Source organism: Lycorma delicatula, chromosome 6, assembly GCF_047948215.1.
Source record: "Lycorma delicatula isolate Av1 chromosome 6, ASM4794821v1, whole genome shotgun sequence".
In the NCBI taxonomy this organism is placed as follows: Eukaryota; Metazoa; Arthropoda; class Insecta; order Hemiptera; family Fulgoridae; genus Lycorma; species Lycorma delicatula.
The window spans coordinates 113,457,858-114,611,290 of record NC_134460.1 but is presented as its reverse complement, the minus strand read 5'-3'; the positions used below and the strand labels follow the sequence as shown (position 1 = coordinate 114,611,290).

The following is a 1,153,433-nucleotide window of genomic DNA, read 5'->3' as shown; positions in this document are numbered from 1 at the left end:
TGTGTGTGTGTATGTGTGTGTGTGTGTGTGTGTGTATTTACGCGTACGAACACGAGAGCGTACACAGAAAGAGACTGAGCAATAATCTACATAAAACGAATAAAGGTAATAAAATCTTAAAACCATATAAAAAGTTATAAAATAATATTATTTCAATTCTTCCTTAAATTTTGGCTTTTTGTAATTAGAAAAAAAATTTGAGTTAAATTCAAATTTAAAATTATAAAATTATTTTTTTAATTTTTAATAGGGGTTTTTTAAGTCGGTCTTATATTTTTAAGTTTTACTTTAATCTTTTTTTTCATTTTTGTTATTATTACGGATACGTTTACAAAAACGATGCCCATTTTAATAAAAGCTTTCCAAAAGAAATTCAAAGGCTTAAAAGCTGTTTTTTTTTTTGTTTTTTTTTGTTTTTTTTTTTTTGTTTTTTTAATAAATAAGAAAAAGAATTCCGTAAAAACGAGATAAAAAGAGCGCTACAAAACATGTGATAAGACTCTCTAGAATACGAGAATGTGTATTACATTTTACCCAATGTTTCCCCCCTACTAGCTTTGTTGAATATTTTGGGTATCCAAATCTATCTTTGTGATCTATCTTTATATAATTATTCTACAACGATTTAATATTAAGCTATGATGAAAACAGAACCTTAAATGTATCTTTATCAATTTAAACCATCTTTCGTTTAAACTTACTCTTACGTAACCTGGGTCCAACAGAGGAAATTCGCTTATTAAATCAAAAACAGTTATCAAAATAGTATTTATTAAACGAAGAGTTCGCGTATATACGTACTCTTCTTTATATATTTATAGAATTGTCTTCATTCTTTACTTTGTGATGATTATTTTACCTTTGATAATAGCAATTTTAACTATTTTTGAATTATTAATTTTTTCTATTAGCTGTTTTTTATTTTTACATTATAAACTCTCCACTATTTCATACTGCTTGTATATCATTCAAGTTTTTTACGTGTGTACTTAACTAAAAAATAATATTTCTATTTAAAGTAAAAATTATGGTAAGTTAAAATAATAACCATAGATTTGTTGATAAAAATTTTCAATTTTTCCATTCTCAAATAAGAAATAATTTTTGGAAGTTAAAAAACCAGTTTAAAGAAATCTGTTCTCTTTCATATCTACAAGGGTTATTAAATTTATCGTATTTAAAAAGTAAAAGAAACTAGTCAGGGTAGCATTGGATTATAATGTTACTTTTACACACTGCCGTTGATTGCATCGAGTAACTTTCTGCTACACAAATAAAAATGATTACTTTATTCTCGTTATCTATATGATATTCCAGAAATAATAATAAAAATTTAATGTTTTACGTTTCAAGCTTCCGATTTCTTATTTAATACCCTTCAGTAAAATCATTATAAAAAAGTTCCATTTTTTTGAGAATTTTTTAACATAATATTGTATAATATTATAAATCAAATTAGTTTTAAATTTTAATTATGAATAGTAATAAAATTGTAAACATTAAATAATATTTATAATACCTTTAATATTATTATTACATTTTAAAATCCTTTATCCTTTATATCAATATCCTTTATCCTTTATCATCCTTTATTATTACATTCTAATAATGTAATGATTAATAATTAATTGAATTATAAAATGCACCTGAAAATAACCACCACTTAGTAATGTAATACAGTAACATGTTTTTTAGACAGGTGGTACAGAACGGACCCACATCATTTTTTATCGGTTATGTTCAATTAAGAATAAATAAGATTCTGAACATGACAGTGGTAAATAATATTTTATTACAATTCTTTATTATCAATACAAAACAATATCATATAGAAAAATAAATAGTTTTTTTTTTACGATTAGTTTCATTCATATTATTTATTGTGTTTTATTTTTACAAGAAACGCTGAAAATGTTTTTTTTATCAAGCAGATATAACATTTTATTTAAACTTTAACTAGATAATAATATAAATGTCATAATAATACTTCCATTTAAATATATATGAATTAAATATAATGTTAGTTAATTTTATAAATGAAAACTACTAGGAATCGTAAATTGTTTTATGCATAACTATACCGTTAAAACTTGTTAGAAGACAAAAACAGATTTAGATATTTATAATAAATGGTTGTATGAGAGGCATATCTTTGAGAGATTCTGTGCCAATTCACATAAATTCAAAATTCCTATATTTTATGTATTTGTGATAAATTTATTTCCTAATAATTCATTTATTTATTTATGTATAATACATGATATCTATTTGTTATAATGGTTAATAAATTCTACAAAACCTATTAAATTTAATTTAATTCTCTTCTTTTTATTTTTTTCTATTTATACATTTTTTTAGCTATTACTAAAAGAAGAAAACCGTTACTTGAAAATAAATTTTTAGGTTTTGACGTTGCTAATTCTAATTATTTGCTACAATTTAATTTGAACATGAACTTTAAAAAAAAATCAAGTATGATATAAACTTTATTTATTTTTTCTAATGTGTTCGATGCTGTCTGCTCAACTAATGAACAATAAGTAACTCCCCCCCCTCCCCTATACCCAATAAGGATATTTAATGCAGTCACGTACAGACTCAGGTCGACCATTCCTGAGATGCGAGCTGTTACCATTGATTCCTAAGATATGACCATTCCTAAAATGTAAAATGTTGCGTAAAAATTCACTATTAAGAAAACCAAATTAAACTTATCTAAATGGTCCGGGAGGTTAGGTTATTTATCATTCAAAATCTAAATTTTTGAAAAGATCCTTTTGTTGGTAAATGGAAAAAATTAATACGGTCTGATAACGTATGTTTAATTTTTATTTATAATTTTTATACACTGACCATTAACAAATATTTTCATTTTTTTTTAATTCTTAATAACATATATAAATAAATTCTTGTACATTATAACAAATGTAATTTGTTATACAAAAAATTATATACTTTATTTTTTTTTTGTCATTTGACCAGTCATTTGACTGGTTTGATGCAGCTCTCCTAGATTCCCTATCTAGCAGCTCTCCAAGATTCCCTACCTAGTGCTAGTCGTTTCATTTCAGTATACCCTCTACATCCTACATCCCCAACAATTTGTTTTACATACTCCAAACGTGGCCTGCCTACACAATTTTTTCCTTCTACCTGTACTTCCAATATTAAAGCGACTATTCCAGGATGCCTTAGTATGTGGCCTATAAGTCTGTCTCTTCTTTTAACTATATTTTTCCAAATGCTTCTTTCTTCATCTATTTGCCGCAATACCTCTTCATTTGTCACTTTATCCACCCATCTGATTTTTAACATTCTCCTATAGAACCACATTTCAAAAGCGTCTTATCTTTTCTTCTCAGATACTCCGATTGTCCTTTTCTAGAGAATGCCTTTTCTAGGTCTATAAACGCCAAGTATGTTGGTTTGTTTTTCTTTAATCTTGCTTCTACTATTAATCGGAGGCCTAAAATTGCTTCCCTTGTCCCTATACTTTTCCTGAAACCAAATTGGTCTTCTCCTAACACTTCTTCCATATACTTTATAACTTATATACTTATATACTTTATAACAAATATAAAGTAAATAGATACATTGTATAATGATTCATTTTCAATAATCTGATTTTAATAATTAATATAATATTTACTCGGATATATTTTTTTTTTTAAATAAAAAATAAACTTTAATTTTGTGAACAATTCAAAATAATGTGAAATTAATAATTATGAAATTTTTAATTTATTATCTGTTAAAATTAAAGGGATTGTTGTAAATTATAATGGTAATGCGAGAATATATATGTTTAGCCAATAAATTCTTTAAAAATTGATTATCTTTGCTAATAATAAAAAAACTCTTACCCCATGGCCGTTGTTTCATTAAGAGCATGACAACATCTCTTGCAATAATCTTATCATCATCCTTACCTCCTTACGGAAAGACACACGTCTTGTTACGATCCCGGTCGCCACACTACTCCCTCCACTCCAAGCCCTGATGGGCTTTACCGGAGATCGTCTTTTAGATCCTGTAAACTTGATAACAAATCACATTCATCAGTTTGCACCAAGATGCCACCTATGAAAATGCCTCGGTAGACATTTCCATCATTGTATTTACACAACCTACTATCGCCTTCGTTTGGCTTCTTCCAACCACAACCACCTACCATAATAACTATCAAATTAACCGATTCTGGGAAGCGCGATCTCCTCAACTTCCTCTATCACCGAAGGTTTCACACGAAAACTCTTCCATCCTCGTATCAACCAAACAAGTGTTGATTGGAACAATAACAATTTGTTCTACATTTCAGTTTATTCAGTCTTCTTTTTTTTTATTTAAAAATCATGAAACAAATTCATAAATTTAATAATTTTGTAATGAGAACGTGCCCTGTTTTTCTCTGCTCCTGTCCGCTAAATAAATATCTTCTAATAATATAATAAAATGTTGGATTAAGTCTTGTCAAACTTCACTTCAAATCAAAAATTAACGTAGTTGTTACCTTGTAGCAGGAATAAAGTACACTTATAAATTTTGTGTGTTTGTGATTTTTTATTAAAGTGAAAAGATTTTCACCTTTATACATTCATTCAGCTTTGTTGATTTTTTCATAAATATTCACGTGAAAACTGAAATTAAATAAAATCATAACTAAAATAAAGATGACGACAGATTATACCTTAATTTCATTTGCATTAACAAAAGTAAAAACCAGCTTAAATTTTTACGCGCCCAAGTTAGGACCACGAAGTAAACGTATCACTTCTTATTAGCTTATTTTTTCTTCTTCCATTTTTTTTGGGCATGATTTCGTTTTCGCTTATCTATTCTCTTCCTGACCATCTTTTTTCTGCAACAAGAACTTTTATATTTGAAATTATTCTTTGGAAGTTATCTCTGTCGAAACAGTTCTCTTCTTTAAACCCTATCCTTAGAAGTTCCTCTTCCATCTGTTTCAGGTATCTTGATTTGCTTTCCATGTTCCACAGCTTACCAAAAATTTGTTTATTTAATCTGTTTAGGTACATCCTGATCTTACACCCTAAGAAATTCAACCTTCTTTTTTCTTACGGCTGCATCTAGGTTTTCTTGATATTGCTAGATCTCCTTGTTGGATATCAATCTATTTTTCTTCTGTTAGCTTTGGACCATGAATTTATTTATTAAGCTTCTTCGTTCGATTTTGTGCAGTTTTCGAGGTTGATAAGATGTGGTATTTCAGAACCATTACGATCATGGAAAGATTTTTTTCATTTTAGATATTTTTGGTGAAAAATCTAAGCTTCTTCAGTTTTAGTATTCTGTTTTCAGTTGACGCTTTTCTATTCCTTTTCTGTTTATTCCTGTTCTCCTATATACTTAAAATGGTTGGTGAAATTTATCTTTCCGTATTTAGTCCCTTTTATTTTTTGTGTGAATTATTTGATGTTCATCAAGAATTCCGTATTGGTAAAGGAGGCCAACACGCATGTTGGGCTGCTTTTTGGGCTATTCCTGTTAACTTTTCTACTTGTGCTACTGAGCCTTCCTTCGTTTCAGCTAAAAGAACCAAGTCGTTACCAAAGGCTAGACATCTTATTTTGACTTTCATTTTTGGTTCCAATCGTCTCACCCGTATCACTCAGCTGCCAAAAGGTTTCCGTTATTTTGTCTAACACCAAGTTGAACCGGAATGGTGATAGTCCATCACTTAGTCTCAACTCTAACGTGACTAGGAAAGGTTTTCTTATTTTTTCTATAAATTTATCTGTAGAGATTATATTTGTTAGAGTGAGTTTAATGAAGTTAAAAGTTTTCTGGTCACCCCATATTCACTCAGAGACTACAAAAGAGTCTCTCTGTCCACAAAGCCCTTAGCTTTCTGAAAGTCGATTAAATATATGAAGATAGATTTCTTCTTGAATACGTAGTACTTTGGAATCAATTTCTAACTTTGTTTTTGTTCTTACATGATCGTCCCTTTCAAAAGCCTACATGATACTCCTTATTAAGTAAATACGAGACTTATTTAAAATCGAATAAGTAAAATAGAATTAATAAAAGAAAAAGCTACTTAATAAAATAAAACCGGCTTTCATATTATTGATTTACAGTTTTTAATTTATTATAACCAGGAAAACAATAGCTGAAGATAATCTAATCTAAGATAATAACATTCTAAGAGATTTTATAGTATATATGAAAGGATAAAAAAGATCTTACACATCCGGAAAACTTTCGAATTTAACGTTGATGGTTGGCCGAGTCCTTATGATTTTGTATACCCACCTTACGTAATTTATATATAAAATGTGTTATTATTTTTTAGAAATGCATAAACGGGAGACTTACAGCTGTGTTTGGTTTTGATATTTTTGACAGTTTTTATATGAAAAACAAGCCCCAATAATAAACACACACCAGTCCTCGTAAAACGACATAACTAATAATGACATAACAAAGGAATGTGTGTTATTTAAATAAATTCATGGAAAATTACGTTTTTCATATTTCACTTGAGTGTAATGCAACCGTCTGATAAACGGAGTAACGAAAAAATTAAATAATTCGTAAATTATACCCTCATGTTCAAAAAGAACGCAACCCAAAGATTGCGTTCTTTTTTATTCATCCTATACACATTATGATAGATCATAAAATAATGTATATAAATTTAAATTAGTCTTATTTAATATTTGCTTAATTTTTAGATGAAAGAAAAAACACGTCAAAGAAAACACATTAATCAAAATAAATTTGTGTTCAAATCTAAAAGTGACTTACTTATAACTTAATAAAGTATTTTGCAGCTTTAAGTTTTAAATAATTTTTTTTTTTTTTTGCGAAAAATCAATATTTTTGTTTTATTATATATTTTTTTCTATTTTACACGCGTGATAATTGAGTTTTTTACGAAATAATTTTCTTATAAAAGATAAGATTTATTATTGTTTACAAATCTAAAATGGAGGCTTATTGGGTAAAACGTTCTACAACAAAATAATTCTTCTCGCCTATGTTTACTTATATTGTTTTCACTGCTTTAAACCTGTTATTAGGCAGCTATAGGAGAACTATAATGAGAGAGCGGTGGTTCTTATATTATTTAATAATAATTAGTTATTAATTAAAAACGGGGAGCAGTTGCAGTCTGATGAAAGATCGTACAAATTTGATATACAATTTATTTTATTGGCTATCTTTTATTTATTTTTTCACATGTTAATTATATCAGTAGTGATCATAATAATAAAATGTACAGGTGATCGTCTCAAGATGACCACCACTGGAATCTCAAATACTAACAAGTTTTACGAAAGATTTTAAATGGAGAACCTTCCTTAGATTTTCCTACATTAAAAATTTAATATTTTTTTTAAATCTTCACCTTTTTCCAATATAGCGGCCAACTGTATTATTTCAAACGAAAAAATTTCATGTTTCTATTGCATATTTGGGTAGAAAATCATATCTTAAGACATTTTTATTCTAAGGTATTTTTATCTAAACCCATACGTTATGAATCTATACAAGTTTTTCAATGATTCAAAAAAACAGCTAATAATAATTATTTAGCATTAAAAATGTATTTATTGATTTTTTTGTAAATTTAAATTTGTCAGCTCATAGTTCCGTAACGGCTGCGTTTCGAGAAAAATACCCAAGAATAAAAATATCTGAAAATATTATTTTCTACTGAAAAATACAGTAAAAACACAAGGTTTACGTTTTAAATAATGAAGTTGGTCGCCTATTGGAAAAGGGTGAAGGTTTCAAAAATGGTAATACTGTATTTTTAATGCAAGGAAAATCTAGGGAAGGTTTTTCATAAAACTTACAGTTTCTGAGATCTCAGTGGTGGCAATGGTGGATCCCAATGGTAGCTAAAACGTAATTGTATAATTACAATTACGTTTATATAATTGCAATTTATTGGTTTAAAAACAAGTAAAAGAAGACAAATCAATAATAATGACAATAGTATTAATAATAGTAAAAGACAATCATAAAACAAATAACAAAAAAAAATTTAGTATATGTATTTAAATTAAATATAATTCATTGTTTTTTCAAAGATTTTATAAATTATATTCAGCTATATGTACTACAAGAGAATTATGGAATAAAATAATCATGTTTTGAAAACGCGATTAATAATATCTATAACAAAATTAGCATCATATTGGGTGGCTTTAGATAGATCCAGATGTATGTTTGTTACAGGGATATATATTATATGGATATCATAACCTCGTCTCATCTCGTAACCCTCGGCCGGCCATAAATATTAGTTTAGTCCCATATGTGTCTTTACAGTTTAAGTTTACTACTACTTGGTCGTTATAAGTTACGTTATTATACTTCTTCCTTATTACTCCTAATTGTAGATAAGTTTTAAGAAGTTTTAACATAATTTAAAAAAATAAATATTTTCAACCTATTGTTATATTTTTATATAAATATAATTTATTTTGCGTATATATATATTTATTTATTTATTGTCGCATGTTCGCGGTTCGATCAGGATATTGAGAGATTGACAATTCAAAATAATATAATTACATAATTACAATTACGTTTATATAATTACAGTTTATTAGTTTAAAAACAAGACAAATCAATAATAATAACAAGAGTAATAATAATAATAATAGTAAACGACAATCATAAAACAAATAATAAAAAATTATAATAATTACACCCACAATAATAATAGTAATAATAACAGAAAAAAAAACATCTCATAGTAATATTTAGAATAATGACAATAACGGCAATATTGAACAATAACAATGTCACAACCGGGACCGTAGTCCCAATGGGGGATCCTTCTGGGGGTTCCTCACTAGAAGCGAGGCGTAAGGACCGGAGTTTCGGTGCAGGGTTCCTTCGGGGTCCCCTCATTTGAGGCATGGCGACTAATCGAAAGAGCGGGTCCCGACTACCTGGGTGGGACCTTAAGTTCTGCCGAGGTAGTTTGAGGCAATGGCACCCCCCCGGAGCTGTATTTATGCTTAACTGCGGGTTCTGCTCCGTGGGGGGGGGGGGGGTTAAAAAGAAAAAAATTTCAATAACAAACAAATAATCATAAATTTCAGTAATAATAATAATAAACAGAGATTACAAAACAGAGAATACAAAACAGAATTTAAAATACTCGTCAGGATTTATTCGCAGGTAGTTAAGTAGAATGGAAAAGCAGAATTCAGTCCCATTGACAAAAAAAATTAGCATGGCCGCTAGACTTAACATGTTTAACCACTAGTCTTGTATTAACAGCAATAGAAAAGACAAGTATAAAATTCTTTTACTGCAAATACCTTTGCTGTTCACAAATAAAACTACTCTAAACAGTTTATGAATGAAAGTACATTATCACTTTCACTTAGTCTTCCAGTATTTCACTGAACCATTTCTTGTTTTCGTGTACCGGGTTTACTTGTGACGTCACCTTAGTTGTATCGAATCTGCACTCGAAATTCGCTCTTTCACTGACCTCCTAGCAGAATACACATTTGGCAGACTGACATCGCAGACTCTCCTCGCGGAACTGACTTTAAACTGGTCTTCCCTGAAGTTATACTTCTATCTTCTGTACCTGCCGGCCAGACCCCAGTTGAGCATGAGCACGATTGACCGAGTCCTTTCGTGCCCGTGCATTCCTAACTTGTCCGGTAACTCTTCTCACGGAACGAACATATGTTTAGGTGTGTCAGTGGGAAATATTAACAAAGAAGATTGTTAAACTGACTGTTACCTTTACTAAACGGGTTTCTTTTAGCCCCTTTCTGGATTCATCCCATTATATTATCTACTACTACTTTCCTCTTAATTGGCAGGAATCCGTTACTCAGGTCCGCTATACCGGTCTTGTTACAGTATATGTTTTCTAATAGTAAATGTGTATATAAATATTTTTTTCTTTTTTTGAAATCGTTTAAAAAGTATTTGGGCATCAGATTTTTTTTTCTTTTTATGTGCAAAGCAGAGAGAATATTAAAGAAATAAAGGGGTTTTATAACTTTTAAAACTAATTTAAACTATCATATTTTATTGGAGTCATTCGTATTTGATTCTCAACTGAAATAAAATAGTTTTTTGGATGAAATCAGATCAACTTTTATAGATTTGTATTTTATATCTGAATGAAGCAAACTGTTTTCATGAATAAATTTCAATCTAGATTGGAAATTAAAATTAGATTCGTACCTGTTTTTTTATTTTTATTTTTTTAATAAATGTTAAACAATTTTTGTCACGTATAATTAAAATGTGGTATAAGTACGAGTTTGGTTAAGTACGAGTATAATTAATTTAGTTGATCCAATTCAAAAAACTAATTGAGTTTATTTTTAATTTTTTTATCTTAAAGGTTTGAAATCATTGTATTGTATTTATTTATCAGACAATTTTTGTTACTTTTCTTTAAATTTTTTGTTTCATTTTTACTTTCCTGTCATCATAACTGTAGAACTATGCTGCAAGAGGAAAGTATGGTAATCAGGAAAACAATGTTTTTCCATTTCTTGACGTTTCGTGACCCAAGAAAAAAAAACAAAAACGTATGGGAGAGGTAATGTTTAAATACGTACGTTTAAGAACGTGTGTTGGCGGGTTTGAAGTTTAATAATTTTGACTGGGTAAACCGATTTATAAGAAACGTTTTACAGACTCGTATATATGGGGCAATTTTTTGGTAAAATTTTGGGATCAATATTTTCAGGGGTAGAGTAGATAGTATTTTGGGGTCAATTTTCTCAAAATATTGCAAACATAACCCCGATTTATATTAAGCTCAATGCATAAGTGCATGCTTATTTTACCATTTCCAAAAAATGTTTGCCCCAAAATTCCCTTTTTTCCCAAAATCGAAAAAATCTCATTTTTTTATTTATTCCATAATTTTTAGCCGAATTTTTTTTATGTTTTCGAAGACGTTATAGAAGTGAAATTACTAAAAGAATACTTCGGAGCAATATTGGGGATGAATGATTCGATCAGAATTTAAAAATATCAATTTTTTGAATTATATTTTTTTGGTTTATCTATTATCATTATTATTTTTCCACAACAAGAGTAAATAACCAATGCTAGAAAAGTATTACAACTTGTTTGTTACATGTTGTATTACAACATGTTTTGTCAAAATTGATTTCCCCGAGCTTCTCAGCAGCGCTGCTCTGACAGCTTCGAAATTCTGTGGAGAACGAACATTGGTAGGCCATTCGCGCTTACTCTCAAATACTGAACCTTCACGATTAAATTTTTTGTAAAGTCTACGTTTTTTTTTTAATAAAGGTGACCACCGAGTTTGAAAATGTACACGAAACCGTCTTTGTATAAGCACCATACTTTTCGCTTCATTAAAAAACAACACAGTCTTCACGCGCTGTTCAACAGTCAATCTTCCTTTGTCAGCCATCTTTGAAGGATACACAAAAAGCGCACTCGGAAAGAAGAAATATTCATGAACTGCTGTCACTTCTGCCAACAAAAAAAAAATTAATAATTATTAAATTAAACAATTATTGCCAAAACAATTGTTGGATCATTTCGTACGCCATTCTGTAGAAATATGATTGGGATTACGAAAATGGAAATTCAATTAGTTTTCAAGATGACAATTTTTTTCAATATGACCATCATTTTTCAATACAATTATGTATTCATTGAACAAATATATTAATTAAATTTTGAAAAATGTCTTTTATGTTACCACTAGTTTTGTCTCTGTTATGTTTTTACTTTCAGCTTTTCACTCGTTAAAAGACCTAAAAAATAATCTTTCTTTAAGTTATCCATTCTCATCTCATTTTACACCATTAATCCTCCAAAATTTTATGCAGAATTTCCATGCTCAGTTTTGAGAATAATCAACATCTGGTTAAACCATATACTGGAAAAATCATTTTATTTAAGTTAAAATTGAAAAAAGTAATTGCATCATCGTTACACATCGCTCCGCAAAGGCACTAGTTGAATATCCTATAGTGTACTCGAAAAAGTAAATGCCAACAATACTTGCTCTGATAGCTAACCAAATACGGCTTTTTTTTTTTTAAAAAGTGTAAATTTTAGTTATTAAACCGAGAATATAAATAAATAAATAAAAATTATCACAATTTCTATACGAATCCTTTCTTTTTTACTTTAAACTTTACGATTGATAAAATGGGTAATTTTCTTAAGGAAATCAACTCTGATTTACAAGGAAAAATACATTGTATCATCCAATATACCATTTTCTGTACTTTTGGCAAAGTTTAATTATTTTTGTTTTATTTATTTATTAATTAATCCAATTAATAACAGACATATCTATAATTTCGTTTTGGAAGTAACATTTTATTACAATAATTCATTTCGATAAACAAATAAATAACGATGGATACTTGTAAATAAAAACAAAGATAATAATGTATTTAAAAAATATTTATTTAATGAAATATAATATATCAAATAATAATACAATAGCCGCTCCCATTTTAATTCATTTAAATAAACAATAATGTAATGTAATATTATGTAAATACCTTTTTTTCAATAATGAGTACAAAATATTATTAATAATTTCTAGTGTAATTAATTCAGATAAATAATAATAATTATCATATATTTACATAAATTTTATTAATTAATTCTGAATAAATTATTTTTTAAATGTTTAAAAATTATTTTTCAAGTTATAAGTAATTATAATAGCTTTTAAACTTTAAAAAATAATTTAATATAAAACTGTTTGTACAGAGTAAATAATTTCAGGATTTAATTAAAAATATAACAGTTACTTAAAATTACATAAAAATTAACAAAAGATATATTCCTTTTGATTAGCTTTATATATAAGTGGAATGAGTTAGGAGCTGGAGGCAATCACAGGTTTGAAAAAGGGGGTTGGATTGTTGTTAAAGGTAGAAATAAGCAACCTTTGAGGAAGCGCGTGGTACATTGCTACATTTTGTATATAATAATCCGACCATTAATTAGAGGTATCGTGTATATATATATATATATATATTAAAGGAAGCGGATCAATCAAATCGTAAGTTGTAAGCATGAGTAACAGTTAATTTACCCATCACGCCTCCCAGAGGCGTCCAGTGAGCACGTTATCGTCGCCTTTGATGTTTCCTTTGGACCGAAATACGATAAGGGGTGAGTGGAATATGTTCACGATCTTATGCGGCTCAAAACAGAAATTCCAACCGAACTCTGATTCCGATTTTGGAAAGGAAAGGAGTATGAGTTCGGTAGAGGGTTGTATATCTGAGAATGGTAGAAAGGGAAAAGAGCGTTACCAAGGAAAGGGGTAGGAGAAAACTGGAGGGGGAGTTAAGGAGATAAGAGCTATTTCTCATATTAAACTCTACTGTAATAACGTTCTCTTAAACTCCTTCACCTCCACCCCCCTCCAAGACCTTCATCCCTTTTCTCTTGTACAAGCTTCAATGTACTTGCGAAGCACTTAACTAAGTTCCGTCGTTGACTGCCCTTTATCCTCGACCCAAACCGCTTTGTAACTCAACTAATAAGCTATAGTATCCATATATAAACTTCTGCCGTTAACTGTTTCAAGTATTCGCTACTGGTATACAACTAACACTATGTGATACTTAACTTCTGATAACAAAACTAGTTCAACATAGTATGTCAACTGTACAAAGATAAATTATAAATAAGCATACAATAGATAAATTTTCTCATTTGTATATATGAATAGATAAATATAAACGTTCCCAAATAAATTATCAGTATAAATAACATCCTATTAATTACTAAATTTGCTAACCATATATAATGGTAAGTATTGTAATTGTTCAATCTCAGCGATTAATCAACACAAAAGTTATTTTACAGATATCAAGTTATTAATTATATCCATGATATAAAATTTCATTCTACATTTTCTTTTCTACAGCAAAATATGTAATTTTAAATACGACTAATTTACATTCATTTAATAATTTGTAATTGAGATTTAGATAAAATTTATTATTAAACTAATTATTAAATTCACATATTTGTTCCTATGGTCATTGAAAAGCAGCATTGTATTTTTATTCAAGAATTATTTAGGAAATAAAAATTTATTTAATTAAAAAGAAATTAAAATTCTTTAATAATATGATTAACATTTATTACATCCAACTTGTTTTTTTTTTCTTTTCATGCGTTCCCCCTTCTCTTTCTCTTTTTTCTATTCCTTCGTTTTCATCACCACTATTATCGTTTTATTATATTTTTATACTACCGGGGTCGTTCAGAAAGCTCTCTCTCTCTCTCTCTCTCTCTCTCTCTCTCTCTCTGACACAGATATGATGGGAGTATAACCAAATGACTATAATATTTGTCCAGTATGAACCTTTAGATGGCGTACTGCGAAGTTCCAAACGTGCGTTTAGTTGCTTGTTCGTGGCGATCGAGTAAAACGATCAAGTTTCGAAATTTTCCAAAAAATAGAAGTTGGAGCTGTTCTTTAAAGTACTGAAGCAAAGTACAATAATGTACGGAGTGTTTCAAAATGAAAGCTAAGTAATATTTCTCAAGTTTTACGTACATTGATTATTTATACATGAAATGAAAGAGCAACTTAAAACAGTTTTAGCAGTGTGTAAGCTCATAAAGTATTTCCTGTACCTTCCGCTTGAAAGCGCTAATAGAAAAGATGGCGATACCACAACAGAAAGCGTTCTGTGTTTTGTAGTTTGCAAAGTGCAAAATGTGTAATCCAAAGTGCAGTTTGCAAATCTGTAATACCATTTAACATGCGTTACGTCTGAAGTTCCGTTGTGATCCCCGAATGACAATAACATTCGTGATGGTATAAACAATTTGAAACCACTGACTGTATTTGTAAAGGGAAGAGTACAGGACGACCGAGTGTGTCCGAAGACAATGGTGAACTTGTAAAACGTCTTTTGTGCGAAGTCCTAGGAAATCTTTCCTCAACTGCAATATGAACCACAGAACTTTATTTCGCAACAAGATGGTGCGCCTCCTCACTGGCATAATGCTGTACGTGACTGGTTGAATGAGATTCTCCCCGGCCGCTGGATTGGTCGCTGGGAATCAGATGGGATCGGCTTCTTTGCCGTGGCCTCCACGTTCATCCGATTTAACCTCGTGCGATTTTTTTTACTTTAGGGTTTTTAAAGGATCAGTTGTATGTGCTGCCGTTACCAAATGACCTACTCGGCTTGAGACACAGTAGTGAAGCAGCTGTTGCCTCAATTACTCCAGACTTGCTGATTAAAGTATGGAATGAACTCTCCTATCGGGTGGATTTGTGCTGTGTGATATATGGCGCTCGCACTAAACACTTATGAGAAAAACTGAGTTGGCCTTTCATTTCATGCGTAATTTATCAATGTAAGTAAAACTTAATAAATATTACTTAACTTTAAAACCTCCGATATTCATTTCGAAACACACGGTTTTTTTTTTGTTCAGTCATTTGACGGGTTTGATACAGCTCTCCAAGATTCCCTATCTAGTGCCAGACGTTTAATTTCGGTATACCCGCTACATCCTACATCCCCAATAATTTTTTTTTTTACATATTTTTTAACTTTGCCTGCTTGCACAATTTTTCTCTTCCACCTGTTCCTCCAGTATTAAAGCGACTATTCCAAGATATCTTAGTATGTGGCCTATAACTCTGTCTTTTCTTTTTACTATATTTTCGAATTGCTTCTTTTATCAGTTTGCCGCAACATCTCTTCATTTGTCACTTTATCCACCCATCCCATTTTTAACATTCTCCTTTGGCACCACATTTCAGAAATTTCTAATTTTTTCTTCTCAGGTACTCCGATCGTCCAACTTTCACTTCCACATAAAGCTACGCTCCAAACATATACTTTCAAAAATGTTTTCCTGATGTTTGAATTAATTTTGGATGTAAGCAAAATATATTTCTGACCGAAAGCTCGTTTCGTTTGTGCTAATCGGTATTTTATATCGCTCCTACTTCATCCATTTTTAGTAATTCTACTTCCCAAATAACAGAATTTTTCTACCTCCGTAATTTTTTCTCTTCCTACTTTTATAGAAATACACGGTATTTTGTTTTAAAAAATTTAACCTCAACTGACTTAAAAAGAGAGTTAGATTCCACTTTAAAGGATTCTTCTCTTTTGTTTTGACGGAAAAGACGAATTTATATGTGGTCTCCCATCCTTTCAAGATGATGAAAGTTCAGGATGCTCATAAACCGCTACGACTAAAGAAATCGTCCCAAAAATCGACAATGTCATATTAAACAATCTTCCAACTGAAGGTTTACGAGCTTGCTGAATTGAAAAAATCTCGGTAGACCGTGACCACTTCGTTTTTCGCTATGATTTTGGTATGAAAAAGCTTTCCGCTCAATGGTATTATATAATATCTGAAAGATAGATATTTCTAATAAATGCCTATATATTGTTTAGTAAAAAGATTTTTTTATAAATCCTCTGTGAAAAATTAACACAATTTATGTTATTTAACACTAACACAGTTATTTAACACTAATTCTACCACAATCAGATAAAATTGACGATTTTTTAATGTATAACCAATAATTTACAAATTAAACTAACAATTTTTAGGGATGTTTACCATATACTTTACGCTATTTCTAGCGTGAATTTCTAGTAACCTAAATTCTTCTTATCTCTACGAACTCATTTAAAAAAATTTAATTTTGATTAGCACCATAAAAAGAAGTCGGCTAGGGGCAAATCGCGATAGCGACGAAGCCACATTCCAATTGAAACTACTTGAATTTCAAAAACTACCACACCAAAGTGTTCATCGTATCCCTTACAATATGAGGCAGCGCCATACAATTACAACCAGCAGTATTATTTCTCCAGTTCCACCAGTGCAGTACGTTGCGTGATAGTATCGCTATAATGTACAGTAACGATGGTTACTTCAAGAATATTTGAACTCATAAATTTATTTGTTTTTGTGATACGGTGAGCCACATTATTAATTTTTTCAAGTTGCAGATGAGTCTCATGAAACGATTTGAATTTTTTTTTTTAATAATTTTCAAAATGTTATATTAATATAATTCTTAAGATTGAATCAACTCATCAGAAAATAAAGTATTATCTAAAATACCAACACTGTCTGATATAAAAAATACTAAACCAATCTAAGAAACGAAGACGCCTTGATATATCCCTCGAGGATTCCTGAAACAACGTTACGCGTTACTGACGCAGCTTTGATATTTTAAAGACGCTTTGCAAAAATTTGAGATCATACATATTTCGGTTAAGCCCCTTTTATTGGATTGATGTCGGTGAATAGTTTGCAAGTTTGTTGCTAATTAGATTCATTTATTGTGCTATTAACACAAACTTCGGAGACATAAGTTTAAAATTTTCAACTACGTAAAATTCTCTCGAAACGTTTAATTGTGCTCTTGTTAATTAATGGTTAACATATATACAAGGATGTGTGCACATGCACACTATTTATACAAGCATGTGCACATGCTTGTGTGCATTTGTATGGTATATTACTGACAATCTAAGTGCTCTTGTTAGTACCGTGGATAACTCACGGCAAAACCATGAAAAATTAAAAAAAGGAGAGAAAAAACTTTCTCTTGAAAAATCAGATATGTAAACGAAGAATAATACTGTTCAAAAATGAACAAGTGTTTACGGCATAAGGAATCACGTTTACGAATAATTATGATATGAATTAAATTCGATAAACATCTCTGTACTGCAATCATACCTAAACCTGTTCTTACCCTTCCAATATTACCACAGTAATCGTAGGAACCAAGATCATAACAGAAATCCTCATGCACCCGATTCACCCACACAGTTTTCGCTACACACTATTTTTTTACAGCAAGGATGATAAGGATAAGATATAAGAATGCAAGATCAGACTGAAAAAAGTAGTTATTGCTTAACCCAGGAAAAAATGTATAAAAAGCTTTCGGAAGGATCCACTGAAAGTGAAAGGAAATCAATATTGAGGGGGAAATTTATATATCAAAAAGAAAGCATTGAATGTAGATATTATCAGGGATCTACATCTTAACTTTTTTCTTCTCAAAATCTTAGTTTAGTTGAATTTAAGGGAAAACACCGTGTTAAACCCACAGGATAATTTTCCAAATATTTTTACATTGATTTTTTAACTCTGTCTTTATTTATCTTAACAACGATTACCTTCATGAAGTTTGAACCTAATTTTAGCGTGAACATTTTCTTTTAACCTTTATAGAACCATTTTTTTTTTCATTTCACCAACAATTTCCTTAAGGAAATTGAAGTATTATTAATTTTCTGACAAGATTCCAAATCATTCTTTTCATACACATTCTCTTCCTCCTCTATTCCTGTTATTCTTTCTAGCATCTCCTTTCCTTTCTCTTTTTGAAAAATAGAACTTTTTGGTCAATTAAATCACTTAAAAATTAATCTGATCACTATCTTCATTTTTATTAATTTATTTTCTTTTATTATTTTACTTTTAAACAGTTAAATCAACTTTAAGAATATACTACTTACACAAAGGTTTTCTTTGTAATATGATTTATAGTTAAAGATAAAATAGGATGAAAACAATTTGTCAACTGGAAGTAAAGTAAATTACTTACATTTTATACATATTTATTTCTCTTTCCACAATACATAGAAATGATGATATCCAGTACATGAGTTCTATTTCTTGTTTTTGATTCAATAGAATTACATGATATACAATTGCATAAAATCCAGAGAAAAATTTAGCAAGATTTAATAACATTCATCTTATTTAATTATAAGTTGGCAAGTTAAACTATAATATCCCCAAAATAAATTACATATTTGTACTCGTTACCAGTAAAGTTGTAACCCAGACAATTTTTTTTTTAATGTTTTTAGTTTTATGTGAATGAAAAAAAATTGAGCCACTGGAAATATAAAACTCCACAATGGCCGGTCATTTGTGTAACATGTTATTTCGGATTCATCCTGGAAAAAATCTAAAATTTTTCTCCTTAAATTTTATACATTAAATAAATCGTGTACTTAAAGGTCAACCAGTAATATAACAAAATACAAATTAAAAAGAAATCATAAAGATAAAGAATAAGCATATGAGTGTAGTTGAATTTTTTTTGTTCGTATTTATCTTGCTATATTAGTTCGATAATTTTGTATTTTTTAGATCTGTTTTATTATCGAAATATTTTTATTCATTTTGTCCTTTGTTCAAATTCTGTTAAGTTGTGATATATTATAATTTTATTCACTCTTATCATCATTTTTCATCCCAATAAGAAACAATATATCCCGTAATTAAATGTGTGATTTTTTTATGATAAACTATGACGGGTATATTCATACGTAATTTTCATTACTCTAATTTGAAGTAAATTTGTGCAGTGTCGTAGAAATTTTATTAGTATTAATAACGGGAATATGTCTAGAATTTTAATTTAAATAAATGATAAAACATTTCTTTGTTTGTTTATCCTCCAAATTGACATGTTATTTTGCCTTCTTGGCTTGTTTTAGTAAATTTTTATTATATGATTAATATTACGTTTACACCTTGTATAGCTTATTATTTCGGAGTTATATTAGCTTTTGAATAATAACTACCGGGCGATGATAACGCCCAAGCGTTTTTCGCCCACAAACAACCACAAAAAAAAATTTACATGTGAAATAATTCAGAATTTTATAAATATCTTTATCTCTTCAGATATGATACACAAAATAGGTAGTTATCGTACCGCATACACAAGCAAATTTCCTTCGATAGGAAAGTATTTTATGTGTGCATCAGATTTTCCATCTTTGATCACTTCCACCGATATTCTACATATAAAACCTTCAAGAAGTTTTTAGTGACTTATTTATTTGAAAATAATTTGTGTAATGTGAGTGAATGTTTTGTCAGGAAGGATAGAAAACATCTTAACCGCATATGCTGCGATATTATATGCTATTTTATTTTATTTTAGAGTTCCTTTTCTTAATTATTAATATATTTTTAAAAAACATTTTTTTGTTATATTTTTCATTAAAATTTGATAAACAATAATTATATGTAGCTTGTAAGGATTATATTTTTGTGAAGGTATAATAAAGAAAAAATAAAAGTAATTAAATAAATACGATTATAAAAATTACAATGCTTTAAGGGTTTTTGTAGAATATTGAAATTTTTTAAGAGTTTGAAAAAAGCATTCAATGTATTTTCAGATCTAATATCATAAATTTAATATAACTTTTTTTTTGTTGTAAGAAGAAATATGCTTTTATTGTATCATGGGTTTCAGTAAAATCTCTTATATAAAAAAAAAAAAAAGTTTCTATTCATTCCTTTTTTTTTCTTACAATGAACGAATCACCAATTATAACAAATACTAAAATTGCCGTAGGCATAATACAACATCATATTCTTCTAAAATAATAACATTATTATTTGTTCCTAATTGGCAAATATAGCGTAACGTTTTCTGCTAAAATAAACCAATTATATAAGATTTTTCGTAATATAATTTAATGCTTTGTGAAAATAATTAAAAATGTAATAATAATGATAATAAACGATTTTATAAAATTATTCTTTTACTTGTAAGTTAATAAGGCTTTTCTAAAGAAACAAAAAACATTTCTCTTTTAATTCTTTTTTTTTTTAGCTACAAGCTAAAAATGGCTTCATGATTCTAAAAAATAAATTTTTACAAATTTGTTTTTTATTTTCAATTCAAGTTTTAATTCTGAAATATTTTAAATGATATTTTAAACTTCATATTACAAGTAGATACACATACAGTTTTTACATTATTAAAACAATACGTTTTGAATGAATACAATAAATATTTGAATAAACTTTAATGGCTAAATTTATTTTATGTTAGAAAATTCATTTACGTTCGATATATACAGAGCGTTTGGGATGTCACTGTGCAGTATGTTTTAGAATTATGTGGTTCATTCTGTTCTTTCAACGTTAGGTTGGTTGCCCTGTGGGTTTGTTGGGCGCTGCTCAATAATAAACCAAGACAGTTATTGAGTTGTGATTGTTCGTTTCGTTTCGTGTTTCGAAATCAATAGTTGCGAGAAACCTAATGGTTCTTTCCGTAGAGATACGCATTTTTCTCTTTGAACATGTCTTTCGTGAAGGTGACAAGTATACTGATTTATTTAAGTACATGTTTTCTTAAAAGTTTCCAAGCACTACCCCCTCGCCACAATGCAGTTCGAACTCTTATCGAAAATTTTCGGGGAACAGGCTCTGTTGAAGGCACTGATCGAAATGGAAAACCACCTAAATTAAACGAACAGAAACTGCTTGATATTTTGGGTGCTATGGCCGATAGTCCATCAAAGTCTTAAGTTAGTACAGAAACAAGATATCGGACTTGCTACCGTACATAAAGCTGTGAGAAATTAACTGAAACTTTTCCCCTACAAAGTAATGTGTGTTCAAGAATTAAAACTTACAGATCATGCCAAAAGATTAAATTATTGTTAATGGTTTAAACGTTTTATTGACCAAAATTTCGTAGGACTCCTCGATATTACGTTTTTTACAGTTGAAGACTGGTTTCATCTGGGAGGGTAATTAATTCACAAATTACAAACTGTAGTCGAAAACTAACTCCTACGAATTACACAAACAATCTTTACACGTAGCGAAAATTGGAGTCTGGGTTGGTGTGAGTAGAAAGAGCAATGTGGGTTCAATTGTTTTGAAAATATAGTTAATAGTGATCGTTACTGTGCTGTTTTAACAAACTTCATTAGTCAGTTAACAGAAGTGAAACTCAGTTACTATTGGTTCCATCAAGATGAAACCACAGCGCACACAGCTAACAGGTCAATGAATTTTTTTATGAAATATCTTTGATGAATGAATCATTTCAAAAGGTTTGCTCCCTGCACGATCGTCCGATCTGACTTCCTAAAATTAATTTCTATGGAGGGTAGCGAAAAAATCAGTGTATCGCAACAGACCACGCATGATTGACGAACTAAAAACCGCAATAACGGTATATGTACGGGACATTCCAGTACATCAGCTGGTTAAAGTGTTTAAAAACAAATAGAAACGTGTGAAAAGTTGTACTGATGTTGGAGGAGGTCATTTTCAACATTTTTGTAAACTATTCCAGTTGTTGTAATATCTGTTTTCTATAAAATAATGAAATAAAAATACAAAGTAATAATTAAGAAAGTTTCGTCATTAAGAAAATAATGAAAATGCTTTTCTGAATTTTTAAGTGAACGAAGAAAGATGATATGTTGATTATTTAAAAAATTTAATCTAAAGTAACTTTTGTTTATTTCAAAATTTATAAGGTAAAAAAAATTAGAATTTTACAAAGTTAAGAAAAAAAATGTTGAGAAACTACGTTATATAATTATTACTGAGAGTAAACTGAAACAGTCTACAACGAAATAGTTATATTATTTTTTTATTTCAGCTTCACCAATTAATTTCATTTAAGTATTGTATAAAAATACTCGAAAAATAAAAGTAGCTTTAGGCTATGTATTATTACGCTACGTCAATCCAGCATTATTAAATAAAGGTAAAAAGTAAAAAAATACATTTGAATAGTCAAGTTGAAAATCTAATTTTTTATATAAAATATCTCCGATTGATTTTATCTAGAAGGAATTTATTTTAAGGATTACGAAATTAATTCCTCTAAAATACATAAGGATCATCAAATCGGTGTGTTTAGTCACGACAAAATTGTCTTAATCAAGAGCATGAACAGAAAAAAATACATACAAAAATGGTAATACGTAAATAAAATTTACTTAAGTATACTGTAACAAGATCGGTATAACATACCTGAGTAACGGATTCCTGCTAATTAAGAAGAAAGTAGTAGAAAATATAAATAATGGAAGGAATTCAGAAAGGGGCTAAAAGAGACTCTTTCAGTAAAAGTAACAGGTCTGTTTAACAATTGTCTTTTGTAATATCACTGACACACTAAACAGATGTTGTTCAGTGAGAATTACCCGACCAAGATTTAGAATTTCATGGGAAAATGTGAGGACGTTTGATCATTCTCACGCTTCGAGTTGGGTCCGGTCCGGCAGGTAAAGAGAATAGGAGTATAAATACTCCGGGGAATTCCAGTCGAGAGCAGCTCTGCGAAATCAATCTAGACGTTATGATGTGAGTCCCCGAGACGTCAGTCTGCGAGATTATTCTGCAGGGAGGACAGTGAAGAAATGAATTTCTAGTGAATTAAGTTCTCGCTTATGTATTATTACGCTACGTCAATCCAGCATTATTAAATAAAGGTAAAAAGTAAAAAAATACATTTGAATAGTCAAGTTGAAAATCTAATTTTTTATATAAAATATCTCCGATTGATTTTATCTAGAAGGAATTTATTTTAAGGATTACGAAATTAATTCCTCTAAAATACATAAGGATCATCAAATCGGTGTGTTTAGTCACGACAAAATTGTCTTAATCAAGAGCATGAACAGAAAAAAATACATACAAAAATGGTAATACTTAAATAAAATTTACTTAAGTATACTGTAACAAGATCGGTATAACATACCTGAGTAACGGATTCCTGCCAATTAAGAAGAAAGTAGTAGAAAATATAAATAATGGAAGGAATTCAGAAAGGGGCTAAAAGAGACTCTTTCAGTAAAAGTAACAGGTCTGTTTAACAATTGTCTTTTGTAATATCACTGACACACTAAACAGATGTTGTTCAGTGAGAATTACCCGACCAAGATTTAGAATTTCATGGGAAAATGTGAGGACGTTTGATCATTCTCACGCTTCGAGTTGGGTCCGGTCCGGCAGGTAAAGAGAATAGGAGTATAAATACTCCGGGGAATTCCAGTCGAGAGCAGCTCTGCGAAATCAATCTAGACGTTATGATGTTAGTCCCCGAGACGTCAGTCTGCGAGATTATTCTGCAGGGAGGACAGTGAAGAAATGAATTTCTAGTGAATTAAGTTCTCGCCGCGATTATAATGACATCACAAGTAATTACAGTACACGGAAACAAGAAATGGTTCGTTGAGTTATTGTAAGACTATAAGTGAAAGAGATAATGTACTAAATTTCATTCATAAACTGTTAGGGTAGTTTTATTTGTGAACAGCAAAGATATTTGCCGTAAAAGAACTTTATACTTGTCTTATCTACTGTATTATTGTTAATACAAGAGTATTGGTTAAAAGTGTTAAAACTAGCGGTCATGCAATCTCTTTTGTCAATGGAACTGAATTCTGGTTTTCATTATTTATCTACCTGTGAATAAATCCTGACGATTACTTTAAATTCTGTTTTGTTTGTAATCACTGTTTATTACTATTATTATAGTTATTTTTTACGTAGTTACCGGGCATCGACTATGTAGGTCATTAGCCCTTGTTAGTTCTTAAAATAGAACTATAAATTAAAAATAACACACTACTGATAAGGGTGTAAAGACCTATCAGCTTGAAAGGACAGCCCAAGAAGAAAGTATAAAATAGCAAATATCACACTCATCCAAACACTTTAGTATATATGAATAATATTTAAAACTTACCGATACATGTTTTTAAATACATTTAGTCATTGATAAAAGCTCCACAACTGCATGAGATGTAAAAGTCTCATTTAGTACAAAACAAATATAAAACAAAATAAATAACTTACTCAGTTTCCTCTCCAGACATTGAAACTTATATCCTGAAGAGATGCCCTCTAAAATTAAATTTAAATACAATAGAATAGACCCACTGCGTAAAGAAAAGACAGTAGGTCTCTAACACCATATTCTCCGTTTCTCAAAATTTTCTTTATTCCTCCTTCCATTTTAAATTACGACGCAGAGCTCCATGAATGATGCAATCCTCCAGTAAGTGTTTGACCGACAATGGTTCTTGACACTCCCTTACAAACCGGTTGATTGTTACCAATTAACATATAACTCTTCGACTTTAGGTTCGTATGTCCTATTCGCAGTCTTGTTATAACATGTTGTTCTCTCCTCTTGATCGTAGAGGGATTGGTCCACTTGCAAGGAGAGTCCTTCACGGCTTTGAGTTTCGTTTTTAACCGTTTCCAAATTCTGTGCCATTCGCATCTGACACAAGCAAGAACGTGACACTGAACATCGCCAGGTCTGACGAAAATTTCGTCCGGTTCAAGCGCGTCAGCAGTCGCACGAGCTGTCTCATCTGCAGCCTCGTTTCCAGCAATGCTGGAATGTCTCGAGATCCATATCTGTGTGCCCTGTTGCCCCTTCTTGCTTAGCAATCGGAGCAGCGCAAGTATCATTTACCAAGGGATCTGTTGAGCACGCATTCTGCAGAGCCTGAAGACCACTTATTGAGTTGCTGCAGGTCAAAAAGAATGTTACATGATAGTGCTCATAGTACCTCAAAGCTTACCAAATGGCATACAACTCCGCAGTATAAACAGATGCAACAGCTAGCAAGGACTATGAATGACTAACGCCCGCACAATGAAAGGCCACTGTCAACCTCGTGCGCCCTCTTAGAGCCATCCTTGTATAAAACCATCTCCTGGTCATGTTCTCTTACAAGCTATTCGAAAACGATGATTTCCCGAGAATTACGTTGCTTAAAAGATGCTAAATTCAGTCGACAAAGGGTCGACGGAAGTAGCCACGGTGGTGATTCACACTCCGTTAATTCAACAATTCTGGAAGCACAATGTCGTACTTAACCATCAGTTCTCGAGCTCTGATTCCGGCCGGACTGGTATAGGTCTGACGCCGGTTGTAAGCTTCTTGGAAAAGATGTCTTGTAAAAGCTGGTCCATTTACACGGTGCGGTGATGACGTGACATTGACCACATAGCGCAGTAACAGGATGTCTCTTCAAAAACGTAGTGGAGACAACTCTGATTCACAAATAAGGCTGTCGATGGGACTGGTACGAAACGATCCAATCGCATACCGTATTCTTACGTTTAGTACGACGTCCAAGGCTTTTAGACAACTCTTTCTAGCTGAGGAATAAACAACACAGTCATAGTCGACTGTTGATTGCATCAATGAGATATATATATAGACGTAGAAGAACTTCTCGATCCGATCCCCAATTGATGTTCGACGTACATTTGATTATGTTTAACGTTCGTTTGTATTTCGCTGCTAATTGACGTATATTAGGACGCCATATAAGGCCTTTATCGAAGATTAGTCCCAAAAATGTGACTTCTTCTTTATATAACACTTCAACATCCTTTATTTTTAATCGTGGGCTAGGGTGCTTCTCTAAAGCGACAGAAGTGTACGGCGCATGACATTTCTGTTGAAAACCTGAAGCCAGACCTTTCATCCGTATCAATGATACCATTGATTGCTCGTTGTAACTTGACCGGATCATTTCAGTTTTCGTGCTGGCATAGAAGATCGCCAGATCGTCGACATACATACATTTATCAATGTTCACTGGAATTGCTTGTAGAACCCTATTGATGACAATTGTAAACAGGGTACAGCTAAGGAGTGATCCCTGTGGAATCTCATTTTGTAATTGCCTACTTATTGAATAGATGTTGCCAACGCGTACTTTTATATTTCGCTGAGATAAATAGTTGGTGACAATCATGGGGAGATTTCCACGTAGCCCCCATTCTGCATCTGTTTTAAAATTCCATCCCTCCAGGTCATGTCAAATGCTTTTTTATAAAACGTTCCTTATCAATACATCAATTGCTAATAAGAAAGTCACATAAATACATTAAAACTATTTTATTATACCCAGTTACTTCTCTCTTAGTGAACATTTCTTTATACAATACTACTTTACTCGCCATTTATTTTCAATTCCCAATTATTTTTATTGTGACACCTAATCATTCAATTCCTTGGAAGTTAATAATAATAAATAACTTCTACACAGCTTATGCTTATAGATCATGTATCTATATCACCATTCTTTCACATTCTTGTATTATATTGATGCTTACTTTCAATAACATGAAAATCCTACACTAATGCTTGTATTAGAAAATGTATTGTAAATTTTCTAATACAAGCATTTTTAATACAGTCTTTAATTTATTATTTCTTACTCTAGTGATTGTTTGGTTTTTTTTTATTAGGTCTTCTGAATTATTTAGTTCATTAAGTGTTCTAAGGTTGAAAATTACACCTACGAAGTGCTTCTTGTTAATAAAAGAATTTTGTTTAGCGTTCTCAGGAATTATCATATTATCAGTCATAGAATGACGCTTTCTAGAGCCGGTTTGATACAATGAAAGAAGTTAATTCCTTTGTAACAACCATACTAAACGAGCATTTATCATTTTAAATTTTATTTAAAAAATTTTTCCCTATTCACGATGTTAAAGATATCAGTCTGTAAGTCTTGACGTCTAAGGAATCTTTCTTTGTTTCAAAAGCGGTACGACCACTGCTTCTTTCCAGATTTGTGGATATGAGGCTGAGGTCCATATTCTGTTAAATAAGTGTAACATCCACGCTTTATCATCGTCTATAAGTTTTTTGACAAATGCATATGGAATATCATCATATCCAGGTGAAGTATCACTGGAGATTTCTAGAACACGATTGAGTCGAAGAATGAAAATTGTACGTTGTAAAAAACATCGTTTTTCGTTACAAAGTATAGTGTTACTTGTTCTCTTGAGATGCGAATGAAATCGATGTGATGGTTTTCAATACTACTTACAATTCCAAACTGGTCAGCCAATAATTTAACTATACCTTTTTGATCGACTACGACGTTACCATCTTGTTCAAGCGCGTTTACTGAATGGCTATAGGACCGGCCAGCTATAGCCTTAACCTTCTTCCATACTTGAGTAGCAGGTGTTCTGTTATCGATGGAGGATACATGTGCCTCCCAGGATGCTTTTTTCACAGATAATACGGTACGTCGGCGTAAGCACGTTTTTTTTAAAAGATATTAAATTCTCCGTGGTAGGACGTTTCTTAAATAAATTGAAGGCCATATTTTTCTTGTTAAACGGTATACTTATTTCAACGCTCCACCACGGTACTGTGGGTTTTGTCGAATTTATGTTGCTTGTATCAGAGTATTTAATTGTATTCGTCGAAGAGGTAGATGTGAACGTACAAGAGTGGAAACACCACCACTTGCTCGCCGATCAGGTTCAACAATTGTACGTATTACATTATATCCACTTAGATTGAAATCATGTTCTGGTTTAAAGTGAGTTTCTTGAAGACACACGAATGTACGGTTGTAGTCATTTATATGTAATCGAAGCTCAGACAATTGTGAGAGACAACCGTTAATATTCTATTGCATTAAATTTTCCATTTCTTTTATGGGCGTGGTTTACCTTCTGGCTATTCTTTCTTCTTTTTTTTAACCGTAGTAAAACTTGGATCAATTTTTGGCCCCACAGAGCTGCAGTCACGCTCCTGATCTGATACTATAGCAGTATCACGGTATGGCAGAGTTGCGCCCTGTATTAGACCGGGGTTTGTTGGTCTCGGTAATCCGGTCGATAATGCGTGAATTACCGACAGCAACGGCGGGAAAGGTCCCATTGTCGTCTTGTGTCGTATCCATTTTCTCTAAAACCGCTTGAACAGAGGTATCGCTCTTCTGCGCCCTCTGTTCTTTTAGTGTTTGATTTCCTTGAGAGAATCTTCAGATCCCAGAGGACATTTGATTTTTGAAAACCTCGTTGTTCCTTATTATCAGCATTGAATTGCTGTTTATGTTGCGCTTAACCTCGATAATCCCCTGTATTTGCAACGTCGATGGTTAGGTTTAAACTGGCGTTGACGTTTGACTGTTGTCTACTAGTCGGCGTCACTGGTTTAACTATAGAGAATTTCTTTTTTATATATTTGTCTAAAACTGTAGTTAGAGTTGGTGTCAATTGCTTTATTAAGCTTTCAATTAGCTGTGGCGAAGATGTACGTATGTTGGCGCACCTGTCTGCGCAAAGGATTTCTTTCCCGGCGTTTGAGCGTTAATTATTTTCCCCGTTTCAAGATAACTACCGTAAGTTTTCTAAGAACTTTAGTTTCTTTTATCGCGATTATTATTGTTGTTGTGGTTGTGATTACTACGATCATTATTTGTTTATTATTGTCATTATTCTAATTATTATCGTGAGTTTTTTATTATTATGATGATTATTATTATTACTATTACTGTTGTCATTATTATTGATTTGTCTTGTTTTACTTATGTTCTTAAAAATTATAATTATAAATTATAATTATATTAACATTTTCAATTATCAATCTCTCAGTATCCTGATCGAGCCGCGATCACAGCGACAATATGATGTTAACTTTATCTTAAAACGTAACTATTTTTTACATATTTATTTTACCTATTCCTTTCCGAGTTTTACCATTAGAATTTTAAAATGAAAAAAAAAATTAGTGTTATAGCTAAATTAGTATTATTAATAAACCAAACGAAAGTTAATGTTTAACGAAAACAACTTATTTAAATATTTTTCAAAGACTTAGAATATACGAGTAAAATTCAGCCGTTTAACGTATTACAAATCCTATTAATGAATTTTAGGTAATTAGTCTACTACAAAATAATTCAAATCATAGTAATTACTAAATTACTTTCAGTAAGGTAAAATTCTAAGATAATTTTAGTATATTAAACTACTAATCATTTTCTTTTATATCTTTTAGTGTTAATATTAAAGTTAGTACAGAACACATCAAATACAATTAAACTTTCTAGTTGTTAAGTTTTCTTATTTTACTCCTTCTAGTTTATAACAAGATCTGTCGTTTTACATACTCTTTACATTTCTGTAACATTTTAATCTATTTTCTACTGTTGTGTTGATAATCATTTTCTAACTTCCCTTTCTTTATATTTTAATCTTAATTAAACTTAAATTTTATAGTTTTAATCTTTATTCTCTACGATATGTTATTACTGTACAAGTATAGCTCTAGAAAATCATTTCTTACTACTGTTAGAAGTTTTGTTCAAGTTTCTTACTCGTAGAAAACTGTGTTTTATTAGATAAATTATAATATAAAAAAATAAGAATTACAATAAAACTAGTTTACAGAATTCACTAAAATTATAAAATAATCATTTTTCTTTTTAAAATTTTAACTTTTTGAAATTCACGTCTAATTAAAAATAATTCAAAAAGCACTAAAGAATTGGTAAGTGCTAATTTAAAAATTATAAATTAAAGATTATTATTTTTAACATATTTTAAGCCATTTTTATTTTTTAAATTTATTTCAGTGTTTAATTATTATTATTTTTATTTTTTAATTAAAATATGGATTAGCCTTCAAAAATGCTGTTTATATGTAAACAAGTTGATAGTAAGAGATACAAGGGAGTAATTAAGAGTTTTCGTAAAAATAGGAATGTAATTTAAAGAAAGGGGTTAAAGAACCTTTTACCAAGCGTAAAATAAAATTCTTTAGTATGCAGCAAATTTTTACTTTATTGTACGATGTAAACAAAGTATTGTGATCGTGAAAAATTTTGATTTATAGATTTCTTCGGCATTTTGATCATCCCTGAATCCATTTTGACTAGTTTCGGCGTGACGTCTGTACGTACATATACATCTCACGTAACTCAAAAACGATTAGCCGTAAGATGTTGAAATTTTGTATTTAGGTTTTTGGTAATATCTAGTTTTGCATCTCCCCTTTTCATTGCAATCGACTGGATCAAAAGAGTCCAAAAATGCCCAAAATCCAAAAAAAAATTGATTTTGAACTTTTTCTTAACTTCAGTAATAAACCTTCATTGAGAGCCTTTCAACGATATATCAAAAGTGGTACTTATTTTCATTGGTTCCAAAGTTATAGCCAAATGTGATTTTAATTAATGAAATATTTGGATTTTAGAAGAGGAAGGCACACCGGTTCGTATCAGACTTCATCTCCCTTTATTTAAACTTTTTTTTTTTAATTTAAATATATTGATTTATTAATAATTATTAAACTGTGATTGTAAGGAAATTTTACGATAAATAATAATTCAATTATAACATAAAAAAAAAAATATGAAAAAATATCAGAAGTTATTAATGAAATAAAATTTTATGTACATAAAATGTTTATATGTAATTTAATAGGCGTACAAGGAAGTCATGTGATGCCCGCATCAATTTTTTTTTTTACTTTTAAGTTTTTCAATCAATTTTCTTGAGCTTTATCGCAAAAATTTCTTAAATATCGGGTACATATTCTATAACAATCTTATACTAAGAGATGGTGATTTAACAGAAGGAAAAATAAATTCAAATTCTTTTTTATAGAATTTTATTTTTTAAAAGGTGTCCTCTTGAATTTAATTCGAAAAAAGTTAAAACTACACCACCAGATGAACTTCCTGCACAAAAGAAAAACATTACTGAAATTTGTCGATTAGTTGAAGAGACAGATTGATGAAATAGTTGAGCCATTGAAGAATAGATTGTACTCGTATGTTCAATCAGTAAAAAAAAATCGATATCCCATTTTTGACATGATCACCATACTTTCCCCTTTAATATAGCTATTCTAGCTATATTCTCTGAGAAAGTAAAAAATATTATAATTCGTATGAATATTCAATCTTCTTCTTCTTCTTTTGTAGTTGAAAACATATATTTAGTGTTATTTATACTTTCTTCTTTCTTTTTTCTGTTTAGCCTCCGGTAATTATCTTTCAGATAATACTTCAGAGGATGATATGTATGAGTGTAAATGAAGTGTAGTATTGTACAGTTCAGTTTGACCACTCCTGAGATGTCTGGATAATTTGAAGCCCACAACCACTACCAAAGAACACCGATATCCACGATCTGTATTCAAATCCGTGTAAAAAATAACTGACTTTACTAAGACTTGAACGTTGGAACTCTCGACTTCCAAATCAGCTGATTTGGGAAGACGCGTTCACTACCAGACCAACCCAGTGGGTTAATGTAATTTATACTATAAAAAAAAAATTATACAAAAATTGTCGTTCTTTTAATATATATTAACGTAGAAATTTACGAACCAATCAAATTTTGTTTTAGGAAATCACAGATGGTTTTTTTTTATTAAGGAATATTGAGAGATATTTTTACTAGACAGTTATTCATTTATATATATAATATGTAATAATGAAAGTATATTTTAATAATCTAACCTGGAAAAACAATAATTGGTGTACACATTTTGTTTTTTCTAAATTTTAGGATTCTTTACGAGATCCACATGTTTTATTCTACATATATATTGTTTTATTTTTCGTAACAACTTCACATATGAATACGCATGTGGGAAAAGTAAAAAAAAAATATTTTAACTCGGTTAACGTATTACATTTATATTATTATTTTTATTATTGTTACAGATTATACAGAGGGAAACGATGGAGTTATTTAATTTAGAATTCAATACCAGTTGTTTACCCAGTTCGAAATCCCTCGTCAACAGTATTTTTCACATTTCTCATTAACAATCCCCGTTCGTCTGACTCCACTTCCTATATAAAACTCTAAAAATTCAGCTATATGAAAATGAGTTGAATACTACAGTAATAAAATAATATTTTATAGCAATGCTTTAAATACCTTTCGTTTTAATGAAACTTGACACTCAAACAGTTAATTTTTTTTTTTACGATCAAGAGAAGAATAGAGAGTGCTTTAACAGGAACATAATAGAACGTTGCTTAGATTTAACTGCTTCATACAAAATCTGTATTTTTATATAAAGAATAAAATAAAATAATTAAAATATTTTACAATCAATGTCGACATGTTCAGTAATCTGCGTCTGTTATTTTATATGTTCCTATATATACTATATACTGTTATAACACTCTATTCGTTTGATATATTTACACGTTTTTATCTTTCTTTATTTTCTTCACTCTTTATTTTGACATTTATAAAATAATATACTCTATTCTTCTATCTTATATTGATTTTATTTTTCGTATTTTGTTTTCATAACTAAAACATTTTTATGTTGTTTTCATAACCTTTTTATATTGTTGTATAAATTATTTATTGTAGTTAAAATGGTTGACCCTGACAGTTAAAATTAATTAATTAAAATCTTATTAATATCAAGCTCAGCTATTAGTTAAATAAAATTTTAATTACTATTATCAACGGGAGGGAAAAATCTAAACCGTAATTTCGTAAAAGGTAAACTTACCGGTCTCTGCAAGCTCGGTCAATCTGTCCGCCACTACCTATCTTTTTCCTGTTACTTGAGAGGATGAATGAGGATGATATATATGAATGTAAGTGAAATGTAGTCTTGTACAGTCTCAGGTCAACCATTCCTGAAATGTGTGGTTATTGAAACCCAACCATCAAAGAATACCGGTATCCACGATTTAGTATTCAAATCCGTATAAAAGTAATTAACTGCCTTTACTAGGACTTGAACGCTGAAACTCTTGATTTCCAAATCAGCTGATTTGGGAAGACGCGTTCACCATTAGACCAACCCGGTGGGTTTGTTCGCCATTACCTGACTTCCTTATTCAAACCGGTCAGTTGGGTCCCCCGTTACAGCTAATAATAAAAATGGTTCAACAACCCCATCCCACCTTCTTCTTGTATTTATACCTTTTTTGGGATTTATTCCTCATTTAATTGACGTTAATAAGAGTTATCAAATTGGGTTGACGTTTTGAAAAGATTTCAGGTTGATATACAAATATAAATTAAGAAGCTAAGAATGTGTATGGCAATATAAACGGGTAGAAGAAAAGGAAATGTATATTCGGGAACAAATGAATATTGATAGAACTATTTTAAGTGGCTAGACAAAGAGAACAAAAAGAAAATAAAAAAAAAATTTTACAGAGAATTGACAAAGTATTATAAATAACTAGACAAAACAAACACTTTTGCTTTCTTTCAAAGGATATCTAAAGCTGACGATCACTAATAACTGTGAAATATGTTTTTGTTTTTTACTGGGATATTGAAACCACAAATGATTAGAGGAAAATATACTGGTATCTATACTTATTAACATGATCAGTTTTTTTAGAATAGTAAGTTACAATTTTCTACGAGGGACGGAATTGACCGGGTTTTTTTCCAGGTGGACACAATTAACCGAAGTCTGGTTAGAGCTCGCTTCGTTTGCCTCTCCCATCAAGCCTCTCTGTCGCCATCTGGATCCCCCACTGTGTTCATTATACTTCAATTAAAGCCTTCTCAATTTATAAAAACTATCTGTTGTTTTGTAATTTCTTCAGAGCAACAGTTTGGTTAGCAAAGGACTCAAAAATTTGAGGGACTGATGTACGCGGATTTCAGAATAGTCGACTCCCATGTTAAAACTAGTAGATACTTCATTTGTTACCCTTTCTACAGGTAAAATGGGAATATTGCAGTGTTCTTAGCGTTACCCATAAATACTACAAGAAGTTGCCTGTACTTTTTAATTTTTAATTTTTTTATTTTATTTTATGTATTTTAGTGAAGTAACCGGAGGAAGGTTCAGCTTGTCACCCACCGAGTTGGTCTAGTGGTGAACGCGTCTTTGCAAATCAGCTAATCTCGAAGTCGAGAGTTCCAACGTTCAAGTACTAGTATAGGCGTTTATTTTTATACGGATTTGAATAATAAATCGTGGATACCGGTGTTCTTTGGTGGTTGGGTTTCAATTAATCACACATCTCAGAAATAGTCGACCTGAGACTGTGCAATACTGCACTTCGCTTACACTCATACATATCATCCTCTGAAGTAATACCTGACGGTGATTCCCGAAGGATAAACAGGAACAAAAGGTTCAGCTAGTCGCGCGACCTGTAGCCTCATATTGAGACCACAATAACAGTAACTGACTGTATTGTTGAGTCGTCGCGTTGTACACTGTCCCCATCTTTAAGCTACTTTTCTCAATTACCGAAGAAATATTGGAAAAGACGAAACAGAATTTTTTTGAGAAAATTTAATTTAAAATACTGCATATGATTTCTGAATTCAATTTCACATCGGTTTGACCTTATTAAAGTTAAATATCTGCAAACAATGTAATCCGGTTATTAAATCAAGCAATTAAATCGGCCATCTTTAAATGTTTCGTAATGGCAATATTTCTATATATTTTTTCAGGTATAAAAACTATATCCATGCAGAATTCAGCTAAATCGGATGAGCGCCGGCCTCTGTGGTGCTAGTAGTAGCGTCTCAGCTTTTCTTCCGGAAGCCCCGGGTTTGAATCCCGGTCAGGCATGGCATTTTCACACACGCTACAAATCATTCATCTCATCCTCTGAAGCAATACCTAACGGTGGTTTTGGAGGATAAACAAAAATCGGCAGAGTAACAGACTTACAGACATCACTATGTGTGTGTGTATATATATATCAGATGTATGATTATTTTTAATTGGCTGACGTTTAGAATCAGAATACGATGAACATAATGTAACAAAATTTAGGTAGGCATGATTTATAAAAGTTGTCTTACTTCACAAAAATCATAAATTAACATTGACGGACGGATATATGAATACATTCCGAAAAATGTCCAAAATAATATTTGACAATAATTGAAAATATTGAATTATATACAAGATTTTAGGTAAAATATACTGGATCTCTGTTGCTAACACTGTACGTAATACTACAATTTATATTCTGAATTCATTATATACTAGTATTTCCTTAAAAACTTATAATTTCGCAACATTCTAGGTATTACTCCTTTCACAGTTTAACATCTATTACAAAAGTTTCTATTTTATTAAATGACAAACAAATTAATGAACTACATTTTATACTGATTAATAACGTATTTAGAACATCATTCTGTTATGAATTTAATTTTGCGATAATATACCTTATTTATAGTTATTTTTGTTAACTAATAACTTTAATGTCGGGAAGGTTATTGACAACATTAAATGTGTTTCTAGTCGTGGTTAATTAATGTTGTCGATCTCTATTAATCTACAGCATGTGTTTTTTATAGTAAAACAAAAAAAAAATTTATAAATTTACCCTAAGATAATCAATTGAGCAATTTAAAAACGAAGTAATTTAATTAAAACGGTCAATCTTTTATGAATGACAAATACCTAAATAGAATGTTTTCAGTTAATGAGTATGTATAAAACGAACAGTTTGAATGAATTTGTAAAAAGTATATCACACAAAAAACATATTCTATTTATAACAAAATGCAAAAAATCACAACAGCTGTTTCGATACTCAGAGACTTCCTGCGGTGATCGAACAGAACGTAGCATATTTTGTTATAACTTTTATGTTGTAACACATTTTGTTTATTTATTGTTATTATTATTATTATTTTGTTATGATCATTTCCATCAAATAACGGCTTCATCCATCAATTATTTTACCTATATTCAAATTAAACAGGTCGAAGAAAGAAGAAGTGATTAAAAATTGTTTGTCATAGAATTCGGTAACCAATTTATCTCATTCACTTTTTTTAGTTAGCAAATAGCAAAGCCGGTTACTACTTAGAACAAAGCCGGTTACTACTTAGAAAAACTGGTGACTAACAAATTAAAATGATTTGGTTAAATCTGACTTGGAAAAATAGTAGCTTATTGTTATGAAAATAGCCAATGCCAGAAAGAATGAATTCAAAATAAATTTATTAATAAAACGTATTAAAATTAAATACTTATAGATTAATAGTTATGTTTTGTTTCTAAATAGTATAACTAAGTATATCTTATTAAGTCGATAAGATAACGATAAGATTAGTCGATAGTATAACGTACGTTTAGTATACATAAAATTTCCTTATATTCTTATAAGTTTAATATATATATATTTATGTTAATTTCTCTGATAAATTCAATAGTTTCAATGAGTTAGGTTGATATTAGCTGGTTTATAATTCTTAACCCACCGGGTTGGTCTAGTGGTGAACGCGTCTTCCCAAATCAACTGATTTGGAAGCCGAGAGTTCTAGCGTTCAAGTCCTAGTAAAGCCAGTTACTTTTACACGGATTTGAATAATAGATCGTGGATACCGGTGTTCTTTGGTGGTTGGGTTTCAATTAACCACACATCTCAGGAATGGTCGAACTGAGAATATACAAGACTACACTTCATTTACACTCATTACACATCATCCTCATTCATTCTCTGAAGAATTATCTAAACGGTAGTTATCGGAGGCTAAACAGGAAAAAAGAAAGGTTTATAATTTTCAATATTAAAATGAATACCAACTTAATTATTCTTTGCGTAACACTTAACTATTATCAATATTTGTTTTATCAGATTTATACTTATTTACTTTTAAAATATTATTCACGTATCTTTATTTTGTACATATTTGAATGTTGTTCAAATTAGAAAAAAATAAAAACTAAAGCCGTTATACGATAGTTTATTTCCTTACAAAAATCTATGGTTTTAAATCTGAAGAACGCTGGTGTAAAATAATTTTTTTAGGTTTTGTGTTGTTTAATCCATCAAATGTAACCATTTTATTGACAAAGAGATATTTAATATGTAATATAAACTAATTTATCTAGTCGAATCTAAATTTCACAGTGAATATGTTAAATAATACAATTACAATTTTGTAATAATTATTATAATTAAATAATATTCGTTATCAGCTCTTAAGCCCATAATAATTGTGGTATTATTATTTTTTTAATTTACAATTGTATTATTTTTGGATTAATATATATTAATTAATATTTATATTATATGTATTAATATATAACATATTATTATAATTAAATTATATTCGTTATCAGTTCTTAAGCCCATAATAATTATGTTATTGTTAATATTTTTTTTAATTTATGGTTATATTATTTCTGGATTAATTATACTCCCAATTATCTGGACTAAATGATTGTAAGGCATCTCTCAACATTAAATTTAATATAAATAAATCAAATAAATATATTTTTATTCACATCGAAACATAAAAATACACTATTGATACGTCAATATAAGATAAATTATAAATTATTTAATAAAAAATATATGTGTTTACAGTTCATATTAATTATTTAAATACAAAGTAGAATCATTAAATATAAAAAAATTACAACAAAATAATTCAGAAGCCGTTATTGAAAATTATTTTTAGGATATATTTATACGCACGTTAAACGGAAAGCAGATGAATCGTGATTTTTTCTATTTATTTTTTTTTTTTTTAATTCTTCAATAGAGTAATATTGTTTTCGTAAAAAAAATTTTTAGATTTTATTTTAAATAAATTGTTGGAAAGATTTTTTTCAAATGGTTCGGCAGTTTATTAAAAATTACAATGGTAGAATTACAAGACCGCCTTTCCCGTAATCCGAAGAATTCTGATGAATTGTACGAAAACAGTCCCGTTGTCTGGTTTGGTAAAGAGGGATTTTGTTATTGTTTGAAGATAACTGACCATACTTTTTAGCAGCGATTGCATATTTCTAAAAATATAAACCCAAGTTAAAATATTTAATTTTCTAAATATAGACCTCACAGTTATTCATACTTATGTACGCCAATTAATGAACTGACAGCTCATTTTCGTACCTTAAAAACTCGTTCTCACGTTTTATGGGAGTCCCAAGAAATGATATGATACTTTATACGAAATTATAGGTATTTTTATTAAGGTGCAGTTTGATTTTGTTACAAATGAAATCAATTCGATCATTCCACGAGAACTCTATTAACACACCCAGGAATTTTTCTTTGTGGGCAAGAGAAAAACAATTCTTCTCATTAATAGAAATTTACCCACGCCATCAACAATGTTGCGTCTACCTGAGAAGCATAATGCAACAGTTTTATCTATATCTAAAGTTAGATAGTTACAATCCATCCAATGAATAAATTTTTGAGTTGCTATAGTACAATTATTCCTTATAAATAATTATCTTTAGATACAAGAGTTGTGTCGTCTGCGAAAAGGCTTACAATAAATGGCTCAAGATTTTGAGGCAGGTCGTTAATAAACAATAAAAAAAAGCAAGGGACCGAGAACATTTAGCTATGGCACTCCGCGTTCTTTATCTTGAACTGAGGATTTAGATTTTACGTGTATTTTCAAAAGATGAAATTTCAGTTACTTGTTTACAGTTGATAAGATATGGCTTAAACAACTTCTAAGTAGCTCCTCTGATATCATATCTGTTAAGCTTTTTTTATCAGTAAAATATGAGAACCTAATCGAATGCTTTACTTAAATGACAAAAAAAATTGAAAATTAAGTCTTTCTGTTATCTACTACAGACACCTACAAAAACTAACATTATTATCAAAACCTATTCTTCAAAAATTCTTGCACCTCAGAAAAAAAATAGTGACAACTGTAATAACGTAATTATTTATCTTAAATTGAATTTATTAAATAGATTTAAGTAATTAATAATATTAATAATAAATTCGATAAATAATAACTAAAATATCCATACTAAACTCAAATAAAAAAAAGTAAAATCATTAAAAATTTATCCCATAGTTGTTTTTGCTTTTTAAAATGTTATACTAAATGTGAAATCGCCATTTGAAGAACTAATGTTTTTGTCCAACTGCTTTATAAAAATTGTCACTTTAAGCAGTAAATATTTTAGAATTAATTTCCCAACATTGGATCGTAAAATGCATTCGTTTAAATGAGGGGGTCCTTTATAAAAATTAGAATGACTTCTTTAGGTAGGCCTCACCACTTTCAGCGTTCTTTCATCAACGATTCAATGACTTTTATAAACCACTCCTTGAAAATATCTCTCTGCATTCTCTGTCACTTTTTGAATAAAATGTTGCACCGGTATCAACTTGTAACTGTTTCTATTAAGGGGTGTTTTTACTCGTACTTTGCCGATTACGGTTGACCCTAGTTTTTGAACCCCTGACTCCTTTAAACTACATAAGACCGTCGATCATTCTTTATCCAATGATTGGTGTTGTTACCTTGAATCAATATTCTAGTGTTCAAATTCGTTTGGTTAAACACGTGCGTGTAATAATTATCAATCTTTTACATTGTAAATGTAATAGAATAAATCTTTCTTTATAATAGATTTTTAAAATTGTATAAAATTCATTAATAATGCTTATAATATTACCCCTTAATTCGTCTCCCCCCCCCCAAATTCTTATTTCAAAACACCTTGTCTTTATTTAAAACGCTTTAAACAACCGAATTACATTAAAAAGCCCCCTTCTAACCCTGGAACACAAAGAAAAATAATAAATAAATAAATAAATTTAAAATGTAATAAATTAATCAAACTCAATAAAAATGTTTTTATGTTTAAGATAAAGATCTATATACATCGTCTTTTTCAGTATTACGATACTGAAAAACAGTATTTCATAAACCGATGAATCTTCTTCTTTCTTTTTCTGTTTAGCCTCCGGTAACTACCGTTTAGATAATACTTCAGAGATATATGTATATATGTTTAGATGATATGTATGAGTGTAAATGAAGTGTAGTCTTGTACATTCTCAGTTCGACCATTCCTGAGATGTGTGGTTAATTGAAATCCAACCACCAAAGAACGCCGGTATCTGACCGATGAATCTGACCCCGCTTAACGAAACGTATATTTTTAATTATAGTACTATATAAAAAATAGAAAGCGACTTTTTCCAGTATTTCTTTCCCTCTAATCTTTTTATCAAAAACTTTTAATACAAAAATAGAAGATAGTTAAATAACTTGTATATTTTGAAGAAAAATATATACACATTTCTAAGAAATATTTTTGAGCTAGCAAATATTCTTTGAGAAATTTAAATTATTTGTACTGTTAAAACATGGAATTTAATTGTTTATTTTTAATACTATATCGTTATCTGATTTTTTTTTTCATTTGATATGCTATGTAATGTCAACTTTTCATAAAAATATTAATTAGCAATAAATGTAAAAAAAAAAAAATGGGTTGATGAGAAAAAGCCAGATTAAAAAATAAAATGCTGGGTTAATGAATCGCTAATATCGTGTCATAAAGGGCTTACGTAATGCTAAAGCGCTTTACATAAAGGTTTGCATACGTAAGGGAAAAGGGAACCTAAAGTCACGAAAATTTGCTAAGTAATGATATTGAAAATCTGATATACGTAGCACGATTTTCCAATTACTTTAAATGTCTTTATAAAGAAAGTAATTTATTTTTAACAATAAAAATTATATTACAAAGAGCGTTTTCATTTTTTTTTTCAGTAATTCACTTTTTTTAGATCAGTATTGTTAAAAGAAACAACCTATTTCTAAATTTACTGTTATTTGAAGTCTAAACAACACATCTACTTTATGGTTACCACTTACTCAGCACCGAACGTTTATTAAAACTTTGATTGAAAAACTATGTAAATATATTCTTTGTTTTAATAGTAACTTAAAAAATACTAGGACAATATTTTTTTTTAAAATTAATATTATATTTATATAATGTTAATTTTATGTATGTGTATATATATATATATATATATATATATATATATATATATATATATATTATACACAAACATACATGAAGAGTAAGAGAGAGAGAGCGCGCCTATACGTACTCGTATTTTTTTAACATTATAGTAACAGATCTAGATGTCATGACATATACACAGTTATACGTACCGTGTTTACTGATCGTTCTCTCAGTGTAATATACTATAATATAATTATGCCAAGCCTGTTGAAATACTATGGATATTCAGCCCACGGGTAAGACCCTCTGTTTATCACAGAAGCTGGACTTAATAATAAAATCGTTAAAAAATAATAAGCTGATCATACGAAATTCACTTTAAGAGCTATCCTGTTGTAAACAAACCGCGTGGCGTTGTAACAGACAGTTTTAAAAGTTACGCATACAGATTACATGTTTTGATGTTCAATGTTTTTCTTTTGATCTGATTTATGTTTACTGTTTATAATTTTGTTTTCACTTGGCGCCGACTGAATTGAGTTATTTATGAATTAAGTGCATGTCATTTAAAGTTATATCACTGTTTATAAATACACGATAAACGATAAAGTATTATATAAATTACAGGTGAGGATTAACAAATTGAGTCACCTGGTAAGGCTGGCGGCGTATTGCTGTGCACATTGGCTGACGGCTGGCTTACTGCGAGCTATTAACTATCCTGAACAACTCTGACAACGTACTGCATACAATATAAGTATACGGAGCTATACCAGATGTTTTCGTAAAGGAATGACTATCTAACTGTTCGACCCGTCCTATCAATCTATCTCTCTCGCACGCAGTGTACACAGTTATATGCCGCCCGGTTTAAATTACTTTCTTTTCTTTTCTTTTTCCTGTTTAGCCTCCGGTAACTACCGTTTAGATAATATTTCAGAGGATGAATGAGGATGATATGTATGAGTGTAAATGTGTAAATGAAGTGTAGTATTGTACATTCTCAGTTCGACCAATCCTGAGATGTGTGGTTAATTGAAAGCCAACCACCAAAGAACACCGGTATCCACGATCTAGCATTCAAATCCATGTAAAAAAACTGGCTTTACTAGGACTTGAACGCTGGAACTCTAGGCTTCCAAAATCAGCTGATCTGGGAAGACGCGTTCACCACTAGACCAGCCCGGTGGGTCCGGTTTAAATTACTACATTAACGCAATCGCACACACTGCAGTAAAATCTCAGTACTACAAACATCGTCCCAACCCCGTAGGGGAAGACACCCACCTAGTGACATTCCGGTCGCCACACGTTCCCCCCCCTCCCCTTCGTTGCCCTGATCTGATGGGCTTTAACGGAAGTCGTCTATCGCCCTTTGACTTATTACATCTCATAGTAATAAGCCTGGCCTCGTTGGGATGCCACCGATGTAAATTCCTTGGTAGACATTTACATCACTGATTTATCAACTCAGCTTTTACCTTCGCTGAAGGCCTCGTCCGGACATCTTGAATGTCCTACATCGTTTCTCTCTGAACCAGCTAACCGAGTTCGCGCCTAGTTCTACTTTTATTGAGATAATTCCTGTGAATGTCTCGAATTTCGAGGCAAATTTAAACACTTCATACCACCAAAAATTAGTTAGTTATTAGTTTTATAATAGCACCCACAGGGTTGGTCTAGTGGTGAACGCGTCTTCCCAAATCAGCTGATTTGGAAGTCGAGAGTTCCAGCGTTCAAGTCCTAGTAAAGGCAATTACTTTTATACGGACTTGAATACTAAATCGTGGATACCGGTGTTCTTTGTTGGTTGGGTTTCAGTTAACCCAACTCAGGAATGGTCGAACTGAGACTGTACAAGACTACACTTATATATATCATCCTCATTCATTCTCTGAAGTAATACCTGAGCGGTAATTCCCGGAGGCTAAACAGAAAAAAAAGGATAGCATTTACCGCTAAACACAGTACAGTACCATTTGCATCTCAAACGATTTATAAACATCACAGTCGTAAGAAAGACTGTGTTAGATAGCGTAAAAGAGTAAATTATACTATTTTTTCTTTTGGGAAATATATTACTTAACTCAGCCCACCACAGAAAGTATATTTTTCTTTTTTTTTTATTAAAATTGACTTTTCTTTAATTTTATTTAATCGAAGTGGATAAAAAAGTACGTTTAAAAGTAAAATCGTCAATATAATGTTTAAAGCTACTTTAAAGTAAATATAACATTCAAACAGTAAGAGAATATGTTTATTTAGATTCATTATAACTCAGTCACACATGTTAATTTAAATTAAGCTAACATTAGGATGACAAAATCCTTTTCGTTAAGAAACGTTAATACAGTTAATTTGTTATCATCGTCTAATTACACAGAATTTCCCCACTGTTAAATGAAATTCTCTTTCGACACAACTGCTTACGTTGACAAGGAAATGACAAAGTTGAAGAAGCGGATCCGTTATAAATGATCAATTCATTCTGACGCGTCTGCCACTTTCCCCATTCCAAGTTTCAAGTTTCAACCGTGTCCTATAACGTCACCTGCCTTACATCATCCAATCTCATGGTTACTACCACGCCCAGAGGTTGCCACATACTGTGAAGATTGATAAGAGAGGGGATGAAATCAATGAAATAATGCCGAGGTAATTGAGTTGGAACTCGGAGTTTTGAAATTGGAAATTAATTACATTTCCTCCCGCGGCCAGATTAGAATTCCCCCTTGTGTTTCTCCCTTTTCTGTTTTCTCCACCCACACAATGGGTTTTCCACCGTCTCTCCAACTGTTCCCTTACCACTCATCACTTTTACCCTACCTTCTTTTTGCATCCCTTAATAATATATATATCACCACCTATGCCATTATCAATTCTACCATATCCTACCGTCCTCCCTATTCATACTTATTTTAAAGTCGCATTATTTTATTATTAGATTATGAAACCATAGCGTAGAAGAGAAAATAAAATATTCTTCCGTAGCGGTACTTTTCATTTTAACTTTGTATATGACTTTTCTTTAACATTTCAAGTTGAAAATAGAGTATTCATGATAATATTAAAATGAAAATTATTATCAATATTCATTATTTCAGTTTTTTTAGCTAGTGATTTCTTCATTTTTTTATTTATTTCCGCTATTATAAAACTTTTCTTTTTTCAGTTTAGCCTCTAGTAATTACCGTACAGATATTACTTCAGACGATGAATAAGGATGATATATATGAGTGTAAATGAAGTGTAGTCTTGTACAGTCTCAGTTCGACCATTCCTGAGATGTGTGGTTAATTGAAACCCAACCACCAAAGAACACTGGTATCCACGATCTAGTATTCAAATCAATATAAAAATAATTGACTTTACTAGGACTTGAAAGCTGGAACTCTCGACTTCCAAATCAGTTGATTTGAGAAGACGCGTTCACTACTAGACCAACCCTGTGGGTTCTATTATAAAACTAAAAAATAGTTACTTTACCTCACCCGACTATTTCTATCTCTTTTTATTTAAAGAACATTACAAAAAAAAATTATGTATATATATATATATATATATATATATATTTTAAGGTGATATAAATAAAATTATTATGTATGAGTTTTAATTCAGATGTTTATTTACAGTTTTGAGAGAAGACTTTCGAGCTGAACCAAAAGACACTAGAGTTGCAGCAGGAGAGACTGCTCTTCTTGAATGTGGCCCTCCAAAAGGTCATCCAGAACCTACATTGTTTTGGAAAAAAGATGGACAGGTTTTAGATTTGGAAACTTCAAATAGGTATGTTAATTTTTTATTTTTGTGGTTTGATTTTATTGTATTATTACCTACGTTTTTGCTCTATTATGTAATTTAATTTTTCCCATTTTAGTTTTCCTATTATTTACTTTATATTTAATATTAATTTTCCTTAATCTGTTCATATATCACCACTGACTTAAAATTATTGTTAAAATGAAATTCCTCTCTACATTCGGCTGTGAAATGGTGTAATTTAGAAACTGAAAATAAATTATAATAATTAATAGTTATGTGAACTATTTTGGAAGATTGTGCTAATGCATTATTGGTGCTGGAATAATTTTTTTCCATAAATCGTTTTTAAATTTACTTTGAGTTGTATTAAATATTTATTAATCAAATAAGGCGAATGTTTGAAATTGAATATTGTAATGAAATCTAACCACCAATTCTTGCCATTTTATACATTTTCTCTTATTTTTATTTATTTTCTGTACATAAAAAATGTTTTAAAGAATTAAAGAAAGTACATATGTATATCTTTTTTTTATTATTGTAATATAACTTAACTTGATCCACCCAAGTACAATAAATGTAAATAAAGTAAAATGACACTCACCTTATTTTTTTCATAATGTCTACAGTAGTACTTTTGTGGCAACCCACATCATCAGTTATAATTCTTCTTTATAAAATGTTTTTTTACCAAATTACATATTAAACTCAAAGTTACTTAAAATATATAATACATAAAAAATGTAATATATAAAATTTAAAAATTAAAGTAAGATTAAAAAATAACAAGTTTAAAAATTTATATTTTTTAAAAGAAATATAAAAAATATTAATTAAAATTGCTGAAATTAAAAGTTATATATATATATATTAAACTATGACGTCAATTATGATAAAATAAAATTAAATAAGATAAAAATAAAATATACTACTTGTTTCGCCAGCTAAATACTATAGTACTGTATAAATAATTAAAATTTATGTATTATCATTATCTTTATCTGAAAATCTACTGCCATGTATTGTTGTCCTTATAAGTGTGTCATCCTCATACTCTGTTTGCAAGTTGATCAAGTTGAATTTTTTCTTTATTTATATATATATATATATAATATTTACCCAAAATGTCTAGATTTTTATCATAACTTTTTTCTATATCCTTTTTTAATTTCTAACATTTCCAAATTAGTTTCAATATCAAAAACAGAATGTTTATAATTAAACGTTGACTAGACCCCACTATGAGATGACAGACCACTATGAGGTGGTTAGCAACGTTAGAGAAACCCAACTTTTTATTTTTATAGTGCCTAAAACGCTCAAGAAAAATGGCTTTAAAAGATCTATTAGTTTTATCTATATATTTATGTGATCAAAATCATTACCATTTTATTTTATAAATTATATGAATCGGTATGAATATTGGTTTTTAAATATTTTATTATATGGTTATTTGTTTTGTATGCAGGTTTGAATGTATTATTATCTTAATTTTTAGTTATATTTTCAATAATGCTATCAACCTATGAATATTTTAAATATACATTATCAATTTTCTGTGTATTATTTATTGGTTTTAGAGTTGTAGTATTAATTTAAAAATTTTTTTTTATCTAAATAAGTATTAATAAATTACTATGTCCATTATGAATAGCAATTTGTTTTATGTTATTTATTTCTACGAGGGAGATCGCTAAAGTAAACACCGCTGTGAAATGTCTCTCCTTAAGGTTGGCGAGCCTGTGTCGATCATGAAAAAACTAATAACGTACATATTGCATTGTTGATTGTAAGTTGTCGTGTTGTAGTATTTATACACACGTATCTTACGTGTGAGTTATTACGTTATAAAATGATTAGGAAAATCGATGTTGCCGCCAACTGTGAAATACGTGGAGTCATACGTTTTTTAAACCATCAAAATGTTAAGCCGGCCGAAACTCATAGGCAGTTGATTGATGTGTACAGTCATAATGTAATGAAAGAAAGAAAGTCCGAAAATGGTGTGAAAGGTTTAGAAATAACAGAATTAATATGCATGATGAAGAATGTTCGGGGAGGCTCTTGGGTAATCACCGAGGACTTGTTTAAACGCGTCGATGATGAAATCAGAAGTTTAATGGAAATCAAATATTAAAATAATTTGAATAGGGGAAAAAATTAGGGAATTTATAGTCCCAGAATTATTAAAATAATTAAATAATTTCTCAACAATAAAAATAAAATCAAATAAAAATAGATTAATTTTGTTTCTAGAGAAACGTTGTTAATAAATTCTCATTTCTCTAAAATGAGTTACAGATAATACACGTACAACTGCCTTTGTCATTGGAATGAATTTTAAGTTGATTTTACAGAGGGTACCTCCGCTCCGATCCTGTTATTATGCCAAAAACACAACACAAACAAGTTAGGCGAAGTTGAGGGGAAGCGCATGCATCCCCTCAACTTAAACGTACGTTAGGACCGGGAAGGGTATCTCCCGAGGGGAGGGTTGGTAAAGAAAATTTCAGCTTGTTCTCAAGATCCAGGAGTGTTCCCGATGGGGGCCGAGGCCCCCATCGTGAGGAACTGCCCTATTAGATTAGGTGAGAGTAGGTCAAAATAGGTCAATGACAATGACACATGCCATTTTCATTCACATTTCCACAGTGTATACCAACACAGGGTCGCGAGACGGGCGAGTATCGAACAAAAGTTACACTTATGTGGTAGAATACACTAACACACAAGTAGGAATTCACACGTAGGGGCTTGCCTGTCAAATGACGTAGATATCAAGTGTGTATTAGCAGGAAGGAGTGGACGTTCCCTCACAATAATATTAATTTATGTTTTGTTTCGAGAAACGAAAACCAAAAACACAACATTTTTAAAGAAAATAATAAATTTGCACTGATGTATTAATTGCATTTACAACGATAACTTTTAGAATAAGTGCTTTTCATTACTATTATTAAAAAAATATATATGTGAAAATATATAAATGAAATAAATCTATAGTAAAATTATTAAGTAAATTAGAGGTAAAATGATTTGATTTTTTATGAATTGTAATTTTTTTGGCTGCGGGTTTCCTATACACTGAAGTGATAATTTGATTATTTTTATTAATACTAAGATCTAGATAATTTATCGTTCTTTTTATGTCGATTTCAAAAGTTAATTTTACATCATTACAATATGAATTAACTTACATATATTTTTATCTATAAAATTTTCATTTTATTGTAATATAATGAAAATTTCGATATAAATAAAAGTCACTGTATGGATGTATGTGGGTATGTATGTTTGTTACACTTCACCTCCTATACCAAAGGACAGATTTCAATCAAACTATGGGCAATTCTTAATTACTGACTGAGAAAAAATATTGTGTGTTAAACATTCCTACCATAACCATTGCAGGAGAGATGAGAGATTTTTGCAGGAGAGATTTTTATTACTGTCATTTTCAAACATTACTACATTTTGTAAATTTGAAAAATTTCCTAAGAGTTTCTACAAAACTTTGAAGCATTCCAGAACATTCTGCAACATATAGAACAGTTTTTGACTGGAACTCGTAGACCAATCCAGAATTTTCAAAAATGATTGTAGAACATTCTGGAGTATTCCTGCAATAGAGAAGATCTTGATAGTTCTTTAATTTAAAGTTCTTTAACAATATAAAAGGAGGAGGTGACAGTTATTTCAGTTTTAACTTAAAAATTCATAAGTTAAGATCGATCAAAGTGATAGGTATAAAACTTTCTTAATAGTGAGTGAATTTAGATCATGTAATGTTTAATGAAATTTCAAACAATATTATCATTGAGAAGTGTATATCCTTTAGCGAGGTGATTTGATGAAGCCTAAAAGGAACTGTAAATCTGTCGGTTAAATTCAACTGAAATCAAGCTTTTCCAGCCAGATAAAACAGATGATCAATGCCACTAACAGTTTCAGGATGTATGTGAGTGTGCCAAAATATTGCGTTTGGCTGAATGTGGAGGACCAATGTCATACAATTTACAGCATGAAATTGTATCAGGGAAGCTTGGTTATCACAAGTTTTGTGCAAGATGGGTGCCAAAAATGTAAGGCGGCAGATTTCTACAGAGAAGAAATTGAAAAGCTTATGCGTCATTGTGATAAGTGCCTCAATTTAAATGGTGACTATGTAGAAAAATAGTTTAAGATTGTCCCTTTCAAATGTATATAATAAAATTTCTTTTTTTTTTATTTGGTTGGTTTTTTATTTCAAAATATAAGTTACTTTCTGGACAGCCCTCATACATGTTTGTTCTTCAAACTCCTTGCGTTTTCATTGAACCTATGCTACTGTAGAAAAATAAATATTATTCTAATAATATTTGAAAAGTTAAATTCAACAAGAAGGAATGCAAAGGAGTTTTATGTTTGTTGTGAAAAGTTTGTGGTAATGTTTGTAAAATAGAAATGGATGAACTTAAAATTTCCTTATCTTGTGCTGCTTTGCCTGATAGGTATCTTGTGAAGAAATTATTACTCCCAAGCAGTGTCGAGTATATACGTATATATAGAAATAGAAAGATATCGATATAGAAAGATTATATATAAACAATTTCATTCTCAGTCAAATATTAGAATGGTTTTTTTTATAGTTTCACAGATCTTATCCACATTGGCAGCTGTACAAGACAAATTATGTTCAGCTCTACAAGTAACAAATTAACTATTTTCACCACAAAGAATTGATTTACAGTGAACATTATTACTCTCAGAGAAAACAAATTTAAATCCTTATAATTGTGACTGTTGTAATTAATGATGAATTATTTAAATATCTAAGAAATTTATAACTTTGAACTGAAGAAGCAGGAAACTGTAAATATTCCTCAAATGTTCAAGAATCTATATTCTTTTTTTCTATTTTTTTATTATTATTATTGTTGTTTTTTTTCTTTCTGACAAGTATGCTACACATTTGGCTTCCCTAATTTGATAATACCCACCATTGTTGAATACTATATTATTTTTTTTTTAAATAATCAGAACTAAATTTAAGATATAAGAGCTAATAATGATCAATACTTATTTTTGTAATATGTAGCTTTGAGTTTTATATTAGAAGCGACATATAAACGGTCTGTTAGTAACAACTTACATTAGACTGCTTTTTTATACTCTTTATTACTGCTGAGGGTGACAAGCTCTATTAAAGTAACTTTAACCAGGTACGATGACCACTGATGGGTTGTTAGGAACTTTTATAACCCTAGAGTCTACTTTTTAACTTCATGGCCAAATAAAGTTTTTCTCTAAAATTTGTGTTTGTTTACTGTTATTTACTATGGTAAGTTTTAATATGTTTTCCTAAAAAAAAAAAGAAAAAAGATTAAAAGATTAAAAAAAAAAAACATTATAAATTTTCTGTTTGCTTATAACTTTTTAACGGTAGAGAAAGGTACTAAACTTGTGATGGCAGCTCTTGATATGAAATAACAATAAAAATCAACCAGTTAACAAAATTGAAAAAGTATCTAAAATGCTTTAAATTTTACATCATCAGGAGATACAAGTAAGAAATTATTTAGACACATTGGTAAATATTTTAATTCCACCTTCATCAAAATATTTAACATAAAATTTATTGTTTTCTTTTTTTAACTTATCCTATTTTTATAATTACAGATTAAACTGTTTGAAAATCACAGTGTAAATGTGCTTTAAACTATTTTTTTACTTAAGAATCTAAATATTAGTAACGATAAACTAAATAATATTTTACAATAAAATATTTTTATAACTTCTAAATTTAGGTGTTCTTGATAGCAGCCTAAAAACTAGAAATGTGTTTTCTGAAGATAGATTGAAACAGAGGTTGATATTAATCAGTTAAAGTGTACTTATAAGTAGCTATTATGCAGCATGTTAAAAACAAGGTCAAAATAAGTACGTTCCCCATTTTCACTTGAATAAACTTTCAAACAGGAAATGAAGCATTGGAAGTAATTGCTTCTTACATATTATCAAGTGGTACTAACACTACCCTTTAATTTTTCTCCTGTCTGTTTCTAGATATCATTTATTATTATACAGTAACTAGTACAATAAAATGATAATTATAACAATCAGTTAATTTTTTACTGTATTTTTATCCCTTTCATGGACACCATTTAAATTATTTAACAACTTTAATTATCAGCATACAACATTATCCATACATTTAGCAACATTATCCAGCATAAAAATTAATGAATCCTTGTGAGAACCATTCATGGTTTACACTAGTTGTTTGCAGTTACAATATAAATATACATATTTATAAAAAAAAAAACGAAAAAGAACTAAACAAATTATAGACTTCTTAAAATAATTAATTTAGAAATAAAAACTCAACCAAATTTACTGTTAAAAATGATTATACTTAACAATAATTTGTTAAAACAGAAAAGAAAGTTGTTTCATCTTGAAGCCACTTAATTAAAAATGTTAATTTTAATTAAACATTTACTTTTAAAAACCTTTTAACAAAACATCTGTTAATTATTTTTTATTTTTTTATTTTATAGTTAAAAATAATAAGTTTTGTTTTAAAATCTTCATATTTGGTGGCCAAATATATTATAAAAATAATATAAATAAATTAAAAATTGCTGGCCAACAATAAAATTGCAGTCTATGAAGAGTAGGTGTGGGTAATTTATAAATTACTAGCTTTTAAATTTCTCAGTACCGGTTATTTCTCATTTTTAATACTTTTCTAATAAATATTTTAGTTTATCAACAATTCTTTTTTTTATCAGTAATGTAATATAAAGATGATCATCAGAAAATTCTTCAATTCAGAATCAGCAATGCTTGAAGTTTGTGCAAAACACAAGTTAGGGAAAGCACAAAGAAAAATAGTTGGAGATTCTCTTTCATAAACAAATGAAAGAGAAACTATTCTCAGAATTTTATATTAAGTATAAAATAATGATTGCAAACATTCTACTTAAAAATCATAAAAGAAGATGATATATGTAGGATAAATCAAATATATTAAAAAATATCATGTTCATTATATAATGTTTAGACAGATTTCTGAACTGAATTATGGACTGCAAAATTTACCTCAGAGCAGACACTGACAGATCACAAAAACTAAGTAATGGTAATTTGTAGGTTGAGATTTAGTAATTATTAAATAAATAAAAAAAAAAACAAAAGTGATAGAAAATGTACAGTTTGCAAGAGAATATTGTGAATTAAAAATATGAATTATTTGAAGTTTCAAGATGGAAGAGATATGGTTAAAAAATGAAATATAGCAAATACTTCATCTTTTTTTAGCAGAAAATTTCTTTTACAGGAAATATGCTAAATATAGCAGCAAAAGCAGCATTAGGTAGAAAAGTAGCAACAAGTAGTGAAATGTGGATGAGAAATGTACAATAAATGTGGATCAATGTAGAAAACTAAAAATCACAAAAGATGATGAAGCCAAACATTTTTATCAACATATAAGAAATGAAATTAATATCACATATAAAGTAGCAAAGAAAAACTTCTTAAAAAACATACAATCGGTGAACTGAATAAAATTTTATTCAGTAGTATACAAGATTTATGATATTGAAGAATATCCATGGATTTTAAAAAAAAGAATGAATTTGTTTCCATACCAAAGAAAGTAGGACCTTTGTTTGTGAGAACTATTATATCATCGGATTAATGTCTATTGTGTAATAAATACTTACTTTGATAGTTTACAGGAAAATAGAATATCTGGCAGAAATTATATTAAATAAATAGATCACTTTAAAAAAAATCATGCTGAATACAAGAGAGCTTGGGCAAATTCTAGCACTCATATTAATTTTAGAAAACTGGCCTAAAATAATACTCATCTACATGCCATTTGCAGTTTTGAAGGGAGGTATTTGATAACGGAGAACAAAATGTTTAACATTTTAAAGAAAATTGGACTGAAATATAAGGAAAGAAGACTAACATGCAGACTGAAAAAGAATAAAATAGCAGTGATAAGAGTAGAAGAATCTCAATAGCAACATTACAAAATGCTGCTGTTTGTTAAATGAAGATTTAAAATCCTCTTTGAATTTTCACCAAAAATTATTATTTCCACCTTTTTTTCATATCATAGATTTGTTTAAATAATTGAGTTTAGAGGAATGAACATTAACTTATTTTTTTAGAGTATATAGCGCTAATTTAAGAGAAAAACTTACTTATATTTATTAGGTAGAATTATTCTCATAGAGTCCTTTCTAATGAACATCTACTTTTGCAGTTTATTCATACAGACTGATTGTGTATACTACTTCATGATCTTGAATTTATTGTTAGCATCTAGATGTTAAAATAAATAGAATTATGAATTTAGTACCGTGTGAATTTGACAATTTTCAAGGAAGTTAGAAAACAAAATTTAAGTGCCTAAAATTTTAGAATAATTTTTTTTTTGTACAGACAACTAATCTGAATTGAAAACCAATATATCATATTGATATATATAAGAATAAATTTAATGGTCAACTATATTATATATAAACAAACCTTTACTATCATTTTATCTTGTGTACTTTAAATTTAAATCTTAAAGTTTATCAGTCTAAATCTTGAAACTTCTTCAGCTTTTTAAATTTTCATATTACACTGCTTTGTTGCATTTTATTTATAGCTATTAATTTATCAAAGCAAATCTGAAGAATAATAAATAATTATTGAAAGTATTATATTTTAGCTATTGAAAATATAAATGGTTTGATTAGAGCCTTTTTATTGACTGCATTTTTTTTATTCTCCAAGGTTTTGCCAAAGTTCCTTTATTTTACAGTTCCTTAATGGAACATAAAAAAAAACTTTAATTGAAATTTTAACAATTTGAAATAAAATTTTTAAGTTCGGAAATGTTATTGAATGTTGCATTTACTTGATTTAATGGCTTCTTATTTTTGAATTTCAACTTCCTTAGAAGTAAAAAAAGTTTTTTTCAATTTTGTAGAGAAGGGAAGCAATAAACTAACAAAGTGAATTGGATTAATACTGTTTATTATTATATTTTTTAATGTTATCTTAGAGTTCGTGTAGTGGATGGTGGTAATTTAATGATGACAGAAGTGAGACAAGCTGATGAAGGAAGATATCAATGTCTTGTTCAAAATCTTGTGGGTATGAGAGAATCTGGTCATGCTACGCTAACAGTTCATGGTAAGCATCTAACTTTCTAATAATTTACTTTAATATAGTAGCAATAGCAATGATTCTGAATTAAGTGAAAATTATTTAAGTTTTACATTTGGTTTTTATTTCTGGTAATGAAATTCAGTTAATGTGACCAGATATATGGAAAATTTTCTGGGACATTCTTTTACAACCTGTTTTTCTAAATAGGCACATTCAGGTATGAGGAGTACTTTATAATCTTTCGATCACTAAAAGTCCAACTTTCTTGAAAATGATAAATTTAAAAAAGAATGTAGAAACAGGAATTATTTGGTTCCTTACAGATAATTCATATGTAATTCCATACATGTTATTTATATGTAATCCATTTTTGTAGTAACTCTTGAAGATAAATTTTGGTAATACTGTATACTTTTCTGAATGGCTGTTGTAGTATTTGACATTATTTTAAAATGAAGATTTTTTAAAGTTATTTTTTTAAAATGTACACCAATAAAACTGAATTCATATAGACTATAGAATTCTGAAAAATTCAATTATGAATTAGCATTTATAATGAGGACTTATTCTTAATTGTTATTTTTATTTAATTATTTTCTGGAGTTCTTTACATGTCTATAAATATGCACAAAATAAATAATATTCTAGATATCTCTTAACGTATTAGAATTATATAAAAATTGTGTTATTTTTAAAAATTAAGCTTTAAATATTTTGAAAATAGTCTTCATGCACACTAAGAAAAAATAGGTTTTCCATCCCCTGATTGAACTGTTTATCTAATATTATAGAAGTAGTAGTTGCTTAAATTGTTTAATAAATCTCAAAAAAGGAATAACTTCTTTAAGTTTATTAATATTTTCATGCATGTTTTAGCCTTATTCTTGTCCCTAAAAATCCAATTTTGATGGTTTTTTTATTTTTTAGTTAAATTTCCTGTAGTACAAAATAAGGACATGATTGTTCTCTGGAATTATTCCTTCATATTAAAGTTTTATATTGTAATGAAATATAACTTAATGTTATTCTCACATTTAAAAACAATTTTCTCATAAGAATTAATAAAAATTAGCTGAATATCAATGAGTAAAAATTGTACATTTTGCCACATACCAGAAACAGAGCTCAGGTTCTGTAGCAATCTGTGCTACTAAATATTGTTTATCATTATTCCTTTAATATTTTTATCAAGATGCTTTTTGTTCCTTGTGAACAAATTTTATCATATGAGCAGCAGTTATTGTAAAAATAAAAGTATAAAGTGTAAAATGAAATAAACTTTTAAAAAGATAAATCAACAAAACACACTAAAAATTAGAAATAATATTTTTCAATTATTATTAAATTGTGACTTTGTAGCCATTGTCAAGTTGTAGGTTATAAAGGCTGGTGGTAGTTGTTTGTTTATGAGTCACTGACTTCAAAAAATCAAAATCTAAAGAAGAATTTAAAAATTGTTAATTTGTATATTTACTGTGTTGTGTTAAAGTTAATTTTACTGTGTATGTTTATTTTATTCACACTTTCTTCAGATACGAATTTGTCCTGAATTGGAATTTTTTTTTCTGATGTGCCCTAGACTACATTCTGCTGGAGAAGGAAAATAAATGGAAAAAATAAGATTAAATAAACATACTTTTTTATAGAACAAATTTTGAACAATTTTATCTGAACAAATTTTGAAATTTTAACTTAATTGATTTGGTAATACAAATACTATTTTTAAGTAGTATATAATAATAATAATAATAACAAAAAAGTTAAATTAATCTTTTCCTTATTTGTCAGAATTGACTTTCACAAATTTTAGAGTAAATGTGATCTGTTAAGATTATTATATATATATATATATATATATATATATATAATAAAAAAGTACAATACAGAATTTTTTTTTTCTTTTAAATCAAAACTCTTATTATTATATTTTAAAAAGATCTCGATTTGTAATTGCAGTTTTTTGGAAGGAAACGTTTATGGGATATATTGCTTGAAAATTATAATGAGCATTTTATAGTAAAATTTCTAATTGAGTAGCTTGGCATCTTGCACCAAAAATTATTGTCTGGGAGTGAGGGAGAAACTGCAGTCGTAATGGCCCATTTCATTCAATGCAAGACAGATTAGCTCCTCTTTATCTGCTTTCTGGCACAAGGGGAATTTGCACACGATTCATTAAACTGATAAAATTGGCTTTTATACTTATTCTCATAGTACAATTTAGTTGATTCACTGTGTACTCTTTCTTTCTATTTTTCTCTCTTTTCTTCCTTTCCCTTTACGCTTTCAGTCATGTTTACAATTGCTAACATAGGGTAGGACTATACAGTGAATGAGGGATACGAGTGGAGGATGATAAAGATTGGAAGGGATTTGTTGAAGTGGTATGGGGAATGGGCCGAGAATATGTAATAGTATCAAAAATAGGGAGAGAGGGCAAAGGCTTCAGTTAGTAGGGAAACTAATGGAAGCCACAAGATTGAAATAGAGAAGTTTTTACAGTTGACTGAGTACGTCAGATCTACACAATGCATTGCTTGAAAAATAACATATATAAAAGTAATATAAATCAGAAAAAACTGTTTTCTTTTTTATTTCTACCATTTTATAATACTACCTCAATATGTAGGTTACAATAATAGTACATATATATTCACTGCTATTCATGTTACATTTCATTTTTATTTATATTCAGTCAGAAGGAAACTGTTGAATCTTAAATGGATTTTTCCTGTTTGCTGTTTTAAGTGTGTATGTGTTTATATTTATATTATAACAAAAATTTAAATGGCACAGTGCTTCATTTCTGGTTTATTTAAAATATACATTGCAAAAGTGTTCTTTTTATTAACTTTAATGGGTATACATATGAATATAGAAATTTAACAATACCAGTACTCATTTTCTAAAGTACTTCACCAACTTCTATTCATTATTAAATTTAATCCATAAGCCATATTGGTAAGTGAAGTACAATTCCAAATTTTCACTTTTGACAATACTGGGTTTTGCATCAGCTAACCACGGCTTTATGTTTTCTTTTTTTAACTTTAAATTCATACAAGTACTTTACTGTATTCTTGAATTTAGTTTTCTTTTTTTTAACTGCATAATTTATCATATCTCATATCTGATAATACAACTTTTTTATATTTTTATTTTATTTTGTTCTTTTGTTTTTTTTAACATAAACATAAATTTTGTTTGAACAAGATATTATTGATATATATATATATATATATATATAATATAATATATTTCTTTTAATTACTAATTATTTACTTATAATTTAATTTATAAAAAAAAATAAAATGTTTACTTTTTATTTCATAATATTATAGGAAAGTTATTGCTTTATTTATTCTTGCAAATGGATAAAAACTATTTTTTAAGTTTAACAGTGTCATTTCTGTTTAGCTCAATTATCGTGCGGATTGTAAGTTAATTATTTTCAAACTAAAAATATAGAAACATGACAAATGTGAAATGTGTTTAAAATTTATACCCAAAAATCCCTTGTAAATTATTTATATTAACACCAAAATAGTGTTAGTAATGTCAAATTTCAGACTGAAATTGTTTAAAATAATATAAAAGTTAAAGTTACAAGTTTCCTTTTATAAGTTCAATAATCATGCATTATTTTCAAATCCATTTCTCTAATTTCAGATAATTTTTAAGAATGTAAGAATTAATCTTGTTAAATTAAATTTAAACATGAGAAGTATCATCATATCTAACAAATAATAATGATCAAATTTTTTTTCATCAAATTGTTAAATTCCTAAGTAATGTGTGTCTTCTAGTTTAAGGCAGTTTAAGGGATGCTCATTAGATTTAATTTGAAAATAATCATGTAATGTATAATGTATTTTTTAAATGTAACATACATTTATCATTATAACTTAACATGTACATAAACTTTAATAATACAAAACTATATTTATAATTTTGTATTATTAAAGTTTATGTACATGTTATCACAGCCACTATATGGCTGTGATTTATGCAAAGCTCCTGAGCTGCAAGAAATTTAGTTTTGCTTTGAAAGTGAGTGCTGCAGTGTTGTACTGTACAGTCTGTCTCTGTAAAAAACAGAGTGAAGACACCATTTTAACAAACACTGGTGGGTATGCATCCTGTTTTACCGTACTGTATGCATCTGTGTGAAGAATGTCAAAAAATTATTTCCCACTTCTCCTTTCTTTGTAAGCCTGGCATGTGATGGTTGTTTTATTATAGTGTCTAGATAGAATATATATTTATACATACAAAAAAAGGTTTATATATTAATAAATGAATTCCCTTAAAGAATAATAAAAATCACCAAATGAAAGTCTTCATTTGACTCCTTTACTACCTCTTCAGTTGTAATTTTCATTAAAAATTGACATGTATTTACTTTTTAATGCAGTAATAATACTTAAAGTAGAATAATAATTTAATATAAGTTAAAATTGTGAAACCAAGTTAATAGAATAAAGACTGAAAGAGTGTCTTATTTGGTGAGTTCTGTTTTATTACTGTAACAGGTAATTATTTATTAATACTGATATTTATAATCAGTAAAATACAGTATATTATGTTTTATTTATTTAAAATAAGTATGTTAATACATATTATCTGTGCAGATTATGGTAATTATGAAATTATCATGTTGTGTTATAATTAATTTTGTGTTAAAGAAACTTGATATTTTGCTGCAAATACTTTTACTTACATTTATATTTTTTTTTTTAATTTCAGTAAAACCATATTTTGTAAAGGAGCCAAGTGATATCACAGTAATCGCTGATCAAAGTGTAGAATTTGAATGTAGAGTTGGAGGAGATCCTGCACCTAAAATATTATGGCGTAGAGATGATGGTAAAATGCCTATTGGTAGAGCACATATATTAGATGATAAATCTCTACGAATAGACCATGTTCAAACAGAGGATGAAGGGCTTTATATCTGTGATGCTGAGAATATTGTTGGTAGCGTTTCTGCTCGGGCTTCCTTAACTGTTCATTGTAAGAATATGTATTTATACACTATATTACTATTATGCCTTAGCTATTTTGATACATATTTTTTTCTAATTAATTATTTTAAAGATATTCACGGTCTGTTAGAGTGAATTTATTCTTAATTAGTTTTGCTATTTAATTTATACAATTAAGTGTCATGTATATAAAATTTTTCAATTTCATCCTTTCTTATGAAACCTTTTTCTAAATAAAATTTTCTCATTCACATACATGAGTAAAGCTAAGGTTATAGTTAAACAAACTATACTTGAGTATATAGACACTCAAGTATAAATACTTGAGTGTACTTCCATTATTAAGCGGTGATTTGTACACTAGTGTACAGTTACTACTACAGCAGAGCAAAGCCAATATCATGTGCAAATGTTTAATGAATTACATGTCATTCTTTGCAAACAAGGTATATTTTGAGAAAAAATTCATTCTTCATAACACATACTCCCTCATTGAAAATCATTTTACATTGGCAATAAAAATAGATAGAAAGTTAAACATAATTTCAGCATCTGTTTAAAAATTTAACTAAAAAAGTACAGAAAATATTTCTGTCTGAGGTATTGTAAATATCCACTACTACATTACAGCAATCTATGTATTAATAACAAGATACAGAAACTATTAAATAAGCAAATAAAATTTAAAAATGATTTATTATTAAAGAAATCCATTGCATCTTGTTAATAAGAAGAACTAAATTATTATTTTAAAACATAAAACATAATTTCATTTAAAAGGTTTTCTATAATGATCATGCTGTTATTATAATTCTGTTTTGCAATTATTATCTCTATTATTTTTATGTATTTACTATCAGTCAGTGTCAGTCAGGAAGTTTCCCAAATACCAAAAAATTATGTTACATTACAGTTTAAGTTAAACAACTATTCAGTTGTTTTTGATTGTAACCTAAGTGTTATTCATAGAAAAAACCCATAGGAACTATAAAAGGAGTTCACCATAACAGAAAAACCAAAAATGAATAAGTAATCTACCCCACAGAGAAGAATAATGAATGGAAGTCACAAAGAATGTACAAATAATAATTTTTTTTTTTTAATTTTGTTAATTTTCTAGGATGTATCACATAATAGCTGCAATGTATTGTAGTTTATTGTGGACAATGGCCTGCACTCTACCTGTCAAATTGATGTTTCATATAGTAGGTATGATCAGAATGGATTAAAAACTTTGTGAGTCATTTGAGTACAAGCTTATTTAGCTTATTTACATCTCATTCAGTGCCTCAGATTACTATGTGGTTAGAAACATAGCAGATACAGAAGTCCTCATAATCAATGGGAAAAGAAACAGATTAATAATGTATGTCGTTCAGTATTATTGGATTGGTTGTATTATGTTTGACAGTGCTTGATGACACTTAATCACATCATATATTTGAATAAGGTAATATCCATCCACAAGTGAATTAACAAGAGTAAATTTTCTTGTCGTTTGATGTAGATTGAACATGTTTACAACAGCAGTTATATGATTAGTCATTTTTAACCAACCTCAAAAATTGAGGTGGTTCCCAGTTAAACCAGTCAGTTTGTTGTTTAGATTTTTGTTTGAAGAGTTTTCCAAAATAATCTTTCCTGCTCATGATCACCATAAGAAATTGGAAAAAATTTAATTTTTGTATTCATCATTCTTAGTTCTGGATTGTTGGCACTTTATGATATTATTTAGTCATAAGTCATTCTCATACTCAAATTATTTTCATATGAAACATCAAGAAATTAGACTGAAAACTTGACTCCAAAAAATAATATATATTCCTAGATCTCAGGTAACTTTAACTCATCCAGAGTTCATTTCCTCCATTGACTTTCAAGACTTGTGGAATGATATTTATGAACTTAAGATATTGCAAGAGCTGCCACCAGAATGCTATTAATTAAAAATATAAGTTGAAAGTATTAATGTTTCACATGTTTCGTAAACAAATAAAAAAATATGTCCTGAAAACTTCAAGGGTAAAAAAGATTATTAAAATTTTAAATTTTACTAGGTATAAAGGAGCTAATAAAAGACAGATCTGAATGAACAAGTCATATCCTATAAAAGATAGGTAGTGCCAATGAAAGATTATATATTTACATCCACACAACTAACTTAATTTATTAAACAAATTATTTATTTTTTTTTATTGAGGTGTCATTTTATTATTATGTGTTTTTTGTTATTATGTTACTATATTTTTACATGTATATACTGCATTTTTACAGCTTTTGTTACTATATTTTTGTCATTTCATGTTAAATTTTTGTATTTTTTCCAGCTCCTCCTACTTTTGTCGCGAAACCTCAAGATCAGAAAGTTGGTTTAAATGGTATTGCGACTTTTGATTGTGTTGCAAAAGGCAATCCACCTCCAAGCGTATTTTGGAGTAAAGAAGGGAGTCAAGTATTAATGTTTCCAGGAAATTCTTATGGTCATCTGTATGTCACACCTGAAGGATCACTTCGTATCCAGGGTGCCCAACGAGAAGATGCTGGTTTCCTTGTTTGTTCAGCATTAAGTGTTGCTGGTTCAACCACTGTTAGAGCTTTTCTACAGGTTGATAAAATTATTAAACAGTTATATTTATTGAAAACAGTTTTTTTCTTAAAGGATATATTTTTTAAAATAACTTACTTTGAATGAAGGGAAATTTACTTGTATATTCTTAACACAATATTCCGTATACTTTTTTAGTGAAGTGTACAAAATGTTACACTTGTAATATATTAACTTTATATTTCAAATAATCAAATTTATTTAAATATATTAAATAGTACTTTTTATTTGGGCACACAACGAAAGTTTGCTATTAACTCCTGAGTAAAAATAGTACTTGGTGGTAACATAAATTACCACTGTATATAAAGGAACATTTTTAATTGCAATGTTAACAATTATGTAACTGTTAAACGTGTTCATATCACCCTTCCATCACCAAGCATAATACACTATATGTATGTAGAAGCATAATACACTATTCTTCTATGCAGTTAATCCTGTGAGAGTGCTGATATTTCAGAACATATTCCACCAGGGATTACTTTAAAAATAAAAAAAATAGCTAATTTTTTAATTATTGTACATAGTATGTCATACGTAACATTTTAATGATTGCATAGGTACTTTATTTATAAATATTTATTAACTTATTGCTTTTCAAAGTTTTTTAACGATACTGTACAGTGCCACTTAGTTAATAGCGTGTAATTTCTAAATGGATTTCAAAGAAGTAAAAAAAAATTATAATTGGAAAAGCCCGTTATATCAACTGAAAAGGTCACCTGTTACTTCATGATCTATTTGAAGCTTATATCAACTTCATTTGGTGATACTTGAACAACCCTCATAAAGAGACTCACCAGAAAAGAAAATATTTTTCTAATTTAATAAAAAATATTTTATTGATATTTGAAAATTTTTATAATGAAGCTGTTTTAATGACAGAGGACAAATTTATGTAGAGATCTGCCGGTAATTGATTAATTTTTATCCTACAATTGAAAATGCACCTAATTCAAGATATAGCTAAATAATTATCTTGTCTCTTGTAATTATAATGCATCAAACAGATTTTGTTTAATTAGTTGTTAACTAATAATAATTACAGCTAAATGATATAATAGTTAAAAAATTAAAATGGAGCAAGAATTTATTTTCTTTTTATTTATTTTTTCTTATTTATAAATAAATAATAAAAAAATACTGGTTTCCAATTTAGACATACAATTTAACAGTTTTCTATATATATATATATATATATATATATATATATATATTATAGGTATCCTTTTCTTTGCTTACTTAGGGTTTTAACTAAATAGTGAATCATAAAGAAATTGCGAATAGTTAAAAATAAATAAATAAATAAATCATATTAAAAATACATGAACTCTAATGAATATTGCTTTACCACAACAAAGTAAGTAACCTTCATAAACTAAGGATTAATTATTCTTCAGGGTCATTAATTATGAAAGTAATAATAATTTCTGTTAATTATTCTGTTTCACCTTGTTTTACACTTATAAAAAGTATCAAGTGGTATACCTCTCATAAACTTATAAGCAATAAGTTCATGGGCAAAGTTTTTTCTTCATTGACATAAACTTGGTAATATATGACAGTGCTGCATGAGATTAAAGTTATTAAACTGCACAATTCTGTAGTGGAATGTGCAATTCAAAAGTGGAATGCACAGTTCCATATTGGTTACCTTTCTTCCTTTTATTCTTAAAGTTCTAAGTTCAAATCTCACTCAGGTTTGGCATTCTTCATATACTAAAATCTTCATCTTCCATTATGTTTTTAAGCATATTATGCTTGCTACTTTTATACTATGCTATGCTACTGTTTCTTGTGAGTATGCATTTACCTCTCTCTCCCTCCCCCTCAATCACTCCCCCCACTCCCCCCACTCTCTCTCTCTCTCTCTCTCTCTCTCTCTCTCTCTCTCTCTCTCTCTCTCTCTCTCTCTCTCTCTCTCTCTCTCGCTCTCTCTCCCTCTCTCTCTCTCTCCCTCTCCCTCTCCCTCTCCCTCCCTCTCTCTCTCTGTGTGTGTGTGTGTGTGTGGTAGAGGTAAATATATAATTATATTGATCACATTATTTAATATATTTATTTATTTATCAAATTAAACATAATTTTTTTTTTAGGTTACTTCAGTAGATGATGTTCCACCTCCTATAATGGAAATAGGACCATCAAATCAAACTCTTCCATTGCAATCAGTTGCTAATTTGCCTTGTCAGGCAAGAGGTTCACCCCCACCTACAATTAAGTGGTACAAAAATTCTCAACCTCTTAATCCTAGTTCTTCATCAAGGATTTCTTTACTACCATCAGGAACTTTGCAGATTGATGGTAAGGGCTTAATTTCTTAATTTTATTTTATTTACTTTATAAGGGCAGTAATTTAAAATAGAATAAAAAAATTTAGAAAAAATAAAAAATTGACTAAATAAATAATTTTTTGAAATTGTTAATATAACAAATGCACCAATTTTGAGATAATTTAAAATACATTTCAGGTTGTTAAATTTTTGTCTAAATTTATCTAAAATTGAAATTTACAAATATTTTATTTAAGTATATGGATTTATTTAAATCATTAAAATATTCAATAGGGTTCTATTTTTAATACTCAAACATATCTTTGGATTCTTCTGAGTGCTAAAATACAAAAATATGTTTTTCATGTACCAATATGTTTACTTTCACCATAGGCTTAGAAATATATTTTTACAGTTGTCATGTAGCAGCAGCAAAGCATCAACATAATTTCTGCTGCATATATTTCATCAATAGAAAAGAATCTTTTATTGAGAAGTAAATCAGAATGGGAACACAATAATAAAATCAGGTACTTTTTTTAGTAATAAGTTATACGTAATGACTAGAATATCTGAAGATGATCTATATAACTTACAAAAAATACTAGAAATTTGATCTTGTTTGGCAATTGCAGTTAGTCTAATAGTTACATTAGTTGTTCATTAACCTAATTAAGAAGATTTTATATTTACACTAGGTTTTCAATAGTCTTCATCTAAATATTTTTTCTGGTACTTATTACCACGCACAAAAAAAAAAAATGTCTAATTCAGAGATTAAACTAGCCTTCAACAAAATTCACTTCAAAAATAGTGTAGTTTAAACAGATATTTTAACAGTGATCTTAATTCCTATTTCAGATCTTCAGTTCTCAGACTCCGGTTTATATACTTGTACAGCTTCATCTGAGAGTGGAGAAACATCATGGTCAGCTTCTCTTAGTGTTGAAAAGGCTCCAGGATCTTCTTTACATCGCAGTCCAGATCCATCCACATTCCCTGCTCCACCAGGGATACCACAAGTTACTAATGTCACACAGTCAAGTGTAACTGTATCATGGGATCCAGGAGAAAATACTACACCACTTATTGGATACACGGTCGAGTATTTTAGTTCTGATCTTCAGACTGGATGGGTGGTTGCTGCACACAGAGTCAATTCACATTCTATAACAGTAATTTAATTATTATTTTAATGTTTAATAATTTAATTATTTATTTTTTTTTATAAGTTAATTTCTTTTGTAGAAGTATATTCTGATGATCATTGTATGGTCCAATGACAATTAGTGGTAAAATTAATTATAATTGTCAGAAGTATGAGGTAAGGTATTTTGTCAAACAACTCATCAATTGTTATCAAGCTGCTGAATGGAATTAAAGCAGAAAGAAATGCACTGTCTGTCCCTAGAAATCCCTAGAAAGCCAGTTTACCTTCTCATTGTGGTTAATCTTCATTAACCACAAATTTTAGAAAATAAACAAACAAACTGAAAACTTAAAAAAATAAATATAAAAACTAAAATAATAAAATAAAATAACTAAAAAAAAAAAATGTTTATAGTCAAGTAGAAATCATCATTGATTAATCAGTCAATTTGTTTCATATGCAGTTTCTGATCAGTGATAAAATTTGTTGGAATGTTACAGCTGCTGGTAAGTATAGTTTACAAAAAAAAGAAAGAAATTTGTATAAAATGTAAAAAAAAATTGTAATAAAAACTTGCGAATTCCATTTTTTTAATAATAAGATATTAAATTTCAAGGTATTTGTTAAGGAATTTAGGAATTTTATTACATTTTAAGGAACTATAGCTCTCATACTTGCCTTAATTTATTCTGCCCTATATATATATATATATATATATATACTCCATTAGAAATTTTATTAAACTAGCAACTAGTTAGGGGTTTGTAAAAAAAAAACCGCTGAGTGGCAGAGTTCTTTTTATAATGGAAAAAACTAACACAAAACCATGTAAAAATAATTTCTCTCAACTTCTTTATTATTGTTATACACCAATTTCAATTGTCTGTAAACTACATCTGCCTAAGGAAAAGAGAAAATGCCTTTTCTCTTTTAAATCATTTTTAAATAAAAAAATAAATTAAAGAGCATAGTGTTAGCATTTATTATTTTACAATAACTGTAGTTAGTTTTTATTTATTTACTTAGTATTGACTGTTTCCTATGTTAAATATGGCCGTGATTTAATAAGTTTCTTACTTATTCTATCTTCTAACATTTGACCAAGTCAGCAGTATATTTAACTTATTTAGTTTGATGGTTCTTGACCAATAATTTTATGTAATATAGTTATTTAAATAAACTATTTTAAGTAGCATTTCATATCTTTTGTATTTAACCTTTTCCTGTATCTCTTTTTCATTAAATTATCACCTCAAGTATTTTGTCCTCTATACAGAGCAGATGATATCTTTTTTTCTTTACAATATTCAATGTTTGGTTATAGTTGTTAAATTTTTGTTTTCTTTAGTTCGCACCATAAGAGAAATACACTCACCAGAGCCTAGTGGAATCACCGATATCATTTGAATGATTTATCTAGTTTCTGAACTACCTGGATGTGAAATTGTTACCTCTTTGCAAAATAATTTATGCCTACAGTAAATAGGGAATTATTCCAAAATTAAAGTATAAATTAGACCTGAACTGTCCTGCTTACTCTTAATACATGGTAATTTATATACATAGTTAGAGAATAAAGAAAGATGGTTTTAGTCATCATGAAGGGTAGATAAACCAGTAAAATTTAATTGTATCTGTGCCTAAGTCATAGCATATTTATTCATTTACTTTATATTTAATTATTATTTCAATATTTAGTGACTATATTCAAAAATGTAATTTCTGTTACCTAGTCAATAAATTAGTTTATTCAGTAGTACATTATTCTGAAAAATACACCAACTGTTTATCATTAAATAAACAAATTTTAGACAGAGTTCATAAATATTTCAGTTTACTACTTGATGTAAATTATTGATAATAACCTGAAAACCTGATCACTACCTGAAAACTTAAAATAATTTGTTAGAAGTTTTTAGGTTGCAATAACCGGTGTTTGCCATCAGGCAGTCCTATGTATTGTACAAAGGAAGTCTTTGAGAGATTTTGACCTGTGTACTTGAGTTTAGATTATTACTACTCTGAGAAGAGGAGAAAGTTTTTCTGATATCACTGCCATTCCCAGTTCTATTTTGTAACCCCTCCTTGACCTAAAGAAGAGGATTCTTCTCATACCTCATACTGAAAGCATAACAGAAAACGATAAACACTTTACAAATGGGATTAATAATATTCTAATTTAAAGGCTTATTTAAATAAGAATAATAGTTTTATTCAGTCTCTCTGTTCAATAATAAAGATTTCATCCAATATTTAGTAGTTTGGCATAGCGACTGATGATTCTTGTGCTAATAAAAGAATGATCCTAGAAAACCATCACCCTACTCTTCTTGTATAGTACTAGAACCCATATTACCCTGGAGTTTAAAGATCAGAATGAAAATTAACTTTTCATTAACAATGAGATATTGTGGGACAGAGCCAAATAGTCAGATTGTATGTGAGTTTTTCTATGAGATTATGATACTCAACTATCACCACTAGATTGAACTCTAATTTTACTTTCTGTTAAGATATAACAAAACAAACGACAGATCTGGAGTGTATACCAAGCATGGCATGGTGATGAAGCAGCTAGAGTTGAGGTTCAAATGTGCAGCCTAAAGTAGCCAGTAACAGTTTTTTGTTTTCTCCTCAGCTTTATACCTCAGTTATTGCATTCATATAAAGTTTTTTTTTAGGTTTTTTTTTTATATTAGTTGAAATTATTTTAAGTGGTTTGTATGGTAAGCAAATAATTTGACTGCAGTCTGTTCCAATCTTTAATAGTTTTATCTTATTACTAAATTCTGTTTCATTATAATTAGTTATTTACAATTAATTTAATAATAGTAACAGTTCCTCAGAACAGAGCCTCTCTCTTTTTTCTGTTTAGCCTCCAGAACCACCATAAGGTACTTCAGAGGATGAATGAGGTTGATATGTATGTATGTAAATGAAAGTAGTCTTGTAGTCTCAGGTCAATCATTCCTGAGATGTGTGGTTTGTAGAAAGCAACCACCAAAGACCATTGGTATCTGCGATCTAGAATTCAAATCCTTATAAAAGTAAGTGCCTTTAATAAGATTTGAACCTTAGAACTTAGAAGCAACCCAGAGTGGAGGATGATAGGAGATAATAAACCAAATATCTAATAAAATGAAGTAATATTAATGAATATGTTGAGAGATTCAATTATATGATAACACGATGCCAGCCATTTTACCATTAAAAATTACCTAATGAAGGTTATTTTTTCAGATTTCAGATTTAAAACCAGATACATCCTATATGTTTGTAGTAAGGGCAGAAAATGCTCATGGCTTGTCAATACCCAGTGGTGTATCCAAAGTTGTTCAGACACTAGGAAGAGGTGATAAAAGTAGAGTTGTACCCCCTCAGATCTTAGATGAAGCAAGATCTAGATTGGGAACTAAAGTAATCATCCTTCAAGATCTTAGTCCAATTACTTCAACTGCTGTAAAACTTACTTGGGAGGTATGAAAAGCATTTTATACAGTATATAAAGTAAAATAACAAATTTTAAATATTATAGTAACAGTATAAAATTTACTGGTACAGTAAATTTACTGTTAAGATTTACTGTTATACATTTACTGGTAACAGTATAAAATTTTCTACTTGAAAAATTTTCTTGATTTTTATTGATAGTATATTAAATGAACATTTCAAATTATTTATGCAAATAAAATTATTAAATTTGTTAGCATCACTGATGATTGTAAAAGCAAAAAAATTTATTCTAAGGAAATTAAACTTTTAATAAAAACATGAGAACTGCAGGCTTTATAACTATATCAGTTATGTTATGTTTTCAATTAGTTAACTCAATTCCAAGAGTAGACATAATTTTTTTAACTATTGATACATTGTTAAACATACTGATAAATTTAAAAATTGAACCTATTTTAACCAATAAAGTTAAAAAAAAAGTAGCATTAACTATGTGGTATAAACTGATGTCTGTAGAATATTCATTCTTAAATTGTGAAAATGCTAATAGTAATATGGTTTTGAACTCATTTATTAATATTAACCATTTCATAATTTTAATGTAATAGTGATCTTAATTTTATGTGTAGAAGTACTGTAAAAAATTAAATTGATAAATTTTAAAATTATTACAAATTAAATGGTCCATTTTTAAATTAATGAGGCACCAATAGTGTTATTGGATACTCCATCAAGAAGATGATTTTGGTAATTAGTGCTGAAAGACCTTTAGAAAACAAAGTGCTTTTGAAAAAAGTTCCATTAATTTGTTCTTTGAAAGTGAGTTTTTTTAATACTTAATATTAAATATTATCAATTTCATCATTATCAATTTCAGGTGTAATTACTGTTCTTTTATAAGATGTAGCTGAACTCTCTGCTTTGTTCAGACAGTTATTGATAATATATTAAATGAATATTTCTGCTAGAAGAGTTGAGGCATTAAAAAAAAAAATTATACTTTATAATTATGTTACAAATGCATTGATATTTTTTTTACAGCTAAATAGAGAACAGATTTATAAGAAGCAAAACATTCTAAATTAACATGATTTTAAAATATTTAAAATGGAGATTACTTGTTATTAGTGACTGTAACTTTTTCAGATATTAAATGGTGAAGCATATGTTGAAGGATTATATGTAAGGTTTCGAGATTTGTCTGGTGGTTCACAAAAATACAATATGGTTACCGTCCTAAATGCTGGTGCAACAAGTTATGTTGTTGCTAATTTAAGAAAATATACAAAATATGAGTTCTTTTTAGTGCCATTTTTTAAATCTGTTGAAGGTCAACCATCTAACTCCAAAATTGTTCAAACATTAGAAGATAGTAAGTATAAGTACTAACATTACAAACAAATTAAATGTTAAGTGAATACTGTAGCATTAATTTATATTGTTATGAAGTTTTAAAACTTATTTGTTTATTAATTTTTTGTTACATGCTGAAATTTTCAAAAACTAATTATTTCATAAACTACTTTATTTTGGTGTATTGCTTTGATGATTATGTATTGACAGTCAGTAATAAATCTGACTAATGATGATTGTGAATTAAAAATCACGGGGAATGTTTTTAGTTATCTCTGTTAAGGATGAAGGTTCATTTTCTATAGTTATACATTATCATCTAATTTATGAATATTATATGCTCCAATGGAATATACAATTGGCCATATGTTATATGACTTTTTGTAACATACAAAGTGCTGCTGTGAAGACTAATGTATACCAAAATGATTTGGAATATAAAGTGATATAGCATTGGAGAAGTCAAAGTGTAGATACAAGGTGTAATTTTTTAGACATGTTATGTGAATAAAATTTGTTAAACTTCTTGATTTGCTAATTATTACAACAAATAAAAGCAACAAATAAATTTCCTTAATTGACACTTTTATATAAAAACACTGTTTAATTGTTTTAATTCCAGTGGAATCATCATAAACAAAATAAAAATTTTTACCATTAATAAACTACCGGTTTATCTACATGTTTTGGTGTTACATGTAGATCTTCACAGAAGCTACATGTTCTCCTTTCCATATTTCAAAAATACTGATACTTCACTAATGTTAAAAATGTTTATTTTGTTTTTCTTATACTACTGAAGATGATTCCATTGGAATCAAAACAGCGACTTAGGGGTTTTATATAAAATAAAGTGTCAATTTTGAAAATCTATACATGTGTTTGTTATGTGAAGTTTTCCCTACCCTTAAGCTAAATATATTTTCATAGAAAAAGAAAATACAATATGTATACTGTATACTTTATATACCGTATAATGTGTATATATATATATATATATATATATATAGATTATAAACAATTGTCTTTGTATGATGTATGATATTTCATCAATTAGAAATATTCATCAATGGCAATCCTATTACCTTTAAACAATAAATTACGGTTTTTAATATAATTAATAAATTGAGTAATGGCTTCTCAATTTAGTCTCTAGCTTGGTAATTGATATCCCACAATGAGAAAGACACAAACCTTACAGTTGAAATACTGTTATGAGTCACAATAAACTCTCCTGGGTTCCAATATAAAATTTCTTGCAGATAAATGAAGTAATTAAATAATTATTGTATTATTTAAATAACAACTTTGAACTTTTGGCCATATTATTATGGATTCTATACCAGATTCTGTTCATAGGTTTCTGAAATTGTTATATAGAATATAAACTAGGACTAATTACCAATCTATTCACCATTATAAATCTCCTTGACCTCATATTAGTGTTATTAAAAATCTCCTGTGCCAATAGTGGCTGATAAGCACATTTCTCACTCTTAAACATCATCCAGTTTTAAGCTATCTTACAGATGGTTTTTAAAAAAACTGCAGTTTAGAAATTACTTTAATAATTATTACAAAGGATTATTTTTTTCAAAACAGTAGTAATAGTTCATTATTAATTCTGCCAATGAAATATGAGTATTAGCATATTTAAATATAACTTAAATATAACCTATATTTAAATATAACTGTTTGATGGTTATTTATAAATAATATTAATGTTTTATTATTATGTTCTAGTACCTTCTGCACCACCTGATAATGTTCAAGTTGGCACTATTAATGCAACAGCTGTATTTTTTCACTGGGCACCTCCTCCTCCACAACATCACAATGGTGTAATATTGGGTTATAAGGTAATCCTTTATCTACAACCCCCAAAGCATTTAAGCTTGATACAAACCTATATTATACTATTATTTCTCAACTTAAGACCCTAGCTACTTTATTTCCATAGCATTTTCATTCCACTTCAGGAATGTTTCCTTAGATTTTCCTCTCTTCCTTTCTTCAGAATTTTTCCTTAAAGGTATTTAGTAATACTATATGTAATTAATAACTGATTTTATATTTTTTATAACATTTTTCTAATGATTCTGCAACTCCTTTTACTAATTATTTTTACTTGATATTTTGAGAGACTTGTTCTATAATATATATTAAATTATTTATAATTTTTCTTTATTTCTTTGGTAAGTCAATAAATACTGGTTATTCATTAACTTAGTACCATCATCAGGACCAAAACATTATGTGTTGATGCTGCATATGTTACAGCTCAGCAGAATTAATACCTCGATTGTCTAGGGCTATGCTTCACTCTGTAAGCAATTTTCACTTGATCGTAAGGCCCTCAAGATCTGCAGCTATAAGTCTAATATAGGAGACAACTTTAAGAAATTTATTCTTTTAAAAGAAAATTTTTGTTTGATGGCCTCTAGAATAATAGAACTTTAGGCCATTGACCCATCTTAATCTGACTGTGATATAACATGATTTTTACTGTTAATTTTAGTTTTTTCTTATCTCTTATAGTAATAAAATAATTACAATAAAATTTCATCACATATATTCAAATTTAAGAACTGTTAGTATAAAGAGGTAGAGAAAAATGTATCTCTCATTGTTATCATTATTCTTCAGTCTGCAGAGCTTTTTTTTTTTTTAATGAATTAAAACAGATTTTTCAGTTACCTAATAGAAAATAATGAATGGCAACTCATGTTGGAGTTGATCATATTCACTACTTTCTAAATAATTTAAGATAAAACTAATTAAGTATTAATTAGAGATAATGAACTACAATATTAATCAATATAAATTAATGAATATATATGATTAATTAATCAATATATGTTTTCTTTAGATCAGTTGTAACCTAAAAGAATAAAATTTAAAGTGTTTATTACACAAGCTTGATCAAGGACTCATGATTACTGCATCTCAGAAAAGGATGAAAGGATTATTTTGTTTTGTGTGTTTCTGTAACTAACCACAAATAATTTATCACTAATACAGAATCATTACATTTTTCTCTAATACTGCACTGTTTAGTTGTACTAGCTACATTTTAAAATGTACATTCTGTTTGGTGCACAGTGTAGTTTGTTTATCAAAAAATCACTCATTGTTTACATATGTAGATTATTGGAAACAAGTACTGCTCTTCTTGTCAGATCTAAAGATATATGAGAACTGATGTGGTTAGTTAAGACACAAATTGTTCAAAAAAAGTTGATAGAATAAAATGTGAATTGATGCTTTTGTGGAAATTGAATAGTCAAAAATGTTTTAAAAAAACTGTCATTCAATAATGCTCCAGTTGTAACCCAAAAAAGTATAAAGGCTGTATTAAGTATAAAGACTGTGTAATCAACCGAGTTAGAGTTCATAAGTACCTAGGTGTTGTGTTTGATGAGAAGTTGCTGTCTCTGATGACTGGACACTCTCTGTTATGCACAAGCTTAGGAGAATTGCTCGGAAGGATTACGAGCTGTTGGGCCATCGTTTGTACATGGTGTACCGAGGTTTCTTTGAAAGTATGACCTCTTATGCTGCGTCCGTTTGGGCGCATAGGTTGGAAAGAAATCGAGCACTTATTCAAAATTTAAGAAGTGCCCAGCGCAGATTCTTAATTGTATGCTCTGGTGTGTTTAAAACAACCTCCTACAAAGCTACCACTGTTTTGGGAAAGGCTCTCCCAATCAATTTAGTGATGAAAGTTCGGGCAGCCATGTGGATATTGCAAAGAGGTAGGAAAGCCGAAGTATTTGGGGTACGGTTTCGAGCCAGCCCTGTACTGAAGCGAAACGGTGATCACAGTGCACCAGTTCTAAATTTTGAACTGTTGCCCATCTCCTGCCTGTGGAGGAGGCTTTACAGCCTCGCGATGGAAGCATGGCAGCAAGAATGGCACACCACGACCAAGGGTAGGTCCTTGTACAGATTAATACAGGTCTTCCGGGGGGATGGTACGCCTCTAGTTCATTTTAAGGGTAACAGGAGCCCAAGTGCTCTTCAGCCATGTGAATTTGAACCAATATTTGTTTCGGTTCCTAGTGGCTGATGAGCTGTGCATCTGCGGGGAAGTCTAGCCGAACTTACACATGATGTTTGACTGCCCAGCTCTTCCGAGGGGGGGGGGGGCAGAATTCAGACCATCATGGAACTTTGAGATCAAGGGAAAAATTGGTCACTTATAAGTGGCAAGTCAATGTGCATTGAACCGCATTCAGATTCAGGCCACATTGGCCTGAATGGGCCAATATGCCCATGTGCACATGGGCGCATTGTCAGACCATGTGGGAGTTCCTTGATGCCATTGCTTTGTTCAACCGCATTAGTAGTTTAAGAGATATAAAACCCCTACCGTTTGCTGTAGGAAGCTACCCTCAAGAAGTGGCTAGCCATCAGTCAAATATAGCTCCAAGTGCTATAATATGGTGGATGGTACTTGCTGGCATTCAGCAACCTAGACTTGGCAGCAAATTGCTGTCCTTGACGGAAAAAATTTTAATTTATTGACAAGTCATATATTTTAATATTTAGACAGGGTGCACCTACCCATTTTAGTTATATATGACAAGTGAGCAGTGGGACATGCAAGCAAGTGGTGTAGGGCACCACGCTTATTCCACTCACGCAGTTAGGTAAACTCTAGGATCTAATTAGGATATTAGTCACTAAACCGTTTTGAGGCACAGTAGCCATTTGTGGCAAGAACATTCAGTCTTATGTTTTAGGGCGATCGAATGAGGTGGTGATGGGAAAAATGCCAACAAACCAAAGACAGCTACTGAAGTAGTCTTGAGGGTGGTGAATATCAAGTGTAATCTGACATACTGAGTTCAAGTCCTAGTAAAGTCAGTTATTTTTACACGGATTTGAATACCAGATTGTGGATACCGGTGTACTTTGGTGGTTGGTTTCAATTAACCACACATCTCAGGAATGGTTGAACTGAGACTGTACAAGACTACTTCATCCTCTGAAGCATTATCTGAATGGTAATTACTGGAGGCTAAACAGGAAGAAGAAAGAATCTGACGTAATGAAGAATGAATGTCTGTTGTCATTGGTGTAATTTTTATAGGCATTCCTATCTGATTAGATAGTTACTGAAGAAATCTTAAGTGTTAAGTGTTAAATTTTATCTGATTTACTGATATGTATTCCAGATACTGAAGAGTGAATGTCATGTTGTCTTTGGTTTAAATTTTATCATCTTTCCTATTCTGATTTGATAGTGACTGAAGTTATCTTTGATAAGAGTAATCTGCATAATGGCAGGTTGAATATGTGTTGTCATTGGATTATATTAAAACTAGACCCTTCTTGTTCCTATTTCTAATATTTATTTTTGTTCCTATTTATTAAGGCCTGCAAAGACCTTGAAAAGAAAAATCATTCTACAGTCATCAAAATTGTGAATGAGGGTATTAAAAATATATTTCCTGAATCTTCTGCAGATGAAAGAGTGTTTATATTTCCTGCAGATGCTGCTCTTTTTTTGATCAAGGCAGTCAAAGCTCTCCAAATATTTTATCCCAATTTGATTCATGTTACATGCTAAGTACGATCCACATTTGGGAATGTAAGTAAACTGATTTCATCAACAAAGAAAGTGTTTCTTAAGGCACCTGCTTGCAATAAGGCTTATAAACAAAAACTGCCAAATGTGCCTTTTCCTCCCCAACCAGTGGTAACTTGACGGGGAACATGATTAAAGCTGTACTGTTTTACAATGAACATTTCGAGGCTATTAACAGTGTAGTAAATGACTTCGATAATGCAGTGGCTATGGCAGTTTGTCATTCCAAGGGAACATTTAACGATTCTGGTATAAAAAAAAATAGCTGTGATTAACACTCATTTTTCCTATATATTTTTAAATTTTTGGTATGTAATATTTACGCAATGTTGATAAATCTGCTATATTTTGATTCAAGCAATATTTTCGTAGAAAATCTTTGAAGGTAGGATTTGTAAGTTTGTAAGGAGAAATATTTCTTGTAAGCAATGCTTCATGTAAATCCATGTTCAAGTGGTTTTTTGTTTACCTTTGGAAGTGAAATCACTGCTACTTGCAGCTATTGTAAGTACTTATCATGGCCCTTACTTTTGCAATCCTGGGATGTGAAGACTTTTCTTGACATGCTGGTCTATTTGAAACTTTTTTGTACACATAATTTTTTTTCTCATAATTTTGTTTCAACAATATAAAACATTTCCGTTGTATGTAAATATTCCAGGGTAGTCAGCTATCCACAAAGAGAGACTTTTTTTTTCAGTAGGCATGCTACACATTAAACTTTGCAGAAATAAATAAAAAAACTAAACTGATTCAATGAGCGCATCAACAGTAACGGTATAATTTAATTGTCTTTTGAGAGAAGTGCTGCGGTAGGCATGCACGACGCAGAACGGTATCGTCTGTCTTTGTCTCGCATGAGTCTGTGTTTTACTTGTTCTCATAACAATATTATTCTACCAAAACAAAAGATGTGTGGGTGGTAAGTGCGCTCTAAGAGCCGTGCAGCTAATAGGTTTGGCTGGCTACAACGTAAGACTTCATTTATTAACCAGGTACATACCGAAAAATATTGTAAATATAGTGAAAATATACATCATCACTAGATTTTAAGGAAAATATGCAATAACCAGTGGGAATGGGCTTAATATACAAATGCATATAAACTGGTCTCTACTAATTACCAAAAGCAGATGTAATGTAAATCCTAAAAATAAATGTAGATAAGTAGATTCACAATATTACAGCCAAGAAGTTGGGCACTAATATGTTTTACTTATTTATTAGTCATACAATATTGATTAAAGAACACCCTCCACCTAAGTTCCCCCACCTAATTTCTAATTTATAAAATATGTATTATTCATAATATATAAAATGCAATTCTTTGGCATAAATTGTCATCACCCAAAGAATTATGAAGTCAAGGTGTTACGAAATATGTTTTATGGGTGTTTGTAGGGAAGCTAAGACACTAAAAATTGTGTATTAAATGTTTGAACATTGAAAAGTAAAAATATTTCTAGTAAATATTGTGATTAAGCAATTATTTATTTAACTTTCAGGTGCAAATCAAGGGAAATGGTACAAAGGTTGTTGCTCAGATGTCATTAAATGTTTCTACAACATCAATACTGTTAAGTAATCTAACATCAAATGGGGTTTTCACCGCAAGAGTTGCTGCATATACCAGAGTTGGTATAGGTCCTTATAGTATAGTTATTCCTTTAGCTTTAACTAGATTACGTCCATATTCTCAGCCTACTGAAGGACCTACACATACTTGGCTTATACTACTTCTTGCATTTGCTGCTGTAGTCTTTCTCCTAGCTACTGTTTCAACATTATATGTGAGGAAGAAACATTCACTGACAAAACATATCAGCCATTTAAGTGGTAAGAAAATCTACATTTTATATTTACATTCTTCTGTATAAAATTACATACATTATATTTTTTTTTTAAATCAGTAAATCAATAATCATTTTTTGTCTTAAACATCATTTATAGAAGAAAACAATAAATAAATAAAAAAAATCATGTAATTTTACCTTTCCTACTATCCTAAAAAGATGTTCATCCCATAATCAGTTGTAAACACTATTGTGTAAGCGTAGTAATTCTTAGTGAACAGTAATAAGGTTTAAATAAATTTTCCTGATTTGTTACTTTGTTTACAGTTCCGGTGGTAAATACCAATGATCTGGTTCATGGTGGAGTCAAGGAAAGTTTATGGATTGATCGTGGGTGGGGACTTGGAGGTACAGGAGATGGTGAAAATAAAGTAATGAGAGTTGGACCAGGTGGAACATTAGCTGGTGTAGGTTTGGAATCAGCAGATTATGCTGAAGTTAATACTAGAAGTCTTTCAACATTTTATAGCTCCCATCCTACACCATATGCAACAACTACACTAATTAATAAGACTGAGGAATATAATAATATGGTATGTAAAAATCAAATTAATTTTTGTTTATTTATAAATAATTTTTTTTCGATTTTATGTTTGTTTTGTGCCTTAAATTTCTCATCTGAATATTCAATTTATACTGATCTATGTTTCTTTAGGATGTTTTGCTTGTTTTTAGATTACAGGTTATGCGTTCATTTTTACTTGAGTTTATAAAGAGTAAATCAACATTTTAACCCTTCACAAAAATATCAAACATCAGGTGAATAAGTTATATATCAAAAAATTAATTTCTGAATTTAAAAAAAAAGGTTTAAAAGATTCATCGTATTGATTAATCATAGAAATTTTTCCTTTACTGTTTTAATAATTTCATAGTAATGTGTCTCATCCAGAAGGTTATGGTTTTGAATCTCAGTCAGAATTAAGATTTTTCACTTAACAGAATTTATCTTTCACAATAGGTATAATTCACCTATACCATAACCAAAAAAAAATTAAAGCCTTGTTTTATGTTATGTTAACTCACAATGATTATTAAGCTTGTATGTGAAAATATTATATAATTACTAAAAGAAAATATTGCATTGAGTTTAGATAATAACGTTTACCTGTGGAATATTTCAATCAAAAGTAAAAGTAAAAGTTTAATCTCTTAGTATTGCTAAATTCATGTGATGTGTTAAATTTATAAGATGATAAAAATAAAATTCTTTTATTTTTTTGAAAATAAGATTATAAATGTATTCCTTTTGATGATAAATGTAAAAAGAAAGTTCTGTTTGAATGAAAAATCTTTTAACACTAATGGAAGAAAACAGAAGAGTATTTTATTTTCATATGAAAACTTTTGAGGGTTTGAAATAAATGTGCTTGAGTGAGTCATATCACTGAAATATTAAATATGTGTTGACTGTTACCTTAGTAAGATGTATTTGTTTCTTTGGTTATATTTATAGCTAACTTATAATTAGTCAATTTTATGGAAATAATTAATTTCTTCTAAACTGAAACACTTCAAAAGAAGTTATTACAAATATTTTATTAGGTGAATGTATTATAAATACCAACTATTTACTTCTGAATACATTTAATTGTATGTATTGAAATTATGTTTTTCCCCTAGGAAACTGGTCCATTACTAGTTCCTGTAGCTTTAAGTACGTCTTCCAAAATAAAAAATTCCAGTTCATGTGATTCAAATTCTAGGCAAGAATTGAACTGCCATGATGATTGTCAAGCTTCATCTGTATTTCCAGGTATGTTTCAGACTCTTTAATTGCTTACTATCATTAAGATGTGCACTCTTTATAAAAATAAAAATTAACTAAATTACACATAAAAAGGAAGCATCACAGAAATCATACAGCAATAATGAGTATCTCTTTTAAGAATATAAATATCATTTACTAATTACATTTTTCTTATAATTTGTTAATTAATATCTATATAAATAATTAATATCTTTATTAAATAATGTATTTTTAAGGAAATTTTGAGGAGAAATAATTTAACTAAAAAATTTAACCAAAGTCTATCCCTTAACTGGTCATGCTCTTTTTATAACATTACTAGTCGTGTCAGGTCACTATGACCCAAATGTTCGTAAATTAAATTAATAATATATTAATCAAATTGAAAAGAAGTGATCACTTATATTTGAAAAAGAAACTATTTTTTATTCAAATAAAAATAAATATCTCCTTGTTTAAAACAAAATAATCAAAGAAAAACAGAAATTACAAAACCTTGTAAAAAATTAAGATCTTCATTTTAGTTGAACTTTGCTGGCGTAAAAATATAATTATTCCCAATTGATTATTGAAGACAAACTTACAACACATCTGTTTTCAAATAAAAATATTTGAACTGAACCGAACATCTACAAGTAAACAATGCACAATTTGCCTTAGTGTCAAATTGATGTCCTGAATAGTACATATATATATATACATTTTTCTTAAATTTATTATTTCAGAATTAGAAATTCTTTATTTACAACACTAATATTAATCACAATCTTAACAAATAAAAGAAGTGTGATTTTTAAAAATATGGTGCCCACATTTCATGTAAACAATGTTATATTTATTGTCCTTAGTGCTCAGGCAGAGGTGACAGCATTTACATTTCCTTCTAACTTCTTTCCAGCTCCTCTGGTTGTTGAACATCAACTACAATAATGTTGTGTTCTTCAAAATATATTTTTATTTTGTTCAAGTTTATTTTTAGGTTTCCTGGAGTGAGATACCTTTTAACAAGTAAATTTTGTACTAAAATGTGGCCTAAATTTTTAAGAAAATCTTCTGCAATAGTGTAACACAACTGGTCGCGTCGAGTCAAGTAGCTTATTTTTATTACTTATGTTACACGAACTAAGGGAAGCTGGATACTGACTGATAGAACGGGTTATGATAGGAGATTAGCAGGCTTGCCAACCTAATACCACTGAGGAAAATGTTAAACATTAAATATAAAATAATTTCTCAGGTCATACAGATCTGATGTGACCAGTTAAGGGCTATATTCATATTATATAAATGTTATATATACAATAAAATAGTATTATGACCAAATATCATAAAATGAAGGCAAGAATATTATTTAAAAGCATAATGCTTTTGAGTGCAATGTTGAATATATGTATTTAAAAATCATTGTTGTAGGAGTGAATTAAAAGAAAAAAAAGCTAATTTACTTCTTGAAAATTAGCAAAATTTTACGTTTATAGAAACTGTGACAATTTTTAAGTTAAGTTCAGAAGTTGATCTCAATGACAGAGTAGTAGCATCTTTGCCTTTCATCTGGAGATACTGGGTTCAAATCTAGTTATAGCATTGCAATATTTTTTTACACGCCACAAAAATTCATTTCATTATCATTGATTAACATCTGCTTCAGGGTCCCAGCAAGAATAAAACAAAATATAGAGGAATTAATTGCTACTGGGGTTTCTCTCCTTCAAATCAATTATGAATGTAAAACATATATATTCATTGTTCTAAGGGAACAGATTGTTAATATTTAATTTTGTAAAAAAAATTAAAAATTAATTAATTAACAATATTTATCTTCTTTATTACTACAACTCCTGTCTCAGCAAAAAATGTATAAATATTAAATACTTTATTCTATGATTTAATCTTAGTTTTTAACTGTTTTTAATGAATAAACTATTTAAGTTTAATATTTTAATTTATATATATATACATTATGACCTTATAAACAATTTTTTTTTTTTTGCAGTTGATGAGAGAGGAGGCTGCGATGTTGTTAGTAAACCTGGCATTGTTTCACACTGGAGTGAATTCAATGTTCAACAGGCAATGTCTGAATCAAGACAATTTAATCAGGTTTGGTTTTACCATAATATTATATTGAATATTAAAAAATCTATGTGCAGAATTTGCTCTATAAAATTTTTCCACAGAACTGATCTGTCTGATTATTTATTAATAATAAAGGATGACACAGGTTGATTGTTTTAACATTGTAATCCTCTTTACTTGCAAGTACTTTCATAGCTTATTACTGCATGTGGATTGATCTTCTTGATATACTTTTGAGGCATTTATTTTTCAATTTAACTTTATTTATAGATTTTCTTTTTTCTGTTTTATAAATAACTAAGTGACACAATATATCTTATTCATAATATATCTTCATATATAATTTGTAATATACTTGTGTGTTCTACATTTGGTTCATTGTTAAAACTAATAGCAAAATATTATAATATTCTGCTGCATTTTATTTATAATAAACTGTTGCTCCATTGATCAATTCAAATTAATATTTATCACCAAAAAAATTTATTATAAACATTTTTATTACATTTTCTCTTTTACTTATTTGAAAAACAGAGAATGAACTAACAATAAAGTTAAAAATTTGCAACGTAGAATTTTCTTGAGAAAAATTTAAATGTTGGAATAGATAAATGATAAATTATAATAAATTTAATATGACTTTAAGAATAAATTAATGCATAGAAAAATTGAGGTATGTTAAAAGTGTAAGTTGAGTTAAAATACAAATAAGAAGAATGATTTTAGTTGAACCAATTGAAGAAATTGTTCATAATTACATAAATGTTTACAATTAATAATAATTACTTTATTGTATCTATATGCAGTACTCCCCTATGAAACGATTGTCTATATACAAAATAGACAACTTCTGGTGAATGAAGACCAATGGAGAAATTAGCCTCTGGTAAAATCTGCTTTGTTATAAAAAAAAATTATAAGAGAAAATCAGCACCGCTTGGCTTCAGCAGCAATTCAGATTTAGGTCTGACCTTCTTGAGTTTCATAAAGCAAAAATTTATTTTGAGAATCAGGTTCCATTAAGTATCTAACTGAGCATGAAATTGTAAAATAACTTTTTTAAAACATTAATTATTAAAAATAAATTTTTATGAATTTATTTTTGTTTAGCTTGATAGATAAAAATTAAATGAACAAAAAAGTATAAGCAAATTAATAAGTATGTAAATTTGATTAATTAAATGACAAATATCATGATATTAAAAACTTAATTGATAACAAAGTTTTTATCACACCTGTTTGAAAAGTACTACTTTTCAATTTTAAAATACTGTTATATATTTAAGATAATAAATATCTTTTATATACTTTACTGAATGATAATATTGCTCACTGAAAAACAATTTTTTAATAATTTTACAACACTGACTGCTGCTATAACAAAATACAATCCAATAATATGGACCAACAAAAAAGACAATGAAAAATTTATTCTACCAAAATTATTATGTACAATATCCAGAAGGTGGTTATTAGAGTAATTGACATTTATTCAGAAACTATAGTGAAAACTTTACTAATAGAAATACTACATTAAACCAAAATTAAAAGTATTTAATAGATATCAATTCTGTGAGTAGCATTTATATTAAAAAAAAAAAATAACTTTTAATTTTCAAATGGTAATAACCGTAGATTAAATAGTAATTTCCAAAGAAGAGAGTTATCATTAAAAATTCTACGCATGCTGTCACACTTTGGGGAGATTTGAATGTTACAAAAGCTTAAAGAACTGTCTTGACATCTTTCTGTTCTATTGATTCTTGTTTAACTGCTTAATATTTGATTTCTGACTTTTAACAGACCTCAAGTAATTCAAAATATTTTACTGAATTACAATCTGAAGAATACACTGATCTCAATTCATTAGCCTAATCTTGAATTCCACTTAGAAATATAGCAGTTTCTCACTCCAATTATAGTAGGAGGAAAACAATGTTATCTACCAAAATGGCTCTCATTATCCTAGGGAACAAGATATCATTTAATTACAGCTCATATTTTAAGTTACAGTCTGATCAATGAACATAACAAATTTATTACTCCATCTATTGGATTTTCTAGCCTACATTGGATAAAATGATTGTCCAAATCTTGTTCACAGTTTGTGCAAAGAACTTTTTCACCCTCAGATTTTTTTTAATTTTATATACTCAAAAACATTTTTTCTGAATGATAAAGAGTAAATTTTGATTCATTTAGCAAAAGGCTACAAACAAGATCAATTATTTTTTATCCACTCTTTGTAGTGTTGGAAATTTTAACCTCTTCCTTATTCTGAACCTAATAAATCCAAAAAAATGATTTGTAAAATTAATAACACAATAAGAAGCTTGTTGCAAAATATTGCAACATTAATTTTTTTTGTTAAAGCCAAACTATAAATAAATCGAGTGCTTGAGTTTCGTGTTTATTCATCTCCCACAGTTTTTAAAACCATTTGATCCATTCTCATTGTAACATTTAAATTATTCTGAAAAACTTACATCAAGTCATCTTGCCACCTCTCCTTCATCATACAAAATAATAGCAAGAAATGTTTCATTCAGTTCAACTCTGTGCCATTTTTATAAGAATTTATAAATGATTTAATAACAATAAAATTTGATTTTTATGAAGAATATACTTAATTTCTAAAAGAGTTACAATATCAAATTTTTACCAGAAGCATGTTAATCGAAAACAAAAAGTTGATTTTTTTTTTACAGCAATCACTGTTTTTTTTTAAAGCCTTAGTTATTTTTATTTTTAAAAATAACTTACATGTAAAGCAACCAGTTAATTCATAGAACTGCAGACTGATGATGTACAACTTTTGCTTGTCATGTAATTGCTTAAATTTTAAAATTAACTGAAAAAAAAAATTCTGTTCTATTGTTGAACCGTATGATTTTATTTCATTTTAAGTATTACTGATTTATTAGTAAGTATAAGTGAGATTTTTGTAACATTTTTCAAGGTTGGAAGCAACTGTGGGTGCAGTAGTACATTTTCATCACGAGATAGTAATGTTGGTCTACCAGGTCCAGGCCCTCCAAACAGGCCTGTCAACTGTTATACTCCGACATTCCTGCCAGGCCAGGAGCCTCCTTGTCATGGTCATCCATCGCATAGACATTTCCCTCCACCACAACAACAACCACCACCAGTAATTTACTGCATACAATATGTTTATGTAGCTTGAAGTAGTTCTATAATTATCCTGCTGAATATAAAGTTCTCTTCTATTTTAACTATTTTTCAATTTTTTTTATTTTTTTATTTTACAACATTTTAAACAAAAAAGAAAAAATGTATTTTATATACAGAGAATCTGGGCTAAAGATATCCAAAAGTAACAACTTATATTAAAAGAACCAGTTAATATAATTTAATATTTTTTTTTAATAAACACAGCAACTCACCAAGTTTTGATGTAGGTTAGTCAAGTTTAATATGTTTACCTTTTTGTAGCTCGGCAGACATCTAAACAATAATGTAACTTACCAGATGTTTAGGAGCATCTGTGGTGTTATTAGACCAACAGCTTCTCTAGTTTAAATTATTCAGATCTCAAACTTTTCTATAAAAATAAATCCCCAAGCAATGAATTTAAAGGAGTGATATCTGTAGATCTAAGCAGCCATGCCGTTTGACCTTCTCGTCTGATTCAACATCTAGGGAAAGTGTAGTTCAAGAACAAGGAAACATCTTGATAAAAGTGTGATGGAGACCATTTTTCTGGAAACTGAAGCTTGCAGGAATCTGAAGAACAGCAAAGTTCTAAAGCATGTCAAGGTGTGTCCTATCACAATGGGCTACATTAAAAAAAAAAAAAAAAAAAAATGAACCGAGGACACCATTTTTCTGCAGTCTTAACCAGACAACGACTTTTGCTGTGTTCCTTTTATTTTCGATTACTGTGTGGTAGTTTTCAGCACCTCAAATTCTACAGTTGAATATCAATACGTACATCCGTAGTTTTAACTTCATCTAAATGTTATAATCTTCTCTTTAAAACTTTACTATCTCTAATACTTGAAAAAATTAAAATTGTTAACATTATAACAAGTTGCAGCTAGTTTGTATAACGGATGAATAACTGCCAAATATTATATATATTTATGTGTATATTCAGAATATTCAGGCTAAAGGTATCCAAAAGTAATGGCTTATATTTAGAAAACCATTTGTAGTTATCTCTTAAAGATAGGCTCAATTCACAGGAAATACCTAAAGTATTTGTTCTGTATACTCTCAAGGTCAGTGGAATATGCATGTGTAGGCAAGACAACTCACAATGCAATTGTAGTCAGTTGAGATGTGGACCCCCACAACAAAAGGTTTAATATGTGCTTTGGTTAATGGAGTTTCAATCAGTTACATGTGTTAAAAGGTGTGTACAAACTGAATGGAATCCTCTTATATCCAAGTCTATTCGTCAATGGGATATGACTTTAAGAGAGACTGAAAACTTGGTTTTACAAACTGGAAATCATCTAAAAGTTTCAGTTAGTGAAGAGACTGTGGATCATGTATGCAATGCATTCACTACCAGTCCTGGAAAGTCAGTTAGGGGGCTAGTTACTGCAAATTCCTCGTTTCACTGTTCACGACATTGTTTGCATAAGTAGCTTAGTTTGTAAGCATACAAGCTACAATTCCTTCATCACATTAAACCAAATGATCACTGCCTATGATATTACTTTGCTGCAGAGGTAATGTACTATGTCTAAAACAATCCTAATTATTCTATATCCTGTTATTTAGTAATGTGGCAACATTTCATACATTTGGGAAAGTTAAGTAAATTTTAATTTTTTCAAGTATTAGAGATAGTACAGTTTTAAAGAGAAGATTATAAAATTTAGATAATGTTAAAACTACATATGTACATATTCATAGACTATGGATTTAATATGATCCTAAGGTGACTTAATTTTAATTTTGGCATGTCAAAATTAAACCAACCTATTTTCACAAAAATTTCAACATTATCCAGATATATGAAAACTCCCAACATCTGTTTTACTTAATATATGTGATTTAAGAAGGTTGATTAATTAAACGTGGATTTGACCATTGGCAACTAATATTCTTTGTTTCAATTTTTATTTTTTTCTAGGTACTATTTTCTGAAATTTTTGGAAGTTACTACACCATCAAGATTATCAACATAATCCCCAGAACTTAAAAATATATTTGTTGAAACATTTAATTTTTAAAATTTATTTATTAACTTATAAAATTTCATTTATGAAATAAATTATTTTTAACTACTAATATTTCATATATACTATAATAATTCGCTACCACCTGCATGATCACTGTCTATGCATGTCCTGGTAAAATTGTAAATATTACAAAAATAAATGGTTAAAGGGATACTTATCTGTTTTTATTACACTTAAAATAAGTAATATGTTTATTGAAATTCTGTGAATTGGGCAACTTCTAAAAATTATTAATGCATGTTTAATTTTATAAAATTATTTTAATAAAATTAAAAGTCTGTCTATTATGATCAGTGTAAATTATATTATGACAGTTTGTATCATACTGAAACATGGTTCTTGGTCTTATAAAAATTTATTCCAATTATGCTTGGAATTGTGGTAAACAAAACAAACATAAAAGTGATCTATTGCCAGACTGTCTTAAACTAACTAAAAACGCTTGGTGCCACACATTTCAGTATAATTAACAGAACATAATATTAAACTATTTATATTTCTTATCACTAATGATGTCTGTTGCATCAAAGGCAGATGATGCAAACAGAAAATTAAAAGTAGAAATGATTTTACTACCTGAAACTTGCATTGGAATGATTTTTTTACATCATTTCTAAAATGAAAGGAACAGGACTACAGACTAGACAACATTTTAAAAACTATTATGTTTAGCATGGTGAAGGTTTTCCCAACTCTTGGTCTAAAATAATCTTTTACCTTTTTCTCATTAATGAGTGCCATTTTAGTAACGACCTTCTGTTTTGGTAATGACCACGTGTAGGACACTGGCTAACATTTTAATTATATCAACACACCTGTAGAAAAACTGAAATGAAATATTTGTTACAGAAGAAGAGGAAGAATTAAATGCATAATTTTTGAATGTAGGATTCCACCACTGTTGCTAGTCTGATAAAAGTTATACAGGCTTCAGAAATATTAAATAATGTTTAAAAGATTTTCTTCATATTGGAATCATGACCAAGAAAAGAGTCTTATTCCTTCCTTATTTGTAAAAAATGAAAAGTTTTAAATTTTAAAACTATATATTCTTTCCAACCCTACACAGATTTATATTTTTTCTTTTGTTATTTTTATTATTACATCAACTAAATTGTTATATAATACCTACTGTATGTAGTTTTTAATATTATAACAAATTTTCATTCATATTATTTTTATATTACTTCTTTATACAGACTTTTTTTAATTTTATATTATGTCAAGTATTTTTTGATATCATTCACTGAGCTACATAGATTTTCTATTATTTATTTGAAAGCATGAAATTCTATATCAAAAATAGTACTACTATTTTTTTTTTTCAACTTTCCTTATGAGTTCATTATTTTTATAAATGAGATAAAATTTTTGATGCTGTCTTCATAAAAATTAAGGCTTCTCAAATTCTCTTTTTCCTTGGACAGCATATCCAATTTTTATGAAAAGTTCTAAAAGAAATTACAGTAAAGTTATTGTTCTTGATTAGCTACCAATGGTGACTTGGGTTAATAGTATACTCATGGGTTGAAAACCGATGTAAAAATTGTGTATGGTTGAGATATAGTGATTTAAAAAAGGGTTGGATAATTTCATACCATATTTTACTTATGGCTGGGTGCTTAGATTTGTTTAAACGTAATCTGCTTTCTGTTAAAGTTTGAACTGTTCTCAGATGGATCTTTATTACCAGGAAGAAAACAATTTATTGCAGTGTACATTTATTTGGTCAACATACAATTTTTTTTATCTATATTGTATTGTTCTTATTTGCACAATGATCCCTAATCTCCTGATTTATGATTAGGGTGGTGCCCAGTGCCTAGTAGAGATGCATGCTTATATTGTGAAGACATTACAGTCTAAATATTCAATTAAAATACAGTCAAAAAATTTTAAACCAGAAAGTTGATGATACACTTTAGCCAGAAACCCACACCTGAGTAGTAAAGTGGAGTACTTTATGGAAGTAAAGATTAGAAGTAGTAGAATATTAGCATTTATTTCTGAAAACATATGACATTTTTACAAACACATAATTATTTAAATGCATTTTTATAAATTTCTTTGAAGACATTTTTCATTCTCAAAAGTATTTAATAAAAAAGGGGAATTATGTTAAATAAGAATTAACTTTTTAATTTGTTTCCTGGCTATCATGTAATCATTATTGTTTTTTCTTTTTTTTTCATAATACTTATAATTCAACATCTCTGATAAATGAACTGGGATGCTCAAAACATTTTTCTTATTCTTCTTTATTTATGCTAACAAAATTATTGTTGTTACTTTTTTTTTAATCTCATCACTTTTTTTTAGGTACCATCCGATTATGGAGAAAATGAATCCACCAGCTGTGGAAGTGGTTCTGTAGCCAGTTATAATTACCAAAACTGTAATAGGCGACATGGTGACAATGTAGCCAACTGTGTTTTAAATGGCCATGATGCTTATTATGAAAGCTCATCATTACTTAGTTGTCATCCTATATACAGGTAATCACTTCATTACATTTTTTACTTATTTTTCTGAAATTAAAATTTATTGATTTATTTATATTATTTTTGTTTCATATTCCAGTAACATTTTTATTCATTCATTCTTTAAAATTTCAATAATTATTTAACACAATATTTGTTCACATTTCAGTAATGTTAAAAAGCATATAAAGATGTAATTTATAAAATAAAATTTAATTACGTATGTAATGGAAACTCATTAAAATTATAAAGTTGGGTAATTTAATAGTTTTAATTATTTAAAATTTTTTTAAAATAATTTCATTATAATTTCTATTTCGTCATGCTGAAATAAATGTATGAAATTACTAAATAGTAAGTAGAAGTATATCAAATATTATTAATAAAATAAAATGTTGATAAGTCTGTTTAATATAATATCTTACTGAAACAGATAACAAATATTATTTATTTAAAAAATAATAATATTCGTAGTAAGTAATAATTTGCAAAAAAGCAAAAGTTAATCTCTTCAAAATTATTAGGTAAACTTTGTTGATTTCAACTAAAAAAATTAAATTTTTGTAAATTTAAACCTAAACATGTAAATAAATTATATTAAATACTATTCTCAAGCAATTTAAAAATTTTTACCATTCATGTCTAATATGTTTTTATTTCACTTAATAGAATTTCTTACCCTCTCCAAAGAAAAAAAATTCTCTTATTTTATTGGAGGAACCAGTAATCTATTAAGAGCACTGTAAAAAACTAAATTTATATTGTCACAACCACCGCAAATTTAAAAAAATAAGAAGACCAGATAAAACGTACCAGAGTTTTTATATTTTATGAAATATTTTCAATTGTGAAATGCCAATTTTATCTTAAGGGATATACTTAGATTTTATAATCATTGTAATTATTGTGCAGTTTACACAAAACGCAATAAATTATTATTATAGAATAAAGTGTATATATATATATATATATATATATCCTCCCATTTTCCAGATAGCTAGAAGAAATTTAACGTATTTATTCACAAGGTCTGTCTAAGAAAATTAGCTAATCTATTTTAATATGAGACAATTTTAATTATTATTTAAAATAATATTAAAATATTTTTACCAAACAAATATTTATATTATCTTTCATCGTAATTTTGTTCTGCGCCCCAGTTTTACAATTTGATTGTTTCATATCGCCTGGAACATCGCAGGAAATACCATCCTGAAAATGAAGGATAGCAATTAAGACAAAATGATAGCATCCTTAAACATCTTTAATAAACCAATTCCCAAAAATAATATATATTATAACTGTGTTAAGTTTCACTTTATGCATTTATGATGACATTTCTTAATGACTAATTATCATATTAGTTACTGATATTTAACTTAAAATAAAAGAATATTCTATGAATAAGAAACACTTATTACTGTGATGAAAATTCAAAAATTAACATTTTTAGCCATTTATCAATGGCTGTTAAAAACTATTGTTAAGATCAGATTCCATTAATTGTCATAGATGCTAAATAAATTTAATAAATAATTTATTAAAAAAAAAAAATGATTTCAAGAAAGAATTTCAAGAATCAGGTTTTATTAAGTTATATATTATGTATAAATTGTCCAAAATTAAATTATACTTTTTATAGGTTCTTAATTCCATTCCCAAAAAAACTAGATTGGATAATTTCTTTTGATTTGGTTTTATCAAAATTTTTAGTTTAGAATTCAGAAGGAACGTACTTTCTTTAACTATCTTTGTTATTGCGCAGTAATCTGAAACCACATTTTGTGTGGTCTATTGTTGCAACGAATAAACAGGTAGATTTTAATTTAATAATTTAAAAATCTCAATAATTTAAAAATTTTTAAGAGAAGAGTCATTAGCATAAGGGGCTCCCTGTTAAACATTTTTGTACAAAAGTTTTAACCAAAACTTGATGACAACCAAAACTTTTATGTTTTATTATAAATAAAGCCTAAAGAAATCTGTGTAAGATAATTTGATGTATAATAAGTATTATTTTTATTGATCTTTAACATATTTATTTAAAATTAATTGATCTCAAATTTTAAATAAGGAAGAGAAAATTTGAAGTGTGAACAATTAAGTTTACCTTTTTAAACTAAAAAAAAAATTAACATTAAAAAAATAAACATTGTATATATATATATAATGTTTTATAATCAATATGCAATTATGCAGCGTAACTAATATTTATATATGTTATGTGTTATTTCTGAACTTATCATTTATTATTTATTTATTTTTATCATGAATCCTTTTTTCATATTAAAATATATATATTTTTTGTCATATATATTTACGTAGATATATTTGTCAATATTTACGTAGATATATTTAAAAATATTATATCTATAACTAGTTATAATATTTATAACTATTTTATAAAAATTGTTTTTATATCTTTATTATTAATATATTTTTATTATAATCATAAAAATATTGTTCTAAAATAAAGTATTACATTCATATTGTTTGTAACACAATAAATTATGAATGCAAAATTAGATTAACCGGTTTTTAATTTTTTTTATGCCTGCCAATCTTCTGACAGGTCCTCTTTCTTTCCAGACTTTGGTATGTCAATTTTTATAATGTTTGAGTATGATTAGTAGTAGTAAAGTAGATCAGTAGATATTAAGCCATATGTATTATTATGACTTTAGTATGTTTATTCTGTAGTATTTAGTTAAAAATTCAAGCCAAATATTATCTGTTTGAAATTTTTAAATTTACTGACACTTTTTACACTTTGTTTCTACTGAAGTTTGATTTTGCTAAAAAAATTTTTTTTTTTTTTATAATTTTGTCATTTTAAACAGAGCACACCACAAAAATGGCATCTTATTGTTTTCTACACACACACACACACATCATAATATATTTTTACATATAGTGAAGTATTTATTTAGTCCTGTAATAAGTGATTCATAATAGTAAAAATAATATTTTGACAATGTTCCATAATTAATTGATAAATATTTTGAACTCTATCATCACACATAATGTGTAATCAAGGGATTAGGTAACATTTGCTGCATTAAGTAACAACATAACTAATGCATGAAATCGATCTGTGGAAGTTAACACTCACACTAAACTGTAGTTTAATTACCATTGTATAACTTTACTCAAAAATATTTTTTGTTACAAAAAATGATTTCACTTCAGGATAAATTAAATCAGTATTTAGATGATAGTCTACGAAAAGAAAACAAATCCATTTCTTGTTGTATTATTATTTTGTTCTTAGGAAGGAGTAGAGAACTTCTTCCTAAACCTTTACAGTTTTCTTACAAAACCAGAAAATAGTTTTAGGTTACTTGATAATGAGGTTCTACTTACACCTAAAAATCATGTATCCATTCCCAAGAACAAGCATTCCGTGGAAAGCTTATTTGGAAGTTGTTTGTTGATTACCAATTCCACCCAGTCAAATATACTGTCGAATACCAACATTCTAAATGTACAGAAAAATTGATTATATTCAGACTAGTGTTTACATAATCACTCTGTTCACCATACGGATTATTTAATGATCATTAAGCAAAGAAAGCAACTTTTGCTTGTACTTTAGATGCTTCACTAGCATCACAGCTATAAAGAGATACACCAAGTTTGAAGCAAAACTTTAATGTTGCTCAAGTCAGTAGAGGTAAATATTTCTAGTTTTTAGTAATTTTTCTTTTCTTTTTTTTTTGGTTAATAAATTAATTCATCGCAATTTTGAAAAAACTTATGTGTGAGAATATAAAAGTAGAATTTTTTAGCATATGAAAGATGCCATGTCTAACCAGGATTTGAACACAGGACTTCTGGATGAAAGACCAAGATGCTACCACTCTAGCACAGAGATTAACAACAGATCTCTGAGGCGGAAATTTAAAAGTAATTAAATTACTTTTATAATAATCGCATGAGAATAAGGTGTTACACTTTTTCTGAAAACCATTGTTAAAAATTTCATTTGACCAGCCAAAATCAGTAAAAAGTTGCAGCTATTGGAATTTGAATAAACAGATTTGTTCTGTTAATACAACGTAAGATCAGTATTTTTATCTTCAAAGATGTTCTCTTTTATATTATTTTAACCCACTGCCACACTACATTACATCACATGAACATTTTCATACATGTTTTATAATTCATTTAGATTGTTAAAAGTAAAATGAATGTAAAATTTTATTTTAACAAACGTACTATTATAATAATCCTATCTGATAGTTATTTATCACTTCTTTATGGTTAAAAACATCTTTTTATTCCCTAAAAAAAATAAAAAAATGTTTTTCTTAATGAATATAAAATTTCCATAATTATAAAACTGTTTCACGTGAGTGGGAATTTTATCTTCCATTTTTAGAATGGTAATACTTAAACTTTGTTAACTTAATGTGATTTTCTTATCCTATAATTTACTAATAATTACTGTGTAATTTTTGAGTTTCATACTCAAAGTCCCAAACTCAAAGAGTTATCAAAGTCCCATTTTGATTGAATAACATTATCATCATATCAGTATGTAGATTGATTCCAATAATGTATAAACCATTATGTGCCATTGTTGGGTTATTGATAAATGACAATTGATTTAAATCAATGAAAATGTTACAAATAGTATTTATTAATATCTGCACACGTATACCAGGAATGAATTTTTACCAACATCTAATGAGATTTTTTTTTATATAAAGTAAATAAAAGGATAAAATTCTGTGTATAATTTAAATCTGACTATTTTACAAAGTTTACATAAAACAATCATTCTCTGAAAAATGTTATATTTGGAAATATGTTAAGTTAAGGAATTTCTTTGCTACTTTGATAAAGTTAACTACAGCTTGAAAGAGTATTTTATGAATTAAATATGGATCATCTTCTTATATTTCTTTTGGATGCCAGTCCATAAATATTTGGCTTTTATTTCCTGAAACACTTTAATAATCCTATTCTTTGTGTATTTATCCTTCATGTCTTAGTTATACTTTAATAAGACATACATTAAATAATTGCATGTAATGGTTGCAGAGATTTTTCATTTTACACATTTATTTATCTAACATTTTGTAAATTCTGTGCTCTCTGTATTTTAAGAAGTGAAAGATGTTCTACAAGATTGCTGTTAAATATTATTAAAAGTACAATTAAAATTTCTATATTATGTTTGTGACTGGTTTTTCATTAATTATGAAAAATTTGACAATTTATTGATTTATATGATTTTTAATTTTTATCTTTCTTCTTCTCCTCTTCCTACTTCCTCTCTCTGATGGGAGATTACCACTCTCATGTTTCATTTATTAGGTCTTTAACTTGCTACATTAATCCAACATTTGTGACTGTGTACTCTTCAGTGTCCCTCAGGTTTATCATAGTGTGCTGTCCTGGGGATCTGAGCTGCAGGCATTCTTTCAACATGCTCTTTCCACTACTTTCTATAGACAGTAGTTACATTCAGTACATTACATTTAAATTTACCTTATTATATCATTTTACCTTTGTCACCTTTTTTAGTGCATAGACATATCTTAAAAAACTCCTTTGCAGTTTGAATATATTGTTAGTCTTTGTTCTTCATGAAACAAGGCTTATTCCCATATGCCTAGGGTTGTATTTCTATTTTATTGTCAAAATTCATCAAGATATCATTTCTTACAGTATCTTGATTTTATTGAAATTAATTCTACAGATAAACTATTAGCTATAATTTATTTTAAACACATGTTTATTCATTTGGTAGTTGACATATTCTGGATATTCAAAGTGGAGCACCCATTCTATGACTTTTCTTTATGATATTTCCCTCAAAAAACTATAAATCCCATTTTAAGTCATCTCACACTGAAAGTCTTTGTAATAATTGTGAATGGTTTAAAAAATTATTTTTTATTGCTCATATTGCAGAAATTTCTATATAGGAGTTTTGGCAGACAAACCAGGTTTTATTAGATTCTATGTTCATTTTCACAAGGGTGGCTCAGTAATTATTGTATAATTTTGCAGTCCTAGCCAAATATTTTAGTTTGAAACATTTAAAAGTATACTTTTTAAATGTATTTACTAGGAAGATTTTTCTAAAACATTTTGATAAAATTTCATTCATTTGTTATAAAAATTAACAGTAATACAATATTTTATAGAAAATTTGACTAAGAAAATAACCTTTGCATCTCTTGTGTAAAGTTATTTTTATAGTTCTTTCATTTCGTTCATCATTTCTGTTAAATAAATTGGTATTTAACAAATGGCTTACATATTTGTTTGATTTTCCTTCCTCTTCTATCACCAGTCTGTTCACTTTCCTTTTTTTGCTGTCCTATTTCCTTCAATTTTTTTAGTGTGTCCAAGCCATCTCAGTTACTTCTCTTCTAATATTTATTTCATCTCAGCCTCCTCTTTAATAGTACTCCTTCTTATAGTGACTTACATTATTCTTTTATCTGATGCTTGGAGTACTTTTATTTCCACTGATTTTATTTTATTGTTTCTTTAATAGCATTCTAATTAACAATACACACATTTTAGTACAGATTTTTGAATATACAGTTCTACATACTGTATATACACTTTAACTGCATTTGAACTTTCTTTCATCACTGGAATGTAGTTTATCATTGGGGTTCCATTGATGGTACAGATTGAAGAATAGTAAACCTTAAAGTAGACATAGATAAGAGTATTGTTTCATGTTAAGATCATAAGATTAGCTGTAGTTAAATACATACATATAGATTGAGATGATTTATTTATATTACATTCATATACTTTATATATATATACCCAAAGAAAGCAGCAAATCTAAAAAATTGGTAACCTAAACTAACCTTAAAGCCTACTTTATAATCAGAAATAAGCAAACATAATAATTATTTCTGATCATAAAAGCAGATTTTTAAAATAAATTTTTGAAAAAATTTACTTCTGAAAATTACTTTATTGCAGTATACTTTATCTCATCACAATAAGCTTTTTTTAAAAGTAGTTTTTGTTGATCCATATCTGTACCATGTTTTCACACAAATTTATTATTAATGGCTTGATTTCTATTTACCCGTGAAGAAGTTTGTTAGAATATTTTTAAACTTATTTTATACTGTTATAAATAAGTCTGTAAAAATTGTATTGCATTCATGCACTGTATTGTTCCTACAATACAGAAAATTAGATTACATTTGTAAAATTAGATTACAGTGAATATTATTACAAAAGAATATCATAGGGTAAAATTAGAATTATGTGTTTTGTTAAATTAATTCATTAATGTTATATAATTTCAGGTTACAACAGCCTGATTACTCCGATGAAAGAAGGTGCAGTTCCCCAGAAAAAGGAGCCCCTTCATCACACAATAAGTTGTTACAGAAAAACAACTCAGGTCGGCATTAGTATTTAACTTTATCTACAGTTATTTAAACATCGCTTTCATATATTGAATTTCAGATATTGAAATCCATATCTTTTTATCCTTCATGTTTGTTATTCGTTTTATTTATTATTTTTATTAGTCATGGAGAGCTTTCATGTGTAGGGGAATTATTACATGACACAATTGCTTCTTTTATTATACTCTTTTTTCAGAAATGTTGATTAGATGTCTAATGGTTTATTCAGTGGCACTACTAACTGCTAATCTGAAATTCCCTTTTAAGGTTCAGTTTTCATGTTGAGTCCTATTCACAGAAAACTGTAGTTAAAAATCTATTGATAAAAAATACAAGTTGATAATGATTTATTGAAATTTACATTAATTATAATGGTACGCAAAGAAACAGTATGTCTAAAAGAAAGGCAAAATGTTTAATAGTAATTTTTTTTTGTAATAATATATCGATTTCATGTCAAATGAAGAGAAAAAAATGAACAGTATGTTTATAAACTATTATATGTTATAATAGTATGTGTATAACACAATTATGTATAGTAGTATTAGTATAGTAGTAAATTGTATAATTGTGTATAGTAGTGTATGTGTATAACACAATTATTTGTTGAGAGACTGTACTTCGTGTTCTGTGAGTAATGTTTTCTTCAAAGTTTGGTAATCCTATGTTGGGTGCAGTTTGGTTCAATGAGCCCGTCGGTTTGATGACTTGAGATATGAAGGTGTCACCTTCATCACACACCTTCATCACCTTTGAATGATTTATACTAGGTCTTCTGTTTCCACGAGATCAGTGAATATTTCTTCTTGAATTCATCTTCTGTCAGCAAGGTTAGTAAACACAGATAGTGAAAGACCAGTTTCTGTTGAATTTCCAGATATACCAGTTTCTAATCGATGTAGAGTAATAGTATTGATTGAGAATTTAGGTAGACAAGGTTTGTAAAGAACTATAAACAAAGTAATAGACCATTAATGAAGAAAAACTGCAAGACATATCAACTATTATGTAATGTATTACCAGCAACTCTATGGAAAAGTTGATCCGACAGAAAAACATCAGTGTTGCAACTGTTCTCAAAGCAATTCATATGAAGTTGTTTTTCCCCATATTATAAGTGAATGCAAACCAATATTGTCAGTGGTTTCAACAGTTTCTAATGGACAATTTGATATTTTGTTGCTATGTTTTTAATACCGATGAGGCATGATTCTGTTTATAAGGGTATGTGTATGCAAAAAATGAAGTTTATGGTCTGCCACCGATCTATATGCCGCACATGAAATTCTCTATGTGACTAGAAGATTGGGGTGTGGATTGCAATACCCAGAAGAATAGTCGGCCCAGTATTCTTCACAGAAACAATAAATTCAGCTCATTATTGTGAAATCATTCACCAGTTATTGGGAGAACTAATCAGGGATTAAATTAATAATGCTTGGATTCAACAAGATGATGCCACCATACATCCAGCCAAACAGTCTATAAGTTACTGCAAGAGGTTTTCAGAAATCAAATGATTTCTAATGGCTTTAGTGGCTACCTCATTTTCCAGACTTAAACCCTCCAGATTTTTACTTCAAGGGGTTATAAAGAACTATTTATCGAGGAAACCCTCACAGCCTCCAGTAATCTCAAACAGCTCTTTACGATTTCACCAAGAACATTCCAGATCTAGAACTTTGAGAACAAAAAGGAACACATGCAGATATCGCTGGATATTCATGGGGACCATTTCCTACAATATGAGGGTTGTCTGAAAAGTTTTGAGCCTCAACATGAAGATGGTAACACTCATCAACGAAAGTTAGGGAATGTATTCACGCATGTGTTAAAAAGTACTCACTAAAATTTCAGCCATTTTGGACTCTCAGTTAATATTTGATAATTGTTTGAGTAAGTCATTGCATAAGCACAAGTGTATAAGTTTCAAATTATGTGGAAATTTTGATTCCAGAAGATCTTTTTTGAGATTTACACTTCCTTTATCATTGGGGCAACTTTACAATATTCATATAAATTCACAAAAGTCATATAATTTTAAAGTTTCATTTATAATTTTATAATATGATAAAGAGGTTTAATGTTTTAACATGACAAAAATAAAAATAAATGTGTATTGACAATAAAATAATAGGCAGTATTCTCTTTCAATAGTATTTAGGAGTCATGACCCTTTTTATTTTTCACCAGATAGAATTTAATAATAAGTAAATAGTGTCAAAGTTTAGCACCTGAAAAGAATAATTTTTGGCTTCCATTCCTCAATTATGAAATCTGTAATCATCACTTGTTTATCGTCTTTGTGCTGAAGATGTACACAGTTTTATTATTTTTATTTTTTATTTTTTATTTAAAAATAATTCAATCAAATAAGATATTTTTGTTTTATCAGTTTCATGTAAACTATATTTTAACACTTTACCCATCTAAAAGATTAATTTTTTTAGACAAAAAATTGAAATTATTCAATTTTTTTTTCTTTCAGGAACATTCTATTTTGTTTATATTTTATGTTTATATTATATGTTTACATTTTATGTTTATATTATGGCGATTACTAATGTTACAGTGTAGTACATTCCTAGGTCACTAATCTTTTTTTTTTGTTTTGTTTTTTAAACCAAACTTCAAAGACTAGTTATTATTGCCTGAAAAATTTGTGTACAACAAAATACTGTATAGTCAAAAAATATTGCTAGTCAAGACACAGTAGTTATGATAACACTGAACAACACAAGTATATTTCACCAGCCTCTGTGACACGAGTGGTAGTGTCTCGGCCTTTTATCCAGAGGTCCCAGGTTCGAATCCCAGCCAGGCATGGCATTTTCACATGCTAAATTATCAATTATCAGTCATCTCATCTTCTGAAGCAGTACCTAACAGTGGTCTCAGAGGTAAAAAAAAAAAAAAACACACAAATGTATTGGCTAATCAGTCAATATGGTTGATGTTTCTGTGGGAGAAAGATCATCCTCCATCCTGCAACTACAAGTCTTAGGATTTCTTCAGACCTATTAGGCTTTGTACAGCAATGTCTATTTTCATTTATATTATTATTAAACAATGAAAATTATTGGTTCATAAGAATAATGTCGTTATTAAAAGAAAACAAAATAACAATATAATGACAAGAAAATTCTTATTGGAACTCTTAAATTTTTATATTTTATTTTATAATTTCAGAAAGGAATCAAACCGCAGATGTAGAAGATTGGAAGCATTGTGATGATGATTGCAGTAGTTCTAGGACTTGTTGTTCATGTAGTGAGTCTTCCTGCCTGTATGCTCAGCCAGTACTACAGATTCAACAAGCAAGCTAACCTGTTTTACTACCAAGTATTTTATCAACTTTTTTAAGATCTTATCTTATGAAAAGACTACAAAATTATTTGACAATTACTTACATTAATTTTAAACAATGTAGTTTAAAAGTTTTAATACGTTACTTTTTTGCTATTTTTACTCACAGCTACTGACAAATTCCTTGTTCTATGAACATTATTTCCTTTTTTAACATTTTTTGGATTCTGGAATTCCACATTTTATAACTTTCAGTACAGGGTATTCTTTTTAAAAAATATGTTTTAAGAAACCCAAGAAGTATGCTATTTTAAAATTATTAGTTTATATAAAGTACAAGGTACTTAAAGTATATAAATAATATATAATTTTATATTTTGTTAATAATGTTTACCCTGTAACAGTATTGATGGACTTTGAAGTTGTTTTCCTCTGGACAGTACAGGCATTGTGTGAAGGGTCTTAGAAGTACACATACTTTCAGATGAAACCTTAATTAGATTGGTTAATTTTTACAATATACAAGTACTGTTGACAATATATTGTATTGTTTGAAGCTGTCAATTTTTTAAAATTATTTTTGGGTTTGTCTCTACAACATTAAATGTTCACCTTAATAAATGAAACAGTTATTCAGCATTCTTTGCTGTTTTACTTCATCATCACCAGTGGTGGTTTTTAATTTACAGAAGAAGACACGATAAAAAGAAAACGTATGAATATTAGTGAATTAACATTTATTGAAATAAAAAATTTTCTAAACCTTATAACTCTAAAATATTTTACTGTAGCTTGGTTTCTCTTAAGTTATACAACCTATGTGATTTGTTATTGTTTTCTAATAAACATTCCTATATCATAATTAAAAATAAGCTGAGTTGCATAAAAACTGATTTGTGCTCTTGTAATGTCATGTAAGTATATCAAATAATTCTTCAAAAGCTACAGCCTATTGCCTCTCTTTTACAAGTTAAATTTATGTCATTAGTGTAACGGTTGTAGTCAAAGTCATTTTTACTCTTTATATTTCTTTAAACATACAGAAATAAAAAACTGATAACAGCATATGATTTGATTTTTAATTAAATTTTAATATTATACAATTTCATAAAAGCACAAGGTTAATGTATATTATTAATATATACATATATAATGTTACCGAAGTAAACAAATTTAATGAAAAAATTTGTCTTTAAAGATTTTTGAAAGTAAAAGATAATTCAGTAAAGTTAAAAGAATTGTTTAATTATATTAACCATTCTAATTAATTTTTCATTTATATTCACTTCTTTTTAATAAGAAAAAAAAATTTGCTTTTTATTATTTTAAATCACCAATTATTTTTTTTTTTAAATCACCAACTTATCATTAGACTAATAAAATGAGACTAAACATAAAGGATAGAATTTTTATAACTATAAGAGTGATCACAGACTGTATGAGGTAAGTCTATGCAGTGCTTAATTTGTAATGGAATACAACAGAATAATGTTCTGGAATCTCTGTTTTGATATGCAACTTGCTTTACAGTAATTTAAATATATTTATGAAATACCAAAATGTTTTATAATGACCAGTTATATAATCAAGCATATCACAGCTAGTATTGAATTAATTACTACATCGCAATATATTGTAATTGCTTCTGAAAAATAAATTACAGCTCATGTGAATTCTGGTTGTGCAAATTTATCAGTATGCTTGAAAAGTACTGTTCAGAATTTCTACCTAATTAACCATGAAATTACTTCTTTCTACAAAACATAATTATGTCAAACAGTATCAGACAGCTCATATACATTTCTTCAATAAATTAGTGGTGTATTCATAAATACTTCACTAAATTTTGCCTTTATTCATAAATAAAGACAAAAAACCTTTAGTTTTTTGTCTTTGGCAAAGCGGAGAGAATCATTTTTTTATCTCAAGTTATAAGTAACCTCTGAGTCTACATTAATGAAATTTAATGGAAGGAGAATGCGTATTACAGAATCTACAAATAGCATTAAGCTCTAAGTAACTGTATTAGGACCATATGGCTGGAAAAAAATGACAAGTATTATCAACTACATAATATTTATATTTGCAGTAGAATTATTTATAAAATGTATTAATATTTTGTCATAGCTTGATATAGTATCCACATCAGAAAAAGTAATATAAAGTTAAAAGTAATATAGTAAAGTTTAAGGAATCTTGTGTACTGTTGTAATGTTCATATTTAATACAGTTTAGTAATCTGCCTATCATGCAAGTGATAGAATAAGTGTGCAGTGAGATGTTTTAGTGAATTAATGTTTTAAAAAAGAGTTATACATTTTTAAAGAGACAGATTATTTATTATCCCACACCCCACACACATTTAATGTTTACAGACATCTGTAGAAACTATTTGTTTAAATTTTGTATACGTAAAGCTATTTTATAATATAGTTTTAAAATATTACTGTTTGGTAGTCTGAAAACATAGATTCCGTTTTATCTTATGCAAATTATATGCAATCCATTTCTTTGCAATTACATTGTTAACATAAAAGAGTAAATAAGGTATAAAAATGTATAATTTGAATCAAAAATTTAATGTAAAATTTTAGTACAGATTAATTTTTATTATAATTATATAGTAAGTTGTATATTAAGTTATCTTTACACTTCATTAGGCTTTATTTAAAATAAAATGCTCAAATAAAAAGATATAAATTAATTGTATGATATCACCTTAAAAACTACAACTGATTACTTTATCTTGTACCATTTTAACATCTTGATTTTTTTCTCTTTTATTTATTATTATGTTCAGTTTTTTGAAGTCTTATTCACTGAAATTTTACAAAAATCTTTTTAGTACTGGGAATGATAAATATTGCTAAGATCTTTTTCTATAAAATTCAAAACCTTTCCCTCATTTTAAGATAGAGAATAAAACTATCTTTTCAGTGATACTTGCAGAGGAGTAATAATATTATTTTCAATTTAATACTGCATTTGTAATATTACAAACTACTATTATTACAATGTAATTCTACATTTTCAGTTTGAAAACTGAAAATGTTCAGAGACAAAAAATTGAAGACTAAAATATGAAAAAGGAACTTTGTAATGATTAAGAAATCATTACCAGTCATCATTTTTCTTCCTTAATCTTCTAGAATATTACTATCAAAAATTAATAAAATTTTGTGGATATAGATTACTGTTGCAAATAATATTTTTTAATGTTAACAAAATTGAAAAAAGTAGAAAGTTATAACAAGTTAATCAGATCAGTTGTAATTTTTTGAGTGAATTGCATATCATTTTATCATTAATGGCATTACCATTTAGTATTAAAAAATGTTTAACCCTTTCAGGATTACTTGACATATTGACAGTTGAAAATGTCACTATAGTGCTTAGTAGGGTGGGTGGGATGTTAGTGTTATTGTAATACATAAATTATAACATGTAGTCCCCATCTGATAACAGAGTCAATAAGTCATTTTACTTTGTTAATTCGTGTTTAAACATCTATCAGTATATAAACAATGGCATCTTCTGTCATTTCAATCACATTTACATTTTTATAACATTGTATGAATTAAGTTCATTTTAATCATCGTTTAGTTTACTTTCCATCAACTATGTTTAATATTCAATAAAAAATCTCAAATAGTAAATTATCACCTGCTTACATTGTTTATCAAACATAATAATTGATAATTATGCAAATTACTCTTTTATAATTTTGTTTAACATATCTTTTTTTATCCGAGCAATAAATTTTTACTTTACTAGCTAATAACCAGTCACATCTCTACCCCCTCCCACCATAAATTGTTTATTTAGTGTTTAATCGGAAACATATTTTACAGTCTTATAGTAAATAGAATATTAATATATATTAATAGTATGTTAGCGTCAAAATTTTGACCCTAACATTTTTTAATTTGAAAATAAATAACCTCAGATTTAAAAAAAAAACAGTTTATGCATAGTTATTGATCTAAAAAAAACTACCTTTTTATCTACAGTACAATGCAATAAATTTTTTCTTGATTCCTTAAGTATTTTATGTCAAAGAGCTTGCCAGTTTCAATCATGTATGTATATAACTTGTAAAATTATAAACTATACCAAAAATTATCTCATCCTTAAAGGGTTAACATCTTGCAACTGATAAATACGTATCAAAAAGTTTATTGTAAATAAATTTATACTATTATTATTATTATTATTGTAAATTTACACTATTATAAGTAGCAATTTTATGATTTTGTAAGTTATTATTGTTATTAATACTGCTGTGTTAGTGGTAAGACATTTTTAAATGTATATAACCTAATCAGAAATATAACATTTTAATATTAGTTTTGTATCTGTAAGCTTATTATATGAACAAATGTGAAGTAGAAATATCTGTAGTATAGAGTGTAAAATCTGTACCATGTAATGTTATGTAATGTATTTACCAAGCATACAGCATTAGTAGTTTGTCAAAAACTAAGTTAAAAATTAAATTGTGTAAACATTCTTAATTCATTTTATATGTACATAATTATACATTTCTTTGTTAGAGATAATACTGTAAATTTTATTCATATTATCTAGATTTAGTTCAATACCTGGTTTTATTACAGTCTGTTTTTATGACTATTTTTGTAAATTTAAGGCTATAAAACTAAAATTATTTATTATAGTTTTGATTATTAACAATATTATAATTTGTTTTTCATTGATTTTTTTAGGTACTGATTTTTTTATCATCCATTTATTGCGTCAAATGGCATATAAAGGACAGCAGAAAGTCCTTAGAGAAGTCCTGTATGAAGTCCTCAGTGGAAGGACATTATTGTATATGAAATGACAAGTAACATTTTCTAAAGTAATTAATCAAGTGATATCTCGCACACTAATCCCTGATTGCATATTGATAATGATGTTTGCAATCACCTGTACTCCTCAACAGTAAAATATCTTGATAAATACATTGTCATTTGTCATTAAGGCCTAAAGTATCAGATCATCTTCTACAGTTGGGCTTCACTGAGAACAACATAATTTTTTGACAGAGGACTGACCAGGGGCTCCTTCCAGGTTTTGGGTATGGCCAACCTATCTTGTTGCCTAACTCCAGCCAACTCGCTCAAAAAAAAATAATTTCTTTATTGATGAGAAACCTAGCACAAGGACTGGGTCCAGTATAAAAACCATCCATTATGTACTGTAGGAATTCAAGACACCTGGCCTAGAAAGTCAGGAATCACCATCAGTAGAGCAGAGCCTACCCAGGATTGATCCCTCAGTGATGAGGTTAACTATAAGTTCAAATCTACACTGCGTAGTATGGTATAATCTCCAATAATTTTCATCATACTAGAAGTGGTGGTCAGTATTTACACATTGTTGATTTTGACTTGTAGAGCCTAATTGTTTGCTTTCCTAGTTCATGAATTTAAGGAATAATAAAAATCAGGAACTTATTTGTTAAGCAACAAGATTAGTTAATTGATTAATTTCTATGATATTTCTATAGCCTCGAGCTGGACTATTTACTAAGTTGAGTGTACAAAATCATCCATAAATCAGAAGCCAGAAGGTGTTTAAATTAGAAGCTCACAGCAGAATGATAGTCAGAGTTAGTATCCAGGAGTCATGGATAATGAAGTATAACTGATCAAAAAAAATATCAGCCACACACCTAGAAAGACTAGTATTGTGCATCTACATCACTGATTCACCAAAATAACTGTGAATATGCTTATGTAAGATCTTTTCAAGACTGTGATCTAGTTTCTTTTTCAGTGTTACATTTGGTAATGTTGTTGGTAATGCTTATCTTAAATTAGATAGGGTCCTCTTAAAATATGTGAATAAATCAATTTAATGTTTTATGTTCATTTGTTCAGAGTAAACTTTTAATTAAATATAGTATGTTTCTATATTTCATATTGTCTGAATGTGTTTCAATCATGACATTATATGAATAAATATTCTTATAACTTTTAATGTTTTTCCTCTGTTTTATAGAAATGTATTCTGTTACATGTGGTGTCCTATTATAGAATGCATATAGGCACTACATACTGTGGATAATTGTATTTTTTGTCCATCTGATACAGTTTAATGTAATCACTCCAATTTAGCTTGTATACTCCTGAGTTGCAGTGTTTTTCAGGTTGGATATTATATTGTGGTTTTGAAATCAACACAGTAACTTTCCTTTGTTTAAATATGTGCAATTTTCTGATATATATTTCTATGACATATTTAAAGGTGTTTTTCTTTTCTGTATTTCATTAGATATTAATAATATACTAGGTTTTTGTTGTGTTTATTTTTTAATATTCTTTAATATTTACATTTAAATTCTTTAATTTGATACAGCTAACAACATAATATATGCGTTAACCGAATTTATTTTCTGTGTTGAGTACTGATGATGATATATGTCTATAAATTATTTCTGTGCTGTAGATGAATATCTCATTTGCAGCGGGTAGTACCTTCAAAATGTATTGAAAACCAATCTGCAATTTTACAAGTAGCACATAAAATTCATAAACTCAGCATAATTTAACTAAAAAAAAAAAAATTAATGAAACAGTATAAACAAACATAGTAACAAAATAGATTTGCCAACTATTTGTAAAGATCAGTATTAATAACAGCATTAATCTATTACTATATAACAACAGAAACATGTAGAGAAATTCAAGTCTCTTGTAAGGATGAATGCATGAGTTGTAACAGATATTAAAAGTAGGAGTATAGTTTGGTCAAACCATGAGGCATTGGTCAAACCTATGAGGTGGATCATAGTAAAAAAAAAAATATGGGTATGAAACATTTTAGGAACATTATCATTTAGTACACTAAAACAAAGAAGGGAAGATGTAGACAAGTGAGATCAGAAAGTAATGGCATTAGTAATAACATTGGTGGGCAGAGATTTTTTTTTTGTCTTCAGTCATTTGACTGGTTTGATGCAGCTCTCCAAGATTCCCTACCTAGTGCTAGTCGTTCATTTCGGTATACCCCCTAAATCCTATATCCCTAACAATTTGGTTTACATATTCCAAACGTGGCCTACCTACACAATTTTTTCCTTCTACCAGTCCCTCCAATATTAAAGCGACTATTTCAAGATGCCTTAATATGTGGCCTATAAGTCTGTCTCTTCATTAGCTATATTTTTCCAAATGCTTCTTTCATCTATTTGCCGCAACACCTCTCATTTGTCACTTTATCCACCCATCTGATTTTTAACATTCTCCTACAGCACCATATTTCAAAAGCTTATAATCTTTTCTTCTCAGATACTCCGATTGTCCTACTTTCACTTCCATATAAAGCGATGCTCCAAACATACACTTTCAAAAATCTTTTCCTGACATTTAAATTAATTTTTGATGTAAACAAATTATATTTCTGACTGAAGGCTCATTTCACCTGAGCTAATCGGCATTTTTTATCGCTCCTGCTTCGTCCATCTTTAGTAATTCTACTTCCCAAATAACAAAATTCTTCTACCTCCATAACCTTTTCTCTTCCTATTTTCACATTCAGTTATTTCTACTACATTTCATTACTTTCGTTTTGTTCTTGTTTATTTTCATGCGGTAGTTCTTGCATAGGACTTCATCCATGCCATTCATTGTTTCTTCTAAATCCTTTTTACTCTCAGCTAGAATTACTATATCATCAGCAAATCGTATCATAAATCGATCATAAAGATCGTAGCATCTTTATATTTTCACCTTGTACTGCTACTCTGAATCAAAATTGTTCTGTAACACATTAACTGCTAGTTCCATGTAAAGATTAAAAAGTAACAGTGATAGGGAACATCCTTGTCGGACTCCCTTTCTTATTACGGCTTCTTTCTTATGTTCTTCAATTATTATTGTTGCTGTTTGGCAGAGATATGTGTGAAAAAATCAAGAAATGAGGCAATGAACTGATTACATTGGAATGATAGGTAGGTAGATAAGGTAATATGTAATTTTTTTTTAAGTATATTTTTTTAAAATAAATATAATGCAGTTTTAAACATACCCATGGACCTTAAATTTTGTATACTTAAAAGCAAAGTATTTTGTAGTGATTTCACCATTTTTTACCATATTTTAAAACAAAAGAAAAAATATATATATCAGTAAATCTACATTATTTCATGTCAATTTACATTTACACGATCAAGAGCCTTACTCAATCACTGTTTCCATTATTTCTCTTGAAAAGTCACATGATGAAATGTGTGAAATTAGACTACTCTGGAAAGACATTGTCATCTTCTGTAGTAGTTTCCGATGTATATTGGATACACCACTATAACCTAAAAATAAATTGTTGTTGTTTCAAAATATAGTAGTCTTAATTTTTAGATAAGTTTTATTTCTGATGTAATAATAAACAATCAAATCTCAAAAGAATTCAAGGTATTTGTGTTTTTTATTCTATTTTTATTTGGTATATGCATATTTATTTTCTGATCAATTTCAATTTTTCAATTTTATCCTTTATTTATATACATTTTTGATCTTTTCAGTGGTTTATATTTTTTTAAATAATAAATTTTGTTGTTAAATGAAGAAAAATGTAGTGATTCTAATGTATCATTTACTGAGAATAGAGTCAGTCATTGATTTAGGAGATGACAGCATTTTTTATACTCATATTAAAAATAAGTATTAGATATTTTAATTATTTCATTCTAATGAGATTATATTCACTGCCATTTGACAGCTAACAAATGTTAAATATATTAAAATTGAATAGTTAACACACATAACTTTGCTTTTAGTTTGAGTTATATTTTGTAAGCTCTTTTAACTATGTAGAAACAATAAAGCAAGATCCTGAGAAATAATTAGAAATAAGAATAATAAATGATAATTAATTAATCAATTAAATTTTATTAATAAATTACTTAATATGTTTGTAATTATTGAAAATAAGTAACATTCATTCTTGCCTATGCATATGTGTATAATGATTTAAAAAACAAAAGTACCTTTTACATCAAGAAGTTAACTTTTAATCAAATTCTCTGATTAACCTTCAGTTTATAAAAAACATTTTGGACTTTATCTGGGAACAATTTTAAGTATTGGTGACATTGTTAATGACTGATTTTAACAAATAACTGCTGCTAATGATTAAACTATTTTTAAACACATCCTTTTATTTGTTATTTGTCTCTTCTATATTATTTGCCCTTATTCTGTTTTCAGAAATCTTTAATGAGTTTTCAAACTATTATTAGATTGAAAATAAAAAATACCTCATATAATAAATTTCATAGTATCTGAAAAACTTCTGTTTTCCTGCCATATGTTTGATCCCTAAAATATTCATGGTAGTTGTTGATATATCTTTCTTTTTTTTTAAACTGAAACTAGATTTAATTTTAAGTTGAATTATGGTAATTGTTTAAATTAAGAAACCTTATAAATGTATAAATACATTTTGTGTCACAAGGTGTGTATTGGTGTAATAGCCCAAGTGTCCCTGGAATTTATTGTATGTTAAAAATTCATTATATATTTAATGTACCTTAGCACCTCTTTTTTATAGCTTACTTAAGATATCTAGTTTGTGATTGCAGCATAAAAAAATGAATCTGTTATTTCTAAAAGTATATTATACATAAGAAAGTTACAAATTTACAATGTAAAATTAATAACTAAATTCTTCCCTGAAGACACTCCTGTGATGTAAAGAAGTCTGTTACATTTTTTCTTCATTCTTCCACTGGTACCTATCAGATAATTATAAAATATGTATAAAATATAAATAAAGTAATCTATCTAAAAGCTTTAATCAATTTATTAAAGATCTAATCTTTAATTCACAGCACATATGTTGAATTGAACGCATAGTGCATTTCAAAGATGCTTTGTTTAAGTGTCCAACATTTTTCACTACATGAGAACCACACATGACAACACAGACTCAAGGTGCTTTTATATATAAGAGAGCTATGTATGTTTCCATATGCACCATGTTTTTAAAAGTGAAAATTAAGCATTACAAAAAATAAATTATAATTTTATCTGAATAATGAACAAAATTTTTATTCCCTACATTGCTAAGATATGCTGAACATAAGATATATTTGATGTCCTTGTCAAAAAAATTAGATGGTTAAATAGAGCTTTTACAGGATGCATACTTTTATATGTATGTGTTACTATTAATAAAGTTTATTGTTGCTTTTACTTAGTAAGGAATTATATGTTATTATAATACACTGTGCTGACATTTTCAGTGATAATTTCCTACAAAATCAAACAATTATTTTAATCTTTTTAAATTAAATTTACAGTAATGTTTTTTTTAATTTTAGTTGTATTAAGTTTGACCAAAAACAAAAATGAATAAAGTCTCAATATTTTTCCTTTTATTATTTCCTAACCAAAAAATTATAAAAATATTACAAAAGTTACACTAAATAATTCAGAAAATTCCTGTTTTAAAATGATATTATTTACAAATGTTAAAATAGTAGAAAGTTACCATCCAAACCATTGAAAGTACATGAAAAAAATTGTAATAAAAATTATGAGATTAATTTTTGGCTGGAAGAATCAACAAATTGCTTCAATATTTTTTATTCTAGATTTCCAAATCTTCTTAAAGCATAGAACGTTTTTTATCTTTTTGAAATGAAAGTTGAATGTGTGAGAAGAATACAAAAAGGCCATGTCATTTATTAAGTAGCAGTGAAACAGTTGTAAAAGGGTTAATACCAGAACAAGGGTATTAACCCTTTAATAAAATAAATACAGAACAAGGGATATCAAAATATCCTTTTACCAATTGTCACATGATAATGTTTTTATTGTATTTGTCTGTTTGTTTATAGATTAAAATGTAAATAACCACAGCGATTTCTTTAAATTATTTTAATTTAATATTTAATGACATTTAAGTACTAATAATGAACTTTGTAACTAACAGTGTTTGATTGAATACTTGTAATAAAAATTAAAAAAAAAAATAGTAAATCTACATGTTAGAGCCAATAATAATTATGATTAATTTTGAGTAAGTGATTAAAGTAAACTGTGTTTAAAAGAAAAAATACTCCTTTATGTTACTTGAAATTAAGAACTTATTACATATTTAGATCTTTAAGTGTAGAAATAATACTATAAGCTGATAAAAAAACCTTGTTTTCTGAATATTTATTTCTTTGTACAGATTAAATTTTATGTATTTGTATTTCTGTAAATATAAAATATTGTTATTTATTTATTACTATTACATGTAAATTTTGTATTTTTTAATTTGTTATAGATTTTAATAAAAAAAAAGATACTAGTAGCAAATCATTTAATTCATTCGTTATCACAAATTCCATTGATGAAATGATCATCTAATCCCCTCCATGAGAATATTATTTGCTTTGAAATTATAAACTGTATCTTGAAAAATATAGGTTTTAAAAACAAAATTTCTTTTATTATTATTTATACTTTATTCAATTCTACAACAGTATTTTTGAAATACAATTATTTTTGAAGCTGAGGAATCATTAGATCTTTTGTTACATCACTTTCAAAGTATGAAATGGTTTTAGAATTTTTCTTCAGCTTCACAGTTACTTCCACGTTAGCCCTCTTTGTAACTATATTATTATTCTGTAATTTGTACTCTTTAGTAACATTAGCTGCACTGTTCAGAACTTAGTAAAAAAAGCAATTTTTTTTTTGTTTTAATAGCTCTGAAAAAACCTTTCTCCAAATCTTTTAACTTAATACATTTATTTCTTGTTAAATTACCATCACTTTTCTTTTTAACAGTAGTTTTTATATTGTTGAGAATTTTTGCTATTTGAGAATGCTTACTGCCTTTTCTGAAAGCATGACAGTACTGCTGGATAATTTATTCCCAATTTGACATTTTTAGCATTTAAAATACAATGCATTTTAGACTTTTGTAAAATAACTGGATACTTGCAAATGATCTTTACAAAGGCAAAAACACATTAACTTTTGCTTTATGGTGACATTAACATGAACAGTTCAAGAGAGATTCTGAAACTAATATAATACAAAATTGGAGCATTCTGATAAAGGATAGCTGACATGAAAAACAGCTAGTATGAGTTATTTCTTATCCCAAATAACTTGCCTATGCATATGTGTATAATGATTTAAAAAACAAAAGTACCTTTTACATCAAGAAGTGAACTTTTAATCAAATTCTCTGATTAACCTTCAGTTTATAAAAAACATTTTGGACTTTATCTGGGAACAATTTTAAGTATTGGTGACATTGTTAATGACTGATTTTAACAAATAACTGCTGCTAATGATTAAACTATTTTTAAACACATCCTTTTATTAGTTATTTGTTAAACACATCCTTTTATTTGTTTTTTCAAGTAGTAACTACTTCAGAATTCCAGTGCCCTTGACATGAGTTTTATTACCCACAAGCAAGATCAACTTTCAACTCATTAATGAAGTACTTTAATACAGTCGTTACTCAAGAAATGAGTAAAATGGCTGACTCAAGAAATTAGAAAAATGTGACTGATTTATTGTAAGGGAAATAAATGAAAATAAATGTTTGTTTCTGGTTTATTTTCTATTATTTCACATTATTTAACACTTATTTCTCCATTTCTTGTATGTTAGTCTAGTAAATAATCCATTCTAAGTATGCAGCTATAAATAGACAATAACTAACACTTATTAAGGTTAGTCATTTTATATCAATTAAATACGCCCAACATTCTTTTTTTAAATTTTAGATACCTTTTTTAAGTAAACCCATCTTCATGATCAACATTTTCTGGCAAAAACTTTCCCACTAATAAATTAATATTTTCACTTTCAAAATCAAATAATTTTTTGCACTTTCTTTGTCTCTGTTCTTTATACACCTTCCTTTCACTAATTGTATGTTTATAGTCATGGTTTTAACTAAACATACTGGCTTACATATTTAAATAAAAATAAATAAATAAATAGGCATTTATCTTTAAAAACTCTCTCACCTTTAGTAACCTGGAACGTTACGTATAATTCTGGAAAACCCAACTAAACACTAGCTTGAAAAGAGTTGAGTAGAAGAAACTGTTTTGTATTATCTTCAAATTAGAAAACTGTTATAAATAATGATTACAGTTATCTCATTAATGTGCTGGCAATTATTTATGTGTACCTGCATTGGTCAGTTAAAATTTTTTTTCAGTGGCACTATTTAGTTTTGTTATAGTAAAAAAATAACAGAGCAATATTTTTAATAAAATGTTCTTTATTACAAAAAATGTAAAAACTGTTATTCCATTTATTTAATTACATGTGATGTCTGTGTTTTATTACCTTCAGTGACAGCAATTCTTACATAATCAAGTCTGTTAAGAAAAGTAATACTCATCCCATAAAATAATTGCCGTCATAAGAGCTAAACTGTATATACATGTTTGATCATAATTTGGAGACTGAGAATCATCTTCATCTCGCAAAGCATTATGTATATACCATACTCCACAACCATATAAATAAGAGTAGCCTACACATCTCAAATAAATGCTGCATAAATCGTTTAAAAATGGAGACTGATGAACTGACATTGTAATGTTTTCTTCATCTCCTTTATTTGTGCATTTCTTCTTCACTTTCTTTTAATTATGAGATGTGTTCTGTATGTCCCTTTTAATTTTGGATATGTTACTGTCATGTTTATATGTTTGATTTGTTTATGTACCAGAATTTTTGTTTCTGTGCATTTTTGTGAACTTATAATGATAATGATAATGTAAATGTAAAGTCTTTATAGAAAATTTTTGAACAATAAAAGTTTGTTTTCTTTATATTTCCATGGTATTATAAAATTAAATAGTAATTCTAGCAACATATTGAACAATTATTTATTATTGTTATATAAGATTATGCATATTAGCATAACCACTATCTATAGGTAACAAATAGCCATTTTTCTTGGAATTATCAAGAGTTGTATTTTCATGAAATGGGCAATTACAAAATTACTTTCTAAGTGATTAAGAATCTTCCTTATATTTCCTACTCTTCAGAGAGCCAATATGTTTAGATTGAGATCAGATTGAGTTTTACAGTAAAAGAAAATCAAATTATCTTTATCTTTGCCACTTCAACTAGGTGTTTCTGTCACCCGTGAAATATAAAAAGAATATCATACCCTAACTTTCCAGCCTCCCACATGTCCACAGAACTTGATACCTCACTCCCAAATCTAAACAAGACGGAAAGCATTAGAAATATTTGACAACCCTACAGTAGCCTCTCAGTTAGATCTTGAACTGCTTCCTGCCAAGTCAGCCACTTCAGATAATACTCGTAACAAGTAGTTAATGCAGGTTGGGTTATTGGAGGTCCCACTTATTCATCGAGTCTTATACTTTAGGTTTCCCTGACCTGGTTTAAATATGTTTGTTAAATATTTCCCCTGCTAATGGGGTAAAGCAGATGGGTTTCAGTAGATGTATCTTTTAACATGACTAGTAACAGAATATTCTCCTCATGCAGCAATTTTTAAGGTTCTTGTACAGGTGTAGGGAAAGATAAAGAGTGGCCCTTTGATTGGTATCAAGTTTATAAAAACTTGATGAGCTCCCTCCAACAAATTTATTTGGTTGGATTGAAGATCATATTTTACAATAATTTGGCATGGATCATTTCAAAGTATTTGTTAAATGTGGTTTCTTATGGCATTTTGTAATTTGCCATCCATCTCCAAAGACTGTTAAACATCCTTTTTAAATAGGATATACCCCTACTTACCTCTGGAGGCTAATCTTTTGGGAGGCGGAAATGCTATTGACGTGGTTAGGAAGTTGCTGGACTGGATAGATAAATTAATTTCTTAAGAAGTGCACAACAAACCCTATGGCTTATTTGCCTTGGGAGTAAAGCCCCAATCCTTTCATAATAAAAATATAATGCATTATTATGATTTGGGTTTTTATAGAAGGTGTAATTTGCACACCATTACTTCTTTTCACTAAATGATAAATTTATCTTTAAAAGAGTAAATAAACCCGATAACTAAGAAGAAAATTCATTTCTGATGTCAAAAACTGCATACAATTAAGATTTGATTCAAATATATTTTTGGATAGACCATAGCGTGATTGATTCTTCTTTGGTGAATCTGCCTTTTGACAAGTTTCAACTGAATTTATTTTGATCGTAAATTTCCTTATAGCTTTTTTTTTTTTAATGTCTGTAAGCAATTAATTGTTATTCTTACTCTTTCTTTCTTTCTATAAAGAACTGTCTTTTATATATATAAATGCCCCAACATAGTTTTCTTTCTCTAAGCACTTTCCATTAAATTATGCTCCTTTCATGTTCTCAATATTTCTTTACTTCTAATTCTTCTTATACAATTTTCTCTGTCATTCCACAACCACATTTCCAAACTCAAGTACTTATTCTTTTTCTGACAATCCGTGATTTAGTTCCATATTGTTCCACACCCCAAGTAAAACATTTAGCAAACCTCTTTCTCAATTAAATAAGGGTCCTTCTTGTTGCCAGTAATCCTTTTACCTTTTGAAAGCTTTTCTCCCTTTATTATGGTGCTTCTTACTTCCTCTGCATGCTTTTGTTCCAAGTCAATAAAAGTTCTGAATAAGGTTGACTTACTTATTGTTTCCTGCCAATAATACCGATGTATTAACTGAGCCTCTTTTCTTGCCACTTTTATCATCTTCATTTTTCACTTGTTTACCTTCATTCTGAGCATTTATCTTTTTCTTACAATAGTTTATATCATGAAATACTGAAAAAGAAAAAAAAAATTATACTATCTACTCTTACTCCTCGCCCTCTTTGCTGTTTTTTCTAGTGCTTTATCTGTTAATTTCACAGCATATCTGAAAATTTTCTTTTTAATAGCTTTTTTATGTGTTTATATTTTTAAAAGTTGTCAATACAACATTTTTGATTCAAGATTGATTATGTAGCATGAAATGAAATTTCTTAAAGAAGTAGTGTTTTCAACTTTACTATTTTTACTAAGTTTTAAACTATTATTAACTTATTTTGAATGCTAGATTAAACAGTTTTGCTGTATTTTAGTATTAAACCATCTGAATTATTAAAAATACATAACATTTTTTTTTGGTTGAAGTGTCATAATCCTACAGTGTCATAATAAAACCCACTAAGTTGGTCTACTGGTGAACTTGTCATCGCAAATCAGCTGATTTCAAAATTGAGATTTCTAAGGTTCAAATCCTAGTAAAGGCAACTGCCTTTAAAAAAACTTTAAGTTACTTTTATTTGTGTAAAAGTAACTACTTTTACATGGATTTGAATACTAGATTGTGGATACTGGTGTGCTTTGGTGGTTGGGTTTCAATTAACCACACATCTCAGGAATGGTCGACCCGAGGCTGACTACACTTCATTTACATTCATATATATCATCCTCTGAAGTAATACCTTATGGTGGTTCTGAAGGTTAAACAAAAAAAAAGAAAAAAATGTTTATCATAATAATAAATTCTGCCACCTGAGTAATATAAACATATTCAAAGTGTACAATATCTGCTTTCTTGTTGTTAAGGAAGTAAAACTACTGGTATTAATTTCTCAGTAAATTAAGGTTCGATTTATTCCCTTTGAGGAATGAATTTTTAAATAAATTATTGGCAAGTTTGTAATTGAAGCATATCAGAATTTAAATTCCAGGATTGTAGATCAGGAAGTATGTTTTGAATAAATTAAATAAATGGTAGAATTTTTTGTTTATGTATTTAATATATACAGTAATCAGTTTTTTTTATAAAACAGTATGATGAGGTTTCTAACTCCTATTGTAAATATACCTAGCTATCCTCTCCAAAGCATGGATCATGATTTTCAGTTATTAAATGATGGATAATTCTGAATAGTGAAAGTAAGAAATCATAATTTCTTAACATTCATTATTTGTCTTCAATATTTTTTAAGCTTGGCTTTATTCTCTAACTTGTTAAATTTTATCCTAATACCCAACTCTGTAGTGAATAAAATGGAAGTATATTATGTATGATGGTGATATTTGTATGATGAAATTTCACTTGTACTTTGGTGGCCTTAGCATAATGATGTACAACTGTATAATATTTAGTGAAAGTGATAGTAGACTACTTCACTTTCTACTTTTCTTAAGCTTGGCATTAGATGTCATTTTATAAATTGGCTACACCATTTTTGCAAGCGAAACATGTCAGGTTACCTCTAACTATTGTTGTTATGGCATGTAACATACAATAAAATATGTTAAAACATGTTTCATTGTAACTTGGCTGAATTAAAGTAGTGAGTAAATTGTAAAACTGACTAAGGAAATTTTACTCTTTAAAATAAATAATTGTTCTGGTGGTGTAGTACGTGTAGCTAATTGAGTTTACAAGGTTTTGGCCTAATAAATGAAAATGAAATTTTCATTGCAATATTTGATATTAATGAGATTTACACACTTGAACAATACATCTGTAGAACAGTTTTATTGTAACAATTGAAGGCGGATTATTATAATATATGTAATCATTCACATTTACTTTCCTTTAATTTGTTATGCCATATTGTTTGTTACAAATAAATGGTGTAATGCAGTGATTCCCAAACTTTTCTGAGTCACAGCGCTGTTTTTCAATTAAAATTTTTTCATGGTGCCCTACCCTAAGTAAAAGTGTCACTACTTGTAAGTAGGCGATAAAAATAAATAAAACCTGTGTATCTTTGTTATTTTTTTACTTTATTAGGATTAAATTAATAATTACAAATGTCTTGGTTCAATTAATTATGAAGCTTTTAAAATATTTCATGGCACCCCTGTGAAGAGGCCATCCCTGGGGCAACATGGTGCACAGTTTGGGAATCTCTGGTGTAATGTATTGTACTGTGGTACATTATTTTATGCATTGAGAATTTAATCTGCCTTGTTTATCATGAAAAATTTCAAGATGGAGATGATTTGTTATTAAATTTTTTATATCTCTAAAATGATAAGAAAGTTAATTTATTTTAAATTCTTAATTTCAAATTAAACCTTTAATTTTTTTTATATACTTATGCTATTACTCATTATTTCTGTATAGCTTTTGCTAGTAAATGAGGACTGTATGAAGAATAATATTTGTATGAAGGATTTCAAATACCTGAAGATACCTCTTTAGTTACCATATTAACTGTTATCCTGGTGTAGCAGAGCCATCCTAGCAAGGCACTTTTCCTCTCTTTACAGTCAAACATCTACTCTACTCTACAAACACCTTGCTATAATTGCTTGACTATATATGAGTACTTAATACACAATCATAGATTCTTATTTTACAGCTGTTTTATCTACCCAACATCTGCAGGACTAATCTGTTTAATGATTTCATAAATTTTTAATATCTGTTATAAGTTGCTTCATTTTTTTACTGGGTTTTGTTTTGTATTTTTTTACAATTAATTATATATTAACCTACTGGGTTGGTCTAGTGGTAATCTTGTCATCATAAATCAGTTGATTTCAAAGTCAAAGTTCTCAGGTACAAATCCTAATAAAGGTAGTTGCTTTTATTTCAATTTGGTTGCTAGATTGTGGATACCTATGTTCTTTGGTGGTTGAGTTTCAATTAATTACACATGGTTCAATTAATTACAGGAATGGTTGGCCTCAGTTTGTTAAAAAAATACTCATTTACCAGTACACATTACACTAATAAGTAGCTAACAACTTTAATTATTGAAAAAGGAATTATATTAATTAATTTTTATTTAGCTATATTTTTTAATACTTGGGTTGCATTTAAGTTTTAAAGAATTATATTTAATAACTTTCACTTATTTTCTCGGAAAGGTTGGAATGTATTTATAAAGGAAACTTGATTATGCAAACAGATTTTATAAAATATATGAATAGTATCTTCAAAATTTACAATAATTTTTCAACTGGGTGTGTGATGTAGAGGACTACAGCTAGAAAATTTTCCACTCTAGAAGTGAAATACGTTAGTTGACAGTATGTCAATTTTAGCAGGTATGTCCACTATTAGTTTTTTTGGATTCTATTCACTAAATATACAATAATCCAATTAACTATTTACAGTTATGGTGAATCTTGTTTTTATTATTTGCTTAAATTTATTACTTTTCAAGCAGTAGTACTCTTTGTAAAAATTTTGAAATGAGTTTCATTTCTTCTGCATTAATTAAAATTTATTTTTCCTTTTGAAATATATGTTCATTAAAATTTCCATGTATAATAACAATTGTTTCTCAGAAAATGTATATGTTTAAAATAATACCAACAGTTTCTTAAAATAATACCAACAGTTTCTGCAATTTTCAGTTTATATTGTTAGCTCTAATTGTATAAAAAAATCTTGATTCTTTTTTTCCTCTGTTATACTGGATAATGTGATACGTCATATACCCTTATGTTGTTCTACCCTATCCTTATCCGATACCCCTATCTCATTCTATCCTTTTACAACTCCTTCACTATTACCTTTTTTTATACTTATATTAACTCTAAATCCTGCTAAACAACTTCCTTCCACATCCTTTCCAGGAGCTTCCTTTAGAATAATTTACAAGCTCTTGTTTTCTTCTAATTCTCCTTCTTAACTTTAACTAACCATCTTACTCTTGCCCTCGTGCTCCTTAAGACACCATTCATCATTATTGTAAACATTATTGTTTATTAATACTATTTTTTTTGTACTTGTAAAATAAAATTAATTTTCAATAATTTGCATTTTTAATTTTAAAATGGCTTTGAAGGAAGTAGTTAACTTTAAAAACTGAAGTTTACTTATAAAACAAAATGTAATTTTTTTTATTGCAAAATAATTATATTTGCTACTAAACCATTTTAGTAGATTACATTTAAAACAAAAACATCCATGCAGGAAATTAATTAAAAATTCTAAATGTTTAAGCAAAACATGTTTGTCATAACTTGCATGACTGAGGTATGGTTAACCATGGACATTTAAGTAATTTTATATTTCTCCAGATGTTTTTTATTCAAGTAATTTTTTTTTGGATAATATAAATTAAAGTGATTTTTTGATTAAGATTTATTATCTTTAAGCATTAAATTATATAAAAATAGGATTAATGAAGTACTTATGAAAGTTAAGCAATTTATAATACTGTATATCAGTAATTTATGTTTAAAGTCCCAAATTATTAAAGTCCCACTGCAATTCATTTTACTACCTCATTGTCCTTACTTCTAATTACAATAACTGTTAAAATACCTTAAACAGTTAACAGAACTGTATATCAGTAATTTAAAAGTGTGGTTGGTTGACTTTACAAAAAGTAATGCACATAACAATTTACAAAGACTCATTATAATTCAATTTACTACTTCATTGTCATTCTAATTATAACATCTGTTAAAAACATTTTTACACTTTTACACTTTATAAGTCCAATCTTAATTTTGTACCTAATGAAAGGCTAAATAAGCAGTAATTAAAAATTGTATTATAAAATAAAATAGAATAAGATAAAAATGTATAACAGAACATGGATCAGTGTTTTGGTCAGTACTATTATATTTAAATTATATGAAAAGTATGAATATTGGCTTTATTCAAAAGATCTAAGCCACTAATTGGGTTCTCTCTGTCTCTATCAACCAACCAGCAAAGGAAGTTGTTCATTGCTTAACGTCTACCAAATGATATTCTTATGCTAATTATGAAGAAAGTTCTTACCCAAGAATAAAGTATTCCTGTAATTTATGTGGTAAAGAAGAAATAAAAATAAAGAGAGAAAACCCTCAGCCTTTCATCTACGAGTCCTGGGTTCAAATTCCATTTAGGCATTTTTCATACCCTACAAAATTCCACTTCCATATTCCCATGTATAACCTTCAAAAACTTCTGTTGTGGAATTATCTCATCATTACAAAAAACAAACAATCAAAGTGGGAAGTTGGTAGGAGAGTTGATTGTTCTATTGGAAGACTCTACCATTTACAATGCTCCTTAGGAGTCTGAAGTAATCTTTATGTATTACTGCTCCATAAGACACAAGTATCTGTTATAAATTATTACAATATAATGAGTGAATTCAACTACAGTGTTATGCACTTAAGTGGTGAGTGTGTAAGGTTGCAGCCAAGTGGAAGATTAAGGAAAGCTGTGAATAGGAATCTGAACAATCAAATGCAGTGAATAATTTACATTTTCATCATTAATAATTATCATTTATATTATTTACCATTAATAAATTAATAGTAATCTAAGAGGAGGAAAATAATTTCCAGCAATTCATGTATACTATTATGATGATGCAAGGTGATTAGTTGCATCCATGACTTTGTAACAGTTTTTGTTTCCTTTAACTGCTTTAAATGATTTACTTTCCCTAGTTTAGACATTTTCTTTCAATTATATCAGGCCTATGATGGTAATTTTTATTTGCCCAACTGTTTGGTAAAAGTATAATTAATCATCCATAAATTATATCATAAAAAATTTTCTAAGATATATATATCCTAAAACTTCATTTAAACATCTATACCTACAATAACAAATAATAATAATAATGTTTTTAATGAAGTTTTTAATGTATATATAATACATTTTTATATAATGTAACAAATTAATGAGCAAATGTTCGATGCTCATACACTTCACAAAAAGAACTATATTTCAGCAATGATGTATAGGGAGAAGATATATGGTTAATAGGTATTAACGTAAGTTAATGGACATTATTTAATATATATTAATAGACATATCAATTAAATATAACAAACAAAATAAGTAAAATCATAAATAAAAGTAAAAATAATGAATTTGTAATGGTAATCTGAGTCACTTTATTTTATTTGTCTTAATGAGTTAGCAGAGAAGTGGGATTAGTAGGGTTTGCTAGATTATACTAGTTGGCAAGACAAAGAATAGGTTTGCTTTGACATCAACGAACAGAACTCACAAATATAAAACCTTTATTAAATAACAACAGAATATATATCTATCACTCTTTTGATATCTGTGGTAGAATTGTCTCAGCTTTTCATCTAGAAGCTTTTCATCGGATTCAAACTTAGGAGTTTGAATCCGATCAGGTTTTATAATATTTCACATGATAAAAAGTTCATCTCTCATATGTGAATACAACTGGAAGTTTTTGTATAGTTACTAAAAGAAAGTAAATAAGATATACACCAGTATATATAAATTCATCACTAATAAACTAAAAGTCCTGGTTTCTACATATGTAAAATAGCATAGTGTGTCTGTATGTGTGGATGTATTTTCTAATTATCAAAATTTATTTTACTAGGATTATATTTGTTGTGCCCTACTGCAGTGAATTTTTTTTATATAAATAAAGAACAACCTATTCTCATACGCCTATATTTACATGAAAAACACTTTTTTAGTTAAAAAATAATAATAACATCGTACATGCATATCACAAAAAACTGTTTTGTTATATCAGTCTCTGTCACAAACTGGGATCAACTACTACATGTAACTCAAGAGTAATGGAATTTTTTTTTTGTTATATTTTATTGCAATGTGAGTGACACCTAAACATTAGCAATACAATGAGAGATATGCACTTATTTGTATGTGGGTTTTGTAAAGTATTTGTTGTATTTCGCTTTTTTTTTAAATGTTAATTTTTTGTACTATTTTCTCACTATTTTTTTTTTTTTTAATATTTGAGGTACGTAAATAATGTACTTAGTAATGTACAAAGATGTTAGAATATATATAAATTTTTTAAAACATAATTTTGTATTCTGGACTATTTTTATACAAACTTTAATTGGTTTATTGATACTTATAGTATCTACATGGTCAGTAGTGGTTGCAGTACATTATTGTTGTAATTTTGTGTTACAACTGTGCTCTCTAATGAAGGATTATAGGTTTTAATATGGGTTAATAAATTGTTACTTTATAATGTGTTAGGAATTATCACTATTACTTATTCAGAATTATGGGTAATGGAAAAGTTATTGGTGGTGATTACATATTAAAATAATAACATGACTTAGTTGTGTATCATTTAATAATTACCCAAATAGTAAATTATATAAACCACAGCTGATGTAGAGTGTGTGTATTTATATATATGTAAAAGATTAATCTGTATTTTTTTTAAATTGGGAATCAATATAAACAAATAAACATATTGCTTTGTAAACAAAGTTTTATTTTCATTAATCCTAGATTCTATTTACGCAAATTCTCACCTGTAAACAAAGAATCAACATTGAAAGTTTATTCTTTGTTGTGTCATTTCCTTTTTAACAATCTTTGTAAATTAATTTATTTTTACTTTGTGTCACACATGATTACATTCAATCCACACATGGATTTTTCCAACCTCAGCCCACTCTACCGTATAAGCTGGTCATTACCCTATTTACACACAGCGCAGCAAATTCAATATTAAAGAAAGTTAGTTTCTTTACATCCTACCCCTGGGGGAAGAAAATTTACACCAAAATTTTCTTAATGACATCAACTTTCTCTTCTTGTAGTTGTTTCCTTCTTGTAGTCTAGCGATTGGAATCATCTTTGTGATATGGATAACGTTCAATTCATCCTTCCTGTGACTATTGTTTATCCTGTATATTGACTTTAAAATTTTCTCAACAACTTCATAGAGTCCAATCTTTAATTCATTCAATTTCTTCCTGTTCAGTTTGTTGCCATTTTCCTCATATACCAAATCCCCTACATTAAACTCATAATATTTACGATTCTTGTCGAATAGATTCTTTGTTGTAGTTACGTGATCTTATAGTATTTTCCACAGCTGTTTGTCTATCTCTCATTAACATATTCAACAAATAATTTGGCATGAAACCAGTAACTGAATGCTCAGTGTCATTGTACATATCTACACATTCATGTGCTATTTTTGCCCAAGCTATTTTTCTGCCATTTTCATTTATTTCGCATCTTATTTTGTTAACTAATGTTTGATTTAACCTTTCATTATTTAGTCCATTTGAGAAAGATGCATTCACTGCAATAAATACTATTGTATTGGTATCTGCTGCCCCTCCAAAAAGCCTTTGAATTCTCTCGAATTTATTCCCAGATACTGGTTTTTGAGAAGCATAGCAATTTTAACCATTTCTGATATGTTGTTGACCAGCTTAATAAAGTCACTAGCATTTTGAGTCTTTAAGGTTAAAATAAATGCATACTGTATAAAGTGATCTCCCAAAAGAGGCATATACTTTTTCGTTAATCTTGAACCTCCAATCAAATCTATGGAAATTATTTCAAAAGGTTTTGTGTCTGGATTTAGATGAGACATCAAGCCAAGTTTTTCACACCTTCTTGATTTGTTTTTTATGTAAGCATCACAGCTCCTACAGATTTTCTTGAGATTTTTTATTAAATTTTTGGCTATGTATAGTGGACTGATCTTTTTCTGCATTTGTTTAATCCCAATATAGCATAGATTATTATGCACACTTTTCATTAATTTGATACTAAATGCCTCTGATAAAACCATTTTCTCTCTTTTCCTGACCCTCTTAAAATAGATATTGTGTTTCTTAAGTAACTAGTTTTTTCCGCCTGTACTTGTTCAATATTGAGTTTATCAGCTTGGATATCTTCGTCTAATCCAGTTTACAATCTTTAGTTGTTCCTCATCTGATTCTAGTATTGTGTTTCTACAAAGATAGTCTGCTTCTAAATTTGTTCTCCCAGGGGCATATTTATTTGTAGGACATATTGCGGTAAGGTAGTATATTAAGTTACCCAGCTCTTCATCATTCTAGATTTTATATTTATATTTTCTAGTGGTTTGTACTCTGAATAAATTGTAAATGAGGTACCTATTATCCAGTAGTGACAGTATCTTATTCCTTCTTTAATTGCTAAACATTCCAAGTATACTGATTTTTTTCTTCTTCTGGGCTTCATTTAATTTTATTGAGAAGTATGCCACTGGTTTTTCTGTGTTGTGTCTGTTTTAGAATTGTTCCAGTGCCTTCCAAAGATGCATCGGTATAAATATTGATTGGCAACTTTGGGTCAAAGATATCTAGAATTGGTTTTGAGCACAGTAGGCTTTTTATCATATCAAATGCTCTTTGACATTCTGCAGACCAAATAAATTTTTGATTTTTTCTTAATGGATTATGCAGCGGATCCAGGATCATATTACTCTTTGGTGTGTATTTATGGTAGAAGTTGATTTCTCCTAAAAATTTTCTGATATTTTTCTGAGTTTTTGGAATAGAGAATTCCTTAATTGAAACTAGATTATCCTTTAACGGTCTCACTGAGTTATCTTGCATTATGTGATTAAGATATTTCACTGAATCCATTGCAAATATGCATTTTGTAAATTTCACTCTAAAACCCTCCTTTTTTATTGCTTCAAACAATTGTGTTGGATGGTCAATGTGTTCAATGATGGTTTTAGAAAAAAACAAGATATCATCTATATATTTTTTTTTTGTCTTCAGTCATTTGACTGGTTTGATGCAGCTCTCCAAGATTCCCTATCTAGTGCTAGTCGTTTCATTTCAGTATACCCTCTACATCCTACATCCCTAACAATTTGTTTTACATATTCCAAACGTGGCCTGCCTACACAATTTTTCCCTTCTACCTGTCCTTCCAAAATTAAAGCGACTATTCCAGGATGCCTTAGTATGTGGCCTATAAGTCTGTCTCTTCTTTTAACTATATTTTTCCAAATGCTTCTTTCTTCATCTATTTGCCGCAATACCTCCTCATTTGTCACTTTATCCACCCATCTGATTTTTAACATTCTCCTATAGCACCAAATTTCAAAAGCTTCTAACCTTTTCTTCTCAGATACTCCGATTGTCCAAGTTTCACTTCCATATAAAGCGACACTCCAAACATACACTTTCAAAAATCTTTTCCTGACATTTAAATTAATTTTTGATGTAAACAACTTATATTTCTTACTGAAGGCTCGTTTAGCTTGTGCTATTCGGCATTTTATATCGCTCCTGCTTCGTCCATCTTTAGTAATTCTACTTCCCAAATAACAAAATTCTTCTACCTCCATAATCTTTTCTCCTCCTATTTCCACATTCAATGGTCCATCTTTGTTATTTCTACTACATTTCATTACTTTTGTTTTGTTCTTGTTTATTTTCATGCGATAGTTCTTGCGTAGGACTTCATCTATGCCGTTCATTGTTTCTTCTAAATCCTTTTTATTCTCGGCTAGAATTACTATATCATCAGCAAATCGTAGCATCTTTATCTTTTCACCTTGTACTGTTACTCCGAATCTAAATTGTTCTTTAACATCATTAACTGCTAGTTCCATGTAAAGATTAAAAAGTAACGGAGATAGAGAACATCCTTGTCGGACTCCCTTTCTTATTATGGCTTCTTTCTTATGTTCTTCAATTGCTACTGTTGCTGTTTGGTTCCTGTACATGTTAGCAATTGTTCTTCTATCTCTGTATTTGAACCCTAATTTTTTTAAAATGCTGAACATTTTATTCCAGTCTACGTTATCGAATGCCTTTTCTAGGTCTATAAACGCCAAGTATGTTGGTTTGTTTTTCTTTAATCTTCCTTCTACTATTAATCTGAGGCCTAAAATTGCTTCCCTTGTCCCTATACTTTTCCTGAAACCAAATTGGTCTTCTCCTAACACTTCCTCCACTCTCCTCTCAATTCTTCTGTATAGAATTCTAGTTAAGATTTTTGATGCATGACTAGTTAAACTAATTGTTCTGTATTCTTCACATTTATCTGCCCCTGATTTCTTTGGTATCATTACTATAACACTTTTTTTGAAGTCTGACGGAAATTCCCCTTTTTCATAAATATTACACACCAGTTTGTATAATCTATCAATCGCCTCCTCCCCTGCACTGCGCAGTAATTCTACAGGTATTCCGTCTATTCCAGGAGCCTTTCTGCCATTTAAATCTTTTAATGCTCTCTTAAATTCAGATCTCAGTATTGTTTCTCCCATTTCATCCTCCTCAACTTCCTCTTCTTCCTCTATAAAACCATTTTCTAATTCATTTCCTCCGTATAACTCTTCAATATATTCCACCCATCTATCGACTTTACCTTTCGTATTATATATAGGTGTACCATCTTTGTTTAACACATTATTAGATTTTAATTTATGTACCCCAAAATTTTCCTTAACTTTCCTGTATGCTCCGTCTATTTTACCAATATTCATTTCTCTTTCCACTTCTGAACACTTTTCTTTAATCCACTCTTCTTTCGCCAGTTTGCACTTCCTGTTTATAGCATTTCTTAATTGCCGATAGTTCCTTTTACTTTCTTCATCACTAGCATTCTTATATTTTCTACGTTCATCCATCAGCTGCAATATATCGTCTGAAACCCAAGGTTTTCTACCAGTTCTCTTTATTCCGCCTAAGTTTGCTTCTGCTGATTTAAGAATTTCCTTTTTAACATTCTCCCATTCTTCTTCTACATTTTCTATCTTATCTTTTTTACTCAGACCTCTTGCGATGTCCTCCTCAAAAATCTTCTTTACCTCCTCTTCCTCAAGCTTCTCTAAATTCCACCGATTCATCTGACACCTTTTCTTCAGGTTTTTAAACCCCAATCTACATTTCATTATCACCAAATTATGGTCGCTATCAATGTCTGCTCCAGGGTAAGTTTTGCAGTCCACGAGTTGATTTCTAAATCTTTGCTTAACCATGATATAATCTATCTGATACCTTGCAGTATCGCCTGGCTTTTTCCAAGTGTATATTCTTCTATTATGATTTTTAAATTGGGTGTTGGCAATTACTAAATTATACTTCGTGCAAAACTCTATAAGTCGGTCCCCTCTTTCATTCCTTTTGCCCAGCCCGTATTCACCCACTATATTTCCTTCCTTGCCTTTTCCAATGCTTGCATTCCAATCTCCAACTATTATTAAATTTTCATCTCCTTTTACGTGTTTAATTGCTTCATCAATCTCTTCGTATACACATTCTACCTCGTCATCATCATGGGCGCTTGTAGGCATATAGACGTTAACAATCGTTGTCGGTTTAGGTTTTGAATTTATCCTTATTACTATGACTCTATCGCTATGCGTCTTGAAATACTCCACTCTCCTCCCTATTTTCTTGTTCATCACGAAACCTACTCCTGCCTGCCCATTATTTGACGCTGAGTTAATTACTCTAAAGTCACCCGACCAAAAGTCGCCTTCCTCTTCCCACCGAACCTCACTAATTCCTACTATATCCACGTTTACCCTATCCATTTCCCTTTTTAAATTCTCTAGCCTACCAACCTTTTTTAAGCTTCTAACATTCCACGCTCCGACTCGTAGAATGTTATTTTTTACTTTTCTGGTGACCCCTTCCTTAGTAGTCCCCACCCGGAGATCCGAACGGGGGACTATTTTACCTCCGGAATATTTTACCAAGGAAGGCGCCTCCATATAGTTAATATAGCCTCTATATAGCCTCTATATAGTTAACAGAAAAATCATTTAATTTGTACTTTCTCAATATGTTGCTTAGTATTCTTTGAAAAATTGTTGGTGCAGTTTTAAGTCTGAAAGGTAAACAAGTCTATTGGTGGTATCCTTCTTGTGTTACAAACGCTGTCTTCTGTGTGTCCTCAATCTACAAAGGGCTTGACCAAAAAGCAAAGTTTATATCTAGTGATGAGAAAAATTTGCAATTTTTTGTCTCTATAACTAAGTCCTCAATTAATGGAAACAGTTGAGCTTGAGGCACTACAATTTTATTTAACTCCCTAAAATCCACACATAGTCTTTCGTCGTCCTCCTTTTTGAATGCCCAAGTCATTGATGCGGCAAAGGAAGTGAAGGACTCTTCCATCAGTCTGTTTTTTAATAATTTTGATATTTTTTCCTGTACTTCACTTTTATCCTCTATAGTACACCTATATGGCCTTTTAGTGCAATACTTTTCGACTATTAAGTCAATTCGTGCTGCGTATTTATTCACAAACCCAATATTATATTTATCTTTTGCAAAAATTGATCTGTATTTGTCACTTATTTTATCTATCACAGATTTTTGATACTGGTTTAAATGAATTACGTTTATTTCAAAGTTTTTCTTTCCTATGATTCATTAAAATTTACTGTGTATACGCTTGTATTATTATTTCCTCCATTTGTCAAATTAGGAATTGCCTGTTGTTGTGTAAAAACCTCCTCTACTTTATTTCCATTTAATTTTTAACAATTCTGAGTTATCCTTAGATTCTCATCTTAGCTAAGTCTAAACTTCTTATCATGTCAAGTCCAATCAAGAAGTCATACATGAAGTTACTTTCATCTATTACATATACATCAGCATTTGCTTCTATTTCAAAAATTTTTATCTTAGATTTGCTAAACCGTTTGTTCTTTTAACACCATTAATCTTCACTAGCTCTGCTTTATTGGAAGTGTTTCTATTTCCTTTTAGATTTTATAAACTAGAGTTTATTAAAGAAACATTTGATCCCGAATTGTATAATCCAACTATGTCCAATTCATCCTCCACAAGCAGCTTGACATAGCTTAATGGTGTAGTTACTAGTTTTATTGTTCATTCTCATTTTACTCAGCTTCTACCACGGAATTGTTGACATGTTTTATAAAATTTTTTTAACCTTATCATCTCTTTTGTTCTAAACCAGCAAGTAGCTTCAGGATGATAGTGAGTACCTTTCTTTAACAAATAATTTTATTCACAAATTTTACATGGATTTTTTTTCATTTCTCCCATCAGTCCTCAGATTTACATTCTTTTTCTTCAATAAATCTCCTATTATTTACCATGTGTTCATATCTGCCAACTTCATTAAATAAATCCACTGTATCTCTTATTGTTTATCTATTTATCTTATTAAGTATAAACTGTGGTAAGCCAGCCACAACTAGGTCCACCAAGGTACTCTTGTCAATTGATCCCCTCATATCTAATAAAAGTCTTTCTTTTGTTATTACATAATCTAACAATGAACCTCCTTATACCTATATGAAATGCATAGGTAAATGGGTTCCAATCCTTGTTTGTAAATGTCTCACGAAACTTACTTTTCCATGTCAACCACTCTGCATTCATCGTCAGTTTTATAATCATTTAGCTATACCAGTCTACACAAGATTTATCTATGAATAGTCTAAGTAATTCAATTTTCCTTTCGTCTAATGTTATATCAAAGCTTGTACATTCCTTTTCAAATATATCCATTCATTGGTTTGCATTAGAATTTTTCAATCACAAATTTTTCTGCCACATGCATTAAGCTGTGCTGACTATTTCTTGCGTATTTTCTAATAATTTTTGTAGAATTCTCTCCCCTGTACTTGTTTCCTTTAATATAGCAGCAGGAGTCTGTTGATTTTGATCTATCTCCTCCAAAAATTGATCTCGAAGTTGTAAGTTTCCATCATCATCAATGCATGTATTTACAACCTTCTGTGTCATCTGTACCCAAACTCTTCTAACCTGGTACCCTTTCTTTAAACTAATCTTTACCTTACTGTATGTTGGTGTTTTCATTAGTTCCTTGTGATGGCCAGCTGCCTGTAGCTCTTCTGGTATTGCATAAATTCTATTATCCCTTGTAGTAATTGAGGTTATGGAAACATTTCATTTTCCCATCACTTCCTGGCAATAATGTGAATTCAAAACAGAGTTTCTCCATTAAGTGGATTGGACTGTTATGACTAAAAATGTCATTTTATAAGATTAATCTCTAAATTTTTTTTATCGGGAATCAACCTAAACAAATAAGCACGTTGCTTTGAAAACAAAGTTTTATTTTCATTAATCCTAGATTCTGTATATTCTCCCTGATGGAGAATCTTATTCTTTAAGACTTTGGGGGTTGGCATCCCCACGCTCCTAGCCTCTGCAGCTTTTCTTCCCACTACACTTAGAGCACCAGAGTGAACACATTTGTATTTAGCTCCATCTCCAATACGCATTCACTCTGCTGGAGTGGCCCATTGTATCACCAGTACTCATGGGAACAAAATTACAAGTCCACATGAAATTCTTATGATGGTTGGTGGTCCATCTGAAAAAACCACCAAACTTAGTCTTGTGGAGAGGCCTCATTCAGCTTTGTCTGACAAGGATAAATTTCCTGCAGAAGAGAATTGCAAATCATCAGACATGAAATATAAAATATTCGATTCATTGTTCTCCAAAATAATCAGGAATGTGGCTCACTCCAAAAGGTTTTACCTTTCTTGATAAACAAAATTATAACAGGTACAAGTGGTTCCCCAAAAAACATCAGAAAATTACGTGACAGATCGATTCTGATAGAAACATTTAATGATTAGCGGAGTCGCTCTATCTTATGTCTCTGTAATATGGGCAGTATAAATATAAGTGCGGAATGCCACAAAACACTAAATACGAGTCGCAGAGTAATATTTTGGCAAGACCTTATGGATATAGATGTTACTGAAATAGTTGATGAGCTTCATGCTCAAGATGTTGTAGAAGTGAAGCGTATAATGAAAAGGCAGAATGGAATGGAAGAACCAATACCTTATACTGACTTTCAACCTCCCAGTCCCACTGGGAAAAATAAAAATTGGTTATCTTTCAGTTCGAGTACGACCTTTCCTTCCCAACCCTTGACAGTTTTAAATGCCAAGTGTGTGATCACACTACATCTTGCTCGAAAATAGAGATCTGTGTTAGATGTGCTAAGGAAGGTCACAATGATACTGACTGCCAAGGAGATGAAAAATGTGCTAATTGCAGTGGTTTGCTAACAGCCTGCTCCCGAGATTGCAGAACTTTTAAGGAAGAAAATGCAATTCTCAGAATTTCTACCGAGCAGAACCTGGAAACCTTAGCCCCCTCTACTGTGTAAGCTGATCACTACTCTACACAGAGTGTGGCAAATTCAATATTAAAGAAAGTTAGTTTCTTTACTCTGTATATATATATATATATATATATACTTTATATACTCTATATAATACTTTGTATATATATATATATACAGAGTATTATATATATGAAAGAATCAAATATATATATATATATATATATACAGAGTGTATCATGAAGCTTTCCTGAAACTTTCATAACCTGTTCTACTTGTGAAAATAATGGGAAAAAAATATATTATAAACACATCTTTTAAAATGCTTCGTTTGTGAGTTACAACTAGTGAAAGATTTCATTTGGTTTTCTGCTATCCCAGTGAAATGAGGTCATACTGAAATTTTTAGGATGTTAATTAAGGAGCAGAATTAGTAATTTTGACCTGAAAAATCGAATAATATAGGCCCCAGAGCCGTATCTGCATTAGTATTTGAGAAATCTGGGGTGAAAACCAATAAATCAGAGTAAAAACCCTGTTTTTTATGTTTGACATAAAATAACTTTGTTAAATGGGTAATAAACACATTAAAACGTTTAAATAAAACTTTTAGAGAATTTAATTCTGAACAAAATGGTTTAGGATAAATTGAATGAAACAAAGAATAGTTAGGAAAATTCAAATTTTATTTAGCAACAGAATATTACTACACGTGTCAGAAAAGTACAATTTAATGTAAACAAAAACAAAATTCTTTTTTGGTGATGTAACAGATTTTTAAAAACAAAATTTATTGTTAAAAATTAAAAAAAAAGAACTAGGTATTACTGACATTATGAACCAGTTGTAAAATAAAAAATAAATAAATAAAAATTATAGGTAATTTTTTTAGTAATGACAGAAATACAATAAATTATTTGGAAAATTGTTATTTTGAAGTTGGCAATAAAATAACAATGCGCAATACTGTATTAAGTTTAAATCATTGTGTAAGGTATATTAAATATATTGGGTACTGTGAAGTGTGCTGTCATTAGCGAAGGTTATCCGTTGTATGTTCTACATTATTTGTTTTCTTTGCAATTCTTAAGCTCTACACATCCTTATACTGCTAAATTAACTAAAATTATTTTGATAATAAATAATGATGATTCAATAAATGACTTTCCAAACTAGTTTACATCTTCATGAGATTCTGCTGCGGAATTTTTCTTCTCTCATACTCATCTTACTATTATGTAAAATGAAGAGTTCTTAGCCCACATGATTTTCAAAATCTTCCAGTAACATTACCTTTCTTTCCCTTTCTGCTTTACCTCCTTTCTATGATTCTCTACCATAAAGTGTTACACTTCAGACAGAAAAAAAATTTCTAGTAGTAATTCTTAAATCTATGTTAGATACTAGCATATTTCACTTTTATTTTTTGATGTAAAAAATCTATAGAGAACATAAGTTCTCCATAAAAAAAAAATTGATTTCTACCTTACTTTCTACATCAGTAAATCTTCTTTATAATTAATTAAAACATTATGGTGTATTATATTTACCAATATTTATATTAAATTTCTCATTGGCTTCATTTCTACTACATATCATTATTATTCTTGCTCTTTTTTTATTTACTTTAATACTGAATTTCTGTACTCTCTACCAAATGGATTAATTCCTATGATTTTTATTAATTTTTGATGGATAATTTTTGTATAAATCTTTACCGTCAGTTTTAACACTCTTTGGTTTCTTTCAAAAGAGCAATATTATGGTAACATTTCCATTATTTCTCCTTGGTTAGTTTACTCCACTCTCAAGTATTTTTCTTTTTAATTCATGTAATTCTTCTATGAAGAAACTTAAAAGTAGTTGGGACAGGCTACATAATTGTCTTATTTCTTCATCATTCATAAATTAGAACTAGTGTTAATTCATTTTTTTACTTTTTTCACTGTCAGTAATTCTTATTCAGATTTATTGTAGTTTTTCTTTCCTTATATTTCAGTTCAATTTTGTTTAAATTGTTGAAGATTTTTTCATTTTACGTTATTCTTCTCCAGATCTATAAATATATGAAGCTTCATAATGGCCTTATTTGTCATATACTTTCCTGAAACACAAAAATTTATGCACATTATAAAATAATCTTCTTTCTGTGGGTAATAAATATTTATGACACATTTTACATCTAAATTATAATTTTTGTACTTGAAAATTATAAAAACTGTAAAATTATGTATATATATATATGAAGAGACTTACTTCAAATATTTGTTTAATATTGTTGATTAACATTACTATTTTGTCATGCCAGAGTGAGTGTGCTACGAAGCTGATCTTTACTTGTCTTTTAAGTTTGGTTGTCCAATTTTTTTTTAAACTAATATGTTGTTTATCTATTTTTCATTGAAGTTGTATGTGACTACTTTTAAGTGAAAATTGACTTAATACAATAAAACGTTCTCAATTTCTACCAATATGTATTCTTATTTTTTAATGTGTTTTCAAGCTGTACTCTTTACCAAATAGATTGATTACTATAATTTTATTAATTTTTGTAGAGAAAGTCTATCTGTTGATCTATTTCAACTTGCAGGATGACTTTTGGAAGATATTTTTAAGTGGTAGATTTTTGAATAAAATATTGTTGCGTGTTTCGCGGCTCGATCAGGATATTAAGAGGTTGACAATTTAAAATGTTTATATAATTAAAGTTGGTTTAAAATGTTCATAATTACGACCAGACAAATTAATAATAATAAGAATGGTGATAAATAGAATAATGATAATAATAACAATAATAAGTGACAGTAATAGAACAATTAATGAATGCAAATATTAATATAGTAATTACAACCACAATAATAATTAGGATAATATTAGTAAATGATAATAATGTTATATGTCAATAACAACAAATCAAACAATTAATACATGACACAAAATATAATCAAAACAGTAAATATGTCATAAAAACAGAGCGTAATCAGCAAATAATAACAATCAAAATATTACGCATCAAATAGTCAAATAGTGATAAATGTCATTAGTAAATAATAAATACAGAGTGCCCACAAGACAAAATAAATAATTGTTCGGAATTTATTCCAGGTAGATAAATAGAAAACTAGACCCATTAACAAAAGAAACCGCTAGACTTAACTTTTTTTAACCACTGGTCTTGTATTAACAAACAATCGTATAGTGTTCACTTGGAAATACCTTTGCTATCTACCCTAACAGTTTATGAATGAAGTTTATTGCATTATTTCTTTCACTTATAACTTAATAGTTTTTCTTGAACTCACCAATAGTATTTCTTGGTTACTGGAATTACTCATATTGAACTGGATTTAGGACTCTCCTCGCTGGATTGAAGTCTCGCAAACTCGTACCTGTGACTCTCCTCGCTGGACCGTCATCCTAACATGTTGCTGGACTGGTCTGCAGAACTTTGCCGAACCTACGCAACTCTGCACAAGTCACAGCCTCTCCTCGCTGAACTTCTCATAGAACTGCCCTTGCGGTACTGACATCGTAACGCCTCGCAGACTGGTCCTAGTAGAACTCTCTTTTAGCTGGTCTTCCAAAAGTATTTATACTTCTAACCTCTTTACCTACCAGACCCAAGTCGAAGTGTAAGAACAGTCGACCGAGGCTTTTGTTCTCATGAATTTCAAACCTGGTTTCTTCTCACCATACAACAGGTGTTTATTGTGTGTTAGCAGGCAGTCTAACAAAAGACGATTGTAAAACGGACCTATTCTTTACAAAAAGGGTTCTCTTTTTTCTTCATTTCTGGATTCCTCCAATCATTATATTAATTATTACTTTCATAATAATTGGTAGGAATTCGTTAGTCAGGCCTGCTTTATTGGTCTTGTTACAATATTATATTTTTTACAACTACAATTTGAAGTTATGTTTCATTTTCTTGTTATTATAATTGCTTAGAATTGGATTATTACAGCATAAATTTATATGTAGCAACATTTTAGTCTGATTTTGTTATGATATTATAGTATATTCAACTAAATAGTAGAGGGGAAAACTTAAATAAACTTTTATTTAATTTAAAAAATTATAATAAAATTTTTTTTAGAGAATCCTAACTCATACTTTGGTAGAAATTTATTTATGTCGTTTCTCAGTACTTCTTCTTTTTGCCAAAATGCAGATTTCTTCCATTTTTTTTTTGGAATGAAAATAAAATTAGTTAAAAAACAAAACAAACAAGAAACCTGCCTAAAGTAAAGAAGTAATAAGTTTAAATTCATTTTTAAATGTTAACTTTTTGAAGTTAGTCTTAGCTCTGTTTTTGAAGTTAGGCTTTTTTACCAATAAAGCCTTAGTAAATTTTTTTTAGAGAATCCTAACTCATACTTTGGTAGAAATTTATTTATGTCGTTTCTCAGTACTTATTCTTCAGTACAAATTAATTTGGCAATAATTAAAAATATTGAAGACTTAAGAATTGAAAAGTACATTTTTTTTTACTTTTTAGGGTGCTTTTTGTAAGTCAGTTCTATTTATTTCAACTTATTTTTTACATTACTTTGAGTTTTTTTTGTAATCAGATCTATAAAACATTATTTACAAATGATGTATAATATTTTATTTATTATTGTGTGGTGAAAATTTTACTTAAAATCCTTCCTGAGCTTATACGTAATTAAAAGTTCTTTTGAGAGGGTATCTGAACTTCTTACCAAGATTTCTAAACTGAAATATTTCCTATTTCAAACAGAAGTAGTTTAAAATGTTAAGGGCTTTAATTTTTATCTTATTAAATTATCTATAAAATACATTTTGAGTGAATAAATGTAAATTCTGCCCAAAATGAATCAGGACAAAAAAGGAAGCAACTACCATATTTACTGAATCGTCATCATTTCCTCCAATAGGAACTTGGATCTACTGCTTAATGCTAGTATGATTTTACATGAAAAGCTTGAAAAACATAAATAAAGGTGTAGGATGTAGAACTTTATAAGTGTGGCAAATTTTTCTTCTCTTTATATCAGGTATTAGGATCAATACGCCTGAGTTTAATGGAAAGCCTTTACTTACTTTTATTCTGGAAACTTTTCTTTTAAGTTGGTATCCTATTGATATGATAACGAGGGAAATTGTCAGTTCATTGTACTGTGTAAAGTTTGATTTAATTATTTCCCGAAGTCTATCTTTTCACAAATAAGATAAAAAATAATCTTCATTTAAAATTAGAAAGTTTTATAAACTTTTCAAAAAACAGTAACTGTATTGTTTTATTTTATTAGTTGAAAGTATAAATGGAAAAAGAAGACAATTACATTTTATTCAATAGTGAAATATTATTGGTTATTGATTTTGTTATGAGTCATTATTATGCCTGGCCATAAACCCTTAAACAAAAGTTGTTTGGTTGAAAGATTAATGGTCCTAAAATAAAAATTAATTTTACTGAACAAATACTTCAAAAAGTTTAACTTTTTTATTCATTTATAATATAATAATAAAAGTTTTCTCAATTAATTTTTCACAGTTTATGTATCAAATGCTTTACTTATACTATACAGCAACAAATAAAAGGAAGCCTGAAACAAAAATGGGCCTTGGGTAATTATAAGGCTGTAAACTGAATTACAACTTAATTATTCAAATTATATTGCATATCAGGAAAATGTAGGCTGAATAATTTAAGAATGTGTATTAAAGATAAAATAAAATTTATAGTAAGCTCTAGGCAAGAATGGCAGTATAACAATTTATCTGCTGATAAATGACCACACTTTGTGATGCTGACACATTATGAATTTGCACAAGGAGAAGTCAACATTCCTTACCTGTAAATTAGTGTTTCTTATTACTATGTCTGTCATCAGATACATTTTCAATCATCTACTGAGTATACAAATATTAATAAGCTAAAAGTTTTGTGATATATTCTAATTTGCATTTTATGTTCATCAGTTATTTAACTGATGAATGGGAAAAGATACTTGCATCTCTATCTTACAATGTATTATACAGTGAGATCATTTTATCATGCACATCATGATATTATACACTATAATTTCACTGTGTATATATTTTTACAAAAAAGTATCTCTGTATCTCTTATTATTATATTACAGAGATACTCACATTTCATTTGATTCATGGAATGTAGTTATACCCAACTGGTAATGTGTTACCATAAGTGTTGGAAATATCCACCATTTTCATGAAGGCAGATCCAAACCCTTTGCACTATATTATATAAAATATACATGTTAACAGATCAAAGTGAAAAAAGAAAGAAAAGAAGAAATATATTTGCAGGTAGAAATAAATCCAAATTTAGAAGTTCAGAAAAACCTGATTTTGTATGACATTGAAAAGTATCACAGCATTTTTCACCTAATGAATTTACTTATTTATTTTAATTTTTTGCTACGTATAGAGCCTAAAATTATAAAAATGTCTAATTATTATTATCATCACTGAAAGGATTCTGTACTGTTAAGATGTTTTATCATAAATGTAAAAGTTTTTGAATTTGCACGGGTGTCTAACAATGTATGTTGTGTCCAATTCATTACCATATCATAGAATGCAATCATACTCCAATACGTATTTAATATTCTTTAAAAAAAGTGCTAAAGTCTCTTGGGAAATATTATAGAATTTTTGTAAAACCACAATAAATGTCTTGAAACACATACAATTTTACACTCGTATAAACAACCAGAAAACAATGTAAAGAAATTTATTATGAATTACTTGGTATTTCTAGTATCAAACTTGTGAGCTTGTAACTTTTTGTATTTTGTTAAACTTATTCACTTACTGATATTGCTTAAAATTTTCCAAGGATTTTATAATTATTTTCCAAAACTGTACATTTTATTTGTTTAAATATCATCTAGTAATCCAGTTGTTACATAATTTACTCATAGAAATGTAAAGACAGTTGTATTGAACCAATTTGCATTATTTCTAATATGAATTAGATAGATAAATAAATCGATAAGTTACTAGATATTGGGTATAAGATTGTATTAAGTGACCAAATTCATATTTTTTGGTGTAATCAGTACAAGTTTTTGTATTTCAAATTAAAATAATTATTTATTTAGGCCAGGGAGAAAATGGTATTCATAATACTATAAGTATTTTACATGAATGGTTTTGTACAGATTTACAAATTTAGATACAATATATTATGATAGATCTCACAAAAGTACAAATTGTGTAAATAGGTTCTATAGAAATGCACTCTAAAACGCGAGCAATAGCTTTGCAGTCTATAATGTTAAAAAAAATAGAGCTTGAAATTCAATACAGGCCTACAAAACAATATATATATACCAGTGCAAACAATTTTTAAGAAGTGTATCTTTTGTGCTTTTTCCCATTAAAAAAATTATTATTTAGTTTAAAGAAACACTCACGTGTGCCAAACATTATGTAGAGAAATATAGCTTTAAAAGAAATATTAAAGATATATTTTAATAGATCATTATTTATCTGTTTAATTTTTCGCTTATTACTTCAAGATCAGGTCATGCTTAATTATTTGCATAATTTTTTTTTTTTGGTAATAAAATTGTAAAATCAATCACTAACGGAGGCACTGACCAACACAAAAGAACTCAACTGGCATGTGTAACATACTTTACTGTCCCAAGATAACTTGTGAAAACCTGTAAGCCTGAGGGTAGAAGAATGAAATATCAAATTCTAAGTAAACAGGGAGCTAGATTAGATCTATTACAGATATATTTGTGGTTTTGCTTTTCACTCCTAATTTTATTTATTTATTTTTAAATCTAAAACCAGATGCAAAGATACATTCAAAAGAAATGCAATATCACAAACATGCACATTAAATAAAATATTTTTTCAGTTTATATCTCTAAGAAAAAAATTAATTATTCAACGATATTGGCTATTGCTATCTGTGTAGAAATAATTTTCGTTACCATTATTATTGCAACCATGGACAGCTACCTACATAAATGTCGTCTTGTTAATCGAATGAATCAGAATCAATGGTTAATCGTTTATGAAATAGCCAATTATCCAAAAAGATTTTCTTGTTGATTTAATAAATTCCTATCTCTGAACTAATAAAGTGATAATAGAGGTTAGTTACTGTTTGAGTAAACCAATATTGCATTTTATTACTTACAAAAAAAAAAGATTTATGTGTATTTTTAGTGTAATTACAACTATGAAAAGCTATGTTTTTCTTACAGTTCTTGGGATCTTTATTTTTACAACAAAACATTATGATTAGTTATTAAATCTTTTTTTCAATTAGCCACATTTTGATCTTAAAGAATGAAAATAACAAGTACAGATTATAAGCAAAATAATCCCACTAATTTCAGTTAAAAATACGTTGGCATAAATTAATCATAATTAATCATTATTTTTCGATAACACTTTGCTGGGTAGTCTGGATTTTTAAGTTTTAGTACATCGTATTGAATTAGTTCCATAAACTGTTGCACATTGACGCGTCTATATTAATAATATTTCATTATATTAATATTCATTAATATTTTTTTCATTAATATTCATTTCATTCTTTCCTGCTCTATTTCAGTTCCCCTTCTTCTTTTTCATATTATCTTCATGTTATCCTCATTAATTTGATTTACTCCTGTCATAGTTTCAACAATTTATCAATTTGTATTAGCCTATCACTTTACAACTATGTATTCACAACATCTTTAATTGATACCGTGGTGCCTTCACCATCTACCTATCTTAAAACATTTAGCAAATCCGTTATTCTATAGTGATCGCCCTGAAAGATGGCGTTTGTGTTTAAACTATCGTAACTCAGTTAAAAAAAAAATCCCACAGTAAAAATGAAGGTATTGTCAGAAACTGCAGTTATTTTTGCGCTAATTGGATTCGCCTATTTTAGTTACCGTCGTTACTTTGAAAATTATGGGTGTGAAAAGCGGAAAACTCACGATTTTTTGCACTTCATTTTGAGAACGTCAACTTTGAACTGCTATAAAATCAAAACCGATCGAAATTAAACGATTGTTTCTTAATAATTATAATTAATATAGAGTCCAAAACTACTATTATTTAAGCGGTTTAGAGCGTTTTTTTTACGAGGCAACCTTATCTTTAGTTTCAATGAATAGTTTACGGGAAAAAATACATCGCTATAATCCTTGAAACAATTTGAATAAAATGACGGTATTTTGAAAATAAAGTATTTAATATTAAGTTTTTAACCGAGACGGAATGGAATGAAACGATCATTCAAAATTTACAGTCTCAACTAGTAGTTGAGCGTGCACCCTGTTCGTTGCTATACGGACCAACGACACACGGGCCTGGTTTAATATTGCCTTTCACACAGTTTCATCAGATTACTTTACATTTCGTTAATATTATAAATTATAATTTTTGTAAATACTATTATTACTATTACTACTGTTGGTGTTGTTATTTTTATATATTTTTACTTTTACAGCTATTCTCAATATTTCTATCAAAGACTCAACTGTATAAAAAATAATAGGTTTCAAAAAGGCATTAAAATTATTCCATTAAACATTTTACTATTTATTATAATACAAATTAAAAAAAAAAAATTGTGTAACCGCTTACACATCATTTATTTTTAATATTTTATTCCAGAAGAGAAAACTCTTTCACAAAAGTCGGAATAAATTTAAGTTAACACCGTTAATTTAAAATCATACAAAAATTCGTAAAGATTTTTTAGATTTTTTGCAATGATTACTTACAATACTCAATTTGGAAGTCATTCCGCCAAGGCTTCATCCTCTTTTTCATTGTTGTTTGAAGTATGAAAATCATTTTCGTCAGAGATTCCTGAAAATTTATGGTGAATTTTTGTACTACATCATCTAGCATGATTTCATTGCAGAAATCCTCTTCGATATTTTTTTCTATATGAAAAACGGATTTTCCTAGTCCTCTGCCGTAACGTTTTCTAATTCCTCAATAATTAATTTCTCAACGTTTGTCAGCTTGAAGGTTCTATTTCGGTCAGTAACTTTCCTATTATAAACTCATATAAGCTGTACTGTATTATATTGACAGTGATATGGCGGTAGGGGAATAACAGAATGTTCTTTCTCGTTGGCTATAACATCAATTTTATGCAGTTTACGTTCTTATACGGAATATATTCTTATACGGAAGTGTATATTTTACACCAGCTCTTGTTTAGTTTCAGTTTCATTGCAAGCAACCGCTTTTTCTTGAAGCCACTTTTGGATTTCAGCTTTCCTCCACCTATTGGTGGGAATTTTATTCATCACAACAGAGTGATAACTTGGGCTATCATTATTATTATTATTATTACGCTTCCTTTCTGAAAGTAATTCAAAAAGTATTTGCAAATAAATTTTTGAACTTTTCGCTGTTCATTTCTTAATAATAATTTGAAACAGCTTTCGATTTACTGCGGAAACTCATTTACTCGCTTTAATGAACTATGTTTTAGCCGAACCTGCATGACACAATATTAAACGACCGTTTTTTCCGATTAGTATTTTAATCTCCCCATTTTTCTTCGAATCTTGCCAAATGTTTTTTTAAGAATGAAGTTGAAGTAGATGTTGTACATCATGATTTTCTTCATCTTGCTAGAGGTGCTTTTAGATCAAGCCTTGTCATTAGTATACTTGTTGAGTGCGATGAACCATCACTTTGGGATAGACGGGACCAACTTCCCGCAAATAAGATTACTTTTCCCGACTTAAAGGGCAACCGAATCAACCGGTTTTTAACGCAGTCCTTGCGAATCCTAATTTTGAAAGGTATAAATATGATCCACGTTATACTGCACCTGTGGATGTTCGTATCCGCTCTTACACCTTCCCGATTCGGCGCTACAACATCTATTGTGTATTTATAATAGTTTATTTTTCGCACAAGTCTTCCCCCCTGATCTGATCAGAAGCCGTTGTCAGCACACCTTCTATTTTTCCAAACGTAGCCCTGTTCATATCTTCCATGAAGAATCAACCCCATAAATTTTATTTTTGACCGTACCAAATACAATACAGAATCAACATCACCTATCGTTTTTCAGCAAATGTTTCATCACATTCTCTGCAAGACAAATCTTGACGTAATAGTATATACAGATGGATTGAAACAGAATGATACCGTTGGATGCACACTTATTGCTAATGGAAGAACCTAAATATTTGGTCTATCTAATATTACAAGTCTATTTATTGCTGAACTGTATACTATCAATAAGACTTTGAATATCGTTAACCCAAAATACCGTCATATTCTTATTTGTAGCGACTTGTGAAGTGCACTTTAAGGTTTAGAAAATTTGTACTCTAGACATCCTATCGTCACCGAAATCCATAATGCAATCGCTGAATTGTACCATCACAATACACAAGTGAGTTTCTGTTGGATCCCTTACCAAGTGTGAATTCCGGGCAATGAACGTGCAGATTCCGCTGCTAAAGACGCATGTGGTCAACCGTACTTCACCACTCATGTTATTATATGCGATTTTATTATTTATGTAAAACATGCTCTTCGATCAAAGTGGAAAGATGACTGGACTACTACAGTGGATAATGAACTCTGACACATTAAAAACACTGTGTTACCATGGAACTCCTCATACAGAAAACTTCGTCAAGAGGAAGTAGTCCTTTGTCGAGTGCGGTTAGGCCATACCATAGTTACTCACGGGTATTTGATGTTAGCAATATACGCACAAATTTGCGTACGATGCAACTGACACTTTACTGCGCACCACATCCTTTTGGATTGCATATATTATGCGGCCTTGCGTCGTAAATTTAAATTACCCAGGAACACTGAGGAATGATAAAGAAGTTCTAGAATGGGTGTTTTTATTTCTTCGACGTGGTATTTTACATACCTTTTAAAATTGTTATTATATCGTTATACCTTATTATATATACCTTGTTGTATAGGTATATATACCTCATTATATCGTTATGAATCTTATATTTAAATCGTTATTCTTTCTGTTATCCGAGAAGGAGCCCTTTCACTCGTCTTGGAGTGTTTTATTTGTTATTTTTAAGATTTTGTTTGTTGTAGTAATTATAAATAATATTTTAGTATGTCAGCTGTGGTGGTTGTTGTATGTTTTTTCTTTTTAATATTTTTGTTTAAGTTTTTATTTTGTTTTTCTTATATTTTATATTTTTGTTTCCAATGTGAAAACGTTTTTTGTCCCATAAAAAAAAAAAAACACTAACATTATTTGCTACTACACAACGATCTCTTATCCGTGAACAGTGACATAAATTTAATTCTAATAGGCTACGTCATTATTCAAATAATAACAATAATTAAAAAAATTTCTCATATAAACAAACATTTCAATGTATATAGTATACAAGCACAACCGAGAAGCAACATGGTACGGCTAACTATCACAGTCAATCTTTACCGTTTACTAAGCTATACGTATACGCGTGTATGGGCATGTATATTAAAAGAGAGAAAGAGAGTGATAGAGAGGAAGAATTATTGTAAATCACCGGTAGTTTTCTCTCCCACCTCCCATCCTCTGCTACTACATATACTATACACGTATAAGAGTTACGTATACTATTCGTGTATACTATACACGAATATATACGTAAATATATTCTCGCTCTATGCCTTTTTCTCTTTGGTATATATTATTAATATATTTAGTGGATAATATTTTAATATTTTAATTTATAATTATATTAATAAATATATAATTAATAACTATATATATATATATATATATTAATAATAATAAAACTTAGTGAATTAACTATAAGTAAATTATTAGGAATTGTAAATGTAAACCTCCTCTATGAATCATGAGACCTTGCCGTTGGTGAGGGGGCTTGAGTGCTCAGGGATACAGAGTAGCTGGACCGAAGGTGCAACCATATCGGAGAGGTATCTGTTGAGAGCCAGACTAAGGAATGATTCCTGAAAGAGGGCAGCAGCTCTTTCAGTAGTTGTTAGGGGCGTGAGTCAGGACGACTTAAACGGCCGTATCAACATCACTCAGTCCTCTGAGTACTGCGCAGCTGAAAGCAATGGAAAACTACAGCTGCTTTTTTTCCAAGAAAATGTGGCTCTCTGCATTTTCACATAGCAATAATGGAGGCGCCTTCCTTGGTAAAATATTCCGGAGGTAAAATAGTCCCCCGTTCGGATCTCCGGGTGGGGACTACTAAGGAAGGGGTCACCAGAAAATTAAAAAATAACATTCTACGAGTCGGAGCGTGGAATGTTAGAAGCTTGAAAAAGGTTGGTAGGCTAGAAAATTTAAAAAGGGAAATGGGTAGGACAAATGTGGATATAGTAGGAATTAGTGAGGTTCGGTGGGAAGAGGAAGGCGACTTTTGGTCAGGTGATTTTAGAGTAATTAACTCAGCGTCAAATAATGGGCAGGCAGGAGTAGGTTTCGTGATGAACAAGAAGATAGGGAGGAGAGTGGAGTATTTCAAAACGCATAGCGATAGAATCATTGTAATAAGGATAAAATCAAAACCTAAACCGACAACGATTGTTAACGTCTATATGCCTACAAGCGCCCATGATGATGATGAGGTAGAGTGTGTATACGAAGAGATTGATGAAGCAATTAAACACGTAAAAGGAGATGAAAATTTAATAATAGTTGGAGATTGGAATGCAAGCATTGGTAAAGGCAAGGAAGGAAATATAGTGGGTGAATACGGGCTGGGCAAAAGGAATGAAAGAGGGGACCGACTTATAGAATTTTGCACGAAGTATAATTTAGTAATTGCCAACACCCAATTTAAAAATCATAATAGAAGAATATACACTTGGAAAAAGCCAGGCGATACTGGAAGGTATCAGATAGATTATATCATGGTTAAGCAAAGATTTAGAAATCAACTCGTTGACTGCAAAACTTACCCTGGAGCAGACATTGATAGCGACCATAATTTGGTGATAATGAAATGTAGATTGGGGTTTAAAAACCTGAAGAAAAGGTGTCAGATGAATCGGTGGAATTTAGAGAAGCTTGAGGAAGAGGAGGTAAAGAAGATTTTTGAGGAGGACATCGCAAGAGGTCTGAGTAAAAAAGATAAGGTAGAAAATGTAGAAGAAGAATGGGAGAATGTTAAAAAGGAAATTCTTAAATCAGCAGAAGCAAACTTAGGCGGAATAAAGAGAACCGGTAGAAAACCTTGGGTTTCAGAAGATATATTGCAGCTGATGGATGAACGTAGAAAATATAAGAATGCTAGTGATGAAGAAAGTAAAAGGAACTATCGGAAATTAAGAAATGCTATAAACAGGAAGTGCAAACTGGCGAAAGAAGAGTGGATTAAAGAAAAGTGTTCAGAACTGGAAAGAGAAATGAACATTGGTAAAATAGACGGAGCATACAGGAAAGTTAAGGAAAATTTTGGGGTACATAAATTAAAATCTAATAATGTGTTAAACAAAGATGGTACACCAATATATAATACGAAAGGTAAAGTCGATAGATGGGTGGAATATATTGAAGAGTTATACGGAGGAAATGAATTAGAAAATGGTGTTATAGAGGAAGAAGAGGAAGTTGAGGAGGATGAAATGGAAGAAACAATACTGAGATCTGAATTTAAGAGAGCATTAAAAGATTTAAATGGCAGAAAGGCTCCTGGAATAGACGGAATACCTGTAGAATTACTGCGCAGTGCAGGTGAGGAAGCGATTGATAGATTATACAAACTGGTGTGTAATATTTATGAAAATGGGGAAATTTCCATCAGACTTCAAAAAAAGTGTTATAGTTATGATACCAAAGAAAGCAGGGGCAGATAAATGTGAAGAATATAGAACAATTAGTTTAACTAGTCATGCATCAAAAATCTTAACTAGAATTTTATACAGAAGAATTGAGAGGAGAGTGGAAGAAGTGTTAGGAGAAGACCAATTTGGTTTCAGGAAAAGTATAGGGACAAGGGAAGCAATTTTAGGCCTCAGATTAATAGTAGAAGGAAGATTAAAGAAAAACAAACCAACATACTTGGCGTTTATAGACCTAGAAAAGGCTTTCGATAACGTAGACTGGAATAAAATGTTCAGCATTTTAAAAAAATTAGGGTTCAAATACAGAGATAGAAGAACAATTGCCAACATGTACAGGAACCAAACAGCAACAATAACAATTGAAGAACATAAGAAAGAAGCCCTAATAAGAAAGGGAGTCAGACAAGGATGTTCCCTATCTCCGTTACTTTTTAATCTTTACATGGAACTAGCAGTTAATGATGTTAAAGAACAATTTAGATTCGGAGTAACAGTACAAGGTGAAAAGATAAAGATGCTACGATTTGCTGATGATATAGTAATTCTAGCCGAGAGTAAAAAGGATTTAGAAGAAACAATGAACGGCATAGATGAAGTCCTACGCAAGAACTATCGCATGAAAATAAACAAGAACAAAACAAAAGTAATGAAATGTAGTAGAAATAACAAAGATGGACCACTGAATGTGAAAATAGGAGGAGAAAAGATTATGGAGGTAGAAGAATTTTGTTATTTGGGAAGTAAAATTACTAAAGACGGACGAAGCAGGAGCGATATAAAATGCCGAATAGCACAAGCTAAACGAGCCTTCAGTAAGAAATATAATTTGTTTACATCAAAAATGAATTTAAATGTCAGGAAAAGATTTTTGAAAGTGTATGTTTGGAGTGTCGCTTTATATGGAAGTGAAACTTGGACAATCGGAGTATCTGAGAAGAAAAGATTAGAAGCTTTTGAAATGTGGTGCTATAGGAGAATGTTAAAAATCAGATGGGTGGATAAAGTGACAAATGAAGAGGTATTGCGGCAAATAGATGAAGAAAGAAGCATTTGGAAAAATATAGTTAAAAGAAGAGACAGACTTATAGGCCACATACTAAGGCATCCTGGAATAATCGCTTTAATATTGGAAGGACAGGTAGAAGGGAAAAATTGTGTAGGCAGGCCACGTTTGGAGTATGTAAAACAAATTGTTGGGGATCTAGGATGTAGAGGGTATACTGAAATGAAACGACTAGCACTAGATAGGGAATCTTGGAGAGCTGCATCAAACCAGTCAAATGACTGAAGACAAAAAAAAAAAAAAAAAAGTAAATGTAAAAAAATAATTTTGATTCTTTTGAATATCAGGAATGGCGTATAAAATATATGCTTTATCTACCGCGTTGCATGTAATATGCCTATATTGAAGTATAATTTATTGCCTTCTTTTTAGAATGTACTATTGTACTGTATTGCATGTATTTAGAATTTAAAACTGTACAATTTACATAGTGCTAGTCTTGGTTAGTTCTCTTAAAATGCAAGAGATGGCGTTGATTGATGTGAGATTATTTGAATAGAGTTAAAAATTATTAAGTAGGTTTTTATTAAGTAGGTATTTATTTCTGCTAAAAATAAATATTTTTACAATTTAAACTAATATTTAATTGTTAAAAATTATTTCATCTCTAAATTAGCTAAAACCAACAACTTAAAAAAAAAACCTATATTAAACTATTTTAAAGTTCGCGGTCACACATCAGCGCCATGTGTTGTATTTTGTGAGAACTAACCTAGAGCTAGGTATAATATACCTAGCTCTAGCGTCTCTCGTGACGATTTTTGATTACGAGTCAGCTCTTTTTCTTCCCGTGCAAAAGTCTATCCCAAAATCTCCGCACAACGCGCCTAAAGAAGTTTTCACTTCAGTAAGAAAACAAATAAAGAAATCAAACTTATTAAAACAAACTTGTTTCTTTGCATTTCATTATTTTTATTAGTTATTTATAATTTTATTAATTGTTTTATGAACTTAAAGTAAGACCACTCGTTTATTTCTTTTATCACAAATCTTTTAATATTTTATTTAATTAATATGTATATTAAAAATAAAATTTTTAATAAATTTCATTTATAATAAATAACTTTAAAAATTATTTATTTTATTTATTAATTTTATTTAGAAAATACATGCAACTCAACATAAATAGGAAGCTACTGTCCACAAGCCTCAGGTCAGGAGAACTGCACCTTCAGGTATTTGGTGACTTTTTGAGTTTATGAACTAATTAATCATAAGCAGCGGTAATTTGACATCAACCTGTAATTGATAGATTGAATAAATTAAAAGCTATTTCATATAATGACTTTTTAACTTCAATATATAGATGTTATACATGTCTTCTGTTAAAGCATTCTGTAGAATTGTTTATTAAGTGTGATCAAATTTGTTAGTTATAATTCTACATTATTGTATTATGTGTTCATATTTTATATTTATATTTTAACATTTGAACACAGTATTCATGCAATAAAATAATAATAATAATTTTTCATAATTTCACTGGCCTTTCTAGCAACAAAATATGTTTCTAACAGCCATACACATTTTTTGTCTTATTATCATTTTTAAGAAAAGTTAGTTGATATCAGACTGATATCTAATTTATTTTATTTTATTTTTCTATAAAACATAGAACACAGATTTTTTTACAGATGCTTGCTTGTAATTCCCATCTGGATTAAGTTTGATTCCAAACATATGTCTGATAATTTTCCAGTTATAATCAACCAAATTATTATAACTGAAAAATATGTACTTTGTAGGTTAACACTAGACATTGACATAGATCTTCTTACATTCTTAATACTCTATTTTTTTTAAAAATATTTAATGTAACAAATTATATTTGTGATTAGAATGAAATTTTTTAGATTTACTACAAAACAATGGAAAATTTATAGTTTAAATACTATATAGTTATCATACTCAGCTATGGGTATAAGGTATATTTAAGTGCAAACATTGTTTTCTGAATGCTTTATAATGTCAAAAACAAGGATTGTTAAAATCATAATATATTTTTTAAACACTTTCATTACAAATAGAGTAACATAGTTTTAAAACTTTAATCAAACCAGTGAAATCATCTCAAATAGTAAATGTAAGAAAGATTTACCTTCTTAAATCATTCTTTAGTTGTTTTTAGATTTAAAATAATTTACGAGGTACCCTTCATCACTTTTGTTTTTTAATACTAAATTAAAAAAAATAACAATTAATAATTTAACTCTCCAATGAGATTTATTAAAAATGTGTATTCTTTAAAAAATAAATTAAAAGTTATCTTTATATTTAAATTCCTTGATTAAGGTGGGTCATCATTAATTTGATAGAACAATTTGTGTGAAGTTCTGAAGATATATCTAGAGAAGCTGGATTGGTTTGGGACTCTTAGGAAGGTGCATTCGTTGTTTATGAGTGAAAGTAGAACTTGTTACATTACTATACCACCAGGCCAATTAAAATGAACAAGATAGTGGTGGCTGGAGATAGTGTTGAGACGGCACTAGCATTAAAATACAACTGGTCGTGTTGAGTCTCTAACAATTTCCAACATAAGAGAGCTAGAACCAACCATCTCTGTTATTCCAATAAATATCAGTTCAGTTTATACATACAATAAAACTTCACCTCCCTGGCAATTCCAGTGTATGAATGAAATCCCAACACAAACAGTTTTCTGGACGTGAGGAATTTTTCATACTTTTAAAAATTTGTTCTTCTATTTATGAAAATCCCTCTCTGGACACAGATATAAAAATTATGAGATTTTATGTCATTAACTTTCCTCTATCTGTTTAATAAAATATTAAATTACTGAATTATTGTTTTTGTTAAAGTTTTAACGCTTACAAAAGAATAATGTTTTTTGGGAGTAATAATTGAACAGTACTTGTCTATTCTTTTGAATTGGATTCTGTGAGGATTTAAATTATAAATACTGTAATGTACTTTGTTTAATCGAAATTCAAATATTGATTAACAGGATAAATTTTAGAAATTCCAAGAAAGTACATATTCTGTTGTACAATGCATGGCCATGGTTCACTGAAGGACCTCCATATTGCATGCCCCTATCACATGGTCTTAAAACCAGTGGTGCTCATGGTTGCAGTAGTCATACTTGTTGACCTCCTATCTCAGAAGTGGAATTCAGTCCACCAGGATATTATTGAGATCGAGAAGGGAGAAGCCAGAGAGCTTCCAGATAGAAAACCATGCATTCTGATAGGCAAGATGGGAAGGAGATCGTGGCCAGATGGACAGTGAAATTGATTCCTTACGTAGAAGTGTGGATGAACTGTCACATGATGAGGTGGACTACTTTTTCACCCAAATTTTGACGGGACATAGTTTCTTATCGTCATATCTCCATAAAATGGGTAAGATACAAGACCCAAGTTGTGTTTGTTGCTGCACGCCAAAAGATGATGCCCTCTAGACACTCTTTGAATGCACAGATTGGAGGACAACACATCAGAGCTCCATTGAGACAGTACATGGTAGCCTGACACTGGACAATATTATAACTGTCGTGCTGGGAAGCGAAGATGCTTGGATGAAAGTCTCAACATACAAGGATATAGTCCTCTGCCTGAAACAGAGGATCTTGGCAGAGATCTTGTCCAAGGGAGGCAAGGAGCAGTCCTATGAAGCTGAAGTGATAAATAGCATCACCCTGAAGTAATGCAAAATTGATTCCAGCGTGATAGCTAGAGAAATAGAGTTGGGTTCTAGAGGGTAGGTCAAATTATCAAAAAGTCGAAAACATCACGGGCAAGCCAATCATCTGACAGGCGTAAAGCATTTCCTCCTCCTTAAATAATAAATTATTATTATTATTATAGCAGATAAAACAGCGAGGAGTAATCAATAGATATTGAAATAAAATATTTAAATGATCACAATATTGATAATCTAAATGGAAATGGGAGTTATTATGAAATCAAAGTTCACCCAGAAATAGGAGAAAAATGAAAATATAAAAATAGATCTGCCTCAGAATAGATAGTCATATTTTATATTATTGAGAAATGATATCAGCATGTTAGTGTTATATTCATTCAAATTCAGATCAGATCATTATCATCATCAGAGAAAAAATTAATTCATCCATTTTTTTGTTTACTTTCTCAGATGCTTTTGTTTACTTTCTTGGGTATGATTTCTTACAGGTGCTTTGAAAGTTGATAAATTGAAGAACCAAAATTTAATGTGCTTTCTGAAAAATTCTATGCAAGAAAATCTCTTCTAAATCTAAGATAGTTAATTATTTTTATCCATATAAATTTGATATTACATTATTTCTCACAATAATTATTTAATTCAAATAATTTAAGAAATTTTCTTTAATATTTCCAAAATCAGTGCAATGATTTTAGCAAGTCTATTACTTGTAGTAATTCTTAATTAGTTTAAGAAAATAGAAAAGTTCTTTTGAAAAACTAATTAATTAGTTAAAATTTGGTAATTTAGATCTCAAAATTTATTTATAAATTGATATGACTACTCCTCTTCCTCTGTGTTTCTCTTCATTTTATCTGGAAACTGTCATATAAATATATGGAATATAACAGTAGGAATACTAAAATAAAGCAACATTGAATTCAAACATCGTTGTTTTATTATTAATTAGTGACATCGTTGTTTTATTATTAATTAGTGACAAATAATGATTGTAAATATTCACTGCTGAGCAAGATAATTTTCAATATATATTAAAGTACTAGTTATTTATGTAACATACTTGTTTTGTTCTGTTTAGACATCTGTTGTCTAGTTTGCTAAATTTACATGAACGTGAATGAGAGAGTTTTGGCAAAATGAGATTTCTATAATCACAATGTACTAATGACTTGCTCATTGCCAAACAGTAACTACTGAAGAGCACCTAGTTGTTAATAATAATCTAGCAATCTTAAAATAATAATAATAATTTTTTATTTTTCATCATTTTTATTTATTTGTGCAACAGAACAGCTACATAATGCCTTTGTATATTACACAATAACACCGAAAAAGATTTACACATAATTCAATTCTACAATAAATACACAGTTAATAATTTAAAAATAATTTTAAAAAACACATAATTTAAATATAACATCAAAATAATGAGATAAATGACAACGAAACATAAATAAATAAAAATAAAACAAACAAAGGTAAACAGAAATCAAATCCTCCCTACAATCAACTCTTTCAGTCTTTTACAGAAAACATTCCGCTTCACAAAATATCAAGCTGATCATTAATTTCAGTTGCAACCTTGACAGAATGGGAGACAGGTGCAGGAGCTCTATCTCTGTTCCAAGCCACAGAGCAATACTCCAGATGGCTTCTGACCAAGGCCTTGTAAAGAAGAAGGTCTCTATCCAACTAAACTAATGTGAGATCCACTTATAGAGGTCCAAATTCCGTTGCGCCTTAGAAACAATCTTCTGAACAAGGTCACTGAGAAGCAACTCCACATCCAGCAAAACTACAAGGTCAGAGATCGCTTTTTCACGTTTTATTATACTTGACTTCAACATGTAGCCGAACCATGAGGGTTTGTTTTACATGTGAAGGTAATGATCGATGTCTTCCCAACATTCAATGGCATATCTTTATCAGCCAACCAGCAATTCTATCGATGCACCTTTGTAGAAAAGGATGATCTTCAAGTGATGTGATCATGAAATAAATTTTAATGTCATTCATATATAATTGAAATTGTCAGAGTAAATCTCTGCAGATGTCATGGAAGAAGATCAAAAAGAATAACAGGCCAAGATTAGAGCCTTGAGAAGCAAATTCACGGTTTGACCAGATGGGACAGTATGACCAGTTTCATACGCACTTTCGCAACGGTTTCGTCGTGAACAGCTGTTGACGGCCTCCTGCTTTGTTCGACATCATCCAACGACTTACCGTCTTTAAATCGCTTCAACCATGTGTATATTATAGTACCAGATGCGGCTTCATCACCGAATGCTTTCTGTATCATAGAATAAGTTTCAGCGAAAGATTTTTGAAGTCGGAACATAAAATTTCATAACGCTTCTCTGTTCCATGTCGCGAGCTCGACAAGGTCACATGAACAAAATGTACGCGGCCGAATATTACTCGAGACTGGAGTGACAAAACGTGATGAAATTTTGTACACACACTCGTCGGAGATCGTACTACATAGTTCCTTGGTTGTCCTAAAGATGGTGCTACTTCTACCGACTACAGAAATTTAGTTCAGACATACTGTGACCGAACTAGTTCGGACTTTTCAGAAATATTGTGTATAAGCAAAAAAATAAAATTGCTATTTGCATATTTTTTAACAGTTTATACAAATGTGTTATTAAAAATCAATGACGTTGTTTCCAAAACTGCATGACACATTAAGAACTGCAACATCTGCAATAAATCAATTCTTTTAATTTTTAGTGTGTTTGTATATATGTGTGTGTGTGTGTGTGTGTGTGTGTGTATCACACATAATTAGAGGGTATGGGGTAAATGCATGTTATTAATTTTTAATTCTTTGACATAGATCGTCAAGGCAGTCTTCAAGAAGATTAATTTAACCATTTAAATCTCTTTCAAGTGATACGCATTTCACAACAAATATTTTCCTTGCTGTAATTCTTTTATTGAAGTATAATTCTTACTAATCACAAATACAACTTACAAAGACATGGTATTTTATATAGATACTTTTTAACAAATTAAATTTTATGAGACGTCACTGATGCATCACCAAACTTGGAAATATATTTATTCATATCATGCACACACACACACACACACACACACACACACACACACACACACACACACACACACACACACACACACACACACACACACACACACACACACACACACACACACACACACACACACACACACACACACACACGCTCAATATATGTTCAGAAAGCATCCTACCTTGGGAAATAGTATTTAAAATATTTAACCTATTTATTTCAATGACTTGTCTTCAAAGTAGGGCTCTTCTTATGTAATACACTATCCCAGTGATGTTTTCATTGTTGGATGCATTTTTCAAACTCATTTTTAGTGAGCACCACAAGTCCTTTTGTTGCATTTCTTTTGATCTATCCTCTGTCTTTAAATTTCTTTTTTTTAAGTGGAATTTTAAGCTTAAGAAAGAGTCAAAACTCACCTGGTGAATAAGAAAATATGAATAAAAAAATAAAAAATGGGATGAAGTCTGATTCGAACCATTGTGCCTTTCCCTTACAGATTCAAATATCTCATTAATTAAATTTTCATTTGGCTGTGACTCTGGAATCAATGAAAATAAGTACATCTTATAATACGTCGTTGAAAAGTTCTTAATGACGGCTTATTACTGCAGTTAAGAAAAAGTCCAAAATCCAAATTTTTTTGGATTATGAGTTTTTTTAGACACTTTTGGTTCAGATGCTTGCAATCAAAAGGGGAGGTCTACAACTAGACGTTACAGCAGTCCTAAATTCAAAATTTCAACATACTACAGCTAATTGTTTTTGAGTTCTGCAAGGTACGTATGTACATACATAAGTACGTATGTAAAGACGTCATGCTGAAACTAGTCAAAATGGATTTAGGGATGATCAAAATGGATATTTCCGATGAAATCTGAAAACTGAAATATTTCACTATCACAGTATTTCCTTTACTTCATACAAGGAAGTAAAAACAAACAAAATTAACATAAGTTCAGAAACTCTTAGTTTTATCTCCTCCTGTCTATGGCTTTACTTTTAATGATTAGAAATTAAAAACAACAATATAAATTTTTTAAATAGTTCATAAAAATTTTATTACCCAAGAGTATCCATGGGATGTTTGAAGGATTCTTAATTTATCCTTTTAATGATAATGATAAAATTTATTATATCAGCCATTTATTTAATTCAATTTATAATATTTCCAAGTAAATTTCAACCTGTATATATATATATATATATATATATATATATATATATATGTGTGTGTGTGTGTGTGTGTGTGTGTGTGTGTGTGTGTGTGTGTGTGTATAATAAAGGGAAAAAATCAGAAAAACTTTTCTTTAGTTTTAAAGAATCATCATTGATGCTCTTAAAATTTCCAATCTAATTCAATTGCTTGCTAAACAAACAAGATAACCCCTTTATTTATATAAATATTATTATAATAATTATAAAACATATTATAATATGTTTTATTTTTACTTTGTTGCATATTAAACTTACTTACTTTGTTTTTTTTTTTAATTTTTTTGAAGTCATGCCTTTGATCAGTATGAATTACAGCTCTATTGATTAAACTTAGTTCTTGCCATCCTACGCATGTTTTTTCATCAATCATTTTTCAATATTGGTATTGCAGAGTTTCAAAGGGTCAGTGACCACTCTAACTGGCTTCCAAAATTTAAGGAAATATGAAAATACTTAATTCTTCCTTCCCTTTTGTTCAATATGGATACTTTAAATACACGAGTACCTTTGTTTTATGACAAATATGATTTTGTAAGCAAATGGTATGATTATTTTATTTTATTTGGACCGCTCAAATGAATATTTATTTGAAACTTACAAAATCATTTTATTAATTCTCAAGCTTAATTTACATGTGGCTTATAAAAATTACCAACAAGATTTAGCAAATCACTTTTAATTTACAGTATCAAATCTTTATATCTGTTTAATGTATTTGGTATATCTCTGCCTCAAATTGACAGAGCTAAATACATCAGCCTCTACACATCTATTAATAAATGAATGACTTGGAATTATGTTATTGGAAAATTTTAGACAGTAGATGAAAACAACTCAATTTCTTGATTTTATAAAAACTGAAGCAACATTTTAATTGATATTATATGAATATTGTAAGATATGTATATAAATTATGATTTTTTTTAATCTAAATTAATTAAACTTTGACTTCGATCGGGTTTCTTTCACTGGACAGTGATCTCCTCAGTGTCCTTTAACCTCATTTTAATTATTGACTTTTAGTTAAATTTACTTGAATTTTATTAATAACCATTCTGAATAAATTCTTAGAGTAAATAGAAAAAAAAAAGTGTTATTAATTTAATGCAGTACTATTAATATTACTGCAAAACAAATAAATATTACTGAAACAAATCAAGACAATAATATTCTGGTGAGTTAGTATCAGCAGTGCTCACTAACTCTACAATATCTACACTGTTTAGAAAGATTGATAAATGAAATAATAATAACAGGGGGAATTTCTTTCATAAACTCTATTTCTTACATTTTTATTACAATTTCATTGGAAAAATTAGTTAGATAGAGGAGGGACAGCGAAAATCAGGCAAAATTTAGAGTGGTTTGATATTAATGGTATCATAGATAATATTTTTGTTCTGGAGAGTATAATAAAAAACAATTAATATCAGAAAAGAATAAATGTATTCCTTATTCATAGATTTCATGACTGCTTTTGAAACAGCCAGTTTTACAATTTTGGAGAGGAATGCTTTATTTTTAAGAATGTAAATTAAATATTTCTAGAAAATAAAGATACACATAAAAATGTTATTTTTGCAGTTTGTGTAAAGAGAATTTAATCAGTAGTTTTGAAATGAGTATTGAAGTAAAACAAGGATGCTTTTTATCTTGACTACTGTTTCTGTATTCATATGTAACATTTATGATGATAGTGGGGCGGTTTTGCGTGAAGGGAATGTCGAGATCAATTCACTTCTTTATTTGATTACAGTAATATTACTGAACAACAATATAGTTCTTCAGAATGTGGTGAATAGTCAAAAAATGTATTTTAAGCATTTTTCAAAGGTTTAATCTTGGTCTCAATATGTCAGAATCTATGATAGTAGTTTTTAGAAAGGCGAGAATGTTAGTAGAAAGTGAGATCAAATAGAGTGAAGTTACTGCAAGCATTTGGATATAAATTTTGTACTATCACTCTCTTTGAGAGAACATTTCATGAACTGAGTACAGGCAACAAAATATATATCATAGTAATATCTGGAAAATATTAATTAGGAGTGATAGGATCTTTTTTTTTTTAAATTAGGGATTTACAGTACAGTTGTCTTTTATAGAATTAAAATTCAGGGGTGAGGCAAAGTGAGCAATTGGAATGTTTTCTTACGTATATTAATAAAAAATTGGTTGATTTTTGAAGAAACCTTCCAAATAAGCTAGTATGTGTGGAAAACTGTACCAATATTTATGTGTGTGTATACATTGACAAAGTATCTTGAATGTACAAATAAAATTACTCTAAAGTTTGGATGAGATATTTGAGTAAGTGTGCTTGTCTTTTTGTGAATAGTTATATCGATTGGTATAAAGAATGATTTGATTTGGACAAAAAGGACAGAGTTGAAAGGGTGACTTTAGAAAGGAAATAGAGTTTGTAAGAAATATTTTAATGTCCTAATAAGTACAATAAAAGTCATTATCAAGAGCATGTGATCGGAGAGGAAAGAAAATGGGCATCCTTCATTAGATGTATGAAGGATTAAATATATAGGAAAGGGTCATATATGAATGACAGTAACAGAAAAAGTATTATTATCATAATTTTGAAAGTAAGGGGATTACTGCTTATTCTCAACCATGGTTATAATAGAAATGAGAGAAGGAGTGAGTGCTTCTTGTCCAATGGTCAAGAAAATGAGAACATTTTCCATTTTCTGGGATGAAGTACTACTTTCATGAAATTTGGTAACTTCCACTTAAATAAAGATTTATTAGAGGGTAAAGAAATAATTTATGAATTTGAAGAGGACCAACTCTTCAATTTGATCAACTATATTATGGAGCCATTAAAATCTTGAAGCTCTTGCCTGATGAGTATAATATTTCTTATGTTTTACTGCAGTTAAGAATATGTTCTGAGAAAACTGTAGAGGTATTGATTTTTGATTTTTTTGGTGTGTGTGTGTCTATTGATGCATTTAGGTAGGGGATACAACAATGGAATATTTTAATCTTAAGATCTTATTTGTTCATTTATTAGTTGTAACAGGAGGATAAGTGGTTTGTTGTGTGGGTGGAGCACGTGTAGCATGGTTAAAAGGATTACATTTAAATTCAAATTTACCATTTCTTAAAACAAAACAAGATGAAGTTTATTTGCTACCTTTTCCCAAGGCCAATCCTGGTGAATAGATTTAATCTTTATTATTTTTAACAAAATATTATCATATTCTTTTTGTGTCATTGTACGAGTATACTCACATACTTCTATGTGATGAGGTAAATAAATTCACATTATAATAATTATTAATGGTGCAATTGGTTAGAAATTTTAATTTTTGTACATGGATCTTGAGTTTTACTCAATATGAAGTACTATTTTATTATTAAATATTGCATTTAAAATTTTTTTAACATGATTTGTGATGTATGGAGTCTACAGGTTTACAGCTATCATGGCAAGCAGTACACTTAAAAATTATTAAAATGGTAATCTATATTATGATAGAAATTTAATTTATATTCTGTTTTATATAATTTTAATACTGTTAAATAAATATGTATTTGTCAAGAAATAGCTATAACATAAAGTTTATAATTTACTGTCTGTAACTAGTTTTTCATTAAAATATCAAGTATGTTGATGTATCAAGTACAAATTAAATTTTATATTTTTGTAATGTTATACATCTAGACTATGAATTGGATTTTTATAAAGTTACAGTCAAGGGAGGAATAATAAATAATTTTCTATAGATATTTTTAGGTAAATATTACTTTTATAGAATAATATTTAAAACTTTTCCTCTTTCTAAAAAAATCAAAATTATTAGCATATATAATAAATATTCTCAAAAATATGAGTTTTTATAAAACTTACAATCAATCACCGGTATTAATATCACTGATATTTAAATTTTATTGATGTAACTATAATAAAAAAAAACTGCATTAATACTTTATATACTGGAATTCTATTTAGATTAAGAGTTATAATAGAAATTTAATAAATACTGTACTTTAGGTTTTATCATGATTTCATCACAAATTTTGTGAAATATTGTTCTCATTAAGAGATGTAAATGAAAATTTAGATGGAGTGTAAGTTAAGTATAATGTAAGTTTATCTATGATTCTCTAAACTGATCAAAATTTTTATTTTACTGAAAGAGTGTGTGAGAGACTAATTTTCTGGTGTAAATGAGTAGACTTTTACGACTTATTTTATTACTATACTTATTACAGTGTACAATGTAAATATTAAAGTACCAGTAAAATAACTTTTTAAATGAGTATATCATGGACTTTAATGCTTTAATCTTAAAACATGATCAGTAAATTTTTAAAGATTATTTAAAATATAACTTAATGCTATATAGCAGTATTGGTTGCATAACCCGTTATATTTGATTACTTTTGGAATACTTATGCGTTACAACATTTTAGTTACCCCTGGGAAAAGGTATATAAATAAAATATGAAAATCGATTTCTTTAACAAACTGCCTAGATTATTACCATTACTATGTCATGCATTATTCATCAAAGTTCAGAAAGCTGAGTTAAAATGGAAGGTGGGGATATCTGCTGGACTTATAACTGGCTTCTTGCTGCATATGATGCCCTGTCACTTTACATTATCCATTCTACTGTACTATTAGCTGTGCCAGTACTATTTCAGACATTCCAAATAGAACTATGAGCATCTGCGTGTTGCTTTTTAAATTTTATCGAGTAATAAATAAAGCTTTCAGAATTACCAAGAAGATGGTTTAAGACAAGAGTAAAAAGGATGTTAATTGTAGCAGTAGTGTACCATGACAATTGTGCACACTAGTAATTCTGCACAGTAACAATTTAATTTTTGACTAATTGTTCTGTAGACCCACTTCCTTAGCATTCCTCAACTTACAGAGTATTTGAAGCATTTATTTTTTACCTTTTATTGAGAGGATTGTTTTATTTAGGTCTACATTCCTGAAAAGTTTATATTTAAATAATTTTCATTAGATCTGCATAAAAGTTTAGTGAAAGAGGAAGATCAAACTACCTCATACTTGTGAATTTCAAACCAGATATGTGCAGAATTTTGTCCATTCTGCACATATTAATTCAAATTAATGTTGTAGAATTTTCGCTGTAGCATTGTTTTAGTGTACTTTGCACATCCTTAACCTAAAAGTTAGTTCTTGTAATTTTTCTTGCATGATCAAAATAATTACTTTCATGGTCTCTCTCATTAGGTTTTGATTTTAGATTAAAGATGTTGCCTGTAAAAAGCTTGAAACAGTTGAGTATTACTTGAATTAAGATAGGATAAACCTTTTGTTGTTGAGATAAAATAAAGCAAATTAAAAAACGAGACTTAAATAAATGCACTTAACCATAAAAATAAAATTACTACTTTTTAATTTCTTGTATAGATTTTACTAATCTTTTAAAGTCAGTACCAAGTTATGGGTTAATAAGTAGTTTGTTGCTGGTTTGATTTTAATTTGGTAAGACTTCAAAACATTTTAATTTAAAGAATTGGGGAAAAAAAGATCTTTTACCCATTTTTTTGTTTGACAGTTTTATCTCCATTTTAAATATTGGTAAGACTACAAATAAAGGCTACATATCTGAAAAAAATCCATTTTCAAGATACTCAAAGGCATGAAATCTATACCTTGTTACGAAAACAAAAGAAAAGAAAAGGAATTCATATAAACAAGTATAGTTTTTCTGAATATCTCATTTTAGAAAAGCTAAGCGTTTCTAAAATCAATGAATTTTTTTCCAATCATTTTTGATAAATATTAGCACTATAACACTTGAAATATCAGAATTAAATCCAGCTGTTCATCATTATTACACAATTATATTCAAAGATTAGTAAGTGATGAGAAATAAAAATTACTTTGAAATCTTGTATGAAAATCATGTAAATTTTAATTTTATATATACACATATATATATATATATATATATATCAATGAAAAACCTAACATGAGATCAAAAGAACTTCCTACACAAAATAAAAAAAATAAAAAATTGGTTCATTTGTAAAAAATAAGGCAAGAAAATATTAATAGTTGTCATTGATTGATTTGAGAACCTCCTTCTTACCTTGAATATGTTGAAAGGATTTAACATAATACGTAACTGCAAATAATAATGAAATCTTAATTAAATTTAACGAAACAGTCATTAAAGGAAATGGAAAGTAGTACTTTATAAAATCTAAAGTAAAGTTGGACACAAATAATAAATTTTTTAATTATATGTTGAGATAAGTATAAAATTTCATGCAGATTTTCTTCATTTACTTATTAATGAGAAATACTTTGTTGTATACAACAGAAATATAAGATTTATTTTTTGGAAACCTTTTAAATCTCCATACTTCTCCACAATAAGTCTAAAACTTTGCTTATAAACTGTAAAAATATACCAGAATATCTATTCCAGAGGAAAAGAATTTTCATTGCAGGTTGCATTAGCTACAGGTTTCAAAACTGATTTATGAAAAAAAGGTTAGATTCTTTCTCTTATAAATAACTGGAAAGTAAACTGATTTGTTTTTAGTACAGATATTGCAAGTTAGAAAAGACCTCAGTTGAAAACAATTTATAATTTAACTTCAGCAACTTCTCTTCTGAAGTGATTTTTCATTGCTTTTTCAACTAAATATGTTTAATATGTGTGCTAAATATGTTTAACTGCATAACCTTGAAATAAAATTGAAAAACAAATTACATACTAAGCAGTTGGTAGGATTAAATCTGATACCTGATTAAATTATGATAAATACAATCTTGTAAATTTTTTATATATTTATACTACCACCCCCATTGCGACTTCGTCCATCCTGTATGGTTATTTGCATTTGCCATCGTAGTTGGGGGATATTTAGCTGATTGGGCTCGCTTCTCGTAAAGCCAAGGGGCCTGTCCCCTGAACCTTATGGGTTCATTAAATGTATGCTTGTGAGAATAATGATGATAAATAAAAATTAGTCTGTTCAATTTATAAAAAATATCAGTGTATTATAATTTATTTAGAGCAACAGTTTTTATTATTTATTTTATTATATGTTTTTCAGTGAAGTAACAGGAGGCAGGTGCAGCCACCTCATGCAGTAGTAAGTCGTGTTGCGTCGCACACAGTAAAAGTAGTAGTGGCTGTGTTGGTTGAGCAGCTGCGCCGTATACTTTCGCATCCCTTAAAAAATAAAAATTAAAAACAAACCGAAAAGTGTTTAGATATTTATCTGAACAGTATTCGAAAGCCTAAATCTAGATAATATCTCGTTTAGTATAATCGGAAATGGAGAATTTCTGCAAATATTCTTCAAAATTTTTTCACATTTCTTCATCCCTTTCAAGGTCGAATTACGAAAAATCTAGAAATTGGGTTTTAGATATTCATATGAAGATTATATACACCAAAAATCAATTCATACTTGATTTCTTACCGAGAAATTAAAAGAAATTGCTGGGTTTAAAAAAAAATTCAAAATTCATTTTAACCCTTTAAACTCAGAATTTCAAAAAATCTAGGAATTAATTTTTAGATATTCACATGAACGATTAGACTCACCGAACATCATGTTGATATTTTTCTTCGATACTGAGTAATAAAAAAGAAAAAATTAAATTTCATTGTTATTTCATTTTAACCTTTAAACTGGGAATTTCTAAAAATTCGTTTTTAGTCTGCACTTATACCGTAAGAACACATATACAAATTTTCATCAATTTATCTTCAGTAGATTTTGCTGAGCGTTTATGAATCAGTGATTCAGGACATGTCATGTTCTTTTATATACAGTATATAGATATACACGCGCGTGTGTATTTTATTGTAACGTAATGCTGTCAGGCTGTAGTTCTCATGAGGTTTGAAAAAGAAACTCTTGCACTCTTCTGCGCAAGAAGACCGACTTTTCGTTAATTTAATTTGGTTTTAATATTTTTTAAATTTGGTTATATTATTATTATTTTTTAATTTGGTTTAACATTGCTAAGAATAGATACCGCGGATAAAGAAAAGTCACAACGTTCCAACTTGCAGCATCATAACAAACCACGCTTCTAACTTTCTACCCCGCTCGAATTTTTTGACCTTAAATTGAGCTTAACTTAAGAACGACTCAACCAATCATCATAAAAGTTCTATATGCAACACTTCAGATACACAACTACATCATATCTAAATTTCAATAAAATTGATCTATTAGTTTTGGAGATTTTCGAGCCACAAAATTTTATACATAGGCATGTATATATATTAGTTATATATATCAATAATTTAAACCTCAGTTTAAATTAATGGTATTTTTATACTTCTCATACTTCAAAACGTTCTCCCCCACCATGTAACCGAAAGTAATACCGTATTTTTTTTCGAAAAGTACATCTTCCGACTTTTTTTTATTAATAATTAACATAATTTTCGAATAAAATATCGATATGTTATTTATTTTTTATTTAGGATGATAAAAACAACGTACAACGGTAATATTTGAAACTCTTCAGTCGGATATTTTATTTAAAAAATCTTACTATATATTTTTTCTATATAATTACGTGTATTTAAAATTACATTAAATAAGTTAGTGCATTAGTTCACCGTAATTAATTAATACGAAATATATCTGTACACTGATGGGAATTTAGTTATTTTATGTAATGAGGCATTCTGTTCAGGTTGAAGTCAAATAGTGAGCATTTGATTTAAAAAAAATTCTTTCAAAATGGAGAACTGTGCATAAAAGATGGTTAGGAACGTAACTTATAAAATTAGAATAGAAATGATTTATTAATTATGTACTAATTTAGTAATGGACTATCACTTAATTTATAGTTAGTTTATTATTTTATCAACTATTAAAAGAACGAGTAGTAATAATAAATTACTTTGCTTTTCATCGAACCAATTTCATATCAATATTGTGTTTGGAATCGTAAAGTTTAATTAAATCTTATTAAATATTCGGCGAAATAAACAAATATACGTAAAATTATAGTTAATTATTAATAGACATAGTTTATTAAAACAATTCAATTATTTAAATGTCGATACGTAATAATATTGTGTGTTAGTAGTCTTTATTTAGATTGCGGAATATGTGTACAGGCGTAAACATACGCAATAAAACAAAACAATTAATATTTTGTTGTAAGTAGTCGGCTGGAATCAGTGTAAGAAGCAGAATATAGTCTGCGGCGGTGTCATCAAGCGATCATGTTTGAGCATGCTCAGTAAACGTCGCAGTAGTTACTGGTCAGTCTATCAACGTAGCGTTGTGTCTTGATGCGAACCTATGTTTAGTTGTAATGTGCTTGTGTTTTTTATATGCGTTTTATTAAGTCTGACCTGTTCTTAAGTAATTTGATTCGGGAAGTTATTGTATGTTTATTTACTTCATTAATTTTATTTTTTAATGATTGACATTTAATGATGAACTATTACCCTATCTATATTATTCTTAGATTTATGTATTCAATTTGAAAATTATCTGTCAGCATACTTTGTTTGGAACAAGTTATTTCGATGAATATATGCATTGTAAGTACAGAAGCGTTCGTTTAATTTGTTATAGATCTGATAATTAAGAAATAATAATTCAATTGAATTTTAATTCTGTGATCAGTATAGGGGTAAGCACTTATGAGTTTAAGGCCTTATTAAAATAACCTACAATTAACCTATTTTTAAATTATGACTTGACACTATGAACTAATTTATATGCTGGAAAATAATCAGTTGTTCGGCGCAGTTGCTCCGAAAGTACTTTATATTTAACTTTTTATATGGAATTTTTATTCTGAAATTTGAAAATTTTATGCCGCTTGAAAATTTCTTGTATTTAATTGAACTTGAACGAAAGACCGTTATTAGTTTTTTGTGATTTTTAACAACCTAACCTAATATTTTTATAATTATATTTTATTGATATCGTTGCTGACGTTGTATTGGACTTACGAAAATGCTTTACAGTTTTCAAATATTTGTAAACACTTTCAAACTTACAGAACTTTAAGCATTTTATAATGCTTAAAGCATTCATATTTATTGTTAACTATAATTTTATATAATATATCTTTTAATGTAAAATAACTAATCAACATGGATCCGTTGACTATTCTATACAGAAAAAAGATATAAAAAATTTAATTTTTAAATTTAGCGTCCAGGATATTTTTAAGCAGAAACAAAATTACTCGAGGCAAATAAAAGAACATGCAATTTTAACAGCTTTTAAAGAAAACTTTTTGAAATATTTTTTCTTTCTAGGTTTCGGTAGGTTTTAGTTATAAAGATAACATTTTAGATTAATTTATTTACTTTTTGGTTACTCGAATGAAATTAAACGAAATTCATACTTTACTTTTTGAAATATCTAATAAAGTGTACAATACCTACCTTTATGTGACTCTGTTGTTATGATATAGTTGTAATTAGAACTTGTCTGTAAAGAGATAACATACAAGCGGACAATCAACCAACTTTCCCCCGATACACATACACACACACACACACACACACACACACTGAGAGAGAGAGAGAGAGTGTCAGTGTGTGTGTGTGTGTGTGTGTGTAAGAAAGAGTTTAAACATTGTACGAAGATGTTTCTCTGGTCTGGCAAGAAGTTATAATTTGATTTGGTGAGATACGGTCGCTTTTATCTCCATTTACAACCTTCCCCTCAGTTAACTAGGGAAAAATCTTAAATGTTACATTACTGAACCGTTCTCTATCTAAGTTTAAGTAAAACACGCAATAAATAAAAACTGAAAAATAAAAACCTACTGATGATGATAATTCAAGCTAATTTCCCTCAGAACTTTAATTTTATAGAAAATATTTAAATATTGCTATCTGAAAAATTTTTTCAGAACCTTTTTTCGATGCTTCATTAAAAAGTCTCAATGGTGGCTGTGTCTCCCAAACAACAAAAACTGAAATACTACTGTATTCGAACATTTTCTTTCTTTAAAAAAAAAAAAAAAAAAAAAAAAAAAAAATTGTTCTGCTTTTTAGGGCAACGCAGTACTTAACTTGACACAATTTATGTCATGAGGAAGAATGTGATGTCTTAGTCGTAAATCTCTCTTTAATTAACGAAAATATTAATCCCATGGTTTCAAGCCATTCTTTTTCAAAAAGTCATTTTTTATCGGAGGCCAGAAAAAAATTCTGTGGTGTTACTGAGGTAAAGGACGCTGGTTATTCAATCCGACCTCTTCTCTAATGAATACAAATTTAAGATTTTATAGTATTCAAACTATAATTTTAATAAGCGTTACGCTATCGTAAAGTAGTAAAAAAATTTAATGATTTTGAATTGATTTATAATACTCGTTAGACTCGTTATACTTAAAATTAAGATATTTTTGTATTTAAAAGTAATTTTTCAAAACGCGTTCTGCTTTCGGAGATCAGTAAAATCTTCCATCAAGAGTTTTGGAGTGCTCTTTGTTCCTTTTTAATTTAAGTAATTTATTTTTTTCTTCAAAAGATGTTCCGCTTTAGAATTAAATAATAATCTCGCTGGTGATGAAGTCAGTTTGGACCCCTTGCTACTTTTTTATGAATTAAATTTTGAAGCCCGTTAAAATTACACACGGTAAAAATTAATATTTAAGTAAATGTATGCATCCAATTGAACCTTGGTACATTTCTCACAGTTTGATCCTAACGTGTTAGCTAAAACTGAAGTTTCTGTATTTTTGATTATGAAGCAACAATAAGGAATAGATTTAAACAAAACTTGTTAACTATAATTTTATATAATATATCTTTTAATGTAAAATAACAAATCAACATGGATCCGTTGACTGTTCTAAACTGAAAAAAAAAAAAATCTAATTTTTAAATTTAGCGTCCAGGATATTTTTAAGCAGAAACAAAATTACTCGTGTAGAGACAAATAAAAGAATATGCAATTTTAAACAGCGTTTAAAGAAAGCTTTTTGAAATATTTTTTCTTTCTAGGTTTCTACCTATGTATTTAGTCAATGGACTATTGTTCAACTAACTTAGAATGTAATGTAATTTAGTGTTAAAGAACCATAAGTGTAATAAAATTTGTGAAGAATAATAGTATTTTGAAGCTAAATTTAAATTCGAAAAAAATTATAAAGATGATAAAATGTAATGTTTGTATTTTTATTTTTATTTATTTTTTAATAGTATTCCTGAATATATATATGGAGATGCTGAATACCAAATCATCCTAATACTACCCAATGCGCTGCTACTCTCTCTCTCTCTCTCTCTCTCTCTCTCTCTATATATATATATATATATATATATATATATATATATATATATATATACAACAATATATCTGTATACAACCTTCAATTTTCAGTGTTTACTTCAAGGACACGTGTCTTTTTATAAATACAGATTGTTGAAGTAAAAGTTTAGACTTTGAAATGTATCAATAAAACAAAGAGAAGAGCGTTTTTAATAGGAAGAAAAGTTTGGAAGTTTTTCGCAGGAATTTAAATAAGAAATCAGATTTTCCAAATACAAGATTCATTATAATTATCATGACTACCTGGTTTTTATCAAGTTTTTTTATCAAGATTTCAAATTACTAAAAACCTTTGTTTAATATTCACTTCCTCGCCAAAAAATGACTATATATTTTTCGTATTTTAGCTGTATCTTGCTTCAGAAAAGGAGTTAGAGTCTTTTGGGTCTATACTTTCTACATGGATTGGCCTTCAAACCACTAAAAAACATTTTTACCCATTCTAACCGAATGAATGATCTATGGTAACAAAGAATATTTTTTTAATTTTAAAATAAATTAAAAAAAAAAAATTATTCAAAATTTAAATCCATCTTACAAATAAATTACCCATTGCATTTAAAATGTAAAAAATCTTAATTTTTTGATAACCCTTACTCTTTAGTATTTATTGAAATAAAAATTTGCCAAAGATATTCACCCACTTTCTAGAAAATTACAACTTTCTTTATTTAGAATTGGGGCTGTATCTTTGTATTTTTTAAGCAATCTTAAAGAATCCCTTTTCTAAATTTATTATCACCACTTAGAGATTATTTAAAAAAAAAATAATTTTACCCGAATACTTTCTTTTGAGTATGAGAAAAAATACTTCATTCCAAAAAATTTCATTTTCCCAAAATGAAAAAAAAGATTTTTCGCTATTTAAAATTTTTAATGGTCAAATATTAATTTTTAAACAGAAAGTAAAAAAAAAAATAAGTTCATACCCCTCTCTTGATGGAGAGCTCCCAAATTATTAAAAAAATCTAAAAAAATTCAAAAATTTTAAATTTTCATTAAAATACTCTAATGCACGTTTTCTTTTTAAAAATATTATCTAGTAATTTTTTTTTGTTTTTTAATGTAGAGAATGGTAATTTTTTAATAATCATGTCTTTGTGTTTTTTTATTGTTTTTATTCTTAGAAATCCTGTAAAAAGATTAAAGAAATATTTATTTTTGTCAGTATAAATCAAATTGCACAAAGTTGTTTTAAATCTGAAATAAAATTAAGGGAATTAATATGGTGTTGTAATAACTAATTGTATATCCTATATTATTTGGAAAGAAGAAAGCATTTAAACAATGTAGGAATTTTTCTCATCTGCGAGAATATACAGGAAAAAAAATATAACACAATACTTCAATTGTTTTATTTGACATTGATTAGTTTCATTGTATCCAAGAACGTCTCCAATTGAATTTTTTCGTTTGTATTCTGTTCCAATTTCTTCAGTCGTTTATTGACTTGTGATAATGTACAGTTGTTTATCTTTTGTTTTGTTGTGGGTGTCTTTTGGACTGTGTACGTGTGAATGTAATAGTATACAGTAGATTCCGGATAATCGACCACTTCGGGACCGGGGCTAAGTGGCCTCATTAAACGGTTGGCCTTATTAAGCGAGATTAACGGAAAATGAGAATGTATGCATAAATACGGTATACGGGTGTATTCTAATTATTAAACTCGAATAAGCGATCTACTGTTCTGAATTTTATTTCTAATATTAAGATTACATGAACAATACTGTAAATTATAACATAATAACGATGTAAATATTCTACCGTACAATATGTATCCAATAAAATGCAATACCTTACATACAATCCTTTTACTTTACATAGCTACATATAAAAACAGGCTTATTACACTTACAAAGAATTACTCTTGTGGTACAATGCATTACCGAATAGTTTTTGTAATCTTACATATTAAAAAAAAAAAAACAAAATAAATAAAACAAAACGATTGATAAACAAAATTTTTTTTTTTTTTTTTTTGTCTTCAGTCATTTGACTGGTTTGATGCAGCTCTCCAAGATTCCCTATCTAGTGCTAGTCGTTTCATTTCAGTATACCCTCTACATCCTACATCCCTAACAATTTGTTTTACATACTCCAAGCGTGGCCTGCCTACACAATTTTTCCCTTCTACCTGTCCTTCCAATATTAAAGCGACTATTCCAGGATGCCTTAGTATGTGGCCTAGAAGTCTGTCTCTTCTTTTAACTATATTTTTCCAAATGCTTCTTTCTTCATCTATTTGCCGCAATACCTCTTCATTTGTCACTTTATCCACCCATCTGATTTTTAACATTCTCCTATAGCACCACATTTCAAAAGCTTCTAATCTTTTCTTCTCAGATACTCCGATTGTCCAAGTTTCACTTCCATATAAAGCGACACTCCAAACATACACTTTCAAAAATCTTTTCCTGACATTTAAATTCATTTTTGATGTAAACAAATTATATTTCTTACTGAAGGCTCGTTTAGCTTGTGCTATTCGGCATTTTATATCGCTCCTGCTTCGTCCATCTTTAGTAATTTTACTTCCCAAATAACAAAATTCTTCTACCTCCATAATCTTTTCTCCTCCTATTTTCACATTCAGTGGTCCATCTTTGTTATTTCTACTACATTTAATTACTTTTGTTTTGTTCTTGTTTATTTTCATGCAATAGTTCTTGCGTAGGACTTCATCTATGCCGTTCATTGTTTCTTCTAAATCCTTTTTACTCTCGGCTAGAATTACTATATCATCAGCAAATCGTAGCATCTTTATCTTTTCACCTTGTACTGTTACTCCGAATCTAAATTGTTCTTTAACATCATTAACTGCTAGTTCCATGTAAAGATTAAAAAGTAACGGAGATAGGGAACATCCTTGTCGGACTCCCTTTCTTATTAGGGCTTCTTTCTTATGTTCTTCAATTGTTATTGTTGCTGTTTGGTTCCTGTACATGTTAGCAATTGTTCTTCTATCTCTGTATTTGAACCCTAATTTTTTTAAAATGCTGAACATTTTATTCCAATCTATGTTATCGAAAGCCTTTTCTAGATCTATAAACGCCAAGTATGTTGGTTTGTTTTTCTTTAATCTTTCTTCTACTATTAATCTGAGGCCTAAAATTGCTTCCCTTGTCCCTATACTTTTCCTGAAACCAAATTGGTCTTCTCCTAACACTTCTTCCACTCTCCTCTCAATTCTTCTGTATAAAATTCTAGTTAAGATTTTTGATGCATGACTAGTTAAACTAATTGTTCTATATTCTTCACATTTTTCTGCCCCTGCTTTCTTTGGTATCATAACTATAACACTTTTTTTGAAGTCTGACGGAAATTCCCCTTTTTCATAAATATTACACACCAGTTTGTATAATCTATCAATCGCTTCCTCACCTGCACTGCGCAGTAATTCTACAGGTATTCCGTCTATTCCAGGAGCCTTTCTGCCATTTAAATCGTTTAATGCTCTCTTAAATTCAGATCTCAGTATTGTTTCTCCCATTTTATCCTCCTCAACTTCCTCTTCTTCCTCTATAACACCATTTTCTAATTCATTTCCACCGTATAACTCTTCAATATATTCCACCCATCTATCGACTTTACCTTTCGTATTATATATTGGTGTACCATCTTTGTTTAACACATTATTAGATTTTAATTTATGTACCCCAAAATTTTCCTTAACTTTCCTGTATGCTCCGTCTATTTTACCAATGTTCATTTCTCTTTCCACTTCTGAACACTTTTCTTTAATCCACTCTTCTTTCGCCAGTTTGCACTTCCTATTTATAGCATTTCTTAATTGCCGATAGTTCCTTTTACTTTCTTCATCATTAGCATTCTTATATTTTCTACGTTCATCCATCAGCTGCAATATATCGTCTGAAACCCAAGGTTTTCTACCAGTTCTCTTTATTCTGCCTAAGTTTGCTTCTGCTGATTTAAGAATTTCCTTTTTAACATTCTCCCATTCTTCTTCTACATTTTCTACCTTATCTTTTTTACTCAGACCTCTTGCGATGTCCTCCTCGAAAATCTTCTTTACCTCCTCTTCCTCAAGCTTCTCTAAATTCCACCGATTCATCTGACAACTTTTCTTCAGGTTTTTAAACCCCAATCTACATTTCATTATCACCAAATTATGGTCGCTATCAATGTCTGCTCCAGGGTAAGTTTTGCAGTCAACGAGTTGATTTTTAAATCTTTGCTTAACCATGATATAATCTATCTGATACCTTGCAGTATCGCCTGGCTTTTTCCAAGTGTATATTCTTCTATTATGATTTTTAAATTGGGTGTTGGCAATTACTAAATTATACTTCGTGCAAAACTCTATAAGTCGGTCCCCTCTTTCATTCCTTTTGCCCAGCCCGTATTCACCCACTATATTTCCTTCCTTGCCTTTTCCAATGCTTGCATTCCAATCTCCAACTATTATTAAATTTTCATCTCCTTTTACGTGTTTAATTGCTTCATCAATCTCTTCGTATACACACTCTACCTCATCATCATCATGGGCGCTTGTAGGCATATAAACGTTAACAATCGTTGTCGGTTTAGGTTTTGATTTTATCCTTATTACAATGATTCTATCGCTTTTTTTTTTTTGTCTTCAGTCATTTGACTGGTTTGATGCAGCTCTCCAAGATTCCCTATCTAGTGCTAGTCGTTTCATTTCAGTATACCCTCTACATCCTACATCCCCAACAATTTGTTTTACATACTCCAAACGTGGCCTGCCTACACAATTTTTCCCTTCTACCTGTCCTTCCAATATTAAAGCGACTATTCCAGGATGCCTTAGTATGTGGCCTATAAGTCTGTCTCTTCTTTTAACTATATTCTTCCAAATGCTTCTTTCTTCATCTATTTGCCGCAATACCTCTTCATTTGTCACTTTATCCACCCATCTGATTTTTAACATTCTCCTATAGCACCACATTTCAAAAGCTTCTAATCTTTTCTTCTCAGATACTCCGATTGTCCAAGTTTCACTTCCATATAAAGCGACACTCCAGACATACACTTTCAAAAATCTTTTCCTGAGATTTAAATTAATTTTTGATGTAAACAAATTATATTTCTTACTGAAGGCTCGTTTAGCTTGTGCTATTCGGCATTTTATATCGCTCCTGCTTCGTCCATCTTTAGTAATTTTACTTCCCAAATAACAAAATTCTTCTACCTCCATAATCTTTTCTCCTCCTATTTTCACATTCAGTGGTCCATCTTTGTTATTTCTACTACATTTCATTACTTTTGTTTTGTTCTTGTTTATTTTCATGCGATAGTTCTTGCGTAGGACTTCATCTATGCCGTTCATTGTTTCTTCTAAATCCTTTTTACTCTCGGCTAGAATTACTATATCATCAGCAAATCGTAGCATCTTTATCTTTTCACCTTGTACTGTTACTCCGAATCTAAATTGTTCTTTAACATCATTAACTGCTAGTTCCATGTAAAGATTAAAAAGTAACGGAGATAGGGAACATCCTTGTCGGACTCCCTTTCTTATTAGGGCTTCTTTCTTATGTTCTTCAATTGTTATTGTTGCTGTTTGGTTCCTGTACATGTTAGCAATTGTTCTTCTATCTCTGTATTTGAACCCTAATTTTTTTAAAATGCTGAACATTTTATTCCAATCTACGTTATCGAAAGCCTTTTCTAGGTCTATAAACGCCAAGTATGTTGGTTTGTTTTTCTTTAATCTTCCTTCTACTATTAATCTGAGGCCTAAAATTGCTTCCCTTGTCCCTATACTTTTCCTGAAACCAAATTGGTCTTCTCCTAACACTTCTTCCACTCTCCTCTCAATTCTTCTGTATAAAATTCTAGTTAAGATTTTTGATGCATGACTAGTTAAACTAATTGTTCTGTATTCTTCACATTTATCTGCCCCTGCTTTCTTTGGTATCATAACTATAACACTTTTTTTGAAGTCTGACGGAAATTCCCCTTTTTCATAAATATTACACACCAGTTTGTATAATCTATCAATCGCTTCCTCACCTGCACTGCGCAGTAATTCTACAGGTATTCCGTCTATTCCAGGAGCCTTTCTGCCATTTAAATCTTTTAATGCTCTCTTAAATTCAGATCTCAGTATTGTTTCTCCCATTTCATCCTCCTCAACTTCTTCTTCTTCCTCTATAACACCATTTTCTAATTCATTTCCTCCGTATAACTCTTCAATATATTCCACCCATCTATCGACTTTACCTTTCGTATTATATATTGGTATACCATCTTTGTTTAACACATTATTAGATTTTAATTTATGTACCCCAAAATTTTCCTTAACTTTCCTGTATGCTCCGTCAATTTTACCAATGCTCATTTCTCTTTCCACTTCTGAACACTTTTCTTTAATCCACTCTTCTTTCGCCAGTTTGCATTTCCTATTTATAGCATTTCTTAATTGCCGATAGTTCTTTTTACTTTCTTCATCATTAGCATTCTTATATTTTCTACGTTCATCCATCAGCTGCAATATATCGTCTGAAACCCAAGGTTTTCTACCGGTTCTCTTTATTCCGCCTAAGTTTGCTTCTGCTGATTTAAGAATTTCCTTTTTAACATTCTCCCATTCTTCTTCTACATTTTCTACCATATCTTTTTTACTCAGACCTCTTGCGATGTCCTCCTCAAAAATCTTCTTTACCTCCTCTTCCTCAAGCTTCTCTAAATTCCACCGATTCATCTGACAACTTTTCTTCAGGTTTTTAAACCCCAATCTACATTTCATTATCACCAAATTATGGTCGCTATCAATGTCTGCTCCAGGGTAAGTTTTGCAGTCAACGAGTTGATTTCTAAATCTTTGCTTAACCATGATATAATCTATCTGATACCTTCCAGTATCGCCTGGCTTTTTCCAAGTGTATATTCTTCTATTATGATTTTTAAATTGGGTGTTGGCAATTACTAAATTATACTTCGTGCAAAACTCTATAAGTCGGTCCCCTCTTTCATTCCTTTTGCCCAGCCCGTATTCACCCACTATATTTCCTTCCTTGCCTTTTCCAATGCTTGCATTCCAATCTCCAACTATTATTAAATTTTCATCTCCTTTTACGTGTTTAATTGCTTCATCAATCTCTTCGTATACACACTCTACCTCATCATCATCATGGGCGCTTGTAGGCATATAAACGTTAACAATCGTTGTCGGTTTAGGTTTTGAATTTATCCTTATTACAATGATTCTATCGCTATGCGTCTTGAAATACTCCACTCTCCTCCCTATCTTCTTGTTCATCACGAAACCTACTCCTGCCTGCCCATTATTTGACGCTGAGTTAATTACTCTAAAATCACCTGACCAAAAGTCGCCTTCCTCTTCCCACCGAACCTCACTAATTCCTACTATATCCACATTCACCCTATCCATTTCCCTTTTTAAATTTTCTAGCCTACCAACCTTTTTTAAGCTTCTAACATTCCACGCTCCGACTCGTAGAATGTTATTTTTTAATTTTCTGGTGACCCCTTCCTTAGTAGTCCCCACCCGGAGATCCGAACGGGGGACTATTTTACCTCCGGAATATTTTACCAAGGAAGGCGCCTCCATTGTTGCTATGTGAAAATGCAGAGAGCCACATTTTCTTGGAAAAAAAGCAGCTGTAGTTTTCCATTGCTTTCAGCTGCGCAGTACTCAGAGGACTGAGTGATGTTGATACGGCCGTTTAAGTCATTGTGACTCACGCCCCTAACAACTACTGAAAGAGCTGCTGCCCTCTTTCTATCGCTATGCGTTTTGAAATACTCCACTCTCCTCCCTATCTTCTTGTTCATCACGAAACCTACTCCTGCCTGCCCATTATTTGACGCTGAGTTAATTACTCTAAAATCACCTGACCAAAAGTCGCCTTCCTCTTCCCACCGAACCTCACTAATTCCTACTATATCCACATTCACCCTATCCATTTCCCTTTTTAAATTTTCTAGCCTACCAACCTTTTTTAAGCTTCTAACATTCCACGCTCCGACTCGTAGAATGTTATTTTTTAATTTTCTGGTGACCCCTTCCTTAGTAGTCCCCACCCGGAGATCCGAACGGGGGACTATTTTACCTCCGGAATATTTTACCAAGGAAGGCGCCTCCATTATTGATATGTGAAAATGCAGAGAGCCACATTTTCTTGGAAAAAAGCAGCTGTAGTTTTCCATTGCTTTCAGCTACGCAGTACTCAGAGGACTGAGTGATGTTGATACGGCCGTTTAAGTCATTGTGACTCACGCCCCTAACAACTACTGAAAGAGCTGCTGCCCTCTTTCAGGAATCATTCCTTAGTCTGGCTCTCAACAGATACCTCTCCGATATGGTTGCACCTTCGGTCCAGCTACTCTGTATCCCTGAGCACTCAAGCCCCCTCACCAACGGCAAGGTCTCATGATTCATAGAGGAGAGATAAACAAAATAGAGGAACAAAATACAGTAACAATTGCTATTTATGATCAGTAAAATAAAAAAAAAATACTTTAATGTCTCTTGTTTATACTTTTTGAAAAATGTTTTGGTACTTACGTATTAACGCCACCGCAGCTACAGCTTTATTTAAAATCAAAGTAATTAACCTGTTTAATTGGGGTATTTTTGTTAAAACAGAAACGTATTGGTACAATTCATTTAAAATTATGCCGGTTTAACGGTCCAAAATGCCGCTTATAAATATCATTAAATCATTCGTTTCTTTCTTTTACTTCTAAAACAACACAATTTTATTAGTAAGTTAAATCGCTTGACTGTTGCTGAATGTTGTATTGAGGGAGGTAACTTCCTTCCATCACTGGTCTGCACTGAACGTAGTGTGTAGTGACACAGATGACATCATGCAGTTATGACGAAGCAAATGTTTTTATTTTCTTTATTCGAGTCCGTTATTCATTGTGGTGGTACTGTTGATATCGTTTTCCCGTAATTATTTTAAATCAGTTTGCTTTAGTTAATCATTTAATTTTTTTTATCACTTTTATATTTTTACTTTGAAGTGTTAGTTTAGTTAAATGTCGAGATGTTCATAATTCAATTATTGGTCGTATAAACCGGAATTCGCTGTATTTGTATATATACACATTTTTACTCTTTGATTAGTTTAAAATACTATTATTTTTTATATTAACTTTAACATGTTTTGTATGTATTTTTGATACTATAACTGTAATTTTTGTAGGTTACACAAAACCAAGTCATTCCCAAAAATAATATAGACATTTATACAAATAAAAATTACTCTATACCAGGCTTAATGAAAAGAGTGAGAAACGAAGTGGTTTCCCGTTGCGTTCTTCATTGAGTCAAATACATTCTTGCATATCCTCATGCTAAACCTATTGAAACCTGGCCTGTATTCAGTTGTGTAATCCGATATTCAACAGTACTAACTGTATAATGAACATCATTATTTTCAAAGAAAGAAAGCTGAATTTACCAATGTAGTTTGTACCTCCGGTGTTTTATACGGTAATAGTGCTATAAATCTCAATGTTTGGTTACTAGTGTCTGTTTTTAGTTGTTGAAACATTCATTACATATTTTTTTTTGTAGCTGGGAATATTACATATATCTATTTTATGTGTTAAATCTAACATTAAATAAGTTTTATTGTTCGGCCATACATTTTTTATCACGTGTAGTACAGTTAATTTCAGATATGTTGTTTAGGTTATTTTAATTTTGGTTCTTTCTTTTGTTTTTCTTGACATTAGGATATTGTTTATATTTTATTAATTAATTTTTTAATTGAATTTTTCACTTTATGATCGATTGTGAATAAGCAACAGTTATTTGTTTGTTAACTGTTAGATAAAGTTGATAACGTTTGCTTCTGTCTCATTTTTTAAAGGAATCATTTCATTTTTTATAGGAATTTATTTTATTTTTCTTTATTTTTTTTCTTCAACGCCCAACTTTTTTATTCTTTCAAAACAAAAAAAAAAAACTTAATATTTCGCTTACTTAAACGGAAATTTTTTGAAATAATTTTTGTTAGGGTATAATTATACAAGTTAATGTAGTTATATTTTCAATAGTTTTTTCTCTCACTACTTTACTAAACTTATGCTAAATTGTTTTTAATAGTTTTTTTATGTATGAAATACATAGAAGCAGTACACTGATATCTTTTTCTTTTTTTTGAGGGAACACAACAGATCTTAAGGAATTTGAACCCTTTTTTTGTGACTGTTTCGTATTACTGGTTAGGAATATGTCCGTTTCTTCGACTTCAATGATCCTTTTTTAAGATGGGCTTGGTTTCTTGAGTTTTTCGAGTGTTCGACTAAAGCTTTCTAAACTGCAGAAATGTGTACTTTCCTTCATACTTTCCAAGAAAACATATACATTGAATATACACTTACGTTCAAGAAAGTATTCGCCAAGCATCTGGTTCATTTTGTCAACTCCTCCCCTATATATATATATATATATATATATATATTTTTTTTTTTATTATAGTAATTTGTAACATCGAACAATGATGAGATTTTGACTCTTCCTCTTTAGTTCAACTAGAAATATTTCATGTACAGTTGAGAAAAACAGCAATTTTGAAAGCATAATTTTTCTTGACTTTTCATTGACCGTTATCATTTTTTTTTATTTTTGCGCAGAAAAACTTAAGAATGCTTTTTAAATTTCGTCTAACTGTTCCTACTAGATCTGTGTCCTTATCTTCTAGAGCAACAATTAGTTCTGAACTGTAGTAAAGAAAGATTGTCTGAATGCACATAGCATCCTTTGTGATGGGGAGTCATTCATTAAACTAAGTACATTTGTCGTATACCCATAATTTGGATTCTGCATTATTTTAGTTTTACTCCCCGTACATATAATAGGTTTGTATATATAGCTTGATATGGATTCAGACATTAAATATGTTTTGATACCAAATCTAGCCTGTTTATTTGTATGGAAAACTCAATCGACTTATTCACAATAAAGGGGTTTCATCAGTAACTACTTCTCTGTCTAGATTATAAAGAGTATAAATTGAAGAGAACTTATTGCTTAAATAATTCAGGATTAATATTTGATTTTATGCAATATTTTCTTTTTGTGTGGTGATACATTATGAAAAAATCTGGATAAAAGTTTCAAACTTCTGTGCAGGCCGTAGTTTTTTGGAGGGTGCAATGTACTCTCTTCGTGGAGGGAGTTGTATGCCTTTTCGGCACAGAAATGTGTTGTCGGTAGAGAAATAATTGTAAGATGATGGAAGGGAAAAATTTCAACAAAGAACATTATCGTGCATTTTGGTTACATCATAATATACTGACATAGTTTGGTATAAAGAGGTTAACCATATTTATAATAGAAAGAAACTGTGCAACAATGAGGGAGAAAAACAAGTAGTTACATAATGAATATGTATATTTACATATTTATTAACGTTTTATTTATATGTTCATTGGAAAATATATAAATTATATTTTGTAGTTGTAGTAAATTCATCTGAGTTTAAATAAAATCAGATTGCTTTTTTACTTCCTTGTACGATGTAAAGAAAGTATTGTGATCGCGAAAAAATCTCGCATAATTAAAAATCAATTAGCCCTAGGATGTTGAAATTTTGGATTTAGGATTGTTATAACATCTAGTTGTGCATCTCCCCTTTTGATTGCAATCGACTGAACCAAAAGTGTCCAAAAAAGCCCAAAATCTAAAAAAATTAGATGTTGGACTTTTTCTTAATTGCAGTAATAAGCCTTTAGTGAGGGCCTTTCAACGATGTATCATAAATGGACTTATTTTCATTGGTTCCAGAGTTATAGCCAAATGAAATTATAATTAATGAAATATTTAGATCTTAGAAGGGGAAGGCACGTGGGTTCGAATCAGACTTCAACTCCTTTTTATTTTTAACGTTTTTTTTTAACTTATATATATTGATTTATTAATAATTATTAACCTGTTACTGCAAAACTCTTTTACAATAAATAATAAATCAATAATAACAATAAAAAAAAAAATATCGAAGTTATTAATAAAACAAAATTTTATGTAATTTTCATTTAAAAAAAAAAATGTATATATGTAATTTAATAAACGTGTAAGTAAGTAGTGTCAACATCAGATTTGGTGAAATATCTAATTATTTGTTTTTGTTTTATTTTGTTGATGGTTACATCATAATAATTTAAAAACCATAATATTGTGTAGATGTAAGATTTATTTAAAGAGTAATAAAGGGACTTTTACTCTATCTTAATATTTCAGGTAAAATTTTTGAATTAATAATTGTATAAATATTCGATGTTAATAAAAAGTTATATTTAGGCAATTGTGTAACTGTCCACTTTATTAAAGAATTGGAGGGTTGTATCTCACTTTTAAATGAAATAAGTTTAAATGAAGTGCAGCAAAATATGTGAATATGCAATTTAATAAGCGTAGAAGGAAATCATGTGGTGTCCACATCCGATTTTTAAATTATTAATTTAAACGGATTTTATAAAATTAATTTAGCAGATATGTATTTTACTTTTTTCTTCATTTAATCTAAATGTGAATAGTTTCACTTTAGTCAGTCAATCTATTCTCTTTTGTTCTTTTTAATGTAATAAAATCGTGTCTTTGTTTTTTAGTTCAGCTTTTGCATTTCAAGAGGAACTAAAGAAGAGTTGTGTAGGGAAAGGGTTATAACTGAGTATTTCGGAACGTACAACATCACATTACAATTAAACATTACGCATAGTTAAGCCTTAATGAAACTTCTGCAGTCGCTGTATTAACTCATAAAATGGATTATTCTAAGTTTAAAGTAAATTAGAGTTATAGTACAAAGATTTAAGTTTGAATTAAATTATTATTCTTTATTAACTTTATAATTGTTATATTTATTCGTAATAATACTAAATATAAAGAAGTCTTTAAAAAAAAAAAATGTTGAAAATTGAGATTAAACTGTAATTTCAACATAAATTTATACAAAAACGGGTATGCTCAATCTTAAATTTTTTAATGATAAAATGAAATAGTACTTGATGAAAACATCTCAATAAGTCTTAATCTTTGAACTTGACTTATCTTGAGCCTTTCTGTTCTAAGTTCGATATTTTTAATACAGTAGGTCTAATGATAATACAGTAGGTTTAATGTAATAATTTAAATAAAATGTTTAGGTTTGTCGTACTTTATTTGGATTATTTTTCATATATTAAAAGGTGCAGTTCTTCCGTATGATAATATATCAGAAACATGTGATATATATTAATATAATAATAAAAAATCATTTCAATGAATTTGTATAGAATAGAAAAATTATGGTATGGTTTATCAGCTTATTTATTTATGTGGAAAGAAATTGAAAGGTGATTTAATTTGGTGTATATTTCTTTTATAAAATTTATTTATTACTCAAGTTCTGAGTTCAGTCCACTGAACCTTATCTTCTGTGTGAAGTTTTTTTCAAATACTATCTACATTCGGTTATTACCGAATGGAGCTTTATTTTTATTTTCCTCTGGTTAGGGAAGTAATCCCATTTACGGACAAAGTGTCGAGCTTGCTAACAGGTTCCGCAGACGTTACGGCGTATGTACCCTGCGCCCTACCGACTAAACCTCCACCTCACTAGTCCTCCCTCCCCAGGCCGGAAACCGCATTTAAGCATTAGTCGAGCTGCATTCGAGCTCAGTGTGTTCAGAGTCCTCGCGCATCATTACTGTCGCCCATCCATGCAAGCATGAACGAAGGCCAGCTCTGCAGAGGGCTGTCTGTCCTCCCTTCGTTCTCCAGTCTGGTATCCTACCCCTCACTGCTTGAGGTTTTCGCTGGTCTTCTGTATTCTGCTGGACGGTCTGCATCTTATTTTTGGGGAGCCTCGCCTCCTTATTTTAGTTCTCGCTATGTGTTCAGCTGTCCACTTTGCTCTTTCTCTCGCAGAATCTTTGTAGGTAGTGCAAGCCACTCTATCTCCCCTGAGCATATACTCCAGCATATCCCGATGTCAGTTGGAGGACCCCAAGGTCTCTCCGTAGCGGCACCCACTTTCCACAGTCAAAGAAGGTGTGTTCTGGGGTACCTAATTCCCCGCAGTAGACACACCCAGGGTCTGCAAATGGAGCTTTATTACTTATTATTGTAACAAATGCTGCTAAAGTGTTTTGTCTTAATGTGAATTAGAGCTTTAAATTCTTAAGATGTTCATATTTTGCCAATTAGAACAGGAGAAAATAGGAAAAATCCTCTTTTAATTCACACAGTTGATCAGCTTCAAAAGAAGTAAAAAACTGAATTTCCAGAAGTTAGAGTATGAAAGGAAATGCCAGAATGTCCTTCAAAAAAAAAGTTCGATTAAGATAGAGATAGAACATAATAATTTCAAAGAAGATTATAAAACAAACTTGCGTAGATCAAATGAGTCCAGACTCGGGAGGCAAGTTGTGTTTCTGTTAAAAAATAATATTTTAAGATAATTAAAATTTTCTTGTAAAATAATCCAGATAAAATAACATTTTAATATCAAGTAAATTTTAATAAATTGTAATATATTTTTGATAAAAATTGAAAGTTTTTTAATATTAAAAATATATATCTCATATAAAGTTTACGAGAAATAATTTGAAATTTTCTGAACTATCAGGTCAATTTTCCGTTCTCGCGGGCGCGGGCGCGCGTACACACACATCACACATACAGAGAAAGATGGGCGAGATATTTAGTGCGTGAGTTTTAGTACCATTTATATTACAAAGATTAGTAAACTTTTAATGAAAGACACAGCAGTGTATTTTAATTCGTTAATCTGTTTTTTAGCAGCTATCAATACAAAGACATTAACGTTAAATGATTTAGTAATTTTAATTATATCTTTTTAATAATTTTATGCTCGAAAATAAAAACATAAACTAACTACTGCAATAACTCACAAAATTTCCTCCCACTCTTCTAACATCAGAGCGTTGAATTGACCAGGTCCTCTTTTACTTTGAATTAGAATTCTTCGTTATCAAGAAATCGTTATAATAACTAACAGTGATAACAAATTCTCCTTCAAGCATTAAGTGTAATGGTTTATTTGTTATTGGAATTGTTTTTAAAAAATATTCTCAAAAATTAATGGTAGGAAGAAGATGGAAAATAATCAACTGAAATCAGATTTTGTGAAGAGCACTCTTATTTTATGAAGATACTTATCAATTTATCAGACAGAATTAAGATAAAACTAAGTAAGATTTAATATAAAATTTCTTATTTAATATAAAAAACATTTTCAACAATATTATTTCATTTATCTCTCAGATCTCAATTTATAAAGAAGAGAATTTTATTTAGCAGACAAGATTTATTTGTTTCTTCTGAAGCAGTATTTTCCTTCTTTACTTACAGAGATTACGTTGGAGTACTCAAAGAGGTTTGTAGAAATTAAAATTTCTTCTTTTGTTTTTTTTTTAAATGCGTTTATTTCCAACTTAATTTTTAACTTATTTGGAATCTATTGCAGGAAATATGAAATAAAAGTTCAAATACTTAATATTTTTAAATTAATTTTTAATTTGCTAATATTAATAAAACTGTTAATAACATGGTCCACTTTCTGTTAGAATGTCTGTTATGTTATGTCCATGATATAATATCATAGTAATATATAAATCTGAAGGTTTATTTGTTTTGCATTTATTTGTTTATTTTGTTTCATTCAATCACGCAAAAATCACCCATTTCGATGATTTTTTAATTTTATTTCTTTTTTTATATAGAAACATATAGGCTACAAAAAACCTGCAATCTGAACTCAAGCGTCATACAGAGCTGGTTAAATGTTAACTCTCCATTATTTGTTGTTCGGTACTAATACTGATTGGTCATTATTCAGTCGTTAGGAATTTAATTGCAACTTACGATGCAAATTTATTGCAGCTTGATTCTGGGCGTAGCGCTCTCAGTCAGCAGTTAACCGAGAATCACTCACTTCATCTGTTCCAGAGGATCGAGATACTCTCATTCTTTTAGCAGACGTTATTTAACAGGCAATTTCTCTCCTTTCGAGGCATATTTGCCACTCTTTCGGAATTTTTTCCCCAAACTCTTTCTTTTTTAACGATATTTACTTTTAATATCGTTCAATATCATAATTAATTAAAAATGCATGTGTTATAATGATTAGAGAGAATTATTTTGGAGAAGCGAGTGCATAATTAAAAATCTGATGTGGACACCACATAACTTAATTGTATCCCCCTATTAGATTACATAATAAATTTTTATTTAAATGAAAAGTACATAAAATGTTATTTCATTAATAACTTCTGATATTTGTTTATTTTATTGATTTATTATTTACCATAAATTATTTTTTTATAATCAGAGGTTAATAATTATTAAAAAATCAATATATTTAAATTAGAAAAAAAAAATTAAAAAAAAGAGATGAAGTCTGATTCGAACACATGTGCATTCCCCTTCTAAGATCGAAATATTTCATTAATTAAAATTTTATTTGGCTATAACTCAAGAACCAATGAAAATAAGTACCACTTATGGTATATCGTTGTAAAGCTCTCAATGAAGGCTTATTACTGCAGTTAAATAAACGTTCAAAATCCAGTTTTATTTGGACAATTTTTGGTTTCGATTGCAATCAAAAGGGGAGGTATACAACTAGATGTTACAACAGTCCTAAATTGAAAATTTCAACAACCTACGGCTAATTGTTTTTGAGCTATGCGGGATACATACGTACGTACAGACATCACGCCGAAACTAGTCAAAATGGATTCAGGGATGGTCAAAATGGATATTTCCGTTGAAATCTGCAAACCTTAATTTTTCGCGATCACAATACTTCCTTTACTTCGTACAAGGAAGTAAAAATTTATGTAATATATTTTTAAATATAACATTATTATAAATTGCAATTACTTTTTATAAACACAACACAATATATATTTCACTAAACGATGATTATACTATAGATGAAGCTCATTAATATATTGAGGTATATCAAATTGAACAAATCTTTATCTCGGTGACGCCATAGAAATTCATATGAATATGAATCCAACAAAACTGTATTGCGCATAATTAAAGATTGTATCATTGTTGTGTGTAATTGTATATTTAACGTTAATTAGACGATGTTAGCGAGCGAAGGTTATGTACGATTCATCATATATCGTTAGAAAAAAAATAGAAATTTGGGGGGGGGGGGAATTCCGAAAGAGTACCGCATATTTTATTAACTTTTGATAATCCAGTATCGACAGCCAAAATAATCAAAATCCATAAAAGTTTGCTAAATGTGCTAATTTAGGTTAATTACAATAATAATAATAATAATTTAATAATATAATATTAAAATATTTTTAAACTACATAGATCTGAACTCGGAGATCTTTTTCTTTTACCATGGTACAAGAAAAAAAATGAAGTAAAAAGATAATTTTTTTTGTTTAATGATTATCTTTAATAACTTAATCCCCATTTGGAATATCGTGATAATTGTAAATGTATAATGACCAAGCCTGTAAATTGTAAATCTACAAAGTTTTATTAAAACCTGTCCAGTATTTTTTGCGTAATGCTCGCACAGGGATTAGTCTAGTTATTAATTTATACACGAATGAATTACACGGAGCTATTGTAATAATTCTATCACTTATCATTACCCAAAAAAAACTAAAAAAAAACTGACAACGCAGTTGTAGAATTTAATTCGCGAAGGTGTGGCGGTACTATCTTCGGCTACTAAACTAATGTAATTTCACAACTTACATAGAACAAATCTCGCCTGTACGGTCGGCAACTGGTGTAGTCGCGAGGCTTAACGCATTAGGTACCGAGTCAACCGGGCGATCGAGTTCTAAACCCACCCAGACCGAGTTAGTTTTTTACACCCTAAACATTACTAATTTATTTAATTCTACCGCTCATCTGTGACGTCACAATATGGCAGACGACTATAAAAATTTATATAATAATTTTTTGAGGTGGGGGTGCGATTTTGCAAAAATGTTCTTTTGTCAAATATTTTTATATTTTAATTGTTCAGAAATGCGCTGAAGAAAAATATAGCCTTAATTAGGCAAAATATCGAGATACTGAGGGTGACCTTGCTCTACAGCCTCACCCTCTTGACCTTTTAAATTGAAAATTTAATAACATCAATGTCCCATATATAGAAGTAATTTGACCAAGTTTGGTCAAAATCGGTCTAGTAGTTCTGGAGATATAAGGTGATTTGGAGGCCAACATCGAACACACACACGCACATGAACATCCGGAAAATTTCCATCCGGTTTGTTGGGTTCCTTAGGTGTCAAAAGGTCAAGATCCGGTGAAAACCGCATATGCTCAAATTGGACCGATTATAATATTTTCCCTTTTAAAGCTATAGTTCTGTTACGCTATCTAGACGGGAAAGAAAAAAAATATTTTAAATGTTGCTCTGTAATATTTAAAATTTAGTATCTTGAATCGGCTAATTATTTTGAATTGACGGTTGACTTACATCCAAAAATGTTCCAATGTTTTTTGAATAATTATACTATGCTCATTAAGCATTAAGAATGGTGTAGGATACGTGAAAGTAGAGTGTAGATGAGGAACTGTTTACTCAACAAAAAAAATAATAAATAAAAGGTATATATGGACGCTTCAGCCCAGTGTTTCTCAGCCTTTTTTTTTTGTGGCACACCGGTAAAATTATAGAAAAATATACAGGGACCGGCTGACCCCTGACCCTCGCTTAGACTTTTCTAAAAATCTAATTTAGAAATCTGTTGTTGCTCATTTTGTACAATTGTTTCATTGTCGGATTGTAAATTACTTAAATCTAATCGAAGAGATGAACTTATTGATAAACGAGTTCTTGTTTTGGTTTTAATAAGTATCGTAGTTAAAAATCCAGTTTCACACAAATATGAGGTTGTAAAAGGAAGCAGCATTTTCATCGCTTTGTTGTGTAAATGTGGATATCCATTTTTTATTGCCATCCAAAATGTAATTAAATTCATAGATGAAAATTTGTTTTTTAATGTTATGTCTGAGCTCAGTTTCAAAAGACGTTCTTGAATTTCGTTACTTAAATTTGTATTATTCCATTTATTTTCAATAAAAGGATAAGTTATCCATAGATTCATCTCCTGCAAGTTTATGTTTATAGGGAAATATTTTTCAGATCCATCATATAATGACTGTAAATGTTGACATTCAGATTATCAACTATTTTGTGTACTAATAAAATCGTAATAAGAATTAACTACATCAATATTATTTTCTTCAATTTTTTTAACCAAAATTTAATTTTTTTTAAATGCATAAATTTTTAAAAAATAGATTAAATGAATTTGTCAAACATCCCTGCAAACTTAATTGAAGTCATTTATGTTAGAAAATATGTCACTTAAATATGTCAGTTTCGCAATCCAATAGATATTGGAAAACATTTTCATAACGGATGTTGTTTTTCTACCAAACATATTTCTACTTCCGTCCATAATTCGCAAAGTTTGGTAACACTTTTTCTCGCGAGAGACATCTTACTTCTGCATGAAGTAAGAAATGTTGTTGTTCTTCTCCTGTCTCTTGACAAAGACTGGCAGATAATCGAGAGTTAAGATCGCTTTGTTTAAGAAATGAACAATTTTTGTCGATTCCTGTAGAACATCGTTTAATTCAGGTGGCTGCTAAGTGCTAGCGATGTATTATACAATGTTTTAGTAATATATCGGAATAAGCGATTCCTTTAATCCTTTTTGTTACTCCACAATGTTTTCCAGACATATTTGTTGTGTCGGTACACAAACCAATAAAATCCTTCCAGTTTAATGGAATGGAATGGAATGCAAAGTTGGCAGGAGTCTATTACTCCCTACTTTATCGCAGAACCTGGACAGAGTCCCTTGCTGCTGGATCTTTCTAATCGGGCTTGTTTTTAAAAGGGTTATTTTTTTAATCTCGGATCTAATTTTTCAAGTTTTGTCTATTATTATTTTAGTGAATTTAAGACGGATTTAATTGCATTCCAATCCGTTGTTAAACCAGCGTTATCGAACCCATTTCATGGGCCGACCGCGGAAGGCTAGGCTTATAAAGCCTGTCCTCCCGACGTAATTCCCCTTCAGACCGTCCACTGAAGTCCTTTCGGTGCTAACTCTTTAATAGGCTAGCAGGAATACGTTCCAGTTTAACGAATGGTTATTAATATACGAATTCAATGAGTCAAAAATTTCGGAACTTGTGCGGGAATCTAAATCATTGAAAAATAATAATTCTTCTTTAATTTCTTTAGAAGGATAGTCAATGTACCTTACGTAGCAGAGAAAAATAGCTTTTTAGAAATATCATATGTTTCGTCTATCTAGATGGCAAACATTGGTGATACTTTAATACTCGTACTTTTTATTAACTGATATTAAATATTTTCAGATTTTCAATTTGTTAACTAATCGTTTTATTTGAAGGAGAAATTGATCTGATCTGATCTGCAGCTGAGGGCCCAAAGATTTCATTGTAAACATCAATTAACACCGGTTTAATTAAATTTTCTCCGGTTGTGAAAGAATGTTTTGTTCTTGATTTTGGCATTCAAAATATTCCAATGATTTCTGTTCTTGTTCGGGATTTATTGATTTTAAATATTGCAAGATTTTGGACGGTTTCATGGTATCATTAGTCTTAGCTTCCTTGCACATTATTGCAGATGTACTGAACGTACATCTTCTTCCGTAGAATCTGACCAAAGTATAAAACCATATTTCAAGTACTCATAAGTGTAGTGTCTTGTGAAAGCAGATTTATTTTTCTATTTGGCGGACATTCATTTAATGTTTTACTCGATTTTTCTGTATTTCCATTTTCCGGAGTAGAACTTTCAGTGCGGAAAAAATTATGTAAAGTTACTCGTCTTTTTTTACTCATTTTAAGAGGAATAAAAATTTATGTTTTTGCAATACTATAATTAAAAGTAAACCACTTCGCTATACACTGGTTTGACTGCTTAAAGTAAAGAATGTGATCGTACTAATAAATAATAATAACATAAATATAATGTTTTCAATAAACTGAACATACGCATAAGTCTTAAAAAAGGTACCGCCAAAGCCGCACTCTTTAGTGCGGCGTTGTTTTGATATCTTCTGCTACTACACTTCATGCGTCGCAGGATAGTTTATTGTTGTCGATTGTGCAAAGAATACAATGTTTTCAATAAACATGCACCAGTATTCGCCAATGTGTATGTACAGAATATTATTAAATAATTATATAAATTTTATTGTACCGCTATATGAATATTTTTAATAATTTTTTTCCCATATTTTTAAAGTTTAATTATTTTTTTGCGGGACAATTTGCTCAGGGACCGGGAGCATTATTTCGCGGATCGGTAGTTGTTAAAACACTGCTGTAGCTTCGCATAATGTGGATGCTTTGTATTCTGTAGTCGCACGTCAGTAGCAATCTGTATCAAAGGTACAAGAAAGTTTAGAAGACGAATAACTAAAGTTAAAAATAAATTATCATAATTTTGAAATTCTAAAAAGGGCCCATTTTTTGTTAGAAATATTAAAAAATCATAATACGGTTCGGTTTCTAATGAATTGGTATCCGATAAACATGTTAGTAATATGTAAAATAAATTCGCTGAATTAAAACTGTTACAAGTGAAATTAATAAAATTATTTAAATAAATGTACTTCTGTTATGAAATATACAGATAATAAATAGTTAAATATTTGTATATTCCTAACAGTTATAAAAATATTTACCTCTTGTATAAACATAATATAGGTATTATGGCTTTCTTTGGTTTTTCATTCCTTAAATTTTATTTTATGTAATCCTCCATTCTTCACTTCTTAAGTCCTGCTTAGTTTTTGTTCGATTTTCATTAAATCATCATCATATAAGACAATACGTAAAATAACATTAGGGCTTAGCAATTTTTCACAAAAGTTAACATTACCATTTCCTATACGTTCTGAGTATATGTTAAAAAAGAAAGAATGTAGGCTTTATAACATCCCTTTTTCTCGTTTTCACTACTCTACTCTTGCTTGTCAAGCTATAATTTAATAGCCATATAAATCACAAACGTGGTATTGTAATGTAAATTTCTGATTGTTTTTAAAAAATATGCAGGTTATAATTTCGCGTTTAATAATTTTCATATTTTTCCCCTCAGAAAACATCTAAAAAAAAATTAAATAATTGTAATTTACGTATGTTAATACAAAGTTAATAATTCCATTTTATTTTTAGTCTACCGGGCTGATCTAGTAGTAAACTCGTAATTGGAAAATCATTTTTTTAATGATTTAAAAAATCATTAAAAAGCTGATCTTTGAAGTCGAAGGTTCTGAGGTTAGAATCCTAATAAAAGTTGCTTTTAAAGGATTTCACTAGAAAGTTAATACCGTTGTACTTCGGTGGGTTGGGGTTCAATTACCACACATCTCAGGAACGGTCGGCCTCAGTCTGTACATGACTACATGTCATACATATCTTCATCACATTAGGCGAGGAGGGGTTGCTTACTCTACACTAGTTGAACAAATTGCAGCCCACCAGGCTGGTCTATTGGTTAATTCGTCTTCGAAAATCAGCTGATTTGTTCTAAGGTTTAAAGAGAGAGAGTTCTAAGGTTTAAATCCTAGTAAAGGGAGTTACTATTATATGTATTTGAATACTAGATCGTGGATACCAGTGTTCTTTGGTGGTTGGGTTTCAATCAACTACACGTTTCAGGAATGGTTGATCTGAGATTGTACAAAATTACACTTCATTTACAATCATACATAATCATCCTCTAACGAAATATCTTACGGTGGTCCTGGAAGCTAAACAGAAAAAGAAAGGGTTATAAAAAGTTGAACAAATTGCAACGTGCACATTAGAAATGTAGATATAAATATTAAATTTTAGTTTTTCTCTATATATTTTGCTTGCTTAGTAAGGTAAAATCTGGTCATATTTAGTCTGAAACCAAATAAAAATTCTGTAAATTCAAAATAATTATAAAAATCTTGTCGGTTGTTGAATTTTACGTCGTACGTGGTTAAAAAATAAAGATTCTTAGCTAATTATAACTGATTTTATTAATAAAAAATTAAATGAATTACTATTCTATAATTTATTATTATGAAAAATTTATTGGATTGAAATAAAGTAGCTGTCTTCGTTGATGTAGATTCAGTAATAAAAATTATTAAGAATGGTGTAAATTTAAATAATTTTCATATATTTAAAAATATGATCAAAAAGAAGAATCTTTCTGCGAAAAAATTGATTTATTTGAAAATAATTTTTTTTTTATAAAAACTAATTTAAATATTCATTTTTTTATTTTTTTTATTACTTATGGTCATTACTTTAAGTTGGAAGTAATATTTTCTATAGTACGAAACACTTTTGCGGTGAATTTTATGAATTTTTTTACTTTTGAAGTATGAAAATTTCTAGTTTTTAACTAAAAATATGTACAACAAAATTTATCGATAAATGCAAAATTTAGACACTATAATACAGTACTGAAACCGGTAATTCTCTATGAAACAGGAATCTCCAGTACAAAAATCACTTTTAAAAACTGAAAGGAAGATTTTAAGAACGATCCCTAGCCGAAGGAAAAGAAAAGACTGGTACAGAATGAAGTGAGATAAAGAGATTTACAAGATTAAAGAGAAAAATAAGAAAAGCTTTTGAAAATTTAAAAAACACTCCAAAAGAGAAGATTTTTGTGGAACATATTATTTGGATGTATTCAGAGTGATTAAAGGAAATACGAGTATAAAACTCCATCTCTATACATAAAAGAAGTAAAATAAAAACAAAAAAAAGTAGTCATTCAGTCGTGTTCGACCCTAGGCGATTCCAATTCCTTGGATTTTTCCTGGCACGTTTTAGAGTGGTTTGGCAGATCGTGCATACCGGTGGACACCGGTGCACATTTCTAATGTGCACGTTGCAATTTGTTCAACTTTTTGTAACCCTTTCTTTTTCTGTTTAGCTTCCAGGACCACCGTAAGGTATTTCTTATGTATGATTGTAAGTGAAGTGTAATTTTGTACAATCTCAGATCGACCATTCCTGAAACGTGTAGTTAATTGAAACCCAACCACCAAAGAATACCGGTATCCACGATCTAGCAAAGATCCAATTACATTTCCAATGTGGTTAATTGAAACCCAACCACCAAAGAACACCGGTATCCACAGTTTAATATTCAAATCTATATAAAAGCAACTGCCTTTTTTTATAAAAGGACTGGAACTTTAGAACTCTCAACTTCAAAGAGCAGCTGATTTTGCGATGACAAGTTTAACCACCGACTAATCCGGCGGGTTAAAACAATTAAAAGAAGACCTAAATAAAGCAAATATAGAAATAAAAGATTGTCAGACGGAAAAAAAATAACAGAAAAATCCGCAGAATAGAGGTTCTTGTGAGTGTAAAACAGAAAAGAGAGCGTATGTGCTGGACAAAAGAACGAAAAACAACAGCATAGTGAAAATATTCTGGAGCAGAAAGAGGGAATATGAAAAGAGAAGGAATTAAAATTATATTTGCTTGGTTTTCTGTTGACCTGTTTGAAAAATAAACAATGAAAACAAGAATTAGTACCATATAAATGCGTATGAATGTGATCAGCTCTTAAAAGTACTATTTTCATTTCTTTTTAATTTGAAATTAGTAGAATAATTTAGCTGCAGTTGTTGAAAATCGAACCGATTGACTTCTAATTTTTTATTTGTCCTTACTTATTTACAAATATTAACCATTATTATAAATAACTGAATTTTTATTAGTTAGTTTTTAGTAGTTTTTGATTTCCTTCTCTTCCGGTTTCTTTTTAAACAACTTTTAAAATCTCTTCTGTTTTTAAAACTTTTTATCTGAGCTTTTCCAGATTCTTTTTTTCTGTACTCAGTTCTTACGTTTCATCAAAACTAGGATTATGGGTTTCTTTTACTTTTTAGCGAAATTTAATTAAAATAATAAAAAAATCAAGTAAAAAAAGAGTATTTGCGTGGATATCGTCTGTTTAAGACTTTTACCAGGAAATCAAGATAGTTACGTTTGGTACACACCAAAATAGCGCATGGTGATACGCCAGTATGTCTTTCGGCTAACTGCCGTTTAAAAGTTCGAAACATTCTCATATATTGTGTACGTTATGTTATGTTATTACGGAAATTCAAACTGATAATAATAATTAGTAGAATCTTTGGTGACAATAATAGATGAAATTGATAATTTTAAAAAGCCGTTAGACTTTGCGTAAAATTGAATGTGTTTTATTCAAACTTTTTCTTGCACGAAATATGTACTCGTGTATTCGAACCCTCTGTACTCGCTCATACCTACATTATTTGGTTATGTAAATAAAAACGTTGCTGTTCATACATTTTGTATATTTTCTACGTTATTTTTAAGTTACCTCTGTAATTATAATTTTGTTTACGTGTTTTACACTCATATACTGCGTTTATTTTTATTTTTTCGTTTTGGGAGGTCTTTGTACGACTATATTGTTTTATTTCCATTTTGAAATAATAGAACTAAAATTGTTATGTTTTATTTTGATTATAATCGTAGTTTGGCTAACAAAAGAACCCATTTGAGTTGGAGATGATATAACTTTGTCAAACAATTTAAAAAAAAAAAACGTTCTGTTTTACTTTTTTTTTGTTTATTAAGATATTGTTTAAACAGCATCATCTATATTGTTTTATTGTTTCAATGAGTCATTTATAATTGCTCAAAACCGCAAGAAATCCTTTTTTCGCTTTGTTTTTTATACTTCCTACTATAGAGCTTCCAAGCTCTATAACGTTGACAAAAAAAAATCTGTAAAGTATCTAACTAACATACACAACAAAATATAATATGGTTCTTTAGCTTTCCCTCCGTAAAATTGCAGGTCGTCACGATAACTATTATGGCGAAAGTGGATTTGTTAAACAAATTACAATAAGAAATAACAATGCTATTTCTCTTAAGTAGTGTATCAAATAATTTTTTGGCAAAAGTAAACATCTTTTCAATAGAAATTAAAAGATGCCACTGTTTATAAACTTGATCAGATCATTAAAACTAAGAAGAGAAATTAAAATTTATATAAAAATGTTCATTTTGTGTTGTGGTACAATAATGTGACAACTCAAATTAGGATATCTACTTTCATTAGCCAGACCATAGTAGTTCCATATTTGGTAAATTTTTAATAAAATTATTTTACAATTTAGTATTGGGAATTCTTCCCACTTTTCAATGGCAGTAATATTATTGGTTGTTCGCTCATATAAATTCAAAAGAAAAGACGTTTGATATGAGTTTTTTATTGTGATATATATTTATACCCACCTGAGTTTGATTCATCTTGTTACTTTTTTTAGAGGCCATTTATGTACTTAGACCCGTACTTATGTTTCCAAATTTTTTGTTCCCATTGCTTCAAAAATTTGTTTTATTTGCTTTTATAGTCATCTTTAATTCAACCTTGCTGTAAATTTGAATTTTTCATCATCCAAGTTGTCTGTACTTTAGTTACCATAATTACTATTATTCTGTTTTTTGTGATTTAGTTTCTTTTTCAGATTTCTATTTTTTTTTTGTCTTCAGTCATTTGACTGGTTTGATGCAGCTCTCCAAGATTCCCTATCTAGTGCTAGTCGTTTCATTTCAGTATACCCTCTACATCCTACATCCCTAAAAATTTGTTTTACATCCCCTGTCCAAAAGTCGCCTTCCTCTTCCCACCGAACCTCACTAATTCCTACTATATCCACTTTTACCCTATCACATTTCCCTTTTTAAATTTTCTACCCTACCAACCTTTTTTAAGCTTCTAACATTCCACGCTCCGACTCGTAGAATGTTACTTTTTTACTTTTCTGGTGACCCCTTCCTTAGTAGTCCCCACCCGGATATCCAAACGGGGGACTATTTTACCTCCGGAATATTTTACCAAGGAAGGCGCCTCCATTATTATTATGTGAAAATGCAGAGAGCCACATTTTCTTGGAAAAAAAACAGCTGTAGTTTTCCATTGCTTTCAGCTGCGAAGTACTCAGAGTACTGAGTGATGTTGATATGGCCGTTTAAGTCATTGTGACTCACGCCCCTAATAACTACTGAAAGAGCTGCTGCTCTCTTTCAGGAATCATTCCTTAGTCTGGCTCTCAACAGATACCTCTCCGATATGGTTGCACCTTCGGTCCAGCTACTCTGTATGCCTGAGCACTCAAGCCCCCTCACCAACGGCAAGGTCTCATGATTCATAGAGGAGGCAGATTTCTATAAAGTCTGAATACTATGATTATTATTTATCAGTATTATTCTCACAACCAATATTATTCTAACGTACAATATGGGGTTCAGGGTGTGGAGGGTGTGGATAGATGAGAATGCGATCGAAGAAAGCTCTGCGGGTGTCCAGGACGCCGGAACCCCTGGCAAATTGGCAATGGCGAGCGAAAGCGAGCTCTGCGGCCACGGGGTAGGCCTCTTCGCCCCGGGAGACTCCGAGGAGCCCAAAGTTGGCTACGGGATTCACCTGGGCTCAAGGATCCAGGTTATGGCTAGACGGACTCGCTAGTTTTTAGTAAAAATATAATAATCTTCCATTGCTGAATGGAACGAAGTTAAAAGTAATAAGAAGACGGTTAGGAAAAACAATTAAATACGAATAAGAATAATTTAATAAACATCCTTTATTTTTTTATTAAAATAGTTTACAATTAGTAAGTTAATTAAACAGGGAGCAAATAGTTTTTTCTTTTTACTAAGCAAGAAATTATTTAAATAAACAATAACATATATTTACCACATACTAAAATAACATTTTATTGACTTTTTCTTTTACAAATTTAATTTACATTTATACAAATATTAAATTGTATACTTATTACTCTATTCTAACATTGTACAATTATTAAAAGAATTTTATAATTCTTAAAAAATATAAATAATTACTTATTACATTTATAGTTATAAAAAAATACAGTTAATTTATAAAATAGGGAACATTTTTTTTTAAGTTTTTGAAGTAATTTTTCATCAAAATTAGTCTTACCTTATAAATTACATTAATTATACTTATAATACGCTTATATTATCTCATAAAACCTCTGAAATAATATTATTATTCATATTCACTAAAATGTAATCCTAAATCTTAATTTTGTGTCCATTTGTGATTGTAGATTTGATTTTTTATTTTACAAAGAATTGTAACTTTTTTTTTGAATTTACATACCATGCAGTTAGCCTACGAAGGGTATTTGGTATTGGCGATTGTGTCTTGGAATGAACACCGTAATTTAACAATATATAATTAATTATGTTGTATATATCTGTATACAGTATTGAAATACACAAAATCGCCAGTCCACATGCGTACGTATTTATATTTACTCTTTCTCTTCAAATAATGGTTGGAATATATTTAAAAGCTTCAATCCTGTATAGAATTGCAATAATTAGATTAATTGCAAGACTGAAAATAGTATTTTTTTAATTGATTTACCATGAATAAACGTTTTCTTTGTTATTATCAATTTTTTCTATAATAATTTTCTTAGAAAACATTATTTTTATATGTAGAAAATTTTTGTAACTGTTATGTAGGCTTAAAAGAGAAAGGAAGTTGTTTTTGGTGAAAAATTACATAAGTGTTTTTACGTTTTAACAAAATGTTTTTGTTAGTAAACCTTTTTTCACTTATTAATTTTTTCTTAGATCTACTGGCTCAAAAGATACAAAAAAGTGCATGTATGGATTTTTGTATATGTATGCTGGTTTTTAAATTTTTTTCACCTAATAAATCATTAACAAGCAGTTAGGGCAATTGATGTGGTAGTCTGTGCATTAATTTAGTTTTTTTTTTTTTTTTTTAAATATCTGTTGAGGGATTGTGTAGGCAGGCCACGTTTGGAATATGTAAAACAATTGTTAGGGATGTAGGATGTAGAGGGTATACTGAAATGAAACGACTAGCACTAGATAGGGAATCTTGGAGAGCTGCATCAAACCAGTCAAATGACTGAAGACAAAAAAAAAAAGAGGGATGACAAGATATTAATTTAATGGATACGAGAAAGGTTATATGTGCTTAATAATAAAATTTACTGATTGAAGTTTATAGCATATGCAGGTAAAATAAACTGTAATGGTAAATTTTATTGAAATAAATCATGGATAAAAGTTTGAGAAAGTTATATTTCAGGGATTAGATATAAACTAAATTATTTTTTTTTTAAGTTTTATTAATTAAACCTGTACTTTTCAAAATAGCCAGTATTTTATTATTATTATTTATTGATCAATTTAGAAGAGGTGGGCAAAATAAAAAAATAAAAAAGTAGGAGAAATACAAGAAAGAATATGTTGAAAATTAGATGAGGTGATAAAATATTAACTGTAAAGGCTTTAAGACTAATTCGAGTAACAAAGTTTTAGGCAAGATTTCTGGACAAAATTAGAAAACTAAGTTCTGATCATCGTTAGTGAATTTAGTTCTAGAAGGAAATATACATGTGAAAAAAGCAATACACAGGAAAATTAAAATTATAATGTATGAACCAAATTTTAATAATCGAGGATGAAGAATAAATGAGGTATATCGAGGTGAAGAGATTGGGACAAGATTGAAAGTATTGGAGCTGTACATCTGAGCAATCAAATGATTTCAGACCAATAAATTGTTATTTGAGGTTTTTTGATCGAGTTATGCGATATTCTTGACCAAATAACTGAGGATAGGGTTACACTTTTTGTTTTTGCTTTAACGTTAGCCATTTAACAAATCGATTTGATTCTATTTTTTTCTTTTTTTTTTTAAGAGGTCGTAGATAAAAATTATTTTTATTTTCATCACCGTGTGATGGGTAAATTTCAATCTGTATGCAAATGATTCCGAGATCAGCACCATCGTTACTAGAATTTTAAAATGTATTTATTTATTTATTCATGAAATAACTACAGGCTGACACCTTATTATAATTATTATATTTTTTTTTCCTAAGAGATATCTTTTGGTGTATATAAAAATTACCAAATCTGACCGGGATTTGAGCACAAATTTTTTCCGATAAAATACAGGGGTTATACTATTTCTCTTTGTACACAGCTGTTTTTTTGTTGTTTTTTTTTTTTATAACAAAACATTGCAAATATAAAAGATAAGATTTGTTTAGGCATTGTTTAGGCAATTCTAAAATTTTGACGAAGTTTTATTGTTTTGTTTTTTTATTTCTTTAGTCATTCTTAAATGTCTGCTATTTCTACAATAAGAAAAATATATTTAAACAAATTAAAACTGTCTGAAAGTTGATTGGTTACCCATTATTTAATTTAATGAAATACTGCGTAACGTTATTTATTCCTTTATTTCCATACCTTATTTTCTTGTTTTTAGTTCGACTTATTGTCATTATTTTAGTTCAATTTATTTATTTTTTTAACAGTCGTGTTTTTTTATATTTAATTTTTTTTATATTTATCAATATCTTTTGAGTGTATTAATATTTTTTTTGGCAGTTTTTAAACAAAAATAGGAAGACAGTGAAATGGACATAAAATTAAATTTTTATATAATTTTATAAATGAATAAAAAGCTCTTGAGAAGTATTACACGCTACGGAACTTATTTGTACTTACCTAGTTAACAATATAGATAACCCTGTGTTTGATTGAAAAATCGATATATTTTTATGTTGATAGTATCTATAATATACTGCAGTATTACCTATGGCTTATTATTATAACATTGATTAAATGAAAAATAAAAAAATGAAATTTAGAACACACTTTGTCAAACACAAATCTGTTAAATTATATTTCTTTTATATAATTTCTGTTATCAAGTAGATTTATTTTTAAGTATTTGAAAATCATTATATACTTTTTAAAGTACAAGTGATCATTTCGTACTGTTGCAGATTTAAGTGGTAAGCTTTATATAAAGTGTATGCTCAGATGTGCCGTTACAGTGCCGTTAGTGCCGTACAGTATACCCGGGTGACTCAAAGAAGACTTCAAAAATTTAAAAGCATGTAAAAATTTATGTAGATAACTTAAAGATTCCGTTGAGGTCTCATTTCATAGAAAAACACGTCAAGTTTTTACTCCGTAACTCTTTAGTACTAAATTTGGCCACCAGCGCTGTCACCAGTGTTATTAAAAATGGGTATATTTACTGGTGTGAAACGTTCTCACGATGTGTTTTGATTTTACAATTTGCAGTAAGCAACTGCAGTTCAACGTGATTTTTGTAGAGGGTACGGTAAGGAGCTTCCTAATATGCATACAATTTACTCTTGGCGTCAAACCTTCGTCGAGACAGGTTGTTTTTCTTCCAGACAGAACGGCCCGTTCTTCTTTCAGAAGGCACCGAAAATGGTATCGTTTATCTGGGGACGTGCTTCAGAATTTTTTAATTCCTCAGTTAGACGATGATGTCCAAGTCGGATGTCATTATTATGTGTACCACCTAGAAGTTCGAGATTTTCTTGATACTCGATTCCCAGGTCGGTGGGTTGGTCGTGAAGCTCCAATTATACGCCACCTGGCTCCCCAGATTTGATCCCGCTAGATTTTTTCTTTAGAGTTTCATTAAAGATCGGGTTTATATACCACTTTTACCTGCAGATCTTTCCAAGTTAAGACTTCGAATTAACGCCGCAGCTGCAGAGATAACGCCCGACATGTTGGCTACAGTCTGAAATGAAATCGACTTTTGGTGGGCATTTAAAATGAAAGCGATATTGAATCAAAGTGAATGCTGTGTAACAAACTTGATGTGTTTTTCTATGAAATGAGACCACAACCGAACCTGTAAATTATCTCAATAAATTTTTATATGCTTTTAAAGTTGTGTTTCCTTTTTGAATCACCTGGAGATTTAGGTCGTACGAAATAATGTTAAAAAAAGTGCGATATAACCATACCATCATTTTCATTAAACTCTCTTATTAAAGTTTTTACTTTCCCGGCGATTTAGCCAAAATAAATATCTTAAAGAGGAAATTATGGTGATCGTGTCAAAAACGAGGTATCGGGTTTTTTTTCCAATTTTTACGTTTTAGGGTCAACCTAGTTCATCTAGACTAAAAAAAAAAAAAACATGTATGTCGCACTGCTTTTGTCCATATATCTCAGGATTGACCAAACTGATTTTGTTAAATGGCGCTATGCCATATGCCATAGGAAATATCATATGCCCCAAATGATATATCCCATATTGATTAATTGATCATATTATTTTTTTTTTCAAAATTCACTTACGAGGTGGCGAATATCGCAAAAAATCAATTTCAATTTTCTTCCGAAGCATTTTAGAGAAGACTTTATTAAAGCGAATTTTTTACCTACAATGCGTATATAAAAAATCCTATTTTAAAAAAATCAACCCCCACCTTTTAAAATAGAAATAAATGTTTTTTGTTCTTTTGCACTTTCTTCGGTTTAAATATTTTTCAATATTTTTTTTTAAAGTTTACACTTCACATATAGAGCTATCAAGAGATGTCTAAATTCTTTTAAAATTACAAACCCTGGATCTAAAATGCAATTTTTTTTTGAAAATTCCTATTTTCTTACTTTAGTCTTTATTGAAGGGTGATTTAGAGAAAACTGTATTTAAGCAAATTTGCTAAGCTTAACCTAAATTGAATATTTTTAGCGAGAATTTTATTAAAATATATTCCCCAACTCTAAAAAATAAATATTTTTATTTTTTTTATTTTTAATATTTATTAAAAATATTTATTATATTTTAATAATTGTTAATATTTGTTATATATTTTTGATTTTATTTTCTTCAACACTTGAAGGGATATTAAAATTAAAAGGGGTGTTAAAAGTAGGTTTGGCACTATTACTTTCACAAAAGTTAACCAGTGCAGCAGGGAAAATTATTCAAACATTTGCCAGCTTTTTTGTTCATTAAAAAATTGAATACTTTATAACATCATAATTTGTTAATTTTTTATTAAATAGATAAAATTAAAAAAAAATTCATTAATATTCTTGAATTTCTTTTATTATAGTAATTAATCTTTAATCCATTTAAATTAAATGAAGAATTAACAATTTTAAACATTAATGCGTAGATTACTTGTAAAAAATCTTTTTTAATATATCAAAAAAAAGTTTGCGTATATATCTATTTCACTATTTTCCTTTAAGTTAGTAATTCAGTTTTATGAAATTGGCATACAATTTCATATGGAATCGATATTCAACAAGTTGTATTAGTTAGGATATGGACGAGCGGAGTGATCGGAAAATCAAATGAAACGTGATTCTAGCTAGATTACATCATGATTTGAAATTATAGTTTAGTTGCTTGAGGGAATATAACCTTAACTGCTAGGAAGTGTATAACGCTCGTTATCTACAAAAGATGAATTTTACTCGTAAATCCGAGTTTTGACGGAACTTATAAAATCTGCAGTCAGATATATCGAAGTGTTATATCAAAAGGGATGTGAAAGATTTGAAAAATTGTTATTAGTTTTGATTTAAAAAAATATCGCATAAAATCTGGAAAAAATTGAAATTGTCATGTGATATATGTTTTATATTCAGTCTACTTTTATGTTACTTTATTTTTCCGTTACTATATTGATGTTAACAATTCATAAATTAAAAATTTTACTTTTTTTATCTTTAGTTTCTATTAACACATATTTAAAACACAATTTTCATTAAAAAAAACAATCAATATTGTATAAATGTAAATAATCTCTGAAATTATTTAACAAAAAGGAATTCATTATCTAGAACATTGCCTGGAGTAAAATAATTACAACCATAGGTTTTGGGATTTTCATAAATTATGTCACTTCATTCCTGAGATTTCTGTCTTCTATTTTCAAATTGTTTCGCAAACTCCTTTAAGATTATGCAGAATCAAATTAATTATATCTAATTAAAAATATTAATGGTTTAATTTACGTGTAGTGGGAAAATTTTTGAGCAAACTGATTATATAATACCTGAAATTTTACGAGGAAAAGACACGTCCATATTTACGTTACGTTAATCTCAATAGTATAAAAATAAATATTTTGTTAGATTTTATTAAATATTTGCTCTTGTTTAAATTATTTTCTTAATAAAATTAAAAATAATCAGAAATGATTAAAATTTAGTGAAATTTTTATAATGATTTTTTAAAAAATTATGACATAAAACTCGGATGTTTCTTTGTTAATCAGAGTATAAAATATAATTTTCAAATATTTTTTTTTCTTCTTCAGGTTCGTAATTTTTTCAAGTCTATAAAAAAGTGCAATCTTGGAATCTAAGTTGGTTGTTCATCTATAAGTCTTCTGTTTTCCATCAATTTATGCCATAAATGTAGGTAATTTTATTTTATTTTTTACCTTAAATAGTTATTATTGCCAAAATAAATTTTTTTAAAACTTTCACTCGGTACATTTAAAAACTTTAATGAAAATAATTATTGTCAAAAATGTAATTTGATGTGATGAAATTGTTACCCATTCTTTACTTTAAACTGTTACAGTTTAGATTCCGGTTTGATTCTATTTTAAACGATTACTTAAAAATAAGCGAGTACTTAAGAATGATCACTGTCTTTCTAATCTGTTTTTATTTTAAAGGTGCGTTACTCCAGCCAGATTTTAATTGAGCCTTTTTTTCAGTGTTTTAAAATTATTGTAATAAATTAAAAAAAAATTAAATTTATAATATTAATATATAAACATAATATATGATAAATATAAGTATTGTAATGTTATAAAAAATAACTTATATCGGTAAACTATTGTTTTAAAAAATAAACTTATACATCAATATATACTTATATAACATTTATATTTGAAGTAAAACAAGTAAAACAGTTTATAAACAGATATATTTTTAATTTAAAAGTATTAGTAATTATGTTTATCATGTATCTATCTATATTTACAGCACCGCCAACTCGATCATTTTCTTTTCTTTTTCATTTTTTTGTTTCTTCATTATTTTAAAAACTCTGCCTGAAACATAGCAAAAATATTAGAATTATGAAAATACATTCGTAGTTATGTATATAATACTACACTTTGTCTTAGTTATATCCTCATGTAAACAAATTGAACTTATAAAGATGTAGCATGGTCATATTCAAAATGATACATTCTACGAATATTGACAGATAAAAGCGCTAAACGCCCACTTTTTACTTCCTTCTATGAAGTAAAGGAAATATTGTGATCGCGAAAAATATCGGTTTTCAGATTTCAACAGAAATATCCATTTTGACTAGTTTCGGCGTGACGTCAGTACGTACGTGCGTATTTATCTCGCATAACTCAAAAACGATTAGCCGTAGGATGTTAAAATTTTGGATTTAGGTCCGCTGTAACAGCTAGTTGTGCACCTCCCCTTTTTGATTGCAATGAACTGAACCAAAAATGTCCAGAAAGCCCAAAATTAAAAAAAAATTGATTTTGGTTTTCGGACTTTTTCTTAACTGCACTAATAAGTCCTCATTGAGCGCTTTTCAACGATGTGTGGTACTTATTTTAATCGCTTCCAGAGTTGTAGCCAAATGAAATCTTAATTAATGAAATATTTGGATTTTACAAGGGGAAGGCATTTCGGTTCGAATGAGACTTCATCTCCTTTTTTTTTACTTTTTTTTTAATTTAAATATATTTATTTATTAATAATTATTAACCTCTGACTGTAAAAAAAATGTTTACGATAAATAATAATTCAATAATAAAAAAAAAAAAAAAAAATATGATCAGAAGTTATTAATTAAATAAAATTTTATGTACTTTTCATTTTAAAACATGTGTGTATGTAATTTAATACGCGTACAAGGAAGTCATGGTGTTCACATCAGATTTTTTATAACCGCATTAGCCGTTTATTGGGGGTTGAATTAGTTGAGTATTATACTATTATTTTTATCCATAAATAACTATATCTATTTACTTAACCCATTTTATTTTAATTTATTACGTTGCTCGCTTTTCTTTGTTTTTTATGAGAATATTTAGATAAATGAGTTTGACAGCGCTAGCTCTAATCACGGATTGTAAGTGTACTTAACGCAGTGTACATGCTCGTATTAGCAAAACGTTTCATGACATTACTCTGTTTACATCAGGATAAGATTAAGAATAAATAAGGATTTTTAACTTCATATTTTAAAACTTGAAATATAATGTTAAATTAAACAATATACAAAAGTAATCCTACAGTTTAGAGGTATTGTGGCTTAAAAATTTATTAATATTTCCATCAAAAAACACGTAAGTATCCAGAAATATTGTCAATTTCCAGAGGCGTACAATGGAAGTCGGCCAGCACGCGTCGTAGTAGAGTGAACTCAAAAGATGTTAACATTTTATTGAATTTACTTAACTAAAATTTCTTTTTACGAATCTTTTAACTAATTTACGTCAGTATTTTGTAGACTGACTTACATACTCTTAATCTCTCACTCTCTCTCTTTCTCTCTCTCTCTCTCTCTCTCTCTCTCTCTCTCTCTATATATATATATATATATATATATATATATATATATATATATATATATATATATAGCTCTCTCTCTAGTTAGCTTAAAAGTATGTGTGGCAATTACAAAATACTGACATAAATTAGTTAAAACTTTCGTAAAAAGAACTTTTAGTTAATTAAATCCAATAAAATGTTAACTTCTTTTGAGTCCACTCTGCTACGACGCATGCTGGCCGACTTCCACTGTACGACTCTGGTGTTTTGACTATAAAGTTTTAGCGAAATTCCGGGAATTTCGCCAGAAATTGCCAATACTTTTGGATATGTTACGTGTTTTTTGATGAAAATATTACGTTTTGGAAATATTATTATGAAAATATTATCTCTATATATATGTAATACTAATGAACGTTTAAATGAATTTAAATATCAGATTGGTTTGTGAATAAAATGTAAAATTAAAAATACGAGTAGATTATTATGTTCACCGTCAATTAATATTTCTAAAGGCACGATTGATTTCAAATGAGCAGGATCACAAAAAATAGCTGAAGTAAGAATGCAATTATCATTGTATAACTTAGGAGAATTAAAAAAAACAAGTATCGGTGCAAATGATTAAAAATTTGCTCATTAGTAAAGCTGAATGCACTTGAATTTCTTACAAAAGAATTATTAATATTGACTTCCTGTGTTTTTTTCAGCCAATTATTTGGTTCTTAAAATTAATTTTTATACTGTCACATGTATAGATTACTTAATTGTAATTTGTGAACATAGTTATTTTTTCTTTTTTAAATTTTCATATAAAATAACTTAAAGTGTTAAGAATTAAGTTCCCATAAAATCGTTTACTTAGTAAGACTGTAAAACATCAATCTGGTTACTTAAGAAGTAACTTTATATTCAAGATGCGGATGCTTTAATGTTTGTGGTCTGAAAGACAATGTGGTTTAAGATTTCCAATAGATTGGATAAATATATTAATATTCATGAGATTTGTGCTTAATCAGACAATATAAACCATTAATTATTTGCGAATAGATGACTTATACGGATTTATGATCGTGGTATGCAATTTGTAATACAAATTTCAGTTTAACAAGATAAATTAATTACTTCATTTAGGGTGGCAATAAAACTGTCTGTAACCAACCTTACATGAACAATCAATCTGTTAGGCAACACTGCTGTTCAGATATATTAAGGATTGTAATTAATCTACGGTTCGATTAATTATCAATTTAAAGTTTTTATTGGTTGGTATTTTACTACTTTAAATTTGTTTATATATCATGTGCGTATACATTCTGCTAAAACTACCACTCTTCCTTATTTTTCATAACGTTAATTATGAAAATTTGTGAAATGCCATTAAATTATGAAAAACAATAAATCAATTTTTATAATCAGTGCTAGAATATTAGAAAATCATATCTTTTTTAACGGTAATTTTAGGAAACAAAAATTCTTAGTTAAAAATTTTACACAAGAAACATAATCAAAATAAAATAAACAGAAAGAATAATGTACCTATTGTTATCGGTTGTCCTTTTACAGTATAATTTATTTAATTAGTTTCTACCACTGTTTATTTAATGGTTTGCCCTCTGAATCACCTGTTTCATACTGTCATAGCCGCTTTTTCTAGTGAAATGCATTTTTTACTACTAACAAAAGAAATTCATAAAAATATATCACTCCATTCTTGAATCGGTAAAACTTCATGCACATATTTATATTACGACATACTTTCAACATTATCCGTTATCTATTGATAATATTTGATTAACCCAAGTGTGAATATTTTACATCATTTACTTATTAACATTATAGTCTAATTTCATCACTCTAGAAAATTTGAGAGTTTTCTTGATAAACGTTATTGAATACTAAGTGATTTGCTTGCCTATAAGTGTGTATTTTAAAAGAAATTAAAAGGAGTAAATATTTATTTAAAAGACGTTAAAGGACCAGTTGCATATATGAACAGTGTTGAAAGTTAAACAATCTCAAGAGAGAAATTAATAAAATGGTTATATAGGGGGCTAAGTAACGTAAGACGGGAAGGACAAGGTGAAGTAAAGAGTGAAGTTACCAAATTCTATTCTGAAAGAAAGGAAGGAAAAACTGGCGTAGCAGTAATTATAAGGAATGAAGTAGCAAAACGGGTGCAAAAACGTATTTTGTATAAATGATATATTAATGTTATTAAAGATTTGGATGATGTCAAACATTTAATAATAGCGCAAATATATGTGACAACATAAAATTATGAAGACAGATATTGAAGAGATGTATGAGGGCATTGAAGATATTACAAAATCAGAAAATGACTGCTCTAAGGTACTGATGGGAAGCTAAAATAATGTGATCGAAGAAGATGAAGTGTGGTAGAAAAATTTAGCTTAGGGGTGCAGAATGGAACGCGAAACAGATTAGTTGAATTTTGACAGGAAAATAAAATATTTAGAACTAACACTTTGTTCAAAATCATAAAAGGAGTAGATGTTCTTGGATGTCCTCTAGGAACAAGGGTTGCTGTCATGGAGACCATATCTTAATAGGTTAAAGAATGAAAATGCTGTTAATAAAGCAAGTGGATTACCTGATGCAGATATCAAAGAAAGGACAGTACAATATGACTTAGAGAAAGGTGAAGAGCATAACGTTGGTAAATGGAAAGCGAATGGTCTAATAAGAGAAATTAAGAAAAAGAATGGTAAAATATTACATGAGGAGAAAGAGAGAAAGATAGATAATACGTGGAAGACCTTTATATGCGAGGTAGCTGAAGAGGAATAAAGGACTATTGATATTAAAATATGAAGTTAAAAAGCAATTAAAGAAATGAAAAATCAAAAATCGATTGGAATAGATGAAGTGTTCCATTGAATTTTATAAATGCTTAAATGAGGAATAAATGAAAGAAATAATTGAACTTTGTCGTACGGTATACAGTTCGAAAGAATGGCGTAAGGACTTTGAGAAAATGATAATAACAATTCTAAGAAAACTGGTACCAGAAAATTTATGGAACATGGAGAAATAAGTTTAATAGCCCACACCGCTAAAATATTAAGAGTCCTAAACCGGAAGCTGGTAAAAAAAAATGTAGAGAAAGCAAGGCAGGAACAGTTTGGAGTCAGAAAAAGGAAAGGAACCAGAGATGTCCCCATTGGGGTTCTGAAGATGGTTGGAGAGGTATATTTAGAGAAAGGAAGAGGAATGAGTCTGTCTGTATTTGTAGAGTAGATATTTGATAGAGTCATTTTGAAAAAAAAATGATGGAAATTTTTAAAAAGGAGAAAAGTAGAATAGAAAGATACTTGGTTAAAGAATTACGCAAGACCAGCAGCAGTAGTGAAAGTAAATAAGTATATGATTGACTGGATGGGTGTAGGTCGAAGTGTTAGGCAAGAATAACTACAGTATTGGGCCTTTCACCGACACTATTCATACATTGAAATTATTATGAGGAGTAATTTCGAAAAAAGAGAAGGAGATATAAGGATTGGAGGACGAAAAATAAAATATATAAGGTTCCTTGATGATATGGTAATTTTAGCTGAAGTCACGAACGGGCTTCAAAGAATATTAACATACCTGAAGGAAGCAATGAAAAAGTATGGAATGGAAATAAATAGGAAAAATTAATTAATGGAACTAAACGACAGAGGATGTAGTAGTAAGGACAAGTAAAAGAAAACTAGAATTTTATTGGTTTATCCGATACAGTTCTAATTAAAATAAAAATGTCAAAGAACTTAAAGAATGTCAATTCAGTATTTTATTTGTTGCAGCAGAAGAAAATATTTTACGTTAAGTTTTGGGTTTATTTAAAAAAAAAAAAATATTTTTTTTTTTATTAGGTATTTACTAAAACGGATACTATAGTTTATATTTTGTATATATGCGTACGGATTTTTGTTTACATATTTTATCTCTATGCCATCGGAATGACATTAGTATTTAGAAAGAATAGTACGTTTTACGGACTCATCAACCAAAAATGAAATTTTGGTTTCGTTTTTATTCTAAAAAAATGCATATAGAAATTGAACTCTTAAATTCGTTTAGTTTATCAGATTCGGACGTGGTTTGTAGGTGGTCATCAAAGAAAAAAAAAATTTTTAGGCCAAGAATGTCGCCTTATTTTCATTCCCGTTATAATCTAACTCCGAGATACGTTATAACGTTACAGAATTTATTGGCTAAATATACACTTCGTTTTAAAATTATTTTCATGACATTTAAGTCTACAGAAACTTTGGTTACAATAAGTAAGGAAATTTTAAATATTTTGTCTATTTACTTTAGTCATCTGAATACAAGAATAAAGTAATTGTTTTATCATCGTATATTATTATTAAATAATATTATTTTATAAGTAAGACGTTTTTCTTATCTGAGCGATAGTAAATTGATATAATCTACTTGTTTTAAATAGGAATGGTTTTTTAAAACTGAATAATTTCAAGAAAAATGAAAAATATTGCTGGGATTTCAATGGCTTAAATTAGTGTATCGATAAAATAAGTTAATTCTTAACCACTTCGTAAAACGCGTTACCTCGTTCCCGTAATAATACTGAAACAGACAATTCCCAATAATCGAATAATATACAAATATACATTAGCACTGAATTTCTGTACATTAGTTAAGTACAAAACCTAAAAATAAAATGAAACGAAGTTAGCTATAGCAATTATTTACATTCGTAACATAACTAAAAACACATCGGTACAAATTACTTTACTTGCCTTCCGACAAAATTTGAAGAAAAAAAATTACAGTACCGCAATATTATACACATATTTTTAATGCACTGTATTACGTAATTAAGCTGGAAAACGGTAGTTTAGTTGGGGTAAAAGTATGGTATTTGAATTAAACGGTTATCGCATTATGAGATAGACTAATCGCGGATGATAATACATAAAAAAAAAATGTCCATTTAATCTGATAAAGGAAAAGATAATCGCGGATGGAATTACGATAAAAGCGATTGTCAGTTTTGAATTTTTCTCATCTGGATGTATTCGTGGTTATTTTCTCACGAAAACCTTTGTTCTCCATGTTATCGAGTCAAAAAGCGAGAAAGCTTTATAGGTTTAAGTTTCATTATAGTAAGAAACAATAATATTTAAAAAAAAATAAATTTGTTATTATTGAAAACCAATTAAGTTGACTTTTAGTTTGTTTATTAGTTATTTACGTATGCGTAATCGCTAACTAATATGTATATGCACGAGCGCTCACGTGCATGCGCGCGCCCCCCCCCCACACACACACAAAGACAGTGCACATAGAATTCCTATGTATTATATGAGTATATAATTTGAGTGAAGGAAAAGGAAATGCTAATGTAAGATAAAAGGTAGTGACTGAGGGAATCGACTGAATATAAGAAGATGAATTTTCAGCCCAGCAGAATCCCTTTCCTAATTTAACCTTTGCTTTACATACTGTGGAAAGCAAGTAATGCATAAAGTAGTCTACAAAGGTCTTTCATTACAGGATGTACGGAGATTTACATTTCATTAAGGATTAAAAATGGAAGAAGAATTGAAATAGGTTGTAAGAATTATTGAATAATTTATGAAATAAATTTTCTCTTTATTTTGTTTTTTTTTTTTTTTTAATTCAGATGTAATTTTAAATGCCTTTCTTCTTTTTTCTTAAGGTGAGCCGAAATGTACAGAATGATTTAGGAAGAAACGGGAATAATTTGGTAGTCGATTCTAGAATTTAAAATAAGGAAAACCGTTCATACAAACATATGTTCGTAAACGCTTTGTTATCATCCAGTTACGGCTAGCAAAATATTTCCCCCGGATTTCAGTTCCCTCGGTGAAATAAAGTCATACTGAGATTTTTAAGGCGTTATATAAGAGATAAACTTAATGGTTTTTATGTTGTTTTTTTTACCTGAAAAATCGAAAAAAGGTCCCAGAACTGTATTTCCGGTAGCTTTCATGATATCTAACGTAAAACAGAAAATTCGGCGACAAAAAACGCGTTTTTTTAATTTTGAAGTAAATAACTTTGTTAAATGACTAATAAACGCGTAAATCTTATTATAAAAACTTGTAGAAAATTTAATTCTGAGAAATTGATGTAATAAAGTCTTGAACAAAAAATAATCAATCTTTAATATTAAAAACAAAAAAGAAGAAAACTTAACAGAAGTATATTATGAATCTGTAAAAATTAAAATCAATCGTTTTAATATAATAAATTTAGACCATTAAAAAATTAGGTTCTCTACTTAAGTGTGTACTTCAAAATTAACTTTCGTTTGATATAATGAAAACTATGGGAGATACTGTTCTCGGACCTGTTTTATTCGATTTTTCAGGTTTAAAAACAAAAGAAACCATTAAGTTTACCTCTTATATAACACCTTAAAGATTTCAGTACGATCTCATTTCACCGGGAGAACTGAAATTCGGGCGAAAGTTTTCGTTAACCGTAACTCGATAACATAGCGTTTACGGACAAATGTTTGTAAGAAACTTTTTCCTTATTTAAAGCTCTAGAATCAGTTACCAAATTATTTCGTTTTCTTCCTGAATCACTTTACATCCAGAGCGGTACTATAATTCGGACACAGCTTCATATTTCAAAACTGACCGATAGTGGAATTAGAAATAAGTACCATACTACACAATTAAAAAATTACGACTTTATAGTGTGTTTGAAATTATTTCCCTCTAGCTTAAACCAGCTTAAACATTGAATCAAACAATTTCTTTTTTAAATAGGAAGGTGGACATGTGAGATACATGATTTTAATGTAAAATTTTACGAGAAAAACGATGGTGGAGACCGTTTCTTGATACATTTTTAGTTATAAGGAATCAAAATTGCAAAAACGGAAAAGTCGCAGTAGTAATAAAACGAAGTAAAACGCCTAACCTTATCAATTTTTTAACCTTTAACCTTATATATATTAACCTTTAACCTAAATATTTATATAAAGGTTTATATATTCTATATATTTCAAATTACCTTCTGTAATTTGAGTACTCCAGTGTGTAAGTAGTCAACTAAAATGGTTTTAAAATAAAATTATACTATTTTGTAAACAACTACGATGAGATAATTTGTAACAACTAATATCTTGATGGTTAATAATATCGTTATTCTGTAATATCAACAAAAAAAAATTAAATAGTTTTATTGAAAAAAATTTAAGAAATGGATTCTATAATATATACAACCGAGTTCAGTTTTTTATTCTATTTCTGTTCTTACTTTCCTGTCTAGCGCTATAGCTTTAGAAGGGAAAGTATTGTAATCGACCCAAATTGGGAAAATGTGATTTTCATAGGATCTTCATGTTTTCATACCTACGGAACTCAAAAAACCCTAAAACCGGAAATAAAGTTTCCGGTTCGTATGTACGCGTGTACATTCGGTGTCGCCCTCTAAAAATCACCTTATACCTCCAAAACTACTGGACCGATTTTGAGCAAACTTGGTCCGATTAATTCTATATATGGGGCATTGATACGATTAAATTTTCAACTTAAAAGGTCAAAGGGATGAGGCTGTAGAACAAGGTCACCCTCAGTATCTCGATATTTCACCTAATTAAGGTCTTAGGCACATACGATTAAAAAATAATAATACGTACAAAAAAGATTTGCAAAATCGGCACCCACACCACAAAAAATGCTCTAAATACACTAGTGGCTAAGTGGGTAAACTGCGGCAATATTACCTACTCACGCCGCAAGGAGCGCTAGTGCAGCAGGTGTAGTCTTCCACTATGTTGTGAAGTCACAGGTAGGCGATAGAATTAAATAAATGAATAATATTTAAAATGTAGAAAATATTTAAAGTAGCCGATAGTACCGCCACACCCACGCGAATGAAATACGGTATTCGCGCGCGCATAAGTTGAATCATTGTATAAAATAAACAAAACCTATCATATTTAAATAAAATGATAACTATTTTAAATTAAATTGTGTATGTATGTGTAAGCCGTGCATCAGAACAAAGCCGCGTGAAATCCTACAAATGTATTGTCAGCTTTTTTTATTATTATTACGAATATTTATCTGTTTTTTTCTAGTAGTATTAGTAGAGAACAAATTTCAGTAAACCGATAACAACCGAAATAATAATAAACAACCTTGCTTTGGGATAACATAGAGTAAAAACAAAATAACCATTATAAATCTGCTTATTCTTACAATACAGCAACAAGAACTCGTGTGTGTGTGTGTGTGTGTGTGTGTGTGTGTGCGTGTCCGCGCGTGTGTATGTTTATAATCATGTAACAGCTTAATTAATCAATTAATAAAAAAATTAAAGCACTGTAAAAAAGCAACGTAGTTAAAATTTTAGTAGAAATTTTTATCATTTTTCTCATTCTTTATTTTAACATCTATTTTACCAAATTTTAGATAATTGTAAATTAAAAATAATTTTAGAAAACTTTTTATAAAATTAATCTAAAACATTATAAATTCAATTTTTTAAATATACTTTAAACTATATTATAAGTAACTTATATTTTAATTTTATAAATGTTATAATTTATTTTACAAACTTAAATTTTTATTTTCAAACAGCCGTTCAATACTTCATAAGTTGCATAGAATCAAATGAGAACTGACAATTTAAATTTGTAGGTTAAGTTGATTGTTATTGAATGCACGTGTATACATCATTAAAATTCATGAAAAATCATGTAAAATACTCACTTCAATACTGCACCTTACAAATTTGCACAATGTACATTTTTTAATTAAACTTTAAAACGTTATTTCAATAAATAATAATATAATATAATATTCTCAATAAGCGCGCAATTCTAGCAGACTCGGCAATGCTTCGCTATTGCTAGATCTGAGTATACATACAGATTAAATGACAACAATTGAAAGTTTCATAAAACCTTAAAAACTGAACATTAGCAATTTAACAAAATTTAACCTTTAACTTTATAAAAGTCACAATGTAAATAAATCCAAATGGCAAAACAACAGCACTACCTATCGGATTTAATTAACACCACTCTCTAATCACAGTATTCGGTGGAAAATAATTTTTTAACGAAAAGTGTTGTGGCTGCAAAATCATTACAATTAATACTGAACATTAAGAAATTTACAAAACATTACGGAACCTTATAAAATTTCACCTTTAACTTTATAAAATTCAGAATGTAAATAAATCCAATTATCAGAACAGCACTACCTATCGGATTTAATTCAAACTATTCTCTAAACACAGTAGTCCGTTAAAAATACGAATTTTAATGTAAGAACAACACTAAGCTACGACGCAAGTAACTGATACGCGAAAAAGCAACAAAATAAAAAAATTCCTAGAATCCGATCGCAGCACCAACTACCGGGTTTAACTCATAAACCAAAAATTTAAAAAAAACTTCAAAAACGCTATCGCAGCTCTGCCTACCGGACCCACACGCTGCCTACGGGACCCAATTGTGAACCTTAACCATCCCAAGATCAATAGCAGATAAATAAATTTAAAAAAAATTTTCACTTCAATACTGTACCTTACAAATTTGCACAATGTATATTTTTTAATTACACTTTAAAACGTTGTTTCAATAAATAATAATATAATATAATATTTCTCAATACGCGCACAATTCTAAACGCGATCGCAGTGCTGCCTACTTGTTATTTAATCAGTTGAGATTTTGTTTACATTGGCAACGGCCATACTTTGTGATTGGTCGTTGTGTTTGACAGCGGCCATCTTGCATTGATCTGATTGGTTTTCCTTCGTTTACATTTCCATCTGATTTATTAGCCTCTTATTTATTAAAAAACTGTTTTCTCGCGATTTTTTGTAACACAATAACACAAAATTACGAAATATTTTTCTCAATTTGATCGCAGCACCAACTGTCGGGACAAAGTAAAATTAAAATAGAATATTATTGAATATTCGATACTGCGATGGTAGCGCAGTCTGCCGGATCCAATGTAAAACATTCCAAAATCAACAACTACTTATAAATAAAAAATTAATTAAAAAAAAACATTTTCCAGTGGACCAAATTGTGAATCTAAATCATTCTCGAATCCCCTTGAACACACACACAAAATTTCATGAAAATCGGTCCAGCCGTTTAGGAGGAGTTCACTTTCATACACACGCACACAAGAAATATATATATATATATAAAGATAAGGAAACCCCAATTTAAGTAAATGGTATTTTTGTACACCTCAAAACCTAAAAAAAATTCATTTTCGCCCTCCATTCTTACCATGAGGTCGAAAGTAATACCGTAATTTTCTTTAAAAAGTTTGTAAAAAGAAACTTAAGTATATAAAAAAAGAGAAGCTAACCTCTCTATAGTATTTTAGGTTTGCAATAATTCGAAATGTGATTTGGTATGAAGGAAAGGGGTTAGTGTTCAAAAAATCAGTTTTGAAGTTTCAATTGTTTTGTTTACATGATTCTAACGTAACATTAATTACAATATTTCATGAAGAGGAAGTTGCTCTTTTAATGTACGATAGAGTTTTTCCAGTTTTATTCACTTAAGCATATATTGAAATGCAATTTCGAAATATTTTTTTATAAAATTTCATATGTATTTTTATGCAAATACTTATTGTACTATCAACTGGTTAAAATTATTTAATTATGAGATTATAAATTAGGATGTAGGAAATTGATGCCGATTTCAACTTCATTTGCTCAGATTCTACAATTCTTTTTTAAATGACTTCCTTCTATTATATCTTCGAATTTCTCTGTGGCTGTTGAGTTTAGGATACCTCGAAGTTAACTTCGTTATTGTTCAGCAGGTAATTTTAATATAAACGTATATTGTGTTTATTCAGTTTTGATCAATATGGTCGACGTATTCTGTACGTCATCGTTACATATTACTTTAATCGTACATTTTCCAAGCCTTTATACATTTCAACCTCTTTTTTTTATTTTTTATGGGTAATTAAAAATAACAGCTGATAATTTTTCTAAGGCCCTCTTTTAAATTATTGATAAATTTTTTTCTAATTATTAGGAAGTGGTAGAATTAGTAATGAGGATTTCCCTATTTAAATATAAGTATTGGTTTATACAACTATTCATCCCGTTTGAGTGATTAAAGAAATCTTCAGGATTTATTTTAAGTTTTTGACATCTTTTTAATCCTTAATTTAATCTCTTGAATTAATTAGTCAAAATAATATTAATTTTCTTTGTTTATTTCCTTGGAAATATATATAAATGAATATATACTATATTTGAAGTCTGTAGTTATTAATGTAACGACAAATATATTAATTACTGGTGCTAATGAGTTATCATTCTACATATTTGAAACAAACTGAATATGAATAGAGAACAGACTACTGTAAGAAGCAACAACGTTTAATGTATATTTTAGAATCTAACTGTAAAATATAAAATTTAATTTTAGTTGAATAAAAATTATGATTGCTACATCCTACTTGTTATCACAAATATTAGTAACATTTATTTTTATAGTTTTTATTTTACATATATTCCAATCCAAACTAAAATTCCAGGCTAATAGTTTTCATATTTTTTTACCAATAGAGTCAACTTATAATTAAAATATATTCGATTTGAATAGAGAGAAATTCTGAAGGTTACATTTTACTAATTGCTTGAAATAAGTTTATCGTTTAAAACGTAAATAATGATTAGAGCTTATAATTAAGTTGACAAATAAAAAAAAAATGGTATTAATTTATTTTACACGTGTATTTTTAAAAAAATGTTTAACCGAGACATTTCATAGTCTGCATTTTATAGCAAAAAATGAATTTACCTGTCAAAAATATGTATAGTTTTATTTCTTTTTTATTTATAACCAATAAAAAGTTTTGTAAAACCGTTTTTGTCACATTTCGTAAGCAGATTCATTTTTATTACTTTTTTACAATATGACTTTACGCTATTCGTTAAACAGACTTTTCTTGCCTGTGATTTTCGCAATTTGTTTTTATAAATTATTATAGGATTTATTTTGATCCTCTATATTCATGGATACTTTCTACAAAGTTGTTTAAAGTTACTTTATCGTGTAGTCGTTATCGCAGGTAATATCAGTGCTTGACGAAAATCATGTCACTGATTTTATGTTTATGTGAGAGACTAAATTAGTCGAGTCTACTGCGGTATATTTCTCTCGTACATTTTCTCAAAGACGATCAATATAATGAGAGATGACTTAAGTAAGAAAAACGCTGTATAGTATAACGATAAAAATTTATTACTCGTAATACAATTCAGCAACGCTGCTTTTGATCCGTAATGACGCCTTGCTTCTTCTACTAGTACTAACAGAAATACTAATTCGGGCTAGTCTACGGCCGATAAAAATTTATTTACGTTTTTTTCTTGATGAATTAATTTCACCACATAAGCTCAAACCTTCTGCGTGGAGCCGGGGTACAAATCCAGGATCTCTGGATGAATATTTTAAAATTAGGTATCAAGCGATCAGTTATGTTTAAAACGCGTTCTATACAAATATTTATCGTAAAAGTTAGGTGTTTGTTTAACCATACGTCTAATTTGCTTTTAATACAATTATAATACTGCATTCCCTTTCCAAAACCTACAATACATTTTACGCGACAAATGTAGCTTAATAATAGATATGAATTTCCTAAAATACGATACTTCTGTTTCAACCAAATCTCATCTACTACTCTGTGTGCTGAGAGGCAGAATTTTCAAATATTAGAAGGTGTTTTGGGTAACAATGAAAAGTAGTTTTTATTCGTATTAAACACAATAAACAATTATTGTCGATGAAACGTTCGTCTTAAAAAAAAGAAACTGATAATCTTTCATTAAACTTACTTTCTGAAATAATTTTAATTCTTTTTTATTAATTACTTTACTGTATCTTTTATAGATTTTTGTGAAAAAAAATTAAATCATGTTTTTTCTCCCATCTAATATTATTATTACTAAAGAAAATTTGGAGATTTCTCTTGATGAGTATTAGTCCGATACTGGCTGCAGGGACTACAAATAAATGTACTGATACGTAGTTTTTCTTATGTTCAGTTTTTTTCTACTAAATATGTACTTACTTTTTTTTTGTCTTCAGTCATTTGACTGGTTTGATGCAGCTCTCCAAGATTCCCTATCTAGTGCTAGTCGTTTCATTTCAGTATACCCTCTACATCCTACATCCCCAACAATTTGTTTTACATACTCCAAACGTGGCCTGCCTACACAATTTTTCCCTTCTACCTGTCCTTCCAATATTAAAGCGACTATTCCAGGATGCCTTAGTATGTGGCCTATAAGTCTGTCTCTTCTTTTAACTATATTTTTCCAAATGCTTCTTTCTTCATCTATTTGCCGCAATACCTCTTCATTTGTCACTTTATCCACCCATCTGATTTTTAACATTCTCCTATAGCACCACATTTCAAAAGCTTCTAATCTTTTCTTCTCAGATGCTCCGATCGTCCAAGTTTCACTTCCATATAAAGCGACACTCCAAACATACACTTTCAAAAATCTTTTCCTGACATTTAAATTAATTTTTGATGTAAACAAATTATATTTCTTACTGAAGGCTCGTTTAGCTTGTGCTATTCGGCATTTTATATCGCTCCTGCTTCGTCCATCTTTAGTAATTTTACTTCCCAAATAACAAAATTCTTCTACCTCCATAATCTTTTCTCCTCCTATTTTCACATTCAGCGGTCCATCTTTGTTATTTCTACTACATTTCATTACTTTTGTTTTGTTCTTGTTTATTTTCATGCGATAGTTCTTGCGTAGGACTTCATCTATGCCGTTCATTGTTTCTTCTAAATCCTTTTTACTCTCGTCTAGAATTACTATATCATCAGCAAATCGTAGCATCTTTATCTTTTCACCTTGTACTGTTACTCCGAATCTAAATTGTTCTTTAACATCATTAACTGCTAATTCCATGTAAAGATTAAAAAGTAACGGAGATAGGGAACATCCTTGTCGGACTCCCTTTCTTATTACGGCTTCTTTCTTATGTTCTTCAATTGTTACTGTTGCTGTTTGGTTCCTGTACATGTTAGCAATTGTTCTTCTATCTCTGTATTTGAACCCTAATTTTTTTAAAATGCTGAACATTTTATTCCAGTCTACGTTATCGAAAGCCTTTTCTAGGTCTATAAACGCCAAGTATGTTGGTTTGTTTTTCTTTAATCTTCCTTCTACTATTAATCTGAGGCATAAAATTGCTTCCCTTGTCCCTATACTTTTCCTGAAACCAAATTGGTCTTCTCCTAACACTTCTTCCACTCTCCTCTCAATTCTTCTGTATAAAATTCTAGTTAAGATTTTTGATGCATGACTAGTTAAACTAATTGTTCTGTATTCTTCACATTTATCTGCCCCTGCTTTCTTTGGTATCATAACTGTAACACTTTTTTTGAAGTCTGATGGAAATTCCCCATTTTCATAAATATTACACACCAGTTTGTATAATCTATCAATCGCTTCCTCACCTGCACTGCGCAGTAATTCTACAGGTATTCCGTCTATTCCAGGAGCCTTTCTGCCAATTAAATCTTTTAATGCTCTCTTAAATTCAGATCTCAGTATTGTTTCTCCCATTTCATCCTCTTCAACTTCCTCTTCTTCCTCTATAACACCATTTTCTAATTCATTTCCTCCGTATAACTCTTCAATATATTCCACCCATCTATCGACTTTACCTTTCGTATTATATATTGGTGTACCATCTTTGTTTAACACATTATTAGATTTTAATTTATGTACCCCAAAATTTTCCTTAACTTTCCTGTATGCTCCATCTATTTTACCAATGTTCATTTCTCTTTCCAGTTCTGAACACTTTTCTTTAATCCACTCTTCTTTCGCCAGTTTGCACTTCCTGTTTATAGCATTTCTTAATTTCCGATAGTTCCTTTTACTTTCTTCATCACTAGCATTCTTATATTTTCTACGTTCATCCATCAGCTGCAATATATCTTCTGAAACCCAAGGTTTTCTACCGGTTCTCTTTATTCCGCCTAAGTTTGCTTCTGCTGATTTAAGAATTTCCTTTTTAACATTCTCCCATTCTTCTTCTACATTTTCTACCTTATCTTTTTTACTCAGACCTCTTGCGATGTCCTCCTCAAAAATCTTCTTTACCTCCTCTTCCTCAAGCTTCTCTAAATTCCACCGATTCATCTGACACCTTTTCTTCAGGTTTTTAAACCCCAATCTACATTTCATTATCACCAAATTATGGTCGCTATCAATGTCTGCTCCAGGGTAAGTTTTGCAGTCAACGAGTTGATTTCTAAATCTTTGCTTAACCATGATATAATCTATCTGATACCTTCCAGTATCGCCTGGCTTTTTCCAAGTGTATATTCTTCTATTATGATTTTTAAATCGGGTGTTGGCAATTACTAAATTATACTTCGTGCAAAATTCTATAAGTCGGTCCCCTCTTTCATTCCTTTTGCCCAGCCCGTATTCACCCACTATATTTCCTTCCTTGCCTTTACCAATGCTTGCATTCCAATCTCCAACTATTATTACATTTTCATCTCCTTTTACGTGTTTAATTGCTTCATCAATCTCTTCGTATACACACTCTACCTCAGGTAGGGGGACTATTTTACCTCCGGAATATTTTACCAAGGAAGGCGCCTCCATCATTGCTATGTGAAAATGCAGAGAGCCAGATTTTCTTGGACAAAAAGCAGCTGTAGTTTTCCATTGCTTTCAGCTGCGCAGTACTCAGAGGACTGAGTGATGTTGATACGGCCGTTTAAGTCGTCCTGACTCACGCCCCTAACAACTACTGAAAGAGCTGCTGCCCTCTTTCAGGAATCATTCCTTAGTCTGGCTCTCAACAGATACCTCTCCGATATGGTTGCACCTTCGGTCCAGCTACTCTGTATCCCTGAGCACTCAAACCCCCTCACCAACGGCAAGGTCTCATGATTCATAGAGGAGGATGTACTTACTTTAATTCGTAAATAATGAACAAAGAAGTCAAAAGAATTCATGAGAATTCTAATTTAATTATATTTTGTTTAATCATTAATAAGTGTTACGATTATTTTACTTCTAACGTAATATTTATCCTTTTGTTTTCTAACACCGTCCAGTTTCGAATTGTTTCTCAAAGTAATTTCATTGATTTAATTTAAATTACCGATTCATATTACATACAATTTTTGTTTATTTATTAGATTATAATTCTGTACTGAAATGTACATATACCTTGTATTATTTTTTCTCAAGAAAGGGCTGAATTTAGATTGCATTATAGTGGAGTTGGCTCATGTATAGCAATCTGCTAAGAAATGCAAAGATGGCAGTTCTATTTCTCTTCCTCGCTTTTTTCGTGTCAGATATATATGGTTACAATCGGTCACCTAAAAGTTCAGTTATTATGGTATATAATATATATATATTTATTTATTTGTAATTTTAATATACATTTCGAATAAAATATATATAAGAAACTTATATCAATATTTTTTAATTTGTAATATCAGGGTTTCTTAAAACGTATTGTGCCTTTGGAGGCCAAAATTGAGAATATATCCATTTTTATTGGAAAATAAAATTATGACACCACATATGCACCATTTTTCTCGATGATCTTTGCCATTTTTCCTACAGGTGCCAGGTCCAGGTGCCAGTTAAATTATCTCAATCTCTGACTAATCGTTAAAGATGTATGCAATCTGGCGTTGTCAGCGTGATATACGACGACACCCTTCTGTTGACCAGTTCAGGCCGATTCTTTTGAATTTCTAGCTGCAATCGCACTAATTGTCGACAGTACAGGTCTGAGTCTACCGTTCTGCCTGGCGGCAGCAGCTCGTGATGCACGAAGCCTTTCTAATTCCACAAAATGCACAGCATAACCTTCCTGGGTGTTACTGTGGGCTTTGCCACAGACTGTGGAGCTTCTCTTCGCTTCGACCATAATCTCTTTCGCACATTATTTAGATTATTCACCTTTCATCACTCGTGATCAATCGCTTCAAAAACGGCTCGATTTCGTTACGTTTCGGAAGAGATTTACACATAGAAATTCGAACTAGTAAATTTTTCTGAGTCAGATCACGTCGCAACCAAACGTCTAGATTCTTTTTGTACCCAGCTTTCTTCAAATAGTATACCACTGCTTGATGTTAATGTTTAGGTTGTTGGCGATGTCATGACTGCTTACGAGTCGATCTTCCTGGGGTCCTTAAGTAGTCAAAAGAAAAGACCGATATCCAGTCTGGGGGAACCCGGATTAGAGTGAGGCGCTAAAAAAGACCGAATCCTGGTCTCTGGGTGGTGCTGTCGGGAACCCAGGGAATTAGAGGCAACTGGAACCCTCAAGGCTGCGTTATACGGGAGCGTTGGTCCGGCCTTGAGGGGAAAGGAGTAAAAAAAAAAGTCGGTCTTCCTCGACTTTACCAGAATACGATAACGCTATCTGGTGCGTAGAAGCCTAAATACGTTTTACACTATTATACATGCATATATCATAATTAAAGTAGAAATAAAGACGTTTTATATTGTCTCGAACAAAATAATTACTTAAATCTACGAACAGAAGTACTTTTGATTCTTATTATTTCCCTTTAAATATATCCAATTTTACTTTTAAATTTTATATTATTTAAAGAATACATTTAACTGTTACTTGTTTTCATTTCACAATAAAAATACAAATCTTGTGTAATTTCTTCCAACAAAGAGCGAAGTTAAAATTAGATAAATGCTGCAAAGACACACACAGATATATATATATTCACCGATACAATTAATATTTGGTCTGACTGAAAGTGGATGAAGCCTCCTGACTTCCTCACTGCAGTGTCCTCACTGCAGCAATCTGATAATAGTATGGGTGTCTTAGTTGAAAATTTCCAGTATTGTTCTTGAAATCGACATCTATTTCACTAAATTTGAATTTTAATTAGATGACTATAAAGTCTTTAATTTTATTTTTGTTATTATTTTACATTTTATTGTAGTAGTAATAAAACAAGTAACTAACTATTAATGTATTCTCTGAAAAATATATAGATGCAATACAGTACAATCGGATGTAATTAAAATAGTAAATAAGTACGAGTTAAAAGTATCACTCTTATTAATAGCCTTAAGCAATTATTTGTTCAAGATTATATAAAATGTCTTCATTATAATAGATATTCTTGAAAAACTTATTACTGGAAAAGACATTTAATAAATTATTATTTAAATAAAGGTTTATAATGTAATTTTAAAAATACAAAACAGTTCCAATAAAAATACTTTTGAAATTGTGATGGCAAAAAAAAATTAAAAAAGCAATAAATTCTCTTATTTACGGAAATGCGTTTAACTGATTTTCTTTGTTATTTTAATGTTTATATATATTCCAGTAAGACATTAAATATTTATAATTAGTTTTATAAAAAATCAAAAGATGAATTTTATTAAATAAAATTAATTATGATTCGTTTAAATTTCACATTTTTATTTTGATTAAAACAATCGATTTCAATTTTAATACTATTATTCGTTTTTAAAATTTAGTGATTGGTTGTATTGTTCCTTTGGGGAGGGGGAATGAACGGAAAATATAGGTGACCATTTATAATATTTTAGTCCTTGGTTTACCGACACGTTATGAACCAGGCAATCTAGTTTGAATGTAGAAGATTAAGAAATCAAATGATACTTCTTAAAACTCAACAGCAAGTCCTTTTTTTTCTCTAACGGAGAAAAAACATTAGAATTTTTACAAAATTTCACTATTTAATTGATCAAAGCAGATAAATGTTTTACAAAACGTATATAATATTCGGTTACCAAACGTTCAGGAATTTGGTCTCAAACTGTGCTATTCTTGTTGTACTTTTAAGTTGTTAGTAGTTATCTAATTTCTATTTTAGTTTGAGGTCTTCAGTTCTTTTCTACATCACTTTCTTTTCTTTTATCTTATTTTAGATTGCCTATCCGTGATTTACTTTGCCTCTTTTTTCTTCTGATTCCCGGTTTGTGTCATCGGTCCTTTCGTATTTTCTTGATATTAAATTGTTTTTACTACTTTATCAATAATGTGAAGCTCATTGACTGTATAAATCTCACTTTCTTGTTGGTTTCATATCTCTATGTTCTGTTTGACGATGAACAGTAATAAAGAGACGATTAACAGATTAAAGTTTCCAAATTAAATTAGAAGAAACCATCTGTACTATTTAAAATGAAGGTACAGTAAAACAGTGAAGAAAATTTATTGAAATTTTGATATTAATTCGTTAACGAATATCCTTTGCTTAAAATTTTATTCATTACCGCTGTTTATTTGAATGTAACCCAATTAAATCTCTATGTTGTTTGTACCTGTTTTTAAAATTTATTTTTTGGCCAGTAGTCCAGGCGGTAACTATTTTAAAATGAATATATTTGGACTTTTTGTATGCGATGGCTAATTTTTGATTTAATGCCTTCTAAATATCATCGGAAATGATTATTTAATTATGCACAATTTGAAAAAGGTATGCTTAAATTTTTATTAAAAAAAAATTTAATAAAATCGCAAAAATATCCATTTTTTTTCTACTTACCTAGATAAGTCGAGTACTGTTTTGAAGAGAAACGTTTTGTTATTAAATGTACACACAATATCATCGGTTGCAAACCGAAAAATACATTATTATTGATGAAAAAATATCAATAACTGTCAAAAAAAAAAAAAGAAGTTTTTTTGTGAATTCTTTCGAGTACTTATAAACAGGACCTCAGATTTTGCCTGGAAGAACTTTTGATATTTTAAAGCATAATTCAATCGATCAGTTGCACAATAATTCTACAATCCAGATTTTAAAAAAATAAAGCGATTTTCCTAAATTATGTAGAGCCTGAAATAAAGTCTCTTGATACTTGAAAATTTATCACATATAAAAGAGCACTCAAACTTTCAAATGTATCCTAAAAAATTTAAATCGATTAATTAGGAGATCGTAGGCAATTTTTCAGAGATACTTGTTTTTTTTGCTTTTAAACAAATTAGATATCTTCACGAAATTTTACCTAAATTAATTTTAAAAAGCTTAGCTTAAAAGTGCTCGGAAAGATGCTTCTTTTAAAAAAAAGTTTTGATTCGTTAATTATCTCCGAAGATATAACCGATCAAAGTTGACCGCCATTGCATAACGTTTGGAATAAATTATTATCGATAAATTAACAGAACGATATTTGGCAATAATTTGCGTTAGTCTGTATGATATAACTTTTTAGCTTACAAAACATCGATTAAAAAAAACAAAAAAAAAAACATTAATTTTCTTTGTTAAAATTGCAAGTTGAAAAACAGATACCGCCTGGACTACAACGTATATGCTATGATACCATTCGGAAATCATTTTGTACACACCAGAACTGTTTCCCTTATATTTAAGATCAATATTTGTGATAATTTTCATTTCTAAATTATTACAAGTGTTCTATCCTATTTGTGTACCAATTCTTTTTCAAAATAAACTTATGATTTTCTAAGTTTCAGGTGAACTTAACTATGTATGTTTATTTATATGTAATTGATTATTCAATTTTATTTTCATGTTTGTGTATAGTTTACCGTATCTTCATGATAACCAATGAATATTGCTGCTTGCTTTATGTAATTAAGTACAACTTTAAAATTTGCGAATCTTACACAGTATTGTTAATTTCAATGCTCTATTAAGCATAGTTCTGTATATCGATAACTTTTGTCTTGTCGGATAGTTTGACTTACTGTGTAATGTTATATTACATTAGTAGACTTCCTGTAAATATTTTTATCCAAACTATAATGATTTCTAGTGATGATAGAAATTAAGTTTCTTCGTCAAAGGTACTATATTACTATGAAAACTATTGATTAGGCTGTTCATACTATTAGGCTCATTACGTCCATTTACATTATATATTACAGAAATATCATCAATATTTCGAAAATAAACAATATTTTTCTCAAGGCGTCAATTTAAAAATATATACATACACGTATATATTAGTTTCATTTAAAATTTTTAATAGAATCATTATTAAAACCTATTTACATTGTGTTTGATCTTAAGGTTTATTTATTGTTTTTATATTTAAGTTTCTTTTTTTATTTTATTGCTGCTAGATGGAGTTTACCACCCGGGTTTTTATATGTTTTTAAGGGATAATATGTTTCAACCAAAATATGTTTTGTTTTGTTTTTTTTTTAACAAATCGGTCAGCTGGAAAAATACGTATAAATTAAATATATCTAAATGTACTCGTAGATTAATTTACAATTATTACCCACATTTCCTTGCGTCTGTACAAAATACGGACACACGCTCTCTCACACACGTACATACACACACACACACAGAGAGAGAGAGAGAGAGAGAGAGAGAGAGAGAGAGAGAGAAAGAGAGAGAGAGAGTGAGAGAGATATGTCATTAATTTTAAACTTTATTAATATCTGTTGAAACGTTTTTATTTTAATAAATTGCCCCTCTAGTATTGTTTATTTAATAAAAAAAGTAGTTTATTATAAATTTGTTATTTTTATCACCTTTATAATAACCGTATTTATTTCTGTAATCTACGTACCTTAAGCATACACAAATAAAATAATACATAAATAAAATTAAATATTAATGAATAACGTTTCTTTTTTTATCGTCAAAAATATCACTAAATGTTTATATTTATTTTTGCAATAGATTTGTTTGAGTTGCACCCAATTAAAAATTCTACTGCTTTGTTTAATCTTTTGAACAACGCTGTTATTGCGTTTTAATTTTTTTATACTACAATTTTTTTTTTTCATGAAAAACAAACCTTTTTATCACTGAAGGCTATATAATACGTAATTAATAATAACAATTTTAATTATATTTTACCCCTAAAAATACCTTTGAACATTATAATTGAGCAATGTAATTCTGAATAAAAAATAAAATTAAGGTGATTTTCAATAATAGGTATAATGAAAATAGGTAAAATCGAGTTATAAAATTTATAAATCTTATTTTCTAATTAATCCATCTTGTAATACTTTTAAAAACCTTTTTAAAAACTTGTTTTCAATTATGTAGATTAAAAGTAAAACATTAATTTATTGGTACCATGAACATCCTACTTTACCGGGAATAATCTATATTAAAGCGGAAAATATGGTGATCTTGTCAGAAAGGGAATACGGGTTTTTGAAAATCTACGGTTTACGGTCCAAATAGTTCATCTAGACAAAAAAAAAACCATATTTGCATATGTGCGTACGTACATATGTATTGGACTGCTTTTGTCCTTATATCTCAGGATTGACTCAACCATTTTCTTAAAATTTGGCTTAAATATTTCTCTATATGGGGATTGATCTTATTTCTACCTTTTTATTATTTTTTCCCCCAAAATTCGTTAAGGGGTTTATAACGTTGAAACAATTTCGATTATCTTCAGAGGCATTTTGGAGAAAACGTTATTAAAGTAAATAGTTATCTATAATTCATAGATAAATAATCCAATTTTTTTTCAAAAAATCAACCCCACCACATCTTAAAAATTTAAACAGTTACTTTGTATTCTTGTGCTCTATTTTCCCTTTAAAAAAAAATAAAATTTTTTTTTTATTTCTAGTTTATACTTCATATATAGAGCTATCAAGAAGTGTCTACAATTGTATTAAATTGTACACCTCAGATCTAAAATTAAAACGCAAATGTTTTTTCTTGAAAATTTATTTTTCTTATTTTAGGCTTATTAAAAGGGGTTTTAATTTAGAGTAAACTTTACTTAAGCAAATTTTTTAAATTTAAGTTATTTAAGAACATTTTTAGAAAAAATCTGATGTGAACACCACTTGACTTCCATGTACGCCTATTAAATTACATATACACATTTTTTACTGCACTTCAATTAAACTTATTTTATTTGAAAGTGAGACGATCCTGCAATTCTTTAATAAAGCGGGCAGTTAACAATTGCATTGTGGTGGACACCACAATGCAATTGTTAACTGCCCGCCCAAAAGTGATTGCATCACTTTTTTCTGTGGTGTCCGTATCAGCACTTTATATTAGTTTATATATTAACTTTGTTTCACTCGTTCAAGCAGTTATGTGGTGTGAGTGAGAATGTGTCGGATCCGTAACAATGCACACATTGGTTTGAATCCAACTTCATATACATTTTTTTTTGCATTTAAATATATTGATATATTAATAATTTAACCTGTGTAAAAATTTTTGAATTAAGTACATAAAGTTTTTTGCACTAATAACTTCTGATTTTGTTTTAATCAGAGTTTAATAAATTGATATGTTAGATTAAAGAAAAAAAAAATGTATATGAAGTCGGATTCGAACCGATATGCCTTCCCCTTGTAAGACCCCAATATTTAATTAATTAAACTTTTATTTGGCTATAACTCTGGAATCAATGAAAATAAGTATCACTTATGATATATCGCTGAAACACTCTCAATGAGGGCTTACTGCTGGAGTTAAGAAAAACTCCAAAATCCAAATTTTTTGGATTTGGGGTTATTTTGGTCAAGTCGATTGCAATCAAAAGGGGAAATGCGCAAATTAATGTTACAAAGTCCTAAATCCAAAATTTTAACATTCTACGGCTAATCATTTTTGAGTTATGCGAGATACATACGTACGTACAGACGTCGCGCCGAAACTAGTCAAAATGTATTCAGGGATGGTCAAAACGAATATTTCCGTTGATATTTGAAAACCGAGATTTTTGACGATTACAATACTTCCTATACTTCGTTCAAGGAAGTAAAAACATTTTTTAAAATTTATTCATAATCTCTAAAAATATATATTCCCTTTTTTGTTTTTTCTTCTACTATTTTAATTTTTATTATTGATTTTTTTTTTGTTTTCTTCTTCATCACTAAAGGGCTATTATAATAAAAATAATTTTGGCACCTATATTGTATTCCGGACCCAAAGTAAGAAGAAATTTTTTTCTTTATAAAAGCTATACTTCATTTTTTCATTATTTTCTGAAAATTCTCTTTTAAATTAGTTTTATGTTGTTAGGGATCACTTCTTTATTAATAGCTTTTTCTTAAAAAGTTCCCACAGAGTAAGGAATTCCCTGAAAATAAAACAAAGTTTTTAAAAATTTGGGAATTTTAAATCTTTTTTTAGTAATCATGACGTGACTGGCGTAACCGAGAAAGTCGTGCAATATTTTTTACCTACTCTTTTAAACGGTGATTCGAAAAGGAAAAAGTGAACCTTTGCTTCTGAAACAATTCCCACACTCGAATATTTAACAAAATCTTGTTCACTTATTTGTTTATATCATAAGTTAATAAACAGGAGGTGATTTTATTTCTTTAAATTAAAAGGCATAAAAGCTATTTTACAAAGCGTAGCATAGCACTAACCACACTTCTGTTCTTTTAAATGTCCGTTTGGTTGCAACTAGACACCCCAAAATATTGTCATATTTTAGAAAAAAAATTTCATACGCTTAGTCTACCATTCTTATTATTTTTTTTTATAATACAAAAGCTAGATAAAGTTTAAATAATGATAATAGGTTGACGTCATGCCAGAATACTTATGTATGAATTAAAACTTAATTCCTCAAAATTAGGCCAACGTTTTAAATCTTTAACTGGATTTATATTAAAAAATTGTAATCTAATTAATTTGATCGATTTCTATGTCTAAAATATTTGTTAAATATGTTTTATAATAATTTATTTAACAATTTATTAATTATGACTGAACCATTTACCGTAACTTGTTCCATCTAGTTTTTTTTTCTCTTCATCCATTATTACCGACATGTCATCTACGTTCAGGATCACACGTTATTTGATCATCAGATTCAAAGGAATTCAACACGGTTACTTTACAGTTTATAATATTGACGTGTAATACCTTTTTTCGTCAATCTGTTTGTTTGTTGGCAGTAAACATGAAAAATAGCTTTTATGAACAGTATAAATAAAATAAAATTTACCTATCAGGTATCCTTCGTAATTTCTTCGACTTATAAATGTTCCATTTGTTAATTTAATTTGTGCAACCTAATATTTTAGATAATCAATTTCCCATTTTATTCATCTTCCAAAGTATACTTCATGTAAATTATGTAATATAATAATTTTATGAAATCATGTTTATAAATCATGATATGTAAAATATGTTTATAAATAAATAAATAAAATTATAAATATATTACTGATCGAGTTAAATTGAATAATTTTATACTTTTATAAAATCATGTAAATATATATATATATATATATATATATATATATATATAGTAATAAATTACTTCATAATTTCAACCTTAAAATGGAAATTTTATAATGTGGGTACATTATATATACATATATATGCTCACAAAATTAAATTATTAGGCTGAAAATAATACAAATGATATTTATAGACTATATGCAAGTGATGAAAGTTAAAGATAAAAAATTACATTCTTTATGAATTTTAAATAAATTGGTGTTCTTTTACCAACCACCCATCACCATACTACTTCAATAGACAGTCGCTACAATTTCCAATTTAGTCTTTAAAAGCATATACATATAGGCGTTTTGTCACATATTCCGTTTTGAATCCTATTTTTCAATTATATTATAAAATAGTAGTAATTGTCATGCGTGCATTACCTAATAAATATGGGTTTTATAATATTTTTTAGAACAGTAATTTATTAATGATTATTAAAATAATGATTAACTTTACCAACTACATTTACGATTTCATTTTATTAATTGCATGTAACTTTAATGAAAAATCCTTTAGTTAGGTAATTTGCTTTTAATTTATTTAAATCTGTTTAATTATTTAGATAATAAGCTAGATTTAACTTTTATTTTTGCGTTTTTCATTTTTTTATCCCCAAATACTAATTAATGGAAACTGTTTTGATTATATAAAAAGAAAACCTTTTTTTGTTGTTTAAAAACAAAAACAAAAATCAGAGTTACCGCACTCACGTTTGTAAACATTTACTTAAATTTAAAAAAAATTAAATTAATAATCCCATGGTGCTGCAAGTACTTAATTTCAGTAGCTTTTTGTCTTGGTACCGTTTCAAAACTTTCCATTTCAGTTATTAAAATTCATTTTTTTACGGCTTTATTATGACGTCTGAATTACGGGGAAGGCTTACAGGTTTCATAATGAGGGTCATTATGAAACCGATTTTAATTATGATACAGGTGTTCAACCAATCAAAAACCTACTCTTTTCAACCACTGACCGATCAGAAGCGGCTATTATTTATGTATCAGCTTTATTTTCTTTGTTTTAAATCCGATTTAGTAGTTAGGAAGCAGAGGTTAATTTGAAAGTTCACCGATAGGTAACTAAGTTTTTATGTTTCATTGTTAATTTTTTTTATTAGTGAAGTTGGAATCTAAGGAAGAAATGTTTTTAACTCCAGTCGATATTAAAAAAAAGGCAGAACATATGGCAAAATATTGTCAAATAAATAAAAATAATTTATGAAAAATTATATAAAAAATTATAAATCCGCTTACCAATAAATATTTGTGTAGATTTATATCCTAGAGCTTTCGGAAAATTATTTCCATCTTCAGGGACGTATTGTAACTAATTATACCTATGATAATAATACTTCACATATTAAATGAGTTAGATAAATAAAAAATATATTTACACAGACATTTTTTATTTATTTAATTCATTAAATATGTTTAGTATTAATATATGTATAATTAGTTACGATACATCCCTGAAGATGGAAGTAATTTTCCGAAAGCGCTAGGATGTAAATCTACCAATGGGCCATGTTAAATAAAATTATGAAAAATTATATTCTGTTCATGGATTGGAAATTAGCGTACAGTGTAAACATTCTCTGAAAATGTACTGCTTGTTTATTAAGAACTGTCTAAAAATATGAAATTAACATCTTTTTAGACACATTATTCGATAATAAAATCTACTGTAAATGTAAACTATGCAACAGACATAATAAAGTACGCTAAGCTGACTGCTTTTTTAAAAACAAAATCAGAAGGCTAAACGATGCAAACAATGCATTCTATCATTGATTTAAATCAATAATCCCAATATTTTCTTAGCCGCAGAAATGATACGGTATACAATTCTCTATAATGGCCATTAATCTATTCTTGCGAAGTTTACGACACTCGCCAAGACTCGCGTCGTTATTTACTTTGAATCATGCATCAATGGCTATCATTATACGCTCGTCCCATGATGTATTATTACACTCACCAATTTATGAATAGAAGAGTAAAAAAAAAAATAATAAAAATCAAGAAATTACTGCCGTCAAATGTCAATCTGTTTTGTTGTACTATTTTGTGTGTCGAGAAAAAATATTTTTAATATACGTTTACAAAAAAAAAAAAAAAGTATAATTAACAGATTACATAATTAATTATTTAAATTTAACATTCTTGTAGTATTTTGTTGTTCCTTTTAATCGTAACTAGAAGATTAGCTTTTTCTGATTCTGATTTGAATCGGATGAGAATTTTCCATTTCGGTATTGGCAGAACTCTTAATACCAATTAATATTGGCAAGTCTCCAAGAAATACTAGTTTCCGACTCATTTTATTTGCTGAACGTTTTTCAACATCAATAAGGTGTTTAGTTCGATATTTTCCAGATTATTTGATTTTAATAATATTATTAATTTATGTCAACTATTGTGTATTATTATTTGTAACGGATTACAAAATATTTATAATTTTGTTATAAACTGATATATTTTTAGAAATTTTTTAGATTTAATATTAAAAAAAAAATATATTAGAACATAATTTCTAATATTAGTTTATTAGTAACAATAAAAGACACAAAATAACAACAAATATGTCATCTTAAAATTTACATCTTAAAATTTTACATTGTTTGCAAAAAAATTATGTATGTTATTTAAAACTACTCATATCTTTTACTAAAACTTTCAAAAATAATTTCAAACCACGTAATGAATATTATGTGATCGTTTAGCATGATTTTTCATACTGTGAGGTAAATAATATTTTCATCTAACATTTTATTTTCATCCAGTTGCCTTATGTACAATGCAAACTGTACCGTTATTATTAATTGTTTGATGTCTGTTTGATGAAAATTAGTGCAATCGTTCTGGGTTTATAGTGATCATAAACAAATAAACGTACGCCCCAGACCTAATATACGACCCAGAACTGTATAATCTTTCACAAAAATTCCTCAAAATCTAACTTTATTATTATTATACAACACCGAGTTGTAATAAGCAGATTCTTTATAATCTTGAATTTATGAAATTGTACTCGTGATATATACACATATATATTAATATACATATACATTATTTAGATAAATGGATTGGTCTACCCATTAATTCAAGAAACGTAGAATTCAACATTTTGTAGAGAATAGTTTCTTATAAGGTTAACTTAATTTTTTCTTCTTTAACTTAATAATTATAAAAAGGAAGTGAATGAACATTAATTTAATTGATAAATTAAATTAAATTAATGAACCTATCTGTTGCTTAAGTTTACAATAAAAAGAGGGCCACCAAAGTTATTTTTTTCTTCGGGGTTATGGGCATCGATTACTTTCATCACTAGCCCTTTCCCCAAACAAAAAAAATAATTCAAATATTTTCAAACTTAAGATATTAACTTAGGACTGTTAAATCATTATTGATAAAAAATATTACACACCCTGAAAATCTTGATTCTTATACATAATAAATAATTTCCTCGGCTTTTCTTTTTGCCATCCTTTTTTACAGTTTTTCTACACTCTTCTTACGGCCTCCACCTTTGATAACAGGGTGTCTGAGGTCTCGGACATGATTAGATCTTCTTCCTATTCAGATACCAGTGATGTTCTGCGGCTGGCATCAGGTGATGCTGACCTAGATGGAGTGGTTAGCATGGTTGTTTATGAATCCAAACTTGAAGCACTCTCCAGTGATATATTTGGGGCAGCTGAAATACTCACCTTCTCTGTAGGTACCCTCTGGGGTTTTGTCTGCATGTTGTACAGCTCTTCATATCTGCGTTTTATCTGCGTTATACAGTCTTGGTGTTCAATAATTTCTGTATTCTAACTTGCACTTGCATCTGCACCGCACCAAGCTCAGACATTTTCTGAACTCTTGCCCCATCTTCTTTTGCCTTATAACTGGTAAAAAGACTGATGTTTTTTGCTTTTTCAGATGTCTTCTTCTCCTTATGTATAACGTCCATCTACGGCTGCATCTTCGCGGGTTTTAATGGTTGGTTTCGCTGAGTAGATTCCATCTTATTATTACTGATTTTCTCTATCATAATAGCAAGACTTGGCGAGAGAGCAGAAAGCAATTACTCCACGTTAACTGGGTGAAGAGGCCGCAGCTACTTCTGCATAAGTTGTTGTCGGTCAAGCTGTTTGACTGCTAACAATATCCTCGCTTCAGGGTAACTTATTTTTTGCAGCGCTTTAACTTCCGGAATCTCTGGTTCCAATTTTTATACCGGATAGTTTCTTGAACTGCAATTGTGGTGCCCTTTGCAGTTGTTATAAACTGAAGGATCTTTACACGGATCACCTTTACGAGTTTCCACTCCACATACGCAGATTTCTTGTCTTTCACATCTGATGCAGTGTTTCCGAAACATTGACACTTGAAACATCTCATAGGTTGCGTATCGTATGAATGCGCGCGCGTCTAGACGATGTATGCCAGTACGTACTTTCTCAGACAGATTAGGTCTAGCGAAAGTTTCACATGCGACGCAGAAGGAAGAATTTCATAATTTCCGCCGCGTGGTTAACCTGCGGCATTGAATCCCTTGATTTGACATTTCCTCCACTATTTCTTCTTCGGTATAATTAAGAAGATCACCGAAAACAACTACTTTTGATGAATACTGTGTGGTTGAACAAACACACGGAATTTATCGATCTTCTTTAAAGTTTAAAACTGTTTGGCTTTGACTTTTGTTTACGGTATCGATGTACAAACCGCAGAAAATTTTTCGAATTTCCTTGTCAGGACCAACAGCACAATTTGTTATCTTCCCAGCAGTTAAGAATGGGCTGACTTTCTGGAGGTTTTCATTGTTTCTCATAATCGCTAGATGCCTTGATCTGAGAGCATTGTTAATAAAGAAAGGTTGTCGACTCCTCAAATAATTTTTAAATCTGTCTGTATCTTTACTTCGTTTCTTCTTCAATTCTGGTAAATCGGCTGTTTCTAAACGAGAGTGTTTATTTGCATCCTCTGCCACGTTGAATCGTTCATGATTCTGCATGAAAGTTTATCCTTACTGTAGCAAGGCTAGCCGCTAGGGTAACCCTCCCATACTCCAGGGCTACTAACCTTGGAGGTCAGACCGGGTGCTGCGGTGGAACCGGCACATATCCTGACCGAAGCTTTTAGGGCTCACACGCACCGACATACTTGGGCACTTTATCTAGTTGCTTGTCATCGCGAGAGCTTTCAGAAGAGGGTCTGTTTTATCTGCAATAACAAGGACTCTGGCTGCTTTATCACCAGCTCTATTAGTGGTATAAGTCCATTTCTAAAAATTTTTAAATGTATATGATCTGGACGTGGCCGAGACAGTCCAATCCAAAATAGTAACCTGAAAATGGAGGACAAGTCAAAAATGATCACTTTTCTGTGTGTATTGTACTTACGTACAGCTGTTGCCTCCCTGGACGTGGAACGTATATGGTGTGTTCCAGACGTGGGAATTAACTCCCTCAGGGCATTTTTATTATTATTATTATTTTTTTAATGAATAACTGGTATAGCATTTATTCGAGCTAAATTTTTATTGTGACTATTTATTTTAAAAACATTCTTTTAATTTTGTTTTTATGAATGCAGCACATTATTTACTATTGGAGACGACAGAAAGAGTTCAATCTCTTTGTTGCTTAGACCAACATTTTTTTTTCCAGGTACCAATTCATACATAGTATTTTCCTATAGCCTAGTAAATGCAGTCTCTTTTTTCAGAATTAACCCTTACTTTCATAAATAAAAAATAATTTTTTTGTAAAATATTACGACGAAATTAATATAAAATACAAATCTCAGTTGTTAGAAATACAGCTGAAGGTATTTTAACAATTTTTCAAAATAACAGTCCGATTAATTGTGAAAATTCAAGAAAATTATTATAATGGAAAGCAGTATAATAATTTATACTGGAAAACAGTATCTAGGACTAGATAGGGAATCTTGGAGAGTTGCATCAAACCAGTCAGATGACTGAAGACAAAAAAAAAAAAAATTATACTCGAATAAGTAAAATATACCTGTGAAATTATAGTAAAAAATTTAGTAATATTTCCTAGTAAATTTTATTTTTAAAAACATTATAAATTGATGAAAAGCATAAAATATATATAAAATACACGTAGTAAGTGTAGAAAATTGTTAAACCTGGGAGGCTTTTCTAATTATTTACCATAATTACGAAATAGCAAACCATTTCCAAAACTCATTTTTGAGAATATGATAACTGGTTAAAATAAAAACAAACTAGGATTGAGAACGAAAAAGCTTTCATAAATTTCCAGTTTTTAAAGATTTTATTAAAATAATTATTTAAGAAACGTAACAAATTTTCAAAATACTATTTAAATTTTCATTAAATTATGATTTTTATTTTACATTATTGTACAGGTACGGGTACATAGAACCCTTAAATAAAACTACTTATTTATTTATAATCATTATTTCTGAATAAATATTCGACTTACTACTTTCTATTGCGAAATAAATTTCAACATAGGAATTCTAGTTTTAGGTAATTTACGCTTTAGCGTAAAACTGATTATTTGTTTAGTGAATATATTTTAAGGAGCCATGAAAATAATTATCATGGTAAAACCCATTATCATTATAAACTATTGCGATGAGAAATATTGAAGATTGTATATTTTTAACTATTGTGTACTTTTTTTTTACTATTTGTCACGTCAAAAACAATAAAATATTTCTTGTAATATACTTATTTTAGTTTTAATGGAATTCTTCTCAATAGAAAATCGAACTATGTTATTGACGTCAATTTCAATTTTAACACGTCAGCTAAGATATAAAAAAATCAAACGATTGTAACTGACGTTACTATAAAAAGAATGTTACGAAAAAACAGGATTTTCATACGTTGAGTGAAAATGGAGATGTGTTTTTGATGCATCAAAATAAAAAAAAATTGTCTTCTATATGGGCACCATTCTCCTTCCTTCATATTTTTTTATGTTTACAGATTCAATTTTGTAATTTTAATAAAATTATATATTATGATTAACGAAAATAAAATTCATAACATTCAATATAAAATTAGTTTTACTGTATTTAATTATGTTATCAATTTTAAAATTAAAAGTATCTTCAATTAATTGCAATCAAATTATTTCATATTTATAAATAATTATTTTACAATATATTTATTGAAATAACAAAAGTTTATAATTTAAAACGCTCAGTAATATAACTGAAAAAAACAAAAAAAAAAACAACTATATATAAACTTACATTAACGGTCTATAGTTAAGTTAACATCCCTCAGAATAGTATACATTTTTTTCGTATTATTTGGAAGAGCTCTGAAGTATATCTAAATAGAATCCAATAATTATAAGAAAAAAATAATAATTATAATTATAAATATAAGAAAATTATGCTAATAATTATAAGAAAAAAAAGCTTACAACAAAGATGTAATACTTTCCTGGCATTGGTTATTTATTCTTATAGAGAGGAAAAATATTATTAAAAACTAGTGAATATCTGTATCCCAATCAAAAATTATTAAATTTTTACGAAATGTATTTTTAACATTACCAGTTAAAATAAACTTGCATTTGAAAACGAAAATGATATAACTTATCGTGAAACATTACCTGTATGGAAATCTTAAAAGGATTGAATATTTACTGTGAATTTCATAAGCTGTAAAAATTTTATTAAAATATTATACCAATTTATTTCAGATTATGACTTTCAAAATGTAACATCCAATTCGCTATCACGTTTGTCTGAATATAAAAACCATTACATTTGCAAAGTAATTTGTTTTTTTAAGTAGAAATTTATCAGGTAGTATTTCTGTGTTTACAAAGATGTCCATGCGGTATAACCAATAGGATGAATCAATTAGGGTGCAGTAGATCGTAAATACAGATTAAATATAATATGACAGGATGATAATCTCGGATTTAAAAACAGGAGTAATTGAAAATAAAAATAAGGATATTATTAAATTCTAACATAGTACAAATAAATATTTAACGTAATTTTTTTATTAAAAAATAAAAATATTAAAAATTATTTATTACAATGTCGATAATTTACCTAAAGATACAATATACTACTAGTGACTGGAAAAACGTGAACTTAATATTCTTATATTATTGAGATACTCGTACATATATTTCTAGTCAAATTCATATATTAAAATTTTATATCGCTGGATAAAGAAAATGTAAAATTATTTTCAAAGTATTATAAAGCAAGTTTTCTAATAAGATAATTACTTCCGTTATTGTATTTGAATTGTTACTGATTGATTACCAAGTAAGACTATATATTTCAATCCTGTTGGTTCTGTTTTTTAAACGTACCGACACTAGTTATCATTCAATCGGGTAGTGTTTGCGAGGTGAATGCAAACTTTCCAGGGTTCATTTCCTACCTCTCACGATTGTTTAGTAAAAACTAAATTCTTCTCCGTATCATTGTATAAAATCAGCAACATTTACTTTTTTGTGACATGACCTCGTTTATCGATCAACTTTCCTTTCCGGTAAACAATATAGATAAACACCGCTATATGCTGTTGGAATTTTTCGACTCTCTCTCTCTCTCACTCGCTCTCTCTCTCTCTCTCACTCTCTCTCTCTCTCTCTCTCTCTCTCTCTCTCTCTCTCTCTCTCTCTCTATATATATATATATATATATATATATGTATATTGATTTTATATGTATATATAAAATGCAATGTTGATATATATCTCCTCTATAGACTAAAATACTACTGGACCGATTTACGCGCGGGGAAAAACGGAAAAATGGGAAAAAATAAAAAAGGGAAAAGGGGAAAATGGGGGGAAATGAGACATGGGAAAAAGGAAAAAGAGGAAAATGTACAATTGGAAAGAAGTATAAGAATAGCGGATAAGGGTAAAAGGGAAATATAGAAAAAGGGAAAATGGCGATAAGGGGAAAAGGGAAATGGAAAAGTGAAAAAGGGATAAAGTGAAAGGTTAAATTTTGTGAAATTCGTCGTGATAATTTTTGTTAATGTTTTATCAAACTTTCAATTGTGTTAATTTAATCTATATATATCTGAATATATAGCAAATATTGCAATAGCGAAGCATTGCCGGGTCTGCTAGTGAACTATAAATTTGTAAATTTAATTCTCATTTCCAAGAAAATACATTTCCTATTCTTTGGAATGTTAAAGATATCGCTGTTGCTTTTAAAAGTACATAAAAATTTAACTGACAATACTTAATCTAACGACTTTAAACAGTTTGTTGTTTGCTTATGTCAAAAAGTACTGGATGTATAGAAATATACAGTTTCACGTATTAAATTGAAATCTTAAAATATATGTATACAGTCGGTTGAATATATATATATTATATATATTTATAAATATTAAATCATAAATGAATTTGGATTAGGTAAAAAATATTTTTGTTATGCTTATCGGATAAAATATTGGCGATGACAATTCTCTTTCTTGTGTTTGGTCTAAATTAATTGTTGTCTTGATGGTTCTCAGTCTTTGTGTCTGATAAAATATAATTTTTGTAATGTGTGTAATATACTGTTATAAGCATTCATGAACGGTACGTATTTTATCGGTCAAAATTTGTCGTATTCCAATTGGTAAGTTTTATTCACACCTTATCATTGGTTATAAAACAGAGATTATGATTGGTTGGAATTTACTGCCTAGTAATTGGTTAGTTCCTTTTACAATACTGAATGGTGTAAAGTAGTTACTTTTTGATTGGTCAATCGTATTCGTAAATGAGATTGGTTAGGAAAATACGATATTTAGATTAGTTACTTACTGAAGGAATGTGTGGGGGTGGTGAAACATAAGATTAATCTGTGATATGAGAGGTTGAATGTATATTGTCATTGTTTTATTTTTAATCGGCTTTGCTTTGAGAGGATTAGAATCGTATTTGGGTCATATTTCATTATTTCTACGTACGTTAACTGGTTGTTATGAAGGGGCAAAACTAAAATAAATTTTCACTATTACAGATAAATTGAAGTACATTAATACAATTTTAAAATTGAGACATTTTCTTAAAGTCTAAATAATTGGAATGTCTTTAAAATATCAAAGTTTAAATCTTAGAAATTGTCATACCTTTAATTTTTTAAATGTATTGACAAATTTTTTCACTTGTATGATGTTTAATCAGTTTCTATAAACAAACACCAGCAATAGTCACCCGTCGTTCCAGGATCCCATCCTCCTTGGTACCGATGCTCCATGGTCAGAATATCCTGGTGGAAACGCTTTCCTTGCTCATTGCTGACAGAGCCCAAATTTTCGGAAAAAAGTCTATATGGGATTGTAGGAAATGAATATTTAACGACATCCTATTTTCTAGACGTTTGTAGATTTATAACAGCTTATTACCCAAAAAAAAAAATAGTTTTCGTCTTTTCTGTTGTTTGTAAAACAACCAACAACATCTGTGAAGGACTTAAATACAGGTAGTTCACATTCGGTAAGTTTATTTCAATAGTAAGTTTATTTGAGGATTAAACGATCAAATTCTGGTCCATTTTTTCTTGCCTTTAAAAAATTTTTCATGAGTCAGAGTTTTATGTGAAGTGGTGGTAGTATGATTTTACCACTTTCAACTAAAGATAAATGCTTTACATTTTGTTCACCAACCACAGAGTTCTACCGCAATGGCCAGTTCTTTACTTAGTAATGACTTTTTGTATCACAACTCTCCGAAATGTAAAGAAAACAATAATATTTCGTAAACTCACCTTGTAAACCAAGAAGTAACGCAACACTTTTCAGATCACTGGAAACCTGTCACGTACGCTCTTTGTATTTTATTACTTCTAATAGTGATGCCATAGTTTCATACTTTTCATTTATGCCGACTGCATGACCAAATGGAGTGGATGACTGTTACAATTGTGCAATAAAACTGCTTTCATGCAACCTTTAGAAGAGTCAGTAAAAGTACTCAATTCTTCAGGAATATGATTCCATTCAAGCTCTTTCCTCAGACCATCGATATCAGTACAAACGCATAATGAATTTTTAATAATGAAATAAGTTGACAGTGTTTTATTTAGTGTTTTAAACTTGGAAAATTTTATTTTTTCCGCTAAAAGATTCTATTGTTGCAGTGTAGAACCCAGAAGTTCAGCTTGCTGCTTTGATAACTTTAAATCACGAACTAAATCATTAAGTTCATGTTGTTGAATTAAATGAGGGGATTTCTCATCAGATACAGGAATAGATTATTCAACATCCACTACATTACCTGTTTCTTTTTCAGATTTTTCTTCTAGCAATGTCGGATTAGAAGGCGGTATAGGTACAGGTAACTCCTCTCCTTGTGGCACCGGTTTTAGAGCTGAGGATACATCTGCATATTTCATGAACTTTCTATTTTTTAATTAAAATTCAAATATATCTGTCATATAAATGTAACAGTCGGTGAATTGATCCTTAGGTTCACGCCAAAGCACCGGTACAGCAAATGGCATGGCTCGCCCTTTCAACCATTCAGGGAGTGTTACTGAGTACGATATTCAAATAACATGAAACGCCCAGATCTTATCTTGATTTCTCTGTGCACATTCAAAATAAAATTTGTAAGTTGTTTTTACAATTAAGAAAAAATTTGTTTTTTAACAAAGAAATAATCTTTGTTTGAGATTTAGGCGTAAATTTACCACAGACAACAAAAATTGTCTGGATGATTTGAATATCCACGAAGTTTTGCAGAAGCCATGTTGTAGCAAATAAAAACAAGAAAAATCACTTTTTTGTTATAAAGATTTTATGAAAATATATGAAAACACTAATAACTCTGTGAAACACAACATACATTACAAACAAGTGAAGCTAGACTAAGATTTTAAGCTCTGTAGTAGGCATCTTATAGACATGTTTGTACGTGTTCTTATGATACTCTGTATATATTTATTTATTAAGCATGTATGCATATTGTTTAAAAGTAAAAAAAAAGAAACTGAAACCTTTTTAATTATAACCAGTAGTCGATCAAAATGAGTTTATTATAAAAAAAAAAATTATAAATTTACAATTCACGTAAAATCTGTATGTGGTAACACAATTTCTACAGCATATTTGAAATCAACACTCAAATTACAGTAAGAAAAGTTATGTAACATGCTAGATACAGATGTTTTGCGACTAGTGATAATTATATATGAAAAAAGTTACGTAAAATTTATAATTACATTATTACATTTATTTTTAGGTTAAATCTGGTAATGCGTAAAAATATTTTTTGATCAATTAGTTTAGTTCTGTTATCAAGACTTAAGGTCTAAACTACAGTAAGTAAATTCTTGTTGACTTTGTTCCACTGTTTCGTGTGTTATAATAATAACGAAGGTGTCTGTAATCTTATTTGACAATCTAAAACTTTGCATTAAACAGTTAGCGTCTAAAGTAGTTTACAACTTAAGTTACGTTTACTCTAGTGATTAATATTCACTTGCTATTTTAAGACAAGGACTTAGGTCCTATGAAAACAATTCCTACTGGACCTTTACGGACACCTCTTCACAGTAAAGTGTAAAAAAAATTTGGAAAAATGGTAGTGATTCTATGTTTATTTCTAATTGTGGTTATGTATTATGTTATATAATCGTGTATGTGCGTATGTGTGTTTTTTTAAGGATTTAAAAAATAGCAATAATAATATTCTCATAATCCCGGGTTTTGATAATCTACAAAATGTATATTGAGATTAAATGTAGATTAATCTACGATATTTTATAGTTTTTACTTCCTTGTACGAAGTAAAGGAAGTATTGTGATCGCGAAAAATTTTGGTTTAAGATTTCAACGGAAATATCGATTTTGACCATTCCCTGAATCCATTTTGACTAGTTTTCGGCGTGACATCTGTACTTACGTATGTATATCGCATAACTCAAAAATGACTAGCCGTAGAATGTTAACATTTTGGATTAAGGACTTTGTAACATGTTAACCTCCCCTTTTGATTGCAATCGACTGAACCAAAAGTGTCCAAAAAAGCCAAAAATCCTCAAAAAATTTGGGTTTGGACTTTTTCTTAACTGCAGTAATAAGCCCTCATTGACAGCTTTTCAACGATAAGTGGTACTTATTTCATTGGTTCCAGAGTTATAGTCGAATTAAATTATTAATTAACGAAATATTTGGATCTTACACAAGGTGAAGGCACATCGGTTCGAATCCGACTTCATATACATATATTTTTTCAAATGTTTTTCTTTTTTTTAATTTAAATATATTGATTTATTAATATTTAAATATTAATATTTAATAATTAACCTCTAATTTAAAAAAAAAAACAAGTTACAGTAAATAATTTTATAATAACAATAAAAAAAAGTGAAAAAAATTAAAAGTTATTAGAAAAATTAAGTTATATGTACTTTTCATTTTAATTCGACAATTTTTACAGATTAATAATTACTAATAAATCAATATATTTAAATTAAAAAAATATATATACGTATATGAAATCAGATTCCAACCGATGTGTCCCCATGGTTACGGATCCGATACGTTGTCACTTACACCATATAACAACTTCAGCGACGTGAAACAAAATTAATATATGAACTAATCTAAAATGCTGATACGAACACCACAAAAAATATGATGTCTGTGGTGTCCACTACAATGCAATTGAGTAACTGTCTACTTTATTAAAGAATTGGAAAATAGTATCTCACTATCAAATGAAATGAGTTTAAATGTGCGGCAAATAAGCAAAGCAAAATGCAAATGTGCAGCAAAAAAATGTGTATATGTAATTTAATAGGCGCACAAAGAAGACTTAGAAGAAAAAAGACTTCTTTTTTTTAAATTTTAAACAACATTAAGTGGAAGTTTATTTGTTTTGGGCGCCGTTTCAATCGTGCTGTATTCTGGTTTAAAAATTCCAAAAATTCAAAATCTAAAATTTTAAAAGTAGGTATGAATTTTTTTTTAACTTCATACCAAAATCTATTTTTTATAACAATTTGTTACAAAGGAAAGAGTTTGAAAAGCTTATTAAAAGGTTTGTGCGTTAATTATTATTTCCTAAAAATTTTTAATTACTAAAAATTAATTTGCTACGTACGTAATACCTTTTTATGTTCTAGGCCCAGATGGTCGGCGGTGATAGTAATTGAAGATTTTTTTTTTTTAACGACACATCGAACCAAACTAATAATTTTTTTTTTTAAATTAGTTCAGAACTTTTAGTCATATTTTTTACCATTCTCTGGTACACTGATACCTGCTTTTTAACACTGTCATGGGCTAATATTTCTGATTGCGCGTATTTTAATCACAGAGATATTAATAATATGATCGAAAAGTGTTTATGATTTATATTGTATTTTAGTTAATAGTTGTTACGTGTTTTTGTATGTTTATGATTTTATAATATTCTAACATGTTACAGTGTGATTTTCTTTTATATGAGTGTACGTATTATTTAGGTTGTCCAGTGTTAGTGGGTTTTCGATTGGATCTGTGAAGTGGTTAGTAAATGTTGACTCTATGTTGCCGTCGAGGGATTTTAAGTGTTAATTTTTTATTAAAGTTGCTTCCGGTTTGACCTGTCTACACTCTACGGTGTTTCTCAAAAAAGTAATTAGTAATATCGATGGTTAATCATTATCATCAAAGCGTTTTCACTAGAAAAGAACAATATCATAATTCATTGAAAAGTAATGAAAAACACTATATATATATATATATATATATATATATATATATATATATATATATATATATGTATCCATTTTGAACAGTTATTATTGGTCTTAAACTTGAACCACTTTTTCTTATTCCCAATTATGTAGAGTAAAATGCTTTACATATTTTTCAAATCTTTCAATCTTTTATTGACATATTTTTTCCTTTTTCTCTAAATGAGGCAATATTAGGAAAGATATTTTTTCAAAATTTAATCACGGAGATTGGAGAGTATGATGGGTCCTTATTTTGATGATTCTATTACTTTATTTTTATCCTATCAATAGACGTTTTTACTAAGATATGTCAGGGTTGGATTAGCTGTTCCTAGGAATAATTGTGGGCGTAACTTTAAATCTCAAAGTAAGATATTAATGTAGGAATTTCAACTAAATCATTGGGGTTAAAATTAAAGGTAAGTTTAAAATTCCTTCTCGTTTTTAATGACAGATCTTCTCATTTTGTCATATTTAATGAGAAAATATTTAATTATGGATTGTAAACGAAAATATAATGGAAGTTTGAAAACATTAATTCTCTAGTACTTCCAGACTACTCAAGTCTACTCAAAAAAAGAAAATATACAAATCCGTTGTTTGTCGTCGGAAAAAAATTATTTTATTTTAATTTACGTATAAAAATGACCTTTATAGCCTTTTACACCATTTGTAGTTTTATACGACTTGGCTTGCGAGAGGTTTTGATTTCACAAAAGTTTTAGATATGACTTAGTTTATACTGAGTCTTGGAGTAATTTCCTATTCAGAGATGTTTTTTCAGCATTTATATTATGCACTAATATTTCAGTAGATCGCCTACGCAGATTCTTTGAACAAGTAGAACCCTTTTTATAATAACTAATATTTATTTGACCCTTCCTCCCAGATAAATATGTAAATAAAATCAACCGGGTTAATCCTAAATGAAAGGATGAATTAATTACTGAATGCAAGCAAATATAACATACTTTTTGGAAAAGAATATGAGGAATTAAGTTTTCTGTGCATTTATAACTGAGAAAGAATTACCACCGTTTTCATACAAATTTTACCAAATAATATGACTAAGTCTTTAAATTACTACATACAAGTGGGAAATATCTATGACGCATGCTGTAAGAAACAAAGTTGCTTTCGCTAAGAGCAATGATCATCATTATCTAACTATTTCCAGAGGTAAATAGAATGAAGGTGTCACTTGTAGGGCTGAATATAATTTAAAAATGGTTGAATATCAGCGCAAGTAGTATATTATTATGTAATTGAATATTCGGATGAGTAAAGAAGATTGAAATAATTTTGATTCTTACTCTCCTTAATTTGGCGTGGAAATCATCTTATTCCGGTGATTACCTATGCTATTTTCAAGGGTGATTGATTTCTCACGTTATTAGTCTCCAGGCTCAATAGTTTTCACCCCTAACATGATTACTTTTTTTTGGTGGACGGTAAATTTTTTTCTCGTAAGGTATTGGGGTGTGAAAATTAGGGTACTTTGTCGGAATTTCTCCCCAAAATATTTAATTTCATCCTGTTGTATAATTATCTTTTAGTAAAATAATTATCGTGTTGTGTTTATAAAAGTAATTGTAATTATAATTTGTAATAAATGTTATATTTAAAAATATTTTTTCGGAATTTCACAGCCAAAAAAAAAACTAAAAAAAATTTAGTTTAAATAACACTCTTGTTATTAAGTTGTATTATATAATTTGTAAATTTAACGTAATTAGAAGACATTACCAAACAAAGCGAGCATAGGTTATGTTTGGTTAGATTATATTGATTTGTACTAACGAATCGTGCGTATATCAACATAACCTAACCATATATAACCAACGCTTGCTACTTCATCTTATTAACGTTAAATATACAAATTATACACGACAATAAGTTCGTAGTTAATTCACAATTATTAAGAACATGTTATTCTACTTTGATTAATAATATGATTGATCAAAAAAATTGATTTTTTGTTGGATGTGAAATTCAAAGAAAAAGTAATTATACTCTCATTTCGCCAAAATAATTTTATCTAATCATTGAAGTGCTTGCACTTTTAACGAATTATGATATTTCTCAATATTAAAGGTATATATCGTTAAAAAAGAATAGAAAAGTGGGGCGAAATTTGAAAAGAGTTCCGAAATAAGCTAGGTGTGAATGGGAGATTAAATGAATATAGTGAATAAGAATGATTTTATGACTAGTTTTCATTCTAAAATTATTACTGAATCTTACAATAATATTTTAAAACTCCACCTAATGTGGCCTATAATTTGATAATCCATAGAATATGCTTCAAACCATTTCAGTTTAGAAAAAAATTACCGTCTACAATCTAAACTCTTTCATTCCTTTATACAGCCATTGTCACTTACATGATTAACAAATTATTTTTATTACTTGTTTCACAAATATTGGTTTAACCGGATTCTCCTGATTTTACAGAGGAATCATTCGTATCATGTTACCTTACATTCCATGAAGGAATCTAACAGGAAATACAATACGGAAAAACCTTCTCACTACAATTCGTTTCAATAGTTACCTTAAAAAATTTATAAAAAGAGGGTATATATTCATTTCGTAAGTAAGAAATTGAAAAAGAAACCCATACATTTGTCACAGCATGATAGTTTTGACCGCAAATGGCTTAAAGAGCTTCATGAATGTAAAATAAAATTCTTTTTTTCCTCAATAACAATTATAATTACAATCGGCTCTCCTTCAGTGCCATAAGTAAGTTTCCTGACAAAAGCACATGATAAGAAGGTCCTTAAGGAACCCCCAAAATAAATAATACACAATAAACAGGTGTAAGCAAACTTAAAAGTGAAATATGAAATTTCAAGCTCAGTCATAAATCACAAACCAATAATTTCAGCACCATATAGTCCACAAAACAAACATTAATAACATATAAAAAAGAAAAAGAAAGAGGAGTAACAAGAAATTAGATACGACACCACTAAACTTGACGGTGTTAGATTCCAAACTGTTACGCAGACCCTAAGTCGAGTATATGGGTTCGTTTCAACCGTCGGACGTTTCTGCTGTTATCGAGTAGATTAATTGCAAAGTGGTTCGAGTAGATTAATTGCAAAGTTGCAAATGGTTCTCAAGCCTCTGCAGGTATTTGACATTGCGCTGTTGTGCAATCTCACGAACCGATGGGAGCTCCAGATAATCCTGAACCTCATCATTCCGCGTGAACCACGGAGCTTCGGAAATTACCCTCGCTACTTTGTTCTGAAATCGTTGTATAATTTCCACATTACTAGTACTAGCCGTTCCCCACAATTCCACACCGTACGTCCAGATTGGGCGCAGGATAGTAAAATAAAATTGAGGATTTATTTGTCTAATTAGCATATACCTTGCGTTACTAAGGTTCTGATGTATATATCATTAAAATATACGATAAAAATATATTTGGTACATTTATCATTAAAAAAAAATGTTAAATTTTATTTATTCAGTATTCCAATATACGTTTTCTTTTTATTTATATTATTTTTTTATGTTTTATCACTATTAGTTATTAACTGTTTTTCAAATAATTTTTTTTAAATTTGTTTTAAATTGCTTTCTTTTACTTTTTAATTTTGGACTACACAATCAATGAATTGATTTTCAATTGAAGATACATTTTTTTTTATTATTTCCATGTTTTTTGCTAATAAATGATACTCAACATTTTTTTAAAATTATTTTTTTGCGTTATGCTGTTACTGTAATGTAATCCTTTTAATTAGTAACCGGTTTGATGATTATCAAATAATCTTTATTTTTCGAATTTTTTCCTTCATTATGTATTTGTCAGACGCAGTTACCATGCTCGTTTAATAGTGATGTTAAAAATATTGGTTACCACTTAAATTTTACATAAGTACAAAATTAAGCCAACTACTCTAAAAAAGATTACCAAAATTTAAGTCTTATTAAGCTTAATAATATTACAAAAATTTTTAAAACTTGCTTTATACTTTTAAGTCTTACATTAATAAAATTGTTATCATTCATTGCATGAGTTTAATTAGTAGGTTAATTTGGATTTAAAACTCCGCATAACCGTTTTGCAGATTTTGCTATTTTTTACCCCCGTACGGTGGGATGTTTGCAAAAGTATTGGTAGAATATTGTATTGTCACCCGATCTTAGTAACTGTTCAAAATTTCATCTCTCGGCAATGTCAGGAAGGATGTCAGTGTTAAATTAAGGATGCAAGATTTGAGGACAAACATGAAAAAAAATTGTGAGTTAAAATAAAGCAATTAAAAATATTATTGATGACTGCGGTTGCGTTTTTCTTGCTGAAAGTATTCGTGGTTATTATTGCGGTTTGCCAAAACGCGATAATTAAGCTGGAAATATGGAAGTTCTCCCGCAATATGGAAAGTATTGCCCGTATGGTGGAAATCTTTAAAGACGTACTTGATGATACAACTATGGGGCCTCACGTGAGGCGGCCTGCACAAATGGACATGGTGGATGAAGCCACACAGACTTCATCATCACGGATGTGGCCTCACAGACACCGGACGGGGGCTCATGGCAGAACATGGCTTGGACGGGTGATCGATGATGAGGTCACCGGCGCAGAACTCGAACGGCTGGTTTTGAGGGGCTGACCTGAAGAGGTCTTCCAATCTTCAGCCCTAGTAGAAGATGCTACAGAATTGGAACAAGTTGTTGGATTGACTGGATGATTGATATGGTGGATGGGGTCGACAACCATCAAAATGCTATGATGTTCCAGAGGGCTACGTGGGTGCGGGACCTGGCTCGTGCCGGTAGACTGAGGGTGGGTAAGGTCCTTGATCGGCTACCCGCGATCTATCTGGCTAGGATGATGCCTTTAAAATAGATCTTGAAGAACGGATTACGTTTTAGTAATCGACTCGATGGTTGGGGATCGTGGGATGGCCTCTTTCACCTGCAGATCAGTCCCCCAAGTGGTGGTTGATGGACAAAATTGACCGGTCTGTTTCAATGGGCCGGGCCGCCTGGGCGGATCGGACAGTTTTCAAAGTGCACGGATGAGTATATGTGTAGGTGAGTAGGGAAGTAGCATTTTGATCATTTGTTGCATCCGTCGTCAGCGTTGCTGCCGCAAAGCAAGAAGCGACCGGCGGGGCCATCCACCACCACGGTGGTGGTCAAGGCGAAGGGAGGTCCTAGGCTGATTACCGCCGCTCCGTAAAGGGTGCAATATCATCGGGTGAAACGGGGTCCTTTCCGTACGGAAGGGCCAAGGGAAGGTTCTTCACCTCCGTGTGCGAGCCGATGGTGATGCGGCCGAACAGTTAAGCAGAGATATCGCCGAAAAAGTGAAGTGTGCTACTACGGCTCTAGCTGGAAGGGGTGGTAGGAGGGTCCACGCCCTTGCTAAGAACGTGGATACTCTCACGACGCAAAATGAGTTCTCAGCGAAATTCTTAAAATAACTGGTGAGTCGGTCACTGTAGACGTTTTGTCTATGCGGCCGGCTTACGGCTCGACGCAAGTAGTAACATTTGCTGTGCCGCCCATCCTTGCGGACAAACTGCTGTCTGACGGGCGTGTTCGCATTGAGTGGGTGGCCTGTTGGATGACGCGGAGTACCTCCTACGATTTCTGCTTTAGATGCTGGAGTCCAGGCTACAGGGCCAAGTTCTGTAATGGCGCGGATCGAAGCGGCTATTGTTTTACGTGTGATAAGGCCGGCCACGTGCGTAAAGATTGTAAGCAAGAGCCTCGATATATATCCTGCGAGTTGTACGGCCATGCGCCCGGAGGTCGAGGATGCAAGACGTGTCCATCTGCATCAGGAGTTGTTTCATCACTGTAACGTCTTGGTGTCTTTGAAATGATACTTGTCGGTGAAGTTGGACCTAAGTTTATTACTTTTATTTATAATTTTTGCTATTACTATTATCAATTTATTTTATTATAAATATTTTAAGTGGTTTTACATGAATGAATTATATATATAATTTAAAAACTGATGAGCGGTCACAGAAATTGACAGTAAAGTGACTTGTCTTGTCAGCTTTAGAGGCTCCAGACCGTTAGAAAATTTTTGAAATTATGAAATTGTTGTTACTGAACGTATTTTGTGAAAAATTTAATCTCTGAATTGCCGCTTAATTTGCAATTCGTTTAAATAATAACAAAAGCTTTATTAAATTATTTTATTCCAGTAAAACTAATAAACTGTTTGATATAGAATTTTAAAATAAATTAAATTAAAAAAATTTAAAAAAATTCTGACTGATTTTTAGTAACAGATATATTTCAGTAGCATTAATATTGAGAGCGAGTAATGTATGTAACGTACTGTTTCTTCTTTGACGGGGGTATATTATTTGTTGCTTTAACCTATCTACAACCTTTATACGACGCATGTAAGTCATCAAAACAATCTAGCGTTTCTTTCACTAAACGTAATGATGTTAATTGTACAGCTAGTTGTATCTGTAGTGAACCTAGTGAAAGTTCTGCTTATTGAACTAAAAATCTGTGTAAGATGTTTAGTTTAATAAGATGTAACTAAACATTTATATTTTATATCGATAGCCTTGGCATGCCGTATGCAATAGTTTGGCATGGTGAAGACGATAACCGGGATTTTGCTTCACTTTTTATTTTCTTAATAAATCTGGCACGGAAAGTTATTTTTATCTTTTGAATGGTTCTGCCAGTTTCATAGGTGACTTGAATCTTATGTTATGTCACGTAAGTTACAACATTTTTTTCATTACGATAACATAATTACAGCAGAAACAGTTGAACAATTTATTTAACTTAAGTAGAATTTTTTTCTTCTTTTTTTTGGGGATCAGCTAATCCCAGCTTAATATTTATATTTTATAATCATTTTCTGACTCATTTATAATTAAAGCATTTCTTTACTTTAAAATTATTAAATTCAAGATTTAATTTTCATTTGCAGAATACATATTTTCATTGTACTATGATGGTTTTACTAATCAGAAGAAAATTTACTTTACCATTTATATTAATCAACTGATGCCCTCAAGACTAATCAACTCACAACTTGGCGCAAATGGTAAAGTAAATTTTCTTCGCAAAAACTTTCCTGTAGTTTTTGCCTACATGTGTATATATATACTAAATCATTATTAAAATTCCCTTCAAAACTTACTAAATATGCCTTTTATCAGAAGTTTATTAATTAAAATAATTCTATTTATTTTAAATTAAAACAGTTATTAAAAGTTATATTCCAGTTTTATGTAATTATTTTATACTTCGATTCAGTTTTTTAATAATTCGTGTAAAGTAAGTAATATATATAAACATACAAACACTAGAGACTTTTAATCGGTTTTTAAGTAATATTTTTACCAGTTATATTTTTCGATCATTAAATCCGGATGACAATCATCTTCATATCTAATTTTTTTTTGTAAAATTTATTTATTTATATTAATAAATATTTGAACATTTTTTGTCCGCTACTTTTAAACAAAAGGCGGAGGTTAAAAATTCAACCTTAGGGCAGTGATTTTTTTTATGAAAAAAACGGAGCGATTTTTATTATCCTTTTAATAAATTTGTAGACAAACTTCTTTTTGTGATTCTATTATAAGCTTTTACCAGAAAGTTAACTTGAAAAATTTTTTAAATTAAAAATTATATAATCTATATGAAAAATATTTTTCATTTTTTCTCATCATTATAGTAATGGGTTGATATAGCGTATGGCTCATAGACTAATAAGTAATATGTTTTTGTATCTATTTACGGAAAAATTGGTAGAAAATTCCGAGAAAAAGACTACATATATATTAAAATTTTAGATAGCCTTAGCTTACGTATCACAATCTCTTTACCTGGTTTCTTACTTTGCCTTTTTTTTTCATACGCAGGTTTGTCGCCTTAACGTTTCTTGCAAAAGTTTTTTTCGTATGAATACCCACATTAAAAAATATATATATATAAAAAAATAATAAAATTTAAACGAATATTTTTAATTTAAAAATGTTACTTAAATCCAGATTTTTAATTCTCATTTTTACACATGTAAAAATGTATAAGGAATATTATACATCTACAATAAATATGACAGTTAAAGATCACTTATGTAATAGAGATTTATTTGCTGGAAGGAATAGTAGTTTTACGAAGTAGTGTATTGATTAATTAATTTTAATACGGTGCGTTCGAAAAGTTGCTGTGCACAGGAATGATGGAAGTGTAATGATGAAAATTTCTTAATTTTTACTTTGTATTTTTATTTCATTATTTTATATAATCTAATACTACAATAACTTGAGTAGTTTATAACAGGTGTTGAAAATGACCTCCTCCAACATCAATACAATACTGCATTTGTTTTTAAATACTTTAACCAGTTGATGTATTGGAATGTCTCGTTCGTATGCCGTTTTCGCGGCTTTTAGTTCGTCAATCGTGTGTACTCGCTGCTTATTTCGCTGCCCTCCGTAGAAAATAATCTAGGGAAATCGGATCGGACGATCATGCAGGCCACAAAACCCTCGAAATGATTCGTTCACCAAAGATGTTTCTTAAAAAGGTCATTGACCTGTTAGCTGTGTGCGCTGTGGCGTCATCTTGTTGGAACCAACCGTGATTGATTTCTGTTAACTGACTAACAAACCACTTCTGTTAACTGATTAACAAAATTTGTTAAAACAACACAATAACGATTATTAACTGTATTTTCAAAAAAGATTGGCCCCACAATGCGCGTCCTACTCACACAATTTTCGCTCGTGTAAAGATTGCTCTTGTAATTCATGAGGGTTATTTGGCAACCACAGTCGTGTATTTTGTGAAGTAATATATTCTCCCAGATGAAACTACTTTTCATTTGTAAAACCGTAATGTCGGTGGGACTTACGGAATTTCGTTCAATAAAACGTTTAAACCATTTGCAATAGTCTTTTGGCATGATCTGTAGATTTCAGTTCTTGAACACACTTTACTTTGTAGGAGAAAAGTCTCAGTTCTTTTCTTACAGCTTTATATGCGGTAAAAAAGTTCTACTTCTTGCTGCTGTGCTAACATACGTATTGACTTACGGCTATAGCCTCCGAAATATCAAGCAGCTTTAGTTCGTTTAGTTTGGGTGGTCTTCCACTTCGATCAGCGTCTTCAACAGTGATTGTGGTCCGAAATTTTTCAATAAGAGTTCGAACTGCATTGTGGTGAGGAACAGGAGTATTTGGAAAGTTTTCAGAAAACCTTTGCTTCATTAAATTAGTATGCTTGTCACCTTCATGAAAGACGTGTTTAACGAAAAAAATGCCTTCCTTTACCGAAAGAATCGTTAGGTTTCTCCCAATTATCTACTCCGATAAAAAAGCGACACAAAACGAAACGAAGCACGTTTAATCATAATTCAATCATTGATGTCTTGGCTTATTACTGAGAAACGTGCAACGAACCCACAGGACAAACAACCTAACGCCGAAAGAACAGAATGCACCATAAAATTCTAAAGCGTACTTTCCGAACGCTCTGTATAACTGTTAGAAAACGTAAAGAAATAATTGGATTAACTTGGTATTGGCTTACCGATAACTGCTGGGGTAAAGAAAATGTAGATACATAATTCTAAAAACGTAGTTAAAATATTCTTATCAGTTCTGTCATCCAGTGTTATCTTTGTTAATATATTTTAATTATGAAAATGCTTTCTTTATTTCTGCCGCAGATTTAAGGGTTAGACTAAATTAGGTACAAAGAGATGATGTATTGATGTTTTTTCTATTATTTTATAGGGATTTAAATGACATGCATAAAATTCTCAATTTGTACTCATATTGAAATATATAATATTTTCTACATTGTAAGTTACGTGTTGGTATTCGTTCAATCCTTATTGGTATTTGTTCCTAGTGGAAAGAAAAAAATATGGGATTTTAGATGCTGGTGTTATTTATATGCACGGTAAAAATTTGTTGGGAGTATAGGTGATTTGTAAGATTTATTTTCACGAAGATGATCCTCTGAATAACATTCTTGACTTGTTTGAAATAAAATCACCCATATTCAAAATCCCTTTATGTACTGGTATCTTCTTATATATATATATATATATATATAATAGTAAATTCAGTGTTTCAACAACTACATATTTGTTCACTTTTTCTCGTTTTCTTGAATATTTAATAAAAATGTTGAAATATTGTTCTTTTTACATTCATTTTTTTTTTTTTTCATTGTTTCACTAACGTGGAATTAATTGGTCAGTGTTTTAATTGTTTTCTTCATTTTCTTCAAAAATTATTATTTGTTTAATTATTCAGAATATTTATTTCTTTTTGTTATAATTTCTTTTCGTTCTTTAATCAAATGAAATTTTCTGTAATATGTTTAAAATATTTTTCTCTGTTTTAATAGTATTAACGCATCATTAGTTTTCAAAGTGAGAGGAAATCGTAATGAAGGAAATTCTCCTGGGGAGGTAGATACCTCAGTATGCTCTACTAAAGTATGTTTGACTTATTTTTTTAACTGTATGATTAATTCATTGTATAAGCTTGAAACCTGTGCATGGGAATATAAAATGGAAATTTGGTAGCCCATGAAAAACGGCATGTCTGTCCGGTATTTGAACCCGGGACTTTCAAATGAAAGAGCGAGTCGCTACCGCTCCACTATGGAGATTGGCAAAAAAATAAAGATAAAAATAAAATAGTAGATCATATGATATAAATGAAAAAGTGTTATAATGAATCTAAAACTATTTTTTTATGAAGAAAATTAAATAAAATTTTTGTATTGTGGGTTATGTTACTGCTTATTTAATTAAGAGTAGCAAGGAAAGAAACAATGAAATTTTAGTTTCCAGTTATTTTTTAAGCATTACACATCTCACAAACAAAAAGGGGTAGGAAAAAAGTTTTAATTATGCGAGTACATTAAACTATCCTTGATCAATAGTTTTATGAGTGTTTTACTCAATATCATTTTTGAAGTGTAAAAAATGACTTAAATAAGACCATGATTTTTGCTTACTCAATACAGAACATTTTTTATTCTCTATCATCCCTTAATTATTTTATAATTTATTCACAATGTTATTTTTAAATATTTATCTTTTAACAGTGAAAGTCCTGTAAATTTTGTGAAACTGGTAAAAAAATGCGTTATTTGTCTCAGAAGGGCCTTACATAATGATGCAGTATTTCGTTTTTGTTTGGTGCTCACCAGTTTGTGTGTTTTTCGTTCAGATATACATAAAAATATGAATTTCCGTTTTAATTGAGGTGTTTATTTTAGAGTTAAGATTTTATATGAATTATTTTTTCACTCTATTAAACTTACTGGGAATAACGATTCCGTTGAGTCTGTTTGAAATAGTCGATCTCTTTTGGAGATATTGCTAGGGTGTTATTATTTTATTTTATTTAAATAATTACAAAACTCGTACGTAAATCCGAAAATATCTAATACATTTTTAATAGTTTCATGATTATTATAATGTATTTAAAATTTTTATGATAATTTTGTGAACATAATGCTGTTAACGAACCCTGTAATATGTAATTATTTTTTTAAATCCTGCTTTAAGTCTTCGGATTAATACGAATGAATAATTTCAAAAAAATTTGGTGATGGTTATCAAAAGTTAGTGACTAGCTTCTTGGATAAATCTTTCGAGTTGTAGAAGAAACAAAAAATAATAAGAAACCTATACACATAATTACATCTTTCTTATGGTACAGTCAAATAAAAAGTTAAAAGTAATACATGTATATCAATCGCGCCGGTCTCCGGTGCGCGAGTGGTAGCGTCTCGGCCTTTCATCCGGAGGTTCTGGGTTCGAATCCCGGTCAGGCACGGCATTTTTCATACACTACATTTCCATATTCTACGCACAAGCTTGAAGCTTATGTGGTGATATCGTCAAGCAAAAAAAAAAATGGAAGTAGGCCAAAAAACCGGGATTTTTTTTAAGGGAGATTTATAAACTTTTAATTCATTTAGTTATTTTAAAATTTACTAGAAAGAGTTATTATATTGGTGAATAATGAAGAAAAAGGAAAATCCTGTTCAATTAAATACTCAAATTTCAGATGTATTAAAATTATTCATTATATTTTAAATGACAGTCAAAGCATGCTGACAACAAAGTTGTAATACTTTCCTGACATTGGTTATTTATTCTAATATCGTGGAAAAGTAATTATATATGAAAAGATTTTTTTTTGTGGTGGGGATTATTTTAGATGAAGTTTTATTGTAACATTCTTATTATATGTTTAAATAAACCAATAAAAGTTTAAAAATTCAAAAATCGATATTTAAAATATTTTTGTGCTTCTCCCACCAAAACCTTTTCTGCTTCTCCCACCACCAAATCACCTTCCAAGAAATTATTTTGGTTTTTCTATATATACCAAGTTAAATGAAAGAAACAAAAAAAAAATCCACTAAAAATATAAAACTAACAAAAATTTACCAAGATTTAATTTTTTTTTTGTGGGTGAGAATTATGATGAAATTTTAATGTAATATTATTACTAAAATTTTATTAAAATAGACTTTTAATATTATTAGAAATTTAAATAAACCAAAAAAATTTTGAAAAATTAAAAAAAATCGATTTATTAAGTCTTGCTCGACTCCCGCACCCCAATATTTCCCCCAAAGTATGTTTTTGGATCACTTGACTATTACTAGTATGCCTAAGAATACATCTGGAAAGATTGATTAAAAAATATGTAAAATAAAAAGATAGTTTTTTTCGATTTTTGGGGCAAAATTAAAAAAAAATGGCGAGAACCGTACACTCAACTTATTATAAAGAGTGGTCATGTTTGAAATTTTTTTCTAAAATTGACCCCAAATTTATATCTATCCCATTTCCTGCAGATATTGATCCCAAATATTTTATTAACAAGTTTCCTCATATACACAACTCTGTACAAGATTCCATCAGAATGATTAATTCAGTCAAAAGTTATTAAGCTTCAAACACTCCAAAGCACGTATATATGTACGTACGAACATTATCCCTTTTTTGGGGTTCCTGGGTCATGAAATGCAGCATTCATAATATCATCCTCTGAAGTAATATCTTACGGTTGTTGTGGAGACAAAACAGAAAAAGGGAGGGTCATGAAACGTCAAAAAAAGTAAAAACATTCGTATCCCATTTTTTGACTGATTAATAGACTTTACTTCTTGTAATATAGCTCTAGAGCTATGATGCCAGGAAAGTAAGAAGTTATTTTTTACATCCGAAAATAATTCTTTCCATTTATCTTGAATACGTTCTACAAGTTTTTATACTAAATTTTTCTATACAATTTAATTAAAATTTAGCGATTATTAGACTAGAATACCAAGAAGTTTGTTAAAATTGATTTTTAATCCCGTAGATTTCATCAAAAAATTAATAACCCTACTATCAATGTTTTAAAATAAACATGATTCGTTAAATCATTTGATACGTATAGTCCCGGTTTGTAATGAGAAACGCTTTCAAAAAGAGAAAAAAATTGTTGTTTACTTTTTAATGATTACTCCCAGTTCTGGTCGTTTTTTTTTTTTTTTTTTTGGTTTTTGTATCAAAATGATGAAACGTTTTCTGTCATTAACAACCGAATAAAAAAAAAACTTTTCACTTTTTAGTCGTATATCAGTTTTTGTTGTATAACAAATAGTAACCGGGTGATAGAGATATTTATAAAATATTCATTAATGTATATTAAAAACAGGGTGTTTTTAATTTTTAATATACTAACTTTTTTGGAACATATAAAACGTTATAAAAACCAATATTTAATTAAAATAAATAAAATGTAATAAAAATAATAATAATTTTCAGATTGATTGTTAATGTAATGAGAACATTTATAAATGTTATATTGAAAATTAATGTACACCGTAATAAAAAGTTGTTACTCGTAGATATAAAAAATAATTTTTTACTTTTGTTTTGGTTACGTCTGTTACTGTTATTTAATTTGGGATGATGATTGTAAAAAAGTAAAAAAAGATTAAGATTTGTATGATTCCTGCACATTATTAAAAATTTCGGAAAAATATATCGAATTGCTACTGTTTGTAAAATAAGAAAATAATTTTGTTCAACGATTAAATTCTATTTTTAAATTATTGAAATTATTCTAATTCCCATAATCATACATTCTTACATAGCGATGTAATTTAAAGTAGTTGAAATTCCATAATTTACATTGATTGGGTAAGTCAATGTAAATTGAAATTGTAAACGAAATGGTTTTTCGTTTATTTTCGATAATTTTAATCGATAATTTTGAAATAACTGAAGTGTAACTTAATTGAATATATTTATAAGATATTGTATGTAGAATAAATCGAATTGAATTTAGAATAACTACATACTGTATGTATGAAGATTTTCAAAACAAAATGTGTGCATGTTGAGAAAGAAATAAGTATTTTTAGTCAAGTATGTAAATTTCTACTCCTTAATCACGATAATTAATAAATTATGTTAACAAAAAATACTAAATGAATAAATAAGATTTTTTTTTAATTTCTAACATGTACTTTTTTTAATTTTGTGTAAATATATATGTATATTTGCTACAAGTTAATTTTTTTTTCTCGGTTTTTCTTATTCATATTTCTTTTAAACCATTCTTTACGTCCTCTTGTGTACTAAACTTTAAAATGTAATTTTGCTGCTGTCCAGAGATTTTTATGAATTTCTTTTATGAATTTAATTTTTTTCTGAGATTACGGATGTCGACTGCTTTGATCATTTAGCTGAATGGAATTTTTTAGAATATGAAAAGTGCTATGCCTGACCGGAAGATCTGAACCCGGGATCTTTGGAAGAGCGGCCTTTTCGCTTCTTTCTATTATCAAATCAATTTTAAAATATTGTCATCTAACCGATAATTTAACAAATGTTGTTCCAAAAGCTTTTTGGTCATAAATCATATTTGATGTGTGTGTGTGTATCTCTCTCTCTCTCTTTCTCTCTTATATATATATATATATATATATATATATATATATATATATATATATATATATATATATATATTGTGAGAGAGGGAGATAAATATATACTTTATATAAATTCAATTTATATTTTAAACTATACATATATTACCTATATAATATGTAGAATATATAAGAATATATATATATTTTTTAACTCAACGAAAAGCCTTTAATTGTCTCAATGCCTCGGATAAAAAATTTGAATTATAAGATTTTATGATTATGTTCAAATTACACTGTTTCAAGTCGTTTTCACAGAATAATTGGAGATTATTCGTGCGGTATTGATAATTTATTGAGTAAATTTTGGTGTACCACAAACTCATTAATTGGTCCCATAGGTTTTGTTATTTATGCTAACGACTCAAGAGCGGTTAAAGCTAATTACAAACTAATCATTTGTAGAGGATGTATTGTTTCTTATATCAGTCGTATAACAGCTTTCAGAAATATTAATAAAATAAAAATTATGTTTACTTTAGAAATAATTTTTTTTCAGAAAAATGCAATTTTACTATATGCAGAAAAAATGTTTTTTATTTAAATAAATTATCAAGTGTTCAAAGTATAGATATTTTCTTTTACAGAATATTAACATTTCACATTTGATCTTTTTCTGGGTTTACAAAAATATTGTCCTACGATTTGGAAAGATCGTGTTTTCACCACAATAATATTAAGGTTCATTTTATAATCTTAACTTTTCCTGAATTATTGATGGACCTGTTCTTTTGATGATTTATTATGGATGTGTGTAATATAATTTCATTTCTCATTTCAAGAAATATATATATAATGTAATATATGTAGAAATACATCAACCATCATGTCACGTCATAAACAAGTATAATTTTTTTCTGACTGTAGTATAACAATTTTATAATAAAAAAGACAACAGTGATAAGTTTTATATATTAATACCGGTGAACAATCATACAACAATAAACATAATTTCATGCATAATATTCACAGAATGATGTATTTGAAAAAAAGAAATCAATAAAAAGTAATAATTGAGAAGTTTTTTAATAAATTATTTGATAGTACTCACGTGATAAAAAAATATTTCAAAAGTGTAATATCTCTTTTATTGAATATTTACGTCGTTATTTGATTCAGAAATACTGTTTTAAGTAAAACTTTGTATCTGAAAAAAAAACAGCTCTTGATTTTTTAACTTGTCATTTATTGTTTTTTTCTTGTCCTTTTGCTTTGTATATATTTGTTTTACATTGGATGTAATTTGTTATTTATTTGTATTGCAATTTTGAGAATTCGTCTATATTATATGCGTATGTTTTTATATTTATTCTGTATATCATGCAGACTAATAATCATTAACAATTAAAAATATTTTGTAAATGTTGTAGTATAAATAAATAACTAATTTTGTGCTCGCCCATATACACTCGGGACACATACAACATACATACATAGAGCATGGTAATACTCAGTAGGTGTAGTACTTAAGTTATATTTGACCTTGAAAGGACGATGTGTTGTTCCCCATACCTGAGGGAAGTGGTTCTTGTTTGAGACATAGATAACGTTCTTCTTGGTGGACCTCTACACCATCTGCATAATGCTTTATGAAAGCTTTCTCGAAAGTTCTTCGACATGAATCCATATACTATTGGATTAACACAGCTGTAAAAAAGAAAGAAAGATATTAAAAATCAAAATTTTATTATTATATGGGAAAAGTATGAAATTAATTAATTTTATTTTATAATTATAGAATTATTTTTATATACTTTTTTTTTTTTGGAAGAGGGTGAACAAGTTTTTTCTGTGAACTGTATAAACTTTTTTTAAAGATGATTAAGTTTTTTTCGATTTTTTTTTCAAAAAATAACAAGCCAAGAAAGTGTTTTCTAGAAAAGGTACTTGTTTAAATATAATTGAAGTTCTGCCAGAATTATTTTCAAATAATAAAAATAATTATATAATAAATAAATATATAATTTATGGCACAAATTCCTCTTTGTGCCATTTTTTTACCATTTCTTAGAACTAGTAGAAAACTTTAAATATTTGGGGAAAACATCACACACAACCTCCAAGAAAATCCAAACTGGAATGAAAGAATAAATAAACTCATCAAAGCCACAATAAAAACACAAAACATCTATAACAAAAAATGCATGTCCGTAAACACAAAAATAAGACATTATAATTCAGTTAGCCAACCAGAAATACTTTACGGATGGGAAACCATATTAGGACCGTACCAGACAAGGTTTAACGACAAACTGGAAAAGATTGAAAGACAGATTCTACGACGATGCATCGGGAAAGACATTAAAAATACGGGATTTGGAGAATTATTCCAAACGAAGCGATTTACAAAACGATCATCCCGATAACTAATAAATTTAGAAAGAAGCGAATTTCCTTTCTAGGACATATTTTCAGAATGAAAGAGACCAGACTTATCAGACGGATAATCGAACTTTTCTGGAACAAGAAAAGCCGACCGAACTGGTTATCCGAAGTACAGAAAGACATGGAGGAATTAGACATAACCCGTGAAAACCTAAAAACGAAAACCGGAAACTATGAGAAATTAAAAAAATAAAGAAACAAGATTCCTATCAAAACCCAAGAAAACAATAAGCCGGGTGTACTCTGATCAAGAAAGGGCAAGAAGATCTGAAACCCTTAGAAATTACTGGCAAAAAAGAAAAGCTGAAAAACAACAAATCAGCAAGAAAAGAAAGAACTTGCCAAAAAAATGAACTAAAGTGATCCCTTATGGTCTTAAAAGTAAAAAAAAAAATAAATATATTTATTTATTTTGTTTTTTTATGCAACAGAACAGCTTTACAAAGCCTTCATATGTTGATATATATATAATATGATATTCTTGTTGCATATGAAACAACAAGAAGGGATAGAACATCTAATGAGGATGTTAGAAGAAATTTCATCATTACTTCCATATTTGATGTAATAACAAATTATACTGATGAAAAAAATTTCCAAACAAACTATAATTACGTTTTTTTCGGAAGGAGGGATAGAGGACGATTTGAGAAAACGTTTTATAGGGAAAAAATATATCAAAAAATTGTAAGGTTAGAACTACGTGTTTTGAAGACCTTCGTCAATTTTTAATAACATAAATAAGAGAAACGTTTTCAAACAAATTACAAGGTTAAAAAGAAAGCATATTGACAAAAGATTTACCGTATAAAAAGAAACAAGGATAAAAAGCATACATACATACATAAAGTTAGATTTAGATTAAAAATTTTGAGATTAAAACTTTGTTAAATAATGCACTAAAAAAGTCTTAAAAAGAGTTTTAAAAATGCAGAAAGGAATGATTTTTCGTAAAGCACTGAATTCAATTTTTTAATAATGTTGTGTTAGATTTATTTTCAGAAAAAACTGTTGATCTGTTTCCATTTTTTTTTTAATTTAATTTAATCGAAGAAACTGACATAAATATATTGATTTAAAAAAATAATAATTTTTTACATCAGTCTTCTTTGTTGTCTTCATTTATCATATTTCTATCGCACACGGTAGAAATATAAGTAATATTGTTTCCCACTTAGTGATTTTTCTAGTTTGAAAGATTTAATTTTATTCTCGTTTGGTACGTTAAAAATCTCTAAAAATATTTGTTTAATTGTACAATCATAATGGTATTAAAAATTATTTTGTATTTTTTGCAGAATATTAGAAGAATAAAAGTAAATTAAAAAAAAAAATATTTTTAAATAATCATGTAATAGAGAAATTTGATTTCATGTATAAATTCATAAATGGGGATATAACAGGATTATCAGAAATATTTGTAAAATTATTCATAAATTACTCAAGCAATATACATATGTAAAACGTGAAATATACAAATGCACAAATTATAATACACAAATGATGTGTGAAAAAGCATGTATGATTAAGTGAAATGATAAAACCCTATAATAAAAATAATTGTACAAAGAAAGGTTGCTTGTTACGATTATTTAGAGAAAAAATGTGGGAGAGAAAGATATTGAGAGAATGGCAAAGAAAATTGATTTCGTAAAATTAATAATGTTTTTACTTTGAATGGAAAGTTTATCCATAATTTCTTTTATGAATAATTTTTATCTTTATTATTTCTATTTTCGCAATTTCTATCCAAATTAAATATATATATATAGATTTGTTATTTTTTAGCATACTATTTTTCTATAACCAGTCGTAAAATGTGTTTAACTGCTTGATTTTTGCTGCTTTGATTTTGTTATATAATAAACATGTTGAGTTTACATTTTGTTGATTTTTTTTTTAAACTGCACGTTTTATATAAAATAACTAAACTAATTTAAATTTAATAAATTTAAGACCTAATTGTAAGGTAAAAAACTCGGGAAGACGTTCAAGTGGAGTAGACTAAAATAAATCTTTGTTAATCCGTAATAGTCTGATGATTTTTAAGTGATTTTCAGAAAAATAGTATTACAAGAATGGAATTAAATGATTTAACTGGTATTTGTTTGCGACATTGAAATTAAATAAAAATATCCGAGTTATAAAATATTAACTGTTTTGAGGTATGGAAATTATGCGGGTTGCATTGTGCATTTTGGCAAGGCTTCATTCACTACTTACTATATAATCTTTTGATAAGAGTGTTCCAGTCAATAAACTTTCTTCAATAAAATCAACCTCTTTAATCCACCTTTAGATTTTCCATCTGGTTCTAATATTATCAAATTTCATTTTCTTAGGCTGAAACCATATAATATAATGTACGAGGCGGGCCATACCAAAATCGTAAGTAACCATCATATTGAGGAACTACGAATTAAAAAAAAAATCATGGCCAAGGATTATATCAATTGACTAACGCTGAGAATAAGTGTCTCAGTCTTTCATCTGGAGGTCCTGGGTTCAAGTTCCGGTCAAAATAAATTTCCATTCTCATTAATGATCAAAGCAGTCGATGCCCGTCATCTCAAAAAGAAAGAAAAAAGCCCTTTTAAAAAAGAATAATATCAGTTGATTAATAGTAACCCCTCAATTTATAAAAAAAAAAATTCCTCTTTAGAAAACTAAATTTCATGGCTCTGAGTATAATATAGTTGGATTATAATTTACTGTTCTAAGTTATAGTAGTTACGCGGGTTGTAGTTTGCATTTATGCAGGGATCTCCTGAATATTTACATAATTATAATTTTTTTATTATAGTATTTCAGCAAAATATTGTTAGATGAACTTTTCAACTGTAATATACGAGTATATTAACGAAAGAAAACAGTTATTATTGAAAAAAAATAACCAGATTTTTGTATTTCTCTACTTTTTGAGCACCTCTAAACAGGAAAATAGTATCCTGGTTAAAAGATTTATTATACATGTATGGGAGTTTGCATTTAAAATGTCTTTCATATCTCAGGAACGGTTCCAATAATATTCATTAAATTTTATGTAGCATCATTTTTATTCAGAGAATTGATTTAATTTTTTTTCTAAGTGGTGAATCGGATGCTGTGACACGAAAGAGCTAAACTTAATGAAAATTTTGTTTGTCGGTCTGGGTTTTAGCATATCCAAAATAAAACAACTGCAAAAATACTATTTAAAGTTTTTCACAGAAATATGTCTAGCCATAAAAGTTTCAGTGTATTATAATTTTTTGTTATTAATCATCCATTGTATAGCAACTATTCATTCGAAATCTGTTTATTACATTTTTGTGGAATGACATTTTTAGATTTGATAATAGTACCTTTGTCACAAAAGTTAGAATGAATTTTTGTTTAATTTAAAAATTATTTTTTATTAAATTAATAAAAAAATAAGTTTGCGCGTCAGTTTAATAAAATTTTATAGGTATCCTACAACAGAATATTTTAGAAAAGGATTTAATTTAATAAACGTTAAACTAGTGTGAAATTTATATTAATTATTTTACACTTCTGTACTTTTAATATGTGAATCGGTAAATTTATAACAATGAAAATCCTTTTCAATTTAATTTAGATTTTTCAATTTTTTTTTTTAATATTTTAAAATAGGAAATTTATTAGAGTATAACAGTTTTCAAATATTTTTATAGGGGTAAAAATAATTTTAAAACTCCCATTACCAATAACAGAGTTGTGAAACTCTTTTCAATTATTTCAATTTGTCAGACTGAAAATTTTTCATTAATTTTTTATAAATAGCTATTATCGGACTGGGACTAGTAAGAGCTTACAACCCTTAACACTGGGATACAGGTAAAATATCCCTGTCACTAAGTATTTGATATTTATGATTTTTTTTGGACCTGTATTATTTAAGCACAGAATTAAATTTTTCACAAAATTTTCAACTTTTACCGGTTTAATATTTTTCTGATATTTCATATCATATTTTATTATATTTGAAAAACAAGAAACGTTATTAAAAGATTTTTTTTAAATGTTGTTTAGGATAGTAAAATGTATGCTTCATAAATGCTAGAAATTATTGATTTACATTTGTTAGCTTTTTTTTTTTATTATTTATTTTTTGAAAGGTTAAATAGTAACCTGTTAACTATATTTTGTGTTAAGACAGAGGGAATAAGTATAACCTCTGTGATTCCTGGTTATTTTATAAACTGGAAAAGTAATTTTCGTATGAAGTTATAAATAATGTATATATATTGAAAACCTATAAATGTGATAAAAATATTTTATGTTGCAGTTTGTAATAATTCATATTTCTGATAAAAGTATAACTTTTCTGATACTAAACAATATTTCTCGTAAATGTCTATTCATTAAATATATACGTATATGGAAAATAACCTGTACATATACACAGGGTTGGTTTCCATATTTCAGTATGGAAATAGCTTCATATTTCAACCTGAAGAATACTAGGAAATAGAAACATTGCGGATCTACATAGTTACAAAATTATTAATTTATGATATGTTTGAATTTTTGTCCTTTTGTCCGCCATCTTAGATTCATCTAATCGAATCTAACGTATTTTTAAGTTAAAAGGTGAAAATGTGATATATGATTTTAATTTGAAATTTAAAATTAAATTTTTTTTTAAATTTAAAATTTATGGCCAAAACCGTTTCTCGATAAATACCTTCATGTTCGAGTTATAAGCAATCAAACTTGCAAAAACGGAAAAATTTAGGTACTAATGAAACGAAATAAAACGCCCCGTATCCGATAACAAACTTAATATTTTATTGTTGCCGGCCTCAATGGCGCGAGTGGTAGCGTCTCAGCCTTTCATCTGGAGGTTTCGTATTCGAATCTCGGTCAGGCGTGGTATAAATTGTCATTCATCTCATTCCTCCTAAGTAGTACCTAATGGTGGTCCCGGAGATTAAATAAAAAAAGAAAAGAAATTTTAATGTGGAATTAATGATTCAAACACTGTGATAACACTAATAATAACTATTTTACAACACAACGAAAAATTAAATGACTAGATGATTACTTTGATTTTTACTGATATACTTTGATTATAATAACATTTAATTTAATTAAGTGAAAAAGAATTTGCCCATTAATCGGAAAAAAGGCTTTCGCCATCGTTTTTATCGTAAAATTTTGGATTAAAATCATGAATCATCCATAATCATGTACCTTCCTATTTAAAATAAAAAAAAAGTTTGATTCAATGAGGATCCAAGATGGCGGACAGAAATTGCAAACGCAGCAGTAAAGTATTAATTACACGACGGCTCGAAAAGGAGTGTAATGTATTTAGAGTGTGTGTATGTATTATATTTTTTTACAGTAGCGCACCTCAACGACTCAACCGATTAAGTTGTAAGACCTGCGTTGGAATCTGTATGTTACCGGGAGTCTCATAGGTTACATAAATTTCTATATATATATATATATATATATAAATAAATGAAAAAAAAAAAAAATTGAAGAAAATATACTGTGTACAAAATGTCACCCGCACGCTCTTTTTTTTTATCCTATATTAATAATTATCCTGTATTAAAGAGTAGTGCTTGTTAATATTGTTTTTTCTTTTTGGCAGTCTTGTTTTTTTTTAATTTTTAATATTTATCTCTTGTTATGCATATGTATATCTGCGCTTGTTCTACCTTTTAGAATCCCTCTCTTTTGAAATATGATGCCGGTTTCCATACTTATATCACTCTCTACATATCTGTAAATACACATTCTTAATTCATTTTGTTGAGAACGTAACTAATTATTAATCTATTCCATTTTTAAATCTCAATTTTTGTAATCTACTTATACTATACTAATACTTATTTTTTATATTATAATAATCAACAAATATGAATCTTATTTCACAAAAAAATTTATGTATAAGAAAACTTATGTATAAGCAAAGACCAACTTGAACTGGAACTTGGGCAAAGACCAACTTGAACTGGAACTTGGGGAATACCAAGGGGGATTTAGGCCATGGAGAGGTTGCCCGGAGCAAATAATATCCCTAAAACTTATGATGGACTTATATAAAAGACGGAAAAAACAACTAATAATCACCTTCGTCGACTTTAAAAGGGCCTATGATTGTATACACCGACCATCCATGCTGAATATTCTAAGAAACCTGGGCCTTCACCCTAAACTCGTAAACATGATAAAATTAATTTAACCAATACCCAGTCCAGAGTGAAATTCAGAGGTGAACTCTCTCAACCCTTCTACATAAAAACTGGATTGAGGCAAGGAGACGGCCTCTCACCACTCCTTTTTAACTGCGCCCTTGAATTTGTCATGAGAAAATGGTATGAAATAAATCCCAAAAATATAAAAATGGGTACTAAGAAAAACTCCATCACACTAAATTGCCTAGGATTTGCAGATGACCTCGCTCTTTTAGCAAATAATATTCAAGAAGCCAAAACACAAATCATGAGCCTTCAAAACCTAGCACAAAAGATAGGGCTTCATATCTCTTTCGAAAAAACTGAACTAATGGCCATAGATCCTCTGGTAATAGAGCACATTACGGTAAACAATCAGAAAATTAAAATAGTAAAACAATTTAAATATCTAGGCGAAATAATAACTTATAATTTAAATGAAAAAGTGACATGGCAAAACAGGACAAATAAAATGATTAAATCCCAAAAATTAACTTGGTCAACATATAACAAAAAATGCCTTTCTGCTAAAACAAAACTTAAACATTATAAAACTGTAGTACAGCCAGAAGTCACCTACGGAAGCGAGACTCTTTTCAAAATCACTCAGAAAAACCGAATTGAAAAAATTCTGAAAATAGAGAGGAGAATTGTCAGAACGTGTATCAATAAAAAACACCAAAAAGAAGGCCAATGGTGGATTGTGCCAAATGAGGTGGTGTATCGAGAAATAGAGCCTGTTACTGATACTATGCGGAAAAAAAGAATCTCTTTCTTCGGTCATCTCATAAGGACACCGCAAACAAGACTGTCAAGAAATATCATTGAAAAGCTCTGGTTCCAAAAGCTAGAAGTAGGATGGATCAAAGAAATTAGAGAAGATATGAAAGAATTGGGAATTTCCCTGACTGACCTACAGAATAAAACTGGAAAAATTACAAAGCTAAAAGATAAAATCATTAGATTTAAACAAAAGACAGACAAACGACAAAATACAACGAAGAGGGTGTTTACGGATGAAGAAAAGAAAGCAAGATCTGAACGGATGAAGAAATACTGGGCAACTCGAAAGAGTAAAATAACACGCTTTTCTCAGAAAAGATCCAACTAAAATTGACTTAAGTGGTCCCATGTTGGCCGTAAAAGCATAATAATAATAAGAAAACTTTAAAATGTTTTTTAATTTTTGTGATAAATACGATTCTAATTTAAAGATAATCACATTTTTAATTACTGTTATGAATTTTATGTCTATTAAAATCTTATCTTTGTAGAATCACTAGAGATGCGTTGTTTGAGGTTTTGTAAAAGTTGAGGTTTTGTAAATCATCGAATTAATCCGTATTGCGCTTAAGACATTTTTCTTATATTGTCTTCTTCTGCCTACAGATTTAATATTTAACATTATTCTGCGTCCATTGTTTTATGAAGTAGAAGTTACTACAATGTAAGAATATTTTAATACGTAAACAATAAATCCTGGCAGTTTTCTTTAATCGTAATTTATCTTAAAATATTGGAGGATATTATCTTTTTTTAGAACATCTATTTTTGTAATCCAGAAGTAATAAAAATTCAAATTTAAACAATTGGATGTTACGTATGAAATGAAAAAAAAGTATTGTCTATGAAAAAATATGATAAGGTATTTTTCTCTCTCTAAAAGAAATTGGATTGCTGTTAGATACGCCAGTGTGTTGTGCATCTATTTCTGTGTTTACTCTAGCGCTCTTTCCATTTATCGATTCATTTTAACATTCCATTCAGATAATATTTTCACGTTTGGTTAATTTTAAGTTTCTGGGTCATAAAATATAATTTTGATTTATAAAATACGACTATTATTTACTATCATTATTTTTACATTACAACTTGTTTTATATATACGATATTTTATGCGCAAGAAATTTATTATTTTAATCTTATATTATTACTTTTTGAACATTACACGTCATTATATTTGCTATAAATGTAACGTCTTTTTTTTAATAATATTACATTTTTCATTATCCAAATTACAGCAACTTTAAAATAATTCTTATGTTCGAAATCTTATTTTTATAATTATGTTTGTATAATTCTTATTTCTATATAATTCTTCTTTTTATATTTGTATAATTCTTTTTTTTTTTTGGTTTTCATTGAATTAAAAAAAAAAAAAACGTTCTATGGAAGGGGAATTTTACATCAAGCATTAAATCCGGTCATGCAAATTTAATTAATCTGCTGAATACCAGAAACATTTTTTTAGAGCTGTTACGAGAAGGACGTGAAGGATATGTCACTGCAGCTCCATCATCAAACTTCATTACATGTATCTCCAGAAAAAAGAAGAAAAAAAAGGAGATTCACTTAATAAATGAACATTCTGTTAGATATTTAATTGTGGTGGATTTATTGAAAAAAACAATATATACAAGAAAAAAACAATTGAAATACAGAATGCTCTTCATACTACGCATAGCTTTAGAAGCTGTATGTGTCCAGCGTGCTAAGTCTGCTGAGCGTTTTTCAATTATTAATACTTATTATCAGAATAATTCTCTTACATAATCAGTAAAATAATCTTTTATTATTATTATTATTATTATTATTATTATTATTATTATTATTATGTGCTAATAAACTAAAAACCTGTTCAGTAAAGGAAAAAAAACCTGTTCACTATTTTAATTTTGTTTTTAACTATCTGTTTAATTGGTAAATTTTAGTATGCTTTTGTTTTTTTTAAGTTTTTCGCAGCTAGATAGAAACCTGATAAAAAGAACCCTTTATGAGTAAAAGGGGAATTACGTCATGAAAGTTGATGTACTAACCATAAAAACTTAATAAATTTTATTACTCTATCCCAACGATTCTCAATGTTTTCGGTTACATTCTCCTCCAAAAAGTAAAAAAAAAAAATTATAATGAATATTTTGTGGCAACTCGCCACAACCAAATGAAACCTAGTTAAAACTAGCTGCAGGTGTTTGCTAAACTATGCGATGAAATGAATGAAAAGAAGAAAATTTCTTTTTTTCCATACAGGTGATTTTCACGGGGGAAACAAAGTTTTGTTTAACCCGGTTATTGGAATTTCGAAATGAATTAATAATACTTTTTCAGGATAAACAAACGCCATTCTCAATGTTTTTACAGAATAATGAGAATGTATTGATGTTGGCTTATTTATAGCTGATGTATTTTCGCATTTAAACAACTTGAATGTGATTTTACAAGGACGTGATAAAAAAATGTTATCAATGATTAATAAATTTCGCGCTTTTATTAAGAAGTTTAATATCTGGATTATTCGCCTTCAAAGCAAAACGTTTCATATTTTTCTACTCAAATTATATTGAGAAAAACTTTTATGAAGACACTATTATTTACCACAGTTTGGATAGCTTGAAGATGTATTTACGTGAGCTAAATATTCAGTTGGCGGAATGTTTCCTGGAAGATAAAAATGATTTCTCGAAGAGACGGGTACTGAATCGATTTAGTGAAAACGTTATTGCAGCTGCTAAGTTACCGGTTGAGATTTACGACCAACTTATTGAAATGTCTTTCTTTACTTTTTTTTTCTTTTTCCTGTTTAGCCTCCGGTAACTACCGTTTAGATAATTCTTCAGAGGATGAATGAGGATGATATGTATGAGTGTAAATGAAGTGTAGTCTTGTACATTCTAAGTTCGACCATTCCTGAGATGTGTGGTTAATTGAAACTCAACCACCAAAGAACACCGGTATCCACGATCTAGTATTCAAATCCGTGTAAAAATAACTGGCTTTACTAGGACTTGAACGCTGTAAATCTCGACTTCCAAATCAGCTGATTTGGGAAGACGCGTTAACCACTAGACCAATCCGGTGGGTTTATTGAAATGTCTGCCGTTAAAATGTTACAACTATAATTTACGTCTGAAGATAAGTTTTGTCGTGCTCTTCGAAGTAAATATGGAAGTTTAGTCACAAATGCATTGAAAATATTAATCCCTTTTGCCTCGTCTTACCACTGTGAAAAGGATTTTTCATCTATGGTTGCGCTAAAAACTAAATATAAGAATCGTCTTTTCACTTGAAAACAATTTGCTTTTTTTTTGTTTCTGACATAGATTCACATATGGAGAAACTTTTAAATGAAAAACAAACGCAACCATTTCTTTAATTTATTTTCTTAACACGTATACTTACTTATAAATGGAAGGAAAATGTTTATAATAAAATTATTTCATTATTGCTTACACGTAAAATTGTAGGCTAACTTCGCAACCCCCCGCCCTATCATATCATCGCGATTCCCAGGTTGAGAAACTCTGCTCTATACATATATTAATTATTTTGTTTTATTTTAATTACCTGTTAAAATAAGCCATTAGATTAAAAAATGTGTACATATGTTTTAATACACCAGTACGCTGATATGGTAGGAACTCCCACGCTGTTAGTAGGTTATCTATTAGAAGCGGTGCCCAGCATATAACAAATACTACAACAATGAGGACCAACATCTTGATAACCTGAAACAATCAATGTTAAAAAATTACCTTATCTTGTTAAATAGGAATCATTTATTAATTTTACTACGAGGTAATCTTAGTGCAAATTTTGCAATTTTTTGCAATTTTCTGTATCGTAATCGCTATTTTATAGTGTAATTTTAAATATTACGTTTCATTTATCGTATTATTTTCTATTATCTATACCGTGTTATCAGGAGTTCTGTTTTTTAAAGCAGCTACTGAATTTTCAACTAAAACTTCGATAAATATAAAATTATGCGAGAAACATACTGAGTTACATTCTTTGGACACACTGTTTTAATATACCAATTTATATATTACAATATTGGACAACAACACATAAACCGAAGTACGAGGTATATTTTTAAAATAAGAACCTTTTGAAATTAAAAAGGAAAACACGTTTTTCTACAAAATTGCCACCAATATTAAGGCACTAGTATCTTGCAACCAGCTTTTGAACACCGTCGTCATAGAAGTCTGCCGCCTGATTTAATAACCATTGTAAAGCGGTCGCTTTGACATCATCATCGTCGATAATTTAAGCGTTCGGTCACAATTTCATAGACAGCACTTCTTAAAAATTGAGGAAACTCTTCAGATAACGAAGAAATCGTAAAGTGTCTGTTCTCTCTCACTTTTTCGTCAACTTTCTGCACCAAATCTTCAATAATGATAGAAGGTCGTCCATTCCGTTCCTCATCATGAACGTTCTGGCGACCATCCTTAAAAGCACTAACCCATTTTCGTACCATTCCATCACTCATAATACTTACTCAATACAATTCACTGATCTGACGATAAATTTCAGCCGCTTTCACAACTTTAGCACCAAGAAAAGGAATCACACCACGTATTTCACAGTCGACGTGTTTCTTGATCAGCGGAGGCACTTTAATTACTCACAAACAACCGTAAACACAGTCAAATATTTCCGTAAATATTTCCGTGTTGGCTTGCCAACAAATTTTAAAAATCAACTAATCTTAAAAATTAACCAATTTATTAGTTATCGGTTGAAAAATAAAAAATTTTATTCATAGCATTATGTAGTACACTGAAAAGCTAAAGGTTCTCTGTTTAGCAACTGTTAATAAAAAAAATTAATAATTTCATTCTTAAAAGTCATAATAACATTTTTAATAGAAAATTTCAGGCTTGTACGAGTGAAGTATCGCGTAAGTACAAACGTGAGTTACTGATTAATATACATTATTATATTTACGAATTACTTTAACATGTATTTAATGCCACTACTTTCCGAATGTACTTATGGCAACGAAAGTATTCTCTTTCATTAAATGGAAACATTAATGTCTTGCATATTGAAAGATGCATCAAATCTACAAAATTTACGACTAGTTCCTCCCTCAAAAAAAAGAGCTCTATAGAATATTTTTCGATAATTTATTTATAAACATTAAATTTTATATTTTACTAGCTCTACCCGCCACGCTTCGCTGTGGCACATTGTGGTTGCATGGATGAGAAATGAGAAACAAAACAAAGCATACGTTTCATAGAAGTTTAATTTTGCAATATTTTTTGTTTTTCCACTGTCTGCGTATATTTAAAGGCTATCTGGTTTGCCGGCTCGGGAACACGCAACATACAGTTGCCCATGTGAGAAGCATTCCGCATCTAAATCTAAACCACACAATTCTAAAGATTGACCTTGAGCTTTATTGATTGTGATTGCAAATTCCAATAAATTGGGAATTGCAATCTTTTAAATTAAAATGATGTATCGGTCGGGATTATGGGTATTCGAGGAATGAGGACATCTTCACCTTTGAAAGGCCCCGTTAAAATCGTTGCTTTCACTACGTTATTCATCAATTTCTTAACTGCAAGACGCGTGCCGTTGTAGAGTTTTGGCTGATTAATATTCCGCAACAGGATAATTGTCATTTTTTGATCGAACCGTTGCTAGAATCAATCTAATGAGGAATGTTTTCCTAGTTTCTCCTGGCGCATCCAAGAAGAAGGTCCCCCCAACACCGTCATATATCATTTGCATTATGCGATTATAAATGCCTTTCTGTTCACGCGTTAATTTGGGAATGTTTGATTGGAAATATGACTGAACATCACCAATGTTGTAACTCTGTTCACGGCGTAAATCCACATCAAATGAAGCAATCGCAGCTCGGGTGGGTGCTGGCATTCCCAATTGACTAAGAACTTTATTTGCAATAGTTAAGCACTTGTCTTCAATATTTATCAATGTTTCGTTGTAAATGGTGATATTGGTATTTTCTAGGCTTACTCTATGCAAAATATCCTCAGCCATATGTGATCGATATCTTTCCCATAACTCTGTGGGAGATGAAGGGAAGCAAGCAGTCAATATAATTGCGAATAATGCGCGAATTTGGTTTGGATGTGCAGTGTTGCACGCGTCATTAATACATATATCCCACTGTTGGTTGTTTTCTAATAAATTCAGAGCTTGGTGAAAGGCGCAGGTCAATCACGACACGCTCACACAAAAGTACCTCGATTAAAGTGAATATTTAATTCAGATTGTATAATAATCTGAATCAGATGCAAGTGGATACGTTTTTTTTGTTTTTTTTGTTAATAAACAATGTAATTGGGAACAGGCATTGTTTCACATGTGACTGCGGTTGTCGTTAGCTAGTATGGCGAGTGTCCCCTCGCTTCCGGCAGATGGCGCGGTCACTGGTACACAACTGACCGTTAAAAAAACTGTTTTCTCGCGGTCGCGGGTATCTGACTGATGCGAAAAAAAGATAAAAACAATCTTTAATGCGGATTATATATCGTGCTAAAATTTGAGCTCAATCGGTGCAGAACATTTTTAGTTTTTGAAGCGTACACAAACGAACTTAACATTTTTAAATATAAAGATTTGTGGGTTGCGAAAAAAAGTCCTTAAGACGTGCGAAAAAACACATTAATTTAAATGCTTACAAACGCAGAGTAATGCTTACAAATGATTTCAGATATTAATAAACTGCAAACGTAAGTAGAAGTTGTGCTGCTTCAGTGTACAACGTGATTCTCGAGTATGAATCTACTAATGAATTACGGTCTCCAAAGAAAACAAAACCTCGCAGGTCAATTGAGAAAAAGGTGAGATTTTGATAAAAACGCGATTCGTAAAAAAATTACACGAATTTGAATAATTTAGAAATAGTTTAGCGATGTATTTGGTCCTTTGGAAGAGAATTCGGTTATTGTCTTCGACAACGCTTGTTATCATTAAACGAAAAGAATTCCAGCCGTGTTATAGAAAAACAATGATATCAAAATGTGGCTTAGTTCAAAAGGAATAATTTTTGAAGATGTTTAAGTTAATGTTCAATCATTGCAAAGGGTTTCGCGTATTAAAAGTAATTATAGTCCGTATAAAATTGGTTTGACACACAACGCCATATTGGTAAGTCATGTTTTTATTCGGCTCCTAACGAATATGTTTGCCGGCCTCCGTGGCGCGAGTGGTAACGTCTCGGACTTTAATCCGGTGGTTCCGAGTTGGAATCCCGGTCAGGCATGGAATTTTTATACGCTATAAATCATTCATATCATCACCAACTGCGGTTGTCCTTCTTGGTGGCTTTTCTTTTTGTTTTGGTGTTTTTTTTTTTTTTTAATAAAATACAGATGTTTTAGCTGTTAAATATAATTCAAAGAAATTTGTTACTTAATCAGTTGTGATTTTGTTTACATTGGCAACGGCCATACGGGCTCTTTGTGATTGGTCGTTGTGTTTGACAGCGGCCATCTTGGATTGATCTGATTGGGTTTCCTTTGTTTACATTTCCAAATTAAAAATGTACAAATTAAAAATAGATAGATTTATTAAAAATAGATGAAAACAATCTTTGATGCGGGTTATATATTGTGCTAAAATTTGAGCTCAATCGGTGGAGAACATTTTGAGTTTTTGAAGCCGTACACAAACGAACTTAACATTTTTATATATATATAGATTTTATAGAAGAAATTTACATTGCATTTTTCACATCGTAGAGTCGCTGTTACGCCTCCATACCAAAATTAAAAAAAGTTATTTTTTTTCATTTTCTGGTTATTGTTTGTAATATCAAGTATAACCGCATCACTGTATTTAATATCACGTATATTTAATACCACATGCGGTATTTAGAAGTAATCTGTTTTTTGATTCACTGATTATCAAATGCATTGATTTATTTTTAACCTAAGGTTGTTTGTCTTGTTTTTTTACAACATTGCTTCAGCTGTGCAAGGCATTGGAAGTAGAGATCGTCATTAGATTTAAGTGACGTCGCTGGATTATTACTGATCCGGCTATAACGATGTATGCTACTACAGCAGCAGCTAATCCATAATGGGAAAGTATAAATAGATGAGTCAGAAAGGAAGTATAAAAAAGTTGGTCTTTTTTAAGTTTTGTTTCTTAAGAAAATGTTAAAAAAAGTTCAAAAAATGTTTTATAGATTGGAAGTAATTTGCGGAAAAAAGGTTTTTATCCTAATTTTTCCAAGGACAAATGACTATTTTTTTCAGGATGTTTGTGCCTACTCGTAGCCTCTATAGGTATGTATGTGTTGGCCTGTATTTGATTTTATAATTCTGGACCCCGATGACCGAATTTTTTCAAATTTCGTAGACAGATAATACCTTCGGGAGGAAAGAAGATATTCATTTTTGTAAAAATTGGAAAAAGGGATGGGGTGTTATGGCCGAAGTATAAGTTCAAACCTTTACTGGGGAACTGTCTCAGTAAAGAAGAGAAATCAAAAAAGTGTCCGTTCTTACAGAAATTGAAGTTTTTTTTTTATCAAGATCACAAATTACCAAAAATTTGTATTTAATATTCACTACGCCTCAAAAAATGATTATGTATAAAATCATATATAAAAAAAATTAAATAATTTTTTTAGCTATATCTTACTTCAGAATTGGAGGAGTTAACTTTATATTTAAAAATATATATGTATATGTTATTTATTTTATTTATTTTTTTTCTTATTTGTGTTTTATTAAATTTATATTTATATGTTTATATTTTCTACATCAGTAGTCTTTCAAATTATTATAAACTTTCTTTGTCCATCTCACTCCAATCGCTTATGTTAACAAGAAATAATCTTTCTATAAAAAAATTATTTTCATAATATTTTTAATTTAAATCCATCTCGCAAGTTACCCATTACATTTAAAATGTGAAAATCTTATATTTTTCATGGCTCTTGATGTTTACTTTCTTGAAAAAAATAAATTAACTAAAACTTTTCGTACCCTTTTACTTTCTATTTCCTGTTTAGCTTCCGGGAATTACCGTTCAGGTATTACTTCATAGGATGATATGTATGAGTGTAAATGAATTGTAGTCTTGTAGAATCTTAGTTCGACTATTCCTGAGATGTGTGGTTAATTGAAACCCAACCACCAAAGAACACCGGTATCCATGATCTAGTATTCAAATCCGTGTAAAAATAACTGCTTTTACTAGGACTTGAATGCTGGAACTCTCGACTTCCAAATCAGCTGATTTGGGAAGACGCGTTCATCAATAAACCAACCCTGTGGGTTCACCTCCTTTTATTAGAAAATTACAATTTACTTATTTACAATTACGGCTCCATCTTTGAATTTTTTAAACAGTTTTAAAAATTTCACTTTTTTAAATTTATTATATCTATTTAGGGATTATTTTTTTAGAAATTATTTTGCTTGAATGGTTCCTTTGAATCTGGGTGCTCTAAAAATGAAAAAAAACCTTCTTCGCAAAATTAAAATTTTTAACATCGTCATCTGCCATCAGGGGAATAAAAATTCCGAAAAAAGATTGGAATATTGGATGAAAAATAGTTTAAAGATTAAAAAAAAATTTTAATTTATTTAAAATCAATTTTACTGAATATTTTAATAATAAAAGAAATGTTGATGCATGCGGTCCTGAATTTTCAAAGACAAAAACATAGAGCTTAAAATTATTGAATTGAAAACCTTTCTGGTGAGCCAGGAAATTTTTTTTTCTTTCAAAAATTAATTGTCGGTTTTTTTTTAAATTTCCGCTTATTAGATAATCTGATAATTTCATATTGAATAAAAATTGTGAGCATTCTCGTGACTGAATTATTGTTAATTACAAATAAATATAACAACAGCATGAGGTAGCTTCTTTGATTTCATTAAAGCAGGAAGAATTTTAAAGTTATTAAAATTTTTATGTGTATAACACGTTTTTTTTTTTTTTTATTTATAATTCTTTTATTTTTCATTTTATGTATTGTCTTACAGTATTATCGACCAAATTCTGTGACTTTTTACCATCAATTTCACTTATATTAATTACATTTAAAATATGGATAAAAGTAAATATATGAAGTAGTGGTAATAGAAAATATATATTACTGACAGAAATATATTGTTACACTCAGTGTGACTTTTTTATATTGCGTTTCTGTTTCTGGAGATTATTTTCTTATACAGTAGAGTATTATCACTATTAAGATGCGGTAATGTTTGTAATGTAGGCATTAATACTAAATTAAATCAGATATAATTTGTATGATTCGCTTAAAAGTAATTTAGACGGATTAGTTTGCGTTTGTGTATACATTTGTATTCATGGGTACGTTTGTTAAATATGTGAGAAAATAGAAGAGAGAAATAAACAGTGAAATAAGAAAGAATTAGGAGCGAACAGTGGAGGAGATTAGTGTTGAACTTCATTTACGAAGAGAATGTTTAGAGTTCTGTAATTTGGCACGTTATTGAAGTGTGTTTGTGGAAGCAGAATTAAGTACGAAGTGAATGTTGTTACCCGTCTTCTCTTACATTTCGATTGTACTGCGCTAATTTGATTTCTATAGCGAGATTTAATGGTCAGATTGCCATTTGTGTGTTTTTGAACAAATTGAAACCCTGTTAAAATTGCTTTAACCGTTTCATTGTTTAAATTACGTGTTAAGTATCATTAATAATTAATTATATGAAACGAAAATTCAATTATGTTAAGCTTCATTAAAGAAAAAATATAAAATTTTTTGAATAAAATAAAGATCCCGAAAACCAAATATAAAAAAAGAAAACGATAATTTAAGTGCGAAAAATGTTTATTACAAATTATTTCGAAAAAAAGCTTTTCTTCAGATAAAATTTTATGATATTAGGGAATAATAACTTTTAAAAAGGTCTTGTACCATGATTAAAGACCATGTTATCTCATAAAATAAAATTTGCAAATAGAGATAAAACATTTTATACATTAGTATTTTTCTACTTAATACACTTATTAATGATTGTTTTATAGAAATTTTAATGTTTCCTGGTTAACCTTTTTTACAAGAACAAATTGTTGTTTTATATACACTGGCTGCTCTCCATTAAAACTGATCTACTCACACTTTATGAATATCAAAGAAGAAATTTATATATTATGAAATAGAATATAGAAAATACTAATTATGTTGAAATTCTGTAAAAAATAATATAAATAATTAAGTAGATATACGAAGGTATACTCATCTGTTCCAGCAACAAATTACTGGTTTGCGAACATTAACTGAAGGTAAGTTAGTGAACGCAAACCGTTTAGTTCGCAAACTAAACGATTGATTTAATTAGGTACACCAACGGTTGTGCGTTTGATAAGTAAACCATTTACTTAGTATGCGAACTAATCGGTTTGAAAATCAGCGTGAAACAATTAGTTTGCCAACTAATTACTTTGCGAATTAAATAAAGTCTAATATTAAAATATTACTTTTAAATAATCGAAGACTCGTGAAGAATAGTATGTGGTGTACAGTCTTTCTTTAAATGAAGCATTTTTTTATTAAAAAACGTTGACGCCCTGAGAATTATAAAATCTTAGGGGACATTAGCATAGGGAAGGGTGGACAGCATGCAAACTCTCACGTGAGGGTTTGCATGCCTAGGTGTGTGGCTTCCAATAATCGGGAGGGAACTCCATGGGCTTATAGGATGGGAATAATACGGCCGGGACTGAATCCCGGCCGTAGGGTGGTGGGGTTGGGGACGGCATAGCCGGACCTGGTCTCTCCTTTCTGCGGTTTGAGGCGGGCAATGTCTATGACCGAGTCCCGGTCTTTGGCGGACGGCCCGGGAACGGGATAGTCGAGCCCGGTTACTGTCCTTTAGGCATTAGAGGCAGGCACTTAAAAGATCCGACCGGGCGAGTTGACATGCCGTGCCGGAGACATACTGCCGGTGGGTGAGGAGGCCCCCTTAGAGTATAAGGACACTCTCTCGGGCTGAGTCCTACTTAGCTGTAAATCCGGCCCCGGGGAGCAGGGTTTAAAAAAAAACATCATGTATACTTCTTTCACGCCCTTATCATGTTACTATTAATGAATGTTCGTGTTGCAAGCGATTTTAACACATATCTTACCTATTATATTTTATTAACTGTAGATAAAACGGACTGTGCTACCTATACGTTTTTATTTTTTAAGGCCTTAACCAAGATACGAATAAAATAAAAATGAAATGGAATTGAATAAACGCATTTACTTTTCTTTCTCTTATTCCTTCTTATTTCTCCTCCTACACACACTCTCTTTTCCATTAAATCGGAAAACTGAATAAACATTACAGTGGGCATTACTTAGGTTAAAGTTTGATGTTGAGTTGTAGATCACATTACAACGCTCTTTGGTAAGGTTAAAAGTTTTTTATTTTATAGGTTTTGTTTACGCTTTCTGAATATGTTATTTTCCAGTTCAGCAGTTAAATACCATACAAAATTGATCACAATATAAAACAACCAAATAGAAACACAAATAATATTTTTTTAATTTTTAATTTTATGTATATTATTTTGTTGGTTTTTCTGATATTAGAAATAATTTTTCTCTCATTCTTTTTCTTTCTATTTTTAATAATTTTATTATTACAATTGTTTAATCTGTTATAATATCGAATTATTTTGGTAATACAAGTATGTGCGTTATTTTTTATGGCTACATTTTAACTTTATTTAAGTATTTATAAATTAGATACGTATAATTAATTTCATTCCGTTTGATTTCGACTTATAATATGAAGCAAGTAATTTAATTATCACGTACTGACGCGCACCCACAGACACTCACTCAAGATGTTCACCCAAATCGGGTGAAGGACTTGATAACTGCACGCCACAGGGTGACTAAAGAGCTCACATCAAATTTCTTCGTAAACCTGAAGCTACAGGAGAACAATAAGACCATCTTTGAATAGGAGTAAATCGCCAATTGCAGAGTGTCATTCTAGACGCCACGGAATCCTACAGGCCTCGTGCAGTGCGTCAGGTATCATCAATATGGGCACACTAAGAACAATTTTGTGAGGTCTTTCCGCTGCATGAAATGTGAAGAGGGCCTTTGGACAGCTGACTACTCCCGGAAGGACAGGAAGACTCCTGCAATCTGCGCGACCATCCGGCAACTACCGTGGTTGCAGACTATATCAAGTGATATTGGAGAGGAAGCGTCGGCGGAAGGCGAATTGAAACTCGCGAAGGACCGATTGTGGGGTTCCCGTTTGACAACCAGCAGAGATAGAATGCTGAGGAAGTGTGTCCAGAATCTGCGCCTGGACGTAGAATCGGGACTCCAGCCGACATACTGGCCTACGGACCTGACGAAAATCCTGGATTTGCTTAACGTTTTTGTCACATCGGGTATATCATCTTCATACACTCTGGTGGAAAACTACTATGATTCATCGTCGGACCACTCGTCCGTTCCACTTACATTGATCACGACGGTGCTGAGGAGGAAAGGGAGGTTTATGCTTCATACGAGACGAACGGATTGAGTTTCTTTCCAGGACTGGATCAACAAGAAACTGACTGACCCGTTCCCCTTCGATACCATTGGGGATATTGATTACGCGACGTACCATTTGACATGCAGGAGGGAGCGTGGTGGTCTAAACCTGAACATTTGCACTCAGCCAGGGACAATATCTCTCCGAGGGAAGTGACAGAACTAATTATCACGAAGCGGCATCATCGGCGGAATTGGCAGCGTTTCAGAAGGCCGGAAGACAGAACACTTCTTAATAGGACAGCGCGAAGGCTGATGAGGTTGCTGAGAACTATAAGGGACGAGCCATTAAAGGAATAAATAGGAAACCATTCTCACCTGAATGGGGACGGATGCTTCTTATGGAAGGGTACGAAGTGACCACAACGATTCCCATCCAGGAAAAAGCTCCGCCCTACAGAGGTGTACTGGATCGTGAGCGAGGACTGACAAGGAGAAGGTCGATCTGTTTGCTTCATACCTAGAGGTAACGCTCCGACCCCACGATGAAGAGGGCTCTGGTGATGGGGATGTTAACCACTTCCTTGAGAGCCCAATGCCAATCAGCTACCCGATTAAACCGGTCTCTGCAAGGGAGATACTAAAACTAATCAACCAAGGAAGGCGACTGAGGAAGGCCCCGGGCTTTAACTTAGTAACGCACAAAATGCTTGTCATGCTACCCCTTAAAGGGATCGAGTACATAAGGAATCTGTTTAACGCTGTTCTACGGACGTCTTACTTCTTAGCGGAATGGAAGGTGTCGCAGGTGGTAATGATCCTGAAAATAGGGAAGCCTGCACAGGAAGTTTCTTCTTACAGACCAATTAGCTTATTACCAGTCGTATCTAGATTGTTTGAGAAGCTATCTATTACTGCACAGGCTTCGGCCATTGTTGGGGAGTAAGGGGATAATTCCGGACTACCAGTTTGGCTTCAGGTGTGGCAATTCCACAATCGAACAATCCCGTAGAGCCATCAGCGGGTGTCTGAAGGAAAGGAAATTCTGCTCGGCGGGGTTCTTAGATATCCAACAGGCCTTTGATAAGGTAGGAACACTTGGCTTACTCTACAAGTAAAAGCTACAACTTTCTCAACTCTACTTGCGGAATTATCTTGAGGGGCGTTTTGCTCAGGTGAAATGTAATGACGAGTTTTCAAGATTCTTTGAGATTAGGTCGGGTGTCCCTCAGGGATCTGTGTTGGGCCCTGTGTTGTAATCCATATTCGCTGCAGACATTCCGGCCCTGGATGACTGCATCGTCACCATGTTCGCCGATGACACAGCTATCCTGGTCGTTAACGATGACCTTGGCCTAGCCCCACAGGACCTACAATTGGCGCTAGATCGTGTCTGCAGGTGTTTCGTTTGTCAGAAAACTTTTGGCTTCGCAGGAGAGCCGATTGTAGTTATAATTGTTATTGAGAAAAAAAACAGCTTAATTTTAATGAGATTATTTTGTTGAAAATATTTTTATCATTACCCACTTTATTCTTCACTTACCCAAATTATCCTTATGTGGGATGTTTTCTCGAGAATAAATGTTTTAGGAATCCTTTTTTGCACCTTACGTTTTGCTTATACGATCTCAAAAAGACCTCAACTTGGATTTCGTAAGACCAAAATAATTTATTTTAATGATCAACTCTCTATATAAATCTCTAGGATTATGTGTTGCCATTAAATGCGTAATATTTCTAGTTCGTGAAAAAATGCCAAATCTACTAAGGATTTGTACCAAGAATCTTCTGAGTAAAAATTAAAGACATTACCATTCCGCCACGAAACACAAATCTTAATATTAATTAATTCAAATTTATTTTCTCTTTCAGATTGATGGTTATTTTCCTTATTCTCCAGTGAATGGCAAAGAATCTTCATCGATGGAGGTATTTTAATATATTTGTATTTATATTAATAATTAGAATAACAAAAACCTTTTGTAAATTCAAAATATCAGCTTTCAGATTTTTCTGAAATTTTTGCGTTTTAAGGTACCTGAATGGAAAACATGGTTTTATGTAATAGTCTCTTTTTATCCAGATGCTTTGGTGGCTCTCTATTTTCTGTTTAGCCTCCGGAACCACCCACCGTAAGGTATTACTTCAGAGGATGAATGAGGATATGTATGAATGTAAATGAAGTGTAGTCTTGTACATGCTTTGGTGCTATAGCCATAGTACCAGTCTGATTTGATTCAAATATTGTATATATTTTCATGGAGTAATCTTTATTCCTAACACATTTATTTAATGTCCTAGCCATAAATTCTCTTCCAAAAAAGCAATAAAGCTTTCACAAACCAGATTTTTGTATAAAATATTTCTTTAATATGATAAAAATTAAATTTAAAACAGTTATGACTTAATTTCTCCAGAAGATAAATCTAAAAAAAACGTGAGGTTACATCCACTTGATTAAAATCCATTTTTTTTTCTATTTTAGGTACAAATAATTTCGCAGTCCACGAAATTTTGTAATTATCATAAGTAGAATGTCATATATATATCTCCTTAACCTGTTTTATTATGTTCTCTTTTATTAAACATTATCCTGTTCTTTGTGTTCAGCTTATATATTTACATGGAATGTAAGAGAATATAAATTATTCAAAGGTTTTATAAAGTTTTGTCGGTCAATTAATTAAGCTGTTGTTTTTTTTATTATATGTTTAAATAATAGAATAAAATTATATCTTTTTTTTTAGTTTAGTATGTTAATTTTAAGTTGTTTTGCATTTAACATTTTTTCGTTAGCAATGTTTTCTTCTTTCTTCAGTACTTCTTTGATGATTAAATATTTCCGTTACAGTATCCTTACACCAATAACTAGTTAACTAGCTAACTAGTTAAAGTAAAAAAATAATTGAAAAATTAAAAAACAATTACTATCTCTTATTATTGTCTCTATTATAAAATTATTTTTCTTATTTTCATTCATTTTTTTTTATTCCTCTTTTCGTAAAGTTGTATTTACCTTTATAATATTTTCTATCTCTTTTTTATTTGCTTTTATTTCTGTTTAAAAGTTGATTATTTTAAAAATATCTCATATAATTTAAGCTTAAATTTCCATACTACTTCCAAAATATATGTCACTTTTTTTTGTGGTTTCTAGCTTCATACACACTATTTATTTCAAAATATTGTTGATTTTATGATAGAGTTATGAACAACCTTTTCCGTTACTGTTTTCACATTTATTTAAGTATTATTTCTAATAAAAAAACTTTTATGAGATAAAAGCATTTTATTTATTTTTTTATGTAAATTTCTACTTGACGTGGAAATAATTGTTAGGAGTAGCATTAATGCTACAACAATTTTTTTTTCGTTAATAGATAAAAAAAAGTTTGTTTTCCCGTTGAAAAGTATAATATTCTGTTTTGATTATTCCTTCACTATTTTATTTTAATTAAGTAAAAATGTAATGCCATAGACGTAGTGTTTTATTTATTAATTTAGTCGTATATGAATCATGAACAATACTGTATAAAGATAGGTGTCAAATAAAATATTAGACTATTTCCTTGAAAATTTTCTTATAAATATAATCATTATTTTTTAAATAAGACGTAATCTGTTTGTATTGGATATGGAAATATAAGAAAAAAATCTTTAAATTAAAAAGTTTTTATAAATAAAATTGTTTTTAGTTTAAGCTTTTGTCTTATAATAACAAATAAAGTACTTTTCGTAAAAAAACATTCTTTCTCTAGCATAACTGACGTAAAATGTTTGTTTTTTTTTACAAACTAAAGTAGGGTAAAACTATATTTATTTTTCATAAAATCATTTAGCTTAGAAAACTATTACACTGTTAATCTACAACTACACTGTAATCTCATTTTAGCGTCTTTTTTATATCTTATTCCATTATTAAAAAGTCTTTTTGCTTTTTTCTTTCTGCTGAATGCAGGTCTCAAAAATTCTTTATATATTTTTTCTATTCTTTTGTTTATTGAGCCGGTAATCTTTTAAATTATACTGGTTCTTAATCAGTTAATTCACTTACACAGTAGTTTGTATACAATTAAATTCTTTGTAAACCAAGTCAAAGAAATGATTATATTTCAAAACATGATTCCAATTCCTAATTATTTTAAATCAAATGAGTTACAGTGTGTTTTTTTATTGCTCCCTTTACTGACAATTCTTTTAGCAGAGATTGTGAATATCAAAAATGAAAACATGGGTTCAGTTCCAAAAAAAGGAATGACTTATTAGAAAATATATTTTTAAAACAATATATACGAATTTATTGTTTAGAAAAACAGTTGGAATGTTGAATTTTGTTATAAAGAAAAAGGTATTAAGCAAAATGAAATTTACTATTTTATTTTTATTTATTTTTTAATAATATTTTTTCGTCTTAAAAAAATAATAAGAAAATGTTAATTAAAAGTATGTTTTTTCTGGTGATTTTATTGAAATTTATTAGGAAGAACAAATATTTAAAATCGTTTTAAATTGTAAAAAAAAGTACCACTTTCCATTAATATTTTTAAGATTATTACAGGTAATGAATAAATACTTTGAACTACCGTATTTATTCGAATACCCTCCGCACTTTTTTAATTGGTATTGGAGAGAAAAAATATGGGGCGGGGCTTACTTGAAACATAGCCTTTAGGTAGGATAATTTATGTAAAGTAAACGTTTTCTTAGAAGTACCTAAATTCAATCACGTAAACATAGTTAGTTACATTATGCTTTCGTTTATCAGAACTGGATGCCGCTTATACAGAATTCATCCTTAATTATTAACATCCTGTTATTATCGATAGGAATGAAGTTACAGCATTTTTATAAAACTGATTCATTTTGTATAGGCTGCATCCGGTTCTAATGACACCACAGTAACACTATCAGTTACCCATCGTCTTCTTGTGTATTCGCCATAGTCATTGTAATGTTTGTATATGTGGACGGTAATGTGCATTTTATCGTTTTAGTTTATCTTGTAAAGTTCTATACGGTGATTTATTTTAATTACGACATTAAAATATATACCAAAAAAAACAGCGTCTACGATCTTTCACAGTAAATGAAAAACTGCTCGTTATAGAAGACGCTGAAAAAAATTGGAAAACGGGTGGGAGGAAGAAAATTTGACGTAGATGAAATTTGCATTTGAGAGTGGCGTAAGAAGAAGTAACTTCTGATGAAAGGCACTGGTAATATAAGGGCTTGTCGTGGCTTAAAACAAAAATACACAGACATAGAAAAAAAATTGTATGTCTTTGTTATGGAAAAAAGGAGTAGGGTTATGCTGTGAAGACAGAAATGTGTCAATCATATGCTCGTGAAATTGCAAAATCAGTGAATAAAGTTGATTTTAAAGCCTATCCATCCACGGCTTTTTGAACGAAATGATTTGTGAATAAGAGGAAAAACGACCATTTCTCAACGACATCCAGACGAGTATGAACAAAGAATATTACATTATCACAAATCTTTGAAACGATAAAAGCTGTTTACCTTATCAAATAGGAAACGCTGATCAAACCCCCGTATATTTTGAAATGACAAAACCGTAAACAAAAGAGGTGAAAAATGTGTTACGATTCGCACTGGTGGTGATGAAAAAGAAAGGTGTAGTGTTATGCTTTGCATTACTTTTGATGGATCAAAATTACCTCCGTACATTTTTTTAAAGAAAAACTCTTCCTACCGTACAGGTAAATGGAGTTATTATCAGAGCACAGGAATCAGGTTGGATGGACGATACCTTAATTTTAGGTTGGATCGGGTGCGTATGTATTTAGATGTGTATTTAGATCAGATCAGGAGATTTACTTAATAAAAAAATTTCCGGTATGCTAGAAATGGATAGTTATCGGGGGCATACGACTGATTAAGTGAAAGACATTTTAAAAAAGGGTGTTATGACCAAGTAATAATTCCAGGCGGATTGACATGTCTGTTGCAACCACTAGATGTCTGCATTAATAAACCGTTCAAATCTGCATTAAAACAACTGTACAGTAAATGGATGACTGATGATAATTTTTCTGACGCCTACACGAAGAATCAAACTCCCAGATTTTAACCAGATTTGTGTTTGTCTAAAAGATGCTTGGGAATCTATTTCCTCGGAATTAGTAAGGACCTTTAGCAGAGCGACGTGGAGACTACCAGTAACTCTTCTACAGACATTGCCAGTGACAGTGATTAATTAAAAATAAAATCCCATATTAAAAAGTGTATTGAAATGATCCTTTTCCACGTGATACTTTCTTTTTGTTTTACTGGACTACCGATTCTGAACTAAACTAGTACCTATGGTAATTAATTATTAATGTAATATTAATATTGTAATTTAAATGAACGAATTAAATGCTTTTCTTTCTGAATATTTTTGTATTTATCTATTTTTTCATCATATGAGTTGCACTTTAAGATACCGGTATATTCTCGATGTTTTTTTAAGATTTTCGTTCCGTGAAATCGTGGTGTAGGGCTTATTCGTTTGTCGCGGTGGGGGGGGGGGTTGGCTGGGGGAGGGGGTACTGGAATAAATATGGTTATTATATGCATTTGTTAATGTTATAAACCTTTTTTTTTCATATAATAATAATACATTATTATTTTTTTTTTTATAACCTGTCCAACAACAAATTTGTTTTAGAAGTTTATATAACTCCGCCACACCAACTGGCGGACAGCTCTATATTACGCCATTTTGTATGTATTCCAAAACAATTGAGTAAATATTTACAAGAATTCTCAATTTTAGGATTGTTAATTTCACGATTAATTTTTAAATTATAACGCTACATATACGTATTTATATATATATTTACTAGAAGCAGTAGACATTGATTTCAGAAAACATCTTACCCCTCTGTAACTGGCATGATGATGCAACCGATGAAAACTAATATTTCTAACAAAAAGTAACAGAAATCGGGTTTCGGAAGGGAGTGAAAAGGGGGAAAAATTGAAAAATATGGCCGACTGACCTGGGAAAATATTTCGGCCAGAAATCACTTCAGAAAAAAATGTTAGAGGGAAAAGTTTTAAGTAATCGCTTAATTTATAAATTGAGACATTTTAGGTAATAATTCCATAAATATCGATATTTTTTAATTATTTCCATCATTATCGAAAAGGGAACTTTTCCTTCCCTTCCGAAACTTGATTCATGTTACTTTTTTGTTAAAAATGTTAGTTTTCATCGATTGCATTATAATGCTAGTTACAGAGTGGTATTCATTTTTCCGAAATCAATGTCTATAATAATAATGTGTGTGTTCACCAGGAACACACACACGCGCGCACGCTGTACTCTTTTATTTATATGCATACAATAGTATCTTAAATGCAGTAGTATCTGCATTTGGTAATTGAACAAAAAATAATATTTAAACTATGACAGCTTATGAAAGCGTATTTAAGCTATAAGCTTTGTGGTTTGATTGTAAAAACGAAACTACTAGCAATAGGCCTACATTTAATAATTATCGTAAACCTGAATTTTTGAATAGACTATATAGGCTTAATTTAACGTATACTTCAAACATATCATTAAGCATATATTATTGTGAAATATACATGTACAAAACGGAATTATCTATCGGCAAATGTTTGCGGTTTCTCTACAGAATTGAAGAAGTGTACGAGTATATAATGCGCTGTTTCACAACAGGACTGAGTACACTAATTAGTTGTTTTATACTATCTGGTCCCAGTCTTTCCTTTGGTTGAGGTACTTGTAAAACACTTAAATTACGAGAGGCTGTAGTCTGAGTATCTTACTTTGAGTGTAATACATGCACTAAAACGTAATATATAAATAAATATACATAAATTTAGCGTACTTTAGGTAGCTGATCGTATATAGAGAACAGTGTAATTATTATCTGTTGACATCCCAGTCGCTAATTCTGACTGAACATTTCATTTTAGTAGCCTAAATAATAAGTAATATTTAATAATAATTGTTTAGTAGATTTAATATTATTTTGACTTAAGGATACAAAAAAACGACTGAAAATTGTATATACTGAATTTTTCAAATTCCCCTAATTTTTCTTTTATTATCAAACTCAAAATCATAAATATGCTTTCATAAAATTCCGCTTTGTAATTTTGTTATTTCATGGTACGATACGAAATGAAATGGTCTGATTTCAAATAATACCTTTAAAACACTGAACAGATTTTATTCTATTAGTCGAATAAACGTTGAGATACCTTCCTCATTATTGCATTACAAAATTCGTAGTCATGATACAGAAAAAATAAGTTAGATTATTAAAATTATTATTAAAATTGTTTAGACGATTCTAAACATTGTACTGTTTAAAATTATATTGATGCTGTTACATCGATTTATTGTTTTAGAAATACCTAAACGAAAATTGATAAAAATACTGCTTTTAATTTACAGAATAAAACGTTTTTAAGCATTCTTTTCAGATGCATTTTTTATTCTTTTACATAATTTAAGTTGCTGTTTAAATATATTTATAATATATTAAATATATATAAAATTGCTACTTACAACAGCTCAAATTAAGGTAATTTTTTGTTAGCTACACTAGAAAACATGCAAATTTTTATCAATATTGTTACAGTGGAAAACATTTCTGAAATATCTTATTTATATTATCATCACAGTAGTGATAAATATGATGAAGATTATATTAATTTTCTTCTTTATGAATACAAAAAAAAAAAAAAAAAATAGGATTTAATGGATTGAATCAATTACAAGTTGCGTTCCACTTGCTGATTGAACAAAACTGTCTGATCTGATTATATTCTAAATGTAAAATTTCTTCTCAGTCATTTCCTAATTTGCATTTCGTTTCCAATTATTTATTTATGCTCTCTTATTACTGATCTGATTTCAAAAAGTGAAATTGTGTTTAAATGAAAAAAATAGTGGAAATAAATATCTAGTCTGTGTAAATTCGGATCGTGATGACGATTTTAAAAAAAACGTTTATTTAATTTATTATTATTTTACTTTTTAAATCATAATAATACATTATTATTGCCGGCCACCGTGGCGCGAGTGGTGGCGTCTTTCACCCGGAGGTCTTGGGTTCGAATCCCAGTCAGGCATGGAATTTTTCATTGAGTATAAATTACCATTCAAGCTGAATAATTACGGCAACCGCTGCCCGCCATCTCATTAAAAAATAAATAAATAATATATTAACGATTAAATAAGATAGAAATATTATTTTATCCATTAAGGAAATAAATACAAAAATTAAAAAAAAAATCTTATGTACTGTATAGTCTGTGTGTGTATAGTCTGTATTAAAGATGATTCATGAAAAAAAATGTAGCAAATTTTCACGGCATGTTCGCTGGTGAAAATAAAGAAAAAAGTTCGCATAAAAATAGGAACGGAAATTAGGGATTGTCGGCTGGCAAAATATTTCGCCCTGATTTCTCCGGCTTATGTAAAATTAAACCATAATTTTTAATTCTTGGTACCCAAATTAAACGGTAATAGTGGTTTTTATGAAATCTGACTTGAAGAATTGAAAAAAAAATAGGTCCTAGAAATATATTTTTATTAGTTTTCGAGAGATCTGGAATAAAATACAAAAAATTGGTATCGAAGAACATACTATTTTATGTTTGGCGTAAACCAAATTTATTAAATAGGTAATAAACACATAAATTTGTAAACAAAACTGGTAGAACATTTTTATTCGTAGTAAAATGATGAGAATAAAGTTGACAAACTAATTACAGTCGTAAGATTTAAAAGAAACTTATCAAAATGAGGCAGAATTTAACTAGATATTAAACGAAAAAATTTCATTATTACAAAACAAAACAATTAATTATTTTATAAAAATAACAAATACAAACAAAAAATAAAACCAATTTAGAAGCAATTAAATAAACTGCTGAAAATTTCCTCTGCCGCAATGGATGCGGTACACTGCAAGACGAACATTGTCTCCGGTGGCTTTCCGAATTTAACATGGTTGTTTTGTATTAATTTTTACTGCAGTGAGAATTCTAATAGCTAACCCTTCTTTTACCGTCTGGTATAATGATATATATATATATACATTCCACCCTAAATATTGTGGACATTTATTAAACTTGTTTATTGTTGTTTTGGGAACTTCTTAAAAAACTTTTTTAATTTTACAGAAGTATGCATTTAGAAATTATAATTATACTTTTTACATGATTTGCGGTCATGATTATTTATGGGTTTTTATAAAAATTTCCCAATTTGTTGCTTCTTTTAAGTCCCTTTAACAATGCCGAATTTAAGCGACCAACAACATGAAAAATTGAAAATTTTGAGTGGTTTTTGCGTCTCGTATTCATCAGTAAAGTTTCTTCCAGTATTATTATGAAAAAAATTGTAATACAGACCTCTTTTTGTGCCTATTTAGGAAATGAAAGAGAAAATTACCATTATTCAATGTATCTGTTAAATTCAAATTTTACTTTTGGAATGTTGAATTTTACTGTATTAACATTTATCTAGAACTTGAACAAAACCAGGGCATAAAAATTCCAGTTTTCTACATTACAAATTAAATAATAATATAAAATTATTCTTTCATAGAAATATATCGATTTTTCCCTTGTTCTCTTTCTGAGTCTATTAAATGAGGTTAGTCTTATTACACAATGTGTATAAATATAAGTTCTATTAATTTTTATTAAAATTATTATTTTAGAATTCGGCATTCAGAATTGGCAGATTAGTGTTCCATTTAACTAATATTGATAAAATCTTGCTTTTGAACTTATATAAAAAGATGATACCTTGATCTAGCTCAGGTTAATTATGATTGTCAAAATTTTTATTGGCAAGTAATTCCTCTCCATCTCTTTCATTTTTCTTATATCTTTAACCTCCTTTCTCAAATTCAGTACTCTTATTTCGCGTTATTTCATCTGGTCAGTGGGATGAAACTCAGTTTATTTATTTAATCTCTTCAAGAACAATGAATTGAACAATGAGATGTGAAGTGTAGCTTGGCTTTGTTTTCTGTATGTTCACCTATAAAAATTGTTAATGAAGACCAGATCTGCTACTTAGATTAGTTATTTTTCGTGATTGTATAGATATACCTTTAGAATGCGTAAGGACGAAATAAAGCTTTGATCAGTGTTCTAGCTATGCAAAAATATGATGAATTAAAATTACTGAGTGAACCACCTTTTCGTTAAAATACATAGAATGTAAAGGAAAAAAATAATTTATAATATATTTTTTTCTTTTTCGACTGTTATTTGCCGGTAATGAAATAATGTTGACACAATGTTCATAAAAAATACATTCGACTTAGCAAATATTGTTCTTTTATTTTTTAATTCTTATTTTTTATTTTATGATGAATCATGGTAGTATGATCAAAGTTCTGTTTTTGAAATCGAATTTTTCTGCCATAATAAATTATTTAAAATGAAAAATGCAAATATAATTTTTCCACTTCTTTCTTACTGCACTATTGGATCATTACAAAATTGTAGTTATTTTGTCTGTGAATCATTTTACGCAGTGTGTGAAAGTTAAACGGCTAGAATTAGTGAGAGTTCCTTTATGTACAGCTTTTTAATTTTTCTAATTTTGGGAAACAATAATTATGTATTTTTTATAAAATTTTAATATAAACATAATTTACGTGTATTTGAGTTATTTAGAGTGCGTAATGTTTATTGTAAATAGATTCTGTTAGGTTATATTAAGCCCATATTTATTATCAACAAGAAAGGTTACCAGTTCCGGAATTTGTGATTTCAAATCACAAAATCCTTTATTTTCAAATGAAAGTAAGAAATGAATGTACCTTATTCATACAATTAAATATGTAAAAATTATCGAACTATTTTTTTAAAATCAATTTTACCAAATATATTTTGTTTTTCAATAAATGAGTCTTGAATTATATAAAAATGTGCTAATGTAGAATGCTTTTCTTTTGTTACCATTACTACTTAAATGAGTTTTATTCAATGATGTCTAACTTCCGATATCATGATGTTTAGCGGAAAAGTATCATTCACGTTCTCAGTTCTCTATAATTTCATAAAATTTAACAAAAGTAAAGTTATTTGGTTCAGAAAGGTTTACGAGTTTTACTGTAATATTGTACTTAGATTAGCTGAATTTTTTTATGGATGTGTTCAAAGGTATAGTGATCAGTCTTTCGCACGAATGGTGGTGAATTACTGTTAACGACAAATTTTTCTTTACATTTTTATCTTAAACTGTGAATACAACATTATAAAATGAAGAAATATTTCAAATACTTCTATTTAGAATATAAAGTACTTTTATCGAATACCGGTATCAGCACTAGTCCGCTTCAAATCGTGATTTTTTCGAACAAATTTATTTATTAATAATTTACGTGCTAGTGCATTATTTCAAGTGATCGATCACAGAAAATTTACTTACTGACTGTTAATGGCAACTTCTGGCAACCAGGTGTTCCTTATTGCTTCAATATTTTTCTGGAACGGGTTCGTATAGTGGACGAACTTCATGAATAAGACGAAGTAGGATTCCACGTGGTGCCGGGCAGTTCCTCTGTGATTTTTATTCCGTCATTTTTATGCGGATTCAGCAATCCGCATAATCCTTCAATGGTTACAGTATAAGCACCGCTATGAGAATAAACGTAATGGAACCAATGATTCACAGCATAATGGTGGGACCTTCCATTTCCAGTCCATGGCTTTGGTACCCATGCCAGGAATCCCGAGTACATCTTGACCCTCATCGGGGAAGTCACCCAACTTGTGATTATTTCGGTTGCCACACAACCCCTTCCGTTTCTAGCCATGATGTACTTTCTCGGAGGTTGTCTTATAGACTTTCTAACTCTGATTAATACCATAGCCATCAGTTAGGCCTTCGCCAGGATGCCTCCGATGCAAATGCCTCGGTAGATATTTCCACCGTTGTTTAATTCAACTTTGTTATCGCCTTCGCTGTACGCTTCTTTCAATCATTTTCGCTCATCTACACTAATGTGTAGCCCTCTAAACTATTTAACCGGTGAGAAGGCTAACTATTTAACCATCGCATGAAGCACGACCTCCGCGCCTCAATCTTAACTCCGAAGGACACATATTAGTTATTCATTATATAAACTTCAAAGCTAGACTGGACCGACAAGTACAAATTAATCTGAGTTTACTACAATCATCTTAGATTTTACTCTCATATCTTTTAAATTTTTCATCGCAACAAGAACAATTTTATCTTATAAATACCTCAGATATATTCCTTATTTCATTAAAAACAATTAAGTACAATTTTACAAGGAGACAAACACTAATTTACTCCGATCTGGTCTACTTTCGGGAACTAGGTCAATGCCTTCACCCTCCCAGATTGCAGTTTCATTACAGAATTTCTAACATATTCTACCACCTACCTCATTTGTGATCTGCCCTCGGAAACGAGGTCAATACCTTCACCCTTCCACACACACTTTCATCACAAATGAATGCAAACAAGCAGCTAAGCTAATCGGGACTTGGTGCCAAAACGCCTATCTTGGCGAAGTAAGAACGCAAGCAAGTCCCTAGTCAACCGGGTTGCTACTCTAGCTATCAGAGCATCAAACACCTTCAGCCGTCCTCTGCAGGGAGTCAGAGTACAATATTCTCCCGTCGTTAACGTTGTCTTTGATAGCATTCAGCCGGGCTTGAATCGATCTGTTAGCAAATTTAACAACGAAACCCTAGCCATTTTTACGACAAATACTGCAAAAAAACAAAAACAAAACAAACATTGTCAGTTTTATAAAGATGCAAAACGTGTCCATTGCTATATGTCTTGGTTCAAGCTAGAATGCCAGCAGGTGCAGAAACTCAACGGCATAGTGTTCGTTAGTCGCCAAAATTCAAACATGCACGTTAAACATCAACAGTAAAATTATACTGCTTTTTCGATAAACACGCAGAAACACTTGTAGGTGGTAATACATACTCTAGACTGTCATAAATTAAATACAGATACGGATTTGAATTTACATCGGGATAATGAAACTTACTTTTATTTTATTTTCCTTTGAGGCAGTTAATGAAATAGCATTAGTATATTTAAAAAAAAAATAAATTGATTATTTAAACAAATGGTGTCAGTATTCGAAAAAAGTACCGAATTTACTTTTAAAAATTATTGAAAATATTGTAAATGGTTTACGGAAAATTGCAAGGTGAAATAATGCTTATAAACTTGGAAAGGTTTTTGCCGGTTTTGCATTTTAAGATTCTCTTAATATAATAATGATATTACATATTTTCCAAATAAAGTTAGGTTTTCTATGCTTATTTTATTAATATAAAGTCAAATAATTTATTTACCTGCCTTACTGTTCCGGTCTCTTCTTCACTAGCTTTTATTGTTGTTTTAAATGTTGCATGTCGTTTACTACTTAAAGGAAAACTTTCACAGGTTAGAGTCCTAAATTACACAAACACAACCAAAACAATAGTTAGTAATGCAATAATAACATTTATTATTCTTTCTCCTAAATCTTTTTCCGTAATTCATCAATTAATAATGTAATAATCTTCCTAATATCAAGTAACTATATATTTTACTTTAATTTTTTATGATACTAAATAGTTTGAAACCTTTCATAAGATTCGTACTCCTTCACTTTAATCCCCCAAACATTAATTTTACAAGAAAAATATACGAAATAAAATTAAGATAAATTTTAATAACTTAGAATAAAGTACTTAAATTAAGAATTATCAGAAAATTACTCTTCGATAAAACAAAATATTTTGTAACATTAGTTGTAGCAACTTTGTTGTTTTTCTCTTAAATATTCAAAATCTTTACTATAAAAAATAAAAATTTACAAATATAGAGCTGAATCCTAGGTATAGAAAATAAAAAGTAAATTTTTTTCCAAATTTATTAACTTATTCGCTTATTCAGCAATTATGCATCAAGCAAAAAAGAAAAAAAAGAAAAAAGAAATACCAATTTTATTATAGATTTTTTAAAATCAATACAGATGACTTTTAAATTAAGTAAAAAAAACGAACTCATATATATATATATATATATATATATATATATATATATATATATATATATATCAGAGATTTAGGTTTGATATTTTCCAGTAAGTCATAATTAAATAGAGTTTATTTTTAAATTAATAATTTTATTATATCAAAATATGTGTGTCTTTTTTGTAAGCTTATTTTGAAATTTGTATCTTCATTGGTAGTAAATGAAAATACAGATTTATATTTTTAATATTAGAGCATATGATGTTGAAAGTAGACTTTCAACTAATGTTTACTTATTTTTAACACTGGCTATATGAAAACGGAAAATAACGACACTATATATTATAAAATATAATGTCGTTATTTTCCGTTTATTTATAAATAAAAAAGGTACAGTACGGTAAATGGCTCGTTTATTCATTCCATTTTCTTCACTTGCCATGAGTTTTGTAGATAAGCTGTATGTAAATATTCGTATGCGAGTTTTCATGAAAAAAAATTGTTTTTACCATGAATAAAGAGACTTTGAACGTAGTAAACAAACGGAATTCATAAATTTAATTTTGAAAATGCTAAAAGGTTTTAGTTTTAGAAATCAATAAATGAACAGATGAGCGTTTGAAAGAATTGGTATAAAAAGTTAAGCAGTAAAATGAGACTGCTAATCTATCAGAAAGATTAATTAAAAGAAAAAAAAAATGTAAAATTTACATAGAATTAATGAAATATTTCGTACTTTAATAAAAGGATACTTTTAAAAATGTATTTTTAAAACAGAAACGGTTACCAGTGTAACTACTGTGAAATTAATAAAAGAAAGATAAGTAATTAAAAAAAAACTAAATATTGCAGTGTTACTTCTAAAAAATTTGTGGAATAAGCTTTTTCCTAACTATTTTTTTGTTATTTTCTATTGGAAATATGTAATTAATCCATTTAAGTAGTAAAAAATAAAATATCGCACGAGTAAATAAATTTCGTTTGTTTACGAATATAGCTAGAATAGCTGTATGAACGTTTTTAGAAAATTACGTTTTAGGGCCCAACTTGTTCGTCTAGACAAAAAAAAAACAACAAATCTATGCACGTATGTGTGATCACTCCTTTTGGGCTTATATATCAAGATTGACCAAACCGATTTTCTTCGAATTAGGATCAATTATTTCTGTACATGGGACACTGACCATATTAATTAGACTTTATTCTCTTTTAGACTTTATCAGTGATGCTCATCCTCTTTTGCTCCACAACCACCAAAAAGCAAAAAAAAAAAAAAATGTAATTAATTTTTCGCAACCCCCCCAATACCAACCCAATAAAACCTAGTTAAAACTATTTAGCAGCGTTTTTAGTGACGGGTATGAACATGCATGTATAAAGTGTACGAACGCGAGCAGGTTACAGGTTCCAAATTTATATGTCCTTGCAATTTGGTTTGCTTGCATAATATTTGCTGTGAGGTTGTCATGTTCGAACATGCATGTGATACATTTGAAGACTTCTTGCTCTCAAGAGTACAAAAGAGGCGTAAAGGATTACATTTTAAAGTTACATTTAAAGTTTCAAATGTAAAGCGGGCGTCTGGTGCCTTTATTTAAGTTTTTAAAAACGTAGTTTCATTGAAAATAATAATTGACGTTTTGGTCTTTTAGTTGGTGGTGAAACAGTGTAACAGTTTCATTTATTTTTGCATTAGATTATGCAAAATGGATAAATTTGTGGAAAAAAAATGAAGTGGCCATCTACAGACAGTGAATCGGTTGGTAAAAATACAAGATTGTACATTAAGTTATTTAAATTACGGTTTTACCTCCTTGGATGGAAAACCACAGTGCGTTCTGTGTTTTAAGTCCTCTCCGATGAAAGCATGAAGGTATCAAAATTAATTTGACTCTTAGAAACTAAATATCCGGATCATAAAAGCAAACTCTTGGGATTTTTCAAAAGAAAATTATATACTTAAGAGAAATTAACAAGCTATTATTTGTAAATCATGCCATACTGACAAAATTACACTTGAAGCATCTTATACCGTAGGATTAAGTGTAGCTAAGATGTTCGAAATCCATACGATCGCGCAGAAAACCTCACATTGCCTACTGCAATTGATATGGTTAGTATTTTAATAGGCGTGGAAGAAGCAAAAGTATTGGAAAAAATTCCGCTTTCTAACGAAATAACATCAAGGAGAATCGATGATAGGGTTGCCGATATTCGTGATCAGATAACTGAGCAAGTGAGTTCAAGTGAATTTTTTTTTATCCAATTTGATGAGTCAATAGTTGTGGTAAACATTTCTCAGTTCTTATGGTTTGTGAGATATGAATACGGTAGGAACAGAACAGTCAAAGAAAATATGTTGTTTTGCAAATCAGTACCCGGTAATGCAACAAAACAATGTGTTTTTGATGATTTTTATGAAGTTACTAAGAGTTTTTCATAGATTGGGCAAAATTTATTGCAGTGTGTAGTGGTAGTGGAAAGGCAGTAACAGAAAGAAAAGTGAATTTCTGAAAAATTAGACAATCGTCTTGTACCAATGACAGAATATATGCAATACTACCTTCAAAGACATGCTCTTCCCACAAAAATATGCCGGGAAATCTGAAACAAATTTTTTGTAAAGCTGTAAAAATGGTTAACTTAATAGTCGACTATTACAGAATAAGCTGTTTGCTAAACTATGCAGTGAAACGGGCGAAAAAAATCTCTTCTTTTCTGTACAATTGAATTGCGAGATGAGTTAATAATAATTTTTCAGGATAAACTAACACCATTCTCAATGTTTTTACAGAATAATGAGTTTATGTTGCTGCTTGATATATTTTCGCATTTAGACGATTTGAACGTGAATTTACAAGCATGTGAAAAACACATTTTATTAATGACGTAGTTTGAATAGCGTGAAGATACTGAGCTAAAAATTAGTTGGCGGAATATTTCCCGAAAGATAAAAATGATTTCCCGAAGAGTGGGTACAGAATCCATTTAGTGTAAACGTTGTTGCAGCTGCTAAGTTACCAGTTGAGATTCACAACCAGCTCATCGAAATGTGTGCCTATTAAACGTTATAATTTACATCTGAAGATTTAGATAATTTTTGGCTTGCTCTTCGAAGTGAATATGGAAGTTTAGTCACAGATGCATTGAAAATATTAATCCCTTTCGCCACGTCCTACCTCTAAGAAAAGGAATTTTCTTCTTTGGTTGCGCTAAAAACTAAATATAGGAATCATCTTTTATCACTTGAAAACAATTTGATTTTATGTGTTTCTAATATAGAACCACGTATGGAGAAATTTTCAAATGAAAAATAAACGCGACCATCTCATTAATTATCTTTACACGTGTACTTGTAAGTAAAATTTTTATAATAAATGATTATTTTTCTCATAAAATGATTTCATTATTGTTTACGTGTAAGTTTTACCCTAATTTCGCGAACCTCCTTTCATATCGCCCGTGGAAATCGTGACCCCAGGTTGAGAAACGCAGCTATACATAATGATATTTTGAAAGTTTTGAAATCGGCTATAGATTGATTTGATCAAATGTTATATATTTAATTTTTTATTGAAAAAAAAGTGAGAAAAAAGTTCTGGTTGAATGTTTATGGAATATTACGTGCCAACTTTACCCTTTTAATCTTCTGTTATTTACGAAAGGTATAATCAAATATTATTTTATTTTATTCTACCGTATTATCTGGGCTATTTATAATATTTATTAGGCACCAATATAAGATATTTTTGTCAGTTTTGTAAAATAAGCATTCTAGATATAAATAATGTGGTTTTTGTTTTAAATCCATATTTTAGATAGCAACTGTGAAAATGCGAAATGTAACATATGAAGTTTACAAACATCTCTCTCCTTTATTAAATATTTTATTACATCCTGCATTATCAAATACATAGACAAAATCAACACATTCAGAACTGGTAGCTTTGCTTTTTTCAGTCTTCTAAAATAAATTTGTGTGTTAAATTTGCCTCATACAACTCACGACTTTCATGTAACTAATTTTCCTTTAGTATACCTCCTTACATAGTAATTTCGATGTTGTGAAATATTACTATTAGATTTATAGCGTGGAAAATTCCACAAATATTTATTTTAGAATTCCTTTTGACTAGAGACAAACTGACTTTTTTTTTAAAGCGTTAAAACTACTAACGTTGTAATTCTTTCAGGCGTTAAATATTGTAAAGTAATTATTTTTTCATGTTTAAAATATTGCGGTGTTTCTGAAATTTTTTTTATCATATTATGTAAATGTGTAGATTTTACATACATCTGCTTTATCATAATTAAATCCAATGTTAAAAGACAAGGTCATGTTTATGAAGAAAATTACAATTTTACATTAGTTGAGTATTATTTATTTATGAATACTATCGGTGATTATTGGATATTAAAGTGTTTTAAGTATTTTATGATGCTATGTGGTGATAATCCTGTTGAGATTCACGTAACAGGAAAAATTCACGTAACAGGTTTTGAATCTGAGATTAATTACTCTATTAATCCACGGATTAACACTTTATCAACTAGCTAATTGGTGTAGCTAACAGGTTATTTTCCGGTATAGTTTTTATTACTCGATTAATTAAATATAATTTTAATGTTTTTTTATTTTATTTGATTATTATTTAAATTAATAACCTTTACATTTTCTTATACGGCTTATACGGCATTTTTATATACGGGCTGATTCAAAAAGGGCTTCTACCAATTCTTCACAAACTTAGATTTCTTTACAAATTTAAAAGCATATAAAAATTTATTTAGATAACTTACAGATTCGGTTGGGATCTCATTTCACAGCAAAACATATCTGGTTTTGACTCATAGTTCATAAACATTGGATTCGGCCACTAGCGCTGTCAACATTGTTAAAAATGGATACACTTATCTGTTGCGGAACATGCTTACTGTATGTTTTGGTTTCATGATTTTCAGTCATCAATTGCATTTCAACGTTTTCGTGGAGGTATGGTAGGAAGCCTCCTACCATACAATTATCTCTTGGCACCAAACCTTCCTTGAGACAGGTTGTTCTTTTAAACATATAAAATCTCACGCGTCCCTGAAGCTTCTGCTGAAGAACTTAGAGAAAGCTTTTCACTTAGTCCGAAGAAATCCACTCGACCTGCGTCACGTGAGACTGGCATTCCTGTTTGGTGCTTATAACGTAAAAGATTGCACTTGAAGCCGTAAAAACTAAACCGTTGTTCAACACATTACAGATGACGACAAAGTTGCTAGGCTGCAGTTTATTGTGGAAATGTTAGATTGCAGGTAACGATACATTTTTGGACAATGTAATTTTTAGTGATGAATCAAGGTTTCACATCAGTGGCAAGCTGAATATCTTTAACTGCCGAATTTGGCGTAGCGAAAACCCTCATGAAAATTTGCATCAAATTCGTGATAGCCCTAAGGTCAATGTTTTTAAACCCTAAGCAAACATAGACTGTACGGTCCGTTCTTCTTACCGACAATGGTGTCTTCTTACCGATGAAACCCGACAATGGTGTCGTTTATCTGGACGCGCTTCAACATTCTCTAATTCCTCAGTTAAGCAATGATGATCAAGATAGACACTATTACTAACAGAAAGATGGGGCACCACCTCACTACCGCCTAGAAGTCCGAGATTTTCTTGATACTCAATTCCCAGGTCGGTGGATCGGTCGTAAAGGTCCAATTGCATGGCCACATCGTTCCCCAGATTTGATCCCGCTAGATTTTTCCATGTGGGGGTTTCATTAAAGATCAAATTTATGTTCCACCTTTGCCTGTTGATTTTATTGAGCTAAAACTTCGAATTATCGCCACGGCTGCAGAGGTAATGACCGACTTGCTGGCTACAATCTGGAATGAAATCGACTTCAGGTGGCATGTATATCGCGTTAAAAATGGAAGCCATATCGAACCAAAGTGAATACTGGGTGACCAACTTGATGTGTTTTTCTACGAAATGAAGCCTCAACCGAATCTCTCAGTTTTCTCAATAAATCTTTGTGTGCTTTTAAAATTGTGAAATTTTTTATGAATCACCCGGTACATCTCGTTAATTATTATTGTTGGATGTTTTAAGTAAGGTAAAGTAATATTCGTTGTATTAGTATTATAATTATAAATTAAATACTCTTATTTTATACTAATGGAATAAAAACAGTTTACTAAAATTAAAAGATTCAGTTATCTATTAACCGTATTAAATTAATGCAGAATGCAGTCGATAAAAGAGATTTAATTTGAAAATAGTGTACACTGTTGTGAAAAAATGTTTAAATGGAAATTGGAATTATTTTCATCTGGCACAGTAACATCTTAGAAACGCTTCCATTTGAACACAGAATGATTTATAAAGCTTCACCTTTGACGGAGTCAATCGACGAGTGAAAATTGTTAGAAATTGAAATTAACCTAATTTTGCCAGTAGGGTTGTGTTCTTTCTTTGGAAAATCAGTTTCTCAAATTTAAACCGTTTTATAATTAGATCCTACAGTTACATTAAGATTTTTTAACAGCGATTACATATGAACTTCACGTAAGTTTTTATATCCAGTCTGCGATTTCCTCCAGGCTCACGTTGAGTTTATCAATGTAAAATTCGGTGACAAAGTTTAATTTTTAAATAAATATTTTCGTCAATCAATGTATCTCTTCCTACACACCTATTTATAACAATTTCGATTACAACCTCTATCCGTAATGTTCTACTCGACGAGATAACCACATATTTTATAGGTTTCCAAAACAAAATAGAATCTAATACAAATCTCCTGTTTTCACATAGGATTCTTCACGATTTTTTTTTAGAGTTGGTATCATGAATCAGTTGGGGAAAAAATATGATAGTTGGGTAGAATAGAATCGTTGATTACATAGTTGGGTAGAATATGACTAATATTCTATTAGTATATTCTAAATATTCTACTAGTCAAAATTGAATGAGGGATGGTCAAAATGGATATTTCCGTTGGAATCTGAGGGGGGTTTTTATTTCAACAGAGCCTTCAAAGAGCATTTATTTAATACAAAACCAAGAAGCAGGAAGCCAGATTTGATAGTTATCAAGAATGATAAAGCGGCTGTAATGTTCAGATTGGGAGTGGAACTATCCCATTCAAAGATCAGCACATTGTTAAGCAGCAGGTATGATAGTAGAAGGGATATAACCTTCAGTGCTTCAGCATGGCATTTTATAAGACTGTGAGGCATTAGTTTTATTATCTAATTGATCCGTTACATCTCTTCTGTTTTCATTTACTCCTTGTTTCTTCTTCTTTTCTGACGGAAAAGAAATTGTGTGTATATATATATACACATTTATATATATATAGACATTTATATATATATATATATATATATATATATATATATATATATATATATATATATATAAATGTCTTTTTTAATTTCGAACATGGATAAACATAAGTAATTTATTTTATCTCCTAGATAAGTTAACAAGAAATAATTCGAAAGATATGGATACGTAACGAATAATTCACTAAAAGCACACAATTCGGGATTTATTTGTTTGGTACTCCTTTATTTCGGATCATTTCCAGTAAAATTTTGCTGGAGATAGTTTCCGGTAATTTACAGTTTTTATAAAAATAAACTCATTTTTTCTCTAATTACTTGAAAATATAATTAAACTAATAAATAAATAATTTATATAATAAAATTATTAGAACAAATATTTTCTATTTACTTTCTTTCAACCTTGACATAGTTATTTGTAATTAGTAATTGATTTATTAAATAACTCTCTTAGTTTTTGAAAAGCTCGTATCTCTCTAATTCTCTTCTCTAAACAAAAATGTAAAATTTCCATTAGTTTAACGTTGCATTAATGTATGTACCATTTTGTTTATTATTTTAGAATAATGAATGATATAATTACATCAAATATCAAAGAGACTGAAGTTTTAATTTTTAATTTAGTAAGTAATAATTTTATACAATAATTTATTCTTTAAAGATCATCTTTTGGAAAATTACATAAGGGATTCTTCCCTTATATATTTTTTGAAATGATCAACCACCTATTCATCTGAATAATATACAATAATTTTAATAAAATATGTTCATTCATGTTGATTGACCTCTTATGAAAAATATCACTAAACAAAAAAAAAAAAAATGATGTGGATTACACACGAATCTCTTGTACGCCTATTAAATTACATTTACACATTTTTTTAAAATGAAATAAAATTTTATTTCATTAAAAACTTCTGATATTTTTTCATATTTTTTTTGTTATTGAATTTTCATCATAAACATTTTTTTTTTTACGATGAGAGGTTAATAATTAATTATTAATAAATCAATATATTTAAATTAAAAATAAAAAATAAAAGGAGATGAAATCTGATTCGAACCGATGTACCTTCCCCTAAGATCCAAACGATTCATTAATTAATATTTTATTTGATTATAAGTCTGGAACCAATGAAAATAAGTATCACATGATATATTATTGAAAAGCTCTCAATAAGGGCTTATTATTGCAGTTAAGAAAAAGTCCAAAATCAAAATGTTTTGGATTTTGGGCTGTTTTGGACACTTTGGTTCAGTCGATTGCAATCAAAAAGGAAGGCGCACGACTAGATTTTACAACAGTCCTAAATCCAAAATTTCAACATCCTACGGCTAATCGTTTTTAGTTACTGCAGATAGTATGTACAGACGTCATGCCAAAACTAGTCAAAATGGAATGAGGGACGGTCAAAATGGATATTTCCGTTAAAATCCGAAAACCTAAATTTTCTTTTACTTCTCTCAAGGACGTAATGACATGCACAGTCAACTGGTTGACTGTTCATGTTATGTCAACTAGTTGAAATTTTTTTTAACTGTACAAAGTTAAAAAAAAAATTGAATAATTAATTCTTTAAAATCGTAAATGAAATGGTTTTGTTTTATAATCATTATGTGAAATTTTTTTTTTTTTTAACTAGAGTTTGTAGTAAAATTTTATTAATAGCCCTAATACATTAAATTTTTGTTTGTTTGTTTAAGCGATGACTTATTACAAAGGATTTGTGTACTTAAAATCCTATGATGTAACAGTCTATGTTTTCTTTTAATAACAACTGAAAATCTGTGCTTCAAACAATTTTTATATAAAGTGAATTAAATAATTTTAATATGAATTAAATTAATAATGATCGAGAGTTGTTATTTTTTATTATAAATTTAAAAAAATTAATTTACATATGTATTTGAAACTTATTAATGGGAATTTGAATATACTGTATGAAAATTCGGTAGTCAAGCCAGACCTTGTACTTAAGGTCCACAAGATGAATGCGTTTTCATTTTACCACGAATATCAGCATTTAATTAAAGTTATTAAATTTTTATGCTTTTGATAATAACAAATTATTTCTAAAGAAAAAAATAATAAATAGTCAAGACAAAAATAATATTTCTGAAAGAACACATTTAAATTTTTTCAAAATAATTAAAATTGAATTCCTCTATCTCCATGGCGAGGTGGTAGGGTATCGGCCTTTCATCCGGAGGTCTCAGGTTCGAATCCTGGTCAGGTATGAAATTTTTCATTCGCTACTAAAATTCCATCGGGTTAAATGATCAAAGCATTAGATGCCCGTAATCTCATTAAAAAAAATAAATATATAAATAAAAAAATATATGTCTACATATATATTTATTATTATTGAAAAACGTTAAATACTAATGGCCAATCAGTCTGTGAAGCGGTTAGCGCGCTGACTTTTACCGGATTAGCTGGTCTCGGATTCGATTTCCGGCAAGTATTTGACATTTTTAGCTCCTATCATGGCATTTAACTCATCCTCGTTTAAATGCGTACGTATCGTATCCTTACTTGTAATAAATTAAATAAATCACTAACCCTCAATAACTGCCCAATTAAGGCAAAGAAGTAATAACACATCATGTTGCTGTTCCATCAAATATCAACGCCATTAATAAGGCTTTGAATATCGTTAACCCAAAATACCGTCGTATCCTTATTTTTAGCGACTCGTGCAGTGCACTCCAAGCTTTAAAGATTTTTACTGTAGACATCCTTTTTTTTCCCGTTAAAGCCCATCAGGATTAGGAACGGAGGGGTGATGTGGAGACCGGAGAAGCATCACAAGGCGGATGTCTTCCCGCACGGGATTGGGATGTAGACATCCTTTGGTCACTGATATCTATAATGTAATCGCCGAGTCGAGTCATTGCAACACACCAGTGACGTTTTGTTGGATTCCTAGCTACATGGGAATTCCAGGTATGAAAGGGCAGATTCCACTGCTAAAGAGGCATTTAATCCTCCCTTCACCACTCGTGTTGCTACCTCTTACTTTATTAATTATATAAAACAGTCTTGTCCAGCAAAGTGGCAAGGTGACTGGACGGCCACCGTTGGTAACCGACTTCGGCACATTAAAGATTCTGTGTTGCCGTGGGACTCCTCAAACAGAAAAATTCGTCGTGAGGAAGTGATCCACTGTCGATTGCGATTAGGATATATCTGAGTTACACACGATTATCTGATGCAGCAGAACACACACCACTATGCGCATGATGCAACTGCCGCATGACTGTGCACCACATACTTGTGGATTGCATATGTTATGCGGCGTTGCGTCGTAAATTTAAATTGCCCAGAAATATCCTTAAATTTTTGGGCAATGATAATGAAGTTTTAGACCGGATGTTTCTGGTTTTGCACCGTGTTTGTCATATTCAAAATTTGATATTGTGGCGTATAGTGTTTGTTTTGGAAAAGCTTTTAATGTTTCTGTTTTTTCTTTAATTTTTATGTTTTCGTTTTGTATTTTATTCTGTTATCCGAGAAGAGGCCCTTTACATCCCTCTCGGGTATTGTGAAATTCTGTTTAAGTAAATTTTATACTGTTTTTTGTTTTTATTTTTATGTTTCTTTTAAATAATTTTTATTGTATTTTGAGATTCTGAATGTGATATTAGTTATAAGTTTTTAGTGATATTAGTTTTAAGTTTTATTTCATTTTTAACATTTTAGTTTTATTTTATTTATAGTTTTTAGTTTAGTTATAGTTTTTACGTTAGTTCTTAGTGTTTCTATTATCCGAGAAGGGGCTCTTACACCCCTTTTCGGAGTTTATAAAGTTTAATTTTTAGTCGAATTTTTTATATTTTTATTTATTTTATAATTTTTTTTCTTATTATATTTACGCTTATTTTAATTCTTTATTAGACCTTTTTATTCCGGGCGATGATAACGCGAAAGCGTTTTTCGCCTTCAAAAAAAATCGTGTTGCTATTAAACACATTTATCATTGCTCACTCGAGTAAATTGATGTGGAATAATACAATGGATGATCAAAGAAGATTATTATTATCTTCTTAAATTATTTTATTAAATAAATTTGATATAAGAAAGCGAAAAACTTTTATCTAATATAAAATAAATGTAATTAAAAAAAATGTAATAATAATTATACTTATTTCTTTATATAAAATTAAAATGTACAATATTCTTTTTTGCTAACTTCATACTTCAAGTGTAGTTATTTATATTGTTAAAGTGTGTAAACAATGTACAATTTAGATCGGGGAAAAATAAAAAAATACTTGTATTCAAACATTTCTGTTTTGAATCATAAGAAAATACAACTCGATGTTTCGTTAATTAGTAGATTATTATTACTCGAAAATAATTGTTGTTATTCCTTAACCTCAGAAGCATCCACTAGAGAAATTAATTTTGTGAAATAAACATATTAATTAATATCAAGTATTTTCATAAATTTATTAATAGTACGCCTATGAAATTTTTAACTGAAATAAATATAGGCTCGTACACATTGTATATTAATGTATAAATCACTGTGTTTTTTTAAATCGTGAAAAAAATATTACATAAATTTCTTTATTAAAAAAAGGGAATTTGGTTGAAAAGTATTCCCGCTGGAAAAGAACTTTTAAATTAGTTTAAATCAGTTTGTTTCCTAAAAAAGTTTAAATCAATTTAAATAACATTTTCTATTAGTGATCATCCTACGTCTGGGAAATATTACAGTAGTAGATTGCTAGAGAAATTGTGATTGATTCTTTAAAACGGTAATATAAAGAAAGAAAATCAAGTAAATACTTTTATTATTTCGTAAATTTTTTTTTATAAATTTCGTTATTGGAAAATATTTTGATCATTTCAAAATATTTTACATGTATAAGTTTAGATGCAAAACATGTAGTGATCACAGTTTCTTATATAAAACCTATTGTGTAGGTGGTGAGACAAAACTAGAATTACTTTGTCTTACAGAAAAACGTAAACAAGCAAATGACTGGTTATCATCATCCGTAAAGACGAGTAATCAGTATAGAAAATTCAGCTGGGTACTAATATATTTCTTTATAAATTCTAATTAAATTTTTGAGATTTGAATAAAAAATCCTTGGGTTAAAATCCCAGAACTCTACCGCTGACCTATTTTGATATCCCTGTAAACGCTTTTTATAAATAAATTATAGGTGTTTTAATAGAAATGTTTTTCTCAAGTAGTGATTGGTATAGTATTTCTCTCAAAATAAAGTTTTAAATGTTAAGCTGCCATTTTAAATTTAGATTAATTAGTATAGTCTCAGGTTATTTAAACGTACATAACAAGATTCTTAGGTTATATTTATCAGCTGTTTAATATAATTTCTTCAGTAAACTGGAAATATTACTATCAATTTAAATTAAATTAAATTAAATCTTATCGGTTAGAACTGTTTTAGAAATCTGTGTTGTGAACTCGCAATTGTTTATTATAAATGGTTCCTTTTATATTTATTTTACTCTTGACTTGAAAGTATTGAAACTGTCAGTTTTAACTGTCGATCGTTAACTTACAGATAAAACTCTGTTGTAAAACAAATATTACTTACTTCCTATAAATTTTTAAATATATTTTTATAAAATTAATTTAATTTTAATAACTATGTTAGATAAATACAAATACCGTTGCGGTTTCACCCGAGCTACATCTTATAAAACTTCTTAAATTGCAAATAGTATTATAGTAATTACGTGTGAGCTGTTACTCTCAGAGTTATCACTCTTCACAATTTATTGGATAAATTAAAATGTTTAGATAAAGATAGTATTTCCAGAATCAGATTTTTACTGAAACCAGGAGGATAGTGAAGTCATTCAACTACTTTGCCTCCCAGTACACCAAAATTCAGGCGTTTTTTCATTCCATTTTTTGGCATTGCAGTGGTAACATATTTCAGTGATGCAACCTGTTTGAACATTTTCAAATGTTCAAACAGGTTGCATGTTTGAGTTGCATTTGTTTTCAAAAACAAATTCAGATAGTCAATTTCAGAGCGATAATAAAAAGCTGATTTGAGATCTAAAATATTCCTCGAACATTGAATTTTGATTTCGAGAGAGCGCCAAGTCTGTCAGAACGATCTGGCACAGGTTGATTCACGTTACCTACGATTATAAATTCTTCATCCTATCTCTGACTTCGCCGATCGAGACGTTATAAAAGTACTAATACCAAATCGAAAGTCAAATCTATACCGATTATGTGTATCGACTTGCCTTAACCTGATGGAACTTTTTACTTCAGGATATAAAAATCTACAGAGTGCTACTTTATTCGCGTGAAAATGAATTCTCAAGGGTAGCCTCCGGATTAAACAGTTTTTTCTTTTTTTTTGTTTAACCTCCGGGATCACTGTTAGGTATTGCTTCAGAGGATGAGATGAATAATGTGTAGCGTGTGTGAAAACGCCATGCCTGATCGGGATTTGAACCCGGGACCTGCGGATGAAAGGCCAAGACGCTACCACTCGTGCCACCCAGGCCGACTCCCGGATTAGACATTTTTTTTTGTGTTTAACCTCCGGGTCCACCGTTAGGTATTGCTTCAGAGGATGAGATGAATGATTTGTAGCGTGTAAAAATGACTGGGATTCCAACCCGGAACCTCCGGTTGAAAGGCCGAGACGCTACCACTCGCTCGGATTAGACATTTTCTTTTTCGGATTTGACATTAAATTTAGTAAAACATACTTTCTAAAGAAATCGAAATTCAATATTCATTAAACCATCAAAACTTTGTTAAATATTTTGATATCGCCATTTTCTTAAATTGTATTATCAAAGCAATTTCTTTTTACGTAAAATACAATACTAATACAGATTCATCTTTTATAGGTAATGACAATAAATTTAGTAAATCGCATAGTAAATGTCTGAAGAAGTCGATATTTGACATAGAAAATTATCGATATAGAAAATGACAATCGATATACTTATTATCTATAGATATAGACAACGACTAAATTTTGAAAAATAAGTTTTAGGTTATTTATTTATACACTTTTTTTTTTTAATTTGTGATTTATATAGTAGTAAGATTGATGAGGTTTGAACTGCGGTAAACATTCGAAGTTTTCACGGTTATCGGGAACAAAAAAAAAGATGACACTTTTTGCAGCAGTGAGATTTAATCTTAATCCTAATTCGTAAGATAAATTTGAAAATTAATATTTATTTCCAAATAAGTGATTGTAACTGACATTTACTAAAGAATTTATCTCCTTAGTGTAAATGTTGAAACTAGGAATGAGTTATATTTAGGACAGTATTATGCATATTTTATGCAAGGGACTTATGGTACCAAATCTAAAAATTATTTTAAAAGCATATTTGTTTTTTCCTTAATCTGAATTGATTAATATGGAGTTACATTAGGTAACCCATACTTGGTGCATAACATCAACATACATGGTGCATTTTTAAACAATTATAAATTACTTCTACTGAATTTGCCAGCACATGTTAGCTTTTTTAAAAATATATCTTAAAAATTATAAAATTTATAAATTCAGGTTTAAAAAAAAAACAGAAGATATCTAAAAGTAAACGAATTATGAATTTTAAAGAATTTTTTTTTCAAAAAGGTGCGTTTATTATAGAAATACCGGCCAATTAAGATAGTGAAAGAAAATTTTCATTTGAATTACTACTTTGAAACTAATTCCAATAGTTTAGATGTAAATTACTGAACGCATTCAAACGCAAGTTTGAAATGACGTATATTAATTTTAACATCCGTTATTACACATACTAGGTCTTCTTTGTTTATTAAATATTTTATTTATTCATGAAAACGATAATAACAAGCACAATCTTTTTTTTTAGAAATAATTTTGGAATAAAAAAAAAATGTTCACTGGAAATATTGGGATTGAAATTTAAAAATCGTACGTGATGAAAAATACTGATCTCGGAGATTGACAAAGTTGATTAAACTTTGCTTTATAAAAAAAAAATCACAACCTCGCTATACGCATTTAAAAGCGGCAATAAGCTTAGGTTTTATTGTAACAAAAAGCGTCTGTAAATAATATGTTACAGAAAATGAAATATTTTTTGTAAGTTTTCAATTCTTATGTACATAATCACTTTCAACTATCTAACGGAGGAGATATCTACTAAAATAAGTAGATCAGAAACACTTAACACTTAAGTAGATCAGAAATACGTAAATTTCTCAAGATTTAAACAATAAATTTATTTAATTATAATTTAAATATAACTGGAAACTAAGCAAATTTGAAGAATTTATAAGTTGAAGTAGCAATTCAAAACAATCTGAACTTTTGTTTTATCTGAATAAGTGTAAAATTAGAGTCTATTACAATTCATAAAATATAATTTTCATAAAATTGTAAATAGAAAACACTCGTAAACAATTTAAAAAAATAAAAATAAAATACGGATCTCAGATTTAAACAATCATAATCAGCATGCAAGGTAAAATTAATGAAAAACATTATAATTGTAAAACCGAGAATTTAATTTAAATAAATATTGACAATAAAAACAACAATAAATAAGTATCTTACGAAATACTATAAAAAGAGTACTTGTAACGGTTAATAAAGAAAAAGTAATACTACGAATTTATTAACTTGGTAAACATTCTTTCTAACAGTAGCAGTTATCTATTAACAACATATATTATTATTTATATTATTTATAACAACATTTCTGTTGTTTTCTTTCATATAATTTAAGTTTTGTATTTTTTTTAAATTTATCTTAAAAATTCCGCTGTATCTACTTAACAATATTTTTCAGAATTTTGTTTGTATACAACTTTATTTCTATAACCGTTTAGCATATAATTAATTTTCCTTTTTTATTTAAATCATTTTTATTACTTCATCAATAGTTTAGAAATATTGTGAATAAATAAGAAACATCTTAAAGTAGCATCCTTAATATGAGCCAGGCCAAGGTCAGCTTTAAAAATTGTTATCTAATATTATTATTATTCATATAGAAAAGGGTAAAACAATTTTTGTGCAAAATAGGGTTAGATCTTTGCTCAGTTATGTTGTGTTTTCTTCAGTTGTTGCTATATATTGGATGAAAACATTTCTGTTATGTTATTAAACAATGATAATAAACTATAAAGGCACGACAGGAACGGGTAGGTATGCTATTCTACTTATAAAGAAAATGAACTACCCCCAGCATTTGCTGGTATCCTTTGGATAAAGTAAGGACAGCGTAGTTAAATCTTGATCACAAAATTTATAAAAAAATACATCATTAAAATTTAAAAAAAAATAAGCGGGTAAATTGCATATGAATAATTTTAATTATAAATACTTGAAATAATATTTAAGTACATATTTGAACATACTAAATGTATTAAACAATTATAAAATAAATCACAATTTACAAGAGACAAATAAAAGTAATTTGGGCACATATTTATTTATTCGTTAAATGAATGTGGAGGAAACAACTTTTTTGCTTGTTTATTTTTAATAGTATTAAATAATACTAGACCACCGTGCTGGTTTAGTGGTTAACTCGTCACAAATCAGTCGTTTAACTACTGATTTTCTTAGTCGAAGTTTCTGAAGTTCAAATCCTACTAAGGTTAGTTGCTTTTATACGGATTTGAATATTAGACTGTGACTACCGGTGTACTTTCGTGGTTAGGATTCGATTAACCTCACGTTTTAGGAGTGGTCGGCCTGAATCTGTACAAAACAAACTCATTTACATATATACATTATCATCATCTCATTGGGCCGTCGGGAGCAGGTTGGTTATTGTTCACTAGTTTAACAGACTGCAACGTACACATTAGGGGGAAAAATAGTATTAAATAAAACTACACCTCCGTTGCGCAAGCAGTACCATCTCCACCTTTCATCCGGAGGTCCCGGGTTCGAATCCCGGTTAAGCGTAGCATTTTCACACGCTACATAAAACCACGTCGTGAGTAATGTTTGTTTCATTAGCAAACATATTTAAGTGCTATTTTAAATAAATTGGCGGAAGATTATTATACAAAAGCATAATATGGCCCTTTTCTGTAATCGGAAGTATTATATTAAGTCACATGAAAGTAGTGTTCTGTTTTCCGGTTTGATAAAGGTGGTGGATATTGTTATTTTTTTATGAAAAAGTGACTATTATTTTTGGTAAAGCTTATACATTCATAAATATAACACAACAGGCGAGGAATTTTAAAAACGAACACTCCTCTATCTCATAAACTAATTGTAGATTATTTTATAATATTAAGAATAATAATAGTAGTAGTAGTAATAATAATAATAATATTTAGAACGGAGAAGATATGGCTCACAGTGGATTTTATCGTGGGAAGGATGAATTTTGAATTAAATTAGTCCTAATAGTTAAAACATGATACCTTCTCGTGATTGAATTTTCATTTTGGCGTCTACTTGACGTTATTTTTCACTTATTATAGTAAAATTAAACGTACTGGCCTGTTTATTAAAATGACTGATTTATTATTAAATTTTTTACAGTTTTTTATTATTTTTTTGTAAAAATAAAATTAATTTTGTTTACATCTCAGAAATGATTGGACTTTGTAAACATATTATTCTATGTTTTTCGTAAAAAAACACAAAAAAAGAACTGTAAGATTATTCCAAACAGTACTATTGAATATATTTAAAGAAATGAATCTCACCAATAAAAATGTTAATCTAATAAATTTTTAGTACTTTTGGTTGCTTTTACCAATCGAATTGAAATTTCTTTAGTCTCGTGGGTACTGGATAAATTTCATGGCATGCTTTATATTTGTTGAAAATATATGTAATCCATGGAGTATCTGCTTTAAAATTCTGTTGCCCTCTGGGGTAGTTTCAAAACTATTTATCTACTATTATGTATATAATGTTCTTACTACTAAATTGCGAGTCTTCTTCGATAGCCTTAACCGGTGAATATTTCTTTCTTTAACCAACAAAACGTCCATATCGTAAAATAAAATATATTCAGAGTTATCTGTTTATTTTCTTTTTCTCATTTTTTTTTACTTCCTTTTTTTTTGGGGGGGGGGGGGGGGGGGTTAATATAAAATACTTGTAAATTGGTTAAATACGGCTATTTCTGTTATGAATGTTAAATATTCCAGATTCTACCTCATGGATAATTAAAAATAATTGCCTGGGTGTTGCATAATAATTAATTAATTTAGTCTAGTTGGAAGATAATCAAACCTAAACATTTATAATAGATTTTGGCTCAAAATAAAAAAAAAAATTATCAGATTGCCATAACTATCTAGCAGAATGAAAATCGGCTACATTTCTAGACTAAGTAATGATTTCTTTATAACTAGCAGTTCAGAGAGCAACTAACTAGATTAAAGTCTGTTGTCTGCTCCGAAACATTTGGAAATTTTCTACAAACATTGGTGTAGCTTGTGTAAATACTATGGAACCCAATACGATGCAATATCTGTTATGATACATTAAAACGGTTTTGAACCTTCAACGGTGTTTTATCAAATAAAATCGTAGAAGAAGCTGTCTAATAGCTTATCTTATTCAGCTTAGACTGAATAACGATACGATATTTGAATGTTGTTTTTTTAACTTCTTGTATTCTTCCCTGGTTGGTGGGTGTACTGTTTAAATTTTTACTCTGGTGAGTAAAATAAACAAAAATGTAAACAATATGATGTGTAAAGTGTATGTCTTGTCTTTAAGTTTCTAATCTCATCGAATACATTCCCAGTAGTCACAGTATAAGTAGTGTCTCTGCTGTAAATATTGGAAAAAGTATGACTAATAAACACCTTGTCAACACTATTAAAAGAAAAAAATCCCCGTGAAAAAACGCATTGCTGATGTAGAAGTCGAACTATTTGATTTTTTTTCGCATAATCCATCTGATCTATCTCACCAGTTATTCCCGACCCATCGAAAAATATTTAAGTTCTAACATTTGCTGGGTCACGTATATAATTATTCCAGTCAGTTGAAGTGTTGTACTTAATTTCTCGTTTCTGATAAACATTTTTTAATGAATTCATTTTGATGTTCTAGGAATAAATAAAAGTAAAATTATTGAAAAGGTAACTTTTAAATGTTTTTGTAACATGTTGGTTACACGCAGCTTCTTCTCTTGAAGCATCTTCTACACGCAGCATCTTCTACTCTTGACACTCTTTCCTTCATAGCCGCCTTTCACGGTGATCTGTTGCACTTAGTATTATAGTGCGGGTCAGGTATGGATTTTGACCAATAATAGATTTTTTCATTTTATAATAAATTTAAAATTATTGAGTTATAAAATGAAAAATAAATAAATTAATAACCGAAGTTGTCATTATAATTGATTGTAAGAGGTTTAATTAATGCTAAAATTAATCATATACTATCAGTAATATCGTAAGCAGGGTTTTAGAAACTGGATATCACTGTTAAGAAGGTACTTCCACTATATCTCAACGGTTTTCTTTTTATTTTTGGATGCTTAATTTTTTTTGAGTTAATTGTTTAGCCTGAGTTGGGCTTCATATTTTATTAACCACTCGTAGAGCCCTTATATTTCAAATACAAGGGCTAGAAATCTGTTGACCATTAATTCAAAATTGAAAATTTTTATGAAAACCGCTACACCTCAATAATTTTATTTAATAACAAGGTAACTAGAGCAAAATTTCATAAAAATTGAGTTAAGCATTTTCTAATAACTACATTATTAACATGCTAACAGATAAAATGTGAAAACGTCGAATTAAAATAAAAACTCGTTTATCTATCGGTCAATAATTCATCCTGGTTATTAATACTTATTTATTGCCAACGCAACCTTAAAATTAGTTGTATTTATTGATAAAATATATACTATCAAAGGAAATAAATAACTGGATTTATAGGAAAAAAAAGTCAAAAGTCAAATAATAAAATCAGTTAAAAAATGCAAAAAGAATCGACTGAAACTTTAATTGAATTGTAGTCATTTTTAAATATGAATTAACTCCGTGAAACCTCACATTAAATGCTCATCCTGTATATCTGTTAGATATTTAACACCGACTTAGATTATTATTTATTGCTTTCACCATTATTTGTTTAAATAAATGTAATTGTTGCAATTATATGTTTTATCAAAAGAAATTTCATTCATATACGAATCTATTTATTTTTAAAAATTTGTTTATGTTACTTGAATGGCCATAATGGATAAATTATCTATTATCTATAGTATCACGGTAATATAATTCTATAGGCTCGTAAAATAATTATATATAGGTTCGTTAATATTAATATTTTTGTAACATTTGTATTCTCTTTATCACAAATCTTTTATTTTTATCTTCGTTAATAATGTTTATTTAGAATGTAATAAATAATCAGATGTGTTTTGATATAATTACAACCCACAAATTTTACTTTAACAAAAGTATTAATTATGATTTATTTTAAAATCATGTTTTTCTTTTATTAATTGAGGTTTTATTATTTACAAATTTTGATATAACTTTTTAATTTCTACGAAATGTTTGGCATACTTAATGAACACTTAGCTTAGTCATTTTATATTCAATGGGGATTCATATCAGAGAGCAAGTGGGCAAGGTTTCCACTCTGTCATTTTGTAAACATATTGCAAATACTCGTAAATAACCAGATCTAATGGGTTAATTTACCTAAAAGCACTGTTGAAATTTACTGAGACTTTATAGGAGTAATCTTTCAAGTTTAAATGTGGTTTAAACTTGAAATATTAATGGTAGTAAAAAATGATTATCATCATTAAACTTTTTTTTTTCTTCTAAAAATGGCATTATGAACCGGCTGGTCAGCCGATGTAGTAGTTATCATGCTGGTTTTACTTCAGTTAATCCCGGTTGTTTTTCCAGCAGTTGGCTCATCTTTTTTTTTTAGATATAAATTTCATCCAGATAATCCTTCTCGTTAAAATACGTGATATTTAATTACAGTTATAATAAATTTATGATAATTGTTATTTTAAATATTAAATAAAAAAAAAATATATATATATACTACTAAAATATTTTATTTATTTTTTGCTTTAACCTCCGGGTCCACCGTTAGGCATGCTTCAGAGGATGAGATGAATGATCTGTAGCGTGTGTGAAAACGCCATGCCTGACCAGGATTCGAACCCGGGACCTCCTCCAGATGACGCTACCACTCGCGCCACGGAGGCCGGCACTACTAATATATTAATACTAAAAAAGCTGACAACATAGTTGTAGAACTTTCCCTTCACGCGGCTAAAGTAGCTTTCCCGGAAAATTGTATAATTGTGAGTTGTTTCGACACACGATATTGTAATCGATCCAAATTGGACATATGCAATTTACACAGGATCTTGACATTTTGACACCTAAGGAGCCCCAAAAAACCGGATGGAAATTTCCCGAATGTCTGGATGTTCGAAATATGAAATTTATATGTAGTAAAGAATATGTAGAAGAATTTTGAAAGTCAGATTTCTTGATGAAATACGATATGAAAAGGCTTTCAGAGAAATATTTTAGAAGAATTTAATAAAACGTGAAGGAAGATAAAAATAAATGAAACAAATAAGCAGGTTTTGTAAATTAAAATTACAAATATTTTTTTTAAAGATTCAAGGTCTTAGAATAATGTGTGCTCTGCGATTGACTTTTTTTTAAAGAAAATATTTGTTTATAATATTTAATTGGTACAATATTTGTATATTTTCGTGTATTAAATGTATCGCTTGATACAGTTTAATATTCGAATTAGTTAAAAAATTAATTTTAGAATTTTGTTTTATAAAAAATGAAATAGTTGCCATATTTTATTATTATTTACTTTAATATTCGTTTATTCAATTTATAAAATAAACAATATAATATAATTTAAATTTAAAAATATACGAGAGTTGAATTAGAGAATTAATATTATTTTATTTAATGACGTAAAAATGAATAATTTAATCTATTGGGGAAAAGATAATGGAATACTCACGCTTTTCCGCTGGTCATATGACATCTCTCTTTCATAACTCGCCATATTTCCCAACAAATGGAGCTGTATGTCACCGCCATAACGCAGGTCGGTAGTATTAAAATAAGAGTCAGCATGTATAATTCGTAAACTCGTAATAATTTACGATCATCAAAATTACGAACGCACCAGTAGGCTTTTATTCTGGATCCAACATCCATTTGTACCTGCAAAAAAAATTTATTTTAATTTTAAAGAAATATATAAAATTTTTGTCACGTTTCAGAATAATTTCTTAAATACAGATTTTTATCTTTATTCTATAAGCTTAAGAATTCTAAGGATAGAAACAGAGAAGGATAAGAACAGAGGTAAATATTTCGGCACGTCTTTCTATAGAGGCACGTCTTTCTTAAATTCGCCTAAAACAACTTCTTCATTTATTCTTGTACGAAACAATTCTTTTTAATTTATAAAATATATTATTAAGCACAAATGTAGTTAATTAACTGAAATAAATCTTGTATAAGCTTCATAAAAAATAAATAAAAATATTTTTGCGTAATAGTCCAACCAAATTACACAGAAAAAAAATTGTTAACTGGACTTTTAGAAGTGGAAATTGTAAAGTGACTTATAATAAACGTAAAACAAATAAATGCGTGAGCGGAGGTGTTGGAGGGATAATTTGGGGGGTTGGGGGTTGAAAAAATAATTTTCCAATACAAAAGTTGTAGATTATGCAAAAATCTATAAATTTTGTAGAGGTCACTTTTTAAAATAATCGCAAAATTTCCAAGAAAAAAGTGACAAATCTTTTTTCGTTTTTTATTTTTAATTTCTGCAAAAAATAACCAATTAATTTTGACGAAACTTGGTGAAAGTATACCTTTCTGTGTCTTAAATAACCACAAATTTTTTGGTCGCCAACTTTTGCTGAAAATCGCATTAATACAATTTGTCACCCCTTTTTAACCCCCTAAATCAACCCTCTACCACCCCACTCACGCATTTATGTTTTTTACGTTTATTATAAGCTCCTTTCCATTTCCACTTATAAAAGTTCAGGTAACAATTTTTTCCCCTCTAAATGAGTTATTTCGATTGGTCTATAACTCAGTCAGTATCTTTAGAAAAATAAATTAGACTTTTAGGATATTGTTGGATATATTCAATTTTTTTTTGCAATTTTACTACTGGTTTCTTTACGCCGCTTATCATATAAAATTATAATTTATACCATACACCCCATATTTATAATGTATAATTACATGAGTGTTTATTATAACATGTAAATTCTTTCTTCTAATACTGTAAATTTCTGAACTAAATTGATCATTATTTTGCCAGTTTATTTTTGATTAAATGATTATATTCCTACATTTTAGTTACTTTAGGTAAGTCTTTAGTGAATTATTTAATATTGTAATTGAAATACCCTGAAGGGTAGGTTAAATAATAAAAAAAAATAAAAAATTTACAAATTCTTGAGTTAATTTATAATACTTCGAAAAATTTATGTAAGAAAAAACAAAATAAAAAGTTTAATTCTTTTGGGTAAAACGCGTGCACGTGATGAATGAACCGGCTTACAATCTCAATTTAAATAATTCAGCCCAATTTAAAATTAATCTGGATGTTAATAAAGAAATGTGTGGCTAATCGCATTTACTTTAAGACAGGTTTTGTGATTAAATTATTCACCGCTCTTTGATAAAGCCAGAAAATATTCCAAATTGAAATAAGCCACTTTATTCTCACTGAATATAAGTGACTGTAATCAATTTCGTTGATTATTTTATAATTTCTTTTGACATACCGGCAACGGTAGTACGGATAACACTCCAGCTTTCTAGATAAATCTGGTGAAAAGAAATTTCCTCTAAAACATTTTAAATATAACCGTTCTAAATTCATATTGAAAGTTAAAAATGTGTTATAATGAAAATTACAGTAACAAGTTACTATTTAAATCAACTAAAAACAAAATATCCGAAACACCTTTCAGTTACAAATTAAACAAAAATTGATATAAATTTAAAAAGTGAAAATATTAGTTTATTTTTCCTACATATGCTGCTATATAGTATGTAAATAAAATGTGGACACCACATGGCTTCCTTGACGCCTATTAAATTACATAAACATATTTTTTTTAAATGAAAAGTATATAAAATTTTATTTCATTAACAACCTTTCCATTTTTTTAATATTTTTATTGTTATTAAATTATTATTGTAAACTTTTTTTATAATCAGAGGTTAATAATTATTGATAAATCAATATATTTAAATTAAAAAAAAGTTAAAAAAAGGAGATGAAGTGAGATTCGAACCGAAGTGCGTTCCCCTTGTAGGATCCAATTATGTCATTAATTAAAATTTTATTTAGCTATAACTCTGGAACCAATGAAAATAAGTACCACTTATTATACATCGTTGAAAAGCTCTCAATGAGGGCTTATTATTGCTATTAAGAAAATGTCCAAAATAAAATGTTTTTGGACCAGTCGATTGCAATTAAAAGGGGAGATGCACAACTAGATGTTACAGCAGTACTAAATCCAAAATTCCACATCCAACACTCATCATTTTTGAGTTATGCGGGATACATACGTACGTAGAGACGTCCCGCAGAAACTAGTCAAAATGGATTCAGGGATGGTTAAAATGGATATTTCCGTTGAAATCTGAAAACCGAAAGTTTTGCGATCACAATACTTTCTTTACTTCGTACTGTGAAGTAAAAATATGTATGACTATTTGAAAGAAAAGTAAAACAGTCCAGTTGCGAAAGCTAGTATTATTACAGATAATATAAATAGTAGGGCATATTTCAATGTGCTGCTTTTACTTATTACATTAAAAGTATCAAATATTTTGATATGTCTCCTCTAATATCAATAATTATTATTTTTAGAATGTTCTTTTATTTTTATTATTAATATAATTGTGAAAATTTAAATCCTTGATTTACAGATATAACAATAAATAAATCTATTATTTTCTTCTTAAAAGATAAAACTGTCCTATCAAATTATTAACTGTAATTAAATTTAATATATTTTTTCTTGGTAGAAAAATAACAATAAAATCTACTAATCAACCATAAGTTTTAGTACTACCAGAATTTGGGATGAATAAGAGAGCAGTGGTCTCTATATGTAAGCCAGTTATCTGATATTTTTATTTCTCCAATTGGAAAGGTGAGATAGCCGTTACGTTTGTACGTGTTTAAATGTATACATTTCCATAGTTTATCCGTATAACGCAAATTAATAGTACCTCTAACTGATTTCATTACGTATCGAAATTCAACAAGTAAAGTAGCGGCTGTTTCTTCTCTCCTTCAATTAATTTTACATCTATTCACAAAAATTTAATTTAATTTAATTTTATAAAATCATCTACAAATCTACAAAACACTTTATTAAATGACTCTTTTTAATAAATCAGAAACCTGGATTTTTCTTGATAAACTAGAAAGTCAAATATTCTTATTTGAGAAAGATTTAATAAATAAGATTCAAGGATAGTGGAATCAACCGGAACGTGGAAAAGATAATGGATCAAATTTGTTTGGCTGATGTGATAGGTGAAGAAAACACATTTTGTGGTAATTTATCGAAGTAGAAGCAATAAAGACGGATGATTGAAGCAAAAACAGAATGAGAAGATGGTGGAGATAATCAGAAAGATAACGTTTTAATAACTATTATTCTTATCAGAAAGTAAAATATTATCTTTTTTTCTTTTTTATGTTAGCTTATTCTGTTTAGCATCCATTTTCTACATAAAAATTTTATTTTATGGATCGACTAGGGTATTAACTGATTAAATATCATAAGGAAGAAATATATTATTAATAATAAGAAGAATACTAATGAAGTAGATGGTGAGATCTTATAATACAAAAATAAAAAACTGATAACTAAAAAACCAAACCATTTAGGTGTGTTCAAAACTCAAAGTGAATATTCAAGCTTTTTACAGGAAGAAAAGACTGGTCTTTGAATAAATCCTAAAGTATAAAAACACGAAACTAATGTATTGCCCGATTCAGTTGAGTTGAACGATTTCTATGAATAAAATAAATCATTTTACTGCTTAGAAGCAACAAATTTGAGTACAAGAGGAAAATACAGAGTAAAAGTAATTTGATCATTGTCATTAAAAATAACGGCGTAAATTAAATACGATAAAAAATCCTTTTATCATTAGTATAGTATTTGTTTCTTATTGGTTTAAAAATATATTAAAGTTCACATTAATTATGTAATTTGTTTTGTTAGGTGTTACTTTACTATTCTCGTAGTAAAAAAAAATTGTTTTAATATGTATAGCCAACCGCAATTTCAGGAGAAAGTTCTTTAATAGTAGAATGAGTTACGATGTAATACTGCAATATTAAATGATGTTACTTCTTTGTGAAAGAAAAGAGGTGGAGAGTATTAATTTATGAAACTCATTTATCAATGCTTACGTTTTATACAAGATATTAAATTGTTCAGCAGGTAGACTAATGAATTTAATAATAGGCGTACAACTTAGAAGGTAGTTTAAACCAACTTTTATATGCTTTATCAATCTTTTTTTATTTATAAAAATCAAAAGTTCGTATAATATAAAAGTTTGTTTTCATTACATTTCAATAATATTGCAATCTTAATAATATAATAAGACAGTAGTTTATTAGAAAACAAAATAATTTTTTTCTTCGTTTTGTTTTTTTAATTATTAATCCTATTTTTACTTTCCAGTCTAGCGCTGCAGTAGCTTTAGAAGGAAAAGTATTGTAATGGTCGAATTTGGGCATATGCGGTTTTCACCGAATCTTGACGTTTTGATACCTAAGAAAACCAACGAACCGAATGGAAATTTTCTAGATGTTCGTACGAACGTGCGTGTGTTCGGTGTCTCGCACCTTATATCTCTAGAACTACTTGACCGATTTTGACCAAACTTAATCAGATTACTTCTGTACATGAGGCATTGATGCCATTAAATTTTCAACTTAAAAGGTCAACGGGGTGAGGCTGTAGAACAAGGTAATCCTCAGAATCGTGATATTTCGCCTAATTAAGGTCTTATTTTTCTTGGCACATTTATTAATAATTAAAAATAATATTTGCAAAAAAACTTTTCAAAATCGCACTTCCAACTCACAAAATGCTTTAAACTAGTGACAGTTGGTGGATACTGCGTCCATAGTACTCCCTGTCACCACAAGGTGCACTAGTGTAGCGCGAATAAAATGCGGTATGTTTGAGGTTTAGTTATAATCATTGAATTATATTTTTTTTAAATATTACATTTAAATAAAATTATAAATTTAGTGGTGTGTGTAAGCCGTGCATTAGAAAAAAGTCGATAAAAATATAAATGATAAAAATTCCTACAACTGTCAATTTTTTTTTAACTACAACGCTTTTATGTATTCTTTAAGTTATGTCATTTTTTTGTCATTACCTAATTTCTATTAGTTATTTATTCATTTTCTCGTTATATTAGTTTCTTATTTATTTATGAATACTCCGGAAGTCTCCGATATCCCATGCAGATTTCTAGATCTGGGGCTCGCAGCAGCCGCGTCCCTTGTTCGTGACATGTGAGTGAGGTCGAGTCTTGTATAGACTCAGGCCGACCACACATGAGACGTGTGGTTAATTGAAACCCAACCACCAAAGAATACCGGTATTTCAAAACCGAATAAAAACCTTTATTACGATTCGAACCTGAGAACTCTCGACGACAAATTTTATCGCTAGACCATACCGGCAGGTTTTTTAATAAAAGTCACTAAAATAGCTTAATACAAACCAATGCAAACTCATTATCCGAATCTCTCAATACCCCAGATTTTAATAGCCGTTAGAATTTTGTTTACAACTTAAAAAAAGTTATGCAATTCATCGCTGGCGTTTTTAAATTTGATTATGTTACTTTAAATTAGTATATAAAAAGATATTTTATCAAAATATTTTGAAAACTAACGTACAGCAAGCAGTATTTATATGTATATATGCATATATAAAAAACCAATAAACTTGTAAATTCAATTTATTGGATTCCTTCTTGCTTATTCTAATGTTTTGTAACTAACTATTATCTATCATCAGAGAATCAAAATTAATTATAAAGTAGGCTACATATATAACTGAATGTTTATTTGAATTGAATGAAGAAAGAAACCCTGCTGTAGTATGAAACCGTACCTTTGCTTCTTCAACTGTTATTTAGAATACCAGATATTGATAATATCTTTAGTTAACACAAAAATAATTTCCTGATTAGTGAAAAATCTATTTATTTTCTCACTGTTTGTTAAGGGAAATTGAAATTTTCAGTTCTAATAATAAAAATTAAATCGATAAAATCAATTATTATTTATTATTCAGTATATAATAATATATTTTATTGAGATTTTAAAAGCATATACAAACACACACAATTAAATTATATAAATTACATCTATACAGCATAACTTAATTTTGCATATTTTTAAGTTCTATGGTGAAGTCTGTTTGTGTATCATATTTTTCTCTATAGATTAATTAAATTTTATCCTCAGGTAGTATAACAGTAATATTATAAAAAACTCTGAAATAAGGCATAAATTATTTTTGTATAGAAAGCTGTATTCAGAAAAACAAGAGATAAATATTTATTAATATTATATAATACATAAAAAGAAAATACTTTTATTATTATTTCCATTTATTGAAATGAGTTATTTAATTAAAATACCTCAACTATAGGTTTCATTGTTGGAGCAAAACAGTACAAAGCCTTTGAAACATGAAACAGTTCAATGTGTAAAGAAATGATTCTACACTACTCAATTTAAACGTAGTGTAATAATTAAAGTTCTAATTTATTACACATGACAACTGTAGCGCATATTAAATTCCCTTAAAGGATACATATTCCTTATTCAAAATTATTTAAAATGTAAATTTTCTCCATTTTACTTATTCATTATACGTTATCTGCGCTAAGATAGGAATCTTGTATTATATTAGTCTCCATTCTCTTTTATTATCAATTAAAATTACCAATTTGGGTTTAGAACACATTTTCGGATCCCTCTTCTTTACAACTTGTTAATTAATTTTGTTTATAATACAGACAATGTTCTAATCAATCCTACTCTTTTCATTCCTCTTGTACTTATTTTCCCAATTCTAATTTATCCCCATTATTTCTTCCTTTCTCTCTCTGCCTGTCAGTTTAATCTTCTCCAACATCTTCATGTCCATACTTCAAATGCTCTTTTCCACAATTTCCAGGTTTCAGTCCTTACATAAACGCACTCCAGACGTAAAATTTTAAAAATGCTTCCTCAAATTTAGTTCTTTTTCATTACTTAATCATTATTACTTTTTATTAATCATTCATTAGACAATAATTATAGAATTTCTATTTCGTTTTCACTTTAACATTGTTCATCATTACTGTACATTTTTACTTGTTCAATTCTTCTTTATTTTGTGTAGAGATTCTTTGACATATTGTTATTACATAGCAGCATAAGCTATAAATACAAACAATACACTGAAAAATATTTTCAACAGCAACGTAGAAGAAAAAGATATCATATACAACATAAATGGTAATATACAAAATAAAATGTAAATGCAGTGCAACATACATTAGACAAACGGGTAGAAAATTAAAATTAAGATATAAGAAAGACATGAGATCTTTCAAAAGTTAAAAAAAATATTCTAATTATGGGACGCATTTAATAAAAGAAGGACATACCCCAATAAAATAGAAGAATCAACGAAATTAATACACAAATGTGTTAAGAGAAGAAGAATGAAGATTATAGAAAATATAGAAATGTTTAAATTAAGAAGTAACAATAAAATGATATTAAATGAATAGATCAATAATCAACAGACTGCCATTTTCAAGAACCTCAATTTATTGAATGCAAAAAATAAATAAATAAAATTATAAGATAAGTATAACCAATAATAACGAATAAACAAGAAGAAAACCAGATAAGACATGACGTAAAATATAGGCAGGGGGGTTGTCTAAACCTTATATAAAGATCAAAAGAAATATAAAGTATCAGTACCATCAGTTTTGACAATGGAGTGGTTCCGAAACGCGTCAACAAGAAATAGAAGAATGTAGCTAAAAGAGGTAGCAGTACTAAACATAGAAACTATACTGATCTTAGCAGAAAAGATAATACTAACTATTATCTTTACAATTTTAACGAGGCTTAGGTTAATTCATGGAATAAGGATTAAATTTAAATGAATTACTGAGTTATATTGAGTTATTTCATATCGTTTCTTATGGTTGTATTTATGGTTGTAAGTAATTGAAGTAAAAAACAAACCAATTACTCCCACTGAGAGGTTGATTTTCACTGTACATCCAATCCGTTTCGAGTTTCCATGTTGGGAAAATCGGGCGGTAGGCGCGCTGAGGTACGGCGGGGAGGCTTGCTTCTGGCCTCCTTTCGCCGGTCACGTTGTTTCGAGCGATCTTTTCTGAGGATGGTGGTTCATGATGGGTAGAAAGTTGGGTGGAATGTTGTCGTCGGCAATGGAGTTCGCCCAGTTGGAAGCGCTGTGTCGCCGTCGCCGCATCGAGACCGTCTAGAGGATTGTTGTTTGCCGTTTGCGAGTGGGGAACGCTGGGCTGACACGTGGGGATGTCTGGTAACTCAAACAAGTGTGCCGGTTTGTTCTCGTTGCCAATTGGCGGTGCGCCGCATCCTTGTGGATTGTGTCTGTTGTGCGGCGTTGCGTCGAAGGTTTAATGCAATTGTATTATCTTATGTTTTGCGATTTCTTGGGGCCATCCGATCCGTTTATATAAAATAATTATTTGAATTTACTGCAGCGTGTTTCGGCTATTTATGCCGTTTACTGTATAACAGATGGGTAATTTTAATATTTTTATTGAAATTAATAATGGGATACATCTTTGTGTTTTTATTTCACTTTTAGCACACGTTATGAGTTTTTTATTTTAAGGTGTATTTCTATTTTCTGTATTTTAGTTTTTAAATTAATTTTTGTCATTTTTAACATTTATTTATTTACAACAAATATATATTGTTCGGGTGATGATAACGCGAAATCCTCTTTCGCCCAGAAAAAAAAAACAGTCCCTTCGTTAATTGAGTAAAGGAACTATACTATTAATGCTCAATATCTCTTAGCTTAGTTTTCAAAAGCCCTTCTAATTTATTTACTATTTTCGTGAAATATTTTCATTATTTTTTACAAATCTCAGTTCCATTCTCTTTCTAGTCTTCGTAAAGTTTAAAAATATATTGTCTATAATTATCGGACGTGAGTTTTTCTGTCTTCCTTATTTATTTAAAAAATTAAATTTTTTTTAGAAATTTGTAATTCACTTATAATATTTAGTCTAAATATGGGTAAACTAGACAGACTATAGATTCGTACTAGATTTGAGCATTGTAGAAAACTAATCTTTTAGAAAGAAATAAAATAAGATTAAAACAATACAATAAAAATGATTTCTTTATTTAAAATAATTTTAGTTACTATTTCATAGTATTTTGGGTTAATTTATCTAAAAACGTTTTCCAAATTAGGCTAATAAAATCTTACAGAATAATTTTTGTCTAAAATTCTTTGTAGAAGTTTTAACGTCTTTATAAACAGTTTATGAGATTTAAGTATTCTAATTAACATGCAACCATTTTATCTGCCTAAATTAAAACTTAACGTTTTTACTAACAATATAATTGAATTTGATTATTATGTTTCAGTATAATTATGTTATGAAAAAGTAACGTGTAACTTTGAACAGTTAGTACAAGCAACGGGTATTACAGCACGAGAAATAAAAGCAATTTTTTACATATTAAGTAAAATTTAATCGGGACTACAAGAGTCACTCATTAACTGAATCTAAGCGTTCATAATCCCTAAAATATATCATAACTAATGGAAAAATCGGTCGAGTACATATTTAATCAGAATTACTACGATTCTCCATTTAATTCTTTGGTTTTAAAAAGAAAAAAAATCATAAAAAATAAAATAAAAAGAAAATATCATTTGATGAATGTGCAAAAGTTTAAAACTGTCAAATTTTAAATTAACAATCAAGTTTTATTTTTATAAATTACATTTAATTTTAACCGAGTTCTGTATAATAATTATTTATTTGTAAATTTTATTTGTTAATTCAAAATATTACGTCTGTATATGTGTACACACTTATACGAATGTTATGTATACGTGAACGTAAATTGAAGTATACATAACAAAATATACACCGGACAAAGGAAATTACACGATAAAAGACAAAATAACAATAAAATAAATTCTAGAGTTAAAAAAAAAAAAAAAACAATTCAACCCGAGAATATTTACGAGTACATAAAAGAATTAAACTAGTTGTGAATATCACTCTAAATTGTAAATTTTTAATAAATTTTATATTTTAAAAGATTTTCGTTTGAAATTTGTAAACTTCTTTTCTATGTGATAATTGTTATTTAGTAAGTATCAATTAATACAAAAAAGTTTTATTTAACTCTTACGTTTAAATTTTTTTTTAAATTCTCGATTTCTAATGATTATAAAACATGTTTTATTCGGAATATTTGTCATTTATGTTATAAAAACAATTTTATGTAAATTATTTTACTCATTTTTCTTCCATCTGTATTATCGATGAAGATTTTCTTTCTTTTTTTATGAATAGTTTCAGGAAGCACCGTAAGGAATTGCTTCAGAGGATGAATGAGGATGATATGTATAAATGTAAATGTAATTTTGTAGTCTCAGGTCGACCGTCCCTGAGATGTGTGGAATATTTTCTTAGAGTTAAATAAGTGTACAATATGTAATTTTTTATTCTACCTTGTAGAATATAAAATTAGGGGAAAAACTGGTTTTTCATGCACGTTTTAATGATATTTCATCTTCTGTTAACGAGTATCCTAATTTATGGTTTTCTTTAAAAGTTTTCTTCCCTATATATTTCAGTGCGTTTTTTAGTTTCATCGCTCATCTGGTATCTTGAAGATCTTACTTTTCTTTTCCTCTTATTCATTGTTATGCAGTTCTCGCACAACACCAAACATCTGTATGCTGAACTTGCAGCATTTCGCAACAAAACCTTTGTTTTACTTCGCTGCACATTAACCCAATTTAATTGGGTTAAGTTTCTTATAAAACCTTTCCCTTCTATTAATTTTGTATGATTATAAATACGATACTCCGCCTTCTTTATCACATTGTTATATTATATTCTGATTTCTTTTGTTAATTTCCTTTTAACAGTTAAATTAATAACCGTGTTACGGATGAAGAATGTCTAGTGCATAGATTTCAATAACATTATATCATTTCAAAACAAATATTTTTATGCTGTTTTGATGACAAATCGAGTTTAAATTAAATTTCTCGGTAATAAGAAGTATTAGGTTAAATGAAAATCAATAATATTACATCCGAATAGGTAATATCTTTGTAAGGTAAATTATAACCGAAAATTAACGTTATCGATTGAACGGTTTACCAAAATTCAATTATAATCTATTCCAGTTTGTTTAACCGCCGGGACCACCGTTAGGTATTGCTTCAGAGGATGAGATTATAATTTTTGTAGCGTGTAAAAATGCCGTGCCTGACCGGGATTCGAACGCGGGACCTCCGGATGAAAGGCCGAGACACTATCACTCCCGCTAGGAGTCTTGTTAAATTTTTGAGTAAAAGGAATCTTTGTGTAGAAAATATTTAAAGTGGTCAACACAGAATGTGCAGTTCTCATTCTGGAGTAAAATAGCACTGTTTTTCTGAATGAATTGTGGGCGCAATTAATGCCCCCTGTAAAGGCAGAGTGTTTGTCCTTTCCGTAAGATTATTATCTTGAGCTGCGGTTCCTTTGTGAGTAAATCTCTTTATCCTGCAGCCTTTCTTCTCTGTTTTGGGTTCGGTAGATCTCTGACAGATCCGCAGTAGGTTCATACCATCTTTAATGTGAACCTGTAAAACTGAATTGTTTTTGGGTATGGTATAATGAGTTATGGTTTCTTTAAAATTTTATGGACTGTTTCAGAGAATTTTTTCTTTGATCGGTATATTTACAGTAACTCGAATTTAAAAAAACTGGACGTAGCACGGGCCTCGATATTCCAAAAGTATGGTGGCCCGGTAAAGTATTAGATCTACAATAAAGATTAAAATTGAAGTTACTAGGTGTTACATAGGTATATTCTTATGAATTCTTTTTTAATTAAGTTACTGTTCTGTACTTTGTGGAATGGAGGCATCAACACTGCCTGATAATTTTTTAATATCTAACAGGTATTTGAGATACAGGGAGTTTTAAAGTGCAATTGAACCGAACAATCAGCATTGTTGAAGTCTTAGGATCGATGTAATTTCCCAATGAATAAAAAAAAAAAGTTGAAAAATGTTAATTAATTTTCATAAAGCTTGAGTGTGCTTTCCATTTTCATTTTAAATTTTAGAAAAAAAGATTTTTTTTTGTTCCAGATATTTAAGGGGATCATCGCAGAATACGCGTTGACATACTGGTATAATTAGTTAAAAGGCATCATTTTTTGGTAAAGTGTAGGCAGAAGAATGTTGTTTTGTCAAAGAATTCGAGATATTGGTAAAGGAATACCTTAAACTACAATTAATCGCTTTGTCAATCGAAAATATTTAATAATGGGTTCTGAATTATAAGAAGGAATTTAATATTTCCGTTTTTCCTTATTAGCAGTAAGTTTGTTAGTTGGCTGTTATTAGATTAGTTAATTTATTTGACTATCTACTTAATTATCTTATATATAAAAAAGAAAAGGATTAAATTAAATATAAGTGAACTTAAATCAAGTAATAATCAACCAGAATAGATTTTTTGGTGGTACCCACCGGGTTCGTTTATTGATGAACGCGTCTTCCCAAATCAGTTGATTTGGAAGTCGAGAGTTCCAGCGTTGAAGTCCTAGTAAAGTCAGTTATTTTTACATGGATTTGAATACTAGATCGTGGACATCCGTGTTCTTTGGTGTTTGGGTTTCAATTAACCACACATCTAGGAGACTGTACAAGACTTACACTTCATCTGCACTCATACATAATCATCCTCTGAAGTATTATCAGAAAGGTAATTACCGGAGGCTAAACAGGAAAAAGAAAGGAAATATATTTTTATGGTAAAAAACTTTTAAGGTTCTTTTATAACCTATTTTTGTTATATATATATATATATATATTTTTTTTTTTTTTTTGTTTAAATATTATTTATATACATTGATTTTCAGTTTTTGTCAGGTTGGATTGTGCAAAGATTAAACGTTAAGCTTTTTTTGTGAAAGTTCGCTAGATCTATTTATACCTTAGTGTAGTTGATAACTAATTGATCCAGACTCGGTTAGACTCACGTTATAGAATAGCTTTAAATAAATCACCAAATCATTTACAGATAATCATAATTCTCACGTATTCATTGTTTTAGAATTTTTATTTTGAGAAAGTAGTTTATTATTTTAAAAAATATAAAAATCGCAAAAATTTGCAAATGAGCAAAAATTTAAGAAATTCCTGAAAATAGAAAGCGGAATTGAGTAAAGGAAAAAAAAAATATTGTGAAAAAGTTTCTTGAAATGGAAAAAATAACTTCATGATTTTAGTTTTGTTTAATTGAAGCTAAAAGTTTTCTCATAGGAAAGAGTAACAGAGAAATTCGATTATACTCAAAGTAGAAGTATACAGTTAAATTTTTAATTGAGCTTTGCATTTAATCAAAGATAAAAACTAAGGAATCTTCCAATTACGCAGCCTTCACTTCACTTCAGGAACAACTAAAATTATTTACTTTCCTAAATATTCCCGGAGAAAAGTTTTCTAACATATTAATCATTTATGCTAAGCTTACTTACTCTACTTCTTAACGGCAAATAAAATAATTATCTTATATTTTATTTTGTTTTTTTTTTTTAAGAAGACTTCCATTAAACAGCTCTTTAAATTATTCTTGTTCTTTATTTGCTGTTTATCTATTTAAAAACGTAATTTAAATGTAATATTATAAATCTGAAAATTATTTGTGATATTAATAACTATTCTAATTAACTAGTTATTTATTTGTGATAAAATAACTATTTTATGTAACTAAAATAAAAAATCGTGAAGATGTACATATGATAGTACTTGAAACACATTTCTTAGAATAGCATTAAAAAAATTATATTACATTTAAGTTTTTTTAACTGATTATAATAAACAGATTAACATATTATGAACAAGTCGCAAATGTTAATGAAGATTTTTTCTTCCAAAGAATGTTCCGGGTTATTTATTCGTTGCATAGACATCCACACTTAGATACAGAGAAAAAACATATATACTAAAGCACAACAGCTAATATTTTTTTGTAGATCATCTCATGAAAAAATAATCTTAACATAAGAAAACATTAAACTCAACCTGCAGATTTAACACAGAACATATAAAAACAAAAAAAATATTAGATCTTAATACAATTGATTATGAAATTTACAACAAAAATTTTAATTGACAGGCTTCTTATTCAAGAAGAATAAGAAGCGGCTATAAGAAGAAGAAGTCGATTTAATAACAACACCGAATAACAACATACATGTAGATTTTTATACAATCTGTAACAAAACGTAATAATATATTTTAAATTACTTTACGATGAGGTTGAATTTCGGGATTGTATTTTCCGATGGAACTTTTTCAAAACTTTGTTTTATTTTATAAAGGAAAACAAAAACTCATTGCAAATAGTGTTACTATTTTGTGATAAATTTCATTGATACCCTTATCAACTAAAATTTATTACAAATACCTAAATCTGTCAGTCTGTTGATAAGTATCAATTTATAAAATAATTGTTATTATTATTATTTGCAAAAACAGATTTTATTTTTTTAGTATTGCAGGCATCGTATTTCTTTAAAAATATACTATTATTGAGATAAAAAAACAACATATTAACATACAAGATATACACAAAAATAACGGAAAATTTTTTTTCTTAAAATCTGCATTAATTTTACATTTTGAAAATTTCATCCCCTTCAAAGAAATCTCCATAATATATTTGTCCAAACGTTTTCTCCATTGCTCAAAATCATTTTTGAACTCTTCACTTTATATGCCTTTCAAGGCATCGGCAGTTTTCTGTTTCACCTCTTCTACCTTGTCAAATTGCATTCTAGGAAATGCAATCAATGTCATCTTAGAAAATAGAAAGAAGTCGTAAGGAACGAGATCGGGCGAATATGAAGATGAGTCAAGGGGTTCATTCCATTTCTTGTTCAAAAATGTTTTACAGTAAGCGCGGTGCGGGTGGAGAAGTTATTTCGTTTGAAAAAACCTGTTAATCACCTGTTAGCCACAATTCCGGTTCTTTTCTATAAACACGCAATTTTTTTAAGAACTTACCGGTAAAATATTATAGTAAAAAACTTCCAGCCGATTTCGGTGGTAGTGTTTCGGCCTTTCATCTGGGGGATTCCGGGATCGAATCCCCCGGTCAGAGATGCATTTTTCATACTCTACAAAATTCCATTTCCACGTACAAGCTTCTCTGTAAGCTTCTGTGGTGGATCAGTTGATCAAACAAAAAAAATTGTTAGTTCATCGACAATTTTCGTTGTTGTCATCGCACATCTTTTGATATTTTTGTCGGTTATAACGTTTTTAGGATTTCCAGATCGCTGATCATGTTTAATCGATATTTTGCCTTAGTTTAATGCGTGAAAATCATTCATAAATACGTGTTCTTCTCATAGTAGATTATTTTTAGGCATTTTGAATCATTAGAATTGTTTCCGTTGCATTTTTTCCTAAAAGTAATAAAACTTGCCGGTTACGCGTTAGTCATGATTTTCAGCTATCACTTTTTTCCGAAATTGAAAATTAATTTGCGTTAAAAATTCATTGTTTTCATACTACCTTTCAGGACTGCGTCACCTTGTACATTGATTCGGAAGGGTTTCGCCCAGACTATTTCAGGGGCAGGAGCTACAACCTTATCCCCCACCACAAAAAATTCCCGTTATTTTTTAGCCATCTCGTGACTCATCGAGCACCTTATTAATTTATCAAAAAAAAAAAAAAATTGCAAATGAAGTGTATTATTATTATTTTTATTAATAATTTTTTTGATAAATTAAAAAGATTAATATATATATGATTAAACGAACTCTAAATTTACTTAAAAAAGATAATTTCGGATACAAACTAAGTTCTTTAAATCACTTTGTTTTACAACTTTTTTATCATATAATTTTAAAAAGAACTACTTTTGACTATTGATTGCCAACAAGTAATTAGTTGGTTTTAACACGCTTTTATCATGATAATAATACTTATTACTAAATATATTTTCTGCATTATCCTTTAGAGATTTCATGAGAATAAAATGAAATTGTTTATTTCAATGTAGGATATCCAGATCGCTGATCATGTTCAATCGACATTTCGCTTCGTTTAAAGCGTGAAAATCATTTATAAAGACGTGTTCTTCTCATCGTAGATTCATTCTTTTTAATTTTGGTAATTAAAACAAATAAATGAAATGAAATGAGACATTTCATTTGAAAATAAGGATTTTTTGTAAAATATTTTATTTGAAGCCGTACTTTCTTCTATTTACTTTATTAATTTTCTTTTAGAAGTAATTTTTATTCTATTATCTGAGATTTATATATTTTTTATTATTTGCTGTTACTCTATAGTATTAATAAATATGTGATAATTTTTTCAAATAACTTGAATTTAACAATCGTAACAAATACTTTTCCTGTGAAACAGAGGGTGTACATATTATTTTGTTGCATTATTTTAAAGATCGTTTCATCTGTTCCTTTTGATTAAATTTTCTGTATCTAAGTATGTATATATATATATATTTTTTGTTTACTTAGAAAATTAAAACAAGATATGTTTTTGTTAAAAAAAAAAAAAAAAAAATGGTAGGTTTGCCAACAAAAATATCATTAAAATCTCGTTAAACTTCCTTAACAGATTTGTCTCATATAGTCCCTATTGTTTTATATATATTACGTTATGAGGTAAAAATCTGACGATTTAACTGACTTACTCGGAACTTTACTCACTGGTTATGTCTTTCTCTGTGATTGAAAAATATTTTTTTTTCTCTACGATTAATATACCGCTCGCGGTTACAAAAATTTACTAGGTAATCTTTTTAAAATTAACGGAAATATATTTCGTACATCGTAACTTGACAACTTATAAATATGTTTAGGTCATACTATTTACTTAAAACAAAAATATTTAAAAAAAGATATAGATGTACTTATTAGATATAAAACAGAAATAAATTGTTTCATTCATAATTAAATCAAAATAATGTTACTGATTTTTAGAATTTCATTTATATAATTTATAATATATTTATACAATTTATATTTATTTTTACTTATATTTATACAATTTATATTTTATTTATACAATTTATTATTTTTTTTATAACTTTTCTACAGTTACCGTGGTGGAGTGACGATGGAAGAGGGAGTAGTGTTTCACTCACACACTAAGATTCTAAACATCTAGAATTTTATATGTATTAGTAGTATGTAGAATTCTCTCAGATGAGCCCTGATACCATGTTTAAAATGCAGACAGAAATGTATAAAAAATACAGAATTATAAATAAAGAAATAACAGATTATGGGAATAACTTATATACTGGGTGAACAATTGGAAAATTGCAATGGGTTTCCGTGACAGTTGAAAGTTTTGTAAAAATTAAGACAAATATTTTAAAAGACAAAGTATTTTTAAAGACAAACCAAGCCAAATTTATTAAATATCATATTTTAAAAATTAACGTAAAAACACTTTAAGTCACTGTTTTTGCAATCTTTATACTTCAGTTGTTCTCATCTTGGCGTTAGTTATGATACAATGCAGGGAGGTATGTATTTAGATTACAGTAAAAAAATCGCGTTGATTTAAAACCATCAGTTTATTTAATAAAAAAGTACCCGGTTCCTTCGGTCCGTTATATGTGAAAAAATTCGAGAACAAACGACTGGGCTGTAAATTCTCTTGTAAATCCGAGCGTGAAACAACGAACCAATGTTTCTTGTAGTACAGGCCGATAGCATATGTGTGTATATAAGAAGCCTGCATTTATGTATATATTTTTGATTCATGTTACTAACTCTGAAAAGTGATTTTACAAGTTTTTTTAAAACTTTAACTGCGTAAATGAGAAAGAGAACTTTTTAAAAAGTGATTTTTTATCTGATCTCTTACCTGTATAAACAGTATTGGAACAGCCAATAAAAATGACGCTATCCATATAGCTATGATAATTTTTCGAGCTTGCGAGATAGTGCATACATATTTCGCCCTCATAGGATGAACTATCGCATAGTATCTGTAAAACAACAAAATATTAAGTTCATTCTTTTATCAGTAATAATAAAATATAAAATTTATACTCTTAACACGCGCGCGCGCGCGCACACACACACACACACACATTTTACTTATTTAAGATTAGTTATAAAAAATTAAATAACAATCAACCTTACCATGTTTGAAAATTTTTTAAGATTGTCCCAATCTGTTGAAGGAGCTCATACGATTTATTCCATGAAAATTTTATTGATACAACAAATTAACTATTAACATTTCAAATGAGCGAAAAATATGCATTACAGTTTTTAAAACACTTTATGATGTGTGTTGGTTATAGTACACAGACGTTTTAAAGCAAATAACAAAACGCCTAGATCTAGTCGTTAAATTTAATCCCATCGGTTTCCTGGCTATTATTACTAAACTATCCGCTCAGGACTCTCTTCCGTATATCCAGGGCCCACAGGACCCTGGACGCGTTCGTATCCTCATATTTGTGAGATTATTACGTATTTTACAAAAATATTTTAAGAAAAGAAATAGTAATCTGCAGAGAATATTTTTTCTGAACATTTTGGTGTTTTTATAATTAAAATAAGCTTAAGGAATGAGTAGATATAGAATTTAATAGTTTTTAATAGATTTATAATGCTTAACGGTAGCCATATTGATAACAGGGGATTTGCTTGGAGTCGTTGCCTTCTTCTTTTAGTCTTGTGTGTGTTCGTGTGAGGTTGTATTCGTTGCCTATCCAGCTGCTTCAACTGGCACAGAACGGACCGGACCTCGTGATACGCCGGCGGATGCGCGCCAATGAATCTCTCCCTTTAAATAAAAAATCCTTTTCTTTTATTAATAAAAGTAAATAAATAAATTATAATAATAAGTAAATTAAAATACAAATATATATAAAAATACGCTTAGAAATGAAATAATCTATAAATTAATCGACAACGGTCTGCTTCTAGTGGGAGAAAGTTGCACTATCATTGGTCCGGTCTGCGCCAATAGCAGCTAAAATAAAATGCGAAAAATGCGAGCACATACAGCAAACAAAGAAACCCACACACCATCCTTTTTTTTATAGAGAGTGATTGTTTATTTATAATTTTACTGCCCATGCTGCCCTATGAACATTAGATATTACATAGTAGTACACACACACACTCATACACATACATACACACACACACACACACACACACACACACACACACACACACACACACACACACACACACATGTGTATGTATTTCAGGAAAGCTATTTCCTTTGATATCTATATATAGTAAGTAATGAATGTTTTATCTTTGACCTAATTAAATAAAACTGTACATGGTATCCTACAAGATACCATACAAATAACTTTGATTTTCTTCCATTATCTTCCCACTAGTTGTTATCAATGAATCAGTGATGACTTCCAGTTATTTTTCATTACTATACTTCTATAAATTGCAGGAAATTACAAATACGCATATTACAGAGAGAAAGACAAAATGTGATTTTATTATATTAAGAGAGTGACTTATATTTTATTATGCGAATACTGTCGTGATTCTACTTGTTCCCTTCACGAACCTGTTGATGCTTGACAACTGATTGTTTCTTTTTTCTTTTTTTTATTTATCCAGTCTTACAGTGATATCTTTGTAAGTTTCCAACTAAGATAACTCACGAAAAAATAGCTGTTTTCGTAGGTTCCAAAATGACGGTATTTTGCCAGTAAATAATTATGTCATCAAAAATATGGACAGGAAGGGGTTTTGAAGATTTCAGATAATTGAGAATTATAGCGCTGTAAAAGGTGAATGCCGAGTAACTTTCAGTTGCATTTGAATACTATTACAAGGTTCCAGACAAAGTCTGGACAAGATATTTATTTCTGTATTTGTGGTGTTTTGTAGTGTTCTCAGTTAAATTCTGTAAAAGTGAAATAGAAATTAACATTACATGTGTTGACAATAGTAATTCCCTGTAGGATATAAGTGCGAGTAAAGTGTTAGCCGTGTACACAGGGAATGATTGTCAAAATAATGAATATACGTTCGTTAAAAGAAAATTCAAAGCCGGTAGAGTAATGGATTTTCGGCGGGATCTGCCGTGAAAGATGCAATTGTTTTATATTTGCTGTTTCTGACCGAATTGCGGATTCGTTACTGCCAATAATAGTTAATTTCATCGCACCGGGCTGCTTAATTATTTCAGATCAGTGGCAGGCCTATAAAGGGATACAAAATTTGAACCGAAATTATATACACAACACTGTTAACCGTTCTCAAAGTTTTATTAATCCAATTAATAGAGCGCCCATACCTATAATCTTGAAAGGCTGTGAGTAATAGCAAAAAATAAGTTTCGTCGAAAAAATTACATTGTGAAAAATCGATTAGGTAGCTATTTCTCTAGCTCCGTAAAGTAGAAGTAGGGGGTCGGAATCCGTTCCAGTCCATTCTGAAAAACATTGCCCTCTTTTTGCGTGTACAATGTCACTAAAAAGTTTTTATAAGTACAGTAAATCTCATCTTCATACAGTAATACTTTTTTTTAAATATGTCACTTATAATGATATAAAAATAAAATATTATGTAATTAAAAAATGTTAAAATTTTTTAATAAATTCAGTTTATTATAATAACTATTTATTAATATTTATAAATGATTATTATTATTAAAAAATTATCAAAAAAATTCATCGATTAAAACTGGAGGGGAGGATAACGGAAGACTCTTTAGATATATTCTTATGTGTACATAAACTCAAAGGAAAAATATTAATTACAAGGGTAGTGTAAAACCATTCACCAGTTTTAAATAAACAGCTGTACCTATAGGTATAGCGTATTAATTTAAAGGTAGGCTATTTATTCAAAGGCACAATAACTTCACCGTAAACTTCAGTAAAACAAAAAAACTTTGCTTCGTCAGATTTTTATGTACTAATTATTTTTATTTTATTTCAGTTTCAAACGGAAATTTTTTTATGTGACGTAATCAATTGTATTTAATTTTTTTATTTTTCTTGAAATACAAATTAAAGTAATTTTATTAAGAACAGAATTAATAACACTTTGCATATAGAAAAGAGCAATATATATATAGTAGCTGAATTTAGAATAAAAATTCGCGATTCTTCAGTTCCTAATAAGTCGATAATATCGCGTTTGATTAATAAATTTCGTGAGACTGGGAGAGTACATGATCGGAAAAGCACAGGTCGACCACCACTGTTCTGATGCATGTAAAAGAACATTGGCTTACTCACCCAGAAAATCACTCATAAAGATATCTCAATAGTCTGGACTTTCACTATTTACAGTTTCAGGGCTATTAAAAATTACTATTGCATGCTTATCGCATTGGCGTTTTTCAAGAACTGAAAGAAGTACACCGAGCAAAACGTTTAAAGTATTGTCATCGATTTCGTTCTCCTGTTGATGACAACGATATTGAAATTATGGATCGTGTCTATTTCAGCGACGAGGCATTGTTTCACTTAGATGGCTACATTAACAGCCAAAACTGACGAATATAAAGCGCTGAAAATCCTCACGCGTTTCATGAACGACCATTACACGCACGTAAAATTGGTGTTACGATGGTGGTATGCGATCTCCCGGCGTAATTTTTTAACAAATCTGTAGATGGTATGGTTTATTGCAACTTAATCGAACAGTTTATTGCTGTGTTAGATTTACACGAACAAGAATATTGGTTCCAGCTGGATAACACAACGTGTCAAACTGCTGATGAAACGCTGGTTATGTTACGAGAAATATTTGGCCATCGTTTGATATCAAAAGTGTTATGGCCTCCAAGATCCCCTGATCTTATACCAACAGACATTTTCCTTTGGGGGTAATTAAACATTTTAGTTTTTAAAAGCAATCCTCATACATTAGAGGAATTGAAGGCTAACATTGAAAGTGAGATTTCAAACATAACTTAGCAAACATTATTAAAAGTGGCTGTAAATTTTATAAAACGTGTACGAACTTGCATTGAAATCACAGGAAATCATTTTGAACATCTGTTGTAAAGTTATTAAAGTTAATTTGAATACTATTATATTTTGTTAGCATTAATATTTTTGTAATAAGTTCCCGTCGTTAAACAAAGGGGTTGAGTTTTTTGAAATGCCCGTTAGTACGAATATTGATTAAACATATTTTATTCACAGTACACAAAATATTTTTCATTTAAAATTACATAAACATTTTTCTTAGTGACTGATGATGAATAAATTATGCAATGTTATTCACTATAAACATCATTGTTAAGCTGTTTTACATTGTTTTATTCATTAGTAATAATAATATTAAATATCACGAAATTTTATTAGAATTCTTTAACGACTATCGGGAGCATTTCCTAATTACGGTCATGAAACAAACGAATGGTAGCAATATTATTATTATTCAGCATTGTTCTTTTGTTTATATTTAGAGACTGGATTATATGCATTTGCATATTTGCATATAAGCCCATTCTCACCGGTTATTGCATGTTTTCCTTAAAATCTAGTGATAATGCATATTTTCGCCGTATTAACAATATTTTTCGGTAGGGTACCTGGTTAATAAATGAAATCTTACGTTGTAGCCGGCCAAACCTATTAGCCGCACGGTTCTTAGAGCGCTCTTAGCAGCTACGCGTCTATGGTTTTGGTAAGATAATGTTATGAGGCCAAATAAGACACACTCACGCTAGACAGAGACGGATGATACCGCTCTGCGTCACGCACGCCTACTGTAGGACTCCTCCCATTAGGCAATTAAATTACGCAAATTATTGTTAACGCCCTCATTGCATTAGTTTAGATTTTATTTATTTGAGCAAGGTTTAATGTGTACCATGCCTCCCGAAAAAAAGCGCCTCTTCGTAGATAGCTGACTATCCTGGAACACTTACATACGACGGAAATGTTTTATATTGTCGAGTTTTTACGAGAAAAATATTTTGTGCACAAAAAAGTTTCAAGTAGACTAGTATGTCAAGAAAAATCTTCATACCGCAAAATTGCAAAAGAAAGGCCCGCGAGAACAAATTATAAAAGCGGCAAGTGGCATTGATTTCACTTCCAAAGGTAAACAAAAAACTACTTAGCATGGATTTATGTGAAGCATTGCTTACAAGTAATATTACTTTTCCCAAATTTCAGATCCTACCTTCAAAGATTTTCTGCGAAAATATAGCTTGAATCAAAATATACTAGATGAATCAAGTATACGCAATGAATCATTGCGTAAAAATTACGTACCGATTTACCTACATGCTCTGGAAGAAACACGCAATGAACTCAAGGATAGCATTATTTGTATTTCAGCAGACGAAACTACTGACAGTTGTGATCGATACATTGTGAATTTAATAGTCGGTGCATTAAAACTAGAGCCTTCTTCCTATCTGGTGGCCTACAAAGACCTTGAAAAGACAAATCGTTCTACGATCGTCAGATTTGTGAATGAAGGTATTGAAAAATATTTCCTAAATCTTCTGCTCATGAAAGAGTGTTTATATTTCTTTCAGATGCTGATCCTTATAAGATCAAGGTAGCCAAAGCCCTCCAAGTATTTTATCCCAATTTGATTCATCTATCGTGCTTTGCTCACGGAGTACATCGATTCGCTAAAGAAGTACGATCCACGTTTGGGAATGAAAATAAAAAGATTTCATTAACAAAGAAAGTGTTTCTTAAGACACCTGCTCGCAATAAGCCTATTAAGAAAAACTGCCAAATGTGCCTGTACCTCCCGAACCATTTGTAACTCGATGGGAAACGTGGATTGATGCTGTACTGTTTTACAATGAATATTTCGAGGCCCATCAAAGTTGTAGTAAACGACTTTGATAGTGCAGAGGCTGTGGCAGTTTGTCAGTCCAAGGAAGTATTTAACGATTCTAGTACATAAAAAAAAACATTGCTGTGATTAGCACTCATTTTTCCCACATACATATACCTACCAGTATTAAAAAGCTTGAAACTCAAGGTTTTGGGTTGACTGAATCTATTCAGTTAATGAATAAAATCTGCCAAATGAACTCCGCATTGCCGTGTAATCTTAAAGAAAAATTTGAAAACATTTTGAATAATAACTCAGGCTTTGAACTTTTGTGTCAAATGGATGGATAGTTTATTAACGGGATGGGTGAACTTTTGCCGGAAACAATAAGTACTAACATAGCATCCAAATTCAAATACTGCCCAGTTACGTCAGTGGATGTAGACGATCCTTTTCCACTTATAAAAATATTTTGAGTGATCGAAGTCATAATCTTACTATTGAACATTTGGAAAAGTACCTGATTGTTTACGTTTACAAAAGTCACAAAATGTTAAACAATTGTTAATTATCGATCTGTTATTCAACTACTTAATAATAATATGCTGATTTTGAAATAAAAAAAACTAAAAAACACTTTTTTTATTTTTATTTATAGTTGCATATTTTGACACTTTTCATGCATATTTTAAGCATTCTTCATGCATATTTCAAGCGTTTTATGTTGTATATAATATAATCCAGTCCCGGAGGTTAAAAAAAAAGTGGAATAGATTATAATAGAATTTTGGTAAACCGTTAAATCGATAATGTTAATTTTCAGTTATAATTTACTTTACAAAGGTATTACCACATATAATCCGGCCACACACACGCACACACACACACACACACACACGAACACACATGTATATATATATATATATATATATATATATATATATATATATATATAATATGAACAAACGCAACTATAACATTGTTACGAAAGTAAATGATTTCTTTGAAGAGCTGAATCTTATGAAGTAGGTATGGTGGTTTGGTTTTCAGTTTTTCTGTTTTCCTTTATGGAAAGTTGATATTATTAAAAAAAAAAAAAAAAAAAAAAAATTGAATTTAATTCTACTTTCGAACACAGCTATATTTGTCATGTAAAAATTTAAACAATTTTTTTTGATTTTTGGTTCAAAAAAGAAAAGCTACTGTACTACAACCTAAAAAAGATTCGTTTTTCGACACCGAATTTGTGTTTTACGTCGGGTATCTTAAAACCTACTGAATTTACAGTCCTGCTTTATTCTATTTTCCAGCTCAGATTACATAAGAAATCGCCAATTAAACTATTTAATTTGGATCCCAAAAATTAAAATAGGGCTTCTTTTTATTAGAATAGCTGAAATCCGAGCGAAATCTTTCACTAGTCGTAACTCAAAAACAAGCGTTTACATACCTATTTTTATGTGACCTTTTTTCATTATTTTTACCAGTAAAACATGTCCTGAAAGTCTCTCCGTTTCTTCATGGGACACCCGTATATATATATATATATATAGTATTCATAAATAAAGTTTTCGCCGTAAATATATCCCTAAGGAAAGATCAAAAAGTATAAAGCTGGAAATGAAATTGATTTATTGTTATATTCACAATTTTGTTTCACAATCTTCAATCAGAATTAAAATTTAAGGATCAAATTTGATTAAAATATTAATTTAAGGTGCACTTAAAAAATAATCCGGAAGATAAGGAAATTTCTATACAACAGGAAGTTGTATAGACTTTCCTTATTTTAAACGTTAAGCGGTTACATCGATCTGTTTATTAAAAGAAAACCCTATGTATACGTATTATTCATATCTTTCATGTTTATTGCCGGGAAGGTTCTATTTAACCACCCACACCAATTTTTACGTTACTGAGCTGGTGGAAAGCGTTAAATTGAGCAATATTTTAATATGATCTACTGCTATTTATACAACTTTGTGTATAGATATTATGTTGAGCGAATATATTGCTATTAACTGTTGTTCTAAAGGTTGTTGTATTTCTATTTGCTCATAAAATATTTCACCGCATATTCATCTTTATAAATATTTGAATGCTACTGTTCCTCTGGTTGCTCGTAAAATTACCCCACTCTTGTTGATAAATACAAATGTTCACCCAAAGTTTGCTGCGATTTTTATCATAAGTTATTATTCCCAAACCGCGTTTCCTAAACAGAAATATATAATCTGATTTATTGTCTCGAAAAACAGTTGTGAATTTCATCTCTGTTTTTTTTTCTGTATTAGCCTCCGGAAACACCGTAAGGTATTACTTCAGAGGAAGTAATAGTCTTGTACAATCTCAGGTCAATCATTCCTGAGATGTGTGGTTAACAGAAACTCAACCACCAAAGAACACCGGTATCCACGATAAAGTATTCAAATCCGTATAAAAGTAACTGCCTTTAGTAGGATTTGAACCTTAGAAATCTCGACTTCGAAATCAGCGGATTTGCGATGACGAGCTGGTGGAAAGCGTTAACTTGAGCAATATTTTAACATGATATACTGCTATTTATACAGCTTTGTGTATAGATATTATGGTGAGCGAATATATTGCTTGTTAACTATTGTTCTAAAGGTTTTTGTTTTTTTGCTTTTAGGTGAATTAGTCACTAAATTGACTAGAATTTGTCACTTAAGTGACTAGTCTAGTAGGTGAATTACATCTAACCGAATAGTCTCATCACAATTTATCATTTAATTTATCGTGAATTACATCTAACAGAATAGTCTCATCACAATCTTATCTTTGGCATGACCAAACGTAAAAAGTCACTGAAAATAAAAACATTTAGATTTTTCCACATAAAATGGAATTTTCTTATTACAGTGATTTGTATTCACAGTCGCATATAGCAAATTGTGCTGCCGCATTTTACTGTTAAGAAAGGATCTTCATTGCTAAAACAAGATTCATGTATTGTGTTCTGTTATCCACCGTGTACTAGACAGCTTTAATCGTATTTGAAATATTTTTCCAAGCATAATTATTTACAATATAAAGTTTATTCGTTAAAAGATATATAAGTCTATTGTAAAAGATATTAAATGAAAAATGATTTTATTACAGAACTTATATTTCGGTGTATTAATAAATTTATTTTACAATAAACAGGTTTAAATCTTTCAGTTTTTTGTGATTAATTATGGTTAGTCTTATTACTTACTTTTACAGGAATGATTCACATGTTTTTTTTTTTTTTTTTTTTTTTTTTTTTTTTAAATAAAGTGATTCATTTAAAATTTTTTCTTGAAAACGTTACGAAAGAAAAAGGTAAGAATTTCACACTTAATAGTCTATTAAAATGATAAAAAACAGGACAAATTTTAAAACTGTGTATTAAATTGAAGACTGATTATCACTGAATCCTTTTAATTAATTTAAATATGATTTGTGATATCACTGAATAGTGACTCGGTTAATACATTATTAGATATAAAACTGGATTAATCAAATAGGATTGTAACCAGAATCATTTCTATTCGGAAACATAGTTTAGTGTAAACATTTACAATTTATATAATAAATTATAATTAATTAATTAAATTTCGTATTTATTACTTGTGAACCGCAGTTTCTTGTATATATTTTTTTTATTTTAACATCTGTAGGAAAGAATATTTGATGTCCAAAAAATGATTTGATTAAAAACTGAATATGTATTTTTTTAAATTAAAACTATTATGTTTCTATAGTGTCCAAGTATTAGTGAAAGAAACACCTTGATTAACATAAAGGTAAGTGTACCATAATCATACTTTCGAAAACGTTGTTTAATTTTCTCTCAGTTCGCCATTTTGTATTGTTCAAAAATAAATTCATATCTGCAAACCGAATCGTGTAATCTTGATCCGATTGTTTACCGGTAAAAATGTCAACAAAAAAAATATGTTCACTTGTGTACATGTTTAACAAACATTTTCAATATCAACAATTAATACAAACATTTTTCCTTACAAATTTCAAAATGGCTGTCATAAAGATATATAATATTTTTTAAATTTTTTTTTAGTAGTTAAATCATGTTTTATTATGAACCAAATGACTTCTCATTTTTTTAAATACTAAATCGTTTGGAACAAGTTATTTAATTTGCATTTCCTCCATAAAAAACAATATTAAAAAGAAGTGGTTAAAAAAAATTGAATATTTGAGAAGAAAAAGTATTATTATTTAAAAATTACTTTCTCGTTTTCCTTGTCATATTAGTGCTACAGGTTGGCTTGACGGTTAGTATTACATAGGGATTATTTATGTACAGACTTAATCATGAAATGAACAACTCTTCTTTCATATATTATTTGATTCCCCTACTGAATTTAACAATATCCATTATTTATGTGTAAAACATCATCATTGCAGTTGTTTATAGACCACTAATATTCAAAATTAAACTTTTGAGAACAGTAAGATTACAGAATTGGATTGGCATTATTAATAATAAATAAATCTTTTCATTCAAGAGAGGTCAAACTGAAAAAATAAATAAATAGAATTATACAATCTTTTGTATCTCACATAGGATCATCAAACGCGATGAAAAAAGGAAAATATAACAAACATGTGAATCTTATTATATTTGTTAATATTCAAGTTTTTTTATTATATTAGGTAAAATATTTTCAATATAAACAACAAACAGGCTACGAATTCACCCAGTTCCTGTCTGGACATGGATGTTTTCGAGACTACCTGTACAGGATGGGTAGATTCCATACAAGTCGCTGACACGATTGCGGCGGACTGGATACAGCAGAGCATGTAGTATTTTTTTTGCCCTAGATGGCGCAACTTCCGCGTAGTGCTCGAGGGTCAGGGTGTGGAGAGGGCCAACAATATAATCGAGGTAATGCTCAGCAATGGCAAAAAGTGGGAATGTGTCTCGACTACGATCGTATCAATGATACGAGAGAAGGCCAATGAAGAGAGGCGACGGCAGGCTGAGTAGATGCGAATCTACGGAGGCTTGGAGTTCGATGACAGGTGATCAAGGGAGGCCAGCTTCTGGGGGTGGTCGGCGGGGGCTCCTCGGAGTCGTCGCTCGTCGATCGTCCCCTGGAGACGTCTTCCGGTCACATGGATTCGGATAGTGGAGTGCCTGGGTGATCATGCAGGGGCTGTACATACCATATGGCTTAGATCCGGCCCCTGCATGATAGAAGGGGAGGTTTTTTAGCGGGTGAGAGCCCCACACTGCCGTCAGTGCGGGCCTGACGGCGGCTGGCAGAGCTTTTTCCTCCAATACGGAAAGAAAAAAAAAATACAAACAACAAAACAATCAGATTGCTAAAAGGATTTAAAACCTATGTTAAAGAATAATCATCTTGTTTGTAGCTACAAACATTAAACAATTCGTTACGTGTTGTAATTTTATAGTCGTACATTATAAAAAAAGGTATGATTTATTAAATTTTGATCGTACTAAAATTATGGAAGATTTTCTTTGTACTAATTGCGGAATAAATTATAATTGTTAAAATTATTTCCGCATTTTTGTTTAGTTTCTATCTGATATTTTCTACTAATTAAAAATATAAAATCTTAAATTTGATAAAATTAGATCCATCAGTTAGCCAAGTCTTAACGTTGAAGAAACATTTTTCATTGTAATTGGATGAGTTAAAGTGAATTCCGGTTTGCCAGAACCATTCGTCCTGCGACTAAAAAAAAATAATTCCGTACTATAAATGTTCTAACAATAGGGTTTCTTATTGGTCAGACGTATACATTCAAGTGATTAGTGAATATAATGGTTGTATTATATGGTAGTACTATCAAATTGTAATCGATCTACATTTTGTAACGCTTATTTGTTAGTGTATTTTTTATTGGTAAAGCAATGCATATTGGTATTCGTTGGAATATTCTGTTCGCGGATTGGTACCATTCAGTATTGCGACTCATCAGAAGAAATCGTAATTTTGAATATATACCCATTCAAATTCTTTCACTTCTTGATTTTATATTTCTTTACAATGCATCGTACTTATATTTATATTTCACAATGAAATTGAACGAATCATGAGCTTTAATATCGTTCTGGGTTATGTATTTTCATTATCTGTACAATATAAAAATTTATGAAAATACTACAATCTTATCAGTTTCCGTTATGCTTTGTCGATTTACTCGTAGCGAAAATTTAACTAACAGGATTGCAAACTATTAAAATTTCTTTTTACACGCTTTTCTTTAGCTTATTTTCGTTCCACGGTTAACGGATAGTACACATGCGCAGAAGGTGGAGAGGAGTATTACACATGTGCAGAAGATGGAGAGTAGTACACATGCGCAGACGTTTTTTGGGATGAACTCTGTGTAGTCGATCAATCAGCGTAACCCTTGTACGATATATCGAAAACTTCCATATTATATTTACTCCCGTAAATATTTAACCGTGGTCTAATAAAAAATATAAAATAAAAAAGTTTTTAAAAACATGCTCTGAAAAAAATGTAAAAAAAGGATTTGCCAGTAAACATAAATAGAAGATAATGAATCTATAAATTTATCTATTTTCGCAAGACCACAATGAAAAGCATGGGGCGCGCTTTCATAATCAATATCTACATACGCTCTTTAAATATGACAAAATGTTTGGTGCAAAATAGAAATGATAGCTTCTATACAAAATATCTAGTAAATCTCTTTGGATGAACTTCATTTAAGCTGCGAAATAGAACTGAGGTCGCGCCCCATGCTTTTTGGTTTGGTCTTGCAAAAATAAACAATTTAATACATATTATCTTGTTGAAAATAGAATTATCTTCTATTTAAGTTTACTGGGTAATCCATTTTTTAAATACATTCCAATTTTTAAATTGTTTACTGGGTAAGTTTTTTAAATCCATTTTTTAAACATGGTTTAAAACCATGTTTTCATTTTTTTTTTTTTATTGACATTTCTAAACAACTGACACTATAAACGAGTAGGCATATTAACCTGGAAACTCAAATCGCTTTGTAAAATTAAAATATTAAAAATAAAATTGAAAATGTGTCTTAAATTTTTATTTTTTCAACACTAATTTTTTAGTTTTATTCTGTTTATAATTATAAAACGAATTCACTCTATTAATTGTAAGAATGCTTACGAATATTTTTTTACATTTAAAAAATAGAGTTTTATATTTAATATTTTTGGTAATAACTATATCCATCCAGAATTGTAGAACTGATAAGTGAATTGTATAGGGCTTTATTGAACTCAATAAAATACTGGCTCAGTGAACTAGCTTTCTATTTATTCTACATAAAAATTAAACCAAATTTCAAATCGAACAAAGTGTAATAATTGTATTACAAAGTGTATTATTTTAAACAAATTATTACATATTGTTGAGTGAAATACGTTTTGATATACGCATGTAACAAATTAAATATAAATATAAAGAAACTTTCGAATAAAGCAGGGACGCAAATTATTGAATGGTTGCTGTAGATACGTTCGAGCGTAGTCAAATGTTTTTATTGCCCAGCGCCTAGCCACGTATGGTGGCTAAACTTCTCAAAATAATTGATTAGTGTGAGCACATAACTTCTGTCTACTTGTTTTGTAAAATCAAGAAAGTTTTAGTACAAGCGATAAATCGTCACTGTACCTATTGTACTGAGACGTAAGAAAATCTTATTTTTTATGTTGTAAATACCATTTATTACCAGATTTATTTTCGTTTTTGTAGGAAAGGAAATCTATTTTAAAAGGTAAGTTTGTCTTTTTCCTCTTTTGATACTAGAGCGTCGATACCTTGGAATTTTTATTGTTTAGCACTACAATTTCTATGTTTGCTTGCAGGCTGTTGACCTTACGCTGTAGTGCAGGAAAGCGGAATATTTTATCAATTCTAATTTGGATTCCTTCAGAATGTAGTTTGGTATAAAAAGGCGTTTTTTATTGGCTAAAATTCAGCCATTTGTTTTTTTTTCACAGAAATAATTAGTATTTCGTTGAATGTATATAGAATTTTCCATTCTGATTTTCAGACTGAGTTTTTAAAAATACATTTTTAAATGACTTTTAAATAAATCATTATTTATATAATAATTTATAGATTAATCTTTTGTAATTATTAGATATAGACAGAAAAAATACGTAATTGTGGTTTTCATGCTGTAGTGAAAGTATTAAGATTTGTAATCGTGTACTAGAGGTTCGGGCTGTCATCACTTTAAACTAAATTAAATTTTTTATTAAAAACAATTGGGTACTATAACTTAAGAAAATTCTTATGGGAATTTTTGGAACAGAATATAATAATGTTTGTCGGTTTTATTGAAATTTAAGCAAACTTAGATGTTTAATATTTATTAGCTTGGTAGATGTAAAAAGTTCATTCAATCGCATCTGATCTTTAATTTTTGACGAAATTATGTGGATTCTTACGGGAAAATAAAATCCGCATATATACTTTTCTACTTGTGATTTTACGCTGGAAAATAATCTACCACTCGTGTAATTGAAGCTAAACCTGAACATCCGTTTCGTATTTTTAAGTGCTGTTTTTTATTTTATGAACTATTTATTAAATTAACTGTAGGGAATATCTTATATTTATCGTAATATTTATGTGGTAAATGACGTACTATTTATAATTTAATATTTTATACTGGAACTCTGTTTGAGTGATCCTGTAAAATATATTAAATACGTTTTTTTAATTTGTTTTAATAAGGCACGTTTCCGGAAGGGTCGAGCCTGTGTTGCCAATGTATTCTTTTTGAAATTGTTGATAGAAAAGGTAGTTTGATTTACAAACTATACTACCTTACCTTCATTGATTATGAAAAGGAATGATAGGGCTAAAAGGTCGCTTCTGTAGATTACTATAAGGAAGAGAAGATATCTGAATCACCTTATAGAAGTTATAAAGAATTAGTTTTATAACACAAGAATATTGTTGAATATGGGAACAGAGCTGCTGCAAAAATTTACATTAATCAGGAAATGTATATACTTTTGTATATGTATTGTACTATTGTACTATTATATTGTAATATTATATTATATTATATTGTATTATTATATTATATTATATTGTAATATTGTACTATTGTATTGTACTTTTTAATGTATATATTGTTGACAGTGTTAGGAGATGAAAATTGATAGTGAATTCTGGGGTTGAGATTGATGGTATATTTTTAAATACAATGCTGTTTCCTGACGATCAAATTATGTCAACAAAATGAGTACCAACTTCAGTGATCTTTGTTTAAACTGCAATAGGTTTGATCGGAATGTAATATGAAGCTCTCAATGCAGAAGACAAAAATTGTGGCCTCCTGGGTAAAATATCCAGTTCGTACCGAGATAGATTTAGATAATAAGTCATTAGAACAGGTTTTCATTTCCATTATCTTAGATGACGGTGATCAAGATGTTGATCAAAAATTAAGTTGCAGTCAGTTTGTAAAGCATTCCAAACTACGCTGACTAAGAAAACGAGGAAAGAGACCCGATTGAAATTTTATAAAACGATGGCTGTTTAATTGTATGGTTGAGACACATGGGTTCCTAGTAGAAAGCATGTAAACAATATGCAAACGTCGAAGATGCGTTTTATGAAGTCGGTGAAAGGGTGTTCAAGACTAGATAAAATCTTTAATGAAGAAATCCGTAAAAAATGAGGTATTTTTAAATTACAAACCAGGATACTAAATAATAAGGAAAGATGGCTGACGCATCCAGACAGAATGCCGAATGGAAGATTATGGGAATATATAAACCACCGGGACAGAGATATTTTGGGTGAGTAAGAACACGATGGTGATTCGAGTTGTGTATAGGATAATTCTTTGAGACCTGAACAGCCGATTCGCGTATGCCGTGAAAGAAGAATTAGTTTGTTCTAACCGAACTTATGCAGTTAAATGTATGTTTTATAAATTAAAATTATTAGTTACCTACTTTTCAGTATTGCAAAAGATAATATTCAAGTTGCCATTTAAACCTGAGAAATTTCTGAATTTTAAAACAATACACTACAATACAGTTTATCAACACAATACAGTTTATGTCTCACATTCATATGCCCTGTTTCTCTCGCTCATACGTACATGAATTGCAAACGCGTTTCCTTCGAAAACGTATGAAAAAATAAGAGACACCCGTGTAATTAGATGTGTGTGATCGAAAATATTGAGTGTTTTAAAAAATGGCTTTAGAATTAACCTGCTAACTTATACAGTTATACACTGTCAACAACGTGACATCTATTTATTTTTCAACTCTATAAGGAAAGTTTTTTAAATTGTGTAAATTACTATTTGAATCTATTTTCCCAATCATTAAATTAAATTTTACATTAGAATGTGCGTGCATATGAAAAGATTCGTTCGAGAAAAAAGGAAATCTAGTTTTTGATTTTAAAACTAAGCAAAGAACAATTGACTATACATATGATATAGAAAATGCTGTGTTGAAGCTAGCTTTTTTTTTAAATTTAATTAATGCAGAATCAAAATTTCAAGGGAAAAGCAGTGGTTGGTCGTTAGTCAGTATTGATAGATTTTTTCTTCAGATTAATAAAGTTATGCCGTTTGTCCCCTTATATATATTATCAGATGAGGTAAGGTTTTTTTTTATTGGATGTTTTTCGACCATTTACAATAAGGAATTTTCAGTAAATAAAAATGTTTTCTTTTAAGAACTTTCAAAGAGTAACGGGCGAATATTTCTACATTTTAGTACACTCATAATTCACATCAAAAAGCGCTTTACAATTTTGCTTTTCTAGTAGTCTTTTTAACATGTAACAGGATATAACTATGCAAATTTACTACTTTTTGAAAATTACAAACAGGAAAATAATAACTTACAGGAAGCTTTAACGTTACATTCCAACGGTTTGATTTATTTTTGTGTAATATACTGTGTACAATGGAATCCCAAACTGACTGGTGACAGTCAGCTTTGTGACACATTCATTCTGTTCAAACGACAACTGGCTATATAGTGAATAACTTTATTGTAATAAAACAAACTTTTACTGTTGTTAGTTGTTTTGGAAATGCTATAGAGGTAAGATTGACTTTGTCAGAAATTATAAACCATTAAATTAATAGTACCCTGTTTAATACACACATAACTTATACTGCCTCTATTTAAAGTAAATTTAATTATAATAAGGCTTAAACAGAGTATCCCATTAGTTTCCAAAAATAGAAAAAAAATAATAAATTTTTTTTTCTTAAAATCATTTTTAAGTATTTATTATTATTGATCGTAATTTTTATCTATTTTTATGTATTCTATGAATGAAAACTTATGGGACACAGCGTATAACTATAATAATTTATAATAATTATAAACAGGACAGGAATTAAAAATATAATTATTATAAAGGAAAAATTTTATTTAAAAATGTAGAAATATATTAAATTCCTTTAAAACATAAAAAAATTATTGAATGTTTCAGTTTTTGTTTAGACGAATATAATTAATGAGAAAATACTAAAATTAAACTATTTTAATTAATTATAATATTTCTTCCATCTAAACTGTAAAACGCCAGTAATAATAACGTTTTATACAAATATTTCTAATTTTACTGTATAATAGTAGCTTAACTATTAGGGAATTTCACAAAATCTTTCGTTTTGCTTATGTACCAGCAGGTTTAATACCTTCAAATTATGTATCATGTCTTTAGTATTTCATTCCACAAAATCCTCCTTGTAAACACTATGTTCTTAATAAATCACTGGAATTAGATTCCTTCTCCGTATTTCTTCAAGCCATTTCTGAAATCTATTATCAACTAAGTAAATATTCTGCGTGCTAGCTTTTAATATCATATCCTTATAAATATGTAAACTACATTACGGGTTTTCTTCGGTAACTTCAGAAAAACTACATTTGTTTTCATTAAATCGGTTCTGTAACAGTGTTTGTTAGATATAATAACAAAAAAGGTTGTAGGCTACTTGATGTGAGGCACAAATTATTTCCTCATGTAACTGTTCTCAAGACAAGTACCAGGCTTTTTAAGGAATGTGAGGCGTGAAGTGTTATCCCGTTATATTCTTCTTTAAGCCAAACAATCTGTTGCACATTAACATATTAAGTCCAACAAAACAATGGCGAACATTCAACACTACAAGGGAACCTTCACTTAACACCCTAAGTGGACTGGCTGTATAGTGAATATTGTAACAAGATTAGTAAAACGGACCAGGGTAACGGATTTCTACCAATTAAAAAGAAAGAAAGAGGAAATAATTATGAGAAGAAGAATCCAGAAGAATCTAAAAGGGATTCTTTTCTCAGACTAACAGGTCCGTTTAACAATTTGTTCTTGGCAATGTAGACAATGATACATCCAAAAGTTGTTGTTCGACTAGAAGGGTTACCAGACTGCAATAAGAATCTATAGAAAAACGTAAGGGCATGGACGATGAAAACTATTACGCTTCAAATATTAAAGGGATAAGACGGATACTGCTTTTTTTTCAGGGTGAAAAACATTTTCGTGTTATCATCGCCCGGGAAATATAAAAATAAAATAGAATATCTAATTAGACAACAATACTGGTTCTGCAGACCAGAGGACACAAATACTGCCAGAGATCAGTGGTGACAGTCAGTAGTTCTGCGAAGTCGTGTTCCGCGTAGTCATGATAACAGTACGTAGTTTCGCAATCCCGAATTCGACGCGGTTGCTGTGGTAGCGAAATCAGTAAGCGTGTGGCAAAAATGAGTATATTACGCGTATTCCCGTGTGGATACTGGATAAAAGCAGGAAGTTGTTTGGTAATAAGCTCAGTAGGAAAGTTTGTTGATAACAGTAATGAAAGAAACAGTATATATTCACTCATAAAATGTAGGATAGTTCTATTGTAAATAGTAAAAGTAATAACATTTGCATAATTAAATTGCACTTTAGACTTTTCTAGTCTTATCTTGTTATTAATGAAATATCGGGTTCTTGCGGTCATTATAACCTTTTTAGTAAATAGCCTGTATTCGGATTTTTATAATTTAACTACTGTTCTGTTGCCATTATTATTATTATTATTTATTTTATATTTTATGTTTTTACAGTAATAAATTTGATGTATAAGAAATTTTACGCATGTTAGTCTCAATATCCTGGTCGAATCGCCAACACGCGACAGTATTATTACTCTAAGAAAACAACTTTGATTTAAGCCTTTATAACTTGGATATGTTTTACATATGTCACAGCTATAACATATCTAGATATGCTACATAAAGCAACAAATAATCTTCACCTTTTCATAAACAATTAATTCTTATTGTTGCCACTACTTAGCATCCAGTTCCATAACAGTATTATATGAAACACAGTTGGTAAACACTCAGAATTGATAAACAGGATAAAAGAATAAACACTCTAAAAAGAATCATTTATGAGAAATAAACGAAAATTTTCTTAAATAATAATAAATTATTAATTTAAATAATTTTTAAGATAATTTAATTATATATATATATATATATATCCTGCCCCCCGCAGGGAAGACCCTCCTTGTGACGATCCCGGTCGCCACACCATCCCCTCCGTTCATAGCCCTTTTATTTACCGGAGGAAGTCTTTTAGCCCCTCTAAGATAACGCAGTCATCAGTTTGGCTTCTGTCAGGATGCTACAGGTTCAAATGACTAGATAGACATTTCCATCAGTGTATTTACTCAACTTACTACTATCGCCTTTGTTTTGCTTCTTCCAACCACGACCACCTAACATACCTTAAAACCCTTAAATATCAATTGACCTGATTCACGGAAACGCGATCCCCGCACCTTCCCGTAACACATAAGGTTTTACATTAAAACTCTTCCAATATCTAAGTTTAATTAGACTATGCACTCAGATCATTATTTGAAATGAAATAGTACATGTCAAATTGTGTACGAGTCACACTAATTCTATAGTGTTTATATGTGTTTTGGAATTAGGATCGTGTAACATCAACATTAAAAAAAAACCCGACATCGAAATTTTGGACTACTTAATAAACTTTCAATTTTTAGTTGCTACTTATCGGTAATAACTATAGCCGGAAAGGTAAAATAAAAAAAGAACATGTTAAATCTTTATCTGGTATGTGGAATAATGCTAAATAGCACTTATTAATCAGTTAAAAAAATGAAAATATAATTAGTTTAATCGGAAGTTAAGTTTTATAGGATAGCCATTTCTATCCTACAAAATCCCGCCATCAAGGATCATAAGTTATTCTTGCTCTTCCTCTGATTATATAATAAAAGTATTCTATTTACGTTTTGCAAATGCTTTGACATAATTATTACTTATATTAATTAATTACCGACATAATTTAGAAATGATTTGGCTGTAATGTGGGACTTGTGTTAATTTTTATCATTCACCTTATTTCTTATCTTATTTATTATCCTCAGTATTTCTAACGTTTTTTAACTTCACTCCTAAACTCTGTATTTATGTTATTATACGCAAGAGACATTATATTTTCAGTACTCTTAAGAGGCTTATCGTTGAGCAGTTCTTTCACTTACTTTCTTATCTTTCATTTTTTTCAACATAAAATTAGGCCGCGCGCGCGCACACACACACACCACAAAGTTTTATTACTTGCAGTATTTTATTACAGTATTTGTTAAAATAAAGAACATATAATGCCTGTTTTTTAACCAATCATAAGGTGTTAATAAATCTTACCAAAATAAGATGTAAAATTAGGATACGAAGATTAGAGAGTAAATTCCAACCAATCATCATTGACATCAGAGATCTAGTTCCTTTAATTAATAAAATATTTAAGATAGAAATTTATAAACATAAAGCAATTATGTTTAATTGCCTTTACCTTTGTTTACCTTTTCAAGTAAACATGATTTTTATAAAAGGTTTCTTAATAATTTGTTTGTTTTTTTTGGATGATTAATTCACCATGTAAGATTGAATCATATACACGGGAATATGAAATGAAAGTCTTTTAGCGTATGAGAAATACCAGCCTGAGCAGGATTCGAACCCGAGACCAATTATAACTATATTGTTTTAGTTTCTTAATTTTATTAATAAATAATTAATTCAAAGAAAAATCTTCCGTATTTTTACGAGTTGAATGTATATCAAAATGTATTACGCGCATATTGTCTTACTAATATGCATTCAACTTCCCTGTAGAACAAATCATAGAACATTCTTCTAGAAGTTGTATGACATTTATTGAAAATGTATGTTGCATCTCTAACTGTATTACGAGAATATATTATTTATGATTATCTGCTTGTGAGTGACATTTATAAGCGTAGAAAAAGAAATATCTGTTTACATTACTCGGAAAATATTTTTAACAGAATACTGAATAAACGAACGTCTATTTAAACATCTTTCTTCTACCTTACCTTTATTTTTATGAGCTTAACCAGACATACAGTCCTGTCACACAATACAAACAAAAATATTGCCTGCTAATATTTTTTTCGCAGCTGTTACGTCTAATATTAGTAACAAAAATTCAGTACCTGAAATATTACCATACTTCCTTTTATATTTTAAAAAGGTTTATTGTAAATAAGAACTAGAATTTTTTTAATAATAATTTATGTTTTTGAAAGCATTATTTTAATCCAGTAACTTAAATTAATTAGCGTAAAATAATGTTATACTTTGAAAACATATTTTTATATCGTAGTAGCTATATCAATACGGTGAAATTATTTTTATTATATTACTTTGCTTGATAAAATAATTAATTACTATCCTGTTTTACTGAATTTTAATTCATTCGTTACGGTAAATTATTATTTTTACGATAAATAAAGTGTAGTTTTCTTTATTTGTTATACTTTCTTTTAGAAAATAATATGAAGAAGTAGACTTAGGCCTAATTAGCAACTATGATATCAGATTAGCAAGCAGTATGTTCGTCTTTTTATATCAATTACGCGGACTACGTTGTAATAGAGTTAAGTAAAAAAAAAAAAAAAAATATGGTAGATGGTAGATGCAATATTCCACATAAAGCATGGTTATTTATACGTTGAGGGAGTTATAAATTTTCCCTCTGTTTTTATTTTTTATAATTATGAATAGTATTATAAAATATATCCCCGATTTATGATTCCTGATCTGCGATCGCTCTCTATAACGAGCTCCGTGAAAATAAATAATAGCTCTGCTCTCTGTTTTCATTTCCTTGTAATAATACTGCTAACTTCTGTATTAAATTCTTCGATTGTTAACTCGCTGCTTCGTTTCAAATAATTGATCTTGTATGTTAACGCTGTTTCAGTCATTGCATTTTGAACAGTAATTTAAATTTGTATATTATTTTACAGTGTAATATAAAAGTTTTACATGGTTGTGAAATGTTTTTTTTTTTTTTTTTAAACTTATATTACAACATTTTAGTCAAATATTAATGTTTTCGTTTTTTTTGTTAATATGAAGTTTATTTTTTATTTTTTTACATTTTCTCATTATTTTACATTCATTATAATTGATAATTCTCACTGGATAATTTATTGGCATAATTTTAATCATGAACTTAACATTTCAAAAACAAAAGCTGACAACAAAGTCGTAGAACTTTTCCGTCACGCGGCTTTTTTCTGATGTACGGCTTACATACACAACTTAATTAAAAATATTTATAATTTTATTTAATTACAATATTTTTGTTTATTTAATTCACTGATTTTAAAACTAAAATGCGCACGCATACAGTATTTCATTCGCGCAGGTGTGGCGGTACTAGCAGCCACTTTAAATACTTTTTTACTCTTTAAATACTATTCATTTATTTAATTTTACAGCTCACCTGTGGCGTCACCACGTAGCACACGATTACAGCAGCTGTATGTCAGTACTACACCAGCGCTCCTTGTGGTGAGAGGGGGTACTAATGATGCAGTATATACATTTAGCCGTTAGTTTATTTAGAGCATTTTTTGGGAGGGGATGCGATTTTAGAAATATTATTTTTTAATTGTTAATAAATGTGCCTAAGAAAAATAAGACCTTAGCTGAAATCTTGAGGTACTGAAGGTGACCTTGCTCTACAGCCTCAATCCCTTGACCTTTTATGTTGATAATTTAATGGTATCAATGTCCCATATAAAGAAGTAATCTGACCAAGTTTGGTCCAAATCGGTCGAATAATTCCGAAAATATAAAGTGATTTAGAGGGCGATATCGAACATACGTATACACACGCTCGCGCGTACATAAGAATATCCGGAAAATTTCCATCTGGTTTTTTAGGTACCTTAGCTGTCAAAACGTAAAGATCTGTTGAAAACCGCATAAAACCAAATTGGAACGATTACCATACTTCTAAAGCAATAACCCGTCTAAAGCTACAGCGCTAGGCGAGAAAGTAAAAATTAAAATAATTGATCACGAATAAAATCATTGAAATAGTCACAATGCGTAGGTATCACATTTAATTGACAGCAGTTAAACTATTTTACAATACTACTAGTAACGTTGTAAAAGAGCAGGAAAGGTATTAAAATGAACCAATGTAATTAATGATAATCCAGTTACTTCGAAGAAAGAAATTAATGAAAGTCATATACTAATTTTTTTTTTTTTTTTGTCTTCAACGATTTGACTAGTTTGATGCAGCTCTCCAAGATTCCCTATCTAGTGCTAGTCGTTTCATTTCAGTATACCCTCCACATCCTACATCCCTAACAATTTGTTTTACATATCCAAACGTGGCCTGCCTACACAATTTTTCCCTTCTACCTGTCCTTCCAATATTAAAGCGACTATTCCAGGATGCCTTAGTATGTGGCCTATAAGTCTGTCTCTTCTTTTAACTATATTTTTGCAAATGCTTCTTTCTTCATCTATTTGCCGCAATACCTTTTCATTTGTCATTTTATCCACCCATCTGATTTTTAACATTCTCCTATAGCACCACATTTCAAAAGCTTCTAATCTTTTCTTCTCAGATACTCCGATCGTCCAAGTTTCACTTCCATATAAAGCGACACTCCAAACATACACTTTCAAAAATCTCATATATAATTATCTTATACATGTATATTTCTCATTCTCTATCATAAAAGTAGGAATAAATTTTCAAACACAATGGATTAATTATCAAACAAAATTGTCCATGTATTTACAGTTTATACAATGTAAATCATATGTCACCAATTTCTGAAAAGCATGGACAATATTTTTTTGAATAAAGAGGTAATGAATTAAAATTAAAGAAGCTTTGTTTACCAGTAAAGAGTAGTTTAATCGATTCAAAAAATAAATCTGGATTGATCAGTATTAAAATTTCATACGATGTTTAGTGCAACGATTCTCAACATTTTTAGTTCCACGATTCCCCCCAAAAGTAAAAGAAATTTATAATAAATATTTCGTGACCCCGCAACCTTAACTCAGTGAAACCTAGTTATAACTATTTAGCTGTGGCTAATTACTAAACTGTTCCATGAAATGGACGAAAAGAAAAATTATTCTTTTCCATACAAAAGGTAGGTGGTTATCATGGGGAAAAGTTTTATATACTTATTGTAATTATTGAAATTGCGAGATGAATTAATAATATTTTTCCAGGATAAACAATCGCCAATCTCAATATTTTAACAGAAAAACGAGTATGTATTGGTTTTGGCTTATTTACATGATAGAGGCCGGGAGGCCGAGGTATTTGGGATGCGGTTTCGGGCAGGCCCAGTACCGGAACGGAACGGTGATCACAATGCACCGGATCTAAATTTCGTTCAATTGCCCATCTCCCGCCTGCGGAAGAGGCTGCAGAACCTCGCGATGGAAGCATGCCAGCTGGAATGAGATTCCATGACTAAGGGAAGTTACGGGGGTGGGGGGATAGTATTCCTCGAGTTTGTTTTTAAGGGCAACGGGTGCCCAGTTGCTCACCAACCATGTTAATTTGAACCAATATTTGTTTCGGTTCCGCCTGGCAGCTGATGAGCTGTGCGTCTGCGCGGAGGTCCAGTCAAATGAACACCTGATATTTGATTGCCCTGCTCTTTGGCGGGTGGGGGGGGGGGCAGAAACCGGGCCACACTGGAACTTAGAAGTCCAGGGGAAAATTGGCCACTCACAAGCTGCGAGTCAGTGTGGTGAGAGCCGCATTGTCGGACCGTGTGGGAGTTCCTTGATGCGGTTGCTACGTTCAACCGATATCAGTAGTTTTCTTAAGGTAAAGACTCCTACCGCCCTGCTGTGGGAAGCTAACCTTGAGATATATGGCTGACCACCAGCCAGTTAGGGCTTCAAGCGCTTTAATATGGTGGACAGGTACTTTCTGCCATTCAGCGACCTGCTGACAGCAAACTGCTGTCTTATCAAAGTAAATTTTAATTTATGTATGCCATATATATTTTTAGTAGTTGACGGGGTGCGCCTACCCATTTTAGTAAATATATGACAAGTGAGTGGTTGGGACACGTAAGCCGGTGGTGTATGGCACCGCCCTTAGTCCGCTCACGCTGTTAAGTACGCTGTGGGAGCTATTTAGGACACTAGTCGCTAAACTGTTTCGAGGGTCAGTAGCCGTTTATGACACAGACATTCAGTCTTATGCTTTAGGGTGACCTAATGGGTTGGTGACGGGAGAAATGCCAAGCAAACCAATTACTTAGCTGATATATTTTCACATTCAAATGACTTGAACGTGAATTTACAAGGACGTGATAAAAACATTTTATTAATGACTGAAAAAGTTCGGATATTCGGATTATTTGTCTTCAAAGCAAAAGGTTTGATACGTTTCCTCTCATTTCCGATTATATTGAGAAAAATTTGGCGGAAGAAGACACTATTGTTCACCACAGTTTGGATAGCATGAAGATGTACTTGCGATAAAAATCAGCAGAAAAATTAAAATTAAAATTAGCAGAGATAAAAATCAACTGGCGGAGTATTTCCCGGAAGATAAAAATGATCTCTTGAAGAGATAGGTACGGAATCTACTTACAGAAAACGTTGTTGTAGTTGCTAAGTTGCCAATTGAGATTCACGAGCAGCTCATCGAAACGTCGCCAATTACAATGTACTTCTGAAGATTTAGTTGTGTTTCCTTGCTCGTCGAAGTGTGTATGGAAATTTAGTTACACATGTATTGAAAACATTAATCCCTTTTGCCACTTCTCTATGTGAAAAGGGTTTTTCGTCTATGGCTGCGCTAAAAACTAAATATTAAACTCGTCTTTTATCACCTGAAAATAGTTTGCTTTTTGTGTTTCTAACAAAGATCCACGTACGGAGAAACTTTTAAAAGAAAAACAAATGCATCCATCTCATTAATTTTCTTTACATGTGTACTTGTAAATGTAAGCAAAACATTTATAATAAATGATTTTTTCCTCATAAAATGATTCCATTATTGTTTAGGTGTAAAGTTGTAAGCTAATTTCGCGACCCCCCCCCCCTCTTTCATATTACCGTGACCCGTAGTTTAGAAACGCTTATCTAGAAGTTTCAACTGCTGAAGATTAATAAAATATTTAAAATAAAGTGTTACAGGAAAGCGAATTCTAAGATAGTTTGACAGTCGTTAAAACAGTTTTCTATTGAAATTATGATGTATAAAACTAAGAGAAAGAATGTCTGTTTGTACAGACCACTTAATCACGTGGTTTTGTGTAGTATGATATAAAATTATTTTACCTATAAATACCCACGGAAGGATGAATAGTCATGGAGTCGAGCCAGTAACATTATTGCAGTGCGATGGTTAGGGCTGAATTCATTACCATCTTATTTAAATTATAGTTGCAGTTTACTCTTTTTATGTTTTTATCATAAATATTTATAATTTAGTCAAAGTATGCATAAAAATTTCAACAAAATTATAATAAAATTTGTAAATTAATAATATTGATTGTGTAATTTTTATCTAAGTTTTAGCTATTTAAAAATAAACCAGCTGATTTATGTTACTCCGTTTTTTTATAATAATGAAAAAAATAAAACAAATTTAAAAAGTTATTTACGTTATAATTTTATAAATATTAAATTATCATATTTTTAGTGCTGCAATTAGATTAATATATTTTTATAATAATATTACATTTAACCAATTAAAGATATATAAGCTCTTAACTTTTTTGTTAAACATGAGTAAATGATACAAAACCTATAATTTCAATGAAAAAATTATACTTTGGTATTTGTTTTTTTTTTTTTTTAGTAAGGAAAACTGCCCTTATTCTCAACTAAAATTAATGATTCATACTTACGTTCTTGCAGTAGTATTATCACAGTCCAATATATTTTGTGATGGTGACAAGTAATTCATTTCGAAAGAATGATTTATCTATTACGAAAGGAAAACAAACGGTATAATGTGTGTATGTCTACAATGCTCAGTTCACAATCTTTCTACAAAAACTACTAAACAAACGTCCGAGATGATATATTTATTCAGTGGGAAATGCAAGCAGGATGATTTAAATGACGCGTCATGCAAGAAGACTATCAACTATGATTTTAAACTATGTTCATTTGTAAATGTTAGTGTTAATTTAGTTAAATTAACGTATTATCTAAAGTATACATCATGTATTTTTTAAAGTTATTTCTCGTTTATTACCTTAGGGAATAGTCTTGAAGTATTCAATTTATCATTTTATATGCTATTTTCTTCTTTTTTGTCTACTTTGATAAACGTATTATTACAATTTGTTAGCTGTCTAAAAATTATGTTATATCTGTAAGTTACAACGATTTTACAATGCAAAACTTAAATCTAATTATAAAATCTAGTTCCCAATATAGAGGACTAACTATGCACATTTATTTTCCAGCTCTTTTCATTAGAGAAAATATATATTGCAATAATGTAACAATTTTCACATTCTCCGAATTGAATCTTCTTATTCATAAAGCATTTTTATGAATAAGTAGACTCACTTGAATATTCAAATTTTATAGGTATAATCCAAGATTGAATTAGTGACAAATATTTTTCGGCTACACTTAATTTTAATAAATGACTTCATAGTAAATGGAAAAAAATTAAGTAATAATATTGACCTCTATTATGTTTCTAATCCCTTTCTAATTAAGGCAATAGCCTTAATTCGCAAAAATAGAAGAAAACATAAAGAAAATTACCCTTTTTGACTAATGTTTAATTATATATAAAACATTTACGCCCATTTTTAAAAAGGGTTCAACTAAAAATTTAATTTAAAAAAAAAGGCTGAAAAGGTATTGCATAATTTTAGGCTGTTCATAATAAAAATTGAAATCGTTTAGAACCAAAAAAAAACCGGAATACAGAGTGATCAATTCAAGATGGTCAACATTGGGATCTCAGAAACTATAAGTTTTATGAAGAACTTTAAATGGGGAACTTAACTAGATTTTTTCATTACATTAAAACTGAAGTATTACCATTTTAATAAAATCATCTTCCTTTTCCAATACGGCGGCCAACTTCATTATTTAAAATGGAAACCTCATGTATTTATTGTATTTTTTAATACAAAGTAGTCATTTTTATTGTTCGGTATTTTTTTCTAATCGTGCCGTTACAGAGTTACGGGCTAATAATAGTAAAATCAAATATGGCGGCCAAGTTCATTATTTCAAGTGGAAAAAAAATTAATTTAAAAAATAAATTTCCAACGTACTCGTTTTTTGTTGTTACCAAACTGTTTTATACAAACAGATGATAAGTAAATACTTCTAAAAAGAAACTAACGCAAATAAAGAGTATTAAAATCTAAAGTATATTTTTTAACTTCGTGACAATTCAATCAACCACTGAATAAGAACGATTTATTAACCGTAAAAAATCGAAATTTAACAGAAATTCGGGAAATCTTTTAATAATACAAAAAAAAAAGCTGATAATTATTGACTTAAATTTATTGTTTTTGTAAGTTTACAATTATCTCCCCGTAGCTCCGTAACACCTATGTTCAGAGAAAAATATCCAAGGATAAAAGTGTCTTAAAATACCATTTTATATCCAAAGCTCGAAATAAAAACATTCCTTTTGATATAGTGAACTTGGTCGCTGTATTTGAAAAGAGGAAGATTTCAAAAATGGTAATACTGCTTTTTAATGTAGTGAAAAATCTAGGAAAGTGAATGTTGAATTTATTTATTTGCTTTTGTGTATTTATTTGCTTTTAGAGGTGGGGAATAAATGAAAAAGAAAAAAAAAACATTTTTATAAAAATACTCATATACAGTTTATCAAATTTGCTTGAGTAAAGTTTTCCCTAAATCTAACACCCTTTTCAATAGATACTAAAATAAGAAAAAGGAAATTGCCAGAAAAAATAACGTTTCTGCACTTTTGGTCCGGGGGTCTATAATTTAAAAAAATTGTCGACGTTTCTTTATGTTATTTTAATTTAAACTTACGAAAATTTTCTGAAAAATATTTAAACTGAAATTTTAATTTAAACTGAAATATTTAAATATTTCAGCCAGGAAAGGAACCTTTTACTAATTAATTTCAACTTTTTATAACTGATCGCAGTTTTTCATTTTGATCAGCTAAATAAAAACATCTGAATAGTAACATTTATCTATATATATAATTCATTTAATATAGTGGATGAGGTTTTACTTTTAAATAAAATATTTTTGAATATTTTGATAGAGTACAGGTAACTTACTATATTAAATAAAGCATGAAACTGACCCTGGAGATTGCCTTTAGTCTTTCGAAAATAAAAGGCCCCAATATTAACTACAAAGGCTGAATTATTAACTGAATGTTACAATACTTTCATCATGAAAAAGTATATTTTTAAATTTTAAAAATTATACTTCATCTTAATTAAAAAATATTATACACATTTTTATATAGTTTGTATAAAAACGAATATACCATTTGATCTTTTTGTTTACTATTTCTGATTTAAGTATCTATTACATAAAAAAATAGCTGTCAGCTGGGAAACTGTTTATTACTTCTAAAATACTCATAATGGTTGACAAAAATGAAAGAAGAAAAAGAGACATTTTCATGTTGTTTGGGGTATTGTATAATTTTGTTTTTTTTTTTACACGAGATAATATTTGGATTGTTTTACATTTAGTCACATAAATGTACTTTTCTTTAAATTTTCTTCTGAGTCGTTTTTTTTTTAATAAAAATTTTGAGAAATTAAATAAAATTAGGTTCGATAAGAAAAGAACATTATTTTTTTTAATAAAATCTGTATTATACTGTGATTTGATAACTTTGTAAACCATCTACAAACATGAAATCAGGCTAAATACGGTATTGTTTAATCTACTCATCAATCTCAACTAGAATCCGATTAGAAGAACTTAACATTAAACAGACTTGCCCACAAATTAGGTATAATAGTCTGCTCTTTGAATAATTGTTATATAAAATAAATCAATACAGAAACGAATGGATAATTGAATGTAATAAAAAAAAATGTTTAAACCAATAAAAATAAATTACACTAATACACTGAAAAAGAAATTCAGAAAAATCGTGTTTTTTTAATACCGGTGTTCTGTAAATCTTCAAGACAAAAATCAGATGAAATTAACAATCACATAAAACACTGCGCACTCGATAAAAAAAAAAATACCTGACCTGAAATAAATTTCTCTGAACTAAGCCAATTTCATAAACGTTCTACATTAGAAGAACAGGATACAGTTTGCTGTACAGTCAACAACGTATACCATAAACACAATCATTTAATCTAACTTATCTAGTCCATAGAGGTAATCAATCATCTCAGAGAAACATTAACAAAATAGCTTGCAATTATACGTACGAATGTTCAAATAGGACTTCACAACTTTGTAAGCATATAAAAATTTATTTAGATTACTTACAGATGGCTGTTCTCTCATTTCATAACAAAACATATCAAGTTTTGACTCAGGTACCGAATTCGGCCACCAGCGTTGCCTCCAGTGTTGTTAAAAATAGGTGCATTTAATGGTGCATAACGTACTCGCTGTGTTTTAGTTTCACGATTTGCAGTCAGCAACTGTAGTTCAACCTAATTTTAGTAGGGTACGGTAGAAAGTCTCCTAGTAGACATACAATTTACTCTTGGCACCAGATCTCCTTTGAGAGAGGATATTCTGTTAAACATAAAAATTATCAAGACACCCACGCGCCCTAACGCTGCTGTGGACCAACTCAGAAAAGCTTTGCACTAGTCCGTAGAAATCCACTCGAGGTGCATCACGTGAGAGAGACTGGCACATGATGCACCTCTAGAGTGGATTTCTATTTCACAAACGACTGTATGGCGCGTTTTACGTAAACGATTGCACTTGAAGATATAGAGACTAATAATGGTTCAACATATTACAGATGACGACAAAGTTGCCTGGCTGCAGTTTTGTGTGGAAATGACGGATAGAATTGCAGGTAACGATACATTTTTAGACAGTGTAAGTTTTATTTAAACTTACTATTATTTTGGTTTCTCCTCAACGCTTTCTTCTTCTTGTTGAATATTCTCTTCACTTCAGGCGGTACGCGGTCTTCCGGTTATTGGCATATCTCTTATCCAAGTATGCTGCCGAAAGCTTTCCATAAGTACCTAATCATATAAGCGGAGGGTGGAAACCTTATATTGAAATTGAGGCAATAATTTCTTTGAGTCGGCATTACTAAATGTTGAATTTAAATTTAAAATTCTGCAATATACGTTTGCTGTATATCTGTATTATTAATACAGATATACTGTATATCTTTCCACCATTAATGTCCCAGATTTCCTTTATAAGGTCTGAAAATAAAGCGAACAAATTCAGTTAAAATTGAAAGTTATGAATTTATCAAATCGCGTATTTTCTTCTGTGCCATCCTAATTATAATTTTACAAATTTTGTTTCATTGATATTCTCCTCTTTTAATATTTAACTCAATATTTTGTAAAAATATGCGAGATATATTGTTTTAGCTATACTTAAATTGTTTTCGTCAAGCAATTAATCAACACCTATCCTTAATTCTTTCAACTGTCACTCTAAAATTGATCTAATATTTTTTTATATAATCCTTATTTTACGACTTTTTTATCACTAAATCTTCTATTTAGAGTATTTAAAGATTGATTTATTTCATATTAGTGTTATCACATGCATAATATTCTCATACAGTAGGTATTAAGTTAAGTAATTCGGTATTAGTAGAAAATTGAGAGAGTAAAATACTATGTGAGAAGACTGAGATTATAATACAGAAAGAAGATAATCGTGAATGTAGAGTGCAGAAAATATGTTGTATTTAAAAGATTAACGCAGAACAAAAGGACTAGAGAGAGGTCATCAAGCAAACAATTGAGCGATTAAAGCAGAGCTAAGCTTCTTTTTTTGAACCGAGTTTCTGAATATTACTCATCTCCATATCTTATCAAAATTCTTCAACTGCTGCAAATAAAATAATAAAGATTTTAATGTTAATAAATCTTGTTCCAGAAATAATTGAGGGAATAATCATTTTAAAGTTAAAACTTTGCAAAATTAATTGATAATAAATTCAAGTAAAAAACAACCGCTGTAATTTTTTGAAACTTGTTGGAAATAAATTTATTTCTGTTTACTATTTAGTAGAAAATTTAATTATAAAACTTATTTAATAGACTTTTTTCAACTTTCAAAACCCATTAAAATTGTTTTTTATTCAAACTGCAAAGAGAGAGATCAAGATGAGTTTTAATTAACTTTTCAGTTTTAATTAACTACTTTTTTCACTGTCCTTTAATTAATTTACACATTTCAATAGATCTGAATATCATTATATTTATGTGATTAGATACAATTCAATTTATTTGATGCAATAAGCAGGCTGGCTAATTGTTACAATTTACGAATTTATGTTTAATTTTAATATTCTCATTATTACCCCATTAGGTGGCAACTGTAAATGGAAACCTGAGTAGTAATTACGTTATACGGAAAACATAATTAAACTAATTTCATGTGATGTCTAATTTACGGTATAATTTGTGAAAATTAAATATTTTTAAATTGTTATACGTTATTTCTTTGAATATGCTTTTTTTCAGTTCACTATAACAAATCATGCATAATAAAGTAATTAATAATTAATTCAATATCGTAGCAGATCTTAAAACACAACTATGAGTTCGGTTTTAAATCACATCAAGTGATATATATGGTTTCTGTTGAAACCACATCACTTGATTGTCTGCAACAGCAGTCGCAGAAAATTTTAGAATGTATAAATTCATTTATTTTTAATCATGTATTTCACTATATATATATATATATATATATATATATATATATTTGTATTAATATATTTCATGTATATATTTGTATGAATTCCAAACACATATATTTGAAATAAATACATAATTTTTTTTCATCTGTAATCACGTAATGATGCATACATTTAAAGATGTTAAACAAATTTCATACCGTAAATTTTTATTTTTTATTAATTTGAGATTAAAATAAAATAATAAATAATTTGAGAATAAAATAATAAGAGGGATTAGTCGGTAAATAAAAAATTATGTGTTAAAAATGTTATTCTCTCTTACATGTTTTTCGTCTTTCTCTTTACTACAATTTTTCTCTCTCATTTCCCATCACTCACTCACTGAGCAATTCTCTTTGCTTTGTTTTAATATTATGAAATCAATTTAGTTTGATTGTTCAAAATAGCATCATCTTAATTCTCTAAAATGTTATTTTCTTCACTGATAAAAAATAGTTTGATATGTGTATTTTGATAAATTACACATAAGTGGGTGTATGGGTATTGTCAATGCGGATTACTTTTCTGTAATGCTACGAAACAGATTCAAATCGAGCACAGTGGAAGTTACTTTTATTAAAAGACTGATGATGTTAATGTAGTATTTACACCGTAGTTTTTATTTATATCACTTTTAATAGATATTAAAATTGAAGAAAGTTCTTGTCAAATACAAATCAGCTGATATTTAGATGCTTTATAAGATACAGTCGCTAATTTTGTATTCAGTTTTAATTTCCTTTCATTATGAAATGATTTAATTATAATTAATAATAATTTAAATAGGAACTGTGAACAATCCTTTGACTGCTCAAAGGACTGTTTCAAAAGCGACTTGCTTTTGAAAGACGATAATTCACAACGCAAATCATTTGAGTGTTCATTCTCTAGTTCCAAATTCATGACAGTATCAAATGATTCATTCAATCATTGAAAAAAATTAATTAATTAGCTGAAAAAATATTAACGGTTCGTAATTTTCTTTGTTTCAAAAGTTAATTATATTCTAGAAAAAATGTTGTATAATTTAAAAATAGCAAAACAAAATGGAAATTTCGTTCATAAATTGAAATATGTTTTAATAATTTCTTTATGCAATAAGTTAATTTTTTCCAAGCTAATTAATACACAATTAGAGGCAGTACTGGTTAATATGATACTTTAGAGTGAAATGACTTACATTAGAAATGATTTCGTCAATTTGAATTTTCAAAATATCAAGGAAACATTTTATTAAATGTAAAATTACATATGTTTAATACTGTGTGACTTTTAAAACATTAGGAATAAATGATAAACATATTGGTAGAAACCTACGAATGATAATTAGTTTACATAATAAGGTTTGCAACAATTCACTTTAAATTGCACAACTACCCGTGCTGCCCCTAATGTTGATCTTTGGTCAATACATGATCTGTCCATTAATGTGATATTTTATTGAAATCAGAAATTGATTATTGTTTTTTATAGAATTTTTTCGCTGTAACGGATAAAATTGAATTTATTGTTGAGATCGTAATGCATTTTCGTATTGTTTTAGGAGTTTTGATATCTGTGTTTTTTTTCTGTTCATTCGTTAAATTCCGTGAAATTTTAGACGATATATCAAGTCTAGTTAATAACTTAGTCATCTATCAATAATAAGATTCTTCTTATTTTTATGAAAAAATAACTTCAAAATTCTCATCATATGAAGCGGTATCTTCATGAATGTAACTACAGTAAAAATGAAATTAATACTGATCTAGTTCATATAAGTCAGATTTTCTAGTTTATATTTAGTCATCTATTAGTATTTGAGTTGTTATTTTCATTGATTTGAGCAACTGCATTAATAACGTGAAAACGGTTCAGCATTATTAAAAAAAATGTTTTAATGGTGTTGACACAAAATTATCAAAAATCAGTTTTCAAAATGGTAAAAAAGTTGAATATTAATTCTAAATAAATATAAAGCTATGAACATATATGTTTGTATAGACTTATACAATAATGTACAATTATGTATTAATTGTATTATTGTATACAATTATGTATACACATGTATACATATGTGTAATATATACATACTGATAAATATTCATTGATTTACAATTTTTCGAAATATCACGACCCCTGCGCCACCAAATAGTTCTAATTGTAGAATAAGAATTTTATCAATTTATTTCTGTTTTATTTCTTTTTTAATAAAACTAGTATCATCTCTTGTAAAATAATACTTTTTTGTTTAATGCAGTGATGGGACTTAAAAAAATTATTTCACCTTCAGTACTTTCATTTACATAACAGTATTTACTATTTTTTTTTTTTTTTTTGTCTTCAGTCATTTGACTGGTTTGATGCAGCTCTCCAAGATTCCCTATCTAGTGCTAGTCGTTTCATTTCAGTATACCCTCTACATCCTACATCCCTAACAATTTGTTTTCCATATTCCAAACGTGGCCTGCCTACACAATTTTTCCCTTCTACCTGTCCTTCCAAAATTAAAGCGACTATTCCAGGATGCCTTAGTATGTGGCCTATAAGTCTGTCTCTTCTTTTAACTATATTTTTCCAAATGCTTCTTTCTTCATCTATTTGCCGCAATACCTCCTCATTTGTCACTTTATCCACCCATCTGATTTTTAACATTCTCCTATAGCACCACATTTCAAAAGCTTCTAACCTTTTCTTCTCAGATACTCCGATTGTCCAAGTTTCACTTCCATATAAAGCGACACTCCAAACATACACTTTCAAAAATCTTTTCCTGACATTTAAATTAATTTTTGATGTAAACAACTTATATTTCTTACTGAAGGCTCGTTTAGCTTGTGCTATTCGGCATTTTATATCGCTCCTGCTTCGTCCATCTTTAGTAATTCTACGTCCCAAATAACAAAATTCTTCTACCTCCATAATCTTTTCTCCTCCTATTTTCACATTCAGCGGTCCATCTTTGTTATTTCTACTACATTTCATTACTTTTGTTTTGTTCTTGTTTATTTTCATGCGATAGTTCTTGCGTAGGACTTCATCTATGCCGTTCATTGTTTCTTCTAAATCCTTTTTATTCTCGGCTAGAATTACTATATCATCAGCAAATCGTAGCATCTTTATCTTTTCACCTTGTACTGTTACTCCGAATCTAAATTATTACTATTATATTACTCTATTAAACTATTACTATTATATTTTCTGTTAAATTTTATTATTTCAAGTATATGTTATCAAGTTGTTGTACGCTATCTAGTAATATCAAGTACTGTTTCTAGCGGCGCGATTCGTAAACGGGTTAGGAGAAAAAAATCAGTATTAGAAGAACAAAAATTTCATATTTTCAAATTAAACAAACGTGAAATTACGAAGATTATCACATATTTATAGAAAAAACGTATATTCATTAAGAACATCTATTTCTGTGAAGATATGTAGCTTTATTTCAACAAAATTATTATTTTTTTTTTATATTATAAACGATTTTAAAAATTTTGTAATGTCGATTTGCGAGTTGGTCAGAGTAAATAAGTCTTACGGTGTGGACAAAACTCTCGCCGGCGTCGTTCCTAGAACGACTTGATATACTCCCTTTATGGGAGCTCTGAAAATTTTAATAAAACTGAAAAAAATATGTTAAATTTATATTCAAATTTATTTAAAATAAAGTTTATTGAATATTTTATTCATTAAAAATGCGAATTGATGCATCAGTCTCCAAATTTACAGAAAGTCAGAAACATATTTTTCGAAATTAAAATGCTAATATATACTATATTAATAATTTTGGTTATTGCTTTATTTTGTGAGAATCGTATCTTCAAAAATTAAAATTAAAATTTTAAATATAATCTAACCAGTAATTTTATATATAATAAAAATAAATTAAAAGAATAATGTTAAAATTTATTTTGATACATGTTTTATCGGTATATTGATGAAGAAATAACTGAAGCTGGCTGGCTAACTTAATATTTTTTGGTTCTGTATTAACTTGAACTCCTTTTGGTTATAGTATATGTTAGGAAAAGAACTTGAACATAAGACAATGGTCTCCTCATTCAACTTTCATTAAATCCTCTACAAGTAAAGAAATAATAAGTATTTTTTTGTATTTATTTATTTATTTAACTACGTATAAAATATTAGAAATAAATATTTTTTCATAAAAATGTGAAAAATAATAATTAATGCATTTTTTTATCGTTTGTTTTATAGTTGCGTAACATTCTTAACTAAATCTTAAAGAAAACTAAGTGATCGTAGATTATTAGACACTAAACATCAAACATTGGATAACAATCTGGAACATGAATAACAATGGGTAAAAAATATTGGAAATTGACCGCTAAACTATTTTCAGCGCGTATAGTATTCCGTAAGGAAATATACAATACGTACATTCCGTAGGGGTACAGTATATAACTAAACAAAACCGCTAAATTAAGTTCATCCCACTATCACGGAGAAACCGCAAATTTTGGTTATTATAATCTGGATAATTCGTAATTTGGGTTATTATTTTTCAGTAAAAAGAAATTATTTTATCAAAAAGATAAAAAAAACCTAAAATCATTGAATTCAAAAACTAATTGCATAATTTTCATTGCTAGGTTTTTAAAATTTGTTTCACTAATTTCTAAACTTCATTGCCGACTTTTAAAAACCTGTTTCATTAATTTTAAAACTATTTATTAGTTTTTTCAATATTTTTTCTCCAGGTCATATGGTAGTTGATTTTAATTCATCCTGGATGCACTTCAATGAATGTATACATTGTTGAAGAAGTACTATCAGAATAAGTAATTTTTTCTTGCAAAGTAACTTATTCCAAGAATTTTAAAAATCCAAATGGCGTTTTATTTATTTAGAAACCGAAAATACCATTCTTCTTATCAGTTTGTTATCGTCTGTCTTGAATGAAGATTGCCTATAATGAAAATTCCGAGTATGAAATTTATCATTTGCTACAAAAATCATTTTTTTTATGAAAAAAGTACAGTAATGGGTTCGGTGTACTATTTGAGCGTGAGCCTTTAGATACCGAATTATGGAATAAATAAATATTTTTTTAAAAATTAATCTAGATAAATATGAAACTTAAAACTCTTTAGTGTGACGTTTTTTTGAAATTTATTGTTTCTACTTTCATCGATACGGTAACAGTTAAAAATATTTTTATTTGAAGGCACTTTAGGTTTCAAAAATGTTACATAGTGTTCTGTATTTTTAATTTTTATATAGTCTCTGAAGTCGTACGTTTCTTAAACAATATAATTTTTGTAATGGTGAATTACCCTAACCTTTGCCTCATTTTTGTTTAAAACGTTTTGAATTCTTATCAAATTATGATAAGAGCAGTTTGTCAGACCATCGTTAATTTATTTTTCTTCCATATATCTAATTAGATAATTTCTTCTTCTCTACAGTTCCATTAATTATTTGATGCCAGACGTTTGCTCTTTCTTCGCTCCTAAATAGTAGATTTCTGTCCGCACCTGTGGTACTTATAGTTTGCCTTTAAAGAGCCAAAAGTTTATTTTATACTCTAACATTTAATTTAATATATTCCTTTTCCGTCTTTTCTTCATCCATATTTTATTAGCTACATCGCAAATTTATTTTCTTAAAGTGTTTTACCGTGCTGTCTTCCGTTACCAACTCTTATAATTATTCCCTTTTCTAAAATCATTATTAATTTTTTCAGCAGCTGATTTTACTGTAATAGGGTTTTTGATGTGGTTCTGTTGAATTTAAAAAATTTATGTATTTATTTTTATGTTTGAGTAAATTCAAAATTTCTATAACTTCAACCTACACTTCGTCACAAGTTATTTGTGCGCACTATCAATGACCTTTTTTGTAGAGGGTTTTCCGTCTATATATTTTCTTCTCCTAGTCTATATTTCATTTTCTCATCACTATCAGATTTTTATTTACTTTCACGTATTTCATTGATTTTTTTTCCAACCATTTATTTTCTCCGAAGTGTTTGGGATAAAAATCAGCACGTGTTGTATTGTAAGCTTATTCTTTGAATCTAGTTTATTAAAAGAACACGCTTTCTCGCTTTATTGCATTTAATAATCTCTTTCGTCTCGTTTATTATTATTTCATTTATTCCCATTTCATAAATTTCTAATCATTAACCCTACCACTTTCACTTAAAATTCCAAAACTGTTAAACTTTCCAGTTAAAAATAAAATTGTAATTTTTTTTATGAACGCTTCTTTACTGAATCGAAAGAGAATATAAATGATGAAAGAAATTTTTTTCAGAAAATATCGCTTCAGTTTTCCATTTTTTTTTTTTTTTTTTAACATTGCATACTTAAATTATAATAGTCATTTCTATATTTCTTTTATTATAGAAAACATATCAACCATCACTCAGGTACTACTCGTAACTATTACTGAAAAGGGTATTGGTTCGTTTTAATAATTAATCTTTATTTTGATACTTCTATCGATACTTATCCGTTATGGTAGCACCTACTCCAGGAACATCTGCTTCTGAAAGACACAAAAGTGTCTTTTTGCGAATAAAGCCGCATTTTGTAAAGGAAGTTAATGTTATTAGTAATTTTTATTAGACATTTCTTATCAGACAACTCTTGTAATAGTTACTTTTGTTAAATTAGTATTTATTGTATTTCGGACATCTCTATATCGATTGAATGATTTTATTTTTTTTTGTAATATAATAATTTATATTTTATTTTTTGATTCAAATATATTGGTTTCACTAAATTTTCGTTAATAAAATCACCACTTACATTAAGAATTTTATTTAAATATATTTTTCATTTTATTAAAATTAAGTCACCTGCTCCTCGATGGCGAAGCGTATCACATTAACAGGTACCTGAGAAAATTGACCGTTACGAAACGTAAGTGTTGTAGATTAATCGTACTATACATGCATGTAATAGTTTCTCCACAGGATTAATGCGTATTCAAGATTTTTAAACTGAAGTAGAGGGAGAATGTTGCCTCCAACAAAATTGAAGAGAGGTAACGTTGAATTTTGTAGCTATATCTGATTTAGATCCTGTTCACTTTTCAAATTCAACTGATCGCCATTCTAAGGATTTTGCTATCTCATTTCTCGTCACACTAATGGAAATGTCCGTAACAAATTTGGTAGCCATCTCAGTTAACTACATTATTTTGTTTGTAAATAAATTGGAATTGGAGAGCATTCCTTATTCCTAAAAGGCTTTACAAAACACAGTATATTCCTTACTTCGTTAAATGAAATACTATCTATTGACTTTCTGTATTATAAATACTAATAGAATTTATTATTAAGAAGTTCGTTAATAATAAAATTATTCGAAATATATTTCTTAAAGTATTTTTGTGTTTTTTTTTTTAAATTCATTCTCTATTGCAAAAATTATATGTGAATGAATCTGCTAATGAACAGTCAAAATGAGTTTTAAAGGTTTTGATGAGACTATTATTCAGTAACAGTACTCTAAATAATCGTCAATAACTTCAAAATCAAATCAACATTAATCATTTTAGATAAATGGAGGATCTTTTAAATAGCCAAGCCATGTAAAGTATTTATGTTATAGGTGTGGTGAATTTAGATCGGTCAGTAATTACTAAAATGGATTTTTCTTATAACAAAGTTGTATAAAATAAATTTGGTGTTAACATATGATATGCGTAACTCTGTGTGTAATGTTTTATTTGTTACTTAAAAGGCTACATCGATTATTTGTTTTAATAATTTTAGCAGAAAAGTTTTATATTAAATGATTTTAAATGACATTAATTTTGGTTACGTTTACCCAAATTGGTTTTAATGATTATAAATATACATTTTTACATAACTATTACACTTAAGGTCCTAAAGATCACAGAATAGACATCTTACATCTGCATCTAACGGTTTACTTAAAGTTGTAACATGTTGACTTTAGTTATATCGATTAGAACTTGAGATAGTCGATTTGAGATATATTTACACCATACAGGTAAACAAGGACCTAACCCATCGGGTTGGTTTAGTGGTGAACGCGTCTTCGCAAATCAGCTGATTTCGAAGTCGAGAGTTCCAGCAATCAAATCCTAGTAAAGGCAGTTACTTATACTAGATCGTGGATATCGTTGTTCTTTGGTGGTTGGGTTTCAATTAACCACACATCTCAGAATTGGTCGACCTGAGACTGTACAACACTATTCTTCACTTACACTCATACATATCATCCTCTGAAGTATACCTGACCGTGATTTCAGGAAGCTAAACAGGAAAATAGTAAACAAGGACCAAAATTTCAAATTTTAAAGTTAATTCATATGTATAATGTTAATGTTATTCTTTATTCGTCAGATTATGAGTCAAGTTACGATTTTAATAGGGTGTTTAACAAATATAATATGATGTCTTATGGACGGTCCGAAGAAGATAAAATAATTATATTTATAATCTACATAAGAGACTATAGATAGGACGAGATATAGCTCACTGGTATATTCGAAATGTGTATGTTTACAGAGCAGGTGCTAGAACTTGAAACCTACGGAACACCAGAAAAAATGAAAGTTGCTGTAAGAACCAGTGAAACTGAAGTTCAACCAGCGGGTTAATGTCTGCAGAAAGTATACTGAGCATGAGAATCTAAATTTGGATAGTAGGACAGAAACTCAGACATTTAAAAAAATTTAACTAACGTCAGTAAATCTCAGTTTGCATGTTGTTACAATTATTGTTGGGTAGTAGGAAGAGTTTAATGATGAGTATTACGAACATCTAAACCTAATTAATTCCTAGAGAATATTTGAGACTACTCTAAAAAAAAATAAGATTATGGGATGAAACATTTTTTTAAACAGCTCAGTGAACTTCAAACATTTCACCCAGAAAAGTCATGTTATCATGTAGCAGTATGAGCTTTCTTGAATATGTTTAACCTAGATCTTTTCAAGGTCATATTTGGTCAGTTTGAAGATTGAAGAAAACTTAATAATTTTGATTTATCACTATTAATATTGATTGAATGCTTCTTAGCGTTTGAAAAAAATAGAGGCTGATAATGACAACTTTTCCGATAACCAAACAATAAACTTTTAATGAATGTAGTAGACATTTCTAGGTTTTGTATTTGATGAAAAACGAAGTTACTGTTATTAGAACCCTGGGATGTGAAAATTTATCTCGTATGATTTTCATATGTCGATTATTAAGTATCTGGTAAATATGTTTTCGATAGAACTAATAAAAATGTTTTGAGAAAAAATTGAAGGTTTAATTTATAAAAAACAGTCAGTTTTTCTGTGTTTTTACTTGGGAAGGGAAAGCAAGACATGACTGCTGGAATATCATATAAAACGACTTGGACTTAAAGAGTACGGCATTCTGTACACGTTCGGTGCTTTAAGTATTGCGAATAGTCTTCAGTAATGCAGTCTCATCACATGGTATACCAAACCAAACCGGCATCATTCCATTTCCTTACTAATAATAGAATTTTTTTTTGAATTAAGTGTTATCTGCTTTGAGCAACCAATTATTATCGAAACGATTATTGAACTTTTACTATACGTTCATTTTGTATATAACTATAAAGAAATTTAATGCCAAAATTTGATGTTGGATACTCCATAGTGCTGTTTTAATTAATAAATGCATAAAACACAAACGATATTAATGAGGTTAAATTCAAAAACATTTTTAAGAAAACATAAATAAATGTTATCTAAAATAAAAGATAAATATTAAAAAAAAAAAAAACACGACTCTCAAAAAAACCATTGCTCTTTAATATAGGATAATTAATGAGAGTGTAGATGACAATTTTGTTCTTTCAAATATTTTTAATTTATTAAAACACACACACACACACAAACACACACATAAATATATATATATATATATATATATATATATAGCGCCTATGACACTCTCGGTAACATAAGGATTCCAACGCGGGGTCATACATCTAAATCAGTTGCCGTTGAAATGCTACGGTGAAACAAACATATGTATGTTTGACCCTAAATACATACACTCCTTTTGAGCTGCGTAGCGGTTCCTCCGGTTAAGATGTGCTCCTTAAATTATTGACGGACATAATAAGATTTACAAAAACTATGATGTTTCATATTTGTCAATTTTATATTCAGTGCCAAACATTAATTATTAAAAAAAAAATTTTTATTTTATATTTTCTTCATTTTGGAGAGGGATGTTGAGCTACCAACGAAGAAAACCTGCATGTTTATAGGTATTAATGCTTAGATCGTAGTCTTATCCCCAATCTTCGAGATAAGATTCTGAATTTCTCTGGTTCCATTACGGATCGCGACTTCCAAAATGGAACAAGAGAAATTCTTATATAACTTCAGTTCAGGAAAAAATACTTAGAATATGATAAAACATATTAAAAAGAAATAATATCAACCAGGTTTGTCAGTAACAGTTATGACTTTATTTTTATAAAGAACTATGACACTCTTGGTAACGTAAGAATTCCAATGTGGGGTCGTACATCTAAATCAGTTCAGCCGTTGGGCTGCTACGAAGGAACAAAGTACATTACACTCCTTTTTGGGCAGTAGTGCAGTAATCAATCGTATCTCAAATTAAAATAAATTTTTACGTACCTGATCATGAATAACAGAAATAATTGAGATTAACGTTCAGTTTAGGGTTTTCAAGAACATTTTCACTTTCAGAGCATATTCGATGTGTTTGTGTAGGCTTCGTGGAGGAATCGTCACACTAAAAACATTGTTCTTGAAATTCAGAGTGAAAAAGGTAGATAACATAGATAGATAGGTATATATATATATATATATATATATATATATAGAGAGAGAGAGAGAGAGAGAGAGAGAAATTGTGCACGCATGCGTGTGTGTGTGAGTATTTCAAGTATTTTTTCAGATTTCACTTTATAAAACTTATTTTCGTGCATAAAATGTACTTATATTATGGAACTCTAAAACATTGAAATGTAAATATTTTTGTGATTTGTTTAGTATATATATTAACCAGATTGGATAGAAATCGGTTTAACGATTGGTATTAATCTCAACGATTCATCAATGAATGCTAGAGCAGTTGCAGGTTGGGGCTGATAGAATTTTAGTGGAATTTATTATTCTCTATGGTAAACGTATTTGTTTAAATTGATTAATGTTATCATTTTCGGTTTGTTAGTTTTATAATCATCTATCTTTTTTTGTACTGGTTAACAACGTACATGAGACTTTGTTACCATTGTGGCGGTATTCAGAAAGATATTATTTTAAATACACAAACAAATTTTCTTGACTAAAAATTCTATTTGTTGTTTCTTTTTTAATAATATTTACTACCTATAATTTTTTTCTTTTTTTGTTGTTTAACCTCCGGGACCACCGTAAGATATTGCTTATGAGGATGAGATGAATGATTTGTAGCATGTGAAAATGCCATTCCTGACCGGTATTCGAATCCGGGACTTCCGGATGAAAGGCCACCTATACTTGAAAAAACTATAGATTACTACCACTTTCTCTTTAAAAAAAATCTGTCATGACTTCCTTGTATCCTATTACATTATAAATAACAAGTCCATCGATTGCAAACAAAAGGGAAGGTGCACAACTAGATGTTATAAGAGTCCTAATCCAAAATTTCAACATTATACCGTTAATCGTTTTTGAGTTATGCTCGAGATAAATACCTGTGTGCAGACGTCACGCCGAAACTAGCCAAAATGGATTCAGAGATGGTTAAAATGCATATTTCCGTTAAAATCTGAAAACTGAAATTTTTCGCGATCAGAATACTTCGTACAAGTAAGTAAAAAATTCGATTTACCGAAAAAAATATATCGCTCTTTGAAAGCTAAGAAATTACTCTATCTAAATTGTGGAAAAACTTTTCATTATTTTAAAAGTTTTTTACCCGAAAACAAAATACATCACAATCATTTTATGATATATCATAATCATCTAAGTCTTGTGTACCGTCCCGGACTATAATCGTAAAATCGTAGTTGAAACATATGTTCTACATTGTATCTTGTTATTTTTGCTTTGCAAATTGAGTCAGCTTTCAAGTAAAGATTGTGATATTTCACTATAGTTTAAAAAATATATATTATTGATTATAATTACAGTATACTTTTGAATTCAAATTTTAAAATTTCTACTTTACTTTTTTAATAATAATTAAAAGAATTCGAAAAGGCTAGAGAAAAACGAAGAAAATGGTAGCGAGGATTGATTATGCCGACACATAAACGGTTTTAATCGTCAAAACAAATAATAATAACCAGTAATAAAATTTAATCTGTAACTAATGACAAATTATCATCTGGATTGTCACTAGAAATACGTAAATTCGTTTAAACTCTTCCCATTTGAATACATACAATTTCTTGCATTCAAATTCATGCAATGATAATAATAAAATTAAAATAAAAACCTGATTTTAATAAAATGTAAACAAATGGATTACCCGGGAAACATAAATAGAAGATAATTTTGTTTTCAACAGAAGATCTTCTGTTTACTACTTCTGTTTATGTTTCTACTTATGTTTACTGGGTAATTCAGTTTTTAGATTTTTTAAAAGCATGTTTTTAAATTAAATTTTTTTTTTTATTTATACTTTTTATTAGTAAGATTTTTAAATATTTATGGGAGTAAATAAAAAAACGGAAGTTTTAGATTTTTCGTACAAGGGTGTTCGAAGCGTTACGTTGCGGTGTTGGTTGATCGACTACGAGTATATCGATGTTGATCGCAAAAACCTTTTTTGTACTTTTTTTCTTAACCTCCGGGACCACCGTTAGGTATTGGTTCAGAGGATGAGATGAATGAAAATAGCCTGTGAAAATGCCATGCCTGACCGGGATTCGAACCCGGGACCTCCGGATGATAGGCCAAGACGCTACCACTATCGCCAAGGAGACCGGCTTATCACAAAAACCTACTTCGCTTGTGTACTACTGCTTTCCACCTTCTGCGCATGTGTACCATCCGTAACCGTGAATCCTGGAACGAAAGTGAACTAAAGAAAATCATGTAAAAATGTCCTCCCTGCTACCTAGGTATACTCTGGGTATGTTAAATATTTTGATCCTATTAACTAATATTTTTATTCCATTTTCAATATGAAATAAATTTATTTACTTAAATTTATATAAGATATTGAATATTATTAAACTGTAGCCTAGATGAGCTATCTCTATACTTTGTGATAATCTACTGACTACAATTGTCATATGTGCATAAATACGACGAATTAAAGTAAAGAAAATTTTGTAAGTTGTTTAATCTCTTCACCGTATCTAGTTACGAATATTACGTAATTTTTGGTAAACGATGTAATTTAAGTGTTCTTTTACCTATAGGTTTGTAATGTCCATAAAAGTAAACACGGTAAAATTTCTTTTTTTATCCGAAATCGCGTAAAATTTCTCTACTCCTTTTAAATACTAATTTAAATATACTCCCGGGAGCTGTAATAACTAATTTTAAATGATAATGAAAACTTAAGTTACGTTTCTCGTGTGTAGTTTGTAATCCATTAAACAGATGGTATTCTGATTGGTTGAATATCGATTCATTATGATTATTCGTAATGATTGTCATAACAATTTATTGCATAAGAATGTTTTAATGAACCGTTTAAAAGTTCACTTCTCCTTTGTTTTTACTGGTATTTGAGATTAAAAAAAAAAAAACTAACATTGTTTCCTTAATTTTGGGGATACATTTAGCAAAACACTATTTTTCCGTAGGGAACCATTTTTGAAAGGGTTTATCAGTCCATTGAATAAACCTCAAAACAAGATTATATATTTACAGATTTAGTACTATGATTATTGTTAACAATTCATCGATGGCATTTTCGGAAAGGTTGTGTGTTGGTGAAACTTAAGTCGCCATCTGTGGTAAGATGAATGTGAATTGGGATTCCTTGATCCCACATTGAGATTGGTTAGGAATGTTGATCGGCTTTAGTTTAACGTGATTGAATAGTTTGTCGTGATAAGTTCATATTGAATTTCTTCAGACCATTAATTCACTGTTATAAATGAACATGTTACAATACATATTAAACCAGTTGTGTGTTATTTTGGAAAAAAGTAATTTTTGATGTAATTTGTTTATTTATTATATATAGGTGATCACAGATGTGATTTCACGTTTGATTAATAATTTATGACACAGTGAAATTCATATACGTCCCCAATAAATAAAGGATGAAGAATAAAAGATGAGGTAGCAGTTTTCAACTGTAATTGCCTTTTTTTTTTCTTTTTTCCACCCTACATCTCTGGGCCGGATTCACAACAAAGCAAAGCACAACCCAGGGGCTGTCTACTCAAACGGGCGTCCCCAGCCGCCGGACAGAAATCTAGCCCGCCGGTTAGAACTTTTCATTGACTGCGTCTAACCCCTAGGGCGGGATATCCAAGCCTGACTATGTCTTTCCTGGACCCCACCCCAGAAGCCCGTAATTCGGTCTTGACGCCAATGTCTAGTGAGAGCACCTTGTGTAGCGCACTCAAACCGGGTCTTGGTATTTTTCGCGAAGGGATGAAGGAGTCCCAATGCCTCATCACTGCCGTCCATCCGTACAAGCACAGACGAACGGCAGCTTCGCAGGGGGCTGTCCTTCAACCCCTCGCCACTCCATCCTTCCTGGTTTTGTGCTGGAGTATCCGTGTCACAATGCCAGTTACCGTACGAAACTTCTCTGCCCCTGATAAAATTCAGTCTATGATTGTTTCAACTATAAGGGGCTCAGTCACCAACTCGCAGCAGCCCACGTCCGGCAGTCGAACACGACGAGTTCCGGTGTATCGAGCTCTCCGCAATAACGGCAAAAAGGGGTCATCAGCTCTCCTCCTGGCATGTAAGTTTACCCGAAACACACCGTGGCCAGATAAAAATTGGGTTAACCAGTAGGTGATCTCACCAAATCTGCGGTTGACTCAAGGCTCGACCTACCGTATCAGACGATGTGTCCATTACCCCGTGGAGAACAGGTCCCAGCGCACCTGCCATTCTCGGAACAACCGCCTGTGCATTTCATTCCTGTAAGCTCCTCCAATAATCCCAATCCTCACCCCGGCTAGTTGTTTAAATGGAGGGAAGCCTGCAGTGACTAACACTCCCACAGTCGAAAATGAAGAGTATACCTAAACGATGCGGAGGGCATTCCGCCTCTGCACAGCCTTCAGTACCCGCCGATTTCGATCGCACCCTAGAGCTTTCGAACAAACAATGATCCCGTATAGCAGTAAAGAAATGATCGCATGGCCGTACAACTCTTTTTTGGATGACCGGGAGCCGGCCACGTTGCCCAGGGCCTACTCAGTGCCCGCACCATCTTTCGTGCATGATCAGATGTCTCGCTCGTGTACGTAAAACGAACGCCGTCGTTGCAGCCATATCCCCAACCACTTCATCGCATTTGGAAAACTGTTTATTAACCCATTGGGAGCGGGACTTGTAATCAAATTTTCAACTAAGGGCGGGATTTTTTTTTCTTTTTCTTGTTAAATCAATGTTTTTGATTATGCAATGACTTGATTTCTTGGTCAAAGTGATTTTGAAGACGGAAAACTTAGGAAAATTTCACCACGCACCTGTTGCGTGGCCCGCCTCACGAAGTGATTTTACTCCTGTATTGCAATCAACCAAATTTCACATTACATGTACGTAAATTCTTCTTTAATAATATATTGTGAAAATAAGGTAATAACTAGTAATATATAACACATTTTATGAATATTTTTTGCTGTTCATAAAACATGAAAATTACGATAACACTCCTTAAAATAAATTAACTTTTTTTTTTATTTGCGATTACTAGTATAATTTACAATTGTTCAATTTATTTATAAAATATTTTTAAAGTATAAAAAATATTACGTTTTATGTAATAAAACATATTAAAAAGTTAAAATATAAACATTTTTTTATAAAATACTAAAAGGTAATTATTTTTCAGTATTATAATAAAATACAAAATTTTTCTGTCCGTCGTAGTAAATTTATTATAAATACCTCAAAATTAAATCTAAAAATGAAGAATATTATTAATAAATAAGGTTTAAACACATTTTTAAAACATTTTTTCTAATATTTATGAAGCAGTGCATGTGTAGTAACAAAATTTAAAAATAAAGTCAAATGACGTAAAATACTTAGCTGAAACTGTATAACAAAATATATGTATCATCAAACTTAAAATTGAAATATCAATTTCAGAAATAAAAAATACAAATAGGCCATATCAAATTTCGTAAAACATGGAAAATAGTAAACCATGAAAGTACATTAGTCTACATAACTAAATATTTAAAAAAAATCTGTAATATATAAAACATAATAACTATTACAACAGTAAAAACAAATAAATGTTTATACTGTATAAGAAAGCACTTTTAATATATCAATATTTATGAAACAGTCTAAAACATGGTCCCAAGCAGAGTCCTGGTTCACCAAGACATTCTCTGCAGCCAAACTGTAATTTTTCTCAGTTTTTCCTGTATCTTACAGTCTTTTCTTTTAATTTCGAGGACAAATGAATTTTTTGTTGCCGAGGAACTTGTAGCATCGATAGTTCTCTTGGTCCAGAAGAGCACTAATAACTTGGTCTCTGAAATCTATTAATTTCGTTGTCGGTTTAGTTTGGTTTATAAATATTTGATAACTATTATTCATCATTATATGAAATATATGTATTCCTAACTTCGCAAAAATAATAATAAACTTATCTAAGAGTTATACGTTTGTAAATCGACTGTCTGGTCTGGCAAAAAATGGTTGAACACCAGAACGATGTGAAATGTACACAAATCAAACACTAAATGAAGCGTAGAATCAACAAATATTCAACTATATAAGGCGAGCGGAATTTTACACAAGTTCTGTATTACAAAAAAGACCATATTGTACTCCGCACCATATTGCAACATCGAACCACGCAATTGCTTCTTTTTTTTTTTTTTTTTTTTTTTTTGGAGGGCGAAAAACGCCCGATGCCAATTGCTGCGTGTCCGCAGGCAGTGTGTTAACAAAATGTATTTTTTAATTCAAAATGTTCCTGTCATGTCAGATCATTAATATATGTAATAAGAAGCGTATTTTTCATATTTCAGAACAAATTTCTTGTAGAGAATGTGGTAATTATAATTAAATTTCAATAATGAAATAGCCACGCACTAATCATTGTGTGGCTTCCTGTTTTACTTCAAAGGTAACACAGCGCTGAAACAATTAGAAGTGCCTTAATTGTTGACGCTATTTTATTTATACGCTTATTTTAAACGGAATTTAGGAAGTTATAGATTTCGCTTAGTGAGTATAAGTCATCTTACATCCTTAACATCAGTCATTAAGTCATATGCTGAAAAATGCAGTTACATGCTCAAGATACTCAAGAATTCGGCACACGACTAGTTATTAAATCTTTAATCTCACGTTTCATTTGTTTTCAATTGGCAGGTTGTAGAATAAATGTATGTTAAATTATTCTCCATAAGTTTTACACTAAAGTCGCTATGTTGGCAGAGTAATTATTATCTCTTAAAAAAATTTCATAAAAATTCAGAATCAATTATTTCTTTCTTAACTTAATATTAAATATAAACTTTACATAAATTAATAAATAAATGTTTTATGGTTGATTAATTTATGTTTATTTTTGAAATAAGAATCTATGGCATCCAACTTCCGATAAAATTGTTACAGACTTGACATTATGAGAACATGGATTATTCATAAGTTGACAAATGAAATTTAAATAGTTACATGAATATCATGAACATTTTTCTTGAAGGAGAACAAATAGGCAACTTTTAAAAATCAAAAGATTTCTTGTATTAAAATTATTGTAAATCGACTGTTTGGTCTCGTAAAAAATGGCTGAACACCAGAACGATGTGAAATGTACACAAATCAAACACTAAATGATGCGTAGAATCAACAAAAATTCAACTAAGGCGAGCGGAATTTATATTCCGAACAATTATATTCTTCGCTCAAAGATTTTTTGATTTATTTTTGTGCTTATTCGAATTAATGAATCCTAAAACAAATTTGTTTATAAACATGATAAAGAAGTCTGGTGTATAGAAAACTGGGTAATATACAAATGAATATCTTATTCAATTTTCAGTTAAGTAAATAATTTTTAAAACAAAGTAAAATAATAAGATTCATTAGTGAAGTATCATAGATTAAAATTTGAATTTATAATTTCAACTAATAAATTTTAATTATCTTAAAGTTTAATTAATTAAATACTAATTACCCTTATTATATAGCTTATTAGACAGTAAATTATTTTTTGCCCCTATAATTTTATTTATTTTTAAGCTTGTTGTGTATTATCATATTTTACAAAGTGTAGTAGTTTCATATTTCATAGAACTACAACTTTCTGTATTTGTTTTTTAATAAATTAAAACTTTTTATATTTACGTAATATACTGAAACTTATAATGCCACCTATTAATTAAATTATTAACTTAGAAGAATCTTTTAAACTAAGAGCTTGATTAACGTAATTAGATTTCATTTCTAACAAATAAAATGATTGACTTTTTAAATATGCTCGTAAAATATGAGTTGTTTAACTTCACTTGTAAATTTTATTACAAGTTTTTCTTTCTTTTATTTTTTGATCTGTTTCAAAGTGTTACCTGTACTTTGTACTTTTTTTATTGTTAACTTAAAATATTAATTTTATGCCAGGAATAACAAGTGATATTTTGATGTTTTAAAGTTCTTTATGGATTGCATAGCCAAGTTACTTTTTAACAAAATTTTCCCCTTTATTTTTTATCAGTACTTTTAACAAATTAGAGCAACACTTCCTCACGTACGAACATATTCACTAACATTTGCCTTCGTATATACACATTATAAACTGACAGCTGTTACAGTAATTTATATGCAAAGTATATGTAACTGAAAATGTATTTCGTATTTCAACATTCAATATTCAACATGGCACTTAATTTGGAACAACTGTTGTCACTGACTGTTTGTAGTAGATCGATTTTTAATAGATTTGAACTTCATATGTGAAATTTGTCGCATTAGAATATTTCGTGATGCCATTAGGTGTTATTATTACCTTCCCAATAAAGGTTTCTGACTGAAATATACAAATATCGTATGTGTTTATACGCACAAAAAAATTGTACAAACTTTACTTTTTTATATGTTTTATGTATTATGTCTTGCATGTGTATGTGTATAAATACATACCTGTAAGGAATACAAAACTTGTGTATTTCATAGGAAATTTATTTATTTTGTTTATCTCGCACCATCATCGATAACTACATATAAACTACTAGGATATTGAGATACTGAAAAACTAAAAATTTCTTATACAATTTATTACTCTATAAATATGGAAAATAAAATTTTATTTTATTAAAAACAAGATAACAATAAAAAAGTCTTTAGTTCATACAATTCAATTTCAGTAAATATTATTGGTTTTACTGTTTACAATAAAACTACCCTACACTTTTATGAATGAGTAGAAGAATACTGTTTCCCAATAACTCGCCGAACAATTTCCTTCATTCACTCACTGTCCTCAATGAAATGCTCGTGACGTACTTTTTACGTGCTGTTACAGCACGCTTACTAATATCCACTTACCTTCAACCGCGTTGAACTCGAGCTTGCAAAACTATTCTGTCGTAGCTTGATATCACGACTATGCCGAACACGTAGTGCAAAATGACTGACTATTCCCGTTGGTTTCTGGCATTATTTATATCCCTGGCCTGTAAAACCAGTACCCGCCTCATCCCTTAACTGTTGAAGCGTAATAATTTTCATCGTCTTTGTCCCTACGTTTTTCCATAAATTCTTGTTCTGGTCGAACAGCTTTTGGACGTGCAATTGTATTTCAAAAAACTGATTGTTAAACGGATCTGTTAATTTGAGAAAAAAATTCCTTTTACTTCCCTTTGGATTCTTCTCTTCATTATTATTTCTTCATTCTTTCTTCTTAATTAGAAGAAATCATAATACATAGTTTATTGCCGATTGAACATGACACCTAACGCGCGCGCGCGCGCGCGTGTGTGTGTATGTATCGGGCGACTCATAATAACTGTTTCAGGAAGGGTGGGCAGCCAGGAGTTTATATATACCGAATTAATTATTTATATATATTATAAAAAGTTATTTTCCACCGACTACTGTTTTAGAGAGTGTTTGATGAAACCCGATAGCTGTTGCTACTCTTTTGCCAATTTAATTTATTTACATTTTGACTTTTGTTAAGTGAAAGGTTAAATTTTGTGATGTTCCAAAATGTTCAATTTTTTAATATTTTATCAAACTTTCATTTGTGTTCATTTAATTTATATATATACTCAAATCTAGCAATAGCGAAGCATTGCCGGGTCTGCTAGTATAACAATAAATACCTCATTTCTCAGGAAAATGTGAAACTTATGCACATATCAGTATATTCAGATCAGTATATTTCACAGTATTAAAGAAGACAACAGATAATTTAATGGCAAAAATTTGTGTATGCCTTCTGCAAGAAACAGTGAGTTATATAATATTGTCTATATTCAGTTGAAATTAATATTATTACTATTTAATTATTATTATTAATGTTTTTTTAATAAGGGAATTACTGAGAATAATATTCTTGTAAATATATTTATAATAACAATAAAAATAATCGGTACTTATTAATTAATGGGGAAGGGACACCTTGTTATATTATGTTTTTAATCCAATCTAGTATATATTTATATTTTCTCGTTATATTGTTTCTATTATCAAAGAAAGTCGTACCTTATATTGTCTGTTGGTTTTATGATGATTACTACAATTTTAAAAGCATTTTGAAATGTCATATTTAGTCTTATATTTGGTACCATTGCGATTATTTTATCCTTTAAAAATAGCCTGCTGTAAAAAAGTATAAAATTGTAGGATTTGTTGAGAACCGAGAAGACTGCAGTTACCTTTCTCCAGGGGTCCTGCTAGGCAATGAGGTTGTATCTCAGTATCCGTAAAATGAAACCGTAATTCGGTGAGAGGGTCTATTGTTGCAATTTGCGCAACCGCGGTATGAAAAAATGGCACAAAAGTAAAAATACGATTACCGATTAATCGAATATTCGGTTTGAGAATGAAATTTCTTGCATAACAGTGGTCTCTGCTGTTCGTTTCATTTACATTCGGAGTGAACAAGTGAGATAAGTGAAAATGTGTGAACGTCAATTTGAAATCTCCGCTCCTGTTATCAACTGGTATAAATATATGCGTAAGTTAGCATTGAATTACTCAACAAACATCCGTTTGTTGATAGCCGGGCGGCTAGAGGCAAAGGCACCTCCTGGAACCGTGTTAACGCTTAATTGGGGGTCTGGTTCCGGGAGGCAGGGTTAAAAAAAATTAAAACATCCGTTTGTTATGTTCAGTGGTGAAGGATGTATTGTGAAAGTTAATAAAAGCATGTTCACCAGACGTAAAAATTGTGCCGGACACGTTTTCCCCACAGAAATTGAGTTTTAGTGGAGTTTACCGTGAGACAAAGTAGTCATTTTGGAATCGTTTCAGATCCTTTTTTTAATAATCGACGCGGTAAAACACTGACAATACACTGACAATCGAGACATATTATTTTAAGCAAATGGTGAAGTAAAGAACACCCTGGTACGGCTAGACATAATATGAAGTCGTACCTTAGTAGCTACAGATTACGACCGCCAACCTGTTCGATGAAATAATTTTAGATATAAAAATCGTCTGTTCTCTAGAAATAAACATCGAATAAAATTATAACACGTATAATTTATCAGAATAAATTATAACACTTTAAGTAATAGAACTTCAAAACAACAACATCACATTGTAATAAAAAACAACTGCGTCCCCCATTAATTAATTAGTACCAAATCAACTTAAAATCATTAAAAGTAAGATTACATCATTCAAAACAAAAAAAAAAACCATTTATCCACAACCTAAAATTTATCTCACGCGCTTTCGATTTTACAAAATCAACTCATGTTAAAAATTAATCTGGACTAAATAATTGGACGACGACTAAATTGAGTAATCTTTTTATATCAATTCTTTGTACAACAATTATTATTACTGGAAAGCAATAGATTAATATTTCTTTTTTTTTTACGAAAAAATGTATTAAATAATATTTTTGTACTCAGTATACATAATAATTATGCTATGCAAATTTTATTTTCTTAGAGTTTAGTTATTAATTACCGAATCTTTCATTATTCAAGAAGTAAGATGAACCGTAGCTTTGCAACAAAACCTCTTATTTTATGTTAATGTAACTTGTTTGTCAATATAGGAAATTCTCATTAATCTGCAGCGATGAAGGTGTTACTATCTCACGGCTACGTAGAACGGCAGGGTACGTAATACACAAATATCACTCCACAGCAAATAAACAAACAAATTAAATTTATATCAATCAGCAGGCACCATATGGTTTTATAAATTATTCTCTGTTCTAGCATTATATTACTTTCAATTTGTGGTTATCCGCAAAATACACTTCGCATAGGCAGTTCCAACAGCTGCGTTCTGAGGTTTCATCTGTTTTGCATTTGTTATGTAGCACAACAAATAATCTTGTAAAATCAGACACAATCATTTTCAGCTTTAAAATTAATTTAAATGAAATTAGTTTTAAATAGAATTATATTTCCAGAGAAATTTTCAGAATAAGTATATTTTTTTGAATGTCTGAAGTACAATATATTTAGATATTAAAATACAAAAATTTAAAAAAAAAAAATGCTAAATTGTTATTCAATTGTGATTTAGTTAAATAATAAACCGATATTTATCATATTGCTTAGTATGATCAAATTAAATAAACATATACAACTATTTGGGTTTTAAATATTATACGCCCAGTAGATAATTCGGTATCAAATATTAACCGCAGAGTTTAATGTCTTTAGGGCCTGGTATCATTTTTTCTTAATTAATAATTTGTTACTTTTTTTCAGTCCAATCAAACTTATTGTTATGAATGTTGTTCTTATTTTATTAGGTAGTACCAACATAAATAGATAGGTCAATATAAATAAAAAATTGTTTTACTACTTTACATTCTAATGAAATGTAAAAAAAATGTCTTATGCATGAATAGAAAAAATATCATAATTTCGTTTAAAAAAAAATCTACATAATTTTATTAGCATTATTTTGGTGATTTTCAATTGTTTTTAATCATTGATTAAAGAATACATTTTTTTCAAAATATACACATCTAAGAGTAATTTAAAAAAAAATTGACATAGAAATATGGCCCGGGGAGGGAGGACCTCCATCCTGGTTTCGGACGGACAGTGGCGAGGCGGACCAACTCAGCATCTGAATAATAAAGTTTCTTTTTTTACAATTGCAAGTATTTTTGTTTAAAATTTAAGTGAAAAGAGAAATAGAAACATGCTGAATATGGTGACGCCTGATTCTTTTAAGCTAAAGTATAAAGCTAAAGTACAGTTAAGTACGGCTGGTTCTTAGGGGCTGGCTAAGGATATCTTTGGGTCCTCCACCCTTGTTGAAGCTACTGACAGTTTGGACGAAGGAGTTGGCTCCGCCTGGATTGTTGACATGGCGGTTGGGATTGAGCATTTTCAACATATGACATTGCTTCGGAAAGCTCCGTAGATTAGGGACTTGGCCACTGCTAGCAGATTGAAGCTTGGCCCGGTCCTCCTTTTGCAGTAAGACTTCTCGGAACTTCTTCGAACAGGATAGCAGCTGTGAGGTTGCACTTTGGCGGACTGATTACGCTCTGGTCATCGAATCTGCGGCGGGGGATCGTGGGGTTGCCTGTGCTATTTGTAGGACCATCCCACGGGTGTTATAGAATGGACAAGATTGTTGGAAGTGGTTCTGTGGTCCACAAGTCTTACGGCGGTCCGTGGATTACGCAGCGAGAAGGATGGGGAAACGCCTTCTCGTTCATCTGACATGGGCATCATCGGCATCGGTACTGGCAGGTAAGAAGCGACCCGTGAGTCAGCCGACTACTACAGTTGTGGTCAGGCGGAGGGGCGGACCTTTGCAGTTCTTCTCCGCTCGGTGAATGGGGCAGTTTCACCAAGGGAAACCGGAGTCCTTTCCATCCGACAGTACCTAGGGAGGACCTCCGCCTATGAGTTCGGACGGACAGTGGCGAGGTGGACCAACTCAGCAAGGATATTGCCGAAAAGGTGGAGGGTACTACTACCGCCCTGGCTGTTAGGGGCGGTAGAAGAGCCTACGGCCTGGTTAAGGACGTGAATGCTCTCAGGTCACAGGATGAGTTTCTTTGGGAGCTTCGCAAGACGTCGTATCAATGCAGCCGGCTTACGGCTCCACTCAGGCGGTTACACTGGCAGTGCCGCCAATTCTGGCGAACAAACTACTGTCCTATGAGCAAGTTCGGATTGGGTGGCTGGATTGTCGAGTGGTGCGGTGTACATCCGACCGATTTTTTGCTTCAGATTTTGGAATTCAGGCCACGGAGCCAAGTGCTGTTTTGGTGCAGACAGAAGCGGCCACTGTTTTACATGTGGTAAGGTTGTCCATTTTCGCAAAGACTGCAAGCAAGAACCTAGATGTTTATCCTACAAGTCACATGATCATGCGCTCGGGGGTCGGGGATGTAAGATGGCTCCATCAGCATATCTGGAAGTGCTTCTTCGTAGGAACATCATGGTATCTTTGAGGTACAGCTCCATCCGAGAGGAGTGGGAGGCCTTGGTCTCCCGTTTATGATGATCGGGTGGGAACTCCCTTGCAGTACCGTTGAGAAGAAAGTAAGACCTAGTTTCGGGGGTTCCCCATTAGAGGCAATGCATAAACAACGATTCCCGGTGGGGTTTTGGGTCTCCTCATTAGAGGCATGGTGCCTAAAAGATACAGTCCCGGCTACCTGGCGGGAACTTTGGTCCCGACAAGGTAGTTAGAGGCTATGATAACCGTCGGAGCCGAGTTTATGTTTAATTGCGGATCTGGCCCCGCGGGACGGGGAAAAAGTACATTAGTTCAAGTAATAAGGAGCATTTATTAATATAAATATGAATCAACATGCTCCGAATTTTCATAGCCGGGTTGATAAAAGAAGCAAAATACTATGCAAATTATTAGAAGCAAATTATTTTTTTTAATGTTTTTATTTACGTTTTTTAAATGAGATTGTGTAAATTACAGGTTTTCACTGCCTTCCCACTCTTTGCTTTAAAAACTCGAAGTGTCGTACATATGCATCCTGTCTCTACGTTATTGTTATATAATTAAGCTTGATGTGTTCTTTTGAGAACTAGCAAAAATAATTAAGGAGAAAAATTTTTAAGAAAATTACTTTCGTATTTACGTCATACACATATGAAAATGAACGTGTTTGAATTACAACTACAGAACATAGATGTTTTTTACGGTCTCTCTACTGTACGGAAATTTTAATCTATTTTGATGAAACATGGTGGGGTGATGTAAACTTATTAGGAATAGAGCCCTATTGATTTTTAGACGAATCGGTTCACAAAAATGTGAGCTAGAGCCAAAAAAAGGGGTTTGGGTAAGTTTTCTGTTTTTTTTTTCGTTCAAATCGGTGCAATTGTTTTACATTTCCTTTATTTTTTTACAAATAAGTTATTTTGAGGGATAAGATTAGTTTGATGCTTATCAATTGTTCTAAACAAAGCCTACGTAATGAAGCGTATAAAATACTTTTATTTATACTGTTGTAGATAATATTTAAATAAATTATAATATATGGTAAAATAAATTTATATGATATATTTTTATCATTTTGATATCCTAACCGAGAAACTTAAACAGAAGACAAAAATTTTTAGTAAAAGACAAAATTTTTAGTAAAAGTGAAAATTACTAAAAGTGAAATTTTTTTTAGCGAATTTCCAAAGAATTTTGTAGAAATCGTTATTGTGCTCGGTCTGACTTTATAAGCGGCTGTTGGGGAAAGGGTGACCAACTTTTCTTTACGTTTTGGAGCCTTCTGAATACGATTTTGCAATTTCGTATGTATAATTATTGTGCAATTCTGTGCAACACTGTAAACGCTTACTCTATTCATCCTTGTTTGAATCTGTTATTCGATACGGCTTGACAACATGGGGATCAGCCGCAGACTATCTCATAAATAAAATAAATTTAATACAAAATAGGGTCCTCAAAGATATTGCTCTTTATGATTCTAATAACAATTATGACACTAATTTAAATAATCTTACAAGGTTTCTGTCAGTTAGAGGTCTATTTAAATTCTTAATTATTTTTAAGAACTTTTACAACAGTGAATACAGGGTAAATATAGAAAGTGGATACAATTTGAGAGCAATGAGCTTTATCACAGATAGATATAATAATACTTACGGTAAACGATTAAAGAAGTACGTTGTTCCTGCATTACTTAATTCTTTACCGAATCACCTCAATAATGTAAAAATATAAAAAAATGATTTAAAAAAACTTCTCATTGAGTGGGCATTACTTATAACGTAATAGGTACTAACAGGATTCATGTTGGATTTATACTGGCAGTCCAGACAATTATAACATGATTATAGTTATTATTTTAATGTTGATAATTATTGTAAATCAATAAATAATGTATTGTTGAATGGTTAAAGCTTAGTTATTTATTTTCTTTAAGTAATTGTTGCAATAAGATATTAATTGTGTAATTCGTTGTTGTAATTAAGTATATATTTTGTATAAGTATATTTTGTTTCTTGAATATAATTTTAGATACAAAATCTAATACATTACAATTATTAAAGAAATAATTTGTTCATTAGTTTTTAAATATTTAGTCTAATTTTGTAAAATTAATTTTATAATTGTATTACTATTATAAGTATTATAAAACTAATAATATCTTTAGTTGTTACATAAAATTGGTTATTACATTAACCACTTAATAATGTAATAATACTCTTTAGTATATCTGTCGACAGACTTAGGTCTGACGGATGACCATGTAAGTTTTAAATTGTAAATAAATAAAATAAATAAATAAAATTGATTGTGCAGTAATTATGTAACGCTATTATATATATGATATTTTCGTCTGCTCTACCGGACGAAAATCTTAACCAATTTTTATGAAACTTAGAGTGGGTGATGTAAACTTATTAGGAATGCAATCCTATTTATTTTCAAATGAATCGGTTAACAGGAATGGGAGTTAGAGGCAAAAAACAGGGATTTTGGGTACGTTTTCACGGTTAAGTAAAATCGGAAGTCTACCCTTTTCACCTACTTACTGCTCAGAGTTTTTTCCAAGAAGTATACCTTAAAATTATCTTTTTAGATCGGTTAAATAAAAAAACCAATACAATATATAAAAATTAGCTTTAGATTGTAGTTAATGATTTTCTTGCCCTCCCAGCAACGATCGTTGATGTCAACCGTCGATATCAACAACAAAACGTTTGTCTTCAAAGCCATAACACCTGGCAAAAACACTCATTTAATTTATGTGTCTTATTTACTTATTAAGTATCATGTGTGTATTATTTCCATTTAAGTGGTAATTAATTACCTTGTCATAGACCAGCTGTTCGTAATTCAGCTGTAATTTTACTGTGTTTATCTTTCATGTTAATAATATACAAAAACTATAATTACCTTTATTATTACTTTTGGTAATATACTATATTTGGTAATATTTACTATATTCGTATTCTATTATATCTATACATGTAAAATTATTAAATAGTATTATCATAACCTTTTGATACATATATTTTTTGCTGAACCCCTGTAGCTTGCGCTATCTGATAAAATATAGAGGAAACGTACGTTTGCTTGCTATCGGTTAAGAATAAAAATAACGGTTTCAATTTCCTAACTTCCTTAATTAGAAAAGAGTAAAAACACAAAATCATATCAATAATGAATATTTTTGATATTGAAAATAACTTTTACATAAAAAAAAATGTATATCAAAGCGGTATTACCGGGTATCATGTTAGCGTATGTTTTTTTTAGTAAACGAAAAGTCGCGAACTTTCATAAAGAACTTAAGCATTACTGAAAAAAGTTCCGTTTGTCGGTTTCTTGTGTTTTTCTCACTCTTGTATTTGATTCTTTGGTGGAGATTCACTCTAATCCCAAACGGGGAGTCTTGGTGGGTAGAAAATATCAACGGATTGAAGAAGAAATATATAAGCAAATTTTCATTGTAGTTTTTTAATATATATGTATAATGAATGACAACTTACATGATACAGGAAAAGAAAACCACAATATGTAATCAATTAAAAACAACATAAGAAGAAGAATAAGGACATTGGAAAATATAATGAGTAGATGTGTAAATTTCAATAGAAAATAAAGGAAAATAAGTACGCAATTTTTATAGAGACTATCAAAATATCTTTTGTACATGTGATAAATGAAAAAAAATTGTTAAAGAATAAAAGAATAAAGAATAGTGTTGAAAAATTAAAATAATAATTTTGATAATTTATATTTAAACAATATTAAGCTAATATTTCTATCCCTTTTGATAAATCCAAAGATTATTTACAAATGAATCATTAATTCCTGTTAATCTAATGTGTAGTAGTCTTCTTAAATTGTTTTTTTTATTACTTATTGGCCCGTCAGTTCTTGTATAGAAATCTTAATTATTCATGTAGAAGTATTTAAAAATATATTTCACTTTCTGTGAATTTAAAACTATCAAATTATTCTCATCAATATAGCCTAACTATTTATTGATAATTTTGTCTGGTGCAATAACATTGTACAACAGTTTAGTTAGGAATGCTAATAAATGTTGTTATATATTTAAACATATTTCTTACATATTATCAGAATATAATCTCGATTTATTTTCAAAGTTTTTTCTGCGGAGAATTTATGTGTTCAATTTTATTTTATTTTTTTAATAATAATTTGTTTTTTATAAAATAAGTGAAAAAAAATATGGTACAGGATACCTCATTGAAAAATTCAAATTCTTATTCAGCAACTTTGTTGAAAATATGTTTGTAAATTTCTCTACGAAAATATGAATTTCAAAGGAAATATTTTCATGAACTCATATGTAGCACACCTCAGTGTGCGAACGAAAAAGAAATGTGTTCTTTACAAAACAAGATACCCTCTAGCACTTGAAATAGATTGTTTTCTTTTTTTTTTGTTCAATTCTTATAATAAATTCTAAAAAGAAATTCTCATCACGTTTATGTAGATTCTTGGCATATAAACTCAAATATATAAATAATTTTCAAAGATAATTTATACGAACATATAATTAAGCTTATATGTATATAAAAATGTAAAAGTATTGTTGATATTTTTTTTTTTTCGTGTTAGAATTATTTTAAACCCTTCTCTTAACGAGGAATATGAGAGATAAATGGAATGGTTAGTGAAAAATGATCATAACCTTGCCGCAAATAGAATCAAGTGGGTAATCTATAAACCAGCATGCTAACCAATGGTCTGTTAGTTCATTAATTTGATTATTAGTTTTGAAGTAGAATACCGCGTGCACTTGATTACAGTTTTAATTTTATTACCGTGGTCTACGGTAAACCAGTATCAAGCGTCATCGTGATGTTTCTTCTTTATTTCTGCGCAATAACGTTAATTTTATACTTTTAGATTCTTTGTGATAATTTGAGGTAGTAAATTGTTTGTAAGGTTAAAATCTAAAAAAATCATCCAATCTTAAGCGTACTTTAAATTTTGACTGTAGCCCTTAAGTAACAGATAAACTTAAATCTTTGAGATTAAAAATAACGTATGAATTTCTTTTAGCTGAGTAATTGAGCATATAATATTTGTGGGAATTCCAAGACATCGGAATTCAATCCCGGATTTTTAGGATCAAAAGCGTTGGTACCAATCCATAGTGGGGACGGTAGAATGAAATTTTAAATTAGCATTAAAATTTATAATGGAATGTGGGGTTTTTTGTGTATATTGTTTATTTTCAGTTATTGAAGAAAACTGAGATACCTGAAAATAAGTTTTCAAGAATTTTCCGTAAAATTTTCGTTATGAATCATAATTGCACAATATTTTTAAATAATTGATTGGAATTGTATTATTTTTAGAATATATTTATTAACTTTTTATATCATAGGTTATATCTGTAGCATAAAATGCTTTTACGTCTATTTACTTCCGCTGAACAAAATAATAAATAAAATATATCCTTGTATCGTAAACAATTCAAGAGTTATATTTTCAATGTACTTTCTTAACCATATCTGAAACAATACATATTCTATTACAGGTAATTTATTTCAGAACAATAATAAATTAAATCCCTAATGTTTGATGTATTACGACAATTATGAAAATATAATATGTAAGGCATCCTGGAATAGTCGCTTTAATATTGGAAGGACAGGTAGAAGGGAAAAATTGTGTAGGCAGGCCACGTTTGGAATATGTAAAACAAATTGTTAGGGATGTAGGATGTAGAGGGTATACTGAAATGAAACGACTAGCACTAGATAGGGAATCTTGGAGAGCTGCATCAAACCAGTCAAATGACTGGTTTGATACAGCTCTCATCAAACCATGCAAAAAAAAATATGTAATTCTAATATTTTAATATTTATTACTAATTTGGGAACTTTTTCGGAGTATCTTCCCCAAAATCTTTCTTTTTTTTAATGATATGTGACGTATTGTACGTTATCTAATCAACGAAACCTATGCTCACTTCACTCACTGACCTCGTATAATTAACGATAAATATTCAAATTATATAGAAGATGGAAACAACAAATTATATATAGGATGGAATCTTTAATGATGGCTAATAGAGTTCTTTGGCTTCTTATTTATGTGATTTTCATTGGCGTCACTGACATACGAATGAAGAAGATTTGTTCAGTTTGATACTTCAACATTATTAGTGAGTTTCATCATGTCACAAAATTGTCGTTTAGTAAAATAAGTGTTGTATTGTGTTTATAAAAGTAAATGTAATTATGATTTATAATAAATGTTATATTTAAAAATATATTACATGCATTTTTAATTACACTCTCGATTCTCCAAAATAATTTTATATAATCGATTTTAATAAATTATATTGCACAATATTGTATAGTAATTTGTTGCTAGATTAAATGCCCATTACATTCAAATTATAAATAAATTAAAAAGCAGTAAATTACCAGTTTTTACCGGTTTTATTCAAATTTGAATATAAGTTAGGACTTATCTGATCCGTAGTTTTCAAATTGAATGTGGCATCGTATTGCAACAATTCTTTAAAAAAGTCGATATTACTATTACATAATTAGGTTCGTATTGAAAAATACCAAGTAAATTTAAAACAGTCAATTTCCATGTAACTACAGTTTAGCTACCGATAATAATAATCTTTAATTACCAAAAATTATCAGTTTCTGAATTAGATTTTGATTGTAGTATTAGACCACAACGAAGCACTAAGTGATGATTTGAGCTTGGAAGTGGTAACTTGTTCCTATGACTACGACCGACCCAGATTGAGCTCTAAGGTTAGTGCAGCTAGCCTCCTATTTTAATTAATTCCATCTTAAATCTTCTTATTCATCTCACTACTATATTAAGAGACGTCTTTTTCGTTACTTCCCAATAACCGCAAAAACTACTGAACTAATAATTATGAAATTTTAACTATAAATTTCTTATGACCCCGAAATGTATACCACAGTTTAAACCTCACCAATCTCATCACAATAATAGATCATGAATAAAAGAATAAATAAGTAACCTAAAACTCTTTTATAAAATTTATATCATTTTCTATATCGATAGATATGGTCCATATCGATTACTTCAACAGTGATTTAATAAATTGAATGTCATTCTTTACAAAAGATCAGTTTGCATTACTATCGCAATATACGTAAAAAAATTATTTTTTTTAATAATATTAAAGGGATACGACCATTTTACATTTATAAGAACTTAAAAGTTGTTATTCCTCCAAATTAATCTCCTTTATCCGGTAAGTTATGAATAGCAAAAACTCTGAGAATAACAGTCCATATTATTACTAAAAATATATTTCCAATTTTTGAAGTTCTATGTACATATAGAATATGTACATTCTATGTATATATTCGAAATCTGACTCGACCGAAAAAATGTCGAATGAGCAAGTCAAAGATCAAATCCATGCTGATTTGCTTTTTTGACAGTAGGGGTATCGTGCATAAAGAATTTGTTCCTCCAGGACAAACCGTCAACCAAGTGTTTTACAAATGTGTCCTTGAAAGGCTCAGGAAAAGAGTGATTCGCGTGAGACCAGACGTTACAGACGAGTGGATGATTCATCATGACAATGCTCCGTGTCACACGGCCATTTCCATGAGGGAAGTTTTGACCTCAAAACTCATTCCTACGGTTCCTCAACCCCCCTATTCTCCTGATTTGAGTCCTTGTGACTTTTTCCTTTTCCCGAAATAGAAACATGTCTTAAAAGAATGTCATTTTGGAACTCTGGAGAACATTCAAAAGACTGTGACCGACCGTTTTAAAGCCCTACCAGTTGAAGCCTTCCAGCGCTGCTACCAGGATTGGGAACAACGACTTCGCCGGTGTATAGCTGCCCAAGGGAAATACTTTGAAGGGGGTAACATTGTTGTTTGAAAAAAATTAAAACTTTGGTAAGTAAAAGTCAGTCTCATTACTTTTCTCACACACCTCCTATTACACCCTAGAATTTTATTTCAAAATTCGTTTTATTTTTTATAGCTGAATTTAATTCAATATGTTGTCAAATTACAACCTGCTCACAATTGCATTGATTTTAGCATTGTTTTTATTTTTTTATTTTAAATGAATATCTTGAAAGTAGCAATTAAGTAAAGAATTTGTTCAAGATTATTCTTTCAGTGATTTTATATTTTTTTACCCATAGTTCACATAAAAGCAGCAAGTTAAAAAATTTACCCGTGTAATTTGATAAAGATCCTTTCATACTACTGATTCCTACCATATGTAAAAGTCTTTACAGTCTTTATAATTATTCTATTGGCTTTTCTTCAGTAATGTGTCTTGGCTTTTCTGTGTCAATATCCGATCAAAAATTACCCCAATATTTATTAGTATAGTATAATCGTATGAATTTGCAAGTAGTGAAAAATTCATTTAAGGAATACCGCAGTTAAGAAACAATTTTGTAAAAATTTATTGTAATTAAAAATTTAATAAATTAAATAATATTTTGCATAATTTATTGTATTTTATTTATTTATATGTTTAGAAATTTCAGAAAATCTGTTAAAATACACGTTTATTTTAATTTAAAAATGCAAAATTTACTCATTGTATAGAAAAATCCAATTTTCTGGATATTTCAAAACATTATTTTCTTTGAATAAGACTTTTACATTAGAAACGTGTCTACGTTTTGTTTAGTTTTAATATATTTTCATAGTCTTTTATTTGTTAATAATATGATTATATCAGTATTTCATTACTCATAGAAAAAAAAAGTTATCACATTTACTTTAGCATTTCTGTATAAGTTAGGTCGTTATATGTACCGTTCTAAACATCTGAAGTTCAAGCATCTGTGGCTAAACCCAGCGTTATATTATTGCCCTTTCCAAAATATCAGCACGTTCTAAAATTAATCTGTATTACATTACAGCGACACAATATTCAGGAGGCATTTTGCTAAACACTATCAAAACTACTTTACAAATTACAAAGTAATTATCTACTACAATTGAAAATAATATTTATTACTAAAAAATTGGTGTTAAATTTCTTTTTATTTAATTAAATTTCGAATAAGATCGAAAGTTATGTCAATAGTTACATAAAAATACAAATCGTAACACAAATTCGGTAATTGTCAGAACCGATTTAACGCGACTTTGAGCACATCCATTTATTTCATCTTTCCTCTACACTACTCAATTTTCAGAATTTTACACCAAGGTACGGTTCTAGATCTTGTGCAAACATCGTGTTTGAAGGAAGTAGCTTCGCTGTCCTACATGCTAATCAGTATTTTATTATTGGTGTTATTTCTAATTTACAGATTTTGTCTAATTAAAAAAGGATAAAAGTAGAAAAAATTTTGTTGATGGTTTTGAAAATTATACTGAATATTTTAAGATAATAACAGGGATTAATTAGATAAAACACATCGTACTGGTACCGTTCGACAACGAAAAAGAATGAATTGGATGAAATCTACTAACCAACTGGTTTGGTAACAACCTGACAGTAGTCAAAACTAATTTAATTTTTAGATATTTAAACTACTCGAAGTAGTCGAATTTTCAAAAAAAATTATATACATTTAGAAATTAAAAACACTAAACTCAGTACCGGAATTGAATTAAGACAACTTCCCTTCATATCAGTTTATATGTGATATATTTTAACCAAAAAAATTATATCGAGAGCCATATAAAAAATGTTAATACATCAGATATTGCATTGGTATACTTAAGCTGGTAGTGTGCGTAGTACATTAAAGAAAGGTTTTTTCTATATCTAGCTGCTTTATTGCATTACGATCTTATTTCATTTAATAATTAAAATTATATTTAACTGCGTATTATTTAAGATTATAAATCCAACAGAATGTAATCAAATTTTACAAATAAATTTAAAATCCTAGAGAATTTCTTAAATAAAAATTAATTACAAACAGTGATAATGATTGTAATAATTAACAGTGGTAATGATTAAGTCAGTAAACTTATCGTCATGCATGCAAATAACTACTTAGAAAAGATTTTAAACATTTAAATAACTGAATTGACAGAATGAAATTTACCCTATGTGCTATATCAGGGGTGGCCAACAAGTCGATCGCGAGGCCAATTTTGGTCGATCGTTGATCGCTCGCAATGTCTGGGGTGGAATTCCGTGTACCATGGACTTTGAAGCGACTGTAGAAGACAAAACTTTCTAGCAATAGTTTAATGCATTCTGGGAGTTTGCCAAGGTCATCAATTCCTAGAATTCTGACAGCCTGACACTGTGATGTCCGCCCACCCAGCACAATACATTTGACTTATGTATTACACTTGTTTCCGGACGCAACGTGTGAACGCAGCAGTTACGACTCGACTCATCAAAGGACACAGTCGGTTAACTTGAATATTTTGTAGTGTCATACGGTAGCTTCTTTTCTTTTGTATTAACAGTATTATTATTAATCAATATTATTTATCCTCGGTGACCATGTTGAGTTTCAATTTTTTTCTGTTTAGAATGTAAATACCTTTTCTTTGTTTTAAATTAAATTGCTTTTCTTACCTATCTATTTACTTGATAAGTGAACATTATCAGCAAAAGGTCTCTTAAATTGCGGTCATTACACTGAGAGAAAAATAAGGGACAGTATTACAAATATATTAGGAATAACAATAATTCTATTTAAATTAAGAAGTCAGTGTTGTTTGTATACTTAAAATTCAGTATTGCATTTTAAGTTCGTAAAAATCTACCTTGAAAAATTGTCGGAAAATCTAATTTTTTAGGTACCGCATGTACGGAATGCTGCTATCAAAAGTTGGGTCTGGAAATTTATTTTCTTCATGATCCTATATCTCGAAAACTTAATAAGTGATTTAAAAAGTAATATATTTTACTTATCTACCCATACCTCGCTGGAATGCACCTTATACTGAAACACAGTGTATAAATATAGTATGCATTTCACAACCCTTCTTCCCCCTTAGACTACGCCTATGACAAGTCGATCGCGACACACCTTTAAGATAAAAAGTCGATCTTATATACAGAAAAGTTGGCCACCCCTGTGATATATCATAGAACGTTTGTTTCCTAATTCAGATGAAGAAACATAGACGTAAAATAAATTCATTAGCTGTTAGAAATTGTCCTCAAATTCGACGCTGCGGAATCCAAATACGCCATTAAAACTCTTCAGGGAAGCCTCACCAATAAACATATTATTTTATTAATGACACTGTCTTTCGTAGCAAACTTTTCTTTTATCTGCAAATGTAAGAAATAGATAAATAAATTTTACTTCAGTATAATAGAAAAAAAAAATGAACAAAAAAGAACGAACAGAGATTGCGTATTGAAAAAGTTTTACTTACAGCTGATTTTAAGAATAATTTAAGAAATATGATAAAATCAAGTATTTTTAAAAATCGTTACTGCGTATAATAAACATTGCTATGGGTTTTTAGAACTAGTAAGAAAATAGTTTATATAAATTGACAGCGCTGAAATAATTTTACTTTTACTAAATTAGATCTATGTTCTTTGTTTAACGACAGAAAAAGAGATTTCTTTCTGCTTATTGTCGGTCAGTATTTTCTTTAGATGCAGTTTTTTTAAATATAAATGATTTTCCTTTTAAAATAGTCTTCCATTTACGTTTTAATTTATCTATTACTATTTCATTTCCTTTTATTCACGTTTTAATACTATCGTATTATAAACAATTCATTTAAGGAAAAAAAACGGATTAAACTTTTAGCGAACTCGTTTGCAATATATTAAACTGGTTGAGACTGCTTAGACAATAGAGAACAAAGGATAAAGGAAAATTTGTGTGTCTGTGGATTAGTTTTTGTGTAGTTGTTTAACTGTATTATATTCTCCAAAGCTTTTTTTTACAAAATAATCTAACTCTTTTCTCGTCTTTACCGATCAATATTCTTTTTTTTAATTAAAAAAAAAATAAATAAATACTTTAATAATGTTAAAATGAAGTGAATTTTCTCATTGTTTTATTTAAAATGTAGAAAAGTTTTTCATTCTCCTGTTAAACTACATTTTTTCAAAACAAAGTTAGAACTTTATTTGGTAATAAAAGTAAAAACTAAACGTTTTTTAATTTAAATGTTTTGTAAACTTATAAAAATTTTTTAATTAGGATAGATTCATTACTTGTTAACAAAAAAAAACATCATTTTCTTGTTATTTTGTATGCGTTTTTAAATCATATTTTAAATTAATAAGTAGTAAATTAATTTTTCATAAAATGAAATTGTTTTTCAGAAAAAAGTTAAGAAACCATATTTCTTGTATGACTATAAATAAAATTTATTACGTTATTTATGTTATGAATTTTTTTAGCACTTTTTAAGTGTGACTGAATAGATGAACATAATTTTATAAAAAATAAAATCGATGAATTCTTCTAAATTCTTATGAATATGCTTGTAAAGGAATAAAGTACATATGTATACGTGTTAACATTGACAAATTTGAATCATTTAGCCAACGGTTTTGTCACGTTATCTTACCCTTATGTATTTATCAAACCTCCACTTTTAAAGATTCATCCTTTTATTTTGATTTAAGATAATACAAAAGCATTCACAAATTCTCAAATTTTTTCGACATTAAATTGAATTGAACAACTCTACCAATCTTTATCAAATTTTCACATGCACAACTTAGATATACTACTATTTTTATTAAAATACTACTTACTATTAAAATTCAAAGATTAAAATTTAAGCAGTGGTATATACACGTCTTTAAATAAATAAATTTGAAATGTTACATTTAAGAAAATAAGAATCAAAGTATAATAAAATTACTTTTAATCTATACTGAAAAAAATAAAATAATAATACTAAGTTTATCATTTACTTTTTAACTGTGTACATAAGTTATTTATCTAATTACATTACCATATGTTTATCGTTCTTATGAAGAAGAATGATGCGTTGGTTTGTTTGCAGTGTGTGCTCTTTCTTTTGCTGTTAGCCTCCAAAACTACAGGAAGGCATTACTTCAGAGGATGAAGAAGGTTGAAATGTATGAATATAAATGTACTGTAGCAGTGTATAGTTGCAGGTTGACCATTCCTGAGATGTGTGGTTAAATGAAACTCGACCGCTAAAGAACACAGATATATGATCGGTGTAGTATTCAAACCTGTATAAAAGTAACTGTCTTTACTAGCAGCGGTGTGTGCTCCCATTTTTACTTCCTTGTACGAAGTAAAGGAAGAATTGTGATCGCAAAAAATTTCGGTTAGATTTCAACGGAAATATCCATTTTGACCATCCTTGAATCCATTTTACTAGTTTCGGCGTGACGTCTGTACTTACTATGTTTGTATTGTACGTACATATCTCCCATAACTCAAATGATTAGCCGTAGGATGTTGAAATTTTGGATTTAGAACTGTTGTAACATCTCGTTGTGCATCAGCCCTTTTGATTGCAATCACTGAACCAAAATTGTCTAAAAAAGCCCAAAACTAAAAAGAAATTGGATTTTGGACGTTTTCTAAACAGCAGTAATAACCCCTCATTGATAGCTTTTCAACGATAAGTGGTGCTTGTTTTTATTCGTTCCAGAGTTATAGCCAAATAAAATTTTAATTAATGAAATATTTGGATCTTAGAGGAAGACACATCGGTTAGAATCGGACTTCATCTCCTTTTTTAACTTTTTTTTGAATTTAAATATATTGATTTATTAATAATTAACCTCTGAATGTAAAAAAAAGTTTATAATAAGTAATAATTCAATAATAATAAAAAAAAAGAAAAATTATCAGAAGTTATTAATGAATTAAAATTTTATGTACTTTTCATTTTAAAAAAAAATGAATATGTTATTTAACAGGCGTACAAATAAGTCATGTGGTGTCCACATCAGAATTTGTGAAACATCTGATTATTCGTTATTGTTTTCATTTTGTTGATGGTTAGATCATAATAATTTAAAAAACATAATATGAGATAGTTACAGGATATACATTTATTTAAAGAGTAATAAAAGGACTTTTATTCTATCCTAATATTTCAGGTAAGATTGTTGAATTAATAATTGTAGAAATATTTGATGTTAATAATTATTATCTTAGCAATTTTGTAACTGTCCACTTTATTAAAGATTTAGTTGATAGTATCTCACTTTCCAATGACAAGTTTAAATGAAGTGCACCAAAAAATGTGTATATGTAATTTAATAGGCTACAAGGAAGTTATGTTGTGTTCACATCAAATTTTTATTTTTTGTGAAGCGCTTCTTGAGTAAATGGATCTAAATGATTGAAGGATTGAACGATGCTTTGAAAGATTCATCTAAAGTTATATTTGTGCTTTGGGGATATAAAAGGAAAAAAATTGGGGGTTAGAGCTGCGTTAAAAAATCACAACTCAAGAAACATCTAAAAATGTTCAGGAATTTTAAGCTTTTTGTTGTTAGTACGCTAAATTGATGAACGTTATTTAGTTACAATTGGCAAAACATTTAACAAAATCATGTGTAATGAAACATAAACCATGTAAAATTTTCGCGGAGGGCTCCTCTTTTTTCTCGTTACGTATTATATTTAGTAAAATAGAAGAACCATGTGAAAAATTTAACATTATTTAAGTGTATTCTGTTTCTCTTTCTCTACATTCTCTTTCTAAAAACATTTTCTAGATGTAATAAATGTACAACTGCTAGAGCACAGAAAGTAAGGAGCCGTCTAATTATTTTCATGACATATTTAATGTAACACGGCCATATTGACGTTAAATATTAAATCCCACCTTAATTTTCAAATAAAAAAAAAGAAAACAAAAATTCAAATTTGATAGTAAGGTTAAGAAAGTATTCCATTTTAGACAGAGAAGAGCACATTGCTAAGAGTATTTTTTGCATCGCTCGTTTTAAAAGAAATTACGAATCTCTTGTAATATTTGGTAGAATAAATTATGTATTTCACCTGTGTTTGCTGCTTTTAATTATCAAATTGAATGTGTGAATTTTCATTTTATACAGTTTGATTGTGTTGAATCTATGGCTTTAAGAAAATTCGTAAGATTATGAGAAAACAGTTGTAAGTTTTAGTTTTTTTTAAGGGTCTGTTATCTATTTCTTGAGTAATTTTTTTCTTTTTTTTTAGCCTCCGGAATATCAACGTTAGGTATTGCTTCAGAGGCGGTTGAGATATAATGACAATTTTGTAGCGTTTGAAAATGTTACGCCTGGTCGGGATTCGAATCCGGGACCTCCGGCATGAAAGGCCGAGACGCTACCATTCGCACCACGGAAGCCGGCTCTAGAGGTAATCTAATCTGCTGACTTTAAGTTCCTGTTAATTGTATATATTATATAAAAATATAATGTATTATAAATAGAATATTGATAATATTATCAAATATGCATCCAATTTGTCTAATGTAAAATAATATTAAGTTTAATTTTTTTTATTTTATATGACTATTTTTAATACGTATATTCAATACATATTATTTAGTTTGAATTGCACATGTTATTTGCAATTCACTAATTCTGATTGGAATAAAATAATTATGGAAAATGAAGTATTATGAGTTTATAGTAAACAGTTGTTTCAAATAACCATTTTTTTCTAACAAACTCTGTCTTACAGCTAACCAAATATTACTTATTTTATAAATTAGCAAAATGCAAAGGTCTTTTCATTTTAGTAGGTAAAAATGAATTTTTTTTCTGTAAAGATGTAGGAAAAAAGTATTTTTTAATAGCAGTAAACTACGGCGTGTTTTTACTTCTTTATTTCTACCTACTTATTTTGTACGTATACATTTATCATTAAATTCAGTTTTTTTCTTATTTATTTATTTTTTGAATATAATCACATATCTTTTATTATGTAAATTCATAACATGACATTTTATTATCATTGTCTTTGATTAACAATAAAAATAAAATTTATGCAGATTAAAGGACATTAATACAACACATTAGCATAATAATAATTAAAATAATGTATGACGCGGAAGCAGTACAAGTATAGCGTATGACACATGGCCTTGATGAATGCTTCACTTAGCTATATTTGTACACGTTTCTGCTTTGGAATACCTCTAGCAACAGGAAAGTTTATGAAGGATTCAGGTATTAATGCTGTACAAGGTGTATACCCTTATAAGTTTGAATCTTAATATTTCACTTTAGTGTAAAGTACAACAGTCACAGTCTACTACTACTGCTTAATAAAGAAGTAGTCTTTTCACATTGTCCATGCTCAATTTGAGGTATTTAAGGACAGTTTTCCAGCTATCGGCCATTTACCAAGCACTGTTTTAGTCAAGAGTAATTTTTAGAAATGCAACTTAAAAAACTGTCAATTTTTTAAATTTAATAACAAAATGAAAACAGCAGTAACAAAGGTAACCATAATTATGACGAAGAGAAGGGGTATTTGAAACGAAAATTTCTTTAAACAACTTCTGCAAAATCATCTGGTAAAAGCAAATTATTTTTTAATGTAAAGTAATAGGATTGTGGACCTCCGATATGAATACTGAGTACATTGATATTTATTTTATTACAAAGATTAATTTATACATCGCCTGCACGAGTGCGAAACGTTTAATTGTTTTTTTATTTTCAAATATTAATTTAACCGGGAAGTAATAACAGTGGTTTTTCATTACTAGTTACAATTTATTACTCATCCCAACTTGAATTTACATGGTTTTTTTTTTACTTAATAAAATAGTCCAGTATTCATAATTTGTATTTTATAAAAAAAATGACTGGCAATCTGGAAACCAACCATTGATCCAAAAAAGCCCAAATTTGACGAGAAAGTTAAGAATAGATTAGATATTAGAGGTAATTAATAAGGAATATTTAAAAATTGATTGAATGTTTTATATAATCGATGCTTTTTTTAGTTATTTGATGAATAAATTTGTTACTGAAATGAAATTATATAAGTTAATAGAAAATTGATTTGGTTGTAAAATTAAACAACTCTCAATTTATTATCATTATTATGAAAAGAGTTATTAACTTTCACATTCTTCGGCAAAGATGTAGTGCACCAATACTTTGTAAAATAATGAAATTTAAAAGCTATGAAGAGTTAGTAGATTTTTGTGGTTTATTTTAATAAAATTATAATTGTTACGTTTTCATCCCCCGCTTCCTGACGGGTGCTGAAACCTGTCGGTGGTTAGGAAGCCCACAGAAAACTATGGTCACCAGACCATCACGCCACTCTATGTCACAAGCTGCTCCCTCGAGCAGTGTACGTAGCGTCTTCTAACCAGTCTGCACTCATACCTGACCCAAGGAGGTCGTGTCCGGATAGACTCTCTCAATTCTTGTTCGGATGAAAATTATTTTTAAGTTTTATTTAGCTTATATTTGCTATCTTTAAAGTTAAGTTATAAGTTATTGCTGCAATATTCTTTTAAACCGCCAAGATGGCGTACAATTAAATAATCCTTCAGTAATCAATAAGCTGTTATCTTCATTCATCACCTATGAACACATACAGTTTACCTTCGCTCTAAAATCTACCGCAACGCTGTCGACAAAGGGCGTCCCGTCGACGTCGCAACAATAATATATAATATTTAATAGATTTTAATACTGTATTGATTGATACACCTACATACATAATTTAATGAGGCTATTTGTGGTAATAAAAATTGCGAAAAAATATTCGTGTACTTCTTGAGGACAAAAGATTAAAAGAAAAAATAAGCAGTGTGTATTGTTCTTTTGTCGCTGAGCGCATATATCAATCAAGTAACAATGGTAATATCTGCTATTATTACTTATAGTTATATTATTTATTAAATTGTTTCATATTACTTGTAGCATTGGAATTTTTCATTACATAATATTAATCTTCTGTACCTCCTCCACTGAAAACACGTCTGATAGATTATACTAGTATATGCAAAAAAATTATTACTTCGGTATTCTTTGAATTTTTACTACCTGATTAAATTATTGAAAATCTAAAACAGAATTTTTAAATTCCAATTTTAGCAATCACAATATAAAATGTTAATTAACTCTCTCTAATTTGGTGATTATAATTTTCTCCGTAAATAAAATTCATTGAAATTTTACAGCAAAGGATTTTTTGTTGCGATATAAGTTTAGTAACGAAATTCCATATTTTAACTAAATTCATGAAAATATTATCTCCTGTTTTAGTGACTTGCAATCTATTTTTATTCAGTAAGTTCAGTACTGAAATATCTGGCTGCAATCATATTTGTTTTAATTATCTTCGCGATTGTTGAATTTATAAATTTAATGAAATGAAATTTTTATCACGTGTCACTGAAAAAAATTTAATGTTTAATGTACAGTTTTATGAATTATTATAAAGCGTAATGACCAAGTAATTATTAAACATTGCTTCCTTTTTTTATGGTGTACTTAGAGTTCAAAAATTTAGAAAAAACATGGTCTTCCACTCATCCCTTAATAATCTGATCACAATGTAATTTAACACACTTCACGTACGAAATTAATGAAGAATTCAATGATTTCACTTAAAAATAAATAATGTTAATTTTTTATAATTTACTAAAAATATAAGCTAAATGGTTATCAAAATAGATGGGGAGATTTTAGCAGGTATTTGATAATTGGGTAAAAAATATAAAACAATCGTTAACAGATAATATCTTAAAAATTATATATTTAGTTTAAAACGTGTTAAATTTCCAATTAAAATTACCTAGAAGTTGTTTCTAAATATCTTTTTCGCTGTTTACGCTATAGTTATTTTTCCTGAATAGCATCCAGGAATTACCGTTCAGATATTACTTCAGAGGATGATGATATGTATGAGTGTAAATCAAGTGTTTTCTTGTGTAGTCTCAGTTCGACCATTCCTGAGATGTGTGGTTAACTGAAACCCAACCACCAAAGAACACCGGTATCCATGATCTAGTATTCAAATCCGTGTAAAAATAACTGCTTTTACTAGGACTTGAATGCTGGAACTCTCGACTTCCAAATCAGCTGATTTGGGAAGACGCGTTCATCAATAAACCAACCCTGTGGGTTCACCTCCTTTTATTAGAAAATTACAATTTACTTATTTACAATTACGGCTCCATCTTTGAATTTTTTAAACAGTTTTAAAAATTTCACTTTTTTAAATTTATTATATCTATTTAGGGATTATTTTTTTAGAAATTATTTTGCTTGAATGGTTCCTTTGAATCTGGGTGCTCTAAAAATGAAAAAAAACCTTCTTCGCAAAATTAAAATTTTTAACATCGTCATCTGCCATCAGGGGAATAAAAATTCCGAAAAAAGATTGGAATATTGGATGAAAAATAGTTTAAAGATTAAAAAAAATTTTTAATTTATTTAAAATCAATTTTACTGAATATTTTAATAATAAAAGAAATGTTGATGCATGCGGTCCTGAATTTTCAAAGACAAAAACATAGAGCTTAAAATTATTGAATTGAAAACCTTTCTGGTGAGCCAGGAACGTTTTTTTTCTTTCAAAAATTAATTGTCGGTTTTTTTTTAAATTTCCGCTTATTAGATAATCTGATAATTTCATATTGAATAAAAATTGTGAGCATTCTCGTGACTGAATTATTGTTATTTACAAATAAATATAACAGCAGCATGAGGTAGCTTCTTTGATTTCATTAAAGCAGGAAGAATTTTAAAGTTATTTAAATTTTTATGTGTATAACACGTTTTTTTTTTTTTATTTATAATTCTTTTATTTTTCATTTTATGTATTGTCTTACAGTATTATCGACCAAATTCTGTGACTTTTTACCATCAATTTCACTTATATTAATTACATTTAAAATATGGATAAAAGTAAATATATGAAGTAGTGGTAATAGAAAATATATATTACTGACAGAAATATATTGTTACACTCAGTGTGATTTTTTATATTGCGTTTCTGTTTCTGGAGATTATTTTCTTATACAGTAGAGTATTATCACTATTAAGATGCGGTAATGTTTGTAATGTATGCATTAATACTAAATTAAATCAGATATAATTTGTATGATTCGCTTAAAAGTAATTTAGACGGATTAGTTTGCGTTTGTGTATACATTTGTATTCATGGGTACGTTTGTTAAATATGTGAGAAAATAGAAGAGAGAAATAAACAGTGAAATAAGAAAGAATATGTATGAGTGTAAATCAAGTGTTTTCTTGTGTAGTCTCAGTTCGACCATTCCTGAGATGTGTGGTTAACTGAAACCCAACTACCAAAGAACACCGGTATCCACAATCTAGCATTCAAATCCGTATAAAAGTAACTCTTTACTATATAAAAGTAATGATATATTGGTCTTTACCGTATAAAAGTAACTATCTTTACTAGGATTTGAACCCTGGAGAACTCTCGACTTCCAAATTAGCTGATTTGGGAAGACGCGTTCACCACTAGACCAACCCGGTGGGTTTTGTTGTATATGCTAATGAAATTTTCCTGTACGTTGTTTGACTTTTCAAATATCATGAAATATTGTTTTAATAATATTTATTTCCATTTTTAGCGTGTGAAAATGCCATGCCTGACTGTGATTCGAACCCGGGACCTCCGGATGAAAGGTCAAGACGCTACTACTCGCGCCACAGAGGCCGGCCAAATTATCTGATAGAATTCTGACTGAATATCTGATTGAATTATCTAATTGCAGTATAACTCTGCACACACTTTGATTTCGTTCAATTTTCTATCGTTGTACGAACGGTAATCTGTAAACAAAAATTTTATCGATTTTCGAAAAAAATTTCGGTATTACTTTGGTTGTATGGTAGAAGTGGAGTATGAAAATGAATTTTCTTTACTTTTAGAGGCATGAAAAGTACGAAAATACTTATAGTATTTAATTTATTAAATTTTTTTTTATATGCATATATATATATATATATATAGGCCTGTGTATAAAAGTTTGTGGCTCAAAAATCTCCAAAAATATTTGATCAATTTCATTAAAATTTAGGTATCATGTAGTAATGTATCTGAAGTTTTGCTTGTAAAAGTTTGATGAAGATTGGTTGACTCGTTTTTGAGTTATGCTCAATTTAAGGTCAAACAAATTTGAGTGGGGCAGTTGGAAGCGTAATTCGTTGTGATGTTGCAAGTTTGGAACGTTGACTTTTGTTTATCTGCCATACATAATGTTAGAAATATTAAATCAAAATAAACAAAATACTAAAATATTAAAACCTAATTAATTGCATTAATGAATATTCAATTTTATTGCACGGAACTGTGCAAGAGTTGTTTTTTTTAAATTAAAATAGTACACAAATGTAGGTCCTTAATTACTTCTTTTGCAAACTGTAAAACTGATTTTTTCCATTTTTTAAAGTATATTTGGGTCATGTAATGATGCACACTACAAACAACTCATATTGATTGAGAAAATCACATCTTAAAACATGTGGATCTCAACACCCTTACTTTTTTTTAAATTCTAACAATAAGAATTTTGTTATTAAAAAAAATGAAAATTTTTCTTAAAATACAATAACACCTTGAAAGAAAACAGTAATTTATAGATGCAAGACGTGTTTAAAATATTACAGATTAAAAATTAATCAGATTATAGAAAAAGATTATTGTTTCTAATTGTTAATTAAATAAAGGGAGCTGTTGTATTTTCTGACGTACATCTGGCTTATTTACTCTTTTTCTAATTAATTTCATTACTGTAACGAGAATATATATTTTTTTATAGATCGTTGAAAATTTTACTAGTTATATGAATTATCTGGATATATTATTCATAGATGAAATTTATCCAAGTATCAAAGAAAAAGCTAATGCGAGTCTTAGATAAATCTCTTAAAATAAACCTTAAACTTAATCTTAGGAAACATACCGCGATTTTTTGAGCCGGAAATCCTTTTTCAAACTTTTCCGTGAGCCAACTTTTGTTTGAAAATTGGATGTTTAATAAACGCATAAATCAAACAAGTTTTAAGGACCTTAATTCAGAGACGTTTTTCATCCTTATCGATTCACGTTAGGTATGCGGACTCAAATGAAATGAAGGTAACGATTAGACTGACCAAGAAGAAGTAGGAAAATACTCGTCATAAATATGTTTGTTGGACAGCCATCCATTATTAACATTATTAAACAGAGACATCCCGATGAAATAACTGAACATCGAAAAACGCATCTTTCAACCTGGGTTTACAAGTTCCTCATAAACCTTTCTTAGCCAACTTAGATTTCCTAAGACTTTCTTGAAAATTCAGTGAAAAGAGTAAGTTCATCAGGTTTTATGAAAGTCATCCTTGGTTGGACAAAGTATGTGCTGATGTCATCTTAGAAATATGGGATTCCACAGAGAAATTCCTGTAAGCAGATTATATTAACAGCCCTCTGAAACGGCTGGTCCTTTTCTGTTGTTAGAATAATACTTCAATTAGCACAAAATAAATTGATTTTCCCTCCTTCTTAGTGTAGGGTCAGAGTTTTTAAGAAAATATTTACGTCTTTTTCAAATTATAAAAGTGAACTTGTAGGCGCAGACCAAACCTGGATATATAAAAATACTGTTACGGGTGAGGTGTTTTTATACTAAGGTGTTTCGTTTCCTGTTAATGTAAATCAATCTTATATGATTAGTAATTGATATAAATAATTTTATCCTTTTTAAAGTTCTTTCCTTTGTTTAATTTTAAAAGCATAATCCTATATTCTGAAGAACTCTTCTCAATTAATATTTACCATTTTTACTTATTCATAATAGAAAGCTTTTTCGATACTGTCTTCCTTCTACCTATCACTAGCTGATTTTTTTTTTTAATTATTGGGAAATTAGAAGATTTTTTATGTCTATCTATATATGTGCAAAATACTATCGAGATAACTTTTTCTTTATTTTAAGAGAAATTACTTTGTAATAGAATAAAAAGTTTTTTTTCTACTTTCTCATAATTTTGACCACCATAGGTGACTTGGAATAAATAAAAAAAGTGGAAGTATAATTGAAAACAAGAAAATTTAATTGAAAACACTGTTCAGGAAGAAAATCTATAAATAAAGTTATATCTCTTTGTTATTATAAAAAATATTATCTTTGCGAACGCAGCCTAAAGAAAAAGTGTTGAGCCATCTTATGAAACCAGGTGCAGTCAAGTTTCCATTAGTTTTACTATAATTTACTTCAAGAAAGAAAGATCCATTCCAGTGGTACTATAAATATATTACACGTACTAATCTTAACTTTCTCTGTTGGATAAATTTTTTTTTCTCATTGTACAAACAGTATCAGTGATCTTATTACCAGCTGTGGCGTATTCAGCTAAGTTTTAAACAACTTCCAAACTTATGAATAAGCTTATAAGTTACAAATTTAGGGCTTAGTAACAACCCTTAAACTTTAGTTAGATAAGTAATTGTTTTTATCGTAGTCTTTTTTTATTTATATTAACCAAATTATATGTTGTTACATAAACTTAGCAGAAAAGTAGTTTTTAAATAAAGTAATTAAGTTTAAATAATTTTTTGAGTGATTTTTTTCCATAAATTTCTAAACAAATCTAAGATAATCTTTTCTAACGGGGATTTTATTGCTATTTTGGCCTCAGTAATTATATCGCCTTCCGCTAATAAAAACAGTAGTGAATTATTTAAAAAGCTTACACGAGCTTTATTATGTATGTTTGTTATTACTAAAATATTTAATCTTTTTTACCTCTATGAAGTTATAGTCATAAGATTTTTACTATTTCTTTTATATTGCTGTATTCTCCAAAATATGGCTAATTTTCTTTTCTAGTTGTTTTTTTTTTGTTCTCTGCCAAATATTAATACGAGTAATAATTTAAAAAATTACCTAATTTCCTAATTTATTAGATTTCATATTATTTTAGATGCTAGTATTTTACATACTGTTAACAAAGTACGCTAGACTTCCACTGTAGTGACAGTTATTCGTAATGATTTATCTCAACACTAAATGCGCATTTCCTTGTCATATATTTGTAGAAACATGCAAGCTGCTATCTAGCGAAGGACAATTTTCTCCTGTACTTTATTGTTTTCACCCTTACTTCTTAGGTATTACAAAATATCCCGTTATGATCATATTGGATTAATTAAATAAATACAATTTTCTATTATTACTTCGTTTTTTAAGCATTTTACGTGTTTCTCGCGCTAATTTTAAAACGGTGTTTTGGTGTACTCCTTGATCAGAATTTTACATTCAAGGAGCAAGTTCAGAGTGTCGCTTAGAAGGCGTGTGATACCTTCTTCGGCATTCATTGGGTGGTTTACCCCGATTGGGGTCTAAATTTTATAACAATGTAAATTTTGTGTAAAGGTGTATGCAAGGCGATTATACTTTCCGCAGCACCGGTTTGTGCAAACACATTTAGCTATTAAAGCTACCGCAATTTTCTGTTGAGGGCTCAGCGTCTTCATTTACGGAGGGGGGGCTATAGGACTATTTGTCGTGAGGCAGTTTTAGTTAGTAGCGCCGGTATTAAATCGATTGACGACCTTGCGTCAAAACGTCAGTTACGTTACGCTGCGAAGTCAGGTGAACTGACTGCGCAGCATATTCGGGAAATAGAGGAGGAAGTTTTTCGTATTTGGCAGGACAGATGGGATGAAACAGCAAATGGGCGGTATTCGAATGGTCTCTTACCAGACATAAAGATGTTGAGAGTCGCCTTGTGCATCTCTCCGAACCAGCACGTGACTCAGTTCTTTTCGGGGCATGGCGCATTTTGGGACAGGCTGGCTCGATTTGGTTTAACTGTCTCGGGTCAGTGTTCTCAGTGCTTAGTATCGGATGATTCATATCATGTGCATGTGCTGTACGTCTACTCAAAATATGAGTTTAGGCGTGCAGAGGTGGTCAGGGAGCTTAAGGGTATCTGTTCGAATCTGTATCTGCAGGCTAACTGGAAAGTTAGAGATGAGTGACGGGTTAGTGAAAGATTTGTAAGGTTTTTAGCGCTCGAAAGGACTTCAGAGGGTATTTAGTGTAAAATAGTAGTCTGGGTGGCTACGGATCCGTCTAGTTGCTTTTCCGCCAGAGTAGGCGCATTCGGCAATTGTGCCTGATTGTTATTTAGTATGTTCGTGGGTTGACTGGCAATTTTAGTTGCTTTAGTATGAAAGATCAAAATTGCGATGTTGGGAACACTCTTTGAGGGTGTGAAATTAATGTTTTCTTTGAGCTCTTAGTTTTTAATACTTCCTTTTTCCTGTTTAGCCTCCGGTAACTACCGTTCAGATTAATACTTCAGAGGATGAATGAGGATGATATATGTATGAGTGTAAATGAAGTGTAGTAGGTCTTGTACATTCTCAGTCCGACCATTCCTGAGATGTATGGTTAATTGAAACCCAACCACCACAGAACACGGATATCCACGATCTTGTATTAAAATCCGTGTAAAAATAGCTAGCTTTACTAGGACTTGAACGCTGGAACTCTCGACTTCCAAATCAGCTGATTTGGGAAGACGCGTTCACCACTAGACCAACCCGGTGGGTTAAAAAAAGGTTTATAGCTTTATTTGTAAACTTTTATTAGTTATCAGTTTTTTGATTCGGTTTAGTTTGAAAAATTTCTTTCGTTAGTTGATGGTTTTACCACCGATGGAAATGTCTTTCGAGTTATTTGCATCGGTGCCATCCTGATAGATGCCGTACTGATGACTGAAATGTAATCAGGTATTGAGGGTCTAGAAGATGACATCCAGTAAATCCCATCAGGTCTATGATCGGAGGTGGTGGTGTGGCGACCAGGTTCGTCACAAAGCGGATGTCTTCCTTAAAGAGGCCAGAAGAAACTAATTTTAAAATTACAGAATTTCTAAAATTATAAAAAATAATTTCGCATACAACGGTATTCTAAGATACCAATTGGAACTTTGAATAAAAATTTTAACCACGAGAAAGGTTTAATTTTTTCTACAGATTAAATTTGCTCTTATATAATATAAATTAAGGGATTAAAATGATTTTTTAAAAGTAATGTTTTTAAATGTGCTTTTTATGAAAAAGACACATGTACAATAAAAGAGAGAGAAAGATTATAAAGAAGCTTTACATTACGGTATTATAGGTGATCTTTAAATTTATATAAAATACAAATTTGAAAGGATTTAAGACTTACTGGAAAATTCTAACTTTGCGATATATTTTTTTTTTTTTTAATCATGACATTGAGGGTATTTAAATTATTTATTTTTAATTTATTTAGGTTAAACTTTTTATAGTCCATTTTTTCCCCTATTATTTATGCAATATAATATTTTTTCAGCCTCCACAAAGCACTGAATTAGAGAAACACTCTTACTTTTACTTTTTTACTTTATCATAAAGTTTTCACTGAAGAAAAAAATCTTCAGTGATTTTTTTCTTTTTATAAAATTTTAAATTCTTTACATTTACAGATTACTCTATTATCTTTTACAATTTGTAAAAATTGTTGGTTAAAATAAAAATTTATTAAATTTTCTTAAAAACATTTAAAATAAATTAGAACAAATATTTGTTCTAATTTATTTTAACCAACAATTTTTACAAAATGTAAAAAGATAATAGAGTAATGTATTAATATAAACAGTCTAAAAATTTATAAAAAAAATATCACCTGAAGATGGGCTTAGGCCTGAAAAGTTATGATAAAGTAAAAAAATAAAGGTAAGAGTGTTTCTCTAATTCTGTGCTTTGCGGAGGCTGAAAAAAAAAATTATATTGTATATAAAGATCATTTATACTCGTATATAAATAAAATAAATTATAATTCAACCTTACCAACAAATCGTCTTTGTTTTTCGAGTACTTTCGGTCATTCGACCATCATCAGGAAAAGTTTTCTTTCAATTTAAAAATATTAAAATTAACATAAGTAGATTAAAAAGTTTTAAAAAAATTCAAAAATATTAAAAATCATAACAACCGGTCGTCATTGTGTAAAACTAATTGGGCCCGTTATGTTAGGAAAGTCGCAGTTGTTGTGAATGTTAATGGTTAGAGCGATAAATAGATTAGGTACCTCGACAATTAATTATTTTTTTGATTGTTATATCATCCTCGAATTTGTGGTATAATGTTGTAAAAAGGAATAAATCTTTTAAAATTCATTAAGAAATCCAATTTGAATAGATCTTATGGTAACATAAGATCGTAAACATTAAGACGTAAAAGTAGGTAACATATTGAAATCCAAAATTATTAATAAAATGGAAAAGGTGAAAAAGTGTATTAAAACAAATAAATAACTAAATAAAATTAATCTATGTTTTTTTTTTTAAGAAAGATAGATTTTTACTTTATCATTTAGATAAATCTACAAAAAAGTAATATATTGGCAATAGTTAAGTTCAGGGGGATGTTATTGTTTTCTATCCTTTTCCAGTTTCGTATTACTATTAGTCATCTGGTAGCAGCATGCCACAATTTATCACTTTCCTACAGTCACGTTAGTTAATCTCACACTACTTGACAATCTAGAGATAAATGAAGATTTTAAAACTTTTCTCTTCATTTAAAGAACATTGCACCCAAAATTTTTTAATTTTCTTATAATTTGATATTACAATTTTCATTATTTTATTTTTTAGATGATTTTTATTTTTTAATGTAATAATTAATACAACTCAAATAGAAAATTGAAGATTTATTATTCTACAATTAGTGTCCAATAAAAGTTTTATTTTAAATCAGATAAAAAGATTAACAAATTAAAATTAAAAGATTTTGTATAAAAAAAAAAATTGAAATTTTATTTTTTTTAAAATTATAATTAAAAAATATTTTTAAACAAAATATTAAAATATTCTATAAATTGTTTTATTTTTTGTAGTGTTATTTAGAATTACATGAGAAAACTAGAAAAGGAATTTATTGTGACTACAAGTGTTACAAATATTGCATACACCACTAATTAGTAATAGGAAATGTCATATCTTTATTTATAATACGAGTTCATACTCGAGTTATAAATAAAGTGTGTTTACTCTGTAAGTAGTGCAGTCATCTCCATTATTTACGGAAAAGTAGTAAAAAAAAAAAGTTAATGAAATAAGAGAAAGAAGGTAATTGGATATAATCATTCAGTTAAAGTTTATTTTACGGAAAAGATAGGAAAATGTTTTATAACGAAGGAGGACTCAGATGACATAAATTCTGATTGACGAATAAAATTAAAATTTTTCTAAATAAAACAACTAATTTTATTAGATTTAATTTTACTACTTTGCCAACATATCACTGTGAATAATAACGTCTCTGACACTCATTAAAAAGTTTCTCGGTCCGAATCCTTTTCAAGTATTTTTTTTATGAAAATTCATTTCATATAAAAAAGGAAAGGAATAAATTAATTAGGTGTAGATCTGTAGTTACTGGAGAATGAATTATTAAACAAAATGAAATTTTTGTGTTAGAAATTTCAGATTAATGTTATGTTTTAAAAGATTCAAAATAAAGATTAAGAAAGCAAATAAAAAGATTTGTAGAGGCATAGTATTGTTGCAGATAAAATGTCCTAAATCGGCGACAGAAGTTTTCCGAAATAAAGATAAGAACGTGAGGCGAAGGATTTGTATACGCACTTTGCCCAAGAATCAAGCCTAATGTAACCCCAAATCTTCATTCATCTACTACAGGTTTGTTTTATACGTCACAGAAAAATATAGGTGCAACCTCTTACTACACACTTGTCTCTTGTGTTGTAGAAAACAATTACGTACTGTCCATTTATAAGGTCTATAGCTTCAAATACGTCTAACACTCAGATTGTTGACCCGAGATGGGTGAATTAACGTTCCCTGTAATACCCATGGTACTGTGTAAGTACAGATTTTTCTCAAGGGTGTAACTGAGCCAGAATTAACCGGGTTTAACTGATCCAGGGTTAACATTAGATTTGGGTAAAGTCCCCCTACTTTAGCTAAAACTAGTTTCCCTACAGCTGAAGTCCCTACAACTAGTTTCCTGACCTCTCTACGGTCACAAAACTATAGATGCAGACCATCTGGGGACCTGCAGAGCTCTGGCCCACTCGTAGACGAATGATGTAGTCCCCGTTTACATAGAAGCCTAATACATTTTTAGAGCGGTTTGAGGTTATTTTACAAATAACTCCATTATCGGTTAAATAATAAAACTTATTTCCAAAACAATCTGTATTTAGCAATGTTATCTACATATATAATAAAATATATATTCCTCAGCGCGTCACAAGATGGCTCAACAGCCAAGAGTTGGCGTTGGCTAGTAAGGAAATAAGTAATATTTTCTTTAATTTAATTTTGTTTGCCCTTCATCTATTACTTAAACTGCTGTCCAAAGTTATCCTCAAAGCTGTTTTTTACGTACCATGTACTTATATGACTTTGAAGTATAACGAATTTGAGCCGAATGTTGCTTAAATTGAAAATATGTATAATTTAGGTGTGTGCCATGGATGTTCCTTAGCGTAGTAACTAAATGAAATAATTGATATGCCTATTTCTATTAATAATCCTAGTTTTATTAAAATTTAATCACAATTCAAAAATAAAAAAAATAAAATAAAGTCATAAATCTACCAATGAGACAAAATTTAGATTCTACGTACCTGTTAGAATTTTTCTAATTGTTTTGTAAGTTTATTTTTTTTTATTTATGTAGGTTAAATATTTAAAAAAAATATCGTATATTAAGAAATATTTTCATATTTTGCAATTAAAACTGGTCTTTTACGTTACAATTTCATTTACATGAAGAAAAATGCAGTTGACATTTTATAAATTAAATCCGTACAACCACATTAAAATTATGTTTTATGTACATTTACAAGTGAAAAACAAATTCCAAACAAAGTATCAAATTTTTTTAAAAACATTTACCTCAATATTATTACTATTGAATGAAAACCTGTAGAAATAAAAAATTAATTAATTTTTTTTGAATAATAAATTTTTAATAATATATTTTTAAAAGGTTTTTCTTTGAAATACAAAAATATTTTTAGTATTTTGTTAATAATTACACTATTTTTTTTTTTTTTTGTATAAACGATGAAATTATAAAAAAATTACGAAGTACGTATAATAAACTTCTTGCAATAATTGAAATTATAACTTCTAATCAGCATTAATAAATTATTCAATTGTGATTCTATGTTCCTTTTTTATCACTAATTCCTATCAGTCGTCTCTGAAGTTTAATATTAAACTAATGCCAACAGGGCTATGTGCAATACGATTCTGACAAGTCAGTTTAAACTTTATTAAATTCTTGCACATTGGGGTAAAAACACGGAAATAACTTATTACTTACTTTTTTACTTTTTACTTTTTTTTAAATTACATAGTAGTATTATAAATACTTTTTTGTCAGATTTTATTAATGAATTTCAAAGTAATGTCAATCGTCTTAAAATTAATTCACAAAATTTAGTTTTTAAAATAAAATAAAAAATACAGTTCATTTCGTTAGAATGTATTTTAATTTTGTTTTTTTTTTTTTATTATTTTACAAGAAAGATGAAAATTATAACGTGCTAAACTTGCATTATGGTTTTATTAGCATGCCTTTTATAACATGTTATGTTACAAGTTGATAGGCATTTGGCTCTCTACTTATTAAACACAAGCGATATGAATGTACAAGTCTTGACTAGTTTGTAGGTATTTTGTATAGAATGGAGTTATTAATTTATCCAACTAATTTATTGTAGAATGTATAGAAAATATTAGGTCATTTAAAACCGATCTAATTTGAAATACAATCGAAATTTTATTTTGATAATTCTTTTACAATATAATAAACTATCTCCGATAGACTTATAGGGTCGCTTACCCAAAAATGAATTTCATCGGTTTAAATAGTCAAGCATAAATGAACTTGTAACCTGTGGATTTTTCTCCCTGGGATGCAACATGGTCATGAGCTGACTGGAGTCCATTGAGCATAAAAAAATAGCATGTAAGCTGTTGTTATAAAAGAATAATATAAATTCAGCAGACATATTTCAATATATTCCTCTTTTTACAAAAAAAAAAAAAAAAATTTATAACAGTTGATTCAATTTATGTGTTTTAGCCCTCACCCTCTCGTTAACAAATATTTATGTTTCCACGTATGTAGAACTTATGTTTTCCGATGGAAATTTATATGCAACCGAAAAATACAGGAAACATTACAAAACTGAAGCAGTGAGTGTATTTAATAAAAATGATTCTTTTATGCCATGTTATTTCAATTAATCGTTTCTTTATTAAATATTTATATTTACTTTAAAAAAGTGAAATTTGAAAGCGTGTAATATAAAACATATGTATATAAATAAATATATAACACATTTCACCAGGATATTCCGAGCTAAATACTAAAGTTTGTTATTTTACATTTAAATTTTTATATATTACTGATTACAGTTATCAAAATGTGCTTGTTTTTGTAAACTTACACACAGCTGCATGTGTTCAGTTGTGCTCTATTCATTGTATAGAAAAGAGAAAGAGAAGTAATCACAAGAATGGTAATGAAAAAACCTATAACATCAAGTTATAAAACTGTAGTTATAATATTTGTGTTTGATGTATAGTTCTTAAAGGTAATTTGCCTGTTTAATTATAAATCAATTACTTATTATAAATGTAATAATTGAGTAATTATGCAATAGACTTGAATATCTGAGATCAAAATTAATAAATTTAAATTAAGAGGTTTGCTTGTCAGTATATTTTTAGTTATAATTTTACATAAAAAAAGAAGAAAATTGGTTATATCTTTTAATAAAAGCAATTGATCGTCATTAGTTATACCGCGCAAAAAAAGGAAACTTTCAAATTTTTCTTTTCAACCTTTAATGTGCAGCACCGTATTTCAGTGCATCCTAATAGATGAACCAGCATCCTTTTACGAATCAGTGCATCCATTTTTTTAATTTTTAATATTCATACAACTTATCTTTCCAGGGGTAGATTAAGTTCAATTTTTTTTTGTTCCACAATTAGCTGAATGTAAAATTTTAAATGTTTTTGAAAAAAAAAGGAAAAATTTTAAAGAAAATGATATACGCGATATTTCTTTTTCAAAATAAACTGTAAAAATATATTTAAAAATCCCAATCTAATTTTAACATATCGTATTTCAATGTTTGTCCAATAATAAAGAGTTAATTATAATACAACTTTTTTTTTTTAGGCTATATATGACAATGTATGCTTGTAATGCATATATTGTGTCCATGCAGTCCCTGAAGTTTTGTGTAGTAAAAAAAATATTTTGGAAAAACTTTATTTTTATTATAAACCTGTGCCTGACACTGCAAAAGTTGCTGTGATAATTTTATATTTGTGTTGTTTTCATAACTTTTTCTTTATTTTTCCTGTTTAGCCTCCGGTAACTACCGATTGGATAATTCTTCAGAGGATGAATGAGGATGATATGTATGAGTGTAAATGAAGTGTAGTCTTGGTCAATTCGACCATTCCTGAGATGTGTGGTTAATTGAAACGCAACCACCAAAGAACACCGGTACCCACGATCTAGTATTCAAATCCATGTAAAAACAAACTGGCTTTACTAGCACTTAAACACTGTAACTCTTGACTTCCAAATCAACTGATTTGGGAAGACGCGTTAACCACTAGACCAACCCGGTGGGTTGTTGTTTTCATAACTAATGTAAGCTTTGCTTACTTACTTAAAACAGCAAAAAATTTGTTCAAGTTGCATAGAAAGGAACACCCTATAATTACGTTTTATTTTGGAAGCCCAAGTCCTCACCGAATAGCATTAATAAACAATTAAGAACGATGTAATTACTTATAAAATGTAATTTCATAGCTTGTCTATTAAAAGTAGGTTTTTATAATCGCCGATCTCCGTAGCGCAATGTCTCCAAAGACGTCACGGCCTTTCATTCGGAGGCCCCGTGTTCGATTATCGGTCAGGCATGGAATTTTCATACACTACAAAATTTCAATTCATATTTCCATGCACAAGCTTAAGCTTATATAGTGAATTAATCATCCAGAAGAAAATAAAATAACATATAATATTTACCTCTCAATGCTCATTGCTGTGAGTGTTAAAACAGAGCATATTGCTGAAACGTTCTGCATGTAATGCACCGTCTTGCAGAGCAATTTACCCATTGTCCAAGTGTACGAAAATAATTTTGCCACCTGAAAAACGAACAGATATTATAAAATAATATTTAATAGAATCATTATCTAATTTTAGACGTATTGTTACGTTTAATGTGTATAATAAAAGAAAACTTATACATTAGTTTTTTAACTTTTCTTCCGCTCTGTAAGATTTCATTCAAACAGATCACTTTGTAAAGAGTGATCAAACTTGATGACACAATCAGTAGGACCATTCAACTATACAGACATTTATGTTCCTAACTTATAATGTTATACTGTGAGTTGTATTACGTTCTTTATCAACTAAATATTTTCAGCCCAACGTTTGATCACCAAAGAAATAAAAAATAATTTTTCACCTATTTAATACATGTGATTAAGCCTTGAATAAATTATCAAAAAAAAACACTTTATAATATAAGCAGATTATACATTTTTAACTACTTTGAGACATTCCGTTGTCTTCCCACATTTTTGTCTTATTTTCGTTTATATAATTAAAAAAAAATTACATTATGAACATTAATTACTGACGAAAACCAATTAACGATAACTACATTGGTTGTAAATGTGCGTTATGCTTTCATTTTTTGTGGCAATCAGGATGATCTCGTATGTTAGCTGGAACTTTTTTAAATGGAGGTTATATTTTGTAGATGGATCCGTTTATCTTAAGAAAGTGCTTTCAACGAAAGTAAATATACTTATGGTATTAACATCGTATTATCAAAAACGACGAAAGAAAATCAATATATACCGTTGCATCATTTTATCTTTTAAAATGAAACGGATTTTTTCAAACAATGTTATTGAATTTGAAATAGCTATAACAGAGTGCGCTAGAAGTATTTAAGTATTTACTTTTAATAATTGCGTAAAACCACTTTATTAAATACTAAAAATATTTTAGTACTGAACTGAAAAGTTTATGCGATGTACACAGTGAAAATTATTCTAGTCGTGAAAATAATGGAAAAATCTTTTTATACATATGTCCTAAAATACTTCGTTTGCAAGTTATGGTTATCAAATGATATTTTGCTTGGATTTCACGTTGTAAAAAAATTTGATGTGGACAGCATATGACTGACTTTCTTGTACGTCTATTAAATGACATATACAAATATTTTTTTTAAATTGAAAAGTACATAAAATTTTATTTCACTATTATAATAACTTATGATATTTTTCTATTTTTTATTGATATTATTGAATTATTATTTAACATATTTTTTTTTATATAATCAGGAGGTTAATAATTATTAATAAATCAATATATTTAGATTAAAAAAAAGGAGATGAACTCTGATTCGAACCGATATACTTTCCCCTTGTAAGATCCAAATGGTTCATCAATTAAAATAAGTACCACTTATGATATATCGTTAAAAAGCTCTCAATCAGGGCTTATTACGGCAGTTAAAAAAATGTCCAAATTCCGAATTTTTTGGACACTTTTGTTTCAGTCGACTGCAATCAAAAGGGGAGATGCACAACTAAATGTTACAACAGTCCTAAATCCAAAATTTCTACATCCTACAGCTAATCGCTTTTGAGTTATGCGAGATACCTCTCGATTTTGAGTTATGCGAGATTTTGAGATCGCTTTTGAGTTATGCGAGGTACGTTATGACGAATCTAGTCAAAATAGATTCAGGGATGGTTAAAATTGATATTTCCGTTGAAACCTGAAATTTTTTGCGGTCACAATACTTCCATTACTTCGTACAAAAAGTAAAAAACAAGATTTTTACCTCAATTTATTGGTTATCACCTCAGATTTTGCAAATATTACTGCAGATACGATTCTGGAATATATTTTCTTAGATTTTTAGGTCAAAAATCGTAAGAAATGACTAATTAACGTCCTAAACATTTCTGTACGACCTCATTTCACCGGGTATTTCAACCACAATTCCAAGGGAAATCTTTCACTAGTCGTAACTCGCATACGAAGCTTTTTAGTACATATATATGTTTATATGAATTTTTGTACATTTTTTTCACCAGTAGAATAGATTACGAAGGTCTCGAGAGAACTTTGTGTTACATTCTGTGTGTGTATACAGGCTATTCACGAAGAATATAACAAACTATAAGGACATGTTTTACTGATGAAAATAAAGTAGAAAGTAGAATAAATATAGGTGTAGAATAGCTTCGTTAGTGGGTTTCTACTGACAAAATAGTTGCCTTGATTTCTGCACGTTCGGTAAAATAAAGCCGGATTGTAATTCTTAACCCAACGGGTTCGTCTAGCTGTGAATAGGTCTTCGCAAATCAGCTGATTCGAAGTCGAGAGTTTTAGCGTTCAAGTCCTAGTAAAGAAATCCGTACCTTTATACGGATTTGAATACTATATCGTGGATACCACGATTTGGTGGTTGGGTTTCAATTAATCACACACATCAGAAATGGTCGACCTGAGGCTGTACAAGACTACACTTCACTTACACTCATACATATCATCCTCATTCATCATCTGAAGTAATAGCTGACGGTGATCCCCGGAGGCTAAACAGAAAAAAAGGAAGGACTGTAATTCTTGGAACCCCAATCGAGGGTTTTTTTGTGGTTTTATATAAAATCTGACTTGAAAGATTGGAAAAAAATTGATTGATCAAAAAGAATTCTTAAATATTTTAAATGGTTAAAATATATATTATCTCAAAGCAAGTTTATATCAATGTTTAGCCAAAACGTTTTATGAGTTAATAAAATTGTTCTTACAATCATCAAAGCCAATACTTTATAACATTACACTTTAAAACAAATGTACTGATATGAATAAAAAAAAAACGATGTATTTTTTATGATCCAAGAATTTTGTTATTTTTTTCTGAAGCTGATTTTTTTAAAAGAAATTATTCAAAGTCTTCTCAGTTATCCTTTATGATGCATTTATTATTAGTTATTTTAAAAGACTAGTATAAAATTAAATATATCGATTTCATCCTACAAGTATGGCACACGAAGAGAAATGAATAAGTTTAATAAATCATTGAAATAAATGTTATTTTCTAAATTTATTTTTTTTTTTGGTGATCCCCGGAGGCTAAACAGAAAAAAAGGAAGGACTGTAATTCTTGGAACCCCAATCAAGGGGTTTTTTGTGGTTTTATATAAAATCTGACTTGAAAGATTGGAAAAAAATTGATTGATCGAAAAGAATTCTTAAATATTTTAAATGGTTAAAATATATATTATCTCAAAGCAAGTTTATATCAATGTTTAGCCAAAACGTTTTATGAGTTAATAAAATTGTTCTTACAATCATCAAAGCCAATACTTTATAACATTACACTTTAAAACAAATGTACTGATATGAATAAAAAAAACGATGTATTTTTTATGATCCAAGAATTTTGTTATTTTTTTCTGAAGCTGATTTTTTTAAAAGAAATTATTCAAAGTCTTCTCAGTTATCCTTAATGATGCATTTATTATTAGTTATTTTAAAAGACTAGTATAAAATTAAATATATCGATTTCATCCTACAAGTATGGCACACGAAGAGAAATGAATAAGTTTAATAAATCATTGAAATAAATGTTATTTTCTAAATTTATTTTTTTTTTTTAGTTTACAGACATTTTTATATTAATAACGGACTGGTCTAGTTGTTAACTCTCATCGCAGATCACTTGTTTTAACAGTAGATTGTCGAAGTCAAAGGTTCTGGGGTTCAAATCTTACTAAAGGTTAGCTGCTTTTATGTGGATTTGAATACTCGAGAGTGGATCCCGCTGTAATCTGACTGTAAGGATGTAATTAACCACAAGTGACAGGAATGGTCAACATTAGTCTACCAGATTATCCCTAATTTCATGTCATATATTATCATCCTCATCACATAGAGTGGGGGAGGGGTTACTTATTGTTCCCTAGTTGAACAGATTGCAACGTATACATTAGGAAAATAGAAATAAATATATAAAAAATAGAATAAACATTTTTTTATGATCTCAATACTGTAAAACATTTTTTTTTTTTGCTAATAATTTAATAAATAACCTTAAATAGATTAAAATAATGGTTAAATGATGTACATTTGTTATTTACCCGTAAATATATATAAATACAAGTAAACAAGGTAACCGTATGTTTGCACTAACGCCGTTGACAACTCGCTAAAACTGAATTAAACGAGTTATATGCATTTGTGCTGTAATCTGTGGTTGTTTGACGTATCCACTTGATATATTGTTGAACGTACAATTATTAATAGCACAACTAAATATGCTATTTCGAAGAAGGAAAATTTTTACATGTACTTAACCCTTGGGAGCTACTTTTAAATTAAAAAAATTCCGGTAAATTTACGTAGTGTTCATAAAATATAAAAATTATAAAAATATGTTTCTTTATAATACAAATTCTTTTTATTTCATTATGCTTTTTCGTTTTAATATTTTTTTAGTGTTGCCAAAACTTTACATTTACTTGCTTTTATTTATTTTTAATACGTTATTTTAAATCACTAAAAAATTAAAATAATCTTTGTTTTGGCTTTTTTTATTTATCTATGATTTTAACATCGTACATTACACGTAAATGTACATTAAAGTTTATTTTGTAAAAATTTGTTTTATTGTACAAAAATGTGTTTGAAAACCCACAAAAACCGTTTAGAATATATTTATTTAAAATGTAAAATTAGATTATCGCTTTAATTTTTGCCATTAGAAAAGATAGAGAAAGAATAGATAGCGTAAACGGTACTCAATAAATATCAGATAAAAAGAATTTAAAGGCTGGAATGATGGTAATACAATAGAAAACTTTCACATATTTTTAATAAAATTAACACTTTTAAAGTTTGTAGAATCCTATCCTCATATTGATTGTTTAATTCTATCTTTGTTCAAAATTATAGTACCAAACATTTTACTGGTAATTTCAATTACCTAGTTTTGTTTATCACAAGCATTTTTTAAATTCTTATTTCTATTAAACTATACTCATAGATTATGATTGTTGTTTAAGTTGTAAATTTATAAGATAATATATTTTTGTAGTTTATTATATGATTTTATGTGTAAGATATGTTGAAGTAATCTACAAATCAAATTTAATTAGAAGTTCAATAAAAGGCGGCAACTTTACACTGTATTTATTTAAATATGTTTTGTTTATTTATTTAATTAATAATTTATAAATTAGAATAAAAGTTTACGTATTTCAAAGATATTAAAAATTATTTCACATTTCAATAAAATTTGACAGAAAAGATTAGAAGTATTTTCACTAATTGTTTTAAAGCAAAAAACCTACCAGTTTTAGTATTCTTTTATTTTTTTCCCAACCTTCCCCCCTCCCCCTCCACCCAACGGATAGGATTCACAACAAAGCAAAGCACAGCCCAGGGGATTGTCTACTCAAACGAGCCTCCCCATCCACCGGTCATAAGTCTAGTCCGACAGTTCAGCCCGCCGGTTAGATCTTTTCATTGCCTGCCTCTAACCCCTATGGCGGGGTATCCAAGCCGGACTATGTCGTTCCTGGACACCACCCCAGAAGCCGGGACTCGGTCTTGATGCCGATGCCTTTAGCGTGAACCCTATGCAGGGCACTCACACCGGGTCTCGGTCTTACCAGTTTTAATTAACTCATGTCAACAATACTATCCTACTTAGTAAAATGAAATTCTTAGTCATATTATTTTTTACAACTTTATCAATAAACCAATAATTTTGTATTTTAAAAAAAGTAATTTTTCGTCTCCTTTTGTTTAGAAACGTTAACTAAGTTAATTTTTCAGTGAAAAGTAACCTTTTAGTTCGTAGGCTAATTTTGTTTTTGTGGAACCTATACTGTATTCCTTTCGACCTAAAACAGATGCCTTAGTAATCTGTTTCTGGAAAACTATCGGTTCGTAGCAAAACATAAAAATAAATTCTCTATGGTATTACAAGTGAATATGAAATAGCATATGTCCTAGAATCATAATTCCAACTACTTACCGTTACAAAACTATACTCTAAAGAATGATGAGAATTGGATTAAAGTTGTTGCTCTTCGCTAAGTTTTTGGAATCATAAGGATCGCGCTTTCCAAAATTGAATACTTGTTATCTTAGCCTCTATGTAAGCTTCTGCGGTGAATTTATCGTCAGCCAAATATTAAAAAAAAATGAAAAAAAAACAGAAAGTGACCGGATCCATGGTGATCGGGATTCTGTAGGATTTGGAAAAATCGAAAAACGTTTCTTTATACATTTTAAATAGTATAATATTTATATACTCGTGCGTATTCCTTACATAACAAGAAAAAAAATCGTTCGTAATCGATGAAATAATTAATCACAATAATGGTGATATTCGACGGAATACATTTATGGTAATTCAATATTACCGTAATATAATATAATTGAATTCCGTTGGAATTCAATTATGTTGTAATTGTATCGTACATTAATGGTAACATCCTGGTTTAATAGTATGATAAAAACAATTCACATAAAGAAGATTATACAAGTTTTACAATTATTAATGTTATCATTACTCTGAATCTTATGGATCCGAAATGAAGTTGCTGATTACTGTTGTAGAAGATTGACTTCTCGACTCCATTAGAGTTTCAGAAATATGGTTAAAAGATATAGTTTTGTACTACAATAAAATAGTATAATAATGAAAAAGTATTTCTTTCAAACTCTTAGAAATAAATATTAAAGCAACTTAATCTAGTTCTACAATAAATATACTTTTGAGTACATAAAACATAGTAAATAAATACTCTCATCAGATCTAACTTATACAATTGGTGTCAGGCGTTGAGGGTTTTCAGCGTTTGGCGTTTCGTGTTCTTAACAACAAATGCCGAAAACTGCATTTAAATATTACCTGCATTTTATTCAGACTGCATCCTTTCTGCATTAATTGTAACATTTACAAAAAAAAAAAATACTTATTACATTTCTGTTGTCATAAAATATTAGTTTACATTTAGATATTAAAAAAACGATTGTTTTACTGCCTAAACTTAGATCTGTTTTAATAAAACTTTTATAGATTTTTGAAGAACGGTATTACTTTTGGTCGTATGGTGCGAGTTGCGAAAGAAAATGAATTTTTCATTTGTTTGGGGATGTGAGGAATACGAAAATACCATTCACTTAAAATAGAGTTTTCTTATATATTTATATTGTATGGATTTATCCTATATGTACCCTATACTTAAAAATTGTATTGCTCGAAAATGTCCAAAACTATTAGATCAATTGATATTTAGATTAACTATAGTAGTGTACCAGAACCTGTGCATGTGAAAATTAGATGAAAATTGGTCGAGTCGTTCCTGATTTAAGCTTTAATTTAAGGTCGAAAAAAATTGTTACTTTGACTGTGAAGTAGTGTGTTTTTCATACGCGCTATCTAGTGAGTCATTGGCATGAATGACATGAAACGTAATAATTGTGTGTAGGTTCTACCCGTTAATCGAATGTGTGTGTAGTGCATTGTACTTTGAAAATCATTGCGTTTTTGACTGCGAAACAATTAGGGCGACGGAAACGAAAAGTTTGACTTATTCGCAAGAAGTTTTTGAGCCCATCATTTTTAAAGAACTAAAAATGAACGGGTAATATTTAATTTTTTACTGAACTTTAATTTAGTAATTTTTTTAATCTATAATGCTTTGCGATTACTTTAGGATAATGTCTGTCGATTGCAGGTCAGCTGCTGTTCACACATAATTCCATTTATTAACCAATTGTAATAAATAGTTCTGTTTAAATACAGATATATAAAAATCGTAAAGACTAATGTACTAATATTTAATTTTTAGATAGGAGTAGTTTAATGAATAATTCTCGTATTTGAATTTTGTTTTAAGAACAATCGATGTTGATAGCAGTCGAATTAATAATCCACACAATATTCATTCGTTTTCAATCTCCAATAACTAAGGAGACCTACGGGAACATATGTAGGTTTTCTAAAGGATATCCATGATCTTAAGCATAAATGCACACAATCGCGCTTAATGAAAATTGCAACTGATATTTTCATTATTTTATTTATAATTAAAGTTTGAGGTTAAACGTTTATTTTTACATATTTGTATTTTATGTCGTTATTTAAATTGTTTTGTAAATGTTCTAACAGATTAATAGTAGTAATAATAACTAACACTAACTTAATAGTAATTGACCTGGTGGCCATTCCGTATTGTTTCAATACCGTATAACGGTTTTTCTATAAATAAAACATAACTACCCTGTAACTGCGTTTGTTTTAATTGTAAAAGAGATTTTACAAAACAATCCTTTCCAATGTATTGCGTTTAAATCATCAACCAGAGTATTAATATTTTCTCTCTCTTTCTCTTTAAACTCTCTCGCTCTCCATTCGCCACTCTCTCTCTCTCTCTCTCCCTCTATTTATCTCTCTCTATCTATCTATAAATTCTCTCGCTCACAACCTTTTTCTCTCTCTCTACGTATATATATATATATATATATATATATATAAGTGTTTAATAATTTATGTTTATATAAGTGTAAGATAAGTGTTTATGGAATTAGTGTTGGTTCCGCCAAGAAATATTAATATTCTGGTTTATAGTATAAAATAGATTGACTTGGCCCGTTTAATGAGAAATTTGGAGCGGTATTGTAGCTTAGGACTGATATTAACCCTCATTTAAGATAGTACTATATAGCATGAAAGGAGCAAATCTATGATAAAAAAATTACAATCTTTCTATCATTGGAATAGCAAAATTAACAATAGTTTTGTTGGTTTGTTCGTAATGTTTTTTTTTCTTTTTTTTTAGACTAACAGCCGTATAGTAATTCAGTTTAATCAATGTCAAAGAATGTAGAATGTTCCAAGTTTGAAAACTGGACTAGAATTTTTTATACTTTTTCACTCGTTATTCTTATTTCTTTTGTTCATCGACCAAGTGTAAAATTACTTACTAAGTGACACGTTTAGTGAACCTATTTTTTAAATGAAGATAAAGCATTCTTTTTAAAAAAATTGCTATTCAAGGTCAGCCCTGGGAAAAGAAATATTAACATTTGATGTTGCATATTGTTTAACATTTCCATGTGTATTTATTTTTATCATTAACTTGTTTTACAGCATTCTTTTTAATACGTATATATTTATAAATCAGTTGACATATTTCGATAATTAATTGTGATTAATGACAGTTTTTATTGTCATGATTTGTAAAAAATCTTTTCCTTTACATTTAAACCTCCTTTATCGATATTTTTTATGCTTTGTTAATATATTGTAGATGTCATATAGCTGTCAAACTGTTTTTATAGTGTTTAGTAGTTATAAACTCCCGTAAGAAAGTCACAGTGTGATACTCGTAGTCTCATCTAAACGTGTCATACTGAATTATTCCGAGTATACTGAATTATTCGCTAAATAGAACAGATAATACTAAAATCAGAAAGAAATAGGTTTTCTTGTGATATTTTATCAACTCATATTTTTTATTAAATATTTTATTTAGAAATAATTTTGAAGTAATGTAATTTATTCTCATTGAATAATGCGTTAATAAATATATATATTAATCATTTATAACGACTACTGTATAGTTTTATATAAGTGGGTAGGTGCATATTCTCTTTGTAAGTGAGGTACAGGATTTATATTTCCGTATAGGAAACACATTTTGATGCCCGTTTCTATCAGTCATGTACTAAAGCTAACTGGCCGTCAGTTGTTTCTACCACCCATCAATTCATTATTGGATTCTGATTAACAATATATCGTGACAGCAGCCTACAAATTTCGTTTACACAACATTGAAGAATCTGATGACATACGGTATGACGTACGATGATTAATCAGTAATCTGCCACCCGTATATTTTCAACCTGATTTCGAAATCTATCAAGCGTTTTTCTTATTATAGACACATCTTTAAAATTAAAGCCTCATTCTTTCTCTTCATTTTTAATAAATTTTTTTTCATTATTGATTTTGCGTTACGAAAATTATGTTCCTTTATTAAATAGAAGTAGACAGAATAAACCGTGCTTTTTCTTATAACTATAATGGGTCACTTTAATTTAGCACTACTGTCCGTCACTGGCGGTTTTACGGCTGGGTATATGTTATCTATCTCGGCAGTTATTAGATTTCTATACGTGTGAATTAAAATGTTAAATACGCAGCCAGTCCCTCTAATAAGGAGTGAAGGGCTGAATTTCATTTTTATGGCTGAATATTAAATACATTTCGATGAGCGAGGAGGTTGATATAAACAACATATTTAATATGTTATGGTAGTGGGAAACAATTCCATTTTTATTTATTTTTTTTATATTATTCTTGAGAATGGCTACAGCATTTTTGAAAGAAATTTATGTTACTGATAACTTTGAAAGTGTATTATGTTTGTCGTTCACAATCAGTTTGGTTAAGGCACCTAATGAAGAAACAAAAAATGTTTTAATTGAAATTATAATAAGATATTTTTATTAAATAACGTATGGATTATAATATGAAATAATTATAAACAAATTAAAAAATAAATGAACTTTTTACAAGCTCACTTTTTCTTTTTTTTTTTGAAGGTTTAGGCTGAGAGGTGGTTCAACAATAATTTAAAACTATATACGAATATTAATACCACTTATAAGTGGTATTTCAGTAGCTGGAATACTAGTTTCTTCATTATAAATTTATCTGCATTGTATATGATAATACATAATTTTTTTTATATTTTTTAATTAAATTATTAACATGACCAATAGTAAGAAACTTAAAACAATTTTATCGCACAAAAGAGATTTAATTCAAAACTTCAGAATTTTAGTTAAATATCTGAATCTGTTTTGAGAACAGTTTGGTTTTAAATAAAACTCTCGCTCTCTCCCTCCCTCTCTCTCTCTCTCTCTCTCTCTCTCTCTCTCTCTCTCTCTCTCTCTCTCTCACTCTCTCTCTCTCTCTCTCTCTCTCTCTCTCTCTCTCTCTCTCTCTCTCTCTGTGTGTGTGTGTGTGTGTGTGTGTGTGTGTGTGTGTGTGTGTGTGTGTGTGTGTGTGTGTGTGTCTGTGTCTGTGTCTGTGCGCGCGTGTGTGTGTACTTTTACACATATAAATTCAGGCAGATGGTAAAAGCGGAGTTTGCAAAGATAAGATTATAAACTTTTCTTAAATGAAGCGAAGGGAATCATTTCTCCAAGTTACATTGTTTCTGTACATCAAATTCTATATACTGTAGAATGTCCAACGAAGTAACGCTAAACTTTTAAGATCTAGATAAGAAAGTAGACAATACAGTTTATAAGAACAAATGTTGTACCTCGCTTTCTTCGGTTACAGTCTTTTTTACTTCCTTGTACGAAGTAAAGGAAATATTCAAATCCCGAAAAATTTCGTTTTACAGATTTCAACGGAAATATCCATTTTGATCATCCCTTAATCCATTTTGACTGTTTTTGGCGTGACGTCTGTGCGTATGTATGTATCTCGCATTACTCAAAAACGATTTGCCGTAGAATGTTGAAATTTTGGATTTAGGACCGTTGTAACATCTAGTTATGCACCTCCCCTTTTGATTACAATCGACTTGACCAAAAATGTCCAAAAAAGCCCAAATTCCAAAAAAAAATTGAATTTTGGGCTTTTTCTTACCTGTAGTAATATGCCCTCTTTGAGAGATTTTCAACGATATATCATAACTGGTACTTATTTGTATTGGTTCCAGGGATATAGCCAAATAAAATTGTAATTAATGAAATATTTGGATCTTATAAGGGGAAGGCAAATTGGTTCGAATCCTACCTAATTTCCTTCTTTTTTTTAACTTTTTTTAAATTTAAATATATTGATTTATTAATAATTCTTAACCTGTGATTGCAAAAATATTTTACAATAAATAATTCAATAATAACAATTAAAAAAATATGAAAAAAATGAAAGGTTTTTAGTGAAATAAAATTTTATGTAATTTTAATTAAAAAGAAATGTGTATTGTAACTTAATAGGCGTACAAGAAAGTCATATAGTGTCCACAACAAATATATATATATATACAACCAGATATATACAAAGGTCACAAGAAAAATTTAGATTGAAACATTGTGGGATAATTTGTTACGTAAGAAGAGCTACCATATAGTTCAGCTTAAAAGTAAATTACAGTCCTTACAATATATATATATATAATAAAAGGTAACGTTTAAGCAATTTGATCGATATTATATTACTTTTTAGGATAAAATTTATTTTTTTGAACATGTAAACCTGTTGCAATTTTCACTCTTTTCTCGTATTTAGTAATAAAAAATAAAATATTTCTCGTACGGAGTAGAGACACTGTCTACAATGCGTTGTTTCTGGCAAAACGATGGTACAAATATTGATACAATGGACAAAAGGTACCTTACAACTTTTCACTATTTGATAGTGTTTCTTATGAATGTGATGCATATAAAGAAGCATCTGAGATACAAGTGGCATTATTGAAGTTGTTTTCATCAAGAGAGTAATGATATTTATTACATATTCAATCTCTGTGATGAACAACTTGTAGGTGTTATTTGTAGGGCTGCAGAACCCTTCTTTTTCAGGAGACCTGGTATATTGTTATACAACTGTGTATTTATCGCTGTGAAGGCAAGGAGAGACACTTCAGTCCTGAATCTCTTTAGTGCGTTCTTTTTCTACAAATGCTTTATCTAGTTATTGGAAATGATTTCTTATCGTGCATATCTGCACGTTTACTATAACCATGAATATATCACGTAGCATATTACACATATGTAAAATATATTTACTGTTATAACAGTTTGTTTTTTAAATTTACCTCAAAATCTTATTTATTTGAAACAGATCTACTTGTAACTATAATCATAAGAAATCTAGGAAATTTGCTGTTAGATTTTTGGAATTTTCTTGTTACTTGGTTGTATATAATATATTTTACCAACTAAATAATCATTTTGTTCAAAGAAAACTACTTTACATGCTACATCATTAAACACAATCAAACACTTAAAATTCAAAATCGATTCTTCGTTATTACATAAATTTATTAAAAAAAAGAAACATTTACACAGTCACGTACCTTCTAAATTATGTTTATTTAAATACGTACTTCCAATTTTAGACATTTAATAACATTTGTTTATGAGGCTTGTCTTGATCTTACAGGAAAATATTATTACTATAATTGATCTTGTAGCATCTTAGTTTGTCGTATATGTTGTTTATGTATTCAGGTATTCTGTTATGACTAAGTGTTAGGAGTGGATTTACTCTGCTTATACTCTTAGTGTCTCTTCATATTCACTTTTCTGAAATCATTCATTAGTAAATATTTGAAGAACGACATCGTAGTAACAATTTATATAGCAAATAGGAGAGTAATAATTCACTCTTACAGTGATAAGTAATAATTTATTTATTGGAAAGTAAACTTAATTATATTCATAACATAACAACAAAATAATTATTACACAAGCCTTCAAAATTTGGGTTGTGGAATATTTTTTAATTTTGGATAATTGATTCCTATGCATTTTTTAGCGTTGAATCGGAAAATAACCTTAATTTTTCCCATCACGTCAGGAGTTTTCGCAAATCACAAATTTAAACATTTGTAAAAAGTTGAAAAATTTCGAACTGTGGTATTATAAAGTAGATATAAAAGGGGTTTTTTTTTATTAAATTAATTTTACTTTTTTTAACTTATACTATGCATTCTTATAGCTAAACGGTTGAGTAAATTTAAGAGGATGGCGGGAAGAGGGTTTGGGTTGAAGATGACGTGACGGAGGGAGGACGACAGGTTGTGAAAAGACTTAGGTGTAACATGCTTATTGGCAGCTATCCGCGCCACTCATGCATCGTGCAACTACTATCAGTGCTATTTCAATCATCAGTGCGCGTAAATCGAGGTTATTCCGTCCTTCGTGATCAAACGCGTTATTGTAGTGGAAAATATATTTTCAGGCCATAAAGGTATCTTTTCATTTTTAAATGACTTCAAGAAGCTGCAAAAATTCTACAAATTCTTTTTGTTACGTTTGTGGTGAGTTAATGGTGGAGAGGCAAAAAAAAAAAATAAAAACTTTCAATCGGCAAGTGTATCTCACGTATTTCGGAGTGAAAATAAGAGATCAAGAAAAAATTTGGCACTCCACTACGTTTGCTATTCAAGTATTGGAGGACTTAAACGGTGGTCAAAGGTTGAACAAGAAGCGTTCAGATTTGAGTTCCAATAGTGTAGCGGGCCACGAAATTACAAAAATGATTTTACTTTTATTCGACTGGTGTTCACCGTTTTGAATTTGAAGAATAAAATATAAATTGTCTATCCAAACATGCCATCCGCTTTACTTCCGGTTCCTTATGGTCCCAACGAACCAGTGCCAATTCCACCTGGAAATTTATGTGAAATAGATGGTTCCACAAGTAATTTAAATGAAGATAACACGAGGAGTACGAACCCGGAGATAACTGTGCACTAGAGCGCTATTCACAGTGTTTAGTTCACACTTCGACGGTTCGTATTTCATAACATTTGGTGGCCCTGAAAAGGGCTGTTTTTTGCGTTAGCACTGAGAAGAGCTGTTGGGTCCGGAAGATGTTCTCCGGCGAGATCGGGGAGTTGCGGCTCGTCCATTGAAGTCCGACCGAGCTTTCCCTCAGCGGCAGTTGGGTTCCCACTACAGCGTGGTAGTGGTGGCCCCAGAACCCCGCAGTCTCGAGTCGGCGTTGGTCGTCCTTCGCCTGCGTGACCGAGGCGGTTCTCCCCAAGCGATCCCACGCTGGGCCGGCTCCTGCGGCTGAGTCCGCCGGCCAAGGCGATTGAAGCCCGGTGAGCTGGAGCTGAAGCGGGAAGGTAGTGTCCGCATCCAGCAACTCCCTCGGCGGGCCGGCCAGACATGCTGCTCCGGCGGGGATATTGGCATCCGCCGGGAGGTCCCACGTTGAACCGGCCAGGGAACTTCTTCTGCCTTCTTCCATCTTCTTCTTCTTCTTCTTGGTCTTCTCCAGGTGGTGGTCGACGATAAATTGGAAATTCACTCTCCTTCACGCTCTTTTATTGGATCCTGAGAGTGGTGGGCTGCAGCGCCGATATGGTGGGAGAACTGCGGGGTGGGAGTGATGCCTGTTTCAGCGCGTCCGTATACTGTGCGCCCCTCTCACATCGCTGCTACTGTTATCGCCCGCCGATATTAAATTAGACATATTGTGGTAACAATATATATATTAATATTTTTAATGTATTTTGAATGAGAGTATTTGTATTGGTTAACAGGAGTAAAAACGTTACGTTACGTTAAGTACAGCCAGAGATACGAAAATGAAAAATTTCGTATACATTAATACGAGTTAAAAATAATTTTTTGACAAGAATGGGTTTGCACCAGTTTTAACGATCGTTATACTCTTAGATGTGTGCATATATAAGGGTGATTCGGGAGGAAAGGGATATCATTTGTGAACTGATTCTTGAGTTCGAAATAAGGAAAAATGTTCATATAAATATATGTTCGAAAACGCTTTGTTATCAAGTTACGGCTAGCGAAAAGTTTCGCCCAGATTTCAGTTTGTCCTGTGAAATGAGGACATACCGATTCACAAGAATCTCCTGTAAATCCTGATGCGTATAAAAGAAACTATGCAACGTTAACATTCAGCAACCAAATACTATTATACTTTAAAGTATTATATATTTTTTAAATTTAAATAAATTAAGACATTTCATTTGTTTTTTGTTTTTTTAAAGAATTATTAAATTATCGATTTTCCACAAACAATAAAATTTCACTAATATCATAGATTAAATTTCTATGATAATAAACAGATAATAAATTCAACTGAGTTTTCCTCATCTGATTATAAGAAATCCGTAGTGCTATCAATATAAAGACATAAACGGGAGGATTTTATTTTCTATTATATTATCCAAATCCCAATAATTTGGTTGATTAGTATCCGTTTCATATTTTACACAATTTGTCCATTCCTGCTGGCATCTTTTAACCATGGCTTTTAAGCATAAATTTTTTAACATCAGATATTTTAAAAACAGTATTTTCTGACGCTATGTAACTTTTGTTTTGTCCTCAAATTAACAAAAGTTGAGTACAAAATTATAGGGCTGTAATCGAAGCACGGTTTTGCCGCTGGATCTTGTTAACTTATCAGTTTTATACACATTACAGTTACTTTTGATACGCTAAACTTTTCCAATAAGTGGACCTTAAATTTATCCTCTTCAAAAATCATTCCTTTTGAACTAAGCCACATTTTGATATAATTCTTTTTGCAAGACACGGCTAGAATTCTTTCCTTTTTACATAAATGATAAGGGGCGTTTTCTAAGACTGTAACCGAATTATCTTCAAGAGGAGGTAACACATCGCTAAACCATCTCTAATTGATAAAATTCGTGTACTTTTTTACGAATCGCGTTTTTACCGAAATCAACTTTTGCTTTAATTGATCTGCGGGATTTTATTTTTTTTTAGGAAACCGTATTTCATTAGTAGATTCATACACGCGAGTCACATTGCACAGTGAAGCAGCACAACTTCTACTTTGTTAACAGTTTATTAACGACATCCTAAATCAATGCCGTTGAATTACTCTGTAATTCACATTTGTAAGCATTTAAAATTATGTGTTTTTCCACACGACTTAGGAGCTTTTATCTCGGCCTTTTTTCGAAGGGCATATCAGTAATCGTGCACTGCTGTTAGTTAAATCTGTATCAGACATGGTGTCAAAGTAATGGTTTAATTCAAATACACACACATTATTCCAATAAAATAATAAAATTGATATTATATTAACTTTAAATAACATTAGAGTAAATAAATAAGTAACAGAAACACAAAAATTGAACACGAGAACAAAAGAGTAAACACAAGAAAGGGTTATAATAGAACTGAGAAGATATACCGTTGTATAAACTACATTGACTACTTCATGACAAATTAATTATATATAGTAATATAGTATACGTATATTATATTATATTATTATATTATATATAGTTCCCAAACTTATCCTAGTCGCGGCGCCCTTTTACAATTAAATTTTTTTCATGGCGCCCTATCCTAAGTAAAAGTATGACTACTTACTTATTTTTACTACTACTTGTTACTTATTTTTGTACTACTTACTTATTTTTAAGTAAGAGATAACAATAAATAAAACTCGTGTATCTTCATTACTTTTTTACTTTATTAACATTAAATTAATTATTATAAATGTCTTAGTTCAGTTAATTATGAAGTTTTTTCAATATTTTGCGGCACCAGTGTGAAGATACTGCGGTTTCCCGGGGCGCCGCCACGCATAGTTTGGGAATCGCTGTAATGCAAGGTAACAGTTTGGGAATCATACGGTAATGATTATAGCTTGTATATAGATATGGTCGCGTTGTGAAGCAGCACTGACAAAACGGACTTGACTCGCATAAACATGACGAAATTACTAACGCAATCGCAACGTTTATTTACTCTGCACAGTTAACTGAATACTGTATAGTTGAACAGATTGCAACGTACACAATAGGGAGGAAAAAATTGTTTCTTCATTCGTTAATACTGCTTATTTCATCATTTAAATCACTTGAAGTAGACCTCATTAATTATAATATAACAATGACTTGTACCGTCACAATTTATCATAGATGTATATATAATGAGGTTTAATGAGCAATAATGATAATTGGTTATATATTAATTATACTAAATTATTAACTGCATAATTTAAATATATTACACTAAATAAATAATTCTGTAAATAATTAAAATCTAAACCCACTTACAATCAATCTTTTAATACATTTTCGCGCTTTCGGAAACGAATTCCATTTTCAGGTACTTAATTTTGTTTTTTTTATTTTTAACTAAAACTTTGTCGTCCGTTAAACGGTGGAGACATTCATAATGACATGACGTTAAGTTGACGCAATTTGAACACATGATGACCACCTTTATATTTTTTACACACTTTACATAACAATTCTGCTAATGGCGACAAAGTTTTAGTTAATAAAATTAAAACTAACTAACTAGTTAATAAAAAATTAAGTTCCTGAAGATGAAATTCGTTTCCGAAAGCGCTAGGACGCATTAAATGATTGTTGGTAAGTGGGTTTATATTTTAGTTATTTATTTTGTAATCACACCAACGGGCCATATTTGATCAAATTAAAACAATTCTGTGTACGGTAAATAATCACTATCAACTTATATAAATATTTTTTTTTTTATTACTCTATTTAATGAGACAAGTATTATTTAAGCCAGTTCATCGATATGTTTTTAAAATATTAATAAATTTATTAATTGAATAATTTTATTTTGTGTATACAAAATAGTTCTGTATTTTATTTATAAACTCTGCCTCAGTTTATTTACAGAATATTTTTAATTAGTCATCATTCAACGTTATTGGACTGACATTGTTTGATGCACTCTGCCATATCTCTCTAATATAGCTTCGGAGCTACAGCTCAACCACTGTACTAGTAGACATAATTTCTGCATGAAAAGCTCTGCTTGTTTATGATTAACTTTTCTGAAGCCGTTTTCAGTGATCTCTATCGTTTATAATTTTAGTCCCCAAAAGGCAAAAATTTATTTAATTCCCAATATTATATATATATATATATATATATATACACGAGTATCTGTAGGATAGTGCTATACTTATCTAAATAATTTTATATATTTTAATTAATATTTGGTTTACTGTCATCTATCGTTAATTATACTATAATTAAAATATGGATATTTAATTTTGGATTTCTATTACTGGTATTAATTAGGTGACATGAATTTTGTCACACGGTATCAGTGCCGAGAATGTTCAAACTAGCCAACTTCATTGATGCAATAAAAATGTTATCTACAGATATAAATGTACTGGTATTAATTAGAGTTTACATTTATTGATATCATTTAACAGTTTGCAACTGGAATTTTTTCATTTATATATTTGCACGTAAATAAATGTTTAAACATCGCTGCGGTACTTTTCTTTAATGTTTAACTGTTTTGAGTTCCTTGGAATGTAAAATTGGTATAGTCGTTTGATAGTTATCGTATATTAAAAAATATATATATATATATTTTAACCTCTTTATTAATCTGATTTTTTTTTGTAATTGCTTTGATTAGTTTTTATCTTTAAATAAAAACGATTTCTATAAATGAAAACGAAAACCAATTTAAAAAACCAAACTTCCGATACATCGATTACTCAGTGAATCCTTTAAAAATCAGTATTTTCTAGCTGTTTATAGCATTGGCGTAGAATTCCTTTACTGCAAATCTTTCTCTAAAGTTTAATAAAAACCACAGTAAAGGCAGCAGTCTTTTTGAATTTGAATGTATAATTTTCAAATAGTCTGACCATTAATTCGTATTTATAGTTACAGTTTGGATTGGTTGATCTTAAAAAGAACGTTATTTTATTTTGTTTAATTTAAATAAATAAAAATTCAACCATATTAAAATTTATTTTATTCACATAAGAGCGCTCGAGTGCTAAAACGTATAACAGTTAAACATATTACACTAAATGATTTTCGTCCGACGGCTAAACTGCAATTGGTAATTAATTATCTTATTAAAAATTGTTTTAATACTGTTCTTTTTCTAGCATCATCTTTTGCATGTTAATTAGATCTAAAAGCTTTTTATGGATAATACTAAAATCACTTATCTTTTTTTATTCATTCAAATGTTTCTATGATCACGATACACTGTTCATTAGATTAGCATTTATATCTGTAGATAACATTTTTATTGCATCAATGAAGTTGGCTAGTTTGAACATTCTCGGCACTCCCATACCGTGTGACAAAATTCATGTTTCAATTAATTGAAATTCATTATGCTAATTCTGTACGTTTAGATCCCTTAAGTAATGCTAATATCTCGTTAGGTCAGAATATTTGTCATATCTTGTATTATATGATTTTAATCCCATTCTGTAAAGAGGTTTGTAAAATATTGCCGAAGCATAGTAATAGGTTTTGCATATTAAATTTTATTACTAATTCAATATCAATAATTAAAATAAAAAACATTATGAGTAATCCTTATTTGAATTGTAAAAATTATTTACCTACTTAAACGGGTACAATATTTATTTTAATTAATTTTATTCATACTATATTCGAATTTAGAACTACTATATTTGCGCCTATTCAAATTCTATTAATTAATGCGATTGCCCAATATGAGATTATATAATACGTATTTTTGAATGTTATATTTTAACTATTATATTTCACATATATCTAAATACTGTGTTATACAATTTTTTTGGTTATATTTCTATATTCTGTAATGCGTTAAACATATGCGCTTAGGTAAAATTATTTTTTTTATTTTTTTTTTTTTTTGCTTTTTTTGTGCAACAGAACAGTTACACAAAACCTTTGTATGTTGCACAATATCACATAAAGTCACAAAAGAACAGCCACAAGTCAACAACCCACATATAAATTAAAAATACAATATTCTCAACAAAAAAAAAATAATAATAATAATAACAATTATTCAGTCAAATACAAAAAATAATTAGAACTTTAAAAACGGTAGCTATGGAGTGATAATAAAAACACATAGATGAAAACATACAAAAACACAATATTACTAATACATTCCAAATAAAACAAGTTATAAGCAATAATCCTTAAAAAAACAACAATAATTTTAAAATCATGAAAGTGAGCATTACATCAAGGACAATAATCCATCGCCACGTAACCCTCTCAAATTTTTAATGAAGGATTGTCTCATCTTCCCAAAAGCTTAGCTTATCCTGGAACTCCACTGCAACACTGGTAGACCGCTCAATCGGAAACACGGTGGAACCAACCGGCGTCACAAACTGCCTAAAAGACCTCACTGACCTGGCCTGGTTCCGCAAGACAACATGGTAACGCGTCGGAAGTTTATTGTGCAGAGCTTTATAAAAGAAAACCAAGTCAAAGTACGTTCTTCTATCAGATAGCCTGGAAAGGTCTAATCGCCTCAACATATCCTCTCTACTAGCGCCAACAAAACAATCTCCAAACTTAAAACGCATCCAGTTCAAGAACCTATTCTGAACACCCTCAACCAGATCAGAGACAAAACTCGTGTACTATTCCACACCACGGTCGAGTACTCCAAGCGACTCCTCACCAAATATTTGTACAGCAGGTTACAAGTGGAAATATTGTTAAACCGTCCACAAATCCAAAGGACAAGACCAAGGTCCCGGCGTGCTTTATTATAATTTATTATTATTATAATAATAATTATAATGAAAATAATAATAATGACAATGAATAATATCAAAACCATTATTATTTCTCACGTAGCACATGTTACGTATACATATTCCGAATTTTAATAAATTTACGTGAACAATTTTTAAAACTATTTTTCTAATAAGATTACATCCCCATCGCGACTTTGCTTACGCTATATGACTTCTTGCGTTTACCGTCGTGGTTATATTTCATTTTATGTGTTTTAGTCAAGTAACTGGAGGCTGGTGCAGCCAGTCGCGTCGCACATACAGTAACTATGCCAGTGGGTGTGGAGTTGCTTGATCAGCCGCGCCGATCACCATCATACTCCTTAAAAAGTCGAAAAGAAAATCTAAAATGAATTATAAGGAAGTCTAAATCTAGTGAATATGCCGTTTAGTATAGTTTAAAATGGGGAAAATTTGATATCATTATACAAATTGTTTTTACCTTTTTCACCCCTTTCAAGGTAGAATTTCGAAAATTTTAGGATTGAGTTTTTAGATATTAACATGAAGTTTATATACACTCGTAGTATAAATCAAGTTGATATCTTCAAATTGTTACCGAGAGTTTAAAAAAATCAAAGATTCATATTAACCCGTTAAACGAGTTTAACGGGTTAAAATAACGAATTAAAAAATAGAAATTGGTTTTAAATTTTCACATGAAGATTACACAAACCAAAGAGTGAAGCTGATATTGTCATTTCTTACCGCGAAATTAAAAAAAAAAAAAAAAAAAAAAAAAAAATAGTAAATATCATTGTTACTCACATTAACATTCTTTAAACTGGGAATTTCAAAAATTCTTTCAGGTGTGAACTTACACCGTAAGACGTATATAAAATTTTTATACAAATTTGATTTTTAAAAAAAAAATAAGTCAATAAAACAGTTTTTTTTTTGATAATGTATGCACTTGGGAGAATAAGGGGTGTAATGGATACGTATCTTGCTGATTAATGTGTTCATTCAAAGAAAGATTTACACTAACCTGGTATACTCGGGCTAAAAATCTGATATCGTTTTGTAAAGAAACCGTTGAAATGTTTCGAATGGTTTTTTTTTACAATCTAATATTGTATATTAATTAGTAGATGTAGATAACACGTTTTTAATAAAAATAAAATTTTTCTTCTCATAAAATATTAAACCATAGAATTAGTAAAAAGAGAAAAGAGAAGATATTTAATAATTGATACTACAAAAACTTATAAATTCAAACGTGCCTAAACACACAAAAAAGATGTTCAATAAGACCTTCCATTATAATTTTATTGAAGCGCTTAGTTATAAAATATGTAAAATTATGCATGAAGTAGTAAAAAAAAAAATAATAAAAATGCTGAATTAATACATAAAATATTGAAAAAACCAATTCAGCTTGAAAAATAGATAAAATTTTCCTATGGATTATAAAATTAAATATTTGTCTTATGGTATTGATTTTTTATTTTAACAATATTAGCCTAAAACAAGTACTTTTTTCCTGGTTTTTCATGATCAACACCGGTACACAGAATTACCAGAGTAAATGATAAAAAATTAAAATTTGAAATTTACTTTAAAATTTAAAACGATAAAATACACTTATGCAAAATGCTAGGTTCGAAATAAAACCAAAATATTATTTGAATCCAGATGCGTGGCCTTAAGAAATCGTAACACGTTAGACAACATCGATAAATTGTTGCTTAATATATTTTATACGTTAGCCCCTATTTTAAACTTACGAGACAGTGCCACATAACAGACACAGTCCACAAGGACGTGGTGCACCGTTAGTTGGCAACAAGTATCAAAGATAATTAAAAATAAAAAAATCTTTTTCGGCACGCCGGAAGGCGGAGGTAGATTTCATCGGCGCTAAGTGCGGGATAAAAACGATTCCTACCTTAAAGTTAAGAAAAACTACAAATTTACTCAATACGACAATGGTTGCATGTGAAAAAATTTCATATCTTTAATATACAACAAGCCCCTTAAAATTACAGCAACATTTTGGTCCTGCCTTGCCGTAAGGGTTGGTTATATTAAAAATTGTTTCAGACAAAGGTTTTAGGAAATGCTCAAAGAAGTAACGACCACTTTAAACCAATTCGATACTTTGCCTATTAAGGGCGGTATGATTTTTTCTGTCTTCGAAACCCTATTTTTCCACCCCCTGAGCCAGTGTTTGGTAATATCAAAAAACTTTACTGAAATAAGCCCTTAACCAAAGAATAGTAGGAGCTTTAAACGAATTCTTTATTTTACTTAAGAAATTTATAGCGATATTATATATTTTTAAAAAAAGCTCCCCCATTTCCACTCTCATGGTTTGATTTTGCCCATTAACAAACTCGACTGAGATTTTCGGTCGTTATATTTTTTGTATCTATTTGAAAGTGATTGGCGGAAAATTACAGCAGTTATCGTCTACAAGAAAATTAAATATATATAAATAAACTTTTGAACTGACGGTGGTTTTGGATTTTGGGGAATGTGTAACGCGAAGATATGTCGTAATTTTCCGGAATTCGAATCGGGGTACCCGTTACAGTAGGTAGCTTTCTTATGAAATCTACCTAAAATATTAGAAAAAGTAAAAAAAAAATATATAAGTAATTATAGTTTAAAATATATTTATTTAATTTTTTATCTCCATGGTGGAGTGGTAGTATCTCGGCCTTTCATCTGGGGATCCTGGGTTCGAATCCCAATTGGAGGTGGCATTTTTCATAAGGTACGTAATTATATTTTCATATTCCCATGTACAAGTTTCTTTCTAAGCTTCTGTGGTATATTAATTCATCAAGCAAAAAGAAAAAAAATAGAAGGAAGCATAAAATATATCATCAGCGAATATAATTTGTATATAACAAAGATAAACTGAATTGATTCAAATAATACGTATACAAAGAAATCATTAATATTGAACAGTATTACGCATTGTATATATTATACATGTGTAATAAAAAATTAAAATTTACGTATAAAAATGAAAATGAAGAAGAAATTAATTATTTAAAACTAAAAATTGTTTTTAATTAATTACGAAATAATCTTTAACGTATAGAAAATTTGTGGCAAGTATAAAAATGCTTAATAAAAATTATATAACCATTCAACTAAAACTAACTTTCCCGTTATTACATTCATGTTTCAGATAATAAAATATCGTGAACTGGAAATAAAACGTTTTACATAAATAAATCATACAATAAATACTGTGTAGTGGTTTTTGCAACGAATTAAATATCTAGCTTAATGAATAAAATTTAAAAAAATAAAAAATAAACGAAACCTATTAAAAATATGAATAGTAGAAAAACAAAATTAACCTTACTTTAATTTAACTTTAGAGAAAAAGCAATTAATAAATAAATACTTTCAACAACTATGTATTATGGCACTTATAACACTATAATTAATTAATTATAACACTTTATTTAATATTTATAGATAAAATTTAAAAACGCTGTGATAGGTTTAAAACATGTAAATAAAGGAAGAAGTGTTTATTTTGCGATAAAAATAATTAATAAATAAAATAGCATATTATAAAAATTAAATATTCAATTTTATCTTTAAATATTTAATACACACTCATTTGGCAAAGTACGGATAAATATTAATTAATAAAATATACTTACGTAGTAACTCGAATTTACTGGTTTGCCTTTGGAAAATGCAGACGTAAAAAGGATTCAGTTAGTGTTGTTACATACAAAAGCAAAACGTTTCCTTTATTTTTAACGACATAAAATTTATTTTATGTGTATTTTATTATAGTTTGCCGTAATTATAGTTGTGTATTTATTGTATTTTTTTGGGTACAAATAAAATAAAGATTTGATTTGAAAATTCATTTATTTAAGTATGTGTGTACGAGACCTAAGATGAGTGACAAGTAATTCCTGAAAGTTGAATTATAATTTACAAGAATAATAAGCATCCCTCGTGTTCCTAAAAAAGTGAGAAATAGAACGGATTCTAAGGCTGCTTCAATTAGCCGAATATAGTGTACTGTTACAAATCAGTATGATAAATCTACTCTAATGCATATTTGATACTCATCCGGAAACAAACACCTTATTATTTTTGTTAAACAAATAAAACAAGTTATACAGTAAACATCACTAATCTTAAAGAAATCAATAATGTACACATCAGTTATATAAATATATATATGTTACAACCATAGAACTGTAATTAAAAAGGTAGTTCAAAAGCATGCCTACTATCTAATTTTCTAATATTATATGCGATTGAGTTTAATTCTACAACTGTAACGACTGTTAAATTTTCAAGACGTATATATAGAAATTTAGCTTATTCATTTATTTAGGTTATATTTTTTTTCAGCCACGTAATTTGAGATATTTCTTAAGGTAAGCCCGAACAAATACTTGTCTATCTGTTTTTAAAGATATTATTCAGAAGCCTTAATTTGGCTGATTTAATTTGCAAAAAAATTAGTTTTACAAATGTTGCTGCACTATTTTTCGTAGTATTTGAAGTGAATCTGACGTCCTAAATTATTTAAATTTCATAATTCTCCATTTTTATAAGACATTTTTAATTACAAAGACTCTCGATTAGGGTCAATGAATCTCCGCTAAAAAACACGAGTAAAAAATAAAACGACAAACGGGTGTTACTCACGTAACATTATAGCTTCTTATGAAAGGTCATGACAATTCGCTCATTAAAAAAACATTCATTAACATGATTAATGGAATATCGCTTTGTTAACGCATTTCTTTTTATATAAAAACTATTTTAACTATTAACAAACTATATTATTCATTGAAATAATAAAAATAAATTTCAAATACATGCAACAGTAGAAAAATGAGATATAAACAAAAAAAAAATTATGTAAAAACAATTTTTTTTTGCTCAATAACAATTATAATTACAATCGGCTCTCCTGCGGAGCCATAAGTAAGTTTCCTGACAAAAGCACGTGATAAGAAGGTCCTTAAGGAACCCCCAAAATAAATAATACACAATAAACAGTTGCAAGTAAACTTAAAGTCAAATATGAAATATCAAGCTGTCATAAATCACAAACCATTAATTTCACCACCATATAGTCCACAAAACAAACATTAATAACAAATAAAGAAGAAAAAGATAGAGAAGTAACAAGAAATTAGTTACGACACCACTAAACTTGACGGTGTTTGATTCCAAACTGTTACGCAGATCCTAAGTCGAGTACATGGGTTTATTTCAACCGTCGGACGTCTCTGTTGTTATCGAGTAGATTAATTGCAAAGTGGTTTACATGATTCTCAAGCCTCTGCAGGTATTTGACATTGCGCTGTCGTGCAATCTCATGAACCGATGGGAGCTCCAGATAATCGTGAATCTCATCATTCCGCGTGAACCACGGAGCTTCGGCAATTACCCTCGCTACTTTGTTCTGTATAATTTCCACATTACCAGTACTAGCCGTTCCCCACAATTCCACACCCTACGTCCAGATTGGGCGCAGGATTGTCTTGTAAATTAAGATCTTGTTTGATAACGTGAGGTTATTCTTGTTTGATATCTTGTAAAAACAAATGATATAAAAAATTTGATACAGACAAAATTTTAAATTAACTATTTTTTAAGTGAAGTGGGAGATTTATTAAACATAAATCTTGTTAATAATCCTGCTACTTTAAATTTTACGTAGTCAGTTTTTAGATAATTTTGGCGGTTGATTTTTATAACAATTTTGGTCGGTTATCTTAAAAGATTATTATTTCGTTTAAGTTTTGTAATTAAAGAAAATATATGTAGTGAAAAATTAATTGTAAAGATTACATTTATCAGTAGTATTATAAATATTTATAGTCATCAGAATATGAATTTACATATTTATTTTATTGAATAACATAAAATTTCTTTAAATTTAAATAATATTTCAATTTTTTAAGTAAAATTTAAACAGAGCTTTCTTTGATAAAATTTAGTTTTACTAATATAATGTAAGCCATCATAATTCTTTAAGAAATAAGGCTTGCTCTACGTAGATTTTACATAGAGCGTTATGACATGTAGATCCATAATTTTCTGGCTGCAGTGTTTAATTTAAAATCGAGTCCAATTTACCACCGGAACCATAAATAAATTTTAGTACAAAAAAATTACTTGCAGAGAGAGATTTCCGTTAAAATCCTTCAATATATATATGTATTTCTTATTGTAGGCTAGATAAATTTGTAATAAATAAAAATAAATAGATTCATATTTACATTAAAAAATTTAGTTTAAAAATATATTTCACTAATAAACACAATTTAAAATTTTTGTCGTTTATATCCGATTTTATTTAAAATATTTAATTTTACTATTGAAAATTTTGTAAGGAAACAGAAACTTTTTAGGGGAATATAATAAGATCAAAAGTAGTAATATTTTACCGTCTTTATAAAGCGAGTAATCAAGTTTAAAACTCATTGGAAAAGAATAACGTAGCTATTAACAGGAAATAAGATTAACGCGACTGTTCACTATATAAACATAATTAGTTAAATAAATACAAAAAAAAAATTGATAATTATATTTTGAAAGAGGTTTACTTTTTAAATAAAAGTATATGATGTGCAAAATAATGAGACACTCATTAATAAAATATATTTTTTTATTAAAGATTTATTAAAGAACCAAAATCTTTTAAAAGTATTTGAGGTATTAAAAATATACGTGAAAATGTATAAATTTATTTTATCGTTTTTATACAACTTGAAATTATACTGAAAATTAAAAATTATTAAAATTCCTAGTTTAATATGAGGTTTCTGATGTAACATTTTTAATAATAACATATAAGAAAATATGAAATATTAATATGATAAATTTTATGCACTAAATTACGTTGTGTTACTATTAATGTTCTCCTAAATTCCTTTCGGAATGATAAATTGCTTCTGTATTTACACACGAGATTCATAACATTTTCATCCTTTTGTTTTAAACTATGTTGTTATGAAACTGTTATATAATATCCTACAGCATATTATCTTAAATACACTGTACGAACGTACTATTTAGATAAATGATGAAGAATATTAACTTGGTTTATTCTTCCCTATTTACTTGATGTTTTCTTTTACGCATAGGTTAAGTGGAGGTTTTCAGTGGGGAGTTTTGTGGGAATTAATTAATTTTTACTTAATTATTCTTTAATGAGATAATTAACATGATCTTTTAAAAAAAATAATTATTTTGTCTCAAAATAGAATTTACAATTGGTTACAATATTAAAGAAACCATAAATAATTATGATAACATGCAGATAGGTTTCCATCGAAGCTTCTAAAAATTACATATTAATATTTCTATTCAGAACGTTTAGTGTAAGTACATACATAACGTTATGTTATGTATGGTACGTCATTGGTAGCTCAACACAAAACAAAACCAATCAAAGGATTAGTAAACAAGAAAATCTATGAAACAATGCAAGAAAAAAAAAATTCGATTCAAATAAAACTAAAAATAAAAAGAACAATAATTAAAATTGAGTCCTAGTAAAGCCAGATAGTTTTACATGGATTTGAATACTAGATCGTAGATACCGGTGTTCTTTGGTGGTTGGGTTTCAATTAACCACACATCTCAGAAATGGTCGAACTGAGAATGTACAAGACTACACTTCATTTACACTCATACATATTATCCTCATTCATCCTCTGAAGAATTATCTAAACGGTAGTTACCGGAGGCTAAACAGGAAAAAGAAAGATTGTAGTTTCTACAACGTAGTTTCTCTACGCTGAAGTGAAAGATTCTCGTTTTGATATTTAAATGTTTCATTTTTAATAAACGTCAGTAGTTGTTTCCACCTTCGAGCAGTCCTGTTGAAAGATCTCCTATCTGCTGGTCTCTTGAAACATTGGCATCTCCTCCTAAGCTTCCTTTTAGCTGTAGCAAGGTCTATCAACTCCCTCGGGTAGTCTGTTCCTTTCAGCCCCATATGTCCAATCTCGGATGTCGCTCGCCAGGCAGCTTCTTGCAAGACCGAGGTCATATATTGCGCCGCATTGATAGTATCAGCGAAACATTTCAACACATATGCACAACCAGGTCGTCCTGTACCCAGCTTCGATACTTTTCCCAATCGGTCCTGTTGTTATGGAAGACAGGCTATTTCCTTTTCCTTATCACTCTCGTACTAATTGTAAGCAGGACAGGGGGAAATGGTCAGACGTCTAATCGTAGATGTTTCTAACCACAGTATATAGTGTAGAAATTCCTGAAGTGACACTGAAATCCAACAAGCCTGCGATCTTTGACGGATCCAACGGCCAATAAGTCCATATTGAGATGAATGTTGACAATGCATCCCTTTCAATTCCTGCCTCTAGTAGTTAATAGTCGAAATTCCCGGAGATATTAGCGTTCCAGTCACCTCCTATTATAAAACGGGATTCTAGCGTTGTAAAGAACTCAGAGAATGAGCCATCCGTGATCATGTGGTGAGCAGGACTGTAGATCGCCGACAGTCTGAGAGATCCAAGCCGGTCTAGGATTCTGTTAAAGCTTCTAGTTTCTGTCCTCGACCAGCGAGACCATTAATATTCCAGGTAACGACCCTTAGAAATCTGGACATTAACAGATTTTGCTGATTACCATAGTAGGCAAGACCATCAGATTACTTGTTTGCTGCTCTAAAGATAGTATGTTATTAGTTAATTTTTATAGCTTTTCTTCGATATCGACATGGATGTCGCGGATAAGATTGAGGATAAATGGTGGGATGTGCGGTTGGATTCATAGTCTTTCCTTTACTTAAAGAAGGAAAATTTGCTTTACTCAAATCAAAAGAAGCTTTCCATTTCCTTTGAATCACAATTTATACAATTGTTTACAATTATACAATTATTTTTGTTTTACAAATAAAATTAAATAATTAAACTATAAAATAGTAATGGGTTTATTTTAATAAGGTAGTATCGATTTCTAATAATTTTTAAACCATATCAAAAGCTTTAAAATAGACACTTTACTTTACGACCGTCAAAGAGTTTTACTGCTCTTTTGTTAGAACATTCTTAGTAAGAACTATTAATCCTTTTTATTAGATTTTCTCGACTAAATCTTTACAGTAAAACGGATAAAAATAATGAGTGATATAAAACCGGGATAAATATTTGTCCACAATATCACACTATATCATAATATTTGATAAATATTATAATAAATTATAGATATTTATAAAAAACTGAAGTTTGTTAAAACGACAGACATCAATTTAATATTATTATTCTCATTTTCGATTATTGTACCAGAAATTTTTATATTTGGCATAACTAATATTTAATTAAGTACAATTATCCAATAAATTGTACATTACTGTAAATGTTAAATATTGGACTGTAACCATTAAAAATGTGTTATTTAAAATAAATTCGCTTTTTTTCCCTTTATAAACTGAAATTAATGTATAATATTTTTTTATTAATACATATATAAAAATAAAAAACAATGATCATTTTGAGCAAAGTTTTCCATAAACTAAGAAATATAAGACTTTATAATATAGATTTATTATTCAGATTTTGAGTGGTATTAATATTACTTTTTAATTTTGAAAAAGGTTTTACAAAAAAAAATAAAAAAATAAACGTGTAATATTCATAGATTGAAAAATTGAAAAGCATTACCCCCTAAATCAACTTGTCAAAATTTTTCATCTTTATATTTGATATAGTTATTTAATCTGGATTAAAATTATAAATTATATATATATATATATATATATATATATATATATATATATAAAGAGAGAGAGAGAGAGAGAGAGAGAGAGAGATAGGTAAATATTACATACACCTTTGTAGTGTTTTTAAAATGTCTTACATTAATTCGATTAAAGAAGTACTGAGGGCTTTAAAAATATATTAGATTACTCTTAAAGGGTTTTGCATTATCATTATTGTTTTTATTTTTGTTTTAAATGCTTCACCCGTAACGGTTTTGCGCAACGTGATATGAGATATTTTATGATATTTATTATTTTTTTTGTTACTTTCTTAGTTTCTACTGATGATGATTCTTTTAACAACCGAATTGACCATTTAGTTTTATATTTTCTGTAATTGTTATTTTAATCGTTAGTTAGCGTTTTTCGTTACATTATCAGTATTTATGTGGTTGTGAAATGCCTGTTTTTGACCAGATCCATAAAAAACGCATTGATTCTAAGGGTATTCATTGACATTCTATAAGTACATACTAGAAAAAAAAGGGGAGATCATTGATAAGGAAATGGGGTGACGGTGAAAAATTGACATCATTTTATGCAATTATTATAACAGAAACTGCAGTAAAGTCTTAACACTCCCCACCTTCTGAGGGAACCTCAATACTCCATCCAGGAAATGATTTCACATCCCACCTGTAATCTATGAGGAGATCGTGACATTTTTACCTGAATGAAAGTAAGATATTTCTTAAATACTATTTTCCGTTAATCAGCATAAAAATCCACTGAGAAAAATTATATTTTTTACAGAAATAAAAAGTTTTTTTATTACAGCATCCAATTATTTATGAAGAAAATATCTGGAATTTTTTTTTGTAGATTTATTAAAAAAATGTACGAGAACAAGTACACATCTCTCAAACACCACTGGAGGTTTAGGTTACTTGCTATATTATTATTGTTAATAAATATTTTTGATGATTTCTATAAAATCTAATATATAATTCCGAATGTTTGTCTGTTTGTTTATTTGTTTGAAGTAGATCACGCAAGAACTAACCCACCAATTGCTTTCAAATTAGCAGGATACTTTCGTGTTATCCCAGGGAAAGTTTTAAGCCATAGGTCAAGACCATAGACCCCTGTGAAGTTGTGTATTACAGATAATTATGAAAAAAAAAAGATTAATCCTATTACTTCATTATTATATTTCTCTCATCATGGAAATACTCTCATCATAACAGAAATACGAGTAAGTTTTGGAGTTTTCCTAGTTAAAGGTCTGTGTGCTTTAGTTAGTTACTATTATTTTGTCTTTAGTAATTTAGTTTCTTTTTCAGGTTTCTATAAAGCCTGAATATATTAATTGTTAGTTATCTTAATATTTTGCCTATCATGAGGATAACGAACACTGCGGTGTTCAGGAGGCAGAGCCCTCTGACTAGCCAGGAATCACGAACAATCGAGCTCTGCACTGGTTCAGGGGACGAGGCCCAACCGGCTAGTATTCAATAAAAATTTTTGCTCAATAACAATTATAATTACAATCGGCTCTCCTGCGGAGCCATAAGTAAGTTTCATGACAAAAGTACGCGATAAGAAGGTCCTTAAGGAACCCCAAAAATTAATAATATACAATAAACAGTTGTAAGCAAACTTAAAGTCAAGTATGAAATTTCAAGCTCTGTCATAAATCACAAACCAATAATTTCAGCACCATATAGTCCACAAAACAAACATTAATAACAAATAAAAAAAAAAAGAAAGAGAAGTAACAAGAAATTAGATACGACACAACTAAACTTGACGGTGTTAGATTCCAAACTGTTACGCAGACTCTACGTCGAGTACATGGGTTCGTTTCAACCGTCGGAGGTCTCTGCTGTTATCGAGTAGATTAATTGCAAAGTGGTTTACACGATTCTCAAGTCTCTGCAGGTATTTGACATTGCACTGTCGTGCAATCTCACGAACCGATGGGAGCTCTGGAGCTCCCTTCAGTTCGTAAGATTATCTGGATAATCCTGAATCTCATCATTCCGCGTGAACCACGGAACTTCGGCAATTACTCTCGCTACTTTTTTCTTAAATCGTTGTATGATTTCCACATTACTAGTACTACTAGCTTTTCCCCACAATTCTACACCGTGCGTCCAGATTGGACGCGGGATAGCCTTCTAAATTGTGATCTAATTAAGAGTGTGGAGGTACCTTTAAAATATATTTGTCGTCAGTTAATTAGTTGTTAAGTCGTTGTCGTTGTTAAGGGATGTGACTTGTGATGTGTAGCGACGTGTGTAGTTTGTGGTTGCTGTTAAGTTGTGTTGCGTGTGTGGTGCGCTTTTGCTTTATGTGATCTTGTTCGTGTGTGTAACTTTCTAAGTGGTGTTTGATTATGTGTATGGGCATTTTACCCCTTTCCTGATGAAATACACACCAGTTGTACCAGGAAGGGGGTAGCCAGGAGTGGAGGTTTAGTCAGTAGTGCGCAGGAATACAGTACGCACTAATATCATGTTGCGGAACTTGTTAGCAAGTCTGTTACTGTTTCGGCGCCCGTAAATGGGATTTCTCCACCTCTTAAAAAAAAATCAGATTTCCTTTTGTACATTTATAAATTATATAACTTTAGTAACAGCTGAATTATAAGATATTATACATTAGGTTAAAAATGAATTGAGTCATTCCTATTCTATAAAAAAATAATAATTAATGCATAAATAAATAATAATTATTATTATTATTATAGCAAATAACTTAGTAATAATTTACTCTAATGTGTAGATACAGTGTTTCTTATATAACGTTTTATCTCCGACAGAGTAAATTAATTTGTTGCATTGTACAATCTGTCCAAGCCTTTATTTAATGTATGTTGCTAACATAATGGAAAACGCATCTGGAAAATAATCAGTAATAGTCAAATAAATTTCTAACATTATATTACGACCATTTCAATAGACTTTCCACGTTAATATGAGACTTATTTGTCTGAGGAAAGAAACGGTTAACACCTAATTTTTTCATTTTCCTCGTACATTAAACCAACCATGGAATAGTTGTTATGAAGAATGTTAATGCCATTTTTGAATCACGTATATATATCATGCTTCGTAGAATCTGTTAAGGGTACAACATATAAAATACAAATATAAATAATAATAATGCCGGCCTCCGTGGCACAAGTGGTAGCGTCTCAGCCTCCCACTCGGAGGTCATGAGTTGGAATCCCGGTCAAGTATGGCATTTTCCATACGCTACAAATTTCAATTTGGGATAAATGATTACAGCAGTCGATACCCGCACATCCTGTAAAAAAAACTCTTAGAAATTAATCTAGATAATAAATTTTCAAAGTCCTCAGTATTTCATTAATCATATCTCTCTTAGAAATTTTAAAGAAATAAGTATATCTGTATGAAAATATTTGTTTCTTGTTTTTACTGTAATCCAGATTAAATTAACTTATGTGAAATATTAAATAGAAAAATAAAAACTTTTTCAAAGTTGTTGCACTTTGTTTTCAAAGTTGTTTGCACCAATTTTTCTATCCAACTTATATATTGATTTTTTTAAAGAATTTTTTGGAAAACCTTTGTCAAAATTAAAATATAATTGTTATACCACAAAATAATTGAATGATATTATGTCACCGGTTATAGGAAACTTTATACTTCTTAATTTATAAAAAAAACCTTGATCATATTTATCATTGTTATGATAAATATAGTTTTTTATGTAAATAACATTTTTTTATACATTAAACACAAAAGCAAATACATTAATTTCAGTTTATATATATATATATATATATATAGGCTAAGAAAAGCGAATTTATTTGAAATATTACCGTTTTAGTTAAGTAGTTGTCATTCAGTATACAATTTATGTGATAATTGTCAAAATATGTTTTCACCTCCGGATATATGAAGCTATCAAATATTAGCAAAGTTTGATTAAATGTCAATATTGTACTTTATCATTAGTCATATTTAATTTACTTCTTTAACAAATAATTTAAGTTATAATTTAGTTCGGGACTAAATATAATGAAGATCCATAAGTAGACTGGATTTAAATATATATATATAACCTCATTAAATTTAACCCAGTCGGAATTTTTAAAATCATTTGTAATATCGTCTCTTCTTAAATTCAATAAATACTTCGTGTGACAAAATTAACGGACCAAAATTCGTAGTCAAAATACTATTTATTTATACAAAGAAATCCTTTGAAGTATATGAGATACCCCATATACGGTTTCACTGACAAGGTATTGACAAACTAAACAAGTGTGAATATACGTTTTAAAAATTAATTAGAAAATAAAGCAATATAATTATTATCTTTGTCCATGTTTCTTATTTATTGTTATCATGATTCTTATTTTTTTTTTGTCATTTCTAATTAATTTTTAGTTATTGTCATTAAATAACCATTCATTCTTTTAATTTTATTAGCTAACTAGTTACCTGAAAGCAATAGGCTAGGTTTATTCTTCTTTAAATTAATTTCTTTTATATTGTGTATTTACTAGTTTTATGCTGCACTAATTACGAATAAAATTAAAATTTTAAAAAATAAACATGTATGTCAAAAAAGTAATTTTAAGTAGAATATATATGTGTAATAAAATTAAAATAAAAGCTTATTTATAAAATAAATTCTCATTCACTTAGTCTACTGCTTATCTTTTCCTCATTTTTCTGTGTTGTACGCTTTCGCTGAGATCTCTGGTTTGTCAGAACGTACGAATATGCAAAAATTTAATTAAAAAAGATATGTTTTTATCTTTCAAAAAGTGTATTTACAATTTGTTCCGATTAAGGAACAACAAGTAAACTGAATTGCACAAAGCTCGTGAAGTGGGATTTCGAGCGAACACCCTCAATAAAATGTACGTACATAAATAAACTACATATACATAAAAACTTTACACTTGCATTAACTGGGATCCCAAAAATTCATTAATATTCAGAAAAATTCTCAAAGATTGATAGATTAGTGAAAAAGCAAACCCACACAAGAATGTACCTAATTATTAAAAATACATAGAGATAAACAAAATAGTACTTGAACAAGTTCATGAAAAGAAATGAAAGGAGTTAGACTACACATTAAGACACGTCTCGATTCCCCCCGAGGGGAGAAGATCCCCCGCCAACGTAGCGTGTCCGGTCGCTACACCAACCCCTCCGTTCCTTACCAGTAGTGGCTTTAACGGAGAAACCTTATTAAGTCACAGTAAAGATATTTATCATATGATAGATACTAAACCAGTTCAAGTCTCACTCAGACATCCTAAGTCCAGCAGGTGTTGGCGATTCAGTCACTGGACATCTTCACTGTTGTCTAGGAGATTAACAGCTAGAAAGTTCACCTGACTGTCTAATCGCTGTATGTAACTTAAACCGCACTGTCTGATTTCGTCACTAACATAAGGCAATCGATAGTCATGAACTCCCTCGTTCCGTGTTGCCTCTACAATGAATCTTGCCAATTTTTTCTGAAAAGTTATATAATCTCAACGTTATTTTTGCACATCGTGCCCCATAGCTCTACGCCATATGTCCAAACGGGTTTTACAATCGGTATAAACACCTTGTATATCAAACGTTTATTGGACAACGATGAGTCTATTGGATGTGAGTCCCTACTTAAGAACTAATAAAGCCTCTTATACTTTGTGTTAAGTTGCTTTCTTTTCCAAATTTCATGTGATACGTCCACGTAAAACGACGATAAATGTGGACTTCAAGTTGCCGAACCCGGCTAAAGTACTGGATGACGACACCGTCCGAGTGAACTTAAAAGCACAGTATGAAATGAAAATGATTTGTATTTTTACAAATTCGGAGAAAAAGAGGAAAAAATAAACAGTACGTGGATAAAAATACTTTTTTTATTTATATACTTCACTGCTAGAATGCAATTTTCTAGCAGAAAATTGCATTCTAGCAATAATTATTTATTTATTAAAAAATGAGAGTTGTAAGTACACAGTTACGTATTTACACAATTAAGAATATATATAATGCGCATAATAATTAACTTGCTTAAATGATAAATAAATTTAAAATATAAGAATAATATACATAAATAAATATATGTATAAATATAAATCAATAAGGCTAGATCATTAGTCCATACAAAATCAAATAGTAATGAGCAAACTTAACAAAATTTTAATAAATAAATATTGTTAAATACAAACAAATATATTTAGTATTATGTATATTTACATATAAATTTACATATAATAATAATTTACATATTTATAACATTTAAATAAATAAAAATCAATATTATGTTTATTGATAAGTAATAGTGCCAAAACAATAAAAAATTTAACAATGTACATCGGGCTACTACAGAAGTTGAAGTTAAAATTAAAATTTAAAAAAAAATGAATTTTGTAAAATCATAACAGAATTAAACCATTGCAAATAATGAAACAAAACTCAACAACCTAACTTTTCGCTAGATCTCCAGTGACTCTACCTCAAATGACTGCCTCAGCTGTTCAATACTTTATTATTGTTTTAAGTTTGAACTGTTATTGTTTGAGGTTTTGATATTAAGCGTAGATTTAAAAAAAGCTCTTTTTACTAATGCGAGACATATTTTTAATAATTTTCATTTAAAAAATTTTATTAAAATAACCAATAAAATTCTTTAATTTCGTTGTATTTTGAGAAAGTTACTGGAAGGTTATTTACGAACATTTTTATTACTAAATAGTTTAACCAGCTGAGTGAGTCAATATTACCGGTATACAAACAGTTAACGGCGGATAATAGGTTTACGGAAATATTCTTTAATTGTTATCATTGGTTTTTAATATAAATATAAAATAATGATAATTCTCATAATCGCCGGTGACATACAGTGATCTGTGTGTAGTGCTTATCGATCTAATCAAATCAGGAGTAAAAGCTTTTCATTTTAGAAGCTGAAGGATGAAATACGTCTATTAGGTAATATGATATTTACTCTTAAGAGAGAGTAGAAATTATTTGCTTATGCTGGTAAATTACGTAGCGCTAGATTTATTTAGAAACCAGTAAAAGATATATTAAATAGCGCGTAATTTCATACAATAATTTACGAGCTGCTAGATTAAGACAAATGCATACAGTTTAAGTGGATTTATGATACACTAATACTGTGTGCCTGCGGTTCTGCTTCGTGTATCGATCAACTACCTATCGATTCTATTTACTTATACACTATTATGAGCGAACTGCACTTTATTATGTTGGATGGATATTATGTTACAATGGATTCAGTTAATAAGCAGCGCACAGTGTCTTACTGTGCTTTTTTCCCCGTAGCTTTTTTTACGGTTATGATTAAAGGAAAGGAAGATGTATTCATTGCTTGCGAATTATAATATTCGTAAAAAAGGAAATAAAAATGTTATTATGTACCCATTTCAGTTTATTTAAGGCTAGAGGAAGAGAATTCCACACTATATTAAAGGATTTTCTATTGCGATACTGAGTTCAGCAGACGAAAAATATAAATTTATTACTGTCATTTGTATTTTTGATTGTCTTTTGTATTTTTTGATATCAGAATTAGGTCAACTGCTAAAGAGAGATACATTTAGCCAATGTTTTTTTGTAACCAATGAATGTTTTTGTAGTAGAACACAAGACTTTACAATTTGATCAGCTCTTATTAGGTCATATCCGAGATCTTTAAAAACCAAGGAAACTTTGAAAATATGAAAAAATCGGCTATGGAGAGGTCATCCGACTAAATAAAATTCCTTTTGTCAGTTTATAAAAAAATGTAGAATATTTTATGTGTATTTTAAATGACTCCCAATTACTCGAGAAAATCGTTCTCGCTGATCATATTTTTCCTAGTTTACTTCTCGAAAAAAATATAAATTCTTCAACGAAAACTCCTAATCTGATTACTCTTACATTCATCTTTTATCATCTGTTATCATCTCTTACATTCATTCAAAATGTCTGAATTCAAGCTAATTCGAGAACCTCAAGTGCGAGTAAAAACGACTTACACCATTTTACGTTTAATACCATCTTACAGCACTTTACCTCGCACGTTACCTTGCGCATATCGTGCCGGATTATCTTTTACCATGGCTTAGTCGAACATTTAGAAGCTGAGTGAAGTCTGGTCGAATATTTTACAGTCGAAACTTATAAACGTATATGGTGAAAGTCGGTCCGGCCCAGGGGAGTAGAGGGAAAAAAAAGTTGTATTTGTGTAATTATTTCTTGTTATAGAATATAACTTACACCCCTTTCATACAAAAGAATCCTTCTAGTAGGACAGTACTTAGTTTATAAGTTTTTATTTGACCTAGCATTATAATCAGTCTAGTAGAATTAGGTTCGTTTCATAATGTAATTTTCTTCTAATCTTAGAAAAAAATCAACTGATTTCTAAATCATTCATATAATTATATAGTTTTCATAGCTATTGCCGGAGAAAACTCATCACTGATCCTGAATTAGAAATAAAAAATCACTGAATCTCACCCACCTACATAATTTTGTAACAGCAGTGGGATCTGCCCACTGAATTTATGAGGATTTATGTACTGTAGTATCCAGGTTTTTTATAGACAGATTTAATTTGAAGAGGATATTATATTTTGGAGAAATTGTAATTAATTTTGAAGTAACTAAGCAGTTAAGAAGTGATTAAATTTAGAAGCAACAAATTCTTTACATGGTTTGAAAATTTTAACTTATGATTAATTACTTTGGAGGAATTTAACCCTTACGGCCTCAAGCCTATTTTGTAAGTACTAGTTAAAAGCCTCAAGCACGTTTTTCAGAAAAAGTAGATGTTTGGTAGAAATGCCACAGAAATAAAAATATACACGATAAAATTATGAAAAAAATTGTAATTACTCAGTACACTATTTAGATTGTGGTGCTGCGATCCAAAATGCTGTTACACACTTGATTAATTATTTAAAAAATTAAATTAAACTTTTTTTCATTTAAAAAAAAAAAATACTGAATTTGTTCTTTATTTGAAAAAAGTCCTTGCTATTTATATCTAATCTATCACTTTTTCTAAAAAACTAAAATTATTTGTGAACAAAATAAAAAAAATTTCACTTAAAAATTCATATTATTTACAGGGTTATTGAAATTTTTGTGTTACCATTTTTTTGTAACATTTTTGCTTTGAAATTTCAAAATAATTCTAAAATGGTGCGCTTAAAACATTTTACCAAACCAAGGGGTTGCCTGTGATGATACTGTACTCCATTAACTCTTAAGAGTAGGTTTTCCAATTATCCCCATATTCAGTATGCAAGCTATAAAACCTTTCATTTCAGAAATGGTAATATTTTTCCATTTTCGGTATGGTTCAGAAAGCCTATCTCTATTTGCATTTAAATATTGATTGGCTGATCTATTGGTTTCTTTCACCATCAGTTCAAATAAATTAAGTGTAAATAATAAATAAAAATAAATTATAGGTGTGGAACCTGGATTAGGCATATGTTTTGGGCCGGGGAGTTCCAAAAATTGATGTGGAAGAGGGACATTATCTTCCGGTTCAATGATGTTTCTGTATGTCTCTCTTCTTCTGAATCCCTATCACTATCGCTTGTGATTAATTCATCATCTTCTTCAGCCCCACTGTCACTAGATAATTCGAAATCGCTATCAGTATCATCAACAAAAAAGTTATTAATTTCTGCATCGGTAAGACGTCTACTAGGCCCGAACATTGTAGAAAAAAAAAAAAACCGAACTAACGGATAAATCTGAATATTTTACGGATCACGGTAACTAAAACTAGACTAACACTATAACTGAAACTCTAATTTCATAAAATAATAATATGATACCTATAAAAAATCCCTTATAAACACACGGAGTAACCAAAACATAACCGTGAATGCACGGAACAAACTTCTGTTTACATTAGAGATTATCGGAATTTTGAAATCGACTATTCTCTAAAATACGTATCGTAAAATGAAAACAACCTACACTATCGACATCTACGAATTGTAAGCTTTAAGAAAAGATACTAAGTGAGCGATCTAGCAGTAACGTAAAGAAATATATGAACATAAAAACTGCATACCGATATATCGTACGGGTGAGACTTTTAGCACAAGCACTCATGTATGATATATCGTTACTTTGAGGTTTTAAGGGTTAAAAATTATACGGGTAATATGTATACGTATTGTTATTACGTATCATTGTAATAACAAATTACTCTTAATTACAAAAGTATTGAACGATCCTTTTTTCGTAATCAATACCGATTAGTATGAGGAATACAATATGTATTTTACTTCTCTGTAAGGAAAATGAAAAGCAAGTCGAAATATCGAGTTCATATTATTTGTTATGATAAAATTATGGTTGAAAGTCTTATGTACATGAGAATTACATTAAATGAGAATAATTTTCAAACAAGTGTACTGCAACAAATTCGAAAGATAGAAGGTTCAAGTTATAACATGAAAATACTATGGTACCTTTTTTAGGGAGATCTAAACAAGCAGCTTATTCTTCTTGATATTCTAAAGGGATTTATAAAAACTCTAGATTTATATAAAGGAAACAAATATAATGTCTACAAGATGCTTTCTGTTTATTTTTTCTTTGAAATAAACTATAATAAAAAAAAGATATAATTTTCAGTTGGTGAGGTTGTAACAATACCTTGTTCTTTGTAATAATATTTTTAAATAATTCCAACAGGCTATAGGTAAATTATGCTGGTGAAAAAAAGCAAGCTTACACAATTTATCTAAACTTTATTTTCCCATTGCGATTGATATTAATTATAAAACTGAGTTTAGGAATAACATACAATCTAATATATAATATTAATTAAGACTATTAAATTTTTCAGTGACTTAAAAAAGTGTAGTCTATACTAAACAAGAAAAATTACTATTTTAAAAATATTTTTTATTAATATGTTGTTAAAACTACAAAAATCGATGGTAATATTTGATAATAGTCATGAACGAGGTCGTAATTCCTGGTTCATGATAAAGGTAAGAAAAGACTTGAAGAGAATTGACGGAAAATGATTGCTACTTAAGATGAATTAACGCTTTTTGTAATGTGGAGATAAGGATTTTTTACCTACATTTTCCGACTAATTCTCATGAATTTTCATTCGAAACATTTTACGGCAAAATAATAACCGACTGTATTGTAACGTTTTAATCTGTATAAATAAAAATGAAAAATGATCGTTTGTTTAAAATATTAAATCTCCGAAAGTTCTTCGCAGATTGCTTTGAAATTTTGACACAACGTTGCATTCAAATACGCGCATGTTTTTATATACCTAAGATGTCACACCTGTGACAGGTAAAAATATGTTGTTTTTTTTTAAAAACTCCGCTATCTGTTGCACGTAAAAGCAACACACTACCAAATATATTACGATTCCATTTCAGTGTTTCCGATATGTATGTCCGCTATAGACTAAAAATTACTAGACAGATTTACGCGCGGGGAAAAGGGAGAAAGAGGAAAAATCGAAAAAGGTAAAAGGGAAGAAGGGGGAAAATGAAAAAAACCAGGAAAAGGAAAAACGGGGAAAAATATATATATAAATATATATATATATACATAAATATATATAAATATTATTTATATATAAAGGGGAAAGGGGAAAAGGAGGGGAAAAGAGAAATGGGAGTGGAAAGTTAATGTGAGGGAGAAAAAGGAGAAAATTTCGTAATGTTCATTTGTTGATGTTTTATCAAACTTTAAATTGTGTTCTTCATTTAATCTATATATATATATATATATATATATACTCAAATCTAGCAATAGCGAAGCATTGCCGGGTCTGCTAGTAATGAATATATGAAAGTACGATGAAAACAAAGAAATAGTTATTTTCAAAACCTCTATGTAGGTAATTTACCCCATCCAGGTGTTCCATTACAAATGTACTTTTTCAACAAAATACTACTCTAAATAAGGTATATCGATCCCTTATTTACTTGTAGCTTGTGTATATGTGTGTGAACGCGCGCGCTTGCGCTTCCGTATATACTTTTTTTTTTAGTAGAATTGAGTAGAAACCTACTTTAGGCGTTATATTAATTAAATTATACGCTGCATATAAAAATAGATTCCGTTGCTTAAAATATTTACCCAATTACCCAATGTTCATTGTTGTAAAATAATCCACTCCTTTAATATATTCCTGAAATTTTTAAAAAAGCTCAAAATATTTCGGTACTTAGAAAGTACCGAGAAAAAATAATTTGTACTGCCAATTTTACTTTCCTTTGAAGTGAATATAATTTATTGAGGAGCCTTTTTTTATAATTATGGAATATATATATTTTTTTTACGTATTTGATTTTGATTTGATTCGATAATTATTTTTTATTTATATTTTGATCTAATTTTACATGATTTTTAAGCGGCTTATATTTTTAAATATATTTTTCTTAATTTTTTATGTTTGAATAATAAATGACTTTTTTTTTCATTTTATTTACTGTAAAAATAAGTTTATTTTTTATCTTTGTGAAGATATTTCCATTACGGGACAAATTTCAGAAAATTTAATTTTCCTTTTAAATCTTGACGTCAGTAGATTTATTTCTATTGTTAAATTATTTTGATTAAATTTTATTTTAAATTGTTTTGACTGGTTCATTTTTTATTACAATGAAAAATTACTGATTAAAACCAAAAGTTTGTTAAAGAGTCGAATACTGCTTTTAAAGCCTATCTAGAATATTCAAGAAGTATGATGAAAATTTATTTCTGACGAAATTTACTTTGACATTTAAGAAAATTCAGAAACAGTTAATTGTGTACATGATAAAAATAACAACTGGTAACTGCAGATTAGTTTTACCTTTTCATAAGTAAATAGCTATAGCCAGTCTGAATTAAAATTAATAAAATAATTACAAAATCATAATTTAATGAGTAATTAGGATGAAATTTGTTTGTTTTCGGTATTTTTATACGTCTTTTTTTACTATACTGTTTTCTTAACAATTAGATCTTTTCTTTAATTAATATTCTTTTCTTCTTTGAACCTCTGTTATTGTCATTTTTTTAAGTTTACATTTAATGTCTTCCTATGTTCATCTGTCTTCTGTAATATATATCTCAATGTCCATGATATTGTTATGTTTCTAATAAAGTTTCCTCTTTTGCCTTAATTAAATACCATTTAATTTCATCCCAATTCCTCAATGCTGAAATATAGTAGTAAGAGAAGTACTAAAGGAAGACCGCTGATGAGAAGAAGACAAAGTTATTAACAATTTATTTCTAAGTAGGAATACGTTTAAAAACTTGAAAAAGGAGGAAAACTGGCGAAATTTTCCAGAAGGAAAAATCAGTAATGATGATTTGTGAGAAGACTGTACACTATGATTATAATTATTATTTTTACTAAAGTTTTGAATAATAAAAAAAGCAATAGACGTAATTGATATATTATAATAAGTAGCATAGAAACCCACTAAGTTGTAATTATAAAGATTCTTTTTCATTTATTCTCCCAATTACTGAATTTTCAATCTTGCAAACACCAGCAGATACCTTTTCTTTGTTTTAATGGGATGAAACAAAATTAAATTAAGCAGTCTGAATACATAATGGTGATAAAATGACATTTAATTTAAAACTATAATTAGAACTGAATAAGACTAGACATAAAATCAATCAAACACGTTACAAGCATACTGAATTTTCCTTTGTGAATATTACTTTGTATTATTATTCTTACAGTAAAATAATTTAGGTAACTGGCGTTTCTAAAGATGCCATTTGTCATATATTTCCCTTAGAAATGAAAGATATTTTTTAAAGAAGAATTAAAAAAACATATTTCTTTATTGTGTTAACAAAAATATTTTATTAAAATACATTTCTAAGAGAGTAAATAATAAATTCATTTGTTCTTAACCCGGTTAAAATACAAAAAAAAACCATTATTTTCGTAAATGTTAGACAACATTACCATGATCATTTTGAAAAATATTCTATATGAATAAATCTCAGTAAATAGTATTTTTACTTCCTTGCATCGTACGAGGAAGTAAAGAAACTTTCTACGGAAAAACATAATATTCAGTTGATGAATTTTTAGATAATACTAATTAAAATCAAATAAAAAAAATTCACTTTATCTGTATCCCGTTCAATGTATGTGCTTAAAATAGCAGCAGTTAATTTAAAAATCTTTTGTTGTAATTTTTTATATTTAATGTGTTTACCTTAAAATCATTTCATGTATTTGTATTTAAACCCACGAAATATAAGCACATCCATTACTGTTATTTACCTTATCATTTGTTTTTATTTTAATATTTTATCTAATATTGATGTGATTTAGACAATATATTTTTATGTACCGGTAAGAATATATATATGTATATATATATATATATATAAATATATATTAAAGTGTTTGTGCGTGTGTCCAGTATGAAATTATTTTGCGTATTAATTGAAATCAGATGAAAATATTTTGGAGAGATTTTACTACTCAGACCGATTAGTTTTTAATAATCTGAATACTAGATGAATGGTTTTTCCTGCTTATTAAATATGTACAAAATTTGAGTACTCTAATTGTAGGGATATATTTAATAGAACGGGACTAATTTTAATTAAATATCCATAAAATGTATATGAAAATCTTTGAGTTTAAATTAAAATTTACGATAATTTTTTTTCACATGCTTACAGCCTTTGTTAATGTATTCTCTAAGTTAAATACTTTCCAAATGATGGGAAAATGTTGTCAGCAAATGCTATATTATACTGATATACTGCCACTCCAAGATAAATTTTTTTTTAGGAAAATAAGTAAACCCATACTTCCACTAACCAATACTTCACTACTTCCTTGTAATAACTTGGAATAACTACTTCCTTGTACGAAGTACGAGAAAGTATAGTAATCGCGAAAAATTTCGGTTTTCAGGTTTCAACGGAAATATTCATATTCACCATTTCTGAATCCATTTTGACCACTCCTGAATCCATATTGACTAGTTTCAGCGTGACGTCTGTACGTATGTACGTACGTATCTCCCATAACTCAAAAACGATTAGCCGTAGAATGTTGAAATTTTGGATTTAGGACTGTTGTAACCTGTAGTTGTACACCTCCCCTTTTGTTGCAATCGACGACTAGACCAACGAGTGTTCAAAAAATCAAAAAAATCTGGATTTTGGACTTTTTCTTAACAGCTTTTTCTTAACGATATATTGTAAGTGGCACTTATTCCCATTGGTTCCAGAGTTATGTTAAAACTTTAATTAATGAAATATCTGGCTCTTGAAAGGGGAAGGAAAATCGGTTCAAATCCGACTTCATTTCCTTTTTTTTAATTTAATAATTTACGATAAATAATAATTCAATAATAATAAAATAAACGAAAAAAATATCACAAGATATTATTGAAATAAAATTTTGTTCTTTTCTTTTTAAAAAATTGTTTACATGTAATTCATAGGTGTAGAAGGAAGTCATGTGGTGTTCGCATCAGATTTTTTTGTATATTTAAATTAAACTTGCATCTATGGGAATTTAAAAAATACTTATTTATTGCCAACATAATAATAAATAATTTTATATTGGTATTAGATTTTATTCATTTAAATAAAATTAATTAATAAAATTTATAGTTCAAATATTTAAAGTGGTTAAGTAATATGTTTTTATTATTTATTAAAATTAACAATTTTTATAAATTAAGAATAATAACAAAAAATGAGAAAACAGGTATGAAAATTCTCTGAAAAATGTTAAACTCAACAAATCTGTAAGTTTTAATTTCCCTTTCTTAATTAAACATATTTAGTAACCTAATTACACTATTTTTCTTGTCTTTTTTGTCTCTAAATGATGGTAATTATTTTTACTACGACTTCTTTTACATCCGTATCTTCTTCATTACTAGTGGTTATTACCGCTTCCAAAAAGTTCCTTTCCTTCTTCATCTCAAATCAAAACTTCTTTTGAATCATTATTGAAAATATATTTCTAAAATACTAGATCATCAGTAAATTATATATTAAAAACAATACTTAATACTAATTTGAAAATTGTGTTACTATTTTAAAAGAAATCTACTAATTAGGATTCAAAATCCATTCGAACAACTTATTACAGAGCATAGTGAATACGAGCTGTAAAATACGAGGATTCACTATTATGAATTTGACATATAACTTTTATTAAGAAATCTATATAGGTGTTTGGTCAGAATTACCGGTAGTGGTAGTGTGTAAAGGATCAGATTACACTTTCTATGTTGTAAAATATTATACTTAAAAGAAAAATAACTTGTGATCATATTCAGTCAGTAGTTTGTGGTAAACTTTTGTATCGTCTCAGAGCGAATCCATTCCACTTCATCAAGCACCTAAATAATACCATGCTTTGTCTTAAACTCAGTGTCATCTATATTTTAATGGAATCAATTTATTTTTTTTCCAGTGGATTGAGTTTTTTGTGCCGAAAATCTCGTATCTCATTCTTTGACGTATGTAACTACTTCCTATATATATCTCATCATATTCCCTTCCAGATTTTGATCCTCTAAATAATTTTCTTGTCGAGTGGAATAATAAAAGTTCAATTTTCCGTTTCCATTACTGTAGTACGCTATTTTCTGTTTTACACTAAATTTCTTGGCTATGGCTATATCTTTATCTCCTCGAAAAATAATTAATTTTATTAAATTAATTTAATATAATTTTTATATTAAATTAATTAATATTTATAAAATATTTATATTTACGTATAATCTTGCGTCATTCGTAATCCTTAATTAATTTAATGTCTATTATTTGTTTTCATTTCATTAATTTAAAACTTTTAAAATAATAAAATTTTGTTGGGAAAATTAATCCCATTAATGTTTACTGATAAGTAAACACTAAAATAGAATAATTTTCATAATAGCAATAATAATCTCCTTCGTGTTATTAAATAATCATATATTACAGAATATAAATTGAAGTAATATTGCAGAAACTGAATGGTCGGCTCCAAAATTACAATACATTTCGACCACGGTAGTAATATTATTTAATCGTAAAATTAGTACCTAATAACTATAACTTATAGCGTGTAATTATTTTGTAATTATTTCAATATGTAAAAGAGAAAATGGATTTAAATTTAATTTTTTAGTTGTATTTCAGGTGTAGTAATTGTGTACACTATTTTCAGCGTTATTATGTAGGCCAACTTTTTTAATTAAACTTAATGTTTAATCCGTTAATTAATATAAATGCATTAGCCATCAGTACCGTAATCTTTTTATTATATGCATGATCAGCTCTTATGAATTATGATTCAGTTAGTTGTTCTAACTGTTGTCTACGATCATGTAAAATGTTATGGGTTTGTTATCACTTTTTTATATATATACTAGCGGACCCGACAGACGTTGTCCTGACGTGGCATTGTTCTGTAATAAATGCACAACACATAAATATAAATAACTTATTTAAGTTAAAATTAGCAGGAATGTGGACGAAATTTCATTAATATGACTATTATCAGTTTGTGATTGTTACAAAGTACACGAGTATATACATGTTCAAACACTGATAAAAATGATTCTGTTTAAAATCGTAACACATTTCCGATCCAGTTCGTGTGTTTTGTTTTGTAATTAAAGTTGAACTTCTTAAATTTTTGTTTTTTATTCCAAATCTAAAAAAAGAGTATTTTTCGACAAAATTTCTGGGAACACTTTTATTCAATTTCTTAGACCAAAAACCATAAAGAAGCACCAAATTTAGCTCTTGATTTGTACCCCAACAATTTTAGTACGCTTTAATTTCACAGAGGGCGGAGAAAGCTGGGCTAAATGTATCGCGAGCGGAAACTCGCAAATCAACCTATTTCTGACCTATGTTTATATAAATTTTTTTTCTTCATTTGGCTATAGAATCATCTCCCAAAAGATTACCGTTGAATCTGGAAATAGGACTATATATATATATATATATAAAAACGGGGTGATTAATGAAAAATACAATTAACTCTCAGGACACGTTCTAATGGTTAAAATAAACAAGAAATATAATAATCATATAAACATAGGTTCGGACACGCTTCGTTAGCGAGTATCGACTGGGGAAAAACGTCGCCCTGATTTCTGCACTTCTGTATAATTAAGCCTGTCTGTAACTCTTGGGACCCAAATTCAGAGTAAATATGGTGTTATATAAAATTTGATCTGAAAAATTATTGAATTGTTATTTATTGTCACTAATTTCAAATGTCGATTTATATTTACATACCAAAATACTTTAAAAAGATGTATATGTAAGCACAGTGTGATTCATTCAGTATGTATTGAACTTCAGGTCGTATTTTACTGGTGAAAATAAAGAAGTTCATATAGACATAATCACTGAAACAATGGTTTGCGGATTTCTATTTAAAAATATTATTTCTAAAACATTTATTTTTCCTTTTTTTATCTCTGAAGGCACACAAATATTTCTGTGCCTTCATTAAAATCAATCAAATCTGTAATTATTGGGATTCAAATTAAAGGGTAAATTTAGTACTTCTATATTAAATTTGACTGGAAAAATTGAAAAAAAAAACATGTCATGAAAAAATAAATATGACAGTATTAGAAAATCAATTTATGTATTTTATTTTTATCAGTTCTACATGTAAGCCTATCATTATTAAATTGCTTTTAAAAGAGAAAAAAATCATCAACCTAAAGTGAATCCTAAAGTGCTAAGTGAACCTAGTCTGTTCATCATAAAGTTAGATTTTGAAGATAAAAATAGTTGGTAATACAAAGTAATTATACTTCATACATTGTAAAAACGGAATTTTTATAGGAAAAAAAGAATTTCAGAGTTGTTATCTTACATACATGGAATAACATAACATCGATTGACAGAATAATAGAAAACATTTGTGAGAGGGAATAAGTCAGTAAACCTACAGTCCTGCCTTTTTATACCTAAATAGTTGTTGCATACATAAAAACAAAGAGTACTCTTTATATCTGTTCTCGCTTAGTTTTGTAGACCATGGCAACTTTGGCTTATCACCACGGTAACAGCCATCATATCAACCAGTGTTTTCTGACGTCTTTTTATGTCCACTAACTTCAGTCATAAATGTCAATAGTGTTCATAGAATGTAGTATACAAAATATTTTTCCAGCAGTTATTAAATAGTTGATATTGTGCATCTTTATTGGGTATTAATGTAGTAGGTGATATACTGCTCCAAGTAGTTAGTTCTTAGATTGCGCCACTGAAATGCTATATTGAAATAAGAAAATAAATGAAATTATAAATATAATTTAACTAATCTTAACCTTCGCTCGATAGTCAAGGTTAAGTTTGGTTAGATTCCATTTATAATTTATTTATTTTCTTATTTCAATATAGTGTTTCTGTGGTGCCGTCTAAGAACTAACTACAGTGGTAGATCGCCTGCTACATTAATACTCTTTATTCTTTTATCATATCCAAAGAACGGATTGGCCTTTTTTCATGATACGTTTTTGTGTGTGATTCTTATTTCCACGGTCCTTCAATTCCTACGTGGGTAAATCCCCCCCTGCGTGTTTTGTTTATATAATGTATTCGCTTCAACAACGCATTATAAAAATCCTAAAAAAACCGAAGGTTTCTGGCAGTTTTTAAATTCTTTTAATTTTGAGTTGGGTAGTATACAAGGTAACGATTATTTATACGTAATTTGACGGTAAAAGCAATGACTTTAAATAGCAATACATACACTTTTATATAATGTTTACTTGTCATCGTTACAATTATTATTTTAAGGTTTTAAGTAAAATAAAAACGAAAAGGTGCCTGACTAATCGATTTACTTATTGTTAGTAATATGTGTTTAATATAATACTAAAATAATTTAGCATATGTTTCACTGTTAATGAATTTAAATATAGTGATAAATTGTTTTATTTTGTTTTTCTATGGGGGGAATATTACTCAAAAAATTTGATTATTTACTTAAAAGTTGAATATCTATTAAAATGAGTAACTAAATTGTAATTTATAATATTATAGTATAATAAATCTTAAATTATTATCACGATTTTAACAATATTATTCACGTAAACTCGTGATAATATTAAACTGTAGTATTTTAATATTTAAAATTAATTGTAATATTAATAATAATAATAATTAATAATATTAAATTGCTTTTCAGGCGTCTAAAAAAAACAGAATTTTTGTTTTTTGTTTTTATTTGAAGCTATAAACCTCGTTATTTAAACATTTATTTATAGGTATTTTATTAATTATAATACTTAGATTTATATTGTCAAAAGCAAGCATCGAAACTTAAATATATATTCATAGCGCTATGTACTATACTTTGAATTCTTACATCATACGTACGTTTCTATACAAGACTGTTTTTTGTTACAGTAATTTTTCTAGAAAAATATACTTTGTGATAAGTAGTATTTTACGTGGGATGTCAATTCTAATATAAGTAATACGTGATAATAAAAAATATTGGTTCGTAGAGAAGACAGTGGTCTGTCTCTTAAACCATCGTCGAGGTAGTGATTTACCTTGAATATAATTTCAGCTTAATTCTGAGTGAGATGCCATCAAATTTTATAAAATTATACCCGGTATTGTTATTCTTTTAAAGAAAACTACACTTGAGTGTATATTTATGAAATACTTCGTAGTCCAGTGAATATAAATTAGATTTGATGCAGTATATTACATTGGTTTTAAAGGTTATATTTGTGCTGTAGGTAAACCTAACGTTTGTTACAATATAAGGCAACGTAAGGCTAACTCTCATTGATTCTGCCTTACATTTATCTTTACAAAATATCGTTAATCATCAAGTTATGTTCATTTTGTATGACTACATGTAAAATTCAAAAGAAAATTTAAGACATACGCTTATATCATCTGTGTATAATACGTACTGTTCTCAACCAGTCCAAAAATACGTACATATTCTAGAAAACAAAAAAAATCTTGTTTGTTTATAAGTATTTAAAGAGAAAAAAATTATAATTATTAAAAATGAATCTTTACTGGTTACCATAATTGGCACTACAACCAGTACTATTCGATTCCGTTCATTGAATATTACTGACTTTTTTGATCGTTCTCCCATTCACTATGATTTGCAGTGATTTTCCGCATTTTTCTCTAATGATATTTTAATGATGCAATAATAAAATAAGAATAAGACTAAATATTTATCGGCGTCCGATACAATCTATATTCACATTTTCTTTGGCGTATCCTAATCTAACTTTTCTAATTTCCTTTTCTTTGCATACTTTCTTCTATTCCCTAACGACTTTTTACAATACGGTAAAACAAAATATAAATTTAAAAATATTATACACATTATGTTTCCTTTTTTTAATTCGATTTAATCATTCTTTAATACTTTTAAAAATAGTTACAAGTAATATATTTCATTAGTTTTTAATGTAACTATTACGTGAGATTACTCCATTATAAATGATCGGAAATTTAAACAATTAAAAATAAAATTGAAATTGTTCTGATTTTATTGTTATAAAAACAGGATATAGCGTGAAATAGAAACATCAAAGTCTCATACAGGAAACGTTTTAAATAAATTGTTGTATAAATATACCTCTGTTCACACCGAAAACGATCAAACAAAATATAAATGATTTTTTAAACAATACCTTTTAATGATTTTATTCTTCTGTTACATGGCGAGGAATGGTATACATGGTGTTATGGCGAGTAATAATTTTTTATATACAGGCATATGCTTGATTTGTTTAATAATTTTATCGGTAATAAAAGAATCTACTGAAGCGGATTCTTTTATACGTAATGTGGTAAGAATTTCTGATTTCTTTCAAAACAGTTTATCATTTTTCAGAAATAGTCTTCCTGGTTTTTTGTTTTTAAATCAGGATGTTCTGTGTAAATGTTTATTACGTTATGGTTTATTATCAAAATAATTCATTGATTTTAACGAATAAATAGAATCATTTCATCTGTCTCGCACAATTAGGAAAGTATGTTATTAATCTTGTCTTTTGTTTTTTTTAATTTTTGTCTTATGATAAAAAAAACTTTAGCTGCATCTCTTCTTAAAGCTTAAAAAATGTAATTAACTCCTCATTAATACCTTAGTTTTAAACCTTTTTTTGGGCGTTATTAATGAGCATATGAATTGGTATATTATTTTGACATTTATATTCTGTTATTTTAAGAAAATTTTATTGATGAATTTTTTATAACTAAACCATTCCTTTATAAAAATAAAAAATTACTAAATAATAAATTTGTCCTTACACCGGCCTCCGTGGCGCGAGTGGTAGCGTCTCGGCATTACCTTCGGAGGTCTCGGGTTCGAATCCCGATCAAGCATGGCATTTTCACAAATGTTACAAATCATTCGTCTCATCCTCTGAAGCAATACCTAACGGTAATCCCGGAGGTTAACCAAAAAAAAAAAAATATATATATATATAAATAAATAGGTCTTTATAAAAATTAATCTTTACATTTTACCGTTCGTCTGATATTTAATGAATGAATTTTTTAATATACTTAAAAAATAAAAAATGTAATAATCCTTTAAGAAAAAAAACTGATTTGTGATATAAAAACTGAACGTTATATTTTTAAAAAGTAATAAAATAAAATTGTTAATGCTACCATCGTGCAACTAAGATTAATATTCAATTAACTAAGAAATGAAGTCTTTAAAAAAAACTGGGCATAATGTATTGTTATTTTTTTCAGTCAATAGAGACTATATTATAAATCTAATACAAGAAGTAGGAAATACAAAAAGTGTTCAATTTTAAAAGAATTCGTAGATAATCTTATGTATTGTAATAAGTATTTAATTATATGTTGTAATAAATTCATTATCAGTTTTTTTTTTTAATTTTGTTAGTTATGTTTATTATTTCTTTTAGTTTTTCTTATTCTGTTTTATTCATTATAAGCTAGAAGTTTGAATATAAGATTATATTAAATAATGTGAATGTTTGTAACAGAAATTTATTTATTTCCCCCCTCTTTTAGCAAGATTTTGCTATTTGTTTCTTAAAATCGTTTTTATTCTACTGATGACTGCAGATATAAAAACAAAATGAAGCCTATATTTTGGCTGGAGAGAAAAATGAATAATGAATGAATGAAAAATGAGTGTCCTGAAAGATTGGTTGACCTACTTATAATTCGTAAACGATTAAATATTTTTCACTCGTATTATAAAATGATTTTATTTATTTATTAGAAAAAAAAGTTGTTTAATAAAACTGTAGTACAGGCAAACTACGCGAAGGTCTTTTCGACAAACATATGTATTTCTGTTCCTTTTGTAAGATTTTACTTACGGCACTCATTTTTAATTCGTCACTACAGAACAATTTCGAATCAGGCAAGTCCAAGTTTTATTTTCGAGGCTTTAATGTTCATTGTCCGCACCCTTACGATTTTCTATAAATCCTTATTCCGGTTCGGTAACCCTCCTGGTCAAAGACATCTGATTTTGGAGATGCCAATGTTTGTATTACAAAGAACAAATTATTAAACGGACCCGTTACTCTAAGGGAAAAATCCTTAATTTCCTCCTAGATTCTTTATTTCATTATTATTTTCTCTTTGTTTCTTGTTAATTGGAAGAAATCAGTTACCGTAGTCCGTTATATTGCTCCATGACATATTTAACAATACTTGCTGAATAGCAAAGCATCAAGAATCATGGCAACCCCAACAAACTTTTTTATTTTATATCTCTTGCATCACCTATGAAGATTATTTAAAAATTCTCGATTTATGTGGCGGAGTGGTAGCGTCTCGGCATTTCATCCGGACTCCAGATTCGAATCCCGTTCAGGCAGGGCATTTTTTATCCGCTACAAAATTCTGTTTCCATATTCCCTATTAAAGTTAAAAAAGTAGTTCATCGAAAATCAACATAAAATTAATTATTTAATAGTGTACCGGAAAAGATACGATATTGTACAGTATTAAGACATCAAAGAAAGATTTTAAGCTCGAAGAATGGATAGATAAGATGTGAATGGTTTAAATATCTTGCGCATAGCTACTAACACGTAAAACTAGATAAGATGGATGAGGTCGGAAGTAAATCGCATGTTGAGTGGAGTGCGACTACGCGTTTAGTTTGTTAGCATCGGTGGCTTGGCAATTGAAACTTCCTCCTCACAGATTTTCCTATCATGCTATCTATGAAATGTAATAGCCGCCATTTTGAGGCAGAAAATATTTATGAAAACTCGTTACGTATAACAACGAAACAATAATAATTCTATAGTAAAACTGGTACTTGACTTAAAAATCGGAGAGAGCGTTTGACCTTAACTGCGTTACATACACAAACAAAAATACAGTCAAAGTGCCAAAAATTCAGGTTTAAATAGAACCTTGCTTCGTTAAATTACTTTTTCTTTCTTCAATAAAGTTACAGTTAGTGAGGATATAATTTCTAATGACATGCATGCACTTCTTATGTTTACATTTGATTGAATGAAGCAGTTCTTTTAATGAGTTTATTTTTACTATTTATTAATTTATTTTAGTTTAATTTATTTTAAGTTCTTTCGTATTGTAATTTCTTTTTTAAAAAAAAAAAACATTTTTCTCTTTGACTAGAGTACACATTTTAACTATTACTACTCAAAGTAAGTTATTAATGACATTAGTAAAATATTAGTAATTAAGAACATTTAGTATAAGAAAAGTTAAAATAAATTTAATTTCCAAGCTCCCAATTAAATAAATATCGCAAAATTTAAGTTATTGATAAATATCCTGACCGTTGCAATTTGAAAGTTAGCGTAATGTTACTAAATTAAGGGAGAACACGATTTGTAGTCCCAGTGGCTCAGAACGTTAAGCTGTAAGCTCGTCGGGACTCTAATCCACCAGTCTTATATTACATCAGTGCCTTCTTTTATTTTAACCCATGTTTTCAACGCAGTTCGAATTTGTATCGATCTGATTTCATTTAATTTGGTTTTGAAACACGAGTTATTTGATTTGATTTTTATTTTTGTATGTAACTTTTAATTCAATATTATACTATTTCTTTTAATATTGTTTGGACTATTTAATTAATTAAATTTTTTCAATATTCAAAATTACTTGTTAATTTTATTTTTATACGTATTATCTTTAGGGAATTTCAAGCATGCGCGTAAATACACAACTTCTTACATACGAAAAATGTGCTAATGAAGGAAATGGTATCTTTTATTTTGAAGGAAGACATTCACGTATAAATAGAACTCTTATCGTTGAAAATTCCAATTTTACATTAAATGTACCTTTGGATGATAAAATAAAGGTAAGTTAATTAAATTGTTTTTTTTTAAGTTCAACAATATTTTAATCTTTTGTGATCAGAGTAAAATATTTTTGTTGATATTTTACTCCGTCTTCGCTGCGGACATTCCTGTTACGGACAATACCACTATTCCATAGCTTGCCAATGACACATCAGACACGGCCATCGATGATAATGCAACCTCAGCTAGATTGCAGTCGGAAATAGAACTTTTAGCCGACGAGTTGAGAAATCGAAGTGAATCAAGCGAAGTGGACTTATATGACTTTCTCGATGAGAATGGAATCCATTTAGATGGAAGTTACATCCCGCAAGCTGGGAATTTACGATATTTAGATATTCACCTAGATCATCTAGCATGTAAAATTCATATTAAAGAAGAAAGGAAGCCAGTAGTTATACATTTTTAGGAACTGTACTGGTTATTAGAAATAACCAGAAAATCGAAATCGTTCGTATCTAATAAGCAACTGTATAAAGCGGTCATAAACCAATTTGGACGTACGAAGTCCAATTTGATACGGCAAATACCAGTAATATTGAGACTCAGTACTTCCAGAATAGATTTGCTAGTTGCATATCGCTCCTTTTTTTAAAGGTCTTGAAGTCCATATGTTTGTATACCAAGATCAGTCTGGGATTAATATTTTAAAACATCTGCCATGTACCCAATTTCTAGAATCCATGCCCTTACATGGTTTTCATCTAGAACACCTTCTATCTCATATTCTTCATCTAAAAAATTATTCTAGTGTTTTAGACTCATGAGAGTTTAAGTTGATGCTAATATAATAATTGTTTTTAAATGGTTCATTGTTTTTTTTTATAATCGTTCGGAAGGCAAAATTGTACGAGTAATTAGGGTTTACCCTATGTTCAGGAAGAAGTCAATGGATTGGAAACCAGGTACAAAATAAAAAATGACCACGTGAATAATCCACCTGTTAATCTAGGGCAAAGGCGAATATGTTAGACGGTTAAAGAGGCTTCTTGAGTTATCTATCCATCATCTAAGTATTTATGTTAATTTTTATGTTTCAGGTGTCACTTGTTCTTCTTACCTTGCTTTTTCTTTCACTTTATGTTTTTTATTCGTATTACTGGTCGTTTTATGGATTCTAGTACCTAGTTGCATTGACTTTATCATTGTGTATATTATTTTTGATTCAGTATTGTTAGAATGTATTTAATTAAGGAAAACTCCTTTACACTTGCTTATTATGATGAAATTTACCTTCGATTCCTACCTACGAAATTGATTGTAAATATGATATTTATTAAAAATTTGTCAATTTTTAATATGTTAAAATTACTGTAAAAAAAAATTATTTCAAAATTCACTGTCATTATTTTTTGAAGTTTTTGATTGTAGTAAATTAGGTTTAAAAGTTTACCTCGTAAACAAACACAAATTTAAAAAAAATATCTAATTTATCGTATTGATTTAATAATTTTACTTTCTTTCTTTATAAGCAATAACTGTAGTATTTGTCATACTTACTCAGACAACAGAACGTAAATTAAAAATAATTCAAAGTTTAAAAGAAATAAAGATTAATAAAAACTTAAAATTATAGCTAAAAAAAGAAAGAAAATCGAAAATTTTAAATATAATAATAATAAGAACAAACTTTTAATGATAAAATCTTGACATAAAATATATAATTCTTGCACCTCAATTTTTTGGGAAATTAAAATACTAAAGTGATAATAGATTTTTCATATCTTCTTTTTAAATAGTCATATTCTATTTGCAGTTATAAATGGAGCGTAACAATTTTCTCTGTTTATATAATTTTATAAATACTCAAGTAATTTCTTAGAATAGCGTTTATGGAACTTAGATTTAAACATTTCTCTCACATGATTAGTCAAATTTATACAATTGTTTTTTTTTTTACTAAAACTTTCTTTCTTTAAATCTTCCTCACGTTCTTGAATTAACAAAGAATAAAATTATATATTTTATTAGGTCTTTTAGTTTTCTCTATTTCTATACTTTAAAGCTTTATGTTTAAACAATTTTAATATAAAATCTCTTTTAATAACTAACTATAATGGGATAATTTCTTATTATAGGAATTATTTTTTTTTTCTGTAATAGTGTATTCAGAAATAATTGTAATTTTTTGTTTCAATTTCACTTACTGACGTGAAAATTTGTAAGAGAAAATTATCAGCTTGACTTAGCAATAGAAAATTAGTTTAAAAATTAATTTTAAATTCATTAAAATTTAAACGATATAAACTAACTACGCAATAAAATGCGTTGTGTTATTTAACTTTTTCAAGTTTGAATAATTTTGGAAATCTTCATCGAATAGTTTTATACTTTTTAGATTTTTAGTTAAATTAATTAAATTGTGATTAAATTTTACAAAAATTTCATTTATTTTTAATAATTTTTTGTAATCTTTAACAACACAAACAATAAAATAAAAATTTGAATTTTAGTAAAATTCGTTACTTGTAGTTAATTTTGAAAATTGGTTTTTGTTAAATTATTTAAATGTCGGCTAATTACACGACAGCCCAAAAAGGAGAGTAATGTATTTAGGGTGTATTTATATATGTTTGTTCCACCGTAACAGCTAATCGGCTGAACCGATTTAGTTATCACCCTGCGTTGGAATCCTTACGTTACTGGGGGAGTGTCATAGGTTACATAAATAAGCATATTTAAATTATTTGTATTATATATATATATATATATATATGTGTGTGTGTGTTTAAATTAATTTAATAAATTAGAAAAAAAATTATACTATTTACAAAATTGTCACCCGCATGCTCTTTAATTATCCTATATTAGTAATTATCCTACGAACAGTGTTTTTTGGCACTCGTGTTTTTTTAATTTTTATATCTCTTGTTATTTAAAAACGTGTTTTTATTCTGTTTCATAAATAACCATACGTATATCTACATGACATTTGATTTAATTTATTACTGTTACTTTAATTTGATTATTTATTTTCAGTTCATCACTTAATTATGTTACGATTTTTTATATATATATTTTTTTTCATGTGCATTCAGTGATATATGATTACAACTCATATTTACATCTGTATTAATTTTGGTTTGAAGGAGTCTATTATGACTTACCAACAGAATATAAATCAATCAATGTCTTTCACACTCACTACCTGTCTACGCACAGTTCTCTTTAAGGAGATGGATCTTCTAAATCAGCAGATTTATCAGCCGTATTAATTATAAAAACAGAATCGTTTACTAATGGTATGTGTCATTTACTAATAGTGAGAAGTCATTACTGGAATTGCTTTCTTGAATCGATAGGTTATGATGATGCCTTCAAAACATTTTACTTCCATTTTGAATATTGGAACTTCAAATCAACTTATTAATATATACGCTTGTTTTTTAAGTGTTGCACAAAGAAATTTTGTGAGTGATGTGTTAAATAATCAACTAAGCAATTTTTATTCATCATTATTTTTTTATGAAGTTGCCATCTTTAAAATTTTTTTTTTGTCTTCAGTCATTTGACTGGTTTGATGCAGCTCTCCAAGATTCCCTATCTAGTGCTAGTCGTTTCATTTCAGTATACCCTCTACATCCTACATCCCTAACCATTTGTTTTACACATTCCAAACGTGGCCTGCCTACACAATTTTTTCCTTCTACCTGTCCTTCCAATATTAAACCGACGTGTATTAAATATATTTAAAATATATTTTAAATATATATATATTTTAAAACATTATTAAAATACGTGTATTTATAAAAAAATATGAAAACATTCAAACTGTATTTTCACCAAAATCTTAAGTTTAAATATGATGCTAATTCTAATATGTATATATATACATAACATACATATATAACATAACGTATATATATATATACATTTTTAATCCAGATGTAAAAACAGACGTTAAAATCCTTATTATAACTATCAGGTTGTAGATATTCACATTCCATTTATAAATCTTGTGTAAAGTACTTTTCATATGTTTTATAATAATAAAATATGAACGTAGTAGTTAAAGATAGTTCGTTAGATGAAATTTTCTCTCATTCTTTACACCAGTTGTAACATTTATATTAGATGAGAAAAACCCGGAGAAAACCCAAGACAAATATGTTTAATATCTTCATATGTTTTTTTACTTCTGGTTTTTTTCATATAGATATCTCTCATAAATTTATTTACGGAGCACTATATTGCTGGTTCGCCTTGAACCCTTTGTTATTATTAAAATGCATGTTGTATTTTGATAAGTCTCATAAAAAAAAGCGAATCAATTATTTACATTTTATATTTAAAAATGTATATTCGGTAATCTTTCATTCTCATAAAAAAGGATGAAAGTTTGTTTATTTGTTTGATGTATGTGCTCACATTTTTATTTTATCTGTTATTAGCGCAGAGGAGATCAATGGAAGTGCGCCGGGCAGCTGCACGCAGCGCACGAATGATTTATACTTCTCGAACGATTCATACGTTTGAATGATTTATAGTTATTGATAGGAACGACTTATCTAAAATTATATTTGTGTTTTTGAGATAAAAAAGGAAAACATTGGGATTAGAAGTGTGTTAAAAAATCACAACCCAAGAAACAACTAAAAATGTTCAGGATTTCGAAGCTTTTCAATGTAAACGTTTTTGTTGTTGTTAGTACGATAATTTCATGAACGTTATTTAGTTACGTTTGGCAAAAACATTTAACAGAGTGATGTGTAATGAAACGTAAACCCCGTGTAACATTTTCCCGCCTTTTTCCTATTTTGTTTTTATTAATATAATAACGATGTGTATTACATTCTTAAATATTAGGTACAGTTGTGTCAGCAGACAAACAAAATTACAGCATCTGTGTTATTTGTATGTATTATATTTGAAATAATTAAATTGAAATCGAAGTTATTACAAAACGTAATGTAATGGTTCTCTGATCATACTATATACTTATTCATTCCGTGTATTGAATATGTGTGAGTAATATATTTTATAAATTGATATTGCTTTAGTATGAGTACAGTTATTTATTAACTATTGTTATTATTATTATTTATTTATTATTATTATTAATAGAATTAAAAGAGAAAAAAAATTAATTTTTTTTTTACTCACAGGTAAGAGTATCCATATATTTATGGGGAAATGGAGGTTGGAGGCCAAATGGATATGTTTTGGAGATGGATAGAGGATGCGAAGATCTTTTAAATATATTAGGGAAAAAAGTAGCTACGAAACTGTTTAATCATTTCATCCCAAAAATTCCATATAAATGCCCTATACAACCGGTAAGCTATAAGTTTGTAAATGAAATTTATTTTTGAAATAAAACAATTTATTTAGTTATTAGAATAATAATTATTCATGAATAGGTAAATATGTAGTAATTTCTTGTTTGTAATTTTAATTTACAAAAGTTTTTAGTGTATTCTAAGAAGTGTTTTGTTTAACAAGCTATTAGAATCGTCTGTTGAGTAAATATTTCTGTTATAAGTGTCCAAAGTATTCATGTATTTCTTACATTTATAGTTTTTTTGTTTGTTTTTTTAATATCTGCATAAACTACAGAAAACATTTCAAAAATAAATCTAATGTAAATTATTTTATAAAAAAAAAGGTTTAAATTTTAAATATAGGTTATTTTTATTACACATTTAACATTGTTTTCTTAACTTTAGTTATTTTGCTTTAAGAATTGTAAAAAAACATATGATTCTTCTTAATAGATTCAACGGTTATGATTATTGCGTTAAAACGAATAGAAAATTGTATTGCAATAATCGTGATTATTTCTTTCGGAAAAAGCTACAATAAAAACTTTTCATTCATAATTTAGGATTTATTGATACCTAACTGTGGAACTTGGACATTAGTAGGAAAAGGAAATGAAATCACAGAGCAGTGTAGTAACCGGGTGTGAGATTTAACTCAGTTATACGAGTAGATGCACATAATGACCCGAAGGTAAAACCGCAACCTACTGTGATAAATGATATTAACCTCCAATATTACGTTGTCATTTTCTTGAAATTGAATTACTGAACTATTTCAAATATAGTCGTAACAGAATTTGGAAGTCTAGCATTAAAACATTTTGTTATAATTTATCATTGTATATTATTTTAATTTTTTTCATGTAATTGTATTATTTTTTCTTGTTAGCCTCCGGGAATCACCGTCAGGTATTACTTAAGAGGATGAATGAGGATGATATGTATGAGTGTAATTGAAGTGTAATCTTGTTCAGTTTCAGGTCGACAATTTCTGAGAAGTGGGGTTAATCGAAACCCAACCACCAAAGAATACCGATATCCACGATCTAGTATTCACATCCTTATAAAAGTAACTGCCATTACTACGATTTGAACGTTGGAACTCCCGACTTCAAAATCAGCTGATTTGCGAAGGTTCATATCTACGTCTGAAATTGTATTACGGACATTGATAGAAATTCTTAACTATAAGGTTTTTCCACGTGAATTTTTTTCTATTTCTCACGTAAATTTTACACTGAATTGATAAATTTGATAAAATGTAGGTTTTATTCAACAAAAATTTTTTATGAGTTTGTTTTTTTCAGGGTTCCAGGTATTATTTTATTGACATAACTAATCTACAGTAGTTAAAACAACATTTTAAACGATTTCGAACAGAGATTGGGGTACAAGCTTTCCATTATAAAAACATAAGCTATTTATACAGGTGGCTCATTCACTGACATATCTACTTGTTATATTCTAGTTTACTAAACAATTTTCTGTAGTTATACTAGCGTCATTTTTAACTTTATTCACATCCGATGATAATAATTAGGAAACATATAATAGGCAAAGTTAACCCTAAATAAAAAAAATATATATCATTAATTTTTTTAACAAAAAGCTACCCTAAAATTTTATTTTTAACAAATAAAATTATGTTATCGTAAGGTACAAACAATCGTTCAGAAGAAATTATATTTTACATCAAATTAAATGTTCTCCTACATGATTTTATCAATGTTTAATTTGTAAATTAAGAAAAATTTATTTTATAAAACCGAAATAAAGACGATTATTAGAATTTGCAATCTTAATGAACTAAAAATCAAACCTAACAAGCTGCTCTGCGCTCATTTATCCCTACCGGTTCACCATCTCGAGGAGAGAATATTTCAGTTTCGTTACCTAGCCCCACACACCGCTCAAACTATTTGTTCATCATTCCCTCTAATCAGTAATTCCAGCACTTTGTTCTTTGTATCTACTTGGTTCCTTGCAAGTTCGATGATTTCACACCTGACGAACATGAATGGCAATAATGAAGTAAGGAATGAGAAGCAAGAAAAACCAACTACGCTTTTGTGGGCCAATAGTATTAAATAAAAAAATTTGCCTTTTTTATTTTTTCCGTGTAAGCGATTTCCAAAGTCTGATAAACCTCAATAGAACAATTATATTTGATACATCTTTTTTATTTATTTGTTTTATACATCAATATTTTTTTCAAGAATTATTCTATAAAAGAACAGCACAAATACAGATTTTTTCATTAGTCAAACTGTGGTAATGTTATTTCTTTACGAAGCTCTGGCGACAGCTTCGTCATTTCCACATTCCGCTCATAAGTTTACCATTTGTAATTTTAAAACATTTGGTATGGCCGTAAAATAATTGAGTTTTGAAAGGAGTATTCAATTACAGAGAGGAATGGTCGATAGATAATTAATTTTTCAACGTCATAAATATACGTAGTTATCATATCATTATTTCAATTCCATCTGTAGTTTGCGTTGATGTTCCATAGAGCCAAAATCTGACACGGTTTTTTTTTAAATTTCTATTAATGACTTAGGATATGTAGTTCATTTTTAGTTATTACAGAGTTCAAATTCGATCATTAATTAACAATGTAGACTTTGTTAATTGATTTTTTAACGGTATTAGTAAATAATTTTGATTAGCAACAAAGATTTTCTTATCCAATCTTAAATATATATATTTTTTTACAATTGAATTGTATTACATCTTTTTAATATTTATTTTATAAAAAATAAAGCTGAAATCATTATTTTAGTTGTTTTTAATAGCAATTCTACGTTCGCATCATTTGATTGTAACTTTTAAATGTGCCCATTTCGAAAAGTGGAATATTTCTAAACGAAAACTCCTTTAATTAATTCGGTTGTGAAAGGAATTGATCTAGAAATAATAGTAAAGGCGGTCTTTGGTTTCGCTTATATAATTTAACTTCACTTTGAGTGTAATTTCATTTCCATTAAAATTCAAATGTTATATTATTAAAATTACAAATAATTCAATCAAATAAAAGTATAAGTTTTCACAAATTCAGCTTCATATCGTTCTTATTTATTTTTTATTTTACAAGATTGTGTTAAAGTAATAACTTAACAGATTAGATAAAATTCAATGACATATTTTGTTATTTACTGGTATTTTTTTCCGATAATTAAAGGATTTATCGTAAAAATTGCATCTATAAATCAATTACATAAATAAATAATGTTCCAGTTTAAATATATGATATGTTAAAAAAAGATATGTTCATTATAATCATGAATTTCCTAAATAATAATCATGAATTTCCTAAATAAGATCTTTTTGTTTTTTGAAGTTTTTTTTTTTAAAGAAGAAATAATTGCATAATAAATTTAGTCTAAATCAAATGTTAGTACAAGGATTAGAATGAAATTAAAAGTATTTGTTTGGAATAGCGTTGGTAATGGTGAAAGAGAAAGATAGTAAAATTGGATAGGAAAAGAACAGAAACCCCTGAAGTGTGAGAGGGTTTTGAAAATTTAGGTGGATCGATGAAACTCGAAAAGCTACTTAGATGAAAAGAGAGAGTACGTGGCAGAATCTTGAACTAAGTTGATGTCAGATTTAGTAAGTTTGTTAAGTTGAAAATAAAAAATTTCAAAGAAAAAATTGGAATATATAAAATGATTTTTGAATAATCTTACAAACAACACATTTTTTTTTTTAATACATTAAAAGTTCAGTTCTGGAATTTTTTTCTATTTTTTATGTTAGGTTTCATATAAAACTACTAAATTTATCCCTTAATTTGGGTCCCAAAAATTACAGTCTGGATTTATTTTACCAAACGTATAGAAATCAGGGAAATATCTTTCGTCTGCCGATATTCTTTATGAATCACTCGGGTAACTTAGGATATAGGTATTGAAGTAAAAAACGAGCGGAGAACAGAAAGAAATGAAGAAGAACATCGTATCAGTTAAATATCAAAATAATTTATATGAAGTTTTTTACTTAAGTTTAAAAATTGTTATTGTTAACTATTATTGAAGCTACATGCAGTGCAGAGGTTTAATGTAATTAGATTGGAGTAAAAAAAACCCACCGGGTTGGTCTAGTGGTGAACGCGTCTTCCCAAATCAGATGATTTGGAAGTTGAGAGTTCCAGCGTTCAAGTCATGGCAGTTAATTTTTACTGATTCAAGTAAAGGCGGTTATTTTTATACAGATTTGAATACTAGATCGTGGATACCGGTGTTCTTCTGTGGTTGGGTTTCAATTAACGACACATCTCGGGAATGGTCGAACTGAGACTGTACAAACTACACACCATTTACATTCATACATATCCTCTGAAGTAATACGTGAACGGTAATTACCGGAGGCTAAACAGGAAAAAAGAGAGAAAGAGAGATTAGAGTAACCAATTCCTTCGCAATTAGTAACACATATTCCGAATACTGTGTGTAAATTAATCCGTTTATATAGATTAATTAATATATGCTTCATAAAATAATCAATAATATTAATGGAATTCGATTTATGTGTGTCCGCTTATTTAAGTAAGAAAAATGAAAAGGTTCTCTTGGGATAATTTGTATTATCACAAGATTCATTTTAATCGGCTGTATAATAGAGGTTCAGCATTGATACCCAAAATTATACGAAACATAATGATAATAAAATAGGTTAACCGTAGATTTTCCAGTTTACTGTATACTCAGGTGTTAAGAATTTAAATGATTGGAGTTACTTCTTCTGAATTCTCCGCAGAATTCAGTGCAACAATTTGTTTTGCTTCAACTCCTTTCTCGTCAAAGCAATTAACTACAAAACTATCGTTTCGTTAATACTGTCAGATTTTAATGAAATAGATTTAGTAAAATAGGTTTTTTATAAATTTAAATTATTTAAGAAATAATAAAAAAATTAGAATGATGACATGTAGAGTTCAATTTTTTCATTCTTGAGTACAATGTTATTATGAGGAAAAACGTTAAAATTTTCTGTTTACAGAACTTGGAAATAGTTACAATAATATTATAAGCTTTAATTACAGAAAATAACAGTACTAAAAAGAGTGTGCGTAAAACCATTATTAGTTAATTATGTTGAATAATTAGTACTATTTAAATGCAAAAAAAAGAACGTCTCAAACTTAAAAATAATAAGCTTAAAAATTGATAATGATTGTTAATGATGTTGATTTATTAGTACTTTATAATCAGTGAATGGTAAAGGTAAATTAGTTAATATGTCTTGTTTACTTTTGTAAGTTAACTGAATCTGTCATTTTCTAAAAATATGTTTCTGAAAAAAAACAAGCTACAGTATAATATTTAAACTTGTCTCGTATACTTCCTTATCGAGATTCACCCCAAACTTGAGACCGGTTACTTATTTGCTCACCGGGTTGGTCTAGTGGTGAACTTGTCATTGCAAATCAGCTGATTTCAAAGTCGAGAGTTCTAAGATTCAAACTTTACTTTTATGCAGATTTGAATACTAGAATGTGGATACCTTTGGTCTTTGGTGGTTGGGTTTCAATTAACTACAAATCTCAGGAATGATCGACCTGAGACTGTACAAGACTACACTTCATTTACATTAATACATATCTCTTAGTAATATCTTACGGTTGTTCCGGAGGCCAAATAGAAAAAAAGAGATTACTCTTATTTGAACCATAATTTTGATGAATAAATAAAATGAAGTAAAAGATTGAGATTATATTTAAAATAAAAGAAGAAAAAGAAAAACTGTTAAGATTTGTTGTAAATATTCTTTAAAGTTAAAATTGAAAATATCGCCTTAGGAATTGAAGCTGAAAATAAACTATAAAGAAATAAGAATCATAAATAAAAGAAGGTAGCTTATATATGAAGTAAAGATTGTAAAAATACTGTATACAACTTTACTGAGGAATGTTTTTTAATAACTTGGAAAATCACAAAGGATGAGCGAAGTAAGGAAGACAGATAAACCCCAGATTGGCATACACTAAGAAAATCGCCTTCGATAAAACCTTTTCATAATACAGTTTCAGTCATTTGCAACAGAATGTTTAGAAAATACTGCTATGTAACTCAGTGAGTAATTATATTTAATTAAATTGTCGTTTTTAAAGAACTATATTATAATTTGTTTTATGTTTAAATCCTACTTTATTAGTATTTATTTATTTTTGTTGTAATATAACAGTGTTAATTAATTTTCGGACTTTTTAGGGGAGTTACTATGAAAGAGACATGGACGTAGCTACATACAATGACATAAATGTTCCGACATTCATTCCTGGAAAATGGATGGCGGATATTAATTTTATTAGAAAATCAGATAATGCACTTTTAGGATGTTTCAGAAGAAAAGCTCGTGTGTCATACGTAAGACAATAAAATGTTACTATTAAAGCATTGTGTTTTTAAATACGTTGCTCGTTATTGTTCTATTAATATGGTAATAATTTTACCAATTAAAAAAAATTGATATTCAAATTAATTAGATTGTAATTAATGAATAAATTGATGAATATAAAGTAATGAAAATAGTAAAAATTATTTGTTGAAAGACGGATTAATTTCAAATAGTAATAAGTTACTCCCATAGATTATATCCCGAAACAGTGTAACATTTTTGATACGATCACAATTTACAACATTAGGTAACAGGATATTCTATAATATGAACTGTTACAAATGATTTTATAATCATCTTTGGGTGTATTAGCACCGTATACGTGAGTATATTTATTCATTAATGTAGAATTTTTTCAAATCGATTTTGATTATAAATTTCTTTGAATGAATGTAATAAATACTTGTATTTGTATACGAATATTTTTTTACCAGTATCTCAAAAATGACAGTGGAATGTGCGGATTGATTTCAACCGTAAAATAGTTACTATTATAGTTTTTCGCAAAGTATTATTTCAAATAAAAGTAAACAAATGAAAATATTTACTACAATTAACCGTTTAAGAAATTAAACATAATTTTTCTAAAGCATTGGTTATGCAAATAATGGAAAAATTTTTTTTCTTTGGATCCTTTTAAATTGCTGTTGAATACTTAAAAAATATTATTATTAATGATTAATTGAAGCCAATAGATTTCGATAATATCATCGATGATCAGCCGTTATAAAACGGCTGATATTGATGATAACATAATATTTTTTCAGTAACGTGAAATTTGATCAAGTTATTGTAGTTTTTTCCTGTGACTGAAAATCAAAGTGATTTTTCTGTGACTAACAACCTGGGAAAGTTGCTCAATTAAATAATAAATTAAAGATTTTTTTAATTTTTCACTGAAGAGACTCTAGTTTGGGGTCCGATGACGATTAATTACATATCTGTTGGTCATTCCGAGCAGAATTAAAAAAACCCGATCTATCCAGTAGAACGCCATACAAACTGGAATAGGTCATATTGCGTGCTCAATACCTATTTTCATTCTGTCAAGCCGTTCTACTGGACGGAGCGGAAAACCTGTTTTACTCTACTCCGAATGGCCCGCAGATATGTCTTAGAGCATCTGCAGGCCTTCAAAGTTATTTTCCTGTAAATAATAACCTCGGAAAGTTCATCAGTTAAGTAATAAATGAGGATTTTTTTTTGAGGAGTTCTCAAAAAGTGACTGAAGTTTGGGGTCCGAGACGATTGATGTCGGTCAGTAATATATAAATATCTGTCGGTCAGTACGAGCAAAATAAAAGAAAAAAAAATCAGTCATCTGTACAGTAAAACGCCCACACGGAATGGATTTAGGATTCCAGTTCAATTTTTTTAATATATAACACAAAACGAATAAAAAAGTAATAATATATTCAACTAATTAAAACCATGTTGACACTGAAATTATTGTTATATATCTTTTTTAAATTAATGAATCTAATATTAACTTAAGGGACAATTACCACTTTCATAAACGTATTTCTTTAATAGTTTAATTATTATTATTATTATAAAATATATTACTATAAAAAACATTGTTTATAGATGAAAATACATACATAGTTTTTTAATTATTTTAATATAAATTTAAAAAATTTGAAAAACTAAACAGAATAAACGTTTCAGTTACATAAAAATTAAAATTTTTTAATGTTAATTTTTCTTAACAAAAAAAAAGATAATAACAAATCTAAATAAATTAATTAAAAAACTAATCAACTAATATCTGTTAGTAGGCCAGTATACCAATTTTTATCATTTTTTTGTTTATTTGCATTTGCTAAGTAGCCTAAAGCACAGTTCATTAATGCATTTTACGCTTAAACAATTAATTTTTAGTTTTTATATTTCATACATTACGATATAAAATGACATCAAAAAACGTTTCCCAAAATATGTAATGTATATGTATATATACTAAAATATGTGCATCTAACACCCAATTTGAGTTAAATTGAAAGCATACAACCGTACCTACAATAAGAATAAAATCGAACTTAAACTTTAATTAATTTAAAAATAAGGTTAATGAGTAAAGTTTTATAATAAGCATAGGAAACATTTACTTCATTAAATATGATGATTGAGCTGTTCATATGTTACATTGTTTCACCATATACCGTTTTCATTCCTGACTTAAGATTTTTTTTATTAAGGTATTACGCATCATATGGTACACTTCATGTCCATTCGCTTTTATTTCCGGCTATAATAAACGATCATAATAGATCTATTTCCTTTTAGATTGTCTATGATTTACTGTTCAACGTAATTACTTCTTTGCGCTATTTCCAGATCCTGTTAGTACAGTTATAATAGATTTTTCTACTCTCATGATACGTCCCAATCAGTTAGTTATCTTTCAAACGTTGAATTGTTCTGATTAAACTAATACTTCCGCTCATTCATTTTTTCATATTATTTCATTTTTCACTCTGTCAATCTTTCCAATATGCTGTTTTCTACGTTTCCAATGTTGCTTTATTTTCTTAGTGTCCATATCTTACATCCAACAGAAGAATATGCCACATAAAGTATAAAGGCTTTTAATTTTTTATTATTCTGCAGTGACTATTAACCATTACGTAATTTTTTATGTTACATATAAAATAATTAGTTATTTTATATATAACATAATAACAGGTTATATAACCGGAAACTATGAGAAATTAAAAAATAAAGATACAAGATTCCTATCAGAACCCAAGAAAAATAAACCGGGTGTACTCTGAACAAGAAAGGGCAAGAAGATCTGAAACCCTTAGAAATTACTGGTAAAAAAGAAAAGTTGAAAAACAACAAATGAGCAAGAAAAGAAAGAACTTGCCAAAAAAAATGAACTAAAGTGATCCATTATGGTCTAAAAGTAAAAAAATTAAAAATAAAAAAAATAAAAAAATATAATTAATGTTATTTTTTGGAAAAAAAGTATACTAGGGATGCTATATATTTGTCAGTGAGTTTGAACCACAATAACTCGCTTTATAATGAGAATAAAACATTTTAGTTTCGTATAATTTTTCTATTTGAAAATAAAATATTATTTTATTAGAAAAATAATGTTTCGAAAGTAAAATTAAAAAGGTTATTTTCTTATAATTAGTTATTAATCTACTTGGGTTTTTCCTGTTTTGTGAAAAACACAAAAACTAAAATCATTTGTTAGTGTTCTCAATAAGTTTAGGTATTTCTGGTCAAACAGTTTCCCTATTATTGATTATTTTTCATGAAATTTTAATCAAGATTAGTTATTTTCGAAAACTAGGCAGCATGATTGTTTTGATATGGTAAGTAAAAATTAAATTTTGTGAAGAAATCGATTAATTATTTTTAGTTAACAGAACGTATTTTAATTTTTGCCATTTGTTAGCTCACCGGGATTCATAAAACAGTATAGTGTGGTTAACTTATCGTAGCAAATCAATTTTTTAAGAACTGATTTTTAAAGTCGTAGGTTCTGGTTCAAATCCTAGTAAAATTTAGTTGCTTTTATATGGATTTCAAAACTAGACAGCCAAAGAGAAAGGTTAACAATTGTTTAGACTCAGTGCATGTAATTAAAAATTTATTTAAGGCTTTAAAATTTAAAGGTCTTTCTATCAGTTCACAATCTGCTGCATTCGGCTCCGTACAGTTCACACAGCTCCTTTTAGATACACTCGGCTTCTGATGATTCAGCGGCTCCATACACTCTCTATAAGCCGGCTCCGCAGTACATTCAGTCAGTCTTCTTCTAAGCCATCTTCTATCAATCTTCATGGGTTCAACGTACAAACTTGCAAAATATAGTATAATATATATTCTTTAACAATGTATCATTTATGGAATAATTAAAAGCATTTATATATATACAATTATACATAATCTTGTATTATTCATTCAAATATTAAAGGATCATATCTTATTATGAAGTGTTACATGTCTATATTTATTTATTATTTGAACCAGCGATAAATACATAAATTACCCTAACCAAGCGACTACAGCAAAGCGGATATTATCTCGACAACACTTTAAAATTGTAAATTATTACTTAATCCATAAAACATTTACATAATGATATTAGTAATTCAGAAAATGAAAATTAAGGAACGTGTCCCCTTTCAAAATAAGACGTAAGAATTGTTATTAAAATTCGAGGTCAAATATTATAAATTAAAGTGGGTGGAAATGCAATAAGTTAATTATAATAACAGTTCATCTGGATCAAGAAATGTGGTTAAAATTTCATAAAGTAATAAAATTATCCACTTAAATTCTTGTCAAAATTCTTCCAGACCAAATCCAAAGTATATCGAGCATTTTTAACCAGAGATAAACCATATCAAACGTAATATTTGAACATGTACTTGCTTGTTTTCTATTTTAATACCAGTCCTTTGTTTATATAAAATATTTACGACACTACTAGGAGAGTGAGATTGAATTATAGTTTTCAAAGTATAATAGACAATTTCAAAATATTTATTGAGTTGTTTTAATAATTTTATGAAGGAAAAATGTTTTAGTAAATGTGTTCTGGATTTTTTTTACTTGAATGTTCTTTAACCTGGTTTCGTTATAACAATTGTAACCATATTTTATTCTCCCTACACAAAATTTGAATATAAACCAGCATATACAATTTACTTTAAAGGAATTTTTTTTTATTATCCACACAAATGTATGAAAGAACAATTCAGCCACCTCATTTTTACTGATATCCGCTTTAAGAATGAAATGAAACCTGCTGTTTACGATTCATTTTCAAATTTATTTATCTGACAACGAAATGAACAGAATATTAATGAAGCTTATATTTGGAATCATTGTTTATTAACATCGTTATTTGTTTTTATTTTATGTAAAAAGTGACTTTTTTTTTATTATTCAATGGAAATTAAAAGATATGCTAATAGATAATTTTGTTTTTACGTTAGATGCATGAAAATAATAAAAATGTTGAACTTTGTTTGATTTTTTAGGATGATTCAGAATATAACATTCTATTTCTATTATTACTGAGCGTATCTTATAAATTCAGGATATTACATTTCAATTAAAAGAGAATTTACAGGAAATTAATTAAAGTAATTAATTACAGTAAAGCATTGAAGCTTTTACTTACGTCCGTTCACAATTAAATATGACATTAAGTAAATACATATAAACCATAGTTATATATTGTGTTTATACTGTATTTTAATTTTAAAAATACTTATATTAAGTTTCCAGAACAGTTTTGAAAATAAATAAAAAAATATTAAAAGATAAGCTGTTTAGAAAAACTGCAAAAGGCAATAAATTAAAATAAGAATAATTTTAAAGGCCGCTTATCTTAATATTAAGGCAAGAGAACCAGTGAAAATTATTATAGTTGTAGATATTTATGAGTAATATAATTGAAAAATGCCTTCCAATGAATTGGGCGAGAAAGTAAAATTATCTTATTATAATAGACAAAAGGTAACAATAAAAAACAACAAATTCGAGGCATATATTAATTAATATAATAACTATTTGTTTTAGCGTCAGTTAGATCTCATTAATTTAAATTTGCATTCTTAGTCGAATTTTTCCGTAGTTCTGCGTGTTAAGAGATGTTAATATGCTTTTCCTACTTTTTTCAAATAAGTTCAATTGATAAAACAGATTGTTCGGTTCATTTACGTTTAGAAGATAGAAACAACGCGTGCATGGTAGTTTTCGATAATTTAATTCCAATTCGAACATTGTAAACGATAGAGATCTTTTGATAACATGTAAGAGAATTTTCAATATGTGTTTAAAAATAAAGTTACGAGAAGAAATTTAATTGCGTGATTCAATCAAAATTAAAATTCAATTAAATGCAGTCCAGTTATGTTTTGATACTAGACTACTCTAATATTAAGCTTTCAATTTATCTCATAATTGGGGGGGGAGCATAAATTTTGGTGGTTTTTACCACCCATTCTTCATTTGCCGCATTGTCCTTCAGTTGAGACTTTGTAAGTTAATAGGTAGTATTCTGTATTGATCCTTCTTCATTGTCTGTCCCTGTTCACAGTTATCAAATTTCTGCTCCTGCCAAACAGTGAATATTTAGCATGCCAACCCTGAAGAAGAAATGAATTGTATAACGGTAATCACCTCAAATAAAACATTTCACCAGAATCGAGTCCAGGTATACGACTCAGCAAAGTGCTTAGAAGCCCCCCTTTCCCATAGTGGTCTACCCCTGTAGACACTTTTTTTTTGTTTGTGGCGGTGTAATATAATTTCAACCTGCTGGTGTGAATTTTCTTTTCATTTTATTCAGCTACGAGCAGATTTATGGACAGTTTTTTATGGTATTTTACGTCATATATTTTAATTATCTAGTACAAATTTCATTTTGACACATATTTATGTAAATCTGTGTAAATTTCATTTACACAGATTTTAACACAAATCCATGTGATTTGTGTTAAAGTTAGATGTAGGAATTTTTAAGCATTTTTAAATTAGAATTAATCATTTTAGTAAAGGAAGGATAGATTTGTCTACTTTATGAAAAATGTTTATATGACAAATATCAAGAATGTCTCGAGTGTTAAAAACCAGATACAAAAAGTAAGTTTAAATATTTCGAAGAAACTATAGCATGGAACGTCCAAGAAAAAATTTCCCTAATAAATATTGAACAAAATAGAAGTACCTATAGTACAAAACATATTCAACAAAAACGTTATTTTTATATGCAAAGTAATGAGTATGGTGCAAATGTATGTAGTAGTCTAATACGTACAAAAGATTTTTGTGCGCATGAAGCGTTTCTTCATAATCAACACAGTCCATAGAGAAATCGAAAAGAAAAAAGACTTTTAAGGAAAATATTTAGTCCTATAAAGCACGACACAAAGTGTGTGTGTGTATATATATATATATATATAAACATTTTTTTTTAAATACGCAGAAATTTAAATAATTAACAGAATTATTTCAGATCAAGAAATTAACAAATCTCATGCATTACCATGAGAGAAAATTGAATTTCGTAAACTTTGTTTTAAAAATGAGTGCCACTAAAATGCCCAAGAAAATCCTAAGCTTTATCTACAAAGGATAAATTAAAAGCGCAAATTGTTACAGTTAAGGAAGAATTCAGGTGTTTTGTGGTTCATAGTAAGTAAAAAGGTATTTTTTAAAAATTTGGTGACTATTTATTTTAACCTAAATCTTCTTGCACAATAATCTACATCTTAAATAATGAATAAACATCTTAATCATTTTTCAACATAAACTCTGTTGACATCCTAGTAGTTTTGAGATTAAAAGATGAGCTTGATAATCTCTTCAGCAGTTCTCAGCGATCGCTAGAAAAATTCTCCAACCTGTACTTTAAATTATTGGTGTCAGTTTGACAGATTTATCAACGGTCTGAAAGAAAAATTCAGATGAATTCAGATTTGGACTGTATGGAGGATAATCCTAAACCTCTCACAAAAAGTTTTGTCACTTTTGAGCAACGTGAGCTCGTAGACTAATGTGATGACATACTCCTTTATTGAGAGGGCTATGCTGACAGTCCTATAAATCACAACCTAATGTTTTTATGATTTTGCAATACTATTTTTTTTTCATTAATTATTCCTTGTCAAGGTGGATAATTAACCATAAAAATGACTTTTCTTTCCCAAAAAATTAAAAAAATTTATACAGATATTCTTGAGGGTTAGATCTCGTCTCATCACGCATGTCTTTTCTTCTCCTTTCATTGAACAATCGACACAATTTGTAAACATTATTTTCATTTATCACACCGTTTCTATACACTTCCATTACTTGGCGATAAATTTCAGATAGGCGAATAATTTATTCAATTAAAAAAATCGAATCGCCGATATTGCTTTGCAGTTGGATTGACGGTCTCACATAATTATTAAATGATTCTGAAAAATAATTATTAAGCAATCATAAACTTGGCGTAAACTAACAGCCTCACGGGAGGAAAAGAAAAAATTAATTATGTAGAATGTAATGGGAATGTAATTGGGTTGATGATGTCATATTTATTTCGACAGACAAGGAATAATTTCAAGGACTGGACAAATATCCTAAATGAGGGGTAAACTAATTGGAAAGGACATTTACTGGTTGTCCCTTCTTTGGAGGTGATTAAGCGATGCATAAGAATGAATTGGAAGATGAACGTTGATACACGAAGAAACAGCAACCCTTGATCACGTGTTAGAATTATGACATTCAAGAAAAGAGAAATGTGCTTTTGAAAAGAGTAAATAACATAAAATTCTTTAAACAAAGGGAATATTAAGTCTGCAGGGAGATAGAGGTTTGGGATCAATAAGGCGATAAATATTCTAGATTAATTAAACGTGTAATGTCTGTTGGGAAACAACGATAATAAATTAAATGTTAACACTTTTTGCGAGTCACCTAACGCATAATTATAACTTATGTAATGAATTTCAACGTATTAAAATGATTTATTTTTATATCTAGTTTTCTTCAACATAAAAATAATATTAAGTTTTTATATAATTTATTTTAGCACAAAAGCTATGAGTTATTACACTGGTACTTCAGAAGGTTGAACGGTATTTTACTACACTTCAACAGTACTTTATTTAGGAAAAAACTAAAAAATTGAACTAAATAAAAGCGGGTATAAATATGGTTTACAAGTACTTAAATTATAAAAATGCATAAAATTATAAAAGCGGGAAATGATATTAAACGTTACTAAAATGGTAAAAATCAGCGCTGAAGTAATTTAACTTTAAATTTGAAAACAGTATTAATAAAAAGTTATTTCACGATCAGCTACGTTTAGCTGAAAAAAAGCATTTCAATTCAGTTATATTTTATAATATTCTATTTATGTCCAATCTACTAATAACCTATAAATGTTTTAATGCTAAATAAAATACTGCAGTAAATTAATATGTGCAATACTTCACTCAGTATTTCATTAAACTGTAACGTTTTAATATTGAAAATTGATTTTAATTAAAAGTACAGTTTAATAATATAGTTTTGAATGCTAAATTATATTAATATAATAAATTCTAATATAGGTCTCCATATTTATAAATATAATGGTCAATTATAATTAAATATTAATACAAATATTAATTATAATTATTCATAAAATACGTATAATATATATTACTGAATATATATTATGAAATTAAAATTGAAATATACTCTTTTATGAATGTGAATCATTGATACTATGAAAAAATCTCTTTCAGCACGCCGGAAGGCGGAGATATAGTAAAAATAAGTATAAATAGTAGATATAAGTATTAATATTATAAATATTAATTATAATTATTTATAAAATATATATTATACTGAAATATAATAAAATTTTTATTTTTTTTTTTTAACCTTGCCTACCGGAACCAGACCCCCAATTAAGCATGAACACAGTTTCGGGAGGTGCCTTCGCCTCTAACCGCCAGATGAGGGAAATGCCAGGCCCGGCTATGCCGTTTCCGGCCTCCATTACTCAGCAACCGGGACTCGGTCCTTTGTGCTTCACCTCTTACGGGGACACCCGCAAAGGGACGGACCCGCCGGGAAATATAATTAAATTAATAATAATTAGGTATACTCTTAAATAAATATTAGAATAAATAATAGTATTACAAAATAATTATTAATTTATACTAAAACAAATATTAGAATAATTCTGTTTTTTTTCTCAAAATATTTTTTTTTCCTTACAGAGAGCGGGTGAGGAAAAATATTTTAATAATAACTTTGCTGATTCCATTTTTTTTTCATCCTATTCATCATTGATGTGTTTCTATGGTAAATATTACTCTAAAGAAATTTAAAAGCAAAGTTATTCTAAAAAAAGAGCCTAGGATCATATTAGCCTATACAAAATATTTGTTATTCCATAAAAAAAAAAAAATGAAATATAATTTCGATACTGTTTCTTTTTTGATACAGAAAAGTATTTTCAGCAAAATTTTATCCGTACATCATTTCAGTAGAACAAATTTAGCTTCGATTAAAAGTTTTAATGATTGTAATTAATTATTCAACCTCAGAAGACATCCCTTAACATAGCTTTTAGAAAAAAATATTGTGAATAGCCGTAGAAATTTTTTTTAAGTTAATCTTATATTTGCGTATCTATCTAATTAAAGTTATTCTTTAGAAAAATGGATATTTACAGAATTATCATGTTAACTTTACGCTATGTCGAACGAATTTTATTCTTCGCGGATGATATAAAATTTGTAATCAAAATAAAATTTTAAGTTCAATCCAGGTAAATGATTTAATTAAGTTTGAAATTAATATCAGGACAAAAAGTAAAGAGGAAAGATTGTTTGAGATAAAAAGTACAAATAAATAAATTTAGTTTTGGTGAATATTACAATATTACTTATAATCACACTCACACAAAATTATTAAAAAAAAAAAAAAAAAACGATTATAAGTGAATAATAATAATTCAAACCTTGTGCGCACATAAAACATTTCAACAAAAATTCTTAAAAATGAGTTAGAATTAAATGTGAAATTTTGAAAAAATCCAACGGTATTCTCTGAACAAAATTTATTAGAACGAAAACTATCTCAAACTATGATTTTTATAACTTTCACTTAAATCAGTTTAAGGTATTACATATTACATATTCATTAATTACATTCATCATCTACATTTATGAGTGATTGATTTTTAGCTTTTATTTATATTAGGATTTTTATTAAACGATTGCCCAAAAAGGAATATCTAAATACATTTATTTAGATGTATGTTTGTTACACCGTGTAGCAGCTCATCGGTTGAACCGATTTAGATATATGACTCCGCGTTGGAATCCTTTCGTTACCGGGAGTGTCATGGGCTATATATATAAAAATGTTTAAATAAATTTATAAATAAAAAATTCTGCTTCAATACAAATACAAAATTGTCACCCGCACCCTCTTTAATTATCCTATATTAGTTATTAACCACTATTATAGAGCAATGTTTTTTTTTTTTAATTCATTTAATTTTACTGCAGTTGTATTTTTTTTTTTTGTACAATTTAAGGAAGGAAGCAATTCAGTTGCAGACAATTTTTTCCCTTATGCTGATGTGCTAGTAATTATAATATTTATATGTAAGATTTAATTATTTCCTGCTTAACAACATTTATTTTATTTTTCTTAGACTATTTATGAAGCCGCTGAATGATTCCTAGGCTAGAGAATCTTACCATTAAATATAATGTTATTTTTTATTAAACTAGTTTCTTAATAAAACTTATTCATTTTCTTTTTATCTGTATCATTATTATATTATATTTATCTGTTTCAAATGCATTCATATAATTTAGGAAAGAACAATTCTTATTAGGATTTTATATATTGTTAATTTTAAAATCATGTATATCATAAAAATTAATAATTACAGAATGTGTGTTGCAACTTTACTATCATCAATCAAATAATTTACATGACTTTTTTAATATTTTTGATTCGAGTATTTAAAATCTTGATATATTTTTTGAATCACAAATCGTGTATTTACAATCTTGTTTTTGATAAGAAACCACAAGTAAATTGTACTAAATAAAAGCACGTGAAGTGTTGTTTCCAACGAACACCCTCCAATAAAGCGTACATAAATAAAGCGACAAAAATTATTGAATTGTTATTTATTGTCACTAATTGCAAATGTCGATTTATACCTACATACCAAAATACTTTAAAAAGATATATATGTTTAATGTTTAATCCGTTAATTAATATAAATGCATTAGCCATCAGTACCGTAATCTTTTTATTATATGCATGATCAGCTCTTATGAACTATGATTCAGTTAGTTGTTCTAACTGTTGTCTACGATCATGTAAAATGTTATGAGTTTATTATCACTTTTTTATATATATACTAGCGGACCCGACAGACGTTGTCCTGACGTGGCATTGTTCTGTAATAAATGCACAACACATAAATATAAATAACTTATTTAAGTTAAAATTAGCAGGAATGTGGACGAAATTTCATTAATATGACTATTATCAGTTTGTGATTGTTACAAAGTACACGAGTACTTGTAACATGTTCAAACATTGATAAAAATGATTCTGTTTAAAATCGTAACACATTTCCGATCCAGTTCGTGTGTTTTGTTTCTAATTAAAGTTGAACTTCTTAAATTTTTGTTTAATTGTAATAGACGTTATTTACATCAGCTTTTTTTTAACAATTAACTTCTGTACAAAGTTAACATGAAATTTTTCTTTTTTTATCGGTAAATTAACAAAGTTTTTTTATTCCAAATCTAAAAATAGAGTATTTTCCGACAAAATTTCTGGGAACACTTTTATTGAATTTCTTAGACCAAAAACCATAAAGAAGCGCCAAATTTAGCTCTTGATTTGTACCCCAACAATTTTAGTACGCTTTAATTTCACAGAGGGAGGAGAAAGCTGGGCTAAATGTATCGCGAGCGGAAACTCGCAAATCAACCTATTTCTGACCTATGTTTATATAAATTTTTTTTCTTCTTTTGGCTATAGAATCATCTCCCGAAAGATTACCGTTGAATCTGGAAATAGGACTTTATATATATATATATATAAACGGGGTGATTAATGAAAAATACAATTAACTCTCAGGACATGTTCTAATGGTTAAAATAAACAAGAAATATAATAATCATATAAACATAGGTTCGGACACGCTTCGTTAGCGAGTATCGACTGGGGAAAAACTCGCCCTGATTTCTGCACTTCTGTATAATTAAGCCTGTCTGTAACTCTTGGGACCCAAATTCAGAGTAAATATGGTGTTATATAAAATTTGATCTGAAAAATTATTGAATTGTTATTTATTGTCACTAATTTCAAATGTCGATTTATATTTACATACCAAAATACTTTAAAAAGATGTATATGTAAGCACAGTGCGATTCATTCAGTATGTATTGAACTTCAGGACATATTTTACTGGTGAAAATAAAAAAGTTCATATAGACATAATCACTGAAACGCCTCGTTTGCGAATCTCCGTTTAAAAATATTATATATAAAACATTTATTTTTCCTTTTTTTATTTCTGAAGGCACACAAATATTTCTGTGCCTTCATTAAAATCAATCCAATCTGTAATTATTGGGATTCAAATTAAGGGGTAAATTTAGTACTTCTATATTAAATTTGACTGGAAAAATTGAAAAAAAAACAAGTCATGAAAAAATAAATATGTCAGTATTAGAAAATCAATTTATGTATTTTAATTTTTATCAGTTCTACATGTAAGCCTATCGATTATTAAATTGCTTTTAAAAGAGAAAAAAATCATCAACCTAAAGTGAATCCTAAAGTGCTAAGTGAACCTAGTCTGTTCATCATAAAGTTAGATTTTGAAGATAAAAATAGTTGGTAATACAAAGTAATTATACTTCATACATTGTAAAAACGGAATTTTTATAGGAAAAAAAGAATTTCAGAGTAGTTATCTTACATACATGGAATAACATAACATCGATTGACAGAATAATAGAAAACATTTGTGAGAGGAAATAAGTCAGTAAACCTACAGTCCTGCCTTTTTATACCTAAATAGTTGTTGCACATATAAAACGAAGAGTACTCTTTATATCTGTTCTCGCGTAGTTCTGTAGACCATGGAAACTTTGGCTTATCACCATGGTAACAGCCTTCATATTAACCCGTGTTTTCTGACGTCTTTTTATGTCCACTAATTTCAGTAATAAATGTTAATAGTGTTCATAGAATATAATATACAAAATATTTTTCCAGCAGTTATTAAATAGTTGATACTGTTCTTAGATTGCGCCACTGATATGCTATATTGAAATAAGAAAATAAATATAATTTAACTAAACCTAACCTTCGCTAGCTAGTCAAGGTTAAGTTTGGTTAGATTGCATTTATAATTTATTTATTTCTTATTTCAATTTAGCGTTTCTGTGGTGCCATCTAAGAACTAACTACAGTGGTAGATCGCCTGCTACATTAATACTCTTTATTCTTTTATCCTATCCAAAGAACGGATTGGCCTTTTTTCATGATACTTTTTGTGTGTGATTTTTATTTCCACGGTCCTTTTATTCCTATGTGGGTAAATCTCCCCCTGCGTGTTTTGTTTATGTAATCTGTTCGCTACAGCAAGTATATTATAAAAAATCTAGTACGAAAAGACCGAAGGTTTCTGGCAGTTTTTAAATTGTTTTAATTTTGAGTTGGGTTGTATAGAACCCAACTTAACAAAAAAAATAAATATATGTAATTTGACGGTAAAAGCAATGACTTCTTTAAATAGCAATACATACACTTTTATATAATGTTTACTTGTCATCGTTACAATTATTATATTAAAGTATTAAATAAAATAAAAACGAAAAGGTGCCTGACTAATCGATTTACTTATTGTTAGTAATATGTGTTTAATATAATACTAAAATAATTTAACATATGTTTCACTGTTAATGAATTTATTGAGTATAGTGATAAATTATTTTATTTTGTTTTTCTATGGGGGGAATATTACTCAAAAAATTTGATTATTTACTTAAAAGTTGAATATCTATTAAAATGAGTAACTAAATTGTAATTTATAATATTATAGTATAATAAATCTTAAATTATTATCACGATTTTAACAATATTATTCACGTAAACTCGTGATAATATTAAACTGTAGTATTTTAATATTTAAAATTAATTGTAATATTAATAATAATTAATAATATTAAATTGCTTTTCAGGCGTCTGAAAAAAACAGAATTTTTGTTTTTTGTTTTTATTTGAAGCTATAAACCTCGTTATTTAAACATTTATTTATAGGTATTTTATTGATAAAATTATAATACTTAGATTTATATTGTGAAAAGCAAGCATCGAAACTTAAATATATATTCATAGCGCTATGTACTATACTTTGAATTCTTACATCATAGGTACGTTTCTATACAAGACTGTTTTTTGTTATAGTTATTTTTCTAGAAAAATATACTTCGTGATAAGTAATATTTTATTTGGGATGTTAATTCTAAAATAAGTAATACGTGATAATAAGTAACATTGGTTCGTAGAAAAGACAGTGGTCTTTTAAACCATCGTCGAAGAAGTCATCATTTCAGCTTAATTCTGAGTGAGATGCCATCAAATTTTATAAAATTATACCCGGTATTGCTGTTCTTTTAAAGAAAACTACAGTTGAGTGTATATTTACGAAATACTTCGTAGTCCAGTGAATATAAATTTGATTTGATGCAGTATATTACATTGGTTTTAAAGGTGTTATTCGTGCTGCAGGTAAACCTAACGTTTTGTTACAATATAAGGCAACGTAAGGCTAACTCTCATTGATTCTGTCTTACAGTTCAGTTCTAATCGTCCAGTTATGTTCATTTTGTATGACTACATGTAAAATTCAAAAGAAAAGTTATGAGATACTCTTACATCATCCGTAGGAATTTATACTCTTATATTATGTTTATAATATGTTCTATTCTCAACCAGTCCAATTAAATTCAAAAAATAAAAATACTTATAGATTCTAGAAAGTAAAGATCATCTTGTTTATTTATAAGTTTTTGAATAGAAAAAAATTACAATTATTAAAAATGTATCTTTACTGGGGTTACCATAATTGGCATGACAACCAGTATTATTCGATTCCGTTCATTTAATATTACTGATTTTTTTATCTTTCTCCCATTCACTATTCATATTGTCAGTGAAACTCATAATTTGCAGTGGTTTTTCTGCATTTTTCTCTAATGATATTTTAATGATACAATAATAAAATAATAAGACTAAATATTTATCGGCGTTCGATGCAATCTATATTCACATTTTCTTTGGCGTATTCTAATCTAACTTTTCTAATTTCCTTTTCTTCGCAGATTTTCTTCCATTCCCTAACGACTTTTTACAAGACGGTAAAACAAAATATAAATGTTAAAATAATATACGCTTTATGTTTCCTTTTTTTTAATTCTATTTAAGGATTCTTTAATATTTTAAATTCTGTAAAAATAGTTACAAGTAATATATTTTATTAGTTTTTAATATAACTATCGCGTGAGTTTACTCTATTATAAATGATCGGAAATTTAAACAATTGTATTAAAATTGTTCTGATTTTATTATTATAAAAACAGGATCTAGCGTGAAATTGAAACATCAAATTCTCATACAGGAAACGTTTTAAATAAATTGTTGTATAAATATACCTCTGTTCACACCGAAAACGATCAAACAAAATATAAATGATTTTTTAAACAATACCTTTTAATGATTTTATTCTTCTGTTACATGGCGAGGAATGGTATACATGGTGTTATGGCGAGTAATAATTTTTTATATACAGGCATATGCTTGATTTGTTTAATAATTTTATCCGTAATAAAAGAATCTACTGAAGCGGATTCTTTTATACGTAATGTGGTAAGAATTTCTGATTTCTTTTAAAACAGTTTATCATTTTTCAGAAATTGTCTTCCTGGATTTTTGTTTTTAAATCAGGATGTTCTGTGTAAATGTTTATTACGTTATGGTTTATTATCAAAATAATTCATTGATTTTAACGAATAAATTTAATCATTTCATTTGTCTCGCACAAATAGGAAAGTATGTTATTATTCTTCTCTTTTGTTTTTTTTTAATTTTTGTCTTATGATAAAAACTTTAGCTGCATCTCTTCTTAAAGCTTAAAAAATGTAATAAACTCCTCATTAATACCTTAGTTTTAAACCTTTTTGTGGGCGTTATTAATGAGCATATGAATTGGTATATTATTTTGACATTTATATTCTGTTATTTTAAGAAAATTTTATTGATGAATTTTTTATAACTAACCATTCCTTTATAAAAATAAAAAGTTACTAAATAATAAATATGTCCTTACACCGGCCTCCGTGGCGCGAGTGGTAGCGTCTCGGCATTACCTTCGGACGTCTCGGGTTCGAATCCCGGTCAAGCATGGCATTTTCACAAATGTTACAAATCATTCGTTTCATCCTCTGAAGCAATACCTAACGGTAATCCCGGAGGTTAACCAAAAAAAAATATATATATATATATATATATATATATATATATATATATATATATATATAAATAAATAGGTTTTTATAAAAATTAATCTTTACGTTTTACCGTTCGTCTGATATTTAATGAATGAATTTTTTAATATACTTAAAAAATAAAAAATGTAATAATCCTTTAAGAAAAAAAACTGATTTGTGATATAAAAACTGAACGTTATATTTTTAAAAAGTAATAAAATAAAATTGTTAATGCTACCATTGTGCAACTAAGATTAATATTCAATTAGCTAAGAAATGAAGTCTTTAATAAAACTGGGCATAATGTATTGTTATTTTTTTCAGTCAATAGAGACTATATTATAAATCTAAAACAAGAAGTAGGAAATACAAAAAGTGTTCAATTTTAAAAGAATTCGTAGATACTCTTATGTATTGTAATAAGTATTTAATTATATGTTGTAATAAATTCATTATCAGTTTTTTTTTTTAATTTTGTTAGTTATGTTTATTATTTCTTTTAGTTTTTCTTATTCTGTTTTATTCATTATAAGCTAGAAGTTTGAATATAAGATTATATTAAATAATGTAAATGTTTGTAACAGAAATTTATTTATTTTCCCCCTCTTTTAGTAAGATTTTGCTATTTGTTTCTTAAAATCGTTTTTATTCAACTGATAACTGCAGATATAAAAACAAAATGAAGCCTATATTTTGGCTGGAGAAAAAAATGAATAATAAATGAATGAAAAATGAGTGTCCTGAATGATTGGCTGGCTACTTATAATTCGTAAACGATTAAATATTTTTTGCTCGTATAAGTAAATGATTTTTTTTATTTTTGAGAGAAAAAAGTTGTTTAATAATTAAAAGTGTGTAGTACAGGCAAACTACGCGAAGGTCTTTTCGACAAACATATGTATTTCTATTCCGTTTTTAAGACCTTTTAATTCGTCACTACAGAACAATTTCGAATCGGCTAAGTCCAATGTGTTTTTTTCGAATTGGTCATTTATGGAACAGGAAAAAAAAATTATGTTTCCTTTTAGGGTTTAATTTTATTCTAATCTTTCAATCATTATTTTTCTTAATCTTTTATATTTTTCTGTGATTGTCTTATTGTTATTTCCTCTTCCATCTTGAGCTACATTAATCCTTTTAAACGCATGTACTTATTTTTTTAAAATTTCCCTGTCTAAAATTTCTTCTCTAATTCCAAATTCTTAGAAATTCTTTCCTATTTCTAGAAGCCACTTTTTTTTATTTTTGGGGTTATTAAACAACTTGAAAATCACCTTAATAATCTTTCTTCACGCATTCTCATTAAACGAACGATAAACTTTATTCTTCGTTTTTTAATATTCTGTCGATTGCGTTCTCAAGTTTTCTATAAATTTCCTTGTTTCATCGTAAAAACATTTTTATTATTTTCACACTTCGCACTTAATACTACAATTTTCTTAGCTTTTTACAATACTTTTTAGTCTTGATTATTTAATGTTAAAGTCTCTGCTCCGTAAAAACTTTCAAGTTTTATAATCTTTTTGTAATGTCTGAATTTCGCAATGTGAGAAATCGACTTTTTATTGCACAATTTAGTTGAAAATGCTTTACCAATTTTTTCCACTATGTTACTGTTTACAAAAAAATATTTTTTTTTACCACCACCAATTAGAAGACAAATAAATTTTTTTTTTTATCATGTAGTGATTACACACGTTATTAACAATCAATTTCCAAATGCTCGGTACTTTCAGTGTTTATTTTTTTTTTGTTAAAGATGTTCTTTCAGAATTTCAAATTTTCAGCTATTAGTCAATCAAAAATGCTGGAAACATTTCAACAAATAAAGAAATTCCACATTTTACTTTGTAATGATTAATAATAAATATATTTTTAATACTTATAAATTTTTTAATAAAGTATTACATGCTTACCTCTTGTTCTGATGTTGACAAAATTGAAAACTAAGCACGTATGTTGGATGAGCAATGAGGAGGAAGAATCTTACCTTCTGAACAACTGAAAACATCTTCAGTTTTTATTCACTACACACCGCGAAGTTCTGCTTATAATCATTTTATTATCCTTTTGGGGTAAAATTACATTTCGTAAGAAAAAAATACGAATATTACTAGATTAAATTTTTTTTTGTCTTCCGTATGTTAGTTTGTAAATAAATTTATATTTTATTAAATATAAAAAAATAAATATTATACTTTACCTACTGAAATTTACAATTAAAGTAAAATAATAAAGTAAAAATTATTAAATATAGTGAAAATAAAAAAAAAAATCAATTAAAACTTTTAGATTAATGCTTTTTCTTTTGTTAAATTTGTATTTATATCACTACATTAAAACAAAGCAGTAACATACGTATATGTTGACTTTAACAAATATTAATGATTCGTTGAATCATACTGACAAAACTATCTATTACAGTTCTTTTTTTATTGATATTTCCTTTTTTCCTCCATTACTTGGCTTTAATTATCGCTAAAAAATGATCATTAAATTTTTAGTGAAACATACGGGACCGGCGAAAAATTCCATTATATATAGGATTCCTTAACATATACACTATATTATATTTTTAATTGAATAAGGTTGTGATAGTATTGGTATATTATTTATCCAAAAAAAATTAAATGTAATTGTAAACCGTACCGTAAGTCTCTCAGACGGTAGGTCTCTCAGATATCACTTCTTCCGCTCAAATAAAAAAAAATTCTGTAATATAAATAAAACTGTTTATAACAAAATGAAACTGATTTCAAAAAAGGTAAGACACTGCATTTCTATCATCAAATTCTGTTATTAATTTAGAATTTTGTTTAAAAAAAAGTACTTAAAAATATATGTAATAGACAATAGGTATAAAAAATATAAAACAAGTGATGGGAATTAAAAAAATTGTTTCATCTTCAGTACTTTCATTTACGTAAAAGCATTTACTCTTAAAACAAGCTCTAGTATGTATTCTTTTAAATTTTATTATTTTAAGTACATTATCAAATTTTTTACGCTACCTAGTACTATCAAGTACTGACACCAAGTGGCGCGATTCCTAAATCCACATTTTTTAAGAAAAGCTGACGTATTTCAGTCACGCGATCATCAAATGAAATAAAAAAGTTTAACAAAATTCGATGTATTTTTTGAAAGTATTCTTTATTACAAATCTAATTTTACTGAAATATGATGTTTTCAGGCTTATTTTTTTAATGCTTGTTCTCATTTTCATTTCATTTTTAAATTAGGTCATGTTTAGAACTGTAAACATAGTTCGCTGAATTCGCCGTGCCGTCCAGTTCTGCGGATTCTTAACAGGTAGTTCTAATGAACTTCGTAATACGGTAATATTATTCTGTCATATATTTTACAGAGACTTACTCATTTTCTAAAATTGAGCTATCTATTTTAGAAATCATTTTACTTGAAATTCATTAATTATATATTATATATATATGTTAATGTTTTTGCCAGTCTACGTTATTCTCTTCTAAAATAATAGCACATAATTTTTTTTTAGCACGATTTAATTTCGATTTTTAACGATACATTTCACTTATTTAGCACTTAAAAAGGAAAATTATAAAAATCGTAACTTTCTACGATAAAAATATATTTCAAGAAATCTAAAACGTAAAAGAAATAACCATATTCTTAAAATAATTATAATAATGAAATATTATTATAAAACTGTATACAGTTAACACAGTAATAACAAATTTATGATCCTTCATTTTATTTAAATAGATAGAAGTATTATGGAACTTAAATAATATTATTGCGTGTTCGCGGTTCGACCAGGATATAGAGACTATCAAACGTAAAAATTTCATACAAATACAATATTTAGCCCTAAAGACATATAAACAAAATAAGTAATAAAAATAATAATAGTAACAACAATAATAATAATAATGACGATACATTTATATAACATACAAAATTATAATTCAAATAAAAAGGACAAGATTTGTTTAATGACAGTCATAAAAAAAGAATACAGTCCAATTCACTTAAAACGTTATAATGACTTCTTGAAACTAATATTGTATTAACAGCAAAATAACACTAGAAACATACACTAGAGTAAACTCGTTGTTGCCACACACTTACTGATATCGCCGTTACCGTAACCGCGTCGTACTCGGACTTGCGAAACTACTCTGTTAATGCGACTACGCCGAACACGGCCTCGCAGACACAGACTTTCCAGTGGTCCCTGGCAGTATTTATAATCCCTGACCTGCAGAACCAGTATCCGCTTCATCCCTTTAATTGTCGAAACTTTAATTTTCATTGTCCGCGCCCTTACGTTTTGCTATAAATCCTTATTCCGGTCCGGTAACCTTCCTGGTCAAAGACATCAGCTTTTGGAGGCGCCAATGTTTGTATTAAAAAGAACAAATTGTTAAACGGACCCGTTACTCTAAGGGAAAAACCTCTTAATTTCCTTCTAGATTCTTTATTTCATTATTATTTTTTCTTTGTTTCTTGTTAATTGGAAGAAATCAGTTACCGTAGTCCGTTATATTGCTCCTTGACATATTTAACAATACTTTCTGGGTAGCAAAGCATCAAGAATCATGGCAACCCCAAGAAACTTTTGTATTTTATATCTCTTGCATCACCTATGAAAATTCTCGATTTATGTGGCGGAGTGGTAGCGTCTCGGCATTTCATCCGGACTCCAGATTAGAATCCCGTTCAGGCAGGGCATTTTTCATTCGCTACAAAATTCTGTTTCCATATTCCCACATACAAGCATCAAATCTTCTGTGGTGAATTAATGAATTATTTCTATATAAAAAAAAAATGTTACAATGGAACTGAGTACTTTCTTGCATTGACTATTGACATATTCTATACTAATTGTAGTTCTATGACCTACAGCCAGTTATCATTTAATGCTGAATTTAATAAATTAAACTCTACTAGGAAATTTAATTTTTAAAATTAAAGTAATGTACAAAATACGAATTACTGATATTAATTGATTGTACAGCTATAGTCAGTGACAGGAGAAATCTTACTTTTTAGAAATATTGTAAGATAAGAACTATTTGCCTGAACTGATGACTAATTAAGGTCGACAAACTTGGCTACTTTCACTATATCCTCAAGTTTATTTTTTCTGTTTATTATTATTTATTCCATTTTGTAATTTTCATAATTTATTTCTGTTGTAAATAACGAGTCTAAGAGAAAAAGATAAAAAACTAGTTCATCGAAAATCAACATAAAATTAATTATTTAATAGTGTACCGGAAGAGATACGATATTGTACATTATTAAGATCGACATCAAAGAAAGATTTTAAGCTTGAAGAATGGGTAGATAAGATGCGAATGGTTTAAGTATTTTACGCATAGCTACTGACACGTAAAACTTGATGTGATCGGTGAGGTCAGAGTAGATCGCATGTTGAGTGGAGGGCAACTACGCGTTTAGTTTGTTAGCATCGGTGGCTTGGCGACTGAAACTTCTTCTTCACAGATTTACGTATCATGCTATCTATGAAAGGTAACAGCCGCCATTTTGAGATAAGAATTTTTATGAAAAATCGTTAGATATAACAACCAAACAATTAGAATTTTAGTTTATAGTTTTTTTTAGAAGTTTATAGTAAAACTGGTACTTGACTTAAAAATCGGAGAGAGCGTTTGACTTTAACTGCGTTACAAACACAAAAAAATACAGTCAAAGTGCCAAAAGTTCAGGTTTAAATAGAACCTTGTTTCGTTAAGTTACTTTTTCTTTCTTCAATAAAGTTACAGTTAGTGAGGATATAATTTCTAATGACATGCATGCACATCTTATGTTTACATTTGATTGAATGAAGCAGTACGTTAATGAGTTTAGTTTTACTATATATTAATTTATTTTAGTTTAATTTATTCTAAATTCTTTTTTTTTCTCTTTGACTAGAGTACACATTTTAACTATTACTACTCAAAGTAAGTTATTAATGACATTAGTAAAATATTAGTAATTAAGAACATAAATAAGAAAAATAAAAATAAATAAAGAAAAGTTAAATAAGTAAGAATAAGTTAAATAAGAAAAGTTAAAATAAATTTAATTTCCAAGCTCCCAATTAAATAAATATCTCAAAATTTTAGTTATTGATAAATATCCTGACCGTTGTAATTTGAGAGTTAGCGTAATGTTACTAAATTAAGGGAGAACACGATTTGTAGTCCCAGTGGCTCAGAACGTTAAGCTGTAAGCTCGTCGGGACTCTAATCCACCAGTCTTATATTACATCAGTGCCTTCTTTTATTTTAACCCATGTTTTCAACGCAGTTCGAATTTGTATCGATCTGATTTCATTTAATTTGGTTTTGTAACACGAGTTATTTGATTTGATGATATTTTTGTATTTAGCTTTTAATGTAATATTAATACTATTTCTTTTAATAATGTTTGTTGTTTAATTAATTAATTTTTTCAATATTCAAAGTTGCTTGTTAATTTTATTTTTGTACGTATTATCTTTAGGGAGTTTCAAACATGCGCGTAAATATACAACTTCTTACATTTGAAAAATGTGCTAATGAAGGAAATGGTATCTTTTATTTTGAAGGAAGACATTCACGTAAAAATAGAACTGTTGTCGTTGAAAGATATAATTTTACATTAAATATACCTTTGGATGATAAAATAAAGGTAAGTTAATTAAATTGTTTTTTTTTTTTAAAGTTCAACAATATTGTAATGTTTTGTGATCAGAGTAAAATATTTTTGAAGATCTTTTACTCCGTCTTCACTGCAGACATTCCTGTTACGGACAATACCACTATTCCATAGCTTGCCAATGACACATCAGACACGGCCATCGATGATAATGCAACCTCAGCTAGATTGCAGTCGGAAATAGAACTTTTAGTCGACGAGTTGAGAAATTGAGAAATCGAGGTGAATCAAGCGAAGTGGACTTATATGACTTTCTCGATGAGAATGGAATCCATTTAGATGGAAGTTACATCCCGCGCGCTGAGAATGTACGATATTTAGGTATTCACCTAGATCATCTAGCATGTACAATTCATATTAAAGAAGAAAGGAGGCAAGTAGATATAAAATTTTAGGAACTGTACTGGTTAATAGGCAGGAAATAGAAATCGTTCGTATCTTATAAACTACTGTATAAAGCGATCATAAAACTGATTTGGACATACGAAATCCAACTTGATACGGCAAGTACCAGTAATATAGAGACTCAACGCTTCCAGAATAGATTTGCGAGTTGCATATCGCTTCTTTTTTTTAAAGGTCTTGGAAGTCCATATGTTTGTCTACCAAGATCAGTCTGGGATTAACATTTTAAAACATCTGCCATGTACCTAATTTCTAGAATCCAGGCCTTTACATGGTTTTCATCTAGAACACCTTCTATCTCATATCCTTCATCTAAAAAAATTTCTAGTGTTTTAGGCTCATGAGATTTTAAATTGATGCTAATATAATAATTGTTTTTAAATGGTTCGTTGTTTTTTTTTAATAGTTCGTTCGGAACGCAAAAAATTACAAGTAACTAGGTTTTACCGTATATTCAGGAATGTCAACAGATTTGAAACCAGGTGAAAAAGAAAAAAGACCTTGTGAATAATCCAGCTGTTAACATCTTGGGAAAAAGGGAAGATGTTATACGGTTAAATAGGCTTCTATTCTTGAATTGTGCATCATCTAAGTATTTATGTTAATTTTTCCGAATTTTATGTTTCAGGTGTCACTTGTTCTTCTTACGTTTGTTTTTCTTTTACTTTATGTTTTTTATTCATATAACTGGGCTTTTTATGGATTTTAGTACCTAGTTGTGTTGACTTTATCACTGTGTATATTATTTTTGATTCAGTATTGTCAACAGATTTGAAACCAGGTGAAAAAGAAAAAAGACCTTGTGAATAATCCAGCTGTTAACATCTTGGGAAAAAGGGAAGATGTTAGACGGTTAAATAGGCTTCTATTCTTGAATTGTGCATCATCTAAGTATTTATGTTAATTTTTCCGAATTTTATGTTTCAGGTGTCACTTGTTCTTCTTACGTTTGTTTTTCTTTTACTTTATGTTTTTTATTCATATAACTGGACTTTTTATGGATTCTAGTACCTAGTTGTGTTGACTTTATCATTGTGCATATTATTTTTGATTCAGTATTGTTAGAATGTATTTAATTAAGGAAAACTCCTATACACTTGCTTATTATGATGAAATTTACCTTCGATTCCTACCTACGAAATTGATTGTAAATATGATATAAAAAAATTTGTCAATTTTTACTACGTAAAAATTACTGTAAAAAATATTTCAAAATTCACTAAGTCATCTTTTAAAGAAGTCATTACTGGGATTGCTTTCTTGACTCGATAGGTTATGATGATGCCTTCAAAATATTTTACTTCCATTTTGAATATTGGAACTTCAAATCAACTTATTAATATATTCTTTAGGTTTTTAAGTATTACACAAAGAAATTTTGTGAGTGATGTGTTAAATAAATAATCAACTGAGCGATTTTTATTCATCATTATTATGTTATTAAGTTGCCATCTTTAAAATACGTGTATTTTTTAAAAATTGAAAAAAATTCATATTTTTTTAGCCAAAATCTTAAGTTTAAATACGTTGCTAATTCTAATATATATATATATATATATACGTCATGTATATATATATATATATATATATATATATATAGATTTTTATTCCAGATGTAAAAGTAAACGCTAAAATCCTTATTATAACTATCAGGTTGTAGATATTCACAAAATACATTTAGAAATCTTGTGCGAAGAACTTTTCATATGTTTTATAATAATACAATATATACGTAGTAGTTGAAAGAGAGTTCGTTAGATGAAAGTTTCTCTCATCCTTTACACAAGTTGTAATATTTATATTAAGTTAAGATCAGAATGAAGAAGAAAGATCAGATGTTTTTTTTCGGAGAAAACCCAAGACAAATATGTTTAATATCTTCATATGTTTTTGTACCTCCGGTTTTTTTCATATAGATATCTCTCATAAATTTATTTACGGAGCACTATATTGCTGGTTCGTCTTGAACCCTTTGTTATTATTAAAATGCATGTTGTATTTTGATAACTCATAAAAAAAGCGAATTAATTATTTAAAAATGTATATTCGGTAATCTTTTTTTCTCATAAAAAAGTATGGTGCCTGAGTTTCTTTATTTGTTTGATGTATGTGCACACATTTTATTTTATCTTTTATTGGCGCAGAGATCAATGGTAGTGCGCCGGGCAGCTGCGCGCAGCGCACAAGTGATTTATACTTTTCGAACGATTTATACTTATTGATAGGAACGATTTATCTAAAATTATATATATTTGTGTTTTGGAAATAAAAAAAAGAAAACATTGGGATTAGAAGTTTGTTAAAAATCACAACCCAAGAAACAACTGAAAATGTTCAGGATTTCGAAGCTTTTCAATGTATACAGTTGTGTCAGCAGACTTCGCTCGGCAAAACAATTACAGCATCTGTGTTAGTTATATGTATTATATTTGAAATAATTAAATTGAAATCCAAGTTATTACAAAACATAATGTAATGGTTCTCTGATCGTACTATATACTTATTCATTTCGTGTATTGAATAAGTGTGAGTAATATATTTTATAAATTGATATAGCTTTAGTATGAGTACAGTTATTTATTAACTATTGTTATTATTATTATTTATTTATTATTATTATTAATGGAATTAAAAGAGAAAAAAAATTAATTTTTTTTTTTTTTTTTTACTCAAAGGTAAGAGTATACATATATGTATGGGGAAATGGAGGTTGGAGGCCAAATGGATTTGTTATGGAGATGGATAGAGGATGCGAAGATCTTTTAAATATATTAGGGAAAAAAGTAGCTACGAAAATGTTTAATCATTTCATCCCAAAAATTCCATATAAATGCCCTATACAACCGGTAAGCTATAAGTTTGTAAATGAAATTTATTTTTGAAATAAAACAATTTATTTAGTTATTAGAATAATAATTATTTATGAATAGGTAAATATGTTGTATTCTTATTTGTAATTTTAATTTACAAAAGTTTTTAGTGTATTCTAAGAAGTGTTTTGTTTATCAAGCTATTAGAATCGTCTGTTGAGTAAATATTTCTGTTATAAGTGTCCAAAGTATTCATGTATTTCTTACATTTATAGTTTTCTGTATTTTTTTTTTAATATCTGCATAAACTACAGAAAACATTTCAAAAATAAATCTAATGTAAATTATTTTATAAAAAAAAGGTTTAAATTTTAAATATAGGTTATTTTTATTACACATTTAACGTTGTTTAGTTATTTTGCTTTAAGAATAGTAAAAAAATATTATGATTCTTCTTAATAGATTCAACGATCTGAATAGAAAATTGTTGCAATAATCGTGATTGATGATTTCTTTCGGAAAAAGCTACAATAAAAACTTTTCATTCATAATTTAGGATTTATTGATACCTAACGATGGAACTTGGACATTAGTAGGAAAAGGAAATGAAATCACAGAGCAGTGTAGTAACCGGGTGTGAGATTTAACTCAGTTACACGAGTAGATGCACATAATGATCCGAAGGTCAAACCGCTGAGGAACTACCACTAAAACTTTACTGAGGAATATTTTTTAATAACTTGGAAAATCACAAAGGATTGGCGAAGTAAAAAAGAGAGGCATACACTAACAAAATCGCCTTCGATAAAACGTTTTCATCATACAGTTTCAGTGATTTGCAACAGAATTTTTAGAAAATACTGCTATGTAACTCAATGAGTAATTATATTTATTTAAATAATCGTTTTTAAAAAACTATATTATAATTTTTTATGTTTAAATCCTATTTTAATAGTATTTATTTTTTTGTTGTAATTTAACAGTGTTAATTAAATTTCGGACTTTTTAGGGGAGTTACTATGAAAGAGAATTGGACGTAGCTACATACAATGACATGAATGTTCCGACATTCGTTCCAGGAAAATGGATGGCGGATATTAATTTTATTAGAAAATCTGATAATGCACTTTTAGGATGTTACAGAAGAAAAGCGCATGTGTCATACGTAAGACAATGAAATGTTACTATTAATGCATTGTGTTTTTAAATACGTTGCTCGTTATTGTTCTATTAATATGGTAATAATTTTACCAATTAAAAAAAATTGATACTCAAATTAATTAGATTGTAATTAATGAATAAATTGATGAATATAAAGTAATGAAAATAGTAAAAATTATTTGTTGAAAGACGGATTAATTTCAAATAGTAATAAGTTACTCCCATAGATTATATCCCGAAACAGTGTAACATTTTTGATACGATCACAATTTACAACATTAGGTAACAGGATATTCTATAATATGAACTGTTACAAATGATTTTATAATCATCTTTGGGTGTATTAGCACCGTATACGTGAGTATATTTATTCATTCATGTAGAATTTTTTCAAATCGATTTTCACGATAAATTTCTTTAAATGAATGTAATAAATACTTGTATTTATCGTATACTTGTATACGAATATTTTTTTTACCTGTATCTCAAAAATGACAGCGGAATGTGCGGATTGATTTCAACCGTAAAATAGTTATTATTATCCTTTTTTGCAAAGTATTATTTCAAATAAAAGTAAACAAATGAAAATATTTACTATAATTAACGTGTTTAAGAAATTAAACATTAATTTTTCTAAAGCATTGGTTATGCAAATAATGGAAAAGTTTTTTTTTCTTTGGACCCTTTTAAATTGCTGTTGAATACTTAAAAAATATTATTATTAATGATTAACCGAAGCCAATAGATTTCGATAATATCATCGATGATCAGCCGTTATAAAACGGCTGATATTGATGATAACATAATATTTTTTCAGTAACTTGAAATTTGATCAAGTTATTGTAGTTTTTTCCTGTGACTGAAAATCAAAGTGATTTTCCTGGGAAAGTTGCTCAATTAAATAATAAATTAAAGATTTTTTTAATTTTTCACTGAAGAGACTCTAGTTTGGGGTCCGATGACGATTAATTACATATCTGTTGGTCATTCCGAGCAGAATTAAAAAAACCCGATCTATCCAGTAGAACGCCATACAAACTGGAATAGGTCATATTGCGTGCTAGTTAAGTATAGCTAAGTTCATCAGTTAAGTAATAAATGAGGTTTTTTTTTGAGGAGTTCTCAAAAAGTGACTGAAGTTTGGGGTCCGAGACGATTGATGTCGGTCAGTAATATATAAATATCTGTCGGTCAGTACGAGCAAAATAAAAGAAAAAAAATCAGTCAATCTTAACAGTAAACCGCCCACACGGAATGGAATTAGGATTCCAGTTCAATATTTTTAATATGTAACACAAAACGAATAAAAAAGTAATAATATATTCAACTAATTAAAACTATGTTGACACTGAAATTATTGTTATTTATCTTTTTTAAATTAATGAATCTAATATTAACTTAAGGGACATTTACCACTTTCATAAACGTATTTCTTTTATAATTTAATTATTATTATTATAAAATATATTACTATAAAAAACATTGTTTATAGATGAAAATACATACTTTTTTTTAAAATTATTTTAATATAAATTTCAAAATTTTGAAATAACTAAACAGTTTAAACAGAATAAACTAAATAACTAAACAGAATAAACGTTTCAGTGACATAAAAATTAAAATTTTTTGCTGTTAATTTTTCTTAACAAAAAAAAAGAAGATAATAAATCTAAATAAATTAATTAAAAAACGAATCAACTAATATCTGCTAGTAGACCAGTATACCAATTTTTATCATTTTTTGTTTATTTAAATTTGCTAAGAAGCCTAAAGCACAGTTCATTAATGCATTTTACGCTTAAACAATTAATTTTTAGTTTTTATATTTCATACATTACGATATAAAATGACGACAAAAAACGTTTCCCAAAATATGTAATGTATATGTATATATACTAAAATATGTGCATCTAACACCCAATTTGAGTTAAATTGAAAGAATTAAACCGTATCTACAATAAGAATAAAATCGAAATTAACTTTAATTAATTTAAAAATAAGGTTAATGAGTAAAGTTTTATAATAAGCACAGGAAACATTTACTTCATTAAATATTATGATTGAGCTGTTCATATGTTACATTGTTTCACCATATACCGTTTTCATTCGTGACTTAAGATTTTTTTTTTACATTGAGATATTGCGCATCATATGGTACACTTCATGTACATTCTCTTTTATTTCCAGCTATTATAAAAGATCATAATAGATCTATTTCCTTTTTGATTGTCTATAATTTACTGTTCGACGTAGTTACTTCTTTGCGCAATTTCCAGATCCTTTTTCTTTTGGTACTGTTATCGATTTTTCTACTTTCATGATACGTCCCAATCAGTTAGTTATCTTTCAAACGTTGAAATATTCTGATTAAGCTAATACTCCCGCTCATTGATTTTTTCATATTATTTCATTTTTCACTCTGTCAATCTTTCCAATATGCTTGCTGCTTTCTACGTTTCCGATGCGTTATTGCTTTTTTTTTCTTAGTGTCCATATCTTACATCCAATAGAATAATATCCCACGTAAAGCATAAAGGTTTTTAATTTTTTATTATTCTGCAGTGGTTATTAACCATTACGTAATTTTTTATGTTATATATTAAAATAATTAATTATTTTATATATAACATAATAACAGGTTATATAACCTTAAAGCGAAAACCGGAAACTATAAGAAATTAAAAAATAAAGAAACAAGATTCCTATCAGAACCCAAGAAAACAATAGGCCGGGTGTACACTGAACAAGAAAGGGCAAGAAGATTTGAAACCCTTAGAAATTACTGGCAAAAAAGAAAAGCTGAAAAACAACAAATCAGCAAGAAAAGAAAGAACTTGCAAAAAAAAAGAACTAAAGTTATCCACTATGGTCTTAAAAAAAAAATGTTATTTTTTGGAGAAAAAAATATATAGGGATGCTAGATAACTGTCAGTGAGTTTGAACCACAATAACTCGCTTTATAATGAGAATGAAAAATTCACACGTTAGTTTTGTTTTAGTTTCGCATCATTTTTCTATTTGAAAATAAAATATTATTTTAGTAGAAAAATAATATTTCGGAAGTAAAAGTAAAAAGATTATTTTCTTATAATTACTTATTAATCTACCTCGGTTTTTCCTGTTTTGTGAAAACACAAAAACTAAAATCATTTCTTAGTGTTCTCAATAAGTTTAGGTATTTTTGGTCAAACAGTTTCCCTATTATTGATTATTGTTCATGAAAATTTAATCAGGATAGGTTATTTTTGAAAACTACGCAGCATGATTGTTTTGATATGGTAAGTAAAAATTAAATTTTGTGAAGAAATCGATTAATTATTTTTAGTTAACAGAACGTATTTTAATTTTTGCCATTTGTTAGCTCACCGGGATTCATAAAACAGTCTAGTGTGGTTAACTTATCGTAGCAAATCAATTTTTTAAGAACTGATTTTTAAAGTCGTTGGTTCTGGTTCAAATCCTAGTAAAATTTAGTTGCTTTTATATGGATTTCAAAACTAGACAGCCTCCCTATCCTCCCTATCTCTTAACGAAAGAAACATTTCACGATGTCTGAATGCAAAAACTAGAATTATATAAACTTGTTTTTGTAAAAAGCAAACATCATGTTGTTTATCTGGCACCTCTCAAATTAAGTCAATCAAACCTGCGTCGGACGAAAATAACGAGTAGTGACAAGTACCTCAAATACACGCAGAACACGATTGATATAATTTACTGCATCGACTAGTATACAGCCAATGATATAACTATGATAAGATAAGACTGGTTGAAATATAATTACCACTTCGACAGATAAAAGAAAGGTTAACAATTGTTTAGACTCGGTGCATATTATTAAAAATTTATTTAAGGCTTTAAAATTTAAAGGTCTTTCTATCAGTTCACAATCGGCTGCACTCGGCTCCGTACAGTTCACACAGCTCCTTTCAGATACACTCGGCTTCTGATGATTCAGCGGCTCCATACACTCTCTATAAGCCGGCTCCGCAGTACATTCAGTCAGTCTTCTTCTAGCCATCTTCTATCAATCTTCATGAATTCAACGTACAAACTTGCAAAATATAGTATAATATATATTCTTTAACAATGTATCATTTATGGAATAATTAAAAGCATTTTATATATACACTTATACATAATCTTGTATTATTCATTCAAATATTAAAGGATCATATCTTATTATGAAGTGTTACATGTCTATATTTATTTATTATTTGAACCAGCGATAAATACATAAATTACCCTAACCAAACGACTACAGCAAGGCGGATATTATCTCGACAACAATTTAAAATTGTTTATTATTACTTAATCCACAAAACCTTTACATAATGATATTAGTAATTCAGAAAATGAAAATTACGGAACGTGTCCCCTTTCAAAATAAGACCTAAGAATTGTTACTGAAATTCGAGTTCAAATATTAGAAATAAAAGTGGGTGGAAATGCAATAAGTTAATTACAATAATAGTTCATCTGGATCAAGAAATGTGGTTAAAATTTCATAAAGTAATAAAAATATCCTCTTCAATTCCTGTCAAAATTATTCCAGACCAAATCCAAAGTATATCAAGCATTTTGAACTTAGAAATAAACCATATCAAACGTAGTAATATTTGACCATGTACTTGCTTGTTTTCTATTTTAATAACAGTCCTTTGTTTATATAAAATATTTACGACACCAGTAGGAGAGTGAGATTGAATTATAGTTTTCAAAGTATAATTAGAAATCATAGGCAATTTCAAAATATTTATTGAATTGTGATTTTAATAATTTTATAAAGGAAAAATGTTTTAGTAAAAATTACCTGGATTTTTTTTTACTTGAATGTTCTTTAACCTGGTTTCGTTATAACAATTGTAACCATATTTTATTCTCCCTACAGAAAATTTGAATATAAACCAGCATATACAATTTACTTTAAAGGAAATTTTTTTTATTATCCACACAAATGTATGAAAGAACAATTCAGCCACCTCATTTTTACTGATATCCGCTTTAAGTATGAAAGGAAAACTGCTGTTTACGATTCATTTTCAAATTTATTTATCTGACAACGAAATGAACAAAATATTAATGAAGCTTATATTTAGAATCAGTGTTTAATAAAATCATTATTTGTTTTTATTTTATATAAAAAGTGACTTTATTTTTTTATTATTCAAGCGGAAATTAAAAGATTAAAAGCCAATAGATTTCGATAATATCATCGATGATCAGCCGTTATAAAACGGCTGATATTGATGATAACATAATATTTTTTCAGTAACTTGAAATTTGATCAAGTTATTGTAGTTTTTTCCTGTGACTGAAAATCAAAGTGATTTTCCTGGGAAAGTTGCTCAATTAAATAATAAATTAAAGATTTTTTTAATTTTTCACTGAAGAGACTCTAGTTTGGGGTCCGATGACGATTAATTACATATCTGTTGGTCATTCCGAGCAGAATTAAAAAAACCCGATCTATCCAGTAGAACGCCATACAAACTGGAATAGGTCATATTGCGTGCTAGTTAAGTATAGCTAAGTTCATCAGTTAAGTAATAAATGAGGTTTTTTTTTTGAGGAGTTCTCAAAAAGTGACTGAAGTTTGGGGTCCGAGACGATTGATGTCGGTCAGTAATATATAAATATCTGTCGGTCAGTACGAGCAAAATAAAAGAAAAAAAATCAGTCAATCTTAACAGTAAACCGCCCACACGGAATGGAATTAGGATTCCAGTTCAATATTTTTAATATGTAACACAAAACGAATAAAAAAGTAATAATATATTCAACTAATTAAAACTATGTTGACACTGAAATTATTGTTATTTATCTTTTTTAAATTAATGAATCTAATATTAACTTAAGGGACATTTACCACTTTCATAAACGTATTTCTTTTATAATTTAATTATTATTATTATAAAATATATTACTATAAAAAACATTGTTTATAGATGAAAATACATACTTTTTTTTAAAATTATTTTAATATAAATTTCAAAATTTTGAAATAACTAAACAGTTTAAACAGAATAAACTAAATAACTAAACAGAATAAACGTTTCAGTGACATAAAAATTAAAATTTTTTGCTGTTAATTTTTCTTAACAAAAAAAAAGAAGATAATAAATCTAAATAAATTAATTAAAAAACGAATCAACTAATATCTGCTAGTAGACCAGTATACCAATTTTTATCATTTTTTGTTTATTTAAATTTGCTAAGAAGCCTAAAGCACAGTTCATTAATGCATTTTACGCTTAAACAATTAATTTTTAGTTTTTATATTTCATACATTACGATATAAAATGACGACAAAAAACGTTTCCCAAAATATGTAATGTATATGTATATATACTAAAATATGTGCATCTAACACCCAATTTGAGTTAAATTGAAAGAATTAAACCGTATCTACAATAAGAATAAAATCGAAATTAACTTTAATTAATTTAAAAATAAGGTTAATGAGTAAAGTTTTATAATAAGCACAGGAAACATTTACTTCATTAAATATTATGATTGAGCTGTTCATATGTTACATTGTTTCACCATATACCGTTTTCATTCGTGACTTAAGATTTTTTTTTTACATTGAGATATTGCGCATCATATGGTACACTTCATGTACATTCTCTTTTATTTCCAGCTATTATAAAAGATCATAATAGATCTATTTCCTTTTTGATTGTCTATAATTTACTGTTCGACGTAGTTACTTCTTTGCGCAATTTCCAGATCCTTTTTCTTTTGGTACTGTTATCGATTTTTCTACTTTCATGATACGTCCCAATCAGTTAGTTATCTTTCAAACGTTGAAATATTCTGATTAAGCTAATACTCCCGCTCATTGATTTTTTCATATTATTTCATTTTTCACTCTGTCAATCTTTCCAATATGCTTGCTGCTTTCTACGTTTCCGATGCGTTATTGCTTTTTTTTTCTTAGTGTCCATATCTTACATCCAATAGAATAATATCCCACGTAAAGCATAAAGGTTTTTAATTTTTTATTATTCTGAAGTGGTTATTAACCATTACGTAATTTTTTATGTTATATATTAAAATAATTAATTATTTTATATATAACATAATAACAGGTTATATAACCTTAAAGCGAAAACCGGAAACTATAAGAAATTAAAAAATAAAGAAACAAGATTCCTATCAGAACCCAAGAAAACAATAGGCCGGGTGTACACTGAACAAGAAAGGGCAAGAAGATTTGAAACCCTTAGAAATTACTGGCAAAAAAGAAAAGCTGAAAAACAACAAATCAGCAAGAAAAGAAAGAACTTGCAAAAAAAAAGAACTAAAGTTATCCACTATGGTCTTAAAAAAAAAATGTTATTTTTTGGAGAAAAAAATATATAGGGATGCTAGATAACTGTCAGTGAGTTTGAACCACAATAACTCGCTTTATAATGAGAATGAAAAATTCACACGTTAGTTTTGTTTTAGTTTCGCATCATTTTTCTATTTGAAAATAAAATATTATTTTAGTAGAAAAATAATATTTCGGAAGTAAAAGTAAAAAGATTATTTTCTTATAATTACTTATTAATCTACCTCGGTTTTTCCTGTTTTGTGAAAACACAAAAACTAAAATCATTTCTTAGTGTTCTCAATAAGTTTAGGTATTTTTGGTCAAACAGTTTCCCTATTATTGATTATTGTTCATGAAAATTTAATCAGGATAGGTTATTTTTGAAAACTACGCAGCATGATTGTTTTGATATGGTAAGTAAAAATTAAATTTTGTGAAGAAATCGATTAATTATTTTTAGTTAACAGAACGTATTTTAATTTTTGCCATTTGTTAGCTCACCGGGATTCATAAAACAGTCTAGTGTGGTTAACTTATCGTAGCAAATCAATTTTTTAAGAACTGATTTTTAAAGTCGTTGGTTCTGGTTCAAATCCTAGTAAAATTTAGTTGCTTTTATATGGATTTCAAAACTAGACAGCCTCCCTATCCTCCCTATCTCTTAACGAAAGAAACATTTCACGATGTCTGAATGCAAAAACTAGAATTATATAAACTTGTTTTTGTAAAAAGCAAACATCATGTTGTTTATCTGGCACCTCTCAAATTAAGTCAATCAAACCTGCGTCGGACGAAAATAACGAGTAGTGACAAGTACCTCAAATACACGCAGAACACGATTGATATAATTTACTGCATCGACTAGTATACAGCCAATGATATAACTATGATAAGATAAGACTGGTTGAAATATAATTACCACTTCGACAGATAAAAGAAAGGTTAACAATTGTTTAGACTCGGTGCATATTATTAAAAATTTATTTAAGGCTTTAAAATTTAAAGGTCTTTCTATCAGTTCACAATCGGCTGCACTCGGCTCCGTACAGTTCACACAGCTCCTTTCAGATACACTCGGCTTCTGATGATTCAGCGGCTCCATACACTCTCTATAAGCCGGCTCCGCAGTACATTCAGTCAGTCTTCTTCTAGCCATCTTCTATCAATCTTCATGAATTCAACGTACAAACTTGCAAAATATAGTATAATATATATTCTTTAACAATGTATCATTTATGGAATAATTAAAAGCATTTTATATATACACTTATACATAATCTTGTATTATTCATTCAAATATTAAAGGATCATATCTTATTATGAAGTGTTACATGTCTATATTTATTTATTATTTGAACCAGCGATAAATACATAAATTACCCTAACCAAACGACTACAGCAAGGCGGATATTATCTCGACAACAATTTAAAATTGTTTATTATTACTTAATCCACAAAACCTTTACATAATGATATTAGTAATTCAGAAAATGAAAATTACGGAACGTGTCCCCTTTCAAAATAAGACCTAAGAATTGTTACTGAAATTCGAGTTCAAATATTAGAAATAAAAGTGGGTGGAAATGCAATAAGTTAATTACAATAATAGTTCATCTGGATCAAGAAATGTGGTTAAAATTTCATAAAGTAATAAAAATATCCTCTTCAATTCCTGTCAAAATTATTCCAGACCAAATCCAAAGTATATCAAGCATTTTGAACTTAGAAATAAACCATATCAAACGTAGTAATATTTGACCATGTACTTGCTTGTTTTCTATTTTAATAACAGTCCTTTGTTTATATAAAATATTTACGACACCAGTAGGAGAGTGAGATTGAATTATAGTTTTCAAAGTATAATTAGAAATCATAGGCAATTTCAAAATATTTATTGAGTTGTGATTTTAATAATTTTATAAAGGAAAAATGTTTTAGTAAAAATTACCTGGATTTTTTTTTACTTGAATGTTCTTTAACCTGGTTTCGTTATAACAATTGTAACCATATTTTATTCTCCCTACAGAAAATTTGAATATAAACCAGCATATACAATTTACTTTAAAGGAAATTTTTTTTATTATCCACACAAATGTATGAAAGAACAATTCAGCCACCTCATTTTTACTGATATCCGCTTTAAGTATGAAAGGAAAACTGCTGTTTACGATTCATTTTCAAATTTATTTATCTGACAACGAAATGAACAAAATATTAATGAAGCTTATATTTAGAATCAGTGTTTAATAAAATCATTATTTGTTTTTATTTTATATAAAAAGTGACTTTATTTTTTATTATTCAAGCGGAAATTAAAAGATATGCTAATAGATAATTTTGTTCTTACGTTAGATGCATGAAAATAATAAAAATGTTGAACTTCGTTTCATTGTTTAGGATGATTCAGATTATAACATTCTATTTCTATTATTACTGAGCATATATTATAAATTCAGGATATTACATTTAAATTAAAAGTATCATTAAATTAAAAGAGAATTTACAGGAAATTATAAATGTAAAACATTAAAGCGTTTACATACGTCCGATCACAATTTATTATAACATTAAGTAAATACATATAAACCATAGTTATATGTTGTGTTTATACAGTATTTTAATTTTAAAAATACTAAATATTAAGTTTGCAGAACGGCATTGAAAATAAAAAAAAAGTTATTGAAAAATAAGCTGTTTAGAAAACCTGAAATGGCGATAAATTAAAAAATGACCCAAAGAATAATTTTCTAAATAATTTAAAAGGCCGCTTATCTTAATATAAGGCTAGTGAAAATTATTATAGTTATAGAAATTTACGAGTAATATAATAGGAAAATGTTTTCCAGTGAAATGGGCGAGAAAGTAAAATATCTTATTATTACAGACAAAAGGTAACAAAAATAAATAAAAAATATGACGCATTTATTATTGATTAAACATATTATTTATTTTAGCGTCAGTTAGAACTCATAAATTAAATTTGCATTCTAAGTCGAATTTTTTTCGTAGTTCTGCGTATTAAGAGATGTTAATATGCTTTTCCTACTTTTTTTTCAAATAAGTTCAATTGATAAAAGAGATTGTTCTGTTCATTTACGTTTAGAAGATAGAAACCACGCGTGCAAGGTAGTTTTAGATAATTTAACTCGACACATTGTAAGTAATAAAGTTCTTTTGATAACATGTAAGAGAATTTTCAATATGTGTTTAAAAATAAAGTTACGAGAAAAAATTTAATTACATGATTCAATCAAAGTTAAGATGCAATTAAATGTAGTGCAGTTATGTTCGATACTAGACTATTCAAATATTAAGCTTTCGATTTATCTCATAAGTGGGGGGAAAGCATAAATTGTGGTAGCATTCTTCATTTGCCACATTGTCCTTTTGACCAGTTGAGATATTGTAAGTTAATAGGTAGTATTCCGTATTGATCCTTCTTCCTTGTCTGTCTGTGTTCACAGTTATCAAATTTCTTACCCCTGCCAGATAGTGAATATTAAACATGCCAACCCTGAAGAAGAAATGAATTTAAAAAAGATTGTAATTTCAACCTGCTGGTGTGAAATTTCCTTTCATTTTATTCATCTATGACAGATTTATGGACAGTTTTTTATGGTATTTTTCGTCATATATTTTAATTATTTAGTACAATTTGTACAAAGTTGTATAATACCATATGCTTTGGCATCAATGTGATTTGTGTTAAAGTTAGATGTAGGAATTTTTCAGCTTTTTTTAAATTAGAATTAATGAGTTTAGTAAGGGAAGGATAGATTTGTCTACTTTATGAAAAAAGTATATATGACAAACATCAAGAATGTCTCGACTGTTAAAAACCAGGTACAAAAAGTAAGTTTAAATATTTCGAAGAAACTATAGCATGGAACGGCCAAGAAAAAATTTCCCTAAAAAATATTGAGCAAAATAGAAGTACCTATAGTGCAAAACATGTTCAACAAAAAGGTTGTTTTTATATGAAAGTTTTGAGTATGTTGCAAATGTATGTAATAATGTAATTCGTACAGAAGCGTTTTGTGCTGCAAAAAGTTTCTTCATAATCAACACAGCCGTTCATAGAGAAATCGAAAAGAAGAAAACTTTTACGGAAAATATTTAGTCCTATAAAGCAAGACACAAAGTTTGTATATATATATATAAATGTAGCCAAGGAGCAGAACCCTTTGGCTAGACGGGATGGCTGAGTGAGGCAAGCCATGAACGGCTAAATATTCCCTGACCGCGATAGTATATATATATATATACATATAAGCATTTTTTAAATACCCAGAAATTTAAATAATTGAATAATTTCAGATCAAGAAATGAACAAATCTCATGGATTAACATGAGAGAAAATTGAATTTCGTAAGCTTTATTTTAAATATGAGTGCCAATAGAATGCCCAAGAAAATCCTACGCTTTATCTACAAAGGATAAATTAAAAGCGCAAATTGTTATAGAATTAACAGAGGCTTACATAAAGCAGAAATATAAATTTACAATAGAGACTTACAAAATTTGGAATTAATTGCGAAAATTTTTTTTTTTTATTTTTAACCTTTTCTACGAAGAAAAAACGTCGTAATAAGAAACAGTAGTAATAGAATTCATGAAAAAGATTTGGACTGTATGGAGGATAATCCCAAACCTCTCACCAAAACTTTACCACTCTTTTGAGCACCGTGAGCGCGTAGACTTTCGTGTTGACATACTCCTTTATTGAGAGAGCTATGCTGACTGTTCTATTAATCACGTCTTAATGTTTTTATGGTTTTGCATTACTATTTTTTTTCATTAATTATTCCTTGTCAAGGTGGATAATTAATCATAAAAATGACTTTTCTTTCCCAAAAAATTTCAAAAATTACAGATATTCTTGAGGGTTCAGATCTCGTCTCATCACGCATGTTCCTTTCTTCTCCTTTCATTGAATAATCGACACAATTTGTATACATTCTTTTCATTTATCACACCGTTTCTATACACTTCCTTTATTTGGCGATAAAGGAAGTGTAAAAATGGGCAAAATAAATTTCAGATGGGCGAATAATTTTTTAGATTAAAAAAATCAAATCGGCGATATTGCTATGCAGTTGGATTGACGATCTCACATAATTATGAAATGATTCTGAAACATAACTATTACGCTATAAACTTGGCTTAAACAGTCTCACGGGAATGAGGAAAATTAATTTCAGTATTTACTTGAGTACCCCCGCACTTTTTTTCTTGGAATTAGACAGAAAAAAATATGGATGCGGGGCTTACTTGAAACAGCCTTTAGCCAGGATAATTTATGTTAAGTAAAAGTTTACTTAGAAGTACCTAAATTCAATCACATAAATATAGTTACATTAGGCTTTCGTTTATCAATACCGGATGCCGCTTATACAGAATACATCCTTAATTATTAACATCCTATTCATATTATCGATAGGATCAAAGTTATGGTATTTTTATAAAACTGATTCATTCTATATAGGCTGCATCCGGTTCTAATAACACTACAGTTACAGTATCAGTTACCGATCGTCGTCTTGTCTATTCGCCATATTCATTGTACTGTTTGTACATGTGGACGGTTATGCGTATTTTATCTGTTTTGTTTATCTTGTAAAGTTTAATACAGTGATTTTTATTTTAATTACGGCGTTAAAATGAGTACAAAAGGACAGCGTCTACGATCTTTTACAGTAAATGAAAAACTGCGCGTTATAGAAGAGGCTGAAAAAATTGGAAATCCGTCGGCAGGAAGAAAAAATTGAAGTAGATGAAAGCTGCATTCGAGAGTGACACAAGAAGAAACAACTTCTGGTAAAAGGCAGTGGTAATAAAAGGGCTTTTCGTGGCTTAAAACTAAAATACACAGACAGAAAAAAAATTGTATTACTTTGTTATGGAAAAACGGAAATGCGGTTATGCTGTCACGACAGAAATGTGTCAATCACATGCTCATGAAATCGCTAAATCATTGAATAAAGTTAATTTTAAAGCAAGCCGTTGATAGACAACACGATTTTTTGCACAAAATGATTTGTCAATAAGACGAAAAACGACCATTTCTCAACGACTTCCAGACGCTTATGAACCAAAATATTACATTTTCACAAATACATAATAAATCTTAGAAAATATAAAGGCTGTTTGCCTTCTCAAATAGCAAACGCTAATCAAACTCCCGTATACGAGTATTTTGAAATGCCATTTGATAAAACCGTAAACACAAAAGGTGAAAAAAGTGTTAACGATTCGCACTGGTGATAATGAAAAACAAAGGTGTAGTGTTATGCTTTGGATTACTTCTGATGGATCAAAATTACTTCCGTACATTGTTTTTAAAAGAAAACCTCTTCCTACCGTATAGGTAAATGGAGTTATCAGAGCACAGGAATCAGGTTGGATGGACGAAACCTCAATTTTAGATTGGATAAGGTGTGTATGGCAAAAGCGATCAGTTTATTTACTTAATAAAAAAAATACCAGTATGCTAGTAATGGATAGTTATCGGGGGCATACGACTGATAAAGTGAAAGACATTTTAAAAAGTGTATGACAGACCTAGTAATAATTTCAGGCGGATTGACATCTCTATTGCAACCACTTCATGTCTGCATTAATATACCGTTCAAATTTGCATTAAAACAACTGTACAGTAAATGGATGGCTGATGAAAATTTATTTCTCACGCCTACAAGAATCAAACGCCCAGATTTTAACCAGATTTGTATTTGGATAAAAGATGCTTGGGAAGGTATTTCCACAGAATTAATAAGGAAAAGTTTTAAAAATGCGGAATATCTAATGAACTTGATGCTAGTGAAGACGATCACCTATGGTAGAGCGACGTGGAGTCTACCGGTAACCCTTTTACAGACATTGGACAGTGACTGTGATTAATTAAAAATAAAATCCCATATTAAAAAGTGTATTGAAATCATCCTTTTCAACATTATACTTTTTTTTTCGTTTACTGGCCTACTGATTCTGAACTAAACTAGTACTTACGGTAATGTAATATTAATATTGTAATTTAAATGAACGAATTAAATGCTTTACTTTCGGAATATTTTTGTATTTACGTATTTTTTTATCATGTCTGTTGCACTTTAAAATAACAGTATATACACGATTTATTTTTTTAGATTTTCAGTCCGGAGAATCGTGGTGCGGGGCTTATTCATGGGCGGGGGGTACTCGAATAAATACGGTATGTAGAATTTAATGCGAATGTAATTGGGGTGATGATGGCATATTTATTTAAACAGAAGAGGAATAATTTCAAGGGCATGGAAAAATATGGGATGAAATTGAGGGGTAAACAAATTGGAATGCACATTTACTGGCTGTCCCTTTTTTGGAGATGGTTAAGCGATGCATAAGGATGAACCTTAATACATGAAGAAACAGCAACCCTTGATCACGTGTTAGAATTACGACATTCAAGAAGAAAGGAATGTGCTTTTGAAAATATCATAAAATAATCAAGTAAATATATCATAAATATCAAGTAAATATCATAAAATTCTTTAAACAAAGGGAATATTAAGTCTGCAGGGAGATAGAGGTTTGGGATCAATAAGGCGATAAATATTCTAGATTAATTAAACGTGTAATGTCTGTTGGGAAACAACGATAATAAATTAAATGTTAACACTTTTTGCGAGTCACCTAACGCATAATTATAACTTATGTAATGAATTTCAACGTATTAAAATGATTTATTTTTATATCTAGTTTTCTTCAACATAAAAATAATTTTCAGTTTTAATATAATTTATTTTAGAACCAAAGCGTTATTACCTGGCACTTCAGAAGGTTTAACGGTATTTTAATACACCTCAACAGTACTTCATTTAGGATAAAACTAAAAAATTGAACTAAATAAAAACGGTTATAAATATGGTGTAAAAGTACTTAAATTATAAAAATGCATAAAATTATAAAAGCGGGAAATGATATGAAACGTTACTAAAATGGTAAAAATCAGCGCTGAAGTAATTTAACTGTAAATTTGAAAACAGTATTAATAAAAAGTTATTTCACGATCAGCTACGTTTAGCTGAAAAAAAGCATTTCAATTCAGTTATATCTTATAATATTCTATTTATGTCCAGTCAACTAATAACCTATAAAGGTTTTAATGATAAATAAAATACTGCAATAAATTAATAAGTGCAATACTTCATATTAAATCTATCTTTCATTAAACTGTAACGTTTTAATATTGAAAATTGATTTTAATTAAAAGTACAGTTTAATAATATAGTTTTGAATAAATTCTAATATAGGTCTCCATATTTATAAACATAAATGTCAATTATAATTAAATATTAATACAAATATTAATTATAATTATTCATAAAATACGTATAATATATATTACGAAATATATATTATGAAATTACAATTGAAATATACTTTTTTTATGAATGTGAATCATGAATACTATGAAAAAATCTCTTTCGGCACGCCGGAAGACGGAGATATAATATAAATATGTATAAATAGTAGATAATAAGTATTAATATTATAAATATTAATACAAATATTAATTATAATTATTTATAAAATATATATTATACTGAAATATAATAAAATTTTTATTTTTTTTTTAACCTTGCCTACCGGAACCAGACCCCCAATTAAGCATGAATAATTTATACTAAAACAAATATTAGAATAATTCTGTTTTTTTTCTCAAAATATTTTTTTTTCCTTACAGAGAGCTGGTGAGGCAAAATATTTTAATAATAACTTTGCTGATTCAATTTTTTTTTTTAATCCTATTCATCATTGATGTGTTTCTATGATAAATATTACTCTAAAAAAATATAAAAAGCAAAATCATTCTAATAAAAGAGCCTAGGATCATGTTAGCCTATACAAAATATTTGTTATTCCATAAAAAAAAAAAAGAAATATAATTTCGATACTGTTTCTTTTTTGATACAGAAAAGTATTTTCAGCAAAAGTTTATCCATACATCATTTCAGTAGAACAAATTTAGCTTCGATTAAAAGTTTTAATGGTTATAATTAATTATGCAACCTCAGAAGATATCCCTTAACATTAACTTTCGGAAAAAATATAGTGAATAGGCGTAGAAACTTTTTTTAAGTTAATCTTTTATTTGCGTATATATCTAATTAAAGTTATTCTTAAGAAAAAATGGATATTTACAGAATTATCATGTTAAATTTACGCTATCTCGAACGAAATTTATTCTTCATGGATGATATAAAATTTGTAATCAAAATTAAATTAAGTTCAATCCTGGTAAATGATTTAAATAAGTTTGAAATTACTATCAGGACAAAAAGAAAAGGGGAAAGATTGTTTGAGATAAAAAGAACAAATAAATAAATTTAGTTTTGGTGAATATTACAATAATCACAATCACACAAAATTATTAAAAAAAAAAAACGATTATAAGTGAATAATAATAATTCAAACCGTGTGCGCCCTTAAAACATTTCAACAAGAATTCTTAAAAATGAATTAGAACTAAACGTGAAATTTTGAAAAAAATCCAACGGTATTCTCTGAACAAACTTTATTAGAGTGAAAACTATCTCAAACTATGATTTTTATAACTTTCACTTAAATCAGTCTAATAAGGTATTACATATTACATATTTATGAATTACATTCATCGTCTACATTTATGACTGAATGATTTACTAATTTTTTTGGAAGAAAGATCATAAAACAGCTTCTATTTATATTAGGATTTTTATTAAACGATTGCCCAAAAAGGAATGCAATGTATTTAGATGTATGTTTGTTACACCGTAGCAGCTCATCGGCTGAACCGATTTATATATATGATTCCGCGTTGGAATCCTTACATTACCTGGAGTGTCATGGGCTATATATATAAATACGTTTAAATAAATTAAAAAAATTGAAAGAAAGAATCTACTGCAATACAAATACAAAATTGTCACCCGCACCCTCTTTAATTATCCTATATTAGTTATTAACCCCTATTATAGAACAACGTTTTTTTTTTCAATTCATTTACTTTTACTGCAGTTATTTTTTTTTTTGTTTTTTTTTGTACAATTTAAGGAGGAAGGAATTCAATTGTAGACAATTTTTCCCTTATGCTGATGGCTAGTAATTATAAATAATTATATTTATATGTAAGATTTAATTATTTCCTGTTTAATAACATGTATTTTATTTTTCTTAGACTATTTATGAAGCCACTGAATGATTCCTAGGCTAGAGGATCTTACCATTAAATATAATGTTATTTTTTTATTAAACTAGTTTCTTAATAAAACTTATCATTTTCTTTTTATCTGTATTATTATTATATTATATTTATCTGTTTTTAATGCATTCATATAATTTAGGAAAGAACAATTCTTATTAGGATTTTATATATTGTTAATTTTAAAATCATGTATATCATAAAAAATTAATAATTACAGAATGTGGGTTGCAACTTTTCTATCATCAATCAAATAGTTTACATGATTTTTTTAATATTTTTGTAAAGAGTATTTAAAATCTTGATATATTTTTTTGACTCGCAAATCTTGTATTTACAATCTTGTTTTTGATAAGAAACCACAAGTAAATTGCACTAAAAAAAAAAAAACACGTGAAGTGTGGTTTTCAACGAACCCCCTCAATAAAGCGTACATATTTTAAAAAACCTGTATGAAGAAACGCACTTGGATCACAAAGTTTCAATTTTTGTATTTTAGTCAGAACAAACCAAATGTAGTTATTAATCACTTTTTTATATCTGTAGAATAAAATTTGTGGCATTAGTCAATTATTTAATAAAAAAAAATCCCTTTCGCATGCCGGAAAGCGGAGGTAGATTTCACCGGTGCTAAAAAAAGATTATCACCGGTGGATAAAAAAGATTTCCGCCTTAAAGTTAAGAAAAACTTCAAATTTACTCAATACGACAATTTTTGTGTGTGAAAAAAGGTTTTACATGTTTAGCTTACAACAAGCCCCATCTTCTTACAATTGCTACAACATTTTGATCATCTATTGCCGTACGGGTTCATCATATCAAAAGTTGTTTCAGATAAAAGTTTTAGGTAATGTTTAGAGGACTAACGACCACTTTAAACCGATTCGAAACTGTGCCTATTAAGGGAGGTATGCTTTTTTTGCCTTCAAAACCCCAATATGACCACCCACTGAGCCAGTGGTTGGTGATATCAAAAAACTTTATTTAGATAAGTTTTAGACCTTTATCCAAAGAAAGTATGAGTTTTAAACGAATTCGATATTTTACTTGATAGGGATGTTATAGCGATATTTTGTTTTTTCGAAAAAGCCCTCCTATTTCCACCTCCATAGTCCGAATTTGGCCATTAACGAACACGACAGAGATTTTGGATCGTTATATTTTATGTATCAATTTGAAAAGTGATTGTCAGAAAAATAGGCAGTTATCTTGCCCACATTAAAGTGAAAAAAATAAATATATATATAAAATGTATATATGTAAATTTTTGAACTGAAGGGGTGGTTTTGGGTTCTGGGGGATTTGAAACCCGAAGATTTTTGACATTTTTTTGGAAATCGAATCATGGTACCCATTGCAATAGGTAGCTTTCTTATGAAATCTACCTAAAAGTGAAATACTTATTTATTTTTAATGTTTGTTCTATGTATGAAAGATTTATTTAGTCATAGCTGTAAAATAATTATTTGATATAATTCTATTTGAAAATTAATGATACGTTTATTCATATGATTAATTCCTATATATTTTTAATTAACCAAATTTGTTAAATTTCAAAGTAAATTGTCCTAACTATTTGCGCCTAATCTTGGTAAATTATAATGGTTATATTAGATTAGTCTCATTTTTAGATGAATTTTTTTTTTTTATTACGTAAATTTATTTGTATTTGGTAGGTATGAGTTCATTATCATTTATTTTCTTATTCATAAAATTGCAAAGATTTTTTATTTGAATTAATTTAATTTTTGATCTTGAAGTTAGATATTTTGAATGTGGTGAATGCAACTTCTGGCTTTGGGTTTTCATCTTTGCGATACATTAACTTTAACCGCTGAGGAACAGTTATGTATTTATATAATTATATACACATTATATATATATATATATATATATATATATACATATATGATAGGAAAATTTGTTTATTCCGGTGATTATGCATAATTACCGGTAAATTTGATTAATTTCCTCCAATGTTGGAGAATTTAATAAATGTATAGTAATTTAGCAATATATCCCGGACATATAACATATTCTCTAAGTCATATTAAAATAACAATTCGACATTTACAATAATTACTAAAATTATTGTTTGGATAATCAAAACATTACTGTCAGTTAATCGAGGTTAGTGAATGAAGCGATCGAAGGTTATATTTGGTTAGATTATGTTACGCCTAAACAGCGGACTAATCAATTTATATATATATATATATATATATTTAAATACTAAAATAAAAATTTGATAATATTTTATATACATAATTTTTTTTCCCCCAATAACAATTATAATTACAATGGGCTCTCCTGCGGAGCCATAAGTAAGTTTCCTGAAAAAACACGTGATAAGAAGGTCCTTAAGGAACCCCCAAAATAAATAATAAACAATAAACAGTTACAAGCAAGCTTAAAGTCAAATATGAAATTTCAAGCTCAGTCATAAATCACAAACCATTACTTTCAGCACCATATAGTCCACTAAACAAGCATTGTAACAAATAAAAAAGAAAGAGAAAGAAAAAGTAACAAGAAATTAGATACGACACCACTAAACTTGACGGTGTTAGATTCCAAACTCTTGCGCAGACCCAAGTCGAGTACATGGGCTCGTTTCAACCTTCGGACGTCTCTGCTGTTATCGAGTAGATTAATTGCAAAGTGGTTTACATGATTCTCAGTCTCTGCAGGTATTTGACATTGCTCTGTTATGCAATCTTACGAACAGATGGGAACTCCAGATAATCCTGAATTTCATCATTCCACGTGAACCACGGAGCTTCGGCAATTACCCTCGCTACTTTGTTCTGAAATCGTTGTATAATTTCCACATTACTAGTACTAGCCGTTCCCCACAATTCTACACCGTATGTCCAGATTGGGCGCAGGATAGTCTTGTAAATTAAGATCTTGTTGGATAACGTGAGGCCTGAGTTCCTCCGTAGCAGCCAATGAAGTTCCCTGTACCTTGCGTTTAGCTGTTTCCTCTTCATCCTCACTTCCAGGTCAAACCCGATCCAGGTGAAGTCCCAGATACTGTTATTTTATATACATAAAATAACAGGTAATTATGTTAAAATAAACAGGTGTGTAATTTTTATGTTAATATCTTAAAACCAATTTATAGATTTTTTAAAATTAAACCATGAAAAGGTTGAAGAAAGGTAAACAAAATTCATAAAATGATTGAAAATTTTCCCCATTTCCGAAAATACTAAAGTAGACGTTCATTAGGTTTGGGCTTGCAAATACTTTTCAGATAGATATCTACCATTTTTGAGTTTCAATTTTTTAAGGGGCGATTCAATCAAAACGGCCAATTACTTGACTAAAAAACATAAAATAAAAAAAAATTGACGGCAACGGAAAATACAAGTAATCACATAGAGCGGGCGAAGCTGCCACGCGTATGCTAGTCTATATATATATATATATATAAAGTTTGTGTGCGCGCGCTTTTACGTGAGTAAATTCTTAGTCCATATATTATTATTTTATGTATATTTACACTGAGAGTGACAATAACAAATCTGTACATAAGCCTTTTGTTGTTAGAATATTTTAATATGCAATTTGTTAAGTTAAAGAAATAAATTAAAATCTTTTAATTTAATGAAATATTATTATCAGATATAGTTAATATTACTCTTTAAAAGTTATATATTTGATTTCTTTTGCCTTTAACTAGGTAACAACAGGTCAATAATCTGTTTTATAACATTTGAAGTGGTCTTTAAAATAAATAATAAACCTGGTGTTTTTTTTTTTGTATGTTTTGCCGCTTGAGTAATATTCTCACTTGCTACCTTACTTTAGTGTACTTAAGTCGAGTTGGAGCATCGACAAACAGTGTTTTAAGTAACATAGTATTATTTACATCGTCTAAACACTTGAAACGTTTATTTTTAGAACAACGTATGTTTTTCTCTGTCTTACTTTGTAGACAGTTTGAATTTAGTGTTATTGTTTAAACAGAGTCTTGAAAGCGATGTAAAAAAAAAATAAAAAAAGATTGGCAAAAGGAATTCTAATGCGGTTTAAGTTACTATCCGTGAAATAGCAACTTACGAATCACTGGAACTTGTACTAATATTTTCGCCTTTAGATTAACATGAATAATAATCGGATTTTGCTGCTGATTCAATTTTTTTTTTCAAGCAATAATTAAAGGAAATTAATTCATAAAATTATGATTTTAATTCTCCAAATGAATATGAAATTTCAATTTTATAAAATTGTTAGCTTTATAGTGACAGAAAGTAATTATTATTATTCCTTTCTCTTACAAAAAATTAATTTTTATTGACTTTTCATTCTCTAGGGAAGAGTACGGTAGCCATTTCTTTAACGTAAAAAATTACTGAAGCCCTAGTAAATTTAAGTAATGTCAGGTTAGTTGTTTGATGGATGACAGCCTATCGGGTTAGGTCTAACTTGAGATACGATCAAGTATATTCGATGACCCGTCAGCCCACGTTAAAACCTCTACCCTATTCTTTCTACTTAAACATGTTCAAACATCGTATTTTTCCTACCTAAAAATTCTTTTTTTTGAACAATTTTTTTTCTTATAAATTTTTATACTAGATAAATACCTCTTTTATATATAAACTCTCTCAAGATAAAAATCATCTCCGTAAATTGTATTCTTTTAAGAAACTATTTGTTCTAGCTACAATTATAATGTTTATATTTAAGTTTTACTTTAAAATATTCTATTTTCTGTTATTTTAATGAAATTAATGAAGGAAAATCTTTTTTTGTTGGCAAAACCGTTTTGATACTTTTTTTATTATTTTTACAATAAATAACATAAAACGCAACGAAATATGACTCTTGATAATTATAAATTAACAGAGACAGAAAAACTATTGACTGATTGTAATCAAAACTCACTGAATATTGTACGTTATTGTCTTATGGTTTTTGTTTGTTATTATCAACGACTACGTTGTGGTTCTCTGATGGTGATCAAGAGTTTTTGATAACGTATAAGTTGATAGTAGATGATAAGGAAATCGAAATTTATTTTTCTAGATAATAAAAGCAAAAACTGTGCATGTAATTTTTAATGTAAATTTATTTTTGTATAGTATAATAACGTTCATTTACTGAAAATAGTAACCATTTACTGAAACCTATCGCGTACTGTACCTTGACCTACACTTGGATCGTCGCCTGAGGTGGAAGGGACACGTGAAAGGAAACAGCTTAACATCAAGTGTAGGAACTAAACTGGGCGCTGGGTAGAAATTCACGGTTATCCTTATCTAATAAACTGTTGTCCTTAAGATCCTTAAAACTATCGGGAATATGAAATCCAGCTATGAAGTACGACGAGAAACAGCAATATTGAAATGATTCAGAGATTCCAAAATAAATTGGTGGTGACCATAATAGAGACGTCGTGGTTGGGGGTAGAGAAATTCATAACTATGTAGGATTAACTTCTGTTTACGAAGTGATCCAAAAAACTGGCTCCCGGGACAAATAGAGGTTAGAAAAATATGTAAATTATCTAGCAGTAAATCTAGTGGACAACAGCGATGACATCAGACTATAAAATTATTTTTCCTACATACTAGGTGTTGAATCTGTGTTGAATGAGTGGTTTCATCAGCGACCTCTGATTTTCATGAATTCACCTGATTTTCATGAATAGGAGACTTATGGTTTCCTATGAGGTACCGCCTCCTCTATGAATCATGAGACCTTGCCGTTGGTGAGGGGGCTTGAGTGCTCAGGGATACAGAGTAGCTGGACCGAAGGTGCAACCATATCGGAGAGGTATCTGTTGAGAGCCAGACTAAGGAATGATTCCTGAAAGAGGGCAGCAGCTCTTTCAGTAGTTGTTAGGGGCGTGAGTCAGGACGACTTAAACGGCCGTATCAACATCACTCAGTCCTCTGAGTACTGCGCAGCTGAAAGCAATGGAAAACTACAGCTGCTTTTTTTCCAAGAAAATGTGGCTCTCTGCATTTTCACATAGAAATAATGGAGGCGCCTTCCTTGGTAAAATATTCCGGAGGTAAAATAGTCCCCCGTTCGGATCTCCGGGTGGGGACTACTAAGGAAGGGGTCACCAGAAAATTAAAAAATAACATTCTACGAGTCGGAGCGTGGAATGTTAGAAGCTTGAAAAAGGTTGGTAGGCTAGAAAATTTAAAAAGGGAAATGGGTAGGACAAATGTGGATATAGTAGGAATTAGTGAGGTTCGGTGGGAAGAGGAAGGCGACTTTTGGTCAGGTGATTTTAGAGTAATTAACTCAGCGTCAAATAATGGGCAGGCAGGAGTAGGTTTCGTGATGAACAAGAAGATAGGGAGGAGAGTGGAGTATTTCAAAATGCATAGCGATAGAATCATTGTAATAAGGATAAAATCAAAACCTAAACCGACAACGATTGTTAACGTCTATATGCCTACAAGCGCCCATGATGATGATGAGGTAGAGTGTGTATACGAAGAGATTGATGAAGCAATTAAACACGTAAAAGGAGATGAAAATTTAATAATAGTTGGAGATTGGAATGCAAGCATTGGAAAAGGCAAGGAAGGAAATATAGTGGGTGAATACGGGCTGGGCAAAAGGAATGAAAGAGGGGACCGACTTATAGAATTTTGCACGAAGTATAATTTAGTAATTGCCAACACCCAATTTAAAAATCATAATAGAAGAATATACACTTGGAAAAAGCCAGGCGATACTGGAAGGTATCAGATAGATTATATCATGGTTAAGCAAAGATTTAGAAATCAACTCGTTGACTGCAAAACTTACCCTGGAGCAGACATTGATAGCGACCATAATTTGGTGATAATGAAATGTAGATTGGGGTTTAAAAACCTGAAGAAAAGGTGTCAGATGAATCGGTGGAATTTAGAGAAGCTTGAGGAAGAGGAGGTAAAGAAGATTTTTGAGGAGGACATCGCAAGAGGTCTGAGTAAAAAAGATAAGGTAGAAAATGTAGAAGAAGAATGGGAGAATGTTAAAAAGGAAATTCTTAAATCAGCAGAAGCAAACTTAGGCGGAATAAAGAGAACCGGTAGAAAACCTTGGGTTTCAGACGATATATTGCAGCTGATGGATGAACGTAGAAAATATAAGAATGCTAGTGATGAAGAAAGTAAAAGGAACTATCGGAAATTAAGAAATGCTATAAACAGGAAGTGCAAACTGGTGAAAGAAGAGTGGATTAAAGAAAAGTGTTCAGAAGTGGAAAGAGAAATGAACATTGGTAAAATAGACGGAGCATACAGGAAAGTTAAGGAAAATTTTGGGGTACATAAATTAAAATCTAATAATGTGTTAAACAAAGATGGTACACCAATATATAATACAAAAGGTAAAGTCGATAGATGGGTGGAATATATTGAAGAGTTATACGGAGGAAATGAATTAGAAAATGGTGTTATAGAGGAAGAAGAGGAAGTTGAGGAGGATGAAATGGGAGAAACAATACTAAGATCTGAATTTAAGAGAGCATTAAAAGATTTAAATTGCAGAAAGGCTCCTGGAATAGACGGAATACCTGTAGAATTACTGCGCAGTGCAGGTGAGGAAGCGATTGATAGATTATACAAACTGGTGTGTAATATTTATGAAAATGGGGAATTTCCATCAGACTTCAAAAAAAGTGTTATAGTTATGATACCAAAGAAAGCAGGGGCAGATAAATGTGAAGAATACAGAACAATTAGTTTAACTAGTCATGCATCAAAAATCTTAACTAGAATTTTATACAGAAGAATTGAGAGGAGAGTGGAAGAAGTGTTAGGAGAAGACCAATTTGGTTTCAGGAAAAGTATAGGGACAAGGGAAGCAATTTTAGGCCTCAGATTAGTAGTAGAAGGAAGATTAAAGAAAAACAAACCAACATACTTGGCGTTTATAGACCTAGAAAAGGCTTTCGATAACGTAGACTGGAATAAAATGTTCAGCATTTTAAAAAAATTAGGGTTCAAATACAGAGATAGAAGAACAATTGCTAACATGTACAGGAACCAAACAGCAACAATAACAATTGAAGAACATAAAAAAGAAGCCCTAATAAGAAAGGGAGTCCGACAAGGATGTTCCCTATCTCCGTTACTTTTTAATCTTTACATGGAACTAGCAGTTAATGATGTTAAAGAACAATTTCGATTCGGAGTAACAGTACAAGGTGAAAAGATAAAGATGCTACGATTTGCTGATGATATAGTAATTCTAGCCGAGAGTAAAAAGGATTTAGAAGAAACAATGAACGGCAGAGATGAAGTCCTACGCAAGAACTATCACATGAAAATAAACAAGAACAAAACAAAAGTAATGAAATGTAGTAGAAATAACAAAGATGGACCGCTGAATGTGAAAATAGGAGGAGAAAAGATTATGGAGGTAGAAGAATTTTGTTATTTGGGAAGTAAAATTACTAAAGATAGACGAAGCAGGAGCGATATAAAATGCCGAATAGCACAAGCTAAACGAGCCTTCAGTAAGAAATATAATTTGTTTACATCAAAAATGAATTTAAATGTCAGGAAAAGATTTTTGAAAGTGTATGTTTGGAGTGTCGCTTTATATGGAAGTGAAACTTGGACAATCGGAGTATCTGAGAAGAAAAGATTAGAAGCTTTTGAAATGTGGTGCTATAGGAGAATGTTAAAAATCAGATGGGTGGATAAAGTGACAAATGAAGAGGTATTGCGGCAAATAGATGAAGAAAGAAGCATTTGGAAAAATATAGTTAAAAGAAGAGACAGACTTATAGGCCACATACTAAGGCATCCTGGAATAGTCGCTTTAATATTGGAAGGACAGGTAGAAGGGAAAAATTGTGTAGGCAGGCCACGTTTGGAGTATATAAAACAAATTGTTGGGGATGTAGGATGTAGAGGGTATACTGAAATGAAACGACTAGCACTAGATAGGGAATCTTGGAGAGCTGCATCAAACCAGTCAAATGACTGAAGACAAAAAAAAAAATGAGGTACCGATTGTAAATGATAAGAGATATACAAAAAAAAGAAGAAAATTGAATGAAACCAACAGCATGAAAAGTCATTTTAAAACAATATTCATGAGGCTTGTTACAGCCTCTATTATATTCATTTAACTTAATTTATTAATTAATGAATTATAGAAAAACTATTAGTAACTGGAAACTACTATTTTCAAGTATGTAAACTGTAAGTTTCAACACTAATTACCATTTAAAATTATCCCAAATTAATAATTAATACTTAATTTATTTCTAAATGTTCAATCAGTATTTAAAAAAGAATAACAATAACCATCTGTATAAACAATTATTTTTTTGTCTTAGGCTTAAGAGAAAGGACTTTATTACGCCATTTTTAATAAATCACCAACTGATTTAAAGAATCTTCCTACCAGTTCAATTAAAGTATGATTAAAAGAACCAATTTTATTTTTTTTAATATTGCTAATTAAAATTGCCGATCTCTGTGGCGGAGTGGTAGCGTCTCCGTCTTTCATCTGGAGGTCCCCGGTTTGATTTCCAGTCATGTGTGAGATTTTTCATACTGGTGCATGGCGGACCAATGGTGGTGCGCCAGGAGGCTGCGCACGGTGACTCTCTCCGACGACTCTCTCGGGCTATATAATCACTCAATTTACAGATTTACAGATTATTTAATTTAATTTCTAACCGTAAATTATTTGTATTTATATTTTATATTTGTATTTTTATTTACTTTTAATATATATTAATTTTATTTATTTATTTTTATTAATAAAAAAGGGATTATAGTTAGTATTTAGCAGTAAAAAAAAGGATCCTTTATTAAGCGGGAGAGAGTCTTTGGCGCGCATCCGGCCGGCACATCATGTGGTCCGCTCTGCGCCAATAGCAGCAGCAGGACTGGCAACGAGCACAACCTCACACGAATACATACAAGACTAATCGAAGAAGACGGCGTCCCCAGCCAATTCCCTGTTATCAATATCGCTAGCGTTAAACATTATATTTCTATTAAAAACTATTAAATTTTTTATCTACTCTCTCCTTAAGCCTATTATATATATAAAATCACCAAAATGTTCAGAACAATGTTCTCTTCACACTAATATTTCTTTTCTTAAAATATTTCGGTAAAGTGCTTAATATTTACCCAAATATGAGGATACGAACGCGTCGTGGGTCCAGAGGACAGTGCCCCTGGCCAGAAGGTCCGGTGAACAAAGCGAGTCCTGAACGGCTAGTAATACATAAAGATAGCAGAGATGTTATCTTGTAAAATACTCTTATAGTTTCTGCGTTGTTATTATAAATTTAATTTTGTTAAACTTATTATAATTTTGGTGAAGATGAAAAAACTGATTGGACATTGGATATTGGTACTTCAGTCATAAACTTCATTAAGGCTGTATTTTCTAAATTATATAAATATTTAATATTTAGTATTAATACGTTTTTAGTGTTGATACTTTCATCAGATCAAATTACCAGTACATTGTTCTAATTTTTTGAACTGATCGGTTAAGTTAAACAGCTTAGCTTTATTTATAATCAAATTAAAATTAAAAATAAACAAATTAGTAGGTATTACTTCCCAATATTTATCTATCGACTATTACTTATCCGTAGTAATTAGGGTAATAACCGAAAATATTTCAAAATATCACAAATATTTTTAATAAAATATTGAAAAATTTCGTAATTGAATATAAATTTAAAATGTTTATCATGAGAACAGTAAGTCTCCTTTACAGTGTATGTATGTATATGTGTGTGTGTATATATATATATATATATATATATATATATATTTTCTTTAATTCTATTGGAATTAATTATGAATCAGGATTGATTCTCATTTAAACTTTAATTTTAATTAAGAAAGGATTAGCAAGTTTGGATAGAAGATTTAATAAAAGACCGTCAAACTTCTTATTATGTATGATTTAATATTAGTTTGTTTTTAAGATATTTAATTTAATCACCAGGTATAATTATGCTTTTGTACGAAATTAATTTTAAATTTATAATATATAAATTTTTAACTTAATTTAAATAACTTAATTCACGGAGAAAGTAAATTTTGATTCAATTAATTTTACTAGATTAGCTGTAGGTGTGCGTGTCTCTCAAACGATATTGAAGCTATGGTTAGATGGTAGATCGGGGGGGGGGGGATGATAGTGGCAGAGTATAATGTCTTTTCTCATCCAAAAAGACTCCACAATTGGGTGATGGATAATACTCTTTACGAGTTGCTGCAGCTATTCTATATAGCGTTACCCCGTTTTCCTTCATCTCTCATCAACGGGATAGTCTCCTGTCAGCAGCATATTCTACGTGAAGAATAATAATTCTCAAAGAAGTATATATTATAATAAATTTCTATTCATAACAGTTAGTTAAAAAATAAAAATTGATCGTATACATAATGACATTATTTACTTTAAAATATATCTTACTAAGATAATCAAAAGTTAATTTTGTTTTTAAATAAGTTGTGACTGCTTAATATGCAAGAAGAGAATTCAAAGGCAGTAATATTATTAATAACAGAGTTATTTTGTATAGTCACGTCACGTATTAACCACTCAAAATAGGTTTAACAATACGTATTTAATTACGAACCAGGGTATCAAAAAGTATTCTTTTTTTACTTTTTCGAATTTTTACATCAATCCTTCATTTAAACTTTCATTTTAAACTTTCTTACAAAATTTATTAAAACTTTAGTTAAATAATGAATAAACATATTTATTATTTCGCCTAGTACACAAAAGAGTAGATATGACTTTTTAAGTCATTGAAATTGCTTAATTCTTTACTCTAGAATGCTAAAACTTTAACTGCGCTAAATTAAAAGAGAAGGGATTATAAATCGAATGTTTTTTCCTTCTATTAACAGTTGTAGGGTGACTAATTTCTCAACAGTAAGGAAACTTGTGGTTAACTTTTAAATTTAGAAAAGAACAAACTTTAATAAGACCTAAGTATTAAGCGTTTAAGAAATTGTGTTTAAAATCGTCAGTTTTACACCCAGGCTTCATTTATTTTTTAATCTTGTGTTTTTTTTAGAAAAGTACGATATATTTCTCAGGATTTTTAAGATAAAATTTAATTTACAGCGTTCTTTAAGATCAAATATATGTAGGCTTTGTTGAGGAAAAAATTAAAGTTACCACTTTTTCACTTCATCATTTTTAAAATTATTATTTGGTGAAGTATAATTTGATTTGGTTAAAGAAACTAAGTTTTTTCTCTCTTACATATATCATACCAATTATATTACAAAAGATTAAAACTCCCAAAACTAAAATTTAATGCTTTGCATTTCCTCTTCCTAAGATAATTGTACGTTATTAAAATATACAACATGCAACATACATTTTACATCAAGAAAACCAACCAAATTTTGATATTTTAGGTCGGTATTTTAATAGTAAGAATAATTTTAAGGAAATCACTTTTATTAATTTATGCAATAAACAAACATTACGAACACAATATTAGCAAGTTTTTAAACTTCCATGCAATGATTCAGGATGAGGAATAGCTTAAAAAATAACTTAATAATTATTTTTCACTCTTCTTAAAACATAACGGTATAAGTGGTATTATTGCATAGAATGCAACAAAGTACACCTCGAGTATTTTGGAGTGGATGCCAGTACTCCTCAGATAATTAACACCATGTACTTAAATAATCATAGTTATACACATGCAAGCGCTTGTATCATCATAGAATCCGTCCAATTAAATGTAGGTATTATTTTATTTCATATAAGTAAATTTTAAGAAATTTACTGTATCAGAATACAAATAACAAACAACTGAGAGTGATCTCGAAGGACATAAAGCCTTATAAAAAGGTTATTCGATTAGTCAGGGAGCGCAACTTTATAGAGCATACCTTTACCAGGAAAGACAAAAGAGCGTTCAGTGTTGTGCTACGGAACACACTACTTAATTCCGATAGAGATGATTGAAAATAACATTGAAAGTAAGGGTCAGAGAATACGAAGCATCAACGACCACCATTGAAGCACTAAAAAACTGTTGTCTGCTTTTATATCAATCTAGAACGACAAGATAATCACGAAAAGATATTCTTTCTAAGATACATTGCCAAATCCAGTGTTCAGTTTGAGGAACCTAGGAGATCACGAGGAAATGTATTAGGTAACAGGAGTATGGAGATAACAGAACTAATTGCATGCTACCGTACTCTATGTATGCTACCGCAGCCCTGTGCAGATTGGCCTAGAACTGCGGATTGCTAGAAAAAGGACACGAACACTCCGGAGACTTGTGCGCTTATTGTTAGCGCGCTAACAATAAGGGCTGTAAATTATATAAGGAAATTTTTGAAAGGAAGGAAAGAAGGAGAAGAAGGAATTATGTATTAACATTATGTATTAACTCCTCCTAGGACCCTCACATGTACTCGGGACAGATACTTTGAGCTAGGTAATAGTAACTTCCCCTGGATGATTCAGGGAGCGTCTGAAGATCGGATGTTCTTTTCGATAATCATCAAGGCAATCTTCTCCGATCGTTTAACCGACCCCGAGGCAATGGTGGGTTGCAACGATGATAATTCTAGTTTTAAAGATAAGTTTTAGAAGCTGACGTTAAATATTGGGTTTTTAATGCAACAAATTGTAACCTTATAGGTCTTCTAATAAAAGTGGTTACTAAGTTCTGCTATTGGCAAGAAATTTGAGAATTGCGAATTTATGTATATAGCACTGATGAGAGAAATTCAAGGTCTAGCTCCAAGCCGAACAATTGGATGATATCCTTGTAACTGAGACGCATTTTACTGAGCGGAACTACGTACGTGTTCGGGGTTATTCAGTATATGCGACCAATCATCCGGTTGGCAGAGTGCATGATACTGCCACTAATCAGGGATGGGGTAAGCCATACTCAGCTCCCAACATTCAGCATCAACCATATCCTAGCAACTACGAACGAAATTTTTTACTGGCTTGGGCTCCTAAGACTTTCAGCGGTTTGCTGTAACTCTTCACATTTGTAGATTTATCGGAGAAGTTTAAAAGAAGTCAGGAACTCAAAAAAAACCTCCAAGACTTTGATTTAATTATCTGCAGAATGGTATTTATGTTACCACCCTCGAGAACACTGTACATATTGCACCTATTTAATGCAATTCTACGCACAACGTACTTCCCGTCAGAATGAAAGTATCCTAAATAACTAGGTTATATAAACTGTGTTAACTATCTTAAATTTGAACAAATAACTATGTTCAACAGGATAATATTTACATTCCACAAACTAATACCCTACCGTTTCTGGGGTTACAACTGGATTGTCATTTATGTGAAGAAATCACATAAAACAGAAGAGAAAACAATTATACACTACGTTTAAACAAATGTACTAGTTGCTAGGGAGGAGATCTCTTTTTTCTACATCAAAAAAGTTACTACTACACAGGATATTCATTCATAAAATCAATGTGGAGCTACGGTATACAGCTATGGTGAATATTGTGTAACAGCAACGTAGAGATCATTCAGGGGTTCCAATACAAAGTGCTCAGATTCTTAATAGAAGCGCCATGGTTTGTAAGAAACGATGAGATCCACGAAAATCAAGGATGTAGTACATTCGTGAGGAAATCCAGCGTAAAAGTGCAAAGTATATAGAACACATGAAGCACCTAGACGTGAAAATCTGTTGGAAAATATCAGGGATATTAGACGTCTAAAGAGGGGACATGCGTTGAACCTGGATTAGGTTGGGTAGCGATTGATTTTACCTTACAGGATTAAAGGCTTATACTTTTCATACCTAAAATATCATTTATTACAGACAACTTTATTAAATTGAATTTACTTTGTCATATTTTTATATTACTTTTATGTAACTGCTACGAGAGAGAACTCAGCCAACGATTGGAATTATTTTTGGATTAATTGTTTATTGTCGTGCGGCCAATTGTTCTTTCGACTGATATTATTCAATTATGAGTCGTTCAACTGTCTGTTGTTTATGTTAGGTTTGCTTCTTTAAATCACTTCTTTGTTGAACTCCTTTAATAATTTGTTTCCTATTGTAATCTGGTTTCTTTTTTCTCATCATGATTATTTTTATGTATTTTGTTATTACTCTTATGTTGGTAAATACTCGTTATGAAGAGAAGTAATATGAACTATTGGTGTCGGTATTTCATGAGGAGAATCTTTGAGTACTTTACATTACTCGTATTTTCCAATCCATTTATTTATGGTTTCGATTGTAAATAAACATAAAACCGATCTAAATAAAGTACAGCAGCAAAATAAATAACACCTTTTAAATAAAACCTTTCCAAAATTTTTATTTTTTTCTTCATAATTCCTCTTTTCCCAAAATATTTTAACCAATACTTTTCAGTACTCTGTTTTTATAATCTCTGTTCTCCATCTTTCAAACGGGCTGAATGTTATCAATTTCATCTATAAGTCGGTCGCTGTTTGGTAAAGATTTGGTATTGATATCAGTAATAAAATAACTATTTAAAAAAATTAAAATATAAAACTATTAGATAAAATTAATATTGTTCAAACGACAAATATCTACTTATGGAAATATTCTCAATGAAAGTGCACATATCAAGTGTAGACAAGCTCAATAAAAATGATCTCAGAGGGCTCGTCAAGCGCGCATTATTTAAGGGAAACAGCTTCGACACTGGAATGTTAAAACCGCACGATTTCTTGTGTAAACATTCTATATAGTCCTATATTGTCACTCACGTGCGTTACCTAACGCTCCATGCGTACAAAATGTAAAGGCTTAGTAACGTGAGATGGGTAACCGCTTTAAATTTAAGTAGTAAACATTCCAGAGAATAAATTTTTATTCTTTTATGTTTATATACATATCAAATATTTGTCTCTCAGTTTCATTGTTAAGTCATTACAACTAGAGGTAATATTACAAAATCCTGGTCATGGAATTGTTTTATAGGAAAAGAGGAAACTAGTAAACGTAAATAGAAAAAAAAGAAGAAATGTACGTTTAAGTTTAATAGAACTTTAAAATTTTGCAGATAACATCATTAATAGAAATACTAGTTTATATAGAAATAGTAATCTTATTTTTAAATAAACAACGTTTATTTTAAAAATCTTAGGAGGAATTTTGAAAGTAATTGCTCTGTACTCCCTATTTTCAGGATTTTAACTTCGCAATAAAATAATTTTCGGACATTTTTCATAGAATTGTTTCAAAAAAAGGATGGGAACGTTATGTCTAGTTTTAGTTTTAAATCACTTGACAGAAACCATGATAAAACTATTCCCAAATGTTCATTCCCATTATTTTCTGTCATGATATTATGATTTAAGTATTTTTATCTTCTATAATTAATTATAATGTTGTAGTATTTCCTCGTAAGTATAAAGTTATTTTTCCTTGCTGGTAAAAATTAATTTTTTTGTTTTATTTATTCAGTCTGTGACGATTTTTGAAAGTTTACAGTTTGAGAAAATTTTGTTGATATGTTTAGTTTTAGAATGATTCTATATGTTAAAAATCTTAGGAGGAATTTTGAAAGTAATTGCTCTGTACTCCCTATTTTCAGGATTTTAACTTCGCAATAAAATAATTTTCGGACATTTTTCATAGAATTGTTTCAAAAAAAGGATGGGAACGTTATGTCTAGTTTTAGTTTTAAATCACTTGACAGAAACCATGATAAAACTATTCCCAAATGTTCATTCCCATTATTTTCTGTCATGATATTATGATTTAAGTATTTTTATCTTCTATAATTAATTATAATGTTGTAGTATTTCCTCGTAAGTATAAAGTTATTTTTCCTTGCTGGTAAAAATTAATTTTTTTGTTTTATTTATTCAATCTGTGACGATTTTTGAAAGTTTACAGTTTGAGAAAATTTTGTTGATATGTTTAGTTTTAGAATGATTCTATATGTTACGCTGTCTTTTTTTAAGGTCAGGGTTTATAGTATATAAACCAAGGTCCAAGGTATATATTTCATACAGGAATGCCGAGAATACAAAATATTTCAAATAAATCCTGATTCTAATATTAAAGTTTTCAATAGAATTTTATTGATATTCCGGCTGTAGTCTACAGTGCTTTTTGTCAAATCAGTTCTTTGGTTACACTGTAGACAACGTTGAATTTTTTTATATCACAAAAACCATATGATTTTTTTTCAAATCCAAACTAAATATTTTATGTATATAGTTTATTGATGAAATAAATACATACTTTTTCATTAAAAAGTTGAAAAATACAATATTATTAAACAATCTTCTACAGTGCATCAATATATTAAATAAACGTGCAATATTACAGTGAATTTCTTAAAATACACCTTTATCTCTACTTTTAAAGGCGATCAAGTCATAATAAAGTATATTTCATTCACGTCTGCTGGCAACTGTTTTAAATATAATTTGTTATAAAATTACGAGAATCAATTTTGTAAAATCATAATTCATTAACATTATTTTATATTGTTTTTTCAATATTTTTGTCCTAATTCGGTTGGATTATTCTAAATAAAAAATTACATACAAAATTATAAACAATTCTAGTTACGTCATCATAATAAATCGCTTGCGTCCATTTTCTTTTAATTATTCTATATAAATGTCTAATAATTAATTTAAAAATCCTACATTTATTATCTGTTATTTTTAAAATGGATAAAAGAAGTAAATTACAAAATTATATAAAAAGAACAAATATATTTTTTTCGTTATGAAAGATTAATTAAGTTCTTTTATTTATGCTTTTACGTTTTTTTTTTATCCTCTGTGTTTACATATTAGAATTGAATAATCAGAGTGATAAGCAAAAGAACACTTTGAATTATCCCTTTAATTTACTTTCTGGATCATTTACTTTAAGCTGAATTTCTGTGGATAACTGCTCGTTAGACAAATTACTGAGCTTATAAATTAATCTTCAGCTAAGTCGTATTGAGAATGGTTTAATTTATCTTGTCAAGCGATTTCTTCTAATGAATGTTTTAATTTTACAAAAATAAATTTTCTATTCATAAAAAGATTGATATTTAAATAGAAATTTAAAAAAATTAGATTCTTCTAACTGTCTGTAAATATATTTTTTTTACTTATTTTAGTTGTTCTACACGAATAAGTTTTTTTTCCAAGTAAACTATTTTAGATCGGTTTATTTTACAAGTACCACGTGCAGTGCGTATTGTTTATTTAATAAGTTTACTGTTTTTTAAGAATAATTTATAAATAATTATTTTTACTTCTAATTTAGAATAAATTATGGGAATGTATTTCCGTAGTTTATAATTAAGTAAATTATTAAAACATTATGTCATCATGTTACATTATAATTTTACTGTAACTATCATTAATTATTTATCACTTGCGTAATTGTTAACCTTGTTTAAAACAATGTTTCATAACTTTTATTACTTAGCAATTTGAATATGAATTATAGTTTGATTACTCTCCAGTATATATACATATATTTTTTAATATTTCTCTTCCTTAAGTCATTAGCAAACAACAGTTTTTAACTACTCAACTCCGTTAATTTTGTTCAATAACAATGAATACTTAATATACTTTAGAAAAAACTAAATTTGATTTATAAATAGTTCATAATGTTCCTTAGTTATAGTTTGATCATGGAATTAGGAGACTGTTAACATAAGAAATTTAAAGAAAATTGAAAAACTCATTCTTTGCATAAATAATTGATAGTAATTTTATTAAAAAAAACTTTTTAAATTAATAATAATCGCACAAATTTTCAGTACTTATCTCGTATTTTGTGTACAGCTAACTTTATATAACATTGCATCACTCCTACCCATTTAGTAAATTATAATAGAATGCTTTTTTATGCAAATTTAAAATTTTAACTACTTTCAGCCAGATAAATTTAAATGACGTAAAACCATATCAACTAAATTCTCATGGACCAGTGAGAATTAATAGTTTTGAAAGAGTTGATTATTGAAACTATTACTTTTTTCATCGAGATTATTACTAGATCAAATTTAGTTTGCCTTTTTAATGACTACGTCCGCAGTTAACCGGTAAATAAAATGACGCAGAAATGTTTTTAGCACTTATCTCGTCTTTTGTATACTTATTGAATAAATATTGATAAAAACCATAACTCGTTTGCGCCACCTGCACATTAAGAAAGATTTAATTTAAAATAAGGAAAAATTCGTAACTTTTTAATTAATAGATACTGAAAAGGAACCAACGTCATGTAACCTATACATTATGATTAACATAATACTGCATACTGATTTAATCGGCCACCAAATAATGGTCAAGTGGACTAAGGAAACTTTAAAATAAAAATAATTCCCTAATGTCTTATATTATTGAGATTAATATTATTGACGTTATTAAAGTAATTATATTAAATTGACATTAAACATTATATATATATATATATATATATATATATATATATATATATATATTCAGATATATTATACATATATTTTTTTCCAGCTGGCATATTTACAACCGGCTCCTTAAAAGGAACCATAAGCAAATCGTTTGATAATAAGCAGATAATGTGGGATTCCTAAGGAACTCCCATAATAAAATCAAGAAGCTATCAGTAAGCAATAATCTTAAAGTTCATTAGTAAAATAATATATCGGTCAACATTTCATATTCATTAAAAAACAAACAATTTACAAATAAAAACTAATAAAAAAATAAATAGTCAATAAAAAAACAAACAAATAATCAAGTGAGAGCTAGTCGAACAAAGAACAAAACAACTTGTAGCTATAAACAAAAAGAAAATATATAAAAAAGAAAACAAAAAAACATCACTAGATTTCGCGATAGTAACTGCAAACTGTCACTCAGCAGCCCTTAAATCAAGCACATGAAGAAGTTTCAACTTTCGGACGTTCTCACTGTTATCAAGCACATTGATTTAGTTGGTTGACGCGATTTTCTAAATTTTGTTAGTATTTAACTCTGTGCTGTCTCCTCACGAACCGCCGGAAGCACCAGATATCGTGAATTTCATCATTCCTTGTGAACCATGGCCCAGTGCAATTGTTCTTGTTACCTTATTTTGGTTGCGTTGTATTAATCTACATTACTATTACTTGCTGTCCCCTAAAGCTCCACACCATAAATTCAAATTGGTCGTAGGAAAACTTTGTAAATCAAAAATTTACTGGACAACGTTAGGTGTAAAGTTTCTCCGCAGCAACGACTGCAGTTCCCAATACTTCGCGTTTAGTTGTTTTCTTTCATCCTCACGTGAAACTTCCAGGTCAAACGCTGATTTGGGTGTAGCCTTACGTACCGCACACTCTGTATGTGGTTAAGACACCATGCATGTTCACACTGGTACAGTTACTCCCTTTTCATGGCGAATGTGACGTGTTTCGATTTATCCTGTTTAACTTTAATCTTCCATTTTTTCTGCCATGCACTTACAAGATCCAATGCTATTTGCAGCTCCCACTTAGCTAGTTCAGGATAAGTTACCGGCAAGGATTACAGTATCACTGGCAAATGTTGCGACAATGCAACCTTCCAGGGTTGGAAAGTCCGCAGTGAATATTGAGTACAACACAGGATATAGTACAGAGCCCTGAGGAATACTCGACCTAATGTCGAAGAATCTCGATAACTCATCAATCAATTTTTTTGAGAGAAACGTCGCTAAAGATAATTCCTAAAGATATTAAGGGTGAAGTTTTAATTTAAATTTAAAAAGCAAGCCAGGTAACCACACCTTGTCAAAGGCCTGCAAGGTACCTAAGAATGCCGCCAAGCAGAATTTTCTTTCCTCCAGACATCCACTAATGACGACTCTACATAACCTTGACGACTCTACGGAATTTTTCGATGTTGGATTAGCCGTACCTGTACCCAAATTGGTGGTCCGGGATTACCTCCTCACCCACAAAAATTGACCTAAGCCTGCGAAGTACCAGATTTTCAGATAATTTAGATATGAACGGAAAGAGGCTGATTGGCCTGTAAGAAGAAACTTTAAGGGGCAGCGTAACAAGCATATTGTACATCACTAAATCATTACCCGGGGTTTTCTTCAGTCGCCTTCTCTGGTTGATTAACTTCTACTACTCCCTTGTCGAAATCGGCTTAATCGGAAAGATGAATGGTATTGACTTCTCTAAGAAGTCTTTAATATCCTCGTCACGGATGCACTTCATAGTGTGGTTGAAAAGTTTCGCCTGAGTGTGAAGAATATAGATCGGCTTTCCCTTTATCATTCCTAACCCATGATCTAGTACGCTCTGCAATGCAGATATCATCGTTGTGGTTTTTCGTACTCCCTTCGTGGGCCTTCCATAAGGTGTATCCTTCTCTATTAAGGTTAGAAGGATTTCCGATAAATCCTTAAATGTTTTATCTCTGTTAGTCTTCAACTACCTCCTCAGCCTCCACGCAGTCCTATTAAAAAGTACTGGCCTCCTGAAACGCTGCTATTTTTGTCTCAGACGTCGTTTTCAGCCAAATAAACCTATCACTTTTCTGGGATAGGTGTTGTCTCTGGTCGAATTTTTATCCTCTGGTGTACTTTGTCATGCACCTTCTACATGACGGAAGTTAGAAAGTATGTTACGTAGTCAATATCCTCAGGGATATCGAGCGGAAATGGATGCATACATACATATAAAATAATAATCAGCAATTGCATTAAATCAAACAATAATATTCAAATATATTATACAGTCATGTAACATGTAATTATCTGATTTAATTAGAAGTTAGAATCTTTGTTAGAAATTAATTAATAATTGAGAAAACAGTAATATTAATAACAATGTTTATTCGGAAAAGCCTTACTAGACTTTTCATTGGTAGATTTGTTTGAATAAATTACTCCCAAAATCGTTTGAGGTGTTTAGAAACCATTAAGGTATAATGCTGCACGCCTATGACACAGTAAATTATTGTTGAATGGCAAATCGTTATTTAATTGTGACGTCTATTTTATCCAAAATCATAATTTGTGATGCACGTTAATGTAGAAGTTTTTTTATTTTTATTTATTTGAAAATAAAAATAAAAATTAAATTTAAATTATTACTCTATACAAAATATTACGTGTAATCAACAATAATGCATTTAATTTTTTTTTTTTTTAATTTTTAAAAATAATTTTTATATCCTGTCTAGATAGTATGTTATTAAATATTATTTGTCACGTGTTCTATTAAAATAGACGAAAATTCTACAACATATTTAATGATTAAATCTCATGTTCCTTATTTTTTATAATTTTTATGACTAATATATTAATATCTTGATAAATACAAATATAATATTACTGATAAGAATCTATAATAATATAAATATAAATTATTATTGCATTAGATGAGAACGGAAGTAATATTGAAAAGAGTATATTTACTTAAAATTTAAATAAATATATTTATTTGTTTCTCTATTTTTGGAGATGTATTTAAATGTTATTCTAAAAATTCAGGAGGAAAAGCTTTATTAATTTATTGTATTCAGACGTATACCTAAGCATAAAAATATGATAAAATATATTTATATTGTTTACTTTTTATTAATTGTAGAAAAAACACATCAGTCAGATCCTCTAATAAGTATGGTAAGAAAATAGCTTAATAATACTAATCTAGATTTAAATGTTATAGTTGTATTTTTCAAGATATTATTCGCAGTTTTTCATTTATGTAATTGTTTTTGGTTGCTTGAATTATTAATTTTTCTTCTTTACAGGCTTTTTTTTATATTTTATAAAAGCTCAGTAATATATATTAATCTTTTTTTCACTACGTTATCATTAAAAAGAAACCTTTTATTTACTAGAGTTAATGTTTGTATGAAATTACTATGGTGCTGTACGGGTTTTTTCTTTTTTCTGTTACATATATTCTGCACATATATTTCTTAAATTTGTGTACGCTTGATTTAAATCGTAGATTATTTTCCATGAAATATTATTGATAATTATTTTAAATTATTACTGGTTGGTATCAGTGTTTTATTAATATTTCCTATATGATAATGGAAAAATCTTAAAAATATTTATCCTAATTATATAGAACAATTTCAGTCTTTTAGTCAATGTAATTTGATATATTTCGAATAGAAAACTTGTGTGTGTGTGTCACACACAGTCAAGATCCACTTGTGTGATTCTAAACTGAGTGTGTTCTCTGAAAAGTTGCACTTTAGATATAAATTATCAGATTTGTAGTTTTTCTATTAATGCAAATATGAAACAGGAGAATCGTGGTATCATCATTATCTTTTCCATCCATTTCAAAAACTACTACTACCTGTTATTTTGTCCACGAATTTAGATGAAATCAAAAATTAATAAAGATTTCCCTTCTCTGTTCTATGAATTATTAAATCTGACTATATATGATGTACCTTATCAAACATTATTATGTTCAATAAACATGTCAATAAATTTTCGTAACAAATTTTCCTTAGCGTACAGTTTTAAGGAGCCAGCCTGTTGTGAAATCCTCAATCAAGACAACCATGGTTTATTTTTTTGGGGTTGTAAAGATATGTAGGATTTATATTAAAATAATTTTCAATGCGTTCGTTTCTTTTGCAGGATGCTCAATTAAAATCTGAAATTCTTACTTATGAAAAATGTTCAAATGAAGGTAATGGAGTCTATCATTTTGAAGGTAACGTAAAAAAAATTGATAATAAATCGGTAGAAAATTTTAATTTTACACTTAATATACCGTTGGATGATAATGTTAAGGTAAGTAAATTTAACGTAGAATATTTTTATGGTAGATTACTTGATGGTTCTATAGATATGTTATATAAAAGTACACCATGATTCCCAATTTACGCAACCCTTAATTTTAAAATTTAATAAAACAAAATTATATGGTACACTTGACGTAAATATGGATGTCAGCCGTTAAACACTTTGTTATAATAGATATATTTCTCTAACCAGCTTCTCATATAGCACTGGATCTGGGTTTGTGTGTGTGTAGGAAAATACAATTACTGTGTTTTTCGCCCAAAAAAAAAGCAATTACCGCCACCGGCTTGCCAGGTCCGACGTAGCTGCAGTGTAAGTGTAAATGTAAATGCTCCGGTTACCGGTTAACAGTAGTCTGTAACAGACTTAGGTCGGCCAGTCCTTAGACTGGTCGACCAATCTCAGGACTGGTCAATTAACATTTGGCGGTTAATTGAAACCGAACCACCAAAGGATGCCGGCCTCCATGGCGCGAGTGGTAGCATCTTGGCCGGAGGTCCCTGGTTCGAATCCCGTCATGCATGACATTTTCACACACGCTCACGCTACAAATCATTCATCTCATCCTCTGAAGCAATGCCTAACGGTGGTATCGGAGGTTAAACAAAATAAAACAAAATGTGTACACCAAAGGTTACCCCGGTATCCACAGTATAGCATTCAAATCCACATAAAAGTAACTGTCCTTACAAGGACTCGAATCTTAGAACTCTCGATATGGAAATTGATTATTTATATTTAATTTGCATATTGGTTTCTAGATTAGCTGTCCCAGGTTTGAATCTTGGAAGGATCTAGTATTTTTTACCTACACATCATTATTACAATTAAAAAAAAACAAAAAAAAAACAACACATACTTCTTTCAGTATCAGTTATGTTGTGAATCCAATAACATGTGTTTTACTGGGCTAAACGTGCATTCATTCTTCAAGATAAATGAAATTGCAAAAATATTTGGAAGGTTTTACGGCATCAACTTAATCGTAAGTGCCCAATAAATTATGTATCATGAATATATGCTTATTTTAGAAAACTGGTCGTGTGGATGAACAAAACCCGATCTACATTTTTAAATGATGAATTTAGAATGCTCTACGAATAGATTATAAATTCGCTGTATCGTTATAATAATAAAAACAAACAAAAAATATCAGCAGAAGATTATCAGTAAATCGTAACATAGCTCATAATACTGTCACAAGAAAATGAACACTCGCTGCACTATGATGGCGCAAAACACACATGGCAAACATTTCAGTATTATCGTTTCGTAAATTAGTTGGAAACCAAATACTTTCTCGCTGATTATGGCCGCTTTGATCGCCAGATTAATATCATCCGGAATTTTTTATTTGCGTTACATAAAAAAAAAGAATAGTTTATGAAGTAATCTTCCAACCACAATCCGATCACAAAGTACAAAGTATCCCTCTAAAAGTGTCCAACTTATTAGAAGACATCTTTAAGCTTGTATAGAAACTTATTTTATGGCATGCTTTATAGAAAAAAATATATGAAATAACTTATTATTATTATTTTGTTAATGAAACGAATTAAAAAAAAAAAAATTAGTTTAAAAATTTACTAAAGAGTTATACGGAGGAAATGAATTAGAAAATGGTTTTATAGAGGAAGAAGAGGAAGTTGAGGAGGATGAAATGGGAGAAACAATACTGAGATCTGAATTTAAGAGAGCATTAAAAGATTTAAATGGCAGAAAGGCTCCTGGAATAGACGGAATACCTGTAGAATTACTGCGCAGTGCAGGGGAGGAGGCGATTGATAGATTATACAAACTGGTGTGTAATATTTATGAAAAAGGGGAATTTCCGTCAGACTTCAAAAAAAGTGTTATAGTAATGATACCAAAGAAATCAGGGGCAGATAAATGTGAAGAATACAGAACAATTAGTTTAACTAGTCATGCATCAAAAATCTTAACTAGAATTCTATACAGAAGAATTGAGAGGAGACAGGAGGAAGTGTTAGGAGAAGACCAATTTGGTTTCAGGAAAAGTATAGGGACAAGGGAAGCAATTTTAGGCCTCAGATTAATAGTAGAAGGAAGATTAAAGAAAAACAAACCAACATACTTGGCGTTTATAGACCTAGAAAAGGCATTCGATAACGTAGACTGGAATAAAATGTTCAGCATTTTAAAAAAATTAGGGTTCAAATACAGAGATAGAAGAACAATTGCTAACATGTACAGGAACCAATCAGCAACAGTAGCAATTGAAGAACATAAGAAAGAAGCCATAATAAGAAAGGGAGTCCGACAAGGATGTTCCCTATCTCCGTTACTTTTTAATCTTTACATGGAACTAGCAGTTAATGATGTTAAAGAACAATTTAGATTCGGAGTAACAGTACAAGGTGAAAAGATAAAGATGCTACGATTTGCTGATGATATAGTAATTCTAGCCGAGAATAAAAAGGATTTAGAAGAAACAATGAACGGCATAGATGAAGTCCTACGCAAGAACTATCGCATGAAAATAAACAAGAACAAAACAAAAGTAATGAAATGTAGTAGAAATAACAAAGATGGACCGCTGAATGTGAAAATAGGAGGAGAAAAGATTATGGAGGTAGAAGAATTTTGTTATTTGGGAAGTAGAATTACTAAAGATGGACGAAGCAGGAGCGATATAAAATGCCGAATAGCACAAGCTAAACGAGCCTTCAGTAAGAAATATAAGTTGTTTACATCAAAAATGAATTTAAATGTCAGGAAAAGATTTTTGAAAGTGTATGTTTGGAGTGTCGCTTTATATGGAAGTGAAACTTGGACAATCGGAGTATCTGAGAAGAAAAGGTTAGAAGCTTTTGAAATGTGGTGCTATAGGAGAATGTTAAAAATCAGATGGGTGGATAAAGTGACAAATGAAGAGGTATTGCGGCAAATAGATGAAGAAAGAAGCATTTGGAAAAATATACTTAAAAGAAGAGACAGACTTATAGGCCACATACTAAGGCATCCTGGAATAGTCGCTTTAATTTTGGAAGGACAGGTAGAAGGGAAAAATTGTGTAGGCAGGCCACGTTTGGAATATGTAAAACAAATTGTTAGGGATGTAGGATGTAGAGGGTATACTGAAATGAAACGACTAGCACTAGATAGGGAATCTTGGAGAGCTGCATCAAACCAGTCAAATGACTGAAGACAAAAAAAAAAAAAAAAAAAACTAAAGAGTTTTCTGAAACAGGTTGAAAAATTTTTTGCTAACTTTATTTTTCATAGATTTATTTAAAGATTTATAAAAAAGTTGCTTTTAACTTTCTGCTGTAATCTTCGTACTGTTTTATCTTAATTATACTGAAATCCATTACGGCACTTGCTATTACATTTTTTTCTAGCTAAATAATTGAATTAATTATTGTAATGCAGAAAAAGAATATTTAAAAAAAAACTGCAATATTAATACAAAGAAAACTAAAAATTAACCAAATTAATTTACTGTTTAAAATAACGATTTACAAGTTATGCGTTATTTTTTAACGCAAGGAAGAGATTAATCCAGATGATTTAAAATCAAATCGCAATTTGCGATGATATATTTAATTCTATTTTTAAGTACAAATAATTAGTAAGCTATATTTAATCAGTCATAGGTAATTTTTATTTAAGTGAATATAAATTTAATCTCAAAACCGTAGCAGCTCAACGGCTGAACCGATTTAGATGTCGGACCACCCGTTGGAATCCTTACGTTTCCGGTAGTGTCATAGGTTATACAATATATGTATACACACACACACACACACACAGTAGAGATTTGCCGGTTGAAGCACAAACTTAAGAATTGAATTAACGAAGTATGAACTGTGAGTCTCTATCACTGTGTCAGCTGGGTTTGAATTTATTGCATAGCTCAATAGAATGAATAATATTTTAAAAATAATTCAATTAAATTTACTTTAAATAAAATAATATTAAATAAATTAAAAAAAATTCTGTTTAATAATAATGAGTTTCCCTTGGACACTGCGTGTGAGGATAGAGTGGTGAGGTGAAGCGTGCACCTCGTGCGAGGCTAGAACTATCAAAATCATCAACTGGTAACAAATGGAAACCCTTCGGCGCTGCTTTGGGTGCAATGAGATGCTCTTATAGAATCTCTGCAAACAATCGTCCGATTTTCAAAAAATATTATTTTTTAGTAGGTATTTGTTTGTAGGTTGAAGGCTAACTTTTGCATGGATCAGATACACTCTCGATTTAACAGATCACGGTTATTCGGAAATACTATTACATCTTCGTAACCAATCTTCCGATTTTCAAAATTCAAAGAGGTATTTGCTAGTACAGTATATAATACACAATCATGGTGGAACCAAACCAGAACAAAAATAATTGATTTACTCAGAAACGGAACTTATTTAACGCTGCATAGCAATTCAAATGTAGTGTTTACAAAGCTAGATCTGTTAATAGAAATTAAATTATAATCAAAAAACGATTATAATATTATTTATGGTGTATGTATGTATGTATGTACAAGTATATACGTATGTTTGTTCCACCGTAGCAGCTTAACGGCTGAACCGATTTAGATGTATGATCCCGCGTTAGAATCATTATGTTATCGGGAGTGTCGTAGCCTATATAAATATGTTTGTTTAAATAAGTTTTAAAATTCTGAAAAAAAATATTATACTAAATACAAATATAAATAAAATTGTGTGATCCGCATGCTCTTTAATTATCATATATTTGTAATTATCCTGTATTACAGAGTAAGGCTTTTTTTGGCAGTTGTGTGTGTTTTTATTATTTATCTCTTTGATAAATAATAATAACGATAATAAATAATAATTATAAATAGTATTTCAAATATTTTTTAGAAGCATTTTTTTATTTTTTCTTAATTCTTTAATAACACTAAAAATAATCATTAACTAAGTAACTGACTAATAGTTAGTCAGATTTCAAATGTATTACTTGTATATCTAAGAATATTTCTTATGTTAAGAGTAAAAATGTTAATTTTAAACTTTTTTTTTACATTACTGTTTGATCGTAAGCATTTTACTTTTAAATAAAATTTAGCTTCAAGCAAGATTCTTGTTTTGATTGTTTTGTTTCATAATTAGTCTACTAGTAATTAAGAATTATGTTTCACCGAGTAAACCTTTGGCGTTTTTGTAAAAGAAAATTTTCAAAGTTTTAAAATCTGTTTATTTAAATGTTAATAATATTCCTTTTATAAAAAAGGTTATTTTATAATGTAACTGCTATTTTTTTTCCACAATTTTTCTATCTACCGTAACATGGCTTTTTTATTCTTTTACATTTTTGACGTCCTCAAGGCTTCAAAAAATTAATTTATACCTTTGTAGATTAGATTGCACACTTGAAGTGTTTATTATGAATTGAATTAAAAAAATTAATTAGTATTTTTTTACTTTTTTTTATATTTAAAAGTAATCCTAAAAATCATTTTTTTTTTTTTTTTAATTTATTTAAGTATGTTAAAAACATTTACAGAAGAAAAAAACTATTTTTTACAGCTGAAAAATATCTAAAATCTACTTATTGAATGCTAAATTTGTTCATTATACACCTATACATAAGTATGTGTGTTGTAGATGTTATCAAAGTAGACAGAAATACAGTAATATACACAGAAACTAATTAAAGTTACACTGATATACAGTAACTTTTATTACGAACTTTGTACTGCCTTTCAGCACAGCTTACTAATGTGGTGTGCTAGGTGCTTCACCTACAACAACTCGATAGTGAAGAACGGTTCCATTTTCCTTTCAATGCAGTTCATTAAGGTTTGTTTGTGTAGCCATTAATTCCTACAGTACATCTGTCTTCGTTCTTATCAAAAATCAGCTGTAAAATTACATGTTTTATCTATGACTGCCGGATAAAGTAATTAATATATTACATACTAAATTCGTTCAAGGAATTATTAGTTTTTAACATTTCATTTAATAGAATATTTGTAAACCAACGCTATGTATTTGTGTAGGACAAATCCGGTTACAGAAATATTTGTTAAATGAATAATTTAATAAGAAATTTTCTCTTCTTTTTTTCTTTCATGTTTCTACTATATCTTGTAGGATTAATGTTACACATAAGTAGTTTTTCCAAATGTAGATTTAGAATGTCAGAAAGAGAAGGCGATTTTACTTTATAGTTGATATAACATTTTAACTTCGATAATTACATCTATATCGGCAGCAGTTTATTAGTTTTTAATAATAATAATTTCAAGAAGGAAACGAAGTGATCAAGAAGCCATCAGTTCAATTAATGTGTTCTTAGAAAACTTCTTGAAGCTTAGGTAAACGGAACTTTGAAAATGATCATATTCTTTGTTTGGTTATTGCTGCTGTCAGTAGGCGCGCTTTGGCGCGAGCGGGTGTTGTGGTAACTAGTGTGTTAATTTACTAGATCAGTAGTGTGTCTGGTATGGTCGGTTTAGCGCCTTTCCCTTTACGGATCATGCGAAAATTGTCGTAATGCATATTTATAATTAGTTTTCCGTTTTCATTAGCTTTCTGTTTAATGAATAATAATAGCGTATTGTTGATTGTAATTAAATATAACTGAGTTCACGGATCCAGTGATTTTTTATACCAGTACCTACACAGTCCACCTAGTTAGACCGTTACCTTATGACCGTAATTAAAAATAAAAATAGATAAATAAACACTCTTTTTAGATTGTCAAGTGCTTGTTTCAGTCATCCTTCATTAATTAATTCTCGTGAGATTTAGGTTATGAATCTTCTGACGTTAATCAATTGATACTTTTTTCATTACTGTTGCAAATAGTAATTTATGAATAAGTATATCCAAATATAAGTACATAATTATTGTGATAGAGAATTTTTTTTTTCTTTTTTATTACAGTTTCCTAAATAATGAAACTATAAGTAAATGGTATAAAGCAATAATGACGTGAAGAGAGGTATCCAGTGATACCTCCCAAGGCAATACAATAAAAGTTTAAATAAAGAATAATACAACTAAAAGTACAATGAAAAAACATAACTAACAATCTACACAAAGTTCCTAACAAAGTACACCTAAATCAACAATAAATCAAGTAATAAAACAGAACAAAAAGGATAAATGGTAAACACAACAATTAGATTAATAATAAAACAAAGTACAATATTCACCGCACGACAATCTCCAGATCTAATACATGTAAACTTTTCAGTCATCCCACATCCTTACTGAAGGTTAACAGCCAAATCGTTTTCATCCGTGTTAAATTTAAGCAAATACTTTGAGCTTAACAGTCGAATTTCTTCACGAAAAGAGATGACATTCCTGGATCATCGTGGATCTCTTTGTTCTTCGTAAACGATGGAGCCTACATGTTTCTCAGCACTTTGTGCAACTTTTGGATGATGACGGTGTTGCTATTGCTTTCCGTGCCCCAAAGTTGTATCCCATAGGCTCCCCTATTGACATTAAAAACGCCTTATACAACAACAGTTTATTTAACGACAATCCGAACCTCCTTCCTAGTAACCAGTTCAACCGCTGAAACTTGATATTTAATTGTTCTCTCTCTTCTCTCACGTGATTTTACCATACTAGGCCCCGGTCCAAACGAAGTCCTAGCTGAATAAGGGGGATGTAAACACCTTCTAGGCAGATGGTGTCTCCTCATTGCAAACGGTCACGATTTGACTTTGCAGTTTTAACATATATTTTTCATTTAGTTACCCGTTCACTGGAAAGGTCTAACTCCGATTGTAGTTTCTCCGACGCTACTGTTAGGTTAACTTCAACCGCCGTAAACGCTGTGTCATCAGCAAAGGAGGCAAGAGTGATATTTTCTGTATATCGAGAATTAGCGAAAATAACTTTCGGGTTTTAGGATATTCCTTTTTATGAAATAATTTTTGTTGCTACATAGATTATTATGCAGACTTTACGATACTGTAATTTTATGTTAGTACTGTTTTTTTTTTAAATTATTATTATTATTTGTTTTTGTAGCAACTTTTATCAATTTACCATAGTTGTTCATTTATATATTAAAAACATTTTATCTTAATAATACATTAACTTAATGGTAAAGGTGATTAATACTTTTTTAAACACAATTTTACACCGGTTGAATTACTAACCTTTTCTTTTCACTCTCTCCGTTAGAAACAAAAATGATTCTTTTTTGTTCTGTCCTGTTGTTACAGGAGGGTATGAGAGTCTTTTTAATGGTCTCAAGATTGATTGATTACGTTCCTTGACTAAAAATTTCAATTATGAAAAAAGATTGTCTAATTTATAGTAAAGCTATTATAATTAATTAATTGATTATTTTGTAGTTTTAAAATTAATTAAAAAATTAAAGGAATCTTAAATATATATACTGCGTAATTAAATAAAATTAAATTAGCTGATAAATTTTTGAAATCAAATTTAGAATTTCAAATTTAATTAATAAATTAATAATAGGATTTAATAGAAACAAAAAACCTTTATACAAATATTTTTACATATTGCTAGAATTTTAATACCGTTTCGTTAACGCAATAAGTATATTATTTATTTGTCTGAATTTGTAAAATATTTTCTAAATTTATAACATGATACAAAGCAAAGCATAGTTCAAGTAAACATTACCGTTAAATTAATATTAATTTTACCTAACCCTTACTTAGTTATATTAGTAATTAATTAGTAACTTATTAGTTTCCTAACTTATTAGTAATAAGTTAGGATAATTATTATAATATAGAATATGATAGTAACTATTAACGATTGAGGGTCGCCCAATTAACGTGCTTTTAATCTATTCTTGGTTTATATAAACGAGATATATATCACAATTGCCTAAAATGATTTTTTTTTTAATTTTTTTATTTCAAATGTTGCTGTTTTTGTTCTTTTAAATGTTCAAATAAGCTGAAATTTTACTACCTATAGTATATAATAAAATTATGTATTGCTTTCCTTTGCCTCCATAAAGGACGCCGTCTCTGTGATGCACAAGCTTAGGAGGAGTGCTCGAAAGGATTAGAGGCTGTCAGACCGTCATTTGAACATGGTGTACCGATGTGTCTTCGAAAGTATGACCTCTTACGCGGCGTCTGTTAAGGCGCACAGGTTGGAAAGAAATCGAGCACTTATTCAAACTTTAAGGAGTGCCCAGTGCAGAGCCTTAATTGTGTGCACTGGTGTTTTTAAAAAAACCTCCTACGAGGCTACCACCGTACTGGGAAAGGCTCTCCCAATCGATTTTAGTGGTTTCGAGCCGAGCCGGTAACTAGAGCGGAACGGTGATCTCAATGCACCGGTTCTAAATTTCGAACAGTTCCCATCTCCTGCCTAAGGAGGAGGCTTTACAGCTCGCGATGGAAGCATGGCAGTAAGAATGGACGCCACGACTAAGGGAAGATCCTTGTATAAGTTTATACAGGATTTGGGGGATGGTATGCCTCTCCTTCGTTTTGAAGACCAACGGAATCCTGAGTGCTCTCCAACCATGTAAATTTAAACCAATATTTGTTTCGGTTATGCCTGGCAGCTGATGAGCTGTGCGTCTGCGGGCAGGTTCAGTCGAACGAACACATGATGTTTGACTGCCCAGCTCTTGGGGGGGAGGCTAGAAATCAGGCCACCCTGGAACTTAGAGGTTAAGGGAAAAATTGGCTACTCACAAGTGGCGAGAGCCGCCTTGTCGGACCGTGTGGGAGTTCTTTGATTCGAAAGATATGGCTGGCTAAGATATGGCTCTCTAACCGAAAGATATGGCTGGCTACCATCCAGATTAAGGCTCCAAGAACTTTAATGGTGGACAGGTACTTGATGGCATTCAGCGGCCTAGGCGTGGCAGCGAATTGCTGTCTTTGACGAGATAGATTTAATTATTGATAGTCATATATGTTTTAGTAGTTGTCGGCGTGTGCCTACCTATTTTAGTTATATATGACAAGTGGGCGGAAGCGAGTGGTGTATGATACCGAGCTTATTCCACTCACTCTTTTAGGTTAGCTGTAGGAGCTGTTTAGGATACTGGTCGCTAAACTGCTTCGAAGCTCAGTAGCCGTTTGTGGCAGAGACATTCGGTCTTATCCTTTAGGGCGACCGAGTGGGGTGGTGGCAGGAGAAATGCCAAGCAAACCAATCTGTTGCCTTATTAAAGATAATCCTTGACGTTTGTTCTTGCCAATTTTCAATGTTGTATTGATTACGTTTTTTCGTATTTTAGAAATTGTTATTTGTAGTTAAGTGGATATGTTACTTATCCTTCCTATTTTCTTTAAAATAAATCGGATGGATGTCTGTGCCATAGTCTACTGGCTAACTAAAACGTTTAGTGCTTAATAATGTAGATAGTTTATATATTAATCGTACAAAACCGATAAACGTTTTCTTTAGATGTCGGTTTGTTTAGGTCTAATGGAAATTGAGTTGTAAATGTAACATAGTGATTTAGCAGTCGAAAAAATTAGTTTATATTAATTCGTTGTAAAATTTCGATATTCAAATAACCTGTAGTTGAATGAACTCCTTATAATCAAATCGGTTTATCAGAATTTTGTTGTTAACTGAAAAGTTTGATATATTTCTAAAATCCATTATTGAAGAGTAGTTATTAAAAATCTTAGTGCTTCTTGTAACTTGTGATTCTTTAGTATGTTTTCTTAGTCATCTGTAAAAGTACATTCTGAATTATATACGGTAAGTGCTTTTCAAAGTAATATCATTAGAAAATTCAAGTAATAAAAGTATTGTGAACGCTTCTATTTTTGCTTATTATTCATTCACCATTATTTGCCCGCTTTTGAATGAAGCTAAGCGTTTTTGAAAAGAGTTATGCATGGGTTAGTCGTGTATAACTTGTATTGCAGTATCGTCTGCAAATGTTCCTCTCATAAATTTGCCTGTGAAGGAAATTAACTAATTTTGCAAACAGTATGAAACTGGTACCGCACCCCTTTCAGGCAAAAGAGATAATTTCATTATTGTTATTATTATGTCGATGTAACATTTCTATTTAGCAGTTATTCCCTTTTATTAACAAATATTTTTTTATCCTGTACTTATTTCATAAACTTTTATAAAATTATATTGAGACATTCAATAGGGTAAGATAAATATAAAAGAAAACTAGTATAAGTTTTCATTTCTTAATAATCATTAATTTTATTAGAAATACTAGAATAGTTTTTTTGACAAAATTTTCTACTTCGGAGTTTTAAAAATTCTTTATCAAGATATAACCTTGATTCTCCAATGAACTTTAATAGCAAACAATAGTACAATTTTAAAACATAAAGAAAGAAATTATGAAAAATGTAATAAAACTGTATGAGCAAAAATTCATATTCTATTGCCGTAAAATTAATTTATAAATAACAATTTATACGCATAATAATTAATAATTAATCAAAAAACTTAATAAATAAATAATTCGCTCTATAGGTAGATAATTAAGTGCTTAATTTCTAAATATCATTACAAATGTCTACTAAAATGTTTGTTTGTACAAGACATAACCATAAGCATTAATCCTACCGTAATATTACTGAACATTAGCTAACAGAATGATTCAGGGAAACGGAAAATTTTGAAATTTGTGTTGGTAGCCTTGGTAGAGCGTCAGCACTTATAAAAGCTAACTCACGCCATCTTGCCATTAATTATAACTGATACTTGAACTGTTTTTGCTATCAAAACGTTTTATAAAAATAATGACAATGTAGAGCTTACGGGTATAAAATTTTTTGCATATAGAATTTCGCCGCCAGTTTATTCGTGTAGCGCCAACAGCTCCAATTAACAAATGGATGAATAATTTTGAAACGTCCAGGTGGTGTACGATTAGTCGGACTTTTCGATCTACTGTCATAGAAAGACCACACCGTTCAATTCATCGTCATACAGCGTCTTTAAAGTTACACAGTTCAAGAATAAGAAGAATACTGTTGCAGGGCTTACTTTACCATCCATACAAGTTTCACAACGTTCAGGAACTGAAACCAAACGATTACATAATGCGCCATCAATCCTGTAAAAGAATGGTTGTAACAATAAAAATAAATGTGGGCAACGAGTTTGTTAAAAAAAAATTTAGATCCATGCAAAGCCCATTTTCGTGTTAAAGGATTAGTTAATAAACAAATATTTTCGTTTTTGTGCATAAGAAAATCCTACTCAGCGACACCAGCGTCCGCTACACAACAACAACAACATGGGAACCGTGTGGTATCCTGTATCATCTATGCCATAATAGGTCCTTATTTTTTTTTGAAAATGAGGATGGCCTCACTGCTGAAATCATATAAATCGATACGACGGCACGCTAATAAACTATATTGTACAAAAACTACATACATTTCCGCAAATTGCTGTGAACTCTTGGTTGCAACAAGACGGATCAACATCACTTACAGCACGAAAATCGATGCTTGCTGTGCGCGAATTGTTTGATAACTTTATAATCTTGAAGAAAAGTAAAATTCCATAGCCTCTAAGGTCTTCTGATTTTTAGGTGAGCGATTTCCACTTGTGGGGTCACCTTAAAAACAAAGTGTGATTAATCGATCTGCTACGATAGAAGAACTAAAACACAAGATCCGAATAACAATAGTTGAAATCCTGATGAAATGTTGCATCGAACTGTGGAGAGTTTCTCTAAAAGACTACAGGAATGTCTACGCAGAAACGGAACTCGCCTGCAAGATGTGATCTTTAAAATTTAAATTGTTTATAGTATTCATAAAAGGAGGCGTGTTTTATCTATTTTTCATTTAATATAATTTTTTTTATAAGCATATTTAACTTTACAAAGTTCCGGTTTTCCCGAATCACTCTGTGTATTAACTACGATTTTACTTGACGAAAGAAAGATTTCATAAGAAGTTTCAATTAAAACGGTGTATAACATATAGAATTTTGAAAACTTTAGTTGGCAGTCGAAAACAGTTGATTTTTTTCCTGCTATCGAGGAGATTTTTTGTCAACAAATTTCGGGTTTTCTCTGATTTCTCTCGATATTCCAAACTATAACATTGTGTTTCTTCACTCACTGTACGTATTTTTCTTAGATTTTGATGAAGAGTTTCGTGTAACTTACCGAAGACATTCTGTCTCAGTGTGAAGAGTTACTGAATGAAAACGTTGTGGTTCATATTTCAGACACGGTTAGCTGAATCCTTGCAAACAAATTTTACTGCGCAATTTTATAGAAGGACTTTCTTTTCTAAACATAGGCGTGAATATTTAATAAGAAATGAAATCCTCAATTGTCAGTTTGAGAGCAAGTATAAATCTAAGAATTCCATTTACTAACGATTGTTTCGTTTACTTTTACGTAAATGTGATGTTCATAGTAACTATAACAAGTTGTGATTAGTTTAATTTACACACATTTTCTATTTCTTAAAGTAATTTAATATGTTTAGTTTGTGTTTGAAACGTTTAATGATTTTATATATATATATATATACATTTTATTTTAGGTGAACATAATTTTTGCTACATGGAGAAATGATGAATGGATACCGAATCCCATTACGTTTCGTTTTAACAGTAGCTGTGTAGATCTGTTAAATATTATGGGAGATGAAGTTAGTAAAGAATTTTTCGGCCATATTACACCAGAATTAAAAGTCGGTTGTCCTATAAAAGCCGTGAGTATACTATAGATTATTTTCAATCTAACACTATTATATTCTTTAATAATTTGCTCATTTGTAATATGACATTTTATTTCATTTATTTATTATTTTTGGTTAATATTAAAAAATATTGCGTTTTTACAAGATGTAAGTAAATTGAAGAAGCATTTCGAAATAATATTATATTTGCGAAAAAACTTTATATATCATAAAATAATAGGAAACGGAAAATTTCGAATCTATCGAAAAACTGATTAAACGGTAGAAAAGTATTAAAGGGTATATAGAAACCGTTTTTTTTTTGTTTTAATTTTTATTTTTTTAGTATTACAAGGTTTAAAAAATTATCATATGTATTTATTTAGGTACTTACAATAATAATTTAATTTAAAATTTTGTAGACGATTTTATAAAATTTTGCTTTCAACATGAAGCCTTTAGATGTAAAATTATAATTTTGTATTGAATGTTGTAATAAATCACTTTAATCTTGCTATTACATGCATTTTGTGATATTAAAAAAATAAAAGAAATTCTTATTTCCGAGAGAAATGTAATTTCCCTTAATTTTCTTAGCATATTACAAATATGTTAATTTTTTTAATAAAGCATTTTTAAGTTACAGATTTTTCTACAAATATTCTTGTGTTATTCATTAACAGTTGTACATAAGTATTGAAAATAAGTTATTTTAAATTTTTTATCATATTCTAATATCTATAATTAACTAATATTTGTTTTATTTCTAACAATTTGTTTTTTTTTTTATATGACGTTTTAAGACGTAAGATAAGGTCTACAGAATGTTTCATTGATTTGTGGAATGGTTTAATCTTACAGATAATGTAGCTTTTTCTAAAGAAAGTGACACAGCCCATTCTCCTAATTTGACAATTCCCAGAGCTTCTTTTCTTTAACAAAGGAAAAGCCCTTCGTTACCACTCATCATTAACTGAAACTGTGCTAAAATACATTCTTTGTATTAACAAAGCAACAATCAATCTATTCAGTTTTTATTGTCGTAATAAGCCAAAAGAATAATGACCTTCTCATATTATTAATATTCAGTTAGATATTCTGTAACACTACTTTTATTTTCATGTCAGCCTTCGACTACAGCATCTAAAGATCGATCACCTTCATCGACAATTAAAGCTTTCGTTGTCTTTTTCGTTAATAGCAGTAGATACAGTCTACTGGAGCTAAATAAGTATAGGATAAATATTGCAACATCAAACCATAAAATTATTTGATGTAATAAAATGTTATTATCAACCATCACCACATGTTTATTAGTGTGTATATATTTTACCTATAAATCGCACTTAAGAACTACGTCAAGGCAGCTGACAGCAGTCTACGTATAATAATTTGTTTGCAATTTAAGTCAAGATTAAATATGTTAAACTCGATGAAGGTATTCTATTAATATTGCTAGAAAGAATTATTGATTTGTTTTATTATTCTGCTGCACTACAATAATTTAAATGAGGAAAAACTGCAGTTTTAATTGTCAGAAAATACCTTGTGACTACTAACGTTATTATTGCTCAAGAAAGTTTGCGCCTGATTGATATTTCATTCAAATTTTCATCGTACGCCTTATCCTAGTATACTAATTTCTGAAATTGGATTTTATATTTTTAAATTCTTCTAATTACCGTGTTTTCTGATGAACAGGATTAGCAGTGAACTTTAAAAAATGCTAGTGAATTAAGAATGTATATGTGAGTTTACGAAATTTAATTGAGACATGCGTATTAAGGGCTGCTGTAACGAACTGATTAAACGTGTACTGTAACATTCTTCATCCGTTATCTTTATCTAGTGTATTGTGAGATTAAAACTAATCAGGGCTTTCTATAATCATTATTTATGGATTAGCAAAATAAGTATCGGTATGTCCCCAAGCTATGTTGCACGATAATACTTGTGATTGTCCAAACTCTTTTCCGTCAAACTTCTGATTACTACCTAAGTGGCAATATTTGATTTCATATGATAAAAGGAAAAAAAAGTTGAAGAGATTAATCACAATGACGAAATATTTTTAGAATGGGTAAGTTTCCTTGAGAAAGGAAGGTACTACCGTTGTGTACAGTGGAAGAAATGAGCTATTAGTTGGGGTAAGTCATTAACAAAAGTGTTCGGGATAACAAATCAGGTCACATTGTTTCTATTACAGGTCTCAGTTATGATAGCGTAGTTCTGCGGAGGTTGGAAGGGATATTTTAGACGCGGTTGACGGACGGCGAAAGAACTATACTGTTGCAGCGCTAGAGTGGAGCGAAAATACACATTTGCTCGCCCGAGAGTGTGCGTGCGTGTCTTTCTACAGGCGCGCCGACTCTTTGGGAAGGCCGCCGTGTTCAAAAATAGTTATTTCAGAGACATCTGCCGATAGGATTCTACTGTTTTCCACAGAGTGTAAGGAAAAGGCCTCACAACGTGTCGGACGAACCACCGTGACTGGCGGGACGCAAAGTCGAGTATTGATAAACAAGGTCGGGAGCTTTTATATCCGGTAATCCGACTGTGGAGCTCAGAGCTAATAGTGACCCTGAAAAAATTCTATAAAAGGTAGCACCTTTTTATAATTTTTATATCAAAAATTTGTTTTTTTAAATTCTACCTTTATACAAGTACTTATAACGCGAAATAAAGAAAATAAAAAAGCCGAAGGATAAAAAGTACTAAGGTAAGTTCGTAGTCGGTGTTTCAATTTCCCGTCACGATTTGAGTTTTTTAACGGTTAATCTAAACCTTCACCGTGGCCCGGGAAAACAAAATATAACGTTTGAAAAATTTCAAAATCACTTTTACTTTATTTTGTCTTTTGAATTTCATACTGGCGAGTTAATACCACCAGGAACCGGTAATAAATGTAACGTTTTTACACCCGGGGTGTGTTTAAATAGCTTTTACGTTTTGACCTTGAGAACTACAATCATGTAACTGTCAACACATGCAATTTCCTCCGGCGAAGGAAGTGTATTGCTCCACCAACAACTATGGCCCCCAAGAAGTGTATTACTGGACCGGAAGGCTTTAGCACCGAAAGAACTTCATAGGACAGACTGAATTTGAGGGGAAACTCGCTAGGAGAACAATGCATACACACAACTTGTCTCCCAAAGTCAGCCCCGGAGAATACTCAACCGGTCTAAAGGATAATTAATTCCGTCAATAAATAACAGAAAATAAATATAATCACCATTAAATAATAATGATATCTGATAAAAAAAAAAGACACAACAGCAAGGGACTTGTACATGTTCTACGATTAGTAGAGAGATACATAAATCTCCCGCTATCCATGCGTTCCGTTTCGTTTATGTCTTTCTGCTGTCAACAGAATTCTGGAGAAAAACGGTTCATTCTTCTCTTCGAACTACTCCCACTATATTTAGTCATACACATCATTACTATTATACATACTCAAGAGGTAAGCAGAATGAACTTATGCGCATCAACCAACTACGCATAGAAAACTTACAAAACTTACTGTAAAGAGTTTCCTTCCCCGACTCAAGCCTATACGAATAAAGCATTTTCAGTTGTTAATTCTAGTTACGAATTATCTAGTCTATTATTATTTATTCACTTTGAAGATTTCTGAAATTGATCCCATCGTTAATATTGATGTCTTACTTAACACCATATATGTTTTAACTTAAACACTCAAGTTCAAGTGAACATGAGTGTTATAAAGTTAAACACTCATGTTCACTTGAGTTGTATGATATTTGGGAATGTGTATGTACACATTTCCAAACATCATACCGTATATGCTACAAGTACAATTCACATACGTAAATTTTGCATTCCCGTGTTTATTTTCGATGGCTTGAGCAAATTTTGTTTTTTTTTTTGTTGTCAGTCATATTTTATCAGGAATTTCTTACTTATATTGTCAATTTATAATATGTATAAAATGGAATTTCATCGAAATACAATTAATTAATTCTTAATTTATTGTAAAAAGATGCCTATTTCTAATTTTTCTTATTTAATTCACTTATATTGAAAAAAAGATCTACACGTACAATAAATATATATAGGATTGCGTTTAAACTGTTTATTTGAATAATCTACATTCGATATATCATACAAAAATATAACATTTATTTTATTCAGGTATACTCGAAAACTAAACTTCTAATAGTTTTTTGTATTTTTGAGCACTGTTACACTGAATCAGTTAATTTTTTCTTTAGCTCTATTATTTAATATTTTATGAATTATTAAAAAATTATCGATATGTCTATTCTAGAAAGTACCTATTCCTAATTTATTTTTATTTATCACTTTCGATTTATTGAATTTAAATAGCTTCTTAAGCTGGGCAGTGGAAGTTATAACTGTCTAGTTCGTGAAATAATCAGATCATTTTTGTTATGTGGTTTAATATAAGATAAATAGATAATATATGATGTGATGAGATTTCAGTAAATCCCTTTAATAAAAAGCGCAAATATTGGTGTCAATGTTATTAATAAGAATTATCAATACTATTGATTATTCTAGAAAATTTCTGTGGATAATGACGTTTAATCAAATTTCTACAGTTACATATGACATTATTTTTTTTATTTTGCTTTTGGAGTTGCAACACTCCAAAACATACTGTATACACCAGTTTTCCGTGATTTATCCAAGTAATTGAAGATTTAGTTTGGTTTAATTATTGTGTGTAATTGTAAAGCTTGTTGATTAATTACATATTATAAAAACTTCAAAATTAATTAACAACTTCGGGGTTATATTTTTAATTTATTGATTCTTTTTTACCAATTTATTAACGTCCTGCCTGGTAGGAGATTAAATTGTAATAATGAGAAAAAATTGATTTCAGCAATTAGGTGTTTCCTTTGTTTTTCTAACATTAAACATGTTTTATTTATTTTGATCTTTGGGTTTTTTTTACGATAAAGGATGGTGAAAAACATCTTAAAATATGTGTTGTTGTATATTTATATGGTCTTATTTAAGTAAGTTAAATACTTATAACAATGTTTTTATATTTTAACTTTCAAACTAAAAAAGTGAAATAATAAATTTTAGTTAAGAATAAAAAATAAATCTTCTGAAATAGGTTGGTAATGAAATTCTCTTTTGTTTTTACAAGGAATTCGTTTTACTTCCATTACTCTTGGGTAAAAAATTGTTGAAAAACTTTAATGTAGGGTAGACCCTCTAATAGTAAAATAATATTCAGTTTTCTTCAGAAAAGTTTTAAACTTATTATCAAATGTTATTTGTAATTATCCTGTTAGTTGTATATTACAAAATAAAATAATAATAATAATAATAGTAATAATGTTAATAAGGTATTGTAAAAAATAAATTATTAAACTTTTACTTTAGAATAATTTTTAAATAAAATTTTAAATTGCGGAATGAAGCTCCTTCTCGTTTAGTTAATATCCTCATTAAAATGGATCCAATATTTCTTTCTTCTAAACTGCTTATTACAAATTTAAAATAAATATTACAGATTTAAAATAAATACCATAGTTCTAAAACTGTCGGCCGTTAAAACATAAAAAGTATAATCTTATTAAACATGTTTTCTGTCTATGTGAGTGAATGAGTATGTGTTTGCAAAACTTCATTTAGCTTTTTAACATTTCTTATTTATTTTAAAGTTTAATTGTGGAAGAAAGCGATATCCCGTTTTAATTGATTCTTTTTGAATTCAATTTATTTGCGTATTTATGATCCATTTACAGCCCAACGCGTTTTCAATTCTTTTTTTATTCTCACTAACGTTTCTTGCTATTGGGGAGAATTATTGAGATGTAACAATTTTTTATGAACATCTCCAATCAAAAGCAACCAATAACACTCAAACAGTGTACCATCATCTGAGATAAATATTCTAATTTTTAGATATTGAATTTTTTGTTTAAGATTTATTGTATAGTTGTTTAAAATCTTTTAAATAAAAAAAAAAGGTTGACATAGGTGAGCATCTCTTTGTCAGTCACTGGCTGTTATCTATGAAAACAGTTTTTTTTGTTTTTAAGAAAATAGTCTTTTTTGCTACTTGGTAAAAGTTTTTATTTTATTTTTATTTTTACTTTAATTTTCACTTTAATAATCCAGTTTCATTGTAAAGCTGATTTTGATGTATAATTAATAAAATGAACGCAGTTTATTGTTTACTGAACTTTGTTATTATATAACTTTTCAGATTCAGAACAGTAAATTAATTAAAGAATTTTTTTAGCATGTAGAAATCCAAGATCAATATTCTAAAATGTTAATTTTCTGTACACTTTAACATTTTTTAAAATAATTTAACAAATTTTATTTTTTCAGCACAGTGTTTTTGTAACATTTATTTAATTACGTACACAGTTGATTTAAAACTGATTACACTTAACTACTTACGAATTATTATTAAAATATTTTTACAGATTGTTTGAGACTATTACAAATAATTAAGCGCTGTTCTCATAAATAGTTTAAAATGTTGTATAGTGACATCTATTGGAATATAATCTGCATATAACCTTATTTTGATAGCAACTTTTTCGGTTTATCATTGCATAAGAGCAATAATGTAAATAATTTTCACGTAAAAAGTCAATGATGTAAAATTGGAAGTAATAAGAAAGTTTTTCTTTGTACATAGCTGACCTCAGAAGAAGTTAACTTCAGTCATTAATTAACTGACGTTGAAAAATTGGTTGTAGTTGAAGTAAATTTTAGTAAACTCAATTATCTATAATTAAAAACGTTATTAATGGTTTTAGTATGCACAATACTAAAGACAATGTAGAGTTATCACTACAAGGAATAAACCCTCGCATAAAATTTACTTACCTTCTTGAACGGCTGTCTACAAAATAATATTTTCACCATGTGAAAAAGCTGATTTTAATTTTTTTTTAGTTAACTTTTCAGCAGCTTAATTTTATTTTAATTATAATTTATTCATTTTAATTCATTTTTTATGCATATATTTTTGTTTATATTATAGGGTACCTATTATGAGAAAAATCTGGATGTGTCAATCTATAATAAAATAAAAACACCTAGTTTTATTCCTGGATACTATCAGATGGATGTATTGTTTATAAGGAAATCTGATGAAGCGTTAATAGGATGCTTCAGAAGAGAAATACGTGTTTTTTACGAAAATATAGAATAAAAAACTAAATAATTTTTATATCTTTACACTAATGTATGATATAACAGTATTAACGAGCATATTTGAACTTTAATAAATGTAAATGCACGTCAAAATTGTGTAAACGTACCTTTAATTAAAACAAGACTATCAGTCAAATTATATTCAAAAGATAAACAAGATAAAATTTTGTTTACGTTCGTCAAAACATTTTCACCATAAGAATATAACACTAACAAGTTTTTAATTATTTAACTAATTATTTGTAAAGACAAATAATTAATTATTTTTCAAAACGTTGTTGGATCAATTAACCTTTTTAACTAAAGGACACCTTATTCCTGACACTAATGTCAAATGTGGAATTAGGAATAGTTACGACCATTTTCCGATTCCTAATCCCTTCAACTCTATCGATTTTTTTTTTTTTTAGGGGAGTGTCTGCTATACTCTAACGAGCCTTCCCGCCTACCGGCTGTAGGTCCGTATATCCGGTATGGCAGGTCGGCTCGCCGGTCAGATCTTTTGAGTACTTATTTTATTTTTGCCCTCTTTTCTGACACCACGCCATACCATGATTTGTCTTGACGTGGTGTCGAATCATTTCTCTTTTATTTAATTTAATTTTTCAATTATTCCCCTAACCTAAATTCCCATGGAGTCCCCAGTGGATCCTTGAAGCCGGCACACCTCAGCATGCCGACCCTCACCACTGGGGCTGTCCGCCCTTCCCTATCACTTTCCCTAAAAACCTAGTGTCCTCTCATTCGCATCCTCTATCGATATTAGCTTAACTCTATCGATATTAGCATCACTAAACAAAACGTATCTTCAAGAAGTTTTAGATCTTTAACGATCTCTGTGATGGAATGGTAGCTTCTCAGCCTTTCATCTGGGGTTCCCAGGTTTGAATCCCGGTTAACACGGCATTTTTCGTTAGCTACAAAAATTCCATTTCCATATTCCATTTTACAAGTTGCAAACCTTCTTTTGTGAATTAATTCTTCAAGAAAGTAAACTAAAACGGGAAAATTGGATTATTTTTATTCTATTCCACATTTTCTATGTTAACAAAGTGAGAAACCTCAGTTTATACTTTCCAAACAGAGAAATCCATTGACTCCCTTCTTTAAATAAACTTCAGCGTAATACAGTGTTCTCCTGCATGCATCTAGAGACGCCACTAAATACTATTTTAATTATTTTCTAAGGACCTAATATGTCAGATAGGAATTTCTAGAACTCTAGTTGCCAAATAATAAACATTATGTATATATATCCAGAGTACATTTTGAACAGTGCCTTACATTTTTTATCGGTAGGTCTCCCAGTTCACCTACAATAAAACAAATTTTGTAGGAGAAAAACAAATTTCTTAAGAACCAGAAAATTAGAATTTCTTCAACTGGAATCCATTGAAAAATAAGATAGGTGGGATATTGTATTAATGATAAGAATACTATATGGCAATACTATTATAGAAAAATATTGTTTGTACTCTGATGATACGGAAGAGAAACCCATTCAGGAAGTGGAATTACAGTTCATGCGAGCCGTTTTAGGAGTACTCCTAGAGAAAATGAAAGATTAAATATCTGACATTATTTAACCATTAAACATTGCAATTTGATTGCTGTATATGTAACAGCTTAGGAAGTGATTAGATTATGTCAATAAAATGGGTAACGTTCTAAAGAAGATCTTTCACTAACACACAGAAGATGAGTAGGCAGAAAATCAGGAGAAATTAGTAGACAATTGGCCACCAAATATGCTATGCCTCTATACGTATAGTTTAGATGTGTAGAAAGAACAGAGAAATTAAAAGTTAGAATAATGATAAATTTCTTGAACGTGGTTCCGGTGGTATATTTTAATAAAATAATTAAAAGTAATTAATAAGTGATGTGTCTACCTTACCAGAAAATAATTGTTAAGTCCTCGAGATCTTTCGGTTTTTCAAATCGTCAGGAGTTAAAATATTGTAATTAAGTCAAATTTAAAATACGTATACAGTCATGATTGTTTGCATGCTAACAGTATACTCACTGTTAACGAGTGTACTGTCAACATGTAGTCATTACGTATTTCAACTTTTGACCAAATTATAATATTTAACTCTTGATATGGTTTGAAAAAACCGAAAGATCTCAAGGACTTAACACTTATTTCCTGGTAAGGTGGATATATCACTTATTAATTACTTTTAATTATTTTATTAGAATTATGAATTTTAATAATCAGCTTTCGTACCGATTTAATATCACGAATGATTGATATTTTCGTTGTTTTTTACCTATATCTAATGTTTTACTCATGATTTACATGGGAAATTTCATCCAAGTCTTGAATATAACTTGGAATCAGTCATATTCACAAGCCTAGAAACATGGAAATCACAACAAAATATTCCAAATAAAATTTTTTTCGAAACAGATAATATAGGTTTACTTATGGCTGGATTCACCACATTAATGGTATAAATAGATGATACACAAACACTAATTACCAGTACGTAAGTGTCAATTGAATTTTATCATATATGACCGCTTGTTTTATTTTTATTTTTATTAATTAATTGATTAATTCACTACGGAATATTTTAAGCTTATACACGGGAATATAAAAATGGAAATTTTTAGAGTATGAAAAATGCTATGCTTGACCGGGATTCGAACCAGGGATCCACGGAAGAAACGCCGACATGCTATACCGTCACTAGATTGGCGAAAATTTATTTCGCACCAAACATATTTCGAAATTCTCATACATATTTTACAATGAATTAATAAAATGTTTTCGAGGTGTTTGTAAATTGCAGCCGTTTGGTGATGTTTTAATTACTCTAGATAAATGTGATCTACTCCAGATAAATCTGATTAAGTAAAATGTTTAATAACTAAATTGTTTTCATAAATTAAGACCAACTAGTACATAATTATTATGTAATTATTAATCGTGAACCATTAATTATATTCGAATAATTTCAACGTGTCCTTGATGATGGTATAGACAATAAAATCTTTAGACTCCTATTGAAAGCGCAATATTAATCATATTTCACATCAGATTTTCAAGAAAATCTTCCTATTAGAAGTTAGATATAACTAAAGGATTAGTTTCGATTTTCATCAGTAATTAGTGATTTTGAATAATGTAATTTGCTGCGTAGATCATCCAATGAAAACGCTTTGATTTGCGGTTTTCCGTGTCTTGTTGCTGCTTTAATTAGTATTCCTGTTGTGTTAATGTTTTTGTTAACCGATTCTAAGTTAAAATTAACTTGTAAATAATGGTAATATGTATTTAGAACTAAATTAATTTTGATAACTATATTTTCTACATTTCTCAGAGCAATTTTTTTATTTAAAAATATTACACGTATGTGTATCATACATAAATGTATGCTTTGTAATAATTTCACACTGATGTTTATTTAAAATACGTTATTTTAAATAAATATTTAACTACTAACACAAAATAATTAAATACTTAATTACACAAATAAATACTTAACAAATAAATAAACAACAGAAATATTAATTTACAAATAAATACTTAATCCGACAAGGTGTAATTTATTATCACTTAAATAAAATACTTCAATGAATTTTAATGTATTAATATGGTATTAAAACAATGTTCACTTCTCAAAGATCACCTTTACCATAGTAATTAATATGGCCCCGTGATTTCTATAACTAAATTTCACTATTAAATATGAAAAATATAAGAGGGTTTAATATTTTTCAAAGTTTAGCTCCATAGTTTTTGATTATTTGGGTATTTTTTTTTGATTTGGTCCAACATCCGTGCTGAGAATCGTCTTCCAATTTGAAATTATGAATATGAGTGTATGAAATAAAATATTTATAAATAATTGTTCAAATATATAATTAATTATTCACAATAATATATTGCTATCAGAATATTAATATATATTATCTGCATAGATAGTATCCCATATTATCTGTAGAGGTTACATAAATCGGTTATCAAATCTGTATTTGGCGCTTAGAATTGAATAATTTGAGCTCATATTTAGCAAATAAAAAGTTTTGATTTTATTATGTGTTCTTTGTTAACGTGCTATCTTAAAAAATACAATAATTTATTTCTAAAACAATATCAACAACCATCTTTATACCTAATAAAATATATTCGCGTAACACACCAGAGCGGTCGGAAAATCGCTGTGCAGGATGCTTTAGAAATATGTGGTGCATTCTGTTCTTTCGGCGTTAGGTTGGTTGCCCTATGGGTTCGTTATAAGAAAAAGATATCGGAATTGTTATCGCAAATAAAGATGTTAGAAAAGAACTGAAACTTTGTCTCTACAAGGTAATGCGTGTTCAAGAATTGAAACATACCGATCATTTCAAAAAAACTAGATTATCGTCAATAGTTTAAACGTTTTGTAGACCAAAATTTCTCGACATTATGTTTTTTACAGATAAAGCGTGGTTTTATTTGGGAGGGTATATTCACAATGTACACGACTATGGTCTACAACTAACTTCCATGAATTACACGAACAATCGTCAAACGAAGCGAAAATTGGTGTCTTGGTCGGTGGGAGTAGAACGCACATAGTTGGTCCAATCTTTTTTGAAAATACAGTTTATAATGAAAGTTATGGTGCTGTTTTAAAAAAAACTTTATTAGACAGTTAACAAGTGGAAAATAATCACGGTTGGTTCCAACAATGTATGTAGCTATCAGGTCTAATGACTTTTTTACGAAATGTCTTTGGTGAATGAATAATTTCGAGGAGTTCGTGGCCTGCATGATCGTCCCATCTGACTCCCCCAAGTTACTTTCAGTGGGGAGCAGAGAAACAAGTAGTGTATCCCAACAGACCACACACACACACTATTTCCGAACTAAAAACCGCAATAACGGCATACGTACGACACATTCAAGTACATTAGCTGGTTAAAGTGTTTGAAAACAAATTGAAACGTGAGGAGTGTTGTAATGATGTTGGAGAAGGTCATTTTCAACACCTTTTATAAAATATTCAAGTTGTAATATCCGTTTCTATAAAATGATGAAATAAAATTACAAAATAAAAATTATCAAAGTTTCATCATTACATTTCCATAATCATTACACTTCAACCAATGACTAAATGCCTTTAAGTTTCCGTTGCTCTTTGTATAAATTGCCAAACCCTCTTAAAAGTTCATAATTTATTTTAAAAAATATTTTCTTTTGCAAAAAAAGAAGAGAAATAATAATATATAAACTTATGCATCCTCTTTTAGAGTGTATAATATGTTTTCAAACAGTTTCTATTTACATCTTTCAACTTTCTTTATATCCTGACTTTATTTAATATCTTTACGTAAGGTGCTTTTTTCTATTACATGATTTTGTTTTATTAACTTCTCGTATTTCTATTTTTCTTTCTATAGTAAATCTATATTTTTAAAACTTCTTTGATCAAGTGATTAAGGTTTTCTCACTTCTTCGCTACATCTGTTCAGAAAAAATATTAGGGCAATATTTTCCCTTACGTAACTCACAACCCTTTCAAGAATTGATCAAATACCTATGTAATAATCTAAAAATAAGTATATTTTATAAGCGTTGTCCTTTATAAGAAGTAGAACAAAGAAATCTTGCTTAAAATTATCTCCTTACTGCTTGAATAATATTGTATGCATTTTTTTTCAACAAAGATAGTTGTTAATAATATAACATTTTATCTTCACAGAGCGCCAGGGTTGAGTTGCTAGATAAACAGATAAGGGAAACAGATAAATGAATGAAAAATCATATTTTTGTTAATTGATTGCCATTTATAGACATGAAAAAAAACTACTATCAAATGAAATCGATTTTATGTAAAATAAACTATAAGTTTTCCCTATGGTTGAATTAAGTATGTTAAAAGCTTAATTAATAATATTTTCTTTGCATAATATTGCTTTCGTTTGAGCTGGTTTAGAACGCTCCAGTCACCAGCGTTGCTGCAGCATTGTGTGTTGGTTCTAATATTTGCAAAAACATAAGTTTCACTGGATTATAAACGAATCAGCCATAATCTAGTTTAGATTATATAAGGACACTGCATATTTTAATTATAACATGTTGCTATACTCCCCAGTTTTTCTAAATTAAGATTTTCAAGATGTTGAACCTTTTGAGACAGTCGATTTTTAAGTGTTGCAGATGATCTTTCATAATAATTTGCTGTCTAACATTAGACCTACGATTTTGACTTATCCCTAACTTAGTTTCTTGTATCAAGGTATAGTTTTATTCCTTCGTTCTTATTTTTCTTTTTCGCCTTAAAAACTGTAACTGAGCTTTTAGTTGAAGGTATTTTGTCTCATTGCAGAACATCTGGAGTGCATTGATGGCATTTTGAAGTATTGTTTGTGTTGTTTTAATATTTCTTCCTGCTAGCATTAACGTACCTTTGTACAACATTTTATTTATAAAAAAATATATTTAATTTTACGTAATGTAACGTTTAAAGTAGTCATTCATATTTTAAGTTATATTTTCATATTCCTTAGAATAGTTATATCGAAATTATTGAGGTTGGAAATCCCAAATAAAAGTATGCTTAAAAAATTCTGTTTGCTAAAACATTTAAAAAACAATGGATATCTTGTTATCTAATTTTGTTATTTTTAAGTAAAATAATTTCAGAATAAAACCTCTATTTTTTTATTTTAATTTTTAAATTTTATAAAATAGTTCATACCTGTGTTTTTCTTTCGTTAGCCAAGTACATGGTATGTATGACTTACCACATTGATGATGATTATAACTCCATACCAAAATTACGTTCAGCAAATAGCATGCAGTTTGGTTAGAACCAACTACCAGCACAAATATGAATGCTATATAACGTTACTAATGCATATTCTACTATTACTCTGTAATAACATACCGCATTCCATTCAGCTGATAAATGTATGAATTTAATCTAAATATGAATAATTGCATATATACAATTCACGAGATTAATTCGTACTGATTTTTTATAACTTTTTCTGAAGAAAATTTTGGTGTAAACATATTCAAAATACAGAACAATCTTTAAATAAAATTATTATTTAAAAAAATATACGTATAATTCAAGAAAAACCTTAGTTAAATTAATTAATTAACTAATTAGTTTAATTTTAAGATACTGAAGATAGATACAATGAATAAATCTCTGTACGTCTAAAAAAAAAATTCAGTTTATGTACTAGACATTCTGTACTTCTTGTATCCTAAATTCTAAAGTGCCTGGGAAGTAATTCTTTTGTATTCTATTTACATAAAATTCTTACTCAGATATAACCATAAATGAACAAATATTTTACATTTCAACCGTTCTAAAATATTCTCTTTCTCATTACCTTTTAAAATCAGCATTCATATTCCATTTGCATTGCACTTCTGGCGCAAGTGAATTTTATTTATAACAGTCGAGCTGAATAAGAGAAGCGCACAAAATCTTTAAAGTAATGTATACATGGCTATTAATTTATAAAGTTTCACAGTATTCTCTTAGTACATTTTAACATTTATTAAAGAGCTTAATCAAGTAATGTAAATTTCTTTTTCAATAAATGATCTTGGTTAATGTCCGAGTTGCCTCCGTTGGATAAATGAAAACAATATTCTGTGTAGTTTTGCAGTTACTTCGTTCGTAAATACTTTCATAAAATATTTTGAATATTTGAGTTTTGTTGCATACAATTTCATCATACAATATCCATCCAATATATAAATATCATCATACAATATCCATCCATTCATACTTGAAAGTGATTCATTAATTAAATCACGTAGTAAATCTTAATATAAATAAAAATCATTGCTGTATGTAACCATGTTAACCATGGCTGCTCCATGGGAAGGAGCCATGGTTAACGGCATGGCAGCGATAATGGAACTAACGTAGCAGCATCACACCTTCACAGACATAACAACAATTAAATCACGCATGCGTCATCTACACAACACGACAGTACTACCAACATAAACAAAAATATATCTAAATTGCGGATAATAACTGATTTACCCCCGTATTTATAATAAAAAAGTATTTAATTCTAACTTAAAATTATTATTGAATATTAATCATGAGTTCAATTTATTTTACTAGTTAATTATTTGTTCGTAATGGGTTTCTCCTCACTATAATAAAAAGGAAAGTATTTGTAGGTTATAAATATTTATTTTTTTAAATATTTTTTTTTACTGCATAATTTTAGAGATGCAAACTGCCAAAGTAGTGATAAACGTAAATTAGAAAAACATTTAAAATAAATTACAGAACATTCTACAGTTAAATATTTAGTATTGAGATGAATGAGTTTAAATATTATACCCTATTAATTCACTACAAAAGATCGGACGTCATAATAGAATGTACATGACAATGGAACATAATAAATTCATAGTAAAAAATTAATATATCGTTTTAAGATGTCGGTTTAAATATAACAATGTATTGTTGCGTTACATTGAACTGACATTTATCCGATTTTTATGTAGGCAGTTTGAGAAAAGCTTTGTGTCCAATTAAGGATTTCTCTTTCCTGCATTTACAAAAAGGGTATATTTTGTTAACTAATTTTTTTTTGAACGGTAAAACATCTTTAAATTTAATCGTATATTATACATTTATGGAACATAATTGAATCTATAGAAAGAATAATAAATAAATTACAAAATTTTACACAAAGTATTTGAAAGAAAGAATGGCTTTTATATAAAACGGATATGTGTATGTGAATGCCATGGACGAAAAATCATATTAAAATAACTCGTGCAGAAATTGAAATAATCTAACATCGTTAATTTACATAACACGGAATTAATCTGTATAACAACGAAACATGACAACGAAATAACAACGAAATATGACACACCTATGTTAATGGATTCTATTAGTCATAAAACAAAATTTTTATTTTAACTAATCAAAATACCCATTCAATTTAGAATATCAGAAAATTCACAAAAATTTCATTGACAAAAATAACAACAGTGAATCTTTCAGACAAATCAGAATTATTTTGATTGGTTTTCAACCAATCATGTGGTCGACCGGAAAACGTCATAAATTAACAAATCACAAAACTCAACAGATTTGTCCAATTGAACAAATCAACATATTCTAATCAATATCAATAGCTCATTTTTCAATCAGTCACAACGATGAAAACATCGAACCAGTTGGAATACCCAAAATTAAAATTACGGAACGCAATTATTTTGAATTACGTCAAGCAATACGTTTCAAGTTTTATTATCTTTCAGATAATATTACTGAACAATAGTGACACCATATTTTAACTTATTGTGTGGTTCTGATTAGAAGAAAACTACATCATTTTCACCCGTAATATGGTATACGTATAAATCATTCTGAAAATGTAAGATTTCGTTTATCAATATATGCAATTTTTTTAATTATAAATGAGATAAATTTTTATATATATATTTATAAGATAGTTCACTCGTTCGCATGGCTAAAACAGACATAAATGATAATATTTTTTCAAGTCAGCATAACAGTCATACCGTAGAGACTATTATAACGATTACTGATCTACTACTCTGTATTCGACCAAAATAGATGTATTTTTTAACGATATAGACTTACTTTTAAAGTTTACTATAGAGTAATGCTGTAAGATTGTGTGATTTTGTACTAGTAAATTTATTAAATTTTCAATATAATTGTGCCAATCTTTTATTTATAGCCTAATTATTATTTTTTGTTTAATTAGATGCTGAAAAAAAATAATAAATTTTTTAATTTTATATTTTTGTAACAAAATAAATAAAACTTTTGGTTATTAGTCTATCCTTTATGTTGATTAACTTCGGTAAAGATGTGTTAGTGATTCTTGTATTTGTTGGGGAGCATCCTTAACTCAATTTACGCTTTTTCTTAGTTCTGAAAGGATTATTCACTTTTCACATTTTTTGCTTTGTCCAGTGAAAGTTAAAATACGAGATTCTTAATCAAAAAACTTTTATTGAGATAGTGAAAAGTTTTACTTAAACTTTGATTTCACTTTAATATAGCGAGGTTAAAATTCATACGTTATTTTTTTTTAGAATAAGAAACTGTTTAAATTTTATTTACTTCATTATTCATCTATTATGCTAAATTACCTCTTTTTCAGTTCTTTTATAAACCTAAAACTTAAAAGTTTAAACATAAAGATTAGTCAGCTATTAATTATGTTTTTTATTTAATCGCGTAGGAAATTATTCAACAAAGAAAAAAGGGTTTTTATTTAAAATTTATTAATTTTTTAAACAATCTAATTATAAACGTAATTTTTAATTAAAAATTAAATGATTGATTTGCTTATAACGAGTGAGTAAAAGTTTTATAAGAAATTGAAAAAAACGCAGCGTAATAACTCATTTGTTATTTTAGAGTTACCTATGTTTTTAAAATTATATATATGTTTGTATAATACACGTTTATAAAATATATGTTTTTAAATTATATATATGTTTGTTTAAGATTTACATAACCGTTTTAGCTTATTTTTATAATAAAGTATATTTAAATAATTTTTTTTTGTATAAACTTCTGCCAATATTTCCTGTAAATTGAATCAAGCGTACTGCAGGCTGATTATACAAATCAGGCAATTAGTTTCTTACTAACATTTCAAACCCGTTTTTGAACAACTTAACTAAAAAAAAAAAAAAAAATACTTGTATTTTAATCAAGTCTGAGTTTAATAATTCGGGAAACAATATTTTCGTGTAAAAGAGCCTTATTTAACGTTTATAAAATTTAAATTAGATGAAAATTCATGCAGATCCTTGACTAGTAAGACAGGAATTAATTTAAATTCTTTCTGTGAAGTTTTTATGGACTGTACAATAATAAGCGAATTTACTATTAATTAAGCATTATATTTTCTACCATATTACAACGCAATATTCTCTTCGGAAAAGAGAGTTTAAACTTTTTTTTTTTTTAATATTTTCATAAATAGGCTTAGTATATCCTAATACTCTTTTTTTAATAAATGGGTTCTTTTGAATTATAAAATCTAACAATTTTATGAGAGAATTTTATTTAATCTTTATGCGAAATAATTTTAGCAAAGTAATTTTCATTTATTTTATTGTTTTAATAAATATTAAAATGAAAGAAACATTTATTTGTATATTTTCACAGTGACTGAATTTTTATATATTTCTGTACCTTTCAATGGATTTTTATTCTTCATTTACATGAAGAGGAGAATTTATATTAGTATATAAACATAGAACGCATTAACTTTAATGAATATATTTATTTTCATAACACACAATGTTTATCCTATAATTTGTGTATTAAACTGTTTTACAAAGTCATAAAACTGTATTTCTCTCTTAGTGATAAACACTCAGCGTAAGAACACGTTTCAATAAATAAATATTTATAGGAACATTTATATTTTAATGCGAATACATTAACCATTCAAATATACGTAAGAAATTCTGTTACAAATATGTCAGCCTACCGTGAGTTACTATCCAGTGGACAATCTTTGATGGATTTAGAGAGTACAGGCCTATTGCATTTTGCAATCACCGCTGATTATTCCTAAAATGAAGACATTATTCATTTCTGTGCCGTAATAATAAAACTATTTACAGCGCGTGAAATTTATTTTTACTCTTATTTGGATTGTGTTTAACGTTTTCATTGGGTTTTATTTTACTAGACTCCACCCTATCAATCCTTTCCAGTCTACTAACGAACCTGATGAGGAGGTCATATTATGACAGTTAATCTGATCTTGACTTCGAGAAAACTATAATACGATTAAATGTTCAGCGTTTTCATTAAAAATGAGCGTCAATGGTTAAAAATATTCCTTCATACGGTTTTTTTATAAAGCAGTTTTATGTTTTGTTAGAATAAGTTAACAATAAGTGTACAATATCACGAAATTATGTTTGTATGATTAGTTTTTATAATTTTTAAAAGGAAACTTTACTTTAGAAAAAATGTTCTCTTTAAAACCATTTAAAATTTCTATCTATACTTTTCTGACCTTAATGAAAACCACATTCATTGTTTTAATACTTTGTGACTCTTTAAGTCAAATATTAATTTATATGTTGAATCATATGTTACTTTCTTTAAGTAATAAAATCCACATTAATTTTTCATCGTAATATTAATACAAAAAACTATTAATTGTTTACGTTAAACTGAAATTAATTTACTTTAACAGTGTTTTTTTCTATTTATTCATAATCCTTTTTTTCTTGTCACATTTAATGATATTGTTGATGTTATTTTTCCACCGTGAGCTTTGCCTGAGTTTGCCACCAAATTGAGCTAAACTTGTTCGATTTTTTTTAAATTATCAAATATTTTGCAGTATTCTCGTTGGCCGGAGGCCCACGACAGTACTCCATTGACAAATAATTCTGTTAATATGATTCCTCTACTGAAATCCACCGGTTTTTAATTTTTTTTTTACTCATAATTATATCATATTCCCTTTTTTGCCTTATGAATAAAAATAATTATTCCTTTTATTGAATTTTTAGTGTTTGATTTAGTGTAAAGTCTAATGCTTTTATCTTAAAACCATTCAAACATACGTATGAAATTTTGTTACAAATATGTCAGTCTACAGTGAATTATACGGTGGACAAACTTTGATGGATTAAAAGAGTACGGTCCTATTGTATTCTGCAACCACCGCTGATTATTCCATCAAAATATGTTATATATTTTTTTCCCCATCTTACGTCACTAATTACTATAGCATCAAAATTTAATTCATCCGTTTCTTATTTCCCATTATCTAGATTTTCCATATTACTGTTAATTTATTTTTAATAATTTTTCTTCAATAGGCACAACTCGGAGATCTAATTGAAGTATTATTTTATCCTTTTAATATTTATTAAAGACATTTTTGTATATTACTTTAGAGGAAGAAATATATTTTCTTATATATATTTTCTTGAAATATATGGCTGAATTTTTTCTCTGTTTATATGCTTAGTATTCAAAATCCTATAAAAATTAAGCTTTAACTTTATGGTGATGATTCATTCATTAACTAATGCTTAAAAAGGTAATTTGTAAATATGAAGGAGTGAGTAGTCCTTCCCTTCCTGCAAAATTATTCCAGATTCTTCTCAGCTACTTACTTAGCTTTACGTCAGTAACGAACATTACATTTATGTTTTTTGACAACCTTGTGGATAAGATGATTATTCTACACGAAATATATTTACATAAAACAACTTATGATATCAAGTAAAATAAAAAAAACCATTCTCAAACATTATGAAATAAATAAAGATAATTTAAAATTTCATACATTTTTCGATCACATTCTAAATGTGATTCATCTATATTTTTTTTTTATCTCAAATTATATTTACCACCTATTTCGAAGATTGGAGACCATATGTAAATTTTGTAAACATCAACAGTAAATGAAAGAAAGCAAAAGATTGATAAAGTTCAGCAAGTAATGAACTAGGAATAATAATGTCCAGTACTATGAATAAAACTACACCAAAGAAAGAACAATAGAAAATAGAAACAAACAACATTATAAAAACATAAATGATTATAAACATAAATACTTCGATGACACACAAATTAAGAAGAGAGGCCCCGTCCTGAGTATCACTATTAGGTTCCAAGATCCAAAATATGAACCCGCTTTAATCGTCTTAAATCTTCTCCATTGTCTGAGAGATTACAGTTAGATAGGTTGTTAAATATTTTTTTGTATTTATTGCAAATCGATCGATTTCCTCTCGAACATACGATAATCCTAGGTACTCATGTATTTCGTTATTCCGTACAAACCATTGCGTCTGTGTAATGTATTTCACAAATTTATTCTGGAATCGTGAATAATATCTATCTTGCTGGTACTAGCCGTACCCCAGAATTAGATTCGATATATCCAAACCGGTTTTAAAATTGTTTTGTACAGAAGTAATTCGTTAGATAGGGATAATTGCGATTACCTGTCTAATAATCAGAGAGGCTCCTTAAATTTGATATCTAGTTATTTAATTTTTTCCTTAATGTGAACCTTCCATGTTAGATAATATCTTGATGAATACTAAACAACGTACACGTTTAGCTAGCGCGATGTAATTACCATCAAAATGGACTCCTAGGCAGTCACCTCTTCTCATCGCGAATGTTATGCGAGTCGATTTTGCCTGATTGACCTTTATTTTCCATTTCTTCAATTACTCGAGGTCTAACTTAGATTGCAATGTATTCGATAATTAAGTTGGATCATCATCCACAGCCATGATTGCCATGTCGTCAGCAAACGATGCAGTAGTAATAATGTCTATAACTGGTAGATCCGCAGTGATAATAAAGTAGGCCCCAGCACTGAGCTTTGAGGAACTCCCGAGGAAGTATCAAAGAATACAGATACAATTCCTTGTATTTCCTTACTTCTTTGTATTTAGTGTGAGAGAAGCGTTCGACCAAATAACTACGCAGTATTAAATATAAAGGTTGAGGTAGATTTCTTTTTAGTTTGCATAGCAGGCCAGGAATATATACCTTATCGAATGCTTGCTGTATATCTAGAAAGGCAGGAGTATGTTCAGTCGTGGAGTGACCACCCGAAACCCGAATTGGCTGTCACGAATAATTTGTCCTCACTCTTGATGAAGAAGATCGGGGATGAATAATATAGGTTCTTCAGGACTACAGGACTAACCGACTCTCGTCCTTCCTCGTGAAAGTTTGCTCAATGAGTTTGTGTTCAAGGACCATGTGACTTACTATTTATTATTTATTGTCTTTACTTATTACTTTTTATTACTAATTAATTATTGTGTTTACTTTTAATTTTAAATAAACCACACTGATTTCGTAAATAGGAGAAACTAATTGTCATTGAATATTCTGTTTAGATGGAATTAATGAAGGATTAGTATAATATTTAATTTGTATTTTAATTATTTTTTTTTTAGTCATAGTACATAAACTAATGAGAAATGTAAAGCGTAGGCTTACATGTATTGATATAACCTAAATATTGGAACATATTTTAATTTATTGTCAAAGAATATTTTTCCAAGAAATTTAATGGTGGGGAATTAATTTATTCGTTTCAGATACGATAGAAAAACTTAAACAATGCTATTCCTCATAATAATTCTATAGAAATTATTTCTTTTTAAATTCAGCTAGCTTCAATCAGTAATTAATACACTAAAATTACTTGTTTAAAATTAACAATGGTAAATTTATTATTACGTAACATTAAACAATACCATTGTTTGTATAACAAAATCAATTGGTTTAATTGTTCACTTTTATGCTATTTGGAACAATTAATTTAACTGTTTACCCAAATAATATGAAATCAAACGCTCCCCATTTTATTGTATACGTAGTGAAGTACGTTTTAATTGTTTGTGTAAGATAACACATATTTATCAAAAGTAAAAATTGCATGGTAATGTTTTATTACATTGATTATCACTAAAATCAGATTGCAGCTCACTCAGTGAAAAATAGAAAAATAATATTATACAGTTTGGGTAATGGAAATGAAATTATGAATGTTTGACAGGAACCTTTAAAATAAGTTGTATATTTTTCTGTTTGAAATTTGAAAAAAAATGCTTTTAGGGCATGTTTTGTTTGTAGAAAGGAATTTTAATTAAGCAAACAATCAGGTCGATAAAACTTTTTTTTTTATTATAACGACTCAGCAATATTACAATCTGTTCAACAAGATAACTGAACAATAAGTAAATGAAGTACATGAGATGTATTTGAACATTAAGTTGCCACAGACCCAGCGGCTTATGATTTAATAATGAAATAGAAGAGCACTCCGTACGGCCAGACCATAAAATCACCTAACTGAAACGATAAGGCAAACCAAGAATATTTTTCCTCAGCAATCTTGAAAAATCACTGATCATGTTTTCTTATAAATTGACCGCCAAATAATTCGGTCCAAACAATTTCGAAAACGTAGGCTGACCAGAGAGATTTCCTGCCAAACGGTTTGCAACTTAAGATCATTATATATAAGGCTATTACTTATGTACCAGGGTACGTTGAGCATTTTCCATACTGTTTTTGTTTGGTAGCGTTCAATTATGTCAGTACTCGAATTGCACGATGTACCCCACAAATCAAGCCCGTAAGTCCAAACAGGCTTCAAAACGGATTTAAAAATCGATAATTTATTTTCTGCTGAAAGCCGAGATCTACGTCCTGTCAGTTGGTTCATGTGTTTAAGCTTGAGATCCAACTGTTTCCGCTTAGAAGTGACATGTTTCGCCCAAGTAAGTCGTCGATCAAGATGAAAACCCAAATATTTGCAGTCTCAAGATCTCGGAATTGGAGCATTGAAGATAGAAACAAGAGGGCAATGTTCCTTACGAAGGATGAACGTGACGTGCTTCGATTTTGTTTCGTTTATTGATGATAATGAAAAATAAATTAAAAAATAATGAACAAAGAAATATTTCATTAATTTTTTTATTTAAGAAGGTTTAATTAGAATTCATCTAATCCTATTTATCGCTTACTTGCTGAAGAAAAGATAAATGGAAAAACATAATTAAATTGAATATAAACAATTTCAAGCTAATTATATTTAAATAAATTTATAAAAATATATGAATTAAAAACAAAATCCGTAATAAAATAAGTTGGTTGGCCTATTTTTATTATTTTTTAAAGGGTTTTCTATTTGACCGAATTTAAAAAAAAAAAATTATTTCAAAAGAATAGAAAAAGTTATTGTTTTTTAAAGCAATTTTCCATTTTTCCTAGTTTCTTATTTAACTTAAAATAAAGATAGAGGTAGAATAATTTTGTCCTCATGAAAAGATCGTTTTCAAAACGCGAAACACCTGCGTCTTGATAAAATTACGTAAAAGAATTTAGAAAAATTTACATAAACAGATTGCTTAGCTACCAAGCACGAAGTAATGCTTAGTGGAATACAAGAATTTATATTAATAATATTACAATCAATTTTTTTTTACTTTGTACTTAACGTAAATTTATATAAATTTTCTTGAATTTTTGCATGATTGTAATTTGAATATCACAGCAGGCTGTGTATCATGGTTCAACAATACTTATTTTGTAGACGACGAAAAAATTGAAAAATATCTTCCAATTGTCTGTCTAGATAATTTAATTTTTCAGGTAAAGAATTGTCCATTTATGTTAACTGGAAAAATAAATACAATGGGTACCAGAGGAAGTAACAAGGCAAAAAACAAAAATAGTTATCGAAATTGACGAATCTAATGAAGCGCAATGTAAAACATACCTAAAACAAGTACACAGTTCTAAGAACTGCTTTTTATACTGAAATCAGGTGAATATAACTAAAATTAATAATAATTATAGAATAATAATAATAACAATAATTAAAAAAGAACAAGTTAAATACCATAAAATTTTAAGGAATTTACTTTCAGTCCTTTGAAAAGTTAATACTTTTTGATTTAATTCACACAAAAAATTGAAAGACAAAACAGTAAAAATCAAAGCCAAGTAAATTTAAATACTAGAGAGTTTTAAAGACTATAAAGCACTTAAACAATTTCGAAAATCTATAATATAGTTGCTATTGTATTCGTCATTTAATATGACGGATCGGTAGATGTTAGATCTAAACCCGTCCAGTTAAGTAGTCTACATCAAAAAACTTGCAAGATTAAAGAACTGATAATCAATTAGCCAATCTACAATTCAGTGTACTGATACTTTTTTTTTTTGGCTTCAGTCATTTAGCTGGTTTGATGCAGCTCTCCGAGATTCCCTATCTAGTGGTAGTCATTTCATATCGGTATACCCATTACATCCTACATCCCTAACAATTTGTTTTACATACTCCAAACGTTGCCTGCCTGCACAAGTTTTTCCTTCTACCTGTCCTTCCAATATTACAGCAACTATTCCAGGATGCCTTAATATGTGGCCTATAAGTCTGTCTCTTCTTTTAACTATATTTTTGCAAATGCTTCTATCTTCAACTTTTTGCCGCAACACCTCTTCATTTGTCACTTTATCCACTCGTCTGATTTTTAACATTCTCCTATTGCACCGCATTTCAAAAACTTCTAACCTTTTCTTTTCAGGTACTCCGATCGTCCAAGTTTCACGTCCATATAAAGCTACGCTCCAAACATATACTTTCAAAAATCTTTTCCTGACATTTAATTAATTTTTGATGTAAATAAATATTTGCCATGAGGAGAGGTGACTGTCCCGGTGTGTACCTCGATGGTGTTTTGATCCCGCAAGCGGAGACTGTGCGGAATCTGGGACTTCACCTGGATCGGCGTTTGACCTGGAAGTGTTACGTGAGGATGAAGAAGAAACAGCTAAACACAAGGTACAGAGAACTTCATTGGCTGCTACGGAGGAACTCAGGCCTCACGTTATCCAACAAGATCTTAATTTACAAGGCTATCCTGCCCCCAATCTGGACATACGGTGTAGAATTGTGGGGAACGACTAGTACTAGTAATGTGGAGATTATACAACGATTTCAGAACAAAGTAGCGAGGGTAATTGCCGAAGTTCCGTGGTTCACGCGGAATGATGAGATTCACGATTAAATCTGGAGCTCCCATCGGTTTGTGAAATTGCACAACAGCGCAATGTCAAATACCTGCAGAGGCTTGAGAATCATGTAAACCACTTTGGAATTAAGCTACTCGATAACAGCAGAGATATCCGACGGTTGAAACGAGCCCATGTACTCGACTTAGGGTCTGCGTAACAGTTTAGAATCTAACACTGTCAAGTTTAGTAGTGTCGTATCTAATTTCTTGTTATTTCTCTTTCTTTTTCTTTTTTATTTGTTATTAATGTTTGTTTTGTGGACTATATGGTGCTGAAATTAATGGTTTGTGATGTATGACTGAGCTTGAAATTTCCTATTTCACTTTAAGTTTGCTTGCAACTGTTTATTGCGTATTATTTATTTTTGGAGTTCCTTAAGGACCTTCTTATCACGTGATTTAGTCAGCAAACTTACTTATGGCTCCGCAGGAGAACCGATTGTAATTATTATTGTGATTGAGCAAAAAAAAAAAAAGGTGTAAACAAATTATATTTCTGACTGAAGGTTCGTTTCGCCTGTGCTATTTTATATTGCTCCTGCTTCGTCCATCTTTAGTAATTCTACTTCCCAAATAACAAAAATCTTCTACCTCCATAATGTTTTCTCTTCCTATTTTTACAATCAGTGGTTATCTTCGTTATTTCTACTACATTTCATTACTTTTGTTTTGTTCCTGTTTATTTTCCTGCGGTAGTTCTTGCGTAGGACTTCATCCATCCCGTTCGTTCTTCCTTCTAAATCCTTTTTATTCTCAGCTACAGTTACTATATCATCACCAAATCGTAGCAACTTTATCTTTTCACCTTGTACTGTTACTCCGGATCTAAATTGTTCTTTAACATCATTAACTGCTAGTTCTATGTAAAGATTAAAAAGTGATGGGGTTAGGGAACATCGTAGTCGGACTCCCTTTCTTATTACGGCTTCTTTCTTATGTTCTTCAATCATTACTGTTGCTGTTTGGTTGCTGTAAATGTTAGCAATTGTTCTTCTATCTCTGTATTTGAACCCTAATTTTTTTTAAATGCTGTACATTTTATTTCAGTCTATGTTATCGAATGCCTTTACTAGGTCTATAAATGCCAAGTGTTGGTTTGTTTTTCTTTAATTCTAATATTAATCTGAGCGGTAAAATTGCTTCCTTTGTCCCTATACGTTCCCTGAAACCAAATTGGTCTTCTCTTAACTCTTCTTCCACTCTCCTCTCAATTCTTCTGTACAGAATTCTAGTTAAAACTTTTGATGCATGGCTAGTTAAGCTAATTGTTCTGTATTCTTCACATTTATCTGCTCCTGCTTTCTTTGGTATCATGACTATAACAATCTTCTTTTTGAATTCTGACGGAACTTCCCCTTTTTCATAAATATTACACACCACCAGTTTGTATAATCTATCAATCGCTTCCTCACCTGCAATGCGCAGTAATTCTACAGGTATTTCGTCTATTCCAGGAGCCTTTCTACCATTCAAGTCACTTAATGCTCTCTTAAATTCAGATCTCAGTATTGTTTCTCCCCTTTTATCCTTTACAACTTCCTCTTCTTCCTCTATACACCATTTTCCAATTCATTTCCTCCGTATAACTCTTCAATATATTCCACCCACCTGTTGACTTTGCCTTTCGTACTATATATCGGTGTACCATCTTTGTTTTACACGTTATTAGATTTTAATTTATGTGCCCCAAAATTTTCGTTAATTTTCTCTAATATTAATTAATTTAATTAATATAATAATTTAAATTTAATAATTAATTTTACTTAATTTTTTTTATATTTTCTACGTTCATCCATCAGCTGCAATGTATCTGAAATCCGAGGTTTCTACCAATTATCTTTGTTCCGCCTAAGTTTGATTTAAGAATTTCCTTTTTAACATTCTATCATTCTTCTTCTACATTTTCTTCATTATCCTTTTTACTCAGACCTCTTGCGATGTCCTCCTCAAAAATTTTCTTTACCTCCTCTTCCAAAGGTTCTCTAAATTCTATTAACGCTAAATTATGGTCCTTATCAATCCCTGCTCCAGGGTAAGTTTTGCAGTCGACGAGTTGATTTCTAAATCTTTGCTTAACCATTAATCTGTCTGATACCTTGCAGTATCACCTGGCCTTTTCTATGTCTATATTCTTCTATTATGTTTTTTAAACTGGGTGTTGGCAATTACTAAATTATACGTCGTTGAAAACTATAAGTCGGTCCACTCTTTTATTCCTTTTCTCCAACTATTATTAAATTTTTTTTCTTTACGTGTTTAATTGGTTCGTCAATTTCTTCGTATACACACTCTATCTCATCATCATCATGGACGCTTGTAGGCATATAGACGTTAACAATCGTTGTCTGTTTAGGTTTCGATTTTATCCTTATTACAATGATTTTATAGTTACGCATTTTGATATGTACTAAAGATACGTAATTAATTTCTGAAAATTAATTTTCAGATGGAAACAAAATATCGAGGAAATGTTTTATTGTAGGGTTATGAACCCTGCAGGGAGGAAATTTGTATTTATTTTTTATTATATTAATGATAAAAACAAGTGAATTGTTATAAAAAGCTAAGATAATTCAAATTATTAACACAAACTTCACAATACGATCTTTTTCTATTGTTTGAGTAATTCAATTGTATAGGTATAAAACTTCTCAGTGTGACGGTAATAATTAAATCAATTATTAACTTTTAATAAAATTTTACAGGATTATTCTGAGAATACGTGAGGAATGATAAGAAGCAAGTGTATATTTAGGAGGAAAACGTTGATGAGGGAGTTAGGGTGCCATAATTTTCCTTAATTACAACTACGATATTTTCTTCTTTATCGTTTTATATTTAAAATATTTTTCCTATCATAAAAAAAGTTTTTATTCTAAGTACAAAAAAAAAATAATAAATTAAATTAGTTTTAAGTATTGGAGCTACAATAACAATAAGTTAAACAGGGAATAATAAAAACAAAAGCGTTATTGCTGAGTAATGGGAAGTTTAAAAGTTATAATAAGTTTAGAAGTTATTTTAGAAATTAATTTAAATAGAATCTTTTAGCAACATAACTTAAAATACACTTTGTCAGATGAATTTTATTATTATACATATTTAGATATAACTTTTTAGTAGTTACACGAATAGTTCTCTAATTACTGTTTAACGCGATTCCATAATCCCTTCTCTATCTTTAGCCTTTTAACTTCAAAAAACAGTGTCAACAATCATTTTTATCATACACAAACTAAATATATCTTAATAAATTTATATCATGTTTAAACTTATCGTGTAATAATATAAAGACTATTTTTTTTTATTCTCAGAAAATTTTAAATTCAGTAAAAAAATGAAAAGAAAATATAAAAAATAATCATACAGTAATTCTTGTTTTCTTCTCTTTAAATCATGAGATAATTTTAAAATGTACTTTTTTCGTTCGATTGTCATACTATATATACCTTGTGATAAAGAGACAATACATAGTGTGGGGTTGTAAAATACTTGTAATTTGAGGAAATACTTCTTTCTGTTAAGTTTGGAAGTTGTGTAACTTACAAACTTAACTTCTAACGTAACGTAACTTTATAAATTACACAACTTTAATTTAAAAAAGTTTTTTTTCGAAACATTAAATGAACTAAATAGACTAATTTAGTTGTTAGTTACATTAATAATCAATCTTGGGATGTTATTATTGCTTGATATTCCAAGAAATTTTTTTTTAATGAGAATTGGAATAAAAAAGATTTTCATCAAAGAATACTTTCTTCAAAACTGAAATTTATATCGTTGCTATCTGTAACAAAATTTTCATGCATCTGTAATTAACATTTCCCTGTTTGTCTATTACTACCTTACGGGTATTATTCGGTTGAATCCAAAGATAATAATGTAATTACAGAGAAATATAATTATCATACTATGACTAACGAACATAGCTACTATAAGTTAGCCACTTTGTTATGAAATGACTTTTAGAAAGAGGATATACTCATATATTTGTTATTAGCAAGAGTGAACAATTCCTTTGTTTAGCAGAGGCAAGTTGTATTTTAATATTAAGTTATTCTATAGTAATCAGTGTCTGTTTTAGTGCGTTTGATTTTCTCATTGTTTCCTTGCTTTTATAACAAAATTTGAATCTCTAATAAAGGTTTGCTTTTACTTTAAACTATATTACCTTTCATGATCTCTTGATAGAAATAAAACTAAAAAAAAAATAATTTATTCAATTAATTTTAGTGTAGAATATTTGTACTGTAACAATAACTTATTTATTTTAAAACAAAGAAGGAAAACCATGTTATTTATAATTAAGAAATTCTCTAGCCGGAAATTAGGTTATTTACGCTTCTACAGTTTTATTTGTATTCTAATTTAATTATTTACTATTGATACAATGAATACACAGGACAAAAAGCTCAAATTTATGCTGTGATAAAGTGTTTTTTCGTTCAAGCCATCGGGGAACAGGCTCAAAGTTCATCGGGGTAATAATTTTCCAAGAATTTCCAGAATTATGGAATATGTAAAATTACAAAACCAAGCGATTCTACACGAATAAGACCGATATTTAGGTTTGAGTATAGATAAACCAAATTTTATAAACAAATTAGATGTTATGAAAGCCAATATAATCAGTATTCTCATGTTTTACATGATTCGTTTAATTTTATATAAAACTTTATGCCACCAATATAAGTCTGGCATAAAAATACTCATCAAATTTCTATTATTAAAACAGTATGTTATTGTATTCAGAAATTCATTTATTGAATTAATAAAGTTAATAAAATAGAATTGAAAATATCTACTCTTTAAATTGTATTATTATTCTAAATTGCTTCATGAAAATGTCAAATGCCACCTGCAAAACATGTTGCTCAGTTCTAAAGGTATTACTATACTCTAATATCCAACTCACGTACACAGTTAATCAAAATTACACTTCAAGCTAAAACAAAATTTTCTTACTTTTCACGAGATACTAGCAAAAAGCATGTATCTTTCCTTACTTGAATTTTAATAATTTGATAACATGAAGTTACTTAACTTTTATTCAACAAGAAAAAAGTTATTAACTATTTTATTGCTGAAAAAGTTATGGTGGGTAAAACAAACTACGAGTATTAATCAAGAATTAGATCTCTGGACTAAGTACGATATAAATGCTACACTATAACTCACTATTAATACAAAACATTTGACATGTAGAAAATACAATAAAATGAAATAGTATAAAGTAAAACTGATGTAAGTTCTTGTACGTTTCAACTTTTAAATTACTGTTAAACACCATGGGAATTGAAAATCTTCAACGGCATAATTGCAAGTGTAGATTTAATATCTCTGACTCGTCACCGACAACTTATTTGAAAAAAGTATGCGGGATAATATTAAAGTTACCTTTCTTAGTTTTTTTTTTTTTGTAACCGTAACAGATTATGGAAGGTGTAACTGAGGATATACTTGAAAGAATAGGAATTTTATAATTGTAAATTTTGAAAATACGAATAATGTAATAATTTACGAATCACTAGCAATTTTTTAATTTATTCACTACGAAAACAAAAAGAACCTATCAAATTACAACACCCTTCCTCATGAGCCAAATTAGTTCTTAGCGTATGAAAAGTGCCACGCTTGATCGGAATCCAAATCTAGAACCTATTGGATAATTAGCTGAGAGCTTCTCTTCGCTAAGGAAATGGGCAGTCATATGAATGCACACTCCTCTGATTCAGTATGAATTATGAAAATAACTGTTTAATCAATATACATAGTCTTATTCTACATAGCCTTTCGTGATGATATGATAGGTTATATACAACTTCATCTTTTTATTTAATAATCCAGTAGACTATTTTCACTTCGCACACAGTATTCCGTAAGGGATCTCACGTAAGAAAAGTTGCTAAATTAAGTTTTTCATCTCATTATCACAGAGAAACCGTAACAGTCTTTTGAGATATTTCTTACGGTTAAGTAAAGCCTTCACATCTGAACCCAGTTTAATTGTCGACGAATAAACCCGAACATTGGAAAATCTATGAGTAAATGGTTTACGGACCATTTTACATTGCACGCCCAGTTCTGCTGAGGAAAGCGAAATAGATGGGTGTGGGCTAGCTTTGTGTGTCCGATCCTTAACTGAGTTAGGATCATTCGGTCTCTTCTGCTGTTTGGGATAAATTGTTTCTCGAAGACGTTCTTCCCTGTGCAATGCAAGGCTGTGGGAGGACTCAGCAGCCAGAACTTATTCCTCTGAGTACGTAGTTTGACACGGGCTATATTATTAAATATTAATTTAATATATAATATGCATTCATACTATTAAAACAGGCTTTCTGTCCACGTCACACATTTAAGTAAATTTAAATTATACGCACTATATATTTTCAAAATACTTAAATATCATTGTTAATTATTTAAGCTAACGTTGTTATATTATTTAAATTTAAAAAAATCAACCGATTTACTAGCGACTATTAAAGTTCAAAAAAGTAAAAAAAGAAGTATTCAAGTAAAAAAAAAGCTGCTTTAGCATTCAGCAGCATATGGCAATGAACAACGCTTCATACAAATTGCACACAGCCCTTCCAATCTTAACGACTCTCTGCAGTCACCGCTGTTGTAGAATAATTATTTTTCACCTTTTACTTTTTTTTTTCTGTAATTTTCGGACAAATTCTAATGCTCTAAAATTTAATCCAGTTTATTAATTTATTTCATTAGTTATTAGTACAATAATAAGAGTGTTTTCATTTCAATAAATCATTTTGCTATGTTCCTTGGGAATGGAAAAACAAAATTCTTAATAACATCTTTAATTCACAATAAGGTATTCTAAAGATATATGTAAGAATAACTGTTTAAAAGTATAATTTTTTAATGTATATTTCATGAGCTACGCGATTGTCTTAGAAGAAAACGTTATAAAAGTAGAATTCTTTTTTCTTAATTGATGACTGGAAAGTGGCCCGATTGGCTTTGTTAAGAGTAATGCATATATTATATCAACAAAATATTGATATTAATCAAATAACATTACGCTTAAAACACGTTTACAAAGATTTTGCGTAATATTAAAAACTAGATATGGCCATTAGGATTGTTAAACAATCATTATCTTAGGAATAAATAGAATTAAGTAAATAATGACTAAAAAATATTTTTTTTAATATTGTTTAGTAAGCACCTCTTTTCTGTTCATTAATATTTTTCTGACTTTTCTAACTGACTTTACTTTTTTCTTACTTCTGTTTATTATTTATTTAATCCATTTACTAATTTTTTTCTCTCAGTACCTAATAATGATAATTATTTAACAAAAAGAATGGTCACTTTTTTCAAGGGAAAGTATTGTAATCAGTAAAAATTTGGGCATATGCTATTTTCTCCTGATTTTTATGTTTTGACACCTAAAGAATCCAAAAACCGGATAGAAATTTTCCGGATATTCGGTGTCGCCCTCTAAATCACCTTATTTCTTCAGAACTACTCGACCGATTGACTAAACGTGGTCAGATTACTTATATACATTAGGCATTGATGCCATTAAATTTTCAACTTAAAAGGTCAACGGGGTGAGGCTGTTGAGCAAGATTTCACCTTTTTCTTTCTTTTCTTTTCTTTTTCCTGTTTAGCCTCCGGTAACTACCGTTTAGATAATTCTTCAGAGGATGAATGAGGATGATATGTATGGTGTAAATGAAGTGTAGTCTTGTACATTCTCAGTTCGACCATTCCTGAGATGTGTGGTTAATTGAAACCCAACCACGAAAGAAAACCGGTATCTACGATCTAGTATTCAAATCCATGTAAAAATAACTGGCTTTACTAGGACTTGAACGCTGTAACTCTCGAGATTTCGCCTAATTAAGGTTTTATTATTCTTAGGCACATTTGTTAAAAATTAAAAAATAATAATAGTTCTAAAATAAAAATGATAGCAAAATCGCACCCCTACCAAAAAAAAATGCTTTAAATAAACTGGCGAAAAAGTTGGTATAGTGCGTCATTAATAGGTGCGTTCAGAATCAATTTTCTCAAAATTTAAAAAACCTTACATATTAAGCTACATGCGTACACATGCTTATCTTACCCCTTTTTCAAATAAATATTTCCACAAAATTCTCCCTTCCCTAAAAATTGAAAAAAAAATTTTTTTTATTTATTTGAGAGGGTAATATTGTGAATGGGGGAGGTAACAAAAATTTATAAATATCAATTTTTGATTTTTTCGAAATTGTTTGGGCTTATTTAAATGTTTAATACTACTAAAAGTTTAAATAATGAACTTTGTAGAAATAATATTAAAATAAAATTTCATTCTAATTCACCCACCCCCAAAAATGAAATCTTAGATTACATTTTACTGATTGTACACTTTTTAGTTTCTTCCACTTAACATAGTAAACATAGAAAAAAATTTCTTGGAAGGTGATTTTGGAAGTGCCGGAGAAAAAAATAATACCTTATATTTGGAAATTTTAAAACCTTTTTGCATTTTAATCATATAATGATAATTTTACAAAAAACTCATCATAAGTTACCCCAACCGAAAAAAAAAATCTTAGGTTATTTATTTTCATTTATACTTATTTCACTCTAAGAATAAACAAACAATAATAAGGCAGTATTACAGATTATTTTTTAATAATTTAATACTTAAAATGTATTATCAAGCTATTAATGTTACGATAAAATTAACGTAAATTTTAGAAAACGAAAAAAAAAGATAATAAAAATTAGAATAAAAAAATGTGGAATAGATTTGAAAATAATTATTATAAATTCTGAATTCCAATCTTAAATGAATGGTAAGGGGTAAGAGGAAAACTAATAGTAGAGGATTTTACCGGTGATGTGACCCAGTAAAGTTGAACACGACTAAAAGCCTTTAATAAAACGGTTCATTTTTTCCTTTACCCTTTCCATAACGTATTTCATTCAAATTGATTCTCTATTTTAATTTTTTACTTTCCCTTACATTCATTAAATTCTTTTTTACCTTTTACTACTGAGGCATTTTATTACTTTTTTTTGTCAGTGGGAAATTTAATAAAGATTTTACTAAATTTAGTGTTTTTACATTTTTGAATAATGTACATACTCGTATGAATATATCCAAGCTAATGAAATGTAATTATTATAGATTATTATTATACACACACACACACACACACACATATATATATATATATATATATATATATATTTAATGTTAACCGGTTTTTCACTTCTTACCACGTAGCACCTCTTGAGTGGATCAAGCAAGCGGAAATCCGTTGGGTTCGAGTAAGGACTTTTTCAGGAATGAGTTAGTACTTTCTATTTCAATTTATCTGTGGTTTCTCAAGTTACCTGAGCTACGTAATGCCGGGAGTTATCGTTAAGTAGAATGATGGCCTTTGCGCTGAGGCCTAGAGATTTTATTCTTAACATTCTTATCTTCAGTTTGTTGATAAAGCATGTCATAGTAATATGCGTTGTTTATTGTTTGTTATGTTCTAGAAACTAGAGAAAAACAGGGCATTTGCATACCAAAACATTGTCATCATGATTTTTTCTGCTGATGGTCGTTTCGGAATTTTATCTTGACAGGAGAAGTCGTGTGCTTCCATTCTATGCTGTGCATTTTTTATTTCGGTTCATTATAGTAAACGTATATCTCACCACAGGTTAGAATACTATACATAAAAATATAACCTTGCTGCTGGAACCGTTGCTTTTGCTCTGTGCGCATACGAACTCCTGTCTCCTTATCGTGATTTGCCTATTCTCTTGAAACCGATCTTGCGATTATTTTATGGTACTTGAGCTTTCAGTGATAATGTTATGAACTTCACCGATACTTACTTTAATTTTACAGCTATAATTTCAACAGTAGTTAATCGTCTTCTTGGATGAGATAGTAGTCTGTGTCAGTTCAAGCGCTGGAGTCGAAACTTTAATTGGCGTTAAGAAAGATTGTTGTCATTCAATGAAGTTCGACCGTATTTTAATTTTTCTACCCGCTTATAAAAATTTCTGTCGTTGATACAAATTTGTCCGTAATGTTGGGCATATGAGATTTAATGTTAACCGGTTTTTCATTATCGGAAGACAAAAGAACGGATCACTGTACATTATTCAAATAATTAGTAGACTTCAAGAAGACTTGTCATTGTCAGATGAGATTTTGAGGTTATAAACAAAACGGTTTTACATACAACGCTGATTAAAAGTCATTGCAGGGTTACTTAATTACTGTTCTGAAAGAATCATAACCTTCTTAGCAACTGTTTTGCCTTCACAGCTATTTATGTTATTAATAATTGAACTACCCTAATACATATACATAAATATATATATATATATATATATATATATAGTATTTATTTTATAATCAAAAACCAACTTGAACAATCCTAGTACAGAATTACAAAGTAAATTTCATTTACTTTGTCTTTTATTTTTTATTTGTTCCAATAGCACTTTCACGGGATCCCGCATCATCAATTGTATATAAATTATATAAAATTACATATCGAACATAACATTTTTTTTTTTTAGAAAAAAAAAAATATTACTATCATATACAGAAAACATGAAGTCAATTAAATAAAATAATTACATATGTTTAAATATGACATCAATTAAGAATTAAAAATTAAAATTTATATATATATATATATATATATACTCGCGCGCGCGCGCGCGCGCGCGCGTGTGTGTGTGTGTGTGTGTGTGTGTGAGTGTGTGTGTGTGTGTGTGTGTGTGTGTGTGTGTGTGTGTGTGTGTGTGTGCATGTATGTGTGTGTATACTGAAGCTAATTTAGTCTAATTAATAATTTTAATTATTTTTGTGAATTACCTGCACTAGGTAAAAACATGTTCCTAACCTCATTAAAATCCAATTACAATTTCGCAGTTAACTACTGTGCAGAATTTTGAGTTTCTGCTCAAGATAAAGAAATATCCGTAGAAATCATGAAAACACTGCTTTTTTCTGTTTCACCTTATCCTTATGGTTAAAAGAAAAGCCATATTTTTCTGATATTTATCTCTATCAGAATTGAATCAATAAATATATGAAAATTATGAAATTCAAGATCCAGGTACCCGCTATTAGCAAAGAAAAATCCAAAGTGTGTTTTCATAGTGTTATTTGTATATTATTCTACTTTTTTTTTTCTTTATACTCGTATCAAAAATTAATGTCATTAGCCAGTTATTAGTATAATGTAATTGTACCTTTAAATGTGGTTATTTAAACAAACTCAAGTCGACTATTCCTAAGACGTGTGGTTAATTGAAACCCAACTATCAAAGAAAACCGGTATCCATGATCTGGTATTTAAATTCGAATTAAGCAACTACCTTTATTGGGATTTGAACTTGAGAACTCTCCACTTCCACAAATTTACCATTGGACAAATTTACCATTTGGGGTTTTTTTTTATTTCTAAACTTGGAATAAATATTACTCGGATAAATATCATCAATATTACATTACAAATTTTAAAAGTAAATTTTTACCTCTTTTGACTGTAACAGGAATAATCGTAGCAAATCTCTATCCAAAACATAATTCATCATGGTTAAAGAAGAATTTCTTATATAAGCTAGGCTTTCATAATAATTAATGATAACAGTAGACAAATAAATTTCTTAATCCACTTTAACCAACTTACAAATCGGTCTGAACCGAAATATAAAGGAAACGCGGGCGCGCACACACACACCCATAGATTTCTTATAGAAAAGAAATATAATATATAGTTTACATATAAGAATCAAATAAAAATATCTTTATGATTTTTAAACCAAATTGTATGATTTGGTTTAAATTTTTGTATCCCAAATATACAGTTCTTTATTTAGTATTCTTTTAAAAAGTACTGTTTAAAATGTATCTTATTGCAATAAAGGTTAGCTTATTACTTTAAAATAATACTGTACGTGAGTTAACAACTAAATATACCAAAACAAAAACATTCTGTTTATTTCATCAGTTTCTATAGCATTCGATAAAAAGATATTACATATATATACTTCTACACTTTTTATTACCTTTATTGTGTTTTCTCAGGAAGGGTTTGTAAAACAATTCCTTTATTGAACTTGTATTATTATGTATTTAATTTAATCAATCTATCTTAACATCGAATATCCCAATATCTTTTTTTTTACGATACGAATGTATTACATTCAAGTACACAAATTACTTCTGTTATACGAAATAAAACTATTGTTTTTTTTTTATCGTTATTCTAATCAAGTTGTATTGTAATATTATTAATATTGATTTATCTTTTCAATCAGAGTTTGAGCTAATTAAAAAGTACGTTAAATTTTATTTTATTGTATTTTTTTTGAAGTTTTTATTTTTTTAAAGCAGTCACATTTAATATTTCTTTTAAAAATAGAAAAATCTATTTATCCTTTTGTTATTCACTCTTGACTGAATTATTATGTGAAAAATGAAATTATTAAATACCATCACTCACACAGTATATCATAAAAGTGAATTTTTAAATACGAATTCTAAAAATAGTATATATTTTTAATAATATCGAAATATAAATAAATTTACATGGAAATTTATTTTTGACCTTTTATCATTTATTTTTAATATCTCTGTATCTTTCTCTACAGAAGATCATGGTTTTTTTTTAACTGATATTTCTCAGCATTTTCTGGGTCATAAAAATAAATTTTTGTGTTGATTTATTTAATTTATAGAACAAATATACACTTAGACTTACATAGAGTAATTCACATTCTGAACATTACATGAAATTTACACAACTACGACTGATTATTTATACCGCTATGTGGGGTTCAGGTTTAATTACATTTTATATCATTCATACTTTTTTTATTCTTTTTGAATTCATATTTTTCTTTTTTCTAACTAATTATTTTGCATGTTATAAATAAATCTGCGTAATTAAATAAACACTAGATATTTTTCCTATTCTGATATTTTAATTGTAAATGTTGTTCGTATACTCGTAAATGCTGTGTTTACGAGAGCATTTATTATATAATGTTTTAATATATTTTATATATTATTGTTCTTCAACACTATTTAAGTTATGATTTTGTTTCGTTTATTATCAAATCATTAAAAAGGTTATTTTTATTGCTTATTATTCTATCGTTAGAATATCTAAAGAAGTAATGACTGCTGAAATCTGTTTTTATTTTTATTTGGAGTGAACTTAAATTACGAATATACTTAAAAAAAGTATTTAATAAAGCATTTAGGGGTAATTAAATTTTTATCTAGTTATTAAAATGTATAATGTATTACTTATTAATAATTAACAATGATATTATATAATATGTTATGTATTATGATAAAAGTTACTATCTCATGTAAAATTGATTTTTATTTTCAAATTCTTCCTTCATCTATTGTTCTGCTCTGAAAATACAGAAGCTAAAATATCATCCTTCGGATTTAATTTTACCTGAAAGTACGTAGTATTCTATAGAAAAAGAACTATATTAAATTTATTGTATTTGTAAAATAATCTAAAAACGTAACTGTAATAATAGATTTGGCAAAGATTTCACTTTTGTTTTACTTACGTTTTGCAAGTTTATAAAATTTGCATAGTACACAAAATTTAACCCCACTCTTAGCATAAAGTTAAAATTTATAATTAACCTATAGACCTTATTTATTTTCATATATATGAATAAATATTTGTTTTCTTTACTAAATACAAAAAATATGTTTGACGTTGATTTGTTAAGTCTAAAATATAAAAATGACTTTCTTTGTTATTCTCCTCCGGCACGTATACTTCTCTTTATTTCTACATTAAATAAAAAAAAACCTAAACATTTACATAAATTTTTATAGATTTGAAAAGACGTGGGAAAGTAAAAAGGACACTTTTTTCAACAGGTTTTTGGATTACCGATCATGTGCAAATGAGTCGCAGGATACTGAACAGATTACTAATAATCAGAAACTCTTAGACATATATCAGATAACTATTCAATTAATTTCATCTGAGTCAAAATAGTAGAAATGGATTCTAAAGAGGTTCAACTCAACCTTTTCCCTAATTTTATGAGTTGTTTTTTTGTGTTTTGTGTTTCTTTGTTGTGAAAATAGATTAATTTTTTTTTACAATTACAAAAATTGTACGTAGTATATCCCTAATAGTGTTGTAATACTTTCAAGTAGCTTTACAATATTACTCATAAAATTGACTTATTTTGATAATACTTAAAACTACCCCATTGTCTTCCCAAGTTTTCGAAAAAAATATTTTTAATAACACTAAAACTTGATAAAACTACAAATAATTCATGATAACAAATATAATGTTTATACCTTTGTCATTTCAAATAACAAAGGTATAACCGGTTATCTAGCCAATATAGATAACCGGTCCTCGTGCGCACAGCTCTCTCTTTATATATATATATATATATATATATATATATATATATATATATATATATATGTCATTATATAATTCATTGTCATTGAGTCATTCAATAATTAATGACACAAATTACTCTACAGTTTAAACAATCTTTTTAATCAATCGACATTTAGTTTTACTTTTCAACATTGTTTCCAGCAACAAACAATTTATTTATGCAAGCTGCAAAATCTTTGTTTTGATATCAGAACCAATTTATCATATTCCTTTGATGTCGTCATTGCCATTAAAAATCTGACCACCTGGCGCCTAATTAAGTGGATCAAATAAGTGGAAATCTGTGAGGCCGAGTCAAGGATTTATGGGAGGTGAGGTAGTATTTTCCATTGAAATTCCTCGATGTTTTTTATCGAGTTATCTGAGCTGTGTTATCAGGCGTTATGGTTAAGTAGAATGATCCCTTTGCGCTGAGATCAAGGACTTTTTTTCAATATTACTAGCTTCATTTTGTTGATGAGCATCTTACAATAGTAGGCGCTGTTTATTGTTTGTTGACGTTCTAGGAATTCGAAAAAACCGGGCATTCTGATCCCAAAAGATTTTCATCATGATTTTTCCTGTTGAAGGTCGGTTTCGTAATTTTTTTTTTACAGGTAAAGTAGTGTGCTTCCAATCCATGGAGTGGCACACGACTTCACCTGTCAAGACATACTTCACTTGGTTTCACTTGAAAAATACAGAACATGTGGTGTTCCACTTCATGTTCTGTATTTTCTATTCCGACTCGTAATAATGAATCCACGTATCCTCATAGGTTAGAATAATGTGGAAAAAAAGCATCACTCTCCTGCTGATACCGATGCTTCAGCTCTATGCACATGCAAAGTCTTGGTGATCTCTCAACTCTTTTGGAACCCATCTTACGCTTGTTTTATGGTGCTTGAATTGTCAGTGATAAGGTTATGAACTTTATTAACTCTTAGTTACAATTTTTCAGCTATAATCTCAACTGTTACCAATCGGTCTTCTTCAACGAGACCACCTATGCATTTTCAATCCATGACTCTATGGGCTGGAGTTGAAATTTCAATTGAGTTCAGAACGGTACTCGTCAATAATTGAAATCGACCGTCTTTAAATTTTTCTACCCTCTGGTAAAACTTTCTGCTTTTCATACACCTTTGTCCGTATTGTTTGGTTACACAAGAGTAAATATTATCCGGTTTTTACCTTCGGAAATCAAAAAAACGGATCTTCACGCTGTTCAACTTATTCGCAAATTTTCAATAAGACTCGTAAAGTGAGATTTTGAGGTTTAAACAAAAACCTTTTTCTCAAAAAGTTGATCAAATGCCATCACAGGATTACTAACTTACAATTCAGATAGCATCATGGCTTGTCAACTATTTTGCTTTTGTAGGTATTTTTATTTAACTATTGAATGACCCTTGAATTTTCGTTCAAACCTACGGAACTGCCAACTGCCATCTGATCTTATTTCCATTTATAGTGACAGTGAATTTGAGAACATTCGAGCTGTAAGAAAAAAAAATGACTCCAAACTTTTACATGTAAACCTTCTTGTTCATTACTATTCAAGGAAATAAAAAAAATCGGTTACTTATCTTTTTTACAATGAAAAGTGATAAGGAAGTAAATTTTAATCCATAATTAATTTTAATGTTGATATCTAATAATTATTCCTTAGCTTAAAACAAAAATATGCCATAAAATATCATAAATACTCAGTAATTACGTAAGAAAAACTGACTAAAACCATTTTATGTATACATGATTTTTGTAGTATGTCATATTACTTTTTCATCTTATTGATGATACTATGATAATATTATGAAGCGTTTCGTTACCTAAAAAGTGTATTATAATATTTTCCTTCCACACCAGATCCATGTGTACCGCTCTTTTATAAGTCATATATGTCAGTGGATTCCCTTAAATAAATATAAAATTACTCTTCCCTTATTTTTTTATGAAAGTGAAAATCGTACGAAATTAAATTATGTTTATCTGCATCGTATAAGTTTTTCTCGTTGTATATAATTATTTTTTCGTTCTACAACACCAAATATTTTTGCACTAGGTTGGGTTCTTTATACGAAGTAAAAACTGTAAGTAAACGTTTTTGACCTTCAACTATGGTGTAATATATTTTATCACACAAATATAGTTTGTAATTGCAACTTTTTATCATAATAATTAATTACATTATTAATAAACTAAGCTATCTAGAAAGAGAGCTTAATTTATTGATTGATAACGTTTAAGTATATTAAAAATAAATACATTTTTTTTATTCTGTTATTAATGAAATGAAATTCAATATGTATATATTTCTTTGGTTTTGCTGACGTAAAGTTAAAATTATGTATATTATGTTAAGTTACTTTGCTTTGAAAACGAATATTTTATGCTATGAACCTAGTATATACTCCTGCTGCTAGCTATTCCTGCTGCTTGCTTATTTATTGTATTTCAGCAATATAATTCATAATAAAACCTAACTAATTAATAATATAAAATAAGAGTAACAGTAATTAATTAATATTCTAGTTAAAATAAGCACCATAGATTTACGAGGTCTGCAAATAAAGTAATGAGACTAGTTCGGAAAAAAACTTTTTATTTACAATCCAATTATACACGGACTCTATCACCTTCGTAATAGTTTCCTTGGGAAGCCACACAACACTTCAAACGGTTTTCCCACTCTTCATAGAAGTGTTGGAACTCAGAAACCGGAATATCCTTCAGATGGTTGGTTACATTTTTTTAATGTTTTCTACTGTTCCAAAATGGTGTCCTTTAAGGTGTTTTTTTAATGTCGGGAACAGGAAAACTTCGCAGGGACTCAAGTCGGGTAAATAACGTGGTTGAGGAACTACAGGAATGTTTTTCTTTAAAAAAAATTCATTAATTGAGAGTGCAGTGTGACAAGGTGCATTGTCATGCATCTTTGATGACTGGTCTAACGCTCAACTCTTTTACGCAGCCTTTCAAGAATTTCTTGGCAAACATATTGATTTACAGTCTGTCCTGTAGGAAAAAACTCCTTATGAACAATGCCATTACTATCGAAGAAACGAATTAGCATGGTTTTGATTTTTGATTTGTTCATTTTTGCGTTTTTGGGACGTGGTGAGCGTGGTGGGCGTGGTGTTCTACTCCTTGCTCTGGCATTTGGTTTCTGGGTCGTACTCAAATATCCAAGATTCATTTTTAAACAAATCATTAAGGAGCATTTTTAAGAAAATTCGAATCAGTTTCAATTCGCCCTAGAAGATCGCGGCACACTTCCACCTTGTTATTTTTCTGTTCAACAGTGAGGTTTTTTGGCACCAATTTTGCACAAACTTTATTCATGTCCATTTCGTTTGTCAAAATTTGATGGACTGTGGTATGGTTCAAATACAATTTTTCTGCAGTAATTCTGACTGTTAATCGCCGGTCGTACTGTATCAAGTCTCTGATTCCCTTAACCTTGTCGTCATTTTTTGACGTTAACGGTCTCCAGAGCGTGGATCGTCCGCAACTGATTCTCGGCCATCTGAAAATGCTTTAAATCAAGTAAAAACTTGGGCTCGTGACAGAGCGTCATCTCCATACGCCATTTTTAATTTTGAAAAAGTTTCAGTTGCATTTTCACTGAGTTTAACACAAAACCTGATTGTACAACGTTGCTCATAATCAAAATCACTCATTTTTGTAACGCTCAAAAAAATCTCGTTTCACGAAATTTTGTTTACGTCTCACATGGCAACAATAGACTAAACATATTAATACCTAATACGTATAAATCAGCTGTTCATATAACCATATGTTTACTAGTAACTTTACAGTGTTGCCACTTTGGCTGCCAAAAAAAAACTAGTCTCATTACTTTATTTACAGACCTGTATATGAAATAGTTATTATGAACTACGTTTATGCAATTATTGTTAATAATGATTAAATTCATTAAACATTTATTGTGGGTTAATTATATTAATAACTTATTTTTCAAACTGAATATCGGGGTTTTAGTGCTAGGTAATAATTTACAAGTTTCACGTGCATTGATTAATTATACATAAAATGAAAGAGAACTTAAACAGTTTTAGATAAGCGCAAGCTCATAAACTGGTTCCTGTATCTTCCGCTTGGAAGCGCTAGTAGCAAAGATAACCCAGTAACAGAAAGTTCTGTGACCCAGTAACAGAAAGCATTTTGGGTTTTGCAGTTTGCATAGTGTGAATCATTAATAATTACCATTCACCGAACGTTTTGTTACGAACTCCCAAGTAACAATAACACTCGTAAAAGGTACAAACAATTTGAAATCACTCGCTGTATTTGTAAAAGGAAGAGTACAGGACGACCGAATGAGTATCCGAAGACTATGTCTAAGAGAGTCTTTTGTGCGTACTGCTAGAAAATCCACTAGGAAGGCTAGCCGCAAATTAGCAATTCAGTGACTTTTGTTTGAGGGTTTTACGGAAACGCTTACAACTGTGTCCTTATCGTTTACAGGTTTTACAAGCTCAAAGCCTACATATTATGGTTTGCGAGCTAGCTTCCCCAATGAAATGGTGAAACATAACGATGAAGAATTTCCTATCGTGTAATATTAAATGATGAATCAACATTTCATGCAAAAGGAAAAACACTCATAATTTGCGTATCTGAGGATCAGAAAATCCTCACGAAATATATCAGTGTGAACGAGACTCTCCAAAACTGAATGGTTTTTACTGTCGGACAGCACGTCTACGAGCTGCTCTTTTTCATGGATGCAAGTGTGTCTGGAACGAACTACCTTGATATGCTACAACTATGGCTCTTTCCTCAACTGAAATAAGAACCGAAGAACTTTATTTGGCAGCAAGATTGGGGCGCCTTCTCACTGATATAATTTTGCCTTCTCGCGATTGGATGAATGAAATTTTGCCCAACCGCTGAGTCGGTCGCCGGGTACCAGATGGCAGGGCTTGTTTGACATGGCCTCCACGTTCTCCCGATCTGACCCTGTGCGATTTTTTTTCTTTCACGTGCATGTGCCAGCGTTACCGGCTGACCTACCCGACTTCAGCCACAGGATTGAAGCAGCTGTGGCATCAATTACTCTGGATTTGCTGATCTGAATGTATACTCTGAAAGTATCTCTCCTATCTATCTCTCCTATCACATGGCAAACATCCAGCCGATAGGAGAGATTAAGATCTCTCCTATCGGCTGGATGTTTGCCATGTGATAGTGGTGCTACACAGAACGCTTGTATAAAAAACTGTTTCTGTTGTTCTTTCATGCAATGTGTAATTTATCAATGTAATTAAATCTTAATAAATATTACATAACTTTAAAACCCCGATATTCAGATCAACACACCTATTGAATAAATTATGTATTTTCATAAAATTTCTTTAATCCGGCAACTTACAGTTTTATAAATCACTTATTTTCTTTTCCAAATGTGATGGCTGTTATTCAGTAAAGGTATCAGCAATTAATCGTTGAGAAGAAGACCCTTCGCGAAAAAGACCGAGATCCGGTGTGAGTGCTCTGCACAGGGAGCTCTCACTAGAAGCATTGGCTTCAAGACCGAGTCCCGACTTCTGTGGGGGGGGGGTCCAGGAACGACATAGTCGGGCTTGGATACCCCGCCCAAGGGATTAGAGGCAGGCAATGAAAAGATCTAACCGGCAGGCTGACCTGTCGGACTAGACATATGACCGACCCACTGGGTTGGTCTAGTGGTGAAGGCGTCTTCCCAAATCAGATGATTTGGAAGTCGAGAGTTCCAGCGTTCAAGTCCTAGCGAATTCAGTTATTTTTACACGGATTTGAATAATAGATCGTGGATACCGGTGTTCTTTGGTGGTTTGGTTTCAATTAAGCACACATCTCAGGAATGGTTGAACTGAGACAGTACAAGACTACACTTCATTTACATTCATACCTATCATCTCATTCATTCTCTGAACGGTAATTACCGGAGGCTAAACAGGAAAAAAGAAAGAAATACGTATGGCAGGCGGACGGGGAGACCCGTTTGAGTAGATAACCCCCTTGGCTGTGCTTTCTTTTGTTGTAGATTCGGCCTGGTGGATAGGGTGAAAAATAAAAAAAAATTATCGTAGAGAAGAGATTTCAAAAAAAGAAATTCTCACCCATTTTGAGCAATTGTGACAGTTAATTACTCGTAAAACTCCAAATTTCATGTAGGCTAATATAATGTACGTTAACCACTGTAAATATCGGGGACGTGTTCTGGGAAAAGCGCGAACATATAAATCATAATTAGCTTTTCTCGGGCTTTTTGATCCGGTGTGGGATGGTAGTTTGAGAAAATCCTTTTCTTCTTTACTAAATATGGTCCATTCTGGAGGTATGCATGTAATGTGGATTTTCTCAACGGTACATTCTATATAGAATTTGCCACTAGTACCCGGAAACGGCAGATAAAGTATTATTGAATGGAAATCCCTTCAGAGAAAGCATTTTACGTGTTTGAGATCAATTTTTTAGGAGAAACAGATGTTCTTGCTTAATTTGGAAACTTCTGAATCTCATTACAGATGTAAACCTGTATCGATGAAATTAGTTTTCTGGATTACATAGTAAATCTTATAACAGAAGTACCTAGAAACTAAAGCTTGCTTTATTTTGTAATAAATAAATAACAGTACTAAAACGACAGGGGTAGATAGAAGGAAAATCATAGTATCAATTTTATAAGAATTTATCAAGTAAAATTCTCCCCCTTGTCTCTTCGCTACTTGTCGGTGGTTTTGGTGAAAATAAACAGCCAAAACCAGAATTTTTCAACATTCAAATACGTTCAGGTGTCTTAGTCAAAATTTCTCCTTTCTTATAACTTTAAACAATGGCTTTCCCTGCAGAAACACATTTTACCACGAGAAATTTGCTTCGCCATACCAGAGTGCAGAAATACGTTGAAGTAATGCTTTTGCTTCATTGTTAGTGTTTTAACAAGTTAGCCTTTGACGCTGAAGAATACGATAATTTAGTTAATATATTTAAAATGCATATCTGGAAATTAAGGAAAATATATAGAACTCAACGACTTTGATTGTTTGCAATAGAATTTGAGCATCAGAAAATTATTTTTAAATCTATCTCTAATAAACTTTCTTAAATAAATTTTTCTAAAGTAAATGCGAATAGAGGCCTTTGAATTGAAACCATTATTGTATTTATATTTAAAAAAATTAAAGGTATCTTATTTAAAGGTATTTAAATAAATATTATTTATTGTAACGTATTTAAAAAATAATTTCTTATAAAATAACTTTGTTAAATGACTAATAAACACGTAAAAGCTTTAAGCTTTAAACAAAACTTCCAGATAATTTGATTTCTAAAACTTTTTAGATTCTTTTGTTTAACGCCTAACATAAAATAGTGTGTTTTTCGATTCCAATCTTTTATCTTTTACCCCAGATTTCTCAAATACTATTAAAAACTCATTCTGAAACCTATTTTTTTCCAAGTAAAATTTCATATAAAACCATTAGATATATCCATTAATTTGAGTCCCAAGAATTACAGTCTGGCATAATTTTACCGAAGGCGCAAAACTCTTGGCAATAATCTAACATGACACATTTCAGAACTTGTTTTTGTATGAACTTTCTTTTTTATTTTCATCTGTAGAAAATATCCTGAAAGTTTGTTACATTCTATGTAAGTATCATTCTTTATAATGATTATCTTCTTGTATTTAAAAAATAAGTGCAATTATATATTATTAACTACGTATTACATTATTAAATAATTTCAACGGTTATTCCTCCAACTCAGATGTGGAAGGAGTTAAATAGAAATGAATTGAAAGTTTACTATCAAGAATAACAAATATAATAAAGTGATGATTTAAAAAAAAGAAAATATTAAAGCCATTTTGTATAAAAAAAACCAGGTAGATATGTAGGAAGTATGTGTTTAAGATATGTCAGTTGACGGAAATCAAGTTGTAACTCTCTATAACGGAAATCCTATACTGCGTCAGTATTTCAATCTTAATGCTTGTGTCAGTTATCGGAATAGATGAAATACATAGGGACTCAGTAAAATTTATATTCAAGTTATCGAAAGAGTTAGTTTTTATGGATAAAACGTTTACTACATTGTAAATTTAAGTAATCATCAGTTTAAACTAAAACTACGCGTAAATATGTTTATTTTATGTTAATTAATTCTTCATTCAACAACTGTAAAACTATTCTGCAGTACCATTTAAAGCCCAGGTTAGATATTAATGCTTTTATTTTATGTATTCGCCCAGTAACGGCCATCTTAAACTTTGCCGAACCAGATCATTGTTGAAATGATAGAGTAACCTTTAACTGAATGAAATCATATTATTCCAGATATATCAACACGAAATTGAAAAATATTGCCGTCCATGCAAGATCATATCAATAACCGCTCTCTTATCAAACAGGATAATAAATCGAGAAACGGGCACTCTTAAGAAAAGACACCATCTTCATCTCGAAATGAGATCATTTATTTGTTTATAATTATTTTATTGTAATAATAAAATATTTGTAATTATTTTAATAATTTATCATAAAATATTGAGTTTAATTTGAAAATTAAAATTGTAATTTGTATATTATTAATTATTTTAAATTACTCACCACATATCCTAATATAGTTCAAGAATAGATTGAATTGATCACATTATGTAAAACTATTAAATAAACTTAAATAAAATTAACAATTTTCATAATTAAACCCTCCTTATCATACTTATGCTAAGTAGGGTATAACCCCAAGGAGGGTTATTTACAAATAACTTTCCTTAGCATCATAATGGGTTATGTCTTCTACAGTTCTAAATTTTAGTTCATTCTAGACTTGCCTTTGAAAGAAGTAATTAAAAATTGTGATTGGTAAAAGTAAGAAAAAAATGAGTGATTTATAGAGAAAAAATGCACTAATTTAAAAACCTACATCTGTGTAAATGCGGAGATTGTTATGGGATTAACAAGAAGGAAATACGGTAAAACCAAACAATAAAAAGCGTGGAATAAACTACATGCGAGTATTTTAGTAAATGTGCTGGTTACATTATTACAAACAACAACGTAAATAGGTCAAGTTGTTTTATCCAGAACAATAACCGTTAAAGATAAACAGAATCATGAATTTATAGACTTTCTTAAACAAAATCTTTTGTTTTACCATACAAACTGTGACTGTGATACAATACACATTCACTGAAATTTTATGTTACATATATATATTTTTTTTACACCTCCTCCGCCGGGCCGAATCAAAGTGAAGCATATACGCAGCCCGGGGGAGTGTCCATTACTCTAACGAGCCTACTGCCTACCGGCTGTAGGTCCGGCATTACAGGCAGGCCCGCCGATAGGATCTTGATTTCCTTGCACTGTCTCTAAGTGCAAAGCTACCAGGTCCGAGAAAGTCGTGTCGAGCGACCCAACCCTGTAGAGAGCCGGGATTCGGTCTTGCATTGCCTGCCTCAAACGGAGGCAACCCTAAGGTCACCTTCGTCGGGACTCGATCTTTCAAGCACCTGCCTTTAAAAAGTATGACCCACAGGTCGCACCTGCCGGGACTCGGTCATCAGCTTCGGGGCACCAGAGTCCCCGTGTTTCATCATCGACGGCCACCCACCCAAGCATGGAGAGACGCCGACTCCACAAGGGGCAGTCCACCACTCCATTGTTACTCCATCATTCACGGTACTGAAATAATCTGGAACGCACCCATGTAGGAGAAATTGAAAATCCAGACACTGTGTAATGGCCACCCTTCCACAAAGCCTGTAAACACCAGGACAGCAATTCATTCACGAGCAACGCCGAACGATCAGCCCCGTGACAGGTCGAGAATATGTGGTCCTGCACCCAACAGCGATAACATTTAAGTTATATATTATTTTACTTAGAGTCATTAGACTTAATTTTGTCTTCATATGCTCTATAATTTGAGCTGAGACAAGGTTACTTTAAAAATGTAATACCTGTTCGGTATTTTTGAGACCGACTTGTATTTTTTCATGCTCTTTATGGGAAATAATCATTAATTATTTTTATGTTTAAGTTCTAACCACTACTAATTTAGATCTATGGCTGTAATAAAGTTTTTTTTTACAATATGTATGAAAATAATGATTTTGATCGTAGAAAGATAAGTTATTTTGAGCATAGAAATTTTTATTACGGTTCATTAAATTAATTTTTCAGTATCATATAATTGTTTATACTTACTAATTGTTTATATTTGTTCTTCATAATTTAAAGAAAATTTTGTAATTCATAATTTGATCTGTGTATTCAGAATATGAAGAGTAATGTGAATTGATTATTAGTAACTTCAAAAAATTCTTATCGTAGGAAGAATAAGTATTCTTATGAAATTAATTCCGTTTCACTAAAGTTTAAAACTGAAGTAAACAAGGGCTACGTTCGACTGTTGTTCCTCGATTAATTATTTGAGCGTACTAGAAATATTTAGCGTGAGACATGCAAATATTATTAGATTAGATTATTATACGCATAATATTAATTTTATATCATCCCAATATATAAATATTGGGATACATATAATAAATATTTATTATTATATTAAAGTTTTGTATTTATGAATGGTTAATTTTATTTTTCTTACCATTGAAGACGAGTGGTTGTTTATCAGGAGACAGATTATACTGTGCGGTTCAATAGGAATGATTTTGCTGCATCTTAGTTTACCATAAAATAATTTGGTATCACGTACCTTTGTAATCAGCAAATTTCGACTGCTTACCAATTAGCAGTGATTATTTTGTAAGCATTCCCTTAGTAACGTGACAGTGTTTCCTTATAATACGAGTATGTGTCTACTTCCTAAATGTAATAGATCAGAATACTCAGTTCGTGTTAGCGATCATAATTTCTCGGCGCCTTGTTGTTGTTACGTCTAATAATTATACGTCGAATAATTATGACAGTTTTAATAATTAGTAATAGGAATTTTGAAAATATTATATAATCTTTATAATATTCTTTATGATGACCTTAAATTTATCAATAAAATTTATTCAAGGATCCAATTAATATGATATTCACGCTTATAAAACTAAATTACTCTCAAACGATAATGATAAATCTGAGTGTGTTTTAATAATGTATACATAATTGTATTACAAGAAAGAGTATCAAAGACTTACCATTACTTATTTTGTTCCGCTGCTCATTTTTTTTTATGCTTAATTACCGACCATCTGTTTTAAGGTACGCAGACTGAAAACTACGATTTCAAATGTTAGAATCGTTTATAAAATCCTTAGAAATTACCTAACTTAGTAGTGCTGAAACACAGTGCGTGTTAAGCACTTATCATACTCGCTGATCAGTTCTTAAACGATGATTTGGTATACAAGGATTATTTCTTCTTCCTACACCTAAAGAAATGGCTTTCTGGAAGACGATCAAATGTTAAGTCAAAGCTGATAATCATTTATTTTGCAAAGTTGGATAAAGATTCATTGTGCAATGAAGGTATTAAAAAGTTGGAAAGTAGTTAAAAGTAGTTCCTCTAAACGTATCGAATTGCAAGGTGGTTACGTTGAAAAACAAAAGAATTCTGAAATATCTTGCTATTTCTTTGTCAGGCTGAAAACTTACCGAACGACCTTCCTACAAAAATAATTACGACTTTTATAATTTTTGTATTAGGGTTTTTTATGAGTGTCTACGTATACACACAAAAAAATTATACATATATATATTATTTTTGTTGATGTGCAATCTATTTAATTTTATATTCAGGTATTTATCTGTCAGTGATAATCGATTTTTATTATTATTACGATTTTTTACTTCCTTGTACAAAATAAAGAATCGAATTGTGATCGCGAAAAATTTAGGTTTTCAGCTTTCAACTGAAATATTCATTTAACAATCCCTGAATCTATTTTGACTAGTTTCGGTGTGACGTCTGTAGGTACGTACGTATATATCTCGCATAACTGAAAAACGGTTTACCGTAAAATGTTGAAATTTTCGATTTAGGACTGTTGTAACGTCTAGTTTTGCGCCTCCCCTTTTGATTGCAATCGACTGCCCCAAAAGTATTCAAAGAAGCCCAAAATCCAAAACATTTCGATTTTTAATTTTATTCTTATTAATAAAACCTCATTGAGAGCATTTCAACGATATATCATAAGTGGTACTTATTTTCATTGGTTCCAGAGTTATAGCCAAATAATATTTTAATTAATAAAATATTTGGATCTTACAAGGAGAAGACTTATCGGTTCGAATCCAACTTCATATGCGTATTTTTTTTTTAACTTATTTTAATTTAAATATATTGATTTATTAATAATCAATATAGAAGAGAGGACAGACAGCCCTTTGCAGAGCTGGCGTTCGTTCGTGCTTGCATGGATGGGCGACAGTGATAATGCACGAGGACTCTCAACACATTGAGCTGACTAATGTTCAACACCTGGGGCTGACTAATGCTTAAATGCGGTTTTTAGTTTTCGGTGGGGAGGGGGGCTGGTGAGGTGGATGTTTAGTCGGTAGGGCGCAGGCTACATACGCCGTAATATCTACGGAACCTGTTAGTGAGCCCGACACTTTGTTCGTAAATGGGATTACTTCCCTAACCAGAGGGGAAAAAAAGATTTAGAACCAAATCATTTGGATATTCGATGAGTATGCTAAGTAATTTTTCTTATTTCCCACTAAGTTAAACAAGTAGGCACAAAGGAGATATCAGTGGATCTCACTGCCGTTCTTTACAAATTATTGAATAATAATTTACAAATATAACCAATGTTGTGTTTATGAGTATTTTTTGGAATTGTTATTTTTTCTCAGTTATCATTAATACTGGAGTTATCCAGACTAGTTTTAAAATTATTTTTTAACATTATTCTATATTTATTGTAAAAACCGTCATCCTTTCCAGTAAATAAAATATTTTTCTGTACATAAAGAATTTATCTCTTTTTTCTGACATGATATTCCCGAGTAATCCTTATCCACATGTATTTTCCTATGTACATCAATTTTTTATTTTAAAGTAAGAAGAAATTCAACAAAATCTGCATGTGCGAATATTTTAGGATTTACTATGGCATAGGATTTATTATTTTTACCGGTTTTGCGAAGAAAAGAACGGTATTACTTTCGGTCGCACGGCGGGATTGGGGTGAAATTGAATTTTCTTTACGTTTTGAGGTATGAGGAGTACGAAAATATCACTCACTTAAGACATAATCTCCTTATATATATATATATATACAGGTCTATGTATAAAATTTGTGGCTGAAAAATCTTTAAAACTACGAGATTTATTTCTTTAAAATTTAAATATGCTACAGTCGTGTATCTGAAGTTATGCATGTGAAAATATGATGAAGATTGGTTGAGATGTTCCTCAGTTACGTTCGATTTAAGATCGACAACAGATAATATAATCACAATTTGAGGTTAATTAACTTGTGTATTTTTCATACGCGTTTATGCAGTGAGTCACAATGTTGAGTGAGTTTCAACTTTATGCTTGTGGGTAGGGTCTACTCTTATTTTTTATTATTTCATCAAATTACGGTTAAGATTATAATAATTAGTTTTCTTAAAAACAGATAATATATTTTAATATTAAATAAATAAAAAAATTGTAAATTTTGGTTTTCTCATTTAATTTATGTTTTATATATTTCATACAAAACAAAATTGACAAAATAATTGCACAAATATATATATTATGGAAGATTAAATAACTAAGAGTCAGTCTTATGACTCTTCGTCTCGTCGAAAAAGTTTTTATTTCTATTTCCACTTTTGAAGACAAAATTGTAATCTGTTTTTGATGTTTGTGAGAAATTGATTAATGTTACTTGATAAAGTCATATTATTAAGTCAGACAAACGTATCTATTACTACGTGATCAGTTAAATACGAGATACGTTGTGGAACTGTAAAATATTTAGTTATTTACTTTGTTACTTTATTTTTGAAACCTTTTCTTTTTTTAAGTAAAACCTATAACTTGTTAGAGTGGTTGAGGTAATTTGTTTTTGAAAGGATTTTTTTGCAGTATTACAGTTTGCCAAATCCTACTAAAGTGCAGAGAAATCCCGCACGGTAACTCTTACATTGTTAAAAATTGGTATTAAAAATTACTTATAATTTTAATATTTTAACTATTTTTATAGTTATTATGGATAAATGACTAATTTTTTTGAGTCTAATGTTTAATATTTGGAGGAATAATTTTTCAAAAGTATTGTATATATTAATTAAAAATAATGTTTTTTCTTCTTTAATTTAGGAATTAAGTTATTGCTTCAAAATATTTTATTTCCAACTTTGTAATGGTCTCTTCTTGATTTCTTTTCCCCGTAATCCATAATGACTTAATCTTTATCCGTTCCTTTAATGCCCGTTCTTTTTATTGCGATAGTAATATACTTTTTATTTAATAACATCAAAATTTATTTATCTTATGCCTTATATCCACATGTCTTATCCTTTCCTTTTTTTGCAGCGTTTGACTCTTTTAAAAAGCCGCGTTTTAGCTGCATCAAATCTTTGCTTCATATTTCCCGTAAGAGCCAAAATTTCACTTTTGCATAAGATGGTCAGAATGTATCTTCTCAGGATAGGATTTCTGTTCAACTTTTTTATGTAATGCCCTTGCCATAGTTCCGTATATGTATATATATTGAAAACAACCACATTTTTTGTATCTATTAGTCTTTATGTTAACGCTTTTTTTGGCGTCATGAATAACTAAAATGTCTCGCTTGTTCAGCGGTTGAGCCGTTCATTGTTAATGAAATTTTTTCAGGTGCAAAAATTGTGAGATTTTTGCACCTGAGAATGCAATTTCATTGTACAGATGTAGTTAAATTGTAAACTTTGCAATGTTTTTGAAAAAGAAGGAAAATTTGTTTGCATTTCTCTGAATCATTAATTAAATTCTGCGCATCTGCAAACAAAATAGTCTTTATGAAAAGTCTTAACTAACTTATTTTGCAGATTAATTTATTGTGTTACATTCTCTAAGATGGTCATTTGTTAAAAAAGGTAGGAAATGAACACCTCCTTGTCTTAATTCATCGTAATTAATTATAATTTCGTTTAAAACGAAATTCTTATTAAATAAGGGCTTCCCTTATGAAAAAATTTCAAGAGATTTACTAAAGACTATCTTTAAAAAAAAAGCAGATTAAAAGTAATCGTTTCAATATTAAAAAATTATTTCATAACAATTCTAAAATGAGATTATTAAAAAGTCTGTAAAATAAAATTTATAAAGCTAACGTTTGTTTACAGCTTGTTCCAACTAACCAATAATTTTATTTTAAATTAATTTTATGATTCAGCCAGTTTAATTCTATCTGGCTGTAATTGTTTACCTCTAAACTAAATTTCAATTTAAATATTTTACATTTCAAATACATGAATTCGTTAGGATTTACTCTCATGTAACTTTTTGTAGAAAATGGAAATGAAACGTGTTATTCATTTCATACATATTAGATTATCTTAAAACGAACAAAAGCATTATTACACTCAGACCAAAATAGCTTTGTGAATTAATAATACTCTCCATTCCTTTGTGAATTATTTCTTAGCTATTATAATATTTAAATTGAAATAAACGTTTATATTCTAATGACTGGTTTACTTTGTAGTCCTAAACACTAAAATTTTAAGGTTTGTTTTCTGAACATAAAGTGGAAGTGTTATGGATCAACGATTCAAAAATGCTACAGGCATGCAAATTAATATGAAATTTTGTTTTCAGTAATGATTATAATTACGGTATCTCATATTACTCGGAGATAACCATATTCTTTGAATCAGAGAACCATGAAAAGTCTTAATTATGTATATGCTGAGTACTACCCGTATATATTACGAATACGGCCCTAGGGCCGTACTCGAAATGCTTATATCTCCAAAATCGATTACCCAGTTTGTCTGGAAAATTGGCGTCGTGGGTATCATTTATGGGGAAATGATGCTACTAAATTTCTCTAATAATTAATAACATGTACTGAAAAATTATACGGAATACCGATTCGATGGAAAATGAAAAGGTGAACTAATATAGATTTTGTTTGTGCAAATTTATTAGCTTATAAAAAATATTAGAAATAAAAAATCTGATGTGAACACCACGTGACTTCGTTATATGACTATTAAATTACATGACACATTATTATAAAATGAAAATTGCATAAAATTTTATTTCATTATTAACTTATTGAATTCTAATTTACCGTAATATTTTTTACAATCAAGTGTTTAATAATTATTATTAAATCAAACATGAACTTTATTTATACAATTAACATTATTACAATTGGCATTAACTGTACATTATTAACTATTATTGTCCAACAATATTTACAATAGTCCAACAATATCAGAGGAATAATGAACTAAAAAATAAGAATTTTTTGCAATTTATTATAGACGGAACATGTATGCCTCAGTGTATATGTTGTTCACGTGAGAGTCTATTTTTCAGTCATCCTGTAGGTAAATTTAAACAGAAAATCCAGAATAATTAAATAAAATTAAACTAGAAATTAAAAAAATAATACGATTCTGAATTATAATTTTCAATTAATATTAAATAATCAAGATGTTTCACCAACTCTATTACATATACACATAGGTAATAATTTCTATTAAATTACGTATACACATTTTCAAAAGTACATAAAATTTTATTTCAATAATACCTTCCGATTTTCTTTCATATTTTTTTTTTTATTGTTATTACTAGCAGACCCGTAAATGCTTCACTATTGCTAAATTTGAGTATATATAGATTAAATGAACTCAATTGAAAGTTTGATAAAACATTACAAAAACTGAGCATTACTGAACTTCGCAAGATTTAACCATTCAATTTTTCCTTATTTCTCCATTTTACCTTTTTCCCACCCTTTTCCTTTTCCATTACCCCATTTCCTCCTTTTCCCGGGCGCAAATCAGTCCAGTAGTTTTTTTAGTCTAAAGCTATATATATATATATATATATATATATATATATATATATATTTAAGTTAAATATATTGAATATAATAATTATTAACCCGTGATTATAAACAAAATTTTTACAATAAATAATTATTCAATTTTATCTTATATATATATATATATATATATATATATATATTAGATAAGATGGATGTTTGTTTGTTTGTCCAGCATGCGTTACCATACCATTTATCTGATTACAATGAAACTTTGGTAAGTTGTTGTGCGCCCGCCCGCGATGTTTTCTGAATTAGTTTGGACCCGCTGGGTGGCGCTGGGACGAGGTATTTTTTTCGAAAAATGGTATTTACAATCGGATTGTCTCATATTCAGAATATATATTAGTTAGGTGAAAAGAAATATTTTTACAAAAAATGGATTCGCTAGGTGGCGCCGGTATCGAGATATTACGAAACAATTAAATAAAGAAACTTTCTTATATATATATTGTACTTTCTTGTGAGCACGATAACTGCCGTAATTTTGCGCCAATCACTTTCAAATTGATACATAAAATATAACGAAACAAAATCTCGGACAAGTTCGTTATGGGAAAAGTCGGATCACGAGGGAGGAAACGGGAGGCTTTTTTGAAAAAACAATAAGTATTGCTATAACTTTCTTATTAAGTAAAATATCGAATTCGTTTAAAGTTTCTACTATTCTTTGTATAAGGGCCTAAAACTTATTTAATTAAAAATTTTTTATATCACCAACCTTTGGCCCAGGGGATGGAAAAAATAGGGTTTCGAAGACGTAATAAAATCGCCCCTCCCTTAATAGACACGGTATCGAATCAGTTTAAAGTGGTCGTTAGTTGTCTAAACATTACCAAAACTTTCGTCTGTAACGATTTTAGATATGACCAATCTTTACGGTAAGAGATGACCAAAATGTTGCTGGAAATGTAAGAAGATGGGGCTTGTCTTATGCTAAACACGTGAAACTTTTTTTCACATGCAACCATTGTTGTATTGAGTAAATTTGAAGTTTTTTCTTAACTTTATAGTGGAAATCTTTTTTATCCCCTACTTAGCACCAGAGAAATCTACCTCCGCCTTCCGGCGTGCTGAAAGAGATTTTTTTTTAGTATCCATGATTCACATTCATAAAAAAGTATATTTCAATTGTAATTTCATTTCGCAAGAAATATCTTCAATTCTAACTCTTTCTTACTGTATAACCATTGTTCCTTTCTACTAAATGTTTCATTATGTATTGCTATCTCCTCTTAACATCATTGTCCCTCAGTATCTATTTTCTGCAAGTTCAATTGTTCCTTCTTTGTGCTGACATTGATTGGCTTATTGTTACCCATTCTTAACTTCTTTTGTCCTAACACTTTTTCATTCTCTATTGTTATAAGATCTTATAGTTTTGATACAATGTGTTAAATTTCCTTTGCTTCATTTCCTAAAGCATTATTTTCGTCTTCAAATTTTTCTTCACATGCATATTTAGTCTCTTTATACTTCTAGAACATTTTGAACATATCATCAATATACATATTAAATATTACCGGTGTTAGGCAGCACTCTGCCTTACTCCCCTTCCTAGATTGAACTACTCATTTTGAGCAATATTTACTTACATGCCAATTTCTGCTTTACATAAAATTCTTTAATTAATTTTCTGTTTTTCCAGTCTACCCTTTTTTCTTCTCAATACTTTATCCAATTTGGTATGATGGAATGTTTGTTTCCGTATAGAATGTATATAAAATGCACACTTGTTCCTTTACCTCTTTTCAGTTCTCTTACTTTTAGTTTTTATTACTTCAATATCAACCCTGTTCTCCCTTCCATTCCTGTACTCATATTGCTCTTCTGTGTCTATTTCCTCTATTTTATTTTCCTGGCATAATAGCTCTAGAGCTATGCTACATGAAGAAAAGTAATCCTGCAAGAAGGTAATCAGTCAAAAAATGGGGTATTCTGCACTTGTGATGTTTCACGACACAGAGACCCCAAAAAACAAAGTGAAAGGTAATGATCATAAGTATCTACGTACATATGTATATGTGTTGACTTATTTGGAGCTTAATAACGTTTTACTGGATTAACCGATTTTGATGAAATTTTAAACAGACTCAAATTGTATATTAAACAATTTGTTGATAAAATTATGGAGTCAATATCTCCTGGAATCGGGTTTTCGGGATCAATTTTCTCAAAATCTATCAAAAATAACCCTTCTTTTTTAGTTCAGCATGTGTACATGCTAATCTCACCATTTAAAAAAAAAATTCCCCAAAATTTTCCTTCCCCAAAAGTCAAAAAAGCTATCTTTTAATTTATTGCATATTTCTTAACCAAATTTTTTTATACCTTCCTAGATATAGTAGTAGTGTCTGTGACCCAAAATAAATACTTTCAGGGCAATATTGGGGGTGGGAGAGCCAATCAAAGTTTAAAAAAGTCGATTTTTGAAATTTTTAAAACGTTTTTTCATTTATTTAAACTTTTAATGATAATATTAACATAAAATTTCATCATAATGTATCTCCACCCACCAAAAAATAGATCTTAGGTAACTTTTAATTGTTTGTAAATTTTTCAGTGGAAGCTTTTTAAATTTCTTCTATTTTAAAATAGGAAACACAGAAAAATCAAAACAATTTTTGTGTAAAGTTATTTTGGTGGTGCAGCAGCAGAAAAATTAATTTATCGACTTTTTAAAAAATTATTTTCCTTTTTTTGGTTGATTTAAACATATAATGAAAAATATACAATAAGACTTCATCATTAATGGATATAATTATCCACCCCAAAAAAGAAATGTTAGGTAACTTTTTTCACATAACATTATTTTTTCACTATGTAAGAATAAAGATAACCAATTCCAAGAAAGTATTAAAACTTTGTTTTCAGGTTTTTGTTTAACTCAGTCTTCTGTTCAGAATTTAAACTTAAAGTAGAATCTTTGAGATAAGTGAAATTAAGCCAGTTCATTTAATTAAACTAGGGTAAAGAAAAATCCTGGAAGTTTACTACACCATTCTTTTCTGATTAGAATTATGGTTGTTTTAAGACAGTTTTTGTCCACTTTTCAGTAATTAAAGATGATATAACCTAGTTTCACCATTTTGTAATACGTTTTTCTTTAAGATATTTAATCATGTCTTCTGATTACTCCTTACTTATTTATTCCTACAGCTTTTCAGCTCTTAATAGCTTTTATTAGTTGCATCACATTCATTCAGAATTACTACTTCCCCTTTATACCCATTTAACATTACCAGCAAATTAATTTGCTGGTAAGATGGATTTTAATTTTTTAATAATTTTTAATAATTTATTAAATACATCAGTGGTAACCATATTTGAGAAATTGATTTGATTGATGTTAGTCCACCTTTTATTTTCTTCTGCCTTTTCAATGAATCTTCTAAACTGGGACTTCACTAATTCTATTAGGAATATCTTTAGTGATATAATCTTCATTAAAGTTAACCCACAATTTTTTTTTTTTTTTTTGCTTTTTTATATATTACTTCTTAGCATACAACTGGAAACTTTTTTTCTTTACTTTTTGAGTTACTCTTTTGAAGAGTAATTCAAAAAGTAAAGTAAGTTCTTCATTCATTATCGAATTTATAGTACATCATCTCATCTTGTCTATCCTTAGTATTCTTGTATTTTCTCCTTTTTCAATTCTTTAATCAGCCATCTGGTAACCCATGGCTTCTTTATTCTTCTTCCCTAGACAAATCCTTTTATTTGCTATTGTTTTTATGATGTGTTTAATTTTTTTGTACTATTCTCTTCTCCATTTCTTCCATTCAATACTTTTTCTGACTTCTCTTCTACTACCCCCTTTCCAGTTATTTTTTCCAGGTTCACATTCTTCAATTTTTTTACCTCTCTTTGAATACCAAAGAAAGATAATTTTTTTTCTCCTATGAATGATATTTGACTGCAGTTATGTCAGCTCCTGACAGCCTATATTAATTATATTCCTGATATACCCATATTCCTGATATATTTTTCCACCCCTTTTAGTTTCCATGTGCACTCTCCTTTTATGGTTTTTTGAACAAAGTTTTTGTGACAAACCTTTTTTTACTTTCCTTGCAAAATTCAAAAAGCCTTTCTCCCACTCATTTCACAAGCCCATCTTCCTTTCTCTTTTGCATTTGTTCATTCTCCTTCTACTTGTTTTTTCTGTCCTTATGGTACCACAGCATTTCAGTGTAACAATTATCTACTATAATATATACGTTTTTCTTCCATAATCTTTTTTTTCTGTTCATATATTAACTGCATTATCTTCATTGTTTGAATGTACCCTTTTATTAAACATAAACTGTTAGTTCATTCCTATCCAGACAAAAATTATCCTGTCATTAGCAAATGATGGTTTTTCTTTCTGTAAGTTGTATTAAATACTGTTCCAAGAGGCTTTTTCATTTATTTTTATCGTTACTTAAACATATTTCCTTTTAGTAGGTTTTATTTTACAGCTATTTTTATAATATATATTTTTCCTGACTTAAACCATCAAAATTGTTTTTGCTATTAGATTTTTTTTTGTCTTAGGAAAAATTGCAAATAAATTTATAAGAAAAAATATTATAAAGAGATAATGTTTACGAAAGTTATCCCTGGGAAGTTTTATATTTAAAGGTCATTGTAAATGCTGGAAAAGTTTAATAAAACTGTTGCCAGTTTTTTACAATCTTCAGAAACTTTGTTTATATTATGGCCTTATTTATTTTTTCTCTTACACCTTTTAATAGTCTTTTTTATAACAATGTTCATTGTAAATGTGCGGGAGTTTTCTGAAATTTAAAAATTTAAATTGAATTTTATAGTTTTTTTTATGTGTTTTGATAGAAAAGGATACTTATTTAGTATCATTTTTATTATTTTTCATTAAACAGCTTAATATTTGCCCTTTTGCCAATCTCTTGATTTACTAAATACTGATCTGTGTAATAATTGCTCTTTCTGAAACTGTACACATTTATCAATATTTTTCATGCTATTAATATTCTGTTTGAATAATATTAATAAATTCTTTAGAAAATGTTAAACGTAATAACATTTTCTCTAAAAGGAACTTTTAATGTTAATAATAAAAGGAAGTTTTCCTTTGTTTTGTCATAATCATCTTTATTAAATCTCCTTCTCCTGTCTTCTTTATTAATCCCAATTTGAAGTCAAATCCTTTCATGGCCACATTGTAAAACAATAGTGTCTGAGCGAGTGTATAGCTTCTGTTAGGAGTTTTAAATGCAAATAACTATTTTAACAATATACATGAGAGTGAGAGTGCTTATTGTTTAGTTACAATTGCAACTGACCTCTTTCATTTCCAGCTATTTTCATTAAAGCTCATAAATTGTATTTATTTCATTTTGAACTCAAGTGAACTAAAACTAGTACTAGATACTTATGATGACAAGTGTGCTTGCTGTAAATAGAGATGGCTCTACAAATTAATAAGTATTTAAATATGACAGATGCTACAAATATTACTGTAAATTTCGATCAAGAAATTAAAAGAAAATTTGTATTAGGGTAAACCTTAGAAAAAATATTAATCAATAATTCTATTAAGTTACCATCCATCCTATTACTTCGTTATTTCCCCAGAAGTAATTGTAAATAATTCTAACGTGGATTGAATATTTTTAATAATAGCCTTCTGGATAGTGTAGGAAACTTGAATTGAAAACCTGTTAGAATACATCTATCATTTGTAATTTATTACTGATGAGTTTTTCATATCTTAAAGCTAATAACTTTTTTTCTACAAGATATTGATGGTTTTATTTTTATTTCCTTGTACGAAGTAAAGGAAGTATTTTGATGATGAAAAATTTTGGTTTTAAGATTTCAACAGATATACCCATTTTGACCAGCCCTGAATCTACTACAACTACTACTACTACTTTTGACTACTTTCAGCATGATGTATGCACGAATCTCGCATAACTCAAAAACGATTAGCTTTATAATTTGAAATTTTGGATTTAGGTCTGTTGTAAGATCTAGTTGTGTACCTCCCTTTTTGAATCCAATTGACTGAACCAAAAACCCCAAAATCCAAAAATATTTGGATTTTGAACTTTTTCTTAACTGCAGTAATAAGTCCTCATTGAGAAATTTTCAACGATATATCATAAGTGGTACTTATTTCATTGGTTCCAGAGTTATAGCCAAATGAAATTCTAATTAATGAAATATTTGATCTATAAGGGGAAGACACATCAGTTCGAATCAGACTTATCTCCTTTTTTATTTTTTTAACTTTTATTTTAATTAATTTAATTAAACACTTTTTTAAATCAAATATATTGATTTATTAATAATTATTAACCCGTGATTGTAAGAAGATTTTACAATAAATAATTATTCAATAACAATGAAAAACAAAATATGAAAAAAAAGAATATATGATGATGAATAGAATTTTATGTTCTTTTAAAAATGTGTATATGTAATTTAATAGGTATTATCACATATGTGCATAAGTAATAGAGTTGGTGAAACATCTGATTATTTAATATTAATTGAAAATTATAATCTGTTTAATTTTATTTAATTATTCTGGAATTTTTTTTAATCTTATCTACATTAAAGTTAACTACAGAGTGACTGAAAAGTAGACCCTCTCAATAACAATGTATACACTGAGACTTAAATCTTTAATAAATTGTAATATTGACAATATTCTCCCTAAGTTGATTATCATTTCGTTAACTTGTTTTTTGTTGCTAATCATTTAATCGCTCTTTGGTTTTATATAATTCTTCTGATCTTAATATATGTACACGTTCTTTAGTTTTAAAATTTTCTCTTTCTTTATATTCATCATCCTATATTTCCTTCCTTTTTATTCTTTCCTTGGACTTCTCTCTTTGAGTAAAGTTCTATTGCAGTACTTATTCCATGCACTTCATCATCCTAAATTCATCATTAACATATACGCAAAATGATGTTATAAGTTAATTATTTACAGTTATGTATACCAATTGTAATAATGGTAATTGTATAAATAAAGTTCATGTTTGATTTACTAATAATTATTAACATCTGATTATAAAAAAAGTTTTACAATAAATTAGAATTCAATACGTTATTAATGAAAAATAATTTTATTTACTTTTAATTTTTTAAAAATGTATATATGTCATTTAATAGTCGTACAAGGAAGTCCACGGGGTGTTTCACATCATATTTTTTTAAAATTAATATAAATAATTTCATAGAATAATTTTCATATTGAACAATAAGAATTTATTAATATAATTAACATTTAATATGTTTAGGTAAAATTTAATAATACTTCATTTTATTTAAAAATATATATAAATTAATGAATAAAATTTATAAAACAAAATAATCCAAATTGAAGAGTAGTCAAAATAGAATTGCAGGACAAAAATGTACAAATTTCATTCATCATTTAAATTTGAGGACTACTGAATAATTTTTAAGTGATTTAAAACTCATTAAAAAAAATTAATGAATCAGTATTGTGGAGAACTTTAATGCTGTTATATTTTGAACTGACTCTATGATGTGGCTATATTTAAAAATAAAATTACAGAATTAAAGTTACTTTATTGTGAAATGAAAAATACTGCATAACTTCTCAGCAACTGTTTTTTTGTAATTTTTATTTGTTTTACTTTCATTTATTACTACAAATTTATTGTTAGTTTTATATTTATTTTAGTTTAGATAATAGTTGTAGATAATTAATAAGATATATTTAAATTAATATTTAAATTAATAGATATATTTTATGTCAATGATTCTTCATCTGATTATTTAAACCATTTATGCACTATTTGAGTTTAACAACACATTCAAATCCGTATAAAAGAATCTGGATTTGAACCTCCGAACTCTCGACTTCAAAATTATTTTGGATGACGAGTTCACCACTAGATCATCCCGGTCGGTAAATTCATGTAACCAACCAACTTGTTGTTCTCATCTTATTATTGATAGTTCACTTTCAACTATTGAACTGGGTGATTTTATGTATGTAAAATGAGCTTTGCTTCTGATAATAGAGCATATTCATGCTCTAATATCATGTTTTTAATGATTTTTAAGCTTAGTTGATGGTATGGAATTTTCTACAGTTTTCGGTTAATCTATTATATTTTCGTTAAATTTTTTTTTTGTTTAACGTTAATGTAATGATTGGAAGAAATCGAAGTGGTGTACGATAAGGAGCAAGAAGGAAAACCATAATTGTTCGTAACTTATTAAATCGAGTATCAAATTGGTAATAAAAAGTGGTGAAGATGCTTCCAAAAATATAATACAGCGTTTCATAACAAGAAGTGGCAGACAACAAGCTACAACTACCAAATTTATTTTTTTTCCGACTTTTCGAAGAATAGTACGGTCTTATTTTTGGTCGAATGATGGGAGTGTGGGATAAAAATGAATTTTCTTTACGTTTTGAAATATGAGGAGTACGAAAATACCACTCTCTTAAATTGGAGTTTTCTTATATATTAATATATATATGCCCACGTATAAGTTTTGTGGTTCGAAACTCTTCAAAACTACTTATCAATTTCCTTGAAATTTATATACGCTGTAGTAGTGTATGTAGTAGTAGTGTAGTAGTGTAGTTGCGCATGGAAAAATTTGAAGAAAATTGGTTGAGTTCTTCTTGAGTTTAAGGTAGATAAACTTTAGCAGGGCAAGTTATATGCGTTGTTCATTACGGTGTTGCATGTTTGAACGTTGGTTTTTATAAATGTTTTACGTTCCGGGTGATTCAAAAAGGATTGCACAACTACAAGCATATAAAGATTTATTTAGATAACTTACAGATTCGGTTGAGGTCTCACTTCATAGAAAAATAGATTGTTTGTTACCCAACATTCACTTTGGTTTGATATGGCTTTCATTTGTAATACGACATACATCCCATCTGAAGTCGATTTCGTTCCAGATTGTAGCCAGCAAGTCGGACATTACTTCTGCATCTCCAGCGTTAATTCGAACTCTTAGCTCAACAAGAGCTCGGTAAACCCGATCTATAATGAAACCCTGTAAGAAAAAATCTAACAAGGTCAAATCTGGGCAGCGAGGTTACATGCATTTGGACCTTCCGTATCTGGGAATCGAGTATCAAAAAATCTTGGATTTCTAGACGATTGTGAGGTGGTGCCCTGACTTTCTGATAGTAATGGTGTCCAAAATGTGTAGTAAAGTGTCCAGATTACAAAATTTTACAGCATGTCCGGATAAACGGTACTATATACGGTTACCTGCTAGAAGAAGAACGGGCCGTACAGTCTTTGTTTGCTTAGGGCACAAAAAAAATTGATCTTAGAGCTATCATGAATGTGTTGCAAAGTTTTATTGGAGTTTTCACTACCTTATATATGGCAGTTATGAGTTTTCACCTTGCCACTGACGTGAAATGTTAACTCGTCACTAAACATTACATTGTCTAAAAATGTACTTTGTCTGCAATTCTATCCATCATTTCCACACAAAACTTGAACCGAGCAATTAATGTGTTAGTTTGTACGGCTTCATGTGCAGTCGTTTATGTAATACGCACCGAAAAGTCTTTTGTCCAGTCTGACTTGACGCACGTCGATTTGATTTCTTCGAACTACGTGCTTTCTTTCAGTTTCTCCAAAGCAGTTTCAGAGACGGGTGGGCATCCTGGTGATTTTTATGTTTAACAGAAGAATCTGTTTCAACGAAAGTTTGGTGACAAGAGTAAATTCTATGCCGTCTAGGAGGCGCTCTACAGTACTCTTAACGAAAAATACGTTGAATTGCAGTTGCTGACTGCAAATCGTAAAACCAAAACGCACAGCGAGCACGTTTCGCACTAGTAAATGTATCCATTTTTAACAGCACTTGTGGCTCAATTCGGTACGAATGAACTACGTGAGTTAAACTTGATGTGTTTTGGTATGAAATGAGACCTGCCTCAAACGAATCGTGAATTATCTGAATTAATTTTTATGTGCTTCTAAATCTGTGAAGTTCTTTGAATCACCCGGTATTTACAAATAGATCTTAATTTTCTAAAAATTTTGAACATTAATATTTCAATAAATCATTTTAAATATCGTTATAATTTTATATAATAAAATAAAATAACTATTTTTCTAATTATTTCTTTAAATTATGATTATAATAATTTAATTTTGTAAAGAACTACGCAAGATTTTTTTTTAACTGCGTAAGAACTTTAAAAAAATTCTTTTAACTCTATATTCATATAACAAAATCAACTAGAATAAATTTATTTGGATTATTATTTTCATTTAGTTTCTTTAAAAAACTTTCAATACAGTAGCCTTAAATTTTAAATTATCAATAATAATACTAGCTTTAGACAGCACCTGATTAATTAACATGTAGACTTTCCTTTCTTTTACCTGTTTAGCCTCCGGGAATTACCGTTCAGGTATTACTTCAGAGGATGAATGAAAATGAAATATATGAGTGTAAATGAAATGCAGTCTTGTACAGTTTCAGTTCGACCATTTCTAAGATGTGTGGTTAATTGAAACCCAACCACCAAAGAATACCGGTATCCCCGATATAGTATTTAAATCCGTATAAAAATAACTGTCTTTACTAGGACTTGAACGCTGGAACTCCCGACTTCCAAATCAGCTGATTTGGAAAGACGCATTCACCACTAGACCAATCCGGACTGATCAACACGTTTATTACTATAACTTTGTGGTATTCACAGAGTATTCATAAAGAATTTTAATTTAATCCTTAATCTTATTTTATACTTATATTTAATAAATTCATTAGTCTAATTAAAACGTGTCCTGTGAAACATTGATATTTGAATATAAATTTATGATTTGTTGGTAGTATAAATGATAATTTAACAATTCAACAGTATTCTAGTTACGTTGATGTAATTCTATTAACAAATCATCAGTAAATAATATAAATTAAATTGTTTCACTGTACGGGTATGATGAAAGAAAAAATCCAAGAAGGTAAAAATCATTCATCTTTTCTTTTAAATTTATTCCTTAATTACAAAAAAAGCTCATAACAATCGTGTGATCGTAATAAGAGGAATACTTTATTATTTTTTTTTTTTTTGTAAACGTAAATAAACCTCAGAAAATATTATTCGAATATAATCTTACTGAAAAATCTAATTTAATTTAATGTTATAGAATGAAATGAAAATATAAGGATAAATTTTATTGGATTCTTACAGAATTTATTAATTTCTCATCTCCATAAAAAAACGTTATTTTTATTTTTAATATCTTTGAAATGATAAACATAACTCAAAATTATAATAACGTAAATTAAGGTATATATATATTTTTTTCAGAAATTCTTAAAATATAGAATCAGAGATATTTCTTCATAAGTTAACATTTTTCTACACCAGATCTGTTAGATGGTATTAGCTTATTTTAATTATAAAGGAGAACAATTGTAAAAAAAATAAAATATATATATATAATACCTATGTTATTTTATTTTACTTTGATTACTGATCTTTTTGACTTACGTTAAAATTGAGATTTATTAACGTAGTTTTATTTATAATTGTATGATCATTAATTACAGTAAACTATATAAATTGTAGACGTAAGCTAAAACTTGTAATTATGGCCATTGATTCGTAATGAAACTTCATTCGGTGGTAGTTTAATTCCAGGATGAGTAAGCATTACTTGTTGAATAAGGGTCTTGATGGTGATAAGATTTATATTATGTTTGTACCTGATATACAAGAAGTTCATTTCAGTAAATTGTAAAGCGTTTCAGATCTATACTGTGAACTTTCAGTGAGCCTGACATCCGTGAATTTTAATAAAACTCCGATTAAGTTATTAGTGTATGAGTATGGTATATATATATATATATATATATATATACATATATATATATGTGTGTGTGTGTAATATTATTTTTAAGAAAAATAGTTACTTAAAATCATATATATATATATATATATATATATATGTTTTTATTTATTTTTTACTCTGCAGAAATCTCGTTTGAAACAACAGATTGAGCTTTCTTTTCGGTTTAAAACTTTATTAATAAAACAAAAGGATCTATTTAGGTTTAGGACGTATATAACTTTTGTAAATAAAACAGAAAACTCTAATATGAACGGGAATTAGTATAAGCTATTTCGCGAAACATGTTTAATCCATACAACTAAGGTCTTTGGTTTCAGATAAAACATTTTTTCTTTTTTATCTCAGAGCGTTAAATAAAATACTATAGTTCACCGCCCATTTGTAAATGATTTCTTTGACTGACATTATTTGCTTTTAATTTATTTATTTGTGTTATTTAAAAAATACATATAACGTTATTACAAATTTATTTGTTTTTTTATCTACAACATCCAGCTGAAATAATAAAAAGAAGGTTTAATAACTTACAATTAATAATACTTACAATTGATATTAAACAATCATTACAAAATTGTATAATACCCAGAAATCAATAGTAGATATCCTAGGACAATATGAACATTGGCATGCATATCAGAATGAGATTTTAAGTGACATTCAGAGCTAAGAATTAAGCATTTTCATTACAGACTATTTATCAAAAATGTAATAACATTAAACTAATCTCAACCAATCTACACGTTTAAAAACAATTGTTTTTAATGATCAAATTATTGAGAGGTTAAAATCTACTATAAAATGAGGCATCCTCTTTTAGAGGTAGGTTTCATAAGAAAGCTACCGATTTTAATGGGTACCATGATTCGACTTCCGGAAAAATTTCGACATATCTTCGCGTCTCACATCCCCCAGACCCCAGAACTACTGTCAGTTCAAAAGGTTATATATATATATATATTTCACTTTCTTGTAGACACTATAATTGCGTAATTTTGCGCCTATCGCTTTTAAATTGATACATAATATATAACAACGACACCCAATCTCGGTCGAGTTCGTTAATGAGAAAAATCGGACCATGGGGGTGAAAAAAGGAGGCTTTTTCGAAAAAAACATATCGCTATAACTTTCTTATTAAGTAAAAAATCGAATTCGTTTAAAGTTCCTACTAATTACTGAAGCTTTGGATAATAGCCTGAAACATATCTAATCAAAGTTTTTTGATATCACTAACCGTTGGCTCAGGGGGTGGAAAAAAAAAGAGGTTTCGAAGACAAAAATAATCATTCCTTCCTTAATAGGCACAGTATTTAATCGGTTTAAAGTGATCATTAGTCCTCTAAACATTACCTAAAACTTTTGTCCGAAACAATTTTTTATATGACCAACTCTTACGGTTAGGGATTATCAAAATTTTGGAATTGTAAGATGGGGCTTGTTGTATGCTAAACTAGTGAAACTTTTTTCACATGTAACAATTTTATTGAGTAAATTAAAAATTTTTCTTTTTTATATCCTACTAAGTACTGGTAAAATCTACCACCGCCTTCCGGCGTGCCGAAAAGGATTTTTTGTAATCAAATCAACTACTTACAATTCACATTGGTGAATTAAAACTATGCTATAATTATGAAAATATTGTTTCTGCTTATAGAGGAAAATCATCAAAATAATTCTATATTGTAACGGGTCATACTAACACTTTAATATTAGTTATACTTTCATTAGACTAGATGTAATGTATCATACATAACATGGTTGTGATATCGTGTATTTGGATTGGTCTGAACCATTCCGTAATGCAAGTAGTAGAAATAACTCCATCTCTGACTTGGTTTAAATTTTCTGATGTATATAAAATATATAAACATTTATTATTTGTATAAATAATGCGATTTTGTGATTTTTTTAAATATGGTTAGAATGTTACAAGAAAAATTTACAATATTGCATTTGATCGACTAAATTTCTATTGGGATCTGTGAAACTTCATTGAATTCTAACTAGAATTTTAAGGTATTCTGGAAGGTATTTAAGGTTTCAGTTTCATTCTCATGTATCTCACGTGTTATCGGCACGACAAAGGATACCAGGTAAAATAAAATGTTAAATTTTATAAAAAATTAAAAAATTTTTTAAACAAAAAATATACGTTAATTTTTTGACAAACATTCAATTTATTTCTCTTTAGATATTTTATTTTACTTTTACTCTTGAGTATTCTATTTACAAAATAAATAAATTATACGTCACAAACAATAGTTTTAATTCTATCATGAAATTTACAACTAATTATAATAAAGAAGTGATTATGGGATTGAGATTACGATTAAAAAGTCAATAAATAATAAACTTTATAAAAAATTATTTATTTCTACTCTTTATTAAAAGACGCTATATTAGCTTATAGTTTTTAAAATTAGCTTCTTTTTTTACATTTTATCCCGTGTTCACAACGAACTTATCGAACAGCTTCTCGCACGTAACCACAGAACAGAATATTATAGCAACATTCATGGTGCAATATTCGCTCGTAAGCTGTGACTGTTCTCAGACACATACATTTTATTCGCTGACCTACTACTACATGACGAATACCCACCACACAATGATAGAAATATTACTACTGTCACATCAGAGCGATGTGAACGAGTATTTGAAAAATGTTTAACTCATCAAATAGTGGAGAGACCAGAAATCAATTCTAACACGGATTTCATAAAATAAAGCGAACAGTCGCACAGCTAAGCATTTAAAGCATGCAGTTATACAATTGATTCGAAACACGTTATCTACAGACACAGTAATATCCGCGACCAACATGATAATCGGTTCATGATAGTTTTTTTTTGTGAAGTTATTTGAAGATTAAATATTCTATGGTCGACCAACGAAACATTCAACAATTCATAAAAAAAAACCTTACCACCAAATTTCTGTAGACAAATTATATTTTGTGATGGCACGTATAAACTGTGCCATTTGTAATAGGCATTCATCCAGAAAATTTTGTGAATCGAAATAGTGCCCAGTTCAGGATATAATATTCAGAACTTGGAATGTTTTAAGATCCACTTAAATTCTATTAAATAAATAAATCATTAAGTTTAACAACAGTTTTTAAAAAAATGCATTAATAAATAAATAAATAAATAAATACATATATATATATATATATATATATATATATATATATATATACACACATCTACTATTATTTTCTAGTTTATTGATCTTATCCCGTTGAATATATTGATATGTAGTATAATAATTTTTTTTTATGTTGCCAATAATAAAATCAAAAAATTTTAATCAAATTCAACTAACATCATTTTAATTCTATAAATATGATTTTTATCATTTTCAATTTCTTTATACAAAGGTTTAGTGAATTGGTAAGTTCTGAAGATTTTTTTTGTAATAAAAATAGGGCTAAATTTTTAGTGTGTTTTTCTGTTTTATTATTTTTATTTACAATAAAAATAATAAAATTAATTTTATCTTTAATAAATTTCTTCTACATTAATAAATACATATTATGGAACTAATATTTAATAATACAATAGATTCAAATCTAAAGGAAGTAATTATCAATTTGATCAGAAACACATTCTCATGTAACAGTCGCTAGTCTATGTGTTTAACCCTATTGTTTTTTCTTTTTATCTAATCGCAAAATAATGTACACTATTTTTATTAGTTAACGTTTGAAATACTAATTCAAGGTTTTTATAATAATATTTTTTTGTAATAACTAAAGGTTGTAGAGAAGACGTTATGAGGTCTTGAGGTGGATAGACGTGTTTTTACTTAGCTCGATTTGGTAGTATTATTTTTTGAATTATTTGTTCGTTTACCGTTTCGTTTTCTGTTGTTTCTCTTCCTGGTTTATGTTTTTGATACATTTTTATGTTTATTTTACTGTTTTTATACGCCACCATACGTTCAAGTTTGGTTGGACGATCTTTAGTTTCTTCGTGCGCGGGAGACTTCAAAATGTCCTTTTTTGGTGTTTTGTTTCATGTTTTATTATTCTTAGACGTTTAATTACTGTTTTTCATTAATTACAGTTCATAAGATTATTAAACTTTAATTCTAGCCTACGGTTGCCACGCGTTTTTTTTTTCGGGCTGTTAAATTTAATCGAAGGGAAATTTTGAATAAAAAATTCCCTCCTGGAGGGTGGAACTTTTCTATTGACTATCTCAGTGTTTTCCGATTTTTTTTTGTCAGGTGTGGTTTGTATAAAAATTTTACACTATATTTAGGTGAGTATGTGTGGAAAAACGGAGTCATTACCGATGAATCGTGAGAGGTCTATGTTGTGCACGGAGAAGGTTGTGAGACAAGCTTCTCGTGATACCTAGTGCAGTACGAGACGAGGAGTAGTGATTTCCGACTGTCCCCCATCAGTTTCTTCGGTGGGGAGGAGAATATGGATAGAATTATCTGCCTTTTTCCAAGAAGGGATCTGTGCTGCAGGGAGCTGTCTTCCCTCATTCGCAGTCAAATTTGTGTCTATTTCTTCAGCCAAGAAGACTAAAGCTGGTGGAGGACAACAGCCGAGGCGAGGAGAGGTGGAAGAGGGCCAATCTCACGTTAAGGAAGCTGTCTTGTCTTGTGATCCCATGGAATCTGTTTATTCGTCGGATGGCGAATTGTCTGACTCGGTTTTGGGCCGTTGTGTGAAAAATATGGAGGAGGATGGCTCGGTAGAGGAGCCGAAGGCGAGTAACAAGCGTCCGAAGTCACAGTCCCCGCCGTTGTCTGGCCCGAAGCGGAAGCTTTGGGTGGAAGGTTGTGCCACTGTCAGGACAGACAGAGGATCTAGTGTCTCGTTGGCCGGAACGGACGGTACAATTTATCAGCCTTTGTTTGAGGAGCGGTCCCAGGTTCTGGCAGGTTCTACGACTGTGTCGGCTTTATGGGAGCCCTTTGAGGCGGTCGAATGGCTGTATGGTCTTATGCAAGAACGCCCTAATACCAAGCGGGAAATCAAAGGCGCTGTGGACCGGATGTTGGTGGTGGAGAGGAGGTTATTTGATGTGGCCTAACCGTCCCTATTGGGGGCATCTGCTGTGGGTGGGGGGTTTCTGCTTCGCCAGAGATTGATACCGCGACTCAACCCCGCGATGGACCACGACTTGAAAGACGTTTTGTCTTGGTCGTTTTCTGACGCAGAGTTGATTGAGGCGGTGGGCAGCTCCTGGGCGCGCAGCATAATAATGTCTCGTATGACCCGGGTGGCAGAAGGGTCGCTACCCGCTACGGATATTTGCCGGTTACTGGATCTCTCCACGTTTCACCAATTTTTATAATGCTGAAGATGGAGAGGAACTGACTCTTCAGGCGATCATAGGTGCATTGAAGAGCACTGGATGTGAGTCGATTGAGCCGATTTTTTTTCTTCAGCCTGATCAGCTTGGGAAACACCACGAATCGATGGTCTTGTACTTGTTTCACCGGGAGGGATCTGGCGTAAACGTGGTGGGGAAGCAAGCTCCTGCTGGACGGCAAGTTGTGGTTCCCCCGCCCCGGCGTTCCACACCGGCCGAGAAGGAGAGTGGTATGGTTGTTTTTTGGTCTACTAACCGGTCGTACGCTGACCTCATAAAGCAGACAAAACAGTTCATGGAGAATCAGGAAGTGAGTGATAGATTCTGTACGCCGAATTTCGCATGTCTTCATTCCGTCCGGCGTTTGGTACCTTGCAGAATGCTACTGTCATTACGATGGGGTGGTATCCATTACTGATGATTATGGGGTGGCCGAGTAGTTGACTGCCATACGGCTGGAAGTAGGCTGGGTCCATTGTCGGGTCTGCATGCGTGATGCTGAGGATCGATGCTTCAGGTGTAGGGGCCTGGGGCATATGTCGTTTGGATGCACGGGTCCTAACCGCTCCAAACTGTGGTAAGGAAGATTAACAGCGGGCTCAGTTTCCTACTTCGCGGAGTTATCTGTGGTTCGGAGGGCCAAACTCTGGAGGGTTGTACGGCCCGGTAATGGGTTTGGGTGATGGGTTGCTTGCTTGTCGGATCCTTCGGCTGAAGGATAGAGCTTCTGGAGCGACGAGGGGATGAGGGACAGCTCTCTACTTAGTTGCCATTCGTTTGTGCTTGCATAGATGGATGGCAGTGATGATGCATGGAGACTCTCTTATTCTTTTGTGGAGGGAATGGAAAAGACCGTAGTCCTGGCGAGAATACCTTTTTGGGTGTTTTTGTTAGTGGCAAGAAGGCATCAAGACTGAGTCCCGGCTCCTGTCTTGGAGAACAGGAACGACATAGTCGGGCCTGGTAACCTTATTTTTTGTATAACACAACCCACGTCGCTGCTTCACCCACACTATATGCGTATAAAACTCAAAAAATTGGAAATATAGTAATTATGTGCGGGTTGTTGCTCTGAAAGTTATCATTTACAACTTCTTTTATTTATTTTGCTCCAAATACTACAATATCAAACTCTACAATATCCTACTTCAAATGACAATTTGAAGTAGGATATTGGGGTGTATATAATTATTTAAGAAATTTTTAGATAAAAGATGTATTTGTAATGAAATCAGAAGTATATTGAAATTGTTCAAGAACTACTTTTCCCCAGTCGCAGCAACGTTAAGGAATTTCATCATTCCATTTTCTGGCATTACTATTTTTACTTATTTTCATCGTGTTATCTATCTTGAATGTCGTTCAAATTTAGATCAGTCAATTTCAGGAAAATAATTGAAAGCTGATCTGATGCCTTATATGAAGCTTGAACTTGATTTTTGTGCTGAGTATATACGTTGCTTTTCAAGTCTTTGAGAATGCTTTGGCTTAGATGTTTGTCATCTACGATCATAAATTTTATTAGCTCTAGAAGTTCTTCTTTCTATATGTCACCTCGCCGACCGAACGTTCTAAATTATATTTTATTTTAAAATATAAATAATTTTTTGTATAATAATTATTATTTATATAAATATAAATTATATATATTTAAGTGTATTTTCGCGATGTGAAAATATTAAAACTAAATTCAAAATATTAATAACAAAGTCGAATATTTGTTAACTATGTGTTTGGCTTACCTTCACGGAATTTCTTGTTTCAAGATAAAAATATCTGCGGAGTGTTACTTAACTCCCGTAAAAATGTGTTCTCAATAGTCATCGCCAGATTAGATAATGTCACTAAATTTAGAAAAACACATAATAACTTTCTGAAGAAGGCGATATTGTTATCTAAATTCACTATTACTATAAAAACTTTATTAAATATGTAAACCGTCATCATTACCTATAATTTTGTTTTAAAGTTTATCTATTTTTATGTTTATTACAATATTAATACAAATTGATTTATTGTAAGTAATGACATTAAGTTTAATAAATCACACAATTAATCTCTGAAGAAGTCAGTATTGACATAAGCAATGATGAATATAGACAATGATATTAAATTTAGTGAAAAAGTTATAGGCTATTTATTTCTTTTTACTTTTGATTTACGTAATAGTGAGATTTGAATTGTGGTAAATATTCTGGGAGTCATAAGAAAGTTACAATTAAAATTTGTTAATGATTATTTCAGTAGGACGCGGTTATCGGAAACAAACGAAAAAGATTGTCTCTTTGTATAACAATGGAGATAATAGATTATGGATTAAAAAAATCCATAATTATGAACTATGTATAAAAGATTGAAAAATTTATGAATGCATTATCTTTGTAATGAAATAACTACAATGTTCATCGTTTAAATAAACATGATTTTTCAAAAATATTTACATTACATCTATCCAGCTACGATAATTACAATTAAATCATTAACAGGTAGCTTATTGAAAAGTAAACAATAATGATATAACAATCAATTATTTTCAATTTAATCATAAGTCATTTTGTATATCAATATATTGTTCTACTAACATATTATATATCCTGATTAGATTATAATGTGAATATGAATGAGAAAAAATGAATAAGAAGTGGCAGCTTCAATGTTTCCACTATATAAAAATAATGCAACAAAAAGATAATACTTTCTTTTTTCAAACAAAATTAATGTAATTATTATTATTATTATTTTCTTTTTTTCTGAATTTTTATGGGCATCGACTGCTAAGGTCATTAGCCCTCGTCATAATCTTTAAAAGAAACTACTATCACCATCTGGATCGTCATATGTAAGGGTGTAAAGGGCCCTTACATTTTATTTAAAAGCACAAAACTACACAAAAAATTTAAGACATAAAGACAAGGACAATCACAAACACATATGGGGTGTAAAGGGCCCCAATATTAAAATTTGAGATAGGTTCCCAAAAGACCATTAAATTAAAATTAAATTAAAACTTATCCTACCATATCTTTCTTTCTTTCTTCTACGAGTCTCATTTATAGTTTGTTTAAGCACCCTCGGGGCGACCAGAAACGCCGTTGAGCAGTATATCAGTCGCGCCAGGGTGCCGTGGCAGTTGAATCCTTCTTATAAACAGGCTATAGGCATGCACAGCGTACACCCACAGCCTCGCGCCCTCAATCCACCCTTGAGGGTCCCCCATTCCATCATCGGACACACCCCGACTCACTGCTCTTAAATACAGGTGAGCCAAAATGGCCTAGGCAAGAGGGCTACCTCCCGTCACTATACGTGCCACGTTTCAAGACTCCATTATGTATATATGCATATATTTAAAATTAAAATTAAACTTATCAATACCATTTTTTCTTTATATATATATAAACTACCGCTTAGAGTTTCTCACAGCTTAAACTTTCATTTTTATAGACTTTTAAGAAGTCCACTGGCGTGTAAAAATGCAACTATATTTTCTTCATTTCCATTATCCAGATCAGCAGTAATATTATTTCTAAAACGGAACCTCTTTCTGAGGTCCTCATATATGGTACACTCTTCTATAAGATGCTTGATTGTCAGTGTTTTATTACAAACACCGCACATTGGTCTCACTTCGCCGGTTAACAAATATAAATTTGTTAATCGCGTATGACCGATTCTAACTCTGGTCACCGCTACTTGTTCACGGCGAGTCAACTTATAGTCGCTTTTCCATTTATAAGGAGAAGATTTTACTGTGTTTAATTTTGTATTTAATCTCCTCCATTCAGCATTCCACTTGTTTTTTACTATGTTTGTTAGACGGTTTTTAACATCTGCCACTCTTACAGGAAATGCATCCAAATCATCGCAGACTGTTGCCTTTCTGGCAGCTTCGTCTGCGATTTCATTACCTGTAATACCAGCATGCCCCGGAGTCCATACAAATACGCATCGCTGTCCTCGTTGTTTTAGTACGTATAAAATGGACAGGATGTTTGCAATTAGGACATCCTTAATGTTCTTGTTCCGAATTGCGACGAGTGCACTTAATGAATCGGAACATATTAGCACTCTCTCTTCGCAATAGTGTTCAGTGTAGCGAAGAGCTTGCTGAATTGCAGTGAGTTCTGCCGTGTAGACACTGGCCACATCTGGCAGTCTCCAAAAGTGGGCTTCTTCATTTACATATATTGAGCATCCAACACCATGTTCGGTTTTAGAACCGTCAGTATAAATTCTAATATGTTCTTCGTAATTACTGACGGTTGCCAAAAATTCCTGCTGGATGATCACTGCTGGTTTCTTTTTTATTTCTCCTTCAGAGAAATCCAAACTTATAGTTACCGCTGGCAAGAGCCATGGCGGTATTTCTCTAGTAGAAATTGCTAGAGTCTCTGGTATAGCAATTTCATATTTTCTTCTTAATTCGTGGTACCTAATTCCGGCTGGTCTGGAATAGGTAGCACGACGTTCGTATAATGCAGCTATGGAATGATTCGTAAACAATTTATTATTTATATGAGCAGGGAAAGCCCATATATTTGCTGCATATCTTAACAAGAGGATCTCTCTTCTATAATGTAGTGGCATTATTCCGGCTTCAGACATCAGACTAGCCGCCGGACTTGTGCGGAAAGCACCTGTTGCGTATCTTATTCCGCTATTATGAACTACGTCTAACTTTCTTATGTGCGACTTTCTAGCGGATGAATATACGATACATCCGTAGTCTAGTTTAGATTGAACCAATGCTTTATACAATCTCAATAATGTCTCTTTTTCTGAGCCCTAATTTAAGTTCGATAAACATTTTATAATGTTTAGGGCTCTTTTGCATCTATCACTCAAGTCCTGTATATGTAATCCCCATGTAAGGGATTTATCCAATACTAGTCCTAAATACCTTACGCTGTCTTTATATTGTATTGGATTATCATCAATTGTCAACGCAGGACTTTGATGAGGAATTCTCTTCCTACAAAAGTGTACACAGCACGTTTTTTCTGGTGAGAATTGGAATCCATTATTCCTTGCAACTTCATTTAGAGCATTGATCGCTCGTTGCAATTTGTACCTCACCATAGCAGTCTTGTTGCTGGCATATACGATTGCCAGATCATCAACATAGACGCTTTTGCTGATTTCTACTGGAATGGCTTATATCAATTTATTAATGGCAATGGTAAACAAGGTACCGCTCAACGGCGAACCTTGCGGTATGCCATTTTCCAAGATTCTTTCACATGAATATTCATTGTTGACGCGTACTTGGAAGGTACGGTCATTCATGTAGTTGCTGAGCAGTATAGGCAGATTGCCACGAATGCCCCATTCATGTATCTGGAGCATTATACCATGACGCCAGGTCATATCAAAAGCCTTCTGAAGATCAAAGAAGACTCCGACACAATGTTTTCTTGTAATAAAGCTGTTATATATAATGTCCTCTAAGCTGATAATTTGATCAGTGGTAGAATGGTATTGTCGAAAACCTGCTTGATACGGTGATATCAGGTTTTCTTTTTCCAAAACCCAGACGAGTCGATTATTAATCATTTTTTCCAATATTTTCCCCATAGCACACGTCCAAGAAATAGGACGGTACCTATTGGGGTCTGTTAAATTTTTATTTTTCTTTGGTACTGGAACAACATGAGCTTTTTTCCACTGCTGCGGGTACGTTCCATCCCACCATATTTTATTATAAAGTTCTAATAATCTACACTTTGCAGTGGTATTCAGCTGCCTGATCATATTATAGTGGATTTCATCCGGACCAGCAGCTGTGTTACCTGCTTTTTCCAACGCTTTCGCGAATTCTTCCATTTTAAATGGTACATTATATGAGTAATTATACTCAGTTCTAAAATTTAGTAGACCTTCGAGTTCTTCTTTTTTGGTTCGAAAACCATCCTCGTAGTTGGCTGTTTTTCTGGCCTTTTCGAACTGATTGGATAACAGCTCTGCAATTTCATATGGAGTATCTTTTATTTCACCTTCATCTTGAAGGCTAGTTATGGGAGCAAAATCATTACGCCCACAAATCGCCTTTACTTTCCTCCAAACATCTGATGCAGTAGTAATTTTGTCGATGGATGACACGTATTGCTGCCAGGATCGTTTTTTCGAATCTATCATAAGACGTTTTGCATACGCCCTGTATTTCTTAAAGGCAACAAGATTTTCTATACTAGGACGCTTCTTAAAGGCGTTATACGCCCTTTTCTTTCTTTTTATAACTTCACTTATTTCATCGTTCCACCATGGAACGGGTTCTTTGTAAGTTTCCCAGATGTTTTGGGAATATATCTCGATGCCGACTCAATTATTGCATTTGTTATGGCGTCGACATCGTCTCCGATAACTCCAGTTGTTTCCGGGAGTATCGTTCTAGCTGTGAAGCTCGTCCAGTCTGCCTTTTCAAATAACCATCTTTTAGGGATGGGGTATATTGTTCTTGTAACATCAGTTACAATTTGCACCGGGAAATGATCGCTTCCATGCAGATCGTCTATAATATGGAAGCTTTACCTCGGTGCTATCGATCCGCTTATAAGTGCAAGATCTATACAGGACGTCGATCCATCTCTGGCATTGAAAAAGGTTCCTGATCCGTCGTTTAAAATAATAAGTTCTGAATTCATCAGGAACCCTTCCAGTTTTCTTCCACGGGGATCTACTCGATCCGATCTCCAGAGAGAATTATGAGCGTTAAAGTCACCCACCAGTAAAACAGGTGGGGGAAGCTCGGAAATTAGTCTTTCTATGTCATCCTTATACCAATCGTAATTCGGTAAGTATATGCTGCACACAGTGATCTTAAGCGGTCGCTTCATTCTAACGGCGACCGCTTGTAGGTTGTTGTTTAGAACAACCGCTTCGGTGGTAGCTCTAGTCGATGTTAATATAGCTACTCCACCTCTAGCTCTTATATTTGGCGGTTGATCTCACCGAAATATATTGAATCCTTTTAATTTAAAATTTTCATTTCGGCGGAAATGTGTTTCTTGCAGACATATACAGATCGGGTCTACATCATGTACCAAGCGTTGGAGCTCATGGATGTTTGAAAAACATCCATTGATGTTCCACTGTACTATCGACTCACTAATTTTTAATTAAATTATTGTCTGGGTTTTCCTTTCGGCCATCCTTTTATTCGCTTCTTCTCCATGTTGTGAACAGCAGCATGTTCGCGGAGAACGTCGTCGCCTGTAAGGCTTCCGGTCTCCGTGTCGGAGACCACCGAAGCCGCCGACGACGACGGACATGGATCAGCGCCGGTTTCAGGCGCCGATTGAGAGGCGGCAACCTGGCCACTCCCCGACACGGGGATAGCACCGGTCACCGCCTGTGGGAGGGAAGACACTCGTCCCCCCTGTATGATTTTTTGTGGCCTCTGGGGTTTAGAGGCCAACTCTGTTGCTGGAGGCTTTGGAGCCTCCATAACAGTCTCTGTAGGAGTCACCTTTTTCTTTTCATCAAGAATCTCACTGAGGCGGACTTGACATTCTGCTTTGGCGTCCGTTTTCTTGAGAGTAAGAGCAACTTTCTGTGTTTTATCTTCAGGAGGCTGTACTAATATCTTTGGCTTTATTGGCTCTTTACTATTGAAAGGTTTCATTTTATTGTCTATAATTCTTTCAATCATATTAGCCAAGGTCGGAGCAAGTTTACTTATGAGTTGACCCTCATCGACAGCAACTGGAGCAGTGACAGGAGCGGGAGCCGCAGCCTGAGCGTAAGTTGTTGTTGCTCTAGGCTTACGGGCGTTAACTATCTTCTTTGCATCGAAGTAGCTGACCTTTTGCAGGGTTTTTACTTCCTGCACAGCTACTTCATCTTTGTAGACAGGACAATTCCTTGATCTACAAGAATGCGCTCCTTTGCAATTAATACATGTAGGAGGCTCTTTACACGGCTCTCCCTCATGCACCTCTTCACCGCACACGCATATTTGCGTCTTTCGCATCTGAGAGCGGTGTGGCCAAAGCGTTGGCACTTGAAGCACCTCATTGGCTGTGGGACAAATGCCCGCACATCCAAACGGTGAATCCCCGCTCTTATCTTTTCTGGCAAAGTAGGCCGGTTGAAAGTGAGGACATGAGAAGCTGAGGGTAAGACCTCACCGTTCCTTCTCATGTTCAATCGACGGCACTCTATTACTCCTTGTGCTGCCAGTTCCTCTACAATCTCTTGCTCCGAACAATTTAAAAGATCCCGACAGACCACAACACCCCTTGAGGTGTTGAGCGTGCCGTGGGGATCAACACGTACAGCTAGCTCTCCAATTTTCTTCAGTCCTAGAATCTTCTGAGACTGTATATCATTAACAGTCTCTACATGAAGTCCCGTAAAAGTTTTTCTTATTTCTTTAACAGGGCCTCCAGCACATTTGTTTATTTCTCGAGCGATGAGGAAAGGACTCACCCTCGAGAAATTACCTTCTTCCTTCGTAATAACCAAATACTTGGGTTTTGGGATGCTGCTCTTGAAAAAAAGCTTTCTGCAAGCTTTTCCTAGCCTCAATCTCAATCCTCTTAATCTCCGTACTCTTTCGGCGTTTCGCTTCAGGCGAAACAGCCGGTTCTAAACGAGGGTGTTTGCGTGAACCCTCTGCCACGTTTCATTGTTCAGTTTCCATGAACAAATAATCCCTTCTGTGGTAAGGCTAGCCGCCGGGGTACACCCCCACTCCAGGGCTACCAACCCTGGAGGTCCGTTCCGGTACTCCGGTGGAACCGGCATATGTCCTGGCAGAGAGCGGATGCGCAGTCTCTGCACTGACTCCAGGCCCCTACACACCGAAGCTTTCAGGGCTCCCATGCTCCGAACATGGGCACCTTAACTACATGCTTGCCATCGCGGGGGGCATGTGGACGACGAAAGGTCTCCGTTACACCTGCTAACTTTGACCGTGGCCACCACATCGCCAGCTCTAACGGCGGTATTAATCCATTTCCGTAATCGTTAATAATGTCGTATCTGCAGGTGGCCGTAAAGTCCAGTCCTGTAACTCGGCCTATAGATGTAAATCGACCGAAAAATGCATATCCGAGAAACAACACTTGGAACCCCGTTAGCCAGCTATATGTAATGTACTTGAGTACAGCTGTTGCCGCCCTGGACGTGGAACGTAGATGTTGTGTTCCGGACGTGGGGAATATCTACCTCAGGGCATTATTATTATTATTATTATTATTATTATTATTATTATTAATACTATATCAGTTATTATAAACCATTGTTAGTCTATTATCATTCCATTCGGAGTTACTCCATCATCTAATAATTATATTATTTTTTTATATTATTATATTTGAAATTTTCTATTTCGAGCGTTAATTTTTTATTTCCTATCCTTGGAAATAATATAATTCTTTCCTTACATTTTAACTTCAACGATAACTAAATTTATTTCATTGGGATCATTGAGCTTTTTTAATCATTTGTTCATGATATTTAAATAAAAGGTATGCATAAAATAATGGGGATAACATTTTAATAATATTTAAAGATCCTTCAATTTCAGGTTGTTGAAAAGAGTATAGAATACAAAATAGATTCCCTTTCAAAATTCTGTTGTGAATATGTTATTGAAAAAATATTATATCATAATTCAAAAAACGTAAAAAATAAAAAGTTAACTAGTCGTTTGAATAAATTAAAACAAAGTAAAAGTTACACTGTAAGTTTTATACCTTAAACTTTGATAAAATAGGAGATTAGAATGAATAAGAACACTTGAAGGATCTTGCCTCCTTGCTGATCTTACAAAGAAGAGCTTTTATTATTTAATAAACTTCTAAGAAAAATATTGAAATAGCTACGGAAATTAAAATTCACTAATTTACAAATAATTTTTAATTAAGCTTGTTCAAATGGTTGTTTGATTCTAAACCATCAAAGAAGTTACACAGAAAACAACACGGTTATTTTATAGTTACAGAGCCACTATAAGAAATCGAACCTCCAATTCTTCATCATACTCAAGAAATAACTGAAAATAGATTAAAAAAAGAAAGCCATATTCCTATAAAATTTAAATAAAACATTTTTGTTAACTTATATGATGAAATCCCATTATCCAATTCATGTAAGTGGTCATTTTTTTAAGTTTGTAAAAAAAATATATATTTCTTAAAACAAAGTGTGATATCAGAATAAGCTTCTGCTTAAAGAATTCTTGTGATAAACTAAATTTTTTAATGAAACAATAATATACATTAAAAAATCATCTAAAAATTTTATTTTAAATTTAAATCTATATGGCTTCTTTAATTATCAATCATCTCAATTTTATTATTTTTTTTCGTCTGTATTCTCCCTCACCCCCGGGGCCAGATCGCAAGTAAGCATAAACTCAGCTACGAGGGGTGCCTTCGCCTCAAACTACCTCGGTAGGGCGCTAGGCCCCACCCAGGTAACCGGGACTAAGTCTTGTGTCAATAGCATGCCTCTAGCGGGGGAACACCAGGCAATCCCCCTCCGGGATTCCGGTCTTGACACCTAATCTCTAACGGAGAACCCCCAGATAGATCCCCCACCGGAACTACGGTCTTTCATTCCCCCCCAATGGTGTCTGCGAGGAAGTCCCCACCCAATCATTGGTGGTGGGATACCAATCATCTCCATTTACAATGCAGAAAAGTATATATAACAAAAAATATATAAATAAATGAGAAAAAAAATAATAATGCTAATATTTATAGATTTTAAGAAATTTATTGGACAGTTATAAATTGATTTGTAAAAAAAATTAAAACGCTGGATCTGTGCGATATGTAATTAAAAGAAATACTTGGAATAAAGGAATGTTTGGTTTATTATAGGTGTAGAAATTAGTGAGATCTGTTACAACTCAGCACTGTCTGGAAAACGATCGTGAAATTATTTTATTAGAAACGATGCATTTAAAAAATATAAGTAATAAACAGAAATTAGGTATTTTGGGGAGCCGGCATCCGTGGCGTGAGTGGTCTCGGCCGCTAAATATAATTTCTTTCAGATTTGCAACTGGAATAGCGAATGTAATTTATTATTATAATGTCTTAAATACAATTTAATGAAATAGTTAACGCAAAGTTTGCTTTTAATGGCATTAAAATAATAATAGTGAAATGCTTTTTGTTTGAAGTTTAGAAAATGCATTTTTTTTTTTGTTATTCATGCATTTATTACTATACAAACGATTCGAAAAACGGTTTTATCTTTACTCCTACTTGCATTGGCCACAAAGGATTAATTAATTATAATAGGATTAAGATCCTTGAACCTTTATAAATTTTTATTCAAGAAAACATTTTTTATAAAACAAATATCCATTAACCAAAAAATAATTTTTATTTTCATTTTCAAAGAAGTAGTTTTTGTTGTATAAAAAATTACTTTAAAAAATTCATGCAATATGTAATAACTGTTAAAGATTAATGATAGAATTTATTGGGCAATCGGGCTGAACGTATATATATGTATTGATCTAAAAAAGGTTGCGTTGGCTGGTGAAACGTAAGTGTGAGTTATATAGGTTCTAGCCATGAGTACCGTGCTACCTGCATATGTCTCTGTAAATACACTTGTATTTTTGTTGAAGTGTTGTATAGTGACAAATCGTTTTGAATTCGTTCATCGGTTAAGATACTTTAGTTTCCTATCTTCTGTCAAGTAATCTACCCTGGGTAAAAATTAGATTCAAACAATCATTTACTTTTTCATGACACTGGAATAATTTACGTACATTTACTATCAGCTAAGGTTATACTTTTAATATTAAATGTTAATTTATGGAATAATCTTATTCTTATATTTTGAATTATAATATAAATAGAAATGTTTTAATCAACTTTTTTGGTCTTTATTATTACCTTATTCAAAAGCAAACAGATTCTTAAGAATTTTTTTAAATTATTAATGAACTTCTTTTGTGCCCGAATCATTTCAATCAGAAATCAATTTCTATAAGCTTTGTGCGAGCGTTTATGTATGTATGTTGTAGGTTATTGAATTTGTGATTACAATAACTCGGTAACCGAAAAAACGGATTGAAATGAAATGAAATTTACATTGTGTTTTATTCTTCAAAAGAAAGTTTTATAAATAAATAAGTCGTAATATACAACTTTATCTAACAAAAAAAAACTTAATTTTAAAACTCGCAAAAATTATTTTATTTTGTGAGTTATTTTACTGGAAAAATATGTACTTGTATATGAATTATATGATAGTTAAAATTTTGTAAAATATATTTAAATAGCCTAGAATGCTGGGGATAGCAATAGTTAATGAAGTATATACCATGGAGGGAAACCACGGACTAGGTTGAAGTCTCTAGGTGCGCGCATGGTTCTCGTTACGCTCCGCCGTTACGTGGGGGCGTCAGACAAGGAGTAAGGTGGATTGACCGGAATGGAGGTTGGGGAGGAGACAGACGATACGCAGTAGAATGTAGGGCCTCTTGGTTGCCGGAAGGAATTCCAGGTTCTTATACTCGACTTGCTTGATTGTATTAGGTGCTTGGAGTCTCTAGTCCGGCGGATTCCTAATACTAAAGTGGAAATTAAGATCAAGGGGCTGAGTAGGATCGCGAAGAATACCAACGTTAACCGTTATATTTGGTACGACACGGTGCTTGAGACAGTGTGTGTTATTATGTCCACACCTGTGGTTCTTCGTATCTCGGCTACTTAGACGACGGAGGATGGCTTCAGTCCAGGGATAGGTTGATTGCCTGGAAGTTTTGATCACCGACGAGCACTTGAGAGCGGCGTGGGTGCCGATGAGTTGACGCAGCGTGGCCGAAGGACGTTTTCGAGTCCTCAAAATTGGTGGAGGATGTAAGTGGTCTATAGTGGATCCCCCCCTTAATAGTCATTTTCTGGTTCATTTATCTGGCGGCAGACGTGGGCCGCCACTTCAAAATGGGGTAAAAAAGGAGAGAGAATATAAAGGAAGGGAACTAAAAGAATTTAGTTATTCTGGGAGACAGTATCCTGCAAGAATAAGAATAACACACCTTGCAAAATAACCATGCGTTGCTTGTGACAAGTCAGTCCGGTTTGATTATATAGTCATATATATAATTTTATTTTAAATCGTTTTATTTTTAAAATCACAATAAATTCTACAATGACTTCCACAGGAGTACATAATTTAAATTTTGGTTCAGAATTATTTTTTCTGTTTAGCCTCTGGAACCATCGCAGATGTTACTTCAGAGGATGATAAATATGAATATAAATGAAGTATAGTCTTGTTGGTCGACCTTTCCTGAGATGTGTGGTTAATTGAAACCCAACCACCAAAGAAGATCGGTATTTACGATCTAATGTAACCTTTACTAGGATTTGATCCTTAGAACTCTCTACTTCGAAATCAGCTGATTTGCGATGACGAGTTCACCGCTGGACCAACCCGGTGGTTGATTCTGATCTAGATTTATCAAGGTTCAATCTAACAAAGTTTGCGTATAAAAATCTACTTTACCAGTGTGGTAGACAACTAAGAATAATATTGTGAAAAACTTTGTATAGTATGTAGAAAAACAGACCTATAAAGGAAATGCACAAGAAGAACGTTTTGAATAAATCAATAAAAGGAAAAGTTAACTCTAAATAATATCAAAAAGAGAACAAACAAAAAAAAACAAAAGAAAGAAAAATCGTAACAAAAATAAAACACCAGGAAAAATATAGTATCGAAAGGTATTTATAAACTAATCGAAGTTAATATAGATTAAATAAAAATAAAAAATAAAAAGAAAACAGAAATGGTAGAACTATAACGATATCAGTGGATTATGATCAAATAGGGTGGGGTGATGGGCCCCATTCCGTAAATTGTATTTTACTTTTTTATATACTAATATTACTTAAAGATTTGAAATTTTATGTAAAAATTAATTAATGAAACTGGATTCTTATTTGTAATTGCAATGTAAACTATTTTGGCTAAAAATAAAAGTCATTAGGCAAAAAACATTTTAAAATCATTGGCTTTATATTATTTATACTGTATTGAAAATATTGGTGTGCCAGTTAAGTGGGTAATTTAAAAAATATACTGAACAATATTTTCAATTTTGTATATAAAGCACTTAAGTTTTGTTGGAACTTTATAAAAATAACATCTTTTTGATGACTATTTTGCTGTATGCATTGTTAACTCTGCTGTAAAATTCACTCATTACTCTTTGCAGCGTCTACTAATTAATTGAATGTTACAGGAATTCTATTAATTTCTAGTTGTGCTGAGTCAAATGGCGTGACCAGATACCATGATATTCTCACTTCAAAAAGTAACATGGATAGTAAAAAAATTGCAGTCTTGAACAATTTTATAGCGGACTGTTTGTCCAAATTCTTAAAAAAGAAATGAGTTCTAGTCGAACCGCGAATACACGACAATAGAGTTGTGTTTTTTATTAATAATTGAAAAGATTCTTTAAAAAAGTACAAAAATTAGGTTTATGACTTAAAGTAGTTATATTCTTAAAAATTAAAAGAAAATGTATTTGGAATTTGAAATCTTTAATCAATTTTATTATTCTCTTTTGATGCTCCTACGATTTAGTTATATTTTATTTCTACTAAATCAGCTCGAATGTAAGAAAATGTAATGGTACTTAAGTTATTTATAATGAAAATACTTTTATTCTTAACTACTGAATCAGAGAAAATTAAGAGTAGAGGAAGTCTTTTTCGGTGTTGATTAAATCTTCGTAGAATTTTACTTACGATGTTCGTAAACGATTCTAACAATGTTGAAGTCAATTGTTTTTCATAATTAGGATATTAAAATTGTGTGTATCAACCTAATTACCTATTTAAATTTCATGTTAAAAGAAAAGTTTAGAATAACCTCGATATAACTTTCATTTTAAGTGTTCTCAAATACTATAAAGAGGGAAGGTAGTCCTCAGCATAAAAGTGCTTTGAACATTTTTACAAGCGATATATATTTCCTGTGACAGCAAAGTTTATTTTTGTTTTATAACCTTTTTATACAAGTCCTTGTTTTATTTGATAAAATATTTCATACTTTACATACTTAAATATTTTTTTCTTTTATTAATACACATAATAATAAAAAAGATGTAAAAATAACAAATTTATAAACGTTAACAAATAATCTTTTTTAAAGTTATAATTGGTTAAACAAAACGAGTTGACGAAAGTTTTTAAATCATGTTAAAACTGTAAAAAAAGATAAACGCAGTCCTTCAATATATTTTACTTTTACATTCAATCCGTTTACATTATTTTAATAGCATAATTAAAATAATTGAATTTTAACTTTCACCTAAAATGAATAAATAACTTTGTAGAAAATTTCATCCAGGTATTCTGTATATTTTAGGGAAATTTGCTTAACAACTTGAGAAATTACGTCACTTATATAAACATTTTCAGGAAACCTTATAACGTAACCAATGTTTTACGCAAGCTGCAATAATGTATTGTTTAACTACTGTGAATCGGTAAAATATTAGTTTTCAGTTTATTTGGTTATTAATTTAAATAATTTCAGTTTAAGCTATTAAAGATAAACACCTACAATTTATCTAACAAAGGACGGAGAAAAACGTAAAATAAGACCGTATTACTTTCAGTGACAACATTAAATGTTTAAGTTATTTTAATAATGTTAAATTATTCTGATCTCGTACAGAATATTCACATTTTTTGGGGAATACTAAAATTTTAATATAAATGTTACAATTAAAATGTTTTGAAAAATAATTAATCTAAAAATCCGATTAAAAAAACAGAACCAACGATTTTTTCAAGTACCACATAGTGTAGTGAATTATGTATACCCGTCTCGATATTGGATGAAAGATAATAAAATTATTCAAGTTATTTTTATTTATACTTTTGAACCGATAGAGTTCAGTTTTTTAAACTAAATTACATTATCATATAATAATATAAACGATGTTAAAGAGTCGATTTTATTTTATATGAAAGAATTGCTGAAATCCATCCAATAACTCATGGCAATTTTGATGACTTCGAAATTTAAAAATTAATTTTATTTGTATAAAACAATATCAATCGATATTAGACATTATTTTAAATATTCACATTTTGTTATCAAAATGGAAAAGTGATGTGTTTTCACAGTTATAAAAATTGCTACGGAACATTATTTTCAGTTTCCAAAAAAAAAATGAAACAATTCCTACATTTTTTAAAATCTTTTATTATGAAATGCTACAATCAATATTTTTACGGAAAAGTAAGTTGTATACCGCAACGTGTTTTTTGTCTATGACTTGTCATTTTATGAGTGAGTTTATGAATGGTGGGGAACAGTATTTGTAGCTAATATGGTTTTGGGGCTGGTGAGTATTTAATTGCATTTAAAATTTCCCACTAGGGCGTAAATAATAAACATTTGGGGCTGACCCCTCTTTCTTTTTTTCTGTTTAGACTCCGGGAATTACCGTTCAGGTATTACTTCAGAGAATGAATGAGAATGATATGTATGAGTCTAAATGAAGTGTAGTCTTGCACAGTCTCAGTTCGACCATTCCTGAGATGTGCGGTTAATTGAAACCTGACCACCAGAGAACACCGGTATCCTTGAGCTAGTATTCAAATTCGTATAAGAGTAACTGACTTTACCAGCACGTGAACGCTGGAACTCTCGACTTCCAAATCAGCTGATTTGGGAAGACGCGTTCACCACTAGACCAACCCGGTGGGTTAACCTCTCTATATAACCGCAACCTAACCTACTAAAAACTTTACTGCTACTTCGACGCAGCATAGGACCTTGCTGCATAGGACCTTGCTTGCATAGCTATCGACCTGGCGCATAGGATCTTGTCAAATCTATCATCGACAAAAACAATAAAGTAAATGTTAACAACCACTGTCTGGAGAAAGGAAGTTCGCTCCCTGTTGACCAAATTCAAACAGTAGTCCTCTAATGTGTTCCCAGTTATCCCAAATGAGATACTAAAGGAGGAATTAAACGCTTTGAAATCCGCCTTGTGTCGGCCATAACTTTCCTGCGTGTCGTTGTTACAGAGCCGGGCTACGAATGTGTCCTAAGTTTTCGTTGTCAGGTATACGTATATCCTGACGATATTGAAAAGTTACTAAGTACCATAAACCTAACCTACGATGATTCGCCGTATTGGATATATCTCCCGGCCAATGCCGCGTCCTGTTTTATCTGTAATCATTCGGAGAAATATCTCACCATAATACCTAAGTAAAAATGTTTTTTCATTTACATTAAATACGCTTATATACAATTTTTCGTATAAAATGTAGATCTAACGATCATTAAAAAAATCCAAGCCCTTGTTCTTTGGTAAATTTTTCAAACGATATTGTTACTGCATTAATATCATAGTTATGCTATTTATGCTAAATTATTCCCATAAAAAATCCAATTAAAATATCTTTAATTTAATTTAATTTTAATTACTAATAAAGAGTGTAATTTTTACAGACGAGTACTACTGTTTACATATAAAACCACAGTGTGTTTTAATTTTAATTTACTATTAGATAGTTTTTATTTGTTGATTGGTCAGTTTTACTGGTTGATATTTTCTCCCGTAACATTATGATCTTTGCTATTCTTAATGAGCAAATTAATTCCTTCTAATAGGGATAAAATTTTACGGAGATATATTTCATGTAAAAATGAATTAAAAGAGTTATAAATTTAAAAAAAAATCTTAGCTAAAAAGAAATGAATAACCAAAGGAAAATAGAAAAAAATACACTCACTGAAAGCAGCTTATTCCGAAAAGTAGGATTTACAGTACAAAAGAGATCTGCCTTCGTCTTACCTGCAAAAATAAAATTAATTATTATTAAATCATTATACATATAAATATTTCTTGTTTATGGGATCCAGCAGAACTCTTTGCGTAAGTCTTTTGCATAGAACTCGTTTTTTAATGAAGAAAAAAAAATCATTAAAAAAATCAGAATAACACTGCTTTTATATTATATATCATGAAAATAAATAAATGACCTCAATTTGTTCTCTGTGTCATTTTCACCAGAACATATTTTCTTTTTGTGTCATCTAGAAAATTCTTAAGTTAGACCTGAAGATATAGTTTGTATTATTTAATGTTTGTATTTCATTCTTTCTAATCTAGAAATAATGTGTTTGAAACATAAATAGTCGTATTTAAAACAAGAATGTATTTTACCTAGTTAATTGAAAATGAACTATTAATATTCTCGTATGATAACGATATGATGTAGGTGACATAAGATGCTCATGTTCTTTTAAAGAATTATTTTTTAATTTGTTAAAATATCATTCATTGTATGTGTAATTTGTTAACGAATTTATTATATAATATAACAAAAATGTCCTAAAATTTTTCATTTAAATTTAATGAAAAAAATTACAGAGTTAAATGATACTAATTTGTACGCAGGGTGTTAAGTAAAAACGCCCTGTATCAAGTAAAATGAACAAATATAATGATTATTAACTGTATTTCAAAGTTAGAGTTGTAAATTAAAGAATTTTTTATTTATACAATCCTTTTAATTTAGATTTTGAAGTTATAAGTCGTACATACGCGTATGAACATTACTGTCTTATTTATTATTAACACGACTGCTAAAAAAAAAAATTTCTGAAAACAGTGCTCTTTAATATAGGATAATTACTAATATAGGACAATTAAACAGTGTACGGATAACAATTTTATGTATGGTATTTGTAAAAATATTATAATGTTTTTTTAAACTTTGTAATTTATTTAAACATAATTATATAAAACGTAAGCCTATAAAACGTAGCCTATAAAACGTAAGATTTCTGACGCGGGGTCATACATTTAAATAGGCTCAGCTATTGAATTGCTACGATGAAATGGAACATACATACATACGTACATCCTAAATACACAAAACTCCTTTATAGGCAGTCGTGAAGTAAGATCCACTTCTAAGTATACAAGTTAATTACTGATCTGGTTTGGTTCTATCGTGATTTTGTATCGTACTAGCAAATACCCCATTTAAATTTTGAAAATTGGAAGATTGGTTGCGAAGATATAAAACCTCATGCCCGAATAACCGTGATCATTTTGATCGAGAGTGTACCTAATGCATGCAAAGGTTACTAATAAAACTAATGAACCTACTAATAAATACCCCGTTTGAATTTAAAAAATCGGACAATTGTTTGCCGAGGTATTATTATAGCACCCTATTGCCCCTCCCGAGGGGCATCCCGTTTGTTACTAGTTGATGGTGATGATTGGTCTAGGCTCGTCCGAGGTGATCGAATCTCCTCACCACTCTAGCCTCACACGCAGTCCATTATTATTAAACAGAATTTTTTGTTTTTATTTTATTTAACGATAATTTAATTCTATTATTTTTGTAACATTATTCATTCGATTGATTCGAATCATTCAGTTCATTCTGACTCACTCAGTGATAAAGGCTCACAGTTCACAGTTCATTAATTCAATTCATTAATGTTTGTGCTTAAACCGGCAAATCTCCACTTCCGCGTGAACCGCTCCGTGGTTAACGCGGAATGATGATGATTCAGGATTATCTGGAGCTCCCATCGGTTCGTGAGATTGCACGACAGCACAATGTCAAATACCTTCAGAGGCTTAAGAATCATATAAACAATTAAACATATAAAACACAATTAAACATATAAACACTTTGCAATTAATCTACTCGATAACAGCAGAGACGTCCGACGGTTGAAACGATCCCATGTACTCGACTTGGGTTCTGCGTAACAGTTTGGAATATAACACCGTCAAGTTTAGTGGTGTCGTTTCTAATTTCTTGTTACTCTTCTTTCTTTTTCTTTTTTATTTGTTATTAATGTTTGTTTTGTGGACTATATGGTGCTGAAATTATTAGTTTATGATTTATGACTGAGCTTGAAATTTCATATTTCATTTTTAAGTTTGCTTACAACTGTTTATTGTGTATTATTTATTTTGGGGGTTCCTTAAGGACCTTCTTATCACGTGCTTTTGTCAGGAAACTTACTTATGGCTCCGCAAGAGAGCCGATTGTAATTATACTTTTTATTGAGCAAATATGTATATATATATATATATATATATATATATATTTATATAGCCTATGACACTCCCAGTAACGTAAAGATTCCAACGCGGGGTCATACGTCTAAATCAGTTCAGCCGTGGGGCTGCTACTCTGGAACAAACATACGTAACAGCAAAAAAACATTACAACAATAATAACATAATTGATAATTCACCAGTAAAATTTGACCTTATTTTATTTTTTCAGAAAAAATATTTTATTCATAAAATCTTAAGCATTAATCAAGTGTATATGTACGTATCTATCTAGTGTGTAGTATATTTATCTAAATTTTGTTTTACATTATATGAGAGGTTTTACAAAATAGAAAACCGAGTCTTTGTTTTCTTTTTCATATATACTATATCTTGTCAACAGTATCGTTATCATTTTTTACATTTTTTTTTGCTCTTGAGTCATTAATCATTTACTTTTATCGTCATTTATTAATATAGATTAGCTATTCTCTTCAAAATAACAAATCCACTTTCATTTGTTTTGAATTACAAAAATTTCTTTAATAGTATTTAAGTAATTATCATTATTATTTAATACCGATCGGCTACCATTTAAGCAAATTGTAAGCAATTATTTTTGTCAGGATTACCAAACTGATCAAATTCAAGCAGTAAGTAAGTGTAGGCGTTTCTTTTAAAAAAGCATAAATTTGTCAATTTATTTGCAATGAATATATCCAAAGCATAACTCAACTGTGTTATATTTTATTTAACTATTACGCATTGAATTAACTGTGTCCGAAATAAAATTTTAGTAAATATATGTTATACGTAATTCAGAATTCATTGATTACAAATACTGCTGGACTATATTACAGGACATTTTTTTTTTTTTTTTTTTTGGCGAGTCGTAAGAACCCATATTATGGGCGAAGTGTCGACTCATTTTTGCTAACTTGATAACTAAATTTTACTGCAGATGAAGTAAAGTAATTATTATAATTCTTCGATCTTGAATACTCTATTTCGTCTTAAACTCATTACCTTTATACTTTTTCACCCTCCAGTTTCTTTAACCGTAAGTAATATTTAACTTCCATTCATAATTCTAAATTTCTTTTCTTATTAATGAGGAATTTAAGTTATATGAAGTTATATATGAAGTTGAATTTAATGCTGCATTATTAATTTATTTTAATTATAGAAATTTTATGTAATTGCGTTGTGTATATATATATATATATATATATATATATATATATATGTAAATATACATATCGTATTAATCATTCCATGTATTCTGTTATGACTGGCAAAGTTTTTATACTTTAATATCGAATTTTATATTAATATATAATCAGCCGACATCCGTGGCTTAGTAGATAGCATCTCGATATTTCGTGTGAGTTCCCGGTTTCGAGTCGCGGTCAGGTATGGCATCTTTTCAAAAGCTACTAATTTCCACCGGGCGTGTGACCATGGCTGTTGATGCGCAATCTTTAGTAACAAAAAATAAATAAATAAAATCTTATTATTATTATTATTGCTATTTATTTTCTCCCGATAAAATATTTTTTTTTATTTTCTAATATTTTATTTTTTTAATATATATAAATCATGAAGTTAAAAAAAATTAGAAGGCGCTAACAGGAGTGGGAATTATTTGAGTGCGTATTATTTGAACACGTCAAACAACCATTCATTATTATTTAAAAACTTATGAATAGAATAATTTTTTCCTGTAAATGAAAATCTTTTAAATCTTAAATAAACTGGTTAGAAGATTATTCACAGCGTTAAATAATTTATTAAAAATAGAAAATTGAGCGTTTAATAAGATCCTTTCTTCTTTTTCTTTGCTGTAAAAATAAGGTGATGGATGTGGTGTTTTTATTTAGAATAGAATTGATTTTTTTTTTCCTAAAAAACGTAGCACATTCATAAATATAAAAGTTGAGAAAAATTACAAATGTTAATCTACTCAGCATCATATTACATTTATTACTATTGACATATAGGTCTGAATTTCAGTATTTTGATTAGTTTCCTAAATTTTTAAAAAGTTTCTTAAATCTTGAGAACAAGACAGAATCATCTTGAAATCAAATATATATTTTTTATCTGTTATATTGTTTTATTAAATAAGAACTTTGAACAGATAATATTTGCAATATCATTCTTACAATATTATACTATATCATACTTCTTTTTCATATAAACGGTAAACTAATATAACTCTCGGCAAGTTATGTTATTAAAGCACAATTTGCTTAAAATTTAACTGCGTTATAGTGATTAACATTAAATATTTTATTAAATATTTATTAGCTATTTGGAAATATATACGAACAACTATAGTCTATATTAATTTTCATAATGATCTATTTCTCATTGTTCAAGTGTTATTAATTATATTATAATTAAAATTAGTTACGTACTTTAAAGTAGTTTATATTTCTATTTTCACTTAATATCCTCGTTCGTAAATTTTTAACAATATTTTAGAATTATTATTTAAAATTTTCAAGATGGAAAAAATAGATACGTTAAATAATAAGCAGTATTCTTCATCGAATTCATTTCTTTACTTTTATTTTTTTTAAAATAAAGGAGGGTTTGATGATAGGCACAAATATATATATATATATATATATATACATATGTTATTATGTACCTGATTATGATATAAATTCTTATTATTGATTATTACGGCGTTAGCGGTTTATTTCCAACAAATTTTTATATAAAAACTGAAAAGTACGTTAAAAATAATTTGTAATAATTAGTATAATTAAAATAAACAAGAATTTTAAACAATCATTGCTGACTACTCATGATAAACATAAAGATTAAACTGAAAAATAAACTACGCCACATGAAGCTTGTTGTTTTTTTTTTTTGTTTACTTAAGCATATCTAAGAAAATGCGGTTCTAAAAGGATAACTTTTTAACTTTCAATACGTTTTATTTAATAGTTGATCAGAGTATGATTTCTGAAGCTACAAATAAAATTCGTTGAACTCTTTAGGTAGACGTTTGTTGATGTTCTCTATTTAATGCTAAGATCTTAAATTAATGAGTTTCATTACGTTTCTAGAATCACTGACGCTTTTAACTGACTGTGAGAGTTACATTTGATGTACTAATTTCGATTCTAGTTTAATTTCTAAAAACAAAACGTAGGTGTACGACTTATTGCAGTTTTTTCGATTGAAAAGTATCAAGGAAAACTTATTTTAATAACAGTGTGTCTGTAAAATAATAGTGAGGTTTTAAATGGTTATAGCTTCAGAAAAGAGCATTGTAGGGAGATTAACTGTGCGTCAAATGAAAGAGAAACATTCTACATTTTGTGTGCGAAAGCTAGATGATGCGTATTGTGTTTTCAGTACACGCAAGCACCACGTGCATGCTAGTCATCATGTTTGCGGTGCAGAGGAAAGTTCAATGTCTGTTGTGGCTTGCTATGTTCGAATCAGTTACACTTACTTTTTAGGCGTAGAAGAGTACTGTCGTGTGTGCAATAATTATTTCTTAACGGAAGACTCCGCATGAATATAACATTCGTCAATGAGATAAACAACTCAAAGTAACAGGTAGCTTCTGAAGGTAGCTCGTCCAGGACGGAAACAATTGAAGCAGTGCGAACAAGTTTCTCTGAAACTTCGAGAAATCCGTGCGGAAGTGTTCTAGATAGTTGGGCATTCTTAAAAATAACGATTGTTCAAGATGTGTTAAAAAGACGATTACGTTTCACTCCGGACAAAATTCAGGTGTCACATCTTTATCTGTAGGACAAAGTGAAACGATTTGATTTTGCTGTACACATTCTGGATAGGTTACACCAGGATGATGATTTTTTAAACAAGTACATTTTTAGTGATGAAGCAACGTTTCATGCTTCTGGACGAGTATATCGGCATAATATTCGTATATGAGGTACTGAACCTCAACGAGACAGAGAAAAGCTGAATGTGTGGTTCGTTACTGAACGAGACAAAGTTACTGAACCCTTCTTTTTTGCTGAAAAAACAATAACGGGGAACATCTTCCTGGATGGATTAGAAGACTATGCAGCACCCCAAATAACGAAGAATTGCATTTTCAAGTTAGACGGAGTTCTTCCACATTTTTCCGCAATCATGGAGAACTTTCTTAACAAAACATTTTCTTAGCGATGGGTCGAACGGGAAGGACGGTTTGCATGGCCCCTACGGTCTCTAGACCTTATCCCCCATAGATTTATATTTTTGGGGTTATATAAAAACACAAGTGTATTCCTTTGGATCAATTTAAAAAAAAGATCACTGAAGCTGTTTTTTCTATCACAGCGGATGTTCTAATAGGATATTCAAACAATATTGCTAGCAATAGCTACCACAGATAACGAAACGCAAACGTTCCCACTTGCAGCTTCATAACGAAACAAACTTCTAATTCGCCTCGATTAAACTTTTTCAACCTTAAATTGAGCGTAACTCATTAACTACTCAACCAATCTTCATCAAATTTTCACAAGCATAACTTCAAGATCTGCAGGAAATTTAATTGAATTTGATTCAGTAGTTTTAGAGATATTCTTGCCTCAATATTTCATACATAGACATATGTATATATAAAAGACTTAAATTATATATATATATATATATATATATATATATATATATATATATATATATATATAAGGAAACCCCAATTTAAGTGAATGGTCTTTTCATACTCCTCATACCTAAAAACCTAAAAAAAGGATTCCCCTCCAATTTGCACCGTGCTACCGACTGCACGTTTCTTCGAAAAATCGGTAAAAACCATATAAGTAAATAACCAAAAACTTCTTTTACTAAATATAATGTCATTGTTTATATCGATAGATATTATTTATAATGATCATTGTCTTTCACAAAATAAAATTTTTCAGACAATTATTACGTGTTTTACTAAATTTAATACCGTTGTGTAACCTGGCGGCGACCTCGGGAACTCAACCTCAAGCGAGTAAGACTCTGTAGATTTTTATATTCTGAACCTTCTACGGCTAGTAGAAATTTTGATCGTAGACAAGATGAATCTTCGCCTGAACGATCTCAAAGACTTGAAAAGCAAGGTATACGTTTGGTTCAAAATCGAGTTCAAGCTTTGGGAAATATGTTATAATTTAGAAAACAGTTGTAACTCTAATAGCAAGAGCCCAAACGTAATTACTAAAAAAACTATATCCAATATCGTATACATAAAATAAATGATAACCCTAGATAATAATATTTAATGATTATTATATAAAAAAAATAATTAAAAACACTGAAAGAATATTTTCATTATCGTTTAAAAAATAAACATATGAATACATCTATTGACTATAAAATGATGTAATATAGTGTTATGCATTCGAAGAGGAAATTAAACAAAATGTTCAATGCGATATCCCATAAACTTGGTTGTGAGGTCATGTCTTATTCCACGATTCATACATTGAATAGGGTAAGATAACGTTTAATTCATAAAAGATACACAACAAGAACTTTCAACGGTTTTGGAAATACACAGACTGATTCAAAACTGTACGAAAATCTCTCAGGAGCTGATACTGTAGGTAAAATTAGAAAAAAATTCATACAAACATAGACCCGAAAACGTTTCATTAGCAAGTTACGGCTAGCGAAAGATTTCACTCGGATTTCGGTTCCCACACGGAAATGAAGACTTCCTAAAATTCTGGGAAGGTAAATTAACGGGCGAATTTAGGTGTTTGTTATGGTTTTTGACCTGAAAATATAAAAAAAATTGGTCCCAGAACTGTAACTTTATTAGCTTTAAAGATATCTGACGTAAAAAACAAAAATGATTAATATTTTCTCATTTTTATTTTTATTACTGTATTACTATATTCCTGTTCACAAATATTTGTTGAGAAATAAAATTTTTTTCTCGTTTAAAAGGTACAAGCGGTGGTGTTATACAACGAACATATTTTACTGCCGTGTATTGTACATGCTTTATTTTATTTTTTATACATTTTAATTTTTTTTTTTTAAATAACTTTTCGTTGCATTCCTTTAATTTAAAATTTAATTATTTTTTCTTTGGATAAAAACTCTGAAACCTAGCTTTTCGTTTAAATAATGTAAACAATATAGTAAAACAATATATTTTATAAATATGTAATCAATGTATTAATATTACAGTAGACAATTAATATTATAATATTAATAGATTTAACAGCATTCACGTTTTATAATATTTTTCCCATGTACCAAGAAATTTACCAGAAAAATTTAAATGAAAATGATAATAAATAATCTAAATGAGTGAAAATAAACCATACAAGATTCCTTGATGAGCCGGCCTCCATGGCGCGAGTGGTAGTGTCTCGGCCTTTCATCCGGAGGTCCCAGGTTTGAATCCCGATCAGGCATGGCATTTTTACACACGCTACAAATCATTCATCATCTGAATAATGCCTAACGGTGGGTCCGGAGGTTAGAAGAAATGATAAAAATAATATTTTCTTTTAATACCATAAATCCGTTAAATAAACTTTTTTTTAATTAAAAAAATAATAAACAGCTGATTCATTGTTTGGAAAGAAAATAAATAAATTGAAAGAATTGAAAAAATTTAAACATATAATAATAGTGATAAATAAATTGTTGTTAAGAGAGAAAATCAAAATGTAATACAAGTAGTAAAAATGTAATTTAAGATTTAATTTGTTAGTTTTTCAATCTATTTAAGGGGTAAATGAATAAAGGATGAGCGAAGCACGGAAGCTATTAATACACTAGCCGAACGTAGGAGAGTTTTCATAAAAAAATGTAATCTTGTTGAAGCAAATATAATTATACGAACTAAAAGGAATTCTTTAAAATATTTTTAACAAGTGCAACACCTTTTTGCGTCAAAATCTTCATATTTAAAAAGTCAGATTGGTAACATATGTTTTTTATAATGAGGTGTAAGAAAATTTGATCATTGAACAATATGAGCAAGAAAGAGTGGAATAAAAGGAAGTAATGTTATATTGAAAAAACGAGCAAGTATAAAAATTAAGTAGATAAATTTATGACGTTATGTTGCAAAAAGGAGGATAAACATTGATTACGATTGTGTTTGTTGTAATGCAATATGGTTAAATATTTATCATATTAAAATATTTTAAAATGTTGGGAAAAATTCATCTTGGAAATTCTATGTAAAAATTAGAGGAAAATATTTTCAACATCCGTTAAGACTTAAATATTTTTTGATATTACAATATTCGTTTATTACTTGAAATTTCTTTGTCGTACAAGTGTTGTACACCGTATCTATTGAGCACAGATTTTCGTGGATAACTGAACTGCGTTTTATCGGTATCATCACTTTTTCCAGACTGGTGTTTTATATTTCATGCGTGTAAAAAATGTTACAAAAATTTATTTAAAAAGAAAATACTACAACAAATGTATTACATCGTCCATTATTGATATTGTTTTATTATTAATATTAACAATGTTTTTTGTTTTTTTTAATTTTTATATTCATATTTTTTTTATGATCATAATTAAAATTATTAAATATATTAAATATTATATAAATATAATATAAATTATATTATATTATATAATATAATAAATAAGTGGTAGTGTCTCGGCCTTTCATCCGGAGGTCCCGGGTTCGAATCACGGTCAGGCATGACATTTTCACACACGCTACAAATCATCATCTCATCCTCAGAAGCAATATCTACCGGTGGACCCGGGGTCCACGAAAGGTTAAACGAAAAAAAAAAATAAAGTTTGTAAAAATAACTATAGCTTATCATATGGTAGCAACCATTCATTACTACTTATTATTACTCTGTGCGACCTCAAGATCTAATTAGAAATGGTTGGGCTTTATCCACTGTTCATAACTTACAAGTTGTAAATTTTAATTAAAAAAATCTTTTTGTGTTTTCAAATTTGTCATTAAAGGTTTTCATGTTAAAATAAGAATGTAGATAAAAAGTAAAATAATTAATAACAGCTGAAATAAATTTATTTGTACTAAAAGACGTTAAGATCATCTTAACATAAAACAACTGTGCAAGACAATAAGTGATTTATGTCGAAGCTTTCATAGACGAGAATTTTTTTAAATAGTTTTAATGTAAAGTTTAAAATAAATTAAATAAACTGAGTTATTTATACAGTTTAGCAATAAAAATATAAAAAAAAAGCAAATCACAAATAAATTACGCAACAGAGTTTTGTTATCGTGCAAAACTAATAACGCCTGCGGTAAAAAGAATAGACCATGACAAAGTACATCTTCTGGTTCTTGTACTTTGAACTTACAATTCATATTTCCAAAATTGGATTATTGTAAAAGATTCTAATCTTGAAAAAAATTTGTTTGATTCATATATATCCAATCCTGAATGTTGCCCGTTCGTTATACATTATCAATAAAATAATTTTATTTTATCACACAGTCTGTAATAAATGTTAATAGTGTGCCTTCTTACCATACGAGATCACATAGCAAGACATTTTTCAAATTCAAATTCTTTTATTTCTTTCACTTTTACAAAATTAATAATTAATGGAGTAATCCTAATACTAATTATAATTGTACTCTAAAGGTTTTCTATTCATAGTCTAGAACCAGTATTAACATTTTTTTATAATACAATTTAATATTCATTACTTAAATTAACTTAATCATACTTAATTAAACAATGGTTTATAATATAATTTAATATTTATTACTTAACTTACATGATTTATAATCGGAAGTGAGTTTTGTAAAAGATGAACGATTAGGTGTTCCACAAGGGTATTACCTGTTTTGTGGCACCATCCCTTTATATTAATCTGTTTAGTTAGAGTAAGGGGACAAAAAGGAAAAATTTTTATCTTAAATTTATTAACATTCGTATTCTAAAACCCAATAATATTTTTTTCAAAAATGTTTTGTTTTTAGGGATCAAGAATTTTTAACTCCGTTTAGTTTTCAAAAAAATATATCTTTCAATTTATTCAGAAAACATTATAAAATTAATTTCTTTAGTAACAATGGAAGTATTGAAAGATGTACCATGTTCTATTTTGATATTTAACAATTTAATTTTTGATTACATACATTTCTTTTTAATAATTAATTCTATTATTTTATGTTCATAAAAAATTACACAAATAAATAAATAATTTTTTAAATAAATAAAATAGACTGCATAGATTAGCCTAACAACTTCAACTTGATTACTTTTACTTAAACTTTATTAGTTAAATAAAAGAGCCGAGAGATTTGTACCTTCTTATAGTTTTGTTTTTACTTTTTTTCATTAGTGTTATGTAATGTGTACCTTTGCGGAAATTAGATTTATTCTTATCAGATAATATATTAAACTTATTATTTTTAATTTAGAATCAATTTTTTTTGTATTAATATTATAATCACCTTGAAATTATTTTATACTTTTTGGAGAAAAAAGAATTGAATTGGAAAAGAGATGTAGTAAATGACTCAGGATTAAAAGTTTTCAAAGAAAAGAAAGGAATGTAGACTAGCACCAATTCAATGGAACTATTATTGGCAAAAACATTCTTTCTTTATTGTTTAATCTTTTTTCTTTTTTTTTTTTTTAAAAAAAAGAAGATTTTACATTGTTAAAAATCTAATGTTTATACAGAAAAAATATAATATTTTTGTACATTCATTTTATCTTTTAATCTCCAAGTTATAATGTAAATGCGTTTACTTCCTGATTAACGAAAAATTAAACTGAATAAAACTAAATTTAAATGAAAAAATTAAATCTAATAATTATTAAATAATAAAAATTTATTTCCGTGAAATGATTCAAGGGATAAAATTATGATCTAAACGTATAAATTAGTTACTTGCAATCCAGTTCTTTCTTATTCTAATTTTACTATTTTAATTACCAATAATTACTAATTATTGGTAATAATTACCAATAATTATTACTAATTAAACGATTAAAATCGTTTAATTTTATAACAAACTTATGTAAATATGAAAAATACTTTAACATACAATTTGAGTGACTGTGTTAATAAATTAATAGTGGGAAAATAAAATAAAGAATTAAAAGACGTAATAAAGTTGATTTAAAAAAATAAATAAATTATTTGATACATGGGTAAAATAATCAGCACGTTTAATGATAAAGAGAAAAAAAGAATAAAATATTGGGTTTTTAATGAAGAGAGTGAATGTTAGGTTGTACCGGGGTTTTATTTACGTCAAGTAGACGTTTACTGTAACTGACTGACTACAAAAAGAGGATACAGTTACCACCAGTGTTGACGCAGCGTAACAGAAAAATTTATAATAAAAGGGCTACATCGATTACAGATCATCTTATCTAGAAATTAATCAAAAAGAAAGGAAATTAAAAAAAAATAAGCAATTATAATCCTCTCAATGATTTGTATTAATTATTAATTAAAAAAGTATTTAAATATTTTTTATATTTTTAAATGTAATAAATTAAGCATATAATTTAAATTAGAACAAAAAATGAAATAATAAAATTCCTGGAAATATAACTTTCTGTTAAAATAAAACTTTTACGACTAAATTAATTTTTTTTGACCCAAGACTACGATAAAATATATTTAAATCAGCACTAGAAAAAGTGTCACTTTTTCTATGAGTACATAAGTGATTTTGTTAGTAATTTATTTATTTATTAGGACTTAGAATATTTATACTTATGTATTTATACTTATGAAGAGTATTTGTATAACTAAACTCTGTTGTTAGAATTAAGTAACATCTAAACACTATCCAACAATGAAATTTGAAATTTTGATAGCAAATATTATTAGATTAAATGTATAAATATTTAATTTTTTTTTTAATATATGGGCTAAACTAACATAAGTTATATTTATGGATATACAAATATATATATATATATATATATTATATTCTATTGAAAGTTAGTAATGCTAAATGAAATATCTTACTCTATACAGTACGATTATACCAAATATTATGGAGTAGTTTTCAATTTCAAATGTGCCAGTACCAGAAATTCGCCGTATGATTTCATCACCTTATCATCACCTCAAAAAAAAATAAATAAATAAAAAAAAATCATATCTACTTCTTTTAAAATAACAAACAAAAAATCAGTACGAATTTATAATTTAAAAAAATAATAAAGGTGGAGAAATTTAATTTTAAAATGCAAAGGATTCTTTTCCCTTGCGATCTCTAAATCTTTACAATTTATTTTAAAATTAAAATTGATTTAATTTAAAAATAAAATTTTAAAGATTAAAGTAATTTTGTTTTATAAATAATTATTTCATCGCTTGTAATTTTTTTGTAAACTTTTACAAAAAAAAGTTGTATTCTCATTAATTAAAAAATTATGTATAAAGTGCATTTATTTACATTAGCATATATTCCTTTAACTGAATGATTTCTAAATGCTGAAAATCTAAACTTAATTTAAATATAGGATAATCTAATAATTAAACGTAAAAAGTTAGTAATTTAATTAAACTTATGGTAATAGAATAATCGACTAACAGGAAAAGTTTTCTTTAAATGCATAAAAAACATCTTAAGAAAACGATTTCATAAAAGTTATCCACAATAAAAGTTGATGTGGTGAAAGAAATTCGGATAAAACTGAGAAAACTGGAAACTTTAATTATGTCTTAATTAAAAAAAAAAAAAAAAAATATGTTAAGTAAAGTAAGATGATGCTTCTTCTATCCATGATTAATCTTCTGTATTGAGAGTAGAATTCCATTTCAGCTATAAATACAGATTCTTGAGATACCAAGTGGTTGCTTAAATTAAGAGCATATTGTCAGGGATAATTGAATTTTTGTTGTATTTATTAATTATTTCGTAAATTATGTTTAGTTATTAATTAAAAATGTAAAAAGAACTAATAATTATTCTTTATTATTTTTTATCCTGAATTGGTGAAATTGTACAAAAACTTATAAATCAAAGTATTTATTGAAAATAAGATTTTCAAATAAAGTAGTTATAATTACGATAGTCTGTGCATAAAACTGTGTTCAAAATATTATTTATAAAGAGAAAAAAGTTTTTTATATACTTTTACCCTATTACGACTAGAATCAACTACTACATATCATCCTGTTATATTAAATCTTTCTCAAATTCTGATCAGGAAACTTTCAGTATCAATGTGTTAGTAAAATTACTATTTTTCAATTTTAGTTTAGTCAGGGAACGTACTTTTTAATGGAAAAACAATTTAAACAACATTGTTTTAATTAACAAACTTAATGATGAAAAAGTTTAAGGGTTATTTTCTGGTGAGTTGTAAAATCGTGCTGATTTTAATTACAATCAGTATGACCGACTGGAAAAACATTTCCCGTTACTTCACAAGAATCGAGACCTTAGATATTAGAATCTATGATAACTTCGCCTAAAATTTTTCACAGAGGTTTTAGGCTGATCAGAATAAAATATTAATTGAAAATAAATATTCAGGTAATTGAGAAAACACTAAGATATATAAATAATTTAGTTGTATAATTAGTACAAGCCTCGAGTTATAGTTCACGTTTGTACTCGTTTCCAACCCTTTCCTGGTTAGAAAGAGAAAATCTATTTTATGTCTTCAGAAAGAAAATAAACTTCGTCGTTTGCCACGGATTTTCATCTGGGTTATTGACTCCTAAATAATATCTGGTTAAAACTAACTTAATTGTCATCATGGAACCAAGATTAAAAAATACTGTCGTTAAGAGCTTAACTTTTTACACAGCAGTTATGCTCTTTACGGTTTTTCATCGTCTTGGAATGGTATATGGAGTAAACACGGCCATAAACGTGAAAAATCTTGGTCTCACCCTCAAGGTTATCGCTTTTATAAAAATCTTGTGCTGAATAAAAGTCACACCGATTGATCTTGTTTTGTTAAACAGTATTATAGAAACCTTACATTTAAACATCATGTTGACCTTTAACTTCTGACAAAAATTTGTCGCTTGAATGTGTGGTCATGTTTTCCAGAATGAACATGTGTTTTCAGTTAAATTTTCACGATGAATGAGTAGATTTTCTGCAAAATAAGTAGTAAAACACGGGTTTGAGATGTCTCTAAAATTATAACAAAGAACCAATAATCAAAATTACATTTGAATGTAAGGGTCTATTTCACGGGTTTATTCGATACATTAAGAAATGTTACTTTCAATGATGAATGTGTGTTCACATTAAATTTACATGTTGAAACAGTTGATTAACTGAAAAATTCGTAGTAAAACATATGTTTTAACTGCAAACAGCATGATTAATTTTAAATTTATGATGATGGTGATGTAGGTCATCATTACTTTCAGCGATATGGGTTTTATATAGATAATCATTATTTAATGTACTCAATGATCATTATTTATGGTTCAAATTTCAAAATCATTGCTGGTTTTTTTATAATCTAACTGCTACTTAGTTAACGCTGTAAATGTATAATGATGTTCTGCATCAATCAGTCATCATTACTTTCAGCGAAAGCGGATGTTGTGGATTTTTTATTTTTTATAGTTATGATTGACAGCTGATGTCATTTTACTTATATTATACAAAAGAAACGGGATTTCTTAGACATATCTTTCATTAAATAAAAAAAGGGTGTATCTCGAAAACGGTGCGTCCTAGGCCAATTTTGATGCAATTTTGAAAGACTTGATTGAGAGGGTGTTTGCAAACACCCGAAATGATAGTTCCTAGTCTCATGCGTCTAGCGGCCACCGTTCTCGAGATACTAGCGTGAGCGAAATTCGCATATGTCAATTCACCTCAAACCCTCTTTTCATTATGAATTTTACTCCTTTTTATGAATAAATCTACTTCTTTGTCTTGTAAATTTAAGAAAAACTATGATGAAGTTCTGCATCAATCATTCATCATTACTTTCAGCGAAAACGGGATGCAAACAACAGATTCTTTAGTGTATACGTTTCTTCAGATTTGCGAGACTAAAATAATTTAACATAAAGCCGCAAAATACAGTAAATTTATCGATCAAACTGCTTCTACATCACAATTCATAGTTTGTTATAAATGTATTTTATTATAACATACTATAGACTGTCTATGACGTCAGGGGATTTCCCATAGCAGCTGTCAATCATTCATAATTAGTTATTTTTTTTTTTTTTATATATTGGTTTAGACAGATATTACAATAGCATTGATCTTTAATCTCTACTTAAGGTAAATTACAGTTTTTCTACGTATGCGCAGTAGCATATTAATCGATGTATGTTACGAACAAATAAAAGATAATTATTCATATGGTATTTTCACCGATTTTAAGCTAATTATCTATACAAATACGGGTTTTTTAAAAACTACAAAATTATGTCAAAATGGTGGGAATTTTTCAGTAAATTAAATGTTTCAACATATAAATTTAACTTGACACACATTCATCATTGACAGAAGCCGTTCTTTATTGTATCGTATAAACCCGTGAAAAGAGACCCTTATATTCAAAGGTAATTTTGATTGTTGGTTCTTTGTTGGAATTTTAGAGGAATCTCAAACCTGTGTTTTACTATATATTTTGCAGTAAATCCACTCTTTCAGCGTGAGAATTTATCTGGAAACTCATGTTCATACTGGAAAACATGACCGCACATTCAAGCGTCAAAGTTTTGTCGGGGGTCAAAGGTCAAATTTACGTTTAAATATAATGTTTCTATACTACTCTTCAACAAATTTATTTATTATAATTTAAGAAAATGGGTTGATGGTAATGAAAGAGGATTAGATTGCCCGTGACAGTTTCTTCACTGTCATCGTACATTTGATGCGCTTTTTCTCTTTCAACATTTTTCATCTTCTTTCCCCTTTTGTGTTACCTTGTTTGTCTTTCGGTTTAGGTATTCGTCTTGCTGACAATTTATTTTTTTTGTTTGTAGGAAGCAGTAAGTAAAAATAAGCTAACATACAGAAAGAATAGTATTCTAAATTATTGGTTTCATTTTTTCAAAGTAATAGTAAGAATTACGCAGAATTCAAATTTAAACCTAGTATTAATTTTAATTTCCTTAATAAGCTACTATCATCCAATAAAAAGAGTTTAAGGTTATACAACAGTGACAATATCCAGTGTCAAAATAAGTATATTTGTGAGATAATTTCATGATAAAGGCTATTCAGTATTTCTTTCAGTAGAATTTACTAATAAATGAAAACAAATCCTATGTAATGTGCTTTAAATGTATATTTAACAAATAATCTATCAAATAATTAACTATCACTAACTGATTTGTATGAGAAAACTTAAAAAAGTACATTGTTTAATGTTAAAATCTTAGTGTAATTTAAAATAATTGATGCTGAGGTAAAGTGCACAATTAATAAGGTTATTACTACAGACCTAATATCTATGAGTTTTTTGTTTTTTTTTTGTCTTCAGTCATTTGACTGGTTTGATGCAGCTCTCCAAGATTCCCTATCTAGTGCTAGTGTTTTCATTTCAGTATACCCTCTACATCCTACATCCCTAACAATTTGTTTTACATATTCCAAACGTGGCCTGCCTACATAACTTTTTCCTTCTACCTGTCCTTCCAATATTAAAGCGACTATTCCAGGATGCCTTAGTACGTGGTCTGTAAGTCTGTCTCTTCTTTTAACTATATTTTATTTGCCGCAATACCTCTTCATTTGGAGTTCATAATATATCTATGAGATATATTATGAACTCCTGTTTTACCTTTAAAAAATTTTAACAAATTTTAGTTGAAATTATAAATAAGAAAGTATTGTAATTTTTTGCTTCCTATCAACATGATAAACCCTGAAGAAGATTTCTTATACTATTCATGATTAATTCAGATATACGTGGTTAATTTTATATAAACAATGATTAATTCAGTCTTTTTTTCTTATGTTTAAGATCAATCTTTTATAAAAAAAAGAAATACTACAGATTGGAAAGAAGGGTTCTGTCCTTTCATAGTACGTACCTGCTCGATTGTAACATAAATGAAATTACAAACAGATAGAAGGCTTTTGACTGAGCGATAAGTGAATTTAATATCAGTTTGCATGATCTTGCAGTTGTATTACAAATGAAACGTCGGAGTAAATTGTTATACTCTGGAGAAGTTTTTTATTGCATAAATTAAATTTTAGTCCACGATTTACAAAAAAATGTACTAATAAGCAAAAATATACACTTACTCCAGTATATTAACTTGTGTAAAGTTTGCGGTATAAAATCAATGGTTTTTAATTTGTTTTTTTCATAATTTTAGTTTAAAAAACTGCAATTTTTTACTAGAAAAAAGTATTGTAAATTACTTCAAAACTTTACTATAAAATTTCCAAACTGTAAATCTAAAATATAATGAATTAAGAATTTTATGCTAACATTAAATAAAAATTTAATAATAAATAAATAAATAAAAACCACGCAAAACAGATGGATACTAAACAATAATATATTAGTATACAAAAAAAATGTACGTACATTCATTGAAAAAAATATCCACAAATATATATAGCTGTTTTGTTAGGAATAACATAAAGAATCTGCGTTATCTTTTAATCGTTTGAGAACAGATACCACCAAATCATACTTTACTGACATCTGTTTTACTCCAAGAACCAAAGTAGAAGTTAGCTGAATCGTTAAAAGTGCTGTTCCGAGCAATTATTACTAAATACCCGTATTTACCTCTTAAGATAAAACTTAGAGTATAAACCATGTCACATTAATATAGACAATAAAATCACAACTAATTTTGCATAACTAGATATGTAGGATACTAACCATCGAAACTTATTGTTTATTCTCTAATAATAATAATAATAATAATAATAATAATAATAATAATAATTAAATTGAGAGTTATTCGTATCCAAAAATAAACGTAGGTTTAAAAAATTATGCTTTCTTTGGAATTTGTAAATTATTTCTTGATGATGTGTTCATTTATTCTATATTTATTAATATTGGTTTTTATTATATTATATTATTAACTTAATAATAAATTCATAATCCACGACTTAAAATCTATTTATTTATAACACTATTCAAAAGTTTTGAAAAAATATCAATATCTACATTTTATATAATGATTAATTATAAAAATATGATTTATGCATTATAATAATATAACTCTCAAATAGAAAAAAAATCCATTTTTATAAACAACGTAGTAACATTACTTTAATTTTATGTCGATTTACATTTGATTTGATTCTGTGCATTCGGCTGTCATTACAAAAACTTTATCAGTATAAAAAGATTTACAAAATATTCAAACGTTAAATATTTTCTGTTTAACAGTCGTACTACTGTTGTATCGCCACAGGACTGTTTATACTTATTCTAATAAACCCAGTGTAGTTCTCGATTCGTTTACTGAAATGGAATTATACTGTACTGGATTTCAATTCTTTTTTTTATCATCGAATTAAAATAAGTCAGGAACTGTTATACTCAAATAGATGAAGGCCAGTGCGCTTGGAAAACTATATTCTATTTGTTCAGGCGTTCGTATCCGGTACAAACGCTTCCCGTATCGTATCCTTTTTAATTAGTTTGTCTCATCTTATACTGTTGGTTCTGGTGAAAAGAGTAGTAACGACTTATGGCCTCTGAACATTTCATATTATAAGACACAATACATTTTTTTTTTCATTATATTTAACCATAATGCGCTTTGTATTTGAAACAATAATGTAATGTATTACATTAATATAATTAAACTTCTTCAGTAAATTTTCTATCAAATATAATTATGAATTCCCAATATCATAAATATTTGTATTTTAAAATCACAATTATATTAATTCAACCACTTATTTATAGTAAATACATCTTACTACAAATCTATGTATATCATAATTTCTTTTAATATATATTAGTCGCAACTGATAAAAAAACAGCTCAGTTTTTATAAGCTGGAATTAGATGAGCTTTCTTTTATACTAATATTTTGTTATAATATTACAGGATTTTATTAATTCTTTTTTTCCAATTTCCCGTCACATTTTTCTATTTTCTATTTTGATTTTTTCTCGATATAGTTTTTAATTAAAAAAGTTAAGTAATTTTCTTTTATTTATTTATTATATCTATATCCGATCTTTCATATTTAATTGTTTATAGAATTAGATTAATAGCTTTATTTTTCTGAACGTTATTTAACTTTTAGAACCTTTTTCAATAAGAGAATAAATAAACTAAAAAAAATAAATATAAAATTCAATTATGGTAATATTACTGAAATTGATATCTTAAAATAACTTTACCGAGAAATTTTCATTATCTAATACAATATATTGAAGATCATAAATAAACACGCTTGGAATAATATATATTTTAATTAAAATTCATAAGAAATATGGAAAAACAGGTTATTAAAAAGAATAATGATAAAAATAATCAAATAATTTACCAGAATAAATTTTGGTGTTTATTTCTAGCTGGGATTTTGTTTTGGCATATTGGTGTTAAAACTCAGGTTTCATTTCCTCCTTTTTTATTTACAAAAATAAAAATTTTCATTTTTTTTTTTACTCTTTATAAATTCTCACTTTTTTCGTTACTCATTAAATTAATTTGTCAAATGTCCTTTTTTTAGTCAGTCTTGTTTCATCTTTATAAACGCATGTTGAGCAAGACTCAACATGCGTTTATAACGAATGAATAATTAATTAATAGAATAATGTTATTTATATTACAAGTTCAAAAATCATAATAAAAATAATTTATATTATAAACCAAATAAAGACTTATTTATTTGAATAAACCAGCAAATAATAAAATATTTATACTAATTAAATATTAGTATAATATTATTATTAATTATAAATATAACCGAGGTATTGAACCAAGTAGACAATTTTTTTTTTGTTTAACATCCAGGACCACGGTTAGGTATTGCTTCAGATTCAGAGGTACTGGGATTCGAACCCGGGACCTCCGGATGAATGGCCGAGACGCTACCACTTCCGCCACGGAGGCCGGCAAAACGACATATTATTCAACATTTTTTTCACAATATATTTACATTGTTTTGTCGTTTATTATTTTCCAAGCTTTAGTTACTGAATTACTTTTTTTTTGTAAAGTATAGGACTGTATATATATATATATATATATATATATATATATGTGTGTGTGTGTGTGTGTGTGTGTGTGTGTTGGTTTGTATAGAGTGATTCAGGAGGAAAAATAACAATTTGGAAACTGATGTAGAGCTTGAAATAGGAAAAAGGTTCATAAAAACATATGTCCGAAAACGCTTTGTTATCGAGTTAAGGCTACCGAAAAATCCCTAAAATTTTAAGCCTTTTATATAAGGAGTAAACTTAATGGTTTCTTTGTTTTTAACTTGTAAAATCGAATAAAAATCTTCAGAATTGTATATTCTGTAGTTTTCATGATTTTCAACTTAAAACAGAAAACTTCGGTGTCGGAAAACATATTTTTTTTTAGGTTTGAAGTAGGATAACTTTAATAAATTGATAATAAAAGCGTAAATTTTAAATGGCTATAAAATACTTTACGGTTTAAAACTACTCGTCCAGGATAATTACGGTTGTATTCTCCCACCGCAGCTGGAGCACTTCTATCGCAAATGCCGTACACAAAAATCATATCATGGTATTGCGCATAACTGAAAATACACGGCATTTTGCAAAACAAAGAATTCAAAGCGAAATTTCATTTTTTTACTTTCACGTTCAATTGGAAAAATCTGGGTACAGTTTAGAGTACAATGAAATCACAAAAACACCACGTAATATCATTCACAAAAATAATTAAACACAATCAGAATTATGTAAAAACAAGTAGACCGCCTAACAATTATTATTAACACGTAACCACAATTTTATGAAAATTATGAACAGTGTATAAATTAGTTTAGAAGCAAACAGTTAGTGATGCCAACTTAAATTTTCAAAGGTCTAAATATATAGTAATAAAACAGCTATTATTAATATTTACAAATTTATAACATTTTTCTGTTAAGTTTCTTTCTGTCTTGTTTTTAATAATATAAGTTGATTTTTATTTTTTTCTTACACTTATTAAATCAATTTTCTCAGAATTAAATTCTCTTCAAGTTTTGATAATATAATTTCCGCATTTGTTAGTGATTTAACAAAGTTTTTGCTCTTGCAAACCTAAAAAACATATCTATCGTCACGGAATTTTTCTGCTTTATGTTGGATATCATCTAAACTACGGGAGAAATAGTTTTAGAACCTGTTTTATTCCATTCTTCAGGTTAAGAAACATAAGAAATCATTAAGTTACCACTAATATTACGCCTTAAAAATTCCAGTATGATCTCATTCACCGGGGAAACTGAAATCCAGGCGAAATTTTTCGGTAGCCGAAACTCGATAACAATGTTCGTATGAATTTTTTCCTTATTTCAAGTTCTAGAATTAGTTCCCGAATTATTTCCATTCCTTCTCAATTACCTGTGTATATATATTTACGTTTAGATAGATTTTGTAAGAAAGCTTCCTATTGTAGTGGATACCATGATTCGACTTCCGGAAAATTTCGAGATATCTTCGCGTTTCACATCTCCCAGACCCTAAAACCACCGTCAGTTCAAAAGTTTATATATTCGTTTATATATGTATATATATGAGTATATTTCACTTTCTTGTGGACACGATAACTGCCGTAATATTGCGCCATCGATTTCAAATTGATACATAAATATAACGACCCAAAATTTTAGTCGAGTTTGTTAATGGGAAAAATCGGATCATGGTGGAGGAAATGGGGGGGCGGGCTTTTGTGAAAAACAAAAATAACGCTATAAATTTCTTATTAAGAAAAATATCGAATTCGTTTTAAGTTCCTACTATTCTTTGGATAAGGGCCCAAAATCTATGTAAGTAAAGTTTTTTGATATCACCAACCATTGGCCCAAAGGGTGGAAAAAATGGGATTTCGAACACAAAAAAATTCATACCTCCCTTAAATAGGCACAGTATCGAATCGGTTTAAAGTGGTCGTTACTCCTCTAAACATTACCTAAAACAGTGACTGAAACAATTTTTGATATGACCAACCTTTACGGCAAAGGATGACCAAAATGTTGCTGGAATTGTAAGAAGATGGCTTGTCGTATGCTAAAAATTAGAAAACTTTTTTCACGTGCAAACAATGTCGTATTGAGTAAAATTGAAGTTTTTCGTAACTTTAAGGTGGAAAACTTTTTTATCCCCTACTTAGTACCGCTGAAATCTACCTCTACCTTCTGGCGTGCCGAAATAGATTTTTGTTAATATCTAATGTTTCGAGATCAGTTTTTTATTCAAAATTATCTTTTCTACTGGAAAATATTTGAAAAATAATTCGGTATAATTTACTAAATTTAACGATAGATTACTTTCAAAATTTCTACAGAACTATCGATAAACTTAAATTACATATTGTTTTAATAAATTAATAATTTTTTTTTGTCTTCAGTCATTTGACTGGTTTGATGCAGCTCTCCAAGATTCCCTATCTAGTGCTAGTCGTTTCATTTCAGTATACCCTCTACATCCTACATCCCTAACAATTTGCTTTACATATGAGGCCTGCCTACACAATTTTTCCCTCCTACCTGTCCTTCCAATATTAAAGCGACTATTCCAGGATGCCTTAGTATGTGGCCTATAAGTCTGTCTCTTCTTTTAACTATATTTTTCCAAATGCTTCTTTCTTCATGTATTTGCCGCAATACCTCTTCATTTGTCACTTTATCCACCCATCTGATTTTTAACATTCTCCTATAGCACCACATTTCAAAAGCTTCTAATCTTTTCTTCTCAGATACTCCGATTGTCCAAGTTTCACTTCCATATAAAGCGACACTCCAAACATACACTTTCAAAAATCTTTTCCTGACATTTAAATTAATTTTTGATGTAAACAAATTATATTTCTTACTGAAGGATCGTTTAGCTTGTGCTATTCAGCATTTTATATCGCTCCTGCTTCGTCCATCTTTAGTAATTCTACTTCCCAAATAACAAAATTCTTCTACCTCCATAATCTTTTCTCCTCCTATTTTCACATTCAGTGGTCCATCTTTGTTATTTCTACTACATTTCATTACTTTTGTTTTGTTCTTGTTTATTTTCATGCGATAGTTCTTGCGTAGGACTTCATCTATGCCGTTCATTGTTTCTTCTAAATCCTTTTTACTCTCGGCTGGAATTACTATATCAACAGCAAATCGTAGCATCTTTATCTTTTCACCTTGTACTGTTACTCCGGATCTAAATTGTTTTTTAACATCATTAACTGCTAGTTCTATGTAAAGATTAAAAAGTGATGGGGCTAGGGAACATCGTAGTCGGACTCCCTTTCTTATTACGGCTTCTTTCTTATGTTCTTCAATTATTACTGTTGCTGTTTGGTTGCTGTAAATGTTAGCAATTGTTCTTCTATCTCTGTATTTGAACCCTAATTTTTTTTAAATGCTGTACATTTTATTTCAGTCTATGTTATCGAATGCCTTTACTAGGTCTAAAAAATGCCAAGTGTTGGTTTGTTTTTCTTTAATTCTAATATTAATCTGAGCGGTAAAATTGCTGCCTTTGTCCCTATACGTTCCCTGAAACCGAATTGGTTTAATTCTTCTTCCACTTTCCTCTCTAGGTCTATAAACGCCAAGTATGTTGGTTTGTTTTTCTTTAATCTTCCTTCTACTATTAATCTGAGGCCTAAAATTGCTTCCCTTGTCCCTATACTTTTCCTGAAACCAAATTGGTCTTCTCCTAACACTTCTTCCACTCTCCTCTCAATTCTCCTGTATAGAATTCTAGTTAAGATTTTTGATGCACGACTAGTTAAACTAATTGTTCTGTATTCTTCACATTTATCTGCCCCTGCTTTCTTTGGTATCATGACTATAACAACTTTTGAAGTCTGACGGAAATTCCCCTTTTTCATAAATATTACACACCAGTTTGTATAATCTATCATTCGCTTCCTCACCTGCACTGCGCAGTAATTCTACAGGTATTCCGTCTATTCCAGGAGCCTTTCTGCCATTTAAATCTTTTAATGCTCTCTTAAATTCAGATCTCAGTATTGTTTCTCCCATTTCATCCTTCTCAACTTCCTCTACTTCCTCTGTAACACCATTTTCTAATTCATTTGCTCCGTATAACTCTTCAATATATTCCACCCATCTATCGACTTTACCTTTCGTATTATATATTGGTGCACCATCTTTGTTTAACACATTATTAGATTTTAATTTATGTACCCCAAAATTTTCCTTAACTTTCCTGTATGCTCCGTCTATTTTACCACTGTTCATTTCTCTTTTCACTCTGAACACTTTTCTTTAATCCACTCTTCTTTCGCCAGTATGCACTTCCTGTTTATAGCATTTCTTAATTGCCGATAGTTCCTTTTACTTTCTTCATCACTAGCATTCTTATATTTTCTACGTTCATCCATCAGCTGCAATATATCGTCTGAAACCCAAGGTTTTCTACCAGATCTCTTTATTCCGCCTAAGTTTTCTTCTGCTGATTTAAGAATTTCCTTTTTAACATTCTCCCATTCTTCTTCTACATTTTCTACCTTATCTTTTTTACTCAGACCTCTTGCGATGTCCTCCTCAAAAATCTTCTTTACCTCCTCTTCCTCAAGCTTCTCTAAATTCCACCGATTCATCTGACACCTTTTCTTCAGGTTTTTAAACCCCAATCTACATTTCATTATCACCAAATTAGGGTCGCTATCAATGTCTGCTCCAAGGTAAGTTTTGCAGTCAACGAGTTGATTTCTAAATCTTTGCTTAACCACGATATAATCTATCTGATACCTTGCAGTATCGCCTGGCTTTTTCCAAGCGTATATTCTTCTATTATGATTTTTAAATTGGGTGTTGGCAATTACTAAATTATACTTCGTGCAAAACTCTATAAGTCGGTCCCCTCTTTCATTCCTTTTGCCCAGACCGTATTCACCCACTATATTTCCTTCCTTGCCTTTTCCAATGCTTGCATTCCAATCTCCAATTATTATTAAATTTTCATCTCCTTTTACGTGTTTAATTGCTTCATCAATCTCTTTGTAGACACACTCTACCTCATTATCACCATGGGCGCTTGTAGGCATATGGACGTTAACAATCGTTGTCGGTTTAGGTTTTGATTTTATCCTTAAATTAATAAAAAAATATCCTTAAATTAATAAATAATATTAATTAATTAATATTTGTTTAAATTAATTTTTATGGCACGCTATGTTGCAAGAATATGGAGCCAACGTCTTTAGTTCCGTAATACAACTCGCTTATAAATAACAAAATTAACCAATTTTCAGTATAATAAAAAATTTATTTAATAATTGTACATTTAAAATTATGTATACATTATTTTTAATTTAACTTATTTTAAAATAGGTTTAAATATTTAAATGTATCTATTCGTATTTTTAATTTTTTTAGAATTTATAAATAAAACAAACTGTAATTGAATTCATCTGCTCAGGTGAGAGATTTCGTTTATCTCTAATTCTTGTGGTATGATCAAAGCATCAGACCTTTGGGTCTAGGTATGCACGTGTTCAAAAATTATAAAACTGAAATTCCACATGGAATAACATTAATTTTAATTCAGATAGATGATAAATGATGGAATATTTTATATAGATTTTAATTTTTACTGATTTTACATAATGTTAAGTGTGATTTATGAAAAATATTGTAATAATATTTATCAACTTATATAAAAATGATATACTGACGTCAAAAAATAAACTAAACTAATTTAGTAATATTAATTATAATAATATTCTAGCTGTCATAATGACCAACACTATAGTCCATTTTTCTCTATAAACAGTACATGTCAAATATATTTATCCAGTTTTTTATCAATTTTTATTTTTCACATTTTATTTACCTTAATCAAATCTGTTTTACTAACTATTTTTATTTTAATCAAAACAACATATGCTCTGTAGAGTTTCCTTGGTTTATTTTTTACAGTGTCGTATGAATGTAAAATTAACATTTTTTTTTTAATATGACATTTACCAAATATTGGTAAACAAATAGGCAGTTACAATTTTTGTCCGCGGTTGTAACAAAGTAAACGACCAGTTTATTTTGAAAATACAGCCACAAATCAATTTTTCAACCACAACATTCACCGTCGACTTGATCGTTGATTTCCAATAATTTTACCTTGAATTACTAAATACGTTGCCGATTCTTCTCTGGATGCCTCACTAATTGTACAAAATATTTCAGGTTTTTCCTCTTATTTATTCTTACTACCGTTATGTTAGTATCTAGCTTTTTGAATAGAAAATTACCATGAACTTTATCTCTTACCTCTTCAATTAATCTTAAGAGTTTCTTCGACAGATTTAAATAATTAAATTTTTAATTTAATTATAATTTTGTAATTCAGTTTAGACTATTTTTCATATCTATTTAGATTTTTATTGTGTATGCTGGTGTGCAAAGTAAAACAATGCGTTTCGAACCTTGCTGGGGACTGGAATTATGGAAGTGTAATGACAAAACTTTCTTAATTATTATTTAATATTTTTATTTCATTATTTTACAGAAACGGATATTAAAAAAATTAGAATAGTTTATAAAAGGTGTTGAAAATGACCTCCTCCAAAATCAGCAAAACACTGCACACGTTTCAATTTATTTTCAAGCACTTTAACCAACTAGAATGTCTCGTACGTATGCCGTTATTGAAGGTTTTAGTTTGTCAGTAGTACATGGTTTGTTTCGATACGCTGCTTTTTTCTGTTGCCCCCCATAGAAACTAATTTGAGGGAGTCAGATTGCGCAATCGTGCAGGCCAGAAACCCCTCGAAATGATACGTTCACAAAACACATATCATAAAAAAGTGATTGACCTGACTAATGAATTTATTAAAACATCATAATAACGATCACTATTAACTGTATTTTCAATAAAGATTGGACCTACAATGCGCGTTCTATACACGCCGACCCAGACTCCAATTTTCGCACAGTTTTATCTGCGGTAGAAAGTCCGATATCTTGATGCTATGCTAACTTTCGCAAATATCATTGATTATATTTGGTAATGCAACGAAGATAATCAGGTAAATTGAACAACCAAGATTAATAACTCGTTAAGTTATACATCTATAATATTTGATTTGCAATCCCATGTTATTAACTTCTCTATACTTAATTATAATAATTAATCTAATCCGTTTTAATATCAATTGGTGTATTAAATAGCTAAGTTTACAAACCTGCAAACCAGGTACACACACACATATATATATATATATATATATATATATATATATATTCTATTAAATATCCAATAATACAGTAATAATTTATTTATAATTTAATTATCATATTATGACTAAAAATTAAAATGAAAGTAAAACGAAATAATCTGTAAAGAGAATTTTAATACAGACTTAATAAAGACAGACTTTTTACTTACAATCAACGATATAATATAGGTATTAAAATATGAACTGTATTATTGTCTGCTTCTGTCCGAACAAAATTAAAAAAAATGTTAGACCATATATGAAAAGATAGTACTTAGGATAATTCAATGTTAGAAAGATTTAATCTGTTTAAAGGTTTAATCTGTTTAATTTAACAAAGCAATAAAGAAAGAAGATACGAAGAAAACAAAAGGATTCAATTTGTGTATTAAGAAAAATACACGTATTCTATAATTTATTGATTATGAAAGAATTGGAACTTTTAAATCTGCAAGGATTATTTTTATTTGGACGTAATAGAATTTTTCACTTAACTAATCCAGTTGATTAAAATTCCAAATTGTCTAAATTTTCCAAACTCAATCTACTTTTTAACTAAAAAAAACCCCTTTGCTTGAAAAATTATGTTGCATATGACCAGAATTATAGTGATTATTTTATTAACATAAAAGTAGTAAAGGTCATAAAGCTCTCTATTAGAAGCAAAGACTTCTAATTACAAAATAATTATTAACACCCTTATAATAACAACTAACGATCAGGCTGGAAAAAAATGTTAAAAATGATACTGTTTGAATTTGTTACCGATGTATCCCGGACTATACCATTGGTAGAGCAGTAATTGAAGACAAAAATCATGGTGGTAATGTGCATCCTTACACCGCGATTCTAGCATTATGTGTTGTTTCTTAGGCCTATTCAGGGGTGCACAAGTAAATTTTTCAATACCGGAACTTTTGATTATGTATTATTGCAGACCGAAAGGATATGGTCCCTAGCCATAGGCGGTTGGCGACGTTGCATTGTTATGAAAAATGCACATTCATTTCGGTTTTTACATTTATTATAAGCATAACTTATCTTTTTCATGTCAATTTTTTTTACTTTTTTTTCGTGATATAAGTTTTATGCTCTTTCCCTACGGATTTCCAAAAACAAGAAACATTTTAGTGCGGTCTGTTTTTTATAATTAAGGTTATGGATTTTATTGGTTCATTTTATTAATAACATACCAATAAAAATAAAATAGAAGTAATGGTTAAAAAAAAAAAAAAAAAAAATAATAAGAAATAATTTTAATAACCACAAAAACATGTATTACATGAATATTTGAATAAATTAAAATTTAATAATTTTAACAACAGAGTACAAACTGTTTTATTCAACGAATTAATCCAAATTTGACACACCCGCATGTCCATAGAATTACAAAAACTTGAATTGGCAAATGAAATAGTATTCTCTAAAGTAGTTGGTTTTCTTGTTTTCGAATCCTATGGCTTTATGTCACTAGACGTAAACAACAGAAACGCTGACATAGCGCTTGCTCATTGTTGTGGGATATGTTTGGGAAACAGAAGTTCCTTCGTACACCATTTAATGAGGTGATAATATTATTCATTAAGAAATATGGTAAAAATTAATACCTAATGTTAAATTAAACGTAGTAGTACGTCAGTAGGAATTTTTTTGCTAAAAAATTAGTAGAGTTTAGGGAAATACACGGGTTGTAGATTAGGGTAAGTAAAACTTGTTTTTATGCGACTGAACAAAATTTTCGCTTACTTGACAAAATGGAGACCGTTCAAAGATGGCGAAAATCACTTTTTTCAATTTTTTTGGCCAAAGAAAACTTCCTAGGCGAAAAAGTTCTAAATTTTTATAATTGAAACAAATCAGCGTATATTAATTGGACCGGATATTAAATAAACAAAACAAACAGTGTTTATAAATAGTTTCTGTCTGTGTTTCAAAGACGGATTTTAAACAGACAAAATTATAATTATATACTTACGAGTTACAATATATACGAGTATAATTGGATATTACTTAAATTTATCAATTTTTTCATCTACAAAAACGAAGAATGTGATAAGTACATAAAAGCCGATTATATCTGAAATATTATGTAAAAACTGATAGCGCTATAGTTATTATTTTTTCAAGCTACCCCAGTTTAAAAAGAATGGTCTCGGTGAAATAGAACGATTTTTTTGCACTCCGCCGATTTGAATTTACGAATTCAGCTTTATTCGCGCCCGATTGCCGCAGATCGTTTCCCCCTCCTTGACTGCCGCGCGAGCATTTTCCATTTTTCGCTCATTTTTTCTAAGAAGTTTAAACAAGTTTAATATTAATTTTAAAGTCTAAAACTTTTCACCATTTGAAAGTGCAAGTCTTGAAGAATAGATTGCACTTGAAATGGACACGAAGAAGTTCTTAAAAGCCAAGATAATTACAATTGCCTGAAGTGTCTTTTTATAAACAAATTACAATATTTCAGCATCTCTAAACCAATTTTTTGTGTATCCACTCATTCAATTTGGAATTCCAAGAGCAACTTTTAAAACAATAAAAATAGTAAAAACATTATTTTTGCAATAAATAATTGGCTTTGCAAAAAACTGCCATCATTAACGGTTTTTCGGCATTTTTGTAGTAACTGATTAACGAAAGTCAACGGTTTAAGGGCTTAATTTATTGGACCTGTAAACGTTTATAACTTTTATTGAGAAAATATTTGCCTAGGAAGTTTACCTTGGCCTACAAAATTGAAAAACCGATTTTTACCACTTTGAACGGCCGCCATTTTATCCAGTTACCGAAATTTTATCTAGCCGCATATAAAAAGATTATACTTACCCTAATCTGCAACCCCATATACTTGCATAAACTCTACTAATTTTCTTCAAAAATCGACCTTTCCCCCATTGCCTGCACTACAGGCCAAATCTAAGTTAAATTTATACGATTTTTTTCTTCGAAAAGCAGTACCGGGCATTCTGGTGCGTTCCACCATTCCTGCACCTATTATTCTTCATATTTTAATAATTTCGAGTTTAATATACAGTAAAGATCTTACTTAATGCTAGAGACTCGTGAAAAATTGGTACTATTCTTGTGAACGTAGATATTTCATCTATTTTATTATTAGTCGCCTTTATTTTCGATTTAAATGGATTTCCTTTCTGGATTTGTAAATATAACTTAGATATACTAGATATTTCCAAAAGAAATATTTAATTTATATTCAATCCACTGAAATGCATTGCTAGGAGAAAGCTATTCTGTCGTACCGTAAAATGTATGTGATTTAAATTTATTTACATATTTATGCTACTCTAAGAAATTCTTTCTAATAGTGAAAGTTCAGTTTCTAAAGGGTAGTTGTAAAATGGATAAAAATTTTAAATTCATGAATATGAGTAAACTAACCCGCTACAATTTCAGCGTAGCAGTTTGATTCTATAGAAAGCTTAAATCTCTGGTGTGCTTCGTGCAGTGACGAATTTAATCAGTCACTTTAGACAGCATCTTGGAAGAGCAGATGGAAGTAATCCATCTTGTGCAATTTCTCTCTCTGGATTCCTCTTCTTTTTATCTCGCTCTTTCTAACTGTATCTTTCTCTCTTCAACTTATTCCCTTTGACTGCTCTTTCAGGATGTTACGTCTCATTTAGTTTCAGTGTTAATATACCACAATTGGCTTGTTTTTAGTAATGCATTAAGTGCTTTTCAAAACAATTTGTATGAACATAAGTTACGTAACTGTTAAGCATGGATTATTAATTTAAACACTTTTAGAATACCTAATGAAAACGTTTACGTATAGTAAAAGAAGATAAATTTTACGTGTTTTTTTGTGTTTTATATACCAAATAAAAACTAATTCTTATTTTTCATAAAAACTGTTAAAATTGCAAAAATTAAAAAAGTAACAAAAATTAAAAATTTATGTTTTATTAATTTTGATGTGTTATTTCTACAAAAGTACTCCAAAACTAAAACTGGTATTATTTACCAGTAAATGGAATGTGTATAACGGTAAGTATTGAGTATTTGAGTATATTTCTAAAATACAACGAGAAGGAAATTATAGATATATAAGACAAGTAGCAACCATCTAGCAATACACAGCTATTATCACAATAACCTAGCAGTTGTTGAGATAACAGACAATTAATTATTAGTCTGCTGTTTAATTATTAGTCAGTTAATTATTACAATTAATTATTTAATCTGTTGTTTTATTTTTTATTTATTTATTTTTTTTATATTTTTTTTATGTGAATTCCTCGCAGCCCAATGAGAAGAGAATGTTTTCGATGACATCTAAGTGAGATGTTGTCTTGTACAGACTCAGACGGACCATTCCTGACACGTGTAGTTAATTGAACCCCAACCATCAAAGCTTATCAGTTAATGAGAAGGCGGTATAAAGGTGAGATAATGAATAGCAAGCGAGAAAAGTGAAGTGCTCTATGCGATCAGTTAGATAAAGATATGTGGGGAGATGCCTTTCGCATTGTTAGTGGAAGTTTGGACGGAAGCTACCGGTGCTATCAAGTGATGTGATGCAGAGGTTTTGATGAAATTGTTTTCGAGGAGGCAACAGGAAGAGGTAGAGGAAATTGCGGCTGTGGAAATTCCTCTTTTTACACAAGCGGAATTGTTTTGTGCTGTAATGAAAACGAGTAAGAGGAAAAGTCCCGGCTTTTGATGATATTCCGGATGAGGTTGTGGCGGTGATGGCAATGAAGTTCCCGATATAAATATTTCGTTGGATAGTGTTTTTCCGCGAGATTGGAAGACTGCAATAGTTGCATTGTTGAAGAAGGCAGGAAGGAAAGTGGATGTTCCTCGTGGTTATAGACCACTGTGCCTCCTCAGCTGTATGGGAAACTTGCTGAGCGGATGATTGTCATGAGGCTTTTAGAAGAGATTGAGCGAGGGGAGGGTTTTAGCCCGAACCAATTTGGATTTAGGAAGGGGTATACAACTACTGCGGCGATAAATAAAATCAGAAGATCGTTGATGAAGCTGCGTCTGGGACGTGGAGAACCAGGTCCATCCGGGCGGTGGTGTTGTTGGGCGTAAGTAATGCGTTTAACTCACTACCATTCGGGTGGATCCTGAGTGAACTTAAGAGAAGAGGAGTCAGCCCATACTTGCGACGTCTTATTCAAGATTATTTAAGAGGACGAATGGTGGTGGGCTGTGCTGAGGAGTCCCAGATTCTGTTTGAGATGCAGGCCGGAGTACCCCAGGGGCCAACATTGCAGGCCGGAGTTTTGGGGCCAACATTGTGGAATGTAGCCTATGATGGGGTGCTCCGCTTGGATTATCCACAGGGCATGTACCCGACCGATTTTGCCGATGATTTGTCTCTGGTTATATCGGCTAAAACGGAGGATGAATTGGTGAGGAAGGGCAATGAAGCCATGCGGATAGTACATGTCTGGTTGGAGGAGGAGAAGACATGGTACATGTCTTCATTTGGCCTTAGAGAAGACTCAACTTGTGGTTATGGCAGGAAGGAGACGGTTGGCTTTAATAACTTTAGTAGTAGGAGATGTGGAGATTATGCCGGTAGCCAAAGCAAAGTACCTTAGAACCTGGCTCGATAATAAGAGATCTTTTCAGCCTCATGTGGTCGAGGCTGTAAAGAAAAGAAAACAAACAGTGGCTGTGGTATGCAGGCTAATGAGCAGGATTAGCAGACCGAATTTGGCGAAAAGGAGGCTATTGGCATCGGTGGCTTGGTCCGTGGTCATGTATGCGGTTCCGGCATGGAAACGTGCATTGAAGAAGAAGAAGGCCCGGAACCAATTGTTAAGCATTCAGAGGCCCTTGGCTATTGGAGCAGTTAGGGCGTATCGTACAGTCTCGACCAAGGTGGCGTTGGTGATAGCTGGGATGCCGCCGTGGGATCTTGTAGCGGACGAAATGGTAGAAAGAGCATAAGGGCAACCGAAGAGTCAGGCGAAAGGGGAAATTTTAGATAAGTGGCAGCAAAGGTGGTCAAGGAGTCTGGTGGGTAACTGGACGAGGAGGCTAATGCCGCGGATAAAGCCATGGCTGGTCAGGAAACATCGTGGGGTCAACTATGAATTGACACAATTTTTGATTGGCCATGGCTGTTTTAATAAGTTCCTCTATGATAGGAAGAGGAAGAGATCGCCAGATTGTAGGTATTGTGGGCTATGCGATACGGTTGAACACACGGTGTTTAACTGTTTTAGATGGGAAGAGGCTAGGAGGGAAGTGCTGGCTATTGTTGGTGCCATAACACCAGATAATGTGATAGAGACAATGTTTCATAGCCCCAGAAACTTTAACCTAATTGGTAAGATGGTGGGCAACATTCTGAAAAGGAAGGCGATGGAGGGAGTTTAAGAGCAAGAGGATGTTACCTAGTGGGGTAGTGTAGGGTGTGGCTGGATAGCCCCGTTCATGAGGAGTGCGATGCTGAGGCGTCGCACTTCCGATGAGTGAGCGGGAACTCCTGGGATGAGTAGTGTAAAGACCGAGTCCCGATCGGAGGTCCCGTGGGTGTTCCTCGGATTTGAGGCAGGCAATTGAGAAGACCTAGTCCCGGCTGACCGGATGGTACCCCGTGCCGGGGATGGCATAGCCGGCTTCGGCTGGTCGCCCGGAAGGTTAGAGGCAGTGGCACCCCTAGGACCGAGTGCGCTTCTGCGGCGGGTCCGGTCCTAGGGGATGGGATAAAAAACCCATCAAAGCCGGGCCCGGTGTCCTTGGCCTTAGCGGTTAGAGGCAGAGATAGGATTAAAATAAGGAAAAGATCCGGAACCGGTGATCCGACCTGCTATGCCGGACGTACTGCCGGTAGGCGGGGAGGCTCATTAGAGTCGCAAGGACACTCCCCTGGGCTGAATATTACTTTATGGTTGTACCGGCCCAGGGAAGCAGGAGAAAAAACCATCAAAGTATAGGTATTTATTTTTAGGCTGTTTTTTTTTTTTATCACAGAAACTTCATTACAGAATTATATCACAGTTCTAACCTCATTAATCACATTATTATATAAATCAGAAAAAATTATGAATAAATAATTTACATCGACAGTTATTATGTGATTACTTTAATGTAATTGTATATAAGAGATCAATATGAATTATTTGCGTAATTTACTTAAATGCGAAATAGTTTGATAATAAAATTATAGGGAATGACTCCTTCAGAAAGTTATTATTATGTTGTTTACTAAATATAAGGATGATTTCTACCTTGTACAATGAAATTATAAATTAGTTCTCCAATTATGTTGTTACGTAACCTTCAACCTCCCACTATATGTAATGTTACCAGATAACAGAACTGAGCTACGAAATTTAATATCATTGAAGGTATAATGACTCTTACTAGGTCAGAGACAGAGGAAATTGCATTTATTACTTGAATTCATGTGATCCCTTATATCTAATACTTCAGTTTCAACATTACCAATTTCCTGTAAGATTTGTTTTTGGTATACTATTAACAAGTCCCAAGGCCAACTTTCAATCACATTGGAGTGAATCTCCGTTCAGATTGTTTATTCCACGACCAATTAATTAGATGTAGGATTTTCCACAACTGGAAATCGTAACAACCAAATAATCTCGACACCAGCGAGTGACAAACCAAGAAATGTAATTTACCCAGATGTTTTATAATTTTCTTATTTTATCATGTTTTATAAAAATTATTTTACTGAAAACATTTTATTAATCTAATTTTTTATTCAGTTATTATGTTATAATTAGTGATAATTGTGAGAACAATAGCCCATATAACTATTTCTAATTTTTGAAGTTCTATACGCATATAGTGAGGTTGAAAACTTAACTGGGAATGCTAGTACTAAATATAGAAAAAAATGTTCTTGTAATAATTTCAGTTGTATACTCTATTAGTTATACAAAAATTAAATTAAAACTGTTTTTATGAAGTAACAACGATAAATAATCAATCATGTTAAACTTTAATAAAATATGATTTAGCAAGTCCTTTCTACAGAATGTAATAAATGTTTTAAAAAATGATTTTTTTTTTTTAATAAAGAAAATTTACAAAAATAAGTTGATCGGTGAAGTGTATAATTGTGTTAATTGTATTTTTTGAGGTTAATAAAATAAGATAAATATTTATAAATAAAAAATAATTTAATTAATTTTGAAGCAAAGGAAAACTGGAATGAGGTTATGGTAGAGTAATTTATTTTTTGTAAAAGATAAACTCTTCATTTTAAAATACTAAAACCTTCCAAACACTTCAAATTTATTAATTGCAGATATAAGATATGCATTTTATTACGAAATGAATTTCTAAAAAGGGGAAATTGAAAGAGCTAGAAGATCGAAAATTTAATTTAAAACTTTACACCTAAGAATCAGTAATTTATTTGAGCTGTTATTGATCAGTGTTATAGAATGTTATATAAACAATAGAATTATACTAATATTTCAATTGTCATTGCTCTTTATTGTTTTTCTACTGACATGTTTAAGTGGTTATTGAAAAAAAGACCTCAGCTATATTTCTATTCAGAATGGATCACGTTTAATAAATTTATACATTACATAATAGAGGGAATGAGTATATAACTGTACTGTCAGTTGTTCACATAAATATCGAATATATCCGAGAAGCTTTTCTGTTGAAAGCTATCGAGAGTACTAGCTAGATTAAATATCAACTTTCCAACCCGACGTGCGATTTTAAAAGCAACATCAAGGAGAGACGGGGAATACGAACTTTACGATATTTTCCTATCTCATGATGCACAGGATTGAATGGGCATTGATTTTCAATTTTGTGCTCAGAATATTTGTGCTGTTCTATAACAAAAAGCAACCATAGTTTATTTCATGACCTTCTCTTGGTGTAAAAAAGAATACATCGCCGGTTAATCAGAAAGAAAGAAAAATATATAAGTACTGATTACTAAAAAGCTATAAAGTTTTGTTTGAACTAAATATTTCATAGAACTATACGCAAGTGAGTGAACATTTACTCAATCATTCTGAAAAATGTAAAAAAAAAATACAATGAAATTGTAAACCGTATGGTAAGAGTCACGCAAATATCATTCCTTCCGCTCAAAAAACAAAACTTTCTGTAATATAAATAAAACTGTTTTTAACAAAACGATAGTGATATCAAAAAAAGGTTAGACACATTTCTATTATCAATTTTTTTTTTTTTGTTTTAAATATATGTAAAGTAAAAATTGATGTCGAAAAGTACTGATTTGAAAAATGGAAAAAAAACATATAATGATTCCTAAATTGAGACTTAAATGAAAATGTAATTTTTTCGTTTAAATTGAATGTATTTAATGTATAAAATAAATATTTAAATATTTATAATAATTAAATAACAATACAATAAGTTAACTATAAAATTTTGTAAAACTAAATTTTTTATTTATTTTTTGATGTAGGGGGACTGGAAAGTTGCGAACTTTCGTTCTCGCTGAAAAAGTGAAGACAAATTATTCGTGTAAACACGACAATTACGATTGGTGATTGTTAAATATGAATGATTTATTTATATATTTTTTTGTTTTCTTTTACTAGTATACAAAGAAAAAAAATTCCACTTTTGAAATCTTATCATAATGTTAAGCTCACATAACAATGAGATTAGCTGATATACGTAAATAAAAATAATAATTATAATTTTACAAAATTGAATGTTACCCTTGTTTACAGTCTTGTACTAATTGTTGTTACTAATTCGATTGTAAATTTTTATCAATGCCAGAAAATATTTTTCTCAAAGGACGCATTTCTGAATGAACGTTTACTTTAAGTTCAGTATCATTTTATTCATTATAAGAACTTAGACTGCATCAATTTGAAACAAATTAAAAATTTGAGTTTTAATTTATGTAAAGTATTGAAACAGTCGAAGACTGACCATTTTATTGTGGTAGACCTTTATGTAATCGCAATTAATTTTATAATTAAATTAAAAATATTAACTTAATCTGTATTAAAATAGAAAAAAAAAACTTTGATTTAAATTTAATATTATGAAATAGTATTATAAATAATTAATAAATTATCCGCCTTTTATCACTGTCCACATCGAAAAGAGAGTCTAATCATGCCATAGAAAACTGAAAATTGTCAGAAAAATGATCTCCACTTATTTAAGTTCAACAAAATTATACATATTTCACGTTATTTCAATACTCAAGTGTTACATATGATTACAATGTTTTGATTTTGTATATAAATTGATATTAACTAAAAAATTATTTTAAAATGCAACTTAATTATTTTTTATTTGGAAAATACGTACTTTTTTTAATTCATAAATTTAAATTTTGTTCAATATTTTTAACTTTTTGTAATACATTCAATACTTTAAAAAATTTCGAAATTAAAAAAAAATATATATGTCATTTTTATTAATAATCACCCGTTTTATATAAAAAATATATATATAAGTTATATACCGAGAATATCCTGAGCAATAGATGATGCGTTACATTCGATAAGCCACGTGTGTTGCCTATAGCTGGGTTCCAGGAAAACCCACCGTGTGAAAAAAGTAATATAGTTGCATCCTGTATCAAGTGTACAGAATAATTATTAAGTTCTGCACAGTCTTTCATGATGGAAAGTTCTACATTAGAATTTGTTCGATGCACATCATCATCCTATTAAGAGTTCTATAATGACTTTCATACAGGAAAGTCTCAGTCAAGCTGCCTCATTCGATATTACATTGTCCTATTATATTAAAGTCATTAGCATGTACGCGTACTGACATTAATAATTAATTGTAACATTTACATGTATAATAGTTGTAACGCATTTTTAATTGTATAAAGAAAGTTCTTTTTTTTTAAAAAACAGAACTCATTGAGGTTTTAACTTATATATATATATATATATATATATATATTATATGAGTTCATTTTACTGCACCCTAGAGCGATTTTTCAAATCTTTATGAAAAATAGATATAATACGATTCATCGCCATCGCTCACTGGTATCATTTTTATGAAATTATGAAAACAAAGTAATATAATTTTTTTTTAATACAGTTTTTTCTTACCTGTTTCCCTTCTAACAACAATTAAATACTTATGAATAGTTTATTATAAACAGTATGCAATTATTAAGAAAATTAATAAATATAAAGATTGTAAATTATAAATAAAATAATTAAGAAGCGGGAATAATTTACAGTTATTTTAATTAAATCGCTGGAAAATGTTTAGAAAAATAGTTCGAAATTGATAAGCAGAAAAAAACACGAAAAAAAAATAAGACACTGAATATTTTATGTTAATTTGACATCATAAAAAAATACGTAAAAAAATAAGTAATTTATGCCTAATTAAGGGTCATAACCGTAAGATTATGACGCTTAAGGTAAGGTTATAAAATTTTCTACATACACACCTCATTCTCATAAATTATTGTTTTTTTACCCAATATCAAATCAGTATTATAATTTATAAATTAATATATAAAAGTATTGTAAAGTATGATAAGTCAGATAATATATGGTGAAGTGATAGAAGTCAACGCTGAAATGATATATTCATTCTGAATAATGTATATTATGCATTCCAGGTTTACTAAAAAGAGTGAGGAGTGGAATGTTTTCCATTTTCTTTCTTAACTGAGCTAAATATACGGTACGGTTTCATATCGGAATTATTGAAATGCATGTGATATTAAGCTTTATAAATAACTCCTTCACTCTGTTTATCACAGGAAACACGCTCAGGTGCTCACATGCGATACAGGCAAAAGAAAAATAGAGACAAATAATATAAAGCTAATAGTATAAACCAATGTGCCCCTTTTTTCTGCTGTTGAACATAACTTCAAAATAATGTATCGATCCTATAATATATCGATATTCTTTTACTGAATTAATGACTCTAATCTCCTTTTTTGAAAAAAAATTTGGAAAATGTATTTATCGTAAATTTTATAAGATACTTAAAATTGTTGTTATTAAAATAATAATTACTATTATCTTTTCTGCTGAAAACAGTACATAATTTCTATGTTGATACTGTTAAACTTTCTTACCTTCATTCTTTTGTTATATGTTGACGCGTTTCGGAACCACTTCATCGTCAAAACTTATTGTACTGGTACTTTCAAATTTCTGTTAGTCTTTATATAGTGTTTAGTCAACGCTCCTCCCTTTATTTGACGTCATAATAACAAATTAACAAGAATAAGGCCAGATAAGGCATGACGTCAAATAAAGGGAGGTGCGTTGATTATATATAAAGACTAACAGAAATTTAAAAGTACTAGTACAATAAGTTTTGACGATGGATTAGTTCCGAAACACGTCAACATATAATAAAAGAATGTAGGTAAGAAAGGTAAACAGTTCTCAACATAGAAATTATAAGATAATGTCTGTAAAGCCTTTTCTGCCCCAGCTGAGCATCTTTTTTCTGAGTGAGAACGTCCGGCTATCAAATGAGATTTTTATTTTTTTCATTTATATTACTCGTAATACTACCATATTTATTGAATTGCGGAATAGATTTTATCTTTAACCTGGGTTGTTTAAATTTTTAATTTTCTTTTGGTAAATTTCTAATTACGTATAAAGCAAATAAAACAGTCTCAGTATTCGGATCAAATTGATTGAAATCGAGGGTTTTTCACCTTCTAAAAAACAAAACAAAAAATTACTTAGGTATGTTACATTTAAAATAAAACGTGGTATTTTTATGTACATCAAGCTATCTTAAATTTTTGTTTTTTTTTATAATTGCAATAAAAGAAAAAGAAATTTGGAAAGAAAATTTTATATATTAAGAAAATACAATAGATATTTCTAAATTTTTCGTTATTAATTTATTCACAAGAAAACAACTAATACGCTATATATATATATATATATATATATATATATATATATATATATATTATGAGTGGCAGTGTGAAAAATTCTAATTCTTATCAGCATTTGAATTAGAAATCTTATGGAAGAAAAAAGTTAACACTGCCATTCCGCCACGAAAACATGTTGGAATATTATTATTTCCATTTTTATTTTTCCAGCTGAAGATAACTAATATTAGAATAAAATTTAAAAGCTAAATTTTAATCCAGTTTATATTTTCCTAATTTTTCTAGGTCCATGTCTCAATTCTTCTATTTAAATTCAAATGTTGGTTCTCAATTTAATTTATTAATCAATTTCCAAGACCAGTTATTATTATTGGTTTGGATACTCTGTAAATACTTCATTGATTCATTTAGTTACTGTAAGGGATACCATATAAAACCACAATAAACCATAAAATTAGTATTAAAAATTATCATTATTGATTTATGATTTTTTTTACTGTTACAAGGCTTTCTTTCTTTTTCCTGTTTAGCCTCCGGTAACTACCCTTTAAATAATTCTTCAGAGGATGAATGAGGATGACATTCTCAGTTCGACCATTCCTGGAATGTGTGGTTAATTGAAACCCAACCACCAAAGAACACCGGTATCCACGATCTACTATTCAAATCCGTGTACAAATAACTGGCTTTACTACGACTTGAACGCTGGAACTCTCGACTTCCAAATCAGCTGATTTGGGAAGACGCGATCACCACTAGACCAACCCGGTAGGCTACTGTTACAAGGCTTAAAAACCTTACGATCATAATTTTTTATACTGAAATAGAATTTACCCGCAGAATAAACTGCAACTACGCGCTATTTTTGTTAACAGAATTTAAAATGATTTTCAGAAACTCTAATTTCTAATTTTCTATAATATTTCAGATGGATATTTTTTTTAATAATAAGAAAATATTTGGATAACAAAATATATTAAATAAACTCTTGTCGCCTGTTAATTGAATCATTAAGAATATAAAGTAATTGTGATAACTATTCAGCGTAATAATAAAGAAGCAATGAATATTCAGATACTCTTAAAACCAACTATGTTAAATTGGAGAGTTTAATGCTGTACTTCATTTTGTTTGAAGGAAGTAGTTTGTTTTATTAAAGTAAATTACATAAAATGCTGTCTGTTTCTTTTTTAATAGAATAGTTAACTACCTTAACCAATAGAATAAATGTCATTAAAAATTAGCATTAAAGGTTAGGGGTTTAAATAATTATACAGTAGTGGATATTTTTTTTAAAGGAAAAACTAAGTAGTAAATAATTTAGGCAACAGTGGTGGAATTACCCAGTTAATTTAATCTTGATTAAATATTTTATAATTATAAAATTCTCATTTCGTTATAAACTGTCTACATTTAGATAACTTCTAACTTACTATTCCTATTTTGGCTCAAAAATTAGTAAACTAAAAATTCATTTAATTTATTTTTAAATATTAATTGATTCAATTTAGCTGATTACAAAAACTTTAAGTGTTCATTCAACCCTTCATTGTAAAATTAACTAATATTGGAGTTTATAAAAACTATGTTTGAATTAAAATCAACTTCTTCGACAAATGTAATTGACATTTCTGCCTATTCCGTCACTATTTTTCCTTCAGTCTCTTGTGATCACTCTTCTCTCTTAGCTTATATTTTCTCACCAACAATAGCTATCGATTTTCAGGAAATTTTGAAAATGATTATTTCACTTCACCCTGTATGATCTTATTCTTTCATTTAGGGAAAATATCTGCAACCCCTTTTAAATATCATAATTTTTCAACCTATTCGACCTCGTACAACCTTTCACAACAGAAACAATTTCATTTCTGCTGCCTGAATGACACTGCCATATCTTTCTTCCTGCTTACTCGAACTTCACTTTTATATATCAAGGTACGTTCAGTCACTGTTTGATAAAAGTTCTGCCTATTTACTTGTGTTTCTTCATTTCCTCTAAATCGTCTAGCAGATTAAATTAAATTGCGTTAACTTAATATCTAAATCATCTTCATAGAAACAAAACATCCTATTGAGTTAATTTTTTTTCTCTCTCTCTCTCTCTACTTCCCTTCTTTCTTTCCTGTTAGCCTCCGGTAACTTCCGTTCAGATACTCTCTACTCCCCTGGGCCGGTCCAACTGTTTGTTATTACGCCACCCACAGAAGTGTCTGTTTAGTCTAACGAGCCTCCCCACCTACCGGCTGGAAATCCGGCATGGCAGATCGGCTCGCCGGTCAGCTCTTTTGAGTTATTTTTTTGTTGCCCTTTTGACACCACGCCCGAACATTTCTGTCGAGATGCAATTTCGGGTCTTTTATCATTTTTCTTTTAATGTCCTAGCATCCCCTGGAGTCCCCAGTGGATATTTGAAGCCGACACACCAAGGCATGTCGGCCCTCACCACAGAGTATCCGCCCTACCCTACTCTAAAACCCCCTTCGCCGCTGCTCTATGTCCTTTTTGTTGATCACTTGTCTTTCATAGTCATCCACCCGTTTCCACTGCAATTCATTGCCGAGCATGTAAGTTATCAATTCTAGCTGCCTTTTCCCTGAGATTCCAGTTTCATATCTCAAGGTGTTCTATTTACCGCAATCAAAAAAAGGTATGTTATGCGGTGTCATCCTCGTTGCAGTACATGCATTTGGGTTCTGGTCTTCTTCCGATCCTATGTAGGTAATCATTGAATTTACCATGGCCAGAAAACAGCTGCGACGTATAGTAATTGATCTCACCGAACCTTCTGCTATGCCAAGCTAGTAAGCCCGGTATTAGCTCCTAAGTTCGTCTAGCAACCCCCTCTTCTTTCCATCTATTCTTCCATCTTTCCATTAGCCTGTTTTTGGCCTCATGTCTATCTAAGCCCTGTGCTATCGCTCTTCTTTCTTCAACTTGCAATTCAAGTGGTGGCGTGGAAGACAGTACATACAACGCCTCATATGAAACCGTCCTATAAGCTGAAATCACCCCTAGTAACAGCTTCCTATGGACTCTAACCATTTTATCAGATTTCTCTTATACCTTAGAGAAGGCCCCAGACTGGCGCAGCATATAACATGAAAGAAGTCACTGCCGATACTATCAGCTTCCTTTTGGACGCTCTTGGAGCTCTCTGCAAAGTCAAAATAATGTTCAGCGCTTTAGCTATATTTTCTGCCTTTTTGCTGCTGCTAATAATGTGTTCGGTAAACCGACAATTCTTCTCAAAATAGTTAAATTGGCTTGCCTGTTTTAATACTCAATCATTTATTGAAATTTTTGGTTTAAGTGGGTATTTTCTCCTAAATGCAATAACTTAGGCAGAAAACAGCTTTAGATTAAACACCTACATTTTTTAGCCGGAAAATAGCCCTCCGAAAATTATTCTCTTAACTCCCATCATTACACGTTGTCAGCATACATAATTCCACAAAGATCTTTGCCGAGGTCTAGTATCTCAACATCATTCTTCTTTCCACTTTTGGAAAACGTAATCAATATATATATATATATATATATATATATATATATATAAATTAAGTAGTGTAGTTAGAAGACACGGGGCATCCCTGCCTTAATCTTCTTTGTTTTGACATGTTTAAGCAGTTTTCCTTTCAAATCTATTCGTACACTGGTATCTTTGTATAATCTTCTAATGATTTTAATTAAATTCAACGGAAAGTTCCTTCCTCATTTATAATTTATCCAACAACTTTAATTGATTTACCCTGTCAAATGCCTTTTCATTACCTAAAAAGCTACAAGTGAAAGCTGCAAGTGATTTAAGATTAAATTTCCTTCTTTTTCAATTACTTTCTTCAAAGTGGAACTGGAATAATGCATATTCTTCCCTTTCTGATCCCTTTTTTTCTTTTATTAATAAACTGATTATAGTTTTCTTTCGTTGATTTAACATGCTTATATATATTTGCAATCCATATCTAAAAATCTTGTTCTGTAATTCTGATATTGCATCCTATCCCTTTTTTGAAACGTTTTCCATTCAACTTTAGATCTTTTGTTCCTATTGTGTACTTTGTAATCTGTTCAACTAATGAAATATAAGCAATCCCTGCCCCATAGACCAGTGTGATGAGGGTGATTTTTACTTAATATAAATGAGGTAGAGCTTGCACAAACTCAGACCGACATTCCTGAGACGTGTGGGTAATTGAATCCCAACCACCAAAGTACGCCGGCCTCCTTGGCGCGAGTGGTAGCGTCTCGGCCTTTCATCCGAAGGTCCCGGGTTCGAATTCCGGTCAGGCATGGCATTTTCACACACGCTGCAAATCATTCTTCTCATCTTCTGAAGCAATACCTGGTCCCAGAGGTTTAACAAAAAAAAAAGAAAAAGAAAAAACCACCAATGTACACCGGTATCCACTATCTAGTATTCAAATCCCTATAAAAGCAACTAACGTTTACTTGGTTTGAACCTCGGAACCTTCGACTTTGAAAATCAGCTCAGCTGTTAAACAACTGATTCGGTACGACTACTTCTATTTAGGTGGGCTAATTTTAAATTAAAATTTTTAACTTTAAATCAAAATAAAATTTTAACTACACATTTTTAACGAATGAATTAAAATCAGTTGTAATAATAATTCAAACTGTGACAACGTTTATGTACTGCTAATATATTCAAAACAATATACAGATTAGATTATGTTACAGATGTTTATTGCTTGTTTTTTCTTAAACGAGACCATCTACTCTTTCCAGCTTTGCATACAAATGCCAGTAAGCTATAATATGGAGTGAAAAGTAAACAAACTAAAAACAAAAAAACGCAATAAAATAAAATAGGTACTAGCCTTTTCCCATGTGCAATTTACCTTATAACTTCCCATCATGTTATACAACAAAACAGGTATATAATAATATCTCTGTTTTTTATATTTGTCAGCTACTTTAGTTTTGAAGTTCTGTATAAAATTGATGTTAAATCAACCATAAAACATTTTTAAAAGGCTTCTGTTTCCTGTTTTCGTAAAATAACCTTTTAGTTTGAAATAAGAAAAGAAAGAATTGTTTTTATACAAACATATACATTTTACAAAGTGCATATTTTTAATTATGCACGTATTTACATATTAAAAAATATCTGTTCTCATTATTTAATAAATACCACAATAAATTACCGTGCTATAATATTTATTCCTTAAACAAGTATTTTATATTAAATAACATAACGTGATAATACAGTTAAATATTGAAAATTGAGGTACGTAAATATCTTATAAAATTTTAATCTCTCTCAATATACAGATTGGTTTACAAAGAATGTAACAAACTTTATGGATATGTTCTATTGGTGAAAATAAAGAAGAAAATTCATACAAACATAGGTTCGGAAATGCTTTGTTAGCGAGCGTCGGCTGAAGAAAAATTTCGGCCAAATTTTTTATCTTCATAAAAAATTAAGCTAAACTGTATTCTTGGGAGCCAAATAAGGGTTAAATTTAGTGGTCTTATTCAAAATCTGATCTCAAAAACTGAAATTCTTACATCTTATTTAGTTTCTGTGGAATTTATTCATACCATTTTACTCAAGATTAAATCCTCTAAATGCTTTGTTTATAAAATTTATGTGTTATTACCCATTTACTATAGTTATTTTATGCCAAACATAAAATTGAGTTTTTTGCCCCCAATTTTTTACCACAAATTTCTCAAAAAATACTAAAATCATAGTTCTAGGGCCTATTTTTATTTCAGTTTTTCAAATTAAATTTCTTTTAAATCACTAAATTTTCCCCTAATTTGGGACACACGAATTACAATCGGACTGAATTTTACAGAAGGGGCAGGCATTCGCTAAAAAAGCGTTTGCAAACCTATAATAAATTTTCTTTTTTATTTTTGCTTGTAGAATTGTGTCCTGAAAGTCTTTTACATTCTTCGTGAATCATTGTGTGTATAAGACTTTTTAGCTGTCTCCCTTTTTTAAACACATTAATTTTTATACAAAACGTTTGGTTTTCCCAATCCGATTCGAAGTTACGTTTTTGAATGCTAACAATTTTAGAGACTACTTTTTCCTAATACAATATAAAATAGTCACATTTTCTCCCAAAATTTTTATATTAACAGAATCAATCTGTTGACATCAAAAATTGTTCAAGGCAGATTATGAAATTTTAAAAAATAACTTGTGAGCTATGCCACAATCCATGGAGTTTTTTTTTACTTTCTAAACACAGAAAATCAAACAAAAGTTTTTTTTTTCTTTTAGGAGAACCGAAATTGTGTAGAATTTCTTTTCGTGTGAGATACATTACGAAACATTTTCTCAAGTAGCATAGTGTTTTATTTTTTATTTGTACATTTACATTAATCTTCTCAGTGAAACGTTTTACTAAAAAACAATAAGCTATAAAAAATAAGATAAAAAATAATTAGAAAATCATCGATAAGAAATTATTTTTTAAAGAGTGGAACAAAGGGAAAACACTCAAAATAATAATAATAATAATATAAATAATAATAATAACAATAGTTTTCATGGCTTGTTTTTTAGTTACTAAATTTTCCTACATTACAAGTTTTCCAACCTTTTTGTAATCCTCTGGAGATATTTTGTTTAAATATCCCTTCTTCCAGGATGATGAACTACTCCATATTTTCATATGATTCATTTTAAATATCTGCCAAAAAAATCTATAAAAGAATTTGTTTAAATTTCCAATTCTCCTGATGTTCGTCATAATGAATTTTAAATATTAGTCTGTGTTATTATTATAAATATTAAAAAAAAATAATTATAATATAATAATTTCCTTTTGTAAACCCTAATATTTTACTTTAATAATAATAATGATTACAAATTCATGGTTAGAAATAAGTATCATTTCATATTTCATTTCAAATCTAATTCGCATTCAAAATAACTAGATAACATTTTAATAATAATATTAAATTAAAGGTAGTATGATCGTATTGTCCTCTCTCTTATTTTATGTTGAAATAGATATAATGATCACCACCCATGTGTTTGAGCAGGCTGGTGTTTTCTTTCTTTTTGACTTTCCATTGGTTTTTGCGATTGCTGAAATATTTAAATTTTTGGAGGGTTATGTAGCTGACTTGGATATTTGAATAGTAGCGCTATTTTTAGAACTATAACTTTAATTGTTATTCGATAGTTATTATTATTATAATTATTAAAAACAATATATTTTGTTTTTAATAATGTACATTATTTCACATTTTATATGTAATATAAATATCAAATTTAATAATATATTCTAAATGTTTTACTTAAAACAGAATCATTCTACCGTGAAAAAGTTACAATTTATCTAGATTGAATACTAGGAGGTATATTATTTGCAGAACGATTGGTGTAAATATGGTAGAATACAAAGAATGAGATTAGGCTTGTTTTAATCTGAGTGTATTAATGTTGGCAAAATATAATGTAAAGTTATTCTACAAAAATTAATACTATTATAAATCCATAGTAATATTTGTCTGGATATGTTTTCAGGGCTTGAAGTATTGGAGTATCTGTAATCAGTAAATTAATAATTTTAATTAGTGTAATGGATATCATTTGTGAACCATAACTTCAGTTGGAATCAATATGTATTGAAAGATAAACATTCTGTAGAAACTTTACATTTTTAAATGTAAAAAAAGAATAAAGACATCCTCCTTTCAATAACGTAATTAAAGAGGGGATTTTACGCATTTATTATTATTATTAATTAAACTAAGTGTGTAAGGAAAGTTTAAAGCATGAAAACCCTACGAAATCTGTTTTTTTTTCTTTTATGTAGCTGAAATTAGTATATTATAAGCTAATGAGGTTTTCTTTTTATTGTTTCGTATGTTAAATTAACCGCAACAAATCTTTCAGTCTTTTTTTTTTTTTTTTTTTGAAATACTTGAAGTTATCATTCTTAGTGCCATAGTTAATCAGATTTGCAAATTTATCGAAAAAACCAAACTCAAATCTATATATGTAGCAGCTTACCTCAATAGAAATCAGTTAGTAAATTAAAAAAAAGTATATATGTAAACTGTAATAACCGTAATACCTGTAGGAAACGTAAGTCAAAATTATTTCACTTTCGAAAATAATTTTTAAAAAAAATCTGATGCGTAGTTCTAAGCAAAAAGATCGATTTTTCCTTTCTGACGCCCTCAATTTTCTGCAGTCAGAAACGTACTGTTGTTCAGAGTAAAACGTTAAGTTCTAATATCCGTTAGATTAAAGAGTAGACCCTACACATAAATAACAAGTTTTAACTCATTCATCACTGTGACTCGCTGTATAAGCACGTATGAAAAATACACCACTACACAGTCAACATAATCTCAAATTGAGGTTAATGTTGACCGTGTCGACCTTAAATTGAGCGCAACTAATGAAATACTAAACCAATCTTCCTCAACTTTTTACACGCATAACTTCAGATACAGTACTGTGGCCTATCTAAATTTCAATAAATTTATGTGATATTTTTAGAGGTTTCCGAGTCACAAAACTTTATATAATATAAGGAAACTTCATTTTAAGTGAATGATATTTTTGTACTCCTCACATCCAAAAAACGTAAAGAAAATTGATTTCCATCACCCTATCCCACCAAACGGCTGAAGTAATACCGTACTTTTATTCGAAAATTCGATAAAAACACAATAAAAGGAACGGTTTCTAATCGGCTTCTTAATCTAGCTAATTTATGGTGGACCCATATCAACATGCTAAGGTCACCGATATATCATTCAACTTTAAAAGTGAGACATTCACTCTATTTACATGTTATATCTGAGTGAAAGTAATTGTGACTGATTTCTTTCGTATCTCAGGAGTTTTGTGATACATGCAAAACACCTGGGGTTTTGCATGTAAGACATTTTGCATGATAAGAAAAACTGAAAACGTTGCAATAAAGAAAAGATCTAATATACTTAATATTTATTATAAAACAGTGCGTTATAAATACTGTTTCCAACTCAGCAGATTCCTTATAAAAAAAAGAATTGATAATTGACTTTATTTTGAAAAGTACAAAAAACGTGTCATGTATATATTTATACATTTCTTTCTAAATTCAGTTTTACTTTAATAATTTCATATTACTTATTTCTAAGCCATACAGAACAAATTTTTAATTTTTCTACTTCTTTTAAATATTACGTGATATATGTTCGTAATATTATTTGTAATAAACGATATATGTTCGTGCGTACACGCACATCTGTATAGACTATCATTGCCGTCTAAGACAAATAAATATATTTTCTTAAATTTATTAAACGTTAATATATTTTCCCGTACTTAAAATGGAATATGTTAATGATCAAAAATACAATGAATGTATTTTCTCTATATTACTTTCTGTTACAAATGATTATGTATGAACATAATTATTATTATAATTAAATACATTTACATATTTTATAAATACGGAATCTCTATTTCTATAGTAATTTCCTTGACTGCATATTGTGTTATATAATATATGCCTGTACTATTATTTATTCCAATAACATAATGCAACATAATCATTTATTTCCTTTGCTAATTAAGGAACGTCAATCGCTTACGTACTTATTCCGTCAGTATAAATTATTAACTTAGCAGAACTTCAATTAATGTTAATTTCCAGGTGATAACAATACAAGTGTCTTAGAATACCACTCTTGAAACAATTATTGTATTCCGAAAATAGTCATGACCGAGTTCTAGAGGTATAGAAACGAAGTCAATTGTATGAATTCCGCAAATGAATAATAATTTTCTAATCCCACGTTCACATTGAAATTTATAATTAAAGATAATCATGAGATAATTTAATCTAAATTTGACTTTAAAATTATAGAATCCAATCGTAGTAACAAAATGCTGTTTATTAAAATTTACTTAATTAAATACAGTTAATCATAACATTAAAAAACGAGTAAAATTTCATTAAACCATTACTTTATTGTACCTAAACACATTCGGTAATCGCAAGTAAACTATTTGATATGAGAAAAAAGGAAGGAACAAGTCTAAAATTGATATCTTTTGAAGTAATACTGTAAACCATATAGACGGATAGACAGTTGTAGAGGGTTTAAAAAGTACTAAATAGGATTGCTAAATTTTTTAGGTTTTCTATTTTTTTTTGGACTTCCTTTATATCATCGTAAGTATAAATTTGATAGATAACAATCTCGAAAAATCTAATAATAATTATCTATTATTATCTAATAATAATTTTTATTTCCTTGTAAACAGTAAAGGAAGTATTGTGATCGCGAAAAATTTCGTTTTCAAATTTCGTCGGAAATATCTATTTTGACCATCCCTGAATCCATTTTGACTAGTTTCGGCGTGACGTTTGTACGTACGTACGTATGTACGAATGTATCCCGAATAATTCAAAAACGATTAGCCGTAGGATGTTGAAATTTTGGATAATTTGTAACATCTAGTTGTGCACCTCCCCTTTTGATTGTAATCGACGGAACCAAAAACGTCAAAAAAGCCTAAAATTCAAAACATTTGGATTTTGGACTTTTTCTTAACTGCAGTAATAAGCTCTCATTCAGGGCTTTTCAAGGATATATCGTGGTACTTATTATTATTGGTTCCAGTGTTAGAGCCAAATAAAATTTTAATTAATGAAATATTTGGATCTTAAAAGGGGAAGGCACATCGGTTCGAATTAGACTTCATCTCCTGTTTCTTTTAATTTAAATATCCGAGTTTATTGATAATTATTAATCTGTGATTGTAAAAGTTTTTACGATAAATAATAATTCAATAGTAACAATAAAAAAGAAAAATATGAAAAATTATCAGAAGTTATTAATGAAATAAAATTTTATGTACTTTTTATTTAAAAAAATAAAAGTCTATATGAAATTTAATAGGCGTAAAAGGAAGTCACGTGGTGCCCACATCAATTGTTTTTAGGTAAATTTCATAAGAAAGCTACCTATTGTAATGGGTACCATGATTGGACTTCCGAAAAATTTCGACATATCTTCGCGTTTCACATCCTCCAAACCCCAAAACCATAGTCAGTTCAAAAGTTTATATTATCATTTATATATATATTTTACAAGAAAGTGAAATATATAGTCGAAAAAACCCCTATACCATTCTTATTAGGTAAAATATCGATTTTTTCCTGGTATTAAGTAAGTTCCTGGTATTCTTTGGATAAGGGCCTAAGACTTATCTAAGTAAAGTTTTTTGATATCACCAACCATTGGCTCAGGGGGTGGAAAAAATGGGGTTTTGAAGACAAAAAAAATCATACCTCCCTTATTAAACACAATATCGAATCCGTTTAAGTGGTTGTCAGTCTTCTAAACATTACCTAAAACCTTTGTCTGAAATAATTTTTGATATGACCAATCCTTACGGCAAGGGGTGACCAAATTATTGCTGGAATTGTAAGACGGGGTTTGTCCTATGCTAAACATGTGACACTTTTTTTCATGTGCAACCATTGTCGTATTGAGTAAATTTGATGTATTTCTTAACTTAAAGGTGGAAAGCTTTTTTATTCCCTATTTACCATCGGTGAAATCTAACTCCGCCTTCCGGCGTACTGAAAGAGATTTTTTATTCAGCTAATTTAATTTAGGAACCGTAAAACGTTTTTATACATTTAACCAGACTGATCGCTTTCTAAAAATTCTGGACCAATAATTTGATCTCGCATCATGCAGTAAGGGTGTATTATCTTTAGAAGTTCATGAGCCTAATATTGACAGTGATTGATAGTACATACTATGCAAGTTCACCCAGCCGTTACTTCTGAATGTAACTTTATCGCATTAACTTTAAACTTAAAAAAACTTTATTTAAGCAAATTTAATAAGCTTAAAACTTTATTTAAATAAATTTAATAAGCTTAACCTTTATATGGATATTTTTGAAAAGTTTTTTCATAAAATTATTCCTTATTTCTAAATAATTTATTCTTTGTTTTTTTTTTTTTTTATTCTGTGGCTCTAACTTTTTTAATTGTTATTATTAATTTTTTTTTTTGTATTTTTCTTAATTCCTGAACTGGCTATTTAAATTAAAGTTGCTTGGTTACCTATATTATATTCTCAACCCAAAATGAGAAAAAACTCTTTTTTCATTACTTTCTTAAAAGTTGTACTTTATTTATTTAGTATTTTTAAATCGTTTTTTTTTTTCACTTTATTATAAATAATTTCTTCATAAATTTTCCCCGCAGAGTAAGGAAGTCCCTAAAATTAAAAAAAAAAAATTATTCGATATTTGGGAATCTTTATGCTTAATTTATATTTATTTTAATCATCATAATCAATAAAATGCCTCCCGTGATATTTGTGCTCCCTAATTTTAATAAATCCGGAAAAATATTTTTCTTTTAGTTTTTCGATCTCGATGTTTACAAAACTAATTTTGGTGAATATAAGCTATTAGCGCTGAGTTTTTATTACGGAAAAATTGAGCTTAATATCTTAATAGACTTTTTAAGGCTATTTTATTTTACAGTTTCGTAGAATATTTTTACAACTGTTTTACTTTTTTTATTTTAATATTTTTTTACAAATTTGTAGAATTTTTTACGATTTTAAAACACTACCTTTTTATAAACTTATAGATTTTATTTTTATTTTATTTATTATTATTATTATTAATTATATATTTTTATTTTACATTTTTTTAGAATTTTTGTGATTTTACAATACTACTGTTTGACCGTCGTAACCGGTAAGGTCCTACAATAATTTGACAGCTTTTCCTTTCTCTTTCAAAGTTGTTCTAAATTGTATTGTATTGAAATCCATAAAAAAAGGTTACACAGGTGATTCTGTTATACGGAGATAGTGTTATACAAGTCACACGTTTTTGAAGGTCATGCGGTATTCCTGGAATATTTATATTTCAGGCCATTTAACTCACAAACTATGGGAAAGAGAATAAAAATGACTTTACACCACCTCTGATGGTTAGCCGTATGACCTTCAGAAAAGGTCAAAAGTCATATGTATGACTACATATTCTAATGTAATAGTTTTCTGCTGCTCTTTTCACTGGTGGGATCAAAGATAGGTCATTCCATTTGAAAAAGATTGTGTTAACCTTGAAACAACGGTCAAGGTCAAATTCAAGATCACCATTAGGAGTCCCCCTCCAATCTGAGTAACTTTTGTTTAGATCATTTTTTGTATTGTACATAGTTTGCGAAATAATCGCCTTGGGTGATTCAAATGAAACGCCCTATATAATGCTACTTCCATGAAAAATATAAAATAAATACTTATTAAAGTAATAATAAATCTAATAGTAGATCAACAAATAGTGTAAAAACAAGTATTACAAATAATACTACACAAATTTGAGGAAAAAAGATACCGTATTCATTGAAAGGTATGGTTATTATTTAAATTAGCGGATAAAACAAATTTATTTATTAAAAAATTATTTCTCGGTATATATAAATTTATATCCTTTATAGAATCATCAGTTAGAAGGTTTTAACAGGTTAGTAAAAATTTACAAAAATAAAAACACTACTGTATTTTCAAAAGGAGATAATAATAAATATGTAATGGATTAAGAAAATATAAAGGGGTGAGACAGAAACAGCCAAACCGCTTAGAATGATCAAAATAAAAATATAATGATCTGTGTTTAATTTAGATTGGATTGTCGGCAGAAAATGATGGAAAAACAAAATCAAATGGTTTAAAATCGTATAGTTTTATATTTATGGTCTGGTAATATATGGTTTTAAAAATATATCTTGATTCTATTCAATAACTCCTATTTTTACTGTTAGGAATAGACAAATATGTTGAATTCAAACATTGCTCAGTTTCAAGTGCTTTGTAAAATTAAGTACTTCTTCATTCCATTAAACTACTTGCTTAGATATTTTAATTCATTTACAGTAAAAAACCTATCTTTTTTTTCGGTTTCCTATTCTTGAAAAAAAATGTAATGTATAAATATAAGTTTTATTTCTATAAAAACCTTGAAAAAATGGAAAAATGTAATCTGAAATCTGTTTAAATTAGTGAACCGATTTAATGTTTTTTTATGCAGTTTTAACCTACTCTGATAACTTTTCTACTTTAGAAAATTTTTATACATTATATTTATACTTTTGAAATCAAAAACACTGTAAAATTATAATTAATCGTCCTTTTCCAGTTAAATGTGTACGTATAATACTGAAATAATTCTTTTCTTAAAGAAATATTAATTATAACATTGTAAGCAATATATTAAAATTAACCAAGTAAAATAGGCCAAAAAATAAAATGACAAATTGCAATACAGAGTGTAATAAAGATATTTACGTAAAATAATCGAATGATTTGCAAATATTGATTGAATTTACACTGATAATTTTGATTATGTAATTATCAAAACAGATAAGCATAAATCTGTGTGACTGTTGTGGCAAGTGTTAAAAATGATAGCAAGATGAATTCATACTTTTATCAAAAGGATATTACAAAGAAATACTAGTTTTTTAAAATATTAGATGACTGTAAATTATGAAAGAATTGGAATAAATAATATAAGCTTCTCGAGTAGTTTTCATTTTATTCGGATTACTAAGGTAGTTGGTTAAAATTACATGTTATGAGCAAATAAATATTTCAAAAACTTTTAAAAATAGGAATGTGGACAAATAAACAAAATTTTAATGAAATACATCAAACAGCATTTCATCTCGTCACATATATTTTTATAATTTTGATGTTTTGTTTTAAACGTCGGTTTTAACAAAAACTAATTTTTTACATAATCTAATATGCGATATGTGATTTTTGCATAAGTTAATAACTTATTTAATTCCTTCATTATGTTTTTATAATAAAGTATCGTAATTATAATCATTTTATTAGTAAAAAATAATGTATCCTCACTAATTTAAAAATTTTGATTTTTAGCATTTTTTTTTCTTTGTATGAAGTAAAGAAAGTATTGTGATCGAGAAAAATTTCGGTTTTCAGATTTCAACGGAAATATCCATTTTGACTATCCCTGAATCCACTTTGGCTTGTTTCGGCGTGACGTCTGTACGTACGTATGTAGTTCGCATAACTCAGAAACGATTAGCCGTAGGATGTTAAAATTTTGGATTTAGGAATATTGTAACATCAAGTTGTGCACCTTGCCTTTTTATTGCGATCGACTTGACCAAAAACTGCACAAAAAGCCCAAAATCCAAAAAAAAATTGGATTTTGAACTTTTTCTTAACTGCAGTAAGAAGTCGCTATTGAGAACTTTTCAACAATATATCATAAGTTGTACTTATTTTCATTGGTTCCAGAGTTATAGCTAAATAAAATTTTAATCAATGAAATATTTGGGTCTTAAGGGAGAGGCACAATGGTTCGAATCAGACTTAATGATTAAAATGCATCCAAGTCATCGCAGACTGTTGCCTTACTGGCAGCTTCGTCTGCGATTTCATTACCTGTAATACCAGCATGCCCTGGAGTCCATACAAATACGTATCGCTGTCCTCCTTGTTTTAGTACATATAAAATGGACAGGATGTTTGCAATTAGGACATCCTTAATGTTCTTGTTCCGAATTGCGACGAGTGTACTTAATGAATCGGAACATATTAGCACTCTCTCTTCGCAATAGTGTTCAGTGTAGTGAAGAGCTTGCTGGCCACATCTGGCAGTCCCCAAAAGTGGGCTTCTTCATTTACATATATCGAGCATCCAACACCATGTTCGGTTTTAGAACCGTCAGTATAAATTCTAATATGTTCTTCGTAACTACTGACGGTTGCTAAAAATTCCTGCTGGATGATCACTGCTGGTTTCTTTTTTATTTCTTCTTGAGAGAGATCCAAACTTGTATTTACCGCTGGCAAGAGCCATGGCGGTATTTCTCTAGTAGAAATTGCTAGTGTCTCTGGTATAGCAATTTCATATTTTCTTCTTAATTCGTGGTACCTAATTCCGGTTGGTCTGGAATAGGTAGCACGATGTTCATATACTGCAGCCATAGGATGGTTCGTAAACAATTTATTATTTATATGAGCAGGGAAAGCCCATACATTTGCTGCATATCTTAACAAAAGGATCTCTCTTCTATAATGTAGTGGCATTATTCCGGCTTCAGACATCAGACTAGCCGCCGCACTTGTGCGGAAATCGCCTGTTGCATATCTTATTCCGCTATTATGAACTACGTCTAACTTTCTTAAGTGCGACATTATTAAATGTCTCTTTTTCTGAGCCCCAATTTAAGTTCGATAAACATTTTATAATGTTTAGGGCTCTTTTGCATCTATCACTCAAGTCCTGTATATGTAATCCCCATGTAAGGGATTTATCCAATACTAGTCCTAAATATCTTACGCTATCTTCATATTGTATTGGATTATCGTCAATTGTCAACGGAGGACTTTGATGAGGAATTCTCTTCCTACAAAAGTGTACACAGCACGTTTTCTCTGGTGAGAATTGGAATCCGTTATTCCTTGCAACTTCATTTAGAGCATTGATCGCTCGTTGCAATTTGTACCTCACCATAGCAGTCTTGTTGCTGGCATACACAATTGTCAGATCATCAACATAGACGCTTTTGCTGATTTCTACTGGAATGGCTAGTATCAATTTATTAATGGCAATGGTAAACAAGGTACCGCTCAACGGCGAACCCTGCGGTATGCCATTTTCCAAGATTCTTTCACATGAATATTCATTGTTGATGCGTACTTGGAAGGTACGGTCATTCATGTAGTTGCTGAGCGGTATAGGCAGATTGCCACGAATGCCCCATTCATGTATCTGGAGCATTATACCATGACGCCAGGTCATATCGAAAGCCTTCTAAAGATCAAAGAAGACTCCGACACAATGTTTCCTTTTAATAAAGCTGTTATATATAATGTCCTCTAAGCTGATCATTTGATCAGTGGTAGAATGGTATTGCCGAAACCCTGCTTGGTACAGTGATATCAGGTTTTCTTTTTCCAAAATCCAGACGAGTCGATTATTAATCATTTTTTCCAGTATTTTTCCCATAGCACACGTCAAAGAAATAGGACCCCTATTGGGGTCTGTTAAATTTTTATTTTTCTTTGGTACTGGAACAACATGAGCTTTTTTCCACTGCTGCGGGTACGTTCCATCCCGCCATATTTTATTATAAAGTTCTAATAATCTGCGTTTTTCAGTGGTATTCAGCTGCCTGATCATATTATAATGGATTTCATCCGGACCAGTAGTTGTGTTACCTGCTTTTTCCAACGCTTTCGCGAATTCTTCCATTTTAAATGGTACGTTATATGAGTAATTATACTCAGTTCTAAAATTTAGTAGACCTTCGGGTTTTTTTTTTTTTTTTTTTTTTTTTTTGGTTCGAAAACCATCCTCGTAGTTGGCCGTTCTGCTGGCCTGTTCGAAGTGATTGGATAACAGCTCTGCAATTTCATATGGAGTATCTTTTATTTCATCTTCATCTTGAAGGCTAGTTATGGGAGCAAAATCATTACGCCCACAAATCGCCTTCACTTTCCTCCAAACATCTGATGCAGTAGTAGTTTTGGGAATATATCTCGAAGCCGACTCAATTATTGCATTTGTTATGGCATCGACATTGTCTCCGATAACTCCAGTTGTTTCCGGGAGTATCGTTCTAGCTGTGAAGCTCGTCCAGTCTGCCTTTTCAAATAACCATCTTTTAGGGATGGGATATATTGTTCTTGTAACATCAGTTACAATTTGCACCGGGAAATGATCGCTTCCATGCAGATCGTCTGTGACATGGAAGATGTACCTCGTTGCTATCGATCCGCTTATAAGTGCAAGATCTATACAGGACGTCGATCCATCTCTGGCATTGAAAAAGGTTCCTGATTCGTCGTTTTAAATAGTAAGTTCTGAATTCATCAGGAACCCTTCCAGTTCTCTTCCACGGGGATCTACTTGATCTGATCCCCAAAGAGAATTATGAGCATTAAAGTCACCCACCAGTAAAACAGGTGGGGGAAGCTCGGAAATTAGTCTTGCTATGTCATCCTTATTCCAATCAAAATACGGCAAGTATATGCTGCAGACAGTGACCTGGAGCGGACGCTTCATTCTAACGGCGACCGTTTGTAGGTTTGTGTTTAGAACAACCGCTTCGGTGGTAGCTCTAGTCGATGTTAATATAGCTACTCCACCTCTAACTCTTATATTTGGCGGTTGATCTCGCCGAAATATATCAAATCCTTTTAATTTAAAATTTTCATTTCGGCGGAAATGCGTTTCTTGCAGACTTATACAGATCGGGTCTACATCATGTACCAAGCGTTGGAGCTCATGGATGTTTGAAAAACATCCATTGATGTTCCACTGTACTATCGACTCGCTAATTTTAAATTAAATTATGACCTAGGTTTTCCTTTCGGCCATCCTTTTTTTCTCTTCTTCTCCATCCTACGAACAGCATCGTGTTCGCGGAGAAGGTCGTCGCCTGTAAGGCTTCCGGTCACCGTATCGGAGACCACCGAAGCCGCCGACGACGACGGGCATGGATCAGCACCGGTTACAGGCGCCGATTGTGGGGCGGCAACTTGGCCGATCCCAGACACGGGGGTCGGACCGGTCACCGCCTGTAGAGGGGGGGACACTCGTCCCCCCTGTGAAATTTTTTGTGGCCTCTGAGGCTTAGAGGCCACTTCAGTTACAGGAGGCTTGGGAGCCACCATAACAGACTCTGTAGCTGTCACTTTCTTTCCATCGACTAAAATCTCACTAAGACGGACTTGAATTTCAGGTTTAGTGTCCGTTTTCTTCTGTGTTGGAGCGACTTTCTGCTTTGAAGATGTGTCTTCAGGAGGCTGTACAATTATTCTTGGCTTAACAGGTTCTTTAATGCTGAGAGGCTTCATTTTGTTTTCAATTATCCTCTCAATTAAGCCAGCCAAGGTTGGTGCGAGTTTGTTGATGATTGCACTCTCATCAACAGCAACTGGAGCAGGAGCAGGAACAGCAGCCGCAGCCTGAGCATAGGTTGTTGTTGCTCTAGGTCTGCGTGCGTTTACGATCTTTTTTGCTTCAAAGTAGCTGACTTTTTGCAGGGTTTTTACTTCCTGCACAGCTACTTCGTCTTTTTAAACAGGACAGTTCCTGAATCTACAGGAATGCTGTCCTCTGCAGTTTATACAGGTAGGAGGCTCCTTACACGGCTCTCCTTCATGAACTTCATCACCGCACACGCATATTTGCGGCCTCTCACACCTAACAGCGGTGTGTCCAAAGCGTTGGCATTTAAAGCATCGCATTGGTTGCGGGACAAATGCCCGCACATCCAACCGATGTATGCCCGCTCTTATCTTCTCCGGCAAAGTAGACCGGTTAAATGTAAGAACATGGGATGCTGAAGGTACGACTTCACCATTCCTACTCATGCTCAACCTCCGACATTCTAATACTGCTTGCGGCGCTAATTCTTCTACAATTTCCTGCTCCGTACAGTTAAGAAGATCCCGACAGACCACAACACCCCTTGAGGTGTTGAGCGTGCCGTGGGGATCAACACGTACAGTTAGTTCTCCAATTTTTTTAAGACCTAGGATCTTCTGTGACTGTATATCATTTACAGTCCCTACATGAAGTCCTGTGAAAGTTTTCCTAATTTCCTTAACAGGGCCTCCAGCACATTTTGTTATTTCTCTAGCGATGAGGAATGGACTCACCTTCGAGAAATTACCGTCTTCTTTTGTAACAACTAAGTATTTTGGCTTTGGAACGTTGCTTTTGAAGAAAGCTTTTTGCAAGCTTTTCCTAGCCTCAACTTCAATTTTACGAGATTCCACGCTCTTTCTCCGTTTTGCCTCAGGCGAAACGGCCGGTTCTAAACGAGGGTGTTTGCGTGAACCCTCTGCCACGTTTGGTTGTTCAGTTTGCATGAACAGTTCATCCCTGCTGTAGTAAGGCTAGCCGCCAGGGTACACCCCCACTCCAGGGCTACCAACCCTGGAGGTCCGTTCCGGTACTCCGGTGGAACCGGCATATGTCCTGGCAGAGAGCGGATGCGCAGTCTCTGCACTGACTCCAGGCCCTTACACACCAAAGCTTTCAGGGCTCCCATGCTCCGAACATGGGCACCTTAACTACATGCTTGCCATCGCGGGGGGGCATGTGGATGACGAAAGGTCTCCGTTACACCTGCAAATAACTTTGACCGTGGCCGCCACATCGCCAGCTCTAAAGGCGGTATTAATCCATTTCCATAATCGTTAAGAATTTCGTATCTGCAGGTGGCCGCAAAGTCCAGTCCTGTAATTCGGCCTATAGATGAAAATCGGCCGAAAAAAGCATATCCGAGAAACAACACTCGGAACCCCGTTAGCCAGCTATATGTAATGTACTTTACATGTACAGCTTTAATGTAACAGTACAGCTGTTGCCGCCCTGGACGTGGAACGTAGATGTTATGTTTCGGACGTGGGGATTACCTACCTCAGGGCATTTATATTTATTGATTTATTAATAATTATTAATCTCTGATTGTAAAAAAATTTTTTACTATAAATAATAATTTAATAATAACAATAAAAAATATATATATAAATATCAGAAGTTATTAATGAAATAAAATTTTAATTACTTTTCATTTTAAAAAAAAATGGATATGTAATTTAATAGACGTACAAGGAAGTCATGTGATGTATACATTTTTTTTTTTTCTAAAGTAATTAATTTTTAATATTGTTTCCGTGCTGGTTTTTTTTTATAACAAAATGTAAATCAATTAATCATTATACGCTAATTCTACAAATTATATGTAATTTATACTAATCTAATCACGATTTCTTCAAAAACAGAATGTAATTTTCATAATTATAATTATTTTGTTTTTCTCTATTTTTTATTTTCCATACGATGTATAAGAGATAACTATTTTAACACGTACACGTTGCATTCCGCTGTCAGCATAATTAAAAATTTTAAAATAATGACAGAACAATCATAAAGATCTTTATAGTGTAGTTTTGTCTGGTTCTCGTGATCTGTATAATTTTCCGAGTTTTGAATAACTTTTATATGTAAGTTTTACAAACTTGTGTATATATTTATTTATTTATATTTATGTGTCCGCTTGTGTGTGAATGTAGTTCACACCAGAATGGATGCATCGATTTTCATATAATAGATATCAGATCTCGTGTGACAGACACGCTTTATATGACAATTTGAGAAGATAAACATGTTTTAAAATCAAAAACGAAAAATGTTTGAAAATCATATAATAAGGTATTAAATAAAAGTTTTAGAATAGAAGATATCAAAATCTATATTTTTAATTTCTTTATTAATTAATATTATTTATACAGAATACTTCATAATTTTTACAGCGGTCAGGCATGGCATTTTCACATGCTGCAATAAAATGACCATTTCATCTCATCCTCTGAAGCAATACCTAAAAAAAATAAACTATATTCGGTTATAAAAGCAACAAAGAAAATTGGTTTGCTTGGAATTTTTCCCGCCACTACCACATTCGATTCCCCTAAACCATAAGAGCGAATGTCTGAGCCACAAACGGCCCTGAGCCTCGAAACAGTTTAGCAACCAGTGTCCTAACTAGCTCCTACAGTTAACCTAAAAGCGCAACAAAGAAAAATTAACAATAATATAAACTATGTTTAGATAATATCAATTTATTATTTTTTTTATTAAAATATCTATAAATGGGGTTTCGCAGCTGTCTATTCTTTAAGTTAAATTGAGTATATGCCGATTTTAAAAAAAAGGTCTGTTTGATAAATAACTCATTAAAATCAGTGCAGACGTTTAACGTTTAAAATACAATAAAATATACCATCGAAATGATAAATATATACCATCGAAATTGTGTATATTCTCTGGTGAAGTTGATAGTACTGTGCATATTATTAGTAAAGTCATTAAAGGCATTTTTCTAGACAATGACCTATTCAGAATTCATATATTAATCTTCTTATTTTTATATTAAATATGGTATTTATGAATTATCTTTAGTTTTACTCTCATGAGAATATTTTCTTGCTTACTTTGTCATTTATAAATTTGCATAAATACCTAAAATACTTCGATTAGTGTAAAATGTAAATTGGGATTGATATGAATACACAGTGTGACGATGCTGAGATAACATTCAGCATACCAGGAGTGATAATTTGTCACTTAATGTTTGAAAATTTCATTCTATAATTCACCAGAGAATTTACCAAGGAAAGTAGAGACATCGCCAAAAACTTAAAACGCGTATATCATTATATAACTTAAATTAAAAAATAACCGTATATTTCATTTTATACGAAAGTTTTTGTTGTATTAATTAAACAAGAAGGGTGGGAATTAGAACTTGTATAATATGCGTTCAGGTAGTAAATTCACCCGACGTGGGTAGTCATCTGTCTAGTTAATCTCTTATTTTGATACCTAAGAGGATAATACATACAGTCTGTTTTATTATTCACATAGATTACTGAAAAATATTTAGAAAACTTTTTTTATATTCATTAATCCAGAAAATACAATTCTAATTTAAAATATAAACGAATTTTTATTATATAGCTTGATTGAATAAATCCTTAAAAACTTGATTTTTTAAAATTTTATTTATTATCTCCCTCCCTTGGACCGGACCCACAGCTAAGTATAACTCAGCTCAGGGGAGTGTCCTTTGACTCTAAAGAGCAATTCCACCCACCAGCCTTACGTCTGGCAAGGCAGGTCGGCCTGCCAGTTGGATCTGTTATACTGTGCCAGCCTCTAACCCTCAGAAAGGAGACTTCGGATCTAGTTATGCTGCAACCTTTATGCCCCCGTCGAAGGCCGGGTCTCGGCCTTGTCTGCGCCTTATGCCTCAAATGAGGGGTACTCAAGGGGATTCCCCACCAGAACTCTAGTCTTAACTCCACCTTATTGGATGTAGGATTCTGAAGATCGTCATCATGACAGAGAACTGTCGTAGCAGTACACACATGAACGGAGTCCCCAAATGATCATCGGAGCTGGCACAGCCTCACATTTCAGGCTGTCCAACACCTCCCGTTAGAAGCTCCTTCTCCATTCCTCATCATCTTTAGCTCGAAGCACCGTCCGGGAAAAGAAGCTGAACGCATCCCAACAGGCTGCAGAGGCAATTATGTGAATCAGTAAGGATGCAGGTGTCAAGTGTCAAACCGGAAATCCTTGCGTGAATCCTATGTTCCTTCCATTCAGGGCACTGAAACAACGTGTGGTCGACAGTATGCAGATAGTCTATGCAGAACATACAGTTGGGGGTGGGCGTGTGACGCCTCCCAATGCGGTGTAGATAGCTTCCAAAGTTGCCATTGTCTGTGAACATTTGCGTAGTGTAACATTAATTCTCGCCCATTTATTCTGCTCGCCCATTAAAAATTTCATTGTATTATTGAAACGTCACGACTGTAGTACTTTTTGTTCGTTACATACAGAAAATAGTCTTTATTGTTTCAAGTGAATTTTTAAGTAATCTTTCAAAATTAAATTAATGGACGGCAAATAGTGTCTCCATTAAATAAATAGACCTACTGACTTTCAATTGCATATTTTACCAGTGTCCTATTAAAATAATCTTAATTAGTGCATATTTATGCAAGAAACAGTGAATATTTATACCTTCTTGCCTGAAAAATTTATTTTTTCTTATCTTAAAGTAACGCAATTACCTCTTGGATTTGAAAATTCGGTTTATTTCTCGAATCTAAAGATTTCATGGTGAAAAATGGGTTTTTAGATTTTTCGAACAAGAATATCTATCATCTTATATCAGTTCCTATTGACTAAAATAATTAGAGATTTTTAAATTTTTGAACGTATTTACAAACGTTTGAAATATTTTAAAAATATTTTAATATAATGAAAATCCTCTATTTCGTAACAAACAATTTTTAAAAAATTATGTTAATTTTTTATTTCTCCCATATATACGACAGCAAAATTAATATTTTATATTAAATCTGAAATAATTACGAAATTGACTGTTCATAAATATAATTCAATTACTTATCAATAAGAGATTTTTTTATCTTAGGGAAAATAAAATTTAAAAAAAATCCTTTCAATGACGAGCAGGAGTCTGGAAATAATTTCAAATGTTAGAAGTTCGATTTAAATAGTTTGAATGTGTAGTCAAACAAGTTTTAAAATAAAGTTAAAAACTTAGAAAGCTTTTAAAATTAATTCTTTCTTAATGTTTCGAAATGGATATGGCACACAAGTGTAAAGCTGTACAAGCAATAAAATGGAAAATTCGCGATGAAGGGCTAAAATTAAAATAAACAAGTCATTGAACTGATAACCGTTTCGTTTAGTTTAATATGGAATCTAAAGGTAAAACGTTAAAAGCAATCGCAGGAATTATTTATATTCGTGATACTTTTTATTTATACAACTGACAGATAACGATAACTAAGAATAATTACATCACTCGCCTTCCTACGAAATCTAATTATAACAAAAGTTGCCAATCATAAAACCGGATAGTTTCAACCAATCAATATTTTATAACTGTGATTTTTTTTCCTAATATAACTCCTCCCACTTCTTGTAATCCACTTCCTTTGCTCGCGAAACCTCAGCCACGAATCTCTCTATTGTCAGCCATTCCTCTTTACCTCTCAACATATACTTTGTTGTAATTTCTAGGGTAATCTCTTTATGTTATATCTGGCCTTTAAATCCTTCCAACGTGCACATTCAAAAAAGGTGTGGCAGGGAGTGTCCTCTTGACCGCAGTACACACAATTTGGGAGCTCCCTTATTTTAAATCTGTGTAAGTGTACACCAAATCCTCTGTGACCGGAGAGGAATTGTGACAGGTAGTATCCTACATCGCCGTGTTTCCTCCCCAGCCACAGTCCTAGCTTAGAATGTTTCTTTGTCCACACCTCAGTTGTAGCAGCGTTCCACTTCTCTTGCCTTACTTGTAGCAAATATTGACAGTGATCTGACTATCAGAAACCGTCATACTTTGGTAAGTTGTAGTATTGAATATATCTGGCCAGTTTGAAAAAATAAAATTTCAACCAATCGCTAAATGTATTTTTTTAAACTAATTAAATGAATGAATACATTCACACTAATCGAAATATACTAATGCAAATCATATGAAAAACCGCGGAAGAAAATGTAGAAAAAATTATATGGTTTTGTGTTTAGAAATCAGCTGGTATTACCAATCGCGGAATAATTTTAACCAATTTTTAAAATACCTTGTCGAAAAGGGTTAATAGATATAATTTTAAAGATTTTTACATAATTAAAAAGAAATAAAAAGAAAACCTATGCAATTTTCTTTTGGTCAATAGCTTATGGCATTAAATAATGAAAAGAGATAACTGTATAGATTTTGTATTTTTGTTAATTGCAAACCAGCAGATGGTATTTTATTGTAATTAATATTGATATTTTAGCATTTTAATTTTTTTTATGATTATTTACAATAAACTATGTTTATGATACGTAAATCTGATATTAGAAGTAAAAGAAGTTGTTTTTTTCTATTGATTTCATTTCCCTTTTTTTCTCTGGGGAGAGTGCATATCTTTTAATTTCTAGTAACAAAGTTCAAGGTATGTTTTACTAGATTATTTGTAACAAGAAATTTCCCCTTTGGTTATTTCGACATAAAATCCTGTCGGTAAGTAGACTTTTAAATTTTTATCGTTTATACTGAATCGTCTTAAACATCACTAGTAAAAAGAATTGTCTTAAATATTATTCTCAACAGGTTGAATTCGTATTTATATTCTCATAATCAAGTGACATCTATAAAATAGTAAGAAAATGAATATTGATTAACATGTATTAAAATTTTTTACAGATAAATTAAAACCGCCCTCTTAATTAAATATAAGTGAAAAATTAACCAGTCCAACATTCACGCGAATGTAAACTGTTCTTAACTTTTAAACGGCGTGTATGAAGAAAAAACTAGTATTACTTCTCTAACCCACCGGGTTGGTCTAATGGTGAACGCGTCTTCGCAAATCAGACGATTTCGAGGTTGAGAGTTCCAACGGTCAAATCCTAGTAAACCACTTATCCTAGTACTTTTATACGAATTTGAATACTAGACCGTGGATGCCGATGTTCTTTGGTGGTTGGGTTTCAATTAACCACACATCTCAGAAATGGTTGAACTGAGGTTGTACAACACTACACTTCACTTACACACATACACATCATCCTCTGAAGTAATACCTGACGGTGATTACCGGAGGTTGAACAGGAAAAAATAAGTATTACTTCCCTGTAGAACAAAATATATTTACAGGATCTTTTCAGATTTAAAACAATTAAATACCATTAACAATATCGAAAATGATATACACACTGTTTTACAGTGGTAAATACAATATTTTTACTCAAATGTTTATAATCTACAATTGAGAGTAACGTTCGTCTCTAAAAAAATTAATATGTTAATATTAATTTCATCTTGAAAATAATCCTTCATATAACGTTTCAGTAGATTTTTTTTTATTGCACTATTTGAGAAGGAATAGAGATTAGGAAATTTATAACTAGCATTCCCATAGCAAACTCGGAGTGAGTACTTAGCGTATGTAGTAAGTACTCATCTGTACACATATTCATCATCCTTCTCGTTAGGTACTGAAGGGAATAACAGCGAACGTTTTATACCCTCATCTCCCGGAGAATGAAATTTCTACTTTTATTTGAAGTTGTAACGCTTCTTTGAAGATACTGTTTTATGTTATTTATTGAAGTATCTCATAATTATCAGAGATTATAATTAAGTTTAAAAACAGAAATTAATTATCAGTTTCCGGTTAACACATTTTTTTCTGAATGTTAATGTTTCCAAGTTACAGAATGTTCAGAGAATTAATATTAATAATCTTTTTTTTCGGTTGGCTTGAATTTAATTTCTGAAGTCAACGGAAAATATAATTAGTTTTTCTTAAATATCTTACTTGTTTTTAATTTGTTATACATTAATTTAACTCTTTGTTATATATTAATTTTTTTCTAGACACCTTTTTATTTTAATAACAGCTTAGAAAATAAATATTTATAATAAGTCTAGGTTTTAGAAATTGGTGTTCGTAGATTTTACAGTCAATATCATTCATTTATATATCTCATTTTATTTCCTTGTATGAAGTAAAGAAATTATTTGATGGTGAAAAATTTCGGTTTTCAGATTTTAACGGAAATATTCATTTTGACCATCTCTAAATCCATTTTGACTAGTTTCGGCGTGACATCTGTAGGTACGTACGTACGTATAACTCAAAAACGATTAGCCATAGCAAGTTGAAATTTTGGATTTAGGACTGCTGTAACATCTAATTGTGCACTTTCCCTTTTGATTGTAATCGACTGAACCAAAAGTGTCCAAAAAAGCCCAAAAACCAAAAAAATTTGGATTTTTTCTTAACTGCAATAATAAGTCCTCATTGAGAGCTTTACATCGATATACCACAAGTGATACTTATTTTCATTGGTTTCAGAGTTATAGCCAAATAAAATTTTAATTAATGAAATATTTGGGTCTTATAAAGGGAAGGCACATTGGTTCGAATCATAACTTTTTTTTAATTTAAATATATTGATTTATTAATAATTATTAGCTTGTGATTGTAATTTTTTTAATAATAAATAGTAATTCAATAATAACAATAAAAAAAATATCAGAAGTTATTAATGAAATAAAATGTTATAAACTTTACATTTAAAAAAAAAAATGTGTATATGCAATTTAATTGGCGTACAAGGAAGTCATGTGATGTCCACATCAGATTTTTTTGTGAATAATCTCTCTAAATACAGAAATAGCATGATGTATATATTTTCTAGATGATACTAATCTAATCCACAAGAAGTTATTTATTTTTTTGGAGGAATTATATAGTTTACAGTGTATGACATACTTTTCTAATTTATTGTTCTTAGCCTGTATAATTGATTCATAAAAGACCGATTAACTCTTAAACCATAAAGCAGCGTCATAGCATCAAACGTGATGCTCTTCGAATCCGATATTTTCTGCTAACACTATAGTTGACATTTAATGAATCGCGTACAAGATTCATAGTGCTTTCATGATATTAGGATTTTTTATTAATTAATAGGCAATTAACAATTTATTGATTAAATTCTGTTATATGCCAGCAAATTTTTAAATATTTTCTATGCTTTTATATCGATGTAAATATTTGTATTTAGGATAGGATATAACTACTAAATTCAAGCTGCTTCACTTCATAATAATTAGTTTTAATGAAATTAAGACTATATTGTTATAAAACGAATAAACATCAACATAAATGTTATTGTGGCGGCATAATTTATTCATGAAGTTAATACTCATTTAAGAGTATACTGGAACACATTAGTGTTCCAGTATACTCTTAAATGGATTGGCGTCTACCGATACTGACTAAAAGAAGATTTTGCAACCCTTCACATTCCTTCAGCAGTATTAATGGGTGCTTCTAAACCGAGCTCTATGGATTATTTGGTGTGGTTGGAAGACGAATACACATCACTCTGTAATGTGTATTCATGTTCCTTGTAGTTTCTTTTAACGTAGTATGATGACCGTTGATCTTAAATTATGTGTGTTGCAGATGCAATGTGATTAACAATAACAGGCAGCAAACAAACCGTTGTTTTTTTTTATTTTCTACAGCAATCAAAATACACTCACCCGTTTCACGACAAATGCCTCCTAAAACCCATTGCTGTTAAGGAACCTACCCAGCATTATATTTCCATTTTGTAGCGGGGATCATCGACTTCGACAGTTAACCTTCCTATTCTCTCTATTACATTGAAAGTAATAGGCCTTCCTATTAGTTTCAATGTTCTAAAGATTTAGTAGTACATATTTTTCACAAAAGGTTATAATAATCCACAACTATGTAGTTTTTACTCATATTTCCAGCTATCAAAACTTAATATTCACCGAAGCTGCAATTGAGAATAGAAAAAAACAAATTTCCATATGATATCTTGACTAATCTAACTAAAAAGTAGACCATGATTTATTTGCAACGCCACCTCTCTCGATTTTCAATTACACTTAATATCCATTATTATATGTTTTTTACTTTAACAAAACTGTGTTTGAAAGAAATAAATACACTACACCATTCTTTAGATTTACACAAATCGTTCAAATTGAAAATTTTACGGGAACCTCTGTAGCTTTTCACAAAATCAGAAATGAATACTATAACTCAATACATGTAAGATATAAGAACTCGCAAGGACTGACAAGTAAGTTATCTCAACAATGTGATTAAATAACGTTGGCACTCAGAACACCAGGAAACTTTACATTAACAACTACTAGTTCCTTTACAATTATAACACATTTATATCGATATAAATTTATCGAAAATGATTAAAAATTAGCGAGCGTACAACGGAATTAAACTTCAAATAGTTTTTTAAACGATTCCAATATTACATACTTGAATGGTGCTAGATAAAAACACTGTGAATAATACTAAACATATCCTGGTATATAAGCAATAAACTCATGTATAATGATTTGAAATTACGAACCGTTCGACAAGAAATCTCTCTAGCCAGCTTGCGATATGTAAATCGTTTGTATCGACACCCTAATTATATTGCAGTCAATTTATTGGATAACACAATCATTGATTTTTCATGATTGATGATGAACAATATTTTTGATTTGATTTACCATTCTATTAGGTGACTTTATAGTCTGGCCCTACGGAGTACTCCTTTATTTCATTTCGTTATTGTTATTGAGTCACAAACCACTGGATTTGTGGCTACTTAATGGTGATCCAAATAGATCGATCTTATTTACTTATTGTTCAAATCTCATACTGAACAGATTGTAAAGTTACTATAACGTTACAAAAAAAAACAAGTTTTTTAATAACATATGTTAAAAAATTTTATTCCCAGTTAATTTAATTAGGTACTTGGTAACATATTTTAAATTTATTATTTATCGATAACATCGGAGTCGATATAAGTTAAAAAGAGTATAAAGATTTATTTTTCAACTGAACCGATGAATTGCGATCAATAGACTAGGGCTTCATTGTGTTTATTTATAACCTGGCTTCCCTTTTTTCCGAATCATTAAATAAGCGATTCCTTTTCAGTAATCTTTATATCATTTAGTATATGTATATACTCGTACTTTATTTTTAAAAATTCAAATATCTCAGTATCTAAGTTGTACATTACATAAATATGTAAATTTATAGCAAAATTTATTTTTTCATCAATTATATTTAAAAGTTTTTTAGTTGTAAGGATGTAAATTTAACATATACTTTCAATAAATTATGAGTACAATTTTGCTTTGTGAATAATATTTACTGGAATATAGTACTGTTAAAAATATATATTTAGATAATCTACGGCTTAAAGTTAATGGAAATTACGGATTAACGAAGCACACGTGTATATCATTGCCTTGTCTGTGTGTATATGTGTGTTTTGTTTTTTTTTTTTTTTTACTTTAAAAATATTTCTCCTGATTGATTATTTAAAATAGTGTAATATAACAAAATACTTCTTGGCCACAGCTGTAAAATGTCTTTACTGTCGTTGTCGCTTCTTTTTTTTACAAGAAGCTTAATTTCAGTAACCTTGAACTAAGAATTCAGTGGAGTTATTTTAGCTTGTTTTTTTTTTTATGGATACCATTTAAATATTCATATTTTATTTATAAGCTGTACAGTATTCTTTAAAAATTTGCACAGAAGAATATTCAAATTGTTAAGTAAACAGCGAGTGCATAGTATTAAATTAAATAGGCCTAGTAAAAAATTTAACAACAGCAAAAAACTGGGCTTTTAGTGCAATAGATAAATTAATTATTAAAGTGTTTTTAGATATACTAAATTCCTTAAGGTCATTCTATTATGTTAGGTATTAAATACTTAGTTAATTATTTTTTTTTTTTTAATTGAAAGTTCTATTACATAAGGTTTTAAATGAGCAATGACAAACTCGTCGTCGTAAATCAACCGATTTCAAAATCGAGAGTCCTCAGGTTCAAATCCTAAAAAAGGTAGTGGCTTTTATTCAGATTTGAATATAAGATCGTGGCTACTGGTGTTTGTTCAACACTACACATTTACTGGTACAATTATATTACACTGATAAATCGCTAATGACTTCAAATTTTGATGCGACTATAATAAGTATATACTTTCCTCACGGAGCTTTACGCTATTAATAAACTTTAAATATAATTAGCCCAACATACCGGCACGTACTTATCCGTTCAGATTCCATAAATACCTTTTAGGCGATTTGTGACATCTACTCTAAACATCCTGTTGTCCGTGAAATGCAGGCAATTACTTCTGAAATGACTCGGCGTAACAAGTGTGAACTTCTGCTGTATTCCCAGCCATATTGAAATTTCATGCTGTGAGCGCGCTGATGAGGCAAAAGAGGCTTGTTTGCTGCCTCCTTTCACTAATCGCGTTGTTTCTGAAGCTCTTCTTTCTTTTCTAAAGAGGGTGGTTCGTGACTGGCAAAGGAAATGGAACGCTAACATCGACAATAAAATTCGTCTAGTTTAGAACACTGTGTCACCATGGAGCTCCTCATGCAGAAATAATCTTTTTTATTTTTATTTTTATTTTTGCAAGTTTGTCTACCGAAGGAGCCACTTTATATTAACAAATAATATAAAATAAATAAATAATTATTAAATACTCGCCTAGTTTATTTTTTTTCTTTTACAAACATATTTCTTCTAAATTATTTTTCTAATTTTTACTAAAGTTTTTTTTTTCTTAATGTTTAGGATTATTTACCGCTCTTCAATAAAATTACGAACATTTAGTATTTTACCGAGAATTTTGTGTTTATACTGAATAATAAGTATTTTAATGATCAATTTAATTTTTACTGAGTAGTTAAATAAAGTAGTGTGAATTTGTATTTTACGGTTAGTTAAAATTCTGGGCATTTTAATTTATACTGATATTTTATTACTCATGAATAAGTTTCCTATTATTGGATGTCACTCTTTTCGTATGGCATCGTTATTCTTGCTTTGACTTATTCTCTATTTTGTTTTCTATAAGCTTAATAATTTAATCTCAACATATTTATTGCTTCATATACACATCTTCAATCCTCAATTATCTATTTCACGTATTTTGTTTGTCCTCGACAGACTTTACAGCTAAACATTAAACCAAATTAGCATAAAATATTGTTCACCAACCAATTTTACATCTTTAAAAGATTTTGCAACAAACTTTCCCCACTTTTATTCGTACCTCTTCATTTCAAATTTTATAAAAAATTTCAACATCCTCCAGTAACACATCATTTCAAAGTCTTCTATTCTTTTCCTTTTTCTTTTACCTACTCTCCATGTTTCAGTACAATAAAAGTGCTGTACGCCTCATAAAAATTTCCAAGAATTTCTTTCTCAATCATATATGACGTTAACAGGCTTTTTTTGTGAAAGATCTATTTACCTTTTTGCTTGTGTCAGTCTCCTTTTGGTATTCATTTTACCTCGCCCATCATCATCAATAAAATTTTGAAAATAATAAAAGTATATCTGTTTGGAATAAATATAATTTGGAAAATAGAATAGATGAAAATCAGTCGTCGAAAAACGTCAACATAAGTTCGGAATAAATTATAGGTAATTAATAGGATATATTTTCTTAGTTTTATGCTCATTTTCAATGAATGTGTAGATTTTAATTGATAATAATCGCAAAAAAATATTTAATTTTTAATTATAAAATTTTCAGTAATAATCTTGCAACAGAACAGAGACGAAGGAATAAAATAAGATTAAACATTAATTTTATACCATTATTTTAATGTAAATTTATAAGTTTACACTGTTTTATAACATAGCTTTACAAAATAAAACAAATTGTTTCACAGCCATAATCTTGACTATCCTTCTGTAATTCATTTTTTAACTTTAACCATTAAAAGATTTAAATAAAACTCTTGTTTCCATTATTTAAGTCGGTTTATAGATTACGTCTATAAACTGACCTAAACATGAGAAAATGGAGTACCAGTTACCCAGTTCCATACCGGTCATGTTTCTTTAATGTATACGTACACGTATGAGCGTTGAGATCTGCGTAATATAACTACTGTAGAGAGAACACCGTAGAACACAAAGTGTTCGAGTGCGATCGGTTCTTATAGCGTAGGGAAGCAAGCCCACAGCGCTAGTCCAATGGTTAACTCGTCATCGCAAATCAGCTGATTTCGAAGTCGAGAGTTCTAAGGTTCAAATCCTAGTAAAGGTGGTTACTGTAATACGGATTTGAATACTAGATCGTAGATACCGGTGTCCTTTGGTGGTTGGGTTTCAATTAAGCACACATCTCAGAAATGGTAGACTTTTTTCTTTTTCTTTTTTTTTTACCTCCGGGACACCGTTAGGTATTCCTTCAGAGGATGGTCGACTTGAGAGGACTTCACTTGATTTACATTTATATGTATCATCATCATTCATCCTCTGAAGTAATACATTACGGTGATTCCAGAGGCTAAACAGAAAAGAGCATAAGGAAGCATGTGCTTAACAGAATTCGGTGCGCCTATGCCAGATAAAATCATGAAAACGATGCTCCTGATCGAACGGGTGTGGCACGCGGTGTCCACAATACTGATTATGATAATCCTATAAAGATGGCGGAAGACGTGCAGTGGTTAATAATTCTCCTGATTCATCTTTGAGCCTGTATTCAAATTAAAGCAGATCTGGATCCAAGGAGAAGTAATCAGAAGAAAGCATTATTTATTTATTCTTCTTTTGATAGACCTTACGCTAAAACTTTAATGGTTTTTTGTTATGTCAAACATCCAATAGGGCAAAAATTGTAACTGACAATTGTTACACGTATTTGTTATTGTCGATTCCTGACAAAATATCATTCTATGTACAAAACTATATTTTCATTCTTAGTAATAAAAATGAGGTAGTGCTAACATTTTCTAAATTAGTAGTAAACATGAGTTAAAAAGAAGTTAAAATAATCCAGATTAATCTCTAGGAAGGGATTAAATTATTGGATTATAATTATTGTTCTGTGTTTGTTTTCTGGTTTATTTTATTTGGATTGAATAATGCATGTATATAATTATGATTTTTTTTTAAATATAGGATTTTTGCAATATTATTGTCCTTTTTGACATATAAATAGAAGTATGATTTATTCACTAAAGCAACGTGGAAGTTCCTTTATTATGAATTTTTTATCCCATTCCATTACGGTACGAATTTTTCTATGAGATTTCATTATGACCAAAGACTTGGTCGGAAACGAATATACAGCTAAAACCCTATTATAGTTTTTCTTTTTAAACATTTTGTATCCACATCATCGTTATCATTCTTAACATCAAGTTTTCAATCCGAGAATGTTTCATACAGCTTTCCGCTTTCCACTTAGCAATTCAATCTGCCCACCCTTTTTACTCTCCTGCTGTTTCCATTTCAGCCGACGTCATCTAAATGTGTGTTCTGTAGGTCTACATCGTTCTTTTCTTCCTTTTACCCTTTATATTGCCTTTTCTGTTCATGTTACTGAATAATCTCAAACTATTTTCAATTCAGCATTACATACTGTCATGATTTACGTAGGTTAGCTTTCCCTGTGATTAGTCTTTTCTTAGCTTTTATTAAATATTTATTTATAATACGTTTGACTTTGAATGTATTCTTCTATAAATATGAATACACACTTTTTTCTCGTTTATAAAATAAATAATTTCAGTATATAATTAGAATTTTCTATTTTTTGCTATAAAATCATTGAAAGAAAATGAAAAAGGAGACTTTTATAACGATGTATAAAAATAAAACAAAAACTTTTAAAGTTATTTCCATTGATATAAATTAGTCAAACGATTACCCAACCTTGGTTTTGATCTTTCTGGGATATCACCATTACGTCGTTATCAGTAATTTTAGCTAAAAATAATTTTTTTAAATAAATATGAAACGAGTATAGAACCTTTATTTCTGGCAGTCTAGAATATCCTTTTCTAAAACAATGGTAGTTACTTTTTCTAATTGTAATTTGATCTTAATATATCTAGAATTAATTTTATAATAGTATGTACAGAATTAGAATAGAACGAAATATTCTCCCTTACGTTTTTATTAGAATTCTTATGATAATTTTCCATCTCCTTGTTAATTATTGAAGTGAAACACAATTAAAGAGATTTTACGTGGAAGCAATAATCTCGAAAAATCAATTTTTTCCGAGGGTAATTTTCAACGGTTTTTATATAGTTAACCGAAATATTCTATCAATAGTAATACTTACAATTAGGCAAAAGTATCCAAAACAACTGGTTTTTTGAAATATTTAACAAAGTAAGAACAATTTTTTTTATGCTACACCCGAACGAAGGGTTCATACTTCGGTTTATTGAATCCTTTACTGTATACGTCCTGGAAACACTATGTTTTTAAATTTATGGACATCATACAATATCATTTCTACTGGATGAAGAGAAAATTGTAAAAACAGACCGTAAAAACTCAGAAATACGTTATTATGTTTAGTATTCAACATTATTGCGGGTAGTTTTTCCTTGTTTTATATATAAAAATATGTAGCATACCTATTACATTGTATAAAGAAAATTAATTACGCTTTTTAAAAATTATAGTATTCTACAATTTTCATCGTAGTCGGTAAGTAACAAAACAAACCCAACATATTGTTTGTAAATAAATAAAAGTTTTGTTCATCGACATCGATTTAGAAATATAAAAAAATAATTGAAAATCGTATTTTTTTAACTTTGAATATTCATTTTATTGTTCTTCTTTTACTTTTAAAAAATGATAAGAGTGGTTGTCTTTGTTTAAAGATAATGTAGATTAGTTAAGTTAGAATTAAAGAGTTTAGAGGAAGAAAAATTCTGAAGAACATAAAAATTAGAATGCATAAAGTAAAGAATTGAATTTAGAATTGATTTTAATATTTTGAACTTGAAATCTGACATGTCTTTATAAGAGAATTGTATCGTCAATAGTTTGACTGACAAATGATATTTAAAATTAAATTCAATCCTCACCTTATTTTGTAATATGTTCAGAAAGCAATCTCTTTCGTTCGTTTGTTATTAATCTTTTTTCTTTTGATTTTTAATTAAATATTAATTGAAAAAATTAGTCGTTATGTATTTTTTTTTACACATAAAAAAAGAAACTACGTCTTTAAACTTTCATAAAGTCAAGTTTATTGCTTCATGTTACTTTTATATTCTAAATAAAATTAAAAAAATAAAACAAAAAAAGAAATCAAGTTTGTTCTTCAAAACATTTATAAACAACAAAATAGACTTTAAATAAATATGTTATCACTTTGGTATGTTTATATATTCTGTACAGTATATGATAATTCTTTCTTTTTTTTTGAGGTTTTTAGGGGCATCGAATACTTTGGTCATTAGCCCCATCCCACTTCAAAAAAAAAAAAAATAAAAAAAAAAGGTTCAGTAATTCATTTTGAACATCGAAAATGTTCAAAATTTTGCATTCTTCTATAACTTATATCCAAAAAATTACTTCCTAGGCTTTCCTTTCGGGCATCCTTTCTTGCACCGTTTTTCCATCTTGCGAACGGCCTCAATCTCTGATGACAGAGTGTCTGAGGCCTCAGACATGGCATCATCCTCTCTATCTGATGCCAATGACATTCGCCGACTTACATCAGGTGATGAAAGTTTCGTCGGTGCTGTTAACATCATTGCTAAGGAATCTAAACTAGCAAGCGACGCACTCTCCGCGGCTGATGAGCTGTATTCTATCTCTACTGCACTACTGGGTCCAGCTGAAATAGATGCTGTCACCGAAGCTGATCTTTGCGCTTTTGGAGGCTCTATTGGTACAGGTTTTATATTCTCTATGTCTGGTGATTTCTCAATAATAACTTGCACCTCCATTTCCGTGGATTCAGATTTTCTTGTCACAATTTCTTTAGGCTTGTGACTAGACGGCGGAGTGATCTGTTTCTCTTTGCTAGATAAGTCAAGATTTTTTATTCTTACTTCAGTTGGTGGCTTAATAATCGCAGGTTTGGCTGGTGTTTTAAACTGCGCTGGTGCGTCTCTCATGTCAACGGCGTCAGACGGAGAGCGAGCCTTCTCATGTTTAGTTTGTTCCATCCGATGAGCCGACTCAATCTTTGAATCAATGATTCTTTCAATCATCGTCGCAAGACTTGGAGCCATCGTGTTAAGCAACGTTAATTTTAGATGTGGAAGGGGCAGCCGCTGCTTCTGCATATGAAGTCGATGGTCGAGGTGTACGCTGACCAACAATTTTCTTCGCTTCAGGATAACTGACCTTTTGAAGCGTTTTAACTTCCTGAATTGCCGTTTCTAATTTATATATAGAGCAGTTCCTTGAACGACAGTTGTGGTGCCCTTTACAGTTAACGCAGATTGGAGGGTCTTTACATGGGTCACCCACATGTAAACTCATTTTCACTCCACATGTACATATTTCCTGCGCTTCACATTTAGCTGTGTGTCCGAATCGTTGACACTTAAAACATCTCATCGCCTGCGGAATGAATGCTCGTACATCAAGCCGATGGATGCCAGCTCGCACCTTTTCAGGAAGGTTCGGCCTATTAAATGTTAAAACATGCGAGGCCGAAGGTAGAACTTCACCATTTCTTCGCATGGTTAGTCTGCGACACTGAGTCACTACCTGACTCGACATTTCTTGTACAATTTCTTCTTCTGTACAATTTAGAAGATTTAAGTGAAGAAAAGAGAAATTTAGAAGAAGAGTTAAGTGTGCTATGCGGTTGGACAGAAACCGAAAATTCACCGATCTTCTTCAATGCCTGGACTTTCTGGCTTTGCATGTCGTTGATAGTTTCGACGTGCAATCCATTAAAAGTCTTTCGGATTTATTTAACGGGACCACCAGCACAATTAGTAATCTCTCTAGCGATTAAGAATGGACTAACTTTTTGGAAGTTTCCATTCTCCTTTTAATAATTAAAAATCTTGGCTTAGATTCGTTATAGCCAAATAAACTTTTCCTTAAATCTTTACTGATTCTATCAGCGTCTTTCTTGATTTTATTTGACTCCTTACTCTTTTTCCTCTTCACTTGTGGCGTAACGAGGGTGTTTACGTGCACCCTCTGCCGCGTTTGTTTGTTCAAGGATATTCATGTAAGTTTATTTCTTCTGTAGCAAGGCTAGCCGCCGGGGTACACCCTCATTCCAGGGCTACCAACCTTGGAGGTCCGATCCGGTATTCCGGTGGAACCGGCATTTGTCCTGGCAGAGAGCGGATGCACAATCTCTGCACTGACTCCAGCTCACGGCTGGAGTCAGTGCACGGCAGCTCTCTCCTTCGGCTCCTACTCACCGAAGCTTTCAGAGCTCCCATGCACCGACATACATGGGCACCACTGCTACATGCTTGCCATCGCAGGGGGCATGTGGACAACGGAAGGGTCTCCGTTACACCTGCAATAACATTGACCCTGGCCGCCACATCGCCAGCTCTAAGTTTGGTATACTTCCTAATCAATAAATTGTTCATATCCTGCAGGTAGCCGAAAAATCCAATCCGTCTGTTGACCTGAAGATGTAGACAGGTCAATAAAGTAATACATCCGAGGAATTTACTCGGAGCCCCGTTAGCCAGCTATATGTATTGTACATAAGTACAGCTGTTGCCGCCCTGGACGTGGAACGAAGATGTTGTGTTCCGGACGTGGGGATTACCTACCTCAGGGCTGTATAATTATTTATATAATACTTACCTTTCATATATAACATTGAATTCCTTATGTTTTTATTCACAATGAAGATCTTAATTTATTTATTGTTTAAATTCACTTGATTTTTATTCACATTACTTTTATCGTGCTATTTTTTCTCTTTTATTTTCATTTTCTTTAAAAACAGTTTTTTTTAAATTTATTCTTGCTAAAAATGAAAAATTTTGTGTGTGTGTTATTTCTTTTTGTAATAACGCAATCAAAAAACCCTTATATGTGTAGGTCAGATAGATATTTTTCATGAAATTTATTTAAATTTTTAAATCAAGGTTATATAAAGTACGAAGATCTAACAGTTTTAATAGTTTTATTGAATACATTAAAAATAAATACGACTTTCAGTTCTAAAAAAGAAGATTTGACCAATTGTTGTTTCAAGTACATGTATTTCATAAATAATCCCATTCCTCAAGAAAAAATACATAGATAAGCTATGTCTTGAATTTATGCCTTTCATTCATTTTTTTAGTTATTCATTTTTGTTGAATCATGTTAAGTACATTGTTTTGCATTCAGCTCAACGTTTCTCAATTTCTTAGTAGCATAAAACTAGAAAGTTGATTTTGCGAGAGTAGTATTTATTGTAAATTGCACATAAATTCCTTTGAGTGAGTGAAACGTAACAAATAGTGAATATTTTCAGTTTAGTTCACGTCCAAATTAAAAAATTTAGTGCCAAAAAATTTATTGCAAGTTATTAAATTCCATTAATAAATTTTATTTGTATTTTGAATTTCCCAGTTTTTTTTTTCTTAGGTGAGATTGGTTGGTTTTACGGGATTTTTTTACACCCGATTGTCGTTTTGATCAAAACTGAATAAAAATATTAAGATTAAATCTTTTAATAAAAGCGAGAAAACTTATAAAATAATAACAAAAAAAAGTTACAATCAGTCAATTCTGTTGTCTTAAAAAATTTACTTAATTTCAGTTATAAAGAAAATTATTTTAAATGGTTTTTCGTCTCACCAGTGAAATTCCAGAAATGTACAAATTATTTATTTATTATTTTTTTTTTTATTAATTAAACAAATATAAAAAAAAGTGTGGTTTTTATTTATAGAACCGTATCTGTTGAAAAAGAAAAGGAAAGTTTTCAATTTAAATGCGTGATATTGAAATTTTTAACTTGTACAATACAAAACCGATGGATCTTCATTATAATTTTTTTTACGTTTAAAGTTAGTGAATATATTTTCTTTTAAATCTGAAAATCCACTGCAAACTCCTGTGTGTTCCTTTTTTTTATAAATATTCATATTTTAGGTATCGATTGAAGAACTTTAATTAAATCTGATACGGCTGTTTAAATTAGTATCTTCTACGAGTACCTACTACGTTTTTAATTTTATATTTTTAGGACTACGGCAATGCAAATTTTTCAATTATAATAGCTGGTAACTTTATTTTTTTACACGAAGAACTTTTTTGACACCTTATTTGTCCAAGTTCAATATCAAATACCTGATTCAAACGTGATCAAAAATTCCAGTAGGGCAAAATAACTCACACTAAAGAATTTGTTTTAATTTAAGAGCTTAAGATTTTTATGGAACTTTTTGAAATTTTGGTGATAATCAGATTTTATAACTTAATGGCAATTTAATGTAATTATTATCACTAAGTAAAAATTATACTATCAATGTAGTTCAGAGTTGATGGTAAACAATATTTCAATCGGATGTTTTAGAACATTTTTTTTTTTGAAGGTAATGGAGTTTGATAAAATTTTTTTTTTCTATAATAATTTATTATTTTTTTTTTTTTTACATCGACTCACGGGATGAACTTCCTCTTTAAATAGATTATTTTTAACATTTTAGGTAGAAAAAATAATTTTGCTGTAATAATTGCTACTCAGATGTTTTTTTTTTAACTTCCTTTGCACGAAGTAAAGGAAGTATTGTGATCGCGAAAAATTTCGGTTTTCAGATTTCAACGGAAATACCCATGTTGACCATCCTTGAATCCATTTTAGCTAATTTCGGCGTGACGTCAGTATGTATATATCTCGCATAACTCAAAAACGATTAGCCGTAGGATGTTAAAATTTTGGATTTAGGACTGTTGTAACATCTAGGTATGCACTTCTCCTTTTGATTGCAATCGACTGGACCAAAAGTGTCCAAAAAAGCCCAAAATCCAAGAAGAGTTGGATTTTAGACTTTGTCTTAACTGCAGCAATAAGCCCTCATTGAGAGTTTTTCAACAATATGTCATAAGTGGTACTTATTTTCATTGGTTCCAGAATTATAACCAAATAAAATTTTAACTGATGAAATATTTGGATCTTAGAAGGGGAATGCACATCGGTTTAAATCCGATTTCATCTCCTATTTTTAACTTTTTTTTTAATTTAAATATATTGATTTCTAAATAATTATTAACTTCTGATTGTAAAAAGATTTTTACGATAAATAATAATTCAATAATAACAATATATATATATATATATGAAAAAGTATCAGAAGTTATTAATGAAATAAAATTTTATTATTTTTCATATAAAAAAAATGTGTTATGTAATTTAATAGGCATACAAGGAAGTGATGTATTGTCCGCATCAGATTTATTTTATTAAAACATTGACATTTCTTCTATTGTGATATTTGAAAATATCATGTACATTTATTTCGTAAAGGACGTTGGCATAAACATATTTTTATTGAAATATTTGACTTGATGTATAAATTTCAGTTCAAAAAGTAGAAACAGACGGACTAGAGAAAGTAAGAGCATTTGAGTCTATAATATTTGAACTTTTTTTTTATACTGATGTAAGGAACATTCTATCGAAATATCAGAAAATTTTAGTTCTCATACCCAGTATTATCATATATTTGAATACAATTTAAACTTATTTCTGTTATATCCGTGATCTTAAAATCTAAATCCTAATTTTGACTAATATTTATCACATATATTAATCTCCTTGATTTTAAAATAAATTATTGTAAAAGCTGTAAAATTAAAATAAATTAGCCCGTTTAATCCGTAATATATTTTGATCTATTTCTCTTTAAAATATTATGGTTTTTATCCTTTTGTATAGTGACATAATTCGTAATTATTATTATATTTATACTTTACTCATCAAAATCAAAATTACGGGAGGCTCTACAATTTGTATTTTACAGCTGTAATTCTGAAAATATTTATTTTGATTACATAGAGAAAACCTTTTAAGAAAAACCGTTAATTATTTAATTTATTGAAAAAAAATTAAAAATTACTGTTTCTCCGATTTGTGTGGTTTATTTTATCAATAATGTAATGTTTTATTGATTTAAATAAAACTTTATACATCTGGTTAAAATTACTTTTTAAACAGTGAAATGGACATAAACAGTAAAGTGGATAATCTATAAAAAAGAAATAATAAAAATAAAAATACACATCTTTTTCGAAATACGAAATATTTACGTAATACGAAATATTTATAAGACTGAACCAATTCTTTCTCTTTCTATGTTTTATTTATTATTTTGTTTACAACAGCAAGTAAGTCAGAATTACTTTATTTGCATTGCATCTACTGACATTGATTGTATAGTTAAATAAATAAAATCCTTTTCTTCGTTCTTTTTGCGTTTATGGCGAGTATCGATATAATGTTTCTACCTAATTTAATTATTTCTTGTCATTGATTTGGCTGTGGTCTGTCAGAATTTTATAAAATATAGATAAAACTTTATCCTATTAAGTTTCCCGTTAATTTTTTACCTTTAAAAAATTGTCGGAATCGTATGTTTGAGACTTTTTAGGTGAATCAAAATAAAGAGCCTGTTTTAAAACTCTTGATCCGAAGACATTAATTTGACTAATTATAAATTGCACAGTTCCTAAAAAAACTTTCACATTTTTAAATAATTTATAGTTATAAAGTTTTAATTGGATTCATATTTCAAATCAATTTTATAAACTACTTTTACATTTTATGTGCTTTTTAAGAAGAAGTGATACTTCCGCTCCTATAAGTCGTAGAAATAACCGTAGTAATCGTCAGACTTTTTTGGGGCGCTTTTGTTATTAATTCAGTATTAAAAATTAAACTGTGAACTGAGAAACTGCGTGTTTTCGTATGCAGTTTTTTTTATTACATATTTTCTATATTAATTATTACAATATATGAGGTAAAAATGGGGCTTAAAGCTTTCAGATCGAGCTCTTAAAAATGTTTATGTATTTTTTAACGGCTACATACAGGTTGATTCATAAAGAATGTTATAAACGTTATGAACATGTTCTACTGGTGAAAATAAATAAGAAACCTCATATAATCATAGTTTTGGAAACGCTTCCTTAGCGAGTGCTGTCAAAAGATTTCGCCATGATTTCTACGCAATCGTTCAAATTAAGTCAAATTGTAGTTCTTGGAACCCAAATTAAGGGGTAAATTTTGTGATTTTATACCTTGTTTTCAACCCTGAAAAATTAAAAAAAAAAACAATACACTCCAGGACCGTATTCTTAGAAGAGTTCGAAAAAGCTAGAGTAAAAGACAAAATATTGGGGTTCGTAATATTTTTAATATTAGAAAACAAAAAGTTAGTAATATTGAAAATTCTTTTTCGGTTAATAGCTACTTAAAATTTGCCATATTTCATTATGTTTTGTTTTTAATAAACTTCAAAATTCTTATGTTTGTATTCAGTTTCTGTGGACTTTATTAATACCAGTTTACTCAAACTCAAATTTTGTATAAGTTTTTTTTAAAATTCTTATTTGTTAATTATCTATTTAACTTAAAGTTATTTTATGCCAAACTTAAGGTAGTATTATTCGACCCCAGTCTTTTGTCTTTTACCCTAGATTTATTAAAAATTAAACAATAATAAAATGGATTGTTTAATGTAATAAAAACAAAAGAAAATAAAGTATGTTATTTGATTTTCATAAAATTGATATAAAACATTACTACAGTTAGTTGTTATATGTACACAGCGTTTTCCTCAGGCGTTATGAACACAATAGTAAAGCTAAAATTTCATTATAATGAAAAGGTAAATAAAAAACCCAAAAGAGATAAAATGCACAAAGATAAAGAGCCACAATAGGGAGTGTACACATATCAGTAACATATAAATTAAACAGTAAATACTATAGGTCAATTCAGGAAAAGGAGGCGGTACTTGCAATAACATAAAAAGCCTCTCATCTCAAATCTCAAGATCAACCACGACGAACTATTCAAGCCATTAAAAGTAAAGTGTAAAATTTCATTTTATTAATTTCCAATGACTCAAGTCATTTTCAATGACTTAAGTTTATTAATTTTTAATAAATTTAATAAAATTAACAAGTTTTTACCTTATTTTTGAACTTAACCTGAGTATTGGGAAAAAGAAACGCAATAGAAATGATTACGAAAATTTTAATTTGAAAAGAGTTGGTGGAAATAGTTGTTAAAAGGTTGACAAATATAATTATTTGGTAGGATTTATTTCAAATTAAAGCAATGGACAAACAGTTAATCTAATTGAAAGTAATTTTAATATTTAAATATTAATAACAGAATTAAACGAAGATACAGTAAAATGAATTATTAAAAAAATTTCAGTTGTCATTCACTTAAATTCTTTTCTTCTTTTTTGTTCAACAACCAGTATATTTACAGTCGGCTCTTTAAGTGGTGCCATAAGTAAGTCGCTTGACAAGAAGCATATGATAAGGGGTTCTTAAAGAACTCCCATAATAAGTAAATCATAATAATAGTTATAAATAATCTTAAAATCCATTAGAAAAAATATTTCTGCCAACACTTCATAGTTCACAAAAACAAAACATTAATCAATGAAAAATAAAGATAAATAAAAATATCTCTAGATTTGGCTATGTCATTTATCAAATCGACATGCAGTAGCCTCTAAGTCAAGCACATGGAGACGTTTCAACCTTCGAACGTCCCTGCTGTTATCAAGCAGATTGATTGCTAAGTGGTTCCTAAAGAAATAAAGGGTTTTTAATCTATTATCTTGTTTAAATTTTAAATGAATAAAAGAATCCTTAAACCATTATAAACATGAAACAGTAAAAGTATTTAGTGGATATTAAATTAAAAATTAATTTGACACGTAAGCCCATCAGTTTCTATTTATTTATTATTATTTTTTATTCTATTTATTATTATTTTTTTTTTTAGATATAACTAACGAGAATCTGTATGGGAATTATACGCGATGGGTACGCAATATTTGTAATGCGTTAGGGCATTTAAACAGCTGGTAAAAAAAAAATATGGAGCCTAAACGTTGAATAACTAATAACCTACAGTACAATTTACTCCATTTTCACACTGCCGAAAAATGAGTTTAATGTATTTAGGGTGTATGTATGAATGTGTGTTCCACCGCAACAGCTCAGCGGCCAAACCGATTTAGATGTATGACCCCGCATTGGAATCCTTACGTTACCGGGGGTGTCATAGGCTATATAAATATGCATATATATATATATATATATACATATATGTAGTAGCGGAGATTTACCGGTTTAAGCACAAACTTTAAATTAATGACTGAACTGTGAGCCTCTATCACTGTGTTTGCGGGGTTTGAACTGATTGATTCAAATCAATCGAATGAATAATATTACAAAAATAATAGCATTAAATTTACGTTAAATAGAATAAAATATTATTAAATAAATTTCAAAAATGTCTGTTTAATAATGAGTAAGTTGAACTCCGTGGGAACTGCGTGTAGGTCTACAGTGGTGAGATGATGCGAGCACGTCGTATGAGGCTAAGTGGTGTGATACCAATCATTGCCATCAACTGGTAAGAAATAGGGGGCCCCTGGGACGCTGTTTTAGGAGGTGCAATGGGATGCTCTTATAATGTCTCTGCAAACAATCGTCCGATTTTCAAAATTCAAACGGGGTATTTGTTAGTAGCTTGAAGGCTAACTTTTGCATGCATCAGGTACACTCTCGATTTGACAGATCATGGTTATTCGGAAATGTTATATCTTCGCAACCAATCTTCTGATTTTTCAAAATTGAAACAGGGTGTTTGCTAGTACACCAAAAAATCACGATGGAACCAAACCAAAAAAAAAATTAACTGATAAAAAAATCGAAAAAATCGAGTAGCCTTCACTACGCCATCTTGAGCCCGAAGAGATCCTTCCAACGCTCTCTGTAGAGTTTGATTAGAGGTAATGTTGTCAGCATTGGATTGAGGATCGAGCTCACTATTGCCGAATTTGATGTTTTAGGAGGACAGGCCAGAGTGGAACGGCATGTGCTACCACTAATAGTCTGTTGGGATGTAACGTTACATAAACTACAAGGAAAAACTGTGCATAGATCTGTCGTAGATCTGAGCACTCATATGTTTGCCAAGGGCCAGGCCTACGTATCACCGAGTTGCATGAGAAAATAGGAGAGTTTATCCATTAGTTGTTTGCATCCCAGAAAATTACTGTATGATCCGTACGATAAAAAGTCTCGAGGAACTCAATCGTTTGAGAAATCTGTAAGTTTAAATAAATAAATTGAAATTTTTACAATTTCCTCGTTTGGCTAAGTAAATAAAATACGTTATAACCATAAGTTTTCGAATCGTAAAATTTGTTCGATGGTTACTAAAAATATTAAATAATAAAAAAATCATATAAATGAAAAACACGGCTGCCAAAAAAATAAAAAAGTAAAATAAAACCAATATAAATCGAACTTAAAAGAAAACAAGGTATGGAAATAAAGGACTAAACATCGTTTTACAGTATTTAAACAAATATAATAATGGGAGGCCAATCAGCTTTCAGATTGTTTTAATTTGTTAAAACAAATGAAAGTTTGTTAAAACAAACTTTCATGTTCATGTTAAACATATTTTTCATGTTAATTAGGCATTTAAAGTTGTCTCATTAGACAACATAATCATTACTAACCTTAATCTTTATTAAGTTCACACCAGGGTTTACAAAGAAAGAAAATTTTGTCCTTAACAAAAATATTTAAATGCAGTCGGGTGGCTCTTTAATATTGTATAATTACTATTCAGAGGTACTTGATATAGTACAATTACTATTCAGAGCCCTCCGACTGCATTTAAATATTTTCTTTGAAGGAAAAACTTTTCTTATCTAATTTTCTTTTAAATACTGTAAGTGGTCTCCGAATTTAATTTGACCAAAGCTTTGGCCGTAGTAAAATTGAATAACGGCAAGAAACATAGTTCGGTTGCTATCCCAAGCCATTAAAACGCTGAAACATTTCGTAATGGTCCTACGTTCTTTCCAGTTGTAAAAATTATGCTCTCTTTTTCTCTCTTAATCATTTTCTCTCTTTCCCTATCTATCATTCTCTCTCTCTCTATCGGTGTGTATATATATATATATATATATATATATGTGTGTGTGTGTGTGTGTGTGTGTGTGTGTGTGTGTGTGTGTGTGTGTGTGTGTGTGTGTGCATTTTGATTGCTTGCTTATGACATGCCTTCTTGCAAATACACAAATACAAGTATACACATTAGTAATTATTTGTAATATTCTGGTATTTTTTTTTTTTTTTTTTACTTTGGTGTAACGTTATGTACCAAAATAGACAATTTCTTTCTTGATGGAATTTTCCGTGCTTGAAATATTGTTATATTTTGTTATAAACGTTACCCGTATTATAATTTATTGAATTATGTATATTTTATAACTTAGTCTCTTAAGTATTATGTTCTATCATTGAAATTAATAAATATTACACAACTCTATAATCAGGCTTACGTATTAGACAACGATTAAGCAAATTTATATCTCAAACTAAAAACTTTGTATATGATTTACGTTTAGTACGATATGAAAACATACTGTACAAAATATACTCAATAGAAATATGTATATTTTGTAAAATTAACTATTTATTAGATATTTTGTTAAATTTTCATAACTAAATATTTATGTGATAACATATATTCATTATTCCTGATAGAGATAAAATTGATCGGAGTGAATAGTATTTGACAGGATCCAAATGTTTAAAATTAATAATTTATTTTCTTGGGGTTCTTATTGAACTAAAACTAAATACGGTATTTCTCTATACGATTTACTGAAAATATAAAACGTATAATTTATGACTTTCTACAGCTTGCGTGCATGTTCTTGAATTATATACATTCATAAATTTTTCAGTAAACTGAGAAGGTAAGGCCGTAGTTAGCTATACTTTTTATTACTATTGTACTGAAATAAACAAATCCGTCTCGTTTATTTATAAGCTGAATTAATTATCTAATTAATAATGTATTATCTAGATATTTAGTAGATTTGGGCATTTTTAACAATACTAGTCTGGTATTGTTAAAAATGGGGAAAATTGACAATCATTGTTCAAAATCATCACTTTCAAGGTCGAATTTCAACAAATCTAGAAATCAATTTTTTTATATTCACATGAAATCACATACACCAGAAATCAAGTCGATATCTTCATTTATTTATGAAAAATTAAAAAAATAAAAGAGTTTCAAACAAAAAATTCAAAAATTCATTTTAACTTAAAACTCGGAATTTCAAAAAATTTAGAAATTGATTTTTAGATATTTGTATGAAGATTACAGACACCAAAAGTCAAGTTGATATCTTCATTAGTTTCCGAAAAATTAAAAAAATAGCCGAGTTTCAAAAAAAAAATAATACAGAAAACACGTTTAATCCTTTAATCTCGAATTTCAAAAATCTAGAAATCGGTTTTTAAATATTAACATGATGATTACTCACACCACATATCAGTGTGATATATACTTTTGTTTCCGGGAAATTCATGAAGTAGTAAATTTCATTGTTACTTCATTTTAACCCTTTAAACTCTGAATTAAAAAATTCTATTAGTCTACACTTACATGATAAAGAGAACTGTAGATACAAATTTTAATCATTTTATCTTCAGTAGTTTTTGTTAGGCGTTGATTATGAATAACTCACGACATGTTATTTTATATGTTCGTATAGATAACACAATAGCAAAAATGTTACCATCAGATAGGCATTTACCAACTTCGTTAATTTTTTTAATTTAATTGATTATATATACAGCTTATCGATTCGCATACAATAATTTATTTTAGAGATCAAAATATATTTAAATGTGACATTCTTGAATCGCCTCACGAAAGGGAAAACATAAAGGGCTTCAAAAATTCAATATCTATCCGTACGATGAATGAGAGACTTCAGACAATTACTTTATAAACTACTTCTTGCTTGCCTAAGAAGACGGAAGATATTTTTCTTTGTAAGTGCACATTCTTGCACTTCATTCTGATGTTTTACTCTAATCATTGATTATTTCGTAGGAATTAATATATAACGGAAATAATTTGGAGGCAAAAAAATTAAATATAATAGGATAAATATTATGTTGTATTGATCAGTGAGATATACGCTGCTGTATAATTTTTAACTGTCCTTTCTTTCCCATTTATAAGAAATAAAATGGGAAATATTTTTAGTAAGAAAAAAAATAAATCGGTTATTAAAAGGAAGTCTAACTATACCTACATTAAAACTTTTCGCGAAATCATCGAAATCGGTATATTTTATCTGTACTGTATCATACACTCGAGGCAAGAAGTTTCGATTTATGTGCCAACGTTTTCTATAAAATTTTAAATAAGATTTCCATCAAAGAAATTTTGCATTTCATAACAAAAGAGATGCATAAGCTTATCTTAGTTACACTTTATTGAAATATGTGAAATCATATCTTTGTCTTTTATGGTTCATTGTAACTTCCTGCTGCGTCATAAACTGTTGAATTATCTGTCAACTATTTTCCTGTAAGCTTTTCTAAAAATGAAAAAAAATGCGTATGTATGTGTGTGCGCGCGCTTGTGCAATACGCATGAAGGAAGAATTTTATTTATTTAATTTAAGTAAATAACAGTTTGCAATTTAATTACTTTTTCACATGTAGTTAATTATACTTTTTATTCTAAAAAAGTATTATAATCATCAATTAAAAATACCAGCTAATAAAATTATTTCAGTTAAAAAATGTTATCATTTTCACCTCATATTAAATTTTCAAATTGCACACGCTGTTTCTCCATGCAGGAATACCCACACCAAATATTGCGTTATTAATTAACGCAAATCTTGATTCAATGTCTTGAACCAAGACATTGCTCGAAAAATTTTCTCACTTTATAAAAAGTTTGTGGTTAAATCTTCTTACAATCGACTCAATTTATTCCCTTAATTATTTGAAAGAGGTTGGCAGTGAGCCACAAACGATTGATTTTAAATAACCTCACAGGAAGAAATCAAGGGAATTCAAATTAATTATTTTTAAATTCATGACTCTAAGTTTAATTAAAAGAAGTATTTGAAAAATTTTTATTAATTAATCTTTTCAATTTGTAATTAACGTTTAATTTAACAAATACTTAAATTAACTGTCTTGTTTTGCACAATATTTTTTTTTAAAGACAGATTGCTTTATGAAATACTTTTTCTCACGTTCAGAATTATTATTCTTCGTGGCGAAGTGGTATTGTCTCCATATTTCATCCGGAAAGAATCTTCTGGGTTTGAATCTCAGTCATTTTGAACTAATTATAAAATTTGCTTATTATACAAAAATGGGTAATTGGGCCTAAGACTGCAACTGCCGAAAAAAAAATCATATTACTTTTTTTAATTTAAAATAATGCTTTTTTCTAGTGATCTACCGAGCAATTATATTAATTAAACATTGTTTAAACCAAATCCTAAAAGTGCCGTTATCCCGTAAAACCTAATAAAAAATAAAAAGGAATACAACTCTATTTTTTAAAAAAAATCCACTTATTTTACTCAGCAAATTATCTTAAAAAGTTCATTTCAATAATATTATTATTATAATTAACATTTCTTAGTTTAATATATACTAAAAATGTGGGAAGTAATTACATGTTAACATTTATTTCTGCAATAGCGTCATTGTCTGAATAAAAATTAATATATAATATATATATATATATATATATAAACATATATATATATATATATATATATATATATATATGTTTATATTCTTTGTACAATAATAATTATACTATATCAAATCTACACACACACACACACACACACACACACACACACACATATATATTCTTTTTAGTGTGTTTGCTGGGATAGATTTAACAAATATTAAATGAAATTCCCTTATGTTCGATATATTTAAGATGGATAACATAGTTTTACACGGGTTAGAATGTTGCTATATTGCTTCCTCCAGCAAATAAAATACAACGAATTTCGATCTGGTATCAGTTCGGAAAAAATAGACAAACAATATAGCTCTAAGGTTCCTTTGACGACATATTATGTTATATTAAAATACAAAGACCTTATCATAAAGTTCATGTCAATTTTTTTTTAAACTGGGTATGAATTGAGAAATTCTACGGGATTTAGAATACAATGATCTTTTTTCGTACCATACTGGATTATCGGATTATACAAGTTATAAGATGATTGTTTATGTTCTGGTATTTTTATTTAAAGGATTTGTAATGTTAAAGAACCACTTTTTTGTACGCCTGTTATCATTATACTAAATTGTTAAATATATGCATCTTCATTTAAGGCTTGTTAATACTGAAAATATAAAATTAAATTTGAAGAATATTATTTTAAAATACGCACTGCATTTGTGTTACCCAGAGGACTGTTTACAACCAACTACATAAAAGGAGGAGGTTCTCGCTTTGAGCGGTATCTATTACTACATCATAAATCTGTAATCTTTTTTAAATACACTAATTTTGATGACCTTTTTTCAATTTTATAAATTTAAGTTTCTCGCTGGTTCTACGTATTATAAGGTTTTCCAGTTAAGTTAAATAAAATATTTTTAAACAAATATTAAAATGCCTACGTAGAAAATTTCAAGATATTTTTTCACGTTTTTTCTTATAACATAGCTTAGTATTGGACTGTAATAGATTAATAAGTGAACCTGAGGTCGTTCTGAAGTTAAAGTGTATTTACCCAAAAATTCAAGAAAATTATTTATAAAACACAGAAAATGATACATGTCGTATTTTTTACCCACACACAATCACATGTACAATATATATATATATATATATATATATATATATATATATATATATATATACTATCGGACCCGACAGACGTTGTCCTGTACACACATCTTTATTCGAAAATTTCAAAATTTTTTGAATAAGCTGTAACAATAAATAATAATAAAGCTGGACCGTTTTGATGAAAATTATTATTAAAAAGTTATTACAATATCTAACGTCATTACATGTACATTTATCACAATTCAACCAATCGATAGCGTGAGAGTATGTGTATACTGTATGAGTGAAGTGAAATGTAGAAGCTGTGTTAAATAAAAACTTAAACTTGTTTTAATTAAAGGTGAAAACGTTTATACTCAAACTATTTTATAACATATATTTTTTAATTTACAAAAACTTAATTCATCGTAATGCCGTTGGATGTACAATATTTTTGGTTAATCCTTGAGGAGTATAAACGAACAAATTCGATGGTTTTCCAACTCTGGAACACGCAACATATAATTGGCCGTGAAAAAAACACGGATTTTCTAAATCTAAGCCACAAATTGTCATTGTTTGGCCTTGTGACTTATTTATAGTCATAGCAAATGCCAAGCGGATTGGAAATTGCAAACGTTTGAATGGTATAGATGAATCTGAAGGAATCATTGGGATCCATAGTAGAAGTACAACTTCACCTTGGAATTTTCCATTCAAAATAGTGGCTTCAAGAATGTTGCCCATGATTTTTTTTTATAACTAATCGCGTGCTATTACACAATTTCGGGGCATTTAAATTTCGATATATATATATATATCGAACTTTTATATATCGAACTTTTTAATATATATATATATATATATTTAATATTTATATAATATTTAATATATTTAATATATTTATATATTTAATATATTAGTATATATACATAAAAATACCAGAAATTCTTAACTCTTCTTTAATAGTAGTCTATTTAAGCTATTTCTCTGAATCATTTCTATCAAAAAAGTATTTTTCGCTTTGTATCTTTTGCCAATGAATTTTTCCAACGGTAAACGTTTTTTGGTCTATTATTCTTTAAGTAAAATATTTACTTTAAAATTACAAAATAAACAAAAAACCTGGGAGCATCTTTCTAACACCAGAATAAAAAAATTGAAATTATTCCTTTTTAAATTCGACAGTTTCTTAGTATTGGATGATTTAAGAAAAAATTATGTTAAATAAAATGTCTAAGTTTTTATTCTTAGTAACGTCAGTGTGTAAGCGTAAGTATCGTAAAGTTTAGTATAGTAACGTAAAAGGCAGGTTGAATAAATTTTTGATGTTTTTAAATTTTATTTTAGGAATAACAATATTTAGTTAATTTAAATTAAAGAAATACTTTAGTAGTTAAATTAGTAACTTGCTTTAATGAATATTAAATTAGTTAATATTAATTTTAATTTTAAAAATCCCTTTGACATAAATAGTTTATCATTTTCATTAAACCAGAAAAACTTAAAAATGAGTAAAATTATAAACTTTTTCAATAAATGTTTAGGATAAACTTTATTTTTACATCATTGTAAGAAGTAACGGAAGTATTGTGATCGCGAAAAATTTCAGATTTCAACGAAAACATCCTTTTTGATCATCCGTGAATCCATTTCGACTAGTTTCGGCATTACGTCGGTACGTCCAACGTATATATCTCTCATAACTCAAATACGACTAGCCGCAGAATGTTGAAATTTTGGATTTAGAACGGTTGTAACATCTAGTTTGCACCTCCTACCCCTTTGATTGCAATCGATTGGACCAAAAGTGCCCAAAGAAAATTGAATTTTGGATCGTTTCTTAACTACAGTAATAAGCCCTCATCGAAAGCTTTTCAATGATATATCATACGTAGTACTTAGTTTCATTGATTCCAGAGTTATAGCTGAATGAAATTCTAATTAATGAAATTTTGGATCCTACAAGGGGAAGGCACATCGATTCAAATCCGACTTCATCTCCTGTTTTCTTCTTTTTTTTTTTAATTTTCTTTTTTAATATAAATATGTTGATTAATATTATTAACCTCTGATTGTAAAACGTTTTACGATAAATAATAATTCAATAACAAAAAAAAAATCAGAAGTTATCAATGAAATACAGTTTATGTACTTTTCATTTTAATTAAAATGTGTGTGCGTAATTTAATAGGCGTACGTGTCCGCAACAGTATTTTTTACTAAATTACAAATTTTTTCTATCTCAGTATTTTTCCCTAATTTTTATAGTTATAACATTTGAGAGAACATATCAATAATAAATTAAATCATAACTTTTATTGCATAAGAACATAAGCAACCTTTATATTAGTGCTCATTAAAAAGTATTAATCAAGTACGCAACGCTATTTTAAAACTGAAAAATGGATTTCAGCTAAGCATAAAAACTTTTATCATATTATAAAAATTAGTTTTAAAATGTACTAAGCCATAAACCTTTTAAATCAAATTTAGATTAAAATTGAAATTTTTTATGTGATCATCATTCACACATATTTTAGCAAGTTTTAGACATAAATTATGGTGATGTTTAAACTACCATGAAGATTAAACTGGAATATCCTGGTATGAGGAATTATATACTTAATATTTTATCACGTACAAAAATTAAACCAGGGAACGTGAATAATTAAATGTTTTAATTATATTAGTTTAAAAGATCATCGTAATTTATTTTTAATACTATAATATATTATATTTATAATATATAATCCTATTTATAACACTAAAAACAAACATTAAATTTTTATATTAGGTACCGACATCTACGAGTATTTGTATTTTGAAAAATTGTTCTTGGCTCAGTTTTATTTTCCACTGGACTTATTGAACTTCTATATGATTTTTTTTACATCCGACTACATTTATTTTGTTTTCTATACTCATAAACGTTTTTAACATTCAACATAGGAACTTTTATATTTAAAGTATTAAAAGTTTAACTTCTCAACATCGTATTTTCTTAAATATTCCTTAAATATACCTCCTTTAATACATGTAGTTATGAAAAGCAATATTATTATGAAGATTTATGCTATTATTAAACAAAATTACATATCAGTTCTGTAATTTTCTTAGTGGAAAAATTATGAAATACAAAACTTAATGCTCTTTTTTTTCTTAGTTTAATATAATTGGTCAATTTCCCCTTCACACATTCTTTCATTACTTTTATAATCTTTCTTAACTTTCCTGCTGACTTGACAATAACTTTTAAATTGAAAACGAAATATACTATGAGCTCTAAAGCTAGATTTTGCCTTTTGAAAAAAAATAAAAAATAATTTTTTTTTACCAAGTTTTTACTTTCCTGGCATCATAACTCTAGAGGTATGCTGCAAGAAGAAAAATATAGTAATCAGTCAAACAATGGGTATGAGTTTCTTGCATTCTCGACGTTTCATGATTCAGGGACCCACAAAAACAAAACAAAAAGTGGAGGAGTAATGTTCGTATCTACGTATGTACGTGTGTGGCGTATTTGAAGTTCAATAACTTTTACTAGATGAACAGATTTTGAATAAACTTGGCACATAGATTCGTGTATAAGGGGCAATTTATTGGTAAAAGTTTGGAATCAATATTTCCAGGGAGTGGTGTACATAATTTATTTGTCGTCAACTTTCTGAAAACTTGGAAAATAACCCCACTTTATATTAAGCTCACTACATGCGTGCGTACTTATTTTACCATCTTAAAAATTGCGTCCGAATTCTCCTCTTTGTCAAAATAAAAAATGTTAACTTTTTATTTATTGCAAATTTTTAACCAGTTTTATATCTTTCTAACTATAGTAGTTGTGTATCTTTTCCAAAAAAAATACTGTGGGGGCAAATTAAAAAGTGGAGGAGTAATGTTCGTATCTACGTATGTACGTGTGTGGCGTATTTGAAGTTCAATAACTTTTACTAGATGAACAGATTTTGAATAAACTTGGCACATAGATTCGTGTATAAGGGGCAATTTATTGGTAAAAGTTTGGAATCAATATTTCCAGGGAGTGGTGTACATAATTTATTTGTCGTCAACTTTCTGAAAACTTGGAAAATAACCCCACTTTATATTAAGCTCACTACATGCGTGCGTACTTATTTTACCATCTTAAAAATTGCGTCCGAATTCTCCTCTTTGTCAAAATAAAAAATGTTAACTTTTTATTTATTGCAAATTTTTAACCAGTTTTATATCTTTCTAACTATAGTAGTTGTGTATCTTTTCCAAAAAAAATACTGTGGGGGCAAATTAGTGGTGGATAAGCCGAACAAAGTTTGAAAATATCGATCTTTTTGAATCTTAAAAATTTTATTTTTAATTTTTTTAATATTTAACATAGTAAATGTGAAAAAATCATAAAATATTTTCCTGGGGGGTGATTTTGGAGCTGGAACAGCAGAAAAGAGTAAAAAAATACCGATGTTGTAAATTTAAAAAATTTGTTTAATATATCATTTTACTTTTCCATTTTATAAAAATAAAGAATCAATGCCAGGAAAGTTTGACAACTGTGTTTTTAGTATTCAAATAAATTACAGTTGAAACATCGGTGTTCGTTTTTTTTTCCAGATAGGACATTACATGACTTTTCTTGAAAAGTTTTCATTGATAAGTATATATCATTAATAAGTATACCGATATGTATATATATATATATATATATATATATATTTATATATTTACAGTTTTGAATTCGATTATTTTAAAGGCTCTTATGTTACAGTGTATAAATTTCTACTGTCGTAATTATCTTGCAATAATTTTCAAAATTCATTGAAAAAAAATAATTTGGGTAAAAAATAATCTAACACTTCACTCAACAGAGCTAAAATTGTAAAAGCTGTATCTGAAACGAAATTTTCTAGGAATTATCAGAGATAAATAATTTTTATTAACGCAACGACCTGTGAAGTTGAGCTCTGTGAATCCTTTCAAAACTTATGCGAGGCCAACTTATGCATAATCAACAGTTTTATTAGTTCTAAATCATCAAATTAACGAATTTATGTACCAACTTTACTCATTTTTCAGTATGTTTTTATCAATTTTCTTTAAATTATTTCTGTTTTTACGTTTTAGAAGAAAAATTAATTTTTTTCATAGTAGTTTATTAAATGAATATTTTTTTGTGTTTTATTTTTATTTCACGCTTCTCATACAGTAACATGAAGATCTATTAAAAAAAGATTGCTTTAACAATATTCTATGCTACAAGATTGGTAAAATATAGAGGTTTAACAATTATTTTTTGGCCAGAAATGTTGTTTTTACTGTCCTATCAGGGAATCATTGCTTCCTGTTCTGTGCAACTAAATTTGTTAGATGAATCTTATTTGTATAAAGGTCACTAGCATTAAATGTTTCTCTTGAGCGCTCCAAACATGTTACAGATATTTTGAGATATTTTTAGAATGTTTTAAAACAAATAAGAGTGCTACAGCTTTTAAAACAAATGTTTGTCTTTACACTCTGCATGGCTTAAGAAAGATCTTACTTTCAACAAATTCACAAATAAAAGTCTACAACATAGAAATAGTTAAATTATGCAAATTTTGAACAAAGAACAAAATTTTTTTAAATATTATATAAAATTGTTATAATGAATTATTTTCAAAGCAAAATTAATTTTTATTATTATTGTAATGGAAGATTTCCGTTATAAAGTTAAACATCCATATTTAGTTAATGTATATCTTGAGTGACCGGGTTCATTATTTAACAGGTATAAATTTAGGTTAAATTACCTTGTGCATTTGTTTAAATGATGATACGCATTAATTTAAAGTAATGAAGGTATAAAAGATGACAATGATTAATTTTAATAAGTAAATAAAAAATATTAATATAAATAAATAACATTTATATTTCAGATAAGCTATGTGTTATGGTTAAAAAAAAATAGCCCTAAGAAATTGGGTAAACAAAATGAAGTCGATCTATGTTTTAACACAAATCACGTACAACAGCCTGTCTTTACATAAAAAATTAAGGCATTTGAAAAAAAAAACGATGCATAGTAAAGAATAGTACCCTACAGTATGTTTGTCATTGATCAACTTGGACTTTTTAAAAGATATCAAAAAGAAAGAAAAAAGATTTTTAAGGAATTTAGTCCTACAAAGGATGACGACACACTTCATGTAAACTCTGTTATATATAAACTCTAAAATAAAATGATATATAAGAATTTTTTTTCTTAGGTCATATTTTAAGGATGAGTAATAATAGAATTTCACAAAAAAAATCCTTCTTTTTTATCTAGAAAAAAAACTAAAAATGTACATTGGGATGAAGGTTAAAAAAAAAACAATACAGAACAGAAAAATAAATTTCCAGAGCTGAAAAATCGATAATAAAGCATGAAAAAATTACAAGAAATCTTGGAAAAGAGTGTTTTTCTACAAAGAATAAATTTTAAAACAAGAAAAAAGTTGTAACAGTAGAATTCCGGGAAGGTCAATGAGAATCTGAAATTTAAAATATACTGATAGAAAGGGGAAAAAGGACGCTAAAAAATTTTAAAAGTGATCTGCAGCTTGCCGTAAAAAAAATAAATAATTATTTAATTAAATTGTTAATTAAAAAATTAACAATACGAATAATTCATATAAAAAATCTGATGTGGTTACTTCATGACTTCCTTATACGCCTATTAAATTACATATACACTTTTTTGCTGCACTTCATTTAAACCTATATCATTTCAAAGTAAGATACGAATCTCCAATTCTTTATAAAAAGTGTACAGTTACGTAATTGCTAAAATATTAGTTTTTATTAACATTAAATATTTATACAATTATTAATCCAACTATCTTACCTGAAATATTAGGTTAGAGTAAAAGTCTCTTTATTACTCTTTAAATAAACGTAAATATGTATGAAATCTATGGTTTTTAAACTATTATGATATAACCATAAAAAAAAATATAAAAAAAACGAAATAGAAGAAGATTACTAAATGTTATATATTATCAAGTCAACTGAAACAAATGCATAAATAAAATAATCAGATGTTTCCCCAAATCTGATGTGGACACCATATGGACTTTTTGTACGCCTATTAAATTACATATACGCATTTTTAAAAGTACGTAAAATTTTGTTTCACTAACTTCTGCTTTTTTTATTGTTATTATTGAATTATTATTTATTGTAATTATTTTTTTACAATCAGAGGTTAATAATGATTAATAAATTAATATATTTAAATTAAAAAAAGAAAAAAAAGGAAATGAAGTCGCATTCGAACCGATGTGTCTTCCTCTTATAAGATCCAAATATTTCATTAATTAAAATTTGATTTGTCTATAACTTTGGAACCAATGAGATTAATTACCGCTTATGATATATCGTTGAAAAGTTTTCAATGAGGACTGATTACGGCAGTTAAGACAAATTCCAAAATTCAAATATTTGGCGATTTTGGGCTTTTTTAAACACTTTTGGATCAGTCGATTCAAGTTGCAATCAAAAGAGGAGATGCACAACTAGATGTTACAACAGTCATAAATCCAAAATTTCAACATTTTACGGCTAAATGTTTTTGAGTTATGCGAGATATACATGTGTACTAGTCAAAGTGGATTCAGGGATATTCAAAATGGATATTTCCGTTGAAATCTGAAAACCGAAATTTTTCGCGATCAAAATACTTCCTACAAGGAAGTAAAAATCGGTATTACATGTTTAATTACATACGAATACGCGTTTGGCTTTTAAAAATAACATCATTAAATGCCAATTATTATTTTTAAGTTTTAAAAATTAAAAAAAAAAAAAAAATGTATGCTTTGTATGTATTTTTTTCTTGTCCACCAATTATGTCGAATTTCGTAAACAATTATCTTGTGTTTTTAGTATTTTAATTGCTGTTATCATAAGTGGTTTATTATTAATAATAATTATTCAAAATACAACTAAAATCTATTCGTTAATTAGCTTTATTACACAGAATTTATTGCTCAAATGTTGAACTATCTTTAATAAAATTGATATATATATATATATAGTATGGAAAATAATTTAATTATATAGAAAGAAAACTTTTATTCATATTTTTTCAAACAAAACTTATATGTATATGTTTCAATTGTGGCTTCCTTTTGGTGGAATAGAAAAACAATAAAACGGATAGAATAGGAAATACCACCAATAATTATGAAGGTTATTTAAAATGTTTTCTAATTTTGCTTTTTTCCTAATTTGTTCCTTTGCTAATTTGCTTTTTAGTTCCATTTGTTTTTAATTTCGTAAAATAAAGTTGTAATATTTAATTATCTCTATCATGTTTTGTTAGTCAGCTATTTAAACATTAATAAAATTATAATTTAAACTTAATCAAAAGGATGTTTTTTGAACAAGGACAAAGCTTACTTTAATTTTCTAAATTAATTGAAGTTTTATAAATAGCGTTGATCAAATCCCTTCTGTTGTATTAACTAACATCGTAAAGCCCTATAAAAAATCGTTTTGTATTTCCTAAATTTTCGAAATTATTACCTCTAAAAGTCTCTTTTTGATTTAAAAAAAAAAATCAAAACGCCAGTCTGTACTGAAAAATAATTTTTAATTTCCTAATTTTAGCAATTAATCAGATATGTTCTTATTGTAATTGCCAATTTTTAACATTATTCCGATTACTTATCATCTTTTTAGAGCTACTTTTATTTAGAATGTTTATTTTCAAAAGAGAAATATCTGGGAATATATTTGTGCTGAAAAACGTAATTAGAAATATATACACTAATTAAAATGAATTTTATTATGAGACGGTTGAAATAAAATACGGATAAAAGTTGTAGAGAAAAAGCTGATACATTCGGGTGCAAATAGTTTTATCCATATTTTTTACCACGCATTAATTTGGGATAATCAAACATATTAAAGGGATTGTTCTAATAATTACTGTTATATTATTTTACAATTGATTAAAGCATTTTTATTATTGGCTAGTTTAATTTGTACAATATTTTTATCAGTATATTTCTTTTCTCGGATTATATAACATTCTTATCAATTTTTCATTCACCACCCTGCTCTTATTCGTGTGTATGCGATTATATAATGCGCACGCATGCCAGGGCATCGCAGATTGTATGAAAATTATTCATACTATAGCTACAGTAATATGTAGTAATAATAATAACTATATAAATAAATCTTAAAATATATATATGTATGTATGTATTTTGGCACTATAGTAAAAGGTTACTAAATAAATCAAAGGAGTCTATATTAGTATACTGCCAACGTTTAACAAAGCTCAAGTAACCTGTTGTTACATCACAAAAAAAAAAACGCGATGATGTGAAACTAAATAGTCCGAATTTATTTGGCAATATATTTTACTCTGATGTACATTTCTATATTTCAGTCTAAGGAATTTATTTTTTAAACTGATAATTTTTTCCAATACTGACAAAAAAAAAAAAATTATTGTTTGGTATTTGATTAATAGATTTTATCTGTAAAGGATGATGCTTTTGACATAATTTATGTTAACACAATTTAAATTTAAATCGATATAAAATCTTATAATGTTTAAGATATTTTATAACAGAAAGCCAAAAATTAGAAGTGTCATTGTGAAAATTAAGATTTTAGATTTAAAGCTTGCTAACCCACCGGGTTGTTCTAGTGGTGAACGAGTCTTCCCAAATCAGCTGATTTGGAAGTCGAAAGTTCCAGCGTATACGAATTTGAATACGAGATCGTGGATACCGGTATTCTTTGGTGGTTGGGTTTCAATTAACCACACATTTCAGGAATGGTCGAACTGAGACTGTATAAAACTACACTTCATTTACACTCATACATATCATCCTCAGTTATTCTCTGAAGTAATACCTGAAAGGTAATTCCCGGAGGCTAAGCAGGATAAAGAAAAAAAATATTAAAGCTTGCTGTTTAACGTTAATAATAGGATAAGTCAACAATGAAAACTACCTAAATTTTATATCTATAAACGTTTTAGAAAGGTCAAGCTCAAACTCCTACATCCTCAGCAAATCTTTTAATATAATATGGAGGTAATTTCCGAAGAAAAAACTTAATCATTAATGTCCGCTTTATTAAATAATCGAAACTGTAGTATATTACAGATTCAATTTACTCTAATAATTTTGTGATAAAAATTATTCATATAAAATTGTTACAATTTTTAATTAATTAAAGATTTAGGAAACCGGACAAAAACAAGTACTTGTACTTTCATATTCAACATTTTTGAAATCTTTTAAGAAGAACAATCTCAAAATACTCTTTCTGAGAGTGTGTGTACGCGAGCATGTGTGATATTAGTTGGAATAATATCCACGACTTACTTTTCTACCTCTAATATTAGTTAAAATAAAGATTTAAGATGTTGATAGATTTAGCAGTAAAAGGTCATTTATTTTTTTTAACCAATACAGTAAACTTGTACGTTAATCAATCATATTGTGTTGTGTGTATATACAAAAAATCCATTACTAACAAAATAGTAATCACTGTAGAAATATTGTAAGTTATAAAATAAAGTAAGTCATGAAAAACTTTTACTGGTATCAATTGGATTATATAGAATAATTAACAAATTGATTTAAATCATTGACCATATGAATGCCATTGTTTTACAAATTTACACTTTTCTATTTACATTGTATATGTATACACATTAAAAATATTTATTTTTAATAATAAATAAATTTATTTTTTTAAAAAATTATAAAGTTCTGAGTAAAGTTAGAGATTTTTGTATCATAATTAAAGATGAAAAAAAATTATTTAAATAATTGTTTTATTAAATTTTATTTAAAGCGACTTTATATTCCTATACCGATACAATTTTTTTTATTTTTGCATTAACATTTACATCTACATAAAGTCTTTATGATTTGTATGTATAATAATATTTATATTGAATTAATATGCTACATGTTGTGCATAAATTTAATGATTTTCTTTATTCGCTATATTTTGTTTGGAATATTTTTCACGATAATTTAAAATCTTTAAAAAATATTATAATGCGAATTAATTTTAATAAAATAATAGAGATTTCTTTCTTGTTTTCATTCATAACTGAATAGTAAAATACCTTTTTTCTTTTTTTTCCTACGACTTGTGGAGAATACGTTATCACAGCAAGTTTTTCTTATTATTTCATTGTAGTGGTATTTTTATTAAAAAATAAGAATAAATGAAAACAGCCTATAGAAGGTTGAATTTTCTTGTATTCAGAGAACCATCTCTTCTTTTACAACAGACAGGATTTGCTGAACAGACAATTCCAACTCAGTTTCTTTACTCTCTTTGTTATTTAAAGGTTTAGTATTTATTTGTTTTCGTATGGTTTTTTCATGCATTTACCTTTTTAAATCATTTATAAGTGACATCTATAAACAATTTTTTGTCTTAAACCAGCTCTTGGCGCAAATAAACCACTTAAGTAAAATGACTTCCAGAATCATAGTTGCTTTGTATAAGGGTAATGCTCTTTTTATACAGTAATTTTTTTGATGAGAATAAAGTGAAACTGTCTTTTCTATGGCTAAAATTCCAATAAATTATGGTGAGGTTAATGTGTTTTGTTCAATAAAAAATGCAACGGGAAACTACTTTTCGTCTCGGTTTTTAAGAGTAAATTTTTTTTAATTTTTAAAATGAACTACGTTGTTTTTGGCACTGATGATTTTTCAGATTCCTTAAAACTGTTTAGTTGTGGTGCCTAACAACTCTGGTACAGATCATCCCATGCGAAGGGGCATTTACAATTGGGGGTTCGATAAAATTATTAGTATTTATATTTAAGAGTTCGTGCTTCATACTAAGCTATCGTTCGTATTTTGGCAGCTTATAATTTGTTTAATTAGGTCTCCTTTTTTTTTCTTTTTCCTGTTTTAGCCTCCGGTAACTACCGTTTTTAGATAATACTTCAGAGGATGAATGAGGATAATATGTATGAGTGTAAATGAAGTGTAAGTCTTGTACATTCTCGGTTCGACCATTCCTGAGATGTGTGGTTAATTAAAACCCAACCACCAAAGAACACCGGTATCCACGATCTAGTATTTAAATCCGTGTAAAAATAGCTGGCTTTACTAGGACTTGAACGCTGGAACTCTCGACTTCCAAATCAGCTGATTTGGGAAGATGCGTTCACCACTAGACCAACCCGGTGGGTTAATTAGGTCTCCTAGATTCATTTGTTCATTACTCTTTCTCATTATTATTATTATTATTACTCTGCTATTTCCACTTACAATGTTAAACGTTTTTTAAGCCAATAAAAGTCCATAGAGTTTTTATTCCTCGAAAGTAATAATAGATCTATATAAAAATTGTTAAGTATTTAATCAGTATCCATTATATTACTCTTACTCAGTTTTTTTTCAACAAAGATACTCTCCCCCTTCTCATTAACTTCCTCTCTCTCTCTCTCTCGGATATATATATATATATATATATATATATATATATATATGATATTAATAGAATATATATGATATATATATAGATATATATATATATATATGATATGATATAGAATTATTTACTTAATGAATATGTACAAAACAGATTTTTGTGGCGGAATAGTAGCGTCTCAGCCTTTCATCTGAAGAACCCGGTTTTGAATCCCCCGGTTAGCTAACGGCATTTTGTATGCTTCTTTGTATCCTTCTGTAGCGAATTAATTCATCAATGCAGGGGAAAAATGATAAGAATATAAAATAAATTCTGAGATTAATTTTTTATATTACCGCGATACCATGCTCTGAAATTAAAATTGTATTATAAAATTCGTCATACTCTATTAATAATACAGAATATAAAACGGTTATTTCCAGATTTCTCTAGGGGTAAGTAAATCTTTTTAATAAAAGTAAATAATATTTTTAAGCGAAATGTAGTATATAGTGTTACACAAGGAATTGCATTGGGATCAATTAAATTTTTATTTATACTATTCGTAACTTAATTATATATCAAATTACGTATCCGGAATGATTTCTTTCCTACCTGTTTGAGATGATATTTCTTTAATAATTGAAATAACATAGAGAAACGTATTTGTATCTGCTAAAAACAGATTAAATTTGAAAATATTGGTCTATTTCAGTTTTACACCTCTTAACTCTGCTTATCAGTTTATTCAAAACACATTACCCAGCAGAAGTTGTCCTTAAGATAAATGATAATGGTTGCCTTTAAAATTAATTGTTCTTGAATGAATATATAAAGAATTTTTTTTTAAACTAGTTTATCTGTTTGATTTAAAAGCAGAAAAAAGTAATCCGTTAATACTATTGAAACTGTCGTTTTGTTTTAATTAAAAAGTACTATTAAATCCAAATTCAAATTATATTCAAAATTTAAAAAAATCCAAAAACAATAATTAATGTAACACATAATAATTCCAAAATTTGATTTGGTTTGATTTGATGTGAACTTTACAGGCTTTTTCCTGATTTTTTTTTTAAAAAAGGCATGAACATATCATAACCCACCCCCCTCCACCATCTCACAATTCACTAAAATAAGTTTGGGAAGTCTTATTAAAAGTATCCTTAGAAAATATTTAATGTACCAAGATAATAAATTATTTTATAGTTTCATAATATTTAGTCTAAGCCAATCAGACACACACCAACTGATTTTTTATTTATTAACATGAACTCATTTTACCTCTTTAGTAGCATTCTTCAGTAAAAAAAAAATGCTAGGAATTTAGGATAATAATGTGAAAATGTATAAAATAATTTACCGAACTTTTCCAAATAAGACCAAAGTGTCATCTAAAAAGGTTTTCATCAACGTGAAATAACATGTTCTAATAAAAATAAAAAGTTCCATGAATTCCAATAAAAACATGTAGTAAATTTTTATGCTTTTAAATGGATAGAATTACAACGAAAGTTTACCATTTTACAGAAACTTAATTGGTAATATTTAATCAAAAGCTAATCCTCTTGCTTAATTACAGTCACTTTCGATACTTGTTACACTAGAGTTTTCACTTTTAATTATTCAGGTATTCTTTAAGTTTATTATATTATTTTAATCCTCCCTATATTATAAAATCGTAAGAAAAATGCTGAAAATACGAAAATTTCAATAACTAGAGACCTAATTTATCTAGCGAGACAGGCAAAACACTCAGAAAATCAAGTCATACCTAATGAGACATCATCAAAAAATTTTCTTTAACTTGAGTTGAGATGTAAGTGAACATTGTTTCTACCTAAATAATTACATGATAAGAAAAATTCTGAAATCTGCCTGCAAGGCGGCCAGGAAGCGTAGCCTCCTAATATGTATATATTGATTATAAATTTTGCACTAAAATTCGTCATTATTTTATAATCCTTTTAATTCTTTCTTACCCATAAATTTGTTTATAGGTAGAAATTACGTAAATATTATATCATATATATAAATAAAAACAAAGAAAAAATAATTTCTTAATAAATTGTGATACGAAAAAATAATTAAAGGCTATTTTGTATCTTAACGAGTTGACTTTTCTGTCTTTTCAATAAGAAACGTTAGTAATATAAAACGAACGGAAAATAAATATAGAAAAATAACGCAAGGCGGTTATAAGAGAAGTCTTCGTTTATCGGTATTGATGTCGATATTCTCTACTAATTTCCTCTTCAGTGAGTTTTTCTGTTTGCACGATATTACTTACATAAATTCATTATTTTTTTCTTTTTTTTTGAAATCTATAAAATAGACATTATGAATTTTGAAGATAAAATACATTAAACTGTATTGTCAACTAAATCAGTAGATTAATTCTCTCTAATGAATAAAAAAAATCAAAACTTATTTATTTACTATAACATGAATGTATTTTATTTATTTATTAGCAATAAAAATTCATTAAAATATAAGATAAAAAGTAATAAGAAAATTGTTACATCACTAGTCAGTTTATAATTATAAGAAAGCTGATTTATTTAGTTTTGTTAATATTGAGCTGAATTGCTCGTTTTGCTCTTGTATTAAAGAATGAATCAACTAGGTTTTTTTTTATTTTATTCTTCAATAAATTTTTTGTTATTACTTTTTTTTCAATTCAATAAACTATAAAGCAATAACTTAATGTAATTCTACATTTATAAAGTAGTTTTTAACAATACTTAAAACCAAAATTGTGTGAAACGACAGAAAATTCGTAAAAATATATACTGTTAACTATTTTCTATTCTTTTCTCATAATAGATGTTTAATTTTAATATTTTTGAAATGCTTTACTTAAACTTATATAAATTTTTATTTTAACGAAAAGCAATAACGGTCTTTACAAAAATACAATTATATCTAGTTGCTTAATATTTAAAGCTACCAACATTCAGTTTTTCTTACGTAATTAACATCCAACGTGCCTTTCTAAATTAGCGAATTGTTTATAGTACATTTTAACTTTTTTTTGTATGTCAAATTATATTTACAATCGGTTTCATAGGATAGAAACCAAAAGTAAATTTCATTACAGTAATCTAGTTATAAATGAGTTCTTCTTGAAACATCTTAATTAAATACGTTCTAGACATTCAACAGTAAATCGAAGGTACCATAAGCATCAATAAAGTCCAATGAACTAGAAATTATTACTGTGTAGTACTGCTAATAAAACCACGACGTAAAAAGAAAAAAAAATAGTAATATAGAAAAGTAATATTAGAAACATAAATGATCATAAAAATAAACATCAATACTTTGATGTTTATACAATTTAAGGCCTTGTACAATTTCAGGCCTCGTCCTGAGTATCACTAATAGGTTCCGAAATCCAATACATGTACTCGCTTTAATCGCCTTACACCTTCCCCATTGTCTAACAGGTTTAAAAATTAATTTAACAGATTTTAGGTTCATTTTGTTAAAACTCATTATAGAGTACATAATAAAATTGAAAAATTTTAATGAGATCTGAGATAATAATTGCCACCGTACTGAAAAATAATTTTATAATTTAAAAAAAAAAACATTAAAAACTTAAATAATACAAGAACTTTGTTCTTTAAATAAATATTTTATCAAACATTTATATTTGTTCTTTTAATTAAGCCAAGAGATGCTACGTATGTAATTTATGTATGTAACTGTTTGCCATAATTGTTAAATATTCTCTTAAATTAAATTACTACTCTCAAGATTAAAATAGAAAAAACAACGTTCCCGTTTCTATAAAGCTCAATTTTTGTCAAGTGGTTCTTAAAATGTAACTTTCTTGAATAATGATTGTTTTTATTTTTTGTGATTTTAGTATAATTTTTATGTTTAACAGACGGCTAAATTTAAAAGGCAACTTAGATTAAAAAAGGTACTATTATTCTCATTTGTCTTATGTAAAATATGTATGAAAGGAAATTTCTAATGAAATTCATGTGAACAGGATTTTTTAGTTAAAAAAGAGTTTTATATTAAAATCAAACGCTCTAATTTATGTATACATATTAAATATTTTGTTTAAATATATAAAAGGCAATACCTTTGCGTTAGGGGAAAAAATTTATTACATAATACGCCAAAGAGCCATGCTTATAATGTAAAATAATTATTCTACTAAAACTTATAATCCTTTCTTATTCAAATAAACACCTGCTTCGTATAGGTTTTTATTTATTATACTTTATCAAAAAAAAAGCAAAAAAACAAAATTACATCCAGCAAGAATTATATCTTCTTGTAAAGAGACTGAAAAATAAGTAAAATTTATGTACGATATTTATGTCGGACAGAAAAAAGCTTCATGAATTATAATAGCGGTATTAGAGAATTAAGCAAATCTTTAATTTAGAATAAATAAAATTATTTTTACTTCCTTGTACGAAGTAAAGGAAGTATTGTGATCGCAAAAAATATCGGTTATCAGATTTCAACGGAAATATCCATTTTGACTAGTTTCGGCGTGACGTCTGTACGTACGTATGTATTTCGCATAACTCAAAAACGATTAGCCGTAGGATGTTGAAATTTTGGATTCAGAACTGTTGTAACAATTAGCTGGACACCACCCCTTTTGATTGCAATAAACTGAACCATAAGGCTACAAAAAACTCAAAATCAAAAAAATTTGGTTTTTTGATTTTTTCTTAACTGCAGTAATAAGGTATCATTGAGAACTTTTCAGCGATATATCATAAACGGTAATTATTTTCATTGGTTCCAGAGTTATAATAAAATTAGATGTTAATTAATGAAATATTTGGATTACAAGAGGAAGGCACATCGGTTCGAATCAGCCTTCATGTTTATGTTAAATGTATTTATTTATCAATATTTATTATCCCCGTGATTAAGAAAAAATTACAATAAAGTTTAGTAAGCTTAACTTTTATAATTAAATATTTGAAATGTGGATTTTATATTGCAATGACATGGTTCTGACATTTCTGGAAACGTATTTTCTTACTTTTATGAAAATAATCGTATTCCAGCATACGTTATTAAATAAATAATTTGAATTTAATAATATCAATAATAATGCAGTTATAATAATAATATTTATAAAATATACACATAATATTTATATAATATATTAAATACAATTAAACACTTTTAACTACATTATATATATATTTAGTCAGTCTTGCCAAAAGAGAATAAAAAAAACATCGAATAACCATGTTTAAAGCAAATTTAATTACTTTTTTATTAAAAAGTAATAATAGCGACTTATAGATTACAACTGAACATAGATGCATCAACTATTTTCAATATTCGAATTTTTGCAAAATTAAATTTAAAAGTAACTATAAGTAATCTATAAGTTAAAAATGTCTGTCTCTATTACAGACAGTTTTAACTTTTTGTGTCTTTTATATTTATTTATTAAACAGATTAATCAGTCAGGAAGTATATATTTTGTTCATTTGTGAACGGTAACAGCTGCTATTTTGACTTTGATTTTCTCTCTCTGTTTCACCATGAAACAGTAAAAAACGAACGATATTTTTTTCGTTTTAAAAATAAAAGTAAAACATAATCATTTCGACTGTTTCTCTAAATTCTTGGCAAACAATCAAATATAAAAAAAAATCTTCAATACAAAAGCATTCAGATTGAAAAGAAAAACTAAAATATAATAACAGGTGAGTTAGAATTTAAGCTATCACTTGGCAATTTTTGAATTGGTTTCATACAGACTAGAAGAAAAGTTTTACGGTTTTAATCCACAGACTTGTCAAAAAAGTATCTTTGTTTCCCTTAGTTTCATAGATTCAAACTATATTATTGAAATGAAATATCAAATAAAAGATTGTTAATCTGTGAGTAAAATTTATATTACTTGAAATTTATGTGTAACTGTAGAGTAATTTAATAAGCTGAAATTTAATACGCCAAAATATAAACCGCTTAGTAAAACCAATGATTTTATTATTTTTCTGTATTTGTTTTCATTAATGTAAGATTAGACTTACATGATTTAAAAAAATATATCTTTCCTAATCCGTAATTGAAAGAAGGTAAAAAACCTGAGCTCAAGAATTATTTACAAAATATAAAAATGTACAACAGTTTAATTAATACGTATTTGTTTAACTTGAATGACCGTTAGTTAAGATATAATTATTATTACCACGCTAACCTCCGTAGTAGAGTAGTAGCGATTCTGCCTTTCATAGGGTACGTCCTTGATTGAATCCTCCAATCAGGATTGACATTTTTCGTAAGATACAAAACTCATTTCTCCTCAACGGCTGTAATTAAGCGGCTAGCTTGAAGTTTTTTGAAAAAGGAAGAAAATATTGTTGATTTTGATTCATTGTTTTTTGTTTTTTTTAATATAGGAAGTTAATAAAATACCTTCTGTAGAAAAATCTGTGTCGAGGTTTACCATCAAAATAGCACTTTATAAAGTAAAACAGAAATTCTACACCGCCAGCAACTTAAAATAACAATTACAATCTATAATTATTGTAATCTTAAGAATAATCTCTTTTTACTATTTCTTCAGTAATTATATTATAATATTCCATTTCAATTTCATCGATTTCTTGTAACCTTACAAATAACCGTGCATTATATTTTCTAAAGTTTCTTGATTCCTTTATATTATTAGGTAACAAATTTTACACCTTCGGAACCACAAATAAATAAAAATGTCTACAGTTCTAATTTTGGCAAAGATAAAAATCATGGGGAAGAACTTGTAACATTGATGTCATCCAGCAATTCCAAAAAAAAACGTACTTAGGATTATAACGGAGGCTTCGTAGTTCGTAAGGAACAACGAGGTCCACGAAAATTTATGGATCCCTATATTCGTGAGGAAATCCAGAGGGGTAAGCACGAACTATATATCTAAATTAAATGCACGTGTGAGCCATCTAAAGGTGAATCTGTTGGAAAATAGTGGGACGTTAGACGACTAAAACGGGTTTCATATATAACGACGGAATAATAGGCTGAGATGACAAAAATGGGATCAAGTACTATTGATAGATTACCTTCTAGATTATACCAATCGTCTTAAATTGTCAGGTTACAACTTGTTATATTACATTTATGTGGTGACGAGTAAGATCATCGCCATCCCCGTCGATATGTGACATCTCACCTTACCCGCAGTGTTTCCTGCTCTCGCTCTTTACTACCCGTATCGTTGTTCTGTTATCTAACATTGTGTTAGTATACTCCTTTTATGTGTTGATTAGAATTAACTTATATAATTAATAATTGTATTCGGCGAGGAGTATCAATGGAAAGCCTTTATTCACGTTACGATTTTTCAGTTGAATTACTCGTACTTAGGAGTGCGTAAGAAATTGTAAATAATGCGGAATAGAAAAAAAAAATAGTTAAAAATATTTTTATTATCTTTTATGTTTTGCTTTATCTTTACTTCTATTAAGTTACTTTAAACATTAAAGGTTTTATCGTCAAAATGCTCATATGTGTAGGGTTCTTAACCATTTATACTACTATTTCAGTTTATAGATATTTTACTTCCTGTGTTTTATAATTCATAAATAGTAATGATATAGAAACTACGTATGCATCTACGTAATTTACCCTGTTGAAATTATGGTTTGTTTTACTAAATTTAGAGCTTCTCACAATCTATTAACTGTTATTTTATTAAATCGTTCCAACAGCATACCACCAGCATGATCCAACGTCATGATTAATGAAATGTTTTGTAATACTGAGAAGTATATAATTCTAAGTAAATAAATTTCAAATAATATGAGTTTAAATCATTGATTTCGGTAATTTATTCAATCATTTTTTTTTTAATTTTTGCTTAATAACAATTATAATTCAATCGGCTCTCCTGCGGAGCCATAAGTAAGTTTCCTGACAAAATCACTTGATAAGGAAGACCTTAAGGAATCCCCAAAATAAGTAATACAAAATAAGTAGTTGTAAGTAAACTTGCAAAGTTCAATATGAAATTTCAAGCTGTCATAAATCACAAAACATTAATTTTAGCACCACGTAGTCCACAATAAAAAGAAAGAGAAGTAACAAATAAATTAGATACAACACCACTAAACTTGACGGTGTTAGATTCCAAACTGTTACGCAGACACTAAGCTGAGTACATGGGAGTAATACGGAAATAGGGCTACTGCGTCTAAATCCAAGATGGCGGACAGTCCGCCATCTTGGATTCGACGCTAGTAGCCCGTCAGTGTTGCCAACTTGATTTATTTTGTGTCAGTATTGTCAACCTGGTTATATATTTAAATTATTGAAGTAATATTTCAAAGGTTGGTAGCACGTTGAACAGCTGTTGTGTAGCGGTCGGTTTGAATTTAATAAATAAACAATATTTAAAGTGAAAAAAAAACCTGGTCGGCTAGGACTCCAACGTGAATCTCGTTCCAGCGCTAATCGTGAATCTCATTATTCCGCGTGAACCATGGCGCTTCGGCAATTACCCTCGTTACTTTGTTCTGGAATCATTGTATAATTACCATTTTACTAGTACTAGCCGTTCCTCACAGTTCTACACCGTACGTCCAGATTGGGCACAGGATAGCCTTATAAACTAAGATCTTGTTGAATAACGTAAGGCCTGAGTTCCTCCGTAACAACCAATAAAGTTCCCTGTACCTTGCGTTCAGCTGTTTCCTCTTCATCCTCATGTGATTCTTCCAGGTCAAACGCAGTTCCAGGTGAAGTCCCAGGAACCGCACAGTCATCGTTTGCGGGATCAAGACACCATCGAAGTACACACCGGAACAGTCCCCCCCTCCACATGGAAAATGTGACGTGCCTCGACTTACCTTTGTTAACCTTAATCCTCCACTTTTTCTGTCACGTACAGACACGGTCTAGCGCCATTCGTAGGTTCTGCGAGGCTAGGCCAGGGTCTTCGTTAATGGCCAGGATAGCGGTGTATCGGCAAATTCAATTATGAATACTAAAAATTTTGATAATGATAACGATAAAATACAAACATAAATAAAATATTGGAACAAGAATATCTGAAAAATATAATTAAGTGTTCAAATATAAAATAATATTAAATTATTAACATTAAATCCACAAAAGCCAAATTAATGCGTGAATTTTTTTATCTAGCCAATAGGAAGAACAAAACTCCAATGTAAAATATGATTTTAAAATATAAAAAAGTGTTCAATAATAAATTTAATTCTCCGAGTTAAAGTATACCTTTGTAACTTTTTTATTATATATTATTTCCCGTAGTTTAAACCAACATATTCTACAACTTCTGATAAAATAATGTTTTTTATCATTTTATTTGTTTTTATTTACTTATTGTGAAAACATAGATTTTTAAAATATTGATATTGAATATCTGTAGCCTAATAAAATGTGAATCCTTTATTAAATTTCATTTTTATCTAAAAAAACACGCACATCAAAATTCCTTAAAAGATAAGAATGAAGGTATATTCTTGAAATAACTCCCATAAATTGGGTTTTCTTTTAGTAACAGATTGAATGGAATTTTACAGAAATAGAGTATACATTTTCTCTATTTCTATACGACTCGAATATTTAACTTTGTTAGAAGTTTTCTTTAGGCTCAATATTACAGACAATTTAATTTAAATGTCAAGTACAGAATACCGCTACAGTCTATACTTAATATTTAAAGTTATTGATTGGAATAAAAAATTATATTTAGTTTTATAATAAAGTAAATTCTATCAACATACAGTGTTATATATAAGTTTTACTGGATGTTCAGAGATATATATTTAATTTATATCCAGTAAAAAAACCTCGTGCGCAATTCTGACTGACTTTTCGTTTTCTACCTCTTTATTTCTCTGATTATTTTTTAAAGTACAATGCACTAAATATGTTCGATTAAATTCGTTAAATATATAAATATAGTGTATAAATGTTTTAAAAACTTTCGATTTTGTATAATTCTTTGCACAAGAAATAGACAAAACATAGATTAAATGAGAAATTTATTAATATTTTTTATTAATTTATTTATGATTAATTTTTTTATTTAATATTAAAATATATTTACTGTTTATAAGAAAATTAAATAATTATAACCGTAATTTTACGGTTACTGGTCAAAAAATATTTTTTTTTGGAGGGTTTTTTTTATTAAGGGTAGTGAAGAAGAAGATTTTTAAAATTAATTTTGATATTGGATATGTAGTAGCCTAAAAACTTAAAAAATTGTGAATCCTTTATTAAAATCATTTTTATTACTGAAGTTGAATCAAGATAACCTAAGTTAACCTTAAGATGGTACAATTTACTCTCGCTCCAAGATAGGCTACACCCTCTGGAAAAACAGCTTTTCAAACAACTTGGATAGTTTTGGTAGAAGACCAATACGTCTGTAGGAAGTGACATCAAGAGAAGGTTTACCCAGCTTTGGGACCATTAATATATTGGAGTCCTTTCACTCAGATGGGAAACTCATTGATCTAAGGATCCCATTGTAAAGGTCTGTTATGTGCCGGTTGGTCTTAAACGAAAGCATTACTAACATCTTATGAGTAATCAAATCAAGGCTTGGAGTATTTTTTTATGTCTTCCCTTCAGTTATTACTCCTACCACATTCGATGTTGAAAAAGACTTAATTGGTAGACGTAGTGGGATCGGGCTAGAAATTGAATGTTTTATCTTCACATAAAATCGTTTTACGTCCTATAAAAATGTAACAAAATAAATAAAAACTTAAGCTGTTGATAACATATTAAAAATTAAAAGTTTACTTAATAAAATTAAGTTATAAACAAAAGATGTAAATTTTAAGAAGAAAAAGATTGGAAGAAAAAAGAAAAAAAAAAAGAAAAGAGATGACCTCTGACTAATTGAACGGATAGTCCTGCTCCCAGGGTTGTTGTAATATTAGCGATGATATTATGTGTGTAAGATTAGATTTTTGATAATAATTTTTTTTTTGTCTTCAGTCATTTGACTGGTTTGATGCAGCTCTCCAAGATTCCCTATCTAGTGCTAGTCGTTTCATTTCAGTATACCCTCTACATCCTACATCCCTAACAATTTGTTTTACATATTCCAAACGTGGCCTCCCTACACAATTTTTCCCTTCTACTTGTCCTTCCAATATTAAAGCAACAAATCCAGGATGCCTTAGTATGTGGCCTATAAGTCTGTCTCTTCTTTTAACTATATTTTTCCAAATGCTTCTTTCTTCATCTATTTGCCGCAATACCTCTTCATTTGTCACTTTATCCACCCATCTGATTTTTAACATTCTCCTATAGCACCTCATTTCAAAAGCTTCTAATCTTTTCTTCTCAGATACTCCGATTGTCCAAGTTTCACTTCCATATAAAGCGACACTCCAAACATACACTTTCAAAAATCTTTTCCTGACATTTAAATTAATTTTTGATGTAAACAAATTATATTGTTTCAATATAATTATCTATCAGCCGAAGTGTCAGTCTGGAGTATTCATCCTGCAAGCCGCCGGTTGAAATCCGTTACAAACGAAAATGAGATTGTGCAGGTGACCATCCGTGGATGGCTTCGGATACTCTTTGTACTTCCAAGCGCTGATGACCGGCTGTCTTGAGTCGAGAGTGAGGATCTGAGAGAAAGATAGAGACTGAGTAGGAGAGTCTTTCTTCGACTAATTAAAATTCATTAATTTAATTAAGACCAATTAGTGCGGAATACTGCCTTAATACAAATTAGCAAAGATTTTTTTTTAACTTTTTACTTCCTTGTACGAAGTAAAGGAAGTATTGTGATCACGAAAAGATTTTTGTTTTCAGATTTCAACGGAAGTATCCAATTTGACTATCTCTGAATCCATTTTGACTAGTTTCCGCGTGACGTCTGTACGTATGCAGTTCGCATAACTCAGAAACGATTAGCCATAGTATGTTGAAATTTTGGATTTAGGACTGTTGTAACATCTGTTTGTGCACCTCCACTTTTGATTGCAATCGACTGAATCAATCGGGTCTAAAAAAGCCTAATATCTAAAACATTTAAATTTTTAACTTTACTGCAGTAGTAAGCCCTCATGGAGAACTTTTCAACGATGTATCATAAAAGGTACTTATTTTCATTGGTTCCAGAGTTATAGCCAAATTAAGTTTTAATTAATGAAATATTTGGATCTTAGGGGAAGGCACATCGGTTCGAATCAGACTTCATCTCCTTTTTTTTAATTAAAATATATTGATTTATTAATAATTAATTATTAACCTCTCATTGTAAAAAAATTTACGATGAATAATAATTCAATAATAACAATAGGAAAAAAACAGAAAAAAGTGATTAAGGAAATAAAATTTTATGTACTTTTCATTTTAAAAAAATCTGTATATGTAATTTAATAGGCGTACAAGGAAGTCATGTAGTGTGCACATCAGATTTTTTATTATAACGATGAATAAAAAAATAGAAAAAAAAAGTAATTTTTATCTTATAATGCATATACTTCACATATGTTTGTGAAATATTAACAGTAAAGAATGATATCATTCTTTAGTGAAAATATCATTTAATAACTAGTTAAAATAATAAAATTATTAAATAAAACTAAAAAATTATAAAAATAAGGAAATATAAGAAATTTATTTAAATGCGTAAATAAGTTTAACTGCGATGTTCCATGAAGAACTATTTAAGGAATTTTCCCCTGGGCTTATAGTAGTATAAAATAAATAGAAGTATAAAACATAGCTTATAATAAAAGTATAAAATAAATTTTTTTTAAAATAATCATGGGACTTAAATTTATGCTTAGTTTAAGCATTAAATATGAATAATTAACTTATTGTAACATAAAACCAAACAATGTACTAAAGATGCAATACACTATTGTATTACTATTAATTTTGTAATGAATTAAAAATTTAATAAGCTGTTGCTAATTTTCTCTGAAACGGCAAAAGAATAATCCTACACATTTTAAGATAATAATGACACCCACCACATTTACGCTGTTGCAAGTTAAGTATATTCCATAGAGGAAATACTGAATTTTCTGTGTAACGGAGTGTAAATAATTAGAATATCCGTTCATTTACCAACAGGTTACTTATATGATCCCTTCTAAATCTCTGAAACCTTGTTCCGAAAACTTTAGAACTAAACTTCAGTAGTATTAAAGACCTCAGTGCCTAATGGAAGTGGTAAAGTAAAATAGAAATAAAGTAAAGCAGAAAATAAAGTAAATTTATTTTCTGCTTAATATAAAAATGTAAACGAAAGAAAAACTAATTATTTATCTGATGATATTTTAACAAAATTTGATAAAAAAGATAAAGTAAGAATGATAAAGTAGAGAATAATTGGAATTCTACTGTTTTCCATTTTCCGCAAAAAATATATAATTTTATTTAAGCCATTTAGAAAATAATAATGATTTATTATGAAACGTTTTCATCCAAGTAAATATCTGTAAATTACGTTTTTAAAGATGAATTTTTATAACGATATTTTTAAGTATAAAATACATAGGAAAATTTTGTGTTTACTTAATCCTGTAGGATTTAAACTAACTGATTGATTATCCATCAAAGAAAGATTTTCGTTTTTAATGGTTTTTATTATTTATGTACGTAATACAATTCTACTCCGATTCCTTCATTCCTATTAATTCTATATGTCAGTTTTTTAATAATAATATTCATTTACGAATATTATTCAGGAATTCTGAAAAATATATATAATAATATATATAGTAATTTCTGAATATTATTAGTTTCATTGAAACTTAAATAATCAAGTTAAATCTTGAGTTAAATAATTAACAGATAATATTCTGGTAAATTATTTATTAGAAATATGCAGTTGGTCATTTTTTCTAGATTCGAATTACGTGTATTTTCATGTTTCTATTTACCTCTTAATTTGTTTACTCAACCATCTATTTTCTTGTGAATGATTTTCAAAAACGTACGGTGGAAATTGGTCTGCTGACGTAACTTTAAACCTCAGGTGTTAAAAACTACTTTGTATTACACTGACCCTTCTTCGTAAATTATGTTTTATCATGCTCCTTTCCCAAATAAGAACATTTTTTTGAGATCTCCCAGGAAAATATTTTCAATTCATCTTTGAAAATAATTGTTTCGTGGGAGTTTAAGGTTTACTAAAAAATAAATAATAGAAAGGGATGCATTTGCATCATTAAGCCTTAATTATTTTGGGTTGGGACTTTTGTCCAAAAAATTCTACTAATATAATCACACACAGACCAATAAAATTGGAACCATCAACTTAATCGCCAACTCTGGATTATTTGTTCGAAGATCCCTTAGTTAACTTAGGTTGATCCGTAATTATAAATATTTTAATAAGTTGATGACACCGAGATTATTTGGAATTAAAATTCTCTATATCAAAACCATTTTTAATTTTGCCAGTAACGCAGAACAGATATTGTACGGAGGATTTTGCTACAGCTCTACCTCAAAACTCGTAGTGCCGAATTACTATTCGGGATTTACTTCTTCTGATTCTTTTGTTACTTACAGTTACAGTTATACGGTAGTAGATTGAGAGTCAGTGCCACTGGGTCCGGAGCATCGTAAACCTAGGCTACCGAGTAACGAAGGACGTGTTGCCGAGTTTTTCGTAAATCTAGAAACTCAGGATAATAATAAGGAAGTGTTCAAAATAAGTACTTAGCAAACGTTTGAAACACCAAAGAGAACTCCATGGTTGGTAGAATGTATGAGGTATCAAGAGTACGGTTGCACTAAAAATAATTGCATAAGGCCGTATCGTTGTGTGAAGTATGCAGGGAGTCACAGCACCGCCGTTTGCCAGAAGGTAGAAAGGAGTAAACCGGCGATTTGTGCTTTATGCCACGAGGATCATCTTCAAAATTATGAAGGTTGCAGGGTCTGTAAGGATATCCTTGAAAGAAAAGATAAGTGGAAGATGAGTTATGCTCCGAAGCACGATAATGCGAGGTCCAAGGGTCTGAGAGACAAATTGTACGATCTCCCGTCTTTAGGTTAAGGGGCCAGTAGTAATTCGGATTATAGTAACTGTGACACTGAAATCCGCATCCTAAATTCTTCGCTGAGGCAGTGGTTGGTACCGGCAATAAGGCTTCGGTTACACTGGATAGATTTGAGAAGACGAGTAACGTTACAACAGATTGGGAACCTCCTGGTTCTGCTGACGAAGATGATTTCTAAACATTGTTGATGAGGAATTACCTAATCAAATGTGTAATTAACCGCAGGGAGGAACTTGTGGCAAAAGTTCCTCCCTGCCAGCTGCTAGATGGCGTTATTATTTCGGAAACGCATTTTTACTGATAGGAACTATTTGAGAATTAGGGGCTGTTCAGTACACACAACCAACTATCCTGATGGACGGGCGCATGGGAGTACTGCGATTGTAGTTAGAAATGGGCTACGACAATAAGCTATATCCGTTCAGCACCACCCATATTCCGACAACCTCGATTGAGGCCTTGGACTGGTTAGGGTCTCTGAAACTATTAGCAATCTACACTCTCCCTCGTCACGGGATAACCAGTTACAGGTTTTGTGAGTATTTAGGCATACTTGGGTGCCGGTTCATTGCCGTTCATTGGAACGCGGAGGAGGTACTCTGGGAATGTTAGTTAACGAATACACGTAGAAAGCCCTAAACGTGTCTGTTGAAAGGATGCGGCTACACTGGACTTCAGAGATAACGACCTATTGGCCTTCAACCGGACCTATTGATCTTCAGATCCAACAAAGATTCCCGACTTGCGGAATTTTTACATCAGTTCGGGATTGTCGTTGTTCTATACTGACGTAAAGAACAACTACGACTCCACATCGCCTGTTGTTCTTCTGACAGTTAGTACGATTGTCGTGTGTAAAAAATGATCATTATTTCTTCACAACATTTGGATGGAGAGGGAGTCGCATAATAGTTGGATGAAGGGGACTTTCGATTTAGCGCTGACGTGCACTGATGACATGGACGTAGCTACCAGGTGCTTAACCGCTATCATGCAGGAGGCGGCGTGGCGCCCTATTCCGATGGACGGAATACAATGAGGTCCGAACCATCTCACAGTGGTTATGCAGTTGGTTAGAACAAAGAGAACGTTTAGAAGAAGGAGGCAGCGGTTCGGGAGGCCTGAGGTCAGGATGGCGATGAACAGGGTGGCCCGCAGATTGATAGTACTACTGCGGGTACACAAGAATGAGTCGTTCAAGGATTATGTTGAGAGCCTGTCTTCACTGAATGGGGACGGTCATTATTTGTGGAGGAAGTGAGTAAACTCAAGCGGTCGCCGATCTCTTGTCCTGAAGACTGCTGATGGATGGTCCTATGACAACAGCCAAAAGACTGAGTTTTCGCTGAGCATTTGGGGAAGATATTTCAGCGGTCTGAGATGCACGGTGGTATCGAGGAGGAAATTGATGAGTTCTTAACTAGCCCGATTCCTTTGTGTCTCTCTTTGGAGCCCTTCTCGAAGGTGGAGGTAGCACAACACCTGAAGAGGACTGGGTGCATATGAAATAATCCAGGGTTTGACTGCATTACGCATAAGATGAGATGATATCTTCCTTACCGTCTCTGGCAGTTTCTTACGTACGGGACCTATTTAATGCGATCCTTATGGCACCCATTACCCTTCGGAATGGATGATATTGCATATAACGATGGTCTTGAAACCTGGAAACCTTAGCAGAAACTGTCTTCGTATAGGCCAATAAAACTACTACCAGTATTATCTAAGATCTTTAAGAAGCTGTTACTGCGTAGATTGTGGCCAGTGTTGGAATGTGAAGGGGTGACCGACCATCAATTCAGATTTAAGGGTGGTCACTCTAGTGTAGTATTACTAGTGTTATCGTCAAGTGTCTGGAAGAGAAACAGAATTGTTCGGTGACCTTTTTGGACATAGAGCAAGCAACTGACAAGGTTTGAATACTTGATCTTCTTTTCAAATTGAATTCTTGCCTACCACAACCGTACTTTTTAATCCTACAGCTATCTAGATGGTCGATTGTTGCGCGTTAATTGTAAACAAGAGATGACTGCGTTTTTCGATAACAACTCGGGGGCTCCTCAGAGTTCAGTTCTGGAGCCAGTTCTGTTCCTTATCTGCACTTCTGACCTGCCTACTCCAGCCAATGTCACGGTTGCGTCGTATGCAGATGACACGGCGATCTGCGGTCTGGTTGACGATAGCCCGGCTACTGGCTTGGAGAGATTGTACTCTGCAATGGATGCCATCAGCGTCTGGTTGCGTACATGGAGGATAAAGGCTAATCCGGCAAAGTCCAGCCACATGACATTCACACTGAGAACGGAAGGTTGCCCTGCAGTTCAGTTAAACGGCGTCAGGATTACCGTTAACTTATGGATACCTAAGTCAGTACGGTATGCCGGCTTCCGTGGCGCGAGTGGTAGCGTCTCGGCCTATCATCTGGAGGTCCCGGGTTCGAATCCCGGTCAGGCATGGCATTTTCACACACGCTACAAATCATTCATCTCATCCTCTGAAGTAATGCTTAACTGTGGACTCGGAGGTTAAACAAAAAAAAAAAAAAAAAAAAAAAAAAAGTCAGTACGGTATGGTACCTGGGCTTTTACCTTGATCGACGTTAATTAAGCTTAAGAAGATGTATTGGGTGTTGGGTAAGAGATCACAACTTTCTTTTTCCAACTAGGTTCTGCTCTACAAGGCTTTATTGAAACCGATTTGGACATACGGGATTGAACTCTGGGGACCGTCCAGTAACAGCAACGTGGAGGTCATTCAACGGTTTCAGAACAAATTTCGACAACAGCGAGGACGTTAGGAAGCTTAAAAGAATCCATGTATTTGATCTTGATGGCCCGTTTTGATGATCCGATTTGGCAGCTTGGTGCCCACGTTTATTATCTCTTGGCTGTTTCAAAGTTGCTGTTTTGTTTACTATTCCATTTAAAGTTGTTATTTATTTTGTTGTTTTAATGTTGGTTCGAATGGACATTCAAAGGCACTATCAAATGTTATATTATTGTGTTATACTCTTGTTTTTATATTACTTGAAGATTTGCGTGGGGTGGTCCTCTTTCAAGTGATGGTCAGTCATACGACTTACTTATAGCTACATTGTAGTAGCTGATTGTATGTAACTAAAGAAATTTAAAAAAAAAATTTATCGTAATATTATTTTATATGTACTAATTTTTAAATTTTACTAATTTTTCTTATTTTTAAATTTACATGAATTTTTAATGAATAAAATATATTTACATAAAATCATTAATTTTTAGTGCTTTATGTAACAAAGATTTTTTAAATAGCTTTCTATGAATCATGAATTAATTTTTAATAAAAAATCCATTTTACATACATCCATATATATGAAAGGGAGAGTATGATAGTTGGTCAAAAATTTGAAATATTTATTCTATTTGAAATTATAAAAATAGCTATATGAATAAATTTAGAAAAATAAATAAAGTTACACTTTGTAATTTTTCGTAACACTGTATTTTAATGCATTTTCGGCACCCTCTGAGAATAGATTTAATGAAAATACATTCTTGCTTCAACTAAAAACCAATATGTGTGTGTGTGTATGTGTTTTTGGGTGTGGGTGTGAGTGTGTGAATCCACTAAAAGAAACTTAAAACGAACAAAAAAAACACGATTAGATGTTACAGTTTTGTATAATCTTTCACTTTTTTGTCATGTGCACCCCAACTAATCCTCCAGTTACTAAAGAAAATATTTTTTTAAAAGCTTTTACTTAACTCGCTTTAGGAATAATCAAATCTTGCAAATGCTTTTGATATAGCAGTATAAAAATCAATGAAATTTGGTACACGTATGTAACTTCGATGACAATACAGCACTACGGTGTCGACACACCCACCCCATGATATGACCCACCCCACCACCCACGCGCTACCACTACGCTAAATTCATGCATTTAGTTGAAAATTTTCATTTCTCATGAACTATCGTATGAAAATGATTGAAATTTGGTACACGTATATCAATGTGTAAAAATTAATATTTTTACTTTTTTTAGTCTTAAAAAAATACAAAAATCATAAAAAATTACAAAAATATATTTGATTACATATAAAAAATTATTTTTAAAAAAAACTTTTATTTAACTAATATTTATATTAACATTAATAAAAAAAGGAAACAAATTAGAAAACCCCTCTAAAAAGTAAAAAATAAGAATTAAATGTAATTGAGAATTTTAAACAAAAAAATATAATACATTAAAAAATATAAAAATTCACTGAAAAGTAAAAAAAAAATTATATAAATATCTAATAAATTTTTTATTTATTGGTAAATAAAAAATAAATAAATGTAATAATTATTCAATTTTAAAATTAAAAGTAATGAAAATATTTAGTTAAATAAAAGCGTGGCGCAGCTTTTATAACAATGTTTTCGAAAAAGTATTTATAGACATTTGCTGTATTTTAAAATATATTTTTTGTTTAATGAGGTCGTTTAGTATATGTATATACTTTATTTATCTGTAATAAAATAACTAAAGTTTTAATTCTTTGATGGTTCAAATTTGCACCGAGATGACCTTTAAGGGTTAATAAAATAAAAAATAAAAATTAAATTTAAAAATCTTGCACAAAGTTATTACATTTTGACGGTAATCTGAAAAATTATTAATTATTATCATTATTATAATTGTAATCGTAATTATGAATTCATTAAATAAAAATTCATAATTAATTAAAATGAAACTTTCAGCGGAAAGAGTGCGTTCAATTTGGCTTAGATTACAAGCAGAATTCGAAGATGAACTTCAACTACGTGAGATCACGTACAAAGAAAGCGAGTGGGTGCATTTTACCAGATTGTTACTTGTAGCTAGTCAGTCTCAACTGGAGAGGTTCCAGAAGACCTTTCCGCCTCCTCGCGTCGTTATTGAAAATGAAAATGAAGATTAATTGTTGTAAAAATAAATGTTGTGTTGTTTTAAATAAATTATAAAATCTGCGATACGCTTTTATTTAACTAAATATATTTATTATTACTTTTAATTTTAAAATTTAATAATTATTACATTTATTTATTAGATATTTATATAATTTATATTTTACTTTTGAGTGCATTTTTATATTTGTTAATATATTATATTTTTTTGTTTAAAATTCTCAATTTGATTTAATTCTTATTTTTTTACTTTTTAGGGTTTTTTTATAATTTGTTTCCTATTTTTATTAATGTTAATATTAATATTAGTTAAATAAAAGCTTTTTTAAAAAATATTTTTTTATATCTAAACAAATATATTTTTGTAATCTTTTTAGTTTTTTGTATTTTTTTTTAATTTAGTACAGATATTTTTCCTTTGCTATAAAAATATGTACGTATTTTTGATAATGAATTGGAAATAAATGTATTCTCTAAAAACATAAATTATTATTATTATATTATCCAGTGCCTTACAGTAAAATTATTTATTTATTTATGCGAAATCATTTCTCTACATTAATTAATGTAATAATAGCATAAGTAAAACAATGCACTAATTAGCTCAATTTTCACATAATTAATGAACTGTTTTTACATACATAATTATAACATAATAAGGTATACTAAAAATAGTTTGAACAATTTAATATTATTAATTGAAGTGACCATTAGTACGGATTTTATATCAAATCTCACTTCACTGAGCTGATTGTTGTTAAACCACAATAATCATGATTGTGATTTTACTATAATTAGATAATTATGAATATATTAATGTAACGTTATTTTGGGATTTGTGAAATTTAATTGTATATTGATTTAAATAAATCTGAGTATGCACAATAGTTTGATTTATGTAAACACGCGTTCCTGCTTTGAACACCTGTACTCTTTTACTGTAAATCTTTTATAGTTTTATACGATCATGTAATCATAAAATGTCTATAGGTGGCGCTATAACTAAAATATTGTTGCTTTATAAGATACAAGAATGTAGTGCATTTTTTTTTTTTTAATAAAACTACAATTAAATTATCTTACTATAGTTTTTAAAATTAATTTCTGTATTTTTTAAATCAGAAGTGGCGTTTGATGAGACTACTGCATTTTTAGGTAGTATTTGTATAATATATTGAAGACCCACTGGAATACGGTTTTATTATATCAATTTTGTTTTGCAATAACGAAAAAAATGTCAAATGAATAATAAAATAATCAGCACTGTCTACAAAAGGGAAAGCCCCTCTGCAAACTGTAGCCTGTAATCTGTTGTATAATATTTTAATAATAAAAAATAAGTAACAAAAAAAAATATAGGTAAATAATAATATATATGAATAATAAATAAATGATACAATAATAATTCTATACAAATTTAAATATTATTGTTTTAAGGCGAAAGATTTATGCGTAATGAAAAGAGACCAGAGTATATTACAGGTAATGAAATCGCAGACGAAGCTGCCAGAAAGGCAACAGTCTGCGATGATTTGGATGCATTTCCTGTAAGAGTGGCAGATGTTAAAAACCGTCTAACAAACATAGTAAGAAACAAGTGGAACGCTGAATGGAGGAGTTTAAATACAAAATTAAACTCGGTTAAAACTTCTCCTTATAAATGGAAAAGCGACTTTAAGTTGACTCGCCGTGAACAAGTAGCGGTGACCAGACTTAGAATCGGTCACACGCGATTAACAAATTTATATTTGTTAACCGGCGAAGTGAGGCCAATGTGCGGTGTTTGTAATAAAACACTGACAATCAAACATCTAATAGAAGAGTGTACCATATATGAGGACCTCAGAAAGAGGTTCCGTCTTACAAATAATATTAGTGCTGATCTGGATAATAAAAATGAAGAAAATATAATTGCATTTTTACACGCCAGTGGACTTCTTAAAAGTCTATAAAATGGAAGTTTAAAGCTGTGGTAAGAGATACTCTAAGCGGTAGTTTTATATATACATATAAGGGAGTCTCGAAGCGTGGCACGTATAGTGACGGGAGGTAGCCCTCTTGCTTAGGCCATTTTGGCTCACCTGCATTCAAGAGCAGTGAGTCGGGGTGTGTCCGATGATGGCATGGGGGACCCTCAAGGGTGGATTGAGGGCGCGAGGCTATGGGTGTACGCCGTGCATGCCTATGGCCTGATATAAGAAGGATTCAACTGCCACGGCACCCTGGCACGACTGATATACTGCTCAACGGCGGTTCTGGTCGCCCCGAGGGTGCTTAAGCAAACTATAAATGAGACTTCGTAGAAGAAAGAAAGAAATTTATGGTATTGATAAGTTTAATTTTAATTTTAATTTCATGGTCTTTTGAGAACCTATTCAAATTTTAATATTGGGGCCCTTTACACCCCGTAAGTGTTTGTGATTGTCCTTGTCTTTCATGTTTTAATGTTTATTGTGAAGTTTGTGTTTTTAAATAAAATGTAAGGGCCCTTTACACCCTTACATATGACGATCCTGATGGAGATAATAATTTCTTTTAAAGAATGTGACGAGGGCTAATGACCCTAGCAGTCGATGCCCGTAAAAAATTAAGTTAAAAAAAAAAAAAAATTATTGTTTTAAGTTAATAAAAAAAATATTTATTATCAGGATTTTTTTTGACCACGTTTATTCTGTCACGCTTTATTTTCTGTAGTGTAAAATCTTTATTACTCATTTTCTTGGTTACTAATTCTTCTGTTCTACTAATAATTCTTTATTAGCTTTTAACTGTTCATAAATGATTATCATTGATATTAATTATTTTATCTCTTTCTTGTTGCTTTACTTACACCAGTTCATCTGTTATAATAGATTAGCATAACATGCTAGTTCATTATTCTGATTATTCATTTAATTTGATTTTATTTAACTTTTGGTTTAATATTTTGTTACTATGTAAATAAATGCGTATTTAAATCCTGCTCATCCCACCATCGAGCTTGTTTTTTTTAACTTGAGCTGTTGGTAGCAATTTATAAAAAATTATATATTATTCATAAAAGTAAAGATATAAATAAATATCAATCAACAAAAACAAAAAAATCAGTTACTTGTACACCAAAATATTTTTTTTTTTCTTATTTTAACGTTTTATAATTTAATGGTCAATTATTATAATTATTTATTAGTAAATAAAATAAATATGTTTTTATACATCATTTTACTGATTTATCAGTTTGTTTTGTTCACTAACAATTAAGATTTTATACTATTTAATTCTGTGAAATGAAATAATATATTTTTAAATGGAGTAATAATATTTCCTTCTTATAAATGACAAAGGATTATGTTTTTATTTTAAATCTATTTTTAACTAATTACAAGTTTTGAAAAAAAATTCTGTTATTGGTGTTTAGGTTGAAATTATTTTAATAAAAATAAAGAAGCTTCTAATATTTACTGTACATGTAAAGTAGTTAATGATTTTCAATATGAAATATAAAAATTATTATATATTATTTAATACTATCAAGTTTGCTTAAAGTATGTTTAAAAATTGTTTGTTCCCGAATAAGGTGAATTATTATCATAGTTTATAACTTTTATTTTACATAGACTGAAACTCATTTTCAAATCTCAGTTACAACCTCAATATTTTACAAGAATGTTTCTCTTGCATTTTCTACATAATTCCTTTTCTTCAGTTAAAATTCCCTTGTGTTTTATATGTGATGTGACATGCTGAAATCTTTACTTCTATTTCATGTTCTTCTTACTCTTTACACATACTCCTTCAGACTTCTTACTTTTCTACATTCGTCACTTTTCCTTTACTTCGTAACAAAATATTTCATTGCAATATACACAACTATTTTCGTTTTTAAATTCTCCAATTTTATTCCTGGTAGTCTATATTAAAAACCTGAATGTTTTGTTTAAGCAACCAACAAGTGGTTAGTTTACCGTGCTAGAGTTTTTTTAATCTTACAGTGTCGTACTTTTATTGTAATTTATTTGAATAATTATATCTTTTTTTTTTAAATTAATCGATCGATGCATTATTTTAATTCCAAATAAAAATATCTGTGAATACAAAATAAAATTATTAATAATTTATTTTTTCAATACGTTCACAGATTCATTTTTTATTATTTAAAGAAAGCTTAGTGACTTTTTGGTTAGCCTTACGTAATTTTTGCACCTGGCCCCAAATAGTCGGATGCAATGGTTTGGGGTCGCAAAATATTCATATTGAATCTTCAAGATGTGGTTATGAAAACTGAAGGAGTAGATAAAATGGTTGTAGAATGTAAGAAATGAAAAGATGATTTGAGAGATGATGTAAGAAAATGATGAAGAGAATCTATCATTATTGAAAGAATTAAGAAAAAAATATCTGACTTGATAGGATAAATTTTAAAACAGATAAAGAAATGATATGATAAATAATTTTCCAATAAAATGCAATCTAACGATAAATGAGAGAGAGAGAGAGAAAATAAAAATTACTGACAGAAAAAATAGAGTAAAAGGTTGCATAAAATATTAACGGAATAAGGAGTGGTAAAAGTTAAAAAGAAAAAAAAAGATAAAATTGGGAACCCACCGGTTGGTCTAATGGTGAATTCCTCATCCCAAATCAGCTGATTTCGAAGTCGAGAATTGTAAGGTTCAAATCCTAGTAAAGGCAGTTAGTTACTTTTATTCTGATTTGAATACTAAATCGTGGATACAGGTGTTCTTTGGTGGTTAGGTTTCAATTAATCATACTTCTCAGGAATGGTCGACCTGATACTGTACAAGACTACACTTCATTTACATTCATACATATCAAACTCATTCATCTTCTGAAGTAATAGTTTACGGTGGTTGCGGAGGTTAAACAGAAAAGAAAAAAAAAATTGGGAATCGATATGTATTCTTTCTCTTTGCATAGATTAGATTTACGTAATATTGTTGACGATTATGATTATGATAGAAATTGAAGTCTGTGCAAAAAATACCTTATACGTAAAATTTTCATTAGTGAAAATTACAAAAAAATCCTAAAAAGAAAACTTGAAGTTAAAATCCTACTGTCGGTGAATCAGTTCAAGTACACACAGATACGGGTTATTTAATTTTGAGGAGGAAGGCAAACTGCATCAGAAGAAATTTTACTCAGCCATAATGGTCTGAAATCAATTCTGTTTTTTGGAGCGGCTGATTGAAATAACAATGTAATGAGAAAACATTTTAATGTATTTTCGCATTTTTAATAAATTTTAGTCGGTGAATTATGATTTATGTTTCAATAGTATGAATATTAACGATTACTTTTTTAAAGTGAATTTTTCCTAACGTTTTGCTATGAGCAATGTTTTTTCTATTATATTTTATTAATTATATTTTGTCACAATAATAAAATTGACTGTCCCGACCATTAATGAAATTATGGTCCTTTTTTTGCGTAAATTACTTCTTTATCACCACCCACCCGTTTTCTTTATCCTTATCATCGCTTTACTTTTCTGTAACTCTTTACTGGAAACCTACTTTTTATTGAATCTGTGTTAAGGATCAGAAAATTTGAATTATTCCGTTCTCAGTATTTGTGTACTTTGAAGAGACCTCTCTTCCTATAGAACCGGTCTTTGGTCTCTGGTTCTAACAGCACCTGTGTAAAAAGTTGGTCTCCTGTTTATTTATCAAGGATTTAAGCCTCCTTATACTTTCTAACGTAATATATTTCGTATAAATAATTATAAGCTAGATTTAATAAAATTACGCATTGATTTCAGTCAGGATTACGTAAAAGTCATCCTGAATTCTTTTCAATCAGGTATTTAATTCTTTTTCTGATAAAAGAATAAACGCATAATTATTGTGATAATAGGATTATTTATTTCGATTTTGTATAAAACACAAATATATATATATTTTTAAATTACCCCGAGAAATTTACAGAGAATTTTTTTTATTTAAGTCTTTAAATATTGGTATAATTGCAAAGTAAAAATGAATAAATAAAAATAAACAGAATATTTTACAAATTTCGTATTACAGGGTTAATAAATTACGTTTTACACTACAGAAGTACAGCTTTTTAAACAAAGTATTCTTAATAACTATCTGACAGGAATATTAAAAATAAAGAAGTTTCTGAGATAAGTAAAACTACCATAACATTTTACAAAAGGATGTCCTACACATATATATGCATAGAGAAAAATATTGCTCATGATGCTTACATAAAAATTTAACTGAAATACACAAAGAAGTCGTCTGTAAGATTTAATACAACATTCAATTTCATTTGATGTACTTCAAGAGATAACTTGAAAAACAATTTCGAGCTTCATTCTGTCTCTCATTTTTCCTCTTTAACTAACCGTCTCATTCCACCGCAGTTTTTGCAGGTCTGTTTTCATTATTTTAGAAAAAAACATCAATTAAAGAAGTTGTCTTGTGTGTGATGTTTTTTACCTTCTCTGTAACATTTAAGCTTTAAATAAAATAATTTGTTATAAATTATGTATATAATTGTGACTTGTTAAAAAAAAAAGTGGTTCTACTTATTAAAGAATACAGGTAGATGATTATCAGGAAAAATATGCCTGCTTTATAGTTAAATACTACACGGAGGAAGTAGCAAAAATATATTTTTTATCTCTTTAATGAAATTTTGCAAATTTTTAATGATATTGTTAAAATATTTTTATTCATTTTTTTTGTAGTGTTTTTTTGGGTTTCAAATATTTTTTGAAATTCATCAACTCGGATGTTTTCGTAGATGACTCGGATGTTGTATAAAATGTATCAAATTAAAGATGTATATTTAAAAATTGTAAATTATGTGGTTCATTAAAATAATAATTATAATGTTAAACATTAAAACAACTATATTATTCTAAACTCGCGAAAATATAAAAAAAAGAGATTTAACATTTATTTTGAAAATGAGAAGGAATAAAATTATTTGAATTTTTTTTCTTGGGGGATTTTCCAAACTGAAAACAACTTAAGAGATTTCAGAATATTACATAACAATTTTTCAGTATTTTATATATTTTTAAAATGCAAATATAGCAAAATTTTAAAAATGTTTTCAAATTGTGTTTCCAGTATATCAAATTTTAACATATAAAAATAACAGACAACGTATGAAATTAAAATGTTTAAAAATCAATTTTCAAACAATGTTAATTAATTAAATTTATAAAAATTTATTTGGCTTGTTTTGATCAAATTACACAGTTAAAAAAAAATAAATTTAAAAACTAAGTAAATTTTATTTTTAATTCTACTCATATTTATTTATTTTAAATTATTAAAATTTACTGGCAATGTAGTTCTACAAATAATAGTTTTTAAATGCTGTAAATTAATTTTTATATATAATCTATATACTCAAATATAAAATAGCATATCGTGAGTCATTCATAATCAACGCCCAGCATAAACTACAGTAGATAAATTGATGATGATTTGTATACACGTCTTCTTACGGTGAAAATGCACAATAAGAAAGGTATTTAAATTTCGAGTTCAAAGAGCGAAAATGGTGTAACAATGAAATTTACTACTTCACTTTACTTTACTTCGAATTTCTCGGTAACAAATGAAGATATAAACTTTATTTTTGGTGTGTCTAATCTTCATGTTAATATGTAAAAATTAATTTCTAGAATTTTTTTTAAATGTCGAGTTAAAAAAATTCAAATGAATTTTTGTCTTTTTTTTTAAACTCTGTTATTTTTATTTTTATTTTTTGCTAACAGATGATGATATCAACTTGATTTTTATTGTGTGAAGTCTTCATTTTAATATGTAAAAATCAATTTCTTGGTTTTTTTTTCAATTCCGAGTTTTTAGGGCTTAATAATTTTTTTTAAAACCCGGATAATTTTTAATTTATCGGGAACAGATGAAAATATCAACTTTATTTTTCGTATATATAATCTTCATGTTGATATCTAAAGCCCAGTTTTTATATTTTATGAAATTCTACCTTAAAAGGGGCGATGAAAGGTAAAAATACTTTGAAGAAGATTGAAAATTTTTCCCATTTCCGATTATATTAAACAAGATATTCAGTATCTGAAATACTCTTTAAATAAATAACTAAAAGTTGTTTTCGAGTTTTTTTTTAATTTCGATTTTTTAAGGGGTGCGACGGTAGAGTGTGGCTGTTCAATCAACACAGATATTGCCACTGTTATTGTATGTGTAAAGTGACTGGCTGCACTAGCCTCCGGTTACATGACTAAAAAACATGAAATTAAAAAAAAATTGACTGCGACGAGAAACGCAAGTAATCGTTTAGAGCGAGCGAAGCCGCGATGGGGATGCTAGTTTTGTTATAAAACTTTAAATTTGCAGCGTTTTCTTATTTTTTTTTCAAATATAAGTATTTTTAACATCAAAGTTAACTTTATTTTTTCAAATAAAGTAATCACTTTTTTTTAGAATAATAGTCACTTTTTTACGCATCGTTACCCATCGTATTTTCAGTAATTGAGCTGAATCTTGTTATTCGTATTTTATAAATTTTTGTTCAATCATTCACTAGTTAGATAGGCTCAAACAAACATTCAAATAAAAGAACTGGTTTTTTATAAGATGTATTAACATAGATTAATAAGGATCTACAACATCAATTGTTCATCAGTAGCTGAGGTTTTTGTGATTTCATTATTGTTAATGAAACAAATTACGCACTGAAATTATATTTAAAATTTTTCCAATGTTATCTTAAAAGTTCCATTCAGATTTCTTGAAATCGATTAAAGAACTAATTGGTGTAGTAAACTTAATATTCCAGTTTACAGATTTATTATTACAATTTTTATAATAGTTCCGGTCATTATAATAATTAGTTTTTCATAAGTAATTTTGACAGAAATCTTTTGTATAATTTTACGATGGAGTACTTGACGTTTCATGTATTCTGCCTCCAGAAGCCAAAAATGATATTTTTGGAACCGTAAAAAAAAATCATGATTGTGAATAGGACAAACGAAGTAAATAATTTTTTTTTAATTATCATATCTAATAATAATATTAACTTTTCTTCTTGACAGCAATACAATATATACAATACATAGTAATACAGCATGTGAGCTTTCTGGCAGTTAATTTCCTAGACAACAATGAAGATATCCATCCGTTAACTGAAACGCCAAAAAATGCTGGACTTGGGATATTAGAGTGACATGTTGCTCAGACATGTCACTTGGGATATCTGGTTCGGTATACAGATGTGACAAACTTCTTTTCTAAGTCTTAGTTGTGCAGCCTAGCGCCCTTCTATTACTTTCCGTAAACTTGTTATGCTATTATTTTGTTTATATCAACATATTTTTTTAATAATATTGTTGATTCTTTATTTTGTTTCTTTTTTCACTAGCCTATTGTGATTTCTTGAACTTTTGTGATCCCAATTAATGCAATGTGTTTACACATTGCGTACATAGTCAATAAGGCTAATGTACGCCTTATTGAGGATGTTCGCTTAACACCCCTTTTCACGTTTTTTTTGTTTTTTTTTTTAATGCAATTATTTGTGGTTCCTTAATTGGAACCGATTGTAAATAAATTATTTGCAAAGTAAAAAAACCCAACAATTATGAATAGCCCAAAATATTGTAATTTGAGTTATTTCTGCTACATTTTACAATACTGTACCATATAAAAAGGGTTCAATTATCACAAAATAATATTTATACAAATACTTTTTTAATGCTTTAACAAGTCAACTGAAATTATTTTCTCATTATTTTTATTCAGATAAGAAAATAATTTAAATAATAAGAAATTTAATAAAGTCATACTGATAAAGATAATTTTCTTCTTTATCACTAAATTTTCCATAAAGATTAAGCATTTACGGAAATTCTGAGAAACGTAGGCAATATCCTAATAACGGTTTACTTATTTTCTATTTAAATATAATATTAACTACGGAATGTGGAACAAATTATTTTTATAATTTTAATTTCGCAAATGAAAAGGGAAAATGTTTATGTCAGATTGAGGTTTGCTACCGGTTTATATCTGGTTTGTACACAGGTAGCTAGGTTTGGTTCTTTAGATTTTATTCATCATAAAGTCAAAGAGGCTTAGATATTGAATTATGGTTATCAAACATCAGTGACATAGACAAAATGCTAGTAGTTTGCCGCCACAAAACAAACTTTCATATAAAATTACCTTCTTTGACTCATACAGTCATCATCTTGTTATTATGAAACCAATTTGAACTAATATAAACAGAATAAGAACATCATTCACTGCTAAATACTTAGAGATATAGTAAAATATATTAATTTTAATATTAGAATTTGAATGAACATATTTGTTGTTTTGTTTTTTGTTTTTTCAGCAATCCATTTCTCTAGTATATATATATATATATATATATATATATATATATATATAGATATTTATTCCAGATGACATCATTAATAGAATAAAGGATAAAAAAATAAAATAATTAAATATCAAAATAAGAAATATAATAAATTGACAAAAAAAATCGATAAATTAACAAATTTAAATTAATTTTTTTCATAATTTATTATTACTTAATCTTTCTATAAACAGAATGACATTTTGTAGTATGGAAATGACTTCGTATTTCAAAATGAGGGATATTATGAGGTAGAAACAAGAGCGGGTCTACATAGTTACAAAATTACTACTTCATGGTGTATTTTAAATTTTGGTACCACAACTTGAAACTGCCACATCGAATCAAATTTTTTTTTTCTAAATAGGATGGTGGACAAGTGATACATGACTTTAGTGTAAAATATTAAGGAAAACTGGCTAGTGAAAACCGTTTCTCGATAAATGTCTGTTTAAGAGTTACAAACGATCGTTTATAAGCATCATATTGAGTTATAAGTTCGTTTTTTGAGTTATAAGGAATCAAAATTGTAACCAGTAAAATGAACAAGGAACATCTCGTCTATATATTTTAAATAACTGACGAAAACTGTAACAGAGTCCCTTAGCCCCAACCACTGGTACGATTTCGCCAATTTGTTTTTTTTAATGAAAGTTTACGACCCCTAGATATGTCATCAACAGTCACCTACCTTATCCCTACTCCGCAGGGATATTGCAGCGCTAGCAGTTATTTATTAGAATTAACTTCTAAAAATTATACAAGATAACGTTTTCGGGCCTAAATTGTATCTGCTTCATCAAAGCGTTCAGTATAGGACTCTTTTTACAAAGCTTGCGAAGGAAAATGAGTGGATTAAGCTGTTACTTTATCTTCTGGTATAGTTAACTTTAATCTCATTATAGCATTTTTGATAATTTAATTTGTATGTTTGGGTAAATCACGCGTAATTGCCCATCACTCTCAATCTTTGTTACAAATATCTTATAATAGGAGAATTCTTCTTCATGTACGAGTATTATAATCCGAATAATTATGTAAGCATAATTTATTTAATTATTGGATCAGAACTTTTTATACATTTATAATTAATTTCTTAAAACTTTTCTACTGAATGACTAATATTTATTAAAACTCCTCTAGAAACGATTCATTTTCTACGCAGGTAGCCAATCATGCTTTTTCTGAGCATTATACATAAAAAAGGAACTACCATGAATGTCCCTGAATTTTATCATATACTGATATTATATGATTAACTTTAGTTTGAAAAACATAACTCTGTAAATAAAAAATAAATATTAAACTTGAAAAAATGTTGAAAGAGCTAAGGAACTTGAGGTTCTAGATAATGATTCTGTGCAGAATTGTCAATAAGTACAATTCTCCTGATGCGGCATATAACAACATGAAACAGTAGGTTAAATTTAAAATTCAGTGCTTTGATTTCATTGGAAATATAAATAATGCAAAAAATTCAGCTCAAGCAAAATTCTAGAAAAAAATTTATATAAATTAATCTGATCTCACCTTTTAAATGTCTAGTGTTGTATAGTGATTTATTTTTTTCCTCTCAAATATGAAGCGAAAAAGCTTAACCGTGTTTAGAATAAAGTAAGTAGAGATAATAAAAATTCTTCTCACGTAAATACAGGAATTTTATAAAAAAGTACATTGTTATTTTCTTATATTTTAGGAAAATACAGCTATTTTCAAGTAAGATTGTTTCAATTACAAAACAAATAGTTGAAGTAGCCAAGGATAAAAAGCTAATAAATGTTAGTTAACATGATGAAAAGAAATGATGTTCTTACACAATTTTTATTTTTCTTAGAAAATTAAAGAAATGTAAGTGTATAATAAAAACAAGTAAAGTAGCTCTTAGGATCTGTCCTCGTTTTTAAGAATAAATAAAACCAACTGAAAATGAATAGTCGTTATTAAAAAAATATATCTTACTAATTTTTACGGTCACACATGCAGGAATGTTATTTATGTCAGTCTTATTTTTATAGAAAATTAAGAAAAATTCAATAGTAACCCTTTAGGAATTATATTTTTTATTTATAATATATTATTAATTTTCAGAAAATTAGCGAAGAATGTATTTTATTTTTTTTATTTAGATGTAATACATGATCTTTCATAATTTATAAAGATTTAAAAAATTTAATTTAATTTTACTTCATAATTATTCAAATATCTTGAGACCATTCCTTCACCGTTGGTTTACTGTATTGAGGAAAAGAAAGTGAGAATCTAAAATCAAGAATGGGTTGTACATATTAATTATAGGTGGAAAACATGATAGTACCGATTTAAGGCGATTGCAGAAGCGGCTTGTAGCTAAAATTAGTGCTCTAGGAAATTTTTCCTTGGCCTTTTCAAGGTTACGGTTAAAGTTTTCTGTAAAATAAAAGAACCGAAAAAAAATTAATCAAATATAACAGCTGGAAGCAGGATAATAATCTAATTCTTCAGTTTATCACATTCAAGAATATGGTACACGGTTTTACCGAATAAATAATAAAATGTCAATACAGATAATATTTTTTAGTATTATTAGATAATAACTTAATAAAATATCGGCTTAAAAACACTATAGTCCAATGATGCTTAATTTAAATTTCCATGTACATAGGAAAAAATCATAATTAGTTTTTACTAATTACCTTCTCTTTCACTCTTCCAGCGTGTTTTTGGACAGATTTGGTAATCAAAGCGCCCTTTCTTTCCGCCATCTTCTGATCACCACATAAAAAACGACTAAACCAGTTTTATATTCCTTCCACCGACTAAACTAGAAAAGGGAAAGAACACAGAACGTTCCATACACACGCGGAGTAAAAATAAAACCTACCTTCCACCAAGCCACCAGGGTCGGCATTCTGGGAGAGACAGTGATCTCTCTCCCTCACAGCCTCGCGTGCAGCTTCCTATGTGCGCATGCGCACAACAACTAAATACCTTGTCGCTGGTACTGTGAAGCGCACAGTTCCACAGAATCTTTTTCATAAACTGGGAGATCGCTAATGACATTAAGCTTAACGATTACTTATATAATGTACAAGTATAAAAAATAATTAAAGAAAAAAGGACTCATTATATTAAATTTTATCGATAATATCAAGTGGAAATAGGGACGCTACAGTTCCACAGTGCCTATGCTCGAGCCGCCACTGGGCGATTATAAATTGCATAGATAACACGTAATGTGGTACAAATACTGCACTGGTATTGGATTACGTAAGCTTCATTGGAGCAATCAACATGGTTAAATAACTTTTGGTTTAGATTGTACTAAGATTGCGTATCATGATCGATAAGATTTTATTATCATGAAATCATAATAAAAAGCAGCTGAAATTTATTATCACTATATATTATTTTTATTTTTATTATGGCACTCTAAAATTTGTTTGTCCGAATGATAGTTTGATTTTAAATAAGTTTTATGTAACCAAGGTGTGGAAGTAAAAATATAAGAATTAGGACAAATCTCTAATTATAAAGATACGGAATTTATGTAGGATTCTAGTTTACAATTGCATTCAAATTTATTTATTTCCATTCCTTCTCATATATCTGACAACTAAAACTCAAAAATGGGAAAAACTCTCATTATATCTATTTGAAAAATATATTGGCTAAAGTATTTCTTTTCATAATATTTTGCATTTACCTTGACGGGAGACACTGGCGTTATGATAAACAGTTGAGAAACTTTTTATGTACGTTTCAGTAATTCCTTTAAGGGCCACTTACCATTTTCTCTGTGTTTTCGTACAAGTCTTTTCATAAAGAAATTTATACAATTAGTTAATACCATTCATTTAAAATTTAAATTTTAACTGTTTGAAGATAAATATTTGCTTATAAGCACAATAAAACTGACCATCTCATCATATTCATAAAAATGCATGGTGCAGTTATTCAAAATATCAAAACAAAATTCTGGTTTTCCATAAAAACGGATTTAGTGTGATTTTTATATTCAGTAACTGATACAAACTGCTTTGTTTCTATGTACAATTTATATATATATATATATATATATATATTCTTAACACACGCGCGCGCGTGTGTTAAGAAGGGGTGCGAATGTGTGATTAAGATAACCAAATTAGTTCTACTACAGTACTCGTATTTTTTTAGTATATAATAGTTGATTGTGCTAGGAAAAAATCTATTTACCAAGCCGCAGAACAATTCAAACGGATGAAACAAGTCAAATCGTCACGCAAGCGCAATCGTTACTTTCTACAATCTTGCCAAAATATAAGAGGTTATGTAAAACCCATATGCTCTTTTGTTTTGGTGAGTGAAAGTTGGGCAACCTCAATCTTCTATCCATTACGGGGGTTCAAAGCTGAATAAAAGAAGTAAGTTTGTACATAGTGATTTGATGTTACTGAAATTTTTTCTTTTTTGTACAAAACAATCCCAAGCTGGTCTCTTTGGATAAAAACCTATAACGCTAATATTCCGCGTGGTAGTCGGTGGAATAGTGACTTTGAACTCAAATTAACAAATCTGATTTCATTAATACATTTATAATGTTATTAAATTAATTTTTCTAATTACACAATACAATCAATAATTTTTTTCCTTAGATAATATATTTTTAATAGATAATATCTTATAAACAATAATAAATTTTATTATTTTCTTTTTATCAGGAATATTTTTCGGTGTTAAAATACAGGTAAAATGTCTAGCATTAATTTATAGTAATAAAAAAATAAATAATAAAAAAGATTGAATGATTTAATTTTAAGTTGATAAATTTTAATTGCATAAGTTTTTGTAATTTTATCACGTAAAAATAAATTTAAAAAGTTATCGATTAAATTCTTCTTTTTTTAATCAAAACTAAAATAAATATTATTTGCAATTAAAGAATTTATTTTAATTGAAAACATCTATTTATTATCATATAGACAGACATTTTTACACTTAAGTTGATGTTGAAAAATGCATTTAAAAAAAAAAAATTAATGCATATTCAATATTTCTAGATCATATTCTGTTATTTCTTTTCTGCATATTTAGTAACAGCCGCATAAATACATCACGTGCAATGGTATACTTAGCAAGCCAAAATTATATTTCTAAATTATACATTGAAGCGTACGGGATCACAAAATAACAATATTTTCATTCAACTCAGTTTAGAATAATTTATAAAAAAGCTGGTGAAGTAATGCATAATTTACCCGGCCACCTCAGGCCACCGAATCAAGGAGACTATTTTAAAGTCTCTAATTTGCTTTAAAATTATTATTAAATTAAAATCAAAATCCCAATTTTTTTTTTAATTGGGGCCCCGCATTAAAGGAGGCTTTTTAGTGAATTTTATGCTTTCAAAATTAAGTTTTCGGCATTGATAATTTGGAGTTGCAATAAATTCTTCTGAAGCAATAAATAGCTAAAAACTTTTAAATCATTTTTGAAGGTGTGGGTGAACATCGTGACCCCGTAGGGGCAGCTACCCTCCACCACACCTTCGTTAGGAGCCTTTATGGACTTTACCGGAGGTGATTTTCAAAACCTCGGCTTTCGACATATTCCAGTCCTCCTCAGCCAGGAAGCTACCGATACAAATGCCACGAGTAACATTCCCATCGCTGTAGTACTAGTTAATGAACTCAAAATGAAACACATCTCCCCGAGTGTTTCGGAAGACTGAAAATACCTAACTAACAAAGGAATTGAACTACCTACTCGTTGAAGGTAAAAGTGAGTTCAACACACAATAACATTGAAACCGACGGTCTCCACATGGCTTGGCGTGACAGATGGCGGAAATTTGACAAAGGAAGATGGACCTATGGGCTCATCAGCGACGTCAGAAGCTGGGTGAAGCGAATGGTAACACAGGTTACGAATTCACCCAGTTCCTGTCTGGACATGGATGTTTCCGGGACTATCTGTACAAGATGAGCAGATGCCATACAAGTCGCTGTCATGATTGCGGCGGACTGGATACAGCAGAGCATGTGGTGTTTTTTTTTTTGCCATAGATGGCGCGAATTAAGAGTAGTGTTCGAGGATTACGGTGTGGAAGGGGCCAGCAAAATAATGAAGGTGATGCTCAGCAATAGCGGCAAACGTGAATGTATCTCGACTACGATCACATCAGTGATAGGAGAGAAGGCCAATGAAGAGAGGCGACGACAGGCTGAGCAGATGCGGATCGACAGAGACGTGGAGTTCGATAACAGGTGATCAAGGGGGTCAGCTTCGGGGGTTGGGCGGCGGCGGTCGCTCGTCGATTGCCCCCTGAGAACATCTTCTGATCATCCGGATAGTAGAGTGCCTGGATGATCATGTAGGGGCTATACATTCCATATGGCTTAGATCCGGCCCCTGCTTGATAAGAGAGGAAGTTTTTTAGCGGGTGAGAGCCCCGCACTGCCGTCAGTTCGGGCCTGACGGCGGCATTTTCCTCCCCCTAAGGAAACGTAAAAAAAAAAATCACTGAAACAAAACAAAGGACAATAACAACAACAAAACATCAACAAAAATAGAATAAAAGAGAAATCCAAGCAGAGCTCTAGATCCTCTCAGCAATCCTTTCCTTTGCTAAGTAACAAAACTCTCCACTATTTTTTTTTAAATTTCTAATAAAAGTTTTAAATTTTGTTTGACTATAACACTCCCATTATTTTTCCTTTTTTTTCAAAAAAATTAATATAATTAATTCCTGCAAGGACGGGATCTTTCTACGATGTTTGAGGAAATTTGGTTTACCGATTCCGGAGTTATTGAATATTTAGTCCGTACTTTGGAATATTGTTAAATAGATTTGTTTTCGCAACCTATTATTAAAAGGTCGGATGATTTTTTTTTGACGAAAAGTTTTTTTTTTCTGTAATGTTCCCTTGAGGCACAATTATAAAAAAAGAGTGATTTTTTTATTTTTTTATGAAATCAATTATTATATTTTCCCCTTAGTATAGCTATACTAGCTATATTAGCCGGGATTGTAAAAAATATATATTACGAAGAAATAAAGGCTTGGTGTTCTTTATTCAGCAGTCAGGGTAAAGGAAGGATAATAAGATTGTGAAAAATGATTTAATTATTGCGATGGATATATTAAAATCCTTAAATATTCTTTTATTTGATTATTCCTAATAATTTCCTAATTCAGCAGGCTGCTAGTTCTCTTTTCCTTATTAGTAAAATTGCTGATCATTTCTACTAGTAAGAAGTTTCATTTTTCCAATATTAACATGATGTCTACTATATTATTTTAATTAAATAAACCGTGGTTGAATTTATATTGCTGTTTTAGCTGCTGGGTATCACCACTTTTTACAGATTTTTTTTTAGTCATTCTGAATTGTTTTTCTTTCTATTATCTTTGTTATCGATTTATTCCTTAATTGTTCATTATAATCATCAATTTTCTCTATGCACATGAGTTTCTGAACAGAAAATCTTAATTGTTTTTTAAGTCGTCAGAATATATAAGTTAAGTAATTTGAATTTAAAATTTTCATTATTATTTTAATTTTAATTTAATTAATTTTAGCTTAATCCTTCTAACTTGTTTCTTTCGAAGTCTTTAACTTAGCGTATTAAATAAGGATCTTAGTGTTTTATATTAGAAGGTAACATGCACATACACTTTGGGTTACGCTTAAATTCATCCGCTTGACTTATCCATGAGTGTATTGTCTTCAACATTATGATTACTGAGTAACTTTATAATAGTGATACTGTATTACTATGCATGCTGTTTTATGTCATACAAAGCTCACACTTATAATCTTAACTGAATATTTACTTTCCCACACCACACTTTGTACACTTACTTCTATATTCATCATACGGTATATGGTTTATCTTTACTCTCAGATTGCACAGATCAAACAATTTGATTGTAATCAAAATTCCATAGTTTATAAAAACGTTTTCTAAGTATTGCATGACTTTCTTGGCTATTAATAAAAATTAAAAGATTGGAAAAAAGAAACATATATTTATTAAATAAGAAAAATAAGTTTTAAGAAAATATTTTCTAAAAATATTTAATTATAGATTAGCTTAACAAATTTGCTTAAGTAAAATTTTCTGTAAATCTAACAACCCCTTCAATAAAGGCTAATATAAGAAAAAGAAAAATTTCAAAATTTTTTCTATGTTTTAGGTCCGGAGGCATAATTTAAAAAAAAAAAAAAACAAATACAAACATTTGTTGATAGTCCTATATATGAAGTATAAACTTTCAAAATTCTTTGAAGAATATTTTAACCAAAGGGAGATACATTAAAAGAACAGAAATCATATATTTCAATTTTATGAGGTAAGGTTTGATTTTTAAAAACTTGTTATTATTATTTATGAATGCGTAACAAATTTTTTCTAATAAAGTTTTTTTCTTAAATGGCCCTGAAGAAAAGTGAGATTCGTTTTTCGCGATATCTCTTTTCCTTAACGAATTTTTAAAAAAAATAACATGAGCATTTCCCCATATATAGAAAAATATTTGAGCCAAATTTGAAAAAGAATTGTTTCGGTAAATTCTGAGATAAAAGGTCAAAAGCAGGGTGACAATCGTAGGTACACATTTGTACTCTTCATTCTTCTTTGTAAGACTGAAGAGTACAAATGTGTACCTACCTACGTGGGTCGCCCTGCTTTTGGCCCTGCCGGACGGAGAGGACTCCGGTTTCCCCTGGTGAAACTGATTCTTTCACCGAGCGGAGAAGATGTGTAAAGGTCCATCCCTCCGCCTTGACCACAACTGTTGTAGTCAGCGGACCTGTGGGTCACAATAATTTAAGTTTGCTAAGTATAACGTTACATCTCTATATTTTAGAACCAATTTAATGTCAAAATTATGTTTTTTTAATTTAATTTTATGCGAAATCTTAAAAAATACCTGTTGATATATTAACTTATAGACAATAAAAACAAAAATAAAACCTGTTTTCAGAAATTTGACATTGCACTAAGTTTTATGTCCAGGGAAACGGTTTAAAAATATTTTTCCCTTTGAAATTTAAATTCAGTCTATTTTATCGCAAAATTTCTTTTATTTCTTTTACAGTGTTAAAAGTAGAAATAATTTTTTTTGTAATTGGGTTAACCAATACGTTAGACTAATTGAAGTCGAAATGAATTAAATATTAAGTTTTCTTTTTTTTTATCTTAGTATAAATATGTTTTTAATTTATATTCACAGTTTCCATTTAATAATTTTACAGATATTTTTGGTAGGTTTGGTATGACGGCGAACAGTAGTATTTACAGTTCTATGAAGAACTGATACGGAGACCCCGCCTTACTTTTCTTAATAAGCCTGACACGAATGCTTCTTATTGTTGAGTATCGGTATGCCATTTTTGAATAAATTTATCTCTCACGTTTATGTCATTTAAACCCGTTTAATTATGATTTTACCTGACGGACAAACAGGTAAGATAATATAGACTTTGACGTATGCATAAGTGTTGAAAAAGAGTGCAAATCAAATTACGAGTTTAACTCTCCATGGGAAACAAAAATAGTTATTCAGAGTTCTATTACAACTACTAATTGGTGATCCTTAATTGGAAAATTAATTACAGTCATTCATTAACATTAGATCTGTTCTATAACGAGTAAACCAGTAACTGTTTAATCTTTATCTAGCTATCTCCGGTTACAAAGGCCCCAAATTGGATGATTTAATATTTATTATCACGTGGAACATTGACAGTGTCATTCCAGTAATATTTCATAAAATTAAAACACAAATTACGATTTTCCATTATTCGTTATTTGTGTTACAACAAGAATTAAATAAAAAAATAAAAATTAATATGGACCCAATCATCATTATTCCTGAGGGTGTTAATTGAATTCAAATCACTCGCACATTTAAATCTGTAATCGGATTAATAAAACCTTTAAAATAAAACTAATATGTACTGTTCAAATTTTTGTAAGTATTCAGATTTCAATATTTCCGTAAGTCATTATAAAAAGATAACCTTTAATATCCGATTAAAGTCAAATCCTTTCATATAGTTTTACAAAATCCGATTTTGTTAGAAGTAACATCAGTATTTTTAGTTAAATCATATTTTCCATTACAGTATTATATTAAAAAAATTAATTATAATAAATTCCATAATTGTTTTATTACTATTAAAAAATACAAGTTACTCTTCATATTAATAAGTTTAACCAAAAAGTTTTGTTTAAACTTCATTAAATTTTAATCATTAATTATTTTACTCTAAAAAACAATCTATTTTAATTATTTGTTTTTAATGCTTTTTTGTACAGTCGCATCAATAATTACAGTCATTAGCAACTAAATTAACGCTACATGATCATATTATTCGCGGGATTGGAATCTAAATTTGTTTTTGAACCAACTCATTTAAATAACAATTATCATTAATTATATTTTTGCTCAATAACAATTATAATTACAATTGGCTCTCCTGCGGAGCAATAAGTAAGTCACCTGACAAAAGCACGTGATAAGAAGGTCCTTAAGGAACCCCCAAAATAAATAACACACAATAAACAATTGCAAGCAAACATAAAGCCAAATATGAAATTTCAAGCTCAGTCATAAATCACAAACCATTAATTTTAGCACCATATAATCCACAAAACAAACATTAATAACAAATAAAAAAGAAAAAGAAACAGAAGTAACAAAAAATTAGATACTTCACCACTAAAATTGCAAAGTGGTTTACATGATTCTCAAGCCTCTGCAGGTATTTGATATTGCGCTGTTGTGCAAGCTCACGAACCGATGGGAGCTCCAGATAATCCTGAATCTCATCATTCCGCGTGAACCACAGAGCTTCGGCAATTACCCTCGCTACTTTGTTCTGAAATTGTTGTTTAATTTCCACATTACTAGTACTAGCCGTTCACCACAATTCCACACCGTACGTCCAGATTGGGCGCAGGATAGTTAAGATCTTGCTTGATAACGTGAGGCCTGAGTTCCTCAGTAGTAGCCAATGAAGTTCCCTGTACCTTGCGTTTAGTTTTTTCTCTTCATCCTCACGTGACAGTTCCAGGTCAAACGCCGAACCAGGTGAAGTCCCATACCCCACAGTCTCCGTTTGCGGGATCAAAACACCATCGAAGTACACACCGGGACTGTCACCTCTCCGCATGGAAAATGTGATGAGCCACGACTTACGCTGATTAACCCTTAATCCTCCACTTTTTCTGCCACACGCACACACGATCAAGCGCCATTTGTAGGGTCTACGAGGCTAGGCCAGGGTTTTCGTTAACGGCCAGGATAGCAGTGTCATCAGCGAACGTGGCGACGATGCAGTCATCCAGGACCGGAATGTCCGTAGCGAATATGAAATACAACATAGGGCCCAGCACAGAGCCCTGAGGGACAACCGATCCAATCTCAAAGAACCTTGAAAACTCGTCATTACATTTCACCTGAGCAAAACGTCCCTCAAGATAATTCCGCATGACTAGGAAGTAGGGTTGAGGAAGTTGTAGCTTTAACTTATAGAGTAAGCCAGGTGTAATATCAAATTATATGATATTAAAAAACCGAATCTACAAATGTTTGAAACTAATTAGTATTATTATAATTAAATCCTTTTCTATATCCTTAATTTCAGTTTGTTTCCTGACGACTTTCTTTTAAGGATGATTTTCTTTTAAGTGTTTCATAATTTAACATTTTTATTAAATATTATTTTTAGGAAATTGTAATAAAAATTTTCAGAATCTTTTACTATAATAATATTTTCTTATGTGTAATAATGACTTATGATTGATTTAAAATGATAAATAAATCATTGATAAAACAATGATCTCGAACAATATTATTCTTTTTATATGGTAATTACACTTATAAAGATTGAAATTTTTCTTGCATCAGTAAATTTCAAAATGATCTTTACATTAGTGGAATACCTTGGTTTTCACCTAGGTCGACGTCTGATTGTTGAGGTCATGTACTGGAGAAGGTCATAAACTGGATAAAAATATTTTTTGTACTGAAGAAGAAGAAGAAGAAACAATATGCTTCGACATAATGAGTGCATACTGGACCTCAGTTGTTACAAGTATGTTTATTAACATGTATTCTGTTATTATCAATCTTTTTAGTGTTTGTTTTCGTGGGGGAGGGGGAGTCATCAATGGATGGCCCAATCCATATATATATATATATATATATATATATATGTTTTAATATATTATTTACTTACCGTTTCATCAGAAAAGCCGTTTGTAAACTTTTGTTCCACAGAAAAAACATTAGTGGAATTTCAGAAATTGTGTTTTGAAACTTAGTTGATAAATTCTAGTAAGGCCTATGGCTTGCTGATTGGCTATATAGATTTGTTGTCCGTAGATTAATTGAAATGTTTACCAATAATATATTATTATCATAAAACCATGTACCAAACTGTATTAAATATTTCTATTATGCTATTGCTCCAGTTCCTTACGCAGATAGGAAAACTTATCCTTCTCATTAAATACACAGGTATTGAGCTCTGATATCGCTACATACTTAGTCTACATGAAATGGTAGTTCTATTTCAAGGTTATTTAAATTAAATATAATTATTGATTAGATTAAAATTATGTTATTCGTTTCAAAGAAAGATGTTTCCTTTGTATGAACTACTTCATAAAAATATTATTCAACGTAAAATAAATTTCTGAATGATGATATTGATTTATGAATTGTATTGAGTTTTACGCATTAATATAGATATTACTAGCATCCCTCGTCACGGCTTTGCACACGATATATACGTATAAAACTTTAAAAACTGAAAATAGATTTTTAGTATTTATATGTGGAATGTTGCTCTCAATGTTTTTACTATTCACAGCTTATCGGATAAAATAGATTAACCTGAATGAATAATAACTTTTATGTTTTTTTTTTTTCAGTGACATGTTAAAAAAACATGACATGTTTTTTCAGTGTTAATTTACCGTCAGTTCCCATTTACCGGAACCATAAGTAGATTTGAATAAAAAAACAAATTACATGTAGAGAGGAGTTTCTATTGAAATCTCTAAAAGAACTGTTTATGTATGTCTTACGCAGTATTCATAAATATAAAATAAACATAAGTAGATACAAAGATGGTCCAAAGAACATTGATAAAGTCAGAACATAAAAAGCAAACACCAAAAAATAGTTTTATAAATCATCCAACGAATGACTAATCAAACAAAGAACAGTGAAATAAATAAATTCAACGAATAAAGAATTTTAACGATTTACAACACCCTAGGTTAGCTGATTCATCTCAAATGTCAGAGAACTTATAATATATGCAATCGCTTTGCACGTAGGTGCCTTCATATATTTTATAGTCAATGACACTAAATTTAAGGGATCACTAATAACTGTCTTAATAAGTTGCTATTGACAGATCGATATACACAATATGTATCGATATAGAAAATGATAATTAAATTTACTAAAAGAAATTTTATTTTATGATTTTCAGGTAGTGAAAGGGTTTGAACATACAGTCCCGAGGTCATAATAGTTAAAATTTCATAATGATTAGTTTAGTAATTTTCGCATTTATTGGGAACACATGAAAAAGATATCTCTTTATATATTAGTGCGATTGTAGTAAACTAATTGTTAACTACGAGCAGGTTTTTTTTATTTATTTTTAAAAAATAAATATATTATAAAAAAAGTTAATTATAAAAATATCTCCAATTCTTAGAGCCATATTTTAAGCTTGAATGATATCTAAAACGTTTTTTATACTTATTTCAATGCTGTTTCTGATTTACTTAAAAGTAATACTAGTTCAGCTCTCTCAATTCCGTTTGACGAGGAAGATTTACCGTAAAATGTTTGTCGATTTTCAATATTCTTACCAATAATTCTGAAGAGCTAATAAATATACAAATGAAATTGCACCGAGTGATCTATACGATTAAGTGAAGTATGCAATATATTAAAACTAAGGATGTAAGGGTCAATTCTTAAAATTTAACTGTCTTTCACAAAAGAGCTGTTTCGCATCACAATAAATTTTCTTCAAATTTTTTTCATTTGAACAAGCGCTCAAATCATCAAATCTTTCTACTATTGAGCAAATGTATAGACTTGTTGAGGTTATCAGCAAGTGCCTTGAAAAATACTGTTCAGCTGCATTATTAGATGTTCAACAGGCCTTCGACTGGTTGCTGGCCTGCTTGGCTTATTATATAAGCTGAAAAAGAGCATATCTCAACCGTATTACTTGGTTCTGCGTAGCTACCTAGTCGGACATTTTTCACAGATGAAATAAAATAATAAGTTTTCTGTATTCTTTCATACTAAGCCAGGAGTTCCCCAAGGATTGATTTTAGGACCTGTTTCATATTCTTACTTCACAGCTAACAGCTCCTGGAAGGAGTTCCTTCTAGCTAAAAACTGTCACAGTAACTTCATTTGCCGATGACAAACGGCTATTCTGGCTGTTCATGTTACTCAACTCTAGCTTCAGGTAAACTACATTCTGAATTGGATCAAATCAACGGATGGCTGTCAGAATGGAAGATTAGAGTTAATCAAGTGAAGTCCAGTCATTTGACATTCGCAATGAGGAAAGGAGACTGTTTTAGTCATTATTTTTTCATTATTAAGTCTAGTTTTATTTTAATTTTTTCTCTTGTTTGAATTCATAATTTCTGTTGTGAACTGTTCTCTAACCTAACTTTACGTATGTACTTACATTTAATTTCTCTATAGAAATAAATAATTTTTGAGGAGATGGAAAGCTCCTCATTATGTTCTTTTTATAAACTAAAATTATTAATATTAAATTATGGACTTATTTCAGTTATGGTTAATTATTCAATGGAATTTTGTTTCAATCTATATACATATATAAATCAATGTTTGTTTGTCTGTCTGTTCCAACTTAACTCGAGATCCACCAGACAGATTTGTCTAAAATTTTGCACACCTGCACTTTGAAGCCCTGTGGTGAACATAAGCTAATTTTTTTGGACCTCCGACATAACGAAATTTAAAACACTTTATTTCTTCCTTAACGCTTGTTTAATTTCAAAATGACTGATTTTCAAGAAAAATTTAATTTTTAGCTAATATTTTTTTGAATTGATTAATTTTGAAAAGGGCTGAGGTTTTAACGTACAGTTATTCTAAGTTTCAATTGATTTAGCGCACATGCATATGTAATTTTTACGATTCATTCATTTACAATTTTTTATATCTGTTTAAAAACATAAATAAATAGCTGCTATTGTTTATCATGTGTGTGTGTGTTACTAATGCAATCTTTTAAATTCTGTGATCTTTTTTCAAAGCATGCCTAAAAGACATTCTTTAATCGGGAGAAATACAAAAAAAGCACGTATGATGAAAAACTGTTCGTGCGGCAGAGACTGAAGATGAAAGTCAGTTAAGATTGGAAAGCGACCGAACACACACAGCCCAATCCCGTTCGACTGAAACAACTGAGCAACGGAAAATGCGATATGCCACCGTTACTGTATGTGTTACTGCACCTGCCACCGGTTACTTGACTAATAAATATAAAATAAAAAGAATAACCACCACGGAAAACGCAAGTAACCATATATCGCGAGCGAAGCTGCGACTGGGAGCTAGTTATTTACACATATTTTAAATAATTTTTTTCTTTCCAAGGATTTTTATTTGAATACACATCTAATGAGTTAAAAATAATTTGTTTTTCCGGTTTGTTTAAACATAACTTTGTAAAATCAGAAAAAGAAAAAGAAGACTTTCTTATTTATAAAGTAAAAGTTGCCTTTTCCGGGCATCTCGGTTGAAACAACTAGTACGAAATAATAGTGATGAATGATAGAATTATGTGATAAACAGAAAATTTATGAAATCACAAAAAAATAATAAAAAATGAGAAAACGTTATTTGAAATGTATTTTACTACATAGACCTCTTATGTAACATCCCATTAAAAATAAAGCATACAATTCCGTTTTAATTAAATAATAATTTATAAAAATATATTAATGTTGTACAACGATATTGTTTTATAAAAAGAAAAATAACTTGACTGTAAATAAACAGATTAAAAGATATTTTAGATGAATGGACAATTAATTTATTAAAAATAGAAAAGGAACGTAAGCAGGACTTTATTTTAGATTTAAAAATTAATTATTCTTTGTAACATAGAAATAATTCTGTTGTCTCGTATTATAAAAGAGAATATTAATTATTTTTTAATTAATTACATAACAGTTTTAACAAAAGAAAAAATTATAAATAAAGACAGAAAGAAATTTTCTAATATTTTAATTCACTAAATATTGGTCTACATTTTTAAAAATATTTATTGGTAATGAACAGTTCACTTGCATAGTTAGCAATAAATATTTTTTAAACGTTTGAAGGACTCCCTCAATATCCACCTTTATCGTATACAGAAACATAATCTTAATCGTACATAGAGGTATAATTAATGTTAATGTAAATTTAATTACAATTTAGTTATCTTTAAAGCAATGACCATCAAGTAACTGAGTAAGGAATGACGTACTAAATTCATCAATTTTAACATTATACAAATATTAGTAGATTCTGACTACAATAGATGCCACTGATGCCTTTATTGAAGTAAAATGATACTGAATGAGGATGAGTATTACGTCTTGTTCAAATCTATTTTAGCTTACCACTGATGCTTCTTTCTTTATGCCTCTGTAAATTATATTCATTGTAGTATATGTAAAATGTTTTTATCAATAGGCAGAAAGAAATTTTTTCAGCTGTAGCATATTTTTTCTTTTTATTTTAAAATTTAACGCCAGATCCCATGGCGAGGTGGTAGCGTTTCCGCCTTTTATCGGCAGGTCTCTCGTTTGAATCCTATTTAAGCATGTACATTTTCAAATGCTAAAAATTAATCTAAAATATCTCTATTAGATTGCTCTTAGAAAAGTTATCACCAGAAAAATCCTCTAAAGACTAACCTTGCAACAAAAAAAAAAGTAAATGTTGTAGAATTTTTTTAACTTAACAGAGTTTAACGTATATTAGAATGAGTTCAAATTAAAATTAAATAAAAAAAACAAAATTAAAAGCTCTTTAAGAAACAGAGATAACAATAAGAGAAGTAAATTTAGCAAGTAGTTATTTATGCTCATTTTTCAGAAGATTGGCTTTGTTTTTTAATGTTTTCATAACCCGTAAAAAAAATATATGTATTGTTTCGTTTATTAATTTCTGTACTCTATCCGTAATTTTCATAAAATTACTGTAATTTTAGTTAATTTCTCATCATGATGATCTGTTTGATTTCTACTGTATTTTATGTGGTAAAGAGTATTTTTATGCAGGTAGATAAAAGTAGTAATACGGGTGATAGTAGTAAAGATTATACATTTTTGATGACATATCTTACCTCTTCAATTAGAAGGCAGATTATTGTGTCTGAAAAATAATTTCATTTATTTGTTTGAATTATTAATTCATTTCTGTTTTATTCTCCCAAACACACACATTAAGAAAGTTTTATTATTATTTTATTTCTTTATTATTTTTTTTTATGGATCTATTTTTCTAACGATGTGTTGTCAGATTTTCTAAAACAATTTCATAAAAAAAAAAAACCTAACAGCCCAGAGAGTTTTTTTTTAATACATCAGTAATTTGATTTATGAGTTCTCATTAAAAGAGAATTATATGATTGTATTACACAATTTTAGGAAGGGCAAGGATAGTATTAAGAACATTTATCGCCTTTAGAAACTTTAAGATAATATAAATGTAACACGTAACCCAAAACTTTAATAATAATCATCACGTAGATCTTCCTGTATAATTGTTTTAATCAACAATACGGTCTTCAAAAATGGAAAACTCAGATGTTATTTCCCGCAAGTATGAATAATTACAAAACAGACTTAAGATTGTAATTATATTACAAAATATTTAACCTAATTTTATTATAATTAGTTGCTAATTAATAAACTTAAGTTAACTCTTTATAGCATCTCAGTTATTCAAAAAATTAAAACTTAATTAAAAATTAGGGTGATTTTTTAGTCCTGTAAAAGTTGGTAGCGCTACTCAACCGGTATAGATACGGCAGTGTGAGTTGATTTTCCTTGTAAAATTTTGTGACGTTTCCGGTCGTGTTACGAACAGAATGTCTTTTACCATAGAACGACGAGTTTTCATTCTTGAACAACATTTTGCTAAGAAATCGTACGCTAGTGTAAAAGAATCATTTCAAATTAAATTTGATGGAGTACCTACGCCAGAAAAAATGTCAATTTCTAGGCTAGCAAACCGATTTCGAGAGACAGGTAGTGTTTACGACAGAAAACGTAGCGGTCGACCAACTCGCTTGACAGATGACGTTTTAGAGAATGTGAAAACAAGATTGCTGAATTCTCCACGAAAAAGTTTTCGAAAACTTTCCGCGCAAGTTAGTTTGTCATATTCAAGTGTTCAGAAAGCTGCTAAAAAATTGAAATTGTATCCGTATCGCGTACGATTAGTCCAAGAGCTTCAGCCTCCAGATTTAAACAAGCGATTGCAATATTGCCGTTGGTTTAGGTCTCTCGTAAATGATAACGGAATCGAATTTTTAAACACAGTGTTCTTTAGTGATGAAGCTTGGATCCATCTCGATGGTTATGTGAACAGTCAAAACTATCGAATTTGGGCGGTTAAAAATCCCAACGGTTTACAAGATAAATCTTTGCATCCTGAAAAAAATTGGTGTGTGGTGTGCGATATCTCGTCATCGTATAGTCGGACCCATATTCTTCGAACAGACAGTAAATGGTAAAGTATGCAGGAATATTGTGCGCCAATTTGTGTCCCTCCTGGAACCTCAAGAACGGTATTGCTGGTTTCAGCAAGACGGCGCTACATGCCACACGTCTCGAGAAACCACGGATTTTCTGCAAGAGTTCTTTGATGATCTAATAATAAGCAAGAGCTTATGGCCTCCAAGGTTCCCAGAGATCACATCTCCTAACTACTTTCTGTGGGGCTATATTAAGTCCGAGGCCTTCAAAAACAATCCTCACACTATTAATGAACTTAAAGTCAATATTACAGACTTAACCACGAATATTTCCAATGCAACTCTTAAAAAGGTTTCCGCTATTATGCTGAAAAGTGTCTGTGCGTCTATAACCGCAAGGGATGGGTATTTTGAAGATATTCTTTAACAATTATGTAAGTAATAGCTTTTTATTAAACCTCTTTTGTAAGTAACAAATACATTTTTTTATTCCACCTAAATTTCCCTTTCTTAAATTACATTTAAAATTGAGTAACAGGACTAAAAAGTCACTCCGTTAATCTTAGCGTAAATGGTACGTTTGAATAAATACATTATTTATTTTATTTATTAATTTTAAATAAAAAATGTATATGTCAATTGATTAAGGAAAAAAGTGTATTATACGAGTATTACTGCTACATCAAAATTCGTCTGTACGTTAATTAGTATTTATATGAAAAGTATTCTTCACTCATTTTGTACTGAATTGATTAAATTAAGCACGACAGTTATATGAAATTAATAACGAGAAACTTAAAATGAAGTATAAAATGGAATTGATGTAATCATTTCTGAAAGGTCCAGTACATCAAATAGGTCAAGGTCAAGCTAGATCAAATAATCTAACTGCAATAGCACTACTGTAAGCATTATTTCCTGGAACTTCGATTACCGCAGACAGAGGAGTGTCGACGAGATTCTTCCATTATACTTTTATGATTTTTTTTACATATTTTCCTTTTTTTACAAAAAGTTTATTTCTTCTTCTAGAATTGTAGTCGGTTTCAAAAATTTGATCAAATCATTTGTGATCAAATCAGGTCGTTCCGTTTCAAATTATTAAGAATTAGAGCTAGCGTACCGGGTTGGTCTAGTAGTAAACTTGTAATCGCAAATCAATTGATTTCGAAGTCGAAAATAGTACAGTAGTACTGTAAATGTTTATTATAGTAAAAATTTCGATAAAAATCGTATAATATAAATTTTACGATAAAAATCGAAAATTGTGTTTGGCCTTACTAAGTTAGATAGGCGTAGACAAAATTTCAAAAGTCTGAATTGAAACAGGAACTTGTTTGGCTAGGTCAGACAGACTAGATTTATCTACTTATTCGCATTACTGAATTAATACATAAGAAAAGTAATCGGGACATTTTTTTATTTATTAATTATTAATAAGTGAATACGATCTGGTACATATTAATAATAAAGAAAAAATAACTGGAACATTCGAAATTAACGTAATTCATGTAATTAAAGACTAAACTATTAAGTATAAAAATATTTTTAATTATTATTATTGACCGCCATTTTGGTAACAGATGTGTGGCCGGTATTCGCTAAAATGAAACATAAAATTCAAATGTAATATTAAACTATTAACGTTTAATAATAATCCAAGTGGACTGTAATCACATTCATATGTATATAGCGAACGCTTGTTTGAACACATACAAAATACTGTAACAAGACAAGATTAGAACAAACTAATGCTCATTTTATCATGCACATCATGATACTATACACAATAATTCCACAATATACAACAATATAATACACAATATAATGCAGAGATAATCATATTTCACTTGATTCATGGAATGTAGTTTATGCCCAAGGTCCTGAAGGACCTGCCTTGAGGAAAATGGTGGACATTTCCAACTCTTGCTGTGACATTAACAATTGTGCATACTACATTTCACGAATCAAATCAAATGTGAGTGAATATCTCTGTATTATATACTCTTTCTTCCTCATGTTCACACAATAGAAAAAGAATAAAAAATACAAAATAAAAATATAAAAATATATTTGATTACATATAAAAAATTACTTTTTAAAAAAGCTTTTATTTAACTAATATTAATATTAACATTAATAAAAAAAAGAAACAAATTAGAAAAACCCACTAAAAAGTAAAAAATAAGAATTAAATCAAATTGAGAATTTTAAATAAAAAAATATAATATATTAACAAATATCAAAATGCACTGAAGAGTAAAAAAAGCTTTGATACATATGTTTATTTATCGGATATACAAGGTGAGAAACGGATTTATTGACTGTATATCTCATAAACTATTTCATTCATACATGAAGAACAAAAAAGATTTTATTATAAGCTTTTATTTAACTTGCTTTAGTTATAATAAAATCTTGCAACTGCTATATCTTTTGATCTATCGTATGAAAATCAATTAAATTTGGTACAAGTATGTAACTTCGATGACAATATAATACTACGATGTTAGAATCTGGATATGACCTCCCCCCCTCAGGCGCTACCCCTACGCTAAATGAGCTAAATAAAAGCTTTGTTTGTTTATTAAGACTAAAGAAAAAGTAAAAATATTTATTTTTACACATTAACCTTACATACGTGTACCAAATTTCAATCATTTTCATACGATAGTTCATGAAAAATGAAAATTTTCAACTAAATGCATAAATTTAGCGCAGGGGTAGCGCGTGGGGGCGTGGGGGTGGTTCATATCAAATTCCGACACCGTAGTGCTGTATTGTCATCGAAGTTACGTACGTGTACCAAATTTCATTGATTTTCATACAATAGATCAAAGATATAGCAGTTGCAAGTTTTGATTATTCCTAAAGCGAGTTAAATAAAAGCTTTGTTTGTTTACTAAGACTAAAAAAAAAATTAAATATATTTATTTTTACACATCGAAGTTACATACGTGTATCAAATTTCATTGATTTTCAAGCGATAGTTCATGAGAAATAAAATTTTTCTGCAACATGCATGAATTTAGCATAGGGATAGCGCGTGTGGGGATGGTAATGGCTCATATCCAATTCTAACACCGTAGTATTGTATTGTCATCGTAGTTACAAATTCGATGACAAGTTAACGTGTACCAAATTTCATTGATTTTCATACGATAGATCAAAAGATATAGCAGTTGCAAGATTTGATTATAACTAAAGCAAGTTAAATAAAAGCTTATAATAAAATCTTTTTTGTTCTTCATGTATGAATGAAATAGTTTATGAGATATACAGTCAATAAATCCGTTTCTCACCTTGTGTATCCGATAAATAAACACATGTATCAAGATAGTAAACATAATGTTCATTAATTAACAATTATTATGAAAGTAAAATCTATTTAGTGACAACAGAGATAGTTTACGAATTGTTCTCTCTTACAAAATAGAAGTTGTTCAGCTCTAGTCAACTGCGTCTTAACTGCATTCCCAAAAGAGTGGAAATTTCTTGGAATAATCAGAATCTGATAAACGTTTGAGAAACACAATTTGCGAAGGATTTACTAGTATTCATATACTAATTAACACAAGCAGTCAATTATTTCACTTCATAGATTTCACTCTATAGATTATAGTATAGAAATTAAAATTTATATTACCAAGTTGGTTTTAGAGGGAGAATATCTGAAATATTAAGAAAGGACTATGAAATTATAAATGTTATTTTAATACCCAAGATTGGAAATTTTGATTACTATTTTTATATAATTAAAAATTACCCCACAAGAATTCTTACTTTATCACCGATTGAAATCTGAATTAACAGTTAAGTAAAGACCAAAACCTTTGTTGAGAAAACCTTCAATGACTTTTTAAAAAAAAAGATTATTTTAAATAAACGTTGATTTTGATCATTACGCCTCAAAACATCTAATGATTCAGTTACTATATTTTGAAATCGATGGATTCTTTCATTCATATAATTGAGTAGGTTTAGAAGTCTTCAAACATCTCATTCAGGTTTTGTTAATCGGGAACCGTAATCAGCTGCGCCGTTGATCTTGAAATGAATAAACCTGTAGCTTTTTATAAACACTTGATAAAACAAGATATTATTAATTATAATAATCTAATTACAGAATTGACGCAGAAGAATCAGATGTTAACGTTAATTTGCATCTGGTTTGGTTTAACTATGATTGGTTTAAATAATCAACTTCCGTTTTGCAAAAATTACTATTGTCCATTTACGTCAATCGAAGTCACATTAATGTGAAATATTTGTATAAATTTCATAAAAAAAGTTACTGACCTGTTAGTTACATATTGTTGGAATCAACTGTGATTGATTTCCACTTCTATTAACTGACTAATGAAGTTTGTTAAAACAGCACAATAATGATCACTATTAACTGTATTTTCAAAAAAGGTACAACCCATAATGCCGCGTTCTACTAACACCAGCCTAAACTCCAATTTTTGCATTATGTAATTCATTGGGGTTAGTTGTCGGCCACAGTAGTGTATTTTATGAATATATCAAAATATACGAAACCCGTAACCCATATTTTTATAATAACCTATATTTTTAAAATATACGAAACCCATATTTTTGTTTGATAATTAATCCGTAATTAGAACAAAAAAAAGAATAAATCTTTCTAATTTTTTTCTTATTGTTTAACGATGAATTAAAAATGATTATTTTAAATAAACGTGTGATTTTGATAATATCTAAGATTTGATTAAAAAACATAATCGAAGTAAAATATTTATTAATTGAAATAATAAAATAATTTTGTTTAGTTAAATTACTCAAGCAGAACATGGATTGCGATTTGTTGTTGGTTTTTATCAAATTATTGATGGTTGCCAGAACAGTTTATACGAGAATAGTCACAGATAGATCAATCGCACGTTGTAAAGTATGTTTGTTGATCTGATAAACGTGTTTACTATAGTAAATAAAAATGCTATTTACCGGTATTTTTTACTATCCTGTTCAACATAAATAAAAAAAATGAAACGGATTTTATCTTCTTCGAATATAATATATATTAATTCTGTTACGATAGCTACTTTTTATGTTTGATAGTGTATAAACTGTTAAATCCTACTGTCTCAGATCGTGTTATAATATTACAGTGGAAAAGGTTGACGTATATAAATTAATGTTTCTGACATTGAGGATCCAGATTTAGGTTTGAGGTATAGCTTTAACTAAATCACTGACGGAAGGATTTATGTTGAAGACAGATGTTTTGTTGACCAGTAGATAAATTGTCTCACGCTACTGCCACAACAGGAAGTGTTACGATTTAAATAACTTTTTACTTTTCGAAACTAGATTTTCTTTTTTCTCTGTACTAACAATAAACAATTTTTGATAAAAACAGAGTCGATTAAAATAATTTTTTTAGGGTTATTCATGAATGATATTTTTCAAACTGATGCAGAAAATGACGGATTTTAATGAAAATTTTGAAAAATTCAACTTAACAGCCTATTTTAAAGGTTTTTTTTTTAATCTCCTGGACCACTGTTAGATATCGTTTCAGAGGATGAGATGGATGGATGACAATGTAGCGTGTGAAAATTCCATGCCTGCCGGGATTCGAACCCGGGATCTCCGGATGAAAGGCCGAGAGGCTACCACTCGCGCCACGGAGGCCTGCATTTTAGGTTTTTCTGCATTATTGAGTACTGTTTACCTTTCTTAGCTTCATTACTTTATTATATGTTGATATGTTTCGGAATAACTCAACTGTCAAAACTTATAGTACTGTTACTTTTGAATTTCTATCTTTATACCTATAACGTTTAGTCAACGCCCCTACGTTTATTTGACGCCATGCTTTATCTGGCCTTCTTCTTATTTATTTATTATTATACTAAAAACAGGAAATGGATAAATAAAATTAAAAGATAAGAAGTATAACTGTTTAGTAACAAATAAACAAGAAGAAGGCCAGATAAGGCATGACGGCAAATAAAGGGAAGGTCGTGTGGCCTAAACGTTATATAAAGACTAACAGGAATTTAAAAATACCACTGCAATAATTTTTGACAACGGAGTTATACTGAAACGCGTCAACGTATAATATAATAATGTAGCTAAGAAAAGTAAAAAAACAGTACTCAACATCATAGTAACAGAAATCATAGTGTTATTAGCAGAAAAAATAATAATTATTATTATTTTAGTATAAAAAATTAAATTTAAAACGATTAAATACAAATTAATGAAAGCTGAAGTTGAGATGATAATAATAATTGAAACATTGAATACTTACATTTTTTTTTTTTTATCTTCAGTCATTTGACTGGTTTGATGCAGCTCTCCAAGATTCCCTATCTAGTACTGGTCGTTTCATTTCGGTATACCTCCTACATCCTACATCCCTAGCAATTTGTTTTACATATTCCAAACGTGGCCTGCCTACGCAATTTTTTCCTTCTACCTGTCCTTCCAATATTAAAGCGACTATTCCAGGATGTCTTAGTATGCGGTCTATAAGTCTGTCTCTTCTTTTAACTACATTTTTCCAAACGCTTCTTTCTTTATCTATTTGCCGCAATATCTCTTCATTTGTCACTTTATCCACCCATCTGATTTTTAACATTCTCCTATAGCACCACATTTCAAACGCTTCTAATCTTTTTTTCTCAGATACTCAGATTGTCCAAGTTTTACTTCCATATAAAGAATACTTACATACAAATTCAAAATTAATCGCGTAGGCTAAAAAACGGCAATATCTTTCAGAATTGCTTGAAACACATTGCAATTATCCGTTTTCACTTTTCCTCCTACAAAATTCGCATAAGTAAATGTCTTAAAATTATCTTGGTATGCCTGATTTACGGTCGGTTTTATTTTTCCTTTTCTCTCATAATCGTTACTATTAATAGTATAACCTCCCGCCTAAGAAGATCAATGAGATTCTGCAATTAGTTAACAGTATTGTTACATAATCTCTGTTCAAATTACGTATACAATTGTATGCCATCTACTGTTCAGACATTATTAATGAACCCATTGCAGTGTGCTCTACTATAGTCGGCAATAACATATCTGCAGAACGATTATCTAGTGCGAACAAAAAATATTACCTTGTTTCACGGCATAGCCCTCCGACCATCCATTGCTCTTCAGGAACTCTGCCAACGTTGTTTTTCCTCCTTATGAACAGAGAGACTCGACGATCTCTGCTGTTCCGGGCGACTAATTACACTATTTGCTTTTAAATGTTTCTCGGTGCACAGTTTCCGCAGATAATGTCTCCAGTCGACAGCTGTCTTACGGCAATAGGAATGAATTCCTATTCATTCAAAACCTCAGTCGTCATATTACAGGTCTATAAATAAATAGTAACATTTTATTAAGGCATAGTCCTACAACCGTGTACTGGGCCGCACTTGTATATCGACTTGGCACTTTTTTCTTGCACTGTCACCGTTCTCGGCCATTCGAAAGATGTAACGCCATGTCGTATCCCAGATTACACAGTTTAGGTTCTAATAAAATATCAAAAGTATAAATAAACGAACATAATTCGTTTTGTCTCTTTGATAAAACAAATAATTCAAACACATTTGTAAAGAATCCATAACGATGCCAAATTGTAATTATTGTAACGGTGATAATAACAGTACAATACTGCTCGAATAACTACGATGTACAAATGTAATTTTAAAAATAATATTGAACAATCCAAATAACAGTACCCGCACTACAGTGATGTAATCAGAATGATTAATAATAATTGAAAAATTATTATCACATAATAATCATATTCGCACTAACCTCCCGGGGACTATCTTAAATAGGCAGGAATGAAGAGAAACTTGAGTTATAAAAGCGGAGTGAAGTTTAATTATACCAAAAATTTATATATATATATATATATATATATATATATATATATATATATGAATATTAACTTAAATGTAATTTATTTAACATTATTTTCCTCTTGGCTAGAATTAAATATAATAAAATATATTTTAGTTAAAAATATTATCTAATAATCACTTCGGTTAACCAAACAACTTTACAAACTTATAAATTAAATTCACTACGTTTCACTTAAAATTCTCTAAGCTAGAGGAATTACTCTCTTAGCTTAGAATTCATACTCAGAATTCTCTTGAGTATGCAAGAAAATTCTGTATGAAGTGTGTGTGAATGTGTATTGACACCTCACCTAAGGAAGCTTCGAGAATTCTTAGTGAAACGTAGTGTATTTAATTTATAAGTTTATAAAGTTGATTGGTTAACCCAAGAAATTAATAAATCAGTAGTAATTGATTTGAATTCAAAGTATTTTAATATTCAGTAATACTTTATTAAAACAAATTACTACATTAACATATCTTGTTTTTTTTTAAGCTCCCGGACCATGGTCAGGTATTGCTTCACAGAATGAGATGAATATTTTGTAGCATGTGAAAATCCCATGCCTTACCGGGATTCGAATCCAAGATCTGAATATACAATCAGATAACATATCTGAATGTATATAACTTAACAGATTTAAGTATTAAGATTTAACATATAAGCTGGCCTCCGTGGCTCGAGTGGTAGCGTCATTCGCTAAAAATTTCATTCGGGCTAATTGACCGTAATAGTAATCGATGCCCGCACATTTAATAAAAAAAACTTAGATTTAAGACAGTTATTTGAAAAAATAAGAAATTATTCTCTTTGCTTGGGTATCTTATTGTATAAATTTTACAGCTATGTGTAATTTCACAACGTATATATTATTATGTGTATTAAGATATATATTCATTCTGTTCAATCTATTACTAAATACTTATATGTAATTAAAATGCACTTCTTTATACCTGTTAAAAAGTAGAGACTTTTTTTAACTAATAAAAGTAATTTTTTTTGGCGGGGACATTCTTCTATTCGCGTTATAACCGATCCGCGCTATTTTGAACTGCATTATACTGTGGTCATATTGTATTTCTTTTTTTCATCAAAACAAAATAAATTTCATCAAAACCAAACTCTGAGTTTATCATATGATGTAGATCTGAGTTCATATTAATAATTTATTAAAAATCAAGGGAAATTCTACAATCTTAAAACAAAATTGTAATCTCTCTTTTAATCGTATTTACTACAAGAAATACATCAGAAAACGATAAAAGTTTATCGTTTTAAGTTATGTAAATCGTAATATATCAAGAAAAGAGAATAATTAATGAAAAACACAAAAAATGTTATTTAACATTTTTTGAGAACTATTACTTAAATAGTACTATTACTATATACTAGAACTATGGTACTATTACTTAAATAGTACTATTACTATATACTAGAACTATGGTACTATTACTTAAATAGAACTTTTCTTTTGCAGTATTCTGTATAATATACGCGCTAACATAAAAAAATGGTATTACAAGAAACATTTCGGTCGTAATTTATTACTACATTCATTCTGTGGATGAAACGTGGAAAAATTATTGAATATATACTTTTTTCTGTAATAGTTTTAATACCTGGGAATCTGTTTACAGAAGACAAAGTTGCAAAAATTAGAGCTTTGAGAAATTCGACGGGGACAAAAGTATCAGGACTTACAGAAGATTTTCTTTCGTTTTTAGTGATATTACACGATAAAAAAATGAATTTATTGTTAATTAAAGTTTTATTTAATTTGAAATTCTGTATGAATTCTAGCCATTACACGTTTTAATTTTAGTTCTGTTGATGCATCCATATAATTTGTTCATAAGTAATCTCTAAAACTGATTTTTTCGCTTAAACCTTTTTTATATATATAGTTTTTTATACCAACAACGAATGTAAAAAACACGGTTAAAGAAAAACAACAATTAATAAGTAATTTTATTAATCATGGCTCGTTGGCATTGATATATAATTTATTTATGTAATAGTTTCTACTTACCAACAATCTTTAGTAGTATGTTCGAGTGCTTTCGAGAACATTGATGTGTTATAATTATAATAATTTACTATTTATAACTATTATAATTGATACTAAGTTGAATTTAAAAAAAATTGTAAAAACAAAAATTATAAATATAACAATTGATAATCAAAAAAATGGGTTTTTCATAACAATTGAGACCTTCATATTGACGTGACGGATAACGTCGATATTATTTTACCTTTTGACGATAAATTGTTAAAACACCGTACTGCAACGATCACAAAATAACTTACATTAGATATCCGTTATTATAAACAACTGCTTGTAAAACAGTGAATCGATATTTATTTCTCGCAGAAATCATAACGACGTGAAATTTATAGTCATATTTTTATTTACAAACTTTTGTTTTCTCCTCTTACGTTAACATTGTTACCTCTTACGTTATGATTACATAACATTGTTTTTACCTCTTACGTTATCTGTTTTTTGATTATTTGTCCTAAATTGCTTCTTACTCATCTTAAGCCTACCGCTGCTCTCTTGTGTGATTAGAAAAGGAATTAATCAGCATTGCAATATAGATAAAGCAAAATTAGAACATGAATTCATTCGATGGTTGTTTTACAGCATTGTAAAAATTTCCTACATATTTTCAAAAAGTCAAATAAATTGTTAAAAAAATATTCCGGATTGAAACAGCTACTTCTTGAAGAGTTGCCGATATCAGAAAGATCATTGTCGAGAAACTTCCAGACTGTGAAAGAATAATGATAAAAGTATTTTATAAATATAAATTAAAATCTTTTTATTCACACGTTTAGATTTGATGTACATCAAATCTAAACGTGTTGTAAACATACCAACACGTACGTGTTGGTATGTTTGGTTTAAGTGTGTTTGATGTGTGTGCTGGTTTTTTAATTATGTGTGGATCTGTTTTTTTTGTGTGTGTGTGTGTGTGTGCGTGTCTTGCTATTTGCTTTGTTGTCTGAATATGTGTGTGCGTGCTTATCTCCCCTTCTGAAGTAATGGTTTACCAGGTATTCCCAGGAGAGGCGGGTCACCAGTGGTGGAGGTTTAGTCGGTAGTGCGCAGGAATACATACGCCTTTTATAGTATTTTGCGGAACCGGTTAGCGAGTCCGACACTGCTTCGGCACCCGTAAATAGGGTTCTTCCACATCTTAAAAAAAAAAAAAGATTTGATGTACGTTTAGAAGCAGTCAGAACGAATACTTTTCTTTAGTGTTTTAAGAAAAACTTCTATAATAACGTAAAACTTCTGTAAACTTATAAAGAAATATTGCGATATATTATAAGATCACCCCCAATTTTTAAATTATTAAATAAGTTACATTCATATTCATTTGCAAAGATAAAGTGCGATTATTATGGATTCGTAAAATAAAACAAAAATTTCATTCTATATTGATTTTTTACACTTTTGAAATCCATCATTTAGTGTCATTTAACCTAAAGTTTTTTCATCACAAAAAACGCTAATAGCATTTTGCTAAGTCAAACAGTTAGTGTATATGTTTGGCAAACATTCAAAACGTGTAATTTGTTACCACAATAACGATGTTAGGCTTTTGAACTATTTAACAGTTAAAATATTTTGTTCGATTTACGCAATAAAAAGAAATAGCTAAAGACATAATTAGCCCAGAAATAGAAGAAAAAAGGTAAATAACCTTTACTGATAAATTGGGTATTCTTTTTTGTTACAGGTTCCTGTAGAATCAATGTTAAAAATTAAACTAAGAGTATATTAATTTTTTTTTTTGTTAAAATATATTTTTTAAAATGATTATGTGGGTAATACGTTGCATTCTTGAATTACTTTATAATTTTTTTAATAAGGAGTTAGTATAAATAAATTTAGAAACAAGTAGTTTCGATATATGTAAAGAAACTAACTTTAAAAGAAACATAATAATACTTTAAATTATCCGTGAGTAAATATATTTTAATATAAAATGAATGTAAATATTTACTACAGAGCAAAATTTTTAATATTAATACATGGTATCTGTGTATTTTTTAATAGTCGAAATACATTATAAAACTCAGGACTAATACAGTATGCGATTATTATGTTTGTGTGTGATTATTATGGATTCGTAAAATAAAACAAAAATTTACCTTTTCCTTTATTATGTTCTTTTCTTTTAATTTATATAATTTACCTATTATTACATCATTTTAAACAAATAATGTTGGGTAGGTGGTAGCTGGTTTCTCTTTGATATGTAGTAAACGACAAGTGTAAATTTTCATCCGCATATTTTTATTTGGGCTGACATAACAACCTAAATTCATACCACCTTTTCTAAGATTTTTTATATTCTCAATGTTTGTAGCTTATATAGTTACGTAGATATAGACTGCACATAGGACTTTAATTAAGTATTTTATTCGGCATTGTTTATTAGTGAATATCGGTTTTTAACCGTTATAAATTGGTTAACAAGTAAAACAGCCTTTTATATACAAGTGTAATATATCTAATAAAAACACATGTAAGCTACATGAAAAAATAATCAAATGTCTTGGCTGTTCTCTAGCAACATCTGTTTTATTGAAAAGTAAATCTAAGCAAATTTCATTTTAACACGTCGGTTGATTTGTTGCGTGATTTTTTAAGCTATAAAATAAATTAAAAATATGTTAATAGATTCCATAGAGATTGAACATATATTTTAGGTGTATAAAAATTTTATTGTGAATATAACTGTCAAAGAATTTCAAAATATTAAATATTTTACAATCGTATTCAAATATTTAATAATTTATAAGTTTTATCACATTTCTTGTGCTGTTCAATATAGTTCAAGAGTTATTCTGAAATATATTTCTAAAACAAGAATTTTGTTTAAGAAAAAAATCATTATTTTCCATTTTTAAGTAATAAGTTATTAGTTCAGCCTTGAGAAAACAATATAGTTTGCGTATGTAAATTGGACACAACACTCAAAAATGTTGTTGTTTACTTGACATCAGATACAACACACGACTTGTGAAACACTTTTTTAAATTACACGAAATAAGATTTATAAATCTGGATTATTATCAAACGTTTGAAGAGATTTGTTTCCTTCACATTCTCATTATTACAAATATTCAGGCCAAGATTAGAAAATCTTATGGTAAAATATTTTGCCCATAAGTAATCTCTATACCAATTCAATGATTTAAATGTAGTTAATAAATCGAATTCTTTACACAAATTGTAATACTTATATTAAACAATAATAATCATTAAACTTTGTTAAATTCATTAACGAACAACACCACTCATTTTCGAGAAAAATAATGTATTCTATGCCACGTTTAGTTGTAAAAAGTGAGAGGTGAATTGATTTCCCGTTACCGTCTTCACTGACCTGAATATATTACGATAGAAATACTGGTGATATTTTTGTTTACGCAGGACATAGTGAATCATCACTACTCTTAGAGAAAATAACTGTTATTGATGCCCCTTCCTTAGATATTTTATATGTATTTCAGTTACAAAAATAACAAATTAATTAACTGGTCCCTGTCGCGTAAGAATGCATTTTATTCACTACGTGTATTCAGTAGTACAATGAAAATTTATCTGTGTTATTTGTACACAATAATTTATATCTTACTAGCTATCCCGGCAATGCTTCGCTATTGCTAGATCTGAGTGTATATATATATAGATTAAATTAACACAATTGAAATTTGATAAAACATTAAAAAACTGAATATTGTGAGACAAAATTTAACTTTTCACTTTTACCCTATTTCTTTTTCCTTTTTTCCATATTTCTCTGTTTCCCTGTTCCCTATTTCTTTTCTATTCCGTTTTCCCATTTTCCCATTTCCCTTTCCCCCATTACCCTCTCACCTTTCCAACATTTCCCCTTTTCCTTTACCCATTTCATCCTTTCCCATTTTCCCTTCTCTTTTCTCTTTTCCCTTTTCCACTTTTTCCTTTTTCCCATTTCATCCTTCCCCTTTTTCCATTTTTCCGTGCGTAAATTGGTCCAGTATCCATTCGTTTTTTTAGTCTACACGGACACACATACGAACATTGGCTTTAATATACATAGAAGAAGAAATTCTGTATATAAATTTGTTTGTTTGTTTCGTAAATATCTTGACACCGGCGCCACCTGGCGGATTCATTTTTTTTTTCAAAAATATATCTTTCACGTAACAAATACATATTCTGAATATGAGCCAAATCAGACCGTAAATAAAATTTTTCGAAATATCTCGATCCCAGCGCCACCTAGCGGGTCCATTTTTTGCAAAAATATTTCTTTCACGTGATTAATATATATTCTTAGTATGAGCCAAATAGGACTATAAATCAAATTTTTCGAAATACCTCGACCCTAGCGGGTTCAAAATAATTCAGATACATTCGCGGACATACCCGCAACGACTTACCAAAGTTTCATCGCAATCAGATGAATGGCATAGGAACGCATAAGGGGCAAACAAACATTCATTTTTATATATATAAGATTTAATTAGTAAACCAAACTGCGCATACGGATGTACCAGCGGCCGATTTACAAGCATCTCCTGTAAATCCTGATGCATATAAAAGAAACTACGCGACGTTAATTTTCACTTACCACGCGCTGTTATATTTAAAAGTATTATATGCATATTAAATCTGAATGAATTAATATATTTTATTTGAGGTTTAAATTATGAAATTGTCAATTATTCACAAACAGTAAAATTTCACTAATATCTTAGATTTAATTTCTATGATGATAAATAATAAATTCAATTCAGTTTTCCCCATCTGATTGCGAAAAATCCGTATTGCTGTCAGTATTAAGAGACAAAACGGGAGGCTCAATTTTGTTTTCTATTAAAATATCCAATTCCAATAATTTGGTTTAACAGTATCCGTTACATGCTTTATAAACTTTTTCCGTTCCTGCTGGTCCGTTTTATCGATGTCTTTTAAGTATAAATTTTTTACATCAGATATTTTAAAAGTAGTATTTTCTGACGCTACGTAATTTTTTTATCCCCAAATTAACTCAATTGTTTGCGTACAAAATGATAGGGAGGTAAAATCACTCTTATTGAATTAAGCCACATTTTGATATGATACTTTTTCCAAGACACTGCTGAAATTCTTTCCTTTTAAAATAAATGACATCGGGCGTTGCCTAAAACAATCGAATTATCTTCCAGAGGAGGTAACACATCGCTAAACTATTTCTAATAAATAAAATCCGTATACTTTTTTACGAATCATGATTTTATCGAAATCGTCAACTTTTTCTTCAGTTGATCAGCGAGGTTTTGTTTTTTGAGAAACCGTAATTCATTAGTAGATTCATACTCGCAAATGACATTGTACACTGAAGCAGCACAACTTCCACTTATCATAGCAGTTTTTTAACGACATTCGAAATCAACGCCATTGGATTACTCTGTTATTCGCTTTTGTAAGCATTTAAAATGATGTGTTTTTCTGCACAACTTAAGGGCTTTTATCGCGGTCTTTTTTTCGAAAGGGGTATCAGTCATTCTGCACTATTATCAGTTAAATCGTTATCAGACATGGTGTCAAAATAATTGTATAACTCAAGTCGTATGGAGACAAATCTAGGAATACACTACACTCACATAATGTTAAAGGAACTACATTATACGAGTATCAACTTTAAATAACATTAGAATAAATAAATAAGTAACAGAAACATAAAAATTGAACACGAGAACAAACGAGTGTCATATGAAAGAGTTTTAATAGAACTGAGAAGACATATGTTATATAGACTTTTGATTACATTAACTGCTATATGATAAATTAATTATACAGTGATTATATATGTGTAATGCTTATAGTATGGTATATAAATATGGTCGCGTTGTGAATCGGCACTGATCCAAGAGAAGTGACTAGACGAACCCACTCATACAAAGGTAATGTTTGTTTATTCTTTACTCTATAAGCTAACTGAGTAAAATATAGTGACAGTAATATTTATCAGGAGAGTAATGTATATATTCTTGAAATAAAAAACGTAAAATATTTAAATAAACAAATTGATGAATAAAAATATCTTCAATTATTTATCAATATGGCTATGCGTGTGCATCATCGCGTTAAAAATAAACACAAGAAAAATTAATGATTTATGAACGTTTTACTGAAGAAACATTTTTAATATTTCAGTTTACTTTATTCATTATAATCCATTCCATGATTTTATAATAAATATTCTATACTTCAACTTTTATTCCCTTTTATGAATAGATGTAGCAGATGCCCTCATGATAATAAATAATTAATGTGGTTACCAACAAAAATAATACAGATCTAAATAGAAGGGTTGTCAGAAAAGAAAACAAATTGTTTTCTTTATTCAAGTATTAGGTCAAACGGTTTTTTCTTTCTTTCCTTTTTTTCCTAAAAGTATTAATTATGATTACTATTTGGTAAGTAGATGTGTAAGAATTATTCTTGTCAAATATTTTTATTCTCAGTAAATTAGTTAGTTTTAAATATCTTGCCAATCTTTATTAAATAAACTAATTAATGTATAATCTATAATGTAAATACTTCCTTCAATGTCATTTGTTTTTTTTATTATTATTATTATCATTATTATTACTTTAAAACTTATGCGCTTTGTTGAGATTTCTTACTGAAATATTAAGTTATTTAAACAAAAGTAATATAATTTTGATTATTATTGTAATTCACTTGTTCTATTGTACATATAATTTATATTTTACTCATAAGCGGTATACTATCTTTAAATAACAATGTGTATATAACCCTTTTACTTTTTTTATTTATTTATTTTTTAACCTCCGGGTCCAGTCTTAGGTATTGCTTCAGAGGATGAGATGAATAATTTATAGCGTGTGTGAAAATGCCATGCCTAATCGGGATTCGAACCCGGGACCTCCGGATCAGTTGGATTAGTTAATTATTTCATAACTGATATTTATGATATATCATACATATCAACTGTATTAAGTTGTGTACGTTTAAAACAAGAGATAAATATTAAAAATTAAAAAAAACATAACTGCCAAAAAAATCCATTGTTCTTTAATATAGGATAATTAAAGATCGTGCGACAATTTTGTATGTAATGTCTGTACATAGTATAATTTTTTTTCTAATTTTTTAAATTTATTTAAACATTTAATACATATACATATACATGTACATACATACATATACATATTTATATAGCCTATGATAATCCCGGTAACGTATGGATTCCCACGTGAAATCATACATCAAAATCGGTTCAACCGTTAAACTGCTACGTTGGAACAAATATATATATATATATAAAAGTAAATACATTACAATAATTTTTGGACAGTCGTGAAATAAATTATTAGAGTATAAACCAGAGTGAGTATTTTTTTAAAAGTAAATTAAAAATATTTTAATTTTTCAAAGGTCTAAATTTATTGTGCTAAAAACAGCTTTTTTTCATTTTTCAAATTCATATCATTTTTGTTAAGTTTTTTATTAATAAAAGTTGATTTTTTTTCTATAGACTTTATTAAATCAATTTTCTTAGAATACAATTTTCTACATGATTTGATGATAAAATTTACGCTTTTTTTTATTCATTAGCAAAGTTATTGTACTTCAAATCTAAAAAAATATTTTTCGTCACCCAATTTTCTGTTTAACGTTGGGTATCATGAAAACTGCGCAGGCATTCAGAGAGAATAATTGGGGAGGTTCAGGCGGTCTTGGAAGGCGATGGCTGATTAAAAAAATAGGCAAAAATTATGTTTTCCTGATAATTCAATCTAAAATTAAATACCTAGTACACGGGTACAAACAATTAAAGGGAAACCTATATTTTATGATAAAAAATGATTACCCTGGATTATAGTCGATTATTCAACGATTTCTGATAGAATTCCCGTCGTTGTATTTGTCTAAACATGGGTTTAAAAAAGTTGCTAATCAAAAAGAGAAATCGGCTGCATGTTTCCGAACGCGGCGACTTAACGACTGTTTTTAAGTAAATTCGAGCCTGATATTAACAAAATCGTTAAAGCACATCTGATTCAATATTCACCCTTCATATTAATGTAAGTGTAATTTTTCAATTGAAAGCGTTTTTTAATTACTGTATTGTTATATTGAATATGCTATCACTACTGATGTTATATAACTATATAGATACAATTGTAATTTTTTTTTTAGAGCACTTTTAATAAAAATACTTCCACATGTGATTAAATATGCGTTTTAATTGCTCTCATTTAAAATGTAAGTTTTAACTCAGAAATAGGATACGCCACGTTTAAAAACAATAATTGCAATTACTGTTTTTAAGAACGCATCTTAAAAACAGCAATTGCAATTATTATTTTTAACTGATGGTAAGTTTAAAAATTTTGGGGAGAAAGAAGATTTTTCATTCTCAATGGCGGTGGGCGAAAACGTGATCTAAATCGATTCAGCCGTTGAGCTGCTACGGTGGAACAAATATACATACATTCATACATCCTAAATACATTACATTCCTTATTGGGCAGTTGTCTAATTAAATCACAACGTTTAAAACTAAATGCTCAACAAAACACATATAATGTTTCTTACAAGCTAGCAAATATAAATCTTGACGTAAATACGTATGCCGAATAAAAACTGGCTCCATTAATCTTGTTCAATTATATATATTTTTTTTTTTTAATTACCGAATCAAGTGTTTGAAGTTTAATGTAATTTACTAAACATTTTTTTTGAGAAAACTGCTTCTTTATAATTTTTCATCTTCATATAAGAACGGAAATTATTTCAATTTAATGAAAAGGTTTCCTAACAACTGATAGAAAATGTTAGTAAAATCATTTATAAAAATAAATAGAACCTGCAGTTAGAAAAGAAGCAGAGATGAAATTATTTTAAAAATAACTTTGTAGATTGCAATCTGTAAACTTTAGATCTGTAGAAATCAGGAAATGGAATTTTTTCACCAACATGTCTTTGGATTTTGATATAACTTATAGAACCGAAAATTCTTATATTAGAGATACAATCAATTGCAATGCGGTTTAATAAATTTGAAAAGACAATTTCTCAACAAAATTATAAGATCCATAGATATAAAACTGTGTTATATAACTACTACCCAAACTAATTGTTACAAGTACATATCCTGTGAACCGGAGATTTTCTCTTAGTAAATTCAGAATGGGTAAATAAAATGAAATTTATTTAATAAAAAAAATCAGTTTTGTTATTTAGTTCTGACACCTCTTTCCTTTTCATTTACAACCAGACTGGTGAAGTTAATTTAAACTTCTCAAACAGTCTACATTCTTGTAATCTTTCGGTAGGAACGTTTCTCCTATAAAAAAAAACACATACACACACACATTTTCTTTTTGCGCGCGCGTGTGTGTGGGAGCATGTACTGCTGCAGAGTAGCATATATGTAAAATATATGGAATGAAATGAATTAAAAACAAATCTTCTCCAAGCCTATTTATAAACAAATCAACAATAATGAATTGTAGTAGTATATAGGCTTACAGTTAAAGAATAGGTAAAAATGTCGTTTTAACGTGCACAGCTAAATTTTGAAGAAAACTAAAAAAAGAGAAGAATAAAATTGTTTCACGGATTCCCGCATCCAAGAACATTACAAAGTGATGAGGGGCGGCTTCAACAGCGTATTTATTGTAAACACCTTACTCGTGCTTCACTAGGCGTGATGTAGATATAATTCACCGGATAATTCCCAAAGATGTAAAATTATAACTAAATTAATATATAGGTTTTTTATTTCTCTTACTTGCTGTCGCTGAGATTAAATAAACTGGAACGATTTCATCGGAATTTTTCCCTTAATTGACCCACGATTAATTTTTTTTTCCTTTTCCATCCGTCTGCTCAGCAAGGAACTATTATTTCATTATAGGTAGGTTTTCTTACATGTAATGAAATAATAGTTCTGTAATGTAATAATTAATAGTTCCTTTGCCGACCTCCATGGTACGAGTGGTAGCATCTCAGCCTTTCATCCGTAGGTCCCGGTTCGAATCCCGTTCAGGCATGGCATTTTTCACACGCTACAGAAATTGTTGTACATCTCATTCTATGAAACAATATCTAAACGGTGGTCCCGGAGATTAAAAAAAAAGTTTTCTTTACGAAAAAATTTTCTGCAAATCAATTTTTCTCGATTAGCTTCATGGTGGAATATCTTTACATTATTATTTGCTTTTGGTATCTTGAACGGGTGTGAAAAATGAAAGCACATAGGTAACAGGAGCACTATAGTCTAAAGTAGATTTCAGTTTTAATAATAGTTAATAATAATTACTAAACTAATTGTTATTCGAAAATAAAAAACTAAAAAGATTGATTGGCACATCTTCGATTTTATTGACGCCAGTTACCTGATGAAAAGTTAAATTTGAACGTATTACTCCATGTCACTATTTTTTCGATAGCTTCTGAAAAGTCTTTTGAAACGTACTATCCTTTTTTTTATTTTTCTTATAACTGTATCTGTTATAAAATTTTTTAATGTTTTTTTTCATAAATTTACTTTTTTTAAATATTAAATAATACTTACAAATGATTTCATCAAATATTTTCTGAAATGTATATTGCATTTAACAAAATTTGATAGATTCATAAAATTTAGTGGCAATATCTTTATAATAAATTAAAATTTCCTTCATATACTCAAATTAGTTTATTTTATGTCGACTAGATATAATTTAAGTTTTTCAGATGTCAGGAATAAAACTAGTCAACAATAAATGAAATAATTTGCTTAGAAATGTAACAGTTTGACAAAAAAGGATTCATATATACATATTCTGTAAAAAAGTAATACCTCGTTAAAGAATTATATAATTACAAGAAATCGCTTTCAGTTCAAAAATGTCTAGTAACTACCATCATTGTTATGTAATTCTAAAGTAATGGACAACACAACACTTTGATTAATTCTATTTAATGGACGACAATGTAATTTAACAGTAATGTATAGATTTCAATAAACAAAAATGTAAAAGGTTTTTATAAATATTCTAATGAGATTAAGATGTAAGCGTATTGCACAGCAGTTTTCTTTCTTCTTTCATCTGACTTTTAAGATGAATGTATTAAAAGGGCAAGCTTGTAAAAAAAAATAAAAAACCGCTCAAAAACAGTTAAAAGAATTAAAAATCTTGACCTAAAAATGAATTTCTATTATTAATCAGTCATTACCAGTAAATACAGGGAAATTAAATAATTTTAATAAAAGAACCTTATTATGACATTTTTATGTTATCAATGAACGCTGTTTGAAATGCAGTGTTGATATTATATTCTACACACTACAAAGAAAAACTTAAAAGCTACTGTTCCTTTGGTAACACTGGCAATGAGTGACTACAACTGTCCCTTCCAGTTGCGTGTTAATCGTCCGTTACTATGACAATTTCTGAGGCCTATCCTCTTGAGGATCTTTGTCTAATTAAAAATACTTGCGTAAAATAAAATATAAATATATATATATATATTTTGTTTTTTAGACAAATTAAAAAATCGAAATATGAATGTAAATTTGGATAATAAATAAAACATTAGGCCCTAATATTATTTACAAAATAAACAAACAGTTCTTATGAAATGTAAAAAAGAAGAATTTATTATATACCTGTGTACAGAAAAAGAATTACCCTGTTTACAGCATTTCGTTTTCAACTAGGATAAATCGTTTCTAGGATTGTATGGATTTTAAAACGATAAAATACAGGTTTTATTCAACGGTTAACTTTTTGTTTTTTGCATGTAAAGATTTTGATATTTAAAAGAAACTTTAGAATTTCAAATATCTGATAATTATTTCATTTTTATCATGATTTTAATAAAATGAACGCCTTATTAAATTAAAAAAAAAAAATAAAAATGTTTTAAAACTTTTTAATTTGATTATTTATGTAACAGATGAATCATTTAATTGTATTTCAGTAGATTAATATGTAGAAATGGTAATATTATTCAGTTGCTACTAAATTTATTTTTCATCAGTACTGATAACGATTATAATTGATATAATACCAAGAAATAACTAATGTAATATAAAAAATTACAAATGTCAATAAAATATTAAATATTAAAAAAATCAATACCTGACTGAATAAAACGCTTTCACATTGTTGAACAATATTATCGTTAAATGTGTTAAAAAACACGTTTAACGACAAAGTAAATAAAAATTACTTTTTCTATGAAAGAAGAGGAAGAAGGAAATAATATCAGCTCTGAAATCTGGGACTTTATTTTCTTTTACGAACTACAGGAATAACAGATTAGATTTTTATCTTTTTTCTTTTAGTTTCATTTTAAATTATCAGTTTCTTTACAATATCAGTATTAAAAAAGGTAAAGAGTTTGACATCTCATTTATAAAACTCAAAATAAAATATTCTAAATAAATTTATCAATTTAATTTTTATCCTCGCTTCCCTTTCCTTGTTTATATATTCTAATTTCGAACTATTAAATTCAGATATTTGATATTTCCCTTCACACTAATTTTTATATATATATATATAAAATACTAAAAATACTAACACTATATATATATATATATATATATATATATATAAATACTTGTGTAAAATAAAATATAAATAAATATATTTTGTTTTTTAAACAAATTAAAAAATCGAAATATGAATGAAAATTTTAATAATAAATAAAATAATAGGCCCTAATATTAATTATAAAATAAACAAACAATTCTTATGAAATATAAAAAAAAAGAATTTATTATGTACCTGTGGTACAGTATTGATACATTTGCTTTGGTTTAGTGAATTAGGTTAATCAGATTTTATTTGGTTTAGTAAATAAAATTAATAGCAATTATTTCTATGACTGGAAGAAAGTAGATTTTTAAAGGAACAGTTTTTTTTTAAATAATTGCTCCAATGAAGAATTATTACATCACGTATTAACATAGGTATTATAGACTTCTGTTTCTGATATAACTGCCAGCTAATCGTTGCCACTTGTTTCAGCATATTTTTAAAAATTATTTTCGTTATTTTAAAAAAAAAAAAATTTCTAATTTCAAACGTTTATTACAGCAAATTAATTTTAGTTCTAAAATTGATACGTTGATTATCCACTCCAAAGTAATTAAAAAGGATTAGTTTATTGTCACCAGAGAGAATTTTTTTAATATAAATATTTTCTTGTCTTGGATTGATTACCTCCTTGTGATTATCATTTATGTTATTATTTTATTTTTCTAATGTGTACGTTTCAATCTGTTAACTAGTTAATAATTAGCAACCTCCATGGCCAATGAGACAAGATTACAATGTACAACATTAGATCTCATTTACATGTCATACATATCGTCGTCATCTCGTTAGGCCTTAGGGGTTACTAATTGTTCACTAGTTGAACAAATTGCAACGTACACATTAGGAAAATAAAAATAATTATTTATATGTAATTTTTTTTTTAAATATGTAATTTTTTTTTTAATATTAACAAACGTATGATTTATATTGAACTCCCAATTAACCATTTGTTGTTTTTCTTTACTTGTTTGCTACTTATTTATTTAACTACTGATTAAAAATGTGCTTGCACTCTATTAAAACAATCTTACAATATTTAAAGTTCGAATAAGAACTTATTTAAAAAAGCTATTAGAAAGAATTTTCATTAAATCTATTTGTCATTTCTTATAAGAATAGTAAATTTAGATTTCATCTCAGGTATATTGTGAACACAGTTTTACTTCACTTCAACTTTTGTTGAAGTTGTTAAAACTTATGACAATAAAAGTTTATAAATTAAATTCAAGCGAAGAGTTAAGTTAAAGTTAACCTATTTTCAATTTGTTTTAAGCTTATATTGATAAATTTCTTTATTCTTCATTTATTATAATAACGTTTTAAGTCATAACGTTTCTCTATTTTAAATCAGATTTTCGAAAGAAGTACTTCAAGATTTCCACTTTTTTTGCTAAATAATTACATGTACTAAAAATATAAAATAACCTTAAATTAACTTTTTATCCCTAATTGTATAACTAGCCGGTCTCCGTGGTGCTAGTAGTAGCGTCTCGGCCTTTCATCCGGAGGTCCCGGTTCGAATCCCGGTCAGGCATGGCATTTTCACACACGCTACAAATCATTTATCTCATCTTGTAACGCAGTACCTATCAGTGGACCAGGAGGGTAAAACAAAAAAAATATATATATATAACTAGGATTGAATCAGGTGATTCGGTACGGTGCAGAAGCTCCTGAAGCTTCTATATCAGGGACACGATTTGTTGTTTGTAGTGTTTTTGCGTTTCATTTTGTTTGTTTTTGTTGAATATTTGTTTAGTTTACTTTTTTCGTTTTTCAAATCCTAACCTAGCATTGCTAGGGATTGTTTGCTTCGGTAACCGCGTATTCATATATCTGTTTACGTTTTGATGGTGTGTTTCTTCGATTTTTCTTGTCAAGTGTGATTTTACATTATATTTAGTTACATTTCCTTTATATTTAATTGAAAATGTCGGGTTCCGGTAGTAAATCAGAGACGTTACCGGTGAATCGTGATGGATCTGTGTTATAAGTGGAGAAAGTTGTGCGGTAGGCTTCTTATTATTCCTTACGAAGTACAAGGCGAGAAGTGGTGGGTACGGAGAGCTCCCCATCCGGTTCGTTCGGGGAGAGCGGAGAGGAGGACGTATATGAACAGAATTTCCTCGCTTCACAGACCCCCCTCCCCAACAGGGTGGTTGGTCTGTTTCGCCCTCGTCGGCGGCCAGGATTGTATTTATTTTTTCGGCTGGGAGACTACGCCTAGTGAGGGGAGGCGGCCGGAGCGAGGTGATGAGACAGGGGACCGACTTCGTGTTGGAGAAGCTGCCTGGTCATGTGTTCTTGGAATCTGATTGCTTCTGGGATGGCAAATTATCTGACAAGATTTCAGGTTTTTTGGCCGTGGGGAGGTTGAGTCGTCTCCACGGCGTTTCGCCGTTTTCTGTGACGTTGCAGCTCGGGAAGAATTGACTCTTACGACGGTCTTGAGCGTGGAAGAGAATTGGATGTGAGTCGGGAGAGCCGATCTTCTTTCTTTTGCCTGATCGATTTGAGAAATGCCTTGAACGGATGATCTTGTACTTGTTTCGCCGGGAGGGAGTTAGTTTTAGTGATAAAGTAAATGTTACGCGGGACTCTGCGATGGAGCTGAGTGGGAGTAGGAATTCTGTCCTTCTTTCCCTGATAGACCAGATTGCAGTCTGTAGTTGTAATCCAGCTAGGAGTTTGAACTATAAAATTGAGTTCACTAAGGGAACTAGGAATAAATTTCGTTGTTGCGAACAACATTTATTGTCGTAAGTTATTTACTGATTTTGCCTCGAACATTATGAGACATTTACTCACAAATAGCTTACTTTAAATATAGAACTAAGCGCGAGATTCGTGCTTCCGCAAACTCAGTTGGCTAGTTCAGAGGGCAACGAAGTAGAACAGTCTAGATGTCCGAAGGAAGCCTACAGCGAAGGCGAAGGCTGAGTCATAATTCACTGATGTAAATATCTACCGAGGTATTTACATCGGTGGCATCCCAACGAGGCCTGGCTTGATACTGTGAGATGTAAAATGTTACAGAGTCAAAAGACGACCTCCGATAACGACCATCAGGCCTATGAACGGGAGGGGGAGTGATGAGACCGGAATGTTTTCCCCTACGGTGGTTGGGATGGAGGGCGTGTTGTGGTCCCCCCACCACGGCGTTCCATGCCGGCCGAGTGGTACGATTGTTGTTCGGTCTGGTGACCCTTCGTACGATGACCTCGGAAAATAGGTAAAGCAGCCCATTGAGAATCAGGAAATGGGTAATATTTTGTCTTTGCGGCGTGGCAGTGGAGGAGAACTGCGCCTACGTGTGCGAGGTACCGGCAGGGCTGCGGAACTGAAGACAGCCATTCGTGATAGTACGGGATTGCGGATGAACCTTCAGTCGAAGGAGTGCCGACAAGCTGTAGTTCATATTCACGATCTTTAGAACACAGTGGCTGAGGCTAAGGTGGGGGTGGCTTTAAGGCGGGTGGATGGACCTGATGCCAATTTTCGCGTATCTACACTCAGTCCGGCGTTTGGCAACTCGCAGAACGCTACTGTCACTACGACACATGGGGTTTCCAAGTAGTTGATTGCCCGACGGGTGCATATGTCGTTTGGGTGCACGGGTCCTGACCGCACCAAACTGTGCTTCAATTGTGGTCAGGAGGGGCATCGGCGCTCCCAATGTCCTGCTTCGCGGAGGTGTGATGTCTGTGCTTCGGAGGGCCACAAGCTGGACCCGGTAGTGGAACTTTTCCACTTGCTTACATTCGAGTCCTTTGACTAAATTCTGCTTGCACAGATGGATGGTAGCGGTAAGGCATGGAGACTCTCTTGTCATCGTGTGGGGGGAATGGAAAGGATCATAGTCTCGGCAGGGATGCCGACACTATGGAGATCGAGTCCCGGCTCCTGGGGTGGGGAACAGCAACGGCATAGTCTGGCCTGGTAACCCTACCCCTGGGGTTAGAGGCAGACGATAACATAAGATCCGATTGGCGAGCCGACCTGTCCTGCCGGTATGCCAGTGTCGTGCTTCGTTGTGGAATCCGGCCCGGTGGGGGGGGGGGGGAAATTATATAAGTAAGGGAATGTTTTATATATATATATATATATACTTCAGTAATAAAAAGCAAGATTTCTATTTAATATAAAAAATAAACATTATTTATTTTAAATAAAAGTAGTTAAGAAATATTATTAAATTAAATATATAAAAATGTTGTATATATGCAAATTGCAAATCCTTCTTTTTGTTACAGATTCGTACCTTAAGAAAAATACTTGCAGGGTGAACAACCTAGATGGAGTAATCAAGATTAGTACATTAATGCAAAAAGGGTAAATTTTTTAAATTAATATTATTAATTAAATTACTGTGTATTTATTATTTCAAAAGGTTATGTTAAATCCGTTTATTCTTGTGTTTAATTCAATTACAATTAAAAACGTTCATTTTTTTATTAATTTTATACAGATCGCTTTAAATCTGAAACCCTATAAATTACCTGTGAAAGGAATTAAAAAGATTTAATCGTAATTATTAAAAGAATTACTGGTGTAGCAACGCTTAGTTGATTTTGACAATCTAAATTTTAAATGAGGCTTACACCTCATTTAAAATTTCTCTTTATAGAATTTAATTTTGTTCAATAGTATTTCATTTTAAGAGCTTAAACAGAACAATATAACCGTATTCACACGCGGAAAAATTGTTTTTGTCGATGATTCCTGTCAACGCATTAACTCCAACAGTTTCCTTTAAATTTTCAGCTACAAAACTTTCTATAAAAACGAATCAAAAATGTTTTTGATGAATAAATAAATATCGTCAGGAATAGGTAGATATGCAACTTCTCGGTTAAAATAAGGAACTGACCCATTATTTATGTAGTTAAATCCAGGGAATCTATTGTATAACTTAATCAAAGCAACAAAAAAAAAATCATCAGTTAATGTAAAATAAATGTGATAAGTCTACATTGATTATTTCAGATTTTAACAGATGTAATAATATTAAGGTAAATACGTTTAGTTACTAAATATAAAGAATAACGATTAGATAAATCACAGGTCTGATGGCGTTAATGAAAATTATTCCAGCACTTTGAATCGAAATATAAAAGATTTAGGGTTTTAAAATCGTTTAATCAGTATTATTTAAAAATTAATCGACAAACTTATAAAATTTAATCGATTCTTAAACCAAATTCTTACAATGAGTTACGTAAAAAACGTTCTTATGTTCAGTTTGATAAAGATGGATATTGTTCTTTTTTTTTCAAAGAATAAATGTTCTTATATTTTTCCTTGTACGAAGTATAGAAAGTATTATGATCGCGAAAAACTTTGGTTTTCAGATTTCAACGGAAATATCCATTTTGGCCTTCTCTGAAACCATTTTGACTAGTTTCAGCGTGACGTCTGTACGTACGTATATACGTATCTCGCATAACTCAAAAACGATTAGGATGTTGAAATTTTTGATTTAGGACTGTTGTAACATCTAGTTCTGCACGTCTCCTTTTGATTCCAATCGGTTGAACCAAAAGTGTCCAAAAAGCCCAAAATTCCAAAATATTTGGATTTTGGACATTCTCAACTGCAGTAATAAGCCCTCATTGAGAGCTTTTCAACGTTATATCATAAGTGGTACTTATTTTCCTGGGTTCCAGAATTACAGCCAAATAAAGTTTTAATTAATGAAATATTTGGATCTTAGGGGAAGGCACATCGGTTCGAATCAGACTTCATCTCCTTTTTTTTTAATTGAAATATATTGATTTATTAGTAATTATTAACCTCTCATTGTATAATACCAACGGTGCTAAATGCTTAGTAAATCAAGTTTAATTAAGTATTGATATATGTATTAAGGAATAAGTTAAAAGACACCCATTTAATGGAAAAAGATTCATTTTAATTTATAAAAATATCAACCTGGAAAGAAAATCTTAAAAAAAATGTTGAAGACCAAAAAACTCCATATTTTACGTTGAGTAAATAATGAAGGCTTTTTGGTTGTGAAGTAGCTACGTCTTTAAAAAATTATAATTTTATAATCACTTGTGAATAAGTAATTCTTCCAAGCGGCTTTTGTTATTACAACTAAACAAATCTGTGTAATATCATCCCCAAAAAGAAGGTTTGGATCTTTTGCATTGAAAAATTAGCGTTTTACATTTAATCAGCTTTTTTAACATAAATTAAAAGGGGAAATATAAAGTGACATTTTATGAACCTAGTTAAGCAAAGTAGAGAAAGAAATCTATATAGAAACCTTAAAATCGATATTCTATATCGATTTTAAGGAATTTGTTAATTATCTGCAACTAAAACAATTGTTAATATTTAAAAATATTTAAAAAGATCGGGATGTGGTGTCTGGTTTTCTTCTCCGTACTTAAAATAAATCTTCAATATTCTCTATACAATAACTTATTCTATAATAAACATTGTGGGTGATGATATATATTGAATCTTTGAAATAAACCTTGAAGCTTTACTGACTTCCAAGAAAACAAGTGTTTTTTTTTTTTATTTATGTTTTTAATACTTTAATATATAATCCTCCTCTATGAATCATGAGACCTTGCCGTTGGTGAGGGGGCTTGAGTGCTCAGGGATACAGAGTAGCTGGACCGAAGGTGCAACCATATCGGAGAGGTATCTGTTGAGAGCCAGACTAAGGAATGATTCCTGAAAGAGGTCAGCAGCTCTTTTAGTAGTTGATAGGGGCGTGAGTCACAATGACTTAAACGGCCATATCAACATCACTCAGTCCTCTGAGTACTGCGCAGCTGAAAGCAATGAAAAACTACAGCTGCTTTTTTTCCAAGAAAATGTGGCTTTCTGCATTTTCATATAGCAATGATGGAGGCGCCTTCCTTGGTAAAATATTCCGGAGGTAAAATAGTCCCCCGTTCGGATCTCCGGGTGGGGACTACTAAGGAAGGGGTCACCAGAAAATTAAAAAATAACATTCTACGATTCGGAGCGTGGAATGTTAGAAGCTTAAAAAAGGTTGGTAGGCTAGAAAATTTAAAAAGGGAAATGGATATGATAAATGTGGATGTAGTAGGAATCAGTGAGGTTCGGTGGGAAGAGGAAGGCGACTTTTGGTCAGGTGATTTTAGGGTAATTAACTCAGCTTCAAATAATGGGCAGGCAGGAGTAGGTTTCATAATGAACAAGAAGATAGGGAAGAGGGTAGAGTATTTCAAAACGCATAGTGATAGAATCATTGTAATAAGGATAAAATCAAAACCAAAACCGACAACGATTGTTAACGTCTATATGCCTACAAGCGCCCATGATGATGATGAGGTAGAGTGTGTATACGAAGAGATTGATAAAGCAATTAAACACGTAAAAGGAGATGAAAATTTAATAATAGTTGGAGATTGGAATGCAAGCATTGGAAAAGGCAAGGAAGGAAATATAGTGGGTGAATACGGGCTGGGCAAAAGAAATGAAAGAGGGGACCGACTTATAGAGTTTTGCACGAAGTATAATTTAGTAATTGCCAACACCCAATTTAAAAATCATAATAGAAGAATATACACTTGGAAAAAGCCAGGCGATACTGCAAGGTATCAGATAGATTATATCATGGTTAAGCAAAGATTTAGAAATCAACTCGTTGACTGCAAAACTTACCCTGGAGCAGACATTGATAGCGACCATAATTTGGTGATAATGAAATGTAGATTAGGGTTTAAAAACCTGAAGAAAAGGTGTCAGATGAGTCGGTGGAATTTAGAGAAACTTGAGGAAGAGGAGGTAAAGAAGATTTTTGAGGAGGACATCGCAAGAGGTCTGAGTAAAAAAGATAACGTAGAAAATGTAGAAGAAGAATGGGAGAATGTTAAAAAGGAAATTCTTAAATCAGCAGAAGCAAACTTAGGCGGAATAAAGAGAACTGGTAGAAAACCTTGGGTTTCAGACGATATATTGCAGCTGATGGATGAAAGTAGAAAATATAAGAATGCTAGGAATGAAGAAAGTAAAAGGAACTATCGGCAATTAAGAAATGCTATATACAGGAAGTGCAAACTGGCGAAAGAAGAATGGATTAAAGAAAACTGTTCAGAAGTGGAAAGAGAAATGAACATTGGTAAAGTAGACGGAGCATACAGGAAAGTTAAGGAAAATTTTGGGGTACATAAATTAAAATCTAATAATGTGTTAAACAAAGATGGTACACCAATATATAATACGAAAGGTAAAGTCGATAGATGGGTGGAATATATTGAAGAGTTATACGGAGGAAATGAATTAGAAAATGGTGTTATAGAGGAAGAAGAGGAAGTTGAGGAGGATGAAATGGGAGAAACAATACTGAAATCTGAATTTAAGAGGGCATTAAAAGATTTAAATGGCAGAAAGGCTCCTGGAATAGACGGAATACCTGTAGAATTACTGCGCAGTACAGGTGAGGAAGCGATTGACAGATTATACAAACTGATGTGTAATATTTATGAAAAAGGGGAATTTCCGTCAGACTTCAAAAAAGTGTTATAGTCATGATACCAAAGAAAGCAGGGGCAGATAAATGTGAAGAATACAAAACAATTAGTTTAACTAGTCATTCATCAAAAATCTTAACTAGAATTCTATACAGAAGAATTGAGAGGAGAGTGGAAGAAGTGTTAGGAGAAGACCAATTAGGTTTCAGGAAAAGTATAGGGACAAGGGAAGCAATTTTAGGCCTCAGATTAATAGTAGAAGGAAAATTAAAGAAAAACAAACCAACATACTTGGCGTTTATAGACCTATAAAAGGCATTCGATAACGTAGACTGGAATAAAACGTTCAGCATTTAAAAAAAATTAGGGTTCAAATACAGAGATAGAAGAACAATTGCTAACATGTACAGGAACCAATCAGCAACAGTAACAATTGAAGAACATAAGAAAAAAGCCGTAATAAGAAAGGGAGTCCGACAAGGATGTTCTCTATCTCCGTTACTTTTTAATCTTTACATTGAACTAGCAGTTAATGATGTTAAAGAACAATTTAGATTCGGAGTAACAGTACAAGGTGAAAAGATAAAGATGCTACGATTTGCTGATGATATAGTAATTCTAGCCGAGAGTAAAAAGGATTTAGAAGAAACAATGAACGGCATAGATGAAGTCCTACGCAAGAACTATCGCGTGAAAATAAACAAGAACAAAACAAAAGTAATGAACTGTAGTAGAAATAACAAAGATGGACCACTGAATGTGAAAATAGGAGGAGAAAAGATTATGGAGGTAGAAGAATTTTGTTATTTGGGAAGTAGAATTACTAAAGATGGACGAAGCAGGAGCGATATAAAATGCCGAATAGCACAAGCTAAACGAGCCTTCAGTAAGAAATATAATTTGTTTTCGTCAAAAATTAATTTAAATGTCAGGAAAAGATTTATGAAAGTGTATGTTTGGTGTGTCGCTTTATATGGAAGTGAAACTTGGACAATCGGAGTATCTGAGAAGAAAAGATTAGAAGCTTTTGAAATGTGGTGCTATAGGAGAATGTTAAAAATCAGATGGGTGGATAAAGTGACAAATGAAGAGATATTGCAGCAAATAGATGAAGAAAGAAGCATTTGGAAAAATATAGTTAAAAGAAGAGACAGACTTATAGGCCACATACTAAGGCATCCTGGAATAGTCGCTTTAATATTGGAAGGACAGGTAGAAGGAAAAAATTATGTAGGCAGGCCAAGTTTGGAATATGTAAAACAAATTGTTAGGGATGTAGGATGTAGAGGGTATACTGAAATGAAACGACTAGCACTAGATGGGAAATTTTGGAGAGCTGCAGCAAACCAGTCAAATGACTGAAGACAAAAAAAAAAATAATAATATGTAATTTAGACGCTAAAAGTTTCTCTTTATAAATGTATTGTCTTTTTAATCCTGATTTTTTGAACATCTTTTAAGGCGTTTGAAAGTAATAAGGGTTTATAAAATAAAAAAAACTGTTCATAATTGTACCTTTCTTTCAAAACCTGTAAAATATAAAGTAATATAATTTTAATATAATTTATTATTCCTGAACAAGGAATAATAAATATTTTCATATTTTTTTTTTTTTTTTTTTTTGTTTTACTGACGCATTAAATATTGATTTAATTTTTTGTACGATTTTACTTTTTTAGAAAATTGCAACATCAAAAACATCGCCATCAAATTATGTTGCACTTCCTGTAATTTCATCTAACCATTCGGTTATTACAAAAGAAAAAAAAATATTATTGTTAAAAAATGTTAATTTAAAATAAGAATAAGAATTGAAGCAATTTCCTTTTTAAAAAAAAAAAAACTTATTTGTTACATTGTAAGAAGATATCAAATTATAAGATCTCAGAATGAAAAAAACTTTCATTCAGGTCAAACCATTCAAGTTGTTCACCTTTAACATTGGCAACTCATATCTGAATACAAAATACATGAGTTCCTATGTTTAAAATAAACAAACAAAGAAGTATACAGAAAATATTGCAGTAAAAATATCCATTCGTTTGATGCACTAATTATCGTTAATTAAAAAAAAAAGGAAGTTCGTATGACGTGGCTATTATCTCACGGCCTATTAAAGTTTTGATGAAAGAGAGAATGATTGTGTTTGAAAAAGGAGCTGGGAATTGAAGTTTACTTATTTTTATAGTTATTAATTAGATTTATCTAAATTACATTCATTTTTTCAAGTAAAAATAAAAAATTAACTTTTGGTTATGCAAAAAAACAGATTTATCAAATATTATTTTTTAATTTTGAGAATTATATTTAATTTTTAGTAACAAATGCAATAATTATTTGTTAATACAAACGTGCATTAACAAAATTACATATACAAACGTATATTGGTATTTTAAATTTGTGAAAAATCAATTTTCTTTCAATAATATTTAACGATGAAGAATAAATATTTTACAGCCTATTCTTGTGAAAACTAATCCTAACTTTTTAAGTAGCACCAAGATGTTCCAATTTAGATAAAATTTAAAAACATATCTCGTTCAAAGAGAAAAAATATGTTTTTAACCTGTTGAAAACGAATCAGCTTAACGTTCAAGAAAAGAATTTATTATGAATAACTTTTAAATTAAAATTTAGATCATTTAGCACATGTTAAAGCAACATTTTTTCTGAAATCCGCACTTAAAGCTTCACCAATTTCATGATGAAAAATATTTTTATATCATTGAATCACTTATAGTGTCATCACAGATAGTATATATAGTGTTATCACAGAATATAAAAGGTACAATAGTACCTTCTGTATTCTTCAAAATCCATTATAACCTCGATTAAGGACTCTATCCTTGGTAGAGTCCTGTATCACGGATAAAGTCCTTAATCGAGCATTGTAAAAACTGATTTTTTACGATGCTTTCTCATTCACGTTTTGATTTATAAAAATCATCGGAGAGATTTATTTTCATTCAACTTTAAACAATCAAAATGTTTCAAAAGCTGTGTAAATCAATCAGTTTTCAAATAAAGGGACTTTCAATTATTCTTTTATATTACAATATACTAGAAACAGTTTATTTTTTACATTAGGAATTAAGCTTTCTTTTATTTAAAAAAAAGCCGTAAAGGGTACCGTAATTTTCCCAGCTTCTCCCTGGACAATTTTTTTTTCAAATAGTGTTAATTTTTAAAATGTTAATGACTTAATGATTATTTCTTAAAAATAGAGATAGGATATGTTTTCATTAAAGGTTAATTAAATTTGTCAAACTGTTTCTTGATTTTTAAGTAAATCAAAAAGTCTGAGTAAACTGAATTGTAGGACAAAGTAATCGTGGTTGCGATGAACAGTTGTTTTGTTGATATGAGGATAGAATTTTCGGTGTTTAAATAATCAGTCAAATCTGAGAGCATAGCCTAATTGCAGATAGATATAGGAAGAGTCTTTCTGTGAAAACTTCGGTGTTAGAGGAATGTGCGGGGATCTCGCTTTCGCGAATCGGTTAATTTTTTATAGTGGAGAATTATAAGTTATGATAGGTGGTCGTGTTTGGAAGAGGCCATACGAAGGCAATAGTAGATTGGGTAAATACACTGATGGAGATGTCTGCGGAAGTATTTGCATCGGTGGCATCCTAACAGAGGCGAACTGATGACTGTATTCTGTTATCAAGTTTAGAGCGTCTACAAGATAACCTCCGGTAAAGCCCATCAGAGCTAGTAACGGAGGGAATGGTGTGGCGACCGGGATCCTCACAAGACAGGTGTCTTCCCCTACTGAGGGTCAGGATGATCGGTTTTAAAATATAAAATGTTAAATTTGAAGATCGATCATAAACAACGAATTTAATCACCCACTTTAGATCGAGGATGTTTCTGGTCATAAGTTGATTATAGGTCTCTTTCACACATTTGAAGGATAGACGCCTGTAAAATTCATACTAGTAATGATAATTTTACTGCAATATAGATGTTTAAAGACACGAGATTAATTTTTTTTTTAACTGGATGTCGTTTTATCCTATTAGCATGATGAGGCTCCATTATCCTTAAAATTAATATCCCTTTCCCTTTATAGAAAAATATTTACGAATTTCGCGTTTTCCTAGAAAATCTTTTAATGATATTGGAAGAAAATTGGTAATGTGTGAAACTGTGCACCACCTTACTCATTCGTAAGGGACTAAATTTGATTCAATTAAGATCTCATACACAGAAATACTATGGTCTAATTTGGTGTTAATGGTTTAGCTGGGATTGAAATATTAAGCAAAGCCTAAAAAATAATTATTTTGCTTCGACCGTACCCGAACTTATTAAGACGAATATTTTTTCGACATTTTATCAGTTTTTAGTAATCTGTTTTGAAAATAAGTAACAGAAAGTTATATTCTCACTCCTAAGTCCGGTTTATTTAAAATTTCATTACTGAAAACAATTATTACGGTACTATCACCGTACCGGATTACAAGTTTTTATGATGCCCTCCCAAAAGTTGAAATTTTACAATGGCGGCAAGTACTCTATCCTTTCTCTGATTAAGTTAAAAATTTAATGGAATCAGTGTCCCATATATGTAAATATTATAATAAAATTTCACGTATTAATGTTTAGGCTGAACGAAGATATTTATCAAAATACAAGTTAATATACATGTATGTATATTCGTATGATTGAAAGAGTAAAAGTAAGTGTGGGACGCTGATTATCCGAACTCCGATTTTTCCAAATGACCACTATCCGGACTGTTTTACATCAGCATTAGGCACTTTAGAAAAAATAATTTATTACTTAAAAATATCTAATATACTATTCAAATAAATCTTTAACAGAAAATGTATTTTTATCGATTTTTGTTTTTACTTAGCTTTTTAATTTATATCGCAAACCATACGTAAATTTAGGCCTAGTTAAACTAATTACTGAAAAGATGGATGGAAATAGATTAATTGGTCAATCACGAACTACGATGTATTAAGGTATTGGCTTGCATTAAGGATCAGCACACGAAAAATCTCATGAACGTCTATCGTTAAGGACTGGTTTGAGCGAAGAAAAAATAATGCGATTCAATGCACATTATTTGTATAAAAAGATTATGCGATCTTGTAACTTATAACGGAAGCTTAACATTAAAGCAAGCACATATTAAAAATTTGCTTAAGAAGAAATACTGTTTTTGAAAGGCGTGTTTTGATTATTGACTGTTACTAAATGTTATTCTACTAACCAAATTTGCTTAAGAAGAAATACTGTTTTTGAAAGGCGTGTTTTGATTATTGACTGTTACTAAATGTTATTCTACTAAACGTAATTTGATTTTTTTTTTTTTTTTGTAATTTTTAAGAGATTGTATTTTCTGTAACACGCAGTACCCTAACTTAATTTTTCTTAAACTGTTTTTTTTTTTTTTTTTTTTAATTTTTCTAATAAGATTTTTTTGATAACTGTTTAATAAAAGTTTTAATTTATTTCAGAAAATTTTTGGGAGTTTACTCATTGGATTTTTTGTAACTTGTTACTGTTTCTGTTTTTTACTACATTGTACATATTTTCTGAATATCTTTTTTCATTTTACTGATATCCATTTATTTTTTTATCTTTTAATTGTAAGGTGTACATCCTGTACTAACTTGTATTATCGAAATTAACTGAGCAAGATTGGTTTGATCTTAATTAGTTTAATATATGTTTACTGATGGAATTGAAGAAGGGGTACGTTTGTTTATATTGTACTAAGTCAACAAGTTTCAACAAGACCGTTGTTGTAGTATTGTGTGTGAGTGTGTGTGTGTGTGTATGGACACACACACACACACACACCAAGTTCCAAGTTCCTGTAACTTGTGTCTTATAAGGATGTTCTCTCAGTTCCTCTCCCTCTTTTAAGGATAATAAATAGTCTACTTACTGAGAGTGTACGCTTGTAAATAGTTCGTTGACTATATACAAATTTACACAATTTATATATTGTATACTGAATTTACCTTCTCTTATATTGTAAGTATTTTGACTCTATACAATCCAAATATGTATCAGGAAACTATCCATTTGATCTTACAATAACTTAAACGTCTAAAATAACTAATAAAAGTCAATAACTTGGTTACTGATCGTGTTTAATCATTTAATAGAACGTCATTAATTATTGTATGAGAAAGATTGATGGAATTTCTTATTTTGTTTGCATAACCATGACTCGCTGTCTTTTGAAGAATAGGATATTAATGGTGTAAATTTTGGATGTCTTTTTAAAAACAAGTTTTGAATTGAAATTATTTACTAGTTGACAGGAATAGAATCTATGTTTTTTATTACCATTCTTATTAATTTTTATATTGTCTTTCATATTATCTATTTTTGTGTGCGAGCGCGTTTGTAGTAATATTCTAGTACTAGTGTAACGTATAGAGTTAAGATGTACGTACGTACATGTCTTATGTCTTATTCATAATGTAACCGTATTAAACCAAATTAAAACAATAATTATTGTTAGATTAATTTTTTTTTTCTTATATTCTGTTTGTTTTATCTTTAACATCATCCTTTTTTACTTTTATTTTAAATAGGTATTAATATTATTATTATTATTAAAGATGCGTTTTATCCATGAGATTTTTTCCTTTTCTTTCTACAGAATATTATAGAATGGTTTATAAATATGTGCTTTTGATTGAATTGTTTCAGTTTATTGTACCAAAATTTATTGTGTCATCAAGTAAAAAGAAAAAAATAAGTAATTCTCTTATAAAGATCTTATAAAATTCTATTAATAATATGGAAAAATTTTAGAAAGACTTAATATCTTACTCTAATATATAAGGAGACGTCTTTTTCGTTTGTTCCCGATAACCGCGAATACAACTGAACATTTCATGACGAAATTTTAACTATAGCTTTTTTATGACCTTCGAAATATTTGCCGACAATCTTATTATTATTATACAGAACATTTAAAGAAATATACATATGAAGTAGCCTAAAACTTCTTTTCCTAAATTTAATTTCGTCATTATCCACAGATATTGTCTATATCGATTGTCATTATTTATATTGATCCTTGTCATGTCAATATCGACCTCTTCAGGTAGTTATTTATTAGGTGATTCACTAAATTTTGGACCATAACGACCTTCACGAGAACTCATCCTCACGCGAGTAAAGAAGTACTCAGTAGATTTTTATATCTTAAGTAAGATGATCCATCAGGGTAAGCTATTTACATAATTGCCATAGATTCAACCTTCAATTTAGTATTAATATTTTCATACCGCTTAGGTCCGCAAGGTCGCAGATAGGAAGAACTTGTATGGACACTAGAATTTATGATTGTATAAAATGTGAATTTACGACAGAGTGTTTTCAAAGACTTGAAGAGCAATGTATATGTTCGGCTTAAAATTGAGTTCAATCTTTCAGAAATATGTTAGCTCTCAAATCAATTTTTGATTCACTCTCTCTCTCTCTCGCTCTCTCTCTCTCTCTTAAATTGACTGAATTCAGAGTCAATTCAACCTCTGAATTTGATAGATATTCAAACAGGTAACACGATTAAAATATGTAACAATTTCAATGCAAAAAAAATGTATTGAAACTATTGGACTTTGTTTCGGTGGAGGTAAAGTAGTTTTCGAATAACTTTATATCCTCCTGATTATATTAAAAATTTGATTTTAGGTATATATCCCTTATCTAAACATTATATCTTAGTCCGCTTAGTGGTAAATAGTGATAATTCTGAGAATAACAATCCACACATAATTACAAAAAAAAAGAAGCTATTTTCAGTGCTTGAAGTTCTATACGCATATAGCGCGGGAAAAGCAGCGACGGGGGAAGTTATATATATATATATCATATATGGTTATGTTGTATTAGTATTGTTCAGCATTTTAGTTTCTATTGAAAGATGGACTAACCTTAGAAAATACTTCTTTGTTTATTGACTCTAGTCAAGGCTACAAATCTCTACTTTCCTTCTTTACTGAATTTTCTAATAAAGTTAATTCGTATTTTTCACTTACCTATCGGTAGAAAAGTCTACACACTGTTTGAGAGAAAACAAAATTGTGTACGTAAGAAGAATGATAAAATACAGAAGCTATGATTTTTATGAACTGTAAACTTTTTGTTCATTCGACTGAAGTACTAATTGTAACAGTTTTTGTCTATTATTTGTTTAGAAAACAATTTAACCAAAATATTCATTTATTTTCTTAAAATTCGTTTCAGAGAAAATAACGTCCCAACTAATCCAGGTATATAATTATTTATTGCTAAGAAAACGTTAATCATAATAATCTTGCAAAAATTAAATCGATTTTGACTTGCATGTTTTATAAAATTTTATTATTAAAATAAAACAAGAAACTTATTAAAAATGAAGTGCACTCATTATTATTTATCCTTAAACTTAACTTATCACCCATATGATATCTAATTACATTATATTACCTGTTGTGTTTATATTTATTCTGAGTAATCAGAGCATGTGAATACACAATATAGTGTTGACTTAGCTTACTGTTACCACATAACATTACATTGTAAACAATTCTATATCGTTAAATATTCATTAAAATTAATTATTATAATAATATTTCAGAATATTTAATTGTAATTGTATGTTTTTAATAAAAATAATAATTATGATTATATTATTATGCAGGAGTATCAAACTCAATAATACATTTTTTTAAATTAATCAGTATAGGTCATTATTTATATTAAATCTACAGCTTTTGAAAATTATTAAGGTTTGTAGGCTTTAAAAATAAGCATATAGACGGTTCCTAACTGAAGTCTAAAAACTTATCAGAATTTTGCAGTTATATTACTGAAATAATACCACTATCTGCAATTTACATTTGAGTTAAACAACTTTTGTTTAATTTTTATCAATTCATATGACATCTGTTTTACTCGGTTTGGATTAAAACAGTTGAATTATTTTAATGAAATTTTCATTTTACCGCTCTACTGGACAAGCTAGCTTCTAGATCATGAAATTAATTATTTGTAGGCTTTATGTGAAAAAGGATTAGAATATTTTATGCTAATTTTTGCCGACACCCAAAAGGAAAAATAACAAACACCATTTTTCTATTTAAAAACCTCAACAGATTATTATGTAAATTTTTGTTATTGTTTACAAATCTTTTCAAATTAATACAAGCCATGGATTTGTTTAATCTATTGCATTAATTAATTAAATTCAATCTAATTGTAGTTTATACATTTCATTGTATTTAAGAAACTCTTTACAAAACCTTAAAATAAGCTTGTTATAACAATTTAAATAAACAATGTTTACTTTTGTTCTATTTTACCATACATTATTTGCCTTCTGTTTACAATATATATATATATATATATATATATATATATATATATATATATATAAAGTATACAAAATACATTGTTTTAAATCGGTATTTATATCGCCACTGATCATTTGTTTAAACATTCATACTTTGTTTACAGTTTAGGAATGCTATTTGATTAAATGTCACGAACGTAAATGTCACGAATGTAAATTCAACTAGGTATTTTCATCTATCCACTGGGTTGGTCTAGTGGTTAACGCGTCTTCCCAAATCAGCTGATTTGGAAGTCGAGAGTTACACCGTTCAAGTCCTAGTAAAGCCAGTTATTTTTACACGGATTTGAATACTAGATCGTGGATACCGGTGTTCTTTGGTGGTTGGGTTTCAATTAACCACACATCTCAGGAATGGTCGAACTGAGAATGTACAAGACTACACTTCATTTACACTCATACACATCATCCTCATTCATCCTCTGAAGAATTATCTAAACGGTAGTTACCGGAGGCTCAACAGGAAAAAGAAAGAAAAAGGTATTTTCATCTAATGTTACCTAGAGTTATTTCTGTGCATTTATTGTGAAAGACTTAATTTCTCGACCGAAATTTATGCAATTTAATAATAACAATATTGTATCGCATTACAACAAACATACTTGCCTATCGAAAGTCAAAATACGTATCGGTACTAGCTGAAAAATTTGAACCAGCTTCATGACTGTCATATGTTTTCCATATACTTGGACGTTAGAAATATCAAAAGTTGTTTATTATCACCGTAAATTGGATATGGGTCTGAATACATTATGTTTATTTATTAATAATATTTTGATTATGTTAAAATAACAGCTGCTTTGATTTAAATGATTTTTTAACCTATGAAACTAGACTAAATAAGGAAAGGTTTGATAGGCTTAGTATTAGTTTTTAAATGAAAATTTCGGTATTATTATATATTTTTCTTAGGTGCGCACCCGTCTTTCATCTACTGAAAGGAAACCAATAATTACGTACTGGATTTTGAACTATTTTATGTCAGATCCTGGCATCGTTAGTGAAAAGTTTTAATTTATTCTAATACTATTATTTTATTATAAAGATTTATTATTTAGGGATGTAACCAGTACATCTAGTAACTTTATTAATTTAATTAACTTTTAACTTTATTAACTTTTATTACATCTAGTAACTTTATTGGTTAATTTTTAATTGCAACCCCGCCTTTTACTGAATAGCCACAAAAGCACCTCTAAATAAGTAAAGAGAAATATGGCCCTTTCTGTAAAGGAAAATATTGTAGAGAGTGAACACTTTGAGTACCAAATGGTTTTATTTTGCGTTTCTAGATGTTTAGAAATCCCTTGAATTATAAAATGTAAACAAAATAATTGAGAGCGTGATTCTGGAAGTTTCTATATAGTATATATTCTGGTATTTGTTTTACTTAAAATGTTTAAAATGGGTGAACGTATAATTATGAGGTTAGGATAATGAAACTTGAGTGTGTTAAATTATTATGAAAAAAAGAAATGGGTAGTTTCTCTTAAATCAATGATGTAGGTGAATTTTTTGCGTATTTTTGAATTTTTCAACTAAGTTTCCAGCTTTTTATGTTGGTACTTTATCGAATAAAAGTTTATACACTTTGATGTTCAAGTCACTTGTTACCGTATCATCTACGTAGAATTTTGTAGCCTGAATATAACAGATTGTTGACTTAACTTATATATGTATTTTTTTAAAGAAATTGAATTATATTTTCTTTTGCAGGCAAAAGATAATGAAAAGTTACGTTATTTATACTCGTATATTAAAATAAACACCCTCTAGTTTTTTCAGCTTACATTGCATTAAACTTTTAATCTTCCTTTTTTATTAAAAAATTAAAAATATATATAGATACGAGACTTCAAATTATTCTGAATGAAGCAAACACTTTATAGAATGTAGTAAGTAAACTAAAAATTCATATACCAGAATATTAATAAATTAAGTTGCTTTATTTTTATCTGTAAATACTATGAAATTTAAACTATTTACGCCCTTAGATTTTAAATTATTAAAAATAATATACTCTCAGATTTGTTTAACATAATTAATAATTATTTATTAAATACTAGCGGTCAGAGCTTGCTTCACGCTTGCTCTTCCCGTCTAGATAAGACAAGCGGGAGTCTTCATTATTCTCATGCTTATGAAAATAATACTTAAAAATAATAATAATTAAAGCTTGTTCAGTTTATAAAATAAGTACTGTAATTTCTTCAGAGTAACAGTTTGGTCATACCAGGACTTAAAACTTTGAGTAATTTGAAGTATGCGGATTTCAGAAGAGTCAACCTCCATCTTAAAATTAGTAGTTATAGTTGGTTACTTGTCCTTCGTATGGGCAAAAAAGTATTTTGCACGTTTCCCGATAAACACCAAGAGGAGGTGACCGTACTTCGTTTTTCTCTCTTTTTTCAGTCATGTAAATGCAGGTAAATCGCGTCGCACGGACAGTAATATTTGCACCTCCGCGCCGTAGTACACCGTCGTACCTTTTCTCAATAACCGATAGCGAAAAAGAAAAACAGGCTTTTTGTAACAAAATTTAATTTCAGATACTGTAAGTGGTCGTCAAATTCGTTTTGACCAAGTTTGGCCACATTATAGTTGACCAACGGCAAGGAACATAATTCGGTTATTATCCCAAGCTATTAAAACGGTCATCATCTTGAAACTGTGGATTATTTCATAATGACCGTAGTTATATGCTCTTTCTAGTTATAAAATCTATGTTCACGCAAAATTTCAGCTGAATCGGTCAAGTGCACAATGATACCGTTCAAATATTTTGGAAGCACAGCAACAAGAAAATTGAAGGAAAATAAAAATAAAAATAAAATAATATATGGAAAGATACCTATGATAAAGTAAATAAAAAAAATTCTTTCGGCACACCGGGAGGTAGATTTAACCGGTACTAAGTAGGGGATAAAAAAAATTTCCACCATAAAGTTAAGAAAAACTTCAAATTTACTCAATACGACAATGTTTGCATGTGAAAAAAAGTTTCACATGTTTAGCATACGATAAGCCTGATCTTATAATTCTAGCAATATTTTGGTCATCCCTTGCCGTAAGGGTTGATCGTATCAAAAATTGTTTCAGACAAAGGTTTTAGGTAATGTTTGGAGGACTAAAGATCACTTTAAACCGATTCAATACTGTGCCTGTTAAGGGAGGTATGATATTTTTGACTTCGAAACCCCCTTTTTTCCACCCCTGGGCCAATGGTTGGTGATATCAAAAAACTTTACTTAGATACGTTTTAGGGCCTTATCTAAAAAATTGTATGAACTTAAAAGAAATTCGATATTTTACTTAATAAGAAAATTATAGCTATTTCTTTTTCGAAAAAGCCACCCCATTTCTACCCCCACGGTCCGATTTAGGCCGTTAACAAACTCGACCGAGATTTTGGGTCGAGTTATTATTAGGGAACAATTTGAAAGTGATTGGCGCAAAATTACAGCAGTTATCGTGTCCACAAGAAATTGAAATATATATACTTTTGAGCTGACGGTGATTTTTGGGTCTTGGGGATGTGAAACGCGAAGATGTGGAATTTTTCCAGAAGTCAAATCACGGTACCCATTACAATAGTTAGCTTTCTTATGAAATCTACCTAAAAAAGCTAATTATTTAATACGGATAGATTATATAGAGATGTATAACTTGTTGTATGCAGTATTATAAATGTATTACGTGACTAAATTATTATTATAGTTTGAAATAAGGAAAAGTAGAGTAGATATCAATAACATTTTGAGATCAGGTTGTGCAAAAAATTTTAAAAATGAATAGGATCAGCAGAGTGAAGGTTTTAGAGTAAAAGGAAAAGAATAATAAAATGAAAAATAAAATTGTTTGAGATATATCCTAGAGGATAACCAATTAATAGAAAGTATTTTTTTAAAGAAAAATAAACGGGAACAAAATTAGAGAAGATTGGTATCCCTAAAGTCAAAAGAGAATGAAGACCATATAAATGAAAAAAACATAGAGAACATATAATGATGGAGGAAGCTTGGAAACGGAAAAATGGGAAATAATAATCTCAGCTTAACCTGTCACACGATTTATTTTTATGAAGATAATACTATTCGATATAAAGTAGGTTAACTACCACTCGTGTAATTGATCCAAAGAATATTTTCTCTAACTAAGCGATTGAAAGTCATCTGAAAAGCCAAGAATGAAGTATAAACGTTATGTTGACTAAAATGAATAACGATTTCACCAATAAAGAAATCGAGAATTTTTTCAAGATGAGATAGTTCTAGTGTGATAAAAAACAAGGTCAGAAGATTCAAAATCAGATATAATCCAGACTTATGTAAACTCCCGAAGAAAAACTTTTAGATGAAATTAATTGATTTCTTCGTATCAAATTATTTTTTTATTTTATATATATATATATATATATATATATATATCATCAAATTTGCGTTGTCCGTTCAAAAGAAATTAAATAATTTGTTGAAAATAAGTCTAAAATAATTTCAGAATAAACTTGAAGTATGTGCCTACTGCTTACTTCTAACACAGAAGGAAATTCCACCCGTAATCCCTAATACACAAAAAACAAAATTTAATTATGAACCACATCGTGATTAGTTCATTTCAAGTGAGGTCTGAAATGTTAAATATGCTTTTTTTTTCTTTTTTTTGTCATTTTTATACCCGATCTCCTGAGCCGGGTCCACAGTTAAGCGTAACGCAGTCCAAAGGAGTGTCTTTAACTTTAATGGGCCTTCTCGTCCACCAGCTAAACATCCGGCAAGGCAGGTCGGCCCCAGATTGAATCTATGTATGTTGGTAAACATACTACATCTCTATATTTTTTAAAAATCTCCTAAATATATTTTTAATCAATTTCCATACGTACGGTCATACGTTTTGACAATGCAGAAATCACTGCAGAAGTCCTAAAAGTATTAGAGTTTATAATTCGCTACGTTTATATTATGTCTTATTATTCGTTTCCTTTTAGAAGGAAATAAATAATTATTAACTAAATAGTGAAAAGATTATACAATTTGCTAGGTTAATTAAAAGAGAGTTTGTATTACTCTCCCACCAAAGTTATTATTTGGTAGAATACTTACAATCGGTAAAGCAACTGTTGAAATTGGAGTAAAATTTTGAGATGGTTTAAATACGCATAGTATATTATACTTTAGTGGGTTAGTACATTCGCACGAGGATATACTAGTGAGGGGAAAATGTACGTACAAGTTTTATTACAGTAGTCTAAAAAGGTTCAATTTTTTATAACTGTTACTGAGTTTTTTGGTGTTTGTAATGCGGCAACCTATACAGGTTCCCAGTGTAATACAATTTTAGTTTTTTTTCATGGAAATTAATTATTAATATTACCTGGAACCCAAATTACTTGTTTATCAACATCCCGATTGGCGAATGGATTATATAAATTCATATATTTATATTGCAGTTAAGACTACGGGAAGTATAGTTTTATACTGGATATTATATATACATCACTAATTATACTATTAGTAGAGCAACAATTATACCCATCTTGGTTAGTGTTTCAATTTAATTGTTGTATTTAAAGTGCTTCAGTAATAAGAATGAGACAAACGTTTACCTTGTTTTATCTCATAATCTACTGTGGTAACTTTTCTGTTTCAATTTTTTTTATTTTATGTACACACATAATATCAAATTTTATTTTCTCTAAAAGTTTATTAATCTTATTATCGTGTTATTATTATTATTTGCGATTGGACCTTGTTGTATCACGCATAGCTATTCTGATTCAATTTTCTGCGTCTCCATGCGGCTGTCATTTTTTCTCCATGGGTTCTCTTTCTTTCTTCTTAATAGTAACATTCTTTTTCCGAATAATTATATAAAATATATATATATAATATAAACTGTTATTATTTTATCTAAAATTGAACCGTTCCGATACAAACTTTACTAACTTAATGACTAACATACGTATCTTGATTAAAAGAAAAAGGCTTTACATTGTCTATCAATTTATACATTGTTATCCACCTCATTAGTTAACTTACTTTATAAATTAACTGTCGGTTTCTTAATTAAATAAAGGAGATTTTATTAATTGAACAAAACTAAGCGTTTATGTCGAATTAATAGGTGAACAGCAGCATGTAACTTCGTTAATAGTAAAGATAACAATAAACTTACCTCTACATTTTGTAGAAATTTGTAGGATAATAAATTGAGCTAGCTGCGGTGTTAACTAATTAAATCATCAACTTTACTTCAGAACAGGAAAAACGGTAGTCGAATATTAAACTGAAATTTGAAGTTCTGTATAAACTTTCTAGGGTGATAAAAGCAAATCGTTTAGTAGTTTACATGCAGTTTGTAATAAATGATTAATAAAATATTTAATATAAATTCTTTTTTTTTTTAGCTTACGATTTTTATTAGGGACACTTCAAAAATTAATTCTATCTTGCCGTAAAATCTAGATTTATCAGTAATTAAATTCAGAACATTTAGTTTAGCAGTCACTTATGCTACTGATTGAGATACTTTGTAGTTGGCTCTGTAATTGTAAATTCTTGAATAATCTCTTACTTCTGATAGATAATGATACAATATGGATTGATGAATCGTTTTCTTAAATGATTTTATCATAAATAAATCTCTACTACATACTACATAAGTCATAAAACTACTATTGTTACTTTCCCGGCTGTAGCGATTTATAGCAGCTATATCGATAACGGGAAGTATATAGATCGGTAAAAAAAAAACAAAAAATTAAATTTTTTTTAAAGTTTTGTGTCTTACTGAGACGTTTAAAAATTTTATAACCCAAAAAGATAGGTTTAAATAAATTTTAAATAATCTTCCCCAAATTTTTTGTACGCCAATGCTCAAGTCCAAAAAATCTATTTTTTACAGACGGATGTTCCCTCATTTAATGTTTGCGTATTGGCCTGTATCTGGTCTTATAACTCTCAACCCCGTTGACCGATTTCTTCATACTGATAGATAGGCACTTCTTTTGGAGGAAAGGCTATTAAATCTTAGCCAATATTGGGAAAAGGGATGGAGGTATTTTGGTCAAAATAAAATTTCAAATCTTTACTAGGGCATTTTTAGCAAAAACTTGTCTAAAAAAGTAGGAGTTTTTTTTAATGAAGATTAGAAATTACCAAAATTTTTTATTTAATATTGATTAATCCCTCTTCCGAAAAAATGACTTTATATATTTTTCTTTTCTTAAGTATATCACGCTTCAGAAAATGAAATAATTCTAGTGCTTTGCATTTAAATTTTCAACACCAATAGGTCTTCATACCGCTATAAAAATTGTTTACCCATCCCACTCCAATAGTCTCGTGGTAACAAAAAATATTTTTTTTTGATTTCAAAAAAAAATATTTTTTAATAATTTATTTTAAATTTAAATCAATATTACAAGTTGTCAATTGAAAATTTTAAATATAAAAATCTTAAAATTCTGATAGCCGTTACTCTGTTGTATTTCTTGAAAGAAAAAAATTGCCAAAAAATGTTTAACCCCTCCTTGAAAATTGCACCTTTGTTTATTTAGATTATGGCCGGATATTTGTATTTTTTAAACAATTTTAAGAAGTTTATTTTTTTTATTTACTTTTTTAATTAACATAATTTTCATGTTTGTCCTCAAATCTTATATTCTTAATTTAACATACTTCCTGACATTGCCGACTGATGAAATTTTACACTTACTAAGTGGGGTGGCAATACAATATTCCACCATTACTTTTGCAAACATCCCTCCGTACGGGGTTAAATTAAGAGTGCGGGTGTAAAAAATTGCAAAATCTGCAAAACGGCTGTGCGGGGTTTTTGGGGTTGTAGATAACAAATCCGTTACTTTGTCTAGTAAATGTTTTATTGAAGACTAAGAGAAGATCCCTGTACAAATTTATACGCGATCTGGGGGGATGGTATCCCTCGAGTTCGTTTTTAAGGGCAACGGGTGCCCAGCTGCTCACCAATTATCTTAATTTGAACCAATATTTGTTTCTGTTCCGCCTGGCAGCTGATGAGCTGTGTGTCTGCGGGGAGGTCCATTCAAATGAACACCTGATGTTTGACTGCCCTGATCTTGGGGGGGGGGGAGACAGGTTCACCCTGGAACTTAGAGGCCAAGGGGAAAATTGGCCACTCACAAGCGGCAAGTCAATGTGGCGAGAGCCACATTTTCGGGCCGTGTGGGAGATCCTTGATGCTGTTGCTATGTTCAACCGACATCAGTAGTTTACTTAAGGGAAAGACTCCTAACGCACTGCTGTGGGAAGCTAACGTTGAGATATATGGCTGACCGCCAACCAATTAGGGCTCCAAGCGCTTTAATATGGTGGACAGGTACTTGCTGGCATTCAGTGACTTGACAGGCGTGGCAGCGAATTGCTGTCTTGACAAAGTAAATTGTAATTTATGGATATCATATATATTTTTAGTAGTTGACTGGGTGTGCCTACCCATTTTAGTAAATATATGACAAGTGAGCGGTTGGAACACGTAAGCCGGTGGTGTATGGCACCGCGCTTAGTCCGCTCACGCTGTTACAGCGTAGGACACTGGTCGCTAAACTGTTTCGTAGCTCAGACATTCTGTCTTATGTTTTAGGGCGACCGAATGGGGTAGTGGTGGGAGAATTGCCAAGCAAACCGATGTGTTATTGAAAATTTGTTTGATTTTTTATAAAAATATTAGAAATTTCAAAATATAATGTTATCTTTTGAAATCCGAATTAACCTATTAATTAATATCATGTAATGTATGATAATAATTTGATTAAAGTATGGCTAAAATGTATCAAGTAAATTTCTAAAAAATGTTGTAATATTATTTTAATTTATCACTTGAAGATTATTTTCTTAAAAATTAATTTTACCGGCATGCTTCGCCTTTAGTATGGGAGCCAAGAATTTTTTTCAAAAATGAATTGCCTCCTTTTATTAATGTTATATGAACAGTTGCGTGATTAGAAAATAATTAAAAACCTCGATTTACGCCTAAATAATTGAAAATATGTCTCTATTAGATCATCTTTTGAAAAAAATGAAAAAATTATCCACTCTTCCTTTTGTATAAGTATTCCACTGAGGAAACCTCTACTTTCGTCAGAGGAATTTTATAATTTACCAAGGAAAATTCTACTGAAAATTTTATTTTAGTTTAATTCCATATAGTAAAATCAATACAGCGGAAAATTTATTCAGTAAAATAAAATTTTCAGGAAAAAAAAATCTTTTCTTGAATCGTGATTTTTAGTATTTTATAAATTAGTCAACGTTTCGTCGTATTCATCTATGAATATTTCATTATTTTCAACTTGGCTTCCTATCATCGTTTTTATTTTTTCTGAATTGTTAATTTCCAGTACCTTCTTCCTAGGATGAATTGGCCATTCATAAGGTTGGTCTTTTAGGATCCAGTATGAACTCTTAAAACTTACTAAAATTTGTAATCTTTGATTAATTTCTGAAAAAATGGATGACAAAACACGGTATTACAGCTTAGGTTAGTATAAGTCTGTCATTCCTCACTCCCTCTTCTTATGGAATCCAATCTACTGTACCAGTTGATTGTTCATTAAAATGTTAATAATTTTAAAAGGTACATTTTAATGATTTGTCTATGCTGTGTTGATATGTCTATGCCCAAAGTTGAAAAGTTTAAGTGCTATTGGTCTAGAATATCACCTTCACAATAATATTTTTTCATATACTTTATAATTTCAAGGGAAATTCACTAAAATATATGTTTATTATTGTCGGTTAGTAGAGTACAGATAAGAAAAAATACTGTAAAAATGGCAGTTAATGTAACAATTTAATGTAATAATGTATAATAATATAATGATAATGTATTATAATCTATAATAATGTAATGTAATGTAATAATTTAGCTATCGACTTTCTCAGTTCCTACTTTAAAATATTGTTTTAAAATTTCTAAATTAAAGATCAATTTTCTTAAAAACCATTAAAGAAAAATTGTTAGAAGATAAATTTGTAAAATTATGTGCTAATTATGTCGGTGTGCTAATAAAATTATATTTTATCAGTAGTTATGCGGATATAAAAAAAGATTTACCGAAATAACTCAAATATTTTTCACTTTTAAAAGTTTTATTATTGTATATATTAGATTTATATGTACATTGAAACCTAATTATTAAATTAGTATTGGACATAACTCATGTCTATGAAAATTCGTATATTTCCTATTGAAAAATTACTCATAATTTTTATTCCAAAATATGTTACTCTTTACTGAAATCATCACATTATGATTTATAGATTTATATGACGTACAGATTATAAATAAATCGCTTAATTTTTTTCTTGAACCAATTTAATTTTCTTTTTTTTTGATTCATTATATATATTTTAAATTTAAAGCTAGTATTGTGGTATTTATAACTGAAAAAATATGTGTAAAGTTTCTTTATTTTTAAGAAAAAAAAGAAGATAAACGTACTTTTAATGACGTCTTTTTAAATCACTTAGTATTTTTCAGTCGTTTACATAAGTATAATGTAAAATAAAACAAGTAATCAATACGTTTCTTTTTTTAGCACTCACACCACCTATCATCTATGTGATGTAAGCTAATGTTTCTCAAGCGACAGTTCACGGCCAGATTATCTCAGTGTTATTAATAATGAAAACAGCAATATAAAAATTAAAAAAATAATTATGTATGAACCATTGGGTGTTTGCATTATTTTTAAGTTAGATTTTACTTCCTATTAAAGTACAAAATACTTTGTTTTTAATTTATAGTGAAATACCTACTTGAAAATTTTGCCACCCATAGTTTATAAAAAATTATAATGTTTAAAGAAAAATTTTTGAATTCAAAACTGAAAGTTTTTTGGATATAAATCAAAGCAATCGTAAAAAAACATTTTCCACAAAAAACATTCTTTAAAAATCTCTTCTTCATTATCATGATAATATGAAAAAATATATTTATATTTTTGTAACATACAATTTTTAATAAAAGTATAATAAAATTATTGTACCCGTTTTAGGAACATGTATCGAAAAACCACGATAAATTGGGTTAAAAATTTCACGTTTTTGTTATTAAATAAAATAAACTTAAAAAATCTATAATACTTCTGAATTTTTATGGAATTTAATTTAAAAATTTCATTTTTTATCATGTAAAGAACATTTTATTAATCGCTGAATAAATTTATTCAAATTTTTATCTTCATTTTATTTTCATTTTTATCATTTCACAAAAAAACAGTCACACCTATTAATGAAGATCGTTAAAATAATTTGCTTTGACTGACCAAAATATTTTTAAATATTTAAAAAATTATTAAAATATTTAACTGGTTCATTACTTCTCACTTAAAGTAGAAAAATTTAATAACGTTTAGGTTAATCCGTATTTTCAAAAATTTTTAAATATTTTCTATATCAGAATAACAAAGAATAAAATTACTTGTTTTTCTGTACATTAGACTTAACTGTAAAATGAAATATTTCATATTGGGTATTTTCAAACAACTCCAGATTATTAAATTTTTTAAAAGTGATTCCTTACTTAAAAAAATTTAAAGAATACGTACTTTTCTTCGTAATTAAATTCTTAAGTAAGGAATCATTTTCAAAAATGTAATAATATGAAATAAAATATTAATTAAATGATAGAAAGTAATAAAAGATTTCATTAAAGATTTAACAAAAATATTCCATCTTTTAAAATTATTTTTTCGTTTTTTTTATCTGTTTAAATTCTTTTAATAATATTCCCATTTATATAAATTATTACTTAAGAAAGATGCAAACTTTAAAATGAGATAAATCTGCTACCTGTTTAACAAAAATATGTAAAACCATTTACCTTTGTTGAGATTATGTCAGCTTATTTCTTACTTATCATATCTTAAAATTAAATCCTTTTCCTTCCTTTACTTCTTTATATATTCGTGAAATTATGTGTATTCATATACGTAATCTCTATGCATCAAAAGAACATTTTTCTTCTGTACACATTTTACATGAAATTTCTTTTTGAGTTTATGTTAAAAAAAATAAGAAATTAATGACCTGTTGCAAAAACTTATTCTTTAAGAAGTTTAATATCTCTATTATTACATGTTTCAATATACAGTGTAGATCTAAAGAAACTCTTTAATTTATTTTTGATTGCAATCGACAAGACCAAAAGTGTCCAAAATATATATACAATTGTATATATATATACAATTGTATATTGTATATATATATACACCATTGTAGGACGCGCAACATTTTTTCCAGCAAACAAAAATACCCTGCGCGTCGTACATGGATTTTAATGTTTCACATTATTGATGATGATGTAATCATTAAATTTATATAACTTAATTAACCCATAAAAAATTGTAACACAAACTTCTTTATTTTGACTACGAGATAAAATCACATCCAATGAAATAAAATAACTTAGATAAAACAAACGAAAACATAGCTAAGAGTAATTACCGGTGTTATCTAAGAAGTGGCACCAGACTTATCGGAAGCTGTCCTTTGCATTTTTTCACCCACAGACTATTCTTATTTCATATGAAAATATCTTTCAGTCCTTCTATGATCAGTTTTTACTGCAACAGCGACAGTTCGGTACGTTAACGTTTCGTGTGTAGTAGAACTACAGAATGAGTGAAAAAGATTGCTGGATTCATTCACAAAGGTTACGTGTAATTGCTTACGCTACGTGACATGGAAATCGTGTTAAAGGCAGAAAGTTTTATAGAGTTCTGCATTCGTGATAGCTGATAGAAAGAAAACGAATTTCTCGTTTCCAATAGAAACAAAGAAATTACTTCGGTGGAAAAACGTGAAATATCAGGAAATAGAAGAAAAGCATGCAGTGCATATATAGAATGTACGTCAGGTTGGATATGCGATTTCTACGGAAATGGGTCAGATGAAAGCCCCCTGGTAGTCGCCGATGAATTAAATACCGGTAGGGATCAATTTAAAACTGGAGTTAACTGGGTACACCGATTTCTTTGCCGAATAAAAATTATTTTCTATTCAAAGAAGGATGACAATAACAAAGATGTGTCAAAAATATACTATAAAGTAACAGTTATTCCTTAGATTAGATTGAGAATGCATATCAAACCTGAGACTTTCGAAATACCATCAACAACAATTAAAAGCTGAAATTAGTCAGAAATACCAGATGATCTTAATAAAAAATGGTTCATGAAATGTCGTATTTCGAACGGAGTCAATGAAAATGAGGACGGTCATTTGTGGTTAAGTGATTACGAAGATAATGACGATTCTACGGATGCTGGAAACTTGAACATTGATGACGGTATTTAAGATAAATATCTATTACAATTTCTATGATTTTTATTAGCTATTTACAATGTAGACTGATTTACTGACATTATACAAATAACACGCATTTATGTATTACTTCATATATTATATTTATTACTTATTACACATATTTTACATAAATGTGTGTGGTAAATGGGTGTATACGAAAAATGGATTTCTAGTTAAGTATTTCAAGGATAATCAAGGTCTGGTACTGTATTTTGTAATTTTTCCCATTCTCTTCCATTGAGCCAGACAATACCTTATACAGGCCTCATTAGAATCCATTGTTCTCTCATATTTACGAACTTTTTGCGTTGTGTCTAGACTTCCATTTACGGAATATAATAATTATGCCATAATTTATTTTTCTTGTATTTTAAATATTCAGTAGACTATTAAAAATATATTTACCTATTTATTATATTTATAATAGAATGAGTTATTTATATAGAAAATTATTATTTTTTTTTTAAATTCTTTATATGATTTAGATATGTTAATAATTTTAGATAATATTTCGTGTCTTAGGATGACTTACACACTGGAACATGGACACGAAGAATGATACTGCGATTAGACCCGTGGCTGAGGAGAGGTCATGGTTATGTGAGTATATTGACAGCTTCTCTCCGGCCATGGAGTATTTGATGAATATTTACATTAATTTGGGAAGCGAGAGATGCCCAACTGTACATAATGTGGCCTGGTAGATTTTCCTTACCATACATTTTATGAGTGTGACAGATGGATCTGATGTAAGTAGAGAGCATGCCTTGGATGGATAACACCCGAAAAAACTGTAAGCTATATGATACAAGGGGTGGGAGAATGGAATGCTATAGACGGTTTGGCCACGGAAATTCTGAGGAAAGAAATAATGTTTCGTGACTGGAGCAGGGAACAGCAGATATTAAGAAAAAGGAAGAGAAAGATCGAGACTCGGCTACTAGGGGAAATCTGGGAACGGGATAGCCGGACTTCGTTTCCTTCCCTGGTGGCTTGAAGTAGCAAGAGGCAAGACCGAGTCCCGGTTACTGTGGTAGAGCCCGTAAACGGCATAGCCGGGCCCGGTTACCCCGCCAAAGTGGTTTGAGGTAGGCAAATGAGGTAATAAAGAGATACGCCCCCCACGGTTTGAGTATTGCTTGAATGCCGATCCTACTCAGGAGACCAGGGAAAAAAGATAATATTTCATATAATTTATTGAATATGGTTGAATACGAATAAAAATAATACGGATCAACAATTGAATACAAATTAAGCTGTACATGTTTATTAAATAAGAGATGAACATTTGATCTTTTTATCCTTATTATCGCACAAATATTTCTTTTAATTTTAATTTATTTTAGACACTGCTGAATATAATTATTTTTTTAAGTTTTTGGCGTGACACTATATTGATACAATAGTAGACTGACACAACAGCAGTAATGGTTTTTTCCTATTTTTCGAAGAAAGGTACGGTGTTACTTTCAGTCGCATAGTGGAAGTGAAAGTGAAAATGAACTTCGAGGTGTGAGAAGTACGAAAATACCATTCACTTAAAATGGGGTTTTCTCATTTGTATGTATATATTGTTTATGTATAAAATTCTTTAGCTCGAAAATCTCCAAAACTGTTAAATCAATTCATTAACCTGTAGTAGTAGTGATTTAATATTGTCTTATCTGCTAATCTGATATGAAAATTTGATGAAGACTGGTTGAGCAGTTCTTTAGTTACGTTCAATTTTAGGTCGAAGACATTTTTGAGCAAGATAAGTTAGAAGCGTGATTCGTTAGGACACTGCAGGTTGGAATATTTACGTTACATTATGTCCAGTATCTGCTGTTAACAATTAATATTAAAAAAAATATTAAAATCAAATTAACGAAAAGTCTGTCTTCTTCGCAGAACTGTGCACGATTTGTTTTCGTTTCTTTTGTAAATTAAAAACATTTTTACGTTAAAAAATAATAAAAATCGTCGAATGCTATAACTTGGCCATTAACATTCAAATAATTAAAATCCAAGAGCAAAGAGTTTTTGGAATGACTCAAAATTGATATGTCATCTATCTCAAGGTTGAACAAGTATAATACAGCATTTCAAATATTTTAGCACTTCTTTATCCTTGGCTATTTTTAATATTTATAGTTTTGCTGGACTTTAAAAACACTAAAGGATCTATACTATTTAAGTAATCAAACAGTTAGTCAATCGCCTTTATAAATTGGACAGTACCACTACAACCAGGAAATTGGGGATGATTTTTGGAACTTAAATATTAGAATATTCGGCTATGCTAAAACTTAGCATCTGTTCAGATACTTTTAGTTTTACGATTTCTATAAAATAAGTGCTGGTCGGATAACTTGTTACGTAGTTTTAGTCCTATTTCCTTTTGAAATTCATTAAGCGTTTCTATATAATTAAAATCAAAATGTTTGTTTCTGAATTCAATAACCCTCATATATGACAAACCAATTAATTTTAGCATGTGAGGGTCCAATATAATACACCATTAATATACCATTGATTTGAAGATACTGTTTGTCAGGAAAATATTTCTTAATTTTTTCAAACCTAGTTACAATAGCTCCATCAAAAGCTATATTCTGAATTTTGACTCCAATTTCATGTAATTTTAAAATTTAAATTCTGATTGGCCTTGGATGGTTACTGCTGTTATATTATTTATAGAGAAATAACTATTACACATTAAAAATTTTCTTTGGTGACACAATTTAGAAAACTAGTACATTAATATTACATAAAGATAAAATAAAAGTTCTATTAAAAGACCTGGAGAACAATTAAAACCTAAAATTCACTTAAAGTAAAAGGATTTGGTAAGCTATATACAGAATTCTTAAATATTTGTAACAAATTAGAGAATAAAAATGTAGGGTAAGGGCGCACCTGGAGACACCAAAGAAATATCTCACCCATAAAAACAGGTTTATGTATTAAATAAGAAAAAAAAAATGTTTTGTTTTTTCATGTAAACAAATTAAATTAATTCATCACTGCTTATACACATATTATTGTTTATTAACAAAATTGGCTGTGGCAAGTTCACTCTGCCTGGGGCTAGAACTGACAACGACTATTTATAGTACAGTAAAATGAAATACAAACAATCATAAAATAACCAATAATGAATTATTTACTTATAGATGAAATGATATTTTGTACCCCTTCTTCTGTCTACACCTAAAATTTTATGTTTCAAAAATTATTACAAGGACTTATCAGCAAATGCTATTTAGTCAATATGAACAAATTTTTACGGCGAGAAGTACAGCAATCACTCATCGGTAAAAATGTTGTTTGGACAATCTTTAGCTGTGTATTTTACAGCGTGTGGTGCCGTACGGCTGAGTTGTCGTAAGAGAGTGGGGGACACTCCACACTTACAGAACGAGAAACTACTTCAACAATATCTTAACTGTTTGCTGGCTGAGAGCTATGTATTTAATGCTTGTACAAAATGTTATGCAAATTTAACGACATATGTAATTACGTTAAAACAAAATTATTACGTCAAATCATTATTGTAATTATTATTATTATTAAAATTGTAGAATTAATTTAAATATTATTAATGAAAGTTCTGTATTCACATTGTTTTATAAACACAATCAAATATAATTAATATATATTTTCTGCATAACTAGCTTATTCTACGACAGCAACTCATTCATCCATTACTATGATTATTGTATCACCTATTACTTTATATTATTACTCTACGTAATATAAGGGCCTAAACAAGAAAGTGGGCGAGCTTTAACCAGAGTTCATAACTTAACAAATTAAAAATGTTTACTACTAGGATATAAATGTTTATTAATATTTTACATTTTAATGTATAGTATTAATTTAAAAACAATTTAAAAATGTACAACAGCATTTTATTCTTCAATAATGTTTTATAAGATAAAGGGAGAGAGAAAGAAGGGAAAGAGAGTGACAGAAGAGAATATTTGTGTGTATGCGCGCGTGTGTAAATTGAATTAGCCAGAATAAATTAATTCGTGTATAAGTTTTTTTTATGTATTTAATATTATTTTTACACTAATATTTTTTTTTTTGTTTTTATTAAAACATGAAATGGATAAACATTGAATGTAAATCGGGAAAAGAGTACACCGCGCGAAAAAGAAGTTACTGGTACGTTTATTGAGAACTCAGATAAAGAAGAGGAGGAAGAATATTTCTGAAGATAAAACAGTTGTTAAAAGCCTCATATTAATGCAAAGTTACGCAGAGTAGAATAAAAACAAGAAAATGAAACGAATAATCTTGAAACGAAAATGTAGATAATTAAGATTGTACTGTCATATTCACAACGTAATACTGCATTTATTTAATGAAGACAGTTAAAGCTAGAATAGATAAACCTGGAATTATAAATAAAATATAATGATAAGTAATAATGATATATAATATAACGATGTAATAACTATAATGATAAATAAAATATAACGACCCAAAATCTCGGTCGAGTTTGTTAATGGACAATATCGGACCATGGGGGTGGAAATGGGAGGGCTTTTTCGAAAAAACAAAATATCGCTATAGCTTTCCTATTAAGTAAAGTATCAAATTCGTTTAAGGTTCCTACTATTCCTTAGATAAGGGCATAAAACTTATCTAAGTAAAGTTTTTTAGTACAGAATTCTAGTTAAGATCTTTGATGCGTGACTAGTTAAGCTAATTTTTCTGTATTCTTCACATTTATCTGCTCTTTCTTTCTTTGGTATTATGACAATAACACTCTATGAAGGCCGACAGAATTTCCGCTTTGTCGTAAATATTACACACCAGTTCGTGTAATCTATCCATCGCTTCCTCACCTGCACTGCGCAGTAATTCTGTAGGTCTATCTCAGGTGGCTTTCTGCCATTCAAATATTTTAATGTTCTATTAAATTCAGATCTCAGTATTTTATCTTTCTTTTCATCTAAAAATAATAAGTAATAATAATAATATTGAACCGTTATATAATATCAAAGTTAACGTATGCTCAAAAAATATTCGCTGGTAGTTGAGAAATACTTTTCTATAACATGTTACCACTCGCAGAGGTAAGAAAAATACGGCTTCTACTATCATTTTAACAAATATACCAAAATTATAAATTTCTGATAAAATTTCTGTAAATGATTTTACCTTACAAAAAAAAGAGAATTTTCTATAAATTTTTAGTTAACGAAATAATTAAGTTAAAAATTTATTAAATTATTATTTTAACAAAAAATAGTGCAATATTCTTAATGCAATGCAAATTGTTGACAATCACTGGGTGAAGTACAATGTTTTTTGTGAGGGTATTTCTTACTACTTCTAGGAACAACTTAAGAAAATAATTTTTTACTTTTATATGGCGATACGGAAAAGCTAGATTGTGAAAAATTTTCCACAATCTAGCTTTTTGGTTGTTAGAATAAACATGTTTTATATTAACTTTTATAGCGTAATATATACATTTCTGATAATGAATTGTAGAGAGATTCTAAATATAAATCTGTGATTGATAAACTGATCAGTTTATTTAATGGGTCTCCTGCAACAAAAAATAAGTTATCATAATCAAGTTTAAGTAATTTAAATATCAACTAAACAGAATGATTTCTTTTTTATTATTTCTTATTCATTCGTGATAGATGATAATATAAAAGGAGAATAAGCTCCTACTTTGCCAATGCTACTTATTACGTATTTAAAAAAAAAAAGATTGATTGGTTTGTTAAACTTAAATGTAACTTTTATGAAAAATGCAGATTAATTAAATGATAATCGTTTCTGTAATGATAAACGGTGAAAGATCTGGGAATTGTATTTTACTGTTAGATATGATTTTGTAAGCGCATTTACCATTTAGTAAATAAATTAAGTCGATTTATAGAAATTCTTTTGAAAGTTTACTCGAAGTTTAACGTTAAGGCTAATGTATATTTATATAAGGTTTTTTCCTTACTTGGATTATGGTTTGATAATTTGTAAAAATATACAATATTATACACAATGTTTATGTAACAAACTTATTAGAGCTATATACTGTAAAAAGTACTAACGTCTGTTCTACTCTCATTTCCCTTCGTAAGAGCACAGTAACTTTTTGGTTGAAAGCTTTTTTCAGTAAGGAGGGATGCACTAATCACTTATGTTTTTATACAGCTTTTTCTGATAGTAAGGCAAATTCTTATTTCTTTATTCATTTCCAGTTTTTGTATTCCCTTCGTATATTGAGGAGCAACTTAAATTTCTTTGTGAAATTTTAAACAATTTTGTAACCAATAACCAATCATTTAAAAATCTTTTTTTTTTTACTTGATGAATTAATTATCCAACAGAAGCTTATAAGTAGGAATATTGAATTTGAATTTTTCAGCGTAAGAAAAATTCCATGCCTGACCGGGATTCGAACTCCGGACACTGGATGAAAAGCCGAAACGCTATCGCTCCAACACGGAGATCGGCGTTATCATTATTTCTTCCTATGAAACAAAATTCCAAGGTTATCCTTGGAAAGGTTTCCCTTTAACTTATAACGTAAACAATATGATGATGTTAAGTGTCTGCTGGTTTTAAACAGATAAGAATAGCTTAATGAATCGCTAAAATCATATCTTCCATTATTACTAACCTTCATTTCTATTATGTTAAATTTATTCTGATTTTAATATTCTATTAGTTTTTTTTTTATGTAACAATATTTTTACTACGTTCTAGTTTTATTCAGTAAAATTGATAATGTATCACTAATTTTTTTGTGACAAGAAAACAAGTTGGCTTCTAATCTATATGCTTTCAAATTACTGTAAATAAATAAATATATCATGATTTTGCGTAAATATATAATTAATTAATTAAAATGACTCCGTAAATTGCATGATAACACCGATTACCGAGTTTAAAAAGATTAGTTAAAAAATAAACAAACAATGAATGAATTAAATTATACCTTTTTGAAATGAACGTAAGCAAATTAATGATAAAAAGGTATAATTAATTAAAGAATTCGTTTGGTTAAGAGGAATATAGGAATTTGAAAGCAGAAAGAAATAATTCAATATTATTTATTTATTTAACTACCTATTAACGTCAGTTACACTTTGGTTCAGTCCTGTATTAACCTGTCAATTATTGTGAAATTGAATTGAATATTTTTAGAATGTAAACTAACAACACAGTAAAGGACATAATAACAATCTAACGATAGTCTGTAGAATGGTTTTATATCTATCAAAAATAGTTTAATTTAATTTTTTCAACTTAAAAAATGTTATTATCATTACAAACTTCTAACAATTCAATTGGTTATTGTAAATTGTAAAATTTAAAATTACTTGTCGATAATTAGCTAACAAATAGCTAATTATAACTATTTTAGTAACGTCAGGATAAATTAGACTACAGACGAATAGGAATAAGAAACTAAATAACCATCTATGTAGATGTACTACAAACAAAGAAACAATTTTTGAAGTAACTGAAGACTAATCGTGTGAAAAAACAAACATAAAGAGAGATATAATTCTTTATAAAATGTCAGGATTATTTATTGTACGATCATAATTTTGAATGACAAGTTTTGAACTAAAATAAAAAAAATCCTATAAGCGGATATTTAATTTAAAATTATAGTATTACTACTTCAGCCATGTTAGATAATAATAAGAATCTGTTCCAGCAGAACAATGCCTGGTTTTAAATCCCCCACCCGCTGTTCTAACAAAAAAGTTACAAAAAGTATATTTTTCAGATTTCATACTAACTTCCCAAACAATTTTTCTCACGAATTGTCTTTCTTTTGTAGTTGCGAAACTTTTCATTTATTATAAAATAAAGTTATCTAAGTGGAAAAAATAATAAATTTAACGTGTGTTTTTATGATAAAAGTTAGTCAAAATATTAAATAGATCGTAAGCTAGTTTAAAAAATAAAATTATAAACGACATTTGAAAGTGATGGAGAACGTTCTTATTTTGTTTATGTTTTTATTTTATTTGATGGTCTTGATATTATCATATTTTCTGAAGGAACCTTAATTAATAATTTTTTTTGTAGTTAAGAATTTAGCAGTGCAGAATCAAATTTTTCCCTTTTTAAGTAAAAAAAAAAAAAAAATGTATATATATATATATGTTTGCCTAATTATTTTCCCAGTAGAACTGTTTAAAAAAATATTTTTTTTAAACAGTTACTACGTAATTATTAGCTAAAAGTTGCATGAACTAGTGGTGACCTATCAATTATTTACGAAAGGATTCAAATACTAGTAAAGTGGCTGATTCGACAAATCATCCACCAATATTACACAGAAAAATACAATCTAATTCTCTACGTTTCCAGTTTCCTTATTAATCCTGGGACTAGATGTATGCTTAAATTTTATAACCTTTTAAGTATCGGGTAATAAATTCTTCAGATTCTTTGTTTATTTAAATAAATATACAACAATATAAATACAACCTATTTCTTACAGAAAACATACATTCTTTTCGATTTATATTAATATGAAATAAATTTTTATTACTTACCTTAACCGGAATGCATATAATTATGAGTAGAAGATCAGCAGATGCAAGACTTGACAAAAATACATTTGTAGTCGATTTCATCCTGCGATATCTACATATTGTAAACACTATTAGCGAATTACCTGTTATACCCAGTACAAATGTTAAACCGTAAACAATTAGTGCAGGCACTAATTCTTCCCAGTATACATTTTCTGATTCAGATAAATCATAATCATAGTATTGTATGTAATCTTCCTCGAGGTACGACATCTGTAAAGAAAGAAAAATAAATGTGATAATTTTTCATTTACCCTTACGTATTATATGTTTTGTAACTATATTAGAATAGTAATACAAGAAAATGAAAACAGTTGTAAAAAGTTTTACTAATCCTTTACACTGACGCTAAGAAAAAAGTGGAACAAACTAGGATCATACCTTTAAAAGGAATGTAAATAATGGAAAAGTAAGTAAATAAGAGTGTGATTGAAAATGACATCACCTAACATATTTCCAATTTAAAAACCTAACTTAGTTTGTTACGTACTATTGTTGTTATTATATACCTAACTAAACATAGGATAGGTCTTAATTTTTATTTGCGAAACTTCATTACATTAAAAATTATGATTGAGTAAATTTGATTCTCAATGACTCATCACCGGTGCATGAAGCTGCGTTTGATTAAATTTCCTATAAAACGTTTCTTGTAGACGAAAAATTTAAATGTCAGTATTTAAATTTTATCATTAAGAAAATATTAATTTAGTAGCTTAGTTAAAACAAAATAAATAACAGAATTAATATTAGCTTTTAGACTACAACATACAGAAGCAAATATAATGGATTCCTCATTCATTCTATGCTTAAGTTGACAGTGTACATTACTGCATTAAAAGGCAAACATACCCAAATGAATTGAGTAACGAAATCAAGTTCCTTTTTTTTCAGAAACTCATGCTTTTTTTGAGTGTGAAATTAGGTATATATATATATATATATATATATATGTGTGTGTGTGTGTGTGTGTTTAATGATATTATGTTCGAACTTGAACGAGTACTGAAATCACAAGATATTAAACCAGTAAAAAAAGTTACAAAATAACAACCTAATGAAAATCTATTGGCTGAAAAATATCAGTTCCTACGAGTTCCTCGTATTATAAAGAATACATATATATATGTTTATTAATAGAAAAAAGATGCTATCCAGATATTAATGAGAATTATTTCATTAGAATAAATATTTGTTGAAAAAGCTGACACACAGTTGTTTCTTATGCACGGCTTACAAACACATACACAAATAACTTAATTAAAAATATTTATAATTTGATTTAAATATCATATTTTCTCGTTTATTTAATTCAATGATTTTAACTAAAGCGCGCGCGCTTACCATATGTCATTCGCGCGGATGTGGCGGTACTATAGGCGACGGTCGTTAATATCTAAACTAATGAAATTACACAACTTACATAAAAAAAATGTTCCTTGTTCGGTCGGTAGACTGGTGTAGCCGCGTGGCTTAACCACCAGGTACCGAACCAACTGGGCGATCGAGTTCTTGAAACCCAGCCAGACCAAGTTATTTTTTTACACTTAAAATATTATTCATTTATTTAATTCTACCGCTCACCTGTAACGTCACAACATAGAGTTGTGACGACTACAACATCATTTTTTGGTGTGGGGGTGCGATTTTCCGAAAGATTTTTTTGCAAATATTGTTATCTTTTAATTGTTAACAAATGTGCCTAAAAAAGTACGACCTTAATTAAGTGACATTTAATTTAAAACTAACCTCTGACCTTTTCAGTTCAAAATTTAATGGCATCAATTTTGCCATGCATAGAAGTATTTTCCCATGCATCAATTTTGGTCAAAATCGGTCGAGTAGTTCTGAAGATATAAGGTGATTTAAGAAACACCGAACTCACACACGTATATACGAACATTTACATCCGGAAAATTTCCATCTGTGTCATGGGTTCCTTAGGTGTCAAAACGTCAACATCCTGTGAAAACCGCATTTGTCGAAATTGGGCTGATTACAATACTTCCTTTTCTGAAGCTATAGTCCTGTTATTGCACTAGTTGGAAAGTAAGAAATGTTCAAACTAATGTTATCCCCTTTAAAGTAAGTACCTTTAGAACGAACACAAAACTTCAAATGCCTTTGCCATTCTTCGAAGCAGTACTTGTAATTGTTTCGTGTTTTATGTGTAAACCCTCCATCACCAATTTTTGGATTTTTTTTGCCAACATAGATGATAAACTTACAATGTGAGAAACAAAAAATATCTCAAGATGTCAAATCGGAACTGTTGGGTTGATGTGGAAGTCCTGAAATTAATTTTCTGACCAGAAACTCTCTCGCAGCGAGGGATGATTAAACTTCATTCATTGTCATGGTGTCAGGGACAAATTTTTACTACAAATTTTCAAAAACTTTTACAGAGAAAGTCTAGTTTACCGTTTTTCCCTGTGGTACAAATTCTTTATGGAAAATTGCCCAAGAATCAACAAATATGATGATCATTGATTTTATCTTCAATTTTTTCATGCAAGCTTTCTTTTGGTTAGATGTTGGGATTGTGTGCTATCGACGCATTGTCTTTTTGTCTTCTGGTGGCGAATTCCTCCGTTTCATTTTCTGTGATCAATCGACCTATGAAATGGCCCTTTTGTAAAATATTATATTACAGTCAAAAATTAACATAATTATTAAATAATTGTAATAATTAATAATTAGTTATAAATAATTCACTATTTGAATAATGTAGTATAATATTAATAATGACACTGTAAATAGCTATTACATTATAATAATAAAAAAAAAACATGGTAATAAACAGATTAGGTTCTATTTGATATTAAAAAGCTGACAAAAAAGTCGTAATTGTTTCTTGGCATTGACTGTTTATTCTTATGTAGTGAAAAAATAATGGATACATGTCAATAATAAACCAAAAATGTTTTAAAAAGTTCCTTTTTTAAACTTTTACCGGCTCCTCCCCCCCCCCCCCGAATATTGTCCCCAAAGTATTTTTCTGTGTCACTTGCACACTTGCACCATTACTATTGTGCCTAGGAAGAAATAAGAAAAATCATCGGCTAAAAATGTATGCAACAAATAAAAAAATTACTTTTTTCGATTTTTGGGGAAAAATATACATGCTCACATGTACTTAGCTTAATATAAAGTGGGGTTATCTTTGAAAAATTTTGAGTCCAAAAAACTACCTACCCCACCCCTTTTACAGATAGATATTGATCTCAAATATTTACCAACAAATTGTCCCATACACTCGAGTCTCTTTGCTAATTTCATCATACATGTTCCTACGAACATTACCCTCCTTTTTTTTGGTTTTTGGAGTCCTTGGTTCATGAAACGTCGATAAATGCAGAAAACCCATACCCCATTTTTTAACTGATTATCGTGCTTTTTCTTCTTGTAGCATACCTCTAGAGCTATGATGCCAAGAAAGTAAATATGATCATGTACGTTGATAATATATTAAGAATAAAATTTCATGAATGTAGCGTAAGCTAAATTGAAAAAACGTCATGCAGGAAGTGTCAGAAGCCTGCCTGCTTAGTCGCAGAAATTAAATTTTCCTAGGATGTGTATGTAAAATACAACCATAATTTAGTTTTTGGCGACCTGATAATTATGAAAAATCATTTCTGCAACTACATAGTCATCCTCAAGAATAAAAAATATTCCATGACCGTGGAGAATTCCAAGGGAAATTGAGGAATAATCTATTTTTCTGTTGTTTTCTTTACTGAACTGAGTTCACTAATGCGTATCGAGACCGTACTCTTAATCTATTTTTATCTCCTGTAGGGTGCACCTGTTGAGACCAACACGAGTAGCGTACCAAGCCTAACACTGGTCATTAACCGGTTATTAACTGCGGTTAAATACTTATATTTTGTTTGTTTCCATACACATTAGAAAATGCAGTGTTTCCACCAACAATGTGGGTCACGGCTAGTTTAGAAGACCAATGAACTGACTATGAATTGCTTCATTCACAATGGAAGGTTTTACAAACCTCACCCCATTTTTAAATAATTTTTTAAATATTCTTTTAAACTTTCAATGAGATACTCATGTCAAACTGAAAAATGTAAACGTACCTATTAGAATTAAGGATCCTATAATCAGACTTCGAAATGGCTTCAAAATAAATTGATATTATAAAATGGGCAGACTGCAGTATGTGAAATATTTGGGGTATATCAATAAAAAATAATTTTAAGATAAGTCATCTTAAAGGCCGATCTTCGTGGGGGAGTGTAAGTGTCTCAGCCTTTTATCCAGAGGTCCTGAATTTGAATCCCAATCAGGTACGGCATTTTTCATACGCTAAAAAAAAATCCATTTCCATTTCCCTTGCACAAGGTTTAAGTTTATGTGGCGAAATCATCAATTAAAAAAAAAGCATAAACTGACCTGATTGCAAAGAGTAGTTGATCTTACATAAGATTCTTTCTCTTATATCAACATACGATAAATTTGCTACGTATTAATCTTCTTTTATAAAGGTTTTTGGGCAGTTAGTTTGTCACATTTTGACATTTCATTCAACTGTTCTCGAGTTCAATTCTAGTCAGTGGTCTAGATATTTTCATGATATCATTGTCACAAAAAATAGATTCTTTGTTATATGGAGTAATAAATTACTGATAGATTGCAAATGTTAAATTAAAATGAATAATAATAATAATTAGAATAATAAATAAAAATGTGTTTTATTGCAGTTAATAAACAGTACTATATATTATGAAAAGTAAACTTTTTACATATAACAGATAAGAAAAAATGTATATTTTCTAGTAAGCCCGTGTTTGTTTCTGACTGTAAAAATTAATATAATACTTTTACAAAAATTGTTCGATTACTTTTTCTGAATAACGTATTATTTTATTAAATAATAATTAAACTATCTCTCGTAAGAAAATAACCCTGAAGTAGTTTGTTATTTACTTTTATCGTAGATAGAATTCTCCAGCGGTTTTCTTTCTGTTTTATACGATCATTTTTCTATCTAAATAATTACAAAAATGGAGGTACGTTAGCTTTTAAATAAATTATTTTGAAATAAGTTAGTGTAATTAAAATAAATACAGTAATAACATTATTTCCATGTTACCAGACTACTTTCTAAACTTAAACCGTTATTGCAAGTTTAAAAACTGGAATTAGATGAAAACTCATCATTAAAATGACTTGTTCATCAGCAATGACCCTGAATGACCTATTTTATATAACCAGCTTTCCAAATTATGTTTAATTTTATGAAAGTTGTGAAATAACAATATGTTTCAAGTATAATCTTGATCAAATTAATAATAATTTATTCCATCAGAAAAACAATAAAAATAAAATTAAAATTAAAAAAAAATTATTCACATCACTTTTAATAATAAATTATTGTGTTATAAGTTTCATTTAACGATATAAGTTTCAGCAAAATAAATAACTGTAAAAAATTAAGCTTGCGGTACTTTTCAACAGAATGATAGTACATGTAATTTTCATTAATTTATTTTTCTAAGGTTATTGCTATCAGCTATTTTAACTTGTTCATTTATTTACTTTTACTAATAATATGATTGGAAACACGAATCAATGTTAAATATCATTGACATAATAACAGTAATAAATTATTTATGGATATTATAATCCAAACTGTTTTGAAGGTCTAAGTGTTCTTGAATTTATTAATGATAATCATCATCTATTCCAGTTCAGATGAATATTTTTTGGGCATATTTTCCTTAAATATAATTATACTTCATTACTTTTAATTTTCTTCTTATTTTTTAATATTGTAATATTAATTTTTTAATTGTGTTTTATTAATATAAAATTAAAAAAAACAAAAAGAAAATAAATTAATACAATATATTAATGCTGATGTGACAGTGAATTTAGGAATTTTAAGAAGTATTTTATGACGAAACAAATTATAAAACGTACAGTTATCCGTACTTTTGTGGACAACCTTACAACATCCATCATTATACTAAGAAAATTAAATTTTTCAACTATAAACTTGCCAAAATGCAAGGTTTTTTCAAAGTAAAAGAACCCTAGTGAAACTAACAGCATTTCTTTTTACTTTCCTGGCATCAAAACTGTAGAGCTATGTTGCAATAAGAATTGTATAGTAATTAGAAAAATAGGGGTATGGATTTTTTTTGCGTTTTTCAATGTTTCATGATCCAGGGACCCCAAAAAAACATAATAGTGGGGTAATGTGTTTACGTATTTAGGTGTGTTGGAATGTTTGAATATTAATAATTTTTAACTGGATAAACCGATTTTGATGAAATTTTCTACAGAAGCTAGTGTTTATCGAAGCAGTTTGTTGGTAAACGTTTGGAATTGATATCTTGGGAAGTAATTCTCTTTGGCGTAAATTTTCTCAATATTTTACAAACATAACTCCATTTTACATTAAGCTTTTATATGCAGTATGTACGTCCTTATCTTTCCATTTAAGAAAAAAATTGCCCCCAAATTCTCTTCCTTTACCAAAAATCGAAAATAAATAATTTTTTCGCTAGCAGATGTTTCGCTATTGCTAGATTTGACTATATATAAATTAAAAGAACACAATTGAAAGTTTGAAAACATTAACAAAATGAACATTACGGAACTTCAGAAAATTTAACCTTTCCGTTTTACCTTTTCTCCCTTTTCCCCTTTCCCCATTCTTATTTCTTGTTTCCCTTTTCCCATATTCATTTGTATAATATCCCCTTGCCTTTCTCCCATTTACAATTACAATTTTCGCTGATTTTCCCTTTCCCTTTCCGTTTCCTTCCCCCATTTCTCTTTCTCTTATTTCCCTTCCTCCCTTCCTCTTCGCACCTTTCCTTTTTTCCGTTTTCTCCTTTCCTCTTCCATTTCCTTCTCCCGTTTTTTCTTCCCCCCGTTCTCCACTTTTTTCTTCTTTCCATTTCCCTCTTCTTCACTTATACCGTTTTAGATTTTTCCCTTTCTCCCCGCGCATAAATCGGTCCTGTAATTTTTTAGTCTATAGCGGACACACATCGGAAACATTAAAATGGAATTGTGAAATATTTAGTACAGCGTGTTTTGCTTTTACGTTCAAAAGATAGCTTTTTATTAAAAAAAAAGCATGTTTTTACCTATCACAGGTGTGATTTGTCATACCTGTGACAGGTAAAAACATACCTCCTAGTTGGTAGTATATAGGTACATACTAAATAGTAGGTACTATTTATAGGTATATAAATAGTAGGTATATAAAAACACGCTCGTATTCGATTGCAACGTCGTATCAAAATTTCAAAGCAATCGTTGAAGAAATTTCGGATATTTATGATTTTGAACAAACGAATATTTACATTTTTATTTATATAGATTGATTGCATATCTTTCAACCGATTTTTTTTTCTTAAGTCTTTCTAACATAATAATAATGCAAGTGACTCTAAAAGAATACTTTGAGGGCAATATTGTTGGTTAGGAAAAGCATATCAAAATGTAAAAATAAAGATTTTTTTTTAATTTTTAAAACTTTTTTCATTATTTTTACAACATAAAATAATAAATAACCTACGCCAGGAGTGTGTAATACATTTTTTATGTCAGCTTTATTCACATAAATTCGCTAATATGTGAATATCAAGAAAAGTATAATTTTCAATATGACACGAACTTTAAATAACACGCACATTATGCATTTATATTTAATTCTCAGGTAATTAGTTCTTTAAAAAATTTTATTAATCCTTAGATATTTTCGACCTTAAAAATAGAAGAAAATAATTCATATTGTTTTCTTTCTCTACAAAACATATATTGTGACAGGAACTTCTAATTAAACAGTAATAATAATAATAATAATAATAATAATAATAAATTTTAGAATTTTTTAATTTATTATTATTATTATTATTATTATTATTATTATTATTATTATTATTATTATTATTATTATTATTATTATTATAGCCTGAAGAATCTGCCTTGGTTGGGTACGCTGACGACGTTGCGCTACTTGTCGCAGATCGCGACGTGGAGCGCGCCCAACTGAGGCTCAGTCGGGCCATGCACAGAGTCGGTGCCTGGCTGGACGATCATGGATTGTCTCTAGCTCTCAGCAAAACGGAGATCGTAGTTCTCACGAAGAAACGTATCGACACCCTTCTTTCCCTGCGGGTCGGGGTAGAGGTTGTCGAGACCAAGCCGGCCGCAAAGTACCTCGGTATGATGATTGACCGGAAACTCAGCTTTGCTGAGCAGCTTCGTACAGCCGCCGACAAAGCTGCGAGAGCCGTAACTGCTCTCAGCCGGCTGATGGCGAATGTCGGCGGACCGAAGGCCAGCAGACGGCGATTGCTGATGTCCACGGTACATTCCATCCTGCTATACGGGTCGGAAGTGTGGGCCCAGGCATTAAGAGTTGCGAGAAACCGGAAGCGGCTCGCGCAGGTGCAACGCACCGCAGCCTTGCGAGTCGCTTCCGCGTATCGGACGGTCTCCGAGCCTGCAGTACTTGTGGTCGCCGGCGTCATACCCATTGCTACTTTAGCAAGGGAGCGCCAGGCGATCTACGGGAGGCGGCGGGCAGGCGGAGACCGGGTGACCATTGCCAACGAGGAACGCACTCGCACATTCCTCGCATGGCAAGAGACCTGGGACCACGAGACCAGAGGACGATGGACCGCAAGGCTTATTCCTCTGGTCAGACCGTGGACGGAGCGACGGCATGGAGAAGTGGAGTACTACATGACCCAATTTTTAACGGGTCACGGGTACTTCCGCGCTTACCTCCATGTCATAGGGAAAGCGCCGTCCCCCGACTGCCTGTATTGTCCCGGTGTACGGGACGACGCCGAGCACACCTTTTTCAAATGTGCTCGGTGGGCGGCAGATCGAGGGACATTAGAGGCGGATCACGGAGCACTGAGTCCCCACAACGTGGTTGCGATGATGCTCCGTGACCTGGGCAGCTGGGAAAGCGTAGCCCGATTCGTCGGCAACATACTCAGGGCCAAAAAGGCTGACCTGGACAGTCCTGAAAATTAGGTAGCACCAAACAGGCTAGTATAGGAGGACTCGACCGGAAGTAATGTGATAAACGGTTCCGGGTCGAGCCCTGGTAGAAAGGGGGGTGGTTTTAGTCGGTAGTCCGCTGATGGTGATTGGATAATACCACCAGCGGGAGCCCGACACTCCGTGCGTAAATGCATTTCCACCTCCCTACTCAAAAAAAAAAAAAAAAAAAAAAAAAAAAATTATTATTATTATTATTATTATTATTATTATTATTATTATTATTATTATTATTATTATTATTATTATTATTATTATTATTATTATTATTATTATTATTATTATCATTATTAAATTGTCCCACCATTTCTAATCTTACAGAAAATTCTGAACAAAATAGCTGCTCTGCTTGTTTTCAGTATAGAGAATTTAAAAAATCTGTTACTTTAAAAAAAGAGCTGAGTGTTCAAAAAGTGACATAATTTTATGGAAAAATTTACCTTCTTTTGATGCATGTTTAATTGAGAAAAATTGAGGAAATATGGGCTACACAAAGTAGCAGAGAATATTCATTTTCTCCCAATACATTATAAGATGTGCCAGTTATCTCCAGACCCAAAATCCCTTCACAGAAAAATATGACTGTACGACAAGTCCCAAGAGACAGAGAATGTGACAAATGTAGCTAAAAGTGGTCAACTGAAAGTGCTAACACCAGAAAAGTTGATCAACGTGCAATCTGCATATTCTGTGAGCCCCAAGAAGTCTGTATGTTGCCTATCTAGCCAGTCTGATATCTCTGTTAGTAATGTCCACACAGCATTGCGCAAGTGTTTAAAGATGCATCTGTACAGAATTGTTCACGAATTATTACCTGCAGACACTGGAAAACGTGCAGCTTTCTGTCTACGACTCATTTCATCTTTAGCACCAGATGGGAAAGAACTCGATGTTTGGTTTCAGCCTGAGGAGGCATGGTTCCAACTTGACGGATACGAGAACAGAATTCACGCATTTGGTGTATGGAAAATCCACAACAACTGCACTAATCTCCTCTGCACGGACAACAAGCGGGTGTTCGGTGTGCACTGTCACGTAGGTAAATCCTCATGACATTCTTTCATGGCACAGTGAACATTGAGCGCTACATACAGATGGTGTAACAATTTGTAAATACTATACCTGCAGACCGGTAAGAGTACACGTGGTTTCAGCAAGAAAACGCTACGACTAATACAGCCAGCAACACTATGAATTCCGTGGATAAGTGTTTTCATGGACAAATCATTTTGAAAGGTTAGTGGCCCCTCTCAGTCTCCTGATGTATCACCTTCTGACTTTTTCTTGTGGGGATACCTTAAGGACACTACTTACAAAACTCATCCTCACAGTATTGCCGAATTGCAGAGCGAAATTGAACGATATGTCGCTGCAATTCCTCAAAAAACCGTACAACATTTGTTGTAATGTTGTTCTTTTTGAACACCCTATTATTATGATTGTTTCCTATACAAACAATAATTTCCCAATACAACGTTATGTAAACTGTAAAAGAGTGGTATGTGGTATTCTGGTATGTATGTTGTTGGTGTGTTACTATGGCAACAGAAATAAGTTATGAATGTTTTGTTGTCAAAGGTGTATTTTAGTCACCATAATTACTACTATTTTGACTTTCGTAATTTTGTTTCTTTTATAGGTTTCTATAAAGCCTGAATACGTTATCTGTTATTTATTCGTAATATTCACACAACCATAAGAGAAACAAGCACTGCGGGGATTCAGGTGGAGCCTACTGGCTAGAGGGCGATGTCGAGTAAAACGAGCTCTGCGGCCCTGGGGTCGGCCCCGTGAATCAGGCCGCGGGGAACCCTAGGGTCACCCCGGAGCTTTCCTTTTTCTTTTTTTAAATTTTGTCTTTCGGTCTGAGGGTCTTTTTAGAAATTAATTTACACATTTCATCCTAATTATTTACCGTATTATTATTTTTGTTTAAAATATTGTGTATGATATGGTAAAGTAGATTTCACACTAATAGGTTTTTAATATAAGCCTTACTTTTTTCAAAAATTATCTTAATAAAAATACTACAAATATTATTGTGATTGTTGGTATAAACGATTTTTTTTTTGTTGTAATATTTGTATTATGTAATTCCCCATAAAAAAGTTACGTAGACTGTAAATAGATTGGCATGGAATCTGATACATACGCCATTGTGTATAATCGTAGATCCTTTAATTCTATCAAACATTCACCTTAAAAGAGAGAACAAGAGTATTGTCAATTTAACAATGTGACGTATTGTAAAAGCCAATATTTTTATAAAAGATAGGCGTACAGTTTATTAAACATAAACAAAAGTATTAACTATCAGGCATACACCCACATATCATTTTTTTTCTGGCTCGACTACGGTATGTTATATCTATATACGTGTGTACGTCACAATATACGCGCGCGCGCACGCGCGCGTGTTATTGCAGGCTTGACAAACCTCGAACAAAAGATTATTCAGTTCATTATGATTAGGTTTATTAGATGGAAAAATGTCATTCATGTATTTTTTATTAAATTTTCTATAGAACTCTCTAGTCTACAAAATCATTCATTAACAATGTATACTAATGACTAAATTTACGCATTTTCTGATTTCTTTTGCCGGAATTATATAATCTGTAAAAAATGTAAATTCTAGATCTTATTAAATTATTTAAGATTTTTTTTTGTATAATACGAAATATTATTACTATTTTACGTGAAACTTTTTTAATAAAATCTTTTTAAAGGGCAAGAAACTGTAACGTTGGACATTTTCCAGCCGAAGCCAGCTATGATACTAAAAGTTGTATTAGCAATAATATAGCCCTTAATAGTGTTATTTTCATAGATTTTAATTATTTTAACGTTTAATATTTTAAGTAAATTTGGTCTTAAAAAGTTTAATTTTGACATATCTCATTCGAAATTTTCTCACAAGTATTTCTCTAACCAATATTTCGCTTTCCCTTGAGTTATTTAACATTTTGAAGAAATTTAATTTACTTTTTTTGTAACTGTTTGTGTAATTATTTTCAGATAATTTGTGCTAAGTGATTAAGGAAATTGGTCTTAAACGTAGTAAGGTTAAATGAACGTTAGTTATTGCCGAAACTAAAAAAAAAAGGGTATTAACAAATGAAGAGTTAGTAGAAATTAGATCTTTTAATGCTGAATTTTAATTCTTCATTGTTGACACCAATTTCATCTTATAATCGTAGATGAAAAATGTTTATATATTGCCTAGTTTTTTAGCCATCTACACTTCATACGTGACTAACTTCATTCTGCATTTTCAGGCGTTCAGCCCTATCTATAATAAATTTTAGAATTTTTAATTTGTTGTTATTATGATTATTATTATTTAATTATTTTTAAATTATTTCGCCGACTCATAGAAAATTCTATTTGTTGTTTAATTTGCTGATTTCAATATCGATAATTTAAAAAAAAACAAATCTGCTACTTTAAAATAAGAGATGGATTTCTAAATAATAACATTATTATACTAAAAAATTAGAAGAAATTTTTAATATATATATATATATATAAGAATCGTTTACTTCAAAAGTGTTTATAAAGTTTTAATTTTTTAATTTACTATTATATAAATACTCGAATTTTGTTTCTCTTTTTTTTATGTCTGTTTTTATAAGTGTACCGTGAAAGACAATACAACAATGAAACACAATTAAAACACTACTCATTTCGGAAATTTAAATAATCAGTTAACTAAAACAAGCATTCCTTCCCCGGCTAGTCGTTCCCTATTCTTCTCTTCAATGAACAGAATATATTTTAATAAGTCAGTATGCCAAAGAAAACAATATTTAATGATACTCGATCTTAAAAGAGACACCTTTCTTCTGCTTAACAAATAGCCAGTTTCTGAAGTGAAAAAAAAGTATATATAACGAAGAATGCAATAAACATCAAACTTTCAGGATAAGTTCTACTGGTTTAAATAAAGAAGTTGTTGTAAACATAGGTTCGAAAAGCCTTCGTTAGTGAATATTGATTGGCGAAAGATTTCGCTTTGATTTTTACGCGTTTGATAAAATTAAGCTAGACTACAGTTCTTAACCCTACGGTTTGGTCTAGTGGTGAACGCAGTTACTTTTATTAGGATTTGAATACTAGATCGTGGATACCAGTGTTCTTTGGTGGTTGGGTTTCAATTAACCACATATCTCATGAATGGTCGAACTGAGATTGTATAAGTCTACGCTTCATTTAAACTCATACATATCATTCTCATTCAACCTCTGAAGTAATATCTGAACGGTAACTCCCGGAGGCTAAACAGGAAAAAAAGACTGTAATTCTTGGAATCCAAAATAAGTGGTAAATTTAGTGATTTTATGTAAAATTTGACCTGAAAAATTTTAAAAAAGAAGAAAAAAAATAGGTCTCAGAATTGTATTTTTAGTCGTTTTTGAGAACTCTGGGGTAAAAAATACATAATTGGGTAGAAAAACACATAATTTTATGTTTGGTGTAAAACTGCTGTATTAAATGGGTAATAAACACATGAATGTCTTAAATAAAACTTGTAGAGAAATTGATTCTGAGTAAAATGATACGAATAAAGTTCATAGAATCTAAATAAAAACGTAAGAATTTCGAAGTTTATTAAAAACAAAACATATCAAAATGTGGAAAATTTTAACTAGGTATTAAACGAAATAAAATATCAATATCCGTTGCAGAGTGTTAGCGTCTAGGCTTTTCATCCGGAGGTCTCGGGTTTGAATCCCGGTCAGGTACGGAATTTTCCATACCCTACAAGATTCCATCTTTACATTCCTACGGAGAAGCCTCAGACTTATGTATCGAATTAATTCATCTGGTAAATAAAGAAAAACCACACACAATTAATCCAACTTGCAAACAATTTAATAAACTACTGAAATATGTCCTCCGCTGCAGTGGATACAGCACTCACTCCAATGAACAATGTTTTTGGTGGTTTTCTCTATTTCAATAGGATTATTTTGTATTAGTTGTACCGCAGTGAGAATTCTAAAACTAACTCTTCTCTTGTTCTAAACTTCTGTTTATATACCAATTATTTTAAGTGGCCCGTACACTAATTAATATACTTCATATACTAATGATTTCAAGTGTACAATAAGGTTGTGTTGCAAGAAAAGAAACTTTCTAAAGTTTTTTGGTGATAAAAATGTATATAATATCATATTTTCATGATGAAATTTTATCTATATTTATAAAATTTTTAACTCCTTGTAACTGACCAATTAATCGTTTCACTAGCTGAAAATATATTTTTTAGTTTCAAAACAATACCGTATATAAGACGTACTTAAAAAAAAGATATATATAATGTAGTAAAAAATTGTATAATTTAGTAAAAAAGAACCTTTAAATATCTTTGCAATTGTAAAATGAAATTAAAAAAAGGAATAATAATACAATTCAATAATCGCATAAATATATACATCAAGTTGTCTAAAACATACTGAGCCTTTGGAGGCCAAAATTGAGAATACATTTATTTTTTGTGAAAAATAACATTATGAGACCAGACATGCACCATTTTTTTTTGATGACCTGCCATTTTTCCGCATCACCATAATCCCATCGCTATAGAACTTTTGTAGTTTCTGGTCAAAAGACTGTCACACGTGGTTTTTACAGGCCTCTTTTGAAACTAACTTAATACCATTCAGGAAGTTCTGTTAAGAACGAAACAAATGAGAGTCTGTTGGTGCCAGGTTGGGGCTACTCGGTGAATGCATTAAAACTTTCCAATAAAGTTCTCTCAATTTCTGACGGTTTGTAATAGATGTATGCTGTCTAATGTTGTCAGCCTAGTTTACGACACTTTTCTGTTGATCGGTTCAGGCTGCTTCTTTTAAGTTGCTAGGTGAAATTTTCTAGTATATCGTTCTACCTGGTGGCAGCAGCTAGTGATGCACGATGTCCTTCCAATCCCACCAAACGTATAACCTTTCTGGGCTTTTGCCATAGACTTTAATGCTTCTCCTCGCTTTTACCACGATCTTTTTCGTGCATTGTTATCGTAGGTTATTCATTTTTTATCACTCGTGATCAACCCCTTCAGAAATGGCTCGATTTCGTTACGTTTCATTAGAGGTTCGAAAGATAGAAATTCGATCGAGTCATTTTTTCTGAGTCAGATCATGTGTTACCCAAACATCGAGATTCTTTTTATAGCCAGCTTTCGTCAAATGGTTTAGCACCGTTTGCTGATGGATGGTTAGATCACTGGCGATGACATGACTGCTTACATGCCAGTCTTCCTCGATTTTTGCCAGAATACGCTAACGCTATGTAATAATTGTTAAAATCTAAACTTTTAGAAGTTGCTGACCAGATTAATTTTAAAAAATAACTGACCCAAAATTTGACGCCAGTTTCGTAAAATAGAAATTTAAAGAATAATTAAATGTATTATTGTTTTACTTTATTATTACTTACATTATTATTTACATTTTAAATGTCTACTAGAAAAGAAGTTTACGTAACAACAAACTTTACTTATTATTACAATAATCTATTAGAAACTCTAAAAATAATATGTAATGTATTTTAAATGATAAATTTAAATTTAAATTAAACTTTAATTACAGAAGATTGTAAGTAGTATACGAAAATGTAGTTCTATAGCGTATAAAAAATACCATGCCTGTCCGGGATTTGGACCCGGGACCTACGGATGAAAGACCGAGATGCTACCATTTTTACACGGATATTGTATAAATTTATACAAAAAAAAGAAAAAAAAAGAATTTATACCAAAAAAAGTATATAATGCCCATAATATTGTTATATATGTTATTTAAATCAAATAAAACTCCGACTGGGTACATAAAAATAAACCGCATAACTTATTATAAAAAACAAAAACAAATTTCTGTTGCAGGGGAACAAAATGACAACCTTTTTTTTTTTTATAAATTTATCTCGTCTTTAAGTTGTATTTCATCTTTTATAATCATACAATTATACAAGAATACAAGACAGAAGGTAGATCTGCAATAACTGTAATTGGTTGAAGCAGAAAAAAAAGATTTAACCATTTTTTTAACATTATAATAAATTTGTAAACTCATTTAAATGATTAAATCAAATTTTCTGAAGAAACCATTAAGTGATCCACTTTCTAACCAATTAAGGACATAAATTACTAACTAATTTTAAGTTAAAAGTTACAACTAACTTTAGGATCAAGGCCTTTCAAAGTATTTAATTAATGAATACAGTTTTGAGGGAAGAATAATTTATATGCAGAAATTTAATTTATCTTCTTTATTTTATAAGTACATGATATCTAATATTATAATTTCTTAACAAATAATTACGAAGGGAATTATGTATTACCAACAAAATTGTAAAAAAAAAATTCGAAATTGATTATTTACGAATTAGATACTTAAAAAATTTATTTTGCCCACAACATATAATTTCCAAAATATTTCATTAGTAAATTTTTGAAATTTCTTTCCCTCTCAATGCCTATCATGATTATTATGATTTATATACATAAGTTTGGCTGATATATATTTGAATGTTTATTTGTTAAATTTATTTTATTGTTACTTACACAGAAATTTTGTAACATAAATAGATAATGCGCATAATATTGTTATATATGTTATTTAAATCAAATAAATCTCCGAATGGGTACACCAAAATAAACCGCATAGCGTATTGTACGAGTAAAAAACAAAAACAAATTTCTGTTGCAAGGGAAAAAAATGACAACTTTTCAAAATAAAATTCTACTTTTATAAATTGTGCAACCGGTGATCTATCAAAAACATCATTCTGAAACTACAAGCATTTATTTATTTATATTTTTTTTACAAATGTAGGACAATTAAAACACTGATCCTAAAAATGTTCACAGAATATCCAAAGATTCGTTCAGGTAAGGTCAGTTTTTTTTCATATGATAAAAATCGCTTGGTATAGCAGGATGCTTAAGTATGTGTATTATTGTTTTAGTATTTACATTAAACAACATTATAAAATAATGACACTAGTGCAGTCAAATATATGATAATATAATTTGTAATAAGGCTTAGATAATAATTATTTTTCTTCTTGCAGTAATGTTTTAGTAGTTCTTTCCTTTTACGTGACGTGACAGTTAGTTTTACGTGGTTGGATAAGTAACTTATCCAACCTAAAGTTATTCCTGCATTAAGTAATCATTGCTATATAAGAACATAGGATTAATTGTTTTAGTTACACTTTGCAACGTAATTTTTTGAACGCTACATAATTTAAGGTTCATCGGCCTTTGTAAAACTAACAAATAGATAAAAAGCCGATAAAATATGTATAAAGCCAAAAATTTGTTTGTTTGGTTGTTTGCAATAGCATCATGCGAGAACCAACCCACCAGTTGCTTTCAAATTTGCAGGGTACATTCGTGTTATCCCAGGGAAACAATCGATCGAGGCCCTAGCCTCCTTGGGGGTGAAGTTATAAATTAAAAATATTCATCAATGAAAAAAAACTTAAACCTTTTATTTCATTATTACATTTAAGTTAACATGGTAAGACAAATAATGAATTTTTTGTTGTCAAAGGTGTATGTATTTTAGTTACCGTAGTTATTACGATTCTGTCTTTTGTAATTTAGTTTCTTATACTGTTTTTTTTTTTTTTTTTATAAAGCCTGAATACTTTAATTATTTATCAGTATTATTCTTTCACAACCATGAGAGTAACGAACACAAACAGTCCTGCGGGAATAACGAGCGAAGAGAGCTTTGCAGCCGTTGAATAGGCCCCGTGGCCCCAGGAGGCCCAGGAAAGACCCTAGGTTGGCGCCGGGATTCGTCTAGGCCGACTTGGGGGCTTCACTTCCTGGCGAGACGGTTTAGTACATAGATTAATAACACACCCTAGCGCACAGGGACGAATGGTCATCCCTGTGCGCATATAAAGCAAAAACTATTGGAAAGATTTTAATAAAACTTTGCAGATTTATACATTAGAGGCTTGGTTATTATCTGAAATTAAAATTATCGATATTCTTAATGGCGATTAAGATATTAAAAGTATTCATTAAAAAAACAACTAATCCTTCTTAGAGCCTTTTAGAACTAATCCTTTTAGAAGAACAAAAATGGTTAACTTTTCTTTAATGAATACCTATAAAATATTTTATATTTTATTACTATTATTATCATAGTTTTTTTTTTATGAGTACACATTGGTTTATTCCATCCCAGGAGCTGGATTCGCAGTTAAGCATTTCGTCAGCTCCCGGGAGTGCCACTGCCTCGAACTACCTCGTCGGAAACTAAAGGTAGCCGAGACCCGGTCTTTTAATTGTACGCCATGCCTCTAATGAGGGTACCCCAAGGGATCCCCCAATCCCCCACCGGGACTACGGTCTTATTTTACTCCCTATGTTGAAGACACAAGGGAGTCCCCATCCAGTCAACGAGTGGGATATCTAAGTGGCGGCCCACTCCTCCTGGACGCGGCTGTCCCAACCTTAGGCCCTCCACAAGCAAAGGCGACGAGACTCATATTTTCCTGTTGGCCCTGCAGCTTCGACCCGAAAGTGAATGCCGTGAATGTTACACAGCGAACACTTAGCCTCCGTTTGGCAGTCCTTCCGGAGGTGTCCCTCAGCTACACAATTAAAAAAAAGCGCTCTTTAACGGGACCCTGCCCGTTGTCCTAAGCCCCAGCACCGTAGCATCGTTCCTCGGCGGACTTCCTTTAAACCCGACAAGATACCCATCCTACACGAAGTCGGCCAACCTTGAGTAGTTCCTCGGCCAGCAGTGGCGGGACCGCCACCGTTATCATATATAAATATATATATATATAAAGTTTTATATATATCGATATTGATCAATTAATTCATCAAGCAAAAATAAAAAAAACAACAGTACTTATAAAACAACTATGATAGAAAACAATTGTCGCTGTCGCTTTAGGAAAAAGATTTTTTAATAACCAAAATGACAATTTAGGTTTAGATTATAAATAAAACAATATTTATGAACTTTTTTACTTCCTTGTACGAAGCAAAGAATGTATTTTGATCGTGAAACATTCCGGTTTTCATATTTCAACGGAAATATCCATTTTGACCATCCCTGAATCCATTTTGACTAGTTTCGGCGTGACGTCTATACGTACGTATACATATATATGAGATACATATATATGTATCTCACGTAACTCAAAAAAATTAGCTGTAGGATGTTGAAATTTTGGATTTAGCACTGATGTAACATCTAGTTGTTCACCTCCTTTTTCGATTGCAATTGAAATTAGAATTAAAATTTTAATTAATAAAATATTTGGATCTTGAAAGGGAAGGCACACCGGTGCGATCAGACTTCATCTCATTTTGAATTTTTATTTTTTATTTTATTTATTTTTTGTAACTTTACTTTTTTTTAGATTAAATATATTGATTTAATAATTACTAAGTAGTGATTGTTAAAAAATTTTACAATAAATAATAATTCATGGATAATAAAAAAATGAAAAAATAATTATTAGTGAAATAAAATTACAAATAAAATAAAAATAAAAGATTTGGTGAAACATCTGATTATTTAATATTAATTGAAAATGTTTATTTACTTACTTAGTTATTAGCCAAAGCCCACTGTTGACTGTAGAGCCATTTTGTGACGTGCTGATCAGTATATATAGACGGGCTTCTGTGTTAACGGGGCCTTCATCATCCCCACTGTGATTGGTCCAGAGCTCTGCAGGTCCCCAGATGGTCTGTATCCATAGTTTTGTGGCCGCAGAGTTGGCATGCTGGAGAGGAATACGGAAGAGGGATCGTATACGGGTCAGAACCCTTATCCGATGTAGGTGCGACGCCAGATAATCATGTCCGGTTTTTAATCTAATTGCAGCAACGCTGACTGCTCGAGGGAGGCTGTAGCTAATAGGGCCATGTGTGACAAGGCTCTCCCACTTCTTGACAGCTGCTGATTCTTTGCGCCAATCAATTTAATGTCTACAGACTTTATTTGCGCTTTGGCTGCGTCAAGAGAAGGTGCTGGATGGCTGAGGGAGAAAGGTTCCCAGATTTGCCATTTTGTTGGCCACATCATTACCATATATGTTAACATGGCTGGGAACCCATTGGAATTTCAACTACCAGCCTTAACATTCCAGTTCGTTTAAGATCTTTCTACACCCCAAAGTTCTTATGCTGTCAATTATAGTGTTACATGACAAGTTCCGGATGGCTGCTTGCGAATTAACAAAGAAAATTGCCTTCCGTGTGGAAAGGATTTCAAGTTGGTTAGCGGCTGCTTGAATCGCAGAAATCTCTCCGTCACAATTGCTCTGTGGAGCGCCGACTGCAAGATGCCATTGAAGTGGCGGCAGCAGTACGCGGCTCCTGTTTTTCCTGTTCCCGGTATTGATGATCCGTCTGTATAAATTTTTAACTATTCCTGTTCCGGATAATCTTCATGAATGGTTTGGAGCGCAGCCTGTTTTAATTGCGCCTCATGAGAGGCGTGTTTTGGCAGTATCGTATTATTTGTGGATTTTCTTAGCAAATTGTAATAAAAATTGTAATTTATTTTTTTTAAATTCATTTTATTTAATTATTTGACAGAAAAATAAAATACATTTTTTAATTGTATTCAATCTATAGTGATTGTTGAATTTTTTTTTACTTGTGCGTAATGTGCAAAAGATATCTGGTGTGTTGTATAAATAAAAGTTAATAATAATTAAACTATTCCGTTTAGTGAACTCATGTATACTGGTTACAAATATTAATTATGATTTTACCGTATAGAATAATCAGTTTTTATTATTGGATTATTTGGTAAACAGTTCATTTAAAGAGTAGGGATTTTTACTAACTTAATATTTCAGGTAAGATTGTTGAATTAATAATTATATAAATATTTGATGTTAATAAAAAGTAATATTTTATCAATTATGTAACTGTCCACTTTTATTAAAGAACTATAAGATCGGATCTCACTTTCAAATGAAATAAGTTTAAATGAAGTGGAGCAAAAATGTGTATATGTTTTTAATAGACGTACAAAGAAGTCATGTGGTGTCCAGATGAGAATATTTTTAGGTAAATTATTTTAATAACCGCCTAATTGTTTATTTGCTAATAGTTTTCATCTTAAATGAATGCGCTATACATCTGTATAGCGAACAAAATGGAATATTTTTCTATATAGTTTTAATAATGATGTACTTTTTTAAAATAAAAATATTTTTATTATTATTTATCTATTATTATTATTATTTAAATTTATTTATTCACCACATAATTTGAAGCACATGCATGGGAATATGGAATGGAAATTTCGTAGCGTATGAAAAATCTCATACTTGATTACAATTCGAACCTTCCGGATGAAAGACTGAGAATACGACCATTTCGCTATTGAAATCGATTTAGAGGTAGCGTTTCAATTTTCATCAACAATAAAATTTCTTTTATTTTATTTTTATTAACAAAATTTATTGTTATAGAGATATATTTTTAAAATATAATTAGGGTAGTTATACAAAAAAAAAAATAATTATCAACAAATAAAAAGTTTTAGTCGCAAAATAAGATACAAATAAAAAGTTAAGTAAGTTAAAAATCATACTTTCGCTATAATCTGACATATTATTTTCAACCGATTTGTTACTGAAAGTATAATATTAGAACAAGCCTAAATCGAAGCTATAGTTAGTTCTTACATTATAAACCAAAATTAAATGTTTCAAAGCTGAATTTTTTTAATGTTTAGTATCTGAAATAATTCCTTACAAGATTATTTTTAAATAATTACTATTTCTAAAAATTTTAAGCTTGGTCCAATCAAAAAACAGTTAGGAGAGTAAATACAGATCGATTATCATATAACAAACTCAAAATTAAAGTATTGTTTTGTTGAATGCCAATTTTTTTCTTATATTTTAAACATCTGTAAGACAGATTGACAAGATTATTAGAGTAGTTCCATTTTTCAATTAAAAGTGGTTCTCATCGTTATTAGCTTTAATTTTAGAAATACTGATAAGAGGGACTAAGTTCGGTTAATAATAAAACATTTAGCATTAAAATACACGACAGTGCATTCAAAATAAAGTAAACAAATTTCAATTGAATGAAAAGAATAATTGTTTAATGAGAGGACACAAAACTCGCTTTTATGTGCACGTGTAGATATGGGAACTAAGGCTACGTGCTCCGTAACTAAGCGTGAGTATGAATATCTGGAGTATCATTTGAAAACTTCTCTTTTTTTGTTTACTATTAGAAGATTCTGCTTTAGTGATCATTTGATTAAAATAAAATTCTTGTGGTCGTGAACGTAAAAACCACGTACTTCAATCTATATTATTCAGTAACATCCTCAAAATCAGTAAAGGTTTATACGTGAAATGTTATTTACCTTCAATACTCGATAAATGAATAATTCATATCGTCCCCACCATGCTCAAGTAACGAATGTTAAATACTCAACTTTAAAAAAAAAAAACAGTTTCAATGTTAAATTTTAAATAATCCCATCATTTTTATTCACTTTTTTTCAAGAATGGTCTGATTCTTTACCTCATTCTTTGTAGATTATATATATTATAACCTTTAATTGGACATTAATATTGTTGTAAAAGTAAATTAAAATAAAATTCAATACTCTGTACTAATGAAACATTTTTAATCTGTTAATAAATTGAAAAGTATAAACTGTTGTGTGAACCATATTCGTTAATTTAGTTGGTAATTTTTTTCTGAATTTTGGCAGCTTAGTTTATTCTGTTTAGTGAATAGGATTGATAAAGGATTCAGGGGAATCATTAAATAACTTGAAATTATTCAATGAATTGATAAGTTTATTAGGATATTTGAAAAAATATGAAAATTAAAATAAAGGTACAAAACATTAAAGCAGAATAATAATTATAAAAAGTAAACTGAAATACTAAAATATCCAAAAAGTACAGAAAGTTATAAAAATATGTCATAAAATTGTAAAAAATGACCGTTACACAATTATAGTTTAAAACTTTTACCGTATAGGATAACTTTTCCGTTTGTGACAATAAAGTTTTAAGTATAACATAATATTTTCAAGTTTTCCTATAAATAAATTTTTCCTAATAAATTTACTGTAAATAGTAAACTTATTAAAAAAAAAAAAAAATTAAGATAATAAAAATAAAATTTTTATAAAAAATGAATAAAATGTACAATATAACATGATTAAAACTGACAGTTATAGCATTTACTTATAAAAACAATTTTTTTTCTTATGTTTTTTCTTCTTCTTCTTCTTCTTCTTCTCCTTTCTCGTCTTCAGCTGGTTCGGGTAAACTGTCTTTTTAATCTTCCGATGATGGCAAGTTTTTGTAAAACACGTGGTATGATCTGGAAATTAAATATTGTTCGCATAGGTGCAACAAATCTTTATTTTTGCTACAGAAATAGGAAGTTTGTTTTTATATGCAACAGGTTTGATTTCTTATCTTTGTTGTCTTTTATGTTTCAAAATTAGTGTTTTGAATTCGGCTTCATCATCTTGTTTTTATAATTTTTTTATTCTGAACTGTATTCCGGTACCGAAACCAAACACAATCGTTAAAAATAAATCGATCTTTAGATTCAGAGGTTGCTTCATCGTCTGTTTTCTTGGTAGTTATTTTTTTTTACCCTACTTTACTTTTTTTTTGTTGACTGTTATTCGGAAATTTGTAGAATTAAAATTTAAGAAATCATCATGTAATAATTTGCTAACAGCGAACGGATGAGGCTTTGCTCAAGCCAATCTCTATCTGTACCCAATCTTCTGGATTATAAACGGATAAATGCTTTGCTCTTAATCCTATTTTAAAGTGAGCCGAGTCGCTCTCTATTTGACCGAATGCGGATTCAAAATAAACATGATCTGTAATTTGTAGTTTTTTATGTGTGTTTACAGCATGTAATACCTGCAACTGCACATTGCACTAAAATTGTAATTATTATGTTGACCATCACACTGTCGGACATCATTCTGACATGAACAATACTAGGTTTCGACATTGTATATTTGAAAACGCATGAAGAAATTTCGTTACTGTCTCGATCACTTCAGTTTCATTCCAAGTGTAACAGTGGACTTCCGCGTTTCCTAAATTGTAAATCGTTAAATTGTAGACTGCCAGCTTTCAAACATAAAAGAATGACACAGCTGCACCTTTTGGTGTGTAGAAGACAGCCTGAAGGTCAAAATTGAATGCCAGAACATCATTATATTTTTTTGCTGCCGCTGCCTTGTCTTCATCCCTTCGATTCCTGGCAGCTTCTTTTCTTTTATATGTTCCTCGAAGGTTTTTTGTGTTAATTTTTTCCAGACCCGCTGCTCTCATTCCATTTTAAGGATGCGTGTTTTTTAGGCTTATCAAATTTGAGCTTGTATGTTCTGAAACATTTACTGTAAGTATCAAACGATAACCCCTTTCTCCCTTGTTCCTTAGATTTATCTGCATACATATTATACATCAATTATATGTTAAGCTATGCATCTAAGTAGAAAAACTCACTTTTAGCCGGCAATAGTGAGATTTTAGGGCTGGAAAAGAAAGAATGTGTTCTTAAAAAAAATTCACATCATCATCACTACCCAAGAGAGGTTTGTGTCTCCTTTTCACAGGTTCTATAACACCTGTACGAAACAAATTTTTAAATTTCCCTCTTTTTACTCCTTCATTTGTCTCCAATGTCTTCAAAAAGAATTCCCTGCATACGGTGTGTTTTTCATTTTGATACAGAAAACAGTATTTTTTGTCAATGATTTTCTAGAATTACCAGTGACAACTTTTCTTTTCGGCTTATCTATTTCAATATGACGAATGAAAAACTCACGCGGGGTTTGTACTGCCTCTATGCCTCATCTGAATTGAAATGTTTGTATATTTCATGTCTCGCTTCTTTCGGAGTAGAATCAGATGGCGATTTGTGAAAAGAGTTGTATTTATTAATAATATTATACTTTGAACTATTGAAATGGTACAGTCGTACGTTTAAAACGAACCACAACACGTACCTCTAAAAAAAATGTTTGTGACACATCGTGACTCTACAAATTACATGCAAGAAGAATATAAAATAAGTATTATAAATTCAGGTGAGTTGTGAGTTATTCGTTAAAATGCAGTGTAAATATTACGCCGAGGGGATTTTTGTAGTATAGATAATCGAATTTATTCGTTAGTCATAGATTATTAATTCCTCAAAATAGACATATTCGAAAAAGTGATAAGATTCAAACTAGCCTTCCTAAAAGAGGTATGCACTGGATAATTTACCGCAAGATGCAGAACGTTCAGATTAGTAGTAAAATGACGAATCTGAAAAATGCGATTTTTCACATTTTTTACTTTACTTAGCATGGTGGTGACGACATGTTCATGCATTTTATGTGTATTCACGTATTTATGTGATTTTACGAAATCTGTATAAATAGAAAATTTAAGTAATTACAGTTTAATCTGAGGATGTGAACGTGCACGCGTATTTGTTGTCCATTATGCATGCGTGATGAAGAGAATGATAGAAAATGAGTGAGAAAGAAAGTAGAAACCTAGTAGGAAATTAATATTCGTAGATTTGTGTGCACATATATATACATATATATGTATGTGTGTGTGTGTGTGTGTGTGTGTGTGTGTGTGTGTGTGTGTGTTGGAATTAATTAATCCTGTTCTGTAAGACTGAATGACATTTGTTTTCAACTATGACTGCAAAATTTCAAGATTCCTCCACCGTAATTCACCATTTATTATCTGTATTCTCTTTCTTCATGAGTAAATTTTTCTTGCTGGGTTACTTAATTTTACTGAGATAATAATAGTTGGTAGTGTTTTACCTTTATTTGTTTTTGTCTTTAAATTTTGTTACTTTATTAGAATTTAAACTTGTTTTTTTTTTTATCTAATACAAAATTAAAACGTGAAACATATGTAAATGTTAAATTTTTAATCATATCCTCTCAGTCTTATCAAAGAATTAATTAAACTTTGACAAAATTTACATTTTAAAAAATTTTAATAATGCAATAAAGAAATATATATTTATATCGCATTTAACTTTTCATATATTTTTACACCTATACTCAAATTTTATGAAATTGAGTGCACGGTTGAAATAGTCTACTGACTATTTTTTTTTTTTTGACAATTTATATTTTGATTTAATACCGAAATATAATTTTATAGAATTCGATTAAACAATAAATTAATGGATGTCTTCAACATTTTTTAATATTAATATTGTTTTTTTCTTTTATTACACTAATAAATTTCTTAATTGTAGACTACTTTTAACGGGATATGTAAGATATAATATCCCATATAAGTTAATAAGTAATATCTTTTGAAAATCTTCATATATTGTCCCAAAAATTATTTTTTATTATTATTATTTTAATAGTATCAATTTCTGAGTGCTAAAATAGATTATAATTAACTAGAGAAAGATAATATTGGCTTGATTTGACTAATCGATTGGTCTTTTCTCTGATATACCAAAGAATGTTGTAGAACTTTGAAATATTTTATCACGACATTTCAGTGAAATATTATCATCATTGAATTATCAATGAATCAATAAATAGTTTAGGAGAACATTATGCCGAAACTATAAAATTAAAAAGCATACTTTTACCAAGAAAAAACAAACCGTTCTTTAGAAATTCTTCTTAAACTAGTATTTTTAATTTACAATATACGAGATCATATATATATATATATAAATAATATATATAAATCTCTAGTTAAGTATTTTAAAAATTATATTAATTTTAATATACGATTAACAAAGGAACTAACGGATTCAAAATACATACATTATTTCTTTATCTTATTTTCTTAACTTTGTATTTCTTTGAAACGCTGTTTTTTGTGTATTCGTTCTAGTCACATAGGACCATACATAAGCTTTCCATTACGATTTCTTTTTCAGAGTAGTTTCTTTTTTCCTTTCTTCTTAACATTTTCTTATTCTAAGTGCTTTCTTTTTTCTTTATTCATTCTATTTTAAATTCAAATTTAACGTTTTCTTTTCAAGTTTAGGGTCCTTTATTCCTTTACCATATCTCTAGATCACTCTTATTTTCTCCATCTTCAATTCTGATAATTTACTTTTCCATGTCTATCTTAACTTGTTTAAACCAGTTTTTTTTCGTTTTTTGCGGGTTTTTTTCGCAAACACACTACTATTAACCTTCTTTTCTTGAATTTTATTGTTATTATTTCAATTTTCATGAATTTATCTTTACTGATTTTTAATTTATGTTCTCATATATTCTAATTAGTCCTAGAATTTTCATAACAATTTTCCTTTCTTCCTGTTCAATCAACTCTATTGTCAACTTCTTTCTTTGAGATAAACATTTATAGAATATAATGCTATTTATTTAACTCCAGTTTCAAAATGTCATATCTTGACTTTGATAGTTTTGTTATGTAATACTGTTTTATATGAGAATTTTTGAATTTTTTTGGTTTTGGGCCCCGCACTCTGGTTTCTGGTATTTATCGCGAATTTATATAATATAATGATGTAATATCATTAAACTCACCGCAGTAAATGATTAATTAATGTCATAGATAGATAATTTTGTAAAAACTGTTACCTGTGTTGGCCTGTCCAATTTACAGATAAGATAGCGATTTGGAATTATTTATTTGTACGCTATGTTAATATCTCGTTCTGTGAAAAAAAAAATTAATGTGCCTGTTTAATAATTTTCCGTAATTCCAAGTATTGTTTAGGATACCTTTAGTTAAGTGTCTAGCGTATATTAAATGTGGGAATTAAGTGTGTAGCACAGTTTATAAGGTACTTTTTCCGAACGCAAGTCTCCTTTTGGATGACGTAACTATAAATTGTTAAACGAAAGTTTAATTTTGTAATATTCTACAGTGATTCTTTTATTAAGGTGTAGTTTTGTTAGTTTCCGTGTAACAGTACTCTGTAAAACCAGCGTGCTGTTGAAAAGCATTGATATGGGTGAATATATCAGCTAAATGTTATCCTACTTAATTATAAATTCTTTAATAATTACGTTTTATGACTGAATTTACATTAATTTTCTCAGAATTAGATTCTCTAAAAATATTATTAGTAAATCTTCCGTATTTATTAGTCATTTAATAAAACTGTACTATAAACTTAAATAACTTATTTATCGACACCAAATTTTGTATTTTATGTCGGATATCATAAAAACGACTGGAGTTACAGTTCTTGGACTTGTTTTATATTTCCAAGCTCAAATTATATAAGAAACCATTAACTTTACTTCTTAATTTTGATCCAAAAAATTTCAGTAGTGTTTCTTTTTATTAGAAGAGCCGAAAACCGAGCGAATCGCTAGCCGTAATTGGAAAACAAAGCCCTTCCAGAACTAGGTTTATATGTACTTTTTTCATTATTTTCATCAGTAGAACATTTCCTGAGGACTCTCTGTATAAAGCAGAAAGTTCGTCTGTTTGGAACAGTATCACTTGAGAACCAACCCACCGATTACTTTCAAAGGTACATTCATGTTATTCTGTGAAGGTTTTAGGCAATAGACCGAGACCCTAGCCCCCTTGAGAGTGTTAATTATTAAGGAAAATAATATTAATCCTTTTACTTCATTATTATTATATTTATGCCACCATGGCAACAGAAATAATTTACATTTTTTATTGTCAAATGTGTATGTACTTTAGCTACCATAATTACTACTACTCTGTCTTTTGTAATTTAGTTTCTTTTACAGGTTTCTATAAATTCTGAACACTTTTATTTTTCAGTATTATTTTCACAACCACGAGAGTCACGAACATTACTGGGATCAAGGGGGCGGAGCCCACTGGCTAGACGAAAATGTCGAGTAAAGCGAGTTGGGGTCGGCACCGTGACTACGAGAGGCCGTAGGGAGCTCTGAGGTCAGCATCGGAGCTCTCTTTGGTCGACCTAAGTCCTGATTAGAATGGCTAGTAATGAATAAAAAGTGCTGGCGCGAAACAGAAAAGACCCGAATTCTTTTTAGAAATTTTCTCGTTCGGGCTGAGAGTCTTTTAAGAATTTAATTTATATATTCTATCCTAACTATTTACCTGATTATTATTTTTGTTTAAAATACTGTGCGTGAAATGATAAAGTAGATTTCACATTAATTAAACAGAATATTAAAAAAAGAAGAATATTAAGATTGAAAAGATAAAGAACAGAATATTAAGAAGAAATAAGCATTACATCTTTCAAAACATTATCTTTATAGAACTATTACAAATATTATTATGATTGTTGGTATAGATGAATTGTTCTTGTAATTTTTGTATTTCGATTCAACTAATACAATTCTCCAACTCAAATTTACGTGAACTGTAAAGGGAATAGTATGGAATTTGATACATACGTCGTTATGTTTATTCGTAGATCCTTTAACTCTGTCAAAAACATTCACCTTAAAAATAAGAGCAAGAGGATTATCTATGTATGAATATGACGTGCTTTAATAAGCCAGTTATGTTATAAACAGGTTCTCCAAAAGTTAGTTAAACATAAAAGAAAACTAGAGGTGGGATTTTCTGTTGTTTCTGTTAACGAAAACGAATTGTTCGTTGAAAAAATCAACTGTTCGTGCAAACTGTTGGGAAAAATAGGTTGAATTGTTAATCTGTTAATGTTTACTTATTTTCCCATTACATTGTTAAGCTACTTGTTTCGTATGTTTAAAAAAAAACAGTTTCATTTTAACATTTTCTCAATTTATTGGCTGCAGGCTGCACGATGTTTCGGTTGACGCCAGCGAATACCAAAAATAATTTTATCACAAAATTTGTCGGTTTTGATGGCCCGTTTATTCTGCACTTATTACAGTATACATTAATATTAAAGTATATGCATGCATAAAATTTTATTTGGTTTTCGAAATTGGTCGATCTTTGTAGTAAGCTTGTTACTAAGATCGATTGAGTCAAACATGATAAGACAAATAATATTAAACAACACTTTGATGGGCAAGTGATCTGTTCTTAGCAAACGGCAAACAGTTTATTCAGTTTATCTGTTTTCATTAACTTAAGGTTCATTACAGTGAGCTGACAACTCTGTTTCGTGATTCAACGTGTTTACTCTGCAGTATTAGTATTGGGCAGAAAAAAAAAAACAGTTTTTTACTGAGTGAAACAACACTTAGTTTTTTTTTTTTTAGTTTGTCGACTATTTATTATTTTGACATGTCACTCAATATATCTATCGCACACACAGCCTCATACAATTTTTTTTTGCTCGAATACGTTATATTTAATACACGCTGTTCATATGTGTATGCACGCACGCGTGTATGTGTGTTAATGCAGGCTTGACAAACCTCGGGTAAAAACTGTCAGTTCATTATGACAGAGTTTATTAGTTGAAGAAATATCATAAATGTATTTTTATTAAATCACTATAGTACTCTCTAGTCTACATACATTCTAATTTAATATATGTAGTAATTGAAACACAAATATTCTGATTTCTTTTTTGCCGGAATTTTATCAGCAATAAATGAAAATTCTAGATTTTATTGAGAGATTTAAATTATTTTTATTATAATACAAAACTACTGTTTTATATGAAAGTTTATCAATAAAACTTATGTAAAAATGAAAAAAAAATTAATTGTTGGAAATTTTTCATCAAAAGACAAGCTACAGATGAGATTATAAAACCTGTATTAGCAATAATATGACCTTTAATATTGGTATTATAAATTTTATTCATTTTAATACGTAATATTTCAGTAAGTTTTAGGCTAAAGAATTTAATATTTAGTTTACCTCATCAGAATTCTTTTCACAAGTTCGCTAACCAATAATTCGCTTTCCCTCAAATTATTCCACTTTTAGAATCAATTTAATTTCTTTTGTTTGGTTAATTGTTATTATTTTTTTTTAAATATTTTCCTAAATGTTTAACAAGATGGATCGTAATTTAATAAGGCTAAAAGAAGGTTATTTATTGCCAGAACTAAAAATATAATACAAAAATATCAAGGCCGTGTAGAAATTAGAACTTAGCAGAATTTTAATCGTTCATTGTTGCTACCAATTGCAGGTTGTAATCATGGATGAAAAAAAAGCTGACATCAAAGTTGTTATACTATCCTGGTATTAGTTATTTAATCTATAAATTCAAAAAATCAATATTTTTAAATATTGATCAGCTCCTCATCCAAAAATTGGCCTCAATTTTTTGAGGTACTTATACCACAGCTATGCTTTGGAAGACATAAAAATATCGGTTAAAAATGTACAATGAATTTAATATTTGGAAAATTTTGAGATAATTCACCCTCAAAAAAATTATCTGTCCCGCCCCTTGGAGAAGTTGACCCCCAAACGTTTATCCAAAAATTATCCCAGACATACAAGTCTCTGTGCCAAATTTCATCAAAATCTGTTTATCTAGTAAAAAGTTATGAAGCTTCACACACGCCAACACAGAAATTTTTACGCAACGTTACATTCGAAGATGCGTGTGTTTTTATATACCTACTATTTATTACCTAAGATGTCAGGTAAAAACACGCTTTTTTGAAAAACAGCGCTATCTTTTGGACGTAAAAGCAACACATGCTATACAAAATATTTTACGATTCCATTTCAGTGTTTCCGATATGTGTGCCCGCTATAAACTAAAAAACTACTAGACTGATTTACGTGTGGGGAAAAAGGGAGAAAGGGAAAAATCGGAAAAGGAAAAGGAATAGAGAGAAAAAACGAAAAAAGGAAAAATCGAAAAAGGTAGAAGGGAAGAAAGTAAAAAGGGAAGAAGAGGAAAATGGAAAAAATAAAAAAGCGGAAAACAGGGAAAAGAAAAATGAAAAGGAAAGGGGAAGGGGAAAAGAGGAAAGGGAATAAGCGAAAGATTAGTAGGGGAATGAAAGGGAAATGTGGGGGAAGGGAAAATGTGGGAAAGGGAAAATTGTAAAAATGAAAATGGGAATAATAAAATAGGAAAAGAGGAAAAAGTATATATACACCACACTATATATAGTATAGTATATTTATAAATATAAAATATAAAATTATTTTATAAAATATAAAGGGGAAAATAAAGATGCGACGTAATAAAATAATAAATAATTGTAAATATAAGTATTTATTATTTATTTATATAATGGATATATAATTAGATATATATATAAATGGAAAATCAAATCCATCAATATATATATGTATATATATATATATATATATTTTACATAATTATCGGCCGTTTATATATAATTAGTTCAACCAAATTGCACTTAGAGAAAAAAAAATTGTTACCTGGACTTTTATAAGTCGAAATTGTATAGGGGCTTATAATAAAAATAAAAAAAATTAGTGCTTGAGCGGAGGTGATGGTGATGTTGATTTGGGGGGTTGAAAAGAAGTGGAAAATGGTATTATTGCGATTTCGGGCGAATTTTAACGTCAAAAAAAGTATCCAATACAAAAGTTGTAGATCATGCAAAAATCTACAACTTTTTTAGAGGTCACTTTTTAACATAATATTAATATTTCCGGGAAAAATGCGAAAATTCTTGTTTTTTTCGTTCCTTATTTTTCATTTCCGCAAAAATAAATTTGTTTTGACAAAACTTGGTGAAAGTATACCTTTTTGTATCTTAAATAACCACAATTTTTTTTAGATAAAAAATCAAGAAGCTTCCGAGACATTAATTTTTTAGGTCCGAAACTCGTTTTTTTTTTTTCACAAAAAAAATCTACAGAAAATTCATCGTACAGAGTTCATTTTTTTCGTTTTGAGAAATACCTGTTAGTAAAACAAAACAAAAAAATTATAGTTACCATTCAGAAATATGCTCAAATATTTAAAAAAATAAAAAATTACAACAATGAATTTTTCAGTAATTGTTGATAATTTGTTTAAATTTTAAAAAAATTCAAAAACTTATTACATCATTCAATTGTATGGGAAAAAATATAAAAGAAACTGTATTTCATTATTTCACCTGAAACTTTATTTTTGTACAGTATTGCTATAAACATCGAAGTTGAATAATTAAATATTTTATTTAATTTAAAGTACACTTCAGTTAAGCATATTCAATTCACAATTTTACTACCTCCTTAGTTAAAATTAATATTTTAGACTGTTGTATTAAAAAATGACGAGATTATAATTTCTCTTTGAATTCATAAGAAGAAGAACATTGATGTAAATTTTCTTTCATTTAATAGCTTATTATAATCGTATTTTGCTTTTGAACTACTTTGCATTGCTGTACGTATTTTACTGAAATTATTAAAAGATTTAAATTTTAAAATGTGTTTAATTTACTGTATAAATTATTCATTTAAATATTTTATAATATTAATCTAAACAAACGTGGAAATAGTATGAGTGTTAATAATATATACCTCACGAAAGAATAAGCTTGATTTTTGTGAATTATTTTATTAAATATAAAATACTGTATTTACAAATCAATCAACTTAAAATAATAAGTTTTATATCGTTTTATATGAAGTTATTACTGACAGTTTCAATTTCTTTTATCTAAATCTTTTTTTGCATGTTTTTGTGATATTTTTTAACCTTCCATATATTCGTTAATATATTATTATTAAAACGAACATTTAAGTATACTTTTATTTGTCGTTTAATACGATTTTTCGAGTAGTTTGATTCAATGTAGCAACTACTACAAAAACGAAATAATAATAATAATTATTATTATTATTATTATTATTATTAAATAAATGTAACCACGTAATCTTACTTTTTTTAGATTTTCGTAAAGCTTTTGATACGTTAGACCATCATAAACTTCTAGATGCCCTAAATAAGCTAGGGTTTAATGGCCCTTTTAATAATATGCTACAAAACTATTTAAGTAACAGAAAACTTATTGTTAAAATTAAAGATAAATATAGTGATAGATACGAAACGGATAGTAGCGTGCAAGGGTCTATCTTGGGCCCAACACTTTTTAATCTGTACGTTAATGATATGTCTAGCGCGATCACTAATTCACGTCTGTTGCAATACGCTGATGATAGTGTTTTAGCATTTGGACATAAGCGATTGGAAGAAGCAGAGTTTTTAATGCAAGAAGATTTTAATAATCTATTAAAGCGGCTTCATGACAAAGGCCTAATTATTAACGCTAAAAAAAACTGCTGTTTTACATGTAAGATCTCCTTATCTTCGATCCCAAAGACCAATAAAAATTATTTGTCATACATGTGACTGTATAAAAAATGACCACATAAACTGTAATTGTGAACATCTCCAGAATGCAGACAAATACAAATATTTGGGTGTACATTTTGACTCTTTTTTTAGATGGGATCACCATATAAAACATATATGTAAAAATTTAAGAGTGGTTGCTATGAAATTCCACCACATCTCACCCCTATTACCAATTCACTGTAAACGCTTACTCTATTCATCCTTGTTTGAATCTGTTATTCGATACGGCTTGACGGCATGGGGATCAGCCGCAGATTATCTCATAAATAAAATAAATTTAATACAAAATAGGGTCCTCAAAGATATTGCTCTTTATGATTCTGATAACAATTATGACACTAATTTAAATAATCTTACAAGGTTTCTGTCAGTTAGAGGTCTATTTAAATTCTTAATTATTTTTAAGAACTTTTACAACAGTGAATACAGGGTAAATGTAGAAAGTGGATACAATTTGAGAGCAATGAGCTTTATCACAGATAGATATAATAATACTTACGGTAAACGATTAAAGAAGTACGTTGTTCCTGCATTACTTAATTCTTAACCGAATCACCTCAATAATGTAAAAATGAAAAAAAAATGATTTAAAAAACTTCTCATTGAGTGGGCATTAATTATAACGTAATAGGTACTAACAGGATTCATGTTGGATTTATACTGGCAGTCCAGACAATTATAACATGATTATAGTTATTATTTTAATGTTGATAATTATTGTAAATCAATAAATAATGTATTGTTGAATGGTTAAAGCTTAGTTATTTATTTTCTTTATGTAATTGTTGCAACAAGATATTAATTGTGTAATTCGTTGTTGTAATTAAGTATAGTTTTGTTTCTTGAATATAATTTTAGTTACTAAATCTAATACATTACAAATATTAAAGAAATAATTTGTTCATTAGTTTTTAAATATATAGTTTTGTAAAATTAATTTTTATAATTGTACTACTATTATAACTATTATAAAACTAATAATATCTTTAGTTGTTACATAAAATTGGTTATTACATTAACCTCTTAATAATGTAATAATACCTCTTTAGTATATCTGTCGACAGACTTAGGTCTGACGGATGATCATGTAAGTTTTAAATTGTAAATAAATTGTAAATAAATAAAATAAATAATAGCTCCTTGGTAAAAGCAGAAAATTCTCTTTTGTATTAAATTATATATTTAAAAAATACTGTTATGGCACATATATACAGTACCACGTTTTATAATTTCTGTTAACAAAGAATCTAAAAAAGCTTCTTATTAAATCGGGCTGGAAACTATTAGAAAAGAGTGAATTAAGGTCAAACAGAACATTAAAAATCTATAAAAATAGAATTAAGTACAGTAACTTCAACGTTGAAACTCTAGCAACGAGAAAAAAGGGGCAAAGCGGGTACATTTTTTGGTAACTTCCCTTAGCTCCTACGGGTTTACATCCGTAAGAAGCTCAAAGTTTTGAATTACATCCGTAATAAAAAAAGTTTCAAATAAACTCGAATGATACTTAATAAACCCGTAGAGTTTCAAATAAATTAAAACTCTCAAGAACACTAGAGTTAAGAACAAATTATAATACGGTATGAAACTATTCTTTTCTCTAACGGGTAGTTTTTGTAAAATACAATTCTTGAAAGTTTAACCTTGTGTCCTTAACATAAAATTATACCCGTAGATTTGAGTCTTTCGCATTAACGTTAATGAATTACCATGAAATGTACTAGATAAAAAAAAAGTTATTAAACCAAAAGGTTTTCTAGTAAAATCGACATTATAATTAAAATTAAATATATTAAGCCATTAATATACACATAAATTAATTAATTGTATTTCTACTACGATTTAACAGCTTTACTACGTATATTATCGAAAATATTAATTATAACAAATGTAATTGTAACAGATGACATAAACAAATATTTTTTGTAACAAGTAATTTTGTTTAATCAAAAATTTATACTACTATAAAGTTGGAAAAATGTACAAGCTATTGTCTATATAAACAAATTAATCCCACTTTGTGATCTAAAAAGGAATATCACAGATTGCAGATCACGTGATTTGTGATTTAAAAAGTAATATATAAATTTAGTAAAATGTATGATTTTTACCTCCAAAAAGTAAATGAAAATCTTTTTGTCGCTTTATAGTACAAAAGTATTAGTAGAATACATAAAAAGTACATGCATCAGTACTAAAAAAAAATTAACAAAGCAAACAGTAAAGCTGCAAGTAAGATATTAATAATTTAAATGATAGGTTATTTTAACGAATAAAAATCTGTTTTCAATAAACAAAGAAATATATACATAGTGCCGCAGAAAAATCCTAATTTAATTTTAATTAAAAAGTGAATTAATTAAAATATAAACGGAATATGTAGTATATGAAGTAAGGAATTTGTGTAATATATTATATAGTTAATAAATTATAAAATTTAATTTTAATTTATTTTCTTCATTTTCTATTCAGATATTATAAAGGAAATCTGGGAGATTAATGATGGAAAGATATAAGTTGCTGAGCAAACGAAAATCCCAGAATTTTATTTTGAGAATCAACATTCAATAATAGTGCCTCAACGTATATAATGCCGTCATTTCAATATAAGGAATCCATCCTCCGTTTCTATTATAAGGCAGTTGGTAAACGTCTTCGGTAGCGGGTTCAATAAAGGATATGGCAAAATCCGAAAGACTACATACAGCTCGAAGAGAAGAAAGTACTCAACAAGTACGAAACATCAAATTAAGGTCGTCTTCTTTAGTTCAGAGATCACTTCAGTGTACAGTAACAAAGGACTTAAAATTGTTTCTATACAAAATTAAATCCGTGCAAAAATTGATGCCGAGAGACCTTCAAAACGGAAAAAAATCATTTGACCAACGAGCACGCGCGTGTGTGTCTGTGTGTAGGTCCTTATTTCCATTTTTTCATGGATTTAACAACGAATAAATTATACCATAAGAGTTTCAAGAATTAGCATGAGAAAATAAAAACTTTATGCTTAATGAACAACTTTATGCTTAATTTTATAATGAAAAATAAAACCGACTTTTATCTGATTGGCTTTGTTAACAAACAGAATTACCGAATAAGGGGAATGAAAATCCTAGAGTTATTCACCAGAGAGAATTACATCCGCTTAAATGTGCAGTCTGATGCGGTATTTCATCCCAAAGGATTATTGGGCCACATTTTTATTGCGATATTGACAGGAATGCTGTAACCGTAACTGTTGAGCTATACCGGCATATGATTCAAACTTTGACAGCGAAATAAATAAACAATTTAAAAATTTATTATATGTAAATTTTTAAGCCGTTTGCTTCTTTTGCGCCTCTGTTATATTTTTTAATTACCAGGTGACGGTAAATGAATTTTATAAATGGAATTTATAAAAAAATGTTTAATTTATAATTTTAACTTTAACACCTTCAAGGCAACCTTTCCCCGCCGGTTAGGCATAACTCGGTCGCCTCAGGGTGTCGTGGAAGCAACCTGTCCCCCCTAACTAGGTATTTTTTTTCCTGTTTAGCCTCCGGTAACTACCGTTTAGTTAATTCTTCAGAGGATGAATGAGGATGATATGTATGAGTGTAAATGAAGTGTAGTCTTGTACATTCTCAGTTCGACCATTTCTAACCCACCGGGTTGGTCTAGTGGTGAACACGTCTTCCCAAATCAGCTGATTTGGGAAGACTCTCGGAAAGCCGAGAGTTCCAGCGTTCAAGTCCTAGTAAAGCCAGTTATTTTTACACGGATTTGAATACTAGATCATGGATACCTGTGTTCTTTGGTGGTTGGGTTTCAATTAACCACACATCTCAGGAATAGTCGAACTGAGAATGTACAAGACTACACTTCATTTACACTCATACATATCATCCTCATTCATCCTCTGAAGTATTATCTAAACGGTAGTTACCGGAGGCTAAACAGGAAAAGAGAGAGAGAGTTCGACCATTCCTGAGATGTGTGGTTAATTGAAACCCAACTACCAAAGAACACCGGTATCCATGATCTAGTATTCAAATCCGTGTAAAAATAACTGGCTTTACTAGGACTTGAACGCTGTAACTCTCGACTTCCAAATCAGCTGATTTGGGAAGACACGTTAACCACTAGACCAACCCAGTGCGTTCCCTAACTAGGTTGGGCTAATCTAGCTTGGTCCAACTTAGAGGCCTTCCACTGGGGTACTCCTGGATCACAAGGAAGCTCCGACTCCCTGTTCTGGGTAGCCAAGACGCCCCTCCTCTGGAGGGCTCTCGTCCCCGTTCCTATCCTGCCAGGATCCAGACATTCATTGCACATGCACTTCCCCTTACTCTTGCCTCTCACACCGCAATATTCATACGTACCTACTGTATTGGTAACTTATACTTACCTACTACAACTAGACCCTCAACTCTCAAATTAACCGTTCGTGGCGGAAGCGCGATCCCTGCGTCTTCTTCTAACACCAAAGGTTTCACACAAAAACTCTTCCTATATCTAACTTCAAATAGACTATGCACTCAGATCATTTTTTGATTTAGTCTTTAAACACCTAGAATACTATCCTCATACCAACAAAAAAAGAGTTGATCGGAACAACGACAGTTTTGTCCTACAATTAAATCTGCTCAAAGTCCTCTTGATTTACTTAAAAATCAAAGAACAGATTTACAAATTCAATAATCCTCTAATGAAAACATAACCTATCTCTTTCTGCTCTAGTCCGCTTTCAGGACCGAGGTCAATGCCTTCACCCTCCCACACCGCAGCTTCATCTCAGAGTTCTCCACATACATTCTTATCCTAACAGCAAATATCTTAACTTACCTGGGCTCGATGTCGAAACGCCTAACTTGGCAAAGTAAGCATCCAGTCGGGCCTCTAGCGACCCGGATTGCTATTCTATATATACATCTATAACAGCATCAGACACCCTCAGCCATCCTCCGCAGGATTAAGAATCTAAGGAAGCCAGCATCTATGTTTCATTCCCTTTCGGTATTCCAGTTAACTTGTAGATCAAAACCAGAATTTATCCTTACAAAATTTCTAACTGCTTTGATAAGTTCAGCTTCGTACCTGGGGCAGACATGTAAGACATGGGGAACATCATCAACGGCCCTACACTGCGGATTAAGCCTGAATGAATCAAACCAAAACTGGCCAATTTATCTCGAAAAGCGCCATGTCTAGAAATAAAATGCAATATGCCGATTGGGGAAAATTCACCTCAGTACCTGCATACTTCTCACATCAGGGAATGTACCATGCACATATTGTATTTATGCTTCATTATATAATTCCCACTATACTGAATCATTCTACTTTAAAACACACCATTTATTTATATGACTCCATTTGATTAAAATATTAATAGCTAGTGAAAGAATTGTATCACTAACGGACATCCAAAAATTAATATGATAAATGATTGGTTATTTTGTAAATGAAAGTGTATTTGTACTATTAACATAAAAAATTATAACTATTATTATTGTATTTATAATAATAATACATATTTCATTTTAATAAATAGAATGTTTTGAAGATAAAAGTTCAAATTTCGTATAACATTGTTAAATTTTTACCATTTTCAGTCTTTAAAATAAAACTTTTTGCTGTTTAAAACTTTCTTAAAATTACCTCTCCATTTATTAAAAGGTTTACCATCAATGAACAAATTTTATTTCTTTAATAGATACAGCTAAAACAATAATACATGGGACAAAAATAATAATAATAATATAAAATCTGCTCATACCATTATTTTATATGCAAATTTATTTACTTGCAAACTTTCTTAAAGAACGGTAAACATTTACCAAGTTTTTTGCTACAAAACCTAAAATACTACTGAATTTCAGCTGACTGGATTAAAATCATGAAGGAAACTTGACAGTTATTAAAATTTCTGATTTCCCTGGCGGAGTTGTAGCATATTTGAGTTTTATCCGGAAAGTTCTGGGTTTGAATCCCAGATAGATAGATAGATAGGCTTAGAAAATATTTTCGCCAGCATAAAAATTAATTTTTTCTATTCAAAAAATAATATTAAAATTTAATTCGGTGTAGATTTACTATTGTCGAAGAGAGAATAAAAAATTATATTACGTTAAAAAAGTTTTTTTTTTTTATTTAATATACTACTAGTAAAAAAAGTCATAAAATAAATAATTATAAAAAAGTTAACTTCTTTTACATTTATTATTTTTAATTTCATTTGAAATTCATACTAAGTTACAACTGTGAAGTTGTAGAATTTCATTCCAGACTTTTAATGATAATGAGGAGTGAATTTGTTACCCACAGATTTCTTGGCGTACTCTTGCACGTCGGCCCAAATTTTATTTAAAACAAAATATACTTTGATGCTATTCAGTTGTAAATTTATTTAAATTAAGCTAAAATTTAAAAAAAAAAAAATATTTTGCCGATTAGTTGTACAATTATAGTCTACATAAATTAGACTTATTAATAAAAATAATAATAATAAACAGATAATTTATTATTACTATTGAATGTAATATTGAATCTTTTATCTTTTCTTAAGTATAAACTACTTCAGATGTTTTATTTGAATTCACAATCAAAAAATAAAATCATATAGGTATGTATATTAGGGGCCATATCTTCAAAATTTGTAAATAACCTCACATGATTTAAAAGTCGTTTCTAAAAATGGCGTAATTATTCTAAAAATAACAAACAATCCATAGACGTCTTAATATATAAACTAAGGAGTGAAGTGGTTTCCCGTTACTTTATTGGCCGAGTCAAACACAGTGTTTGGCTTGGCGAAGTCGAATTTTGCATATCGGCATGCCACGCCCACCGATATTCAAGTTGTTTATATCTACACGTAATACCCATCATTCTTTCCTCATAGTGACCGGTTGTACGATCAGCATCATTATTCTCAAAAAAAAGCAACCTCTGGACTACTTACTCTTCTACCTCGAATGCTTTATATGTGTTAATCATCAGAAAAAGTATGGCAGAAGTATGGCAAAAGTATGGCAAAAGTATGGTTCAGCAACAAAATAAAGTATGTACTTGTTAAAACACAATATATTACATAAAACGTCTACTTTCTGTGAGGAAAAAAATACGCGCACTCGCGCGCGTGTGTGTTTATACATATATATATATATATATATATATATGTATAATTTATTATACATTAAAAAACGTTACAATTACTGTACGTGATTATACGAGTAATTAAGATTTTTACCAAATAGTTTAAATTAAAAGGAAAGAACGAGTATGTAAATATGTTATTAGAAAAATAAACGCAAATTAATCTAGAATTTGCATAATTTTATTTCACTGAATGAGCGAGTAGATCTTCGCGCGCGCGCACACACACACACACACACACAGACACACGGGAATATTTACTTGAATACATGCAAGCGCGAGTATGTTTTGTAATTGGCTGTGTTAAATTATTAAACAACTAGCATTATCTCAGTGAATGTAAAATACCTTAGAATATAATATAATAATATGTTATGTTACAGTATATTTTATAATACATTAATTAATGCACTTTCATGTGTTAAAAAATACTAATTAATTATAATTAATTAAATTTAAAAAATGAACTATATTATTAAGGTATAATGATAATGATAATTGACTTTATAATAATAAATTTTAATAAAGTTTGTGATTTGGGTAGTCGTTCTGTTTTTAATATTTTGTCATTAACTGGGTTGTCTAAGCGCTTGGTCTAGTTGTTATTGTATCAGTTGAGTTGCGTTTACGCTGGACAATAGAAATGTACTGTAAAGGTGCTCAGCGACATGTTACAACTTGTCTGCGCATTCTGCGCTGTAAGCAAATAACGTCAGTCATCCCCGCGTCGTTGGCTTGGCCTCTTCCATGTATTGTAATAGTTGGTTTTTATAATGTTTTGTTATTAATTTTATGCTTAATTATTACAATAATTATATCCAACTGAAGGTAAGACCTGTTTATAATCAATTAAATTTTATTTTTTAATAAATTGTAACGTATAGTAGTTATATTCAATAAAAATATATAAGTACTTGTACATCAGTTTCAAATCGGGCAGCGCGTGTGTCATATCGACTGATCCCTACAATTCATTGAAAATTGTTTCTTTTTTAATTATTTTGTTTTAATTTAAAATAAATACTTATGTTTCTTTTACCATATTGTACGCACATGTGGTATGTTATTAAATTATTTAAGCATTATTGTAACCTTTATTTATACAACGGCTTGTAACTAGTAATACATGACAACTAATTAAGTTGTAAGTTTTAACAACTAATTATCCGTTCTGTTTGGTATAATTAAATTATAGTAGTAGGGTAAAAAATAACTGAATTTAAATATCGATGCTGTTAAATATTACTGTGAAGATTTTATGTTTTTTTTTTTTTTTTTTTTGTCAAAAACGAGAAAACTAAAGATACTTACGTCTACTGATAAAACAAATGATATTAACTTATCTTGTTGACATTTCACAGCTCTTTTTACTGCTTTGTCAATTGTTTATTTTAGCAAAATAAATTAAAATAACACTTAATTAAATTTTGGTTAACCTACCTTTAAGATTGTTTTCGTTACGTTTTAATAAAATTGTTTTTTAATTCAACCTATTTTTCTTTACAACTGTTAGAATTGACTAGACTGCCATAAAATTATAAGAGATTGTTGAAGGAAAAGTATTAGCTGTAAGACGTTTATTACGTAGTTTAAAGATAGAAGTGTAAAGTATTATAGTAACTCCATTACTTATCTTAAGTTACGAAGAAAAATATTGATGATATTGAAACGTGGACAGAATAATAGAGAATATAGCTCGTATAACTAACTGAAATACCCAGTTAGTAAAAACAAAATCATATTTTGTGACTAGATTTTTCCCCTATCCATTATGTTTAGTCGGAATTGAGATCATTTTAAAACGTTGTATTTGTTTGTCATCGCACCAACATATTTTTCACTTTTTTTTGGTGCAAATTCTTTGTCAAAAAACGTATTTTTACAATGTATTAAACAAAACAAATGTTTGTTAGCGGCGATGTGAGCTTAGGTTATGTTAGTTTAGTTGATGTTGACTCCAAGTACTGACGAATCGTACGTACATTATCATTACCTTTTTTTCCCTGTTTTAGCCTCCGGGTATTACCGTTCAGGTATTACTTCAGAGGATTAGTGAGGATGATATGTATGAGTGTAAATGTAGTTTTTTTACAGTTAATTTCGACCATTCCTGAGATGTGTTGTTAATTGAAACCCAACCAACCAAGAACACCGGTATCCATGATCTAGTATTCAAATCCGTATAAAAGTAACTGCCTTTACTAGGACTTGGACTTGAACGCTTTCAAATCAGCTGATTTGGGAAGACGTGTTCACCACTAGACCAACCCGGTGGGTTGCGTATATCATCATAACCTCTTTTTCTTTTTTCTTTTTTTTGCGAACCATTCTGAAATATTCCAAGGCAACCAGTCCTCACAGTTAAGCAAAACTCGGTCACCTAGGTGTGTCGTGGCAGCATCTCGATTCCCCCCCCCCCCCCGAGGGGAGAAGATCCCACGTCGTAGCGTGTCCGGTCGCTACACCACCCCCAGTCTGTTCTCCCTGCCTCCTCCTGTGGTCCCCCTATTGAGGTCCTCCTAGTTTCATCATAGTATGCCGACTTCTTCTTCCGGATAGCCGACATAATTCTCCACTAGTAGGCTACCCTTCCCGGCCTTAATATATCTGCTCCGGATATGCATTTCGCATGCCCTTCGCTACGCATACCCTCTCACACATCGAGGGTCCTCTATGCCATCATCGTGGAATGCCATCATAACCTAACCAAACATAACCTACGCTAGCGTTCACTCGCTAATCTAATTAACGTTAAATATGCTTATTATACGACTTATTAATAACATAACCTTATTGTTATTATGGTGTTTATGAATTTATATTGTATTTATGATGTGTTTATTGTTGACAGGTGTTTTGTAATTTTTTATTTTTCATTCAAAAAATGTATTTTTTCCACCTTAAATAAACGTTATTATTCATTTTCTCATGAAATCTGAAGAAGTTGCATAAAAAAAAGTGGCGTTGCAATAACAAACAACTAAAACGTTAATTATATTTTAGAACTACGGTACCTTGTTTCTTATCTATAGTTTATAATTTATTTTTAATACAAAATTCAATTTCGTTAGTTATAATTTAACGTAAAATAATAATTTCCGGTTTACCCAGACTGTTTGATCTGATTATTTTTGAAAAATTACCGAATGAATTAAATTTTGGGTAATCCGGAAATGTCATATAGTTCATTTAACATCATAATGTGTGAAGTGCAATATACATAAAATTAATTCAAATCGTTTTTACAAAAGATAAATATTTTTAAATATTTTTTTTTTTTTTTTTTTTTTTTTGTCTTCAGTCATTTGACTGGTTTGATGCAGCTCTCCAAGATTCCCTATCTAGTGCTAGTCGTTTCATTTCAGTATACCCTCTACATCCTACATCCCCAACAATTTGTTTTACATACTCCAAACGTGGCCTGCCTACACAATTTTTCCCTTCTACCTGTCCTTCCAATATTAAAGCGACTATTCCAGGATAGAATATATATATATTTTAAATATATATATATATATATATTAGAAATTAAAAAATTCAATTTATTTTACTTTTTACATATTATAACATTGTATGAATTTGAAATTAAAATCAAGATTACAAAAAAATAAGGAGGTTCCGAAATTTATTAAAAAATTTGATTATCTATATTATTTATTATAGTTTATTTCAAATACTTTGACACCTAATTAGGATATCCAAATGAATGAGATTCGGATAAATGGGATTTCATATTAAGTGCAGATTTGTTCATTTTAACATTGTATTTATGATGTCGATCCTTTAGTACGGGAATCATATTATATTATCAATAAGCATCGTTTTACTGATTAAGTTCTTCTGGGTGTAGAATTGTTTCGTAATTATTTTCCAGTTTATATTGTGGAACACTATTATAATTAATACACATCACCTGTAACTCGTTTTAGGTTTAATTCTAGTTTTAATTTTATTTTCTGGTAAGTTTCATAGATTATAAACTAAAAAATGCCAACAGAATTTAATAATACGGTTCTTAAATTTTGTGATTAATAAAAACCGGTTTATTGAACGTGACCACCTTAGTCCTTGGCATTTCAGTTTATTTAATATCCTTCAATTTCCAGAATGCGACGTTGCAATTGTTGCAGAACTATCAGTACCAAGGAATACAGTTCCTTGGTTCCCAGGATTCCTTTACCCAATTGGTTTCCAATTCCTTTACCCAGGGTTCACTTAAAATCTTAAAACTATCATTTGTAATTTTTTAAAGGTTTGATATATAGTATTTATTGCGTATTTGAATGTTAATTGGGATAATTAATTGCGATTCATTTTTCCTTTGAACTGCTTAACGGATAGACATTCAAACCGGTTTTCTGTTCTTTTGGCAAACTCTTTAATGCATCCGAAAATTGTTCTGAACTGAGAATTCATTCCATTCACTTTAAAACGGGTAGTTCTTCAGTAAATTTTACCTTTGTAATCCATTTCAGTAAATCACTTTTTTAGCTCATAATCGATGATGTGCGTTTTATGTAGCATAGCATTTATTTTGAAAGAAAATCCTTAATTTTGAAGAGATGGGGAAAACCCATGTTTTTATTAAATTTTTTCATTGTATTATTATTGTTTAATTTTATAAAACAACCTTTGCCTGCTGCAGAAACCATGACTATTTAAAATTTGTGCGTAAAAATCACCAAATTTTTACCTGTTTTTCGTAATCGTAATCGCAACGTTCTATACTTTCGATATGAAATTATGTACAATATTACGAGCGTATGTAGGAAGTAATTTTAAATAATAGCTGCATAGGAAAAGGCTTTCTATGAAAAGATTAAATCTGCTGACAAAAACCAATACTTCCACTTCAAATACGCATAAAAATTTTTTTGCCAACCTTTTACTTGTTATTAACGCCATAAAACACTTTGTTTTTCACAAAGCCGCTTGAAAATGAGCTAGCAGTTTTAATGAAACTTTCTTTCCTGCAAAACCTATTTCCATCCCCATATTACTTGAAATTGTGTACATATGTACATAGTTATGTACTTCAGAGAAAAATATTCTATCCTTACTGGAAGCTGAAATATATTTTTTTGGAAGACAGCCGCTATTTTGAAACGTCCAGACAAAAATCTTTTCTATAAACTTCCGTTTTTTAAATTACAGAGTGAGCAAAATAAAATCGAACCCGTAATGTAGCTGTTACAGAATCGGTAGGTTATGTTGGGATGAAACTTTATGAATTATACGAATAAATTAAATAAGAAAAACATAAAACGTAATTTAAATGTTGCATTTATTTACCTTATTTTTACAAAAGAGGTTAAAAATGACCACCCTGGGCATCAGTGCACTTTTGTACTCCACTGATCATATTGAGAGTCGTCTGACGCAAAACGTTGTTGTCAATTGCGTTGATTTCTTGTTGAATGTTCACTTAATCAATATTCTGGGGATTATATGCATAAACTCAGTCCTTTAAATACCCCCAAAGGAAAAAAATCGTAAATAGACAACTTTGGGGAACGTGGAGACCACCGTCCTCTGCTGACAGCTCGTTGTCTGTCTTTCAGTTGTTGCACAGTTGTAATCCAGTATAGTTTCAATTTTAATTCATAAAGAATTTTACAAGATGTATATTTAGTACCAGATTGTTGGGATAACTTGAGTAGTGATTTTTTTTGGACTGGCATTAATTCTCCTTTCAATTTCGGCAATGGCCTGTGGAGTCCTATGGAAGGTTGCCTATTACCGATATTATGGAAGTTTTGCATTTGAAACCGAACCTGTTGTACGCCATTTTTTAACTAAATCATATATGCTACTCTTCGCTGGGATACAGGGATTTGAAAATTTTTCTACGAATACTAGACGTGATTCTTCAAACGATCCAGAATGAATATAGGCTTCAACTATAGCTATCCTGGATTGAAAAATACATTTCACAGAAACACAACTGCACTCACAATACTGCACTGCAACAAAAAGTATACTCCACTGACAAAGTTTTATCACTGTCCACTGACAGTTTTATCACCTGACAAACGGCAGTAACAATCAGTAGTAACATATACATCCACTAATCGCGCTAGTTGTGTGAGGGTCTTAATAAATAGTGTAGGATAGAGGTTTCATTATTGGCTCGGTTTTATGTTGCTGACTTTGTATATATGATTTTTTGCTGAATTCCTTCATTTACATCAGCTTCTATATTGAAGCTATAAGTAAGTCGTATGACAGACTATCACTTGAAATAGGATCATCCAATGATAATCTTCAACGAATAAAAAAACAACTAATACGAATAAATACAAGACAAATACTAGGAAAAAATACTAATAATTAAAATAGCATAATATTTGAATGTATTTAAATATAGTAAAATATCTACACACAATTAATCAAATCAGATACGTAAGTAGAACAAAATAAATAAAACATTAACTTTAAAATAAAACAGCAATAAATGAAACATTAGCTTTAAGACAACCAGATTGATAGCGGTTTGCCAAATGACGATAGTTATACTGGTTTAGACGATAGTTTGCCAAAAGAACAGAAATTTGAATATTTATCTTTTTTAAATAAATAATAAACGTAAGCATCCATAATATTGAATAATCGAAAATAAAACAAAAATAATTATGAGAAGTTACACTTCAAAAAACCGTCCTAACGTTCTCATTGTTCAAGGCTAAGCTAGTTGATTAACAACTTCAACCTTTTTTTTTAGATCCCTTAACAAATATTCAATACATTTTTTTAAACTTAATGTCAATCAATTTCCTTTTCTCCTTTACATGATTTCTCCAAGTTAAACGGCGATCAAAGTAAAAACCGAGGTACCTTACCTTATCTCACTAGCGTAAGCTATTCTAAAATTATTTAATTGAACTTCAGCGTAAAAACTAATTTTGGTACGTATTAACGCCACCGCAGTTACAGCTTTATTTAAAAACATAGTCAATCGGATTTCGGTGGAAAATGGGCCGATATAGAGTTTGATTCAAATCAGTCACTTTATTAATTTTAATAAATGGTTATTTATATTTAATTATTTTATAAATATAATTTAATCAAACTTAACATACGCTCGCTTCGCTCGCTAACCTTGACTAATTAACAGGAGTATTTTGATTATTTAAATAATAAATAATTGCAAAAACACTCCAGTTAATTAGTCACTAATTAACAGGAGTATTTTGATTATTTAAATAATAAATAATTGCAAAAACACTCCAGTTAAGTAGTCATGGTTAGCAAGCGAAGCGAGCGTAGGTTAAGTTTGGTTAAATAATATTTATAAAATAACCATTTATTAAAATTAATAAAGAGACTTTAATTGGTGTTCACTTTCCACCGAAATCCGATTGACTACTTTGTTTTTAAATAAAGCTGTAGCTGCGGTGACATTAATACATAAGAACCCTAATTTTTATGTAATCTTATATTGAAAGTATAGAACGTTGGAATTACAATATAGGAAAAACATTTTGAAAAATGGGTTTTATTTTATGAGTAATTTTTTTGTGATTCCTGTAGGTTAGGTTTGCATCAAGTAAATTGAAATTATTAACAATAATCTAGACAGTATCAAGGTTTAAGCTGGTATAAAACTCTATCTCCTGCGATTATTAATTCAGATATTTTAATTGTTCTAAAATTAACTTCTTAACCAATGTCCTGTAGTATCCGTCCAGAGCAATAAGATATGTGATCTTGTCAAGGGGACAGTCTCTTGGTGATGGAATCGTGAGGGGGCGAGAAGGGACAGATGAAAGCAAAACTGATGATTTGGTTGATCATCATGTTGAGACTCTTGGCTTATGAAACAATTTAATCTTTTCATCTTGCATCAATTGTTTTTACTTTTAACATTGTTATTGAATTTCCTTATAGGGTAGAGATAATACATTGTCACATGACAGAACGGAATCGAATTTGTTGATTTCCTCTATCCTCATATCTCTGAAGTATATAAAGCTCGGGGGATTCAAAAACAGACAACTTAAAATTGTTTTTTCTAAAATTATTGATGGTCAACGTAGAAACCATTACTTGCATAACTTGAAATATGTCATCTGCATTTCGATGGGCTTGAAATAATGATGGGCTTCGGAAAATATGGGAACACTAAACCATTAAATTTCTTAATTTTTAATTCCTGTAAATGTTTATCTAATAATGGTTATTTTTTTTTACAAAGGCTTTATTTTTTTTTAGTAAATTGGGTCACATATCAGTTACCGAGAACGATTTGATAGATCCACCAAACAAAGAACCCTAATTAATATTTATATCTCGAGATGGTACTTACGTATTAACACCACCACAGCTACAGTTTTATTTAAAAACAAAGTAGTCAATCGGATTTCGGCGGAAAATGGGCCGATATAAAGTTTAACATAGATTCAAACAGTCTCTTTATTAATGTTAATAAATGGTTATTTATATTTATTTATTTTATAAATATAATTTAACCAAACTTAACCTACGCTCGCTAACCTTGACTAATTAACAGGAGTTTTTGATTATTTAAATAATAAATAATTGCAATAATTACTGAATTTATTAAATAAATACTCAAAAAATTACGGTGTTAATTAGTCAAGGTTAGCGAGCGAATCGAGCGTAGGTTAAGTTTGGTTAAATTATATTTATAAAATAAATAAATATAAATAACCATTTATTAAAATTAATAAAGAGACTGTTCATTTTCCACCGAAATCCGATTGACTACTTTGTTTTAAAATAAAGCTGTAGCTGCGGTGGCGTTAGTACGTAAGTACCATCGAAATTTAGGTGACAGTTAAAGTTGTCAGAAAAGTATATTAAATGTTAATGATGAAATTAATCAATAATACAATTACTCTCCCTGAAGATTGTCTGCTTTTTCTACCTGTTTTCTTTATGAGTATACGACAAAAAAAATCAAAATTAACAAAAATGCAATATAATAACTACAGTCTAGTTGTCATATGTTTACATGAATTTTTAAATTTTTATCCTCATATATATATTCTACTAGATTTAACTTTGTTCCTACATTTTTAAATCGGTCATAATAGTTATAGATCCGTCATAAAAGATTCATTGGAATAATACGAACATTAACATTTCATCAATTTAAAGAGCTCTTTTATAAATATCTATTTACTTCTTAAAGTTCTTTAAAAATACAGCAACAAAATTACTAATGAAATATAATTTTATTTTAATTTATCAAGAGTACTTACTTTAGTTACTTAAGAAGCTTATTTAAAAGTTATTTTTGAAAGAAATTCTACCATAAACATTAACATCTAAAAATAGAAATGTCGACTCTAACTGTTTTATTATCATTAATTAGAAAGATAATTACTTCAATTTCATTACAATTTTTAATTCTTTATAATATTGTACTTTTTCATTAATAATATTGTATTTACACTTTTATTAAATTTTGAAACGACTAATTAATTTGTTGAACAGCGAAACAAACACTTAAAAAAAATTAATTATTATTAACGACTGTTCAAAATACATGACAATTATTCTTTTCGATAATTCTTTCGTAAAAAAGGTTTTAGTCAGCTTCGTTAAGTTTCATCAGTTTTTCGAACTAAAAGGAATGTAATCGGTTTCAAAAGGATCTCTTAGGAAAAAAATTACGTATATTTGAAAAGAAAATCGTTATTAATTTCAATAATTTTATTTTATTGATTTATTTTTTTAATAATGTTTCGTAATTTATAAAAGGCAGTGTATAAACGCTTTACCTTTTTTAGTAATTAATATATTTTTAGTTACCTTTATTCGTAACAATTAATTTTATTTTGTTGATAGCTCTATGTATAAGCTCATTAAATAAACTCCCTCTACACTGGTTAAGTAATGAATAGACGTGGTGATATTGAAAAAACTCTTGAAGAGTATTGCCAGTAATAAAATAAAAAAATAACTAAATTATAAAATAAGCTATTATTCTTTTAAAGATAATAATAAGACTGAGTGGTGGTGATTTTATCGAAGGTTCCGGGATCGAATCCCGGTCAAGCATAACACTTTTCATAGTTATAAATTTCCAAATTCATTATCCGAGATACAAGGTTCTTTGTAAACTTTTGTGGCGCCTTAATTCATCAATCAAAAAAGTAGGATTACGAACTCAAAAGTTTTGTCACTTAGAGGAAACGTATTCAAAACAATCACTGGTACTTCAAACTGCGTTTGAAAAAGTGTTTGCTAACGTTTATTTTAATTTTGAACTTAGTTAACGTAGTTTAGTTAAATAAAACTAAAGGTAATACTTTTTTTTAGGGAGGTCAGGAGCTGCTCTTTATAATAGACTGAAAAGGAACAGTGTGGGACAGTTTAATGGAAGTGGTTTATAGTTGTATCTTACCACGCACAATTTTGTAGATTATCGCCGAATGGCACGTGGCACCATATAATTTTATAGTAGCCTTGAGAAGGGCCATTTTTGTCGTCGATTGGCTTCGACGGCTCGTTGTAATTTATAACCTTGTGGTAGCCATGAAAAGGGCCGTTTTATGAGTTAGCTCTGAGAAGAGCTGTTGGGTCCGGAAGCTGGTCTCCGGCGAAGTCGACTTGGCTGTAGTCGGGGAGTTGCGGCTCGTCCATTGAAATCAGACCAGGCTTCCCCTCAGAGGCAGTTGTAGTGGGTTCCACTACAGCGTGGCAGTGGTGGCCCTCAGAGCCCCGTAGTGTCGGATCAACGTCGATCGTCTTTCTTCGGCGCGGCCGAGGTGGTTCTCCCCGAGCGATCCTACGGCTGGGCTGGCTCCGCTGTTGAGTCTGCCGGCCAGGGCGATTGAAGCCCGGCGAGCGGGAAGGTAGCGTCCGCGTCCATCTGCTTCCTCGGCGGGCCGACCAGGCCTGCTGCTCTGGCGGGGATGTTGGCATCCTCTAGGAGGTTCCACGTTCTGGTGGCCAGGGAACTTCTTCTGTCTTCTTCCATCTTCTTCTTGGTCTTCTTTAGGTGGTGGTAGACGATGAATTAAAAATTCACTCTCGTGAACGCTCTTTTATTGGAGCCTGAGAGTGGTGGGGCCGCAGCGCGGCCCCACTGTGGTGGGAGAACTGGGCGGCGGGAGTGACGCTGTACCAGGGCGTACATATATTGTACTCCTTCTGACTTCTGAGCTGCTACCGTTGCCGTCCGCCGATATTAAGTTGGGCATATATATAGTAACAAGATAATAACTGCTTTCTTCATACGTAGGTATTTTTCCGCATTCAGTTGAAATAAATTGATTATTGATTGTAAAATGAGAAAACATGCAAACTAATAAATTGTTGTAGTAAACATATCCAGTTCTTTATTATTCAGATGATTAATGTGTCTGTGATTTGAACATTCCTTCACTCCTCTGAGTACTACACAAGTTTTGCTATTATTGAAATTTAACTAAGTTACTTATTTTACTTATAAATATTAGGGTTATGCTATTATTTAAGTAGTGATTATAATTATAAAACCCGTTCTCATAAAAAATTCGGTTTAATAATTAGAGGAAAAAGACTATTTGCATTATATATATATATATATATATATATATATATAATATTCTCACACACTCTTGCCTAGGCTTAAAAGTTTTAGAAAAACGTTAACAAAATTATCCCTAATTCTTCGTGCTTTTATCATTAACACTGATGAACTTAGAATATACTGTCCAGTACTAAAAAAGGACAGAAATTATTTTAATTTATCTCAAAAAAGCATAGGCAGCAAATGAAGGAGGTAAAAAGGCTTTGTTAAAAGCTTGCTAAAATGTTTACCTTAATTTCATTAAAAAAAAATGGTATATTCTGAATGTTGAACAAAAAACAACTTTTTAATAAGAGAGAACGCGTTAAATTTTATAATTAAATAAGGTGTATTATTATTATTGTGTATTGTGTATTTGATATTTAAACATCAAATCTAAAAGCTTTTATTATTTAAACATTTTATAATTACATCTAACTTTTACTTTTGACATACGTATAATAAGCTATAGTTTTGGACTGTTTTAATATATAAAATTATTTTTTTTAAACAGAAAATATTGCAGTTTAATATACTGACCCATTTTCAGGCGAGAATAATCGAATTTATTGACGTTTTAAAACCTCAGTTCAAGGACACAAAAATCTGTTACAAAATTTTTTGGACTTGTGGTTATTTTGTTTATTATCTTAAAAACCGAGGACTTAACTAAAATTATGAAATCTGTTGTAGTAACGTGCAAATTAGAGAATCTATTTTTTTTTTATCGATACTGGTTGAATTTAGGAATGTTATCTTGAAATAGGTTACGCTTAAATTTGTAGATTTATTTTATTAGAAATATGGTTTTGTTTCAGAGATATTACCAGAGTAGTTTCTAATCGATTTCATATACAGTAGCAGGAATTTCAATTCACTACTAGAGATAGGAGTTAGCAAGTTACTTTACATATTTTCTACCTATTGAAAAAACATTTCTTGGTTAATTTTTTAAGAAAGGAGAAATCTTAAGCCACTAATAGCGCACAAAATAGGTATTTTATCTTTTTTTTTAACCTGTCAACTTGAAACTGCTTTTTTTAATATGAACTTGTGATATAGATTAGAATACTTTTTTATCGTTATTCCAAGACTAAAAAACAAATTAAAATTTTTGTAGATTGATTTTTTTATCTATATACATAAAAATATTATCGTTCAGGTTGTTCGAAGGTCGTTCGGACTTTCATAGTGAATACCCTTTATAAAAATGTTGAATTTATGAGAATTTTATATTGTTTTAATACTTCCCTGCCCATTGATTATTAATTATTTTATAGTGAAAAAAATTTTAATAATATTAAAAATTTAAATAAACAAAAAAGAAAATTCAAAAAAATTGATATTTTTAAACTTTGATGTCATCCATAATATTGCTTCTGTTTTAGTTATTTGCACTACGACTATGCCCCGAGAAATATTTAAAAAATAGGGTTAAAAAATATGCAATGAATAAAAAGATAGATTTTTTCAATTTTTGGGGAAGGGAGAGAATTTGCAGTTCTCAAACTTTTTTTAAGAATGGTAAACACCTTTTAATAATCACACGATTATTAAAAGATTTTTAATAATCCAATTCATGCGTGCATGCTTACGTGTGTAAGCATGCACGCATGAATTGAATTTAATATAAAGTAGGGTTATGTTGGAAAAAGTTCGAGAAAACTGACACCAAAAACCCAACTACCGCCTGTGGAGATATTGATCCTAAAATTTTACCTACATTTGTCCCATACACACGAGTTGCTGTACAAAATTTTATCAAAATCGGTTTGTCCAGTCAAAGGTTACTAAGCTTCAAACACGCCAATATACGACATACATACATACGAACATTAACCCTTACTGTTTTTTTGTTTTTTCGGGTGCCTGGGTCATCAATTGTCAAGAAATTAAAAAACCCATACCCCATTTTTTGACGGATTACCATACTTTCCTTCTCGCAGCATAGCTCTAGAGCTATGATGCCAGGAAACTAAAAATGTATTTTAAAACATTTTTTATTGTACTTTTCTATAGGTATGAGGGGGTTTGAGTACACCAATTTGTAAATAAACAAAGGGCACACAAACGTTATTGTCAAATGTGAAAATATTTTCACATTTAAAAGTTTATTTTATTAGAGAGGATTTAAATTTTAAGCTCTGTATATATGCAATGAAAGTTCAGCATAACTTCAGGTATTTTAACGGTGAATTTACCATAAAATATTTTAATTCATATCGATTTAAAAACACAACTTCAATAAATATGTTTAAACTTTTAAAAATATAAACATTTTTCTTAATTTACGTTTTTATTTAACTGATTATATTTTATATTAGTTATTAACTTAAGTATAATTAAGATACCCTGATTTTTATTTTATACGATAAGAAACAATTTTGTAGGGCTTGAAAAATCTGCTGGTCTCCGTGGCGCGAGTGGTAGCGCCTCGGCCTTTCATCCGGAGGTCCCGGGTTCGAATCCCGGTCAGGCATGGTATTTTCACACAAGCTGCAAATCATTCATCTCATGCTCTGAAGAAGTACCTAACGGTGGTCCCGGAGATTAAAAAAAAAAAAGTCTGACTATTATTCAAAACTAAAAATCATAACCTTCCGGATGAAATACAAAGACGATCTGCCTCCTTTGTCAGTTAAAAATAAGTAGTGCTAAATAAAAAGATTGCGCATTGCAAAGTCCAAAAATTTGTTTAGCGAAATTTTCAAAAAATTGTTTTATATAAATCGCTGTTGGCTGCCTACTGGAACAAATGAGTTCACCGCTGTTTACTAGCAAATTATTTTTATGAAATAAAAAAAATATTATTTTAACGCTTATCACCTTTCATTTTAAACTAAGTAAACATTTAAGTACGTTGTTTGATTTTTTTAGTGCCTTTTAAAAATTGAAATTCTCAATCCGTTAGTGTGTATTTCACATGGTTAATGTTATACTCTTTACCAGATTAATATTGTATAATGATTATTTTTTTATTTATAGAGGAGATTTCTCAGGTGTTTTCCTTGTTAAGAGTTATCCAGGTAGTACAGTAAAAAATTATTTCTTTAAAAAAAAAATTAAAACGTCTTGGTAAATTTTTAAAAATTTGTTAAAGATTTTCTCATGAAAATCCAAAAATATTAATCTAACCTAAATTTTTACGGTAAAAAGGTATGCATATATGTATACTACAAAGAGCCCCTTAGCTTACGCTCGGCTTGTTACGTCAGTACGCTTCTGGTCTTTCCTTTATTTTTAACATGACACGGTTTCTAACCTTTGAGTACCTTATGAACGGGGTTATTTTTCAAGCAGGCTGATTGTTTTGTGGTCTATCTTTATTTAAAAAAAAAAATCTTTCTAAAAAATTTAGAACAAATAAATTAAACCCAATTAACAAAGATATAAAAAATTTAAAAAACAATACTTTTTCAGCTTTTCTTTTAACTTAAACTTACCACAATTTAGAATTTTAAGATAAATTAAAAATAAGTATTTTTTTTTATCTCTTACCTTTTCAGTGAAGTTGGTTTATTTATTTATTTCACAGTTTTTTTGTTTTTTGTTGGTATTAGTCATATGTAGGAAAATCTTACAGACTAATTACGTTCAAGACAACTAAAATTTTTCACAGAAGAAAATATAAACATGTTGAGAGATATTTAAAAACCGTTTATTTTCTTTAGTAGTATTATTTATTATTTATCTGTTAAAGAATGATCAGTGACAAATTTATTTTTGTCATCAGAAAATTACTTTTTGTTATCATAAAATTCAAATCATTTATAAGTATAAAAAATATTTTTTTTAAATATGTGATAACAACTGATTTAATTAGTAACGTATTTGTAACAAATAAACTTAGTAATAATGTAACAGAAATTTTTCTACTAGTTGAATGACAACATTGTACCTTAATTGTTTACCTTTTGATACATATACTTTGATTGACGGATTATTATATCAATGATATCATAATTTTATGATAAATGGTAAATGACATTATGACATATTGCTTTGTAACAAATGACAATCGTTGTCAACCTACGATTTAACAACCTGTCAAAATCATTATATGTCGTAAAAATTACGAAGGCTTATATCCTTTATTTGTTTTAGATATAAAATATCATAATTGCCTATAGGGAAAATTCAGCTATATTCGATGTTGGTTATTTTATCTGCTCATTAAAATTTACATAATACGGCTAACATTCATTCTGTTAAAATAATAGAAGGAAGTTTTTTTATTAATTATATTCAAAACCTCAGAGATGATATAAAACCGTCCTTTTTTCCATTTATTTTTATTTTTTAAAGTTTTAAAATGAGATTGAGTTCTTTTTTATTTCGGAGAAACTTCTTTTTTTGGAATATGGATTATTTTTCAGGTTAGAATTTTCTGTTTCATTTTAATGGAAAATATAAATTGAATAGATGGTATTATTCGTATACAGTTTTTAATTCCCACGCCACTCACGTATTCCAAAGTGTTATGAGCAAGCAGAAAATATAAATACAAGAAATGCCTTTCAGAAATTTTAAATATTTTTAATTTTTTAATTCTGTTTGATTTTATTTTTTTAGTTTTTTTGATAACGTTTCATTTGATTAAGTTTTCCTAATTAATAATCTTTGTTTTTGTGGCTTAAGTGATTGTATCTATGTTTCTTAGTAGCTACAGAATACAATAAAATTTAATCAGTACAGAATCTGAAAATGAACGGTACGTAAATATTTAAACAATTTCATTGTATCTGGGTTTTTTAAGTAGATACAAATTTTCGTCTCCGTTTGTTTCGGCAATTAATTAATAAAACAATTTTACGTACTTTTTATCTATAAAAAATGGAAATATAGTAATAAAACATCTTCCTAAAAATTAAAAAAAGGAAAGAAATTTGATAATTTTAACAGTACCCTATTTAGTCTTACGTCATTATGTTATGAATGCCTGTATAAATAACTTATAAAAATAAAATTTTGTAAATCTGATAGTAATAATTAGAACATTTATTGATGAATAATAAATTAATTTTTGTAGCGTATAAAAAATGCCATGCTAGACCGGGACCTGAACCCGGGTCATACGGATGAAAGACGAAGACCTTACGGTAATAATAGCTTTTACTTTTTTTATAAATTGTACAATATAAGGTCCCGCTAAGACATTAGTCTTATCGGCAGGTTCCCGTATAAACATAATTTTAATACAAGTTTGTCACACAATACAACCCAAGAAATACAATACAAAATATACACTTTTATCCTTAGATAATACTAAAAATTTTACTAAATTCTTAATTAAGGTAGTATCAAAAGTAAGACAAAAATAAAAATAAAAATTAATTTACGTAAACAGAGATTAATTTTTAAAACATGAAATAGATTTCAGTAAAAATTAGAATGATTTTAAACAAAGGTAATTTTTGACAACAGATGAATTTCAAAAACTAGTGAACCCGGCAACGCTTCGCTATTGCTAAATTCGAGTGTATGAATAAAATAAATGTTTTATTATATTGGACAAATTATATTACGAAAGTAATAAAATGCATATCAATTCACTATTAATTTTCTCTTTCTTTCTTTTTTCGTATGACCCCCGGAATGTTTACCACAGTTCAAACCTCACCAATCTCACTACTATGTAAATAATTTTAAAAAAACGTATAAATAAATAATCTAAAACTTCTTTTACCAAATTTAATGTCGTTGTATATATTGAGAGATATCCTGTAGATCGATTGTCTTATTTTATATCGAATAGTCTATGTCTTCTTATTTTTTCAATTGTATCTCTTTTAGATGATATTTAACAGTGTATCTAATGAAATATAAACTCTCCCGCGACAAATAATAAATTATGAAATTTTCAGCGAAATCGGTTAAGTAGTTTTTGAGTTATTAGGGCATTCACAAAACGAAGATTGTCTTTTATATATATATATATATATATATATATATATTACAAAGCCTGACTGCCAAATAAAAAATTACTCTATAATATAGTATAATTACTAATAAATAAATAATAGGATAAATACAGAGCGTGAGAGTGACAATTTTGTATACAGTATAGTATAATTTTGATTTTCAAATTTATTTAAACACACACATACACATAATCATATTTTTATAAAGCCTATGACACTCCCGGTAACGTAAGGATTCCAGTGCGGGGTCATACATCTAAATTGGTTCACCAGTTGAGCTGCTACGGTTGAACAAACATACATACACCCTAAATACATTACATTCCTTTTTGGATAGTCGTATAATAAATACACACATCTACAAAACATAATTAATACATAGAAGACATACATTTTATAATAAAAGGAAAATAGCACTATAATATACAAAATACAATGACAGTAGTAGTAGTAGTACTAGTATCATGGGGAAAAATAATAATGACAAATAAAAATACAATTGAAATTAAATAAGAAAAATTGAAAACTTAGTAAATAGCGATAATTTTCAATAAAAGATACCAACAAAAACTGAGAGCTTCAATCAAGATAAAAACAATAATTTTTAATTAATATATTTGGTGAGTTTTAATCAAAATAATTTAAAAATGTATGCACTTGTACAATGAGTTTAAAATAACTGAATCAGATATAACTATATTTGCAGGATATTACTTTATTAACGGTAACAGAGTTCACGTTGTCATGTTGTAGAAGCGTTAAAGTTAATTTTCATGAAACGCGCAACGGTGACTTCGTTTAAAGGAAACTTTATAGAATTATATTATATAGCTAGGAGTGAACATATTGTATTATCTTGCTTTGTTACCAAAATTTAACGATATGGTGAGCGAGGCGATCGCATTGGTTGCCGGATTTAGAGGGACGCCATAATGAATGAGAAAATACGTTTAAAAAATAAAAGATTATTAAAATTGATTGCCTAATTTAACTTTCGATTTTAGTAGGATATTCGAGACCGCAACTGGGGTCTCGAATATATAATAGGGGTTAGTGTATTGTTTCTCATTGTACCCCAAACTATAAGCAAACAGTGAGAACGTTATTCTCTTTTTATTGTATACTATAAACCACAAATATTTCTCGAGTTAATGCATCATCGTCAAGTTTAGGGAAAACTCCAGAACGTTTCTTCACTTTCAATTTCTTGTGCAAGTGTTCTGAATATAAAAAATGTTACCTTAAAAATTATATAAACAAATAGCTAGAACTGACAGTTTTAAATACCTAGGAGAATGGATAACACAAAACAATAGTGAAAAAATAGCTCTAGAAAACAGATTACTCAAAATAACAAAAGCATACAATATCACGAAGAATACCTACAACAAGGAATCCCTTTCCTGGAACACCAAACTGTGACATTACCAAACGGTAGTTAGACCAGAAGTACTATATGCGGCAGAAACGTTGAAACTAAAGTACAGGACGTAGAGAGAATAGAAAAAATAGAGAGAAGAATCTTACGGAAAATATAAGGCCCAAAAAACAACACAGGACTAGATTATAAACAACGATCAAACCAAGAGCTATATTCCAAAATAGAAAAAAATAACAGATGTAATCAGGAAAAGAAGACTGCAATTCTATGGACACATATACAGAATGGAGAACACCTAACAAAACAGATCTTCACCCTACTAAACACTCACAAGAAAAAGATAACAGAAATAGACAGTGACCTAGTAAACAATTTAATAGACTCAGACATTTTAAAAGACAGAGCAACATTCAGAAAAACAATACAGGAATTAGAGTTTCAGGAGAGGAAAAAACTCACTTGTAGAAGAGGGAGAAAATGGACTCAAGAAGACTAAGAACACCAGTCTAGAAAAATGAAAGAAGCATGGGCTAAAAAGTTGATTAAGTGTGACCTCTAAATGGGGTATTCGAAAAGAAAAAAATATATAAACAAATGTTATTTCTTACAACATAATTTGAATACAAGTTAATCACACAATACATCCCAAGAAATACAATAAGTAATATATTTTTATCCTTAGATAATACCAAAAGTGTTACTAAATACTTCATTTTGTTGGTTTCGAATTTTAAAAAAAAATATTTGAAATTAAAATTTTTTCTAATTATTGTAATACATTATTTCACGTAACTTAAATAGATTAACCTGTCAAACACTGAGAGTCTGAATGAATGGAATCTACGCCCGCGCTGTTTCCACGGACTAGTTATGCATCTTAATATTATATCATTCAAATCTTAAATAGTTATTAGTTACCGTTTCCAAAATTTAGCTCGAACAGTTGCAAAATAATACTTTTATTTAATGTAAATGTCAAGTTAAAAAAACAATTGATACTTGGAGAGAGGTGATAATTTCTAGGACGGAATATTTACTAAATTTAATTTTTCAATATTTAATTGTTAAAAAGTTATTTAAGAGTTTCCATACTTTATTAAAACTTTATATGCGTATAAATTTTACACTATTTTTTTTCGTTTTTACGAAAGCATAAATGGTTTATTTAAACTTAATAGTTCCCTAAAGAAGTTATTAGATTACTCATCAGTGTGTATATATATTTTTTAAGGTTTACATTTTTAAAAGATTCGGTTAAAAAAATTAATTTACAAGATTTCTGTCAGTGAAATAACTGAAGTCACTAAAATACTGAAAGTGTAAATTTGCTACTGATCCGTAAAAAAATAGTGAATTAATGATAATATATATTTTGATTGGTTTACGGTTGCTTTAGGAACTAAACAACCAGCAAAGAAAATTTATAATATTAAAAATGAATGAGATGTCATAATTTCCATTTCTACCAGTAATGTAATTTTAAATGTTAATAATACATGCTTTTCATCGAATATGACACATAAATTGAAATGGAAAAATATTAGTAAGGTTATTTAATAAAAAAATAAATTAAAATTTTTTTTTAAATGTATGACAATAGAAATCACAGTGTTTTTATTGTCATTATTTATTTTACTAAATTCTGTGCATTACCTGTAACAACTTTCCCTCATTCTATCATTGAAACTAAAGGTTAAAACTTTAAAAAAGTTTTCATTTTATTGTTCCAAGATTGTGCTATGGACATGCCTTAAAATGTTTCTCTGTTTTGTGCTTTCAAAAGGAAATATATTGTTTTAAAGCGAGAGCTATTTGAGATCTCACAGTGTTAAACAACTAAATACACTGTGTTAAACAACTGAAATCAAACTTAAGATATTAATCGGCTTTGATGTCAAAACAACTTGAATTAGTTCTTGTATTAAACTAGAACTTCATGTTTGACTGTAGTTTGTTTATTTAATATCAAAAATGAATATTATTCATTTACCATTATTGCTAACTCTATAAAATAAATTTAAAAATACATTAAATTAATACTTTATTCAGTGTTGTTTATAACAAAAAAAATAACAGTAACAATTAAAAACTTCTTGTGTATCTCATTTTATCATGTATTCAAGGGCAGGAAATTAATTTGTACGTTAAGGATGAAAAAAGTGTCAATAAGACATATTCAAAAAACCTTCGTTTTTCATGAAATTGTGTTTTCTCCTGTCAGATTATTATTTTATATAAGATCAATATAACCAGATTTAAGCTATTGTACTTCGTGAAAAAAAAAGTATTGAACATACATTTGCAGACTTTATATTGGCGGCCACAATCAATATTTAAATCATTACCTCAGTAAATAAATTAAATTTTAAAATTTCTTATTCTTTTCTTTCTGGTTCTTCTATTTCTCATATTTCGCTGCCATATAGCTCTACATTCCATTTAAATATTTCGAATTTCTTTAAAAATCCTATGGCTATATTCAATACCAGTAAAATTCGTTTCTGAATGAAAGCGTTCATGCATGACACTACACACTACGGCTTTTGGTAATCTCTCCTTGCTTCGTTCATCCTTTGTAATTTTACTGTCAAAATGACAAATAATCCTATTTTTGGGTTATTATATTTTCCTAATTCAACATTTAAGTTAATCTTAATCTCAGATTTCATTACCGTTTTTTAGTCTTAATTTTCTCCCTTAGTAAATAAATAATCCAGTATCTCTTATAAATCATTTTTTGTTTGAATGGCTACAAGAGAGGAATGTAAAAAAAAATTTCCTCAGGAAATACTCCTGTCCATTTTCATTACACTAGTTGCAAGTATTCAAAATTTAATATCTAATGATAGTTTCTGTGTCTTCATCCTCAACTGTTGACCACTATTCAGAAATCAACTCTTCTTTCTCCAACCAGCCGCCCACCCCCACTCACACATGCGCGCGCGCGCGAACGAACACACACACACTCGTTTTGGTTCAAATTTGGCTATGAAAAGGAGAAAGCTGTATCCTGATGAATACAAATACTGTACGTCTATTTGAATTTCGAAGGCATGGACGTAGTCTCTCTTATTCTTGTATGTTGCTTACAAGAATAACTTTAAATTAACATAATATTGAAGTTTAAACTTGCTTCTACAATCTCGGAATACGATTTTTCATTTTTTTTTTGCGTTTTAATAAACATTGAGACAAATTACACAAATTATCCTTAGAATTCCAATTGGTATCTTGTTCTTCTATTTGACCGAATGCCATAATTAACTACCGTTATTTTTTTAGTAAAAAAATAAAACTTAGAAGAGGCCACTTTTATCTTTGCAATACCTATATTCTAAATACATATACAGGTACTTCACACCTACGCAGATAAACAATGTTGTGTGTGTGTGTGTGTGTGTGGGTGTGTGTGTGTGTGTGTGTAAAAAGAAAGTAGTATATTACATTAATTAACAAATAAATAGTTTTTTTTACGAAACGTTATAAAACAAGTAATTTTTAGCAGGTATTTTAGAATAAAAAAAAAATCAAACGATTCTTTTTATATAGGCAACACCAATAAAACATCAGCGGTTGTTATATTTTCCTTTATTCTCTTATTCTAAAAACCCCGTTGCAAATACTCGTTTTATTGTGTTTCGTAAGCATTGTTTATTTGACAATTAATACTTTTTTTTATTACTTCTTTTTTTTTTTCATTTATTCATTTACCTATTTATATATATATTTTTCAACAGTGTTTGCTAATAATAATTGTTTACTAATCGAAACGGCCACCTAGATTTACTATTAAATTTTAAGTAATACTTTTTTAAACCGTTTTTCGAATGTAATCTTATTTTCTAATTTATGTAATTATTAGAATTTATACGTTCAGGATTCAGTTTAAAAAAGAGCAATCAGGATAAAATTTGCAATAAGTTTTCATTCTTAAAAAAAATTTCGAACAGAAAATCAATCTTCTGATAGAAATTTTTGTGGTTTAAAATTCTTAGGATGCATTCTGGCAAAAGATATCAAAAGAAAATTTATAGTGCCGTAAATAAGAAATTGCTAAGTAATCTAAAAAGAGAGATATATCGATCTGACAGTTGAAATTTGCACAGGTTTTTTCAGCATAACAAGCATCTTACGCAGTTGTACCAGCAAAGTGATGATTGAAGTGGGGTTTCCCTTTGACTTCTTCAGTGAATTAAACCCATTGTAAATGTCGTGTCAAGCCCACTGAAATATACATATTCACATCTAAAAATGACACATTAATTCCGTTCACCGAAGGGACTAGTGTTTTAGTACCTAAAGTCTCTTCTTATATGAGCCGCAGTTGTAAGGGAGAGTGGAATAAAGCAACACATAATACTTTTCTACAAGTTAACCATTTTTTGCCATTGAAATATATGTTTTAACTACAGCATTACATATCAAGTGTAACTCTTAACAGCACTTGGTATTACGTTATCAACACTTAATACTCTCGTATTAAGTGCTATTAACAATGGACGAGGATAGTCCTGAATCGTGCTGGCTGGCTGAAGTGCGATATGTGATATCAAAACTGTTTGCAGCTCTTGTACAGAGCTGCATAATTCATGCCTACACAAAATGCTATTCAACTTTAGTAGAACAAAATAACGCAAAAAAATTCATCACATCATCCCCATTGTTATTATTTGTAAACTTTATTATAATGAATTTTCTATATTCATACCGTTTTATAAACATAACCAAAAGTATTTGATTTTTTATTAAATAATATTCTGTAACAACATTTGCAGCCTATTTTATGATACCAAGTCATCCATTACAGTTATTATTATTATTATTATTATTCCTATTCTACCTAAAATGAGTTAGTAAAAAATTGAGAGATTTAACCATGTTTATGATTCAGACTTAAAAATCTTATCTATCTATCAATATATTACGAAAAATAGGTTTCTTGATAATATTTCGTTTCGAATATAAGATTATTATCGAAATTTTAGTGATTATGCACACAAATTAGTTTTTTAAAAATCAATAAAAAAAAATCACTTTCGTTACGCCGGAAGGCGAAGGTACATTTCACCGGTGCTAAGTAGGGAATAAAAATGATTTCCACCTTAAAATTAAGAAAAACTTCAATTTTACTCAATACGACAATGGTTTCATGTGAAAAAAAGTTTCAATGTTAAGCATATGACAATCCCATCTTCTTACAATTCCAGCAAAATTTTTGTCATCCCTTGCAGTAAGGGTTGGTCATATTAAAAATTGTTTCAGACAAAAGTTTTAGGTTATGTTTAGAGAACTAACCACCACATTAAACCGATTCAGTACTGTGCCTATTAAAGTAGGTATGGTATTCTTTGTCTTCAAAACCACATTTTTCCACCACCGTAGGTCAATGGTTGATATCAAACAATTTTACTGAAACAAAATTTAGGCCCTTTTCCAAATAATAGTAGGAACTTTAAACAAATTCGATATTTTACTTATTAAGAAAGTTATAGCGATATTCTGATTTTTCCGAAAAAGCACCTCCCCCCACTTTCCCATGGTCCGATTTTGGCTGTTCACGAAATCAACCGAGATTTTTGGACGAGTTATTTTTAAGAAACAATTTGAAAGTGATTTGCGCAAAATTATGGCAGTTATCGTGTCCACAAGTAAGTGAAATATACATATCAAAACACCCGCTTATTATATTATCGCTTATTATTATTGCTGCTTAAACTTTTGAGCTGACGATGGTTTTGGGGTCTCGGGGATGTGAAACGCGAAAATATGTCAAAATTTTTCGGAAGTCGAATCATGGTACCCGTAACAATTGGTAGCGTTCTTATGAAATCTACCTAAAACATTAGATTGTCCAAAAATAAAGTGAAATAAACTATGTTGTAATTTTGAGGGTTTTAACCGATTTACAACCCCTTAAAACTGGATAATTAATTCGGTTTGAAAAATAGATATTTTAAATAAAAATAAAAACAATAATTTACTTTTTAATTATTAAAGATCTTTTACTGATTTTGAATAAAAGTCCATTTAAATCCATGACTTCGTTTATATTAGAGTAAACATTTGACCTTTAATTATTAAATAACATGTCATTATTTTAAAGTCACTTAAATTTAAAGTGATGCATTTATATTAAAGTGTAAGCTGCTCTGTCCTATTCGTATTGTATTAAAAAATATATTATTACGTTCTATTAAAGATTGTTTAATCTCTTTAATTTTTAAATAGCAAATTTAGTAATATTTTTTTTTAGATCAAAACACTCGTTTATAATTCTATTTTGTAATATGTTGACATTGGAATATAAAAAACAACAAATATATATATATATATTTACTTTTTACTTCAGGATTATTATCTTTTTTTTCTGTTTAGCCTCCGGAACTACCGTAAGGTATTACTTCAAAGGATGATATGTATGAATGTAAATGAAGTGTAGTCTTGTACAGTCTCAGGTTGACCATTCCTGATATGTGTGGTTAGTTGAATCCCAACCACCAAAGAACATTGGTAATCATTATCTAGTATTTAAATCCGTAAAAAGGTTATTCTTGCCTTAACTAGGATTTGAACCTTAGAACTCTCAACTTTGAAATCAGCTGATTTGTGATGACGAGTTAACCAGTAGAACAACCCGGTAGGTTTACTAATTCAGCCTGCTACACTTCAAGAACTACGAAATCAATTTGTTGCAGGAGAGAATTCAATATCCAGGGACCAGTTACCAATAAAATAATTAAGTGTTATTTATACATCCTTGTACGAAGTAAAGGAAGTACGATCGCGAAAAATGTCGGTTTTCAGATTTCAACGGAAATTTCCATTAATCATTCCTGAATCCATTTTGACTATTTTCGCCGTAACATCTATACGTACGTATGTGCTTATGTATCTCGCATAACTCAAAAACGATTAGGCGTAGAATGTTGAAATTTTTTATTTAGCACTGTCGTAACATCTAATTGTGCACCTCCCCTTTTGATTGCAATCGACTTGGCCAAAATATTCAAAATCCAAAACATTTTGCAATATTTGGATTTGTTTTTGGAAAACCTCCAAAATCCAAAACGATTGCATTTTTTTATTTTTTCTTAACTGCAGTAATAAGCTTTCATTGAAAGCTTTTAACATTATATCATTAGTAGTTCCAGAGTTGTAGCCAAATAAAATTTTAATTAATGAAATATTTTGGTCTTACAAGAGGGAAGGTACATCGGTTCGAATCCGACTTCATTTGTTTTTTTCATTTTTAAAATGAAAAGTACATAAAATATTATTTCATTAATAACATCTGATTTTTTTTTATTGTTACTGAATTATTAATTATTTTAAAACTTTTTTTACAATCTAAGGTTAATAATTATAATAATTTTATAATAATCAATATAATTAAATTAAAAAATCCGTTGAAAAAAATATTTAACCGTTGTTAAGGAGGGAATAAAAAAATGTCCACCTTAAAGTTAAGAAAAACTACAAATTTACTCAATTCGATAGTGGTTGCATGTGAAAAATAGTTTCACATGTTTAGCATACAAGTCCATCTTTCAATTCCAGCAAAATTTTGGTCATCCCTTGCCGTAAGGGTTAGTTATATCAAAAATTGTTTCGGGCAAAAGTTTTAGATAATATTTACAGGACTAACGACCCCTTTAAACCTTTCCTACACTGTGCCTATTAAGGGAGGAATGGTTATTTTTGTCTTCAAAACCCCATTTTTTCAACCCCCTGGGCCAATGGTTGGTTATATCAAAAAACTTTACATAGATAAGTTATAGACCCTTATCTAAAGAATAGTAAGAATTTAATTAAATTCGATATTTTGTTTTTTCTATTTTTTTGTTTTTTTTTTTTTTGTTTTGATCATCCCTTCCCATAAGGGCATATCAAAAATTGCTTCAGACAAAAGTTTTAGGTAATCTTCAGAGGACTAACAATCACTTTAAACCGATGCAATAGTGTACCTATTAAGCGAGGTATGATTTTCTTTTCTTCGAACCCCATTTTTTCCACCCCCTGGACCAATCGTTGTTGATATCAAAACACTTTACTTATAGAGGTTTTAGGCCCTTATCCAAAAAATCGGAGGAACTTTAAACGAATTTGATATTTTACTTAATAAAAAAATTATAGCAATATGATTTTTTTCGTAAAAGCCACTCCATTTTTACTCCCATGGTCCGATTTTGACCTTTAACGAACTTGTCCGAAATTTTGGGTTGAAATCGTTTTAAGGGAACATTTTGAAAGTGATTGGCGTAAAATTATAGCAGTTAACGTGTCCAAAAAGAATGTGGAATATATATATATATATATATATATATATATATATAAACTTTTGAGCTGACGATGGTTTTGAGGTTTGTGAAACTCGAAGATATGTCGAAATTTTCCGGAAGTCGAATCATTGTACCCATTGCAATAGGTAGCTTTCTTATGAAATCTTCCTAGTTTATATAAATTATGTTTTAAACATTATTTTTGTAAATAAATAACACAATAAAACATAAACATAATATGTAAATCATAATTATACAATTATGTTTTTGTCATTAAAACTGTCGTAACAAAATTATGCACGATATAGATAATTTATATCTATAGTTTTAATATAAAGGAATATTTTTTATACTTTAAACGTAAATTTTGAACTGAATTAAAATGTATCTAATTATTTACATGGAGAAACAAAAATGTATATATAAGCAGCACACAAATAGACTGTTGCGGTTATTGATTCATAAAAGGAGCCGAGTTAATAATAGAGCCTGAGGAAGGAAGAGTAGGCCAAAACCAAGAGCTATTTTGGTTCTTCTCATTAGTATCATAATTTCATTTGACAAAGCAATGGAAAAGGGTTCTGAAGAAAAGAGAAGAATTTGAAATCAGAAAAATTTCAATACTCCAACCATTTGCAAAAAAAAAAACCAAAAAAAAAACATTATTATCACTTGAAGTTTACAAACATAAGTGCAGACCTTTTATATACACAAAACAATAATAGTCTTTACAGTTTTTTTCCTATGGTAGACTGATTGCATGGATTGCAAAACTAAGTTCTAAAATAAAATAAAAATTAAAGTACACAAATAGTTTAATTCCCAGTATTTTTATATGAAATTACAATTTTACTTCTCTATCCCGCTCAGTGAATTACTCTAATATGTTTTTTGCTCCATTTTTATCAGAATCGGAGGTTAGGGAAAAAATCCGAGTGAACTATACGTCGGCTAAAAAGTAGTTTGTCTTAGAGGAAGAATTTAAATTCTTTAACAGGCGGAAAAATTTGGTTTTCAATTTGTAAAAATCAACTGATAAAATTACTATTTAGTTCATTCTTGTACCTGTTTATTGAAGAATGGGGGAACAGGTGTTTATATAGATAGAAAAATAACGTCTCTGTTGCATCCACAAACAGGAAGGCCTAGAACAAGTTGCAGTTTGCAGCAAGTTTGAAGTTTGTGAAGACATCAATAAAGAAAGGGACCTTGAACGTCAAACAGAAAGATATTCGTTAGACTGGAAATAACCAAAACAAGTTTACGAAAGACTGTAAATGAATTTAAGTTTAAATTTTATTGCTCAAAAACTTCTACATGAACTTTCTGAATATGATTTTGAAAAAAGGGTTGAATTTTACAAGGCTTTATTATTCATTTTGGAGTAGTTCCTCAATCTTGATGCTCAGAGATATTGTTTGGTGACGTATCTTTCAAAGGTAATCGTATAATAAACCTTCATAATTGAGTTTTTGTGGTTTGATAAAAATCCTTAAATAAGTATACAGAAGGAATTTAATACACCTGGAGTTCATATTAGGTATGGGATAACAAAAACAGGAATATATGTACATTATTATTTCGATGGAATTGTAACAGGCAATTCGTAACTTGAAATGCTATAAGATTTTGTTATTATTGAGTTATTAAAAAACTGTGTTTGATATCCCTGTCTTACAGAAAGATGAGACATCTGTTTACTTGGTTCTAAAAGCTAGAAATTATATAATAAAACCCGTAATGGATAGAAAACTGAGAAATATTTTAATGACTACTATGTTCCATGTGATTTGACACCTTACGATATTTCGTGTAAAGGAATAAAGATGTAATATTTTCTTGAATTTGAAATGATCTAAAAGAACAACAATCTAAGATGCTAATTAAAACCACAGCTGATTTTAAAAATCGGGACGAAGTTTTATTGGAAAAAATGGTTAAAATTTGTCAAGCAACATAGTGGAAAAGCTTAATACTTTGAGCACTTAAAAAGTAAAAAAAATATATTCAAAGAACTAAATATAGGGTAAGTAATATCCTAGAAGTAAAAATAGCCATCTCTTGTACTTTCAAAATACAACGCTGATTAAAATAAAAGTGGTTATCGCAACTTACTTTAATAGGAATTCATAGGTATGTAATAAATGAAACAAAAGTAAAACAATCAACACAATCATTGTTTTTAATTTATGTATTTGAATATATTATGTTTATAATGAAAAGATAGACCACCTTGTGAAAGAAACTTCATTAAGCTAGTTAGTTAAAAAAAAAACCTATGAATGACAGTTAAAAATGTATTGTCTCTCTGTGTACTCGACCAAGGTCAGAACTGAGTTGTTTTTTTTATTCACTATAAGAAATTGCTTCTTCATACAAACATTAATTTTTTTTGTAGACAATAATAAATTAACAAATTCAAACGCACTTCTTTTTTTAAAATTAATCGTTACTTAAGTAAATTTAAAAAAGTTAAAATAATTTATTTATTGCATAAATTAATTAATTTGAATTGATTTTGAATTAATAATTCAGAATTAATTTGAATAAAAAAATTGCATTATTCAATGTGTTTATAATCTGATAATAATGTTACTTATTCAATAAATATTCATTATCTTTATTACATTTATCCTTGCAACAAAAAAAAATTGCTAACTTTTTTATTAATTGATCTAGGAAATAAAGTTAAGGTTATATTATCATTTACATTACCTAGAAATGATATTAAGTAATTTTCAACCTTAGAAATATAACAACGATTTAACAAATTATCGCTTATAAGGTTAATTTCAATTAAGTTAATTAATTATATAAAAAAAAACTAGATAAGCTAAATTTACCGTGTCATGATGCATAATATATTTCTTTGTAATTATCGTTTTCACTTAGTAATAAAATATGATAATGCATTTCAATGAGGTAAAACAAAAAATTGGTCATATCTCCAGCTGTTTTATTTTATTTTTTTTTTGTTGATTTTTTCATGAATCTTTTTATATCGCGTTGTGGATTGAAATTATAAAAAAATATAATATGTACTGTAATAATAAAAATCAGGACAAAAGTTTATTGAAAAAAGTAATTAAACGCAGTCTTGAATGTATAAGGAAACAACAACAATATTCTGGAACACTTTCTTCTGATACTATTAACATTTATATGTATACATGTGCATGCGCGTAGGACTTTTTTTTTAACACATATGATAGATAAGACCATTTTCAAATAAGGTGTAACCATTTTTTGTATCGCATAACCCCTTAATGAAATTAGGGAACGTTGAAATCATAAAAAAAACATAACGGTTGAAAAACGGAATATATTTACACATCAATTCCTGTAGATTTTTTCCTATAAATTAAAACTTCAAAACTAATGCAGTAAACAATAGTGTCTTAATAAGGTTAAAGTCCATCAAGTAAAATTAATACCTAAACGATAAAATATTTATTTTTTGACAAATCCTATAGTAGCATCGTACGTCGCAAATAAAAATACGTGTGAGACTCTAAAAGAAAAATATTTACCTCTACTCAATCTGTTTGATGAATTTGATATTCTCAGCAAAACTGCCTAATCCACGGTTGATTTTCTCTTCGTTCGAGAAATTATTAATATATGGATTTTTTTGTTGAAAATATATTTTAATCGTAATTATAAAATATTTTCATTTCACCGACTACTTTCCTTGTGTTTTTTTAAGAAAAATATAATAGTTTTTAAAACAACATACAAGTGCCATCTTAAGAAGTACGCGCTGTAATAGGATTACTTGAAAACTTCTCTCTGGGAAAAGTTCAGATATTCAATGTAATAGGCTGCTTTCCTTGAACACCAATATATGTCACTAGTTGAATACATACATACTTGTACAAGTACAAGAAGAAATACGTAGGGTGTAGAAGTATTATAAAACTCTTTAGTGAAAATTACAAACCTGTGTTTATTCTAATAGAAAGTATAATTACCATTTACGATGGTGTATTTTTGTAAAGCGTTAATTTTTTTCAAAAGGCTGTCCAATGAATCGCCTTCAATGAATGAAATGATTGTAAAGAAGAAAGAAGTATAAGATACTACACTCAGAGATACTACAGAGAGAATGTATGGATCTGGTGGAATAAAAGTTGGAGTAAATGCAGTGTAGTTTGGTCACTTAATGAAAATGACAAACGATAGATTGCTAAAAGTATGGACTTCAGTGGATACTATCGGAACATAGATGACGAGGCAGGCATTACTCATCATCTGACTGAGAGTTCAATAAAAGCAAAGATTGTGCAATACGTATACGCCAATTCGTGGGAAAACAGAAAAGTGGCAAGTACAGTCCAAAAAGCAATCGGTAGTGCAAATCAGTTTAGAATTATTATTAAACTTATTATAAATTCTTAAATGGGGACGTTTCCATCATAACGACACATTACAAATTTTTCGTGTTTTATCGTACTTTAATCAATATTATGTACGATATATATGCACCAAAATTTTAATTGAAATCTATCTGTTTTCATTCTGCACAAATAAAAAATTTAAAACATTTTCAAAAATAAATTTAGTATCTTATAACTGAAATACTAGCCTGTTACTTTTCAGTTCCAGCGGCTTCGCACTGTTTTATGGCATTCATTACTTTTATTTCATCATAATTCTCAACTATAAAATGTGACCTTTTTTTTCTTCTCACACTGGACCTGATCTGCTGTCAAGCATGACTCATTCCAGGGGCATGTCCGTGTCCTTGCAAATCTAACAGGCCTCCCCGCCTGGCGGCAGAATAGGTCCGGCATGGCAGGTCGGCCCGTCGATTCTAGATCTTCTTATTTTAATTTGCCTGCCTCTAACTTCAAAGGCGGGGGTAACCGGGCCCAACTATGCCGTTCCCGGGACCTCATCCCATCCGCCGGGATTCGGCCTTTTCTCCAATTTTTTTTTTTGGATACGGGGGTTGGGTGTCCACGTGCCTTCTCACTGCCGTTCGCCCGTGCTTGCACGGACGAACGGCAGCTCAGCACGAGCTGTCCTTCCCCCCACCGCGTCTTCCACCCGACCTTCAGTCTTCCCCCATTTTCTGTAATCTTTTTCTTTCCTCTTTAGGATGTCTGCAATCAGCTTTTCCATGTTTAGCCATCCCTTTAAACCCTTCAACATGTCCGGAGAGCGGTTGCAGGTGTTACCCATTCGAGATTACAATTTAACTTGGCCCCATCCCACCGAGGACATTCAAAGAAGGTATGGTAGGGGGTGTCCTGCAGCCCGCGATATATGCAATTCTGGAACATCCTTTTTCCAAATCGGTATAGATATTTCCCAAATTCGCCGTGACTGGAGAGGAACTGGGTGACATGATATCCAACCTCTCCATGTTCCTCCCAGTCATGGCTCCAACCTGGGTATGAGTCTACGCGTCTAGGCGCCATTCCTCTTTGTGTCCCATGTCTCCGCCATTCTTGAGATAATAGTGCCGTCGCATCTTTTTTGATAATTTCCTCATATTACCTTTTTCTTTGCATAGCTTTTAGACGAATGGGGGAACCCCAGCGAGTACCCCTACCGCCTCTGCAGACACCGTTCTGTACGCACATATTATTTTTAGCGCAACTCTTCGCTTTATCGATGTCAAACATCTGACTTGTTTCTTTCTACTCAAGACAGCAAACCACGGCAATATCGTATATAACAAACCGACGTTGCAACAGACAGTAACCGTCTTCTTTTTGCTGTTCGAGGGTTCCATCTGGTCCCCATTAATCGGCTCAACATTCGAACCACACGCTCCCCCTTGTCCGATACTTCTTTAATATGTTTATTAAACAGCCCTGCTTTTTCAAACCGTAAGCCAAGATACTTGACACGGGGCTGCATGGCCACTCGGATCTCATCTACGGTGATGTTTTCACATAAAATGTGACCTAACCTTGTTTTAAGTTGGTGAATAATAAACGGACTTTTTGGATTTATATATGATTTTTTTTTACACACAAATTGATATTTCTACCAAGAAAAACGTGATATCGGACAAATAAATTTTAATTTTTACACTAACTAGTGAGATATTCATTTCAGTCGTTAAATATCTTTTACACCTATCAGTATTTCGTAGAAAGGAATTACGAATTTTATGTTTTTTTAAATGTACAGGTATTTGATATTATAAGTGACCTTTAGGTATTTGAATTCGACTATTTTATGATGAAACTCATCGGTTTCGATCTTGAAAAATTAAAAATCGAAAAAATTTCTTTAACTTATGGTTCCATAGTATAGAAATACGGGCCTGATTCTTCTCCATTGTGACAGCAATTTAACGACGCGAGTAGTAAATAATATACACAATATTCCTATCCATTTAGTATGATTGTTGTGTGGAGAATGAAATTAGTCCGAAATTCCAAATTTTAACCTAAATTTTCTTTTGTAAAAGAAAAAAATAAATGATCAACCAAACCAAAATACAAGTAAACTTCAATTAATCACCCAACAACGTTTTTTCTGATTAAAATGACGCAGCAAGAGTTCAGCAAAGTAACCTTTCATGTGATGTCGCTAGGTTTTGAAATATCTTTTATTGCACTATTTAGTAAACCTGTGTACTTCCGATTGTTTGGATGTAATCACCGGCGTCAAGATTATGAAATTATAATTGTAGTTCACTTTGAAGTGAATAAATCCGGCTTACTATATCTCATCTATTATGTACGCGCTCAAAAAGTCCGAGATTATGGTGGTGTCTTCTTCTGAAGTGTGAAATACCTCTTTTGAGTCTTTGATCTACATTTTTACTTGTACTTTGTTTGGTTGCTTATTCATTTATATTATTTTGAATAAAAGAATAACTAAGTTAAAAGATGGAATTTAGGACTGATTTCATTATCCTCATAACAATATACAGGATGGACCGGAATATTGCGTACATTATTTAATGCTCCCGTCATTAAATAGTTATCACAATGGAAAAGTATCAAGCCCGTATTTCCATTACGACGGGATATAAGGAGTTAAATTTTTTTCAATTTTTAATTTTTCGAAATGGAAAACGAATGAGTTTTATCGTAAAATAATCGGATTAAAATATCTAAGGGTCTAAAGGTTTAATTATATCAAACAAGAATATATTTAAAAAATATATAATTCGAATTGGTCTGTTATAATCATTATTATCAATAACTGAAACAAAACTTTTGCAAACTGAGCAATATTACATCATCAAATAAAGGCAAAAATGTTTCAGATGATAATAAATTGTATAATAGTATCTCGTTCACTTATACAAATGTTATCCACGACGCGAGGGCAATATTTTAACTGGTGCAATCTCTACATGCAATTGTACCTATGGGTACTCTGCATTATGGCGTAGCAATACAATGCAGAATTCCAACTGCTGCAACAAAAAATAATGAATAAAGCAGGTACTTTATTGAAAAATGATTTTATTTTATTTATTTATTCTTTTGGGATAATACATAAAATGTTGGAATAATTTTCTGTTTTTGTTTAGCAATAATTTTTTTCTTTATCGCTTATCCACTCATTACTACTACAATGAGTAAATCATTTTTTAGTAATATTTCAACTTGTATTTCATTATATATAAATATATATATATATATTTCATTTTTTTTTACTCATAGAGCGTATCGTTTGTACCTACTTACGTCTGTCGCTGATATCGCGGATTATATTAGCATTTCCCGTCATGACTTTACCAGTGTTATGCTTATAGAACTTCAGAAATTGGAAATAATTTTTTGTAATTATAGATTATTGTTTCTCTCAGAGTTATCGCTATTCACAAATATCGGATAAAAAGATTAATTTGGATGGACAGCGTCTTTTCAGTTTTTAATTACATAGATAAGTGGTCATTCCCTCTCTCTTTTTTCTGTTTAACCTCCGGAACCACCGTAAGGTGTTACTTCAGAGGATGAAAGAGGATGACAAGTATCAATGTAAATCAAATGTAGTCTTGTACACCTTCAGGTCGACCATTCCTAAGATGTGTGGTTAATTGAAACCCAACCATCAAAGAACTCCGGTATCCACGATCTAGTATTCACTCCCTGAATTTGTTTTATCAACCTAATTTTTTGCGTCTATTACGATAATAATCCAAATTTATCTTTTACAGACAATAACATTAAATTTATTCACTTAAACATGACTATTTGAAGAAGTCAATATTGATCATGACAATCTATACAGACAATAACGTTAAATTTAGTAAATGAAGTTTTAGATTATTTATTTATACGTTGTTTTTTTTATGATGCATATAGTAAAAAAAAATGGTGAAATCTGAACTGTGGTAAACCCTGCGAGGGTCATAAAGAAGCTAAATTTCTTTTTTATTAGTTCAGTAGCTTTCCCAATTATCATGAATAAACGAAAAAGAGGTTTTCTGTGTATATACGAGGATGGGGTGAAAACGTGTTTGGTCTCATACAGAAATGACGATAGTACGCTTAATTTCTCGACGGCGTCGCATGATTCAATTCCTCATTAGTTTACTATAAGAGCTTCAAATCGCTACATCACTTAGTAATGTATTTACAGTTAAAATGGAGAATTAGGGCGTTTTTTTGGGGCGGAAATGGAGAAATCCGGAAATTCGTGCAGTGATTAAATACTTTTTTAAGAATTTTATAAAAGATTCTCTTTTTTAAAATTTTATTTTATCTAATTTTTTATTTATATATAGATATAATATTCAGTATTCTCATTGCATCCGTTGTAATGATGTGGATAAATACTAAGAATAATGAAACACACAGATTTTTTTATCGAAGAGTTCATTGAGTCGTTCTTTAAAAGTAGTAGTTCAATTGTAATTTCATTTTTCTTAACTACAATTCCAGTCTGATCCTGGAAAGAAAGGAGTCGTGGTGAAGTTTGGGAAAAATAACAAAAATGAGCAAAAATACAGAACCAAAAATATTTGTTAATATTGTTATATGATCGTTGGGGAAAAAAAGGACAAAACAATGACGAATTTAAGTACACTCAATTGCGGAAAGCAGAAAAAGTTGAATTTTTAATTATTTATTCTCTGATATAAGGAAAGAAATAGAAAAATTTTATAAACTTACTAGGATGTCAACAGCTACGTTTTAAGAATTAATGATGATTATTAAAACAGGATCTTTTCAACTTAAAAAAATAATAATTGTTTTGGAAAATTGGAAAAAATAATTGTTCCCATTTAACTTTTTTCCATTCCTCTAATGCTTTTAATAAGTACAATTTAATTAAATGAACAAAATGTACCCTCCAGTATAGTTACAAACTATAATCAAAAGAAATGTAATAATGGAAAATCATAAAAATATAAAAAATAAAATAAATAAACCGAAATAAGAGAAAGAGGCTAAAAACCGACTAAACACTCTTCTCTTCCACTCACCGACTCAATTAGAAAACCACCAAGCGGTTCTCACTGCTGTGTGTGCCATAACAAATGGGTCAACCATTTCCTTCTATTGCAGAACACTGAATTTGACATCGATTCGATGAACGTTTCGGTTTAAACAACTGTGTGCGATTACATTTACTGGTGCTTCAATTAATGTTTGTTAAACTAGTTTTTTATTAATTTTTGTTCGACAGTATGCCTATTTTATTTATTTATTGTTGCTTAAGTCATCGTTAAACGAAAGTTAGTTATTGTAAATGTTAAAAATTTATGACTGATGAAGCTAAATATTATGTTCAATTTCAAAAATAATTTTATTTTAAGTAGTACTGGTATCTAAAAAAAAAAATTCAGTATAATTAAGAGGATTAACAGATCGAATAATTAATGCCTGAAGTCCCAGAAATGAAGTTCTCTGAGACGCCAGCGTAGTCTCAGAAACTGATTAACACTGCAAGGTACTTCAGTATCAGATATGTTAGAGAATAATGTCATTTACCGCAAGTAATTAATTTCCATTTATCTGAAAGTTCCATACTTATAATGCTAAAAACTTGCTGTCAAATTAAAAAACAATAAAATTGGTCGTCCGAGTCCACAGCTAGTCGTGGCAAAAGTAACATAGCTACTCTGTTGTTACAAATTCGTTTTATGAAGAAAAAAGTTCAAATAATACGAGTAGATCAATCCGTATTGAAAAATTTGATAAACCGTACTTAAAATTTGTGTATTTAAAGAAATCCTCGATACCGTATCGAAAGAAAGTGATTCGTTTGTGAATCTGAGTTCACATTACCATCAAAAAGCTTGGCAATGCTTATAAAAATAAGATGTGTCAATTCTTTTCTCAAAAGCTGATGAAAAGTGAACTCTTGCTAGAAGTGATACTGTCTTCATCATTCTTATTTGTCTTGCTCTATGAAAATACCTTTCATCCTGGGACGCTGATAAACTTATCCCAAGGAAATAAAACATCAAACAAAATTTTTGTGGTAGATTAGTAGATCGTTTTTAGGAATGATTTGGAGAAGTGGAATTTATGATTTATTTAAAACTTAATAAAGAAACAATTAAAAAAATCAAATTGGAGGACATGTTGGTAAGAATACTCTTACCACCTTTTCACACATGTTTGAATTCAATAAAATTATCATAGCGAAGGTTTGAATGTCAGAATGATCCCCATTTCAGAGAGTTGACGTTATATAAGCATGCATTTCGATATCTGAAAGAACTAATGTAGGCGACTGGAAAGTTTCGAAACATGTCGAACAAATTAAAACCAATATCACCAAATAAAGGACCACTTAACTTTTAATATAAATTTACTTTCAGACAAAAGTGACAGTAGTAGTATTACAGAGGGTGAAAATATTGTTTAAAACGAGTATATTTAATTAAATTTTGATTTATTTATTTCATATTTACTTTATTCTATATTAACGGATGACTATTTTCACACGACTGCCCAAAAAGGAGTGTAATGTTTTTATGGAGTATGTATGTATGTTTGTTTGTCTGTTCCACCGCAGCAGCTCAACGTCTAAACCGTTGTAGAAGTATGACCCCGCTACAACTACAAGGGCCAAAAATAATCATATATACGATTCTAAATGGATAATCGAAAGTATTTTCAGTATCGATTTATTTGTAGCAAAAATAATTGTGTTTTAAGATCTGGTATGATCATTTTTTTTTTCTTTTAACCTCCGGGACCACCGTTAGGTACTGCTTCAGAGGATGCGATGAATAACAAGTAACGTGTGAAAATGCCATTCCTGACCGGGATTCGAACCTGGGACCTTCGGATGAAAGGCCAAGACGCTACCACTCGCGCCACGGAGGCCGGCATGATACTGAATGAATGAATTACGGTAGTAAAATCTATTAATTTATTTTACAATTATTATTACTGTTGTTATTTATTGTTTATAAACATTAAGAAAGAAATAAAAAATCATATGATTTTTTTTAAGGGCAGTATATTTGGGGAATATCTCTAACGTTTTGGTAGAATGACGTCCCAGAATTGCATATATTGCGAGCAGCAGGAAAGCCCCTACCATACCTTCATTGAATGTCCTCGGTGGGATAGGGCCAAGTTAAATTGTAATCTCGAATGAATGACACCTGAAACCGCTGTCCCATACATGTTAAAGTGTTTACGGGAATGTATAAATATGGAGAAGCTAATTGCAGACATCCTAAAGAGGAAAGAAAAGAATTACAAAGAATGGGGGCAGACTAAATCCTGGGTGAAATACGTGGGGGGGACAGCCTCCTGCTGAGCTGCCGTTCGTCCGTGCTTGTACGGGTGGGCGGCAGTGAGAAGGCACATGGACTCCCAACCATCCGGGTCAGAAAAAAATAGAGAAAAGACCAAGTCCCGGCGAATAGGACGAGGTTCCGGGAATGTCATAGCCGGTCCCGTTTACCCCCGCCTCTGTAGTTAGAGGCAGGCAAATTAAAATAATAAGATCTAAAACCGGCGAGCCGACCTGCTATGCCGGACCTACTCTGCCGGCGGGCGGGGAGGTCCATTAGAGTCGCAAGGTCACGCCCCTGGACTGAGTCATGCTTGATTGCAACTCTGGTGCAGGGGTGTAGGGAAAGAAAAAAAAGGCAGTATGTGCGATCATGTAAGCATGATCTTTATTGCTAAATATTAACTAATAATCCCTTTCTTTTATTAATAAAATTAAATGTAAATAAAAATAATCTACGGTTTCAAATTAAATAATCTGTAAATTAATTCACAACTGACTGCTTCCAGTTATATGTATGAATGAATGAGGAAATCTTTGTGCTAAAAAAAAATAATAATTCATTCTTATACAAATAACAACATTCAACTCCATCAAACCTGACAACGAAACTTTTTTCGTTTAACTCAACATAACTTTTTCTTACGATAAAATAGGGTTTTATTATCATCCCATTGCTATTTTTAATAAATTATTGGACGATAAGAAAAATTCGAATCGATTTATCCAAAATACACTTAAAAGATTAAAAAAGAAAAAAACAACAATAATACTGCCGTTGAATTTTTAAATAATATAAATTTAAGAAATTCCTTTCTTTTCTGCATCACATTTAACGTGTGCCTAAAATATTTTATTTTTACATGACTACCCAAAAAGTAGTGTAATGTACGATGAAAGTATGTATGTTTCTTTAACCGTAGCAGCTCAACGGCTGAACCGATTTAGATATATGACCCAGCGTTGGAATCCTTACGTTGTATGGAGTGTCAGAGTATATATATATATATTTATATGTAAACTGTATATAATAATGTAGTTGGTGGAGATTTGTTGGTTGAAGCACAAACTTTAATGAATTGAATTAATGAACTGAGAATTGTGAACCTCTATCATTGTGTGAGCTGAGTTTGAACTGAATGATTCGAATTAATTGAATGAAAAATATTACAAAAATAATAGAATTAAATTTACATAAAATAATATTAAATAATTTTTTTTTTAATTTATTCAATAATAATGGGCTTCCCGTGGGGCTGTGTCTGTGGTTAGAGTGGTGAGGTGATGCAAGCACCTCGTGCGGGGCTAGACCAATCACCATCAACTGATAACAAACGGGGTGCACCTGAGGAATGAGTTGTAATGGAGTCCTCATATAATATCTGTACAAACAATCGTCCGATTTTCAAAATTAAAATGGGGTATTTGCTAGTATAATACAAAATCACAATGGAACCAAGCTAGAACAAAAAGAGTAATGTTTGCCAGCAGTTTTTTCGGCAGTCTTGTTTTGTTAATTTTTAAATATTTTTAATATTTATCTCTTGTTTTAAAAACCATGTTGCATAAAATAAATTTTGCAGAACTTTTATTAAAAAAATCCGGTAATGAATTACATATTACTTCCTTGTACGAAGTTAAGGAAGTATTGTAATCACAAAAATTTTCGGTTTTTAGATTCAACGGAAATATCCATTTTAACCAACCTTGAACCCATTTTGACTAGTTTTGGAGTGGCGTCTATACGTACGTATGTATCTTGCATAATTCAAAAACGATTAGCCATAGGATGCTGAAATTTTAGCACATCTAATTGTGCACCTCCCATTTGATTACAATCGACTGAACGAAAAGTGTCCAAAAGTGCCCAAAATCCAAAAACAAATTGAATTTTGCACTTTATACTGCACTTTTTAATTTAAATATATTGATTTATTAATAATTATTAACCTCTGATGGTAAAAAATATACGATAAATAATTCAATTATAACAATAAAAAAAAAAATATCAAAAAATATCAAAAGTTATTAATGATATAAAATTTTGTGATTTTTATTAAAAAAAAAAAAAAAAAAAAAAATTGTATATGTAATTTAATAGGTGTACAAGGAAGTCATGTGATGTCTAATTCAGATCTTTTTTTTTGGTTGATTTTTATTGTGTCATTTAACTGAAAGTATTTTCATTTTCATCACCCACCAGAACTGAATAATATTAATAAAATGTACCTTATTACTGATTTACAGTGTCACTTGGTTTAAAAAAAAGTATGACTGAAATGGTGAGATTTGGTTGATTATACCGGTACATAATGTTACCAGGTAATAAAACTGAAAGAAAGTTAGTCCAATTCTAATCATTTTATTAATATGTTAAAAATTGTTCTAATTTTATTTATCTTTTCTTTTAATGACATTTATTTTAATTATTTATGAAGAGACGTAATTGAAACTACGTTTGTATATCGGCTTGATAATCGCTGTTGCTATAGAAGTTTCAAGAAGTAAATTGACTTTAGATAATTCCAAGCTATTAGTTTGACAAGTATTCATTTCAATTCTCCTTGAAATTCCTATTAAGCCAGTTACTTATTAGGTGATCAGGCGAGATATTTTAAGATAAACGAAAAAATTACTGCGCCAATTGTTAATTTATCTTTTAAAAATACTCACTAGACTCTGATGACGTAATCTGTTTTTACCCGTATATTTTTTCTCCCTCTATTGAAATGTTTTTATTTTTATAATAATTCATGTCTGTATGTATAAAATTGATTTATTTAAATTTAAAAGAGGATTTCAGCGTTTGTAATACGATTCACTTTTTTTTTCTTCTTTTTTTTCGTTTAATACTGTTACTATTTTTATACTGGAGGCTACAACAAAATTATCTAGAAGCATAGCAACATTTTTTTTTAACCAGTTTTTTCTGTGTCCTGTAATTTTTTCTCGATTATAATGTTTAACGAAGACCTGTAAAAATAATTAAACCTTATACTTCCCATTCACGTATCGAAATTACTGCAGCAGTTGCTTCGTATGTCAAAGTTTATTGCTAACAAGAATATTCGAATAAACCGTTCAAATATAATTTGCTATACTAACGGTAATTGCATGTTAACCTGAACTTTCTTGCCCGGGTTTCTTTGAATTTATTTATTTCACTTTTGCAATCAAGTTTACACTCAATTACAACTTCATAATTTTTTTAAGATGAGAAATGAATTGAATGATTTTTGAATGATGCTAAGTCAGTCCAGGAAGTTAAATCAGAACTATCCGAATGAAAAACAGACTTTTATCACTCCGCTACGGAGTTCGGTTATGAGATTTTCATTAAACAATTTAAGGCTTCGTGAGTTCAGTTTGTGGTTCGTGAAAATTTAATCAAACGATTTCACAAAAATAGAACGAATCTATCTTTAAGAATCATTCAGTTTAAATAACATCCAGTTCCAGAATTCAAAACTCCAAGCAAGAAATCCGTTGGAAATTTTCGCAAAACAATTTTTAGCAGTTTTCCGGGCTTTCTCGGCAGGAAATGGATCAGTCAAATCAATTAAGCTCTTATATTATAGGTTTTACAATTTTCGACAACTTTTGTATTGGTTGTATTTGTCATTGCTCCAACGATTTTCATCTTATAAGCAACAAACGAAAAAATATATATTTTTTTTGCATAAAAACATTGTTTAAACAATTCTTATACCAAGTTGCAAGTTTAAAACATACACGTTTTCATCTACGAAACGTACTAAAAAATATCCCGAAATCGGTTTCCGGGTAACAATTTTTTCGTTATAAAAAGCCCTGTTGACTGGTCTATTAATAAATAAATATTTACGTTGCAGGGTTCCCAGAATTATTTCACTGAGATTACTACATTTTATCTTTGATTTTCTCTTTTAGAGATATTTCTGTTTAATTTTCCTTCTTTTCACGGTTTTTTTATTAATCGAATCGTTAGATGACCCTTCTTAGTTTAAATTCTTCAATCTGCTATTTACAACAAAAATCTATGAACATATTATTTATATTAAATCTTAACAGTCGAGTAAAAATTTCAGCTACTAATAAACAGGATTTATGGTCAAAGAAACGTGCTTTATAGACGATTAAAAATTGAATTTCCATATTTAGCCTAAGGCAGCTTATAATAAGGTAGGTGGCTCATGGATTCATTTCAGTAGGGCTCAAATTTAATCAGTTATTATAAACTATGAAAATTTTATATAATATTAATAAATAAATGAATCGAGAGAGTTTTTAAATAATAGCTCCTTGCAGCTCCACAACGTTATAATTACACAGTAATGTTACATATTTAAAAAAAACTGCTAAAATCCTAGTAGTCCCGTGCTGCCCCAGCTTTAATATTACAGTCATGTTATATATTTGAAAAAAAATCAGAAAATACCTATTCCATACACAACACGTCTCGCTATCAACCACTTGTTTTACTCTTTCCTTTCCTACCAAAGGTAAAGTGCGTGCTCAAAACTTATTTCCAGTCTAGCCAGACGTTCTACTGGTCGGTTCAAACTGTTTTTTTTTTTATTCTGCGCCGAATGGTTCGCATATATATTCGTCAAGCAATGATGAACCATCAAAATGATTTTCCTGTGAGGAATAATCTCGGAAAGGCCCGAAATTAAGGAATAAATAATGATGTTTTAAAGATTTTCAGAGGAGGCTCAAATTTGGGGTCCGATATCGGCTTGATCACATATGTATGGGTCATTTGGAGCTGAATAAAAAAAAAATCAGCCCGATCCGTCCGGTAGAACGCCCAGACGCACTGGAAATTGTTTTTCAGCCAACTTTCTTAAAAATTTAAGATTTTTATCATTTGTAATGAATTTTCTAACAGTTTATCAATTTCTTTTTTAGGAAAAATAAACAATTTTTTCGTTTTTATTTTTTTTTCTTCATAACTAATAAAAATTATAATCAAGGACAACGATCGTAAATATGAGTTCTTCAATATTAAATAAAATTTACGTTAATAATTCTTAAGATGATATCCGTCATTACACATTTATTTTTGCCGTTGTGCTTTATTAAACATTTAAGAATTGTAATAAAAGTGGCGTTCAGCATTTTTGTTGTAAATCACTTTTGAAATGATTCCTATTAGTATTTACAGTGAAAACCAATTCATTTTCAGATTAAATACGTGTAACCACTGGGATGCTATATAAAAAAAATTATCTCTGTTGACGTATTAAAGGTTTATTAGTACCAAAAGGCTTTTATAGTACCAATTCTGTCGAAAGTACTATAATTTTTTTTTTTTTTTGTAATGTTAAGAGTATGTGTACTTTCTCTGATAAATAACAAAAATTTTATAACAATATATATATATATATATATATATATATTGAAATATAAAAATATATATTATATATTATATTGTATTATATATTTAAATATATATATATATATATATATATATATATATATATATATATATATTTTATTTTCTCGAAAATGTTTCGAGGAAGAATTTAAAAAAATATATTACATTATTATTTTTATTTCTGTATTACGTTTTATTATGAAAATTTTTTAAAATTTCATTACAATATTTAATAAAAGTTAAATTTACGAAAACCTATAATAAAGTTTAAAAACTGTTCCTAGATTGATCTCTTAATTAGAGAAAAAAATCGATATGTTGAAATAATTAAAATTTAAAAATACTTATTAAAATTTAAGTTTTTGAGTTAAAGATGATTTAAGAATGTTAAGTTTTATAGTTCTCATTTTTTTATTCATGCCTTGATTTTAAATATTTATAAGCTGAAAGCATCATGCATTAAAAAAATTTTCAAAAATTCCATTCCTTCTTGAGAAAATTGAAAAATTGTATTCCATTTTGAGACAAAGCAACGCCTTCTTAATACCAACTATTGTTTCAGCTGATATTTTCAAGAATTTAATTAACCTTCCCTCCCCCCACCCGTTTTTTAAATAGAATGAATTTTATAGAATGATAAAAATTCCAAGTTTGAAAGAAATTCAAACCGCGAAAATTACGGATGAAAATCAAATGCTACCATTCTACCATTGGGGTCAGTCCTTGAATAAGGTAACCTCGATGGTAGAATGAAATAGTTATTTATTGTCGTGAAGGCTATTATAATTAGGGTGTAATTAATTCCAACATTTTATGTTGGAAAAGTTTGTTATTGGATGTTATTCCGAAAATAATACGAAATAAGAAATAATTCCAAAAGTAATAAAATATAATCCGTCGTCTACCACGTCGTCTCCCTCGTTTTGTTATTCCTCGTTATCTCGTTTCACTACTGCAGTTTTACTGTTTTTTTCATATTTAATCATTTATTGTTCAAAAAGAAGGTGTTTATTGAGAAACTGTTTTCGCCATCGTTTTTATCGTAAAATATTACGCAAGTCCACCTTCCTATTTAAAAATAAAATTGGGTAGGTGAGACGGATCTAAGATGGTGTACAAAAATTTCAAACATGTAGATATTTTTATGATTATAATTTACCTCTAGGTATTATCTCTCTCTTTCTCGTTCTCCATTTATTTCTTAAAAGCTGTGGCAGTATAATAAAATCGATCAATCTTTATTCCGTCTCTTTAAACTGCCTACAGCTCTGTGAATGAATACATGCGGAAGTTTATATAGAAAAATAACAAAAACTAAGAAGATAACTAATAAAAATGAAGAAACTGAATGAGGTGGAAAAACGAAAATCAGGGTTGAGATAAATAGAAACGGAAATAATTAACGTAGAACGTGTCTATATTTGACACACGAGCATCCGTGCGGTATGAGATAGAAAAATAATGAAAGAAAAAAGAGTAATTTGAGACTGAATTCGTGTTGCACTGAAATGCTACATTTCCAATTATTGACACAGGTGGACTCGATTGAAAGCAATTTCATTATCTTGCTTAAATTACAAAGTTAACTTAAACTAAGAAAAATTCTTAATTCCATTAACAGATATTTTATGAAGTAATAATGAATTACGATAAAATTTTACTTTATAATAATTTCTTCTCATAATATATTTTACTTCAGTAAATCGTTTAAATAAATAAATAACCCTTACTGTTGTTAAGTTTTAGATTTTTAAATTATATACAAAACTGAAAAAAATTACACAGATTACTAAATAAATAAATTACAACAATAAATAAAAAAATAATACTTCAGCTTCATGTTAAATTAGTTCTTTATTTAACCATCATTTGAAATTTGATATCTGAAAATAAGCGCATTACTTAGCATAGACCTCTCCCGCAGTATTCCATTCTTCTCTGTCTAAAGCCTACCTATAGTAACATAACCCTGTAGGCTCCTTCAAATCATCCTCTCTTTGTTTCTTTTGTCTATCTCTTTTGATTTTCCCACAGAAAGATTTCCAAAAAACTTAACATGTTTTGTCCACCTCCTATGTTCCAACTTGGTCAGATGGTCAGCCCATTTCACTTCAATTTCCTAATTACTCTAAAGATATCTGTCGCTCTAGTACGTTAGGTTATCTTTTCACAGTTAATTCTGTATTTCCTTTTCACACCAAGCATACTTTTCTCCATTAATTGATGGGTAATAATTTGTATTATTTCTTCGGCAAAGTCGAAGTTTGTAAACCGCAGCTGAGATGAGGTGTTACACAATAGTTTAACAATAATTAAACTCTGTTATACTGTTCCCTTGGTTGTTTTTAATATTGAATTAAAGGGACCAGTATTTTTTCCAAGTAACTGCTGTCCTTCTTTTGATTTCCTTTCTTATTCTACCTTCAAAGCTCACCAGTAAGTATTTCGTTTGCCCAAAGAAGTTTCTTTCCAAGTAATTTTAATACTTTCTTAACATTATTTGTTGGCAGAACAGTTTTTTTTTTTGATTAATTATTATTAAGTCAGTTGGTCTTGGCCTGCCTTATTTTTTCAATTCATTCAAAATTTCTTCTAACATTTCTGGAGATGAAATAAATATTAGGAGACCAACTGCAAACCTTATATTTGTCAATCTTCTACCGCTAATATTAATTCCAGTTTTTTTTAAAACTACCTCCAAGACTGCATTGAACAAAACCGGATAAAGGATCTCCCTGTTTTTCGTCTTTTTCTGTTTAAAATATGAACCGACTTGGTACATCATCACCATTCTGGCCTTATTCAATGAATGCATCTTTTTTATTAAGTTGAGATATTTAAAAGGCATGTTTTGGGAGTTTAATGTTCTGTATATTAATTGGTGGTTTTATGGAATCGTAAACTTTATGATGATTTATGAATGCTATGCATATCTGATTGATTTTTCAATCACATGATTAATAACCTAGATTTGATTTACTGTAGAGAAACTTGAATGAATTTCTGTTTGTTTCGAGGGTGATGTTCCAATTTATGTTTTTAATTTTGGTTAAAATAATTTTCATAAATATCTTGCTTACGGCAGAGGCAAGTGTTATTGGTCTGTAATTATTTAAGTCTTGATATTTCTCCTTTACTTTGGATCAAAATGACATCAGACGATAAACATGACTGCGGTATTTCTTCTGTTGCTAATATTCTACTCAACTGTACCCGCATATTTTTCAGTATTAGGTAGGTTATTTTTTTATAATTTCATTAATAATGGAATCACTTCCATTGCTTTTTTATTTTTTAGCTGTTTTACTATGGCTTCCACTTCGCATTCGTTAATCTGAGGTACCGACTACACTTTCCTTATAGCTTATGTATCCATCATCCATAACTAAACAGTTCTGTAAACAAATTTAATGCTGTTTGTATTACTCTTTCCTCTCTCCTTCCACCCGTCCAGTTTTATCTGTTAACCTAATAGTCAATGCAACTACTACGCTTGTTTTTTTCTTGATTTTTTTAATTATTATGTACCGCTACTGTGATCAGCCGGTTAGTGTAATCTAGAATTCTAGTCCAGTAAATCGTTTAGTTAAATATAAATACAAGAAAATTACTGTCTAATTTAAATCTGCAGTATGTAAACTTTATATACCATTGATATCAGCGATGATTTAATTATCGATAATAGAAAATAAATCTGTTACTTTGATTTCAAAACTATTAAACTGACGAATATACAGAGTGAGCAACATAAAATCGAACCCGATTGATAAGATCAGTCGAGCACAAAAGTGCACTGATGCCCAGGGTGGTCATTTTTAACCTCTTTTGTAACAATAAGGTAAATAAATGCAACATTTAAATTACGTTTTATGTTTTTCTTATTTAATTTATCGGTATCATTCATAAAATTTCATTCCAACATATCCTACCGATTCTGCAGCGGTTAGGGTATGGGTTTGGTGTTATGTTGCTCACCATGTATTTACTAATAATAATCTGTGTTATAATGCATAAATGTGCAAATACAACAATATTTAAAGTTCATAAAAAAACTAGTTATAAGTTAAAATTTTTGAAGTAAACAATATTTTTTTCGCATCGTTTGTTTATAGTAGTCTCATCAATCATAATAGTAATTAGCAATTTAAATAAAATTAAATGTGATGATAAATAATTAGACGATAAACACCAAACATTGGACAAAACTGGAACATGAACAATAAATGGGAAATAAATATTGGAACATTATCACTATACTATTTTCACTGCGCACACAGTATTCCGTAGGGAATCTCACTTAAGCAAAACCGCTAAATTGAGTTCTTCATCCCACTATCACAAAGAAACATGAACAGTCTTTTGATGTACTTCCAGTTAAATAAATTCTTCACATCTGAACCCAGGTTAAATAGTTTTCGCATAGACCCGAACATTGAGCAATCTGAATAAGTGCTTTAAGGATCATGTTACATTGCACGCCTCACATTTCTACTGAGGAAAGCCAAACAGATGGGCGTGGGATTTAAATAAAAGACGTTCTGCCGGATGCCATGTAAGGCCGTCGGAGGACTCAGCAGCCAGAACTTATTCCTCTGAGTACGTAGTTTGCCAGAACTTATTTTACTGAGTACATAGTTTGACACGGACTGTCTTCATGAAGTCGCTCACACGTGTTAATTCTAATCAAAGGCCATTTGTTGCCGCTTTCTTGGCAACCTCATCAACTTGTTCGTTCCCGAGGATCTCGCTTTGGCCACAGACACATATGAATACCACTTTCTTGTTTACACTTGAGAGGGTGTCATAGATTTTTTGAACGATGGGTTCAGATAGTCTGCAGCTTAAGCTCTCAAGCCCACCGGGTTGGTCTAATGGTGAACGCGTCTTCCCAAATCAGATGATTTTGAAGCCGAGAGTTCCAGCGTTCAAGTCCTAGTAAAGCCAGTTATTTTTACACGGACTTGAATACTAGATCGTGGATACCGGTGTTCTTTGGTGGTTGGGTTTCAATTAACCACACATCTCAGGAATGGTCGAACTGAGAATGTACAAGACTACACTTCATTTACACTCATACATATCATCCTCATTCATCCTCTGAAGAATTATCTAAACGGTAGTTACCGGAGGCTAAACAGGAAAAAAGAGAGCTCAAGCTCTCAAGTACACTCATAAATTCAGTTAGTATCAGGAACCTGTCGTCACTGCGAGGCTCAATAACTCTCAAGACGGATTAAGTTGCGTCGGCCTCGCAAAATAACACAGACGTATAGGTATTAGGCGTATATATTATCTCGTTACCAGGGAGTATTATTGAACTGCCACACCTGTCGGCCGAGGCAGAGCCGCCTGTATAGATGTCTGTGTAACCACACAGTCACTTCTTAGTCATCAGTGTACGTCTTACATCTACAGTTCTTAGTCACAGTATACTTCTTAGTCATCTTGCTAAATTGGTCCCTAGCAGTTCGGTAATGTGGGTCCCGTTTACGTTCTCCAGATGGTATATATTCAATCTTTAGAGATCTGCACAGCCAAGGAGCGCCGCATCCTACTTTCTTTCCGAAAATCCTCGTAACAGAGAGGCCTAGTTCCTGTATAATGTTATTTATCTAATTTATTGCTTTTCATAAGGTACAAAACAATTTTTATTGTAATTTTATTTTTTTTTTTTACTATTAGATTTTTATACGATGGTTTTTTGAATTTATTAAAGGCACTAGTTGTGTATGTATATCTCCATAGTATCATAGGAATGATTGCATACCAAAAATGTAAAAAATTTACAAAATATTTTTTATTCTATGAAGTTTGCAAATTCAGACTTGGTACAAAATGTATGTTATTGTTTTTATTAATAGGCTTTGTTAAATACTACAGCAAACATCATTTGTAATGTAAACCTGTTTATTATTATTATAATGTTAAAAAATCAAAAAAATTATATTAAAAGAATTTTTTAAATTTATTAATCTCTAATCCATGTAAAAAAAATTAATAAATAACAAAAAGAAACGTTATTACCGTTAGTCAAAAAGCAATATATATATATATATATATATATATATATATATATATGTATGTATATATGTATGTATATATGTATATGTATATGTATATATATATATATATATATGTATATATATATATATATATATATACACACACACGAGTGCATTGTGAGAGGGGGTGTGAAGGAGGGGTGAGCGATAGGGCGTGTGTGAGAGAGGGGGAGAATTTTTCCTTTTTTAATTCTTATTTTTTAATGTGTGTGTCCGTGTGTGTGTGTGTGTGTGTCTGCATGAGTGAATGCGTGCGTGTGTGTGTGTGTACGCGCGCGTGCATGTACTTTGTATACTTAAAACATCATCAGTCGATCTGATAAAAAGTTAAGCTTTAGATTTTTTTTTTGTTTTAATACATCCATTTGCATAATATGTGATTTATATTTATGTAATGTTGGACATTTCTTTCGTAACTTTTATTTTTTTTTTTTTAGGTATTTTTATTAGATCGACTCTGAAGTTACCCGAATATTGACACAAGGATCTGTGGTAACCCGGCTTCCCGTTGCCTGCTTGTGGACCATATGAATTGTGTTTTTGATGTGGTATTTTATAATCGGATTAGAAGAGGAAGTTGATCCCCATCCATCAAGCATCTATCGAGGTTTGTTAACTGTCTGTTCGCTGTCACATGAGTTAGACGGCGTGGGTGGTTTTATACGTTATAATAAACTTTTAAACCTATTTTTTGAAGCTAAGAGAATTTTTTTTTTTTACATTGTAAACAATTTTTTTTTTATATAAAAAGAAAAAGCTATTCTAAACCGTAATTGAAATAAATTAACAACTTTTTTTTTTAATTAAAAAGTTAATTAAAAAGGAGGTCAGTGAAATGCTTTTTTTATAAAAAATGAAAATCTTTAACTACAGTTAGTTTAATTTTTAAGTTAGTGTAGATAAAATAAATTACAATGTGGAAGGGTTTAACATGGAGGTTGAATAGCAATGACTCCTATGGGAAACCCTTTAAATTGGCAATTAATATTTGTTTGAAAGAGAAGGATTAAGGTTTTCTTCAGTAAATCCCATTACTAAAGAGGAACCTGTTATCTTACGTCTATGTTCTCTTTAGTTTTTGTTGCCAATGTCAATTATTTATAGAATATTCTGGAACAAATGATTTCGTTATAAATTTATTAAAATAATTTCTCATTTGTTCTTCTTCCTTATTTATTCCTCTGCCGTATTTTTCACAGAAGTTTAAGCTCATAATGTTTTTTTTTTTAAACCTATTCTTGCATGAACCCACACAAAACGTAGATATAGTGGAAGCAGTCAGTTCTGATTCATAAGAATGCAGCGACTTTCTAAACTCATTATGATGATATAATCCTTCCTTATCTTTTCCACCAATAACACATTCTCTCCAACAAATTACATATATACTTTCATAATAAAACCGCTATTACCGAAACATTTTTGAATGAATACGTGATGGAATACGACTTATTTTCTCTTCATTTATTGCTTTAAATAAGAGATTCATGTTTGGTGAAGTATTATTCAAAAATATAGCTTAACATGATATATCATTGTAGTTACACAGATATTGTTGTATTAAAAGATACTACAGAGTTTTTAAAAAAAAACTAGCGCAACCACTAAATTAGCCTCCGTTAAATTCATCCCAATCTGGCGTTACAGATTACATGAATCGCTGACAAAAAGCTACCCTTTTTCCTGTGTCTGCAAGTAAAAACTCGTGAAGAACACGAATTCTGTACGAATGCAACTTTAAACACTTGCCTAATGCCGTGTGGACATTACCAACGGAGACCAGACTGGCTAGATAGGTGTCGCACAGACTTCTTGCGACTAACAGAATATGTAGCTTTCATGTCAATCAACTTTTCTGGTTTAGCACTTTTTACTGACCACTTTTGGCAGCATTTTCCGCATTCCCTATCTCTGGGAACTGTTGTACTTGACGAAGGACTTGTTTCGTACGTCCACACCATAATTTTCTGTAACGGCATTCTGTGTCAGGGCATAGCTGGCACATCTAATGTATTGAGAAACAATGAATATTCTGCTGCATTGTGTAACCCATTTTTCCTCAACTTTTTTCAATTAAACTTGAAACAAAAGAAGGAAAAATTCTTCCATAAGGTTGCGTTACTTTTTGAACACTGAATCGGACCTTGGGTACATTGCCTTATTATCTTTGTAAGATATCTGAAACAACTTTTTTCTCATTCAACTCGTATGCAAAAATAGTATTTTGCGACGCACCATGTAAAATGCTCGTTTACAAAAAACTAAAATCTATACTATAATACGTTTCATCTAAGTTGGTGTAAATAAAAAAATTTCAGTGTTTTTTGATGTAACAAGGAAGTTGCATAATAATGATTCTCAGGGCAGTTTTTATTTCTTTAAAAAAGGTTTTAAAACTGCTTTAATAAATTCTTTTACTAAAGACGGATCCTGTCGGATCTTGATTGATTCCTTCATCCTGAAGATAAAATTCATGTTCTTTTATGTATAAATCTTTTATGACTCTCCAGATATTTGGAGATTCTTTCACCCTCGAATAAATTTATTAATTTTTTTTTAATACTGTGTAGTATATTTAACTTGAGGTCCTTTGCTCCAGACAGGAGTAGTTATGAATAAGTTACTTACTATTGTCCCTTTCTTTTTTCTCAATCTTTCTCCTGATTAAGTTTTCCTAATTTTGAGGAATCCATTACACTTCATTAAAAATCTCATATATTTATAGATCTAATTTTATATTCTCAGAATATTATAAAATTAAATAAACATATTACAATAATAAAAACAGTTAAACAATAGGACAATATTAAACAGCTGTGATATTAAGTAAAAATATTTGTGGTATATTGTAATATTATGAAAAATTTTTACAATATCATGTTGTGTTATGTAAAAGTATTAGTTTCACATAAGAATAAAAGGTATCAATAGAACTGAAGTTACGTTCAAACGTACAAACCTTATCGTTTTCCGAAGTAGACTACCTATATAGTAAATTTTCGATAGCGGAGAGTACAATGGATAAGAGTGCGTAATAAAATGTATGTGTATAAATATGTAGAGCTCATTATATTATTTAATATTACGCAATGACGTAAACCACCGTAAAAATGAATTCTATATGAGTTTTTGGATTTAGAAGAAACAAGGAATACTTTATAATAACAGGTCTACGTTTCGTATGTTACGACCGATATTCATTTATTTATATTAATAATGCAAGGAAAACACTGCTTAAAAATAAAATATTTCTTGAAATAGATTAAATACTAGTGTAAATTACACAATTATCTTTGAAACTACGATTAAATTTTATTCAGTTCAAAAACCCTTTTAATGATTTTTATTTATATCAATTAATTTTATTTACAAGTATTGCAAAAACCAGTATTAATTTTATTCTGAAACTTTTTTAATCAGAAATAATTAAAACACATATTTACTTCCTTGTACTAAGTAAAGGAAATATTGTGATCGCGAAAAATTTCGGTTTTCAGATTTCAACGTATATATCCATTTTGACCATCCCTGAATCCATTTTGAGTAGTTTCGGCGTGACATCTGTACGTACGTATCTCGCATAACTCAAAAACGATTAGTCGTAGGATGTTGAAATTTTGGATTTAGGACTGTTGTAATATCTAGTTGTGCACCGCCTCTTTTGATTGCAATTGACTAAACCAAGTGTCCAAAAAATCCCATAATCGAAAAAAAAACCGTATTTTGGACTTTTTCTTAACTGCAGTAATAAGCCCTCATTGAGAGCTTTTCAACGATGTGTAATGTAGTGGTACTTATTTTATTGGTTCCAAAGTTATAGACAAATAAAATTTTATTTAATGAAATATCTGCATCTTACAAGGGAAGGCACATCGGGTCGAATCAGACTTAATCTCTTTTTTTATTATTTATTTTTTAACTTTTATTTTTAATTTAATTATATTGATTTATTAATAATTGTTAACCTGTAATTGTAAAAAAAGTCTTTACAGTAAGTAATTATTCAATAATAACAATAAAAAAATATATGAATAAATTTTATAAGTTATTAATGACACAAAACTGTATTTACTTTTAAAACTGTGTATATATATAATTTACTAGGCATTATTACAGATGTGTATATGTAATATAGTTGGTGAAACATCTGATTATTAATTGAAAATTATAATTCAGAATCGTATAATTTTTGGATTTTCCAGTTTAATTTCTGTTCAATTTTATTTAATTATTCTGAAATTTCTGTTTAGTTTTATCCACATTAAAGTTAACTACAGTGTGACTGAAAAATAGACTCTCACAGGAATAACATATGCACTGAGGCATACATGCCCGATCTTGGATAAATTGCAAAAAATTCTTATATTTCAGTTCAATACTCCTTTGATATTTTCCGACAATATTCTTCCTAAATCGGAGTTGATCATCATTTGGTTTTTTATTCTTTGTTGACAATCATTTAATAGCCCTATGGTTTGATATAATTCTTCTAATCTTAATTTGTGTACACGTTCTCTAGTTTTCAAATTTTCTCTCTCATTATATTCATCATCCTCTCTTAATTTTTTATTCTTTCCTTGGTCTTAACGTTTTCTTCCTCTTTATATTTATCATTTTCTCATAATGTTTTTATTTTTTCTTTGTTTGCAACATTTTCTTCCGTTTTTTTCATTTTCCTTCTTTTTTAATTTTTTTTTTTTTTTAATTTATATGTATTGATTTATTAATAATTATAAACCTCTGGTTGTAAAAAAAAAATTATAATTAATAATAATTCAATAATAATAATAAATAAATATGAAAAAAATCAGAAGTTATTATGAAATAACATTTTATGTACTTTTAAAAATGTGAATATGCAATTTAACGGGCGTACAAGGAAGTCATGTTGTGTCCACATCAGTTTTTTTTAATAATAAATTTAGAATATTTGAACTGTTCTAATGAAAATCGATGCGTAATTTGATATTATCTGTATTAAAACTATTGTTTTTTTTTTTTTAATGTTCTTGTTCGTTTTTTCATGTCTGTAGTTAATATAAGGTTAGATGATTATTTCGAAGTAAATAAAATTAAGTGATTGATTGACTGTTTTATGAGAATACAGATTTGAAGGTAGAGATAAAAATTGTACGTAAATTTCAATACGGTAATATATTAAATTTGGTTGAAACTCTTTTAATTTCATTTCACATCTTTAATCAACACGAGGTTAAAAATCTAAATAATAATAACAATAATATTGACGATGACAACAACAATAATAATACATAAAAATAGATAAATAGATTTATGTATTTTTAAGTAAATCGTTTGGAATAATTTTATAAATTAAGAGAGTATTGTCAGTTGTACCTTCATGTGACGTAACCCTGACATGGTAAATTCATTTGATGACATTGACATGGATAAAGTATTGTGACAAGTATATAGCCTGCTTATATATATATATATATATATATATATATATATATATATATATATATATATATTAAATAACCGTTATTTTATTTTTATTTTTTTCATTTATTATTAGTAAATGGGATGATGTTTATCTCTAAGTTGATATAAAATTATATTTAAATGTTAAAAAAAATTATTAAATTACTTGTATTTCAGTTTATTTACAATTGGTCTGCTGTCATTGATTAACAAATTATTTGAAGATAATAATAATATTAAAACTACATTTTTTTTAAAAATAGTAAAGTAATATCAATAAACTGTGTATTCCATTTACAAGAATATAGTTTTAAATTTCGTGACGGTCAGTTTATTTCAGTTGTACCATGAACAATCATAATAAGTTTTATTTTGTAACTTTTCCTGTTATTTTTATTTTATATATGTAGTACCTAATGTACATCAGTATGATTTATCATAAGAGTTCGACATAAATACTTTAAATCGATTGACCTACTTTCTGTATATTCGTACTGTTTTATATTTTTAATATACATTTTAATTGTAAAACTAAACAAAATGCTACCAAATTAATATTTTCTCTGCGTACTTATAACTTAAATTCTATCATTGTTTTCTGTAGAGATGCGTAATATCGGTTTTATGAATGATTTAAAAGTTTCTAAAGAGAACCGTGTTTGCAAAACAATCTAAAATTAACCTTTTTTTTGTAAGCAAACCCTTAAATTAATATTAATATACTTATTAAATATTATTAAAAATATTATTGGTATTATTGTTTGTTTTGTATGAGACAGACTCCATGATACAATACGGTAAATTATTTTATATATATATATATATATATATATATATATATATATATATATATATATATATATATATATATATATATATACACTTAGATATCTAATAAGAATATATTATATATAATAATATATTCTTATATAATGTTTATACGTAATTTTTCCTTTATATTTTTCTTCAGATTTAAAACCAGTTTAAATCCACATTCTACATTTACTTAAGTGAAAGACGTGATCTCGTGAATAAAATTCTCTACTATAATAATTTCCTTCAATTTTCAGTCCCTTTTGTATATCACATTACCCTCTGTACTTCGGTGGTTGGAATACTTTTCTGAACCAACACAGAAAAATATGTATGATGTTTACTGAGCATCCCTTACATTTATATATTTTTTCCCCGCGGAAAGTCCTTCAAGGACCAGGCAAATATCACTTCATATAGTTTCTTTCTTTTCTTCCATAAGTTCTTCATTTTTTGAACTGTTTAGTTCTTCTTTCTTCAGCTCATTCTCTTCTATTAAATTTTTTCTTTTCACCTACAGGAACCTTTATTTCGAATTTTTTGTTGTATCTACACAGTCTTTTTCTGTAATGTTAAACATTTTGTTCTCTTCTTTCATATGTTTAACATAGACACCTTGACCTTTGTAGTTACAAAGTTTATTGAAAATCTGTTTGTTTAGCCTTGATTGGTTTATTAGCATCATTTGTTCATAGAATTTTCGTCAAAAGTTTCTTATTGTTACTTCCAGGTCTTCAATTTTATGACATATTTTTTTATTTGATCTCAGTCTTACGTGTATATACTAGTTAAAGATTTTTAATTTTTACTTAACCGATCATAGTTTAATTATTTCTCGAATGTAGCTATAAAGGGAAATTACAGCAATCAATCAACATTTTGGATGTCAGGGTTTTTGAAAATGTCAACATTTTAAGATCCCTTTAGTCCAAAAAACAAACAAAAATATTACAAAAATTTTGGATCGTATATGTAAATTCGTGTATGTAAATGTGGTGGGTGGCGTGTATAAATCCTTTGAAGATGACAAAAAATTACTATCTACGGGACATTGATGTCATTATATTTTGTGTAAATAGACTGATGGAAATGTCTGCCGAGACTTTGTAGTGGCACAAACTAATCTGATGAATGTGATGTGTTGTCAGGATTAGATAATCTAAAAAACGACCTCCGGTAAAGCCCATCAGGGCTTTAAATGTAGGAGGGTGGTGTGGATACCGGGATCGTCCCAAGGCGGATGTCTCCCCCTACGAGGGTCCGGATGCCATTAAATTTTGGGGAAAATTAAAAATTAGCAGGAGTAGTTTTCGCCATTTTGAATATTTGAGTTTTAGTATAGTGATAATATAAAATTTATGAGCATAATTACGATGAAAGAAAGATTAAGTTAATTTAATCTCACGGTTTTAAGTCAGTCGGAAAGGATATTCAACTTTTTTTTTCTAAACAATTACCTCGTAAACCTGGTGACCAAAAATATATAAATTTGGCACAAATATTTGGCTATACATATTCCTGGTTCTAAAGGTTCTAAAGGCATGAGAAAATTAACTCACAAAAATTTCAAACGGCCTAAAAATATTGACCGCAAAAGTTTACTAAAACGTATCCCCATATACAGGAGTCTCTCTAAAAAAATTCATTAAAATTGGTTTTTCCAGTCAAAAGTTATTAAACTTCAAACAACGTACATAGGTACGTAGGAACACAACTCCACCTTTGGAGGGATGGTTCTCGGGTCATGAAACGTCGAGAAATGGAAAAATTCTTATACCCAATTTTTTGACTGATTACTACCATACTTTCTTTCTTGCAGCGTAGTTAGCTCCAGAGCTATGAAACCATGAAAATTAACTCTAATTAGAGAATAATAATAATTGGAATAATAAACTGGTGAATTACGGAAAAAAACTTTTTTTCAAAAATGTTTCGGTTAAGTAAAAATTAAAAGTGTGTTTACAAACATTAGATTATTGTGAAATATTTTACTATTGAATCGCATTTATTGTTTTCATCCCCTATTAAATTAATTAAGCGTTATTAGCTTTCTTAAACGAAAATTGCTATTGTAATCATAAAGCCATTTAAAGAATATAAAATCGTTGGTGTATGAATTATATCATAAAATTTCTCGTGTTTTAAGTATTAAATTCTGTATGAATTTTATTTATAGAAAAGTTTATTATTTATATTTTATGATAACTGTTTCTATAGTATTCACTGTAGCAGTTGTAGTCTAGTTTAAGATAATAAAGAAACACGTTTTAATAACGATTATGTACAATTCTCTCTAGGAAATTCGAATTTCCGACTGACCTACATTATTATCAGAATTTATTTCTCTGATACACTTGACTTTAACGTATTTTTATTTCCTAACTGTACCGCTTTAATTAAAAACAAATAACTAATTTTTATTACTTCAAAATTTCAATAATAAATTAAATAAAAATAGTGTATCCATGTACTTTGTTATAAAGAAGATACAATAAATTTCATAAAATAATAAAATAGTTAGTTATATGTACATAAAAATAAAACAAAAATTGTTTAATATCTGTTAAAAATATTATTTCATTTTTATGAAATACGGCTTAGATTTACAAAGGAAATTTATTTTTAGACTAAGAATTTGGCACTGTTTGTTAACAGTTTTTGTACAATTAAATTTTAGGAGGTTCTTATAGGCTCAACTATAATGCAGGTTTTTATTCTGCAAAACCGTTAAATTCTTTATCGTACTTTTACAAAGAAAAATCTTATCTTTTTCCAAGAAAAAATCAAACAATTGATTTTTATATTACTTTCTGTAAAAAAAGGATGGTGTATGCATGGAATTGTTTGTTTTACGTGCTCACATTTTTATTTTAGCTGCTATTGGCGCATAGTAAACCCAATGATGGTGCGCCGGGTGGCTGCGCGCAGTGCATGAATGATTCATACGTTTGAACGATTTATACTTCTTGATAAGATCGATTATCAGAAATTTTATTTCTGTCTTGGGGATTAAAAGGGCTGTATTAAAAAATCAAAACTCGAGAAACGGTTAAAAGTTTAGAATTTTGAAGCGCTTTCGTTGTAAAAGTTTTTGTTGTTAGTACGCTAAATTCATGAATGTTATTGAGTTTCAGTCGGCTAAAACATTTAACGAAATTATTTCTAATGAAACATAAACCAAGAAACATTTTCGCCCGCCTTTGTTCTACTACTGTTTAAACTTCTTAATTGTTATATAATTCTAGGAACTTTAAATTTATTTGTACAAAATTTGAAGTAAATTTATTTGAAAATTTACTTAAGGCAAATTACACATAAAAACACTTTTTTTAAATCTATTTTCACAGTCATATAATTTCAGCCCTGATGACTATTTTTATAGAATCAATAAAAAATATTAATGTAATACAGTTAAATATTAGTTAAGCAGTGATTGTCATTAACAATGTTGTCGTGTATTCGCGGTTCGACAATATTAACAGATTAACAAAGGTAAAAATTTCTTATAAATGCAGTTTATTATTTTCAAATGTTTAAAATTAAATAAATAATAATAATAATAATTGCACTAATGATAGTAATGATGATAAAAATATATAAAGTAGGTATTCAAATTAAAGACAAAATTGATTAATTAATTAAACTGTAAATACCAAAATACAGTCCGATTTACTAAAAACGTTATAATGACTAATATTGAATTAACAAAAAGATTACAGCGGAAAAATCTACAATTAATACAGTTCGCTTTTTGCAAGTATTATTTATTTCTACTGTTTACAAAAGAACTATTTTACACTTTATGAATGAATAAAATACTGTCACTTTCACTCCTTTTCACGAATAACTCTCCGAGCAGTTTCTTGTTTTCAACCACTGCCCGAATTTAAATACTCCGGACGTAATCTTCACCCATTGTTACCAAACACTTAATGTTATCGCTTTATCGCACTCTGCATCGAAGTCGAACTTGAAAAACTCTTATCTGTCTCTCCCATGTTCCCCGGCAGTATTTATACTTCCTGGCCTGCAGAATAAGAAACCGACTCGTCCTTCAAGCGTAATAATTTTTACTGTGCGCGCTCTATGCTTTTCTATAAGGCTTTTTCTAGAAAGAATCCCTTCAACGTTCCTTCTAGATTCTTCTTTCTTTATTTTCTCCCTCTTTCTTCTTTCTAGAAGCTATTATACCCGTTGCAACATTTTACACTTTTCCACATATTTGGTTGGAATTTATAATTTCCGTTAAATTATGTATCGAACATTTTTAATAACTTTAACATTTTTAAATTTAGTAATTTGTCAATTACAGAGATTTTTTTAATAAGTATACATGGTAATAAAAATCTCGAATCTTTCGAAAGGAAAAGTAAAACAACAAAGTTTTCTATCGAAAAAATGATATATCCTGAACGAATTCATTGATTTCGATAATGAAAAATCAGAAAGAAATTTTTTTAGTTTTATTTAAGGTAATTATGCAAAAATTTATTTTATAAATCTACTTGGAAACCATCCACTCGTCACTTTTACTTACTCTTATAGGACTTGATTTAATCGATGATTCAAAACATTATACATGAAACTAGGTTACGTAGTTTTCAACTTATTTTTAATGTTTTTATTACTAATTTGATATAACCTTCGTGTTTTATATACGAGTAGATATAAGTTTTTTGACTCGAAACAAATTGATCACATTCATTAGTTGAATTTGATCGATATTTGTAATATGATTGTTCTCTTTGAAAGAATAGATTATTTCACTGATAATATAATTTATTACATCACAAGTAAACTACGTTTTATAATACTACATACCTACTAGTATTTTTGTACTCTTAAGTATTCATCAATGTGTTAAATTATTTAGAAACGACGTAATCTATCTACCGTTATGGTTTAACCTCATTTTCCCTGTTTGTTTTTACTATAACGCTAATATTATTTTATTGGAAAAAAGATATTACTTCGTATAAAATGTATTAACATCTTTTTAAATGTTTTTTTTTTTTTTTAATTATTTTTTGTGTTTATATTTGTTGTATAATTTCTACTTAGTTTTATTTATAATATGTGCGCGCGTGCGTGCATGTGTGTGTGTGTGTGTGTGTTTTATATTGTGAGTAACGCAACAGGCTAAAGTAAAAGTTTCTCTCGAGGGATTCAGCCACTCAGAATTTCAAATACATTAGAGGTCAAGATTTTCACCTCGAGTTATTTATTTTGTGGTAAAAAATACTTTACCAGCCAAATAAAAAGTAAAACAAATTACGGTAAAGTGTTATCAAAATAAAATAAATAATAATAAAATAAAATAAAATGGTGATTTTTCTTTAATTTAATTATTTAAGTTTTTTTTATACCATTTTTCGATGAACTAAAGAACACTCGCTTGTAAAATTTTCATAAAGTTTAATGCCATTGTTTTCAAAAACTTATTTTTACTAATACGGTTTTAGAAAATACTATTCTTAAAATAATGGAGACAGGTAGAGTTCAACATATGAACGCATCCAAAAATACAGTATTTTTTAACCCAAATTTCGACTAATCTTTTCACAGAAAAGTACAGAAATAAAAAAATCCGGAGAATCAATATTTAATAATACTTTCATTGTGACGTGTGTTATACACTAAATCAGCCAAGCAAGCTTAAGTATGACCAGTTAACCAATAAATTACATTCATATTACTAGTTATTGTGTAAAAATATCATATCTTCTTCCTTAATTTTTTAAGAATTCTATAATTTTGAGTTTTAATGGTATTGTTTACTTGAAAGACAGCCTCACCGGGTGAAGTGTTACCAGCTCCGTGAGGTAGCCCGACGAAGGTTTATCATACGGATGACAAATGCTTCATAATAATCTTGCTAGACCATAGACTTCTCTTGCTAATCACAGATCGGTTTAAAACATGCGACAACACTTGACACTATTCTCTTACCGGCATTCCCAAGTGAAAATCATAGTCCCAAATGCCCGCTCATGAGGTATGAAAATAAACTCGCTCCATATTTAATATTGGGAATAAAATTTTGTCTCGGACGAAACCGTTTTGGTGACCACTGTAAATTTCTGTGGCACACCTTTTAACCGATTAGTAACTGAAATAGGCATCTGGTTTAGAGTGGGATCGATCATCTCCATTTTAGATCTTCAGGGTTGGTCTGTGAAGACTCAGGCTACATCCTAGCAAATCAGTTGAAAGACGTGACTACGCAACATGAAAATCTTACCCCAAAGTTGAAAGTAATAGCTTTTCCGCATCCCAAACGAAAAATATGTCCTCTAATTCAAAGAGTCCAATCTTTAACCAACTGATGTAATAAACCCTTTCATGTTATCCCCACATAATGGGTATACCAGTGATACCGCAAACTCTACTTAATGTTCGCGCATGAATCAGTGATGAATCGTTAAATCCAGTTCCTTTAATTCAAGCTTCTGCAAACGTCAAAGTTTGGTCTTAATAATAATTTAAATAATGACGTAAACACTGGCACACCTTCAGGCTGTCTTTAAAATATTACTTGCAGAGTAGGTTTACTTTGATATTTGATAGATTCTACTTTTTGTTTTTTTTATAAGAAAGAATATATAAATGAATTTTTTATTGTTATGAAAGAGCGGCAATTAATAGCTATCGTCAGTAGTCCGGTTGAAATTGGTAGCTTATAAAAAATTCTATGCCAGTCTGGGATTCAAACCTAGGCCTCCGCAAAAAATGCCGAGACGCTACCTACTCAGCCACGGAGGTTGTCAATTTTTATATTATTAACTTTTATATATGAATTTTAAAATTTAAAATTAATATAACGATAGATCAATTGAATATATTAACGAGATTCTAAAACATAATACAAATATTTTTTTTTATTTTAATTAAAATCCTAATCAAATTTTATGTCTTAAATAAGTCCTTTGTTGGTTGTTAAATGTGCAGTAATATTCGAGGAAAACTGTGTTTAATCTAATAATATAATAACTTTGTCTTTTAATTAGCAAAAGAGAGAACAGTGGATCTTCCGTTGTGCATAACGCGGCTATACCGTATGTTTGTCTTATTACTTACAGAACTCCTCAAAATATTTGTTAAATGAAATATTTAGTTTTAAATTAATTCTAACTTCAGATTCTGTTGCTCAGAAGCCGGCAGTAAGTGTATCCCGCACCCGTCGCATAGGAACCGTGATCATGTCTCGCGACCAGGTCCAGTTCCTATGACAAGAAAGGGGAGGTTTTTTGTCGGTGAGAGCCCGACACTACCATCTGTTGCGTGGAGACGGTGGCTGGCACAGCATTTTCCTCTTCCTACGAGAAAAGTTCTATTAAGTAACCTATTTTATTTAAATTTTATGAATTTAAATTAATAAATAGTGTATTATTTATTATATTTTACAATGATTTTGTCAATTAAACGAATTTAAATAAAAATACCTGATAAAATAATACCTTTTATTTTTAACTCATTTCATTATGGATATGCCTTATAACAAATTAAACCCTGATTACAGTTTATGTATTTTTCTTGTGTCTTCTTTTTCTGTTTTTTCTCCGGAACCACCGTAAGGTATTACTTCAGAGGATGAATGAGGATGATATGTATGAATGCAAATGAAGTGTATTCTTGCATAGTCTCAGGTCGGCCGTTCCTGAGATGTGTGGTTAATTGAAACCCAACTACCAAAGAACACCAATATTCACGAACGATCTAATGTAACCTTTACATTACCTTTGATTTGAACCTTATAACTCTTTACTTCGAAATCATCTGTTCTGCGATGACGAGTTTAACTACTAGACCAAACCGGCGGTTTATCTTTCTGATTTACCATCAGCTTATCACAAAATCGTTAATGTAATTCCAAAGACAAGAACTCGTCAGTTTTATGTTTTTGTTGCTGTTACTAATATATAAGATAATATTAGAAGATATTGTAACGAGTTTTGATTAGATGTGCATTATTCTATTAAAGAATGTAAATAAATTTTGGAAGTGTATTATATATTTTTTTATTTTGTAATATTTTTAAGTGGTTGAAACTTTTAATATTTTATTTCAGTTTAGAGCTAAAAGTTAAAAAGTTAAATGAATAAGTTATTGAAAAGTTAAAAAGTGAATTAATTTAATTATATGTTGAAACTTTTATTGTGTAGAAAAACCGACTAATACATGAATAATTTAGAAAACTGCACAGAAAGTACTTTATCTTTGGAAAATATTTAATTAGTATTAATTTTTGATTATATTCTGTAATTATACAATGGTATTTATAGGAAATTATCTTTTGTAAGCTCAACTAATTTACTAAATTTTTCATGTTATTTTGCAACCAGGTCAGTTAAACTACAACCCTGATAACTAGTAGCAGCGGTCATGTTGTTTAAGGCTAAACATGTTACAAATAAATTATTTCTTTATCACTCGGTATGAAAAAATATTCATATAACGAAACTTGTTAGCTTTAAATACGAGTAGAATTAACATAATTTGTAAAAGGTATAAAAGTATAGCTTTCCCGTATCCAAAACTACAAATATGAAGTCTAATTTAATGAGTCCAAACTTTACCAGACTGACGGGTACCCCACTCTATAATAATCTGGAAATTTCTGTATGATATTTCTAGAAACTAAACAAATTTCTTAATGTGCTACTGATAACGCGCATATATACATGCACTAACAGCCACATGCGCGAGCACGCATAAGTATTATTTATTTTAAATAATAAAGATGTTAAAATGTGAGGACACTTGCAGAACATGTTTGTGTGTGTTTATCTCTCTCTCGCTCTCTTTCTCACTCTTTTTCTTTCATTCTCCAAATTTATATTTATGTATATAAAATATGAAATTTTAATACAATATTACATATCTGAAGACCGTACGATGAACAACCATGCATGCAAAAATTTAATCACGTAACATAACACAATTAACGTTTCGCTTAATTACTTAAAGCTCTGCGAAGCACTTCATTTTCAAAAATCCTCTTCATGCTCATTCACATACGTCCCACTTTATTACGATTTTTTTACATTTAGTTCACATTCTAATAATTATGTTATTCGGTGTTCCATTGTATATAAAAACCGGTAAAAATTATTTATATACAACACACAGATTACTGACATACAAACATATATTGGGACATTCAGCTTCATAATTCATTTCGAATTCCAAAAACAAAAAAAAAGTTTACACCCTTGGATCCATTACATATTAAAAAAATAATTATTATTATCTTTAGGCACACAGTTTATACATAGATTGAAAAAAATGGTAGCCCTATTCAACTCTAGTGGGGACATTGGATAGCATATTGTAAAAGGACCAGAATAACAAACTAATGTAATGGATTACTTCCAATTAAAAATGAAAGAATAATAATGAAAAGAAGAATCCAGTAGTAACTAAAAGGGATTTTTTTCTCAGACTAACAGGTCTGTTCAACAATTGTTCTTTGCAATGTAGACAATAGCAGTCCAAAAGCTGTTGTTCGACCAGAAGGGTTACCGGACTGGAATAAGAAATTATGAGAAAACTTAAGGGCGCAGACGATGATAATTACTACGATTTAACAATTAAGGGATGAGGCGGGTACTGGTTCTGCAAGCCAGGACATATAAATGCTGTCAGGAACCACCGGAGAGAGTCAGTAGTACTGCGAATAGTTCTGCGAGGCTGTGTTCGGCGTAGTCGAGATAATAAGTTATGACAGAGTAGTTTCGCAAGTCCTAGATCGACGCAGTTGCGATGACGGCGATATCAGTGAGCGTGAGGTAACTATGTGAAGAGTACGTAACGAGCAAGCGATTGTTGACAGCGGGTGAATGCGGGAAGTTGTTCGGTGAATTATTGGTAAACTGTAGTGAAACTGACAGTATTTTACTCATTTGTAAAGTGTAGGGTAGTTCTATTGTAGACAGTAAAGTTATAATATTTTCAGAAAATTGAATTATTTGAACTTTACACTTTTCTAGTATTATCTTGATGCTAATACAATATTAAGTAATATTAGTGGTCATAATAATATTTTTGGCAAATTGGATCTATATTCCGGTTTTCATAATTTAACTTGCCTTTAAACAAATCTTGTCATTTTTGTTTGTATTACTATTCTGTATATTTTATATGTTTATTGTCAATATTATTATTTACTTATTTTACTTTCTACGGTTTTAGAGTAATAAACTGTATTTATAAGAAATGTTTAGTTTGTTAGTCTCTCAATATCCTGGTCTAACCGCGAACAAGCAACAATATATTTTTAACGGCATTGCATCCAAGTTACATACATCATTTTATGAATCTTGATAATACAAATTGATTACTCTAATTATATCAATAATGTACCATTAAATACTAAATTATCTATCATATATAAATTATTCAAAACATTTATAATTAATTTTTTTTACATTATGGAATCTAATTTCTTCTTCATTTGAAACATTTATTGTACATGTTTGAATTTTTATTACGTTTAACAAATAACAAAGTATCATAATTACCTAATAAAAATAACTGATTAAAGTTTTTTTTAATTTATTTGAATTATTATTCTGTAATCAGTAAATAGAAAATTAGTTTTCAGTTCTCTTTATGGAGTAATATTATACTAGGTAGAATTAGTGTGATATTTAAGCTAAATAAACATTTGTACAAATGTGTAAAGTTGTACTGCGTTGAAGTGAAACTCTGGACAAACAGTTTAAAATTCACATGGTTAATTTTTCGTTAATAGATTCGGAAATTAGTTTTCTTCATTTCCATGTAACGTCAAGTAAACACTTTTATAATTAGCATATTTAGATCGGTCATTAAAATTACATACCTGAATTTTCAAAATTTATTATTTATATCATCATAACTAAAGACATTTCAAATTTAACAATAGTTAAATATATAGTATATATAATGACGACAATAATCTGTTTAAATGCAACACTTGCATTTTATTGTATTACAATATGTATGCAACATTTAAAATATGGCTAACTGAGGTTTTGTAATATTGTAACGACCCTTTTTAAAATATTATATTTTAATAACGCTTATTACTTTGTTATATATTACCCCTTAAAATATATTATCCCTTAAATATTAAAGTATCTACTATTTTTTTTTTCTAATAAAAAAAGTTATATATACTATTTTGATTTATGCAATCTCTAAAGGTGAACATAGGTAAAAAATTTGCCGTTTAATATATATTAAAATTAGGACTTAATCAAAAGTACGTTCTGTCAATGGTTATACTAGGCATCCCAAAAAAATTGGATCCTCGTCTGACGTATCATGAACAGTTTTCACAGAAGAACTAAACACGTTCGGTCATTAATAAATTTGAGTAAGTGATTAAAAAGAAAATTGAGATTTTAACTGTAAGTTAAATTTATTTAAAACTTTCTGCCCTGTAACGAAATAGCGTAATACTACTGACTAATCAATGCCAAACTATCGACCAATTAGATAATGCTTTTACGCTATGTTGCATTTAATTTTTGTTTGGAACTGATGAAAACAAACCGTTCCACTGCAAGATTTGATTAATGAAATCATTCCTACTATTACTAAAAAACCTTTCCATGTATTGTCTATATTCCGTTACAATACGAACTCGACTCGATAAGAAAAATAAACATAAAAACTTAAAAATAAATAAGGTAATATTATTTGCCGGGTTTAAAAATGTTATTGTATAGAATATAAATATTCTAAGTATAATCTAACAACATTGAAATGAAACTAAGAATATTTACTGAGCTCAAGCACACAACCTATCAATAATCAAGTAGCATCGTTTAATTCATTCCAAACAAAAATAGTGTAGGGATTTTAACCTTTGTTAAAATGATTCTTTCGGCCGTAAAATACGTTCAGAGTTCATGTGCTCAATTCATCAACTATTGAAAGAGGTCTTTCATTTCATCACGCTTTTCTATTATTGTTAGAGCTATCGATTTCTGGGACATTCAACGCCTAGTAGACCTTGAGATTTATATGCTAAAATTTCTTAGAGAGACTTTTCAGTTTAAGTACAGTTATTTTTACTTTTCGTGCATCGAAAAACATTCTGATTTAGCTTAAAAAATTTAATTTTCCTTGTACAGAAGTCCAAATGAATATAACCAGAAAACTGCTGTAAAAAATCTCATTTTAGACACTACAATATTCTTTCAATCCTCACTAATATGTAGTTATGCACAAATTTTTATAATATTTTAAGGTAGTTTGGATTCCACAGGATTTGTCTAGAGGTGAACTCGTCAACGCAAATCAGCTGATTTCGAAATCGAGAGTTCCAAGATTCAAATCCTAGTAAAGATAGTCAGTTGCTTTTAATATAATAATTGTTCTGCCCAAAGGCAGGTTTTCACATGGTTGCCTTCATTGTGTTCGATTCTGAACCATCCGTTTCATTTTATAGTAACTTCCTTCTCTTTTTATACTGTCTACCATTTTCATTCGTCTCCGACCTCTTGCTTTCCTCCCCGTTACAAATCCTTCCAATGCCGTCATCAACAGGCAGTCACGTTTCAGCCAATGTCCCAACCAATTGCATTTTCTTCTTTTTATTATTTCAATAATCACCCTCTCTTCTCCCACTCTACTAAGCACCTCCTCATTCCGAACTCTCTCCGTTCAGCTGATCTTTTCCATGTTCTTCCAAACCCACATTTCAAAGGCCTCCATCTTCTCTCCTCTCCCTTCCTAATAGTCCATGACTCTGCCCCCAAAGGGCCACACTTCACACAAAAAAGTTTGCAAGTTTTTTCCTTAGTCCCAAATCTAGTTTGCTGCATAGCACTCTCCTCATTTTGTTGAATGCTTCCTTTGCCCTCGCAATTCATACTTTAACTTCCTGATCACACTTCATATCTTCCTTAATGATGCTCCCCAGGTTCTTGAAGGATGCCACGTGCTCAACTTTTTCCCCCAATCCTAATTGTTTCACTTTTGGTTGATTTGCTAATTATCATTTTTTTTGTCTTTTATCTTCATCCCATACTCCTCGCAGGTTTGATTTATTCTTTTAAACATTTTATTCATGTTTTCTGTTATACGGATTTGAGTTAGTTACTGTTACCTTCTATTTGTTACTGTTATACGGATTTGAATACTAAATCTTGGATACCGGCGTTTTTTGGTAGTTGGGTTTCAATTAACCAAACGTCTCAGGATTGGTCGATCTGAAACTGAAGAAGATTAAACTTTATTTACATTCTTACTTATCATCCTCTTTCAACCTCTGAAGTAATACTTTACGATGGTTCCGGAAGCTAAACAGAAAAGTAAGAAAAGTTAGTTTGAATGTTTTAGTACGTATTTAAATTTGTATTAGTATCATTTTAGATAACTACGTTTTTTTTTTACCTTTTTTATTAAACTCATTTCATCTTAAAAAAACTTCAAATTAGACTTTAAATAGTTAAAAATAGTAAACTGTTTCAGACGTTTATCATCCTTTATGTATTAGCTTTGTGTCAAAACTCTTTGGCAAAATTTGTAACGCGCGATGTCTATACGTACGTACGTATGTATCTCGGATAATTCAAAAACTATTAGCCGTAGAATGTTGAAAGTTTTGATTTAGGACTACTGTAAACAACTAGTTGTGCACCTCCCCTTTTGATTGCAATCGACTGAACCAAAAGTGTTCAAATAGCCAAAAAACCAAAAGATTTGGATTTTGGACTTTACCCTAACTGTAGTAATAATTCCTCATCGAGTGTTTTTCAACGATATTATAAGTGGTACTTATTTCCATTTGTTCCGGAGTTATTGCCAAATGAAATTTTAATTAATAACATATTTGGATCTTAGGGGAAGAAGGCCGGTTTGTAATCAAACTTCTTCTCCTATTTTTAACATTTTTTTTAAATTTAAATACTTCGATTTATTAATAATTATTAACTCTAATTGTAGAAAATCTTTTACGATAAATAATTCAAAAATAAACATATGAAAAATATCAGAAGTTTTTAGTGAAATAAAATTTTATGTACTTTTCATTTTAAAGAAATATGTAAATGTAATTTAATAGGTGTACAAGGAAGTCATATATTGTCCAAATCAGATTTTTTTTAATCTAGGCGACAATTTTGATTGTTAAACAATTATCAGTAGATATTTCATTAATGGTAAATGTAAAAAATACACAAAGAAATAAGTAAAAAAAAATCGAAGAAATAATAATATTAAAAAGTTAACTAAAACAGTACTTCGGACTGTTAGCAAAAACTCAGGAATTAAATACCTTCTCAAATTACAAAATGGCGGCCATATTTATTTTTAAATACGTTATATCTCCGAAAAATATTAGTTTTATCAAAATTTATGTTACTTGCTAAATTATTAAGCCTTTTATTTTGAACGATTGACGTTTTACTTTTTAAAATCGGTTAACAAATACCTGAGTTATGGTAGAAAATTGATTTTGTAATTTTGTGTTTGTTTTCATGTCCTCCGTTTTACGTTCAATTCCATTAAATATTAATTGTTCCTATTTCTTGTTAATTCTAGCATTTTAAATTAGTATCAGATTAAGTAATAATTTTCTCACAATAAGATTTAATATTAAGTAATAATAAAACAATTTATATTAATTTTTCAATTTTGAATAATTTTACACAGCGACTATTACTTTTGATCATGTTAACAATGTAAAAATGAAGATTCTTTCAATAGGAATGGTGTTCAAAATTATCACAACCGGCGTATCTGGAGCGACAAGAATCCTGATAGTACCTTCCAAAGTAGCCATCAACAAAGAGTTTCCCTGAACATATGGGAAAATATTTTTAATGACTATCTTTTGGGTCCTGTCATTCTACCAAATCGTTTAAATGGAGAAAATTATCTTGCTCATTTAACCGAAAATCTTTTACATTGTTTGGAAGCCCTACCGCTACAATTAGAGGAAATATGTGGTTTCACCACGATGGAGCTCCAGCACATTTAAGTCAGTTGGTATCTAATTTCCTACATGAAACTTTCCGTGAAAAATGGATAGGCCGTGGAGGGCCAGTGCTCTGGGCTGCCCGATCACCTGACTTAAACCCTCTTGACTGCTACCTGTGGGGCCATTTGAAACACATTATTGTTTATTCAACTCAACGCTGAGAATCTTCAACAAAGGGTCAAAAATGGATTTCAAGAAATTAGGAACACTCCCGGGATTTTTGAACGGTTAAGACAATCTCTCAGATAAAGACTGGAGACTTGTGTAATTTCCAGCGGTGGAAATTTTGAACCGCTCTTATAACTTTTAATATTTATTAACTATTTAAGTAATTAAAGTAACATTATCACAGGTAGTTTTATTTTTTTAATTATTAGGTGTATTATTATAAAAAATTATAATTTAATTTGATACTAATTTACCATACTATAATTAAAAATAAATAAAAGCAATTAATATTTAATCGAACTGAATGTAAAGTGGAAGATAAAAAAACAGACGCAAAATTACATCAATTTTCTGCCATAACTCGGCTATTTGTTAACCAATTTTAAGAAATAAAAAGTCATTTTTTCAAAATTAAAGGCTTAATATTTTTGAAAATAACATCATTTTTGATAAAACTAATATTTACGGAGATATAACGGATTGAAAAATAAACATGGACGCCATTTTGTAATTTGCGAAGGTATTTAAATCCTGATTTTTTGTTAATTTTAAAACTTTATTACTAAGTTCCTTATCACATTTTAATGTGATTCGTCTATCCAAACTTGAGATATAAAGTTTTATATAAAAATATCAAAACGGCGGACGGGGGAGAACGTAGGAGAAATTGCCATTTTTCGTAAGGATATGTTTTGTTTTGTTTTACAAGTAGAATCCGAAAAATTATAGCTAGCCCACCATTTTAGAAACACTCTGTATATTTTACATTTCTTATTTATAATATTTACCGATTATTTATGCCGAATAAGAATTATTTTTAAAACAATTATATCTCCATATTTTTTGAAACTTTATATTTTATTTTTCATTAAATAATTAATTATTAATTTTAATTTAATTGCCCAAGGCGCAAAACCGCTTGCTATATAATTGATTACGCTTGTCTCTGAAAGAAAATTGTTATACAATTAAATTAGATCAAACTGCATAAATATATGTTCCCGACTATGATTTTACTGTAAGCTATGAGTAGAAATTATGGTAATAACAGTACAATTAAATATGAGAGTTTAAAATAAAGTTATTTCTTAAGGATACAATAGCAGGTGCAGTACAGCGTTTATATATATATATCATATTATTCTGCTGTGTTAATATACCTTACCAACTAAATTGTTACATGGAAAAAGTATATAGCAGAGAAAATATTTATTCAAACTAATATTAAGCAAACTTAAGTGTCAGTCAACAAAACAAATTCAGATGACATTTGTTTTTTTTTAAGATACCCATAACGGTCACTATACGTTAAATTTAAATTTTCTTTAATCTTTAAAAAGATTTTTGTTGAAAAAATATATTATTTCTAAAAAGAGAAGTTATCGTTGTTATTTATGAGGCAAAATAAATTAGTCATTTTTTAAGTTTTCTGTATATCGTTTCATTTCATTTTTAATATTTTATTTATAGTTGCATCAACAATTAAAGTCATTAGTGACTTATCGGTGTAATGTAACTGAATTAATAATTGTGTGGTCTTGAACTAACTCAGACCGATCACTCCTGAGACGTGTGGTTAATTGAAATCTAACCATCAAAGAACATCGGTATCCACGATCTAGTATTCAAATCCGAATAAAATTATCTTTCTTCATTAGGATTTGAAACTTAGAACCCTCGACTTTGAAATCAGTTGATTTCCGAAGACGAGTTTTATCACTAGATCAACCCGGTGCGTTTGGTAAAATGTTTTACTTTTTCCTACTTTTAACAACGTTCAATAATTTGTTAACGACATTATTGGGAAAAACGTAACATTAAAAATTATGCTCAAAAAAGTTATAAATCCGAAAATTAAATAATTTTAATTTTTATCCACTTAAAATATTTATTTAAATCAGCTCTTGGAAATTTAAATTTAATATTATATTTTATATTTAATATAATATAATTATAATTTATATTTTGAATGTTATTGATTTAATAACGTTTACAAAAAAGATTCAGACATTTACTGTATAGAATAGTCTAATGATACTTCCTGTAATAATTTAGAATATAGTAAATATAAGCTACAATTGTCGTTATTCCAGTGACTTCTGTTTTTTTTTTCTTTACTAATACGTTGGTTATGTAATTATCTTATTTTCATAGACCAATTCAATACTTTGAACCGGAATGTGGTTTATTAAAAGTTGGGCTGCATTATTATTATTATTTTCTAGTGGACCTAGCAATACTTCGTTATTGTTGATTTTGAGAGGATATTCATTCCTATACATATCAAACATCTCATGCCAGGCCAAAAAATATATGGAACTAATAACATGTAAACATTTTCGGGACACAATATGAAATAAATTGTAATAAAATTAAATTTCTGATAAATTGTGAAATTTTTAACGAAATCTGTTAAATAATTTTTGAGTTATTAGGGTACACACAAAACAAAGATTGCCTTTTATATATATATATAGATTATTTGTGTTTCTAATCGTGTGATACATATATATTTACTGTCATATTTTATAAATATTTTTTATTATTCTTTTTTTTTTAATGTTATACTTCTAAAGGTTTTATCCTTTCAAAAGAAAGACGTTTGAAAAATGAATTAAGTTTAACATGCGTTAAAAAAGTTGAAATATTTCCGCGCATCTGTATGTATTTAAAAAAAAAATTGTTTTGTTTTTAAATGTATTTTCCTTGTGAAAAAATTGTTTCTCAGTTGAAGTGAATGTAAACTAATTTGTTATAAATTCATAACGTAGTATGGTTTTTATTTTACTTCATTTGCAATTATTATTGATTAGTCGTTATAACATCCGTTCTGTAACGTTTTAATTTAAATAAAATTATACGTTTAATTAGGCTACTTCACATTACTAACGTGTGTTGTGGATTTTAATCCCTATGTTGTACTGGAAATATTAGGTTTTATGGAATTCAATTAACGTTACGTCTTGGATTTAAGACTGAAAGAAAACAACAGTCGAACTAATTAAAGCTTTCATTTAAAAAAATTTTAATAACAAAAACCAAAGTTGACATTGAATTTTCATTTAATATGAAAGAAGTAAAAATATTTTTTTTTTGTTTTAAATAAAAACACGGGTTTGAAAAATGTTATTATGGAAATAAGACTCAAAATTTTTATAAAGTTCTTGAACAAATTTTTTTTTCTTCACACATTTATAAGAATATGAGCCGACCTCCGTGACTAAGTAAGTTGCGTTGCAGCATTTCATGCGGAGATCCCGGGTTTGAATCCCGGACAGATATAGCATCTTTTCCGTATGCTATCAATTTTCACCGGGCTAATCACGATAGCTGTTGATGCTTCCTCTTTAATAACAAAAAATAAGAAGAAAAATATGTGCTTGATTTCATATTCATTACAATTCCTTTCAGTACTATACGAAAATATTTAATCTTAAAATACATCCTTCACCTTCAATTATTTAATTAATTGCTTACCTATATTTATGCAAATATATACAAAAATATGCAGATATCTACAAAAGTGACTTGGACGCCTAAAATAAGACGCATAGATCTAGTTTTACTTTTTCATAGTATTCTGTTATAAATATCTGCTCTTTTCAAATTAAGATTTTTAAAAACACTTTTAATTTCCAACTTTTCCAAACTATTAATTAAAATGTTTTTTTTTGTAAAATTATACCGAAAAATTTCTTATTTCCATCGCTTTTGGTATCAATAGAAATTTTCTCATCAGATTATTTGTATAACTCAACATTTTTTTAAAAATACAAACATTTTTTTATATAAAAAAATATGTAGGTAACAAGTATTCAACTGTTGTATTTATAAACGTACGCAAACTTTGTATCTGATGTTTATGTTTATTTCAATTTTGATTTATATATTAAAATCGATAAAGTACTATGTGTCTAAAAAATAGTAAGAACCTAATGTGTTCAATAAAGATTAAACTCATCCTCATCTATCTACGGCAGCAAATTAATCTGATTTTTTTTAAGAAAAAAAAGCTAAGCACCTTAATTAATCCTGTTCTGAATTTTACATTTTTTTCAAAATATTTTCTTTCATTTTTTTTGTTTAATTATCATTAACTTTAAAATAAAATCTCATATTTACAATTGTAAAATGCTTCTATAATATTGATAGCAGTGTTATTGAGAATTTATTTTTATTTTCTATTTTCATAAAATATCACATTTTCTGCCCTCAATGAATTATATCTTGTCCTAAAAAATTTTAAAAGTGTTTGGTTTTATATAAAGTGATAATAATTATTAAAAAAAGAAATTACACATTCTTGAAACGAACTCATCCTATAGAATAGATTGTAGATCTCTATTAAATATATTTAACAATTTAAAAAATTGTTTTGATCTACTTATTTAACTGAAAAACTCCTGTAAGAAATAAATCATCGAAGTTATATGATTAAATGAAACTGGTTATTACCGCCCAATAAACACGATTGCGGTTTAATTCTATACTACTGCTAAGTATGGAAGACGTGCGAGTAATTTTTCTTAAATATATAAATCAAAGAAAGATTTTCTAAGTATAATAAAAGTAAATAGAGAGACAACAACGGGTTTTAAAGAAAGAAACCCGACAAACTACGTGTGAATAAATAAAAAAAAATTATGAATATTGAAATAAAATAATTTTATCTAAAAAGAAAGAAAACAGAAGTATAGTTATTACCGCACAATAATTTTTGTAGACAATTCTAATAGATATGTTTATTCTTACTGATCCAATTATCTAGCAATCGTAAACTAACTGTTTAACCTTGCTAGAAATTATTTTTTTCGTTAATTTTATATACATTAAGTAGAACAGATAATAAATTATTAATCGTTATTTTGTAGAATAATATTTTAATACGTAAATTGAAAAATAAACTATAAATTGCAGGTAAAACAAAAATGATTTCAGAGAGCTGTGAGGAAATTACAAAGTTCCAGAAACTTAGTTCTCACTTTTTGCATCATAAAAAAAAAATGATAAAGTGAATATTTCTATTTTATTTACTAACTGAATTCAAAGTAAGAGGAGATTCTCATTTTAATACGTATTTTTTATTTATTTATTTATTTTTTTTTTTATTATATGTGTTCAAAAACCTTGCTCTTGACGAAGTCATCAGATTTCAATGATCTTTCTTATTTAGTAAAGCAAAACCTCCTTTGATAGATCTCGTTAAGTTTTTCCAAATAAGCGAAGGCTTCTTTATGAAAAAGTTAACCAGTCCACATAAATATTACAAAATAATTTTCAGTTTTTTTTTGTCATTAATGCTTAGTTTTGGAGTTTTATAGGTAACGAAATTTAATTTGTTTATTTCAAATATTTCCGCACAAAAATTCATGATGTAAGTCTCTCACCTTTCTTATATATTAAATAAAATACAATATATCTGTTAAATATGTATATTTGTATGTATTTTTATCTATAAAACAACATGCTGTAACTAATTCATAATATTGATGAAAATTTGTATTGTTCTTACGTTTTGTGCACTAAGAAAGGATATTTTGAAATTCCGAGTTTAAGTTAAAATGTAGTAACAATGAGAATTAATAAGTTTTTTTTAATTTCACGGTAATAAACGAAGGTATCAACTTTTTAGTGTGTGTGCGCGCGCGCGCGAATATTTAAAAACCAATTCGTAATTTGTTTCGAAATTCAACCTTGGAAGGGATGAAGAAAGGTAAAAGAAATTTCGAATAATGATTGCAAAATTTCCCCATTTCCGTTTATACTAAACGACATATTTACTCGATTTGGGCTATCAAACACCCTTTAGTTAAATATCTAAAAATAATTTTTGGTGATTTTATTAATTTCAATTTTTTAAAGGGTGCGACAGTGGTTTTTATACTGTACATTGATGGCTCAATCAACACAGTCATTTTCACTGTTACTGAATGTGGGACGCAAATGTATGTGGGATCACATACATCTGCCTCCGATTATTTGATTAAAAAAAAATAAACTAAATAAAAAATGTAAGCTTCTTGAGTTGATTTTGTCAGATAACACTAAGAACCGGGACAATTACATTTTTACCCTTTCGAAGGAAGGTAACCAGCTATAATTATTATTTTTAAGATGGCGGCCGAATATTTTGAAACCCACATTTTTTAGATCACAATACCCTAAAATTATAATACATTGATATTTTTTATAAATTGAACAGGCTTTAATTTTTATTTATCATTATTAGTCGCATAAGTATGAGTTTAAAGAAACAGGAGGTCCGGAGGACTGAGAAGCTTACGATGAAGGGCGAGCAAAGCAAGCCTTGACTACTGGCTACTGTATATATATATATATATATATATATATATATATATGTATATATATAGACCAAATTATTAGATAAATACATTTCAAATAAGTACAAAAAGTTTTTAAATGAAATTTTTACAGCTTAGATTTCAAACATTTTTTTAGCAAGTTAACTGTTGTTAAAGTCTGTTAATTAAAATCAAATCTGTTATTTTTTATAATTGTTTATAATCTGGTGACGAATTGGAATTGGTGGTGAATTGGAAATGAAAATTGTTATTTATTCGTTACATTTTTATTAAAATTTGATTTATTTATTTTAATTTATTCCTCTACTTTTTTTAATTTTATATTTCAGTTTACAGTATTTTCAAATAAAACACTATAATAATTATTAAACTCCGTAATTTATTATAAAATTGGTTCTGTCGCTTATTGATTCAAAAATGAGTGAAATGATTTAACTGATTGATTGACTAAGCAGCAAGAGAATCGGAAATATCATTTTTCAATAGTATAAATTCAAAAAGAGAATCAACAAGTTAACTTAGTGGTTGGAGACAGACGTGTTCAGAACTCATCTTTGGTCGGAGAACTACTTATCCTGTTTTACAATGATTTTTCTTAATAAAAATTCAGTAAAATGTTGCTTTATTTGTTATAATATGAATTTAATAGAACAGTTCTTAATCCGTTTTAACCTTTTTTCCCGTTTAAAACAGATAAACATTACCTTAGATGAGTTTAATTGTTTTAATATGAATGATATAATAATAATGATTTTATTTAATACTTATACATATGAGTGGAAGACACATAATGACTTTCAGTTAATTTCTTTATTTTTTGCACTCGATTTTTGTAGTCTGTAAAAAAAACTTAAGTGCTGAAAAATGTACATATAAAAGGTTTTTATAATTAAAAATTTCTGTGCGATAATTATAATTTTTAAATTCTTTCTGATAGCTAAAAAAATCAATGAGTTAGTAGAAGAAGTTGTTGGATTTATTTGCTTCTATTGTTAAATATTAGTTAGCTCTATGAAGCGTAACCTATTTAAAAAATAACTGTCCAATAGGTAAGTTACTTTACTTGAAGCCCACTCAACAATATACTCATTTTTATATAATTTGATATAAAAAGCCTATAAATGATTGGGGAGTGTAAAAGTTCTAGAATTACAGGATAGCGACTAAGTCCTCCATTCTCAGTAACTTAAAGCACCAAATTAATGGGTTCTATCAATGGTACGTATGATAACGTAAAAGTCTAATTGACTGATTGCACTAAAAATGGAGTTATAGTATATCATTTTATAGAACACTTTTAGTCAAAATACCTTTTTTTAATAATAATCTCTCTATTCGTCTTCCTACAAATTTTAATTATACTGGTAAACAATGGGTAGATTTTTTTAAGTTACAAAAAATAAGTAAATTTGTACTTGCATGGCATTTCAAAATCGAATAATTAACGAGTAATATTTTTTTAAACTTCATTTTATTTTTTAATTATAATAGAAATGAATACGTTTATTTATCTGGATTGAAAACGGCGTGATCCATCACTTTTTCCTCTCTTTGTTTTTTTGTTACTTTTATAACTTTGGAATCAATTTTGTTAAGAGTTCTTTAAATTTTAACTTCATAATCATCAGGAAACTAACAATTTTAATTTTAAAAATCTACTTATACTAATTTTAATTATTTCCTTAATTATACGAGTCCAACAAAACCAAATGAAACTAATTTAGAGAAACCGACTGAGGTAATATCATTCACCAAATTGGAGCATTTAATTTGTAATATATCACCTAAAAATATGTCGATGTTTAATCAAGCATTCTTAATAAATTTACATTAAAAAAAAACTTTCTGAAGCACTTCACTTAAAAAGTATTAAATTAAAAGACAAATAATAAAAATAGTACAAAAAATATAGTCACTAATACTTGTCAAAAAAAACGAAACTTCATTCACAAATTCGTAATTAATTGTTTAATTACGAATTTTGAAAGGAAAGGACGTATTTGATTTTAAAAATAATTAATTTATTAAATTATTGCATTAAACATTGGTTGCAATAAATTTGTTGATAACGTTATTTTCATTAAAAACTTTATGAAAATGCTAATCAATAAAAATGTGAAAGTTGATAAAAGACTACGTGCAAAATTAGTTTTAAAGTGAACATTTAAGCAAAATAGATCTAATCTAATTTTAAATAATTTTGTGTTAGTTTAATAATCTTTATTTTTATTTATTTTTTTGTTAGTAAAACTGAAAGAATTTTGTCACTTTACCTTGTTTCGCGAGATAACAAGTATTGTGATCTGTTATTTAAATATCACAAAACACGTTATACTTTTGATGGAAGTATACATACAATTGTATATTTGGTTACATTCCTTGATGTAGAATTATTACGTGACCGCAGTCGCTCGGTTACGTCTGGACGACGCGCATCCATCGTATACGAACGAACAGCGGGTTATTACTAACGGACAGTCCTAGCTGAAAACAGAACTGAGATAGCCGCGCGCGCGTGTCAGCCACTTCTGCTCCGACACTGACGCGCAATCGCTCGTAGTTCCTTTCATAAAATCGCCAATCATATTGAAGGTCTATGTGATGGACGTTTGATCAACATTAACGAAAGTAACTGATAAAAAAATCATAACATTTCTTTCTTTATATTATCCATTTATTTTATTTTCGTTTTGACTTGTTAGTAAATATAACTCTCAAGCATTATAAATAATAAATTTATATTCGTTTATATAAGTATAAGTGTATTCTTTCAAATTAATCTCCAATAATTCTTAGCAATTGAGTCTTATCTGCGAATATTTATAGATTAAGTATTAATCTTCAAGTATATGCCTTATAAATTATTTGTTTAAACATTGTTAATTTGTTAAATAACGTTATTACTTAATAATTAAATATTTGTTTAAATTAAATAAACTTCATTGCCGTTAAGAAATTTTAAAAATGTAGGAAATTTATTGCTATTTTTAAGTAAAGAAAATTTTCATTCCAATTTTCATATCAAAGTATATTAATTCCTATGAAAAGGAATGTTCTAATAAAATTTTAATAAAGTTCTATGTTAATTATAAACAATTTTCTGTAGTGTATTGAAATAATTACCATATATTTTCTTTCTACTCACTGTTAAATTTATATTTGCACGTATAATTTTTTTCCAATTTTTTTAAAAGTATAATGTAATCATTTTGTTTTAATTTTACAAACTTAAGTTGCTGCAGATTGAATCAGATTTTTCCTAAAAAGAAAAAAGATAACGTAAAAATCAAAGATGACTTTTATTATTAGTTTTATGACTTCACAATAGCATCATTAAAGAAATGAACTGTTTCGAATTAAGTCGTTCATTACCTTTAAGGTAGATTTCATAAGAAAGCTACCTATTGTAATGGGTATCATGATTCGACTTCCGGAAAATTTCGACATACGAAAACGTTTCACATCCCCCAGACCCCAAAACCACAGTCACCTCAAAAATTTACATATATATATATATGTGTGTGATAAATATTTCACATTCTTGTGGATACGATAACTGCTGTAATGCGCCAATCACTTTCAAATTTATACGTAGAATACAACAACCCAAAATCTCGGTCAAGTTCGTTAACAGCCAAAATCGGACCATGGGGGTGGAAGTAGCTTTTTCAAAAAATAAGATATAATTTATAACTTTCTTATTCATTAAAATATCGAATGCGTTTAGATTTCCTGGTATTCTTTGGGTAAGGGCCTAAAGCTTATGTAAGTAAACATTTGGATATCACCAACCATTGGCCCAGGGGATGAAAAAAATGTAATTTTGAAGACAAAAACATCATACCTCCCTTAATAGGCGCAGTATCGAATCAGTTTTAAGTGGTCGTTAGTCCTTAAAACATTACCAACAACTTTTGTCTGGAAAAAGTTTTGATATGACCAACCCTTACGGCAATGGATGACCAAACTTTTGCTGCAATTGTAAGAAGATGGGGCTTATCGTACGCTAAATATGTGACATTTTTTCACATGCAACCTTTGTCGTATTGAGTAAATTTGAAGTTTTTCTTAACTTAAAGGTGAAAATCTTTTATATCCCCTAATTTTTTTGATTATATTTTTTTTAAACACTCTGGGTGCAACCGGTATTCGCATAAAAGACGTTACTTCGGTTCCATCCATAAGTCGTGGCGTCAACTCACTCACACCTGTGTTAGGGCCCTAACAGATCCACCCATCGGGGTCTCTCCCGGTTCATTAGACCTTCCGACCTTCCCATCTGGATGGCCAGAATTCCCTTTCTCAGGAGGGTTACCCTTCCCGGTCGTAGCCTACTCAGGGTCCGAGTATGCCCCACTCATACCCCCCACCCCCACTGTCTTGTGTGCTCGCCTCTCACACCATGAGGGTCCTTAATGCATCATCGGAACGCCCCGATCCAGTCATTCTTGCAAATTAGCGAGCCAAGACGCTCTCAGTAGAAAGGTCCCTGGCCCTACTCGGCATCCATGTTTCGTCCCAGACTTCCTTTATTTTTTGGTCTTTCAGTTAAATATATATACATTTTTTCCCCTCTAGTTATTAATATTGTTAACACTTACTTTCATCACCAGTTATCTAATGTGCCCTTACCGTTCAGTCAGTATGTAGTACCTAGTAGGTGTTTAAAAGTCCTAGAAGGTCCAAGATCCTCTCCCGTAGTAGTCACAAAGTCACAGCAATTAATAAAAACATAAAATAAAAAGTAATGAAGAAAGAAACACTAAAATATCCTAAAACTTCTTGTAAGCAACAATGTCACACCGTCTCTACACATATCAGTCTGAGCCCCACGCAGCTAGCTCTTCCATCTTGGTCTTCAGAATGCCTATCATGAATCTGGAAACCTTCTTCCAGTGTGATCGTCCCTGAAGCATGTGCACCAACGTGTCCTCTGGTGTCAGCCATTCCAGCCCGGCCAGCCTCCGGCGTCCAGCCCATTTTACACACTGGTAGAAATTATGTTCTGGGATATCCAGCTGGTCACAGTACACGCAGTTCGAAGTGTTTCTCCACCTGTACTTATATAAGTAGCTCTGGTACTCTCCGTGGCCTGAGAGGAACTGCATTAGATGATAGGTTACCTCACCAGGCCTGATGTTATATAGGTTACCTGAGCCAGGCGTGGGATTAGGCGCCGAGTCCACCCTCCTTTTTCAGAGTCATCCCACAGACCCTTCCATTCATGTTCTACAGTTGTCTTCCGGTTTTTCTTGCTATTCCTTTCCGTATTCTAACGAGTTCTTTTGCACGGGCGCTATCGGGGAGGATCCCTACAATATACCTAGACTGCGTCCCCTGATACCGTGCGGTGTGCTGCATTTTATCCCCAACTAAGCACCAGTGAAATCTATTTCCGCCTTCCACCGTGCCGAGAGGAATTTTTTTAAATATCATGTAATTAGGGAATCAGAATGTAAAATATTCTTATCTTGTATAGTGCTCTCGCAAAATATTTTGATTTTGGATAGGTAATATGAATAGATAGCCCTAAATATTTTAAACCAACTGCCTTACCTCATTAATACTGGGGTTAGTAAGTTAATTAGAATGGTTGGCAGTACTGCGTAGATTTTGCGCAGCACATGATAGTATCATCAATTGGGATCGAACTTAAAAATGAAAACTTATGGAGATATTTATTTAAAAAGAAATTCAGTATCTATTTTAAAATTAACTAGTAAGTTACTTGTGATAAGTTTCATTTTATAAGTATTTTCATTACTTAATTACTTTGTTAGGTAATAATAATTTATTTAAAAAATAATATATCAATTAAAACGATGGGAAATCAACCATAAAAGAAGATTAAATTGAAATTTTAAAGTTATATTTTTTCTGTTTTAATCTTATACTTTGTTTCTAAATAAAATCACTTCGGAATTGTTTATTACATCAAGGTAACATGTTATATTTACACGTAGCTTCACTTGTTGCACGTTTGTTTAAATATATGTGTTTCATCTTATTTTTATTTTCAACTCCATGGAATTTTGTATTTAGATATGGTAACAGAAAAAAGAAAAATTTAATATCTCGTACGCTAATATCTGGTTACTAGTTTCCCTGGGCTCAGTATATTTTGTTAATACTTTTTTCTACTCTCGTTTAAATTTCTCGGTGAAATTTTTTAGCTTCTTACAAACAAATGTTCATAAATTTCAAAGTACCTTAATTAACAAAACATTTCATTATTATGTATTTTTTAATTTATTATACTACTTTTTCTCGGTCTATAATTTGTATTTTTTCTATTTTTTTTTTTTGTTCATGAGCAGTTTTTAATTATTGAGGCAATCATTTGTAAATTATATCTTTCAAACCGTATAACAATATTGGTGAAAATGTTCTTTAAGATGTTATTTATATTATTTAAGATGCATCAATATTTTTACTTCATAGAAAGGCAGAAATTAATATCAGGTATTTCTCTCGTCGTTAGTCCTCGTTTGACAAAATATGGCAGATAAAGTAAGGGGTTTTTTCAAAATTAAAAGAAATATTCCAGATTACTACCTTTATAATTACGTTATCCTTTCTAAATTGTCATTATTTTCATGTCCATCGTTATCGGGTTTCAAAAACTTACGAACAAAGTTCCTTTTCTGACGTATAAACTTCAAACTTACCCACCGGTTAATCACCAACTATGCCGGTAACAAGGCAATTCTATTTATCGATTTAATTCATGAAGATGCTTTTAGATCTGCTCAAAACTATCTATAATAACTTAAAAATTTTCAAGTTCTATTAATATAAAAAAAAATCGATTTTCTGGAGAGCTTTTCCTTGTTTTTTAACAATAAACATAAAATATATTCAATATAAAAATTTTTATTTTTATACCGTAAATAAATAAAACATTCCAGGATTTTATTTTAGTTTGTTAAATTGGGTTACAAATGGAAAAATTATATTGTTATTATCAATATAAATCTGAACACATAATATTTAGAAGACGTACTCACCATCTGTTATTCTTATATAATAAAATACACGTCGCTATTGAAAAAAAAAATTGTGATCTTTGGTTATTCAAGCTTCAACGTGAAACAATTATTATCATTATCGTAGTAAAAGTGTTGAGTTTGTAGTGAGAGTTGAAATTTCAGGTATGTAGTCAGTTTTAGGGGTTGATTTTTTACTTCCTTATACGAAGTAAAGGAAGTATTGTGATCGCGAAAAATGTAACTTTTCAGATTTCAACGGAAATATTCATTTTGACCATCCATCCGTGATTCCATTTTGATTAGTTTTGGCGTGACGTCTGTACGTATATATGTATATCGCATAACTCAAAAAAGATTGGCCGTAGGATGTGGAAATTTTTTATTTATTACTGTTGTAACATCTAGTTGGGCACCACCTTCCCTTTTTATTGCAATCGACTGGACCAAGTGTCAAAATAGACCAAAACCCAAAAAATTGGAATTTGGACTTTTTCTAAACTACAGTAATAAACCTTCATTGAGAGTTTTTCAACGATATATCATAAGAATACTTATTTTCGTTGGTTCCAGAGTTATACCCAAATAAAGTTTTAATTAATGAAATATTTGGATCTTACAAGGAGAAGGCATATAGGTTCGAATCCAACTTTTTTTTATTTATTTAAATATATTGATTTATTAATAATTATTTGCTTCTAATTATAAAAAAATTGACAATAAATAATAATTCAATAATAGCAACAAAAAAATATATATATATGAAAACAAAAAATCAGAAGGTATTAGTGAAATAAAATGTTATATACTTTTAAAAACGTATATGTGTAATTTAATAGGTGTACTAGGAAGTCATGTGGTGTCCACATCAGATTTAATGAAACATCGGACTATTTAATATTAATTAAAAATTATAATTTAGACGTATTATTTTTATTTATGCATTTGCTTTCAGTCTACTTGCTAATATATATCGCTATAAAATTTAGTAACCATCTCTCTTTCGTTTTTGTTTTAATTTTGTTGATGGTTACATCATAATAATTTAAAAAACATACGATTAGATACACATAAGACTTACAATTATATAAAGAGTAATAAAAGGACCATTATTCTAACTTAATCTTTCAGGTAAGATTGTTGAATTAATAATTGTGTAAATATTTGATGTTAATAAAAACTTATATTTTAGCAGTTATGTAACTGTTCACTTTTATTAAAGAATTGGTGAATTGTATCTCACTTTCAAATGAAGTAAGTTTAAATGAAGTGCAGCAAAAATATGTGTATATAATTTAATAGGCGTACAAGGAAGTCATGTAGTGTCCACATCAGAATTTTTTGCAATTGTTTGGTATGAGGGTATCATTTTTATGAGGTAAAGTTTTTTTAGCCATGAGGATATAGTTTAATGTCGAAAAAAAATTATATTTACTTTGGCTTTGTTTAGATTAAAAATATATGAAAAAGGTGTGAGCATGTAGTTGTTTGATATGATTAAGGACTGTATGGTTGTTTTTGTTTTAGTGCTTTAACAGCAAACGCATTTAGATGAAAAACTCGAAGAGACGAGGGAAGTCGAGACGCGCCTCAAGGCCCGTCGAAAGTTAGTATTAAAATAAGCAGCTTTTACAATTAGCTCGGAAATAACCTTTTTTTAAAAACTTGGAATTTACAATCAAACCAATATATTTTTGTAGCTGACTCCGTAAATCAAAGAAAAACTGCGCTATAAATCTATATGTAAATAATGAATAATTTTATATATTTTTTGATATAGAATTAAAGGCCATTTTAATATAAAATTAAAAATAACAACTGATGGCCCATACTTTTACTGTAACATAAAACTAATACACATTACTCTTTTACATGAGTAATCTTTATTACACTCAGATATTTAATAGATGTACCGTTTATCTATTTAGTTCAACAAGTTTAGGCTAGCCCGACCATTTACAATTATAAAAGATTACAACTGATCATCTGCCTACTTAGTCATCTGAATGATGAATTTAAATAGCATATTTGCTACTAAAACTTGTAGGAAATTCAGTATGAAAGATGCATTTTGTAGCATATGAAAAATGTCAAGCTGTATAAGAACGTTTCGAACGCAGATCTTATGTGGAAAAGACAGAAACATCAACATGTTGTCATGGAGGTATAAAGAAATAGCAAAAATAAACTATGCGAGATTCCACAATTTTCATGTATACCGTCCAAGTTCTATATCAACTATCCATTAACAAACTTACAACATTCAGATTACCCATAACTTTAGAGATCTACAATGTCTTCCTTTCATTCCTTCATCTGTTTGATTTTAATATTAATATTTATCACTTTAATCAATAAATAAACGTTTTCATTCCTCCGCTAAATTAAAATTGTTCACTAATCAGTAGTGTTGTGAATTTCACGTTTTAACGTATGTGTACGTTATTTTCATGTCCACAGAAAAGATTTTCTAGAAAATGCTTCAGAAAAGCATTTTTTATGCTCATATATCCTGTTAGTATGTGTCCCTTATATAATAATATCTCATCTAGTAGTTGTACAATATTATTTTCAGTTGTAGATTTACATTAAAAAAAATAATAATTATAAATAAATATATATCTCAAACAAATTTCAAATACTGGCATTCCGAAATTCCCGCAAGGTAATATCTTTTTTTTTGAGATTAACACTCCATAATTATTACATTTTTAAAGAGTATTGCTTTATAATGTTATTTATTCATTTTTTGTTATTATATTACTTACTGAAATTCACACCCTGTACGAATGCAAGCAATATTTTTCTATAATTAATTATTTTTATAATCGTTGGCTACTTATTACGTAGTGTCAGTTTATGTAAAATTTTGAGACTTTAGAAATATTTTTTTTTTAAGTAATATTTAAAAATGCAATTATATTTATTTGGTCTTTCCCATTTTTTATAGTTAAAAATTACTTTTTATAAAAAAATTAATTTCAAATAATTTTCAGGGAAATGTTTTTTTGTAGGCATTAGTATTGAAATAAATCGTTTTAAGAAAATCTTCTGTCACTGTAATTATTTTCACTCTTATTAATAGATGACTAGCTTGTTTTTCTGGAAAAAATTAATATTTTGTTTTTAAGATAAAACGTAAGTAATGTAAATTTCAACAATAAAGAATTGTTCGACAAATAATTCTAGTTTAATAAAAATTAATATAAAACAAAAATTCAGAATCTTACGAATTAAAAGAAAATCCTAAATTGTGATATTTATTTACATTATATAAATTTAATTTTTGTTTTCCTAATATGTACGTTTCAATCTTTTAGTAAACTATAAACCCTTCCCCCTCACGGCCTAATGAAATAAGGCTGATACGTACGACATGTAAATGAGGTGTTGTCTTGTACAGACTCAGGCCGACATTTCTGAGACATGTGGTTAATTGAACCCCCATCACCAAAGTTTACTAGTATCCGTTGTCTAGTATTCATATCCGAATAAAAGTAACTAACTTTCACTAGGATTTGAACTTCAGAACCTTCGACTTAAATATCCACATTAAACAGCTGATTTGCAAAGACGAATTAACCACTAGACCACTCAGGTAAGCTGATATATAAATATAGTGCAGAAATAAAAATGTTTGCATCGAATCTATTTTACTTTTATTAAAATTTACATGAATTATATTAAATTCAAACACACAGCTAAAACAACTGTATTTTATCACAAATTCACCAAAATAAAATATCAATTAATCCACCCAATTCAACAAAAATTCACACAAAGCAACAAAAATTCGAAATAACTAATTAAAAAAAGAAATAATATCCCAAAATAATGACTAAACAAACAATTACACCTTACTAACAACCAAAAAACAAAATTCACAAATAGTAATATTGAAACCGCACAAATAAATACATTCGTTCATAGCCGACTAAAAACACGACTTACCAATATGGCGTTGTATGTCGAACTTGCATAACGTAACAGCAGAAATGATTTTTAAAAATCTAATTTATAAAATCATCATTTGCTTGCAGAGCATTATTCTATGGCCGTGATTTAAGATAAACCAGATGAAACTGACATTAATGTTTTTGACACATAACGGAAGAGTATCAAACTCATAATACGCGTAACTTTCTGTTGTACGTATATCGAAACTCAGTATTCCTCAAACCATCCAAACTTTGTTACATACGTAAACAGTCGTTATTCCCTTTTATTTTATTATCAAACTAATTTGCTTCTTCGTATATTATGATAAAAATACAAATTGATCTTATAGACAATGACATTAAATTTATTAATAGAAGTTCAAGGCTATTTATTTATACGGTTTTTTTTTATTTATGGTTAATATAACAATAGTGAGCTAGATGAGATTTGAACTGTGGTAAACATTCCAGGGGTCATGAGAAAAATTCGTAATAATTGATTCAGTAGTTTTCGCTGCTATCGGTAACAAACGAAAAAGAAAATTATAAATAACTCTTAATAAAAGTTATATAAGTTATAAAATAACTTATATAAAGTTATATAGTAGTGTACACGTTAAAAAAAAGGAAAAAATGGATCATAACAATAGAAAAATTAAATAAACATATAATATTAAATTATGAACATTTTTTTATGAAAAAAGACAGCTTTTCTCCTTTTTGTAAAATCATTCGTTAAAAAAAAAAAATTGTCCGTCTTCAATGTATCAACGTAGCATCCATTAAATAAATGAGAAATATCGTACTTTGTGCAATTTCATTTACGGATTCTCTTAAAATGATGAGTCAAAAAAAAACTGTTAACTTCTGTAGTTATTATTATACGTAGTTACTGACGAAAGTTGTCGAAATTGTTACGAAGGATCCGTCGTAGTAATGGATAATGCGTATTCCATTGCCTGGAAACGCTTCAATGTGAAAATCGGAAATTATCGAATGAATAAAATTACGTACACTAAATAAATTTTCAAAATATAACTTTTAAAAATAGTAAAAACAGTTAAACAAAAATATTTTCACTATTAACTAGATGAAATCACAAAATAAAAGCATTACGTTGTGTTGCGTCTTCTTCCATACCACTGCAATTTTAACCCAATAGAATTGATATGAACACAATTTTAACAGCAACGTTGAGATTAAAACACACATTAAGTTAAGTGATGTAAAAAAAGTTATTGGTAGGTGTTATGGAGCAAATGCAAATGCTTGGAAAAATTGCATTCAGCATGTAATTAAAAAAGATAAAACATAGGAAACGAGTAGGCATATTGTGTAAAAATATTATTTAAGATATATTGATAAATTTGGAAAACGATGATAGTTCACCAAGCAGTAGCTTATCGGGTATTGAAGAAATCTATTGAGATTACAGATATTTTTTCTGTTTTACTTGATGAAATTTTAACATAGCGATAACGTAGTATCTTAATTTTCTTGTTTTTAAGGTAAATATATCATTTTATCACAATTTTCTGGAGTCAGTGGGTTAAATTCTAAAAATCCTAACCAGATCGTGGATACCGGTGTTCTTTAGTGGTTGGGTTTCAATTAACCGCACATCGCAGGAATGGTCGAACTGAGCTGTACAAGACTACGCGTTGTTTACACTCATACATATAATCCTCATTCATCCTCTGAAGTATTATCTGAAAGGTAATTACCGAAGGATAAGCAGGAGAAAGAAAGAATCATCATACTGCTTTGGTTTGCCGCACGTTTTCGTGAGACAGATTATGAGTACAATTCTTGTTCATAAATAATGACGTAAAAGCATTATGTTATATATCATGCAAAATATTTGGTCTGACAATGCTCAGTAGTGCTCTCACAAAGTTGAAATTATGACCCGCCTAATAATTAGATTTAATAATGAGTACAGTTGCACTATTACATCTGTCAGCAAACCCACTTTTAATTTCATCAAAGTAACTAACTATAGGATACAAAATAATTTACTGGACCTTTTCCTTTCTTGATAATTTTCTGTTTTTATTCATAACAATCCCCTGTTTACATATTTCAAGAAATAGTTCAGAAAAACTAAATACTACCATTATTTTAAAAATCATTTTGAAACAGCCCAACGTTGAAGAAATATTAGGCTATAATATAAAACATAACTTTTAACGAATTTCATTATTCTGTCCGATAGAGTACGATTGCGACTGATTTTCATGTATTGTCCATTTACTGATTCTCAAAGTTTTAAGTATTATTCCTTAAATTTGAAGAATTAACCCTTAACCTCTCGCTTTATTTCGCGTGCGAATCGTGATTTCGGTAAACGTTTGTTTATCTCGCTATTACTGAATTGTTTTTCATCCAAAAATCTGAAAAAATTAGGGTATGTTAACAATGCGTTATTAATTTATATTGTTTAACAGAAATTAATTTTCGTTAATATTTGAGTATGTTGTGCGCGCACAAATATGGTATAAAAAAATTACTTTTTTTTCGTTTTTGATTTTTTTTTAATGATCATTTACCTATGTTTTTTTATATTTATATAAACTATAGACTTTTCTGGTTAATTTGACGTAAAATTTATTTATATCCGATAAAAACTGATTATATAAATAAAAATTAAAAAAACACTACATTTCAGAAAATTGTAACTAAAAAAAATTGAGATTTCGGTAAAGGTTTGTTTATCTCGCTATTACTGAATTGTTTTTCATCCAAAAAATTTGAAAAAATTAGGGTATGTTAACAAAGAGTTATAATTTATATTGTTTAACAAAAATAAATAAAAGTCACGTTCACTCGTTATTCTGTTGAATTTATATTTGCACAGCAATTATATAAAAGATAGCAAACCGCTAATGTATATAAGAATCAAATAAACAAAAAAACACCAAAATACTACAACTTCAGTGAAAAAAAGTACTGTGTGTTTGATCCCTTGTGAAATATCTACACAATACACAGCTGTTATGCTTATTGCATTTTCTTATAATTCAGTGCGTTGTGATTAAATCCATATAAAAATATGTTTTCTATGTTAAATGGTTCATGAGAAATTTAAATTTGAAAAATTGATTACCAGTGGTTAATATAGTGACCAGCGGGAGACAAGGGGTTAATATTATAATAGTTGTTTATGTAATTAAATAAATAATAATAATTATTTTGAAAAAATGGAGCCGACATCAAAATGCGTTAAAAGGTAATAATTTCGTCCAAATATAATTAATTCCTTAGACACTTTTATGAATCGACGCCTGTGTCTACAAAATTAATTTCTAGATATAATATAAATTTGTTCTATAATACTATATACGTATACTAAAAAAATCAAACCGATATTACATCAATGGAATTTATATTTATCTGCTTTGATTGGTTTTCCGTTCGCGATTATTAAGTATTTTTATATACACCATCTATATTCTATTCCAGTACCAGATAAGTATGATATTTTGGCGCCGATTCAAAAAAGTGTCTAAGTAATTAATTAAGTATTTTGACGAAATTATTTCTTACTTTTTAGCTCATTTTGATGTCTATTTGGTTTTTTTTTTCAAATTATTATTTCATAATTTTCTTGGTTTAATTAACACGATAAGTTATTCGGCGGACTTATTGTGTTTTTTTTTTTTTTTTGGTGATACAATGCAGCTGCCTCCTCTAGTCAAAGGCCATTTGTGTTTTATTCAATCTCACTGATGTAAAGCAGAAATAAATTTGTGGCATCAGTTTTAAGCTTATATAGTTTAGCTTTGAGTGATTTATATCCACATAAATTACTGAATAGCCCACACTATAAAAAAAACACTTCCTGAGACTGAATGACTGAGTTACCTTGCACAGGGTTCATTAAAATACTAAACTTCGTTCAAGGCGTCAATACGTTGATTACTAATGACATATCTACAGTGTTACCGAGTATTATGGAGAAATTTAGTTGTCCGACCTTGCGAGAAGCCGCAAAAGACCGTGTAATATGATGCACGTATATAGAATTATAAGATTCCCACTTTCTCTACCTATTCTCAATACTATATATAATGTATATTGGGTTTGTAAGGTTTAAGACGAGATTATCAATTTTTGATGATTCTATTAACCGTGCTACATTGTTACATATCTTGTGCAGTAACTCACATAACTTGCCTTACAAAAGACCGTGAAACAACATCTAACATGACGCATATATATATAATATCACGATTCCCGCTGTCCCTACCTATCCACTGTACAGCGAAAACTTATTTTGTTAATTTTCAGACCGATTTTTGTTTAAAAGGTTTTTCATTATCATGGTACTACCGCGGAAAGCAGCTGCGTCGATTGCAGCAAAATTTATTCCAATCGGATTAATAGGAAAAAGTTATGAACGAACAAACATAAAAAAAACAAACGATATACGGGTCGAATACATAACCGCTTTTATTTTTTTGAACTCGGGTAAAAAGTACTAAATTTTCAGGAAAAAAGACATATTAATATTTATTATTAATATTCACAGTTAATTATATAGTTAATTCAACTTAGTTACTTATAGAAAGAAGACGGTGAAAAAGGAATTTCTTTCTTTGTTTGTTTTGTCATTGTTTGCTTTTCTTTTTTTGTAAAGTCAGTTTCTGAAAAAAAATCCTGCTGTTTCTAATGTATCAATGAAGGCTCAGTTGAATCATTTTGAAATTTTGTTCTCTGTGCAATTTATCTTCCAGTCTCTTAAAATGCTGAGTCAAAGAAAATACTAAAACTTGCATAGTTATTATTATGCGTAGTTATTAATATTTTTAATACATTATTTAAGAAGATTACTTTTATTAAAAAAAAAAATGGACTAATTCTAAACGTATAACATTTTTTTTTGTAATTTGATTAGTATTGTTCAAAGTATTTTCTATGAGTAATCTTAAAAATAAATATTAATAAAAAATTTAGTAATTAAATTTTATTCATTGTTTACCACTTTAATATCTAAAATTTTTATAAACATTACCACTGACCTCCATGGTAGTGCCTCTACTTTTCATCTGAAAGTTCCGGGTTTGACTCCCGATTAGGCATAGCTGTTTTCACAAAATTCATTATCACCTTATCTTAGTAACTCTTACTGAGCATTTGATGATTGTTGCTTTATAAATAAATAAAATAAAAATTCATTGAATACGTATAATTTACATGCAATTTCCAATAAAGAGATTACATTTCATACAACGTTCTGTAATAGATGAAATTGAATGCTAGGAAAGTTACGTGCTGTATAAGGTTTTTTAATATTATTTTCTTTATCACTATATTTAAAATTAAAATACCTAAGAAGGAAAATATTAAACTTTACTATTTTTTTATCTTCAGGCAATTTATTTTTCTCGTAATAGAATTTTTCAGTCATAATTTTAATTTTTATTTAATAATTAGAGTTACAACAGAGTTGCTTCATTAGGAGAATTAATGTTATTGTTGATTTTTTAAGCCATATTCCAGTCTTTTGCTCATTTAAGTGCCGTGTGCGAGTTCGTGTATGGTTGATTTTTTTATACAGTTTAGTTAAAATTCTATTTCTTAGAAATAATTCTTAGGCAAACATTTAATTTTATTATTTAAATAACTAACGCAATTCTTAATGTTATACTATTGGTTTTCTATCTACGGATTAACAAAAATAATACGCTCTAAATACAGTATCTGCGTATTCGAATGGACAAGTAAATGTATAATAAATGATCACATCAAAAATGATCTATTTTTAACTTATATCATAATTATTATTAAGAAAAATAAAGAAGACGTGTTTTATTCTTTAAAAAAAAAGAAGAAAATCTAAATTGCTTATCACTTAGTGAGCCATGAAGGTTAGCATAATTAAACTGTAATATTTTACTATGAATAGGTTCCAGTATATCATAATTAATGAAGTATGTTACGTCTAAATAGTCCATTTAAGGTAACGGCTTTTTGAAATAATATAAAATCACTGTTTATAAAATGTTAGGGACTATTTAACTTGCTATAAATATTAAAATGTTTTTAATACTCGTATTAAAAAAAAATATGTCATATATGTACTAGTCATCAAAGTTATTTTCATCAGTTGTAAAGAACAGTATCCTGCATCATATTTAAACGCAATTCATTATTCTTCTACGATTTGAATCCTTGAATGTTTTTTATGTTCTTCAGTTTTTCAATTACAGTAATTTTGTTATTCCATTTTTTTTTGTAGATTCTAAATAACAAAACGTTAACCAATGCAAAAATACTTTATAAATACAATTTTTTTTCTTTTAATTTCGTCAAGTTGGCAACTAATTAATTTTGATTTTGTCTTCATTTTATTCATATCGTTTTACTATTGTATGAAAATATATCAACAATTAAAATAGATATACAACAAAATTCTCAAAGATATTTTTTACCTCGTAATTAAAAATTTAATGGAATCCAGAAAGTTAAATTTATAAATTCAATATTTATACGTTTAAAAGGAATCGAATTAAAATACCTCTGATTCTTGAGGTACATTAAAACTTTAAAACGATTATCTATAGTTCTTTTAAGATATTTCATCGTAGTATATTGTAATTATATTTTCCTTATTGAATTAAATATTTATATTTCTTTTTAAATTAGAAATAAAAAAATACTTAGATATTGAGTGATCTTAATTATTGTATGTATGTATATATATTCGTTAGACAATTATTAACTATAGTACAATATAATGGTCATTTTTATCTAGCGGTTAATTATCTAAACAACATATTTTATGAGAAATAGGTTTGTATTTCCCTAAAGACTATTAATAATCTTCGTAATAAGCGACCACTTTCCACCTGAGACAACCTAAAACGATCAATCACTGTGTTAATATCTTCTTTTCCGAATAATCTTCCAGGTGAGGCGTTTTAGGCCAAAAAATAACGGAAAATAGATGTAGTAATATAATAATATAGGTACCAATATAAACCTTTAACTTTACACAAAGTATAAAGTTTATCTTTCAACATTTGAAAATAACATTTAATGTTAAATAAATAAAAAATTAACTTAAGAGACAATCTTATATATTCTAAACGATTTAATTGTTACAGAAAGATGGATAAAAATATCTTGATTGCTATTACCAAATAATAGATTTTTCACGAGACTATCGATTGGCATTTTTACGTATGTAATATATAACTTCTGTTGTTCAGCATTGTAATTATTTATATTTGTTACAGTGAAAAGAGCTATAAACAGAACACTATTATAAATAAAGCTAAAATTGTTATATTACATACTTCTTCTTGCATAAAAACAAGGTAGCTGCTATATATTATCCATTTTAATTTCAAAATATTCATCCCATTTGTATGTGGTTTTCTACAACACATAAAAAAAGTGATCTCAGTGGGTTTTGAGCTACATATTAGATAATACTATCACAAATGATGCTTTATAGTGAACAAAGTAACAGAAGCGAATATCGAGCGATGACAATAAAGTTAATGTACCAAAACGACGTATATGTAAATAAATATTTTAGATACATGTATTTTTGAATAAAGTATCAGAAAAGTTTTTAAACCTTATTAGAGTGCTTAGTTATTACTATTGTTATTATTTACATACATATTTAATAATATATGTGTTTGTTTTATGTATTTTGGTTGCATAAATCTCACTAGGATTTCTCAGGTTAAATATTATACTTTGCTAAACAAAATTTCTTGAGACTTGTTTAAATTTACTTAAGTTATTTTACTTAATGTAGGAAAACATGTATATTTTTATATATTAAATGACGTACATGCTTATTTTAAATATTCGAGTCCTTTTACTTGGATTTGTTAAAGCCCTATGAAATGTTTAAATCTTAAAAATTAACTAAATAAAACCGTACTGACAGTAAAAACATTGTAAAGTATTATTTATTTAAAATTTGACTTTTATTTCTAACTAAAAAATTAGTAACTAATACCATCTATTTTTCAACTTATTTACAAATTAAAATAAATTTCAAGATCTCGCAGTGCAATGGATTAATAATAATCCTTATATAATTAACCTATTCCATAGATTTATTTCGTAGATAAAGATAAACTTTTTTTGACCTCAGGTTATTTTACAAATTCTCATAAAATGCCAATTAAATAAAATTACATAATGAGCAGTATGTATTAAAATTTAAAAATTCTGTCTGAAAAAATTAAAAATAATTACCACCCGTACCAATATTAATAAATAAAATAGAAATAATTTATAATTGCACCTCATTTTACCTACTCATTGTGTAAAGAATAATTAAATCAATTGTTGGTAATGGATCCACCGCCTTATTGCGGATATTAAGCCGTGGGCCAGTCGGAGGTTTGGTGAGCTGAACTACTGGCTCACGAAATTCCTGGGGTGTTCCGCACCTACCTGTGTGATAGGGGGAGGGCGGATCCTTACTGCCCTTACTGCGGCGATCCGGAAACCCCATAACACGTGGTGTTCTGGTGTCCGCAATGGATTGATTACCGCCTAGCTTGCTCGGCGATTACCGGACCGCTCAGCGTGGAGAACATCATCGCCACCATGTTGCGAAAACCCAAGAGCTTTGACACCATCACAGGGTTCTTCAGGAGAAGGATGGTGGAGCTCGGTGATGAGGGACAGCCCTTTGCGGAGCTGCCACTTGCACGAGTGGGCGGTAGCGAAAAGGCACGGGGACCCTCGCACCCCCGAGCGATAATCCCAGAGGGGATGCCCCACTCGGAGTGTCCCCGTTAGAGGCATTGGCATAAAGACCGAGTCCCGGTTCCGGGAGTGTGGACTCAGTGACGGCATAGCAGGGCCTAGTGGATCCTACTCTGGGGGTTTGAGGCAGGCGCAAAGTGAGATCCGACCGGCAGGCCGAGACGTGGAGGCCCGTTAGAGTAAAGGACACTTCCCTGAGCTGTGTAATACTTAACTGCAGGATCCGGCCCGGTGGAGAAGAAGAAAAAAGATTATAAAAAAAATCGTCGGTAATGAATATTAATATACTGCCTCTGTTCCTGATTTTTTTTTTTTTATAAAATGTTATACTTAATTACATTTTATACAGTTTTAATTATAAAACAAATAAATGTAAATACAACATATAGTATTAACTTTTATTTTAATAAATAGCGTATAATTAAATGCTAATAAAACAAACACTTGATTTCATTCTCAAAGTAATGATGGCGCAACCCGCTTGGAATGAAAACGGAGGCGATGTCTTTTTGTAAAGTTGAACCTTTTGTACTAAATATTTGGATAAAATGCTATTTAATTAATTATCTTCTTTAATTTAACTAAAATAACATAAACGTGTAAAATTTGGTCTGATTAAACAATTAATTACTTTTCAGTTTCTAACTATATTTCGATAATATATCGCTGTAGTTATTCTCTTTTTCTCTAATTTACTTTATAAAGTAAAATACACTTACATGGAATATATACACACATTTTTATTGTTTAAAAGAAATGATATGACAATCATTATTTATTGTACCAATTTTTGTCCGAGATTCCTATCAGGATTGGTTGTTAGATAACTGATTCAGATAATCTGTAGCATTTACATGACATTAATTTATATAACAGTTTATAGTATTTAATTACATTCTAACTACCTCTTTCAGTGTTATTCCTCGTCTTTCTATAAATATCATATGTACTGAATTAAATGATGAACTTCATTGCAGTCCGGTCATGCTGACGTAACTCGTCTGCTTGGTTTATTAATAAATTGTTCACACCTTTTCTTCTTATATACATTCATTATTTCATTAAATTAATTACAGTTTTAATTTAATTTAGTAAATTTTTTTAACAGAGTCAAAGTATCACAACCTCATTGAAGTATTTTTTCACACCAGAGGAAAATAAATATGTAAATTCCGTGTAATTATAATTTTAGATACCCTTTAACATTGTAATGGATTCTTAAACATATGTTTCATTATTATTGTTTAAATATCTTTTCTACTAAATTTCTTTTTATAACTTTTTTCTTTTGCTAATGTCTATCGGTTAAATTATATATTTTCCGAATGTGTACGTTGCAACAACCCCCCTCCATGCCGAGTGAGATGACGATGAAATTTATGACATGTAAATGAGATGTATTTTTACACAGATTCAGGCTGACCATTCCTGAGACCTATTGTTAATTGAACTCCAATCACCGAAGGACACCGGTATCCACTGTCTAGTATTCAAATCCAAATAAAAGCTACTAGCTTTTACTAGAATTCGAACTCAGAACCACATAAAATTAAGTATAAAAGTTAAATTGATTATAAAAAAGTTAGTTTTATTCCATTTTGAAACAGTTTTAGGCGAGAAAATCTTTGCCTTCTAGAAAGCAGCTTTCTTTCAATAAAGTTTCAATTAAAAACATATTGATATTGGTGTTTGTGGTTAGATTATTAAAATACTATACCTCATTGCAATGTTCATTTATATAAAAAAAATATTTTAGCATTTAACCAAAGGGAAGATTGTTTTATTCCGGTTATTCGTAAAATATCGTATATTTTAATATAGATTTTAATTTTATTGTTTAATATACTCGTAAATAAAAGCCTTTTTTACATCACTTTATTGATAAACATACTTTCACTGTTTTTTTAGCTATTAAACAATAAGCGGGTTCACGTTCAGAATTGTACTGTTTTGGCGCTTTATGCTGAATGTGATTGATCACAATTTTAAAGCACTAGAAGGAAGAATAATTAATCTACGGCGTATACTAAACGAATGTTTGAGCAGAACGAATCAGTAATAATCTGATTACTACGTAGCCTGCTTTCCTTAACAATTTACATTCCTTTGGATTTTAGTAGCTGAAAATCAAATAAATAAATTATTTTTAAGGAAACTAGTCGATTTTATTCAAAAGAATAAAGTTACCTGAATTTATTTTAATATATGACTTCATAAATTAATAACTTTATCTCTTCGTGTTACCTATGATTTCATTAAAATAAAAATTTATAACATTTACAATCTTGTCTGTTAAAAAATTCTATTACTTTTTATGTTGAATGCAGATTGTTTCATTCCCTGCTAATATTCTCTTTTTATTAGTTTAATAGGGAAAAGTTTCCCTTCGATTTCGTTACTGGTTTTATGATTTTAATTCTACCTTCTACCAGGATACAGTTATAAATATTGATGTTATTTATTTTTAAAAAATACTAGTATAGACATCAATTTTTTTTTTTTTGTCTTCAGTCATTTGACTGGTTTGATGCAGCTCTCCAAGATTCCCTATCAAGTGCTAGTCGTTTCATTTCAGTATACCCTCTACATCCTACATCCCTAACAATTTGTTTTACATATTCCAAACGTGGCCTGCCTCCACAATTTTTTCTTTCTACCTGTCCTTCCAATATTAAAGCGACATCAATTAAAATCTCCAAAATTTTACCATTCTATTTTTTTTCAATTTTATTATTGATATCAGGTTGGAGGTTCAAACCTGTAAGTACTTCACCTGATTGTAATTAATGATTACCAACATTAGTTAATTTATAATAATAAGGAATAGTACTTACAAAGAATTTTTAATTCAATTTGAAATTTTAATTATATTTTCTTTCATGTTTAAAATGTCTAAACGTGCGTTTTTGTATTGCCTATAATATGTATATATATATATATATAATATTAATATTATTATTCTTAAACATCCGTTTGATTATTATTGTTTAAATATCTTTTCTACTAAATTTTTTTATAATCTTTTTTCTTTTGCTAATGTCTATCGGTTAGATTATATATTTTCCTAATGTGTATGTTGCAACTAGTGAAATCCCCTCCCTCGGCCAGTTGAGATGTGGATGATATTATGGCATTACGACATGTAAATGAAGTGTATTCTTGCACAGAATCAGGCCGACCATTCCTGAGCCGTGTAGTTAATTGAACTCCAATCGTGTAGTATTCAAATTCAAATAAAAGCTACTATTTTTTACTAGGATTCGAACTCAGAACCATTTACAATTAAATATAAAAAATATAAAAGTTAAATTGAATATAAAAAAGTTAGATTTACTCCATTTTGAAACAGTTTTAGGCGAGAAAATCTTTGCACTCTACAAAGCAGCTTCCACGATAGTATTTATATATATAATATTAATGTAATATATATATTATATTAATGTAATATATATATTATATTAATACATATATATATATATATATATATATATATATATATATATATATATATATATATACACACACTTGATTAAAGATAATAATCATTTCTCGACAAATTGTTTTATATCTAAGACAAATCTGAAGTATTGTGTATTTCATGGGAAGTTAATTGTGATACGGTTTAATGATCATCACATTACTCCTTTGAGTGTTGTCGTCTTTAAGATATTTTATATCTCTATGTAACAAAAATAAAGAGTAATAGGTCCAAAAAAGCAGTAATTTTTTTTGATAAATTGTAAATTTTTATTTGTAATTCTTTCTATTTATCTAGTGCAATGTACCGTATTTTATGGTTCATAGACTTTGAATAATGAAAATTTAAATAAAGGAGTATACTGACTTATTTTGAGTATTTTTAAACTGATTTATTTTTGCAATTTTGTTCCTGTTTTAAAAAGCAACCAAGTAATTTTCCTTCTAAGTTCCCAGTTGGAACTTTCTGTGAATATTGATTTATGTATGATTGCATTTTCTTATTTTCTCTAAGTTTACTATTTTTTGTTGTTTTATATGTTTTTTTTCTAGGCTATTGTTTTAATGGGTAAAAAATATAACCAGTAATATATTAGCCAATTTTTTTTTTATATGTCTACCAGATGTTAGTTTATTTTTTGTACATCAAACAAATATGGAACGTTTTCTATCATTTGTACAGTTGTTCACATAAGTATAAAATCATAATACTCTGAAGCTCATTTTTATCTCATTTTCTCCTATTATTCGCTCTTTCTATTAACTTCTGTTATACTTCATATTTTCATTAAAAAAAAGCACCAAAAAGAGATATTCATGCTTTATAAAGGCCTGTACTAATTTTCAATTTAAATTTTACTTCCTGAGGTATATTATTTATATATGCGCTCGCTTGTTTTTTATTTATATTCATTTCTAATATTAATTACAGGAAAAGAAAATGTTATAAAAGTTTATAAATCTTTAGTACGTATTTCCTTCTATAATTACTAAAATTTTTTTTTCAGGAAAATTTGCTTTTGCTTTTACTACAAATAAATCGATATTCCAACAAACTGAATACTTGTGATATTTAATATAGAATATGTGGAATACAAAAACTATAAAATTAAATATTTTTGAATGCTTACTAAAGTATTTTTCTAAGATTATCTTGTAAAAAAAATCACAAATTTGACGTGACTTTGAACTCGCATCAGATTTCACATATTTAAAAAAAGTAACCCATTTGTTTTAAAGTTATAATATTATTTTTTTTATGAGTAAAATAACGCCTTATGGTATTATAGCATTTTACCATATTATACTGCTTAATTAAACAGAATGATATATATATAAATAAATGAATATATAGAGTAATATTAAAGTATAAAAACAGCTCCATATTTCAAAATTGAGGGTTGCTAGGAGGTGTAAACAAGTCTGGATCTAGATGTTAGAAAATTAATACTTTATGATGTGTTGCAGATTTTTTCCGCCAAATTGAATAAAACTTTTTTTTTAAATAGAAATGTGGACATGTGATACATGATTTTAATGTAACATTTTACTAGAAACCCTTTTTCGATAAATGCCTTCGTTTTTGTGTTATAAGCAATCAAAATTGCAAAAATGGAAAAATCGCTGTGGTAACAAAACGCCCAGTAGAAACCTTTTTTATTTTATACTATCTTCAGAATTATATCCAGTAACAAACTTCAGCATTTTCTTGGTTCAATTAACGGAAACCGTCATAAAACCTTGATAGGAACAACACCATAAAATCCCCAACTAATTATATAACAAAATAAATAACCGGTTAAAGTCCCAATTAATAATTTAAAATATAAAATCATGAAATAACAATAGTAAATATATGTAGATATAAAACAAATAGAATTGTTAAAAAAAATACCAACTCAAAAAGGTTAATGAAAATAATTTGAACACATATTTATGCAATTAAATAAAGATATAGAAAAATTTTTTCTGGGTTTTTCTTTTAAATCGATATTATATTTTAAATCAGCATTATTTAAAATTGGCACTGTGTACAGTATCAAGTTACAATAAAAAATAGTAGATTACCTTTTTTTATTGTAAATGGAAGTCTTGTAATTTTATTTTAAATAATTATTTGGGAAAGATTTTTAAATGTGTTTGTAATTTATTAAAACCGGTAATGGTGGTATATTCATCACTTTCTCATAAGTCTAATTATTATTATTTTTTTTTTTTATTTACATGAAACCAGTTCTGTAATCTGGTTTAATATAGGTGTATTAAAATTTTTAATTTACTAAATGTAGTCTCATAATTTATATATTTAGGTACCAAAAAACGATCTGACAGCCCACTTTTGTTTCAAAAAACTCGAACAGACTCTTAAGGGAGTCCCAAGAGAAGATATCTTATTTGCAGACTGGTACGTATTCAGTACAAAGATGTTCAAATATAAAGGTTCTAAAAAAAGTCACAAAATATTTCTTCGTATAACACTTAAATATTTTCTTCTTTGCCTCCAACTACCAGAAAATTATCTTATTTTCGTTTAAGATTTGTTTTTATTCACTCAGTGATCACTTTTCGTGACAAATATTACTTTTAATGATATTTCATGAAGGAAATTTCTGTAAAGTTTTATCTCCTAACTGATAATTGTTGTTATTTTAATGAGGTTATTGTAATAAGATGGGTCTTTTAGAATAAGGAGTCCTCAAAGAAACTGGCTTACTATCTAATCTAGCAGTACCAACTAATGCAGTAACAATAGAGCACTGACAGTTTTGGTGAAGGATCATGAAATAATATTCATGATTCGTGAATTGAGATGCAGTCATTACAACCAATCTTTTTACAGTAAAGTACATAAAATTAATTTATTTTTTTTTCTATCATAGAAAAAATCAATTAGATCGTTAAAAATCAATTGTAACTAAATTTTAATATACGATAAGTGATCTTTACATTTAGTTTATAAAAGAAATTGTTAAACTTAAATAGAATTTACTGTAAAATTTTAAATACGAATACGCACAGTTTACTCATCGTAATGGGCGTAAATTAGATGAGATATTAACTAGTAGTTACAGTATGGCAAATCGTGATTAACACGTGTAATGTCTCTTTGATGGTTTTGTCTTAATGGATAACATGAATATCCAGCGAGTATTAAAAGTTATGGGATTTTAATAAAAATAAAAACAACTCAACGGAAAGCTGACACACTGTTCTGTTAACTAAAATTTTGAATGCTTTTAAAGAATGCTTGATGATCTGTTTTAGGTTATTGAGAACTTGAATTTAAAAACAATTTGAAGTTAGACAGGGATTGTTAGTTATGATAATAAAATTTTAGATCAAATGATTTCCCATTGACTGCCTCTTAGAAGAACGTTCTCGAATGATGGTTTGGTAGAATTATCTACCAAATCTACTTTACTGAAAATGTAAAGCTTGCCCTTCCCGTCTAGCCAGAGGGCTCAGCCCCTTGACCCGATATGTTCATTAAACGCACGTTGGTGAAAATAATAATGATCCGTAAAAATTAAAGCTTGTTCAATTTATAAATATATCAGTGTATTGTAAAATAGATACAATACACTGCAGTTACAATACAGCAGTGTGTTGTAACTGCTGCTCTGATATACAGTGTATATCAGAGCAGCAGTTTACAGGACTCGAAACTTTGAGTGATCTAAGAATGTGGGTTTACAACAATCAGCCTTCATCTTAAAAATATTATTTATAATTACCCGTAAAAATGTATTCGGCTTGGTCCTTAGTGTTACCCGACAAACACTTCTAGGAAGTGACCGTAATTCGTTTCTCATTTTTTTTTTTTTGTTTTTAATTACTTTTATTTTACGTTGTCTTTTAGTCAAGTTATCGAAGACAGGTAAAGCCACTCGTGTCGCACATGCAGTAACAGTGACTGTGTTGGTTTAGCCGCCACGCCTTACACTGTCGCACCCCTTAAAAAGCGAAATTCAAAAAAAATTCTAAAATGGTTTTTAGATATTTATCTGAAGAGTATTTGCAAGCCCCTAATTTAGTGAATATCTCGTTTAACTTAGTCGGAAGTGGGGAAAATTTGCAATCATTGTTCAAGTTGTTTTATCTTTCTTCACTCCTTTCAAGGTCGTAGTTCCAAAAATCTATAAATTGGATTTCAGATATTTACATGAAAATTACGTACACTAAAAATCAAGGTAATATCTCCATTTGTTACCGACAAATAAAAAAAAAATAATCAGGTTTAGAAAAATAAATCAAAATCCATTTTAACCCTTTAAACTTTGAATTTCAAAAAATCTTTTTGTAGTGTGCATTTACACCGTAAGAATCAATTTATATTTAGTATTTTCTGCTGGGCAATAATGAATCATTCAGTCAGTCAGTCAGTCAGGGAATGTTGCTTTATAGGTATTCATATACATATATATATATATATATATATATATATATATGTAAAAACTATATGAAAAACTATATATAGTTTTTCGGCTATTTTGTTTTCCCTAAATATTATTGTTATAAGAACAGATTTAAGGTATCAATTGAAGATTTGAAGCTTCCTCATAATTTTTTAGCCCTGATCTCAAAAAGGTTTGATGATGAAGATGTGTGACGCGACTAAAAACGGTCAAGCAGAGTTTGAAAATGTTTTCTACTTATTAGTATTAATAAAATAACTTAAGCGAACAAGAATAATTTTTTGTTACGATAATTTTCCAGTTACTGAAGAAAAATTGCTTTTTTTTTTAAATCTCCCAAAATGTAGAATAATTATATTTCGTCTACTTTTTAAAATATTTTATCGTATAAGGTAAAGATGTATTAACTTTATCATAAATATTTTTATCCGATCTTTTCTCAATGATTTTTTTGCAATACACGCATAATTCAGAGATAGAAACATTGTTTAAAGAGTATTTAAAGGGCGTTTTATCTTAACATGTAACTAAAGATGTGTACATCATGTTTGAATATTTTCATCTCTGGCACAAAATAAATTGACACCAGTTTCTTTTAAATGCAATATATTAAAATAAATAAAGTTTGTTATGATATTTAAATAAATATTATTTAATAAATTTAAATAAATAAAGTTTAAGACATTACATTTGCATAAAAGAAAACCTACAAAATTCTTTGTCATATAAAATCTACTTTTTTTATATTTCTGTTCAGGTTAGTAAACCGCAACGTTTATTACAATAGTAGACGTAACTGGAGGTTTGTAAATAAATTATAAAGTTAATTTATAATTATAAAATTTACATATTTAAAGATTTTCAGGTTAGGTTTCCTTTATTTTTTGAACAGAACTACAGTGAAACTGTTTTAAAATAATTAAATCGTTTTTATCGTTTTGTCCAGAATTGCTCACGTTGCATTTTCACGAGTTTAAAAATTCCTGATTTTGCCGTAGGTGTACATTCCACAAACCACTAAAACATTACAGCTGTCACCACTGCTAACAGCCGCTATAGATTTTTACTTCTCCTGCTAGATTGTTATAGCTCGTAAAACTTTGCTAAAGGGTTCAGGTACTTATTTTTTTCTATTATTTAAATTTATTTCGTTTCTAAATAAATGAAGATAGAGTTTTAATCTCAATTGTAAAAGTTTCAGTTATTTTTTTTCTGCCGCAGAATTTATTTACAATCTGTTCCAATTTACCGGAACCATAAGTAAATTTGAATACAAAAAAGTGACACGCAAAGAGAGGTTTCCATTGAACTCCTAAGGATACATATCTTATATAGTATACATAAATATGTAATAAGTATTACGAGTATACAAACATGACTCCAAGAAACATTGATTAAGTTCAGAACATAAAAAAAATATAGTCATATTAAACACACAAGAATAACTAAGCATAGACACAGTGAAGTAAGTAATAATAAATTGAAAAGTTTTAAATTCTAATGATGTTAAAATAAATATGAATTTTATTTAGAAATATATTCAGAATTAAAGAAAAATGCGAATGTTTTTTTTATATTTCGCTTTACATTTTTGACAAATTAAACCTTCATCCATCCATTTCATATTGTGAATGGGGGAACTATTTATATGGTTATTTATTTAAACAGCAAAATTATAAAATTTAAATAAAATATTATTTCGTATTACGCGTAACAAAATATTTTATGAAGATATCACAGTTATTTATTTCTACTAGTAAAGAAAAGTTGTAAAAAACTAAACGCTTCGTTAACTTTATAAAAAAAAAAAAATATTACAATTTGATGTTGCCATATTTATAAAACTAATTACAGTAGTCGATAAAAGTAAAGAAGGGAAATTCCCTGCTTATATTTATCGTAATTTACTCCATTTCTTTCTGTCTAACAAGGCCTGTTCGCTACAAAATATTAAGAACATGGCACATCGTATAAAAGCCGTATAAAGATACCCAATTATATTTTTTTCCTTTATCGTAATATTTGTCATTAAAGGAAGATACAACGAAAAAAATAATTAAATAAATAATATCTGAAATTCATTACTGAATGTTTGTTTTTTATTTGGCAATGAATCTCAAATAATTCTATATTTTAAGACAAAAATCTTAGTATCCCTTGTTATTTTTATTATATAGTAAAATATATTGAATATAAATTTGCATTCTGATTATTTTATTTAATAGATTCAAATTCAAATAGTTTTGTAAACATTCTGTTAACATTGATAACGTATTTGTCAGTTTGTGACCATGGCATATTATCTGCGTAACTTGTAAATCTACACCCAATATATAAAATTGAATGTGTGTATGTATATACAACATTAAAGTTTTAATCATTTTACTGACGTATGTATTTGTAATATATCAATATTTAACACCCACTCAGCAATTAATTTAGTAAACCTCTGAGAGTGATATTTTATGCAGGGCATAACCGAATGTAAAAAAGTATTTTAAAGAAAAAAAAATGCTTGCGTAACGTTTGGCATCGTGGTAAGTACGTTTAAAGTCAAACTCTTTTTTTAAGTAAAGTAATAGAAAGTAACGGATCCTAGTAGAGGAAAAGTTTATTATCTCTTTTACGAGCCGAGTGTTACATTGTAGAACTGGTCTTGGGTACTTTTACTCTCAAAACCAGTTTTAGTTTATTTTTGGATCACAATTTTGGCTTTATCAAGTAATTTTAATTTGAGAGGGCTTTATAATGTTTTAATGGATAAACAGGTTTTTTTTTTTTTTTGTTAACATTGATTTTAACCAACGAAACAAGGGTAAAGTGCATTTAATCGAGAGCAAAATGTTAAAAGTTTTTTAGAGATAGTCTACTAAATACGTATTGTACTAAAACAAACTATGTTGTGTAACAATGGCCTACACGATTGCAAGTATTTCATTTTACTAGTGTATCCAAAATTATAAGAAAAATTGCATACGTATAGGTACGTATGCAATTTTCCTTATACGTATAAGGAAAATTTAAATAAGCAAATTATAAAAATCAAATTTTGATGCTAATTAGGTAATGAATGATTTAATCAATTTAGTTGTTATTACTGGCAAAGATGAAATATTATTTTTTTTATAATATATTGAATTAAAATAAGTTTAATTTCCATGGCAAGCTCTCTACAATCTGTAGAATAACATGAACGAAGTCATATCAAAGATATACGTTATCGTGTATGTTTCTCACAAATAATTATGACTAAAAAATTGATTTGAACATAATTTTCGGAATTTTAAGTTGATTTTTAGGGGTTTTCTATAGAAAACTCTATATACAAAATCTTTCTAACGTAATATAGAATTTAATGTAATTTACTATTTATTTCAATAATTTAAATAAACTTAATTTATTTCATTTACGGATCATTAATCCGGATTCCAATAAATTTTGGGTTAGTTAAAGATTGTTACGTACAAGATTACAGTAGATCAAACTATTAAATAATATCACTATATATTTTATGTATAATATATTTTGTTATAAAGAAAAAAACCCTTAAATAAATGTTTTTATATCACTGACAAACAGATCCTACTTTCTAGTAATGAATTATTTAGAAGCACGAGATGATAATGTCAATATTTGATTGTATAACACAGATAAGATAATCATGAAACAGAAGAGAGGTAGTAAGCAGTAAAGTAAACAAAACATGTTTGGAGGGAGGGTGAGAAAAGAGGAGCTCCAGATAGAAAAGAGGGAAACAATGTAACATTTCAATTCGTAGTCGAATCAAAATGACAGCCACTGATAAGATGTTTTCGGAATCCTATAATATAGTGAACAACTATGATAGAGAGCTGTTGTTTGTAACCTGACAAGAAACAAATTCGTCAGTCACTTTGAAAGAAATGATTACTTCTCTAGGTTATATTGTATATATTTATAGATATATTGTAAATCAGTAATCATATATTATTATACACGTGTGCATACAATGTACAACTACATATATTTCTTGTCATTTTATTTCCTTAACTTTGGAAACAATTCCTTAAACATGTTTTATTAAAATCAAGAGTTACGTGTTTCATAAGCTTTTGCCAATCTGCTCCTTTTTAAAGGCTTTGGGAGACAGACTGAGAAAAAATGCAATTTAAACTCGCAAATTTGTATATTTTTATATTTAAAAAGTTGTTATACAAATAATTTTATTTACCCTTAAGTTTTATCAACGTTATAAATTCTTTTTCCCTAATGTGTACGTTGCAATCTGTTCAACTACTAAACAATAGACAACCGAACCCCCCCTCCCCAAGGGGGTTTGTTGCCTATTGTTCAATAATGAGATGAGGATGACATGTAAGTGAAATGTAATCTTGAACAAACTTAAGTGAGCTACCAACGTTTTTCTAAGTTTTTGTAACGTTTACTAGGATGAATTTCCATTTATCTCCTACAATTTTTCTTTCCCAGTTGTGTTCTTTTGTTTCTATCCGTTTTGGACATTCCGGTTCTTTTCCGAGGTACCCTGAACTTTTTTGGGTGGGAGGTACCCTGACCTCCCACCCAAAAAAAATAATAGTGTTTTTGGACAGATACATGGTCTTCCGGTCGAAATCGTAAAAATCATGGTGGAAGTCATTCCAGTGGCGGTTTTAGACGTCATTAACAAAATATTGTTTGATGGTCGTATCCCTCCCTCCTAGAAAGAGCTGAGGTTGGTGCTGATACGAGGTGGCTGTGACTGCTGTTGAGGTCGTTGAACGGGTGCGGTGCTGACTTGAGGAGTGAGGCCTACTTACCACTGGAGAAAACGAGAGCTGTGGTATTAGCTGGTAGAAAGAGATTCTCCCCGATTGAGCTCCGAATTGGAAAACATAAGGTGGAATTGCAAGCTGCAACCAAGTATCTCGGTATATGGATTGATTATCGACGATCCTTTACTACCCACGTCCAAGGGATGTGTCAACGGGTTGAGAAGGCTGTGACGGGACTGAGCAGACATTTAGGAAGAATAACGGGACCTCGTACTTCTAAATGCCGGATGTACGCTCATGTGGTGAATTAGATACTTCTATATGGTGTACCGGTTTGGTACAGAGCGCTGGATGTTGGGCGCAATCGTCGTTTGCTAGAGGGAATACAACGCCGCATCGTTCTTCGCGTATATAGGTCCTTCTGTATCAGCCGATGCAGTTATGGTGATTGCTGGTGTGGTCCCACTTCAGCAGTTGGCTAATCAAATATGAAGGATGCGATCTATCAAAATTGTTCGAAGCAATAATGGTCAAGAGGCAGGCCAGGTGGGTCGCCTCTCAAAAGGGAAGATGGACGCATCGATTGATTCCAAATATCAGGCCGTGGTTCGGGAGGAGACTTAGCGATCTGAGTTATTGGCTCGTTCAGTTTCTGACCGGCCACGGAACCTCTAAAACAAACTTATAGTGGAGACGGAGGGCTGATGATGAGGAATGCCCATACTTTGTGATTACTTTGTGGTGAGAGGGACACATCCGATCACGTAATATTTGAGTGCGATAGGTGGATCCGCGTACCTACCGGGTTGGTCTAGTGGTGAACGCGTCTTCCCAAATCAGCTGATTTGGATGTCGAGAGTTCCAGCGTTGAAGACCTAGTAAAGTCAGTTATTCTTACACGGATTTGAATACTAAATCGTGGATACCGGTGTTCTTTGGTGGTTGGGTTTCAATTAACCACACATCTCAGGAATGGTCGAACTGAGACTTTACAAGACTAACACTTCATTTACACTCATATATATCATCCTCATTCATCCTCTGAAGTAATACCTGAACGGTAATTCCCGAAGGCTAAACAGAAAAATAAAGAAGAAAGAAGGTGGATCCGCGGGCGTCAGTATTGTATATCACTGGCAGATCCGCTGAATACTGAAAATATCATTGATAGGATGTTAGAGAGTGAACAGAGGTTCATCATCATGTCGAACTTCATAGCAGATGTGATACAGCAGGAAGACCGAGGAGCTAGGGGATAAGGGACAGCTCACTGTGGAGTCGTCGTTCCTCTGGGCTTGCTTAGATGGCCGGCGGCGCTGAAGCAGTGGGACTTCCTGACCCCGAGCTGAAAAGATCGAGACCCGGCGGGGATTCCCCTTGGCGTGACCTCGTTAGAGGTGAGATACGTGAAGACAGAGTCACGGCCATTGGGTTGGGGCTGCTGTGAACGGCATAGCCGGGCATGGCGTGCTCCCTCCTGGTGGTTAGAAGCAAAGGCACCTCCCCGAGCCGAGTTTGTGCTTAAATGCTGGTTCGGCTTGAGAGAGGAGGATCGGGAAGATAGGAGGTTTAGTTGGTAGGGTGCAGGCACACATACACACATTTAATAACAGGTTCTTGTGGAATCTGTTAACGAGCCCAACACTCAGTACGTAAATGGTATTCCTCCGACTCACGGAAAAAAAAACAAAAAAAAACACTAAAATATATCGGTATCCACTGTCTAGTATTCAAATCCATATAAAAACAACTATCTTTTAATAGAATTTAATAGAATCTCAGATCCTTCGACTTCAAAAATCAGCTGTTAAACAACTGATTAGTGACCAGTTAACAACTAGACCAGCCCGGCAGATAGATAATTTAAATAAATAATTATGTGATTCTAAAAACGTGATAATAGTCATGAAAGATAACAACAAAATAATTTTAAAAAAAGCAGTTTAAAGCAAACAAACGTTTCTTTAATTTATTCATTCCTAGCTATTATGGGATATATTACTGTAATTTTGGAAAATATTGAAAAGAATTAAAATTCTGGGCATTGTATTTTTTTTATTTCTCGACTTTCTGGTTTCCAGAGTGGAGAAATATTAAACGCTAGATTCCAATATTATAAATATGGATATATTTGTATATACGTGCATGTGCGCGCGCGTGGCGGGTGTGTATTTTTCTTAATACAATTGGAACAGGTCATTATATCACGACATTTGGTATGGTGACTCATGCACTCTTGATAACATTACTGAATTTTTATGAATTTGGACATGGTGAAGGTGTTCAGTTTTAATGCACGGTTAGAATAAATTCTGTCGGGAAATTTTCGTAACCACATTGCCAACTTTTTTTTATTCATTGATGAATCTGTCCTTTTTTTGGTTAAGTTTTCTATCCCATATTCTATTTCCTTTTGAACATATAAATACTATTGAAGTTATACTGTATTTACGTTGAGTAGGGCCCCTGTATGAAAACTTTAAATTATCTTTATAAGGTTAATAGAACTGTTTACCAAACAAAGCAATAAAGTTTTTTTTTATAACAAATACGAGTATAATCTTTTATTTAAGTATATAAATTTTATAAGTTATAACTTACATAAAATTTATGAAAATTTACTAAGCGCTATAATAAACTGGAATATACTGATAAATAATTTTTGGTTAAAATGACTTTTCTGCTTGAATAAATCGTAACACAAATAGATTTTAAAACTAATCGTCTACGTGTACGTAGACGATAAGTTTATCTGTAGATAAAATAAATAATATTAAGAAAATAAGTAATACTGAATACATGAGCAATGAGAAGTATCGATAATAAAGGATGGTATACGTAATTCAGTAAATAAAGGTAATTCATACTTAATATTACATAATATTATATTCCAAGGTTAAAGTTGATGGTATACAATGAGAATTGCTTGAAATTAATTCAAAGAATAATTATTATAGAAGCATAATCATTCAATTTGCAATTATAATTCATTATTAGTATTATTTTTTTTTTTTTATTATTATTTTTTTTTGTTTTAACTTTTATTGGAAGTTCATACTAAAATAAATACTCTAGGACTACTTTTTTTAATTAGTACGTTAAAAAATGTTCGTAAGCACATTATTACTGCATGGATGTAGAGGTTATTAACTGGCCTTAAATTTATATTAATTGAATCTCTTTTAACTCCTCATATTATAATATTGTCGGTATTGTTTAAAAATAAAATTTGAAGTTCTATCCGGTAATTGTAATGTAATTAACGAAGGAAGATTCCTGCGCCTATTATTTTAATCAGAAAGAGTGGTTTTACAAGCAAAAATAATAAAATCATGCTTACTTGATGTTTATAAATTTGGTGACTTGTGGGTTTATGATTCCCAACACAATTGATTTTTATTGTTTGGGTACATTATTTATACATTGAAATATCGATAACACATCTAGACATACCGATAATTCTAATTAGCTTATTTTTTATTTATTTATTTTTTGCTGTAGAACCAAAATTTACAATGGGTTTCTCCTGACGAAACCGTAAGTAAATTATATATTAAAATATAACGTGAGAAAGGGCCATCCACTGATGACCCCCCACGAAAAAAAAAACAGTAAGAGATTTATAACAGAAGCGTACATGCTAATATAGTAACAACTAAGATCTAATAAACATTCATTATTTCGAAAGCACTACAATCACTGGGTTCTACGACGTATAACTTGACTCGTATAACTTGTCCAATCTATGGACCACATGTATCCTTTTTCTTTTTCCTGTTTAGCCTCCGGTAACTACCGTTTAGATAATACTTCAGAGGATGATATGTATGTATGAGTGTGAATGAAGTGTAGTCTTGTACATTCTCAGTTCGACCATACCTGAGATGTGTGGTTAATTGAAACCCAACCACCAAAGAACACCGGTATCCACGATCTAGTATTCAAGTCCGTGTAAAAATAGCTGGCTTTACTAGGACTTGAACGCTGGAACTCTCGACTTCTAAATCAGCTGATTCGGGAAGACGCGTTCACCACTAGACCAACCCGGTGGGTCGGACCACATGTATCCAACACATGCAGATCGCACGGGATGGTTTTTAATAAATAGATTAACTGAGGTTGATAAACGAATGGATGAAATCAGCGTTAAAGAGTTATAAACAAACAGCAAAAGCGTTAAATCAACAAAAATAAGCGTTAAAACAAAAAGACATAATCATTATACTTTACTGCAGACTTATATGTAATAGATTTTGGTAAAAAAAATAAAAAATCCTGCATTAATTTTGCATGATTAATTAGGCAGGTGACCCAGTCTGAATTAATTTCATATAATAAACCTCGATTGAATTAGAATACTTTGGTTTTACTGTATAGTATATGATTACATTTCTACAAGATATGTATAAATGAAAAATGAATAAACGTGATATTCTCAGGCTGCAGATTTAAATTTCTAAATAAGCTACTTTTTTCATGGCTTCTATTCTCGTTCTGGTATTTCATTTCTACCTTTCTGGGATGATGTTATAGCACTATTTTTGCGGTACTTTCCTTTTTTAATCAAATCTCTGAAACTAATATACGTATATCTTCATCTTTTACGTTTTAAATCATATATACTTTCACATGTACTCGTATTGTATGTTCCTTCACATTTTTGAAAATGAAAACCGCTAATTTTACCAATGAAATACCTATACTTTAGAATCTCGCTGTTGAATTAATTTTTTTATTTATTTATTTTTCTTAAGAACTTTTTCCCCAGTGATAATTAATTACATAACATTGTTTTAATTCAGTAATTACCTTTGCGGCATTAATCACAATACTAGTTAACAAAAAATGGTGTTAATTGCTGTGGTTTTTTTTTTAAATAAATATTTTATTATTTTTTTTTAATTTGATGATTTCACCACATAAGCCTTGTCCATCGGATATGGACATGAAATTTTGTAGCGTATGAAAAATGTTATGCCTAACCGTGATACGAACCCGGGACCTCCGGATAAAAGGCCGAGACGCTACCACTCAGCTTCGAAGATTGGCTTTTATTGTTTAATAACCTAAAATTTAAACCGTGTATTTTATTTTGTAGTAATGAATTATATTTGCATTATGAAGTTGTTTTATATTTTATTTTCGTTTTTTTTAATAATCACTTTTTTTCTGTTTTTAATATCGGCATTTATTGAATTATTTATTAATGATAATCATTTGTTGATTCATAAGTAATAAAAAATTTCATTCATTGAAGATGGACAATAAGAACAGTCATTTATTTACATTTATAAATTTTATTGTGCATTAGATATCAATGAAAAAAAAATGTATTACGAGTATTTATTGCAGTAGTTAAATTGCTTTTTCAACTGTTGGAATTTAAGTTACCTAACCAGATGACATCATCCGATTACTAATAACGTGAAACATTTGTATATAAAACACAGATATAACAGACACAATGTCTAATACATTAGACACAGCAGTTGTCGGGGGGCAAACTTTCAGCTCACGTCTTGTAATAAATAGGAATTAATAAAGTTAACATCGAGAAAAGGGATTAAATTTTAGAATATATTTTTCTGAGAGCTAGAATGGAATAATCCTATAGAATTAACCATAGGAATTTGGTCAGTAATCTGATGGACCAATTAGAAATGCAATAATTGTTTGTATCTTTTCAGTTAAAGATTGTATATCAATACGGGTGATTTTTTAGACCTGTTATCCAATTGTTAATGTCTGGAAATTTTTTTCTAAGAAAGGGAAATTTTGTTTTGTGACACGAAGTTGATAGCGCTACACAACCGGTATAAATACGGCAGTGTGAGTTGATTCTCCTTGCGCTGTGTAAACTTTTGTGCCGTTTCCGGTCGTGTTACGAACAGTATGTCTTTTACCATAAAACGAGTTTTCATTCTTGAACAATATTTTGTTACGAAATCGTACGCGAGTGTAAAACAATCATTTCAAATTAAATTTGTTGGTGTTCCTCCGCCAAAAAAATATCAATTTCTAGGCTAGCAAACCGATTTCGAGAGACAGGTAGTGTTTGCGACAGAACACGTAGTGGTCGACCAACTCGCTCGACAGATGACAGAGAATGTGAAAACATGATTGCTCAATTCTCCACGGAAAAGTTTACGAAAACTTTACACCCAAGTTGGTTTGTCATATTCGAGGGTTCAGAAAGCTGCTAAAATATTGAAATTGTATTCGTATTGCGTACAATTAGTCAAAGAGCTTCAGCCTCCAGATTTAAACAAGCGATTGCAATATTGCCGTTGGTTTAGGTCTCTCGTAAATGATAACGGAATCGAATTTTTAAACACAGTGTTCTTTAGTGATGAAGCTTGGATCCATCTCGATGGTTATGTGAACAGTCAAAACTGTCGAATTTGGGCGGTTAAAAATCCCAACGCTTTACAAGATAAATCTTTGCATCCTGAAAAAAATTGGTGTGTGGTGTGCGATATCTCGTCATCGTATAGTCGGACCCATATTCTTCGAACAGACAGTAAATGGTGAAGTATGCAGGAATATTGTGCGCCAATTTGTGTCCCTCCTGGAACCTCAAGAACGGTATTGCTGGTTTCAGCAAGACGGCGCTACATGCCACACGTCTCGAGAAATCACGGATTTTCTGCAAGAGTTCTTTGATGATCTAATAATAAGCAAGAGCTTATGGCCTCCAAGGTTCCCAGACATCACATCTCCTAACTACTTTCTGTGGGGCTATATTAAGTCCGAGGCCTTCAAAAACAATCCTCACACTATTGATGAACTTAAAGTCAATATTACAGACTTAATCATGAATATTTCTTATGCAACTCTTAAAAAGGTTTCCGCTAATATGCTGAAAAAGGTCCGTGCATGTATAACCGCAAGGGGTGGGCATTTTGAGCATATTCTTTAACAATTATGTAATAATAGCTTTTTATTAAATCTCTTTTGTAAGTAACAAATACATTTTTCTATTCCTCCTAAATTTACCTTTCTTAAATTACATTTAAAATTGGGTAACAGAACTAAAAAATCACTCTGTACTGTACATATGGTAACAAGCATTTGCTGTAAATCTTTATTTAACACACTTTATTTAGTGTACATTTTACTTATTACTATCATCATGTAAACCTAAAACTCACGGAAGTAAAGCCTCCATATTGAAAATGACTCATTTTCACTAATAAACAATAGGCGACTGTATGCTCGTTATTTATTCAACGCGTTTAACAATATTTCCTCTATTCATGGAAAGCGAACATACAACACGTATTACGCTTGGTTTTACTCATTCGCTTCTGTTTAACAAGCCAAGTAGAAAACATTTCATGATGTTAGTCAAGATACTAAGAATAAATAATATTTAGCTAGACTGCATTTTGATTAGTCGTTGTCGCTTCTTTTAGATAAAATGAACAATAATTTTTACGTAATTTCAAATCGATTGGATTTAGAGAATCGTGGTCAATACTTATTACGAGAGGTTATCTTTAAAGTAAAAACCGTTTAAACTTTATAAATATTTTTTATCTCTCTTAATAAAGTACATATCTTTTACTATTTTTCTATATAATCGCCACATGAATTAAGACATTTATCGTAGCGATACATTAGCTTCAATGTACGTCGTATTCGTTTGCCACCAGTCCATTTAGAAACTGATTAATAGCATTTTAAATTCATCGTCTCCCGCGAATTATTTACCACTAAACATTCTTTCAACTTTGCGAACAAATGGTAATCAGAAAAATTTATGTCCGGATTAAGTAGTCAATGATCGTAAATTTCCCATCCAAATGTTCTCAGTAAATCACCTGTCGGACCCGCAACATGTGAACGTGCATTATTGTGCAGCAGGACAATGCCGTCGGTCAGCCGCTCACATCACCGATTTTGAATGACGCGCCGTAACTTACGTAGAGTTTGCAGTAGGCTTTTGCATAGTCGTTCAACGTGGCATGAAATCGATCAGCAGTATGCCAAATTGATCTCAAAAGCCTGTTGGCCATCAGTTTGCTTGACTTGATCTTTGTTGGTCTGGTTGGTGATTGAAGATGACGCCATTCACTTAATTACCGTTTTCTCTCTGTCGCGTAATACGAAATCCATTTTTCATCGCCGGTAACAATTGAATTAAGGAGCCCATCCCTTTTTTCTGTGTAGCGTATCAAAAATTCCAAAGCAGATCCCATTCGAATTTTTTTGTGACCTTCCGTTCAGACGTGGATCCCAACGTGCATAATCCTTCCTGAAGCCTAAATGTCCATGAACAATGCGACCAATAACAGTTCTTGAAACATCAAGAAAGAGAAGGGCCAGGTCAGAAATCGTTAAGGGACGATCTTTTCTGATTTCATCATCGACGCGTTTCAACAAGTTCTCGATAATTATCGAGAGCCTCCCGGAACGTTCTTCATCGTGTACATTAATTCTGCTATTTCTAAATCTTTCACACCATTTTCGGACGTTTCTTTTTCATTAATTACATTATCACCGTAGGCAACAACCAACTGCGTATGAATTTCAGTCGGCTTAACCTTCTGATGGTTTAAAAAACGTATGACTCCATCTATTTCACAGTCGACGGCAACATCGATCTTCGTACTCATTTTATAACGTAATTACTCACACGTAATAAAAGATACTACAACGCGATAACTTACAGATAAAAATGCAGTGTTTTCGTTACTAGCGCGGCCATGAACGACACAGGTTCGACAACCTTAAGAAGAGAAATTTTCCAGCTGTCTTTACATTAGAGATATCCCTCGTAAATATTAGTTTCTTATTAAATACTTCGTGGTTAATTTTTATATTCATTTTCAGAGCCGGGAAAGTAATAGACAGTTTAGGTATAGTGAACTGTTTTAAGCGGTCCATACGTAAGGTGTTCTGAATCATCCATCTATAAAAATTCCGTAAGATGAGAGACATTTTACGAGTGGTAAGTCGGTTATTTCCATGTACAGGACGGAAAATTTGGAAAATAAAATTACGAGGAATAAATTTATTAAACGTCACCCAGAAAAATGAAATCCCTTTTAGTTGTAACTTTATAAATAAAATATGAGCCAACCTTTGCCGAAGTTCAAGTATATATTATGAATCAAAATTTTATTTCATCTATCTACCTTTCTAAGATGTTTTTCATAGGTTAAATAACAGAATTATACTCACAGTGATAATTTTAAAAGTAAGATCTGTTTGTAAGGAATTAATTTAAATAAAATTGCTTTTAAATTTTTCTTGCTAAAAGGAATTTTATTTCATATCAGTTTTTTTTAATTATTAAAATTAATAACTATTATTAATAAGCAATTTATTTAAACATCAGATCGATTTTATTTTTATCAATTTTTTCTTTTATTTATTGTTGCATTTAATTATTATTAGGATTAGATAAAATAGGTGTGTGTATATATTATATTAAAAGATGAAAAATTGTGTAATTAATGTTGCTTAGAGTAAAGAATTAAATTTTAAAAGAATAATGAATATATATAAGCAAAACCTTTTTAAATTACTCAAAAATAAAAAAGGAATTTAAATAATGGATTTAATAAAAATTATAATTATCTTTCAGCAAAGGTTCGAAAAGATAGATTGTTAAATATAAGAAGAATAATTAAAAATTTAAAAAAAGAATAATTAAAACAGGCTAATTCAAGTAAAAGAGATAGGATACGTTTTTTCTGTGTATTCAAATTTCGCAGCACATACGCTCATCCACAAACACTCACGGTTGGACCCCTTTATTCTATATTATAAAATACTCTACGAGTAAGGCTTTGTAAGAATAAAATATTAGTAATCATAATTAAAACCTCTCATAATGCATTTTACGAGTAATTTCTTTAAGCTTTATGTACTCAGAGGGTATCATTTCTTTTCATTAATATCAAACTATATTACATCCAAATTCGTTGAAGAAATAGGACTTTATTTCAATCCTTTAAGTTACTTATGACATATCATATCTGTACTTTATCCTAAAACATTATCTTACTCAATTTCAAAAAAATCACTGTTGCTCTCTACTTTATATTATTATGATTTTTTTTTCCATTTGAAAATGTGTTTACCAAAAATATTTTTATCTTATCTAAGTATTTTTTTACATATTACATCTCCGAATATCAAGAAAAACTTTGTTCAACGATGGAAAATTAACCTCGTATTAGAAATTTTGTTAAAGATGTAAATGTTATAAATTATTGAGTTTACAATTCATATTTCCAATTTTTTCCGGAAAATTCCTATAGGAATATTTTATATTTTTCTTGATTAAACACTCCACCTTTTTCTCCTTAATTTTATGTATTACTTCTCACGTAATAAGATAAAATATGGCAAATGAAAATAAAAACAATCATTCCGACGAAATACATCGTTGTAGTAAAATGTTTTTTGCTCAGTCCAGTTAATAAATATTATAATTTTGGTATTTTTATAATAACATATGTAGCAGAAGATCATTTTCCTATAAGTTCTACCTTACAATTGAAAGTATGTATTCAAAATTACAGAAATTTACACCGTTACTTCAACTCTTTCATGAGATTTTGAATATAAGATTTTTATTTTGTTTCAAACAAAAACATTCTCATGAATATGAGTGGAATTGATAATTTGGTGGAGACAGCGAATAATAAGGAAGTAGAATATCGAGAAAAAAATTTTTAAAAAGTATCTTACATATTAGTAAATTATACAGAGTTATCATAAATTATTCTGAGCATTTTAAGTATTAATAAAAAAAATAACAAAGCAATGTACTTACTTGCATGTTTTATTGCTGAACAGGCCATTTTAAACAGTCTTATTTAAAATATTTACTACTTTAAAACAAGTTCCACCTGAGCACCTTAGTGACATGTAAAATGTGTAGCGACATTCACTTTTACGCCACACTTTACGAAGTATATCTGGAGTTCTTCCATTAATTACACCTTCGATTCTTCTTTTTAGTTCATTAATGTTGAAAACGAATTACACCCTGTCTTTGACAAACCCATAAAGAAAGAAATTGAGTGGAGTAAGGTCAAGGGATCCAGGTGCCATAGAACTGGTTCATTACGGCCACGCTGAGAAAATTGATCCTAAAATATAGACCCCAGTGTGGTGGTGCTCCATCTTGTTGGAAGTAAACCTTGGTTGCCATGTTTAATTTTTAGTACTGTATAATCCTGTGACGTCTAGATAACTAGAGCTAGTAACCATTGGCTCGGCGAAGAATAAATTGCCTTGGCTTGGCTTTTGCATTGGATTGGCTCGGTGAATGGTCCGGTCACTTCATAAGCAGACCAAACTTCACTTCATACGCACACCAAACATTAATTTTCAGGCCATCACCTGTTTTACTTACTCGTTTTCCTAACGACATGAGGGTATTCGCTACCCCAAATTCGACAATTATAACGATTAACGTGACCAGAAACATGGAAGGAGGGAAGATAGAGAAGATCCGGCTTCGTTAGAGAAGATTTTTCTAAAATGAACATTTTTAGAAAAATGTTCATTTTATCGAGAATGTTTAAGGTAAAATTGTTTCTGCGTGGTTTATTTTCAGTTGAATGTACCGACTGAATTTTGTACACACAAAACTTTTGGTGCTTCTGAAGAACCTTCACAATTGTCAAATGCATATTCCCAGTTCTAAATTCGCACAAGTCGATTTATCCGGGTTTCTCTGAAATTTTCTCTTACTCGATCCACAACTTCTTCTGTGACGGAAGATCTGCCAGATTTTATGTGTACTATACTTTTTGTGTCTTTAAACTCCTGATACCAACTTTAATAGAGTCTTTATTGGGAGGATCACAGGCATACTCTAAAATAAAACGTCTACGAACAGTAATAACAGATCCGTTTTCATGAAATCATAGTACGCACATTGCTTTTTCCTGCATGGTAGCCGTTGCACAACTGATTATTTCCTTGCCGTTACATCATGCCGGTATGTTCATTTAAGGTCCATCAGTAACTCTAGTACCTACACTAATGTTTGAAAAAAATCAACGCTCACTACATTGCTTTGTTCATTTTTTATTAACCCCTAAAATGCGCTAAATTATTTACGTTCAACTTGTATATAAAATGAACTGGAAAAACAAAAACGATTTCGGTCGATTTTTTTGTTTAACGGATGATAAAGGTCAAAGAAAACTTTGGTAATGAATTACATAATGATCGTGAAAAACTATATGCAATATACATCTAACAAGTGAAAAATAGTAGAATTTTAAATCATACGGATAATTTGGCTTAGAGGGAATTTCAAAAAAAATATTAATAATCCATGTAAAAGTATGATATATAAAATACATAAACGTAATTAAATGAAATCAGTCATAAAAAAAAATTATTTGGAAGTATTATTTTCTAAGTTTAGTAACAAATATCTCATATTTTGCAAAACTTTTTTCTTTGTTTTAAATTTTTATTTACAATCGCTTACATTTTTTGTAACTTTAAGTAAATTATATCACATAAATTAGCGTTAAAGAGGAATCCCCCATTGAGATTCCTCAAAAATTACATACTATTGTTATATAGAACTTTTGAAGGTAGAATGTAGAACGTACACAATGTAGTTTTGACGAACTGTACTTTCAGAAATATAATAGAAAACTAATAACAGTAACAAGAAACACAAAAATGGCAGATTAATGAATTACTTAGAAAATAGAAGATAAACCAAAAAATAAAAAAAATAATGTGAATATATAAACAGAAAGGAAGGGAATGAGGGTTGATTAATGCACAACATTCAGCGGGTGTAATTACACTATACAGTAACAAAGTCCAGAACATCTAGCCGCTTAAGTCTTCAAACATTCTCACCGTTATCTAGAAGGTTTACGGCCAAGTGGCTAACGTGGTGATTTAACCGAAGTTCATATTTCAAAGTTAAAGCTGTATTTATTCCTTGACGTACCGTAAACCAATAAGTACTAGGGAAAAACGACCATCCAGATATCTATAAAGAACAAGGTAATAAGTTTGAAAATTATTAAATCTATTTTTAATGATTAAGTGAGAAATAATATTTTTAATTGAATTCGTAGAAAACTGTAATATCTAATCTAAAATTCCTTTCATAAGGAATTATTTATTTATTTATTTTATTATTTTTATTTTGTATTTATTTTTTCCATGATAGATCCCTTTTTTAAATTTTTTTTTTCCTTTGATAATTCCCCAAAAAGCGTCTGGCTTCATATGCTGACGACACTGATTTACGTTCTTACTTGCCCACAAAGAGAGATATTTCATTAAATTTATAAACCCTATTTCCATAAAGGTTAAAGGATAATAATGGGTTATTTATTGCTATATTGAAATCGATATTAAAAAAGTATACAGATCACCTTTATTCAAAGACTACAAACTTTTTTACTAGATTTTTTCAACTAGATTTCATATTTGGCTCGATGACCCCAGATTGAAAGTAGTTTGCACTCATGACTTTTTATATGGAACGCACATACTAATACAAAATGTAAGCTGCTAGTGAATACATGATCCCACTTAAAGGTTTTGTGGATGACAACTGAACTTTCCTGGAATGTTACCAACGAAACGTTTTACAAAGATCTAAGAATCCCTTTCGACAACGAAAACATTCCCTTCCTCTATTTTACGTTTCAAACAAAACCTTTCCGACAAAGTCAAAATCATATATGCAATTCACATATGCTATGCTATCTTTCAGAGAACCCCCCTCTCGGAGCCGATTAAAAATATAATAGGAAGAGGCTTTTTAATTTGTATAATAATGTAAAAATAATATTCCCTGTTAGGCTCTCATAGGCCTGTATTATCTATATTACACGTTTTTCCCTTGAGTCTTATTTCTGATAACTGTTCTTCCAACTACATTTCACATCATTTTAACATCTCATCTGTTTTACTCGATGTGCCAGTTGATGTAAATAAATACACATAAAAAAACTACTTTGCATTAAATTCATTTGCATTACTAAAAATTGCTTCTTCGTTATTTATTTAAAGAAATTGGTTTATCTATTAATTATTTCTTACGCTTGCATAGATAATTTTTATAGTATTGAAAATTGCTCTTCTAATGATTACATTAATTAGTTTTTATCAATTTCGTCGAAATTTGTAGATAATGTTTAATTTCTTATATTACTTGTTTGAGGAAAAGTTTTCATAATAAGTATAATATGCTGAACACTAAAGTTTTATTACTGTTCAAGCTGTTACTCAAATTTCTTTTGATTGCTGCAAAATTTATCGTGATTGTAAAACTTTTTTAAAAGTAATTTTAAATTAGAAATAATCCTGTAATGTTAAGATAAAACTATAATATTTTATTGTCTTAATTCATTCCAGAAAGAAACATTTTTATGATTAAACAGTTTATGATTTCATGATATAGTTATTTTTATACTTTATAATCTTATGAAGCTACGTTAAATACACTTATTTAATTCAAAAGTCAATTCTTGCAATAATTGAACTTTGTAAAACAATTTAATATTTTCTACTTAATTACACGTTTCGATGAATACGAAGTGCGTGAACGCAAACACAAATTTGGATGCGTGTATCCATATTTGTACACGTGGTCACGCATTTTCTTATTCATAAAACACGCACACACATCCGTCCTTTGATTTTCAAGTTATATTCCAAGCAGTACTAAATTCCACTAGATAGTGTTAAGTTGCACTAAAAGATTCAAGAACAAATGTCTTCTTACCTTACAAACTGGACTGAAGAAAATTATTAACCAGGAGTTGAATTGTTATTAAATAATTTTTTACAAGATCTATTATAAAAATCAGATTGATTCACCAAATAATATTAAAACTCAAAAAGTCTGTTCTATATAACTAATTATTTATCATTGCAGCAATAATTACACGACTGCCCAAAAAGGGGTGTAATGTACTTAGGGCACATATATATATATATATATATGTATTTAGGGTGTATGTATATATGTGTGCATATATTTTTGTTCCACAATCCACCTCAACGGCTGAACAGATTTAGATATATGTCTGTTACGTTTTCACCCCTCTTGCCGTCGAGTGCTGTAACATAGCGGTCGGTGGCTAGGGTGCCCACAGCAAACTTTGTTCACCAGACCATCACGCCACTGTACGTCACAAGCTGCTCCCTCGAGCACTGTACGTAGCGTCTTCTGCCAGTCTACACTCATACCTGACCCAAGGCGGTCGTATCCGGATGGACTCTCCCAATCTTTGTTCGGATGAACATTATTTTAAGTTTCATTTAGCTTATGTTTGCTATCTTTAAAGTTAAGTTATAGGTTACAAGTGTTATGTTACAAGATTATTTTAAGCCGCCAAGACGGCGTAGAATTAAACAATCCTTGATTAATCAACAAGGTGTTGTCTTCATTCATCACCTATGAACACGTACAGCCCACCCTCGCTCTAAAATCTACCGCACCGCTGTTGACCAACGGCGTTCCGTCGAAGTCGCAACAATGTTCTCGCACTGGAATCCATACGTTACCCGGAGTGTCGTAGGCTAAATAAATATGTATATTGCAGTAGTGGAAATTTGCAGGTTTATGTACAAACTTTAATGAACTGTGAACTGTGAGCCTCTGTCACTGTGTGAGCTGGGTTTGAACTGAATGATTCAAATCAATCGAATGAATATAAGTAATAGAATTGCCGGTTTAAGCACAAATTTTAATGAATTAGATTAGTGAACTGTGAACCTCTATCACTGTGTAAGTTGAATTTGAACTGATTGATTCAAATGAATCGAATTAATAACAATATAGTAATAATAGAATTAAGTTTACGTTAAATTAGATAAAACAATATTAAATAAATTAAAAAGGTTTTTATTTAATAATAATGGGCTTCCCGTGGGGACTGCGTGTGAGAGTAGAACGGTGAAGTGATGCAAACACCACGTACGAGGCTAGATCAGTCATCACCGTCAACTGGTAACTCTCAGGAATGGTCGACCTGAGACTGTACAATACTACGCTTCATTCATTCATATCATCCTTATTTATCCTCTGAAGTAATACCTTACTGTGGTTACAGAAGCTAAACAGAAAAAGAAAGAACTGGTAACAAACGGGGTGCCCCTGGCCCGCTGTTTTGGGAGGTGCAATGGGGTGCTCTTATAATATCTCTGCATATCCAATTTTCAAAGATTAAACGGGGTATTTGTTAGTAGATTGAAGGTTAACTTTTTTATGCATCAGGTACACTCTCAACCTAACAGATCACGGTTATCCGGAAATGTTGTTAAATCTTCCCAACCAATCTTCTGATTTTCAAAATTCAAACGGGATATTTGCTAGTAAATAAAAAATTACGATTGAACCAAACCAGAACAAAAATTAAATTATATACTCAGAAATGGACCTTACTTACACGACTGCGCAAAAAAGAGTGTTTGTTCCACCGTAACAGCGCAACGGTTGAACCGATTTAGATATATGACTCCACGATGGAATACTTCAGTTACCGGGAGTTTCATAGATTATATAAATACGTATATATTTATGTTTAATTGTAACTACAAGGCCAAAAATAATCATATATATGATTCTAAATCGACAATGGAAAAAAATTATACTATATACAAAATTATCACACGCACGCTGTTTAACTACCCTACATTAGTAATTATCCTACATTAAAGAGCAATATTTGTCAGCAATTGTTTTTTTTTTTGTCATGTTTTTTAATATTTATCTCTTGTTCTTCATGAATATTAAACAGTCGCATTTTTCTGTTTGGAGAGATTTATCTGAATATATTTGTGTTGTTTTTTTTTTATACTACTAGAGTATTACTTTATAATGATAGTTATAAAGATTTATTTTTATTTTCATATTTCCATTGAAAAAGATTTCAATTCTTGTATAAAAACATACAAAAAGGTAAAATATTGAGTTAAGGACGCTTTAAGCGGAAATAAAAAGATATGCAACCATTCATCGAACGTCCAGTGTCTTCCATCAAGGCACTCCAAATATGTGAATGGAAAGAACAATTTTTGTCAGAATCGCTTTCGATTAAATACTTATAGAATGACCAAAACTTTCCTACTTTCATAGTATTTTCAAAATCATGAAGTCGAATTCAAATAAGTTCTTTACTTAAACGGCTCTAAATAAATCAACTCGAACACAAACCATAATAGTAAATTTCCTTTTATCTTCATTTTATTACTGTAATATTAAATAAATGGAATCATTATAAATAAAAATTAAAACATAATAAAATTAAGTCACGTACTAATAATATTTTACTGTACTGCTTACATCAATGCAAATTTACATAATCGTAAATCAGAATTATGTGGCTTATAATTTACAAAAGCCACATATCTTTTAGGGCTTGTAATTAAAAAATAAAAAGAGAACTATTTGGATCTTAATTTACAAACATTCAGTGACTGTAAAAACACAATAACAATTTCTATTCCAGATAAAATGTTATCCAGAGACTTCAAAGTTTTGATTAACTTTTCAGCTTGTGAATATGAAAGTATAATATTTCCATTAGGAGATACATTATATAAGCTGCATAGGTTTATTATGCGTGTAAGTATCAATAACACTATTTCAAAATAACTCACTATTTCATTTTAGCAAGCAGGATAAATAAATTTCGTTGATAAACTTATTTGAGTTCTGAAAAAGGCAGACCTCGCATGAATTCTGTAGAATAAAGAATTTAAATTACATCATGATAGAAAAAAAATTTTTTAATTCGCTGTGCTATAATTTTTATGTTACTTATTTTAACGCATCATGTGTCCTGAAAAGTTATTTTCATCATGTCTCATTTTATTCTCGTTAATTTCCAATTAAATTTTTTTTGAATCTTTTTCGGAATTTCTCCCCGAAAAAAACAATTAATTTTTTAGCCAATGGTCCATAAATAGATGAATTTTTAATATCCAATAAGAATTAGGTAGGAATATGCATGTTTCAAAATAGAAGGAAATATTGACATTAACAATATCCAGGCTGGAGAAATAACCCGTAACACACTAACATGCTCTTTTATAGCGGTCATTTAAAACATTTTCTACACTAAATTTATTAAAAATTTATTAATCTAACCAGACTTAACCTACGCTCGCTTCGCTCACTAACCTCGAATAATTAACATTAATGTTTTGATTATTTAAATAATAAATAATTGCAATACTTACTGATCTACCGTCGACGCCCTTCGCCGGGCAATGGAATGGACTAATGCATGCAGAGCGGGCACCAGGACCAGAAAGATTCTGTTGATGGTTCTCCTAGATTTCAGCAATTTTTTTAACAACATCCCGTGGTCGAGTATTATGGAAGAATTAAGAAACAGAAATATTATTTCTTACTTTAGAGCTGTTATAAGCAAATTTCAGCACGTCAGGAAGCTAATAACAACAACGGAAGACGGTTACGTAAGTTTCCAGATGATGGGAGGAGTTCCGCAGAAGTCAGTCTTAAGCCCCTTAAGCCCTATGCTTTGGAACATTACCTTCGTCGGGGTGCTGCGGATGGAATTCCCGGAGGATGTATCCTTGCTCACGTATGCGGATGATTTAGCGATCCTAGTATCGGGCCACTCGGAAGAAGTTGTCGAGATAACAGCTAACAAAGCGATCCGACGAGTGAGTGTTTGGCTGGGAAATAAGGACTACAGTTAGCGTGTCAAAAGTCTGAGGTCGTAGCAGTAATCGGCCGGCAAAAAATCTGACAGATTAACATCATCGTAGATGAGGTCCGAGTGGCCATGCTGTCCCATGTAAAGTATCTTGGCTTATGGTTTGAACAATCAGGACTGCTCAATAAACATATTAAAGAAGTGTCGGGCAAGGCAGAGAGTATAGTTGGAATATTGAGCCGATTAATGGGGACCAGATGAGGCCCTCGAGCAGCAAAAAGAATACTGCTCATGTCTGTTGCAACGTCGGTGTTGTTATATGCGATACCGGCGTGGATTATTGCCTTGAACAGGAAGAAATACGTCAGATGTTTGACATCGATAAAGCGAAGAGCCACGCTAGACATATCATGTGCGTACAGAACGGTGCCCTGCTGAGGCGGTGGGGGTACTTGCTGGGGTCCCCCAGATTCGTCTCAGAGCTTTGCAGAGAAAAAGGCAATATGAGGAAATGACCAAAGATGATGCGACGGCACTATTATCTCAAGAATGGCAGGAGGCATGGGACACGGCGAGGAATGGCGCCTGGACACGCAGACTCATACTCAGGTTGGAGCCAAGGCTGGGGAGCGACATGGCGAGATTGGATATCATATTATACAGTTCCTCTCCTGTCATGGCGAATTTAGGGAATATCTCTACTGGTTTGCTAGGAGAATGTTTAAGAATTGCATATATTGCGGGTTGCAGGACACCCCCTACCATACCTTCTTTGAATGTCCTCGGTGGGATGAGGCCAAGTTAAATTGTAATCTCGACTGAATGACATCTGAAACCGCTGTCCCGTACATGTTAAAGGGTTTTAAGGAATGGCTAAACATGGAGAAGCTGATTGCAGACATCTTAAACAGGAAATAAAAGGATTACAGTAAATGGGGGGTAGACTGATGGCCGAGTGGAAGACGTGGGACGGAAGGACAGCCCTCTGCTGAGCTGACACTCCGTGCTTGCACTGGTGGATGGCAGTGAGGAGGAATGGGTCTTCCAACATCCTGCGAAAAAAAAAAAATTGGAGAAAAGAACGAGTCCCGTCGGATGGGGCGGAGTCCCGGAAACGGCATAGCCGGGCCCGGTTACCCCCGCCTCTGAAGTTAGAGGCAGGCGAATTAAAATGAGAAGATCCGGAACCGGAGGGCCGACCTACTATGCCGGCAGGCGGGAAGACCCGTTAGAGTCGCAAGAACACGCCCCTGGACTGACTTATGTTTGACTGCAGATCCGATCCAGGGGTGTAGGGAAAAAAGTTTATAATATAAATATAACTGGTTATAAGAATAGTAATATAAATGGATATATCTGGTTATTGGGTTATTTATCGAACCTGATTATTGTTAATATCAATATTTCTTGCTATTTTCAGTTATCTCTAGGTGAAAAACTTGCAAACTTTTGAAGGATGAGGAACAAAAGACTACCAATTTTTATTTTTAAATTTGAAACGTGCATATATCCACCCAATTCTTATTAGATATTAAAAAAACATGGATTTTTGGCCGATTGGATAAAAAATTAAGTGTTTTTTTGGGAAGAATTCGGAAGATTCCTTTTTTTATTCTCCAGTAGTTTTTTACACTTCCCAGATCCTTCTAGCATTGTTTTAATCAAATCTTCTTATAAAATGGTCTGTCCCAGCTAGTTGGCGTTCCTATTCTCAATTGATCTCATTTACCGTCGGTTACATTTTGTTGTCTCCATTATTTCTTCATTCTACACTTTTATGTACATAATTATTGTTTCTGTTAGATGCTGTTTTAATTCTATGCTTTTTAAGGTAGATTTCATAAGAAAGCTACCTATTGTAATGGAAACCATGATTCGACTTCCGGAAAATTTCGACATATCTTCACGTTTCACATCCCCCAGACCCCAAAACCACCGTCAGTTCAAAAGTTTATATGTATACGTATATATATATATATATATATACACACATTTCACTTTCTTTTGGACACGATAACTGCCGTAATTTTGTGTCAATCAATTTCAGATTGATATATAAAATATGAAGACCCAAAATTTCGGTCGAGTTTGTTAATGGGGAAAATCGGACCAAAGGGGTGGAAGTGGAGGAGCTTTTTCAAAAAAACAAAATATCGCTATTACTTTCTTATTTAGTAAAATATCGAATTCGTTTAAAGTTCCTTCTGTTCTTCGGATAAGGGCCTAAAACTTAAGCCCTTAAACTTTAAGTAAAGTTTTTTTGTATAACCAACCATTGGCCCAGGGGGTGAAAAAAATGGGGTTTCGAAGACAAAAATGATCATACCGCCCTTAATAGGCCAGTCGAATCGGTTTAAAGTGGTCTTTAGTCCTCTAAATATTAGCTAAAACCTTTGTATGAAACAATTTTTCATATGACCAACTCTTACAGCAAGGGATAATCAAAATGTTGCTGGAATTGTAAGATGGGGCTTGTCGTATGCTAAACGTGTGAAACCTTTTTCATATGTAACCATTTTCGTATTGAGTAAATTTGAAGCCTTTCTGAAACTTTAAGGTGGAAATATTTTTTATCCCCTACTTAGCACCGGTGAAATCTACCTCTGTCTTCCGGCGTGTCGAAAGGGATTTTTTATTTTGTTTTCTCTCTTTGGTGTCTGTTTACATGGTATGGTTTTTCAGTTTTTCCGGTTATATTGAACGTCTTCATTCTACGAGTGTTCAATCTTCAGTACTTTAATTTCCCTAGTATTCATTTTCCAACTTTTGAATATTCTGTGCTTCATTTCCTAAAAAAAAGCATGTTATTAGTAACCTTAAACCAAATTTTTTATCATCCCTTCAACATACACATTAAATAAGGTGACAGCACCCTTGCATTACTTCTCTTTCTAGTTAAAATCACCCAGTTTCAGAGTTATTTTTATTTATAGCAATTTTCTGATTCATCTGCATTTCTTTAATATTCAATCTTTCCGATCTACTTTTACTTCTTAATTTTTCCATTAGTTAATTCTTTTTGAAACAGTCTAATAAGGTTTTCATACCTATAAAACATGCATTATTCGTTTATTTTGTTATGAATCTCTCACCAACAATTCTTAGTAACTCAAATGCATCCCTTCTCCATCTTTTTCTCCCGAATCCATATTCTTCTTCTGTAAGCATTTATTCCATTTTCTACTCAGAACTCATGGAAGAATTTTTGTTGAACGCAAATCAAACTAATTTTGCTGTATTCAGGACAAAGGTTAACTACATCATGTTTTATTGGGATTGGAAATATTGTTATTTTGAAAACATCCTACTAAAGTAGATTGTATTACAGCTTTATCTTATGTAATTCTTCTTAAATAAGACATTTAATCATTTCTATTGTTACTACAGTTTTTTTATACTTCATATGTTTTTTGCTCGTGTAATTTCCGATTTTAATGTAGTATAGTATTTTGTTATTTGTAAAACAGTTTTCCAATTCTACTGGCAATTTCTTTAGTGTCAGTAAGCTTCTTTAACTTATTCCATGTTACATTTTTATTTATTTATTCATTAGTTCATATTGTTCGTTTTCTTTCGAAATATTGTACACCTGAACATTTGTCTGCAACTATCTCTCCTTTGATTTTGTGTTACTCTACTTAATCCATTATTCAATTTTCTGTTGATCCTCTTTTACCTTCATCATTCGTATTCTTGTATTTTCTTCTGTCTTCTATTTTTTTAATCATCTCTCTGGTAACTCATAAATGCCTTCTTTTTCTTCTTCTTCCTTTTAATTAAGCCATTTATTTTTCTGTTCCTTTTTATGGCATCTTTCACATTTAACCAAAATTAATTTGCGTTATTGACTACTGCATTCATTCTTTTCAGCAGTTGAACGAATATTTTTTCTGCTAACTTTTTTTCAACTGTTGTTATCTTTTCCAAATGTCATCCAATTACATACTTCATTTATTTAACTGTCTTTAATATTACTTTTATGCCTGTTACCGAAATGCATGATATCACGATCAATATAACTCTTGGCAACCAATACCTTTTTATCGGTTTTCTTAATTTTTCTTCTGAAATTATTTCGTCAATTTATCTTCATCTTTTGATTATATCTCCTGACGCTTACATTCTTCATTTGTGGTAACTAAGAATATATTTAATAAAAATTTTATTCTTTTTACAAAACTCAATAAGCCTTTCTTCCATTTAATTTCTTGCATCCAGTTCATAGATTTACTGCTTATCTATTCCTGTCTTTCCATATAATAATATTGCAACTTACTACTATCCTACTACAATCATTTTCTTTCATTTCAATAATTTTTCACTCTCTGCTTATTCATTACTTCAACTGCATCACCTTCGTATTGACAAATTGTCATATGCATTTTTATTAAAAACGTATTCCTTTGTGTTCATTATTATCCTGACAACAACTATCCTACCATTATTAAAAGTCGTCCTTTGTTATTTCTATATTAAGAATGATCCTTATCAATTGATAAAAAGGAAATTTTTTCTTTATTTATTTCCTAAATAACATCCACGCCTTTAATCTCACCTTTTCCTTTACACTTCAGTTCACTTACTCAAATTATATTCATCTGATTATTTTCATCCCTTTTTTAAACTTATTAACTTGGCTCCTTGCATAAATATTACTGCATTCCATATCCCTTATTCGCATCTTCTTTTCATCTCTTACTGGCTATAGTAGTCAAGTCAAATCTTCTTCTACTTAGGCTTTTGCACAGGCTTTTATTTGTCTCTTTAAACGTATTCAATCCCTAAACAGGATACGTTTAATAATTATTTATTTAGTCCATCAGTTATTAAAACATGATAATAAAGTTGTAATACTTTCCTGTCAATGGTTATTTATTCTTATTTAGTAAAATAAGTAATTATATATGAAAAAGTTCCCTAGAATTTCTTTTTTGGGATGGGAGTAATTTATGACGAGGTTTTATTGTAAAATTATCATTATATATTTTTTTTTAAAAGACGAAAAAAATTTTGAAATATTATTTTAATATTTTTATTTAAATCTTTAATAATATTAAAAGTTTAAACCGAAAAACGTTTTAAAAAACTCAAAAAATTGATAATTTTAAACTTTGATCGCCTTCCCACCCTATATATTGCCCCCAAAGTATTTTTTGGGGTTATTTACACTACCACTATGCCTATAAAGGCATAATAAAAAATTGGTTAAAATATATGCAATAAATAAAAAGATAGCTTTAACGATTTTTGGGAAAGAGAGATTTTTGAGGCAAAACTGCTTTTAAAAATAAAGCATGCACACATGTACTGTATGTATAAAGAGGGGTTATGTTTGTAAAATTTTTAGAAAATTGACCCCAAAATCCTATCTAACCCCCTTGAAGATATTGACCCCAAAATTTTACTAACAGATCGGACCATATACATGAATCTCTGTAAAAAATTTCATCAAAATTGATTTATTCAGTCAAAGGTTATTAAGCCTAAAACACGCCAAAGCATGTATATGCGTGTTTATTTGAAGTCCCGAGTTCAAGAAATACAAAAAAAAAAAAACAATATCCCATTTTTTGACTGGTTACCTTATTTACCTTTTTGAAGCATAGTTCTAGAGCTATGAACCAGGAAAGTAAAATTGGGCATATGATATTTAAGACGTATTACGTGTAAAAGAAGAATTGTTAAGAACGAAATACATAAATAGAGGATATATCCGAACTGTGTAAATATTTAATAAAAGCATTTAAGAAAACTTATCAACAATAAATCTTAAATTATGGAAGTAGTGATAGGTAGCTTGTATTTCTTTTAAGTATTTTTTTTATTTTTTGAAAGTAAGAAATTATTGTTGACTTTAACTCGAGTTTCAATTTTTTTATTATATACATCCTTTTCTTTTAATGAAATTAAATAAAGAAAAGATAATATAAATTAATAACGCTATAAAAATAACAATAGTTATTAATAAAACTTATTTTTTCTTAAATTAATTAATTTGTTTGATAACTTGAAACGTTTCAATTAAAAAAGTATACTAATAATAATTTGTTTGTAAGTTGCTATGTTATTATAAAATAAAGATCCACTATTTGTATGCATAACGTTACGTTTTTAGCATACATATTCTGTTTTGATAACCATTATGCATAATATAAAATAAAACTCATTATCCATTAAATTTTAGTATTCATTAGTTGTACAAATACCATTCTGCAATTCGGTTCCCTGTTTATTAACCACATGTGAGCGAACCTGTTACAATAATTCCTAAAAAAAGAAAAGCAGTTTGTTGCGAAAACTATATCGGATATCGGTCAGGTTACCTTGCTCGGGCCAGATAGTTCAAGTCCTAATATGTTTAGAAAAGAGCAAAATATAATGCTTGTGTAGGGGTTTGTTGTTTCTGTAAACTATCGATTCTATAAGCAACACACTACATATATATATTTATTTATACTGTGCAGTCAAAGGACAAACTCCTATACAATTTTCTAGGAAACAGGACTGTAATTAAATAGAATTTAGTTAAATACACAACCATATTATTTTATGTAAGACCCAAGCAAATTGTTCGATTCAATTAACGAAATAAATTATATCAGTATTAAAACTAAACACGATTAAAAAAAGATATATATTTGATAAATTCGCATCATTTTCTATAGGGTTTAGTTTACAATTTGTGTAAAAGTAAATGAGATATTTTTTGTAAATATGAAAAAAAGAGATTGGAAGGATAAATCTTTAAGATCATAATGCTTTTTATGTAAAATTACATTTCTAATAGCCTAAAAACTGAAATATAATAAAATGTTTCACGTAAACAACATTTATTGAATTTTTAGCGAATTTTGAGGCAAATGAAATATTCCTTTTTCTTGAAAATATAAGCATAACTAATTTTCATAGATATAGAAATTTAGTGAATGACAATTTTCCTTATTTCCGACTACATTATTTTAGTTATTTTCCCCATAATTTTTGTAAATAAACATTATTATTCATTTATCCACCGTAATAGTATTGTATTCGAATCTATAACGTGTACCAACTTATTAGGAATTGTCTGTGTCACCCAACTTATGATGCTTCTTCTTGATTACATATAATAATATTCTTTGGGGGAGGAATTTTTTTATACAATAACTCAGTGAGGAGTAATTCATGGGTAAGCAAACAACGGAACAGTGGAGAACTATCGGAGTGGGTTAGATAAAATATTTCCTCAAATTTTTCTACATTTCATGTCAGAAAAGATACAAATGTCTGCTTTTGATTTCTGAGCATGATATAATGAATTCTGACATTTTTTTATGAAAAGATTTAGATAATGTGTTTAATGACAGTAATTAATAAAAAATGCTAAACTATAAAGTAGAAAACTAATATTTCTACCTTCGTTTTTTTTTCTTTTGTCTTATAAAACTTTCTAATAAATGATTGTTATATTAAAAAGCTTTACATTTGATTTGTTTTTCTGCATTAACATATTAAAGTAAACCTTTACTTCTTTTATTGACGCTTTCAAAACATTGATTTTAGTTTTATAGATCTTATACTGTAAATATAATCTGTCTTTCTATAACCATTTTGGTTTTTAACTAAGATTATTGTTAAAAAATGCAAACGGAATATGAGATATTTATTTTTCAGTGTATGTTGAGTTTATATTTTATTACATGTTAGCTATTAATCTTTTAAGTTATGCAACGTACATTTTCTCAGGTGTTACGCTATATATAGAAATATATTTGTTTGTTCATAATTTCTTAGATTGAAATGAAGGGGTTATAAAAGTTTTATAAATAAAACATAATGTACATTAAATTTTACGCGGTAATTTGCATATTCCTAACTTTATGAAGTAGATTTGTTTTACGATCGTTTGTACGTCGTTTATTTTATTGTTATAATATAGTAAATTTACTTTTGTTTTGCTTTCTGTCCTTAGTATCTGGTTTATATAAGTTAACAAGTAAATTCAAAATATAATTGTGCTTTTTTTCATTCTAATTGTATTTCATAGACAGCTTCGCTGGGTAAGGGTCAAAACTCTTGGAAGTTGAACATTTAGAATCCGTTTCTTCAACCAAACGATTTCATTTACCGTTATTTATCTATAAATAATTTTAAGTAGATAGCGATGTATTAAATTCGATAAGTGTTATAGTATATTAGTTATTCTGAATTACTAGTTTAATCATTAAATTATGCAAATTATTTCTTTATCCAGCACGAAATAATAATAATAGCTATTTACTTATTTAGGTATTTAATACTACCGTTTTTAATTTACAGGAGTGTTTTTATTACTTGATACAAAAAAGTGAAATTGAGATCTGCTTAATTCTAAGTTTATCCATGATCTTTAATGACTCCCGTTATATTTAATTAATAATTACTCAGAATAATTTCTTTAAAAGTGTGATATTATTTAAATAGTTTTGTAGACATTATTAAAAAATGCCTGCTAATTTTATTATTATTGCATATTTTCATTTATTAACTAAAAAATGATCGTTTGAATTATTTTAAAACTTTTTGGATTACAGTTTATTGAAAAATATGGTAGCTGTTAAAATGTTTATTTAAATATTAAATAAATTATTAATGATAATTAAAGTTATTAATTTATTAATAATAATAATAATTATAATTAATAGTTATTTGACAATAAATAATTAAATATATAGCTATTTAAATTCTTATTTTTATTTTTAAATATAGTTAACTATTTAAATATTGTTAGGTATTTTTATAACTATTTCTGTTTTTACTAGAAATTTAATACTGTAAAATAAAACTAGTATAATTTTCTGTTACATAAAGTCGCCATAAATATTTATTTAATTTGTTTATCCTATTTCCTACAAAATGTGAATACCCATTACAGTTACATAATAATGAATAAATTTTGTATTTTGTGGAAAAATACCGTGCCTGACCGACGTAGTATTTTTATACATTTCATTATTATTGCTGTATATCTTAAGGAGAGAGTTTATGGCAGTTTGGTATTTTTTAAGTTTTATACAATATTTCAAAACCAAAATAAAAAATACAGAATGATTTTTTTAAGTAACAATAGACATAAGAAAATATCCACCAGGTTTTTTACTTCCTTGTATGAAGTAAAGGAAGTATTGAGATCGCGAAAAATTATGGTATTCAGATTTCAACGAAAATATCCATTTTGACCATCCCTGAATCCATTTTGACTAGCTTTGACGTGACATCTGTACATATGTAAGTATCTCTCTTTTTTGGATAGTTTTGGTTCAGTCGATTGCAATCAAAAGGGGAAGTGCACAAGTAGATGTTACAACAGTCCTAAATCCAAAATTTCAACTTCCTACAGCTAATCGTTATTGAGTTATGCGAGATACATACATACGTACAGACGTCACGCCAAAACTAGTCCAAACGGACTCAGGGATGCTCAAAATGGATCTTTCCGTTGAAATCTAAAAACCGAAATTTTTCGCAATCACAATACTTCCTTTACTTCCTACAAGGAAGTAAAAATCTATTCATACAAACTTAGATAAGAAAAACGGTTTGTTAGTGAGATGTGGCTCGCGAAACATTTAGCCCTCTTTCTCCTTCCTCTCTGAAATTGAACCGTATTAAAATTCTTTGGGTACAAGTCGAGGGGATAATTTGGTTCTTCTTTATCTTTCTTGATCTAGGAAATTGAATAAAAATGGTCTCAGACCTGTATCTTAATTAGGTTTTAAGAAAAATGGTAAAGCACGAAAAAGTTTTGTCAGAAAATACACTTTTTTAGGTTTGGAATAAAATAACTTGTACGCCTATTAAATTATATACACATATTTTTGCTGCACTTCATTTAAACTTATTTCATTTGAAAGTGAGATACAATCCACCAATTCTTTAATAAAAGTGAACAGTTACATAACTGCTAAAATATAAGTTTTTATTAACATCAAATATTTACACAATTATTAATTCAACAATCTTACCTGAAAGATTAAGTTAGAATAATGGTCCTTTTATTACTCTTTATATAATTGTAAGTCTTATGTGTATCTAATCGTATGTTTTTTAAATTATTATGATGTAACCATCAACAAAATTAAAACAAAAACGAAAGAGGAGATGGTTACTAAATTTTATAGCGATATATATTAGCAAGTAGACTGAAAGCAAATGCATAAATAAAAATAATACGTCTAAATTATAATTTTTAATTAATATTAAATAGTCCGATATTTCATTAAATCTGATGTGGACGCCACATGACTTCCTAGTACACCTATTAAATTACACATATACGTTTTTAAAAGTATATAACATTTTATTTCACTAATACCTTCTGATTTTTTGTTTTCATATATATATATATTTTTTTTTTTGCTATTATTGAATTATTATTTATTGTCAATTTTTTTTACAATTAGAAGCAAATAATTATTAATAAATCAATATATTTAAATAAAAAAAAAAAAAGTTGGATTCGAACCTATATGCCTTCCCCTTGTAAGATCCAAATATTTCATTAATTAAAACTTTATTTGGGTATAACTCTGGCACCAATGAAAATAAGTATTCTTATGATATATCGTTGAAAAACTCTCAATGAAGGTTTATTACTGTAGTTTAGAAAAAGTCCAAATTCCAATTTTTTGGGTTTTGGTCTATTTTGACACTTGGTCCAGTCGATTGCAATAAAAAGGAAAGGTGGTGCCCAACTAGATGTTACAACAGTAATAAATAAAAAATTTCAACATCCTACGGCCAATCGTTTTTGAGTTATGCGAGATACATACATACGTACAGACGTCACGCCAAAACTAGTCCAAACGGATTCAGGGATGATCAAAATGGATATTTCCGTTGAAATCTAAAAACCGAAATTTTTCGCAATCACAATACTTCCTTTACTTCCTACAAGGAAGTAAAAAACTATTCATACAAACTTAGATAAGAAAAACGGTTTGTTAGTGAGATGTGGCTCGGGAAACATTTAGCCCTCTTTCTCCTTCCTCTCTGAAATTGAACCGTATTAAAATTCTTTGGGTACAAGTCGAGGGGATAATTTGGTTCTTCTTTATCTTTCTTGATCTAGGAAATTGAATAAAAATGGTCTCAGACCTGTATCTTAATTAGATTTTAAGAAAAATGGTAAAACACGAAAAAGTTTTGTCAGAAAATACACTTTTTTAGGTTTGGAATAAAATAACTTTGTTAATTTATCAAAAAGAAAATAAAAATTTGTAGTTAACTTTGTAGAAAACAATTATATATTTTAACAAAAATAAAATTTTTTTATAATCGATAGAAACTCGAAAATTAGTCAAACAGAATTCATCCTTTGCTAATACTTACATTAATTTGCGATATGAATTAGTCACATTAATACGAAGATGTCCAAATTAATTTCTCTATTAAACAGAATTTCTGCAGTAATTAAGAACTCAACTTCAACAAAATCTCTAATTACCTTTAATTATGACTTATCTGTTATAAGTTAACATTTTCCCATAAACCTATGATTCATTTTAAATAAAATCCTTGTTTTACAATAAAAATATATTTAAAACTATTTTTTAACAGGATTTCCGTTGGTCTTCAAGCATTTTTGAGATCGAACGACAAGACGATCTCCTCGTTGAATAATAATCTCCTGTTCCGTAAAGTAGTTTATGAAAATTTTGTAAACTTCGTCATCGGTCTGCATACAGTGTCCTTTCAAAAATTGTTTAATTCCACGATGAAATGAAAATTAGATGACTCTAGATTAAAACTGTCAGGTGGATGGATCCATAACGCCCATCGAAACATTTTCAACTGTTCCGCCGTATTTTGAGTAACGTTAGAAAACGTGTTATCTTGGAATAGATATGCTGATTAGTGAGCAAGCAACACTGACGGTTCTGTGTAGTGTGTCATAAATAAATATATTTAAAAAAATTTTCTTTTTTTTATAATATTTGTATTTCACTCTGGTTATCCCGTAGAATATTAATAACATATGTGCGTCCTTCTCTCGATGCGGCGGGAGAATTTACTGCCTTTCGGTATAGCAAGAATACACCTGATGGAGTCGTAGTTTCTGGAGGGTCCAATGCAGTCCACTTCGCAGAGGAAATCGAATTTGGTGTTTATAGGCGGTTTTCGGACTAGTACTTGTGAGATGAATGAAGGATAGAAAGTTTAGGTTTTGGAGATTCTTCTTCATCTTCTTTTTCCGGAAGTCTGGGCTGGGCTGAGCTAAATGTGCTGTCGTTGGACACCTATCTTGCATATTTCATATTTTCTTAATATTTTTCTTTTAGCCCGACTCTCCGTATTTGTTGGTTATAAATATTTACAACCGTATCCTTTGAAAGACCTGTGAGCCTTGAGAATGGTATCACAATGGAGAGTGTAGGCCTCTTCGTTCTTTCCGTTCGCATTGGCTGCTGGATTTCTTCTCCAGCCTTAAAAATTTCTTCTTATTCTTCTCCATTGTTAGGATGTAGGATTATATCCAGGATTATACAGGAAAGACTTACAATTAATAGTGAATCAATTAGTTTGCGGGGGAGTCAGCGATCGCATGTTGTTGAACTTCCACTTCCTTGGAGAACATGTACTTATTTACAAGATTTGACATCGGTTTCGTCAGATAATTTCCCATAAGAATTAATTATCATATAATTTATCATACACGTTTTTTTATAAAAATAAATATCTCTGAAAAAAAAAATTATGTTTAATAAAATATATATTATAAATTCAGTTTCCTTCTTCATACTTAGCATTCCTTCATTCGTATCATTTCATGTAGCAATATTAAACGCTCCAAAACCATTTATGTTAATTTTTTCATTCAACTTTTCTTAGCAGTTTAATCCTTTTCCAAAAGTTATTAATTTTCTCAAAGAAAAACAAAAGTTATAATCTTTTTCATATGGAAAGATTTTAATAAAATCTATTTTTCTTTTGGGTTTAAGTTGTATATTATTCAAACAAGTCAAACGATTTATTTATTTGTATTAAAAAGTAAGGTTAGATATAAAAGTTTAAAAACGTTTACTAATATATATAGAACACTTTGAACTTACCAAGGCAAAGAATCTTGAAAAACAAATTTAAAATTGAATAAAATGCTGTTCTTACCCTAAAATATAAAATTTTGTAAAATATGGTTTTTAAATAATAGGCAGATGGAGAGAATAGAGATTGTTGATTGAGATTTCTTTGAGATTAGATAGTTTTAAAATGAAAATATTTGTAATAAACTGCATATTATAGTGTTACTTTGTCTCAGTGTTGCAATGGTTTACTGTATCATTTGTAGAGAATGAAGAAAAAAAAGGGAGATTGTTAAAATATGCATAAAGATTTCAAAATTCAGGAATGGTATACTACATAAAACCACGTGAGTGACGCAAGTAAAATGTAAGATACATTTTTATGTCTATAGAAAGAACCAAATTTAAAAAATGAAGAACGTGATGTTACAGATAAAAAATATTTAAAACTTCGATCGAATATTACATAAACATAAAGTTAAAAAAATAAGTTATATATAACGTTCCGTGTACAAAAGAGATCCAATTATAACAATTTTTAAATTATTATATAATGTTTAATATAAGCTTTGAAATATAGGTAGTTTCTTTTTTTTAGTCATACCTTTTATGTTCTCTTGATATTTCATCTTAATCGTGTTTTTTTAAAACGTTAGCGTTTTTTATGAAAAAAAAATTTTTTTTATACACTACCTTTATCCAGAGTGGGGATATGAAGTAATGATAACCGACATCCCATTGTATAGTAATGGAAAATGCCACTTTTGTTTTTATTTTTAAAAAACGAATTTAATTAAAATTATCCGGTAGAAATGTCAAGAAAATAAACCATAAAAAATGAAATTAAGGAAACAAGCACGTCACCAAGTTAAAGTATTTAATTTATGAACGTTACAACAATATTTTCAATTAATATTTTCTAAATTAAAAATCATATTAATTATAATTATGAATTTAGTTTAATAATTTTAATGCATTATTTATAAAAGTTAACGATTACAAAATCTTTAGAAGCGAAATAAAATATTAATTATCTTAATTCGATATATGATTGACTGTTGGTTCAAAATAAAGGGATGTGTTCATAGAGAATTTTCTAAAAATTCTGTGCGAGTCATTTCAAATCATAAACTGTATTTTAAGCTAAGATATTTTTCCAAATATTTTTATTACTTCAAACTTTTTTCATTATATCAGTTAAAGTGTTCGATTACGTTTTTCTTGAGCTAACATTCTCTTTTTAAAATATAAATTTTTCAGGTACGTTTGGAAGAACAGATTATTTCTGAAATCACCAGCAAAAGTAAACTATTAAAAATTGAAATTTTCTTAATTTTACTTGGTATTAAATATCTTGACGATATTATTTTATTAGATATTCTAAAAAATAGAAACAATTTTTCGCTAAAATGCAAATTTTGTTTTTTATTACTCCTAATTGAATGAAAATATTTTAACACTAAAATTAAAAATATTTTTGATATTAAGTTATTCAAACATCTACTTTGATTATAACAGAGAAATTGTTTTAAAGACTTTCCTAATTCTGATATGGTTTATACAAAACCTTCTCAAAATTATTTTAAACGCTGCACTCTAAGCGTAGTGGGTAAATTACTTTAGACCCTCATAAGAATTGGTGGTAAAAATTGTGAACTTTTTCACATTTTTTACTTTTAGTATTTCCATTCTAGTTTAATGAATGTTCTTAAAATCACTCATAATTTTATAATATAACTTCATTAATAACAAAATCATTCAATTCCTTAATAATGGAATTATTAAAAATTACGTGATATCATTTTTTAATTTTAACAGCCTATTAAGTATTCCTTGGAAATTATCCATCAATTCAATCAAAAAATGAACTTTACGTTATAATTTACACTGTAAATTTCCATATTTTCTCGAGAGTGAAATATTTTACGAAGCTGGAGCCAACAAAAAAAATATATATAAAAAAAACATCAGTTTTAGTTGATAATGTTGTTTATTCACTTCATCGTCATAGTTAGGGTACCTGTAAATGTATATTAGAATGTAGAGTATTTTCATTCTTGGATTCATATACATTTACAATTTATATTTTATAAATTTATTATTTCGCAATTTTTCTGACCTTGCATTAGACAATTAAACATAAATAATCTGCTCATTCGCTTATAATTCCAAGCTTTATCAAGTGCAAACACAAACATAGTACATTGCATTAACTACCCAACGAACTTCACTTATCTAGTTGTTCATGTTTGAGTACGCAGTTAAAAAAGCTTACCACCGTAACCAGCAAAACATTGTACAGTATATTAATATTATTTTTAATTGTTTATTATAAGATTGGTACCCCTACGAAACAATAAATATAATATTAAAATTTCTGTTATCTGTGTTACAAGTGTGTATAACCGAACAGTAACATCGGAGAAACTGTAATTGATTACGGTAGATCGTTTATAAAAACGGGTACTTTATGTTGTATAGGTTGGTGACGTACAATATATGAACTACATAGAAAAAACTATTTAACTATTTATTCAAAATATTTTAATTTAATCTAAACTACTTTAACAACCAAGCATATTTAAAGCACCACACCAGTATTCTTTATTGTCCAAAGGAATATGGTATGACGGGCTGTGAAGTAGAAGTAGGACTTTAATGTTGCAGACTATAAATTTTACCTATCTTTGAGTTGGGAGTAGTAGATAAATAAGCTCTTTGGTGATAATTTGACTTCTTTTTAACTGGATTTAAATTTTATAATTTTAATTATTATATGATTATTTATCAGTAATAATAGGTTCATGGAATGTGAAAACATTATTGTCGTCAGGTAAGTTGGAAAACTTGATGAGAGAGATAAATATAAATAGAATGGATTTAGTAGAGATAAGCAAGGTTAGATGGAAGGGAAGAGGAGTGTTGAGAAGTGGTGAAGTTATCTTATATTATTCCTTTTTTCTTCTTTCAATAAATTTAAAAAGGAAAAAATAAATTTGGGAATGACTGTAAAAAATAGTGTAGCAGGAAGAGTATAAAACATAATTTATCAGGAAGAAAGTGAAATAGCTTAAAGGACTGGAATCCTGTCAAAAAATCTAGTAAAAGTTCAGGAGTACATGCAAACATTGGAGTGTAAGGATGAAGATATGTATAAGATGTGCAATAACGTTGAGGAGATATTAAAAAATGAACAGGATTGCTATAAAATAAATATGGGAGATTGGAACATAGTTGTGGAAGAAGGCAAATATGGAAAGACAGTGGGCAAATTTGGATTGTGAACACGAAATGAAAGAGGAGATAAGCTGGTTGATTTTTGCCAAGAAAATTGGTTGAATGATTGAATTTTTTCATTATCAATATATCTTTTAGTAATTATAAACAAATAAGATACACTTGAACAATACCAATAAATACATTTTGCTTTCAGTTACATAATTTTTTCATTGAAAATAGACACAGAAATGCTGTTAAGAAAGCAAATGGGCTTCCAGGAGGAAGTGATAATAATCTGTTAATAATGAAAATTAATATAAGATTTAAAAGAATTCAAACTGCAATGAGGTGAAGAAATAGATATAAAGGGGTCATAGGACATAGGGAGAATAAAAGTGTGTGAAATGCTGACAAAAGCAATTACTCAAGGTAAAACGTGGAAATAAACCAGCAGAGATAATTTGGTCAAGAATAAAATCATTTATGAGGAAAGCTCCAGAGAAAGGTTTCTATGAAGGCTTCCTGCAAAGAAACCTTGGGTAATGTGATAAATGATATGAAAAATGGATGAAAGAAGAAAATATAAAAAAGGTGAATTCATCAGAGCAATCTATTAAATATTGAATAACGAATTAGAAAGAGAAACACATAAAGCTAGGGAAAGGTGGCTAAAAGAAAAATGAAAGACTTAGAAAATTTAGAAAAGGAAAAGAAGTACGACATGTTGTAAAACAAGTTAAAAAAATGCCACATGGATAGAAGAAATCATACTTATGATTTCTTAAATCCTAAGTATGAGAAATTGAGTAAAAAGATGGTAAAAGCTTTAGAAAGAAGATGAGATAAAGAATGATAGGAAGAGTATGTAGAGATCCTGTAAGTAAGTAGACAGAAACGGGAAATGGAAAAGTTGAGGTTGAAGAAGAAGTTATGGAAGAAGAGAAAGGCTCACCAATTTTTAGATCTGAAATTGTACAAACTACTGAAGACATGAAGAACAGGAAAGAAACAGGAGTAGATCTTATTCCAATAGAACTCTTTAAATGATGGAATAGATGAAATAATCTTAGTTTGCAATACAATTTATGATGGAGTATAGTCAGAAGATTTTGTTAAAACAATAATGATACAGATACCTAAAAAGGTTTGAACCAGAAAAGTGAAAAACATTGAAGTATTGGCTTAATATCACATGCTGCAAAAATAATGCTAAGAGTTATGAACAGAATATTGATAGAAAAAAAATAGAATATTGATATTGTGATAGAAAAATGGAGGGGAATGCTGGGGAAGAAGGTTTATGATTCAGAAAAGGAAAAGGAACAAAAAAAGCTGCAGTACTGATAAGAATGATTGGAGAAACATGTTTCGAAAGAGGAAGAGTATTATTGAGATTCTGTTTTATACATATGGAAAAGGCGTTTGACAGTGCAGTGGGAAAAGTTATTGGATATTTCGAAAGAAAAGAGAGTTGATTGAAAGGATAGAAGACTGATGAGAGAATTATATATGAAGGAAAAAGCAGCTCTGAAAATAAATAAGAATCTCACAAATTTGTTAGAATTAGGCCGAGGAGTGAGGCAAGGTTCTGCTTATCACTAACACTTTTCACTCTTCATGTCGAGGAAATGTTGAAAAAAATATTGTGGATGGCCAAAAAGGAGTAAGCATAAGTAGAAGAGGTATAAATTGTGTGAGTTTTGCTGATAATCTGCTGACTTTAGTTATAGATACACATACATTACAAGGAATGATTAAAACTTCAGAAGTAGAGATGAAGGAATATGTGATGAAAATAAATGTGAGGAAAACAAAAGTTATGAAGGTGAATGAGAGAAAATTTCAGAAGTCAAAGATACAATATCTTGGGATAGTACTAACATTGGAGGAGTAAAGAAAATATTAAGATGAGAATTTCAATGGCAAAGGAAAATCTTTGTTGAAAGCTTATAGACCAAAGTCAAAGATGGTGTGCCTACGCAAGCTGCATGGTTGCCACATCTTGTAAAGAAAAATCAGTCTCATTACTTTATTGTCGCACCTTGTGTATATATATAAATATATATACACACACACACACACACACATTTATATATATATATATATATATATATATACATAAGTATATAATATATTTATAAATAAATAAATATTATGAAAAGTCTCTACTTCCATTTTATTATATTATTTATTAAAATAGTCCCCCGTTCGGATCTCCGGGTGGGGACTACTAAGGAAGGGGTAACCAGAAAACTAAAAATAACATTCTACGAGTCGGAGCGTGGAATGTTAGAAGCTTGAAAAAGTTTGGTAGGCTAGAAAATTTAAAAAGGGAAATGGGTAGAATGAAGGTAGTAGGAATTAGTGAGGTTCGGTGGGAAGAGGAAGGCGACTTTTGGACAGGTAATTTTAGAGTAATTAACTCAGCGTCAAATAATGGGCAGGCAGGAGTAGGTTTCGTGATGAACAAGAAGATAGGGAGGAGAGTGGAGTATTTCAAGACGCATAGCAATAGAATCATTGTAATAAGGATAAAATCAAAACCTAAACCGACAACAATTGTTAACGTCTATATGCCTACAAGCTGCCATGATGATGATGAGGTAGAGTGTGTATACGAAGAGATTGATGAAGCAATTAAACACGTAAAAGAAGATGAAAATTTAATAATAGTTGGAGATTGGAATGCAAGCATTGGAAAAGGCAAGGAAGTAAATATAGTGGGTGAATATGGGCTGGGCAAAAGGAATGAAAGAGGGGACCGACTTATAGAGTTTTGCACGAAGTATAATTTAGTAATTGCCAACACCCAATTTAAAAATCATAATAGAAGAATATACACTTGGAAAAAGCCAGGCGATACTGCAAGGTATCATATAGATTATATCATGGTTAAGCAAAGATTTAGAAATCAACTCGTTGACTGCAAAACTTACCCTGGAGCAGACATTGATAGCGACCATAATTTGGTGATAATGAAATGTAGATTGGGGTTTAAAAACCTGAAGAAAAGGTGTCAGATGAATCGGTGGAATTTAGAGAAGCTTGAGGAAGAGGAGGTAAAGAAGATTTTTGAGGAGGACATCGCAAGAGGTCTGAGTAAAAAAGATAAGGTAGTAAATGTAGAAGAAGAATGGGAGAATGTTAAAAAGGAAATTCTTAAATCAGCACAAGCAAACTTAGGCGGAATAAAGAGAACTGGTAGAAAACCTTGGGTTTCAGACGATATATTGCAGCTGGTGGATGAACGTAGAAAATATAAGAATGCTAGTGATGAAGAAAGTAAAACGAACTATCGGCAATTAAGAAATGCTATAAACAAAGATGGTACACCAATATATAATACGAAAGGTAAAATCGATAGATGGGTGGAATATATTGAAGAGTTATACGGAGGAAATGAATTAGAAAATGGTGTTATAGAGGAAGTAGAGGAGGATGAAATGGGAGAAACAATACTGAGATCTGAATTTAAGAGAGCGTTAAAAGATTTAAATGGCAGAAAGGCTCCTGGAATAGACGGAATACCTGTAGAATTACTGCGCAGTGCAGGTGAGGAAGCGATTGATAGATTATACAAACTGATGTGTAATATTTATGAAAAGGGGGAATTTCCGTCAGACTTCAAAAAAAGTGTTATAGTAATGATACCAAAGAAAGCAGAGGCAGATAAATGTGAAGAATGCAGAACAATTAGTTTAACTAGTCATGCATCAAAAATCGTAACTAGAATTCTATACAGAAGAATTGAGAGGAGAGTGGAAGAAGTGTTAGGAGAAGACCAATTTGGTTTCAGGAAAAGTATAGGGACAAGGGAAGCAATTTTAGGCCTCAGATTAATAGTAGAAGGAAGATCAAAGAAAAACAAACCAACATACTTGGCGTTTATAGACCTAGAAAAGGCATTCGATAACGTAGACTGGAATAAAATGTTCAGCATTTTAAAAAAATTAGGGTTCAAATACAGAGATAGAAGAACAATTGCTAACATGTACAGGAACCAAACAGCAACAGTAACAATTGAAGAACATAAGAAAGAAGCCGTAATAAGAAAGGGAGTCCGGCAAGGATGTTCCCTATCTCCGTTACTTTTTAATCTTTACATGGAACTAGCAGTTAATGATGTTAAAGAACAATTTAGATTCGGAGTAACAGTACAAGGTGAAAAGATAAAGATGCTACGTTTTGCTGATGATATAGTAATTCTAGCCGAGAGTAAAAAGGATTTAGAAGAAACAATGAACGGCATAGATGAAGTCCTACGTAAGAACTATCGCATGAAAATAAACAAGAACAAAACAAAAGTAATGAAATGTAGTAGAAATAACAAAGATGGACTACTGAATGTGAAAATAGGAGGAGAAAAGATTATGGAGGTAGAAGAATTTTGTTATTTGGGAAGTAGAATTACTAAAGATGGACGAAGCAGGAGCGATATAAAATGCCGAATAACACAAGCTAAACGAGCCTTCAGTAAGAAATATAATTTGTTTACATCAAAAATTAATTTAAATGTCAGGAAAAGATTTTTGAAAGTGTATGTTTGGAGTGTCGCTTTATATGGAATTGAAACTTGGACAATCGGAGTATCTGAGAAGAAAAGATTAGAAGCTTTTGAAATGTGGAGCTATAGGAGAATGTTAAAAATCAGATGGGTAGATAAAGTGACAAATGAAGAAGTATTGCGGCAAATGAATGAAGAAAGAAGCATTTGGAAAAATATAGTTAAAAGAAGAGACAGACTTGTAGGCCACATACTAAGGCATCCTGGAATAGTCGCTTTGATTAATCCGGTGATTATGCATAATTACTGGTGAACTGATTAATCGCCTCCAATGCTGGAGAGTATAATAAAATATATCAATTTATTAAATATACCCGTTATTTAACATATTCTCCATATTAAAATAAAACTCGACTACAAGCAGTAATTACTGAATTTATTACTTAGATAATCAAAACAATACGTTAATTAGTCGAGGTTAGCGAGCGAAGCGTGCGTAAGTTATATTTAGTTTGATTATCGTAATCTCTCTCTTTTTCTGTTTAGCCTCCGGAACCACCGTAAAGTATTATTTCAGAGGATGATATCTATGAATGTAATGAATGTAAATAAAGTGTAGTCTTGTATAGTCTCAGGTCGAATACTCCTGAGATGTGTGGTTAATTGAAAACCAACCACCAAAGAACAACCGCATCCACAATCTAGTATTCAAATCCGCATAAAAGTAACTACTTTTATGCGGATTTGAATACTAGTAAGGCCTTTACTAGAATTTAAACCTAGAACTCTGACTTCGAAATCAGTTGATTTGCGATGACCAGTCCATAACTAGACCAACCCAGATTATCATACCCAGTATCATCCCAATATCAATCCAGATTATCATAACTTAACCAAGCATAACCTACGCTCGCTAACCTCATTTTTTTTCAAACGAATATCAGCTGTCCCTCATTCCCTCCTTGCCCTTGCAGCCCTATCCTTCTGTTAACGGTCCCGTGTGATAAAATCAGATATAGCAAGGACAGACTGTACCTCATTCGCCAACATACGGCCCACGATACTCTCCACCGTAAGTGGCCGGCGGAATCAACTCGCATTGCAATCGCTTCCTGTCCCAGGTCCGATAGGCAAACACGACATGCTGCGAAGTAACCTCACTAACCACATTTAATTATCGTTAAATACACAAATTATATACGTTATTCTCCATCGTTGGGGACGATTAATCAAATTTACCCGTAACATAGTTTACTATTAACCATATTTCTAGGTCAACAATATTTTTTTTTTAATTTATAATTCCTTAATCTATATTTAAAATGAAAGTAATATAAATTCGTATTTATCCTCCTTGAAACTGAAATTTTATATAATAAACTCGAATTTTTTTCTTAGTACATATATAATTGTATACGCTTGGAAAGATCTGGTTGTTATTCCAAAACATGTTTGAATAAGATAATCATAAGAAGTAAATTTAAATAAGATAATAATACATATAGGAAAATAATATCAGATTCTTTTCTATTTCATTATTTTGTTTTTAATGTAATTGTCTACACATTCATAAATATAGATGAATAAAATTATTGTAAAGTTACTTGTAAGTCCGTAATCAGGTTGAATTAGGCTGCAGGCTAAACTAATAAAATACTGAGATGAATTGAAATCAGTAACAAGATTTACTATACTACCATATATACTGTCATACTTATACTACCATATTTTAAAAATTTAAATAATTATAAAATTTACTTGAAAATAATTAAATTATTACATATTTATATACAACTTTAGAGCAAAAAATACTATGAGACAAGTCTACAAAATTATTTTGTTACCAATATTATTATTAACTCACTACAAAATGAGTTTTAAATAATAATTATAAATACGAACGTTAATATGTGATTCCACAAATATAATACTTGTTAAATTTTAATAAAACTTTTAAAAAATATCCCAATCAGCAATGAGTTTTCTGTAAATAACCAAAATACACTGAAATTTAATTTCCACAGATTTTAAATGCTGAGTTAAATATAACTGTGAAAGTACGTATCTATTTTTGTAATCGTATACATCTATATTTTTTTATATACACAACAGAAAAAAAAATGGCAATAGAATTGTTATACTTTCCTGGGATTGGTAGGTATTTTTTTTTTTTTAAATCCAGTATTATGTTGGGATGAGATGGTGATCCTTGGATGGTAACGATAACACAAGGCAAGACCAAACAAGATTAAAAATATTTTTTTTAATTAAAAAAATTGTTATATTGAAACTTTGATCGGCTCCCCCACCTCCAATACTGCCTCCAAATTATTTTTCTGCGGCCACTTTCATTACTACTATGCTTTGAAAGAAATAAAAAAAATCGGTTAAAAAATATTCAATTAATAAAAAGATAGCTTTTTACGATTTTTGGGGAACACGGAGAATCTGGAGGAATTTTTTTTAAACGAATAAGACAAGCTTGTACGCATGTAAGATTAATATAAAGTGGGGTTATGTTTGCAAAACTTTGAGAAATTTTCCCCCAAAAAGCTACCTACTTCACCCCCTGGAGATATTGACCCCCAAACTAGAACCAAAAGATTGCTCCATAAACACGAGTCTGTGCAAAATATCATCAAAATCGGTTTATCCAGACAAAAAGTATTAAGCTTCAAACACGCCAACATATGTACTTAAGTACGTAAATGATTCCCTCCCACGTTTTTTTTTTGTTTTTTTTTATTCCTGGATTGTGAAACGTCGAGAAATTCAAAAAACCCATACTCCATTTTTTGACTGATTAACATACTTTCCTTCTTGTAGCATAGCTCTAGAGCTATGATGCTAGGATATTAATACCATGTTACTTTTACTTTTTTTCTATTAATTTTAATGTTTCAAAGTAAAACTAAGGATGCTATAACATAATATAAAAATATTTTATTCAAAGTTTCAGACTCATGTCCAACTATCTCGAATTTTTTTACGAGGAAGTACTATAAACTGTACAACTTAATAATAAATTATCAATTTCCTTAGAGGATGATACAAAAAATGATAAACTAAAATGTTCTGTAATTTTAGATTTAATTCATGTTCTGGGAATGATGAAAAATGCCAGTTGCAAAGTTTTGAAATGATCTTAGCCTATAAAATATGCTTTTTATATCCATTTGTGGGAAATAAAAGTTGTTCGAGAGCGTTTGGTGAAATAGTAGTAGGTCATAAAACACAGATAAATTATTACGTGTTCTGAGTTGGCACAAAATGAAAATTTATTAACATTATACACTTTTTTTAGAACACGAATATATACATCATCATGAAATTTTTATTGTTCAATTAACATACACTTAATAGGAAATAAAAGGTTTAGTTCAGAATGTAATTACATATTTTTTTTAATTACTACAAAATTCTTTGCGCTTATCTTATAACTCGAACATATATTTTATTCAAGACAGAAAAATTGTTTAGCGGAGGGTCAATTTTTCATTAGACTCGTATAATTTAAAATAATTTAACTTAAAAAGTCCACATTATTCCTTAAATTATAATTCAACTCACATACATTACACTGCCCTCATTTTAGTTCGTTTAGTTTTCTTCCCCCTGGATGAAGTTACGTTAGTTAAACGGAGATATTGTACCAATTACTCTGATACTTTAGTCTGAAAATACCCAACACACTTTTATCTAATATTTCATGTGTTATTTCAAACTACATTCAATTTTTCATCAACCACTTTCCTCAAATTTCAGTCATATTTTTGTTATTGTAAATAATTAAATTACAAACACTTTTATATGTGTACGTACTTTCTCTTTATGATTGTCTATTTCCACAGATTTCGTTTTATTAAAACAATAAAGAAAACATTATTTTTAATTTAAAAGTATATGTTATAAAACTAGAATGTTATCAATTGTAAAATAATATAATAAATATTCATAGACTTCCAGAATATTCAACAATGTTTAAATATTACAAAACCTTTTAATGGTTCTGATCCGCACTATTAGTTAAAAAACTATGGCGTAATTTTTTTGGCCATTCATTTTCCGCCAATCATTTAATTTATTGTTGTTCGATCCATTCTGTTTTTTATTGCTTTACCACAGTACATTTTTACATCGTAGACCAAGCTCAATTTGTTTTATATATTTTATTCTTTAGTGTTACTATGCATTTTTACCTTCAATACATTAACTTTCTATTAACAAATAAATTAAAACTAAATTTCGTAATGTATGGCCTACCAGATTAGTTCGTTTGTACAATATTCTGCTTCAAGTTTCTCTCCTCATCCACTCATCTTACGACCCATCCTTCATTTCGGATTCTATTGACACACCTAATTTTCAACATCCTCCAATAAAACCACATTTGAAAGGCTTTTTTCTATTCTTTTCCCTATTGCTCATTCTCCATCTCTCAAAATCACAGTGCTAAAATTCACACAAAAATATCCAGGTAATTCATGAATAAAAATTCTTAATCTCTTTATTTCATAAAAGCTGTTCCTTGTGCCATTTTGTTTTTAATGTCTACCTGACTTCATTCATCCTTTGTAATTTTGTTATCTGTTATGCGGTATCTATTATCATGTGGTATCCACCAGATTTTTAATTTTTTTTTTTCAAAACGAAACAGCGAAAACGATAAAATACAAAAACTATATTATTCAATGGATAAAATATTAAGGAAAATCCAATGTACGATGAGGACTTTGTATAATCCGCTACGGTTATCTAAAGCAGTAAAGCTTTTTCATTGCGGTTTTTAAAAATATACTTTTTTAAATTACGTTTTAACATTGGGCGGATTCAATTTGAAATGATTCTGGACAAAAAGAATGCAAATACTATTTTTTTTTTTTTAATTAGTTCATTTTAAAAATAATGAAACGCGTTTAATAAAATGATAAATAGACCCGACATTTGTCCTTCTGAGAAGTTTCTTTCCTTGGGTTTTTTCCAGTACAATTGTAAACAATTTTTTTCAAAAATATGATTTAATACTAGTATTCCAATATGCCAATATGCTAGTATTATAATTACTAAATTAATTGCTAGTATTATTAGTATACAAAATATGAATATTTGTTTATTACCCAAATCACTCTTTATCTTAAAGTAGCGTCCCCTGTCACGGCTTTGCCCGCACTGGCAAACTGCCAAAAATCTCCAGCAAAGATAAAAGTTACGTCTCCCATCAACTTACCACTAAGGTGTCTGAGAGTACGATCATTCGTTTCAACATAATGTCGATGACATTATGAATACACCATGGGATGAATACACCATGGTGTATTCATCCCATAAAATGACTTTTGTATCATGGAAAAGTTTATCAAAAGGACCATTTCTACGCACAAAACAAACTGACTCTTGTCACACGATACATTTAAAAGTAGAATTAGCAGTCCTATCACCAGCGAGGAGCATCGCAGCCTGAAGATGCTGCACCGAGAGCCAAGCTGCCTGTTCATCGAACATATATGAGATAACATATATGATTAAGCAAAAAGGTTTTCCCAGTACCTTCAGGAGCATGTAAAAAAAAATACTTTTTTCTGCCACTATGGATATCTTGAGTGATGAAATCATATCCTTGGCGCTGATCTGGAAAGGTTAATCTACTACTGAAATTTATTGATATTAAAAGAATTTTGGAACATCGTATCATGGGGTTTTCATTATCTTGTTCATCATGAACATTTTATGATTACGGTAAACCGAAATAACATAAATTACACCAAGACTTACAATCTTTAAGTTCAATTAGAACTCTATTGAAAAATATCTTTGGAGCGGCTCGCCATAAGAAAAGAGCGTGAGAATTTAGCAACCCAAATGAGAAGTCATTTTGGTGAAGTTATTCCCCTGAGTTAAAAGACTGAGTCCCGCGGGGCCGTCCCTCCGGGGCTGTTCCCATCTGAGGCGAAGCGCAAAGGACCGAGTCCCGATTGCTGGGTGATGTAGGCCGGGCCTGGCATTTCCCTCGTCTGGCGACTAGAGACAAAGGCACCTCCTGTAACCGTGTTCTTGCTTAATTGAGAGTCTGGTTCCAGGTGGCAGGGGGAAAAATGAAAAGTCAGCATCGTAACGGTTTATTTATTAGTTACACGTTTTAATAAATAAATTTTCACCTTAATGTAGACTGATGACACTTCAAATTACATAATAAGCAACTGCTAAAATTTGGTAGCGATTGATTTAGCGGTTCTTGAGATCTTTTCTAACATACAATCAAACTTTCCTCTTTACGTAATAGAGAGATTAAGATTTCCGCTAATTTATTTTTACAATTAATACAGATGAATGACACTTTATATCCCAGTTTGAAATTCAAATTATTTTAATTGTATAAAAAGTTTTTTTTATTTGTACATATTTAAATTTTTAAATATATAGAGAATGCCTCACTCTTTTTCATAAACTAATTATTATTTTTTGTTTTTTTCTCATTTTTAGGGACCGTGGTTGGATAGTGTGACGTAATGGTAAGTTATTACAAAATATAAATATACTCATAAAACAGTACTTATTTCGTTAAAATATGTGTGTTATATTTAGTATTACATGTTACTGTAAAAGTGCGAAGTAGGATAGATCTTAAGATTTTCCGTTATATCCTAAAATTTAGCTTTTTATTTTGGTAAATGGCCAAAGATCCTTTTAAAATGTTAACATTTCGGACTTTTACCAACAGTTACTGGTAAATGTCAAGATTTACCGCTCCGTTGTAGTGAAACCGTTATATTTCCCGCGTTAAATTAATTAATTTTTAATGAATTAAAAAATTATAATTTTTTTAACGCGCGCGCGCACTATATAAAAATGAAAAAATATTAATTTCAAAATGAAAATTGTATCAATGCACTAGTATTTTCTTATCGAAGTCCTGTATTCTAATCTAAAATCTAAATCCATCTGTCAAGTTAACCATTGAATTTAAAATGTAAAAATCTTAATTTTTACATTAATGTAAAATTTTTCACAATCTTTATCTTAACTTTTATTATTTATTAACCTGTTAGGATTTTTACTGATAGCTCTCATTCTTTAGCAATTCTAATATTCCTGTCCTGATGAAAAAGAATCTAAATTTTTTTCGTCGAAAACGAATTTTTAGAAATTGTGATGCTAATAAACTAATATTAAAAATGTTTTTTTTGCTTTATTTTGTTCAGAATTTCGGGTTCAAAAATTAAAAGATCTAAATAGAATAAAAATGGATTTAAATGTTCATTCAATTCATTGCCGGCTTTTTTATTTTTTTCAATTTGACATAGCTGAGCGTGCGTCTTACATGGGATTGTGTGTACGTGCGTGTTTACATTAATAATGTTGTACAATGACTTATAATGTCTATCGTAAAAATTTTCTTAAAAATGTTAAGAGCCCTTTTCTTCTTCTTAATAGCTTCAAGTACAGCATCCGACCACCAAGGAACAGGTGGACCTTGCATAATCCTGAAGTTTGAGGGATGTGCCTTGATACTGCAGCAGCGATGACATTTGTCATATGTTCGACATCGCTGCTGATGTCTCCAGTTGATTTTTAAAATTAACATCTCTAGTGAAGCTGATCCAGTCAGCTTTGCCGAAAACCCATCTCTTACATATGGGGGATACAGATTAACGGGTATATTTAATGACACCACGATTGGAAAATGATCACTTCCTTGTGATCAAGTTTAACTATGTTGTACCCTTTCAGTCTCAAAGTATCAGCATTCCTTAATTGCGTCTCTTGTAAGCAAACGCATAAAGGATTTAACTCTCTCATTAATAGCTGTAACTCACTAAATTCGACAAACATCCCTTGATACTCCATTGCAAATTCATTTTGCAACTTAAGGTTTATCGCCTACCTATAGACTAACCTTTTTTAAATTTTTCCTTTATTCTTCGTATGGCCTCTACCTCTGAAGATAGGGCATCCAAGGCCTCGGAGACATTTTCTTCTATCATCTGTTCATATCCCTCTGATGCCACCGATGGTTGGGAAGAGGAAGTTTTGCGGCCGGCATCCAATGATACCGACCCAGATGGAGAGGGAAGTATTACATCTAAGTCGATGTTTATCATCCAGTGAACTTCCCAAGGTTATTATTGGGACGGTAAAGATGCTCGCCCTCTCTTTTGGAGGTCTCTGTTCTTTTGGTGACAACTACTTTAACCTCTATTTCTTTACGATTAGACACTGACTCGTCTTTCTAATTTTCCTGAGTGGGAACTTTCTCTATCTAAACCTCAAATTAGATTGAGGCTGTTGTGTTACTAGTCGACGGTTGAGAATTCTTTTCCTTTGTTACTTCTTGAACTTTTGGTGCCAGTTTAATAAATTTTTTGCTAGTTTCTTTGCTACTTTCCCTCACTGGATGAGTTCTGATTTTCTCATTGTTGATCCTTTCGACCATATTCGCTAAGGCTGGTGCTAACTCAGATATTACGTTTTTTGGTTTAGAGAGGTTGCAGGAGTTGTTGTAACCTGGTCATAAGACGTTGATTATTTGGCAATCTATTATGAACTATTTACTTTGACTCAAATTAGCTAATTTTATGTATGGTCTTCACTTCCTGGATGGCTACCTCCTCTTTATACATTGGGCAATTTCACGATCTAGCCAAATGTTGCCCATGACAATTCACGCAGACGAGTGGATCTCTGTGAGTGGGTATCCATAAACGTAGACGTGTTGTCTTGCGCAGCGTACAGCTGTTTGCCAAAATCTCTGACGCCTGAAGCACCGAAAAGGAGTCTGTATAAATGGACGCACTTCCAGTCTGTGAAAGCCAGCCTTTATTTTTTCAGTACACTTCGGCTTATTAAAGGTGAGAACGTGCGACGCGGAGGGTACTACTTCTCCGTTGCTCATGTATTTAATCATCGACATTCTACAACTCCTTGTTCGTAAAGTTCTTCTACAATTTCCTCTTCTGAGCAGTTTTAATAGGTCTCACATGACTACTTTTTATTATTATTTATTTTTTTTTTTTTTTTCACTGAATTTTTACGGGCATTTACTGCTAAGGTCATTAGCCCTCATCACATTCTTTAAAAGAAATTATTATCTCCATCAGGATCGTCATATGTAAGGGTGTAAAGGGCCCTTACATTTTATTTAAAAACACAAACTTCACAATAAACATTAAGACATAAAAGACAAGCAAAATCACAAACACTTACGGGGTGTAAAGGGCCCCAATATTAAAATTTGAGATAAGGTTCTCAAAAGACCATGAAATTAAAATTTCAACTTATCAATACCATTTCTTTCTTTATATATATATATATATATATATATAAAACTACCGCTTAGAGATTCTTTTATCACAGCTTTAAACTTTCATTTTATAGACTTTTAAATTATTATTATTATTATTATTGCTAATACTACTTTAATTAATTAAAAATATTTAATAGGTACAACTATTAGAAATCTAATACAGTTTTATATTTCCAATCACTACATTATTGACTTTCTTATGTTTTTTGTATATGTCAATTGTATATTTATGATATTTATATTAACTGATGATGAATTATTTTAACTCAAAAGCACTTCACGTAATGTAGTGTTTGTGTATGTTAGAAGTTTATCAAATGATATTTCACATAAAATATAAGTACACAATGTTCACTAAAACCGGTGATGAATCTGTAATTGCCATCCAACGCAACTTAAAAACTCAGTAATATATTAGTATAACCTAAAAAAAACCAGTTAATTAAAAAAAAAAAAAAAAAAAAAAACAGCAGGATTCATAGATAAAATAATGTCGCATTATTAAAAGGATATCAACTGAAAAAAATTTATTGAAAGTAAAAACAATTTATCCATATTTGCACACTGTATTTATTCTCTGCTCTAATGTGGTATAGGCAGTTTTTGGGAGAAAAATCACAGCTTAAAAAAAATGAAAGATACAGGAAAATTGTATGAGGGGGAAAAAAGAAATTAATCTTTATTGTCTATTCTTCTTATCTCTACACCACAGGATATCGTATACATCGCAATTTATATTAGGGAGCTTGGAATTCATCAAATACATGAAACAATCGTTCTTTTTATTTATTTATTCATTTTTTATTGGTAAAATTTAATAAGGGATTACGTCATTTCAATTTTGAATTAGTAAAATCTCGTTAGATGGGAGCAGCTGTTGCTCGAGGCCGTCATGTGACCATATGTGATTACAGTTCGATTCTGCGTATTCGCTTATTATTGTTATAGTTTTGTTCCGTTTTTTCGTTGCGTTGTTTTGTTGTACTGTTTTGTTCGTTGTTTTTGAGTTTTTTTTATTGGGATTTTGCTAATTTAGTTTACATTTTTAATTTTTTTTTTCAGTCCTAACCTAGCGTTTACTTTCGTTGGTTGTTTACGTTAGCAACGGCGGCCGTATTGCAACGGTAGCCAAGTGTCCAAATCAGGAACGTGCTGGCTTATGTATATCGCTGGCGGATGGACCCGGTGCGAATTTATACACTCCGTGCGACTACCACGTCCCCCGACGGGGAAGCTCCGGTAGTTCCAAGAACCGCTCCGGCTATGAGTGATAGCGGGGATGTAAAGATGCGGGCGGTAGGAAAGTCCTATGCAGATCTTCTTAAGGAGGTTAAAGGGATAGTGACGCACGAGGAAGTACGTGAGTTGCTGTCCCTTCTTCGGATCACGTCCGATGAACTGTATATGCGGGTCAAGGGAGTCAATATGGCTGAAGAGTTGTCGGCTGCCCTACGAGTCAGAGCGCCGGACTTACGTGTTGATAAAGTCTCGGGGCACTAAACTGACAGTTGTGCTTGTTAAGGACGTTGATGAGGATACAACTGACCGAAAAATACACGACGCTGTAGCACCTGTTATTGAGGCGGCCGGCGGCTTCCGGGTGACGCCCATCCGTCTCGCTTATGGAGAAACTAAAAACGCCACGATTATTACAACGTACCGCGTGGCTAAACGTATGGCGGAAGGGAAGATCAAAATCGGATGATTCCGGTCCATTGTAGGGCAGTCATCCGGGAGGATGAGAACAGATGTTGTAGGTGCTAGGCTGTGGGGTACGTTTCGGCGACCTGTTCTGGGACCGACAGCTCATAGCTCTGTTACAACTGCGGGAGGCCGGAACACCGATGGGCGGGTTGTACAGCGCCTGCGGCGAGCACGATATGTGGCATGGAGGGCCACCGAACTGAGGAGTGTGTGTCGCCACCACGAGGAAGTGGAGGGGATCGAGGGAGTGATAGACAGCTCCTTGCGAAGCCATTGTTCGTCCGTGCTTGCCCGGGTGGGCGGTGGTGATGAGACACGGGGACTCCAACATCCCCTCGCTGAAAAAGACGAGTCCTTGCGGGGCTGCCCCTTTCGGGGTGTCCCCGTTAGAGTCATTGGTGTAAATACAGAGTCCCGGCTTCTGGGGTGGGGCCCAGAAATGACATAGTCGGGCCTGGTTACCTTACTCTGGGTGTTATAGGCAGGCACGGAGGAAAGATCCAACCGGCGGGCCGACCTGTCATGCCAAATATAGCCGGTTGGTAGGGAAGCCTGTTTGAGTATATGGACACTCCCCTGGGCTATGTTATACTTAAATGCAAAGATTCGCCCCAGGAATGAGGGGAAAAAAGTATAATCTCGTTATTAAAATTCAAAAGCATATTTATCAGTTAACCAGTTAATTGATAAATATATTTTTGGAATAATATATAATATTTGGAATAATATTTTTTTTGGATAATATATCGGCACTATCCTAGTGCCGATATATTACCACACCCTAAGATCAGTCTATTTAATATCGTAAAACAGTTATTTCGTATCTTTTAAGATAGAAACATTAGTAAAAATTAATAATAAATGCTATTTAAAGCAACTACTATTTTGAAAAAAAAATCTGTTATAGCAGTATTAAAGCATTTAACAATTGAAGCATTTATTAACAATTTGCGCAAATTCTATTTTTTTTTTTTTTTTTATTAAGCTGTAGTAATTTTATTCTTTAACATCAAAAGCTCTTTATCTGTTGTCATAGATACGTAATGCAGTTTTTTTGAACAGTTTTATTTTTTTTTAAACATTTCAGATACTTTTTTCAAAATACATTAAAGTTATAACGTTACTTTATTAAAATGTTTTGTTTTACAGTGATCGAATTATACAGTTAAAAATTGATTAAATTTTTAAAAAACAGTAAGTATTGTAGATTAATTAATCCATATTTACATTATTATTGAAATTAGGTAGATGTTTAAGAGACGCTATAACTATCAAATTCATCTACGTAGTACAACATTGTTAATCTATTATAATGTTTTAATCCATAATGAAACAATTCTTAATAATGGTAGTAGGTTTTTTATAGCAAATCATTATTTTTCCAACATGAAAACTATTATTCGCCCTTAAAAAAATTACTATATTATTAAATGCAATAAGTAAATTTGTATTTACTGTAACGAATAGAAAATATATCATGCAAATAATGCATCCTTTTTGTCGAGCAGTACGTTTGAAATATCAGTGAGCTAGAAACCTAAAACAAATAATTATTATTATTCAGTACGAACATGAGCGGTTTACAGTTATGACAAAAGAGAGCGTGTATTGTGTGAGAAAATATGCTGGTATGTATTATAGAGTGAGAGTTGTTCAACAATTGTAGTCTTTAGTTAGAAACAGCGTTGAATTTTGGTGCATAAATTTATAAATATTACGAAATATAAAGTATTTGCAAACTGAGGATGAAAATTTAAGTAATATGTTACATTTTATTGCCAATATTTCGGACAATATATGCTAGCGGTCTATAAATAAACTGAAATGTGTTAGCATGGAAATAATAAATGTTTTAGGTATGAAAAAACAACCGACAGGAAAAATATGACATTTTTAATGTAATTGCTACTTTCGGGTCGTTTTTTAACTTCGCTCTCCAATATGAGTTTTTTTTAGCTTAGGCAACAGAAAATTAAACTAATTTTTAATGAAAATGCATTTAATGGAAGTTATATCATTTGTATTTTACTCTGTAAAAATGGCCAAACTAATCTAAAGACTGAAACATTGTAATTAAATCTGGTATATTATTTAGGGAGCCGATATGTCACTAAGGCGTTTAATATTTGATCAAATGGAAATTACTTAAATCTGCCTCTCCAAAGAAGCAGATAAAGAATCTAACATATGCTGTTTTGTACTGTACTTTTTTACGTTTGTGGTATTACGCCGATGTCTACAGAAACCCTATCGGCTATACGTGAATACACGTAATAGGGTCTTTAAAATTTTAAGAAAGGTTAACTGTTAAGTGTTGGAAATTGATATTAGGCAAATCCAGTATAACACTGTATGCTCCCGATGAGTGAGAAATAGTAGCGCTCGGTAAAATGGCACTATTAATCACATCTAACAAAGAAGTTCAGGCCCCTATCTGGCGTTGTAGAAGAATTTGACGGGATATGCTTCCAAACACTCGTTTTTTTTTTTTTATATATCCTACTGACATTGTACATTGCCAGGAAAAATACGATTCATCAATTTCTATGGTATAATTGGACTACCAGTAACGATAGGAATGCTTAATAAGTAGTATGTGCCGGCCTCCGTGACACGAGTAGTAGCGTCTCGGCCTTTCATCCGGAGGTACCGGGTTCAAATCCCGGTTAGGCATGGCATTTTCACATACGCTACAGATTATTCATCTCATCCTCTAAAGCAATGCCTAACTGTGATTCCGATAATTAAAAAAATAGTATGTGCACACTCTTCTCGAACACTTTTTCCAGTTCTTTTTTGCAACCTCGGACATCAATAGTTCCTTATGCATAACGAATGGTAAATAAATAAATAAATTGGAATAGTTTTGAATCACTATAAATTATTATTGTTTCAAAACGAAATTTACGAAATCTGTGACCATTTACAGATTTCGTAACTTAAATTCTGAACTGCAAATAAATTGAATCGCCACCTGTCATTGTTTTCCGACTAGTACAGTTGTTTTTTATAACCACCGTTTCAATACATTTTCCATCAACTTGTAAATATTCCTTTTCTTTGTAAAAAAAAACCAGGGTGCATTTTTTAGGTCAATTTATGTACTAAACCTATAAATACAGGTACATATTTCTGTACAATTAAGAAAAATAACAGAAGAGGTGTGGAAAGAATACATTTCCTGTATCGCAGATAGAATTATATGAAAACTAAAATGTATATGGGAAATATATATATATATGCCTCTTAATTAATTTTAATTTTCACCCTTAATTAAATAATTAATTTTTTAGTAAATTAAAAAATTATTACTAAATAAAATTAGCATACCTGTAAAATAACACTGATATTCTTCATTCTGAGCATTCCTCCCCCCAATTTTTTTACAGATGTACCTTTTATACATTAGTCCTAATTCAGTAGAGGATTTGGCTATAAGCAATTTATTATTACTGATTTTATTTTCAGATAAGAGATGCTTACCTACAGTGAAACTAAATAAAATTTTTTCAGTGAAATAATTCAAATGGATCATTAAAAGAAATGAGTTTCACTGATCCTTGTGCGGAACTAACGAAAAATGGAAATTTTCAGGAAATCAGAAATGATAGTTCAAACAATATTAATAACAGTGAAGATGAATTTAATACATATTGGTCACAGGATACGGAGATTAATCATTTCAGACAAAAAAATAGTAGATTAATCAATGAATTTAAGGAATTTAAAAAAGATTTTTTGAAAGACAAATTAAAATACAAAAATACACTAACAGGGGATGAACAACATCATTTAAATTCAGTAGAATTCAATGTAATTACGAAAAGTTTCTATAATTTTGTTAATTATGTAGATAAAGTATCGTTAGATAACGCTAATGTCCCTTCAGAAAACAGACTTACTGCACATCAATCGAGAAGTGAATCGCATATCAACATATTACGAGAACGTGAGCTGGATGAATGTAAAAAGGAATTTCCCAGTTTTCGTGATTCTGTGTACAATAAGATTAGTGCAACGTATTCTAATATATTTAGTAAACAAAAACAATCAGACAAAGAAGAATTTCAAAAATATAATCACGCTACAAAAATTTATGACTCTTTAATAAACAATATAACAGATATCGCATCAAGAGAATGCATGAGGATTAATCTTAATGATAATTATAATAATAATATAACAGAATCAACTGAAAAAATATATGATGATGAAGCGCCTTGTTCTTCAGAATCTACAAATATGAATTGCAACGATAATTCGAATTTTTGTACACCAGAATCTATAGAACAAGATTACAGTGGTAACTATAAAAAACGAAACTCTTTAAAAAGAAAACCTGATGATACTTCCACGTGTACCATTCAATAAAACTAAAAAACCTGTGTCTTCTATCTGTTTTCTTTTTTTTTAATATATTCATTGATATTATTGACTGTTTATTATAATTCCATTACATGAAATTAATTATTAAAAAGAAAATTGATCTATAAAAAGTTTTATCTTCTCTCATCAGATTATTAAATTTAAGGTTCTTATCTTATTCATACAACGGACGCCAAATTTTAAGGAATAAACATTTATATTTAAAATATCAATTTAAGAATATCGTATTCGTTATTAATTATAATTAACATAAATATATCTTTAACTTTGTCAAACTTTTTCAATTAAGCGTTACCGAATTTAATAACTGCAAACGTGTATTCCTTACATATATAAAGCAGAACCTCAGTGTGTATGTTTGTACAAATGTTTACTTCAGACTCAAAGACCGCTGAGCCGATTTGAGTGATTCTTTTATCAACGCTGTTTGAGGATTAAAAATTAAATCAACGCTGAATTTTAAAAATTAATCTAAGGATTGATCTACCCACATCACTCATTGATAGATGAATGACCTTAAACAGAAACCGTATAATATCTTACGGACAATTTCGTTTAGCAGTATTCCGAGTCATTGATGTATCATTCTTGCAAATTAAATTTTTAAAAAATAAACTGAATTTTATTTTGTCATTTCATTATCAAAATCGGATGAACTTTATATCAGTTAACAGAAATTTTATCGTTCAATGAATTTTTTTATTAAGTAAAGAATGACTTGATTTTTCATAGTGAACGGTATGTGTTGAATACATAATTAAAATTATGTTTGTAAGTAACTGTTAAAATGTGTTTTGTTCTTTTCTTTGCGATCTTTCAACTGAACAAATGTAGAAGTACTTTTGTATCAGTTGCTTTATCTATGTTACTTTAAACCTATTATCTCGATCTGTATCTGTTCTTACGCACGAACGAAATAAACTGTTTTAAACAAATTTGAAAATTGAACTTACTTTAATCAAATGTAGCCGTTTACAACATTGGAATCGTAGCAATGTCTGTTTTCTCTTTACATGGAATAATTAATAGTTCACCATTCCTTTTTGTTAAAAAAATATTTCATCATTTATTTACTTAGGACAGAGATAAAAAAAGAACATTTTTAATTTACATGCTCAGGATATATTTAATAAATCTTAAATTGATGAAAATAAAAGCAATCATACTTCTTTATGACTAACGAACTTTTTAGAAAAAATTTAAAGTCCTTCCCCAACTTATTTGAAGCTTTTTTGATTAATTTAGATGGTATGGATGAATTTCAGATAAAATATTTTGGAGTGACAAGAATAAAACCACTAAAAATGTTAATCAAATTTCGATTTTTTTTATATTTTTTTTGAGCGAGGATTCCCTTCCGTGTAATAAATATGATTAAATATTTATTACACGGAAAATCGAAGAAGAAAATCGAGTATTTTAATTCTTAGTTAATAAATTAACTTAAAACGTGTTAAAACTGATGATTGAAGACATCAATGGTGATGTCCAGATGTCAAAATTGTGATTGAAGACAGTATCGTTACTGAGCTCTTCATCCTACAATTAAGTACAATTAAATTACTTATAACTCGATAAATGCCGAAGTACCCACGTAGTACTTTTGTTGTACAGTTAGATCAATTATATACAAGTATCAGTTGTAAATCCATATGGGAACAAGAACTACTACTATATATTATTCTTCTAACTAGTGTAACTTTCTAATGAATCACTCTAAGCCCACTCTTTCTAAAGTTTGTCGTTTCTGGATGGCAGTCATCAATCGTAGGCAAGACGATAATTTCATTTGTCCATTAACCCGTAAGAGTCGAGGACGTGTTGTCAGTCTTACAAAGAAAATGGATTAATAAAGTAAAGGAAAAAATATAAGACTGATGTCAAAAAAATACTCTACTAAAAATGTTAAATATAGTTCTTCAAATTTTCTTTAAATGTCGATTTTTATAAGTCAACGCTAAATTTAAAAAAAATAAATGAACTACCAACAATTTATTATTACACATATATAAATTATTACAAAGATTATTTCAGTTTCTATTTCAGTTTAAAGTTTTCTTTTTTTGGGAATAGATATTCCCTAAAAAGCTTTAATTTTTTTAATTATTTGGGATCATCAGGTAACCAGAAAAAATTTTCTTTTTTAAGAATCTGGCAGGCGGCTTCGGTCATTCCATTGTGTGCTAAGGATAGCCGATTTATTTATTTCCTGATCTCAGTTTTTATTTATTTTTCTTATTATTATTAATGTAATGTATTATTTTCTATTAGCATAGCGTTAACTAAAATTTATTTTTTGTGTTTTTTTAATTGTGTATTAAGGTCAAATAAAGCCCGCTTTATTATTATTTGCGAATCTTACCTCTCGATATGTTGAACTGGCTAATTAATTCATCGCACAACAGAGGTGCCGGATTCATCAAATAATTGTACAAATATTCATATAATTAGATGTTTTATTTTAATATTTATTTCATTGTTTTATAAGTATTATTTAATTGTAGAAAAAAATTATTTACAATTAATAAGTAAATGGTGGATTCATTGTTAAGCAAGAGTTTCAGTTTGAAAATTAATAAGAGTAAAAGAAACAATGAAATATATGGAAACGAATGTAGTGACAAATTAAGAATTAAGATATGAGAACATAATGTAACAAAAGTTGCAGATTTTTTTCATTTTTCTAGTAAAATAATACGAATAAAGAAAACATTAAGAGCATGGAAAACATCAAGAGGTACATGTTCACAGAACTCATATAAAAATTTAGTCAGCTAGCATCAGTTACAGATTCCAGGAATGGAAAGAATTTTTTTCAAATAATTCTATATACAATGTATCGATTAGTAGCAACAGAACCTAAAAAATAAATAAAAAAAATAAAAAATAATAGTCTTTTTAAATGGGTTAAAGGAAATTGTATATATATACATAATTTTTTTTTAACTGAATATTTTTAACTGAATTGTAGTAGAGTTTGTGGCAGATCTAGTAAAATGATCTTACTCGGTGAATACCACAAAGAAAAAGGGATCACTTAATCTGGTAACAGAGGGTAACTCTATTAAATTTTCTAGATGTAAAAGATATTTCAACGTTACAAGCTTACCACTGAATAGAAAGAAATGGAGACTATCAAATCATTAATGTAGTAAAAAATGTCGAAGTAACCCAGTTCATATAATTATACAGTATTACATAGACTGTTTTGATCTTTAAATATTTTACAGAAATAATATTTTATAATAATAATATTTTACCTATATACATACAAATTATTTTTGTCTTTTATTGTAATGTTTGAAATTGTACCGACGTACAACTAAGAGACATTATGAGCAGCTGTTTTCATTAAAATAAAACAATTTTTTTAGTTGCTTTTGTGTAAGTTTTCTGCATTGTCTATGAACAACATAACCAAACAATTAGTGATCAGTATTAAACATAATTAATTTTTTTTTTTAATATTATTTTATACTCCATTTTTTTAATTCATTTTAATAATCTGATGTGACAATTAGGAAAAAATCAGATATGTCAGATATTGCATTTGCTAACAATGAGATAATATTATGGAGATTGGAATTGGTCTGTGAGATCGGGACTGTCATCCCCCGAAGAAGAGTCTGAACCAGCGTACTCCGCTGCGGCAATCCGGCGGGTTTCCAACTAAGCATTACCTTCCTTCCGCTTAAAATGCGTCTTCCGACTGGTATCCTCCGATACCACCTTCAACGAGCTCGAGCGGTGACCCTTCCTAGAAGGTAAACCAGTGCCTCGCACTGAGAGACCAGACTCAGAGTCACCAGACGAACATTTGCGAGGTCTACAACCTCGCAACGGCCTCACCGCTCCCGTCGAAACCGGACGGCAGTACTCTTCACTTTTCGGATCTTCTAAATCGTACATCAAAAGAAACGAACAGGATAATCTTCCAACCCCAACAGTAAAGAAATAACAAACAGTTGTTGTAAACAAACTATGTAAATATAGACTTTTACCGACTAAAGTAGACGTAAAACGCCAGAAAATGTATATATATCTATAATATAATCTATAATTAATATAAATATAAATAAATAATAAACACCCAACATAACAAAATATAAAAAACAGAAACATAAATACTGTGTTAACCTACGTTGCTATGGTAAACAACTCAGATGTAAATAAAGCTTAATTAAATTAATAAAATAATAAATAATAACGGGGAACAAAAGCATAAAACTGAACTCAAACCAACACAACAAAAAATAACAAACAAAAACAAGCACAGTAAACGGAAAGAACGTAAAAACGAACACTAGCACGGAGTTAAAAGAAACATGTCTAATAACCATGGAACTTCATTCTAATAATAATATTTTTTTTTTTTTAGGGTTTTAGGGTTTTTATCGACTACTTTGGTCGTTAGTCCCGTCACACTTCCAAAAAAAATTAAAAAAAAGGTTCATAATTTCATATTCTAATATAACTTTCGAATCCAATGTTTACCGTCTAGGCTTTCTTTTCGGCCATCCTTTGTTACACCGTTTTTCCATTATTCTAACGGCCTCAAATTCTGATGAGAGTGTGTCTGAGGCCTCGGACATGGCATCTTCTCTTTATGATGTCAGTGACGTTCGCCGGTTTACATCAGGTGATGAAAGCTTAGTTGGTGCAGTTAGCATTGTTGCTATTGAATCTAAACTCGCAAGCGATGCATTTTCGGCGGCTGATGAACTGGATTCAATCTCTACGGCTGTGCTGGGGCCGGCTGATATAGACGCTCTCACCGTGGCTGCTCTCTGAGCGTTTGGAGGCTCTATGCATACAGTTTTATTATCATCTGTGTCTGGTGCTTTCTCAATAATGACTTGCACCTTCGGTAGACTCAGATTTTTCCTGTACTCTTGGCACAATTTCCTTAGCCTTATGACTAGACGACGGAATGATCTTTTCCTTTTTCAGTTAAATCAAAACTTTTATTTATTATATCAATTGGTTGCGTTATGATCGCAGGTTTTGCTAGGTTTTTATGCTGCGCTGACACGTTTCTTATGTCAATGACGTCGTCCGAGAATGAGCCTTCTCATGTTTAACTGATTCTGTCCTATGAGTCGACTCAATCTTTGAATCAACGATTCTTTCAATCATTGTCGCAAGACTTGGTGCCATCGTATTAAGCAACTGCTCCACGTTAATTTTAGATGCGGAAGGGGCAGCAGCTGCTTCTGCATAAGTGGTCGATGGTCGAGGTGTTCGTTGACTGACAATTTTCTTCGCCTCAGGATAACTGACTTTTTGAAGCGTTTTAACTTCCTGAATGGCCGTTTCCAATTTATATACTGGGCAGTTGTGGTGCCCTTTACAATTAATGCAGCTTGGAGGGTCTTTACATGGATGACCCTCATGTGTCTTCATTCCGCATATGCATATTTCCTGCGCTTCACATCTAGCTGCAGTGTGTCCGAATCGTTGACACTTAAAACATCTCATAGGCTGCGGAATAAAAGCACGTACATCAAGCCGATGTATGCCAGCTCGTACCTTTTCAGGAAGGTTAGGCCTATTGAATTTCAGAACATGCGAGGCTGAAAGAAATAAAACACCATTTCTTCTCATGGTTAGTCTGCGACACTCAATCACTCCCTGACTAGACATTTCTTGTACAATTTCTTCTTCTGTACAGTTTAGAAGATTGCAGTAAACAACAACTCCTCTTGATGTGTTAAGGGTGCTATGCGGTTGCACAGATACCGCAAATTCACCGATCTTCTTCAATTCCTGGACTTTTGGCTTTGACTGTCGTTGATAGTTTCGACGTGCAATCCGTTGAAAGTCTTCCGGATTTCCTTGACAGGACCACAATTAGCTATCTCTCTAGCGATTAAGAATGGGCTAACTTTTTGGAAGTTTCCATTCTCCTTTGTAATAATTAAAAATCTTGGCTTAGGTACATTATAGCCAAACAAACTTTTCCTTAAATCTTTACTGATTCTATCAGCATCTTTCTTGATTTTGTCTGACTCCTAACTCTTTTTCCTCGTCACTTGTGGCGTAACGAGGGTGTTTACGTGCACCCTCTGCCACGTTTGTTTGTTCTAGGATATTCATGTAAGTTTATCTCTTCCGTAGCAAGGCTAGCCGCCGGGGTACACCCCCACTCCAGGGCTACCAACCTTGGAGGTCGAGGTCCGATCCGGTATTCCGGTGAAACCGGCATATGTCCTGGCAGAGAGCGGATGTGCAATCTCTGCACTGACTCCAGGCTCCTACTCACCGAAGCTTTCAGAGCTCCCATGCACCGACATACATGGGCACCATGGTAAGCTACATGCTTACCATCGCAAGGGGCATGTGGACAACGGGAAAGTCTACGTTACACTTGCAAAAATATTGACCCTGGCCGCCACATCACCAGCTCTAAATATGGTGTGAATCCATTTCCAAATCATTTAGCTGTTCATATCCTGCAGGTGGCCGAAAAATCCAATCCGTCTGGTGACCTGAAGGTGGATATAGGTCAAAAGAAAAGCATATCCGAGGAATTTACACGGAACCCCGTTAGCCAGCTATATGTATTGTACGTAAGTACAGCTGTTGCCGCCCTGGACGTGGAACGTAGATGTTATGTTCCGGACGTGGGGATTATCTACCTCAGGGCATTATTATTATTTTTTTTTTTTTTTGAAGTTTTTAAGGGCATCGACTACTTTGGTCATTAGCCCCATCAAACTTAAAAAAAAAATAAAAAAATAAAAAAAGGTTCGATAATTCATATTTTCAACAAAAAAAAATGTTCAAAATTTCACATTCTTCTAATTTCAAATCCAACAAATTACCGCCTAGGCTTTCCTTTCGGCTATCCTTTCTTGCGTTTTTACATTCTGCGAACGGCCTCAACTTCCGATGACAGTGTGTCTGAGGCTTCGGACATGGCATCGTCTTCTCTTTCTGATGCCAATGACGTTCGCCGGCTTACATCAGGTGATGAAAGCTTCAATGGTGCTGTGAGCATCGTTGCAATTGAATCTAAACTCGCAAGCGATGCACTTTCGGCGGCTGATGAACTTGATTCAATGTTTGGGCCGGCTGATACAGATGCTCTCGCCACAGTTGTTCTCTGAGCTTTTGGAGCCTCTGTACGTACAGTCTTATTATCGTCTGTGTCTGGTGATTTTTCGATAATTTTACTTGCACCTCCATTTTGGTTGACTCAGATTTTTCCTGTACTCTTGTCTCAGTATCTTTAGCTTTATGACTCGTCGTCGGAGTGATCTTTTGGTCTTTGTCAGATAAATCAAGACTTTTCTTCATTGCGTCTATTGATGGCGTTATAATGGAAGGTTTTGCTGGTTTTTTAAATTAATAATTATTATTATTAATATTATCATCATATTGTTCATCTTAAAAAAATTTAATAAAACAATTTTTTTTTTATTCCAACTAAAATGGTTTTTTTGACTATATAGAACCCAGATGATCAAGGTGGTACCAATATATCTTTTTCAAACACTGAACTGCATGTAATACTATTTATAATTACTTATTATGCGGGTTTTCTAAGAACATAAATAAAAATAACGAATTAAGTTATTCACGTATAATTAATAAATAACGGTTGTACAATAAAAATAATAAAGCTGGCATCCTTTATACTGTAAGCGTTATTGTATTTACTCGTAAACAAAAACAAATTTAGAAACTAATTGAATCCGGTGATACACAATAATATCTACAATTTCGTTTTTGGGAGAAACTAACGGTAATTAAAAGAAATAATACAAAAAAGTTTTTAAACAATTCGTAGCTAAAGGAATAATTTTTCGATATATTGCCAACATCTTTTGTTTATTGTACTGTTTTTAATAAAAGAACACCTCGTGACTTACTTTACTCTACCAATGAACGGTGTTAGCACTCTGCTCTAGTCTCTTATCTAGAACCTCGAAGGAAATTAAAGAACGCCATAGCGATATAGCGTTGTATATCAACCATGTAGTACCCGTAATGCTAGAGTCAAGTGGAAGTTTTTGTTGCGGTCAGACGTATTGTTGTGCGCTCTGTCTTATACTAATGGAGAATAAGGACGTGGACCTGAAGATTGTGTCCCTTAGAATGGCATACGGTGATATGAGGAATGCAACTGTCGTGTTACCGCAGATGGAGGCGGAAAGGCTGGTGTGTAAAGTTAGAATTCAGATTGGATGGGTGTTGTGCCGGTTGACAATGAGTGATTATGAGGTGGGTGTTTTCGTTGCCATGAGGAAGGGCATATAGCTGCCATATGTGTCGGTCCTGATAGGTCAGGGTTATATTTCAATTGTGGGGATGCTGGACATAAGGCCAGGGAGTGTAAGAAGAAGCCTGCGTGTTTGATGTGTGGTGAAGTTGGACACAGAATTGAAGGAGTACAATGTGCCAAGAAAAATGGTTAGATTACTACAAGTAAACAAGAACTAGAGTTTAGCCTCTCACGATGACATAATGAAAATTGTGAGGAGAAGAGGTGTGGCTCTAATGGTTGTGTCGGAGCCTAATGTTAGGAAGATGCAGGATGAGAGTTGGCTGCATGATGCTACTTGCAGTACGGCTGTACGTAGTTTCAATAGTAATATTCCAATTGTAAGACATGGTGCTGGTTTGGGGTACGTGTGGCTAGAGACTGCAGACATTCTAGTTTGCAGTGTATATGTGTCCCAAAATGTTGAGCTTGGCGTCTTTGAAACTCTGGACGAATTGAGTAGGCTGAGAAATGGTGTGTGTAAGGATGTAGTTATATGTGGTGACTTCAATGCCAATAATGTTGCGTGGGGCGGTGGTGTTAACAGATAGACGGGGTCTACTTTTAGAAGAGGTGATGGTGGGGTTGGGACTCATTTGTTTCAATGATGGTGAGTTACCAACCCTAATCCGGGTAAATGGAGAGTCCTTTGTTTTACGGGACTTGCGATGACGGATAGGTGTTGGTCGGTCCTCAAGGAAGAAGAGACACTTAGCGACCACGAGGCGATATATTTTGAAGTTGGTGCCTCGTGGTCGCTGGGTGAGGTGAAGTCTGCTAGGAGAGCTATAAGTAAGCGGGGACTGGTGAAAGTAATGGGTCTTAGAATTGGACATATGAAAGAGATTACTTCGAAGTTCCTTACGAAGGTAGTGGCGAAGGCCTGTGAGGATACTTTGCAGACGAAGAAGCCCTATAGAAAAGGTTTCTATTGGTGGTTTCTAAGGTAGCTGTGGCCAGGCTGAAGTGCATACGGTCTCGTAGGAGATTACAGCGTGCTAACCGAAGGGGAAGGGTTGAGGAGATTGAGGAAGCGCAGAGAGTTCTTAAGTTAATGAGAAGGCGGTATAAAGGTGAGATAATGAATAGCTAGAGAAAAAAGTGGAGAGCCCTATGCGATCAGTTAGATAAAGATGTGTGGGGAGGTGCTTTTCGCATTGTTACTGGAAAGTTTGGACGGAAGCTATCGGTGCTATCAAGTGATGTGATCCAGAGGTGTTTGATGAAATTGTTTTTGAGGAGGTAACAGGAAGAGGTAGAGGAAATTGCGGCTGTGGAAATTCCTCTTTTTAAGAGGAATTGTTTTGTGCTGTAATGAAAACAAGTAAGAGGAAACGTCCCGGCATATATATGTCGTAGGGAATTGAAAAATTAGGCTTATTGTAAAGAGCCTACGACATTTTGCAATGCGCCCGACAAATTGGAAAATTATCAACTAATTTTTAATCACCTTGATATTTTTCAGGCTTATTGTAATGAGCCCATAAAACTTTAGGCTAATTAGAAAATGTGCAGTTCTTAGCATATTTTTTCTTCCAAATCAGTGGGTAAAGATGTTTTTTCATTAAAGAGAAATAGAGGTAGGTCCAGTATAAGCATTATTGCTTATAATTACAAATATAATCTAACCAAACTTACCCTACGCTCGCTAACCTTGACTAGCTAGAGTAGGTTAAGTTTGGTTAGATTTTTTCTGCAAATACCTCCAAATACACACTGATTTTGAATAAATACACAAAAATTTTTGAAAATCTTCTAATTAGCCTAAAAGGCTTGTATAGGGTCATTACAGTAAGTTTGAAAAATAACAGCCTGATTAGGAATTGATAGATAATTTTCCAAGTTGCCCGGCGAACTGCAAAATGATGGCGCTCTTTACAATGAGCCTGATTTTTTCAGTTCGCCTACAACATATATACTCGTATATATATTTTACACATTTCGTGTTCATCCTAAATAGTTAAATTTATAAGTCTACTCTGATGTGTACTTCGCGCCTGTTACCACCATATTTTAGGTTTATAAAAATAAATTCATCTAATTATTACTTTCGGAAATAAAATTTTTCTCTCAAAAATATCTAAATCTTATAATGCAAATAAATAATTTATTTGATCCTCTGAAGACATGTTTTAGTTTTTTTTCGTTACCTAGACATTGTATTAAAAATTCGTTTACATTTTCTTAGCAGTTTCCTTATACTCTGATTTAGAATGCTGATCTTATTTTCTGAATATATCAGCGCTCTCATGTTCATCTATCTACAGACTTATTCTTATCAACTGAATTCAGATCACGTTCTGTAAGTTTATTTATCCCTTTCATACACAACCTTAGCATCGTGTGAATATGTCTCTTTTGCTGTTGATGTTTCTTAATTTTTACCTTGGAAATTCTTTCAATTTAAGATATATAAATGTAAAATATGTACAAATATAAAGTGATAGAAGGAGGGCTAAAAAAGGAGCTAAATAAATATTTAAAAACTCGTAACTTAAAGAAAGTTTCAGAATATATGCAGTATATATTATTTTTATATGCTGAAATCTAATTGTCTGTTTTTTTTATTATCGAAAATGAATAGTTTACATGTACGTCATAAAATATGAGCTTTATATCTAAAAAAAAACATAGAGAAATGTGAATGTATCGTGTTCTACTTCAGTTTTTCCTCCAAACATTAGATTTAAGAGGTTTAAAAAAAATATAAAGCATACTTCACATTCTCCTCAAGCTTAATACTTTAGTCACGATAGTGAAAACGAGTTGAAAAATAAACACAAGGAAAAACGATAACCACAGACTTATACAATGAAACTTAATGAAAGAAAAAGATAGCCTAAAATAAAATTCATTATTATAATACTAAGGTAAGATTCAAGTTCAAAAAATAATTTGGACTAAAATAGCAATAAGTCCTAACATAAAATAAGGTACAAATAATAACCTATGTTAAACGTTTATGTAAATAAATTGGAAGGCAAGATTTCGCTCCAAAAATTGTTTACAAAATGCATTATTTACTTATTTATTTTAGTCAGATGATAACATAGATTGCATTGACTTACTCAAAGGTACCATTTTGCTATATAAAGTACACAGTAACAAATACTTACGTACGAACAATAAAAAATTAAAGCATTCTGGCACATGTACTCACAGTTGTTTTATTAGTCAGAACAGAAGCATTCCAGTTAGAAAAAAACTCTTCTTAAGAGTAAAAGACTTCTAAACTTAGATGTCTTTCTCCACTTCTGTTCTGAAAAGGCAAAAACCCTGCATATTACCCAAGTAGTCAAGTAAACAACATAAGAATTTCGACTCACATATGCAGGTTTGCTCTCTAAAGTAGTAAGATGATGAGACATTAAACGGTTACACATTTATTTAATAAGTTATTATTTCTTAAAACCTCTATAAAAGGTGGCTTACATTATTGTAAACATCGTTAAATCTATGTTATCCTTGATGGCCGTTTCAATTGTTAAACAATAATCACCAGTAGTAATAAGGAAAAACTATATTAAAAAGAATTATAAAATAAACAATAATAAGATTATTATTATTAAACATGAAAGAGGAACAATCGTAAAGAAGCGATCCTCATAAAGAAGATCGAGGGAGAACTTATGTCGAAACACTCAGTCAAATACGGAAGGGAATGGAACTGGAGGAGACTGAAGAAGTAGCGGCAATGATAGAGCAAGATAGAGCAAGAGATATACTGATCGTGCTCGGAAGCGCCACTAATGACAAACGGACTTCAGTGCTGCTCTGAAGACTGCTCGGAAAAGGTGCCGTAATCCTCAATCTGTTACCATGAGAAACTCTGGAGATAGAGATTTGGACTGCGTGACAAAGAACGAGATATGGAAGCAACACTAAGAAGAGATCTCGGAGTTACAGGTACTGCAGGGTTAGGGCATTAGAATGCTAATGTCAGGGAACAGAAGGTAGCAGTAGTCGATATTGGCGAGAAGACTGCCGCCAGATTACTCAGTCAATTCAAGACAAGGATTGGCTGGATGTACTGCCAGATTAGGCCTAGTGCACAGGTCCCTTGGTGTTTCAGGTGTCATGGGTATGGTCATCTGGCTTGTGGATGTAAGGACCCTGACAGGAGCCGGCTCTGCCATAAGTGAAGGACAAGGGTGCATAAGGCTAAGGAGTTTTGCGCCCCACTCGTCGCATGCTCTGCCTAGAAAAAGGCGTAAGTGATTCACAGAAAAGATCTTCTCAGGGGCGGTAGCCTTGGGATCATCACCACCGGAGGGGCCCGCTGGCGCTGAAACCATGGTTGCTTCGACCATGCGGCTGTTCGCTTCTGCTTTTGACGCCTCCGTGCCATACTTGTGGCCGAGACACCGGAAGCCACCCTTGTACTGGCAGACACTGAAGATTGCGGGGTTGCGCCGAGAGTGTCTTCGACTGAGACGAGCGGCGCAATGTGCAAGCAATCGCGTGGACGTGAATGCCAGGTTGGCTGAACAAAAGGCGACGAAGAAGCGGCTCCATCAGACCGTCAACATGAGCAAGACACGTTGCTGGCAAGAGCTGACGGAGACCATGACCGGAAACGCTTGGGGACTGGGTTACAAGATCGTGAACCGCGACTGCGGGGTCTAGCGGTCACCAGCTCCACTAGAGGAAGCTAAACCGCAATACATCGTTAACACGATGCTCCCGGGCCACTCGTGGCCCGTGCAGAACGGGACTTCGGTGACTTCCCATTCTTCTCGATGGAGGAGCTAGAGACAGTCCTACGGTCACTGGTAGTCAGAATAGCCCCTGGACCCAACGGCATACCGGGAAAGTCCTGAAGTTGATAGGGCGCTGCAGGCCCCGTCTGATTCTAGACATGTACAATGCATGTCTGAAGGCTGGGGCCTTTGCCAGAAGGAAGACTGCGTGTCTTGTTGGAATTGAAAAACACGTTCAACTCTGCACGATGGAGCGATATGCTTCGGGCCCTGGAGTATTCATTCCACGTCTCGATACCTTCTCAGAATGGAGGACAATCACGGTTCTGAGGAACCGCAGTCTAGTCTATGAGACTGCGGAAGGCAGGCGTAGGACCCCGATCAGGTCGAGGTCGATCCTCGCCCCTGACCTTTGGAACGCCGTCTACGACGGTGTTGAGCCAGTAGTCTGCTAATGGCTATTTTTAAGACCACCAGTGGGAACCTGGCACTCATGCATAAATGCATTTCCACCTCCCTCTCAAAAAAAATAAAAAATTTATTATTATTATTATAATTAAAGATCTAGATGAACTAAACATAAAAGAAATAATTTAAGTCATAAACAAGTTAGGGAAAATATTAAAAATGAAAACCAAAGATTTCAAGAGAAACCGAAGTCAAACACGGGCAAAACATAAAACAAAAGAAATAATGTTTGAAAGAATGTAAGGTTACTGGCAAAAAGTAGAAGAAGCCAGAACCCTACAAAAATAAACAATTTATCGTACCACAAAGGTGGTGATGCAGGGAGATTCTTAAGTTTGTATTTAGTTTCTGTTAACTCTATTCTTATAGTTTTACTCAGAATCGATTTATCTACATGTTTTGTTTAAAACTTTTATGTTTACTGCCCGTTTAATAAAGTTATTTTATACCAAACATAAAATAGTATGTCTTTTACCTCTTTCTTTTCTTTTTCCTGTTGAGCCTCCAGTAACTACCGTTTAGATAATTCTTCAGAGGATGAATGAGGATGATATGTGTGAGTGTAAATTAAGTGCAGTCTTGTACATTCTCAGTTCGACCATTCCTGAGATGTGTGGTTAATTGAAACCCAACCACCAAAGAACACAGGTATCCACGAACTAGTATTCAAATCCGTGTAAAAATAACTGGCTTTACTAGGACTTGAACGCTGTAACTCTCGACTTCCAAATCAGCTGATTTGGGAAGATGCATTAACCACTAGACCAACCCGGTGGGTTGTGTTTTTTACCCAAGATTTCTCAAAAACTACTTAAAATACAGTTCTGGAACCTAATTTTTCAATTTTTCAGGTCAGATTTCACATAAAACTACTAACTTTGCCCAATTATTTAGAACTCAAGAATTACAGCCAGGATTAATTTTATTGAGTAGTTAGAAATCAGGGTGAACTCTTTCACTGTCTGACACTAACGATTTGTTGCCAAACCTGGGTTTATATGAACTTTCTTCTTTATTTTAACTCTGGCGTATCCCTTGAAAATTTGCTTAATTTTTTGTGAATCACTCTGAATACAAAAAAAAAAGATTTTATTTAAAAATGGCAAATGTTTTTTTACACAGTACCTTTCTCAAATGTTATGTGCAGAACATGTTTTATATATGTAACATCTGAGGAAGGTACGAAACAGCTGTCATTTTTAAAGTAAATTTTTTTAATCTAAAAACATATTTTATTTACATTTTCTTTTTGCTATGAAGGATTTTTTACAAGTAAAGGCTTCATCCAATGATTGTACAAAGAACTGTTGTAGTTCTAGGCAATCCCAGTAGAAAGCCTAATTTAGTTAAAAAGCATTTAAACCTTTTAACCTCCAATTCAGTATTCCCACCATGTTTTAGTGCACATCAGTTAATGGGTGAATAGATGAGAATTTCAAGAAGGTCAAAGACATTATGAGCATTGACTCAGTCAAAGAGGTACCTCCAATTGTGAACAGAAATTTAAAAGAAAAATTGACAGTTTAATATTTTTTGACTAAAAGCTTTAAAAATATTTTTAACAAATTTAAACTTCAGACAGGTTAATGATCCCTATCATTGATAAACAATGAAATTTCTGTTTTATTATTGGTAAAGTAAGTTTCCCAAGTACCGTGTTTAAATATATGTATATAATTTTTAGGTTGTGTCTACTAGTGGTTGTTGTTTAACAATCAAAATGGTGTAGATTTAAGTAAAATATTTACTTTTAGATTTTAAGTAAAATATTCTACAAACAAATTTTGAAGCATAACTCATTTTCCAAACATAATAATAATGTCTTATAAATTTATAAAATGTCTCTCAACTTTTTTTTTTTTTAATTTAATTACTGATAAATTTTTTCTTACAAAATCAAAGTAAATTTATTAATTTTTCCATGTAGATAAATAATTTTAACAAATTTTTAGAAAAATGAAGTAAAATTAATTCTTAATAAAATAATATAACTTAGTAAAATTAATAGTTGCGGTACCAAGGTTGACTGTGTCAACCTTGGTACAAGACCAAGTGTGTCTTGGTCTGCCCCTTCCCATATTAGCTATCCATTGCCTATCCCAACTAAAATATGTTTGTATAGGATTTCACTTCTTTTTTTAAATCTGAATAATATTAAATTTTATATTTGTGGTCCGGATGTTTACAAATATTTGTGGTCTGAAAACAGTTTGAATTTTGACAAAAACTGTTAGGCAATCGAAAATTTGTTTGTGATTTTATTCAACGTGTTTTGTAATTAGGGCAGATCCTGTCACAGCTGCTGCTCTCCATCTTTTTCTATCATTTGCTATCCTCTTAGTTTCTACATATTTTTCTTTTTCCATAATTCCATCCATCATTTGAAATCTCTTCCTTCCTCTTCGTTTCCTTCCATTTACCAATCCTTCTATCATATCCACTAATAAACACCTTCTTCTCATGCAATATCCTAACCATTTGCTTTTCCTGTATTCACATTTAGCATTTTCCTGTTCTCTTCAATTCTCCTTAATCTTGTCATCTGACATTTATCATTCTGCACCACATCTCTTAAGCCTCAATTCGTTCTCTGTCTGCCTTTTTCATTATCCATGTTTTAGCTCTGTAGAGCATCATTCTCCAAATAAAACATTCATTAATCTCCTTAACACTAAATTTAACTTTCTACACAACAGGCTTCCCTTCATATTAAATGCCTGCTTACTTCTTGATATTCTTGTTTTAATGTCTACTGTGTAAGTCAGATCATCTATTGTAAAGCTCCCTAAATACTGATATTTTTTATAAATCAGAAGAAGTTAAAGAGATAAATACTGACTAACTGAAATAAGAAAAATGCAGTCAATTGAAAAAAAAATGCGAGTGGATTCTAGTAAAGCAATAGCTAAATACAAGCATCAAAAAGAAACATCAAGCCCTGGGCTCTATAAAACTTTTCTAGTTCTAGACAGAAAATCTATGAGGAACTAGAAATTAATTGAAATAAGATTTTTTTTTTAATTCTTTTTAATGATGAAACAAACTAACTTACATTAAAAGTAGTTATTATGTCCTCATTTAGCTCTAAGAAAACTTGTAACCCTATAGGCATCAAGTTAATCAGTAATTTAGGAATGAAATGGAATGCAAAAGTGAGGGGAGTTTCACAAATTCTCCCTTCGAATCGCAGAGCCTGGACAGTGTCCCTTGCTGCTGTATGATTCTGTAATCGGGCATGTTTAAGGGTTTATTTTAATGACGGGTCTAAGTTTCAAGTTTAGTTATATTTTATGGACGGATTTATGATTAGCATTCCATATCCGTTTGGACCAGCATTCTCAAACCCACTTCTGGGTCCGACCCAGTAATTTAGACTTTTCATTTTTTATGAAACCATTCCTATTTAATTGATGACATGTTATTCTCTTTAGTTGTACAACCCATTTTCCTGAGTTTGTCCTTGCAAATGGATTACATGGTTTCAATAAGATCCATATCTTATGAATTCACAGGCTAATGCTTTACAGGAAAATTCTCAGGAGTACTTTTAACACTTTGTCCTGAAATCATCTGGTTATTTTTTTTTTTATAAGTGGTGCCGTGCAAAATTTCAGAAACAAAGCAGATCCATCAGGGTTAATTTTTGTTAAGTTTAGTAACAAGTGATTCCACCCCCTTAAATGAAAAACAATTCCAAAACACCTTTTATAAAGGATGCTTCGCAGTGAACATGTTTTGAACTTAACTTTTTACCATCAATTCTTCATTCATGTTGTAACCTTATTACTTGAATATAAAATTGGGATTGATCAGAAAATTATAACTTTTTTCAGTCTTCCTGAGTTCATTCTTTATACTTTTTGTCCATTTAGATAATTTTCTTTAACCCACCGGGTTGGTCTAGTGGTTAACGCGTCTTCCCAAATCAGCTGATTTGGAAGTCAAGAGTTACAGCGTTCAAGTCCTAGTAAAGCCAGATATTTTTACATGGATTTGAATACTAGATCGTGGATACTGGTGTTCTTTGGTGGTTGGGTTTCAATTAACAACCAATTAACCACCAGGTCGAACTGAGAATGTACAAGACTACACCTCATTTACACTCATACCATCCTCATTCATCCTCTGAAGAATTATCTAAACGGTAGTTACCGGAGGCTAAACAGGAAAAAATAGATAATTTTCTTCATTGGAGATGTTAAAAGATTTTTTCACTGATTTATAAGCCCTCTGACTATCCTCCAACAATCTCAGTTAGAAAACCAGACTTTCCTACCAAATCTGATTTAGTAGAAAACCTACCAAATCTTATACAGTTTTATCACACATGTTTACTCCCTTAATGTTAATATCCTCACCAACTGATATCTATATTGAATAACATACTATCTAATACAGGTTACTTAGTGTCTACTCACTCATGTTTGACAAAATGAAACATAAAAATCAGAATAAAATAAAAACACTAGTGACAGAAAATACATAACTGTAACATATAAAACCAACATTTAAATAAAATTATTATATTTTTAGTAAAGATTAGTCAGTTGCTTTTAAAACCATTAAAAAAACAAGTAAACTTCAAAAACCAAATGAACAAAATATGTATTTACAAACTAGGATTACATTCAACGCAGGAGGATTATAAAAATAAAACTGCAGTGACTGCACAAAATATTCAATCAAGCAGACTGGACACACATTAATCCAGATATAAAAATACACACAGACACTGTTTTATCACACACTAAAGAAATGTTTTAAGTGATTCAAGTGAGCACCACTGCATGGATTTTTTTGACAGTGGTTCTCAATGTTTATCCATTAAATAAAAAGTCCCACAAAAATTAATGAAGGAGCTGAATCATAAATCCAATAAGATCTTTTTCTTGCAAATATATAAATAAGTCTGTTCTTAATTCCTTTAAAAAATAGTTACACTTTTTAATGCTCATCAACAAACCCAGTTTAATCATCATCTAAAAATTAAAATCCTCAAACCTATGCTGTCCTCTATTATGCTATTATAAATTAACACAATTTTTAGGTTTCTTATTATTATCATTGTGTATGCTTATTGCCAAACACACAATGAATGTATGCACATAACATTTTATTCATTATCTTAACTATCTAATAAAATGGCATTTACAACTACATAATGGGTTGAAGAAGTTTATTATGCAAGAAAATGTCAATTAAACAAATGTTCATTCACAATGGTAGAACAAAAGACACTAATGTATGGAAGCATACAGGAGCATTAAGAAGTATTCAGTGCTGCCAAGAAAAAAAGGAAATTGAAATTATGCACTTCAAAAGGTTGTGTGGTTAGTCTAGGTTTAACTGTTATAGTCATTTCATAAATTTATATTTAATTTTAAATTGAATTTCTCTTCAAATCTTTTTTTTTTATTACTTTAAATAATATTTAGTTTTTCATCATTAAAACTTTAAAAAAAAATAAAGGTATAAGTTTAATTGCATCTTCTGGTCTTGTCATGTAATTAATTACCTGGTTTTCATAGATTACATTTCTCCTACAACATTTAAAAAATCTTCTTTCTAATTGTTTCAATTCAAAAAAAAAATACATAAAGAGAAAAAAAGGATTGTTCTAAAATAATTTTTTACAGTATAAGAAATATAAAAATAAAAATTACTAAGTCTAGTGTTACTGAAACAAAATGGATTTTAATTGGCAAGAAATTGAAAAATGATGATTATCTTTCATAGAATAATGAAACTCAAAGGGAAATGTCTAAATAGAATAAGTACAAGTGTAAAGAAAATTGAAAATTTTAATAATTGAAGAATATATTTCCACTGAATAATTCATCTAGTGAATGAAGCAGAAAATATTGCTGCTGCAAAAAAATGTTGATTCATCCAGTCAAATTTCTTGATTTATAAAAAAGGACATAAAAAAAATACAGTATACAGTAAAATACAGTATATCTGTTTACACTTCTTTAAGATTTTCAATGAAAAAGGTAATAGAAACTACAGTTAGAATTCCAGTTCATACGTACAAACTGTAATTAAAATACTACAGGTTTAAATCTGAACCTAACCTGAATCATTTGCAATCTTTGTAACATAATTATGTTACTTCTACTATGCATAGCAGTGCTATGCATAGTAGAAGTACAGTTAAAAATATCAGCCCATTTTTTCAAGCCTTTTCTGAGTTATTACTGTGACATACATAAGCATCTAAACAAAAAAAAAAAAGAAAACGTCTGATTAGTTTCATAAGCTATTTTCTTATGTTCACACTTTTTTAGTTCATTATTAAATGAAATTAATTTATTCAATAAAATGAGACTAGCATAAAACCTTGTATCATTTAAAATGATGCTTGGTCCTGAACACAGATATGGTTGTGCATTATCTATCTGTACATCAAATAACCTAAAGATTTAATAAGATTATACTAGTCTTTATTTTGCATCTTATTGCCTGAATTAAATTATATGATCAAAATCAACAAATTTTCCTTTAATCAATGTTTAAAGGGATTTTATCGTAAAAATACTTAACTGACAGTTCCTAGTCTTATTGATCCACGTGGATCTCCATTCTTGAATATGGTAAATTCATTATATATTTTTTTATAGCTTGAATAACAATTAATATGTTGTTCCATATTTCATTTATTATTTATTAGATTGTTCTATTATAAACATTTAATTGTGATTTACAAAGAGGTAATTATTAATTATAGTTTCAAATCTGTTGACATATGATACAGGTCTGTATACTTATGTAGTAGCTCTTTCTCAGAAAAAAACAAGCAGTAAGCATTTATTGAATAATGTGCAGTATTCATTTTTATTTTTAAATAGAATTAGCATTTCCAATTCAGTACACACACACACACACACACACACAAATGCTCACACATACTCATAGATCACAATTTACATTGTTTTTCAAAATAAAGGACCAAGTAATGTTACCTAGTCAAAAATTAGCTAAAATAATTTTATATGCTAAAAATTATAATGTGTATTTAGCAATTTATTTAATCTAATGTAATACAAATATAATAAACTTAAAATTATTTAATACCAAGATTTTTCCACTTATACTTGACAAAATACTTTGTAATTTAAAATTTAATAAATTACAAAATATTTTATATTGAAATTGCATTTAAGCAACATGCAGATTCATTAAATATACTCTTTTATCAAATTTTCAACTACAGAGACTTGTAAAACAATTATTAGATTAGTTAAATTAAAATGTGCTCTTTCCTAATAATGGTCTGTCATAGCAGATATTAAGTCAAAACTATATTGTTTTATAATTTTATTAATTGCTTTCCTGTTCATGTTTTTATCTTTTTTCATCGTACTAACATCTACTTTCTAAGATGTTTTAATAGGCATGTGCTACCATCTGGTTGTAAGGAATGCCTCAGTTCTCTTTTTGTCTAAGAACTTTATATTCTGATTGTTCACACTTTAAATTAATATCTAAGGTTGTAGCAATAGGTAAAATGAAAGACACAAATAAATAAATAAATATTTTATCTTTATTAGTGCATAACAAATATATTTCATGTCAGGAATTAGTTAATTCACAGAAAAAATAAAGGAACTCTAGCATTTACCTGGATGGATCAAAAGAAACTGTGGTAAAACATTGATCAGTTCAGCATCACAAAAGTGTAATTAATTAGAAAATAAAAAAAAGAAGTGGTTCAAGTCCAAATTTATAAATATGTGAAATGATAATAAATAATATACACAAAATACTAATTAAATAAAATAACTAAAATATTAAATAACAGTTGAAAAGGTACACATTTGAATAATAACAAATATTTAGACATATATATTTATGTATTGTTAAATGGATATGCATTTTCTGCATCTCAGTTAATTATCTTTTACTTAGTTATCTTTTAATTATTGGGTATTATTTAAAAGACCATTCTCACAGTAATATGTTTTTCTGTGAAAGAAAAGTCTTTAATCTTATTTTAAATAAATTTGTAGGAAGATTTCAAAATGTGTTGTATAATCTATTTAACAAAAAGTACCTATTAAACAAAAGCATGTAAGGCTATTTTTCATATGCCAAACTATTGTGTTGAACATAAAAACAGTTACTAATAAACAGTAATGCAAAAATAGTTAATAATAGAATTTAATAGTGGGGAATTTTTTTTTTTTGACAGTAAGTTATTTTTTTCTCTTTCTTCAGCAAAGGTTAGACATTTATACACACAATTAACTAACATATTTAATTTATAAAATGTTGGTCAACATGACATCTTAGCAAATTTTGTTTGGCATCTTCATATTTACGGATACCAAACAATGATTTGATGGCTCATTTTTTAATTTGAAAATTTGTTTAACTTTTTAAACAAACCCCAAAGGATTATACATCAGGAATATATGTGAACATAACAAATATTTAATAATGATAACATGGTTAATTTTTTACTTAGATCCCTTAAAAGAAATAAATTATAGTTTGATGTTGTTGCAAATATTATCAATCTGACCATCCTATTAGAATTTCATTTAACAAAACAACCAGCAATTTCACAATTTCAAACTCTGAGCAATAGAAATACTATTATATAAAGTAAAATTAAAACTTCAACAGCCTAAGCAAAAATGTTGTTTTCTGTTCCCTGAGCAAATGTATGCAGTTAGCATTTGTAGCAGTAAATAACTGAAAGAATTTAAAATATGAGCAACAAAAAGGTTAATGTACTATTTGCTTTTAATAATTGTTTTGATTCTACATGCAGTTCATATTTATCTATATTCTATTAACTGTTTAAAATAAAAAACACAAGTTAATATCTTGTTTTAATAATTAAAATATAATGGAATTATATTATATTGTGGACAACATATCTTGTCCACAACAGTGGGCAGCAAAGTTTGGATTAACTATAAATTTTTTAACAATAAATTGAATCACGCTTATTTAACAAAATATTTTTAAAAAAACACTTTCAGAGACTTTTGCATTTGTTTTTAATAAATTAGCTTTCCTGACTGACACATTCACCCACAGAAACAGTTAAGGTATAAAAAGTAATATTTAATGCTTATTTTTGTTAAATTTAGTTCAGTTTGTTGCTAAATAATAAATAGTTTTAAAGTTAATAGTTTTACTTGTTTTAAAGGTAGAAAATAATTTGCATTTGCAATTGACTATTTTATGTTATTTTATCAACAACACATTTTCAAACACTGATTTTTTTCTAATATATTGAACCAGATTTAAATCCTTTATTAAGTTATCTTTTAGTCTTATGTTTTTACTAGTGTTCCTGTATGATAATTTATTATGTTAGAATTAACATTCATTTTACTAGAATTAATTAGTAACTTTTTGTGTAAATGTAAATGAGTTTCAATAATACCTATTAGTATATGGGGATGAGAAACGTTTATGCAACTTCAGCTAGTATCTCATTCCAATAAATAGGTTGATTTCTCATTTTAATTTTTACTTTACTTCCCAGTTGTTTAGATGCCCTTTTCTGGTGTGTTTCTTTACTATGTAACTCTGCAAAAAAACGTACTGTAAAATAATATAAGAATTCCACAAGACTTATTACACTCACGCCAAGAAACAGAGCTGACAATCCAATTATATTTGCTGTAATAAAAAAAAAAAAATAACAGTAATTTATTTATTACAGTAACTATCAAATAAATAGTGTTACATTTCTTAAATTATTAAAGTAATTTTTTACCCCATCATTTAACAGTAAAGAGTAGATTGTAGTATCTCAAAAGAGTGCATTTAAACTTATACTGTAGATCAATAAATCAAAACCCTGATTGGATGAATGATTGTATCAATGCCAGTCAAATTTTAGAAATTTTATATGAAACCACAGAACTTGTTTCAGTTCCAGATAAAAACATGTATATTTTTAACTGTACTGCCACACATATGTTACCATTGTTTTTAGTCAGTTGTATTCTGTTTTATTTAGCCTACAATTGTATAGGACTACAACATGGCATAAAATCTGTCTGTAAGCACTTTATGATATGAAACTTAAAAAATATATGAGACAACACACAATTTTATGACATTATGTAATTAGCATATTCTGTGATAAAACATAAATGATTACTACCAATCTAGCACCACTGTTCAGAGCTTAATGAACGTAATTAAAAACAAAGCTTTGCTTTAAAAAAAATAAAATACAGTAAATTCCCTATTTTCCTTGTTAATAGAGAATTTATAATGCAGTTGAAAAAATGATTGCACTTAGCATTGTCGGCATTTTTAAATGATGACACCCATCACTTTTAACTTACCCACACACACCTGAATTCTATAATTTACAATCCCATTGTCACGGAAGTCAATTCCACCTATGTTTTTGAACGTATTGAATTATCATTAGCTGTTGATGATTAATAATTTACTTCTTCTTATTGTACCTTTCTGTTTTTGATAAAGAAAACACATCTTTGATTATTGTCAACTGTCACTACAGAATTATCATTCTATTTAATAACAGCTTTTTCTGTTTTACTAAAAACAAAATTAATTGAATCCCTATTATATTTTCTTCATTTCCTTTGTACTGCCTTTAAGCAGTTGAGAAGCCTAATTGTCTTTCTCGGTGACAATAATAAAAATATAAAAAAATACTATTTTTCTTAATAAATCAAAATAGATTACAGGAAGAAAAGAAATTTTTTTGTTAATTATGATTCAGAGAACTGTTAGTAGATCTATTACAACTTGTGCTGCTAGATTAAACCCCGCTTTTTTATGCTTGTATCAGTATGAGACCTAAACTAACACAAATAATCATCAGAACAACAAAAACACTGAGCCTTTAAATCAAATCTTTAGAGTTTTTTTTTTTAATGAGCACTCGCAAAATTTCTTACTAAGCAAGGTAACATTAATAATACATAAATAAATTCTGATCTCTGCGGCAAAGTGGTAGGATCTAACTTTGCATCAGAAAGGTACTGACTGCCATGTTAGTCAGTATGGCATTCTTCATACACCAAAAAATTCCCATTCTATATTCTCACACACAAGCTTTGTGCTTAATGTGGTGAATTATTTATTAAAAAATAATTATGAGCAAATATCCTAACTAAAAATGTTTTATTGATTTTAAAACTATCTCAGCTCTTCAATTTGAATTGTTTATCAAGCAGCTCATAAAAATGTTTAAATTCTATTTTATTTATTTCTTAATATGATTTGGCTTATTCAATTTTGCTCAATTTAGACTCTTTTTTCTTCATCTTTGCACTGTTTCATGTCTATTTGGTACAATTATTTATAAGCTAAATACATGTAAACACATTGGTAGAATATTTTTTCAAAAGTTAATTAATTTCAACTTTACAAGTGACAAAAAGTTGTCAGTTTTTTGTGTCATCAAACCAAAAATAATTTAACATATTAATGAAAAATATTGTAAAAAATTAAAAAAATAATCATATTTTTTATAATCTTTAAAAATTGTATTGTAAGACTACCAAAATTCTGGTAAATGCAAAAACATTATAATTTGTTTAAAATCTGCAATTGTATGTAGTAAAAAACTACTGACATACTTGTAATAAAAACACAAACCACCAACCTCATGAAGAAACATTGTACAATATTTCTGAAAAAAAAAAATGATTTTAATATTTCTTTGGTTATTATCTTGGTTAAGGACAAGAATAGATAGGAAATGTTTTCTTTATGTTTTTTTTTTTTTTGAGATAGTTAATAAACACAACAAATGAAAAATATAAGTAATTTTTTTACAAATGATAATATACCTCTACCAGACTGTTAAGAATTTTATATACTGAATTTACATAACAAGCAGACTACAACCTTAAATTTAAAATGTCATAACTCTAGTAATTTCACCCAGGTAAACTTCAGTACATTATCTTTTAATTATTACATGTTAATAAACTATTTAAGGATTCCATTGTACAGCATTTCGTACTAATAGAATCTAGTAACTCTACCTTGTTATTTTGCTGCTACGTACTGGAATATATAATTTTATTTTTTGAATAAGTTCAATAAATCAGAGTGTACATTATTTAATTTTATATTTTATTTGTAAAGTATTTTTAAATTTATTTTTTTTTTTTTAACTTCAAGGTATTTTAATGGTATTATTCTGAAAAAAATTATGTTATTTTGAACCATCAACTTTTTAAACAAAAAATCCAACCAGATTTATTGAACATAGCAGTAAAAGTTTTTATTATAATAGTTTCAGTTCCTCTAGCTATCATCTTCAGTGACTGATGCTGATGTTCTCACATTCACATCAGTTCTGTTATTGATTGCAGTTTTTTTTAGTAGTCTAGTACATATTTAGAACGAGATCAAACAGTATGTTGAATTTCAATTGCGACTACTCATTTAGCAGATGACTATTATATGTTTTAGCATATTTGTACATAGTATATTAAACTGCAGATTTTTTGTGATGTAAGTTTTAAAAAAGTACTTAATAAATTTTATCTGGTTAATCACTTAAAGCATTGATAGGTTTATATTATTTTCATCACCACTATTACTGACAAAAACTTATATAAAGAAATGTCAAAAATGATATACTCAAATAGATGTCAGGGACATAAAGTATAGTAATTTTTATATTTTATTATTTATATAAATATATTGTGCATACATGCAGCCTTACATAGTGATTTTTTGACCTGATTCCATGTTATAGTATAATTTCAATCTTACAATTCTATAATTCATTTGATAAATAGCTTTTATTTTGTAGTTAAAATATGTTTAGAAAAAAAATTTAATCATCTATTTTTATTGCTATTTACTTACACATCAAATCAGACCATTTATAAAATAAATCTTTCTTATATAGTACTGTTTGCACCTTGTCAAAATAAATGTGAAATACTGAAGTATTCTGTATGTAGTATGGACTGAAACAGACATATTTTTAAAAAAAATATTAGTGAGCTATTCAAGAAAATATTTTAATCTGCTTTGTATTATTATACATATGAAAAATTATTTTAAAATCATATCAATTTTTTTTAAAGAAAACTTACATTTTGATTTCTTTATATTGTGAAATAGTATTTATATAATAATCTTTTTATGCATCATTAAAATATAATAATATTTTAAGTCTTTTCTTCCTTAAGTAAATACTTTTGAAATGTCTTCATACGTCTGCGTGCATCTTAGACATGTATCTTCTACGTGCATCTTAATTCAGTAGATGTAATTTGTTACAAAATAAAAGCTACGTAAAATGGTCATAAGAATAAAATAAAAACATTACACTTAAGAGCACTTGCATAAAGTAAAAATTGAAGAAATCATTACAAGATTTGAGTTAAAATTACAAAAATTTCACCTTTATTTGTAGAGTATTAAATAAAATCAAAACACAGGGTAAACTTCAAAATAATCTATGAAATGAAAACTTGTAGTCTTAAAACAATATAAAAGAGAAATATATGTGTTCTATAATGTAGAATAAGATTACATATATTTGAGCAATTACAAAATTGATGTTAAACAAAATAATAGAATTGTAAATATCTTGACAGAAAAATTGTTGACAAAAATATTTATGTACAACATTTATTTGAAAAGTCCAAGATGACTCTGGTTTTGTTTTTGAAGATCCTTTCCTTGCCAAGTCACTCAGTATTTTGACTTCCAGTAATTGTGCATTGAGTCACACTCTTCCTGCTTCTCTGTCCAGGATAATTCCAAATCTAGCGCACTGTCTAAACGACCATTTTGTTTCTCTTTATCAGCACTTTCGTTTCCATCAATAGTTCCATCATTAGATCTCAAACTGTTTACAATTTCTTCATCAGAATTTTACAAGTATTAAAACGATAGACATCTTGTCTATCATTTATCTCTTCAATTTTGCAATTTGATGAAACTAAAACTTAAACATTATACACAACAATTCCTCTTCATCGCATTCCAATCCATCCATAGTACCATCAGAAAGCCCCTTGATTTTTCTTTCCAGTTCACTGTAATAAACCATTTATTATATCTTTCCAACCACGTAAACATAATCTTTAAAATTAATTTTTTTTTATAAAATTTTCTGGCACTCTCTTCATATCATCAGCCAACAGGAGTTGTAACAAATGTTTTCTGTACAGACATTTGTACGTTCGATAATTCCTTGATTCATTGCTTGTTAGATCCTGTTTATATTTGGTGGTAGAAAAAAAACTCCAAAATTTCCATTTTTTCTTTACACACTGTGGAAGGTAGAGAAAATTTTGTTGAGGGCCAACAAAATTTTCCAGCTTTATTAACTTACTTTGAAACATTTTTACTTCTGATACATAACAGCTGTCATGCCACTAAACAAATATTACTCACCCACGAGATTTTCTGCATTTTTAAACAGTTTAGGTTTTTCTTTTATTTCCCAACAGCTAGCAAGGAAAGTTTATGCATTCCAGAACATTTCACACAGGTTATCATAATTATCTGTTCCTTGCACATCCTATCTCCAAATGTATTGATTTCTGTTTGTTTTATTAGGTAGGAATTTCCACTGCAATCTTGTTTCATCAGCATTGTAGGTGAATTCAACATTAGAGTCTTCTTTAAGTTTAGCATTAAACCTCAAAACAAAATTGTTGGCACTCTCTGTGTTGATTGATATTTTTTTAACCATGAATCACTAGCTCGTGAATTCCATGTCTACATTTAAAATGTCAAAGCCGTCCACTGCTGGCTACAAAATCTATATCACCTTGCAGCACTCCATTAAATATCTATGATTTTTCACACAATACTGATCAGGATATCGGCCACTTTTTCATGTTATTCAGTACATAATTAATAAACTAAATAATGGTTAAGGAAGATAAAAAGTCAGCAGTAGAATGCTAACTTTCAATATTGACGACAGCCTCTTCAACCTGGCTGTTTTCAGTTCCTTCATCACTTTTCTAGATAAATTTTCATTTCACTTTTAAGCACAGATACAAATTATAAAATTATCTTATTTTATAATATCTGAAATGGTAGGTATACCATTCCACCGCTAACTTCCCGGTGAAAGTTAACATTCTACTGCTAACATTTTATCTTCCTCACCATTATTGGGCTTATTAATAGTGTTTACTTTATTCTTCTTTGATAAAATAAAGAAAGCACCCTTATACAAAAACACTTCAAAAATATTACAGTTAACTTGAAAATATTTTACTATAAAAATCAGAATTGCAGGCTACCATTAAAGGAAAAATTTTTCTGTACAATAATTCTAAATAAACGACAAAATTTGACCGACAAAGTGAGTTCACATTTGGTATTCATAATGACTAACTGTGTTAGCTAAGAATGTGCATGACCTTCCATCATCATTATTTATCATGGTACATACAGGACGACTTTCAACATTACAATTGCAGTAAGACAAACAATCTCAAAATAGTACAGTAACAATTGTAACATTTTTCTTAATGGTTATTTATAAACCGGTCAATCACTTTATTGTTTTAATACCAAGAGTTCCTACAAAAACAATTTTGGGCATTCTTAATGAGTAAAATCCTGGTAATTCTTGCTGATCCAGTAAATTTGCAATACATATAACTGGAATCCTATTAATTATAGTACTGCTGTTTTAATATGCTTACGGAGTTTATTGCCTAATTGGTGAAATGTTGTAAATTCATCTATAAATTCCAATTTACATTCATATTCTGAAGACTTTTCTCTACCAGAATTATTGTAACAAACTTCAATTGCAATAGGTCCTACTGCAGTCTTTCTGTATCCAATTATATATATGTGCATGCACTTTTACATCTTTTTGTTGTAATTGAAGAAGATGATTCATTAAATAAATTTTTCACATTATTTTTATTATATAGCTGGTATTATTTTTTGCAAACCAACTTTCACTTCAGTTTGTACAAGCTCTATGAAATTAAGGTTTTATGATATGGAAAAAATCTTCAACTGAATGACCATGTCCTTCAAAATTTTACCTAATTTATAACATTTTGTGTTCTTTCTGTTAACTCGATTAAATTGTTTAAGTTAATCAATAACATTAACACACTAGACAGAATATTTTTCTTCAAAAGCCAGTTTTGCATTTTAGATTTGGTAGTACGTAAGTATTGCAAGAAAACTGATTTTAAAACTGGTTTTTAACACTTGAAAATTGTGCTAGGGTGCATTGCCTGTAACCAGTACACTCTGAGGAAGCAGATTTGGCAAAAGTTTTTCATCAAGGAATTTTTCAATCATTATTAACAAATTCATTGCTTTTGAGACGGACCAGTCCCATGCTGCCGATGTACCACCTGCCTGTGGGACTTTCTTTCTTTTCTGTTTAGCCTCCAGAACCACTGTAAGGCATTACTTCAGAGGATGAATGAGGATGATATGTATGAATGTAAATGAAGTGAAGTCTTGTACAGTCTCAGGTCGACTGTTCCTGAGAAGTGTGGTTAATTGAACAAGCACCAAAGAACACCGGTATCCACAATATAGTATTCAAATCCATATAAAAGTAACACCTACCTGTGAGACTGGCTGGTCTCAAGTTCACTTGTAATGTTCTGGCACCTGTCTGGCAATAAACATGCTAGTTGTATCCTAGTTAATACTGCGGCATTGTTCATTCAAGTATAATATAAATAAAAATAAAATTATAAATTTAAAAAAAAATTTAGAAGTATAAATAAAAAAATTAAAATATTGCCTCAGCATCTAGTGTTTAATAGATGGAAAAAACAAGCACTTAATGCGTTAAAACCATTATATGATACTCTCCTGCATAATGAGTAAACTGCGACCTTATCAATATGTCCAGAATGAAACCCATTTCACCACTTGCGTTGTTAGTAATAATTAATCAGGAATCTTTAAGTTTCATAATACAAGCAATATCATTTCCTGTCAGATACCCCCAAATCTTACTCTGAGCATCTGAACCATGGATTTAGATCTTACCCACATAAATGATTAATTATGGGTATTTTAACAAAATGTCTTTATGTATGTGAGTATGCTCAATTAAAACTAATCTGTTATCTCCTCATTTTCTTTCCTCGAATTCCCATCTCAAGTATTCTTGCAAATACCAACAAATCAAATTTTCTGAGACTACACTTCACTCTTGTAAAGATTCCATCATAGTTTAATTTTTAAGATAACTTCACTAAAGATAAAGAATAATTTCTTTAATTTAAAAATTATTTATAAATTGATAAATGATTGATCTTTAAAAGGAATTTACAATAGTCACAATATTAAATCTCCTTTTTTTTCTTTCGACTGTTTTAAGAGAACACTTGCAACTTCTATCTCTTTTGATTGTTTCTTAATTCACTTTACAGAAGAAATAGACCCTTCAGTTAAAGTTACAGTTCTCTTGATAAATATTTTCTTGATCTGTTATATGTGTAACTATTTCAGCTACTTTAGTCACATAAGCTAACAGACGGAAATCACAAGTTTCACCATGTATAATATGGATACCCAAAAATACTTGACTTTTCAAAATATTAAGAAAAGAAATAAATTAATAAAAATAGCACAATTGTAATTGTCCACTACAAAATTACACTCTATATTCTCCAAATTTATACTATTTGCAAAGAACTAGCAAACGATTTTTCTCTTGACATCTGAATGTGTAAAAACGGATAAAAAATTGTTAAAATTAAAAATTCATTAACTTCATTACATTGGTTATAAAAATGGATCATTTATAAATTTTTAGATAAGTTTTTTTTTTTAATTATCTGTAAGTTGTACATGTGAATTTATTAATTTGTTGTAAATATTAACTTTTTATTAATCACTGAATAACTTTTATGTGTTTGTTTATATATTACTATGTAAATAATGTAATGTGTAATAAAAACAATAATTTTAAATGAACAGTAAATAAATTATTCAATAAGAATTTCCAAATTTAAAATATACTGCTAGTTTTCTGCATAAGAATTCAACAAAACAAATACTATTTTATTGTAATGGCCATAAACTATAAATAGATTAAGTTTTTATTACAACTATAGTTGCTGGTAACAATGTGTGTAATATAACAACGCATACAAACAAGAACAAATGAGTTTGAAAACTTTTTTATAATACTGCATGTAATATACTGATAAAGATAGATGTTCAGTAACAAGTTTGCATGCTTCCCAACCTAGTGTTCTTAACAGTTTAACCAAGTTTTATTTTATTTTTCAGTATATTTATTTTAATTGTTAATTCTTTGATAAATGTTAATGAAGATGTTTAATGACCAAAATTTGATTTTAGTTCTTTATTTCTCTTTTATATTATAGATACTTCTTGAGCATAATCTTTTTTATGAAATATAAATATAGAAAAAATAATCTTAAATAAAATATTAGATAAGTATAATATACAAGAGAATCAGTTTTATTAATCAGTTATTTATTTTAATTATAATCTAAAATTACATTTTTCTCAAGATGTTTCAATCTTAAGGATTAGCAACAAAATAGATTTTAGATATCCTATAATAAACTGTAATTTCTTTTTAAATATAAAATTATTGACATTATATGTTGTTGACTAATTTAAATTTTTCATTAAATCTGTTTGCAAATCTATCAGTCTAGCGTTAAACTTTATAAGTATTTATTAAATTTGAAATTGCTCATTTCATTTTTAATGAAAAACTAAGACTAAATCTTTTTGAAAATGAAGTTCATTTATGTTTAAATGAACTTTCTTTTATTTTCACCAATACACTTCTACCCTATTGTTTTAATTTAATTTAATAATATTCTATGAATAAATTATTTAATGCTTGGTGATAAAAACTGTTATTGGCTGCATAAAGACAAATTAAAGATAATCATGAATTTTCACTTCACACTGCTGTTATTTATACTATTCTTTAAACTCAGATTTGTAATAATGCCATCACCTTTTTCATCAGATTGTAACTGTAAAAACTGTTAAAAATAGATTTTTAGAAAGGTCATTAATATTTCAATTACAATAGTATATCTAAAGCAGAAACATTATAAAAGTTATGCAAGTTTCAATATGGTAAAATGTTGGTAACTGTTATAGTAAGTCACCTCAAGAATAATTTAGCCATTTTCAAGAACAACAAACATCTCATACAAAGCTTAATGGGAAAAATCAAAATTGAAGTTCTCATTGACTTCACTGAGCCATCAAATCTGACTAATAAAGACAATCCCACCTAAATGGATTGATATTAAGGCTTAACAGAGACTTTCATTCTATTTAAATACTTGCTATACAGTGAACATTATTGTACTCAATAAACTTATACCCTGATATCTCAGCTGCTTTACATTCATTATAGCCAAAAGTAAAAGCTAAAACAAATAATGTAAAGCCGGCCAAATGGTGTAGCGATTACCAACTGGTTTTTAGATCATTTTGCCCTCAGGTTCGATTTCCTGCGAAAATCTGATATATTTCCATCTATCACATATTCCTCTCTAAAATTTATGAAAATTCATGTCCAAGGTCATTTAATATAAAAAAAGAAAAAGCCACAAATACATGTATCTTATTCTATTGGAATAACTGGGATGAAGAAAACTAGTTAAAATCTATTTTAATTATTATAAATTGTTTTTAAATTTGCACATAACTTTATATTTTATACATTCTATCAGTCTAAATATGTAGAGATTAAAATAGATAAAAATGCTACGATAAGTATGTGGCCAGTAAACACTATGCTAGTAACGCCAGTGCTATTTCAGTAGTGCTATGAAATTATATATATATATATGGCCATATGCACATAAATAACTATTTAACTATAAATAACCACATAACTTTTATTTTATTCAATTTATGCAGTTTGCAGTACATCTTAAAATTAAATTAATTTGAATAATTCAGTTTTAAAATTGAAAATTATAATTTTTATTATCTCATTTTTGCATTGATTATGAACATGTTTTTATTATCAATTCTATGACCAACAACATTTATTTATTTACTAGATTCAAACTACTTTTAAAAACACTACATAATAAGTATTTCACAGATTGAAATGCCTAAATACAGGTGGTGCAATATTAGTGCTAACATCCTGTTTTTTTAATAGTTATCCTTGCTTTCAAAATCCACATAGCTCTAGTATCTCTGGTGATGTAAAAATCTCTTGTCATTCAACTCAGGTGCATCTTTTTAAGATGTTTTCAATTCTGTTATCATTTTTTTCATACCCTTTATAATTAATGTTGTTTAATTCCTAATTTCTTTGTTTTCAATTTCACTATTATTTAGCTACTAAATGTCTAGAAAGTCTTCTTCAGTAGACTTCTTTGTAAGGATTGTTGAATATTTATTTCCATAACTAACACAAATTAGTAGGCTTACAGCAACTGCTTTCAAATGAAATTCTTTAGAAAAAGCTTCAATTCTTTCTGTTTCATCAGCCAGAAAAAGGCGATGGGATCTTATATTTTCTTTCACACTTTTTAAACTTCCCAAGGATTCCTTGATCTAAAGGAAGATCCAAATATTAACCTGATAATATATCACAAAATTCTTCAATAATGATTAATTCATAATTATAAAAATGTAATTTCAAACTTAGAAATTAATTTTCTCTATCATAAAAAAGAAAGGAAACTGTAATTGATTATCACCTTGACATTCTTAGAGAAGAAATCCATAATTATTAGAAGATATGTATTAATAATTATTTTATTTACTTTCAAGTTAAAACTAAATAATTTTCTTTACATTAATGAGGGTTAAAGAAATTAATTTGCATACAGCACACAAATAATTACATAACCAAAAATTTAATTCCTGAAGAATTTTGATTTTTTTCACTAGTTTAAGTTTTTGATGTTTGGATATCTAATGTTCTACTGATATTCAGTTAAAAATTCTCTCACTATTTTCTAGAGATGCAAGTATTATTACCTTTCAGACGTTATTGGATGTAACGTTGTATGTCTTGAATAAATAGTATGATTGCATGCATGATTACATTGGCAGCTTTCATTATTATTACCCAAATTTACCGCTGCCCATTTCTCTAAAAATCAAAAAAAATAAAAATGCCATATTTATTCCTATAATAATTTTTAACTTTTTATGATAACATTCATTAAATAAGAATTACTCTTAATTAAATTTACTCATTAAAATTTTTAATTTATATTTTTTACTTATTAAATTAAATACTCATTAAATTTACTCTTCATGGATTAATATGAAGTAGGAGTACAGATTCTAAACCCTCGTAGGAGAAAAACACCCATCTTGTTACATTTCTGGTAACCTTACCTCCTCCACTCCTAGCCCTGATGGGCTTTGTCAGACATTGTCTTATTGATCCCCAGACACTGGTTAGCACATTGTAGTCATGAGCTAGGTTTCTGTTAGGATTCTATTGATGTAAATGTCCCAATGGATACGTCCATTGATGATTAAGTCTCAGCTTTTTCCTTCACTTAGGCTTCCTCAGACATCATTGATCTTCAGACCTTTTTTTTGCCCTCACAACTAATTTCATTGTCTGCAGAATTGCTAACCCTATACAAGTTTACCGCCTGTTGGCGGTGTTACTTGTATTAGTAATATTGCCAAAGAAGTTCTACTTAATCTTAAATTTAACACTTACGGAATAAAACAACCAACTTTTACTTAGTATATACTATTTATTTAATCTCTTAGGAATACAAATTCATATCACACAAACTCATCAAAACGATCAATTTTTCGATCATATCTTCATCAAAACGATCAATTTTTCTTAACCCAACATCCTGAGGAATAGGAATGTACAATACTATTTCATATATATATATGCTTTTGCTGTCTCAGACAGAAATGGTATCTTAAAAAAAGTTACATAACAATATTAAAAGTATTATCAACAGCTCATTTCATACTGGTATGCTAGGTATCAGAGAAAAGACACCATCAGCCAGGTGACAATATGAACAACTATTTATAACTCCTAAGTGTTTTGAATGATCACCAAAATATGTACATAAGCTATGAACACTAAAAACAGCCTTAGCATTTCCAGTACTGATAACTCTAGTACTGGTGTTTTATTGATTTTACTGTTGGCACAAATTACTATAACCCCTGAAGTTGTATGTTTATTCTCTTGAGTAGTAAGATAAGCACTCCAGGAAAACATCTTACCTATGTTAATGAAAAATGTAAAAATTATTATTAAAGAGGCAGAGTTAATTAGAAAAAAAAAATAGCAGCAAAAAGATTCTATTTCTCTAGCAACAATTACATAACATATTGTTATAAAATGAAAGAAGAGCGTACCGATATGTATAAAAATTAATGTCTCCTGTGAATTTATACAAAATTTAAAAATAATTTTTAGGTAACAGAAGAAAGCTATTCTGTTCACTCACTTTAACAAATAAAAAATTTATAAGAAATCTTTTAAATATTAATAATTATTGACAATTCTTTCATTATTTATTTATAAATCATTAATCAATGATAGGTAGACAGATACTGAAGGAAATTTTGAAATATAAAATTATGACACAAGAAATGAAACTAGTAGGTTTTTAGAGGTCTATAGAAAAATGTTATCTAAATTTAACCCATGTTATATTTAGTCACCGTACATCAGATATTACCATGTAATGTTTGTATTTTTAATAAAATAAATTATTTAACGGTAGTACTAAATCACCAAAAATAAAATAAAAAACTCAAGAAAATGGAAACAAAGAACAAGTTAACAAATTAAACATTACATATAAGAACAGGATTAACATGTGCAAATCTCATTATAGAAGTAGAGTGCATACAAAGCTATTAATTACTGTATATAAATTTAAAACAAAAATATCATAAACTTGAAATTTACAAGCATGATATTTAATTTGATAAAAATGACATGTTAAGTGGAAAAACTTACTTATAAAGATTTAATAAACTTACTTGTTCTGAAGAGTATTTCTAACCAAATTAAATATGTATCATTAACAGTAACAAAAATGAAAGAACTAGAATAAAAACTTTGAAGAGATCTTGTGGGAATATATTTTCACACATTCAGAATATGAATAATTTTAAAATATTTATTTTTATTTCAATATTTTTTTAATATTTTTAACTCTCAAAAATCTTTCTGTGAAAGAGTTTTGAGAGTTAAAAATCATATTATGATAGATAGTCACATAAAAAACTGTGCTACTAGTATATTTTGGCAGCACAATTTTTGGCCATAACAATATTTTGTTATAGGTGAAAAAAATAGAACTACTTTGTCTTTGTGCCAGTGGAACATAATTTATATATGTAGCTTGTAATCATTCACTAAAATTAGGATTACTTTTGTATGTGTAAAGTTCAATCTGAAACTTATATTATTACAACGTTTATTGAACAAAAAATCCTTATTTATCTGTAGGTAAAATAATAATGATTTAATTCATTTGTTTGAAAAAAGTAAAATAAAATCTAGCATTATGTTTTTTCTTTCCTCCTTCTCATTAAAAAGTAGTACTCTTTCACTAACCAACTTTAAAAGTAACAGTAACATCTGGATTCAAGATTCAAAATTTTCTCAATAAGTTCATTTGAATTTTAGTTACATCCTACCATTTGCTAACAATTCCTTTGAGCTGAAATTGTTATTTTTTAAATTAACATTTAAATCTTTAGCCAAAAAATATAAATCGCAAAATAAAGCATGATGTATGCACAATTAGTTTTAACTTAATTGATGGTAATACTGAACCGGTACATATTTATAACTAAACATTTGGGAAAATTAGCATAAATTCTTCCCATATGTTACTTAGAAGAAAATTCTTAGGTTGTAAAGTATTGTAATTAATATCACTATCACGATATTAAGTTTTATGAGATTAAAGAATTATATTTTTTACCCCTCTGATCATGTACGCATGCCATATCTTCAATTCTGCAGTAAGGTAATTTATCTGAAATAAATAAAAAAAGATTGGTGTTAATTCTAATGGGAAGTTAATTGTCCTTTATTATTTTTTTTTGTATTATTTTATAAACTATATTTTAATATATTTTTGCTACATCTATAACCATATGATTTACACTTGTTAAGGTAGTACTATTTACGTTTTTAGGTTGGTACTATTTATGAGTTGTGAATTTATCAGTGCTCATACATAAATGGATAAAGGCAACTAGTTTGTAATATCTGTTATAAGTAGGAAGTTAACTTTTAGATGAGGTGATCTTGGGTTTGATTCTCAACAAGAATCTTCTGTTTTCACTCTGTAATTCAAGCATCTCATCTTTCTTACTAGAATACACGTGTTGCACATGCAATTTCATTATAAAACAATTTAATTTCTTAAATTATTAGATTAATTTTCTTTACAGTTAACAACATATTTTAACTACTTTTTAAAGCAATTAGGAAATCTGTGCTGCATTTCTGTGTCTGTATTTTCAGTCCAGTAAGTGAAGGATTTTCAAGAAACATATACAATGAAAATTATTTTCATGTTTATAATATTTTTATTTTAAATATTTTTTTTTAAATGTTACTAAAATTAAAAGAAAAATTATTTCTGTCAAATTTTAGAGATTACTTAGTTTGTTTGTAAATGAATAAGATCATATTTCATTATTGCAAACTGTCTGTTTGCATTAACTTAAATATATTATCAATTAGGGCTCTGATTGTCCATATTGATTTATAAAAGTTGTTTTGGCATTTTTTCTATAAAACTACATTAAATATAGTTTATAGTGACCTCCAACGAACCGGCGATTTTAGGTCATTATAACCGATGTTTAGGTAGCTTAGTGGTAGTACTTTAATATGCCATCTGTGCGGGTACTGTAATACAGTGAAATAAAAATTTATTTCCGTAATAAAATAATATTAAAAAACCAAAATATGCAATAATAAATACAAATACGGTAGAGTAAAAGAATATAGAAAAATGGTAAAAATTACTTTTTCTGCAAAAAGTCGCTTATTTTGTTTTTTCTAACATTTCGTGTCGTAATACAGTTTTTGAAGGTTCTTTTCTAAATCTAAACAAACACTGTTTCTTCATTAACAATTACTGTAAAACTGAGAAACCGGTAAATAATTTTCATTGCCGCTAAAACTTCTGGAAAATTTGGCGGGTTGATGTCTTCATCGTTATCTTCGTTGTCATTTCCCACGTCAGCCTGTGGTAAAAATCCTGCATGTCGAAAGCAATTTTTTACAGTTAGCGGAGAAACCTCATTCCATGATCTTTCTTACATAGTTATTTGTGTTTCCTTTTTTGATCAAAATCCTACAGCATTCGTAAAAGTTGTTTTTTGTAGTGGGCTTTTACCAACGTGATCACGTGTTGAACTAAGGGCTGTAAGACTGCTAGTGTTTCCGGTGGTAAGAACACTAACTGCATGCACGAAAGATTTTCAACGTGTAGATGAGCCGGACAGTTGTCAATGAGCAGTAGTATTTTGACATTTTCAATCTTTAATTCACGGTCCCATTTCCGTAACCAAAACGTAAAGGTATCATTTGTCATCCAAGCTTTCTTGTTGCTTTCGTTCATAACAGGAAACGATTAAAAAATTTTAAAACATCGGGGTTTAGCACTTTTCCCTATAACTAGAATTTTCTTTTGTTAGTTCCAATTATATTTGTATCAATTAGTACTGTTAGCCTTTCTTTTGATAATTACCCTCCCCCGAACATCTATCGCCTTTAAACCGAAGAGTTCTTTCTGGCGTCAGTTTAAAAAAAATACCGAATTCAACAGCATTATAAATTTTTTTCGTCCGAATAGTCCTCTTTTAATTTTGGCCAAATGGTTTCTAGCCATTTTTCTAACACACCGGTTGGAGCTGCTGCGGCCTCGCCTCTTATTCTCCCCGACACAGAATCGTGACGCTGACGGAACCGTTGTTTCCAAGCTGAAGTTATTTCACGTGGTTTACCGAATTTTTCAAAAAAATCGTTTGCCTTAGTTTGCCATATATGGTCGCTAATAGGAATATCACTAGCCCTCTTGTATTTAAACCATTTTGACAGCGCTTGACCTACATCATTGTGACTAGGCCGTATTTTTTTTGATTTCACAGAATTTTTTCAAACATTTTTCACGGTTCTTCCATATCATCGACATTGTCGAATTACCTATGCCAAATTCTTGGGCAATTTCCTTATTGGTTTCACCATTCTCTAGCCGCCAGATAATGTGCGCCTTTTCCTCTATTGTGAATGATTTTCGCGAAGTTATAATTAAATCTTTATTAAATGAATTACACAGAATACGTAAAATAAAATACTGTACCAGCATTATATGAAACGCTCAAGAAAAATATTAATAATAACTGAATGTGGCTGTATCAGTTTACAATAATCTGGTACAGGAAGTACACATGCAGGTAAAAAGGAAAAGGTGACTCATTTTAACCGTCAAGATATTTCTTTAGCTTCAATGTAGACATACAACGTTACTGACGAGTCACTTCCGTCCGTCATTATTAGCGATAAAATGTTGCACTGCAGTAGAAAAAATAAGTCATAATAACGGTTATATCCCTACAACCGATGTAATTATAAAGAATATGCACACTGAATTTATGTATTAACAGCATACCAAACCAACCAACAGACAATTTTTTGGTCACTATATCCGACATCACTACAAATGATACTTACTGTATTTTTATATGCCAAATGAAACACCTTTTGATGGAAAAGAATTATTCAAAAATTAATTCAACTTTTTCTGTAATAAAAACAAAATCATAATTATATCAGAATGAGATTCTGAAATTTTTAATTCTGAATAATAAATTTGCCTTTAAAAAAAGTAATACTGACAACTTGGTGTCTTGGTGATTTTCATTTTTAGTAGTTTAATAAATTTCAGAGATCTAAAGTAAAAAGTTTTGAGATAATCTTTCTTACTTTATACGGAAATTCAACAATGTGAATCTATTAATTGAATAAATATGGTAACCATCGTGGTAATCCAACTTGTTCAAATACTTAAATATTTTTCTCCAATTTATATTTGCTATCTCCAGTACATTTTACTGAAAAAAGAATTCTATAAAAATAACTTCATTCTTTTTAAAAATCTATTGAAACTTTTGAATATCATATGGTTAAAGAAATAGTAAAGTGAATGTATATTATTAAATACGGAATACACTATAAGTTGTCATTCTGCACATAAATAATTGCAGTAATAATAGTTAGCATTATTGATTTCCTTAATGCAATGACATACAAGGAGAGAGCCTAAGATTTTATGACCTTGATAAAGTTTTTATAAAGCTGGCTGATTATATGTAAAATTTACACAAAAATGAAATAGATTGCTTATTTATTTATAAATACAACAACAACAAGCTTATGCTCATTTTCAGTTACTGATGAATTTTGTAGTATGCAAAAAATTTGATGACTGACTGGGATTCGAACCCAGGAGCTCTGGATGAAAGACTGAGATGCTACCACTGAATCCCTTATGAATGTGCACTGAGATGCTATTGAATAAGTACCCTACCCAAAATTGTAGTTTTCAAAAGAATCTCATTATAAAAATAAAAGCTACTTGCTAATCTGCTTTTATTAGAAAAAACAATTTTTTATTTTCAAAATATTAATCCACTCGCTTGGATGTTTCTATTAGGATTTCACACAAAAGTTCAAAATGATTAACATCAACATGCATAAGAGAAACATAAGAGAAGAAATCTGTTAACCCCTAATAAAAACATTGATTACATTGATCTTTTCAATAACACAATTTCAGATCAAATACTCATAGCTGTAGTATATTGTCTTTGCTTATTAAAGTATTCTGTAATAGATTAGATTAAGGTAAAGAAATCTGATAATAAAATAAAGTTTTATTACCTATTTTATGTGGGATGTAGATTGGTGTACAACCACACTTTTCTGTGAGAGTTTTCATACGACACTTAAATAAACATCCTGAAAATGAGTATTCACTATTATACATATCTGATTCATCTGAATGAATTTTACAACCATTATTTGATGCTGATAGGGTAGCCATGTTAAGAACGCTATATTCTGCATTAGCAAGCATATGTAGAAATACTTCATGTTTGTATGGAATTAAAGTTTGTAATACTCCACCACTTGGTACATCAGGATAAATATGTGAATCATAAATTAAAACCTGAAATTTTTGAGTAAATGTTAATAAAGCAAGATCATCTTTGAAGTTGATAAGATAAATTAATTTTTTATTTATTTATGAATTGCTAAAAAAACTGCATGGCTGCAAACTTCATTGAATTATTTATATTTGATTTTGTAAAAGAATTTATTATTAATGATAAACTAAAACAAATTTATTACATATAACATTTTTAAATTTCTCGTTTTTTGTGGCTATTTTCAGTGATAGGTGCTGCTATTATTACTGGCAGTTTTCGTGAGGTGAAAGACAAGTATTTAGATTAGGGTTGCAAAGGATGTTCGATCTGAACTGATTTATTTAATATATATTATTGTTATGTATTTTTATTTCATTATGTTAAGAAGTGGTTCATTTTTATGTACATAAATAATTTCAATTCTCATAAATGATAATAGATTTATGACTTACAATTATGAGACAGTTGGCAAGTCTATGTTTGCTGTTAAGGGTTTTGATGGTTCATTGTATCTTTGAAGTTAAGTTCATGTTTGTCCAATGTAGAATATTCTGTAGTTGGAGCAGTACAGTTTATTACCTCAAGGGTATTGTGCTTCTTTGGTGATTGTGTTTTATGTGTCATTTTTTTATAAACATTACATTTTGTTTTATTTTTTATCTAGTTTTCTGAGTCTTTATTTGTAAATGAGTAGTACATTAACTGGGAACATAATATGCTCTTTAAGATAACAATATGCAATTGTAAGTTCATGCTGAAAGTAATAAGGACAATAAACAAGTTTAACAAAATGGTAGATCTAAATATAGATTAATAAAAAGACTACATTACAAAAATAAATTATTATTTAAATATTCCCTCTTTTCTGAGTTTTTACATTTTAATTAAATTGTGTATTGGTACCTCTACATCAAGAAAGAACTTAATGTTTTTTTGTTTTTTTTTTATAAAAAGGTTACTTGCTAGTTTTAAAATGTTTTATTAAATGATTATATGATTCAAATGTTAAAAAAAAAAAAAAACTTTTAAATTTTTACATAAATAAAAAATTAAGAACTCACAAAAAGATTAAGAAACACTGTTCGGTGTTGTATTTTATAATACCAAAACCAGTCTATTAAAAAAAATTAATTTATATTATTATAGCCAAAAAAGAAAATAAATTTAAGAGTAAATGTGTGACACTATGACCTATTTATACTTAAAAATGTTTATTTTTAAAATTATATTTTAAACTTTCCAAATTGTGTATTTTGTTTTCCATATTATGAGTCTACTAAATTAACAAGATTTATGTAATTATATCTTTAATAAAAGTAACCACTAAATTGGTCAAATGGTAAAAATCATCATCATAAACCATCTGATTTTGAAATTGAGAGTTCTCAGGTTTGAATCCTAATAAAAGCACTTTTATTCAAATTTCAATACTAGATCACGGTTACAGATGTTCTTTGGTAATTGGGTTTCAATTAACCACACATCTCAGGTATGGTCAGCCTGAGTCTGTACAAGACTACACCTCACTCGCACATCATGAACAAAAGACGTGGCTGCCTATGGGCCCCAAATCCAGAAAGCTGCATGGGATATCTGAAGACTTCCAGATATCAATAAGATAACTAACTAGGAATAAAATTAAATAAAAATCAATAAAGAGGGGAACCACTCAAGTTGAAAAATACCCATGTCATTCAATGATTCTTTAATTTACTGCATATATTTAATTAAATAATTCCAAAGACATTATTGCAAACCAGAAATCTAAATCACCATGCGTGCTGTAAATTAAAACATAACCCATAATTAGTTTTAGGAAAATGACATAACATTACATGTACAAACTTACACCAACTGATATAATTAACTTGTGTTAAAATCCAATAAATATGTTATGCAATACCAAATTTTTTTCATATTATAGACATAAGGTTTAAAATATATTTTTTCTATTTCATAAATTAAGCATTACCTTTTTAATAAATAGAAATATTGGTTGCACTATTCAACGTAAGACTTGGAACTAAAAAGGGTGTAGGAGTTCTATATAGTATTTTATGAGCTGATTGTGAATATGTATTCTGAAACAACACATCACATAACGTTCTTAAGTTACAACCCCTTAGATTTATTTATTCCATTATTCATGGAACAAACAACACAAATAAGTTAGTATGCATGAATGCTTATTCACGTCTGATTTATATTGTGATGTATGCTGAAGATCTATTTAATACATAACAGTTGATAGATTCATTTCACATCAATGTTTTGAGCTGTGTTTTATTGCACTCCATGCTGAAACAACTTTATGACGTATTTCAAGTAATTAAGTATTAATAAATTAAAACTTAATAATTTTTATAATTAAATAAGTAAGTTTTTATAAGCAAGTTTCTGTCTGTGTGTGTGTATATATATATATATATATATGTATGTGGGTGGGTGTGTGTGTGTGTGTGTGTGTGTGTGTGTGTGTGTGTGTGTAAGAGAGTGTGCATGTGAACATCTTGATTTTAATAAAATAATACCAAAGGTTTTTCTGTTATAAAAATCTTTAACTAAATTTATGGCATCACTTATGAAAGAATCTTTATATGAGTATGATCAAATCACTACCACAACTAAAGAACACAGCAAGTCATACCAAGAACTGATCATACAAAAGAAAATTTTATCATATTGAATTACTCATTACTTGACTCACTGACATGTCTACACATGCTGGCTTAACATTAAATAAATCGCGCAGCTGTAACAAATATAGGTCTACAGCATTCATCACAATATAAATCAGATGTGAATAAGCATTCATGCATACTAACTTATTTGTATTGTTTGTTCCACGAATAGTTTAACAAACAAATTTAAGGTATTGTAACTAAGAACATTACATGATGTGTTGTTTTGGAATACATATCCAGATTCAGCATATAAATACTATATAGAACACCTACTCCCTTTTCAGTTCCAAATTTTATGTTGACCAGTATTATTAAGGCCTTTCTGAAAGGTTGAAGTATTGTGCCATGTAACAGAAGAAAAATTTTCTAGTCTGGTCTTACACTAGCGAATATTAAATCATTCTTACTGAAACTAAATAAAAATCTGACAGCTGAATTTTGTATGAATATGTGTTTTGTCTTTTTCAAGTAGTTTGGAAGTATTAACATTTTTGTTTAAAAATTCAGATCTGTTAAAAACTTGATTTTATAATAAATAAATTATTATTCTTTGATAAACTAACTTTACCAGTATTGAAAATAATGTACTATTAAATTTTTTCCTTGAAAGTATCAAAAGGTTTTCAATCTTTTTTTTATTTTCCTTGCAGAATAAAGGAAATTTTAAACTTATAAACTTACTTTAGCAGCGTATGTGTTTAAGTAAGAATAAGCACCTTCTTGATACTCTTCTGGTTCAACAACTAGCTCTATTTTAAGACCTAGTTCTTTACAAGCAACACTTGAATTCCAGTTTATACTTCCTTTTTCATTTGAATAATAGTCTAACAGCTTAGAATTCTGTACGGGTTCTTTTTCGCTGAAATAAAAAGAAACAGCAATCTTTTGTGAGTGTTAATACATACTTGTAACTAATATTATATTTATTAGTAAATATAAATATGGTTAATTATATGTATAAATAACATGTCGTGAGTCATGAGTTACTCATAATCAATGTCCAGCCAAATCCTCTGAAAATAAATTGATGAAAATTTCTATACATGTTAGTGTAAGTGCACACTAACAAGGATTTTTTGAAATTTTGAGTTTAAAGCGTTAAAATGGAGTAACATTGAAATTTACATTTGTTTTTAATTTTTCACAAATGTGAAAAATGTGAAAAATTTCAAAAATGTGAAAAATGGAGTAACAAATGTATATCACTTTGATTTTTGGTATGTGTAATCTTCATTTGAATATCAAAAAATCAATTTCTAGATTTTCTGAAATTCAACCTTGAAAGGAGTGAAGAAAGTTAAAAAAAAGTTTAATAATGATTGCAAATTATCCCCATTTCCAACTATACTAATGAGCTATTCAGTAGATTTTGATTTACAAATAATCTTAAAATAAATATCTAAAATCCATTTTCACATTTTTTTTTTAATTTTAATTTTTAAGGGGTGCGACAGTGTACAGCGCAGCGGCTCAATAACACAGCCACTGCCACTGTTACTGTATGTATGATCCAACTGGGTACACCTGCCTTTGGTGAGATGGAATGAAACAGCTTTTTTTTCTCTCTCTGGAATTCTTCTTTAAAAATGGTACATAATATCTAGAGAAGTGACAATTAGAAATTATTTTTAAAAACTTTTATATTTGGACCTGTTCTGCAGAAAAAACTTAAAATTTTCATTTGAAATATTCTAAATATTTTAGATATTGTGATAGTAAGGAACTGAAAGTATTTGGATGTAAGTCTTACAGGGATGAAGTTGTTATAGAAAAATTAGAGTGCATAAATCACATCCAGAAAAATGTAGGTTCTAGGCTGAGGGAAATAATTGCTGCTAAAAATATAATTTAAAATTCAGCTGTATGTTCTTCCAAGTATGCTATGGTAAATACAATTCAAAATAATGGACATAACATTGAAATTATGAGAACTAATATGGGTCATTTCTTTTTCACAAGTTTTCCACTAACAACAATCTCTCATCGTCTATGCCAATTGATTCTTAGTCTATGATTGGTCATGTCTATGTTTCATGGTGTAAAACCAAAAATTTGAATTATTCATAAAAAGAACACCTGTAAAATTCACCCTCAGGTAATAATGAAAGCTATACTTATTAACATTTAAAGCACTCTCTGATGAAGAACTTTTGAAAAAATCATAGCCATTCATAATCTTAACTGTAACCATTCCCAGAATCCCGTGACAGTTTCAATAGTGTTTTATGGCAATGGCTTGCAAAGATTGTATTTGTAGGTTTCAAAACTTCAAGGTTTGATTCATATGGTACTGCATTAAGTTTCAATTCTTGAAACATTATAAAAATTGGTGTATTACAAAATCTTGGGATTAATCACGTACTTCGAAAATACTGTTGATTGGAATTTCAAGAACTAAAAGTAAATAATATTGATTGCATCACTTCTGCCAAAGGTGTCTTTGAAAAGGTATAAAAATTAGCCATTAAAGATAGGTTAAGAAAATACTTGAATATCACTATAGTGTCTCAAATTTATTAGTTTCAAGAACATAATAGATACATATGAGTATGTGTAATAAAGTTGGTGAAACATCTGATTATTAATTGAAAATTATAATTTAGAATAGTATTCTTTTTGGATTTTCTAGTTTAATTTCTGTTCAATTTTATTTAATTATTCTGGAATTTCTATTTAATTTTATCTACATTTAAGTTAACTACAAAATATTCTTATCTTTTTGTTCATTACTCCTTTGATATTGTCAGACAATATTCTGCCAAGTCAGAGTTGATCATCATTTCATTTATTTGCTTTTGTTGCCAATCATTTAATCGCTCTTTGGTTTCATATAATTCTTCTGATCTTAATTTGTGTACATGCTCTCTAGTTTTCAAATTTTCTCTCTATATTCACCATTCCCTTTTAATCTTTTTATTCTTTCCTTGGTCTTAATGTTTTCTTCCTCTTTATATTTATCATCTTCTCTTATTTTTTTATTCTTCCCTTGTTCTTAAAATGTTCTTGCTCTTCATTTTCATCTTCTTGTTTTTTTTCCAGATATATTTCTTCATGTTATCTTTTTTTTTCTGTATGATTGTTTCTTTTTCATTTTTGATTGTTCACCAAATAATCCAATAATAAAAACTGAATATTTTACACCATAAGGTCGAAATTAACATTTGTAACCAGTATACAGGAGTTCACTAAACGGAATAGTTTAACTTTAATTAACTTTTATGTATACAACACACCAGAAATCTGAAACTTTCGTTAATCAGTAACTCATGAAGATATGAATAATACTGATCTAGTAATACGAGTAATTAATAAAGGGACTTTTACTCTCTCCTAATATTTCGTGTAAGATTGTTGAATTAATAATTGTATAAATATTTAATGTTAATAAAAACAAATATTTCAGAAATTGTGTAACTGTCCACTTTATTGAAAAATTGGAGGATCGTATCTCACATTCAAATGAAACAAGTTTAAATGAAGTACAGCAAAAAATGTGTATATGTAATTTAATAGGCTTAAAGGAAATAATGTGGTGTCCTCATCAGATTTTTTTAATATATGGTGTATGTCTAAACTACACTTTTTTTCTATAGATTAAATGCTATTATACTGGTGGAATTAGATAAGGATTTTATATAAAAAGTTGTTGTTATGTAGAATGTAGTTTTATGTTTTATATTATTTTGACAAGAATACCAGCAGTTTACAAATTTATTTTCTCCAGTTTGCCTTGTCTTTTTGTAATTAAATAGGTAAAACAAAAAAAAATAATAATTTTTATAATTATAAAGAACTATAATTTAAAATTTAATCATTTTAAAAAGCTAATTCCGAACACTTTGTTTTAAACAGAAAATTGTCAGAGAAACTCATCCACAATTACTTTTCTAATGAAGCTTGAGTTGAAGTAAAAGATTACTTAGGTGTAGATAACATTTTTTTTAAATTTTCCATCATAAATTAATGTGTCAATTTTAAAAACTTTTCTATATCAACCATTTATAAGTCATAATTTAATTGGGAGAGAAAAATTAACTACTTGAGTAAAATAGAAACCTATGAGGAGTTTTAAAGTTGACAGTATTCCTAGAAATACAACAGAATCCTTGAACAGATGATGGACCATTTCTCATCATATTAGAACATGGGTACTGTTGACCACGCCAGTAACATTTCTTCAGTATATTTTCACAAGTATGGGATAACTGCAAACAGAAAAGAAATCATTTTACATTATTATAGAGATTATTAAATTTGGTTCTAAGAACTTAGGTAGTTATAGTTGACTGCAAAATCTTGTTTTACTTAGTTTTTGTTTTAATTTGATAGATATTACACTCTTGTGCTGTATTCTAATATTTGTATTTATTGTAATATTATCTAAGTGCAACAAATTTTCTAGTTAAATATTCTAGTAAATCTTCCAGTTAGGGACTTGCTTCACAATTTTTTTTTCAAATATATACATGATAACTAATAGAAAATTTGATTTATTACAAGCTTTTACTTCTATTTTTTTTTTTAATAAATAACTTTATAAGTTTTATAAAGTAAAAATTTGTATAAAACATTTAAATGTCCAGATACATCTATAGAAAATTTCCTTCTAAACATTGTATTCCCTATTATAAAATGAAAAAAATAATTTTTTTTTTGTAGAAGAGGCTAGTATGATTGCCATCTATGGGAGGTTCTGGTTTTGTTCAGTGACCTTCCTGAAGAAACTACTCATAATTACACTCCTCAGATAAGGACAACAATCTCAGAAATAATCAGATTTCGATTTATTTTAATTTCTGTGTTTGGTTTCTGTAGTAGAAGAATATTTATTACAACCCATCTGGTTGTGACACTTCATACCTGATATTACAGAACTCTGGTAAATTCAGTTAAATCCTTTTAGCTGGATTTAAATATCAATATATAACAGCTATTGCAATAAACAACACTGCCTTCTTTTTTTTCCTGTTTAGCCTCTGGTAATTACCTTTCAGAGGATGATACGCATGAGCGCAAATGAAGTGTAGTCTTGTACAGTCTCAGTTCGACCATTCCTTAGATGTGTGGTTAATTGAAACCCAACCACCAAAGAACACCGGTATCCACAATCTAGTATTCAATCCTGTGTAAAAATAACTGCCTTTACTGGCACTTGAACGCTGGAATTCTCAACTTCCAAATCAACTAATTTGGGAAGATGCATTCACTTCTAGACCAAGCTGGTGAGTTAAACAACACTGCCTAACTACCTAACTGTCTAACTGCCTAACTGCCCAACTGCCTATCAATGCATATGCATTGATATTATGCATTGAGGTATTTTATTTTATGAAACAAGTTGTTTTGGTTGTTTTTGTACTAAATTTTATGTAATGTACATGAAAGAATTTATAAACAAAAACATGAACAGTCGCATAGTCATTTTAAAGATATTTTTTATTTGGTTATCATAATGTTGATAAATTTTGCAATTTATTAAGATGATTCTAAGCAAAACAATATGGTTCAATCTTGTTATGATCTAAATTAATCAAATAATTCCATGAAAAATAATTTAAGAAGATGCTCAATAATTTTACATTATGGGTAACAGAAATACTACCACTACCGCACTACCATGATGCCAACAAAATTAACATTATCAGTCTGTCTTAGAAGCACATTGCTGTGGTCTCACCCTCATTAAAGTTAAATAGTTATAATCTAACCAAAGAATGATGATTCTTTTAATTGTTATTGCAAAATTTTCTGATCGTGTTATTACCTTTTGACACAGGTATTATCATGCCATCTACGAAGTGGATAACGATGATCAGATTTTTAAGGAAGATCATTTACAGATATTAAGTAAGTATATTTACAAGATATTGTTTTTGATGATTATTTTTCATTAAATCAATGAGTTTCTTTGTTCAGATTCAAATATTTTAATAGAATTTTTCTTACCTCTTGAAGAATCTTTGTAATATTATTACGTTGATTGTGTATGTCCAAGATGTAATACAATCTTTCTAATAAGGTTTTATTTATTCCTTTTTTATCCTGAAAATAATATTCTTTTAAAACACCTAAGGCATTAAATACTTTTTTGTAATTAAGTCCTGTGCCATTCATTCTGAAAAATATGATAATAATAAAAGAAACACTCCATAATGAAACACAACTGGTCTATGATATGTTATTATTTTTAATAATAAATTATGTTAAATATTATTTTAACATAATGGTTGTAATCAAAATTTTAGGACCTTTAAGATTTAATCAAAATTTTAGGCACTTAACCCTTTTACCAGAAATAAATAACATTATGTGTAAATAGATTATTTTTGTTGGCAGAGGAAGAAAACCATATAATTTCCAATGGCTGCATTCATAAGCCAACAAATGTCTAGCAATTAACAAAGCAAGGAGCTTCAGAAGTATTAAATAGTATTTTTAATTTAAAAATATTTTTAAAGATAGTTTGTCTTACTGTTTAGAACAAACAAAGGATTCGATTCGTGATGTATTAGAATAATTTTTTGGTTAATGTAAAATCAATATTTAACTATGTTTGTGTTATAAAATTTGTCTCTATTGTTGGTTTTGTTGGTTTTGTTTGTTTTAATTTTTTAATCACATTATGAGAAGAATGAAGTTTTCAATTCAACCTATCTGTACATTTGGGTTTATATGCAAAACTTACTTACTCTTAGCCAAATGTATCAACTTTAATGATAGATTTTTTTATTTTTGAATCAAGTTGCTCTGGTTGTTTTTTTGTACTAAATTTTGTTTAATGTACATGAAAAATTTTATAAACCAAAACTGTGAACAGTCATTCACACAGTCAATTTAAAGATATTTTTTATTTGACTTTCATCAGTATTATTTAGTATTCATCTAGTTATATCATAATGATGTTTAGCCAGAATTTTTCTCATATTGAAAAAAATTTTCACAAAAAACTTCAAATAAATTAATTGTAAAACAGTGATAAAAAAATTATATATTTTCTGCGTTCTAGACAGCCTTATCACATGCTCAGTGTAGTTATGTTGTTTCTCTACATTCCTTTTCTTACGTTTATCAAGAAACTTATCTCTTACCTTGTGTGTTTCTTATGAATATTTTTTCATACAAGCATCATTTTTTTAGGTCTACCCATACGTTAAATAAGAAAAAACTAAATAATTTCAATTAAATAAATGTAAAAAAATAAAATTGCTTCAAAAATACATTAAAAAGTAATATTATTCAATTTTTCTTTAAATGTCCACTTTTTAAATTTGCTAAATTAAAATTGAACAAAACAACTAATAACATACTAACCCTTAATTTGACATTTAACTTGTTAAATATATCTATTTACTTAAAACTAAAAGTAATGTATTTACATTACTCTTCTCCAAAATTAAATTTTGTCTTGCTTGAGCCAAAAAAATTCAGGATAATAGGCAAAAAATAAACTAGAACAACTTAGATGATAGATAATGTACATGTGCAAGATGTTTCAAAAAAACTTTAAAAGTTGTACTTACAAACGCATTGCTACTTTCTTTTGTGTTGACTTTCTGATTTTGTTGAGATTACAAATTGAAAATCCTGGAAATGGTATGTTTGATATATGATATGTACTTGATTCAATAGCAGTGACAATTGCTGATTTCTTGTATGTTTTATATGTACTCATAATATTATTAAAAGCCGAGATTGTGCAAAATAAAATTATACAGCCCCATAGCAACCTGTAAGTGTAATTATTTTTTAGTTTTTTACTACCGTAAAAGGTTAATCTTCTGTTAAAGACTTAATACAGAATGTTATATTAATTTATTATTTTTTTAAGTTTTTAAAGGATAGCCATTGCTAGAGTTACTGGATTTGCCAATAAGTGATATTAGCGTTTAAATGCTTACTTGATTTACATAAACATGATATGCTAGAAAATGAATTATAAATCTAAAAAAGGATTAAATAAGATTTTTTTTTTAATTGAGCAGAATTTCAAAGTAGAATGCTATAAAATTTAAATATGAAAATTAATTTTGAGAAATTACTTTATAAAATAAATCATATCCACGAGTGAAAGGAATTAAACATTCAGAAATTAAGAATATTTTCTTTGTTGTTATGTCTGATAGAATAATTGTACAAAAAATTGTCAAACAATTTTTTTCATTTGTTTACATTGGATTTATAGTTAGATATTATAGTTGGTGGTTTATTTGGATGATACACTTTCTTTCTTTTTACCTGGAAAATTAATAAACAGCATTAATTGTACAGGCACCAGACCAGATCATTCAACAGACAGCACCCTATCCTACAGGTCATAATAAAATTGCACTAGCTACAGGTTTCAGCTCTCTCAGCATTGCCACAAGAGAGTCTGAACTATATCCACAGAACCCAATATATGGAAAAGAAGGGTTTAAAAATAAAGAAAAGTTCTTGAAGGATCAAACATGAATGATAAAATAGAACACAGAGGATCAATCATACAGTGAAATTAAAACAAAAAAAAAATTAGTGGACAACTCAAGCAGTAGACACTCATCATCCAAACTCCATTAGCAGATCATGAAATATTTTATTCATAATGAGAGCAGCACATTGCTGATCAAATGAATTGCATTGATCAGCTTAATCATTCTTATATAGAAAAAGCAAAGGACCAACTAAACTAAAATACAAGTAAACTTAAATGAATTACTCAAAAGAGGTATTTCACACTGAACTTAAAATGAAAAAAAAAATCAAAATTGTATTAAAAAAAGTTTATCCACTTTAATTCAAAATTTCTAAATGAAATAAATAAACAAAAAGAAATTCTTGGTTACATCAGTTATGTATGCTGTATCAAAAATTGTTAGAAAGAATAGGTACAGAAAACAACTTCACCTTTTCCCAGAAGGCTGGGTGATAAATGCAATTACTCAATTGAAAGGATAAACCATTCAGCAAAACCCCCATCGCTGGAGTTATTACCATGTGTATTATCTAAACATAATTCGCAATCTTTTGGGAATCATGATTATTTTTTATTCATGATTATGAATAATAAGATAGTAAGATGATATTGAGTACTACTTCTGTACTCAGTAATATCATTTTTGAAATATCATAAAATTTTCATTAACAAAAACATAGTAAAGTTTCACGAAAATTTGAAAGTTTAATTAAGTAACTTCAGAACCAAACATCCATAAATGGATATTGTAATAAAGAATATTTTCAGATTTTAATGATAGATGAATTTTATAATATGCTACAAATTTTTGGGTACTCTTAATAAAACAAATAGCATAATTGCTATTGTTAAAACAGAATATTGTATACTGTACACTCCACAACAAACTGCTACAGTTATTACAATTAGGTTATAAGCTCCAACATCATTAGACAAGGTTGCTTGCACTGAACTATTTATAACTGTACTTGATGGTGTTTTATAAAACATAATTCATTTCATAAGAATAATGTGGATGAAAAAGTATTTATAACTTGATATTAAGTGAAATTTATTATTTTATGGAATAATAGAACAACTCCGTTTAAAGTATATAATTTTTAATCTTTTATACATATTTAATTAAATGTAATTGTATGGCAATAGAAAAATAAAACTGGAGTGAGGAAATACTCAAGAATGTTTACGATAATAAAAATCCAAAATTAGATGTGCATTTCAATTGCAAAACAATTACAATCAGTAGATTCAGAGGATTTGTTAAAAATAAATATTCATACGTAAATAAAAGTTAAAAAATAAATTAAAGTTAAAGTTATAAGATAATGTTAACAATAGATGAATTAACAAACAAAAGATTTACTCACATATCTCTAAAAAAAAATGTTTTTTCCTGTGCTTATAATAAAAGCATTAAAAAACTTGACTGAAAAATAATGTAATTTTGGAAAATCCAACTTGAATGTGAAAGGTGAGCTTAAATAGAGTAAACCATTTAAACCTCTCCCTCAGACTAGCCATAATTTGTGTGTCTCAAAGTTATAATAACTTTTATTCATGTCTTATCTTGTTATATTTCTACAGCACAACTTCTTAGGTCTACAAATTTTATCACAATAAAGCTGAAATTTAGCACATTTAAGTAATTTAAAATATCTGTATTCTGTCTTTTTGTAAGCTTGAGTTCAGAAATAGATTTCTTTGCAAAAAGTAATTCTAAATTAAATCAATTGTATTTGGCAGTTAAAACTTCTCTTCAGCTGTCATAATTTTATGATGTATATATATTCATGAAATGTAATATATTTTTTATTAATTTTCACTTTTATATTTATTTATGTTTTACTTTTACTAATTCCTCTGCATTTATGACAATTTTTAACAACTCCAATGCTCACCTACTTTTAGTTTTTTTAGTTTTGTAATTGTAATTATAAAATACAGGGATTGGCCTTAAGATGGTCCTTAATTTCTGGAGAAAAAGCAATATTGTTATACCATACAAAGTAAAGAAATTACTTAAAATTACAAAATTTTGAAATGGCAAACAAAAGCTAAATCTTACATACACAAAATATTTAATACCTCACTTCAAAACATATTCTACTGACTAATAAGGTTGACTACAGCCTTTTGTGACTAATCTTCATTGACTAAAATTCAAAATTTTTTGATCAGTATAAACATTTTCATTGAATAAGATTGATTGCTAGAGAATGATTGGAAATATTTTAAAATAAATTATTGTTATTGTATTTGCAAATGTGGTTTGGATTATTGCTTCAAAAGTTTACAGTTATACATAACTTTAATTGCTAACCACCATGAACAAAAACATAGTAAAAAATAATACAAAAATTAGCACAAAATAAAGAAATTATTTCAGAGAAATGAATCAGTTCTCTCATAAATTCATTTTGTTATTGAATGAAATATGAAAATAATACTTTAAATGGATATATGTAATTCTATTTAAAAAATGTTAAAAAAGATAAGAAATAATTTTTTATCAGCATCACTGAAAAATTAAATGCCAATACTTACATTTATTTTTCTTACATTTTAAATGTTTTAATTTACCTTTCAATTATATGCCACTTAGGATATACTAAGTGTCTTAAGCCATGTATTGACGAAACTTTTAAATAGTCATTTAATATTTTAACTGCTTGAATCATCCATGTTTTTTTATTTCCTAGAAAAAATTGAAAAGTATATTTCACCTTATTGTACGTAAACCAATTAACTTTTGTATTTTGCTTTACTTTTAAATGTTATAAGACTAATTTTGTCCGTAAAATCTAAAATTGATATTGTAATTATTGGTTTTTTTTTCAGAAGTATTGTTTTTTTGTAATTCTTCTTTTATATGTTATGTTCTTATATTTATCAGTTAAATATTTATTTTTATATAATAGACTATTAATAATGCTACTGTCTCAGAATTATGAAATAACACTAGGTCAGTGAACAAACAGAACATATGAACTAAAAATTTTGGAAAAACATTAGAAAACAACAAAAATGACCAAGATAGAAAAATTAGATTACAAAGAGAATGGAACAGGTCAATCTTGTTTAAATAACTAGATTCTGTTGTAAGTGCTGTTATAACCAGAATATGTAATGTAATTGTCACAGTAGTATTGTAAACAAAATCTTTATCTGTTTAGACAAATACATTGATTTTTACTTAGTAAGAGTACTACAAATTCTAGTATTGAGCGAATCCTCTTATATCAATTAGTGGTGGGAAAAATGAGAAATAATGTAAGCTGTTCAACAGATGTTCTCAGAAATGCATAATTACAAGCCTCTATTTCTTTTTCTTGAACATTTCTGATAGCTCAGCCGCTACATAGGCTTGTCTATATTAAAATAAGATTGTTAGCAAATTTTGAAATAGTGCATAACTTGTTCTGTTAACAGTTTATTTTTATGGTAATCTTTCTTTTACACAACCTGTTATCTAAAATATTTTAAATAAATTTTTACTATATAACTTTAAATTTGAACTGGTTTTATGTCCTCCTTCAGTTAAAATTTATTGCTGAATATTTATGTGTATACATAATTCACACAGCTTATATATTATTTAATTCAAGAGTAGGCATTTCACCACAGAAACATTCTTGAATTTATTACAAAGATACAAGTATATATTTAAAAGTAAATTAATTGTCAGTTATGGACATGCATGTCAGTTATAACATGTGTAACTCATGTATATCAAATGTGTAGGTTTTTGGGCTTATTCTGCCTTATACATTTTAAAAATAGTCAGTTAGGCAGTTGATTTTTTTATATTTTCGACTGACTTTACTTTGATAAAATCATTAATAAAACATTAAAGTTGAAAATACACAATTTATTTGGCCATTCAAGTTTACTTAAAAGTATTCCTTTAAGTTATTATAATCAAATTAAATATAAATTAAACTAAATTAAATTATAATTAATCACCAAACTAATCCTTTAAATCTGAGGCTGGTTCCTGCAATTTAAATTATCAGTAGTTCAAGGTTTACTGTTTTACCGGGAATAAAACCTTTTTACTGGGAATAAAACTTACAATTTTTTAGTTGCTTATTAATTTTTAGTAGTAAAATTGTTCCAGTAATTGCTGTTTGAGTCATTACATCTTGTGTTGATACTTCTTTAATATGAACACAAGATGTGTGCAACTAATGAGTGTAAGAATAATTATTTATTTGTAACTTAATACTATTTTAAATAAAGTCCTTGAGTTGGGTTGAATTTGCAGTAAATTAGAGGCTTACATGTTCAGCTTGGCTCACTGAATCATCAAATTTATGCTGAATTTTTTCCATTCTCATAGCTTTACATCATACTGCAGATAGTTAAAATCATATTCTTAATGAACTTTTATTTTATAAACAATTTTTAATCACTATTAGACATGTGTTCTAAATATCTGTGATTTCAGACTTATATATAGTATATCTGGCCTGTTTATAAAAGGCAAATATAGTGTCAGTTTCTGCTGGATTCCTAGCTATGTAAGAATTCCAGACAGCAATGCTGATGTAGCTGCCAAAAAAGGTTGCACTGAGCTGAACTTAACAGAGTTTGTGATTCATTCTGATTAAACTAGCTTCATAAATATCATTGTGGCAGAGGAAGTGGTTGACTATTGTCAAGGAAAGCTATTTTTCATTAAATTCTGTGAAAATTATTAATTAAAAAATTTTTTCATGGCACTAAAGAACTCATTGATTGTTATCCATTACCAGTTGATAGTGTCAGACTCACCAGGCTGATGCATAGATTTTTATCTCATCTGATATCTGATATGCTTATCCAGTATATCCCTTACATATCTGCTGCTTAATGGTTTGTGACATTCTCTTTTATGGTAAAAATGATGCAGTTGTGATAATATTTTAGGTAAATATTAACCAAAGTAATACATAGTATAGGGCCTTTTACTTTCCAACTTTATTTATTTGCATTGTACATGCATATATGTGTAAAATGTAAATACATAAGTGTTTACATGTAAACACAGTGTTATAAATAAATTATTTCTAATTTATTTTAATTATTTTCTTGCTGTAATTTTTGGATATGTTTTATTTCTTGAGGGGGTAGATTTTTACACCCATCTTAATTTGATAGTTCTATTTGTAGGGTCCCAATCCCTGCACAACCTCTAATTGTTATTTTCTTTACTTTTTATGACTTTACTCACAGAATTTTATTTCTGAACTTTTTATATTTCCTTTTCACACTTTCTGAAAAATTGGTTAATTTTTTTTGTAGATCACCTGCAGTGTGATGGAATTTCTTCCTTGTTTTTAATCAATAATAAATTTGTAGTAAATCAGTCAATAGAAAATGTGGTGCAACTCCACCGCCTCTAAACTATTTGTCAAATTCTTAGTAGAAATACTGATCACATGTCAAACCTACTAAATAATTTCTCCTTAAAAAATCCTCTTTTTGGCATTTCCTGTCCAACAGTTTCAGTATTAATGTAATAGATAGTTTATTTAACTATTCAAGACTGGGTTATTAAACTCAGTCAAGAATCTCCACAATCTTTTGGTCAGTTATGTGTTACTTATTGCATGACTCTTGTTATCCATCCTCCGTTAGCTTTCCTTGGTGACTGCTGCCAATGGACTCAATTACCTTCAAATCTGCTTTCGCATAATTTACCCTTTTCCATTACCAGTTATTGATTCACTATATACACTTACGAACCTTCTCCTTTTTTTCTGTTTAGCCTCGGGAACCACTGTAAGGTATAACTTCAGAGGATGAATGAGGATGATATGTATGAATGTAAATGTCTTGTACAGTCTCAGGTCGACCATTCCTAATATTTATGGTTAATTGAAACCCAACCACCAAAGAACACCAGTATCCATGATGTAGTATTCAAATCCGTATAAAAGTAACTGCTTTTACTAGGATTTGAACCTTAGAACTCTCAACTTTGAAATCAGCTGATTTGCGATGATGACTTCACCGCTAGACCAACCCGGTGGGTTTTACAAACTTTCTGTAAATGTTTTTAAA

General features: G+C 29.5%; 3 protein-coding genes across 7 annotated transcripts in view; 1 reads left to right on the top strand and 2 right to left on the bottom strand.

Moving 5' to 3' along the window:
- Nucleotides 1-99,724, top strand: part of LOC142326916 (roundabout homolog 2-like) — a 677,975-nt gene extending 578,251 nt beyond the window's left edge. The window contains exons 3-20 of the mRNA XM_075369647.1: nt 44,926-45,079; nt 54,108-54,238; nt 58,961-59,227; nt 61,527-61,804; nt 63,901-64,108; nt 64,939-65,252; nt 68,468-68,704; nt 69,827-70,052; nt 71,777-71,892; nt 77,132-77,462; nt 77,747-78,012; nt 79,103-79,235; nt 81,223-81,329; nt 84,265-84,453; nt 88,838-89,013; nt 96,294-96,391; nt 97,225-97,335; nt 99,588-99,724. Coding sequence (XP_075225762.1) covers nt 44,926-45,079; nt 54,108-54,238; nt 58,961-59,227; nt 61,527-61,804; nt 63,901-64,108; nt 64,939-65,252; nt 68,468-68,704; nt 69,827-70,052; nt 71,777-71,892; nt 77,132-77,462; nt 77,747-78,012; nt 79,103-79,235; nt 81,223-81,329; nt 84,265-84,453; nt 88,838-89,013; nt 96,294-96,391; nt 97,225-97,335; nt 99,588-99,724 — 3,479 coding nt within the window. The remainder of the gene's footprint in view (nt 1-44,925; nt 45,080-54,107; nt 54,239-58,960; nt 59,228-61,526; nt 61,805-63,900; nt 64,109-64,938; nt 65,253-68,467; nt 68,705-69,826; nt 70,053-71,776; nt 71,893-77,131; nt 77,463-77,746; nt 78,013-79,102; nt 79,236-81,222; nt 81,330-84,264; nt 84,454-88,837; nt 89,014-96,293; nt 96,392-97,224; nt 97,336-99,587) is intronic.
- Nucleotides 99,725-202,309: 102,585 nt separating this feature from the next.
- On the bottom strand, nt 202,310-1,010,069 carry LOC142326132 (QRFP-like peptide receptor). Of its 5 annotated transcripts, none has more exons than XM_075368335.1 (9): nt 1,009,848-1,010,069; nt 888,195-888,446; nt 428,169-428,290; nt 337,339-337,462; nt 319,077-319,282; nt 296,100-296,199; nt 271,844-272,004; nt 260,406-260,570; nt 202,310-202,493 (listed from the first exon to the last, which is right to left on the bottom strand). In XM_075368335.1, exons 2-9 carry the CDS (start codon nt 888,444-888,446, stop codon nt 202,424-202,426), a joined length of 1,200 nt encoding a protein of 399 aa, XP_075224450.1. In that variant the 5' UTR covers nt 1,009,848-1,010,069; the 3' UTR covers nt 202,310-202,423. The 5 variants fall into 5 exon arrangements, with proteins under 5 accessions (XP_075224450.1, XP_075224449.1, XP_075224447.1 ...); XM_075368334.1 differs by having other exon boundaries at nt 202,310-202,497; nt 1,009,931-1,010,069; XM_075368332.1 differs by having other exon boundaries at nt 1,009,931-1,010,069.
- Nucleotides 1,010,070-1,121,783: 111,714 nt separating this feature from the next.
- LOC142326915 (epithelial sodium channel subunit gamma-like) lies at nt 1,121,784-1,143,072 on the bottom strand. Its single transcript, XM_075369646.1, has 6 exons — nt 1,142,993-1,143,072; nt 1,139,618-1,139,795; nt 1,135,984-1,136,272; nt 1,132,007-1,132,060; nt 1,129,050-1,129,164; nt 1,121,784-1,121,940 (listed from the first exon to the last, which is right to left on the bottom strand). Exons 1-6 carry the CDS (start codon nt 1,143,070-1,143,072, stop codon nt 1,121,784-1,121,786), a joined length of 873 nt encoding a protein of 290 aa, XP_075225761.1.
- Between the last annotated feature and the right edge of the window lie 10,361 nt (nt 1,143,073-1,153,433).

Excerpts from the sequence above, each read along its gene's own strand:
- LOC142326915 (XM_075369646.1), bottom strand. The coding sequence starts at position 1,143,072 with ATGATGAGAAATGGTCCATCATCTGTTCAAGGATTCTGTTGTATTTCT. Across the intron at positions 1,136,273-1,139,617 it reads TAAACACATACGCTGCTAAA|GTTTTAATTTATGATTCACA; the intron begins GTAAGTTTATAA and ends CAAAAATTTCAG. Across the intron at positions 1,132,061-1,135,983 it reads CTACATCCCACATAAAATAG|ATAAATTACCTTACTGCAGA; the intron begins GTAATAAAACTT and ends TATTTATTTCAG.
- LOC142326132 (XM_075368332.1), bottom strand. The coding sequence starts at position 1,010,014 with ATGGATGCGCGTCGTCCAGACGTAACCGAGCGACTGCGGTCACGTAAT. Across the intron at positions 272,005-296,099 it reads AGACCGGAACAGTAAGGCAG|GTTATCAAGATGTTGGTCCT; the intron begins GTAAATAAATTA and ends TGATTGTTTCAG. Across the intron at positions 260,571-271,843 it reads CTAATGGCTTATTTTAACAG|CTGTGTTAATCCAATAGTAT; the intron begins GTAATTAAAATA and ends TCTTTTTTACAG.